This window comes from Pelophylax lessonae (assembly GCF_965119305.1).
Source record: "Pelophylax lessonae genome assembly, chromosome: 5".
In the NCBI taxonomy this organism is placed as follows: Eukaryota; Metazoa; Chordata; class Amphibia; order Anura; family Ranidae; genus Pelophylax; species Pelophylax lessonae.
In genome coordinates, this window is record NC_138772.1 from 337,098,170 (window position 1) to 337,993,169 (window position 895,000).

General features: G+C 42.3%; 2 protein-coding genes and 3 long non-coding RNA genes across 6 annotated transcripts; 1 reads left to right on the forward strand and 4 right to left on the reverse strand.

The window, feature by feature from the left end:
- The first annotated feature begins 269,084 nt into the window (after positions 1 to 269,084).
- On the forward strand, positions 269,085 to 759,157 carry PHACTR1 (phosphatase and actin regulator 1). The gene is made up of 15 exons (XM_082257554.1): positions 269,085 to 269,117; positions 273,569 to 273,668; positions 336,889 to 337,035; positions 589,436 to 589,600; positions 669,814 to 669,894; positions 699,596 to 699,757; positions 710,247 to 710,444; positions 714,388 to 714,703; positions 729,788 to 730,008; positions 730,551 to 730,707; positions 738,065 to 738,120; positions 740,829 to 740,890; positions 748,935 to 749,075; positions 754,962 to 755,038; positions 757,998 to 759,157. Exons 2-15 carry the CDS (start codon positions 273,608 to 273,610, stop codon positions 758,011 to 758,013), a joined length of 1,860 nt encoding a protein of 619 aa, XP_082113680.1. The 5' UTR covers positions 269,085 to 269,117; positions 273,569 to 273,607; the 3' UTR covers positions 758,014 to 759,157.
- A 20,413-nt stretch (positions 759,158 to 779,570) lies between these two features.
- On the reverse strand, positions 779,571 to 812,677 carry LOC309555510 (TBC1 domain family member 7-like). 2 transcript variants are annotated; one of them, XM_082257551.1, is made up of 8 exons: positions 812,556 to 812,677; positions 808,869 to 808,988; positions 807,640 to 807,720; positions 804,853 to 805,040; positions 797,943 to 798,080; positions 792,861 to 793,006; positions 782,501 to 782,630; positions 779,571 to 779,780 (listed from the first exon to the last, which is right to left on the reverse strand). In XM_082257551.1, exons 2-8 carry the CDS (start codon positions 808,978 to 808,980, stop codon positions 779,694 to 779,696), a joined length of 882 nt encoding a protein of 293 aa, XP_082113677.1. In that variant the 5' UTR covers positions 808,981 to 808,988; positions 812,556 to 812,677; the 3' UTR covers positions 779,571 to 779,693. The 2 variants fall into 2 exon arrangements, with proteins under 2 accessions (XP_082113677.1, XP_082113678.1); XM_082257552.1 differs by lacking the exon at positions 807,640 to 807,720.
- Positions 812,678 to 821,760: 9,083 nt separating this feature from the next.
- On the reverse strand, positions 821,761 to 824,626 carry LOC309556864. The gene is made up of 3 exons (XR_014225352.1): positions 824,362 to 824,626; positions 823,490 to 823,563; positions 821,761 to 822,057 (listed from the first exon to the last, which is right to left on the reverse strand). It is a non-coding gene; the product is annotated as an uncharacterized lncRNA (long non-coding RNA).
- Positions 824,627 to 826,567: 1,941 nt separating this feature from the next.
- Positions 826,568 to 828,375, reverse strand: LOC309557276. Its single transcript, XR_014225381.1, has 5 exons — positions 828,236 to 828,375; positions 828,034 to 828,152; positions 827,790 to 827,915; positions 827,175 to 827,240; positions 826,568 to 826,684 (listed from the first exon to the last, which is right to left on the reverse strand). It is a non-coding gene; the product is annotated as an uncharacterized lncRNA (long non-coding RNA).
- A 3-nt stretch (positions 828,376 to 828,378) lies between these two features.
- LOC309557275 lies at positions 828,379 to 854,140 on the reverse strand. Its single transcript, XR_014225380.1, has 7 exons — positions 853,990 to 854,140; positions 853,658 to 853,850; positions 853,447 to 853,518; positions 848,664 to 848,898; positions 848,447 to 848,553; positions 835,105 to 835,275; positions 828,379 to 828,809 (listed from the first exon to the last, which is right to left on the reverse strand). It is a non-coding gene; the product is annotated as an uncharacterized lncRNA (long non-coding RNA).
- Positions 854,141 to 895,000: the final 40,860 nt, after the last annotated feature.

Genomic DNA, 895,000 nt, shown 5'->3' on the forward strand with positions numbered 1-895,000 from the left:
GGCTCCTCCCCTCCCCCTCAGCCATCCGGCGCCAGGGGTCGGGCGGATACCAGTGGCGCATCGACGCCACGCTCTACACTCGGATGCGTGACGTCTGGTGACGCCGCACGCCGAGATGTTATTTTTCCACCGGCGTCCATGTGGGGAAGCCAGTTGGCGCCATTTGCCGTTCGGCATGGATGTCCTACAGTCTCTCCCCTATTCTTATGGACGCATGCGTGACGTTGGGGGGTCGGTTGGTCGTATCTCCATCACTGCCAGCACACCATGGTGGATCTATTTATCACTCCTATGGTTCTGTTTTATCCTGGTCTCTCGCACTCCTCTTACTATGCCTCATACTGTATTATTTAAAGGTACTACTTCTCTTATCCTCACTAATTCTCTCTCACCCTATTTTGATTATTTATTTTTTCACTTTTTCACGCATTTAACTTCCATCTTGGGATATTACGTCCTCACTTATGTACCTACCCCCACTCCTTTGCCCCAGTCACTTTTTCACCCACATTTCGTTGCCCATTTTTACCCATGGTGCACATTTATATTTATCAATTCAAATCTTCCCCCTCTCACTCTACTCCCAGGCACTACCACAAACCCCATGATTTACCTTGCTGTCAGAGTTTGGGCTACTTCCACGTACCCTATTACCACAGCTCCCGGAAAAGACGTCCCCCAGGCACCAGTAATATTCAAACTGTATACGGATACTTTGGATACCTTTATAGCTCTGTAAGTATGAGGAGGCTTACAAACCTGCCTTACGTTTCCTTTTCAGCCTGTTTCTTCCCCCCCCCCCCCTCTTCTTCTTGTTCTTCACTGTACTACTGGCATATTTATTCAACGAGCTCTTATTTTGTTATAGATAATACATCTACATAATTCGCATCTGCTCCTGATGAGTGAACTTATTCACGAAACGCGTAGAGCTACTTTAGATGCTACATGATATCATCATACAACCTATTTATATGAATTCGTTACCAATATTTATTGTTTATTATGTATTTATGAATTAATTTTTTATTATGTCCCTCCTCGTTGTATTACTGAGAGCTATATGGGTCATTTTATATGTGCAATCATGTTACTCTGTGTCAATCATGTCATTTAGTATGTATTTTGTGGTATCAGTGGTCTTGATCATGTTTACCAATATTACTGTACTATTTACTATACATCTTCTATGTGAATAAATATTGTTTATCTATAAAACATTATGGTTCATTATGCTATGATCTTATACACATTTTTACCAGCATATACATATCTGGATACATTTTTATTAATTTCCCCAGATTGCACCTGCGTTTTCATTTAAAATGATCTGGGAACAAAGGGATGAATTTAAAAAGAGCTGATGACTCCCGGTACCACGTTCATTTCTTGCAATCTGGTACTTTTAGATGATTTGAGAGAAAAACAGATACTCTTCCAACATTGCTTTGCATCAAAGGATATGTGCACATCAGACTCCCATTATTAGAGGTAGTGTGGTTTATAATCACCTAGTGGGAAGTTCAGGGGAGAGTACATCAGAGAGGGAATGTCATATACAGTGGGGATCGAAAGTTTGGGCACCCCAGGTAAAACCTTGTATTAATGTGCATAAAGAAGCCAAGGAAAGATGGAAAAATCTCCAAAAGGCATCAAATTACAGATTAGACATTCTTATAATATGTCAACAAAAGTTAGATTTTATTTCCATCATTTACACTTTCAAAATTACAGAAAACAAGAAATGGGGTCTGCAAAAGTTTGGGCACCCTGCAGAGTTAATATCTTGTACTGCCCCCTTTGGCAAGTATCACAGCTTGTAAACTTTTTGTAGCCAGCCAAGAGTCTTTCAATTCTTGTTTGAGGTATCTTTGCCCATTCTTCCTTACAAAAGTCTTCCAGTTCTTTGAGATTTCTGGGCTGTCTGTCACGCACTGTTCTTTTAAGGTCTATCCATAGATTTTAAATTATGTTGAGGTCAGGAGATTGTGAAGGCCATGGCAAAACCTTCAGTTTACGCCTCTTGATGTAATCGCCCATGGATTTCGAGGTGTGTTTAGGATCATTATCCATTTGTAGAAGCCCTCCTCTCTTTAACTTTAGCTTTTTCACAGATGCCATCAAGTTACCATCCAAAATTTGCTGAAATTTTATTAAATCCATTTTTAATTCTACTCGTGAGATGTTCCCTGTGTCATTGCCTGCAATACAACCCCAAAGCATGATTGATCCATCCATGCTTAACAGTTGGATAGAGGTTCTTTTCATTAAATTCTGTGCCCCTTCTTCTCCAAACGTACCTTTGCTCATTCTGGCCAAAAAGTTCAATGTTAACCTCATCGGTCCACAGAACTTGTTTCCAAAATACATCAGGCTTGTCTATATGTTAATTTGCAAAGTTCAAACGCTGATATTTGTGGTGAGGACGTAGAAGAGGTTTTCTTCTGATGACTCTTCCTTGAAGACCATATTTGTACAAGTATCTCTTTATAGTGAAATAGTGTACCACAACTCCAGTGTCTGCCAGATCTTTCTGGAGGGATCGTGCAGTCAAGCGTGGGTTTTGAATTGTTTTTCTCACAATCCTGCGACCTGTTCTGTCTGATATTTTTCTTGGTCTTCCAGATCTTGCTTTAACTTCCACTGTTCCTGATGACTGCCATTTCTTAAATCCATTCCGAACAGAGGATATTGACATCTGAAAACGCTTTGCTATCTTCTTATAGCCTTCTCCAGCTTTGTGAGTGTCAACTAGGGTATTTTCCGCTTCAGTTTTCTAGACAACTGCTTAGAAGATCCCATGGTGCTGATTGTTGGGGCAAGGTCAGATGAGTCTGGGCATTTAAAACCTTTGAGATTTACATCATCTGGTCTTCCCAGACGATGATTGAGAACAATCCATGACACTGGCAGGTCTCAGCCTTGCAAAGGGGGCAGTGCATGCTATAAATTCTGCAGGGTGCCCAAACTTTTGCAGACGCCATTTTTTTTGTTTTCTGTAATTTTGAAAGTGTCAATAATGGAAATAAGATCTAACTTTTGTTGACATATTCTAAGAATGTCTAATCTGTAATGTGATGCCTTTTGGGGATTTTTCCATCTTTCCTTGGCTTATTTATGCACATTGATACAAATTTTTACCTGGGGTGCCTGAACTTTGATCCCCACTGTAGGTCTGAAGTTAAGGGGCATTGATAAGAACAAGGTGAGGAAAGCGATCCCAAAAAGTGTCAAATTTGCAGAGCTTTCCAAAGATCTACGCAAGGGGCCTGAAGCATGCGTTAAGGTGGCAAGGAATGGCCATTGGGTAGAATCAAGAAAGTGAGATGCACTGGGAGTCCAAGAGGGTCTGTCCAAAAGTCCCAGTGGAAAATTAGTCTTAGGGTTTAGGGAGATAAGGCAGAACTAAAAAAATATTTCAGCTCACTCTGAAGGTAGGGCCAATTGTCAGGTGTGATTTGGTCGATAACGGCAAGTCGGTGAAGCACTAGAGTTTGAGGTAGACATACCAACACCAATCATTAAGTCTCACTAAATGTTCAGCTTGCTAATATCTCAGAGCATCTGGTAGAGATTGATGTCCATGTTGTTTGGGCAAAGTTAGTAGACATAGAGGTAACCTAGGTCTCTTATAAGCCCAGTCAAAAGTAGTAAAGAGGGTATTGATTTGCTTAAAAGAAGAAAGAGGTTGGGATGTGGATCGGTAGAGCTTGAAAAAGGTAGAGATATTTCAGTAATGTGGCCATCTTTACCTCCCTGGCGGTATGATTCTTTCCGATTTTAGGTGCTGAAAGCGGTACCTTTATTTTGCATGTAATTCTTAAGAATGAGCAGCCCAAACCAACTATTTACATATGATTTCTTTTTACTGTGCGTTCTTCTTTATAACATCTCGGGTATGATAAAGTTTGAAACACAAAATAATAAATTATAATATAATAAATAACTATAAATAAGTCAAAGTATGTATGTATGTATTGTGAGGGGTTAGCTCGGTAGCGAGAGAGGGTGACCCCTTGGGGGGGGGGGTTCGTTACACAGAGAGATAGCCGAGGAGTAGTTGAAAACAACAGTCTATGGTCTATTCTTGCAATTTTCTTCACACAAGTGCAAGCATCAAAAACAGCATAATTCAAAACAAACATAAAATAAAATAAACCCTGGCCACTGTGGGCATCTACCTTCACACACAGGAACCTACCTAGGGAGTCTGTCCCAACCTACTGCTGGGCAGACACTGCTGATCATGCAGCAGACAATCAATAGTCCATTTTTTTTCTCTTCACACAGAAAATGTCCATGACCTCACCTTGAGAAGTTTTCAATTGTCTGCTCTCCTCAGCGCACATCACTTCAGGAGGCAGCAATCAGTAATCATCCTCTGGATAACTTATAGAGGCCTTAATTGCCTCATCCTGAACAGCTGAAGCCTTTTCAACGTCCTAACACCTTTCTGGCTACCTCTTCAGCCGACACCCTATAGTAATTGGTGAATTTTCTAAACAAGGTGGAAATGTATCTCCTGTCTGTGACAACACCCACAGATTTACCTGACTTCCTGTCACAGTATGTATGTGTGTGTATATATATATATATATATATATATATATATATATACATATATTATATATATGTGTGTGTGTATATATATATATGTATATATATATATATATATTGTAACAGGAAGTCAGCTAAATCTGGGAATGTAGTCACAGGAAGGAGATACATTTCCACCTGATTTAGAAAGTCCATTAATTAATTTAGGGTGTTGGCTACAGAGCTAGCCAGCAGGAAGTTGAAAGGCCTTCACCTGTTCAGAATGAGGGAGTTAAGGCTCTATAATTTGTTCAGAGAAATTCCTATTGTTTGCTGCCTCCAGAAGCTGCATCCTGAAGCCATGTGGGCTGGGAGCAGGAGGACAGTCAGCGTGTGCCTCCCGACAGGATGTGTGGGCCTGGGAGAAGACCCCCCGGAGTGATGTGTGCCCGGGACGGTAACCAAGGGTGAAATCGTCTCAAAGGTGAGAAGACGAACTGTTGATGTGAAAGAAACAAAGGACTGTGTTGCCCTGTGAAGCTATTATAAAAGGACTATTGAGTGTCCGCTGGAGGACAAGGAAGTCTGCCCGACGGTAGGTTGGGAAGACTTCTTAGGCAGGTTCCAGTTGTGAGAAGGTAGCCGCCCACAGAGGCAAGGATTTATTTTCTGTTTTATTTTATTTTGGATGTTTTGCTGCATACAGCCTGGTGAAGAAAACACCATTTAATAAACCACACTGTTTGTTTGCAAGCACTTGTCGGCTACCTCTCTGGGAAAACGCACCCCCCAAGGGGTCATCCACACCCGCCACCGAGCTAATCCCTCACATATGGTGGAGGTATGCAGTGGGCAGAAGCGAAGATCCCTGCAAGGAAGTGCAAATGTTTGATGAACTTTGTCTGGTGCATGAGATTGCACAATCTATGTGTGCAGGAGAGAAGATCCTGACAGAAAAAAAAAAAAAGTGTTTTAAAGAGACAGGGGTCTCAAAATTTTTTGATGAACTTTGTTGTGTCTGGTGCAAGTGACTGCACAAACTGTGTGCGCAGGAAAAGAGATCCTGCAAGAGAGAGAAAAACTACATGTGTTGAAGAGACAGTGGTCTGAAAATTGTTTGCTGGACTGTGAAAAATTTGTTTGTGGAGTTATTGAAGATGGGGCGGTCCAAACGCCTGAAAAATGCAAAGATAGATGAAATGAGAGACCGGATTCTATGGATGGAGGGGATGTTGCCGTCTGAACCAGCCCCATCCATGCCTAAAGAGAGTCTACTAAAGAGGAAGGTTGTTGTCCCTAGCAACACTGATGAAACTGCTATGGAGACGCAGTGTGCTCAGATGAAAAGTAAACTCAAAATGGAGGAGATGTTGAAACATCTGATTATATCAAATGCAGCTCAACAGCAAGCAAATGCAGCTCAACAGCAGGCAAATGCGGATTTTCAGCAGAGCTTTGCAGCTCAACAAAAGGCTCATCAAGAGAGCATGGCAGGCTGGAAACAGAGACGCCAGCAGCCAATGGAGGCCATCGGTATGGAGGAAACCGAGTATGTGTGCAGGGCTAAGTTGGATGCCTTGCAACGGAAAATGGAAGAAAAGGAACAAGCCTTGGAATTGCTTAAAATGGAGCATAGAAACTTGCAGGAAACGAATGAACTACTCAAGTCTCATGTGTCACAGTGGGAAGAATCCACTGCTCTTCTTTTGGTCGAGTTGCAAAAACGCAGAGAGACTATAATGGAGAAAGATACCATCCTCAAGGAAAAGGAGGTTGAAATTCAGACTTTGCAGGAGCAAAGTATGCATGATATGTTGGAGTTACGAAATCAGCTGGAAAAAAGTCTTCAGTCTTTGGAAGCTACAAAAATAGACCTGCAGGGGGCGCAGGAACAGAATGTTGCTCTGAAAGCGACATTGTCTCTCAGCGACAAAGAGAAAAGTGAAAGAGAGGCTAAATTACTGAGTACTGTGTATGAGCTCACTACTTTGAGCAATGTGGTAGATGAATTGCGTGCGGACTGTGAAAGTTGGAAAGATGAAGCCCAAAGTGTCAAGCAGCAGTTAAAGGAGAAAGAAGCCTGTGTGGCAGAATTACAGTCTCATTCCCAGAAGCTAGCCAATGAGGTGAAGGCTCTTATGCAGGGAAAAGAAGATTGTGAACATAAGAGGGAAAAAGTAGAGGCACAGCTTCTGGAATCGCAAGTCAAGGTGTCAGAAGGTGACCGATTGTGTGCTAAGCTGTCAGAGAAGGCAAACCGACTGCAGGTTGAGTTGGACAATGTTACAAATCAGCTTTCTCAAGCAGACAGCAAATCTAGAGAAATTGCGGAAGATTTTTCTATCTTGAAATCGCAGCTGCAAGACACGCAGGAACTCTTACAGGAAGAGAGGTGTCAAAGGCTGAGTTTTAGCACAAAGCTCAAACAAATGGAAGATGAGAAAAATGGCTTCCTGGAACAATTAAAAGAGGAGGCGGAAGCAAAGAAAAACCTATCAGAGCAAGTCGCAACATTGCAAGCTCAGATAGCGGTTATGAAAAAACGCATGGAAGAAAGCGTTGGTTCATTACAGTGTGTTGAAGATGTGAAAAAGAAGTTTGATCAGATGCTTGGTGAAGAGAAGAATGTGTCTGCAAAATATGCAGAAGAACGCGCACGTGCAGAAACGGAGGTGCGTGATAACGAGAGCAAAGCCCTGTTCTTGGCTCGCTCTTTGGAGGAAGCTCTAGAGTGTAAGGCTGAACTAGAAAGTGTTAAACAGCTGCGTACAGAAATGGAAGAATTGGTCAGCTCCAAGGATGATGTTGTGAAAAGCGTTCAGGAGCTAGAAAAGTCTAAGCGAGCCTTAGAACAGCAACTCGAAGAGATGAAGATTCCGTTGCAGGAACTGGAAGAGGAATTCCAGGCAACAGAGGATCTGTCCCAAAGAGGGGATAGTGTGCCTGATGCAGTTTTTAAAAGGATCAGTGTTTTGGGGTCTGTCCTGAGTGAGCCTCAGAAATGTGACGACATGTGGCTTGAATCACCCCTTTGGAATAAACCGTTCCTTCAAAAACTTCAAGCATTGGAAAATGTATCATTAGAGCTTCAGCAAACAAAGGAGCTGAGTAAGAAATGTGGTGATTTCTCAGTTCAGGCTGAAAACCTAGTGGAGAAAACTAAGGCTGTTGGTGAAAACGTGAAGCAAATGAATAAGTGCCTTTCAGGGAGTGTTTCCAAAATGGAACTGGTGAAAGACGGGTGGCAGAAGTTTGATCGTGATCTTGAGATGCATTCCATGTGGAATTCAGATAGAGAAAAAGAACTAGGTGACCTTGAGCGGTCAAATAGTTCAGCAGAAAGTGCATTGAAGAAACCTGTAAAAGAATGTGTTGCAGTTCCATGCTTCTTCACTGATGCAGAGAGGAGGTCTATAATGGATACCACCCAGATCGCTGGGTTCAACTGTGTTGTTGCCTTTGACCCCTATGTTGGTGGAAGGAAAGTTGATGATGTTCTGGTTGGCTACTTCTGTGAAGAGTTTGGCAAGAAATATAAACTGAATATCAAATCAAATAGTAGGCCTTTACTGCGACTCGCTCAGGAGGGCGAAAAGTTTAAGAAGTTGATGAGTGCAAATGCTTCAGATCTGCCTATGAATATGAAATGTTTGAATGATATTGATATCTCTGGGAAAAGGAACAGGGGTCACTTTGAAGAAATGTGTGACAGCCTGTTGTCTCAATTGGAAAATCCTCTGCACAGCATCTTAGAGCAAGCAAAGCTCAAGAAGGAAGATCATTCCCTTTTACAACAAAAAGTCAATGATTGTGTACAGCTGTATGGAGAGGCAACTCAAGTCACAGAGGGATGTCAAGAGTCCCTACTTGGAACAAAGCTTAGTGAAGCAAAGGTTCTCAAAGTTTTGTGGAAAACATTTATGGATTGCAGAGAGAGGCGTCTTAAAGCGGAGTTCCGGGCAGAGAATCGTTTTTTTTTTGAACATACCCCCGGGACAGTCAGGGCTAGCACATTCCACAATGGCTAGCCTCTGATCTGTCCCGGTTCGCACTTACCTTTTAGAAGAAATACTTACTTAGAAGTTTTCTTCCACAGCGTTTCCATCTCGGTTGTGGGCAGCTGAAGCCGGCGCGGTCCTCTTCTCCGTCTTCTTCCGCGTCTTTGTGTCCCAGAATGCGCTGCACCGGCCCCTCTCGTCACTTCCGGTGCGGCGCCGCATTCCTAAACAGCTTCTGGGCATGCCCAGAAGCTGTTTAGCAGGGGAATGCGGCGTCGCCCGGAAATGACGAGCGGGGCCGGTGCGGCGCATTGATTCCTGGGAGCTATGACGTTTAGCTCCCAGGAATCATCGCGAGGCAGGAAGTGACGGGGTGAGCCGCGGCGCTGGAGGAGGAAGCTGTCATAGGTGAGTATTTACGATCGTCAATAAAAAGGTGAGTAAACAAAAAAAAAAAAAATAACTATCCAATTCCTTTTCAGGTGCGGCATACCTAGCGGAGGGGCACAAAAAAAAAAATCTTTTTTGTGCCCGGAACTCCGCTTTAAGAATGTTGAAGACATTAAGACTAGCCCAATTGAGTTGCCTATGGATCACGGTCCTCCGTGGTGGATTGGACAGACGGTTATGAGGGACAAGCTGTCTGACATTTATGAGAAAGCTGTCAATGAAGATGACAGAAACGAGAAGGAGCGAAATGATGCCAAAAATGCAGTTGAAGAATGTGTATATGAGATGAGAGACAAACTGTGTGGCATTTATGAGAAATCCGTCAATGAAGATGACAAAACAGTTTCATCCGGAAGCTTGAGGATAATAGGAGGCTTATCAGTGAGTCAGCAGTGCTTGACACATGCGTGCCTGGAAATCTGTGTCCCAACCCTAGGGTTGAAACAAGAGGGGGGGGTATGTAACAGGAAGTCAGCTAAATCTGGGAATGTAGTCACAGGAAGGAGATACATTTCCACCTGATTTAGAAAGTCCATTAATTAATTTAGGGTGTTGGCTACAGAGCTAGCCAGCAGGAAGTTGAAAGGCCTTCACCTGTTCAGAATGAGGGAGTTAAGGCTCTATAATTTGTTCAGAGAAATTCCTATTGTTTGCTGCCTCCAGAAGCTGCATCCTGAAGCCATGTGGGCTGGGAGCAGGAGGACAGTCAGCGTGTGCCTCCCGACAGGATGTGTGGGCCTGGGAGAAGACCCCCCGGAGTGATGTGTGCCCGGGACGGTAACCAAGGGTGAAATCGTCTCAAAGGTGAGAAGACGAACTGTTGATGTGAAAGAAACAAAGGACTGTGTTGCCCTGTGAAGCTATTATAAAAGGACTATTGAGTGTCCGCTGGAGGACAAGGAAGTCTGCCCGACGGTAGGTTGGGAAGACTTCTTAGGCAGGTTCCAGTTGTGAGAAGGTAGCCGCCCACAGAGGCAAGGATTTATTTTCTGTTTTATTTTATTTTGGATGTTTTGCTGCATACAGCCTGGTGAAGAAAACACCATTTAATAAACCACACTGTTTGTTTGCAAGCACTTGTCGGCTACCTCTCTGGGAAAACGCACCCCCCAAGGGGTCATCCACACCCGCCACCGAGCTAATCCCTCACAATATATATATATATATATAAAGTATATATATATATATATATATATATATATATACATAAAAAGTACAGTAAAACTGCAGGAGAGGGCACTGGGGGGCAAACTAATGTGAATTTATTTTATTTTGTAATGTATCCATGTGTTTGTGTGTTTTACTGTTGGAATTTGCCGCCGGTTCCACCCCCCTGCGAGCATCACGGAAGCCGGGGCACAGAGCATCGGGAGGAAGATCCGCCGCCGCACACCGCCGGGATACATCGCTGGATTCCGAGGACAAGGTGAGTACCCTCTCTTACAGGGTACCAGATCCAGCGATCTTCCTAGAGGTACCCCGAGTGTGGCTCGGGGTACCGCTTTTGGCACTGAAATTTAACCCCAAGCTACACTCGGGAATACTACGAAGGTTAATGATGTTACACCATCCAAACCAGGAAAATAGGCCAGATTGCCATATTTTAAACAAGCCTCTTAAAGTAGTGAGAAGAGGTATTTCAGGACCCATATTCTCATGCCTTGGAAAAGTACATTTTTAGGTTAGAGATCGCCCTGTATTAATCAAAGTCACAGAGTAAATAGGGAAGAGAGATGAAAAGATTGGTATATTATTTTTTTTATTTTATTTTATCAGCTTGATTCTTCACCTCTTTCTAGACACATTTCCAAACAAAGAAAGGGGGCAGAATAAAAACACACAAACAAAAACCTATGTCCTCTCTAATTGAATTTGATAGTTACTTATCTAATATGTTGATGCTTTGTCTTCAATGTTGTTTAAGCCACCTACCCAGATCATATATAAAAATAATAAATTAAAATACATTTTTGCTCTTTTCACACAGGCAGCCAGAGGGCAGTAAAATTAGGTGGTTGAGCCCTCTGATCCCCCACCTAAATTCTATGACTGCAATCAGAGTGCACAGCAACCACAGGCCAAATACTTGGCTCACATTTGTGGTGTGATATTTTATTACAAGATCCCATTAGGCATTTAAAAAAAAAAAACAGACATTTAGGACATCAGCATACCATTATTATACATTCATTTTCATATAGAATGTATTTAAATTCACAGAATTAGAGCCCATACCTACTATTACTTGTATACTTTTCTGTTGGAAGATCATTTAGCTGCTTCTGGTCCCTTCATTAGTACCTGTTACCACAGCTCCCGGGACAGACATTACAAGCAGCACTTGCCTCCAGCTTCACATGCTCCACACAAAGCTGATATGTGAGTATTGTTCCCCCTACTCATATTTTTTCTCCAACATTTGGGTATATCATTAGACCATATTGGTATTGGTATCTCCATGTCTCTTTGTAGAATATTAATGCATCCCCCCTGAAGAAGTGGAGCGAGTCCACGAAATGCATAGGGCCTATACAGATGCACCATGTTTTGACAGACTATTCTACATGCCCTTTTTTTTATTCAGCTTACAGTTCATCATTCTGCTTTTGAAGTGATTTAATGATATGGAGGACACTTTTTAAACATACTATGCGATGTGCTATGCTGTTATTTATATGTATATATGGTTTGCAATATGTCATTGACATGTTTAGAATCCTATGTATGTACCCACTGCAATACTGTTTTGCTATTTATTGTTCCAAGAAATTAAACATTTGTTTTTTAACATTGACTAGTTTGTTAGCCATGTGACACATACCTCATTTAAAGTCCCAACCCTCCTCTTCCTTATGTAGCACTGCCCCCTTAAGGACTGCTGGATTCTCACACTTTCGGGTCCCCCTGGGTTACCGTTAGCAACTTTGGCATTCAAGTCTATCCCTTTACTTCTTGGCTCAGTCAATAATTAGTCCAGGGGTATGTAGTTGTTTTGTGTTTTGTTTTAAAAATTAGGGATGGGAGAAGGGATTAGTGGGATACTCCAAGTTAACTATGCACAAAGTTGGGAGGACACGTTTCTGTTGATACAGCCAGGCTGTAGGTCCACCTTGCCACTTAGGTGGATTCAGGGTTAAGTCTCTTTGCAGATGACTTGATGAACTAAAGTTTTCTTCAGGACACTCTCCTAGTATCCTCTTTCTTGACTACTGACCCCTGTCCACTGACTATCCTACACCGGGGTGGCCCCCTCAGGTCAGGCCCATTGCCACGATCCCCTGTACTCATGATATTGTTTTTCTAGGGTCTCCAGTGTCTCCCCCTCAGTCAGCTTTCCTGGACCTCTGGGTTCAGCTCCGTTCCTCTAGCCCTCAGGATGACCTCCTGATGCCACGTGCCACTGCTACAGAGGAGGAGGCAGCCGCCACCCTCCCTCCAGGACTCTGCTCACCAGCCAAAGACCCCGCAGCACATGTGCTCCTGGCTTTTAAACAGTATCCCAGAATGCATCAAGACAGCCTGTCTCTGCCAATCACCAGGACTGTATCAAAGCCTATGTATCCATTGGTCAGGTTTCCTCCCACTGTCCAACATGCCTCCCTATTGGACCAGTGTAAAACTCTCTCTAGACTCAATGAATCACATACTGAACACACTGAGCAGACCTCACTAACAGATCCTGCTCTCTACTAGACAGAAAGCAATATAGACGTGCCTGCTGCTCCTCTGATAGGCAGACAGAGCCAACAACTATACTCTCTCACTAGCACCTACCTAGGAGGGTGCTACACTTATATATAGATTTAGGGATGGAGGCATACGGCGCTATACTTCTCATTCAAAGTCCCAAAACAAATCCTCTTTAGACATTCAGGAGGTGTCAGAATCTCCTTATTATTGACTGGGAGCCACTGTTCTACCGTCCTCTGAAAAAAACACTGTCGATTGCTTTTCAAAGGATTGTAGACACTGCTGTCCTTGTGAGAGAGCCCTTCTGGCATTTATGTGCTACATGCTTATTTCGAGTCTTATTGTACCTCTGAAAAACAACTAACATTTTCAAAAGAGGGCTTGCAATGTCAAGATATATTTTTTTTGTTTTTTCTCTGTAGAGGTGACTTTAAACAATAATTCCTCACTTTGATGATTTGTTTTGATCCCTGAGACATCTGAGTGAGTTTTAAGTCTGGTTCATGCAAATTGGCAGCAGAACTTAATCTGATTGGCTCACTCATCCCAACACACACAGGAGATAAAATTTAATAACGTATGTTGAATAACACAGGTTATGAAATAATGTGGCTTTTTGCTTTTGGAATGCATTTAATTATATAGTGCAAAAATAAGTGGTGCAAAAAACGCAGTAACAGAAATAATAGGTTTCCATGTCTAAGCTGTTGCTTTTTGCATTGTTCTATCACATAAGCCATCTTATGTTGGCTCTAACAGAGCACACACTATGAAAAAGCTTAAGGTGTAGAGAGCAGAGATCAAGCCCTCAAGCCAAATCTTTAAATCCTTTCCATGCTATCCCAACTTGGCTGTTATGTCCAAAGGATCAGTAAAGATACTGCAGAGAATCCTGGTGAGAATTACATGGAAGGCATAGACAGAGTGCTGTGGGTTAAATAGCAGAACATTTTCTCCATGGCTGTGGAAGAATGTGTGCGAAACTTAGACCACTTTTTAATTGGTTCTGTTATCAGAATTCCAGAAATGAGGGCAGAAATACATTTCTTTAATGAAACATAGAACAGACTAATGCTAAAAAAATAATAAATACAAAAGGCGGTTTGGACTAAATACAAGAACCATCATGATGCTTGATTACTCTCCAAAATGTGTTATTGTTTTTATATAAGCCTGGTTTATATTTCAATAAAAAGTGGATTTTATTATGCCCATACTTCTGGAGGGCTGACTTTTTTGGCACTTGCACCTAACTTGTATTAAAGAATACAAGCCATGCACACAGTTAGGGAGTTCCAGGAATATCTACAGCAATGATCTGCTTCATGCTTTGAATACGTTAATCCAGCAGTGAACGTTCAATATTTATTTTTTAAATATTTTTTTTCAGGTACTTATATAGTGCTGTCAATTTACATAGAGCTTTACATATTCATTATCCACTCACCTCCAATCCTTTTCCTCAAGGAGCCTACAATCTAAGGTCCCTAACTCACATTCATACATACACATACACATACTACAGAAGCCAATTAAAGTACCAGCATGTCTTTGGAGTGTGGGAGGAAGCCAGAGTACCCAGAAGAAAGCCACACAGGCACAGGGGGAACATGCCAACCCAGGGCAGGTAGTGCTGCGTTTGGGATTTGAACCAACAACCCTAGCGCTGCTAGGTATTTGGGATTCGAACCGACAACCCTAGCTCTGCTGGGCAGAAGTGTTAACCACTTAGACACTGTACTGCTTTCAATATTTAAAATATTTAAAGTGTAATTTGTTTAATTAAATATTGCAAAGTACAGTAACACATATAATTTTGGTTTCCTACTGTCCTATCGATGATAGCAAATTTTATGTCAGTTGCTGTGGATTATAGCCCTTGATACATCAACAGTTCTCTTTTCAACAACTTATTGAATAGATTTAAAAGTGCTATATTTATAGTTAACAATGTAATACTGCAAAAGAAAACATTTTATTAGTGTTTCACTTTGTTATAAATGCCCCATGATAATATCACTCATCTTTTTGCCAAAATATTCCAGTATCTGCATGTACTATGTGCTTCTCAGGTCAATCACCAAAAGAAGAGGAAGCTATTTCAAGCATTAGCTGTTAGCAGTGTGCAGGGCAGTAGCTTTGTGGCTGCCCTCTGGCTGTGCCTGTTTATATCAATTTTATTTGTGTTTTAAATGTAAGTATTCTATGTACATGTTAGTCATAGGCGTGCGCACAGGGTGTACCAGACATACTTGGGCACACCCTAATAACCCGGTGTGGTGCAGATTCCCCCTGTTTAACTCCTGATATTTCACCGAAGCCCCTAACGGGTTTTCTAAAATAGTTGTAAAAAATTAATAAAAAAAGTAAAATTGTAAAATAATAATAAAAACTACTGACACCATCCACTGCCCCACTGACACCAATTCCTGCTCTACTGACACCACCAGTATAAACACACATTCACACACATATGTGTTTGAGCTTTGAGGTGCACACCCTAATGCAATAGGCTGTACACACCTATGATGTTATTATTTAACATTTTCTGGTAGAATGGGGGCTAGGTAGAGTGGTACTAGTATAGAAGAGCATGCAAAACATGTTGTCAGCACAACTTTTTCAAATGCAACATTTCCTTGCCTTGATGTCACTGTGCCCGAATGAAGAGACTGTGTTAAACTTTGCTTGAAGTGAAGAAAAAGGTGTGCTAGCAACAAATTCAATTTTCTTTTTTAATATGGCATAGACATATGCATGATGAAAAAAAATGTTCTTTTTGTTTCGTTTAGATTCGTTATTCTAGTTATTTTGTTTTGTTAAATACCGTTGATTTGTTCAATTCGTATTCGGAATTCATATTCGGAATTCGTTCCATGTGTTTTTCGAATTTTCTTCTATTTTACCGATTTTTTTCTCAGCTCAAAACAGTGGAACAATAAATTTTGAATTAGTCGAATCGAAAAAAAAAATATTTTTTTTATTCGAATTCAGCAGCCAAGTAATCAAACATCTGATTGTTATTTATACACATTTATCTTGTTTGTATTACATTTATTCAAAATTTGCAAAGTGTTCTAAGTATTAAAGTAGTATCTTACTTTCAACTCATTAAATCCCCTTTGGCTTAACAAAAACAGCATTATTTCAAAATGATACACTAATAACACACACAGTCTTCGATTTCAACAATATGTTTTCAGTTTGAATTCAAATTAAATTCGATGTAAAATGTAAGTTGCATTGCAATTTGAATTTCAGAAATTCAGACGAATTCCGTTTCACTATTCAGAGAATGCGGTAAAATGTACTGTACTACAGGGATTCATATAGATATAACAACAAATTTGTCCCAATATTTATTTGAAACAAACCGCAACAGTCTAACATGGAGCCATCCATCAGTTAGTACAACAAACTGCATGCAAGGTCTAATGCTGCTATGGTGTGCAATGGAGATATCTAGAAGAGTATCTCTACAGTCTCTAGACAATATTTATTTATTTATTTTTTTTTTTTTTAGTTTAGTTTTTGGGATTGACCTCTCTATTTGTACCGGTGACCATTCTCAGCAAGAAAGAAAATTTTGGGAAATCCATAATTTTAGACCTGTCCCCAAAACAAAAAATAAGGGGAATTCATCCAAAGGAGATACCTGTTCCAGTGACAGATTTCCTCTAAGTTCATGTTGCATTTTGCGGATAGGGAGTGAAGGGAAATTTCAAAGGGAAAATAACAAAAAAAAAAAAAAAGCTGGCAGCTGTTTTAACTTTTACTTTTCTAATGCAGAACAAAAAATGTCTACAAATGCACTTTACCTATACTATAAATGATCTGACGAGCTTGTTTGTGTTTAGCAAAACACGTGAACCAAGAATCCCTGTTTTAAAGGTTTTACGAGAAAAAAAGAGTATTTAGCAGTGTTCAGAGTGTTAATTGAGTATACAAAGGCAATTTAGCAACATCATATAAGACATATGCTTTCTCATTAATGCAACTATTATGTCTGCAAACAGAGAAACGGCACTATAGATACATTCTGAAGTTCTTACAAGTCCTTTAACACACTCCCTTGCTTACCATGTTGTAATCCTCTTGTGTAATGGGAATGGTCGGAAACATGCCAGCTACAGTAAATGTCATTACAAGAGCCAGGATTCTGAGTCCTATAATGACCCATGTCTTTTAAGAATAGGTGTGTTTACTTGTGTCTAAATTCCTAAGATCAGGTGTGGCCGGAGGAACATCAGTGTACTTATGCTATAGCAACATTTTTGGAAGCGACCCACATTTACGAATGGAATATGTATCTATGGGCAAAATGGGAGCATGTTTATTTGTGTTTGGTTAGGAAAAACTCATAACAACTAAGCACACCAGTATAAATCTCAAACTAATTAGATATACAATTAGTCAGCAAGTTTTAATGCTGGAAAAACAAACATATCTGGCCTTCCCATGAAGGAAAATACATTCTAATCTTTACAAAGTACAGCATGTCCCTGAAGCAACAGGGAAAGTGTTTTATATACTTACACTACTTCATGTATAAAGTCTGATTAGCAGCCAAAGATAAGCAAAGAATTGTAGAAGCAGCATACTTTTTGATAAGCCATATAATACATCCAGATATATATATATATTTCTCTGCCTATAGTAGATAGCTAAAACCTAATCAGTAGGGAAGAACACCCTTCTGTTTTGTTTTTCAGTTTTGTTTCACTGTAGCAGTTGTAATATATTGGAATATATTCCAAAATTTGTAAGTAGAAGGTATAAAAATCATTTGCAGCTTTCATAAATGTCCCATATTTCCTAGCTAATTGGAATATTACTGTCTCTTATTCTAAGTATCATTTACCAAATGATTGATTATATATCTAAGTCAATTTAGTTCTGAGATTTACGCAGCCCTGTTTACACATGACAAATTAACATACAACAGAACAGATTATACAACTTTTTTGCTACACCTATAGACCATAGAAAGGATACAGTGGTGTACTCTCTCAACCCCCATCCTTCTGATTGATAGTTAAAGTGTTAATAAACCCAAAAATATATTTTCCCCTATATGTTCCAAATTAGTTTCACCCAACTATGTGTATTCAAGATTTTGTTTCAAAACGAAAACAGTAAAGAATAAATACCTGGTGATCCTGCTAGTGCATATTAGTTCCCTGTTCAGAGTGGCAACACTATGCTAGCCGATCCACAGTCTTCTGTGTTGCCACTCTGCGCAAGTTCCATTTTCAAACCCCATATTTCCTCTTCTAAACCCCCCTCCCAGCTAACCACCTTACATGACACTCAGGACTGTATATTATTGTGTAATGTTTCCTCCCCCACGTACCCCTTCCCCTGAATTCTCTGTCAAGATCAATGGAACAACTAACAGTCCTTCCACACATGCCAGGGTGCTAGGGGTAACCCTGGACTCTGCACTGTCCTTTCAGGCCCACATCCAATCCCTGTCCAAATCATGCCGCCTTAACCGCAGCAACATCTCTAGAATACGTCCCTTTTTAACTGATGACACCACCAAGCTTCTAATTCACTCCCAGGTTATCTCTCGCCTCTACTACTGCAACTCCCTCCTCATTGGGTTACCTTTACATAGACTATCCCCCCTTCAGTCCATAATGAATGATGCTGCAAGACTCATCCACCTTACCAACCATTCAGTGTCCTCCACCCCTCTCTGCAAATCCCTCCACTGGCTTCCACTCACCTAACTAATAAAATTCAAAGTACTAACAATAGTTTACAACACCATCCACAACTCTGCCCCCAGCTACATCACTAACCTGATCTCAAAATATTAACCAAGCTGCTCTCTTCGGTCCTCCCAAGATCTCCTGCTCTCTAGCTCCCTTGCAACCTCCTCCCATGCTCGCCTCCAGGATTTCTCCAGAGCTTCTCCCATCCTTTGGAACTCTCTACCCCAATCTGCCCAACTGTCCCCTAATCTATCCATTTTTAGACGATCACTGAAAACCTTTCTTTTTAAAAAAGCCTATCTGGCTTCTAACTAATACACTGTTTCACTTTCTCCATCAGCTCATCCCCCACAGCTATTACCTTTTGTATCAACTGACCCTCCCTTTTTGATTGTAAGCCCTAACAAGCAGGGCCCTCTGATTCCCTTTGTACCAAATTGTATTGTAACTGTAATGTCTGCCTTCATTTTGTTAAGTGCTGCGCAAACTGTTGGCTCTGTATAAACTCTGTATAATAATAATAATAAAAATAATATTGACTGACAGCAGTCATGTGACTATGTGCTAAAAAATAAAATAAATTGTATCTACTAAATTCTAAAATCTAAATATCCATAACATTCTTTATTTTAAAAAAAAATGTTCCTATATGTAGTGTTTGTTTAAAGGGGAGTATATGGGCTTTGTTTAAAAATATTGTTATGAATATTTAGATAATTATTTTTTAACAAATAGTCATGTGACTGCCAGGGTACCATCTGGCTCTGTGCAGCCCTAGCCAAATGACAGGAACCCACTGCAGTGACGTGTATAGGACATGCCACAATCTGAGTTTGAGGTCTAACCACTTAACTCCCACTGAGATAGAGAGTATATGAAAAAAGGTCTTTTGAACAAATTAAAGCACAACTGAAAATAGGTATTGTATTTACCATAATTTAAAGCAGAGGTGTCAACCTCAATTTCATCACGGGCCACATCAGCATTATGGTTGCCTTTAAAGGGTGGGTTGTATCTGTAAGACTATATACTGTAAATGTAGGGGCAATAAATACCAAACGTTTATTGTGCATTATGCATTACTACGCACATAGTTCGTTCAGGGGTGCACTATGTACAGAGTGCAGAGTTCAGAGGTGTGCTTTGTACAGTGTGCAGAGTTCAGGGGTGTGCTATGCACAGAGTGCAGAGTTCAGGGGTGTGCTTTGCACAGTGTGCAGAGTTCAGGGGTGTGCTTTGTACAGTGTGCAGGGTTCAGGGGTGTGCTATGTACAGAGTGCAGAGTTCAGGGGTGTACTTTGTACAGTGTGCAGAGTTCAGCTGTGTGCTTTGTACAGTGTGCAGAGTTCAGGGATGTGCTTTGTACAGTATGCAGAGTTCAGGGGTGTGATATGTACAGAGTGCAGAGTTCAGGGTGTGCTTTGTACAGTGTGCAGAGTTCAGGGATGTGCTATGTACAGAGTGCAGAGTTCAGGGGTGTGCTTTGTACAGTGTGCAGAGTTCAGGGGTGTGCTATGCACAGAGGTCAGAGTTCAGGGGTGTGCTTTGCACAGTGTGCAGAGTTCAGGGGTGTGCTTTGTACAGTGTGCAGAGTTCAGCGGTGTGCTTTGTACAGTGTGCAGAGTTCAGGGATGTGCTTTGTACAGTATGCAGAGTTCAGGGGTGTGCTATGTACAGAGTGCAGAGTTCAGGGTGTGCTTTGTACAGTGTGCAGAGTTCAGGGATGTGCTATGTACAAAGTGCAGAGTTCAGGGGTGTGCTTTGTACAGTGTGCAGAGTTCAGAGGTGTGCTATGTACATAGTACAGAATTCAGGGGTGTGCTATGTACTGTGTGCAGAGTTCAGGGGTGTGCTTTGTAGAGTGTGCAGAGTTCAGGGGTGTGCTATGTACAGTGTGCAGGGTTCAGGGGTGTGCCTTGTACAGTGTGCAGGGTTCAGGGAATGTGCTATGTACAGAGTGCAGAGTTCAGGGGTGTGCTATGTACAAAGTGCAGAGTTCAGGGGTGTGCTTTGTACAGTGTGCAGGGTTCAGGGGTGTGCTATGTACAGAATGCAGAGTTCAGGGGTGTACTTTGTACAGTGTGCAGAGTTCAGCTGTGTGCTTTGTACAGTGTGCCGAGTTCAGGGATGTGCTTTGTACAGTATGCAGAGTTCAGGGGTGTGCTATGTACAGAGTGCAGAGATCAGGGTGTGCTTTGTACAGTGTGCAGAGTTCAGGGATGTGCTATGTACAGAGTGCAGAGTTCAGGGGTGTGCTTTGTACAGTGTGCAGAGTTCAGGGGTGTGCTATGCACAGAGTGCAGAGTTCAGGGGTGTGCTTTGCACATTGTGCAGAGTTCAGGGGTGTCCTTTGTACAGTGTGCAGGGTTCAGGTGTGTACTATTCACAGAGTGCAGAGTTCAGGGGTGTGCTTTGCACAGTGTGCAGAGTTCAGGGGTGTGCTTTGTACAGAGTGCAGAGTTCAGCGGTGTGCTTTGTACAGTGTGCAGAGTTCAGGGATGTGCTTTGTACAGTATGCTGAGTTCAGGGGTGTGCTATGTACAGAGTGCAGAGTTCAGGGTGTGCTTTGTACAGTGTGCAGAGTTCAGGGATGTGCTATGTACAGAGTGCAGAGTTCAGGGGTGTGCTTTGCACAGTGTGCATAGTTCAGAGGTGTGCTATGTACATAGTACAGAATTCAGGGGTGTGCTATGTACTGTGTGCAGAGTTCAGGGGTGTGCTTTGTACAGTATGCAGAGTTCAGGGGTGTGCTATGTACGGAGTGCAGAGTTCAGGGTGTGCTTTGTACAGTGTGCAGAGTTCAGGGATGTGCTATGTACAGAGTGCAGAGTTCAGGGGTGTGCTTTGTACAGTGTGCAGAGTTCAGAGGTGTGCTATGTACATAGTACAGAATTCAGGGGTGTGCTATATACTGTGTGCAGAGTTCAGGGGTGTGCTTTGTAGAGTGTGCAGAGTTCAGGGGTGTTCTATGTACAGAGTGCAGAGTTCAGGGTGTGCTATGTACAGAGTGCAGAGTTCAGGGCTGTGCTATGTACAGTGTGCAGGGTTCAGGGGTGTGCTTTGTACAGTGTGCAAAGTTCAGGGGGTGTGCTATGTACAGAATGAAGAGTTCAGAGGTGTGCTTTGTACAGTGTGCAGAATTCAGGGATGGGCTATGTACAGGGTACAGAGTTCAGGGGTGTGCTATGTACAAGTGTGCAGAGTTCAGGGATGTGCTTTGTACAGTGTGCTGAGTTCAGGGGTGTGCTATGTACAGAGTGCAGAGTTCAGGGGGTGTGCTTTGTACAGTGGGCAGAGTTCAGGTGTGTGCTATGCACAGAGTGCAGAGTTCAGGGGTGTGCTTTGCACAGTGTGCAGAGTTCATGGGTGTCCTTTGTACAGTGTGCAGGGTTCAGGTGTGTACTATGCACAGAGTGCAGAGTTCAGGGGTGTGCTTTGCACAGTGTGCAGAGTTCAGGGGTGTGCTTTGTACAGAGTGCAGAGTTCAGCGGTGTGCTTTGTACAGTGTGCAGAGTTCAGGGATGTGCTTTGTACAGTATGCAGAGTTCAGGGGTGTGCTTTGCACAGTGTGCAGAGTTCAGAGGTGTGCTATGTACATAGTACAGAATTCAGGGGTGTGCTATGTACTGTGTGCAGAGTTCAGGGGTGTGTTTTGTACAGTATGCAGAGTTCAGGGGTGTGCTATGTACAGAGTGCAGAGTTCAGGGTGTGCTTTGTACAGTGTGCAAAGTTCAGGGAAGTGCTATGTACAGAGTGCAGAGTTCAGGGGTGTGCTTTGCACAGTGTGCATAGTTCAGAGGTGTGCTATGTACATAGTACAGAATTCAGGGGTGTGCTATGTACTGTGTGCAGAGTTCAGGGGTGTGTTTTGTACAGTATGCAGAGTTCAGGGGTGTGCTATGTACAGAGTGCAGAGTTCAGGGTGTGCTTTGTACAGTGTGCAAAGTTCAGGGATGTGCTATGTACAGAGTGCAGAGTTCAGGGGTGTGCTTTGCACAGTGTGCATAGTTCAGAGGTGTGCTATGTACATAGTACAGAATTCAGGGGTGTGCTATGTACTGTGTGCAGAGTTCAGGGGTGTGCTTTGTACAGTATGCAGAGTTCAGGGGTGTGCTTTGTACAGAGTGCAGAGTTCAGGGTGTGCTTTGTACAGTGTGCAGAGTTCAGGGATGTGCTATGTACAGAGTGCAGAGTTCAGGGGTGTGCTTTGTACAGTGTGCAGAGTTCAGAGGTGTGCTATGTACAGAGTGCAGAGTTCAGGGTGTGCTATGTACAGAGTGCAGAGTTCAGGGCTGTGCTATGTACAGTGTGCAGGGTTCAGGGGTGTGCTTTGTACAGTGTGCAAAGTTCAGGGGGTGTGCTATGTACAGAATGAAGAGTTCAGAGGTGTGCTTTGTACAGTGTGCAGAATTCAGGGATGGGCTATGTACAGGGTACAGAGTTCAGGGGTGTGCTATGTACAGTGTGCAGAGTTCAGGGATGTGCTTTGTACAGTGTGCTGAGTTCAGGGGTGTGCTATGTACAGAGTGCAGAGTTCAGGGGGTGTGCTTTGTACAGTGGGCAGAGTTCAGGGGTGTGCTATGCACAGAGTGCAGAGTCCAGGGGTGTGCTTTGCACAGTGTGCAGAGTTCAGGGGTGTCCTTTGTACAGTGTGCAGGGTTCAGGTGTGTACTATGCACAGAGTGCAGAGTTCAGGGGTGTGCTTTGCACAGTGTGCAGAGTTCAGGGGTGTGCTTTGTACAGAGTGCAGAGTTCAACGGTGTGCTTTGTACAGTGTGCAGAGTTCAGGGATGTGCTTTGTACAGTATGCAGAGTTCAGGGGTGTGCTATGTACAGAGTGCAGAGTTCAGGGTGTGCTTTGTACAGTGTGCAGAGTTCAGGGATGTGCCATGTACAGAGTGCAGAGTTCAGGGGTGTGCTTTGCACAGTGTGCAGAGTTCAGAGGTGTGCTATGTACATAGTACAGAATTCAGGGGTGTGCTATGTACTGTGTGCAGAGTTCAGGGGTGTGTTTTGTACAGTATGCAGAGTTCAGGGGTGTGCTATGTACAGAGTGCAGAGTTCAGGGTGTGCTTTGTACAGTGTGCAGAGTTCAGGGATGTGCTATGTACAGAGTGCAGAGTTCAGGGTTGTGCTTTGTACAGTGTGCAGAGTTCAGAGGTGTGCTATGTACATAGTACAGAATTCAGGGGTGTGCTATGTACTGTGTGCAGAGTTCAGGGGTGTGCTTTGTAGAGTGTGCAGAGTTCAGGGGTGTGCTATGTACAGAGTGCAGAGTTCAGGGGTGTGCTATGTACAGAGTGCAGAGTTCAGGGGTGTGCTATGTACAGTGTGCAGGGTTCAGGGGTGTGCTTTGTACAGAATGAAGAGTTCAGAGGTGTGCTTTGTACAGTGTGCAGAATTCAGGGATGGGTTATGTACAGGGTACAGAGTTCAGTGGTGTGCTATGTACAGTGTGCAGAGTTCAGGGATGTGCTTTGTACAGTGTGCTGAGTTCAGGGGTGTGCTATGTACAGAGTGCAGAGTTCAGGGGGTGTGCTTTGTACAGTGTGCTGAGTTCAGGGGCGTGCTATGTACAGAATGCAGATTTCAGGGGTGTGCTATGCACAGTTTGCAGGGTTCAGCTCTCTTTCACAGGCTGTCCACATCTCACTTCCACCCTTCCTCAGCTCTGACACTGCACTACTCTCGCTCTTCCCCACTTCTGCACATACAGCCCTTCACAGCCCTCATCCCCCTCCCCAAAGCTTCCCTGCATCTCACCTTTTCAAAAAAACTTGAGCCGGCTCTAGTACCTCACTGTATTGTAGGCGGCTCCTTTTCTCTCTCTCTCACTTTCATCAAGATTATTGGTTGGCATCTGTGCACCCAGGCAAAGATGGGAATCACAATGGCAGTCTAGACCAAGATGCCCCACGCCACCTATCACCATTCTGCACCTGCATCTCCCTTGTCCCCACTGTGAGTGCAGGGCAGGCAGGGATCTTTAAAAGCTGCTGAGAGGAAAACTGTCCTTGTAAACACAGAAGACTTCACCACAGAAGTGGCAGTGGTGAGCAGAAGGCGAGAGCCAGAGATGGCAGAATGGGGTTTCCTTCACGTTCCGGCTGAAAATAAGCCATGAGTGTGAGGGCCACATGAAATGGCCTGGCGGGCTGTTTCCAGTCTGTGGGCCTTGTGTTTGACACATGTGATTTAAAGCATTCAAAGTGATAGATGTACAATAATGTTAATGCTTTTACACACCGCATTTGTCGAAGTATGTACATTTGGTTTTAGAAACAGCAGCAGCAAACAGGGACATCTTTTTTACCCATTTTGGTCTCTTCTTCTATCGTTTTGTCCCTCAGAGTGTGCAGAGTTCAGGGATGTGCTTTGTACAGTATGCAGAGTTCAGGGGTGTGCTATGTACAGAGTGCAGAGTTCAGGGTGTGCTTTGTACAGTGTGCAGAGTTCAGGGATGTGCCATGTACAGAGTGCAGAGTTCAGGGGTGTGCTTTGCACAGTGTGCAGAGTTCAGAGGTGTGCTATGTACATAGTACAGAATTCAGGGGTGTGCTATGTACTGTGTGCAGAGTTCAGGGGTGTGTTTTGTACAGTATGCAGAGTTCAGGGGTGTGCTATGTACAGAGTGCAGAGTTCAGGGTGTGCTTTGTACAGTGTGCAGAGTTCAGGGATGTGCTATGTACAGAGTGCAGAGTTCAGGGTTGTGCTTTGTACAGTGTGCAGAGTTCAGAGGTGTGCTATGTACATAGTACAGAATTCAGGGGTGTGCTATGTACTGTGTGCAGAGTTCAGGGGTGTGCTTTGTAGAGTGTGCAGAGTTCAGGGGTGTGCTATGTACAGAGTGCAGAGTTCAGGGGTGTGCTATGTACAGAGTGCAGAGTTCAGGGGTGTGCTATGTACAGTGTGCAGGGTTCAGGGGTGTGCTTTGTATAGTGTGCAATGTTCAGGGGGTGTGCTATGTACAGAATGAAGAGTTCAGAGGTGTGCTTTGTACAGTGTGCAGAATTCAGGGATGGGTTATGTACAGGGTACAGAGTTCAGTGGTGTGCTATGTACAGTGTGCAGAGTTCAGGGATGTGCTTTGTACAGTGTGCTGAGTTCAGGGGTGTGCTATGTACAGAGTGCAGAGTTCAGGGGGTGTGCTTTGTACAGTGTGCTGAGTTCAGGGGCGTGCTATGTACAGAATGCAGATTTCAGGGGTGTGCTATGCACAGTTTGCAGGGTTCAGCTCTCTTTCACAGGCTGTCCACATCTCACTTCCACCCTTCCTCAGCTCTGACACTGCACTACTCTCGCTCTTCCCCACTTCTGCACATACAGCCCTTCACAGCCCTCATCCCCCTCCCCAAAGCTTCCCTGCATCTCACCTTTTCAAAAAAACTTGAGCCGGCTCTAGTACCTCACTGTATTGTAGGCGGCTCCTTTTCTCTCTCTCTCACTTTCATCAAGATTATTGGTTGGCATCTGTGCACCCAGGCAAAGATGGGAATCACAATGGCAGTCTAGACCAAGATGCCCCACGCCACCTATCACCATTCTGCACCTGCATCTCCCTTGTCCCCACTGTGAGTGCAGGGCAGGCAGGGATCTTTAAAAGCTGCTGAGAGGAAAACTGTCCTTGTAAACACAGAAGACTTCACCACAGAAGTGGCAGTGGTGAGCAGAAGGCGAGAGCCAGAGATGGCAGAATGGGGTTTCCTTCACGTTCCGGCTGAAAATAAGCCATGAGTGTGAGGGCCACATGAAATGGCCTGGCGGGCTGTTTCCAGTCTGTGGGCCTTGTGTTTGACACATGTGATTTAAAGCATTCAAAGTGATAGATGTACAATAATGTTAATGCTTTTACACACCGCATTTGTCGAAGTATGTACATTTGGTTTTAGAAACAGCAGCAGCAAACAGGGACATCTTTTTTACCCATTTTGGTCTCTTCTTCTATCGTTTTGTCCCTCATCGGCATTTACATTGCAAGAGTTTCAGAGCCGGCTCACACTGCCGCGACCACTGAAATCGCCTCATAAGGGGCGACTTCTAGCGCGACTTTTAGCGCGACTTAAGCGCGACTTCAGCGCGACTTCAGCATGACTTCGGCGCGACTTCAGCGCGACTTGACGTGAGAGACGACTTTGTAGGACTTTGCATTTGGCCAATCAGAATATGATGTGTTGTGACCTAATTTCCCTTTCCTTTTTTTTTTTTGCTGGCATTTATCGGGCATTTTTTGGGCGTCTTTGTAGGCAGGCATGTCTTTAGTGTTTGGGGGGTCTAAAAAGTGTACCTGTGAAGTTTCATCTCTGTAGCATGTCCAGAACCAGAAAAAAAAGAGCATTTTTCTTATAATATTTATAAGCACATGAATATGGCTTCTCTCCACCTGGACGTTTTTCTTGCAGGCATTTATCGGGCATTTTTGGAGGCAGGCATGACTTTTTTTGGATTAGTGTCTGGGGGGTCTAAAAAGTGTACCTGTGAAATTTCAGCTCTGTAGTATGTCCAGAACCCCAAAAAATATAATTTTTCTTATCATTATTAATACAGCAGTGTGGCGGCTTCTCTACACCTTTCATTTTTTATTGCTGGCATTTATCGGGCATTTTTTTGGCGTCTCTTGAGGCAGGCATGACTTTTTTGGATTTAGTGTCTGGGGTGTCAAAAAAGTGTCCCTGTGAAGTTTCATCTCTATAGCATGTCCAGAACCAGAAAAAAAAGCATTTTTCTTATAATTATTAATACAGCAGTGTGGGTTCAGTGGGTTCAGTGTGGGTTCTGGACATGCTACAGAGCTGAAACTTCACAGGGACACTTTTTAGACCCCCCAGACACTAAATCCAAAGAAAGTCATGCCTGCCTCAAAAAATGCCCGATAAATGCCTGCAAGAAAAAAAGCCAGGTGGAGAGAAGCCGTATTAATGTTCTAATAAAAATTATAAGAAAAATTATAATTTTTTTGAGGTTCTGGACATGCTACAGAGCTGAAACTTCACAGGTACACTTTTTAGACCCCCCAGACACTAAATCAAAAAAAAGTCATGCCTGCCTCAAAAAATGCCGATAAATGCCTGCAAGAAAAAAAGCCAGGTGGAGAGAAGCCGTATTAATGTTCTAATAAAAATTATAAGAAAAATTATAATTTTTTGGGGGTTCTGGACATGCTACAGAGCTGAAACTTCACAGGTACACTTTTTGGACCCCCCAGACACTAAATCCAAAAAAAGTTATGCCTGCCTCCAAAAATGCCCGATAAATGCCTGCAAGAAAAAATGCAAGGTGTAGAGAAGCCGCCACACTGCTGTATTAATAATTATAAGAAAAATGATATTTTTTTGGGTTCTGGACATGCTACAGAGCTGAAACTTTACAGGTACACTTTTTAGACCCCCCCCCCCCCCAGACACTAATCCAAAAAAAGTCATGCCTGCCTCCAAAAATGCCCGATAAATGCCTGCAAGAAAAACAGCCAGGTGGACAGAAGACTTATTCATGTTTTAATAAAAATTATAAGAAAAATGCTCTTTTTTTCTTGTTCAATACCATTTTTATGGAAAGTCGGATCACAAGTCGCTTCAATTAAGATAAGGAGGCGACTCCCATTGAAGTATATGGGACAAGTCGGATCACAGGTCGCCTCAAAGTAGTACAGGACCCTTTTCTGAAGTCGGAACGACTTCAGTAGTGCCAATTAAGACGGCACTGATTGATTAACATTGCTTTTGTTATGTCAAGCGACCTGGGGCGACCTGGGGCGACACAAGTCGCCTCATAAGTTGCCCTAGTGTGAATGGGCTCTTAGAGATAAATAGATGTTTATACTAGTTGATTAAAAACACATTTAGTGGCTTACTAATTTATACAGAACTGCAATAATGTGTACTTTTTATATCTGCGTGGAGTGCATTTTAAAAGAATATGTAATCAGCCAAAAGATCAGACAGGGAGTAACTGTAACTTGCAGTTTACAAAACAGGTGCAAAGTTAGAAGCAATAATGAGAAACAGGTTTAGGATGGCAAAGACCATGTGCACACTGCAGAATAATACAAACAGACAAATTAAGCTAAACAAACTTGATCTCTTCCCAGTAAGGTCTCTGTGGCTTACTCAGTGTAGTCTCAATAAGACTCTCTAACAACAGAATACAACATCTACCTGCTGTTATCCTCATAAGCAGCAACCCTGTCAACAATGTCATGGTGGGTTTGGTAACACAGGTGAATGGATGGAAGGATTCGAGGTCCAAGGAAAAAGAACCACAGCACTAGAACTGGATTACTTTGGTAATAATCAGGTAGGGGCTTCCCCACAGAAGATGCATGTTTTAGACTCCTGTCTAGCTGCCCACACACCAGTTCTGAGATTGCAGGGCATCATACTTAGCTTCAAACCATTTGCCTAGCTACCTCTGCTTCCATAGCTGTGGCTGCTCTGAACAACTGAAGAAGGGAAACTGAGAAACATATTATCCCTGTGTCTGTGTCCAGGAACCTAGGGAGTTGTGGGAAATGTAAAAAACAAATATCCATGACACATGTGGCCATCATTCACAATTGTATATATGTAAGAATAAGAAAAAAGTCGGACTGTACAGGCCAAACAGAGGGATGTTCATAGTTCAATAAAATCCATATTTTATCTGTACCAAAAAATAAATAAAATAATACAAATTAGCAAAAATTGTATAAAAGCAGTCATCCCTCACAGGGAGAGAAATATATGGCGGCTAGTTTGATGAGCACTATATAGTCGGGGTCTTCAGTGCCAACGCGTTTCACCAATCGCTTCCTCAGGATTACAAAGCCAACGCGTTCCACCAATCGCTTCCTCAGGATTACAAAGACCCTATAGTACTCATCTATAAATGAAGACATCAGCATTTACAAACAAATCTTGATACACATATTACATATATTGCATATTCTGATATTATATACTGAAATACAAATAGAAACGAAACCTCCGGTGGTCCACACACAAAGAATGCTTCTCAGGCAGGCACCGGGACCATATTATAGGACAACCATCCTATAAAAGTTAAAAAACATGATTATGATACTAATCAAAATGCCCAGTAATTTATAGGGCCCTATCAGATATAGACTTACTGATATCAGTCTTTTGGTGTTCTACTATGTGTGTCCAGACATACATATAGCACAGTATGTGTAAGAAGATCTCAATACACAAAGAGAGCTCCCACTATATAGTGCTCATCAAACTGGCCACCATATATTTCTCTCCTTGTGAGGGACTTTTTTATACAATTGCTATTTTGTATTGTTTTATTTATTTTTTGATATAAATAAAAAATGCATTTTATTGAACTATGAACATCCCTCTGTTTGGCCTGTACAGTCCGACTTTTTTCTTTTTCTTACATATATAGAGTTGTTGGAAATAACATTACAAGGAGCCTTCCCTGATATTACATATATAGAGTTGTGGGAAATAACGTTACAAGGAGCCTTCCCTGGCATTTGAGCATAAATGAGCATTCCGCTAAAGTAGTACCTTTATGCAGCCAATTTTTGAAAGTCACACAATTTAGACATCCTGCAAAGCTAGGATGATGACTGTTATTTTTTTCTGGTTCAGTTTTACGGCTTCCTGCAAACCTCGCTGTTCATTTGACTGAGGTGATGATGCTGATCCACCTTCTTATAACTAGGCAAATAATAGAGCAGCAACACTGAGCCTGGGTTCACATATATGCAATGTCAGACATTGCATGTGATTTGCACCGCATTGCTGTGCAGATCACATGCGATGTCTGTGCAAATGCAAATTCAGCCATACAGTTGTATGGCTGAACTTGCATTGGATTCGCACAAAAAAGGTGCAGGAACCTTTTGTTTTTCCTGCACAGGATTTGGATCGCATGGGTTTACACTCCCATGCGATCCGATTACTGTCCAAATTCATTGTTCACACTGTGATCTGCAAACTGATCTAGGGGTGTCATTAACTTTGTATTGAAATCCACAGCGGTTCTCAGAGGGCAGTGTGAGCTAGGGATAGGTTTTTTTTTCAGGGCCGATACCGATATATTGGTCACAACGTATCGGTATCAGCCGATATGGGCCGATATTTTGTACATCCTAACTATATCAGGGTCCGAAACTAGTCTTCTCCTCCTCCAACCATTAGGTGGTGATGCTCATGTAAGGGTAAAATGATGTCACATAGCATAATTCCATTTACAAATGTTATTGAATATGACACTCACATATGTACAAAAGATATAAGTAATTCGATATTAGCTGATCGGTATCTCTCACCCACTTGCCTCACAGTTTCCACTCTAATTCGTCCTAAAGGTGTTCTATCAGGTTAAGGTCAGGGCTCTGTGCAGGCCAGTCAAGTTCCTCTACCACAAACTCACTCCTCCATGTCTTTATGGACCTTGTTTGTGCACTGGTGCACAGTCCTTTTGGAAGAGGAGGGGGGTCTATCCCCAAACTGTTTCCACAACGTTGGGAATATGAAATGGTCCAAAATGTCTTGGTATGCTGATATCTTAAAAGTTCCCTTAACTGGAATTAAGGGGACAAGCCCAACCCCTGAAAAACAACCTCACACCATAATACCCCCACCACCAAATGATTTGGACCAGTGCACAAAGCCAGGTCCATAAAGACATGGATGAGTGAGTTTGGGGTGGAGGAACTTGACTGGCCTGCAATAACCGATAGAAAACCTTTGGGATAAATGTGCTTCTGGAGGAATGGTCAAACACTCACATAGACACACTTCTAAACCTTGTGGACAGCCTTCCCAGAAGAGTTGAAGCTGTTATAGATGCAAAGGGTGGGCCAACTTAACCACGTGCCGACTGCCTAACGCCGATCTACGTCGGCATTCAGCCCCTCACAGGCAAAGTGACGTAGGTCTACGTCACTAGCTTGTGAGGGTCTAGGGAGCGAGCGCGCGCCCCCGGAGGCGCGCTCCCGCTCCCGCGTGGTCACGGACCCCCCCCCCCCCCGCGCGTGTGACCGGCGGACCCGATGTCCGCCGGTCACTCTGCGATCGGCGGGGGAGAGGGAGAAAGTCAGGCGGCTTGTGTAAACAAACTGCCTGTCATTCTCCCCTGTGTATGAAGGATGATCATACGGTTCTACTATGTAGAACCGTTGATCACTCTTCATACATCTGAAGCCACAGCCAATCACAGTAGAAAGCACGCCCCTAGGGACACACATAGCCCCTCCCTTTCAAAAAAGTTAACCCCTTCACTGCTAGTGTATTTTTACAGTAACAGTGCATATGTATAGCACTGATTACTGTAGAAATGTCACTGGTAACCCCAAAAGTGTCAAAAATGTCAGTCAAGGGTCCGATCTGTCCGCTGCAATGTCGCAGTACCAAAAAAAAATCGCAGATTGCCGCCATTACGCGTTAAAAAAAAACAACAAAAATTACAAAAATCTTTCCCTTTGTTAGTAAACGCGATAACTTTTGCGCAAACCAATCAAAATACGCTTTTTGCGATTTTTTTTTACCAAACATAGGTAGCATAAAACAAATTGGCCGAAAATGTTAAAAAATTTAGATTTTTACATTTTTTTGGGGGGGAATTTCATATAAAAAATGTGAAAAATATTGCTATTTTTGCAAAATTTACGCTCTTTTTTTGTTTATAGCGCGTGATCAAAAAATCGCACAGGTGATCAAATACCACCAAAAGAAAGCTCTGTTTGTGGGAAAAAAAAGGACGCCAAATTCGTTTAGATAAAGTGTCGCATGACCGCGCAATAGTCCGTTAAAGTCACGCAGTGCCGAATCGCAAAATACCCCCTGGTCAGGAAGGGGGTAAAATCTTCCGGGGCTTAAGTGGTTAATATTGAACCCTACGAACTAAGACTGGGATGCCATTAACCAGTTAAGGCCGCTTGCCGCACATTTACTGCGGCAGACAGCCCCCCTGCACAAACTTACGTAGCTCTACATCAGTCACGCACCTGCAACTTGAGGGCGAGCGCGTATCGGGCACCCGCGATCGTTCCCCGCTGAAAGAGAAGGACGGTCAGCTGTTGTAAACACAGTCGTCAGTTCTTCTCTCTGGAATGATCACAGAGCGCCTGTGATCCTTCTATATAAGATCACAGGTCTCTGTGATCTTTTCAAAAGCCCAACCCCCATACAGTTAGAAACACTCCCCTAGGCTTACATTTAACCCCTTGATCACCCACTGTGTTAACCCCTTCCCTGCCAGTCTCATTATTACAGTAACAGTGCATATTTTTAGCACTGATTACTGTAGTAATGTCACTGGTCCCCCCAAAAGTGTCAAAAATGTCAGTTAGGGGTCAGATCTGTCCACCGCAATGTTGCAGTCCCGCAAAAAAATCGCAGATCACCGCCATTACTAGTCCAAAAAACAATAAAAATGACATAAATATTTCCCGTAGTTAGTAGACATGATAACTTTTGCGCAAAAAAATCAAACTACGCTTATTGTGATTTTTGTTACCAAAAATATGTAGCAGAAAACAAATTGGCCTAAAATGTTAAAAAATGTTGATTTTTTTTGGGTGGGGGGGGGGGTATTTGAATGATATATAGCAGAATGCGAAAAATATTGTTTTTTTTTTTCAGAATTGTCGCTCTTTTTTTGTTTATAGCGCAAAAAATAAAAATTGCAGAGGTGATCAAATACCACCAAAAGAAAGCTCTATTTGTGGGAAAAAAAAGGACATTAATTTTATTTAGGTATAGCGTTGCGCGACCGCGTAATTGTTCATTAAATTAACTTGGTACCGAATCGCAAAAAATGGCCTAGCCATTAAGGGGGCAAATTCTTCTGGGTCCAGAACTGGTTAAAGTTAATGTGTGTGTAAAGGCAGGCGTCCCAATACTTTTGACAATATACTGTACATTAATCACCCAGAGGGAAAGTGATATTAAACCTATTTTTTTTTTAAATACCAAACATGCTATACTTTCATAGTTTCATAGTTGGTAGGGTTGAATAAAGACAGCAGTCCATCCAGTTCAACCTGTGTAGGTGTATGTGTGTCAATGTTGATAATTGTTCCCATATCCCTGTATATTGTGTTCGCTAAGATGCATAGTTGCCAACATTTGAAAAAAATTTCCAGGGACACTTTGCAGCACAGCTATCAATTACTTACCACACCCACTTCCCTGAAGCTCCGCCCACTCCCCATAATTCATCTCCACCTACTTATCATCAGATTATAGGGTCTACTCAATAAAGAGAGAATTACAGGAAAATGAAAAGGGAATTTTAAACTTAAGGCCAAAGTAGCAGAGTTGGAATAATTCTCCCATTCAGCTGCACTACTAGAGCCTAAAGTTTAAAATTCTCATCACAATTCCCTGCAATTCTAAAGTGTTAAATGTGCTCAGGTTTGACCATACAAAAAATGTAATGTAAATAAAGTGCAAAGTGTAAATAAGTAAATTACCCAGGACAGGCTCCTATTTGCCAGGACTGTCCCGGCAAAAACGGGACAGTTAGCAAGTATGTAAAATGCATGTCCAAGAGTCTTTTAAAACTATCAATACTTCCCACTGACACCACCAATTGTGAAAGAGAGTTCCACATCCTTATCGCTCTGACAGTGAAAAAACCCAAACACAGCTTAATGTTAAAGAATTTCTCCTCCAGTCTTATTGTGTGGCTTAGTGTCCTCTTACACTCCCTGAGACTGAATAATTTTCTTCATACACTGGAATCACCGTTGAGATATTTGTATATCGCTATCTCCTCTCCAGCGCCTCTTCTCCAGGGAGAATAGATTTAGTGCTTGAAGTTGTTCCTGGTAATTGAGGTCCTCCAGTCCCCTTATGCATTTTGATTTCATTCTCTGGACTCTGTCCAGTTCCAGCACATCCTTCCTGAGGATTGGTGACCAGAACTGGACAGAATACTCCAGATGTGGCCGAACCAGAGTTTTATATAGTGCAGGCCCAATCTTCCTGTTTTTGGTTCTCCCGCCAGCTCCTCCCCCCTGCTGAGTGCCACCATAGCAAGGTAAAATACCTTCTGCCTTTAGAACCCCTTTAATTTATGCAAAGATAGCGCAAGTTTTACACACATACATTTAAATGTGTGAAGTTTGTAATAAGTGCATTATAGTGTGACTTTATCTGTACCTTGCTAGGCCATTATATATCTTTTCCTACTGCTTTGCCATGGACTTTTGCCTATAGTACAATCTATTTTGTTTTTCTTTTTGGCTCCTATGTTTTTATATCCAAGCCCCACCACTAGTTCTTTTGGTAAGAATTAAAAGCATGGTATGTATTACATTAACTAATTTCTTCAGGGAGGACAACTAATACCAAATGAAAATAATGATGAAAAGTGAGATTCAAAATTGAGATCCCCCAGTCCACTTATTATTTTTGTTGCCTTTCTCTGGACCAGCTCCAGTGCATCCTTCCTAAAGATTGGTGAACAGAACTGGACTGAATACTCTAGATGTGGCCGAACCAGAGTTTTATATAGTAATGGAATTATTATTTTATCTCTGGTATATATTTCCTTTTTAATGCATGCTAATAGTCTGCTGGCTTTGCTTGCTGAAGCTTGACATTGCATGCTATTGCTCAGTCTGTCTAGTAGGACCCCCAGATCTTTCTCCATCCTTGATTCCCCCAGAGGTTCTCCCCCCCCCCCCCTAGTGAGTAGTTTGCAATTATATTTTTAGCCCCCAAGTGGCCTTACTTTAATTTTTTGAACATTAAAGCATATTTGCCATATAGTTGCCCGCCCCATTATTTTTTTCAGTTCTTTTTGTAACATTTCTATATCCTGATCTGAAGTTATTGCCCTGCTTATTTTTACACTTATTATCTGCTCTGTGTAATGGTTTTGCACATAGCAGTCATGATCTTCCTGTTCTCGGGTCCCCCGCCAGTGCTCTGGGCTCCTCCTCCCTACTGAGTGCCCCCATACCAAGGTAAAATACCTTCCACCTTTAGAACCCCTTTAATTTATGCACATATAGTGCAAGTTTTACCCACATACATTTAAATCTGTAAAGTGTGTAAGTACATTAAAGTGTGTCTTTATCTGTACCTTGCTAGGACATTATACATGTTTTCCTATTGATTTGCCCTGGACTTTTGCCTATAGTATGATCTATTTTGTTTTTCTTTTCTACTCCTATGTTTTTATATCCAAGCCCCACCCACTAGTTCTTTTGGTAAGATTTAAAAGCATGGAATGTATTACCTTAACTAATTTATTCAGGGAGGACAACTAATAACAAATTAAAATAATGATAAAAAGTGATGGTTTAACAAAAAACAGATAGAAGTATTCTAACATTTTCATTATAATCTATAAAAAAAAAAAAAAACGAGTAACATGACTTTAGCTTACAAATTATTTTTAACCACTTCTGCTCCAGAAGGTTTTACCCCCTTAATGACCAGGCCATTTTTTGCGATTTGGCACTGCGTTATTTTAATGGAAAATTGTGCGGTCGTGCGACAATGTACCCAAATACAATTGATGTCCTTTTTTTCCCACATATAGAGCTTTCTTTTGGTGGTATTTGATCACCTCTGTGGTTTTTAGATTTTGAGCTATAAACAAAAAAAAATGACAATAAAAAAAATTGTAAATTTTTTTTTATCAGTTTAGGCCAATATGTATTCTGCTACATATTTTTGGTAAAAAAAAAATCCCAAAAAGCGTATTTTAATAGGTTTGCGCAAAGGTTATAGCATTTACAAACTATTGGATAGATTTTTGGACTTTTTATTAATTTTTTTTTTTTATTAGTAATGGCGGCGATCTGCGATTGTTAACGTAACTGCGACATTGCAGCAGACAGATCGGACCCGTAACTGACATTTTTGACACTTTATGGGGACCAGTGACACTAATACAGTAATCAGTGCTAAATAATATTTAATGTTACTGTATAAATGACACTGGCAGGGAGGGGGTTCATACTGGGGGTGATCAAAGGGGTTAATGTATGCCTAATATGCTTACTGACTGTGTGTGTGTGTGTGTGTGTGTGGGGGGGGGGGGGGTTCTGTGACAGGCACAGACAGATTGCCTGTCTGACAGAAGATCCGCCTGCTTTGTTTAAATAAGCATTACTAATACAGTAATCAGTGCTAAATAATATGTACTGTTACTGTATAAATGACACTGGCAGGGAGGGGGTTAATACTGGGGGTGATCAAAGGGGTTAAATGTATGCCTAATATGCTTACTGACTGTGTGTGTGTGTGTGTGTGTGTGTGTGTGTGTGTGTGGGGGGGGGGGGGGGGGGTTCTGTGACAGGCACAGACAGATTGCCTGTCTGACAGAAGATCCGCCTGCTTTGTTTAAATAAGCAAGCGGGTCTTCTCTCGGTTTCTTGGGCGATCGCGGGAGGGCAGCGACAATCGCCGCCGCTCCTCCCACGGCCTGCCTCCCCCTGTGTCTAAACACATGCAGTCACATAGTACTACATGACTGGATGCAGCCAAGCTGCCCTGCTGCAGTAATATTACAGTGGGTGGTTGGCAAGTGGTTAAACATTGTTAAAGCTTAAAGAGGAGTTCCAACCATTTTTATGTTTATTAAATGTCTGCAGGTAGCTGATTACTTTTAACAAACACACACACACCTGTCCCACGATCGAGCGATCTTGCCACCCGCTATGTCTAAACACATGCACTCCAGTCACGTAGTACTAAGTAACTGGACGCAGCCGAGCTGCCCTGCCGCAGTAATATCACAGTGGGCGGTCGGCAAGTAGTTAAACATTGTTAAAGCGGAGTTCCAGCAATTTTTGTGTTTTTTAAAAGTCTGCAGGTAGCTTCTTACTTTTAACAAACACACGCTCACCTGTACCACGATTGAGCGATCTGGCCGCCCGAAGCCTCTGTTCTCTCCCTCGGCTCTCCCTGGCTCCTGCATCACCAGTGTGGACACCCGGCTGTGACAGCTCGCAGCGTCACAGCCAGGTGCGCACTGTGCTTTCGTGAGTCACGCTGCTTGTCACGCATGGTCGGGCAATTTTCTGGGCCCTGTGACGTGTCCCAGAATATTGCCAGGAGGGAGGGGGAGAGGAGAACTTCCGCTCGAGCCGCCTAGGCAGCCCGAGCAAAATTGGGAGCAGGTAACTGCCAAATCTAGGTACCCGCTCCCCCCCAAAAAAATTACATGCCAAATGTGGCATGTCAGGGGGTCAGGAACACTTAAAGCGGAAGTTCCACTTTTGCTTTAAAGTTTAAACTTAATAAGTAATCCCTCTGCTCAACAATCACACATTTTTGCCCCTGTTCAAACATAAAGCTTCTTTCTTTTGTAACACTGATCTTCCCTGAACACATTTTGTAGCTCTTTGCATGTGTAAGTCACTGCACACAAAAAGATGTCTGGCAATATACAAAAAGAAGATCAAACTTTAGAAAATCTGCTCTCAGCCTCACCCACCCATTCCATTTTTTGAGGCTGAAGCACTTTGAACTTGGCACATATATCTGTAAAGATAAATAACAAGGGTGATATACTTTCCATCTTTAAACCCAGATAAACCAGCTTTGGTGTGTAATATAACAAGGCTAACCCTGAGGCAGTTATATTCTGTTTTTATTCATTTTGTTTAAAACATATATTTGAAAAGTGTTTCTACAACATATAAATACCAACTTAAAGGCATTGTAAAGGCAGAAGTTTTTTTTCTTTTATCCTAATGCATTCTATGCATTAAGATAAAAAAAAAAAACCTTCTGTGTGCAGCAGCCCCCCTTCAGCCCCCTAATACTTACCTGAGCCCGTCTTTATCCAGCAATGTTGAAGGAGTGTCTAAGCTGCCTGGGACTCCCATCTTCATTGGCTGAAACAGCCGTGCAGCGTGATTGGCTCCCACTGCTGTTAATCAAATCCATTCAGCCAATCATGAGAGAGATGGGGCAAGGTCGCGGCTCCGTGTCAGAATGGACACAGGGAGCTGTGACTAGGCACAGATGCCCCTATAGCATGCTTCAGGAGGGAGGGGCCAGGAGAGCCAAAGAGGGACACAAGAAGAGGAGGATCCAGGCTGCTACTGTGCAAAACCAACTGCACAGAGGAGGTAAGTATAACATGTTTGTTATTTAAAAAAAAAAAAAACGAGACTTTATTCACTTTAATGACTGAAAAATACATTTTTCAACTGGTACTTTGAATTTGTCCTTTTTCAAAATTGTTCAATGTTAAATTAATTTGTTGCTAGCTTACTACCTCTTTGGTAAATGAGCTTTACTCACACACTGAAAAAAAAGATGAGTTTGCAAAGAGTTGCACACTAGAGATGGCCTTGCCACACGTTAAAAAAGTGTGGGCTTTTTTAACGTGTCCGCTGCTGACAATAGTGTTGCCATCTGCTGCCTTTTCAGTCAACGCATAAGTCACGGTAAGCCCAACATTTGAGAACGTTTGCGGATTGCGTTCGCGAACCGCCCCGTCCGATGTTAGTCCATCACAATTGCACACTAATCTGTCAAGTGTATGAACATTTGCTCTTAACATTTAATATTTCTGATATGTGTCTGTTGTACCATGTACTTGTATTATCAACTTGCTGACGGCCCCACGTATATATACTGTGGGGCGACGGCTCTCCTGCTCGAAATCATATACAGGTACGTCATTTTGCTCCTCCGGGTCTTTGGCACACATGCCCTCTGCTAGTGTCTAGCTCCTGCTGTGACTGGACACAGCAGGAGCCAATCAGTGGGTCCCATAAAATCATATTTATTAGGTAAAAACACTTACAGACAAATTCAGAGATGTAGCACAGTTCTTGTCGTAGCACGGACGGCGTTTCCCTCGATTAGGCATCAACTGGGGTTGGAGCTGCTATGATTTTATAAAGAGATAATGCACTATTAGTCCTTCCCTTTCCACTCCTTATATCCATCTGTGACCTCGGAGGTGTTGTTTGGTTCTTGGTGCAGCAGTTGTGATTATTCAAAGGCCAGTGCTTCTTTTTTCACTACACAGGTTTTTGTATAATTACACTTGCAGATAATTCTTCTCACAACAAACTGTGTAAATGTTCTCTACAGATATGTCAGCCGTGTGCAGATGAAATAGGTACAGTATTTCACAAAAGTGAATACACCCCTCACATTTTGTAAATATTTTATTATATCTTTTAATGTGACAACACTGAGGAAATGACACTTTGCTACAATGTAAAGTAGTGAGTGTACAGCTTGTATAACAGTATAAATTTGCTGTCCCCTCAAAATAACTCAACACACATCCATTAATGTCTAAACCACTGGCAACAAAAGTGAGTACACCCCTAGCACAAAATGTCCAAAATTTGCTCAAAGTGTCAATACTTTATTTTTCAGCACTGCCTTTACCCCCTTAGGCATGGAGTTCACCAGAGCTTCACAGGTTGCCACTGGAGTCCTCTTCCACTCTTCCATGATGACATCACGGAGCTAGTGGATATTAGTGACCTTGCGCTCCTCCACCTTCCGTTTGAGGATGCCCCACATATGCTAAATAGGGTTAAGATCTGGAGACACGCTTGGCCAGTCCATCAACTTTACTCTCAGTTTTTTTAGCAAGGCAGTGGTCATCTTGGAGGTGTGTTTGGGGTCGTTATCATGTTGGAATACTGCCCTGCGGCCCAGTCTCTGAAAAGGGAGGGGATCATGCTCTGCTTCAGTATGTCACAGTACATGTTGGCATTCATGGTTCCCTCAATGAACTGTAGCTCCCCAGTGGCAGCAACACTCATGCAGCCTCAGACCATGACACTCCCACCACCATGCTTAACTGTAGGCAAGACACACTTGTCTTTGTACTCCTCACCTGGTTGCCACCACACACTCTTGACACCATCTGAACCAAATAAGTTTATCTTGGTCTCATCAGACCACAGGACATGGTTCCAGTAATCCATGTCCTTAGTCTGCTGGTCTTCCTTCTGGGACGACAGCCATGCAGACCAATTTGATACAGTGTGCGGCATATGGTCTGAGCACTGACAGGCTGACCCCCACCCCTTAAACCTCTTCTTTGCTCAACCATGGCGAGGCTTGTTCTGATTAGAACTTGTCCTGTTAAACTGCTGCATGGTCTTGGCCTCCATACTGCAGCTTAGCTTCAGGGTCTTGGTAATCTTCTTATAGTCTAAGCCATCTTTATGTAGAGCAACAACTTTTTTTTTCAGATTCTAAGAGAGTTCTTTGCCACGAGGGGCCATGTTGAACTTCCATTGACCAGTATGAGAGAGTGAGAGCGATAACACCAAATTTAACACGCCTGCTCCCCATTCACACCTGAGACCTTGTAACACTAATGAGTTACAAGACACTGGGGGGTGGATAATTGGGCCCAATTTGGACACTTTCACTTAGGGGTGTACTCACTTTTGTTGCCAGCAATTTAGACATGAATGGCTGTGTGTTGAGTTATTTTGAAGGGACAGCACATTTACACTGTTATACAAGCTGTACACTCACTACTTTACATTGTAGCAAAGTGTAATTTCTTCAGTGTTGTCACATAAAAAGATATAATAAAATATTTACAAAAATGTGAGGGTTGAACTTACTTTTGTGAGATACTGTAAACAGGAATTTGCTTTTTCAAGTCAAAATTTGCATAATTTATTGTGTAAAGATTCTCGACTCCTTTAGTAAATTAGCTTTAATGTCTACATGAAAAATGTACATGTTTCATAAAGAAACCTCTGTAGTGGCTAAAGGGATGGGGAGGGAGGGTGGATATTCAATTAAAGCTGCGTTAAATTAATCTTCTATGCAAACCTATGATTATCCCTTTGATTTACATATGAATGATATTTAAGAGTCAATATAATATAACATTACATTGCTACATCGTATTTCGTCAATGACACCTTCAACTCCTCCAAAAGTAGCTTCAATGTCTACAGGTGTCATAGAGAAATACGATGTAGCAATGTAATGTTACATTGTATTTACTCATAAATATCATTCATAAATAAATCAAAGGGATAATCATAGGTTTGCATAGAACATTAATTTAACGCAACTTTAAATGAATAATCCCCATCCCTCTAGCAACTATACAGTTTTTTTTTTTTTCATGAACTTACTTTAAGAACTTCCATTTATCAAATCCTCCAAAACCCTACCAGACAAAATATTTACTGTCAAGTACGTAAATTAAAATTATCTGAAGCACAGATCAGGAAATTTTTACCCACATATCTAAGTCTTTACTTAGCCCACACATTAAAAAATCTGTATATTGTTTTTTTAAACTGATACTTAAATGAACAAATAATATACACCTGATTGCATGTTTATCAGTAGATGAAATGAAGCGTAGTGAATATGTATAACTATAAAAAGGTTTCTATAGTGTGTGCACCCATTTCAATCAGTAAAACAATTTGCAAAATCTGGGAACCCTTCCAGTGGATATGTTCTGGACTGATTTGCTCATGTTTTAAAGGTTTGCCTGAATTCATATTAAGCTCTTCTACAGCCAGAAATTGATAGATTGGTGATTTGAGGTTACTTGTGTATGAACTGATTAGATCACAAGTAGAGAAAGTAATAACATTAATAACATTAGCCTTAAGGGATGTGTAATAAAGAATAGACAGAGAAGAGAGTAACGATGGGAGTAATTCATCTTAAATTAACACAAGCCCCACCTGAACCTGGATCACTCATCAGCTTGTATCAGTGGGATATACAAGTATATGATGCCTGAACATTAAGAGAATCTGCATGTTTATTCTTCCAAAACAAATTTTCAGTCTCCATATGGGAAACAATCCAATAGTTGCGTTATTAACCTTCTCAAAGAATTTACAAACTCTGCCAGTTACTAAGTCTATTTTTCATGGTCAAAAGAAATCTAATTCCAGGCATTTTTTTCTTTAAGGCATTTATAAGCTAACATAATCCTTATAAAAACGTGAAGAACATTTTTTTACTTGTAATGATGCCAGTAGGGGTGCAAAGTCAGTTTAAGAAAACCCTTGCACTGTTTTCTTTAGTTGCAATACTGATTATCAGCAGAACACAAAAAAAGGTTATTTAAAGTGGGACTAAACCCACTGAATTAACTGTTTCTCAGTACAGTTACATTCAAGGCATGTCTCTGTTGTCACAGTTGCCAGTATACTTATGTCAACTCTCAACCGATCTTTCTCAAGCCCTCAAATTGCTAGTGTCATAGCTGATCCTATGTGCAAACACAGATCTAAACAAAGGGTAAGATGGCACCATCTTTGACTGTAAAGGATAGGAGGTTATAATTCCATTTTAAAACTGAATTCTCAGGTCCAGATTCTTGCAGGGACTCTAATCCATACACAAATGCATTCTCTAAAAGAGTTATTACATTCCCTATATTTTTTAATCTGAAATGAATGTAAAGTTTAATGCGTTCAACAGGAACATAGTTGGACATGAATGGTTATTTAACAACATCAGTTCACATATATAATCTATATTACCACAAGTATTGTGACGCCTGCCTTTACACGCACATGAACTTTAATGGCATCCTAGTCTTAGTCCGTAGGGTTCAATATTGAGTTGGCCCACCCTTTGCAACTATAACAGCTTCAACTCTTTTAGGAAGGCTGTCTACAAGATTTAAGAGTGTGTCTTTGGGAAAGTTTGACCATTCTTCCAGAAGCACTTTCATCCTATAATTTATCCCAAAGGTATTCTATCAGGTTGAAGTCAGGACTCAGTCAAGTTCTTCTACCCCAAAATCACTCATCCATGTCTTTATGGACCTTGTTTGTGCACTGGTCCAAATCATTTGGTGAATGAGGGAATATGGCATGGGGTTGTTTTTCAGGGGTTGGGCTTGGCCCCTTAGTTGCAGTGAAGGGAACTCTTAAGGTGTCAGCATACCAAGACATTTTGGACAATTTCATGCTCCCAACTTTGTGGGAACAGTTTGGGGTTGGCCCTTCCTGTTCCAACATGACTGCGCACAAGTGCATAAAGCAAGGTCCATAAAGACATGGATGAGGGAGTATGGAGAAGAGGAACCTGACGGGCCTGCACAGAGTCCTGAACTCAAACTGATAGAACACCTTTGGGATGAATTAGAGCGGAGACTGCGAGCAAGGCCTTCTCGTCCAAGAACAGTGCCTGACCTCACAAATGCGCTTCTGGAAGAATGGTCAGACATTCCCATAGACACACTCCTAAACCTTGTGGACAGCCTTCCTAGAAGAGTTGTAGCTGTTATAGCTGCAAAGGGTGGGCCAACTCAATATTGAACCCTACGGACTGAGACTGGGATTAAAGTTCATGTGCATGTACAGGCAGGAGTCCCAATAGTTTTGGTAATATAGTGTATGAAATATTAGGTCCAGATTTATATATTAAGAGCTAATAGGTACTGAGTATTGTGCCTGGTGTGTCTATCTAGTCTTGCCCGGTTAGGTCTTGGTAATGGTGAAGAGAAACTTAGGCTAAACAAGAATTCGCTTGGAGGGGTATAATAGGCTTCCTTTTCAGAAGAGGAGCCTGCAGACCCATGCTTGGCATGTAGAAATCCGGTGCTGGATACAATCTAGTGTGTTTGGGTATATGTGATGAAAAGGATAATATATAGAAGTATTTTTTCAGGTAAACATTATTGTTTTTATGTCAATATCTACATTTCAAATAGATTACTGTAACAAGTTAAAATGACTAAAATCAAGTTTGAAAGAGATGCAATGTCTCTTCTGAAATGAACATGGCTTTTAATGGAACAGCTATCTGCCAGTAACCCCCCTGTTCACAGGCCTAAATAAATGTCACCTAATGACTACATATCTTTTAAGGAAATGAAAAGAAAACAAAATGCTTGTTAACCTCTTTACCCCCGCCCACCGTGCATATACTGCGGCACTCTGCCGCTGCTGGGCAAAACGACGTATCTGTATATCGCTCCCTCAGCCGCCTGTAGGGGGCGAGAGGCGCGCGCCGCCAGTGGCGTGCTCCCGCCCTGCTCGTTCCCTGGGGAGCTAGCGTGGGTGACCGGTGGCTCCGTTGGCCGCCAGTCACTCACGATCTCCCACGGCAGAGGGAGAAAGACAGACGGCTGATGTAAACACAGCCATCTGTCATTCTCCCTTAGATCATCACAGAGGCTATGTGATCCTGCTATGTAGGACCGTAAGTCTCTGTGATGATCTAACAAGCCACGCCCCTTGACAGTTAGAATCAGGCCCCTAGGGTCACACTTAACCCCTTGATCACCAATAAAGTTAACCCCTTCCCTGCCAGTGTCATTTTGACAGTACCAGTGCATATTTATAGCACTGATTACTGTAGTAATGTCACTGGTACCCCCAAAAGGGTCAAAAATATCAGTTAGGGGTCTGATCTGTCCGTCGCAATGTTGCAGTCCTGCAAAAAAAATTGCAGATCGCCGCCATTACTAGTTAAAAAAAAAACAATAAAAATTACATAAATCTTTCCCGTAGTTAGTAAACGCAATAACTTTTGCGCAAACCAATCAAAATACGTTTGTTGTGATTTTTTTTACCAAAAATATGTAGCAGAAAACAAATTGGCCTAAAATGTTAAAAAAATTAGATTTTTACATTTTTTTTTTGAATTTCATGTGAAAAATATTATTTTTTCAAAATTGTCGCTCTTTTTTTGTTTATAGCGCAAAAAATAAAAAATCACACAGGTGATCAAATACCACCAAAAGAAAGCCTTGTTTGTGGGAAAAAAAGGACGTCAATTTCGTTTGGGTACAGCATCGCACGACCGCGCAATTACTGCAGTGCTGAATCGCAAAAAGGGGCCTGGTCTTTGAGCAGCCAAATCTTCCGGGGCTAAAGTGGTTAACTAAGAGTCATAGAAAGGAGGAATTCTTTCCCACTTAAATTATAAGTAAGAGAGGCACATGTGCAGTATAATGCAGTAGAATGGTTGCCTCTATTCTTCATAGAAGACAAATCCAAATATTTAGAAACAAAGGGCACTGCCAGCACTTGAAAGTATTTGTTATTATTGCCCAGGAAAGCTTTTAAAACTTAAGAGATTCAGCATTTTTAGGTATTATTATAATGTATTATATACTTCTTTTTAGTCATATTCAAAAGTTAAAAAATCATTTGGCTAAAAATAACGTTCACTTTAAAATAAGGATCCTAACCACCATAAAACATTAATTTGCAACTAGAAAAAAGCAAGCAATGTGACTATTTGGTTTAAATGAACCACTTGACCACCAGAAGGTTTTGCCCCTTTCATGACTATTCTGCTTTTCTGCCCTGCGCTATTTTAACTGGCAACACTGTATGCAAATTAAATTGATATTGTTTTTTTTTCACACAAATAGAGCTTCCTTTTAGTGGTATTTGATCACCACTGGGTTTTTATTTTTTGCCATATAAATGGAAAAAAACATTTTTTTAAAAATATATTTTCTACTTTCTGTTATAACATGTGTCTTATATAATGAAATGTCTTCATAAATGTAAGCCAAAAATCCCAATAAGTGTATACTAGTTGGTTTGTGTGAAAGTTATAGCATCAAAAAAACTATGGTATATACTGTATATTTTGAATCTGTATATTTTAAAAATCTAATTTCTTGAGGCCCTAATGTGCCAGGTCAGTATAATTACCACCCAAAAGACACATTTTTGGAAAGTAGACAGTCTGAAGCATGGGGAGTTTTTTGAAGTTTACATTTTTTGTCACAATTGAACAATGAAAAATGAAGTTTTTGAATCATTTTTTTCACACCTTTTTTTTTTACATACTGTCACCAGTGCAGTACAGCACCATCATATGACTGGCGTAGGGGTGGTCAGGGATACTGACTAACAGTATTAAATATAAATAAATATTAGTTCATTTCATTTTTAAAAATCTTTTATATATTTTTTACACTGTTATTATACAGTGTTGATTACTGTATAACCAATATCTTTAGCTGTCATGAATGGGTTTCCCATTCATGAACAGCTTACTTTTGATTGTGATCTGTGATTGTCTAAGCTAATCACATGGTGCAGGTAGCCATGTACCATGTGATTGCTTTGTGCCAATAACAGATCACAACAGTAAGCAAGCTGTTCATGAATGGAAAGCCATTAATGACAGGTTGTTTACTTTGTGATCATGTGATTGCCATGATCAATCATAGGGATCACATGACACCTAGTTACCGGGTATCGGAAACAGTGGTCCACTGTATCTACTAACTGGACAAAAAGGTCACAGGAGGGGCACGCTGTATGCTCCTAAAGTGGAGCAGGCTCAATCACATATACATACATGACTGAGCCTGCACATGCCGTCCCACCGCAGTATATCTGCAAAAGCAGGGCATCAAGTGGTTAACAAGAACTTTAGTACTTAAAACCGCCATGCATCAATCGAAGTTCAGCTGGTTCAGCAGGGAGAAGCTGAATTTCAATCTATGTATGAGCAGGGAGGTTGTACAGAAGTTGATTTACTGATCGACTTCTGTACAGCCACCCTGTCAGATTTCCCCCGCTTGAGCAAAAATTGGGGTTACCAAGAGAGACAATATAGGGACACACAGGTAATGAAACTAGGCAAATTTATTTACAACTATAATGACAACGTTGTCTGCTAAAAACAGCGGGATAAGGCAGCTGCACATTCATTACCCATCATAACCACCACACGTGCAGGGCTGTCCATGAAGGGAAGTCCAGTAGGGGACAATTAGTCCTGTTATTCCTGGTGTGGAGAGCGATTCTCAAATAGGGATGTATGGAGCTTAGGAGTGTAATAAGAAGGGGATAGTGCTGGGTCCGTATATGGACATTCATCCATAGAGTAATAATCCCATGTAGTATTACCAACTCATGTGATGATCCCCTGATGACGTCAGCACGGACTCATGAAACGTACATCGGGAACGTGAGATCGGAACCACAGAGGAACTTCCCGTCAAGGTGGAACGCAGGTGGAACGCAGGTGGAACGCGGAGCGGCGTTCCCATCCCTTGTCACCGCGATTCCTACAGCTAAAGGCTTTTCTTTTATCTGGATGTAGTAAGTGCATTTTTAAATCTATTAAACGATTTAATATGAGGTACTGCACCATGAGAGCCTCTTTCTTTCTCCACCTATGTCACGGTCCTGATTAAAACCACGGTTTGGCTACACGCTCTTCCTGCTAAGAAAGTGTATTCTACATCAAGTGCCAATTTATATGTGGATATATATCGGTGTGAGATTTATACGCTCTGGTCCGAGTATATGCTGAAAGGATTATGCTTATGTGACCCCCTATAATCAAGGGGTCCCATATTTCAGGTAAGCAGTAAGATTTGCTTGCACTGGGTGAACGAGTGAAGGTGGAGGCTTAAAGGAATACACACTCCTATCAAGTTTAAGATTTCCTATCAGCTGCTGATATTTGGATTATCTGTTTGATGCTTTGAGCACTAGAGACGTGATATATTTAATTGATTTATTGTCACTCCCTATTGATTGAGCACTGGAGTTTGACACATTTAATTTTACTTCACTGTTCACTATTAAGCACGTTGTAGTTTATATAATTTACATAATTTGATTCATTTCTTGTTGAGCGCTGTACCTTTATATATTTTATTATTATTATTATTATTTCAGGTACTTATATAGCGCTGTCAATTTACGCAGCGCTTTACATATACATTGTACATTCACATCAGTCCCTGCCCTCAAGGAGCTTACAATCTAAAGGTCCCTAACTCACATACATACACAGTAGGGCCAATTTTTATTTTTTTTTATACAGGATCCAATTAACCTACCAGCATGTCTTTGGAGTGTGGGAGGAAACCGGAGTACCCGGAGGAAACCCACGCACAGTGAGAACATGCAAACTCCAGGCAGGTCGTGGTTGGGTTTCGAACCAGCGACCCTCTTGCTGCTAGGTGAAAGTGATTTTGCATTTATCCACGTGTACCAGGTTTATGTTGCAGCTCACAAGGTTGAAAGCAATTTCACAAAACACATGAATCCTTATTTATTAATATAATTATCACATTCATTAGCGCAGGTTGGTTAGTGGTTCACACCAACCCCCCCCCCCCTTTTTTTTCAATTACTTTTTTAAGACAAACTGAGGACTGGAGCTGAAAGCGGAACTTAACTGTATCTGAGCAACACAAACCAAACACACGTTTTAATTTGATTTTAATATTCAAATAAAAATACATAATAATAACGATAACATTGAAAATAAAAGAATAAAAAATGAAAAAATAAAATAAAAACAAAAAAAAGCAAAATAAATTAAAATTCAAAAAAGGAGTAATTGTACAATTGTTTATAGTTGGGTAAGGTAAAGTAAAGCCATATCTCATCTGGATGCCAAAAATAAATCATTTTAAATTGCTAAGGAAACAAATATGTAGTTTATATCTCACAAAATAGAATAAAGTATATACTGTAGTACTGAATGACCAAAATTGCTCAATAATATATAACATAAAATTATAAATGCAATTGGATAATTAAAACAAATGTGGAAATGTGGAACAAATGTGGAAGCATAAGTTAATATGCATATACATGTACACACAAGTATACAAATATATAAAAAAATATATAAAAAAAACAAATGGTAAAAATACAATATAATGATGCAAATTTAAGGGAATATCTTAATTTATTATAATAAAAAGGTTTTTATTAAGATAATAAAAAGTCAGGACACACTATGTGTGGGTACACTTTTGTAGGCATGACCCCCACAGAAATAAGTGTGAATAAATGCCCAAAAACAAGCCTGCAACAACACACCTGTGCATTTTTGTTGCAGGTGTTTTTTTGGGCATTTTTTTGGCGTCTTTGGAGGCAGGCATAACATCTGAACTTCTGTATAGGGATATATATACACACACACATATATGTATGTATACACATACACACATATAGGTGTGATAGGAGCGGAGCCACATCCCTGCAAATAATTTCATTAGCGCAGGCATAGGGAATCCGCTACTTTCACACCTATATGTGTGTATATATACATATATGTGTGTGTGTGTATATATACCCCTATACAGAAGTTCAGATGTTATGCCTGCCTCCAAAGATGCCCAAAAAATGCTCAAAAAACTTCTGCAACAAAAACGCCCAGGTGTGTTGTTGCAGGCGTTTTTTTGGGCATTTTTGGGCGTCTTTGGAGGCAGGCATAACATCTGAACTTCTGTATAGGGGTATATATACACACACATATATGTATATATACACATACACACATATAGGTGTGATAGGAGCGGAGCCACATCCCTGCAAATAATTTCATTAGCGCAGGCATAGGGTTCCGCTACTTTCACACCTATATGTGTGTATATGTATATATACATATATGTGTGTGTGTATATATACCCCTACACAGAAGTTCAGATGTCATGCCTGCCTCCAAAGACGTCCACAAAAAAGCCCAATAAACGCCTGCAACAAAAAACGGCCAGGTGTGAAAGTAGCGGAGCCCTATCCCTGCTCTACTGCAATTCTAAGACAAACAATCTTTTTTCTATGGCGGTCACCCTGACGTGGAAGAGTTTGGTCACCCTGCCATAGCAGTCAGAGTCAGTTCACCCTACACTACACTACGGTCACCCTGACACTTAACACTTTCCCTACAGAAACTAGATTATTGAATCTAACTATAGTGGAAAATAGTACCCTAACTACACTAGATATCCCTTTCCTCACACTAATAATTGCTAAATGACACTTTTGAGGCAGGAGTAACAGAACTGCTTCCACTCTTTTCCACAGCCCCTGTATTACAGTGCTAGAGATTTGGCGGGACTATGTTATATACTGGGGGGCGTATTCACTACTGATTGGCCTCTGGACCCCCTAGTCACTCCAATCACATTCCTAGCATCCTCCTGCCCCCTCAATTGGCTTTTACTGATGGTTCTGGTCCAATCACAGGCTTTTAAAGCCCATTTCCTGTCCCATTGCATTTTGGTCGGTTCTGGTTGCCGAATTCCGAACTTTTTCCGCAAAAAGTTTGGAATTCGGCCGAATTTCGAACAGTCAATGTTCAGGTCGAACCGATGGTCAACCCGAACTGTTCAATCATCCCTAATCCTGAATAACTGTACCAACAGACAGGAAGAGATAACATAAAAGAACCTAGAAGGTTCCAGTCTAATATTTATTTTTATTTCCATGCATTATTTCATATTTGTTTCATTTAAGGCTTGTCATGGCCTTCCTGATAGTGAGCTTATTTCTATTGATCTCCCTTTTGTTTCTTCTGCAGTGTTCCCAATGGCGTTCGGTCCGTGATTCCCTTTTTCCATCTCGATATGAAGGTCTTTTTCTTTTTTTTCTTTCTCTGTCCCTTTGTTTCTTGCTCTGCAAGTCAGATCCCAATATCTGCCTTTTGTTTCTACTCTGCCCCTTTGCTCCCTCAGTTCTTATTTTGAAGGTGCCCACATCCCTGCCTCCTGCTGTGTTCTGCCCTTCTGTTCCTCTAGTCTCCATCAAATCTTGTCTCTACTTTTTGACATGCATGTCCCACCTCTCCCACTTTCTTCTCCGCCATTGCTGTTCCCTGCTGCAAGACTTTCTCCTAGCTTGTATAAAATCACCCATAGGATCTCCATCAGGCACACTAAAGAAAGGGGGAATCCCCCAAAACACATAGCCATACCCACTTCCAGAATTCCACTGTGACAGTTATGGCTTTATCAGCTGCATACTGTCGGACTGTGTGCACACAGAACCACCTTTAAAGCGGTGTTGGATGCCAGCTGTTTCCATCTGCTGTAGTGGGCTTTGTGCATTGGAAAAGCATCTGGTTTAGACATGCGCTTTACTCCTCCATGTTTTTTCAATGGCCATTTTTGTCTTTTATTTATCTTAATAAAGCAGTTTATACTACACTTAGCTGAGCCCTCTTGGCTTGTTTTGTCTGTTTCAGTTGGAGTCCCTTAGTCTTCCCTTAGTCTTCTGAGGTCGCTGCAGCTTTGCAAAGAAGTGCTTTACCTAAACCACATCACACTTGCATTGTCATTTTTCTATGGACCTTTGTTTCTTTTGCTCTAGTCATGCTTAGATGAGAAAGTCCCTTCTCCCCTCCTCTAGATAGAAAAAAAATGCCCTAGAGGATTCCTGAGATTCAGAAAGCAGCTAAAGAAATGTAAAAACAAAAAGTTAAAACAAGTAAACATAATACATCTTCCTATCTGTCTACTAAGGCTAGCAGCATACGGACCAAAAGTATTTTTTGTTGATTGAGAGAGTTTAGTTCTGTTTCAAGTGCAGGTTATGTTAAAAGTGCAGTTAAAGTCTTGGTGTAAAAAAACCTGTGAGCAGGCAGGTTCATTATTGCAGAATTGACAATGTCTCACTGTCTTTTTTAGAAAGTACGCTGAGCTGCACAAGCAGATCCTGTGTGTCCAGATGCGAAGGAGCTATGTCATCCAGTGCCGGCTAATTAAGATGACCACAGCCCAGCACCCAGAAGAATCTGGGTAGAAGATGCTAGCTCCAGTGCAGGCCATCAGAGGTATTGAGATGTACGGAAAAAAAAAAAGAGATGTAAGTATTGGAGACTTTAATTCCCCTTTAATTGCTAAAGCTGGAGGATGTGGAGCTGGAGTTGAGTTGCTGAAGCTAAAGTTGAGTTAAATCCAATTGATATACTATAGTCATAAACTATAATTTGTATCTGTAACATACTGTTCTCCACTAGTAAACACTGATGGTCACCTTAACGTATGGATACTCCTTTTCCACACCAGGAGCTTTCCTTGAAATAGCTTTTCCCCATTGCTTGGTTTTGCCAGTATATAATGCTAAGATGGTGTCATAATGTTTTACAAATTCTACAGATAACAATTGCTACAAAATCTAAAATGGAAGGTCCTCATTCCTGCTAAGCCCTGGTTGTGCAAACACATTTTATTGTAAAAAAAAATGTTAAGTACAACCTTAGAACATGTTACAATCATATTTAGGGGGTAACATATAAAATGTTCCAGAACCCCCCTCAACCCCCCCCCCCCCCCCCAATCAGTGCACTCAAAGTCTATTAACTCTTCCTCCAGCTTTCTAACTGAAAGTTTGTACAAAGGTACATGCAGAAATATGGATGGAGAATGTGCAGGAGCCTGAAATCTATTGATCACAGGTGCATTGCTGAGCAAGCTCCTGTAAGAAAAAAGAATAAGGGGACATTTTTTTCTGGAACAATGTGTGCATTTATTATTCTTTTCCTGAAAAGTGAACTTACCCTTTAGAAAAAAATTCCCAAAAAAGGATGACAATAAGTGCCCTCAGTCCAGGAGGTGTAGATGACATCACTGTGCCTCACCAATGCCTCCTCAGTACTGGGCACCTAAAATCCAGCAGGAATGAATTGCAACCAATTACAGAAGTGCATTATTTTGAGATTTAAAACTTTGATGGCAGTTTTAAGATGTTGACATCCTTTAATGCCTACTAAAAGGTGACTTGTATAAACACATTTTCCTACCTGTATTGGCTATGTTTAACTTGAGGACCTCTGGTTGATTCTGTCTTTTTTCATTATGTGCTTGATGAATACATCCTGATATATCATGTCTGTGTGTATTGAAGTTATTATACGATACTTTCCACTCCATATTCTTTTAATTCTTAAGAAAACAAGAACACATAGAGACTTTCACCACAACAAGCAGCTGTGAAGCTTTTTTCTTTGCTGACGCCAACAAACATACTCATCTTCATGCAATCACCACATGAGAAGGCCCAGCTTATGGCCCATGGCCCAGAACATTACACAGGATTCTGGAACCTTTAGCACACAGTATCACAAATAAATGTGGGTATGTATTGTGGGGTTTGAATAATTGCAGATTTTCTAAATGGCATTGTGCAGGATTTACAATGTGAGAGATGTTTTTTTCTGCCAATAAAATGGCCAAACAAATTATACAAATAATATAGCCTCAAGGCTTCAGTAATCTTTCCAGAATGATGTTTCTCTCCCTTTGCATTAATAAGTAATTTTCTGTTGTCTCCTGGTGTCCCTATTATTAGACAAAAACTTCAATACTTTCTCAAGTACACACACTTGTAATGTAAATTAATGGGATAGGTTTGGTTTACAAGTATTATAAACAGCTAAAAACACAGGTGAAATACATTAAAAAATCTATAGGATCTATAGTTGAAGTCTCCTCTCTCAACACGCCATAAAGTGTGGAGACTGTGTGACCTGGGATAGTATCCTGAAAGAGAAATGCCTCAAGAGGTGAACATATAGAAGAGGCATAAATGTCTGACTATCATTTGTTTTAAAAAGTTCAATTGTGCTCTTGAAAGCCAGTGATAGCTGCAATAGGAAGTTAACTGGAAATGCAGTGAGCCTTGATATGTAATGTAATTGGGATGAATGCTACATATTTGGGGCCAGTCTGCCTGGAATAAGCCTGCGACCATGAATGTTTGGAGTCCCGGGCTGAAAGAGGGGTTATCGAAGATGAGGGTTAATGGTCCCTGTCTATGAGACAGGCCACTTGGGACTATAATTCTGTACCACAGGGTGAGGGAAGGTAATGCTAAAAAAAGAAAGGGAGGAGGAAGAAGGGCGGTGGGAGGGGGTTATCCAAGGGAGGGCCACTTGTTTATCTGTTCTATGGTGTGGTTCCACCACAGCACAGATAAACAAGTGGCCCTCTCTTGAATAAAACACTCGGTTAAGTAAAGACGCTCTGTGTTAAAGTTCAAAATCAGGGAGGTTGAGCCCCCCCCTGATTTTGGTTAGGAAACGACTGCTAACTAGAGTGAGAGCCCCATATAAAACATAGAATCCATGACCACAGCTGATCAACAAAAAAAAATTGTGGAGGAGTGATCAGAATCAGAGCATTAAATATTTACAATACTGTAAGTGTGGGAGTATGTCCATTTTTAATGTATTAACCCAATCAAACCAGGAAATATTTTGAGAATTCTATAATGACATGTCTTCTGATACATCATTTAGGATTCTGAGGTAATTTAGTTGATGCAATTCTGAAAGGTTAGAGAGAATACGAGTTCCTAGGCAGGTGATAAAGTTAGATTTAGGTTTAAGGGGAAGTCCCGTCGGCGTGAGCTTGTAACGAAAAAGAAAGAGTAATAGGTTTTCTGACTTGGATGCATTTATTTTAAAGTTACTAAGATTACCAAAACAATAAAATTCCCAAAGGATTTTCACCAAGCTAATGGAGGGTTGCATAATAAATTGTAAAAGAACGGCAGCAAAAAGAGCCAGTTTGTGTGAAGTAGAGTCCACCGTGATGCCCTTAATGGAGTCATTAGAACTCAAGGCCACTGCCAAATGCTCCATTACTAGGACAAATGGCAGGAGGGAAAGGGGACAACCCTGATGATTCCCAATATAGAAAGGGAAGGAATCAGACAGTATGCCATTTGTCTTTATTCTAGCAGAAGGATTATATTAGAGGGCCATGATCTTATGGGTAAGGGTATCTCCAAGACCAGCCTGGCACAGGGAGGGTTCTAAGAAGTACCAACTGACCCTATCAAAAACCTATCTGTGTGTCCACAGAAAGGAGACACATAGGAAGGCATTGGGAGTGAGCATAAATGATGATATCTAGAACTCTAGAAGTGGTATCTTTTGCCTCCCTAGCCTTCATGAATCAAAGATGGGAGGTGAGGCTGGAGGCAAATTGCTATTAATTTGGCAAACATTTTTGTGTCAATGGTAATGAGTGAAATCAGCCTATAGCTCCCAGAGTTCCTCAGGTCTTTGCTGGGTTTGGGTATGAAGGTAATCTGGGTTTCCAGCATTTACGGGGAGAATGTGCAACTTTGTGGTATTGCTGTAAAGGTAAGTAATTTAGGAGACAATTGGTCTCTAAATACCTTATAAAATGTGAGTAACCGTCCGGTCCCGGACTCATATTAAATGATAGGGAGGAAATCAGAGAGGACCATTCATCTTCAGAGTATTGGGAATCTAATTTCTCAATTGTTTCTGAAGATAGAGTGGGAAGGGCCGTTGCTTCAATCTACACTTTAATACGAGCCTGAAGATGGAGAGATCTGCTTAGCAGGAGGAGCCACCGCCAATCTAGAGTCGTGGGCAGAGAAACCGCTCATGCACAGCCAATCTGGAGAAGAAGGGAGAGTCTATAAATTACTTCCGCCTCCGGGTGGGGCTGAGAGGGAGGCACGTGTGCGGATGAGCAAGATGGCAAGTACCGGAGTGAGCGCTGAGGCTATCCCACGTGCTGGCGGAGAACCTGTGGAGCAGACCAGAGACCCGAAAACATCAACCTTGTGGAATACAGGGATGCGGACTGATGGGAGACTGGCGTTGTGCACAGGAGGAGGCATGGAGCAATTTGGCCTGGTATGTCCTCAGTGTCTGAAAGTGACCATGCGAATGTAGGTGTGGGGCCAGTGTGGGCATTGCAGCCATCTGCTGCTGCGGGCGGAAGAGAGTGGAGGTTGGCCCAGAAAGTTGAATGTGTCTTGGGAGACTGGGGTCAGTCACACCCTGCCAGCTGCGGAGTCGGGGCCTTTCATGGTCCAAAGAAGAGGAATGCTGAGTTTCCAGATGCAACTGGAGTCTATGCAATCTGTCGGTGACCCAGGGTGCAAATGGAGAGAGGCCCAAACGCCAGAGCCGGGGTGCATGCAGGTAGTGCGGGCCGGGGAGCAGCCATCTGGTGCATTGAAAGCTGCAGCGGCAGAAATAAAGTCTGCTCCTATACAGGCAGAGGGGAGAAGATGGCCAGCGGTGACCGAGGCTGCAAGTGTGAATTTCAGCAGTGAGGAAGAGGTCGGGGTCATTGATGTGGGGTCTCCCAGCTTCCAGCATCGGCTTGGATGCTTGGAGGAGGGATTGGATGTCTGGAAGTCATAAGAAGAGACTGAATGGGACTGGGGGTCCGAAGATCGGAGCAGTCCAGCCAGTCTAGGCCCACCTGATGAGGAGGTTAGGGATTCTGTGGTGCGAGGAGAGTGCGCCAGGAATCTGGGGTTCTGTGAGGCATATGCTACTCGGGTCCCAGATCCCACCGCTAAACTATGCCCAGGCTCGGGAGCAGAATGAGGCCTATGTCTCCCTCATCAAAAGAGAGAAGACCCTATATTCCCCATCTGGGAGAGGTAACCGGAAAACCCTCCCCAGATTCTCCCGGATGCAAAGGTGGATACAGCGGAAAGTGGCTTTAGAGTATGGGTATGGCTATACATATGCTCTGCGGGAGGTCATGCTGGTGATAGAGGCAAAAAGAGAATCCTGGTGTGATGAGGCTATATGGGATTTTCTCTTTGTCCCCAAATCCTATCGCAATCAGTCCAAGCTGGACTTGTGGAAAACTTTTCTGTCAGTAAAGGCGCAGTGGAATCACAGGCAGGCTATCCACATAGACCGGGTGGATGGATCTGGCTAGGCTTGGTCAATCAGAATTCAAGACATGGAGGGGGAAGTTGTGCGAATTCCCCATCCGGATTTCTACTGTTAAGAAGGAACTGCTGAACCCAATTGAAGCTGGCTAGCCTATGTTAACTGACTGAGAAACATACAGAGAGGAAACTACAAGACACCACTGGCTAGTGGACTTGTTTCAGAGGGCCGACCCTCTCATTTTCAGGAGAAACAAAAGACTGCAATGTGCTGTTTAACCACTTGCCGCCCGCCCGCTGTCAAATGACGGCAGAGCGGTGCGACCATTGTTCGTGTGCGCGCCGCCCTGCACTGTCGGTGGCGGCGTGTCCCCGGGACACAGCGCGTCACCGGCAGGGGGGAAACAGCCAATGGGCATGGCTGTTTCCCACGTGATCGGCTGTGATCTAATCACACAGCCGATCACAATAGTAAAGCGCAGAAGATGACCGCGCATGTCGTGGCTCTGTGTTCCCTAGGAACACAGCTAGCCACCGGCAGTAGTAAACAGTCACTGACAGCGGCTGTTTACTATGTGATCGGCTGTGAATCCATTCAGAGCCGATCACAAAATGTAAACACAAAGCAGTAACTCACTGTTACTAGCTCTTCTCCCCTCACACATATTCCAGTGTGAGGAGAGCAGAGCCAGAAACAGTGAGTTACTGCTCTGTACACCTGTAAAAGTAAAATCACAGCAATAAAGGTCCCCATACAGTCCTCAGCCCCCCCCAATTGCACCTGTCACCCAACAGTCACCTCATCAGTGCCCAGAAATTGCCACCCATAAGGCTATGTTCACATGTGAGCGTAGCGATTGCGGGCAGAATCACCGCGATTTTCCCCGCAATCCGGAAATCATTGCAAATCACGGGACGCCTGTGCGTTGTCCGTGATTTGCAATAGCACCCCAAACGCTGTGCGATGTTGCCGTGATTTCCGCCTGCCGAATCGCGGTAACATCGCGCAAACAACGCATGACACCCAAAAAAGGTACAAGAGTTTCTTTGGGGCATCATGCGTTGTTTGCGTGATGTTACCGCGATTCGGCAGGCGGAAATCGCGGCAACATCGCACAGCGTTTGGGGTGCTATTGCAAATCACGGGCAACGCACAGGCGCCCCGTGATTTGCAATGATTTCCGGATCGCGGGTAGAATCGCGGTGATTCTTCCCGCAATCGCTATGCTCACATGTGAACGTAGCCTTAGGTTCACCTGTCACCAGAGACTGCCATCAGTACCCCCGTGCACCATCGCCCGTCACCTGTCACCCATCGGTGACCATCGCCCGTCACCTGTCACCCCATCAATCACCATCACCTGTCACCCCATCAGTCATCGTCACCTGTCACCCCATCAGTCATCGTCACCTGTCACCCTATCAGTCATCGTCACCTGTCACCCCATCAATCATCATCACTTGTCACCCCATCAGTGATCGTCATCTGTCACCCCATCAATCATTGTCACTTGTCACCCCATCAGTGATCGTCATCTGTCACCCCATCAATCATCGTCACCTGTCACCCGATCAGTGATCGTCATCTCTCACCCCATCAATCATCGTCACCTGTCACCCCATCACTGATCGTCATCTGTCAACCCATCAATCATCGTCACCTGTCACCCCATCAGTCATCGTCATCTGTCACCCCATCAGTCATCGTCACCTTTCACCCCATCAGTCATCGTCACCTGTCAACCCATCAGTCATCGTCATCTGTCAACCCATCAGTGACCGTCACCTGCCACCTATCAGTCACCTGCCACCCCATCAGTGATCATCCGCAGTCAACTGTCACCCGTCGCACAGTCCATCACAGCCAGCATGTCAAAAAGGATGTACAGCAGCGAGGAGGCCCTTCAGGCCCTCTCCATGACTGATGAGAGCACCGGGGAGCTCTCATCAGTATCCGAATCCAATTCCGATCCCCGATTCGGAATTTGAAATCGCTAATAGTAGCGAATCGGAGATGGACTCAGACTATTCCTGTACACTTTCCTTTATAGAATGTATTTTGGGGTGCAATTTTTGCTATATACAGTACATGCAACAACTTACCGACCGCCTAATGACTATATATGTCGGCCATTTAAAGCTAAATACTGGGATTATGGCAGCAGATAGCTGCCATAACCCCGGTATTTTTTTAAACGGCGGGCGGTTGGCTTTCAGATAAGGGTGGTCCCAGTGGCGGATTCGCCGCTGAATTACCCTTACGGTGCAGGGGAAGAGGTGCCCCCCCCCTCCCGCCGCATCCCAGACGTTTTCCCAGCTTACCGGACCCACCGACAGCGGGGAAAACTATCCGGTCCCGGATCCTCAGACACAGGAAGTCATCTTGCCCTCACTCGACTCTATGGTCTTGGAGGACCAGAGCTACGTCAAAATTCGTTGCCTAGCAACCGGTTTAAAGGGCCGTTTTTTTGTTTTTTTTTCTTTTTCAACTATTTTTTTTTTTTTTTCTGTTTTAGTGTAGTTGTGAGGTGTGAGGTCTTTTTGACCCCAGATCTCACAATAAAGAGGACCTGTCATGCATATTTCTATTACAAGGGATGTTTACATTCCTTTTAATAGGAATAAAAATGATCAAAACATTTTTTTTTTTTTTTAAACTGTGTAAAAATAAAAAATTAATAAATAAAATAAATAGGAAAAAAAAATGAAAGCGCCCCGTTCCCGTTAGCTCGCGCGCAGAAGCGAACGCATACGCAAGTCCCGCCCACATATGTAAACGATGTTCAAACCACACATGTGAGGTATTGCGCAATCGTTAGAGCAAGAGAAATAATTTGTGCCCTAGACCTCCTCTGTAACTCTAAGCTGGTAACCTGTAGAAATGTTTAAAATGTTGCCTATGGGGATTTTTAAGTACCAATGTTTGGCGCCATTCCGTGAGCGTGCACAATTTTTAAGCATGACATGTTGGGTATCTAATTACTCGGCGTAACTTTATCTTTCACATTATGGAAAAAAATTTGGCTAAATTTACTGTTTTGTTATTTTTTAATTAAAAAAAGTGCATTTTTTTCAAAAAAATTGCATTTGGAAGACTGCTGCAAATATGGTGTGATGAAAAAATATTGCAACAATCTCCATTTTATTCTCTAGGTCTCTGCTAAAAAAAATATATATAATGTTTGGGTGTTCTAAGTAGTTTTCTAGCAAAAAAAAAAATGATTCTAGCTTGTAAACACCAAGTGTCAAAAATAGGCCCAGTCTTAAAAGTGGATACATGGACAACTTTGTGTAAAGTGCTACTTGGATGTTGGGACTCTGTATGTGGCTAGGCTGTGTAAAAGTGTTACACACATGGTATCACCATACTCAGGAGGAATAGCAGAATGTATTTTGTGGTGCAATTTTTGCTATGTACATGCTATGTGTTGGAAATATTGCGTAAATGGACAGCTTTGTGTAAAAAAAATGCGTTTTCTTTTTCTTTCCACATTTTCCAAAAACTTGTGGAAAAAAAATGACATATTCAAAAGACTCATTATGCCTCAAAAAATATACGTTGGGCTGTTTGCTTTCCAAAATGGGGTCATTTTATGGGGGTTTACATTGTCCTGGTGCTCCAGGGCCTTCAAAATTGCGATAGGTTGTCAGGAAATTGTATGTGAAATTTGTGCTCCTAGAATGCCGGACGGTGCTACTTGGATGTTGGCCCTCTGTATGTGGCCAGGCTGTGAAAAAGTCTCACACATGTGGTATTGCCATAATCAGGAGGAGTAGCAGAATTTATTTTGGGGTGCAATTTTTGCTATGTACATGCTATGTGTTGGAAATATTTCATAAATGGACAACTTTGTGTAAAAAAAAATGCATTTTCATTTTCTTTCCACAGTTTCCAAAAACTTGTGGAAAAAAATGACACGTTCAAAAGACTCATTATGCCTCAAAAATTATACGTTGGGGTGTTTGCTTTCCAAAATGGGGTCATTTTATGGGGGTTTCCATTGTCCTGGTGCTCCAGGGCCTTCAAAAGTGTGATAGGTTGTCAGGAAATTATATGTGTAATTTATGCTCCTAGAATGCCGGACGGTGCTACTTGGATGTTAGGTCTCTGTATGTGGCCAGTCTCACACATGTGGTATCGCCATACTCAGGAGGAGTAGTAGAATGTGTTTTGGAGTGTAGTTCCAAGTATACATATGCTGTGTGAGAGAAATAACCTGTTAATACGTCAATTTGTAAAAAAAAAAATCTTCATTTTGCAAAGAATTGTGGGAAAAAATTACAACTTCAAAAAACTCACCATGCCCCTTATTAAATACCTTGGAATGTCTACTTTCCAAAAAGGGGTCATTTGGGTGGTATTTGTACTTTCCTGACTTTTTAGTGTCTCAAGAAATGAGATAGGCCTTCAGTACATCAGGTGTGATCAAGTGTGATACATTTTCAATGAAAAGCTCCATAGCTTGTGGACTCTATAACTTTCACAAAGACCAAATAGCATACACTTATTTGGGTTATTTTTTACCAAAGATAAGTAGCAGTATAAATGTTGGCCAAAATTTGTGAAGAAAAATTACTAATTTGCAAAATTTTATGACAGAAACAAAGAAAAATGCGTTTTTTCACAATATTTTCAGTCTTTTTTTATTTATAGCACAAAAAATAAAAAACCCAGTAGTGATTAAATACCATCAAAAGAAAGCTCTATTTGTGTGAAGAAAAGGACACAAATGTTTTATGGGTACAGTGTTGCATGACTGAGTAATTGTCATTCAAAGTGTGAGAGCACTGAAAGCTGAAAATCGGTCTGGGCAGGAAGGGGGTGAAAGTGCACTGTAGGCAAGTGGTTAAAGATCCCTTGGGCCATCGGGCCAGGATCCTGGATTACAAATTATACATAGTTCCAAGTGAATTACTTTGGGCCAATGGGCCCGGCAACGGAACTTTGTGAGTGACTGCTTGAAAGAAGTGGGCGGTGGCTTAAGAGTCTTTTGGGGCGGTGACCTAGTGCCAGGGGCCCCTGAAGAAACCACAAACCCCTACAGGACTGATAGGTTGCTCAGGCTCCTGCAACGAAGTTCCTGTTGGGATAGAAACTGGGTGCTGAATGTTACATGTAGAAGACACGTTTTTGGACTAATAATAGGTAGTCAGTGGCAGGGTTCAGGGTCGCATTGGAGGAGCGATGCTGAGCGCCGGGTCAAGACTGACGACTGAAGTGCCTATTGGATCATCTAGTCAGGGATGCTGGGTGAGAAGGCCGCCCCACACAGGGAGGGTCTACTCATCACAACGAGTTAGATTTGTGGTAATGCAAAACATGTATCTACAGAAGTGTTTAACCTTCTTTCTTTTCCAGGTTGTTAGAGCTAATAGTGTTAGTTAGCTAGGATTGTGTGTCCACTCACCAGTGCAGAGTTTGCTTGATGGGGGGTGCATTGCCTTAAATGCACTCAACATGTATCACATTGTACAGCAGAGATTTTGTGTAATTTATTTTGTGTACATTTGTTCCTTCCCTTTTCCCCTCTCCAGGTTTGTGGGATACTAAGTGTAAATTTTCTAGAAATCTTTATAGGGACGGCTGCCCCAGAGCCAATGTGGACATGGCTCATTTTGGTGGGTGGTGGATGAACCCCCCTCCCTAGGAAAGTGCTAGGTAGGTAAAGCCTAGTGTCTCCATTTGTTTATCAGGGGAGCCTGATTAATAGTTATGCCTATTGCATGTGTCCAGGGTGTGATTAATCTGGGCTGAGGGAGTGTCCCCACTGTATCCAATAGGGGAGCCTGTTGGACAGTGGAGGAAACCCAACCAGTGACACACAGGCTTTTGTAACTATTCCAGTGGGTTGGCACAAACAGTGGTGCATCCTGGGATATGTTATAAAAGCCAAGGGCACATGTGACAGGGTGTCTTTGGGTGGGAAGCCAGGTCCCAGAACTAGGCTGACATTTGTCTCTCCTTCTGCTGCTGTGGATGGTGGTCATAGGCGGTCGGCCTTGTGAGCCAGGAGTGTGGAGCTGAGTCAGGAGGTCCAAGAAAGCTGACTGGTGGAGTTGGAGGCAGAGCAACCTTGGGAAAACAGTGTCCGTGAGTACCGGGAAGCTTGCCGGGGGTCTGCCCAGGAAGGGGACCACTCCAGTGGAGAGTCAGTGGACAGGTGTCAGCACACACACAGCAAGGGAGAAAGGGGGTGCCAAGTTACATCCCTGAAAAGTAATTCAAGCAGGAACACATTATCTATCTTCACTTCAGTGGCAAGGTGAAGCAGCGGCCTTGCCGCACACTACAGCTAGTTGTCCTCAAGATTGTGCATAGTTCATAGTTGGAGTATCCCACTCTTCTCTTCTCCTATCCCAGTTCCAAATAAAAACACAAAAAACCAACACCCCATGGATTGATTATTGACTGAGCCAAGGACTTTCAATGCTAATTATCTGCTATCGGTTGCTAAGGGTAACCCAAGGGAATCCAGAAAGTGTAATTCTCAGCAGTCCCCTAGGGGGCAGTGCTACACTCACAAAAGTGGGTACAGATCCCTTGGGCCATCGGGCCAGGATCCTGGCCAAAGAAGTTAAGTGCACGTGCTCAGCGGTGGAAGAGGTGGGGGGTCAATCTGTCAGTGCTCAGACCATATGCCGCACACTGCATCAAATTAGTGTGCATGGCTGTCGTCCCAGAAGGAAGCCTCTTCTAAAGATGATGCACAAGAAAGCCTGCAAAAAGTTTGCTGAAGACAAGCAGACTAAGGACATGGATTACTGGAACCATGTCCTGTGGTCTGATGAGACCAAGATACATTTATTTGGTTCAGATGGTTTCAAGCGTGTGTGATGGCCACCAGGTGAGGAGTACAAAGACAAGTGTGTCTTGCTACAGTCAAGCATGGAGGTGGGAGTGTCATTTTCTGGGGCTGCATGAGTGCCGCCGGCACTGGGGAGCTACAGTTCATTGAGAGAACCATGAATGCCAACATGTACTGTGATATACTGGATATACCAAAGAATGGTCCCCTCCCTTCGGAGATTGAGCCGCAGGTCCGTATTCCAATATGATAACGCACCCAAACACACCCCCATGATGACCACTGCCTTGCTAAAGAAGCTGGGGGTAAAGGTAATGTACTGGCCAAGCATGTCACCAGACCTAAAGCCAATTGAGCATCTGTGGGGCATCCTCAAATGGAAGGAGGAGGAACGCAAGGTCTCTAACATACACCAGATCTGTGATGTCGTAATTAAGAAGTGGAATAGGACTCTAGTGGCAACCTGTAAAGCTCCGGTGAACTCAATGCCCAAGAGGGTTAAGGCAGTGCTGGAAAATAATTGTAGCACTGTCCCCTTGTTTTGGATTCCCCTGGGTTACCCGTAGCAACTGCTTGAAGAAATCTTAACACTTTACTTTTGGCTCAGTCAATGATCAGTCTAGGGGTTCATGTTTTTGTTGTTTTTATTTTATATTGGGATGGGAGAAGGAATGAGTGGGATACTCCAACATTTGAATGATTCAGAGTTCTGAGGATTTCTAACTTGAGAATGCGGCAAGGCCGCTACTTCATTCTGCCACTGGATGAATCTGAGGTAAATGTTCTTTCTGGTATTTCTCTTTAGGGCACTCAACTAATACCCCTTTCCTCCACCAGCTGACACCCGTCCACTGATTACACTACTCCGGAGTGTTCCCCTACCCTTAGGCAAGCACCTCTGTACCCACAATACTGTTTTCCAGATTCTTGCAGTGCCTCAACTCCTCCAGTCAGCTCTCCTGGACCTCTGGACTCAGCTCCACTCCTCTGGTTCACCAAGCTGACTGCCTGTGACTACACACCAACTACTTCAGAAGAGGAGGCAGCCGCTACCCTCCTTCTGGGACTCTGCACCTGTGCCCTTGGCTTTATATACTACACCCCACAATGCACCAAGACAGCAGTCTGTGCCAATCCCTGGGGCTGTATCAAAGCCTGTGTCCTCATTGGCCAGGTTTCCTCCACTGTCCAATGTGCCTCCCCATTGGGTACAGTGGGGACACTCCCTCAGACCATATGAATCACACACTGGACACATTGAGCAGACCTAACTCACAAATCCTGCTCCCTGTTAAGCAGAGTGCAATATAGAATTTACCTGCTGCTCCTCTGATAGGCAGACAGAGCCAAAAGCTATATTCACTCTCTAGCACCTGTCTAGGAGGGTGCTACATAATGGTGGCCACACAAAATATTGACACTTTGGGCCCAATTTGGACATTTTAACTTTTGGGTGTACTCACTTTTGTTGCCAGCAGTTTAGACATTAATGGCTGTGTCTTGAGGTATTTTGAGGGGACAGCAAATGTACACTGATATACAAGCTGTACACTCACTACTTTACATTGTAGCTAAATGTATCTCTGTAGTGTTGTCACATGAAAAGATATATTAAAATATTTACAAAAATAAGAGGGGTGTACTCACTTTTGTGAGATACTGTATACTTATATTAATGAAATTACATAGATTGATAGACATAACAGGGAAGGGGAAAAACAAAGCTATGACCAGGAAAATCCCCAAATGTAATCATATACATACCTAACAAGATGGCACAGCTTACTTGAATAATGTAAGGAATCAGAGTACGATGGCTCAAATGGTACTGTTAAGAAGCTCCAATGCTTAATCTGGGAAGCTGAGTGGAGAATCTGGAAAAAATCCCTGATGGAGTCAGCCAAAATGTCTGCAAAGAGAAAGGGTAGGTCTGTGTTTCAAATGTGCATACCACAGATAACCCTTTGGCCTGTGTCATAATAAAGAACAGTGACAGTTTTGTTAATTACCTTAATGTGGAGACCCACAGTGTCTGGGCAGTCTGAGATGCTGAAGCACAGCAATGCTGAACTTCCTAGGTAGGTCCAGCATATAAATATGTTGCCTGGCCAAACACAATCCTGATTGGATCGGGACATGTAAGCGGGGGCTTGTCCCCCCCGAGCTAGAGGCGCATGGTGGTGGTTCAGACTGGCCACCGCATGGCAATGGTGGCGGGGAGCACGCCCCGCCCAGAGAGGCATGGTGACAAAACACGTACCAGCGCACAGATGGCCCTATGGAAACAGGGAGGCTTCCCTGTTACCCGAGCCAATAGAGGAGCCAACTGGAGAACAAGGAAAATAAACTTTAGCCTCTACCCTGACAATTAAGTAAACGCCAAATGTCACAGAGGCAGGTTTTGTGTAGTGACATTTGGCGGTGTTGTGTAGTGATCAACTTGGGTACAACCAGCCTGCCGGATTCTCTTGTGATTATCACTAGCAGCTGCTATAGCCGCTAGCGACAATCACTGTCTTCTCCCAGCAGGGAAGGCTTCCCCCGCTTGCCACTATCCCTCCTGCTGGGAGCAGACAATTGTTTGGCAGGAGGGATTCCCCTGTCAGCACTGGCTGTGTTGATGTGGGAATCATGCAAATTTCTGTCCAGAAACCCGTGGTGTATGTCCGTGTCCTAAGAAAGAAAACATTTTTATTTTTAATCTATTCTACGTGATCTCTTGTGACAGTAAGCAGCAGCTGCCGGGTATAGGAGGGAGGGAAATTGTATAATGTATGGCCAGTCTTGGGCTGGAAGTCCATTTTAAATATTATGGTTGCATTGTCACCAAAAACCAAAATAAACTTAACTTTGTAAGCAAAGTAAACAACATCATATTAAATAGTGCACAAATATTCTCAGATTTTCTATGTACACAATCTATTCTGAATAATGAGTTGATAATTACATTTTCAAAACTGAAACTCTGGAAGCAACAGTACAACTTTAGTGCAAAAGTGGGAGCGAATTACAGATTAGACAGTTGCTTTTGTTTGATAAAAAAAAAAAGGCTAAATTGAGTGTTTTCTGATAGGAGTTTATTTTTAAACTGGATGGATCAGACAACCCCTGGCAATGGAAGTATGATGTAGTCATGCAGGAAGATGACTGAATCCCTCGAAAAAGATGTGGCATTGACATAGTCTGCAATAATGGAAAATGTCTGTGCAGATGAGCTCCCAAGATTATTTGCTATAATTGGATGTACAGTGTAATGTTTAAGCATAAATAGCTACAACTGCCTACTTTGTGTGCTATTGCAATGCTCATTGGTTTTAATATAAACATATACTATGGTTTTAGTAGCAATTATTTTAAAATGCCCTTTCACCATCATTCATATCATTCTGAATATGTTTCCTTTATTTTTGGCCATCTGTAAGCTTATTAAAATATTTTAATAAGATGCCAGCACCCAAATAAACAGTATAATATCAATCAACTGACCCATAGGACAATGTAATCATACTAGGCACAGTTGCCTTTCAGTATGATTGCCCCAACCCCCCTACACTCATGCTGGGCTCAATCACTCTTACATATTCAGCTCCTCCAGTGCTCGGTGATTTATGAGAGTTCTGTGCTAGAACACAGTTAGCGAAGCGATCACACCAACTGAACTGTACCCCAGGCCGCCTCTTCCAACAGGTCCCAAGCACTGTAAGCGAAACCGCTCCCAAGCACAGTACAGAGCATTTACACTACACAAATGAACTGGACACTGCATTAGTTCTCTTTTTTAGAGGTTTTTTTTTTTCACCTGGTGATCCATTCAGTGATGCTGTTATTTGTTTAAATTTCTTTATCAGACTAAGCTGTCTAGCAATTAGAGCATTGAGACAAACCATTTAACACTCACAGGGGTGCTTAGAATGGTTGAGTTTTATTCATTTGGATAAACATTTTATCCCAAAGGGGAAAATAACATTTTTTACTGTAACTGCTTAAACAGTGTTAGCCCGGATTTAGGCTTTAATTAATCTGTTATCACTTATGTAAAGTGCATCTAAATTTACTAGTCCATTTTACACTACCCTTTTCAGACAATGCTCCTGTCCAGGTGTGTTTCCATTGATCTTCCAGACATAGGAGCCACCCTAAAGCCTGGTAAACACTAGAAGAACCCAGCGGGCTGAATGTAAAAAAACTGAAGAGCTCAGGAGGAGATCCTGTACTAACAATCCGATGTTGAGGCTATTGTGTTCTAACAGGGGGATGCACCCCCCCCCCCCAATTGAATGACAACGCTGATCGGATGCCGATCAGCAGACCCTTTTTGGTCATGACCCTACTGCTCGATTCAGGCCTTTTTTACAGGGAGTAATACAGGAAATGTGTAACTGCCCAGGTGACTTATGCCTGGTACACACCATCAGAATATCAGATGACTAATCATCTGTTTTTTTTTTTTTGCATGCTGCTCTCATATTGAAAATGAAGAAGTTACTTAAATCACAAAAATTATTGTACAACAGAATACAACTTCAGGAGTGATAGTTGGTATTGTATTGTACTTGTATTGCATTTTCAGATGAAAACTGCACTGATTCATATTGCAAATTTTGAATTCAATTGGATGGGACCCATTGCAGTATTTAAAATGCTGATTTTCCCAAAAATTCTTTATTACTTTAGAACCATCCCAATCATACTCCCACCTAAGTTTTTCCTTGTCATGAACTCCCTGATAAGATGTTTTATTTGGCAGGGGAAAATGCCCAAAATTCCCTTCTCTACTCTCCTCAAACCTAAAAATCAAGGAGGAGCTAACCTTCCCGCTCTAGAACTTTACCACAAAGCAGTTCTACTAGAACAAATACATGCATGATTTTCAACTTCCATAGAGCGCCTTTGGGTTTCTATAGAAAAAGCTGCAGTAAACAATAGGGAACTATCTTCCCTACTCCTGGTCGCCTTGATGGATGTTCATGTGCAGATGCCAAACCTCCCTTCAATCCAGGCTTCATTGCAAGCCTGGAAGTCTATTCACACGAATATTAGCACCTCACACTCAAAACAGATAATTTCTACTCCCTTATCAGTTTTAGAATACCTTCTGCCATCTATCAAAGTTCGGCCCTGGACCCTTCCAGGGGTAAACTATATAAAGGACTTCCCAATGGAAACTACAAACTTCAATTCTTTCGCTCATCTTCAAATCCACCATTTTTTATCCAAACGCCAAATTTATGGAGTAACAATTGACAATACTATGTGGAATGCTCTACGAGAACGCCCATTTAAAAAAAATGGGTATTTCAGTGTTCTATTCCCATCTTCAGGGCAAAAACAGCTTTTCCAAAACAACAACTATGGCAGCGTGGGAGAAGGACCTGCATAGAACATTTGACAGCAAAGAATGGAGCAGGGTAGTATCCCTTACATTCAAATTCAAATGTGTAAATCATTGGGATAACTATTTGAAAACTTTACATATATCTTACCCCTTATAAATTATCTAAGCTCTTTCTTGACACATCGCCAAGATGTTGGAGACATTGTGGTGAAGTGGGCAATCTAATCCATACACTATGGGGATGCAAAAGACTTAGAAGCTTCTGGAGGGGAATTTCCACCTTAATCTCAAATGTCACTAGGTTTTTTAAAACCCCTTCTCCGGAACTAGCTCTTTTACTACTAAACATAGATAAGATACCTAAACAATTCCATACTCTAATCTCCCAAAATTCTTACTGTAGCCTGAATGACTATTTCTTCATACTGGGGAACAGATACAACTCCTAATGTGTCAGAAGTTATTAATAGAGTGCATGTCTCTGCCCAACATGAGAGATTTTTTGCCTATAGAACAAATACAGTAAAGACCTTTAGAGATACATGGAATTACTGGATACAAACATTTTCCAAGTTGGATTCCTAGATTCATTATCATCAAAATAATAATAACCTAATATCCAAGTCTTAAGGAGTGCTGCTAAATTCATACAACTCACAGTTGCTATAAAGTGCTATCCTTTATTTGTTAAGTTTTCTTTCATTAATCCCTTTTTCCCTATCCCGTTATACACAATTATTTTTATTTCTTGCTTGATTAGTGTTTCTGAGTGAATATCAACAAGATCGTGTTAGACTGTTCTTGCTAGGGGTTACCCTGCCCATAGTGACCTACAATATACCAATGGTACGTCCTACTTCGGAACAATGATACCGATCTGGAAAGAAGAAGGTGGGGGGTGGTGTGGTCCCTGGAGCCCAAGACACAGTTTGATCCCACTGGGGGTGTAGGGGCTTGTGGGGGCTGTGCCCTCCTCGAACCAAAGTTATTAAAAGTGTATATATGTTATTTACGTGTGACAAAGTACTGACATAACAGTCAGTTGCATATACTATATGTTTTCTCCTCAGACAACACTGTAAACAATGTCTTTCTTCCACTATTTATGTTTATTGTGCCTTTCATATTGTGAATTTAGTAAAAAATCATTTGAAAAGAAAACTGTACTGATTCAATGAAAATCATATCATCTGGTATCGTAGGACAAACATTTTCGTACTTGTCCCATCGGATCATGATCGGCTCTTGAAAGCTGTGAACTAACGATCAGTTTATCGTACAATCGCTTTATAAGCTGTATTTTTTGTGTGATTTTCTGATCGTGTGTATGGGCCTTTGGTGGAAATAAAGGGAAAAAGCCTAAAAACACAGAACTGTTCTTGTCCTGTTGATAGACAAATTGGATGCAAAATACAATTTAGAACCTTCTAAAAAATTCTTCAGATATGGTCTAATTTTCTAAACACTGAACTTACATTATCGCAACCTATGGCTGTAATTATTATATTATATTATTATTATATACTCTAATCCCCATCCCCATATTTTATTATATTATTTTTATATACTCTAATCCCCATACACTTGTCGGTCTGTTGGGAATATTGAAATCTGAGTCAGTTCTTTATAGTAGGGACAGATCCCTAGGATATTGTGACGCCTCACCCTACTTTATTAATAACAATAGATAATGAGGGCATTTGTTTAGAAAGTTTCAGACGGTTCTTTTGTTTCTGAAGAATTGGATTGTTTTGCAGTTTACTCATTTATAAAATCTAAATATTTTCAGATTATCTGACCATCTCTAATGTTCTATGTAATGTTCTATGATTTGCTTATCTTGTATATCATACTACAAGTGATGCAAATACCTATGGTCTGTCCTTGTACTACTGCTTAACCACTTGCCGACCGCTTACTGTGCATATACATACATATCGCTACGTCGCTCGCTCCCGGTCCCAGCGATGGTCTGATTCGGTACAGAACCGATCAGTCATCAGGTTCAGGCCAATGATTTTCTGAGTCCTGACCAATCCCAGACCAAGCTGTGCCTGTGTAATGTAAACACAGGCATAGAAACACAATCCTCTCTTCCCTCCTCCAGTCCTTTTGGATTCCAGCGTGAGAGAAGAGAGGATCAACTGTAAGTACACCAAACAGCACACACACACACACCTAGAGGCACATTTAACCCTCAACAACCCCCCCCCCCCCCAGTTAGCCCTTACACCCCCTGTCACATTGCACACTATTTACAGTATATAGCATTTTTCTGTATTTCTGTAATAGTGTGCCTTGTGAATTGATTTAACGCTAGTGACCGTTAGTTTTAGGTTAAGGATATCCACCACCCCCCCCAATAAATATTTTACCCCCTGATCACCCCCAGTTGACCTCTTCAGCCCCTGTCACATTGCACACTATGTACGGTATATATCGTTTTTTTGTATTTCTGTAAAAGTGTGCCTTGTGACTTAATTTAGCGCTAGCGAGTTAGTTTCTGTCCCAAGTAGGTTTAGGGTACCCACCCCCCCCAATAAAGATTTAACCCCCTGATCACCCCCAAATAACCCTTTCACCCCCTGTCACATTGCACACTATATACAGTATATAGCGGTTTTGCTGATTTCTGCAATAGTGTGCCTTGTGACTTCATTTAGCGCTAACGACAGTTAGTTTCTGACCCAAATAGGTTTAGGATAGCCGCCATCCCCCCCAATAAATACTTAACCCCCTGACCACCTCCAGTTAACCCCTTCATTGCCCTGTCACAGTGTCACTTTTATAGTGTAAAGTTTTTTTTTTCTGATCACTATTAATAGTGTCACAGGTGATATTAGTTAGCGTTAACGCTAGTAAGCATCAGTATAGGACAGCACAGATCCTTGCCGCATAGTTAGAAATATAATTTAACCCTTACACACACATACACACACTAAACACCTCCATTACTAGTATAGTATCTGAATGGATCAATATCTTTGATCTCATCAGAACTATACTAGTGTCCCCAATATTTTAGGGTTCCCAAAATGCAGCGTTAGCAGGATCAGCCACGACACCTGCCAACACCTGCGTTTAGCCCCTCCGCCCAGCCCACCCCACCCCACCCAGGCAAGTGCAGTAATCAATATATTACTGTCACTTCCAAAAACACATCACACAAAACCACAGCGTTAGCAGAGTCAGGCCTGATCGCAGCTAGCACTAGCAGTTTTTTTTTTGTAGCATTTCAAATAGTCCTCGACAACCAGGGGCTTTTTTACCTGTGAGTCACACTAGGTACCTATAAATTTAGTGGCTAAAATGTCCAACGGAGGTACACCAGTGAAGAGGCCTACAGGATTCTGTCCATGTCAGATGAAAGCAATCGGGAAGATTTACTGGCAGAATCACGGTCAGTATATGAACCTCTAGAGAGCAGTGGCTCTCCCTGGCAGATAGCTCAGACGACAGAGGGATCCCTGCTAAGTTTAGGCGTACCCGACCCTGTTCTGGAGTTGCTGAGGTGCAGAGATCGAAGGGGGCTCTTATGCAGCAAAGTGTCAGTTCTAGTGCCGCTCAAACTTCTGGTGAACTGGCAAGCACCAGCGGCCTAGTACACCCTGGTCCTAGACATACCAGCACTGCAATAACACTTGGTGACGCGGAGAGTCCCATAAGTGCAGTTAAAGCTGGTGCGGTGGCTAGCTCAAGTAGTGACCCACAGCCACCGAGAATTCGAACACAGGCCCATAGAGCCCACAGTGCCCTCCCTGATGCGCTGGCATATCCTAATTGGCATCCCCCAGATTCTATAGTTCCCGTACTTCCCCCATTCACTGCCCAACCCAGAAATTCAGGTGAAAACAGCCAATTTTAATTCCCTTGAATTTTACGAGCTGTTTTTCATGGAAGATCTTTACAGATCTATTGTGGACCAAAGCAATTTATATGCTGGTCAATTCATCACCACACATCCAAATTCGTCCCTTGCCAGAGAATTCAGTTGGAAACCTATAACAGTTTCTGAGTTTAAAACTTTTCTGAGCATGGCCCTCAACATGGGCATAAAACTAAAAGGAGTGAACTGCGGTCATATTGGTCCTCTAACCCAGTCCTCCATATGCATGTGTTCTCTGCTTGCATGGCCAGGGGGAGATACGAGCAAATTTTGCGATTCATGCACATCAGTGACAATGAACTCTGTCGTCCTCGGGGAGACCCTGGATATTACCGGCTCCACAAAATTTGGCCCCTCGTAAACCACTTCAATCAGCAGTTTGCAGCCTTGTTTACCCCCCAACAAGTTGTCTGCGTTGATGAGTCCATGATTAAGTTTTCTGGCCGCCTTGCTTTCAAGCAGTTTATCCCCAGCAAGCGTGCCAGATACGGGATCAAGCTGTATAAGCTGTGTGACAGGGCCACAGGCTATACAGTTAGTTTTTGTGTTTACAAGGGTAAAGATAGCACTGTGGAGCCCCCCAACTGCCCAGACTACATAGGGAGCAGCGGCAAGATTGTGTGGGACTTGGTGTCACCCTTATTCGGAAAAGGGTACCATTTGTAGGTGGACAATTCTTATTTAAGCGTGCCACTTTTTAGTCATCTTCTTCAATTTCAAATTGGTGCATGTGGCACCGTACGACCTAATTGCTGGGGCTTCCCCCAACGGCTTGTAGATTCCCGTCTTAGTTGGGGGGAGAATGCCTGCTTGAAAACTGACAAATTGCTTGCAGTGAAGTGGAGGTATACACGGAATGTTTTCATTCTGTCCTCCATTCACGCAGACACGACAGTCCAAATTTCTATGCCAGCTGGTGTTTTGGAGAAGCCCCTCTGTGTCCACGACTACAACTTTAATATGGGAGGGGTGGACCTCAACAACCAGCTTTTGTCGCCGTATTTAGTTGACCGTAAAGCCAGATGCTGTTACAAAAAATTGTCTGTTTATTTATTCCAATTGGCTTTGCTGAACGCTTTTATGCTATACAAAGCATCTGGATGGACTGGATCCTTCCTACAATTCTAGGTTGAGATAATCAGTGCCTGCCTGTATCCAGGAGGTGCTGCGGCCCAACTTCCCCTACCAGATGCAGTGAGTCTGCTGCATGAGAGGCATTTTTCATATGCCATCCCGAGTACCCCTACCCAAAGACGCCCCCAAAAAAGATGTTGTGTCTGTAGTAAGCGGATTTAGGCGTGACACCCATTGTTGTTGTCCCACCTGTCCTGACCAACCTGGTCTTTGCATCAGGGAATTTTTCCAACGCTACCACACACTGGTGGAGTATTAGCATAGGGTACAGCAGGGCACAGTCTAGGGCACACTTACACAGGGTCTCGAAAGATGTTCGATGGCTATCATCATTTTGAAAGACCCTAAGCTGGAATGTTACAGTTGAAGAAAAAAAAGTTACAAAAAAAATTACAAAAAAACATAAAATAAAAAAGCCAAAAATAGTTGTCTTTCGAGTTTTTTTTTTGTTCTTACTCTGCTCTACTTCTACTCTTTCTACTTTTACTGTACTTTGTTACTGTTTTTCATTGGTAACCATTTTTTACTATTCAGGTACCAATGTAATGTTTTTTTTCTATTCTATTGTTAACCAGTTTGCCTTGCAGGTACACCCATCAGCTGCCACACTGATTTATATATATTCTGACACAAACAGCATTTGCGCTAACAGTTTGTGTACACTGTGTGCTTTTACTAAGAGAAGTGATAGACATTGCTGAAGGTGGCAGCAGAGGAGAGATTTCCTCCTGTGAAATCTGGAGGCCATATGACCATCACATTGCCTCCACCACCTAGGGAAATAAAAACAAGATTCAACAAATCACCAGAGAGATCATCGAGGAGAGGATTACATCAGAAGGGAGACAGTTTACCACAGAGTAAAATGCCAGAAGGATCCTCTCTGTCACGGATACCTGATTTAAATGCCGGAAGGATCCTCTCTGTCACGGATACCTGATTTTAGTTTTCCTGCTGTCTGTGACCCTTGTGATGAGGGTCATTGATTTCTGGTAAGAGTCAGTGTGTTTGAATCTGGTGATGGCTCTCCCTTATTTTCAATTATAAGAAGACACATCGATTTTGAGTGGACACTTCTTCTGTGGTTCTCTTCCCTTCGGATGTGGACTTGGTGTTTTTATTTCATTGATTAGCGCTACACTTTCATTCTATTGATAGATTTTATTCCCTGCTTTGAAGGAAAAGAAAATCCATTACTTCCCCACTGACAGGATAGAGTTCTGGCTCTGTCCTGTGTGTCTTCATGACAATCAGTGGGTGCCTACGGACGTCCATTGGCCGGTACCGCTGATTGGCATCTGCTGTGTCTAGTCACAGCACAGCCAGGTCGCCGGTGTTGTACGCATGTGCCCCCTATCCAGAAGCGCTTGATCATGTACCCAGTACGTGAGCCAATGCAGCAGAGACGCCTTGCCACTGTACATGTAAGTGATATGGTTGGCAAGCAGTTATTATACAAAAGAAGGGAGAGGGGAGGGGCAAAGAAGTTTGCGCCACCCACCTATGGGACCGTGACGGACCATATAATTAAAATTAGTCAGTTTGAACAGTTGGCAGTTTTAAATCAAATAATTACATTTAATTGGTTGATGACTGGGTCACATTTTAGTTAGCAGGTCCCTACATATAAAGAAATTCAGCTGCGTAGTGTTCAGTCAGCAGTGGATAAGCAAAGAAAAAGGCACATCTTTCATACCTGGTTGCCATGAAGACAATCCTGTGTCATATTATGGAGAGAGCCAACGCTCCTGATGGGGAAGAATGGATGAAGTGCTGCCTCACATTGAATGCTGCTGATCAGCCTTCATCTTCTCTGCATCTGCCATCAAAATTTACTCTCTGGTTCCCGTTTCTGGGCCAGTTTCTGTGCCACACATTACCCCTGCTACCAGCCAGTGTCCTCCCCTTGATGACTGTAACTCTACGCCTTCCTCTTCCAGGTCATCTTCGGTTCTATCCCCGCCTGCTGACCTAGCTACGTGTACCGGAATACACAGTCGAGTGCATGCGCAGTTCCGCCGGCTGTGTCTACTATAGGAAACAGTCAGAAGTTTTGCTGGATCGATTCCCCCACCCTCCATACAGAATTTTCAATGACTACAGCATTACCTAATGTGTGCCTTTCAGTGCTGAAAGGTTTCAGAAGCTTTGCATGATTGAATCCTTGTCGACTCCTCAATAGATTGCTGGTAAGAAATTTGCAAAGACTTTAAAAACTAGCCATTTGTCAAGGAGTAAACAGCGGGGGAAAATTCCTGCTTTAAAAACTATATCTAATGCTTCCCTTGCTTCCCATAGTACTGCTGCATTGCAGGAATTACTTGCTTTTAGTGCAAATGTTACTGACATTAATCCAGCTAGACTGCTCCTGTAGAGACTGCACAAGGTCCTGCACAAGGTCCTGTTGATGACATTTCTTCAGTGTCTTCTGAGATCCATGACCTAACGCCTGATCCTGCTGTGATGAACCCATCTGTACAGTCTGGTTAATTTTTTAGAATTTTCAAAATGTATATGATTTGGCTCGCACTTTGAGTTTGGTCATTGAAAAAATAGGTCACAACTCTTCCTCAGTGTTGTCGGTAGATCCTGGTGTAGCAAAGGTTTGGGTTGACAATTGCTCAAGCACTCCACTTGTTCCAGCAATCTTGAGTCATAGTACCGTATCTCCTTTATTGCATGTGTCTTCTCCAGCTCTCTCTCCACAAGTTCCAGAACATTGTTTTAAAGAAGTACTGCCATGCGAACTTTTGCCGCTGGGTTTTCATTTGAATCTGGAGGTTAAAGATAAAAATTTGCAATGGAGACTATATTGACATACTGTCCTTACTTCCTTCTTTAAAAGAAAATAGATTTGCTAAAAAGGATGAAAAATGTATAGATGACAGACTTAAATCGGTTCTGCGCACTTTTTCTAATTGGCTTCATGCCTTTGCATATATGCCAGTGTGTTGGGCAAACGACATCCTGAACTTTGTAGCAGCCTTTTCCAACACGTCAACATTATTTTGGAAGCTTATAAGAATTTTAATGGCCTTGTTTGGTTTTTCTATGACAAGTCGTTCAGACAGAACCTTTCTGTACGCAAACCGTTGAAATGGGGTGGTAAAGATGTCGGTCTGAGGCTCAATTTATTATTGCCAGAAAAACAATAGGTGAAACTGTCACCCCCACCCAATGTTGTATTCCTTTGTGGTTTGTGCTTCAGCTTTAATGAGGGGCAATGTAAATGGCCCCATTCTTGCAAATATACACTGTAAGCACAAATGTGCATATTGTACTGGGGCTCATCCAGCCTCCCGTCTTCTTCTGCGGCAGCTTTACCACAGGATCTATTTCTCAAAAGCGGATACACCAGTGGCCATACTAAACATGCTGCTGTGTCTTCAGCGGTGGCCAAACCAACAGATAGCGCCCACATTATTGGGAGGTTTCCAAGGTTTTAAGTTTTCCGTTTTTAGAGGTTCCAGTTGTATTCTTTATGATAACCTGCCTTTGGTTCGATGTTAAGCTTCAATAGTTAAAACTAAGATCTTGAAAGAGATTGAAGAGGGTAGAGAAGCTGGTCCTTTTGCACCACTCCCCCCCTTTCCTGATTTTAGTGTCTCTTTATTGGGCCTTATTCCCAAGAAGGATCCTCATACAGTCCGATTAATCCACCACCTTTCTTACCCTAAAGGTTTATCATTGAATGATGACATTGAACCGATGCTTTGCAGGTCTCATATTATTTATTTGATGATGCCCTGGTCAAGAGTCAGAGGGTAGGTCATCGAGCACTATTGGCAAAGGCTGACATTTTGTCGGCTCTCTGGCTTTTGCCTATTCATCCTAGTGTTTTTAATTCCTTGGGATTTTACTTTAATGGTCACCATTTCTTCAAAAAATGCTTGCCTTTGGGCTGCTCTTTGTTGTGTCATTACTTTGAAATGTTTTCTACGTTTTTAGAATGGGTTGTCTGTTTTAATTCTGGTTCGTCTAATATGCTAAACTATCCAAAGCGTTTCCTTTTTAATGTCCCTGCAGATTCTTTATGTTGTCTATATATTCATACAGAATTTCAAGTAGTTGCCACAATTTTGGTGTGTCCCTTGCTCCGGAGAAGACTGTCCTTTCTACTACCTGTTTGGAATTTTTGGGTGTCACTATTGATGCAGTTCCATTTACCTCTGGATAAGATTTCCAAGCTTCTTTTCCTTATCGATTATCTGATTACTAAACATAAGGTTTGTTTGAAAACATTGCAGTCACTTTTGGGTTTGTTGGCCTTTGCCTCTACGGTGATCCCCATAGGTAGGGTATTCTTTAAACGGCTTTACAAATCAGTCTCCGGCATCAGTCTTTTCGTTTTGTCCATATCACTGCGGCTTTGCAAGAAGATTTGGTGGTTTGGAAGAAATTTTTATCTTCCTTCAATGGATGTTCTTTCTGGCAAGCTCCTTTCTGTACTACTGAAGACCTTAACTTTTTGACAGATGCTTCAGGTTCTATAGGTAATAGAGCTTATTGGCAAGGATATTGGTCTGCCGGCAGGTGGTCTGTTTCTTGTCATAATAAAGGATTTATGAATAGCATTGCTCTTTTGGAAATGTTCCCTGTTGTAACTTCACTTGAGCTTGGGGGGGCTCATTTTTCTAATCGAAGGATTTTATTACATTCGGACAATAAAGCCGTAATATATGCCATCAACTGCTTATTTTCTAAATCTTTACAAGTTTTGGCAGTTCTTAGACATTTGGTTTTCAAATGTTTAGAATTAAATATTTGGATTAAAGCTAAGTATATGCACGGGATGTTATAGCTGACTCTCTATACCGTTTACAGTTGCATAATTTTCAGGATTTGGTTCAGGAAGCAGACGAATTTGGCCTTCAGTGCCCACAGAATTTATGGGACCTGGTTTAACACATGTTGGTCTAGCTATTGGTAAATCCTTAGCTCCTTCCACGTGGGCAGACTTCAATGCCGCGGTGGATGGCTTGGTGTGGTTTTCTGGACTCTCAAAGTCAGACGTTTCCATAATTTCCTGAAAGTTTGGTATTGACTTTCTTAAATTTTTTAATGTCATCGAATTATTCTTATTCTCGTATTTAAAAAAAAAAAAATTAGCTTCATTTTCATTTTTCTTAAAATTGCTTGGTTTTCCTTCATGTATGAGTTTTTTTCTCTGTCAAACAAGCCCTGAAAGGTTATCGGAAGACAAATTTTAAACCTGATTCTCGTGTCATTTCTGTTGATTTATTTGAGAAGATTTGTTCTTCTACATTAGTTCTTTGATTTTCTGGATTTGAAGCATTGTTGTTTCATCTTGCATTTTGTTTGTGTTTTTTCGGTGCTGGTTTCCAAATTGCTGTCTTGTAGTACTTCTGGTATTTTATTTTTGGATTTCTTATTGCATAATCATCTTTTTCAAATCCGAATACGTCAAGGCAGTTGGGTAACGTTAAGACTGTATTCTCCCTCTCCTGCTTGTCCTTTCTATATACTTAAACAATTTTTGGAAGTTTGTCCAGCTTTTTATGGCAATCTCTTGATCCAACGCACTGGTTTGCCCCTTACACGTTATCAATTTTGTTTTGTTTTGAAGAAATGTTTGATACATTTGGATATGGGCCACCTCCCTTTCTCTTTCTACTTGTTTTGCATAGGCACTTCTACAACTGCTGCCAATATGCTGCCAATATGGGTCTGCCTGAAACAGTGTTTAAAGGTATAGGTAGATGGAATTCAAATAGTTATCAGTTATATGTCCGTTCTAATTTTTCTGTATGAATTCCAGGTGTCCAGTGTAATGTGTGGATCATTGGCAATTCTTGCATATTATGGGCTTATTGCAGGGCTTTAGTTAGAGTGTATGGTTCAAATTTAGGTTTTCCTCTTGATCGTTTTCGTATATGGTGGTATCTGTTGCGTAGCATGAGATTAAATGGTGTGCATCAGACTTTGTCTTTTTTATACAGTCCTTGGCCTCAGCCAGGAATTGTAATTTTTCATATCACAGGAAATGATATTGGCAGTAGACACACTTTAGATATAATTTCCCAAATAAAATTAGATTTTTTACATCTTAATTCACTTTTACCCGGTACTGTACTTATTTTTTTCAGTGATTGTTCCAAGTTTGCTTTAGCTAAAGGGACCTGCTTTCAAGCATTGTGAAAAAAATCATAAAAGAATCAACCGGGCTTTTGCCAAATTGATGCCTTCTATTAATGGGATTTGCTACCGCCTGTGGATCTTAAAGGCAGAGTGTTGAGTTTCTACAGGTCTGACGCAGTTCATTTGTCTGATGTGGCTTTAGATATCTTTAGTTTGGATATGAAAAATTGTATTGAATTGGCCGTGGTGCGGGTGGGGTGCCAGGCTCATATTGAATGAGCCTTTCCGTATGGGACAGTGATTTATATATATATGGACATGTGTTTGTATAACTATAAGTTGTATAAAAGTGTATTTTGGTGAATTACATGTGTCAATTATATAAAATTGGCTATATTTAAAGGTTGTTTTAATTAAATACCAATAAAAGGGCTGTGGCCATTTCAACCCCCCCCCCCCCCCAAAAAAAAAAAAAAATTAAAGTGTCTGTTTATTAATTAGAAGGTTTTTTTATGTTAAGAAAAGTGCTGCCTATGGTATGGGAGAGGGGAGGGGCAAAAAAATGTGCGCCACCCACCTATGGGACCGTGGCAGATCATATCATTAAAATTGGTCAGTTAGAACAGTTGTCAGTTTTAAATCAAATAATTAAATTTAATTGGTTAAAAGACATGTTAGTTGGCACGAGCAGGTCCCTATATATAAAGAAATTCAACTGCGTAGTACACAGTCAACAGTGGATCAGCAAAGAAGGAGGCGCACCCCACCATCATGCCCATCGTCGCGGCACCTTTTTATGTGATTAGTCCTTTTCTCTAAGAAAGGGGACAGTTATTTTTATATATGGACATGTGTTTGTACAACTCGAGCTGTCATGGCTGAATTATAAGTTGTATAAAAGTGCATTTTAGTGAATTACATGTGTTATATTATATAAAATTGGTTATTTGAAAGGTTGTTTTAATTACATACCAATAAAAGGGCCGCGGCCATTTTAAATACCAAAAAAAGAAAAAAAAATGTAAAGTGTCTGTTTATTAATTAGAAGGTTTTTTGTATGTTGAGAAAAGTGCTGCCTATGGTCCCATTTTGTTATCCCTCACACAAAGATGCTCCTCCTGCTTACAACTCATCATCTGCAGGTTGAATGTTGTAAATGTAAAATACTCATATATAATATTTCATGCTTCCCTAATCACAAAATAATAAATATACTTTTCAGATAATAATAACTAAGTAAAGAAAATGTACACAATTAACATATTACTTTTAAATGTAAAATAACTTTTACTTTCTTGGGGAATGTGTGGCATAATTTACTAAATGCTTTACTGTGTATATTTGCCAGGTAAAAAAATAGGCATGTTACCAACTATTTCTAAAATGTAAATGCATACTGTATATCTTTGAGGTTAAGCCATACTACATTGTTTCTATCCTTTACAAAATACATTAGAAGTAATCATTTAACATTTTGAAATCTCATATTTTGCCTATGCATCAACATGTTTTTTGGGGTGTGTTAATCTGAAAGCAGATTCACAGATTTAGATTTAAGCATTATGGAATGTATTGAAATCAGAATTGCTGTCATTTTTTTTTTTTTACCTAATCTCTTTGTCAACAATCAACTGAGTCTGCTGCCAGTCCTTTTCTAATTCAGACCTTTAATGCAAGAAACACCACAATTAATGCATCTAAAATGAACTAATTACATATAATTAGAACATTGGAAATTCCCCTCGAATAGGATTTTATAGGTACTGAGTATATAATACACTTATATTATGTAAAATCTATTTTATTTGTATTAAAACAATAAAAACATTTAAACCAAAATGTACATGGAGTGCAAAATTGCAATTGCACCAGTGTATACAGTTTACAAAAACTAACGTCCTCCACTTGACGCGTTTCAGAGCTTTCCCAACTCCTTCCTCAGGGGTGTGGTAGGCATCAATTTTCTACTAATATAAATACGTGGATCAGAAAACCATATATGAGTTCACATTGTATATAAATGTCCATGGCCTCAAATCAGACTTACAAGTATTACAGTGGTGCCAAAAATGGCAATTCCATGTGTAGCACCCTACAGGTAGGTGCTAGGTAAATGTATAGTGGGCTTTGTCGGCCTAACAGCAGGGCCATGATTTCTTTTTGGTAGGGTGTCATGGTTTCCAGGTGTGTCTGCTGAAAGGAGAGTCTCCCCACTGGCTCTGTGAGAGGCTTCTCATAGGACAGCGGAGGAAACCCAATCAGGGATACATTCAGGCTTGTAACTACCCCAGAAGGCAGATTCTGCCGCAAAGGATTCTGGGAGTGGGTATACGTTTGAGGGAGAGCATGACTCATTGTCTTTGGCAGGAAGCAGAGTCCCAGGAGGGAGAGGACAGCTCTCTCTCCTCCTGACAGAGGAAGCGGATGTCTTGGGTGCTGCCTGAGAATCCAGAGATTGCTGTGTTGGGCTGAGGGGGATCTGGAGTGCAAAGAAGCGAGAGGGGTCCAGTCCCAGGAAAGCCTACACAGGTCGTGAGTACTGAGGATTGCCCCTGGGGGTCTGCCTAGAGTCAGTGGGGACCACTCCGGAGAAGGTTCTAGGATCCAAAGTGTCAGCCAGCTGTAAAGGGGGTCAGGGCCGGCCTTTGGGGTGTGCAAGCTGTGCAGGCGCACAGGGTGCCATGGGCAACAGGGGCGCCGTGCGGCCATCACAGCTTGCACATGATCAGGCCGCACAGCGGTAGGTAAGCGGCCTGGAGAGGGTTAACACAGACCGTGGCCGCCGCTTACCTCCTGCTGTGCGACTGTGCCTCGGTCTCCTATTGCTCCAGGGCTGAGCTGTGTATGTCTCACACAGCTCAGCCTCCGATCCGCCGCCACTGACAGACTCCTCCTCTCCAGGGACGCCAGAGGAGAGATCGTCAGCTCCTCCTCCTCCCGCCCCTTCTCCTCCTCCTCCCGCCCTTTTCCTTGTGGTGAGCCTCCGTACTAAGGTAAGTAAGCTCTCTCCTGCATCAAATGTAAGGGGGGGGGCTCTTTGTGGGGGGGGGCTCTGTGTGGGGGGCTCTCGTAAGGGAGGGCTCTGTGTGGGGGGTCTCTTATGTAAGGGGGCTCTGTGTGGGGGTCTCTTATGTAAGGGGGGGCTTTGTGTGGGGGGTCTCTCATGTAAGGGGGGGCTCTATGTGGGGGGTCTCTCATGTAAGGGGGGGCTCTGTGTGGGGGGTCACTTATGTAAGGGGGGGGGCTTTGTGTGGGGGTCTCTTATGAAAGGGGGGGCTTTGTGTGGGGGTCTTTGATGTAATGGGGCTCTGTGGGGGTCTCTGATGTAAGGGAGGGCTTTGTATGGGGGTCTCTGATGTAAGGGGTGGCTCTGTGTGGGGGTCTCTGATGTAAGGGGGGACTTTGTGTGGGGGGTCGCTAATGTAAGGGGGGCTCTGTGTGGGGGGGGTCTCTGATGTAAGGGGGGCTTTGTGTGGGTGGTCTCTGATGTAAGGGGGGCTTTGTGTGGGGGTGGCTCTGATATAAGGGGGGATTTGTGTGAGGGGTCTCTGATGTAAGGGGGGCTTTGTGTGGGGGGTCTCTGATGTAAGGGGGGGCTTTGTGTGGGGGGTCTCTGATGTAAGGGGGGCTCTGTGTGGGGGGTCTCTGATCTAAAGGGGGCTTTGTGTGGGGGGTCTTTGATGTAAGGGGGCTCTGTGTGGGGGGTCTCTGATGTAAGGGGCGCTGTGTGGGGGGTCTTTGATGTAAGGGGGGCTCTATGGGGGGCTCTAATGTCAGGCGGGCTCTGTGTGGGGGGCTCTGATGTAAGAGTGCTTTGTGTGGGGGGCTCTGATGTAAGGGGAGCTATGTGTGGGGGATCTCTGATTTAAGGGGAGCTCTGTGTGGGGGGGCTCTGATGTAAGGGTGCTCTGTGTGGGGGGTCTCTGATGTAAGGGGGGCTTTGTGTGGGGGGGTCTCTGATGTAAGGGGGGCTCCGTGAGGGTCTCTGATGTAAGGGGCGTTCTGTGTGGTGGGTCTCTGATATAAGGGGGCTCTGTGTTGGGGGTCTATGATGTAAGGGGGGCCTCTTTGAGGGTCTCTGATGTAAGGGGGGCTCTGTGGGTGGACTCTGATGTAAGAGGGGCTCCGTGGGGGGTCGTTGATGTAAGGGGGGCTCTGTGGGGGGGTCTCTAATGTAACGGGGGCCTCTGTAGGGGGTTTCTGATGTAAGGGGGGCTCCATGGGTGGGGGTCTCTGATGTAAATGGGGTCTCTAATGTAAGGGGGGCTAAGTTATTAGTGATCATAAAAAACAAAAGTCAAATGAAGTGCAAAAAATGTGCAAGAAAATGTGTAGGGTGCTGGGGGGGGGCACAGGATTAGCCCGTACAGGGTGCCTGAACACCTAAGGCCGGCCCTGAAGGGGGTACCTAGTCAGAGGACCCTGACGTGATAGAGGGGGTACCTAGGTTGAGGACCCTGAAGTGGTAAAGTGGGCACCTGCAGTTTGGGCCCTGAAGAGTTAATGCACAGTGTGAGTGCATCAGTTGAGAGTTGCAGCCATACAGGAATACACAGCAAGCTACCTCAAGCCAGGGCAAGGCTGGAGAGAGTAGTCAGTGACTTTGCAGTGCAAGCAGTGTCAGATGTTCTATGTTTTACAGCCCTGGATCTGTTAGACTTAAGTTGGAGTTCCAGCACAGCTTTCAGATTTACAGTATGTTCAAAGCGCCAGTAAGCGTTGGCTAGCGTCGGCTGGCGTCAAGACAGCGCTAACGGGCATTTTTACTACAAAAGTTCCAGAATTGTACATAGTCGAGCCAAAGGAGATTCCCACTCATTCCCTTCTCCCATCCCCTAAAACTACAATAAAACAACCAAACAAAGATGCTGGAGTTGTCAATGTGTCAGTTCTCACACCCAGGGCCACAGCTCACATGGACTGGAGAGGTAACTGGTAACAATGGCAGACCCACATCAGGCCACAGGCCTGGAAACCTTGCTACACATGTATAAAAAAAACACAGTCTCAAGAACTCTGCCAGTTTTGCCCAAACATACAGATGATATGTATATTGTTTATAGCTGCGGAATGTATTAAGCAGTGGTGGTAAATATACTGTACCAGACCCAAGCAGTCCTAACCACTGGGGCCTAGCAGACAGGTCCTGTAATTTAAACAGGTATGTGCTATTAAGTGAGCTAGTAAAGATATATAAAATGCATAAATATATCCAAAATAAGTTGGTATTGTAGTCCAGCCTACCTGCAATGACCCGTTATAAAGGGATGTCTTTCCACCTTAGATGTTTATATAGGCATTTTTCAAGGAAACTGATTGTATGTATAAACAGGAATATAAATATACCTATATGTATGTGCGTATATACATATGCGTCAATAAAGGCACAGAAATAAATGCATACTACACATGCACAACATTAATAAAGTATTCAGTTGGTAATACCGTATTTCCCCGAAAATAACCCTGGGTCTTCTATTCATTTTAAGTACAAAAAATGCATTAGGGCTTATTTTCGGGGATGTCTTATTTGTCCCCGGTCTTCTCTCCCCCTCTCCCTCCTTGTCAGCAAAGGAGTCAACATCCCTGTAATCTCCAAAATAAACTGTAGGTAAAGTAAATATTTTATTATATCTTTTCATGTGACAACACTGAAGAAATTACACTTTGCTGCAATGTAAAGTAATGAGTGTACAGCTTGTATAACAGTGTAAATTTGTTGTTCCCTCATACGTCTATTTCCCAAAGACAACCTCTGGATTTGATGCTGAGCATGTGCACTCAACTTCTTTGGTTTACCATGGCGAGGCCTGTTCTGAGTGGAACCTGTCCTGTTAAACCGCTGTAGGGTCTTGGCCATCATGCTGAAGCTCAGTTTAAGGGTCTTGCCAATCTTCTTATAGCCTAGGCCATCTTTATGTAGAGCAACAATTCTTTTTTTCAGATCCTCATGAGGTGCCATGTTGAACTTCCAGTGACCAGTATGAGAGAGTGAAAGCGATAACACCAAATTTAACACACCTGCTCTCCATTCATACCTGAGACCTTGTAACACTAACGAGTCACATGACACTGGGGAGGGAAAATGGCTAATTGGGCCCAATTTGGACATTTTCACTTAGGGGTGTACTCACTTTTGTTGCCAGTGGTTTAGATATTAATGGTGTGTTGAGTTATTTTGAGGGGACAGCAAATTTACACTGTTATACAATCTGTACACTCACTACTTTATATTATAGCAAAGTATCAATTCTTCAGTGTTGTCACATGAAAAAATATAATAAAATATTTACAAAAATATGGAGGGTGTAGTCACTTTTGTGAGATGCTGTATTCTGCTACGTTTTTGGTAAAAAAAAATCTCAATAAGCATATACTGTTTGGTTTGCACAAAAGTTATAGCGTCTACAAACTATGGGGTACATTTATGGATTTTTTTTTTTTTGCGGGACTGTGACATTGCAGCAGACATATCTAACACTAAGTGCCACTTTTTGGGGACCAGTGACACTGATACAGTAATCATTGCTAAAAAAAAATGCACTTTCACTGTACTAATGACACTGGCAGGGAAAGGGTTACATCAGGGGCAATCAAAGGTTTTAATGTGTTCCCTGGAAGTTCTTGCTAACTGTGTGGGGGGTGCTTTGACTGGGGGAAGCCAGATATCCGTGTTCCTGCTTAGGATCTCCATCTTCCCCTCTGACAGAAAGGTGATCTATCTTGTTTACATAGAAATCGAAATGATGTACAAGTACGAGATTTCATGCTAAAGGGTCACCCTGCTGCAGTATATGTATGTGGGGTGGTGCAGAAGCGCTTAATTGCTTTCTAGTTTTATTGATCATTGACGTGGTAATCAAAACCATCTTAATATTTAAAGTGATAATAAAGTCTTGTTTTTTTTTGTTGTTCAAAAATAACAAACATGTTACAGCCCATTCACACTGATCCGACTTGGACCGCGACTTGGTCAGCCTGACAAGTCGCGGTCCATCACGTCCCATAGTGTAGTACAGGGACGGTTCTAATAGGAGCGACACAAGTCACTCTGACTTAGAAAAAGGGTCCTGTACTACTTCGGGGCGACCTGGAGCGACTTGCATAGACATTCATTTTATGAAGTCCGTGCAAGTCGCGCCGAAGTCGCGCTGCACGCGACTTCACAGGTCGCCCCGAAGTCAGATCCGATATAGTGTGAACGGAGTCTTATACTTATACGGTCCGGTCTACGGCAGCAAAAACTGTGCAGAACACAGCCGAAAGGCTGGAAAATACCTGGGAAGTGACGCCACCCATAGAGTTACTATGGGGCTTCTGCTGTCGGCTGCCACCTCTGCACCCACCTCCAAAGAGAAGCCGCCGCCGCTGACATCTCAGGACCGGAGCAGCTTCAGAAAAGGTATATATAGTGGTTTCTTCTTTACAGGGCTGGATAGGTTAATCTTAGTTTGTGGATGCCAATAATACTTAGAGATTTTTGTATTAGGGTGAACTTCTACTTTATGTTATAAAAATACACTTTAAAAGCACTGCAAATTTTCAGATATTTATATTCGTCATCACTAAATAAGGTTTCCATTATTACAAATATATTCTTTTTTTTTTTTTTTTTTTATGGATAATAACACAATTAAATTCAAAATAAATATGGCATGCCAATATTTTATGTATTGCAATGACCCTACAAAGTCTAATGCATTTATACCAATTAGGAAAAAATATCCCACACTAATGGTCATTAAAATCATTTAAAACATTTTATTCAATACTATTATCAGCATTTGCATGTTCCTGGGAGGGTAACAGATTGAGACTCACAAATGTGATTATGATTGTGGGGTTATGGCTCAACTGTAGTAAACTAGTGTAATTGAGCATGCACCTGCATATGCATAAGTTATCCTTTCCCCATCGCTGAAATCAACTGCCTGGTAAATGAGTTTGCTACTTTAGTAAATCAGACTTATGTTCTCCTAGCACCATCTAGTGGCCTATCAAGGTCATATTCCGTGAACATGCACCAGGATTAATGAATTAAGAGAAACACATTATATCTAAATGTATTGCTAAAAATATATATTGTTTTTTTTTTTTTTTTATTGAAGCATCACAGTGACTTGAGGGTTTATTTTATTTGAAAGTGCCAACTGATTGGCCCACCAATGCATCACTACCAAGCTAAACACCTGCAGCATTTATTAAGTTTATATTATGACTGGATTTCTTAATGTTTTGAATCACCCAAAACTATTTAACTGCCATTTGTGAAACATCTGGGTTTCCCATTAATGGCAAATATTAATTGTAGCAGCCCCAATTTATTTTTAAAGCAACTCTAATAAAAAGTCCTCCCTCCAAAAAAGCTATTAATGTTCAACTTCCCTGATATGCTTGTACCATCTCTGCTTTGGTGAAAAGAAACATCTGCCTAAAGTATCTTCCAGAAATGTCAGACTTAATGGCCCCATGCTGCATTCAATGGTTCAATCCGTTGGTCCCTGTGTCACTTCTGTGTCCTGTAGTTACTTTGTGGTCAATGGGAGGACCACACAGTCCCTCATTTTACCATTCTCTGTTTTTTAGATCATTGACTTTATCTTTTTAAGAATATGCCCCTTGTTAGTTTTACCTCCTTTAGTCACTTGCCCTCTGGAAGAATTATACCCCTTCACCAGGCCATTTTTTTGCGATACGGCACTGCGTTACTTTAACTAAAAATTGCGTGGCAATGCAACGCGTGTCATTTTTTCTCACAAATAGAGCTTTCTTTTGGTGGTATCTGATCACCTCTGGGTTTTTAATTTCTTGCTCTATAAACAAAAAAAAAAAGAAGACAATATTTTTTACTTTCTGCTATAAAACATTTCCAATAAAAAATGTTTCATTAATGTAGGCCAATATATATCATGCTACATATTTTTGGTAAAGAAAATCCCATGAAGTGTATATTGATTGGTTTGCACAAAAGGTGTAGCTTCTACAATTTATGGTCTATAATGGATTTTTTAAAATTTATTTATTTATTTGTATACTAGTAATAGTGTCCCTTAGAAACCTATAGCGGCAGACAATCTGACACTAACTGACACTTTGTGGGGATCGGTGACACTAATACAGTGATCAGTGCTAAAAATATGCATTGTCACTGTACTAATGACACTGGTTGGGATGGGGTTCAACATCTAGGGTGATCAAAGGGTTCAATGTGTGTGTTTTTGTGTTTTTGTGTACTCTATGTGCTGCTTTTACTGAGGGATGTGGTGAATTTTATTCCCTGCCTTACATGGAACCAAAATCCACCACATTCCTGCTGACAGGATGAAGCTCTGCCTTGTTTACATAGGCAGAGCCTTAATATGTGTCTCTCCTCGCCTATCAGTGGGCGCCAGTTGACAGGGCAGCTGTAGGCAGCCCGGGCACACAGGGGGCCCAAGCAGGAGGATTGGCGGAGCAGAGAAGAAACAATGCCCTCTGTGTCTCACACCCAGCAACTGAAAGCCGGTTTCTCTCCCTCTTCCTCCTGCCGGCTTTTAGTTGCTGGGTAAGAGACACAGAGGACTGCATTTAGGGGGTGCTGGGCTGGGTTGTGCCCACCCAGATTTCAGCTCTGCCCCCCTGGACAGCTGCCGCTGAACTCCTTCCCCCACCCCCGCTCCTACCCACACTCACAGCCGGGAAAAGGACAGATACATGATTTGAGCAAAAGCACTGTCAATTTCAGTGCTGCAGCTGATCATTTTTTATCACTTATGTCTATTTCTGATGCCCCATATGTCACCATCTCCAGTAGTGCATATATACAGTATAATGTTTAAAACAATGAAAAATTTTGAAATTGTTCAAAATTGTAAAGATTATCTTATTTAACAGTGAAAAATCCAGTGCTGGGACTGTAACCTAATGACATCCAATCAGAATCCAGCATAGCACTATGGGTAGTATAATTTATCTGAGTTGCTGCACACCATTACCATGCGAGAATTATGAGGAGTGCCATTGCATGCCTACTTCTGAAAATGCCACATTTTAGTATGTTTTAGTCACACTCCTGGAACAAGTGTCATAACTACTTAATTATTTGCTTTGGGTCAGCGAATCAGTCCATAGCAGTCAAAATGTCACAAAGACCACCAGGGATTGAGCATTCTCAAAGGAGAGTTTAGTAATGGCAGCTCCATTAATGTCTCATGACAGTGTCCCTAGGTCATTGTCCAAGTACAGGTATGCACATACATCAGACCAATGTCTGCAGACCATATTTCTTCATACTGTCTGGGGGCCAACGACTCAAAATATGTTAGCCAAAGGTTTCACATGGCATTCAAACAATTAGCTTTTTTTTAGAAGAAGGACAGATTTTTTTTAAAGGGTAACTCCACTTTCGTGGGGAAAAAATACAGCAAATAAAGAAACAACAATATAGCATATACAATTGCGACACAAATCATATTGTTTTTGAATGTTACTTAAAAATTACCTTTCCTTTTCAAACTGCAGCTGTTGTAATTTTCTGAAAATGTAATGCAATATGGCTACCTGGAGTTGCTCTGTACACAGAATGTGTACTGACCACACCCCAGAAACATCATTTCCTGCTTGTGTGATTGGCTCACCAATTTTCCCTCTAGTTTTTGGTGAGATACTCCCAATAGGAACATGTCTAAAGGGATGCAGACCCAGCAGATTTCCTCATTAGAGCCCTGCAGCTGCCACAGCTGATAGATAATTATGAAACCACCATTATACCCACTCAGCACAGAGGAACAAACAATGATTTCTTAAGAATAACAAAAGGTAGGAATCTGCAATAATGTTTGTTAAAATCCCTGCAATTTACATAGATCACCCAGAGGGGAATGTTTTTTTTCTCAATAAAAGTGAAGTTACACTTTAATATAGATAGGGAGGTTGATTTACTAATGGCAAAAATGCAGTTTTCTTTATTTTCCTTGCATGTGATTGAGTATTCTTTGAAAAATGAGGCTTTGCTTTATTTACTATGCTGTGGAGCAAGTGCACTTGTAACGCACAATATATTTGCATTTAGTAAATCAACCCCAATATCTTTGTTTTGAACTGAAAGAGTATGTTTTGATGTATTTATAGTTTTATTATCCGCTACGGGATGTAGTGTTGAGGAATCCTCTATTTAGGAAAAGCTTTTTCTTTTTTGGTATAAAGTAAAAGCAGTTGTAGTGAAATGTATTGCTTTGTTTAAGACCAGTGATGGCGAACCTTGGCACCCCAGATGTTTTGGAACTACATTTCCCATGATGCTCAAGCCCTTTGCAGTGTAGTTGAGCATTCGGGTAAATGTACAGTGCATCCGGAAAGTATTCACAGCGCTTCACTTTTTCCACATTTTTTTATGTTGCAGCCTTATTCCAAAATGGATTAAATTAAATTAATTATTTTCATCAACATTCTACAAACAATACCCCATAATGAAAACCTGAAAGAAGTTTGTTTGAAATCTTCGAAAATTTATTAAAAATAAAAAACAAAAGAAATCCCATGTACAAGTATTCACAGCCTTTGCTCAATACTTTGTTAAAACACCTTTGGCACCAATTACAGCCTCAAGTCTTTTTGAGTATGATGCTACAAGCTTGGCACACCAATATTTGGGCAGTTTTTCTCATTCTTCTTTGCAGGGCCTCTCAAGCTCCATATGGTTGGATAGGGAGTGTTGATGCACAGCCATTTTCAGATCTCTCCAGAGATGTTCAATCCGGTTCAAGTTTGGGCTCTGGCTGGGCCACTCAAGGACATTCATAGCCTAGCCACTCCTCTCTTATCTTGGCTGTGTGCTTAACCACTTAAGCCCTGGAAGATTTTACCCCCTTCCTGACCAGGCCCTATTTTGCGATTCGGCACTGCGTGAGTTTAACGGACAATTGCGCGGTCGTGCGATGCTGTACCCAAATAAAATTGATGTCATTTTTTTCCCCACAAACAGAGCTTTCTTTTGGTGGTATTTGATCGCCTGTGCGATTTTTGCTTTTTTCGCTATAAACAAAACAAAAGCGACAATTGTGAAAAAATAACAATATTTTTCAAATTTTTTATATGAAATTCTCCCCAAAAAAATGTAAAAATCAAAATTTTTTAACATTTTAGGCCAATTTGTTTTCTGCTACATATTTTTGGTAAAAAAAATCTCAATAAGCGTATTTTGATTGGTTTGCGCAAAAGTTATTGCGTTTACTAACTAAGGGAAAGATTTCTGTCAGTTTTGGTGTTTTTTTTTAACGAGTAATGGCGGCGATGTGCGTTTTTTTTTGGCGGGACTGCGACATTACGGCGGACAGATCGGACCCTTGACTGACATGTTTGACACTTTTGGGGGTACCAGTGACATTACTACAGTAATCAGTGCTATACGTATGCAATGTTACTGTAAAAATGACACTGGCAGGGAAGAGGTTAACTTTATTGGTGATGCAGGGGTTAAGTGTGTCCCTAGGGGCATGCCTCTTACTGTAAAGGGGTGTGGCTAGTGATGTAACCACAGAGACATATGATCCTACATAGCAGGATCGTATGATCTCTGCAGTTAGATCAGGGAGAATGACAGGCGGCTTTGTTTACATCAGCCGCCTGCCTTTCTCCCTCTCCACGGGGAGATCGCGAGTGACCAGCGGACATCGGGTCCGCCGGTCACATGCGCGGACTTGTTAGGGAACGAGCGGGGGAGGGAGCGTGCCTCCGGTGGCACACGCTCGCCCCCCTAGAGGCTCACAGGCTAGCAACGTAGTACTACGTCACTTTGCCTGTACGGGGCTTACCGCCGCAGTAAATAGTCGTGCGAAAGTCGGCAAGTGGTTAAGGTTGTTGTCCTGTTGTAAGATAAACCTTTGCCCAGTAAAAAGTCCAGAGTGCTCTGGAGCAGGTTTTCATCAAGGATGTCTCTATACGTATATGCATTCATCTTTCCCTTGATCCTGACTAGTCTCCCAGTTCCTGCCAGTGAAAAACATCCCCACAGCATGATGCTGCCACCAGCATTCTTCACCGTAGGGTATTGGCAAGGTGATGAGCTCAGTTTGGCTGGGTGGTCTGCTCTAGGATGAGTCCTGGTGGTTCCAAACTCCTTCCAATTACATATGATGGAGGCCACTTTGCTCATTGGGACCTTCAATGCTGCAGACATTTTTCTGTACCCTTCCCCAGATCTGTGCCTCAATACAATCATGTCTCCGTGGTCTACAGACAATTCCTTGGACTTCATGGCTTGGTTTGTGCTCTAACATAGAAAGAAGGTAACCGCGCTAAGTGAAAAAAGAAGAAGCTGCAGCTTTAAGTGTGACAACACCCATGGAGAGTTCCGATCACAGCCGAAAGCAAGGGGAAACTGGTTTCTTTGGGGAAACCGATTTCGGCACAACAGCGGCAGCTCACCAGCAGGGGCAGTAACAGCTGTGGGCCGAGAAAGGAGGAAACCTGAGTAGTGTTTCTCCCATCACGACCCGCATTCACAGCCGGCTCCGGGGTGAGCAAGCCTACTAATTCGTGGCTCCTGGACGCGGCAGGTCGCGGCTTGCCCTGGAGGTGTAGTGGAGTTTCATCCCTGGATTTCCTTTGATGCCTTTGAGATCCTGAGTGATACCCCCTTTTTTGGCTTGCATTCATTTATCTCTGGTAAGCAGTTTGTACCACTGGTGGCGGTCACTGCACAATTGGTGAATATTGGTGAATATTGGAATCTGCATTCACTACCTTTGGGATCTTCTGGATTAAGAGACTTTATGAACTTTTTTTCACCTAATTTTGATCAATTATTTATTTCACTATATGATTATCTTCTTCATGTAATTTAATCTGCACACTTTATTTATTCATTTTTATTTTATTTTATTTATTTATATTATTCATGATTGGGTGATATCATTTCACATATATTTTTAGCGCAGCTTTTTTATTTATATTGTGTTCTAACATTATGACCTTATATAGACAGGTGTGTGCCTTTCCAAATCATGTCCAATCAACTGAATTTACCACAAGTGGACTCATTTTAAATGTCCAAGCAAAGGCAGTGAATTTTCTTATTTTTAATAAATTTGCAAAGATATCAAACAAATTTCTTTCAGATTGTCATTATGGGGCATTGTTTGTAGAATTTTGAGGAAAATTTCGAATTTGATCCATTTTGAAATAAGGCTCTACCATAACAAAATGTGGAAAAAGTGGAGCGCAGTGAATACTTTCCGGATGCACTGTAGTTCAAAAACATCTGAGGTGCCAAGGTTTGTCATCACTGTTCTAGACTCTTTGGGGTCTATTTATATTAAAAAAAAATGCTGTGTAAATGTGTTAGCATTCATGCAGCAATTACAAACAATCCCTGTAAAAAATATCTAATATGTTTATGTAGCTGGGAGCAGACTACAGTTATCTGACACTGCAGACTTATCCTCCATTTCTTCAGACTGTTCCTGTATCCCTCTAGTGTTGGGCTCAGATTACCTGCATCACATTTCTGAGCCTAGAGGAGAGCATTATGGGTACTGTAGTCCCCTGTGCTGCCATCGCTGAACTGTTGTGAATTACCCACAAACTACACCTCCCAGCAGGCCATCCTCTCCAGGGGAGAATTATGGGAGAGGTTTTAAAGGGTTCTGCAGAACAGGCCCACGGTCTCTTGCTTCTGGGATTCATCAAGTGAGCACCGGTTTGCTGCTCCATCCGGAGGATTGTGGCCTACCACGCCACCCACTGCCACTGCGGTTTCAGCCCAAAAAAGATGAACTTTGCTCCGCCATGCCAGGGGTATCCTTGCATCATCGCTGGGCATACCACATACCGCTGAACCAGTTGACCGAACAGCAATCTCGACTTAATCGCTAGATGAAGGACCGACTTGCATCGCTTACAGGATAATAATTTGTGGTCATTAGGATTGGTGAGCGGACACATGCCCAAAGTCTCATTGCCAGCCACTAGCACATCACTTTTGAACACTGTATAAAGACACCACAGACTTGGATTGCCAGGAGGACCTGCTGTCATTAGTCAGATCAAGTATCTTTGCACTGATTGCTGACCACTTTTGCCATACTTAAGGATCCTTTGCTTCTCTAAACTGTATCTCTACTGCCGGCAAAGATAATTTCAAGGTCTTATATTCAGAACACAACCATTTTGGGGGACACATTTACTGGTACCTATACTATTCAATGTCTTGTTAGGATGGTAATGTAGGCCAGCCCGGGTTTTCCCTTTAGTAGTAGTAGTACTACTAACATCAAATGACCCTTTGAAAATCTGTTTGCCTAATTCCTCTTACTGTCCTTAACTTTGGATACTATTGTCATTCATTTGGTATTGCTATTTTCATTTAACTGCTCTGAGAGTTAAGCCCCGTACACACGTACCGAATGTCGGCCGAACGACCGGCCGTCTTTTGTCCGGTGCTGTCCTGTCAGCTGAAAAGTGCTAAAGACTGCACACGAATTTTGTCGGCCAACAACAGCCGACTGCAGAAGTGATGTCTTGTGATGGTTAACTTTCCGTGTGTTTTTTCTTTTCTGAGCATGCCCAGTCTTGCTAATCTGCGTCGGCCGAATTCTGTACTGACTGGCGAACAATTGGCCGTTCTGGTGACGGCCAACAAAAATGTTAAAGTCTGCATGCCAGATTCTGTTCGGCTGAAAATTCGCTGTCGGTTGTCGGAAGCATCATACTAACAAGCCGACAATCGGCCGATCGTTCGGCGGCCGAATATTTACGGCCGACAATCGCTACGTGTGTACGGGGCTTTACCTCAACTGAGTCGTAGTTGCTGTTTTCTGGGACTTAGCTGATTTGACACTCTTAGTCAAAGTATATGCGCTACCAGATAGCGGTATTCTGAGCGCGTATAGACCGTTAATAAGTGCCACATACCTGAATTAGAACTAAACTGATCATAAAGGAAAAACATGGACTTTAAAGGCACAAGATAAAATAAAAGATATACATTTTATTGTTGTATATTTAAAAGCAAACACATCTCCTGAAAGGCACCAATATACTAGAAAATGATGTGATCAATAAAAGATGAGATCTGTAAACAAGCAAGTAGGAGCTATTAGAATAACTAAATATCTGAGATATGTTCCACATCGAAAGGATCCGTTGAAGATGACAGGTAAAGTAGCTGTCCCCCAAAAGAGATGTGGTCATCACAGGTGCAAATTAAGGTTCATTGAGCTGGAACACTCAACATGTTTCGCATACATGCTTCATCTGGAGCTTACAGTTCATTGCTCTATATAATAAAGCATGAAAATTAGCTATAATGCATAAACGTGTGATCATACAATATATAGCAAAATACCTCTAAGATTCCAAGAACAACACATCACATTTATTTGCTAGAAATATTTGACATAAACTTCACAGACTTAATTGGAGTGGATGCAGAAAGTGGATGACACTCTTAAGTTGGATACACACTATCCAACTTTTGTGGTTAGATTTCCTTCAGATTTACCTTTTCTATGTAGTTCAAGGGCCTGCCAGATTGCATACAAATTGAAAGTGTTTAGGTTTGACCTCATATTATATGGTTTTGGTAAGTCTAAAGGAAAAAGTCTTCAGAAAATCTTATAGTGTGTATGGCCCATTATATAGCCTCTTTCTCTGATTAGGTATATCTAAGAAGGCTGAGCTCAGTTTGCATTGTTGGTGTCTTTTTTAAAGGTATCCACATCATGTCTGAACCTAAAGTGTCAGGAGGGCTGGAAATTTTTCAAGGCTGCACAGAAGAACATACAATTATAGTCGGCCCTTGTGGAGTTAGCACTACATTTATTTCTTCTGATTGTTAGCTACATCTAGTGGCAATAATGCAGTATTTTCTTGAAATACCTCAATCAGTAAACTACTGCATTATGACCACTAGATGCAGCTGGCAATAATATAGAAAATAAACACATTAGACACATCCTGGGGTTAATCGTGACAGCTGTGCAAATGCTAACAGATCACACAGCATATTTTTTTTTTTTAAATTAACCCCTTTACATAATGAGCCTGATTTTATTGCTTACCTGTTCGGGTTTGTGTAAAAAGTCATTAATTATACATACACTATATTACCAAAAGTATTGGGAGGCCTGCCTTTACACACACATGAACTTTAATGGCATCCCAGGCTTAGTTCGTAGGGTTCAATATTGAGTTGGCCCACCCTTTGCAGCTATAAGAGCTTCAACTTTTCTGGGAAGATATGGGAATGTGTCTATGGGAATGTTTGACCATTCTTCCAGAAGTGCATTTATATATATAATGTTTTTGAGTTCTATGTAATTTCTAACACAAAATACAGATTTGTAAGCGTAAGAAAAGGCCCGGTCTTCAAATGGTTAATATGCCAGGACAGTACAAATACCCTCCAAATGACCCCAGTGGACACAGTGGTTGTGCCCCTAAACCAGTACAGCCTGGATGACGTACATGTATGTGATCCAGCCTGCTGTGCCACCCTGCTGCAGTAAATGTACTGTGACCAGACTGCAACCTATTAAAGATGCACTTAACTGCACTAATGGATACTCTCCCCAGTGTGATAGGATGGAATCCATTGTGGGAACTTTCCATGTCACTTCATTCTAAAAAAAAATGAGGCGCCCCAAGAGAAGAGGGATTGGAGGTAGACTAATGTTATTTGATGAAAGTGTATTCTGGACTTAGATTTGGCCATGGACTCAAATGAACAGAAGGCTATGGGAGCTGGGCAAATCAGATGTCCACAGAGGGAACACATCAAGAGGAAGAAAATTCACTGCATTAAAGCCACTAAAATTGGGGCCACATATGTGCAGTAGTGGCCATGCAAAAGAATTACAAGGGGGGCTGGGGGGAAAATGGTACCAAATTAAAATGGCTGATACTCGTGTTCACAGAGGAGACATGTTGTGGGATATAAGAAAAAGTCTGGGACATTCTGGAAATTGTGTAGGTATGTGTGGTAACCAATGTGTTGGAGTGTGCTGCCACCTCTATATTTCCAAACTGAAATATTGAAATTAATAAAAAAAGAGGGGATGTGAGGTTGGCGCTTCTCTGGTGTGTGTTCAATCCAATATTAAACCAAAGTCAAGAGTAAATGCAATAACAATAATTACTAATAAATGAATAAATATTCATAAATGGTAAAAAAAAAGTGCCATGGTGCTGGATAAAAAATACACCAAGTGCTGAAAAAGTGATGCCCTTCCTTAGCCACTAGAGGGAGTGGTGTGCACAAATAAATATGCAAGATGCAAATGTGAAATAAATAAATAGGTGATTTTGTAAAGTGCCAATGTGCTATTAAATGGAATACCTCTATGATCAATTATCCCACGGGCATAATTAAAGGTGCTTATATAGATGAAAATAAATAAATAAAACCAATACAATACACTTGAGGTGACACCAATCAAATAAATAGTGCTGGTTCGTGATAGTGTTTTAACAGTCCACAGTCCATACAATGGTAATCCTGTGTAAATTGCAGCTATTTCCAAATAGCTGAAAAAGTCCTTGTGCTTCTTTAATCCTTATATGAGTGGTCAAAATCAATGGGGAGCCTTCCCAGTGATCCTGTGCTGTGAAATATATCCAAACTTATGGTGATAGTGCTTTCTTCCTCCTTAGTGCATCAAGGCTCGTGCAGATGCTTATCCCCTATGGTAATGCACTCACCACCGATCCTTACCCCTGCAGGGGTATGTAGCCTTTATTGCAGTAAGGATGTTTCCCTGGACTCCCCAGCTTTCCTATCGACTTCCTATGTTGCCATCGCTCACATATGGAGAAGATATAGCGATACGCCCATAGTGTAGTATATTAAAATTATTTATTTATTTATTTATTTAAGAAAAATATCCACTCACAGTTAGGCAGTAAAAGATGCGGTTTCAGCAGACATCCGGGTCCATGCGTTCCACGGCCCTCAATATCCTCTAGCGGAAGTGACGCAATTGAGTAGAAGATCCCTCTCTTCTTTTCTGTTAAACCTCCACATAAAAGAAATCATAAAACTTCTCTAAGTAACAGAGATACGTCAGTCATCTAAGAACACTAGCAAAAACTGAGGGTTGCTGGAGTGGTAGGTAGAGATGTATAGAACTGTTCGCCGGCGAACAGTTCCCGGCGAACTTCGCATGTTCGGGTTCGCCGCTGCGGGCGAACATATGCGATGTTCGGTCCGCCCCCCATAATACATCATTGAGGCAAACTTTGACCCTGAACCTCACAATCAGCAGACACATTTCCAGCCAATCAGCATACCTCCCTCCCACACCCTCCCACCTCCTATAAATAAGCAAGGGCAGCATCCATCTTAGATCATTCTGAAGCAGTGTGTGTAGTGAGAGTAGGGAGAGAGCTGCTTCTGCTGCTGCTGCTGTTAAGCTAGGGACAGTTAGTCAGTGTTCCTGGTCTTGCAGTGTTCTTGGTCCACTACTGCTGTAAGGACAGCACCCCAAAAAGCCCTTCTAAGGGCTGGTATTTGTGTAAATTTTTTTTATATATATATATATATATATATATATATATATATCTAGCGTCCCCAAAAGCCCTTTTAAGGGCTGGTAATTGAGTTGTTTCTTCTTATATATATATATGTCTATCTATCTAGTGTCCCCAAAAGCCCTTTTAAGGGCTGGTAATTGAGGTTTTTTTTTATTTATATATATATACATATATATATATTTAGCGTCCCCAAAAGCCCTTTTAAGGGCTGGTAAGGTAATAGAGTTTTTTCTATATATATATATATATATATATATATATATATATATATATATATTGTACACTGTGACTGCAGTTGCCTGCCCGCTGTGTGTGAGAGGCCACAGACCTACCACAGACTGTACTGTGTGCACACCACACTCATTTCGGGTGGCACAGGCACAGTACCTGGCATTTTAAAAAATATTTTTTTTTTCCTCTGTCATAATTGCAGTGAGTGCTGTGTCAGGTCCACAGAGTGCACTGTACCCACTGCAGTGCACTGCCCACCACTGATATATATACGGTGGCACAGCATCTTGTTGCAATAAATTGAAAAAAAAAAATATTTTTTATTATTGCAGTTGCCTGGGCTGCCAGTGACTGTCAGGTCCACAGAGTGTACTGTGCCCACTGCAGTGCCACTGTGTGCCCACCCACCACTGATATATAAGGTGGCACAGCAGCTTGCAAAGTAAAAAAAAATATATTTTTTTTTAAATTGCAGTTGCCTGGGTGCCAGTGACTGCTGTCAGGTCCACAGAGAGTGTACTGTGCCACTGCCCACCCACCACTGATATATAAGGTGGCACAGCAGCTTGCAAAGTAAAAAAATATATATATATTTTTTATTATTGCAGTTGCCTGGGTGCCAGTGACTGCTGTCAGGTCCACAGAGAGTGTACTGTGCCACTGCCCACCCACCACTGATATATAAGGTGGCACAGCAGCTTGCAAAGTAAAAAAAAAATATATATATTTTTTAAATTGCAGTTGCCTGGGTGCCAGTGACTGCTGTCAGGTCCACAGAGAGTGTACTGTGCCACTGCCCACCCACCACTGATATATAAGGTGGCACAGCAGCTTGCAAAGTAAAAAAAAAAATATATATTTTTTAAATTGCAGTTGCCTGGGTGCCAGTGACTGCTGTCAGGTCCACAGAGAGTGTACTGTGCCACTGCCCACCCACCACTGATATATAAGGTGGCACAGCAGCTTGCACTCATAGTACAACAGTAACAACACATTAAAAAAAAATGACAGGCAGAGGCAGGCCACCCCGCAAGGGCCGTCGTGGTCGTGGTGCAGTGATTTCCTTAGGCCCTAGAATAATGCCCAGTGTTCAGAGGCCACCACAGACCCTGAACTCAAAAAATTCTGAGGCCATAGTTGACTGGCTTACACAGGACACCCAATCGTCTACAGCTTCCGCTCGGAACCTTAATGTACCATCCTCCTCCAGCTCAGCTTCGGGCACCTCTCAATTTACCACTCGCCAGCCCGCCGGCACCACCACCAACACTAGCACCACAGCCGCTTCACTTGATCCATCAGAGGAGTTATTTTCACATCAGTTGGAAGAAATAAGTGATGCGCAACTATTAGTGCCAGAGGATGTAGATAACGGGGATATGTCTCAGTCAGGCAGCATTATACACATGGACGTACATTGTGATGATGATGATGATGATGTTGTACCTGCTGCTGCTGCCTTTGCTGAGTTGTCAAGTGAAGCGGCTGATGATGACGATGTGTCTGTGGATGTCACCTGGGTGCCTGCTCGAAGAGCAGAAGAAGAGGGGGAAAGTTCAGATGGGGAGACAGAGAGGAGGAGGAGACGAGTTGGAAGCAGGGGGAGGAGGTCATCGCAAGGAGCTAGTGGCGCAGTCAGACAGCATGTAGATTCGGCACCCGGGGTCAGCCAGACAGCACGCCAATCAACGCAAGCTGTTGCCACCACCAGAATGCCGTCCTTGCAAAGCTCAGCAGTGTGGCATTTTTTTTGTGTGTCTGCCTCTGATATCAGCGATGCCATTTGTAACCTGTGCCAAAAGAAACTGAGTCGTGGGAAGTCCAACACCCACCTAGGTACAACTGCTTTGCGAAGGCACATGATCTCACATCACAAACGCCTATGGGATCAACACATGAGTAAAAGCAGCACACAAACTGAAAGCCACCATCCTCCTCCTGGTCCAGCATCTTCAGCCACGTCAACCACTGCTGTCCTCCATGCCCCCTATCAACAACCCGCCCCTCCGCCTCTCACCTTCAGCAGTTCCTGCTCACCTGCCCACAGTCAGGTGTCTGTCAAGGAAATGTTTGAACGTAAGAAGCCAATCTCACAGAGTCACCCCCTTGCCCGGCGTCTGACAGCTGGCTTGTCGGAACTCTTAGCCCGCCAGCTTTTACTATACAAGCTGGTGGAGTCTGAGGCCTTCAAAAAATTTGTCGCTATTGGGACACCGCAGTGGAAGGTACCCGGCCGAAATTATTTTTCACAAAAGGCAATCCCCAACCTGTACTCTATTGTGGAAAAGGAAATCATGTCCCGTCTGGCACACAGTGTTGGGGCAAGGGTCCATCTGACCACTGATAGCTGGTCTGCAAAGCACGGTCAGGGCAGGTATATAACTTACACTGCGCATTGGGTAAACCTGCTGGCGGCTGCCAAGCATGGAATGCGTGGCTCTGCTGCAGAGGAGTTGGTGACACCGCCACGACTTGCAGGCAGGCCTGCTGCCACCTCCTCTACTCCTCCTACTCCATCCTCTTTGCTAACCTCCTCGGCTGAGTCCTCTTCTGCTGTTGCGTCTTGCTCCACACCAACTGCACCCCCCCAGCTCCCCAGGGGCTATTCCACATGCCGGATACGACAGTGTCACGCTGTCTTGGGGTTGACTTGCCTGAAAGCAGAGAGTCACACCGGACCAGCACTACTGTCCGCCCTGAACGCACAGGTGGATCAGTGGCTGACCCCGCACCAACTGGAGATCGGCAAAGTGGTGTGTGACAACGGCAGCAATTTGTTGGCGGCATTGAATTTGGGCAAGTTGACACATGTGCCGTGCATGGCACATGTGTTGAATCTGATTGTGCAACGTTTTGTGCAGAAGTACCCAGGCTTACAGGACGTCCTCAAGCAGGCCAGGAAGGTGTGTGGCCATTTCAGGCGTTCCTACACGGCCATGGCGCACTTTGCAGATATTCAGCGGCGAAACAACATGCCAGTGAGGCGCTTGATTTGCGACAGCCCGACACGTTGGAATTCAACACTGCTAATGTTCGACCGCCTGCTCCAACAAGAAAAAGCGGTCAACGAGTATTTGTATGACCGGGGTGCTAGGACAGCCTCTGCGGAGCTGGGTATTTTTTTGCCACGTTACTGGACGCTCATGCGCAATGCCTGTAGGCTCATGCGTCCTTTTGAGGAGGTGACAAACCTAGTGAGTCGCACCGAAGGCACCATCAGCGACATCATCCCATATGTTTTTTTCCTGGAGCGTGCCCTGCGAAGAGTGCTGGATCAGGCCGTAGATGAGCGTGAAGAGGAATAGGAAGAGTTGTGGTCACCATCACCACCACCAGAAACAGCCTTACCATCGATTGCTGGACCTGCGGCAACACTGGAAGAGGAGTGTGAGGAAGAGGAGTCAGAGGAGGAATGTGGCTTTGAGGAGGAGGAACACCAACCACAGCAGGCATCCCAGGGTGCTCGTTGTCACCTATCTGGTACCCGTGGTGTTGTACGTGGCTGGGGGGAAGAACACACCTTCAATGACATCAGTGAGGACGAGGAATTGGACATGAGTAGCTCGGCATCCAACCTTGTGCAAATGAGGTCTTTCATGCTGTCATGCCTGTTGAGGGACCCTCGTATAAAAAGGCTGAAGGAGAACGACCTGTACTGGGTGGCCACGCTACTAGACCCCCGGTATAAGCAGAAAGTCTGTGATATGTTACCCAATTACCGGCAGTCGCAAAGGATGCAGCAGCTACAAAATAAGTTAAAAAGTATGCTTTACACAGCATATAAGGGTGATGTCACAGCACAACGGGAATCCAACAGGGGAAGAGGTGAAAGTAATCCTCCTCCTACCACCACAACCACGCCGGCAAGGACAGGACGCTTTACAGACGTCTTGTTGATGGAGGACATGCGGAACTTTTTTAGTCCTATGCATCGCCACAGCCCTTCGGGGTCCACCCTCAGAGAACGACTCGACCGACAGGTAGCAGACTACCTTGCCTTAACTGCAGATATCGACGCTCTGAGGAGCGATGAACCCCTTGACTACTGGGTGTGCAGGCTTGACCTGTGGCCTTAGCTATCCCAATTTGCCATTGAACTTCTGGCCTGCCCCGCTTCAAGTGTGCTGTCAGAAAGGACCTTCAGCGCAGCAGGAGGTATTGTCACTGAGAAGAGAAGTCGCCTAGGTCAAAAAAGTCTTGATTACCTCACGTTTATTAAGATGAATGAGGCATGGATCCCGAAGGGACTGACAGTGGGGGATGCATTTGACTAAAAAAGGCCTGGTGATGACTGAGATGCCTTGGCCTAAAAATGGTCCACACGCTGCTGTATATAATCATTCTCTGCATGCCGGATGACTTACGTGACGTCTCCGCCACCAACTACGGTTCAAGCCACAATGTTTTAGTGCACTTTCTGCCTTAAAACCTCAATTTTTCAGGCTGCTGCTACAGCAGCGGCTGCAACAATACCTGCTTTTTCATGCATGTGTACATGCCTAATTTTTCTGGCCTCTGGTGCTACACTGTGGCTGCAAAAAAACAAAAAACAAAAAAAAAGGCACATACATGTGTCAATTCCCCTTCGTGATCGTTACCTTGTCGTGGTGAAGGGGCTTGCGTATCACAATGAAGCGATCACCTCTAGGATTGTGTTGGCACACCCCAGATGATAAGGTCGTTGCTTCATTGTGTACAGACCAAAAGCGATCCGCAGGATAATTTTTCATAGAAAAAACATTCATTTTCTTTCATTCTTTCTGCGGAGCTCGGTATTTTTTGGCCGCGTTACTGAATGCTCATGAACAATGGCTGTAGGCTCATGCGTCCTTTTGCGGAGGTGACAATCCTGGTGGTCAGTCGAACCCAAGGCAACATCATCGACCTCATCCCATATGCATTTTTCTGGAGCGTGCCCTGCGAAGAGTACTGGATCAGGCTGTAGATGAGCATGAAGAGGAAGAGTTGTGGTCCCCATTACCACCAGAAGCAGCCTTGTCGTTGTCAATTGCTGGACCTGTGGCAACGCAGAGAGAGGAGTCTGAAGAAGAGAAGTCAGAGGAGGAAGGTGGCTTTGAGGAGGTGGAATACCAGCCACAGCAGGCGTCCCAGGGGGCTTGTTGTCACCTTTCGGGGACCCTTGGTGTTGTACGTGGCTGGGTGGAGGAAGAGACCTTCAATGATGTCAGTGAGGACAAGGAACGGGACATGGCTAGCTTGGTATCCAACCTTGTGCAAATGGGGAGTTTGCGGTTGTGCAAATGGACTGACTGACTGTCTGTTGTTAAACGGGGAGTTTGGTCTGTCAGGGTTTGGTCTGTCACTGTGAAGCGGGCGTAACCCTTACACTACTTGACCGATAAAACATCATACCTGATCGTATTCACACACTGGATGTTTTAAAGCACGTTATTCCAAACAATTTAGGAATGTTAGGTGATTTTTGCCCTTTATGGATCAAAACCCGACTCTGCGTCAACTACGTAATTTTCCATGGGCGTTTTGCCATGGATCCCCCTCCGGCATGCCACAGTCCAGGTGTCCCCTCTCTACTGAAAAATTATCTTTTGTTTCTGGTTCTGGACATGCTACAGAGCTGAAACTTCACACAAAAAAAGTTCTTAAAAATTGTCATTTTTGATAGAGAGCCAATTATTGAAAAAAAAAAAAAAATTTTTTTGGATTTATTGTCTGGGGGGTCTAAAAAGTGTACCTGTGAAGTTTCAGCTCTGTAGCATGTCCAGAACCAGAAAAAAAATAGAATTAGGGTTAGGGCTAGGGTTAGGGTTAGGGTTAGGGTTAGGGTCAGGGCTAAGGTTAGGGCTAGGGTTAGGGTCAGGGCTAAGGTTAGGGTTATTTTTAGTGCTTAGGGTTAGAGTTAGAGGGGTAGGGCTACTAACTCTAACCCTAAGTATCTCACCGTAACCCTAACCCTAGCCCCTAACACTAAACCTAACCCTAACCCTCTAACCATAACCCTAACCCTCTAACCTTAACCCTAACCCTCTAAGCCTAGCCATAAAAATAACCCAAACCCTAACCCTAGCCCTAACCCTAACCCTAACCCTAACCCTAACCCTAGCCCTAACCCTAATTCTATTTTTTTTTCTGGTTCTGGACATGCTACAGAGCTGAAACTTCACAGGTACACTTTTTAGACCCCCCAGATGCTAAATCCAAAGAAATTGTTTATTTTTATTTTTTTTTTTAATTTTTCCAATAATTGGCTCTCTATCAAAAAATTACAATTTTTAAGAACTTTTTTTTGTGTGATCCCTCTCCGGCATGCCACAGTCCAGGTGTTTGTCCCCTTGAAACAATTTTTCCATTACTATTGTGGCCAGAAAAAGTCCCTGTGGGTTTTAAAATTCGCCTGCCTATTAAAGTCTATGGCGGTTCGCCCGGTTCGCCGGTTCGCGAACATTTGGCGATGTTCACGTTCGCGAACGGCGAATTTTAGGTTCGCGACATCACTAGTGGTAGGTAATATATAGAGAATATCCCAGCAGCAATCACCTAAAGGTAGCTGCATAGAACATATTGATGAAACTAAAGATCTGTGTCCTGTTGTCTTCCCTTTTTAGAAAATATTTAATTCAATTTCACTCGCCCTCTCTGCTGCTTTTTTCCTCCGCTCTTGATATTTAGGGTTGTCCTCAACTCACAAACTCCTCTTTCCAGTGAATCCAGAATTGCCCTGCTGTGATATTCATGTGTTGTAGCCTGGGTCCTGCACAACCATCTTTTCCTGTGATGTTTTTAAAACACGGTTGCTGATATGATGCAGCTGACCCACAATATATGTAACAGACCCACCCATCAGCTGCTGTGAGTCCCTGCTCATGCAGCCTCCTGGGATATGTGATGTCAAGAATCCCAAGAAGATGTTGAATGACATTATTTTCACCTAAGCAACAATGAAAGTGGGGGCTGGGTAACAGCAAAAAGGAGGAAACCGTAAACAAGCAAAAAAAAAAAATATATATATTAAAATGCCTGAAACCAATAAAGTTACCTTTTTAAAATATTTGTTAATACAATTTTCCAAACAGGTAACTATAATTGTGGTGGGCAATTTCATTATTAATGTTAACAAGACAGACTTCCTCTCTTGCTGACCATTTTCTAAAAAAAAATAAGTTAACTACTTTTATTGGCTGTACAGTGCAGCTGAGCTATGCTGCAACTGTATGTCTCCCAGGACTGAAACATTATTAGGCCATGAGAATAGGAGAGCTTGCCAAAGTCAAATTTTCCTGCTGTTTTTGTTAATTACAGCTTAAAAAATTACCAGAGCAAAGAAAACTATATATCCAATTATCCCACAGTGTATTTACTATGATATCAATTTTTAAAGGAAATACTTTAGTTGTATCTAAGCAGCCATACTGAGAAAATGTGCAATTCACTGGAGTTTGCTGAATCCTGCATTAAGTCTGAACATTTTGAACTTAAAAAATGAACCCCATTAAAGTCTGTGGTGTAGGAATCTTTATAACTTTGGCCAAGGTTTTAGGCAAATGATTGTCAAAAAGGCAATAAAAAGGGAGCTGGGACATATATCAAAGAAGAAAAAAGTTTCTATAACATACAACAAGCAGATGGTCCTCCTTTTAATATGACTTAATAGGTGACATCCTGTAAATTACACGTTTGGGAGATGTCTTTTAACTGTATTTATTGTCACAGAATAGTACTACTATCACTGACACAGTATTCTGGCATTACATAGTTTGGAAGTATAATTATTTTTTTACCATATATATTATTGCCTGACTTTTTTAGGTAGCTTTGACTGTGACACCTGCTTTTTGTTTCTCTCCAGTGGTACTAGGCCTGAAAACAATTGTGAAAATTGCAGCAAATCAGATCTACAAACTATAAAACAATAAAGCTAAAGTCTTCAACTAGGTATCTAGTGGCCAGTGGCAAAACTGTTTCATAGTACTGTTTACAAATTTTGTAGTACAATAATGTGTTGTCTTAAAAGTTTATTAAAATGTCAAATCAGATGGAACAAACCTGGTTTAAAACCATAACCCCATATTCTGTAAATTCTCCATCTCCTTGTTCCCAATTATTTTTTAAAATACTCAAAAATATAGACTTTAGATAGGTGTTTGGTAAAAATGACTTAGCATCAAGATAGTACTCAAGAACTCGATAAGGCAACATACTGAAAGAGACAAGGAAGATTTTGTCTCGCAATAAAAGCGAGACAATAGCCACACATATTTTTTTGCCACACGTATTTTTCAGTGACTTGACAGTATGCTAGCAGCTTTAATAAGCCGCAATATTAAATAGGGAGAAGAGTTTTATATTAAAAAAAAATGTTTTATATTAAAATAAACATAAGAGTGTACTGTTTGAAAGACAAAAGCCACAAGTGAACAGTATAGTTGGAGGTGGTCTGATTAGGCTGCAATGTAACGAGAAACGAGGCAGCTGTTTTCCTGCAATAAAAGTATACTATTTCAGAAGACAACAGCAACAAATATTGTACAGTCCCTAGTTCAGTGATGGCGAACCTTGGCACCCCAGATGTTTTGGAACTACATTTCCCATGATGCTCATGCATGCTACAGTGTAGTTGAGCATCATGGGAAATGTAGTTCCAAAACATCTGGGGTGCCAAGGTTCGCCATCACTGCCCTAGTTTGTATGTAACCAATTACTTTAGGTCAATAGGTAATAGGGAGAGACAAGGCAGACAAAGCAGGACAAAAAAAGACAGGACTTATCCTGAAAAAAAAAATTTAAATTAAAAATTAGTGCATTATTTTAAAGACAATATTCACACATACTGAACAGTTGCTAGACAGTATGTAAGCAGCTTACTTAGCCTGCAATATAAAAGTGACAGATAAAGAATATTTTATCTTGAAATAAAAATGAGGGTGTATCATTTCAGAGACAATAGCCACAAATATTGTGCAGTGATTGGACAGTATGTAAACATTTTGACTAAGCAGCAATCTAAAAGGGAGAGACAAAGCAGGTTTTATGTATCAACCAACACTGAACTCAAATGAAATGTTTATAATTTTTTTAGACAGAGTTTTGCTTTCATTTTGTGGTATTTAATCCCCACTGTTCTTTTTTCATTTTTGCTATGTTAATTAAAATGTTAATTAAAAAAAAGGAAAAAAATCTTTAAAAAAGTTTTTCCCAGTTTCTGTTATAAAACGTTGCCAATAAATACTCTACTAGTCATGGCAAACCTTGGCACCCCAGATGTTTTGGAACTACATTGCTCAACTACACTGCAGGGTGCATGAGCATCATGGGAAATGTAGTTCCAAAACATCTGAGGTGCTAAGGTTCGCCATCACTGGTATATACACTGCTCAACATAAATTAAAGGAACACTTTTTTTTCAGAGTATAGCTTCAAGTCAATTAAACTCCTGAGATATTGATCTGATCAGTTAAGTAGCAGAGGGGGTTGTTACTCAGTTTCAGCCGCTTTAGTGTTAATGAAATTAACAGGTGCACTAGATCGACAACAATGAGACAACCTCCAAAACAGGAATGGTTTCCTGTTAGGTCAACCACAGGGGTATGCTACAATTTATTGGAATCATTCAGCAATTTAAAAAAGTGATGTGGGATCCCCCCAGTCCATACAAGGCCCTTCAGAGTCCCCCCTCCAAAATCCATCCCAGACCCTTATCTGATTATCCAGCCCAGCAGGTCAAGAATGGGGGGGGCGAGCGCTCCCCCTCCTAAACCATAAAAGGCCACATGCCCTCAACATAGGTTGGGTGCTGGGGGTCAGGGGGTCTCTGCCCCCCACATGTTGATGGGGGCAAGGGGCTCATCCCCACAACCATGGCCAGTGGTTGTGGAGGTCTTCAGGCAGGGGGCTTATCAAAATCTGGAAGCCCCATTTAACAAGGGTGCCTGGATCCTGGCACCCCCTTTTTTGAATGAGTATGGGGTACATAGTACCCGTAACCATTCACCAAAATTGTTTAAAAAGTGAAAAAAGTGAGTTTTTGACAATTTCTTTATTAAATAGTAAAAAACAATATCCCTCGATGTACTGTAGATTCATCTCACATTGCCCGCTGCACCGCAAAAAGAGAAAAAACCCTCCGACCTCATTGAACGCTTCCTGCGGACTGCCTACTCCTCTTAAAGGTTATTATATTATATATTATTATATATAGGTAAGAGGCAGGGCCATCTGGTGATGCCACCTGGTGGCCTCGCCCCCTTGTGACCTCATCAACCCAGCATGCCCCAGTCGGTGACGTTAGACGGAGAAGAAGGCAGTCCGCAGGAGGCATTTGACGGGACGGGAGGTTTTTTTTTGGGGGGGGGGGGTGAGATGGATCTTCATCAGGGGACTTTATTTTTTAATTTTTAATAAAGGAGTTGTCAAAAGCTAATTTACTGTCTTTATTCACTTTTTACACATTTTTGGTGAATGGGTAGGCCATACCCATTCACATGGGGGGGCGGGATCTGGGGGGCCCCCTTGTTAACCTATCAGTGCCACCTGTCAGTGCCCATTAGAGCCTATCAGTGCCCATCAGTGCAGGCTCATCAGCCAGTCTTTTTTTGTTTCTTTAGAAAAAAATAAAATACCCATTAGTAATTAAATACCACCAAAAGATAGCTCTATTTGTATGAAAAAAAATGATAAAAATGTTGTTTGAATGACAATTGTGCGATCATGCAACACTGTATACAAATTATAACAGTGCTGAAATTTGAAAATTAGCCTGGGCAGGAGGGGGTACAAGTACCCAGTAGGCAAGTGGTTAAAGTGTATTATTTCAATCACAATAGCCACATATATTGCACAGTGGCTGAAAAGTATGGAAGCAGTTTGGTAAGGCCTGAATGTAAGAAAAAGAGATGAGACAGTTCTTATCTGGAATACAGATTACAACATTTTTCTTTTCAGAGACAAAAGCCATATTATACAGTCATTGGACAGTGTGTAAGCAGCTCTATTAGGTTGCAATGTAAAGGGATAGATGAGGCAGGTTTTATTCTGACATAAAAATAGGTATTATTTCAGAGACAATAGACACAAGCATTATAAGGTGGGTGGGCTGTATGTAAGTTGCTTCTTTAGGCTACAATGTAAAGAGAGAATGCCGCAGGGGTCTATCCTGGAAAAAATTGCATTATTTCAGAGACAATAGTCACACATATTGTACAGTGGCTAGACAGTATGTAAACACCTTGGTGGACCTAAATGTAAAAAGGAGAGTGCAAAGCAGGTCTTGTCCTGGAGTAAAAAATTCAAAAAAGATCAAGCACCAATATACAAGGAATTGACTAGAGAAGTTTATAAGAAAAAGTCCAAAGCTGCTAGAGATAACCCTTGGAAACAGTAAGCAACAGAAAACAAAACCAAATAAATCTCTATGTGAGCCCTTATGACTTTTTCTTCTTCTGTATATCCCATGCTGTTGTAATATTTTAGGTCAATTTTATCCCTATCACATGCACTTTTATTTAAAAACAATTTTTACCAACCTTTACCTTGACTCACTATCCCCCTGTAGGAACAGACAATATGGGATCAGCACAAATATCAACAGAGTGTAATTTGATTTTATTCCTTTATGCTTATTAGTAATTTTTTCAGTGATTTTTATAGTTCTATTGTTTAGTTTCATTGTCTTATATCCTTTTTTTAACTGGTAATTTTTATCCCCTCCCCTCTCTTTTTTATACCACTTAAGTTTTTATACAAGTCTATTATAATTATTAACATTATTATGAATATACAATGTTAATATTTTAAAGTGTTTCTGTAATTTTTTTTATAGATTTTGTTACTAAGCCTGATGTGTTATGTAAAATTTCCCATTATGCTCCTCCTTCTCTTTCCACTTATGCTCTTTTTATACTCGGGTTTTCACTTGACTTTCAAATGACTTGATAAAGCGCATGAAACACGCATGAAACACAAAAGCAACGTCCCTGAACAGTGGCTTTTCCCAGCTCAGTCCAATACTCGGTGCGGCCCTGTGATGTCATCTTTGGATTTTTACACCTTCCTAGAGACTTTTTTCACAGGGTGATTTAAAAATGACAGGCAGAGGAAGAGGCAGGCCCTGCCGCAGGGGTGGTAGTGGTAGGGCAGGAGCACCAGGCCAGAGCCAAAGTGGGAAGTTGCAGAAGGTGTGTTCGATTACATCAAAGGACGCACCAGACTTGGTTGATTGGCTCACTCAGCCTTCCTCTTCTGCACCCTCCTCATTCTCTCTATCTGCACCCTCTTCACTCTCTGCTGTGTGCACCCCCAAAGACACCACCACCACTATATACCCTCCGCTTGAGTCACTGCAATTATTTTACGATCCATCACAACACATTTCCAATGTGCAGCCATTCTTGACATCGGATCAGGAAGAGGAGATAGCAACAGTCGCCACTCAGCAGTCTGACGACAGTACCCAGATCAGCCCAAGGAGGTTGGTCCCCGCTGTTGCTGCCTACTCCGAGATCTCTAATGTTAGTGGTGTCGAAGGTGACGTCAATGATGACGTGTCTATGGACGTCACGTGGGTGCCCACAAAAGAGGAAGAAGAGGGGAGTTCAGAGGGAGAGATGGACCAGCAGATAGGGAGGAGAAGAAGGCCGAACTTGCATTGAACAGGAGGGACAAACCAGACTGCTAATGTATGAGGAGCGAGCCATCAACCATGTACGGTCACATCTGGCGCTCCCAGGATGCCGAGACATGGTTCCGCAGTGTGGGCTTTTTTAACGTGTCCGCTGTTGACAATAGTGTTGCCATCTGCAGCCTTTGCAGTCAACGCATAAGTCACGGTAAGCCCAACACTCACCTAGGGACTGTATTGTAAATAATAACCACGCTAATAAACTAATAACAGAGCTGCAGCTAAAAGTGGGATAACACCTAGGCAAGAATAAACAAAGTAAAAGCTGCGCTATAAGTTACCAAATATATAAATATATATATTCAACCAATATCTGAGTGTGCACACTTAATATCATGCAATATAGTGACAAAACCAAATGAAAATTTTAAAGTAAATGTGCACACTAATAATGAAACAATAAAGTGACAAAGTCAAAGAAATAATTAATAAAAACACACAATAACGCAAGACTCGCCATCCTCCGACCGGTCGGTCATCTGCAGCCATCCATGCGGATTCACCCCCACGGGTCCGTGTCTAACATCTACAGGCAGGGCACATCACCCCACATCAGCTGGTACCCGTATTTTGGCCTGCGGACCCGGATCACCTGACGCGAAACCCGAGGCCTAGTCGGGGATGATAGTGTTTCTGGATCCCGCTGCTCAGCAATCTAAGGGGCCTCTCCATCCTGCCATGTCAAGCCCATCTTGAGATCCCTTCTGCCCAGGGCGGCTCCAGTCGAGCCTCAACTGCCACTGTCACCATCTGCGGCTATCGGGGGCCTATACGGATGCCAGAAGCACATTCTCCATCTGGAAGGGGTAAGCTACCTGAACTTTGCCATTTCTGACCTCATTCTCACCCCACCCAGAGCTGAGGCTTGTTTTTCTAGTAGCCTCTACACCTCTGTGCTCTGCTTGTCTGGTGACCTAGCCTTCTGGTTAACTAAGACTGCTTACCTCTTAGGAGGAACCCCGCTATGCTATGGTATGGAGAGAGACATAGTTTGGAGCTGAGAGGAAGAAAAACAATGGCGCAGTAAAGACTCACATCCTGGAGCTCCGTGACCCTTAGTGGTGATTCAACCCTCTACAGCCAGCGCTTTTGCCCCTTTTTTATTTGCCCACTAGTGCTAGTACTAGTGCTAGTGATAGCCTCTGGGGTCCCAGGTGATCACTCAGGGGCCTGACATCTCTACTTATTTCCTCCGGCATCCTCCTTCACAGCCGAACCCCGTGGCCTCCAAGATGGCGCCGCCGCGCCCGTCCACGGTGGGATCCGCTGCATCTAAGACCAATGGGAAGGCTAGTTCCAGCCAGGCAGGGGTGCAGGATCCTTCTCCCAGGAGTCCATCATCCCCGATCCTCTCGCCAGGGCTGCCGCTTGTAAACCCCTTGGCGGCCTCTGCTTCATATTATCAGTAGCAGCATCCCCCTGCATCTGAATGGAGAGATATCCTTTCCCTTATACCTACCAAGCAGGATTTCACGGAGATGGCAGCATCTATTGTAAATACTCTTTCCCAGGAGATTAACTCCCTCAAGCACCAAATAGATCATGTAGATAGCCGGGTAGAGGCTGTGGAATCAGTACATTCCTCCTTGACCTCTAGGGTCTCTGCATTGGAAACCTCCCAGTCCTTATTCCACAAACATTTAATTACACTCCAGCTGCAGCAGGATGACGGGGAGAACCACAGCCGCAGGAATAATGTCCGCCTGCGGGGCCTTCCAGAGGCGACCCAGGGCCCTGACTTGAAGGCTACGGCTACCGCCATTTTTAACAGGCTTTTGGATCAGCCTTCCATGGAGGACATTAAATTAGACCGGGTGCACAGGGTCCGGGCCCCTCGCAGCTTGGGGGCTGACCATCCATGTGACGTGCTAGCCAGGGTACATTTTTTCTCCCTCAAGGAAGAGATCATGAAGAAGGCCTGGGCCAGGGGCCCGCTGGATTTTGATGGGGCTACTATATGTCTGTTCCCGGACTTATCCCGCTGTACTTTACAAATGAGAGCCCTCCTGAAACCTCTCCTGGAGACCATCCGTACTGCTGGTGCCACTTACCATTGGGGACACCCCTTCCATCTAGTGGTCTTGAGAGGTGGATCCACCTTTGCCCTGCGCTGGCCGGATCAACTGTGTGAGCTTTTTGCCTTCTTGGAAGCTTACCCTATCTCTGTTCCTGACTGGTTGGATGACCTCTGGCATTCACCGAGGCCTTCTTTGCCAAGACCTCAGCACCTTCGGGGGCCGCTGCTCCAGGTCCGCCAGGCACAGAGACTCAGCTGAGGCTCCTGCCTCTTCAGAATTATAGGACTGTTGAACACTGACCCCTCTGCATTCTGCAGGTTGCCTGGAGGGTCTCTGGCCCTTGTTGCTGCCCCCCTCATGGGTTACCCCTGCCGTGCCACACGCATGGAGTTGTTCCCCTCCCCGCCCATGCCCTCCTGATTGTTTGTTGGTCTCTTTGTATCTCCCCCCCCCCCCCCCGCAGGCGACTGGCTCCATGGGTCCTTTTTGCCACTCTGTGAACTCTTGTGACCGGGACTCTTCTGGATGGCGGTGGGGTCTCCTGCCGCTCCCCCCAATGGGGTATTTTTTTTTTTGGCTGGGAATGGGGGGGGGGGTCTGGGACTATATGTTGCCTGAAGTTGTTTTTGGCGTGGGCTGTTTTCAGGGGGTTTATTTGGGCATGTCTTTGCTGTGAAATGTTGTGTTTGCTGTTTTATGCCTATGTTTAACTCTTTGCTCTGTTTCCTGTTTTTGGGGCTACAGTTTCCTTGCTTTTCTATACTGGGCTGTCGCCTCTGGATCACGTCTCCGTTTACTCCTACTTCTCCTTTTTTTTCTATTTCTTTACATGGTGCCTCCTAACCCTACTTCCCCACACTAGGTTGCGCCTGGTTGCGCAAGGTTACGTTTTGACCATTGTTTAGTTTTTATACTGATACACCCTCTTGCACTCTTCTTTTCTGACACTTCCCTTTCATTTTCTTATCTCTTTGGTACCCTTCCCCCCTCCCCCTCTTTTTTTTTTTTCCTAGGCCGGTCTGGGCCACTGGAGCTGGCCATGTCAGCCTCTGCCGGGCACCCGGTGTCGGGCTATAAACTGACCTCGCTAAATGTGCGAGGCCTCTCTACCCCTGAGAAGTGCTCACGGCTGTTGTCCGATCTCCGGCGCAGCCGCTCCCATATTGCCTTTTTTCAGGAGACCTATTTTAAGATGGATTAAGTTCCCAGATTGCACAATAGGGATTTCCCATGGGCGTATCATGCCCCTCCACCCATCCCAAATTCCAAGGGAGTGAGCATTGTTATTTCCAAAACTGTCCCCTGGACTTTAGTGGCCATGCGAGCGGATCCTCAGGGTAGATATTTGCTGGTGAAGGGCACCTTAGGCCACCGGGTAGTCACTCTAGTAAATGTCTATCTTCCCAATGCTAATCATTTATCTTTTTTGCAGCGTTTAACTCCGATTATTATGGACTTCCGTGAGGGTCATCTCATTGTGGGTGGGGACTTCAATATTGCTCCGGAGCCCCTCATTGATACCTCACGTGGATCATCCCACCTTTCCTATGCATGGCTGCGTAGACTTAAAAGGGAACTCTCCCTCCTTGACCTGGTCGATCCGTGGCGAATCATGCATTCAGGTGAGCGGGATTACACCTATTATTCTGCCACCCACAACACTTACTCTAGGATAGACCGTTTTCTGATTCCTCAGAGCGATCTCTCCTTGATTTCTTCCTCTCACATTGACTCCTTCTCTTTCTCGGAGCATTCACCCACCCATATTTCTATTGACTGGGACTCTGGGCCACCGAGACCGGCGACCTGGCGATTAAACGAATCTCTACTGCAACTCCCCGCGGCCCGCGCCAAAATTGATGCGGCCCTGTCCGCGTTTTTCGCTGACAATATGGACCCTTCTTTATCCCCTTCGGTCATTTGGGAAGCCCATAAATGCGTTATTCGGGGGGGTTCTCATATGAATCGGCTCTCACCGCAGACGGGAACAAGAGAGCGTGGTAGCCGCGCTCCTATCACGTATTACAACCCTGAGTTCGTCTCATAAGCAGTCCCTGGCGAAGGAGCACTTGCTGCCCCTCACAAGAGCACGGGAAGAACTGAATAACTTATTGTTTCACAGAACGGTTCAGAGCCTGGCCTGGGCCAGGCGACATTATTACGAATTTTCCGATAAACCCAGGGTAATGTTGGCACGGGCTCTGAGTGGTCCTCGGAAATGCACAGTGATCCCCCATATACAGTCCGCGGCTGGCTACAGAGTTCACTCGTCTGCAGGTATCGCTGATCAATTCAGAACCTTTTTTCATTCTTTGTATAATCTTTCCCCTCCGGGTCAGTCCTTGGGCCCCCCTGGCGGGCTTGACACGGCGGCTGTTTACATCCGGTCCTCAGGTATGACCTCTCTTACAGCGGAGCAGGCCTCCCCCTTGGATGGGGAGATCTCTGAGGATGAATTGACCATGGCCCTATCTCAGTCGAAGCCCCACAAGGCGCCGGGCCCCGACGGCTTTACCTTGCCTTATTACCAGCAATTTATGTTGTGCCTGAGGACTCCTCTCCTATCCCATTATAATGCTATCGGAGGGGGTGGTTCTATGCCCGTGGATTCTCTGCGGGCCTACATCACCCTCATCCATAAGAAGGGAAAAGACCCATCGTCCTGCGGGAGTTATCGTCCCATTTCCCTCCTTAATGCGAATCTCAAGCTATTTGCTAAGATTCTCGCTAACCGACTCATACCCCATATTCCCCAGCTCATACATTACGATCAGGTCGGCTTTGTACCATCTAGTGAGGCCAGGGACAATATGATCCGGGTGCTTGACCTCATTCACTGTGCCCGTACATCTCGTCATCCGCTGATGCTTCTCTCCACGGATGCCGAGAAGGCCTTTGACAGGGTGGCCTGGGATTTTATCGAGGCCACTCTGTCGCATATCGGCCTAGGGTCTTGGATGTTTACTTGCATCATGGCTCTCTACTCCGCACCTTCGACGGCGGTGCAGGTCAATGAATGGAGATCTGAATTTTTTTCCTACTCGCAATGGCACCCGCCAGGGTTTCCCGCTGTCTCCTCTGATTTTTATTTTGGCTCTTGAACCTTTCCTCTGCACGCTGCGTGGGAACCCAGATGTCATTGGTCTTCAACTGGCGGACGGCCACCACAAAGTAGCTGCATACGCCGATGATTTGATCTTTTTTGTTTCGAATCCCATTATGTCCCTTCCGCAGATTTTGGAAGCACTTCGTGCCTATGGGAATATCTACCATTATAAAACATATCTCTCTAAATCCGCTGCGCTCAATATACCCTGTACCCTCGAATAACCCTGTGTTCTCTCCGGTCCTCCTTTACGTTCCAATGGGCTGATGGCTCCTTGGTATACCTTGGGGTGCGCATCACGGCTGACCCTAGCGACCTCTGTTCGGCAAATTTTCTTCCCCTTTTGGGGATTCTTCGCTCAGACATTCGCACCTGGCAGTCGCTTACACTAACTTGGTTTGGCCGCTGTAATACGTTAAAAATTAATGTGCTACTGTGTTTACAAGCCCTGCCAATAGTGGTGCCCCTTGCCTTTTTCATCCAGGTGCGGTCGCTATTCCGGTCCTTTATGTGGGCTAATAAGTCCCCCCGGATCGGGCTGCGAATCCTTTCTCTTCCCAAGGTGAGGGGGGGGGTAGGCCTGCCGGACCCCCTTTGTTATTATAGGGCTTCCCACCTTGTGCGGGTCCTGGATTAGCATTGTAATGCTTCTACTAAGCAATGGGTGGGTCTGGAAAACACGATCGCTGGCCGTCCTTTGCCTATGGCCCCATGGACACCCCTGCCAACGGCTGATCCACTCTATTCTCACCCGACGATCGGAGCCACCTTGCGGGAATTTCAATCATACAACATCATCCGATGGTCGCCCCCTCGACTTCCCCTATGACACCTCTTTTGGGCAATCCTGACTTTCCTCCGGGTTGCACGAGTGCCAGGGTGCTGGGCCTTGCCCAGGCCGGGAGGGCCCGCCTTATGGATGTTTGGGCACGGGGTTGCCCACCTACTCATGCGGAGATCATGGCTTGGCCGGATCTGGATTTGGACCCCCTTAGTGCCTACCAGATTTAACACTTTCTTCTTCACTTACAGAGGTCGGGCTACATTCCCCGAACCTTGACTCCATTTGAGACTTTGTGCAGAGGGGGCGACCCCCTCCCACACGCATTGTCTTTCTTTTATTCCCTTCTTTTGGACACGGTAGATGACCGGCCTTTGCCCTTCCTGCGCCAATGGGAACGTGATCTCAATGTTTCTTTTACTCCTCAGCAAATTGACAAGATATTGAATCTTGCCCATAAGGCCTCATTGGCCAGTTAATTGCAGGAGGTCAGCTACAAAATTCTCACTCGGTGGTACAGAGTTCCAGCAGGCCTTCATAAAATGGACAGGAACAGTCCTGACCGATGTTGGAGATGTGGTTCTGAGGGAGGTACGATGTTGCACATTTTTTGGGCCTGTCCTATATTGAGGGACTTCTGGAGTGAGGTCGCTTCGGTGGTTAAATGGCTCAATGCGGTCAAGGTGGGAGATGACCCTGCATTGTGTTTACTCCATCTTACGAGGAGGCCAATCCGGAAATATAGGAAGTCCCTGATAGTCCACCTCCTCAACGCGGCAAAGGCCTGCATCCTCGCCATGTGGAGGCAGACTTAGCCTCCTACCCGGCAATTGTGGTTCTCCAAAGTGAATGAAATCCACCGCATGGAAGAATCGACTGCTACATTAACAAATACTGAAGAGCAAACACGGGCGTGATGGATGCTGTGGGCGCACTTCATATGCACTGATGACTATCTGCAGGCCGTTAGTTAAGTCAAAGCGGCTCGTTCGGTTACCCATGTGGCCTAAGCCCTGGCGCCCCTGACCTGGCATCTTTTCTGCTTTTTTTTCTCCCTTTTTTATTCACTCTTACCCTTTTACCCTCTATCTTTTCCTTTTAGCTGCTGTCGTCACTGTATTTCACCTTTTCTTTTCATATAGCAGTAGACGTCCCTAGAGGGCGATAAGTTAGGTGCACTCTGCCCGGGTCAAGGGTCGTGCTCTTGTTTTGTCTCAGGCATTATGTTCACCCGGTGTGCACCTCCTTTTTTTCAAACACCTTCAACAATTTAAAAGTTTTCTTGTTTGCATTGCACCGTGTCTTTTCTCTCAATTGTTTATTTGAGTGCCTGTGATTGAGAGGTGCCTGGAGACTTTTTACTAAGCCCGTTTATTATTGGGCTTAGGTGAGCAGCCATTTCTTACTAGCACCTGGATCCACTGGGATCACACTGACAACCACCTTAAAGCTGAGCGCACTTGATGTCACTCACATCACCATCACATAGCCGTGTTTTTTTTTTTTTTTCAAATCTTACACAATTATTGAAATGGTCCTTATCTTGATTCTTGCACTTTTACTATGAGCACTATATATGTCATGTTATATGACTCACTTATATTAATCTTTTATTATTTTCTATCACCGCACTTTGGCATTGTTGTTTTGTATTTCACTTTTTTTTGTCACATATTTTATTGATTTTATGTGTTTTTTTTTTCTTTTTTTGTTTTCATAGCTTGTATCTTCACCATTCCATGTATTTGGATTATTATTTTGTGCTATGACAAGGGAAAAAAAAGGGTGTTTGAATTCAGAAAAAATTCAATATTAAATAAAAAAAAAGGGTAATGAAAGTCCTAGAAACACTCAGTGTATAGAATATAGAAATGCAAAGTCCTCCACCACAGCAGTAAAATTAATGTTCTCCTCCACGGTGCATCTGTCAATAAGGCATGCCAGTGCGCTTACCAGATATTGGTAATAAATACACCAATCAGCTAAATTTCAGATGGGTCCAGATGGAGGAGCCGGTATGGGTCAGGTGATACCAGGGACCGTCACTGGGTAGATGTTCCATCATATACCGCACTCAGACCATATATGGAATAAGCAGCAACCATCCAGGGGTTAACATATAGTTCTATCAGTTTATGGGCCACTGGGTGATTTCTTTTCTGAGCAAGCTTCTCATTGTCTGCTACCTTTTGGTATTAGACTCTTGCTCCACCCAGTGGCCAGCTGTTGTCAGTTACCTAATCCTATGACTCATAAATACCCTCTTCCACTTCCTATGGCTCCTTAGTTTATGACCTCCTATCTAAGTGGATGCCCTATTGGGAGAAACGCGTCAGAGAGGAGGCGCCGCGTCATCACATCTAGACCAGGCAGCGGTCCACACTGCAGGCGGACCCGCCCATACAGCTCCTCCGTGAGGGAACTCGCTATTATTGTCTTCACAACTGTAAGTGCAACCATTTGTTTTAATAAAAATCTACTGTTGGTAATGCACTATTGCGGTCCCCTCTGTTGTGTCCCCTATTATTGAGGTCAACCAGACTAAGGAGTTATAGCAGCCAATCAGAGTCTAGCCACCTTTGGCAGGATCTTCTTTCGTCAGGCTTTCTGACTGGGTCTGTTCCTCTTGGACACAAGCAACTACATCAGCCATCCTAGAGTCCAGTAACCCCCGGCAGGACTACTCATCACCATAGAACCAGGCTTCTTGTTTGGCTTTTGTCCGGTAAGAGTCTAGGGAGCACGAGTGTGTCAGAGTGCCTTCTGTATTTCTGGGAACTTTTCTACCTGGCTGCATGACCTTTGGAGCGGTCATATTCATATATGCCCTTAACGTTTAACTTCTGGTAAGAGGCCAAGCTGGTGGTGGGACTTTGCACCTTCCAATCACAATTCACCTTTCCCCAAGCTGGAAGTTTATGTCACCATTTTTTGCACTTTATTTATGGACTTATAACATGGACGTTTATTGCACATTGGTGTATCACTAGTCACCTTCTGGACATTTTTTGTTTTACATGAATTGCATACGTTTTCATTTTTTTGCATTATTATTGCATTTTTGGTTTCTTTGTTTGCATTTTTTTGTATATTGCACATATGCACTAGGGCAGCGCACCTGATTTCTTTACCTATTCTACAACATACACTCTAAGGTAGCAGCACACCCTATATTGAATCAGCGCACTTTCCTACCCACCACAATGTACAATCACTTGACAGTTTGTAACCAGCTTCTTTAGGCTGCATTCTAAGATGGGGAGAGTAGGCAGCTTTAATTTTAAAACTAAAGATTTTACAATTTTATTACACACACAATAGTCATTCATAATATCTAGCAGCTAGAATGTAGCACCGATAGGCTATTTTGAGAGGAAGAGACAAGGCAGGTTTTATCCAGAAACACAATCTAGAGAGTGTACAATGTCAATTGCAACAAATATACAATTAAATAATTTACAGTCACTGGACAGTGAGGTTGATTTACTAAAGTCAAATAGAATGTGCACTTTGCAAAGTGCAGTTGCACTTTGCAATTGCAGTTGCTCCAGAGCTTAGCAAATGAGGTAAAACTTCACTTTGCAAAGAACCCAATCATACCCAATCATGTGCAAGGAAAATGAAAAAAAAAACAGCATTTTTGTTTCCACATGATTTGATGTCAGCAGAGCTTCTGCTCATTTATTAAGCTCTGGAACACCTGCTTTTGCAGGGAGCAATTGCACTTTGCAAAGCTCACAGTCTTTTTGCCTTTTTGCTTAAACATAATTTTTATTCAAATTTTTAAACTTGAGTACAAGGATGTTGAATGCATTATAGGAAGACAAATCACATGGAACATATTATCAGATATAAACATGATATCTAATACAATCAATACAGCATGTAGGTGATCGGAAGGGGTAGAATTGTACCATTCAATAGGGTGTGAGGTGCCACCAAGAAATTATTTTTTGAGAAATATCCCGGTGGTTTGTACACCTTGAGATGTTGAGGGTGAATCTTAATGCCTGGAGCCATTGCTCTGGTGTGTAAGTCTTCTGCAAATCTGTCTCCCATCGCAGGATAGGACCAGTCTTGCAGAAAATAGGTTTGCGTGGGAGTGCATTATATAAAAGAGAAATACCTTTAGGTCCTGGTGTGGAGGATACGTAAAAAGCATATATTGAGGAAGAAATTTTGATTGTCGAGATAGGGTTAGTTTTCAGAAATGTGGTTATTCGGATATGTGTATATAGAGGGAATAACGTGTAGGAAATTTAGTTTGGAGAAAGGCTTAAGTACACCATTATCTAGTATTTCTTTCCCCCACTGAATGTTTTGATCACTCCACTTCTGTACAGACTAGTGATGGGGCGAACACCCCCCTGTTCGCACCAGAACACCGCAAACGGGGGAAAAGTTTGTTCAAACATTCAAACTCCATTGAAGTCTAGGGGACTCGAACCTGAAAAATCAAAAGTCCCTGTCAGGGATACCACATGCAGGCATCCAGCAAGGGTGATCAGATCAGTTGGCTGCACCAAGGAATCAGGACCCAGATGGATAAAGATGTAAATAAGTTTATTAAGCAAAATGACACACTCCAATACCAACACCAATGACCATAAACAAGTAAACAAAATATAAATGATAACAGTACAAAACCCCAATAGAACCTAACAAACTATATACAAAAGGATGGAGTAAACAATAGCAGGACAGGACAGGGACAGGAGACAAGGAAAGCAGGGAGCCAGGTACAGGAAGCAGGGTACAGGGAACAGGATCAGAATACAGCATTCAGGATACAGGTTTCAGGATACAGGTTTCAGGATACAGGTTTCAGGATACAGGTTTCAGGATACAGGTTTCAGGATCAGACAGGGACATGGCTAGCAGAGAAAATACTGAAGCACTGAGCCTCAGTGAAGGGCGGGCTTATATTCCCTCAGCAGTCCTCCTCAGGTGCAGCTTAATTAAAAGAACAGTCCAGCTGCTGGGAGACACCCGCTGGTGGGCCCTGGAACTGCGCCCCTCAGTTCCAGGAACAACAGTGCCACCAGCAGGTGACCCATGTAATGACACAGATCCTGACAGTTCCCCCCCTTTAAGGAGCGGCCTCCGGGCGCTCCATTGTGCTTCTACCCCAAAAGTCCAAAAAGGTCTCCCCTCCATGTCTGCGGGTCTTCTAGCACTCTCTAGGCCAAAGTCCTTTAACTTGCCGGAAGGCGTGCCACCAGAGTCCAGCAATTGATCATGCGCCCCACCACCAGGGTCTGGAAGCCGTCTTGGCACCCCACAGGTCAAGTTCCTGAAGAGGCGTAACATTAGGGATACACCTGCCCTCATTGCAACACACGTCCCAACACTGGGACTGAAGGCAAGCTGGACATAAAGCAGGGGAGCGCCAGCGGCATGCAGGATGTCCGGCAGTGGCACACCAGGCTGGGCAACAGACAGTGGCACATCAAACAGGGCGGCAGACCGTGGCTCAGCGGGCACTGGATCAGCAAGCACTGGGTCAGCGGGCACTGGAACAGCAAGCACTGGGTCAGCAGGCACGGTAGTGGTCACCGGAACAGCGGGCACTGGAACAGCAAGCACTGGGTCAGCAGGCACGGTAGTGGTCACCGGAACAGCGGGCACGGGATCAGCTGGCACCGGATTAGTGGGCTGAGTAAGAGACACCGGATCAGCAGGCACCGGAACAGCAGGCACTGGGTCAGCGGGCACTGGAACAGCAAGCACTGGGTCAGCAGACTGGGTAGTGGTCACCAGAACAGCGGGCACGGGATCAGCTGGCACTGGATTAGCGGGCTGAGTAAGAGACACCGGATCTGCGGGCACCAGAACAGCGGGCACTGGACCAGCAGGCTCAGTAGGAGGCACCAGATCAGCGGGCACGGGAACAGCAGGCATCAGAACAGCAGGCACTGGATCAGCAGGCTCAGTAGGAGGCACCAGATCAGTGGGCACTGGATCAGCAGGCTTAGTAGAAGGCACCAGATCAGCGGGCACTGTAACAGCAGGCACTGGATCAGCAGGCTCAGTAGGAGGCACCCGATCAGTGGGCATTGGAACAACAGGCATCAGAACAGCGGGCACTGGATCAGCAGGCTCAGTAGAAGGCACCGGATCAGTGGGCACTGGATCAGCAGGAGGCACTGGATCAGCGGGCACCGGAACAGCAGGCATCAGAACAGTGGGCACTGGATCAGCAGGCTCAGTAGGAGGCACCGGATCAGTGGGCACTGGATCAGCGGGCACTGGAACAACAGGCATCAGGACAACGGGCACTGGATCAGCAGGATCAGTAGGAGGCACCGGATCAGTGGGCACTGGATCAAAAGGCTCAGTAGGAGGCACCAGATCAGCGGGCACTGGATCAGCAGGCATCAGAACAGCAGGCTCAGTAGGAGGCACTGGATCAGTGGGCACTGGATCAGCGGGCACTGGAACAACAGGCATCAGAACAGCGGGCACTGAATCAGCAGGCTCAGTAGGAGGCACCGGATCAGTGGGCACTGGAACAACAGGCATCAGAACAGTGGGCACTGGATCAGCAGGCTCAGTAGGAGGCACCAGATCAGTGGGCACTGGATCAGCAGGCACTGGATCAGCAGGCTCAGTAGGAGGCACTGGATCAGTGGGCACTGGATCAGCGGGCACTGGATCAGCAGGCTCAGTAGGAGGCACCGGATCAGTGGGCACTGGATCAGCGGGCACTGGAACAACAGGCATCAGAACAACGGGCACTGGATCAGCAGGCTCAGTAGGAGGCACCAGATCAGTGGGCACTGGATCAACAGGCTCAGTAGGAGGCACCAGATCAGCGGGCACTGGATCAGCAGGCACTGGATCAGCAGGCTCAGTAGGAGGCACCCGATCAGTGGGCACTGGAACAACAGGCATCAGAACAGCGGGCACTGGATCAGCAGGCTCAGTAGAAGGCACCGGATCAGTGGGCACTGGATCTGCAGGCACTGGAACAACAGGCATCAGAACAGTGGGCACTGGATCAGCAGGCTCAGTAGGAGGCACCAGATCAGCGGGCACTGGATCAGCAGGCATCAGAACAGCAGGCACTGGATCAGCAGGCTCAGTAGAAGGCACCGGATCAGTGGGCACTGGATCAGCAGGCTCAGTAGGAGGCACCAGATCAGTGGGCACTGGATCAGCAGGCTCAGTAGGAGGCACCAGCTCAGGGGGTACTGGATCAGCAGGCTCCGTAGGAGGCACCAGATCAGTGGGCACTGGAACAGCGGGCATCAGAACAGCGGGCACTGGGACAGCAGGCTGAGAAACAGGCACCGGATCAGCAGGCTGGGTAACAGGTATAATTGTATGTGTTGGGAAAAATCTCCTTTTCTTTTTAGGTTTAGATACAGGAATCTTGCTAGTGGTTGCAGGGCTATGAATAGATTGTGAAGTAGATGGAAGTGAAATGGCAGTATTGGGAGATGGTGGAGGTGGAAAAGGAGAGACAGTTACAGAGGAGAATTTCTGAGAGGTTGCTATGGGCAACAGGGTAGTAGAGGAAGTTTTCACAGGGTTAAATGCAGGAAAAGTGCAACTCGTTAAGCCAGGATATGAACAAGCAGTGGAAAGCAAACCATACCTAACTGCAGCTGTGGTTGCTACGGGTAACGGAGAGGAGAAACTTTGAGAAAACTGGTGTCCAGAGGCAGAAGTGGATTGGTGTGAGTTAGCTGATGCTAAATTGGAAAGATCTGACCAGGTTTGCAGTAAGGCCTGAACAAAACTCAATTTACAACCCCCTTGTCTGATTAGAGAATATACAGCAGTCATGCAATCCAACAGGGCCTCTGGAGAATACACTGAATAATGTTCAATAAAATAGGGTTTATCATCTTCCAAGAGCCACACAAGAGATACCACCTGAGAGACACTAAAAGGAGGAGAATAATCATCACCACCCTTAGGGGTATTAGATAAAGCCAACTCTGCACAGAGCTGAATAAGTGGCTGAATCTCTTTGAACAAAACTCTGCCTTGGTCAACAAACGAGTGGGCCAGACGGATGCATTCCAACAACTGCTCGCTAGTGTAAGTTTTCAAAATTTGGCGACAATATTCCCTGTCTTCTGTTACAAGCAAAGAAAAATAAAAGACCTCCTCTGACTGCATCTTGCAACAACCAGAAAATTCCTAATTCCCAGGTGCAACCGATCTGATCATTAGTGGCTTCAGTATTCTGTCAGGGATACCACATGCAGGCATCCAGCAAGGGTGATCAGATCAGTTGGCTGCACCAAGGAATCAGGACCCAGATGGATAAAGATGTAAATAAGTTTATTAAGCAAAATGACACACTCCAATACCAACACCAATGACCATAAACAAGTAAACAAAATATAAATGATAACAGTACAAAACCCCAATAGAACCTAACAAACTATATACAAAAGGATGGAGTAAACAATAGCAGGACAGGACAGGGACAGGAGACAAGGAAAGCAGGGAGCCAGGTACAGGAAGCAGGGTACAGGGAACAGGATCAGAATACAGCATTCAGGATACAGGTTTCAGGATACAGGTTTCAGGATACAGGTTTCAGGATACAGGTTTCAGGATACAGGTTTCAGGATACAGGTTTCAGGATCAGACAGGGACATGGCTAGCAGAGAAAATACTGAAGCACTGAGCCTCAGTGAAGGGCGGGCTTATATTCCCTCAGCAGTCCTCCTCAGGTGCAGCTTAATTAAAAGAACAGTCCAGCTGCTGGGAGACACCCGCTGGTGGGCCCTGGAACTGCGCCCCTCAGTTCCAGGAACAACAGTGCCACCAGCAGGTGACCCATGTAATGACACAGATCCTGACAGTCCCCATTTTAAAGGCTTAAATTTCAGGTGCTTTTCCAAAAAAAGTGTATGGGGGTCCGAGTACTGCTTTGGGGGATATGTACCAATGCAAACATTTTTTTTAAAACAATTGTTTTTACAGGAGCAGTGATTTTAATGATGCTTAAAGTAAAACAATAAACATGAAAAATTCCTTTAAATATTGTGCTTGGGGGGGTCCCCTTAGTGTGCCTGTAAAGTGGCTCATTTGTGTGATGTATCTAGTCTGCTGCAGCAATACTGACATTTCTAAAGGAAAAGTTTTAATCTAAACTTGCTTGCGGCTGTAATGTATTGTTGGCACCCAGCAATACAGATAAAAGAAAAATGAAAAAAAAAAAAAACGGCGTAGGGTCCCCCCCCTCCTTTCGGGTCTGGTATGGATTTGGATCTGGTACGCCAAAATTATTTAAAAAAACCGCGCAGGACGCAGGAACGAGCCCTGCTGTTAAAAACTTGATACGAAATTGAAATCGCATGTACTTGTCATACAGGTGCAGAAAAATTGGGCCTTGGGTGTTGGTGGTACCTGAACACCGCAACCCCTCGCAGTTACTCTTGCTGGGTGCAGGAACGGGCCCTGCTGTTAAAAATTCAAAACAAAATTGAAATCGCATGTACTTGTCATGCAGGTGCAGAAGGACGCACTAGCACATGCAACAAAGAAGGGGGAGAACTAATTTTGCACCAACAGAACCTGATGCTGCTAAAAAAAAAAAAAATGTAAAAGAAAAAAAATATATATATATCAATGAAATAAAAAAAGGGTATCAGTGGGGTGACACAGACATGGTGTATACAATACACTTGTGATCTAGCCTGGCCAGAGTCAGGAGATATTAATGGCGAGGAGAGGCTAAGTGGAGACAGATAAAGAGAACCATGGGATCACTGTATTATATACCTCAGTTTGGGGGCCTGCTTGTAGCTAAGGTTAATTGGTGGCATATATGCCTGGGAAGGTGGTGGGGCATAAATTTGAGGTTAAAGTGAGCTTTGCCTATGACCTGTCTGTGGGCCATGGCTGTATGCTGGAGGTGCCTTTTTTGCCAATGCAAAAGGAACACAGGCGCCACTCTAAGTGTAGTAAGAAGGTTTAATACAAATAAAAATCATACACCAAAGTACTCACAAACGGGCAAATGTCAGGAGCATAAAATGTTCATAATGATGGTCCCTCTGTCCAGAATGTGATTAAGGATGGCTCGCGTGGTCTCAGCTGGTCAGCAAAAGCTGGTGGTAATCGGTGCTTCCTGGTATCTGGAATGCACAGAGACACTCCCCTGACGTCACTTCCCAGATGTGATGTATAGGCGCAGATGGCGATGCGTTTGCGGAGCATGCAATACTTCCTCAGGCCATATGGCGCCATTTTGGATGAGGGAATATATAGAGCAACTGCAGATGCAGAGTAGCTGGGTCCTAAAGACTGAAGGTTTCCCCGCAATAACACTGTGTTGTTAACACAAAGGAGATGGCTTACAATATCATTATGAGATTACACTCTGTGCATAATGCATATAAGAGGGGAACAGTTAAAATAAAAGTTATTCACATGCTGGAAGAACAGAAGAAATAAGAACCAGAAAATATTAACCATAGCCGAAAATCATAGACTGTCAGCATAATGAAAGATGCAGAAGTTATATAAATAATAAAAAAATAGTAAAAATAAACCTACAAATAAAAAACTAAAAGTAAAAATAAAATAGGGAATGATAATAATACAAATAAGAAATAATGAATAATAATAATAATAAAAATAATGAAAATAAAAAAGGAAATCACCTGTGAACACCTGGATGAAGTTTCACTTCCAAGGGACAACAGGGAGCCACAGGTGATTTCCTTCTTCAATATCTTTATCCAGATTCTGGGGGCTGTATCCCTTTTCTAGAAACCTTTGCTTTAGAACAAGAGCTTGTTTTTTAAAATCGGAATCATCTGTGCAGTTTCTTCGAATCCTCCGAAACTGCCCTTTCGGAATAGATCTCAGCCATGTTGGATGGTGGCAACGCCTTTCTATGGACACTGAGCACACATCAATGAGCGGCTCTCAGGCCAAGATGCCCAAAAAAAAAAAATAAAAAAAAAAAAAAAATATTCCGATTTTGAAAAACAAGCTCTTGTTCTAAAGCAAAGGTTTCTAGAAAAGGGATACAGCCCCCAGAATCTGGATAAAGATATTGAAGAAGGAAATCACCTGTGAACACCTGGATGAAGTTTCACTTCCAAGGGACAACAGGGAGCCGCAAGCTTGGGGGACGGTCATTAAAATTGGGCTGAAAGATATCCAGAAGTTATCCATACACCTTAACTTTTATGTCATCTGGTAAGAGTCTTATCTACTCTCAAACCGGCCACGAGGTGGGCAGAGCTGGGCTATCTATATCACTGCACGCATCTTTTCGTTTGGAGATATATTGCACCTTATTTTTCACCCGTCTGGTAAGGGGAATACCTGCACTTTAAACAAGCACCTTGAAACACCTTTCCCTCATTTGTTTTCATTGAAATCACTTGTTTGGTATTGGGATCTCTTCATTCAAGGACTTATGTAAACTGTTGTATATATGGACCTTTTATGAATTTTATGGACTTTTATGTTTTAGATCTCATCCTATTTATTTATGATATTGGTGTCACTATTGTTTACATATTTTTGTTTATAAGTTTCACAGAATTAGCGCACTACACATTTTAATCATTTGTACACTTAATTATCCTCACTGGGTAATCAGATTTTAGTCGCATTTTTTTTAATCGATTCATTTATCAGCGCTCCCTTTACACATACCACTTCCCTAAGGTAGTCCACTCTATTCTGCACTACAATGCCACCTCCCTTGTCTGCCGTTTTAACAATCAAATCATGATTGTTAGACAGATCAGTGAGAGCTTTCCTTTCACCGTGGGTCATATTGAAATTTTTGTACAATGACATTTTCTTGTGATGGTTGGAATTACACATATTTTTTATTTCAGTGAAGACCACCTGATAAAATGTTTGGACATATGGGCCTTTCAAATGCACAGGATTAAAATTAGATTTAGGCCGAAAGCTAGTGTGCTGCACAGGTGGGGACATGGAGGGATGTTGGGTGAAGAGAGCCAGATCCTCATCTTCATCACTGATATAAAGTTCCTCCAAGAGTTTTTACCAATGGTAGTTAGCCATAATTTTGAGCTGGCAGTCCGCTTTACAGGTGAAATGGTGTCTGCCCATATGTATGCACTGGAGGTGCACCACCATGCAGCAGGGATTGAGTTTGGCCATATGTTTGATTTACAGGTGGCCCTTGGGCAAGGGAAAGTGCAGTGGCATATGTATGAGCAGGAGATGTTGGATGGGCCCAATATGGAGGTACACTGTAATATATTGACGTACCACTGTGTATGGGTTAAACATGAGCAACTGGAACATTGTACATCAAAATTTGTAGCTCAAATAGGGCAGCACACAGGTGAGCAGTGGGACCACTGTAGGATGCACCATAGGTCTGCATAGAAGAATTATGGGTCATACGTTGGAATGACAAAATCACCTGCACTATCTGGAACCTCACCCTGCTCTCTCTCCTGTGTTGCCATAGTTTTTTTTATTTATTTTTTTTATAACACCTGCTGTTTCCTTGTCCTAAGAAGAGCTCTTTGGGGACTGTGATTTTGGTCTGTGTGATGTTTCTGTAGGTGGTACAATACAGGACTCATCATCTTCTTCATTTTCAAAGAGAAGATGTGATTCCTTCATACTTGGTTCTTTGTCATCCCTTTCATTCTGAATGTCAGGCAGGCTTTCATCATCAAAATTGCTCTCTGTACGTTAAGAAAAAAATGAAGATAAAGATAGTCCACAAAGATGACAATTTTGGTTCATATTTTAAAGATGTTATGAATGACTAATTTGATATGTATGCATACTTTCTCGTTTCAAATATTGGTATCAGAAACTGAAGCTGTTAAAAGTGACAGTATGCATGATGGGGTGTTGATGCCAAGCCACATTTTGATTGTTTCTTGTACTTCAGTTCCCTTTTGAAGTTATCCTTTATTGTTCTCCATTGTTTCTTCAAGGCCATAAATGCAATGTGAAAACATTTTTCTTTATTTCAGATATTTAGCAACTGGCAATTCATACAGCTCTCCACATTTTTAGTTTTGTGCTAGAACATCTACTATGAATCAGGATGTGTGCAATAAATGTGATGCCATTTGGAGAGAATTAAGGGAAAAGTGTTCTGGAAGAAAATCAGGGTCCCTTAACTGCCTTGGTGAAATTGATGGGGAACATATTAGATTAATCAAACCTGCTGACAGTGGTAGCTGTTTATTTTTATTTAAAAAACAATTTCTCAGTTGTTCTTGTGGATGCTAATCATGAATTTATACTTGTGGACATAGGCAGTAGTGTTAGCGCTGAGGAACCAGCTGCATTTCCGAACTCTCTATTTGGACAGTGGCTACCAAATGGCCTTCAAAATTTGCTGGACAACTGCCCTTTACCTAGCCCTAATTCTCCTAATGTGCCATATGTGTTTGCAGCTGATGAAGCCTTTGCTAATGGTGAACATTTATTGAGGCCATACTTTCAGCAAAGGGTCAATAACACAAGAAGCAGAGGATTTGCATCTACAATCTCTACAGGACAAAGAAGCTTGTGGAGTGTGCTTTTGGCCACTTGAAAACAAATGGCAAATCACGCACAAGCCCATTTTTATAAAACTTGAAAATGCTTGCAAGGTGGTTAAGGCAAATCGCATCCGGTCCAATTTTGTGCAGGATAATGACGGTGTATATTTTGATGACACATTGGCCTATGAATTAGCATGTGTTGAGATACATACTGTTTGTGGTCAAACACATGCTTTTTCCATTAGAAAAATGTTGCAGAATATTTTGTGTCCCCTGCTGTAGAATGTAGTTGGCAAAGGGAAATTATTTGAGTTTTTTTGTGAAATTTAAAAGAAACATGTAGCTTTGAATCTGTCTATTAAACCGTTTCTGATATAATTGACCCTTTGGTTTCTTGTCTATCTAATGTAATATAGTTACCTAGTTAGGCAGGCTGAAAGAAGACGATTTCCTCCAGTTCAAACAACCAAGAGAAAAAAAAAAAATATATAAAACCAGTTCTCTTATATCTGATTTGTGAACAGGTGCCCAAAACTAAACTGCATATTTCAGATGAGGTCCTACCAATGATTAGGCAAAATTCTGCCTTTCTCTCTCTGCAGTATATACCACTTTTAACACAAGAAAGCATTTTGCTAGCTTTAGACACTGTAGTTGAACATCACAAACTATTATTTCGTTTTTTGATCTACCAGAACACTCAGATCCTTCTTAACCATTTATTTCCTCCCAGCTGTTCTCTTGCTAGAATGTATGATACATGCATTATTTAGCCCTCAAGTGCATAACTTTACATTTCTAAACCTTATACCTCATTTGCCATATAGACACCCAATGAAACAATGCATTGATGTTGGTTTGAAGTTGGGGACATCCTGTAAGGATGTTATTCCACTGCATAGTTTGATGTAATCTGCAAACATTGAAATTGTGCTTTCAGTCTCAAACTCTATATCTTTTATAAATAGGTTAAAAAGTATAGGATCTCAACACTAAACCTTTGGGTACTCCACTAATAACCTTGGATCATTCAAAGTATAAATCATGATTCACTACTCTCTGAATACAGTCTTTCAGCCTATCTATTTGCAAACAGAATTTTCTAAGCCTGTAGACATTAACTTACATATTAGCTGTGCATGGGGAACTGTATCAAATTGTTTTGCAAAATTCAGATATACTATATTCACAACTCCTTTGTCTTTGCTTACCTCCTCAAAAACAGATATCCGATGTTTTTTTTACAACTTTGATCTTTCATGAATTAGTGCTGACTATTGTTTAAAATTGTATTTTTTAGGGAAAAAAATATTCTATGTGGTCTTTTAATACATTTTGAAGTATTTTCCCACCTATAGAAGTTAAACTAACCTGTCTGTACTGTAGTTACTTGGTAAGGACCTTTTTAAATATAGGTACCACAATGGCCTTACACAAATTCAGTGGTACTACGACAGTCATTATCTCTAAAAATGAGAAACAATGGCTTAGAAATAAAAGAGCTAAACTCTTTGAGGCCACATGGGTGTAAGCCTTCTGGTCCAGGTGCTTTAATCACCTTTCTTTCATCTAAGTGTTTCTGAATCATATCAGTTTTGATATTTTGAATCATTTTGGGCTATGTTTTAATCCCCATTAAGGTTTTGAGCTTTCCCAATTTCCTTTGAATACAGAAAGCTAAAGAAGGTATTTAATACATTTTGCCTGCTCTTTTTTCTGAGCCATTAATTCAAAATTATCTTGTAAAGGTCCTACATACTCAGACATGTTAAACATTCATGTATTGAGAAATGTATCACCAAATATCACCATTAGAGGGAGCTGCATTTTTTCAAAATCTTTTTTTCAGTTACGTATAGAGTAGGGAACAGCTAAAATCCAAGTCTGTTTATTTTTTTCTGCCTGTGTCCTGTTCGGAAGACTTCCCTATTTCTACCTATCCCAAACACAAAACAGGAAGTAAGAGAAAACCTCTACAAAGGGATTCAACTTCTTAGGTATCACTGGAGGTGGTGCCCCATTTGGTCCCAGGGACAATGATCAAATGACAAATAGAGAGAATGAATCTACCCAGCAATACAGCCAGCAATAAAATCATAATGGGTTTTCTAATTCTATCCCACTCTACCAAAGACTTTTTTTTTTTTAAATCTATCTTAACATTTATTTTAAATAGCATGAGTATCCACTGAAACTGGCAATTATATTCCTAGCCACAAACACATTAGGAAGTCAATTGCTCTATATATGAGTTACAAATTGCTAATATTCCTCTGACACATACCTTTTATTGACTGCAGTTCTAATATTCCTAGTAGTAACAAAAATACTAAGGAGAGCAATTCCATATGCTATGAAACGTTTCCACAAATTGCTTCTGTGTCATGGCCCCTAGGCTAGTGCTGCCATGGATACGTATTCACTAACAGTCTCATTAACAAAATGTGCTTTAAATTAAATATATCATAGGAAATATATTTGGAAAATATGTTATCTGTCATTAAAGCACTCATCCCCCTTTTTGAGCTAGTATATAGCCTAAGAGGCCTTTTGCCTAAGGTGGTGTAATTCAAGAGCTGAGAAGGACATGAAGCTCTCTTTGTGTATTTCTTGTTCTTGGGAAACATACTTTTATCTAATTAAAGATCCAGGAGACATTGTAATGTACTCTGTTGTTTTTCTTGGAAGCCTAACATATATTTTAACCCACAATTCATACTTAGCTTGGAAAATTCAGTGATTTGAGGCAGAAATAATGTTAATTTAAATTGTGAATTTGCATTTTACTTGCTGTCATGGTGATTTATGAGTGGGAAGTTAAAGTAATATGGGGTCTTCACATGAAACACACTGACAGTTTGACAAGTCCTATGATAAATGTATTTTGCACCTGCATATTCCCATTTGTAGTCCTAAAATATGACTTATTTACAAGTTTTTTTTTTTTCTCCTAATTTTTTATAGTTCTGAGTAGGTAGGGTGAAAAAATTCCACTTTTTTAAAAACATTTTTTTAGAATATTTGAATGTATTAATATATGTTTTATGATTTGTGCCTTCTTTTTAATTGTCCCAGACTTTAATCAAGGTAATGTAATGTCAATAGGGCATCCAATAAAAAATAAACCATCCTCCAAACAAATGGCAATGGCTGGAGAGTACATAGGCAGTAAAAAACAATTCTGAGAATACATTGTCAATAAAGGAGCAATATCCCAATACATGGGGAAAAAAACAGGCAATTGTTACAATATGTGGGCAACAAATGGGAAATGGTTACAATATACAGACAAGAGATGGCCCATCATAACTATAGGTCATATAAACATACCTAATAATTTAAAACATACATTTACAACTCCTACAATGAATATGAAGTACAGTATCTCACAAAAGTGAGTACACCCCTCACATTTTTGTAAATATTTTATTATATCTTTTCATGTGACAACACTGAAGAAATGACACTTTGCTATAATGTAAAATAATGAGTGTACAACTTGTATAACAGTGTAAATTTGCTGTCCACTCAAAATAACTCAACACACAGCCATTCATGTCTAAACCCCTGGCAACAAAAGTGAGTACACCCCTAAGTGAAAATGTCCAAATTGGGCCCGATTAGTCATTTTCCCTCCCTGGTGTCATGTGACTCGTTAGTGTTACAATGTCTCAGGTGTGAATGGTGAGCAAGTGTGTTAAATGTGGTGTTATCGCTCTCGCTCTCTCATACTGGTCACTAGAAGTTCAACATGGCACCTCATGGCAAAGAACTCTCTGAGGATCTGAGAAAAAAAATTGTTGCTCTACATAAAGATAGCCTAGGCTATAAGAAGATTGCCAAGACCCTGAAACTGAGCTTCAGCACGGTGGCCAAGACCATACAGCAGTTTAACAGGACAGGTTCCACTCAGAACATGCCTCGTCATGGTTGACCAAAGATGTTAAGTGTACATGCTCTGCGTCATATCCAGATATCCACAAGAAAGCCCGCAAACAGTTTGCTGAAGACAAGCAGACTAAGGACATGAATTACTGGAACCATGTCCTGTGGTCTGATGAGACCAAGATAAACGTATTTGGTTCAGATGGTGTCAAGCGTGTGTGGCGGCAACCAGGTGAGGAGTACAAGGAGAAGACAAGTGTGTCTTGCCTACAGTCAAGCATGGTGGTGGGAGTATCATGGTCTGGGGCTGCATGAGTGCTGCTGGCACAGGGGAGCTACAGTTCATTGAGGGAACCATGAATGGCAACATGTACTGTGACATACTGAAGCAGTGCATGATCCCCTCCGTTTGGTGACTGAGCTGCAGGGCAGTATTCCCACATGATGCCTTGCTAAAGATGCTGAGGGTAAACGTAATGGACTGGCCAAGCAGGTCTCCAGACCTAAACCCTATTGAGCATCTGTGGGGCATACTCCAACAGAAGGTGGGGGAGCGCAAGTTCTCTAACATCCACCAGCTCCATGATGTCATCAGGGAGGAGTGGAAGAGGACTCCAGTGGCAACCTGTTAAGCTCTGGTGAACTCGATGCCCAAGAGGGTTAAGGAAGTGCTGGAAAATAATGGTGGCCACACAAAATATTGACACTTTGGGTTAAATTTGGACATTTTTACTTAGGGGTGTACTCCTTTTTGTTGCCGGCGGTTTAGACATTATTTGCTGTGTGTTGAGTAATTTTGAGGGGACAGCAAATTTACATTCTTATACAAGCTGTACACACAAAGTATAGGCAAAGTGCCATTTCTTCAGTGTTGTCACATGAAAATATATAATAAACTATTTACAGAAATGTGAGGGGTGTACTCACTTTTGCGAGATACTGTATGTGCAATAAATCAAGTACAATCATCAGATGTGCAAATTGAAAATTATAAATAACAAAAAGTCCAATAATTTCACCCAAAAGGTACCTGGACAACACTCAAATGTTTCCACATGAATTCCTCTGTGTGTTTCTCCAAAGAAAAACGACAGCAGATTACAAGAAGAATAGACCCCCACACTATAAAAGGGCTAATGAGCGGTGGGGCACGTGCTTGGCTTCTGAAAATGGCAGACACATGACCCAATGGCTCCAGTCCCTGCCGCTCTTCAGGAACTCGGGCCATCCGTTCTACAGCTGCTTTAGCCAAGGGAACCACCTCACCATACCACTATTTTTGGGCATCCCATGGGGAAGATTGGACATCAAAAGCAGGCCTCTCCCCCTCCCAAACTCCTCCTACCCTGGATCGCTTCCTGCTTAGGCCTCAATCCCTGGCCTTGAGTATGCAGGATGACCCGTGGCGGAACCTACGGACCCCCTTGAGGCTGAGGGGGGGGGGGCGTACCTCTTTGCCGTCTCCCCCACTCCATCTACTGGGCTGACCATCCCACTGACAGTGGAAGTCCTGGATGCCAAGCATCACACACTGCTTCAGAATCTTACCCACATCATTCTGGAAATGGGGAAAATTGCTCAGGAATTGCGAGGTAAGATCATTCAGTTAGGGGAATGCACTGATACGCTAGAAACAAAATTTGATGAACTTTTGCAGTATGTTAATGTCCTGGAAGAAGATAATGTGGCCCAGAAGTAAACAGTTTCTCAGCTCCAAATGCAACAGGTAGATTTAGAGAACAGAGAGTGACATCAGAACCTGCGTTATCGCAGTGCGCCAAAATCTGTCAGGGACCATAATATCCATCCTTATCTTCTGGGCCTATTCAACACCCTGGCCCCTCCTATGCCTGATATAGAGTGGTGCCCGGATAGGGCCCATAGCATGCAGGCCCCTAAACCCCCCGCGGGAGCCAATCCCAGGGATACACTTCCATTATTACGATAGTAAGAAAGCCCTCATTGTGTCTACTTGAAAAAAAAAACCACTGGATTTCAAAGGTGACAAGATATGTATTTTTAGTGAATTTTCACCTATAACCCTTGCTAAATGCCAAAGTCTTTATCCTGTCACCACCCACCTGAAAACCCTATCGCTGGGGCTTCCTTTTTTGTTTAAATCAAATGGGGAAACCAGCGCCTAGGAAGCTTATGTATAAAAACAATTAATCACCAGAAATGCAGCCGCTGAACCATAGCAAAAGCTATGTGGCAAGTAAGGAAAATAAATTAGGCGCAATATCTGTGAAAAAATTGTATGACGAGACAAAATTGTTTTTTTATACATATAAATGGTGGTGGTGAAAAAAAAAGGAATAGTAGTGAAATTAATGTAAAACAAAAAATGCTAAAGCAAATGTATGCTAATTATAAGTGCTAGTGCTTAAGTGCAAACATACCGTATATGCTAATAAGCACCTGAAACCAACTGCTTGGTATGTATGGGTGCAAACTTAAGGTGCTGGTGCTGGTGCTTCAGTGCAATGGTGTATACTTATAAACAATAATATTCATAAACCCAAAAAATTACCAATCAGCAAAAAATAATTATATCACAAAAATATCTTTTGTGTGCAAAAAGTGCAAGTGCAAAAAAGAAAAAATGCAAAAAATGTGTGTATTAGTAAAATACTAAAAAATATTTCTCAAACTTAATAATCTCATATCAAACAATTAAAAATAAATTCCATTGAATAAAATTCATTATTATAATCCTCCCATGCAGAAAAGTGCCAATAGTGCTGAAAAATAAATACATTTTAGGGTGCTTGTGATGTGTCAGTGAGGATCCTTCCACCACAGTAATTAATGCCTGGGTAAACTAACCAGATATTTTGCTGGTAAAATTATAAACCAGCAATCAAGCTTTGTTCACACTTTAATTAATCCTTGACCTCCTCTCTCCTTGGTCACCGCAGCTCAGGTTAAAGTTAGTGGAATCACATAGAGGGATAAAGAGGGATGCCACACATAGCGTTATACTGCATAATAAGACTATTTTATTTATAAAAGATAAGTTCCATAACACTCACAAGGATGGTGTCTGCCAGACACTAGGGATCTGTGCTGTGTAACATTGATCCTCTACTCAAGCTGTCCGTTATTTTCCTTCCTTTTTTGTTTATCTGCCTCTTGGAATTGCACCAATATTCTGTGTGTGACCTACAGGAGAGTAAAGCTTTTCTACGCAATTTAGGCCTTCCGCCTATTCCAGAAGAAGATCTCCTGCCTCTACCTTCGATGCCAAAACCGCCATTCTTTCCAAGTTGGATCCGGACCCCTGCTAGACAGAACCAGCATAAATCCTTCTCCACACCTCAATAGTTTTCTTCCTCCAGATACCCAACATGAAGGTATCTCCTAAACTTGACAGCTTCCCCTTGTTTTTGACTACTTGGCGCCAGTCCTTTGCCATAAATTCCCTAATCTTGGACACTTCCTATACCCCTGAGATGTTATTTAGTTCACCATTGACAGGTGCAGAACAGAACTTTGATTCTTTTCGAATAGGTTCGTTATGTTACTAATTTTGTTTTGTTATGGAATTAGTTTAGTTTGGTTTCGGAATTCGCTAAATTTAGTTTCGTTTTCATTAAAATTCAGCACACACAGACAGCACACTGCACAGACACTGTCACTGCTAGTCTGGCACAGCGTAATAAACCAAAACTTGAGGAGGGTAATGCTTATTTAAACAATAAGAATCAGTTTACTGTCAGTTTATTATTTCAACAGTTCTAATTCTCAGATTAATTCAAAGAAAATGTGCACAGTCTGCAATAATGCCATTAGTGTGTGGATTATAACAGTCACCACTTTTTATCAACTCCTCTCTCCTGTTTCTCTCAGCATTCGCAATGGTAAATATTACACTAAAAAGACTACTGGGGTAGGACTCCGATGTTGGGCTGCCCTTTTTGACAGTTACCAATCTTTTTATTTATTTTTTTCAGTAGTGTGACATTTACCTCTATTGTCAAATTTGTCAATGCTAAGAGAGAGAGGAGTTGATAAAAAGTGGTGGTTGCTATTGTTCCACATATTAATGGCATTTGTAGCCTGTGCATTTTTCCTATGAATTTAATTGACAATTAAAGCTGTTGTTGAACTATTGATTCTTTCTATCACAATAAGCACAACCCACAAGTATTAGGTGTGCTTATGTTAGAAATAGAAATACCTGGAGAATAAAACACTTCTATTTGTTTCAATCAATTGTAAGGAAAGTACTTTGTGCCAACATGACCCTTGCTTTATTCCGTCGGCCTCTAGAGAGGTCACCTGTGACACTGAATACCCTCTCTGCAAAGGCTTGAGAAGCTGGCATAGCCAGCAGGTCTAAAGCAAATGGTTTTAGCTGGTGGTAAATAGTGTCACTCTTAGACAGACAAAAATATGTTGTGGTATCCTCCTCAACTTGGTGCAAAAGCTCTTCCTTATATTTTCTGATCTGCTGTTTTATGCTGTTTGGGGAGATCCTCTGCCTGGGTCTTCTGAAGCATTTAGAAAGAAACCAAAAGATTGGCTGCTTAGATGTGGATGCCCCTGCTTCTTCCACTTCCTGCAATTTTTCAATATTCTCCTGTTCCACATCGTATTCAAACAATTTGTCACGTTGTGTGTGGGGCTATGTGGATTTTTTTTATGGCATACTCCTCTGCCTTTTTCACCAATTCCTGAATATTTTCATCAGCCACATCAATAAGGGTTTTATAGACAGTAGGGTTGACAAAACAAGCAGCTGCTGCAAGTGGCGAGAACATTTCATCAGTTGGATCTAAAAATGAAGTAAATGCTGGTTCACACTCCCTTTCATTTTCTGTGCAATTGTGGCAAGGTCTTGGTAGCTAGTGTTCTCTTTAAAGTCCTTAAGGTGGCTGAGTAGATCAAAGAGAGCAGGGACAGCCAGGGACATAGACATGGTGTCACTCTGGAGGGTTTCAGTATGTTCTGCAAAAGGCAGCAGTATGTCATGCAATGATATGAGCTTTTACCATTTACTAGGGAACAAGCTGTCCCATCCTATGGGATTTGCGATTTGGCAGACTGATACTTTCTTTTTTAGGAGACTTGCAATCATGTTGAATGTGCTTGACCAGCGTGTGGGGCAGTCATTTAAAAGAGTAAAGCCACAACGCTTCAATATCTTCTGTGTTGCAATGGAAGACTTGCCGAAGAGGTTTACTATTGATCTTGCTTCATCCTTGCTTCATCTCTTCACACTTGCCTCCTTCTGCAACATGTGGACTACAAGTGGTAAGGTATGTACTGCACAAGGTGTCCGGTCCATGTCAATCTGTTGGTACCTAACAAGTGGAACACAGCCAAATAAGCATAAAGTATAGAAAAGGTTACTGTTCCATTCTATTATTTTAACACTTTACATCTTTTTGGAATACTTATAGACAAGAATACAAATAAAGTGGAAAAATAACAAAGATGCATTGGTAGAGTAGAGCAGAAAGCGCTCCCATATCAATCATCTCTACAGTTGAGTGAACACCTGGATGTCCGGGTTCGGCGGGTTCGGTTCGGGTTCGGTCTGGGTTCGTGACCCGAACTTAACCCAAACTTTACCCCGATCCCGAACCCCATTGGAGTCAATGGTGACCCATACTTTTGAGCACTAAAATGGCTCTAAAAAAAACATGGAAAGGGCTAGAGGGCTGCAAATGGCAGCAACATCTTCTTAAGAGCATGGCAAGTGCTCTGCAAACAAATGTGGATAGGGAATAACTTAAAATAACATAAAAAACATAAAAATAAAAAATAATCATCTTGATCTAGGAGGACGAGGCCCATATGCAGTAGGAGGTTGAGGTGGCGGTGGATGTGGCGGTGTAGGTGGAAGCGGTGGCGGTGGAGGAGGAGGACGAGGTAGCCAACACTGGTTTTGGTTTTTAATTTAGTTTTTTTTTAAATTAGGGTACACCCCAAAAGAGTAAGAAAGATCAAATACAACAATGGCTGGGTAAGGCCGGTATACATGTCTATTCTGCACAAGGTACGGACAAGTCCTGTGGGATCCATGCCTGGTTCATTTTAATGAACGTGAGCTTGTCCACATTGGCTCTGGACATGTGGCTGTGCTTGTCTGTGATAACGCCCCCAGCCGTGCTAAATACACGTTCAGATAATACACTGGCTGCAGGGCAGGCCAGCACCTCCAAGGGGTAAAGGGCAAGCTCAGGCCATGTGCCCAACTTGGAAAACCAGAAGTTGAAGGGGGCAGTCCCATCATTCAGTACGTCTAGGCGTGTGCACACATACTGCTCCACCATGTTAGTGAAATGCTGCCTCCTGCTAAGACGTTCCATATCAGCTGGTGGTGCTGCTGCTTGTTGTGGCGTGCTGACAAAGCTTTTCCACATTTCGGCCATGCTAACCCTGCCTTCTGAGGTGCTGGCTATGCCCTGGCTGCATTGGAGACCTCTTCCTCCTCCTCTGCCTTGGCTTTGTGCTTCCACTGTCCCCCCCGCTGTCAGGTGGGAATGTCACCAGCAGCATGTCTACCAGCCTGCGCTTGTACTTGCGCATCTTCCGATCACGCTCTAGTGAGGGAATTAAGGACGGTATGTTGTCCTTGTAACAGGGATCCAGCAGCGTGGCCATCCAGTAATCAGCACAAGTTACAATGTGGGAAAATTGGCGGTCGTTGCGGAGACACTGCAGCATGTAATCGCTCATGTGTGCCAGGCTGCCCAGAGGCAATGAAAAGCTGTCCTCTGTGGGAGGTGTATCCTCTGTGCCCTCTGTATCCCCCCAGCCACGTCCTCTCCTTGCAACAGGAGCTCCACCAGCAGCACCATGACCCAGGCCACATCCCTTATTTGACCTTCTTCTCATATTTCTCTAATTTAGGATCTTCCCCTAAATGGGTGTTTATTAAATAGCAGAATAGAACAACAGTATCCAATGGGTGTATCTCACAGTAACATATGCAGACTAGGCTGCAATTTAATTTTTTTCCTCTAAATTAGTTTTTATTGAAAAGCAGAATACAACAACAGTATCCAATGGGTGTATCTCACAGTAACATATGCCGACTAGGCCGCAATTTAATTTTTTTCCCCTAAATGGGTTTTTATTGAAAAGCGGAATACAAGAACAGTATCCATTGGGTGTATCTCACAGTAACATATGCAGACTAGGCTGCAATTTAATTTTTTTCCCCTAAATGGGTTTTTATTGAAAAGTGGAATAGAACAACAGTATACAACAGGTGTATCTCACAGTAAAGTATGAATGAAAAATGTTTATTTTTCCCTTAAATTGGTGCTTTTTGAATAGCAGATTAGAACAGCAGTGTCTAAACGCTGTATGTCAGTGTCACAGTAAAGTATGAATGAAAAACTGAAAAATAATTGTCCCCTTAAATCGGTGCTTTTTGAATAGCAGATTAGAACTGCAATGTCTAAATGCTGTATGACAGTGTCACAGTAAAGTATGAATGAAAAACTGAAAAATAATTGTCCCCTTAAATCGGTGCTCTTTGAATAGCAGATTAGATCTGCAGTGTCTAAACGCTGTATGACAGTGTCACAGTAAAGTATGAATGAAAAACTGAAAAATAATTGTCCCCTTAAATCGGTGCTTTTTGAATAGCAGATTAGAACAGCAGTGTCTAAACGCTGTAAGTCACAGTAAAATATGAAGGAAAAAAGTTTTTTTTTTTTTTAACCACTTTAGCTTTCAGTGCTCTCACACTTTGAATGACAATTGCACGGTCATGCAACCCATATACATTTTTCATCCTTTTTTTCATAGAAATAGAGCTTTCTTTTGATGGTATTTATTCACCACTGGGCTTTTTATTTTGTGCGCTATAAATGAAAAAAGACCGAAAATTAATTTTTCTTCATAAATTTTGGCCAAAATTTATACTTCTACATATCTTTGGTAAAAATAACCCAAATAAGTGTATATTATTTGGTCTGCGTGAAAGTTAGAGAGTCTACAAGCTATTATGCTAATCATTGAAAATTGATCACACCTAATGTACTGACAGCCTCATTTCTTGAGACCATAACAAGCCAGGAAAGTACAAATGACCCCCAAATGACCCCTTTTTGGAAAGTAGACATTCCAAGGTATTTAATAAGAGGCATGGTGAGTTTTTTGAAGTTGTCATTTTTTCCCACAATTCTTTGCAAAAATTTTTTTTTTTCTTTTTTTACAAAATTGTCATATTCAACAGGTTATTTCTCTGACATGGCATATGCATACTTACAAATACACCCCAAAACACATTATGCTACTCCTCCTGAGTATGGCGATACCACATGTGTGAGAATTTTTTATAGCCAGGCCACATACAGAGGTCCAACATTGAAGTAGCACCTCCAGGCGTTCTCGGAGCATAAAATACACTTTTCATTTCTCAACCACCTATTACACTTTTGAAGGCCCTGGAGCACAAGCACAATGGAAAAGCCCACTAAATGACCCCATTTTGGAAAGCAAACACCCCAACGTATAATCTATGAGGCATAATGAGTCTTTTGAACATGTCATTTTTTTACAGAATCTTTCGGAATCTGTGGAAAAAATTAAAACGCATTTTTTTTACACAAAATTGTCCATTTATAAGATATTTCCAACACATAGCATGTACATAGCAAAAATGACACCCCAAAATACATTCTGCTCCTCCTCCTGAGTATGGCGATACCACATGTGTGAGACTTTTATGCAGTCAGGTCACATACAGAGGCCCAACATGCAATGAACACCATCAGGTGTTCTAGGGACACATAGCATGCACATACCATATATTACCATGAATTACACCCCAAAATACATTCTGCTGAGCAAAGGGTAAACAAAAGCTTACCTGTAGTTTATAAACGCAGTTGTCCACAGGAGTTGAGTCCAGGCAGCAGGCAGGGACTTGGTCAGCAACAGTGCATGCAATTCTCCAGGCAAGGATACCAGTCCAGTGTCAGTGCAGGCCGAGATATTGTGAGCAGTGCTGGTGTGGTCAGTTCATGTGGCAGGCAGAGGCGTGATGGTAGTAAGTCCTGCAGGCAGAAGTAGGGCCTCTGTCGGGATAGAATGGGGACAGGGGTAGAGGCTTCTCCCACCCAAATCGCTTTGAAACCTCCGGGATCCAGACCCTAATCTGAGAAGAAGAAAAACAAAAAAATTGTTTTCTTCATCCAGAAAAACAATTCTGGTCCCCTCACATATGCGAGACCCCTGTGGTATGAATCCCACTACTTCAAGAGGCAGGCAAAAATCGTGGTAAAACAGTCCAGGGTCAGTTCCAGAGCAGGCAGAGGTATGTACAAAATCAGCAGGCAAAGGCGTGGTCAATAACAGTCCAGGGTCAGTTCCAGATCAGGCAGAGGTATGAACAGAATCAGCAGGCTGTAAGGTTCTGGCACTCTCAGTGCCTCCTATCACATCATTTCCGGGTGCTTTCCATCTACCTAGATAGATGAAGCACATATAGGTGTGTTTACCTTTAAGACTGATGCTGTCATCACTGAGCGCCGGACTTAACAGCTATTTAAATCACCAGCTCTCACTCACATGTGTTCGTTCAACCTGCCGTGTTCCTAGATGTGCCTTGATGCTAACCTGTCTTGAAGCTCTCATGCTTGCAAGCATACCTCGCTGTCGGAACCACGCTGCGCTGATCCCTGTATCCCGCTACCGGATCATCCGCTCTTGTCGAACCTCTCCTCTGCTACATTGCTACTAGTGATAAGTACCCCACAGGGGAAACCTCAATAACCTTCATACTAAAGCTTACACTGTCTAGCTCTGCATACTAAGGACTGTTACTACATCTGCACTATCTAGATTGCTAGCTCTTGAGCCTACTATCATCTGCTCTTGCACTGGGTTAGTCTCTCCTGTATGTCATCTGCTATCCTATCATCTACTACCATACATGATTGCTAACCTATCTACATCCCCCCTGTTACTATTTCATTCTCAAGAACATTCCTCTCAAGTGTCTGTCACCTATCGTCTCTACTTAACCTGTCTCTTCAGCCTATCACCTCTATACTACTATATACATAGATCACTCCAGGAACTTCTTATTGAGTGTGTGTATTTGCTTGCTGAATTGAGATCATCCACACATGATGAGTCTTTGGGAGTTGGGATTGGTGTCTCAGCGTTTCTCTACATGACTACTGAAGTGGAATATTTCTGCAGCTGTAAATCCACATCATACATAAAACGCAGGAGCGTTACAGATTGAACGAACCAGATAAAATGGATTCAGCAGAAATGACCACTCAGGTGACACAGTGAACACAACAAGTAACTGCGTTAATACACGCACTTACTGAATTAAAAGAAGACAATCAGGCTCTGACGCAGCAGGTGGCCAGACTGACACAGCCTACTACTGCTCAACCCCCAGAACCTCTTGTCCTTCTACCAGACAGGTTTGATGGTTCCCGTTCCTCTTTTCTTTTTTTTCATATGGATTGTGAGCTCCTATTTATCCTTAAGCCTAGGACCTATCATAATGACTTTATTAAAGTGCATGCTGCCATTAATTTGCTTTCTGGCAAAATGAAAACGTGGGCATATGAGAAACTGCAAGAAAAAAGTCCGATCCTAGACAATTGGGAATCATTTGCAATTGCGATGCACTCCCTGTGTCTCCCCTCCCAAAAATCTACTCCTAAACCTGCTCCAGGTAACCGCAGACCCCGGCTACCTAGGGAAAAAAGGAAACCAAATGAATATGGTGATCCTGCCTGGTCATGGTCCAAGCCTGCCTTAAACAGTCAGCCTTGTCACTCTGACACATCTCATTTGAACCCTGATCCTACAGAGATGGATGAGGAGCCTATGGAGATTGGTGCCGTACATACTAAGTTGTCCTTACAAAAAAAAAAAGATCACAGGAGAATCTGTGGCCTTTGTTTTTATTGTGGAGAAGGGGGACATTTCATTACATCCTGCCCAACCAGACCCCATAGGCCTAAGGCTCTCCCAATGGAGGCCAGGCGAATCCGAACTGTCTTCCCTGAAAAACAGCCTGAAAATTACCAAGGCTGTTGCCAGCCCTGTCCCCGTTCTATATCAGAAAAGGACACCCAGAAATTGGCAGATGTTGGTATAGATACTCCTATTTTTGCAAGTACATTTCTAGCTTCCAATGAAAACATTGAGATTCTTGCACCTGACTGCGTACGCGCTTCTAATGGCATGGTGGTATGTAGGAAGGATCTGAGGATGTTTGAAGAAGCATTGGTTGCTAGGACTACTAGGACTACTTCGGATGGTTATGCGTCCGATCTAGTGAGGGGTTCATGTAGCAGACACCCTAACAACAAGTGATCCGATTCTCACATCGGTTACCAACCTGATCCGATTCTCATATCGGCAACAAGTGATCCGATTCTCACATCGGTTACTAACCTGATCCGATTTTCATATCGGCAACAAGTGATCCGATTCTCACATCGGTTACCAACCTGATTCGATTCTCATATCGGCAACAAGTGATCCGATTCTCACATCGGTTACCAACCTGATCCGATTTTCATATCGGCAACAAGTGATCCGATTCTCACATCGGTTACCAACCTGATCCGATTCTCGTATCGGCAACAAGTGATCCGATTCTCACATCGGTTACCAACCTGATCCGATTCTCATATCAGCAACAAGTGATCCGATTCTCAGATCGGTTACCAACCTGATCCGATTTTCATATCGGCAACAAGTGATCCGATTCTCACATCGGTTACCAACCTGATCCGATTCTCGTATCGGCAACAAGTGATCCAATTCTCATATCGGCAACAAGTGATCCGATTCTCACATCGGTTACCAACCTGATCCGATTTTCATATCGGCAACAAGTGATCCGATTCTCACATCGGTTACCAACCTGATCCGATTCTCGTATCGGCAACAAGTGATCCGATTCTCACATCGGTTACCAACCTGATCCGATTCTCATATCGGCAACAAGTGATCCGATTCTCAGATCGGTTACCAACCTGATCCGATTTTCATATCGGCAACAAGTGATCCGATTCTCACATCGGTTACCAACCTGATCCGATTCTCGTATCGGCAACAAGTGATCCAATTCTCATATCGGCAACAAGTGATCCGATTCTCACATCGGTTACCAACCTGATCCGATTCTCATATCGGCAACAAGTGATCCGATTCTCACATCGGTTACCAACCTGATCCGATTCTCATATCGGCAACAAGTGATCCGATTCTCACATCGGTTACCAACATGATCCGATTCTCATATCGGCAACAAGTGATCCGATTCTCACATCGGTTACCAACCTGATCCGATTCTCGTATCGGCAACAAGTGATCCGATTCTCAGATCGGTTACCAACCTGATCCGATTTTCATATCGGCAACAAGTGATCCGATTCTCACATCAGTTACCAACCTGATCCGATTCTCATATCGGCAACAAGTGATCCGATTCTCACATCGGTTACCAACCTGATCCGATTCTCATATCGGCAACAAGTGATCCGATTCTCACATCGGTTACCAACCTGATCCGATTCTCAGATCGGTTACCAACCTGATCCGATTCTCGTATCGGCAACCAGTCTCATCCGATTCTCGCATCGGCAACCAGTCTTATCCGATTCTCGTATCGGCAACCAGTCTTATCCGATTCTCGTATCAGCAACCAGTATTATCCGATTCTCGTATCGGCAACCAGTCTTATCCGATTCTCGTATCAGCAACCAGTGTTATCCGATTCTCATATCGGCAACCAGTCTTTTCCGATTCTCACATCGGCAACCAGCTTTTTCCGATTCTTATATCGACAACCAGCCTTAGAGGCCTTCCGGAGCCGGCCTTACGGGGGGGGGTACTGTAAGGTTCTGGCACTCTCAGTGCCTCCTTTCACATCATTTCCGGGTGCTTTCCATCTACCTAGATAGATGAAGCACATATAGGTGTGTTTACCTTTAAGACTGATGCTGTCATCACTGAGCGCCGGACTGAACAGCTATTTAAATCACCAGCTCTCACTCACATGTGTTCGTTCAACCTGCCGTGTTCCTAGATGTGCCTTGATGCTAACCTGTCTTGAAGCTCTCATGCTTGCAAGCATACCTCGCTGTCGGAACCACGCTGCGCTGATCCCTGTATCCCGCTACCGGATCATCCGCTCTTGTCGAACCTCTCCTCTGCTACATTGCTACTAGTGATAAGTACCCCACAGGGGAAACCTCAATAACCTTCATACTAAAGCTTACACTGTCTAGCTCTGCATACTAAGGACTGTTACTACATCTGCACTATCTAGATTGCTAGCTCTTGAGCCTACTATCATCTGCTCTTGCACTGGGTTAGTCTCTCCTTTATGTCATCTGCTATCCTATCATCTACTACCATACATGATTGCTAACCTATCTACATCCCCCCTGTTACTATTTCATTCTCAAGAACATTCCTCTCAAGTGTCTGTCACCTATCGTCTCTACTTAACCTGTCTCTTCAGCCTATCACCTCTATACTACTATATACATAGATCACTCCAGGAACTTCTTATTGAGTGTGTGTATTTTCTTGCTGAATTGAGATCATCCACACATGATGAGTCTTTGGGAGTTGGGATTGGTGTCTCAGCGTTTCTCTACATGACTACTGAAGTGGAATATTTCTGCAGCTGTAAATCCACATCATACATAAAACGCAGGAGCGTTACACAGGCAGAAGCATGGTCAAAAAACAGGCCAGGGTCAGTTCCGGAGCAGGCAGACATGTACAAAATCAGCAGGCAAAGGCGTCGTTGAATAACAGGCCAGGGTCATTTCAGGAGCATACAGTGGCATAAGGGGTGAAGGTGGAGGACTACGTTTACCATACTTCACTAATAATTTAGACAAGTATGGTAACGGCGGAAACAGTCTTCTACACAGAGGCCTGGTTGGGAAGGACACTGGGGAAAATAATAACGGGTGTCTTTTCTAACTCCTGCCTTGGTACACACCCTACATTTTTTCTGCCGTTTTTTGTCTGTTTGTGTGGGAGGGATTTTACTGGGAAAATGGAGTTCAGAAAGTCTACTGATTACGTCAGATCGAAAGTTTTCTGGTGGGCCGTTTGGAAATATAAGGGCAGTGAAGATTTCCTCCAGGTAATAAAGGAAGGGTTGGGGGCTTTCAGTGGACTTGCGGTATATTATGTACGAATTGTATGTGGCCAAATGAAAAAGATAAATTGCTACTTTTTTGTACCAATGATATGTACGTCTTGTGGGTAGATAGGGTTCCATCATTTGGTCGTTGAAGTCCACTCCCCCCATGAACAAGTTGTACTCATGTACACATGTTGGCATTCGGATTGGGCCATTCCTTCTTCGGACTTCCACGTAGTTGTTATTGTGGATTGAAGACAGCATGTACACGTCTCTTCTGTCCCTCCACTTCACAGCCAGAACTTCCTCATTTCGCAGACTTGCCGCCTCCCCTCTTCTCAGCTTGGTGTTAACTAGGGATGATCGAACTTTTGAAAAGTTCGGTTCGGCCAGAACATCTGAACTTCCCGAAAGTTCGGCCCGGATTTCAGAACCCCATTGAAATGGGACCCGAACTTCGGTAATCAAAAAACACAATTTTTAAGCCCTAAAACCCAATAAATGCCCCTAAAAAGTCCCTAGGGTTCTGGGTCATGCCCCATTAACTATTAATCACACAAAAAAAGTTCTTAAAAAATGTCATTTTTGATAAAAAAGCCAATTATTGAAAAAAAAAAAAAAGAGAGATTGGATTTAGTATCTGGGGGGTCTAAAACGTGTACATGTGAAGTTTCAGCTCTGTAGCATGTCCAGAACCATGAAAAAAAAAAAAGATAATTTTTCAGTAGAACAGGGATGTGGGACCCTCCTTTTACACCTATATGATCTTTTTTTTCTGGTTCTGGACATGCTACAGAGCTGAAACTTCACAGGTACACCTTTTAGACCCCCCAGACACAAAATCACACAAAAAAAGTTCTTAAAATGGTCATTTTTTGATAAAAAAGCCAATTATTGAAAAATTAAAAAAAAAAAGAGATTTTTTGATTTTTCAGCTCTGTAGCATGTCCAGAACCATAAAAAAAAAGATAGTTTGTATTAGAACACTTTCAGCACAGGAGTTTTCACACCTTGCCGGTTTAATAGCAGGCATTTTTTTGGGTTCTTTGCAGTCAGGAAAGACATCTGAACTTGTGTATAGTGGTACTGTGCACAAGTTCAGATGTTTTGCCTGCCTCCAAAAACACCCAAAAAATGCCAGCAAAAACACACCTGGGCATTTTTTTTTTTTTTGACGTTAGCGTTTTTTTGGCATTTTTTGGGGTTCTTTTGAGGCAGGCAAAACATCTGAACTTGTGTATAGTGGTATATATACACACATAATTATATGTATATAGACACCTAGCCATATATACAGTGGGTACGGAAAGTATTCAGACCCCTTTAAATGTTTCACTCTTTGTTATATTGCAGCCATTTACTAAAATCATTTAAGTTCATTCTTCTTCCTCATGAATGTACACATAGCACCCCATACTGACAGAAAAACACAGAATTGTTGACATTGTTGCAGATTTATTAAAAAAGAAAAACTGAAATATCACATGGTCCTAAGTATTCAGACCCTTTGCTCAGTATTTAGTAGAAGCCCCCTTTTGATCTAATACAGCCAGGAGTCTTTTTGGGAAAGATGCAACAAGTCTTTCACACCTGGATTTGGGAATCCTCTGCCATTCCTCCTTGCAGATCCTCTCCAGTTCTGTCAGGTTGGATGGTAAACGTTGGTGGACTCTCCAGAGATGCTCAATTGGGTTTAAGTCAGGGCTCTGGCTGGGCCATTCAAGAACAGTCACGGAGTTGTTGTGAAGCCACTCCTTCGTTATTTTAGCTGTGTGCTTAGGGTCATTGTCTTGTTGGAAGGTAAACCTTCAGCCCAGTCTGAGGTCCAGAGCACTCTGGAGAAGGTTTTTGTCCAGGATATCCCTGTACTTGGCCGCATTCATCTTTCCCTCGATTGCAACCAGTCGTCCTGTCCCTGCAGCTGAAAAACACCCCCACAGCATGATGCTGCCACCACCATGCTTCACTGTTGGGACTGTATTGGACAGGTGATGAGCAGTGCCTGGTTTTCTCCACACATACCGCTTAGAATTAAGGCCAAAGAGTTTTGGTCTCATCAGACCAGAGAATCTTATTTCTCACCATCTTGGAGTCCTTCAGGTGTTTTTTAGCAAACTCCATGCAGGCTTTTATGTGTCTTACACTGAGGAGAGGCTTCTGTCGGGCCACTCTGCCATAAAGCCCCGACTGGTGGAGGGCTGCAGTGATGGTTGACTTTCTACAACTTTCTCCCATCTCCTGACTGCATCTCTGGAGCTCAGCCACAGTGATCTTTGGGTTCTTCTTTACCTCTCTCACCAAGGCTCTTCTCCCCCGATAGCTCAGTTTGGCCGGACGGCCGGCTCTAGGAAGGGTTCTGGTCGCCCCAAACATCTTCCATTTGAGGATTATGGAGGCCACTGTGCTCTTAGGAACCTTAAGTGCAGCAGAAATCTTTTTGTAACCTTGGCCAGATCTGTGCCTTGCCACAATTCTGTCTCTGAGCTCTTCAGGCAGTTCCTTTGACCTCATGATTCTCATTTGCTCTGACATGCTTTGTGATCTGGAAGGTCTTATATAGACAGGTGTGTGGCTTTCCTAATCAAGTCCAATCAGTATAATCAAACACAGCTGGACTCAAATGAAGGTGTAGAACCATCTCAAGGATGATCAGAAGAAATGGAAAGCACCTGAGTTAAATATATGAGTGTCACAGCAAAGGGTCTGAATACTTAGGACCATGTGATATTTCAGTTTTTCTTTTTTAATAAATCTGCAACAATGTCAACAATTCTGTGTTTTTCTGTCAGTATGGGGTGCTATGTGTACATTCATGAGGAAGAAGAATGAACTTAAATGATTTTAGCAAATGGCTGCAATATAACAAAGAGTGAAAAATTTAAGGGGTCTGAATACTTTCTGTACCCACTGTAGGTGTGATAGTAGCAGAAATATATTACTGTAAATGAATTCAATAGCGCAAGCATATATTTCTGCTACTATCACACCTATATATGTCTAGGTGTGTATATAAATATATGTATGTGTGTATATACACCACTATACACAAGTTCAGATGTTTTGCCTGCCTCCAAAACCCCCCAAAAAATGCCAGCAAAAACACACCTGGGCATTTTTTTTTTTGACGCTAGCGTTTTTTTGGCATTTTTTTGGGTTCTTTTGAGGCAGGCAAAACATCTGAACTTGTGTATAGTGGTATATATACACACATAATTATATGTATATAGACACCTAGCCATATATAGGTGTGATAGTAGCAGAAATATATTACTGTAAATGATTTCATTAGCGCAAGCATATATTTCTGCTACTATCACACCTATATATGTCTAGGTGTGTATATAAATATATGTATGTGTGTATATACACCACCATACACAAGTTCAGATGTTTTGCCTGCCTCCAAAACCCCCCAAAAAATGCCAGCAAAAACACACCTGGGCATTTTTTTTTTGACGCTAGCGTTTTTTTGGCATTTTTTTGGGTTCTTTTGAGGCAGGCAAAACATCTGAACTTGTGTATAGTGGTATATACACACACATAATTATATGTATATAGACACCTAGCCATATATAGGTGTGATAGTAGCAGAAATATATTACTGTAAATGATTTCATTAGCGCAAGCATATATTTCTGCTACTATCACACCTATAAATGTCTAGGGGTATATATACAGACATATATATGTATATATACCCCCTATACACATGTTCAGATGTCATGTCTGACATCAAACATGTCCTCAAAAAAGCACTGGCAGTGGCAACCCCTGCAGCATGAAAAATGCTTGCTGGTGAGAAGCCATATTCCTGTCCCGAAGCAACTCAGAGAAATGATCATTTCTCTATAGCGGTCACCCTGCTATGGAAGGGTTTTGTCACCCTTCCATAGAAGTCACTGTCAGTTAACCCTACACTACACTACGGTCCCCTTACATTTAACACTTTCCCTACAGAAACTAAATTTTTGAAGCTAACTTAAGTGTAAAGGAGCACTCTAACTACACTAGATATCCCTTTCCTCACACTAATAAATGCTAAATGACACTTTTAAAGTCAGCTTCAAGTTGTCTCTCTATAATATACTACATGTATGGTCCTTGCCAGGGCTGGCCATAGGCCTTTAGGCACCCTGTGCTGTGCAAAAATTGGCAGTGTCCCAGCCCCTCCCAGTGACCACATCCTTCTATATATATTTTGGTGAAATACTTCAATTCGGGTAAAGCAGCAGCTGATAAATATTATGACATCACTCCCATTAAGATTCGGTAACCAAGTGCACAGCATGGACAGACAAACAAACAGCTATTACTTCAGAATAACAAAAGTTATGAAATCTGACTGCAAGAACGTTTGTAAGACATAGGTAAGACTGTTCCCAACAAAAGTGGAGTTAAGTGCTGTATGACTTGTATGAATTTCAGGATGAGTTGTCCACAAATGACGCTTCAAGTTTGTTGTATTTTTTTTTGTTTCAATATTTTTTATTAAGGTTTTTTCACCAAGTACAGGTATAGGATCATAGGAGAACAAGAACATTTCCTGATAAACATTAGGATAAACAGCGGAAGTTAACTTGAGAAGGTACATAAGCATAAAATAAGTCACATTTGCAGTATTAGAGAAGGAAAAAAAAAAGGAAATGTATTTCTTTCCTTTTTTTCTCCCTCTTCCTTCTTTTCTTTTCTTTTCTTTTCTTTTCTTTTCTTTTCTTTTCTCAGTAGGGGTGTAGTTTGCATCCCCAGACACCCCAACTGGGAAAAATTGGTGCCCTGGGGTGGAAAACCACACGTCCCATCTTTATTTACCATCTTTATTTAAAAGTTAGGAGCTGTTCCTAGCTGGAATATAGATGACTGGAAAATGTCAATATATGTGACAAATTGTATACCTATTATAAAGCTCTGGAAAGAGAGAGTCAGTTTAGCAAAGGATAACACTGTAATATACACTCTTGAACTGTTTTTCTTACTTAAAAAACATTAACATGTCTATAACATTGCAAGTGTGATAAGTAGAGTTGAGCGAACACCTGGATGTCCGGGTTCGGCAGGTTTGGCCGAACTTGAATAAAGAGTCCAGGTTCATGACCCGAACTTAACCCGAACTTTACCCCGATCCGGAACCCCATTGAAGTCAAAGGTGACCTGAACTTTTGAGCACTAAAATGGCTCTAAAAAAAACATGGAAAGGGCTAGAGGGCTGCAAATGGCAGAAAAATCTTCTTAAGAGCATGGCAAGCTCTTAAAATAAAAAATAATCATCTTGATCTAGGAGGACGAGGCCCATATGGAGTAGGAGGCTGAGGTGGCGGTGGATGTGGTGGTGTAGGTGGAAGCGGCGGTGGAGGAGGACGAGGTAGCCAACACTGGTTTTTGTTTTTAATTTTAAATTTCTTTTTAAATTAGGGTACACCCCAAAAGAGTGAGAAAGATCAAAAATACAACAATGGCTGGGTAAGGCCGGTATACATGTCTATTCTGCACAAGGTACTGACAAGTCCTGTGGGATCCATGCCTGGTTCATGTTAATGAACGTGAGCTTGTCCACATTGGCTCTGGACAGGCGGCTGCGCTTGTCTGTGATAACGCCCCCAGCCATGCTAAATACACATTCAGATAATACACTGGCTGCAGGGCAGGCCAAGACCTCCAAGGCGTAAAGGGCAAGCTCAGACCATGTGCCCAATTTGAAGACAAAGAAGGTGAAGGGGGCAGACCCTTCATAATCTGTCCCATTACTTTTGGTCCCTGAAAAAGTGGGAGGCACATATACAAACAGTTGTAATTCCTACACCGTTCACCTGATTTGGATGTAAATACCCTCAAATTAAAGCTGAAAGTCTGCAGTTAAAGCACATCTTGTTTGTTTCATTTTAAATCCATTGTGGTGGTGTATAGAGCCAAAAAGATTATAATTTTGTCGATGTCCCAATATTTATGGACCCGACTGTATAAAGGAAAAAATGAAAAAAAAAATTCCCGTTAAATTGGTGACAACGTCTAAATGTTGTATGTCACAGAAAAATCTGACTGAAAAAAGGTTTTGTTTTTTTTTTAAATCCAGATTAAGTAGACATATATGCAATGAGGTTGCATTACATGGCAGCTACACGCCCCACGCTGCCCACCTAACAGGTTGGATATTGTTGTTGTTCTATTCGCTTTTGAATAAAAACCCATTTGAATGAAAAACTGAAAAATAATGATTTTTCCCTAAAAACTGAAAAATAATTATTTTCCCCTTAAATTGGTGCTTTTTGAATAGCAGATTAGAACACCAGTGTCTAAATACTGTATGTCACTGTAAAATATGAAGGAAAAACGTTTTTTTTTTTTAAAATCCAGATTAAGCAGACACATATGCACTGAGCTTTCATTACATGGCCTCTACACGCTGCACGCCGCCCACCTAACAGGTTTCCGGGTACCGAACACCCAAAAGTCAGGTACGATCCCGAACAATACAGTCCATGTTCGCTCAACCCTAGTGATAAGTAAATGTGAACATTAAAGTGTGTGTGTGTCCATGTGGCGGAGTGATAGTGTGTAGTGTCCTAAGAGGATGATCTAAAACAAACTTTCTGTGTTTGAGTTCGGAAGGTCTGTAGAGCAAGCAGATGTAGCTCCTCAAGTGGTTGCGGTTGATGAATTCTTAACTACAGGTACTGGAGAGTTGTCTCTCGGGGGGGTATAAAATTGGTCTATCAAATCTATAGTACGATATTTGGAAAATTCTAAATAGGCTATGAAGGGATCAAGATTGGTTCTGGGTACACAGGGTAGGGTAGGGTAAAAAAAAAAGAAAAGATAAAAAGAAAAAAAAAAAAAAGGAGGGGGAAGGGTGGGTGAAGGAGTATGTTAAGCAGGAATTTTCTCAAGAGATGGGAAGTATTCACAGGGCTATAAGAGAGAGGGGCCTGGTATGGACTGGGGAGGACCCTACAGTTTTTTGTTTTTTTTTTTACATTTTTCTACTGCCATGCAATTGCCAGCATTCTTTTTTCTCCATTCATCTGTCAGTGGGGAAGCCTGCTGACAGATGATGACTCATGGTTGTTAAGGATGCGAGCGATTGGCTTTTCGGCCTGCTGCTTTACAACCAGCTATTTTTTCACAGAGAATTCAAATTGGTCCATCGCTTTTTGATCGATCTGAATTCTAATCTTTCTGAAAAGTTGTAATTAGAAAACAAATAAACAAAACAAATTTTAATGGATTTCAATTAAATTCGTTACTATTATTTACTATTCATTGCTATTTCATTCCAAGATTCGGATACATCCAAATCTCCAAATAACCAAAAATTTGTCCGTATTTACATTCGGACCAAAACAAATTACACATTTAGTTCACTCGTTTCCTGGCAGATTTCGAAAGGTCTCCAAGCTCCTTTCCTCTGTTCATGGCCATGGTCCTGGACTCCTGAGTTGCTTCGGCTCCTCAGGTTATCTTTTTTTGTTCACATGTTTTTTCAGGCCCATTTTTGACCTGATCTGTGTTCACTGTTTGGACTATTGGGACTATTTGGACACTTTTGAATATTGTTCTTTTTTGTTGTCCTCTTTTTTTTTTTTTTTTTTTTTTGCCTTTTTCCCTCCTTATACACCATGGACAATTTCGCTCTATTTTTATGTTCTATGTTATTTGGACTATAAAAGTGTATTTTTGTCATAGATTACCTATGATATTAAGGGTTTAAACTCCATTCAAAAGATATAGATGGCTTTGAAAGAGTTTAAATCCATCTATCTCTTTTGAATGTCCAGGAAACTCATTTCTCGCATCCTTTAAATTTGCTGCCAAACACCTCCCTACTTCCAATACTTGTTCTGACCCTTCTAGGAAAGCTGGTGTAGCGATTCTGATCAAACTTACTTGTCCCTTGAGAATTAAGTCTTCTTACTTGGTAGGTTTATTTTGCTTGACTCTAATTACTTGACAAGTTCTCCTACTTTGGTCAACATATATATATATATGTTCCTAACTCAAGGCAAGTTAAATTTCTCACGGAAGTATTTGAGAAAAATAAAAATCACAACCTTGATTATAGGGGATGAATTCAACATGAAAAAACCCCTGGGAAGGATAGACACTTGTTGTTTCCATCTACTCCCTCAAAGTAAACAGATTGTCCACTTTTTTCCGCAAACTTATTAGAGCCCATAACCTTTGTTATATATGAAGTATCAAGCATCCTATGCACAAACAATTCACATTCTACTCCCCCCCTCACAAACTATACTGTAGATTGGACCATTTTTTGTGACATCCCCACTGTTGGCATCTACAGTTGCCTCTGAAATTATCCCCACTACCTGTTTGGACCATTCCTCCATCCACCTAGACATTGCCTATACTGCTCCCTCTTCTAAAACTTGTCACTGGCATCTTAATGACTCTTTTCTACATATTCCAGCTATTAGAGATCAACTGTCCTGAGACTTAACAGATTTCTTTTAGTTTCAATGAGAATACAACGTCGAGGTTTCCACTCTATGGGAAGTGCACAAAGCGTTTTTTAGAGGCCAATGCATTTCTGCTGGCTCTCACTTGAAAAGAGTCCTCCCTCCTTTCCCAACTGGGTAAAGCGAAATGGGTACTGATTAGTGTTGAGCGAACACGGACTGTATTATTCGTGTTCGTACCGAATAATTGGATTTTTTTTACCCGAACACGGACACGGACACTTTACTGTATGTTCGGGTAAAAATCCGTGTTCGGTCGTTTTATTTCCAGGTTTTGCATGCTTTGGCGCTCTTTTCATGGCGGGCTTTCAACAGCCAATCAACAATCGTTTAACTGGTGTGCCTTAAGCCATCCCAGCCATGCCTGCAAATGTCTTAGTAGCTGTGATTGGCCGTCTGAAGCATGTGACCAAGTCTTTATAAGTTCGAGGCAGCCGCCGCAGCAGCGTCATTCTGCTGCTTAGCTAAGGGACAGAGCACACATCAATGTGCTGGCTGCTGATTAGGGAAAGATAGGCAGGAAAAAACCATTTGTGTCCGGATAGAATTGAGGGACAGGTCGGAGTGTTTAGGCAGGGCGAGTTGTAGGCATTTTAGGGATAGAGTCTGCTGAATTATAGGGTCAGTGTCTTCTACAAACTACAATCGATATTGCTGTGTGGGGGGTGGGGTGAATCTGCACTCAATCCTGATCTACGATCTCTTCTCAATCCTGTTAGGGACAGAGTCTGCTGAATTTTAGGGAAACTGTGTTCTACAAACTACAATCGATATTGCTGTGTGGTGTGGGATTGGAGATAGGCAGGTGTCAGTGATCCACATCCATTTTTCTGTGTGTGAGCTGCAGTGAACACAATCTTTTTGGGCTGCAGTGAACACAATCTTTTTGGGCTGCAGTGAACACAATCTTTTTGGGCTGCAGTGAACACAATCTTTTTGGGGTGCAGTGAACAAAATCTTTTTGGGGTGCAGTGAACACAATCCTTTTTGGTGTGCAGTGAACACAATCTTTGTGGGGTGCAGTGAACAAAATCCTTTGTGGGGTGCAGTGAACACAATCTTTTTGGGGTGCAGTGAACAAAATCCTTTTTGGGGTGCAGTGAACAACATCCTTTTTGGGGTGCAGTGAACACAATCTTTTTGGGGTGCAGTGAACAAAATCCTTTGTGGGGTGCAGTGAACACAATCTTTTTGGGGTGCAGTGAACACAATCTTTTTGGGGTGGAGTGAACAACATCCTTTTTGGGGTGCAGTGAACAAAATCCTTTTTGGGGTGCAGTGAACAAAATCATTTTTGGGGTGCAGTGAACACAATCTTTTTGGGGTGCAGTGAACACAATCTTTGTGGGGTGCAGTGAACACAATCTTTTTGGGGTGGAGTGAACAACATCCTTTTTGGGGTGCAGTGAACAACATCCTTTTTGGGGTGCAGTGAACACAATCTTTTTGGGGTGCAGTGAACACAATCTTTGTGGGGTACAGTGAACAGAATCTTTGTGGGGTGCAGTGAACACAATCTTTGGGGGGTACAGTGAACACAATCTTTTTGGGGTGCAGTGAACACAATCTTTGTGGGGTGCAGTGAACACAATCTTTTTGGGGTGGAGTGAACAAAATCATTTTTGGGGTGCAGTGAACAACATCCTTTTTGGGGTGCAGTGATCAAAATCCTTTTTGGGGTGCAGTGAACACAATCTTTTTGGGGTGCAGTGAACAAAATCCTTTGTGGGGTGCAGTGAACAGAATCTTTGTGGGGTGCAGTGAACACAATCTTTGGGGGGGTACAGTGAACACAATCTTTTTGGGGTGCAGTGAACACAATCTTTGTGGGGTACAGTGAACAGAATCTTTGTGGGGTGCAGTGAACACAATCTTTGGGGGGTACAGTGAACACAATCTTTTTGGGGTGCAGTGAACACAATCTTTGGGGGGTACAGTGAACACAATCTTTTTGGGGTGCAGTGAACACAATCTTTGTGGGGTGCAGTGAACACAATCTTTGGGGGGGTACAGTGAACACAATCTTTTTGGGGTGCAGTGAACAACATCCTTTTAGGGTGCAGTGAACACAATCTTTGTGGGGTGCAGTGAACAACATCCTTTTAGGGTGCAGTGAACACAATCTTTGTGGGGTACAGTGAACAGAATCTTTGTGGGGTGCAGTGAACACAATCTTTGGGGGGTACAGTGAACACAATCTTTGTGAGGTGCAGTGAACACAATCTTTGTGGGGTGCAGTGAACACAATCATTGTGGGGTGCAGTGAACTCAATCTTTGTGGGGTACAGTGAACACAATCTCATACTTCTGAAGATTTGAGGGTGCTGCCTGTTCCATACTCCCCCTACTCCTCATCTAGCCTTTTAGGGGTACAAACAATAGTAATTGGGGCCTAGTGTGGTTGTGTACGTGTGATATACATACACTTTTTTTGGATCATATTTTCTATTCCGCTATTTAATCAAAAACCTTTGGGGATCAGTTAAATTGGGGGATAGTCTGTGTTGGTACGTGTGAGAGAGATCCACCTTTCCAAGTTGTTGGGGTTCATCTCATACTTCTGAAGGTTTGAGGGTGCTGCCTGTTCCATACTCCCCCTACTCCTAGCCTTTTAGGGGTACAAACAATAGTAAGTGGGGCCTAGTGTGGTTGTGTACGTGTGATATACATACACTTTTTTTGGATCATATTTTCTATTCCGCTATTTAATCAAAAACCTTTGGGGATCAGTTAAATTGGGGGATAGTCTGTGTTGGTACGTGTGAGAGAGATCCACCTTTCCAAGTTGTTGGGGTTCATCTCATACTTCTGAAGGTTTGAGGGTGCTGCCTGTTCCATACCCCCCCTACTCCTCATCTAGCCTTTTAGGGGTACAAACAATAGTAATTGGGGCCTAGTGTGGTTGTGTACTTGTGATATACATACACTTTTTTTGGATCATATTTTCTATTCCGCTATTTAATCAAAAACCTTTGGGGATCAGTTAAATTGGGGGATAGTCTGTGTTGGTACGTGTGAGAGAGATCCACCTTTCCAAGTTGTTGGGGTTCATCTCATACTTCTGAAGGTTTGAGGGTGCTGCCTGTTCCATACTCCCCCTACTCCTCATCTAGCCTTTTAGGGGTACAAACAATAGTAATTGGGGCCCAGTGTGGTTGTGTACGTGTGATATACATACACTTTTTTTGGATCATATTTTCTATTCCGCTATTTAATCAAAAACCTTTGGGGATCAGTTAAATTGGGGGATAGTCTGTGTTGGTACGTGTGAGAGAGATCCACCTTTCCAAGTTGTTGGGGTTCATCTCATACTTCTGAAGGTTTGAGGGTGCTGCCTGTTCCATACTCCCCCTACTCCTCATCTAGCCTTTTAGGGGTACAAACAATAGTAATTGGGGCCCAGTGTGGTTGTGTACGTGTGATATACATACACTTTTTTTGGATCATATTTTCTATTCCGCTATTTAATCAAAAACCTTTGGGGATCAGTTAAATTGGGGGATAGTCTGTGTTGGTACGTGTGAGAGAGATCCACCTTTCCAAGTTGTTGGGGTTCATCTCATACTTCTGAAGGTTTGAGGGTGCTGCCTGTTCCATACCCCCCCTACTCCTCATCTAGCCTTTTAGGGGTACAAACAATAGTAATTGGGGCCTAGTGTGGTTGTGTACGTGTGATATACATACACTTTTTTTGGATCATATTTTCTATTCCGCTATTTAATCAAAAACCTTTGGGGATCAGTTAAATTGGGGGATAGTCTGTGTTGGTACGTGTGAGAGAGATCCACCTTTCCAAGTTGTTGGGGTTCATCTCATACTTCTGAAGGTTTGAGGGTGCTGCCTGTTCCATACCCCCCCTACTCCTCATCTAGCCTTTTAGGGGTACAAACAATAGTAATTGGGGCCTAGTGTGGTTGTGTACGTGTGATATACATACACTTTTTTTGGATCATATTTTCTATTCCGCTATTTAATCAAAAACCTTTGGGGATCAGTTAAATTGGGGGATAGTCTGTGTTGGTACGTGTGAGAGAGATCCACCTTTCCAAGTTTTTGGGGTTCATCTCATACTTCTGAAGATTTGAGGGTGCTGCCTGTTCCATACCCCCCCTACTCCTCATCTAGCCTTTTAGGGGTACAAACAATAGTAATTGGGGCCTAGTGTGGTTGTGTACGTGTGATATACATACACTTTTTTTGGATCATATTTTCTATTCCGCTATTTAATCAAAAACCTTTGGGGATCAGTTAAATTGGGGGATAGTCTGTGTTGGTACGTGTGAGAGAGATCCACCTTTCCAAGTTGTTGGGGTTCATCTCATACTTCTGAAGGTTTGAGGGTGCTGCCTGTTCCATACCCCCCCTACTCCTCATCTAGCCTTTTAGGGGTACAAACAATAGTAATTGGGGCCTAGTGTGGTTGTGTACGTGTGATATACATACACTTTTTTTGGATCATATTTTCTATTCCGCTATTTAATCAAAAACCTTTGGGGATCAGTTAAATTGGGGGATAGTCTGTGTTGGTACGTGTGAGAGAGATCCACCTTTCCAAGTTGTTGGGGTTCATCTCATACTTCTGAAGGTTTGAGGGTGCTGCCTGTTCCATACCCCCCCTACTCCTCATCTAGCCTTTTAGGGGTACAAACAATAGTAATTGGGGCCTAGTGTGGTTGTGTACGTGTGATATACATACACTTTTTTTGGATCATATTTTCTATTCCGCTATTTAATCAAAAACCTTTGGGGATCAGTTAAATTGGGGGATAGTCTGTGTTGGTACGTGTGAGAGAGATCCACCTTTCCAAGTTTTTGGGGTTCATCTCATACTTCTGAAGATTTGAGGGTGCTGCCTGTTCCATACCCCCCCTACTCCTCATCTAGCCTTTTAGGGGTACAAACAATAGTAATTGGGGCCTAGTGTGGTTGTGTACGTGTGATATACATACACTTTTTTTGGATCATATTTTCTATTCCGCTATTTAATCAAAAACCTTTGGGGATCAGTTAAATTGGGGGATAGTCTGTGTTGGTACGTGTGAGAGAGATCCACCTTTCCAAGTTGTTGGGGTTCATCTCATACTTCTGAAGGTTTGAGGGTGCTGCCTGTTCCATACCCCCCCTACTCCTCATCTAGCCTTTTAGGGGTACAAACAATAGTAATTGGGGCCTAGTGTGGTTGTGTACGTGTGATATACATACACTTTTTTTGGATCATATTTTCTATTCCGCTATTTAATCAAAAACCTTTGGGGATCAGTTAAATTGGGGGATAGTCTGTGTTGGTACGTGTGAGAGAGATCCACCTTTCCAAGTTGTTGGGGTTCATCTCATACTTCTGAAGGTTTGAGGGTGCTGCCTGTTCCATACTCCCCCTACTCCTAGCCTTTTAGGGGTACAAACAATAGTAATTGGGGCCTAGTGTGGTTGTGTACGTGTGATATACATACACTTTTTTTGGATCATATTTTCTATTCCGCTATTTAATCAAAAACCTTTGGGGATCAGTTAAATTGGGGGATAGTCTGTGTTGGTACGTGTGAGAGAGATCCACCTTTCCAAGTTGTTGGGGTTCATCTCATACTTCTGAAGGTTTGAGGGTGCTGCCTGTTCCATACCCCCCCTACTCCTCATCTAGCCTTTTAGGGGTACAAACAATAGTAATTGGGGCCTAGTGTGGTTGTGTACGTGTGATATACATACACTTTTTTTGGATCATATTTTCTATTCCGCTATTTAATCAAAAACCTTTGGGGATCAGTTAAATTGGGGGATAGTCTGTGTTGGTACGTGTGAGAGAGATCCACCTTTCCAAGTTGTTGGGGTTCATCTCATACTTCTGAAGGTTTGAGGGTGCTGCCTGTTCCATACCCCCCCTACTCCTCATCTAGCCTTTTAGGGGTACAAACAATAGTAATTGGGGCCTAGTGTGGTTGTGTACGTGTGATATACATACACTTTTTTTGGATCATATTTTCTATTCCGCTATTTAATCAAAAACCTTTGGGGATCAGTTAAATTGGGGGATAGTCTGTGTTGGTACGTGTGAGAGAGATCCACCTTTCCAAGTTGTTGGGGTTCATCTCATACTTCTGAAGGTTTGAGGGTGCTGCCTGTTCCATACTCCCCCTACTCCTAGCCTTTTAGGGGTACAAACAATAGTAATTGGGGCCTAGTGTGGTTGTGTACGTGTGATATACATACACTTTTTTTGGATCATATTTTCTATTCCGCTATTTAATCAAAAACCTTTGGGGATCAGTTAAATTGGGGGATAGTCTGTGTTGGTACGTGTGAGAGAGATCCACCTTTCCAAGTTGTTGGGGTTCATCTCATACTTCTGAAGGTTTGAGGGTGCTGCCTGTTCCATACCCCCCCTACTCCTCATCTAGCCTTTTAGGGGTACAAACAATAGTAATTGGGGCCTAGTGTGGTTGTGTACGTGTGATATACATACACTTTTTTTGGATCATATTTTCTATTCCGCTATTTAATCAAAAACCTTTGGGGATCAGTTAAATTGGGGGATAGTCTGTGTTGGTACGTGTGAGAGAGATCCACCTTTCCAAGTTGTTGGGGTTCATCTCATACTTCTGAAGGTTTGAGGGTGCTGCCTGTTCCATACTCCCCCTACTCCTCATCTAGCCTTTTAGGGGTACAAACAATAGTAATTGGGGCCCAGTGTGGTTGTGTACGTGTGATATACATACACTTTTTTTGGATCATATTTTCTATTCCGCTATTTAATCAAAAACCTTTGGGGATCAGTTAAATTGGGGGATAGTCTGTGTTGGTACGTGTGAGAGAGATCCACCTTTCCAAGTTGTTGGGGTTCATCTCATACTTCTGAAGGTTTGAGGGTGCTGCCTGTTCCATACCCCCCCTACTCCTCATCTAGCCTTTTAGGGGTACAAACAATAGTAATTGGGGCCTAGTGTGGTTGTGTACGTGTGATATACATACACTTTTTTTGGATCATATTTTCTATTCCGCTATTTAATCAAAAACCTTTGGGGATCAGTTAAATTGGGGGATAGTCTGTGTTGGTACGTGTGAGAGAGATCCACCTTTCCAAGTTGTTGGGGTTCATCTCATACTTCTGAAGGTTTGAGGGTGCTGCCTGTTCCATACCCCCCCTACTCCTCATCTAGCCTTTTAGGGGTACAAACAATAGTAATTGGGGCCTAGTGTGGTTGTGTACGTGTGATATACATACACTTTTTTTGGATCATATTTTCTATTCCGCTATTTAATCAAAAACCTTTGGAGATCAGTTAAATTGGGGGATAGTCTGTGTTGGTACGTGTGAGAGAGATCCACCTTTCCAAGTTTTTGGGGTTCATCTCATACTTCTGAAGATTTGAGGGTGCTGCCTGTTCCATACTCCTCCTCCTACTGCTCAACCATCCTTTTAGGGGTACAAACAATAGTAGTTGGGGCCTAGTGTGGTGGTGTACGTGCGAGATACATACACTTTTTTTTTGATCATATTTTCTATTCCGCTATTCAATTAAAACCTTTGGGGATCAATTCAATTGCGAGATAGTCTGTGTCGGTACGTGTGAGATCCACCTTTCCAAGTTGTTGGGGTTCATCTCATACTTCTGAAGATTTGAGGGTGCTGCCTGTTCCATACTCCTGCTCCTACTGCTCAACCATCCTTTTAGGGGTACAAACAATAGTAATTGGGGCCTAGTGTGGTTGTGTACGTGCGAGATACATACACTTTTTTTGATCATATTTCCTATTCCGCTATTCAATAAAAACCTTTGAGGATCAATTGAATTGCGGGATAGTCTGTGTCGGTACGTGTGAGATCCACCTTTCCAAGTTTTTGGGGTTCATCTCATACTTCTGAAGATTTGAGGGTGCTGCCTGTTCCATACTCCTCCTCCTACTCCTCATCCATCCTTTTAGGGGTACAAACAATAGTAATTGGGGCCTAGTGTGGTTGTGTACGTGCGAGATACATACACTTTTTTTGATCATATTTCCTATTCCGCTATTCAATAAAAACCTTTGAGGATCAATTGAATTGCGGGATAGTCTGTGTCGGTACGTGTGAGATCCACCTTTCCAAGTTTTTGGGGTTCATCTCATACTTCTGAAGATTTGAGGGTGCTGTCTGTTCCATACTCCTCCTACTCCTCATCCATCCTTTTAGGGGTAGAAACAATAGTAATTGGGGCCTAGTGTGGTTTTGTACGTGCGAGATACATACACTTTTTTGGATCATATTTCCTATTCCGCTATTCAATAAAAACCTTTCTAGGGCAAGATCTTAAATTACAGAAATATGAGGAGACCGTCAAATAAGGGCCGTGGCCTGGGTCGTGGTGCTGCTGGTAGAGCTCCTGTTGCAAGGAGAGGACGTGGTCGATCTGTGCCAGCTACACGCACAAGTGAAACACCTTCCTCAAGTGTGAGTAGGCGACAGAACCTGCATCAGTATTTGGTAGGGCATCAAACGCCCCTAGAAGTGAAGAGGCCAGAACAAGTTGAGGCGATAGTAGATTGGTTTGCTGCTGACAGTGCCTCCAGTTCCTTCACATTGTCTCCCACCCAGTCTACTGCAGAAAGGTCAGAGTTGGCACCTGCAGCCAATGTCCAACCGTCTTTCACCTCACCCCCTTGCAAATCAGGCCAGCAGTCTGAGCCCCAAGCCATACAGCAGTCTCTTATTCTTTTTGAGGACTCTGTCAGCAGGGTTTCCCAGGGCCATCCACCTAGCCCTGCCCCAGAAGTGGAAGAGATTGAGTGCAGCGATGCCCAACCACTTATTTCTCAAGATGAGTACATGCAAGGATCATCGCAGCACGTCTCCGATGATGACGAAACGCAGGTGCCAACTGCTGCGGCGTTCAGCATTGTGGAGACCGACAAGGAGGGCAGGGGTGAAGACTGGGTGGAAGATGATGTGGAGGACGATGAGGTCCTCGACCCCACATGGAATGAACGTCATGCAGGTGACCTGAGTAGTTTGGAGGAAGAGGCGGTGGTCGCACAGAGCCACCAGCACAGCAGAAGAGGGAGCAGGGTGCAGAAGCGGAGCGGCCGTGCCCTAGACACTACGCCCGCTACTGCCCAACGCAGCAAGGGAACGAGCGCACCAAAGTCAGCTCAAAGGAGTTCTCTAGCGTGGAAGTTCTTTAGAAAATGTGCTGATGACAGGACACGAGTGGTTTGCACCCTGTGCAATCAGAGCTTGAAGCGAGGCATAAACCTTCTCAACCTGAGCACAACCTGCATGATCAGGCATCTAAGTGCAAAGCACGAGCTGCAGTGGAGTACACACCTTCAAAACCAAGAAACGTCTCTGGCTCATCCTGCTTCCTCTTCTGCTGCAGTCTCGGCCGCTCCAGCCACATCTGTAGTGATACCGGCACCTGCCACCCCGCAAACAGACGATCTGTCAGCAACACCACCACCTGGGTCACCAACAACCATCTCCACAATGTCCCGTGGAAGCGTTCAGCTTTCCATCTCCCAAACACTTGAGAGGAAGAGGAAGTACCCCCCTACCCACCCGCGATCCCTGGCCCTGAATGCCAGCATTTCAAAATTATTGGCCTTTGAAATGCTGTCATTCCGTCTGGTGGAGACGCACAGTTTTAAAAACCTTATGTCGGTGGCTGTCCCACAGTACGTCGTGCCCAGCCGCCACTACTTTTCCAGGCAAGCCATCCCTTCCCTGCACAACCAAGTGGGGGAAAATATCAGGTGTGCACTGCGCAACGCCATCTGTGCCAAGGTCCACCTAACTACGGATACGTGGACCAGTAAGCACGGTCAGGGGCGTTATATCTCCTTAACGGCACACTGGGTAAATGCAGTGGCGGATGGGCCTGAGGCGGATAGCAATTTGGCGCATGTCCTTCCACCACCGAGGATTGCAGGGCGCTTCAGTTTGCCTCCTGTTCCTAACTCCTCCTACTCCGCTTCCTCATCCTCTACCGCCTCCTCATCCGGACAGCGTAACACCTTCACCACCAACTTCAGCACGGCCAGGGGTAAACGACAGCAGGCAGTTTTACAACTTGCCTGTTTGGGGGACAAACCACACACCGCGCAGGAGTTGTGGAGGAGCATGGAACAGCAGACAAATGAGTGGTTGCTGCCAGCGAGCCTCAAGCCCGGCCTGGTGGTGTGCGATAACAGGCGAAATCTCATAGCAGCTCTGGGCCTAGCCGGTTTGACGCACATCCCTTGCCTGGCGCATGTGCTGAATTTGGTGGTGCAGAGGTTCCTTAAAAACTACCCCGATATGTCAGAGCTGCTGCAGAAAGTGCGGGCCGTTTGTGCGCACTTTCGGCGTTCTCACCCTGCTGCTGCTCGCCTGGCAGCGCTGCAGCGTAACTTCGGCCTTCCCGCTCACCGCCTCATATGTGACGTGCCCACAAGGTGGAACTCCACCTTGCACATGCTGGAAAGACTGTGCGAGCAGCAGCAGGCCATAGTGGAGTTTCAGCTGCAGCACGCACGCGTGAGTCGCTCTGCGGAACAGCACCACTTCACCACCAATAACTGGGCCTCCATGCGAGACCTGTGTGCCTTGTTGCGCTGTTTTGAGTACTCCACCAACATGGCCAGTGGCAATGACGCCGTTCTCAGCTTAACTATCCCACTTCTATGCCTCCTTGAAAAAACAATTCGGGCGATGATGGAAGAGGATGTGGCACAGGATGAGGAGGAGGAGGAGGATGAAGAGGTAACATTTCCAAGGCTTTCAGGGCAGTCATTCGCAAGGGGCTCCGAGGGTGGGTTCCTGCACACGCAAACGCCAGGGACGCAATTGTCCAGCAGGGGCACAGTTCTGGAGGATGAGGAGGATGAGGAGGAGGAGGAGCTGGAGGAGGAGATGGAACCATGTTCACAGCAGGGTGGCACCCAGGCCAGCTCATGGCCATCACTGGTGCGTGGCTGGGGGGATACAGAGGACACGGACGATACACCTCCCACAGAGGACAGCCTTTCGTTGCCTCTGGGCAGCCTGGCACACATGAGCGATTACATGCTGCAGTGTCTCCACAACGACCGCTGAGTTGCCCACATTCTAACTTGTGCTGATTACTGGGTGGCCACGCTGCTGGATCCCCGTTACAAGGACAACGTACCGTCCTTAATTCACTCACTGGAGCGCGATCGCAAGATGCGCGAGTACAAGCGCACGCTGGTAGACGCCATGCTGCTGGCATTCCCATCTGACAGCGGGGCCACAGTGGAAGCACAAGGCAGAGGAGGAGGAGGAGGAGGTCGCCAACGCAACCAGGGCACCGCCAGCACCTCAGAAGGCAGGGTTAGCATGGCCGAAATGTGGAAAAGCTTTGTCAGCACGCCACAACAAACAGCAGCACCAGCAGCTCAGATGGAACGTCTTAGCAGGAGGCAGCATTTTACCAACATGGTGGAGCAGTATGTGTGCACACGCCTACATGTAGTGAATGACGGGTCTGCCCCCTTCAACTTCTGGGTCTCCAAATTGGGCACATGGCCTGAGCTTGCCCTTTACGCCTTGGAGGTGCTGGCGTGCCCTGCAGCCAGTGTATTATCTGAACGGGTATTTAGCACGGCTGGGGGCGTTATAACAGACAAGCGCAGCCGCCTGTCCAGAGACAATGTGGACAAGCTCACGTTCATTAAAATGAACCAGGCATGGATCCCACGGGACTTTTCCGTACCTTATGCAGAATAGCAATGGATACCGACCTTACCCACCCATTGTTCCATTTTTGCTCTTTCTCACTCTTTTGGGGTGTACCCTCATTTAAAATTTTTGAAAAGAAGCAGTGTTGGCTACCTCGTCCTCCTCCTCAGGGCCAGATTAATGTAGGGGCTATTGGAGCTGCAGCTCCAGGCCCCTACCTTTTATATAGGCCCCGGGTTGGCCATATTCACTGTTACCGCTCTTCTGTCACTTGTAAACACAGAAGTCTGGCTTCTATGCTCGCTTCCCCAGGCAGCACCCTCAGAACCTCCCCACACAGCGTGAAGGCCGGACAAGGAGGGACAGTTGGCGATGCATGGATGTGTTTATGGGCTTCAGAGACAGCATCCCATGTTGAATTAGGCATGCATGGCTGCACCCTTCCTCCTCTGGGTGCATGGCAAGGCACGGCCCTTAAGGCCCTTCAAAATCCTCAGCACCAAGCCCATGATGCTGTTAATCCGGCCCTGGTCCTCCTCCACCGCCGCTTCCACCTACACCGCCCATAGGTGTGCGCAGCCTATTGCATTAAGGTGTGCACCCCAAAGTTGAAATACACATGCATGTGTTTGCCAGCAGGGAGAGTAATGTATCGGGGCCATGTACCTGTAGGCAAGGAGAAATAGAGCAGAGCAGGTCCCAGGGAGATCTTTCCCATCTCCTCACTGGCAATGCTATGTGCCCTAGGTGATTAGGGTGTGCCCAGGCACACCCAGCACACCCTGTGCGCACGCCTATGTCACCGCCACATCCACCACCACCTCAACCTCCCTCCTACTCCATATGGGCCTCGTCCTTCAGAGATGAAGAAGAACATTGTTTTATTTTTCTGTTTTTTTTTGTTGTTTTAAGTTATTTCCCTATCCACATTTGTTTGCAGAGCACTTGCCATGCTCTTAATTACGTTTTGCTGCCATTTGCAGCACTCTAGCCCTTTCCTTTGGTGTTTTAGAGCCATTTTAGTGCCTTAAAGTTCGGGTCCCCATTGACTTCAATGGGGTTCGGTGTCCGGGAAAAGTTCGGTAAAAGTCCGGGACACGGACCCGGACTTTTTTTTAAAGTTCGGCCGAACCCGTCGAACACGGACATCTAGGTGTCCGCTCAACCCTAGTACTGATCTCTTTCCCTATAATGACTCACCTATTACACCTCACTGGTTGATTCCTGGAATCACTCACCTGATTTTACACCACCTGATTTGATGCCACTTTCACTGCATGAGGATTGAAGCTGCAACAGATCACTGAATGGCTTGTTTTATGGGATTTTTTTTTATTTTCATTGTTTATTAGTTTTATACATCATATTATCATCCTACTGTTACGCAGCTGTTGTGCACTTGTCACTTTGTTCACTATATATATTTTGGAGGTACAGTTAGCCATCACACTGGGACGAAGAGTGTATATGTATTGACGTCCGTGGATTTATATATAGTCTTCTTGCACTTAGCACCTTTGTCACAGCAGTTTGCACCTCATGGACTATTCATGCTATTATATATTTTATTTTTACACATTGGATGGCACTAGGAGCACTTTGAATATATTAATCATTATTGATCAAGCACATTATTAATTATTTATTTACTTATATTTATTGATTATAGATATTAATTATGTTAGGATAAGCGTGGCTTTATTATTATATACCTACTTTGATTGATTCGGTTTTAATTGAAAGACTGAGTTGAGAGCTGGAGCAGATCCTGTCTTTTACACCTGATTCCTGCAAGAGATTTCTCTGTTACTAAGTGATAGCGCAGGGGTCATTTCTTAAACTGTGATTTCACTGGTCAAGTACAGTGCTGTTACAGAATGCAACATACACTATGTTCTATATAGCTACCAACAGTCTTGATTATATTAAAACAAGTCCTTATGTTGGGCAAATTAGTAAACTGTGAGAACTAATGAAAGTGCCATATATAATCGATATAATGAAAGAATAGAACCTAAACCATTCTCTGATTATATAGATTATATATAGCACCTTCATTGGTTCTCATTGTTTACTAATTTACCCAGCATAAGGACCAGTTATAGCATATGTAAATGGCATTCAAACCACACATGTGAGATATTGCCGTGAATGCTAGCACAAGAGCAATAATTCTGGCACTACATCTCGTCTGTAACTCTAAACATGTAACCTGTAATAAATTTTAAAGCGTCCCCTATGGAGATTTTTAGGTACTGAATTTTGGCGTCATTCCCAGTTTCAAAGCATATTAGGTATCTGTTTACTCGGCCTAACATCATTTTTCAAATTATACAAAAAAATCAGGCTAACTTTAGTGGGTTTTTTTTTATTTTTTTTTATGAAACAGTTTTTTTCCCCCCAAAAAAAACAGGTTTAAAAATTGCTGCGCAAATACTGTGTGACATAAAAACGGCCACCATCTTATTCATTAGGGTGTCTGCTAAAAAAAAAAAAAAAAAATATATATATATATATATATATATATATATATATATATATATATATATATATAATGTTTGAGGATTATGAGTAATTTTCTAGCAAAACAATTATAATTTTTTAGAAGAGAAGTGTCAGAATTGGTCTGGGTGGCAAACGATTAATTACCATAAGTAAGTAATATACAAATAGATATAATATATTTTTTTATGGTAATTTACTATTTTTTCAAAAACTGTACTCAAGCAAGTGGCTTAACTGACAAATTACTGAAGTTTGAAGTTATAACTTCAAACCAGTAATTTCACAGTAAATTGATAAATATTAAATTATTATGTTATAACATATAGCATAATAATATATTATTTTGCTTGATTAAAAAAGTACCTTTTCAGCAGCAGCAGATTCTTCCTCTTAAATGTGTGATGAGATTATGGGTAAACCTTATACCCATAAACCCATGTTTTTTCCTTGTAGTTAGTAGGGCTGGGTACATGCCCCCTTCTTTGACACTGCAGTAAGAGGAGAGCCTCCACTGCAGGATTTTTATTGGACAGCTTGGACTGATGGTGCTTTACATTGAGCTCAGTGCCTCTGACAAGAAGGCTGAGGCACTGTGAGCTCATCCTCTCAGTCTCCTGCAAACAACATGTGCCAGTTTGTATTTAAACTGTCTGTGCTGTATGTAGCTTCTGACAGGCTATGCAAGGAGCCCCATATCTCCAGAACCATAAGTGCTAGAAGCCACAAATTTTGACCAGTGGTGGGGTAGGACTTCGGCCATCATCTTTGGGGTCTCTGTGACCCCAGGTTGCCAAACTATGACCCTCAAAGCTTGATCGTTTTTTTTTTATGTTACATAGTTAGTGAGGTTGAAAAAATACATCAGTCCATCCAGTTCAACCTATGATGTGTGTGTGTTTGCTGTTAACTGTACTTTGTATACCCCTTTATGTTGGGGTCTTTAAGGTGCCCATCTAATAGTTTTTTGAAACTATCAATGCTTCTTGCTGATACCACTGCTTGTGGAAGAGAATTCCTCAGCCTTACTGCTCTGACAGTAAAGAACCCCTTACATATTTTAAGGTTAAACTGTTTTCCCTCCAGTTTTAGTGAGTGGCCACATGTCTTATTGTATTCCCTTTCTCTGAAAAGTTTGTTCCTTATGCTAGGGTCACCAGTACAGTACTTGTACATTGATATCATATCCCCTCTCAAGCGTCTCTTCTCCAGAGAGAAGAAGTTAAATGCTTGTAGTCTTTCCTCATAGCTGATGTCCTCCATTCCCCTAATTATTTTTGTTGCCCTTCTCTGGACTCTCTCCAGTTCTAGCACATCCTTTCTGAGGACCGGTGCCCAGAACTGGACAGCATACCCCAGATGTGGCTGGACCAGAGTCTTGTAAAAAGGGGGGAATAATCTCTTTATTTCTGGAGTGAATCCCCTTTTTTTACATGCCAGTATTCTGTTGGCTTTGCTTGCAGCGGCTTGGCATTACATGCCACTGCCAAACCTGTTGTCCACTAGGACCGCTAGGTCCTTTTCCATCTTAGATTCACCCAGACGTTCCCCCCCTAGCAAGTAGCTTTCTTTTGTGTTTCTGACGCCCAACTGCATTACCTTACATTTTTCAACATTAAACCTCATCTGCCATGTAGTTGCCCACCCTGTTATTTTGTTCAGGTCTGCTTGTAAGTTTTCCACATCCTGCATAGAAGTTATTGCCCTGCTTAGTTTAGTATCATACATAAATACCGAGATTGTGCTAGATATCCCCCCCCTCTAGATCGTTTATGAATAAATGTTCATGGCAGGTGACTCACTTGCCTCCCCTGACTGCACCTCCCTGCCATACTCCTACTACAAGATGTTCCTCCCAATTTTAGGCCCAAATCTACTTGACTTATTTACCTCCTTGGTAAAAGGAACTGTCCTTCATTCCCAATTTTTACTTGCGCATATCACAGTTATCACGAATCTGGGGAAACATCCTTCTCTTCCTGATAACTATCAACCTGTAGCACTACTTAATTCCTTAATTTTAATTCTATAAAATATTTACTATAATCTTAGCCAATAGGCTCCCCCATATACTTCCTAAACTCATACATAAGGACCAGGTGGGATACCTCCCTGCCAGACATGCTGGTGATAACAGAAAGCTTTGACAAGTTCAGCTGGCCTTTTATGTTTGCCACCCCTTCGTGTTACAGATTTACGGGTTCTTTTATTGCGGCACTTCATGCCTTGTATTCTTGGCCTTTCTCTTAGGTACAGTTGTCTTCTTTTATGTTGCCATCATTCCCCCTGAGCAATCATACCAGGCAAGCAGGGCCGGTTTTAGACAAAGTGTGGCCCTGGGCAAACCTAAAAGTGGGGCCCCAAATTTTTTTATATTCTACCAAAAATATAGGCGCATTTAATCAATTTAGCCAAATAAAACATACAACTACATGAAAATCTGCTTTAATTAAATAACATTAAATAGAATAAATAAGAAATCAAGTGAGCTTTGCACCTTCACAAATCAGATCACCCCAATTCCTGCACCTTCACACATCAGATCACCCCAATTCCTGCACTTTCACACCTCAGATCACCCCAATTCCTGCACCTTCACACCTCAGACCACCCCAATTTCTGCACCTTCACACCTCAGACCACCCCAATTCAAGCACCTTCACACCTCAGACCACCCCAATTCCTGCACCTTCACACCTCAGAACACCCCAATTTCTGCACCTTCACACCTCAGACCACCCCAATTCCTGCACCTTCACACCTCAGACCACCCCAATTTCTGCACCTTCACAAATCAGATCACCCCAATTCCTGCACCTTCACACCTCAGATCACCCCAATTCCTGCACCTTCACACCTCAGATCACCCCAATTCCTGCACTATCACACCTCAGATCACCCCAATTTCTGCACTATCACACCTCAGATCAGCCCCAATTCCTGCACCTTCACACCTCAGACCACCCCAATTTCTGCACCTTCACACCTCAGACCACCCCAATTTCTGCACCTTCACACCTCAGACCACCCCAATTCAAGCACCTTCACACCTCAGACCATCCCAATTTCTGCACCTTCACACCTCAGGCCACCCCAATTTCTGCACTATCACACCTCAGACCACCCCAATTCCTGCACCTTCACACCTCAGACCACCCCAATTTCTGCACCTTCACAAATCAGATCACCCCAATTCCTGCACCTTCACACCTCAGATCACCCCAATTCCTGCACCTTCACACCTCAGATCACCCCAATTCCTGCACTATCACACCTCAGATCAGCCCCAATTCCTGCACCTTCACACCTCAGGCCACCCCAATTTCTGCACCTTCACACCTCAGACCACCCCAATTTCTGCACCTTCACACCTCAGACCACCCCAATTCAAGCACCTTCACACCTCAGACCACCCCAATTTCTGCACCTTCACACCTCAGACCACCCCAATTCCTGCACCTTCACACCTCAGGCCACCCCAATTTCTGCACCTTCACACCTCAGACCACCCCAATTCCTGCACCTTCACACCTCAGACCACCCAAATTCCTGCACCTTCACACCTCAGATCACCCCAATTTCTGCACCTTCACACCTCAGATCAGCCCCTGGTAGGCTGGCACTGGCAGCAACAATTTTATTCAAATCAGGATTTCTTCTGCAAATAGCCTGGTAGGCTGGCACTGGCAGCAAATATTTTATTCAAATCAGGATTTCTTCTGCAAATAGGCTGGCATCAGAGTCAGACAATTACCAAAACCAATGTCATCGTGACACATGATCAAAAAATGAGGAAAAATAAGGATTTTTTCTGCAAATAACCTGGCAGTGACATCATCAGATCAGACAAGGCACTGGCAGGCATTGTACTAGACTAGTACTATGCCTGGCTGCCAGTGCCAGGCCAGCCTATTTGCAAAAGAAATCCTGATTTGAATTAAATTGTTGCTGCCAGTGCCAGTATATTTGCAGAAGAAATCCTGATTTCTTTGAATAAAATTGTTGCTGCCAGTGCCAGCCCAGCCTATCTGCAAAATAAATCCCTAAGTAGAAGTCACTCCTCTCTCCAGTCCTCCACTTACCTTGGGTGTGCTGTGCGGTGTGGCTGCAGAGTGTTCCCGCTGGACATAGTACAGGAGATGGTCAGAGACTGCAAACATGATACAAGAGATGGTCAGAGACTACGGACCTGATACAAGAGATGGTCAGAGACCACGGACATGATACAGAAGATGGTCAGAGACTGAAGACATGATACAGGAGATGGTCAGAGACTGAGGACATGATACAGGAGATGGTCAGAGACTGAGGACATGATACAGGAGATGGTCAGAGACTAAGGACATGATACAGGAGATGGTCAGAGACTGAGGACATGATATGATACAGAAGATGGTCAGAGACCACGGACATGATAAAGAAGATGGTCAGAGACTGAAGACACGATACAGGAGATGGTCAGAGACTGAAGACATGATACAGGAGATGGTCAGAGACTGAGGACATGATACAGGAGATGGTCAGAGACTGAGGACATGATACAGGAGATGGTCAGAGACTGAGGACATGATATGATACAGGAGATGGTCAGAGACTGAGGACATGATACAGGAGATGGTCAGAGACTGAGGACATGATACAGGAGATGGTCAGAGACTGAGGACATGATACAGGAGATGGTCAGAGACTGAAGACATGATACAGGAGATGGTCAGAGACTGAGGACATGATACAAGAGATGGTCAGAGACTACAGACGTAATACAGTAGATGGTCAGAGAGTGCAGACGTGATACAAGAGATGGTCAGAGACCACGGACATGATACAGAAGATGGTCAGAGACTGAGGACATGATACAGGAGATGGTCAGAGACTGAGGAAATGATACAGGAGATGGTCAGAGACTGAGGACATGATACAAGAGATGGTCAGAGACTACAGACGTGATACAGTAGATGGTCAGAGACTGCAGACGTGATACAAGAGATGGTCAGAGACTGCAGACGTGATACAAGAGATGGTCAGAGACTGCAGACATGATACAAGAGATGGTCAGAGACTGCAGACATGATACAAGAGATGGTCAGAGACTGCAGACATAGTACAGGAGATGGTCCAGAGACTGCGGATGTGATACAAGAGAAGGTCAGAGACTGCAGACATGATAGAAGATAGGACACTAGGGAGGCCGGAGAGCACAGGGAAAGCAGATAGCACTGGAGGAGCTGAAGGGCAAGGGCGGAGGGAACTGGAGAGAATTAAGGGGGGGGGGTTTGGAAAGCATTGCAGGGGGGTTGGAAGGCGCAGGGTGTGGATAGCACTGGGGGGGTGGCGGGCAGGGAAAACCAGGGGGATGGAGAGCATGGGGGGGGACTGGAGAGCACTGGGGGGGAACTGGAAATCACTTAGGCGGGAGCCAGGGAGCACGGGGGGGGTGGAGAGCACTGGGGGAGCCAGAGAGCATAGGGGGAGATGAAAAGCACTGTGGGGACTTGAAGAGCACGGGGGGGCTAAGGAGCACAGGACGGGGGGGGTAAAAAAATACATGGGGTTTAAGATCACTGGGGGGGCTAAGATCACTGGGGGGGCTAAGATCACTGGGGTGGCTAAGATCACGGGGGGGGGCTAAGATCACTGGGGTGGCTAAGATCACTGGGGGGGGGGGCTAAGATCACTGGGGGGGGGCTAAGATCACTGGGGGGCAGTAAAAGAAGTTGAATAGGAGGGGGATGGGACAGCTCAGCTGCATATAGAGAAATTGATATTTCCATATTTCTCCTGCAGCCGCAGAATGCCTGCAGAAGGGAGGAGAAGAATCCATCCATCCATCCAGCGGCATAAGGAAACATCAAATCCTCTATATGCAGCCGAGCCGCCCCAACCCCCTCCTATTCAGCACACACGGCCGGGGCTGCACAGGCTGCTCTGCAGGCAGTCTCTTACCTTCCCTCTCCCCCCCCCCCCGTGAGCAGCCCACAGTCGGGCTGAAGGAGCTCCTATCTGCAGCGGCTTCAGTGATCATCGGCGGCCGCGGGAAGGAACACACACACCTTGACTTCCGGACCGGCTCCTCGGCCAATCAGCCTTCTGCTCAGGGGGGTTTGACTCACACCCCCCCCCCTGAGCAGAAGGCTGATTGGCCACGGAGCCGGTGTAGTTGGCAAGTACACCGGCCGGCGGCCACCCGCAGTGAGGAATCGTCTTCTTCTAGTGTCTGTATCTGATGACTCTGAGCGCCGCGGCCCACCGGGAGTCGGGACACTGCCCGGTCCGGCCCTGACTGACAGTGACACGGGGCCCCTGGACATTCGGGGCCCTGGGCAGTTGCCCAGTTTGCCCCCCCTAACGCCGGCCCTGCAGGCAAGGTTGCCCCCTATCTCCCCTACTCTTTATATTATGTTTAGAACCCTTTACTGAGGCCATTCCCTCTTATTCTAACATTTGTGGGGTTTTCTTACGACAGAGGGAATATAAACCCTCCCTTTTTGCCAACGTCATTCTTTTGACATTAACCAACCCACATATCTACCGTACCTCCCATAACCTACTAACCTACTGACATCTTTTGGTTTGCTTTTGGGCTATAAGGTCAACACAACTAAGACGGAAGCTTTACCCCTACATATTCCTTTCTTCCTTCTCACCACTTTACAGCAGAATTTCCCATATCATCGGTGATCCCAATCGTTCAAATATTTAGGGATACACCTGACTGCTTCTTATTCTACCGTTAACCAAGCCAACTACCCCCCTATGTTTCAGGTAATTAATTGTCTTCTGCAACTATGGGATAATTACAACCTTTCACTTTTAGGGAGGATTAATGTCCTCAAGATGTCAATTTTTCCAAAACTTCCATACCTTTTTGAGACTTTACCAGTCCCTATCTCGATGGTGCAGCTCAAATTCCTCCAGAGATCCCTTCTCAATTTTTTTGGGCATTATAAGTCTCATTGCATTGCTAGTTTCATGGTGCTTGCCCTCCAATCTCAAGGAGGCTTAGGTGTCCCAGATATCACCAAGTACTACTATGCCAATACCTTAAGGCGGACACGTCGTGGTCAGCCCGATATGCATCTAGCAGATGGTCTGAGATTGAATCCAAAAAAAAAGAGGGGGAGGGAAGCAAGGGAAGCTTTCCTCCCCCACTTTTATTTTGGATACGATATATAAGGATGAGGTACCTTTCTAAAGCCCTCTTTTCTTTTTTCTTTTTTATTGGTAGGTCGGTGATTAAAATAGGTATTACATGTCCTGTACACCCCTGTGCTATGCTTTGGTCAATTATATATACATCTATTGCCCAATTGAAGGGTTTATGTCTGGGTCTGATGTTATTTACTCTGTCTGTTTGGAAAAAAATGTTATTGCAAGTTCTCTCTCTTTTCTTCATGCCCACCTCTCCTAAATGTGCTTTTTAACCCAGACATTCCAAATAGTTTTTTTTACAGCCAAACGTACCCATGGTCGCAAGCAGGTATTTTTTAATTCCATAATATGGTACACCCTCTGTCCCACAAATTGTATTCCTTTGCTAAGATTCAAAGCAAATCAGGTCCCTAAGCAACTTTTTTTCTCATTTCTCCAAATTAAACATTATTTCTCCTCCAAGTCCCTATCCTTAACCTTGGATAAACCTACTGCATTTGAACTCCTATTTGCCCAAGGTCCATATCAAGCACACCTTCTATCATCAATTTATAAAATCCTTCTTGACACCACTCCTCTTACTGATTACTGTCTACCCTATATGCATAAGTGGGATCAAATTCTCCAATGACCCTATAACTCCTCTGCAATGGCAGAAAATATGGGACCCTGTTTCTGAGGCCTCAAGATGCGTGGAGCAGAGAGAGATGGCTTATAAAAGTCTATTCTTTTGGTATAAAACTCCAGAAGTTCTTCATAGCTGCAACCCTTCGGTCTCTTAGCTGTATTGGAGATGCCATCAGGACTTGGGCACTCATTATCATATTTTTTGGGACTGCCTTATTATCTGAACCGGCGCTACCTCTAAGTGACGAAGTGTCACCTTAAACTATATGTGCCATAAAGTGAATAATTACAAAGACAGTTGGTAAATTAAAATAGTGCACATATAAAATAAATAAATATTATTCCACTTGTGAGCAGAAAATTACTTGTGCTGGGTATAAAAACCAGTGTGAGAAGGTGCTCATGTGCAAATGCCAAATAAATAAATAAATAAGCACTAGTGAGAAATAGTGATGAAATTTTATTCCAAATATAGATAAATACAGTGCAGAAAAAATTAATTGGGTGCAAAAAAATGAATAGTGCCACTGGAAATTAGTGAACCAGTGTAAAATTATTATTAAGGGAATTCTTGAAAAGTGCAAACAAAACAAGTGAAAAAAGAATTGTGGCCACTAGATGTCGCAACTGATATACAACCTGTTTTGGTAGTTTTCACTTGAATAAGGTAGGCACAATTGTAGAGGTTCCTTCTCTTCGGCGAGCAGGCACACGCCAATCGATATCATAGAATGCAAGAGAAAGGGAACCCCATTTGTGCAGTAAATAAATGCTAATAGAGTAGCGAGCATAGATACACTCACGGTGTAGGCTGTTGGTGATCAGTTCGGTCTCCCGGGAAGCTTCCGCGTTCCACGGTCAGATGCTTGAGAACCGGAAGTGACGTATGACACAATGGACCCACCCTACGCGTTTTGTCAGAGGACGTCTGCTGATGCGGCGTCACCATAGCGCACTCCCGGTTATTAAATAGCCTGCCCATCTCATGGCAACCAATCGGCTCGTGCCGCCGCCATATTGGTGCTCACTTTATGTTGCCGATCGGAGGCCATCTTGTTCCTTCCTGCAATGTCGGCTAATACACAGAGGGGCGGATGCTATCTCATTATTTCACATCAGCCTCACCGATTGCAAACAAAAATTAAAAAGAAAAAGAAAATACAAAAACGTTATTTGAAATGTCCAAAAATATAATATTTAAAATGAGGGTTTAAAAAAAATTTTTTAAAAATAGTTTTACTCTGGAGAAAACTCCTTATTGGGGAAGTCACTTAATTTAACCCCACGGGGTTTTGTTGCTGGCGGCTTACACCTGTTTATCACACGTTATTCACACACTTCCATAGCGCTGGTCACCCTTGCCTTTTTACTATTATCTGACCGCATTGGTCCTCAGTCCAGTCTCTCCTTCAATATCTCATTGGGATTAATCTCCCCTTAGACCCACTTCACTATCTGTTAACTCCCAATTATTGCATACTATCGCTCATATATGCAGAATGGAATGCCTTACGGCTGTATTGCAGGATTCTTTACCTCCATTTTTACAGATTTGAGATCTATGGGACAATTTTGAGCTTGATCCAGAATTGAAATCCAAAGCCCCTGGGTAGCTACCTTTCTTCTCTTACTATCTTAGTTACCCTTAACTACAGCATGCCCATTTTCTGTTCCATTGTGTGTGTCCCCTCTCCCCTCGTTTTTTTCTGTTTATCCTCTTTGCTAATCTTATACGGAGATGCCTGTGTGTGGCCCAACATATGAGCCATAATAGATTTATGTGAAATCTCTTTCCTGTTTACAAAGCCTGCTTTATTGGTGGCCACCCTCAAAATATCTATGGCTTACATTTGCTTTTATGTTTCATTCGTTTTCTGTATCTTTGTATTATTTGATGTTTTGCTTATGTCATACTATTGTACCTTGCTGTTTAGATTTTCTTTTATTGCTTTGGAAAAACACAATAAATATACAATTGTAAAATAAAATAAAAAAAGATCTAATGAGCTCAGGTATGTGTTTGAAATAATATTAAACAATGACCAGGAATCCAACTCCATTAGCTACTGTGCTAGCATCAGACAAAAAATAAACATAGAAGCACCATGATGTAAAACCACCAGGTCACTTTATTTTTATAAAAGAAAGATACTCAAGTTACAGTGCAAAGTCACAGACACATTTTCCAATGCGTCTATGCACAAGCAACAAGCAGGCCACTGGTACATTGGCAAAAAAAATTGGTTCCAATGCATGGGCAACTAAAAGCCAATTATTACAAATCATTTGTATACATACCTGTACATGTCATAGTTCTGTGACGTACTATGATATAATGTTAATGTATTTGCCGTATTGCTGACAGTGCAATTAGCCAGCCTGCCTTTACTCTTCAGCACTTGTTAAAAAGGTTAACGCTTGTTTACAATTTTTTTACACATCCATTATTCTTAATCAAAATAATAATAGCATTCTGTCCACGTAGTTGGAAAAAGCCCAAAAGTGTTCTTTGCAGAGGAATCAGTGAGAGGGTAGAGATGTGAAGAAAGGTTTATTGATAAAGCCAGTGACGTGTTTCATGATAACTTGTCACTTCAGCAGATATCAGGTGTGTAACAGTCTAAAAACAAATGAAATGCAAAGAACATGAAATAATATACGAGGATGAAAACAATAAATGTCTCTAATCCATATAAACATCATCTGACAATAGAGAAAAAGATTAAACATGATTGTAAACATAAAAACAAAAGTAGAAATTCAAACAAAAACTATAGGTATTTTTAAGTGAGGGGAGAAGATATTGATAATCCAATAAAAGTTTTCTTAAAAAATCTTCTTTTATATTGTGAGTTCTGTCTGTCTGCTGGCCACCCCGTTTCACAACTTCCTGGATTCCCTGCATGTTTTGCATCTTCCCCATTGTATCCCAGTGGAGTATCCCATGTTACCTTGCTGCCTGCAAGCAGTAATTCCTGTGCTGATATAAAACAGGAAAAAATCTGCGCTAGGTCAAGTAAAAAGAACGAAAAAGTGAGCAGCCACCTAACCAACTATGATACCAGCTGTGAATGATCAATATAAATGAGAAGCAGTGCTAAATCCAAATAGTGCAATCATGATTAATCATATGGTAAATAATGTGACATGAAAACAATTAAAAATGCAGTGAATAAAAATATGAGCAAAATATAACATAAAAAATTTAAAAAAATCAATCATATGAACTGAACATATGAACCTGAACAAATGAATATATAATTAAATAATTTTCACTAATAAAAAAGAGTGTCCATAAAGTGCAAAAAGGTGTATAAATAAGGTGGATTGATGAAATTCCCCACCAAGCACCAACAATTTACCAGATAGTGTGGACCATAAATTATAATGGTTATAAAAGCACAAAATAACCCCGGCATCTGAGATAGGTGGTGGCTGCTCAGCAACAGCTCCTAATAGACCGGGAATAAAAAAAATGAACAAGCATAGTGAAGACTGCTAACATTTATGCAATTATATATAAAATATTTAAGAAGTACCTTCGATACAGTAAATGTAAACAGTCACAAACGAGTCAAATGGCAGCAGACTGTCAGCTCATTAGAAAGGAAAGCCTTGAATAATGGCTAAGCAAGGGTGATGTCTTCAGTAACAACCAATTCCGATGCGTTTCATCAATGGTGACGTCTTCCCAGGGGCAGGCCTAACCTTCTGACTTTAGACTCAGAAACAATCAGTGCAATCCACCATCACAAGTACTAGATGGACTCACTAGAACTTTATACTGGTAAAATTATAAACCAGCTACTGCACATCACTTCCGGGAGAGATAATCTTCAGCCGATGTCTCAACCATATGTACCATTAATAAATGGATATAGGGAATATATAGGGAACAAGAGAAAGGAAATGATCTCCCATAGTGTAAAATTATAAGTGTTTATTTTCTAAAAGCAATAAACTACACCTGCATTCACATGTGTCTCCACTGACAAGCACACTAGTATTAGTCGAGTTGCCTCCAGCCGGTGTTCAAAACCATGAGTGTGATCTTGGCATACATGGTGATGTCACATCCTAGCTCCACCCTGAGCATTTCGTCATTTGACTGTAGAAATGAAACACGCTCTGGTGATGAATCTTCTCCCGCAGCCGCAACATCACATCCACGTTCCATCTGCGCTCCATCTCCAGTTTTGTTGTGACCCAGTCGGGTCAGCTTTGCCCTGTGCTTGTGACGTCAAACTCCGGTCTAATTTGGCTGCACACACTGGCTGCCTTGAGTCTCTGGCTCAATCCACAGCGGGTTCTTGTACCCAGCTGACCACCATCACCATCAACCGACGATCTTCCCCATCTGTCCATGTCACCGTATTCAGCACCTTCTCTGGCCGTCCCTCGGCACCAACCCTGATACACTGGAGTCAGTCCGCTTTTGATGTAGGTGAGATCGTTACCTATGAGTGTGGATGTGTTACTTTGCTATTGGCTGTAAGCTTTTATTATTTTTTTCCTATGGATATTTAATCTTGGATATACTCAATTAATTCATTTTTCACATACAACTTGTGGAAATGCCAATGTAATTACGTTTTTGCCACTTTTATCATTTAGTGTGCTTATCGACCCATTCCTCAGAGCTGGATTATGAGGAACTTTTTATTGTTTAAACTTATTGGACAACACCATCCCAGGTGTCTTTGTCCCTCTCTAGCTGCATAAGGGTATTGACTTTATCATCTGTCATCGAGTTGTCTTCCACTCAGCACCTGGACAACTTTAGCAGTAATTTTGCATATAGGTGTTGCCCCTTGGATTATGGGCTCCTCTGTGTGGCTAGGCTGTGAAAAAGTCTCACACATGTGGTATCCCCACATTTGGGAGGCATAGCATAATTTGTTTTGGGGTGTAATTATAAGTATTTCTCTGTTGTGTGTGAGTGAGACATAACCCAATAAAAATTACAACTTTGTGAAAAAAAATTGTATGTAATTTCTTTATTTTCCAAAAATTTGTGACAAAAATTACAACTTCGAAAAACTCACTGTGCCCCTTACTAAATACCCTAGACTATCTGCTTTCCAAAAATGGGTCATCTGGGGGGTATTCATACTGTCCTAGCATTTCAGGGCCTCAAGAAATTAGATAGGCAGTCAGTACATCAGGATTAATTAGTTTTCAAATAAATATACCATAGTTTGTAGACTCTTTAAATTTCACACAGACTAAATATTATAAACTGATTTTTTTTGACCAAAGAAATGTAGAAATGTTGACCTAAATGTATGAAGAAAGAATAATTATTTGCAAAATGTTATATTTTTTTTCAACATTTTCAGTAGTTTTTTTATTTATATAGCAAATAATACAAAGAAATAAAGCTCTATCTGTCTCAAAAATGATAAAAATGTCATTTTGGTACAGTGTTGCATGACTAAATAATTGTCATTCAAAGTGTGACAGTGCTGAAAACTTAAAATTGCCTTGGCAGGAAAATTGTGAAAGTGTCCGATATTGATGTGGTTAACCACTTGCCGACCGCCTCCTGTACATTTACTGAAGCACGCAGCCGCTTACAGGCAAAGTGACGTAGTACTACGTCGCTTGCCAAAGAGCCTGTAGGGGGTGAGCGCGTGCCGCCGGAGGCACGTTCCCGCCCCCCGCTCATTCCCTGCCTAGCCAGCGCGTGTGACCGGCGGCTCTGTGGTTACTTCACTAGCCATGCACCCTAACAGTTAGAATCATGCCCCTAGGGACACACTTAACCCCTTGATCACCAATAAAGTTAACCTCTTCCCTGCCAGTGTCATTTTTATAGTAACAGTGCATATTTATAGCACTGATTACTGTAGTAATGTCACTGGTACCCCCAAAAGTGTCAAAAATGTCAGTCAGGGGTCCAATCTCTCCACTGCAATGTCGCAGTCCCTCAAAAAAATCGCAGATCGCGGCCTTTACTAGTTAAAAAAAACGAATCTTTCTCGTAGTTAGTAAACGCAATCACTTTTGTGCAAACCAATCAAAATACACTTATTGCAATTTTTTTACCAAAAATATGTAGCAGAAAACAAATTGGCCTAAAATGTTAAAAAATTTAGATTTTTACATTTTTTTTTTTAATTTCATATAATAAAATGTGAAAAATATTTTTTCAAAATTGTTACTCTTTTTTTGTTTATAGCGCAAAAAATAAAAATCACACAGGTGATTAAATACCACCAAAAGAAAGCTCTGTTTGTGGGAAAAAAAGGACATCAATTTAATTTGGGTACAGTGTCGAACAACTGCGCAATTGTCCGTTAAAGTCACGCAGTGCCGATTCACAAAATAGGGCCTGAACTTTGAGCAGCCAAATCTTCCGGGGCTGAAGTGGTTAAAACAATACATGCATGCAGAATAAAGCCTATATTAACCTAATTTATGCTCTGGCAAGAGAAATGGCTCTAACGCCCAACTGCTGTACATATGCACCACAACAGCCTGAAGTTTTGTGTTGTAAGTGTACTCACTGCATGCTCCCAGCACTCACCGACAGCTTCTGATTGGGAGTCAGCAGGACAGACTCCTGATCTTGTGACCACTGTAAGAACCAATTGAAACCCACTTAAAGAGCTGCAGGAGGGTGGTGTTATGAGTTAAGCTAAGCATGTGTGCTGTCAGTCAAGGAATGTCACCAGCACACCAAGGATTCCTCAAAAGGGTCCAAAAACTTTATTCTGTGGTCACATAATATACAGCACTGTATATTATGTGACCACAGAATAAAGATTTTGAGGAATCTTTGGTGTGCTGATGACATTTCTTCACTTTGAGTATCCACGGTCTTCAACCTATGGTCATTATAGCACCCAGCATCATTGAACAGACATCTTGAATGTGTGCGTGGGGAATATTGTGTTTGGATCTGTCAGTCAAGGGGAATGCATGTGTTTTTTCAACGTAAGAAGGGAAACACAGGTGGCCAACTGGCCATGAACCAGAATTAGAGGATAGAATACACTCATTAGTTCAGTGAGTTGACTGGGGGAGGAAGCCATAATTCTAGATAAGGTGCAGATGTCCAGCAGTCAGTAGGAATGGAAGCCCATCCAGTCTGCACAGATGTAACTAACCGTGTGGAGTGTAATAAGTGAGACATATTAAAAAAATAAAATTACAAATTTTCAAGTTTCTCAAAGTTGCCTGTCAATCTGTCCGTGTGTGCCTGTCAGTGATTGGTAAGTGCTTACAGATGGCATTTTGTCTAAAATATAATATATAGTGTGAGTAGTGTTTCCTAGTTGTCTAGCTGCTCTTTTAAACAGACAAGGACTCACTGCTCAAGGTGGTGTAATTGCCTGATGACTCACACAGGTGCATGCCCCGGCTCGCCTCCGTGAAAACTTGATAAAGGAAAAGGAATTGGCAGCACTCCAGGTTGAGTCAAAATCCAGATTTATTGACTGGACATCCAAATTTGACAATCGTGACAAGGTAGACGCGTTTCACACACTGACTGTGTGCTTAATCATTACAAAGAAAAATGGATATAACATCTCAATATATACACACACAAAAATCCAATCATCAATTAAAAAACAGGTGATACAAATAAGGGGTAAACCATTTTCCTAATTACCGAGGACACTGATAGACCCATAAAACATCTATGTGAAACCAGTGAAAAACCAAATGTGAATGCTGTGACACAATTGTGTATGAAAAAATATATAAATGCAAAAAATCTGATAAAATCTAAATATGTATAAACTATATGTGAAAATTAAATGTATTGTGATTAAAGATATGGATAAAATTACCATTGTTTAATAATATGTGTCAATTATGAAATGAGAATAAAAGCGCAAAAAATGCACAAAAAATATACATAAATACAAGGAATAGTGAATATATATATTGATATCTGTACAATCCGATTATGTGAATACAAAACTATGAAATAGTTTGTTATTACATTTTCAATTTTAAAAATGTTTTTTGTCAAATATATAAATCGATTCGTGCATATTAGTTGTATGGGTCAGAAGAAAATTGATTGTATAACATACACAGACCAAACGATATATGTACAATAAAAACAATTTCGAACAATATGGTTTTTAGAACAAAATAAACACATATGATCCTGTGTGTATATATGCATCAACCGGTCACCCATAAAAACAATTACAATCATATCGGGGTGACCGGAGAGAGATATATAGTTCGAGGAGATCAAGGCTACATACATCAGATTATAACATTAGATACTGAACAAGATAGAGGATCCATACATGGTAAGATCTAATTGTAGAGAATCCATAATTGGAAGGATATATGGAGGGATAGGGGATCCATACATGGTAAGATCTAATTGTAGAGAATCCATAATTGGAAGGATATATGGAGGGATAAGGGATCCATACATGGTAAGATCTAATTGTAAAGAATCCATAATTGGAAGGATAAGGGATCCACACATGGTAAGATCTAATTGTAGAGAATCCATAATTGGAAGGATATATGGAGGGATATAGGCCTGGAAGATGAACAACTACACAGAGTATATTTAATATTATGCAGGATGATGGCCAAACATTTAAGCTCATTATATAAATAGAATATAAAGTATATGTAATATAATATAAACTCTGCAGTGTTGGCCATATCATGCTATAACTCTTAGGGACGGACGTCGAGATCTAGTCAGAGTTCAAAGGATCCAAGGGACAAAGCTAAATACACCAGACTACAACACTAGATATCGTGCAAGACAGGGGGTCCATACATGGTAAAATCCAACTGCGCAGAATCCGCACATAAAAAGGACATAAATATGGGAGATAATTAACTATGCAAAGTATCGTTAATATTATGTAGGATGATGGCCCAACCTCTAAGCTCATTATATAAATAAAATGTAAAGTGAAAGTAATATAATATGAACTCTTTAGTGTTGGCTACGTCATGCTATGAACTCCCAGGAATGGATATCGAGATCCAGACAGAATTCAAAGGATCTGAGGAACAAAGGATCAGTTAATCAAAAGATCCAGAGATCCTGGCCCCCAATTGTGAAAAAACATGCGGCTATGTATATGGGCAGTTCCTGTTGTAATTGAATGTGGAAATGCAACAAGTTTGGAGGCAATTATGTATCTGGATTTGTTACCCGATGTCAACATCCAATCCCAAGCAATGTGTGAAATAAATCATATAGTATACAGTATATTTATTGTTATATCGTATCAACACTATTAGCAGATTGACATGGGAACTGTAACAACACTGGAGATAAATTCTCCAATGTGTTGCATTGGACGGACAATGGATATGGAGGATTCCAATCATAAATGGTTTAAATCCATTTTATGTGAAGGAGAAAAATACCCTCAATATTTGTGAATATCCGTATGAACCACCATTTTCTATATAACATACAGAACACACATACGTAGTCTGCGAATAGGGCCAGAAATTATATATAATATCATAAAGATATAGGTTTGCACACGACCTAATGGATGTATTATCTACAAATAAGGAAATTATGGTTTGGCCCGACCCATTGTGCCGTATGTGTGCAGATCCAAATGAATCATGTCAATGATCGCCGACATCTCCCGATGTATGAACAAAAGAGATTATAATGGTGAATCATCAGTTTATTGTACATAGAGATACAAAACACTGACTTCCTAAATATAGGTCGCTATGGATCATTATCTTTTGGATATGCACACATGTGGCTGATGTTTGGAGATTTATGAAGGCGCCTATTCATAAAAATGGGTTACATCCCATTCAAAGTTCATGCCTTGTGGCAACCTAGTTCGCAAGTGGAAGATCCAAAAGACCTCTCTCTTGCATAGAAGCCGAAATATGTCACCCCCCCCCCCCCCCGTGGTGGTGTTTTAATTTTTTCAATAACTTGTATGTTCATAGCTGTGGTGTCTCCATTGTGGCACAAGTTAAAGTGTTTGGCTACATTAGTTTTTGATTTTTTATTGACGCTATATAGGTGTTCATTATAGTTTGGGACTTTGTATGAGATGTGTGGCCCTATGTGACTGATAATTGTGCAACCATAATAAACAAAACATATCATGATGAATCATGTTTTATTGTACTCGTATCCAAGGTGATGGATGCTGATAATAGCAAAACATGTGAAGAACAGCATTGAAGGGTATGGATCATACATGGATGTACAACAATGACATAGGAATGATAACATCAGTACATGCATGTTGTTAAACAACATGAATGTCGACAATAAATAAATACAAGTATTGTAAAAAATACAGTAAAATACATGATGAAACAAAATTGATGATATGAAGTTGCTTCATGAAAAGCTCGACGCGTTTCGTGTAAAAACACTCATCAGGAGCAGGTGTAGTCTGTGTATCTAAAGAAAATGATGTATATAAATACATGTGTATATAAGATAATCATGTATATGGCTGTTAAACAGCTCTATAAAACCAGCCCTTATAGCATTGAAACTCACAGGTTTGTTCCAAATAGAGTTGCAGGATGTGTAGAGATGCGCCATTGGAGGGTATGCCTGACACGGGAGCTGAGGGGGCAAAGCCTGCACACATGGATGACTGTAGTGCTGGATCTGTGGATGCTATGAATTCTCATGTGGGGACCACCAAAATCTCCAATTGACCACAATGGGTTTCTAGAATGATAATATCATGGTATCATAATGAAGTATTAAAGATATAAGAAGCTTAGCACGTATACAAGTAAGGAGAGATGGTGAAATGTCCATGCCAGAGAACCAAGCCGCCAAGACCAACAACCATGGAGTGAATAGAAAAGTGATAGATGAAAAGTAGTGAAGTGTAGAAGAGTGCATGAACCGTGAAGCAGACTAAGAAGGAGAAAGAAGAGTGACAAGAGTGCAAGGGTGGATAAGAGATGAAAGTGATTGGTGATAGACCAATAGGGATGTGTGGTTCAAAAAGGTATAACTGGTGAAGGAGACCAATGACTGACAGGGGGGGGGGGGGGTTCATATGAAATGAATATCCCGAGTTAATGATGAAATTGTGCAAATAAGTGAAAGTGTCAGTCCATCTCTGACTGGATCGGAAAAGAAGTGAAAAAAGTACCTCCATGAAGACATGAGCAGGGTATGCTCCCAGCGTCACACTGCTACAACCACAACAGGGGATCAGTAAATGGCTGTGTAAGCCGGAAGCAAAAGATCCATAAGTGGGAACGCTGATGGACAACACGTGTTAAGGCGCCGGCGCCAATCATGACGTCAGGACCTGCACGGATGTGCGTGACGCCGATGTGCTGCGGCCACAAACCCCGCCTCCCACTCCCGCCTCAAGGCGCGGAGAGCGGAGGGAGGGGAAGGCGGGCGGAGCGCATCGCAGCTCCCGGAACCAGACAAAACCCAGGCATGGCCGCATATACACAAACTGCCCTCACCAGCTAAGAAAAAAAAAAATATTAAGAGTAACGTAAATAGTATCGTAGATAATAGTGGTGAGTCCATGTGTATAAGGGCTCAACCGAAAATTGTCACAATGAGCACATTGAGTCATCCGAAAAGTGGTGACTCGGGACACACATCTCCATCCCTGGTTGATTAGCAAAGAAAAAAGAGGGGGTTTGGGACTTTATATGAGGCAACACAAAGACATGTGCCTCCATCCCTATTATCGCACGATAAAAAACATTTTATAGTTTGGGACTTTGTATGAGATGTGTGGCCCTATGTGACTGATAATTGTGCAACCATAATAAACAAAACTTATCATGATGAATCATGTTTTATTGTACTCGTATCCAAGGTGATGGATGCTGATAATAGCAAAACATGTGAAGAACAGCACATTAACTATTTACGTTACTCTTAATATTTTTTTTTTTTTTTTCTTAGCTGGTGAGGGCAGTTTGTGTATATGCAGCCATGCCTGGGTTTTGTCTGGTTCCGGGAGCTGCGATGCGCTCCGCCCGCCTTCCCCTCCCTCCGCTCTCCGCGCCTTGAGGCGGGAGTGGGAGGCGGGGTTTGCGGCCGCAGCGCATCGGCGTCACGCACATCCGTGCAGGTCCTGACGTCATGATTGGCGCCGGCGCCTTAACACGTGTTGTCCATCAGCGTTCCCACTTATGGATCTTTTGCTTCCGGCTTACACAGCCGTTTGCTGATCCCCTGTTGTGGTTGTAGCAGTGTGACGCTGGGAGCATACCCTGCTCATGTCTTCATGGAGGTACTTTTTGTCTCTTTCCTTCCTTTGCACTTTCACTTCTTTTCCGATCCAGTCAGAGATAGACTGACACTTTCACTTATTTGCACAATTTCATCATTAACTCGGGATATTCATTTCATATGAAACCCCCCCCCCCCTGTCAGTCATTGGTCTCCTTCACCAGTTATACCTTTTTGAACCACACATCCCTATTGGTCTATCACCAATCACTTTCATCTCTTATCCACCCTTGCACTCTTGTCACTCTTCTTTCTCCTTCTTAGTCTGCTTCACGGTTCATGCACTCTTCTACACTTCACTACTTTTCATCTATCACTTTTCTATTCACTCCATGGTTGTTGGTCTTGGCGGCTTGGTTCTCTGGCATGGACATTTCACCATCTCTCCTTACTTGCATACGTGCTAAGCTTCTTATATCTTTAATACTTCATTATGATACCATGATATTATCATTCTAGAAACCCATTGTGGTCAATTGGAGATTTTGGTGGTCCCCACATGAGAATTCATAGCATCCACAGATCCAGCACTACAGTTATCCATGTGTGCAGGCTTTGCCCCCTCAGCTCCCGTGTCAGGCATACCCTCCAATGGCGCATCTCTACACATCCTGCAACTCTATTTGGAACAAACCTGTGAGTTTCAATGCTATAAGGGCTGGTTTTATAGAGCTGTTTAACAGCCATATACATGATTATCTTATATACACATGTATTTATATACATCATTTTCTTTAGATACACAGACTACACCTGCTCCTGATGAGTGTTTTTACACGAAACGCGTCAAGCTTTTCATGAAGCAACTTCATATCATCAATTTTGTTTCATCATGTATTTTACTGTATTTTTTACAATACTTGTATTTATTTATTGTCGACATTCATGTTGTTTAACAACATGCATGTACCGATGTTATCATTCCTATGTCATTGTTGTACATCCATGTATGATCCATACCCTTCAATGCTGTTCTTCACATGTTTTGCTATTATCAGCATCCATCACCTTGGATACGAGTACAATAAAACATGATTCATCATGATATGTTTTGTTTATTATGGTTGCACAATTATCAGTCACATAGGGCCACACATCTCATACAAAGTCCCAAACTATAAAATGTTTTTTATCGTGCGATAATAGGGATGGAGGCACATGTCTTTGTGTTGCCTCATATAAAGTCCCAAACCCCCTCTTTTTTCTTTGCTATAGGTGTTCATTAAAGCGATCTCGTAGTCGCCTAATCGTTCTACCCACATATTGTACATGGCAGATTTTACATGTTAACAAATATATGATATAGTTGGTGTTACAGTTAAAGAATTCACTTATGTTATATTGTTTGCCTGTACATGTGGAGACAAATTGGTCTCCCCTGAGTATGTGGCTACAACATAGGCATCCAGTACTGCCACATCTATAGTTCCCTTTAAAATGTAGCCAAGTAGGGGTTTTTAGAGTATTTCTACGAAAAAAAACTAGGGGAGAGTGATTGGCCAAGGGTAGGGGCACGTCTTGGGACTACATTAATGCCTCCCTTAAGTAATTTTGCACATGTTTCATCGGTACCTAACATATGGAGGTGTCGATTAATAATGTCCCAAATTTCTCTAAATTCAGAACTGTATGGGGTAGAAAAGGTAAGTTTGGTTTGGTGCATGCTCCTGCTGTGTGATCTTTTTAACCCTATAAGATCTGATCTTTTTTTGTTTTTAGCTATATTCCAAGCCCTATTGATCATCCACTTTGGGTAGCCTCTGTCTAAAAACCTATGAAAAAGGGAGGAGGCTTCTCTGTCAAAGTCGGCATCATTTTTACATATCCGTCTAACACGTATAAATTGTCCAACCGGAATTCCTTTTATCGTGTGTTTGGGGTGTCCAGATTGTGCTGACAGGAGTGAATTACCTGACAGGGGTTTTCTGTATAGTGTAGTTATGATTTGTCCATCAATACCTTTTAACAACACATCCAAATAGTGTATTTCTCTAGCGTTGGCTTCTCCTGTAAATTTTAAGTTTTTATTGTTACAATTTAGGAAGTCAAGGAATGAGTTTAACCTTTCAACTCCATCCTCCATGATAAACAGTAGGTCATCTATAAATCGAAAGTAAAATTTAATAAAAGGTCTGAAGGGGTTCTCACCCCCAAAGATGCGGGGCCTCTCCCACCAGCCCATGTATAGGTTGGCGAGTGAGGGCGAAAATTTAGCGCCCATCGCAGCCCCGCACCTTTGGAAGTAAAAAACCCCATCAAAACAAAAATAATTGTGTGACAAAAGGTATTCAAGGACTTCCAAAATGTAATCTTTTTGCTCAACTGGTAGAGATGTTAGTGAATCTAGGAAAAATGACACCGCTATTACAGCCAGATTGTGTGGAATAGACGAATATAAATTAACCACATCGCATGTAATCCATGCATGGTCAATATTCCATTCAAAGTTTTCTACCATTTCCAATAAGTGGTTGGTGTCTTTAAGATAACCAGGTAGTTGCTGGACTAATGGCTGTAACTGCCTGTCTAATCACTGTCCTAGTCTTTCATTAAGGGAATTGATTCCTGAGATTATAGGACGGCCATACAGGGGGTCTAACCCTTTATGGGTTTTAGGTAGATGGTAAAATGTGGGAATGACAGGATTTTCTGGGATCATTTTTATGGATTCCTTTTCACTGAATACACCTATTTTCACTCCCCTGTTAATGATGCTGGTCAGAATAAATTTATAATGCTTAGTGGGGTTATTTTTAAGTGGTAAATAGGTATGAATATCCGTTAACTGGCGAATAGCCTCACTCATATATGTCGGTGTTCATGACCACTATTAGACCCCCCTTATCTGAATTGCAGATGATAATTGTATCATCACGCTGCAAATTCTCCCATGCTGATCTTTCTTCCTTTGTTAAATTATCTGACCATTGTGTGCAACCATTAATGGCTCTGGTGGATAGGGCTGTCAGATCACGTTCCACAGCTCGTTGGAACCCAATCATTTCAGGGCTACAAGAGTTAACAGGATAAAAGTCTGACTTGATATTTAATGGAACGGATCTGAGAGCTTCAAAATCACCAGAGTTATAAGTGTCTATGGCCCCTTCACACAATAAATCTTCCAGATCTCAGATTGCACAAAGTTCCCTAAAGGAGAGTGAATCCTCCTCTGGGATCGTGCAATCAGGGATCTGGTTACCTTGCTCACCGTCAATTGTAAAAAAATGTTTTCTAATTGTTAAATTCCTAACAAATTTATTAACATCAAGAATTGTTTCAAAAAGGTTAAGATGTCTTTGAGGGCAAAAATTTAACCCTTTAGACAATAAAGACATTTCACTGACAGAAAGAGTCCTGCTAGACAGATTTAAAACATTAGAAAAATTATTAGTATTGATATTCATATTCAAAACTTGCGTGTTGGCCTGCGGGATGGATAGCGTTTTTCTTCCTCCGTATCTCTTGCGGCCCCGCCGTGTCCTTTTGCGTTTCTGTTCCTGTCCCTCCTGCGGGGTCTGCGTTTGCCTACCCCGTTTTTTGAAGTAGTGATTGTAGCTGAGCCCGCCAATTCGCCTCTAGTAGTTGACCCCGATGGAGATGAATCAGAGTCCGTGTTAGCTGTAATGTAGTCCATAGACTCCGATTCAGGATCTGTAAAGCTAACACGTTTGGGGGTGCTCCCCATAGGCTGGAAGGATCCACGGTGTTGTCGCCTCCTTTTCCATACATAGATGTTATTCGTTTCATAGTCTATCTTGTCCCGTAGCATTTTTTCTTTTTTTCCTGAGATGATCTCCTTTTCAAAACGATTCATTTTCTCATTTAAACGTGCATCAAGCTCAGCAAAGGTTGTCACATCTTGTGATGGTTTCAATGCTTCCTGCAAATCAGTTATCTCCTCTTGTAATACCGACATTTCCTTTTTTTTGGAAGCAATGATGATTTCCATCAGAGCAAACGAACAAGCTGATAGTGTGTCAGTCCATGATTGCTTCAATGTTGCATCATGCAATTCAAAAGTTGGGAACTTTTTTATTCTCAATCAGATTTTTTGCATTTATATATTTTTTCATACACAATTGTGTCACAGCATTCACATTTGATTTTTCACTGGTTTCACATAGATGTTTTATGGGTCTATCAGTGTCCTCGGTAATTAGGAAAATGGTTTACCCCTTATTTGTATCACCTGTTTTTTAATTGATGATTGGATTTTGTGTGTGTATATATTGAGATGTTATATCCATTTTTCTTTGTAATGATTAAGCACACAGTCAGTGTGTGAAACGCGTCTACCTTGTCACGATTGTCATATTTGGATGTCCAGTCAATAAATCTGGATTTTGACTCAACCTGGAGTGCTGCCAATTCCTTTTCCTTTATCTAGCTGCTCTTTTAGCCTTTAATAGGCTTTGGCTTAGTTTGTTGTATAAAGATCATTTAGAGCACAGGGTGGAGGCATTACCAACGAGTGTTTCCCTTTTTTTTATAATTATTCTAATTAGTTTCAAAATGTTACAAATTAGTTTCAAATGTACAGCTTTTCCTTGTTAGTGTTACTTACTTTGCCAGCTTTTTGTTACCCTGTCCCAACTTTTTTGAGATATGTTGCTGCCATCAATTTCAAAATTACCCTATTTTTTTCTTAAAATAGTTTATTTTCTTGTTTAAACATTTGATATGTTTTCTATGTTTTGTTTTGAGTGAAATATGGGTTTATGAGATTGGCAAATTATTGCATTTTTATATAGATTTTAAACAGTTTCCCATCTTTTTTTGAAATTGGGGTTGTATGAGTAAGAGCAGCATATTTTTTATACACGTACAAAGAAATGTTTTTTGTAAAGACAGGGTTTGTGAACTATTGTACAGACCTTATCTTGACCAGCTGCCTATTCCAAAAAATAGGTTGTTTTTTACAGATATTAGATTTAAAAGTCTAAGGTCTGTTAGCACAACACCTCAGTCCACATTTGGCTGCACAATTAAAACCACTTCTACTACCGTATACCGTAATGTGCTAGGCAATATTTTAGAACCTCCCCACAGTTTTTTCAGGATTTCTGGTGATGGAGATTCTCATTAGCCTGGGCAATAATAGATACTGGATGCATAAGTTGAAAGCAACTGCTGTGGCTTAGTAGTCTTGCAGCACTGGAGTTTCTCCGACGCTCCAAAGACATGTGTAGCTGCAGACATTATGGAGCAATTAATCCTCAAAATTCACAACAGAAGCACTAAGGTCATTTAACTTGTTCTATTGACAACTTAGCTCACTTTGCTTCCCCTTCCCAGCAGTGACCCAGCAGCCTTTCAGCACTCTAATCTCTAAAGTAAACGAAAATCAGGTGCACAGAATGGTGGGAGCAGAGTAAGCTGAGCTACTTCAATGAATGCAATGATTCTGCTGAGAAATTTGAAGCTGACTGGCTCCACAGTGCCCACAGCAATATAAGTCAGTGAGGGTTTGGTAAATGATAAAATTAGAGAAGTAGCCCAGAGGAGTGAAATTGTAAAAACACTTGCCTTACATCTACATTACAAAGCAGGTCCAGCAGGCCCCAGTGCACTGCCTCGGAAGCTTCAGACCATGCAATTCAGAAAACATAGTGCCTTGGAGTTATATTTACAGTTAGAAGGAATTTCCATACTTTTGTACCATGGGTTTTCCTCTTTTATTCCTGCCTGTGTGATTAAAGCAGATCTACCATTGTGGCTAGCCTTAAAGTGGTTGTAAACCCTTACATATACCCACTGAATTAACTAGCCTTGGGTGATATACATACTGTATATTAAACAAATCCTCCTACATAAGATATGCCTGTTTATCTGCAGCCCTCTCTTCTCCACAGCTTGTCATAACAAGTTAGACAGCATTTCTGAGTTCTAGAAGGCAGGGGACAGGATCTGATTTCACACAGTGCACAGCATAGAGCAAGGAGCTGGGTATAGTCTGAGAACTGAGTGAATTGTCACCCCCCCCTCCCTACACAGTCTCATAGGGAAACATGCAGAGCTTAGGCTGTCAACCACCTGTTGTGTTCCATCTCCCAGGATTACCTGGTGACGGCATAGACTCTCAGAAGAAACTCATGCAGATAGCAGAAGAATCGGAGAGGAGACAGAAATCATCCTAGGTGCTTTGGATAGACGCAAGTACACACTATGGAAGGATATGCTTTGTTCATTTTTCATTTTTGCAACCACTTTAAAGTGGCAATGCAATATAGCAAAGGGAACAAGGGTAGTTTTCTGCAGCTTCCCCACCACATAGTAATTATGACTTAAAATCTTGTGACCACACCATGGGGATTTTTCCCCAGGCATGTTATATTTTTTGATATTCTATATTCTGTTCATACTTCCACACACTGTTATATTACATCTATAAAGAATTTGTTAATTCTACATCCAGCTGGCATCCTAATATTACAGAACATAACAGCAGTAGCAGCATGCGTGTTTATCTCATTCCACAGACAACTACAGTACAGCAAAGAAAATACAGCCTGGAGGTATTATGTGATTGATTGCTGTGCTCAACCATGTATGACAGGATACACAAACATACTGCAACTAAATGACGTTAATTATTACAATCTATTCAGTTTACGATTTTTGGTCAGCTTTTTTATTAAAGAGAAAGAATTTTCCACTTTCTTTCCTGACCCAGATGATAACTAATAAAGTCATTTTTACTGAAGAACATTGAACAAGGAAACAATTCGAAAGAATCTCTTAGTCCTTTTTTTCCAAATTGATTTCCTCATGCCCCATAATCTCCCTGGAACATTGTGGCTGCACTTGAAAAACACAGACAGTGTAAGCAAAATGTGCATGATTCCACTATTTAAGCTTGAAAAGGCATTTTTTGAATGTACTAAGGAAAATTATTGTTTTATAATTACCTGTAGAAGTTCTATAGTCTAATATTGTTTTTTAATATTACAGCACATTCTGTTCTGTTTCAAGCACTGCCTTATGCATTGACATACCACCTTTAGGCCTTTGTCAATTCAGCCAGTAAGGTCACCTTCTGAATAAGCACCTTCCAGCAGTTTAATCCTACATTGTTTTACTTACAGAGCATGGGATTTTCCTAGAACATTTAAAGTGTAAAGAGATAATACTTTTCTTAGCCTTATGCCAGGTATGAAGGCTAGCAGCTCACTGAAAACTAACTAGCCCCAACATACAGGGAAGCTAGATTCTACTATTAACAAATATAGCAATAACAAGTTGTAGTAACACTGAATTGACATTAGATGTCAGCATTAACATACCGTATACATAATGAAATCCAGTGCTACAATAATGGATATATGATAAGTGTTACAGAACAAATGTTGTCATTACCAATACTGAACTCAAGAACATAGGAGGATCACATTACTAAAAAACTTAAAAGACACCACTCCCTGTTGCCTCAGATTCCTTCCACTCCTGGCTAAATGCCTTTGAGTGATTTTTAACACTATAATTAGGAATCGGTCTCAGGTGAACCCACGTTTCAGCCCACCCATAACTATGCATATGGACTTATGAGATAATCATTTTCAATAGGAGGACCTGAGGATGATAACTACTCTTTATAAGATGATCAAAGTCTTTTTCTCATTCACATGGCAAAAATGTTCAGGTTGTGGCAAGAATCTAGCATATTCCTGCAGCTGGACATACAAGGAGATCTATCCGCAGGATTTTGTTGGATTCTTGTCACATCGGGAACATTTTTGCCATGTGAATTGAATTCTTACCGTTTTGCCTTGCATTTTTATTTTAAACTGAATGGGTTGTTTTACAAGGTGATGGTTCACATAAAAAGTGACACTAAACTCTGGTTTAAAAAGATTCTCTTTAAGTATGTATTCTTAAAGTGATAATAATTGTTTGTTTTATATACCTGCTCTGTGCAATGGTTGGCACAGAGCATCCTCGATCCTCTTCTTCTTGGGTCCCCACTGGCACTCTCCACTCCTCCTCTTCTCCGTGTGCCACAATTGGAAGCCACTTCCTATGGTGGCACACATGCGGGCTTAATCCTGTGTCAGGCTGTGAGCATCTATTGATACACACAGTGTGGCTCAGCCCTACCCCGCTCCCTCCTCACAGGATTTGATTGACAGAAGCAGAAGCCAATGGCTCCCACTGCTGCCTCAGTCCTTGTGAGGACAGAGAGAGCAGCTTTGGGACTCCCTGCCACAGCAATGGATCGAGATCACGCTCGGGTAGCTCGGGGGGGGGGGGCAGGGAGGGAGTTAAACATCAAAGGTTTTTTATCTTAATGCAGAGAATTCATTAGGGAACAAAAAAAACTCAAAACCACTTTAACTTTAAACAAACAAAGAAGTGAGAAAGCTGCACTTAAATGAACTAACAAGAGTAAGGCTGCCAGTACAACAGTATTATCCGACCATATAGCAAAATTGTGTTCAAGTACAGCGCCACATTATGAACTAAAGGATTAAAAGAACACAGTCCATGAAGTCCATCTGATTATGATGCTGAGGTGCAGAGATAAATGCAAATAAATTCCAACACCGTGCAGACACAATCCTGATGTTCACCACGTGCATAGAATAAGGTAATCTCCTTACCAGATTTTTAGACCCCCGGTTAAGGAAGGTCCACCAAGCATGAGGTATGAAAACGATCACCAGTGAAGGGTCCACTCCAAGTCAGCAACCAATCCACGGAACATTCATAGAGGACAGTATATTTTTATACAAACTTCATAGACCCCAAATGATGGACATTGATGTTCCTCCAAGAAAACAAGTGGGGCTCACATGGTGAAGTACGTACAGTTTATTGAATAAAAATACAGGTAAAAAACACTCACATGTTGGCTGCGTGATACAGGCATGTAATGAAGGTTTGCCGCGGCTACAAGCGTATCTGCATGGGGGCTGGCATGTTGACGCGTTTCGTCCTTCATCAGACTTTGTCAAAGGCAAAGCCCCCATATGCAGCACGCTCTTTTATTGTCCCCCTAATTGAAAGTGCGATTGCGCACTTCCGCTTCCGGTGCGCAATGTCGCGCTTCCGGTGCGCGATTGCGCACTTCCGGTTGCGGCGTGCGCGATCATGCACTTCCGGTATATTGCGGTCAGCGCGGTAAAGCACTTCCGCCCTCACTAAAGGCTGACTGGAATGCCTGGGAAGAGTACCGCATCGGACACATGACTACCACAAGGGGCAGACTCAAAATGACGCATCTGAAGCATACTGCATCAATCCCCAAGCATGCCATCACCCATTCCACAATGGATAATTACATTCTTATATAATTTTCGAAAATGGTAAAAAACATTAAAAGCATTAGATACTTCATATGTATATATTGAGGCACAAAAAACATATATAAAAACATGTAAAAAAAAAACCCAATGCTACATGAGAGTTGCAAATGACTGCACAACTCACTCAGAACACAATTGTACTATGTTAAAAATCACAAAAAATTAACACAATTTTTCACAATCAACAACATATGAACCATATTCGATCATCTAAAACCCACAAATTTAGAAAAAAGTAATAAACCTACTAGATAAATAAATATTATTCAAAGTGTCCCAAAAGGATAAAGGACATTAAGGAAGAATCTCTCTGTCAGAATAAATCGCAAGTGGAGTGGGATGTCCACATACCACTCAACTGTTATTTATAAAACAGTTGACGTCCCAGTCCACGTTGAGACCATGGGGGGTATAGCACTTGAGGTCAAAAATCCACCTGGTCTCCAAGCGCGAGATCTCTCTTCTCACATTACTACTCCTCCAATGTGCAGTAAACCTATCGATGCCGATTATTTTAGTACCAATTGATTTTTTATGGTGGCATTCTGAATAGTGCCTAGAGACTCTGTGTTTTGGGAAGCCACGGCGAATGTTGCCCAAATGCTCGTTCACCCTAACCCGCATAGCTCTGGTGGTCCTGCCCACATATTGATATCCCCATGGGCATTCCAACATATAAACCACATTTTCTGTGGAGAATGTGATGAATTTATCTATGGGGTAACTCTTTTGTGTTGTCCTAGAGCAAAAGGAGGTGACTTTCCTGTCTTTAATGGCTTACTTGATTGGATGAGGAACTCACTACTCTTAAAAAGCTACTAACCTCTCATAAGGATACTCCGGAGTTTAAAACAAGATCAGATGATCTTCAAAAAATTCTGGAAAAGGAGGAATCTGAACAGAAGTATAAAAAAAGAAAAAAATACTTTAGGGATGCTGGTGATTACGGGAGTGATCTTGTTTTTAAGTGGCAAAAAAGGAGGGCGGAGTTAGCAGGTGGAGGAATGCCATCTTTGGATCCATCAGGTTCACAGATGGAGACAAATCAGGCTTCAAGTGGTTCACTTGGAGGGGTACCAACACGAGGCCACTGAGAATGGTCTCTGTGGACACCCCACATCGATTTGCGCCTAGAACCCCACCCCCCGCTAGACCACCTGGCCCCTATATGAGACCTAGAGGTAATCAACAACCGTCTGGTCCTAATATTTCACAGCAGTTTTATTCTAATACTCCTAACAGAGTCCCAAAAAAGAAAAAGAAAAAGCATAAGAAATCTCAAAACAATCAATGCTATACCCCTGTACATAACTCATATGCTCCCTTGGAACATTTCTAGGATAACTATGACAATTATGATGATAGGTTCATCACACGACATCCTCAACAGAGAAATAACTATCCTCGGGATCGAGGTTATGATTCTCCTCAGAGGAATCAATATCCTCAGAGATATCCAGATTTTTTTCTGAGGGACAGGTACGACTATGACCAGAACGTAGGTCGAGACGAGGAACTAGAGGAGGCAGAAGGAGGAGGAAAGAAAAGAAAAAGAACTTAAAAGGGGCAGGTATCTTTAACCTGAGTTCAGTGTCTCTCACTGATGATGAGATTTTTGTCCTTGACCGGGGTTTGAAGCATGTGCCATTCAAACCACTAAATAAATTTGGTGTTTTTATGGATATTCAAAAGTATACGCGCAAACTTAATATAAACCGCTACATGCTTTCTAACCCGGTCAGGAACTCTATCCAGGTTAGAGAAGGAATTAAACATTCAAATCTCTCATATGCTTCCCTTTTTAATCCCCCTGGCTCCCTAGTCCCGCCATTAAGTATATTTAGAGAACTAGTCATCAAAGACCTGGAATCATTAGAAGTAAAGCGGATGTATGTCGATCGTAGGTTTAATGTTGGATTGAAATCCTTACAGGCAAGAGACGAGCTTGTGATAAGATGCGGACAAAGGGGGGGGGAATCGTGGTCCTGGACAAGTCTGCATATTTGGCCGAAATGTCGAATATTTTGTCGGAACGCGATACCTATTCCCCTCTGAGATCTAATCCCACCCTTAAATTCAAAAGGGAGCTCTCTGCAATTGTTAATAAAGCCTTTGAGGATAACATCTTGAACAAGAAGGAGAAATCTTTTCTTGTTCCCGTGGCTACTAGGGTCCCTGTAATGTACTACCTCCCTGAGGTTCACAAAAATCCTTCCCACCCACCTGGTCGTCCCATCATTAGTGGGATTGACTCAGTAACCTCAAGGGTAGGTAAGTACATTGATGGTTACCTACAGCCATTGGTGGTGTCTACCCCCACCTTCTTAAGAGACTCGACCCATGTTCTGAGACTTTTGGATGATGTGGTGTGGAGGGATGGTTATCTGCTGGCCACTGCGGATGTTACCTCCCTCTACACCATCATCTCTCATGACCATGGGTTTAGAGCGGTATCCTCTTTTCTGCAGAGAGATCCACTACTCATCCCGGTGCAGAGGGACTGGATCCTTGAACTCCTCTCCTTTGCCATGACGCACAACTATTTCTGGTTCAGAGGTTCCTATTACCTCCAAACCAAGGGCGTCACCATGGGTGCTAAGTTCGCACCTAGCATGGCAAAGAACAGAGGGATGAGTTAGTGCTATGGAAAAGATACATCGACGATGTCATTCTAATATGGAATGGCACCGTTGAGTCTTTATCCCGTTTTTTTGAGGAGTTGAATGAGAATATTTTTGGGATTCGTTTGCAGCATGAAGCAAGCGATTCCAATATTCACTTTCTTGACCTCAATATCTCTGTCAAGAATAACGTATTGGTAACTACTACTTATTTTAAGGCCACTGATCGTAATGGCTTCATTGGCACTGATAGTTTTCACCATCCTTCGTGGCTCAAATCGGTGCCAAAAAGCCAGTTCATCAGAGTTCGTAGGAACTGTACTCTTCTGGATGACTATTTAGAACAGTCACAAACTTTGAAGAACAAGTTCCTAGATAAAGGATATTCTGACTCTGAATTGGACCGGGTGATTCAGGAAGTGGCCTGTATTGACAGAACTAGTATGTTGCAGGGACCCGTGAGGGAAAAAGAAACTAATGCTGGATTCGCAACATCTTTTGTGACCTTGTATACCCAACAGTTCCGGGATATAAAAATAATCTTTTCTCGACACTGGAAGGTGTTGAGGAATGATAGGGTTCTGGCCCCGGCTATTGGAGAGCATCCTACAGTGGTCTATAGAGGGGCTCCTCCCCTGAGACTTAGGGTAGCGCCCAATATCGTGGATCAGCCTTTGAGAACCACCCATCTTTTTCCAGAGATAAAAGGCTTTTTCCCCTGTAGGAGATGCATTGTCTGTAGGGCTAATGCCATTAAAGGCAGGAAAGTCACCTCCTTTTGCTCTAGGACAACACAAAAGAGTTACCCCATAGATAAATTCATCACATGCTCCACAGAAAATGTGGTTTATATGTTGGAATGCCCGTGTGGATATCAATATGTGGGCAGGACCACCAGAGCTATGCGGGTTAGGGTGAATGAGCATTTAGGCAACATTCGCCGTGACTTCCCAAAACACAGCGTCTCTAGGCACTATTCAGAATGCCACCATAAAAAATCAGTTGGTACTAAAATAATCGCCATCGATAGGTTTACTGCTCATTGGAGGGGTAGTAATGTGAGAAGAGAGATCTCGCGCTTGGAGACCAGGTGGATTTTTTACCTCAAGTGCTATACCCCCCATGGTCTCAACGTGGACTGGGACGTCAACTGTTTTATAAATAACAGTTGAGGGGTATGTGGACGTCCCACTCCACTTGCGATTTATTCTGACAGAGAGATTCTTCCTTAATGTCCTTTATCCTTTTGGGACACTTTGAATAATATTTATTTATTTAGTAGGTTTATTCCTTTTATCTAAATTGGTGGGTTTTAGATGATCGAATATGGTTCATATGTTGTTGATTGTGAAAAATTGTGTTCATTTTTTGTGATTTTTAACATAGTACAATTGTGTTCTGAGTTGTGCAGTCATTTGCAACTCTCATGTAGCATTGGGGTTTTTTTTACATGTTTTTATATATGTTTTTTGTGCCTCAATATATACACATGAAGTATCTAATGCTTTTAATGTTTTTTACCATTTTCGAAAATTATATAAGAATGTTATTATCCATTGTGGAATGGGTGATGGCATGCTTGGGGATTGATGCAGTATGCTTCAGATGCGTAATTTTGAGTCTGCCCCTTGTAGTAGTGATGTGTCTGATGCGGTACTCTTCCAAGGCATTCCAGTCAGCCTTTAGTGAGGGCGGAAGTGCTTCACCGCGCTTACCGCAATATACCGGAAGTGCGTCATCGCGCATGCCGCAACTGGAAGTGCGTCATCGTGCCCCGGAAGCGGAAGTGCGACATCGCGCACCGGAAGCGGAAGTGCGCGATCGCACTTTCAATTAGGGGGACAATAAAAGAGCGTGCTGCATATGGGGGCTTTGCCTTTGACAAAGTCTGATGGAGGACGAAACGCGTCAGCATGCCAGCCCCCATGCAGATACGCTTGTAGCCACGGCAAACCTTCATTACATGCCTGTATCACGCAGCCAACATGTGAGTGTTTTTTACCTGTATTTTTATTCAATAAACTGTACGTACTTCACCATGTGAGCCCCACTTGTTTTCTTGGAGGAACATCAATGTCCATCATTTGGGGTCTATGAAGTTCGTAAAGATATACTGTCCTCTATGAATGTTCCGTGGATTGGTTGCTGACTTGGAGTGGACCCTTCACTGGTGATCGTTTTCATACCTCATGCTTGGTGGACCTTCCTTAACAGGGGGTCTAAAAATCTGGTAAGGAGATTACCTTATTCTATGCACGTGGTGAACATCAGGATTGTGTCTGCACGGTGTTGGAATTTATTTGCATTTATCTCTGCACCTCAGCATCATAATCAGACGGACTTCATGGACTGTGTTCTTTTAATCCTTTAGTTCATAATGTGGCGCTGTTCTTGAACACAATTTCACTTTAACTTTAAGAAGTACTTTATTTTGCTTTCAAAATACACCAAATGTCCCAATTCCTGTTAAAGGGTGGCCACGTTTCCTCTAATTGTCCCACTGTATGTTGGAATTTAGCCACCCTCTATTGCTTGCTTCCGAGATAGACTAGGGACTATGGACTAATCACCGAAGACTATGCATTTGTAGCATGCATAGAGCAGTCAGTTCACATGACAGCAACTAGCATGCATTGCTTATTCCAAACAAATGAAAGGGAACAGCAAAAGGAGAGGTTTGGGAGCTTACATAGGACATCACAAGGAGGCAGAAAAAATCAGCAAGAAAAAAATGTATTGAAAAATAGAATACGGGGTAACTAAGTGTTGGATGTGTATGCATTACTTTTGGAGACTAAGGATATCATTTAGTGTTACTTTACCTGAGCAAACAAGATAGAGGATTTTACATTATATGCTTATTATTAATGCTAGTGTCTAAGAGTGGCAGGTTAAAGCCTCATGGAGAATGACATGCAGTCCTATGTATTCACTCCATCATCTCAAATGATTTTCCAATCGACCACATCACTTACATCTTTTTTTTTTTTATAAATGGAGCACAGGTTATCTAGTTATTTACTGCCACTATTACACATTTTAGGGTCATTTTGTGTGCGGTCCTAATCCAGGTGATTACCCTATAGAACCAATTTTCAGCAGACCATTATTTTAATAGGAAGAGTAAGTTAAAGTTAAATTTTAGTACAAAAAAACAGAGAAAAAAAGGGTGACTGTCTATAACATCCAAACTAAAGATAAAATAAAAAGAAATGGTGCCTCCTAAGAAGCTCATATTAGTGTTGATTAATAAGCAGTTCCCATCAATTTTAGGTGTAATGCCAAAAATATATATAAACGCACACCGGCTCACACGACGAGCGGTGAGGAGTGTAAACTTACCAGACCTTGTACTGTGGGTGCCGCTATATGGCACAATAAAATGTAGGTGCACTGGCAATTATTTTAATTAGGAATTTTAAATAAGCATACTGCACAATTATTGCATTATTAATAGTGGTGATGGAAGCTGAATAGAAGATTGTCATCTGTTTATTCAATCACAGGACTTTTATTGGTTATTCATTTTATGCATGTACTTGATTATAATTTATACTTGTTTCTGTTTTTATATAGCATTTTTGGTATTGAATTTTGGAATTCACGCTAGTTTCTCAACACAGGGATTATAGCCAAACTAAAGAGTTAATACATTTTTATAGAAAAGATTTTGTATTTATTATAATCAGGGCTGAGCTCAACATTCTTTTGCTGTTCAGGTGTTCATCCTAACGCCTGACTTTTTGCTCATTTGGCAAGAGCAAAGCATCATATACTATATAGTAGTGGTATTTTTTGCTGCTGCTATATATGACAGCTTCTTCCCTGTTAGCGGTTGCTATGTAACTTGCAGGTGCAAGCAACCACCTCATCCTTAGCGACCGTTGACATCACCCGTCCTCATTCATTTTCTGTCTGAGAATCCCTGTCCACATCAAAAATGGGGCAGGTATAGCCTGACATCTGTGACCAAATATGGTCATATTTGGACAATAATGTCACCCAGAAGACCCAGGTGACCTTTGTCACTTTTAGTTGCGGGACTCTGGAATATTTGCGGCTAGTAGGTGACCAGATTGGTCATGTCTGTTGGTCAGTGTTTTTTTTTTTTAGTTTCATTGTGATTACCATGGATCTGCATTTCTGGACAATATGATTGATGATGGATGTACGTCATGGGACATTTTCTAGGTTTTACTTTTAATAAAGGATTTTTCAAAAACTGAATAAGTATCATTATTTACTGTTTATTTTTTAAGACTCCTTACTCATTTGCAATTTGGGGGAAGGTACTGGGGGTCCCTCTATTGTTAAAAAGGGCTACCAGATTCCAAAAAGCCCCCGGCTGCAAGACCCCACAACCACATGGTCAGATTTGTGGGGAACAGGCCCTTGTCCTCATCAATGTGGCAAGGCACCCCCTCGCATAGTATCCCCCCATGTTCAGGGCATGTAGCCTGGTATGGTTCCAAAGAAAGGATACATGCTTGTCTCCCACTTTCCTGACTTGCTGGGCTGCATGCTCGGATAAGAGTCTGGCATGGATTTTTGGGGGTGCTACATAATTTTTTCTTGTTTTTGTGTGGCCCCTCCCTTTAAAATTGATACCATACCTGAAGGTTCTAATATAGAATGATAGGGAAGGGGCAAACTCTTTTAGTTGTTTCTTTTTTGTGTGGAGTCCCCCTTGACATTCATACTAGGCATGCAATTGTTTTGGCTGAACCCGTGCCGTTATTTTTTTTGTACAGTATGTGTGGGTGCCCTATTAAAATCTATACCAGACCCTTATCCAGCAAAGGGAATCCCCAGGTCTTTTGTTTACAAACAGAAATAAGCAGCAGGGATCTGTCATTTGCTGGCAATTTAAACAGCATGTTTTCCTTCTTTGTAAATGTCAGTTTTGCCCTAGTATGTTGTAAATATTGTACAGATGCACCACTTCACTGGCATGCTATTTAAAGAAAGCTAGGATTTTTAATGTTTTTTTTAATTGCTGATTCTCACCAAACGGAATTTAAGAAAAAAACATGTTTTGCATTGTTCCCTGCACCATTTGTTTGACATATTCTTGGCTATTTGCCTAGGTTATTGTAATTACTGATTTTTTGGCTTCTGTTGACTGCTATGGGGTCTGGAGTTGACATTTGAGATTTAGTCATATTCTGCAAACTTGCCTCAAAAGGAGCTTAGGTATGTTTGGTTTATCTCTAACTATTTTTATTAAAAATTACATGTCCTGATTAGAGAGTCCTTATTAGCATTAAAATCCAGGCATCCCCACTGCTACATTAATGAAGTCTATTACAACAAAACATGCGGAGGGTGGAGGAAATAGCGGTGACGACAGCACGCCCGCTGGGGCGCAGGATGAGTGTATATACTGAATGCCTGTATATTTCTTTGGGTTTGTGAGTAGAATTTTAATAAATACGTTTTTACCATTGAGAGGACGTTGCCAAATGAATGTTTTCTTCTTTCTATTGCTATGCTCCATATCATCCTGTTCAAGTATCCATAGTGAAGAGTGTGAATAATTATCTCTAAGTAATATAATTTGATGGTTGGCTGGGAACGATATTACTATATAACCAGAGTGAGGGGTGAGCTCACTAAAGCGATCACAGGCCTGGAAAAGGTCTGGTTATCTGGTAAGACGCTGATTATGCTTATCTTAGAGGTGAGCACATGGTGGTGATCAATTGCAGCATTAAAGAGTTTGAAGTGCAAGCTCTGAATATCACCATAACGAGTTTGGCTCCAGAGCAATTTTTTTATTTGTCACATACATGTAAAAATCATAATTTTTAGCAATAAAATTACTTAAATCCCCAGAACATTATACATTTTCTGAAAGCAGAGGCTTTTTGGAAAAAAAAGGTGATAGTTGCAAATTTTTGTTTCACATGATATATGTGCAACTGTTAATTAAACACAAATTTTCCAGAAAAAATATAATAAATTCATTTATGCGCAAAACCACTCCATATAATATAAATTTTTGGTTAAAATTTAAAAGATGAGTAAATAGATACCAAACTTTCCATGTCTTAAAATTGCGTACACTCACGATATTGCCAAAAACTATGGTGCCCGAAAATCACCATAGATATCACTTTATAAGCCTTTGCAGCTCATCAATTTAGAGTTAACTAGGAGCTCTTGTGCTATAATTATTGTTCTCACTCTGACGTTCGCATCGATAAGGTGTGGTGCGACCGTGGTTTACATACGGGCTTGCGTTTACATTTGCGCAGGTGTGCGGGGCAACGGGGGGTTTCAACGTTTTTTTCTGTATCTGCAACATTATTTAGTACTTTGGCTATCGATTACATCATATCAGTATGATAGTATTGTTAATCGGTCACTTGCGTACATCTATAAGCAGCACAGCTCATCTATAGGGCTATTGATTACATAATATCAGGTCATTGAGTATCTTTTGGTCAGTTGTGTATACCCTATATTGATCTATATCAACATCATGTCTGAAAGGCCGACAAGTAGAGGCCGATGCTCACAGGCCACGAAAAGAGGGCAAGCAGCCTCTGTGTCCATTGTGAAAAGTGGTGGTCACATTAGCCATAGTGAATCCTCTGCAGGCGGGGCATGCCTGTCCTTTATTTCCGGTGCTGCCCGTGCTATTCATCCACAACATGTGGAAGAGTTGGTGGAGTGGATCAATAAGCCGTCCTCATCCTCCAAGTCCTTTGACACCCACGCTCACAGTAGTTTGCCTTCCACCACAGCTGCCAAAGCGGCCCATTCCACAGGCTCCTTCTCCACAGCTACTCCTTCTGTTGCCCCACCATCATGCACAGAGGAGTCACCTGAACTATTTGATTAAAGTGTCAGTGACATGCTGCTGGAAGATGCGCAGCAATTTGAAAGCTGTGATGTTGGTTCCCAGGTTGATGAAGGGAATAACCTGAGCCTAAAGAGAGGGGTTGACAATGACGGACAAGAAACCAGCAGTCATGTTGCCACAGCTGAAGCATATTGCCAAGTTTGCTCCAGTGACGAGGAGGGAGGGAATGATGAGGTCACTTACTGTACTGCCTGACAAGATAGAGGAGGAGGATGAGGAGTACACACAACTCCAAAGAGGCAGGATGTGCTCCAGGGGCCGCCATAGCAGTAGCCATCCTATTGTGCCACAGTACAGAGCTCCACAGGTGAAGGGTGCTGCAAACTCACCGTGGACTTACAAAAGTTCATTAGTGTGGGCTTTTTTCAGCACATGTGCAGTAGACCGCAGCATTGCTGTTTGCAACATCTATCTAAAGCGGATCAAGCGTGGCCAGAACACCAGCCGCTTGGGTGTCACATGCTTGACAAGGCATATGACGACCCACCATGCAGTCCGTTGGCAACAGCACCTGAAAGAGGCACCAGATCAAAACAAGCATACATCACCTTGCTCCTCATCTGCGATCTCTAACCCTACTATACCTCATGCCTTCTCAAATACCAGCATTGAGAGGGATGATGCTAGAGCATTGAGTGCCACAGAGACTTGCACCCAATCTGCTAGCAGTACACCACCACTTGATTTGAGCCGCAGGCAAATGTCACTACCCCAGTTTTTGAACCGTAGAAAGAAATACTGTCCCAGCCATCCACATGCTCAGCATCTTAACCGCTTGCGGACCGCCGCATGGCTATTTACTGCGGCGGTCAGCCCCTCACAGGCAAAGCGACGTAGAACTACGTCGCTAGCCTGTGAGGGTCTAGGGAGCGAGCGCGCGCCGCCGGAGGCGCGCTCCCACTCCCGCGCGGTCACGGACCCCCCCACGGGTGTGACTGGTGGACCCGAGGTCACTCGCGATCGTCCGTTAGAGCAGGAGAAAGGCAGGCGGCTAATGTAAACAAGCCGCCTGTCATTCTCCCCTGTGTAGGAATAGTGATCATACGGTTCTACTATGTAGGACCGTTGATCACTGTTCCTACACCTCAAGCCACAGCCAATCACAGTTAGAATCACGCCCCTAGGGACACACATAACCCCTCCCTCTCAAAAAAAAGTTAACCCCTTCACTGCCAGTGTCATTTTACAGCAACAGTGCATATGTATAGCCCTGATTACTGTAGTAATGTCACTGGTAACCCCAAAAGTGTCAAAAATGTCAGTCAAGGGTCCGATCTGTCCACTGCAATGTCGCAGTCCTGCAAAAAAAATTGCAGATCGCCGCCATTACGAAAAAGAAAGAGAAAAAAGAGAAAAACAACAAAAATGACAAAAATCTTTCCCTTTGTTAGTAAACGCGATAACTTTTGCGCAAACCAATCAAAATACGCTTTTTGCGATTTTTTTTACCAAACATATGTAGCATAAAACAAATTGGCCGAAAATGTTAAAAAATTTTGATTTTTACATTTTTTGGGGGGGAATTTCACATAAAAAAATTTGAAAAATATTGTTATTTTTGCAAAATTTACGCATTTTTTTTGTTTATAGCGCATGATCAAAAAATCGCACAGGTGATCAAATACCACCAAAAGAAAGCTCTGTTTGTGGGAAAAAAAAGGACATTAAATTAGTTTAGGAACAGCGTCGCACGACCTCGCAATTGTCCGTTAAAATCACGCAGTGCCGAATCGCAAAATAGGCCCTGGTCAGGAAGGGGGTAAAATCTTCCGGGGCTTAACTGGTTAATGCTAGCTTGGCCAAATTGCTAGCATTACAGTTGCTGCCTTTCATCTGGTAGACTCTGCTCCCTTTTGCAAATTTGTGGAATGTGCTGCACCACAGTGGCAGGTCCCAAAAAGGCATTTCTTTTTGCGTAAGGCCATTCCGGCTCTCTACCGTCAGGTAGAAGGTAGTGTTTTGGCCTCGTTGGACAAAGCGGTCAGCAGGAAGGTGCACATAACTGCTGACTCTTGGTCCATCAGGCATGGACAGGGACGTTACATTTCTTTCACGGTAGCTGGCAGCTGGGAAGGATGCAGGACAGGGTTCGGTGTTGCATCTTGTTTTGCCACCACGCCTCCAAAAAGCTGGGGCTGGTTTTGCCACATCTGGCTACTCCACCTCCTCCTACTCCTCCTCTTGCTCCTCCTCCATGTCCTCTTCTGCTCAAGTGTGCTTTGAAGCAGCAGTGCTCCCTAAGTGTTCAAGGGGCTACACAAGCAGTCAGGCTAAAAGAATCCATGCTGTGCTTCAGTTGGTCTGCCTAGGGGATAGGAGTCACACCTGTGCAGAGATTCTGTCAGCCCTGCAGGGGAAGGCTCAGAGATAGTTGACGCCATGACAGCTTGAGCCAGGAATGGTTGTATGCGAAAATGGCACCAACCTTCTCTCCGCCCTCTGACAGGGACACTTGACACATGTTCCATGCTTGGCACATGTCCTGAATCTGGTGGTGCAGCGTTTCTTGAGCAGATACCTTGGCTTCCAAGATCTCCTGAGGCACGCCAGAAAAGTCTGTGGCCATTTCCACTGTTCGTTCAATGCCAGTGCTCGCTTATCTGACATTCAACGGGAATTCAACCTGCCCACCAACCGCCTCATTTGTGACATGCGCACCAGGTGGAACTCAATGTTGGCAATGCTGCAGCGGCTGCACATGCAGCAGAAGGCCATCAATCAGTACCTGTGTGAGTATGGCACAAGGACAATTTTTTTTTTTCCGCTGACTTTTGTTCGCCACGCCAGTGGCTTTTGATTAAGGATGCATGCATTGTCACCATTTAAAGGGGGCCACAAGGATGGTGAGCTGGGATAATGCATGCATCAGTGACAGTCAGTGACAGTCTACCTGCTGGAGCACACGCTGCGTGGAATCGTGGACAGGGCACTTGAGGCAGAACAGTGGGAGGAAGAGGAGGACTTCCTTTCTGCACAAGGCCCCCCTTTATGCAGATATAATTCCTGCAGGGCCAAAAAACACACAGGAGCAAGAGGAGGTAAAGGAGAAGAATTTTGGCAGCATGGATGTAGAGGATAGCAAACAGCAACCTTCAAGAAATGGTTTTGATTCCCAAGAAACCCCAGGAGTTGTACATGGTTGGGGAGAGGTTGCTCCTGCTGACAATGTCATCTTTAGTGACCCAGAGGACTCAGAAGCTCATGCCTCCTCCAACTTACATGGACTCCCTGATTCTGCAAAGCCTGGAGGGCTGAAAGGACCCGAGGATTCATGCTATCAAGGAGAGGGATAATTACCGGTTGGCAACCCTTCTTGATCCACGTTACAAGGGTAAAGTTGCAAAGCTCATCCTGCTTTTGCAGAGGGAGCAGAGGATGAAACATTTTGAGGAGGCCTTGAAAAAAAATTTGTGTACCGCCTTTCCAAACACTGGGAGGTCAACATTTCTCTAGATGTGTTTCTGAGGCATCGTTCAGCCAAAGGAGGAGCGGTGGAGAAGGCGGCCGACTGACCGATGCCTTTAAACAGTTCTTTAGTCCTCAGCAGCACCCAGGGCTGTTAAGTTTAAGCAACCATCAGCAGTGTCTCCATCATATGGTGCATGATTATCTAGGTTCAAAAGCAGACTTGGAGACCTTTCCAGCTGAGCATCCACTGGGTTACTGGGTCTTGAGCATGGACCACTGGCCAGAACTTGCTCAATAAGCAATGGAGCTACTGGCTTGTCCTCCTTCCAGCGTTCTTTCCGAACGGATGTTCAGTGCTGCTGGAGGTTTTGTGACAGACAAAAGAGTGCGTCTGTCCACAGACTCTGTTGACCAGCTGACTTTTATCAAAATGAACAAGTCCTGGATCAGCAAGAGCTAACAAGCCCCTGATGCTGATGTAACTGATTGAATTTGCTAAGGGTCTGCCATCCCTTGAAGACTGCATATGCTGCCTATCCTATTCCTCTACCTTAATTCTGCTAGCTTCCAACAATGTTTTTGGTTTAGGTCACTACCAACTCCCAAGGCCTAATTTTTCTGCACTTGTATGACAGGTCCATACAATTTAAATATCATGTGTCATTTTTAACAGCAGGCCCTGTCCCTGTGCCCTGCACCCAGCAAGAGTAACTGTGAGGTGTTAAGGTGTTAAGGTGTTCAGGCACCACCAACACCAAAGGCCTAATCATTTTGCACCTGTATGACAAGTACATGCAATTTCTAATTTGTATGGAATTCTTACCAGCTGGTCCTGTTCCTGCACCCAGCAAGAGTAACTGCGAGGGCTTGGTTAAGTTGTTCAGGCACCACCAACAGCAAAGGCCCAATTTTTGGCACCTTTATAGCACATGCAATTTCAAATTTGTATGGAATTCTTACCAGCAATTTCCATTCCTGCACCCAGCAAGAGTACTGTGAGGGGTCACGGTGTTCAGGCACCACCTACGGCAAAGGCCCAATTTTTTCACCTGTATAACACATACAATTTCAAATTTGTATGGTATTCTTACCAACAGATCCAGTTCCTGCACCCAGCAAGAATAACTTTGAGGGCTTACGTTGTTCAGGCACCACCAACAGCAAAGGCCCAATTTTCAGCACCTGTATAGTACATGCAATTTCAAATTTGTATGGAATTCTTACCAGTAGGTCCTGTTCCTGCGCCCAGCAAGAGTAACTGCGAGGGCTTGGTTATGGTGTTCAGGCATCACCAACAGCAAAGGCCCAATTTTTGGCACCTGTATAGCACATGCAATTTCACATTTGTCTGGAATTCTTACCAGCAGGTCCCATTCTTGTGCCAAGCAAGAGTAACTGCGAGGTGTTACAGTATTCAGGCACCACCAACAAGCAAGGCCCAATTTCTCTGCACCTGTATAACAAGTGCATTTGATTTGAAATTTGTATGTGTATTTGTATATGACATTTATTGCTTTAGATATGTCAGTATTCCTGCAGCAGGCTACATACATCGTAGAGATGCACTACTTTACAGGCACATTAAGGGGACCCTGGGTATGATATTTGAAGGAATTTCTAATTTTTCTAGTTTCACTTTAAGCCTCATTAAAATCAGTAAATCAGTGCTCCTTTAAAAACGATCATTTTTAAAAACTTTCTTTTCATTGTTACATGTTCCCCAGGTCAGTACCCAGACCCCCATACACTTTTTTGGGGCAATAACTTGCATTTAAGCCTTCAAAATGAGGTTGTTGATTTTTGAGATTTCAGTCCCATAGACTTCAATGGGGTTCATTTATTTAAACAAACTTTTCCTCTGTTCCCAGTGTTCTGGTGCGAACCGAACCGGGGGGGGGGGGGGGGGGTCTTCAGCTCATCACTAGATGGGACTATAATTAAGGGAAAGCTGCTGTAAAGCCTCATATACAGTCAGGTCCATAAATATTGGGACATCGACACAATTCTAATCTTTTTGGCTCTATACACCACCACAATGGATTTGAAATTAAACAAGCAAGATAACTGTTGACTTTTAGCTTTAATTTGAGGGTATTTACATCCAAATCAGGTGAATGGTGTAAGAATTACAACAGTTTGTATAAAAAAATAGATCCCAAACCGCCAGAGTTCAATCACATGCGATAGAATCCAGTTCAGCCTGCATCAGTTCACTATACATCTGGTAAGCAGTGATATATGTTGGTGGTGGTCACAGTTGTGGACTGGATTCTATCGCATGTGATTGAACTCTGGCAGTTTGGGATCTATTTTTATTGTGCTATCACACATTGTGTCTGGTAAGCAGTATGTGATGTTGGTGGTGGTCTTCTACTTTATTTTGGCACCTACTTTCAATTTATACACTTAGGTGATTTACACCTGGTGTGTGCACTTTTTGATACAGTATCACGCTATGTACATCTTATTTTTTATATACAGTATATGATTGATGCTTATTGAATATATTGAGTCGTCTGAGGCCTGGCATCTCTCCTAAGGGTTTCCCCCTGGTTATACAGTGGATCGGGAGAGCTAATATCATCTTATCGGGTGATTTAATTTGCTGTTTCTGGTAAGCAGTATACATCTATGGTCAATCCCTATAGAAGAGTTATACACCATTTGGATATATTTGGACATTTATATTTCACACATTTTTTTCACCTAATTAATTTTTTGAATATGGGACTTTATTAGGACTTCTTAATATAATTAGTCCTCTCACTTTAGCGCAGGTTTTCTAATTATTATGCTCTTTGGATGTTTGTCACATTTTAAGTTGCTGCTTTCAACCTTTTTGGTCATTATCTAGCGCAGTTACCCCTTTTCATAAATATTGATGGAAACACTTCAGAATTAATCCTGCTGCTTTTGTCAGCAGTCAGATCATCAATAAATACAAGAGAATCAGTTCCATTGGCAGCCATACATGCCCACGCCATGACACTACCACCACCATGCTTCACTGATCAGGTGGTATACTTTAGATCATGAGCAGTTCCTTTCCTTCTCCATACTCTTCTCTTCCTATTACTATGGTACAAGTTGATCTTGGTCTCATCTTTCCATAGGATGTTGTTCCAGAACTGTGAAGGCTTTTTTAGATGTTGTTTGGCAAACTCTAACCTGGCCTTCCTGTTTTTGAGGCTCACCAATGGTTTACATCTTGTGGTGAACCCTATGTTTTCACTCTGGTGAAGTCTTCTCTTTATTGTTGACTTTGACACACATACACCTACCTCCTGGAGAGTGTTCTTGATCTGGCCAACTGTTGTGAAGGGTGTTTTCTTCACCAGGGAAAGAATTCTTCGGTCATCCACCACAGTTGTTTTCCGTGGTCTTTTGGGTCATTTTGCGTTGCTGAGCTCACCGGTGCCTTCTTTCTTTTTAAGGATGTTCCAAACAGTTGATTTGGCCACACCTAATGTTTTTTCTATCTCTCTGATGGGTTTGTTTTGTTTTTTCAGCTCTTTGGATCACATATTGCGAGTTGACAGCAACAGATTCCAAATGCAAATAGCACACTTGAAATTAACTCTGGACCCTTTATCTGCTCCTTGTAAATGGGATAATGAGGGAATAACACACACCTGGCCATGGAACATCTAAGCAGCCAATTGTCCCATTACTTTTGGTCCCTTAAAAAGTGGGAGGCACATATACAAACTGTTGTAATTCCCACACCGTTCCCCTGATTTGGATGTAAATACCCTCAAATTAAAGCTGAAAGTCTGCAGTTAAAGCACATCTTGTTTATATTATTTCAAATCCATTGTGGTGGTGTATAGAGCCAAAAAGATTAGAATTGTGTCAATGTCCCAATATTTATGGACCTGACTGTACACCATTAGAATATCTGACAAATGATTGTCCGTTTTTTTCTTTTTTTTTGCATGCTAGTCTCATATAGAAAATTAAGGGGTTGTTTAAGATACGAAAATTCACATACGACAGAATACAACTTTGGAAGTGATGTAATGTATTTTTTCGTTTATGAGCATGTGTGGTCTTGCTTTTCTGTTCGTTTTTTTTCTTTTTTTACGAAATACTGTACTGATCAAATGAAAATCGCATGATCTGGAATCGTGCGAGAAAAATGTTTTGGATGAACTGTTATGATCGGCTCTCGAAAGTTGTGCACCAACAATTAGATTATCGTAGGATCGCTTTGAAAGCGTTATTTTTCGTCTGATTTTCTGATCGTGTGTACTAGGCATTTGGAGTCATATCTTCAGAAGCTTTCCAACAACTAGGGTAAGGCTAGAGGACTAGTGGGCTTTTTTTTTGCTATCACTGTTGTAGATTTTTCTTTAATTCCTGTCTGGTGAGACCATGGTCACTGTGACAGTAGGTGATGGTAACATATTCCCATTTTCTGCCAAAAAAGTTTTGGCAGGACAGACACTTTAATAAAACTATTCACATTTATAGCATGGCCACATTCAAGGTATTTTCTTATAATCAATCAAACCAAGAAAGCCTGGTATGAAAATTTATATTGTCATTATGTTAAAATTGAATGTCGTTAATTCAGCAGAACCCATTCAAGATATTTTGTTTACTGAACTAATGAAAGTTTTCAATCCATCTTAATTTACAGAACATTTATATGTATTTTATTTATAAGCATGTCCTTGGCAAAAAAGTAACACATTAAAATATTTTACAAAGTATAAGATAATGCGTAATTTATCATTAGTAAAATATGCTATTAATATTTCACATTCAAAACAGCCTTCATCAATCAGCATCCAACTAAAATAAACATCGAGGGAGATGTGACCAGAATCAGGTTAATTTATGCATGATATTGTTTATTGTTCTCAAATACTGTAAATAAAGTTATCAGGTATCCATTTGTAATAGCTTACAAGAACATTTATTTTTGCTATGTTCTCCTAGCAATAAAACCTTTGGAAGAAATACTTCCCTTATAAAAAAAACATGTTGGAAAAATTATTGCAATAGTGGGGTGACCAAAATATGAGCTGCTAAGTCCATTTAAGATTTACCTACCTTATTCATTGATATGTAGCATATATATGGTTAAAATATATGGTTAAAATGTTAGGCCCCTTTCACACTGGCTGAGTCCGCTAGCAAATCCGCCTGCTCAGCGAGAGATCTTTCCGCTGATCCCTTCCGAGCAGCTGGATGACAGATCTGCGTCTTTTCTAGGGGGCCGTTAGATGGAAATGGACTGCTTGTCCATTTCCATCTGACTGTCATCCAATCTGATCCACCAGATGGATAGGGAACGGGGATACTTTTCTGTCTGTTTTTTAGTGGACAGGATCGGATGTTGGCAAACCTGCCGCTCAATAGAGAGCAATGACTGGTCCGTCAGTGTGAAAGGAGCTCAAATCCTGTGCTACCAGTAAATAAAAATAACAAAAACAAAAAATGAAGCAAAGAATACTAAGGCCCTGTTCACACCTGAGCGTTTTACAGCTCGTAAAACGCTCATCTCTGAAGTCTCAAAACGCCCAACAAGCAAAATCCCATTCATTTCAATGGCCCCTGTTCACATATGAGCGTAAAACGCCTGAAGCTCAAAAAAGTACATGAGCTTCTCTTTTGGCAGATTACCAGTGCTTTTGTTGAATGTCAATGCCTACCTCCAAACACCTGCAAAAAATGCCTGAAAAAATGCCTGAAAAACACCCAAAAATCACCTATAAGAAGCCCAAAAAAACGCCTGAAAATTATATGCTCAGGTGTAAATGGAGCCTTATATCCAGCTGCTGCTAGCCCAAATTGAGTTCCCAAAATTCAAACAAATAAATACTAGAAAAAGTGCTTCTCTGCTGACTAAATAACTTGTGACTTTAAAAGTGTCTTTAAACTCAGGCCCATGCATTCACTATATCTGGTCTCCTACAGTACACAGAACATGGAAATGCAACTATTGTAATAAATATAAACTGCTAGTGCTAAATACCTTTTCTCATCAACAGTAAATAGCAGTCTTGTGACTTCTAACAGTGTCTGGTCGAACACTGGTTAAAGCTTGTAGAAGGAGTTTTCATTCTCCTCTCACTGTCCTATGAGGTTGCTCTGTCTGGACAGTGCTGATCAAATGCACGCTCCCAAGAAAAAAAAAAACTCCCTATCAATACACCAAACAGTGCATGTGCAGAGTGCCCTAAGAGCTCTGTACTGTCAGAGGATATATTGGGAAATGTGGAAAAAGGGGAGGATCAGATAAGACCTGATCAAACAACCTTTTTACACAATGTGGAGGATTAATCCCTTGGGTTCCAAAGTGAGTATAATAAGCATGCTTTACTGCATATACAGACTGATTTTACTGTTTATCTTTATGACACTTTAATAAATTGTGCAAAATACATATGTGAAGTAAATGCATAATTATAAAAAAAATAATAAAAAAAAATAAAAATATTACCTGCTCATACACATAACACAATGATAGTTATACTTAGAAGCAGTGTTATAATGTGCAAATAAAGAGACAGTCACTCTTTAGACACGTAGTCTCATTGAAGCACACTTCAATCTTCCCCACACTGAGTGAAAATCTCAGAAGGTGCTCATATCTATACAATTGGTGCCACCTCAATGATCTGAGAACTCTCACCTCCAAAATAATAATAAATTGCATGTATATAAAGCCACCAGGGTCTCTCAACTCCTTAAATTGGACACGTCGGGGCCTTCTGTCTATTAGGGTCTCTTGTTTGAATCAACAATAGCTCCATAAAATAAAGGGTGCGGTCCCTTTAAATCTCTTTAGTATTCATGTGGCCTATATTGCCTTGCCCGTGTTACAAGAAAACATATAGAGAAGCTCCCATAAGTGTAGTAATTGAAGTAAAAAAATGAAATTTTGAAATACAATCACAATAAAACTACATAAAAATCAAATGAAAAGCATGAGAGACTACAGTACAGACTTTCTTCTACATCACTTCCAATCTGTCTCTACCTCCGCTACCCCCTATGTGTTACGTCGCATTTACTTGACTTCCTCAGGGGAAAGAGTTGGGTGGACATGCAGTCCTTTTATACATTGGATCTAATATAACGGCGGCCATTTTGCTAAACCTTCTGCAGAAACAATAAATGGTGGACATCTTCCTGGGGATGACTCAATAGGGAATACACGTGGCCATGTTCTCAGAGATAATAGTATGCACGGAGGCCATATTACTAGAGTTTCTGGCTTAAATAAAAGGGCATGGTGACTAGAGGGCAAATACAATATGGCAGCCATGTTAAAGTAGTAATACCATTACAATGTCCAAAAAATTATACAAAAAGTGAATGATCTATCACGTAGGCAAATGGTAACTGCTGTGCACATGGCACACAATAAAGAAAAAGATAGAAATAAAAACACTAACAAGTACAGTACACAGTATAAAAATATACACGCAATTCATTATTATTTTGGAGGTGAGAGTTCTGCGGTCACTAAGGCGGCACTGATTGTATAGATATGACCACATCCTGAGTGTGGGGATTTATTGCCACGGAAGATTGAAGTGTACTGTTATTGGCTTCAATGAGACTACGTATCTAAAAGTGAGCCTGTCTATTTATTTGCACATTATAACACTGCTTCTAAGTTGAAATGTCATTGAACAGGGAACAATGAACTTGGATAGGGTTGTAACTGGAAGCATGGGATACGCCAAACTGTAGAAAACTTTAGAACTACTAAGTTTCTGGCATCTCTGTAACAGGTTGCAAGCCACTAGTGATAAGAGTGGTAGTGAAAGTAGTAGTAACACAGTGCCTGGCTGTGTCACACTGCACCTGGTTGCACAAAGTTAAGTCACTAAGAAGTGGTGTGCCACTACTAATTTGCATATCTCCAGCTGCACTTTGTCCTGACTTGTGAGGTATTGCACTCCACATTTACTTATCTTGCAAAGATGGCTGGATTAAAGTGATTGTAAATGATCACCTTGTAATACATCCCATTCAATTCAAAATAGAAATGAAAAGCAAAACATTTGTGTAAAGATATAAAAAAAATATTATAAATACCACTTTTTTTCCTTTTTTTTTACTTAACCACATTCCCTCTGTTCTCAGCGGCATACGACCTAAGGGAAGAGAAGCAGCAGTACACTGAGCTTGTCAGTGAATGGCTGTGCATCGGGGGCATGTCAGGACAAGTCTGATCATTGGAGGAGAGCAGGCTGTGTTCACAACATAGCTAGAGAACTGACCAAGCAGTCTCCTCCACGCTTGGTTAGGCTGACTCTTGCTTTGGTGGGTCCTCAGCTAAGCCTAGCTGAGACCTAATGCTGGTTTCCTGAGGCTTCTCTCTCTCGCCTTCTCTTTTCTGCCCCAGAGGCAGAGCCCTTAGCACAGGGGTCACCTCCAGATGGTTGGACCCTGGAATTTGCTCCCAGACTGCCAGGCCTCAGAGTGTTTATGGGCTTTTCCTCCACCTACTGGGCAAGCTTTCCCAGGTATTGGTTGGAGACCCATAAAAATTCCAGCTCCCTGTTCTGCTATTCCTCACACTATACTTGTAGAACAGTGGGCCCCAACCCCCCAGGCCGCACAGGAGTGGCTTGTTTATAACTGGGCTGTACATCAGCTGGGGGTGCAGGAGGTGAGCAGTGACTGCAGCCATGCCACTTAGCAGCTTTTGTGTCCTTTCCCGGGTCTCACTCCCTGTTGACAATATTATTCTCTCAGCAGGGCAGGGTGCAGGAGGAGCTGCAGATCAGAACAGTGAGTGTGAGCTTTTTTCATATTAACCAGTGGGCAAACACTCTCTTGTTAAAAAGATAGGTTGGACAGCTCCTGCTCTCTGTCCAGATCTGCATCTCCTCCTGCCCCCTGCTGACAGGATGACATTGTTGGTGGGGCTGGAGACCCAGAAGAGGATACAAAGGCTGATAACAGCCTCTGCCCTGCTGAAAGTAGGATGGTGCAGCAGGGGCAGAGACTGAAAGGGGACTCTGTGATGTAGGAGAGAAAAGGGGGGCCATAATTTGCAAGGGGCATTGTGATGGGGGGCTCTGGTTGCTAAGGGCACAATCATTACAATGCCCTTTTACAGTGCATTCCCCTTTATATCTCAGTGCCCCTTTACAGTGCAGTTCCCTGTACATTAATGTAGAGGGGGGCTGCACTGTAAAGGGGCATTGTGATTAAAAGAGGACTGAACTATAATGGGAGCTGCACTTTAAAGGGGCACTGTGATGTAAAGGGCTGCACTGTAAATGGGCAATGTGATATTAAGGGGACTGCACTGTAAAGGGGCACTGTAATGATTACAGTGCCCCTTTAAAGTGAAGTCCCCCTTATGTCACAGTGAACCTTTAAATTACAGTGTCCCTAGCAATCACACATCCCCCCCCCCCAATCATAGTGCTCCCTTACAGTGCAGTACCCTTTACATCACAGTGCCCCTTTACAGTGCAGGCCTCTCTAATGTACAAGGGACTGCAATGGAAATTGGCACTGTGATGTAAATGGGAGAGAACTGCCAAAGGGCACTGTAATGTAAAGGGGGGGCTATAATCTGTGATGATGTAAAGGGAAACTGAGGACACTGCTTGACTGCTTTGAAGGGGGAAATGTGATGTAAAGGGGGGCTGTGACGTAAAGGGGGGCTGAGGACTGACTATCTGAAACCTCCACCACCATACTCCTGCCTCACTGTAGGTCTTTTCTTTATGATGGGCTACAAATAGATAGAGGAGATGGAAGCATGTGGAGAGGATCTCTACTTTTACAGGAAAAGATGACATCTGCATCTAAGTTCAGCTGTTTGTGTCAATTTATCTATTTGTCTATTTATTAGATTTTTTTATGTGCAATTTGTCATTGTTTGTCATTCATATGAATTGCCAGGGTTCATAAAAGGTTTACCTCAAAGCATCAAAGAATGCACACATAGAAACGGTAACTTTTATACAAGCTAATATTCATGGTATGGAGATATATATATATATATATATATATATATATATATATATATATATATATATAGCGATGAGCCGAACACCCCTGTTTTGGTTCGCACCAGAACACTGTGAACAGAGGAAATGTTTGTTCGAATAAACAAAGCCCATGAAAGTCTATGGGACTTGAACCTCGAAAATCAAACGGCCTCATTTTGAACGCTTAAATGCAAGTTATTGCCCCAAAAAAGTGTATTGGGTCTGGGTCCTGACCTGGGGAACATGTAGCAACGAAAAAAAGTTTTTAAAAACAATTGTTTTTAAAGGAGCACTGATTTACTGATTTTAATGAGGCTTAGGCCCTTTCACACAGTCCGTCCATCGAACGGACTCCATTTATCTCAGCGGAGAATCGATCCGCCGATCCCCCGCTGAGCAAAAGAATGACAGCTGCGGAGACACAGCTGTCAGTTCCCCATACATCTCTATGGGGGAATCTGATGGGAACGGACCGTCGATCCGTTCTCATCTGATTCGATCCGCTGGACGGATGGAAAACAGGTTTTCCATCCGTCCAGATTTGACGGATCGGATTGGATCCGATGTCAGCGGACATGTCTCCCCTGACATTCGATGCCCCATAGTGATGCATGGGGGGACCGTTCAGATCCGCCAAAAAAACAGACAGGCGGATCTGAACGGTCCGCCTGTGTGAAAGAGCCCTTAAAGTGAAACTATAAAAATGAAAAATTCCTTCAAATATCATGCCTGGGTGGGGGGGGTCTCCTGAATGGGCATGTAAAATAGTGCATCTCTACGATGTATGTAGCCTGCTGCAGCAATACTGACATTTCTAAAGCAAGAAATGTCATATACAAATATACATACAAATTTCAAATCAAATGTACTTATCATACAGGTGCAGAAAAATTGGGCCTTGGTTGTTGGTGGTGCCTGAACATCCCAACCCCTTACAGTTACTCTTGCTGGGCACAGGGACAGGCCCTGCCATTAAAAATTAGATACGAAATTAAAATTGCATGAACTTGTCATACATGTTCAGAAAAAGTGGGCCTTGGTTGTTGGTGGTGCCTAAACACCGTAACCCCTCACAGTTACTCTTGCTGGGTGCAGGAACGGGACCGGCTGGTAAGAATTCCATACAAATTTGAAATTGCATGAGCTATACAGGTGCCAAAAATTGGACCTTTGCTGTGGGTGGTGCCTGAACACCGTAACCAAGCCCTCGCAGATACTTACTCTTGCTGGATGCAGGAAAAGGACCTGCTGTTAAGAATTCCATCCATACAAATTTGAAATTGCATGTGCTATACAGGTGCCAAAAATTGGGCCTTTGCTGTTGGTGATACCTGAACACCGTAACCAAGCCCTTGCAGATACTCTTGCTGGGTGCAGGAACAGAACCTGCTAGTAAGAATTACATCCAAATTTTAAATTGCATGAACTTGTCATACAGGTGCAAAAATAATGGGCCTTTGCTGTGGTTGGTGCCTGAACACCGTAACCCCTCACAGTTAGTAGGGCACAGGGACAGGGCCTGCTGTTAAAAATGACATACGACATTTAAATTGTATGCACCTGTCCTACAAGTGCATAAAAATTAGGCCTTGGGGGTTGGTAGTGACCTAAACCAAAGACATTGTTGGAAGCTAGCAGAATAAAGGTAGAGGAATAGGATAGGCAGCATATGCAGTCTTCAAGGGATGGCAGACCCTTAGCAAATTCAATCAGCTACATCAGTATCAGGGGCTTGATAGCTTTTGTTGATCCAGGACTGGTTAATTTTGATAAAAGTCAGCTGGTCAACAGAGTCTGTGGACAGACGCACTCTTTTGTCCATTACAAAACCTTCAGCAGCACTGAACGTCTGTTCGGAAAGCACGCTGGAAGCAGGACAGGCCAGTAGCTCCATTGCATATTGAGCAAGTTCTGGCCAGTGGTCCATCCACAAGACCCTGTAACCCAGTGGATGCTCAGCTGGAAAGGTCTCCAAGTCTGCTCTTGTGCCTAGATAATCATTCACCATATGATGGAGACGCTGCCGATGGTTGCTTAAGTTGTATGGCAGCAGTCTGGCTCGTACAGGCAAAGTATCATACATGTACGGCGCTCGCTCCCAGGGTCATGGGGCGGGCTCCCGCGTGCCCCCGGCCCCGCTGATGATCTGATTGGGTTCAGAACAGAGCAGTCATTAGATCCAGGCCAATGATTTTTGGCCTGGACCTGTTGAACGGTCCTGCCCAATGAGATACTGACTGTGCCTGTGTAATGTAAAGACAGGCACAGAAAAGACCCGCTCTCTCCTCCCAAAAACCTTTTTGGATTCATTAAGAGAAGAGAGAGGGTCAAAACTGTGAGTATTGCACACAGTACACTTGCACACACCTAGCTAGGCACACTTAACCCCCGATCACCACCCCAGTTAACCCCTACACCGCCTGTCACAATGCTCACTTTATACAGTATATATCATTTTCCTATATACCTGTATTAGTGTGACTTGTGACCTGGTTTAGCACTTGTGGCCGTTCCTTTTTGGGTTAGGATACCCGTCACCCGCCCAATAAAGATTTAACCTCTGATCCCCCCTGATCCCCCCCTGATCACCCCCAGTTAACTCCTTCCCCCCTGTCACATTGCACTCTATACACAGGTAATATAGTGGTTTACTGTATTTTTGTATTAGTGTGATTGTGACTTCAGTTAGCGCTAGAGAGTTAGTTTCTGTCCCAAGTAGGTTTAGGGTCCCCACCAACCCCCAATAAAGATTTAACCCCCTGATCACCCCCAGTTAACCCCTACACCCCCTGTCACAACACACACTGTATTTAGTATACAGCAGTTTTCTATATACCTGTATTAGTGTGACTTGTGACCTGGTTTAGCGCTTGCGGCCATTCCTTTTAGGGTTAGGATACCTGCCACCCCCCAATAAAGATTTAACCCCCTGATCCCCCTGATCACCCCCAGTTAACCCCTTCCCCCTGTCACATTGCACACTATATACAGGTAATATAGTGTTTTTCTGTATATCTGTGATAGTGTGATTGTGACTTCAGTTAGCGTTAGCAAGTTATTTTTCTCCCAAGTAGGTTTAGGGTCCACGCCACCCCCCCAATAAAGATTTAACCCCCCCCCCCGATCCCCCCAGTTAACCCCTTCATTGCCCTGTTACAGTGTCACTTTTATAGTGTACAGTTTTTTTTTCTGATCACTATTATTAGTGTCACAGGTGACATTAGTTAGTGTTAGCATCAGTGTAGGACAGCGCAGATCCCCGGCGCATAGTTAGAAATATTAGTTAACCCCTTGATTACCACATACACACACATACACTGCCATTACTAGTATAGTGTTTGAACAGATCAATATCTGATCTTATCAGAACTATACTAGCGTCCCCAATAGTTTAGGGCTCCCAAAATGCAGTGTTTGCACGATAAGCACTGATTCCTGCCAGCACCTGCATTTAGCCCCTCCGCCCAGCCCACCCCACCCCCCCCCCCCAAGGAAAGTGCAGTAATCAATAGATTACTGTCCCTTCCAAAAAACACACAAAACCGCTGTATTAGCAGAGTCAGGCCTGATCCCTGCTAGCATTAGCAGTTTTTTGTAGCGACCAAATAGTCCTTGACAATCAGGTGCTTTTTTACCTGTGAGTCACACTACTGTACCTGTAAATTTAGTTGCTAAAATGACCAAACGGTGGCACAGTAGTGCAGAGGCCTACAGTGTACTGACCATGTCAGATGAGAGCAATGGGGAAGCCTCACTGTCAGAATCCGGGTTAAGTATACGAACCTGAAGAGAGCAGTGGCTCCCTGACAGACAGCTCTGATGACGGATGGGTCCCTGTTAGGACCAGGCGTACCTGACCCCATTCTGGAGTTGCTGAGGTGTAGGAATCGCAGGGTGCTCGTATGGAGCAGGGAGCCAGTACTAGTGCCGCTCACCCTTCTGGTGAACTGGCAAGCACCAGCGGCCTAGTACACCCTGGACCTAGAACAACCAGCACTGCAGTATCACTTGGTGACGTGGTGAGTCCCATAAGTGCAGTTGAAGCTGGTGCGGTGGCTAGCACAAGTAGTTGCCCGCAGCCACTGCGTATTCGAAGACAGGCCCGTAGAGCCCATAGTGCCCTCCCTGATGCGCTGGCATATCCCAATTGGCGGCCCACTGATACTACAGCGCCCGTACTTCCCCTATTCACTGCCCAACCTGGAATCCACTTGGAAACCGCCAATTTTACACCCCTGAATTTTTATGAGCGGTTTTTCACGAAAGATCTTTTAAGATCTATTGTGGATCAAAGCAATTTATACGCTGGTCAATTAATCGCCGCCAACCCAAATCGCCCCTTGCCAGACAATTCGGCTAGAAACCTATAACGATTTCCGAGTTTAAAACATTTCTGGGCATTTCCCTCAACATAGGCATAACCAAAAAGAGTGAGTTTCGGTTATATTGGTCCACTAACCCAATTCACCATATGCGCGTGTACTCTGCTTCCATGTCCAGGGCGAGATACGAGCAACTTCTGCTGTTTATGGTTTTCAACGACAATGAAATCTGTCGTCCTCGGGGAGACCCTGAATATGACCGGCTCCACAAAATTCGGCCCCTCATAAACCACTTCAGCGGTTTGCAGCCTTGTTTACCCCCCAACAAGTTGTCTACGTTGATTAATCCCTTGTTAAGTTTACTGGCCGCCTTGCTATGAAACAGTATCTCCCCAGCAAGCGTGCCAGATACGGGGTCAAGCTGTATAAGCTCTGTGACAAGGCCACAGGCTATACAGTTAGTTTAGGGGTTTACGAGGGAAAGATAGAACTGTGGAGCTCCCCAACTGCCCAGACTACATAGGTAGCAGTGGCAAGATAGTTTGGGTCACCCTTATTCGGAAAGGGGTACCATTTGTACGTGGACAATTTTTATTCAAGCGTGCCACTTTTTAGTCCATTGCTCGAATTACAAATTGGCACATGTGGCACCGTGCGACCTAATTGAAGGGGCTTCCCCCAACGGCTTGTAGATTCCCATCTTAGTCGGGGGGAGAGAGCCTGCTTGAAAACGGACAAATTGCTTACAGTGAAGTGGAGGGATATACGGAATGTTTTCATTCTGTCCTCCCTTCATGCAGACATGACAATCCAAATTACTATGGCAACTGGCGTTTTGGAGAAACCCCTCTGTGTCCACGAATATAACCTTAATATGAGAGGGGTGGACCGTAACGATTAGCTTTTGGCGCCGTACTTAGTTGCCCATAAAGCCAGACGCTGGTACAAAAAAGTGTCTGTTTATTTATTCCAATTGGCTATGCTGAACGCCTTTGTACTATACAGAGCGTCAGGGCGAACTGGATCCTTCCTAGAATTCCAGGAAGAGATCATCGGAGCCTACCTGTATCGAGGAGGTGCTCCTGCCCAACTTCCCCTTCCAGATGCAGTGAGCCGGCTGCATGAGAGGCACTTTCCACAAGTCCTCCCGCGTACCCCTACCAGAAGAAACCCCCAAAGAAGATGTCGTGTCTGTAGCAGGCGCGGATTTATGTGTGACACCCTTTTTATTGTCCTGAATGTCCTGACCAACCTGGTCTCTGCATCGGGGACTGTTTCCGTCGCTACCACACACTAGTAGAGTATTAGCGTAGGGTACAGCACGACACAGTGTAGGGCACACTAACACATGGTTTCGAAAGATGTTCGATGGCTATCGATATTTTGAGAGACCCTAAACTGGAAAGTTCAAGTTGAAGAAAAAAAGTGTAAAAAAAAAAAAAAAATACAAAGAAATTTTAAAAAGTGTAAAAAAAGCAAAAAAAAATATAAAAGTTACAAAAAAAACAAAATAAATATAACATAAAAAAGCCAAAAATAGTTGTCGTTTGAGTTCTTTTTCTGTTCTTCTACTCTTCCTACTGCACTTTTACTGCACTTTGTTTGTATTTCATTCTATTGTTAACCAGTTTGCCTTGCAGGTAAACTCATCGGCTGCCACACTGATTTTATATACAGTGCCTTGCGAAAGTATTCGGCCCCCTTGAACTTTTCAACCTTTTGCCATTTTTCAGGCTTCAAACATAAAGATATAAAACTGTAATTTTTTGTGAAGAATCAACAAGTGGGACACAATCATGAAGTGGAACGAAATTTATTGGATATTTCAAACTTTTTTAACAAATAAAAAACTGAAAAATTGGGCGTGCAAAATTATTCAGCCCCTTTACTTTCAGTGCAGCAAACTCTCCCCAGAAGTTAAGTGAGGATCTCTGAATGATCGTATGTTGACCTAAATGACGAATGATGATAAATAGAATCCACCTGTGCGTAATCAAGTCTCCGTATAAATGCACCTGCAATGTGATAGTCTCAGAGGTCTGTTTAAAGCGCAGAGAGCATCATGAAGAACAAGGAACACACCAGGCAGGTCCGAGATACTGTTGTGGAGAAGTTTAAAGCTGGATTTGGATACAAAAAGATTTCCCAAGCTTTAAACATCCCAAGGAGCACTGTGCAAGCGATAACATTGAAATGGAAGGAGTATCAGACCACTGCAAATCTACGAAGACCTGGCTGTCCCTCTAAACTTTCAGCTCATACAAGGAGAAGAGATGCAGCCAAGAGGCCCATGATCACTCTGGATGAACTGCAGAGATCTACAGCTGAGGTGGGAGACTCTGTCCATAGGACAACAATCAGTTGTATACTGCAAAAATCTGGCCTTTATGGAAGAGTGGCAAGAAGAAAGCCATTTCTTAAAGATATCCATAAAAAGTGTTGTTTAAAGTTTGCCACAAGCCACCTGGGAGACACACCAAACATGTGGAAGAAGGTGCTCTGGTCAGATGAAACCAAAATCAAACTTTTCAAGAAGAAGTTTTCCCCTATTGGTGGGACTTTTTAGGCACTCACATGTACACAAATTTTTTTTAAAAAATATAAATTTTATTGAAAAATTACAATTTCATAGATATGCATAAAAAGCAAGTAAAGTAAGATACATCACATGTGCATTTAGGAAGTGACCACGCAAGTACAGGGTGAAGGCTCAAAACCCGACTAGTTTCGGAGCTAAACAATTACTCCTTCTTCAGGGGGGAGACGAGACCCTGGGTGGTGGTCTGTAGATAATTAATTAGGTAGACATCAGTCAAATATAACAATAATGCAGTCATGTATACATTACAATAATTAGTAGAACAAGACATTTCCTCAAGATAAAGAAGAATTGTAACTTACATTCTATGCAGTGATGAATGGCACTATATACCTGCCGGGATGTATTAAAATCAGATGCTGTCTATGCTCCTCCGAACCTGCACTCTGGCTGAATCACAACATAAAAATGGGGTACTCAGACCTCATACACATATGTTGTGAAGGAAAAGATTATGCCATTCTCTCATGGGTGGCTCTCAGGAAGCACCAGGTAAGGATAGCTGGATCCCAAATTAGTGGCTGATCAGCTGGAAGGAGGAAATGTGAAATTGTAAGGAACAAGTAACTTCAAAAATCCAGTGATTGGAGGTGGCTATTTCTTTAGAAAAAGAGAGTGGATAATGCATAAAGGCATAAAAAAAGGATTTAAACATTCTTGCTAGAATGTACATATTATATTTGGAGGCATAAGGTTTCATATTTCTCCAAAGCTTCAAAACAAAAAAAGGGTAAAAGGAGGGGTAAATTTACTTGGTCTTACAGAGCAAGTTATTCTCTATACCACATTCTGAAAGTTATTTGATTTATATCTCTTCATTTTAGTATAGCCAATAGTATAAGATAGTCACCTCCAAAACACAAGGATAGAAGGTAAAAAAAGGGGTTTTTTTTAAGTGTAAAAATGGAGTATACCAGTTACCTTGTTCAGATGGTAAACGGCCTGGATCATGCCAGACAAACAACCCTCGGTGTTCACAGCAAGCGAGCAATAGGCTCACTGCTATTATTCGGGGGTTTAAATGTGAAGTCAAATTGACTTCACAGCTGTGTTTACTTAGCTGGATTGATTTGCGTTTTCCTTCCGTTGATTGCCTGGTGGGGTCCCTGGTGTGGGGGGGCCGGGCGCTCTCCTCATCCACTGCTCGGCTGTCGGGCATGGCGGAAGTGCGGTCGGCTCCTGCGCACCACCGGCACGTCACATGACCCGCTCGCGTGGAACGCAGGCGGGGCATAGTGTGAGTCATCGTCTGGACGTCTCGCAATTCGCGAGATTGGTGCAGAGCCGAGGACTCATGTTGCGGCTCGCCACTAGGTGGCGGCCGCTTACCGTGCCGGGCTATTTACCTGGAGCGAGCTGGATGGCCATACATTTACCCATTGTTTCGTCTGGCTGTGGGCAAAGAGAAATTTAAATGAGGTGTATATAAATTATGAGGTTCTTTCTCTGTTTTCTTGACAAAATATCATTCAACAAATAAAGAGGAATGGAGCAAAAAGGAAAAATGTATGGGGATAAAATCCAGAAAGGATTTTCTAAGTGAACGCCCCCTTGTGGCTCATTGCGAGATCATTTAACCTTTAATATATATCAATTTGCTTGCCAGTGGAAGAAAAGCATTTCCTATAGCCTAGAGGTGGTTCAGGGAGACATATAGGCATCTGCTGGGAGATTGGGAACAAAAGAAAAGAAAAGGAAAAAAGAAAAAGGGATAAAGGAATCAGAGCCTGCCTGCATGTATCATATATATATATATATATATCTGTGGTCTTGAATGTTAATATGACATTGTTGCAGACCTTTACTGTTAACGATCTGCAAAGGAAAATTGTTTTTTTAATTAGAAAAGAATGGGATCATTTAAAGGAGGAAAAATTGAAAAGAATTCTATCTTTCCATTCCTCCTGAAGTAAAACCTTCTAAAAAAGGTTTAAAGGATATCATTTCATTCAATCCTGGGGGTTCAGTGGCCCTGAGAAGATATATCCACCCTAGCTCCATTTGCAAGAGAACCTTGTTCCAGTCTCCCCCTCTGGAGCTAGGGTGGATTCTATCTAGGATGAGAAATCTGATTTTTGGACATTTTCTTTGGTGAACAAGTCCTGCATGTCGCCCAAGGGGCAAGTCTGGGTCACATGTCTCAATGCTTCTAATGTGTCTGTTGGCACGTTTAAAAAATTCTAATTTTGTCTTGCCGACATAAAAGCAGCCGCACTCACAGAGTAGTAAATATACCACTCCGTGAGTGCGGCAGTTGGCAAAGTGCTTGGGCCTGAATGTTTGGCCATTCGGCAAGATTGGATTTTTTTAAGTCAGCATATATTTGCAATATCTGCAGCTGCCGCACATATAGGTCCCCCTATATTTGCAAGGATCTTGTCTCTTTTCATCTTTAAATTCGCTCTGGACTAGTTTGTCCTTTAGCGCCGGTACCTTCCTATAAGTAAAGTGTGGGTGTTCTGGGACGTGTCTGCCAAGTGTAGGATCCATGGCCAGCACGTGCCAGTATTTTGATACTATTTTTTTGATAGTTGGATATTGTTCTGAGTATGTTGTTATTATTCTAAGGACTGAATCTTCCTGTTTGTTTTCTTTAGGAGATAATAATTTGCCTCTGTCGCTGGAAACAGCTTTTTTATAGGCTTTTTTTAAAATTGTTTTCGTGTATCCTCTCGCAAGGAGTCTGGTCCTCAAATCATCCGCTGCTTTCCAAGTCTGTACAATTACGTCTAGCTCTTAAATATTCACCATATGGTATGGAATGTTCACCATATGGTATGGAATGTACAAGAGACTGGGGGTGAAAACTGGATGCATGGAGGATGGTGTTTCCAGCAGTGGGCTTCCGAAAAAGGCCACTGCGGAGAACACCATCCTCCCCTCTCTTGACTTCCACGTCCAAGAATGTAATCACATCCTTGCTGAAACTTACTGTGAATGTTAAATTAAAATCATTCCTGTTCATCCTGTCTATGCAATGGGTAAGAAGTTCAGGTGGTCCCTGCCAGATCATAAAGACATCATCTATGTATCGTAACCACATAACGATGTGGTCCGTATACATAGAATTAGTCTCACTGGTAAGGAAATATTTCTCCCACTCCCCCAGATACAGGTTGGCGTAGGATGGGGCACAACAAGTGCCCATCGCTACGCCCTGTATCTGGAGGTAGTGGGAGCCATTGAAAGTAAATACATTATGATGTAAAATAAACTGTAAAACAGACAGGATGAATTCACCATAGGCGTCGAGGTTGTGGCTAGATGTTATTGCATGTTGCACAGCTGCTATCCCCCGGTCATGGGGGATAGAGCTGTACAGTGCCTCGACGTCAATGGTGACAAGTAGGCAATCCTCTGGGACAAATACATTCTCAATGCGCTGCAGAAAATGTATCGTGTCCCGGATGTGTGAGGGTAGGGCTGTTACTAAGGGTTTGAGGAAGGTATCTACTAGCTTACTGGCGCTATCGGAGATCGAGCCCCGACCTGATATAATTGGTCTCCCTGGTGGATCAGTGGCATTTTTATGAATTTTAGGGAGCGAATAAAAGGTTGGAGTGATGGGGAATGATGTACGGATAAATTCCCATGTATGTTTAGGAATCACATTGTTTAAATAGGCTGTATCAATTAATTGATAGAATTCTTGTTGGTATTTTAAGACGATATTGGCTGTGATTTTACGATACCAATTTTGATTTTTGAGAATTTTATAACACATAGCTGTATACTGGGAATTGTTCATAATCACAACATTTCCGCCTTTGTCGGCCTGTTTTATAGTAATAGAGTGATTTTGTGTTAATTTGGTAATAGCCAATCTTTGGTTGGCTGTAATATTAGGTGTTTTTGAAGGCCGAATTTTTATTTTTTCGACTTCTTTTGTTACAAGCTTCACAAAGGCGGAGATGTTGGTATTAATAGGATTGGGGAATTTGTCCGATTTCTTTCTCAGGGACCCTGTTTTTAGACCAGGATTTGGTTGTTTGGAATCAATACCCGCTAGGAGTGATGGCATATCTATTCTGTCAATAAGATCATCATTTTCTTCCAATAATGATATTAGTGTATCTAGAATGGGATCTTTTTTGGTCCTAGGAATGTCTGAAACATTTTCCTTGTCAAAAATGGCCCTGAAGTTCAACTTTCGAGCAAATAAATGGAGATCTTTAATGAAATCAAATTTGTTAAGAGCAGTATTTGGGCAGAAACTGAGGCCTTTAGAGAGGACCTCAATTTCATCAGAAGATAAATCATAATCAGACAAATTAATGACCGAAAGGTCAGTTTTCAAAGATTTAATGGTGGGGGTGGTGAGGGAGTGAGATATAAATGTCTCTATTGGGTGTTTGGAGTGAAAACTGGGGCTCTTTGGTGAGTGAGTTCTAAAAAAAATCAAACTTTTTGGCAACAATGCAAAACGTTATGTTTGGCGTAAAAGCAACACAGCTCTTCACCCTGAACAAACCATCCCCACTGTCAAACATGGTGGTGGCAGCATCATGGTTTGGGCCTGCTTTTCTTCAGCAGGGACAGGGAAGATGGTTAAAATTGATGGGAAGATGGATGGAGCCAAATACAGGACCATTCTGGAAGAAAATCTGATGGAGTCTGCAAAAGACCTGAGACTGGGACGGAGATTTGTCTTCCAACAAGACAATGATCCAAAACATAAAGCAAAATCTACAATGGAATGGTTCACAAATAAACATATCCAGGTGTTAGAATGGCCAAGTCAAAGTCCAGACCTGAATCCAATCGAGAATCTGTGGAAAGAACTGAAAACTGCTGTTCACAAACGCTCTCCATACAACCTCACTGAGCTCGAGCTGTTTTGCAAGGAGGAATGGGCAAAAATTTCAGTCTCTTGATGTGCAAAACTGATAGAGACATACCCCAAGCGACTTACAGCTGTAATCGCAGCAAAAGGTGGCGCTACAAAGTATTAACTTAAGGGGGCTAAATAATTTTGCACGCCCAATTTTTCAGTTTTTTATTTGTTAAAAAAGTTTGAAATATCCAATAAATTTAGTTTCACTTCATGATTGTGTCCGACTTGTTGTTGAGTCTTCACAAAAAATTAAAGTTTTATATCTTTACTAGACCTAGACATTAAGCCCATTAAATTAACGGGCGCTAGAACATATGGCTGACTGAGCGGCTCTCGCTTATCTCTTTTTTTTCTAACAACGCGAGAGCCGCATGACATAGCCAGCTCTGCACATAGCGTCCCTGTTGCCCTTGCAACAGAGACACACGCAGAGCTGACCGAGCATCACAGCTTTAAATTGCTACGCATCCTCCAGCAGCATGTCACTGACATTATGATCGAATAGTTCAGGTGACTCCTCTGTGCATGATGGTGAGGCGACAGAAGGAGTAGCTGTGGAGAAGGAGCCTGTGGAACGGGTCACTTTGGCAGCTGCGGTGGAAGGCAAACTACTGTGAGCATGGGTGTCAGAGGACGAGGAGGATGAGGATGAGGATGGCTTATTGATCCACTCCACCAACTCTTCCACATGTTGTGGCTGAATAGCACAGGCAGCACCGGAAAAAAAAAGACGGGCGTGACCACCGACTGTGACCACCACTTTTCCCAATGGACACAGAGGCTGCTTGCCCTCTTTTCGTGTCCTGTGAGCGTCGGCCTCTCCTTGTCGGCCTTTTCGGACATGATGTTGATACAGATCAATATAGGGTATACGCAATTGATCAATAGATACTCAATGACCTGATATGATGTAATTGATAGCCCTATAGATGAGCTGTGGTGGTTATAGATGTACGCAAGTGACCGATTAACAATACTCTCACTGATATGATGTAATCGATAGCCCTATAGATGATCTCTGCTGCTTATAGGATGTACCCAAGTGACCGATGAACAATGCTCTTACTGATATCTGATGTAATCTATAATCCTATAGAAGATCTGTGCTGCTTATAGGATGTACCCAAGTGACCGATGAACAATACTCTCACTGATATCTGATGTAATCTATAATCCTATAAGAGATCTGTGATGCTTATAGGATGTACCCAAGTGACCGATGAACAATACTCTCACTAATATCTGATGTAATCTATAATCCTATAGAAGATATGTGATGCTTATAGGATGTACCCAAGTGACCATGAACAATACTCTCACTGATATGATATAAAGAAACAAATCTCTCCCTGCCTGAAACATGTTCCTGGCCCTCCCGAGTCCCTACACTGCTAGGAATGAATCACTCACTGGTGCTGCACTGTCTGACAAAATGTAAAGAAACAAATCTCTCCCTGCCTGAAACACGTTTCTGGCCCTCCCTACACTGCTAGAAATGTCTCTCTGCACTGTCTGACAAACTCCAAAAAAAGATACTCTCTCCCTGCCTCACACACCTCCGTCTCCCTGTCTCCTCACCCGCACAATCACACTACACGCCGTGGCTGCGCGGGCAGCCTTCATGTAGTGTGGGGCATGTACTTGGCCCCTGAGCCATGATTGGCTAAAGGCAGCCTGCCTTTTGTCCAATCATGTCAGATATCATTTGATTGGCCAAAGCATTAGGGTCAGGATGCATGCTTTGGCCAATCACATAACGTGCTGCACGGGCAGCTCGCGTGCAGTGCATTATAGGAATCTCGAATTTCCCACGAAGAAGCACATTTGTTCGTCATTTGACGAACAATCGAACGACCGATGTTCGAGTCGAACTTAGTCTCGACTCGAACTCAAAGCTCATCCCTATATATATATATATATACAGTATATATATATATATATATATATATATATATATATATATATATATACATATACAGTATCTCACAATAGTGAGTACACCCCTTACATTTTTGTAAATATTTTATTATATCTTTTCATGTGACAACACTGAAGAAATGACACTTTGCTACAATGTAAAGTAGTGAGTGTACAGCTTGTATAACAGTGTAAATTTGTTGTCCCCTCAAAAAATCTCAACACACAGCCATTAATGTCTTAACCACTGGCAACAAAAGTGATTACACCCCTAAGTGAAAATGTCCAAATTAGGCCCAATTAGCCATTTTCCCTCCCCGGTGCCATGTGACTCATTAGTGTTACAAGGTCCAGTGGCGTAGCGTGGGGGGTGCAGCCAGTCATCTCGCACCGGGCGCAACATTTAGGGGGCGCAAAATTATTCCCTTGCCATCCCGAGGGTCTGTGCTGCAGCTTGTTGCCTCCCCCAGACCCCTACACCTCCGGTGAGGCATTAGGGCATTCCTCTCAGCGGCACCCTATTCCAGCTCCCCCTGCCCCAGGGCTCCTTTGGTCCAGTCTGTCCCTCTGGCGCGGGCTGTGAAACAGCGGAGGGGAGGGGCAGTGCTCGGAGCAGTTATGGCCATGGGAGAGGTGCATTGGCTGCTATCTGACCTCCCGGTGGCAGGGATACCAACGAGTGGCTGGATGGTGGGGGCTCCTACAATACTGCCTGCCCGCTGCTGGGGAGAGCTGTGCTAAAATAGACGATGAGGCAGTAGAGAGGTAAGGAGAATGATGGATTCACCATCTGCATCGTACTGTGTGTGGAGGATGGGGGGTGAGTAGTGCAGGAAGTAGGTGTGTAAGGTATGTCAGTGTATGGGTCAGGTAGGTCAGTGTATGGGTCAGGTAGGTTAGTGTATGGGTAAGGTATGTCAGTGTATGGGTCAGGTAGGTCAGTGTATGGGTCAGGTAGGTTAGTGTATGGGTCAGGTAGGTTAGTTTATGGGTAAGGTATGTCAGTGTATGGGTCAGGTAGGTCAGTGTATGTGTCAGGTAGGTTAGTGTATGGGTCAGGTAGGTAAGTGCATGGGGCAGGTAGGTTAGTGTATGGGGCAGGTAGGTTAGTGTATGGGTCAGGTAAGTTAGTGTATGGGGCAGGTAGGTTAGTGTATGGGTCAGTGTAGGTGCCAGGTAGGTTAGTGTAGGGGACAGGTAGGTTAGTGTAGGGGTCAGGTAGGTTAGTGTATGGGTAAGGTATGTCAGTGTATGGGTGAGGTAGGTCAGTGTATGGGTCAGGTAGGTTAGTGTATGGGTAAGGTATGTCAGTGTAGGGGTCAGGTAGGTCAGTGTATGGGTCAGGTAGGTTAGTGTATGGGTCAGGTAGGTCAGTGTATGTGTCAGGTAGGTTAGTGTATGGGTCAGGTAGGTTAGTGTATGGGGCAGGTAGGTTAGTGTATGGGTCAGGTAGGTTAGTGTAGGTGCCAGGTAGGTTAGTGTAGGGGTCAGGTAGGTTAGTGTAGGGGTCAGGTAGGTTAGTGTATGGGTCAGGTAGGTTAGTGCATGGGTCAGGTAGGTTAGTGTAGGGGTCAGGTAGGTCAGTGTAGGGGTCAGGTAGGTTAGTGTAGGGGTCAGGTAGGTTAGTGTATGGGTCAGGTAGGTCAGTGTATGGGTCAGGTAGGTTAGTGCATTGGTCAGGTAGGTTAGTGTATGGGTCAGGTAGGTCAGTGTATGTGTCAGGTAGGTTAGTGTATGGGTCAGGTAGGTTAGTGTATGGGGCAGGTAGGTTAGTGTATGGGTCAGTGTAGGTGCCATGTAGGTTAGTGTAGGTGCCAGGTAGGTTAGTGTAGGGGTCAGGTAGGTTAGTGTATGGGTCAGGTAGGTTAGTGTACGGGTCAGGTAGGTTAGTGTATGGGTCAGGTAGGTCAGTGTATGGGTAAGGTATGTCAGTGTATGGGTCAGGTAGGTCAGTGTATGGGTCAGGTAGGTTAGTGTATGGGTAAGGTAGGTCAGTGTATGTGTCAACACACAGCCATTAATGTCTTAACCACTGGCAACAAAAGTGATTACACCCCTAAGTGAAAATGTCCAAATTAGGCCCAATTAGCCATTTTCCCTCCCCGGTGCCCTGTGACTCATTAGTGTTACAAGGTCCAGTGGCATAGCGTGGGGGGTGCAGCCAGTCATCTCGCACCGGGCGCAACATTTAGGGGGCGCAAAATTATTCCCTTCCCATCCCGAGGGTCTGTGCTGCAGCTTGTTGCCTCCCCCAGACCCCTACACCTCCGGTGAGGCATTAGGGCATTCCTCTCAGCGGCACCCTATTCCAGCTCCCCCTGCCCCAGGGCTCCTTTGGTCCAGTCTGTCCCTCTGGCGCGGGCTGTGAAACAGCGGAGGGGAGGGGCAGTGCTCGGAGCAGTTATGGCCATGGGAGAGGTGCATTGGCTGCTATCTGACCTCCCGGTGGCAGGGATACCAACGAGTGGCTGGATGGTGGGGGCTCCTACAATACTGCCCGCCCGCTGCTGGGGAGAGCTGTGATAAAATAGACGATGAGGCAGTAGAGAGGTAAGGAGAATGATGGATTCACCATCTGCATCGTACTGTGTGTGGAGGATGGGGGGTGAGTAGTGCAGAAAGTAGGTGTGTAAGGTATGTCAGTGTATGGGTCAGGTAGGTCAGTGTATGGGTCAGGTAGGTTAGTGTATGGGTAAGGTATGTCAGTGTATAGGTCAGGTAGGTCAGTGTATGGGTCAGGTAGGTTAGTGTATGGGTCAGGTAGGTTAGTTTATGGGTAAGGTATGTCAGTGTATGGGTCAGGTAGGTCAGTGTATGTGTCAGGTAGGTTAGTGTATGGGTCAGGTAGGTAAGTGCATGGGGCAGGTAGGTTAGTGTATGGGGCAGGTAGGTTAGTGTATGGGTCAGGTAGGTTAGTGTATGGGGCAGGTAGGTTAGTGTATGGGTCAGTGTAGGTGCCAGGTAGGTTAGTGTAGGGGACAGGTAGGTCAGTGTAGGGGTCAGGTAGGTTAGTGTATGGGTAAGGTATGTCAGTGTATGGGTGAGGTAGGTCAGTGTATGGGTCAGGTAGGTTAGTGTATGGGTAAGGTACGTCAGTGTAGGGGTCAGGTAGGTCAGTGTATGGGTCAGGTAGGTTAATGTATGGGTCAGGTAGGTCAGTGTATGTGTCAGGTAGGTTAGTGTATGGGTCAGGTAGGTTAGTGTATGGGGCAGGTAGGTTAGTGTATGGGTCAGGTAGGTTAGTGTAGGTGCCAGGTAGGTTAGTGTAGGGGTCAGGTAGGTTAGTGTAGGGGTCAGGTAGGTTAGTGCATGGGTCAGGTAGGTTAGTGTAGGGGTCAGGTAGGTCAGTGTAGGGGTCAGGTAGGTTAGTGTAGGGGTCAGGTAGGTTAGTGTATGGGTCAGGGAGGTCAGTGTATGGGTCAGGTAGGTTAGTGCATTGGTCAGGTAGGTTAGTGTATGGGTCAGGTAGGTCAGTGTATGTGTCAGGTAGGTTAGTGTATGGGTCAGGTAGGTTAGTGTATGGGGCAGGTAGGTTAGTGTATGGGTCAGTGTAGGTGCCATGTAGGTTAGTGTAGGTGCCAGGTAGGTTAGTGTAGGGGTCAGGTAGGTTAGTGTATGGGTCAGGTAGGTTAGTGTACGGGTCAGGTAGGTTAGTGTATGGGTCAGGTAGGTCAGTGTATGGGTAAGGTATGTCAGTGTATGGGTCAGGTAGGTCAGTGTATGGGTCAGGTAGGTTAGTGTATGGGTAAGGTATGTCAGTGTATTGGTCAGGTAGGTCAGTGTATGGGTCAGGTAGGTTAGTGTATGGGTAAGGTAGGTCAGTGTATGTGTCAGGTAGGTTCGTGTATGGGTCAGGTAGGTTAGTGTATGGGGCAGGTAGGTTAGTGTATGGGTCAGTGTAGGGGTCAGGTAGGTTAGTGTAGGTGCCAGGTAGGTTAGTGTAGGGGTCAAGTAGGTTAGTGTAGGGGTCAGGTAGGTTAGTGTATGGGTCAGGTAGTTTAGTGCATGGGTCAGGTAGGTTAGTGCATGGGTCAGGTAGGTTAGTGTAGGGGTCAGGTAGGTCAGTGTAGGGGTCAGGTAGGTTAGTGTAGGTGCCAGGTAGGTTAGTGTATGGGTCAGGTAGGTTAGTGCATGGGTCAGGTAGGTTAGTGTAGGGGTCAGGTAGGTTAGTGTATGGGTCAGGTAGGTAAGGGTATGGGTCAGGTAGGTTAGTGTATGGGTCAGGTAGGTTAGTGTATGGGTCAGGTAAGTTAGTGTATGGGTCAGGTAGGTTAGTGTATGGGTCAGGTAGGTTAGTGTATGGGGCAGGTAGGTTAGTGTATGGGGCAGGTAGGTTAGTGTATGGGTCAGTGTAGGGGCCAGGTAGGTTAGTGTAGGTGCCAGGTAGGTTAGTGTAGGGGTCAGGTAGGTTAGTTTAGGGGTCAGGTAGGTTAGTGTAGGGGTCAGGTAGGTTAGTGTAGTGGTCATTTTAGGCATCAGGTAGGTTGATGTAGGGGTCAGATAGGTCAGTGTAGGTAGGTCAGTGTAGGGGGTCAGGTAGGTTAGTGTAGGAGTCAGTGTAGGTAAGTCAGCGTAGATAGGTCGGTGTAGGGATCAGGTAGGTTAGTGTAGGGGTCAGGTAGGTTAGTGTAGGGGTCAGGTAAGTCAGTGTAATGGTCAGGTAGGTTAGTGTAGGGTTCAGGTAGGTTAGTGTAGGGTTCAGTTAGGTTTGTGTAGGGGGCAGGTAGGTTAGTGTAGGGGTCAGTGTAGGTAGGTTAGTGTAGCGGTCAGGTAGGTCAGTGTAGGTAGGTCAGTGTATGGGTCAGGTAGGTCAGCGCAGGGGTCAGGAATGTCAGTGTAGGAATCAAGTAGGTCCGAACTACTATACTACTGGAAGGGAGTGCTAATCCCCGGGTTAGGGGGCGCAAATGACTTACCTTGCCCCGGGTGCTGACAACCCACGCTACGCCACTGACAAGGTCTCAGGTATGAATGGAGAGCAGGTGTGTTAAATTTGGTGTTATCGCTCTCACTCTCTCATACTGGTCACTGGAAGTTCAACATGGCACCTCATGGCAAATAACTCTGAGGATCTGAAAAAAAGAATTGTTGCTCTACATAAAGATGGCCTAGGCTTGAAGATTGCAAAATAAATTATACCAGATATAACAGAGCTGCGCTCAACCTATTATGTGCACTAAATATATACCTCAAACAAAGTTGTGCAATTGATAAACCAGATTTGAAAAAATCTAATAAATGAATCAAAATGAGTGCTAATCAGTGATAAGCTAAATCAATAGAATAAAGTGATCATAAAAATATTCCTGAAAAGGTGGAGTGCAGTAAATGAAAAGCAATGTTTCAAATATCAAACAAAAGAAGAAAGTCCCAAAAAACAATCCAAATGTAAGTTGGATAAGAGAGTCTCTAATGGGAATCCTTCCAGATGCACTTAAACTCTTCAATCCTTCCACCGAGACACAGTCTATAATAAAATATTTACAAAAATATGAGGTGTGTGCTCACTTTCGTGAGATACTGTATATATATATATATATATATATATATATATATATATATATATATATATATATACACAATATATACTGTATATACCAGGTTCCTGTTGGGTATTGCATCTCAGGAGGATTGGGGAGTTTGTGTAATTTAATGGTGTTATGGGGGTAGCTCCAATGATGTAATATTTCATTTTATGCACTATATCTCTTCTGTCACATTTACTTGTTCCATGCTGCAGACCTGGGTCTTTCTCTTTGTGCGAGGCCACAAGCTTCCAGCCAATCACAGAGGGAGTGCTGTCTTAAAAGGCTAGAGCCAACATCACTGGAACCCTATTCAGACCTGTGGACCGCTCACAGTAAAAATACTGTGAGCAGGAGGCAGGTACAGGTACAGTCACATACATGTACGTGAGCGGCCTTCTTCTGGGTTTGGGGCACACATGCTCGCACCCCCTGCCAACCCGTGCTGTGATTAGACATAGCATGGGTTTGGCAGATAATTTCAGCCTTTTGATCGGCTGTGTCCAATCACACACAGAGTTCAGTTTTTATAAACACAAAGTACTCTGTGTACATTGGAACAGCGATCTGGTTGTTTCTTCTCTCTGAAAAGCAGGGAGAAAAAAACAGCCAGATCAGAAAATAAAAGCAGCACACATTACACACAGTTAGCCCCTTGGTTGTCCCTAGATGTTAACCCCTTCCCAGCTAGTGTCATTAGTACAGTGTCAGTGTACATTATTATCACTGAGCACTGTATTATTGTCACTAGCGATATCAGTGTCAGTTAATGACCCTCCCAGATAGTGTTTATTAGCGCCGGATTGCCCACCACCCTATCACAGTCCCACTATTGTTCGCTGATCAAAGCCATTACAGTAGCGTCTATAGCTGCATAAATCCCAATATACTGTATATACCATAGTTCGTAGACTCTATAACATTTGCACAAACCAATTAATATACACCTATTGGATTTTTTTTTTTTTTTACCAAAGAAATTCGATTTTTATTTTTATTTTTTATTGGCTAGGTTTTTTACAGAAAGAAGAAACTGTATTTATTTCAAAATGTTAAATATTTTTTCATTATATAATAAAAAATATAAAACCCAGTGGTAATCAAATACCACCAAAAGAAAGCTCTATATGTGTGAAAAAATTATATTAATTTCATTTGCGTACATTGTTGCATGACCATGCATTTTCCAGTTAAAATAGAACAGTACTAAAAAGCAAAACAATGCCCTGGTCATGAAGGGGTTAAAACCTTCCAGAGGTCAAGTGGTTAAACCAGAGGGAAGATAATTCTTATGCAGATGCTCTTTCATATTAATTTGACACACAAGATTATGAAATTTCTATTGAGCCAGAGTTCATCATTCCTTCTCAAGTCCTGTCCCACACTTCTGCCTTCAGGCAAAAGCTTTGTATCTGTGAAAATACACACAAAACTTGCTGAGCCCATGAGCCCTATGCTGAGCCCATGATTCTAAGACTTCCAGAAACCCTGAGGTCCTTATAACCATTGTCTTTCTCTCCTTCTCTGATTGCATGCACTCTGCAAAAATATGAAAAACATATGTTAAAGCCTGTCTGATTTGTGTACAGACAAATTCTCCTATTCAAGCTCCTGCAGGGCTGCACTATTCCCTGTTCCTGTAGAACCTTGGGGTCATATAGCTATGGACTAGGGATGGGCCGAACAACTCTGTTTGGTTTGCACCAGAATTTTTGAACATTGCGAAAGTTCGGAACTGAATAAAGAACCCCATTGAAATCTAAGGGACCCGAACTGAAAAAAACAACAGTACCCATCTTGAAAGCCTATATACAAGTAATTGGGCATGCAATGTAGAGATCGACCGATATCGGTTTTTCGTTGCCGATACCGATACCGATATTTTGGCCATCGCATATCGGTATCGGCCAATAAGGGCCGATATTTTGTACATTTTACGTTTGGAAAAATAAAGAAAATTATTGACACAAATCTGATACTGAACATGTTAATTTTTGTTTAATGGCTGGCTGGCTGGCACCCTGTGGTGACTGGCTGACTGTCTGGAACCCTGTGGTGGGTGGCTGGCTTGCTGGCACCCTGTGGTGGATGGATGGATGGCTGGCTGTCTGGCACCCTGTGGTGGGTGGCTGGCTGTCTGGCACCCTATGGTGGGTGGCTGGCTTGCTGGCACCCTGTGGTGGATGGCTGGCTGGCTGGAACCCTGTGGTGGGTGGCTGGCTGTCTGGCACCCTGTGGTGGATGGCTGGCTGTCTGGCACCCTGTGGTGGTGGGTGGGTGGCTGGCTGGCTTGCTGGCACCCTGTGGTGGGTGGCTGGCTGTCTGGCAAGCTGTGGTGGGTGGCTGGCTGTCTGGCACCCTCTGGTGGGTGGCTGGCTGGCTGGCACCCTGCAGTGGGTGGCTAGCTGGCTGGCACCCTGTGGTGGGTGGCTGGCTGTCTGGCACCCTATGGTGGATGGCTGGCTTGCTGGTACCCTGTAGTGGGTGGCTGGCTGGCTGGCACCCTGTGGGGGTGGGTGGCTGGCTGGCTGGCACCCTGTGGTGGGTGGCTGGCTGGCACAGGGGCTGTGGGTGGCTGGCTGGCACAGGGGCTATGGGCGGCTGGCTGGTACAGTGCCTGTGGCTTGCTGGTACAGGGCCTGTGGGTGGCTGGCTGGCTCCCTGTGGTGAGTGGGTGGCTGGCACAGGGGCTGTGGGTGGCTGGCTGGTACAGGGCCTGTGGGTGGCTGTCTGGCTGGCTGGCTGGTACAGTGCCTGTGGCTGGCTGGTACAGGGCCTGTGGGTGGCTGGCTGGCTCGCAGACAAATTCTCCTATTCAAGCTCCTGCAGGGCTGCACTATTACCTGTTCCTGTAGAACCTTGGGGTCATATAGCTATGGACTAGGGATGGGCCGAACAACTCTGTTTGGTTTGCACCAGAATTTTTGAACATTGCGAAAGTTCGGAACTGAATAAAGAACCCCATTGAAATCTAAGGGACCCGAACTGAAAAAAACAACAGTACCCATCTTGAAAGCCTATATGCAAGTAATTGGGCATGCAATGTAGAGATCGACCGATATCGGTTTTTCGTTGCCGATACCGATACCGATATTTTGGCCATCGCATATCGGTATCGGCCAATATGGGCCGATATTTTGTACATTTTACGTTTGGAAAAATAAAGAAAATTATTGACACAAATCTGATACTGAACATGTTAATTTTTGTTTAATGGCTGGCTGGCTGGCACCCTGTGGTGACTGGCTGACTGTCTGGAACCCTGTGGTGGGTGGCTGGCTTGCTGGCACCCTGTGGTGGATGGATGGATGGCTGGCTGTCTGGCACCCTGTGGTGGGTGGCTGGCTGTCTGGCACCCTATGGTGGGTGGCTGGCTTGCTGGCACCCTGTGGTGGATGGCTGGCTGGCTGGAACCCTGTGGTGGGTGGCTGGCTGTCTGGCACCCTGTGGTGGATGGCTGGCTGTCTGGCACCCTGTGGTGGTGGGTGGGTGGCTGGCTGGCTTGCTGGCACCCTGTGGTGGGTGGCTGGCTGTCTGGCAAGCTGTGGTGGGTGGCTGGCTGTCTGGCACCCTCTGGTGGGTGGCTGGCTGGCTGGCACCCTGCAGTGGGTGGCTAGCTGGCTGGCACCCTGTGGTGGGTGGCTGGCTGTCTGGCACCCTATGGTGGATGGCTGGCTTGCTGGTACCCTGTAGTGGGTGGCTGGCTGGCTGGCACCCTGTGGGGGTGGGTGGCTGGATGGCTGGCACCCTGTGGTGGGTGGCTGGCTGGCACAGGGGCTGTGGGTGGCTGGCTGGCACAGGGGCTATGGGCGGCTGGCTGGTACAGTGCCTGTGGCTTGCTGGTACAGGGCCTGTGGGTGGCTGTCTGGCACCCTCTGGTGGGTGGCTGGCTGGCTGGCACCCTGCAGTGGGTGGCTAGCTGGCTGGCACCCTGTGGTGGGTGGCTGGCTGTCTGGCACCCTATGGTGGATGGCTGGCTTGCTGGTACCCTGTAGTGGGTGGCTGGCTGGCTGGCACCCTGTGGGGGTGGGTGGCTGGATGGCTGGCACCCTGTGGTGGGTGGCTGGCTGGCACAGGGGCCAATAATACAATAATGTGATAGCCAGATCAAAGGCTTAAAATGTTATAAATAAGCTGGGATCCTAAAATATTTTTAGGATGGAGGTTTTGTGTACCAAACAACGAACTTCTAGACCAGTGGTTCTCAACTCCAGGCCTCGGGACCCACCAACAGGCCAGGTTTGCAAGATAACTGAAATACATCACAGGGGATATATTTTGCTGCTCAGTGATTGCAGTATTCTAGTCTGCATCTACCCAAGGTCATATTTAAAATCTGGCGTGTTAGTTGGTCCTAAGGACCGGAGTTGAGAACCACTGTTCTAGACTATATTAAATGACATCCCTAAAGGGCTGATCTTTGTCATGTGTGCATGGAGACTGATCTGAGGTCTGAAGGTAATTCCACCTATGATCTAAGGGCAGTCTAAGGCTGATTTATGGTCTAAAGGTACATGGAATTGAGGTCTAAAAGTGCAAATATTAGAGCCAATCTGAGGCCCGGGGATGCAGTAATTGAGGCTGATCTGAGATGTGAAGGTGTAGAAATTGGGGATAATCGGTACAGTGACTAAAACTGATCTGAGGTCTGAAAGTGCAGAATTAGGGGCTGATCTGAAACCTGAAGGTGTAGAAATTGGGGCTGATCTAAGGTGTGGAGATATATAAATTAGGGCTGATCTGAGGTCTAAAAGTGCAAAAATTAGAGAAGATCTAAGGTCTGGGTGCATGCATTGGGGCTGATCTCAGGTCTGAATCAATCCTGGACCATTGATAAATCCCATACAAATGTTCAGCTATTGGGCATTGGAGAAGGCTCCACTAATGTCTGTGGGCACACTTACAGATGAATCCAAATAAAGGCAGTTATACGCTTATTGTACAAAAATGTATTTCCCTGGACAGCTAAACAATTGTAGCATTGATTTCTTTCAATGTCTCACCTGAACACATAACCACTTATGCCCAATGATTCACAATTGGACTTTAAACCGGTTGGCCAGAAGAATGAGAGCACATAAGTGTAGTGCCCTTCTAGGTAGGAGTAAAATAGTTTTTGGTTTCTCTGTTTAACAGAGGGACAGCTAGGTAAATTCAATTGCTGTCTGCTTAACAGAGAGCTCTGATCGGCTAGTGCATCCTGCTTAGTGTGCCCTAGTGTTGCTCATGTTTCCTTGTATCCAAGCAACTTTGGAAAGTTCTGGGTAATAGTCACAAACCGTGTAGATGGGCGCATAAATATTCATACAGTCCTGGCCAATTACAAGGGGAGGTGCCCCTAGGCATTCTGGGTGCCTCTATTTGTATTATAGGAGCACATGGGCTCTTGGCTTTTCCTAGAAGAGGATTGCATTGGCCAGGGGAGAGGCTGCTACCTCCCCTGGCACTAGCGCCATGCGGCCTCAGGTGGGGGTCCTGAGGGCCTGAAGTTAGTGAGAGAGACCCTGGTTTTGGAGAATACTGGCTGAAGGAGATATCTATTCAAGATCTGGTCTGGTATCACTGGTGTAGAGTGTCACTTGGAAGTTGGAAAGAGGCTACCAGCTGTCCCTGGACATTTTGTGAGTACAGACAACCTAAAAGATCTATAGAATTGTACTTTTAACCCCTTCTGGTGTGCTATATAGTCAGCTGAGGATCTGAACAAAGAGAAAACTGGCTAGGGTTCTGAAGAGCTTGTCCAACTGTTTGCTACTGCATAGGAGTTTGCTCCAAAAAAAACAAACAACAAAAACAAAGCCCCTAGACTGATCATTAATGACAAAGAGAGGAAGTGTGTGTGTGCATCTGGCTGTGTGAATCTACCTTGTGCCTGGCTGGGGAAAAAAGTGTGGAAGACCTGGGCAAACATGCCAGTGGTTCCTACTGGGGTAGTGATACATAAGCTGGTGTTTGAACATTGCTCTGACATCTGATGTTTCAATAAATAGATTTCACTTTTTTTTAGCTTATGATAATATTACATAGATATTAGCCTTTCTGAGATCCAATGCTTTTTTTTTTTTCTAAAATTAATCTACAGTTCATTTCATATAGGAAATCTTTACCACATTTATAGAAAGGTTAAAAACTAAGTAGTACCCAGCTAAGTTGACTTTTGTGATATTCTTATAGTTCAGATTACCAATAGTATTCCATTGTGTTGGTATTTTCAATACCCCAGCATTTTTGCCAATTAATGGCAAAAAAAAAAAAATGCCTAAGATACTGTCTGCCACCTACTGTTGTGGGTGAAAGGAATAAAAATACACTAACACAGAATAACCATGCAGGTTGAAAGGAAAATACCTGTTTACAGCAACTGTCTTAGAAAGGCCAGACACAATCATTGCATGTCTGCCTTTTCCAGTTTTAAGCAAATTATTTTAGTATTTTATTTCTTTTTTCCAAAAAAACTTGTATCAGCTGTGCAAAATAATCGGCACACTGCAACATGAACATTTAACTGTAAGGTAAGGAATAAACTTCTATAGCACATTTATGGGAGTCACGTACTTGTTAAAATCAATCATCCCCTACTCCTACACCAAGATGGAAACAATTCACTGGATATAAATGTAAGAGTAATAATAATGGCATTTGCATAGACATAAAGAACAATCCTGACGCAACAATGAGTGACTGAAAGGCTTTTCGGTAGAAACAAGAACTTTCAATCAGCTAAACTGCAAATAGCTGTAACTCAAAGTAATATGAACATACTTTCTATAATCAACAGGTGTTATAGCATCTAAGGACAGAATCAATTTAGACATTGCCTGCTAAAGTGCTTAATTAAAAAATGATGGATGCACCATTTAAAATATATACATATATATATATATATATATATATATATATATATATATATATATCATTACTTTGGCAACCAACATAAATCAAATTTCTTTGAGCCTAGGGCAGGTCATCATGAGTCTGCCCCCCTCAGTGAATGGACAGCTAAGGAGAAGTAGCAGAGTGATGAGATCATCTCTCTGCCACTCTGATTTTTTCCTTGTTTCTTGTTAGCACATCAACAGCACTTGTACTGCTTCTTCCTTTCCAACTAAACTCTGCTGTACAAGGACTGCAAGAGGCTGACCTCTTGTATCTGCATATAGTCCAGTCAAAACCGTGGCAAAATCACGTCAAAATTACAGTAAAATTCTGGGGGGGGGGAAATTTGTGCAATTTTACCACGATTTTGTCACTTTTTTTGCTTAGCTTAGGCATCTGATGTCCACTTCTGGCAGTTAGAGCTTTAGCTGCATGTCAGAATAGAATCTATTAGGAGGGATTAAAGAGCGGAGTATGTAGGATGATTCCGCGTTGCAATGCCACACCACAGTTCTTGCCAGTGAGAAGCTCAGTTCCAGGTGGGTTGGACAATAGTTGGAGGATCCCCCCTGTAACCGCTGATTTTTTTTCTCAGGTCTCTGGCAGAAATACAGATACTGCACCGTCTTTAGTAGCTAGGAATTTCCACCAACAGCTTTAGTCATTAAAGTCATTATCAATATGTGGCTCGCCTAAAAGTTACCACAAAGTCTGCTTACAGTTTGGCTGATGATAACACAACTAAATAAATGAAGAGTCAGGACCTGGACTTGAACCTGGGACCTCTGCTATGTTTGAAAATGTCTCTGCTTGCTGAGCCACCTGGAATGCTGCACTGCTTCCTGGACAATTCCTTGAATGATCCTGCCATGAATCCTTTTTGCCTTGAACCTTGAATTCTTTGCTCCTTTCATGAACTTCCTGATTTAAGTCATGTCTCTGCACTTCCTGGTTGCCAGAATATTGTGCTGTCTCCAGCCAATATCTCGCTTTTGTCTCTCCTGCTGCCGTCCGTATCTTCGCTACCATTTGTTACTGATGCTGAAAGAAAGTGGGAGGGGCTATAAGCAAATTTAATGGAGTACCAACATCCCTAAAAAAAAGGAAAAAGTTTAGAAAATTCTAGGATATGGGATTTTTAAGGTACTCACTAATATAATATGAATGATAAGCCATATCCTTAGAAAGAAAGCAAAGAACGCTTATATAAATGTAAAATTATTGATTTTTATTAGTACATACAAACATGTGACTGAATAAAGTTAAAAACATAACATCCATAAAGTCATACATGAATAAAATATTTCCAAATCCGACCGGTTTCGCCGGGTTGGCTTCTTCAGGGATTTGGATATGAACTATAAATGAAATATACATATATGAGAAACAAAATATAACAATTTAAATGAATAACATCCATTGATTCCTTTGATATTGAGATAAATGAGTCAGTGCACAGGCTCTAAAGATGGTGTCATACCTGCAGATGAGATCCTGAAGGTTATGGTAAGTGTGTAATGATCCAAAGGACCACACCCGCTGATAGTCAGAGGCCGCAGGCCTGAAGGCGAGGGTCCCCACCCAAAATGGATCTCCCACAGAGGGAATATAGGAGCTCTTAGTATAACTAATCAAAAAGAGGGAACACATTATATATCGATACTTGAATATAGAGTGTGAATAATACTCATAATTTTATATTTACATAAAAAAACTTGTTGTTTGTTATACTTACAAAAGGTAGAAAAATGCACACAAAAAAAAAAAAAGCACAAAAAATTCAATAAATCGCTCAAAAAATTAAATAGTCAAGCCGAGCGCGCCAGAAGTGAAGAGGTATCTTAATATCAGTCTTTAGGAAAAGGACTTGGGTATACAGTGAAGCAAAACTGTACTGCAACTGACTATATATTTTGAAAAACCAAAAGGAGATTTTATCTTTCCCATAGACTTATCCACTGACATACATTCAGGCAGAAAAGCACATAGGGTCCAATTCCTTCTACATAGCAAAGATACCTAAGAAGAAAGAAAGCAATGGCTAAGTAAAAATGATCAGAAAAAAGGTACTGGCAAATTTCACCAACCTTCAATTAAAAAAAAATCAGCTTTTACCTTTACTAGAGATGTATAATGATCTGGCGTGCTGGCAGTGCAGGATGACACTGAGGATTGCATAGACTGAGCTGCTATTTATACTCTCACAGGGCGTGTGGGGCGGGATGCGGACGTAAGGTCCGGCCAGAGGGAATGGGCACATCCGCCCTGTCTGTCAGAGAGTGCACCTGCACTTCCGCCCATACCGGAAAAGCATTTCCGCCAGGGGGAAGTGACTATGTGTGCAATGTGACACAATGGAGTGGTGATCTGACAGACAGTAGGGCAGGAATAAGGCCGCATGACTCGGCCAGAAAGGGCGGTGCCCCAGCAACTCCCCCCGCTCCTGGTTGAGGGGAGGAATCCGCTGAGAACGCCTCGGGCGTCCGTATGGGGGATCTCTTGGTAGGGCAAGTGACCATCACATCCCGCCATATAGGAACCGGCCACCAGAGGGCGCATCAATGTAAGTTATGGAAAGAGATGGAAAAGGAATGACACCACTGTGCAGAGTCAAAATATCCCACATATACACTTCTTATTGTTCAAATAGGTATAATAAGTGCAACAGAGAAAGAAAATTCCATATTGTATGAATAAACAAAACAATAACAAATATAACAAGAAATAAATAAGTATACACCTAATTTATAAAAAAAAGACATTTGTTCAAAGACATATTGATAAATATGATTTTTTCTGAGTATGTAGAAAAAATATACTATGTATATTAGCGCGCCAAGGAGGTTGTTTCAGAAACCTGGTATGAATAAATAATGTGTAGATAAATAAATTCTGTGATTAATATATTAAATTTTTCTGAGTAATACCAGCATTTGTATGTATGTCCAATACATAAGAGAGCAAAGGAGGGGAGGATGAGAAAACATTCTAAGGGGACAGGGGATATCAAGGGAAAGGGCAAAAGAAGCATAAAGGGTCTGTAACTAATGCCTTCATTTAAGCCTGGATAGCGAGTAGCTTGGAGGGAATATATCCATTTAGTCTCAATTTGGAGAAGTTTCTTGTCAATGTCACCTCCCCTTTCATGGGCCGGAACATGATCAAGCACAAAAAACTTCATACATTGAAGATCAAATTGATGATAAAGGCCCATATGTCTGCTAATGGGTGTTTCCATTTTTTTTTTTCGCTTTAACTAAAGCAACATGGTCTCTGATTCTGTGGAAAAAAGGTCTCTTAGTCTTGCCTACATAAAAGGCATTGCATTTACATTTCATTAAGTAAACAACGCATATAGTTTGACATGTCATCCTAAATTTAGGACTCCATGTACAATTGTTTGGTAGGAGGATATTTGGTCCTTCTACGATGTGTGAGCAAAAGTTACATTTGCCACAGGAATAAGTACCTGTAGATTTCAGGTTCTTAGAGCTTCTAATAGAGTAATGACTTCTGACAAGACTGTCCCTCAAAGATTTAGCTTGCTTAAAAGTAATTTCAGGGTGGGGCTGAATATGTTTTAGGATCTTTGTATCTGCTGTTAGTAAATACCAGAATCTTTTATATATCGCCCTAATTTTATGGTGTTGTCTATTGTACTTAGTTACATTTCTGGTAGTTGTGGATTTATTTACCTTTGATTGTTTGAATATAAGAGAATTTCTAGATTGATCCTTCATTCTGTTAAATGCCTTTCTCAAGAAAGTTTTACTGTAGCTTTCGATTGACGGTAAAAATCAGAGTCTAAGGTACAATTGCGTTTCAGCCTGAGGAATTGGACTGTATGGAATACTTTTAATGAATGTAGTAGGGTGGGAGCTAGTAGCATGCAAAATTGTATTGCCTGCGCAGGGCTTTCTGCATAGTGTGGAACATAGGGAACCCTCATCATCAATGAAGATTTCGACATCTAAAAATGTAACTTTTTTTATCAAAACTGTAAGTGAAGCTTAGATTGTAATTGTTGAATTGTAAATTTTCCAAAAAATTGATAAGGTCAATTTTTGATCCTGCCCATATCATAAAGATGTCATCGATGTAACGATATATGTAAATCAAGTCGCGCTAATGTGATCTATGGAGGTACAAAGTCCACAAAGTCCCAATATTGATGACAGATGAAATTATCTTGGGTAAGATCCTGAACCCGACTCCCTTAAGAGTGTACGCTTACCAGATTGAGGTAAAAAATGAAGCGGATATGCTTAATCTTGTCACTTTGATAGATGATCCAGGCCCGTGTGAGCAGTGAACTCGGAGGTCATTGGATCATGTAAAAAATACAAACAAACGCAATAGCGTAAAACCCAACAACTAATATAGTATCACCTTGAGTGTAACTTAAAGTGGAGATTGGGAAACGTGAAAAAGCTGCCACCAAGATAGCAGAGTAAAACAAAAAAATTAAGGGGTAAATACCCCTACCAAAACAGATGCAGGATAAGGTGCAAAAAAATAATCCGGTTGGAGTTGCCTCTTACCAGACAAAATTAACTTATAAGCCCAAGTGAAAGATAAAGTGTTGAAGATATGTGTTTGGACCATCACCAGCTAGATCAGCCTCTTACCAAAAACAAGTTAAAGCAAGTGTGTAGAAATCAATCCAAGTGATACAGGATGCAATACCAGATAAGCACCAGTAGGGGTCGCCTCTTACCAGATGTTAAACTCAGTCAAGCTTGTATGGAAATCAATAGTCAGGGTCCAAACATGAATTCTGGGATAAATCCTCGCTTTCAACCATAGATTTGCCCAATCAAAAAAGAAGAAAAGAGGCTCCCATAGCGTAAAACCATACAATTTATTGATAATAAAAAGGAGTAACACTTACAGTGTAGCACGAAAAGTCAGGCAGAAAATGTGCAGCCGCCGGCCGGACGGCTTCGCTCGCCCGCACTCTCTAGGTCGCTGTTAGATGACGTCAGTACGCCGTGCCCTGACAACGTTTCGTCACAGATGACGGCACTCTCTAGGTCGCTGTTAGATGACGTCAGTACGCCGTGCCCTGACGACGTTTCGTCACAGATGAGGACCTCGGGTAAACACCAGTTAATACTTAGATTCCACAACTCAGATGAGCCTGCATCATCTGCCAGGGTGACCTGCTTGTCTTCCTATCCTGCTGGTTCCTGTGTGAGCTTCCACTGCCATAGCAACTGGTTTTCAAGCCTGACCCCTGATCGTGACAGAATATTCTGGCCCAAACATGGAGGCCGCTATAGCAAGCATTGTGACTCCTCTTAAGCAGCAAATTACTGAGCTGCAAGAATTCAGGATTACCTACCAAGAAAAAGTTGCTAAACTAGAAAGTATAGTGGAAAGGCAACAGGAGGAGAGTCATCCTGTGCAGAGACAACTACTGGCCAGAGATTATACTAACACACATATGCCTCAGACTCGACCATCTAAGTTTAATGGAAACCGCTATCGTTACTGAGGTTTTCTAAATCAGTCTAGATTATTTTTCCAAATGCACCCTAAGAAGGTAACTTTTATTCTCGAACTTCTGACTGGAGAAGCTCCAGCTTGGGCCTCCCCATATATAGAACAAGACAGTGCCACTTCGAACAATCTTCAGACTTTTTTTACCGCAATGAATCAGGTTTTTGATGATTCCAACCGCTGTGCTACTGCCGAAGCAAATCCATATAGTCAGAGTCAGGGCAAACGCTCTGTCCCTGAGTACACAGCGGAATTCAGATGTTAGGTCACAGATACTACTTGGAACCCAGCAGCACAAAAAAGCCACTTCCGCCAAGGGCTTTCTGAACAGGTAAAGGATGAGCTTGCTAGAGTTGTGACTCCTAATGATCTTGATGTCTTAATCTAATTATGTATCTGAATTGATCAGAGACTTACAGAAAGAAGGAGAGGCTGGGGATGTTTGGAAGTAAGGGTGGCATGCGCTTCTCTGCTACTCCATTTGGTCAGCAGGATTTCAAAGTTTCTCCGGATTCTAACACCACTGAGTCAATGCAGGTAGATGCTATTAAGAGATCCATTTCCATTCAGGAGAAAGAAAGAAGACATTCTGAGGACCTACTGTATGTCTTTACTGTGGGGATTCTGGTCATTACGCAGTTAACTGTCCTAACAAAGTTAGAAGAACAATTGCGTCGACTGATGTGATCAGGCCTGAACAAATAAACTCCATTATCCAGTCTCCCCATTGGTTCAGGAAGAAAATAAAGTAAATTCTTCACTATCTCATTTTGTCCTCCTTATTAAACTTATCTCTGAGGGCATTGAAATTCCTTGCTCTGCTATGCTGGACTCTGGTGCAGGGGGGAACTTTATGGACATAGACTTTGCCCACAACAATAATATTCAAACAAGAAATAAGCCTGCCCCTATCGATATGGAGACAGTGGATGGTTCAACCTCAACCCATGAAACAGTCCCTCTAGTACTCCAATTTGAGGCTGACCATAGTGAGACCATCAGTTTTCAGCTAATTACGTCACCTAAATTTCCTGTCATCTAAGCCTTCATTGGTTTTCCACCCATAATCCCACCTTTAAGTGGAAAGCACGGATTATACATTTTTCATCCCCCCATTGCGAGAAATACAAGTCAAACAAGTTCTCCACTGATCAAGGAGTCACAGGTGGATGTTGTTTCCACATAATCATATGACAACCTGCCTTCACAATATCATGAGTTTCGGGACGTCTGTGAAAAGAAGAATGCCGATCAGTTACCTCCTCATCGCTCATATGATTGCCCCACTGAGCTGTATCCAGGGGCAGAAATACATTTAGGCCTCCTTTTCAATCTGTCAGAACCTAAATTAAAGGTGCTCAGGGAGTGGCTTGATGAAAATTTAGAGAAGGGGTTTATTAGACACTTAACATCTCCTGCAGGAGTAGCCCTGTTCTTTGTTGAAAATAAAGACTCCACCTTTCGTCCATGCATTAATTACAGGCACATAAATAAGATCACTATTACAAACCATTATTCTCTCCCTTTAATCTCTGAAATTTTGGAAAGACTTCATTCTGCCAAAATTTTTACAAAACTTGACTTACGGGGAGCATATAACCTTGTTCGACTTTGTCAAGGAGATGAATGCAAAACCGCTTTTAGAACCAGATACAGACATTTTAAGTCCTTGTTTATGCCTTTTGGTCTTTGCAATGCGCCTGCAACTTTTCAAAATTTCATAAACAATGTTTTTCAAGATCTGTTGGACCAGTTTGTAATTGCTTTTCTGGATGACATTCTCATCCTGGAGGAGCATCGCAAGCATGTTTGCACTGTCTTTGAAAAATTAAGGCAGAATCAACTTTTCATAAAACTACAGAAATGTGAGTTTAAACAAACCCAGATCCTGTTTCCGAGGTATATTATTTCTCCAGATGGGGTAGGCAGAACATTAAAGCAGTGGTATCTTGGCCTGTCCCTGGAAATGTTAAGGAAATTCAAAGATTTGTCGGGCTTGCCAAATTATACAGGAAGTTCATAAGAAACTTCTCTAAGGTGATAGCTCCGATTACACAGCTAACAAAGAAAGGGTAGCCCTTCGTGTGGTCCCTGATGCACAGGCCGCTTTTGCTAAATTAAGAACTCTTTTCACTTCTGCACCAGTATTGTTACATCCCGAACCCGAACTTCCTTTTGTAGTGGAAGTGGATGCTTCTGACTGTGCTGTGGGAGCTATGGTTCCTCAACGAAGCAAAGAAAATATGCAGCTTCATCCTTGCTCTTACTTCTCTTGTTTAATGTCTTCAGCCGAAAGGAATTACGACATAGGAAATAAAGAGTTACTGGCAATTAAGGAAGCCTTTTCAAAATGGAGGCATTTTTTGGAAGATACTAAGCATCCTATGACCGATCTCACTGACCACAAAAATTTTGAATTAATTTGTTTTGCCAAAAGATTGTCTTCTAGACAAGCATGCTGGTCGCTGTTCTTTTCTAGGTTTATTTTATAATTTCGTATCGACCTGGGTCAAGAAATGGTAAGGGTGATGCCTTATCACATGTTATCGGGCCTTTCCAGGAAAACAACTCTAAATGCAAAATCCTTCCTCAAAAGAACTTCCTAGGTGCCACAAGTTTTAAGGCATTCTTGAGTCTCCTTAAAGAAGGGTATGAGAATGACCGGCTCCTCAATAATCCTCCTATGGACATCAGCTTTTGAGTACAAAAGCAGCTTTTGGACTCAAGCACATCGCCTCTATGTATCTGAATCTGCTTGGGTTGAAGCCCCCTTTTTATTAATGACTCTAAATGTGCTGGACATTTTGGACTTTCTAAAACAGAGGAACTTTTATCACATTCCTTTTGGTGGCCTGGGTACAAGAAAGATGTTAAAAGTTATGTTGACCTCTGCTCGCAATAAGACACCCCGAGCTTCTCCTTTGAGGTTGCTCCTGCCACTCCCTGTTCCATCAAGACCATGGGGGTCAATTTCTATGGACTTTGTGGCTGATATACCCCCTCAAAAGGAATGACCACTATCTTGGTAGTCGTTAACCGCCTCACCAAGATGGCTCACTTTATACCTGTTAAGGGGGTGCCCTCTTCTGAACAAATTTCAGAGTTGATGGTTTGAGAAATCTTTAGACTACATGGAATTCCTGAAGACATTGTGTCAGACAGAGGAGTACAGTTTACTTCGAAATTTTGGAAAAGCCTTTGCTCAGCTTTAGGAGCAGTAATTAATCTGTCTTCTGCTTTTCATGCTCAGTCTAATGGTCAGACCGAGAGGACAAATTAAACTTTAGAGCAGTACCTTCAATGTTTTGTTAGTTATCTTCAGGATGATTGGGTGGACTATCTTCCTACGGCAGAATTTTCTTATAACAATGCTAGACATAGCTCCACCTCTCAAAGTCAGTTTTTCTTAAACAATGGGTATCATACAGTTTTTATTCCTGATCTCCCTATCTCAACTCCAATTCCTGCTGTTACCAACAAATTAACTATGTTGTAGGAGATTCAGGAGAAATTGATTGAGACTTTGAGGGAGGCTCAGGAATGTTACAAGAAGGCTGTTGATAGACATCGCAGATCACTTCCTACCGTTCATGTGGAAGACAACGTTTGGCTATCAACCAAAAATTTGAAGGTGTTCCATCTGCAAAGCTGGGACAAAGGTTTGTGAGACCTTTCTAGATTTCTGCTCAGATCAACCCTGTCATCTTCAGTTTAAAACTTCCTCACAGTATGAGATTTCACCCTGTTTTCCACATATCGCAACCTAAACCATTTCATAAAAGTCCTTTTACTGGAAGGATTCTTCCACCTTCTCCACCTGTTGAGGTACAGGATGAAGAATAATTTGTGGTGGAGAGAATTCTTGATTCCAGGATCAAATTTCAATATCTGATACAATGGGAAGGATATGGAGCAGAAGTAAATTCTTGGGGGCCTGAGGACGATGTTCATGCCCCTAGATTGCCAAGAAGATTTCACCAGAGGTTTCCTCTTAAACCTGGCCCTAAGACATCCTGGGAGGAGGGGCGTACTGTCAGGACCTCGACTTGAACCTGGGATCTCTGCTGTGTCTGACAATGTCTGCCGTGAATCCTTTTTGCTTTGAACCTTGAACGTCTTGCTCCTCTCATGAACTTCCTGATTTAAGCCATGTCTCTGCACTTCCTGGTTGCCAGAATATGGTGCAATCTCCAGCCAATTTGTCTCTCCTGCTGCTGTTTGTATCTTTGCTACTATATGTTACCGACGTTACCGACGTTACCGACTTGCTCCTCCACTACGCTTCTGCTTAATCCCAACCTGCAACTATTCATTACTGACCTCTGGCTTGTTCATCAACTACACTTCTGCTTATTGCGGTGGATGATTTTCATTTTCTGCACCCTGCACACCTTAATTGGACTTTATCTTTATCTTTTTCTCCTTTTTGATGATTTTGGAATATCATGAACAATTTGACAATTTCATACGGACGTTGTGTTATTGCCATTTGCATCTGATTATTCACTGTATGATTTATTTATCCACTCTCATGTGTTGTGGTATTGTTAAATGCACTTATTATTCACTGTTTGATTTATTCATTCACTCTTTTTGCATATGTTTGATTACATACAATTGAAGGTAGTGCAGCTTTATTCTTTATATTTGCTACTTGGTGTATTCCCACTATAGCTGCAGCTTTATCACATTCAATATTTTTTCACTGTTTAAGCACAGGTTTAATATTGTTTGGCATTTTTATAACGTGTTTAGCGCGGTTATTTTTTATATATATGAGATAAAATGACCAGAAAGCAGGATCAAATCCTAGCATAGAAATCATTTGTTGCCTATTTCTCAAGTCCGTGATGAAGATGGTCCAGATGACACTTCAGAGTGTGACTAACACTGGCCACAAGCAGACCTTTCAGCTAATGTTCCTGTTACCCATGAGATTGATAGGACTGTAGTTTCTAAGGCCTATAGTTTAACAGCACCCTCTTTTTCAAGAGAGTCACTGTCACCAAACCCTTAATCTCTAATTGTGTGCTTCAGTTAGTGAGCATGTCTACTCATGGACCCAGTCCTTCTACACAGCTAGCGCCATCCCTTTTCATGACTTATAGTCCTAGTTCAGTGCTTGAAAACACAGGATCACCTCAGAGGGATGTGCAGAGAGGGCAGAGAGTCAGACACCCTTCACCTGTTTTGACCTATTATAATTTGGGGGACCTCAGGTTTATCAGACACATTTGTATCATGTTTGGGTACTAACTTGTTTTTCCTCAGCAAGCCATTGTATTGTGGAGAGGACAACGCAGTTTCCTAAATTGATGTTTATTATGCACATTATATTTCGTTTGTTTGCGTAAAGATTTCCCAAAGGGGAGTGTGTTGCCCTCTACTGTTAACAGTTGATATCAACAGTGTTATGTATAATTTATGTACTAACAATTCCTGTCTTGGCTTTGAAAATCCCAGAAGTGGGAAGTGAAGAAAGCGAGAGAAAATTCAGCCACATGGCCCCACACACACGGTCTGCTACTGCTGCTATATATTCACTTAGACCAGAGGCAGAGTCTATTATGCAAGTATTCCAATGTTCCAGTAGTTTAACCACTTCAGCTCCAGAAGGTTTACCCCCTTTATGACCAGGCCATTTTTGCAATACGGCACTGCGTTAATGGAACTGACAATTGCACGGTCATGCAAAACTGTACCCAAATACATTTTTTCCCCCACAAATATAATTTTCTTTTGGTGGTATTTGATCACCTCTGGGGTTTTTATTTCTTGCGCTATAAACAAAAAAAGACCGACAATTTTGAAAAAAAAAAAAACCAAAACAATGTTTTTTACTTTTTGCTATTAAATATCCAACAAAAAAAAAGGAAAAAAATCAAATTTCTTCATCAGCTTAGGCCAATATGTATTCTGCGACATATTTTTGGTATAAAAAATCCCAATAAGGGTATATTGATCAGTTTGTGCAAAAGTTATAGCATCTACAAACTATGGGATACTTGTATGGAATTTATAATTATTTATTTTTACTAGTAATAGAGGGGAAAAGCGACTTATGGCGGGACTGCGACTGCGACATTGTACCACATAATTCGGACACAAAGTGACACTTTTTTGGGGAACCAGTGACACCAAGACAGTGATCAGTGCTAAAAATATGCACTGTCACTGTACTAATGACATTGGCAGGAAAGGGGTTAACAGGGGCGATCAAAGGGTTAAATGTGTTCCTAGGTAGTGCTCACTACCTTCCCTTTTCACAAAACGGCGACTTGCTTTGTTTACATAGGCAGGCTGCTGTTCTGCTTCTCTTGGGAACGATCAGCGGGTCCCATTCACAGTGGAAGCATCCAATCACAGTGGAAGCGGGTCCCTCCCTGGCACCCAGTGGGCGCCCCAGACCCGGAGGTGCAGAATCACGTACAGCAGGGCTTGACAAATATGCTTGAAATCTAGGAGCCAGCTAACAAAGTTTGGAGCTAGGTTTTTTTTTTTTTTGTGCATGCTGAATGGTCGGCTTTTGTCGGAGCGGCTGCCATACACACGGGCCCAATGGCGGCCAGTTTTTTTAATGAACTGACTGATGTTGCTTGGCATTCGACCCGTGTGTACTTTGTTTACTTCTTCTGAGAGATATTAAAGGAACACTCCAACCACCATGACCACTTCAGTGTAATTATACAACTAATGTCCATGGAGGAGGTGAAAGCAAAAGAAACACAAGAAAAGGAAGAAGAAGTAGTTGTGCTAATAGGTATACCACTAGAAACCACACCAAACATGAAAGAAATTAAATAAGAGTGGGTGGATTAAAAACGGGAAAAAACAGTGATAACCCAGAGGAAGAAAACAACCAGTGGGAAGTTGGATAGCAAGGAAAAAAAATGTCCAAAAGTTTACCTGGTGAAACTTATTAGGAGAGTGTGATATTGAGTATAAAGTGCAGCGTACTCAAGTGTATAGCTCAAAATATTCTGACCATAAACTTATTAGGAGAGTGTGATATTGTGTAAAGTGCAGCGTGCTCAAATGTATAGCTCAAAATATTCTGACCAAAAATAGTGTAGATAAAGGTGTCCAAGCCCAATCGCGGATCCATTCCAACGTCATGCTGGCCTGGTAAGTGAGGAGAAACATGTCCGCCAGGGAGACCATGTCGCCCACAATGGCGCCAAAAACTCCCCACTCGCATATCAGATTGCCAGACGGCCCTGTGTGTGTGTGTGTGTGTGTGTGTGTGTATTTAAGGTATCTAACACGTGTATATACAGTATACACATGACCAATGTTTGGATCGCATTTCAGAGGCATTTGACGGGTGATGAACACACAATATGTCACCTCCTCACCCCCTGTTTTAACCCTCTAAATGTAACATTACTTTCTCACAGCCACATGTAATACATGCAGGTGTGGGATGGTTATAGCACAGTCCCATTAACCTGGGAAAATAATTCCTGCCACAGCCACAGCATTTGTAGCTAAAGGAGAAGTGGTTGGTGGTTGTAAAAACATGGCTCAACCATGTGGTTTTACTTTCCTCCAACCTAACTTGTGAACAAGTCCTTGGTTCACATCTGTAGGGGTGCATGCTGAGTGTATGGCAGCCCATTTATTTCATCCTGAGGAAGTCGAATGATGAAACACATAGAGCAGAAGTGATGTCATTGGTAAACGCACCTAGAAGTACTGGCTTTTGTGTTCCTAAAGATTTTGCACATATTTTATGATTTTATGTAATCACTGTACATCACTGTACATCTGAGCAAAAAGTTCTATATATTTTAAATGATTTTACATTATGGTGATGCCTTTATTTTCATGTTCACTGTGATTGGTAAAGGAATTTAAAGGGGTAGAAGCGGTTTTCTACTGGTGCTGGTCTGTGATTGAACTGTGGAGTTGAGAATTTCATGATTTTATTTTGATGCCGGGCTCAAGCAGCTGAGGAGTGGAAGTCTATGGGGGAAAGAAGGAAGAGAGCTACTAATCCTTGCAGATTTTTTGGGGACTGCATTCTTTTGACCTGCTAATCACGGCTCTTAAATCTCTGCCTTCTACCTACCTTTAATTCAGAAGGATGAGGATTTTTCATTTATTGTTTTCTGTGTGAGCAGATACAGTATGTATGTGTGTATGTGTTTGTTCTGTGATTATTGAGGCATACTACACTATGGAGTTGTTTACTGTATATTTTAATACCGGTATCATGTTGAGGGGAAGTGGATAAGAGGAATTACATTCTGAGGGTGAGTCCTTATCGGGTGGAAGAAAGGAAAGACCTCAAATCCCCTGCCAGATTTTGTGTGAAAAGCGCTGTATGACTCACTGAAAAAAGGGGGTCATAATTGTTCGGTAAGCCTTTCATCTACTCAAGGTGGATTTGTGAGCATGAAGAGGACAAATATTGGTTTTATTTAGTGAACAAAATATAGACTTTAACACACAGATATTATATTATTCTTTTGGAGTCACATATTATATTTTTTTAGATATATTTCATTGAATATATTGGCCGCTTTTGTTTTGAAAGTATACTTTGTTTCACATAACTTGGTGATTTATTTATTGTTTTTATAGCGCTGGTAATTTTTTGTACTAGTCTTTATACTAACGGGTATTACCAGCTGCTGGGTGTTTAACTTAACTATTACTATAGTGTGGGGGAATTTGTTTTAAGCATTCACTTTAATGGGCTGCCCTACCCGCACAAACGCAGGAAAAGAAGTCCCATGTCCGACACAATACATCCAAAATGCACACCAAAATGAATGGCACCCCTGTGCATCTGCTACAAGCAGTCCTTTTGTCTGCATGTTAGGAAAGCACTTGCTTTTGTTCACATTCCTGACGTGCAGTAATGTGAACCAAGCCTTAGACAGGCGTTCCTCAAGACTGAAAATACATTCCAAGGGTGCCCTGACTGGAAAAAAGTTGAGAAACACTAAAGCCAGTTTACAATTCTGGTAGTTCAATGTCCAGTTGCATGTCAGAATTGACAGTACCAAGGACTAAAGCAAAAAGCTGACTGTGTGTTCCAGTGCCACATCTCAGTTCCTGCTAGTGAGAAGCTCTGTTCCAGGCTGTTTGGACAACAGTTAGAGGATCCCCCCCGACTGTTGATCTTGTGTTCAGGTCTCCAAAACAAAGAAAAATGCCGCATCATCCTCTGGGGCCCCTGAAGCTGGACTTTGCTGCCACATTCATCTGATGGTATCTCTAGTAATACTTACAGTATATATATATAAATGAGAATATGTGCACAATTCGACCAGGACTCCTATCAGGGCCTTTGCAGATAATACCTTTATAGTGGATATATTTACTCTTATTATTCTCTTTTTATGTAAGGCTTGGATAATTTCTATACTGCTATACCCCCACACGCAGCCAGCCTAGTCATCTGTGTTTGGCCCAGGGGCTATTGAGCATCATAAAGAAAGCAGAGTGACAGCAGGGAACCAGGTGTTGAAACACTCTCTGTGTTAAAGCAGAGACTGTAATATAAGTGGATTTATCTCGGCCCACAAAACAAGCCAATTCCGGCCTGGGAAAAGAGAGCAGTGTGGGAGTGTGTGATGGGTAAGTGATGGGGGGTCAGCGTTCACTGTCAGTCCACAATACAGGGTAAGGGGGGTGTTAAATTTCACTCTCAGTCCACGATACAGGGAAAAGAGTGGGGTTGAGTTTCACTGCCAGTCCACGATACAGGGGAAAGAGGGGGGGGGGTTATGTTTCACAGCCAGTCCACAATAAAGTGAAAGGAGAGGGATTACATTTTGCTGCCAGTCCACTATACGGGTGAAGGAGTAGAGTTAACTTTCCCTTCCAGTCCACAATGCATGGGGAGAAGGGAGGTTGAATATCACTGCCACTGGCCAATGCATGTGGAAGTGGGGGCTAACTTTTACTGCCAGTCCACAACACAGGGGGAGGAGGGAGGTTAACTTTTACTGCTAATCCACAATGCAGGGGGAGGAGAGGGGTTAAATATCACTGCCACTGACCACCAATGCAGGGAGGGTAAAATTGCAAGGCCACTGACCAATATTGTGGGGGGAGGGGTTAAGGGGTTATTTGTGCTAACACCAGGGGTTGTTGGGGATTATTATTGCGCCATCTGACACCAATGCTGGGGGTTTATTATTGCACTCACTGACACCATTGCTGGGGTATATTGTACTCCAACTTCAGTGTACATTGCGATACACTTAAAAAAAATGTAGCAGAAACAGCATTTTGGGCACAGAGGAAAGAAAATACTCTATTATTGTGTGTCCCTCTGGAGGTGTTGGGGCCGCACTTAAGGCTTTTTCTAATTTTCTGAAAGACAATCACTGCTGTAATGTCTTAGAGTATAGATGAGTCACTCTTGCTCTAGGGAACCAAGAACTATATTGGAAGTTCTGAGATTTGCTTAACTCTAATGATAAAATCTGGAGGCGTTCTGTACACAGTGTGCAGAATTCTTCCAAAATGCAATTTCTTGCTTGTGTGATTTCCGCAAAAAAAAATTTTAGGCATCTGCTGCAATAGAAATTCCACTCTTTTGGTGAGACACTCCATAGGTGTTCACTACTTCTAAAGGGATGCAGACACTGCAATTTCTCTCATCCAAACATTGAGAGCGCACCAGCTCAATATAATGAACACATACCCTCACATTCAGAATGACAAAGTACAGTTTATGTTCAAACAAACATCTATATCTTCAGAGCAGAAACAGGTAGAAATCTGTAAAGTATGTTAACATTTTTGCAATGCACATTGACCACCCAAAGAAGATTATTATTTTTTTTTTTTCTCAAAAAATGTTGATATAGTCTTTAATACTAAAGCAACTGCCTGTGAGCAAGGAAGTATAGATATATGAGGCCCCTAATATTTTTTTTGTGCCAGCTCATCACATTCATTTGCCCATGCTCTGGGGTGACTAATTTATATCCTGCACTGAGCTCACCCTGGTTCACTATTACCCTTGAAATTGTTTTGAAAAAAGTATTATTAATGCTATTGTCTGTAATCAACATTGTCTGTATTGCCCAAAATACCCAGTTGTTTAATTTCTGTGCAGATATAAATTTGCTTAGATAATGTGGGTCAACACAGAATTGTAGCTGCTTTGCTTTAGGTAAGGAGCCCAGTTCTCTTTAGTCTTGCTGCAGAAAGCAGTAGCATGCCAAACAGATAGTAAATGACAACATAATATGTTTAACCTCCATATGAGCCATGACCACTGCTTGAAAAATAAAATGCAGTTTTTTATGAACATCCTTTCCAGTCCCTGTGTATCCTATCTCTCTGATTTGAAACTGTAGTCCCACGTATGTGTACCACCTCCTCACTGTTCTTTATTCTCATTGATTTCTCGAATGTCTGAGTCATCAGCAGTGTTGGGGTTTGATTAAAACCCCATAGCTGCCATACCTAACCTGCGGGCAATCAATTAGATAGTCATTCCTTAGGAACACAGACAGATGTAATAATTATTCTCCCAGTACTGTCTGATCCAATAACAGCACAGTAGGCTTTTGGAAAGAGAAAACTGTACAAAAAGGTGTTCTGCTGCTTACCTTCACAGACTTGCAATGAATATTTTCCATGCTAATGAAATCTGAGGGGGCAGATAAAGAATGCGCAAACCACTCAATGATAAAAAAAAAAAAAAAAAACCTTTTCAGTTTTTTTTAAATTAGCAGGTAACGCAAGTTAATAACAAACAGTTATCACTCAGAATTCAGAGGGGAAGGCTTAACATCGTCATAGCATGAAAAGACAGCATAGCTGACAGGATTTTCTTTCATAATCTCTATCTGTGCTTGAAGTGCTGAGTTCTTTCTGCCTGGCTGCTGTTTTGTGGTATTAATTTTTTAAGGAGAGATTTGGGAAAAGGTTGAAACATTGGTAAGTTCTGTGCATATTTACTGTTTATATAGCATACATATAGCCTGCAAAATGACAGTTGACAGTTTATTCAAGCAAAGAGCAACGTGCAAGGAGTAAAAACCAAGAGCAACCAATCAGAATTCATCTTCCCCAGATCAAACCAGGGTGAGATGAACTCTTGTTGGTTACAAATCACCATTGCTCTTAAAATAGGCAAGGTGAGGTACCATTTATTTTAGAATCAGGTCGAATCTTTCACTGATATGCCTGCAGTGGAATGATATCTGCAGATCTGGTTGCTGTGAGTTACTGTTCTTTGTATGATATTTTTGCTATTGGAACTGTCCTGTTAGATAGGTGACCTTGCTTTTTTTTTTGTAGCAGGAATTTTGCCATGAATGGAGAAGTTAAGGAAAAGGTGGTCCTTTAATTAAGCTTTTTGTGCATTGCATAAGTACTGTAATTGTACCACACTCTTATTTAATTTCAGTTAGTGATAAACTGCTAGTTGATAAGTTAAGATAAGAAAAGTTGATGTCTTCTAGATTTTTTTTGCAGTAAAACATTCTGATAATAAAATACAGTGAATGATTCGGCTAACAAAATAATTATTTTTTAACCAAATTATATAATTTACCATAAGATGCTAAGATGCTTTTCTTTTATGTTTGTATGACTTGTTGGTTAAAAAAAATTTAATAAAAAGAGATTAAAAAAAAAGATGCTAAAAGCCATAATCTTTAATAAAAATATTTTTTTTTTCAGAGTATGCAATAAATTCCATAAGATAATGACATTCCTTTGCATAATGACAGAAAAAATAAAAATAAAAAAGCTGTCTTTGAAAGCTTAAAGGGAATATATACATTCTCAAAACCTAAGTAAGTTTTAAGGGAGGGACAGTGATTTCCTTCACGGTAAGGGGAGGACATTAAAGTGATGGTGCTAAAGCAATCTGTTGCCGTGGTTACAGCTACTAGCCATTTTTATCAGTTGATCACAAGAAGTCCGCCTTATGCTATGCATTATTCATCTAGGTTCTAGTCGAAGAATCAGAATTGATCCTTGTGCCGAGCAGTTTTACGATGATTAAGGAAACTTGGCGTGGGTGCTGATTTGGAGAACGGTCATCGTATCAGGACATTTGGCAGTAAGTACTTATTGTTGTGGGGATGTGCTTTGATCTATATCATAAATGTTAAGAGGTAAAAGTTAGCACTCCTCTGCTTTTTTTGCTATCCACTAGAATACCTACTGCATGCTTTGGGTATTCAAGTCTTAAATGTGCTTGTGTTTTTTTATACAGCTACATGTTCTATACATTTGTGAATGGTACTCATGCTTTAAGTGGAGTGCATCCTTGACTAGGTGAAAGCAGCACTATGCTTGTACTGTATTTTACGCATTACTGACTCATAATATAACAGTCAGCTCCATTTGGTATAGCACTACAAGGGCATAGCATGTCCTGCTTTTTTGTAAACTAGGAGGACACATTGGGTTCTGCAGTCCCACATAAGCTCAACAATTATAAGCCTGGTCCAAACCATAAAAACATTCACATATGTGAAAGGTAAATGACAAATACTGATTTACTGTATCTGCAATGGATGAAGACCCTGCATGATAGAAGCAGTTACAACAGCCTTTAGTAGTACACTTGTGTTAATAGGTTAATGCACCGGGTACAATGCCCCCTGGGGAGATCAATATAGCTCCTAGCAGTGCATTTGATTGTACTGACATCGTTTTAGACCATGCTCCAGCATAGTGACTGCTGTGAGTCATTCACTGAGGCATTAATCCTCTTACAGTGTATCCAAAATAGAAGACAATTATTAACTATTGATTAGCTTTATGTTTAATTACTTTACACAACAATATAGATACTGGTGTAAAACATAGTTCATCCATTTAAAATGCTGAAAGAACAAGAGAGTAACTGTTGATAGTTAAGGGAATTAATTTTAATATAATTATGCTTATAAGATACAGCTACTTGACATGTTCCATATTCTTTTCACTTGTTTTTTTCAGGTTATGGCAATATGAATATCTGCATGTTTTTCAATACCCCTTTGAGGATGGAAATGTATATGCATTATGAATTAATGGAAACCTATGCTGAATTACAAAGGCTGGTATCCTTGACCTCTTCTGAAAATGTTAGTTGCCTGGCCTTTTCTGACATCAGTACTTGCTGATCCAAGAGCAAGTATTCTGATTTGAAGTGTCAGAGTGAAATCAGAACTCCTGATCTGCACTCTGGTTCCAGGTCAGTGACTTTGAAAGTTCTGAAGCCATTGATTCTGCATTATGGCCAGTCCACCAATTTTTTCAACAGAGGATGTTAGCAATGGCAATCTCCATACTTTAGTAAACTTATCCTTTAATAGTGATTTAAATCTTCATAAATTCTAAGAAAGCTGATATTTTATGCAGTTAAAGTATAACTAACGGCAAACTTTTTTTCGGATTTAGCTAAAGACGTTAGGTGTTAGAAAATGTGTTTTTATTGCAATCTGTGTCTCCATTAAAGGGATTCACCAGTATCACAGGGAATGAAAGTAAGGGTAAATCCAAATTTTTTGAGTGGCCACCAGAACAAAGAATAGAGGATAAATCTTCCAATGGGGCTTATTTTTCTGTGGCAGCTTTCTAAAAGTTGATTTCTCTCAGTTCCTGTTGATTCCACAGGACAGGAAGTGAGGGCAACTAAAACACTGACAGGGGTTTTAACCCTCCCCTACCCTTTCTAAAACACATACTGATATAAATATATAAAATGCCTTTAAATATACTTTATAGTTGGTCATACTAATAAAGTAGAACTTTACCCATAACAATTTGATAAAAAATAATGTTCTTCACAAAAAAAACATACATTCCACATTAATAATTTTGCAACTGAGTTTAATGTGTGCTGTAAATTGCCTCCAGCATTGCTCCTGTTTCTTCTTGCTTGAGGCTGCCATTTTTCTGAAGCCCTGAGCAGCCCCTGAGCAGCAGTAAATCTTTAGGCTACCCGCAGATAGGCCTCCACAAATTTGTCAGTGCCTAAATATAGAGAGCAACTGAGCATGTGCAGAGCAGGGTGTGACAGTGTATTACTAGATTTTAAACAGTATAGGCACTTATTTTTAATGTTTCACATTGGTAAAAAAGGAAAGAAGCCAGCCTGATGTGATCTAGAATTAATTTTCTGACTAAAGTTCCACTTTAAGTGGTATAGCCAGTTTGAACACAAAAGCAAATAGGCAACACTATTTTAAAGAAGTGGATACCATTGTTATTTGAGTTTTATTATCCATCTGATTTTATATTTTGACCTTAAAGGTTAAAGTGTGGTAATCTCTCTAGAAGGGATCGAACTTGTGTTATGGGCAGTGCATATTGGTTGTTAACTTTGTAAATGGTGAAATATACAGTATCTCACAAAAGTGAGTACACCCCTCACATTTTTGTAAATATTTTATTATATCTTTTCATGTGACAACACTAAAGGAATGACACTTTGCTACAATGTAAAGTAGTGAGTGTACAGCTTGTATAACAGTGTAAATTTGCTGTCCCCTCAAAATAACTCAACACACGGCCATTAATATCTAAACCGATGGCAACAAAGGTGAGTACACCCCTAAGTGAAAATGTCCAAATTGGGCCCAAAGTGTCAATATTTTGTAAGGCCACCCTTATTTTCTAGCACTGCCTTAACCTTCTTCGGCATGGAGTTCACCAGAGCATCACAGGTTGCCACTGGAGTCCTCTTCCACTCCTCCATGACGACATCACAGAGCTGGTGGATGTTAAAGACCTTGCACCCCTCCACCTTCTGTTTGAGGATGCCCCACAGATGCTTAATAGGGTTTAGGCCTGGAGACATACTTGGCCAGTACATCACCTTTACCCTCAGCTTCTTTAGCAAGGCAGTGGTAATTTTGGAGGTGTGTTTGAGGTGGTTATCATGTTAGAATACTGCCCTGTGGCCCAGTCCAGGAAGGGAAGGGATCATGCTTTGCTTTAGTATGTCACAGTACATGTTGGTATTCATGTTTTTCCGTATGTACTGTAGCTCCTAAGTGTCGGCAGCACTCATGCAGCCCCTGACCATGACACTCCCACCACCATGCTTGACTGAAGGCAAGACACACTTGTCTTTGTACTCCTCACCTGGTTGCTGCCACACACGCTTGACACCATCTGAACCAAATACGTTTATCTTGGTCTCATCAGACCACAGGACATGGTTCCAGTAATCCATGTCCATAGTCTGCTTGTCTACAGCAAACTGTTTGCGGTCCTTCTTGTGCATCATCTTTAGAAGAGGCTTTCTTCTGGGACAACATCCATGCAGACTAATTTGATGCAGTGAGCGACATATGGCCCAAGTACTGACAGGCTGACCCCCACCCCTTCAACCTCTGCAGCATTGCAACCTCTGGATATGACACTGAGCCTGTGCACTCAACTTCTTTGGTCAACCATGGCAAGGCCTGTTCTGAGTGGAACCTGTCCTGTTAAACCGCTGTATGGTCTTGGCCACCGTGCTGAAGCTCAGTTTCATGGTTTAGGCAATCTTCTTATAGCCTAGGCCATCTTTATGTACAGCAACAATTCTTTTTTCAGATCTTTAGAGAGTTCTTTGCCATGAGGTGCCATGTTGAACGTCCAGTGACCTGAGAGAGGGAGAGCGATAACACCACATTTAACACACCTGCTCCCCATTCACCCCTGAGAGCTTGTAACACTAATGAGTCACATGACACCAGGGAGGGGAAATGGCTAATTGGGCCCAGTTTGGACATTTTCACTTAGGGGTGTTCTCACTTTTGTTGCCAATGGTTTAGACATTAATGGCTGTGTTGAGTTATTTTGAGGGGAACTGCAAATTTACACTGTTATACGAGCTTTACACTCACTACTTTACATTGTAGCAAAGTGTCATTTCTTCAGTGTTGTCACATGAAAAGATATAATAAAATATTTACAAAAATGTGAGGGGTGTACTCACTTTTGTGAGATACTGTAGGTGGCCATTTGGAAATTAAAATATCCACTTGGGGCTTAAAAAAAGAAAAATCAACAAGAAATAATATTTAAAAAAATGTGATTATAAGAGATGAGTGAATCTTAAAATTAAGTGTGTCTTTATATTGGGATCCATGGAATTAGTATCCTTCTGGGTGGATACGACTTTGTTCTGCTATGGTCCAGATCTGTACACATTTAAAGACAGGAAAGAGGTAAGAAGTGCGTTAAATATTTTGGATTGCTTTTCCCATGACTAATGGGACAAGGGGGCCAAGGAATAAAAAACAGTGTATGTGCTTGAACCCTCCTAATGCATATATTCATTAAAGCTCAACTCCAGTAACAGTTTTTTGCTTTGGATACAGTGTAGAAGGTTTGAAAACCTCTGTCCCCAATGGATACGTTTCTCCTCACTTCCTTTTCTGATTGTAGGTGGTCAGAGTAAAAGGAAATCTCTCCATTTATATTAGGACACTATTCAAATTTTTATTATTTTTTTAATGTTGAAGTTTAATGTTAACAATGTGTAGAGTATGTATTTTATTATTAATGTATTATTTTATGCTGCAGGTTTTTATTGGTGATTTGACATTCCATAGATATTTGAAAATGACAAACTTTTTGGATGTGGATTCTATACCAAGACTGTTATTCAGTCAAGGAGCACAAGGTAACATTTTCTTTACATACTATATACAGTACATATTGTTTAATTTCTTAATCGTTTCACTTTTTCACCTTTGGCTATTAGTGAGATTTGTTCCCCTTTGACACTGACTCAACCCCACCAGAATCCCTTAGCAACTAGTCACAAACCATTGTTCTCTAAAGCAGCACCAGGAATAAAGAAAATTAGTACACTACTCTAGCTATTAAGGATAGGGATGATTGAACGGTTCGGGTCGACCATCGGTTCGACCCGAACATTGACTGTTCAAGGTTCGGTCGAATTCCGAACTTTAGGGGGTCAGGAGGCCAATCATTAGTGAATACGCCCCCCAGTATATAAGATAGCCCCGCCAAATTCCTAGCATTGTAATACAGGGATGTGGAAGAGAGTGGAAGCAGTTCTGTTACTTCTGCTTCAAAGTGTCATTTAGCAATTATTAGTTAAAAGGCATATGTCTCCGCTCCTATCACACCTATATGTGTGTATGTGTATAAATACATATAAGTGTGTGTGTATATATACCCCTATACAGAAGTTCAGATTTTTTGCCTGCCTCCAAAGACCCCAAAAAAATGCCCAAAAAAAAACGCCTGCTGCAAAAACACACCTGGGCGTTTTTGTAGCTGGCGGTTTTTGGGTATTTTTTTGGGGTCTTTGGAGGCAGGCAAAACATCTGAACTTCTGTATAGGGGTATATATACACACACGCTTATATGTATTTATACACATACACACATATAGGTGTTATAGCAGAGAAGCCATATGGGTGTTAATTATTTCATTAGCGCAAGCATAGTGTTCTGCTACTTTCACACCTATATATGTGTATATATACATACATGTGTGTGTGTGTATATATACCCCTACACAGAAGTTCTGATGTTATGCCTGCCTCCAAAGACCCCCAAAAAATGCCCAAAAAAATGCTTGCTACAAAACCGGCAAGTTGTGAAAATAGCGGAGCCATATCCCTGTTCTATATTAATTCTAAGACAAACAATCTTTTTTTTTTTTCTGGTTCTGGACATGCTATAGAGCTGAAACTTCACAGGTACTCTTTTTAGACCCCCCCCCCCAGACACTAAATCCAAAGAAATCTCATTTTATTTTTTTTTCAATAATTTTTTCAATAATTGGCTCTCTATCAAAAATGACAATTTTTAAGAACTTTTTTTGTGTGATTAATAGTCCCTGGGGCATGACCCAGAACCCTAGGCACTTTTTAGGGGCATTTATTGGGTTTTAGGGCTTCAAAATGGTGTTTTTTTTTATTCCAGAAGTTCGGTTCCTATTGATTTCAATGGGGTTCTGGAATCCGAACCGAACTTTCAGGAAATTCGGGTGTTCTGGTCGAACCGAACTTTTCAAAAGTTCGATCATCCCTAATTAAGGAAACATTACAACTAAAGGCAGAAAGACCACTTAATTCACCTTTATTCTGTGGTTTACATTATCAATTGTAGACAGAGTTAGAGTCAAAAAAATCTTCATTAGTATTTAAAGGTCAATCTAAAGGCTCTGGTTGCATGATTCTGTGCTGTGCAGCCTCCATCTCAGAGAACTGCAGGGGAAATACTAGCTTCTATTTCTCTAAGTTCAGATAATGGGCCATTTAGAAAATAGGAATTCCGACACCACAGGTAGAACAGCCAAGGTTAGCCGTGTCCCTAAGTGAGAGTACACACAAAATATTTTTGTCTCCCTGAAATCTACTTTTAATCTGGTCACAAAAAGTTGCTAAAAATGAGCATCAGATTGATTACCACTGATTTTTCTACATCAATACTTTCAATACCATAAATTAGGCTGCTTATATTGTTTTTTCTGTGGCTAAATAATAATAGACAGCTACACGCACAGTTTACTTATTGGGAAATATGTATATTCATTGCACATTATAGCAGTGTTGCATTTGTCAGAGTCATTTGGTGTAATTATCTGATTGTCCAAGAAAGTAATTATACCAACAGACTCCGAACCTTTGCCAGGAAATGCAATGCTGTTTTTCTTCACTGTGAAAACTGTGGGTGTAAGAGAAGTAGTGAAATATCATCCCTATTCAGGCACTGTATGTGTCACACAGATGACGAGAGCATCAGGGAAAAAGCAGCGAGACTGCCATATGTAGTAAAAATAAACTGCAGAGTGTCTTCATAGAGACTCTGCCAACAATGAAACACTACTCCTTCATTCATTATTTGTAGAAATTCAGGACACAAAACTAATCAGGATGCTTATTTAAAGCACAGATTACGAAAAAGTGACTGGAACATAGTGTATATTATTTTTCAATAAATGGAGGTTATTGAAAGAGTGTTGAATGCTGTAAATCTCAGGGACTCTGGCCAACAGGACACCCAGCCAGTCACTTGACCCCAACAGCGGGGTACCCTACCAATTGTTGGATCTTGGCAGTAGGGCATCTCGCTTGGAACCCGACCCTTCAGCCTACGAGGAACTTTTTCTCTGGACTTGTCTAACAGAAGACTGTCTTTTATGGACTGGTTCAGCTATGGCATCCTGAGGCCGCTCCTTAGAGGGGGGTACTGTCAGGAAAGCACTCACCTGAAGCTGGCACTGTGGCTCCCAAATCCATAGGCTGCAGGTCCAGCGTCCACCAGTGGGTGTCTCCCAGCAGCCAGAAGCTCATATCATTAGTGATCACCTGATGCTTGTTACAAGAAGTATATTTAAGTCCTGTCTGTCCTGCTCTGGTGGCCTTGGTGTTGTCTCCATGTGCCCCAGACCTGCAATCCTGTATCCTGATCCCTGATCCTGACCCTGCAGCCTGATCCTGTTACCCTCTCCCTGTCCTGTCTTGCTCCCAGCTCCCTCTGCTTGATCTCCCATGTATGACCTTGGCTCTGTTTCGATTATGCTTTGCATTCCCTATTTGCTGTATATATTTGGTTTAGGCAGTTGTTCATTGTGTGTCACTATTTGATTGGTTTTCTTATTTGTTTTAGTCAGTTTGGTATTTTGGAGATGCGTTTACGTTTTATGTTGTTCACTTTTATTTTAAATAAATTATATTCTTTTACACTGTATTTCTGCCTGACATTCTCTGTGGCAGGCCACACATTTTCTGGTCACACCAGCAGCTGACAGCAGCAAAGTCCCCTCCTAGCAGTGTAGAATGGCTATGTGGTCTTTTTAAAGCAGCACCATACTCTGTTTGCTGTTTCTCTGCTTAGCTCACTCCTTATCCACTTCAGCTCTGTTCCACAGTAGCCCTGAGCCCTGTACATATCTCCAAATTCTGAGCCTTCTCTAAGTTCTGTCCCCAGACTCACTGTCACCCTCCCTTCTAAATTGGAACCCCACTGAACTTCCTAAACTATCTTTGTTGGGAAAGGAGGGCGGGCTACCTGGTCCTTGCCCTGTTGCAAGTGGCATGCTTGTCCAGGCTGGGGTAGCAGCCAATCCAGATCCTCTGTATAGCCTTCTTCCTGAGAATTTTCCATCACTGCAGAGTAAGGGGGGGGGGCAATGAGCTGCAACAGAAAACAACTAAATTCCTACTGTTGTTTACCTGGATTACCAGGTTCACCCTGATCACACAAAACAAGCACTTTTCCCTGCAACAATACTCTGCACCACTGAAGTTATTATAATAAATACTGTATACTTGAATGATACCAAAAAAAGACATCACAAGGCACATAAGTCCCATGCACAAATAAAAACATTTAAAACCAAACCCCATTTAGAAATCCAAAAACCCAGCTAGCAAAAAGCCATATTAACAGTTTCTGGGAAAAACCCAAAAAGTATCCCAGGCTGAGCTGACCCATGTCAGATTATATAGAATTTAACATAAACCTCAGCCATACAATCATATAAATAAAATCAGAGCATACCAGTAAGTAAACTTTAAATTTCTGAATTTTAAAAACTAAATTTTAAAAATTCAATTGATATACTTTACCATCATTGTGCAATTTTTTCTTCATCCCACTCTCCCTATCTCCTGTAGAGCAGGCCTCAAAATTGTAATGAGCATTAGAATATAGTCTCTGAAGCAAGAATGGCGGTTTTGAAAAATTTTCTTCGGCCGTTTCCATTAGCAACCTGACCGGTAGCCCAGGACGACATCCCGGACGAGCCCCCAAATGTAGCACTACTCCCTTGGGAGCTGCTGGTTATGGATTCCCCTGGGTTACCCATAGCAACAACTTGACAATATAGCATTTTTAAAGTGCTTGGCTCAGTCAGAAAACAGTCCAGGGGTTTTTTTTTTTTTGGTTGTTTTATTTGAGAACTTGGATAGGAGAAGGGATGAGTGGGATACTCCAACTTGAACAACTATGTACAATTGCTAGGACTGCTGAATATAACTCTATGCGGCAAGGCCGCTGCTTCACCTTGACAATGCAGTGAAGAAGTATTGGATGAGCTGTACTGTACTGTAGAACACTCTTCAGGGTCCTACTTAGTACCCCCTTTGTCCCTATTCTTCAGGGTTCTCTATACGGCACCCCCTTTACTGTAACACTCTGTGTGAGCTGGCTCCCTGATCCTCTGACTTCACTGGAGTGGTCCCCCTTCCTGGACTGACCCTTTGGCAAGTCCCTTAGTACTCACGGACACTGTTTTTCCCGAGAGACTCTGCCAACAGCTCCACCGTCAGCTTCTCTGGATCCTCTGCAGCTCAGCTCCACACCTGGTTCACTAGGCCAACCGCCTAAGACCGCACAGTTAGAGGGAAAGTGCTGACAGGAGCAGGCTACCTTGAGATGGTATCCACTAGCAGTGCCCTATCCAGTGAGCACTAAGGAGACTAGCTCATAAAAAATCCAAGTTTATTAAAATCCAAAATATAAAAACAAATAAAGCCAGATCTGAACAAAACAAAGTTCCAATGATGCAAATTGCAGGAGGTGGGGTACCTTTAAGAGGGGGAAGCCACGATCCGTCCTCCGTGATGGAGTCTGCACTGGAGCCGTGTAGAGTAGCAGGCAGGAGGGTGTTCTCTCCGGTGAAAGAGGGCAGGGGGGGCGGTTGCCGAGTGCCACTTGATGGAGGAGGGGGGGAGTCTCGCCAAAGCTTGACAAGGCTCATGGGAGCGAAACATGTTGCCATAGCGACATGACGACCTCGGACGCTTTCTCCTCCTTCCGTCTCCTCCCCCTGATGCCCGGAGCCTGAGCGCGGTGATGACGTCATCATCTTATCGCAGTAACAGACAGACAGTGACTGGTCTGCAGCCTCCCCACGGCGCCAAGGCATGCTGCATTGTCTGTCCATCCACCCCGGTCACTCGGCGAGACTGTCCCCCTCCTCCATCAAGTGGCACTCGGCAACCGCCCGCCTCCCCTCTTCCACCGGAGAGAACAACCTCCTGCCTGCTACTCTACACGGCTCCAGTGCAGGAGCCAGTGCAGACTCCATTGTGGAGGACGGATCATGGCTTCCCCCTCTTAAAGGTACCCCACCTCCTGCAATTTGCATCAGTGGAACTTTCTTTTGTTCAGATCTGGCTTTATTTGTTTTTATATGTTGGATTTCAATAAACTTGGATTTTTTTATGAGCTAGTCTCCTTAGTGCTCACTGGAAAGGGCACTGCTAGTGGATACCATCTCAAGGTAGCCTGCTCCTGTCAGCGCTTTCCCTCTAACCGTGTGCTTTTTTCTGTTGCCCCCCTCCCCCAGGGGTTTCTCCTACAGCAGCTCAGGATCAGTCAGGCACTCTACTCCTCACCATCACCAATTGGTAAACGACGGATCTTTATCGTGATTTTTGACCGCCTAAGACCACCTTCCTCATACACAGTAGGAGGAGAGACAGCTGTCAGCCTCCTCCTGGGACGCCCTGTCACATGTCTCCCCAGCTTTTATGGGCAATCCCAGGATGCATTGCAAGAATGCTCTCCCACTGGGACTCCCACAAAATCCAATGTGTCACTGGCTGGGTTTCCTCCACTGTCCAACAAGCTCCCTCATTGGATACAGTGGGGACACTCCCTCAGACCCAGTGAATCACAACCGAAAACATGTAACAGGCAACCTAACACATCAGGCTCCCCTGATAAGCAGAAGGAGCAATAGATGCTTTTGCTTAGCACCTACCTACCTAGGAGGGTGCTACACTGTCTATATGTCTTTTGTGTTATTAATTTTTTATTTCATGTCAGGATTATTATAGAAAATAATTTTGTTCTTTTGCGTAGGGGGGTGTTAAAGAATGATCTGCCTTGGATGTCAAATACTCTAGGTTTGCCACATTTATTCTTTAATTTAAAGCTGACGTTTAGTTAAAACTTTTTTTTTTTTGGCTACATCTGTGGTCATACAACAGACCTGTAATTAAGTTAGCCCTATGTCCATTCTAATACTGTAGTTTCTGTAGAAATCTTCTCTCTGGTGATGCCCAGTCCTCTTCACAGTTGCTGATGCTGCAGGGTTTATTACCTTCAGGTCTAGTACTGAAGAACATTAAAGAAAATTCTGTTTCTTTCTGTCCTCTCCACCATTGACATAAGTCCTTGTATAGTTTTGGACAGAATGCAACACATTCTGTGAATGGGGGGAAGGTGGATATGTGATCCCTTTTCCTCTATGAGTCTTGAACAGGTTTTTTTAAATACTCTGAAAGAAATATATTGGCTCCATTGCTGACAATTGTTAAAAATATTAGTTACCTGACTCTCATGACTCTCTTCCTTTTGGGGTGATAAATATACCTGTAGCACTTACCCATGGCCAGATAAGAGAGCGTTTTTATTTATTAAGGCATAACAAACTCAAGAAGAGAGGTTTAGGGCACAGAATACACAAACAGTGACAAAAAATGCAACGCCAGACTTCTAATAACAGTCAATAGAGGGATAAGGGCCTTTAAGCTGGAACTGGTGTAGGGCTACCGCCGCTAGTGAATATGGGTATCTCCCACCCTGCACAGCCAGGCACATTATTTTCCACTCACTCTGGAGACCAGAATCAGTCCTTGCAGATTTGTTTTCTTTTTTTTTTTTTTTTAAGGGGATTAAACTTGGATGGGGTAAGGGTTCTTATAGGATGCCCACTTGATCAGCAAAGGAATCCTCAGGGACACAAACTATATATATCCAGTATATAGACACTTCTCCCCTTCTACCTCCAGTACATACTTGCTTGTAGAACTACATCTCCTAGAACCAGCTAGCACTTAGAGTTGGATCCAACACAATCTCAGTCAGATCCAGGTTAATGCCCTTTACAGGCAGGGGCTGTGGGCCCATTTGGTAGTGTAGCAAAAAGAGAGATCTTTAATGCTAGCTGTCCTATCCATGTGGCAACTGTTCCCAGTACCACCCCTTTAGGCACTGCCAGCCTGCCTGGATGCAGCGGCCCTTTTCACTTGCCCTCCTGGCTACTTCTTTATAGTCCTCCCAGACTGGTTCTGCCCCCATCTCAGACTGCTTGCACCCAGTCCCTTCGGCATGCCTCTCTGTCCTTTTACTGCAACACTGACCAGCCCTCTTGGCTGTCTTCCTCCCTGGAGATTTGCCTGGCAGTGTTCTCCTACTGTCTTCTCCTTGCTCCCATGGCCTCTGGTTAGGATCCCTCCGTGTGTCATGAGAACGGGTCTCTTCTGCACCTGAGCCCAGGCCTGAGTTTACTGGGGGACTACTCTCAAAGGCCTCTGACAGTCTAACACTCCATCTCCAACTTTCACCCAAACTCACATGGCCCCAGCTGGACTGACCCTGAGTATTTGAGGGGGCCTGTCCCATGCCAACCCAATCTGTGGGGATTGGTCAGGGCCTTCAGAACACTCCAGCCAGCTTCTCCTAGACCCTTCCCAGCTGCTTCTAGAATCTTCTTCGAGTTTCCAGCAAGCAGGGAGGAGTCACAAGAGAGACTGGTTATCCAGCCTACCTGAGTCACTCAAACCCTGACCCAGATAAAACAGACAGGCCAGCCAAGCCTGACAATTTACTTACACTAACACAAAACATCCCGGCTCTAGCGCTCCAGCAATGCTAGGAAATCTAATCCTCTGACTGTAAAACACCACCAGGCCACACAGTTTTACTATATCTGTTCAATGAGTGCAAAAAATACCTGATCCTTACAGAAATCTTGTGAGCTGCTACCTTCCTGTGCTGTCTGATTCTGCTGACTCTTATTAGTTAAACTATTCCCAATTTTCTCTGTGGAGCAAAGAATACCTAGCCTCTATGTTGTGGAGTTAAGAATAGGGGGGGTGTTCAGGAGTCCAAACCAACTCCCCTTCTAATGCTGCTTTTTCACAGTACAGTGAGTGAGTGTTAAGGAAAAAATATTGGAAAAACTAATACCTTATCTATGGACTGGTAAGATGTAATATATCATGTTTGTGTCCTTGGGTTTAGATATGATTTAAGTCCAACTGTATATTTTAATTAAATCATCACTAAATTGTAGAATGCTATTCATTCATTCAAGTGCAAGTGTAGATAAGAATGAAATACCTTTATGTAATCCATTTAAGTATTTTTAAATAGAACCTAGGCTGGCTTTGCACTAGCCTCCTGTAATCCCCTGTACATCAGTATTCAGATTGGAAGAAATAGAGACAATTAGGCACTGCACACTGCTGTGAATATAAAAAAGAGGGGCTAGTTGATTGAAGGATAGTATTCCTTTACCATCCAATCACAGCCCTGATCAAGATTTATTGCTGCAATAACAATGGAGAAAAGCAAATAGTCTGGAATTGATGTAGTCCTAATTCATTTTTCAAGCATGTTAGACTGTTTACACATTGTTTACACATGTGTATTCCACCATTCCATTCAACTGTTTGCTTACACTTACAGCCAGTTCACACCATAGAAACGCAGTCCGAATGCTTTACTGCATACGCATTTTTGATGCGTTCCAGTGCATTTTTCCCCCTGTTTTTTCTTAACCTTAAATAAGGACAAGTGTGTTCCAGTGCATTTTTGGTGTGTTATGGTGCCGCCCGGTGCATTCTGATGCCTTTTACTGTGTTCCAGTACAATCAAGAGCAGAAAAAAATGCAGCATGTTGTACTTTTTTTTTTTTTTTTTTGAGAGAGGGTTTTTTTTTTTTTAATCTCAGTGGAGCCCTATAGTCGTTTTTTGCCAACGTCCCGTAATATAGTACTGTGGTTTGGGTGCCTCATACCCGGTGGTTGGGACTTTATGGGCAAGAGTAAGTCAATGAGTATGGTAAAATTAAACAATTTATTAACTCTTTACAGTATAGTACAGAATTTCAAATGAATGGGTGAAAGCCCATTATACAAGGATTTTGGTGAATTGGTGGAGGCCCATTGTGTTAGAAGTGCAAAAGTATAGAAATATGTGACAGGTGAGAAAGAGGTGACTTTAACCGGACATTTTACTCTGTTGTTCCATGTGTTTTGGAACTAGGTTCAGAGGAAAGGTCCAAGGGGTTATCCTACGTGTTTCGGCCGGGTAGGGCCTTTTTCAAGGATGTGTCACCAATTCTCTGAATGCCAATAATAAGAGTAAGAGTTCTTGCACAAATTCAAAAATAAATTATGTAATGTGTTTCATATTAATGTGTTACATACATCTTTTTTAGTCCGTTCCATGCATATATATGCGCCTTCCCCAGGTTTCTAAACTGCAACAGGAACTTTAGCTGCTTCACAGATGATATAGTGTAATACAGGTTATTCTTAGACCTCCTAGTTGGGAGGAAGAAATGTAGTTTTTGTAACCATCAGACATAAATACTTAATAGCCGTATTGATGCAGAAAAAAACAGTGATTGGATTTAGAAAGTATATTTACTTGGGCTAGACGGGTAGTGTTTAGCCGTAATAGTGGGATCCAAACGGGTTCCCTCAGAGTTTGGAGCCTGAAAACAATCTGCGGGCTAGGTGTCTGAAAAGATATTGAATTTCATATTTGTAAATGTCTAATCGATTAAGGATGGAAGGAAAGGATGCAGATAATAAATTGGTGTATTGTAGGTAAAGTAAAAGGGTTTTGGTAGGGAAATATGTCCATTTATAAATTGTTCCATTATACAAAAACTTGTATTGAATAGAGACTGAAAATGTCTCTTATAGGACTTACTTTTTTGAAGGCAGGTACTGGGAAAGAAAAGTCAGGATGGGCTGCGGCAGCATGACCCCCAGGTCTGTCCTCTCCCTCTAGCGGAGATGGACTGAAACCTGTGAGCATTTCCCAACCTTTTTATGTGGGTCGCGCATGTGCACAGTGGCGCTGCGTGACGCCGCGTGACGTAACTGTGACGTTGCCACCCCTGATGCGCAAGCGCAGAGGCTATAACGCATCCCGGAAGCTGTCAGGTCGTGCCACGTAGGCCGCCGACACGACTAGAGGGAGTCCTAGCTGTCCCAGATGGTCGGGGATTGCGGGAGGTGCGAACACCGTCCTCAGGCTCCAGATTGCCCCCATCATCAGATCGGGGCTTGCCGTGCTGGGAGCAGTGAAGACTGAAGATTGGGCATTGCCAGGAGGGACTGAACATCTTCAAAATGTCAATTACATTTCATATTTAGTATTCACTTTTGCAAGGAAAATAAATTATGTAAATAGTAAGCAATATACAAGTACGTCATACATGCGCATTCTTAAGGTATGAACAGCAGTTATAAAGTCTAGGATGGGAAGGGGCACTTTATAGTGCCAGGGTAGATTTGGGTTGATGACAAGGGTGACAACCCGGGGATAACATGGGCATACATTTCCAGGATCAGGTAAGTTTGAGAAAACTTGAGCCTACAGAATGACAGCGAAATCGGCTGTTTATTATTTGTGTATTTTTTGCAGGGTTTAGGACGTGAGGCAGAGGGGAAATGTAGGGTAGATTGTTCTTTTTTATCCTCTTTTGTGGATATATGAGTAGGAGAATAAGAGACGAGGAAAAATATACCTTATTTGGACTGAACTATAGTTTTTATGAATGGATGAAAATGGTTTAGTCTGTTTTTCCAGAGGAAAAACCTTCTAAAAAGGGGCGAAAGCTTTGGGCTTCATTCAAACCTGGTGGATGTGTAGCCTTAAGACGGCAAATCCACCGCATTTCCATCTGTAGTAAAGTTTTTTTCCAGTCCCGCCTCTTACTGGGATGTGGAGTCTGTCAAGAGCCAAGAATTTTACTTTGGGCATTTTATAATTGTGGCTGTAGGCCACGTTTCTTCCTAGGGGTACATAGTAATTTCCAACGTGCATCGTATGGAGGTGCTTGTTTACTCTTTTCCCCAGTTCCTGTCGGGTTTTTCCGACATAAAGTGATCCGCACTCGCATAGCATAATGTAGACTACTCCTTTCCTTTTGCAGTTACAGAAGTGTCTAGGCTTGAAAAGGTCTCAATTTATAAATGGACATATTTCCCTACCAAACCCCTTTTACTTTACCTACAATACACTAATTTATTATCTGCATCCTTTGCTTCCATCCTTAATCGATTAGACATTTACAAATACGAAATTCCATATTTTTTAAGACACCTAGCCCGCAGATTGTTTTCAGGCTCCAAACTCTGAGGGAACCTGTTTGGATCCCACTATTACAGCTAAACGCTACCCGTCTAGCCCAAGTAAATATACTTTCTAAATCCAATCACTGCTTTTTTCTGCACCAATACGGCTATTAAGTATTTATGTCTGATGGTTACAAAAACTACATTTCTTCCTCCCAACTAGGAGGTCTAAGAATAACCTGTATTTTACTATATCATCTGTGAAGCAGCTAAAGTTCCTGTTGCAGTTTAGAAACCTGGGGAAGGCGCATATATATGCATGGAACGGACTAAAAAAGATGTATGTAACACATTAATATGAAACACATTGCATAATTTCTTTTTGAGTTTGTGCAAGAACTCTTACTCTTATTATTGTCATTCATAGAATTGGTGAAGCATCCTTGAAAAAGGCCCTACCCGGCCGAAACGCGTAGGTTAACCCCTTGGACCTTTCCTCTGAACCTAGTTCCAAAACACATGGAACAACAGAGTAAAATGTCCGGTTAAAGTCACCTATTTCTCACCTGTCACATATTTCTATACTTTTGCACTTCTAGCACAATGGGCCTCCACCCATTCACCAAAATCCTTGTATAATGGGCTTTCACCCATTCATTTGAAATTCTGTACTATACTGTAAAGAGTGAAAAAATTGTTTGATTTTACCATACTCATTGACTTACTCTTGCCCATAAAGTCCCAACCACCGGGTATGAGGCACCCAAACCACAGTAGTACTTTTTTTTTTTTCTGGAACTAGAACGCACTGGAACTGACTTCACTGGTGTGAACTATGCCATTGAAAACCATATAACCTGCAATCCATACGTTTTTGATGCAGAAAAAAAAAGCACTGGACTGCATGTGGTGTGAACTGGCCCTTAAACTTTAATTTATCACAAGTAATGTCTTTACTTACTCATTTACATAACTGTAATGCATTTCATAATTTCAAGCTATTAAATAATCCGCCATTGCTATTGATATGATTGGCAGAGAGGTTTCCAGGTTGCAGAGTGTAGTCTTTTTTAATCCATCTAAATTGTGTACAGTATGCAATGCTTTTTGTATGATGTTTTATCACTCGTTGATGATTTATATTCACTACTAGTGTCAAAAGTCATTTATTTTTCATGTATAGGGTAATGTGTTTGAGACAGCCTACATCACAGCATTCTTCACTTCATTCCTATGTTCATGAAGGGTACAAGTTGAGAAATGGTACATATCTGTGTTAACAGCTAGATATTACTGGAATGAATCATCAAAGAAGGGGTTGTCATGACAACTATAACTTTTTCAAAGGTCAGTTCTAGATGTAAGAATTAAATAGCTTGGTAAGACTGACAGAGTAAATTAATATAATAACATTTATTCTTTTCAGTTAGCTTTTTTTTTATTTATTTATATGTACAGTATTTAAGTGGATTTTCCACTTTGTTTTCAGATTTATCTGGGTGCCCCTTTAAGCTTTTGGTAGTTAAAATAAAATGGTGCAATCAGCATTCAGGTTTTCATACCATAAGTATACCTTGTTCTGGCCTGTTTTCTATGATTTGGGGCATTGCTAGGATTGTAATACAGCGGTGGCACCATTAGTACATTGAAGAGGCAAAAGTTTAGAAGGGTGGGCATGGTTAGATTTCACTGGCATTGTTTAAAAGGTTGTGGTTGCATGGAACCTGTGCCCACTGTATACACTGTACACATATTGCAGTGTCCTCATGCCCACCAGATATGCTTTAAAGTGGTTCTAAAGTCTTACGGTATTTTACTCAGAGATGTATAGTAACGAAGTAGAACTACTTAAGTACTGTACTTAAGTACCGAAATGCGGTATCTGTACTTTCCTAGAGTATAATTTTTTCTCCTACTTCCACTTTTACTTCACTACATTTTTTCGATGATTTCGATACTTCTACTCAAGTATTTTTTTTTGTGCTGCATAGTTACTCGTTACTTTTAAAAAAATTACCACTGCCAGAACAGTAGATGGCAGGTTACATAAAGCTCAAAAAAATGTGTATAATGTCATGTGTAAATCAGCGCATACGAAAATAAAGGCTGTGTATAATAAAAGCTGCTATACCAAATCTTTCCAATAAAAAGAAAATATGAAACAAACAAATAAATTGTGCTACAGCGCTTAAAGTGCATCAAGAAACTACTAACAAACACAACTTGGCTGTGCGAATAAAGTGCCTGTGCAATCGATATAATATCATCGTTGCCCCCAGTGCCCTGCCCACACTCCACACAGTATCAAAAATAAAGTGACATGAATGTGCTAAAGCCTAAATGCAGTGAAAATAATTATTCCCACAATGTAACAGTAAATTCAATTCATATAAAATATGACAATAAATCACAATAAAATAAGTTATGAAATAAGTTAGGTCAGGTGCGTGCAACAAGTTGAAGTGTGTAAACCTATCTATAATGAAAAGTCCATAAATGAATTCCAGTGTGCAAATCTAAAGTGTCACTTCACTTGTCAGATGCTTCCACCTCCTTCAGTGCTCGAGTGACCGACCAACACACTTAATGGTGGTGGCACTGGTGGATAGCGTCTGGGTGGCACTGTGGCACTGACTGCACTGGTTCAAAAAGCCATATATATTTAATCATTTCAATTCTCAATCTCATAGGTCCTCTCCTCATAAGATATTAATAACTTAAGATTAGTTGATGAACTTCTTGGCGGCCCTGGCAGGATGACGGGGACACCCGCCACTTCTGGAGCCGAGCCGCTGTGATTTCCCAACATGTGACAAAGTGACAGCCAGGAGATCTAGTGGCTAATAGTGCTCAACAATACTGCTTTTATATATAAAAATGAAATAAAATATACTGACTCACAATTTAGTAGTAGTAGTAGTAGGTAGCGTGTAGCAGTAGGCAGCACAACTCAATTCAATCAATCCCACAGCCTCGCTCGCGCCGCGGCCCGCAGAATCACTGTCATGATCATCAAGTTAAGACCGCACTGGAGGAGCCGTGCTGCCGTCTTCCCGCTCGAGGTCTCCGCCTCTAGACGTGTTGTGTGTCACTCAGACTCCACCCCTTAGGGCCCTTACTGAGAGGAGTTGTGACACGGGCAGTGGGACTCGGAGCATTTTCTTCGTTATCTCATCTTCTTCTCTATGAGGTGAGTGAGGTGGACCGTGGAGAGGGCCTAATCCTTGCCATGGCAAATGTGCCATTTGAGAATCAAATAATCAATATAAAATATTAATATATTATATACACACGGGTCATGGGTGGCTTTTTTGAACCAAGAAGAGTGAGACTGACGGCTATGATGATTATCCGACCATCCATGGTCCATGGACCATAAGTGTTGTGTTGTGGTGGTGCCTGTGCTTCCTGCGGCCTGCCTCTGCCTGTGCGGCTGTGCCTGCACTGTAGTGGCCATTGGCAGTGGCACTTGACTTGAGCAAAGCAAATGAGCACTACTAGTGTGAAGGACAGGGGGTGGAAGCATGTTCTGACAAGTTCTTATAATGAAAATAATATAGACAGCTTTTTGAACTAGTGCAGTGCCAGTGCTACTAAGGTGAGAGGCAGAGAGAGAGGCTATCCAGTCCACCACTTTACTTGAGCAGATCACAGAAGAAAGGTGGAAGCATCTGACAGCAAGTGACAAGCACTTCTTAGATTGCACACTGGAATTTAGTTATGGACTTTTCCTTATAAAGTTTAGTTTACACACTTAAACTTGCACCTAACTTATTCACAATCACAACTTATTTTATTGTGGTATTGTCATATATATTTTATATGAATTAAATTTACATTGTGGGAATAATTTGCACTGCATTTAGCATAGACATGTCACTTTATTTTTGATACTGAGGGCGATGATTTTGAATACAAGAAGAATATATATATATACTGTATGTATATATATATATAATTGCAGGCACTTTATTAGCATTTTTAGCACAGCCACTTTGTTAGTAGTTTTTGATGCATTTTTCACTTTAAGCGTTGTAGGTTTGATGAAGCTGGCCTGGCACATCATCATCAATTGAGCGAATCAAATCAAACCGCGATTAAGAAGACTGCGCATGCTCCTGTTCTGCCTTTTGATCAGCTGAAAAGATGGACGAACCAAAAACACCACCTTCCACCCCTGGCCCTTCAACTTCAAGTGATCTGACTGGCTGTGAGAGTGAGGAAGCTCAGGAAGGAGACCACCCCTGGCTTTAAAAGGGGAAGGGAGGGACATACTTTATCTGTTTTTTGTTTACAAAAAGTTACAGCCTAAGGAATTGTGATTGTCCTTTAGGTTAATCATTTGAATAAATCATTTGAAATAATAAAAAACAATATGATGTTCAAACTTTTGACTTCTTTCTTTAATAACTACATAACACAGTACTTGTACTTCTACTTTTAGTACTTGAGTAGAAATTTTTTTTCAAAACTACTGGTACTTTTTACTTTTAGTACTTAAGTAGCAAATTTTTTGAAAAAACTACTTGCAATACTTAAGTAAAAAAAATGTTGAATACTTTAGTACTTCCACTTAAGTAACTTTTTCTGCGAGCACTTCCACTTCTACTCAAGTCACTTTTTGATCGAGCACTTGTACTTTTACTCAAGTAGAAATTTTGAGTACTTTATACAAGTCTGATTTTACTTGAAAAGAGAAGTATGGTTAAAAAAAAAACAATCAAACTCACCTAGATGGCTGAATCACCAATCCCAGCTGCACTGTCCCCCAACGCCCCTAAGACTAAGAACTGTGCAATAAAATACTGCTGATCGCTCAGCTCTCTATCTCTCTATCTGTAGCCTGCAGAAAGCTAGTGACTGTCAGTCACCTGGTCTCTGCTCTGCCCCTTCAGCACTCACTGGAGTGCTGGGCTGTGGAAAGGGTGGGAGCAGCTGGCTTAGTTTGCCAGCAGCTCGCAGAGAGGCTGAGCTAGCTGCAGGTCCAGGTATCTGGTTGGATTCTGACTGCAAACAGGAGTGTAGAAGGAGCTGCACTCCTTTCATCCATGAGAGAAGCATAGCCAACATTGCTTTGGCTGTACTTCTCCTTTAATTTACTCTCTGCATTAAGGTACAAAAAAAAAACAGGTCTCCCCCTATCCCCAGCACCCCCTTATACTTACCTGAGCCTGATCTCAATCCAGAGGGGACTGTGTATGCATCTTCTGCAGGAAGAAGCTTCTCTTCTATCTGCCAGCAATGCTTCTTCTGAATGTATAATAAGCCATGTGTGTGCAGCTCAGTATACCTTCTCAACATGCCTTGGTGCTGGGATTAAATAAAAGATTCACCCCAGGCTGGCCAGTCAAGACAGGGAGATGAGAGAGAGCAAGACCATTGCAAGGCTGGAGGGATACCTTTTGGCAGGAAAGTTTTCCATAATGTGCAAATATGATGTGCATATGTGTACATTATGGCTAAAGCCCAACCATCACTCCCTTATATTGGTGGTTAGTGGTAAGAGAAAAAGTCCTTACATTAATGGTCATTTAAAAACAAGGACTTCCCCAGCATTGGTGTAGAAAAATACCCTAGCAATGATATCAGTGAAGAACGCCTCAGCATTGATGTCAATTGGAGGAAAACTTTCACAGCTTTGGTGATCAGTGGTTGGAAGAGGAACAATGCCCAATGATTTGAGTCAATGGCAGGAAGAATATCCCAGTATTGGAGTTGGTGGGAACAGAAATGCCCCATCATCAGTGTTGGTAGGAATAATAATGTGCTAACATTGGTGTTCATGGAAGGTAGACTGCATTAGTTCCATTAGAAGGAAAACTGTCCAGGATTTGATGCCAATAGGAGAAACCATGGTGTCAGTAAGATCGCCCCAGTTTTCTTTGTACTAGGAGAAAGAATGCCTAAGCACTGGTGTCAGTGGTTTCTTGATGGATGAATTGCTTTATGTCCTCTGCTGGTGGCCCTGGCTCTATGCAGGCACCCTCAGGCAGGAGATCAGTCTGCCAAAGAATAAACTGCACTCCAGTTGACCTGGGCACCATACTAGATACCTAGATAGCCAGCCCAAGCTCCACCCCTGCTCTTACCCGTTTGCAGCTCAAGCAAGTATGAACATACGGTAGTTATGCAAAATGTAGACACACACACACTGTAGTCATGCAAAACACACACCACTTTAAAATACAAGATTCAAATTTCAAATGATCTTTAAAAGGGGTAACGCAGATTCTTCAATCTATACTTCTCAGACTTTGACATAAGGGAAATACAAACTAGAGAAAGGTTTAGGGACATCAGAGATTACTCTTTGGCTTTCCTGCTGGCACTACTGGCTGTAACACTATATTAGGTATTTGACCTAATACTGTGAATGATAAAACTGTGAGTGCAGTGGATTACATGAAACTAAACTGAATAGAATTTCTGACTGAAGTTTTCAACAACTAGAAGAAGTTGGATTTATTGGTGTAGCACTACCCCCACAGGGGTTGCAGATGACTGGTTTCCCCACTCCTGCACAGCCAGGCAATTCTGGATGATTGCAACTGTAGCACCCTCCTAGGTAGGTTCTAGGAAAAGGCATTTATATGGCCCTGTCTGCTTATCAGGGGGGCCTGAGCATTCAGCTAGGCTGTCATGTGTTTCCAGGTGTGTCTGTTGAGGTTGGGGAGTCTCCCCACTGTATCCAATGAGGGCTCTTGTTGGACAGTGAAGGAAACCTGGCCAATAGCATATCTGGACTTAGATCTACCTCAGTAGGCGGAACCTGCCGCAATGCACCCTGGGATGGGGTATAAGTCTGAGAGGAGCACATGACAGAAGGTCTTTGGTGGGAAGCAGAGTCCCAGGAGGAAGTTGACAGCTGTCGGTCCTCCTGTCAGAGGAAGCAAGGTGTCCTGGGTGGTCGGCCTAAAGGACAGAAGGTTGAGCTGGGCTGCAGAGAAGGATCCAGAGTGCTGTGGACAGAGTGGAGCTGCTGGGCAGAGGTTTCCAGGAAAAACAGTGTTGTGAGTACTTGAAACTGCCCAGGGGTCTGCCTAAGATGGGGGGGGGCCCACTCCAGAAGGTCAGAGGGATCCGGGAGCCAGCTAACCAGTAGAGAAGGCTTAGAAAGGGGGTGCCAGTGTCTAAGCCCTGAAGATAAGTGAGTGAAAGAGGACGCCGATGCGGGCCCTGAAGTGTTCAGCAGTGCAGCAGTGTATACAAGTAGCTACCTCAGCAAGGAGTGCTTAAGGGAGCTTAAAGAGGACTTCTTTATTCAGGAAAGCAGTCAGAAGTCAATTCAGCGTTAACAGGCAGCAAGCCAGCGTTAACCAGCGTCAACCGGCGTTGACCGGCATTCAGCCAGCGTCAAGTCAGCGCCAACTGGCATTTTCAGTTGTTCCTAGAAAATTGTGCATAGTTGAGCCAAAGAAGTGTCCCACTCATCCCTTCTCCTATCTAAGTTCCAAATAAATACAAAAAACCCAAAGATACTGGACTGGTCATTGTCTCAGTGCTAACACTTGGAGAACATGCTTAAATATGCTGCACCACATGGGAAAGCTCGATCCAGAAAACACTGCCCAGCAGGAGGAGCCACCTCCAAACAAGAAGTATGGGTGGAGACAGCAGTCGCACCCAGCCAATCAAGAGTGACTAAGGGAGTCCATATAATACTCCCCCTTCGGGTGTGGCTGAGAGGGAGACACATGCGAGGAAAAGCACTATGGAGTTGTTTAGATAGGAGAAGTGCGCAACCATGATCGCTTCACCCACTGGAGGAGAACCTGCTGGGCAGATCCAGGAGCAGACAGGGAAGCCAAGCCCAACCTTTGTGTGCGGCACAGGCATACAGATGGTGCCCGAGGGAACACTGGCGCTGTGCACCGGAGGAGCTCAGGAGTATCTTGGCACGGTATGTCCTCAGTGTGCGAGAGTCACGATGAAGGTGCAAGCATGGAGTCAGTGTGGGCATTGCAGCTATCTGCTGCTGCAGGTGGAGAAGAGTGAAGGCCGGCCCAGGCAGATGTGTGTGGCTTGGGAGTCGGGGGTTAACTCGGGAAGTGACAGGCACAGAGTCCAGGTTCCTCCGCGGAGGCGGGAGGGTGCAAGTCAGTCCAGCAGGCCCGGAGGTGGCCAGAGGATGCACCAGAATCTGCCACAGCAGAGACAAGGTCTGCCCCTGTTCCTATATCCCAGCAAAAATGGTCCGTGGCCCTCAGTGCCTCACCCACCAGTCTTAGTAGTGAGGAAGAGGTCGGGATCATTAATGTGGAGTCTCCTAGCTTCCAGTACAAATATGGATCCATAGAGGAGGGGATTGGTGATTGTATATCCGAAGATGAGATGGAATGGGACTGGGGTTCTGATGCTGGGAGCAGCTGACCAGGCCCTGATGGTGCTGCCATTCCAGATAAAGATACTCAGCAGTTGATTGAAAGAGGGGAGCTGGCCCAAAAATTGCTGCTCTGCAAGGCCTATACAAAAAGGGTCCCAGACCTGACCCCACCCACAAACTATGCCCAGGCTCGGGACCAGAACGAGGCATACAGCTCCCTCATCAGAAGAGAGGAGACCCCTTTTTCTTTGCCTGGGAGAGGTAATAGGAAGATCCTCCCCAGGCTCTCACGGATGCAAAGATGGATGCAACTCAAAGTAGCAATGGAGTATGGAAACAATTATCGGTATGCTCCTAGGGAGGTCATGTTAAATATTGAAGCAAAAAGAGACTTCTGGTGTGATGAAGCTATTTGGGATTTTCTGTTTGTCCCCAAGCCTTTTCGGGACTCACCAAGACCTGACCTCAAAGAAAAATTCAATGCTGTAAAGACACAGTGGTTATATGGATGCTCTATATACATGGACCGGGTGGAAGTTCGTCGTCCTGACGGGTCGGGCCAGGCTTGGTCCATCCGAGTGCGGGACAGCCAGGGAGCCCTTGTCAGGGTCCCCCACCCAGAGTACTATATTTAAGGAAGTAAATTTCTTCACACACAAAAAAACTATACATGTAAGGCTGGCTAGCCATCATCAGAGAAAAAAATATATATAATGCTGAATTTCACAGTTAATGTTCTGGTTCAACTGTTAATTAGTTCTGCAGACCCCTTGGATCATCAGGCCAGGGTCCTAAAAAGGAATTTCACTCTAACAGATCCTTTGGGCCAACAGGCCAGGATCTCCTGGATTACAAATGTTTGTTTGAAAGCGACTTCAGAGTTTTCAACCGAATGGAAAAGAAACGGGTGGCCCTCGCAGTGAAGGAGCGGTGCATCCAAAAGAGGAACTCCAACCATACAGATCCCTTGGGCCATCAGGCCAGGATCTTTGGATTATAATTATCTGCTTGAATGGGAACTGGATCAAAACGGGTGGCCGTCACAGTGATGGGCGGTGCATTCAGGAAGTCTGGTGGGGGGTGCTCTGAAAGACCCCTTATACATCCCTGACTCAGCAGGATTGCAGGCCAGTCAGGCTCCAGTGGTTTGCCCTGTTTCCAAAAGGAGAACTATTGTGAGGGACAGCAGGCAGATGCTGTAGTTGTCTTCTCCAAAGGACTCTGCAACTAGGTAGTCATTGGTAGGGCACGGATTCCCCCAGGAGGAGGGGGAGATTGGACCCGGCGTGTCAAGCACTGAATAGCAGAGTCAGGAAATGGATTGAGAAGGTCGCCCTTGCGAGGAGGGTCTTTTCACTCAACTGTTCAGGTAGATAGTCATATGTTGACTATATGTGAAGTGTGACTAACTCTAATTTTCTCTACAGGTGGGCGCACAGTAGAGATAGATAGTCAGGTTATGTACATTGGTTCAAACCCCACCAAGCGGAGTTTGTTTGGTGGGGGGGTGCATTCCTTCATGCACCTCAAAAGTAATTTTGGTTATTTGTACAGAGATGTCCTTATATTTTTGCACTTAATTTATTTGTACATTCGTTCTTCCCTTTTCCCCCTTTCCAAGTTCGTGGGATACTCCTGATTTTTTGGCAGATTTTTTTGATAAGAGGCGGCTGCCTCAGAGCCAATGGGGACATTGCTCATTTTTGGTGGGGGGTGGGTGTAGCACCCTCCTAGGTAGGTGCTAGAAAAAGGCATTTATATGGCTCTGTCTGCTTATCAGGGGGCCTGATCATTCAGCTAGGATGTCATGTGTTTCCAGGTGTCTGTTGAGCTTAGGGAGTCTCCCCACTGTATCCAATGAGGGCTCTTGTTGGACAGTGGAGGAAACGTGGCCAATAGCATATCAGGACTTATATCTACCTCAGTGAGCGAACCTGCCACAATGCACCCTAGGATGGGGTAGAAGTCTGAGGGGAGCACATGACAGAAGGTCGTTGGCGGGAATCAGAGTCCCGGGAGGAGGTTGACGGCTGGCGTTCCTCCTGTCAGAGGAAACAAGGTGTCCTGGGCGGTTGGCCTAAAGGATAGAAGGTTGAGCTGGGCTGCAGCGAAGGATCCAGAGTGCTGTGGATCGAGTGGAGCTGCTGGGCAGAGGTTTCCAGGAAAAACAGTGTTGTGAGTACTTGAAACTGCCCAGGGGTCTGCCTAAGAGAGGGGGGCCCACTCCAGAAGGTCAGAGGGATCCGGGAGCCAGCTAACCAGTAGGGAAGGCTAAGAAAGGGGGTGCCAGTGTCTGAATATATGTGAGTGAAAGAGGACGCCGGTGCGGGCCCTGAAGTGTTCAGCAGTGTATACAAGTAGCTACCTCAGCAAGGAGTGCTTAAGGGAGCTTAAATAGGACTTCTTTATTCAGGAAAGCAGTCAGAAGTCAGTTCAGCGTTAACAGGCAGCAAGCCAGCGTTAACCAGCGTCAACCGACGTTGACCGGCATCCAGCCGGCGTCAAGTCAGCGCCAACCGGCATTTTCAGTTGTCCCTAGCAAATTGTGCATAGTTGAGTCAAAGGAGTTTCCCACTCATCCCTTCTCCTATCCAAGTTCCAAATAAACCCAAAAAAACCCAAAGATACTAGACTGGTCATTGTCTCAGTGCTCACACTTGGAGAACATGCTTAAATGTGATGTTGTTACTAGCGGTAGCCCAGGGGGACCCATATTTAGCAAAACGGCTGGGAATTGTGCTACACAACAATAACAGGGACAATTTCCTCCCTATGTACACACTCCAGAACTGTCCTCCTCCTAAATACTGACAGTCTCTGATAATCAAAGATGCAAAAGCCAATTAAAGGACCAGTAACTCTTAGTCCCTTAGAAAGTAGCACAAAGTGTTATAGGCTGCATACCGGCATAACTCCAACTCCACTATAGGCACTGATCCCAGTTTTACTGAGTGCTCCCACAGCAAACAGCTTGCAAATAGCAAGCTGTGGGGGCACTCAACAGGAGGGAGGGGCAAAGAACACTGAAGAAGGACCCAAGAAGTGGAGGATCTGGGCTGTTCTGTGCAAAACCATTACACAGAGTAGGTAAGTATAATATGTTTGTTATTTTTAATTAAAAAAAAAAAAAAAAACAAGACTTTAGTATCACATTAAGTAGATGACTTTTTCTGGTTACTACAGGCACTGGTGACATAGCCAGGACCTCACAGATGTCCCCCGAGATAGGGGGGAATTTAGATATCCACTCTGTTCATTTCCAGCTACTCTCTTTCTCCAGTTTCACATCAAGTAAGCATGAGCTCACAAATGTCTAAAGGAAACCCCCTGTACATACCGCACAGACACAAATGGAGGGGGAGGATGATGGGACAGACCCCACAACTTTACAGCTGAAGATCATAGTATGAGTTGTATATCAATGAAAGTCCCACTCCAAACTACTGAGGGATCTATCCCTATAAGGTCCACTTAGCAAAGTTCTACCACTCACCATTACTTAGAAAAGTAGTGAGACCATCTGGATCTCTGGATTGTGTGTTTGGCTTAAAGCTCATCCTATTAATAGCAATGCATTTAATTTGCTTTGGAATAAAGTTACTATAAGAAATTATATGAGTTTGGGAGAACAATTCTTTTAATGTCTGTTCTGTAGTTGTTCCTGTTCGAAACAGATGCTATAAATCATCTTTCTCCTTTATAGTTACTAAACATCTAGACAGTTGCTATGAGAACTGTTGTTCTGGTGCTAGACAGACAGTAATCTCTTTTCAAGCAAAGTGAAAATGAATGCTTTCAGCTGAACAATGATGAAAAGTAATATGAATGCACATATAGGACATTGTAACTGGCAGGTGAATATATTCTTTACATTATAATCACTATAGCTAATAAAAGTACTAACAGACATATCCCATTAGATAGACATTATATTGAAAAGAGTATATTAGAATGTAGAGAGTGAGTTTGAGACACCTAGTGGACACTGTAACAACTGCATATTTTTTATATTTTCTATTAATGGTTACACATTATGTGCTGGTTCACACTGGTGTGATTTCTGATGCGACTTGAGTCACACAGATTCGCATGACCAGGGAAATCACATTATTTTTAATGGTGCCAATTTACATCAACACGACTTTGTGCATTGCAATTTTGGGAAAGGTTCCTCTGCAATTTTTGTGCGATTTCGGTGTGATTTGGCTCCATAGAATATGCTGACCACATCCAAAGTTGCATCAAAATCGCACTACATATTTGCACTGCAAATCCCATCAAAGCACATAACAGCAGTGTGAACCCAAGCCTAACTCTTGCATCACTTATCCCTGATGGAGCTTTTGGATGTCTCTCCCCTACACCAATGTTGACTCACCCTTACCTGGACCCGAATGACACCAAAACACACCTGATATGCTTTAAATGGGCTTTATTAAATGGAAAAAATGCTACAGAGGGAAAGGTTGGGTTTCCAGGGGAGACTGCACACTCTTGGTCACCCCACTCTCCAGGCAGGTCATGGAGTAACTCAGTGTGTACCCCAGGTTAGTTCCTCCACTCCCCATAGGGTGGTGTATATTAAACACCTGGCAAAGCGGCAAACAATCCCCATTCAACTGACCCTGCTGGCCAACCAACTTCCTCCATATCACAGTTACTGGGGGAGTGGGTTTCATTTTGACTTTAGCAACAGTTTATGACAACTCTCCTCTCCCCCTGCACTGTCCATCAAGCAGGCAGAGGAGAAAATATCCTTGAGGAGTTTAATTCTTCAATGTTGTTGGGCAGAATTATTATGGGCTTAGCCAGCACTACACTGTAAATCCATTTTGTTATTACTATATCCCCTACGACCGCATTATCCAATAAATCAACACATTTTTTAATCCCTTATAATGTGAAAAGCAGCTGTGATTAGATTAATATAATATTATATCCACATACAGTGCCTTGCCTTATATATATAAGCGCCTTATAACTTGTAGCAAATACTAGGACTCTGGGACTGGGACTAGGACTAGTGCTGGTTGTATACAGTGCCTTGCGAAAGTATTAGGCCCCTTGAACTTTGCAACCTTTTGCCTTATTTCAGGCTTCAAACATTAAGATATAAAACTGTAATTTTTTGTGAAGAATCAACAACAAGTGGGACACAATCATGAAGTGGAACGAAATTTATTGGATATTTCAAACTTTTTTAACAAATAAAAAACTGAAAAATTGGGCGTGCAAAATTATTCAGCCCCTTTACTTTCAGTGAAGCAAACTCTCTCCAGAAGCTCAGTCTGAATGATCCAATGTTGGCCCAAATGACTAATGATGATAAATAGAATCCACCTGTGTGTAATCAAGTCTCCGTATAAATGCACCTGCACTGTGATAGTCTCAGAGGTCCGTTTAAAGCGCAGAGAGCATCATGAAGAACAAGGAACACACCAGGCAGGTCCGAGATACAGTTGTGGAGAAGTTTAAAGCCGGATTTTGATACAAAAAGATTTCCCAAGCTTTAAACATCCCAAGGAGCACTGTGCAAGCGATAATATTGAAATAGAAGGAGTATCAGACCACTGCAAATCTACGAAGACCTGGCCATCCCTCTAAAATTTCAGCTCATACAAGGAGAAGATGCAGCCAAGAGGCCCATGATCACTCTGGATGAACTGCAGAGATCTACAGCTGAGGTGGGAGACTCTGTCCATAGGACAACAATCAGTCGTATACTGCACAAATCTGGCCTTTATGGAAGAGTGGCAAGAAGAAAGCCATCTCTTAAAGATTTTCAAAAAAAAGTGTAGTTTAAAGTTTGCCACAAGCCACCTGGGAAACACACCAAACATGTGGAAGAAGGTGCTCTGGTCAGATGAATCCAAAATCGAATCCAAAATTTTGGCAACAATGCAAAACGTAATGTTTGCCGTAAAACCAACACAGCTCATCACCCTGAACACACAATCCCCACTGTCAAACAAGGTGGTGGCAGCATCATGGTTTGGGCCTGCTTTTCTTCAGCAGGGACAGGGAAGATGGTTAAAATTGATGGGAAGATGGATGGAGCCAAATACAGGACCATTCTGGAAGAAAACCTGATGGAGTCTGCAAAAGACCTGAGACTGGGACGGAGATTTGTCTTCCAACAAGACAATGATCCAAAACATAAAGCAAAATCTACAATGGAATGGTTCACAAATAAACATATCCAGGTTTTAGAATGGCCAAGTCAAAGTCCAGACCTGAATCCAATCGAGAATCTGTGGAAAGAACTGAAAACTGCTGTTCACAAACGCTCTCCATCCAACCTCACTGAGCTCGAGCGGTTTTGCAAGGAGGAATGGGCAAAAATTTCAGTCTCTCGATATGCAAAACTGATAGAGACGTACCCCAAGCGACTTACAGCTGTAATCGCAGCAACAGGTGGCGCTACAAAGTATTAACTTAAGGGGGCTGAATAATTTTGCACGCCCAATTTTTCAGTTTTTTTATTTGTTAAAAACGTTTGAAATATCCAATAAATTTCGTTCCACTTCATCATTGTGTCCTAATGCCTAATACTTTCGCAAGGCACTGTATATATATATATATATATATATATATATATATATATATATATATATATATATATATATATATGTGTGTGTGTGTGTGTGTATACATGTATATCTATATATATATAAATATATATATATACTATATAACGTATATATATATATATATATATATATATATATATATATATAAAGTACAGTAAAACTGCAGGAAAGGGCACTGGGGGGCAAACTAATATCAATTTATTTTATTTTGTAATGAAATCAGTGTGTTTGTGTTTTTTACTTTTCAAATTTGCCGCCGTTTCCACCCCCCTGCGAGCGGCACGTCGCAGGAGACGGAAGCCGGGGCTTACAAGCATCGGGCGGAAGAACCGGCCGCCGTATGCTGAAGGGACACATCGCTGAATCCCGGCGACAAGGTAAGTAACCCTCTACAAGGATCCAGCGATGCTCCCTGGCGTTACCCCGAGTTTGGCTTGGGGTTACCGCTTATGGCAGTGAAATCCCACCCCGAGCCACACTCGGGAATACCGCCGGGGAGGTTAACTCCAAATTTCTCATAGGTAAAAAAAATAAAATTGGATAAGAATTCCCAATTATTTTGTAAAGAATCTCTTTTTCATCATTCCAACTCCATTTCCATATATTATCTTAGTGTGGGAAGGATATAATCATGAAAGACAATCCATTAGTGTAAAAATGCCTTCTTTGAAACATAAATAAATGAAAAACTTATATTTGTGTTTACATTAGTGTAGCACTACTCCCATGGGAGCTGCTGAGTGTGGGTACCCCTGGTTTACCATTAGCAACAGTCAAACATCCTGGCATGTTTCCAAGTGTTTTTACCTCAGACAAGGACCAGTCCAGTTTCTTTGGTTTTTATGTTTTATTAGGAACTTGGATGGGAAAAGGGATGAGTGGGATACTCCAACTGAACTGTACTATGCACAATAGGACAATAGGCAGGGACGATCCAGAAAAATGCTGATTAACCACTTGCCCACTGGCACTTAAACCCCCTTCCTAACCAGACCAATTTTCAGCTTTCAGTGCTCTCACATTTTGAATGACAATTACTCAGTCATGCAACACTGTCCCCATATGAAATTTTCATCCTTTTTTTTCACACAAACAGAGCTTTCTTTTGGTGGTATTTAATCATAATTGTTTTTTTTATTTTTTGCGCTATAAATGAAAAAAGACTAAAAATTTTGTAAAAAAAATGCATTTTTCTTCGTTTTGGTTTTAAATTTTGCAAATTTAGTCTTTTTTTTTCATAAATTTTAACAAAAATTTATACTGCTATATATCTTTAGTAAAAATAACCCAAATAAGTATAAAATAAGTATACATTTTTTGGTCTTTGTGAAGGTTAAAGAGTCTACAAGCTAAGGTGCCAATCATTAAAAATTGATCACACCTAAAGTACTGATGGACTATCTCATTTCTTGAGACTCTAACAAGTCAGGACAGTATAAATACCCCCCAAGTAGACATCCCAAGGTATTTAGTAAGAGTCATTGTGAGTTTTTTGAAGTTGTAATTTTTTCCCACAATTCTTTGCAAAATGACGATTTAAAAAATATATATATATATATTTTTCACAAAATGGTCATATTACCAAGTTATTTCTTACACACTGTATAGGCATACTTGCAACTACACCCCAAAATACATTCTGCTACTCCTCCTGAGCATGGCGATACCACATGTGTGACACTTTTCGACAGCCTGACCACATACAGAGGCCCAACATCCAAGGAGCACAGTCAGGTGTTCTAGAAGCAAAAATTACACATATAATTTTCTGACAACTTATCACACTTTTGAAAGTCCTGAAGCACCTGGACAATGGAATTACCCACAAAATGACCCCATTTCGGAAAGAAAACACCCCAACACATGATCTAGGAGGCATAATGAGTCTTTTGAACATGTCATTTTTTTCCCACAAGTTTTTGGAAAATGTGGAAAGAAAACCAAAACGCATTTTTTTTTACAAAAAGTTGTCCATTTATTAGACATTTCTAACACGCAGCATGTACATAGCAAAAATGACACCCCAAAATACATTTTGCCACTCTTCCTGAGTATGGCGATACCACATATGTGACACTTTTCCACAGCCTGGCCACATACAGAGGCCCAACATGCAGGGAGCACCGTCATTTCCTGACTTCCCATTACAATTTTGTGAGACATTGTAGGGCACTGATAAGCATTGTAGTGGCATTGATGTGGCATGGATGTGGCCCAGATGAGCACTGACGTGGCATGGATGTGGCACTAATGAGCACTGATGTGGAATGGATGTGGCACTGATGAGCACTGATGTGGCACGGATGAGCACCCACGTGGCATGGATGTGGCACTGATGAGCACTGACATGGGATGGATGTGGCACTGATGAGCACTGATGTTGCATGGATTAGCCCTAACGTGGCATTGATGTGGCACGGGTGAGCACTGATGTGGCATGGATGAGGCACAGATGAGCACCCTGACGTGGCATGGATGTGACACAGATGAGAAGTGACATGGCATGGATGTGGCACAGGTGAGCACTGACGTGGCATGGATGTGGCACGGATGAGCACTGATGTGGCATTGATGTGGCACGGATGAGCACTGACGTGGCATGGGTGTGGCATGGATGAGCACTGATGTGGCACGGATGAGCACTGAAGTGGCATGGATGTAGCACGGATGAGCACTGAGGTGGCATGGATGTGGCATGGATGAGCACTAACGTGGCATGGATGAGCACTGAGGTGGCATGGGCGGGCACAGATGTGGCATGGATGAGCATGGATGTGGCATGGATGAGCACTGAGACAGCATGGGCAGGCACAGATGTCGCACAGATGAGGCACAGATGAGTACGGATGAGGCATGGATGAGCACGGATGTGGCACAGATGAGCATGGATGTGGCATGGATGAGCACTGAGGGGGCATGGATGTGGCATTGATGAGCACTGAGGTGGCATGGGTGGGCACGGATGATGCATGGATGAGGCACGGATGATGCATGGATGAGGCACGGATGATGCATGAATGGGGCACGGCTGAGGCACTGATGGGGCACGAATGAGGCACTGATGGGACACAATGAGGCACTGATGGGGCACAATGAGGCACATATGGGGCACAATGAGGTACAGATGGGGCCCAATGAGGCACTGATGGGGCACAGTGAGGCACAGATGGGGCACAATGAGGCACTGATGGGGCACAATGAGGCACTGATAGGGCACAATGAGGCACAGATGGGGCACAATGAGGGACAGATGGGGCCCAATGAGGCACTGATGGGGCCCAATGAGGCACTGATGGGGCACAATGAGGCACTGATGGGGCACAATGAGGCACTGATGGGGCACAATGAGGCACAATGAGGCACAGATGGGGCACAATGAGGCACACATGGGGCACAATGAGGCACAGATGGGGCACAGTTAAGGCAGAAGAGGCGTGCAGCAGCAGTTTCTCTCCTCTCCTCGTATGCTGTACCGATTGCTGTGTACAGCGTCCGAGGAGAGGAGAGAATTGAACCGGGCATGCGCCGCTTTGTTGTGATGTGATTGCTCCGTCATTTGACGGAATGATCACGTGGTAAAGGACCTCTCTCATTGGTCCTTTACCACGATCCATGATGCATCGGGTCCCCGGGACCCAGCAAGCACGGACACTCCCGTGTGCGCGCCCCAGGGGGCACGTGGGAGCGCGATTCTGGGAGGACGTTCATGTACGCCCTCCCAGAACTAGACAACCACTTTGCAGCCGTGTTTTTGCAATGGGCCGGTCGGAAAGTGGTTAATGCTGGTTAACGCTTTGGTGAGCTACTCACGGCTAGGCCGCTAATTCACTTGGTCCTTGGCTGTGAAAGATTCCTTAAAGCTTCCTAAGGTATTCCTTTCCTGAGGTAGCTAATCTTTAAGGTAGACTGTATTGCTGAACTTCAGCGCCCTTCCTAGCGCCCCCTTTACCCCCTAATCTTCAGGGCTTGACAACTTGGCACCCCCTTTACTGCAACACTCTGGATCAGCTGGCTCCTTGATCCCTTTGACCCCTCTGAAGTGGTCCCCTCTCTTAGGCAGACCCCTGGGCAGATCCTTGAGTACTCACGATACTGTTTTTCGAGAAGTATTCTGCCCAACAGCTCCACTGGTCACACACACTGGATCCTCTGCAGCACAGCTCAACCCTTGGTCCCTAGGCCAACTGATCGGACCACCTTCCTCACTTCAGCAGGAGGAGAGACAGCCATCCACCTCCTCCAGAGACTTTGCTCCCGCCAAAAGACCCTCTGCCTCAGGTGCTCTCCGCTTTTATTTCCAATCCCATTATGCAACTCTGCAGGTGTCAACCCACTGGGATGGTTACAAAAGCCTGTATATCATTGGCCAGGTTTCCTCCACTGTCCAACAGGCCCCCTTATTGGACACAGTGGGGACACTCCTTCAGACCAGATGAATACACACTGAGCACACCGAGCAGGCCCAACTAAAGATCAAGCTCCTCTGATAAGCAGATGAAGCAATTATGTTTTTCCTGCTGCTTTCCTGTTAAGCAGAAAATACCAAACTATATCTCCCATGTCCTATCTAGCACCTGACTAGGAGGGTGCTACATCAGATAACTGCATTGAGCACTATGGTAAACACCATGCAAGTATAGAAAGACTGTCATCCACATAGGGTCTTACCACAACACAAAGGTACAAATTGTGCGTATTGGTGAATATTTGCCCTCACTTCCTGCTCCAATGACTCATTTGACTACATCACTATTCAGGCTACAGAGAACAATAAAATAAAACTAACTGGTGTTTTAACACTTTACTATTCAATCCAGAAAAAAAGCTTGGAATCCAATGCTAAAAATGTGCACTGCACAATTTTTGTGACATTAAAAATACTTTAATATACTGTACATGCATAAAGTGAGACTAAACCCTCTAGATTTTTTTTTTATTTATTTCAGAAGAGGAGGTTTACACATACCTAATACTGTATGTGTAGTCCTCTTCTTCTGAAATGTAGCTTTCTTCCTAAAGCCAGGGGTCCTAAAGCCTCTGTTCTTGGCTTCCCATTTGCGGGTGCCTCCTTAGCTAGCGGTTTGCTGAGGAGACATCCATCCATGCCCCATCCTTGAGTTGGGCTGTGTGCATACATAGACACAAACAGCACCAGCAAGCCATGCCCCTGCACCCTCCTCCCAGCAGTTTGACTAATGTCAGCAGGAGCCATAGCTGTGTTACAATTGTACTTGTAACAATACACTTCAGTACTGACCGTGATACTTTTTTTGCAATGACAGTTACATTTTCAGGAGAAACTTTTGGGGCCTATCCCCTTCTTCTAAGTTTCAAGCATTACTGCATGGATAGAGCAGGCCTAAAAAGAATTATGATTGAAGCATCCCGCAAACACAATGTCCCAGTTATGCTCCTTTCTCTGGGTATCCGCGAGGGTTTTGATTTTCTCTCTTGGCTGTACCTTTTCTTTATCCTGGACAGTTGAGGCTTTAGCCCAAAATTCTGCACATGGATAAGTAAACTCTATAATGTTTCACATGCATTTGTTAAATACGTGGTTTCGATCATCTACATTTACTTTACCACGGGGCACCAGACAGGCACGGATGTCCATTATCGCCTTTTATGCTCATTAGCTTTTAAACCTTTAGCACAACTCATTAGAACCAAGTGGGACATCACAGGTTTGTTAGTTGAACATTCTCACTAAAAGCTGTGTCTCTTTTCAGATGATGACCCAAAAAGACAAGATTTAGGTGCTGCTCATGTAGAGAGGTAAAGTCCAACTAAACTGCTGTAAGTGCAGGCAGGGAAAGGGAGCTCATCTTATCTCCAAGCTGCAGCAATGTCAAAAGGAAATATCCATAAGCTGCACATCATGAAGCAGACCCATGTCCATGAAGTGAGATAAATGGAAGGCTCAGCCCAGACTACAGCCAGGCTGCTCCTCCAATGTGTCTTGCCCTGCTCCTTGGTGCCCAATCATGGGGATGGCAAAACATTATTAACGTATGGCCATTCATCTCACTTCATTTATCTCACTTCATGCACATGGGTCTGCTTCATGGTGTGTGGATTATGGATCTTTCCCTTTGTTATTTCTGATTATGTAATTCTGGCAATAAGTAACCCTCTTGTTTCATTACCAACTCTTCAGAAAATGTTAGCACAGTTTGGCTCCCTATCTGGCCTAGCGAACCCTAGTAAGTCTAAGGCCAATATTGTGTCCCTTTAATGTGTCCCTTCTGGCTTCCTTATGCAACTCTCTCCAGCAATCATTTCCATATCATTGGGAAGATGCAAAGCTCCTGTATTTGGGTATAAATTTAACAAATGCCTACTCCACCTTGTAGAAAGTTAACTACCCCCATTTCTTTCCAAACGTAGGCAGTATTTGCATACATAGTCTGGTCACACTCTTTCCTGACTAGGCCATATCATGGAAATCAAAATAACCTATCTGCCTAAATTACTATATCTATTTTGGGTCCTGTCAGTCCATTTATCCACCTCTATATTGGCCAACATCCAACGGCAAATGATGCATTTAATATGATGACAAGCCTTGAATCCTGGGGCAGATTTTATTCCAGACCCGACCTTGTGTAGTCTTGGGGGTCCCAAACATTCACAGGTATTTCAAGGCAACACAAATTTCTCAGCTATCATGCTAGCTCCAAAACCCCTTTGTGGGTGTACCTGGAGGCAGAGGATTGTGTGTCAATATCCATTTACAAGTTGTTGTGGTTACACCCATGAGATAGAGCCTCAATTTCCAATCCTATCTTTTGCCGTTCTCTCCAGGTCTGGGATAATTTCTAATATTCTAGAGTATTACCATCTCCATATTTACCATTACTGTCTTCTGTACATAATCCAGCCTTTTCAATAGGCTTTGAAGCCCTGCAGGCTTCAAGCCTTTTACTCCCCTGAAACTGACCCATTTTCATAACCTGGTGACCGCCAATGGTATAAAATCCTTTGCAGACCTGCAAGCTTCTCACCATCTTCCTTCAACCGAATTTTTCGATACTTACAAGTTAAACATTATATCTCAATATATCAAAATAAAGCTATAGGGAGAAAGAATAGGCGTTACTTCTTTTGAATCCAAATGTCTGAAAGACACTCCCCAAGCTTAATCCCACTTTTGTACACCATTTTCATTTCTAAATTTTCACCTAAACGACTCCCTTACATGAACACAAAGGAAGGGGACCTGGGAATGCAATTAGATCCACAAGACTGGACTCAAATATGCTGTATATACTGTACCATAAGTCCAGTTCCAGGTGTGCAGAAGCAGTTGAGACTAACTACAAAGTATTTTTTTTCACTGGCACATGTTGCCAACCTGGTTGCCTGCATTACCTGAACAATCCCAGACCTGCTGTTTTGCATCTGTCCAGACCTGGGGTCATACTTTCATATGAAGTGGTCCTTCCCAGTGGCACAGCTTCGGACGAGGTCCTTCAGGTGGTTTATGTACCACCCGACCATCTCTTCCCCTTCCTCTCCCTCTTCCCCTGCCCTCTTTCCATCCCTCTCCTATCTTTCTCCCCTTTTTTTCTTTATTTTCATAGCCCATTTGTTAACATCCAAGAACTTTTTCTGAATGAGCCAGTTCCACATCCTGGGTCTCAAGTTAGAATAGCCGACATAGGCTGTAACAACTATTAGCCTCGGTATAAGTTTTTCTACAATGTTTAGATTTCTTCAAGGCTAACAAGCCTTTTTCTTGCACTACCCTATTTGTTAATGTATATTCTGTGTCCTCAGATACATTTTCAATACATAGATACATAGAGACTTCTCTGAAGTGTCAAGTTGTTATTGTACATTTACACATAAAACTAATAAAGAAAACTGAACAAGGAGAAAAAGTATCTTGGACAAGACACTGTACATTACAACAGGTATTGTTTAAAATGTAATGTTTTTGTGAAAAAAAGCCTAATTCTTATGGCTCTATTTATTGTTCCAGTTTTATCATTCATTCATTGAACACCTTCAGAGGTAATTTAAGCAGGAAAATTCAAAGTACGTGAAAAAAATTAGGGCTATAGCCCCTTCAATTTAATATGAATTACATACACATTTTATGTTTTTTGGATCTCACTTTGCATCAGTGTTGGGAAGATTTCAGTACTGGTGACTATTCTTACTTTTCTCCCTGGTGCTATTATATATTACACACCACTAGCCTTTACCCTGCTTTAAACCTGAACTCCAGGGAAAATATTCTACCTTGCAGTGGGGCTGCCCCTGGACTACAAGGCTTAAATGCCTTAGGCCTACGATACCAGAAAAAGCCCTTTTGCTTAGCTGATCCTCTGCTCTTGTAGGCTCCCTTCATGCTGCTATAAGGTCTCCATGGTCTCTTCTCCTCTACACTCTGCCAGCTGCAGGTCCACTGCCATCAAAAAAGTACAATGCAGTGCCCTTGGCCCTGCATTTACTGTATATACAATACAGTATTCATAGCCCTTCATTGGACATGAAGATGCAGAGGGACAGTCCACCATGTCATCTTAGGCAAGAGCAACTCTAGGTTTTAGACTCCACCATGCAGAATGGCGGTATTTTCGTCCTCTTTTATATTAATGCTTAGCTTTTTCAAAGTCTCCAGCAGTGAGTAGTCCTGGATGATGCAGCTCTCTGTATCAATACATTGTAAGTGCAGGGGTATGACAGACACCCTGCCCTCACAATCTTCCATGTTATCACCCAGATCTTGTGGGGAAGTAAATACTGCATCCAGAATGTATTTATTTATTTATTTTTTTTCCCTCACATTTAGAAATAAACAAAAATAAATAACCCAGATTTGGGCCTTAGAACAGTTATAGGTTTTGTTGGTCGCGCTGCCTCAATAATAGAGTTGACCAAACACCTGGATGTTCGGGTTCGGCCAAACTTGAAAAAAGAGTCTGTGTTCGTGACCCGGACTTAACCCGAACTTTGTCCTGATCCCGAACCCCATTGAAGTCAATGGAGACCTGAACTTTTGAGCACTAAAATGCCTCTAAAACACACATGGAAAGGGCTAGAGGGCTGCAAATGGCAGCAAAATCATCTTAAGAGCATGGCAAGTGCTCTGCAAACAAATGTGGATAGGGAAATAACTTAAAAGAACAAAGAGAAAAAAATGAAAAATAAAAAAAAATAATCTTGAATGATGTAGGAGGAGGACGAGGCTCATATGGAGTAGGAGGTTGAGGTGGCGGAGGATATGGCGGTGTAGGTGGAAGTGGCAGTGGAGGAGGAGGACGAGGTAGCCAACGCTGGTTTTGGTTTTTAATAAAAACATTTTTTAAATTCGGGTACACCCCAAAAGAGTAAGAAAGATCAAATCCAGCAATGGCTGGGTAAGGCCGGTATACATGACTATTCTGCACAAGGTACGGACAAGTCCTGTGGGATCCATGCCTGGTTCATTTTAATGAACGTGAGCTTGTCCACATTGGCTCTGGACAGGCGGCTGCGCTTGTCTGTGATAACGTCCCCAGCTGTGCTAAATACCCGTTCAGATAATACACTGGCTGCAGGGCAGGCCAGCACCTCCAAGGCGTAAAGGGAAAGCTCAGGCCATGTGCCCAACTTGGAGACCCAGAAGTTGAAGGGGGCAGACCCGTCATTCAGTACGTCTAGGCGTGTGCACACATACTGCTCCACCATGTTAATGAAATGCTGCCTCCTGCTTAGACGTTCCATATCAGCTGCTGGTGCTGCTGCTTGTTGTGGCGTGCTGACAAAGCTTTTCCACATGTCGGCCATTCTAACCCTGCCTTCTGAGGTGCTGGCGGTGCCCTGGCAGCGTTGACGACCTCTTCCTCCTCCTCCCCTGCCTTGGCCTTGTGCTTCCACTATGCCCCTGCTGTCAGGTGGGAATGCCACCAGCAGCGCGTCTACCAGTGTGCACTGGTGCGATCATGCTCCAGTGAGGGAATTAACGACGGTACGTTGTCCTTGTAACGGGGATCCAGCAGGGTGGCCACCCAGTAATCAGCACAAGTTACTATGTGGGACACTGCAGCATGTAATCGCTCATGTGTGCCAGGCTGCCCAGAGGCAACAAAAAGCTGTCCTCTGTGGGATGTGTATCCTCTGTGTCCTCCGTATCCCCCCAGCCACGCACCAGTGATGGCCATGAGCTGGCCTGGGTGCCACCCTGCTGTGAACATGGTTCCATATCCTCCTCCTTCTCCTCCTCCTCATCCTTGTCATCCTCCAGAACTGTGCCCCTGCTGGACAATTGTGTCCCTGGCATTTGTGTGTGCAGGAACCCACCCTCGTGGGCACTTGCGAATGACTGCCCTGAAAGCCTTGGAAATGTTACCTCTTCATCCTCCTCCTCCTCATCCTGTGCCACATCCTCTTCCATCATCGCCCGAAGTGTTTTTTCAAGAAGGCATAAAAGTGGGATAGTTAAGCTGAGAACGGCGTTATTGGCACTGGCCATGTTGTTGGAGTACTCAAAACAGTGCAACAAGGCACACAGGCCTCGCATGGTGGCCCATTTATTGGTGGTGAAGTGGTGCTGTTCCGCAGAGCGACCAACGCATGCGTGCTGAAGCTGAAACTCCACTATGGCCTGCTGCTGCTCGCACAGTCTGGCCAGCATGTGCAAGGTGGAGTGCCACCTTGTGGGCATGTCACATATGAGGCGGTGAGCGGGAAGGCCAAAGTTAAGCTGCAGCGCTAACAGGCGAGCAGCAGCAGGGTGAGAGCGCCGAAAGTGCGCACAGACGGCCCGCACTTTGTGCAGCAGCTCTGACATATCGGGGTAATTTCTAAGGAACCTCTGCACCACCAAATTCAGCACATGCGCCAAGCAAGAGATGTGTGTCAAACTGGCTAGACCCAGAGCTGCTATGAGATTTCGCCCGTCATCGCACACCACCAGGCCGGGCTTGAGGTTCAATGCCCCTCCACAACTCCTGCCCGGTGTGTGGTTTTTCACCCAAACAGGCAAGTTTTAAAACTGCCTGCTGACGTTTACCCCTGGCTGTGCTGAAGTTGGTGGTGAAGGTGTTACGCTGACCGGAAGAGGAGGCAGTAGGGGATGAGGAAGCGGAGTAGGAGGAGTTAGGAACAGGAGGAAAACTGAAGCGCCCTGCAATCCTCAGTGGTGGAAGGAAATGCGCCAAACTGCTATCCTCCTCAGGCCCAGCCGCCTCTGCATTTCCCCAGTGTGCTGTTAGGGAGATATAATGTCCCTGACCATGCTTACTGGTCCACGTATCCGTAGTTAGGTGGACCGTGCCACAGATGGCGTTGCGCAGTGCACACCTGATTTTGCCACCCACTTGGTTGTGCAGGGAAGGGATGGCTTGCCTGGAAAAGTAGTGGCGGCTGGGCACGACGTACTGTGGGACAGCCACCGACATAAGGCTCTTAAAACTCCACCAGCCGGAATTACAGCATTTCAAAGGCCAGGAATTTTGAAATGCTGGCATTCAGGGCCAGGGATGGCGGGTGGGTAGGGGGGTACTTCCTCTTTCGCTCCAGTGTTTGGGAGATAGAAAGCTGAACGCTTCAACGGGACATTGTGGAGATGGTTGTTGGTGACCCAGGTGGTGGTGTTGCTGGTGGATCCTCTGTTTGCGGGGTGGCAGGTGCCACTGTCACTACAGAGGTGGATGAAGAGGCCGAGACTACAGCAGCAGAAGAGGAAGCAGGAGGAGCCAGAGACCTTTCTTGGTTTTTAGAGGTGTGCACTGCAGCTCGTGCTTTGCACTTAGATGCCTGGTCATGCAGGTTGTGCTCAGGTTGAGAAGGTTTATGCTTCGCTTCAGGCTCTGATTGCACAGCGTGCAAACCACTCGTGTCCTGTCATCATCACATTGTCTGAAGAACTGCCACCTAGGGAACTCCTGTGAGCTGGCTTTGGTGTGCTCGGTCCCTTGCTGCGTTGGGCAGTAGCAGGCGTAGTGTCTAGGGCACGGCCGCTCTGCTTTTGCACCCTGCTCCCTCTTCTGCTGTGCTGGTGGCTCTGTGCGACCACCGTCTCTTCCTCCAAACTACTCAGGTCACCTGCATGACGTTCATTCCATGTGGGATCGAGGACCTCATCATCCTCCACATCGTCTTCCACCCAGTCTTCACCCCTGCAACCCTTGTCGGTCTGCACAATTCGGAATTCCGCAGCAGTTGGCACCTGTGTTTCGTCATCATCGAGACGTGCTGCGATGGTCCTCCCATGTACTCATCTGGAAACATAAGTGGTTGGGCATCGGTGCACTCAATCTCTTCCTCTTCTGGGGCAGGGCTAGATGGATGGCCCTGGGAAACCATGCTAACAGAGTCATCAAAAAGAAGAAGAGATTGCTGCATGAATTGGGGCTCAGACTGCTTGGCTGATTTGCAAGGGGGTGCGGTGACAGTTTGATGGACATCGGCTGCAGGTGCCAACTCTGACCTTTCAGCAGAAGACTGGGTGGAAGACAATGTGAAGGAACTGGAGGCACCGTCAGCAACCCAATCTACTATCGCCTGTACTTCTTCTGGCCTCAACCTTTGTAGAGGCACATTAGGCCCTGCCAAATACTGCTGCAGGTTCTGTCGCCTACTCGCAGCTGAGGAAGGTGTTTCACCTGTGTGTGTAGCTGGCACAGATCGACCACGTCCTCTCCGTGCAACAGGAGCTCCACCAGCAACACCACGACCCAGGCCACATCCCTTTTTTGACCTTCTCCTCATATTTATCGAATTTTGGATCTTCCCCGAAATGGGTTTTTATTGCAAGGCGCAATACAACAGTATACAACGGGTGTATCTCACGCGTACAGATACAGACTAGGCCGCAATTTAATATTTTTTCCCTAAATGGGTGTTTATTGAATAGCGGACTAGAACAACAGTATACAATGGGTGTATCTCACACGTACAGATACAGACTAGGCCGCAATTTAATATTTTTTCCCTAAATTGGTGTTTATTGAATAGCGGACTAGAACAACAGTATACAACGAGTGTATCTCACATGTACAGAAACAGACTAAGCAGCAATTTAATATCTTTCTGTCCCCTAAATAGTTTTTTTTATTGCACAGCGCAATAGAACAGTATGCAATGGGTGTATGTCACTGTAACATATGTGGACAGGGCAGCAATAAACTTTTTTGCCCCTAAATGTTTTTTTTTATTGCACAGCACAATACAACAGTACGCAATGTGTGTATGTCACTGTAACATATGCAGACAGGGCCGCAATCAACTTTTTTTGTCCCCCAAATGTTTTTTTTATTGCACGGCACAATACAACAGTATGCAATGGGTGTATGTCACTGTAACATATGCGGACAGGGCGGCAATAAACTTTTTTGCCCCTAAATGTTTTTTTTTATTGCACAGCACAATACAACAGTACGCAATGTGTGTATGTCACTGTAACATATGCAGACAGGGCCGCAATCAACTTTTTTGTCCCCCAAATGTTTTTTTTTATTGCACGGCGCAATACAACAGTATGCAATGGGTGTATGTCACTGTAACATATGCAGACAGGGCCGCAATCAACTTTTTTTGTCCCCTAAATAGTTTTTTTTATTGCAAGGCGCAATTTAACAGTACGCAATGGGTGTATGTCACTGTAACATATGTGGACAGGGCAGCAATAAACTCTTTTGTCCCCTAAATAGTTTTTTTATTGCACGGCGCAATAGAACAGTATGCAATGGGTGTATGTCACTGTAACATATGTGGACAGGGCAGCAATAATCTCTTTTGTCCCCTAAATAGTTTTTTTTTTGCACAGCGCAATAGAACAGTATGCAATGGGTGTATGTCACTGTAACATATGTGGACAGGGCAGCAAAAAACTCTTTTGTCCCCTAAATAGTTTTTTTATTGCACAGCGCAATAGAACAGTATGCAATGGGTGTATGTCACTGTAACATATGCGGACAGGGCAGCAATAAACTCTTTTGTCCCCTAAATAGTTTTTTTTTTTTATTGCACGGCGCAATAGAACAGTATGCAATGGGTGTATCTCACTGTAATGTATGAATGAAAAACTGAAAAATTATTTTTTTACCCTAAATACTGTAAAAGACTTATTTTCCCCTCTTTTTGAACAGGAGGTTAGAAAAGCAATGTCTGTCTGACATACAGTCTTTAAAGTTAAATATGAAGGAAAAAATGTTTTTTCTTTTTTAAATGCAGATTAAGCACACACATATGCACTGAGGTTGCATGAAATGTGCAGCACCGCACGCCTAACAGCCAGGTTGAATACTATTGTTCTATTCCGCTATTGAATAAAAAAAAAAAAGAAAAAAAAAGCCATTTGAATGAAAAACTGAAAAATATTTTTTTTACCCTAAATACGGTAAAAGAATTATTTTCCCCTCACATTGGTGCTTTTTGAACAGGAGGTTAGAAAAGCAATGTCTGTCTGACATACAGCCTTCAAAGTTAAAGCGGTTGTACACCCAAAAGAAAAAAAAAAGACAAAGGCATAATGAGCTAGAATGCATCGCAGGAGTGATTTTCCGGCAAGCTCCCGGCAAGCAAAACTGAAGGTCCCCACCGACCTTCAGAGCGCATGCATGCACTGCAAATATCTCCTAAACCATGCCGGTTTAGGAGATATTAATTGTACCTACAGGTAAGCCTTATTATAGGCTTACCTGTAGGTAAAAGTGTCAAAAAGCGGGATACTACCGCTTTAAATATGAAGGAAAATTTTTTTTTTTTCTTTTTTAAATGCAGATTAAGCACACACATATGCACTGAGGTTGCATGAAATGTGCAGCACTGCACGCCTAACAGACTGTTAAAGGTTTTTTCGTTTCTCCCTTCTCCTCCTCACTTGGCTCAGGTCAGGGCATAAAGATCGTTCTACTGCACCCCCACACAATAAAATCAATGTAGATCGCTGTCTGATTAAAGCAGATTGTTCCTATCTATGCTTTCCCTAAAAGCAATCTCTCCAGCCTGACCCTACAGTAAACTGCTATTTCTCCCTCCTGGCAAAAATATTGTTCACTGCACCCCACACAATCAAATCAATGTAGATCGCTGTATGATAAAGCAGATTGTTCCTCCTATGCTTTCCCTACAAGCAATTTCTCCAGCCTCGCCCTATAGTAAAGTCCTATCTGTCCCTCAGCAGCAGCAGTCAGGAACCTCTCCCTAGTATAGTATTAGCAGAGTGACGCGCGGCGCTGTGTGACTCCAGCTTATATAGAGTCTGGGTCACATTCTGCACTGGCCTATCACAGCCATGACATTACTAGACATGGCTGTGATGGTTTCTAGGGCACACTAGTTAAACGCTTGCTGATTGGCTGTTGAAAGCACGCCATTAAAACCACGCCAAAACATTAAAATCACGTTACTGAACAACGGCCAGTACCCGAACATACAGTGAAATGTCCGGGTTCGGGTACCGAATACCCAAAAGTCCGGTACGAACACAAACAATACAGTCCGGGTTTGCTCAACCCTACTCACTAACTGAATATGGTGAAAACTGAAAAATAAATAACTAAAAATATATACACATTTCAAAGAAATAAAGTGCCAGTGCAAACTACAGTATATATCAGTGAACACACATAGGAAGTAATAGAAAATGCAATAAAACGTTTACGGCATCGTGTGTCCGGCTCATTGTGTTTGTCGGTGCGGTGGAATAGGAGGTCTCCTCAAGTGCTTTACTATGTCATCTTGGGTGAATATAACCCAGGGTCAACCACAGAGACCTGTTGTTAATAAGAAGTACTGCACTATTGGAGCATTTTTTCTATTTGTTGCCTATGACCTGCTTGTGATCTGTATGGAGCTATTTTGGAGAGGGAACCCTATCGTCCTTAACCACTTGCCGACCGCCGCAAGTACATATACTGCGGCGGTCAGCCCCTCACAGGCAAAGTGACGTATATATACGTCACTAGCCTGTGAGGCTCTGGGGAGCACCGGCGCGCTCCCGCTCCCACGCGGTCACGGACCCCCCCGCGCGGTCACTCGGCGATCGTCATTGGAGAGGGAGAAAGGCAGGCGGCTGATGTAACAGTGTGTATGAACAGTGATCATACGGTTCTACTATGTAGGACCGTTGATCACTGTTCCTACACATCAAGCCACAGCCAATCACAGTTAGAATCACGCCCCTAGGGACACACATAGCCCCTCCCTTTCAAAAAAAGTTAACCCCTTCACTGCCAGTGTAATTTTACAGTAACAGTGCATATGTATAGCACTGATTACTGTAGAAATGTCACTGGTAACCCCAAAAGTGTCAAAAATGTCAGTCAAGGGATCTGTCCACCGCAATGTCGCAGTACCGCAAAAAAAATCGCAGATCGCCGCCATTACACGTTAAAAAAAAAACAACAAAAATTACAAAAATCTTTCCCTTTGTTAGTAAACGTGATAACTTTTGCGCAAACCAATCAAAATACGCTTTTTGCGATTTTTTTTACCAAACATATGTAGCATAAAACAAATTGGCCGAAAATTTTAAAAAATTTAGATTTTTACATTTTTTTTGGGGAATTTCATATAAAAAAATGTGAAAAATATTGTTATTTTTGCAAAATTGACGCTCTTTTTTTGTTTATAGCACATGATCAAAAAATCGCACAGGTGATCAAATACCACCAAAAGAAAGCTCTGTTTGTGGGAAAAAAAGACGTTTAGGTACAGCGTCGCACGACCGTGCAATTGTCCGTTAAAGTCACGCAGTGCCGAATCGCAAAATAGGCCCTGGTCAGGAAGGGGGTAAAATCTTCCAGGGCTTAAGTGGTTAAAGAAACTTGAGAACCAGTATCTGGTCCACCAGATTGGTTGGCTTACGTGCTTAGTTGACCCTTCAGGGGCCTAAAAGAAGGTGAGCTTTCACTTCACCTGGAGAATGGAGCATAAGCTGGGGAGCGGTGAAACATAGTGTGTATTTTGGTGAAGCACTTTATTGAATAGAGACTCTCCGAATTGCATTATAATAAGAAGATTTAACATTTTAAGCACAATTTCAAGTGGACTTTCTATTGTATTTTCTATTACTTCCTTTGTGTGTTCACAGATATATAGTTTATATTGACACTTTATTTCTTTGAAATGTGTAAATATTTTTAGTTTATTTTTCAGTTATCACCATATTCAGTTATTGAGGCAGTGCGATCGCGTACATTTATATACTTTCATTGTGGATGTGGGAACACATTTGGTGATTTCAGGAACTATATAGTACTGTATATCAATTTTTTCCTTATTAGCTGGCAGCACGCTACTACTTTATTTACATATAGATTTTTCTGGTTATCGTTAGTTCACTAGAATAGTTCACTGATTATATTTGTTGCCTGAATTTGCTCTTTAGCATACTGAGTTCAGTGAGACTGGATTCACACTTAAGCCATTTTTAGAATGTGCTAAGGCAACCTTTTCAAAATGATTATTCTGACAACACACCACAAAGGATGGAAGAACTCCCATGATTCTGTTTTAGCAATGCAGCGCACAACAATGCAGGTTACTGTAAGTATGTTGTGTTGTGTTGCGTTGTGCTCTGATGCATTGTGCATTGTTGTCTACTTTACAGTACATTGGGATGCTGTGCACCATGAATGGCACCACAATACGCCACACACAGAGCAGGTGTGATGCAGTGTGTTCCCACAATGAAAATAGGCCCTAACGTATACTTCTCTCAGACAGTAGCCATAATACTAACCACTGATGCATAAACATAGGCCTTTCCTGATGACGTTATGGGCTCACATGGTTATTTTCACACAGTTCCATACTGTGTGAAAAGCTGGGTATTTATCTTTTTATACTAGTGTATAGCTGCAAGGAAATAGCCTATGTAAGTGAATGAATATGCACAGACTCCCCAGCAGAGCTTAGTTTGGCAGGTGCACAGGGACTGGTAAATGCCCCCCGACACAGAGAATGTGTGCCCAGGGCTGTGCACTGTCCCTGCATACCTGTGAGACTCAGTTGTGTGTTAGTCTGTACAGATATGATGATGCATATCCATTTGCTTAGGTTGCCTGCACGCAGCTACACACTAGTACAAAAAAAGTAGACAAGCAATTCTTCATGCTGTATGGGGCTGTGCTATAAGTGTAATCATTTCATTTACATTTTAAAGAAAATTAAACTGTATTTAGTTTTTTGTTTCGAATACAGCAGAAATGTCTTAGAACCCCAACGAAATTTGGATTGCTGTCTTTGTATAGTGTCACTGAAAATGCCACCCCTCCCATTCCCAACTCAGCAGTGAACCAACAACTGACACTGCCCTCCCTACTCAAATAAACAGCACAGTCACCCTGGTAATGCCTTTGAGCAATACTTCCATTGCTGGCTCTAAATCACCTTGAACGATGTATGTAGTAAAACTATTCCCACCAGTCCCAATGCAGCCCTGTGCCTCTAAAATAATTCTCCCTCTATCTCCAAATCATCAGATACCCTGTGTTCACCATTGCCCTCCCTAAATTCAGTTCACGTTGACGCAAGCATGCACACGCCACGGCCATTTTGTTTGTTTACATGCCATTATTCATTCATGGACATGTGAGTAGCCTGTACTGTTTTTTTATCAAAAAACTGTCTCTACGTACTACACCATCTGGAGTTTTGCTTCCTCTGAGGTTCACCTGAGGCCTACCCTAATTAGTGGGGGCTCTTCCTGGAGGGGGATTATTTTTCTATATGTGCATGGAATAAGACTAAGGAACGCCACTCATACCTCTATGGATTGTGGATGATGGTTGCCTAATAAGCACACAGGCTTGTCTGACCACTCATTCATTTGGGGGGTCCACCTCTTCCGGTAAGAGCATATCCATTTACGGCACATCGGTGGAATTAGGTCTCATCTTTGGCAGTGGGGATCTTTCTCTTTGCCTTCTTCCTACCTCCTGTGGCACTAAGGGACTTATCAACATCATTATCCCTCTGGTCTCATGCTCTCCTAATTCTGGATGGACTGTCCATGCACATATGGTTTTTATGCATGTTTAATCATTTATGTCTCATGTTATAGTCATTAGGACATATCACTTTTTAGATCTACAGGCAACTGTTTTTTGATCTGTTTAAGGGTTGGCGCTGCACTTTATCTATTTAAAAGTAACAAAGTGTACCTGGATATGTGATGTCCTTTTGAACCAGCAACTGGTGTACCAGCATGCTTTACCCAGAAACTACTCCCTGGAATCCTTTAAAAAACACCCTTCCATCTCAATTAACCTCCTCAAAACACACTCCTGAATGACCAGATCCCCTACAAAGAAGCACCATCGGAGAAAAGAGCTTATTCAGCAAGAAACCAATATTGTGCAAGGAGCCAATAGCAGTCAGAATTGACTTTTCATCCTAGCAGCAATAAACTGAAATTTATGTAGCTTCTTTGGATCACCAGTGTTTGCACACATTTATTTCTATTTAGGCTGCTTGAATATTGAATAATCTAGGAAATATCTACATATACCCCTTGAGATATGCTGTCGTAGATAGAAGACCAATTAGTACTGTAGATTGTTATGGCAATATATATGCCAAGTTTGCAGAGACTACAATGAATCCCAGGGGGTGCAATGAAACATTATTCAGAAAAAAAAAAAAAAAACAATTAAACAATATTTCTATACCTTAACCACTTTAATACCGCTCACGGTAATACTACTGCGGCAGAGCGGCACGATACCGCTCAGCCACGTAGTATTAACGTGATGCGCGATCACGGCTCCAGAGCGCGCTCCCGCGCGCCGCGGGTCCCGATCCCGATGTCATTCGGTAGGGAACCGATCAGTCATCAGATACTGACCAATGATTTTTGGTCAGTGTCTGTAGATCGGTCCCCACCAATGGCAATCTGTCCCCTGTCTGTGTAATGTAAACACAGACAGGGGAAGTGATGTCACTGTCCTTCCTGGAGTCCTTTCGGTTCCAGGAGAGAGACAGAGACACACCAAAAACGTGAGTTCCACCAAGCAGCACACTGACACACCTCACATAGGTACATTTAACCCCTTCATCACCTCTGATCACCCCCTGATCACCCCCAAAACCCCTCACAGTGAACACTATATACAGTGGTATACAGATATTTTACTGATCACTGTATAAGTGTCACTTGTGAGCGTAGTTTGCGCCTGCGTTAGGCCCAAATAGGGTTAGGGTACCCGCCACCTATCCCCTAATAAAGTTTTTACCCCTTGATCAGCCCCAGTTAACCCCTTCACTACCTATTACTCTGTGCACTAAATACAGTATATAGGTAAATACTGATCACTGTATTTAGTGTCACTAGTGACCCTAATTTGCGCTTGCGCTAAGCCCATATAGGGTTAGGGCACCCGCCACCTATTCCCTAATAAACTTTTAACCGCTTGATCTTCCCCAGTTAACCCCTTCACTCCATATAAATCAGTGCACTAATATATACAGTATATCAGATAACTACTGATCACTGTATTTAGTGTCACTGGTGACCCTAATTTGCGCTTGCGCTAGGCCCGAATAGGTTTAGGCCACCCGCCATCTATCCTCTATAAAGGTTTAACCCCTTGATCTCCCCCAGTTTAACCCCTTCACTTCCCTGTCACAGTGTTCACTATATACAGTGATTACCGATCACTGTATTAGCGTCACGGGTGACACAACTTAGGCTAGCTAGTTAGCGTCAGGGTCCCACTACACCACCGTTACTTAGCGTCAGTTAGAGTCAAGTACACTAACACACACACACCACCGTTACTAGTATAGTGTTTGAACAGATCAATATCTGATCTGATCAGAACTATACTAGCGTCCTCATAATTTAGTGTTCCCCAAACGCAGTGTTTGCACAATCAGCACTGATTCCTGCTAGCACCTGCGTTTAGCCCCCCTGCCCAGCCCACCTTACCCAGGCAAGTGTAGTAATCAATAGATTACTGACACTTCCAAAAAACACAAATCACACAAAACCGCTGCGTTAGCAGAGTCAGGCCTGATCTCTGTTAGCACTAGCAGTTTTTCTTTGTAGCGACCAAATAGTCCTCGACAACCAGGTGCTTTTATTACCTAGTAGTCGCATCACTGTACGAGTAAATTTAGCTACCAAAATGACAAAACGTTCGCTCAGTGATGATGCTATATACAGTATAATGGCCATGTCAAGTGAGAGCGATGGGGAAGCCTCACTGTCAGAATCAGGGTCAATATACGAACCAGATGACAGCAGCGGCTCCCTGACAGATAGCTCCGACAGAGGGGTCCCTGCTAGGGTCAGGCGTACCCGACCCCATTCTGGAGTTGTTGACTTGCAAGAACTGGAGGTTTCTGGTATGCAGCAGAGTGCCAGTACTAGTGCCGCTCACACTTCTCGTGAACTGGCAAGCACGAGCGGCCTAGTACACCCTGGACCTTCAACCAGCACTGCAGTATCACCTGGTGACGTGGCGAGTCACCTGAGTGCAGTTGAAGCTGGTGCGGTGGCTAGCACGAGTAGTGGCCCGCAGCCACCGCGTATCCGAAGACAGGCCCGTAGAGCCCATAGTGTCCTCCCTGAAGCGCTGGCATATCCTAATTGGCAGCCCACAGATTCCACAGCGCCAGTACTTCCCCCATTCACCGCCCAACCCGGAATCCAAGTGGAAACAGCTGGTTTTAATCCCATAAACTTTTTTGAGCTGTTTTTCACTGAAGATCTTTTCAGATCTATTGTGGACCAATCAAATTTGTACACTCAACAATACATCGCCGCCAACCCAAATTCACCCCTTGCCAGACCATTCGCCTGGAATCCTATTACGATTCAGGAGTTTAAAACCTTTCTGGGCCTTTCCTTCAACACGGGCATTACAAGAAAGAATGAATTGCGGTTATATTGGTCCACTGACCCAATTCATCAAATGTACGTGTTCTCTGCTGCTATGTCCAGGGCTCGATACCAACAAATATTTCGGTTCATGCATTTCAACGACAATGAACTCTGTCGTCCTCGGGGAGACCCTGAATATGATCGGCTCCACAAAATTCGGCCCCTCATAGACCACTTCAATCAGCGGTTCGCAGCCTTGTTTACCCCCCAACAAGATGTCTGCGTTGACGAGTCCCTGATTAAGTTTACTGGTCGCCTTGCTATCAAACAGTACCTCCCCAGCAAGCGTGCCAGATACGGGGTCAAGTTGTATAAGCTTTGTGACAGGGCCACAGGCTATACAGTTAATTTCCGTGTCTATGAGGGAAAAGATAGCACTGTGGAGCCCCCCGACTGCCCAGGCTACATAGGGAGCAGCGGCAAGATAGTTTGGGACTTGGTGTCACCCTTATTCGGAAAGGGGTACCACTTGTACGTGGACAATTTCTATTCAAGCGTGCCACTTTTTAGACACCTCTATCAATTGCAAATTGGCGCTTGTGGCACCGTGCGATCTAATCGCCGGGGCTTCCCCCAGCGGCTAGTGAATGCCCCACTGAGCTCGGGGGAGAGAGCCTGCTTGAGGTGCGAGGAATTGCTTGCAGTGAAGTGGAGGGACAAACGAAACGTTTACGTGCTGTCCTCCATTCACCCAGACACGGCAGTCCAAATTACTACGGTCACCGGTGTTGTTGAGAAACCCCTCTGTGTCCACGACTATAACCGTAAAATGGGAGGGGTGGACTTCAACGACCAGATGATGGGACCGTACTTAATTGCCCGTAAGGCCAGACGCTGGTACAAAAAAGTGTCTGTATACCTATTTCAATTGGCTGTTTACAACGCTTTTGTCTTATACAAAGCTTCTGCTGGAACATTATCCTTCTTTCAATTCCAAGAAGAGATAATCAGAGCCCTTGTGTATTCAGCTGGTGCTCCTGCCCAACTTCCCCAACCAGATGCAGTGAGGCGGCTGCATGAGAGGCATTTTCCGCAATACCTCCCGAGTACCGATACCAAACGATACCCCCAAAAAAGATGCCGTGTCTGCAGCAAGCGCGGATTTAGGCGTGACACCCGGAATTATTGTCCCGACTGTCCTGACCGACCTGGTCTTTGCCACGGTGACTGTTTCCGTCGCTACCACACACTAGTGGATTATTAGCATAGGGTACAGCACGGCACAGTTTAGGGCACATTTACACAGGGTCTCAAAAGATGTTCGATGGCTATCGTCATTTTGAGAGACCCGAACCTGGAACCTGGAACTCGACGTTTGAAGAAAAAAAAAAAAATACATAAAAGCCAAAAATAGTTGTCGTCTCAGTCATTTTTTATGTTCTTCTACACTTCCTATGTACTTTTAATGTACTTTGTTTGTTTTTCATTCTTTTGTGACCTGTTTCTCTTGCAGGTACTCGTCGGCTACCACGCATTGATTTCATATATTCTGACACAAACAGTGTTTGCGCTCAGCATACATGGATACCTTTACTGATAGCAGCTGTGGTGATTTTCTGATTTCAGCACTGCAGTTAAAATCCTATTTTGGTATACGTGGATAGCGCCGTGTATACCCATCATTAAATTCAGTGGGTGGTTGTTTGGGCGGTTAATGATGAGAATCCAAAAACTTTTGTTGTGTCAGTCATTTTATATGTCCTACTCTTCCTAATGTACTTTTTTTTAATGTACTTTGTTTGTTTTTTCATTCTTTTGTGACCTGTTTCTCTTGCAGGTACTCGTCGGCTACCATGCATTGATTTTATATATTCTGACACAAACAGCGTTTGCGCTCAGCATATATGGATACCTTTGCTGATAGCAGCTGTGGTGATTTTCTGATTTCAGCACTGCAGTTAAAATCCTATTTTGGTATACGTGGATAGTGTCGTGTATACCCATCATTAAATTCAGTGGGTGGTTGTTTGGGCGGTTAATGATGAGTAATACTACGCATTATTCCTGTGCTGATTTCTGATAGGTTCTCTTTTTTTTCGTTCAGCCCACAGGCTGCATGAAAAAAAAAAAACCTATATGCCAAACAAAGACCAGCAATGTACTGGTACGTTGCTGGACTTTGAGTGGTTATACCAGGATGATGCCTGCAGATTTAGGCATCATCTTGGTATCGTTTTTTACAGCAAGCGGTCGGCTTACATGTAAAAGCAATCCTAGCGGGTAATTGGCCGCTAGACTGCTTTTACATGCAGTGGGAGGGGACTCCCCCCCCCCCTCCTGCCGCCTTCCGCTGCCTTCCACGGTTTTTCTCGGGCTCTCCTGTCCCACCGGTTAACCCGAGAGTGCAGCCGGTGGTTCAATTATCTAACCATAGAGCTGATTGGAGATGAGAATGGCTCCAATCATCTCTATGGCCTAAGATGCCGGAGGCTACGAGCATTTCATAACTTCTGTTTCGCCAGAAATAAACAGCGCCATTGGGAAATTGGGAAAGTATTTTATCACACCAATTTTGGTATGGTCAGATGCGTTAAGGTCAGAGGAAAGATCTAGAGTATAAAAGACCCCAATTTTTTTTAAAAAGAGTACCTGTCACTACAGATTGCTATCATAGAGGAAATTTAAATTCACCGTGATAACAATAAAAATGATTAAAGAAAAAAAAATGAAAGAAAAGGTGTCAAAATAACATAAGAAAGCAAATTAAAAAAAAAAAAAAACAAAAAAAAAAATCAAGCCCCCCTGTCCCCCCGTGCTTGCGCGCAAATGCGCGCACAAGCGTTGGTCTAGTGTCATATGTAAACCGCAATTTCAGCATGCATGTGAGGTATCGCCGTGAACGCCAGGTCGAGGGCAGTAATTGTTGTGGTAGACCTCCTCTGTAAGTCCAAAGTGGTAACCTGTAAAGACTTTTAAAGGCTTTTAAAACCGTACGTAGTTTGTTGCCGCGGCACGGGCGTGCGCAATTTTTAAAGCATGTCATGTTAGGTGTCTATGAACTCGGCATAAGATCATCTTTTAAATTTTACCAAACAATTTGGAATTATATAGTGTATTTCTGCATTAAAAATAAAAAAAGTGTTTTTTTACGCAAAAATTGCGTTTGGAAAATGTGTGCGCAAATACCATGTAACAAAAAAAATTGCAACATCCACCATTTTGTTCTGTAGGGCCTCTGCTTTAAAAAAATATATAATGTTTGGGGGTTCAAAGTAATTTTCTTGTGAAAAAAAAATATTTTTTCATGTAAACAAAAACTCACAGAAAAGGCTTGGTTTTCAAGTGGTTAGAAGAGTGGGTGATGTGTTGCTAAAATTGAGCATAAAATGCCAGGACTGTTCAAACACCCCCCAAATTACCCCTTTTTGGAAAGTAGACACCCAAAGCTATTTGCTGAGAGGCATATTGAGTCCATGGAGTATTTTATATTTTGCCCTAAGTTTCAGGAAAATGACAATTTGTTTTTTTTTTTTTTTTTTTTACACAAAGTTGTCACTAAATAATATATTGCTCACGCATGCCATGGGTATATGTGAAATGACACCCCAAAATACATTCTGCTGCTTCTCCGGAGTACAGGGATACCCCATGTGTGAGACTTTTTGTCAGTCTAGCCGCATACAGGACCCGGAAAACCAATCCGCACCTTCTGGCTTTCTAAGGGCGTAAATTGTTGATCTCACTCCTTACTACCTATCACACTTTTGAAGGCCATGAAATGCCAAAATGGCACAAAACCCCCCCAAATGACCCCATTTTGCAAAGTAGACACTCCAAGCTATTAGATGAGAGGCATGATGAGTCCATGGAATATGTTATATTTTGCCACAAGTTTCAGGAAAATTATTATTTTTTTTTTTTTTTTTTTTTTTACACAAAGTTGTCAGTAAATGATATAATGCTCACACAAGCCATGGGTATATGTGAAATGACACCCCAAAATACATTCTGCTGCTTCTCCTGAGTACAAGGATACCCCATGTGTGAGACTTTTTTGCAGTCTAGCCGCGTACAGGACCCGGAAAACCACTCCCCACCTTCAGGCTTTCTAAGGGCGTAAATTGTTGATCTCACTCCTTACTACCTATCACACTTTTGAAGGCCATGAAATGCCAAAATGGCACAAAACCCCCCCAAATTACCCCATTTTGCAAAGTAGACACTCCAAGCTATTAGATGAGAGGCATGATGAGTCCATGGAATATTTTATATTTTGCCACAAGTTTCAGGAAAATTATTATTTTTTTTTTTTTTTTTTTTTTTTACACAAAGTTGTCAGTAAATGATATAATGCTCACACATGCCATGGGTATATGTGAAATGACACCCCAAAATACATTCTGCTGCTTCTCCTGAGTACAAGGATACCCCATGTGTGAGACTTTTTTGCAGTCTAGCCGCGTACAGGACCCGGAAAACCACTCCCCACCTTCAGGCTTTCTAAGGGCGTAAATTGTTGATCTCACTCCTTACTACCTATCACACTTTTGAAGGCCATGAAACGCCAAGATGGCACAAAACCCCCCAAAATGACCTCATTTTGCAAAGTAGACACTCTAATCTATTTGCTGAGAGGCATGGTGAGTATTTTGCATCTCTCATTTTTTTTGGAAAATGAAGAAAAAACAGGAAAATGCATTTTTTTTCCTCTTTTTTCAAATTCCAAAACTTTGTGACAAAAAGTGAGATCTGCAAAACACCCAACATGCCTCTCTGCAAATAGCTTAGGGTGTCTACTTTCCGAAAAGGGGTCATTTGGAGGGGGGTTGTGCTGTCTTGGCATTTCATGGCCTCCGAAACTGTGATAGGTAGTCAGGAGTGAAATCAACAATTTACGCCCTTGGAAAGCCTGAAAGTGGGGGTTGGCTTTCGAGGACCTGTACTCGGCTAGACTGCAAAAAAGTCTCACACATGTGGTATCCCTGTACTCAGGAGAAGCAGCAGAATGTATTTTGGGGTGTCATTTCACATATACCCATGGCATGTGTGAGCAATATATCATTTAGTGACAACTTTGTGTAAAAAAACAAAAAAAAAAATAATAATAATATATTTCCCGGAACTTGTGGCAAAATATAAAATATTCCATGGACTCACCATGCCTCTCAGCAAATAGCTTGGGGTGTCTACTTTGCAAAATGGGGTCATTTGGGGGGGTTTTGTGCTATGTTGAAATTTCAGGGCCTCCGAAACTGTGATGGGTAGTCAGGAGTGAAATCAACAATTTACGCCATTAGAAAACCTAAAGATGGAGATTCATTTTCGGGGTCCCGTACACAGCTAGGCTCCCAAAAAGTCTCACACATGGGGTATCCCCATACTGAGGAGAAGCGGCAGAATGTATTTTGGGGTGTCATTCCACATATACCCATGTCATGTGTGAGAAATTTATCTTTTAGTGACAACTTTGTGTTAAAAAAAAAAAAAAAAAAAAATTGTAATTTTCCCAAAACTTGTGGCAAAATATAAAATATTCCATGGACTCACCATGCCTCTCAGCAAATAGCTTGGGGTGTCTACTTTGCAAAATGGGGTCATTTGGGGGGTTTTGTGCTATCTTGAAATTTCAGGGCCTCCGAAACTGTGATGGGTAGTGAGGAGTAAAATCAGCAATTTACGCCATTAGAAAACCTAAAGATGGAGATTGATTTTCGGGGTCCCGTACACAGCTAGGCTCCCAAAAAGTCTCACATATGTGGTATCCCTGTACTCAGGAGAAGCAGCAGAATATATTTTGGGGTGTAATTACACATATACCCATGGCATGTGTGAGAAATTTATCTTTTAGTGACAACTTTGTGTTAAAAAAAAAATTTTTTTTTTTTTTATTCATTTTTCAAACACCTGTGACAAAAAAATTAAATATTCAATGAGCTCAACATGCATCTCAGAACATTCCTTAGGATGTCTACTTTCCAAAAAGTGGTAATTTGGGGGGGTCTTGTACTGCCCTGCCATTTTAGCACTTCATGAATTGAGATAGGCAGTCAGAAATTAAAGCTGCGTAAAATTTCAGTATTTACACCATAGTTTGTAGACGCTATAACTTTTGCGCAAACCAATAAAAATACGCTCATTGAATTTTTTTTTGTCAAAGACATGTAGCTAAATATATTTTGGCCAAAAAATATGACATAAATTGAGTATATTGGATATTTTTTAAAAGACAAAGTTGAAAATTTCATTTTTTTGCAAAATTTTCGCTCTTTTTTTATTAATATCGCAAAAAATAAAAAGCGCAGAGGTGATCAAATACCACCAAAAGAAAGCTCTGTTTGTGGGAAAAAAAGGACGTAAATTTTGTTTGGGTACCACATTGCATGACCGCACAATTGTCAGTTAAAGTCGCACAGTGCCGAAGCACAAAAAGTGGTCTGGACGTAAGACAGCAAAATCCTCCGGTTGTAAAGTGGTTAAAAAGGTTTGGACATCAAATGTGGCAGGAATTGGTCACACAAGGCATGGTTATGGTTGCTCTTCACTCATACTCTGTTGACTATGATAAACAAAATGTAAACAAATGTAAAATGATCCCCACCCAAAGCCGGCCATAGATAGTTTGAATCTTGGCCGGTTCAGCAGGGACTGACAGAAACTTGAACCATGTATGGTCAGGCTGATTGCACTCAAGTTAATCGATCGATCAACTTGGGTACAACAAGCCTGTCTGATTTTTCATATGATTATTGCCAGCGGCTATAGCCACTGGCAATAATCACTTTGCGTTCTTCGGGAGGTGAGGGGTGTCTGGAGAACACAATAGCTCTGCGGGAGGGATCCCTCCATCAACACTGACTGTGTTAATGGGGGAATTGAGTGATTTTCTTTCCTATTCATATCAGGCTTAAGTCACAACAGTAGACAAACACAATGTGCGTAAGGTGATATCACACAAACATTTACAGTGATGGAGGAAAAAGTAAGTGAACCATTGGAATTAATAGCTGGTCAAACCTCCTTTAGCAACAATGACTTCAGGCAAACCTTTTTGGTAGCTCTGGGTCATACCTGCACACCATTCAGGGGGGATTTTGACCATCCCTCTACAAAACTGCTTTAGCTCAAATACATTTGTAGGATGGCTGGTGTGAATAGCTCTCTATTCAAACAGACAGTTCGAATCTTGGCCGGTTCAGCAGGGACCGGCCGAAATTTAAACCATGTACTGGCGGGCTGATTGTACCCATGTTGATCGATCGATCAACTTGGGTACAACCAGGCTGTCAGATTTTTCATGGGATTATTTCCAGAGGTTATAGCCACTAGCAATAATCACTTTGTGTTCTCCTTGGGGGGGGGGGGTTGCCAGGAGAACGCAATAGCTCTGTGGGAGGGATTCCCCCATGAACACTAACTGTGTTGATGAGGGAATTGAGCAATTTTCTTCCCTTAAACCCGTGTTTGCAGGAAAGAAAATCTCTCCATCTATAGCCAGCTTAAAGTGGAACTCCACTCTCCCAATCAACATTGATTATTTGTAATCCTCATGCTGCTAGCATTAGTACCTAGATAGGAAAGTATATCATATTTACTTGTTTTAAACTTTTTTTTTTACATTTCTTCAGTTGCTTCTTGGTTTTCCTGTCTAGGCCATTGATGTCATACATCCCAGGAGTCTTTAGGAAGGGAGGAGGGGTTTTCTTAGTTAGCTAAGCACACTCTTCTGCATGCATACTTGAGCTAAGGGCAGGAAGTAAATGCTACAAGAATCATTTTTCCCATACTCAAGAAGACCACGACCAGACATGCTTTAGGGTGATTTTTGAAGAGTTTTCTCACAAAAATAAAGCATAGAGACATGGTTACCTGGTGATCCTATCGGTAACACGCTTCCTGAAGTGTTCTAGGACTACAGAACACCTTACACCTCCTCTTCCCCTCAACTCCATTCAATAGAGAAGAGATGTTGAGTGGTCCACAGGGAGAAATGGGAACAATTTAGATTTATAACAGTGCAGCACATGATTTACAGGCATTTATGGCACTTATTGAACAGCTTTAAACATACTTCAAACGGTACATTTAACAGACCCCCCCCCCCCCCAAAAAAAAAAAGCAAAAAAGGGAACATTTTGGTGTTGTAAGCCAGCCTTGTCTGCAGTGTTGTGATAGAGAAGATATTTAGCTGTGTTTACCTAATTATGCTTTTTTTTTTTTTTTTAACTGATATAGCTATTGTCTTGTCAATTAAGTCTTTGTTTGTGCTGTGTGTTATAACTGGGCAGTGTATTAGATTCTACATGCTTTGTAGGAATCATAGATTTATTTACATGTATTTCTACCTTCAACTCTTAATAAGTTATAAGTAAATGCTATGTTTATGATCATCGTATTATTTCACTTGTGTGTTATTTTTGTAACATTGTACAAAAAAGTAAATATGCACTCATGTACATGTATTTCTGTACTGGTTCTTAAGACAAAGGTGCCTCTCCGTTTGTGTTCTTCTATTGCCACAGCAGCCAGCCTCCCAGGAGCTCATTACATTATCAGTTTATCTTAGTGCCTACTGCAATACAGTATACATTTTTTTACAATGTAGTAAAGCAGGCAGAGGTTTTTCAACTTTTATCAAAATAGTATTGAAGAAACCTGTATTGGTGCAAATATGTAGGCTGAAAATGCCCTTTGCCTGGGTGACCCTGGCTTTAATATTCTGTCAACTTATGTCACAACATTGTCACTGGTCAGGTCAGTAAGAAACATGCTACCAGTAAAATCGGAGTGAATTAGCAGTCAGCTCATAATAGTTCTGAGTTAGGGACAAACATTAAAGTTAAAGTGTATCTTAAACCCAAAAAACAAAAAATGAATTATTGCAATTTACCAATTATTAAATGTGGTGGCTGCATTAGTTTTCTATTTTACGTTTTTATTTCCTCTGTCTACACTTGGTGATTTTGCCAGTAAGTCTTTTAGTTTTGAACATCTCTTAAAGTGACAGTAAAGTCCGCTTTTTCACTTGTACCTACAGGTAAGACTTATTATAGGCTTACCTGTAGGTACAAGTGAGAAAGCGGACTTTATAATAAGCCTTACCTGCACATACTCTGAATATCTCCTAAACGTGCATAATTTAGGAGATATTTATAGCGGCCGGTGATGTCACCAGCACATGTACACTGAGCTCTGAATGGACAGCACATTCAAGCATGCAGTCCATTCAGAGCACTGTGCCACAGTCATGACTCCCATGCTCACACATTATGACATTAACCTGCAGGGGGCCTTTTTTTTTTTTTCTTCAAAAAGTGAGTTTACTACTGCTTTAACAGACCAAGCTGTCTAGCAAAAGTGGCAGTTAGAGGTGTGAGACAAATAATTTACCATTGACAGTGGAGCTTGCAGTGGCCATTTTATCTATCTATCTATCTATCTATCTATCTATCTATCTATCTATCTATCTATCTATCTATCTATCTATCTATCTATCTATCTATCTATCTATCTATCTATCTATCTATCTATCTATCTATCTATCTATCTATCTATCGTGTATATATATATATATATATATATATATATATATATATATATATATATATATACAGTATCTCACAAAAGTGAGTACACCCTCACATTTTTGTAAATATTTTATGATATCTTTTCATGTGACAACACTGAAGAAATAACACTTTGCTACAATGTAAAGTAGTGAGTGTACAGCTTGAATAACAGTGTGAATTTGCTGTCCCCTCAAAATAACTCAACACAGAGCCATTAATGTTGAAACCGCTGGCAACAAAAGTGAGTACACCTCTAAGTGACAATGTCCAAATTGGGCCCAAAGTGTCAATATTTGGTGTGGCCACTGATATTTTACAGCACTGCCTTAACCCTCTTGGGCATGGAGTTCACCAGAGCTGCCACTGAATTCCTCTTCCACTCCTCCATGATAACATCATGTAGCTGGTGGATGTTAGAGACCTTGCGCTCCTCCACCTTCCGTTTGAAGATGCCCCACAGATGCTCAATAGGGTTTAGGTCTGGAGACATGCTTGGCCAATCCATCAACTTTACTCTCAGTTTCTTTAGCAAGGCAGTGGTCATCTTGGAGGTGTGTTTGGGGTCGTTATCATGTTGGAATACTGCCCTTCGGCCCAGTCTCTGAAGGGAAGGGATCATGCTCTGCTTCACTATGTCACAGTACATGTTGCCATTCATGGGTCCCTCCATGAACTGTAGATCCCCTGTCATGGCAGCACTCATGCAGCCCCAGACCATGACACTCCCACCACCATGCTTGACTGTAGGCAATACACACTTGTCTTTGTACTCCTCACCTGGTTGCCGCCACACACACTTGACACCATCTGAACCAAATAGGTTTAACTTGATCTCATCAGATCACAGGACATGGTTCCAGTAATCCATGTCCTTAGTCTGCTTGTCTTCAGCAAACTGTTTGCGGGCTTTCTTGTGCATCATCTTTAGAAGAGGCTCCCTTCTGGGACGACAGCCATGCAGACCAATTTGATGCAGTGTGCAGCATATGGTCACAGCACTGACAGGCTGACCCAATTTGGACATTGTCACTTATGGGTGTACTCGTTTTGTTGCCAGCGGTTTAGACATTAATGGCTGTGTGTTGAGTTATTTTGAGGGGACAGCAAATATACACTGTTATACAAGTTGTACACTCGCTATGTTACACTGTAGCAAAGTGTAATTTCCTCAGTGTTGTCACATGAAAAGATATAATAAAATATTTACAAAAATGTGAGGGGTGTACTCACTTTTGTGAGATACTGTGTGTATATGTATATACTGCTTAAAAAAAATAAAGAAACACTTGTTAATCAGAGCCAAGCCAATTAAACTCCAGGGATATTGATCTGGTCGGTTAAGTAGCAGAGGGGGTTGTTTGGTTGTCTATCAGTTTCAGCTGCTTCAGTGTTTATGAAATTAACAACAGGTGCCCTAGATGAGCAACAATGAGACAACCTCCAAAACAGGAACGGTTTTACAGATGGAGGCCACTGACCTTTTTTTCCCACACTCATCTTTTCTGACTGTTTTTCATTAGTTTGGCATTTTGCTAGGGTCAGTGTCACTTTTGGATGAGGCAAAACCTGGACCCTATAGAGGTTGCACAGGCAGTCCAACTCCTCCAGTATGGCACATCAATACTTGTCATCGCCAGAAGGTTTTCTGTGTCTCCCAGCACAGTATCAAGAGCATGGAGGAGATTGCAGGAGACAGGCAGTTACTCTAGGAGAGCTGGACAGGGCTATAGAAGGTCCTTAACCCATCAGCAGGACCGGTACCTGCTCCTTTGTGCAAGGAGGAATAGGATGAGCACTGCCAGAGCCCTACAAAATGACCTCCAGCAGGCCACTGGTGTGAATGTCTCTAACAAAACAATCAGAAACAGACTTCACAAGTGTGACCTCAGGGCCCAATGTCCTCTAGTAGGCCCTGTGCTCACTGCCCCGCACCGTGGAGCTCAATTGGCATTTGCCATTGAACACCACAATTGATAGGTCACAGATGAGAGCAGGTTTACCTTGAACACATGTGACAGATGTAAAAGGGTCTGGAGAAGCAGTGGGAAACGTTATTCTTTCTGTAACATCATTCAGCATGATCGGTTTGGTGGTGGGTCAGGGATGGTCTGGGGAGGCAGATCCATGGAGGGACACACAGACCTCTACAGGCTAGACGATGGCACCCTGACTGCCATTCGGTATCAGGATGAAATCCTTGGACCCATTTTCAGACCACACGCTGGTGCAGGTCCAGGGTTCCTCCTGGTGCACAACAATGCCTGGCCTCATGTGGCGAGAGTATATAGCCAGTTCCTGGAGGATGAAGGAATTGATACCATTAAATGGCCCCCATGCTCCCCTGACCTAAATCCAATAGAGCACCTCTGGGACATTATGTTTCGGTCCACCCGACGCTGCCAGATTGCACCTCAGTCTGTTCAGGTGCTCAGTAATTCCCTGGTCCAGATCTGGGAGTAAATACCCCAGGAGACCTTCCGTCGTCTCATTAGGAGCATGCCCCAACATTGTCAGGCATACATACAAGCACGTGGGGGCCATACAAACTACTGAGTACCATTTTGAGTTGCTGCAATGAAATTTCAGCAAAATGGATTAGCCTGCTGCATCATTTTTTCACTTTGATTTTCGGGGTGTCTTTGAATTCAGCCCTCTGTAGGTTGATAATTTTAATTTCCATCAGACGATGTGGAATCCTTTAGTTCCTAACACATTACCCAGTCCATATCAGTATAGATATCCAACATGGTATTTCTCCCCATTGAGATCTGATGTATTTTCAAAGTGTTCCTTTAATTTTTTTGAGCAGTGTATAAAACTGTTAGCTGTTGGATTAAAGCTGTTAGTCAAGTCCAAAGGTTGCTCCTCCATCCAGAGTGGAGCCTCCCTAATACAGGAAATGTGTTACTTGTCAGGTCACCAGGTAAAAATAAAGGGGGAAAAAAAGCCTAAAAAAACAAAACAAAACAAATGTAGCCACTGCATATGGGGATTGGTAGGCTGCAATAAATTACTTTTTGTTTTTGGGTTTACATATACTTTAACCACTTACAGATATATACTGCGGCAGGGCAGCCCGGCTGCACAAAATCATGTACCTGTACGTGACTTTGTGCAAGAGGTCTGGGGCACACTCGCGCGCCGCCGGCGACCCGCTACCCCTGTGATTGGACACAGCAGAAGCCAATTAGTGGGTCCGGTGGCCGCGATAGCCTCCTGCCACCCGTGATTGCTCTCTAGAGAGGCAGAACGGCCGTCTGCCTATGTAAGCAAGTCAAACCGCCGTTCTGTGAGGGAGGAAAATTAAGATATTGTGTTTCTGCTAAGCAGAAACACAGATCTCTGTTTTCCTCCAGTCACAGCATTAGCCCCCACAGTTAGAAAGCACTCCCTAGGAGCATACTTAACCCTTTCATCACCCCTGATGTTAACCCCTTTCCTGCCAGTGTCATTTATACAAGTACAGTGCTTTTTTTTTTTTTTTTTAGCACTCATCACTGTATTGGTGTCACTGGTCCCCAAAAAAGGGACACTTAAGCCCCGTACACATGTACCGATCGTTGGCCGAACGATCGGCCGTATTTTGTCCGAGGGCTGTCTTGTCTGTTGAAAACTGCAAAAAACTGCACACGAATTTTGTCGGCCAACAACAGCCGACTGCAGAAGTGATGTCATGTGATGGTTAACTTTCCTGGTCTTTTTTCTTTTCTGAGCATGCCCAGTCTTGCAAATCTGCTGTCTGTCGGCCGAAATCTGTACTGACTGGCGAACAATCGGCCGTTCTGGTGTTGGCCAACAAAAATTTTAATGCCTGCACGACAGATTCTGTTCGGCCGAAAATGCGCTGTCGGCTGTCGGAAGCATCATACTAACAAGCCTACAATTGGCCGATCGGTCGTCGGCCGAATCTTTATGGCCGACAATCGGTACGTGTGTACGGGGCCTTTAGTGTCAGATTTGTGCGCTGCCATGTCGCAGTCCTGCTAAAAATCACACATCGCCACCATTACTAGTAAAAACAATATAAAAAATAAAAAATCTAAACATTTTGTAGACGCCATAGCTTTTACGCAAACCAATCAATTTACACTTATTGGGATGTTTTTTTAACAAAAATATGTAGCAGACTACATATTGGCCTAAATTGATGACTCAATTTGATTTTTTTTTTTCAATTTTTTGGGGGTATGTTTTATAGCATAAAGTAAAAAAATATAGTTTTTATTTTTCAAAACTGTCAGTCTTTTTTTTGTTTATAGCTCAAAAAATAAAAACCGCAGACATGATCAAATACCACCAAAAGCTCTATTTGTGGGGGAAAAAATGACATACATTTTATTTGGGTACAGCGTCACACTTCTGTGCAATTGTCAGTTAAAGTAACGTAGTGCCATAACGCAAAACATGGCCTGGTCAGGAAGGGAGGTAAATCCTTCTGGGGCTGAAGTGGTTAAAGAAACAGTATGACCCCCAGGCAAGTAGCATTTTCGGAGGGAGGTCAGCAAGGGCATTCATGTTGAAATACTACTATACAATAGCATTATTATTACTACTACTACTACTCCTACTACTACTAATATAATAATAATATTAATAATAATAATAATAATAATAGCAGTATTATTAATGGTATGTTATTGTTATCAGTATATGTTTTTTCAATTCAAGTTTTGCAGCATAGACATGCAAGTCTAACACCAGTACAGTGCTTTAATAACTATTATTTCTATGTCTGCTCTATATAGAATACAGCTATGTCCATACTTATTCAGCAAGCCAATTTGCAGAACAGTTAACCATTTGAGGCATTGTTAAATAGCTCTGGACTTGTATATTACAGAATATCAGCTGGTATAAAATGTATGATAATGATGGTAACATTTACCCACAAATATTACAGCTATTTCTGGCTAAGACTTGAATGGTAAGCCATTATTAGCCAGGATCCCCATAGATGAATCTACATATGATCTTTAATGTCAGAGTGTGTGCACAGCAGCCAGTGATTTTGCTGCCTCTTGCTTGCTGGTGTGTCTGTAATGTGTCCAGCAGCATCCCCTGCTGTCAGAGTGTGTCCATTCATGCAATGTATCTGTGTGCCTTACTAGCCAGCTCAGACGATCAGCTTTGTCATGGAAGGTTCAGCATTAACCCTCTGCTGCCATGCAGCTCCAGTGCTCAGACATTAACCCCTGCACGGCCAGCAGAGGGATGAGGGTGCAATGGTGAGCTGTGACAAGTGGGTCTGTTGTTGCTGCTGAGCTGGGGGAGGGATTTCCTCACCTCCTGTTCATTGCTGCTCTCCTCCTGTTCCCATCTACATTCAAATCCTTAACGTATTTTCTCTTTTTCCCTCCTCCCCTTCTGCTGTCTCTTTCTGCCTTTTTTTTCCTCTCCCCTCCCCCCCACTACTCTCTCTTTCTGTTCCTATGTATGTGTCTTTTCCTCTCTCTCTCTCTCTCTCTCTCTCCCCTTTCTCTCCCCCTCCTCCTTGGCACCTTCTTCTCTTCCTTGCCCCCCTTTTTTTTTCTTTTTTTTTTGCTTTTGATTGACCAACTGTATTAGCTCGCCGGGCGACCCTGTACACCGTGCACCCCTTAATGGCGGCATCTTCAGAGGAGGAGACTGATCGGCGACCCATCAGAAGAGTCCGGTCAAAAAGTGACACCCCCTATCTGGCTGAGGCTAGGATTTCCCTGAACCTGCAGACAGGTAAGAAGATCCTCCCCCCCCCAGGAGATGTCCATTCTGCCGGTACTGATCTACTCTGCCGGGCTCCTCCGGAGCTGTCCATCCTGTCGGTGCTGATCTGCTCCACTGGGCTCCTCTGGTGCTGATCCACTGCACTGGGCTCCTCTGGTACTGATCCACTCCATTAGGTTCCTCTGGAGCATTCCACACTACTGGTGCTGATCCACTCCACTAGGCTCCTCTGGAGCTGTCCATCCTGCCGGTGCTGATCTGCTCCACTGGGCTCCTCTGGAGCTGTCCACACTACTGATGTTGATCCACTCCACTGGGCTCCTCTGGTGCTGATCCACTCCAATAGGCTCCTCTGGAGCAGTCCACACTACTGATGTTGATCCACTCCACTGGACTCCTCTGGTGCTGATCCACTGCACTGGGCTCCTCTGGTACTGATCCACTCCACTGGGCTCCTCTGGAGCAGTCCAAACTACTGGTATTGATCCACTCCACTAGGCTCCTCTGGAGCTGTCCATCCATCCTGGTGTTGATCTGCTCCACTGGGCTCCTCTGTAGCTGTCCACACTACTGGTGTTGATCCACTCCACTGGGCTCCTCTGGTGCTGATCAACTCCACTAGGCGTTTCTGGTGCTGCCCACCCTACTGGTGCTGATCCACTCCACTGGGATCCTCTTGTACTGACTCACTCCACTGGGCTCCTCTGGTGCTGATCCCCTCCACTGGGCTCATCTGGTGCTGATCCACTCCACTGGGCTCCTCTGGTGCTGATCCACTTCACTGGGCTCCTCTGGTGCTGATCCACTCCACTGGTCTCCTCTGGTGCTGATCCACTCCACTGGTCTCCTCTGGTGCTGATCCACTCCACTGGGCTCCTCTGGTGCTGATCCACTCCACTGGGCGCCTCTGGTGCTGATCCACTCCACTGGTCTCCTCTGGTGCTGATCCACTCCACTGGTCTCCTCTGGTGCTGATCCACTCCACTGGGCTCCTCTGGTGCTGATCCACTCCACTGGGCTCCTCTGGTGCTGATCCACTCCACTGGGCTCCTCTGGAGCTGTCCACACTACTGGTGCTGATCTGCTCCTCGAGGCTCCCCTGGAGCTGTCCCCCTTGCTAGTGCTGATCTGCTCCTCCGGGCTCCTGCAACGCTCCTTTGTGTCAGTGACCAGTGACACAGCTGACAGTCTCAGGAGTCAGGACAAACATGTCAAAAGTCCCAGGGCTGACTTACAAAGGTAGCAGCTCTATGGATCTACTCTCGTGATTGTGGTGAGAACATTCATTAAAACATAGAAATGAATTCAAACTTGTACTGTTTTGTGTTGAACGTGTGCTAAATATCACCTACCGACAATGACACAGGGGAAGGAATCATGCTTGTGGAAAGGGCAAAGCAGGGGGACTGTCACTGATGATGTGTAATAAGTCATGAAAGGACACTGCTGTGATTTCAACAGGAGAATGAATAGCAAGTGTTAAAATGCCTCATCATGGTACTAGGAAAAGATCAGCTGCTAGTGCTGAATGTGAACACATATTAGTATTGCTGGCAGCAAAATCCCTGAGTTTTATGGATTTATTTAGAAATCCGAAATAGTTTATATTCATGTTCTATCTGATTTTACTAGAGCATATAAGGTCATGAAAACTCTTTGTTTTTAAATACTGCTTACTGATCACTTTGTGGTTCAATGTTTCCTCCCTATAATGCATTAACATATTACTTACTATATACATACATATATATATATATATATATATATATATATATATATATATATATATATATATATATATATATATATATATATATATGTCATAGGAATAGTAGCTGCTAGTGCTGAATGTGAACACAAATTAATATTTCTGACAGCAAAATCCTTGAGTTTTAGCAATTTATTTATAAATTCGAAATTACATTATATTAGTATTCCATCTGATTTAACTAGAGCAGATAAAATACAGAATACTCTTCACTTCTTAACACTGCTTTGCTGATCACTTTGTGGTCCAGTGTTTCCTCCTTATAATGCATCCACATATATATATATATATATATATATATATATATATATATATACCTGTATGTCATAGGAACAGATCAGCTGCTAAAGCTAAATGTGAACACAGATTATTATTGCTGATAGGCGACAGCAAAATCCCAGAGTTTTATCAATGTATTTAGAAATCTGAATTAGCTTATATTAGTGTTCCATCTGATTGAACTAAAACTGATACAAATAAGAAGATTGTTTATTTAAACATTGCTTGCAGATTACTTTGTGATTCATAATGTTTCCTCCTTAGAATGCTTCAACACATTACTTGCTATATGTCATGGTCATAGGAACAGATCAGCTGCCAGTGCTGAATGTGAGCACACATTAGTATTGCTTACAGCAAAAATCCCTGAGTTTTATGGATTCATTTAGAAATCTAAATTAGCATATATTAATGATCCATCTGACTCAACTAGAGCAGTAAAGAAGACTTTTTATTTTATTTAAAATTGCTTGCTGCTATGATTCAATATTTCTTTGCAACATGTATTTGTCTCTGCTGACTTGTTCAAGAAAGGGCTTGCAAGACATATATTGTATATATAATATGTATACAGTGTATGTATATATATATATATATATATATATATATATATATATATATATATATATATATATATTGTATGTGTGTATATATATATATATATATATATATATACATCTACATATATACATACATATATATATATATATATATATATATATACATATATGTACTGTGTATATATATATATATATATATGTACTGTCTATGTGTGTGTATATATATATATATATATATATATATATATATATATATACATACACACACATGTACATTATATATATATTATGATGAGTACAATACACCACAGAGATCTTAAAGGTAAAGAAAATAATCATGATCATAAAAAACTAGAAGTTACAAATAATACAAATAAGCTTATATGGTATATTGCTGTGGTTTAGGGTGTTTTCTATCATTTTGATACTGTATATTAGGGCTGTATAGGCTCCATTTTTCTTTTTTTAGATCAGAGTGCCATGTAGAAGGTTAATTGTATTGTGAAATATTTTGAAATCTGCTTGACTGAATGAAGGATGTGTTGCCATGGTGATTGGAGTACTGTGGCTAGGAGACAAATGCTACACGAAGAGTCAATCAAACCTGGAGTTTCACAAGTATTGTATTTTGGTCGTTCATGCTGTTTTGCAAGAAGCAATCACAATGGTTTTAATTCGTTAACAGGAAAAATAATGTATACCACTACTACAAATGTTCTGTTCTGTTCTGTTCCAAGATCTGTGTTAGAAAATGCAGTTAAGGGTCAGCTGGCTTTATGTTGAAATGATCAGAGAAATGTTTTTACTACTGATAAAATGAATGAGGTGCATATGTCCAAATATACTGTGTATAATATGTCATGTTGTCCTTTGGACCTAGGCCATCCAGTTGAGCCTTGATAGCAGTGGTCCTAAAATTGTATCTTAGCTTACTGGATTTAAAGAAAAGAAGACATACATATATTGCTTTGAAGAGACCCTGTCACCATAAAAAATACTAAAAGGTGTTGCATGCCATGAACTGCAGGCACCCAGAGGTATGTACCTGCAGCAAATTTAAAGCGGAAGTAAACCCATCAATTTGATCGTTTCAAAAAACAGTCAACATTCCCGGCATGCCGGAAATGCTAGCTGTCACATTGGTTGTGCTCTCAACCAAACTGTCAAGCCATTCAATGGCTGATGTCATAACGGATCACATGTGCAGCATCATGGCAGTTGCAGATTAAACAGTGGCCAAGATGGCAGCTTCCTTGGCTGAAAACAATACTAGGGTTTACTTCCACTTTAATTATCCCCTAATCCCAGCTGTTCTACTTGGGCAGCACTTCCTCATAAGGGCTGAAGCCTGCCCCCCTTCTCTTTACTTCCTCCCACAAATTCCTATTGGCCAGCAAGGTGCTCAATCATAGCGATGGGCCAATAGGAATATGTGGGTGGAGTTTAGCAGCATGCTCAAACACTGCCAAGAAGTATTGCCTCTAACAGGTATGTGCTTGTGCTTTTACATGTTTGCAGCTTTTTGTATTCTTAAAGTGGCAGAGTCTAATTAGAAAAATGAATAGTTGATTCCGTAAGCGGAGCCTCAATTCTCACAGGTACATTTGTATGGTAAGTGATTTCATTTCCATTAATATGTAGACTGTGGTCGTTTGGATCTAGGCCACCCAATTGAGCCTAGACAGCAGTGGTCCCAAAATTGTATCTTACTAGGTTTACAGGAAATAAGACATGTATTGCTTTGAAGAGATCCTGTCACTTTAAGAATACTGAAAGGTGTTGACTGATATAAAATCCAGGCAGCCAGCGGTACGTACCTTTATCCCCCAATTTACCAAATTCCAGATTTTCTATTTGGGCAAAGCTTCAGTACTTCCTCATAGTTCTGAAGCTTGCCCCCACTTCTCTTTCATACATTTCTATTGGCCTGCAAGGTAATTTAAAAAAATGGATGGACCAATAGGATTGTGTGGGTGGAGTTTAGCAGCATTCTCCAACACTACCAGGAATCATCACCTGGCATTCGGGCAAAGCAGAGAATACCCTTAGCTGCTACAGGTATGTGTCTGCACTTATGTCTGCAACTTTCATTATTCCTAAAGTGGTTCTAAAGTCTAATAGTGGAAAGTAACCAGGTATCCTGGGAGCTGAATATCATAACAAGACCCGCTGTGTGATGGTAAATGTCAGTCTCTGTCTAGACCCCCGTCAGGTCACGCTTCCAATGCATCTCGCTCCTCCCCTGAAGCTTACTTCAGGGGAGGAGTGAGACACATTGGGGGCATGACCTGGTGGGGTTGAGACTCCCATTTACCATCACACAGCGGGTCTTGTTATGATGTTCGGCTCCCGGGACATCTGGATACTTTCCACTATTTCTCGGAGCATATACAAGCTCCCTTCCTGGCCAGAACTCACAATTGCGGGCACAGGATTCAATTCCTACATAATTTGAGTGCCTCACACACTTATTCTTGGTACTAATATCTAATTGCCTGCATTAAGGTAACAAAAAAGTCTCACTACTTGTTGTGCGCCTGACTCCTTCACCAATCCAGCACTGTCACTGTCCTGTCTGTAGCAGCGCTGCTCCCTCTTCCTAGTCTCACAGGAGACTTTGAGAGGAGTAGGAGCCATAGGCTTCTGCTGCTATCAGTCAAATTTTGAAGGGAGGGAATGAAGGGTGTGGCTGAACCACTCAGTGTGTATTTTTTGGACGCACACACTGGAGTCCCACTTGGGAGTGCGCCCACATAGGTGCACTCTAAGCATGCAGCTTGCTGAGGGGTCACTCGTAGGAAGAAGGAGCAGAGAGCGCTGTCAGGGGACTCCAGACAAGGATGTAAGATACTGCTCTGTGATTTAGAAAAAAATTATTAGATTTACCAAAATGAGTCTCAGTTCTCACATTTACATTGTAAGTGATTTACTGTTCATGAAAAAGTAAGCAAAACATTTGGAAGGCCCATTTACACTTGACTTGAGTGTTGGAATTTTTTGCGTTTGAGCAGGTGTTTTTTGCACTTTTTATGCTTGTGTTTTTTTTATTATTATTTTAGCCAGTGGGAAGCTAAAATCTAGGCAAGAAAATGCATGAAAAACATGCTGTTTTTAGACATTCCCATTAAATTTTATTGGGGCTACAACTCATACCCAAAAAAAAACTCAGGGGACACTATCCTCAGGTGTGAACTGGCACCATGGAGTATAATGGAAATCCTAGTGTTGAGCATTAAAGTGCTTCTGATGAAGTTTCAAATTGCTTACATGTAAACAGTGCCTTAGAAGGGTCTTTGCTCTAGGCAAAACAGTGTAGTAACATTGAAGTGGAGAAAACCATTGTTCATCCACAGAGCCTTACCACAATCACTCATCTGCTCTCAACCTTTTTTAATTTGTGCCCATTGCGCACGAGGTCACCCAGCAGCAGCGCATCCTTCCTGGTGTCCTTCCTAGGGTCAGGTGCAGCATTCTGCTCCACTGCAGGCAGTCTCACAAAGTCTATGGCAGGCTGAGGCTGGATAGGGCTAAACACTGTGCCAAGTGGTATTGGCATTTAGGGCCCTGTTCTTTGGTACCCCAATGAAGTAGTTACCTGTGGATGAAATAATATTTCTGAAAAGACCAAAATTGGGATCATTTGGGTTTCATCCTCTATGTTATTTATTATCTTTATACTTGTTTGTGCTAGACACTCCTTTATAGATATGTTTTAGGCTGGGTGCACACTGGTGTGAATTGGATGCAGGTTTCGGCTGCAGAGCAGTCTGCAGAAGGGTCCTGTGCGTCTTCTGGTCCATTCCAGGTCCGAATTCAGGCAAAAATTCAGACCAAATTCTGGCCTGAAACGGTGAACAGGGATGCACCGGACCCCCTGCTGCAAGTCACTCTGCGCACAGTGTGAACCCAACCTTAAAGAGTTTCTCCACACTCAGCAAATTATCATTATTCTGTACTTATATTCAAGTGTATATTATATTAGCTTGGTAACATTCCTGCTTCAAAAATAATTACCTTCTTAACTCAGGTACTAACTACCTTCATACCTCTGGTACTAACTGCCTTCTTACCTCTGGTACTAACTACCTTCTTACCTCTGGTACTAACTGCCTTCTTACCTCTGGTACTAACTACCGTCTTATCTCTGGTACTGACTACCTTCTTACCTCTGGTACTAACTACCTTTTTACCTCTGGTACTAACTACCTTCTTACCTCTGGTACTAACTACCTTCTTACCTCTGGTACTGACTACCTTCTTACCTCTGATACTAACTACCTTCTTACCTCTGGTACTGAATCTCTTTGTATTTTTTTCTATTCATCTTCTACATTACAATTCCCTATATGCTTCTCTCCAGCTATATCACAATGTTTCCTTTCATGCATATGGTATAATAACATGAGGGCACATTTATATTCAGGGTTTAGAATAAAAAAATTGGCTGTAGTTTCATATTAGCTTAAAAGCAGAGCATTCATCTTTTAAACCACATTTAACAATTCTCTGATGCCTTATTCCTAAAGCACAAATAAAAAAAAATGAGTAATGACATATTTCAAACAAGCATTGCTGATGACAAAACAGTGCTTACAGTAAATGCATGGTTCTGTTGCGGTGTGTTGGAAAATAGTAGGATTATTGTTGAGCCCACATCTGTTCACACATTCTTAGCAAAAGAGCTGGTACCAGACATTGAACTGAGTGGTGGTGCTCAGTTACTATTGCAGAGATAATAGAAAACACTAAGGCCCCTTTCACACTGTCCGTCCGTCGGACGGAGTCCGTTTTTCTCAGCGGGGGATCGAGCCACCGATCCCCCGCTGAGCAGGAGGATGACAGCTGTGTCTCTGCGCTGTGTGCGGAGACACAGCTGTCAGTTCCCCATGCATCTCTATGGGGGGAAATCGGATGGGAATGGACCGTCGGTCCATTCTCATCCGATCCCATCTGATCCAATCCGCTGGTTAGATGGAAAATAGGGTTTCCATCCGTCCAGATTTGACGGATCAGATGTCAGCGGACTGTCCGCCTGTGTGAAAGAGCTCTAACACTATTCAAGGAGGCATATAAATAATTTTTGAGAAGCTACATGCACTCGTTACCTCCCACACTCCAAAAACATGCTGGTAGGTTAATTGGCTTCTAAATTGGCCTCAATATATGAGTATGGGTCTTAAAATCCAACTACAGCCTTCTAAACAGACCCTGGTAACACTCTGTTGAGTGACTAATGCAGCTCTGGTACTATTTTCAAACCTGGAGCCACAAAAAGTAAGGTTCCATATAAGATGTATAAGATTACTGCTTCAGTTTCTTTACCCTTAAGATGGCCTTGAGTTGTCAGTACTATAGGATGTGAAACAGTAAACTGTAAGGAGATTGAGCAAAATGATAGACCACTTTCTCGAAATAACTTATTCATTAGAATATGCTCTCTTTTGTTTTAAGTCGTGAAAAAGATCTGTGGGATCCAAAAAAAACCACACATACTCACTTAAATGGCTGCAGCATAAAACCGAGCTGCAGCAGTCCCTGCTGATTATACACCGAGAACTGAGCAATCAAAGACCACTCTGATCGCTCAGTTCTTCTTTCCACTCTGAGGACTGTTAATCGCCGCTCTATGTTCTGCCTCTCCAGTGCTCACTGGAGCGCCGGACTGTTGGGGGGGGGGGGGGAAGCAGCTGGCTCAGGCTCTCAGTAGGATGCTGAGAGGCTAAGCCAGCTGCCAGTCAGCCATCTGTATGGATCCCTACATTATTGTTGGGATCCCTGCAGAGCCTGACATGGCTCTGTGATATTAGCTGAGAGCAGACTTTAGCCGGCTGCGTGCTGAATCTGGGTCAGAGGAGTGTGCATATTCCAAATTGATCAGCACTATAAATGTGCTACAAACAAATAAATAATGCTATACCACTGTGTGTTATGCTTTATTTTGTCTGTAATACTCTTATAACAAACATATATTACGTCCATTGACATAAAACAAACAAAATATAACTAACAGACTGAAGACAAACTTCAGCTAACACTTTTTACGTAGTTATAGCAAACAGTTTTTTGTTCCTTTTAGGCTAAAGGTTTTACAGAAATTATATCAAGCTGATCATTGTAAGCACCCCTGTCTGTGTTAAATGGCTTTTCTCAGCCCTGTAACTGCTACATCTACAGGATATGTTCTGTTGAAAACCAACGAACCTACTGGCTAGATAATCAGGTGAAAATAAAGGAAAAAAAGCCTGCACAAAAACGAATGCAGCCATCGTATCTGAGACATGGTAAGCTTTGATGTAAGAAATGTTGCTTTTGGGTTTAATACCACATTTAGTAAATGTTTAGATTCACAACCATTGATAGGCTGGGAGCACACAGGGAATTTTCAATAGTATTATCACGTTGTTAATAATTAATTAATTAGTTGATTATTCTCTAGTGGTAACACTTCCTTGCTACACGCTTAGAACAAATGGATCCCTATAGAGTGAGGTACACCAGTTTACATAACCATTGCACTACTAAAAATGTTCCCCTAGCCTAGGGTCATGTGTCAGCTAAATTCTGAGGTAATATAGGCAATATTTTTACCACCAAAGGTGCAATAATGGCAGCAGTCTCTGAACCTGCAATTTGTACGGGGCAGCAGCCCCTGGAAATCCCTGCACAGTACTGCTTGTCTCTGAACATTGATCTTTTGTATGGGAATGTCCTCAATGACTGTACACAGGAATATTTAACAGTGACCTACAGTACCGCTAAGTAAATTCACAAACAGTATTTTGATTGCTATCTGTCCTTTCATTTCTACCGTCTTGACTTGGGAAGCAATGTGGTCTCTATATATTAAAAAAAGCACTTAGACAAATGATCACTTGTCAGTGGAAGAATTATCTGAAGATTTTGTCATCCTTTCTTGTTTCCTAAATTTTTGTTACAGATTCAGTGGTAATAGTTTTTACACATTTAATGAGCTATATTTAGATATGGAAGAGTAGTTGCCAGGATTGAAATATGGAAACCTGCCTCTTTAGGGTAGAGGGTAAAGCTGGATACACACTATACAACTTTTGTTGGTAGATTTCCTTTAGATTTACCTTCAGCTATGCAGTACAAGGGCCTGATTGGTTGCATACACATTGAAAGTGTTTAGGTCTGACCTCATACAATATTGTTTTGGTAAATCTAAAGGAAAAAATCGAATCAAGATTGTATAGTGTGTATCCAGCTTTAGGGACTGTATTGATTAACTAAAACTGGAGAGTGCAAAATCTGGTGCAGCTGTGCATGGTAGCCAATCAGCTTCTAACTTCAGCTTGTTCAATTAGGCTTTGACAAAAAAAACTGGAAGCTGCTTGGTTTCTATGCAGAGGTGCTCCAGATTTTACACTCTCCAGATTTAGTAAATCAACCCCAGCCATTCTGATTATACTTCAATATTTAAAGCGTAACTCCAATTTTGTTTAGAAAAAAACATTCCCCTCTGTGTGATCTATGTACATTGCAAGGATTATAACAAACATTGTTGCAGATTCCTACCTTTTGTTATTCTGAAGAAATCCCTGTTTGTTCCTCTGTGCCTCTGTGCTGAGTGGGTCTAATGGGAAAGGTTTCATAATTATCTATCAGCTGTGGCAGCTGCAGAGAGCTAATGAGGAAATCTGCTGGGTCTGCATCCCTTTAGACGTGTTCCTATCGGAAGTATCTCACCAAAAATGACATTTTTGTTGCAGGGGATGCCAGAAATCTGACTTGTATCTTAGTGCAGACTTCTGGGAAAATCGGTGAGCCAATCACACAAGCAGGAAATTATGTTTCTGGGGTGTGGTCAGTACACATTCTGTGTACAGAACAGCTCCAGGTAGCCATATTGCATTGCATTTTCAGAAAATTACAGCGGCTGCAGATTTAAAAGGAAAGGTCATTTTTAATAACATTCAATTACAATATGACTTGTGTCACAATTGTATACGCTATATTGTTTTTTCTTTATTTGCTGATTTTTATTTCCCCAGGAAAGTGGAGTTACCCTTTAATGAGTCAGTGACCTGCGAGTAAAGTATGCTGATCCTTCTCTGGCACATGCTTGTTCCAGATCAGTCAGGCCGGGTCGACACATGCGAATTGGATGCAGGTTACCCCACATCCAGTTCACATGACAGGAGAGTGTGACTGGCTCTCAATGGGGCAGGTTTACACAGCTCCGGGGCGGCTGCGGTCCGCATTTAAAAAGGGTCCTGTGCATCTGTGGTTCTGATTCAGGGGTGAATTCAGACAAAAATATGGACCTGATTCGCACCTGAATCACCGAACAGGGACGCACTGGACCCCATTCAGTGAACTGCCGCTGCAGCATATGTGAACGGAGCCTTAAGCCCCGTACACACATACCGATTGTCGGCCGTAAATTTTCAGCCGACGACCGATCGGCCGATTGTAGGCTTGTTAGTATGATGCTTCCGACAGCCGACAGCGCATGTTCGGCCGAACAGAATCTGTCGTGCAGGCATTAAAATTTTTGTTGGCCAACACCAGAACGGCCGATTGTTCGCCAGTCAGTGCAGATTTCGGCAGACAGACAGCAGATTTGCAAGACTGGGCATGCTCAGAAAAGAAAAAAAGACAAGGAAAGTTAACCATCACATGACATCACTTCTGCAGTCGGCTGTTGTTGGTCGACAAAATTCGTGTGCAGTCTTTGGCAGTTTTCAACAGACACGACAGCCCTGGACAAAAGACGGCCGATCGTTCGGCCGACGATTGGTACGTGTGTACGGGGCTTTAGTCATTAAGTAATGATGCAAGGATATGTAGACAGCCCCAAAGCGTGCATCTTCCAAAAGTAAGTCAGCAACAACAACTGATACATTTCCATTTTTCCCAACTGTCCCTAATTTGGAGGAGCTGTCCGTCTTTGAAACCAAATTTCTCCATCCCTCTTTCCTCCTCATTAGTCCCTCTTTTTGGTCTAATGTATAGACCTGTACTATTTAACTTCTCATAGGCCTCTTTCACACGGACGTTCAGTTTTTTTTTCTCCGCTCCAGTGCTTTTTTTTTCACGGAGCTGATAACATCCATCTTTTCGCTCCGGGTCACCTGAAAAACAAATGGATAATCGCAATTTTTTTTTTTTTTACTTACCTCATTTAGAAGAAAATATACCTACCTTACTTCCTCTTCCTCCCCTCGGCGGCCGCGGTGAGTCGTCACTTCCTGGCATGCAATGATTCCTGGGAGCTTAACGTCATCGCTCCCAGGAATCAATGCGCCTGCACCGGCCCCGACGTCACTTCCGGTGCAGGCGCCATCATACCTTGCAAAACAGCTTCTGGGCATGCCCAGAAGCTGTGCAGGGAGGACGCTGTGGCACCAGAAGTGACGGAGGGGCCGGTGCAGTGCATCATGGGACCGAAGAAGACGGAAGAGGACACAGAAGAGGATCGCGCTGGCTTCAAGCTGCCCACACCTGAGATGGCAGCGCTGGAGAAGACATTTTCAAGGTAAGTATTTCTTCTAAAAGGTAAGTGCAACCCGGGACAGTTCAGAGGCTACCCATTGTGGAATGCACTAGCCCTGACTGTCCCGGGGGTATTTTTATAAAAAAAAAAAACGTTCACTGGGTGGAACTCCGCTTTAACACAAAAATATGTTCCTCTTTCTCATCTCAGAAAGTTCGGAGGTGGGCATTACTACCTTTTCTTACCTTTCTTGTAAGATGTGCCATACCACATTGCAAATGGTCGCAGTCTGAAAAAATGGTGTAAATATGTAAATTAAACTACAACCAGCCCTAACACCAAAAGAAGATCATAGTGCCTGGACCATTTACATTTATCATACTCATTCTACCACTGTGTAGTTTTATTTATTTATTTATTTATTTTATTTATTACAGGTACTTATATAGCACTGTCACTTTACGCAGTGCTTTACATATATATTGTACATTCACATCAGGCCCTGCCTTCAAGGAGCTTACAATCAAAGGTCCCAAACTCACATTCATACATAAACATACTAGGGACAATTTAGACAGGAGACAATTAACCTACCAGCATGTCTTTGGAATGTGGGAGGAAACCGGAGTACCTAGAGGAAACCCACACAGGCACAGGGAGAACATGCAAACTCCAGGCAGGTAGTGCCATGATTGCCATTCAAAGTGACAACCCCTAGGGCTGCTAAGCAGAAGCGCTAACCAATTGGCCACTGTTGCTTTAATTTTGGCCATGAAAATTCTTGCACTCATAGGTATATCTGGCTATAGACCCCTACATGTTCACAGTTCATTCAATTATATTTATGTTCCCTGAGTGCTTGTGAAGCACAGACTCAAAATGTAAGCTAAAGACAGTTTGAAATTATATTTAAGTAAAATATCAGCCTAATGCAATATCCTAATGTCAGCATGAAGCATATTTAATTATGGCTATGGACTGTGCAGTGATGCTGTCATCAAATTAGCCAGCAGAATTCCTTCCAGCAAGCTCAAATACATTAAAAGTCTCAGTGAATCGCTATCATTAGAGATTAATAATTCATTTTCTTAGGCACACATTGCAATGCTTTATCTTTTGGTTCTCTGTGATATATTTTTCTTTGGATTACTAGAAGCATGCTTCTTGTGATCTCCTGTTAAATATAAATGCTGACATTTTAATGCAACACAGTTATTTCGATTGTACTTCATCATAGCTCTACTGGAAATATGCATCCTGAAAGCTACACCATTGTCAGGCAGAAGTGAAGTGTCAGCTTTTTCAGTGGAAAATGTTCAGATTACAGTGTCAAGTCTTTCTAAGGGCTCTGACAACATAGGAAAACAGGGCAAGAAATATTAACTATATCGTTGTAGTCTTTGTGTGGCTCAGACTTTAGGTTTTGAAGGCATTATTTTTATTAGCTTGGTTTTTTTTGGTATGTTTTTTTTACTATTGACTGGCAGGGGCTACCACTTATGATCCGAAGGCAAACTTTGGATGGTGCTATATAACATATATAGAATATACAGTGGCAAGTATGTGAATCCATTGGAAATAACTGTTTTTCTGGAAACAAGTGATACCATAGGTATCTACCCCCAGAGGGTTTTTAGGCAGCAACAATGAAAATAATTCAATAGTGAAAAAAGTCAAATAGTAATTTTTTGTAAAAAGTATTGCTTTATTAAACAATCAAGACATGACAAAAAATTAAATGACTAAAAGGTTAAAACAACCCCATGTCGGGGAGATATATTATGAGCTCCAGTTACAGAGATAGGGTAGTAACAGCATAATACTCAAACAATGATATACACAGAGTCATGTAGACAGCATCCCCAAACACTATGTGGTAGGAGAGCAATAACTCCAACGCGTTTCGACCTAGTACTATTACTGCATGAGCAGTCTCATCTGTTGTATTTCAATTATAACTGGTTTCCTGTAGTAATTTTGCCATAAAATGTGATATGGTCCTCATCTAAGTCACAATAATAGACAAACACAATGTACTTACCCCGATAACACACAAACAAGTCAAATTTCTTGTGTGTCTTGAACTTACCCATTTAACAGTCAAAGTGCTGAAGGTGAAAATTAAGTTAAACTAATTTCTTTAACAAAAGCTAATGTGTGGTTTAGAGCTACTTTGATTGATAAAAGACACTCAAACATTTTAAGATAGCTGCTCATAAGAAGCATCGCTGATGTGAACCATGCCTCGCAAAAAGGAGCTCTCTGAAGACATATGATCAAGACAAGAGTAGTTGACCTCAATAAAACTGAGAAGGGATACAAAGCAATCTCAAAATGTTTAGTCATCCATCAGTCGACAGACAAATTGTCTATAAATGTAGACAGTTTAATACTGTGGCTATTCTTCCTTGAAGTAGGTGCCAAGATGAGTCCCAAGGCACAATGCAGAATACTCAATGAGGTAAAAAAGAACCCACGAGTAACAGTTAAAGGCTTGAAGACCTCAAAAGTACCGGGAAACATCTCTGTTCATTAGTCTACCATATGTAAGTCTTTAAACAGGCAGAGTGTCCATGGCAGAACATCACAGAGGAAGCCTCTGCTCTCCAAAAAAACATTGCTATGCACCTGAAGTTTGCAACAGAGCACCTGGGCAAATTGTAGCACTACTGGGAAAATGTTTTGTGGACTGATGAAATAAAGATTGAATTGTTTTGGAAGAATACCCAGCACTATGTATGGTGCAAGGGCTCAGCTTATCAACATCAAAACATCATCCCAATGGTGGAGTATGATGCAGGGAACTTAATGATTTGGGCTTGCTTCGCTGCCTGAGGGCCTGGACAACTTGCCATCACTGAGGGGAAAATGAATTCCCAATTTTATCAAAATATCCTACAGGATAATGTCAGGGTGGCTGTCCACCAGCTGAAGCTTAGTAGAAGTTAAGTGATGCAGCAGAACAATTACCCTAAAGCCTAGTACACACCATGAGGTTTTTTTTTTTTTCGTTCAAAGCCACTGTTAGAGCCTCTGTACTAACAAAGGACGGCTTCTGTCGGCCTGACTGCCAAACATCTCAAAAAGTTGGGAGGTATGCATGTGTCCTGTGCTGGAGTCCTGAAGCAAGCTCACAGTCAGGTTGAGTGAAAAAGGGCTGGACCCATTCGAATTTCATACTGCTATTTCCTGAGAGGCTGCAGACTCAGAATTTATTGCTGGAGCATTTACATTGCTTTGATACTCTTAATCACTGCATGTTTGGTTGATGTCCACTTGCAAGATATATTGTACACTGCCTAACGTATTCCATTGTCTGGTAAGGAGATTGGAGTGCTTCACGGTGGTGTAGTCTGCTTTACTTAGCACTGAAGCTGGTGGAAGAATCTCATCTCTTCATTTATTCACATTGATATGTGCTTGTGCTGCATATGGACCCACATTGACTATATTTGCTATTACAAATGTATGCTGGCTGCTTGGTGAGTAACATAAATACATATAGCATTGTGCAGATTGTTCCCTCAACTAAAGCCCCATACACACGTACCGATTGTCGGCCGAACGATCGGCCGTCTTTTGTCCGGTGCTGTTTTGTTGGTTGAAAAGTGCTCAAGACTGCACGCGAATTTTGTCGGCCAACAACAACCAACTTCAGAAGTGATGTCATGTTCTGGTCTACTTTTCGTGTGTTTTTTCTTCACTGAGCATGCCCAGTCTTGATCATCACATTTTTGTCGGCCGAAATCTGTACTGACTGACGAACAATCAGCCGTTCTTTATTGGCCTACAAAAATTTTATAGCCTGCACACCAGATTTTGTTCGGCCGAAAAGTCGCAGTCGGTTGTCGGAAGCATCATACTAACAAGCCGACAATCGGCCGATCGGACGTTGGCCGAATATTTACGGCCGACAATCAGTACGTGTGTACGGGCCTTTAAGCATTAATAAATCTACCACAGACTGGCTCAGAAAAGGAAAATGCACCTTTTTTATTTAATATGTGTTTATTTAAGAAATGTGGAGATATACAGGAGAGGTATAAAAACAATCATACAATTTCCAGAATAAAAAAGGTAACAAATAAGTGGGATTCGCCCATAGACCATCAGGGATGTAAAAAAAAGACTAGTAAATGGAGGTATAATAAAACACATGGACGTGGGTCTGGGTTAACAATGTGAGGGGTATGGTATATCATTAGTATATTAGATAGGGGAGGGATAGCACAGAAAGGGTTCGAAAAAGAAAGTAGGGAAAGATAAGAGAGGAAAAAGATGGGTAGAGGGGGAGGGTGGAAGGAAAGAAAGGAGGTGAGAATGCTGGTGTTCGGTGGAGTGAACCACTGAGAAGGCATAAACATAAAGATCCAATTATCAATGTGATTGAGACCATAAGAACAAAAGTATTGGTGGTACATTACTGAACCGAAAGGTGAGGTGCTTCTAGCATAACCTCCCTATAACCAACAGAGTTTTTAAATTCAAACCAGTTGGCCCATATTTTAGTGTGTCTGTCAACAATACCTTATATGTGGATATGAGGGTAAGTTCTTCTAGGAGACAGACTTCATCTATTTTATGAAGCTATTGCTTTAACCTAGGCATCTCAGGACAACCCTACATAGCCAGGGTGAGACCCTTTGCCATGTTTAAAAATGCACCTTTTGGAGTGGCTCAGTTAGAGCCCAAACTTTAATGCCTTAAACATGCGAACATGTGGAACATGTGGAAAGACCTCAAGAGAGCTGTTCACACCAGATATCCTACAAATGTGTCTTAGCTGAAGCAGTTTTGTAAAGAGGAATGGTCAACTACTCCTCTTGAACATTATGCAGGTCTGTTTTAGAGCTATTGAAAGTGCTTACTTGAAATTTTTGCTGCCAAAGTTTGTTTGACCAGCTATGAACTTTATTTAAAAAAAAATAACAAACATGTCATACTTACCTGCTCAGTGCAGTGATTTTGCACAGAGCAGCCCCAATCCTCTTCTTCTCAGGTCCCTTACGGGTGTTCTTAGCCCCTCACCCTTATCGAGTGCCTTGTGGAGGCACTGGTGTGTGCTTGCTCCTGAGCTGGCTCTCTGTGGCCGCAAGACACAAAGAGTGCGGCTCAGTCCCGCCTCACTGACTGTTATTGACAGAAAAGGGAGCCAATGGCTTCGGCTGCTGCATCTCAGCAGTTTAGGAAGGAGAGACCCAGGAGAGTCTCAGTTATCGTGAACATCACTGGATCGAGATGGGGGATTAGGTAAGTATTAGGGGGGGCTGAGGGGTAAGGCTGAGCACTGAATAATTTTTACCTCCCTACTGAGATAAGCAGCGGGAGGTTCAGGGCCATCTTTAATATTGATTGGACCCTGGGCAAACATGTTCCTGGGCCCTCCCAAATCCACTTAACTATTTGTGGGCAGTGTGGGGCTCAAGGGGCCCTGGGCAGCTGCCCCTTTTGCCCTGTGTTAAAGACAGCCCTGGGGAGGTTGGTCATTTATTTTTAGAATTCCTTTAATGAAAAACTGTATGGGCAGAAAGAACATACCTGCAGCACCCTCCAAAGTTCTAAAGTTACAGCTGAACTGGGCATTTTCAACAGGCAAAGGTTCAGCCCTGATACTGCTGAAGCTTGCCTGCCTAATTTGCATTTCTTTCAGCCAGTCTGACATTGTTTGACATAGTGATAGGCAAAAACATAGTGTGGGGGTGGGTGGTAGTATCCAAAGATGAGGTTAGGATGTCTTGAAACTATTTTTTGGAGATATAGTTTGGTTTAGGGTTTTATAGAAAGAGTTATGAAACGGGGGGCCTACAAAATTATGCTTATCTTCATGGCCATCAGTCTCAAGATTTTACCCCTATGATATTCTGCCCAAGCTACCTCTGTTTTACTGGAATATGTGATAAGGCAGTAGAACAGTCATTGTGCAATATGCATCTGCTAACAATGAATAGTGCTACTGCACTATGCACACTAATAAATAAACCCCTTTGTCTCGAGGAGCCATCTCATTCTAGAAATAATACAAGTATTTTCCAAGAACACGTGACACAACATTTACTAATGTATGCGGTATTAGAGTAGGAAATGTATTACCTTTTCACATATGACATTTGCCTGTCAACCTTCTGCTTTGAACCCATGAATACCATGTGACTTTCTGCTTCTGCAATATTGTATTTGTTGAAATTCAATAAACATTCTAAATAACCCCCTTTGCATCATTATACTAATAGGAGATCTTCTAGTACATAGGTCGGCAGAGGTAGCACAAAGAGCAACAACAAAGGATACCAATAGAGAAATCTCTAAGCAGCAGAACCATACAGTTCCCATATGTATGATTGAAGGCCTACTCTCTTTTTACACACTTCATCTGTGGCTAAGTTATTATTTTGGGTGGTGTTCTTTTACTGAATATGAAACCTCTTCTGTAGCATGTGTGCAATTCATTGGTAACTCTTTTGTGTAATAATGATTCATCTTTGGCCTGCGAGAGGTAGCGGGATCATTGCCCGCATCCTCCACCAAAAAAAAAAAAAATAATGATTCATCTATTAATCATGTACAATTGCAAAAGGTTAAGATATAAATATTGTCTTAAGTGTTTTCTCATTATTTGTTCACTCATATGCATTTTTCAGGTCCCCTGACAAGTATGAAGTAATGACATGACTATTATATTTCACAGTATACTGTAATTACTAACAACGGTCAAACAATAGCTACTACAACTCATGCCAGCAAGGTAATAGACTATATAAACTAAGTAAGCATTATTAGATCTGATAATTGGATTTGAAAAAGCTGAGTGGCTTTCACAGCTAAGTTTTATAAAGATTACATATATAAATTAATTGTCCATCTGTTCAAAGTGGCTATGTAAGGCCATAGCATTACACCAGTCCACACACAGACTTCTACAGATCTCTTAACAATATATTTCAGTATCAAACAGTTAAACAGCCAACTGATCCTTTGTATCTCTATCACACCATTTTGAGCATATTGAAAAGTAAGGGCTATAATCACTAGAAAAAAACACCGGATTTGCAAGATTAACACTCTGTTTGTCCTGGTGACTTGTGTCAATGAGACTGTGAAAGTGAGGAGAAACCCAAAATCTTTAGTTGTTATCAGAGCAGGTTTTCAAGGAGAATCTTCCAATGGGCATATGGGGGAAATTGATTGGGCTTTAGATATACCTAAAATAACCTTAGAAAATGCCTTCCCTGTGCAATATAACAGTAGGTCAGTTAAAACTACAAACAGTATGTGCCTGTTTGACTTCTAACATGAGCACGATCTTTTGTTGTCTTTTTTTTTTCAGCTGAAATACATGTTGTTCAGCTTATGTTTTGAAGCTCAACAGTATAATTTGCAGAACTAAAATCAAACGTCTCAAACCCTGTAATCAGACACTAGGAACAGGATGAGCCATTCCACAGCCATTCTCAGTCTATAAATGTAACTTTGATCGAAAATATAAAATAAATACTCTTCTCATGTTTGCCGCACATTAAGCAATAGCAGGGATTATGTTACCACCAACTTGTCTACTTGGTTCATATGCCAATTCTCGGCTTCCATCCGTAGACACAAATTGGTGATTTCTTTGTTCTTTGATGAATACACTATTTTGTCAAAAGTATTGGGACGCCTGCCTTTACACGCACATGAACTTTAGTGGCATATCAATCTTAGTCCGTAGGGTTCAAAATTGAGTTGGCCCACCCTTTGCAGCTATAACAGCTTTTACTATTCTGGGAAGTCTGTCCACAAGGTTTAGGAGAGCACCTATGGGAATGTTTGACCATTCTTCCAGAATCACATTTGTGGGATCGGGCACTGATGCTGGACATGAAGGCCTGGCTCGCAGTCTCTGCTCTAATTCATCCCAAAGGTGTTCTATCGAGATGAGGTCAGGACAATCAAGTCCCCCCCTAAACTTGCTCATCCATGTCTTTATGGACCTTGCTTTGTGTACTGGTGTGCAGTCATGTTGGAACAGGAAGGGGCCGTCCCCAAACTGTTCCCACAAAGTTGGGACCATGAAATTGTTCAAAAAGTCTTGGTATGCTGACGCCTTAAGAGTTCCCTTCACTGGAACTAAGGGGCCAAGCCCAACCCCTGAAAAACAACCCCACACCATACCCCCCTCTCTACCAATGATTTAGAGCAGTGCACAAAGCAAGGACATGGATGAGGGAGTTTGGGGTGGGGAAACTTTACTGGCCTGCACAGAGTTATGGCCCACACTCCTAAACCTTATGGACAGCCTTCCCTGCTATTATAGCTGCAAAGGGTGGGCCAACTCAAAACATGAACCCTGGGAACTAAGACTGGGATACCATTAAAGTTCATGTGCGTATAACGCAGGCATCCAAATATTTTTGACAATATAGTGTATATGTGTATTCTACACATAAGTGAGGTTTATAATTTAAAATGGTAAGATTAGACAATCAAAAACTAATATATCTGTTTTTGTCAGATGTTAAAGCACTTTAAAATGATTTATATTGTGAACTTTAGGGAACATGCTCCATGGTAGTAGTACTTTCCAGTGAGTTCACACCAGCCAGAAACTATGTTTCTGGGCTTGATGGAACACTTAATTAAAATTAAAGTAAAAGTTCCTCAAAAACAAATAGTTTTCCTCTCAGGGGTTTCCGCCTTTATTTCAAGTGCAAACGAAAATGTCATTAACCTTCTGGCTTGCTCTGGCAGCACCACTGCTTAGACCTCAACTTCACAATACCACTGTGCTCATGTACACCTCGTACTTCTTACAGCTCCCTGCTGCACTCACTGGGCTCACTCTGCACTCTTGTCCTGGCCTGGGCAAGGTATCTCCTGACTCCCAAGTGGAGGCCTTAACTATGGCCAGGTTCTAGATTCTAAAGGCTGTGCTTAGTTGCACACAAAATGCTGGTTCTCAGTAAAACCTAGACAATGGCTTAGAGGCCTCTTTGCTCCCAAAGCTCTTCAAAGTCTCTGTACTCCAGACCACGATCCGAGAGTTACGAAACCCAGAGAAAACCAAAAGGCTAGTTTTCTCCACTCTGCACAGATCTTATGGAGCCCTGTGTCATTTCTGCCTATTTCAATCCAATGGTCAGGCATAGCACTGTCCCAATATACAGTATACAAGTGCCATGTCACTTTAAATGTAAACTCCAGCCTTACAGTGCCTTGTGAAAGTATTCGGCCCCCTTGAACTTTGCAACCTTTTGCCACATTTCAGGCTTCAAACATAAAGATATAAAACTGTAATTTTTTGTGAAGAATCAACAACAAGTGGGACACAATCATGAAGTGGAACGAAATGTATTGGATATTTCAAACTTTGTTTACAAATAAAAAACTGAAAAATTGGGCGTGCAAAATTATTCAGCCCCTGTACTTTCAGTGCAGCAAACTCTCTCCAGAAGTTCAGTGAGGATCTCTGAATGATCCAATGTTGACCTAAATGACTAATGATGATAAATAGAATCCACCTGTGTGTAATCATGTCTCCGTATAAATACACCTGCACTGTGATAGTCTCAGAGGTCCGTTTAAAGCGCAGAGAGCATCGTGAAGAACAAGGAACACACCAGGCAGGTCCGAGATACTGTTGTGGAGAAGTTTAAAGCCGAATTTGGATACAAAAAGATTTCCCAAGCTTTAAACATCCCAAGGAGCACGGTGCAAGCGATAATATTGAAATGGAAGGAGAATCAGACCACTGCAAATCTACGAAGACCTGGCCGTCCCTCTAAACTTTCAGCTCATACAAGGAGAAGACTGATCAGAGATGCAGCCAAGAGGCCCTTGATCACTCTGGATGAACTGCAGAGATCTACAGCTGAGGTGGGAGACTCTGTCCATAGGACAACAATCAGTCGTATACTGCACAAATCTGGCCTTTATGGAAGAGTGGCAAGAAGAAAGCCATTTCTTAAAGATATCCATAAAAAGTGTAGTTTAAAGTTTGCCACAAGCCACCTGGGAGACACACCAAACATGTGGAAGAAGGTGCTCTGGTCAGATGAAACCAAAATCGAACTTTTTGGCAACAATGCAAAACTTTATGTTTGGCGTAAAAGCAACACAGCACATCACCCTGAACCCACCATCCCCACTGTCAAACATGGTGGTGGCAGCATCATGGTTTGGGCCTGCTTTTCTTCAGCAGGGACAGGGAAGATGGTTAAAATTGATGGGAAGATGGATGGAGCCAAATACAGGACCATTCTGGAAGAAAACCTGATGGAGTCTGCAAAAGACCTGAGACTGGGACGGAGATTTGTCTTCCAACAAGACAATGATCCAAAACATAAAGCAAAATCTACAATGGAATGGTTCACAAATAAACATATCCAGGTGTTAGAATGGCCAAGTCAAAGTCCAGACCTGAATCCAATAGAGAATCTGTGGAAAGAACTGAAAACTGCTGTTCACAAACACTCCCCATCCAACCTTACTGAGCTCGAGCTGTTTTGCAAGGAGGAATGGGCTAAAATTTCAGTCTCTCGATGTGCAAAACTGATAGAGACATACCCCAAGAGACTTACAGCTGTAATCGCAGCAAAAGGTGGCGCTACAAAGTATTAACTTAAGGGGGCTGAATAATTTTGCATGCCCAATTTTACAGTTTTTAATTTGTTAAAAAATTTTGAAATATCCAATAAATTTTGTTCCACTTCATGATTGTGTCCCACTTGTTGTTGATTCTTCACAAAAAATTACAGTTTTATATCTTTATGTTTGAAGCCTGAAATGTGGCAAAAGGTTGAAAAGTTCAAGGGGGCTGGATACTTTCGAAAGGCACTGTACGTAAATACTTGCACAGTTGTACCAACTCCTCTCCTGTACTGAAATTGTTTACTCTGATTACATTGTACACTGTGAGCTTCTTACAGTGCACATTAGAAGCTGCAGCAAATCATCCAGTCTCGTCTAGACTTTAACTCCCCAGTCTTCATGCCCCTGGCTCACCCCTTTTATTCATTGGATTTCAGTTCTTTCCATCATGGGGGCATAGCATCATATGTGACCATTAGCCATTCAAATGCAGGCTGCCTAAGATCACACTCTACTCCAAATGAACATCAAGTTATCAGGGGATTTTGATATTTGCATAGCTTCTCCCAAGTACCAACCCACTTCAATAGGGCTGAGGGCTCCTGAGAGAAGTAATGAGGTGCCATGATATTTGCAGAGAGCTATGTACTGCACCCTGCTGGCCCTTCCCACCAGCTAAGATTTGCCTGTATTAAATAGAGAAACAAAGAGATGCAGTGATGACATCATTGAGTCTAAAATAATTCATGTAATAAAAACAGAAAGTTTTTATTTATTTTTTATTTTGTTACCACAATGCCAAGGTGGGAAAGGGGGAATCGGGAGGCAAAATATAAGCATATTAAATGTAAGCTTTAAGACCTGAAGCGGGGGGTGGGGGGAATCTTTAAGACCTGGCGGGGGGTGTCTGCCTTGAAAGTCAACTCCACTCGCTTGGGAAAAGGTATAGCAAATAGTTTTGTGTAAATTCAATGCAATATGGCAACCTGGAGACGTTTTGTACATAGGCAGTATACAAAACTTCTCCATAAATGTAATTTTCTTTGCTTTTTCTTTGCTTGTGCGATTGGCTCACTGATTTTCGCAGAAGTGTGCATTAAGATGCAAGTCAAATTTTAGGCAACCTCTGCAACAAAAATGAATACTTCCAAAGGGTTAATAACTTCTAAAGGGATGCTGGCCCTCCTCATTAGAACCCCTCAAGTGCATCAGCTGATTGATAATGAAAAAGTCACTCTATTCAGTTTCAGAGCAGAAACAAATAGAATTCTGTAACAAAGTGTGTTAAAATCCCTCCAATGTACATTGATCACCCAGAGGGGGTTGTTTTTTTCTTAACAAAGGTGGAGTTACTCTTTAAACTCAACATATAATGATTAATGTCTCTGTTTTGATCTCTGGACTTATATATCCACTTTAACCTCTGGATAACTTTCATTTTCTGTAGCTCCATGGCTGGTCTGTCTGCCCAAGCCTTGTTCACCTGTGTCTGATCTCTCAGCAGCCCCTAGTATTTGAAACCTTGCACTTCCCATTAAAGGCTGCTGGAGCATATTGTCAAATCTTTCTATTTGGACTGGCTTTGGCTAGTTTGCACTCCAACCTTACATCGAATTTGCCAGTTTGCAGTTTTCTGTCTTGGCTCACTGTACTAGTCCTGCCTTCAATTTAGCACTGTCTTTCAAAGTCTGTCTTAATTGTCTGCAAACTGCTGCTGTTTGCATACTATTTATTTATATATCTATCTCCTGCAAATCACTTACTGTATAACCATTATGTTATTTCCCATCTCTCTAATGTAAATCATTTGTTAAGCCAGCCATGTGGTTGCCGGAAAGAAAATTGGTTGATTCTTCCATCAACACAGTTAGTGTTGAAGGGGAAACCCCTCCTGTAGAGCTATAGTGTTCTCCTGGCACCCATCATGGCTGGGAAAACACACACCGATACTGTAATTGCTAGCGCCTATAACTGCTGGAAATAATCACATAAAATCTGACATGCTGGTTGTACCCTAGTCAATTGATGGACTAACTTGGGTACAATCAGGGCCGGTGCTAGACTATTTTACGCCCTAGGCAAGACCAGCTACTTGCACCCCCCCCCCCAAAAAAAAATAAAAAGGGTAGGGGTTAAAAACTTCTCTATGTCATACCCAGTGACCCTGATCTGATGGTTCCTCCATGTTATGCTGTCGTACCCAGTGACCCCCATATTCCTCCATGTCACACCTGGGGACCCTGATGTCATTCTATGTCACACCCAGGGACCCTGATGTTTTTCCATGTCACATTCTGGGACCCCAATATTCCTTCAAGTCTTGCTGTCATACCCACTGACCCCGATGTTCCTCCATGTCACACCCAGGGAACCCCGTGTTCCTCCATGTCATGCTGTCATACCCAGTGACCCCAATGTTCCTATATGTCACACCAGGGCTCCCTGATGTTCCTCCATGTCATACCCGGAGAGACCCTGATGTTCCTCCATGTCACACCTGGGGACCCTGATGCTCCTCCATGTCACACCTGGGGACCTCAATCCCCCATGGCACACCCAGGAACCCCAATTCCTCATGGCACACCTGGTGACCCCGAATCCCTGTTACACCCGGTGACCCCTATCCTCCATGTCACACCTGTTGACTCTGATTCCCCATGACACACCTGGTGACCCCGATTCCCTTTCACACCAGGGATCCTCCATGTCACACCCAGAGACCCCGATCCCCTGTTCTGGGGACGCTCACTGAGCGGTATGAAGAGAGTGGCCCACGCTCTGTCCTCCTTCACTGTAAATTCCTTTTCCTAGGACACTCCTCTCCTGGACCACAGTGCTCACCACAGCTCCAGCCGAAGAGGATCATCATGCAGGCAGCACTCTGGTGGGCTCCCTACCTGCCTCTTGGGGCCCCCCAACATTGGTGGAAAGTCAAGGCTTGGTAGTTCCGCCACTGCCCCAGACACCTAGTTTCTTCCTCTGTCCCTTCTTCCTCCCCCTCTGCTGCCCCTCCCCTCAGCTCACAGGGATCATTAATAAAGGAGAGAGTGCCGACTCGTGGCTGCGCCCCTAGGTGGCAATGTGCCCTAGGCGGCTGCCTAGTTTGCCTAGTGGAAGCACTGGCCCTGGGTACAATCAGCCTGACTAGACATGGTTCAAATATCGGCCGGTCCCTGCTGATTCGGTGGAGATTTGAACTGTCTATGGCTGGCTTTATTCTTGTTTTTTACAATATGGTTCTTACTTAAAGTGGGTGTAAACCCTTACATATACTGAGTGACTAGCCTCAAGTGATGCACAGATATGAAACAAATCCTCCTAAATAAGTTGTAAATGTTTATCTGCAGTCTTCTCTACAGCAATTTTTAGTGCATAATTTACACAGCTTGCCTGTGCTTTCAGAAAGCAGGGGTGGGGACCTGAATTTACACTCTGCGGGTCTCAGTGAGGAGTGCTGAGAGATGATTGGAGGGAAGGAATAAACCTATTTCACACAGCACATAGGAACACATCCGAGGCTGTTAATCACAGCCTGTCACCTTGTTATATCTTGGTGTCAGGAATATTGTTGTAAGTGACTCATGCTGATAGCAGAGGAATGAATCGGCAGAGAGAAGTGACACTTCTAGATTGAGACACGTACACACTATAGAGCGAAATGCTTTGTTCATATTTCATGCCAGAGAATTGCAACCACTTTAATCTACTGTTTCTTACTTATGTGTCTAGTGTCTATTTTTATCTGCCCTTATTACTGCTGTTGTTTTCATAGGCAACCTTTCCTTTTCCTGCACTCCCACATTCTTTCACTTATTTTCTGTGTACCCCTTTTAATGTACATCCTTTAGATTCTTATTCTTTTCCTGTGTCATCACTGCCATTGAAAACTGTCCCTAGCCTTGTTTCATTTTCCTCCATTGCTGCTCAGGAACTGCTGTGAAGTTGTTAAATATTTCCCATACTATACCAGGCCAGATCGGGCTCCACACTCCACAATTACGTCTTACATGATGCTCAGGTCATGTACAATGAAGCAATCAATTATATCAGTAATAGGAATACCACACACCAAGATGAAAAAGAATCTTCCTTTATTAAAGGAGCCAGCAAGAACAAATTCTATTCTAACATGTTCCGCATTAGACACAGTGTTTTCTCAAAGAATGTGAAGTTGTTCCTCCATGAGCAGAGTTAATATAAATATGTGAAGTCACTGTGCTAAGCCCTAATAAATGGGGAGTGGTGTTGCCCCCATAATGTGTTGGCTGTTTTTACATACCTTTTTTGTCAACAATTAAAATGATCTTGGACTTTTATGTGATATTGGTCTGGCACTCCTTAATGTATTTCTATGGTTTGACTCAGTCCTGTTTCCACCATGTTTCACTCCTGCCCCCTGATTCTCTCTGGTCTCCATCTTCTATGTACCTTCCAGTCGTCTCTTTCTTCCTGTTAGATGAAAAAGCAAGCTAATATTGTGAACCCTTTTCTGGATCTTTGCTCAGGTGCTTGGTCTTTCCTTTCATTGATTATTTGAGGGTCTTCTGGTTTGTCTGTCATGTTATCGATCTCTTGGCTCTAAGGTTCCATTCACACCTAAGCGTATCATTTTCAGGCTTTTTTTTTTTATGTGTTTTTCAGGCGTTTTTTGCAGGTGTTTGGAGGCAGGTTTTGACATCTAAAAAAAAAAAATGCTTGTAATCTGCCAAAAAAGAAGCTTGTGTACTTTTTTGAGCTTCAGGCATTTTGCTTCAGGCGATGAAACGCTCATATGTGAACAAAGGCCTTTGAAATTAATAGGATTTTTCTTGTTGGGCGTTTTGAGACTTCAGAGATGAGCGTTTATGAGCTGAAAAACACTCAGGTGTGAATGGGGCCTAACACTTTGCTCAGCAGACCTGTCTCATATTCTGTAAAAAATTGCATATAACTTTAGCCTAGTAAGTGTATCTTCTGGCTGTTTTAAATGTAGTGTTTCAAAACATTTGACTTCTGGTCATATTTTTTTTTTACCATATTTTTACATTCAATTGCTGCAGATTGTGATCAGGTAACTCTAAGTGGATGTAGTCATGCTATGATAAATGGAAGGAAAATCATATCTGTATACATTTTTGTAGGATTTAATATATTATAATTTTGTTAGCACTGTGGTATCCTATTAGGGCTTTGTTTTTGTTTCTTTATTTCAATCTGGAATAGGATTACATCAGTATATTTATGCTTGGTAATTTACTTTTTTTTATTAGATTTTATTTTGTTTTTTTTTTTAATTATAAAAATGTAAGAACTATAAACCAATACACCAAATAGACAACACGACAGACAGAAAAACGTTTTAATAGTAACTGGAATTTCATTTTAGAACATCTTTTAAAAAGGGAGGTCTTGGCTTCCTAGACCAATAAAGATATGGTCTCTAGTCCAAACTTTCCAATCCTGGCTTTGTTATGTTTTTTTTTTTTTTTAACATGTATTGTGCTTCTACCCCAATAATCTAATTTAGCAGAGAAGACTATCCTCCAGTGACCAATCAACAGGCTCCACAAGCCAGCAAAATAGATTTAGGACAAATGCAATCATAGCTATGATTAAGGCCCCCTGAGGGCTGAAACATGTAAGCTGCTTGTTTTCTGGAATTTTTTTTAACCTTTGCCTACATTAAATAAATATATCGTATGCTGTGAAGGATCTGAGTCACCGACTGCATTCGTCCTGAGTGTTTTAATGTACCAGGTAGATCTAGGGAAATACACTGTTGCCTCTTTACTACAAAGTTTAACCACTTAAGCCCCAGAAGATTTTACCCCCTTCCTGACCAGGGCCTATTTTGCGATTCGGCACTGCGTGACTTTAACGGACAATTGCGCGATCCTGCGACGCTGTACCTAAATGAATTTGATGTTCTTTTTTTCCCCACAAACAGAGCTTTCTTTTGGTGGTATTTGATCACCTGTGCGATTTTTTGATCATGCGCTATAAACAAAAAAAGAGCGTCAATTTTGCAAAAATGGCAATATTTTTCACATTTTTTAATATAAAATTCCCCCCCCCCCCCAAAAAATGTAAAAATCAAAATTTTTTAACATTTTAGGCCAATTTGTTTTCTGCTACATATGTTTGGTAAAAAAAATCGCAAAAAGCGTATTTTGATTGGTTTGCGCAAAAGTTATCGCGTTTACTAACTAAGGGAAAGAATTTTGTCATTTTTGTTGTTTTTTTTTTTTAACGCGTAATGGCGGCAATCTGCGATTTTTTTGCGGTACTGCAACATTGCGGCGGACAGATCGGACCCTTGACTGACATTTTTGACACTTTTGGGGTTACCAGTGACATTACTGCAGTAATCAGTGCTATACATATGCACTGTTACTGCAAAATGACACTGGTAGTGAAGGGGTTAACGTTATTTGAGAGGGAGGGGCTGTGTGTGTCCCTAGGGGCGTGATTCTAACTGTGATTGGCTGTGGCTTGAGCTGTAGAAACAGTGATCAACGGTCCTACATAGTAGAACCGTGTGATCATTGTTTCTACACAGGGGAGAATGACAGGCGGCTTGTTTACATTAGCCGCCTGACTTTCTCCCTCTGCAGCGACGATCGCAGAGTGACCGGCGGACATCGGGTCCGCCAGTCACAAACGCAGGGGGGTCCCTGACCACCCGGGAGCGCGCCTCCGGGGGCGCGCGCTCGCTCCCTAGACCCTCACAGGCTAGCAACGTAGATCAACGTCATTCTGCCTGTGAGGGGCTGACTGCCGCAGTAAATATACTGTGAGCAGTCGGCAAGTGGTTAACTTTGAAACACAAAGATGTCTTAAAATAGCATCGAGAAAAAACTACCCTCGTTAAAGCAGAAAAAAAAGATGAGCATTTTAATATTACAGCACTTACCAAAATCAACTTAGAAGCTAAATTCTTGGCCTAAAACTAAATACACATTTTAAATACATATATAAGACATGCCTTACTTTACAGAATATAATAAAATGTGTTCACCATTCACATGATTCGATTTAGATAGGCAAGTAATCTCACTTTTCTCTAGTAAAGTTAAAGTGGTTGTAAACCTCAGACATGAAATTTGAACAAAGCATATCCCTCTATAATGTGTGACATTGTCTCAAATAAGGAGCACTAAGGGATTGATTTACTAAAGGCAAAAAGACTGTGTACTTTGCAAAGTGCAGTTGCACTCTTCAAGCGCAGTTGCTCCATAACTTAGCAAATGAGCAGAAGCTCTGCTGACTTCCATTATCCAATCATGTGCAAGCAAAAATGCATTTCAATCATAAAGTGAAGCTTTATCTCATTTACCAAGCTTTGGAACGACTGCTCTTGCGGAGTGCAACTGCCCTTTGCTATGTACACATTCTTTTTGCCTTTAGCAAATCAACCCCTAAGTGTCATTTCTGTCTGCTGCTTCATTCCTCTGTTATTAGCATGAGTCACTTCTGACATGTTTTCCTGACACCAAGAGAAAAATGGTGACAGGGAAGGGAGCTCCAGCTGATTGACAGCCCGAGCTCTGTTTCTGTGTGCTGTGTGGAGGGGGGGATGTCCCTTCCTTCCAATCAGCTCTCAGAACTCTTCTTACTGTAGCTCTCCGACCCCATTTTTTTCAGACAGCTCAGACAAGCTTTATAAATTCTGGATTGTGAACAGCTGTAGAGAAGAGAAGACTGAAGTTAAACAGGTACAACTTATGTAGGAGGATTTGTTTCATCTCCTTGTATCACCTGAGGCCAGTCACTTAACTGGGTATAGGTATATGTGAGGGTTTACAACCACTTTAAGCACTATATCTTGGTCATGAGAATGCTGATTGGAAAATGAAGAGCAGCAGCACACTAATGTGGTCATCCCTCTGCTCTTTGTCATGTAAGCTTGTTCAGGAAGGGAAACTCTGCAACGCATTAAAGTCTAATTGGTTTAGAGTGCTGCCACTCACAATCCTTCTCTAAAAGATAACGTTAGAAAAAAAAAATGTTGTAACACTAACATAGAAAATAAACAATAATGATTTTAGGCATAAATCAAATTATCTAAATGTGTATGTTGTAAAAAAAAAAAAAAAAAACAAGATGGCAGAGGAAATAGAGGGGGTTATTTGGTTTATAAAAGGCACAATTGCCTCTGACTGCTAGTCTCAAAAAATTTCATAGTGAAATTTGGTGATATCATTTCTGTGCTGTTCACTGTTCTACGAGCTGGAATGCTTCATTCATTCTGTGGCTCTTGTCTTTTTGCACCTTTCTGGCTGCTGCTTGATTATTCTTCCATAAGTTATCAGGGGGAAGTTCTGATATGAAAAATCAAAGTGCTGCCTCTAACAAGATGGCCACCTCTGCACAGGGAGGTAGGTAGGTAAGAAAAGGATCAGCTGCAGGAGACCTACAGCCAATACTGATGGCTTCTGTTTGACTCTTTGGGAACAGTTTCCATAGTTCACATTCCCTTTAAATTCAAGTATAAAATCTATTAAGCATTTATACTCCTGGAAAACATAAGGCCTGCTTTGTGAATTTAAAGTGATTGTAAAGTCTTGTGTTTTTTTTTTAAAATAACAAACATATTATACTTAACTCCTCTGTGCAGATGGTTTTTCACAGAGCAGCCCGGATCCTCCTCTTCTTGGGTCTGTTTTCGCTGCTCCTGACCCCTCCCTCCTGTCAAGTGCCCCCACAGCAAGCAGCTTGCTATGGGGACACCCGAGCCCAGCTGCAGCTCCATGTGTCCTTGCCTCCTCTCTCTCCTGATTGGCTAACTGACTTTGATTGACAGCAGCGGGAGCCAATGGTGCCACTGATGTGTCTCAGCCAATAAGGAGGAAGAGTCCCAGACAGCCAAGGGACTTGTGGAAATCGCTAGATAGAGATAGGGCTCAAGTAAGTATTAGGGGGTGCTGGGGTGGCTGCTACATACAGAAGGCTTTTTATCTTAATGCATAGAATGCAATAAGATAAAAAACATTTCTGCCTTTAGAACTCCTTTAACCACTTGCCGACTGCCGTAAGTATATTTACTGCGGCAGTCAGCCCCTCACAGGCAAAGCGACGTAGGTCTACGTCGCTAGCCTGTGAGGCTCTGGGGAGCGAGCGCGCGCCGCCGAATGCGCGCTCCCACTCGGTCACAGACCCACCCCACGCGTGTGCCCGGCGGACACTCGCGATCGTCTGTTACACCGGGAGAAATGCAGGTGGCTAATGTAAAAAAAGCCGCCTGTCAGTCTCCCCTGTGTAAGAATGGTGATCATACGGTTCTACTATGTAGGACCGTTGATCACTGTTCTTACAGCTCAAGCTACAGCCAATCACAGTTAGAAACACGCCCCTAGGGACACACTTAACCCCTCCCTCTCAAAAAAGTTAACCCCTTCACTTCCAGTGTCATTTTTACAGTAACAGTGCATATGTATAGCACTGATTACTGTAGTAATGTCACTGGTAACTCCAAAAGTGTCAAAAATGTCAGTCAAGGGACCGATCTGTCCGCCCCAATGTCGCAGTCCCGCAAAAAAAATCGCAGATCGCTGCCATTACGCGTGGAAAAAAAAACCAACAAAAATGACAAAAATCTTTCCCGTAGTTAGTAAACGCAATAACTTTTGCGCAAACCAATCAAAATACGCTTTTTGCGATTTTTTTTACCAAAAATATGTAGCAGAAAACAAATTGGCCTAAAAATGTTAAAAAATTTAGATTTTTACATTTTTTTGGGGGGGAATTTCAAAAAATGTGAAAAATATTGTTATTTTTGCAAAATTGACGCTATTTTTTTGTTTATAGCGCATGATCAAAAAATTGCACAGGTGATCAAATACCACCAAAAGAAAGCTCTGTTTATGGGAAAAAAAGGACATCAAATTTGTTTATGTACAGCGTCGCACGACCGCGCAATTGTCCGTTAAAGTCATGCAGTGCCGAATCGCAAAATAGGCCCTGGTCAGGAAGGGGGTAAAATCTTCCGGGGCTTAAGTGGTTAAAGCTGAACTTTGAGATACATAAAAAATAAACTTTATGTACCATCAGCTGTGAACATTATCAGGATCAGTTATAAGTAAAACTGCTCCTTTAGTATAAATTTACCTTGGTAAAATTGGTAACATCATTGCTTCCTGTGAAAAATGCAACCCTGGCAAGGAAGCCTCTGGAAGTATCTAGGCGGTGGATGCATCACATCTGCTTTCCATGCGGTGCCAATATTTGTAACTACAGTTACTATCAAGCAATGGAAATTATATGGTGAATGTGCAGAATTGAGGAAGCGGATAGGTTCCCATACAAACATTTTCAATCAATTGCTTGTGTAAACGCCCACATTCTTTCAGGGCTGTCAATCAAACAACACAGTAACAGTGGATGGTTCAGACCAGAAGTTTGAGACTCCCAGGTCTGCCCACTACAGTGAACAGGGAAGTAAGTACGTCTCTGCTCACAGACCAGTGACAAGACTAGGGTGAAGTTACAAAACCGATGGCCAGGGTATAGTGAGCATAGCTGTCACCAATCTTATCAAGTGGAAGTTAAAGGAACTAGAGGCCTTACAGGAGAAAGCTAGGATTTTTCATTTAAGAAAATTTTATTTTTAGTACAATTTTTAACATACAGTATATTACATTATTGGTTTGGTGTTTAATACCGCTTTAAGTTAATAAAGATACTTTATTTAGATGAAAAAAAACGTGTCTGGAGTTCAGCTTTAAGGAAACAGAGCATGGATATACAATGGCTATTAATAAGATTCAGTCTACTATATTTCAGAAATACTTTGTATGTTTAAGTTTTCATTAGCCTACTTTGATTAAATACAAAATGTTTCAAACTTTAAGCACTATAGAAATATTCTGCATTTTTTGTTTTTTGTACAGTAAGCATAAATAACATACCGTATGCATAAATATATATACCATTATATTACACTAAAAATACATTCTTAGATAATACTACTTGCAAATGGACATGGAGATTTTAACAATGTTTTTTTTTACAAGAGAGTACACATCAATATTGTATCACAGTGTGTGCTCATTTGCATATCATTAGCTGGAATGCTGGCTGTGAGCAGATAGATCAATTTATTACACATGGCAGTAAACTAATATATACTATCCTACCTGCTTACATGAGTAAATGCGTTTTTATGTAACTAGAAATAAGAAAGATATGTGAAGTAATTTCCTTTATGGTCATTCAAAGAGTGGAATTATATGTTACTGTATTAAAAAGTAAATGTAAAGAAATTGCAATGATTACTACCACATGCCAAGAAAAGTTAAAGTGAACAGAGAAACAGCTTTTAAAAACTGAACTTCAGGCAAATGGCTTAATACACATGAGATAGCTGTTTTACCTGCCAAAGGATTTGTATGCCTGCCCATTCTTTCTTGAGGTGTACACAGCTCTATCACACGAAACAGCCTTTCCTGGCAGGGCAAGAGATCTATTTTTTTTCTTCTTGCAGTTAAAATCAGGAGGTTAACAAAATGACAATGTGTGACCTGTGAAGAAAGCAGCATTATACTTATCTGTCCAGCGACTGGTTTGCGGAACCTTCATTTTGTTTCGGAGCTCCTAGCACAGATTCTATTCAACTCCTCTGGCTAAAGGAATAACATGTCCCCCAGCTGGCTTCTCGGGTTCCTGCTGCTGACACTGAGTTACTGCAGGACACAGTAGTGATATAGGGGTCGATGGGATTAACCACAGTGGCCAATGGGATTGGGTACTGCTGTTGTAATAGGATCTGGTACTGCCATTGTTATTTATTTTAAGCCCCCTGACAGAGTCACTTTAAAGTGTTTGTAACCTGAAATGTTCAAATGTAGTAATCTTTCTCATTAAATCTTTAAATGGCTTTTTTTTTATATATAATTATGTTATTTTTTCCTGAAGCCATTATCTAATTCCTGGTTGATCCTGCCAGTTCTCTTCTTCCTGGTTGTAAACTCATCACACTAAGCATGAAAGCTTATCCATGTTAGCGTGGTCAGTTTGCATGCCTTCTTCTCCTGTTCGGAGCTCCAGACACAATGTGAAATGCACAGCATGCCTGTATTTTCTGTGGTTAGCTTAAAGCCACACCCCCACCTATCTGTACTCTCTTGATTGACAGCAGCAATCAATCTGCATCGCTGTCAAACATGCCCACTGGCCCAACATGATTGTCTTGAGGAAGGACAAGTGATCACATGTCCTGTATCGAAGAGATTACAAAATGGTATTTAAGCATTGTATTTTAATTTTATAACTATGGATTATTGGGATATATATTATGACAGATAAGAATATATTTGTTTAGGGGGGAAGGATAGAAGAAAAATATATATTTGTTTAAGGGAGAAGTATAGGCAAAGCTTTTTTGAGGATTACAGGGGTGCAGTTTGTTCTGCACTCCTGTGACACATTTTTAGCCTACAAGGGGGTAAAGACCACTTTTCTCTGACATCACAGAGCTGGTCCAGGCTACAAAAAGATACTGACCACCCAGATGCCTGGATCGGCAGCTGGCTCAGCCTCTCAGCAAGCCAAGCCAGCCATTCCCACCCCCTCCGCAGCTCAGCACTCCAGTGAGCACTGGAGGAGCAGAGCAGAGATTCTCTGCTCACTGAAGGCCAAGACCCTAGGAATCAGCGCCCTTTATCACTTCATTCGCAGGCAGGCGGGCAGATCCCAGTCTGGTGCTTATTCTGTTACATTACATAGCCTAGAAGACTGTGCAAACCAAGAGTGCATCAGCTTCCCTTTGACTATTTGCCTTTAGTAAATCAACCCCCATAGGTGAACAGATTTATCCTATAGTAAGTTGCCTGCACACTGTTAAAAGCTTCACATTTTTATTCAATATGCACAGACTACACTGTCCGGCCCTTTAACAAAGCATAAGCTACAATATATTAGTAACCTGAAGAATGTTTTAAAGAGGTACTGCAATGTAGAAACAGGGGTAGCAGAGGTAGGAGGTGCAACACAGCTCTTAGTCTTGGGGGTCCATAGAGCTTTCATAACACGAGCCATTCTTTTTATGGCTGTGTTAGCTGGGCGAAGCTGGGAATGCAATAAAAACTCACCCTTTAACAGTTCATTAATGTTAAAGCTAGTGATGGATTTGATAAACTGCTATCAATCTAAAATGCAATTATTTGTTCTAGGTGGGCTTATCTTTTAAAAATGCCATGCAGAACAATCAAAGAGATCATTTTAAATCCAAGTTTACTGAGTGAGGCATTTAGCTCTCTATTAAAATGAATGGGCTTACATTTAGGACCTGGAATATCTAGTTATATATTCTTATTACCACATTAGTAAAAGTGCCAATGTCACTCGATGACAGCATGCTCTCTTAACACCACATTTAATTACATTTAACAAAGGGGCTTACCCATGAGAATTTTTTTATAGAACAGTTTGACCTTCACTGTATTCATTTTACTGGTGTCACTCTGATTTCTTTCTGAAATACTAATGCATAGGAAAATAGAAGGAGCCTTTTCAAATGGGTAATAACAATAATCTGTAGTTTGCTGCTTTGGGAGTTCTATTGATCAGTGGTTTTAAAGCAAACCTACTGATGGAGTGGAGATATTAAACTGCCTGTAGACCAGATAGCATTGTCTGTCAGCACATATCACAATCCTTTTCCCTCCAGTGCCACCTGCAGCACTTGTCTCCTGCTCCATGCCAAGTTGCAATGCCCAAGGCATGGCCAACTTAACTGCAGGTTGCTGCAGATATGAGGGACAGAGCTTATACTTTCAATACCTCAGTGATCTTTACATCCAAGAAAACTATAAGTATAATAAATTTTATTTGGTTTCAGCATAATACAAGCAAACCAGGCAATAACCTTGTCCCGGAAATGGGGTCGCAGCCCCAAAATTAAACAGGAAAGGAGATAATATAAAGAAAACATGTTATTGAGACATAGAAAAAGAACACAGGCAACCTCTCCTAACGAGAAGGTAACTGTAACCTGGCTAAGGAAAAAGGACACATGGATGGATCTTCTCAGAGGGGTCGGCATCAATAGAGTGGGTGTCACAAGGCTGGCCTTAAGCAAGGCCTGGCACCAACTCGTACAGTGGCGATAACTCAGAGATAGGGGAAAGATCCATAAAGGAACTTTTAGAAGGAACTATAAAATAAACGACTAATGCAAGACTAAAAAAAAGACCAGCACATTGTATTTTTATCTGGTTGATTCCTCAATAAAAATAATTTGGCCCTAAAAGTCCAAGTCTCGGCTGAAAAAAAAATGATTCCCCCGCAGTGGGGCTGTGCCTTCAATGTAAGGCTTTGTTTTGTCCAGGGGACAGGAGAAACAGTTTTACCTAATCCTGCGCTCCCTAGCAGACGGCGCTCCCCCATATTCCAGTGGTGGACTGTCCATCGGTGTCCTCATGTCCAGAACTGGGTTTTCGACCCTGCTCTGATCTTGATGACATCAGAACTGTAGACCACTTGAGTGCAGGGGGTGCAGAAGCTGTGGGAACCAATCTAGCAGCAGGAAAGAGTTTAGGATTGGATAAATAAATCTCCTTTTGTTCTCCTAGACCAAAATTAACAATTAATCCTTGCAGTGTGTTTGCCCAGAGATGGGCTTTAATAATTAACAAATGTTTATTTTTTATTAAGAGGTAACTATATGGTTCAAAAAATCTTCATTTAGATAGGTAAGAGGACAATCCATATATACCACAAAATCAGAGAATTCACCAAGCACATAAGAGTTTGTAAAATGATCTTGAAAAAAGGGTTATTTAAGTTGTTATATTTGTATATTTCCACAGTAATTGTAACTCCATAACTAGTGCAAAGATAACATGCAAGAAAGGGCATCCCTGATGAGTTCCATTATGCAATACATCAAATTACATCAAATTTGGAATAATATCAGAGACAGAAAATCGATTTAACAATACTAACCTATCATCTTTTTAAAGTGCTCCTCCCAGTGTGAGATTGACACACAATATCAGATATCCCAATCCTAGTGCACTGAGCCACCAGTAATTTGTTTTTTGCCTTCAATTTAAAAAGACTTGGGGTGCTCCCGTTAAGGATAAAAACCCGGCACACCAGGCATGCAAGCTTCTATTCAAAAGGGGGTGCCTCAAGAGTCGTGCTTAAATAAGAGGATTTTCTAAAAAGTACCTGCCACTCTTCATATAGGGGACAAGCATGTTTCACCTGTCACATAACAGTTTAAAACATGTTAGCTTGAAAACAAAATAAAACCTAAATGGTGAAAACCATTAAACTTTCCCTTTAAATGTAGTTCATGTTAGCCAGCAATATTACCCACTTGAAGCTATTTACACCAAAAGTATTACACAGAATTGTGTCTCAAAGGTAGTGTCTGCTGAATGTTTAGTCCACTGACCCACATTTTCTCATTCAGTTGAATTCTTTTGGGACCATCTAAGTACAACTGACAGGGATTTAGAAACACAACGCCAGTACAAATATGTTATAACACACTCAGAGCCAAAGGCTGTAGTGAGCCTTGGCAAATTTGCATTTAAGTATTGATAAAATCAGCAATATCTGCTGCATTCGACTCTTGCTTTTGTGGTATGTACATCAGATATGTCGTCAGGCCAATTTAATACACTGTAGCTAATGGAACTTGGCAGAGATGCTCTTTGTTACATGTTATTTTTGTACTGCATATGAAGTTCCTTGCCAAGTCCATTGGACAAAAACAATTGATATTTAATTTACTCTGAGAATGTATAAAAATAAAATAGGACCTTATACATGGTACCAAAATTTCACTTGCGTACTCCATAGCATCCCCATTGGAAATGATCCTATTACAAAGCAAATTAAGTCAAATTGAAGATTCTGAATAAAAGGTATTTACCAGCTAACAAATTTTAATATGCTTGGAATGAGACAGCAATAAGTTGATATAACAACAAGCCCTAGTGGGATACTATTCCCATCTTAAAATATTTGTTAAGGTATGTATTTAAAAAAAATTGAACTTCTCATGGGCTGAAATAATTCCTTTAGACAGGGCATTCATTCACTATACGGTGCCTATTTTGTATGGCGTATATTATTCTTACCTTAAAGCTGTTATAGAATAAAAACAAAAATGAATAGCTCAGTAATAGTAAAAAATAGAAAATACAGCTTGTCCTATGCAGTGATTTATTTTTGCTACTAGATTTTGGTTTTCTGGGTTGACAGTGTCATTTAATCCATTTCCTTACCTTATACCTGCAGCAGCCTATATGTTTTTGTGCTTCAAAAGGAAAGTATGGTGTATTTTCCTGAACTCATATTTTGTGTCATTATTTTAATGGTTACATTAATGTAATCTACAAGCGTGTCCTTTTTTATTGCACTACAAATAATTAATTTGTAAATCAGCCATTAGAGGGTGCTCTAAGTGGTTCAGTACAGTTATTGTGACACTCTTAAAAAAACATTGAGATAAGATATCATCCACATAGGTAGTGCATTGTTTTCCTGAGTCTGCTAACTCATAGACTTGCTTCTGGGTTGATTGGCAGCTAATATCATTACAAGCCAAAGTGCAACCAAAATCACTAACAGAAGAGAAATCGGCACAATGGCTATAATTTATAGTAATCTTGTGCTGATTTTTCTTCTCTTAGTTAAAATCTACCTCCATCTTAGTCTAACTGCCATAATCTTTCATTGACTTGGGCTGTCACAGGCTCTTATTGAGTGAGCCACTATGCCCACCCTTTCCACCCAGATTCACCATTTATAGAAGCCTTACTACAGCTTATATGTACAGAACATGGTCTATGATTAGGGAGTGGAGCTTTCAATCATCCACCCATCCTCCATTCGTAGGTCCTGTTTCATTCATGAAAGCTGTAGCATGGCTTCTATGAATGGAGCAGCTGGGCCGAAAGGGTGGGTATATTTAGTCTCTCTTGATGACAGCCCATTAGTTGTAATAAACCCCACTGCACAGAAAGATTGCATGATGGGGTGAAGGATAGAAGAAGATTTTTACCAACAGAAGAGACATTAGCACAAGGGAAATATCCTACTGACTAAAAGTTATGACCCTTGTGCTAATTTTTCTGTTTTTGATTTTGGTTGCACCTAGGCTTTACCCTACTTTCTCTGAGCCAAAGCTGTCATAGACCTGCCACCTGGTGTGGTGTGATCACATCTAGTAGCTGTTTATGTCGTTTTGTTATGGGGTCTTCTTAAAAGGAAAGTAGGGTGCAATTTTTCAGAGCACGTATGTTAAGTCATTATTTTAATATTTACTGTAATGTAACATTTATGTAATGTTTTAGTTTCTCCAAGCTTGCCCTTATTTTTTTTTTATTATATTAAATATAGAAATGTATCTCCAATTTCTCTGTGGCTGTCTAAAGTTAATGAGATTGAACATACGGGGCACCTTACAGCTTCTTTCTACCATAGGGAGGAGAGGGTTTGTTTTACATGGTACCTAAAGTTGATATTTTCTTATTCTGCTGCTTACCCAGAGCTGATTTTCCAGCAGGGCTCCACTTGGCATGGCCCATAACTTTTGATCCAATTATTTCATGCCGGCCTAGGTTTTCCCTCCCTAACGCATCCCCTCCCCACTTTTTTTCTTTTTTTCCCCTTTTTGTTTATCTTTTCATGTTAATTTGTCAGGAAAGGGTGGCACTGTGGCTCCCAGATATATAGGCTGCAGTTTCTGTATCCACCAGTGGGTGTCCCTCAGCAGCCAAAAGCTCATATCTACTCATGTAATTAGTCATCACCTGATCAAGTGTATATAAACCCTGCCTATGCTCTTCCTCCCTACCTTGGTGTTTGTCTCCATGTGTCCCTGACTTGCATTCCTATATTCCTGTATCCTGATCCTGAACCCTGACTCTGACCCCAACCCTGCAGCCTGATCCCTTCCTACCTGCTCACTCGCTGCTCTCCTGTTACCCTCTCCCTGTCCTGTCTTGTTCCCTGCTACCTGTGCTTGATCTCCCATGTATGACCCTGGCTTTGTTACAACCACGCTTCGAGTATCCTGTTTCCTGTATATGCTTGGTTTTGTGCAGTTGTTTATCGTGTGTCACTATTTGTTTTGTTATCTGGTTTGATTTACACAGTTTTGGAATATTGGAAGTGCAATTAAATTAATATATTGGAAGTGCAATTAAATGTATATTATTCTACACTTTACCAGTGCCTGGTATTGGCAGACCACACATTTCTGGTCACACCTGCTCCTGACATATTGATATAAATACTCATAAAAAGGCATGGGGGTCAGCCAGCTAACATTGGAATCTTAGCTATCACTGTGGAAGTTACCTCTACATTATTTAGGAAGTCTTAATGGACCTCTGATATATTGATATTACTGTAGGTTCTTGGCCTTATGAACCTTCCCTGAATTTCTATAATGTTGACATGTTGTGACTTCTCAGCTGTGTCTGAGCAGCCTTATTACGGTGACTATGACTATGTACGCAGTTTGTAAACCCTTGTCTTTTGCTAAATAAAGAATTAAAATAAAATATTTCTAAACTACCCATCAAAGGGAGCTCTTTTTGGCTTAATGCTGTTACTTAGACAAGATAGCCACATAGGGAGTTCATTGCTTTCTATCAGTTGGCTATCATAGATTAGCATTGTGAGAAGGAGCAAAAAAGTACAATTACTGTGTAGCACTCCAAAGCTGAACTCAGAGCCTTTTTACATAATAGGAAAATATGATCAATATAAATTTACAGAGAACAAACATTTTCAAGTATTAACACGTCTTGTTAATATTAACATCAAGCTGAGCTTTTCCACGTTTATCTAAAAAACTTTAAATGAACCATTGATTCCCTTTAAACCACTATTGGGATAGCATTTTCCAGAATATAATTACGCTGGCTGCTTTACATATCTCTCCAAATTGACATTTGTTTTTCTGTATTGATGTTTGGAAATATTTCAGATCATATACATGTTCTACTATATCACATTTTATTGTATCTTACTGAGGGAGAGAAACTCTCTCCATACAACATGCTGTATAGCTATTGTTAAATACAGTACACACTGTTGAAACATGTCCCCATTAGAAATTTTACCTTACTTCCTATTTTGTCAAGCTCCCTGTATTACAGACCTTATACATCAATGAAATCTTGAAAAAGGTTTTCAGTTTTTAGTTTTTCCCACTCAAAACATTGAATTAGACTTAGTTTATAGTGTATTGTATGCTTATAATACGTTTTTAATAAAATATTTGACAAACATGGGTTTGTCCCCAACCATGCCATATAATGAAAGTATTAACAAAAAGTATACTGTGTGATAAGCTAATTTCATTCCCATTCTAACAATATAAGTGAGGCTTTTCAAATTGCTTAGAATGATTATAAAAGAGTTTACAATACTCAGCAAGCATGTTTAACTTAATCTAAATGTTTTTCTTTATGAAAACAGCTGAGTCTAACAGTATATATTGCATTACCATTTAATTAATATTAGCAAATTTGATTTTCAAAAGCGAAAGTTGTAAATGCGAACATGCTTTAGTTTGCTCAGAAAACAGCTGTTTACAGTAAATGCAAAGCAGACAACCAAGCTTTTTAATACACCTGATGTAAATGAGATACAAAACTATTGTTGTTTTACTTACTAATATGTTAATTTTAGAAACAGGAAATAGAGATTGCATTAATTACAATGTGGAATAAATAAGTTAGTTAGTTATACCTTTCTGGTACCTAAATACACTTTTTGATCAAAGCTTTCAGATTATGTCTAGCCAACAGAGGATCTTGCTTTGGACATCAGCCTGGAATAATTATACCCTTGGGTATTTCATTGGTGGCTGGTCTGTGTGTGGCCAATTTTTGGTAATTTTTGTCACAAAAAAAATACTTTTCTACTCCATATAGGATATCCAAATTCTCACTACATTCATCACCCTTATGTTGGAGAAAATGCATAAATGTAGCCTTTTACCACATATTGTAGTCTTGTCCAAAATTATCATTCCTTTGGATAGCAATATTCCACCTAATCAATAAGATCTATAGGCTCACAATACCCATCTCCCCTGATACAGTTTTAATCTCCTCTATTCTCACTACAGTCATCACCCTTATGTTGGAGAAAATGCGGAAATGTTGGTACCCTTTACCACATATTGTGGTCTTGTCCAAAATATTCATCCCTATGGATAGAAATATTCCAATTAATCAATAAGATCTATGGGCTCACTAAAACCATCTCCCCTGGTACAGCTTTATTCTCCTTGGGTTTGGATAAGGTGTCAAAATAAAGGGCCCAATCATCCACATATTACTGGTAACTTGCTTGTCATTAGTAAGACATTGGAGGGGCTCCCAAACACCTTCCATTAATGAAGTGATTCAATTAATTTATACCCATGCCACATATAAATTTGCCTTATCTGTTGGTAAATATCAGGTTGTAAGATCTTCCTGGGAGAAATAGAGTGAATAGTATGACCAATCCCAGCACTCTTATACTTCTCTCACACTAAAAGTTAATTCTTAGCAGTTTTGGTACCAATGATTTGTACATTGACTGTGAACTCTTTTTTGTTTTGTTATGTGGATAAGTTATGTTTGACTACGTCTTTATTATGTGCTATCACTGCACTACCTCTCTTAACTATTTTTGTATAACTTTGTTACGCACAATCGCCAACTGGCATACTGTCTGTATCTCTGTTCACTTAATAGTTTTATAACCTCAATAAAAATCCATTGAGTTAAAAAATATTTTCTTTGGGTCTCATGTATGGTATCTGTCCCAATTTAGCAAGCAGCAGGAACTTTTAAAATTCAATTCCTGCATTTGCATTAAAGTATAACTAAGGGCGAAACTTTTTTTTAAATTTTGGATAGGGTGTAGAGGGATTAGAAAGCCTGTCAGTTTTTTACTGCTGTCTGTGCCCCCATTAGGGAGATTCCCCCTCTCTCTTTGTCATTGAAAGTGAAAGTAAAAGAAAATCCCAAATTTTGGGTTGTCCCCAGAAAAAAAAATAGAGGGGACATCTTCCATTGGGGAAACTAATTCTGATGACCTGGGGGTCCCCAAGGAATTCCCCTAGTTTTCAGGGATTTCCTCTCACTTCCTGTTTTGGCTATGACACAGGAAGTGAAGGGAAATCTCCACAATGGGGCATAGATGGTGAAAAAAAAAAAATCTGGCGTGGGGTTATGACCTATCTAAAATGAAAAAAACATTTTGCCTATAGTTCTACTGTAAGGCAAAGGAAAGCGACTAATGACAACCAATCCTAATGTATCCTTTTTCATCCAACCCCATGTTGCTGTGGATTACTCGCATTGTCATTGATCCTTGTACTATTGAACAATCCTAACAGAAGCCCAGTCTTGACTTACAAAGAAATGGATAAGGAACAAGCTATCAGTCTCAAGCAAACATTAAGGACACATGATTTCTGAATATGTTATTGTCTGGCCAATTCCAAGTCACACAAAGCAAAGAAAGCAAAAAATGAATGCATACTTGAAATTGCTTAGCAACTATATCAAAGCAAGAAATGATCAAGAAGAGTACAACTTGAACATCAAAGTATACAAAAATACCAATTATAGTCCACTGGCTATTTACTAAACAGAAACAATTAAATGCCCTTTGATTATTTTAATATGTTTGGGTGCAGTTATGAATTATGCATTTATATTTTTCACAATAATTAAAAAAAGGTCTTTTAAATGTTCTGTTAAATACAGTCAGAGCACAATGTTACTTCTGGTTAGGGAGTCTTCAAACAAGACCTTTAAGATGAGATAGTGAGTCCAAATTGAAGAAAGAAAAGGTGCATTTATTCACTGCAGTGGGAGGATACAGTTTTACAGAAGTTCAGTTTGAAGTGAACTGGGCAAAAGCAGAAGTATATCGTCTAGCTAACAAGCATCAGGCTAACTCATTTTTAGTAATAAATATGCATTAGACATAGGCGTGTTCTGGGTTGTAATCTAGGTGTGATCGTATAAACAATCCAATCAGTGTCCGTATCTTCTAAATAGCAAGCTAATAGTTAAATGGGTGTTAACATCATGTGACTGATACAAAAAGGGAACTAGCAGCAGTCTGCCATGACAGCTGTTGGTTCTAACTGTTTTGACCACAAATGTCTATTCTTTGGTCAAACAGGAAGGTAGGTGGTTGGTAGTGTTGAGCGAACACGGACTGTATTATTCGTGTTCGTACCGAATAATTGGATTTTTTGTACCCGAACACGGACACGGACACTTTACTGTATGTTCGGGTAAAAATCCGTGTTCGGTCGTTTTATTTCCGGGTTTTGCATGCTTTGGCGCTCTTTTCATGGCGGGCTTTCAACAGCCAATCAACAATCGTTTAACTGGTGTGCCTTAAGCCATCCCAGCCATGCCTGCAAATGTCTCAGTAGCTGTGATTGGCCGTCTGAAGCATGTGACCAAGTCTTTATAAGTTCGAGGCAGCCGCAGCGGCGTCATTATGCTGCTTAGATTCAGGGACAGAGCACACATCAACGTGCTGGCTGCTGATTAGGGAAAGATAGGCAGGAAAAAACCATTTGTGTCCGGATAGAATTGAGGGACAGGTCGGAGTGTTTAGGCAGGGCGAGTTGTAGGCATTTTAGGGATAGAGTCTGCTGAATTATAGGGTCAGTGTCTTCTACAAACTACAATCGATATTGCTGTGTGGGGGGTGGGGTCTGCACTCAATCCTGATCTACGATCTCTTCTCAATCCTGTTAGGGACAGAGTCTGCTGAATTTTAGGGAAACTGTGTTCTACAAACTACAATCGATATTGCTGTGTGGTGTGGGATTGGAGATAGGCAGGTGTCAGTGATCCACATCCATTTTTCTGTGTGTGAGCTGCAGTGAACACAATCTTTTTGGGCTGCAGTGAACACAATCTTTTTGGGCTGCAGTGAACACAATCTTTTTGGGCTGCAGTGAACACAATCTTTTTGGGGTGCAGTGAACAAAATCTTTTTGGGGTGCAGTGAACACAATCCTTTTTGGTGTGCAGTGAACACAATCTTTGTGGGGTGCAGTGAACAAAATCCTTTGTGGGGTGCAGTGAACACAATCTTTTTGGGGTGCAGTGAACAAAATCCTTTTTGGGGTGCAGTGAACAACATCCTTTTTGGGGTGCAGTGAACACAATCTTTTTGGGGTGCAGTGAACAAAATCCTTTGTGGGGTGCAGTGAACACAATCTTTTTGGGGTGCAGTGAACACAATCTTTTTGGGGTGGAGTGAACAACATCCTTTTTGGGGTGCAGTGAACAAAATCCTTTTTGGGGTGCAGTGAACAAAATCATTTTTGGGGTGCAGTGAACACAATCTTTTTGGGGTGCAGTGAACACAATCTTTGTGGGGTGCAGTGAACACAATCTTTTTGGGGTGGAGTGAACAACATCCTTTTTGGGGTGCAGTGAACAACATCCTTTTTGGGGTGCAGTGAACACAATCTTTTTGGGGTGCAGTGAACACAATCTTTGTGGGGTACAGTGAACAGAATCTTTGTGGGGTGCAGTGAACACAATCTTTGGGGGGTACAGTGAACACAATCTTTGTGAGGTGCAGTGAACACAATCTTTGTGGGGTGCAGTGAACACAATCATTGTGGGGTGCAGTGAACTCAATCTTTGTGGGGTACAGTGAACACAATCTCATACTTCTGAAGGTTTGAGGGTGCTGCCTGTTCCATACTCCCCCTACTCCTCATCTAGCCTTTTAGGGGTACAAACAATAGTAATTGGGGCCTAGTGTGGTTGTGTACGTGTGATATACATACACTTTTTTGGGATCATATTTTCTATTCCGCTATTTAATCAAAAACCTTTGGGGATCAGTTAAATTGGGGGATAGTCTGTGTTGGTACGTGTGAGAGAGATCCACCTTTCCAAGTTGTTGGGGTTCATCTCATACTTCTGAAGGTTTGAGGGTGCTGCCTGTTCCATACTCCCCCTACTCCTAGCCTTTTAGGGGTACAAACAATAGTAATTGGGGCCTAGTGTGGTTGTGTACGTGTGATATACATACACTTTTTTGGGATCATATTTTCTATTCCGCTATTTAATCAAAAACCTTTGGGGATCAGTTAAATTGGGGGATAGTCTGTGTTGGTACGTGTGAGAGAGATCCACCTTTCCAAGTTGTTGGGGTTCATCTCATACTTCTGAAGGTTTGAGGGTGCTGCCTGTTCCATACTCCCCCTACTCCTAGCCTTTTAGGGGTACAAACAATAGTAATTGGGGCCTAGTGTGGTTGTGTACGTGTGATATACATACACTTTTTTGGGATCATATTTTCTATTCCGCTATTTAATCAAAAACCTTTGGGGATCAGTTAAATTGGGGGATAGTCTGTGTTGGTACGTGTGAGAGAGATCCACCTTTCCAAGTTGTTGGGGTTCATCTCATACTTCTGAAGGTTTGAGGGTGCTGCCTGTTCCATACTCCCCCTACTCCTAGCCTTTTAGGGGTACAAACAATAGTAATTGGGGCCTAGTGTGGTTGTGTACGTGTGATATACATACACTTTTTTGGGATCATATTTTCTATTCCGCTATTTAATCAAAAACCTTTGGGGATCAGTTAAATTGGGGGATAGTCTGTGTTGGTACGTGTGAGAGAGATCCACCTTTCCAAGTTGTTGGGGTTCATCTCATACTTCTGAAGGTTTGAGGGTGCTGCCTGTTCCATACTCCCCCCTACTCCTAGCCTTTTAGGGGTACAAACAATAGTAATTGGGGCCTAGTGTGGTTGTGTACGTGTGATATACATACACTTTTTTGGGATCATATTTTCTATTCCGCTATTTAATCAAAAACCTTTGGGGATCAGTTAAATTGGGGGATAGTCTGTGTTGGTACGTGTGAGAGAGATCCACCTTTCCAAGTTGTTGGGGTTCATCTCATACTTCTGAAGGTTTGAGGGTGCTGCCTGTTCCATACTCCCCCTACTCCTAGCCTTTTAGGGGTACAAACAATAGTAATTGGGGCCTAGTGTGGTTGTGTACGTGTGATATACATACACTTTTTTGGGATCATATTTTCTATTCCGCTATTTAATCAAAAACCTTTGGGGATCAGTTAAATTGGGGGATAGTCTGTGTTGGTACGTGTGAGAGAGATCCACCTTTCCAAGTTGTTGGGGTTCATCTCATACTTCTGAAGGTTTGAGGGTGCTGCCTGTTCCATACTCCCCCTACTCCTAGCCTTTTAGGGGTACAAACAATAGTAATTGGGGCCTAGTGTGGTTGTGTACGTGTGATATACATACACTTTTTTGGGATCATATTTTCTATTCCGCTATTTAATCAAAAACCTTTGGGGATCAGTTAAATTGGGGGATAGTCTGTGTTGGTACGTGTGAGAGAGATCCACCTTTCCAAGTTGTTGGGGTTCATCTCATACTTCTGAAGGTTTGAGGGTGCTGCCTGTTCCATACCCCCCCTACTCCTCATCTAGCCTTTTAGGGGTACAAACAATAGTAATTGGGGCCTAGTGTGGTTGTGTACGTGTGATATACATACACTTTTTTTGGATCATATTTTCTATTCCGCTATTTAATCAAAAACCTTTGGGGATCAGTTAAATTGGGGGATAGTCTGTGTCGGTACGTGTGAGAGAGATCCACCTTTCCAAGTTGTTGGGGTTCATCTCATACTTCTGAAGGTTTGAGGGTGCTGCCTGTTCCATACTCCCCCTACTCCTCATCTAGCCTTTTAGGGGTACAAACAATAGTAATTGGGGCCTAGTGTGGTTGTGTACGTGCCAGATACATACACTTTTTTTGATCATATTTCCTATTCCGCTATTCAATAAAAACCTTTGAGGATCAATTGAATTGCGGGATAGTCTGTGTCGGTACGTGTGAGAGAGATCCACCTTTCCAAGTTGTTGGGGTTCATCTCATACTTCTGAAGGTTTGAGGGTGCTGCCTGTTCCATACTCCCCCTACTCCTCATCTAGCCTTTTAGGGGTACAAACAATAGTAATTGGGGCCTAGTGTGGTTGTGTACGTGTGATATACATACACTTTTTTTGGATCATATTTTCTATTCCGCTATTTAATCAAAAACCTTTGGGGATCAGTTAAATTGGGGGATAGTCTGTGTTGGTACGTGTGAGAGAGATCCACCTTTCCAAGTTGTTGGGGTTCATCTCATACTTCTGAAGGTTTGAGGGTGCTGCCTGTTCCATACTCCCCCTACTCCTCATCTAGCCTTTTAGGGGTACAAACAATAGTAATTGGGGCCCAGTGTGGTTGTGTACGTGTGATATACATACACTTTTTTGGGATCATATTTTCTATTCCGCTATTTAATCAAAAACCTTTGGGGATCAGTTAAATTGGGGGATAGTCTGTGTCGGTACGTGTGAGAGAGATCCACCTTTCCAAGTTGTTGGGGTTCATCTCATACTTCTGAAGGTTTGAGGGTGCTGCCTGTTCCATACTCCCCCTACTCCTAGCCTTTTAGGGGTACAAACAATAGTAATTGGGGCCTAGTGTGGTTGTGTACGTGTGATATACATACACTTTTTTGGGATCATATTTTCTATTCCGCTATTTAATCAAAAACCTTTGGGGATCAGTTAAATTGGGGGATAGTCTGTGTTGGTACGTGTGAGAGAGATCCACCTTTCCAAGTTGTTGGGGTTCATCTCATACTTCTGAAGGTTTGAGGGTGCTGCCTGTTCCATACCCCCCCTACTCCTCATCTAGCCTTTTAGGGGTACAAACAATAGTAATTGGGGCCTAGTGTGGTTGTGTACGTGTGATATACATACACTTTTTTTGGATCATATTTTCTATTCCGCTATTTAATCAAAAACCTTTGGGGATCAGTTAAATTGGGGGATAGTCTGTGTCGGTACGTGTGAGAGAGATCCACCTTTCCAAGTTGTTGGGGTTCATCTCATACTTCTGAAGGTTTGAGGGTGCTGCCTGTTCCATACCCCCCCTACTCCTCATCTAGCCTTTTAGGGGTACAAACAATAGTAATTGGGGCCTAGTGTGGTTGTGTACGTGCGAGATACATACACTTTTTTTGATCATATTTCCTATTCCGCTATTCAATAAAAACCTTTGAGGATCAATTGAATTGCGGGATAGTCTGTGTCGGTACGTGTGAGAGAGATCCACCTTTCCAAGTTGTTGGGGTTCATCTCATACTTCTGAAGGTTTGAGGGTGCTGCCTGTTCCATACTCCCCCTACTCCTCATCTAGCCTTTTAGGGGTACAAACAATAGTAATTGGGGCCCAGTGTGGTTGTGTACGTGTGATATACATACACTTTTTTTGGATCATATTTTCTATTCCGCTATTTAATTTAACTGGGCCTCCATGCGAGACCTGTGTGCCTTGTTGCGCTGTTTTGAGTACTCCACCAACATGGCCAGTGGCAATGACGCCGTTCTCAGCTTAACTATCCCACTTCTATGCCTCCTTGAAAAAACAATTCGGGCGATGATGGAAGAGGATGTGGCACAGGATGAGGAGGAGGAGGAGGATGAAGAGGTAACATTTCCAAGGCTTTCAGGGCAGTCATTCGCAAGGGGCTCCGAGGGTGGGTTCCTGCACACGCAAACGCCAGGGACGCAATTGTCCAGCAGGGGCACAGTTCTGGAGGATGAGGAGGATGAGGAGGAGGAGGAGCTGGAGGAGGAGATGGAACCATGTTCACAGCAGGGTGGCACCCAGGCCAGCTCATGGCCATCACTGGTGCGTGGCTGGGGGGATACAGAGGACACGGACGATACACCTCCCACAGAGGACAGCCTTTCGTTGCCTCTGGGCAGCCTGGCACACATGAGCGATTACATGCTGCAGTGTCTCCACAACGACCGCCGAGTTGCCCACATTCTAACTTGTGCTGATTACTGGGTGGCCACGCTGCTGGATCCCCGTTACAAGGACAACGTACCGTCCTTAATTCACTCACTGGAGCGCGATCGCAAGATGCGCGAGTACAAGCGCACGCTGGTAGACGCCATGCTGCTGGCATTCCCATCTGACAGCGGGGCCACAGTGGAAGCACAAGGCAGAGGAGGAGGAGGAGGAGGTCGCCAACGCAACCAGGGCACCGCCAGCACCTCAGAAGGCAGGGTTAGCATGGCCGAAATGTGGAAAAGCTTTGTCAGCACGCCACAACAAACAGCAGCACCAGCAGCTCAGATGGAACGTCTTAGCAGGAGGCAGCATTTTACCAACATGGTGGAGCAGTATGTGTGCACACGCCTACATGTAGTGAATGACGGGTCTGCCCCCTTCAACTTCTGGGTCTCCAAATTGGGCACATGGCTTGAGCTTGCCCTTTACGCCTTGGAGGTGCTGGCGTGCCCTGCAGCCAGTGTATTATCTGAACGGGTATTTAGCACGGCTGGGGGCGTTATAACAGACAAGCGCAGCCGCCTGTCCAGAGACAATGTGGACAAGCTCACGTTCATTAAAATGAACCAGGCATGGATCCCACGGGACTTTTCCGTACCTTATGCAGAATAGCAATGGATACCGACCTTACCCACCCATTGTTCCATTTTTGCTCTTTCTCACTCTTTTGGGGTGTACCCTCATTTAAAATTTTTGAAAAGAAGCAGTGTTGGCTACCTCGTCCTCCTCCTCAGGGCCAGATTAATGTAGGGGCTATTGGAGCTGCAGCTCCAGGCCCCTACCTTTTATATAGGCCCCGGGTTGGCCATATTCACTGTTACCGCTCTTCTGTCACTTGTAAACACAGAAGTCTGGCTTCTATGCTCGCTTCCCCAGGCAGCACCCTCAGAACCTCCCCACACAGCGTGAAGGCCGGACAAGGAGGGACAGTTGGCGATGCATGGATGTGTTTATGGGCTTCAGAGACAGCATCCCATGTTGAATTAGGCATGCATGGCTGCACCCTTCCTCCTCTGGGTGCATGGCAAGGCACGGCCCTTAAGGCCCTTCAAAATCCTCAGCACCAAGCCCATGATGCTGTTAATCCGGCCCTGGTCCTCCTCCACCGCCGCTTCCACCTACACCGCCCATAGGTGTGCGCAGCCTATTGCATTAAGGTGTGCACCCCAAAGTTGAAATACACATGCATGTGTTTGCCAGCAGGGAGAGTAATGTATCGGGGCCATGTACCTGTAGGCAAGGAGAAATAGAGCAGAGCAGGTCCCAGGGAGATCTTTCCCATCTCCTCACTGGCAATGCTATGTGCCCTAGGTGATTAGGGTGTGCCCAGGCACACCCAGCACACCCTGTGCGCACGCCTATGTCACCGCCACATCCACCACCACCTCAACCTCCCTCCTACTCCATATGGGCCTCGTCCTTCAGAGATGAAGAAGAACATTGTTTTATTTTTCTGTTTTTTTTTTGTTGTTTTAAGTTATTTCCCTATCCACATTTGTTTGCAGAGCACTTGCCATGCTCTTAATTACGTTTTGCTGCCATTTGCAGCACTCTAGCCCTTTCCTTTGGTGTTTTAGAGCCATTTTAGTGCCTTAAAGTTCGGGTCCCCATTGACTTCAATGGGGTTCGGTGTCCGGGAAAAGTTCGGTAAAAGTCCGGGACACGGACCCGGACTTTTTTTTAAAGTTCGGCCGAACCCGTCGAACACGGACATCTAGGTGTTCGCTCAACCCTAGTGGTTGGTTTTCATCAGGTGGTGAGAGTCATCACAGGCTCAAACTTTGTTTCCTACAGTTAAAAGGAAAGTGTAGATCAGTTACTAAAATAAAATTACAGTGAAAAAGCAGAAGTAACAGTATATATATGAGTATACAGAGAACACATTTATCAGACCCACATATACAGTATTTACTCAACAACATACTTACTTTAAGGGATAGGCTCTATGTTCAAGTCGAAAGTAAGTTCGACTCGGACATCAGATGTTCGTTTTTGCTAAACACGCGAACAAATGGGGCGCTTGGTGGGAAGTTCGCCCACCGATGAGCACCCCATAATGCATTGCGCTGTTGTAGTGCATTGATTGCTGATGATTGGCCAAAGCATGCACCTGATCTGTATGCTCTGGCCAATCACAGCACAATGTTCTGTCACAGCCATGATTGGCCAAAATGCAGGGTGAGTTTAGCCAATCATGGCTCAGGGACAAAGTCCACGCCTCGCACTATACAGTTGTGTTCAAAATTATTCAACCCCCAATGCTGTAAAGGGTTTTAGGGAATTTAGTGTACATTTGTAATTGTATTCAGAATGAAATCCTACAAGGACTTCTTAAAGAACCATATGCAACTAAAATGACATCAGTTGGTTTTGTAATACAGTAGTAAATGTTTATTTTGTGAATTCTTCATTGACACAATTATTCAACCCCTTAAAGACTACCACTCTGAAGAACAGAGGTTCATTGAAGTGTTTTCAATCAGGTATTGAAAACACCTGTGGATGTCAGGGAGCAGCAATAAAGCCTAATAAGCACCAATTAGGCAGCTTTAAAATGACTGTGATACTCAGCTCCTTCTAGACATTTACTGGTGTGGTTGCAAACATGGTGAAGTCAAGAGAATGGTCCAGGAAGACAAGAGAAGAGGTGATTACTCTTCACAGGAAGGACAGGTAGGGCAATGGCTATAAGAAGATTGCAAAGATGTTAAACATACCAAGAGGAAGCATCATTCGCAAATTCAAGGCAAAGGGCACTGTTGAAACGCTACCTGGTCGTGGCAGAAAGAAGATGCTGACTTCGACTGCTGTGCGCTGCCTGAAGTGTAGAGTGGAGAAAAGTCCCCGTGTGACTGCTGAGGAACTGAGAAAAGATTTGTCAGATGTGGGTACTGAAGTTTCTGCTCAGACAATACGGCGCACACTGCGTAATGAAGGCCTCCATGCCAGAACTCCCAGGTGCACCCCCTTGCTGTCTCCAAAGAATAAGAAGAGTCGACTGCAGTATGCCAAAAGTCATGTGGACAAACCACAGAAGTTTTGGGATAGTGTTCTGTGGACTGATGAAACAAAATTAGAACTGTTTGGGCCCATGGATCAACGCTATGTTTGGAGGAGGAAGAACAAGGCCTATGAAGAAAAGAACACCTTGCCTACTGTAAAGCATGGCGGGGGGTCAATCATGCTTTGGGGCTGTTTTGCTTCTGCAGGTACAGGGAAGCTTCAGCGTGTGCAAGGTACCATGAATTCTCTTCAGTACCAGGAGATATTGGATGACAATGTGATGCAGTCCGTCACAAACCTGAGGCTTGGGAGACGTTGGACCTTTCAACAGGACAATGATCCCAAGCATACCTCCAAGTCCACTAGAGCATGGTTGCAGATTAAAGGCTGGAACATTTTGGAGTGGCCATCACAGTCACCAGACTTAAATCCGATTGAGAACCTCTGGTGGTACTTAACCACTTGCCGACCGCCGCACGTACATATACTGCGGCGGTCAGCCCCTCACAGGCAGAGTGACGTATGGTACGTCACTAGCCTGTGAGGCTCTGGGGAGCCAACGCGCACCGCCGGAGGCGCGCTCCCACTCCCGCGTGGTCACGGACCCCCCGCGCGTGTGACCGGCGGACCCGATGTCCGCCGCTCACGCAGCGATCGCCGGGGGAGAGGGAGAAAGTCAGGCAGCTTGTGTAAACAAGCTGCCTGTCATTCTCCCCTGTGTAGGAACCATGATCATACGGTTCTACTATGTAGGACCGTTGATCATTGGTCCTACAGCTCTAGCCACAGCCAATCACAGTTAGAATCACGCCCCTAGGGACACACACAGCCCCTCCCTCTCAAGTAAAGTTAACCCCTTCACTGCCAGTGTATTTTTACAGTAACAGTGCATATGTATAGCACTGATTACTGTAGTAATGTCACTGGTAACCCCAAAAGTGTCAAAAATGTCAGTCAAGGGTCCGATCTGTCCGCCGCAATGTCGCAGTCCCACAAAAAAATCGCAGATCGCCGCCATCACTCGTTAAAAAAAAACAACAAAAATGACAAAAATCTTTCCCTTAGTTAGTAAACGCAATAACTTTTGCGCAAACCATTCAAAATACGCTTTTTGCGGGTTTTTTTTACCAAACATATGTAGCATAAAACAAATTGGCCTTAAATGTTAAAAAATGTTGATTTTTACATTTTTTTGGGGGGAATTTCATATAAAAAAATGTGAAAAATATAGTTATTTTTGCAAAATTGACGCTCTTTTTTTGTTTATAGCGCATGATCAAAAAATCGCACAGGTGATCAAATACCACCAAAAGAAAGCTCTGTTGTGGGAAAAAAAGGACGTCAAATTCATTTAGGTACAGCATCGCACGACCGCGCAATTGTCCGTTAAAGTCATGCAGTGCCGAAAATAGGCCCTGGTCAGGAAGGAGGTAAAATCTTCCGGGGCTTAAGTGGTTAAATGCAAATTTCAGTATTTAGACTACAAAGAAATACAATATGCAATTCTCGATGTAACGTAAAGTAGATATTAAGGCAAACAACATATTTCTTATTTTATTTTCGATATGGTAAGTAAGTAACTTAGGGACAGGACTCAGGAGGGCAAGAATGGGCAGGCACACACACATGAATTTGACTCTCACATTGACACTGAGATTGCAGCAGGACAGATGATACAACACGTCCCCTCCTGAGTCACAGTGACGGTCTCTCTCTACGCTAGGTGGACCCTTCAGTCCACTCCAGTCTAAGCTGCACTGACAGTCCCCCTCCCAGCTTGCCTCGCTTCCATCCCGTAGACCTGCACACGAGGCTCCAGCTGCTCTGCTTGCCTAACATGACATCACATGACACACGCTCAGGCACTGCCTCCTCCAGACTTGCCTTCGCAGGCGCCGCCCGAACACATTGTAGCAGGCACTTGGATGTTCACAGCCATACCTTTTCCTGTCACTGGTATTTACTGGAAGGAGAAAAGTGCCCGTTTTTTACTCGCTGCCAGTAAAAATACTGATGGTTGGCACCATCATACATAAAAATATTGTGGATTGTCTTGCCAGTGATGCTTTAAAACTTAGTACCTGTTTTTTTTTTTTGCTTGAAAGCTTCTTCTCTATGCATAAAAGTCACTCAGAACGCAGAAGCAACTTGAAGCAGGTTGAGGCAGCTTAGGAAATTAAATGTAGGTCTGAAGGAGGTCAGCTGCAGGCCACGCTCAATGCAGATTTTAGCTTTGTCGTTTTGACAAGGTAGGGGCATGAGGCAACTGCTTAGACACAGAAAACAACGGGCCTTATGTGCAGCAGAATGCCACAGCAGTAGATTGTATGCTTGCGATGTGGCTGAATTTTAAAGTCAAATAAAGTAATATTTTAGCTTTAGCCTTTCTAACAAATCCTCAATTAGGCTTTATGTCTCAAGGCAGTGAAGTCAAGCCCCCAAAAGGACTGAGTGTGGCTGAGCGTGCCTGGGATCAATTTATCTATAAAACAAGTCATATATTATCAAAGTCTGACACTAGAGTTTCATCCAAGATGTCATAATCTTTCTGAATTTTGTTATTTTAGGATTGAATCTGTAATTAATACTAAGCATTTTTTTTATTTAGCATTCCTGCCACTATTTTACGAAAACTGAGAGCTTGAGTTAGGACAGACTAGTTGTAAAGATAATTGAGAGATGATTACATTACATTTTCTATAGCCTTTTTTTATATTTTATATATTTATTATATATGTTTTCTATAGCTTTGCAAGATTGTTTTGAAATCCATACTTACATGCATTTCTGATGTATTTAGGTCTATGGGCATTTAACCACAGAGAAGCTCTACAATATGTGCAGGTATCCCCCTGTCTTGACAGTGAGCGTGGGATATTCTCCCTCTGCTCGCTGTCACAATCTAAAAAAACTACCAGGGTGCTGTTGAGCGCTCTACGTAGTTCATTGAGCTTCCTGCCATTGTTCAACTGCCTGTTCATTTCAGAGGAATGGGCAGACAACTACACTGTAGATCGTGGGTACAATGCTTTACAGGCTCCTAACAATAAAAATAAAAAATGCATATTTTTTTTACCTGCAAGAAAATGTGCATTTATTCTTTTTTGTGAAGGTGAACTTATCCTTTAATGGAAATGGAAAGCATAGAAATGAGTACCCTGCAGATAAGAAGACTGTGCTGGGGCAGAATATTGCCTATGCAGTAATTTGTAGCTATATTCGACTGCATAAAAATAAATTAAGCTTTTTTAGATATTATGCTTTTTTAGATATATTAGCTTTTTTAGATAATATGCCAAATCTGCTTCTGCTCCTTTTTGTCTAAAGCCACCACAATGTCTGCTTTCCACTTGTGCTTAATAGAACATGGCGTGACTGATCACTTAATAAGGTAGCATGAAGAAGGGAGATTAACCTAGAATAATTTGGATTATTAAGGCATTTAATTTTAAAATTTGCCAGAGACAGTTTACATGTTTTGAACCTAATTCTTTCTATAAAATGTTTAAAGGGCCCAGGCTATGATATAGAAGCAGTTCTCTTGGATAGGGTGGCGCAGTTTTCTAAAATATGGCAACCACGGGTGACTCATTTTTTTCCCCCCACATTTTGACAACTCTCTGGTGCTTTCCTAACAGCATCACCCCTGATATATACCCAATTTTTCCTGTTCTTTGTGTTTCAAGTGCTCCCCCGGAATCCCTCTATCCCCCCCTCCCCTTTTTCCATTCTTCTAATTTCCTTTTCTTATTTGCCATTTGTCTACCAATCTGATTTTGACAACTGTGGCCTTTCATTTACTCCTTATTGCTATCCCTGGCTACCTCCTAGTTTTCTTAGACCTAAGCCTACTTTCTGGATTGTGACTGGGTCCTCTCTTCCATTGACCATTATACTTTAATGTATGTTTTTTGATTATCAATCGTTACCTAATGGCCATGAAGGTTTTGAGCCGGTTCACACTACCGCGACCAGAAAGTCGCCCCATGAAGGAGCGACTTTTTAGCTTGACTTTGAAGAGACTTGTAAGAGACTTGTGAGAGACTTGTAAGAGACTTGTGAGAGACTTTAAGAGACTTGTAAGAGACTTGTAAGAGACTTGTAAGGGACTTAAATGATAGGCAACTTTGTCTGTGGGGAATGCCTGGCTAATCTTTTTCTTCTTCCTGGAAAGTCTGATCACAGTCACTTGAAAATAGATAAGGATCCATCTTAGAGGCGACTCCCATTGAAGTCTATGTGCACAAGTCGGATAGAGGTCGCCTTGAAGAAGTACAGGAACCTTTTCTGAAGTCGACTTCAGTAGTGCATATTAAGATGGCTCTCATTCATTTACATTGAATTTGTAATGACAAGAGACTTGGGGCGACTTCAGGGCACACAAGTCGCAGGAAAGATTTATGTCATTTTTATTGTTTTTTTTTTTTACTAGTAATGGCGGCGATCTATGATTTTTAGCTGGACTGCGACATTGCGGCTGATCAAGGGGTTAAATGTGAGCCTAGGGGAATGATTCTAACTGTGGGGGGGGCATGGCTTGTGAAATTATCACAGAGACCTGTGATCCTATATAGAAGGATCACAGAGGCTCTATGATCATTCCAGAGAGAAGAACAGTCGGCTGTGTGCGCGCTCGCCCCCTAGCTGAAGGCGTGTGACCGACATAGGTCTACATTGGTTTGCGCAGGAGGGCCGCCCTGCCGCAGTTAAAAAGTCAGCGGGCGGTCCAGAAGAGGTTAAATGAAGTTATTAATAATTTAAATGGTAACTCCACTTTCGTGGATTAAAATATAGCAAATGACAAATACTATAGCATGTACAACTGCTACACAAGCCATGTTGTAATTAATTGTTATTAAAAATTGTCTTTCCTTTTCAATCTGCAGTGCTGTTATTTACTTGGTGTAATACCAACAGTTTACAGAAAGATGCCATATTGCATTACATTTTACAAAAATTGAATTTCCTGGTTGGCACACTGATTTTCTGAGTAGTCTGCATTAAGATACACTTAAAATGTAAAGCATTTCTTGCAACAGAAATGTAAGGTTTGGTGAGATAATCACCAAGGGTTAAATGGTTCTAAAGAGATGCAGACCCTGCAACTTTTCCTCTTAAATCACAGAAAATGCACTCACTGATTATAATGAACCAGACCCTCCCATTCAGAATCAAAAATAAATCAGTCTAGTAAAACAAACAACTATTTCTACACAAGAACAAAAGGTAGAAATCTCCTGCAAAGAATACTACAATCCCTGCAATACACTGATCACCCAGAGGGAACCTTTTTTTCTTAACAAATGTTGTGCTACTCATTACAGTGATACTAAACCCAGGACCCTGCCTTCAATAAAAATGGTCTACCACAGTACACAGAACATGGAAATGCAATTATTTTAGTAAATATAAACTAATAAGTACCTTTTCTCATAAGCAGTATATAGCAGTCTTGTGACTTTCGTCAGTGTCTGGTTAAAGCTTGTAGGAGGAGTTTTCATTCTCCCCTGATTTTCCTGTGAGGATGCAGGACCCCTGGCCCTCTGTCTGGGCAATAATGATTGGCCCTGAGCATGTGCAGCTTGCCACCAAGGCTCTGTTCTATCAGCAGATAGATAGGGGACTGTGGAAGAAGGGGGGGGGATCAGATAAGACAGGATCAAACAGCCTTTTTACACAATGCAGAGGATTAACCCCTTAGGTTCCAGAGTAAGTATAACAAGCATGCTTTACTGCATATACAGACTGATTTTACTGTTGTGGGTTTCGTAACACTTTAGGAAAAAATTTGGTTAAGTTCACCTAATATTATTAACTGGTTTTGAGTGCTGGACATAATTAATTTAATAAAAGTGAAATCGTTACTCAACATCAACACAAATATTAAACGGTCAAATTTAAATACACCCAGGTTCTTCATATTAGTAGGAATGAGATGAGACATATTTCTAAAGTAGTAAGACCCCTTTCACACAGGCGGACTGTTCAGATCCGCCTGTCCGTTTTTTTGGCGGATCTGAACGGTCCCCCCATGTATCTCTATGGGGGATCGGATGTCAACGGAGACATGTCCGCTGACATCCGTTCCGATCCGTCAAATCTGGACGGATGGAAACCCTATTTTCCATCTGTCCAGCGGTGCGGATGGGATCGGATGAGAACGGACCGATGGTCCGTTCTTATCCGATTTCCCCCATAGAGATGCATGGGGAACTGACAGCTGTGTCTCCACACACAGCGCAGAGACACAGCTGTCATCCTGCTGCTCAGGGGGGGGATCGACGGCTCGATCCCCCGCTGAGAAAAACGGAATCCGTCCGATGGACGGATAGTGTGAAAGGGGCCTAAATCTGATATTCACCAAACATTTTCCGGTGGTTAATTATTCTGTGTTATTTAAAACACATGAACAAGGAAAATCCCCCTTTAGTGAATATTTGGTGAATGTCACATTTGCTGCTTTATAATAATAACCCTAATTATTTTCTTTAATTGGACCAATTTGGCAAACACTCTATAGACATATGTTTTACATATGATTATCATGCTCGTAGTATATTAAATATATTAGTGTTATTTTGAGACTCTCAACAACCATTAAGAAGCAAGCGATATATGTATGACTAGTTTAATTTACTTTAGAATTATGGCTTTGCCTATTTTTGTGATTACTCCTTGTAACTGGCAAATGTTAATTTACATCTTAATAAGGATGCTGGTTATACTAATAGAATATAAAGACATATTATGTAGTTGTGCTGTATGTATACTCATCTGGGATTCCTCAGAATGTATCATTATAGGAGGATTATACTTCCAGTGTCAAGCAAACAGCATATAATTTTAGCTTTACTGTCTTATCATGACATGATTGAAGCATTGGCCTCAAAATCAGAGTGGTAAATGTATTTCTAAGCCATGGAAATTTACCATGAAATTACTGTGTAAAGTGCTTTCATTGTATAGGACTGTCATAAACTCAACGCTACTAAAATTCAGGTGTCAAATCCATTTCCTTAGTGCCTGCTTGCCTCTAATCTGGCCATAAATGACAGGATATGAACTTTAACTCTTGCTATGGTTCAGGCACGTATGTTTTAACTGGCACAGCACATTATAATGTTAGAAACACATAGAAAAAAAAATATACATGTGGTCTACTAAAATGGAAATATGTATTTACCAGGTGAGCAGTTCTTTTCGGTAGCATCTTTATTCTACGCCTCTCATTGAGGACTGTTCTATGTGTTCCTTTTAAAGGCTATTGACTGAGAGAATTGATCTTTATAAATCCAAACCTTACCATCAAAGCCTACATGAGTTATCAACCCATCTGGATCCCACTACTAAGGTTAAACATCACTGTTCAACCTGAGGAGGGTTAAAAATTACTTGTGAAGCAGCTTGTTGTTCCCATTGCAGTTTTGAAACTTGAGGAAGGCGCATACACATGCATGGATTGGGCCAAAAAATATAATTGGTGACAAATCCTTGAAAAAGGCCCCATATGGCCGAAACGTGTAGGACTACCTCTAGGACTCTTTTTCTCTGGACTCAGACATGAACAACACATGGAACAACAGAGTTTAATGTCCGCTTAAGTCACCTAATTCTCACTTGTCACAAAATCCTCTATTCTTTCTCACCTCTCACACAATGGGCCTTTACCCATTCACCATAATCTTTGTTTAATGGGTTTTCCCATTTAAGACTTTGTATTATTGTTATTAGTCAATAAATGTATTTTATTTTATTATACTCTCTGATTCACTCTTGCCCATAAAGTCCCTACCATTGGGCATGAGACACTTATAAACTTAATACATGAGTTATCAAAACATGGTTGAGGTGCACACACAATACAATGACAAATAGTTATACCTGTTTTTTTTTTTTTGGACACCTGGTGGGTCATTTTTTTCAACCCCACTTCATCTATAAATCAAAAATGATTTTAGTAATATAGTAATAATAAATGCATGTATAGTATGACTGTAGCAGTGACAGTGTACATTCACCACCATGCTGTTATTTGCTCCTGAAATTATAGGGGAAGTAGCAGTGTTGGGCAGTAGAAAATATGAATCACATACCATGTGCCTTGCAGATTAAAGTTTATTGCAATAAAAGAAGAAAAAATCTAGAAGAATACAACCTTATTGTATTTTTTTTTTTACTGAAGAACTGGGGAGGAGATGGACCCCTGACCCCTTGCTGGCCTCGGCACTCATGGTTGTATGTTACCCCACATTATGGTTCCCAGTTAAAGGTAAATTCCTTGTTGCAAACTTGATTGTTTAAAAAGACAACTACTTTTCCCAGAAGAGTTGAAGCTGCTATAGCTGAAGGGTGGGATTCTGTTAAAGTTCATGCGCGTGTAAAGGCAGGCGTCCCAATTCTTTTGGTAATATAGTGTATGTACAAAGCCTGAAAAGGGGATCTAAGATGTGCCAACATCTTACATCTTTAATAACTGAAGTTTGCATGTGTCTGTGCACATACATACTGTATCATTATACATAGATTTTTAAAACAGTAACACGCTCATAACATTATTGCAGCTATTACAGCTTCAACTCTTCTGGGAAGGCTGTCCACAAGGTTTAGGAGTGTGTTTATGGGAATGTTTGACCATTTTTACAAAAACGCATTTGTGAGGTCAGGCATTGATGTTGGAGAGAACACCTGGCTCGCAGTCTGCGCTCTCATTCATCCCAAGGTGTTCTATCGGGTTGAGGTGCAGGCCAGTCAAGTTCCTCCACCCCAAACTCACTCATCCAGGTCTTTATGCACCTTGATTGAGCACTGGTGTGCAGTCATGTTGGAACATTAAAGGGCAATCTCCAAACTGTTCCCACAAATTTGGGAGCATGAAATTGTCCAAAATGTCTTGATATGCTGACACCTTAAGAGTTCCCTTCACTGGAACTAAGGGTACATGCCCAACACCTGAAAAACAACCCAATATCATAATCCCCCCTCCACCAAATGACTTGAACCAGTGTACAAAGCAAGGTCCATAAAGACATGGGTGAGCGAATTTGGGGTGGAACAACTTGACTGGCCTGACCTCAACCCGATAGAACACCTTTGGGATAAGACACCAAGCCAGGCCTTCTAGTCCAACATCACTGCCTGACCTCACAAATGCCCTTCTGGAAGAATGGTCAAACATTCCTATAGACACACTCCTAAACCTTGTGGACAGCCTTCCCAGAGGAGCTGAAGTTGTTATAGCTGCAAAGGGAGGGCCAACTCAATATTGAACCCTACAGACTAAGAATGGGATGCTGTTAAAGTTCAGGTGCGTTTAAAGGCAGGCATCCCAATACTTTTGGTAATATATTGTATGTATAAGTATACAGCATGTGTTGGTGCACATATACTGTATCACTATACATAGATTTTTAAAACATTAACAAGCTCATAACATTATGCACATCAAGCTGACTTCTTCACATTTATCTGAAAAATTATTGGAAAAGACCATACATTCCTTTCAAAAGAAGAAAATCCTCCAGATGTAAATCCCCAATGCAATATTTCTATCCATAGACTAACAGCTCACAGGGCTTCTTCCTAATTAATATTTTCCTTTGTGTAACTTGACAAGGAAGCAAATATCAGCATGTTGCTGAATTATTTTGTGTTTAGTGAATCATAATAGTAAGTGTAGCGGAGACTGCCTGTTTAGCATAGATTTTCCATTTGCAAATAAATGGGTGTAATAGTAGTGCAGGGGAAATGTTGTGTGGTTACATTATCCGTTTACTCAGTTTTGCTTTATTAAAATGTTTGTCTAGATGATTAAGTGAAGTCCTATTCTAAGATAAGTAGATCTTTATTTTTTTTTTACTCTAGGTTCTTCTTAACATTAACTGAAGACGTTGGTCAGCACTTTTGGTGCCAACTTACTGATGAGTTTTTCTAAGGAATACCAATAAATCATTTTTATTTTATACCCCTTCCCATCGCTTTTCTTCTTAAAAAATAAATGTTCAGTAATAAAATACTGTTATAATGTTTTAGCGATTTGTTGCTTAGTTTATTTTGCATTGCCGTCTTAATACAGCTTTCTCAAGAGACAATGAGAAAAATTGTATCCAGGACTGAATTTCTATCACTGGAGCCTCTAGGTACTCATTTTTTTCTTACATAAGCAGCACCTCTTTTCTAGCTTCGCCTCTTGTGCATGTTTTACTCGTACAAATTTGGCTTAGGATCATTGCCATCTTAAGAGCATTAAAGGGCCCCGGGCAATGCATTGCACTGGGGCCCTGCCTACACAATCACCCACGAGAATAAAAATGCAAATTATCGATAAGACTATATTTATTGGTACAGCAGTGCCAGGGTAATGGCAGATTCCAAGTTCCGCGGCTGGGTCCGGGGGACATACACACGGACGGGAGTCAGACTCCACTGTCCTGTGTGTGCCTGTGCCTGTGGAGGTGGACAGGCATTCCTGCAGTTGTGGGCTCCCCCTCCATGGCCCAAGTGGCCTGACAGCAGCGCAGGGCCGACAGGTGCTTGCCACCTGCTAAGTTTGGCGGTGGGATGCACACAGGAATCTGGACTATTGCTTGGCTGGGGCTGGGTTGCTGGGCAGGTTGGGTCCCCCGGGAGAGTGGGGCCCCGGGGCAACTTCCCAGCATGCCCATTCAGTAAGATGGCCTTGCTTAGGATATTGTGACAACATTTAAATAAGTCTGTGTGTGTGTATATGTTGATTGTATTTATTTTGATGATAGTAAAAACTGTTGGCCAATAGTTATACAGGGAAAGCCTCCTTTCTGCTTGTAAGCACATGCCTACTGTGCTAAATGATAAATCTAGCTCTGAGTGCATCTGTCAAATTAAAGTGGCTCTGAAGGCTGAAAGTTTTTTCACTTTAATGCATTTTCTGCATTAGGGTAAACCCCCCCCCCACCCCACCCCTCCTTTTACTTACCGGTGCCTGATCTCAATCAAGCAATGTGCACAAGAGCAATGCCTGTCTTTGATTTCTTCATCCTCATAGGCTCAGAGACAGCCAGTAAGGCGGGAGCTGGGGCAGGGCCAAGGTGCCCGATTCGTGTCTATGGACACACAGACTTGGCTCAGTAGTGAGCCTGCACAAGTACCCCCACAGTAGATGGATTGCTATGGGGGACACTCAGGGGGAAGGAAAAGCTAGGAGCACCAGTGGGGGACCCAAGGATCTGTCCACACCTTCCCCTAATTTGCAACACAAAGTTTGAACACATCAAATATCATATTTAAGACATAATGTAAACCTTTTACCTAAGCAATTGAAACTGAACATATATTGTTGATAATTATATACTAATGTCAATACAATCAGTAAATAAAATATTATAGAAATTTATATGAAAATACAGATTTTTCTTTTAAAAGTGAGACTTGTTCACGTACCTCCTTTTTTTCACAATTGACTTTCCTACCTCTCAAGTCTCTGTATTGACCACTGAAACCACGCATTACATTAAAGGACCATTGGTGGGCTTGAGACGTGGTAGGAGATAGATCTAATTTATAAAATTAGGTTGGAATTTGTACATAACTTAAGCTGCTTGTATTTCTGGATCTTCTGATTGTTTTTACATTAATCTCAATTCATGCAAACTTTGCTTTGGCATTTTTTCTCTTGTGTTCTTAGTTTTAATAATGAGGTATGGGTCATGTTTTCTTTAGGAAACTATTTTGTTTGCAGAATAAGCTGAAGATCAAACATGATCCATACTTTAAAACAGGTAAAAGTTGCCCAACCTTTTCATAGGCCCAATGTGGATACTTTGCCAGCTACAACATGCATTGTTTTTTTTTGTTGGCAATTGATTTTAATCAAGGGTGGCTTTTTGTGCATTTGTTACTTCAGGGTCCCAAACTTTAAAATGTAGCGGCTTAAAATATATTGAAAAAAAAAATCTTACTAGTGAGCTACAACAGTAGTTTCAGCTTTTAAAAAGTGGCATCATGGAGTCATACAAATGCTAAATGAAATATTCAGATCACTTTCTTGACTCCCGACTGCTCCCAGGGTTTGCTTTCAAAATGAAGGGGATCACAGCCACTAATAACTGTTTTTTCTGGTCCAAGTACATGAAGATCCCAAATAATGTTTATTGGGTATTCTATGTGATCTCTCTGCTGAGGGTATACCTAAACAAGCCGTAGCTAGGACCCCTTTTTTTTTTAGGTCTTTAAGTTAATTCTAAGGCACCTAAAATTGACAGATTGTCCTACACTGAAAGAATCGATATCTCAAGTGGGAAATACCCTATGATTTTAAAAATGTATCTATGGCACAGAGAGCGTTTCGGCAAATTTGATAAGCTCTGGGCACCATGGTTAGATACTTTGGGTTTGACCTCAGTAGGTCTTATTATTGATTGACTGCTACAGTGTTGAGGGGTAATTTAGTGTTATACCATGACTCTGTTCCTGAGGGGTGCAACATCTTTGTTTGATATGCCTATATGCTTGTTTATACATTTTGGGGGCTAACTTTTTGCATTTCTTGGTGTCAATATACTCTGTGTAAGATGCAAATCTATAATGTTTCTATGAGATGTATATGCTCTATGTAGATGCATATGCACTTTGTACTGTTTACCTAGACTGCTTGCTTTTATTGCTGTCTGTGTAACCATAAGGGAGATTCACCCTCTATATTTGTATTGTTTACCAATATCATTGAAAGTGAAAGTTAAAGAAAATCCCAAATGTTGGGTTGCCCCCAGAAAAGTTATAGAGGGGAAATCTTCCAATGGGGTCACTAGTTCTAGTGACTTAGGGGTCCCTAAGGAATGTGCTTAATTTGCAGGGATTTCCTCTCACTTACTGTTTGGCTATGAGACAGGAAGTGAAGGAAAATCTCTCAATGGGACACAGATGGCAAAAAAAAAAAAAAAAAAAAAGAAAACCTGGCACGGGTATAACCATCCCTTGCTCTATCTAAAATGAAAAAAAAATGTTTAGCCTGTAGTTATACTTTAATTCTTTCTAGCAGCGATGACCTTTGCCACACTCTCTGTACTATTGACACACCATATGTTGTAAGGCCATACCGACCAGTAGCAAGGTACCGGTACAGGCAAGTATTTTCCGAACTGTGAATAAGTGTGGATATGGCGTATTGGAGAGGCCTGAGATTCAGGGTATAGGTCCACAAAAGAAGATCTGGCACCCGCTAAGAAGATAGTGGTGAATTGGACAGCCTGGATTGTCTTAGCTGCTCAAAAAAACCTCCATGGGAAGGAGAGTCAATTGCCAATAGACACACAGGACAAAAGAGTGCTTAGAGACAAGCTTGTAGGTGAAGAAATGCCCAATGGCAAGTAATCACTGATAACAGTGCAATGACAGCAAGAGGCCCCACGGTGGTTAACATAAAAATCCAGTCTTTATTAACCAAATGTAAACAGGAATAAAAACCACAATTAAAAACCTTTAGATGGCCACCTGGATCCTTTCTGCATCCTTGTCAAAAACAGAGAGGGATGACCACGGGTGTCGATGGAAAGGCAGGGAGCTCCTGCCGGGGGACACACTGGATGTACCAAGGGCGCCCGATCAGCAGATGGACTGAAGCTGGAAGAGGAGATAAAAGCAGCGTTCTGAGTCCGTGGAACGCACTGGGCAACCAGAGGTTGACAAGGCAACCGGTGATGATGATGTCAATCTCTGCGCCAGGAAGCCGGACAGCAGTCAGAGGAGTGAGCAGGCAGTGGAGGGCAAGCCAAAATCGAGTTGGTCTTGTCACTATGGCAACATGTTTCACGTGCCTGCACCTTATCAAGCCCTTGACAGGGCTTGAAAAGGTGCAGGCGTGCGGAACATGTTGCCATAGTCTCTGCCTTTCCATCAGCACCCGTGGCCACCCTTCTCCATTTTTGACATGGACGACGATGCAGCCAAAGTGAAACAGCTAGGATTTCCATCCAGGCAGCCATCTAATGGTTTTTAATTGTGGTTTTTATTCCTGTTTACATTTGGTCAATACTGGACTGGATTTTATGTTAACCACCATGGGGCCTCTAGCTGTCATTGCAGTCAGTGATTACTGGCGATTGGGCTTTTCTTCACCTACAAGCTTGTCTCTAAGCGCTCTTTTGTTCTGTGTGTTTACTGAGATTTAGGGTCCCCCACACACTTTGTATGTGTAGCAATTCTAGGTGCCCTCATTTCAGTCTATGGACCAGTTTAGGAAGATGATGGCACAAATGATTGTCAGGTACTAAAGTTGCCACCCTTACTTTGGAAAATTATTTAATTCTTAATCAGCAACAAGTCTCACGTTTACCTACCATGCTAATAAAATACTGACTGCCAGCCATTCCTATTAGAAAATGACAAAATAAATGTGCTCCATACAGTGTATTTTGGGTTTAAAGAGGAGTTCCACCCTAAAATTAAACTTACCTCCATCTTCATGCCCGGGGTCACCTGAAAAACAAATGGATAATCGCTATTTTTTTTTTCTTACTTACCTGGTTCAGAAGAAAATATACTTACCTTACTTCCTCTTCCTCCCCTCGGTGGCCACGGCGATTCGTCACTTCCTGGCTTGCATTGATTCCTGGGAGCTGAACGTCATCGCTCCCAGGAATCAATGCGCCTGCACCGGCCCCGACGTCAGTTCCGGTGTAGGCGCGATCATACCTTGCTAAACAGCTTCTGGGCATGCCCAGAAGCTGTGCAGGGATGACGCTGCAGCCCCAAAAGTGACGGCGGGGGCCGGCGCAGTGCATCGTGGGACCGAAGAAGACGAAAGAGGACACAGAAGAGGAACGCGCTGGCTTCAAGCTGCCCACACCTGAGATGGCAGCGCTGGACAATAATTTTTCAAAGTAAGTTTTTCTTCTAAAAGGTAAGTGCAACCCGGGACAGATCAGAGGCTAGCCATTGTGGAATGTACTAGCCCTGACTGTCCCGGGGGTATTTTTATTAAAAAAATTATTCCCAGGGTGGAACTCCGCTTTAATATCTCTAGTTCTATTCTTTCGAACGGTGCTTACATGTACCATTACTTTATTACCTGACAGCAAGTATAAAAAAACAAGAGCTGATTTGTCGTTACCACCATCCATGTAGCCTTAGAGAACTGTCAACACAGACACTGCTGTATGCTTGTGATTAGGTAGAAACTTGTAAGCATTTCCCATTAGGGTCAGCTGATTGAGTTCTTTGGATTCTGCCAAGGCAACTGGTTAATTGCACTTGAAGATGCACCGCCTTGCTGCCATAAAATGATTGCTGTTTGCTCTAGTAGTTGATATTCTAGTGACGTTCTCTCCTTTTCTCTTGGCACATCATGTAATGTGAACAATACTGAATGTTAAATACCCGGTATATTGCAATTAGCATAATGTTCCTAACTTATGGTTTTGTGAGGGCTCAGCAGTATCTCAGCTGGTGTAAAGCGACTTGCCTGTATACAGCGTGGATGAAGACAGTGACACTGAGCCAGGAGAGCACTGCAGCTCTGCAGGGATTGCAGAGAGATCAGAGCATTGATCAGGCAAGGCTCATCACGTTTCTCTGCTCTTCGTATTCATCCTGATTTAGGTTGACTGTGCACCAGGTATGACTAGAGATTTGTTGGGAGATCACCTCAGGTAATTACCTCTTTCCATGCATCTCTCAAAATTAGCTTTGAAAAAGATACTTGTTATTCACTGACTGATATCTGATTTCACTGTGTTATATAGTTTACATTAAAAAAAAAAAATGACATATAATCTTCTGTATCGTTATGGGAGGGGGGGATTTGGTCTTTGCAGCGTTTGGATAAACACTATACAATAGCAACATGTGCTATAGTTGGAGCTAATCACCTTTATGATTAATCTGTGACAGTCAGGCTGACTTTCTTTTCTTACAGTGATGGTTAAAAATAACTAATGGCTCAGTGTTGTGCGTCATACCTCTGCGAGAATGAATGCCTTCCTTTACGCGTTAACAAGGAGCTGCCAATCAGTGTTGTACATTCCAAGGCTATACTTGAGCTATTGTACCCAAAATATACATGATAGGGCCTAGGGATCATGGTGGATTACCTTTCAGCAAAGCTTGTACATGATGTGAAAATGAATACAGGATGCATGAAAAAGCTTTATTTTTTTTTTTTTAATTTACGCAAAACTGACTTTTGTAGCTATAAACTATGTACTTAATCTCACCCTGAGTGTTTGGCTTCTACAATAGTAAAACTCCTAGAACAAGGCAGGGATGTATTATTAAATCATGACTCACTAGGTCTGCACTGACAAACGCTTATGAGTGTACAGGGATTTAATTGTGCAATCACAATCAAGAACAACTGCCTGTTAGCATCTGAATGCAGGTCTGCTTTGACGTGACCAAATCGTTGTCAAGTAATAAATGGCCATTCCAAAACGATGGCGGTGATTTACTAAAACTAGAAAGTGCAAAATTTGGTGCGGCTCTGCATGGTAGCCAATCAGCTTCCAGGTTTTTTTTTATCACATTTTATCACATTGGAACAACTTGTCGGTGCAAAGCCAACTTTGCGGTGACGGATTGACTACTTTTGGCAATTTGCGAGTGCGACTTGCATAGACATATGTACATGAAGCCGCACAGATGTCTACAAAGTTGCACTGATATAAGGATTTGAAATCGTGCGATTTCAGATGAAGTCGCACAATTTCAATGTGAAAGAGGGCTTATTGAACAAGTTGAAGATAGAAAATGATTGGCTATCATGCACAGCTGCACCAGAGGCTCTGAGGAATTGGCTAGGTTTCGAAACGCGTTAGCCTTCAAGAATCTAAGGGACTACTCATCCTCGGATACCTTTACTGAGGACTGCGTTCCTTTTGTGACATGCTTTTAACAAGAACTCGTTTATGAGTATTTTTAATCCTTATTTTTAAATAAACCATCCAAATGATAATGCACTAGGCGGGTGTGCCCTTGTGTCTGTTTGTTGTTACAGTGTTTCCAGACTTCCCTGGTCGTGTAAGGGGCAGCAAGGCCATAGCATTTTTCCTGGGTTGTCGTGTCCACAGTTACAGGAATAGTCGTAATACCTCAATAAGGTGGACTAAAGTCTACACCACTCTGAGCGCAGGTCACGGGGGCTTTGCACCAAAAAACTTTATGTACTGTTACAGCTGCACCAAATGTTGCACTCTCCAGTTTTTTTGTAAATCAGCCCCTATGTATCTACTGTAAATATCTGGCATGGACACTGAAAATAACTGTGTTGTAATTTTACTTAGTGATATGACATAACAATGAAAATCAAACCATGCCGTGTGTTTATACTGATTTTTACTGATTGAAAAGTGAATTGTACATGTGAGTCAGAAAAATATACATTGCTGTTGTAATCTTGTTCAACAGCCACTGAATCAAGTGATTTATATGTCATATTGCAGACAGTGAAATCATCAAGAAGGGACATTTTAATGCCCAAATAATATTTATTTATTTATTTAATTATATTTTAATGCAATAGGCAGCTTAGTGTCTGCATTGCAGTAGTTCAGTCCTGCATATAGTTGAAGCCACAAAGATTCTGGACAGGAGCTTTGGATTTGTTTTGGCCAGCTCATCAATTATGTGTATGTATGAATTCTGAATCAGCTTGGTTGTTTTGTCTTTCATTAATTATGTATCACTTATACTATTACAAAGTTAAGTACATCTTTGTGAGATGTAATTAATCATATAATCCAGAATCTGCAGAAAAGAGAACAATGGAACCTACCTTTTAAGAGCGGGCTTAGATCAGTACTGTTTACTTAGTGCTTATTTTTGTAAAGGAGTACACATATTCTATCCCTAAAAAGATTTGGGTAAGGTCACCAGACTAGCATCCTTATAACTGTCGAACATGTTGTGATGCTGAAACAGTTGTGGTTGTCTAGGCCAAGGGGTAGGCGTAATTTGTGTGCAACTTGTGTCAAAGGGCCCATCAGAAGGTTCAGGGTATGTCACATGGGGGGGTCAGGTAGTCAGGTAGTCAGAATAGAGAAGAAACATTCTAATGGCTCTTTCACACGGGCGTTCCTTTTTTTTTGCCCGATCAGGTCCTTTTTTTTTTTTTTGTAACGAACACGGATGACACTTGTGTCATCCGGTCCGTATGTCCGTTTTTCATCCCATCCGTTTGCGGATGAAAAACTGACATAATGCATGTCTATGTAAATACGGATGTCAGCGGATGACACCACTGACATCCGTTTTTGCGTCCGTTCCGTTTTTTGAAAGGAAGAAAAAATAGGGTTCTCCTCCGTTCAAAAAAACTGAACTGAACTGAACTGACGAAAAACGGATGTCAGTGGATGATCATCCGATGACATCCGTATTTACGTAGAGATACATTATGTCCGTTTTTCATCCGCAAACGGATGGGATGAAAAACGGACATACGGAAAGCCCGTGTGAAAGAGCCCTAACTAGTGATGTGTCAATCTGCCCAGGTTCAGTTTGCAAAGGATTTGTGAAATTTGAAGTTGATTGACTTACCCAGACTTAGAGGCGAATCCCATGAGGTCCATGGTGGAGGGTGAATCTCTTTGTTAAATTTTGGCTTTTCATGGGTAATAGAGACGCTAATACCAAAAATCACTGGACAGCCACTGTTTAATAATCATAAAGTAAATATATTTTATAAAATAAGCAAAACAGAAAAATGTATTTATATATACTGTATATATATATATATATATATATATATATATATATATATATATTCTGGCAGGTCTCCAGCAGATCTGCCAGAATATCTGCTTGCCCATACATCCCATACGGGTAAGCAGATACAATCTGACAGGAAGCATTAATGAACTACCATGGCGCTCCACAGCTCTGTTGTAATTCATTGAAAACTACAAGCCAATAGCCACAAAGCCTGACAGACCTTGTAGTTTTCTATACACAAAGCCCTATCAGTCAGTGACGCAGGCGGGCAGTCGGAGGCCATGTTTTTTTTTTTAATTGTTACAGCTAGCAGGGGGAGAAGAACCCCACTAGCTGTCACAGTGGGGATCAGGGAGGTGCGGGGGCCGGTCGTTTCGTAACATATTACACCCTGAGTATGGGTGTGTAGCATGTAACATATTATGAAAGGTGAACTCTTCCTTTAAATAGAAGTTGGCTGCACCCAAGACATATCATATCAATTTGGGAATGGTGGAAAGCTTCTGTTGATCAGCAGCTGCAATCGCTGATCAGTGTATTCTGGCAGCGGTGAGTCCCACTTTCAAAATACAGTACCCCGGTTGGGGGATTCCACTATTCACCTCACTTGTGTGGATAAAGGAACCTCTTGGGGGAATTTTTTGAGGTTTTGAACAGAAAACAAAAATGAATTATCTATGGCCAGCTTAAATCTCAGTGATCAGACTTGACTAACTGCTCATAGCACACTTAAATCTGAGATAGGAATATCTGTCCTTTCTGTTAGTGCTGAGCACATGTGAGTCTCAGTCCTTTATGCTGCGTATTATTAAAAAGGATTGCAACTTCTTTTTTTTCCAACTAGCCTTCAGCTTTAATCCCCCCTGAAGCCCTTCTCTGGGCAAAAATAAGTCAACCTATTCCTACCATTCATTCACCATTTTTATTTTAGGAAAAAAGCCCTTCTAAGCCCCTTTTTAACCTACCTGAATCCCCCATAACGTAACCTTCCACGTTTGCAGTCTGGGTCTGCTAACCATGATTGGTCTTGTTGCTGCTCTCTTTTTGTGATGTCATACCACCATCAATTAAGTTTTTTAGCACAGTGTGAGGACCTGATGCTGGACAGTCTATGGGAAATGTTCATGTCAAAATGCAGCAATGTGAGTACCTGAAAAGGGGCCCCCCACTCCAGTGAAGAAGAGAGTAAACGTGGAACTTGGCACACCACTTCACCCTGGTTTCAGATATGTATTTCTAGCGTATCTTTATTTATTGGAGGATTAGTTATTGGGAAATAGGGGTAATGTTTAGTGGGAGAAGGGGTCCTGGCTGGAGAGGAGCTTTAACCTAGCCCTTAATACTTTATCCTTTGGGGCTCACACTAACAACTAAAGTAATCCCAATACTAACTAAGGTATTTATAGAGCGTCAATATGACCTTGCTACAGACCTAATGCTGCTTTAAAAATGTATTTTAACTGTATATAGCTTAATATACTTAATATACGTCTGAATGGAAGAAAAAACCTCATGAGGAGTACTATATACTTAATATACGTCTGAATGGAAGAAAAAACCTCATGTGGAGTGTCTGGTCACGGATCTGTCAGCCATGTGACTGTGTCTTTTTAAATCAGTTCTTTCTCTAGCGCTCATTGACAGACGTAGTCCTCGGTGATACACCACCTTCGGGTTATGTTGCCTCCACAGGAGCAGGACTAGACAGGAAATTAAAAAGCTCTGGCCACACCCCAGGGGCAGTCCCAGAGGGTATATCCTCTCTCTCTCTGCCTCAGCAAATCAGTTATTTTCTGTCTAGTTAGGAGTAAGGACCTAGACACCTTGCTGGGATCTTAGGTCCTGGCAAGAATTTTTTCTTAAAGGATTTTTTTAGACAGCTTTTTTCTCCAGTGTTCCTGTGAGATCTTCAAGCAAGAAAGCTGAACTGGGCGACGGGCTGGATGTTGAGATCCGGTGGTCACCCCAGTTCAGCCTACGAGCGCGTGCAGGCCATAGCTCCGCGCTGGGTCGGCCGCGACAAAGTCCCATTAAAGGACTGTCCACGCGAGTTAAACGTCTCGCTGAAACGCCAAAGACCATGAGTCACGGCGTCCGTATCGGTCGACAGCCCTCCCGCCCCGGTGGAGAGGGGTACTGTCAGGAGTTGGTGCCCGCCTGGTTCCGGTATGGTGAGTAGTATGTTCCCCCTTTCCCCCTGACGGGTTTTGTGGTGAACGCGGGCCCCTCTCTGTATGGTAAGATAGAGTCCCTTTCTATCCTACAACATGACACAGATCCTCCTACTTTGAGTGTGATTTTATGTGTGCAAAAAGCCAGGAGGCTTGGTTTGGGAGCTAACAATCTAATTGTATACATGTTTTAAAGATGTAATCTGTGGCATTCTGGGAATCTTATGGGTTAAGAATAAGCTACCTACCAGTCAGAAGCCACGGACATGTAGACTGCCTTTCTAATCAGATCTCCAGCTATTAGCAGGCCTCCCGAACGGCCATGCGGTCCGCCAGGGCCGGTACCGCCAACCACGCCATATCCCCATGCAGTGAGAGTGTTGTGTGCCCTGCAGCACACCGCTATTCAGTACGGGCCGCCGCCATTTTTTTTGCTGGATCGCACGGGCCGCCATTTTGGCGTAGCCTCGTGTCTCCAGCATGGGGGCGGCCATGTTTGAGGTGATCCAAACACCTCGTGGAGCTTGGGGGAGGCGCCGGAAGGCGTACAGAGGGGCGGAGCCGCCTCCTTTCTTCCTGGGCAGCCAGCCAAAAGACTTCCTGTTTGTTAAGACAGCGCTGTAACCTGTTGCAGTTAAACTCTGAGCATCAAGTGGTGAGCCTGGGGGTCTATCTCTCTCTCTCTCGATCGATAGGGATCCCTAGCAGGTAACACTAAGGGGCTTTTGTGGCGCTGGGGGTCGAAAAAAAAAAAAAAAAAAAAGAAAAGTAACTGGAGTTATCATGGACCCTGCCACACATATTCCCCCACCTGTTTCCCTCGAGGTGGCCACGGGACCCGCCGGTGCACAGAGTATAGAGTCATTTACAGCAATTTTGGAGTCTATGGTGGCTCGGGTGGAGGCGGCCTGTCAGGGACGGGGGTCAAGGAAGCGACCCCCGCCTACCCCTATACCATCTGACACCTCTGACTCAGATTCAGAGGTGGTCACGGCAGTTGCAGGTTCCTCTGCAAGGGCTGTTATCCCAGGTAAAGCCCCCTCAGACAGTGAGGAGGACGCTTCTTCTCCTGCTATTATTCAGGAAGAAGCATTGGTGGACGCACTAGTTGTGGCAGTGCAGGAAACCTTAAAACTTGAGGCTTTACCGGCAGAGGCAACTGAAACAGAGATTCCTTTTGGTACTAATAAGCCCATCAAGACGATGAAGGCTTTTCCTGTACCTAAATGTTTCGGTAATCAGATTAAAGGAGAATGGGAGCATTCTAAACGTACCTTTACTATTTCCAAGCGTATTGCTAGACGCTATCCGTTTGAGGAATCCATCATTAAGAAATGGACGGTACCACCAGTCGTGGATCCGCCTATTTCCAGGCTAAATAAAGCCACGGTTATTCCAGTGGAGGACACTTCGTCCTTTAAGGATCCGGTGGATCGAAAGATGGAAGCAGAGTCCCGCACCATCTTCTCTCTGATAGGGTCAGCTTTTAGACCAGTAATTGTTATTGGTCTAGTTTCCCAGACACTTACGGAATGGGCGAAAATGGTACGCCAAGATCTTAGGGGAAAAGATATTCCCCAGGAGACATCTGATTTGATGGAACAGATTATACAAGGGCTACAGTTTATCTGTGACGCAGCCTTGGACACTACTCCCTTATTAGGGTATGCATCTAAGACAGCGGTGATCCTCAGACGTGTGCTATGGTTAAAATGCTGGTCAGCTGACCTAGGTTCCAAGAAGACCTTGACAAATCTCCCCTTTCAGGGGAATCGTCTATTTGGGGCCAACCTAGATGAAATCATTAAGGATGCCACTGGGGGCAAGAGCACTTTTTTGCCACAGGCTGCTAAAGCTAAGGGACCTCGCAACAAGCGAGGACCTTTCTTTACCGCCCATAAAGGGCGCCCGGCTGGTACTAGCGGGAAAGGCAAGACTCCTCCAGGAGGGTTCAAGAAGGGCTGGTCGGACAAGCAAAGGACCAACCCAGCCAAACCCGAAGCAAAGGAGTACACAGCCTGAAGGTGCGCCCCCACCCGGTTTCAGGGTGGGGGGACGTTTTCACCGGTATTCAGGACATTAGATCGAGCATCAACCACTACTACCGGTGCGATTCTTCCCTTCCAACATTTAAGTACTACAGGAAGCGGTAATTACCGTTCCCTGAATAGATCTTTTCCTTTACCTTTTCCTAAGATTAGTCCCGATACCTCACAGGAATCGGATCTGGTTGACCAGATAGGCCAAGTAGCCTCTAGTCGGGTGACTTCGGTCCCTGAGGTTCAACCAGAAAAGATCACCTTTCCTGATAACTATCAGGTATCTGATAAATGTGTGGGAACAGAAAACGACCAGACTTTCTCGGATGGTCGGGGCCAGATACCTCTAGGGACGCCTGGTTCAGATCCAATCAGCGCCAGTGGTCCTAGAAATTCTAGGCTGGCCTCCTCAAGCCAGCCTGGCCGACTTGGACATGTTAGTCGTAGACGTTCCGTGGGAACTTCGTCTCAGGGAGTGTCTGTGGTCTCAAGGACCAATTTACCATCATGCTTTACAGTCGCTGGGTTTAATGGCCTGGCCATTGAGACCCAAGTACTGAAGGACAGAGGTTTGTCAGCTTCAGTCATTCCTACCCTTATTAAAGCAAGGAAAGCGACTTCCAGCAAAGTCTATTATCACACATGGAAAACTTATATTGCGTGGTGCGAATCTTTAGGATTTCCTCCACGTACCTATTCGGTGTCTCGAATATTGGCCTTTTTGCAACAGGGGGTTGAGCAGAAGCTAGCCTTGAGCACCATCAAGGGTCAAGTTTCAGCATTAGCAATCTTCTTTCAGAAGCCTTTAGCTACCAAATCCTTGGTGCGGAATTTCATCCAGGGGGTGCGGCACCTGGCTCCTCCAGTCCGCGCGCCCTTACCGCCTTGGGATCTTAATTTGGTTTTGTCGGTTCTACAGAAACCTCCCTTTGAAAACATCAGGGAGATTCCCTTGCTTACTTTATCCCAGAAGGTGGCCTTCTTGGTGGCTATTACTTCTGCTCGCAGGGTGTCAGAACTGGCTGCATTATCATGCCAGTCCCCATACCTAGTGATTCATAGGGATAAGGTAGTACTTCATCCTAAGCCATCTTTTCTTCCTAAGGTGGTTTCAGTTTCATCTGAATGAAGATATTGTACTACCTTCCTTGTGTCCTCAGCCCAAGCATCATCGGGAACATGCGTTGCATTCCTTAGATGTGGTTCGGGCAATCAGGGTATACCTGAAAGCTACGGAATCATTCCGTAAGACGGATTCACTTTTTGTGATCACGGATGGCCCCAGAAAGGGTTTGCCTGCATCTGCCGCGACCATTGCCAAATGGATTAGACAAACGGTGGTACAGGCTTATTCTATTAAGGGTCAGAGTCCTCCGTTCCCTGTTAGGGCGCACTCCACTCGAGCGCTCAGTACTTCCTGGGCCTTTCGCCATCAGGCGTCAGTGGTCCAGGTATGTAAGGCGGCCACCTGGTCGTCAGTACATACCTTTACAAAATTCTATAAAATTGATGTGACGGCATCGGCGGATGCCTCATTTGGCCGCAAGGTTTTGCAGGCCGCAATTTGAGGAGACCGGTGGTCTACCTCGAGGGTTTTTTTTTTCCGTTTGAAAAAAAAAAAAAAAAAAAAATTGTTTTCTCTTTTTTTGTTGAGTCTCATCATTAAGGATGAGCATTGTAAACGTCTAGTTGGCACCGGTTGGGCCTTCTAGATTGGGATTTGATTTCCATTTTCCCACCCCTCAGTTGTGATACTGCTCTGGGACGTCCCGAAGGTGGTGTATCACCGAGGACTACGTCTGTCAATGAGCGCTAGAGAAAAATGGATTTTTGTAAAATCTTACCGTAAAATCCTTTTCTCTTAGCTCATTGACAGACGTAGTCCCCGCCCCTCTGTTTTTTTGAGTTGGGTTAAAATCTCTAAAGACTGCTTTTTCACATAACTGATTTGCTGAGGCAGAGAGAGAGAGGATATACCCTCTGGGACTGCCCCTGGGGTGTGGCCAGAGCTTTTTAATTTCCTGTCTAGTCCTGCTCCTGTGGAGGCAACATAACCCGAAGGTGGTGTATCACCGAGGACTACGTCTGTCAATGAGCTAAGAGAAAAGGATTTTACGGTAAGATTTTACAAAAATCCTTTTTTTTGCTGCATTAAGCATGAAGTGTTGACCGACATTACAGTATGTAGTGGATGTATGTATGGAGAGTGGATATCGATAGCTCTTCTTAAAAGTGGGGCCCGTAAATAACCCTTTTTCTGTACACTCATCCCATTCTATACTTGGAGCCTGAGATCCAAATGCTCGTACCTCTCACACTGAAATCTTACACTACCAATCCCTTTGTGCTGAATGGCAATAATTGATCTGTTAAAGAATCATAATAGATTGCTTTCTAAAAATTTAATTTACAAAATTCATGGTATTGTTTCATATTTCATTATTTTACAAATGTAATGAAATGTAGTAGGATTTCTGGTGCTCTGCAGTATTATTTGCATAGACTATGTAGGGTCAATAAGGAGAAAGCTTAAAGAAATAGAATAAATGTACTGAGATCTATATCCTATTGCTAGCAGGAACATGTGAGAATTAGTATTCAGCCTTAATACAGTATAAATATATGCAGACTATTGTGAAAATTCATTCATTAATCATCTGTATATGACACAAATGCAAATGTATCATGAATAGGTAACCATTAAAATGTATTGCTGAAATCAAGAAGATAAAGGCCCTTCTCTCTAAATCTCTAAACAAAGGGATTACTAATCAGCAGCAGTAATATAACAATGAACCAATATGCTTAGAGTTTGTTAATCCATATTTTGCAGAGATACCTGACTGAAACTGCATTCCTGGCTTTTCCTTTTTAAGGAATTTCAGGACTTACTCTTTTTCATGATTCGAAACCCCTGCGGTAGCAGTTTGTGATATATGAGAATACATTTGTGACTGCCTAGGCTCTACAAAACTGACATATCTACTGTAACTCGGGCAAGGCCCTCTTGGGAACATGGGACTGTGTATAATGAAGAAGAAGATTTGAGAAGGGACACATTCTCGTGTGGGCTTAACTCAGGTTCATCCAGTGGATAGCGCACTTCTGGGAATAGTGTTGGTTGTTTCTTGACGGGGGACAATCCGGGAGCTATGGCTGCGCTTACCTAACAGAACATACAGTGGAAGAGTTAAAACCATGACAACAGCACAAACCATGAGTTCTGTTGCTGTGAAATGTTTGGCATTTGAGATAATAAATAAAATAAGGACCTTACAAAGGTGAAATACAGAATGGCTCAAAACACTCTGCTACACTAAAAGGTGTATAGTAATTTTGCACAAAAAGGGGAAGATTCATGTATGGGAATATTGTATGGTGATCATGTTTTACGGTGAATTTCTAATATGTATTGCTAAAATGTCTTTTTCATGGGGTTTTTTTTTTTTTTTTTCTTGAGAACTTGGCTGGTGATGATACATGTTATGCAAAAAAGAAAGATGGATTTTTAAGAACATAGAACCAACAATTTAAAAAATGTACTATTTTATTACAAAAATCCAAAAGGTTATAAAAGTTGTACACAGAGTGTTTCACCCACGGTATGTAACTCCCAGTGTTAGAATTATCATGAGAGATGAAATCATATTTTTTCTTTAACTTGGGGTGTCTTCAATGTGGGTTAAACGCTTCAACGCTTTTCACAGGAACCCCGCTTCTTCAGGATTTAGGAGAGTTTAACAACAAACTGAAATTCACAAAAAGCATCCTAATTAGGCATTTGTTTGCACATCCAACCACAATCAGAAAACAAATAGAACAATTACCAAAGCTTACCAAACATCTGGAGGTGCATACACATTTGAAGTATATGGCGCAGCCCAATCATGCAGTGTCTCCCCTTGGGGTAGGTGTAGGAGCAAGGTAAAACAGTGCCTTTGTGGCTAAAACTAGAAAAATAGCAACTGCATGAGTATACTGCAATAACTCATCTCAAGGGCCAACCCAAATATCAAATTCATATATTCACTTATAACTTTTGTTCACCTTTGTTGAATGGGTTGTAAATTAATTTGAAGGGATGGTTGTGGATGTTTTTAGCATTTGGAGTCAAGACAGAGACAAAACTTTGACCATAATGTGGTTATATCTTGGTAATATGTTTCCTGACTATCATTCTCCTAAATATGCAGTTATACTGACTGTTTCTCTCAGCTGGGTAAGGGCTCATGCACACAGGGCTTAAAAAACACCTCTTTTCAGGTGTTTGACTTTTTTTTTTTCAGCCTGTTAAAGCACCTCTATGTTAGCCTGAGGGGAGAATTTACTAAAACTGGAGCACACAAAATCTGGTGCAGCTGTGCATAGTAATAAATCTGCTTCTAGGTCTTAGGCGTGGTTCACACTGCCGCGACTTGGGATCTAACTTGTGAGACCCCAAGTCGCATCACATGTGAAATCCCATGTTAGTCAATAAGAGCTGTCTTAATTAGCACTACTGAAATCGCTCTGACTTTAGAAAACGTTCCTGCACTACTTCAAGGTGACTTCTATCTGACTTGTGCCTATATACTTTAATGGAAGTCTCTTCCAAGTCGGATCATCATCTATATTGAGGTGATTTGGATCCAACATTACAGGAAGATTACCCAGGCAGTGCATGGCATCTTCTTCGATGCTGTTATCTCTGCATAACTGCATGAGACAAAGTTGCTACAAAAGTAGTACTCAAGTCACCAGCAAATTGCCAGGAAATCGCCTGGCAAAGTCACACCAAAAGTTGCGCAACTTTCAGGTCTCAATAGTGTGAATCGAGACTTATTGTCAAAGCTAAATTGAACAATCTTATGTTAAAAGCTGATTGGTTACTATGCACAACTGCACCAGATACTGTGTGCTCCAGGTTTAGCAAATGTCCTTGTATCTGTGCATGGACAGGCATTAAAAGGCTTATTAGAAGAGGAGCATTTATAGACTGAAGAAAAACTCCATCATCAGTCTGTTCAAGAGAGGAACTTTTGGGCAGATACATTTAGGGATTGGGCTTTCACTCATTCCAATGGCCAGAATAAATTCATATTCTGACCATACGCTGCTTTATGTGCTTTTTTTTAAGCTGTTTTTTTCTGACAGTAGTAAAAGGTGTTCAGAGGAGAAAGTTAGCATGAGGCCTAAAAAGTGAAAAATTACTGTTTGTTAAATAATTACTTTTAGTTTGCAACCGATGAATTTCTCAATTTTTAATAAGATAAAGTTTCTTTTGTCCCAACATTTGTGTTAAAGTTTGTAGCTATTTAAGAATACCATAAGCTTAAACCTGAGACACAAAGATTCCACTGTGAAAGGTTTAGTGAAACAAGATGAAGATATCCATAGAAGGTAACAAAGGGATAGATTGATTTGTACTTAAAAGTGGTTTAAATAGGGATGCCAAATAGTGCAAACTGTACATAAAATAGGAAAGCCTTTGTGAGATGTATTACAGGCACCGCAATAATAAAATAGTCTAGAAATGTCGACAGCAAATCCATGGTTATGCTTGAAATATCCCTCGACCCCCGCAATCCATAGCAGAGGTATTTGTTGTTTCATTATTTTCAGAATATGGCATGTAGCCTTAGGCAACATACATAGTGGAGTTTTCCATGACCTGGAGATTGTACTGTCAAGCCTAGTTTTGTGTCTGATATACATGTTATTGGAGTTTCTACTTAATCTCCCATTGAAATGATAATAATACATTATAAATATAATTATTACAACATGCAGAGCTGCAGGACCAGCTGTAAAAGTACAATAGCCACAGAACGAGATTTCTCCATCTTTGCTGTGTAGCATGGATGGAGGAATCTGTTTGATTTGTTTCTCTTTAGCCTGCAAGCTGAACAGAAAAGAAATCTGTACATGTATGGCCAGCATAATGCCCCGTACACATGTTCCGATAATCGTACGATAAAACTCGCTTTCGACCTGATCGCACGATAATCTGATCGTTAGTACACAGCTTTCGACAGCCGATCACGACAGTTCATCCAAAAAAATCCGAAGGGACAAACAGGAAAACTTCTGTTGTACGATAGCCCCGCGAACGACAATCGTTTCATCAATACACTATGCGTCCGCTAAAAATCGATCGACAAAGACCGCGCATTATCAGAAACACTAATATAGTACGGAAAAATCCCGGCTGCCATTGTTTTTGTTTTACACCGTCTGATACATAGCTAAGCAACCAGGAAGCTTTTCCTGAATCGTACCACAAAATTCATACGGTTTGTACGCATTGTTGAATTCGAAGTTAGTATCATCAACAAAATGAGAACGATATGTCGTCCGATTATCTAAACGTGTGTACGGGGCTTGAGTCTCCATAATTAGCCACAATTTAATACTTAAAATAACAGACACAACAAACAGTTATTTCAGGCAAGACTGTTTGCCATCTACTTGGGCACTGACCTTATGCCATTTGTTACATGGCTGGACATACAGAAAGTAATGATTTCTATCTTCGCAGGATCCTAATCTGAAGTGGCTGGGTCCAGAGATTTGTGTGGTCCATGTCAAAGAATGATTCAACTGAAATGTCACTACCTAACAAGGATAGTATATCAACTTGACAGAACCAAGGAAGCAGTCTGTTCTGTCCTTTTTTTCTGTTTTATTTAACAGCTATGTTCATTATATAAATGATTTACTGCATTGCCTGTGCAGTTCAAATATGGGTTTTTACCTATTCTCACAATAACTTACAGATCACCAATGGGACCACTAATAGGTAAATTATATAAAGTAAATGCGTACCAAGTATGTCCCTGGTTGTGCAAGGTTGTGTTGTGCAGTGTATGCATTGATTTCCACATGCTATTTAGTAGTAAAAATAATGCTGTGTTTGACTGAAAATAATTAATTCAACAATAAATAGAGCATCGGGATTAGGAGCTCAAGTTCTGGCCATACTCTGTCAAAGAGTATCCCAGGCATGGCAGACTTGCCAGCAACATGAAGAATGAGGAAGGGGTGCTGCTGTCTGGATGCCACCCTTTGGATAGCCGATGGCCTGTATGACTTAGAAAGGATATCAGCAACATTTTTGACAGTGTATAGCCAGAGCTTGATTCAGAATGATTAAAACACAAAATAAACAGGGGCAGGGAACTATAAAATATAGTACTACATAATAAGGCATTTCCTTAACTAATCCACCAATGTAAATTGCTTCTTTCCTAGGTGATAAGCAAATATTGGGAGAGATTTACTAAAACTGGTGCACACAGAATCTAGAGAAGCTGTGCATAATAACTAATCAGCTTCTAGGTTTTATTGTCAAAGTTTAAAGGAGGATTACAGCCAAAGCTTGTTTGTCTGTACTTCCCCTGTGGATCACAGTAGTGCAGTTCATTCTGCACTCCTGTGACCCGTTTTCAGCAGACAGCGGGCTGAAGCCCACTGTTAGCTGACGTCACAGAGCCAATCCAGGCTCAGGCAAGATCGGGACAATGAAGTCAAGATCCCCACACATGCCTGGACCGGAACTCGGCTTAGCCTCTCAGCAAGCAGCCTGAGCCTGAGCCGGCCGTTCCCGCCCCTCCACGGCCCAGCACCCCGGTGAGCACGGGGGGGGCACAGAACAGAGAGCTTCTGACTGACAGTCACCAGCTCTCTGCTCAAGGAGCTGTGAGAGCTGATCGATCAGTGGTGTTCAATCGTGCAGTTCTCAGTGTTAGAGGCACAAGGGGACAGATGCAGAATCAGACTGATGCTGCTCCCACCTAGGTAAGTATGAATCTTAAAAATAAAACATACATTTCTTTTAATTGAACAAACTCAAGTAAGAAGCTGATTGGATACTAAGCACAGCTGCACCAGATTCTGTGTGCATCAATTTTAGTAAGTCTCCCCCATTGTTTCTGAAGTTTAAAAATTGTGAGTGAAAACAAAATTCGAATTATAAAGGGCAACTCTTTTCTAATTTAAATAGCAATTAAAAAAATGCAGGTAACCAGTGTATGCACCTGGCCAAACACGGAATTGTAATCTACTTAAAGCAGAACTCTAGTTAAAAAAAAAAAAAAGGAATAGCCCATTAAAAGCTAAAATAGCAGCTTTTGCTTCCATACTAGTTTGAGTGCAGAGCTGTTCCCCGTAGTACAGGGGTTGCAAGAGGTTAAAGTGGTTGTAAACCTCTAAAATGAAAAATGAACAAAGCATTTTCCTCTAAACTATGTACTAGCCTGGATAATAAGCACATAGTTTATTTATCTCCAATCTCACTTTTGTGCTATTTGCTGAAGTCACTAATAATTATCTAAGCCTCCCAGGAGATGACCTGCCCCCCCCCCAAAAAAAAAAAACACAGGTGACTGACAGCCTCTGCTTTGCATGTTTCACTGTGAGCCTTTTAAAGGGGGATGTTTCCCTTCCTTCCATTCAGGATTCAGGGAGCTCGGTGCTCTAACTCTGCAGTGTGTGCCATCAGATCCCCACCCCCCACCCCCCTGCCTTTTACTGCTGAGAAAAATCCTTTGATCTGTGTGTTTTAGAAGACTTTACAGGAGAAACGACGCAGACAAACAGGTACAACTTTTGCAGAAGGATTTGTTTCATTTCTGTTTATCACCTAGGGCTAGTCACTTCACTGGGTATTTGTAAGTTTTTAATACCACTTTAACCTCTTTAATAAGTCAGATTCGGTTACATGCACTGTTTGAATTGTAAAAACAAAAAATTCAGTTAATGTTGTATTAGGGAGTAGAGAACTTCATTTATTTTCTGAACCATTACTCATTCCATTGTAGTAATCCCTGGATAGCAGCTGAAAATCTACTTATTTGACTTTCACTTCTACATAAGCCTCCTTCATCCCTCCTTTTCCCATCTATTGGTTCTTCTCGGTAAATAGAGAAAATAATAGGTTCAAACCACATAAAAAACGAATGGATGATGTCACTGTATCCAGAAAGATGGCATATAAAAAAAAAAAAAAAACTAAAATAGCCTCTGTGCACAAGTAACTATTAGATGGGATGGCAAGAGGAATGACATAGTTTACTATCTATCTAAACTTTCTAAACATCAGCAATAAAGGACAATGGACATTGCCAGTCCATATTAATAAACTAAATCGTAAAGAAGGATTCTTCCAATGTCAATGTCATGACAGAAGCAGTTCCTCCATACATTTTCAGGTAATGTGTAGGCCTTGCTGCCCTCTTGGGATAGGGGGAATCTTCAGACACAGTAGCATATATATAATGACAAAAGAGGGGATGCACCAGCTGTGTGCATTACCATTAGAGTGATTTAATAAATAAAAAATAGTTCCAATATACTAACAAGAGTATGTCAATTCAGGCACAGCTCTGATGAAGAGGGTTCTGCCCCTTGAAATGCGTAAGCCTCCCTTCCAGTCGATGGGCATCATTTGAGCATCGGTTTTGGATTGTGTACTGGATTTTTTAAATGTGCATGAATTTATAAACTCTTGTGAGTATATTGGAATTCCTTTTTCTTTTTTTTTAATAAATAATAAATCACGCTTATGGTAATGCACGAGGCTGGTGCACCTTTTCTTTCATTCTTTTTCTCTTATGATTACATTAGGATTCGGCAAGGACTATGTAGAGCTATAGCCTGCCAAGATTTTTTGTTAGTTGAACCTTGCTGTTGCTTGTACATGGATGAGCGTGTGTCTTTTTTCAGTGTAACTAAATATGTAGCAATTTAATGCTTTTTTTTGGCAAGGTAGGCTTTTGTGTTAAATAGTTGTTGGTAGATTTTGCTGATCATGCAAATCATGTCTCAGTAAGTTTTCTCTGAGTGACCTAAAAGTAATTTACTTTCAAACGCAATACTTTTAGGCTGCTGATCTGCCATTTAAACCTCTCACAGTTGTATTGCAGATGCTGCAGCTCCTTACAGAACCCTGCATAGAAAAACCATGGCCTTTCAAGTCATTTAGTCTTGGTTCACATCATGAGCTGCATGTGAATCACACAGGAACTGCACCTGTTCAATTCACCTGCAATTCAGTGTGGTGCGATTTGAGCCCATTAATTTTGAATGAATTCAAATCACACCAAAGTCATGCATGCACCAATCTTGGAATCCCTCTGCAACCGGATTGCATTGTATTTTTGTACCATGTGATCTGGTGTGATACAGTGTTGTTAAGATTGCACTGACACCTGCTGCAAATCTCAAAGGGCAATATGATTTGAAAGCAATGCAGGAAACGCGTACTAATCATGGGGTTTTCTTCACCGCATTTGTGTGAACCTAGGCTTAAACTTTCTACTTGGTGTTCCAGTACTTTACTACAGCAGAGCACTGAGAAATGTATTTACAGTTTGTAATTTTGTTATCAGGAACAATCTTCTGGGAAAGCCCTGAAGAAGAGGGAGCTTATTTCCCAGAAATGTGTTGGCTGATTCAACAAATGTTTACAAGTTTTGTTATGGGCTTTGTGTTGCAAAAACCAGACACCCAGGATTGGTAAGCTTTTTGGGCTTGTGCACACCAGTGATATGAATTCAGTTCACCCAGTTCCTAAGGGCTCATCCAATGCAGTATCTTAGGTTCCGAGCAGCCTTTGGATAACTACAGTTATCAATTACAATCTGTTATTAACTGATTTTAGCATACTCAAAATACTTTTTACTATAAAAATGTAAATTAAAGAACTTGTGGAATATAAACAAAAATCAAGTCCATCAGAAAAAACAGTTCATGTCCATAAATTGAAAAATCCTTAGTCCAGGCATTGGAATCATCAATAGTAATAAATTACCTCCTGCTGACTTTGGTGCTGCTCCTCACAAGATTAGGGAAATCTACAAATGACAAACAAACAAACAAGAAGACCACACACTAAAGCCTTGTACACACTATGAGTTTTTTTTTCTCATTCAATCCAACGGGCCCATTGGAGATGCTGTACTCACTATGTGAAGTTATTATAGCGATCTCCCCTGCTAAGCTCTTCTGTTCTGACAGGGTGTCCCCCACCAAAACACTCCGATCAGCGCTCTCCCCCATTGGCTAAGAGCGCTAATCGGGAGTCTCCGGCTGCTGGTTTTCCAGCAAGCTCTTCCGACAGACACCGGCCAAACGGCTGGCTTACAACCGTGCCGACTGCCGAATGTCTCACAAAATTCAGCCCATGTGTACGGGGCTTAAGTACAGTAGAGTTAAAGGCTTTAATGCTAAGATCAAATGCAAATTGGCCACTCACAAAATGTAAATAGAAAAAACATGTACTTACCACTTCCAGCATGGACGCCTCTCTGTATTCACATTGGTAGTCCTGGATAGCAGTTCTTTCAGATGGAGGAACAGTTGCCTCTGGGGGACAGACTAGATCTCTGTACACAGGACCAGTGTGTATCAGGGATCTCCTGGATGATGTCATATGGATCGAAGCAGTTTGTGTGACTATGTGATTCCAAGGACCTCCTTCTTTGTTGAGGCCAATGGGCTTTTTCTTCTGGACTTGAAAGCGCAGCCAACAACTGATAGCCCAACAATGGTGCCCTCCCAAGATTCAACCCCCCTCCATAGATGTATACTTACTACAATCAGATTGTTGTGGCCTCTATGGTTTTTTACATCCAGCACTGCAATTCCTCTCTCTCCTGGCCATAGAGGTGCATTATAGCGCCATAAAGGTCTTGGAGAGAACTCTGTGGTGCCCCCTTTCCCTGGTGCCCTGAACAACTGCTTATTTTTGTGCAAAATAAATAAAGCTAGCCTTACAAATACACAAATGTTCCAAGAAAAAAAAAACTTTAACAACTTCAATATAACTAGGTGACAATATCTTCTTATACACAATGACCTATGAGACCAACAAGCAGCCTGCAAGCACTAGGGATTACTTACAGGAGGATGAGGAACTGGAACCAGTCTGCTTATGAAGTCCACTGTTAACTCTCGTTCACCAGAAACAAACAATCAAAATGCCCAGAGAGAGAATATATAGTGTAATATGTATTTATTACACTTTACAGTTTTAAAATTATAAAATGGGCACTCACATAAAATAATGCCAGGAAAGGCACCAACACAAACAGCTCACTTGCCAAGGGAGTGATGTCGGAGATCGATTCGAAAGTGATGTCAGTGGCTCATGCATTTAATGCTTTGTGCGTCTTCAGGAAGCTTCCTGTAGAATTTATCTAAACTAGATGAAGGACATTGTGTACAAGAAAATATTGTCACACAGTTATATTATTTCACAGACACAGTGATTTGAAACTTGAATACACACATATTTTGGACTTTATTTTTATTATGATTATATGAATATGTGAAGTATAATTTATCAATGTGATGCAATTATTTCAAGTTTTGTTTTTTCTTTGAAGTATTTGTATATTTGTAAAGCTGGCGCCTTACTTTATTTATTTTGCACATTTATAAAGTGTTATTTACACACTCAAAGGGGCAGCTGCCTTGATATTCTTTATCTCCTTTTTTTGGCTTGGCGCCCTTCTATTTTCTAGAGGTTCTCATGTTTGCCCAACAGTTAATCTAGCTCTGTTTGAAAGTCTCATTCAGAGCAGGTTCTGGGAATGAGATTATTGTGGCTGTCAAACACTCCTCCACACACTTGTTTTGGTCTGACAATTTGTGAAGACAGAGAATGGTAAGTAGGCAATAAATCCCAGAAGCTGCTCAAACAGGGATGTCCAATTGCTGGATTGCAGGGAGCATGGAGGCATATGAAACTCACATTTATTGCATCACTCTTTTTGGGATAATAATCCCCATTTGCTAGATTGACATAGAGTTGCAACAACTTTAACAGTTATGCTCACAGGACATAAAAAAATGCCCTTTTTCTAAAAAAAAGTTTTCCCCCCAAAAAAGGGACTTTAATGGCACTTTTGAAAAATTACAAATATAGGTACCAATGTTTCAAAATGAGTCTTCTACTGTTCAACAAAGTGTGAGTAAAAGATCATATATTATATCTTAATTGTAATATTTGGAAGTTATCCCAGTTTGCTCTTGGAACAGTAATCCTATATGATATATATCTGGGTTATTTGAACTTTATTATTATCAGCATATATTATATATCTAAAATTTGTATTATAGAAATGTGATCCTGTCTGTATCCCTGATGAGCTTCATCTCTGAAACGCGTTGGGTAACAGAAGACGTTTACATTACACCGAAGAACAGTGACATACCTACCCAAATGTATGCCATACTTTGCTATGTATATGTTTGTAATCATTTTTTGAACATTATACAAATAAACTTTTCTAGTTTTTTAACCATTGGTATCTATATATGTAATTTTTTGAAAGTGCCATTTAAAGTAATTCAAGTTTTTTTTTTAGAAGGAAACTTTTTGGTTTTGATGCAGATAATTGGGATGTTGCACATATTAACAAAATATGGGCATCCTTACTCCTATTTAACTTTTATAAGCATTTGACATTGTTTTCCTTGTTCAAATGTTTTATTAGTGAAGTTAAGGAAGGCTAAGTACAGTAAACAATTAGCATATCATATGCATACAGGGTGTCATGAGATGATGAGTACAACAAACAAGTATGGACATGAGAGTGGGTACAAAAATGATAGTAATGCAATGTGGTTAAATGATTATAACAGAAACTTTGTCATCATGGTAGCGGAGACTAGTGGTGCCCGAATAGAGGGGCAAGTAGCAAGGAGAAATGGAAACAAAAACTAAAACATGACACATTAGAGTCAATATATACTGAAGTCTGGGGGTATGAGGGTAAAAGGAAAACTGTGGCAACACCTAACCAAATCAGTTGGGGAGGCTTATAGTAGTGTAATAAATGATGGTCTTACTAAGCTTAGGCATTGGGTACAGGAGGTTTTGCGGCTTCGGTAAATCATAGAGGTACTGGGTAAACTTGTGGAAGGTTAATAGATTCATAGGTAAAGAAAAGGTATAGGAGGAGACAGGTGGAGAGGAAAAAGAGATAGGGGGTGTCTATCCCTGGAGGGGGGGGGGGTTGGGTCATCTTAGGGAAAAATGAAAGATGCACTGTGCGAATGCATGTGGGTAGTTATGGTAGTAATAACGAACTATCAAAGTTGGAGGGTAGATAGTTCTCAACCCAGGGTCTCCAAAGCTTCTCATACTGAGGTACCTTATCCAATAGTATGGCTTCTATTTTAGCGCGGATCATGGCTTGTGTGATCCTGTTTTGGGCCACCGGTGCACTAAGAGAGGGAGTTTTCCAGGCTCTCGCTGTTGTTTGTTTGGCTGCTGTGGTAACCTGAATTTACGTTTTTTTTTTAGACTGTAAATGCACCTCTATATTAGCCTTTGTGGCCATGTACACATACTGTAGGCATTTACAGGAGCGTTTATAGGCTCAAAAAAAAAACACACCATCAGCACATTCAGGAGAGGTGCTTTTGGGCAGAAAAAAAACTCTGAACGTGTGTAAATGCACCTATACACGCCTAAATGCTAGGCACGTTTAGTGCTTGAGCATTCATTTATTGCAATGGCCAGAATAAACACATTTTCTGGCCCATGGAATCAATGAACGCCCAAATACTTGATGCTCCTAAATGCATGTGAAAAACATGACTTAAGGCGCTTTTTAAGCTGCTTTGTTTTCTGCCAGGAGCAAAGGCATCCAGCGCAGTAAAAAAACGTCCTGTTTTCACGAGGCCTAAAGCCCCGTACACACGAGAAGAAATTCGGCCGGGAAATTTCGTTCAACGACCGATCTGCCGATTTTCGGCTTGCTAGTATGGTACTTCCGACAGCCGTCTTTTCGGCAGAAAAAATCCTGGTGTGCAGGCATTAAAATTTTTGTCCTCCGTCAAAACACGTCCGATATTTTTAGTACAGATTTCGATGGGGAAAAATCTTATGAGCAAGATTAGGCATGCTCAGAGATGAAAGAACACATAGAAAGCAATCCAACACATGACATCACTTCTGAAGTAGAATTTTGTCGTGCAGGAAAATTTGTGTGCAGTTTAGAGCACATTCCAACCAACAGACATCACTCTGGACAAAAGACGGACGACCGGTCGGCAGAAATTCGTTGCGTGTGTATGAGGCTTAACACTGCTTACAAAAATGCTGGCCTCCTATAGCTTTCTATGATGCCACCTACTAATCTTCCCAACTAAATTGCACTAAAGAAGTTACATTATTTTGATGTTTCTCCTTAATCTGTGCTATTGCCTAATACCAGTGTTCATAAACAGTAATTCCTGTGATGCTGAATGATGGAACCTAAAAATGTAAAGGTATCTTCTAGCTGCTGTGTGTAGAGAGTGAAGCTTTTTCATGTGCCGACACATCAATTCTCAGCATCTGCCATAACATGTGTCTTCTCATTTATAATTGATGAATGACTGGGTATTTACATACAGGACAGATTGTGTACAATTATTTACTATATCCTCATTCATCTATACATTTTGCTAGATGTAGTCAATAGAATAGTCAAAATTGTAATGGATAAGCCAAGTTTCCATTTAGCACTAATTAATAAAATATTTTCTCGGCACGCATTCTGGAATGACTAAAATACTATTATTGACATATTTAGCAGAGTGAAGTAGTTGGAAAGATCTGGTGCTGAATCTCGTCTGCTCTGTGCAGCCGTTTCTTGTCTCATGTATTTTCACAAACGATAATAGTCTTCATAAGTCATTTTCATTACAAAGAAATTGGCAAGACAAACATGCAGAGAAAATTAATCTCCTGCAGTCCCTCTTTCACCTGGACAAAAAAAAAGATGTATGTCATTTGAAACAGCAGCCAGCAATGAATAATCAGCCATTAAATGCGTTCTCTTAAAATTGACATAATATATTTTTGTAGCACAGTGCACAAATGTGTTTGCCAATGTTTTAAAATCATTTGATGGGACCCCTTGCAGCTGAGTTGTATCCAATCTTGACATTCAAAACATTGTTTTGGGGGACTATGACACATCATTGATGTAGCACCCTACAAGGTAGGTGCTAGGTAAAAGCATAATGGGCTTTGGCTGCCTAACAGCAGGGCCATGATTTTCAGCTGGGGCTGTCATGTCTCCCAGATGTGGCTGCTGAGAGGGGAGTCTCCCCACTGGCTCCATGAGAAGATTCTTATTGAGCAGTGGAGGAAACCCAATCAGTGGCCCATTCAGGCCTGTATCTACCCCAGAAGGCAGATTCTGCCGCGGAGGATTCTGGGAGTGGGTATAAGTTTGAGGGGAACGCATGACGCAGCGTCTTTGGCGGGAAGCAGAGTCCCAGGAGGGGGAGTATGGCTGTCTCCCCTCCTGTCAGAAGGATCGGGTGTCTCGGTGGCTGCTTGAGAATCCAGGAGGGAGAGCTGAGCTGAGCTGCAGAGAGGTTTCGGTGTGCCGAGGATCAGCGGAGGAAGAGGGGTTCAGTTCCAGGAAAGCCTTCCAAGGTCATGAGTACTGTAAACTGCCCCTGGGGTTCTTCCTAGTGTAGAGGGGACCACTCCGGGGAAGGTCCCAGGGATCCTGGAGCCTGCAAGTGTCAAGGGGGTTGCCTAGTGAAAGGACCCTGAAGTGTCAAGGGGGTTGCCTAGTGAAAAAACCCTGAAGTGTTAAGAGGGTTGCCTAGTGAGAGGAGCTTGGAAGTGTAGAGGGGGCACCAGCGGTTGGGCCCTGAAGAGTCAAGTGTGCAGTGTTAGGAGTTGCAGCAGCACAAGCAGTTACAAGAAGCTACCTCAGTCAGTGAAGGGCTGGAGGGAGTCATAGGCAGGACTTTTGAGCTAGACAGAGTCTCAAGAGTCAAGGAGTGGTACAGTCCTGGATCTTCTACGTTAACCAAGGAGTTAAAGTTGAAGTTTCATCACTTTCAGCAGAACAGTATCTCAAGCGCCAGGAAGCATTGGTCAGCATTCGGCTGGCGTCAGGACAGCGCTAACAGGCATCTTTTCTACAAAGTGTCCCAGTTAAACCTAGTTGAGCCAGAGGAGTATCCCACTCATTCCCTTCTCCCATCCCCATTAAAAAAAAAAAAAAAAAACAACACAAACCAAAGATGCCCGAATGGTCATTGTCTCAGCTCTCACACTTGGGTTTTCAACTTCAATGTGTTGAAAGTGTTCCTGGTAAAAATGGCAGACCCACATCAGGCCCAATGCCTGGAAATATTGCTACATTAGCAAAAGCAGAAAAGGGTCCTGTACTACTTTGAGGTGACCTGTGATCCGACTGTCCCATATACTTCAATGGGAGTCGCCTCCTTATCTTAATTGACACGACTTGTTATCAGACTTTCTAGGAAGAAGAAAGAGATTAGCCAGGCATTCCCCACAGACAAAGTCGCCTGTCTCTTCAAAGTAGTGCACAAGTCTCTTCCAAGTCTCTTCCAAGTCACTTCCAAGTCTCTAAACAAGTCTCTTCAAGTCACGGGGCGACTTTCTGGTTGTGGTAGTGTGAACCGGCTCTTAGACTTCTGTCATTTTTTTTCCTCTCTGGAATTACTATAGTGCAGCCTTGCCTCTCCAGTAATTATTTATATGTGCAATTATCCCCTTTTAAAGGAGAAGTGTAAATCTATTCACCGAAAAGCCGATCACCACTGCTTTCAGAGGGACATCAGTCCTGAAAAAGAGAGGGGCATCTGTGCCCACCAGTGCCCATCAGTGCGATCTATCAGGGCCCACCAGTGCCACCTACCAGTTCCCACCAGTGCCACCTATCAGTGCCCACCATTGCCACCTATCAGTGCCAATCAGTGCCCCATAATCAGTGCTGCCTATCAGTGTCACCTACCAGTGCCTATCATTGCCCATCAGTGCCACCTATCAGTGCTCATCAGTGCCACCTATTAGTGGCCATCAGTGCCCATTAATGCCACCTGTCAGTGCCACCTATTAGTGCCCTTCAGTGCCACCTACCAGTGCCCTTCAGTGCCTCCCATCAGTGCCACCCATCAGTGCATCCCAATCAATACCCACAAGTGTCGCCTTATCATTGCCGCCTTATCAGTGCCCATCATTGCCGCCTCATCGGTGCCCTTCAGTGTCCCCTATCAGTGCCCATCAGTGCAGCCTATCAGTGCACCCTGTCAGTGCCTATCAGAGCCCATCAGTGCCACCTCATCAGTGCATATCAGAAGGAGAAAAATTACCAGTTTTCAAACTTTTATAACAAACTTCAAACTGTTTTTTTTTTTTTTCTCAAAATTTTCGGTCTTTTTTGTTTGTTCAGCAAAAAATAAAAACCCCAGTAGTAATTAAATACCACCAAAAGAAAGCTCTATTTGTTTGAAAAAAATATATAAAAATTTATTATGGATACAGTGTTGCATGACTGCGCAACTGTCATTCAAAGTGCGACAGCGCTTAAAGCTGAGAATTGTCCTGGGCAGGAAGGGGTTTAAGTGCCCAGTAGGCAAGTGGTTAACTGACTATATAAACATAATATGGTAAAGGAAGGTATCTCACAAGAATGTATTCTATCAGCTAGTCAGTGACATATAGGCATCAATGAAATGTTTGTTCTTTCTTCTTTCAGTTAACTTACCTTCATGGTCACATTTTGTGCTACAAATCGGAAACCCTTATGTATGAGGAAGCAAGCTGGTAGTTTGGGCACTGTGTGTAGGCAGTACCATGCTGTGGCTACTATAATTAAACATGCAAGCAAAATACAGAGGTGACACTGCTGTGTGGATAAGTATTGCCAGTTTGATCTGACAGTGTCTGGCTTGTTTTAGTTTGTTCCCAATTCAATTAGCCAATTATCCCATTCTCAGTATTTACAAGCATTGGTGTACCAGTCAAATGACAAGAGATAGAAAACTTCAGTGACTACATGGTTATAATAGACCTCATGTTAAGTCACTATGATGACTCAAGGTCAATATAAAATGTACATACCTATATATTTACATCATAAATCAAAGCTTTGTTACTTCTCTTACTGTTTTTAAATCATTGGATCCATCTGATTTAGGTTATTGAAACAAAGATTCTATAATTAATGTACCCTCCTGTCGCAATAAACTGGCACCTGTTCCAATTTCGATAAACCTATAAGTGCACTGCTGTGACCTTAAAACACGGCACCTCATTGTGCCTTTGCACAAAGGAAAGATGAAACTATGCTTACAAAATACATCATATTACCAAGAGTTCCAGTATGTACAGTCAACCAGCTTGTGTCTCTCGTTGATGATGTCCATTTCCTCTAGTTATTATGTCAAGTCTTTATCTTGTTAGTGTAGCACTTAAATGAGCTGCTGGATTTTTTCAGGTTCTCCTGTCTTTCCCAAAATGTAGTGTGCCTTGAAGCTGTACTCAACAACACACTGACCCATCACTGACAACAATCTGGCTTCAGTCCCTTCAATTTAAAAGGTTTATTTGCTCAATAGATTGTGGATTTGCTAATTCTGCCTTTGCACAAAGGAAAGATGGAACTATGGTTGAAAAATACTCCATATTACCAAGAGTGCCAGTACTTACAGGCAACCAGACTTTGGCTCTTAAAATGCTAACTAGAGGAAACACGGATCATTTATAAGCCAGTGGGGCTGATTTACGAAAGGCAAATAGACTCTGCAAGTGCATTTGCTCCAGAGTTTAGTAAATAAGGGAGAGCTCTGCTGACTTCCATCATCCAAACATGTGCAAGCAAAAATGCTGTTTTTTTATTTTCCTAGCATGTAATTGTCTATTCTTTGCAAAGTGAAGCTTTACCTCATTTACTAAGATCTGGAGCAACTGCACTTGCAGAGTGCAATTGCACTTCGCAAAGTGTACAGTGTATTTGCAATTAGTAAATTAACCCCTTTATCTTGTCAGTGTACCACTTGAAGGTGCAGCTGACACTTTTTTAATGCTCTACCTGGCTTTCCTCTATGTAGCTTGTGATGTAACTGCACACAGCAACACAGAGACCACCATTACAACAATCTGGTTTCAGTCTCTTATTTTTTATTTTTTTTAGGTTTATTTGCTCAATAGATTGTTGAGAAAGGATTGGGGTAGAGGATAGCCAAAAAAAAAATAAACGTTCTCAGGCCTTCTACCAGCAAAATCAATTAATGGTGACTCTAATATCCTCAGTAACAGTCTCACAATAATAAATTGTCTCTTGATAAGGCACCGGCAACCAATTTAGTCACAGTGGCCCTACCATATAAATAGTAGACATTATAAGCAATTGCTGGACAGATAGTCCCTTCTCCTTTAAAGAGATCCTTAGCCTTTGAAACTATATAACAGCGCAGTCAAATTTACCTTGAATGCTTGAGCAGCATAAGTGCCTATGCAGTGTTTTTTGGGTTTAGCTTCTCCCAAGTATATGACACTGCAGAATCTTCAGAAAGTACTTCTTCCTGTTCCTTAAGCTTCTACTACAGTTCCACTGTCTTAGATGCATTAGACTTCTGCCACATGCCAGCTTTAGTACGCTCTTTAAACCTCTGCCACAGGGTAGCTTTAGCTTGCTTAGACCAAGGTTTAGGTCCCCAAGAAGACAAACACCTTTCTTCAAACTGACATCCTCAACAAGCAAAGCCTGGGAGGAAAAGGACAATGACCTCACACCCGCATTTGCTCCAGACAAAGGCCTGGGAGGGAAGGGCCCTTCAAGAAGGTTACTCCAAATATATATGTAGCACCCTCTAGTGTGTTACCAGTGTCAGTGTAGGCAAATCTATGTTTTGACTCATAGTTAACTTGTGAGTCAAATACTTAGGGGAACTTGGCCAACCCTCAGGCAGTGGGCCCTTTCAGGGTGGCTGAGACAGCCCTTAAATATGGATGAGTCATGCCAGCAAGGGAGTTGGTTGGAAGATGAAGTGCTGAAGAGACTGTCTGTGGCCTTGAAAGGGAACCCCTGGTTTAGGGGGACTCTGCCTCAGGCTTGTGCTCCGGCTGATTTAGGAGGATCCTGACAGCAGTGCAGTTTGAAAGGAATCTTGCCTAAGAATCAGCAGGAGCAAGGAGGACAGTGTGAGTACATCAGCACACCTAGGGATTTACAAGGGGAGAGATTGCCACATGTAGCAAACCTTTCTACAAGACAGTGTTGTGAATAATCTTTCCTTTCCTTTGCCCTGGGAGATCTTCGGAGCGGCCGGGTGGAATGGTGAAGAAGCAGCCAGCTGGGCTGGTAGTTCTTGCAGATAGTAAGGCTGGGATCAGTGTCTACAGTGGAGTTGGAGATACTTTGGTATGTAGCCTACAACACTTTGTGCTACTTTCTAAGGGACTGAGAATTCCTAGTCCTCAAGGGGATTTTACACTTTTGATTATCAGAGACTGTCAGCATTCAGGAATAGGACAGTTCTGGAGTGTTTTTATATAGGAAGGAAGTTGTCCCTGTTAATGTTGCAGTCAAGTTTGGCATTCCATAATTCCTATTCCCCATCCAAGTTATTACCCCTAATAAACAACAAACACCAAGCTCAAAGTCTGTTCCTTGTGTCCGGATGGAAGTGGAAACTGCTTGTAGCTTGGCTGTGCAGGAGTAGCGAAACCAGTTATCTGCAACCCCTGCGGGGTAGTGCTACATATACAGTATCCTGTTCCTTTAGTTCACATCACTGGAAATAAACCCTCAGTAATTGACCAAGTTAGATAAATATTTATAACTCAGTTACCTCTCGCCCTAATTACTGGAGACAACGTGACAGCAGCAGGCAGAAATATTCAATGAAGCAAAACACTCCCTGGAAGTAAAAGTAGGTAACAGGTCTCCGTGGGGGAAGGGGGGTGAAGAGGAGGGGGGGGGGAAAGTGGAGGGGGGAGTATGGAGGGGAAGGGAAAAGGGGGGAGTGGGGAACAACCACAATGGCACTGGGAATTGGGGATTTGAGTGTGCCCAAAATAACAGAAAAATTACTATAAATATATATATAAATTTTATTCAAAGACACAGGAAGAATAAAATGACAATCATGTATAACATGTACAAAATATATTGCACATTCTGCATGTCTTTGTACAATTGATGGATCGACGTGTTTCAGCCAGCATCTTCAGGATCCAATAATGTATGAGCCTTCACTCCCTGCTCATACGTTTAATGGTCCAATGACAGGTCCTTATATATATCTCCACTGTACGGCACGATTCAAGAATACACACCACTTGCTGCCCACTTAGGACTGGGGAGGTTCGGATGACAACAAATCAGATAAAGAGAGGGCCCACCAGCCTAGTACCTTATTCCACATACCTTTTATTAATAATCTAAGTAAAACATACTCACAAACCAAATGATAAACATAGCATATGAAATAAAGTATCAGCTTATTTTGGTTTGGCTCTGAGGAAGAGGGTCCTTCCCTCGAAACGTGCAAGCCAGCTAGGATTCCAAAGGTGTCCTCCCTGACTTGGATTACATTGGGCTGATACTTTGTTTGATATGCTATGTTCATCATATGGTTTGTGAGTATGTTTTAGTTTGATTATGATTAAAAGGTACGTGGGATAATGCACTAGGCTGGTGCACCCTCTCTTTATCAGATTTTTCGTAGAGATATTCAATGCCCCGAGCTTAGGAAAAACACAGAAAACACAAACATAAGCTCAGGCTGGCTACAGCCTAGCTGTGAAAGCACTAAATTTGGTTAGGGACACTTAGGGCAAGATCCCTGCATTAGTCTTTTCAAATTCTGTAGTGATTGGTGAGAACTTCCTGTGGGATCACCTAGGCGATTCTAATAGTAATAGGTACCTGCCCCCCCCCCCCTAAAAAAAAAAACAAAAGCCCCAAATGTGTTGGAGGAGGTGGAGAGGAGGAGCATTTGCAGACCTTCTCTTTTAGGGTTATGTTCAGTTTTAGGTTTACATACAATAGACAGAGAACAAAATCAAATGTTAGTTGTCAATAAAGGTAGTATTTTTACCTACTTTTTTAATAAATCTGAATATTATAGTGTGGTGTGCACATAGCTTTATCAGTGGCAGACTAGCACAGACAATAATACAGGACTAACCAAAAAATCTGTGCCAAGCACCTGTCTACTGCGCTCTGAGAGGTGATCTTCTAACCACATCCAGCCACACTCATGCGGCTACCAAAAACCTTCTACTTGGCATCACTTGCATGCTTCGGCGTTGCAGCCCCTTACAAGACCAGGGTAGTCTGGGACCACTGAAATCAAAACACAAACACAAGGGCGCACCGGCCTAGTGCATTATCCTCTAAAAAGGTTTTATTGAATAAAAGGTATAAAAATACTCACAAACGAGTTCTTGATACAAGCATATCAAATGGGTATATTGCCATCAGCATCAACATCAACATCAAAAGGGTGTATTATCCTCTGAAGCTGGAAAGGCTTACGCATTTCGAGGCTTAGCCTCTTCCCCAGATGCACTAGGCCGATGCGCCCTTGTATTTGTGTTTTTATTTCAATAATACAGGACTGTAAAGAGCAATATGTAAGCAACATTATGACCCTTAGAATGGTATACACCTCACAAGTGAGTGTACACCTGTAAATTTGATAAATGTGCTATAACAGGGCAAAACTTCAACAACTATCTAAAGAAGTATCACCACATATTTCAAATCTTCATTAAATTCCCCAGGGGGCCAAGTGCAAGTCCTGTTCCAATCCAATCCATCCTGTGGTTGTAGAGCAGCGTGATCAGAAAGTTTGCCCTCACCCCATTGCTTTCTATCCACTCTGTTAGTAAGGATACAAACATATAATTAGGTATGATAGCACTGGTCTCTAACATCAGGGGCTCTCTAGAGACCAGCGCTGTCATTCACCACCTGGGGGGTCAGCTCCATTCACTACACAAGTCATAATAATAAGAGAACAGTCACTGGGCTGGACACACACACACACACAGGGAGGTCTACTGCCCCTTGGCCAGCTTTGTAGCAGGGAGGGGGCTTGACTTGAAGCAACTCTTGGACATGTCAGACTTTAGCTAGCCTGGGGGGGGGGGGCTTACCCTTCAGCTCCACAGTGCTAAATAATTTATGAATGAACAATCAGCACTGCAGGGTATTGTGATAGAGCTACTGGTTGATTGTAAACATACACTGCATTGGCAGGTAGCTCACATAGCCCTGCAGCCTTGATTGATATTTTAGTTGTGAATGAACAGGTAGCTCTGTTGGGGCTTTGTGATCTATCTGCTACACTGAAAGTAGTGCACCTAAACGTAGTAACCAATCAGCTTCTAGGCCCCCCCCATTCATATCGGCGCAATTTGACATGCGACTTGACAGGTCAAATAGCTTGTCAAATCGCAGCCTATTGCCGATAATGGGAGAGTCCCAATCAGTGTGATGCACATTATGGAGGGCCAGTTATATATGTAAGATTAGATGACCAGAGCACCCCACCCCCTACATCCTTACATAAGATGTCAAGAGCCCCCCCCCACCATCAGAAGTCAAGAGTCACACACCCTTCCTTTTACATCACAATGCACCCCCGACCTTGTGCTGCTGCAAGGAAGAAGATGCAGGTGGATCTGGGAAGAAGGAAGTGCAGGGTCTGGAGGTGGACCAGAAGAGGGCTGGAGTCAGCTTCCAGAGTCTCCAGAATGTTGAGACCAGGGGAGGCAGAGGAAAGGTGGTGTTGCAAAGAGGTGCAGGATCTGTAGCAGAGTTCTGTCCTCCTCTCTGCTGCAGACTGCTAAGAAGGGGGGGGTGAAGATGAGGAGGCAGAGACAAGGGGAGTCCTGCAGCTGCATGACAGGTGTAAGGGCCACATGAAATGGGCTGGAGGGCCGCATTCAGCCCACGGGCCTGGTGTTTGACACCTGTGATTTATATGGTCTTCTGATGTGTGTATGTGAAACAAAAAAAAGAAAAGGAAAGATACAAGAAAGGGAACAAAGAGACAAAGTATCTCTCTGCTGCATTGTGCTGCACTTATTGTGTGTCAGGTGAAAAAAGACAAAGGTTAGGAGGCCATGTGATTAATGAGGTGGGTAGAAGATCTGCATAAACAATGAACTGTAGCCTGCCATCTTTCACAGTAAGCAGAGTATTAAGAACCTTTCCCATTAAGTCGGTGGCACTGAATTTATTCATTAGTGAACTTATCTCAGTGGTTTGTCTTACAGACTCAATGATGCCACCAGCAAGATACTTAATTACTCAAAACCAAAAAAACAAAAGTGCAAGTTAAACAATTTAATTTAAAAATTGCACGGCTGGGGATGAATTATAATCACTTCAGTATGACTGATGCTCACTTACTGAAAAGACACATCAAGACACGAGGTTGCAGGAGCTGCACAGGCTATTTTAATCTCCTGCTACTGAGAGATATGTTGGCAATCATTTCATTAGGTTACACAGGAGCTTTTTAGTAGCTCAGTCATTTCATAATGATCATTAGGGAAGAGCTTAAAGTGTTACTAAACCCAGGACCCTGCATTCACTATATCTGGCCCCCCACAGTACACAGAACATGGAAATGCAATTGTTTTAGTAAATATAAACTGCTAAATACCATTTCTCATCAGTGGTTAGAGCAGTCTTGTGACTCCTATCAGTGTCTAGTTAAAGCTCATAGGAGTTTTCATTCTCCTTTGACTGTTCAATGAGACTGACCTTTCTGTCTGGACAGTGCTGATTGGCCCTGTGCTGATCACATGCACTCTCCCAAGAAAAAAAAAACTCTCTAGTATTTCACATCAAACTGAACATCTACAGCTTGTCCCCAAGGCTCTGTTCTATTCAGGAAATGGATTGGGGACAGTGGAAGAAGGGGAGGATCAGAGAAGACAGGATTAAACAGTCTTTTTACACAATGCAGAGTATTAACCCCTTAGGTTCCACAGTGAGTATAACAAGCATGCTTTACTGTATTTACAGACTGATTTTACTGTTTTAGGTTTAGTAACACTTTAAGGTCTGGCGAAAAACTAGTTTGGCTCAAACATTTACCCATTTGGCGAGAACCCATTGTAAGCAATGCCATTTTTATTTATTAATGATGTTGGTTACAAAGACACTTTAAGTAAACTTTACTTATGCCATAAATCCCTTTGTAAGTCAATATGAGTATGTTCAACTGGAAATTTCACAAATAATGTGTGGTATTTCAATTACTTAAAGCTGAAACAAACTGCAAAAAATAAAAAATGTGACCCTGCAGGATAATGTCATAATGTGCTAGTATGCATTATATACTAGCACATTATGACAGACTTACCTTAAAACAAGGCCCTCGAGTGGTGCATTGTCACTGCTGACAGGGCTTCCATCTCCACCGGTCTTCCTTCTGGATTCACTGGCTCTACCCATTTAAAAGGCCAAGCCACAATGACGTCATTCCCTCGCATGCACACAGGAGTCACAGCACAGAGATCTCAATGGACAGCATTGTCCATTCAGAGCGCAGTGCGTGTGAGCCGGTGATGTCACCGGCTGTTACTGTTATGTAACGGTATCAGCCAAATTATCAGACCAGTGGTGATGTGCAATTTCTACTTTACTTAACAATGTAGAAAGTGGATTACACAGGAGATCATGTGAACAGGGGTTTGCAGTACAAAACAGCAATATGAGGAAGGGAGAAACAGGCATAAAACATATGAAAACAATTCTATTGCAGTTCTACTAATGGCCACAAGATGGTCGCAGTGTGCTCTGAATTCAGTTTACTGATAGGATAAAGAGCTGAAGATTCTCACCTGTTCCAAGAGATTAATCGTTCATTCAGCAGACTGTGAGCTGAGGGGATTTCCTGCTGGCACAGACTTCACACTGGCACTGCTGATGCTGACTTCGGTCAGGGGGCTCTGGGGGCCGTAGATAGGACCAACCCACTGCTTGGACAGCTTCTCCACATGGACTGTAACAAAGTCCTCTCCAGTGACTGGAGCTTGGATAGATGCTGCGTGCTCTTGTGCTCACTGCGGGTGGCCCACACACCAGACTGATCAGATGAGGACCCAGCACCTGGGGACAGCTCACTTGCCCAGTCACTGCTGTCCCATCAGGCAGGATCTCTCTGAGCACAGGAAGCTGGGCGGAGCTGGCATTTATACTCCCTGGGTGTGTCCTGGAACTCAGGGGATGCTGGGAGCCCAGAGGATTGTGGGGAATTGAGTTAAAGGGACTTGCAACTGCATCTGGATAAAGGGGCACACCACTACATTACTAATGTAAATATCTCTTAAACGGTGCAAGTTTAGGAGATATTTACTGTACCTACGTGTAAGCCTTATTAGGGCCAACCTGTAAATAAAATTCACTCAGGTAGCTTTACCACCACTTTATTATATTATTGTTTAGTAAATTATAACTTTTTTCTAAGTAAAAAAAACTTGCATGAGCTAGTTAGTTGCAGATGAAACTAGCTCTAACAGCATCCGTGAATTATTTTATGGTGTTAAGGTTTTACTTCCAGCACTTGCCAATCTTTGGCCTTCAAGTAAATGGATGGAGTAAGTTTTGGGATAGGTTATCTAGTCCAATTTGTGGAAGTTCATATGGCTGGTTTTAAGGTTTGCCCTACAAATAGAAAGTTTGGAGTAGGTCCATCGGCACATGGTTTAATCAGCCAGAATATTAGTGAATTCTTTTGAATGTAATTGGACCTGGTATTCTTTCATCCGTGAAAAAAAGAAACAAAATGATCCAATAGCACACTATACACAGGGAGGACTACCTCAAAAAAGATAACATACAAGAAAAGTATTTTTTTTTTTTACAAAAGAGCCTAGCACATTTGCTGTTTATTCAAAGCTACTGAAAGAAGCTCCATGGAAAAAAATAAACAATACAATGAAGCCACCCTGTAAAATAAGTCCCACAGCCAGTGACTGATCTTTGCTCTGTTACAGTACACTGGCTGAAGGATCTTTAGCATCCAACACTTCCCTGTTTGTTAGATCCTGTGCTCTGGCTCTACTCCCCAACTGCTACATCACTACTGTGTAATCTCCAGTTCAAACACATCCCAAAGGTGCTCAATTGTATTGGATGTGGTGACTGTGGAGGCCATTGGAGTAGAGTGAACTCATTGTCATGTTGAAGGAACCAGTTTGAGATGATTTGAGGTTTGTGACATGGTGCATTATCCTGGTAGAATTAGCCATCAGAAGATGCGTACATTGTAATTATAAAGGGATGGACAAGGTCAGCAACAACACTCAGGTAGGCCGATGCTAAGTTGGTACTAAGGGGCCCAAAGTGTACAAAGAAAATATCCCCCACGGGGGTTTTTTTTTCTCACAAGGTATGTTAATAAATAAAGTATTCCTCTATTAAAGATCAATGGAATATAATTAACACTATATAGGTGGGAAGAGGTGGGGGTGTTCCTGTTTTTTTTTTTTTGGGACATGGATATACGCGAGATATGCTTATAAGGAATTATTCCTCTATTAATGAATAATGGAAAATTAAATATAATTATCACTATATGGGTGAGGGGAAGGTGGGGAGGGGTGTGCAGTGGGTTTTTTTTTTTTTTCTCTCCCCCCCTTTTATTGTTGAATAAAAATAATTAAAAATGATTATAAAATTGGTGGGGATCTTTCCTCTCTCTCTCTCGCCATGCCCTTATTTTTGCAGGGCCGGAACCACCCTCATATCATTGACTTTAATTATATTTTGTTTTTACTTTTTTCTAATTTTCTTTTGTGATGATATCACAACAAAGTAACAGTTGAGAAATGAATAAAATTGAATTGGACTGAATTAAAATTAAAAATAAATCAGATGCACCGGGGAAAAAAAGGTTTTATTTGAATGTATTGTTAAAACTCATAAGTTGATTGTTATGATATAATATGTTTAAAGTGGCTATGTCCACTATGACAATGTACATTCTTACTTGTATTCTTTGAACTTCAATAAAATACAGACTGAAAAAAAAAAATATCCCCCACACCATTACACCACGACTATCAGACTGAACTGTTGATACAATGCAGGATGGATCCATGCTTTTATGTTGTTTTATGCAAAATTCTGACCCTAACATCTGAATGTCTGAAGACTCATCAGACCAGGCAACATTTTTCCAATCTTCTATTGTCTAAGTTTTGTGGGTCTGTAGGACTTGTAGCCTCAGTTTCCTGTTGTTAGCTGACAGGAGTGACACCCGCTGTGGTATTCTGCTGCTGTAGCCCATTGGCCTCAAGGTTCGATTTGTTGTGCATTCAGAGATGGTTCCTTGGTTGTAACAAGTGGTTATTTGAGTCACTGTTGCCTCTCTATCATCTCAAACCAGTCTGCCCATTCTTCTCTGACTTCTGACATCAACAAGGGATATTCCTCCACACAACTGCCACTCCCTGGATATTTTAGCATTTTTGAACCATTCTCTTTAAATCCAAGAGGAGGTTGTGCGTGACAATCCCAGTAGATCAGCAGTTTTTAAAACACTCAGACTAGCCCGACTGCCACCAACAACCATGCCACCCACGTTCAAAGTCACTTAAATCCCCTTTCTTCCCCATTCTTTTTTTCAATTTAAAATTCAGTTGTCTTCACCATGTCTAGATGCCTAAATGCAGAGAGTTGCTGCGATGTGATTGGCTGATTAGCAATTTGTAGTACACTGTAGTCATAAAGGGATGGACAAGGTCAGCAAAAACACTCAGGTAGGCCGTGGCATTTAACCAATGCTAAGTTGGTACTAAGGTACTAAGATGCCCAAAGTGTGCCAAGAAAATATCCCCCACACCATTACACCACGACTACCAGCCTGAACCGTTGATACAAGGCAGTTCTAAATGAATACATAAAGTTCTAAAATAATACCAACCGAAAAACTTTGGCAGTGTCAGTGTCAGAATACTGTTAAACAGAAACATTGGATAAGAAGTGCTGAGTATAGTGTTCTGCACAATAAAAATATGTGCATTTTATATGAGTTTTCTGGTTCAATAGTTTTTATTGATATTAAAAAAAATGAACAGTAAAACGGTAACAAGCGTAAGCAGTTCATATAACAACATAAAGACAGTGTACAACGGTGGTTGATCCTGAACTGCAACAGAGGTACAATGGCTCAGGTAGCATATGCATAGTGTAAGCCCCTCCTGGTCTCTCAAGTTGGCCAGGGGGCCCACACTCCATTGGTAGCACTGAGTACCTAATAGCATAAAAGATCAGAACCTGTTGTGAATGAGAGAAAAAAGAGAGGGGGAGAGGAGGGGGGCATTTTAACCACTTAAGCCCCGGAGGATTTTCCTGCTAAAAGACCAGGGGGTATTTTGCGATTCGGCACTGCGTGACTTTAACGGACAATTGCGCGGTCGTGCGACGCTGTACCTAAACGAATTTGACGTCCTTTTTTTCCCACAAACAGAGCTTTCTTTTGGTGGTATTTGATCACCTGTGCGATTTTTTGATCACGCGCTATAAACAAAAAAATAGCGACAATTTTGCAAAAATAGCAATATTTTTCACATTTTTTTATATGAAATTCCCCAAAAAAAAAATGTAAAAATCAAAATTTTTTAACATTTTTGGCCAATTTGTTTTATCCTACCTATGTTTGGTAAAAAAAATCGCAAAAAGCGTATTTTGATTGGTTTGCGCAAAAGTTATCGCGTTTACTAACAAAGGGAAAGATTTTTGTCATTTTTGTTGTTTTTTTTTTTAACGCGTAATGGCGGCGATCTGCGATTTTTTTTGCGGTACTGCGACATTGCGGCGGACAGATCGGACCCTTGACTGACATTTTTGACACTTTTGGGGTTACCAGTGACATTTCTACAGTAATCAGTGCTATACATATGCACTGTTACTGTAAAAATACACTGGCAGTGAAGGGGTTAACTTTATTTGGGAGGGAGGGGCTGTGTGTGTCCCTAGGGGCGTGATTCTTACTGTGATTGGCTGTGGCTCTAGCTGTAAGGACACTGATCAACGGATCTACATACTAGATCCGAGTAATCAGTGTCTTTACAGCGATGAGAATGACAGGCAGCTTGTTTACACAAGCTGCCTGACATTCTCCCTCTTCCCCCGACGATCGCAGAGTGGCCGGCGGACATCGGGTCCGCTGGTCACACGCGCGGGGGGGCGCGTGACCGCGCGGGAGCGGGAGCGCGCCTCCGCGGGCGCGCGCTCGCTCCCCAGACCCTCCCAGGCTAGTGGTGTTAATTAACGTCACTCTGCCTGGCAGGGGCTGACCGCCGCAGTAAATCTACTTGCGGCGGTCGGCAAGCAGTTAAAGAGTTTTGATAGGTTTCAAATAATAAAAAGGTTTTCACTGTTGGTGATTTTTTTTCTTTTTTTTTTGAGCTTTTGGTTATGACATTTATTCACGATACTGTATATCCTGAGTAGACAAGTATCACAAAATGATTTAAAAAAAAAATGTTGTTATGACGCCTTCTAAAAAAGGGGTTTAACCACTTACCGACCAGCCACGTAGACCTACGTCAGCTGACTTCAAGTAATTGTACCGAGGTGATGCCTGTAGCTAGAGGCATCACCCTGGTACCGTTTTTTTAGAGCCAGCGGTCGGCTTTCCGGCGGTAATGACCAATGCGGCTCAGGAGTCACGTGTCCTTACCCCAGCGAGTGGGAGGGGACACCCCCGCCTCCCGCCGCCTTCTGCGGCTCTGCCCGGGTCTCCCTTGCCACCGGGAGACCCGAGCAACCAGCCGGTGCATCCGCCGGCTGGATGAAGTCCTGATCAAAGCCAGATGCGGCTTTGATCGGGTCTCTGATGACGTAACCCGGAGGCGTGTCCATGATGTCAGATCAGGGTTACTCGGTTGCTAAAGGCACCGGATTTAAAAAGTGAATGTATTCAAAAATTCAGTTTTCAGCGTTTTAAATACATGGAAGTGTCGTGGAGGGGTCTAGGGTCTTTTAGACCCCAGATCCCTGCATAAAGAGTACCTGTCTGTCACTGCCTATTGCTGTCACAAGGGATGTTTACATTGCTTGTGACAGCAATGAAAGTGATCAGATTTGTATTTTTTTTTTTTAAACCTGTGCTAAAATTAAAAAAATAAATAAACAAATAGGAAAAGAAAAAAATGTAGCCGCCGCCGTAAGTTCGCGCACGAAAGAAAACGTATATGGAAGTCGTGCCCGCAAATGAAAGCGCTGTTCAAACCACACATGTGAGGTATCGCCACGATTGCCAGAGCAAAAGCAATAAATAAAAAAAAAAAAGAGCTACAGTCTAACTCTAAAAAAAATTTTAAAGCGTTGCCTATGGAGATTTTTATTGACCGTAGTTTGTCGCCATTCTGCGGGTGTGCGCAGTTAAACCGTAACATGTTGGGTATATATTTACTCTGCGTGACATCATCTTTCATAATATACAAAAATAATGGGCTAAATTTACTGTTTAGTTTTTTTTTTAAATGCAGTGAAATGTAATTTTTCCCAAAAAATGGCGTTTGAAAGACCGTTGTGCAAATACCGCGTGACGAAAAATATTGTAATAACCGCCATTTTTGCTAAATATATATATATATATATATATATATATATATATATATATCTCTATATATATATATATATATATATATATATATATATATCTACATATATATATATAATGTTTGGGAGTTCTAAGTAGTTTTCTAGCAAAAAATACTGATTTTAACTTGTGAACAAAATGTGTCAAAAATGGGTTCGGTCCTTACGTGGTTAAACTAGAATTAGTTCCTGTCTAATCACTCTCCAGTTTTAGAAAATCAACTCCAATATATATACCTGTCTGCAATTTTCTCCACTACACGCCTGTTTGCAGTTCACACACAGCTAAATAGCAAAGGAAATTTAGAGATTTTTTTATAAACGAGCTTCAAAGAACATAGCTGAGGTTCATCTTTTATCATGTGTTTATTTTTTTTGCATAATTACGTTAGCTTTTACATTTACTCATACCTCCATAGTCCTATAACCAGCAGTGAAGTGGTTTAGACATCCTCCATTTAAAAGTCTTATGCCATAGAACAAGGCTACATGTAAGGATGAGCTCCCGACACAACGTTCTGTCTGGAAATTGGATGTAATGATAAAAGGATTTGCATCTTGACCTTGATTTATTGGTGTCACTACATATTATTTTTTATTGGTTAACTGTCTCCTATCAATGAAGGCTCTTTTTGGATGCAGATTTCCTTTAAGTACAAATGCATAAAAGTGGCCAGTCTCCCAGTAGAACCCAATAGCGAATCTTTATCTTCTATTTACTGTAGCTCTATGGTACCCAAGCAGGGGTTATGATAAGCAAGACACAGCTGCTTGGATGTGCCCTCTGTGGATTTTATTCGGAATGAGCATAGTATGCACTGGATGACATCAGTTTTTAAATCAGGTCTGCAACCATGTTGATAAAACATATGCAGGCCAAAACTTGGACAGCATAGTAAATAATTAAAACCACCAGATGTTATAAGGTCCTATTTCTGTCAAGCTAGCCAATTATGGAACAATGTTAACATAGTGTAGGTGATTTATTGGTCCCTAGGGGTATCCCCACGCTTTAAATCAGGTAGTGCCTCTGTTTTTCCATTATGCATTTTTATAAAAAAAAAAAAAATACTACACATTTTAGATGTAATATATATTTTAGTTAATATATTGTGTTTTATATATTTATTCTATACTTTTAAAAATTTTCCAAGCTTTGCAAAATGTCCAAAGTATGTCTAATGCTTATTTTATAAAACAGTATTAGTGAGAAAGAGAAAGGCTACACACAAAAAAAAAAAAACAGACGACTACACAAATTGTAGAAAAAATAAAAGTTAATCCAACACTAAAGTAAGAAAAAAAAATACAAGAAGAGGAAAGTCAACTTTTTATTTGTATTTATTTTTTTATTTTAACAGTGCTAGCAATATCAGTTAGCATTTGCAATTAAAGTGTGAGTATAGTTTTCCCTATGTGCACAAATTCTGTGCTGCTGAACCCCATAATAATAATTCTTATAGAGGATTACGGTATTGTTGCATGGTTTCTTTTGTCTTTCTGTCTAATTTTCTGAAACCATTCCATTTACTGTAAATGATTTACTAGTAATCAGCTAGATTTTATTTTTTCAAACTATCTCATCGGTCACTTGAGGTTACTTGATGTACATCCTTTTATTATTTGTAATGTTTGCAAGTAAATGCCAAATGTTAGCAATGAATTAAACAATGTATAACAACCCTGTACTGCCCCGAGGTCACAGTCTGGCAGGGAGCTTAGCTGGTGCTGCAGCTGCTAATAAAGCACAATGTTACTGAATGGTCTGTGTCACCTCTACTGATCTCATTCTCTATTTCTGCTTCATGCTATTGAGAAAACAGTTGAAATAACAGTGAAATAAAAAGGGCGTGGTGAGGATTAAGTATTGATATTTCAATAATTTTTAATTTTGATAATGCACTGATATCTATAATGACTCTGCAAGATTCAAAAAGGTATTTCGATTTTTGGTTCTTAAATTGCATCTGAACCCCAAAGCAAAAATGTAATATATTGCAGCTTACCAATACCTAAATGTGGTGGCTGCATTTGTGTTCTTTTTTTTTTTTCTTCATTTCTACATGTTGATCTGGGCCAGTAAGTCTGTTATTTTTTAATATTCTTTAACAGACCAAGTTGTTCTGCAAAAGTAGAAGTAAGACCTCATTCACACAGGGTGAACATAAAAATATGCCCATGGAGGTCTGTACCTAATCACACAGGGATGCTCAGGTATTCCATGCATCCCGTGCAGGCAGTCCTTTTGGGGCGCAGTGGCTGCACAGACACAGCTGCTGCTCCCAATGTGACCTCTGTTTGGGTACAGTTTTGTAACCCTATATGCATCCAGGATGCATTAGTGGCCACGTACCCACATGCAAATGGATGTTACATTGGGAGCAGAAGCTGTGTCTGTGCACCCACTGTGTCCTAGTTGACAGCAATGGGATTGCCTGCATACTGATGCACGGAGTACTTGTGTATCCCTAAGCAGGTAAACACGGACCTTTAAGGGCTTACAGTTTTGTACTCCCCATGTGAACAAGGCCTTAGAGCAGTGATGGCGAACCTTGGCATCCAAGATGTTTTGGAACTACATTTCCCATGATGCTTAATTACACCGCAGAGTGCATCTGGGGTGCCAAGGTTCGCCAACTCTAATACTGCTATACTTACATATTACAAATAAGAGAGCTTCTGTATCCACTCCTTTTGTTGCTCTACTCCATACTTTTTTTACATGTTTAGTCCTTACATTTGTACTTCACAACCACAATGATGATGTCATGCCCCTACCCTCAGTAACATTATACAGTAGAGAAAAAAAAGTGCAACGCTCTCAGTGAGACTACCTAACACTGTGATAACATATACTGTATATGGCTTCAAAACTTATAAATAGTGCTATGTAGTAAACAATATGAATAAACATCAAAGCATATTTACAGTGATTGTTATAAAAAAAGGTCACTAAGGGAAAATTGATCCAGGGAATATCTGATTGCCTCTTGGGGGATGCTTTGTTGGGGTTTTTGGGGGGACGGAAACATGAAGGGAAGGAGCTAGAGGAGACACCTTCGTCCTCTCCATGGTCATATGGCTGCCAGTATAGTTCAGTCGTCGCTGGTGGGGGTTTGACCATGAAGGGGGAGCTAGAGGACCCCCCTGCCGCATACACCAAGGAGCTGGATTAAGGAGAACGTGAGTGCAGCCCCCCTGTCATCTGGATAGGAGGAGCGGTGGGAGGTTCTGCAGCCTCTGAAAGCCTGCAGGAGGGAGAGGAGGAGAAGCAGGCATTTAGAGGCTGCATGCAGAAATGGAGAGAATGATCCTTCTATATGCAGCATGCAGCCACCCCCACCGCTCCTCCTATCCAGCTTCTTTGTGCTGCCCCCCCCGTGCTCTCTGCCTCGCCCCCCTGTGCTCTACACCCCCCCTCCCCATGCTCTCCAGCTCTCTGACATCCCCCAGTGTTTTCTGACATCCCCCAGTTCTCTCCAGCCTACATGCTCTCCACCTCCCCCTGTGCTCTTAACCTCCCAATAATGCTCTCCAGCCACCTCCCCCCAGTGCCTTCAGCCTCCCCCTGTGCTCTTGGCCTCCCTCCAGTGCTCTCCACCTCCCTCCAGTGCTTTCCACCTTCCTGCAGTCTCTCCACCTCCCTCCGGTGCTCCCCACCTTCTTCCGGTGCTCTCCACCTCCCTCCATTGCTCTCCACCTCCCTCCCTGTGCTCTCTGCCTCCCCCCTGTGCTCTCCGCCACCCCCTGTGCTCTTCCCCTCTTCCCCAGTGCTCTTCAGCCCCCCAGTGCTGTCTGCCTCCCACCGTGTTCCCGCCTCCCCCCAGTACTCTCTAGCCCCCTGTGCTCTCCTCTCCATCCCGTGTTCTTGCTTCTCCCTGTGCTCTCTGAACCCCCCCCCCGTGCTCTCCAGGACCCCTCTGTGCTATCCAGCCTCCCATGCTTTCCGCCTCCCCCTATGCATTTTGCCTCCACCCAGTGCTTTTTGCCTCCCCCTGTGCTCTCCGCCTCCCCCCGTGCTCTCTGGGCCCCTGTGCTCTCCATCTCTCCCCTTGGGCTTTCCAGCCCCCATGCCCTCAGCCCCACCCTGAGTTTTTGCTTCCCCCCTGAGCTCTCTATCCCCCAACCCCAGAGCTCTTCAGACCCCCCCCAGTGCTCTCCAGCCCCCCTCCCACCCTGTGTTCTCCAGGTTCATCCCTGTGCTCTTTCCCAGCCTCCCTCATCCTCTGCACCTCTGATGGGTTCACCCCTCCTCTTCCCGGGGGATTCGTCACGATGGAGCGTGGGGAAGGGGCAGGTTAATATGTCATGGGCTGCTTAGTCTAAAATTCCTGGGCCTATTTTTTGTCCCAGTCCGGACCTTCTGCACATCATTATTGCTCACCCAATGGTTGCTAGAGGTTACTGTAAATCCTTACTGCTCTGGCTCACTGATTGGTTACTAGAGCTGCACATCATTACCGCTCACCAATTGGTTGATAGAAGTTACTGCACATCATTAATGCTCAGAGATTGGTTGCTAGAAGTTACTGCACATCATTACTGCTTACTAACTGGTTGCTAGAGATTACTGCACATCATTACTGCTCAGCTCACTGGTTGCTAGAGGTTACTGCACATCCTTACCACTCACTGATTGGTTTCTAGAGATTACTACACATCATTACTGTTAACTGATTTATTGCTAGAGGTTACTGCACATAATTACAGCTCACTGGTAGCTAGATAGATTGTGCTACAAACTCACACAACATTCTCCTTGCCAGAGTAGAAGTGTTGTCTTGCATTGCAGCAGAATGTAACATGTGGCAGAAAAGATGGGGTTAATGAAGCTGACCAGGATTACCTTCAAAACAGTACCATCAATGATCATGGCAAGCAGAGAGGCAGAGATAGTTTAGTGGCAAAAGCAGTGAAAGTTCAACTCAATAGAGCAAACTAGCTCATTAAGATTGTTCATCACAAAACATATCAGCTGTCCGCTCACCCATGCTGACTAGTGTTATGTACAGGCATTCCTAGTAATGTTAATATTAAGCAAATGTCAGCTCAGCCAAGCACATGTTCTATTTCAGATTGTAACTTTTGCACCACCAGCTTTCCTCATCCATGCCGCCTTAATAATGGCCTTGTCTCCTCTATGTGATCCTCCCTCACTCCTCTGGTCCCAGCCACTGCTTGTCAGTGTGTCTTGCCACTCGGCCAGCTCCGCTGTCAGGCATGCACACCTCCGCTTACTGCTTCCATTTCCCTTCAGCTACAGCTGCACTATGTAACAGGATTGTTAGAATGTCGGGCCCCAAAACAATCACAGGGCCCAGGGCAGCTTCCCCTTTTGCCCCACCTTAAAGATGGGCCTGGGTATAGGATTGTGTCTATAAGATTGCACGATTTTTCCCCTTTTATTGGATGAGCTAGATGGACTTTTCAACCAGACTAACTATGCAAATATGTACTGTACAACATATGTGTTAAGCTTACTCAGATTAATGGACCCAGGGCTGGCCTTAGGTGATCAGGCGCCCTGTGCGAGCTAATCCCGTGGCGCCCCCCCCCGCGCAAATTTTCTTGCACCTTTTTTGCACTTTATTTGACTTTTCTTTTTTATGATCACTAATAACTTAGCCCCCCTTACATAAGAGCCCCCCTTACATCAGAGACCCCCCACACAAAGCCCCCCTTAAATCAGAGACCCCACACACAGAGCCCCCTTACATCAGAGACCCCCCACACAAAGCCCCACTCACATCAGAGACCCCCGACACAAAGCCCTCCTCACATCAGAGACCCCCAACTCAAAGCCCCCCTCACATCATAGACCCCCCACACAAAGCCCCCCTCACATCAGAGACCCCCGACACAAAGCCCTCCTCACATCAGAGACCCCCGACACAAAGCCCCCCTCACATCAGAGACCCCCCACACAGAGCCCCCCTCACATCAGAGACCCCCCACACAAAGCCCCCCTCACATCAGAGACCCCACACACAAAGCCCCCCTCACATCAGAGACCCCACACACAGAGCCCCCCTCACATCAGAGACCCCTGACACAAAGCCCCCCTCACATCAGAGACCCCCGACACAAAGCCCCCCTTACATCAGACCCCCCCTCCCCACGGAGCCCCCCACATCAGAGAGCCCCCCGCACATCAGAGACCTCCCACATAAAGCCCCCCTAACATCAGAGACCCCCTACACACACACACACAAAGCCCCCCTAACATCAGAGACCCCCTAAACACACACAAAGCCCCCCTCACATCCTCACATCAGAGACCCCCCCACAAAAAGCCCCCCTTACATCAGACCCCCCCTCCCCACAGAGCCCCCCACATCAGAGAGCCCCCCTTACATCACAGACCCCCCACAAAAAGCCCCCCCCACACAGAGCCCCCCCCCACACATAGCCCCCCACATCAGAGAGCCCCCCCTTACATCACAGACCCCCACACATAGCCCCCCTCACACAGAGCCCCCCCCCCGCTTACATTTTTTGAAGGAGAGAGATGTCACTTACTTTACGTTGTCTGCACCTTTTTTTTTTCTTTAAACTTCCCGCCCACACATCCCCGGGAGTGTGGGTGGGCGGGAGGAGGAGGAGAAGGGGCGGGGCGAGGAGGAGCTGACGATCTCTCCTCCCTCCCTGCACTGACGCCAGAGGAGAGATCGTCAGCTCCTCCTCGCCCCGCCCCTTCTCCTCCTCCCGCCCGCCCACACTACCGGGGATGTGTGGGCACTGGGCAGGAAGTCAGCGTGGATTCCGTGGAAGGATCGGAGGCTGAGCTGTGTGAGAGATACACAGCTCACCTCACTGCAGCAATAGATGATCGAGGCACGGCTGCACAGCTGGAGGTAAGTGGCGGCCGCGGCCTGTGTTAACCCTGTCCGGGCCGCAGTCGCCGCTCACCTCCCGCTGTGCAGCCGTGCCTCGATCACCTATTGTTGCAGTGAGGCGAGCTGTGTATCTCTCACACAGCTCAGCCTGATCCTCTGTGAGCTGTGATGGCCGTACGGCGCCCTTGTTGCCCATGGCGCCCTGTGCGGCCGCACAGCTCGCACACCCCAAAGGCCGGCCCTGAATGGACCTAGTCCTCCTGAAAAGCAAATCACATTAGTAGCACTTATCAGAGTCTTTTAGATCCCAACTGGGATCACAGTCCTAAAAACAATGCTTCTACAGGTGCACAGTCTCTTGGTGTAATCAGAGTATTCTGTCCTTTCACCATGGTGTTCTATGACCAGGACATACACCTTCACCATACCTTGTGTGCCACTCCCTAGGCAATGCTCACTCACCGACTAAATTCTTGTACTGTGCCTTTATTATATTTCCTGGTATCGTTATACACCAATTTCCAGAGATCGGACTGACTCCACTCACTCTTTGCCCATATAACCTCAGAAGTATCCAGGCGCACCAGAGTTGAAGATGGAAAATGTAATGACAAAAGGGAGGACTAATAGGGCTATATTGCAAAAACACATGATTTTTATTGCAGACAACCCTTTCCCTTCTCCCATTACACTCACTCTGATTCAAGGCCTAAAACGTTCAAAATCCATAAATCCACAAGAAGTGACTCTACTGCGCTGATGCGCTGTGTCCGCCTCACCCTTCACTACTTGCCGGTTCGTCAGACGGTTCCCGGGAAGACAAGCACAACCCGATCAGCGTCCTGTTGTCACGGTGACCGTGTGCTCATGTTCTAACGCGTTTCGTCATCAAGGACTTCTACCATGTAAATATGTAAAAAACAAATTTTCATTAACATAAAAATCGCTTATGGAATCCTTCTTCCATCTAAATGATCACATGCTTAACAAAATATATATGCACTCGCCCCCCATACAGACCTCAAAACTATAATAAGCCTGATAGTAAAGGACTCCCAATCTCACAAAATTATACAGTGTTTCCCTTCTGTTAGTTTAAAACTCTTCCTCCATTCCTTCTCAGTTAGAGCCAAAATAGAGACTTCTAGGGCTCTCTGTTTAAATTGTTTTTGAAAATAAATATACAATCAGAAGAGTCACATAAATGAACACATTATAGGGCTTTTAGCATGCTCTGAACAGAGGCCAGTTAAAACACATCCTTAGTCTCCATCTCACAGACATGTAGTGGTAAATGCTGATCTACTTCTTCACTACCTGATGAGGTTATATGCAGTAAGGAGGAGTTACACAATATGATATCATCGCATATTGCTAAATGAATGTATGCATTACATCCACTATGGTGTCATTCCTTGTGAATGGCACCCCAAGATACCTCCATAAAACTTGCGCACTGCAGCTTACAGTGCAGCATAACTTTTACTGCACATTGAACTGTAAAAAAAAAATTCACACTGTAACTATTTATTTGGCACGCTGAGGTGAGCTGAGGCCCATCCATTTTGAATAGACTGCCTAATGCAGCACTCTGTAGCGCACCTCAATACATAAAAATATGTGCTGCAGCACCCGGATTATGTGAATGGGCCCTTAATGCTTAATGCTAAAGTTAAAGCTCAACTTAGGGTATCATCATTATCCACCCCTTCCTTTAGAGGGTGTAGTTGGTGTTTACATAAGCCATGTAAGAGTTTATTTTCTGCTTTATGTAAATAGCTTTTGTATTATTACAACAGGAAGTTAGCAGAAATTTCTCCAGAAGAGACACAGGGGTTTATTTACTAAAACGGGAGTGCAAAATCTGGTGCAGCTCTGCATGTTAGCCAATCAGCTTCAACTTGTTCAGTTAAGCTTTGACAAAAAAAAAAAAACCTGGAAGCCGATTGGTTTCTATACCTGTGTTGGGTAGGAAAGTGCGCTGATTCGGATTGGGGTGTGCTGCTACCTTAGAGTGAATTGTATAGAATATGTAAAAAATCAGGTGCGCTAACCCAAATGCATATATACAACATACAAAAATGGTGTGAACAAATCACTTATAACTAAGTAAATAAAGAAAACAGTACAAATCGTGCTAACAAAATAGTCCGAAATGTGACTAGTGAATCACCAATGTGCAATAAACGTCCATGTTAATTAAATCAAAAGTCCATAGGTAAAGGTGCAAATATGGTGACATAAACTTCAAGCTCTGGAAGATGTGAACTGTGATTGGAAGGTGCAGGGTCCCACCACCAGCTTAGCCTCTTACCAAAAGCTGAACGTTAAGGGCATAAGTAAATGTGACCGCTCCAGGGGTCATGCAGCCGGTGGAGGAATTCCCAAAAACACAGAAGGCACTCTAACACACTCGTGCTCCCTAGACTCTTACCGGACAAAGCCAAACAAGGAGCCTGGAATTATGATGATAGGTGACCCTGCCGGGAATTACTGGACTCTGGATGGCTGCTGTGGTTACTTGTGTCCAAGAGGAACAGACCCAAACAGAAAGCCTGATGGTAGACGATCCTGCCACAAGTGACTGGACTCTGGATGGCTGCTGTAACTTCTTGTGTCTAGTTAACCTCAATGATAGGGGACATAACTGTAAAAAGTATTTTCAGCTATATTGGTCCAATCCAAAAAGAATTTTCAGTTGTATAACGTTTTAACAGACAAATGTTCACCAAGAAGATAATATAGACAAGCAGTTCCCTTAGTGTGGTTTTCACAAACAGCTCCCGGTTTTCTGCAGTATCTTCAGTCAAAGTTGTTCCCCAAAGTCCCTGTAGTGTAGGGTTCTTTCTTTTAGGTGATACAACGCCTCCTAACCACCTTTTCAATGGTTTAGACCATTGAAAAGGTGGTTAGGAGGCGTTGTATCACCTAAAAGAAAGAACCCTACACTACAGGGACTTTGGGGAACAACTTTGACTGAAGATACTGCAGAAAACCGGGAGCTGTTTGTGAAAACCACACTAAGGGAACTGCTTGTCTATATTATCTTCTTGGTGGACATTTGTCTGTTAAAACGTTATACAACTGAAAATTCTTTTTGGATTGGACCAGTATAGCTGAAAATACTTTTTACAGTTATGTCCCCTATCATTGAGGTTAACTAGACACAAGAAGTTACAGCAGCCATCCAGAGTCCAGTCACTTGTGGCAGGATCGTCTACCATCAGGCTTTCTGTTTGGGTCTGTTCCTCTTGGACACAAGTAACCACAGCAGCCATCCAGAGTCCAGTAATTCCCGGCAGGGTCACCTATCATCATAATTCCAGGCTCCTTGTTTGGCTTTGTCCGGTAAGAGTCTAGGGAGCACGAGTGTGTTAGAGTGCCTTCTGTGTTTTTGGGAATTCCTCCACCGGCTGCATGACCCCTGGAGCGGTCACATTTACTTATGCCCTTAACGTTCAGCTTTTGGTAAGAGGCTAAGCTGGTGGTGGGACCCTGCACCTTCCAATCACAGTTCACATATTCCAGAGCTTGAAGTTTATGTCACCATATTTGCACCTTTACCTATGGACTTTTGATTTAATTAACATGGACGTTTATTGCACATTGGTGATTCACTAGTCACATTTCGGACTATTTTGTTAGCACGATTTGTACTGGTTTCTATACCTAACTGCACCAGATTTTGCACTCTCCAGTTTGAGTAAATCAACCCCACAGACAGAATTAAGAATGTGTTAGAGGCTCCAACCTTCCTGGCTCTATCTAAGACTTTAAAAATTGGCTGTATTTGAGATGTAATCAGTGCTGACAGCCAGGAACAAATACTGTAGATCTAAACATTATTCTATATATCTAAAACTTAAGTTAAAAATCAAGGACAGATTTTTTTCTGAGATGCTTAGAGCAATATATTATTTGCTTTCATTGTTATGCAAACATTTGTTAAAAAAAATTCTGAACATAATGCCCAGATTGATCCTATTGTATAGAATGTATCTAGCAATTGTGTCCTACACAATTCTGCTCCACAACAACTTTAACCGACTCTGCCATCTAGTGGCCACATTACATATTGCAACAAATTTTATCCTTTTACCTTACTTAGCATTTGCCTTTTACTGGTGATACTTCAAAGAGAAGCTGCCACCTTCAAAAGAATTCTTGGATATGTTGCAAAACATTGATTTGACAAAATAACCAGAGTTGTTTAATGTCTGGAATAAAGTTACAATGTAATGGTCTGGGTGCTGTAATTGAATTATTGCTGTCATCAGGGAAAGTGGCATAGATTGAAATAAAATCCCCCATAACTGCTGCTTTAACTATGCGGATGATTTGACAGTGGCAGCAAGAATTTTAAAAAGCATTGTCTTAAAAATGTTACAACTGGACTGTGCAATCTGCCTGATGGGATACACACTGAATGGATAATCTAGGCATGTCCTCATATTTTTTAAATTTTTAAAGCTATTACATAGTTTTGGTAAATCTAATTGAGATTTACAGACAGATGAAGCGTAGAGTGATCTTTGAGGTGGTCATACCTGTTGCTGCCTGTGGTGATACTTCACTTCATGTTCCTGGGACATGACTGGGGAAAACTCCCCTTTAGTGACAACAATACGAACAATAAAAATTGGAGTTTTTAACTCTTCCATATTCTATTAAAAGAAAAAAAATGTTGGCCTTCATTTTAAAGCATAACCACAAAATTTTTGTTCAAAAAGAATCATCCTAAATGATCAATATGTTCTCTCCCAGATAAAGGAGAAGTGAGCAAACGGTGCTGGATTTCAAAAGTGCATCTAGTGCCACATGGCAATATCCACCTTGTGGTTTGGATGTGTTGGCTGGTGTCTTACATGTAGAGAAGTCCTTGTGGGCACTTTAGGAAAAAACAAACAATCTGAATGTGCAGCGAAAGTAGGAGCACAACACCCATGTTTCAGATTCAAAAAAGAGTGTTTGTTCATCAAAAGAATCCAAATTAAATTACTATTTTCCAACCAATGCCTTTCTGAGACTTTAATACAAAAGATACAGTATATATATTTTTTTCTTTGTATTTCTGTATGTTGTATATTATAGGGTGACCATATTCATATGAAATCTGGAGACGCCCTACTGAGTGACCATGTCCACTTTTTTGGGGGGGTGGGACAGAGGCAGAAAAAGGGCATGGCTAATAGCAGCACTTAAAGCATGCATTGCTGCCAACCGTCCAGAAAATTATAGACAGTTTGTAAAAAACAGGCTCTTTTCTCCTGTCCATAATTGTCCATGGCAAGAAGAAAAGTGCAAAACAATCCCCTTGTCCCTGTCTAGAACAGCTCATGTGCAGTTCCAGAACAAGTCGATTAGTGAACTGTGGGGCTTGGCCTTGGATGGGGCAGTAGGGGGGGGGGGGTGTCCATGTGAGTGTCTGCACAGTGACATCATGGCGCATATAGAGCGTGACCTTAAATTAAACGCCCCACTACACGAGTTGAGGCTCAGCCCAGCGTGTCCTTAATCAACATCAGTCCATCCAGTTCAACCTGTGATGTGTGTGTGTGTGTGTGTGTGTGTGTGTTTGAGCACACACACACATCAGATTTTGGGTACTGATACAAGGTGGTAGAACTCAGGGGGCACTAATGTAAGGTGGTGACACTCTTGGGGCACTGATGTAATGTAAGGTGGTGGTACCCTGGGTGCACTGATGTAAGGTGGTGGCATGCTGAGGGCACTGATGTAAGGTGATGGCACTCTGGGGACACTGATGTATAGGGGCAATGCTGGGGAGCTTAATGTAAGGGAGGACACTGATGTGAACGTGGCACTCATCCTGGCTGCTGCACTCCATATGTTGTTTTGTTGATACTTACTCCTGACCCCTGCACTGTACATTGTACATAGACCTGTTCAAGGTGTTCATTGTCTCAAGAGTTGCTGGTTTTAAAGTTCTTCTTAGGCTAGTAGACTCAGTAAGACAAAAATATCCTTTCTGTGAGCGTGTAATATATGGAGACTTTTACTTTAAAAACATATCCTTTGTCCTGAGGTTTATTTTTGTCTGTGAGATTGTCAGTTTTGGCATAGTAATTCGTATTTTGTGGGTACAAGGACTGTGGTAAATGTGTACAGTGTATACAGCAGGCACAGATTATGTTCAATCCCCCTTTAAGACCCTTCCATTGGCCATGTCCATTTTCACTAAGTCATGTTATGCCTTTAGGAACATGTTACATGTGCTAAAGCACCCCAACCCCATACCGTGACAGCTGGTGAGGTTTCATCTCCCCTGCTGCCACTGTCACATTTAAAATCTATATATTAATACTTTTATTATTAATACTTTTATTTACCATTATGTATACTTTTCTCCACATTTACCTGCAGACAAAGACAACCAGCAAAGTAACAGTTACAAGTGTTGGAACAAATTATAACACTTTTAGGACTGTTTTCAAAAAAATAAATCTGATAGAAGTTTTAACCTCTACACCTCCTATACCAATTAAATTGAAAAAAAAAAAAAAAAACATTTTTTTCATATGATATTTTCTGTCTACGTATCTGTACTACCATGATTGTGTAGTGATATTTGCTGCACTTCCTAACCCTCAAACCTTATTCTTCTGTGGCTCCATGTCTGAAATGAGTACCAGAGCTGCATTACCCACTCAACAGAGTGTTACCAAGCTTGGCTATTGGAGGCTGAAGTTAGAATTTTTAGGCCCACATACACATACTAGGGCTAATTTAGACAATAGCCAATTAACCTACATGGTGGGAGTGAGAGGAAACCCACACAATATGCCTATATATACCTATATACACCTATATACACTCATATACAGTATATGTAAATCCAAAACTGGCATAGAGGAACTCACATGTGTTGCTGAGGAGATAGATCAAAACAGCAGTGTTTTTATTGTCGAAAATATTTGCCGCTCTTTTTTTATAAGGCATTTTAAATGTAAAAATATCCCTGGTTAGAAATGAGCAAGGATTATTGTGAATCAGAATGCATAGGAAATTGGGCCTGTTCGTCTCAACCCAGGGGTTTCTGGAAAGCAGTGATTTTTTTTCATGAAAGTGGTTGTAAAGTCAAAGTAGGATTACCGCCAGCCGCTCTGTTACACCAAGGTATATTACATAGTGTAAATGATTGTTTAAAATTATGGGGGGAGGGGAGGGGCAGGGAGGCGATCGCTCACACACAGGAGCTGACAGGCGGGGAGGGAGGGGGGAGAGAGGAGAGCAGCAGAATGATGGAGGCACGTAAACTGACCACAGTATCATGGATCATCAGCAATGATTACCGCGGTCAGTTTACATAGGGGGACACAGTAACAGGCAGGATCAACCCGGTTTTTTACAGCGTACAACAGGGACAGCTTAGACAGAGCACAAGCACTAGGCTGTTTAACTTGCTTTAAAGGAACAGGATCTCTCTTTTTTTTCTTTAACAACCCAATTGTCAAGAAGTAAGAACCACTAACCAGTTCACTTTCTAGCCACTGAAGCAGAGTCCACTCTCCTTCATTAACCTGGTGGGATTTAATAAACATCCTGCCCCATGTCCTTGTGATGTAATTGGCCAAAGGAAGTAGTACACCTTCTTAAAGGGTGCTTTCCCAGTATAGTACATCCTTGTTGGGACAGCAGTATCACAGAAGATACTTGCTTTAGAAGGGCTCCAGCTGCAACTCTGCTGAAAGAAAGTGAACTAGCAAGCAGTCCTTTGGACAACATTTTAGCAGTTCACTTGCCCAGTGATGGAACTCATTGGAAATAACTTTTATATTATAATACAATTTTTTTTATTTTTATTTTAGCCCCAACATTCTGACCCTCCTTCCTCAAATTATTTAAAAAAAAAAAAAATAAAACCCAATGTGTCCTTAGTCTTTCACTGTCATGAGTTTTTTTCTGCTTGAAGAAATCCTATCAAGGGCTAAAAGTGGATCGGGCAGCAATCTCCAATTCTTCCACACCTTGGCATTGAAAACAATTTATATTCGAAGGTTCGTGTTGAATTCATAACATTTTTAAAAGGTACGTTTGGTGAAAGAAAAAAAAAAAAAAAGAAACAGCATCCGGGACGATACTTACCCTCAATGAACTGTGTCCTGAGTGCTGGAGGTTGCTACGTTTTATTCAGATCTGAAAAACTTTACCCCTAGATTCCCTCACAGCAGGAATCCTCTGGTGGTAATATGAGCAGCCGAACCTGTGACAAGGATTGTGACTCTGTGCTTCATTCATAGAAGCTGGGAACCATGTGTTCCCACAATGAAAAGCATTCTATGAATGGAGGACAGGTGGATAAATTAAAGATCCACCTCCCCCATTCCTGAATCACTACTTCAGGGTATCCAGGGGCAAGTAGAATAGGGCGACTAGACGTCCACAGTTTCCGGGGACAGTCTCTGGACTGAGGATACTGTCCCCGGACTAAGTCTGTCCCCGGTTTTGTCCCCAGATTGGATTTGAACAGGAGCCCGGACAATTTCAAAGACAGTCAGTGCAGAATTAAAAAAGAAAAAATTCTGAATTACCCCCGCTCTGCCACTTGCTTAGGGGGGGGGGGGGGGTTGTATTTTTTCCATTATCTGTGCCCCTTTATAAAGATCATGTGCTTGTTGGAGTGGGGGGACTATTTCTTCAGTTTTGGGCGCATGCCTATTCCGCTCCTGCTCGCATGTTCTTCTGCCTTGGCTCACGTCCTGACCAGCCACCCGTCTGCCTATCTTCTTGCCTTCCTGGGCAAAGTGATCTTCACCTGCTCAACTCCACTCCTCACCTAGTTGTGGCTGGGGCCTAGGGACTGAGACATGAGAGGCTGTGAGGCGAGTGGTGACAGGCAGAGAGAGGCAGTTGAGCTCAGCTGACAGTGTCCAGCAGCAGGAACGGAGGGGAAGCGGACCTGTTTGCAGGGCTGCCAGTGCCTTCAAGGTTTCAACACAGGTGTGCTTTGGGGGTGTCTGTGAATAGACTACATTGCACTGTGTCTGTCTCTCTGGCTTCATGGATAGTATCATAACTCACAGGCAGGGGGTGCTCTATCATGGCTCTGGCTGGCAGTGCACTGACACAGTGTGTCACATCACATAGCTGCTTATTGGTCATAAGTTCAAAAAATCAGCACCCAGTCACGGGCGTCCGCAGGTAGGGGCAAGGGGGCCCAACCCCCCCCCCCCCCCCCCCGGAATCTCAACTTCCCCTTTCAAGTGGTTGTTAAGCCACTTTATACCATCCTGTCTGGTCTGTTTAATAATCCTGTGTGCCTGTGTGTCTGTGTATGTGTTTTAAAAAAATAAGCCGTTCTTTACCATTTTTTAGAGGGCCGAGCACCGCTCATGTGACCCGTCGGCTCTCTCCTCTCCCCGTCCCTCCCTAGCAGCCATGTGATGTGAAACACTGTGACAGAGCCGGCCAGAGCCATAACAGAGTGCCTGCTGCCTGTTATCATAATGCTGATGATCCGACCATGAATGTGGTACTCTATGATCAGTATACCCTTATCTATCCTTTTTCTCAGCTAAAATGTTTACCTCTTCTACTTAAAAGTAGTTGCCGTCCGCCCCATAGCAGATTTACTGCTACAGGACGTTTGCACTGCACAGGATCATATATATATATATGTGATTCTGCATTTCTGGCTATCGGAGCCAATCAGCGGGTCCGGCGGACTCGATGTCTGCAGGTACCCACCGATCGTTCTGTACACTGTCAGTAAGGAATACATTGATCCTGTGTTGCTGAAAAACAGAGACAGGGATCTATGCCTTCCCTTAGTAAAAGCACCTCCCCCACAGTGAGAAAATTCTTGTTAGACACACATTCAACCCTTTGATTGCCCTAAATTTCAACCCCTTCCCAGCCACTGTCATTAGTACAGTGACAGTGCATATTTTTTAGCATTGAATATTGTATTAGTGTGACTGGTTCCCACAAAATATCAAAAGTTTCCCTTAGTGTCCAATTTGTCCGCCGCAATATTGCAGTCCCGCTATAAGTCCTGCTATACAGTAACAGTGCATATTATTAGCACTGATTATTGCAGTAATGTCACTGGTCCCCTAAAAAGTGTCAGTTAGGTGTCCGATCTGTCCGCCGCAATGTCGCAGTCCTGCGGAAAATCGCTGATCCCCACCATTACTAGTAAAAAACAAATAAATAAATAAAACTGACATAAATCTTTCTCCTAGTATGTGAAGGAGACTTTTGCGCAAACCAATCAATATACACTTAATGGGATTTTTTTTTACCAAAAATATGTGGCAGAATACCTATTGTCCTAAATTAATGAAAAACGTTTATTTTTTTAATTTTTTTTTTAATTGGGAATGTTTTATATCAGAAAGAAAAAAATATTGTTTTTTTTTTTTTTTTCATTATTGTTGCTCTTCTTTTGTTTATAGCAAAAAAATAAAAATCGCAGAGGTGGTCAAATAGCACCAAAAGAAATCTCTATTTGTGGGAAAAAAAGGGACATTCATTTTATTTGGGTACAGTGTCGCACGACTGTGCAATTGTCAGTTAAAGTAATGCAGTGCCGAATCGCAATAAATGGCCTGGTCATTAAGGGGGTAAAAGCTTCCGGTCGTTAAGTGGTTAAAAAAAAATCAATAAGCTTCAGCTTTAACAGAGTAGCCACTTATTTCGAAACTCTTTATAACTCAGCTAGCAGTAGCCATAGTAGCCAAGTGTCATATAGCTGTCATGTGCTGTGTGTAATTGCAGTCATTGGAGCTAACAGCAGTTGTTATGTCTCAGATGATTTCAGTGACAGTTAGAATAAAAAGGTTTCGAGAAGGGTGGCTAACCTTAATTTTTTTAGAGTGTATTTGAAAAACGATTTTTAATGTTGCCAGCTTTGATGAGGTTGGCTGATTTTCTAATCTTCAATCCAATCTTCTCTATAATATATTTTCTGCATACAAAAGCTTAAACTGATTGTAAACGATTACCTTGCTAACCACTTCTAGACCGGAAGAATTTCCTTCTTAATGGCCAGGCCATTTTTTGCGATTCAGGAATGTGTTACTTTAACTGACAACTGCGCAGTTGTGCGATGCTGTACCCCCAAAAAATTGATGTCCTTTTATTTCCACAAATAGAGCTTTCTTCTGGTGGTATTTGATCACATCTGCAGTTTATATTTTTTGCGCTATAAACAAAAAAATATTTGACCCTCCTTCCTCAAATTATTTTTCACTTTCTGCTATATAACATTCCCAATAAAAAAAATTAAAAATCAATTTTTTTCATAATTTTAGGCCAATTTGTTTTCTGCTACATATTTTTGGTAAAGAAAAAATCCCAATAAGCGTATTTTGATTGGTTTTCGCAAAAGTTATCGCGTCTACTAACTACGGGAAAAAAATGTATGTAATTTTTATTTATTTCTTTTTTACAAGTAATGGTGGCGATCTGCGATTTTTCGCAGGACTGCGACATTGCGGCGGACAGATCAGACCCCTAGCTGACATTTCTGACACTTTTGGGGGGACCAGTGACATTACTACAGTAATCAGTGCTAAAATATGCACTGCTACTGTAATAATGACAATGGCAGGAAAAGGGATTAACCCAGGGGCCATTAAAGGGCTAAATGTGAGCCTAGGGGGGGTTTTCTAACTGAGAGGGGGATGGGGATGGGCTTGTGGAATCAACACAGAGACCTGTGTTCCTAAAAAGGAGGAACACAGGAGCTCTGTATTGATTCCTGAGAGAACAATGGTCTGCTGTGTTTACAGGGAGCAATCGCAGGTGCCCGGTGGCAACCGCGGCCGCCGGCCCCTTGAATCAGCTTCCCCGCTCGTGAATGGGGACACACGTGCGCCCCCAGGATCGCTCCTGTGAACCGCTGTACAGGTACGGCGATTCGTGGAAACCTGTCGCCTATCGACGACGGCTGGTCGGTAAGTGATTAAAACATCCCTTTCAGTGTAAAATGGAATGGAAAGACAAAAAAAATTGTGTATAGATATATTAAAAAAAAAAAAAAAAAAACATTATAAATACCTTTTTTCCCCTTTTTGTAAGTGATCACATTCCCTCTGTTCTCAGGTGCATAAGAGCTGAGGGTAGGAGAAACAACATTACATGGAGCTTCCCAGTGAAAGGCTGTGAGGGAGGGGGGTGTCAGGATAAGTCTGATCATTGGAGGAGAGCACACCAGCATAGCTACAGAACTGACCACGTTGTGTTCTCCTACTTAGTCTGGTCAGTTTTTATTAGGAAAGCAGAAAGACTGGCAGGTACACCAGGGATTTCACACAAAGGAAGCAATACAAAGAGAACAGGATCCTCTTTCATACAAGTACATGGTACAGCAGGCACATATAAGCAGAGCTTTTTTTCAGCTGGAACTTGGTGAATCTCAGTTCCACCCCCTCAGGCTCAGGCCTTCTGCTCCCTGCTCACCACTATCTCTTGTAAACACAGAAGTCCGGCTTCTGTGTTTACAAATGACAGCTTGTCTCCCAACAGCTGAGTTCTGGATGGGGACAAGAGAGATGCAGGTTCCTGGGGTGCAGTTGCAGATGCTGACACACCCACTGGATGATCTCCCTAAAAGTGAAGGAGGCAGAGCCAACTACAGTGTGCGTGGAGGTACAAGAGACTGATGCTTTAGTGTAATACAGCAACAAATGTATGACATGTAGAAGATAGTCAAGCTATTTAGGAGGTGAGGAGAAGATGGGGCAGTGGGGGGGTGGGTTGCATGCAGAGGTCAGAGCTGAAGAGGGGTGAAAGTGAGATGTGGATGGGGAATGCAGAGGTAAGCAGCTGTGGAAGAAGGCTAAACTCTGCACTCTGTGTGTAGTGCATCTGAACTCTGCACTCTGTGTGTAGCCCATCTGAACTCTGCACTCTGTGTGTAGCCCATCTGAACTCTGCACTCTGTGTGTAGCCCATCTGAACTCTGCACTCTGTATGCAGTTCCCCCCGAACTCTGCACTCTGTGTGTAGCGCATCTGAACTCTGCACTCTGTGTGTAGCTCATCTGAACTCTGCACTCTGTGTGTAGCGCATCTGAACTATGCACTCTGTGTGTAGCACATCTGAACTCTGCACTCTGTGTGTAGCCCATCTGAACTCTGCACTCTGTGTGTAGCCCATCTGAACTCTGCACTCTGTGTGTAGCCCATCTGAACTCTACACTCTGTGTGTAGCCCATCTGAACTCTGCACTCTGTGTGTAGCCCATCTGAACTCTGCATTCTGTGTGTAGCACATCTGAACTCTGCACTCTGTGTGTAGCCCATCTGAACTCTGCACTCTGTGTGTAGCGCATTTGAACTCTGCACTCTGTGTGTAGCACATATGAACTCTGCACTCTGTGTGTAGCCCATCTGAACTCTGCACTCTGTGTGTAGTGCATTTGAACTCTGCACTCTGTGTGTAGCACATCTGAACTCTGCACTCTGTGTGTAGCACATCTGAACTCTGCACTCTGTGTGTAATGCATCTGAACTCTGCACTCTGTGTGTAGCACATTTGAACTCTACACTCTGTGTGTAGCCCATCTGAACTCTGCACTCTGTGTGTAGCCCACCTGAACTCTGCATTCTGTGTGTAGCGCATCTGAACTCTGCACTCTGTATGCAGTGCACCCAGAACTCTGTACTCTGTGTGTAGCGCATTTGAACTCTGCACTCTGTGTGTATCTCATCTGAACTCTGCACTCTGTGTGTAGCGCATCTGAACTCTGCATCTGTGTGTAGTGCATCTGAACTCTGCACTCTGTGTGTAGTGAATCTGAACTCTGCACTCTGTGTGTAGTGAATCTGAACTCTGCACTCTGTGTGTAGCGCATCTGAACTCTGCACTCTGTGTGTAGCGCATCTGAACTCTGCACTCTGTGTGTAGCGCATCTGAACTCTGCACTCTGTGTGTAGCGCATTTGAACTCTGCACTCTGTGTGTAGCTCATCTGAACTCTGCACTCTGTGTGTAGCCCATCTGAACTCTGCACTCTGTGTGTAGCGCATCTGAACTCTGCACTCTGTGTGTAAGCTCTCCCAAACTCTGCAATCTGTACATAATACACTTGTATTACATACCCCTTTGAGACCTTCCCACTGTTAGTGAAATTTGACCACACCCACTATTTGATGCAGTTTGAAGGGTGCGTGTGTGGGGGGGGGGAGAGGTGTGTGTGGGCGGTCGTGGTTGAGTTCCTGTACCTATTTTCTGAGAAAGAAAGCCCTGCATAAAAGGAATATGAAATGTTGGGTTTACATACTCTTTAAAGCAGCGGCAATTAAAGCAGATCAGATTAATTCATTGATGATTTTCTGTTATTTTTTATATCTGATTAGTATTACTGGGCTATTTAGTAAATGAATATAAGGAAAACATGCTGTTCTTTCTAAGTATGTGCTTTGTTAGAAACATCCGCATTCTATATAAACACAGGCATGCCCACTGATTTATACAGTACTATTACCCACTCTCACCACTTGGTGTCAGAAATGTAATATCTTGCAATATCAAATCCTTCTTCAATAAAACATTCCTTGGAAGGAAGATTTTTTTTTGGATTGCTCACCAGAGCAGACGTCTCTGAAAAACTGTTTTGAACATTTGGAAGAGAAAATATGGAACATATTATTCGGATTGCAAAACTTGTACAGTAAAATTGTTAACATGTTCAGTCAACTGATTAAACATTTCTAGCAATGCGATACTCCCTAGGGTCTTCTGACATAGCAGCCTGGAAAAAATGGAATGCATAATGTTCCAAACATAAACCCGACTCATTTGACTAAAATTATACATTGTTTTATAGAAGAAAAAAACAGAGACTGTCTCCTGCCAGGACCGGTACAGTTAATGTTGTGATCCGCTGTGCCGCTGTTTGGTATTCTGGGCTGTTTGCTCACAGATAGAGCAGATGTGAAGCTCATTCCAACAACAGATGTGTTGGAGATTCAACACGCAAAACTGATACACCAGGTATACTTAAGGGCTAATATATAAGGGATTAACACACTTGTTAGTACATATTAATGTCTAAACATATACAACAGAACTAAAAAAAAAAAAAAACCTTAAAAGTTAACTCCACTTTCATGGAAAAAAAGTATGACAAATAAAAATAATAATAATAATATAATCAAACACCCTTGCGAGCAACCTATAGCTAATCAATGCTTTATCACCTGATATTATCAGCAGCAGGCACTTCTCACACTCCCTAAGAGTCGGTTCACACTGAGGCGACACGACTCCTTACTACTTCGGGGGCGACTTGTGCATTCCCATGCACCACGACTTTGGAGCGACTTGCAGGGACTTCACATAATGGAAGTCTATGCAAGTTGCTCCGAGGTCGTCCCGAAGTAGTACAGGACCCTTTTTCTAAGTCGGAGCAACTTGTGTCGCTCCTATTAGAATGGGTCCTGTAGCGGTCAATGGACCGCGAGGGAGCGCGACTTGTCAGGCTAACAAGTCGCCTGACAAGTCGCGCTAGTGTGGACCGGCTCTAAAGCCCCGTACACACACATCGAAATTCGGCCGGGAATTTTCGTCCGACGACCGATCTGCCGATTTTTGGCTTGTTAGTATGATGCTTCCGACAACCGACTCTGACTTTTCGGCCGAAAAAATTCTGGTGTGCAGGCTATAAAATGTTTGTCCTCCGTCAAAACATGTCCGATTTTCGTGCAGTCAGTACAGATTTCGACAGGGAAAAATCTTATGAGCAAGACTGGGCATGCTCAGAGAAGAAAGAACACAAAGAAAGCAAACCAACACATGACATCACTTCTGAAGTAGAATTTTGTTGGGCGAGAAAATTCGTGTGCAGCCTAGAGCACATTCCAACCAACAAAACACCACTCTGGAAAAAAGACGGACGACTGGTCGGCGGAAATTCGTTGCGTGTGTACTAGGCATAAGGTCCCTTTCACACGGGCTTTCCAATCAGGTTCGCCTGTCAGTTTTTCAGGCAGAAGCGAAGTCGGCGTCGCACCGATTCAGGCGGTGCCGTTGCGAGCAATAGGCATGTCAAATCACATGTCAAATCAGCCCAATATGAACGGGGGGCTAAAACCTCCTTCTAAACAGTAACTATGTATCACTCTATAGTGCACATATAACATCAAGTGCTTATGTAATGAAACTGTGTGCAAAAAAAAACAAAACAAAAAAATGAAATATATAAAAAAAATATATACAATATTGTCAGCTTCTTATCTCACGTTAAATCACAGCAGTCCCAAGATCAGTGTTCATAAATAAAGTAACAAGTGACTATATATGAACCATGCAGTCCTTGTTACATAGTATATCCTCATAAGAAAAACTAAATATATAAAAAAAAAGAAAAAAATTGAAAAAACTGTCCAATTTAAATTGTTGCGTATGTGGTCATCACTCCTTCTGTCCAATACTTAATAAAAAACAAATAAAAATCTGAAAAAAACTGTCCAATTTAAACTGTTGTGTATGTGGTCACCACTCCTTCTGTCCAATCCTTAAAAAACAAAAAATTTAAAAAACTGACCAATTTAAATTATTGCGTATGTGGTCACCACGCCTTCCTACCAATTCTTAAAAAACAAAAAATAAACAAAAATCTGAAAAAACTGTCCAATTTAAACTGCTGTGTATGTGGTCACCACTTCTTCTGTTCAATCCTTAGAAAACAAAAATTTTACAAAAATCTGAAAAAAAAACTGTCCAATTTAAATTGTTGTGTATGTGGTCATCACTCCTTCTGTGCAATCCTTAAAAAACAGAAAATTCAAAAAAAAATTGAAAAAACTGACCAATTTAAATTCTTTCGTATGTGGTCACCACTCCTTCCTACCAATTCTTAAAAAACAAAAAATTAAACAAAAATCTGAAAAAACTGTCCAATTTAAATTGTTGTGTATGTGGTCATCACTCCTTCTGTGCAATCCCTAAAAAAAAAAAAAAAAAAAAAAAAAATTCAACAAAAAATTGAAAAAACTGACCAATTTAAATTCTTGCGTATGTGGTCACCACTCCTTCCTACCAATTCTTAAAAAACAAAAAATTAAACAAAAATCTGAAAAAAATGTCCAATTTAATTTGTTGTGTATGTGGTCATCACTCCTTCTGTGCGATCCTGAAAAAAAAAAAATTGAAAAAACAGTCCAATTCTAATTGTTGTGTATGTACATGGTCAACACTCCTTAAAAGTGCTCATCTGCTACAACAAGTGATAAGACCCCACTCGTGCTCCCCTTCTGGGTGTGCTCTCACCTCTATGCCAGTGACCTCACAATTAAGTTTGGTCAGTGCTTGTTTTTTAGTCACCAACGGACTAACGAGTATGTTCAGTCTCACTTCCATCCTCTTTGGCTGTGGCGATGTATCTTACCATAGGATTCATGTATGCAAGAAAAAATACTTCCATAATGCTTACATCATTTAAAACCAACACTTTATTAAAATGTCAACAAATCACTACTCACATATTCAGGGTGCTTGTAGTGCTCCACTCTGACCATGCTTGATAAATCAAGGCAGTATGTTGATTCTGTGATACCACCAGCTCGTCTGCAATTCCTCCCACTGTGTGCACTCACAGTGCCGTCCTTCTTACCTCTCCGTTACGCGTTACGCCACAGAGTCAGGTGGCTTCCTCAGGGGGATAATAATAATATGGCATGTACAATTGCTACACAAGCCATTCCTTTTCAATCACAGCCTTTTTAATTTTCTGTTAAATTCGAATGCAATATAGCATCATGGAGGCATTCTGTAAACTGTCGGCGTATGGAACGCCCCCAGAAATGTTACATCCTGCTTGTGTGATTGGCTCATTAATTTTTTCAGACGTCTTCACAATACAAGTCATATTTTAGGCACCCCCTGCAATAAGAATTTTGGTTTTGATGAGATACCGAGGGGTTAATGCAGACTTTTTTTATTAGAAAGCAGAGAGGTGATTATAATGAACCAATTCCTCCCATTCAGAATCAGTCTGCAAGGGACAAACAGTTTTTTTCTGCAGAGCAACAAAATGTAGGAATCTGCTACAAAGTGTGTTAACATATCTTGCATTGTATATTGGTCACCCAGAGGAATTTTTTTTTTTCTCAACAAAAGTCGAGTTACTCTTTAAATCGAATTGTCTTTTTGCAATAAATAAAGAAATTCAGACTGTAGCAGATTTTAAAGATTACTGTATTAATAAATATAATTGTCGCTTAAAAATGAAGGCCCAAAATAAGTTTCATACACTTTTTTTTTTCTTAATAGTCTGGTGCCACCATATGTATTTTTGTTTTACCTAAAAAGGCTTAATGTGTTTCTAAACCCTTGGGATTTTTTTTTTTAAATTAAAATAACAAACATGCATATACTTACCTTTTGCACAGAGCAGCCCCGATCCTATTCTTTTGGGGTCCCCACCGGCGCTCCAGGCTTCTTTCTTTCTTTCCATGGGGGCACCTGTGCATGCTTCCTTCCGAGTCCTGAGGCTGCGTCCAGTGACACAGACAGCGGGACTTGGCCCCTCCCCCTGCTCCTGTGTCACAGAATTTGATTGACAGAAGCAGGAGCCAATGCCTCCTGCTGCTATCAAGCTGCCCAATGAGGAGGGAGACAGTGGTGGGAGCCGCTTTGCCGGTGCACATCACAAGATGGGATTGGGCTCAAGTAAGAAAAAGGGGGGTTTGGGGGGCAGCTGCAGCACTGAAGGCTTTAGGAAATGAGTGGAAATGAGCTTCTTGTGTTTAGACTGTGTTGCTACATGCATAAATAGGTTAGTACTTTGTCTAACTATCTACATCTGTGACTTCAGTGTGCAGTCTAGGCACATTCCAACCAACAAAACACAACTCTGGACAAAAGTCGGACGATCGGTCGGCCGATAATCGTTGCGTGTGTACGAGGCATTAGGCAGTACAGCTGCCCCTTCTGTTCGGCAGGTGCCGGGCCCCCCTTTGCCCTTTTGAACTGATGGGGCCTGGGCCCAGTATAGGAGGGCTGACTGTACTGCCTTCTCAGCAGTCCTGCTTATGGACAGCGTCATTTTTAATCTGGAGGGAGGGGAGTGATAAATGTACTAGAAGATTTAGATACTTTGGCAAAATGAAGCCAAGCTCCACTGTTACTGTAACAGTTTGTTTTTCCTTTTGGATAAAGGTTTTACATAAAAGCTGATCATTGCAAACACCCCTGTCAGTGGTAAATGGTTTGTCTCAACCCTTTAACTGCTACATCTGCAGGACAGCTCGTTCTTTTGAAAAACAACAGACTTACTGGCCAGATCAACAGGCGAAAATAAAGAAAAGAAAGCCTAAAAAGAACACTAATGCAGCCTTCACATCTAAGAATGTGTAAGTTGCACTATAATCAATGTTTGCTTTGGGGTTTAATATCACTTTAAAGCGGAGTTCCGGGCACCAAATCGACCTAATCGATTTTGTGGCCATCCGCTTGCTCTTCTTCACCTGAAAAGGAATTGGATAGTTAGGGTTATTTTTTTTTTTTTACTTACCTTGAAATTGTAGATAGAAATACTCACCTATTTTCCACTTCCTCCCTCTGTGGCCGCAGCCCGCGCCGTCACTTCCGGTTTGCAATGATTCCTGGGAGCTGAACGTCATCGCTCCCAGGAATCAATGCAACGGCACCGGCCCCGCTCGTCACTTCCGGTGCGACGCCGCATTCCCTGCTAAACAGCTTCTGGGCATGCCCAGAAGCTGTGGAGGAATGCGGCGCCGCACCGGAAGTGACGAGAGGGGCCGGTGAAGGCGCATTCTGGGAGAAGACGGCGCGGAAGAGGACGCAGAAGAGGATCGCGCTGGCTTCAGCTGCCCACAACAGAGATGGCAACGCTGGAGAAGAAATTTTAAAAGTGAGTATTTCTTCTTGCAGGTAAGTGCGAACCGGGACAGATCAGAGGCTAGCCATTGTGGAATGTACTAGCCCTGACTGTCCCAGGGGTATGTTCAATGAAAAAACGATTCTGTGCCCGGAACTCCACTTTAAATGTTTTTTTGTTGAGGCAGCTAGGAAAACAAATCGGAACATATGGCAATGATTGTTGTTAGAGATGAGCCTATACTCGGCTTTTCGGGGTTATTTAAAGTGAACTTTTCCATCCCCTGGGCATATAAACATAGTGGCACATTTAAAATCTTTTCCATCAGCGGTTTCAAATGCTCTCATTTTTTCCCCAAAATAAGCAGCATAAGTAGACTAAACACCGCTGTTACTGGGATGCAAATTATGGCTTTAAATCAAATGTCAATAGCTAAACTCTTATCTTCAGCTATAAGCTCTACCTCTGACTGCTGACATGTGCAGATAACAGAGACACATTACTATCACAGGATGGACAGAAGTGTCTGACATCTGTGATGGCGAGCCTAGATTCACCTTCTCTTTGATGTACGAGAGGGAAGATGAAATCTCCAGAATGGAATATAGGTAGAATTCAGGGAAAAACACTGAATATGTAGCAGGGAGTTTTGTTTAAGCTGAATAGTTCATATTTGGCAGTGGTTTCTCAAAGTATTTGAAACATAAAGGGTTTCTATAAGACCTCTTACACACAATACTCCTGTTTGAGCATCTCCTTTTTCAGCTGTAAATTTCAGGCGTATTTGTCTTATTGAAATGCGCACATTTTCGCGCACTCGCAAGCATTTTCGTGCATATGTGTTCGCGCAAATTCACACAGATTTGTGTCTTTTCGCGTGAATGTATTCTCGCGTTTTTGTAAAATATGCAAATTAGCATGTTTCAGATCAGAGTATGTTCGTGTGCGTTCATTTGTTCGCAATTGCGCGTATTATTATTAGGCGTAAATCACTGCCCAAAAATGCAGATTTTTCTATTTTGTTCTTACTGAAGAATGCATGGCGCTCATTTATGTGCCTGTGTGTATAGGCACATTACAATGAATGGGCTGTACTTTAGCTTAGAAAAAAAAAAAAGGTGTACTGAGCTTTTTTAAGCTGCAGTGTGCAAGAGGCCTTAGAAGGCAATGCAAAGTGCGCAGACTAGAGCTTCAATCCACAAAGCTGTACTCATTATTTTGCATAGGATCTTTATTATATCTCATGATGCAGTATCATTTCTGCAATAATACGTTCAGTTCACAAAAATAAGTATTACATTGGTGTGAATGGGTATTTTTTTTCCTGCATGAAATGAACGGTTACCGTTTAACCACTTGCCGACTGCTCACAGTATATTTACTGTGTCACGGACCCTCCCGCGCGTGTGACCGGCGGACCCGATGTCTGCTGGTCACTCTGCGATCGTCGTTGCAGAGGGAGAAAGGCAGGCGGCTGATGTAAACAAGCCGCCTGTCATTCTCCCCTGTGTAGGAATAGTGATTATACGGTTCTACTATGTAGAACCGTTGATCACTGTTCCTACACCTCAAGCCACAGCCAATCACAGTTAGAATCACACCCCTAGGGACAAACATAACCCCTCCCTCTCAAAAAAAGTTAACCCCTTCACTGCCAGTGTAATTTTACAGTAACAGTGCATATGTATAGCACTGATTACTGTAGAAATGTCACTGGTAACCCCAAAAGTGTCAAAAATGTCAGTCAAGGGTCCGATCTGTCCGCCGCAATGTCGCAGTATCGCAAAAAAAATCGCTGATCGCCACCATTACGCATTTAAAAAAAAACAATAAAAATTACAAAAATCTTTCCCTTTGTTAGTAAACGCGATAACTTTTGCGCAAACCAATCAAAATACGCTTTTTGCGATTTTTTTTACCAAACATATGTAGCATAAAACAAATTGGCCGAAAATGTTAAAACATTTTGATTTTTACATTTTTTTGGGGGGAATTTCATATAAAAAAATGTGAAAAATATTGTTATTTTTGCAAAGTTGTCGCTCTTTTTTTGTTTATAGCGCATGATCAAAAAATCGCACAGGTGATCAAATACCACCAAAAGAAAGCTCTGTTTGTGGGAAAAAAAGGACGTCAAATTCGTTTAGGTACAGCATCGCATGACCGCGTAATTGTCCGTTAAAGTCACGCAGTGCCGAATCGCAAAATAGGCCCTGGTCAGGAAGGGGGTAAAATCTTCCAGGGCTTAAGTGGTTAAGTACCGGTTCACACATGCGCGATGCGGGAAACCTGCGAATCCACTGCAGGTTCCGGCATTGCACCCGACTCGCAGGCAGTTCACACTGCCATATGCGAACTGCTGGGTGTGTCAATTCAAAGTTAATGCTGCCCCCAGAGTAGTTCGCATATCGCAGTGCGAACTGTCAGTTTGGACAGGAATCGGATCGCATAGATGTAAACACCCATGCGATCCAATTCTGGTGCGGACCAAAAAAAGGGTATTTTGCCACTTTGGCCTGAATGCAATGCATATTCAGCCATGCAATCCGCAGGGTTGAATTCGCATTGCACAGACATCCCATGTGATTTCACAGTAGTGCGGTGTAGAATCACATGCGATGTCTGACATTGCATATGTGTGAACCGGTGTAACGTTAGAATTACCTACCCTGTGAGAAAAACCTATCCTCGTCACTTCCGGGCAGCAACAGCTGAGCAGCGCAGCAGTGCGCATGCTCACAGCCCCGGATACCTAAAGGAACAGATGAGGATCAGACTAGTGCGCATGCGCACTAGAATGAAAATAGCATGGTGTACCGTGGAAAAAACCTACCCACGCGGTGGTTAAATAAAACAGCTGTGCTGTAATACGAGTGATCTCCGCTCCTGTCCCTATGACTTACCTGATCTCGGCAAGTAAATATAAAAGCGGCTGGCGGCTCCGTGATTTATGTTTTCATACACCCGCCGCCGCTTTTATATTTACTAGCCGAGAGCAGGGAAGTGACAGTGACAGGAGCGGAGATCACTCGTATTGCAGCACAGCTGTTTTAATGTAACCGCTGCATTACATACAGTGTAGTACACCGGAAGTGACGAGGGGTAGGTTTTTCTCACGGGTAGGTAATTCTCACGGAACACCGGCACTGAAAGCCTATTTTATCTCATGAGTGGCTCCTTTTCTTATTTTTCTCAATGGACACTCCTTTGAAATTCACTCTTTTTATGACTCCTGTTTTTTTTTTCATGATGAGCGTTTATGGGCGTTTAACAGCGTTCAGCGTTTTTTTGTGGTCAGATATCCCACTCTCGAACGCAATTTTAGGGCTTTCAGAAAAGCCTATAAACTCCACTGCTGATAAACTGCTAAAAACCGCAATGTGTGCGTGGACACATAGGGGTTGATTTACTAAAGGCAAATAGCCTGTGCACTTTGCAAAATGCAGTTGCACTCTGCAAGTGAAGTTTCTCCAGAGCTTAGTAAATTAGGCAAAGTTTCACCTTTCAAAGAATACCTGATCACGTGCAAAGGAAAAGAAAAAAAAAAAAAAACAGCATTTTTGCTTGCACATGATTGGATGATGGAAGCCAGCAGAGCTTCTGCTCATTTACTAACCTCTGGAGCAACTGCTCTTGCAGAATGCAACTGCACTTTGAAAAGTGCACAGTCTATTTGCCTTTAGCAAATCAACCCCACAGGATAACATAGAGGGGAGTTTAAGCACTTAACAACTGCACGCTACAGTTTTACTGCGGCAGGTCGGCTCTGTCCTGCAAAACGTACCTGTAATTCGTGGGACCTCTAGTGCGCGCCCATTCACGGCAGGGAAAGCCGATCAGCGGGTCCAGTGGCAGCGGTTTCTTCTTGTGGAGACAGAACAGCGGCCTGCTGTTGTAAACACGGCAGACCGCTGTTCTGTCAGTAATGAACACAGGAATCCTGTGTTCCTACTATTTAGGAACACAGGTCTCTGTGTTCATGCAGAAAGACCACCCCCCACAGTTAGAAAGCACCCCTAGGGACACATTTAACCCTTTTATCGCCCTTGGTGTTAACCCCTTCCCTGCTAGTGTCATTACTACAGTAATCAGTGCTAAAAATATGCACTGTTACTGTACTAACTGGTCCCCCCCCAAAAGTGTCAATAATGTCAGTTAGGTGTCTGATCTGTCCGCCACAATGTCACAGTCCTGCTAAAAATTATTTATCACCGCCATAACTAGTAAAAAAATAAATGAAAATGACATAGCTCTTTCCCCCAGTTTGTAGACGCGATAACTTTTGTGCAAATCAATCCATATACACTTATTGGGATTTTTTTTACTAAAAATATGTGTAATATACATACTGGCCTAAAATGATGAAAAAAATTTGATTTTGATTTTTTTTATTGGGAATGTTATATAGCAAAATGTAAAAAATATTGTTTTTCTTTTTTGTTTTTTTTTTTTTTCAAAAATTTCACTTTTTTTTTTGTTTATAGCGCAAAAAATAAAAATCGCAGAAGTGATCAAATACCACCAAAAGAAAGCGCTATTTGTTGGAAAAAAAGTACATCAATTTTATTTGGGTATAACTGCGCAAACTGTTGGTGCTATACAAATCCTGTATAACAATAATAATATACAGGTGCTGTACAGTGTTTCAGAAATCAAACAGGAACAAAAATACCAAAGTAAAACCGTAGCTGTGTCTCGGCACTCACTATATACAATACAGGCCCTTGCTACCAGGCTGAGCAAGCCTACAGCTTGTCAGCTTCCACATACACAACTTGTTAGCTTTTACCAACCTTTTTCTCTCACAGACAGAAGGTGTCTGGTTTCCCAGGATGAGAGCCCTGTCTTTCTGTCTCAGGTGAGTTTATATTCTCCTAGGGGAGAGGACCAAGGTCCACACTGGATCAGAGATCCCTGAATGTGTATGAGAGGAGCCTGGGAGAGGTATAAACCCCAAACAGTACTTTTCATGGCTCTCTTTGGGATGCTCTGCTACAATAGCTTGATGAGCCAGCATCCTTCCTGACCAGCACCAACCAACAATGCAACTAGTATGGGGGAGACATATGACCCATGTTACCATGCGTGCGATACAGTACTACATATTACTCTGTTCGTGAGTGTTACTGTGTGCATTACTATTGTTGGGTAACCTCCCAAACGTGTATGTAAACCTTAACAATTAACTTCTCCTACTTGATGCCTTTTGGTCTGTTACATTTACAAAAGAAAGCCTTTTTTATCTGATAAATGGAGGGCTTGACTACTTCAGCAAAACAAAAATAGGCAGGACTGACACCATTTAGTCAACAAAAATGCTGTTTGTTGTCAGCCCATAACAAGATGTAGGAGCTAAGTGCATTTTTGACAGATCAACTGTTATTTTTCAGTACTTGAAGGTTCCATATGGGAATAAAAGATAGAAAATGTGCATGTGCGATGTACTACATTGGTTTTTTTTTTCACCCGAAATGCACTTTAACCCTTTCGCTGCCACCAGCATAAGGCTTCTGATGAAGCTACACATGATGTAGCTAAACAAAGACGTCACAGCCACATCTTTGGACCCGCTGCACCAACTGACCCTTAGGAGAGCAGCCTAAATGGGAACCGGAAGAAGAACACACATAGCGTGACTTCTGGAGTTAACCCAGAATACCCGCTGGACGTGGGGAAACTCTCTGGTGAGAGACACCAAGGGTCAGCAAATGCAGCCCTATGATAGGCACAGGACTTTTGATCCATTGCGACAATGGTCGCCCTTTAACTTTGGATGGAAGCTAGAGTGGGAAGAGACCCCGAAGATCATTTTAAGCTGATTTAAAAGTAAGCAGGGGCATAACTACAGGGGTTGCAGGGGTTGCAATTGCAACCGGGCCCCATGCTCCAGGGGGCCTGTGTGGCTCCCCTGTACACCTGGATAGGAGGGGTGGCGGGGCAGCATGTAGAGAAATCACTGTCCTCCTTTTTCCTCCTGTAGCTGCAGGAGAAAAATGGAGGTGATTGGTTCTTCTGCCATTGCCACTCCTCCTATCCAGTTCACTTGTGTTCTGGTGTCTCTGGGCCCCTGTGTGTGCTCCCCTGCTGCCCCCCCCCCCCCCCCACTGTGCTGCTCCCCCACTGTGCTCCCTCCCCTCTCCTGCTGGCTGCTGCAGAGAATGTGTCACAATAGTGCACCAGGAAGGGGTTGGTAAATATGTAATTTACCAGCTCCTTCCTTTTCTGAATGGACAGAGTCATAGTCAGTGGCATTGTAAAAAAATAAAATAAAATGATAAAAAATAATACAATTAAAATACCAAAAAATAAAATCTACTGACACCAGTGGGTGAACTTCCAGGATCGCAAAGGTCACACTTGCAACCGGGCCCTGGCATTCCACCACCGTGGGGAGGCCCCAAGATGGCAGGAAGGGGGCCCACTGCAGAACTTGTGAAAAAGTCCTGCAGCGGGACCATAATAAAGGGTCCCGCAATGAGAGTAAAGGGCCCCAGGATTAGTGGGAAGAGCCCCAGGCTTGAAGGGAAGGGCCCCAGCCAGATGTCTGGGGGGCCCTTCATGGTTTCTTGCACTGGGGCCCTGAAGGTTCTACTTAGGCCTCTGACAGCAAGTTACCAACGTGAACACAGGTGAATCTACAGGATGGGGTAAGCAGGCTCGCTTCCACTATCCTAATGAAGTGACTTTTGTTCTACCACTGGGAGTGCTTGTCCACTCACTTACCAAAACTTTCAAGGGATATACTCCCTACATACACCCTTTATTAGAAGTATACTTCTGAGTACTCGAGTTTATAGTGTTGGAAGATAGATCAATTGTCTATTGAGCCCCGGGGATCATTGTATTCTGCGAGATTGTAATCTTATAGCGCTTGTCGCTTAGGTCAATCACAGTATTGTGCAGTCTCACAGTAATCATAGCCCTATATTGGGTCCAGACGATCAATGGTGACATGTATTTTATGGGTGGGAAGGGGATACTTGTTTGAGTGCATGTGGCACACTTTTTTTATTACAATTTTACCACTTTTAATAATTAATAAATATGTGGATTATTACCAGCAAGTCTTGTATCTGCTTTAATAACTGCTTGGTTTTCTAAGGGTGAATTCCTTTTCAGCTCTAGCCAATTTTTGTTCTGTAAGGCTCACAATAGTAGCAGTGGCAACATTTACACAGACTCCTAGCTTATATAGCTGCTTGAGCATGAGTACATTTTATCATCCAACTGTCAGCTTTTTGTGAAAGTAATTGTAAAGCTGTAAAGCTACCCAATCACTTCCATGGGTGTGGTGACATGCCATCTCCCCCACCACTTGAGTTCCCCACCATGTATTCTGGGCTCTGCTGCCTCTCCTGGGCGCTCAGGACTTCTATGCCAAGTGTCAACAAGAAGAGCGGGTGTATGCTAATCAACCCTGCAGTGAATGCAATTTGGCACTTCCAATTTAAGGGCTGTCATTCCTGGCCGCTATAACCACTGTGCTTGATTAGCTTCTGTAGGGTGCAGGGGAGATATTAGGAATCTAAAGTTCCCAAACACAATGGATATAGAAAAGCATCACCCACCCCCTTTAAAATCATCACATTCTGTTGCTTTGCAGCCTGAAATTAAGACACACAGTTTTTGTTTTATCCAGCGGTAGTGCAACTTATAACATCCAAGTGAAAGAGATAACACCAACATGTCAGAAAAAAAAATCAAAAACAGAATCACTGAGTAAAAGGAAAAAGGATCACCCCCCCCCCCCGCCCCCCTCCTAAAAATTACTTACTCAGTCAGGTGTAGCTAATCACCTTCTCAATGGCACACAAAGCCATTTTGCTTTCAACTGTGATCAGCTGTGGTCATTTTGGTTAGCTCAGCATGACAAGAGCTTTCCTGAAGCATTTCAGTCCCTGGTAGTGCAACTGAAGCAAACAATCAACTATGGGTTGCAAGTCACTGTCAAAAGATCTTTGGGATAAAGTTGTGAACAGACACAAGTCATGATATAGATACAAAAATATTTAAAAGGCTTTAACAATGCCTAGAAGCACAGTGAAGTCTATTATTTAAGAAGCGGAAAGTATTTGGTACAACACAGACCCTCCCTGGATTAGGACGTCTCTCCAAACTGGAAAAAAGAGCCAGGAGGAAACTGGTCAGAGAGGCTACCAAGAGGCCTAAAGCAACTCTGAAGCAGTTGCAGGAGTTTATGACAGAGTGATCATTGTGTGGTCGGGAGAAAGGGAAAGGAAAGACAGGTGCTGGTGGTAGGGGTTTTAATTATTAGAAGGACAGACAGTGTAATCTGTGACAAAGACCGTGTGCGCCGAACAGTCTGTTGTTTGCCGGGCGCTCGGGTTCGGCACATCGCGGATCGGGTGAACAGATTATTGGGTGGGGCTGGGGAAGACCCAGCTGTCATGGTACACGTGGGTACCAATGACAAAGGCAGAGGAAGATGGAGAGTCCTAAACGATTTCAGGGACTTAGGCGCTAAGTTGAGGAGTAGGACCTCCAAGGTAGTATTTTCCGAAATACTACCTGTACCTCGAGCCACACCAGAGAGGCAGCGAGAGATTAGGGAAGTTAACGAGTGGCTGAGGTGCTGGTGTGGTAAGGAGGGTTTCGGGTTCCTGGAGAACTGGGCCGACTTCTCAGTCGGCCACCGGCTCTTTGGTAGGGACGGATTGCACCTAAATGGGGAGGGTGCAGCCCTACTGGGTGAGAGGATGGCCACAAAGTTAGAGGGGCTTTTAAACTAGGCGACGGGGGGGAGGGTACAGATGTAGAATTAGCCAGTGGAAAGCAAGATTCAGAGGGCAGAAATGGGGGCATTAGCGGTAGGGTGTTCGGAGCACCTAAACCCAGGGTGGGTATGGGGAAAAATCAAGAGAGCAGCCTAATAACAACAAATGAGGATATATGTAACCGATCAAAATTAAGAGGTTTGTATACCAATGCCAGAAGCTTGGCCAACAAGATGGGAGAGCTGGAGCTGCTGATGTTTGAGGAGGACTTCGATTTTGTGGGGATAACTGAGACTTGGTTTGACAGCTCTCATGACTGGATGGCGACCATTCAGGGGTATTCCCTTTATCGCAGGGATAGAGAAGGTAAAAAAGGGGAGGGGTATGTCTGTATATTAAGAACAGTATATAAATATGAGGGATGATATTAATAATGGAGCTATGGATGAGGCAGAATCCCTATGGGTAGAGCTTCAAAGGGAAGGCACGGCGGGGAAGGTAATATTGGGCGTATGCTATAGGCCCCCCAACCAGAGGGAGGAGGGTGAGGCGGACCTCCTTTTACAGATAGGATTGGCAGCAAGGATGGGAAATGTCATTATAATGGGGGACTTTAATTATCCAGATATAGACTGGGCAGAAGGAACCGCGCACTCAGCCAAGGCTAGGCATTTCCTAAATGTTTTGCAGGACAATTTCATGGGTCAGATGGTGAATGCACCGACAAGAAACAATGCAGTACTTGACCTACTGATTACCAACGATACAGACCTGCTCACGGATATAGAAATACGGGACAACTTAGGGAACAGTGACCATAGGTCAATAAGTTTCAGTATTAATTACAGTAACACAAGGGTAATATAAGGACACTGAATTTCAAAAGAGCCAATTTCCCTAAACTGCGCTCGCTGCTAGAAAATATCAATTGGGATAGAACCCTGGGAACAAAGAACACGGAGGAAAAATGGGAGTGCTTCAAGAGCATACTAAACAGGGGGATTGCCCAGTGCATTCCAAAGGGAAATAAATTTAAAAAAGCAAAAATAAACCCTGGGTGGCTAAACTCCAACATAAAAATGTATATTAGTGCTAAAGAAAAGGCCTTCAAAAAATACAAGACTGAGGGGTCACTGGCAGCATTTAAGCATTACAAAGAGTGTAATAAGAAATGTAAAGATGAAATCAGGGTGGCTAAAATAGAACATGAGAGACATATAGCAGAGGAGAGTAAAAAGAACCCCAAGAAGTTCTTTAAGTATATAAATAGTAGGAAAGCGAGGCCAGAACACATTGGCCCCATAATAGATGATAAAGGAAATATGGCCACTGAGGACAGAGAAAAGGCAGAAGTGTTAAATAATTTCTTCTCTTTAGTCTTCACAAAAGAATCGGGGGGCTACACGAACCTAGCTTGTAAGGCCGAACTAAATAATACACCTCAGGAAATACCGCCATGGCTAACAGAAGATAGACTTAGAGCTAAACTAGAGATACTTAACATAAATAAATCCCCGGGACCGGATGGCTTGCACCCGAGGGTTCTTAATGAGCTCAGCCAGGTGATTGCCAGACCATTATTCTTGATCTTTAAGGATAGTTTACAGACGGGTATGGTGCCAGCTGATTGGAAAAAAGCCAACGTGGTACCAATATTTAAGAAGGGGCCGAGATATATCCCGGGTAACTATAGGCCGGTCAGCCTAACATCAGTAGTCTGCAAAATTTTGGAGGGGATGTTAAGGGACCACATACAAGACTTTAGTAATGAAAACGGTATTATAAGTAGTAATCAGCATGGATTCATGAAAAATCGTTCGTGCCAAACCAATCTATTAACCTTCTACGATGAAGTGAGCAGCCACCTAGATAAAGGTAAGCCTGTGGATGTGGTGTATCTGGACTTTGCAAAGGCCTTTGACACTGTTCCCCACAAACGATTACTGTACAAACTAAGGAAGGTAGGTATGGACCATAAGGTGAGTACCTGGATAGAGAACTGGCTCCAGGGGAGAGTACAGAGGGTGGTGATTAATGGGGAGTACTCGGATTGGGCGGGTGTGGAAAGTGGGGTCCCCCAGGGTTCTGTCCTGGGACCAATCCTGTTTAATTTGTTCATAAATGATCTAGAGGAGGGGATATCGAGTACAATCTCAGTATTTGCAGATGATACTAAATTAGGCATGCCAATATCTTCTATGTAGGATGTGGAAACCTTGCAAGCAGACCTGAACAAAATAACGGGGTGGGCAACTACATGGCAGATGAGGTTTAATGTTGAAAAATGTAAAGTAATGCACTTGGGGGCCAGAAACCAGAAAGCAAGCTACTCACTAGGGGGGGAACCTCTGGGTGAGTCTAGGATGGAAAAGGACCTGGGGGTACTGGTAGACAACAAGCTTGGCAGTGGCATGCAATGCCAAGCCACCGCAAGCAAAGCCAACAGAATACTGGGATGTATAAAAAAGGGGATTCACTACGGAAATAAAGAGATTATTCTCCCACTCTACAAGACTCTGGTCCGGCCACATCTGGAGTATGCTGTCCAGTTCTGGGCACCGGTCCTCAGGAAGGATGTGCTGGAACTGGAGAAAGTCCAGAGAAGGGCAACAAAAATAATTAGGGGAATGGAGGACATCAGCTATGAGGAAAGACTACAAGCACTGAACCTTTTCTCTCTGGAGAAAAGACGATTGAGGGGGGATATGATATCAATGTACAAATACTGTACTGGTGACCCGAGCATAAGGAACAAACTATTCAGAGAAAGGAGATACAATAAGACACGTGGCCACTCACTAAAACTAGAGGAAAGGCGGTTTAACCTTAAAGTGCGTAAGGGGTTCTTCACTGTAAGAGCGGTAAGGATGTGGAATTCTCTTCCACAAGCAGTCGTATCAGCAGGGAGCATTGATAGTTTCAAAAAACTATTAGATGGACACCTTAAAGACCACAACATACAGGGGTATACAATGTACGGTTAAAAGCAAACACACACACGCATCATAGGTTGAACTGGATGGACTGTTGTCTTTTTTCAACCTCACTAACTATGTAACTATGTAACTATGTAACTATGTGTGCATGTGACAACAATATTACAAATTCTCCGCAAAGGTGGCTTGTATGGGAGGGTTTTCACAAATTGTAGGGTGTGAGTCCTCGGGCTTACTCTGAAGTCTAGGGGGAGGATGTGTGGCCCTCAGGTTCCTTCCTCCCCTGCCTCTGGGGGGTCTCTCTTCGGGAGAGCCCACTGACCTAGTATTCGGGTTTGGCTTCGGCAGGCCTGAAGAATGGGGTCTGCCAGGCCTTATGGCTAGGCAGACCATGGAAACCTTAATCCCTGTCAGAAGCTTTGCTCCCCGGGGAATCAGGGTCGAAGTCCTACCCCTTCGGGGGGTGGACTAAAGCATACCCTTAAAGCGGAGTTCCGCCTTCCCCTCCAAAAATTAAAAGTCAGCAACTACACATACTGTAGCTGCTGACTTTTAATATTAGGACACTTACCTGTCCTGGAGTCCAGCAATGTCGGCACCGCAGCTGATGTTTCCATCGGCTGTCGGGTGCTGCTGCCTTGCGGCTTCACGGCCGGGTCCCTACTGCGCATGCATTTCTATTGGCTCAGCGGCGGGGGAAGGACAGACAGCCGCGGCGCCGTGTCCCGGAAGTGGGGAAGGGTACCTGTCAAAAACAAGTACCCATTCTCCCCTCCCCCCTCAAAGGTGACAAATGTGGCACCGGAGGGGGGGAGGAAGCAAAAGAGGGGAAGTTCCACTTTTAGGTTGAACTCCGCTTTAAGTGCACTTTTTTGTGTGTGTGTGTGTTTTTCACATGCACGTTTTTTGTTCACTTACAGGTTTTTTCATTGTAGGTTTTGCACCACCGCAGACTTAAAAAAAAAAGTTCACACTCCCTCGCACGTGCGTGCGCATGCTCACGCACTCTCACTCCCCACTGACCAGGCTGTTCTGCTCTGTCTCATACACTCCACCACAAGCCTATCTAGGACCCTGAAAGAACTCATTACCCTTCCTAGAAGTATTTTAAAGGAGCATCTCTTTAATAGGGGTAACACAGCAATCCCTGCCTACACATGCCACATGACAAACCTCATGAACTTCCTCACTAACACTGTGTCATTAGTTATCCCCCAATCTACTATTGTATTATTAGGTATTTATCAAGCACTGACAATTTACAAAGATATTTACATATATTATACATTCACATCAGCAGAGATGTATAGCAACTAAGTAGAACTACTTCACTACTGTACTTAAGTACCAAAAGGGGGTATGTGTACTTTCCTAGAGTAGAATTTTTTTCTCCTACTTCCACTTTTACTTCACTACATTTTTTCGATGATTTCAATACTTCTACTCCGATATATTTTTTTTTTTGTGCTGCATAGTTACTCGTTACTATTATAAAAATTACCACTGCCAGAACAGTAGATGACAGGTTTCATGAAGCGCAAAACATGTGTATTATCAGTGTATAGGAAAATAAATGCTACTGTAAGTATAAATAATAAAAAAGCTGCATTTGAAATAATAAAAAACAATATGATGTTCAAACTTTTGACTTCTTTAATAACTACATAACACAGTACTTGTACTTTTACTTTCAGTACCTGAGTAGCAATTTTTTTTTTCAAAACTACTGGTACTTTTACTTTCAGTACTTGAGTAGCAAAATTTAAAAAAAAAAAACTACTTGCAATACTTAAGTACAAAAAATGTTGAATACTTTAGTACTTCTACTCAAGTCACTTTTTGATCGAGCACTTCCACTTCTACTCAAGTCACTTTTTGATCGAGCACTTGTACTTTTACTCAAGTATGGGTTTCGAGTACTTTATACAACTCTGCACATCGGTCCTCGCCCTCAAGGAGCTTACAATCTATGGTCCCTCTCTTTTATGCACACATACATGTACCTAGCAATTTTAGCTAGGAGCCAACTAACCTACAAACATAAAATGAACTAATAAAAGGTTTGTTTTTTTATATAACATGATTGCTCTGCCTCAAAAGTCCAATTTTGGTATTACCTTATGCCCCCAGATGCTAAGTATGTCAGGCAAATGAAGATTGAAATATGATTATCATGAACAAGTTTCCCCTGACTCATGGTGATGACATCTTGTTTTGTTCTATGTCACTCTGTCCTCAGACAACATCAGTGTGCCAAGTTGCTGTTTTCAACAATTGGAAAGAAATGTCTCAAGAGGTATTTAATAAGAAAAAATTGCTTACAGTAAACCACGGGGAATGATAAGAAAGCTGGAGCAAGAAAGGTTTAGAAAAAAGAAGTCTCTTTGAGAGCTTGCTTAATCTTAGGGGAAAAACTAAGTCATACACTACTGTACTCCTGTGTGTCTGGCACATCGGAGGATATCTACTTATAGATGAATAATTACATTACAATATGAATGCTGAATACATTTACAGTCTTATCTACACTATATGGCCAAAAATATGTTGTCATCCTTCCAAATGGCAGTGTTTTTCAGTAAAGGTCAATACCAAAACTGGGGTTTATGTATGATTTTTATTGCACAGTGTAGGTTAGTGACTTCCATCATCCACTTATGTGGAAACAAAAATGCTGTTTTTTTCCTTGCATGACTGGGTATACATTGCAAAATGAATTTTCACCACATTCACTAAGCTCTGGAGAAAATCCCTTTGCAAAGTGCAACGTACCTTGCAAAGTGTACAGCCTATTTGTCTTTAGTAAATCAACTCCATAGTTTTGACAAACAAAAGTTTCCAGAGGGGCTGGACAAGGTAGATAGATAACCCTTTCAAAGCAAAACTGTGGCGTTGGTACAAGATGTCCCCTAATGTGTGCACCCACCAACTTATTGCAGCCCACCTGAAGAAGTACTGCTGTCCCATTTCCAGAAACCTATACTGTGCAGCCCAGTCTGGATGGAGCTGCACAGCCTTTCCTCCAAAAATATCCCCACTAGGTCCTTTTAATTTTACGCATGTACACTGTGGCCCCATTCATTTTTATGAGGAGTTGTACTTATGGTGCCCTCTAGCTGCCTTGCAGAGCACAACTCTTTGGGCCACACAGTGAAGATTGGTGTAACAGGGACAGAGGTAAGTATTGGACCAGTTGGGGGTCACTCGGGGACGGGAGCATGCCGCAAAGGAAATTTGGTATCAAAGCTACAGTTGTGTTTTAAGGTAATTAAAAGTATAACTAACCATTACATTTGAAGCACAATTTATTGTTGGAAGGTGATGATTGGTTTATCAGCTTCTAATTGTAATATATGAAAGACAAGCTCCAAAGAAGGGAAATTTAAATATCCTAGTGGGATATTGGGGTAAAAGGTATCCACGTCCCAATAATGATTAGAAGAAACAACAAGAGAAAAGGAGGGGCAAGGGGACTTTTAAAGGGGTACCGTCATTAGACCAATAAATTGGATGTATTTTATAAAAACAATATTTATTGAAAAAGAAACATATTGAATAAAAATTACTGTATTACCAAAAATACAAGTAATGTGATACAAATATCATAAACAAAAACCAAGGAGTAGCATAAATAGGCAGGAAAGAACGTGCCCTAAAGCACAAGCACAATTTATTGTTGGAAGGTGATGATTGGTTTATCAGCTTCTAATTGTAGCTTTTTCAATTAGGCTCTGACAAAAAAAACAAAACTGGAAGCTGATTGGTTTCTTCACAGTTTAACCCAATTTTGCACTGTCCATTTTTAGTAAATCAACCCCAGTGCATCTATCACTACATACCACAAAACTGGCATTGCATAGTATATACCAGCCTTTTTCAACTAGGGTGCCTTCTGGTTTCTTCAGGAGGCAAAATGGCAAAATGGCAAAAATTGTATACAAGCCAGTGGTTGGATCAAGTCTTTTAGTTACACAAAGCCACAGGTTTTCATTGTGCACCATTACAACCTTCTAGCCGCCAGCGTCCTAACAACCAATGACAACATCAGTTGATGAGGAGGATGTGAGGCGCCTACACAGCATCCTTGTTTGCCCCTTCCTTGCCTCTCTCCTTCGGCTCTGGGATCACACTGGATGAGTGAGGGATAGAAACTGAGGCAGAAGAGAAACATTGGAATACTAGTCAGTACCAGTGTGCAAAGAAATATTTGCTTTGTAAGAATAAATCACCTCTAATGTTGGGTGTCCTACGTGCGCCAATGTTGTTGTAAAACTATTATTTTTGTTTTTTAGAATCGGGTGCCTTGAAATTGTGCATCAATTTAAAGAGTGTCTTGACTGAAAAAAAAGGTTGAGAAACACTGCTGTATACTACTGGTCAGTGGTCACCAGGATATCACTATAATGCTAGCAGATGGGCAGGGTATGTTGTACAAAATAACTAAAACTTGACTGTGGTAGGTGCTACCAAATTGTATAAAACAGCTTTTCACTCATCACGAGATATAATACCTTCTTTGTTGGCACTCAGCAGGAATCTCAGGATGGCTCCAATCCCACAATAGCCCAGGTGGTGGATAATAACATCTTTAGTTCCATATTGAGAGATTCTCATGTATATTACTACTGGAAACCAAAATACAGCACACGCTAGGCACAAGGCAATTGTAACTTAAATTATGAGTTAAACACCGGGAAATAGGTAAATTTGTAGGTAAAGATTGGTAGGTATTGTAAAGATTGGTATAGAAATGGGAAATGGGCATTGAATGTGTTACTAGAGACCTGTGAAATTGCATGTCCCTTCTGCAATAAAGGGCCTGCCTGTTCACAAATTCTTATTTTCTGCATTCAGTTATGATTTAATAATAAAAACTCTATGAGTGAGCTCCTAGTGGAGGAAAATGCATTAGGGGAAAAAGTGTATTATCCTTGTAATGCACTATATTTCTTAAAGTTCCTTAAGAAGGAGGGTGGCTTTTTCTTTTGTATTTGTTGTTATATTGTACATGGATCACATACTGCCTGGAGCCAGCACTCATTGGTTGGGGAAGCAGGGCATAGAGAGCCTGGAGTGGAGTGATTGGACTTGTCTGCAGTTAGTAAAACTTTTCTTTGTCTTTCAGTTGTTCCTAAAAAGAACTATTAGGCTCGGTTCACACTACGTCGCTCCGACTTAGGGGGGCGACCTGTAAAGTCGCGTGCAGCGCGACTTCGGCGTGACTTGCACGGACTTCATAAAATGAATATCGATGCAAGTCGCTCCAGGTCACCCCGAAGTAGTACAGGACCCTTTTTCTAAGTCGGACCGACTTGTGTCGCTCCTATTAGAACCGGTCCTGTACTACACTATGGGACGCAATGATGCGTGACGTGTCAGGCTGACCAAGTCGCCTGGCAAGTCGTACCAGTGTGAATGAAGACTAAAGTTACTGTATATCAAAATGATTTTTTCCCATTTTGTAAACAGTAAGAAATGTTTAACCCCTGCCAGTTTTTTTTTTTTGCCATCTGTGTCCCATTTTAAAGGTTTCCTTCACTTCCTGTCCTGTAAACACCATAGGAAGAAAGAGAAAATCTCTCCAAATGGAGGTCAATTTCTTTTTAGACAGTTGTCACCAGTATACTGTACGTATGCCCATTGAAATATTCGTACACAATCTGTGTTGTGGCAGAAAATCAGGATTTTAGATTTTTCCTCACTTTCATTCTCAGTGACAGTGGTCCCCAGGACATCTAAAGAGGTGAATGTCTTTAGTGGAGTCACAGGCAGCAATAAAAACCTAAAAGGGATTCTAAATGTGTCTTATTCCAAACCTAAAAGCCTTTTGATATACTTTAAAGAACAATACAGTTATGGCATTTTTTACATTGATCCAGCTTGACCAATGTAACTATGCATATATCATACCTGTGGGATCCCTATAGAACCTAGAAATGACTCTACTAGGCATCACTACTCCAGTGATTTCCACTAGTTTCAGGGCTGGCCCAAGACATTGTGCTGCCTGGGTCCAAGAATGAAATGCTGCCCACCCAAAAAAAAAAAGTCACGCCCAAAAAAGTCCCCCACATCCATTATTTTATATAAATATAACCATTAGAAAATATTATATATACTGTTATCTTCTTTCATAACTCACCACCAGACTGGTCCACCAAACACCCACTGTCTGTCCTCAACCCTCCTGTCACTCCTGTGTCTGCAGTGCCCACCACCCTAGAAAATCCAGCCTGCCCTGTGTTAGATGGAGTGCACTGATGTCTGAGGTCATTGCACACACCATGATCACGTGAGGGAAGTTCCCCGGAGGAGACACTCTGCCTCCTCATACTTATTAGTTTGCACTACGGGCGGCTGTATAAGATGAGGAAATGCCACCTGTAACACGCCGCAAACTGATAACACATAAAACTGCTGTAAAAAAATAAAATCTTGCTGCCTCTCTCCAAGCTCTGCCTGGGTCCAATGGACCCAGTGGGACCCATGGTAGGGCGGCCCTGACCAGTTTCCAGGTGACATGCCAAGCAGCTGCCCTGCTGCATTACGAACACAAAAGAGGTTGGCTGCACAGCATGGCCACCATTTAGAGATCATTTTGCATTTTTTTTATGAATGCAAAACCTCACGCTCTCCACCTTGTCCAATCAGAGAATTCTTTAGGGCTGTGACGTCACACACCTCATCACATTAGAGAATGATTTGTACCTGTAGTGCTAACTCCCAGAGGGGTCACTGGAAATACACAGGTTCTCCCAAAATAGTACAGAGGGCTGTCAGTCACAGAAGCACAGTCTCAGGCACACTGACAATTCAGGTTCAGTCTCAGAGTTGTCTTTATAGGATTTATAGGGTCACCGGACACTCAAAAATGATCAGTAACAATGGAGGAGAAATTTATCTTCTAATCTTCTAAAAGCACCTTTCTGAAGGTAGCAGGGAATGACCAGTATATCTAGGACCCTACAGCAGCAGTCCATTTTAGAACTTCTGGCATTTAGTTCCCTTCTGGCACTTGCACAACTATTAGTCCCTGAACAAGGTCTTTTCTCACTGTTTCCTAGGGCTGTTTGCCACCCAGCACCCAGGTAAATCCTGTGTGAAGGAAATAACAAGGTATTTCGCCAGACCAGGATTTCAGTGCAGTGCCCTCCATCAAATATTGTGCTGTGGCCATCCTACCCAGGCTTTCAGCCCAATAGCTGCTGGGGCCTAGACTACAGATTCTTGAATTAGTTGAGCTGCCTCCAAGGGCAGCAGCCCCAAGAGAACTTGGAACCCTCCCTTAAGGGAGAAAACACTATGCTCAGGCCTCCTGCACATTTATCACTTCCCCGGTCACCTTCTGGAGGCATACCAACAGGGATTGGCTGGCGCATGATAAATATTTAACTGATCATCTAAATCTCCGTGCCCTATACTCTGGAAACTTCTTTTCAGTGGCAGGTGGGAATAATCCATCTCTCAGCTCAGGAAACCCTGAACAGACCAACACAGTCAATCACTGCTCCCCTCACTAGAATGGAGCCAAAAACAAAATGTACCCATTAGCCTATCTATTGAAGGGCGCTTCACATTCATTGAGAAAATACAGAGCATTCTCTGAATAGTACTCATGCCAAACAACTGACCTCTTGTGTTCAGAATGCAGCAGGACAGCCGCTTAGCACAGGACCCAAAAGCTTGTGGAGATCACTGGAATAGTGGTGTTCACTACAGTGATTTCTAGCTTCAAGAAGGTATGGTATATGCATTATTACATTGTAATTCATCTTTAAGCAAGTCAAAAACGTTATATTCATTTGAGTATAATCCAAACTTTCTTCCCTATGTTAATATAAATATATTTTGACATTTTAATAATTTACACGCATATGCTTTTTATAAATGCTAATTAAAAGCTTCAATCAAATGGGTCATACTTTATAGCACAAGTACTGTTAGCTAGCATGACACATTGTCGCTATTACAAGGATGCCTGGTGTCAAACAAGTGAATGTAATGCTGTGCCTGCACACATCAGACTGTCACTCAGGGAGGTAATTTTAGATAACACATGTCTGGCTGCTGCTCTTGTGTCATTTGGATCTGTTACAGAGAACACAGTTAAGCTTGTGTCCTGCTGCATCTTTTTCTTCTGAAAATACACCAGGAGAACACAGGCACTTCCAAATTGTGTTGGTGCTGAGCAGGAAAACCAGGGCTGTTAGGTTAAAATTCCAAGAATAAGGCTATACAATTCAGAAGAATAGCGACTTTAACACACGTCTCAGAAAAAGCTCTGTAATTCCAAGATAATTAAGAGTTAGAAAATAGCTTTTTTTTTTTTTTAAGCCCAGCATCCATTATTTCTCGTTCTGCCAAATGTGCCCTGCCCTGTGTGAAACAAATGGGCAAGTGCTTTTTCGATTTTGATCACAATGAAAGTTTAAATATAAAGCAAGATAATGGCACAAGTCTATAGGTTCCAGGCCAAAGCTGCCAAGATATGTACCTAAATCATCACTAAGAGAGAGACTATAACTAGACCACTGGGAATAAAACATATATATAGGGCTTTTTTTTCCAGCTGGAACTTGGTGGAACTCAGTTCCACCACCTCTGGCTCAGGCCCTCTGCTTTCTGCTCACCAATATAAGTTGTAAACACAGAAGTTCAGCTTCTGTGTTTACAAATTTAAGCTTGTCTCCCAATGGCTCCATTACATCTGATCTCCTGAGTGGCTCCCACTGAGTGCAGGATGGGGACAAGAGGGATGTAGGTGCCCAGGTTACAGTGCTGAGGACTACACCCCTACTGGATGATCTCCTTGCAAGTGAGAGAGGCAGAGCCATCTACAGTGAGTGGGGAGGCACTAGAGCTGACTTGGTGCTTCAGCTTAATAAGGCAACAAAAGTAAGACATGTGGAAGATGGTGGAGCTTTTAAAGAGGGGGGTGGAGAAGATGGGGAAGGAGGGGGAGTTGCATGCAAAGGTCAGAGCTAAAGAGAGTTGAAAGTGAGATGTAGATGGGGGGTGCAGGGGTAAGTAGTTATGGAAGTAGGCTGAGCTCTGCACTCTGTATGCACCGCACCCCTGAACTCTACACTCTGTGTGTAACCTCCACCAATGAATTCTACACTTGGTACCTAATGCACTCCTGGTATTTAGTGCTCCTTTAAGATCCTCCCACTGTTAGTGAAATCTGACCAAACCCATTCATTTGATGCAGTTTGGAGGGTGGGTGTGTGTGTAGGGAGGGGTGTTTTGTGGGTCGTGGCTCCTGCAACTATTTTCTGAGAAACAAAGCCCTGTATATACCGGTATATATATATATATATATATATATATACAGTATATACACTATATTATCAAAATTATTGTAACGCCTGCCTCTACAAGCACATGAATTTTAACCACTTTACTACCAGTCACGTAACCTCTACGTCGGCTGACTTTGAGTGGTTATACCGGGATGATGCCTCTAGCTAGAGGCATCATCCCGGTACCGTTGTTTGAAGCCGACGGTCGGCTTTCCGTTGGTAACGATCGATGCGGCTCGGGAGCCGCTCGATCGTTACCCGGGGGGGCGGGAGGGGACGTCCCCCCCCTCCCGCCGCCTTCCGCGGCTTTGCTCGGGGCTACCGTCCCACCGGGAGCCCCGAGCACCCAGCCGGCACGTCCGCCGGCTGGATGGAGTCCCGATGAATGCCGGAAACGGCATCGATCGGGTCTCCGATGACGTAACCCGGAGGCGGCGTCCATGACGTCACTTCCGGGTTACTGTGCTGCAAAAGGCGGCAGATTTGAAAAACGGCTGTATGCAAAAATGCCGTTTTCGGTGTTTTGCATACAGGGAAGTGTAGTGGAGGGGTCTAGGGTCTTTTAGACCCTCGATCCCTCCATAAAGTGTACCTGTCACGACATATTGCTGTCACCAGGGATGTTTACATTGCTTGTGACAGCAATAAAAGTGATCAGATTTTTTTTTTTTAAAAAACCTGTAATAAAGTTTAAAAAAAAGAAAAAATAAATAGGAAAAAAAAAAAAAAAAATTTAGCCGTCCCCGTCACCGTTAGCTCGCGCACAAAAAAAAACGTATACGCAAGTCGAGCCGCAAATGAAATCGCTGTTCAAACCACACATGTGAGGTATCGCCGCGATCGCCAGAGCGTGGGCAATAATTAAAAAAAAAGAGCTACACACTAACTCTAAACTGGTAACCGTTAAATAAATTTAAAGCGTCGCAGATTGAGATCTCTATTGACCGTAGTTTGTCGCCATCCCACGGGGGGGCGCAATTTTAAACCGTAACATGTTTGGTATCTATTTACTCGGCGTGACATCATCTTTCACAATATACAAAAAAAATGGGCTAACTTTACTGTTTAGTATTTTTTAAATGCAGTGAAATGTGATTTTTCAAATTTTTTCCAAAAAAATGGCGTTTTAAAGACCGCTGCGCAAATACCGCGTGACAAAAAATTTTGCAATGACCGACATTTTATTCTCCAGAGTCTTTGCTAAAAAAATATATATAATGTTTGGGGGTTCTAAGTAGTTTTCTAGGAAAAAATACTGGTTTTAACTTGTGAACAAAAAGTGTCCGAAATAGGGCTGGGGCTAAAGTGGTTAATGACATCCCACTCTTAGTCCGTAGGGTCCAATATTGAGTTGGCCCACCCTTTGTAGCTATAACAGCTTCAACTCTTCTGGGAAGGCTGTCCACAAGGTTTAGGAGTGTGTCTATAGGAATGTTTGACCATTCTTCCAGAAGCGCATTTGGGAGGTCAGGCACTAATGTTGGATGAGAAGGCCTGGCTCCCTGTCTCCACTCAAATTCATCCCAAAGGTGTTCTATCGTGTTGAGGTCAGGTCTCTGTGCAGGCCAGTCAAGGTCCATAAAGACATGGATGAGCGAGTTTAGAGTGGAGGAAATTGACTTGCCTGCACAGAGTCCTGACCTCAACTGATAGAACTCCTTTGGGATGAATTAGAGCGCAGGCTGCAAGTCAGGCCTTCTTGTCCAACAACAGTGCCTAACATTACAAATGTGCTTCTGGAAGAATGGTCAAATATTCCCAAAGGCACACTCATAAACCTTGTGGACAGCCTTCCCAAAAGAGTTGAAGCTGTTTTAGATGCAAAGCTTGGGCTAATTCGATATTGAACCCTACAGACTAAGACTGGGATGCTATTAAAGTTCATGTAAAGGCAGGCACACCAATACTTTTGACAATATAGTGTATATATATATACAGTATATATTTATATATATACTGCTCAAAAAAATTTAAGGAATACTTTGAAAACACATCAGATCTCAATGGGGAAAAATCTCATGCTGCATCTATACTGATATAGACTGGGTAATGTGTTAGGAATGAAAGGATGCCACATTGTTTGATGGAAACTAAAAAGATTACCCTACAGAGGGCTGAATTCAAAGACACCCAGAAAATCACAGTGAAAAACTGATGCAGCAGGCTAATTCATTTTTCAGAAATTTCATTGTAGCAACTCAAAATGGTACTCAGTAATGGCCATCACGTGCTTGTATGCATGCCTGACACCATTGGAGCATGCTTCTAATGAGACAACAGATGGTGTCCTGGAATATTTCCTTCCAGATCTGGACCAAGGAATCAGTGAGCTCCTGAACAGACTGAGGTGCAACCTGGCGGTGTCAGATAGACCGAAAAATAATGTCCCAGAGGTGTTCTATTGGATTTAGGTCAGGCGAGCGTGGGGGTCATTCAGTGGTAGCAATTCCTTCATCCTCCAGGAACTGGCCATGTGAGGCCGGCCATTGTCATGCACCAGGAGAAACCCAGGACCCACTGCACCAGCGTAGGGTCTGACAATGGGTCCAAGGATATATCGCACTACCTAATGGCAGTCAGGGTGCCATTGTCTATCCTGTAGAGGTCTATGTGTCCCTCCATGGATATGCCTCCCCAGACCATCACTGACCTACCACCAAACCGGTAATGCTGAACGATGTTACAGGCAGCATAATGTTCTCCAGACCCTTTCACACCTATCACTTGTGCTTAGGGTGAACCTGCTCTCATCTGTGAAAAGCACAGGGCACCAGTAGAGGACCTGCTTGTCAAGGTGCTAGGAAACCAGACCACATGGGGATGCAGGTAAAATAAAGCAGTTTATTGGAGCAAACAACAATAAACGCACAGCAAGAGTGAGGAAGTGAGAACAGGAACAAGTTGGAAGTCCAGAAGCGGGTAGTCACCCAAGCCGGGGTCGAATCCAGATGCGGATAATCTATTGATGCTGGGTCGTCTGCCAATGTGCCAAGAACTGACTGGAGGGGAAGAGACACTGGAGACCCTCAAAAAAGGAAAACAGAGGGACTGGCAGGAACACTAGGGATTTCACACAAAGGAAGCAATACAAAGAGAACAGGATCCTCTTTCATACAAGTTCATAGTACAGCAGGCACATATAAGGAATATAAAATATAAAACACTTTAACCACTTAAGCCCCGGAAGATTTTACCCCCTTCCTGACCAGGGCCTATTTTGCGATTCGGCACTGCGTGTATTTAATGGACAATTGCGCGGTCGTGCGACACTGTACCCAAATGAAATTGACGTACTTTTTTTCCTACAAACAGAGTTTTCTTTTGGTGGTATTTGATCACCTGTGCGATTTTTTGATCGTGCGCTATAAACAAAAAAAAGCGACAATTTTGCAAAAATAACAATATTTTTCACATTTTTTTTATATGAAATTCCCCAAAAAATGTAAAAATCAAACTTTTTTAACATTTTAGGCCAATTTGTTTTCTGCTACATATGTTTGGTAAAAAAAAATCACAAAAAGCCTATTTTGATTGGTTTGCGCAAAAGTTATTGCGTTTACTAACTAAGGGAAAGATTTTTGTCATTTTTATTGTTTTTTTTTAACGAGTAATGGTGGCGATCTGCGATTTTTTTTTGTGGGACTGCGACATTGCGGCGGACAGATCGGACCCTTGACTGACATTTTTGACACTTTTGGGGGTACCAGTGACATTACTACAGTAATCAGTGCTATATATATGCACTGTTACTGTAAAAATGACACTGGCAGGGAAGGGGTTAACTTTATTTGAGAGGGAGGGGTTAAGTGTGTCCCTAGGGGCATGCTTCTTACTGTGATTGGATGTGGCTAGTGATGTAACAGCAGAGATCTACGGTCCTACATAGCAGGACCGTATGATCTCTGCTCTTACACAGGGGAGAATGACAGGCGGCTGTGTTTACATTAGCCGCCTGCCTTTCTCCCGGTGTAACCGACGATCGCGAGTGAGCGGCGGACATCGGGTCCGCCGCTCACTCGCACGGGGGGGTCCGTGAGCAAGCGGGAGCGAGCCTCCGGTGGGGCGCGCTCGCTCCCTAGAGCCTCACAGGCTAGTGACGTACCCATACGTCACTTTGCCTGTGAGGGGGTTACTGCAGCCGTATATAGTCTTGCGGCAGTCGGCAAGTGGTTAATATAATAAAATAGCTCCATCTGTAAGTAAGGGAAGTAAAACCATGACCTTTTGCAGAAAAATCAGAAATTACTTACTGTCCCTATTGGCAATATATGGTTTGAGTTATAGAAGGAGTCAAAAAATCATTTCTAAACAGATCTACCCATTGAGATAATAAAAAATAGAATATAAATGGAAACATCTTTAATTTATATTATTGCAGTCATTAGTGCAACTGCTTACATGAATCAGTCTTTATGAAACTCAGACCAGATCCGCAGAAAGCGAGTGAACTCAATTTGAACTGAAACATTTATAAGGTTAGTCTTGTGAAATTATATCAGGGACATTTTGTCAGACTGAAGAAAATGGGATCAGATGTCAACCACTAAATGAGCAAAAAGCCATAGCTTAATAGATCTGTCAGGTTGCGCTAACAGTATGTATTATGTGTACCTAGCAGGCCTCATTTGTCTCCATCTCCACTGAGGTATATAGATCGCATTGTCCTCAGAACATCCCGTACTACATAAGAAGTCTGTACAAGAAATGGCCTCAATGTTAAAAATGAAGTCATTTGTTTTAGATTAACACAAGTGATTTTTATCTTTTCTTCATTTACACAGAACCCTAAAAACAGGGACCACACTGAGTTCAATTTCAAGAAAATCATTTCCCTTACCAAACGTAAATTAACCCTCTCCTGCTTACTTTTGTCACCCAGCATGGTAGAGTTTCTTCAAACAGCTGTTAATGCAGCCCACAATACAGTGGCTATTACGGTGGTAAATGAATATGTTCCTGTTGTCATAGTAAAGCTTTACAGCTTGGTAATGTGGATGTATTTGCCGCAGTGATTTTCTTTTCTTTCATGAGACAGGAATGATCCTTTGCATCTACAGCCATATTAAAGGTCATTTCCTGCCATGTGGAAATTGCAATTGCAGACAGTAATTTACTGCCCAAGTGTATTCTATTGATGCCAGATCAAAATGTTTTTAAGAAAATAAAATGCAGAGATCAAAATTTCTTTGTACAGTTGGGCAAGGTATAATGGGCCTGAAGGAGGCCCATTATTGAAGGAGCCCCATTGTCAAAATACAGACAATGGGGAATATACATATTGAAATAAACCAGCCAAAAAAATGTAGGAAGAGGGGTTTGGAGTTTGTAGGTTTGTGGACTCTGTATTTCGAGCAACATCAAGTCATCAATCATCACTTTTGTTGGACTGTACTGTTGAAAAATAACTATAGCTTTGGCTATAAATCAGCATGCTGCCTCTCATTGTACATTTTTTAGTTTTCAATAATGAAGTTACAAAAAAAGCAAAGCATTCATATTTGACTAGGGTGGACCCTTCCCACATACTGGGTGCTTGATCTGGCAAGCCTGCTATCAAAGCTGATGCAAAAGGACAGAGCAGATGGGAAACAAACCAACACTGATACCAGAGGCCTAATTTAGTACAACTGGAGAAAAGAAAATAAGAACAAACATGACTATTATTGCCAATAAAAAAGAGATAGTTTTGTAACTTAATGCTTTCTACAAAGAAAGAAAAAATAATACAGCTTTAGAGAATAAAACCATAATTAACTAATCAAAGGCCTAAGGCCTAAAGCAAGTCAATACTATCATCTACACCTCTGGTGCCCAGCCAGCAGCCCAAGGGCCGCATGCAGCCCTGTTGTACTTTCTGTGTAGCTCAAGAGACCCCGCAACCAGTGTTTTATATGACCTAGTATAGTAAATCTTGCTGAGAGGAATACCAAATGTAGTGCCACATGGGTTGTAAGATGTGCTGACTTGTCGTGGTAGTGATCTTTAGCAGTCTCTTGTAGCATGTTCCTAGTCTCTGGCAGACCCTTGTAACATGTTTCCAATATACAACTTTGCATGTAGTATCTGACCATCTACTGTAGTTCGTCAAGTCCCAGTGCTTTAAGTGGCCCAAAAGAGGTGCCGGTACTCTATTATAGCCTATAAATTTTGTCCCCCCCCACCCCACATCAGGGTCCCCACAGAGCACCCCCCCCCCCCCCTGGCCTGGGCTGGGACTCAAGAGCAGGGGGACTCACTGGTGGTGACTGATCTGGCTCTGGAGTGGGAAATATTCTTGGGGGGGGGCAATTGAGGGCGCAGATGTCCAAAATGAGCGTACTGGTACGCTAAGGCGCACGGAGAGGTGGTGGTATGCTCAAGAGCCATAATTGGAAGTGCCGGTACTGAGTACCAGTGCATACCGGTCCACTTAAAGCACTGTCAAGTCCCTTTTCTGTAGTATTACATGTGCTAAACATAGGGGCATATTTAGAAGCAGTAAATGTTATAGTCAATACAGATGATTCTATCAGGTGTGTGTTTACAATTACAGTGACTGATTCACCTTCAGTAATTATTTGGTGAATATCAAATTTACTATTTTAAAAAATGCCCGACATAAGTGTGGCCCGCACTTGATGCCCCTGATATCAAGCAAGCTGTCCACCACTAATCTATACACAAAGTAGATGATTACTAAAGTCAAACTTTTTTTTTTCCTTTTAAATAGGATATTTGATGTTTTTTTTTTTTTTTTATCTGTCCCATTAGAAATATTTACCTTAACTTTCTGTCCCAAAAACAAGCAAAATATCAGAGGAACTCTTTCCAAAGTGAGGCAAATACTCTCTTAGATATGTGTCCCCATTGGAAGATTTATCTTCATTCCTGTTCTAGTCACAACTTAAAATGTTGGATTTTCCCCTCACTTTGAGTGCCAGTGTCAGTGATCAACTGGACAAATGGAGTATGAATCTACCCAACTGGAGAACTTAAAAACTGACAAGGGTCCCATCTCCCATCTAAGGTAAATATTTACCTTAACTTTCTGTCCCAAAAACAAGCAAAATATCAGAGGAACTCTTTCCAAAGTGAGGCAAATACTCTCTTAGATATGTGTCCCCATTGGAAGATTTATCTTCATTCCTGTTCTAGTCACAACTCAAAATGTTGGATTTTCCCCTCACTTTGAGTGCCAGTGTCAGTGATCAACTGGACAAATGGAGTATGAATCTACCCAACTGGAGAACTTAAAAAAAGACAAGGGTCCCATTCCCTCACTGTTTTATCCAACACTAAAAAAAAAAAAAAAAAAAAAATTGGCATTAGATACACTTATATTGTAGCTAAGGGCCAAACGTTATTCCATTTTACATGGAGTAAGGGAGGCTTAAAACTCTTGTCATTTTTTTTGTAATTCTCTTGGGGGAAATTTCCCTTCATTTTCTGTCCTATAGCCAAAACGGGAAGTGGTAAAGAATCTTCTCTAGTGTCTCCCTTCCAGTCAGCTCTGCAGTACATCTGGGTTCCTCTCTGACTCTAATGTCCTCAGGTCGAATACCTGATGTTGCATAGCCAATCACCAGGGCTGTACTAAATGCCTGTGCACTCATTCGTCAGGCTTCCTCCCACTGTCTGATATGCCTCCCTATTAGACCAGTGTAAAAACACTTCAGACAAACTGAGCTACACCTGAGCACCATGAGCAGACCTCACTAGCAGATCCTGCCCTCTGGTAGACAGAGAGCATTATAAATTTACCTGGCAATCTCTCTGGTAAGCAGAAAAGATCCAAAAACTATATTCTCTCTTCTAGCACCTACTTAGGAGAGTGCTACACTGGTTTTACCCAAAGAAAGAGTGCATCCCCTCTGCCCAACTCTGGGAAATCTGAAAATTCCTCCATGCAGTGAAGCTGTGCCCACACTGCAAGGGTTAGCTGCTCATATTGGTCTAGGGCAGTGATGGCAAACCTTGGCACCCCAGATGTTTTGGAACGTCATTTCCCATGATGCTCATGCACTCTGCAGTGTAGTTGAGTATCATAGGAAATGTATTTACAAAACATCTGGGGTGCCAAGGTTCACCATCACTGGTCTATGGGAAAGTAAAAGCACTTTTACTCCCCCAATCCTTTGCTCTGCCAGCATGTTTCAGGGCAACAGGACCGTCCCTTTGTCAAACCAAGAACATACTTACCTCCTTTGGCTCCTCTACAGCTCTGTTTTGCCACTATAAATGAAATCAAAACACTAAAACAGTTATTGAACACACATTTTACAAAGAGCTACTGACCCCCACCCTAGATTGGTCTAATCTGCCACTTAGAGTCACATGCTCTCCTGTACCTGGAAGTCCAGAGAATTTCCTTTGGCTCCCTGCATGGAACAGCAGGCAAGAAAGGGAAAGATAAATACAGTATATACTGCTGAAGATTGGGAAATTAAAGTAAATATGTTGCTTTGCCCTTAACAGAAAGAGTTAATTTTCTTTCTGACCTCAGAAATGTTCTTTTTTGTTTGGAAGTTCCCAGCGCCCATCTCATTTTGGTACAATTGCAAGTAATCATTTATTCTTTTCTGTAAACACATGTAGTTTAAAACATGGCTTTTCTCTTGGCCAGCTCAGATGCATACAGTACACAATTAGCCATAATGACAATACACTTTCAGAAAAATCCAGCTGTCTAGATTTTTCAGAACCAACCAGAGTTGCTTATTCCCTTTGTACCCCCAGCACATTAGTCTCACATTTGTTTGCATGTTTTACAGCTATAAGAAACAATTTATCGCACATTTATTATCCTAAAGTAGTTCTGTTCAATGCAGCTGCCATATAAAAGACAGTTTAGAGATTTAAAGTGTATGGAAACCTTAATAATGAACGTATTTTATTTGCTCTCTTTTTTGTGTGTTCCATTTAAAGCATTTTGTTGTTATTTGTTGATCGGTAAGTGCAAAAAAAAAAAATAGCGATTTATCATGCCAGATATCTTCTGAGTGGATATCCTCTGGTTTCTGTCTCTGTTCCAGGCAGCTTTGCTACGTTAATGGAAAGTTATCTCTGGCAGCCTCTTGTAGAATGTTCCTAAAAGTTAGTGCGCTCAGAATCTGGTGCAACTGTGCATAGTAACCAATCAGCTTCCAACTCTCTCAATAAATCCTGGAAGCTGATTGGTTACTATGCACATCAGAACTAGATTCTGTGTGCACCAGTTTTAGTAAACCTCCCCCTTTCTCTTCTAAGGTAACAAAGATGCTCCTCTATAAATTCAGTACATTGAGGGAGTGTTGTCTCCCTAGGACAGAAAATGTTACTGGCAGGGTCAACGGGTGAATATAAGAAAAAAAAGGTCATTGACCTAAAATACGCATGCAGATTCGCAAATCAGAATTCAATTAGAACTCCTGATTTCTATACTTGTTTAAGGTTATTGACTCAAATGTTCTCAGTACTCAGTATTAAAGCTATAGGATCAGCATGAAAGACAAGCAACTAGCATTTTGAGAAGGGTCCACCAAAAATAATAATCACAATATTCTTTCAACACAAATTTCCTTTGTTTACCCTATTGCTTGTATTACAATCTCAGTCAACTGCCCCCTGTAAAAGAATAAGTACCTACCTGTCATAGGGATAGAGAGTTAAATATTTGTTCTCTTGCAATTGTCCAGACACTACTGCCGTCTGACACTACTACCATCTGACAGCATCTAAGAGCCCATTCACACTGCAGCGGCACGACTCTGTACTACTTTGGGGGCGACTTGTGAAGTCCCGTGCACCGCGACTTTGGCGCAACTTGCACGGACTTCATATAATGAATGTCTATGCAAGTCGCCCCGAGGTCGCCCCAAAGTAGTACAGGGCCCTTTTTCTAAGTCGGAGCGACTTGTGTCGCTCCTATTAGAACGGGTCCTGTAGCAGTCAATGGACAGTGAGGGACCGCGACTTGTCAGGTTGACAAGTCGCCTGACAAGTCGCTCTAGTGTGAATGGAGCCTAAAGGTTGAGAGAAGTTCTGATTCATCCCCATTCTATCAAAAACTAGAAAAAAAATGTCAGCTTTTTATTGTTGCCTATATATCCCCAGTAGAGATGAGCTGGGTTCTGTCCAAGCATTTAAATAACTGTCATTGTTGGGCAAATATGCTTTGGGTAGGATCTCCTGGCCTGCAGCTGAATGGGCAGAGAAGCTTATGACATCATCAACCTAACCACTTAAGCCCCGGAGGATTTGGCTGCTAAACGACCAGGGGGTATTTTGCGATTCGGCACTGCGTGACTTTAAAGGACAATTGCGCGGTCATGCGATGCTGTATCTAAACGAATTTGGCGTCCTTTTTTTCCCATAAACAGAGCTTTCTTTTGGTGGTATTTGATCACCTGTGCGATTTTTTGATCATGCGCTATAAACAAAAAAAGAGCGTCAATTTTGCAAAAATAACAATATTTTTTACATTTTTTTATATGAAATTCCCCCCAAAAAAAATGTAAAAATCAAAATTTTTTAACATTTTCGGCCAATTTGTTTTATGCTACCTATGTTTGGTAAAAAAAATCGCAAAAAGCGTATTTTGATTGGTTTGCGCAAAAGTTATCGCGTTTACTAACAAAGGGAAAGATTTTTGTCATTTTTGTTGTTTTTTTTTTTAACGCGTAATGGCAGCGATCTGCGATTTTTTTTGCGGTACTGCGACATTGCGGCGGACAGATCGGACCCTTGACTGACATTTTTGACACTTTTGGGGTTACCAGTGACATTTCTACACTAATCAGTGCTATACATATGCACTGTTACTGTAAAAATACACTGGCAGTGAAGGGGTTAACTTTTTTTTTAAAGGGAGGGGCTATGTGTGTCCCTAGGGGCATGCTTTCTACTGTGATTGGCTGTGGCTTCAGATGTATGAAGAGTGATCAACGGTTCTACATAGTAGAACCGTATGATCATCCTTCATACACAGGGGAGAATGACAGGCAGCTTGTTTACACAAGCCGCCTGACTTTCTCCCTCTCCCCCGCCGATCGCAGAGTGACCGGCGGACATCGGGTCCGCCGGTCACACGCGCGGAGGGGTCCGTGACCACGCAGGAGCGCGCCTCTGGGGGCGCGCGCTCGCTCCCTAGACCCTCACAAGCTAGTGACGTAGCCCTACGTCACTTTGCCTGTGAGGGGCTGACTGCTGACGTAGATCGGCGTTCGGCAGTCGGCAAGTGGTTAATATGAAAACATAGCCACGTTAGGTCAAAGAAAATGACTTAATATGGCCATATTATGTCAATGAGGTCATGAACATCCCCATCCTTTGCGTAAATCAGATGCGGGGCAGGGGATGTCCTGCCCCCAGCTCATTGGCCCAGCAATGACAATTTACTCTTGGATTTGAACCAACTTGGGTTCACATCAAACCCAAGCTCGTCCCTTGTCCCCAGTAGAGAGATTCCCCCACACTTCCTGCACTAAAGGCCCTATTGTTGCCACCTTTACCAGCTTGTATATGTGGGCCAAAGGGTATATAGCATAGATGATGTTTGAAAAGGATAGTTCAACAAACTTCAAGTCTTGTTAAAGTTCCTCCACACCTCCCTGTCAACACAAACAAAATTCAGCAGAGGCTGGCTACTTCTTGCCTCGTTCTTATGAAATGCACATGTCATAGTGAATTCACATAATAGCAAGTTCAAATAAAGTTCAGCAAACTAACCCCCATCCTTCCTTCCTAATTAGCTGAAAGATTAATTATAAGTAACACTGATTAACAAATACTTATTTTTGTATAATTTCCAAATTACATGTGAAGCTGTAACCTTGCATACATTTGGTGAAAAGTTATAGGGGAGGTACAAAGGGTGTTTTTAAAGCATACTAACACATTATTTCAAATGTATTAGCTTTTAGCAGCTCGAGGTGAAAAAAGTAGCAAGCTCCGATTGCTGCAGTAAGTTGAAGGTTCCGCTGGCTGTACAACTTCGTTAAATGCTCACTCTCATTAGGATCCAAGAAGTATACTGGTAACACAAAGAGACAATCCTTACCAGCTCTATAAAGTGAGACACTGAGTATACTAAGCTTTTAAAAGCTCCTAGTAAGGTAGAGTGGAAATTAAAGGTGGCGGTACGAGTTTTTGAGATTGGGCAGCTGCACAGACTGGCATGCTGTTCAGAAAATTGCCATCTTTTAATAGACTCTTATCTTATTTGTTTACTGACACATTGCTTTTTTTATTTCATTGACCTGGCTGGTGAAACACTAGTTGTATGGAAAATCTAGATAAGACTCGGGGCAATTGAATGAGCTAAACTTCTTGTTTTTTTTTTCCCTGGAGTGCAGTGCCCTCATATGCTTATGGCACCCTATAGTTACAAGACCAGGGGTAATTATAGTGGTTGTAAAGGTTACATTCTCTTTTTCAAAAATAACAAAAATGTTATACTTGCCTGCTCTGTGCAATGGTTTTGAGCAGAGTGCCCCAAACCTCCTATTCTAGGGTCCCCATGCAACAGCATAAGAAGGCGCTTCCTATGGAGGCACATGTGCAAACTTGCTCCTGAGCCGGGCTGTGTGCGTTCATAGACACACACATAGCGTGGCTCAGCCCTGCCCCCGCTCACAGGATTTGGTTAACAGCCTCCTGTGAAAAGAGAGAGCACATGGCTGAATTGAGATAGGACTCAAGTAAGTATAAAGGGGATTGAGTGGAGGCTATAAAACTTCTGGGACATATTTTGCCCTAATGCAGAGAATGCATTAAGGTAATAAATGTTCAGGCTTTAGAACCACATTATTGTAAATAAGGCAATATGATTGTGCTCATTTAAGACACAAACTTTTAGACAAATGTGACTATGTTGTTTAGTCCAGTGAAATAAATACTGTATATTGTATATTCTTTTCATATTTATTATCTGTGTTATTCCCTTTAACAAACTCCTAGAATATTTATACAGACCAGTGCAAATCCTTACACATTTAATATTGTCTTAGGTAATTGTAAGAACACATATCTAACACTTTGAAGGCTTATAGCTGTACATATGTAATGCAGTGGTTTGGAATGTTGTCACCTTTACCATGGCAATTAGTAAAAAATATAAATATGTTGGTTGCTTCAAGGGCTTGTTAGCACGTAACAGAACAAAAAATACATATCATGTTCTTAGTTGGTTTGTTTTTTTTTCTTCCATATAGTATCTAAAGCAATGGCAAAGTGCCCACCTGGGGCGGACACACCATTTGTGCAGCCTATGCAGCTGCACCAGGGCCCTTTTGGGATTTAGAGGCCCATGTACATGGCATATAGGTCATTCAGCTTCTGGGACCCCATTCTGTTGTCACTTTGACCTGAGCTCTGCTCACTTTTAGGGCAGGTGTTCAAACCACTCCTCTGGTAAATAAAATGCAGGTGATGCTATGCAGCATCTAGTAGAAGTGGTGGAAACTTGATGAAGGAGATATGGGCACTAAAGTTGTTTTTTTACACAGTCACTTTGTTGACTATCCACCACTGGTCCCTACAAAGCATTTCAAATATTAGCAGGCCAGCTTGTTTTAGCTGCAATATGCCAAACAACCAGCATGTCTAAAGCGCTACCCCTGCAAGAGCTGCTTGGTAAATAGGGTTCTTTGTTCTTTTACCTCAACTCTGTGAACAGCCTCGGCCGCTATGACACACCAGGAATGCAAATGGATACTACAATGCTTATGGGAGCACAAATATAGATACCCTGCATACAACTATGATTTAGTATGAAAAAGCAAAAACCAGACTGATTAGTGGTAATGAAAACCAGTATATATTGTCATGGGTTAGAGTAAATAAGAGCATATATATATACTGTACATGAGCAAGTAGAGAATTAGGTCAATTCAATACAGTCCACTAGACAATAAAGTCACTATGTTATAGCAGCTTAGAATGGAATTTTATATGGCTAAATTAAAGTAGACCTGGTAATACACAAGATTGGCAATAATCAATGGCATTAGAAAACAGTGTTCGATATTGTAATAACGTTTCTGTAACCAGTAGGCTATAACTCCTTTGGAGAGCACTCCATTTGAATGGCAGCAATAAAGTTTAAAACTCCCTAAAGAGGTACCTCTTACAATGGAAAAAAGGGAGCAGCTATCTGAGTGAGCAGTCCTTAGCCCTAGTTCTTCAGCTGGCTGGTGGTGGGGCCAAGTTTTTACAGTGGTGCACATAAGTACAATCCTGGTAAAGTCTGCATACAGTTGGTAAGGTTGCTTTATAGATGGCAAGTACTCTCAGTCTCTACTAGCAGCGATAGATCAATGGCAGCAGTACTCTCTCACCAGTCTCAGTGATACAGCAACAGTGGTCCCGCTGTTCAGATATCAGCTCACTCTGGATCTGCCTAGAGCTACTGCAGTCCTTAGCACACAGGATAACAGTGCTAAGGTTTCTGTTTTGCCTGCAGGATTGTAGCAAGTTGATGTGCACATAGGACTTCTCTTCTTCTAATACCTGGTTATCCATGGGAACTGTAGTACAATAATACATTGACTGGCATAGTAGAGTTTCTTTCCTGATCTACATCTCTCATGGTTCATTGCTGCTAACCTTCTACTTGTCAATGCTCCGATGAGCAAATGCAAGGTAGTGTTAACGCATTCAGCCTGAGCGCAGTATCAGTCTCTGTCTCTAGCCAAGCACTTGGCTACATGTATATGGACTGTTCTTCAATTTTAATGTTGGGTGAGATGGCTACGATGGTAGAGTCAGTCTGGTGGGGGGTTTTTTCAGAGCACATCTGCTTTGGTTGTTTCCGTGCCAAATGACCACATAGGCCTAATCTGACCATCACTGTTCATAGCCAACTCTACTACATATTGACTTCCCATATCAGTCTTCCTTTGTTTTTTTGATGTCTAAGGCAACACTTCAGTGCCTACCATGACTCAAAGATCTACTCAACTGCATTCCCAAACACTTTTCTACTAAAGATACTAAAGGAACCCTGCAGAGATCCAGAGAGTGCATTACTTTGCATCATCAAACAAGATTAAAAAGTTATCTCTTGACATCCCAGATAATATAGGCTGTTACTGCTCTGATTTATTTTTAAATATCTCCAAATACCTTAGTGATGGTACACTACTGTGCCCTATGTCTCAAATGATTTAGGATTTCCACAGTCTTTGGAACTCAAAGCAATTAAGATGACATAAATTTAGCCCAAGGGCAATGACAACCCAGAGAAAGCTGTTAAATGCAATTATGCCACTTCTCTGTAACTTAGCATATTGTTTCAAACTGAAGGAAATGACAAAGCTGTCCCACACTGAGAAAACAATCATACTGCCTGATTATTAACAGACGAGTAACATGGATTTCGTTTTTGTACTAATGTAAACTGCAGCAGATTTGGTCTTGGCACTGGGGCATTCACATGGGGATTAAACAGAAAAGAAAACAGAAGAGAACTAGCATGAAGTACTGTAACACCAGCCAGATATCTTTAAGCAGATTGAAGGTACACTTAGCACGCACAGGCACATGAGATGAGATCAATAAATAGCTAGAACAAATGACAGCTCAGCAGATCCTGAGGTCAATCTATTCCCACAGCTGGATGTAAGGGATACGCAGTTCAACATTTTTAAGTCATGACTTTGTAAGGAATGAAATGATGTTTCCAGTTGTAAATAAAAACCTGTTGTACATATACTTCTTTTAGACAATGGAAAAACTAAAATAGCATATGCAATGATGAAATCTATTGTCTTTTTTGTTGTTTTTAGATTTCCGTGTGACTGAAATCAGCTTAACAGAGGTAATCTTATCAGTAAACTGTTCTAAACCTTGATACCTATATAACACTTTAAGCCTAGACACTGATGCAATGGGGGAAATCCTGTGCGTTTTCCACACCACACTGCAATCGAACGGCGTTCATGCGATCTGCTGTGGGTGTCAATGTCAGATTAATGACACCCACGAAAAAGCTCGCCAGAATCGCATCGTATGGGTGTAAACATTTCAGGTGCAGAAAAAAAAGGGTCCTGCACCATTTTAGTGTGGATGTGATGCAATTTGAGCCATAAAAAATGTATGGCTCAAATCGCACTGCACAAACATTGCATGTGATATGCACAGTAATGAGGTGCGATTCCTGTGTAAATCACATGTACTGTCCTGCAACACACCAGGCAAAAGCGGTAGTAAAGTCGACATAAAAAAAAAGTCTCCCTGCAGGTCATGGGCATAATGTGCTAGTAAGCATCGCATACCAGCACATTATAAAAGACTTACCCAAAAACTAGACCTTCCAGCAATGCGCTGTCACTGCTGACAGGGCTTCCATCTTCATCCAGTCTTCCTTCCAGGTTTGCAGGTTCCAGCTGTCTGAATGGCCAGGCTGTGATGATGTTACTATCACATATGAGCATGTTATGCCATCCCTTCAGAACGCATGTGCTAACTGCTATAACAGTGAATATCTCCTAAATGGTGCAGGTATAGGAAATATTCCTTGTACCTAAAGGTGAGCATTATTATAAGCTTACCTGTAGATACAAGTGTCCAAGCGGTATTTACTACTGCTTTAAAGTGGTTTTAAAGCTTCCTATTTTTAAATAACAAACATGTTATACTTAACTGCTCTAGGATTTGCACAGAGCAGCTCCTCTTCTTTTCGGGTCCCCCTCCAGTGCTCCCCCTCAAGTAGTGCCCCCAGAGAAAGCTGCTTGCCCTGAGGGCACCGCTGCATGCTCGCTCCTGAGCCACTGCTCTATGTTTTGAAAAGACACATAGAGCCGTGGCTCGGCTCCAACCCCGGTCTATCCTCATTAGCTCACTGGCTGTGATTGACAGCAGTGGACTCCCGCTGATGTCTCAGTCAATAAGTCCCAGAAGTACTAGGACAGCTGAGGCTATCATGAACATTGTTGGATTGGAGGTAGCTCAGGTAAGGATTGGGGGTGCTGGGGGGGCACTGCACACAGAAGGTTTTTTACCTTCATGCATAGAAAGCCTTTAGAACTACTTTAACTTTGTACATGTACAGCACATAAAGGTAGCAGCAATAGCCTCTTTATAAAAAAAACATTTTCGACTCAAGCTACAAAAACATACACACACACACAAACACATGTATGATCAAGAGATTTTCCTTTACATTTTCTTATGACCATTGTTTAGCACTGATGCTGATTACATTGGCTGATACATAGCCACTAGCAGGAGAATAAATCTGGGAATTACATCTGTATATTAAAGTATAACTAAAGGGAAAACATTTTTTAGTTTTGGATGGAGTGGAGATGGATTAGAACACCCGTCAAGTTTTTATTGCTGTATTTGCTCCCCATTAACCACTTAAGCCCCGGAAGATTTTACCCCCTTCCTGACCAGGGCCTATTTTGCGATTCGGCACTGCGTGACTTTAACGGACAATTGCGCGGTCGTGCGACGCTGTACCTAAACTAATTTGACGTCCTTTTTTTCCCACAAACAGAGATTTCTTTTGGTGGTATTTGATCACCTGTGCGATTTTTTTATCATGCGCTATAAACAAAAAAAGAGCGTCAATTTTGCAAAAATAATATTTTTCACATTTTTTTATATGAAATTCCCCAAAAAAATGTAAAAATCAAAATTTTTTAACTTTTTAGGCCAATTTGTTTTATGCTACATATGTTTGGTAAAAAAAATCACAAAAAGCGTATTTTGATTGGTTTGCGCAAAAGTTATTGCGTTTACTAACTAAGGGAAAGATTTTTGTCATTTTTTTTGTTTTTTTTTTTTAACGCGTAATGGCGGCGATCTGCGATTTTTTTTGCGGGACTGCGACATTGCGGCGGACAGATCGGACCCTTGACTGACATTTTTGACACTTTTGGGGTTACCAGTGACATTACTACAGTAATCAGTGCTATACATATGCACTGTTACTCTAAAATGACACTGGCAGTGAAGGGGTTAACTTTATTGGAGAGGGAGGGGTTAATTGTGTCCCTAGGGGCGTGCTTCTAACTGTGATTGGCTGTGGCTTGAGGTGTAGGAACAGTGATCAACGGTCCTACATAGTAGAACCGTATGATCACTATTCTTACACAGGGGAGAATGACAGGCGACTTGTTTACATTAGCCTCCTGCCTTTCTCCTGGTCTAACGGACGATCGCGAGTGACACCGGCGGACATCGGGTCCGCCGGGGCACACGCGCGGGGGGGTTCGTGACCGCGAGCTCGCTCCCTAGACCCTCACAGGCTAGCGACGTACCCCTACGTTGCTTTGCCTGTGAGGGGCTGACTGCCGACGTAAATAGTCGTGCGGCGGTTGGCAAGCGGTTAAGGAGATCCACCCCCTCTATTTGTCCTGTTTACCATTATCATTGATAGTGAAAGTAAAACAAAAACTCCACATTTTGGGTTGTCGCCAGACAGTGATAGAGAGGAAATCTTCCAATGGCGACACTATTTCTGGTGACCCGGGGGTCCCCAAGGGATTCCCTTAACTTTCACTCACTTCCTGTTTGGACAGGAAGTGAAGGGAAATTTCTGAAATGCGACACAGATGGCGAAAAAAAATCTGAGAGGGGATATAACCCTCCCTTGCTCTATCCAAAATGAAAAAGAAGTTTTGCCTATAGGTCTACTTTAACTATAATAGTGAAATGACAATCACAGGAAACACATACAAATATGAAAACTGGTTTTAAATGACTAAAAACAGACCTAATATTACTATAGGTAAACAAAGCTTCCCTTTTAGATTAATAGCGCTTTTACTGATGTCTTTATATGAATTGTACTTCTTTCCCATTTCACATTAAACTCAAACCATAAAAAAAAATAAAAAATCTTTAGGGAGAAATTTATAAAGCAGCAATTATGACATTCACAAAACATTCAAAAGTGGTTCATCAGTATAATCAGTATAGTAAAACACGTAGACCAGGAAGATTCACCAGCAGTGAATATTTGGGGGATGTTACATTCATTGCTTCATAAATATAAAATCAGTCTTTATTTCATTTTTTAGTGTGTTAGTGATTAATGACAGGTGCTAAACAGATGCTAATTCTTATTTTTCAACTGACATACTCTTGTGACAACTGTCATTTTTATGTCACAACTTTTTTCGGCACCATTCCGAATTCAGTAAAGCAGTGCTAAAAGTAGTAACTAACCTGAAAATGTATTAAGTCTGATATGTTAGGTGTTACTGCCTAAATAATGGCATCATCATCATTCAAAAAACACCCCTTCATTAGGGCATCGGGTGAATGATAACAATGTGAACGGACTAGGAGTGAACTGGACCTTTAAATATGGGTTCACATATGTGCAGCTGTGAGTTCGTGCCTGGGGTCCGGCACCTGTCTGTTCACCAGTTCAGGTTGGATTCAGATCTGAATTTTTGCCTGAATCCACACCTGAACTGGACCGAAAGACACACAGGACCCTTCTGCAATCTGGACTGCAGCTGCCCTGGACCTGTGTGAACTGGCTCCTTTGAGAACCGGTGACACTTGCGAATTGGATGCAGGGATCCAATTTGCATATATGTGAACCCAGCCCAATGGTTTTTCTTCCAGTGTGATTACAAGCACAGGTCTTGTCAGCAGCTGGTTTGGCAGCCCAATAAAAAACAGGACAGTGTTTTTAACACTTTCCTGCTCTATCCAAAACAAAAAAGTAGACTTTACATGACTAGGGTAGTTCAGATCCCACCTGTTTACCATATTACCTGGATCAGTACCCAACACTACCCCCCTTTACCTTTAAATGACAACACTAACTCAGCATTCGGATTAAATGGCTGGTTCGGCCTTTTTTATTTACATAGTTACATAGTAGTTGAGGTTGAATAAAGACTATAGTCCATCCAGTTCAACCTGTGTAGGTGTGTATGGCCGGAATTTAAATTAGGTTCTGTTCCCAGCAGTCAAAACACTGCCTCGAGTAATGTACAAGAAAATTGAACGTGTTTGGCCAGCCTTAGGATAGTCCTCGAGGCGGTGTTTTGGTGGCTGGGGACAGAACCTAACTTAATGGTACCGCAGAATCCAAAGTTGTGGAAGATGGTATTGTCAAGGATTTGCAACCATTTTTTGATCTGGATTGGTTTGACTGTTTTATGTTTTTCTGTTTATTTATGGTTTTGTTGAATAAAAAAGGCTGAACCGCCCATTTAATCCGAATGCTGAGTTAGTGTTGTCATTTAAAGGTAAAGGAGGGTGGTGTTGGGTACTGATCCAGGTATTATGGTAAACAGGTGGGATCTGAACTACCCTAGTCAAAATGATGGGACCCATCTCAGGTATGCAGTCCTGTGGTTGGTCTGGTTCAGTCTAGACCACAGACCCCTACCACCTTACACTAACTGGTTGGTCTAGACTGAACCAGACCAACCATAGGACTCCATACCTAAAATGGGACCCACCATTTTATCATTTGACACCACATTTTGGATCCTCGTCAAGGGCCTCAACCGCCAACGTCTGACCTCCTTAGCAGAGCAACAGAAAACGGCATCACTAGGGCGGGCGGGAGGTACATTTCTCCTATGATCTCCAGTCTGCAAGTGAAGCCCCTTCACTCCTCCCCTCCAACTACTCTCTCTCCTGCTCTTCCCCATCACCTTGTCTGCTCTGCCAATAAGGTAGGAGTCCTGACCTCTCATATCCCAACAACTAATTTAACCCCCTACAGCCTGGTTTTCCTCCCATCCTGTCATGTATACCCTATGAGTATAATTTCCTTCAAGCCCTGGGCATGTCTTTAATTTATCCACTTGCCGTCGCTGCACTGCCTTTTTACTTCGGCAGTGTGGCTCTCCTAAGCAGAATCACGTTAATAGGCGTCATCTGCCTGGTAAGCCACTAGGGGGCGAGTGCGCGCCGCCGGAGGTGCACTCCCGCCCCTGATCGTCAGTGGGGAAGCCAGTGCGGGTGCCAGACGGCTCTGATGACCGCCTGACACCGGCGATCTCCCCCCCTGACAGAGAAGGACAGATGTAAACACAACCATCTGTCATTCTCCCTGACATGATCACAGAGACCATGCGATCCTGCAGTATTAGGATCGCATGTCTCTCTGATCATTTCAAAAGCCCAACCCCCCCACAGTTAGAATCACTCCCCTAGGCTTACATTTAACCCCTTGATCACCCACAGGGTTAACCCCTTCCCTGCCAATGGCATTATTACAGTAACAGTGCATATTTTTAGCACTGAATACTGTAGTAATGTCACTAGTACCCCCAAAAGTGTCAAAAATGTTAGTTAGGGATCTGATCTGTCCGCCACAATGTCGCGAGCCTGCAAAAATATTGCAGATCGCCGCCATTACTAGTAAAAAAAAAAACAATAAAAACGACATAAATCTTTCCATTAGTTAGTAAACGCAATAACTTTTGCGCAAACCAATCAAAATACGCTTATTGTGATTTTTTTACCAAAAATATGTACCAGAAAACAAATTGGCCTACAATGTTAAAAAATTTAGATTTTTACATTTTTTTTTGGGAATGTCATATAGCAGAATGTGAAAAATATTGTTTTTTTTTTTTCAAAATTGTCGCTCTTTTTTTGTTTATAGCGCAAAAAATGGTGATCAAATACCAACAAAAGAAAGCTCTATTTGTGGGGAAAAAAGGATGTCAATTTTGTTTGGGTACAGCGGCGCACGACCGCGCAATTATCCGTTAAAGTAACGGAGTGCTGAATCGCAAAATAGGGCCTGGTTATTAAGCAGCAAAATCTTCCGGTCTTAAAGTGGTTAATTCCCCCTCCACATCCAGTGATATATTTAGACAGGTACATAGTACACAGGCTTATCTGTAAATATAAATACAACCGATTGTTTATGTAGGCCTTTACACTAAATTTTGTGGAATCTAAAGAAGATTGTACAGGTGGGTTATAATGTTAGAGGCCCGCTTTAAGCTGGAATGCTAGCAGTGGTGGAAGGTCCTGCAATGCACCACAGGCAGCGGCAGTTTTGGCCGGGCCCCAGAAATTAATATCCTCATAATCCTTTCAGAGCCTAAATCTCCAATCTACACTTTAATTTGGCTACCAAAACATGTCCAAAAAAAGAAATAGGGTTGCTACGTAACAGATCAGAAATAGCATGAAAAGAACAGCATTCGTTTTTAGTCCTTATAACTGAAAGTGTAAAAAAATGCTATATTTTATTCAATAGAACTGCTGCCTACCATGATATCTTATAGTTGCATTCCCATGAACTGTCATTGGTGTTTTCACATGCAATTCTACCTATTCTTACTGCTTTCCGAAGGCCTATCTCCCTTCTTCCAGTCTCTGGATGACAGGAGTCCATTAACAGGATCAGCGGCACATCTGGATGGGGTGTGGGGGGCTCATTAATGCAGAGTACTACAGTAATTTGGGTTTCCTTTATTAAACACAAATAGACTGTTCATTTTGCAAGTTCAGTTGCTGAGTAATGGTAAAGGAGGTGAATATGAACCATAGGGTAACAACAAAGAGCTTAAAATCTCTCAAACTTAATTGCCACTATTCTTGTGTTCGCTATAAAAAATATTAAAAAGAATGGTGTTAATGAATACAGAAGTGGGAAAATCCCAGTATTATCATGTCACTAACATAAAACTTGTCTGTCTAAGGTGGTCACAAGTAGAGATCGACCGATTATAGGCAACACCGATATATCGGGGGCTGATCTGCACTTTCTCCGATATATCGGAATCGGCTTTTGATTTACCAATATTGCCGATATTTCAGGGAAAGTGCTTGTAGCAGGGTGATGCCTGCAGCTGGAGGCATCACCCCGATACCGGTGTCCATAGCCGACGGTCGGCTGTCTTGTAATGACAACCAATGCGGCTGAGAAGCCGCTCGGCTGTCATTCCAAGGAGCGGGAGTAGATGCCCCCCCCCTCCCGCAGCCTTCTGCGGCTCGCCCGGTTCCCCCGTTCCCCGAGACCTGGGAATCCTACCTTCACCGCCGCCGTCTGACCCGGGTCTCCATTTCTTTGAATTTGGCGCCGCCGCATACCCGGAAATGATGTGATGACAAAAACTTGGCGTTTTGAATGCTTTAAGTGCATTTAAGTCTTTTAGACCCTCAGATTCCTTTACATTTTACATCCTTTACATATGTACATTCTTACATTTAAAAAAATAAATAAATAACATTTTTTTAATGTCCGAAAATATCGGCAGATATTGGCCGATACTGATATCCGATGACCAAAATATCGGTATCGACGGTGAAAAAAACTAAATCGGTCGATCACTAGTCACAAGTTTATAAGAAACGAGAACGTTTATTAATACCAAGCCATGCCATTGTCAATATACCCAAACCAACCCTTAACCTGATCCTAACACCTAACACTTATCACAGTCCTTTGCTAAACATTCACTCTTAACCTAAAGGCTGGTAAGCAGCATAAGAAAATCACACGAAAATTTTCATCCAAAGAACTTTCGTATGATTTTTGTATAGTGTGTACACAACTTTCTACAGCCGATTCTGACCTTCTGAACAAAAATTTTTAAATGGAAAAGCTCCACAATTTTTCTCATACGGGAACAGTTAATGTAACCTAATGTACATAATCTGTACCGTTTGTCGTACGATTTTCGTATGAGAAAAATAAGAAACGAAAGACTGCACATGATCAGAAGCAATAAACAACAAAAAAAGCCTTTGTCTTTCTTGATTTTCTTTGAATTTGGCACCGCCGCATACCCGGAAATGATGTGATGACAAAAACTTGGCGTTTTGAATGCTTTAAGTGCATTTAAGTCTTTTAGACCCCCAGATTCCTTTACATTTTACATCCTTTACATATGTACATTCTTACATTTAAAAAAATAAATAAATAACATTTTTTTAATGTCCGAAAATATCGGCAGATATTGGCCGATACTGATATCCGATGACCAAAATATCGGTATCGGTATCGACGGTGAAAAAAACTAAATCGGTCGATCACTAGTCACAAGTTTATAAGAAACTAGAACGTTTATTAATACCAAGCCATGCCATTGTCAATATACCCAAACCAACCCTTAACCTGATCCTAACACCTAACACTCATCACAGTCCTTTGCTAAACATTCACTCTTAACCTAAAGGCTGGTAAGCAGCATAAGAAAATCACACGAAAATTTTCATCCAAAGAACTTTCGTATGATTTTTGTATAGTGTGTACACAACTTTCTACAGCCGATTCTGACCTTCTGAACAAAAATTTTTAAATGGAAAAGCTCCACAATTTTTCTCATACGGGAACAGTTAATGTAACCTAATGTACATAATCTGTACCGTTTGTCGTACGATTTTCGTATGAGAAAAATAAGAAACGAAAGACTGCACATGATCAGAAGCAATAAACAACAAAAAAAGCCTTTGTCTTTCTTGATTTTCGTACAAATTTTCTTTCATCGGTTCCAATTACTGTGAAACAACAAGAAAAATCGGACGATCGTTCGCTCTCATTTTCTTATAGTGTGTACCCCACTTTAGAGTAAACCCAAAAGCGGAACTTCACTCTCTCGGTCAACATTGGTTATTTTTAATCCTTATGCTGCTAGTATTACTATGTAGATAGGAAGGCATCTTATATATACTTGTTTTACTTTTTTTTTTTATGTTTCTTCAGTTACCTTCTGCCTTTCCATGCCTAGGCAAATTATGTTATACATCCCAGGAGTCTTCAGGAGGGGAGAAAGGGTTTCCCAGCTAAACACAGCCTCCTCCTTGAGCTAATGGCAGATGGATTTCAGGAAGTAAATGCTACATGAATCATCTGCCCTTACTCAAGATGGCCATGGCCATAAATGCTGGATGATTTTCGAAATGATTTCTTAGCCAAACAAAAGCATGGAGACATGAATGGATGGATGAGTTTGCTTTGAATATTAAAAATTAATTAAATAGCGTTTCTGTCTTGTGGTGCTCAGATGCAGTGTAGTTCCACTGTAAGCTTTTGTTTTGCAGAAATGAAATGCCGTGTTTTAAGGGAAAAAACACTGCTCACCAAAATCATATTCTAATCCTGTTGCATGGTAAGAAATATTACAGATTGCAACAACTCACTGTCCCAAAGCCTAGTCTGTTTGTTATAATAAAGGAAAAGTAATTAACCACTTGCCGACCAGCCGCTGCAGATATACGGTGGCAGTTCGGCAGGTTCCTGCAAAACGATGTACCCATACATCACTTCATGGGAGCGATCGTGGGGGCATTCGCCATTGGGGAAGCTGATCTGCGGGGCTGGCGGCCGCGATTGCCGCTGGACACCTACAATTATTCCCCGTGGAGACAGAATGGCGGTCTGCTGTTGTAAACACGGCAGACTGTTGTTCTGTCAGCAATCAACACAGGGCTCCTGTTTTCTCCTATTTAGGAACACAGGTACCTGTGTTGATTCCATAAGCCCATCCCCCCCACAGTTAAAAAACACTCCCTAGGCATACATTTAACCCTTTGATCGCTCCTGGTGTTAACCACTTCCCTGCCAGTGTCATTAGTACAGTAACAGTGCATATTTTTAGCACTGATTACTGTAGTAATGTCACTGGTCCCCCCCCCCCCCCCAAAGTGTAAAAAATGTCAGTTAGGTGTCCAATCTGTCTGCTGCAATGTCGCAGTCCCGCTAAAAATCGCTGATCGCCGCCATTACTAGTAAAAAATAAATAAATAAATAAAAATGACATAAATCTTTCCCCTAGTTTGTAGATGCCATAACTGTTGCTCAAACCAATCAAAATACACTTATTGGGATTTTTTATCAAAAACATGTAGCAGAATACAAATTGGCCTAAAATAATGAAAAATTTCGATTTTTACATTTTTTTTAATAGGTTATATAGCAGAAAGTGAAAAATATTGTTTTTTTTTTTGTTTTTTTTTTTAGAATTGTTGTGTTTTGTTTTTTATAGCGCAAAAAATAAAAATCGCAGAGGTTATCAAATACCACCAAAAGAAAGCTCTATTTGTGGGAAATAAAGAACACCAACTTTTTTTGGGTACAGCATTGCACGACAGAGAAATTGTCAGTTAAAATAACGCAGTGACGAATCGCAAAAAATGGCCTGGTCATTAAGGGTGAAAATCCGGTCCAGAACTGGTTAAAAACACACAAATACATTTTAAAGGAGAATATAATTATATATTTCCTGAAGTTTAATATAAGTTTGGAGTGGCAACAAGACAATAACCAAAGTGAAGCAGTAAATCAACACATGCATAGCCTAAAGGAATATATTCTGGAACAGCCAAGTCAGAGTTCTGACCTTGATCCAACTGCGATGCTGCAGCATGACCTTTAGAGAACTGTTCATGCACGGAATCTCTGAAACATCAAACACTTGAAACATTTTTATAAGAAGAAATAGTCTAAAGTGTCTCCTAACCATTGTGCATGTCAGATAAGCAAATAAAGGAAACATTTGCTGAAAATGATTATTGCTAAGCCTCCTAAATTGCTGCTAATTTAGTCTGAACTATGAATGCTTAAATCATGTTTTTAATAAAGACATGAAAGATTAAAATAGCATATATATGCATTGAGATGTTTTTCTTTTATTGTGACGAATTTGCAGATAAGACCATATTTGAGGAGTTATTAATGCAAAAAGCCATCACATTCTAAAATGCACACAAACTTTTTCCTACAGTAGTATCTGGAGGTTGCACAATCAGTAAAAAGAAGAAATTAGGCTGCTTGGTTTTCATGATAATAAGTAATTTTGCCTGCCAGTATAGGACATCTGTTACACTGGTCTGCACTAGACAATGCCACATTTATAATTGCCAGTTTTTAAATAATCACATCACTGTGACTGGAGGTCCATGCCTATGGGTGGCATTCCCTAACTGGCTCATCCAATAGAATGTCTTCTTTTACAGCATGGTCCATTACCAGTTTTATCAAATCCTTTGGTTTGTAGTTGATATGTCTCCGTGAGCAGGAAGTCATGTTGCATATCTTCTAAAAATCCCCCTTAAAGTTTTAGATATTAATCAATGAATGTCAAAGTTTAATTTCACAATTTTTTGGAAAAATTGTATTGGGAAGGATTGAAAGTGATAAGGTGAATATCTCCAACAGGGACAAAGACGATATAAAAAAAAAAAAAAAAACATTTTTTTATCATTTAAATTGGGTGGAGTTCCTTTCTTGGATAAGTAACCACCAACACCAGTGATTTTTTTTTTTTTTTTATGTTCAATATTTTTATTGAGTTTCAAGTAACAAATAGTAACAAACGTTCAGAAACATATGGTAATGTCAATACAAGACCACAATGCCTACAAAACTGCAATATAATGCATTAACAGGTAGTATAAACATGGCTGTAAGAAGACCGTTTGTAGGAGGTCCTGAGGCCGGCTCCACTTAGAGTGGGATAGCAAGTCCCCTACTAGTCTCTCAAATTGGCTAGAGGGACTTGACTGGTAGGAACGAAGTGGAGAGGCCTATCCGGTAATAGTCACTTGCGTCTTCTTCAGTAAGTTACCATTCTCATGGTGACACTGGTATTGTGATACAGCTGGTGCCTAAATGCAAAACCAAAACAACTGCGGAGCATTAGGCAGGGAAGAGGGGATGCGCGGTAAGTCCGGAGATAAGTTTGTAGGCGGATGTAGAATGAATGTTAGGTGTCGAGAACAAGATGTGCACATCAATAATATATCAGGGGTTCAGGGACTCAGATTAATAGAGTAGGATAGCCAGGGGGTCTATGCAGAAAGAAATTCACTGTATTTGTTGTTTTTATTAGCATGGAGTCGTTCCATAGAGCATATATGATTCATGTCTGATATCACATCGGATACATTGGAACACCAGTGATTTTATTAGCTAAGCTCCCACTGACTACAGAGGTAAATGAGTACTTCTCCACTGACTACCACAGTTCAGGAGACACTTCACAATTGACTATCTTTGCAAGGGGGCACTTCACTACTTATCACCACCATAAGGAGGCACTTTTCCACTAACTACCAATGTAAGAGGACACTAAACTGACCACCAAAGGGATGAAGTTCAATACTGACCTGAAAGGGCAATTTTCCAGTAACCACCAATGCAATGGAGCACATTTGTAATGACCACCAGTGTAAACAAGCACTTCACTGTTGACCATCAGTGTATGAGGAAATTTCTCAACTAACCACTAATATGCATTGACCACTAAAGTAATCGGTCACTGCACTGACCACAAATATAAGAGATCATTTCTCCACTGGTCACAAAAGTAAGGGGGCACTCTACTGATGACCATTACAAGCATTCTTCTTTCACTAACCTTCAATGTAAGGGGTCACTACACTCACCACCAAGAGAAACACTTCTCCACTGACCACAACTTAAAGTGGTTGTAAACCCAAAAATTGAAAAAAAAAAACCTGCAAGACAAAGGCATAATGAGCTAGTATGCATCGCATACTAGCTCATTATGTATTACTTACCTTAGAACGAACCCCGACACAGACCCCCAGTCATCGCTGCGGGCGCTGCCATGATCCCTCGTTGTCTCTTCCGGGGTCGCCGGCTCCAGCGCTGTGATTGGCCGGAGCCGCGCGGGAGTGATTTTCCGGCAAGCTCCCGGCAAGTAAAACTGAAGGTCCCCCCGGACCTTCAGAGCGCATGCGCCGCTCGCGTGAGCGGCTGCATGCACTGCAAATATCTCCTAAACCGGCACGATATTAATTGTACCTACAGGTAAGCCTTATTATAGGCTTACCTGTAGGTAAAAGTGTCAAAAAGCGGGATACTACCGCTTTAAGAGGCAGTACACTGATCACTCTGCAAATTGCATATTACAGACATAGTTAGTAGAGTTGGGTGAACAGTTCGGGCCGAGCAATCGTTCAGCCTGAAAATCATCTGTTCGCCCTTTTCGGTGAACACTCTGCATGGTGCACAGCACAGTGCATTCTAGGAAATTAATTGGATGAACCATTGCACCTGACTAATGGCTCCCACTGCCTCAACAAGACCTGTGAGAGCATGGATAGTCACTACAGATGGGCACAGCACTGGATCAAGTGGGGACTCAGGTAAGTATAAGGGGGGGGAGGGGCGTTACTGTGACCAAAATATTTGTTACCTTAATACAGGGAATGCATTAAGGTAAAAAACGTAGGATTCAGAAAAACATTTTTAAGTATTAGATGATTATATTGTATTGGTCATGTATTTTTGTGGTTTGTATAATCAGTCCTCTGAGATCCTTCTGACAAAAAATGTATGAAAGGCTTCTAACGTTTACATGGGAATATATGTTTTAATATGAACAATAAATATTTAGTTAGAATACAGGTTCATCATGCAGTGGGGACTTATTTTCCCGTGTTTCTAGCAGGCACAGCAGCTAAATCAAATAAATGGCTGCTGAACCTGCAACATGCGCACACATGCAAGTTACTGCAAAAATTATTTCAGCTTTTATCGGTGTGTTGGAGAAAAACACCACATTTTTAATAGGTTGTTCTTTCTTTGTATTCTTTCTAAAGCATTCTTAATTTTTTAAAAATTTTGACCATTCTGAGCTCTTTAGCTTCGAAGAATACATTGCAACTGGCTGGATATTTTCTACATTAAGATGGTAATGTGATGTTTAAAATTATTGTTCATTTTCCAAAATGCTGTTATGTCCTTTATTTAAATGAACACTTATATTGCATTTTTAAAAAATAAAAAAAAAAGCTGATTTAATGCTTTTTCTATTTTACTACAAGAAAGAATGCAGTAAATACCACTGGCAATATGGAGGATGAAAAAGTACTTACTCCTGCGGTTATCTAATAGCAATTCTTGGCACCATTTCTAACACATTCAGAATAAATTGGAGCATTTGCAGCACTTCACTTTCATTTAGACGTAAGGACAGCGCAGTTTAACAAAGCTTAGAGTCAAGACAAATTCCCAGTAGGCAAGCCAAGGACATTCTGGGATCATGAGGTTTAATGAAAGGGTCAAATTAGCAGTCAACCTGGATAGTTAAATATTCAGAGCATGTAGAGTAGTCAATAACTTTGATCAGGAAAAAATAGGCAATAATCCGTGTATATACTGTAAGAAGCCATAGTATTCCCCAGAATATATTTAAAAACAACATTTAATTAGGCTTTGTGAAAGTCTCAGCAGGATTGGACAAAAGACTGCAGGACGTTGATGAAGTTACTGCCAAAAGATCATGTAAAAAGCCCTGAAATGTTGCTAAGAGATCATATGATTAAGGAGCAGAAATGTAGATAAAATGAAAAAAAAAAAAAAAAAACAATTAAAAACAAAGTATTTTTTTCAAAATGTTTATGTTTATTGATGATACTTTTTTTGAAGATTCTTTGTAATTGTTGAAAAATATATTTACCTCTGTGACTTTAGCTATTACGGTATGTCTGGAGCCTTGTGCTTACAGGCTGACTTGCAAGATATAAATTGCATTGGCTTTAGCTGCTTATGTATACAATTTTTAGCACATTTTTGAGTTTAAGATCTTGGTTTTGATCAGATTATATTGATTTCTATGAAACATCAAATACTGTTGATGTTTTTTGATTGTCTGAATTACTGAACGACGATATGGTTTTTTTGTTGCTGATAACGATGCCGATATTTTGGCCATTGAATATCAGTATCGGCCGATATTGGCCAATATTTTCGTACATTAAAAAAATATATTTTATTTTTAGCACATGACAGGTACTGTTGTCGAGGGATCTGGGGGTCTGAAAGACCCCAAGCCCCTCCTCTACACTTAAAAGCATTCAAAACGCCAAGTTTGGCTGTTTTGAATGCTGTCATTTTTTTAATCTGGCGCCGAGTACCTGGAAGTGATGACATGACATCACTTCTGGGTTTTTACATGGAGACCCAATCAGAGCCGAATGCAGCTTTGATCAGGTCTTTGGCGGTGTCCTGCCAAGGACAGCGGCCGTGCAGGTTTGTTGTCCGGTGTTGTGCCGAAACCAGGCACACGGCTCTGATCGGAACTCCGTCTCTCTAGCCATCGGCAATCCAGCTCCACCTCCCCAGCTGAAATAAATTCCACCCCTCCAGCCTTCTGCACTCCAGCTCCTCCCATGCTCCCTCCCCTCCGTGTAATCTATGTTTATAAAAGACTACACTACTTTAGCCGAGTGCCTGGGGAAACCGGTGGGATGGGAGACCCGGGCGAGTTGCGGAAGGTGGCGGGAGGGGGGACATCCCCTTGACGTCACCTCCCGCTCTTGTAATGACAGTCGAGCAGCTTCTCAGCCGCATCGGTTGTCATTTCAAGACAGCCCATCATCGGTTATGGACGCCGGTACCGGGGTGATGCCTCTAGCTGCAGGCATCACTCCGGTACAAACACTTTCCTGCAATATCGGCCACCTTGGTGGCCAATTCCGATATATCGGGGAAAGTGCATATCGGCCCCCGATATATCGGCTTTGCCAATAATCGGTCGATCCCTAGTCTGAATGTTCAGCTGCCATTGGTGTATTTAAAGTGTATACATGTGTAACAGTAATCTTCTTTTTTTTCCCAGTTATTTTGTATAATTTAAGGTATAATGCACCTGTTCTCAGCCTGTTGCCCAACATCCTATCCCCCCTTCCTACTTGCACTTATCTTCACCTCCTCTGTTTCCCCCTTCTCTATTCCTCCCCATTATTTTCCTTTTATTCTTTCCTTTCTCAATACCGTCCACATGCCTTATCTTTCTCTTTATGATAAATGGCTTATGTTTATTATGCATCATTAACCTGAACCCAGGCAGTGTTATATGCTAGTTTTCTAGTTTTTAAGATTTGCGACTCTATCGATTCTTGTGTTTTTCATCCAGATATCAAAAGTTGCAGAAGATTATTTGTAAACTGTATACATGTTCTCTCTTTTTTCCATTATTCTTCTAAATAAACAGATATTTTAAAAAAAAAAAAAAAAAAAAAAAAACAATAATCTTCTGGGGTCTGTTAAATATACCCTTGAAAGCATTAGTTATTTCTGTTCAATACATTAAAATAGTATCTGTTGATCCTGCCAGATATCCAATGCTGCCCTATGTCTTGTGCAGTGTTATCTAAACCCACATCATAAAAAAAAACTATCAATAAATTCTGTATTACATGCTGTTCGTACTCACTCAGTCACTATAGGATTCATTATCTGTATACTGCAAAAAAAACTGGTTGGTCCTGCTGTTCCCTATCTTTCCTTTTGTCTCCACTGCAGTTGGATATTTTGCAGAGCAGTGTTGGCAGCTAGTACACATGCCCATTTTTCAATGTATTTCTACCCATTTCCTCTCTATCATATCTGAGCACCCCATGTGACTATAGAGTCACACATGTGGGCTTATATACAGTGATAAATGACAGCCGACTCCCTTTCTCCTTTTCTATACACAGCTTAACTCAATGGGTCGGGATATTTTATCTTGATTGATGGGGGCTTCACCTCCCTGTTATTCTAAGACACAGGCTGGCAGAATTCCACCCACACCATGTTATTGCCTAAAGATAATAAAGATTTAATTTCAAATATACAGTATCTCACAAAAGTGAGTACACCCCTCACATTTTTGTAAATATTTTTCTATATCTTTTCATGTGACAACACTGAAGAAATGACACTTTGCTACAATGTAAAGTAGTGATTGTACAGCTTGTATAACAATGTAAATTTGCTGTCCCCTCAAAATAACTCAACGCACAGCCGCTATTAAGGTACCTAGAAGTTTATTTTATTAAAATAATTACAGTGACATTATCCAGATGCAGAAAGAGAAGGGATGATTTAAATTTAGTATCACTTTAATAACTTCTGCTCTATAACATTTTTTTTTTTTTTGCACACATGTAAAAATCTGCATTTATGGCCCACAATTGCTTAAAACCCTCAGAATATCGAAAGCAGAGACCTTGTAAAATAATAATGATAATAGTCATAATTTTTATATTGCATGATATTTACGCAACTGTTTATCAATCACATTATTTTCAGGAAATACAAATATTATAATTAATTTTAGTGCACACAAACACAATATAATATCCAATTTTTTGATTAAATATAAAATATGGGGTTGCATTGAGTAAATACTGTAAATTTATTTTTTTCATTAAACTATATTACTAACACAAGAGGTTAACAAACCCAAATGTTATGGATTTGGGCAGGTGACAGGTAATGTGTATGAAGATATTTGGGGTCTATTAGACCCCAGAGTCTCCTCTGCCCTCCTAAGCATCTAAGATGCTTCCCTGGCTCTGTCAAGAAAAGATACTGTAGCTGTGAAACTGGAAGTGATAAAGTGATCTGTGAAGAGATAGAAACTCCAGACATCCATGCTCCAGTTGACACCTTTATTGCAGATTCTTTAAAAACAGACAGCAATCACAGCAAGTAAGGGATTTGTTAGGCGTAAGTGCTAGGGAGGCACGAAACACGCATCTTTTTCAGGTTTTTTCCCCACTTACTTGCTGTGCTCGCTGTGTGTTTTAACACAATCTACTATAAAGGTGTCAGTTATAGTGCGGCTGTCAGGCGTTTCTATCTCTTCAAAGTACACAGTTGCAAGCTTTGCCAGCCCCCTAGGAGCATTTGACAGAGCACGGTGGACCAATCTGGAGTGGTGCAAGTTTTCACTATTTGACAAATACATTCTCACTTCTGTTTCCATTCAATGCAAAGGAGATTGGAGAATGTATGTTTTTGGGTCTCCTCCCACCCAGCCTCCTGAAGCCCATGGATGTTGTCCCAGGCTCCTGGTAAGAAGGGGAGAGCCTGGACATCATGCAGGAGATGGGAAGGGCCGTGCTACCCACACTGTATGAGCGATCGGACGGCTATGCAACTATTACCGCCTGATCACTTTCACTTTACAGGTGCAGTGATGCAGCCATCAGCTTGTTCTTAAACCTTCGCTCATGGTCAAAGAGCTGAAGTAGTTAGGCAGTGTTATCAGCCCTGCTCAGTTTACCTCTGTGAACTGCAGAAAACTTGGAAAGTTATATTTTACAGTGAGCTGCCTGCCAGTAGAAAAAAATAAATAAAATCTGCCAGTAAAGAAAAGACAGAAGATTGTATCTGGTCAGGCTTAAGGCTTGGCGACTCCCATGGTTATTCATTTATTTCTGCCTCTCTTCAGTAGATAATATGTAATATGTAGAAACCACAAATCAGTTAATAGCGAGTGTGAGAGACTTCCTGTTCTGGGCGCTGATTGCCAGTATCTGCGAAGACTGATGTAGATTAGAAGACTGATGCACTATCACTGAATGCTAGGTTCACTCTGTAGGTATTGTGGAGTTTTTGGAATAAATCAAAATGTCGCCTATACCTGGCTCATGCACAGTAGCGTTCAGTGATAAAGGACTAAATAAATGTCCAAACACCTAGTGATAAATGAACCAAAATACTAAACAAAATAAATGTCCATATTAGACCTTGTGTAAATTGGTGAAGTATATATGAAGACAGTGATGTCAATCCAGACTCCCCTTGGTAGTACGCTTACCAGAACACAATGTGCAAGGATCCAAATCAGAAATCTCTTTGCCTTGTTAGCAGATGTCCATAATTGACCTCCCAGGAATTAAAAAGCATGAGATCATGGAAGAAAAAAGAGGAATGCCATAGCGTAAAATCCCACAAACATATAATGATAATGTAATGTGGCAATAGATCACCAGTGAGTCAACACAAAAATGAAAAATAAATTTCTAAAGATATAAAAAATTGTGAAAAGGAGTAAGTGATGTGTAGTGAATCCGCCACCAACATTAATGCTGCTTACCAGAACTAAAAACAGATGCGCAAATGTAGATATAGGGATAGACCCAAACCAGGGAGGGTACTTAAGAAGACTCCTTACCAAAGGAAATGGCAAGTGTAAACAAAAAATCCACCACCGATAGGTCAGTCCCTTACCAGACTGTGTTCACATCACTCATGAATATCAGACCAATAACACTCCACCAGGTGTACCTGCTTGCCTGGTGGAGTGTTATTGGTCTGATATTCATGAGTAATGTGAACACAGTCTGGTAAGGGACTGACCTATTGGTGGTGGATTTTTTGTTTACACTTGCCATTTCCTTTGGTAAGGAGTCTTCTTAAGTACCCTCCCTGGTTTGGGTCTATCCCTATATCTACATTTGCGCATCTGTTTTTAGTTCTGGTAAGCACTAGCAGCATTAATGTTGGTGGCGGATTCACTACACATCACTTACTCCTTTCACAATTTTTTATATCTTTAGAAATTAATATTTCACTTTTGTGTTGACTCACTGGTGATTTATTGCCACATTACATTATCATTATATGTTTGTGGGATTTTACGCTATGGCGTTCCTCTTTTTTCTTCCATGATCTCACGCTTTTTAATTCCTGGTAGGTCAATTATGGACATCTGCTAACAAGGCAAAGAGCTTTCTGATTTGGATCCTGGCTTTTGACACATTGTGTTCTGGTAAGCATACTACCAAGGGGAGTCTGGATTGGTCGCCTCACAGGTCGCCGCAGGTCGCCTCCCATAGGGAAGCTGTGGACCCGTTCTAATAGGAGCGACACAAGTCGCTCCGACTTAGAAAAAGGGTCCGGAGCTTCTTTGGGGCGACCAGGAGGCGACCGCCATAGACTTCAATGTTATGAAGTCCGTGGCGGCTGCTCCGAGGTCACGGCGCGCTGCTCGCACCGCGATCTCGGAGGTCGCCCCGGGAAGTAGCGTCGCGTGTATGTGAACCGGCGCTATCACTGAGCGCGACTTGTTTATCTACATATTTTTAAGGGTGTGGTCACACTTGAAGTTGCAGCTAATTTATTTTCGTTAACGCGGTTACTTTTCCCCTATTTTCATGCACAGTAGCACCAGGAAGGTAATAACATTTTGTCGCTACTGTGCATGTACAGTAGCATTAATATTTAATTGTAGACCGGCACCATTCACAACAGCCATACCAAGGGCCACATCCAGAGTGGTCCCTGCAGCAGATGCATCAGCAGTAGGAGATGGCCTTTTAATTTTTGACCCCATCAGTTCATAACTCCTATATCAAAATGTAGACTGAGGCATAAACACTGTGGTCCGGACAGTGGTTCCCTCAATAATCTCAAAATATTTATTTAATAATATTCCAAAATTGTAATATAACACAATTGGTCAAAAAAAAAAAAATATCCTTCACCTCATAAATGCTCATGGCTGCGTGTTGTTGTTACGCATATATTTTATACCAATTATCATCCCATCCTCAGCAGTATCTTCTGTGTTGTTTCTGTGGCCACGCAAAGAAACAGCTTTCTCCAGGGCTCCAGGATAGCAGGAGGCATGGCCTACATGATGTCAAAGAATACTGACGTCAACATGCTTCGATTGATAATAAAACTAAGCTTCGTCAGCCAAGCTACCTCTTTATTTATGGATACATCCCCATCTGTACTGCTGCATTCACCATCTCTTAAAAGTGAACTACACTGTATCTGAACACCACAAACCAAAAGCGCTATTTAATTCATTTTTGTTATTCAAATCAAGTCATCCCTTCATGCCTCTATATTTTGCTGCGAAATCACTTTGAAAACACCCCCTAGCATTTCTGGCTGCAGCCAACTTGAGTAGGGGCAAATGATTCATGAAGCATTTACTTTCTGGAATCCATCTGCCCTTAGCTCATGCATACAGGAACGAAGGTGTGCTTAGCTCAGCAAACTCCTCCTTCCTTCCTAAAGACTCCTGGGGATATATGACATCATTTGCCTAGTCATGGAAACCAGGAAGTAACTGAAGAAATGCAAAACAAAATGTTTAAAACAATAAATATGATATACTTATTTAATAATGCAGCATAAGGATTAAAAATAATCAATGTTGATTGAGAGATTGAAGTTCAACTTTAAAAGAGACCATGTATTGCTTGTGTGAGCTACAATAGGTGCCAAATAGCAGACTGAAGATACTTATTATGAAGAAAAAAAGACAAAGCCCTACACTTCAAATGGATATACTCAATATTTCCATACATATTATGCAAGTTAAAAATATAAAGTATATATCAATTGAATTATGGGGCATTATCGACCATGGAGACTGTATTTTTGAAATAGAAAAAAGAGGAGTGAAAAGAGATGCCAGACCTTAGCTTGTGTTGTATAAGACATTTGTTGGTAATGTGAAGGGTATTTAGTTTTTTTTATTAATTGGGTTATTATATTACAGTTTTATAATATTATTGAATATTTTTGTACTTTACTTAAATCGCTCAGAAGCTAGGTGCATCTTTTCAGATAACACATGTCTGGACCACAGGGTCTATACTGTGGGCTATTTTTTTGTATCTTTTGCTTTAGAAAACAGTGATCACCCTAAGGTAGTGAGTTGGCATAGAGATTATTTATGGCTCCCCCTTTTTTTAATTCGTTTTATTTGTACCAACTCACACCTCCTGCTTCCTCCCAACTGCTCTGTCATGTTAACCCCTTTGCATTCTCCCTCCTGTAGCTGTCTCAAATTGTCCTCTCCCCACCCTACACCTGCACAACAATTCCCACTCTCACCACTGTGGATGACCACTATCCAACCTTCTCTGCTTTCACCACCTCTCTCACATGCCCCCATGTTATCGTCTGTTGTAACAGTGCCTGTCTCTTGATTCTGCGCTCATAGCCACTGCACTGAGGCATGTCTCACTGCTCACCACCACTTTACCAGTGCACACTTTGTGCTCTCCGTCAATGTAGTGAGGCATCCTTCTGTATTTAGGCTGATAAACAATAGGCACACATTTGCTAGTACATTTGTAACCAGAAAGCATTGGGCCTGTTTGATCCTGGGTCCTATAGCTGTAGTAAACCAAGACAGCCTTCATTAGTGTTAAATTGTAGTTTATCTGGTCAGTATGGCAATTGCAGTAGCTGTAAAAACAATATGCTGAACCAACACAACTGCCATTGCTTCCTTCGAACTGCATTTGAATGAATTTATTTAAAGCTAGACTTAATGATTTTGCCCTTAATAACCTGAAGCCATCTGCTATCGGACCTTCTAGCAATTAGAAGCTGTGACAATAATGCACATATGTTTAGCAATTCTAGAGCTTGTCTTTGGAGCCAGATTCCCACAGAGCACTATCAGTGATGACCTTACATCATTTTAATAACCTATACCAATAAATCTAATTTTCTCAATTCCACTATGGGCTCTCTGTATTGCACAGCTGTAAAACTGTAGCACAATACACCAGTTATGATTTTTTTCAGATATTTTTAATTTTTTTTCTGTATGCAGACCAGCAAATGCTGAGAAAATACACAGTTATATAGCTTTGCTATGTAACTTGGTGCTCTACCTATACTGGAACCAGAGATGAGCAATTAATCAAACATTCTAAAGATGATTATCTTCCACCTTTTTTTGTTTTACCTTTTTCAATAACTAAACAACATGCGTATGCCCAAGGGATATCAGGCCAGAACAAACACTTTTATGGAAGGTAGCAAATGCCAACCTATATGGTCTTCATCAGAAAACAGCACTCCAATTACCACCATTTTGTTTACAAACTGCAGCAGGGATCTATAAAAGACTAAAAGTGCAAATTATTTAAATTATGTCTATATTAAAACATTATTAAACGCATTTTGATGCAGCTCATATATATATATATATATATATATATATATATATATATATACAATGTGTATAGAAAATATTCACCCCACTTTAAAAAGAAAATCACATGTTGTTGCTTTGCAGCCTGAAATGAAGACATACACAGAGACACCATTTTTGTTTTATCCAGTTGTATTTAGCAGTGCAACTTATAACATCCAAGTGAAAGATATAACACTAGCATGTCAGAAAACAAAATCAAAAACAGGACCACTGATTTGGAAAAAGGATCACCCCTTCATAAAAATGACTTGTAAACTCAGTCGGGTATAGATAAACACATTCATATACAGTGTGGGCAAACCTTCTTCCCATTGACAACTTTCTGGCAGAGAGCAGCAGATTTTCCTCAAGAATTTAAAGATATTTTGCCCCATCCATTTCTTTTAATCCTGACAAGTCCTCCAGTCCCTGCTGCAGAGAAACACCCCCATAACAGGAAGTTACCACCTCCATGCATTACTGTAGGAATGGTGTTATTTGGATGGTGAGCTGTATTGGATTTCCGTCAGACATATCGTTTGGTGTTGAGCCCAAATAATTAAATTTTAGTCTCATCTGACCACCTTAAACGCACCTTGAAGATTCTGAGGCCACATGGCAAAAGGTGTTATGGTCAGATGAGACTAAAATTTAATTATTTGGCCTCAACACCAAACAATATGTCTGGTAAAAAATACAAAACAGCTCACCCTCCAAAAAACACCATTCCTACAGTATAGCATGGAGGTGGTAATATCCTGTTTTGGCGGTGTTTTTCTGCAGCAGGGACGGGAGCACTTGTCAGGATAGAAGGAAAAAAAGATGGGGCAAAATAGCGTCAAATACTGCTGCCCTCTACCTGAAAGTTGTCAATGAGATGGAGGTTTACCTTCCAACATGACAATGACCCACGGCACACAGCAAAAATGACCACAGAGTGGTTGAAGGAGAAAAAGGTGAATGTTCTTGCATGGCTTAGTCAGAGCCCAGACTTAAACCCCCAATTGGGAATGATCATCCGATTTTCCTCGTTGTTTCACAGCAAATCGGAACCGATGAAAGAAAATACATATGAAAATTCTTGTAAGACAAAAGCTTTTCGAAAATCGTATGCAAGAGGTACACAATAAGTGAAAATCGTTCGTTCTGTTCCCGTACGAGAAAAATTTTGGAGCCTGTCCCTTTGGGAATTTTCATTCAGAAGGTCAGAAATAGCTGTAGAAATTTGTAAAAAATTGTGAAAATCGTAAAAAAGTTCTTTGGACAAAAATTCTCACGTGATTTTCTTATAGCATGTATGAACCTTTAGGGTTGCAGCATTTTACCAATATTGGCGAATACCCTTACCTGATGGATGTAAACCCCATTCATGAAATCTGACCTGGACACATAATTCTGTAGTGTTTCCTGATCTCTCTCCAAAGCCCTACATCTCACGTCTTTCTGCTGCTCCATTCCTCTGTTATTAGCATGATAACTTCTGACAAGTTCCCTGATACAGGAGATAAAAATGTGTGTCAAGGAAGGAACTTAGATACAGATAAGCAGAGAGCTGGTCTATTCACAACACAGCTCTGAAAGTTTTTTCATTTCTCTGCTTATGTGGAGGGGGTGTGTGCCTTTCCTCCAACCAGCTCACACACAGTGTATGTCTAAACTCTCCTCCCACTGCTGAAACAGAAAGAAAATATTCTAACACAATGTCCACTTTCTAAAGAATATAGAAAGCTGAAGACAGCAGATATACATGTTAAACGTATGTAGAGAGATTTGTCTCATCTCTGTGTATCATCTGAGGCTGTTCTTCACTGGGTATATGTGAGGGTTTACATCCACTTTAAGTGCTTGCTATCCAGCCTTAACTGAGTCCATCCTGAATATGGCAACATTTTTTGTTTCTCAGCTATACTCAAATGATACCATTATTGTTGATGCAAAATGAAAACATAGTAATACATAAACTTTAATATGATAGTTTTGTGGACAGGACTCTATTTGTAAAATTGTGCATTTTTATAGAGTTTGTGGATCAATGTAGATGTGGGGCTTGCAAAGGTCATACACCAGACAATAAACTGTAATAGTAATCCTGACAGCATTTTTTTCTTTTTATTAATGCTATTGTCACTGTTTTACCAATAGCAATTAAGACAATTTTGGCTGTCGATTTTCATGGGCAAGTAGGAAAAATGATAGCCAGAATCTAATTAGTTTTTATGTGAAAAAAACACCTTTTCATTACCTTTTTTTCAAATATATTCAATTATCCAATAACAGTGTCAAAATCATCAAAACACATGGAAAACATCTATTGTCTGCGTGTACCTAGTGTTGAACTGGGGAGAATAGAATATCTCTTTTATGAAACATTTTACTGAGTATTCCACAATTACCAGGACTGCTATTTCTCATCAAGCTAAAAGAACATCTAACAATATTCCTTAGAAACAATGTTATAGTCATAAAGCAATCACAGACCATTGTAGAAGCTTCAGTTTACTCACTGTAATTGCAAATTATGTTACAGTTTCGTTAATAGAGTTCCTTATGAGTCTGGATACCTCATTGGGAATGAAAATCCCAAGCCTGTGTCTCTGCTGGACAAAACCAAAAAAGACTGTATGTTCATATATCAAATGATGGAGTCTGGATGTAATGCTTTTAACAGATATGTCCATGACTTCAGGCCTCTATGATAATTTTTTTATACCCCCAAAGTGCTTTCTGCTATTTCTGTTTCAAACACATCTATTACTAAATGATAAGCATTTGCTAATTATTTTACTTCTGGCTATATATCTAGAATCCCGCAGTGTTGCTGATTCCCCATGAAGGTTCTTGTTTGTAACTGGAAATCAGTCATTTGTGTTTTAATGGTGACAAAATTGGGGTTCCCCAAAGGATTTTTTTATTTTACATATTTACTTTAATGCATTTTCCTTTACACCATTTTGTTGGCCTGTCCATCCAAAGCCGGTATTCCAATTTTCAGTAGATGCAGATGTATTGTATCAATCATCAGCATTTTTGGGAATCTGAGGGTAAGATCTGCCCAGATCCGCAAACCTGAATTCCTATCTATTTCTTATAATAGGTGAGCTTGTTGTTGGCTTTATTTAATGCATCTGAAGTAGGGCAGGCTGGGCAGCTTTGCGGGGGAGATCTTATGTCCTAGGTGTACTTGGTGTAAAGTATTAAAGGGGTTGTAAAGTCAGAAGGTTTTTAATCTTAATGCATTTTACGCATTAAGATAAAATACCTTCTGTTTTAGCAGCTCCCCTCAGCCTCCTAATGCTTACCTGACCCCCTTCTCGATCTATCAGCAATGAATAAGCACATGGTGTGAAACGCATCTGCTATCCAGTTTGTCTTGTGTTCCTGTCTGATGTTGAACCTTTGATTTGAAGAATAAAACTCAAGTTTCCAAGTTCCTGGGTCTGGAAGTGCCGCTTTCTTTCCTATTCATATCCCCTTCTCAATCTAGCCATGTCCACGAGTGTCTCAGCCATCCGGGACTCCCCTCCTCATCGGCTAAAACACAGCAGCGGTGCCATTGGCTCTTGCTGATGTCAATCAAAGTCAATTAGCCAATAAGGAGTGAGAGGGGGCGGGCCGAACCGCAGCTCTGTGTCTGAATGGACTTGGCTCAGGTGCCCCCCATAGCAAGCTGCTTGCTGTGGATGCACTCAAAGGGAGGGAGGGGCTAGGAAAGCCAAAGAGGGACCCGAGAAGAGGAGGATCCAGGCTGCTCTGTTCAAAACCAACTGCACAGGACAGATAAGTAAACCATGTTTGTTATTTTTATTGAAAAAAAAAAAAAAAACAAGACTTTACAATCACTTTAAAACTAAAACCAAAAATGTATTATATTGCAGCTTACCAATCATTACATGTGGCGTTTACATCAGTTTTCTTATCTTTGGCTTTTTCCCCTCTGTTTTCACCTAGTTATCTGACTAGTAACACACCTCCTGTATTAGTGAGACACAACTCTGGATAAATGAGCACATCAGCAGACAGCGGCATTGTCAAACTGGCGAGGAGGGGGGGGGGGGGGTGGGGGAGCGAAATAGCATTAAATGTATTAGCAGATTTAACTAAACTAAACAAATTGAAACCAAAGCTCCATCTCATATTTCATAATCAGTTACAACAAACAGTTTTTTCCCATTTGGGATAAAGGTTTTGCAAAAATATATAAAAGCTGATAAATGTAATCACCCCTCCCAGTGTTAAGTGGTTTCACTCATCCATGTAAATGGATACATTCTGTTGGAGAGTTTGTGCTTTTGAGAAATAACAAACTTTCTGGCTGAATCACCAGATGAAAATAGAAGAAAGAAAGCCTAAAAAAATGGAAACAAATGCAGCCATCTAATAATTGGTAAGCTGCAATATAATAAATGTTTGTTTTTGGGTTTAATACTGCTTAATACTGCTTACTGCTGCTAACCATATGTATCAAAGGGTGAATAACAACAACATTTATAATTCAGGTATACTGGACAGCCACTGACATATCTCGTGAATATTTAAAATGAAAGCAGGCACCAAGAGCAGTTTTGATAAAAAAGCATAAAACAAAACTTTACTGGACATCATAAACCCAAAGCTTCCTTACACATCTTTAAAGTTACCATTACTGGACATCATAATACATAAAGCTTCCTTACACATAAAAGTTACCATGAACAAATACACCTTAAACATACAACCCTTATCCCAAGAATATTGAATAAATACTTAGCTCTGGTGGTGGATTCAGCAGCTTTCCAATGGATCTCTGCAGCAACAGGACAAAGGTCTTGGCCGCATGTTTCTCCAAACAGCCAACCTTCCAAACGAACAAACAAGCAAGGCTACATCATGGAGGTAAAAAGCGCCAAACGGACTTTCTCATGCAAATTTATATAGTCCTGTATACATAAGACCACCCACAGGATGTGGTCATTCTTCTTGACCACTCCTCACTCATTTTGTGCATCAACACATAGCTGTACATCCCCAACAACCTCATGGCAAATTAAATATGCAGCAGCCATTTTATAACCACCTGTGGGTGAGAGAGATTATTACACATGGATGGGAACATTTGTAAAAAATCCACAACTGATACACCATAATAGGGTAGTTAGAAACATTAAATAGGTATACAGTAAACCCCGCTCCATCGCGGTTCAGTTTTTGCGGTCCCGGTATATTGCGTTTTTTTTTGTAATGTTATTTTACTATATAAATCGTTAAAAATGAAATATTTTTGTGTTTTCCATAGCTCTTGCTATGTCTCTCAGTATCTTTTATGTGTTTAAATGAGTTTCTATTGTTTTAAAAGTGTGTTTAAATACCTTAAAATGCTTTTACACGTACAGTGACAGTAAAAAAAACATGCCTACAATGCATTTTAATAGGGTTTTTCTATTTCGCGGATTTTCACTTTTTGCGGCTGGGTCCGGAACGTAACCCCCGCACAGGGCCGTTTGAAGGAATTTGGGGGCCCCAAGCAAAATGGACATGGAGGACCCCCCGCACACACGCAAAGCCTTCAGGAACCACAGCATAGCCATACAGTTTAAGTATCTATCTATCTATCTATCTATCTATCTATCTATCTATCTATCTATCTATCTATCTATCTATCTATCTATCTATCTATCTATATATATATATATATATATATATATATATATATTTACATATATGATATAGATAGATAGATATAGATATAATAAAGAAAGAAAGAAAGAAAGAAAGAAAGAAAGAAAGAAAGGAGAGAGAGAGAGAGAGGAGGGGGACAGATAAACAAAAAGAGACTTAGGAAGACTAAGATTAGAAGGGAGATAGAAAGAAAAAAGAAAGAAGTTTTCAGACCTGTCGGCACTCAGCAGTAGGGATGATCGAACGGTTCGGGTCCACCATTGGTTCGGCCCGAACATTGGGTGTTCGAGGTTCGGCCGAATTTAGAACTTTTTGCCCAAAAAGTTTGGAATTCGGCAACCAGAACCGACCAAAATGCAATGCTTCAGGAAATGGGCTTTAAAAGCCCGTGATTGGACCAGAGCCATTAGCAAAAGCCAATTGAGGGGGCAGGAGAATGCTAGGAATGTGATTGGAGTGACTAGGGGGTCCCTAGACCAATCATTAGTGAATACGCCCCCCCAGTATATAAGATCGCCCCCGCCATATTCCTAGCATTGTTATACTGGACATGGAAGAGAGTGGAAGCAGTTCTGTTAATTTTACTTTAAAAGTGTAATTTAGCATTTATTAGTGTGAGGAAAGGGATATCTAGTGTAGTTAGAGTGCTCCTTTACACTTAAGTTAGCTTCAAAAATTTAGTTTCTGTAGGGAAAGTGTTAAGTGTAAAGGGACCGTAGTGTAGTGTAGGGTTAACTGACAGTGACTGCTATGGAAGGGTGACAAAACCCTTCCATAGCAGGGTGACCGCTATAGAGAAATGATCATTTCTCTGAGTTGCTTCGGGACAGGAATATGGCTTCTCACCAGCCAAGCATTTTCATGCTGCAGGGGCTGCCACTGCCAGTGCTTTTTTGAGGACATGTTTGATGTCAGACATGACATCTGAACATGTGTATAGGGGGTATATATACACATATATGTCTGTATATATACCCCTAGACATATATAGGTGTGATAGTAGCAGAGATATATGCTTGCGCTAATGAAATCATTTATAGTAATATATTTCTGCTACTATCACACCTATATATGTCTAGGTGTCTATAAACATATAAGTATGTGTGTATATATACCACTATAGACAAGTTCAGATGTTTTGCCTGCCTCAAAAGAACCCAAAAAAATGCCAAAAAAAACGCTAGCGTCAAAAAAAAAAAATGCCCAGGTGTGTTTTTGCTGGCATTTTTTGGGGGTTTTTGGAGGCAGGCAAAACATCTGAACTTGTGCACAGTACCACTATACACAAGTTCAGATGTTTTTCCTGACTACAAAGAACCCAAAAAAATGCCTGCTATTAAACCGGCAAGGTGTTACAGCAGAGAAGCCATACTCCTGTGCTGAAAGTTTTCTAATACAAACAATCCTTTTTTTTATGGTTCTGGACATGCTACAGAGCTGAAACTTCACAGGTACACTTTTTAGACCCCCCCAGATACTAAATCCAAAGTAAAAATCAAAAAATCTCTCTCTTTTTTTAATTTTTCAATAATTGGCTTTTTTATCAAAAATGAAAATTTTTAAGAACTTTTGTTTGTGTGATTAATAGTTAATGGGGCATGACCCAGAACCCTAGGCACTTTTTAGGGGCATTTATTGGGTTTTAGGGCTTAAAAATTGTGTTTTTTGATTACCGAAGTTCGGGTCCCATTGATTTCAATGGGGTTCTGAAATCCGAGCCAAACTTTCGGGAAGTTCGGATGTTCTGGCCGAACCAAACTTTTCGAAAGTTTGATCATCCTTACTCAGCAGATGTAGAAGCAGAGGGTCCTAGCAGCTACTCACCCTGATGCTATTTGCTCCCCACTCATCCACACCGGCTGCAGGAATTTTAATTGCATTTAGAGCCCTGCTATCTGTATACAGTAGGAGCTGTCAGTCTGCACTGTCCATGGGCTGGTCCATACTCTGCATAAAGTCTAGCTGGTAGGCCAGGGATCTCTCTTGTGTCTGCAGATCTTATCAGACTTTTTACAAACCTGTTGATGCAGAGAGGGGCCCCCTTGAGGGAGATCCCGATAACAGTGCAATTGCACTTTACGGCATTGACGATCAAAGGGGCGCTCACAGCCTTACACAGTGTCGTTGCATTTATTCTTAACCAGTCATTGTCTTGGGGCCCCAGGCCAGCTCGGGGCCCCAAGCAATTGCTTGGTTTGCCTGCCTTGTAGCAACGGGCCTGCCCCCGCAATGGAGGGGGGTTTACTGTATCCTTTAAGTTAAAGGGAATACATAACTTTCTAAATGTTCCAGATGTACATGTTAAGAAAAATGCTGGCTGCAAATATTCTTGTCAGTGTTCATTCATGTTTTAAAAAACTGTTTCTATGTATAGTTTTTAATTAAATATGTACATGGGGCAGCCATATTTATTAGAAAATTGTGTAGGCTTTGCTTCCGCTTTGTAGTGGTACACAATATAATGCTTTCTTCCTAAAATTCAAGGCTATGGGTTTGATACCCACTCAATATAATGCACCTCAAAGGTTGGACTGAGAGAAGTTTTAAGAAACTATAGATGAATACTGTGGCTAATTTACAAATCTCTACATTTAATATAATAAAAATATAGACGAACGAGCCTGTAGGGCCCTGTGGCGATGGGATTTTGTTCCCCCCATACAAGCCTATTGGAATGCAAAAGTAGCTTGAAGCATGTCAACTGCACCTGTCAATGAATTCCCACCAATCTCAGAAGTATATTAGGCTCATTGAAAAAGCAAACTTTGCTAACCCATCAACACAAGCCAAAAGTCATTAAGCACAAACATTAAAAAAAATTAACTCAAAGTAAAATATACTGAAAATATACAATAGTTTCCTAAGAAGCATTGATCTAGGTTCCATTACTACCATAAACACTATTAACAGTTTTTTAATCAAACATGAACAATCTTTAAAAACATGTTTGATGTTAATTGTTTAAGATCTCTCTAAGAACATTTCAAATGTATGCATTTGGAAACTGTACAAATACACAGCAAATCAGAACAACATACTGTCAACATCAGTTCAGTTATTGTCCTGAGCAGTCTCAATATACTATTCTTTACCTTTCAAGTGACAGCTAAATAGGCCATTAATACCATTATTCTACCTCCTCTCCTCTTCCTTTCTCTGTTGGGGTCCTCCAAGGTTCTGTTCTTGGACCGCTCTTTTTCTCAATCTACACCTCCCCCCTGGGTCAGCTGATTGCCTCCCATGGCTTTCAATATCATCTCTACACTGATGACACCCAAATCTATCTCTCCACCCCCCAGCTCACTACATCAGTCTCCTCACGCATCACCAACTTACTCATAGACTCAACTATCAACCCGTCCCCCCATGCCAGGGTCCTAGGTGTAGTCACTGTCCAAAGCTTGCTGCCTCAACCTCTGCAATATATCCAAGATACATCTCTTCCTAACCAACGACCCCACAAAGCTTCTAATCCACTCCCTGGTCATCTCTCCTCTCGATTACTGCAACTCCCTTCTCATTGGTGAAAAGAAAGATAGGTGCGCGAACCTTAAATGAGAAAGAAAGTGGGAAAAAGCAGCACTGAAATAATATAAATATGTGAAAAGGTTGTAACAAATGAAAAACATCAATTACAAAGTGCGCTAAAAATGATGGAACACAAATGTTCACAAAAAATGGTGATTGCTGATGTTCAGCTAAAAACAAAGTCTATATTCCAAATGGTGAGACTGTGCAAAGGTCTTGAAAATCCAAAGAATATAGTGGGGTTGGGGAGTGATGGAGGGTAAGGGTAGCCTCTTCCCAAACGGTGATCCAGACAGTACTCTAATGTACACGTGATGCACCCAGTGTTAAGAAGGGACTCTTACCAGATGATGGAGAGATGCAAACATATAATGTATAACCCTGGAGTCCGTTAAGGTCAGCTTGTAGGAGACAATTCACAAGAGGAATGAAGCGACCATCTGCTTCCAAAATGTGGGGATCTAGATGCTTCCACTCAAGGGGATATCGCCACCAAGAACATGCCCAAGGAAGAGAAGGGGACTATAGTGCATTACCTCACTTTATTGAACCAATAAGATAGAGTAACACTTACATTTTCAGGAGAAAAAACAGCATATGTATATATTGGATCGAGGACCTCTGCAGTAAGTCCGGGATCAATGGCAACACGGCTAGCTCCCCCCGACGCGTTTCCACTAACAAGTCGGCTTCTGGGACTGGAGCTTACCTTTAAATAGTCTACCCCCCCCCCCTCATTCTATCATGAATGCTGCTGCCAGGCTCATCCACCTTAAAAAACGCTCTGTGTGTGCTACCCCTCTTTGCCAATCCCTCCATTGGCTGCCACTCAACCTACAGATTAATTTCAAGTTACTAACCATAACTTTCAAAGCCGTCCATAACTTGGCACCCAGCTATATCACTATACTAGTCTCAAAATACCAACCAAATCGTTCTCTTCGTTCCTCCCAGGACTTCCTGCTCTCTAACTCCCTTGTCACCTCTTCCCATGCTCACCACCAGCACTTTTCCCAAGCCTCTCCCATCCTCTGGAATGCTCTACCCCAATCTGTCCGACTATCTCCTACTTTGTCCACTTTCAGACTATCCCTGAAAACACATCTCTTCAGAGAAACCTATCTGGCAACCACCTAACAACTGTACTTTTCTTTTCTCCATCAGCCCATCCCCCACAGTTATTACCTCTTCTATCTCTTGACCCTCCCTCTTAGATTGTAAGCTTTAACGAGCAGGGCCCTCTGATTCCTCCTGTATTAAAGTGTATTGTATGTGTCCTGTCTACCCTCAAGTTGTAAAGCGCTGCCTAAACTGTCGGGGCTATATAAATCCTATATAATAATAAAAATAAGAATTAATATGGTGTCAATTTGTTAAACAACCAGTAACAACCAAAGTAAGAAAGGTCATTATTTTTATGAGTATAGAAATAGTTCATTTTAAAACATAATGGTGTTTTGTTTCGTTTGTCAGGCTCTTTAAATGAACAGATGGAAGCAAATAATTAAGGTTTGTGTAATCCCACTTCTGTTCTTAATACTCTAAGGAAGAAATCTGTCCAAGATTGCTGTGCTAGAAATATAGTTTGGGTGGTAGACCTTAAAATCTCACCCTGTGAACTCATCTTTAAATGGATTCAGTTTTCCTTGAGAAAGCATTCCTGTTTTTAATGCAGAGACAATTCTAAATGTATTTGAGTTCCAAAGTCTGTTCTAGACAAAATTCAGGATATAGCAGTAAATAGGTTATGTGAACTGTTAACATTTACAACTCCCAATGTTATTTTTGAAGTACAGTACATGGAAGATATAAAGTCATTGTTTTTCCATTCTTGACCTGTAATAGCAATGAAAGTTTCTCTGTGACATCCACTTGATTGTGTTTGTTCTGGTCTAAGCTATTGTCCATAATGACCTTCAACATTTCTATATACTGCTACCTTAAAACACCTTGTCATATGCTGCTTATTGTAATGTATTTTTAACTTTTAGAAAAGGTTAGGGCATGATATACCTGGCTATTTTCTGATCATCAGATCTACAATAATCAAATTTGTAACCTCAATAGGATAGAAAGGGTCTTTTAGAGCAAAGTCAGATAAGCATTATTAGCCAAGCTAATATACACTTTCAACAATATGGTTCTATTTGCCTATGTAAGTGTAAACTGAGAGAATGATGTTGTTTTATTAGAGAATAGGCAGCTATGCATGTGCAACCAACCATCAAAGAGTCCTTCTAAAGTAAAACCTTTCTACAAGCTTGCAAGTTTACATCAGGCATACTTGCATGTTTTTGCCTATGGAGGAGAACGCTGAAAAAAAAAAAAAAAAAAAGATCATTAACAGTAGTTAAAAAAATTAATATTATTATAATTATTATTACTAAACAGGATTCATATAGCGCCAACAATTTGTGCAGTACTTTACAACATTAGGGTAGACAGTACAGTTACAATACAATTCAATAGAGGAGGAATCAGAGTGCCCTGCTCATTAGCGCTTACAATCTAGGATGTTATCAGTCATGATATCCCAGCCAATACAAATTTTCCCCTAGCAGACTTGGCAAGCACTAGTGAGGGTCATGAACAAGCCTATATGTGATTGTGTAAACATTCTCTACTCTCTGTAGACATCTTTATTAAAGGAAATCTGTGGTCATGTTAAAGCGGAGTTCCACCCTACTTTAGAAGTATGGCCCCCCGGGGTTGCTGATCACAGTCCCATTAATGTTCGGAAAGTTGTTTTTAGCATAGTACCTTTTTTGGTCAGTACCTCGCCGCAGCAAGGTATCTCATATCCAGCCGCATGTTGGCTCCTGGGATATAAGTATCATCAATCCCAGGAGTCAATCGGCGATCCCGCTTCAATCAGTGTGCCACACTTTGTATGTACTGTGGATGCGCGAGATCAGGAAGTGCACGCCCCCACTATCTGCTACACAAAGAGATTTACGTGAACGTCATTTCGTGTAACGACCTGCCGCAGTAGAACTACAGAGGCTGGTCGGCAAGTGGTTAAAGGGGATAAAAAGTCAGAAGGTTTTTAATCTTAATGCAGCCTATGTAGTAAGATAAAAAACCTTCTGTGTGCAGCAGCCCCCCTCAGCCCCCCTAACACTTACCTGAGGTCCCTCTCTGTCCAGCAATGTCCACGAGTGTCTCAACCGCCTGAGATTCTCCCTTCTGATTGGCTGAGACACAGCAGCACCACCATTGGTGGCCGCTGCTGCCAAACTAAGTTAGCAACTCAATGAGGAGAGAGAGGGGGCGGGGCCAGGGCAGGGCTCCGTGTCTGAATGGACACAGGGAGCTGTGACTCATCTTTCATGCCCCCATAGCAAACTGTTTGCTGTGGGGGCATTGAACAGGAAGGAGGGGCCAGGATTACAGAAGAGGGACTCGAGAAGAGGAGGATCTCTACTGCTCTGTGCAAATCCACTGCACAGAGGGGGTAAGTATAACAGGTTTGTTATTTTTATAGGGAAAAAAATTAGACTTTACAATTGCTTTAAGTGTTTAATCAAGACTGAAAATGTATCTTAGGCTCCATTCACATATAGGCATTTCGGATTGCGGGCAGAATTGACGCGATTCTACCCGCAATCCTGAACCATTGCAATTTGCGGGACGCCCGTGCAATTCCCGTGACTTGCAATGGCACCCGCGATTTTCGCCCGATGAATCGCTGTAAAATTGCGCAAATAGAATCACGGGACACCTGTCACCCAAAAGAAGTTCTTATACCTGATTGCTAATCTTATGCTTTGAGAATGGTATATAGTTGCGCTTGATACGTATAAAGAAAATCATCAAACATGTGAATCAAAGGAGAAAAAAGCACTTTGGGAAAAGTGTGTATAAACCAATAAAATGATAAATACATAAAAATAATACACAACAAAGGTGCACAGTGTGTGTGAAAACACGCACTAAAAGATATATATAAATAATATAATATATAAAAGAATGAATAATAAAGTCCTAAAAAGGTCCGTAAACAGGTGCAAATTTATCTTCTTGATGGTAAAGTGCAAATAGAAACAGGTGCAGTATTCACAGACTTACAGTATGTCCCCTACAACACCACGTGATATGGATAAGGTGATGGTACTCATACCAGCTAATAGATTAGCATGCACTCTAAAGATGGCATGGACCAGTGTTGTACAGCAAGTTATCTTCCCACGACCCAATCTTCCACCTCGTGAAAAAGTGTAAATGAGACTCTTACCAGATGTACGAATATCACAGATCAGGTATGGGGAATTTTGCCAATAGCCTCCAATATCTCTGGTATCCAGGTTGTCTCTCTCTGAGTAATCCTACTGTGGCTCCTTTTCAATAGAGATGTAAACTTCCTCCATGGGTCACTCCCGGTGTGTCTCCACAGTGATAGTTCCCATATGAGAAAGTAGGAGCAGGCAATAGTGCATTATCTCAAGGGTAGGTTTATTCAAAAAACTAGAGCACTTACATGAAAAGATGAAAATGAAGGGCAAATGAATGGTTACAAATGATCGCGGCCACTCTGCAGTGCGGACCGCGAGAAGTGACAGCGTGGATGCCTTCTAAAGGGAAACGCGTCGGGTGGAGAAGCTGCGCTGTCACTTCTCGCGGTCCGTGCTGCAGAGCGGCCGCAATCATTTGTTGGAGGTTGGAGTTTCAGTTGCTGCTGATAACACACTCACCTGTTTGCGCACCTTTATTTCTTTCAATTAATCTCATGCTTGCAACATTTTTTTAAAGCAATAATTACAAGACTAACCTGGCAGCAGGGACAGACATATAATTTGTGCTTGCAGTACACAGACTATTTTTGTTAGCTGTGGTCAGATAGGTGCTGGGACAGCTCCTACTATCATGTTTACAGGGCTCACTTACACCTACCTGTCATTCAAATACATATTGAAAATGTATTTTTTCTTGGCCATCAGTTGAATATAGGGCCCAAATATTAGTCTCCAACAGATGCCCCTTGGTAACTCTGTTCTCCACTGCCTGGCAGCTTTTAAAAGACTTTTGGGCATACACCTCCAATATCAAACCATTCAGGGGTATGGGAAATGAATACGTCCACACACACCTACACAGGTTGAAATGATTGGACTATTGTCTTTATTCAACCTCAACTACTATGTAACTATCTATATATAAGTGGATCTTTGTTACAATGTCAAACATTTAGAGAGTGCAAAAAGTAAATTTCCAAAAGACACATAGCAAGAGGTTCTCTTCGTTTTTTTATAGTCTGCATATACATCTCTATAGGCAATGTTACAAATAAATCATCATTGGTCCATTATTAACCACTTCCCGCCCGCCCTATAGGCAATTGACGGCGGGAATGTGGTTGTATTATCCTGACCGGACGTCATATGACGGCGGCAGGATAACACAGCTCTGGGCGCCCCCCGGGGGCGCGCAGAGTGGCGATCAGTGATGCGAGGTGTCAGTCTGACTCCCTGCATCTCCGATCTCGGTAAAGAGACTACTAACGTAGCTCTTTACCATGTGATCAGCCGTGTCCAATCACGGCTGGTCACATAGAAAACAGGAAGAGCCGTTGATCGGCTTTCCTTAGTTCGTGCCTGACAGGCATGAGTAAAGGAGCGCCGATCGGCGGCTCCCCTGACAGGGGGGGGTCGGCACTGGTAATCAGATCATTGATTACCAGTGCAGACCCTCGGGGGGATGCCACTAGAACCACCAGGGATGCCCACTATGACCCCAGGGATGCCCACTATGACCCCAGGGATGCCCACTATGGCCACCAGGGATGGCAATCAGGGCTCAGGGAGCCCCCCATTGCCCTCCCCATCAGTGCTGCCCACCAGTGCCCTCCCTATCAGTGCTGCCCACAAGTGCCCATCATTGCCATCTTTTCGTGTCGCCCACCAGTGCCCATTATTGCCCACCAGTGCCACCTATCAGTGCCCATTAGTGCCCATCAGTGCCCACCAGTGCCGCCTATCAGTGCCCATTAGTGCCGGTCAGTGCCGCCTATCAGTGCCCGTCAGTGCCACCTATCAGTGCCCATCAATGCCGCCTATCAGTGCCCAGCAGTGCCGCCTATCAGTGCCCACCAATGCTGCATATCTGTGCTACCTATCAGTGCCACATATCAGTGCCTATCAGTGCCGCATATCAGTGCCGCCTATCAGTGCCACCTATCAGTGCCACCCCATCAGTGCCACCCCATCAGTGCCACCCCATCAGTGCCTCCTCATCAGTGCCTGTCAGTGCAGTCTCATCAGTGCTCATCAGTGCAGGAAAAAAACTTATTTATTTACAAAATTGTATAACATAAACAAAAAAACTTTTTTTTTTTTTTTCAAACTTTTCGGTCTTTTTTTATTTGTTCAGCAAAAAGGAAAAAACCCACAGGTGATCAAATACCACCAAAAGAAAGCTCTATTTGTGGGGGGAAAATGACATAAATTTGGTGTAGGTACAGTGTTGCATGACCGCGCAATTGTCATTCAAAATGCAGAATGCAAAATCATTCAAAAGCAACAGCGCTAAAAGGGGAAAATTGGCCTGGGCAGGAAGGGAGGAAAGTGCCCTGTATTAAAGTGGTTAATATTTCTTTGAGTTTAAGAGACAGTACAACAATATTTATTTCATCTTTCTCCTTCTCTAAAATCTGAAATCCAGCATGTAATTCAATCCAATGTATGCAATATGCAAATCGTCCTAAAAGAACATTTATGGTTATTCTACAGCAGCTGTACTGGTGAACTGTTCCTTAATAAGCTTTGAAAAGATGTGAGAAATGCTTGGTGAAAATTCTTTACAACTGCTTCCTATTGTAAATCATCATCACTTGTCTGCAAACCAAAGAGTTTATTCAATGGCGTCAACGGTTTGCACTTTAAACATGCTACTATTTGATATGTGGATATTGCAGCCCACATCTTTGTAAATGAATATAAGATTTATTTAGGATACATACAATAAAACAAACAAAAAAAAAAAGAGATTTCAGACAAGGCCATCTAAAACGATCATTAATCATGCTTCATACAAATATATAACTTTAAAATGGCAAAGATACATACTGTACTTGAATTGCTTAATTAAAATTGTTGGATAAAGATTGCAGTTTTAAGAAGGAAACCATTGCTTGTCCCTAGGGAAACATCAGCTATATTTGTGCATTAAAAAAATCCTAGCAGGTAGCGCATCTCATTTGCTGAAAATGGCTGCTGGCAAAATCATCCCTCACTGCCTGAATATTTAACTCTTTTCAGTTCTGCTGAGATTCTGAGTTTCCTTCACAGCGATCCTAGACTGATCTTTACAAAAACTTGTTTATGAAACATCATTCTTCGACTAGGACGGCTTGCAGCTACAACAGTTTTGTTAAATTACAATGCAGATCACAGGCCTCTCAGTAGAGATGGGTGCATGCCGGCCATAGATCGAATATCGGCTGGTTCAGCAGGGACTGACCGAGATTCCATCCATCTATTGGCAGGCTGATTATACCCAAATCTATCCATCAATTGACTTGGGTACAATCAGTATGATGGATTTTCACCATGTGATTATTGCCAGCAGCTATAGCCGCTAGCAGTAATCACGGCTCCCCATTCCTCCCAGCTGGGAGAACAGAATAGTTCCACGGGAGGGATTGTCCCATTGACATTGTGTTGATGGGGGAATTGAGCGTTTTCTTTCTTGCAACCCATGGTTGCAGGAAAGAAAATCACATAATCTATAGTCTGCCTTAGGCACCCCCCAGATCGCAATCCAAACTACGCATTTTTTTTTAAATCTAAAAATGGGTCATTCCCCACCCTGCAGCACATGTAAATACTAGGGTGAGATACTGATGACATCAGTGCCCTTATATGGACACATGCCCACATTTAGCCTATGACATTGACTAAAAAAGGGGATGTGTCCATATAGGAGCACTGATGCCATGCTAATCTGTTTACAAGTCATTCCTGCAGCTGATTGGATTAAATTAAAAAAGCATCATTTTATAGTTCAGATAGAGATGAGTTTGAAGGATGCCCGATCTCTTCTCTGCATGGCAGTACTGGGATCTTTTGTTAAATTTCCACAAGGGGCATTATCTGCTTAGGGTTTAAAACTGAACTCCAAGTAGATCTTGAAACATTTATATCTTGCAATTTAAAGCTACACCTAATTGGAGGGAGGTGTCTGAGGCACTTGCAAGTAGGGTATACTTGTACATTATGGTACACTTACCTTTGGGAATGCTTATCCCATGTTATACAACGTCCAATGCTCCCTGCTTCCACTCTGTTGCTGCTGCCATCTTCTATTAATCTACCTGCTGGCAATGTTAGGTTTAGTTCAACTTTAAAGTAGAACTATAGGTCCCAGGCTCGTTCCTGGGACCAATTTTGTTCAATTTATTAATCGATAACATAGAGGCTGGAATCAGTAGCTCAATCTCAGTTTTTGCGGATGACAAAAAAATATGCAGGGCAATAACTTCTCATCAAGATATAGAAATCTTACAGAATGACCTGAACAAAATATCAGAGTGGGCAACTACGTGGCAAATGAGATTTAATGTAGAGAAGTGTAAGGTATTGCACTTGGGTGCAAAAAACATAAACGCAAATTATGCTTTTGGGGGGGGGACCTCTGGGGGGAATCCAGGATGGAGAAGGATTTGGGGGTTCTAGTAGATGATAGACTAAGTAATAGCATGTAATGTCAAGCTGCAGCTGTCAAAGCCGGCATTGTCGCAATCTTACCCCAGCCTGGACCGACTCTGTGGCGTCAGCCGAGTGCTTTAGCCCGATGTCTGCTGAAAATGGGTCACAGGATTGCAGAACGAACTGTGCTCCTGTGATCGACAGGAGAAGTACAGCCAAACAAGCTTTGGCTGTACTTCTCTTTTAATAAAAATCAATTTATGGAAAGGAAAAACACTGCAAGTAAATACATGATGCTGGTTTTTCCTGTTTTCTGCTTTTACCTGCAATTATTTACCAGGATCCACCTAAAGCTAAAGTTGAGTCTTTTTATGCCAAAACCTGCAAGTTAAAAATAGCGTGCATGCATAGTTGTTGCGTCTTTTTCTTTTTCTGTAAAGTTGACCTATTAGCTTGGGCACTTCTGGCTGCTCTTCTCAGGGGTCATATATATCTAGTTTGCATACGATTTTGTGTGTCACATAGGATCAGCCCATTCACTTGAATGGGTTGCCCTATGCATATTTGTCACCCGAAAAAAAAGCTCCTGCTCCTTTTTGGGCGACAAATTTTGAATTTTAACTGTGCGAGTTGTGCAGCGATTGCCACACGATTTGGAATTGCTGGCAGAATTGTGATTTTCTGCCCGCAATTTCAAAATGCGGAGTTTGAATGGAGCCTAAGGAGTGAAGGCCATTGCTGCACCGAACAGTATGTCTCCTCCCAGTCCTGTCCTGCATTCTCACTGATCTTTTGTTGACAGCTTCATTTTTTTAAATCAAGTGGCAAGTGGGTGATGACACAGCAGAAAAGATGGAGTACTGGGGAGGGATAAAACGTACATCACTCCAAAAGGATGGTAGCATCTCCTTCATCGCCTCCTTCTAATGCAGAGGAAAAAGATTAGGCATGATGGCATATAGAGAACATAAAATATAGTATAATAAATGTGCTGCACTTTTAACAAATTTATCCTACAAATATTTAGAAATTAGTAACCGTTGCGCAGCTTATTGTTTTTATTTCACTTAAATATAAAATATAGATAATGCATAAACTGACATAATGCATAATGTAACATAGTGTATAAGGTAACACAGAATATGCATGCATTTATGCACACATTTTATCGCACAATTTCAGAGTGTTTGCAGATATAGTATATACTGTTTGTATATATATATATATATATATATATATATATATATATATATATATATATATATATATATATATATATATACACTGCTCAAAAAATTAGGGGAGCACTTTTTAATCAGAGTATAGCATTAAGTCAATTAAACTGATGGGCTAATGACCTGATCAGTTAAGAAGCAGAGGGGGTTGTTAATCAGTTTCAGCTGCTTTGGTGGTAATGAAATCAACAACAGGTGCACTAGATGGGCAACAATGGGACGACCCCCCAAAACAGGAATGGTTTTACAGGTTTACTGAGCTTTTTTTCCCTACTCATCTTTTCTGACTGTTTTTCACTAGTTTTGCATTTGGCTAGGGTTAGTGTCACTACTGATAGCAATAAACGCAATACCTGGACTCTATAGAGGTTGCACAGGCAGTCCAACTCCCCCAGGATGACACATCAATACATGCCATTGCCAGAAGATTTGCTGTGTCTCTCAGCACAGTCTCAAGAGCAAGAAGAGGATTCCAGGAGACAGGTAGTAACTCTAAAAGAGCTAGACAGGGCGTAGAAGGTCCTTAACCCATCAGCAGGACTGGTATCTGTTCCTTTGTGCAAGCAGGAACAGGATGCGCACTGCCAGAGTCCTTCAAAATGACTTCCAGCAGGCCACTGGTGTGAATGTCTCTGACCAAACAATCAGAAACAGATTTCATGAGGATGGCCTGAGGGCCCGACGTCCTTTAGTGGGCCCTGTGCTCACTGCCTGGCACTGTCACTGTGCAGCTTGATTGGCATTTGCCATTGAACACCAGAATAGGCAGGTACACCAGTGGCGCTATGTGCTTTGCACAGATGAGAGCAGGTTCATCCTGAGAACATGTGCCAGACGTGAAAGGGTCTTGAGAAGCCATGGAGAAAGTTATGCTGCCTGTAACACCATTCAGCAGTGGGTCCTGGGTACCTCCTGGTGCACGACAATGCCTAGCCTCATTTTGCGAGAGTATGCAGCCAGTTACAGGAGGATGAAGGAATTGATACCATTGAATGTCCCCCACACTCTCCTGACCTAAATCCAAAAGAACACCTCTGGGACATTATGTTTCAGTCCATCCGACACCACCAGGTTGCACCTCAGTCTGTTCAGGATCTCAGTGATGACCTGGTCCAGAACTGGGAGGAAAATACCATTCATCGTGTCATTAGGAGCATGCCCTGACATTGTCAGGCATGCATACAAGCACGTGGGGGCCATACAACCTACTGAGTACCAATTTGAGTTGCTGCAATGAGATTTCAGCAAAATGGACTAGCCTGCTGCATCATTTTTTCACTTTGATTTTCGGGGTGTTTTTAAATTCAGTCCTCTGTAGGTTGTTAATTTTCATTTCCATCAAAAGATGTGACATCCTTTCATTCCTAGCACATTACCCAGTCCAAATCAGTATAGATATCCAGCATGATATTTTTCCCCATTGAGATCTGATGTGTTTTGTTCAAAATGTACCTTTAATTTTTTGGAGCAGTGTATATACAGTATATATATATATATATATATATATATATATATATAATATATACATTCACTGGCCACTTTATTAGGTACACCTACAAATTGCCAATCAGCCAATCACATGGCAGCAACTTAATGCATTTAGGCATCTGGATGGGGTGAAGACTACTTGCTAAAGTTCAAACCGAGCATCAGAATGGGGAAGAAGGGGGATTTAAGTGACTTTGAACGTGGCATGGTTATTGGTGCCAGACGGGCTGGTCTGAATATTTCAAAAATTGCTGATCTACTGGGATTTTTACGCACAACCATCTCTAGCGTTTACTACGTGCTTAGCTGTCAGGTAAACCCATGTGGGCTAATTTTTGGGGCCTATTCTGGCCGACACTTACTTCTGTATCCTGTGAATGCCTAATGTACCTTCAGCCACAGAATACTACGTTCTTAGCTGTCAGGTAAACGCATGTGGGCTAATTTTTGGGGCCCGGAATGGCTGACACTTCTTTATCCTGTTAATGCCTAATTTTTCAGACTGGAATTGAAAATCAATGGGTCTGTAAAGGTTCTGCCAAATTGTGGAATGAATGCGGACCCATTTTACAGATGTGTGAATAAACCCTATATGTATTAGACAATGTATTTACCGGCTGCCGTCAGTTCTGGCTGATTTTTGAAAAAAAAAAAAATAATTTTTTGCTGTAAAAAAAAAATAAAAATTTAGGGCAACTTTTCCAATTGCAATACTTCTGTTATGATATTGTCCATGTGCTGGGACTATTTGTGCACAGCTAGTACATCTTTTGTGGCTGCAAATATGACCTAAAGGTTTTTAAAGTTTGCCTCCCATTAAAGTCAATGGGGGAACTTGCGGTTCGCAGACTTTTGAGAAAATTTCGGCTGCCGTTCGCAAACCGCCCCGGCCGATCTTTGTCCATCACTACTGGACACCAAGTTATGGATGGCTTTGTAAGATATGGTTAGGAACTTGAATTTAATTTGTTGGTTGAGTGGCAGCCAATGGAGGGATTGGCAAAGAGGGGTAGCAGACACAGAGCGGTTTGCAAGGTGGATGAGCCTGGCAGCAGAAATCAAACGTAATCAGCAGAGAAGAAGTTATAAAGCATGCAGGGAATCCAAGAAGCTGTAGAAAGAGATGGCAAGGAGACAGGCAACAATCACAACATGAAAGGACATTTTTCAAGTAAGCTTATATTGGATTGTCAAATATACAGTATCTCACAAAAGTGAGAACACCCCTCACATTTTTGTAAATATTTTATTATATATTTTCATGTAACACTGAAGAATTGACACTTTGTTACAATGTAAAGTAGTGAGTGTAAAGCTTGTATAACAGTGTAAATTTGCTGTCCTCTTAAAATAACTCAACACATAGCCATTAATATCTAAACCGCTGGCAATAAAAGTGAGTACACTCCTAAATTAAATTGTCCAAATTGGGCCCATTTTTCCTCCCCGGTGTCATGTGACTCTTTGGTGTTACAAGGTCACAGGTGTGAATGGGGAGCAGGTGTGTTAAATTTGGTGTTATCGCTCTCACTCTCTCATACTGGTCACTGGAAGTTCAACATGACACCTCATGGCAAAGAACTCTCTGAGGATTGTTGCTCTACATAAAGATGGCCTAGGCTATAAGAAGATTGCCAAGACCCTGAAACTGAGCTGTAGCATGGTGGCCGAGACCATACAGCTGTTTAACAGGACAGGTTCCACTCAGAACAGGCCTCTCTCCTTGGTTGACCAAAGGAGTTGAGTGCACGTTCTCAGCATCATATCCAGAGGTTGTCTTTGGGAAATAGAGGTATGAGTGCTGCCAGCATTGCTGCAGAGGTTGAAGGGGTGGGGGGTCAGACTGTCAGTGCTCAGACCATACACCACACTGCATCAAATCGGTCTGCATGGCTGTCGTCCCAGAAGGAAGTCTCTTCCAAAGATGATGCACAAGAAAGCCTGCAAACAGTTTGCTGAAGACAAGCAGACTAAATACATGGATTACTGGAACCATGTCCTGTGGTCTGATGAGACAAAGACAAACTTATTTGGTTCAGATGGTGTCAAGCATGTGTGGTGGCAACCAGGTGAGAAGTACAAAGACAAGTGTGTCTTGCCTACAGTCAAGCATGGTGGTGGAAGTGTCATGGTCTGGGGCTGCATAAGTGCTGCCGGTGTTCCGTGAAAAAACCATACCCGTGAGAAAACCATACCCTCGTCACTTCCGGTGCACCTACGGAGGGTATGGATTTCTCACGGTACTTACACTTGCCGCGATTACATTAAAACAGCTCCTCTGCAACATAAATCATCTCCGCTCCTTTCCCTCTCACTTCCCTGCTCTCGGCTAATAAATATAAAAGCGCATCACGGAGCCGAGATCTCCGTCATTTCGAATTCATACACCCGCTGCCGCTTTTATATTTACTAGCCCACATCAGGGAGGTGACAGGGATAGCAGAGGAGATGATTGATGTTGCAGCCGAACTGTTTTTATGTAACTGCCGCAAGTATAACATTACACACAATACCGTGATTATTTCATTCCCTCCGAGCATGCTCACTCCTCAACTTCACAGCTGTTCAATGGTGTTTTCGGGGCTCTGAGCATGCGCACTGTTACGCTGCTCAGCTGTTTCGGACAGGAAGTGACGAGGGTATGGAAATCTAACGAGGTATGGAATTCTAACGTTACACCGGCACTGGGGAGCTACAGTTCATTGAGGGAACCATGAATGCCAACATACTGTGACATACTGAAGCAGAGCATTATCCCGTCCCTTCGGAGAGTGGGCCACAGGGCAGTATTCCAACATGATAACGACCCCAAACACACCTCCAAGACGACCACTGCCTTGCTAAAGAAGCTGAGGGTAAAGGTGATGGACTGGCCAAGCATGTCTACAAACCTAAACCCTACTGAGCATCTATGGGGCATCCTCAAACGGAAGGTGGAGGAGCGCAAGGTCTTTAACATCCACCAGCTGCGTGATGTCGTCATGGAGAAGGGGAAGAGGACTCCAGTGGCAACCTGTGAAGCTCTGGTGAACTCTATGCCCAAGAGGGTTAAGGCAGTGCTGGAAAATAATAGTGGCCACACAAAATTTTGACAATTTGGGCCCAATTTGGACATTTTCACTTAGGGGTGTACTCACTTTTGTTGCCAGCGGTTTAGACATTAATGGCTGTGTGTTGAGTTATTTTGAGGGGACAGTAAATTTACACTGTTATACAAGCTGTACACTCACTACTTTACCCTATAGCAAAGTGTCATTTCTTCAGTGTTGTCACATAAAAAGATATAATAAATATTTACAAAAAGGTGAGGGGTGTACTCACTTTTGTGAGATACTGTAACTATTGTTTGTATTGTTATTACAATGCTGATGCTATAAAATAAAAGGGCCCTGTATGTTGTGATTATAGATTTTAATTTACCTTCTTAAGTTCTTCTGAATAGGTCATTTAATATTTAATTTTCCTATTCATTGAGAATGTGTAAGTGTTGTGATACCATGTTCCGAGTATTTGCTTGCTATAGTCATACATTGTTTACTTTTAACATTCCTGTAACTAATCTGCACATTGTTGAAATGCCATAACTGGACTTCCCCTTCCCAATGCTCCTGGTGGCAGCTTTTCAGTTGTTCATAGTGGCTGTTAGACAGAGGCGAGATGAGCTGCACATGTTCAGCACATGTCATCTGTACGTCGCTTTTCCACGTGGAGAAAATTACACTGACCTGGAACATGAAAATGTGTCATGTAGGCACAACGGAATTTAGATTTCAAGCATGGTGATGCTTATTTTAGGAAAGTTAGGAGAATATCAATTAAAAGAGAATGGTTGCTCGCATATAATACATATATTATGATTCCCTTTTCGACTATAAGAACATAATGCCCCATGATAGCAATAGGAGTTCACCTAGTTCTTCCTTGTCACTGTATTTATCTAAGGCTACATTCACGTGGGCACCCAGGTTGGCATAGTTTGCTGTATTCAAAGACGGTTCAAACCCGCCTCTGGTTGCAGCTGTACTCTACCCTATGGTCACATACAAACTGGCCAATTAGCTGCGGCAGCTTTGTGTGCGGCTAGAAATTCCGCAGACATGACAAAAAGGGGGGCATTAACAATGGGAGAAATGCCAGCTTTGTGGTGTAAATAGTGACACATTTTCAGTGCACTGAATTAACAATGTTATAAGACGAGCTCTTTGTGGTGTTGCAGTAGCCTGTGCCAAATTACTTTTTAAAGCTAGGCAACAGTTTCTATGAATGTCCAATCACATGCACCAAAACAATAAAGCATTTGCACCAATGTTCTAATTTAAAAACAGTTCTAAAATATAAACCATTAACCTCCCTGGCGGTATGATTATGTCAGGAATTCTGTAACAAAAGTGGTACAATTTTTTTCATGGAAATTTGGCGTTATGTATTATAGGCCTACAATTCTTAGTAATTACTGACTTAAACCTGACCAAAACAAGACTCTAGTAGACATCCCAGATGTGATAAATTTGAAACACAAACGCATGACTTATAATATAATCAATAATATAATTTTATTATATAATATATATATATATATATTATATTATATAATAAAATTATATTATTGATTAGATTATAATTCATGCGTTATAATATATATATATATATATATATATATATATATATATATATATAGGTGTATATATATATATGTGTGTGTATATATATATATATATATATATATATATATATATATGTGTGTATATATATATATATATATATATGTGTGTGTGTGTGTGTGTGTGTATATATATATATATATATATATATATATATATAATATAAATGTTATGTGTGTGTTTGTGTTTTGTTCAACGTTCAACGTTTAAATTTCCCTCCCTAGTTCCGCTCCCATGTAGCATTGCTGCTGCAGGGAACGGAACTAGGAAGTCATCACACCGACGGAGGACGGAGGAGCGGCGGGGATCTCAGATGGCTGGAGATCACAGCAATGGGAGATCATCGCTGGATCGCCAGGAGAAGGTAAGAGACAGGGCTGCGCGCTCTGCACATCCACCCCGAGCGGGACTCGGGGATACTGATAACAGCATAGAAAATCCACCCCGAGTCACGCTCGGGGGTACCGCTAGGCAGGTTAACTGAGTGGTGTGAATACTGTAGTGAGATAGGGTGGACAGCGATGATTAGCACTGCAGCAAGGAGAGGAGAGGGTTATGTGTATAAATGGTCAGAGAGGTGAAGCAATGGAGGAACAAGAGAAGAAAATGTAGAATGATCCTAGTGGAAGCAGGGGCAGATCCAGGGGGGGGGGGGGGGGCAGTGTGGAAGATTAACATTTTGGAGCATGTCAGAGCAAGTGCACTTGAATCTGGTGCATCACAATCACCATTTGACAAATTAACAAACTGGCATGCACCACTTTTATTATTTAGTATGAACAAAAGGGACAGCTTTCAATTTAAAAGTAAATCACAAGGGGTACAAGTATCCACGTCCTAAATCAAGTAGAAATAAGGAAGGGAGGGGGCAGGGGGACTTTTAAAGGGATACTGTCATCAGGACCAATAGCAAAAATCAAACATATATAAAATTTAAACAAACTTTATTAAAGCAAAGGGAAGGGAAATGCATTAAAAATTATTCTTGTGTATAGCAAACACAGATAATAATACAGAACAAAAAACAATTGGCAGTAATTAATACAGTAGCATACAACAAAAGGCTCAAAGGAGCACAATATCCACGGAAGGGTAGTGTAGATCACGCTGTCCAATGCAGACCTGTACCAGAGATGGTAGGACTGGCAGGTCACATGGGTATTGGACGTGGGTGCCTATACATTAGCCCAGCCCGACATGTTTCGCGGATAACCGCTTCTTCAGGGGCAAATAACGTGGGTGTGGATATCAACAATTGCTACTACAAATAAGAAGAAATCAAAATCAATATACATCTATGTGCCGGGTTTAACAAGATACATTTCATAGAACAATGTAAAGGTCAAAAAGAGGTGAGCGCCACATTCAATATAACCCACCTATGTACGGCCAATCTAAAAGCAAGTAGACACCAAGGGGACCGTAACTGGGATAAATACCCCCACGGCGGACATGGGAGCAGTCCAATCCAAACAGGGGTCCAAATCAGAGATGGTGAAAATACTGTATTCGGGACGGTAAAGAAGGTATATATGTAAAAATTGGTAATCTGGTTGAATACTTTTGTATACCGACTCCATATAAAGGCGAACTTACCAAAATATCAGTATACTTGTATATGTCCCCTGTAGTGTCTCATGACACAACAAGGGGGTGGCTGCTGGAATAGCCGGAACTGGTAAGTGGGGAATTAGATCAATATCAGGTCCAAACCCTATGTCCATAAGAAACAGAAAAACATAGGGTTTAAAATGTTGAATTAGGGGATGTGTGAATGAAGGATAAAGCCACCAAGGTGATCAAAAAATGTGAAAAACGCAAGCCGTGCTGTAGATCAACCAACATCAAGAACCAAGATAAAGCAGAAAACACCACCAGTGACTAAGTGTAAGGAAGTGAAAATGTGCGGAATGTGGGGGTAAATTAAGAATCCAAAGTGATTGGGGTGGGGAAGGGAATGTGTGGAAATGGTGTCAGACAGCGTGAAAAGCCAGAGCTAATAGTGCCTTGACATACCAAGGGATAAGGGGTGATCGAGCCTGAGATGAGGTTAGGTGCGATAAAGTTAGAAGAATATAATAGAGCATGTAGTATAATTACCTAGTACTCCGAACAGTCCGGTGACCCGTAGCCGTGTGAATGTCTGTGTGGGAATGGCGCCTATAAGGAGTGATGCTCCACCCCAAACACAGCTGGGTCGGTGATCAGCCGGCCACGTCATAGCTGTGCTCGGGGCAGACGCACCGAATGCGGATGTACACAAGCGGCACATCGAAGATGCGCCGGATGTGACGTACTGCGCATAGCAGGGGGGTGTGTCCAAGTGCCGACGGATGACGGATCGCCGGAAGAGTGGTGACTGTCAGCAACATCGGGACGCGGACACTAGCCCCCGCTCAGGAATACATACTAGATGTATACCCAGACGGGCGTCACATGTCCGCCGGTGGGGAACGCCCAATACGATCCTACCACCCAAGGGTGGTGATGGAAATGGTCAGGGTTGCTAATTTAGGGGATACCAGGGGGCGGTACTGAAATGGCGCTGCACCTTTAAGACCCTGCATAGGAAATGTATTACATACCAAAGGATCATTGAACATAAAATACATACATATATGAGTGGAAAACATCAGAGAAAATAATATTATTTAGGTGAAAAAAGTAATAGGTCAAAAGGAGTGTGCATAGAATGAGCTATTAAGCTCCAATACTATGCATAGCTGTCAGAGCTTGGCTCATTCAGAACAACCAGGTGGTTTGGCTTTGCAGGGGCAATAAAGCTGAGCCAAGAAAAAAACAGTAAAGTAGTGTCTACACAGGGCTTTCTTAGTCTTTTTACTTCTCAAGAACCCCCTAAAATAATTTTAAGCTTATATTATAAGGAACCCTACTAAACCAAAATCATCTTGGGCCAATAGGAAAAAACTGAAGTTAACATTGGTGGTCAGTAGAAAGAGTGAAACCTGCAAAGGGGTGATTAGAATGTCACCCTTACAGACAGCTTAAAAAGGTAATTGTTGTCATGGTGCTGGAACTAACAAGTGGCCTTGGCCCTGGAACAAAGCAGACACCATCAAATGGGAATTTAGCCACAGCTCAAGGAACCCCTAGCAACCTCTAGAGGAACCCTAGGGTTCCACAGAACCCTGGTTGAGAATGGCTTGCCTTGGCAATGAAAGTGATGCAAAGAAAGAGATGGTTCAAAAAAGATATTAACTGTGCAATATTCACCCAAGCAGCCTAGTCTTACTGCATTGGGATGTTCAACCGACTTTGTGTTCTTTGGTTAAAAGAAGTTTCATCCTCATGAAAAACAAATAAATAAATAAATACACACATATATACAGTATCTCACAAAAGTGAGCACACCCCTCACATTTTTGTAAATATTTTATTATATTTTTTCATGTGACAACACGGAAGAAATTACACTTTGCTACAATGTAAATTAGTGAGTGTACAGCTTGTATAACAGTGTAAATTTGCTGTCCCCTCAAAATAACTCAACACACAGCCATTAATGTCTAAACCGCTGGCAACAAAAGTTAGTACACCCCTAAATGTAAATGTCCAAATTGGGCCAAAAGTGTCAATATTTTGTGTGGCCGCCATTATTTTCCAGCACTGCTTTAACTCTCTTCATGGAGTTCACCAGAGCATCACAGGTTGACAATGGAGTCCTCTTTCACTCCTCCATGACATCACGGAGCTGGTGGATGTTAGAGACCTTGCACTCCTCCAACCTCCATTTGAGGATGCCCCACAGATGCTCAATAAGGTTTACGTCAGGAGACATGCTTGACCAGTCCATCACCTTTACCTTCAGCTTCTTTAGCAAGGCAGTGGTCATCTTGAAGGTGTGTTTGGGGTCGTTATCATGTTGGAATACTGCCCTGCAACCCAGTCTCCAAAGTATGTCACAGTACATTTTGGCATTCATGGTTCTCTCAATGAACTGTGGTTCCCCAGTGCTGGCAGCACTTATGCAGCCCCAGACCATGACAATCCCACCACCATGCTTGACAGTAGGTAAGACACAATTGTCTTTGTACTCCTCACCTGGTTGCCGTCACACACTCTTGACACCATCTGAGCCCCTTCTACGAGCCGGCTATTATTGTTTCATGCTGACTGGATACATGCGGGACGCTGCATTTGGATCCCCAGCCACCATTGTCTATGTGCCTGTTTTTACATCCTATATGTGAGTAGTTCTTTTAATAAATTTTACTTTTACTATCTTACGGGATTACGCTATGGTCTTCTGTACAATTTTTTTCCCTACTCCCATCTGATTTTTATGGAGCTACCTTGAGGAATCTACCATCTCTCGGTGCTACCTATGATTTCTTGGAGTCCCTGAGATTTATGCTGTATCTGGCGAGGCTGTCTCCTTCATTTGAGTAGCCATGGCTGTTTGGTAAGCTGCTTCTCACATTAATGCACTGAGGTGTCCCCTCTCTACACATTCCCTGGGTGTCACAAGGAGGAAGGATTGTTATTATATTTACACTCCCGGATTTGTTTAAAAACTGGACTTATCTTTGGGTTCTTTTAGTCACCCCTACCTTTTTATGTTTCTTGAATGAACTTTAGGTCATTATTTGCGTAATTTAAATGTTAGCGCTGCACTTTTTTGATTATAACGGTTAATGTATGTTTAATGAACAAGATGCGGCATAACAGCTCAAAAATAACAATGTCTTTGGCCCTAAACTAACTACAGTAGTGTGGCTGCCCAGGCATACCTCCATGAGGTGATAGTCCATCTTGGCATTCTACATCCATCAGCTCATCCCCCACAGTTATTGCCTTTTGTTTCACTTGACCCTCCCTTCTAGATTGTAAGCTCTAATAAGCAGGGCCCTCTAATTCCTCCTGTATCAAATTGTATTGTAACTGTATTGTTTTCCATCCTATTGTAAAGCGCTGCGCACACTGTTGGCGCTATATAAATCCTGTATAATAATAATAATACATGGATTGGATGTCCTCCGAAATACCCGGTGCCTTCAGGGGACTGCAAAGAGCAGCAGTCCTAAAACCAGGAGTCGTTAGCAGGACCCGAACCAACCACATACCAGTGACCCTTAGACTTTAGCTTTCCCCTTTTTATAGCACAGTTGGGCTGGCTGGGACCAAAAAGCCCAGGAACTGAGCTCTAAATACTTAAAGTGATATTAAAGGCAAGTTTTTTTTTTTAAATAACAATGTTATACTTACCTGCTCTGTGCAGTAGTTTTGCACAGAGCAGCCCTGATCCTCCTCTTCTCGGGTACCCCACCGCCGCTCCTGTCCCCTATTCAGATGAGAAAGTAAATTCCGTCCAGTAAAACCACATTTTACGAACCCATTCCTGTCTATGGTGTGCCGCAGCAATGAGATCTTCCATTAGTTAAACCTTCTTTATTCTTTACAAACCAAGTCCAAATGGAAGGGGGTGTGGTTTGTTTCCAGAATATTGAGATACATGGCTTTGCAGCATTCAGCAAATTAAGTAATATGGAATGTTTTTAATGTTTCAAGGACATGTAGGCCAAATGCAATAGAAAAGTGGCTGCATCATCCGACATCTGAACATCAGTAAACCTCTAAAGCCAGTATTTGATTTGTGACCAGAAACCTTTAAGACCCTCCCAGGAACATAAAACGTAGAGCATAGAGCCCACCTACCTTTGATATCTCCAGTAGAACGAGGATCTCTGGGGGAACAATTGATGTCATATTTTGGGGACTATAATTTCTAGTTAGGATTTTGCATCTAGTTTAGGGCTTGGTTTTTATCCCCAGCTTACCTGTCCCTACTGGGTGCCTGAGACCTCCAATGTCAATTTTTAGGATGGAGAGCGGTAGCAGATCAGTTAACATCAGTTTGTTGATCCTTTGTGGTAGCATGAACCCAGAAGCACTTAGCTCTGAGCTCTTACAGGTGCAAAGATGTCAAGCTCCAGCTGCTATGACCAGATAAGAAGCTGATCGAGCAGAGTGTAGAAGTGACAGTAGGGGTCTAACGGACCTCTAATATCTCCTTAAAGAGAACCTGTCACCTAAAGGATACTACCACATAGTAGGCTTATCGGCTCCCTCGTGATAGCAATGAAGTTATTTTTAAAAAAGCCTCCCCCCCCCCCCCCGTACCCACATACATATGAACGCATGCAAAAGCAACGTTTGTGTCACACATATAAGATACAGATAAGAAGGCCAGAATGAGAGCACTAATTCTAGATCCATCATTCATGGTTAACTATATGCGCTATCAACTAATTGATGATTCGCAGGCAAATGCAATTTTAAAGCTTAACATGTTTGGTATCTATTTACTCAACAGAACCTCATCTTTCATATTTTATCAAAAATGAATTTGAGTGTATTTTTTAATCAAAATATCGATTTAAAAAAAAAAAAGTACTAATATTGCGTAGCATAAAAAATTGCAACTACCAGCATTTTATGTTACAGGGTCTCTGCTTATAGAAAACATATGTTTTGGGGTTTAAAATGCATTTTAATACATGAAATTAGGTTAAATTAAGTTTTCTATCAATTTCTAGCTCCAGACTCCACTGTTGCTTCCCGTCATTACCAGGCACTCTGTAATGATTGCAGAAAGAGGTAGTGTGTCACACATATTCCCAGCACTCGGCATGGTTACTGATAGGGTGAAAGATCAGTCACAGTGCTACAGTAAGCATCTAGTGACTGGCATTCTGTTGGTGTTGGCAGCATGCCACTCACTCTGGAAGAACAAGATAGAATTCCTCTGTTTAAACCCTTCTTCTTGAAGAAGTGAACCGTCAAATGTACATTTATGGAACCAGTTACAAGTTACACAATACTGTTTTTCTAAAGTGTCAGATCTCATTTGATATATAAGCTAACATGAATGTCTGCTTTAAAGGATAGTATGTTTTATGATTTTTGCGTAGGAATTATCAAAATATATATACATGTGGGCAGCCATGTTTCATCATTTCATATGCAGGTATTTCTTTTGTTTTTGAAGTCTTTAGGGATCCATCCCTAAATGCAAGTCTATGAGTTGGCCAACCCACTGAGAGTCCAAGTGTGGCTGATATCTTTTTCTAAAGGAAATCTTTACACAAGAAATCGTCTATTTACTTAGATTATGCAATCATGTAAAAATAAAATTACTATTCAATTTAACTACCTAATCATGTGCAGATAAAATGCGTAAATGGGAATTTGATTTTCAGATTGAAGTGAATATTCAAACAATTTATTGAATGAAGATTCTCAATTCTTTTAGTAAATCTGCCTTGTTAAGTCAACAAAAAGTAGTTGATACTTGAAACAGACTTTCAGTAGAGGTAATAGGTCGGGTAATGAGTCAGTCAACAGTGAATTTAAACATGCATGGGACAGACATAGATTGATACTCAGACAAAACAGATAAAAAAAATAAATAAATAAATTCATTAATTAAATTAAAAACTAAAATTAAAATAAAAAAGGGGAAGACTCCATTTACCACTTGGTCTTGTACTGCCATCGCCTTTCTATGTTTCTATGTTTCTTATTAGCAGGAAAATTATAATGGCCACTTTTGTTGTTACTTTATTGAATGAAGAGCCACAACTCTTTTAGTAAATCTGCCATCGCCTCTCTATGTTTCTTGGAATGGAATGGAATAAAATAAAAAATGTTTTTTATATATAATAATTTTTCTAACACACTTATGAGTCATTACTCGATATAGTCCCACATAGGGGGTCTCTTTCCTCTTTTGTGTTCACTATTCAGTATAGGAATGAGGGTGATCTAACTCACTACTCCTTTACCAAACCCAACCTCCATATATATATATATATACACAGCACATACACACAAAATACTGTATCTATAGATATCTATAGACATCTATATATATATATATATATATATATATATATATATATACAGGGCTTTTTTTCAGCGGGAACGCGGGGGAACGCAGTTCCGGCACCTCCTGAACTGAATGTATGTAATGGCGAGGGGTGCTGGGGTGTGCTGGAGGTTCTATTGATGCTGGCTAGTAGGGAATCTATTGCTGCAGAGGATGGGGTTCTATTGTTGCTGGGGAGGTCTTCTGTTGCTCATAGGGATTTATTGTTGCCTAGGTGCGTCTTTTGCTGCTGGTGGGTCATTTGTTGCTGGGAGGGATTTATTGTTGACGGAGGGGTCTTTGTTGCTGGCTGCTGGAGGGTCAATTGATGCTGGCTACTGGGGAATCTAGTGTTGCTGGAGGGGATCTATTTGTTGCTGGAGGGGATCTATTTGCTGCTGGAGGGGATCTATTTGCGCAGACGGTCTATCGTTGCTGGGGAAGTCTGTTGTTGCTGGTGGGGTATCATGTTGCAGGGAATCAATCATTGTTGGGAGGAATCTACTGTTGAGGGAGGGGCCTAATTCTGCTGGCTGCTGGAGAGTCTATTGATGCTGGATGTTGGAAGTCCATTGTTGCAGGGGTGAATCTATTTTGCTGGGGTGTCCATTGTTTCTAATTCTCTAAAAGGGGTGGTACTGGGAGGTGGGTAAGAGGTAAAACCTAGGAATGGTGCCCGGGGTTGGTAGGGGACGGAGTTAAGTGGTGACTCAGAAGGGAGGAGCTCCTGCACCTATTCTCTGAGAAAAAAAGCCCTGTATATATATATATATATATATATATATATATAGCTATATATATCTACATATATATTTATACATTTTGTTTCTTTAATATATATTATTAGATGGCAATGTTTTCTCAGTGCATTATAGGTCAGCTTAGAATTCAGGACAGCTAACAGCTTGCTTTGAGGCTAGATTTGTCCAACTAAAATTTTAGGATGTGCTGTCTACAAGGCTGATTTACTAAAGAAGTTACCAAAAAAAGATGAAGTGATTCACTTAAATTATCCAATCATGTACAGATTAAATAAATTGTCACAGTTATCTAAATGTAGTTGGAAAGGGCATTGCTAAACCTTGGCATGTGCCCAATGTCTTCTACTCAGCAATTTTTGCTGTCATTCCGGGTATGATCTTGTAGACCAACATATTTCTTTGAATTAATTTGATGTTGAATTAAAAAAAAAAAAAAACATTTTGTACATATGCATAGCCTAAAGTAATACTTACACACAAATAAATCAGACAATTAGGCTTTTTTTCTTCTAAAGGAGTTGAGAATGTTTGCAAAAAAAGTGAGGATTCTCTTCAATTATCCAATCTTGTACAGATGTAATAAACGAGAATTTTTTTTTTCACATGATTGGACAATAAAGAGAGTTCAAATTTGTTGTGAACATTCTCAATTACTTTAGTAAATAAGCCTCAATGTCTCATTTATTTGTGTGTATACACAGCAGTTTCAGGTATGCATATGTACAAAAAAAAATAAAAAATAAAACAATTAAATAAATTCAAAATCAAACATAATCATAGAAATATGTTTGTCCACAAGATCATACCTGGAATGGCAGCAAAAATTGCTGAGTCGAAGACTTGGGGCACATGCCAAGGTTTAGCAATGCCCTTCCTGAATACATTTAGATATCTGTGGCAATTATTATTATAATATAGGATTTATAATGAGCAGGGCTCTCTGATTCCTCCTGTATTGAATTGTACTGTAACTGTATTGTCTTCCCTCACATTGTAAAGCGCTGCGCAAACTGTTGGCGCTATATAAATCCTGTATAATAATAAATAATAATATAGTGCTGACAGTTTACAACATAAGGGCGGACATTACAATTGCAATACAATTGAATACAGTAGGAATCAGAGAGCCCTGCTCATTAGAGCTTACAGTCTAAGAGGCACACTATTCTATTTATTTTTCATACAACGTTTGAGGTGATTGCTTGGACCTTGAAGAAGGGGAAATACCCCAAAAGCTTGTCCTGAAAAATTGTATGTTAGTGCAAATTTAAAAAGTATCACGGACAGTACTCAATTGTTTTTTTTTTCATACAAAAATTTGTAAGTGGGTTATGACCATAGTTCTCAGGTAAATCTGGTGGACAATTGTATTTATTTTTTAACTGCATCCTTAGAATTAACGCTTTACAAAAAAAAAAAAGGGGGGTGCAAGAACCCCTAAAGAAAGCCAGCCAGCTCCCCATTGTGTGGTGTGAAGCTGTACAGTTGTGTAGAATGTGAAGAGAAGTAAGGTCAGCTGGTGAATGGGGGGGAGATGTTAGTGGGAGGGGGGGGTTGGGCGGCTATGATTTATGTGAGAATGAGATGCTGGCATGACAGGTACAGTCAGAGGAATGTTATTCTAGAGGAGCTTCATCCACCCTGGATGTGCCTGGATTGGAGCAAGCACTTTCCAGAGGTCATGCAAGTCTTGGGGCTGCTCTCCTCCCCCTCTAGTCCTGCTTGAGAATGTGTGTGTGTGTGTGTGTGTGAGATGACTGCTAAGAGCAGAGGGACGGATGGCGGATCTCACACACTCCAACTACAACAGCAGGCAGCCTGGGATGTTCTCTTTGCCTTCCTTTGGCTGCAGGGAGAGCTCTGTACTGCCTGGCACTGGAAGAGGCGACAAACAGAAGAAGAAATCCTTCTATTTAGTCAGGATGAAGCCTCTGAAAGAGCCCACCAACAACAATGTGTCCTTTGTCATCCACTGTCACATAGGGAAGGAGATCAAGCACATTTGCAGCAACTGCAGTCGCGGAGAAGAAGCTCGAGAGGGTGAGTAAAAAAAGGATGTGTGTTGGCTGTGTGTGTGTAGATTGTCTGCATTGTCTTCTTTACGACGTTCTTCTTCTCCGGATCCCAGTGCTCGGGGCAGCCTGATAGACGTAGCATCAGGGCGGACGCTACCGCTGCTGCCTATGCAGTAAAGCGGGGGTAGTCAACCTTCGGCACTCCAGCTGTTGTGGAACTACAAGTCCCATGAAGCATTGCAAGACTGACGGCCACAGGCATGACTCCCCAAGGCAGAGGCATGATGGGATTTCTAGTTTCACCACGGAAGACCAAAGGTGTCAGGATTGCATTGTGTGCAGTTGGGTCTTACCTGCCCTGAGCTCTTTATATATGATTACTAGAGGGCAACTGGGTTAGCCAGTGCCCCCATACAGGGCCTCATGCCATATGATGGACTAGCTGTCACCTGAAGACCCTGTGTCACTGCTGGTGCGCAGAGGCATGATGGGATTTCTAGTTTTATCACGGAAGACCAAAGGTGTCAGGATTGCATTGTGTGCAATTGGGTCTTATGTGTCCTGAGCTCTTTATATATGATTCCTAGAGGGCAACTGGGTTAGCCAGTGCCTACATACAGGGCCCCGTGCCATATGATGGACTAGCTGTCACCTGAAGACCCTGTGTCACTGCTGGTGAGCAGAGGCATGATGGGATTTCTAGTTTCATCACGGAAGACCAAAGGTGTCAGGATTACATTGTGTGCAATTGGGTCTTACATGCCCTGAACTCTTTATATATGATTCCTAGAGGGAAACTGGGTTAGCCAGTGTCCACATACAGGGCCTCATGCCATATGATGGACTAGCTGTCACCTGAAGACCCTGTGTTGCTGCTGGTGCGCAGAGGCATGATGGGATTTCTAGTTTCACCACAGAAGACTAAAGGTGTCAGGATTGCATTGTGTGCAGTTGGGTCTTATGTGTCCTGAGCTCTTTATTTATGATTCTTAGAGGGCAACTGGGTTAGCCAGTACCTACATACAGGGCCCCATGCCAAATGATGGACTAGCTGTCACCTGAAGACCCTGTTTCTCTGCTGGTGCACAGAGGCATGATGGGATTTCTAGTTTCACCACGGAAGACCAAAGGTGTCAGGATTGCATTGTGTGCAGTTGGGTATTACATGCCCTGAGCTCTTTATATATGATTCCTAGAGGGCAACTGGGTTAGCCAGTGCCGACATACAGGGCCCCATGCCAAATGATGGACTAGCTGTCACCTGAAGACCCTGTGTTGCTGCTGGTGCACAGAGGCATGATGGGATTTCTAGTTTCACCACAGAAGACTAAAGGTGTCAGGATTGCATTGTGTGCAGTTGGGTCTTACGTGTCCTGAGCTCTTTATTTATGATTCTTAGAGGGCAACTGGGTTAGCCAGTGCCCCCATACAGGGCCTCATGCCATATGATGGACTAGCTGTCACCTGAAGACCCTGTGTCACTGCTGGTGAGCAGAGGCATGATGGGATTTCTAGCTTAACCACAGAAGACCAAAGATGTCAGGATTGCATTGTGTGCAGTTGGGTATTACATGCCCTGAGCTCTTTATATATGATTCCTAGAGGGCAACTGGGTTAGCCAGTACCTACATACAGGGCCCCATGCCATATGATGGACTAGCTGTCACCTGAAGACCCTGTGTTGCTGCTGGTGGCCAAACAGAGTACATCAGATAAAGCCTTCACTTCCATAACATGGCACAATGGAGTTTGTAGCTGTTCCGTGTGCTGCGCTGCCACCCACAATCATGGTAGTTGTCATTTGTGTGGAGGGCTAATGGATTGCCATTGTTATTGCTAGTGCGGAGGGAGGGGATTGCCCTGGGGATGTGAGTTTTGAAGGTCAGAGTGAGGAGTGGTGTCTCTGGGGTACACCTCTCTATAGTGCGTGAGTTCATGTCATCACCTGCCTCACACTGAATCAAGTGAAGTGATGGATACCATTCTGAATTGCCACAATGAGCAGTGAAAGCTACAAAATAACCAGTGATTTCTGACGAGGCAACATCCCCAAGGCTTCAGTTCCTCCGCAGAGTCAATGAGTTGTGCAGCATCTTCAGTGTAGTCTGGGTTGGTCCGGCAGGTATTCCCATGTGGTGGATCCCCTCGTTAGGAAGGCGAGAAGGCACAGCAAAGGATGGCAATCATACACAAGCCACTGGCTAATCAGTTGCGCAGTATGCTGATCATTATTGAAGTGTGAAAATTCAACTGCCTATGACAGCCAGCTCTCAGGAAACCAAGAAGAGATTTACAGAGCTACAGCCAGTAAGTGTGTGCAGTCTTTAAAAAAAGAGAAGCAAATCCTCTATCCCTGGAAGGCATGCAAATAATATACTAGAAGGTATGTTTGCTAGGTTAATTGATAACAAAAAAAAAGGACTGAGTAAATAGTAGCATATAGCATATGCACTTTGCTATGAGCTGCACGTTTGCCATTAGTGTGTGCAGCCTTTACCAGGTGAAACTGCAGGAGGGATCTATAAATATATTTAAGGTAGTAATATCATATTTTTATATTTATTTTATATTTTTTATAAATACTAGTCTTACAAAAGATTTGTACTGTTTGCAGAAAGAATTTTAACCGTATCTTTATGTAAACAGAAAATAAAAATACTTAATGGAATAATATAATTTTAGCTATTATAATGCCTTCTATGCTGCTCATTAGAATTAATTTACATAAAATTCAGGGATGTTATTTGTTATCCAATTCACCTTATCAAAAAGAGGAAATTACACACCGGGGGGCATACTGATAGACAGAACATTGAAAATGCTTGTGTGTATATCTATATATATATATATATATTTGTATATATATATATATATGTATATTGGTTTCTTAGGATTCATGTAGATGTTATACTTTCTAATACTTTTATAGGAGGCCCCATGTCTGTAGGCTAACTGACTTTCTCATTAACCAAGCAGGCTTGTTCTTGTGCTATTCCAATCAGCTTTACCAGAATTAAATGGACTAACTGGTTCATTGCTATAGATAACTACATAATTCATTTTAGGCCTGTTTTTTGTTTTTATAAAGGATTAAAGCTTAACTCCTAGATTGTTAGCTCTGACAAGCAGGTCCCTCTGATGCCTCCTGTATTGAATTGTAATGTAACTGTATACTGTCTGCCCCCATGGTATAAAGTGCTGCACAAAACTGTTGGCGCTATATAAATCCTGTATAATAATAATATAATAGCAATATTATAATAATATCCACTGGCAGGTATAAAATACACAAATTATTACAGCTCTGTATACACAAATTATTACAGTTCTGTATTAAATAACTGCATTTTTAAATGCAAGCAGTGCAAGTCCCTGAATTGATTGATATCAGCCTCTTGCAATCAGAGCTCAGACTGGGGGAGGGAGGGCCTGGATGGAGAGGCAATCAGTTGTGCTGCTTATGTGCCAACAGGGAACACGTTAATAAGAGAAGAAAGCAGAGTGACAGGTCCATGAGCTCATCAGTCTGCTGCTTCACTTTTAATGTGTTACTACACCCAAAACAGTAAAATCAGTCTGTATATGCAGTATAATGCACTGTGGAACCTAAGGGGTAATCCTCCGCATTGTGTAAAAAGGCTGTTCGATCCTGTCTTCTCCGATCCTCCCCTTCTTTTACTGTCCCCAATCCACCTGCTGATAGAACAGAGCCCTAGAAGTCACTCTGCACATGCTCAGTTTGGTGTGAATTGCTAGAGAGTTTTTGTTGAGGGAGGAGGGTGCATGCGGTCAGCACAGAGCCAATCAGCACTGTCCAGACAGAGGGTCAGGATTCATGCAGCCTCATAGGACAGCCAGAGGAGAATGAAAACTCCTCCTGCAAGCTTTAACCAGACACTAATAGAAGTCACAAGACTGCTATATACTGCTGATGAGAAAAGGTGTTTAGCAGTTTATATTTACTAAAAGAATAGCATTTTCATGTACTGTGTATTGTGGGAGACACTTTAGGGCCTCATGTTCACTGGACATTTTGCCATATCTCCTAGATGCCTTTCCTCTTCGCAGCAGCAAAAATGCAATTAAACGTGTGTTACGTGGGGTTAGGGTGTCAAGAACTTTGGGTGTTAATTCATTTTATTGGCCAGAATAACAATTTACTCTAGCTGTTGAAATGCATTAACACTCAAGCTCTAAATGCGCCTAGCATTAACACACAATTTTGTCTGCCAAAACCGCCACTGCTCCAGGATGCACAGGCTGTGGTTTTTATTTTTTCTGCCTCTAAACTCCTCTATGTGTGCATTGACGCATAGGCTAACATGCAGGGGCATTTAGAGGCAGGAAAAAAAAAAAAAGCCAGACACCCCTAACAGCTATGTTAAAAATATCCAGTGTGCATGCTGTCTAGTCACAGTTTGAGAAAGTGGAGGCAAGAAATGTAGGAGTTACATAAAGTGGAAATAAACCCAAAAAGTGAAGATTTGCTATGGTAAATTAAAATTATTTGTGCCTAAGCAGTGCTTTAAAATGTCTGGCATCAATGTGAAGTTGTTGAAGTTTACTACTAACTGTTTTTGGGTGTTGATAGAGGTTGGAGGGCAATTTCTAGGTTACCATATCTTAAGACATTACAAGCAAGTGGATCCTGAGGAAGCAACTTTAAAGCGAAACACGTTGATCCACTTTGTCTCTGCACATTATCGATAAATCTGTTGTGTAGGATACGGTTTTTTAAACCTTGTCAAAATAAACTTTGTATTTTATTCTGTGTTTCTCATAAAAATTCCCATTTTCCTGTCTCCTCAATGGAAACTATTTTCTCACCTGCAGGAGAAGGAGGTCCTGATTTCCCTATATATTTCTTTATTTGGACATTATTTAGAACAGTGGTCCTCAACCCTGGCCTACAGGGCCCACTAACAGGCCAGATTTGCAAGATAACTGAAATACATCCCAGGTGATATCATTTGCTGCTCAGTGATTGCAGTACTCTAGTCTGCATCTCCCCAAGGTAATACTTAAATTCTGGCCTGTTAGTGGGCCCTGAGGACCGGAGTTGAGGACCACTGATTTAGAATACTGACAGGGAACAAAAATAGTGAAAGGTCTGAGGGGGAAAAAACATATCAGGAGAGACTTCAGGAACTTAATATGTACAGTCTGGAGGAATGAAGGGAAAGGGGAGATATGATTGAAACATTTAAATACTTTAGGGCTCATATGTCAAACACAAGGCCCGCAGGCCGAATCTGGCCCTCCAGGCCTTGTCATGTGGCCCTCGCACACAGTTTTGCAGCTGGAGCGTGGCAGAACTCCATTCCACCACCTCCAGCTCTCACCCTGCACTCCTGCTCACTGCAAGGTGAGGCAGAACCGCTTACACAGGGAGGTACTAGAGCCAGGCAAGGTAGGAGAGAGAGATGCGAGGAAGCTTCAGGGAGGGGGGTTGGGGTTGCACACTGTGCATAGCGCTTCTAAACCCTGCACTCTGTACACAGCACACCCCTGAACTCTGAACGTAACACACTCCTAAACCCTGCTCTTTGTGCACAGCGCACTCCTGAACCCTGCACTTTGTGCACAGCGCACTCTTCTTGAACCCTGCACTTTGTGCACAGCGCACTCCTGGACCCTGCACTCTGTACACAGCGCACTGCTGAGCTCTGCCCTTTGTACGTAATGCGCTCCTGAACCCTGCACTCTGTACATAGCATAATCATGAGCACTACACTCTGTACATAATGCAATCCTGAACCCAGTACTCTTTACGTAGCGCACCCCAGATACAACCGGCCCTTTGAGAACTGCTGATGCGGCCCGCAATTAAATTCAGTTTGACACCCCTGCTTTAGGAGATGAATAAGGTCCAGGAGGGCAGTATTTTTTATATGAAGCAAAGATCTAGAGCACGAAGACATGACCTAAAACTAGCAGGAGGAAAGTTCAAAATGAATGAAAAAAGTATTATTTTACTGACATGGTAGTTGATGCTTGGAACAGTCTTCCAGCAGAAATAGTGAGTCAGTCAACAGTCATGCACACTGAATGTTTTTACAGCTGCTGTTTTTGGCTTCAGGTTTTTTTTTTCTACAGTCCGTAAACTCCCCAGCATGTTATCCTATGTGTTCATGCACACATAGGCTTTTATCAGCGTTTTTTGGCAGGGGCGTTTTCTGGATGGAGAAAGAACCCCCGGAACTAGTGGATTTGAAGAGGAGTTTTTCTGCTGTAAAAACACTCTAACTCTGAAAAACGCAGCTATTCTGAGTTTATGACCATTTTTGAGCCATAAGCTTTTGTGGGAGTATAGTTTTGCTAAAAAATGCTATAAAAACACAAACGCTAAAACACACTCATGCAAAAATGCTGCAAAATGTGGCAAAACTCGTGTTTTTAATGTGGCATTCTACAGCTAAAATTACTGGCATTGTCTATGTACCACTTATGTGTGCTAATAAAGAGCAATCCTGCGTGTTAAAAAAAAAAAAGTTACTGGCATTTCTATAACGCCCAGTGTGCATGAGGCTTGTGTGGCTTCAAACATGTTTAGGACAAACATAGATCTATGCTCAGACAAAAAAGTTACAAATAAAAACTAACAAAAAGATAGCAGGAAATCGGGCATGACTCAATGGACCACTTTCCTTTTGGATAATGTAAGGAAGGTTGGAAACCAGTGGCGGCTGGTGCTCCATCGGTCGGTAGGGGGGGCGACAGACGGACCTGGCCACGGACACCCCCCCCCCGTCACTCCAGAGTCCAGTCCACACCATATCCCCCCCCAGGCGCCAGTTCACTTACCTTGTTGCTCCAGACTGACAGGCGGCGACAGCTTCTTCCTCAGTCTCCTCCATGTCCCCTCTCGGCAGTCGCCTCCTCCCTCCTCCGCCAATAGGATGCCTTCTCCTTTGGACAATTGGGAAACAGGTCTCAGGACCCGCTTCCTGGGGGAGGGAGGAGAATCAGTGTGGCAATAGCAATTATTCATTTGCTATTGTCACACAGCTGGGTGGGCTCAGGGCACAGTGCTCTGCGCCCCAAGCCCACCTTTTTTGAAGCCTATTAGAGCCTCTGGCTCTAATCACAAGCTTAAAAAAAAAAAAAACCTCATTGGAATCCATGCATCCGGCACCCTGCATGTAGATTAGGGGTCGGATGCATGGATGGGGGGGGGTGGCACCCCTGCGCCCCTAATGGACGGGTCGCCAGTGTTGGAAACTTTCATCAGGTTTTCATCGCTACCTGTGTCTCAACTGGGGATTTATAAATTCTCTGTTAGTCCTAGCGACTGCTTTTACAGGGACTGAATGTAAGGCTCGGTTCACGGATGCATTCCGGTTGCGGGTCCGCAACTACCCTCAGCCAAATCTCACTGCTCTAGCAAGACGTGCATGGCTGCCGTTCATTCTATATAGCACCCCACACATCTCAGGCCACAACACTATGCGAGAACTGCAAGGAAACCGTATGGTCAAAAAGACCATGCGGTTTCCCTGTGGCTGCGTTTTTAAAAAGGTGTGCATTTCATGAGGCACAGCATTCAAATAAATGGGCTGCCGTGCCCGAGTGTACTGAGCCTAATGCCCAGTACACATGATCCGAAAATCGGACGACGTTCCGTCTGTTTTTGTTTGGTTGCTAGGAACTCTCAATTATATTCGCAAATGGGAGAGGTTACTTACGATACGAATTTTCTCGGACGATTATTCAAAAGCTTCCGGTATGCGTAACCACGTTGTAGCGTGTGAGGGGAAATGATGTCTACTGCTCATGCGCTGTCTACTGCTCACCATCTTTTTCGGACGAACAACATACTGATAATACGATTATCGTACGATGTGCTATCATACGATCAAAATTTTTATGCTTGCACGACCAGATAATATCGGGCGAACTGTCGTGATCGCCTCTCGTAAGCTGTGTACTAACAATCAGATTATCGTCCGATCTTTTCACAAGCTTTATTTTTCACCCGATTTTCGGATCGTGTGTACCAAGGGAGAATCCAAAATTTTGGGATAGGATCAGAAAAGGATTGGATTGAAAATCTTCCAGTGGGGACACTTGCTCCTGTAACAACTATCTAAGAGAGGATTTTCCTTGCTTTGGTAAAATCACCTTTAACCTCTTATGATTTGAGACAGGTAAAGGAAGTCGTCTCAATATGACAAAGAAAAAGAAAACTGGCCAGGGCGTTTAACCATTCACTACTTTATCCAAAACATAAAAATGTCATTGGCTCCTGCTGCTGTCCATTACAGTCAGGGAGGAAGGGGTGGGGGGGGGGGGGCAGAGGACTGAGCCATGCTTCATGTGTCCCATAGACACACAGAAGTGGCTCAGGAGTGAGCACGTTAGAGTACCCCCACAGCAAGCGGCTTGCTATGGGGCAGAATGGATGAGCCCAGAGCACCGGCGGGGGACCGGATAAAAGGCAGATCGGGGTTGCTCTGTGCAAAACCATTTCACAGAGCAGGTAAGGATAACATGCTTGTTATTTTTAAGGAGGTTCAGGAGGGGTGAAGCTAATTGCCAAGATTAGAATTTCATTTCAGCTGCTCTTATCTCTGGATTTGCTGATCATTTGTATTGTAGTTTACCCCGAATGTAACCTCTACATATGGATTTTTCATTATGTGCTCAGTTTGAATTGACCAGGTTTGTGGTCGGTTTCATTATATTTTTTATATATTATATAGAATATTTTTGTTCTCTGGGCAGCGGCCAATGTGAGTGGGCCTTTGTTATGTACTAGACAGTATGACAGCTCTGTATAAATGCAGGAAATAAATACCTTTCTTTGTGCTTCTGTTTCTGTCATTATTTTAAATCACTGTGACCTGACAAATACCAGTGTTCTTGGTGATGGATGATATAGTTTTAGCATGGGATAACATTATATGCAGCATTATAGTTTTCAAATGATGTATATGCACAGTTCTAGAGAAAATTTAACTTCATATTGATTTTTGTGGTTCAGATTTCTTTTACACGTGTGACCTTTGTTTATTGCAGCCTTTCTTTCTTTCTTTCTTTCTTTCTTTCTTTCTTTCTTTCTTTCTTTCTTTCTTTCTTTCTTTCTTTCTTTCTTTCTTTCTTTCTTTCTTTCTTTCTTTCTTTCTTTCTTTCTTTCTTTCTTTCTTTCTTTCTTTCTTTCTTGTCAAACTGTTATTATTACATTTTCACCTAACTTAAAGCAATGTTCCAGCCTCCCCTCTCCCCCTCCAAAAAATAAAAGTCAGCAGCTACACATACTGTAGCTGCTGACTTTTAATAATAGGACACTTACCTGTCCTGGAGTCCAGCGATGTCGGCACTGCAGCTGATGTTTCCATCGGCTGTCGGGTGCTGCCCCCGCCATTGCCGGTGAGGGAACCCGGTAGTGAAGCCTTGCGGCTTCGCGGGTGGGTGCCTAATGCGCATGCGCGAAGCCCGCTGCGCATTCGGATTGGCTCAGCAGCAGGGGAAAGGAGGAGGTGGCCAAACTTCAGAGGGACAGCACTGCGGCGCCGTCTCCCGGAATTGGGGAAGGGTACTTGTCAAAAACAGGTACCCTTTCCCCCCTCCCCCCTGAAAGGTGCCAAATGTGGCACCGGAGGGGGGGGAGGAACCAAATGAGCGGAAGTTACACTTTTGGGTGGAACTCTGCTTCAAAGAATAAGAGGGAGCTAATGATAATTACACTTGGGAAAGAATACCCAATCATGTGCAAGGAAAATTGGAAACAAAAAACAGGATTTTTACATGATTGGATGATCTAAGTCAGCCCACTCTATCTCAATAACTAGGCTAAGTATATACCTACATTAGAGGCTGAGCTGCACACAAGGATGTTTGAAAAACTGGCACAACCAGTTGGTTAGCGCCCTCTGGCCCCTCTATGGTATCAGCTGCAGGCCAGATTTTTGGAGGGTCACTTTTACCAAGGAGCCTGAAACAATTGTCCCTTTCGCCCCCTTAAAAATCCAACACTGCTGAGGGCACATCACGGCTGCTGTTAGAAATCACAGGGCCCCATGCAGCCGACCAGTCAGGGACCCCCCCTCCGGCCGAAAGTGACTGAGGACATAGATTTTATCAGTCCCTTTCTCTACAGCCTCAGCTGCACAGATGAATGAATAGGAAGCGCTGTTAGGCTTCCTGCTCATTGACAAACTAAGCATAGTAAACATAGTTTACTATGCTTCAGTAATGAATGAACACAGGAGTGATTGGTACCCATCGCTCACTGTTCATTCAGGGAAGGAAGGGGCCAGTAAATTACATGTACTGGCTCCTTCCCCACTCTCCATCCTGAAACATCCCCCTGCAGTGCAGCCAGAGGGAGGGAGAGGACAAGAAGCTAACAGTGCTGCAGGGGGAGGCAGGCAAGGGTGGGTGTCTGCAATAAAACAGTACAGCTTGCCCTCGTGCTCAGCAGGTGCCTGGGCCCCGCTTTTGAACTGATGGGGCCCGGGCCCAGTACAGGAGGTCTGGCTGTACTGCCTTATCAGCAGCCCTGGGGCACGTGGCTGGAGACCATAATCCTGTGCCCCAGCAATTACTGTGGGGTGATGGCTACTGCAGGGACCTATACTGCTGGTGACATAATGTAATGCTGCTTCTTTATATAACAACAGCTTTGTAATATAATTTGCTGCTATTGGGTGATACAATATTCCCCTGCTGATATTTTTAATTTACTGATTCTGGGAGATACATTATGCTAGTATAAGTGAGAATCGGCTGTTTCTCAGTAATGTAATATATTTTATGGTTATACTACATTGCACTAATACTCTGTGATGTATACTAATGCTGGAACATGTATTGCTGTGTGATATAATTGTCTACTGCTGTTCTGCAGCAAGGTGTTACAATATATTGCTGCATTATGGTATGTGCTGTTGCTGCTGGTGAATTGTAGCTGCTAAACATTTTATATATTGCTGTGTCACATACTGCTTGCCACACTAATACATTGCTGCTTGTTTATTATGAGGCTACTAAATAATATAAAGTTGTTTGGTGATAGAATTTTCAATTGCATACTGATATATAAAAATGCTGGATGATACACCATTCAGTGATGTCACCTCCAAACTGCGACACTTTGCTTTATTTTATCAAGTCCTTGGGGCACTGTTCCATACACTGACACTAACGATGGAGCCTATTCCTCCCACTGATACCAACAATGGGTAGAATTACTTCCACTGACACCAACAATGGGGCAGAACTCCTTCCACTGACACCAACAATGGGGCAGAACTCCTTCCTCTGACACCAACAATGAGGAAAAACTCCTTGCACTGACACCAAGGATGAGGCAGAACTCCTTCCACTGACACCAACGATGGGGCAGAATTCCTTCCATTGACACCAATAATGGGGCAGAATTCCTTCCACTGACACCAACAATGGGGCAGAATTCCTTCCATTGACACTAATGATGGGGCAGAATTACTTCTACTGACACCAACAATGGGGCAGAATTCCTTCCATTGACACTAATGATGGGGCAGAATTCCTTCCATTGACACTAATGATGGGGCAGAATTCCTTCCATTGACACTAATGATGGGGCAGAATTCCTTCCACTGACACCAACAATGGGGCAGAATCCCTTCTACTGACACTAACAATGGGGCAGAATTCCTTCCACTGACACCAACAATGGGGCAGAATTCCTTCCATTGACACTAATGATGGGGCAGAATTCCTTCTACTGACACCAACAATGGGGCAGAATTCCTTCCATTGATACCAAAGATTGGGCGCTATTCCTCCCACTGATGCCAAACATAGGGCATTGTTTACTTCCACTGGACGCCAGGACATTATCTACTCTCACTAGCCATAGTCTAGCCCCCCTAAATTCTGAAGGACAGTAAACTTCCCCCTTGTTTAGAATGTATAGAGACCCCTGTGCTAGAGGAAAAGCTATAGGCACTGTGTGCACATAGCAGGTTTGTTGCTTCATAAGGCATTCATAAAGCTGAAAGATCTGTTACTATTTAACTATACATACCCCTAAAACCATGTCTACATTTTGGTTATGACCACAAGTCTCCACAGTATGTAAAATACACTGCCATGTAATGCCATGTGTCTTTGAAAATCACGTTGTTCTTAGAGTATTTCTGTATTTTGAATCATCTTCATGTTCCGTTATCTAAGTTGATTTTGGGTTACAAATTTCCTGATACAATCTGAAATTCATTGGTTCCTCAGTGACTGTCGGGGCTTTGAGGCATCAATGATAGGAAAAGGGAAGGCAAAATATGCCCCCTTTTCCTCATGGGAAAGTGATGGGAAAGAGGTCAAAGCTAGGTCAGGCAGTTTCCCTCCTTTTTTCCTCAGGGAAAAAGGGTGGGAAGGGAAGGCTATTCTCCTGAGGTAGTCAGCTGTGAGTAGGAGGTCACGTGGCGTTGCAGGTGACAGGTCTCACCTGCAGGGGCACGTGATAGCTAGGGAAGCTTCTGGAACTGCCCAGGGGCTCTATAAAAAGCGGGGTTTGTCTCAGTGGGGCTCATTTGCCTCAGAAGGCATATCTGTGGTGTTCCCCATCCCTCCCTCCCCTTGTCGCGGCTGTTGTTATGTGGTGGGTCACCTTTGTGGTTAAACAAAGGGGGGCGGTTGTCTTGTTTTTACTATGTTGGAAGTTTTGTATTTTATCTGAAATTATTTATTTATGCAGCCTGAGCCGTAGTGGCTGAGTTGTTAAAGTGTGTTGTGTTTACTTATTTATTTATTTAAGTTTTAAAACCAATCATAAACGGCCACGGCCAATTATTTTCCAAAAGTAATGGTGTGTTTTTATTTTAAGTGGTAAATATTGTAAAACTCCTGCCTACTGTCCCATTCTCCTTCCATCGTGCTTCACAGTTGAGATAACGTTTTTGCACTGATACACTGTTATAGGACACTCATGTCTCCAACATAGGCAGATGTCAAAATATTTTTGAACCTGGCTGAGACCACTCCTTCTCAGCATTCCATATCAGCTGTTCTGAACAAATGAAAAAAGCTTAGCTCCATAATGCAGTAGAAGTATTAGGCAGTGTTGTCAGTCAACATGTATTGGAAGTAGTTGAGTTGAGTTAAATCTTGGAATTTTTCTTCTCATTTAAAGGAAGCATATGCAGAGAAATATAGAGACTACAAATGCAGACTTGACCTTATGAAAATGCTAGCTACCTGGCTGTCTGCTAATCAACTGGTTTCACTACTTTGTGATTCATTAGCCGTCCTTGAAACAAGCATGCAAGTAATAAGTCTTGACATTGCTATGACTTCCCTGGCTATGTACATGTTTAGTGATTCAAAATGCAGTATAGTTGAAGGATCAGGCATAACTCTCAATTATTTAGCTACTTCACAAGATGGTCTGTAATGGCAGTCCTGTAATTCTCTCGGCATGATTACTTTTTATAAAATATGATAGAATGTTTTTAGCTTTTTGCAGTCAGTGGTTTGAAATGTTTTATAGCCCTGTTTTTCCACGTGATATTATGAGATTATGGCAGTGGGTCCACCAGTCCTGTTCATTTTGAAGGAATTATCATGCCCCAAATGATCATTTAGGAAAGCATATTGTTTATGCACATTGGGTGGTAAATGGAGAGAAGCAGAATAGTCCACAGCCAGACCTGAAAAGGATGTTAAAGGCATAAAGTGAGCCCCAACCATAAACGGTCTCTGGCTATTAGGCGAGTCCACACGTGTAGAGCTGCAACGATGGTAACAAAGACAATTCCTGGACATTTCCATTATACAGATAGTGTTACTGGGAAATGAATGAACCTTTATTCTATACAGTAGAAACTGTACACATTTGATTTTGATTTTGAAGTTCAGAATATCCCCATCCTCCACCCTACCCTATGCCTTTTTCTTAACTCACTTCTTCACGTTTTCTTTTCCACATTCTTATTTATTCTTACATGTCCTTCACTCTATGATTAGGGTTTCTATCACTAGTAGTGATCGACCGATATAGTTTTTTTAGTGCCGATACCGATATTTTGGTCATCGGATATCGGTATCGGCCGATATTGGGCAATATTTTCAGACATTTTTAAAGACCAAACCCCCTCCTCTGCACGCCAAGTTTGTCTGTTTTGAATGCTCGCATTTTTTTTAATTTGTTGCTGAGTACCCGGACGAGATGTCATGACATCACTTCTGGGTTTTTTACATGGAGACCCGATCAGAGCCGAATGCGGCTTTGATCAGGTCTTCTCTTCGGCGGCCGTGCAGGTATGATGCCCGGGTCTCCCGGTGGGACAAGAGACCCGGGCGAGCCACGGAAGGCAGAGGGAGGGAGGAGACGTCCCCTCCCGCTCCTTGTAATGACAGCTGAACGGCTTCTCGGCTGCATCGGTTGTCATTACAAGACAGCCGACCACCGGCTATGGACGATGATACCGGGGTGATGCCTCTAGCTGCAGGCATCACTCCAGTACAGCACTTTCCCGAAATATCGACAATATCGGTAACCTCAGGGGCCGATTCCGATATATCGGGGAAAGTGCATATCGGCCCCCGATATATCAGCATTGCCGATAATCGGTCGATCCCTAATTTCTAGTACCTGAATTTATATTATTCATTATTTTGGGAATCATCAAATCACAGTGAGAACTTTTCCTTTCACAAAGCTATTATGTATTGTTAAAGTGGAACTAAACTGAAAGAAATAATCCTCATTCTAGCGATGTGGCAGTTAAATCCCTCGCCAGCCGCTGTCGTCTTCTTCCCATCTACTTTTAGGTGCCCAGTTTTTGGTCTCCGGATTGGCTGGAGGGGTAATGACATCATTCCACATATGCTCAAGAGGGTCAGTCAATTCTCGCACAGATTGCTGGTAATGCACGGTGAGCTGTGCATGTGAAGCTCAGCGTGCATTCAATAGAAGACTGCAAGCAGGCAGGTTAGGTGTTTGTTATTGAAGAAATAAATGAAATATACCAAAAGAAGCTATATGAAGCCTAGTATCAGCCCACAGCAAAATGTTGCAGTCCCATGTAACCCAGTATAGACTAGCATGAAATAAATTGTATGTGTGTCCAAGAGGGTTCACACTAGAAAGTGATTACCTAGAGGGACTAATACAATAAACCAGAAATTTGTAAAGGGTAATACATAGTATCAAAAAGCAATAATGTAAATTATATCAAGCAGTAGATAAAAAATAGACCATATCCATCTCATACCCTAGACAACGTTGTCTACCCCAATTTAAAAAGAATAACCGTCACCTGTGGCCACTATGAGGCGATAATTCTAGATTGTGAGATATAAACTAATCTGGATATTGCACTAAGTCTAATACCTCACAGTAAAATTGCACTGTTGACTGACAAATGTAAACCACCTTAAGCACTTGCAGTGGGTGCGACTACAAATTCTTCTTGTATGGTGAGAATAGAGTCTCTATAATTTATGCATTATTGTGCTATCAGTGATAATGACTCCTTTAGATAATAGCAATCAGATGGCAGCTCATTCTTAAAATTGTCTCTCACTGTCCAAGGTAATATGGAAGTCAAAAGTATGCGGCCTGCAAAAGTGTAAAGTAAATAGTGGCAAGGATCAGTAGAATAAAAATGTGATAGCTCAGATAATGCTGGAGCATGAATGGTGGGAGGTCCACCGCTTGGAATGATAGTCTTTTAGCGGAAAGTTTCAGCCCTGCATAATACAATGGATAGAGCTGTTGCGACAATAGCAGGTAACTGGGAAAAGTGGTCCATCAATCAAGGAAAGTACTCACTCAGAGCGTCCCATCCATCCATAACGGATATGTCCCGCTGCTAAACTCCTTAGCTCACTCTTCATGTGTTACTTGATAATGCCTGTCAGGTGTATATGGCTGTACTGTGCGCCGCTCCTCAGATATGCCAAGTTATTAGATAGCTTTTTAGCATAGTCCAATCCTCACTCAAGGGACCGGAAAGTCAGTACCCGCGGGTATGCGTGACCAGACGTGACGTCACTGACGTTGTAACTTCAACGCGTTTCGCCAATGGGCGTACATCTCAGCTTTGTCAGGACCAAAGATGCTTGTTATTGCAGAGGAGACAATGCATTTCTCTTTTGCAACAAACAATTGCCTGCTCACAGTTTTTTACTTGTTACATTTAGCTCCACTTTATTGTAAACTAGTTACAATTTCTGATTGCCGGGCATAAGTTTCTTACTATCTGTAATTGCTGTTGGCTTGCTATTTACTGTATGAACACATTGGAATTATTTTACTTGGATGTTAACGCTGTTGATTTGGAAATCCTATAAAAAAAATAAAAAGAAAATGTATAAGAAGTTCAAAATATCACTAATAAAGAATACATTTTCTGCATGCTAAGTAAACTTTGGGCCAAGTCCAGGAAAGGTTAATGCTGTGATTCTGTTAATAGCTGTAATAATGCGGTCTTGATAAACAGAGAGTGTGATGAATCAGCCCTGTAATTTCATCTGATGTAATAATAATTCAGCTGCTTGAAATGTGCAGAAATTAGTCAGCGAGTACAGCAGGAGAAACGTCTGAGAGCACTCATCAAATGGATGACCTCTATGCTCCAGCCGGTTACTGTTAAAGTGGAATGACTCCAAAAACTTTTGTTTAGTTATGGACAGAATAGGAAAAAAGTGAGAGAGAAATCTCAGTGGGATACCGGCAGCAATAAAAAATACTTCTTTTTAGCATGAAGACGTGGCATATAAATGCTGTCATTGCCATCACCTAGGCAAGTATGAGTTATTAGGAAAGTTCATGTTTTAGGCCTCTTGCACACAATACTCCTGTTTGAGCATCTACTTTTTCCCAGGGCCGTCTTTAACACAGGGCAAAAGGGGCAGCTGCCCTGGGCCCAGTCATTGTTGTGGGGCCCAAAGCAGCTGCCCCTTGAGCCTGCACTGGCTGCAAATAGTTAATAAGTGGTTTTGGGAGGGCCCAAGAAAATATTTGCCCAGGGTCCAATCATAATGAAAGATGGCCCTGCTTTTTCCAGACGTTTTTTTTTTTGTATGTATTTGCGCGTATTTGTGTGTATTCGTGCGTATTTGAGTGCATTGAGGCTTAAATTACTGACCAAAAATGCAGATTTTTCTATTTTGTTCTTACTGAAGAATGCACAGCGCTTGTTTACGCGCCTGTGTGCACAGGCACATTACAATTAATGGCCTGTATTTTAGCTCAGAAAAAAAAATAAAAAGCTGTACTGAGCTTTTTCAAGCTGCGAGATGCTCAAATAGGAGTATAGTAGCCAGAATGCTTAATGAACTGCCCAGTTTTTGGAAAACAGCGTGCCCGTTAGGATGTTGAGTAGTATCAATGTATATGTAAACCCAGTCTCATAAAAGCTTAAAGTGGAATTTCAATCTAAGGGGAAGTTCTGCTTTATGCTCTCCTCCATAATTATGCAAATTATGCATTGAAAAGAAGTTGGTTGGTAGATAGTGGGGTATCTCATTTTACTGGGGCATTGGGGAATGCTTGTAGACCAAGCAAACTTTTGTGGCTGTGATAATTGAACAATATTTATTGTCACACAGGCCACTGGTAATTTGTCGAAATGTCAGAGGTTGCCTGTACTCTTTGGATTTGTGCCCTCTGTGGCTGAGGCAATGAGATTTTACTACCACTGCTGGCGATTGAAGTTCAGCAGTTTTCATGCCTGCTACAGAGGAACATCTTGCTGCATCTGGCTGGAGAGGGAGTGATTCCACGGGTACAGACTAGCAGCCTCTTCAGTGAAAACAGAATGCAATGATTTGCTAATCTTATAAACCCATATTTTATTCACAATAGAAACATATCAGATGTTTAAACTGAGAAAATGTACCATTTTTAGAAAAAAATAAGGTCATTTTGAAATTGATGGGAGCAATACATCTCAAACAAGTTTGGACATTGCCATGTTTACCATGATGTAGCATCCCCTCTTCTTTTACCAACTCTTTGCAGAATTATGTCAACCTTTCCTGTACCCCTTTGGTCTAACTTTTCACCTATTATGTTTATTGTTAGCCCTGAAGAAGGGAGTACAAGTCCCTAAAACGTATTGGTTCCCATCAATAAACATATTCAGTTGTTTATCAAAAAATACAAATGACATGCAACAGATAAAAACATGCTTCCATGTTACATCTGGGTCTTATTCACACCAGATGAATTTTGTTCTGTTTAGCTGCATTGTTCATCCTGTAACTTTAAAGTGTTACTAAACCCACAACAGTAAAATCAGTCTGTGTATGCAGTAAAGCATGCTTATTATACTTACTGTGGAACCTCCGCATTGTGTAAAAAGGCTGTTTGATCCTGTCTTCTTTGATCCTCTCCTTCTTTTGCTGTCCCCAATCCATCTGCTGATAGAACAGAGCCTTGGGGGCACTCTGCACATGCACGGTTTGGTGTGTATTGCTAGAGAGGTTTTGTTTGAGGAGGGTGTGTGTGATGATCAGCACCGTGCTAATCAGCAATGTCCAGACAGAGGGTTAGGGGTCATGCAGACTCATAGGACAGTCAGAGGAGAATGAAAGCTCCGCCTACTAGCTTTAACACTGCCAAACAGTATATAGAAGTCACAAGACTGCTATATACTGCTGATGAGAAAAGGTATTTAGTAGTTTAAATTTACTAAAATAATTGCATTTCCATGTTTTGTGTACTGTGAGAGACCAGATATAGTGAATGCAGGGTCCTGGGTTTAGTAACACTTTAATAGGGCCTATCCCAAAAAAATGTGCAGCATTTCGGTATATTGGAAAAAGTCATGCATTGTGTAATTCAAGTCATTTGAAAAAAGGTTATACAAAAACTATTCCTATAAAACATGTCATCAATCATTAAATTTTGCTGTGTTATGAGCGCTATGAGACAGAGACCCAAAAACTGTTTGCAGATTCCCTCCCTGTTGACTGCTTATGAAAGCCCATGCATTCTTTTAGACAAGGAATACATTGTCAAGTGGAGGAGGATTGTTTTGCTGCCAGTACACAGTGCTGTCTTTGCAAACACATCTTTTTTTTTTTTGGTTGCATAAATACATTTCCTACATTCCAGCCACATGTCGGAATAACTTTGTTTCATGTGCTCCTTTGATCTGTCTTCACTTCTTCCCTCCTTTAACCTTGTCTCATAAATGACACACTGAAATATACCAGGAATGAGAAGTAAATCCTGCCAATGTTTGTTGTGATTGGAGACTGATTGACAATTACTTACATTTTTATATTTTTCGTTCAATTTAAAATCCATTTCTTTATAATGTTGCATATTTATATAATTTGCCTATTATTAAAGGACTTAATATAAGAGCATCAATTCATATGGTCGTTACAGCGGTAAACAGACCTAAAATTAATCTGAGCTCCAAGAAAACAGCTAAATATTCAGATTTAATACATATATGGGGAGTTGCTTTACCTCCTAAAGGATTTGCATTTCTGTCCATCCAGTCCTAAGATTTACACAGGACCCTCTCTCACCTTTCCTCTGCTGTGCTAATAAGCAACACATACAGATCATGTTCCTCCTCTAACCGATAATTGAATAGTGAAAGGATAAAAAGACTAAACCTAGCCATAGATGAATTGAAATTTGGCCAGTTCAGCAGGAATCGGCTGAATTTTGATCCATCTATGGCCATTCCTGTTCTTGAGAAATTGAACTAATGATCAACTTCTCATGAATGTGCTTGTTGGAAAATTTTGCTTCTATAAGTGCGTGCAACCAATCAGCTGGAGCGTTCATCATTGTATTCTGATGGCAGGGGAGTCCCCACTGTCAGAATATAATAGCGCACCGTGAAGGATTCCACACATTCAATGTGGATGGGGTAATCGGTTTAGCTTTTTCTATTCAGTCCACTGGCTGAACAAAAACAAAAATTAGCCCTATGGCCAGCTTAATAAGCTCATCTCTCCGTTACTCTGCTCTCTACTATCAACATCCTCCTTGTTAGCATCAGTGCAGCAACTGATTTTCTTCTTGTGCTGCTTCCCCTCGCACATTCTGAGCTCTGCTGTGCAGTGCATTTCAAGAGGTACTAAGTCAAATTCAAGTACCTACACAGCTTGCATTGAAAAAAAAAAAAAATGTCATGTTATATTAGCCCAACACATAAGCAGAGTTGTATAAAGTACTCGAAACCCATACTTAAGTAAAAGTACAAGTGCTGGATCAAAAAGTGACTTGAGTAGAAGTGGAAGTGCTCGATCAAAAAGTGACTTGAGTAGAAGTACTAAAGTATTCAACATTTTTTGTACTTAAGTATTGCAAGTAGTTTTTTTTTAAATTTTGCTACTCAAGTACTGAAAGTAAAAGTACCAGTAGTTTTGAAAAAGAAATTGCTACTCAAGTACTGAAAGTAAAAGTACAAGTACTGTGTTATGTAGTTATTAAAGAAAGAAGTCAAAAGTTTGAACATCATATTGTTTTTTATTATTTCAAATGCAGCTTTTATTTATACATACAGTAGCATTTATTTTCGTATGCACTGATAATACACATGTTTTGAGCTTCATGAAACCTGCCATCTACTGTTCTGGCAGTGGTAATTTTTATAATAGTAACGAGTAACCATGCAGCACAAAAAAAAAAATATCAGAGTAGAAGTATTGAAATCATCGAAAAAATGTAGTAAAAGTGGAAGTAGGAGAAAAAAATTCTACTTTATGAAAGTACAGATACCGCCTTTCGGTACTTAAGTACAGTAGTGAAGTAGTTCTACTTAGTTACTATACATCTCTGCACATAAGTGCAGCAGCAAAATGGTGGACTTTAATGCCCACACACTCCACATAGGTGTCACTGGTAGGCCAATGTTTCCTTGCTGACAGCACTCTCACTGCACGCTGACAGCACAAACACTAAGCTGAAGAAAAAGCATGGTCCCGAGTGCCACACAAAACCCTCAGTGAATAGTAAATGCAGCCTCAGTCCAAACTCAGTCCAGGTCTTGCCCCCTTCTGAAATGTTTTGTCCCATCCATGGGGCTTAGTCATGGAGGTCAACACCAAGGCTCTCAATGAGTAAGTACCATGGCCAACGGTCGTTAGTGGATGAGCACTGATAGGAGCCTGCAACAGAACCCCTCATCTTTGTAGGGGTTCACAGAGATTAGGCTGTCAAACACAGCTCTTTGTCCCCACTAATAATTAGTAGCTGGCTCCCAATCATTTGACCACTGTGACAGTCAGTCACATAATAACCAATCCCTCCTACCCCTTGGGTGTACAGACCCTATTAAAGGGATGCCAGGGCTGGGCAGAAAGAGGTTATTGAATACTGAGCTACAGTCATATACAGTATGTATTTTATACCCACTTATAGTTCCATTTTAAACCCCAACACTTTATAATCACAAAGTGTATTGGGCATAAACAACACCTACAATGTTCAGTATGTGACATCAGTAAGGAATTCAATAACCAAGACGACTTAATGTGTGTTAGGTATTTCAGTATTGGCCATGAGCCTTTCTTTCCAAACCTGTTATGTTTGTACATGAGCATATTTTCTTACAATTTTATCTGGTATCTTTCAGCTGAGGAAGTGGAGAGACTGGCTGCAATGCGCTCTGAATCCTTAGTGCCCGGGACCCACACTCCGCCAATCAGGAGAAGAAGTAAATTTGCCACTTTAGGAAGAATTTTCAAGCCATGGAAATGGAGGAAGAAGAAAAGTGAGAAATTCAAGCAAACATCCGCAGGTAACATATTTTTTCATTAAACAATATAAAACATGATTAAAATGTGAACAGTGTTGATATCGTTGAGTCAAAATGTGTTTTGATTTGATGGTCTGATATATTAAGATAGCAAACCATCCTATTAGTGGGCCCCCCTCGGTAGCCCATTGGAATCCCTTTTAATATTATGTTCATTGAGCCCTATATGAGATACACCTGACTACTACCAGATTTCCCTAAATAGGTATTCATTCTGAGTAAACTCTACATGATCCCTTTATTACTGCGTCCTCTATGTCCGCCCGGGAGGCAATTGCTGCATTTTTAAGCAGAACTACTCTGATACAAACTGGTCCTGAAGAAGCATGCTGCGAAACGCATAGACCCGTTGATCAGATATAACTCTGTAACAAGTCAAGTATTTCCTTGTCAGTCCAAACCTTTTGTTCTGTTTGAACATAGTGGGTTAAAGCCTGTCTGGGTTATTATTTTTAGATGTTGTTTCCCTTTATGTGTTGTATATGTCAACTGAGTGAGGACTGCTTTTGTTCTTCACTTTTTTTTTTTATTTCTTTGTAATAAAATTATATTTTTTATCAATTGTGAGTCGCTCTGGTTCATTCTACCATGTGCCCCCGAAAGTCCATATTCTTTGTGAAATAATGGTTTTGGGTTATTTCTCATTTTTTCCTCAATGTTATTATTTGGATGATGGCACTTGTTGGGTAGTTCATTTCTTTTCCTACATTTTGGCTAGAGCTTTACTATAGACCTGTACTGAGGGAAATACAGAGGTGGACTTTGGTGACCTCCTTCTTAAAATGCTAGTTGCTTGGCATCAGTATATAGGTAGTGAAGGCAAAAGTCTCGATCTGTATATTTGTTCTGGAGAATTATCTCCAAAACTATTAACGCTTTTGGGTTGGTGTGACAGCCAAATGTCAAGCATTTTCATATTACTGGTTTTCTTTAAAGTCAAACATTATCTAGAGACATGTTGTATTATTTTTTAAATTATATGGTGCCCTGAAATCAGTGTAGCAGCTATTCTTAATAAAAGTTTTGTGGAACCCTAGGGTTCTTCCAGAGGTTGCTAGGGGTTCCTTAAGCTGTAGCTGATTAACTTTGATGGTGCCTTTATAGTTCCAGGCCCAACACTACTAAAGCTGGCTATACATTAATCATTATATTTTGCCCAGCCAGTGGGTTGAATGGATACAATTACCCGATTCCCCCATCCACACACTCAGAGGGAATAATGCCGACTGTGCTATTGTGTTTTGATGGTGGAAAGCCTTCCCTGCCTTCAGAATACACTGATCAGTGTTGTTGGCTATAGCTGGTGGCACTGATTATTCAGGAAAAATCCAACAGGCTGGTTGTACAGAAGCTGATCTGTAAATCCACTTCTGCACAACCAGCCTGCCCATATATGGATTGATATTCATACAATCCCTGCAGAACAGGCCACATTTCAATCCATGTATAATAGCTTTTTGCAAAACCAACAGCATGACTTAGTTCTTTTTATCTTTTTATCTGTCTGTAAGGGTTGCATTCCTCCTAGTGACCACAGTTGTAAGGGGGCACTTTCCCCATAGAGCCCCGATAAATTGGTTTTTGATAGGGTTCCTTAAAGCATAAAATAATATTTTAAGGGTTTTTTTGTGGTGTAAACTTTTTGAAAAAAGCTGCCCTACAGGCTTTTAAAATATCCAATTTCCCAGTGTATAATTGTTCTTGTGTCCATGTAGTAGGTCTTTAGAGGGAGATTGCTTGTGCCAGCAATCCCTACTCCCCCAACTCATTTAAAGACCCATTCCCCCAACATATTACATTGCAGCACTTTTGGAAAAAGTCAGTTTATGCTTTATCTTTGGTGTTTTTACCATTGAGTTGATATGCAGTCATTCAAAAATGCAATTCAACATATCTAAAGCATATGGCAACTCATGTTAATATAAGTCACATTAATTCTGGTATTCTAGTGTTAGAAAAGGCTGCCCTGATTAAGGGATGCCTGGTATTCTTTAATAGCAAAGGAATCATACATTGAAAGAAAATCATATACTCCCATTCTCCCAACTCCTTAACTCACATTTATCATAGGAGAATTATATGACCTGCCATTGCTGACCTCTTTTTCTCAAAATGCTTGCTCACTGGCTGTCATCCTGATACTTTGACGCTAGTGCTTTTTGTGTCATTTGGCAGAAATCAAAGCTAGAGGTAGGTAAATCTGAATCGTCTATGACTTTCCTTTGCTGCTTCCTCATTAGCGAGATTCTGCAGCATTTCAGCCAATGGGGGTCTGGCTTCATTTTGGTGATTCTGCTGCTGGCATGGTGTTGCCATAGGCAGACTCACCAGCATGACATGGGCTTGCAATCATCATATAAGGAAACACATAAACTATGAAGCCTGTATATAAACCCTGCAGACAGTGTGTACATCACAAGAATTTGTCATTATTTGCAAGGAAAATTATAGAAATGCTTTAAATATACTGTTGATTTATTAAGAAGAATTCCAGGTATGGCATTATTTACATTGTTACGTTGGTCCATCTTGGATCCCTCTGGAACCTGGAAATCACTGTGGTAGCCTCTGCTACTCCAGTGATCTCCACTAGCTGCTCTAATTGGATGAAGTGGAAAGGATGACATAACTGCCCAATCTCTGCACTCCATTAATTCAGAGAACTCTTTACATTCATTGAATGGTGGCCAACCACCTGTGTTCACAATGTAGCAGTGCAGCCCCTTGGGACCCGGAGGCTAGTGAAGATCAATTTATAAAGCGATGACTGCTACAATGATTTCCAGGGGGATCCCACAAGCATGGCACATACAAGCTGGACCAATGTAACTATGTATAAAAATGCCATACCTGGAATTCTTCTTTAAAGTGGTTGTAAACCTCAGAAATAAAATATGAACAAAGCATTACCCTCTATAGTGTGTACTTGTCTCAACTCAGAGTGTCACTGATTCATTCCTCTGTTATCAGCATGAGTCACTTCAAGTTTTCCTGACACCAAGAGGAAAAAAAATAACAGGAGAGGGAGCTCCAGCACACAGCCTGTAATTGACAGCCTCATCTCTGTTCTTGTGTACTTTGTGAAGGGGTGTGTGTCTCTTCCCTCCAATCAGCTCTCAGAGCTCTGCAGAGTGTAACTTCAGCTCCCTGCCCTCTGCTTTCTGGATGTTCAGGCAACCTGTATAAATTCTGGACTTTGAATCACTGTAGAGAAGCGAGGGCTGTAGATAAACATATACAACGTATTACTTGTTTCACCTGAGGCCAGTCGCTTTATTTGGTATATGTAAGGGTTTACAACCACTGGATGAAGTCTAGCTAAACCCATTGATTTAACTGTTTCCCAAACCAGTTACACTTAAGGCATGTCACGAATTATACCTGTCACAAGTGTTTGTGCTTTCAGCTGATTTATTAAGCTATCAAATGGCTGGTGTCATAAATGGTGTCAAACAGAGGCTAAGATGGCAGCTTCCTTGGCTGAAAAGCATAGGAGGGTTTCGTTTTTAGACCAAGCACACCTAACTTCTTTTGACATATGGCCAGATTGGCTTTTAAAGGTGCTATTTCCAAAATATACTAAAACATTCTTTACAGAGAAACCAAATATAGTGTTTGCCTCCCTATTTTTCTCCTTTTCGTCATTATGTTTGGTTCTGTGGCAAGTGTGTTTTGTAAGATTTTTGTGTTCTTGTTTTTTCTGAAATTGTATGCTTTTTTTATATAAATGCTTTGTGGTTTGATTCGTGTGGGAATAAAAGGGCAGGCTATTGAAGATTATGAAATCCCTGACACACAAAAAAGCTCTTGGCATCTTGCCTTGCCTTCTGAAAGTTTCTTACCATTTGAGTCAGTCTGTATTTTTATGCAATAAATACACTTTTAACATTGTTTTACTTGTTTTATATAATCCAGTGCCTGGTATTTACATCCCACGCTCATACCACCCCCTCCTTCCACTGAAATTTAGTTTGTTTGGATGCCAGAGAAAATTAAATATTTAGGGTAATTCAATAATGGCTTGCACACTTATTACGTTTTTTCCCTTGGAAAACACATTCATATGACTTAAAGCTTAAAGCAGAACTAAACTCTATCAATCAACATTAACAATTTTTAATTTTTCTGCTGCTAACCTTAGTAAATAAATAGGAAGGTATATTATATTTACTTTTTTTAAACTTGTCTTTTACATTTCTTCAGTTGCTTACTGGTTTCTGGCCTAGACCAAAATGAGGTCATACATCCCAGGAGTCTTCATGCATTTTTAGCTTTCATCTAGAGGAGGGACTAAGCACACCCTCCTGCATATGGATCCAGGAAGTAAACGCTACATGAATCATCTGCCCTTACTCAAGATGGCCGTGGCTAGAAATGCTAGGAGGTTTTAAAGTGAATTCTCAAAAAAAGAAAGCATTAAGACATGGATAGATGGGTGAGTTTGAAAATTTAAAATAAATTAACCACTTGCCCACCGCCAGCAGTACATATACTGCGGCAGGCCATCTTTGTCCCGCGATACAACGTAACTGTATGTTGCTTCGCGGGACTGCTAGCGGGGGCACACACGCCCATTCCTCACAGGGGGAGCCAATTAGCGGGTCTGGTGGCTACGATTGCCGCCAGGCATCTGTGATCACTCCCCGTGGAGACAGAATGGCGGTCTGCCATTGTAAACATGGCAGACCACTGTTCTGTCAGTAATGAACACAGGGATCCTGTGTTACTCTCATTTAGGAACAAAGGTCTCTGTGTTCATTCAGTAAATACAACCCCAATACAGTTATAAAGCATCCCCTAGGGACACATTTAACCCTTTGATCGCCCCTGATGTTAATCCTTTCCCTGCCAGTGTCATTAGTACAGTAACAGTGCATTTTTTTTACCACTGATTACTGTAGTAATGTCACTGGTCCCCCTAAAAAATGTCAGTTAGGTTTCTGATCTGTCTGCCCCAATGTCGCAGTCCCACTAAAAATCGCAAATCGCCGCCATTGCTATTTGTGGTAAAAAAATACCGACCCTGGACAAAGCCATCCAGGGTATGTGGCCATAGCATAGACTGTAGACCAGCCTTTCTCAACCATGTCAACACAGAGGAACCTTTGAAATAAATTCCTTGTCTCGGGGAACCCCTGCTAAAAATGAAAAATCTACAACTCATGACACATTAGTGTGACAATCAGTAGGAAGAATGCTCCTTACTCTTGTCATCATTGGAAAGAATTACCCCCTTACAGATAGCTAAAAGGAACAATGGTGTCATTGGGATCTTATCTGAGAGGCAGAAATTGCCCCTTTCTTAAGGAACCCCTAGCAACCTCGGGAGGAACCACAAGGTTCCACGGAACCCTGCTTGAGAAACCCTGCTGTAGACTGTTGCTGCATCCAGAGGCAGCATTTATCCACCTCTGAATGCAGCAATGTACTCGCACGCAGACTGCAGAGAAGCTGATGGACTGGGTTTGCAATGATCGCTCTCACAGACAAATAAAAGGTAGAAGTAGGGAGTTGTCTGAAATATCACAAGAGATCCAATGTGTTATGCTCTAAACAAAAAACAGCTTGTGTCCTAGCTGAAGATAATGAACCTTGATATACCCCTATGCCACTTATCTATCACTGCCTCAAGTTATGCTGCTTTATGTTTAACTCTACAGTTGCAAAATGTATTTGATCAGACTAAGAAAACTGTGAGCATTTTATATGAATAGCTTGTGATTTTTGGCAGAGGTAATTCATCTGCCTACCCAACTGGCATATTATATAAACCGGATAAGCCAATATTAAGCAGCATCCTAAAAAATATTTTTCAAATAGATTTTAGAGTGAGCAATCATGCAATGAATAATACATGATATGTCTCTGTGGAGATCATATCACAGATACCTAGTGGCTCTGTACTCTATGATTTTTGATTTGCAATAATCTTTACCGATATTTTCTCCAACAGTTTCTATCTCTTATTCTTATTTAATTTTCTTGGATTTTAATATAATACTGAAATGTTAATTGCATACAAGAAAATAAATTGCTGTCCCAGAAAATTAACATTGGCTTGGATGCCTGGTTTAGGCATTTTCTTTGGCAGAGATAATTAACAAGAAAGAGTATGTCAAAAGCAAGTGGTAGTATTTGACAGAATTGTGATAGGTACTTGGATTGAGAGCCACAGATCATGTCTATATTGTATTGCAGTAGTCTAGTTCTGTTGTGAAATCACAAGTAGGTAAAAGTGACTGAAGACCCAACAATTCTGGTGTCATTTTGTAATTCATTATATGACAACAACAAAAAAATGAAATGCCTACCGATGATAAAAAAAAAAGTTATTTACCCTTTTACTAAATAATAGCCACATAGTTGATACCCATAGTAGACCTGTTCAGAATTTATTTAGCTGCACTTACCAGTGATTCTACTTCTCAGCAGTCTTCTGTCCAGTACTACACAGCCTCTACTGCAAAACCTTTGTCATCATCCAGTGCACCGCCCACATATGCATCATAGACTTCATTCAGTCTAAATATGCCTGTTAAGCAAAATAAATAGCACTCTGAAACAATTTACAAGGTTGATCAACCACAAAAGGTGTGAAATGTGATACTAAAGGTAGTGCTAACATCAGCCACTATAGCTTCTAGACACAATGAAAAGTTTATCTGGGTGGGACCATGCAGGGCTGCTCTCTTTCTCCCTTGCTCTTTATATTATCTATTGAACCCTTGGGACTTCTACTTAGATGATACCAGATGTTACTGGAGTATAAACCATTTCTATCATCACAAATTGTGTATGTTCACAGACAATGTTGTTCTTTTGCTTACTAACTCAGTTGTATCTTTACCCAACTTCTCCCATCTCCTAGAACAGTTTATTTCTCTTTTGGGGCTCCATGTAAATAGGTAAAAATGTAAAGTCCTAAAGCTTAACCTTCCTTCTTACATATCCTGACAAATTCAAGATAATTTTAAGTTTACCTGGAATCCCAACAAGCTTCCCTTCCTTGAGTAGTCATCAGACTAACATGCACAACACTGTATGACACTTTGTATCAGCCCAACTACCCTGCCGAATACGTCACCCTCAGGGTTTGTTGTAATGACAACTATACCATTTCTTAGCTGGGTTGAATCATGGCAGTTAAGATGACTATTCTGCCTAAACATATATGTTTCTGCATGCTTCTGGCATGGGTTACCTGTGGTTATGGGTTACCCTTGGGTTACCATGTTTTCTGATCTTTTTTTCGACTAAAATACTCAGTGGGGGGGTTGTTAGTAATACCAAGCAGCACAGATCTCTCATCCATGTTGCTTAGTTGTCTACCCTCAGGTGCCCTAACTAAAAGCATGTCATAGAGAGATGAATATATCTAAATATAAAACTGTGGGTTTTTTTTTTTCTTTTAACTTTGGATTGAATGTGGAAGGGTTATAAACCCTGTCAGGTTTTATTGTTGTCCGTAGGATAGATTCAGCCTCTCGTTTTGTTTTGGTGACCTTTGTCTTTGAGACAAAAAATGATGGGAGATCCAGTATTGTACATTTGCCATTAAAACAGAAGGCATAAAAAATTTTAAGTGGATGTAAACCCTTACATAAACTCAGTGAGCGTAATAGCCTCAGACGAAACACAGGGATGAAACAAATCTCCCCAACATATGTTTTACTGTATATCTGCAGTCTTCCTTTTTCTACACTCTTGGAAAAGTGCAGATCATGTTAGCAATCTTTCTTCCTCATTCAGCAGTGGATGGGGAGTCTGGGCTTATACTGTGTGAGAGCTGATTGGAGGAAAGGGACACACCCAAGCCCCCCCCCTTCCCTCCACATAGGCAGAGGAATGAAGGAACATGCAGAGCTGTAGTCTGAATAGACAAGCTCTCTGCTAAACTACCTCTAACACCGCTGGTGTGACCAGTAATGTGTGGACTGCAACAGAGAATGTCAGGCACAAATTCAGTGTAAAACAATATAATTTATTTAAGTGAACAACATAAATGTAAACGCACCTCCAATAAACCAAACTGTGTAAAACAAACCAGATAACCAAACAAAGTGACACACAATGCACAACTGCCTAAACCAAATCTATACAGCAAATAGGGAATGCAGGTGTAATTGTAACAGAGCCAGGGTCATACACGGGAGATCAAGTAGAGGGAGCAGGACAGGACAGGGAAAGGCTAACAGGGAGAGCAGGTGGGAAGGGATCAGGCCACAGGGTCAGGATCAGGGTCCAGGAACAGGAAATAGGATACAAGATACAGGGACGCAGGTCAGGGGCACATGCAGACAGCACTAAGGCAACAAGAGAAGGACAGACAGGACTTAAATATACTTCCTGCAACGAGCATCGGGTGATGACTAATGATATGAGCTTCTGACTGCTGGGAGACACCCACTAGTGGATGCTGGAACTGAAGCCTATTGATCTGGGATCCACAGTGCCACCAGCAGGTGAGCCCTTTCCTGACAGCACCCCCCCCCTATCCCCCCCTCTAAGAAGCGGCCTCAGGATGCTCCAAACAGCCATAGCTTAACCAGTCCATAAAAGACAGTCATCTGTTACACACAAGTCCAAAGCAAAATGTCCTCATAGGCTGAAGAAGTGCCAGGTCCCAAGGAAAATGCCCCACTGCCAAGATCTAACAATAGGCAAAGTGTCCCACTGTCTGAGTCAGGTGACTGACTGGGTACATCACCACTGGGGGTCAAGCAACTGGCTGGGTGTCCTGCTGGCCAGAACCTCTGAGATGTACAGAATTCGATACTCCAAGTCCCTCAAAACAGCAGGTACCCCAATGCTGGGATTCCACGAGTTATATGCATATTTAGCCCTGGGGTAATGTGACAATATCGGAAACTCTGACACCGAAGTCTCGCCATAACCAAGTAGCTTGCCTCATTTCCAGGACTTACTCTGCACTTCAGAATCCACCTAGGTCTCTCTGAGGCACTGGTTACCCGACCTGGGTTCCCTGGTACACCAGGAGCTGTGGCAATCGCATACAGATCATGGTAAGGCACAGATAGTACTCTGCCATTTCCCGGGAGCTTATCACGACCAGGGTCATGAAGGCAAATGCAGCTACTAGTTACAAAGGGCATGTCCGGACCACCAGGCTTTGGAGCAATAGGAACAACACACTGCGTTAATACACTCTACTACGGTAGCACCTGTTGGAAACATGCTGAATAGTGCTCAAAGAAATAAGCAGAGTCATCCTCCAATAACCATACTACTGATTCTACCCGAATATACTGAAGGGAGTAGAAAAGTCATCACTACCTTTAGAAATAATGGACAAAGCCAGTTCCGCACAAACCTAAATCAATGGCTGAACATCTCCAAACAACACCCTGCCCTGATCAACTAGGGAATGAGCAAGATGAACACAATCTAACAGCTGATCTCTGGCCCACTCCTTCAATATCTGGCAGCAGTTTTCCTTTTCCTCTGTCACTAGCAAAGAAAAGTACAAAACCTCCTCAGGATCAGGATGCTTCTTGCAACAAACAGCAAAGCCAAGATGGCTTCTCTGTGCAGTCACTTCTGGTCAGGACTATGCCTTGTTGTTATGTCAGCTGCTTTTGTAATCAGAAATGTGTGGACTGCCATAGAGAATGTCAGGCACAAATTCAGTGTAAAAGAATATAATTTATTTCAATATAAATGAACAACATAAATGTAAACGCACCTCCAATAAACCAAACTGTGTAAAACAAACCAGATAACCAAACAGATAGTGAAGAACAATGCACAACTGCCTAAACTAAATATATACAGCAAATAGGGAATGCAAGCGTAATCGTAACAGAGCCAAGGTCATACACGGGGGATCAAGCAGAGGGAGCTGGGAGCAGGACAGGACAGGGAGAGGGTAACAGGAGACAGAGAGAGCAGGAAGGAAGGGATCAGGCCGCAGGGTTGGGATCAGGGTCCATGAACAGGAAACAGAATGCAAGATAAAGGAACACAGGAATGCAGGTCAGGGGCACATGGAGACAACACCAAGGCAACAAGAGCAGGACAGACAGGACTTAAATATACTTCCTGCAACGAGCATCAGGTGATGACTAATGAAATGAGCTTCTGGCTGCTAAGAGACACCTGCTGGTGGTTGCTGGAGCTGCAGCCTATGGATCTGGGATCCACAGTGCCACCAGCAGGTGAGCCCTTTCCTGACACCCTGCTGATAACAGAGGAACAGAGCACCAGAGACAAGTGCCACTCAGAGCTTTGGAGAGAGATAGATAAACACTAGAGGTATATGTACCTAGGTCAGATTTAATGAATGGGGTTTACAACTACTTTAATATACAGTACTGCAATTTATTAGTCCTTAGATGTGGTGTCTAATCAAAGAGGAAAAAAATCCGGGACCATGATGTCTCAAAAATAAAACATATACGATTTTATTAAATCCATCCAATAAAAGGAATCAATACCTGTAGTTATTGACGCGTTTTAGACTCTTATAAAAGGCCTTAGTCATAATCACTTAGATGTGGTGTCTACATGAGTTTTTCCTTTAGGAGCTTTTTGTTTATTTTTACTTGGTAATTCATGTCTACACTCATTTCTCCACTGAATGTATGGAGATAGCCATGGTTGTCATACAGGCTGGATGTCAAACAGTTCTTCCTTTGAGTATCTCCATTACATGGTGGATTGATGCACTAGTAGTTTACACAAAAAATTAATTCTCTGTGCTTTTGTTTCATCTCACAGGATGAGACAGGGGTCCTGCATTTCTGGCAAGATCAACATGTATTTTGTGTACTTGCTGAAAATTTTCTTTGTCTGAAATGCAAAAGCTAATGCAGCCACCACATCTATGGACTGGTAAGCTGCAATGCGTTATATTTTTGTTTTTACATTTCGGTACACCTTAAAGTGGTTGTAAATTTCAGTCATAAACAAAGCACATATTCCTGCATTGTTTACTTGTCTCTCTTCAAAGCTCTAGGGGCCATTTCCCTCTGGTGCTTTGTTCTTCTGTTATCAGCATGAGTCACTTCTGAGAAGTTGTCCTGACACCAGAGATAAAATGGTGACAAGGGAGGAGAGCTCAGTACACATCTTGTCTATTCACAACACAGCTCTGCATTGTTCCTTCGTTCCTGTGCCATGTGTGAAGGTGGGTGTGTCCCTTTCCTCCAATCAGCTCTCACACACTGTACAAGAGCTCTAACTGCAGTTCTCCAGCTCCCTCCTCTGTGCTACTGACAAATGCAGAAGGATTTTATCTAAATTCAGCACTTTAAAGGGATGTAAAAAGGGAAGACTGCAGATAAACAAGTAAAAGATATGTAGGAGGATGTTTTTCATCTTTGTGATCATCTGAGGCTATTCACTTCACTGGGTATATGAGAGGGTTTACAACAACTTTAAGTTGAGGGTACCTGTTATCATGAGAGCATTCTAATAGGATATTTCGCCTCACTTGATGAGATATCTTTTTACTTTTTGTTGCGTCTTAAAAACCCTGTACACACAAGCCAAATATTGGCGAGTATCGGCCAATTCAACTGAAACCAGCCAACATTCAGCCCATGTGTACGGCAGCCTGTCCGACATGCTACTTTTGCATTACCATTGACCTGTATGGGAAAAGAAGCAGTTCTGAAGCAAACAAAAGACAATCAATAGGCCCATAAGGTCCTGAGCAGTTTGGTATTACCAGAACTTGCAGTTCTCTGAAATTCCTATTGGCCAGTAATAAGCCTGAAAGAATATGCAGGAGGTAACAGGAGGAGCTGTGTTATAGAATCCCAGGATCTGATCCTGGTGAAGTCATCTAAAGGTACATACAGGACCTGTCTGCCTGCTCTTAGATTTTAAGCTCTTAACGAGCAGGGCCCTCTGATTTCTCTTGTACCGAATTGTATTGTAACTGTAATATCTGCCTTCATTTTTTTAAAGCGCTGCGCAAACTGTTGGCGATATATAAATCATGTATAATCTTAATAATTATAGCCTGTTTGTGGCAGAGTTGCTTTGAGGGTGGTGGTGACATCTTCTCAACAATTATAGGTAGGGAGACATTTGCTCATTCTTGAAAAAGTGGTCTTGTACTTGTATATTGGTGCTGTAATTCTTTCCAATTTACTATAATGCAGTTCTTCAAGGTTTTCTTCTCTATGTAGAACGATTTCCCGACAGTTATTGGCCAAATAATTGCAAGAAATGCTTAAAAACAGGAGCATTGCTTGTAATTATCAGGCCATCAAGGACCACTCAACCATTTTGCTGAAGACTTTTTCAGGGAACTCTCAATAGATATAATTTCTACAATTATACACCTAAAGATCCTGTGTCCCAGTACTGTCTGACCCCTAAAGAGTCAGTACATATAGTACTGTAGCATTATTTCCAAGATATTTCATGTGGGTAATTTAAAAATTATACCATGTTTGTTGGGAAAGAATGCAATGTACCCTGCAGTAATTGTAACAAATTTTGTTGCAGAGTCCTGCCTGTTTTTCTGCGCTAAAGAAAAAGCTGTTTGTTGTCTGTAGAGTGAATCTAAATAGAAATGTCTTTTTCATTATTAAAAAGGAAGAAAAGTCTTAGTTTTTAATTGTACCTACAGGTAAGCCTATAATAAAGCTCCCCTATAGGTACTGTGAATATCTCCTAAACTTGCACAGTTTATGAGATATTTAGAGTGCATGCAGCCGGTGCTGTCATCGGCACATGCACCCTGGTTCGTCTTACCGTGGCAGACCTTCAGAACGAATGCCCTAAACAGCGGCTCCCGCACGCATGTGCGGGAGTGACGTCATTGCAGCACCGGCCGCTCACAGCGCCAGAGCCTGCGAACCCAGAAGAAACACTGGGTAGGATGTCCCCTGTCTCAGCAGTGTGCGGGCGCCACTGGAGGGCTTTGTTCTAAGATAAGTATTTCATAATGAGCTATGCCTTTGTCTTACAGGTTTATTTTTTGTTTGTTTTTTTTCTCGGGGTTTACAAAATCTTTAAACAGCTGATGCATCAGCAGTGCTCTAATGAGGAAAGTTGCAAGGTCTGCATACCTTTAGTGATTAACTCTTTTGGAGTATCTCACCAAAAATTAAATTTTTGCTGCAGAGGATGCCTTTTATTTGACTAGTATCTTAGTCTGATATCAATCACGCAAGTAGGAAAAGATATTTCTGGAGGTCTTCTGTACTCCACTGGTTATATTGCAGTGAACGTTACAGAAAATTACAGTGGCTGCAGGTTGAAAAGGAAAGGTAATTTTTATTAACATTCAATTACAATATGGTTTGTGAAGCAATTGTATATGCTGTTATTTTCTTTATTTGCTAATTTTTTAGAAAGCTGATTTCTCTTTAAAGCTGATTTCAGGACACAAAAAGCCACAAACAATATAAATCTACTTTGTAGGCAACATAGGCCTTTGCAAACACAGATATTACCCTATAAATGCAGCAATGACATAATCGCTGTACTGTACATGTGCAGAGAGCAGAGCTATGCCAAGTGCCTAACAGGCCCAACCACTACAGACTGACTGCAGAAGACTACAGAAAGGGGCAGAGTCAAGACCAGTTACCCTACGCAACGAGAGAGAGGAGCAGTGACAGGTCTTTATTACAGAAAGCTCCCACAGAGAGGTAAAGTTTCACACTGGTTTACTGGATTTAGGGAATAGTACACATCTCTTGTATTTAGACAATATTTGCCTATTTCAGCTTTAAAAATAAATATGTGATTAGCACCTAATGGACAAAGTAATGGCCTTACTGTAATGGCCAGCTGCACCTATTGACCTTTGCCTTTTCTCCCCAACTGCTCCAATCAGCTGCCAGGAGCAAAAAAAAAATACCATGCATAATTACATAATATCTTCCACATGTGCATGTGATTCTTTCCCCTTCTATGTGACAATGATGGTGCTTTGTCCTCCATCACACCTGTTTACACAGTGTTCGTGCATCCCCATTAAGACCCTTTAGTGTCAGTTGGGTTGCAGCACCTCCAAGGAAACAGCCACTGCACCCAGTTTGACAAATGTGTGAGTGCAGGCGCAGGGCCCCAAATACAGTGTGTGTTTAGGGCCGTGCACTCTCATGTCTATCAGATTGGAAGCAGCGGCAGTGTCCGTGCAACCTCTGCATCCCAAATGACATGAATGGGACTGCCTGCATGAACATCTGTGCATCCCCATGCAGGCAAACACAGCCAGTACACTGGCATACTATATAGTACACCCATGTGAACAAGTCCTTAGTTGTCAAAAGCTATTACATGAGTGAGAGAAGAGATTACGTAGCACAGGGGAAGCTACAAGTTGCAATTTGGAGCTTACAGAGGGCTAACCTTCTGATGGAACTATGAGGGATCAAAGGGTAAGGTAAGTACATGCAGCTTGTGGGGCCGGTATTAAAGCGTACCCGTTGCTTTCCTCTGCTTGGAGAAAGCACAGGTTCACTTTAATATATGCACCATGCCCCTCTGCTGCTGCCTAGTCTGAATTTCGTTATTTTTAGATGTGTCTGTTGTCATGATTCGTTCTCTACCAGAAAATTCTTGCTTTTGCTGGGATTGAATACTGGCAACAAAATCTAGTCATCTGCTAAGTAACACATATCTTAAAATCTTTTCAATTTCACAGTATTTATTCAAGAATCCAAATTGCTGTTTTTAATGCATTATTTCATATTTGACATAGGCTGTGTTTATTGTGTTCTAACAGCAATAACCATGACCTGTGAATTTCCTAGTAGACATTGATTTCTTGAGATGAATGCTTGTATGTATGGTGTATTAAGTAAAACAGAAATCAAGCAATTTTAATTAAAACTGTTAGGACTCATTCACACATGCCTGCATGCTAAATCGATCCGTTTTAGCATGCAGGCTGGTGTCCATTCTGCGCCAGTGGTGGGGAGTGGTGCCTTGCCTTGCAACAATGAAGTAAGGCACTGCTAACCCTTTTCTTGAAGCTTTATTAAAATGTCAAAGTGACATCTCATTCGCGTCTATTTACAGCAAGCTGTGATGCGGTACTCAGATCACAGAAGATTGCTTGCACTCCAGTTCCTCCATTCTGTAAATGTCTTGCATTATTTCCAATAGGCGCAAGGTGATCTACAAAGACCTCATTACTGCAATCTTTTTGGCTTTCCATACACTTTAAAGAAATCTGCACATTTAAAAAAATAAAAATACTTTTGAAAGTATATTACCAAGTAAAAGCTTGCGTAACATTTTAGTATTTGGGTTAAATTCATTTTAATATATGTAAAAGCATGGTGCAAAACATAATAGCGATCCAGCTGTCAAAGAACTCTTATCACCTTATCTCCATTGCCCTCTATGCTTTTATGCACATTCACTGAGGCACAACAAATAGCCATCATTTACTAGAAGGCAGCACATAAAATCAATCATCCCTGCTACATAAATGGAACAGCACACATATGAAAGGCTGAAAGTTCCATGTGTAGTATATATATATATATATATACTGTAGATATATAGCAAAATACCCCAATTACTGAAAATTTCTGCAGAGGTCTGTTCAGTCTTAGGAAAAATATCTTGAACCTTTGTATTCCTTGTTATCCTCCAGTTCGGGGAAACAGAAGAAAAAAAAAAAACTTTTTCTACCGTGTATTTTTGCACAGTACAACCCTATCCTTTGTTGTTCTCCCTCTCAAACATACTTGAGTGAAATGAAAGAGGTATGTTGTAGAATGCGCTACAGACAAGATTATTCTCTGCACATTCCCAAGTGTTTTGCTTTCTAAATACACATCTGAAAGATGTTGGAAAAAAATGTATCTTTCTCTTGCAGCTACAGTAATGTACAAAAGAAAAATATCTCAGCATTATTGATAGATACATGTGGCGCCATTTCTATGGTAATTGCATACTTCAGTCTGGAACACAAAATGCATCTTAAACACCTCCTGACCTATTGATGTATCGGAGTAAAGGCATACACAAAATAAAAAGTTACTTTATACAGAGCTACAAATACTGTCCATGAATAAGCATATCAGGATGTTCCAGTCTCTGCACAGAAAGTTAGATGTTTGAAAAGTTATTGTCAAAAATTATTTTATGGGATATATATACTGCCAACAGTTTGTGCAGCACTTTGCAAAATAAAGGGGGACAGTACAGTTGCAATATAATTCGATACAAGAAGGTAAGGAAGCCCTGTTCTTGGGAGCTTGCAATCTAAAACAGAAATGAATGTGATAGAAAAGGTAACTGTGAGGGATGAGCTGATGGAGAAAAATATCAGTTATTAGGCTGAGGTCTTGGGAGGATTTAAGAGGACGGTCTGAGTAATATTTTAAGATGAGGTTTGTGATGTAACTCAGGGTAGCGATGTGGAAGGCTTTGTATGTTAGTAATTTGAATTGTATTTGTTTGGTGAGCAAAAGTCAATGTAGACATTGTCAGTGGTTGGTAAGGTAGATGAGTCTGTCAGCAGCGTTCATGACTACACACAAGTAGAAATTCGGCCGAGAAATTTCGTCCGACGACTGATCTGCCGATTTTCGGCATGTTAGTATGATGCTTCCGACAACCGACTCTGACTTTTCGGCCAAAAAAATCCTGGTGTGCAGGCTATATAATTTTTGTCGACCGTCGAAACACGTCCGATTTTCATCTCATTAGTCAGATTTCGATGGGGAAAAATCTTATGAGCAAGACTAGGCATGCTCAGAGATGAAAGAACACAAAGAAAGCAATCCAACACATGACATCACTTCTGAAGTAGAATTCTGTCGTGCGGGAAAATTTGTGTGCAGTCCAGAGCACATTCCAACCAACAGACACCACTCTGGACAAAAGATGGACAACCGGTCGACGGAAATGAGTTGCGTGTGTACGAGGCTTTAAGGTGGATAGCCATTGTAGTGGTAGACCAACGAGGTGGGAGTTGTGAAAGTCAAAGCAAGAGATAACTAGAGACTTAATTAGGCTAGCCCTAGAAAGGTTGCAGGAAAGAAAATTGCTCAATTCCCCCATCAACACAGTCAGTGTTGAGGGGGGAATCCCTCCCGTAGGGCCATTGTGGAGCCATCAATCAACTTAGGTACATTCAGCCTGCCCATACATGGTTCAGTGATTTGAACAATCTGTGGTCAGCTTTATTAGCTTTGTGAAGGTCATTTCATAGAAGGGGCAAATTTAGGAAATGTTACAGAGGTTAAGGCAGTGAGATTTGGACAGAGAATCGATCTAGGGCTGAAAGCAGATGTGCCTTGATTTCTTTTAGTTAAAAGACTGCCTAAATATAACTGATTTCTGTATTCATTGTTCCAGTTTTTGGACAGTAGGGTTAAAACAAAATGTAATAATTGAATGCAATGGTAACAATTTAGAAATAGTGTCATATTGGTAAAAATCAGGAAAATGTGCAAATTAGCTACACTCAACTTAGCTGAAAACTTCTCTAGGTATCTAGCAGTTGTTCTGTAGCAATTTGAAATGTTTGCATTTTTTAGTACTGTTTATGATGTGCACATAATCCAAGCAGTTAACGTTTTTGCAGATGTGGTTTTCATCTAGTTGTTTATGAAACATGCCTTATACCAGCCTTTCTCAACCTTTTCAACACAGAGGGATGCTTGGAATAACTTACCAGTATTAGGAACACCTGGTAAAAATGACTGTATCTACAACTCATGATACATTAGTGTGATGGTCAGTGGGAAGAATGCTCCTTACACGTGAAGTCATTGGGAAGAATTGCCCCCTTACTGATAGCTAAAAAGATCAATGGTGTCGGCAGTGGTGTATTTAGGTTTGGTGCTGCCCAAGGCCTGACTAAACTTGTGCAACCCTCAATTTAATTATGCATTGGGCTGCAGTGCCACAGTTATTCACATTGGCAGCCGTCAGGGGCCAGTTGTATTAAGTGTGGTCGGCGGCCTGTGGTCTGTCTGAATGTCCTCACCGGCCGGTATTATCATACCAGCAGGTAGCAGTGTGACCACTTTATGGGGTTGCCGGACTGCATTACCTCCTGGACCCTGCCCAATTCATCCCATAAGACTTGCACTACTATACTAAAAGTGTAGCGCAAGCCGGTGGGGACCCTTTTCATGCGGGAGTCGGGAGCAGGCTGGGTTTTTCTCGAGTGAGGTGCAGCATTTTTGCTGCCCCCCTGCAAAGTGCCGCCCTAGGCCTGGGCCTTGTTGGCCTAGGCCAAGATACAGCACTGGGTGTCGGTGGGAACTTATCTTAGAGGTGGGAACTTATCTTAGAGGCAGAAATTCCTCATTGCTCAAGGAACCCCTAGCAACCTCTGGAGGAAACCTAGGGTTCAATGGATCCCTGCTCTATACTGTGCATATTACATGTACAACAATGTTGACAAATTCACTGACATTTACAGAGAAACCAAAGGATATGACAAGGTGTCTTTGTTTAGGGCTTAAATAGTATTGGCTAGGTGTGCTGTTTGAGGAAGCCCTAAAAAAAGGAAGACTTACTCAGAGTGACTGGGTCATATATCAAGCACCAGCAAAGTCACATGGGGAGACTCCATAGTCCTGTGTAAGCTATGATTTGAGCAACTTGTCACTTATACAGGATGGCTTCTTCTGCTCCCGTCAGCCACACAGAATGATGAGGGAGTGAAGGAAAAATGAGTGTGTGCTGCTGGGGAGGAAGGAATTAAAGAAAACTTGTTGTTTTGCCCTCTATCGCAGTGGGGAGATACCCACCAGTAGCATATGTTTTTTTGTTTTTGTTTTTAACTGAACCAGCAGGTACATTTTAAAATAAATATATGCAATATGATTTGTGTGGCAAGATGTTCGTAATTTCTTTCAGCCAGTAATCTGATTCTCAAACCCTTTTTAAACTAGTCAGAAACTGCAGCTCTTGTGAGCTGATATGGAGAGTAATCACCCTCCTGTGAGCTGAATCAGGGAGTTATCACCTCTCCTGTGAGCTGATACAGGGAGTTACATCCCACTGATAAGGTCTTTCCTGTGCTACCTATATATCCTGTTATTCTTTTTAAATGAGTCAATGTGCATTTGTCAATAATTAAGTGTTTGTAACCCAAAAAAAAATAAAAAATAAGAGCTCCTTTTCCCTTATAGCAGATTAAACAGCACAGTGCTTGTGCTATCTTATCTGCCGCTTTCTATGTTGTAAAAAACCTGGCTGATCCTGCCACTATCTGTGTCCCCCTCTCCTTACTGACCACGATAATCATGGCTGCTGAGCCCTGATTACCATGGTCAGTTTACGTGCCTCCATCATCCACAGCTCTCCTTTGTTCTCTTCTCTACCTCCCACCTTTCAGGTCCGTGTCTGTATTTCTGCTCCCATCCCCCCATCCCCCCCGCCGCTATCAGTTGAAAATGTTACTTTTAATAATGTCACTGCCAGCTCCTCTCGTGTATCCAGCTATAATGCACAGTGTAAGTATTTTTTTAAAACAAAGCTTTTAAATACCTTTTTCAGACTGGTTCAGTGTCAGGCTGGTTACGTGACTCCCAGCAGCTCTTTCAATTATGTACACTCAGTGTTGCAGCGCTGCTTGAACAATGTGTGAATGAATAAATAAATAAATATGTAAATCACTTATAGTGTGTTAAATAAATCGTGCAAAAACTCATGCAATAAAATTCATATACCAAAAACTCATATGGAAAAATTAATGTAGAAAAATCATATGTTAAAAATTCATATATCAAATATTAGTCCATATAAGTCCATTCAGGTGAAAGGGTGCTTCTGTGCTTTCTCTGTGCAACAAATGGGGATATCCCCCTGTGGTTTTCCTACTTACCACAATGCGCTTGGAAAGGAGCATGTAATAGATAAATCCTCTTAATCTTTACCATCGGTTATTATCACTGGAGCGATCCTTAATGGGCCGATATCTCAGAGTTTCTGTTCACCAGCAGGAAAATGTCTGTGTCTCCTCATGTCTCTCTTTTCCCCAGTCTTCTGCTCCTCTGATTCAGGGCTATAGCAGGAGAGACTGAGCGGCCAGCACAGTGGTCACGTGACCTCCTGGCTGACATCAGAGGGAGATCTTGGCCCCTCCCACTGTAGCCCTGGATCAGAGTAGGAGAGCGGCCGAAATTCACGTGACCGGCCTAAAGATCTTTAAAAGAAAGGTATTTAGAGGCACCGATTTAAAAAAAAAACACTTACACTGTGCATTATGGCTAAATACACGAGAGGGGCTGGCATTGAAATTATTTATTAAGGTTACAAACACTTTAGGCTAGCAGCACAGTCCATGTAACTAATGCCTTATTGGTCTATGTTGCTGATTGGTTAAACCCACAAGTTCATTTTTTTGTCCAATACTTTTCCTTTATACTGGTCTTATAAAATAAAAATGCCATAATGTAGGCTAGTATTTAGTAGATAAATAGTATTTTTTTTTTTAAAGAGTTCTATAAGTTGGATTGAAAATAGGGACAGCTAAGGAAGAAAGAGGGATTTGGCTCTAAAAGTGTAGCAGTCTCCACAGAGTTCCAATTTAAAGTGCTAATGTAAAGAATTATGTGACCAATGCTCTTGTATTCTTTTTTTTTTTTTTTTAGTGCATATCATGTTTGGTAAAATTTTATTTCAATTAGTAAAATTTACAAAATTACCATTCCATCTAATGAAAGATGTAGCTGTTAATTAGAGCTTGGTGCACACATTCATAGATACTTGTCAGAATTAATTGATAAAACTATAAATCAATGAGAATGATTAATGATCATCACTGAATCACAGAATTTATATTTTACTGTGTAGTGTTGTGTGGGAATAAAAATAGGTTTTTGACTACCGAGGGGTGTAGCACTGTCCCGGTAGGGCTTGTTGTATGATGACTTCTTGGGCCTCCACTGCTTACCTGCAGACAATCACTTAGGGACAGTTAACATATCCATCCTTACTCCCAGTTGCTCGTTACTCAATAAACATTTCAGGGGTTTTGGTCTTTATATTTATTGTGGAACTTGGGTGGGAGAAGGGAGTAGTGGGATACTCAAACTTGAACTATTTACAGTTGATAAGGACAACTCTCACTTGGCCTCACCAGGTTACTTGTGGAAGCAGTCATACTGCTTTAACCATTTTGCCACTTGTATGGAAGGGTTAAGTCTTCCTGCTCTCTCTAGCAGCAGACTTGATGCAACTACATTACCTTCAGTACACTCTCTAGCATCCCCTTGACTGACACCCATCCACTGACTCTTCTAGCTGAAGGGATGGCCCTCTCAGGGCAGTCCCCATGACACAGATCTGTACTCACTATATGCAGAATCAGATCCTTTCCAGTGTCTCCCCTACAGTTAGCTCTGCAGGACCTCTGGGTTCAGCTCCTCTCTGACTCTCTGCCCCTCAGGTCAAACACCTGAGGCCGCATGGAAACTTGTACAGAGTCGCCCCTCCCCCGGGACACTGCTCTCCAGGTGAAAGACCCAGAGCACATGTGCTCTTGGGATTTATACAGTATCCCAGCATGCAGCGAGGCTTTTTCCTCTGCCAATCACCAGGGCTGTACTAAATGCCTGTGCACTCATTTGTCAGGTTTCCTCCCACTGTCCAATTTGTCTGACACTTCAGACAAACCAAGCTGCACCTGAGCACCATGAGCAGACCTCACTAGCAGATCCTGTTTTCTGGTAGGCAAAGAGCAATATAGATTTACCTGGCAATCTTTCTTGTAAGCAGAACAGATACAAAACTATACTCTCTCTCTAGCACCTACCTTCTTTCTAATAATATCCTTTTTCTATTCCTTTCCATCATTTTATGGGGTTGATTTACTAAAACTGGAGCGTGGAAATTCTGGTGCAGCTGTGTATGGTAGCCAATCAGCTTCTAACGTCAGCTTGTTCAATTAAGCTTTGACGAAAAAAAAGACTGGAAGCTGATTGGTTTCTATGCAGAGCTGCACCAGATTTTCCACTCTTCAGTTTTAGTAAATCAATCCTTATGACTACATTATTGGAGCTTTTTGGCATACCAGTAAGCAGTGTTCTAATGAACTTTACTTTGGGTAAAAACAATAATAAATCATGTAAACTTGTGATTTTTCGAAATACAGTAAAACCTTGGATTAAAAGCATAATTCGTTCTGGGAACGTGCTTGTAATCCAAAGCATTTGCCTATCAAAGTAAATTTCCCCATAAGAAATAATGTAAACTGAGTCCTTCAGTCTATAGTCCATATAAAAAAGCTTATAGCAATGTGACTTCAAGGCAACATTAAGGCAACTTCAGGGAATGCCTGAGTAATTTTCATGTAATGCTGGATCCAAATCACGCCAATTAAGATGAGGATCTGACTTAGGGCTCATGCACACTAGAGCTGAAAAAAAAAGGTGTTTTTACAGGCAATTGAGCTTTTACTTCACTTGAAGAAGCTTGTGCTTTTTTGTGCTCTTGTGCATGTTTTTTTAGCTTCTTTGAGCTCTTTTGAGCTCCGTTTTTCTCACAAACCCTCAGTCTATGGGCACAAGTCAGATAGAAGTCACCTTGAAGTAGTACAGGAAACTTTTCTAAAGTCGGAGCGACTTCAGTAGTGCTAATTAAGACAGGTTCTCATTGACTAAAATTGGATTTCTCTTTTATACTCAGTTGGGCATGACACTACAAGTATTGCAAAACCTCACTCGTTTAATCAAGTTAAAATTTATAAAAAAAACTTTGCTTGTCTTGAAAAACACTTGCAGACCAAGTTACTAGCAATCTAAGGTTTTACTGTAAGTATCTTCCAGTTACTGGGCCAAGCAACAGAAGGAGCATTGGATGTAAAATACAGTCACACAACAAGTGCATGTTTATTCAGCTGCTAGTCTGCCATAACTGCTGCTGTCCTGTTTGAGTATATTCTGGATTTGCTAGATACATAAACTGAGAAACTAGGGCTTAGATGGAATTTTAAATATATATTTAGTTCATTTGTGTCTGTTTTTAGTGCACCACAACATTCTGTATTTAACCACTTCAGCCCCGGATGGTTTTACCCCCTTAAAGACCAGGCCATTTTTGCAATACAGCATTGCGGTAATTTAACTGACAATTGCGTGGTCGTGTGAAGCTGTACCCAAAGAAAATTTATGTACTTTTTTGCCCACAAATAGAGCTTTCTTTTGGTGGTATTGCATCGCCTTTGCCGTTTTTATTTAAAAAAGACCGACAATTTTGAAAAAAAACAACAATATGTTTTACTTACTGCTATAAAACATTCCCAATAAAAAAATGTAAAAAATCGAATTTATTCATCAATTTAGGACAATATGTATTCAGCTACCTATTTTTGGCAAAAAAAAAATCCCAATAAGTGTATATCAATTGATTTCTGCCAAAGTTATCGCACCTACAAACTATGAAATATTTTTATGCCATTTTTATTTATTTATATATTTTTTGTACTAGTAATGACGGCGGTCAGCGATTTTTAGCAGGACTGCGACATTGCAGCAGACAAATCAGACACCTAATTGACACTTTTTTGGGGACCAGTGACGTTATTACTGTGATCAGCGCTAAAAATATGCACTGTTACTGTACTAATGACACTGGCAGGGAAGGGGTTAACATCAGGGGTGATCAAAGGGTTAAGTGTGCTCCTAACTGGTGCTTGCTAAGTGTGTGGGGAATGGTCTGACTGGATGAAGACAGAGATCGGTGTTCCTGCTTAGCTTAGTGTTCTGTAACAATGCCTGGGCTAATGTAATGGGGGAATCAACCAAGCAAGGCAGAGAGAGCAATACAATCCCTATGAGGTTCCAAATCCAAAACAAAATCTTAAAGCTTTACATACACTCTAACATTTTCTAAAAAAAAGGTCAGCAATGGCAGCCCAAACACATATTTTTTTTTTTATTCATCAAATTCCTTTTTAAATTACCTGAATTATAAAATGCAGGACTTTGCACACTGTAATGCAATACATAAGTGGAGATGGGTCCTAATAAGTGGTTGAGGAATTGAAAAATCAGCAAAACAGAACAAAATACATCTGGGGTAAAACCAAGAACTAAATGCAGCATGGAATTATGTTTTAGGGCCAGTATTGACAGGTTTTTGGTCTTGTTGATGGCATCAGTCTGATACAGACAATATGGCAGGTTTACATTGTTCTTACTACTAATGAAAAGAGAATTTATGAAAAAGTGGGGTAGAGTTGCCCAGCATTATATCAAATTAAATGTTTTGGAAATACCAAATGTTTTTTTATTTTTCTCCAAACTTTTTATGATATCAAAAGTTTTCTTTGAATGACTGATACAACAAAAAGCATTTTATTTTATTTCATTTTATGTGCTGCATAAATATTTGTGTAACCTCTTATCACATTTTATTGTTCTGAGTTACATTTCATAGATCAGAGTCAGTGAGGCATCCAAGGAATGGTTTAAGTTCACTGTCTATTCCAATTTGTGTCTCCTCTTTCACATGAATGACTGAACACACTTGACATTTCATGTTAGCAATAAAGGGTTAGTTAAGAAGTAATAAACAGCCTAATGCTCTGTGTTAGATGTAGATTTTGGAAAGGTCTTTGTGTTGAGGACTCATCATGAATCAATTTGCTTTGGGTATTTCAATCCCTAATTATAGTTGTTCTTTCATAATTAGCAATATGAACATCTGCTGTATAATTACATTCGGTGGAGGTCATAGGAGCTTCTTATGGGTGAGAAAATTTCTTGTTAGCACATGAAATGGTACATAGAAAGTTACCTTTAGGTTTGTTTCCCATACATGTTGTAATTCTATTAGCCAAGTAAATATTTTCCTATTAACTAGCTGAAAATCACAGCAAGTTTTGGTTCAAACTGACAGAAGATGTAGATCAGATATTAAACAGGGCTGCTCAAAATTATATTACTTTACCATTTTTGACCTACATGGTAGGGATTTAGCAAATATACCGCAGTAGACTAAAGCGTGACTTTTGGTGGTATACAGTAAGAACTATATGGTTGGTTCATGTAGACCAGGGTTTCTCAACCAGGGTTCCTCCTGAGTCCTGAGGTTACTAGGGGTTCCTTGAGAAATGGGCAATTTCTGCCTCTCAGATAAGTTTGCAATGACACCATTGCTTCTTTTAGCTATCTGTAAGGGGGTGATTCATCCCAATGATGACAAGAGTAAGGCGCATTCTTCCAACTGACTGCCACACTAATGTGTCATGAGTTGTAGATTTTAAATTTTTAGCAGGGGTTCCCAGAGACCAGAAATGTATTTCAAGGGTTCCACTGTATTGAAAAGGTTAGGAAAGGCTGATGTAGACAGAAGTAGTAGAGTAACTTGGTTGTGTACATTTGGTTCCTGCATGTGAAGGGTGCCATAATTGCTTTTAAAGAGTTGCAAAACATATGTGTTTCATATTTCATTCACCGTGCCTTCATGTCTGAGCTGGCTGGATAAAGTAAGTAAGTCTTACACAGTTATTCTACAATGGATTTGCATTTTTAATTGGTCTGGAGAGAAAGCAGATTAAGTACCAAAGAACTATTCCAGAGGATGCTTTTAATTTGTCCAGCGTTATAGAGTAAATTGTCAATGTAGAGAACCATTCGCTCAAGCAAGGAATGGAGTTTCTGGGAGTATTCTGTACACATGCCTTGTACACAATGTCCTAGGTTTCCATATTGCAGGGAAATTACCTTTGAATTTCTTGGCAAGTGCAGAAAATTATAACGTTTGCAGATTGCAATGGAACAGCATTTTATTAACCTTAAATGACAAAATGTTTTTTGTAGCAATTAAATATCCTTTATAATTTAAGTGACATTGGAGGGTCCTTTTCAAGTGTATGTCAAACCTAAACTTTTTTTTTAGTTATGGATAGCATGTGGTAGGATAGGATCATCTGTCTGGTTTGTATTACTATCTGTATCTGTGTAGATTTATTCTCTCTATTGACCCTGTTGACCATAGTTTCCAATGGAAAATCTTTGTGAGTTGTCACATGAACAAAAGGTGAAATATTCCAACACTAAACATCTGTTCTAGTGATAACTGTCTGAGGGGATATGCCCACGTTTGGAAGTGAAAGGAAATCACCCAGACAGAAAAAAAAATAGAGGGACTAAACTGTATTTGTAATGCAATATTTACATTAAAATATTTTTCACATGTTTTACAATTTTATTAGATTTATTAGATTGTCCATATTTTTTTATTGCATTAAATGTATATATTTGTAGATTAGTCACTAGAGGGAGCTGTCAGTGATAGCAGCCAAACAAGGAATGCTTGTTTACAAGTCTGGCACCTCAGACATCCATTGCGAGAAAGAGCAGTAAAGTGAAACAATTGTGTATCACTGGATATACAGTATAATAAGTAAATTTAGCTGCCCCTATTTTCACATATAATGTCCTGGCATGCATGTAACTTTTTTTTTTTATTATTGATTTTTCTTATTTTTCAAGTGGACATCATCTGTTATTATGCAAGAATCAGTGCAGGTAATGCTACCTGAGTATCTTAACAATTATATAGCAGTTTTCAATGATACACCATTTCATTAGCACATGTAAATGGCGACATAGTGAGCACATAATGAAAAAGACCTATCAAACGTGATAGACATTTTTACATAGTGATAGGATTGGAGGGTAATAAACATAATGTTGCCACCCTATACATGTTAAAAACAAAAGACATAATAATAAGTTTCATGCCATTTGTTCCCAGCTTTTTGGTATTTTGGGTTCTATCATACCACTCCATATATTTAAAGTGCATTTAATTTGTTTAATGTCTACCTTGCTAAAAGTTGCTTCAATAAATGGTTTTCACTTCTTGGAAAATCGTTTCGTGCACATGGAGGTTTTCAGCTCTGTATCTAGTTTTTCAGTAATGAAAAGCTGTTTAAGGTCCTGTTGTACATCACTGATAGTCAGAGGGCAATTGGAGATACCATCTCACATAATAGCCGTCCAAATTATTTTAACACATGTGTGAGAACAATTAAAATACAGAAACTGTTCTGAGGATTTTTCTCTGTGCGCGACTTTATACGTTTAGAAATGAACATAGGTAAAAAGGCACATCCCAAAAAGGTGTAATGTAAAATACAATATAACCGATAAAACAACATATTACAGAATAGAACATATATTTCACAAAAGAACCATTGTCTCAATTCTTGGGAATGTTAGCATAAGGAAAAAAAACTATTTTTCTCTTGGCTAGTGTCCAAAAACTGAAGTCCAGCAGAAAGAGATCAGTTAAGAGCTTGGAATGTCCAGAAATGTAGGGGAAACGTTACCGTGTATTTAAGCTGCATAAAGTACATGTTCAGCTTCAGGTTTTTGAAAACATTAAGACTTAGTTTAGGGGGGTGGTCGGGGGCAGTACAAATGTGCTTTTGAGCCATGTGTTACCACCCCCCCCCCCCCAACTACCCCTCCCTTAAGCTGAAAATGGCAGTGGAAGGGGGCATTTACATACAAAAACTACCCAACACATTGCGATCAGCTCGTGGCAAGCCTACCAAACATGACCCATTCAAGCAAACGTTTGCAATGCTTGTGGTGGTGGCGCATTTGTTGTGGTTGTCATTTGCTACTCACCTATCAAGCAAAAATCACGTGTTCTTGCAGCACACAAAACCGTGTGTCTTTCTTGCAGGTACAATGTGATACCATTTATTCTTAATGCACCCCAACGCACCTTACTAATGCTCATGTGTTGTATCCCACCAAAACAAAGTACCGTGGGGTTGATATACTAAACCTTGAGATTACATAGAAACCATGACATGAAATTTCTATGTTGCACCCTCCAAGGTAGATGCTAGAGAGAAAGTATCGTTTTGAGTCCTGTCAGCTTACCAGAAGGACTGCAGGTAAACCTATGTTTTTCTCTGCCTACCAGAGAGCAGGATCTGTTAGTGAAGTCTGCTCATTGTGCTCAGGTGCAACTCAGTCTGTCTGCAGAGTGTTTCACATTGGTTCAATAGGGAGGCATATTGGACAGTGGAAGGAAACCTGATGAATAGGTGGTCAAATCTTAAGGTGAGTGCACATCCATGTGGGGTACTGTTGAGCACAAGTGAAGTGGAGCACTGTCTTTTCAGTTTACAAGAGCACAAACACTTTATAAAGAACAGCACAATGGGACTTTTATGAATTAATTTCATTATAGACTTTTGACCATATCATATTGTCTAATACTAAGTGTGGTGTATTAGTATTTTTATTTTATGTCATAGTTTGTATTACAATTAAGCTTATATTGGCACTGCAGATGATATTTTGTTAACACAGTCACTCATTATGTTTCTTAATATCTATAATTCCTTTGGCGCTAAGTTTCTTTTATCTACATAGAAACCAATCAGCTTACAGTTTTTTGTTTTTTTTTCAAAGCTGAAGGTAGTAGCTGATTCGCTTACCATGCACAGCTGTGTCAGATTTTGCACTCTACAGTTTTAGTAAATCAACCCCCATGTGTTTGGGCACAGTGTGCTTTAAAAAAGTGCATGCACTGTTGAGAATGTCATGCACTGGGCAGGTCATTGAAATGAAAGGGCTGCCCAAATGCACAGCACCTTAACATGCATGCATACATTTAATTTGTTGTGCTAGTTGCAAATACCGGGGGCGTTGTCTAGCATCATTGCGCAACTTCCAGTATTCAGCCGTGAAACGTGGAAGCATCCCTCATATCGTCTCCTGTGACTTACGAGCGCAGATTTCAATATTTTCATGTAAGTGTGCATATTTTTATTAATAAAATTTAAAACTGACTCACTATGGGGGATGTCGTTTGTATTCCACCGAGAACAACTGGATGATATAGCAAGGGGGGACACCAGTGAATGGACATGGAGAAGGCACAAACACCAGTATACTTACCCAAAAGTGATACACCCCTGTTGAAAGGGGTAGGATTTCTGGTGAGTGCGATACCAGGTTGGGGACATGAGTGGAGACATCGAGGCTCATTGCATGCTGAGACACTATTTATGGGATCATAGGCCACACTTTCATCCACTTAATCTATAACTTAATTAATAAATAACCAAACAGATCAGCAGTATTTGGCAAGAAAAATGGCCGCGGCACGCTTTATTGGTTTTAAACATGAAAATTAAACATTTAGATGATCAATAATAATAATAATACTTAAACCAAAATCACTTAGTGAAAATAAATAGTACTAGCTCAGTTTTTTAGAACTCGAGCAAACAGTAACTTCATAATTAATTAACAAAAATACAGTCCCCCCTAGAATACTAGGGTGACCCGACCACACAAAGGTGCACGCGACAAGGGAGGGGGGGTGGGGAACTTTCCTTCTTGCTCTTCGGATGCAAAAGGAGGAAAAAAAGCACAGCACTTCCTTATAACACCTTGCACCTGTATTCTAGAAACTTCCCCTTACCCTATTGGCTGATACCTGCCCCAGCTCCAGAAGGTAATTTTAACCCAATAATAACCCACCTGCAACCATCACCACTAATCCTAAAGCTATTCCTAATGAATATATTGAAGGTGGCCATAATCCCAAGTAAGTGGGCGCTAAATTGCCCCCCCTTTTTTATTCTATTATGTTGAGTCACATCAATGTCACTCCACGGATGGCACTATAAAGACCAGCAAGCCCAGCAACAATTTTAAGGGAACCACACTTTTGAAATGGAATTTTTTTGGACACATAAACTATTTGGATGAAAATTTTATATATTTTAGACGCTTTGCACTTGCATTCAATTGCATTTTTTGCACGTTGTTTTGGTCTTTGTGAAAATTTGCACTGGGTTCTGATAATTTACTCATTATTATAAGAATTTGTATGATCAATACGTTAACCTCTATATGATTTTTGTATGACACTATTTAGCACTCTTACAGCATCCAACAGTCATTATTCACATTTGAGATTTGTCACTATAATTAAAGCACTCACCGTATTTGCAACTAGCACAACAAATTAAAGGCAACACTTAGGGCAGCTCCTCAACCCAATGCCTAATTTTTTAATCCAGATCCCATTCTTGAAGTGGGAGAATTGGGGGCAGCAGCTCGCTACATTCTTATAGTATGTAATAGTCTCTACATCCTATACACATCTAAACATTTATATAGTAGAGTATTTGATCCATAGCTTGGATTATATATTTTTTCTTTTATGCATGCATACATGCTCGCACAAAACTAGGTGTGCAGAGGTGTGTAAAATTGTCACATGTTGGGCAGCCTATTGAAATCAATGGGCTGCCCAAATGCACTGCATCTTAATTCACATACACACGCAGATGTAAACCCAGGCTTTGCTTCTGAAGCTCCCTGAACCTCCTATGCAAAAACTTTCTGAAAATTGATATTTGCATGGTGGCCCCCTATATGCAATAATGCTTGGGCCTAGGTTGCTCAAGTACCAATCAATGCATTGTGCTCTGCCAGAAGGGGTTTGACTATTTTCCCCTTATCAGCTAGTGAAGATTCTTTTCAGGGGCTTTACCAGTGTTCTGGGAACTTTTTATATTTGGTTCTGTTTAGGCAATGTAGAACTGTCAGCCTTTTATTTGCTGTGGTGAAAAACAGCTTTATGAAATGTTCTCTTTAGTTTGAAATAGTTCTAAATTTACCATGGTTTAGAAACCTCCATTATGTAGGTATGTCTTATAGGGAAAACAAGGGCCATCATTCTACTTTTTCTGTGTTATAGGTAAAATATAATGTTCCAAATTTGACATTACTAATATTAGAACAAGGCTGCTTTAGGGGCTGGAGTCTTCATTTCTTACTGTTATTTTCTCAGAGGCAAGAGGCTGGGAAGTTACAATGGTTCCATGGCTCGCTGTATGCTTCTGAACAATAAAAGTAGATCTTGCTGTAAAATGTTACTTGCTCATGGCCAATAACAGAAATCAAGTCAGAGCAGAAATTATTCCCACAAGCTCTGCGGGACCAGATTTAGAAAGTGAATGTGATAGCAAATAAAACTAAATGGCTCCTGAAATTGTAAACCTACAATATTGGATATTTCCATAAATGTGAATTCGGTGCCTGGGTACTTTAGTATCTGCACTTTAGTATCTGCACCAAACTGTTGTTATAAAGTCTAGAACACCATAGTATGTGATATGTACACCTTATTTGGATTGTATATTAACGAAAGCTTCCACTGTGAAAAGAATCACATGGTAATAAAAAGTGTAATTTACACAATTGCTTTGTAAATGCCTACAGCAGTCCTAGTACTGTAAGAAATCTTCAAGAAGTCCAAAGATTGGGTCATGTGTGTTTTGGGAAAAAACTGAAACATTCCAGTAAAAATATATCAATGAATCAACAGAAGCCATTTGTAATTGGTAACGGAGCTTGGGAGATTAAAGGTACAATCTGCTAAGGTTCTTAGTTTTAGCGTTAATCCATGTCTGAGCAGAAAAGTTGGGCTCAGTGTCAATTCTCCTCTGTTGCTGTTATTAAAGTAGGTCTGTAATTGACTTTACAACTCTGCATGACTAAAATCCTTTCATGCTTCTGTATACAGCAACAGTATAGTATATAGTGGGGTTCATCTACTAAAACTGGAGTTTGCAAAATCTGGTGCAGCTGTGCATAGAACCCAATTAGCTTCCAGGCATTTTTGTCAAAGCTTTAGGCCCCTTTCACACATGCTGTCCGTTTGTCCGTTTTTCATCCATCCGTTGACGGATGAAAAACGGACATCAATGTATCTCTATGTAAAAACGGATGACAACAGATGATCATCAGTTAACATCCGTTTTCATCCGCTTCTGACAATGTCCGTTTTTTTGAACGGATGAATGCCCTATTTTTCATCTGTCAAAAAAACGGATCGGACGAAAAACGGACAACAACGGATGACAACGGATGAAAAACGGATGACAACGGATGAAAACGGATGACAACGGATGAAAAATGGATGACAACGGATGAAAAACAGATAACAACTGACGAAAAACGGATGAAAAACGGATAACAACTGACGAAAAACTGATGACAACTGATGAAAAACGGATGAAAAATGGATGAAAAACGGATGGAAAACTGATACATTTTGACGTGACTGAACTGAAGAACTGAACGGACCATGTGTTTGAAAGGGGCCTAACTGAACAAGCTGAAGTTAGAAGCTGATTGGCTAAAAAAAGTCAAGTGGATATTCACACTGGATTCGATGACCCAAAAGGGTAAACAGAGAATTAACGTTACAGTGCTTTTTGTAAGATTGATGTTAGGTCTTCTTGTATCCTCCCCTCCAGCTAAATATATATTTCCCACCTTACATATTTAAGGGTTATGTATTTTCAGAGAGATATAAATGGCAACGTATATGGGACTCCATGAGAATGCCACACACCCCTTTCATATACTTTTCCATATATTTTAATCTTTGTGGTAGCCATGTATAATAATCTCTTTCTTTCCGCCTAATGCCAATAGTGTTGGTAATCATTATTGTGATGCCAGTTCAGCAGGGGCCCTGTAGAAAAAAAAATGATAGTTGCAACTTTTTATGCCACATGATAATTGCGTAACAGTTTATCAAACCCAAATTTTCAGGAAAAATATAAGAAAATTCATTTTAATGCAAACATGCACAATATAATACCCATTTTTGGTAAAATATCAAAGATGAGGTTGTGTCAAGTAAATAGATACTAAACATATCAAGACGTAAAATTGCCTGTTCCTGTGATATCGCAATAAATTACAGTACCCATAAATCTCCATAGGTGACACTTTAAAAGCCTTTTCATTTTATTAGAATTGTATTCTTTGTTTTTTCTTTTATTTATTTATTTTTACTTTATTACTATCACAGGGGGTTAATAAACTCCCATGTGATAGCACTGAGCAGATGACAGATACTTTTTATCGAGACATTAGGGGTCTAGTAGACCCCAGTGTCTTCTTTGTCCTTCACAACATCTAACCAAGCAGAGATTTTTTTGGGGATAGATGCTTCCCTGGCTGTACCAGCCAGGAAATGGAGGATCTGAAACCGAAAGTGACAAAATCATCATCGCTTCTGGTTTATATCAGTACAGGGGAGATTGAAGTATGGATATGCCTCAGTCTCCCCTGCTCTCTATTCTGAAGTCGGCGATGGTTCCAAGCTCCTGGTTGTGGTTCAGGGCTCCTGGTAAGAGAAGGGGAGCCTGGGAACCATGATGTGATCGTCAGCGGGAGGGGGGGACTACCTACACTGTGTAAGTGATCAGTGGCTATACAGCCACTTCATTACTTTTACTTTCAAGCCAGGAGCTTGAAAAAATGGGCATAGGCTGATGGTAGCTATTGCAGCCATCAGCTTGTGCTTAAGGGTTCACCTATGTACACCCCAAAGAGATGAACTAGTTGAAATGTTATGTAAAATGATTGTTCGGTCACATTATTCAATGATGTATCTGCTGCTTGTGAAAGGTGGCGACGGAGCAGCAGCTTCCTAGTGTAGGACAGATAGCAAGTCTCTATCCAAGAACTGCTGTCAATAAGTACAGGGAGGGTGCAATGTGATGTCACAGTCTGGCTCCGGAACTGCAGTCCTGCTGATGTCTGTAAACGATACAATGGTCTAAGCCCATTAGCATTGACAGAAAAGAGAAGAAGCCTGCAGAGGAAATAGGAGAATAATAGGATCGCCAGTTATTTTCAGTTCACTTGCATTAAAATTGAAAAAAACATCATGAATTATCAAGTTTAAAAACCACTGTACAACAGAACTTTTAAGTTTAGCCATACCTAGCCTTCAAAAAGCAGCCTTTGAGCTCCAGTCAAGTAAATTGTCTGCTGCAGACAGACAAAAATATGTATTTCTTCTGTCTTTCCCACTGATCACTCAGACTCAGGAAATTGCTGACCCTTGATGATGCCTGAACAAAGATGGCAAAGGATTTCATGTGGGAAAGTAAGCCCTAGCGCTAATTAACTCCATCTTCTACATGCTTGCTTATCCTGTGCAAAAATCCCACTTCATTATAAGTCCTACATTGCCAATCTCATGAAATCTGAATGTAACAGCTCAGAGAAGCATTGGGAATACAGATACCTGCAATATAAACACTGCATCTTGATCACTCCTCCCCAGAGAAAATTTCTTGCATAATAAAGCACTAAAGGAGGCTCCACATCACAAATAAATCTTAATTTTAGTGACTCATTTACAACTTGTTTAGCAATAGTGAAGAATCATGTCCCACCAGTTTTGTTTGGTTGTACTGCACTTCCTCGGGGTCTAGTATAGTGGGGACTAGACCTACCGAAGAGATATTTCCACTGAAGTCTCATAAAGGGTGTTAGTAATGTCATTAATGAAGTATGGGCATGTGTCCATATAAGGGCACTAACATCACCAGCATCCAGCCCCTTTGTTACATATGCTGCAAGGCAGAGAATGAGCCTGATTGGACTAGAACAGTGGTCTATAAACTATGGCACAGGGACCAGTTGCAGCTTTCGGCCTGTCTTTATCTGGCCCTTGGGGCACTTTTTCTCCCACTGATACAATGCGCTATTCCTCCCACTGACACCAACAATAGGGCACTATTTTGTCCACGGACACCAACAATGGGACACTATTGATCTTTTATTGAAAAGAATCAAGCAACATATTTTATACAAAAGTAAAAAACAGAACTATAGTACAATATTCCAACAGAAAAAAACAAAGGAATTCACATCCATGTGCAGAATATATACAATATATACATAATCCACTTCCAACATTCTTAGAAAACTATTTACATAAAGCAGCAGAGAGGGCCTAAGAGGCACAACCCATCACCTATGTATGCAGCCATTTATCAAAAACTGAGCATTAAGAAAAAATCCAGGGTGATAAGAGACAGAAAGCCACACCCGGGAAAGAGACTCCTGGCAGTCAGGGAGGCTTGAAACCCCTCCACGCCTTCAGCCAAGCCCTCTGACCCCACTTGTCTCTCTCAAGCGCCCAAATCTTCCCCACCTCATGCAGAATGTCACACACCACCACCTGAACAGGAAGGATTTTACGCCGAAGGGTGACCTGACACCGTGCGTTCCATGTGTAATAACGGACTACTAAACTAACAAAAAAAAGTGTATCCAAACAAAAGCCCCCACCAGTATTGAATGCTCCTTACACCCACTCAGCATAACCCAGCCTGGAGAGGAAAGGAACACCGAGGGCCCGCCCAACCTGTTTGTATACCTCTATGTTAAAAGGGCAACGAAGCAGAAAATGGTCCATAGTCTCCTCCTCACCTGCACATTCCTCCCGAGGACAACCACGATCCATCCCACTGCGGAATTTCAAATTGCCCTGAACATAGAGCCTCCCGTGGAAGCACAACCAGGCCAGATCCCTGAATTTAAGGGGGACTCTAGCCAAATTAATCAATCTTAACCCTTCCCTCAAAATTGGGCCTGGGCAATCCCTTAAGGCCAGTGGGTCATGAAAGACTTCACTCAAGACTCGGCTCATAAGGACTTTCCTCGGAGCGGATCTGAGATCTTCAGCCGACAGTCGCCACTGCCGCAGCAACTTCAGACACGGAGCGACATAGGCTGGGAGCTGACCACGATGACCCCTGAGATTCTTCACTTGGCCACCTTCTTCCCAAAGTCACAGAAAAGGCCTAAACCAAGATCTAAACATGCCTGCCCATCCAGGAGGTTCCACTGCAAGCATACTACCAATGTTAAACTTGAGAAATAGCAGTGAAAAGAAAAGAACGGGGTTGACCATACCTAAGCCACCCTCCCTCCTGGATAGATAGGTGACATTCCTCTTGATGGGGTTCAGTCTGTTCCCCCACAGCATCTGGAAGAACACACTATAGATCCTAGCATAGAGAGACACTGGCAAGATGCAGACAGGGCTGACATACAAGAAGATCGGTATCAGGTAAGTCTTAATCAGATCAACCCTTTCCCTCAGAGATAACTTCCATCTCTTCCAGCTGACCACCTTAGTATTGGCAACTTCCAGCCTGCCTTCCCAGTTTTTGAGGCCATAATCGCCAGGTCCAAATTCAATGCCTAATATCTTAATTTTTTCCTGGGGCACTGGAAAAGTGTCCGGGAGATCAAACCCCTCACCTTCCTTTCCCATCCAAAAAACGTCACTCTTTTCCTGATTGATCTTGGAGCCTGATGCTTCAGAGTACCGTGATGTCAGAGAGACCACCTCCTCCGTTTCATCTGTCCCAGTGACAATCACTGACACATCATCCGCATAGGCAACAACCCTCAAAGGCGGCTCACCCGGGATTCCCACTGGTACCCCACACAACATGCTGCTCTCTAGCCTCCTGATGAAGGGGTCGATTGCAAACACATAGAGCAGGGGACTCAGCGGACAACCCTGGTGCACCCCAGAACCAACCTCAAAGGACTGTCCAACCCAACCATTAACAAGAGGGAAGCTTTCTGCCCCCTTATACAAAACTTTTAACCAATCGACAAAACCACCCGGCAGACCGTACTTACTAAAGAGCAACCACAGGTACTCATGGTTGACACGATCGAAAGCCTTTGCCTGATCCAATGCCAGTAGATACTTTCCCCAGCCTGCAGCCCTGCACTGCTCCAAGGCCTCCCGGACAGCTAAAACCGCTGTGAAGGTGCTCCTACCCTGGATCGAACAGTGCTGATGGCGAGAAAGCAAAGACTCTGCTACTGCCGATAGGCGCCAAAAAAGTATCTTCGCCAACACCTTTCTATCGACATTGAGAAGGCTGATGGGGCGCCAATTCTCAATCATCGAAGGATTTTTACCTTTTGAAAGAAGAATCACAGCTGAGTGTCTCATGGAAGGGGGAAGCACCCCCTCAGCAAGACAACTGTTAAAAACCTCTACCAAATGTGGGGCCAGAATAGACTTAAAGGCTTTGTAAAACTCAGCCGTCAGACCATCCAGTCCAGGTGACTTTTTGATGGCAAGCTGTTCAATTGCCCTCGTCACCTCTTCAACTGTGATCTCTTCTGTCAAATTCATCAAAGGGACATCTCCACCATTTAGACCTGGAGTAGAGTCCAAAAAGCTTTCCATCTCTCGGTCAAGCTCTTTCCTCCCAAGAAGTTCAGCATAAAAAGACCTCACGACCTCCAGGATCCCTGACCTGGACTTTGTCAAGGAACCTGTACTATCCTTAAGGCCAACGACCATCTTAACAGCTACACCCTGTTTGCAGTTCTGGTAAGGGTCAGGCGAGTGGTATTTCCCATAGTCCCGCTCCAGAACCAAAGAGGTATGCCGGTCATATTGACACTTCCTGAGGAGGATTTTCACTTCAGAGATTGCCCCAGGATCTCCTCCTCTCGAGACAAGAATATCCAGCTTCCTCCGCAAACGTTGGTAGGTCATGTATCTATTAAACTGTTTTTTATTGGCTAGGCCCCTGAAGAATCCAGCAATCCTCTTTTTGGTCAGCTCCCACCACTCAGCCTTGCTGCTACAAAAGTCCAGGATGGTCACCTGTGCCTGAAAGAATTCCTCAAAGGATTGTCTAACATGTTCTTCCTCAAGGAGAGTCGAATTTAATCTCCAGATGCCTTTGCCCCTCTGAGGGAAGTCTGAAGCATTCAAGACCACAGATAGCATACAGTGATCAGAGAACTCCACTGCCTGCACCACTGGGGGTGAGAAAGCAGAGGCCTCCTTCAAAAAAAACCTATCTATCCTACTCTGACTATTACCTCGATGAAATGTGAACCCTGTGTCATCCGGAAGGTGCTTAATGTGCACATCCACAAGACCAGCATCCCTAACCATACTATTTAAAAAAACGCTATCATATCCCAGCCGGTCATTGAAGTCCTTCCTGTCCTTGGGCCTAGTCACAGTATTAAAGTCACCTCCAAAAACCACTTGCCGGGATGTAAAAAGAAATGGCTTGATCCTTGTAAAAAGGCACTTCCTGTCCCACTTTGTGTGTGGCCCATAAATATTAATTAGGCGCAGGTCCTGCCCTCCCACAAGAACGTCTAAGACCATACATCTCCCAATCTCCACCTCAATAACCCGCCGGACAGTTACCATGCCGGTTTTAAACAACACCGCCACCCCGCCGTAAGGCTCGGCCGCAAGAGACCAGTAAGATGGACCATACCTCCACTCTCTCTTGGCCATATGAATATCTGTCAAGGAGGTGAGCCTAGTCTCCTGCAAAAATAAAATTTCAGCATCTAATTAGCTGAACAAAAAGAAGGACATAGAACGAGCTCTTACCGACTTAATGCTGGCAGCATTTATTGTCACCACTTTTAACGGAGGGGGAACCGCCATTTGGGTTATTAGTTGGATTGCTTCTTAGCTCCCCTCTGCTGCTCATCACCAGAAGCCTCTCTCTTTCTTGAGGCCTCCTCCAATTCCATTTCTGAATCAGAATTTTGCTCAGAAGAAGCTCCAGATGTGGAGATATCCCATGCAGAAGCCCTAGAACGGTTGGGGACAGACACTGGGGCTTCCTGTCCCTGTTCCGTCCTCACCGCCTGTCTCTTCCGCCTCACAACCCTCCTTCTCTCCTCCAGGTACTGAAGGTCAGATTCAGAGATGTTATCTCTTGTTTTCTTCTTTTTTGAAGTCTTCACAGAAGACTTCTTTACAGAGGAAACCGCAGCACCCTTTTTGGTACCTTCTACCACTCCTGGTGGGGGGGGACCTTCCCTTAAGTCAGACCTAGGAGGGGATGACTCATGGGGCAAGACTGACTCGGGGGGCACAGACTTAGAAGGCTCTGACACAAGAGGAGCGGGTACAGTAGGCTGGGGGGACACAGAGACAGTCACAGAAGGAATACCTACAGACACAGGAGGGTTGGCCACAGAAACTGGGGAGGGATCCTGAACAGGACCTGGGGGGTCAGTCACCGCTGAGGAGGATGGTACACCAGGGGCCTCATCCTCCATCCCGTCTAGCCTCAACAGTTCATCTACTACCTCCTTCTCCATGTTGTGCCAGGCCTCCGGACATCGGCTGTAGGGGTGGCCAAGGCGCAGGCACAGGTTGCACCTTATCGCCTGGGTACAGTCCCTGGCCACATGACCCTGTCCCCGACATACTGAACATATTAAGGCTGAACAGGAGGAGCTAAAATGCCCCTTTTCTCCACAGTGGTGACATAGCTTTGGCTGACCAGGATAAAAAAATAGTCATCCTATCCCTCCCTATGAAAGCCGAGGAGGGCAGGTGACGGACAACATTCCCAACCCTGGCCAACCTGACCGTTACTGACCAACCCCCGGTCCAGATGTCACGTTCATCAAGGATTTTTTCTAGCCTTGTCAAAACCTCACCATAGTTCCTTAACCAGACCTCTAGGTCCCGAGCAGGAACACTCTCATTATTGAGGATGATGGTTATTTTTTTAACCGTTGATCTCTGCGAAACAGCAACTGGTGCCAGATCTTCCCATTCGGGTCTTGACCTGCACCGAGCTTCATATCGTTTCCAGAACAGGTCAAGACCCTCCGGCCTGGTGAAGCTTATTGTGTACTCCCGGCTCCCAGCTACGTGTATTAGGGCATAAAGGTCATTCGCCCCAAAGCTCATCTCCAAAATCATATCCACCACCACACGCCGTGCTGGAGAGACTGCACCACCTTCCCATTTAAGTATAACGACATTACGTCTTGGACCCCCAGCAGAAGCCAGAGACCCAAGACCGGAACCAGGGGTGCTCAAAGTGGCAGTTTGTGGTGTAAATCTCTGCCTGGAAGCAGGGTTCCTCATTGGCTGCAGCCCTGGCTTAATAATATTACCAGGAGCAGAGCGTACCACCTGAGCAAAAGAGGGCTTATCAGGGCCAAGACCCCACACCGATGTAACTTTAGCCAGTACATTATTATCCTCATTATTAACTGCTTGTACTGAGCCAGCAGGATTGTCCATTAAACACACATTAGTATTATTATTAGGAACAGCTGTGCTGGAAGAAATGTCACAATCAGTATTCACTATCACAGTTTCTGCTGTAGTACCACAGGTGTCCTGATGCTGCAGTATAGAGACAGCAGCTGTGACTGGACAAACAGCCTTTGACTCAGCAAAAGGGGGGTTAACGGGTTGTTCTGGCTCTTGTAGTTCCTTTGCTGCAGTGTCATTTTTTAAACGCAATTTTTCCTCAGTGGAAACATCAGCAGCTGAAGTATTGCCGGATATAATATTACCAGCCTGGGTGTCATTGGGCAAAACATCAGTATTAGCCAAGGTGTTAAATGGCACAAAAATAGTTTTATCAGTCACTTGGGACTTGCTAGGTTTTACCTTATCAGGCACATTGTCAGGAAAGTTCTCCTCACCAAACACCAGCTGATCCGCCCGTAATGGAGTCTCCACTGCCTGGATCACTGTCAGCATGCCTCCTGAGCCCTGAGAAGGCAACGGGTTGCTTACCTCACCTTGGGGGGTCAGGGGGTCAGAACTGGGGGTCTCCTCGTCCACCTCCATCTTTGCCATCCTTGCAAATCTGCGGTCATTGCAAAACTTTTCCTTAAAGGGCCCCTCTTTACCTTCCATCATGGCCACAATGGTTTCCTGGTGTTGAACCCGGACCTTTGCCAACTGGATTTCCGGATCCATAGATCCACGGTTGCGGCTGTACAAACCTTCACGTTGCTTTCACAGACGCTTCAACTCCTCTCTCAGTTTGTAGAGCTGGTCTCTCTTCCTATTCAGGACCTTGATCCCGGCCACCACTCGCTCCCGAATGGACTCGGTATCTTCATCCTCACCAGGGGCAGAGAGATCCCCAGCCATGGCTTGTCCAGGAGCAGGTATGTCATCCATCTGCCCAGGGGATGGCTGAGAGCTTCCAGCAGGAGAGGCCCTGCTGGCCTGCATGGCCTCCCCAGATAGGGGCCAGCAGAGCTGGGAGAGATTTTACCAGACTCCCCTCTCAAACAGATCACCTGGAGCAGCTCCAGACACACAGCCAGAGAACCTTCCTGCAGCCACACCCGAAGCTGAATGATGGGAAACTACTCCTCCCACTGACAGCAATGATGGGACACTATTCCTACCACTGACACCAATGATGGGACACTATTCCTCCCACTGACACCAACAATTGGACACTACTCCTCCTACTGACACCAACAATAGGCACTATTTTGCCCACTGATACCAACAATGGGGAACTATTCCTCCCATTGACACCAACAATAGGGCACTACTTTGTCCACTGACACCAACAATGGGGCACTATTCCGTCCACTGACACCAATAATGGGGTACTATTCCTCCCACTAACACCAACAATAGGGCACATTTTTGCCCACTGACACCACCAATGGGGCTCTATTCCTTGCACTGACACCAATGATGAGGCACTATTACTCCCACTGATATCAACAATGGGGCATTATTCCTACAAATAATGTCAACGATTGCCACCTACTAATGTCCCATTACTGCCAGGGCATTTTGTAAACACATTGGCCTCAGTCCAGCCCCATCAAAATGTGAAGGAAAGTAACTGGCCTTTTGTTTATAAAGTTTGGAGACCCCCTGGACTCAAAAATGGTGCAAAGTGGCATTTTGGATAGAGATGGGTTTGGAAGATGCCCAAGCTCATTACTGGTAATGACTTTTGAGTGGACTGAATTGTAGATCCTTTTAAGATAAGGCACACATTTGTATTTCAATGTATTTAGCTTTTTCTCTGGAATTCAGCTATAATAAATCACATTACTATTGCAGATAATTGTCTACAATTGTTATATTGAAGAGTTATAAAACAACTTGTTATACCCATTTGATGAAAGTGCCTGACATACAGTTGTGAATTCCCCTTAATCCCTTGAGATAAAACTTTTTATAAAGTACTATGTAATTAAGTCAAATAAACAGTTATATCCTTGATTATAAGGTACCTGCTCCCAGTTATTGAGTACATGAACATGTGAACCTGTAATCATGACGATATTGGTGACTGCGTACAATTATCAGTCAGAAATGCCTCAACAATAGTTTTACAGTACGTAAAACATCAAGTGCCATGCCACTCATTATAAACCCTCAAAAGACTCTAACTACGTAAGCAAGAGTAATTAGGGAGGAGCACAGCCATGAGTAAAATTAGATTGTAAAAACACATTTAAAAAAGAAAACACATACTATGTATCTATTGGGTTTAATAAAATATATTTGGGTTGATTTACTAAAGGCAAATTGACTGTGCACTTTGCAAAGTGAAGTTGCACACTGCAAGTGCAATTGCTTCAGAGTTTAGTAAATGAGCAGAAGCTCTGCTGACTTCCATCATCCAATCATTTGCAAGCATAAATGCAATTTTTTTCATTGCACGTGATTGGGTACTCTTTGCTAAGTGAAGCTTTACCTCATTTACTAAGCTCTGGAGCAACTGCACTTGCAGAGGGCAACTGCATTTTGCAAAGGGCAACTGCATTTTGCAAAGGGCACAGTTTCTCTGCCTTTAGTAAATCAACTCAGTTGTGCCTTTTTGAACCATTTGATATCTTTTCTTCACATTTGAAGTGTCTGCTCTTTGGACCCATTCACACTATTGCATTGTAAATCATTTATTAGATCTGTGGAGTTCCCATAAAGTTCCCCGAAATATAGGTGATGTTACCTATCACAGCTTCGATAACAAAATCTACATTCTATTTTGCTGTAAGGTTGTTTTTTATTGCACTAATACCGATTGAAATGGCACCCAAATACTAGACTTTGCTATTGTGGTACCTTTCTAGGTAGGTTGGTAGGATGATAGGTAAAATAGTTCTTCTTGGCTCCTCTATAATCATTGGAGCAGCTATTGATGCCTTTGGGCTGTTCTAGATTTCACAGTCTGCAGTTTGATTGCTCCCCTCTGCATTCTGGAGGCTCCCAAAACGTAGAACGCTGAGAGAGACACATGGGAAGCCTGGATATTTAGTGTGCTTCAGGCAATCCATGGGGAGATGTGTCTAATAGGTGGCTGCAGAGAACACACATATTCTGGATGTCAGGAGCAGCCCTTGTTCTTGTCCTGCTGGAGAAGTTCCACAGCCTCAGGGGCTCTGCCTCTCTGAGACAGTTCTTGCTGGAGTTTTCTGATTTGCATCAAGGTCCCAGCTGTGGCAGGACTGGAGGGCCTATTTCTAATCAACTTTGGAGCTAAGCAGTTTCACCCAAGGACCTGGTCTAGAGGACTGACTGAAGAGTGCTGGGTGAAAGCTGGAAAGTGTGTATCTGTCCTGTGACATTGTGATTATAAACCCCTTCCTCACTGAAGAGTGTCTAGTGGAAGTTAAGGGCCGTACACACTTGACGAAAATCGGACGAAATATTCTCCGAGTTTTCTCTGTCTTCTCAGCGTTCATTACCGTTTTTAGTTGACAGTGCATAAATGTTCACGAAATTTCTCGTCCGATTTTTCTTTTTTTTTTGGCACATTTGTTCCTAGACTTCTGGGTTGTCAGCAACTTCAGATCATGCGCGGTCTTTCGTATCCGATTTTTCACGGACGTACTGCATACACATTAAACGAAAATCGGTCATCTGGGGACGGACAAAAAAAATTTTGGTGTTTGTCCCTCCGTTTTTTTTCGTTGAAAATGTCGGCATCGGCTGCTGACAGTTGTGTACACACTAGGCGAAAATCGGACGATTTTACCTCGGACGGGAATTTTCAGCAGATTTTCTACTAGTGTGTACCCCACTTTAGGAAATGAGCATAGATGTGTCTGAAGGAGAACTGGAGGAGTTCTGGAGAGACATTGTGAGAATAGACCCGAGCTCAAGATGCAAATGTTAATGCCAGACAGCAGGTACCATCAAGTATTGAATACTTTAATCTTCTGGAACCCACAAAGTTCTTATATAAACTCTGGCCTTCTGGTTTGGGCAGAAACAGTGTGCAACAACACAGTGCTCCAAAAGCAAGCTATGGCCAGACCTGAGCCAAAAGCCTGTACAACTACAAACAGTAAACAAGTATGATAAGTTATCGACTGATTTGTAATTTGTTCATGATATTGGTTATTTTGGTGCGCTCATAAAGGTAGAAATACATAACCCTAACTTATTAATTATCTAAAAGTCTTTAAGCTGGCCAAATACTAAAAACCAATGCTTTGGATTAAGCCTACCTAATCTGAACTTGCTTGTAGACCTATTCTATAAATCATGGGTGCTCAATCTGTGGCCCTCCAGCTCAGGGGCAGACTGGCAACTTTAGGCCCATGGTGCAGTGACTCGACCCCCCCTCCCACTCTCCCTATTCCTGTACTCCTCCTGACCCCCATTCTAAGCTGAAGCCCTGCTCCAGATACTCTCTACTTACCGGCTGAATCAGGGGGCAGTTGGGGGGAGCTGGGACAGCTCGGTCAGGCTTTTTACTTCTCTTTACCAGGAATCCTTTAGGCATGTCTGTGGCAGAAGCAGTGCAGCCTTTTTATGGGGCATCAGAGCAGCCCAGGGGGCAATTGCCCCCCTGCTTCCTAGCCCAGTCCTCCCCTGCTCCAGCTGTTGCAGAACTACAAATCCCATAATGCATTGCAAGGCTACAAATTACAAACATGACTCCCAAAGGCAGAGGCATGATGGGACTTGTAGTTCAGCAACAGCTTGAGGCCCACAGGTTGAGCACCCATTCTATAAAAAGTGAGATCTGTCAACTGGCTGGAGATTATCCCTCATGAGTGACTAGATGATCCCCAATGAGCAATGCTGACAGGTTCTGATACAATTTACACAAATCTTTTAAAATATTCATCATACATTTACAATTTCCCAACAGATGTGCCAAGATTATGGAAGGCATATATCTGTCTGACACCACCTGGGAGTACATAACATGTCAATTTATCAGCAGCATACCTGTGTCATATACTGTATGTATAGCTTTCAACACACTTTCAGACATTTATTATTATGTAGCATTCCAATATATATTTTCAGTGCAAACACAGTATTCTTTTCAATAGGATTACATAGCATTACCTGAATTATAATAATTGAAGAAGGATACCTGTCTCATGCTAGAATGTAATTACTGAACCTTTCTAAACCATGTCAATTTGTATAGGCTGATCTAACCCATATTACCATAAAGCTGGTCTCTGGGCAAGCAGAATTTCAATTGTCTACTTTTTTATCGCTGTAACCTGCAGACATAGTCATGTGCTTGTCAGGTGTGTCTCATCTGGCGATGATGACCGGTCACTGTAGCTGTTCTCTTTGTATATGACCGGCCCCTTTGCAAAAATAGAGTATCATATCATAACTTTGGCACTGGATACTGTGGGTGTTTAGAATAAAAAAGACCATATGGGAATTTCACAACACGATGAGATCATGAAACTTGTGCAATAGTTTAAGGATTAAAATCTTTACCAATAAAGAAGGGATTAACAATAAATTGCACAACAAAACATCAAAAACTGTGTTTTCAAAATTCCTAAATAAAAGCACACATGGGTCATTGCCTACATAAAAACAATTGAAACAAAGGTAACAAACAACATGGACAACATAAAATTAACATAGACATCTCTCATCAACTATGAGTAAAAGTGTCCTTCTAAACTTCTTCTGGGCAGATTGTATATCTTCTTGGCACAGAGATTTATTGTGCTCCAGGAAATAATGAATAAATCAAGAGGTCACAACATGATTATGTTATAAAAGGCCAGGCATATAATTATATCCAAAGGTGCAAAAACCATAACAACATACATAGAGGCATAAAGTATATAAGCAGGGTAATCAGGGCCTAAATTAGCTGGTAATTCCTTTTCTATATTTCCGTTATTTCTAACAGCGAACTACAACCCCCATTTAAATAATATTTATAACAGCCCTCTCTCAAAGATTTGGGAGGCATGCAGGAGAAAGTAGGTTTAAAGAAGAACTCTGGGATAGGCAAAACAATCACCCATTAGTACACCCCTCTACACAAAACCCTAAACAGTTAATACAATTTGAAAATCCTTACCGTTTAGGAGAAAAGTCTAATTGAATTTTCATGACATTATCTCTGTAATTCAAAAAATACTAGCATCTGATTTGCCAAGGAGGAGATGTAACAATAGGTACTATATCATATCCTCTCCTCTCCCTCTGCAGGAAAAGGAAACTACAGTTCCCATCAGCCACAGGAGCATTGTAGTGAATGTGGGCGGGTACAGTAGGCATGTACATGTTAAATGTATCTGAGAGTCTCAGTCCGCCCACTACTGCAAGTGGGGCTGAAGTCTGCTGGGGAAGGTACTACAGAAGGGATGTGTCAAGACCAGCGGCTGGCGGGAATAGGAGGCATAGCAGCCACTGGTCTTACAAACAGGAAACCAAAGATCTTTGTTGATATTCCCACAGGGATATCATTTTCTTTGTCTATTATGTCTTTTTAACTACAGTATATGGATTGAATAAATTGTGATACAATTTTAAAGTATTTGAGACTATCCCTCCTTTGTGGCCTTTAAAGCCCTACTTTTCCTTTTCTGTGTGTTTGATAATCAATTTGGATGATGACCATTAATTCACTGAGTAACTACTGAGTGAACCAGAAGATGGATGACATATTCAGTGAAGGTAGGAAATTAGCATCAAGATATGTAAATCATTTTTTGCCCGGAGTTCTACTATAACCTCTTTACGACCGCCCACCACAGCCGCTCCTGTGCGTCGGTCGCGAGCAGGAGGCTAGGGGGGCAAGTGCGCGCCACCGGCGGTGTGCTCCCGCCCCCGCTCGTCAGCGGGGAAGCCGATGCAGCGGGCAGGCAGCTCCGATTGCCGCCTGACACCCGCAATCACTCCCCGCTGAGAGAGAAGAACGGTCAGCTGTTGTAAACACAGCTGACCGTTCTTCTCCCTGGAATGATCGTAGAGCCCCTGTGGTCCTTCTATATAGGAACACATGTCTCTATGGTCATTTCACAAGCCATGCCCCCTCACAGTTAGAATCACTCCCCTAGGCTCACATTTAACCCCTTGATCACCCACAATGTTAATCCCTTCCCTGCTAGTGTCATTATTACAGTAACAGTGCATATTTTTAGCACTGATTACTCTAGTAATGTCACTGGTCCCCCCAAAACTGTCAAAAATGTCAGTCAGGGGTTCGATCTGTCTGCCGAAATGTCGCAGTCCCGGAAAAAAATCGCAGACCCCCGCCATTACTAGTAAAAAAAATAAAATAAACATGACATGAATCTTTTCCGTAGTTAGTAGACACAATAACTTTTGCGCAAACCAATCAAAATACGCTTATTGCGATTTTTTTTTACCAAAAATATGTAGCAGAAAACAAATTGGCCTTAAATGTTAAAAAAATTAGATTTTTACATTTTTTTTTTATTCGGAATGTTATATAGCAGAATGTGAAAAATGTTGATTTTTTTTTTTCAGAATTGGCGCTCTTTTTTTGTGTATAAAAATTAAAAATCGCACAGGTGATCAAATAACACCAAAAGAAAGCTCTATTTGTGGGGAAAAAAAGAACATCGATTTTGTTTGGGTACAGCATTGCACGACCGCGCAATTGTCAGTTAAATTCATGCAGTGCCAAGTTGAAAAAAGTGGCCTGGTCATTAAGGGAGCAAATCCTTCCGGTCTTAAAGTGGTTAAGCTCTCGGTGTCCAACATGGAATGGACAGTGCATGTACTTGTGCAGCTTATTTGTATTTATTATTTGCGTCCCCTCTGCTTGTTAGACATACACCTTCACTGGGAGATCAACAGACATTATTTTAACATACGCTGAGCCATGGCTGTACTGTCCGCAGCTGCCAAAGTTTGTGCCTGCCATTTGTTGTGGAGATGATGATACAAGTTCCTAGAGTTCACCAGCAGCTGTTCCACCGGGGAATGACGGAAAATAACCAGCGACAAATCACTGGGTTGCTGCCAGTCTGTATTTCCAACAAGTGGTCTAGGCGTGTGTCTTTTTATGTTTAAAATTAGGACCCAAGAGTTTTTCTCAGGAACAAAAGATTTATGTTGGAAATCTCAAAGATAGAGAAAACGCTTCATTATACATATTAGAGGATGATTTTGTTTTTTTTTTGCTGTCATGTTCTGCACATACAATATTTTCCCTTTCTTGCTCATGCGCTCGTTGGACACTGAGCCTGTTGTATGTCACATCAAACAATGATCAATTTCCTGCACTAATACGCAGTATATTATGATCTGGTTACCGGTATTTAGAGAAGTAATGGGCCTTGTTGCTGCAAGAAAGCCAATCATACCCCCTATATATAGTCCAGAAAACAACTGTGTCCACAAACAGTACTGGAATATGCCAACAGGCTTGTTAACAGCAAGATGCTTTTGACCTGATGCATGCAGATGGTTAGCTCTTCAAAAGCTACGTCTGCTCCAGCAGCACATGGTCACAGCATGGAATGTAAGAGCACAGCTCTCATTATATTCAGTGCAGGTCTGTGCTCTGACTTTGCCCTTATGATCTCGGGATTCGGTCTGTTACTCTACAACCTCAAAGTATCATCATAGAAATGTAATCAAATATTAGGGAACCAGACACAGTTCTGTCAAATAAAGTACGTTCAACATACACAATATGTATTGCTTTTAAACATTGTTCCTTTTTCTGCAGTCTTCCCCTATGCGATGATTTTAAAAGAACAATACAAGTAAAAGTGGAACTCCAGCCCTATGTTCTGCACTCAGGTCAGCCTCCCAAAGGGTAACTCCACTTTCGTGGGGGAAAAAAAAATCAGCAAATAAAGAAAAAACAATATAGCATATACAAATGCGACAAATATAATATTGTAATTGAATGTTATTAAAAATTATATTTCCTTTTCAATCTGCAGCTGCTGTAATTTTCTGAAAATGCAATGCTATATGGCTACCTGGAGCAGTTCTGTACACAGAATGTACTGACCACACCCCAGAAACATCATTTCCTGCCTGTGTGATTGGCTCACCAATTTTCCCAGAAGTCTGCACTAAGATGCAAGTCTGATTTCTGGCATCCCCTGCAACAAAAATGTCATTTTTGGTGAGATACTCCCAATAGGAACACTTCTATGTCCCGGTTCACTTAGCCGCCTGACAAGTCACGCTCCATTCAGTGCAACAGAACCGTTCTAATCGGAGCAACTCAAGTCACTCCGACTTAGGCTCCATGTACATGGGACGTTGTTAAAAGTCCCTTTGAATGTTGGAATTTTTAGGACGTTTAAAACGTCCGTTAGGTCGCGTTTGCACCCGCGTTTAGCGGGCGTTTAGCGGGCGTTTAGCGGGCGTTTGCGTTTAGAACCGTTCCTAGAGGTCAAAATGGAAAAACGCGAGCGCTAAACGCGGGTCATCGCGTTCGATCGCATTCAGTCGCATTTTTGCTTTTGAAACGCCGGAAAACACACGTTCGAACGCAAATAATTGCTTTCCAAAAAACGTCCCTGAACTCAACTGCCTGCAAATGACTGTAAACGACCCTGTGTTCATGGACAGATAAGATAACATGTAGGTGGAATCAGGGGCTTCTGAAAAAAATGCCCAACTGCTCCTAAACGGCCATTTACAACGTCCCGTGTACATGGAGCCTTAGAAAAAGTTTCCTGCACTAGTTTGGGGGCGACTTGCATTGACTTCTATTAGAGAAGTCGTTTGCAAGCCCCCCTGGAGTCGCGCTGCACGAGGCGGCTTCAGAGTCGGGCGACTTTGAATCCGCCCCAGTGTGAACACAGCCTTAAGGGATGCAGGCCCAGCAGCTTTCCTAATAAGTGCCATGCAGCTGCCACAGCTGATAGATAATTATAAAACCACTCCCATTTGACCCACCCAGCACAGAGGCACAGAGGAACAAACAATGATTTCTTCAGAATAACAAAAGGTAGGAATCTGCAACAAAGTTTGTTAAAATCCTTGTAATGTACAGAGATCACCCAGTGGGGAATGTTTTTTCTCAACAAAAGTGGAGTTACGCTTTAAGGCTCCATTCACTCTAATACGATTTTTTTTAATGTTTTTTGCAGAAATGCATTTCATTTTTTTTTAAATGGGTTCCTATGGAACACGTTCACATCAATGCATTTTTGTGCCTCTGCGTTTTTGGAAAGGGTCAAGGACATTTTCTCCTGCAAATGCAGTGTTTTTCATGTAAAAGACTTCAATGGACATGCATTAAAAACACAAGTCTTGCGTTTTTGACATTTTTTTGATGCGTTTTGCATTATTTATTCTGCCCAACAACAAATTGGCCCAATAAAAAGAAAAAAAGGATCAAAAATGCAAAACGCATAAAAAGCTCATGAAAAAAGCGACAAAAACATGTGTCCGAAAACACGGAAAGCACAGCAAAAAGCACTGCTGAGATGCTCAAAAGCAACATGCATAGGTGTGATTCGAGTCTGAGGGCCAGTTCACACCACATGCAGTATAGTGCGTTTCTTTTTTTTTTTTTCTGCATTAACAATGCATGGAAAGTAGCTTATATGGTTTCCAAGGGCATAGTTCCCATTCTGCTTTCTTCTCCTATTTAGGATCACAGGTCTCTGTGTTCATTTCACAAGCCCATCCCCCATACAGTTAGAAAACACTCCCCTAGGCTCACACTTAACCATTTGATCACCCCTGGGTTAACTCCTTCCCTGCCGTTGTCATAATTACAGTAACAGTGCATATTTTTAGCACTGATTACTCTAGTAACGTCATTAGTCCCCCCCAAAAGTGTCAAAAATGTCAGTTAGGGGTCAGATATGTCTGCCGCAATTTCGCAGTCCCGATAAAAATCACTGAATAAAAAATAAAAATGACATAAATCTTTCCCCTAGTTTGTAGACGTGATAACTTTTGCGCAAACCAATCAAAATACACTTATTGGGATTTTTTTTTACCAAAAGTATGTAGCAGAATGCAAATTGGCCTAAAAAGGATGAAAAATTTAATTTTTAATTTGGGAATATTATATAGCAGAAAAATGTTATTTTATTTTTTTGTCAGAATTGTCGCTATTTTTTTTGTTTATAGCGCAATAAATAAAAATTGCGCAGGTGATCAAATATCACCAAAAGAAAGCTCTATTTGTGGCAAAAAAAAGGACATACATTTTATTCAGGTACAGTGTTGCAGACCACGCAATTGTCCGGTAAAGTAACGCAGGGCCGAATCGCAAAAAATGGCCTGGTCATTAAGGGGGCAAATCTTTCCGGTCCACAAGTGGTTAATCACCACTGGGTTTTTTACTTTTTGATAATTACATTATAAAAAAATAAATATGTAATAGATGTAATGTATTGCAGCATACCAATCCATAGATGTGGTGGCTGCATATGTTTTCTTTTTTTTTTTTGGCTTTATTCTTTCAGTCTCCACTTTGTGATCTAGCCAGTAACAAACCTCCTGTATTAGAGTGTCCCTATTCTGGATGAATGAGTACAGGGAGTACAGTGAGCACAGCAGACAGACAGTCTAGTGGGAGGTGAATGCTTGATGTACTAGCAGATTTAAAAACACATTGAAGCCAAGCCTCAACCCCACTTCATAATCAGTTACAGCAAACATTTTTTTTTTCCTTTTGAGATAAAGGTTTTATATGAATAAAAAAAAGCTGATCATTGTAAGCACCCCGTCAGTGTTAAATAGTTTGTCTCATCACTGTAAACAAATACATCTGAAGGAAAGCTTGCTCTTTTGAAAAACAAGAGACTTAAGTCAGCCATAGACAGAGCCATTTTCTTTTCTGTACTCATGGGTTGCATGAAAGAAAATTGCTTGATTCCCCCATCAAAACAGTTATTGTTGATGGGGAAATCCCTCCTGTGGAGCCATTGTTTTCTTCTGGCGGGGTAAGCCATCCCTGCCAAGAGAACACAGGGATTATTGCCAGGGGCTATAACAGCCGCTAGCAATAATCGCATGTAAAATCTGACAGGCTGGTTGTACCCAAGTTGATTGATCAATTCAGCCTGCCCATTAATGGTTCGAATCTCAGCTGGTTCCTGCTGAACAGGTTGAAATTCGTACTGTCTATGGCTGACTTTACTGGCTGGATCACCATATGAATATAGGGAAAAAAAGCCTAAAAAAGAAGACAAATGTAGCCATTGCATCTAAAAATTGGTAAGCTGCAATATAATTCAGCCTGCCCATTAATGGTTCGAATCTCAACTGGTTCCTGCTGAACCGGTTGAAATTCGTACTGTCTATGGCTGGATCACCATATGAATGTAGGGGAAAAAGCCTAAAAAAGAAGACACATGTAGCCATTGCATCTAAGAATTGGTAAGCTGCAATATAATTCAGCCTGCCCATTAATGGTTCGAATCTCAGCTGGTTCCTGCTGAACTGGTTGAAATTCGTACTGTCTATGGCTGACTTTACTGGCTGGATCACCATATGAATATAGGGAAAAAAAGCCTAAAAAAGAAGACAAATGTAGCCATTGCATCTAAAAATTGGTAAGCTGCAATATATTTCAGCCTGCCCGTTAATGGTTCGAATCTCAGCTGGTTCCTGCTGAACCGGTTGAAATTCGTACTGTCTATGGCTGGCTTTACTGGCTGGATCACCATATGAATATAGAAGAAAAAAAGCCTAAAAAAGAAGACAAATGTAGCCATTGCATCTAAGAATTGGTAAGCTGCAATATAATAAATGTTTGCTTTTAGGTTTAATACTGCTTTGACTACAGCTGGGAAACATCTGTCACTCTCCTAGATCTCCCCTTTGGCAGGTAAAACATCTTTTGCACATGTGTGCCTAGCTGTCATCCTGGAAAATTGCTTAACCTGCCAATATTACTGTATGTATGGGCACTTTTAGTAGTTGGAAAGCAAAACATAGTAATAGTTGCTTTCGGCAATAGCATTGTGTTTGTAAAATGTTCCTTTTTTTATGGTGGTTTTATTTTTATACCATGTCCTGTTGTGTTACCAAAGTCTGCAGAACATCTGCATTCTCCTTTGTTCTCCAGCCTCTATATTGTACCAGTGCTTTGCAGCTTTGCTTAGCTGCTTCTCTTATCTAAATGAAAGCAGTGAACTTCAATGTGTTTTCCCTAGGCAGTATTTTCTGTTTACGCAATACAGCATGCAAGTTTTTTTTTCCCTAGGAAATATTGACATATTGATATATTGTTCTTTATCTGCCATGTGCATGAAGGCATTCTGCTGTAGGTTAGGCGAGGCTTTGGATAATGTTCTTTACTGTAACTTCTAAATGGCGATTTATCACAGAAATGTGAAGGGAAGCCAGGCACTGCATTGAATATATTTACCTCTTACATGGATTTCTCCAAACAGGCCAAATAGCTGAAATAGTGCACTTAGGGACACATATAAAGAGAAGCAAGAAGTGGGTGTAGATTGATACTACCAATTACATCGCTTTGGCAAAAGAAATCCATTTTATGTGTTTGCCTACAATTCATACATATAGACTACGCAGAATAATGCCTGAAGTAGAAAGGGAAATAATGAGGACCATTTATTACCTTTTCTAGCATTCAGCCTGTACTAGGCACTTCAGAGGCAAAACAGCTGCTGGATATGTGCAATGTGATGTACACACTAGACTAAGGTGACCAGATTTTTAAAATGAAATCCGAGGACATATATATATATATATATATATTTTTTTTAATTGGCAAATGGCACAGGACTGCATAATACACAGAGCGATGGACACAGGACTGCATAATACACAGAGCGCTGGGCAGAGGACTGCATAATACACAGAGCGATGGACACAGGACTGCATAATACACAGAGCGCTGGGCAGAGGACTGTATAATACACAGAGCGCTGGGCACAGGACTGCATAATACACAGAGCGCTGGGCACAGGACTGCATAATACACAGAGTGCTGGGCACAGGACTACATAAAACACAGAGTGCTGGGCACAGGACTGCATAATACACAGAGCCCTGGGCACAGGACTATATAATACACAGAGCGTTGGGCACAGGACTACATAATATACAAGTGGGTGCTAGGCATAGTGTACAGGGTTCAGAGGTTTGCTATGCACAGAGAACACTTCTGCCCCCACATCCATAGCTTACCTTCTCTCACAGAATATCTCTGCAGCCACCTTTTAGTCCTTCACCCACAACAGCTAAACTCTCCATCTCTCCATGCAGCTGCATCAACTCTGACCCCTGCTCCCCCACTGCCCTCAGCTGTGTACAAAAAGACCCCCCCCCCATATACCCATATCCCCATATGCCATTTTCAGCCCTCCACACAGTAAATTTTTGGCTCTGCCTCTCCTCCACTGAACAGCAGCAGGAGCGGCAGTGAGATCGTCCAGCAGGGGGCATCTGCATCTGAGCCACCGGGCTGTTTCTCAGCCAGAATAGGATGCCCTGTCTACATTAATCCAGCCCTGAATCCGGGGACAAAACGGGGACAGACTTGGACCAGGGACAGTGTCCTCAATTCGGGGACTGTCCCCGGAAAGCAGAGACGTCAGGTCACCCTACACTAGACAACAATTTAGGCCCTGCCACTGTCTGTATAACTCATAATGCAATATTAAGTTGTGACAACACATATTTATATAAGATTAACCCCACAAAATGTATACCACCTTGTGCTTATATTAATGAGGTCTATTGTATCTAATACAAAGTAAGTTACGGTACATAATAATGCTTCAATTGCAGAGGCCTTACCTACTTCAGTGTTTTCTGAATATATAATACCATTCAGCATCACATTTTATGAGCTGCACTTACTGTACATTATCATCTGGACAGCTTATAAACCAGACTATTATGTGCAGAGGAGGTAAACAAGCGGCCCTTGGTTTATTACTTAGTCTTTTTTTTCTGTAGGTTTTCTCTAGGCAATTCTGATTTCTCTCATGCCTTAAAAACATTCTTAAAACAACTTCAGACAAAACTTTCCTTTTAGTTTTGAACAGAGTAGGTAAGCAATAGAACCATCTTTATATATTGTATTTGCAGTCTTTGTCCCCAGTGGAGAAGTATTGCTTCTCCTCCTGTCATAGGAAGTACTGGGAAAGCTCTCCAGTGTGGAGAAGGATTGAAGGAAAACCTTTTTCTCAATAAAATGGGGAAGGGTCTGAATCTTTGTCAGTTTATTATTGTAGGCATCTTTCTGTCCCGGTGACAGCCGTTCCCTTCATTTTATACAAAATGTGATGGGAAAACTCCCTAGTGGTGTCAACCATAGTGTTGCTCCAATTTGCCTCGATTTGAGGGCAGTTAGGCCAAACTGGTCAAAATGTTTAGGACTTTTTTCAAGTTTCTGGAAGACAGCCAAATATAACAGAAGCTCAATGAAGTTGTCTGAAAAACAAATGAAGTTTGACATTTTTAAATGTAACATTTTTAACCTTTATCTCTTTTGTTTTATTCATTTTTTTAAATGTATTCATGTATTTATAATAATTTATCTATCCATTTATTTTAATTTGTGGAATGTGCCAGGGGTGAGTCCTACTGGGGGCCAATCCTGCCCGCTGTGGATTGGTTGCAGTGAAGACCCAGGACATTATGGGATAGTCCCCCGAAAACTTCCTGTAAACATCACAGCTGTTCAGTTCAAGCTTTCCCAAATCGAATACATAAAATTTAGGGAGAATCTAACTTTTACTATAATATGAACAGCAACACTAGTCAAGGATAGCAGTAAAACCTTCAACTCACTCTTATCAGGTCTACTCAAAAAAATGATGGCCTGGTGCCCAGTGTAGCCTTAAAGTGGTTGTAAACCCTCGCATATAACCAGTGTAGTAAATAGCCTCAGATGATACACAGAGATAAAAAAAAAAATCCTCCTACATAAGTTTTACTTGTATATCATCTGCTGTCTTTCCCTTTCTACCCCCTTTGAAAAGAAAGTGCAGATCGTGTTCAAAATCTTTCTTTCAGCAGTACATAGGGGTGGGTGGGAAGACTTGACTTACACTGTGTGAGAGCTTACTGGAGGAAAGTGACACCCCCTCCCCCCACATAGGCAGTGGAACGAAGGAACACGCAGAGCTGTATTGTAAATAGACAAGCTCCCTGCTAATCCCCCTCTAGGCTCCCTCCTCGACACAAATTTTGAGTTCATGTTATCTCATGTGTCGAAGAACTTGTCAGAAGTGACTTATAACAGAGGAACAGAGCATCAGAGGGAAACAACACTTAGGACAGAGACAAGTAAAAACTACAGATATGTGTGCTTTGCACAAATTTCATGAATGGGGTTCACAACCAGTTTAACGTGAGTCTGGAAAAGGATCTATCTATTAACATTCTGATCATGCCTCCTTTATATGGACCTTCTAGGTGCACAAAATGTTCTGGTAAATCCATTGCTACCTTTTAGCGCTATTTTTTCCTTATATTGTTTGAAAATAACAATTGCAATAATTTTATAGGTTGTATGAAACACTAAGTACAACATAACACTTTTGATTGGTGAATGGTATATTTTTATTAAATAAGGAGAAAAGAGAAACAGAGGGAGTTGGCTTTAAAGAAGGAACTGTCTCTGAGCTATGTGTATAAATGTGGTAGGGATTTTTTCAAGCACAAGGACTGATTCCAATGGTTGTGTGTATTCTGTAGTACAAGGTGTAATGAGAACACCAGATAAGACTTATAATAGATTTGGTGAGTCGTTTAGGGCACCTTTTGTGTATAGTTATATTTTCAGAGCCCTGCTTCGAAGATCTAAAATTGTGAAGTTTCCCACAGGGTCAAAGAGTATATACACCGCTCAGGTGAATAAATAGCCATCCAATGTGGGTGCCTGAGGAACAGAGGAACTCTATTCTGAAGTAGTCATGTGCCTCTGTCAGAATAATGTGTAGGTGCCATTGATCTCAGTGATGAATCTTCCAGCATACTACCTCCTGCAGGTACTTGAAGTTACGCATTGCTGGCATAGACTGGTCTCCAAGGACCTGATATTTTATCTTTTATATCTTCAGTTTTTAAAGAACAAATGCAATTTTGTAGTAAAAGTAAAAAGGACATGTTATGCTGTTCCACATACCTGCGTCTTCAGTGACAGGACTTGTATATAATGATTTCTATACTGCATTGCACTCTCAGGAATCACATGTAATCAATGAGGAAACAAGCTGCAGCTCTTGCATCAATACCACCCCCCTTTCCTGCAGGTGATTACAACCAGCCAAAGCACATTTCCTTTTAATCTTCGCTAATGTGCAGAAACCCTGCTCTGCAGACTGCAGTTGTACTGCATATGGGTGCATAGAAATAAAACAATGTTTATTTTGACCTGGGCCTATATTGACAGCGTAGAGAAGACAGAATTCACATGTTTAATAATTTTATAGATTAGCCTGTGCTAAAACACTATTTACCACCGATTTCCTCTATGCCTTCACTGAATGAGGATGATTGGAGGAAAATGTACTCCCCAAAGCTTTGGTTGTAAACCCTTACATATACCTAGTGAAGTGACTTGCCTCAGGTGATACACCAAAATGAAACATATCCTCCTACATAAGTTGTACATGTTTGTCCACTGCCATTTTTCCCCTAAATCCATTCAAAGTGCAGAATTTACGCAGGATCTCTCGGCTCTAAAAGGCAGAGGGTGGAGAGCTGAAGTTACATCAGTGAGAAGGACTCTGAGAGCTGATTGGAGAAAAGAGACACACCCCCTTCACACAGCACACAGGAACAGTGCTGTGGCTGTCAATCACAGACTATGCTCTCCCCTGTCACCATTTTTCTCCTGGTGTCAGGCAAACTCATCAGAAAATAGTCATGCTGATAGCAGAGGAACATGGCAATGGACAGAAATGACACTTAGTGCTCTGTATTAGGCCTCATGCACACTGGATGTTATCTAAAAAGTTGTAGCTGTAGAAAGAGTTTTTGCGCTTTTTTGCAGTAGCGCATTTTTAGCTTTTTTCAGCTGTAGCGTTTTTTAGCTTTTTTTTTTTTAGCAAAACTATATTCCACTAAATCTTATGGCTCAAAAGTTTTTATAAACGCCAAATAGCCACGTTTTTTGGCGTTTTTCAGCGTTTTTAAGCTTTATCAGAGTTACAACTGAAAAATGCCTCTAAAAACCCACTCGTTCTGGGGGGTTTTTCCAGCCAGAAAATACCCCTGCCAAATACTGCTGATAATAGCCTATGTGTGCATGGACACATAGGATAGCATGCTGGGGAATTTACTGGCTGCAGAAAAAACATCTGACGCCAAAAACAGCAGCTGTAAAAATGTCCGCAGTACATGAGGCCTTAAGACAAGTACACACTATAGAGGGATATGCTTCGCTAAAATTTCATGTCTGAGGTTTACAACCACTTTAAGTATGCCTATTAGCATCTAGCACAATCATATTATTTAAAATTTTTCATAAGGTCTGCTTAAGAAGAGCTTCCCTTCCCTTCCTACTTACCTGATTTGCTGGGCTTCCTTCAGAAACCATACTTACCTCCCCAGCTAATTCAGCTTTGTTCTTCAGTAATCTCATGCTCTGCTGCAAGACTACAATTCCCATCATGCCTAGTCATGTCTGTGAATGTCAGAGTTTTACAATGCCTCATGGGATGTGTAGTTCCGCAACAGCTGGAGGGCCATAGTTTGAGGATCCCTACTCTATGTCTTACCCCATCATCTTTGCCTCTTAAGTTATTGGGAGCTGGCTGTCTCTTCTGGGTTCAGGCAGCTGGCCTCTGATGGCACACCTCTAACTCCACCCTCTGGTCACTCTGAGTATTTGCTCCTGCTGCCTCGGCAGATATGTGATTGGGGTTATCCCAGGAGACTCTAGAAGCGGGACACATCATACATGTGAGTATGGCTGTGCCAGATTAAAAAGTAAGTGTAAAGATCCAAAACAAACCCCTAGCATTTTTTTGACCTGGTCTCAGATATAATTTTAATATTAAGTGCATGCATAACGCAGGTATTTATTTCCTATCAAAAAGATCACAGTATTACCCCTTTTGATGCCTCCCCTTTTTTCAGTTGCAATATGAACTTTAATGGCATCCCAGTCTTAGTCCGTAGTGTTCAATATTAGGTTGGCCCACCGTTTGCAGCTTCAACTCTTCTAGGAAGGCTGTCCACAAGGTTTAGGAGTGTGTTTATGGGACTTTCTGACCATTCTTTCAAAAGTGCATTTGTGAGGTCAGGCACTAATGTGGACGAGAAAGCCTGGCTCACAGTCTGTGCTCTAATTGATCTCAAAGGTGTTCTTTCAGGTTGCGCTTCTGGAAGAATGGTCAAACATTCCCATATACATACTCCTGAACCTGTGGACAGCCTTCCCAGAAGAGTTGAAACTATAGCTGCAAAGGGTGGGCCAACTCAATATTGAACCCTACAGACTAAGACTGGGATGCCATTAAAGTTCATGTGTGTGTAAAGGCAGGTGTCCCAATACTTTTGGTACTATACTGTATTTTCGATGTCTGTGTAGTAGCCTTTAATTTCCTCACTGTGTGTACACAGCTCACCTCTTCTACTACCTCTCTATGACAATCCAATCACTTTTTTCTCTCTTTTTTCTCCTGCTCTCTTTTTTCCTCTTCTTTCCTGCTGTCCTCTTTTTTCCACTTTTCTTCCTCCTGCCCTGTTTTTTTCCTCCAACCCTTTTTTTTTCCTTTTTTTTTCCTCCTGCTCTATTTTTTTATTTTATTTTTTTCCCTCCTGACCTCTTTTTTTATCTTTTTTTCTCTTGACCTCTTTTTTCCCATCTTTTTTTCCTCCTGCCCTCTTTTTTCCTCCTTTTTCCTAATTCCCTCTTTTTTTTCCTCCTGCCCTCTTGTTTTCTCTTTTTTTCCTTCTGCCCATTTTTTCTCTTTTTTCTTCTCTTTATTCGGACATCCATCACCTTCCTGCTTCTCGCTGTATGGTCTGTCAAAAAGTTACAATGAGGATCATTGCAGTCGAGTGAATACTGGGAAGAGAATTGCTTTTTCTCTGTCTCCAGAACAATTGGATGACATAATTCACCTGAATTTCTCCTGTCAGGTAGACACTCAAAGACTAGGTCCCATGACTAAAACTACAAGGTTTCCTGTAGACAGAAAGCCCCATTCAAACAATTGGGAGGTTTATAGCTCCTTAGCCATTCATGGACATTGAATGGGGAGCAACATTCTGTCCTAGCAGCTGATTTAGAAGAAAACACAGCCGATGCTTCTGTGGGAAATCATAGTTGGCCCATAATGATGCATAAGGCCCAATACTGCTTTTTACTGATAAAAGGTACAGTTTATTTATTCAGAATTATACTGTTGCTTTATATTAGATTGTTGCTTTATTTTTTGCCAGGATTTTTTTAAGGTAATTATTTATTACTGATAGGTCCTGTTTATTTTCCAGACTATAAACAGCCTGCTTTATCCCACTCGTGTGCCACCATTGTCATAAAGCAGGGTTTTTTGTACCTTTATGGGCCTTAAGAAATACTGCCTTTACTATTACCTACTTATTATGAAGAATATATTATATACCGCTTACATGTGCATCTAAAATAAATTGTCTTGGCATGCTTGTCCCAGAGCAAAGAATGCATTTTTATTCAAAGCATATCTAATCCCAAAAACAAAAATGTTAAACATTGCAGCTTACCAGTGTAGCACCCTCCTAGGTAGGTGCTAGGAAAATGCATTTGGTGGCTCTTTTCTGCTTCTCAGGAGAGCCTGATCTGTTAGTTTGGTCTGTCACATGTTTCCAGGTGTGATTTATTAAATCTGACCAGTAGCACACCAGGGTTTATGACTGTCCTAGTGGGCAGGCATTGCCACAATGCATCCTGGGATGGGCAATAAATCTTGAGGGAGCATGTGACAGGGTATCTTTTGGCAGGAGCAAAGTCCCAGGAGGTGGTGTATGGCTGTCTCTCCTCCTGCAAGAGTGAGGAAGGTGGTTTGGGCAGTCGGCCTAGTGAACCAGGTGTGTGCAGCTGAGCAGCAGAGGATCCAGAGTGCTGAAGTGGAGCTGCTGGCAGAATCATCTTGGGAAAAACAGTATTGTGAGAACCAGGAGATCTGCCTAAGGGTCTGCCTAGGAGAGGGGACCACTCCAGAGAAGTCAGGGGATTAAGGAGCTAGCACACACAAGGAGTGTATCAGCAAAGGGGGTGCCGTGTAGTTGACCCTGAATATTAGGAACAAAGGGGGTGCCAGGAAGGGCCCTGAAGTTGTTCTGCAGCACAGTCCAATTTACCTCAGGATACAGTTTACCTCAGGATATAATTTAGCTCAGGATACAGTGTACCTCAGAAAGCTTTTTCAAATACACTTCACAGCTAAGGGCAAAGTGATACAGCGGCCTAACCGTGACTAGAGTTACTCAGCGTCACTCAGCGTTACTCAGCATTTCAAGTCGTCCCAGTCTATTGTGCATAGTGTATAAATTTGGAGTATCCCACTCATTCCCTTCTCCTATCCAAGTTCCAAATAAAAACACAAAAACCAAAGCTCCTGGACTGTTTCCTGACTGAGCTAAAACACTTGGGAAAATGTCAAACTGTCATGTTGTTGCTAATGGTAACCCAGGCAACCCATAATTAGCAGCTCCCAAGGGATTAGTACTACACCAGTCTTTAAATGTTGTGGCTACATTTTTTCAGACTTTTTCACTTTATTTTCAACTGGGGATCCTGCAGTAACACATTTCCTGTCTTAGAATGATCACATTCACTTACTTTACTGTATCCACAGAGGAGCAGTGTTGTTACCCAGGCTGCTCACCTAAATAGGGCTACAAACCTGCCCCTCCCTTTTCATCAATTACATGGGTGACAAGGGTATTTGTAGTAGGGATGCACCGATCTGACTTTTTTGAACCCGATACCGATACCAATATCTGGCGTTGTGAAATCGCCGATACCGATACCGGAACTGATCCGGAGCTACACACAAAGCAAGCGGCTGCAGTACAGAGCAAAGCTGCTGCTTCATGTGTATGGCTCCTCCATTCACAGGCGGAGTGCATCTGATATCACTTCGCCTATGAGCCGGACCTATACAGGAAGTAACAGCTCCCATCCCATACTACTACTGCACCTAGTAAGGGATGGCTGAGCCGTTACCAAGCAAAAACCGGATCGGCCAGTGGATCGGTCAATGTTACCGATCCCCCGATCCATCTAAAATGGCCATATCGGCGCCGATATCCGATCCAAATATCAGATCGGTACATCCCTAATTTGTAGAATACAAACGATAGTTTGAAAGGCAGATAACATTGTTTGACATTTTAGAGTAATTCACAGGAAGTTAAAAGAACACTGTATTTATTGTAATGTCAACAGGTATTTTCTGTACTTGCAAAAAATGTACATAATTTAAAGAAGAACACTGATGCAGCCATTATATCTAAGGAATGCATCTAAAATATATTTTTTTTCTTGGGTTCAGATATATTTAAAGGTCTGCTCTATGCATCTGAAAGCAGTGCTGTAAAATCATTTGACCATACTTTACCCACTATGACCCAAGGAAACCAATGTAGATATGGCAAAACATTTTACCAGAAGGCTATATATGTACTGAAATTTGATAAAATCTTATCTGTCTTAATAAACTTTTCTGAAACAATGTTGGGATCAGATCCAAACTCTCCTACTAACAATTCTTCCTGATTAATTTCCTGCCTGTGGATTATCAATTTCCTCCCCATTCTCTTTTTTACCTGTGACTAGTGCATGTCAACTTAAATGCCTAATACACTGTATATGTTAAAAGGGAAAGTAGAAGGTATTTTTAGTGAGTGCACAGCAAGCTAGTGGTTTCCTGCTTTCCTCATTGTAAAACCTAATTCCAGCAGAAATGTTTTCTTTATTTCAGGCACTAAACTAAAGCTGATCTGTAGCTTCCCTAGTAAAAGTATATTCATATTTCTGAACCCCAGTTATGTTGTGGGAAGTATCTATTACCTGCCATTTTCAAGACTTTGCATTTGAAATTAGTTTTCACTGGCCACTGTGTGCAGAAACTCCGGAGAAGCAACACTGTGCGACCACCAGCATGTCCTCATCTGTCATTCACAGCAACATTACATTTACAGACCATATACTGGATCTATACTAACTGTGCTATATACACATACAAACAAACAACCCAGCAGATAATAATTTAGTTAAACATTGAGTTGCATCCAAAGAATCTGTGGCTGGTGCCCATACTACAAACATACATACAAAGCAAGAGAATAATGTGACTTACGGCATCACATAAAAGTCAACCCTCTAAATCTATGCTATAAAAGTAATATTTACTGAAAATCCAAATAGTATCAAAATACAATAATATCTAAAATCGCTATTTTTGCCCCAAACACAATTAAAATCAGAATGTCATTATCCATATACCAATCCAAAAACGCTTACCTCCCGTAATCCTCACTAACCAGGAACAGTAGGTAGGAAATAAGGCAATGTAAGTAATTATTATAACATTAGAGCTCCAACATAAATCCTAATAGATTATTTAGTAATATAGTGCCACTTGTGGATTTTTCCAAAAGGGGCATTTTTCCAAGGAGAACTTAGAACTGTCATAATGACACAATTCTATTCTCCAATCTTGGTAAAAGCATATTCACATATGTGCAGAGAAAATTGATGTTAGATACTTATTCCATCTATATATTTAAGACAGTATAGACAAAAACTAGAGCTGTGTTCCAGATACCTCCAAAGCTTTTATCCATTTTGGGATCAGGGAGGGTTGGAGGGTGAAATAGAACAGGTTGCCTTGGGCAATAACCTCCATTCATATCTGTGTTCTCATTCAAATTCTTGTCCATTTTATCCATGGAAGTCTAGATATCTTGTTGCCCAATATAGATCCAGTCCTCCTTAACACCACCAACTGCCTAACAATTTAAGGTGAATCATCTGCCATTTTAAAAATAAATGGCATGCTTAAAAGAAGGCACCAGGGTCTGTCTGTTCTTATCTTTCTTGACCAGAAAAATGTTATGTTCTATGCCCCATGATCTTAATTTATATAGAAAAAGCTTTACTTCCCTAACTTTGGGGGACCAATTTCTTGTCAAATTAGAGAGCCTTATTAGACAGTGTAGGCGTTACCATTGGAGAGTGCGGCATTGGTTAAGTAGTGCACAGATCTTGGGTCAAGGTTTATCACCAAAAGTCAGAAAAAAATCAAACCTTTAGCAACAAACTGAAACCAGTGTCCGAGCAGTGAACAGAAGTCGTGTTTTTGGTTAGCAAAAGTATTAGCAGGCATCTTGCTACTGTTAGGCAATGCTACCTTTACATTTTTTAATTTTACAACCTACTTTTAAAATGTCTAATTGGTGAATTTTATATTTTTAGCTAGAAGTGGTGTAGCAATGGAGGTAAGGGGTAGCCTCTGGGCCCATGTTCTAGTGGAGCTGATCTCAAATCATGAATAAATATATTGTTTCTTCATTATATTTCTTCTGCAGAATGTGTTTTATACAAGAAACTAATTCACTAATATGGTCATTATATTGTATGAGGCATAACTACACTCAAAAGTGCATCAAAGTTGTCTTAGTTATCCTAATAAAACATCGGTTATATTTATTAGGAATTTATTCAAGAACAGTTGCTTTAGAGTACCTCTTTTGTAAGTGAGATAAATAAGAAGAGTCCAACAAAAAAAATAATGTAGGACTGTTCATTCATAGAAAAGGGCACAAAACTAAACATGGAATAAATGTGCTGCAATTACTTTTAACATTTCGTAGTAAACCCTATAGTAGCAGGGAGTGCTAAATCATTCTGCTTGACAAGGCAATGGCATGGAACTGTGAATGCAGCTGTGTGGGGGAGGTCGTTTAAATTGTTCTGATTACATTTTAATACACACACCATGGTTCAGAAATATAACACAATAGAGTAAAAATTAAATTTATGAAACCAAAAAAGCTGGTTCACATTCTACTTGTCATTCAATAGAATAGAATGAAAATCTCCTCTTTGTTGTTCATTTATATGCTCTGTGCCCTAGATATATACACATATATTAAAAAGGAGATCAAAATCAAAGAAAGCAAATATGAATGGTTCTTTTTTTTGTGGTTGTAGGAATTTTCTTTTTCTTTCTTTGTAGCTAGGATGAAACATCAGAGTTGGTATGTTTCCATGTGTTTCAGAATGTATCCACGGCCAACAAGTTCTAAGGTTTGCTGAAAGTCTAAAGCTGAAATTGATGTATCTGGCTAATTAGTAAATCAGACCTGTAACCATTGGAACATTTACTTTTAGCAAGAAAGCAGTAAAGCTTCTTTTTTTGAAAACCTAATCAAAAGGTGATGTCTCCTGGTTCAACCAGTGAGATGTGAAAGGTTCACTAAATTTGAAAAAATAGAATTTTCTGATGTAAACCATGACAAAGGATGAAGTCATTCTGCGGTACCATAACATTCCTTTGTAGTCCATAAAGTGTATGTAAAACCTAACAATGATCTTCTCTTGTTTGTTCCATTTTGGTCTGTTAACCACTTTACAACCGGAGGATTTTGCTGTCTTCCGTCCAGGCCACTTTTTGTGATTCGGCGCTGTGCGACTTCAACTGACAATTGCGCGGTCGTGCGACGCCGTACCCAAACGAAATTTACGTCCTTTTTTTCCCACAAACAGAGCTTTCTTTTGGTGGTATTTGATCACCTGTGCGATTTTTACTTTTTGCGCTATAAACAAAAAAAGAGCGTTTATTTTGAAAAAATAACAATATTTTTCACATTTTTTTATATGAAATTCCCCCCAAAAAAGATGTAAAAACCAATTTTTTTAAAAGTTTTTGGCCAATTTGTTTTATGCTACATATGTTTGGTAAAAAAAATCGCAATAAGCGTATTTTGATTGGTTTGCGCAAAAGTTATTGCGTTTACTAACAAAGGGAAAGATTTCTGTCATTTTTGGTGTTTTTTTTTTAACGCGTAATGGCGGCGATCTGCGATTTTTTTTGCGGGACTGCGACATTGCGGCGGACAGACCGGACCCCTGACTGACATTTTTGACACTTTTGGGGGTACCAGTGACATTACTGCAGTAATCAGTGCTGTATATATGCACTGTTACTGTAAAAATGACACTGGCAGGGAAGGGGTTAATTTTATTGGAGAGGGAGGGGTTAATGTATGCCTGGTGCTTACTGACGTGTAGGGGGGGAGGTGACTATGTGATTCATGGACAGATCGGATGTCCAGCTATGCTGAACAGTCCGATCTGTCACTCCCTGTCACTATGGAGATCCGCCCGCTGTGTTTACACACAGCGGGCGGATCTCCAGACTCGATCCCCGACGATCGGGTAAGAGCAGCGGCGATCGCCGCTGCTCCTCCCCTGGCCCGACTCCCGCTGTGAATGAAAACAGCGGGAGCGAGCCTCCGGCGGCGCGCAAGCGCCGCCCAGAAGGGGAGGAGTCCAGTCACGTTAATACTACGTGACTGGACGGGAACGAGCCACTCTGCCGCAGTAGTATTACTGTGAGCGGTACTAGAGTGGTTAAATATACCATTCAGAGTGTTTCTGATATCTTTTTGATAGGTGAAAAATACCTGTTGATCTTGTCCGAAATTTACAGCTGCCCTTAGTTCTGTTCACATTTCCTGTTTTATCTCAAGGGGCCTAATTAGCCCTGCTGGTTCTTATCTTGGGGCTTCAGCATAATTAACCTCTGCGTTATGCAGAGAAGACTATTGGGCATGTTTAAATAGTTTAGCAAAGGACAACTTGGAGGACACCATGCAGTCCTTGAACAGGGACTTTGGAGGGATAAAACATGGAAAATGTGTGTTTATTGCAGGGATGTACTGCATATTGTCTAAACGTTGGATTCCATTTGCTCAAATGCCAATGCACATGACTAGCTTCAACTCCAGTGCATATCAGGTCAAAAAAAAAACTCCCATATGCAATCAACCTGTAGCCAGGGGCAGGGGCTACAGAAAATAATTGAGAGGAAAACATATCTTTAGATTGCACAACAGACTGATTGTTTCACTCCTAGTGCTCAAGCATGCACATTGCATCACTTCCAGCCTCTAGATGGAGATTTCCTTTTCTGATTTGCAGCAAAGAGTCTTTGGACTTGTAGTTTAACAGCTAACATCTATTGAGGAGTCAAGCTGGTTTTGCATTACCAATAGCAGTGTTCTGGAACCACAAGAAGAGCGATTTGCCTATTTTGGACTGTCGGTGGCAATGAGACATCAGCACCGAGCGCCATATGCGGCTTCCCTCCAAACTAAAAATTGCATAGGTGATCAAATACCACCAAAAGAAAGCTCTATTTGTGGGGAAAAAAAGGAAAAAGGGACAATTTTAATAGGGTACAGCATCGCATGACCACACAATTGTCAGTTAAAGTAACGCAGTGCTAAATCGCAAAAAATGGCCTGGTCATTAAGGGGGGAAATCTTCCAGTCCAGAAGTGGTTAATATATTAACATCTTCAGTTTTCATAAAAAAAAAAATACCTGCTGGTCCTGCCATTAGGGCCCCTTTTCAGGTACTCCCTGTACTCCTTTTGAACTGGCTGAGGAGCAGCCTGTTATCAGGGCTTCAATTTTGTATTTGAATTTGTAGTCTTGTATACATATATATGATTTGTTGTTTATGACAACCTCAAATACTATTCTATGTATGTTTGTTTTTGTTTTATGTTACGCTTAACAGCTTATGTGTCTCTAGAGAATCTTGCATTTTAATAAGTAGCTAATAAACTTTATACTGTTTTATATATATTTCTCTATCAGCCTTTTATGCAGTACCATGAAAGTCCCGTTTGCCTCCCTTGCCAATCTAGTCAACTCCCTGTTATAGGATAAAGAAAAAGAGAAAATTCCCCTGGGTGCGGGACTTTTTAGGCAAAAGACCATCAAAGTAGTAATAAAGGTGTATGCACGAATGTAAAAGAGTAAATGTGTAAATTTATTAAAGACATAAAAAATATTATAATAGATGACATACTATAAAGGATAATAACAATACAGTTGACATGCAGTATAAATACATCATAACGGAAAACTGAGGGGCGAAAGCATATGTGGTCTCCCAAGTTCAGATCTGACGCGTTTCGGGTGAAAACCCTTTGTCCAAAGGTCAGTTGGGGTACACTTCTAAGTATGGATGAAGAGAGTACAAATTAGTTTAATTTCATAGTACCAAATTTTGTACAATAAGAAAACAAAACAAAATATATGTGTATATACATTGCATTTGTCGTCTCTGATATAGTGAAAATGCATGAAGGTATGTATACGCACCGCTCGCCAGGTTTCCAGATGCTTGTGACCGCATATACAAGGAGCTGCCACGGTTCAAATGAGCCGCGTCGCTATGTGGAGTCGCACCGATAGGGGGAAGGGCAAAGAGAAAAATCCCTAGAGAGATATGAAGGGGGAGGAGATAATGGAACCAGCAAGAGTAGAAACAAGTGGAAAATATTTTACAGCTTCTTGGTTGGATAATGTTGCGCTCAAGCCCTCCGTGGCCTATCCCGCAAGGATCCCACAAGGCAAGTGGCAAAGTACGCAAGGATATCTGGATGAAACATAATGATAAAGAATAAAAAATGAACTATAGGATGACAACTGCTTCCCAACTGTGCTTCTCCAATGTCACCCTGACATATGCACCCCTTATGTAAAAAACAATTAGCTGTGCAAACACATTACACAGTTATGGTCCATTGTTACCATTATCAGGAAGTCAGTCCAGGGCAATAATGTGGAGCGAGTCCATGGAGACAAGAAGTAGAGAAGAGGGTGAAAATAGTACTTTAGGAAAACAAAACACTATGACAATGGCTTATACAGAGTACTGTAGCAATCCAATATGGAAATAAATACGGTTTGCATCTATTGGTATTATGAGGACAAGGAAAATGAAAATATATTCCTTTAATCCTTGTTTAGTTAATATAATATAATAGACAATCCTGCCTCTAAGTTAGAATAGCATATTAAAGTTCTAGACAGAATGTCTCTTGAAAATTGTTTTCATTGTTGGCAACTGTAAGTGACTCTTGTATTTTCCTCTGTGTACTAGATGTTCTTGATCTCAATGTGTAGCTCCTCTGATGCATGCATACCTCATTGTTTATTAATATAGTTGTCAAATACAGGAATCAAGGTGAGAATGATACTTAAAGCCTTCTTTTTGCTCTGATTTCTGTTTCTGTCCATGTACTTTAATATCCTTATTTTCTTAAAACTTTCTTGAATAGCTTCTATTTTAGGAAGCTTTCAAGTTTTCTGAATTACTTCTAAATTATTTTCTGTAATGACAAGTTGAACACATTTTATGTGACACGCTGTGTAGCTGGAGAATTTATATCAGCATTCATTTTTGACTGAACTATTTAGATTGACGGCTTACATGACTTTTCTTGTATGTGCTGATAAAAGTACGTGCTGATAAAAGTACGAAGAATCTTTTATGTACCGATCCATCAAATTGTCACTGTTTAGCCATTTTAAAAATAATACCTTATTGTTACAACACAGACATGAATATATTTATATCACATTTTAAATGTCTTAGAATGTCTGGACAGCATTCTTAAAATATATGTCTGGACAAAAGAAAACAAGCATATGCAGAATATTTCTGAATATATGTACAGTACATTTCTCCATGATTTGGATTTTTAACCACTTCTGGACCGGAAGATTTTACCCCTTAATGATCAGGTCATTTTTTTGGGATTCGGCACTGCGTTACTTTAACTGATAATTGCACGAACGTGCAACGCTGTACCCAAAAAAAAAAAAATTGATGTCCTTCTGTTCCCACACTTAGCACTTTCTTTTGGTGGTATTTGAGCACCTGTGCGATTTCTATTTTTTGCGCTTTAAACAAAAAAAGAGCGACAATTCTGGAAAAAAAACCTACTGTATATTTTTATATTCTGCTATATAACACTCCCAATAAAAAAAAATGTAAAAATCTAATTTTTTCATCATTTTAGGCCAAGTTGTATTCTGCTACATATTTTTGGTAAAAAAAAAATCTCAATAGGCGTATTTCGATTGGTTTGCGCAAATGTTATCGCGTCTAAAAACTAGGGTAAAAGATTTATGTAATTTTTATTTTCTTTAATAGTAATGGCAGCGATATGCGATTTTTAGTGGGACTGCGACATTGCGGCCGACAGATTGGACTCCTAACTGACATTTTTTTACACTTTTGGGGGGACCAGTGACATTACTACAGTAATCAGTGCTAAAAATATGCACTGTTACAGTAATAATGACACTGGCAGGGAAGGGGTTAACTCCGGGTCGATGAAAGGTTTAAATGTGAGCCTAGGGGGGATGGGCTTGCGGAATCAACACAGAGACCTGTGATCCTAAATAGGAGAAACACAGGTGCTCTGTGTTCATTCCAGAGAGAACAATGGTCTGCTGTGTTTACAACAGCAAACTGTCGTTCTCTCTCCATGAAGAGCAAACGTGGGTGCCTGACGGCAATCGCGGCCGCTGACCCCATGGATGGGCTTTCCCGCTGCCTAAGGGGGGCTCCCACGAACAACCGACGTACCTATACGTCGGTTCACACAGCCGAGCCAGCCTGCCGCAGTATATCTGCGGCGGGCGGTCGGCAAGTGGTTAAAAACTGCATGTACAGAAAGTAACTGTTGGTCCTTCCAAAAATTCAGTGAGCTATCTTTAAAACACTGCCTCTACTGAAATTCCAAGCATTGTTGTGAGGTCTGCCTGAGTTCTCTGGACTACAGAACATCTCCCTCTCCTTATGTCTCTAACATAAGGAGGAGATCTTCTGTAATCAAGCTGGGGAGAACACTTAAAGTTAGCAGCACACTTGATCTCTAGCTGGAGTTTTCTGTACTTTTTAATGTATTTCAGAAATGCACTGAAGGGGATTGATTTACTAAAACTGGAGAGTGCAAAATCTAGTGCACCTGTGCATGGTTGCCAATCAGCTTCTAACTTCAGCTTTTTCAATTAAGCTTTAATAAAAAAAAAAAAAGTCTGGAAGCTGACTGGTTTCTTTTCAGAGCTGTGCCAGCTTTTGCACCCCTTTTTGTTTTTTTTTTATGTTTTTCACATACCTACACTTTAACTTAATTGGTGCTTGTCATTGCCACAAGATAAAAGCCCTACACTGAAATCAATTGGCTTTGAGATCATGGCATGGAAAACCCATGATGAGCTGTCATGTCTTCACCTAATCACAAACTGCCACTGCTGTTTGTTCTATTTGGTCATCATTACTATGGACATCAATTTTCAGGCTCGGTTCACATATATGCGATGCGGGAAGGCTGCGAATTCGCAGCCTGTTCCCGCATCGCACACGCACCCCCGGCAGTTCACACTGCCATATGCGATACGCTGGGGGTGTCAATGTAATCTTAACGACACCCCCAGTTTGATCGCATATCGCAGTGCGATCGTGCAGCTCGCACAGGATCGGATCGCACAAGTGTGAACCGCTGTGCGATCCGATTCTGATGCGGCTAGAAAAAAGGGTCCTGTGCGTGTTTGGTGCGGCTGCGGTGCGAATTTAGCCATACAAACTGTATGGCTAAACTCGCACCGCACAGCCGATCGCATGTAATGTCGGAGCAGTGCGCTCCGATATTACATGCGAACCCCGCACACGCACAAGTGTGAACCGGGGCTCATTGTTGCACAACTTCCAGCTCATGGCGCAAGAAATAGAGAGACATGTCAACAAATTCCTAATAGAACAGTTTATATCTACATTGTATTCTTAATTAAGAAAAAAAAAAACTGCAAAATAACAACTACCATCTGAGTAACAACACATTTTTTAGGTCCACATGGTGTTGACTGTGACTGAGATGTAGAAAATAAATGTTTATATATATCTTAACAGGCTTTTTAATGTCTTTGGTAGCGTGGTGTCACTTCTCTTTTCCTCTTTCCCTTCTCTTTTTCCTTTCTATTCCTTTTCCTACCTGGAGATAAATGCCTTTGCCTGCATTGAAATGTATAGGGCCTTTTGGTCGGTGATCTCTACAAGATGACACACTCCGGTCTTCATTTACCCAATCTGTTCCCTGTATTGTGTTGTGGATGTACCTTTTTGTGCATTCTATAATGATGTACAACAGTTTCTAATTGGCAAAAATACCTTTGCTCTGCTATGTTTAAATAAACTGCCGTGTTCAAATGAGCATTTGTAATTGTATTACATGTCTTTGTAAAAGAATAAAAATAATTGGAAATGAAAATAAATGTAAATTTGTGGCATGCCTATGTAGTCACTCATCTTTCCTTGCCCTTTAATGCATTGGTTGGTTCTGTACAGATATGTATCTCCCCTTCATCATCTAGATCAGTCCTTTTTAACCAAGTTGCCCAGGCACCCTGGTGTGCCTTGAGCTTTCTTCAGGGGTGCCTGATGCCTAAAAATTGATCAAAAATTGTTTACAAGCCAGCAGGTGGATCAAGGTTGCCTTTTAGTTACACAAAGCCACGGGTTTTCATTATGCACCATTACGACTTTTTAGACACTGGCATCCTAACAACCAATGATGTCATCAGTTATTAAGGAGGATGTCTGGTGCCTCCACAGCATCCTTGTTTATCCCTTCTGTGCCCCTCTCTCTCAGCATTGGGGTGACAGCTGACTAATGGAGAGAAAATTAGATACATTGGAATACCAGTGTGCAAAAGTGTATTTGCTTTGGAAGAATAAAGCACTTCTATTGTAGGGTGTTCTACGCGTGGATTTTGCTGCATTCTGTAAAGCTATTAGAATTGTTTTTTACATTTTAGAATGGGGTGCCTCGAGACTGTCCATAATTTTAAAGTGTGCCTTGAGATTGTCTATAAATTTAAAGGGTGCCTCAACTGATAAAAGGTTGAGAAACACTGAACTAGATTTTCATACAGCAAGCAAATAATCTGTAGCATTATTAGGGAATTGCCCCCACTAGAAGTTTTGTGACCACAAAGATTTACACACCTTTCTTTCTTCATTTGTCTGAGGCCCCTTTCACACAGGGAGTCCGTCAGGCGGACTCCGTTTTTCTCAGCGGGGGATCGATCCACCGATCCCCGCTGAGCAGGCGGATGGCAGCTGTGTCTCTGCGCTGTGTGCAGAGACTCAGCTGTCAGGTCCCCGTTGTTCTCTATGGGGGAATTGGATGGGAACGGACAGTCTGTCTGTTCTTATCCGATCCCATTCGATCCGCTGGACAGATGGAAAATAGGGTTTCCATCCGTCCAGATTTGATGGATCGGATCGGATGTCAGCGGACATGTCTCTGCTTACATCCAATGCCCCATAGAGATGCATGGGGCATCCGTTCAGATCCGCCTGTCAGTTTTTCAGGTCCACCTGTGTGAAAGGGGCCTTAAGAACAGCCATGGCTCAGATACTGACAACTAGTCATTCTGGTTCAATCCAGAAATAAAGCTCAGCACAGCCTCTTATATGTTTACTATGCATGTGCTACGTCAAATAATGTGTGACCTGTTCACACGAAAAATAAATAATTACAATAGATATTATCCATGTGTCTGTGTATAAATCTTATGTCTTCCCGATGTTATCTCTTGCCACTGATATAGAGAAATAAATCTACCAAAATGAATAAAGTGAAATGAAAAACAATTTCATATAATTACACTAACAATTGCTATATGGTCCATGTGTGCCAAGTGTGATCATACGGGTATACACTTCAATATCTGAGAAGGTGAATAGATTAACAGTCTACCAACCTAAATAAAGTGAAATAAAAAAACAATTTAATATAATTACACTAACAATTGCTGAATGGTCCACATGTACCAAGTAGGATCATATGGATATATGCATCAACGGTTGATCAAATGAAGAGGTTGACAATCTACCAACATAAATAAAGTGAAATGAAAAACAATTTCATATATTTACGCTAACAATAGCTATATCGTTCATGTGTACTAAGTGAGATCATATGATTATATGCATCGACAATAACTCCTTACTATAAGATGAATAAATTCATATTCTACCAATGTGAAAAAAGTGAAAAGAAAAACAATTTCATATATTTACACCCAACAATTGTTATATCATCCAGCTGTACCTAGTGGGATTATATGAAATATGCATAAACGGTTGATAAGAGGAATAAATCAATAAATCCATAAATAAAATATAATAAATCTCATGCAATAAGAGTCCATTCACACTGCCGCGACTTGTGAGGCGACTTGTGTGCCCTCAAGTCGCCCCAAGTCGCTTAACATAACAAAAGCAATGTTAATCAATGAGTGCCGTCTTAATTGGCACTACTGAAGTCGCTCAGACTTCAGAAAAGGGTCCTGTACTACTTTGAGGCGACTTGTATCCGACTTGTCCCATAGACTTCAATGGGAGTCGCCCTCCTTATCTTATTTGAAGCGACTTGTGATCCGACTTTCCATGAAGAAGAAGGAAATTTATTAGCCAGGCATTCCCCACTGGACTCCAGAACCAGAAAAAAAAAGATCGTTTGTCCAGAACCAGAAAAAAAAGATAATTTTTCTTAGAATTTTTAGTAGCACAGGGATAGGGCTCCGCTCCTTTTACACCTGGGCGTTTTTGTTGTAGTCGTTTATTGGGCATTTTTTGGGCGTCTTTGGAGGCAGGCATGACATCTGAACTTCTGTATAGGGGTATATATACACACACACATATATGTATATATACACATACACACATATAGGTGTGATAGGAGCGGAGCCCTATGCCTGCAAATAATTTCATGTGATAATTTCATTATTTGCAGGGATAGGGCTCTGCTCCTATCACACCTATATGTGTGTATGTGTATATATATATATACATATATGTGTGTGTGTATATATACCCCTATACAGAAGTTCAGATGTCATGCCTGCCTCCAAAGACGCCCAAAAAATGCACAATAAATGCCTGCAACAAAAACGCCCAGGTGTGAAAAGAGCGGAGCCCTATCCCTGTGCTACTAAAAATTCTAAGAAAAATTATCTTTTTTTTCTGGTTCTGGACATGCTACAGAACTGAAACTTCACAGGTACAATTTTTAGACCCCCCAGACACTAATCCACAGAAATCTCATTTTTTTTTTCAATAATTTTTTCAATAATTGGCTCTCCATCAAAAACGACAATTTTTAAGAACTTTTTTTTGTGTGATTGAGCATGACCCAGAACCATCATATTCTGATTGGCCAAATACAAAGTCGTACAAAGTCGTCTATCATACAAGTTGCGCTGAATACGCGCAAAGTCGCGCTGAAGTAGCGCTGAAGTTGCGCTGAAAGTCGCGCTAACAAGTTGCCCCTTATGAGGCGACTTAGAGGTCGCGGCAGTGTGAACAGGCTCTTAGTCCAACGCTCAAATCGTCTGCATGTACATTTATGCACATATTAGCTTTATGTTGTGATCATGTATCCAAACCTGACAAAACACAACTGTATCGCTGGATCGCCAGGAGAAGGTAAGAGAACACCGCTGCGCTCTCTGCACATCCACCCCGAGCGTGACTCGGGGTTACCGCTCCTGATAGAAAAAATCAACCCAGAGTCACGCTCGGGATTACTGCCAAGGTGGTTAAGGAAATTTGCAAATGGGGATATTCTAGTGCTGGAAATAGGACAATTAGAGAGGTTGATTTACTAAAGGCAAAAAAAGTTTTAACTTTGCAAGGCAATTTGACCCATAACTTAGTGAATGGCGTAAAGCTCTGCTGACTTTAGTCACCCACTCATCTACAAGCAACTATGTTGTGTTTTGTTAATTTCCTTGCACATGATTGGATATTCATTACAAAGTGAAACTTCACTTTCACTAAACTCACTAAACTCGGGGGGAAAATTCTTTTGCAAAATACAACTTCCATTGCAAAGTGAACAGTCAATTTTCCTTTAGTAAATGAACCCTAGAGGGTCAAAATCAGTAGAGCTAAGCCAGCAAAAGGGTGGCTCAACCTCATCCTAGGATGATTAACCGGTTGCCGACCGCCGCACGACTATATACTGCGGCGGTCAGCCCCGGCCAGGCAGAGTGACGTATCGGTACGTCACTCGCCTGTCACTGACTTGCGAGCCTATAGCGGGCGGGCGCGCGCCCGCCGAGGCGCGCGCCCGCCGCGGCTCGTTCACAGGCAAGTCAGTGCGTGTGACCGGCGGACTCGATGTCCGCCAGTCACACTGCGATCGCTCCTGTGAAGGGAGAAAGACAGAGCAGCTTGTGTAAACAAGCTGCCTGTCAGTTCTCCCTGTGTAAAAGTAAAGATCTGACCGTTCTACTATGTAGAACGGTTGATCTTTGCTTTTACACCAATAGCAATGTCCCTACACAGTAGAAAGCACGCCCCTAGGACACACTTAACCCCTCCCTGTCCAATAAAGTTAACCCCTTCCCTGCCAGTGTCATTTTTGCAGTAACAGTGCATATGTATAGCACTGATTACTGCAGTAATGTCACCGGTAACCCCAAAAGTGTCAAAAATGTCAGTCAAGGGTCCGATCTGTCCGCCGCAATGTCGCAGTACCGAAAAAAAAAATCGCAGATCGCCGCCATTACGCGTTAAAAAAAAAAACACCAAAAATGACAAAAATCTTTCTCTATGTTAGTAAACGCGATAACTTTTGCGCAAACCAATCAAAATACGCTTTTTGCGATTTTTTTTACCAAACATAGGTAGCATAAAACAAATTGGCCGAAAAATGTTAAAAAATTTTGATTTTTACTTTTTTTTTTGGGGAATTTCATATAAAAAAATGTGAAAAATATTGTTATTTTTGCAAAATTTACGCTCTTTTTTTGTTTATAGCGCGTGATCAAAAAATCGCACAGGTGATCAAATACCACCAAAAGAAAGCTCTGTTTGTGGGAAAAAAAGGACGTCAAATTCGTTTAGGTACAGCGTCGCACGACCGCGCAATTGTCCGTTAAAGTCACGCAGTAAAAAATCGCAAAAAAACCCCTGGTCCTTTAGCAGCCAAATCCTCCGGGGCTTAAGTGGTTAAGGAATTTAATTAGTATATATCTCTATATATGTGCCAAAGCTTGAGGAAGTTGTGAAAAAATGATGTAAAGTAAGAATCCCTTTAAATAAATATATATATATGTTTTAATTGTTTTTTTATTATTATTAATTTACAAAATGCAAAGTGAGCTAAATCAAATCAATATATGGTGTGACCACCCTTTGGCTTCAAACCAACATCAATTCTTACACTTGCGCAAAGTCAGGGATTTTGTAGTATAGTATATATATATATATATATATATATATATATATATATATATATATATATATAGTCAGGTGTATAAACAACCAATTGTTTTTTTTGTATATATATATATATATATATATATATATATATATCAGTATTATGTAAATGTAGCAGCATTCCCAGTCATTGTGCTGGATGTGTGTCCGCCTGGGCTACCGCTAGCAACAACAGCACATTTAAGCATGTTCTCCAAGTGTGAGCACTGAGACAATGACCAGTCCAGTAAGGGAGAAGGGATGAGTGGGATGCTGCTCCTTTGGCTCAACTATGCACGGTTTGCTGGGGACAACTGAAAAATGCCTGTTGACGCTGACTTGATACTAGCTTGATGCCGGTCAACGTCGGATATCGCTGGTTAATGCTGGTTAACACTGGCCTGCTGCCTGTTAACGCTGAACTGACTTCTGATCACCTCCTTGTGACTCAAAGTCCTTTTGAAGCTCCCTTTGGCACTCCTTACTGTGGTAGCTACTTTATCACTGCTGCACTGCTGAACACTAGTACACTTCAGGGCCTGCACCGGCACCCTCTCTCACCCACTTATCTTCAGGGCTTAGACTCTGGCACTCCCTTTCTAAGCCTTCTCCACTGGTTAGCTGGCTCCGGGATCCCTCTGACCTTCTGGAGTGGTCCCCTGTTGTAGGCAGACCCCTGGGCAGTTTTGAGTACTCACAATACTGTTTTTCCTGGAAACCACTGCCCAGCGGCTCGACTCAGTCCACAGCACACTGGATCCCTCTCTGCAGCTCAGCTCAACCTTCTGTCCTCTAGGCCAACTGCCCAGGACACTTTCCTCACGCTGACAGGAGGAGAGACAACTGTCACCCTCCTCCTGGGACTCTGCTTCCCTTCAAAGACGCTGTGTCATGTGCTCCCCTCAGACTTATACCCCTTTCCAGGATGCATTGCGGCAGATCCTGCCCTCTGGGATAGATACAAGCCCTGGTGTGCTATTGGTCAGGTTTCCACCACTGTCCAATTAGAGCCCTCATTGGACATAGTGGGGAGACTTCCCAAGCTCAACAGGCACACCTGGAAACACATGACAGCCTAGCTGAACAATCAGGCCCAACTGATAAGCAGACAGGGCCTACCTTATGGTTTTCCTAGCACCTACCTAGGAGGGTGCTACATCAACATTGCTGTTTTGTTATTATGCTATTTTGTTGGTTAGTAGACATACTGATTTATGTATATATTGCAGAGATCCTTTCAGCCTTTTAACGGATGCCTACTCCCTGAAGAAGAAGTAAATAGTTGAAACGCGTTGGATTTCTATGCGTCTTTATTATCTGTTCATATTGTGCACTGCATATATTGTGTTCTAAAGTTGGCACTGTGTGTTACTCTGTATTTTTTAAGCCAATACATTTTTATCATGTGATATTATAACCATGTTGCCTTTATTTAAGGCTTTTTAACTTTAAATGCAATAAAACATTGTATTTTGTTTTCTATTTTCTCGGTTGGATATACTGTTTTTATCCTTTCTGGTATCGTAAAGACATAATCTCCCCCTTTTCTTCCTCTTGTGGGTTTATTGAATCTTCATGGAAGAATTATAGCCAAAAAGCCATACCTCCAACATGGAAAGAAAGCTAAATGACTCAACTATGCTCAAGAAATATAGGAACTGGGGTGTGGAAAAATGGCAGCAGATGCTCTGGACTGATGAGCCAAAATTTGAAATACTTGGCTTAAGCAGGAGGCAGTTTGTTTGCCAAAGGTCTCGAGAGTGGTACAATATTGAGTGTCTACAAGCAAGAGTGGAGCATGGCGGAGGTTCCTTGCAAGTCTGAAGCTGCATTTCTGCAATTGCATTTGGAGATTTGGTCAGGATCAATGGTGTCCTCAAAGCTGAGAAATACAGGCAGATACAGTACTTATCCATCATGCTAGGCCATCAGAGAGGCGTGTGATTGGCCCCAAATTTATTCTGCAGCAGCATAACAACCACAAACATACAGCCAATATCATTAAGAACTTATTTCAGTGTAGAGAAGAACAAGGAGATCTAGAAGTGATGGTTTAGCCCCCACAGAGCCCTGATCTCAACTTCATCGAGTATGTCTGGGTTTACATGAGGAGACAGAAGGTTTTGAGGTAGACTACATCCACAGAAGATTACGGTCTAGTTCTTCAAGGTGTTTAGAACAACCTACCAGCTGAGTTCCTTCAAAAACTGTGTGCAAGTGCACCTAGAAGAATTTATGCTGTTTTAAAAGCAAAAGATGGTCACGCCAAATATTGATTTATTTTGACTTTCTCTTCTGTTAATTTACTTGCCATTTTAATTCATAAAAATAAACTATTAACACTTTTATTTTAAAAGCATTCGTAGCTTACAGTATTTTTTTTAACCTGCCTAAAACATTTACACAGTAATGTAAATGCATTAAGGGTATGCCATTTTCTTCTCTTTTGGGTTCTGAAGAGGGCATGGCCCCTAAAATCAGCTTTACCACTTTATTTGAGGAACTGATAGGCAATTCTTTTTTTTCAGCTTGAATTGGGAGTTATTTAACTTAGTAAAAGGCAGTGTTTGTCACTATGCCAGTGTTTTCTGGAAAAGCCATACCAAGCTCATGAGCATCAAGGTGTAAAGGCTAATGTAACAGTGGTGCATTGAGGAGGCATAGAATCTTTCTGGCTGCAAAGAAATTTAAAGCATTTTTCTGATCTGTTTCTATTCAATGCATATAAGTTATGGCGAAGGCAAAAGCAACTTAGGGTACTCAAGAGTCAGAAACAGCTCAGAAGGAAATAAGAAGTAGCCCAAATGTATCACAACCGCAAGATTAATGCATCCAAAACTCTTGCTTGAAATGATAAATGCTACACATGCCCTAATATTATTTAAATTATCTACTTATGGACAAAATTCATCATTTTATTTGATGACCTTGAAAATATTTGATGCATTTTTGTGTTTATCAACTAAATTATAGTGACAAAAAAAACAGGAAAAATCACTAGCTAACTGATTATCTCTTATACAACTGAAAGTAGAACATTTATATAGATGAATAAAGAATGTATTTTTATTTATTTTTTTTCAAGAATATATCTGTGTAGACATGATTATGTTTTTAGCGTGGGTTGTTAAATGTTTTTTCTTCTTCTTTGTAGCACTAGAGCGAAAGATTTCAATGAGACAGAGCAGAGAGGAACTTATTAAAAGAGGAGTTTTAAAAGAAATCTACGATAAAGGTATTTTATTTTCTTGTTTCTTTATAGCCATTGTGTGTCCAAGTTCATTTTGGTGCACTGCTTATTCCTCTACTGCTAGTTAAATAAGACTGTACAAGTCGCTCTATATTCTGTTGTTAAACTGAATTTCATGTAGATGTCAAAAGCCACCATTTAGTCCAGTGCTGCCAACCTACCAGATTGCAACTTTCTGACACAACACCCAAAATTTACTGGCACAGCCAAGTTTTTACTGGCATTTTGAAAACTTACAAAATTACAGTTTTAAGTGCAAATTCTAGTATTTAATCTACAAACAAGTACAATATGCAATTAGCAATGTGATTTAAGGTAGATAAAGCAGAGTTCCAGCCTGTATTAAAAAAAAGAAAAGTCAGCTGCTACAAATACTGTAGCTGCTGACTTTTAATGAAAGGACACTTACCTGTCCAGGGAGCCCGCGATGTTAGCCCCTGAAGCCAACCCGTCCATCAGCTCCGGGTGCAGGCGCTGGCATCCTTACTAAGGGAAACAGGAAGTAAAGCCTTGCGGCTTCACAGCCTGTTTCCTACTGTGCATGCGTGAGTCGCACTGTGCTTTGTGAATGGCCCCACTGTCTTCTGGGACCTGTGTCTGTCTTCCAGAAGGCAATGGGGGGAAGGAGGAGGAGCTGCAAATGGCATAGGTCGCCACTGCGCCTTTACACAGAATTGGGAGTGTGTGCCTGTTTTTGACAGGTATCCACTCACCCCCTTCGCCCCAAAAGGTGCCACATGTGGAACCGGAGGGGGGGTGGAAGCAGATAAGCGGAGCTTCCACTTTTGGGTGGAACTCCACTTTAAGGCAAAAAAACATATTTCTTATTTTATTTCAATATAGTAAGTAGGTAGCTCAGGGACAGGACTCAGGAGGGCAAGAAATTAGAATGGGCGGCACACTCACATAAAATTGATTCTCACTAGGGTTGCCACGTGTCCTGGATTCCCCCGGACAGTCCTGGTTTTAAATCATGTGTCCGGGTTTCAGTCCACCTGAAACCCGGACACATTATTCAAACAGGAATGTGGCTCAGAACAGGGCTTGACAGGAGGGTGAGGGGGCACTATGTGCGCTGCAATACTATTCTCTTTGGAGTGCCCAAAGGTGTCGCAGGTCTGTTACAAACCTATAGTTCAGGGGTCTCAAACTGGTGGCCCTCCAGCTGTTGCAGAACTACATTTCCCATGATGCATTGCAAGGCTGACAGTTACATTTATGACTCTGATAGACAGAGGCACGATGGGACTTGTAGTTCTGCAACAGCTGGAGGATAAAACGAAAAAAAATTTACTGTGCGCCACTAAAGTGTTTGGGTTTAGGGTGAAGAAAAAGAGGCAACCCTAACTCTCACAGTGACCCTGACAGCAGTGTGCAGCTGCACAGTTGATGATGACACGTTCCCTCCTGAGTCACAGTGACAGTCTCTCTCCACGCCAGGTGGTCCCTTCAGTCCACTCTATTCCAAACAGCACTGACAGTCCCGCTCCTGGCGTGCCTTGCTCCCGTTCTGCACACAAAACTCTGCCCACTCGGCTCCACTCCCTTGCACTATGACATCATACTCTGGCATCGTTTCCGCCAGACCAGCCCCCCGCCAGTGGCGCCCAAACACACTGTAGCAGGGACTCAGATGTCATGTTTGTACTGGCAACCTTTCCCTTTTTTGGAATTTACTAGCAGGAGAAAAGTACCTGTTTTTTACTGGCTGCCAGTAAAAATACTGACAGTTTGCAACACTGGTCAAATCTGGTCTTACACTGCGCCATTTGCATATATTATGCAAGCCTAGGTGGTCCTAGAGCCCTCTGAAAATTGAATTGTATGTTTTCCATGGACTCAGCCTTTACGATTAAGGGCGTAAGAAAAATGAATAAGAATTAGTATAAATGATCTAACAAAATATCTCCTGTGCACTTAGTATTCTCTGTGGTGTAGAAGAGAAGAAACCCAAGATTCTGTCACTTTGTGTTAGCATCCAGTGTCAGGCCTATCTGTTATGTAATCCCAACCCTTCTAATCTCTTTTATTTGAGTAGAAAAGGAAGCTATTCAGTGATGCATGGTTCAAGAGCAAACTTTTTTCTCAGCGCTTTGTATTGTGGAATTTAAAATAGCATCTATACAAAACAGATTGATTGGTTTTGCTAAGATTCCACAAGTGGCAGAGAACAAGTATTCCTAATTGAGAATCACACATTTTAGGACAATAAGGGATTCTAGAAGCAGTGTTGTTCATGCACCCCAATGTATTCCATTGTTTTAGTTCTTTATGCATGAAAGCATATTTGAGATATGAGACAATGCTATAGTCCTGAAGTTATATTAGGAGAAGAACATAGAACGTAAATGGATGTTTTTGTTTCCAAGTAGTTTCAGGTTAAAAATCAGAATGCATGTTCATAATAAAAATAAAGTAAAGAATAAGCAGTAGGTTATTTGGTAAAAAGATATCAAATGTTTGTTTAGTTAAGATTAAAAAAAATGTACCTTACAAAATGCAGTCTTAAGTTTCCCCCCTGGATAAGATGGTATCAGAGTTCTGTCTGTTGGCAGCTTTGTCTCACAGAATGATGCCTACATTCCCAGGCTTTGTCTCGCATGTGCATTATGGTTTTAACATTGGAAGCGAGAGATGAGTTTTACTCCTATGCTCCAGAAAGGCCACAAGCAATATGGATCCAACATTCCATGCATGCACAGTAGTGGCTGGCCTGCATTACCACTACTACATTAATGTGGGATCTTGCCACCGTGTTTCTGACATCATATGAGCAGAGTGGTGGCAGTACAGGCTGACCACTACAGTGTATGTGCGAGATCTCGTCATCATATGACTGCTTCTCCTGTTCGCACCACTTCGCCGCCCCTACTCACCATTCTGCTGTCCCAGTTTCATCACTCTGTCCAACCCCTCCTCCTTTCAAAACTCTGCCCTCCCAAACACCACCCTCCTAAATTACCACCCACCTACCCCTACTCTCAACATTTTTCCCTACCATGCTCACCACTCTGCAGCCCCCCACTCTTAACACCCTGTCACACACCATCACCACTTTGCCACCCCCTCCCAGCCTCTGCTGCACAACCTACACTCTATGCATATTTTTTTGACTTCCTCTCCACTTGCCCTAAATACTTCCTCCCCACTTGCCCTGCCCTCACCACTCTTCCCCTTGCTCACCTACCCTTGCATTCATCAATCTCCCTCCCACCCACTTGCCCTACTACTTTTCTTTCCACCCACCCACCCATGTTCTCACTACTCTTCCTCCCACTGCACCATTTCAAACAAAACACACATGTGTGCCTGCACCCCCATCTAGACCCACTGTCACCACTGCACATTTCACTGCCTCAATGTGCCTGCTCTCACCACCACAGCTGTCACAATCTATATACCCCACCTCCCCTCCCCAACCTTGCCTGTTCTGGAGTAGGCAAACGTTTGCTAGTTATTAATAATATAATTTGTTATCATCAACACAACATGATCTTTCTGACTTTCAACTGTGAAGTAAAAGAAACTAGAAAGTTATTTTTTGGATCATAATCTTTTTTACTATTTCGTCTGAAACAATGTGCATTTATATAACATTTAAATTACAACAATTCATACATTTCCTCTGAAAATGACCCTTCATTTTCTTGTTTTCTGATTTTTTTGAAATGTTCAGAATTAGTATTTATAGTTCAGTTTTTAAAGAGCTGTATTGTGAAGAGATTACAGCTCAAAGACAATATACTAAGAAAATATACCAAAGATAATATACTATAAATTATAAAATTGCAGTTGGGTATAGAGTTGAGGTTCCCTTAAAATGCTGTCTTGCAAAAGGGTAAACCTGTAAGGATCTACAGTGTATGTGGGCAAACTTTCTCCTTGTAATGAATGTTTATTAAGTGTTGTGATGGTCAGTATGATTTTTGGGTGTGATGTCAATGGAAGTAGGGTAGCAGCTATAACTATGGGCCTATGGAACTGAGTACAAGATGGAAGAGTTGCGGTTTATTGTTTAGAGGCTATTGATGGTACCACATTGTCAACCAGAAGAAGCTCAGATGGCAGTCTGTGAGGACCTTAGTACCAGCTTTTTTAAACAGGTGGTGATGGTGGTATCTGTGAGCTCCTTTTAGAGAGAAAGCAAGAGCAACATGCCGGCAAACTGACCTGTCAAGTACTGTTCCTTATTTAGGAGTTTTTCTTCTTTTTTTCTCCTCATGAGTTTATCACCTACAAGTCTGATGCCTCCAACCTCCAGTCAGTTGTTTTGAAGTGGCATGAATTGTTTTGGGAATGCTATGCAGACATGAACACTAAAACTAAACTGTAACTTCCCAATAAACAGAGAGGGGTGACCTTATTTCTGTCTAGCTCCTGATACAGCAATATTAAGCAGGACTTAAAGTGGTTAAAAAGGTAAAACACTTTTCTTTTCCTATCTTTTTCTTTCTTTTTAGGATCTTTTTTTATAAAAAAAAAATTTAAAAATGTCTTTGAGGCTTGGGCAAATCAGGATAGTCAGGACAGACTGATCCCAAAAAAAGAAATGCTGGTTATTTATAGATAATAATAAATTAAAAACAATTACGGATGTAATTATATATGTTGGCATAATGATTATAATGGATCAGACTTTGTGAATGTTGTTCAAATGAACCTCTTTTGTTTCTTTGTTATAAATAAATAAAATTTAAAAAAAGAAAAAAAAAGGTAAAACACAATTACACCCAGCTCCCCATAGGTTCTCTAGACTGTGTAATTGTTATATTTTTTTTAACGATGCCTGTAAATACCTAGTCTTTGATCTTTTATGGCCGGTCACATGACCTCTGGCTGCTCTATTTCTCTGATCTACGGGCTACAGAGGGAGGGGCGAAATTCCCGCTGACATCAGCCAGGAAGGTCTTGTGACCGCTATGACCAGCCAGAAAAGATCAAATATAAGGTATTTGCAGGCTTTGTTTTACAAATATATTTACACAGTGTAGGAGAGATTACTATAACAAAGGAGCTGGCTTTAATTGTTCTTTACTTTTACTGCCAGCTACTAATAGCGGCATAAGAGGGTGGGGGTTGGGCTGAGAGGGGGGAGAAACATACACAGGAGCTGACAGGCAGGGAGAGAGGGGGAGGGAGGAGAGCAGCGGGATGACAGAGGCACGTAATCTGACCAGGGTAATCAGGAAACGGCTTCCATGATTACCATGGTCAGTACACAGGGGAGGGGGACACAGGAACAGGCAGGATCAGCCAGATTTTTTAGAGTTTAGAAAGGGGCAGAGTAGACCGCACAAGCACTGTTTGTTAATCTGCTATAAGGGAACAGGATCTCTCTTTTTTTCTTTTTTTTAGGGTTACAATCACTTTAATATTTCATCTTATCAATAATGTCTTCTATAAACATAGTGGGGTTGATTTACTAAAGGTAAATAAACTGTTAACTTTGCAAGGGAATTTTCCCTTAGCTTAATTATTGAGGTAACCTCTGCTGACTTTCATCATTCAATCATGTGCAAACAAAATCGTTTCTTGTTTTTTTTTTTCCTTGCATGTGATTGGGTATTCTTTGCAAAGTGCATTTTCACCACATTCACTAAGCTAGAGGAAAATTCTTTTGCAAAACGAACAGCAACTGCCTTTAGTAAATCAACTCCAATAAATGTATATACACACATACACACACTTGTGTGCATGAAGTGTAAAGGCCCCTTTTTGGTGATGAAAACTGCTTTAATTGGCACCATTAGGGGGAAAAAAACAACCATTTGAGTTCAAGAATGCTGCACAATTTTTGATTGTTATCGCGAAGGTATTGAAAGAAATCTCACAAATAAGTAACATTTTAAAACTGTTGTACTGGGGAAAATTAGAAAGACCATAGCTCTCTTTAATTCTTTGAATAAAGTAAAAGGCCATTGAATGTAAGTCTCTCCTCTCTGTCACTTTCCTCTCTACATGTATATTGTTACATTTCTGCTTTGTAGTTGTTTAGTTAGTTGTTAGTTATTGCCAGTGGCATGGTTTATTGTACTTTGATGATTCACTGCAATCCCTGTGCACCTGCTATCTTTGGCAGGCTCGATTATTTTTTCCAGCGTTGGCATGATGTATTCTTCACTCCAGTGTATATCGTTTGCATTCAACAATGTTTGCTATATCTTCAATAAGCACGGGGTTGTTTTTAACTACTTAACTTGTAAATGCAATTAAGATTAAGTAGCCCTATCAAGCTTTCTTTTGCTGGAGAGAACAACGATTAGGAGCATTCCTGCTGTGTGATTTGTGGCAGGATCTTTTTGCGGAACCTAATATAAAATATAAGGGTTTCTTTCTGTTGATTCTATGTTAGTGGAAAATTATGGCTGCATATAGAAATGTAATGTATCTTGGGTTATTTCCAATTGTTCTTTACCATTTAACTAAGAGTTAAATACCGAAAAATAAAATGCTGAAAAATATTGCATACAGTAAATCAGTTGTGAAAGTTCAATTCACCAATTTACCAATAAATACAGAATGTGGTATTTACCTGATTTAGCAGTAATTACCGCATCATTTAATGTGGTAATTTATTGCATTGAACTGGTTGCTAAGGGGCATATTGGGATTTTTTAAAAAACAGCCTGGGGGTCAGGGGACCCCTGGGCTGTTCTTTGACAAATAGCTGGTTGCTAAGCAGCGGGCCAGGAAGCCGGCCACCGTGTCCTTAGCAACCAATGATTCATCATACATAGTACCCTGACCCATTCTTCAAAAAAGTATCAAAAAGTAAGAAAAACCCAAAGACAGTTTTTGACAAATCCTTAATTAAAAACAGTGGCCCCGATGTAAATTCATCATCAATCACAATGCCCACTGCACCACCAGAACCCGAAAAACAAACAAAAAAAAAGAGCTCCCCTCCCATGTACAGCTAGCCACCAAATGCCTCCTTCGCTGCTTGAAAGTTCTAATATAAGTAAGGGCGGGGCCACCTGGTGATGTCACCTGTGGCACGGCCCCCTCATGATGTCCCAGACAAGTGCGTGCTTGGTATTCGCCACCCCTCTCTGCCAATCCCTCCCCTAGCTTACATTGCCCAATGAATAAGGGGAATAGGTCTGGCAGCAGCATTCATTATAAACTGAAGGGGGAATAGCCTATGGAAAGCTATGTCAATGAGGAGGGAGTTAAAATAGTTAAGGCAAGAGATAACAAGGGAGTGAATAAGTTGCTTAGTGGTTTCAACGGTTACAAAGGGGCGTATTTCGGAGATGTTACAGAGGTGAAGTCTTCAAGATATGGACAGCAATTGGATTTGAGGCTAAAAGGACAGGTCAGAGTCCAGGAATACCCCTAGCACCCTGGCATGAGGGAAGGGACTGACTGATGGTTGTAATATTGATCTTGATGAAGAATTCAGGCGGGAGGGGGCACCGGCAGGAGGATATATTATAAGCTCAGTTTTAGAAAAATTGAGTTTGAGCAAGTGGTGAGGAGTAGAGAGATAGATTTGTGTGTCATCAGCATAGAGATGGTACTGGTAGCCATGAGAGTTTATCAAGTGACCAAGGGAGGAGGTGTAGATGGAGAAGAGGAGGAGTCTGAGGACAGAACCTAGGGGACCCCTACAAAAAGAGGTCATCTAGATACACTACATCCACAGGCCTTCCGTTATCCAGATTGTCGCTCATTTTCTCATAGAATGCTAATAGGTTGGTCTGGCAAGAACGATCTTTCATCAATCCATGTTGGTTACTACTAAAGATATTCTTATCTGCAAGTTTCTGGATATGTCCCCTATTATCCCCTCCAAAAGTTTACAAACTATTGATGTAAGGCTGACTGGCCTGTTGTTTCCAGGTATGTATCTCGGCCCTTTCTTGAATATTGGTACCACATTGGAATATTGGTACCACAGCTTTACGCAAATCAGCTGGTACCATTTCAGTCAAAATACTTTCCTTAAAGATTAGGAATAATGGTCTAGCTCAGTGTTTCTCAACTCTGGTCCTCAGGGCACACTAACAGGCCAGATTTTAAGTATTACCTTGGGGAGATACAGACTAGAATACTGCAATCACTGAGCAGCAAATTATATCACCCGTGATGTATTTCAGTTTTCTTGCAAACCTGGCCTGTTAGTGTGCCCTGAGGACCGGAGTTGAGAAACACTGGTCTAGCTAGCTAAGTTCTTTGGGGACTCTTGGATGAAGCTATCTGGTCCTGGTGATTTGTTCATTTTAGGTTTTCTAGTATTTTTAGAACACTGGCTTCTGTTAACCATCAGGGCACATTGCTTGCTCTATTGCTAACCCTATCATCTTGTCTTTTATACCTCTCCTTTTCCATAGTAAAAATAGAGGAGAAAAATGTATTTAATACAGTTGCCTATCAGACCTATCAGATATATTTTTTATCTGAAGCTTTTTGCTAAAGCTAGCTTTGCAGACATCAAATTTTCTCCATGGGTGGCCCCATTGGCAACACCTGGATCAAGAATAGTTGATTTTCAATTAACTTTAGTTAAAGGAGCTGAGTGTAAAATTGATGGCAGAACGGCACATGCATCCAATCAGAATACAATAACCTGCAGCAGGAGAAGGGTTAATTCAGTCCACGGGCTGAACAAAATAAATCTATCTTTGTATGGACAGCTTAAATATTGTAAGTATAACACTGAAGCCAGCCATAGATGGTTCGAATCTCAGCAGGGACCGGCCAAGATTTGATCCATCTATGGACAGGCTGATTGTACCCAAATCAATCCATTGATCGACACGGGTACAATCAGCATGGCGGATTTCTAGCATGCAATTATTGTCAGCAACAACTGGAGAATGCAAAATCTGGTGCGGCTCTGCAAAGAAACCGATCAACTTTCCATTTTTCTTTTCAAAGCTTAATTGAACAAGCTAAAGTTAGAATCTAATAGTCAGTTTTAGTAAACCAACCCCAAATTCTGCTTACAGAAACAGATCATACATTTACATACAGTAAGCAACTTTTCAGCTCTTCTATAGTCAGTGCTCCATTCACATTGAATCACACTGAATACTTTAAAGTAAATACAGGCAAACTTTTCTTTTAATTTTAGATAGAGTAAGGAAGGGTTATAACCTCTGTCAGTTTTTTTTTCTTGCCATCTGTGTCCTATTCCTGTCCCTTAGTCAAAACAGGAAGTGAGAGGAAGTCCCTGCAAATTAAGAGAATTCATTGGGGCCCCCCAGGTCCCCATTAAAAGATTTCCTTTCTATTACTTTTCTAGGGAGAACCCAACATGTGGGATTTTCTTTTAATCATTCTTTCAATGCTAATGGTAATAGACAGCAATAAAAACCTAATAGGTGTTCTAAGACCAACAAATTGCCTTTAGTTATACTTTAAACTGGTTGCAAACCTCAGAATTATGAACAAAGCATATTGTATCCCTCTATATTTTCCCAGTCCAGAACACTAAGTATTATTTCTTTCTGCTGCTTCATTCCTCTACTAACTACATAAGTCACTTTTGACTTTTTGTTTTGACACCAAGAGAAAAAGGCAAGGGGGAGGGACGTGCAGCTGATTGACAGCCTCTCTATGTTTCTGTAAGCTGTGTGAAGGGGGTGTGTCTCTTCCCTCCAATCAGCTGTCAGAACTCTGTAGAATGCCATTTCAGCTCTCCTCCCCTTGTTTTCTGAACTATCAGAAAAGCTTTATAAATTCTGCACTTTGAACGGATGTAGAGAATAGAAGACTGCAGATAGAAAGATACAACTAGTGTAGGAGGATATGTTTCATCTCTGTGTATCACCTGTGGTCAGTCACTTCACTGGGTATAAGGGTTTAGCGCAGGCATGTCCAACCCGCGGCACGGGACCGCAGGCAATGCGGCCCACCGGCAGCAGAACTCCAGACCAGGGGTGGGGGGGCCGCGCACTGCCATTTTTATTTTTTTTTTATTCGGAGGAAGTCGGGCCAGAGGCTTGGCCACGGTGGCCGACTATTGCATTCTGGGAGTTGTAGTCCATGCGCGCTCAAGCTCCCAGTGAGTGGAGAACTTAGAGCAGCGCAGCTAGCAAATTACAACTCTCTGGATCTCAGAGGCAGGCAGAGGAAGGGCACGCCAGGGAGTCGGGATGCATGTGACTGGCTCGGGCTGCTAGGCTGGCTGCAACTGTACTTGACCACATGACAGGAGCATCAACCCCCCCAGGACTGGAGGAGGCCGTGCAAGTACCTGGAACTAAGCTGGCAGCTGCCATCACTGATGTGAGAGAACCAGCTGACCCCTACATGATCATCCCATCTATCTCCCCCCCCCCCTAGTTACCCTGCTCCAGTGCCCACTCAGTAACCACAAAATTGCCCTCAACACTGTGGGTCATGCTGGGAGCTGGCCATAGCCTGTGGGTCCAGCTGGCTGCTAGCCACAGCCTGTGGGTCTTGCTGGTCACTGATCTGTGGGTCCTGCTAGAAGCTGGCCATGGCCTGTGGGCCACAGGCCAGTAGGACCCATAGGCCATGTCCAGCAGGACCCAGAGTAGGCCATGACCCACAGGTCCTGCTGACCACTGGCCATGGCCTGTCACCCACAGGCCATGGCCAGCTCCCAGCAGGACCTACAAGCCAGCGAATAGCAGGATCATCTGATCAGTGACCAGCAAGACCCACAGGTCAGTGGCCAGCAGGACCCACAGGCCATGACCAGCGGTCAGCAGGACCCACAGGTCGGTGACCAGCAAGACCCACAGGTCAGTGGCCAGCAGGACCCAAATGTCAGTGGCCAGCAGGACCCACAGGCCGTGGCTAGCGGCCAGCTGGACCCAAAGGTCAGTGACCAACAAGACCCACAGGTCAGTGACCAGCAGGACCCACAGGTCACCGCCAGTGGCCAGCAGGACCCACAGGTCTGCAGCCAGCTCCCAGCAGGACGCATGTGGCCTGGAACCGCAGGCAATGCGGCCCACCGGCAACGCAACTCCAGACCAGGGGTGGGGTGGCCGGCACCGCCCACTTTTTTTTTCTTTTTTTGGATTCATAGAAAGTCGGGCCAGGGGCACGGCCATGGTGGCCGACTATTGCATTCTAGGAGTTGTAGTCCATGCGCGCTCAAGCTCACAGTGAGTGGAAAGCGTAGAGCAGCGCAGCTAGCAAATTACAACTCCCGAATCTCAGAGGCAGGCAGAGGAAGGGCACGCCAGGGAGTCGGGACGCATGTGACTGGCTCGGGCTGCTGGGCTGGCTGCAACTGGACGCACAGGTCAGTGGCCAGCAGGACCCACAGGTCTGCGGCCAGCTCCCAGCAGGACCCGCTGGCTGTGGGTCCAGCTGGGAGCTGGCTGCGGACTTTTGGGTCCTGCTGGCCACTGACTTGTGGGTCCTGCTGGCCGCTGGCCATGCCCTGTTTTTTCTGTGAGTTATAGTCAATGCACGCTCATGCCTAGCCACTAGACTAGGGTGACCATATGTCCCTAGTTTTGTCCCGCTTTGCAGGGCTGATCCTGGGCAGGTGCATTGCAAGCTGGGGCAGAGGGGGCCCACAGGGCCAGCCCTACCATGGGTCCCGCTGGACCCATTGGGCTGTTTTTAAGGGGAAGGGGGGCGAGCACAACTGGATTATTCAGAGCAGGGATCTTCCCCTTACCCAGAGACCGCTGTCATGCGGCAACCCGCCTCCTGGACTGGCCCCTATGATAGACAGCCCACTAGTGACATCTATCATAGGAGCCAGTCCAGGAGGCAGGACTTTGTATGACAGCGGCCGCGCCAGGTAAGTAGGAGATCTCCGCTCTGTGTAATCTGGCGGCTCTCCTCTCTCTAATCCCCATGCACTGAACAGGCTGCATTAATGGACACTGGTGATTCTGAGCTTATGGGCACTGATCAAGCTGCATTGATCGGCACTGGTGAGACTGCACTGATGAGCACTGATGGGGCTGAGCTGATGGGCACTGATCAGGTTCCATTGATGGTCACTGGTGAGACTGCATTGATGGGCACTGATGAGGCTGAGCTGATGAGCACTGATGAGGCTGAGCTGATGGGTAGTAATGAGGCTGAGCTGATGTTCACTGATGAGAATGAGCTGATAGGCCCTGATCAGGCTTCATTGATGGAAACTGTTGAGGCTGCATTTATTGGACACTGGTGAGGATGCATTGATGGGCACTGATGGGCCAGCACTACCTGCTAGCAGTAACTGCCAGCATTACCCAACAGCATTACCCGCCAGCAATAACCGCCAGCATTACCCACCAGCAGTAACCACCAGCATTACCCGCCAGAAGTAACTGCCAGCATTACCCACTAGCAGTAACCACCAGCAGTAACTGCCAGCAGTACCTGCTATCAGTAACCGCACCAGCAGTACCGCCAGCAGTAACTGCCAGCAGTCTGCAAAATAAGTAGAAAAGGTATGTGCGTTAGCATGTGTAAATTGTTGCAATATGTTTTTTAATAACTAGTTGTGTTTTGTCATAATATGTCATGTCCTTGTACATACATGTATGGATAAGGACATGACATTTTCTAGCTGCCTAAGTCACATGTACTAGGGGTGCAACTAGCCCCCAGCACATAACTGTAAATATCCCAGCATGTGTAGTGTTTCTGACTCCTACCACCATGACCACTTCAAATCACTGAAGTGGTCATGGTGGTTAGAGTGTTCCTTTAATATCTCTCAGAAGAAGTAAACCTCTGTATACTGATTCCATTTCATTTGATCATCCTTTAGTTGTGTTACATTTGTGGGGGGGGGGGGGCGGCAGTGCGGGAAGGCGCGGCAGCATTTTATTACTTATATACCTTAACTTCAGTATACGATATATTTTATATGTGGCCCGAGAAAATTTCTCTACACTCAGTGTTGCCCAGAGAAGCAAAAAAGTTGGACACCCATGGTTTAGAGATTTTTTAATTCTCAACTTATTGGAACAAAAAATATATTTAAAATAAAGATCCCTCCAAAAGCTACCATTTTTTCTGTGTGTGTAACTTAATTATGATATGAAGACTTTTATTTTACAACAAACTGCACTGCCTGAACTCTAAGAACTCAGCATATGACACAAGATTAGATCACTTTCACTGTCATATGGCGTTACTGCAGGGAACTGTATGTTTGTTGTTTCTACAGCAGACAACCACATTCAAAGTGATAAACTCTTTGGGACTGCCAGGGAAATGGCTGAGAATACGAAAGCTAAGAGACAATGGCTGAAAAAACAGTGTAAGGGTAGGGATTTTTTTAAATCTATATACTTTTATCTTAATCGCACAGTACAGGACATTGGCTTGATCATCATAGACCCTGGGTTAAAGGCTGCTAACTTCAGGTGATTTGACACTGGTACGCCTTTGAGTATAATCTCCCAGGGTGCCCCACATTACCTCTACCCCACTCCATAAATCCTCGTTTTTTGCTAGTGTTCTAAGTTAAAGGATCTGTTCTCCCTTAAGGAAAAATCACACTTAGTTTAACTAGTTTATTATTAATTCATCTTCCAATTCATCAATTCACTCTCTACATTTTACAAGCTAGGACTAATGAATGGTCACACTGAGTTAAAGCCAAGCAGATGTAAAATGAGTATTATTTTTTTTTATATGGTAGCGATATCAAAGCAAAGGCAGGATTGGGCTATTTCAGTAGATTAATGACCCGTACACATGACTAAGGTATAAAATATGGCTTGTACTTATCTGCTATACCAATAAAACCCCATCCCTTCCAATAAAATAACCACACCACAACCAATTGGAGTTAAATTGGCTATAGCAGCCTTTTATTAACCAAAATTATAATTAACAAATAAATACTGATCAATAACATCATAACCTGAACACAAAGTGTATGAAATAAAATTGGAGCCACAAGGTCCTAATAGGCATCAAATCAACAACAGTACCTGCGAATCATTGGTCAGGCCTCCACCCGCAAAAACACAGACTCGGAGACAACTCGCAGGTACCTACACCAACTGGGAGTCGTACCTCAGATGGGTCCCTACACCACACCTTTTGTGCCCATATGAACCTAAAAAGGACCTTGCACCCTGCCACCGTCACCATAGGCACTCTTCCATATCATTTGTACCGACATTTATATCGACGAAAGTTTAATGGCCTACAAAGGAAGACTCAGCTGGATACAGTATATAGCATCAAAGAGAGCATGATTTGGCATAAAATCATTCATGCTATGTGAATCAAGCACTGGTTACATATGGAATTTGGTCCTATACACTGGGAAAGGAACCAAATTCAACAAACGATTCAGTAGTTATGGAATGGCAACCGCTTCAGTTCTTACTTTGATTGAGCCATTGCTGAATCAGGGGTACTGTGTAACCATAGACAATTTTTACACTTCTCCAGAACTCTATGAGTTCCTTCTACACAACATGACGGATGCATATGGGACCGTTAGGGCTAACCGGCGTGACATGCCGCCAACCTTTGGTAATAAAAAGCTCAAGGCAGGAGAAATTGTTGCCTGGCAGAAAGGCAAAATGATGGCACTGAGATGGCGCGACAAAAAAGATGTGTGCCTAATGAGTACAATTCACAACACCTCTACTGTCATGGTACACACAAAAGGTGGAAAAGACATAATGAAACCACAACTCGTGATGGATTACAACAACGCCATGGGAGGTGTGGACAGATCTGACCAGGCCATGACATTTTATCCAGCAATGAGAAAAGAACAAAAAAATATTACAAAAAAATCTTCAGGCATCTTCTTGAACAGTGTTTGTGGAACGCATTCATTTTGCTAAAAAAAAAAAAGAGTGACAAGCTTGTGGTTCATGCGGACTTTGTTTGGAAAATTGCCAAACTTATATTTCTCAAGCAACAAACACCAATGGCTGTAAATAGATCCAGACATCGTGCTTCTGGCGTTGTGAACCCGGAACACATGACTGGTCTTCACTTTTTGGACCACATTCCACCAACGGAAAAAAAGTCTGCACCCACAAGGATGTGTGTGATTTGCTGCTCTAAATGTGAAGACACTGGAAGGAAAATCCAAAAAGAAACCGGTTCTATTGTCCTGATTGTGACGTCAGACTTTGTGCTGTACCATGTTTTAAAATTTTCCATACTCGGGACGTTTACTGACGCAATATGACTATATTGCATCCTTGTTTGGCCAAAAAAAATGTCAGTGTTTTTGATTATGTTATTTACTACAATTTATTGAATAAAAAGTATTATTATTAATATATTATTATTTGTTATTATTTATAGTTATTTATTATATTATAATTTATGATTTTGTGTTTCAAATTTTATCATACCCGAGATGTTATAAAGAAGAACGTACAGTAAAAAAAATCATATGTAAATAGTTGGTTTGGGCTGCTTGTCCTTAAGAATTACATGCAAAATAATGGTACCGCTTTCAGCACCTAAAATCTGAAATAATCATACCACCAGGGAGGTTAATCAGTACAGTTGTTGTTCGAAAATGCAATACAAATACACTATAACACATTACATCACTTCTAAATTTTTATTCTGTCGTTACGACAATTTTCGTAACTTTAGTAAACTCTTCATTTTCAATATGAGACTAGCATGCAAAAAAAAAAAAAAACAATCATTCGTCTGATAATCTCATTGTGTGCACCAGGCATAAGGACCAATACACAGTGCAGTACCCAACATATGCTAATCAGTCAACTTTTTTTCTCCCTGACTTCTCTGATAAAAACTGAAATCTGGCTGTTAGGGTTATTGTACTTTTTCACGTTGCCATGTCAGTATGTGCCTTTCAAACTGAAGATCTAGTACCTAGAGGGCCTTGTGTGGAACCTCTATGAATAAATGTCTTTTATTTATTCCCCTTTGGTCTTTTAAAGTGTAACTAAAGGCATTTTATTTTTTATTGTTTTATTGTTTTTCATGTTGGATAGCGTAAGAGAGGGTTATAACCCCTGTCAGTTTTTTTTTTTTGCCATCTGTGTACAAAGGAGGGCACTGTGATGGTGTAAAACTCTTGAGTTTTGCATTAGTTATAGCATTCCGCTGGCCTGCTGGAGTGTCGACCACTTGTACAGTGCCTGAATCTACTGTTAATATAGAGGCCTCTCACGGCAAGGAGCTCCTTTTCTGATTTTGAACGGTGTAATAGTGAGCCATAGATATGGCCTGGTTTGCCAACTCCCTGTAATTGAACTTTACGGAAGGTCCTTGCAAAATTCCGAGGATTAGACAAACCTGCTGTAAGAGGCAGTTGCAGTATTGACTTATCTCAATCACTAAGGTGAGCCTAGCCTTAACAATCTGTCTAGCAATTTTTGTAGGCCACCCTACATCGGTCCACGGCTTCTTTTTGCACTCCTGATAATGGCTTTTCTATACCAACACATCCTACCATGTCTTATCTATTTATCAGTATTTATTCCTTTTCATAAAAAAGACGGTGCAAGTATTTTCATGAAAAGAGTACTGTAATAATATGTAAAGTGCAGAATGCTGTGAAAGATGCAACTGTATAAATAATTTACCGCTATAGTAGCTCAATTCTCTTGTTATAAAGGAGATCGGAATTTTGTTGCTGTTTTCATGTAATCATACATAATGATCCTTCTAACCCATAACTACATTATTTCTAAATTATTTCTATGTTACTGAAAAATAAGTTGTTGTAGTTGCCTGAAGCACAAAGAGAAATGACTTTGAAAAGAGTCACACTAATCACATTACCTTGGGTAATGTCAGGTGCTATGTGATAGATCTCACAAGTTGGCTGAGATTCTGAGAACTCACAGACCAGTGCTGGTACAAGTATTTAGGTGGCTCTCTAGAATCGGGCATTTGTTTGTTCTTCTGCCATGTGTCTGGGAACAAGTTTGAAAAGGTTTAAAACGCAGTGTTCAAATATTGATATGAGTCTTATGGAGCAGTGTTCATATCTGCATTATTTGCTACTGAATTCTATTACCTTTTCTTCACATTTTGCAAATTAACCATGTCCTAGTCTCTCTTACTGTGAAATCAACATAAATTGACCCTTTAGAAACCCAGACTCTCAAGCATAAATAAGGATTTGAAATAGAAACTGAACCCTGAAAACTGCCCAAAAAGTGAAAAACGAGACAGGGACTTCATCCCTTCTGATATAGAAATCACCTCCTGGTAGTCCTGGGTTGCAGATGGGTTCCTGGTCCCTTGCTGGTCCTTTCAGTGACTGTTGCCCACCAATCAGCCAGACTGCTTTTGGGCATACCAACTGCTTCTGAATTCCTGTGTTCCTCAATGGATGATGAAGAAAATGTTGTAAATTTCATAAAATCTATTTCCACCAGTCCATTCAGGGAGACAGGTCTTGGCCTTGCTCATAATCTGAGGCATGCTGGGTAGAGAAGGGGTTATATGGGGGCTGGCTTACAATCTTTCTATTTGCCAGTGTCCCCACATATCCCTCTTGTAGGCAGCAGTATAACCCAACTGTCTCTGAATTCCTATGTCCCTCAAATGATTTAATGAAATAGATTGTTCAGTAAGTACAGCAATCCTATATGTTGTACATTAGGCGACCCTTACAAATTTGTTAGCACAAATTCTATTTCTACACAAAAAAAAAAAATAGATAGAAATATGACATTTATGTACAATAGTTGCACAGTCTTTTGCTATTTGTAAGCCTTAGAAAGGTAGCATAGACATGAAAGTTAGTTTATTTTACAAAATATTGTACGGGAAGTCAGCTATGTATTGGAAAATTTCTCTGTCTGCTCTGCAGCCTTGGTTTAATTTTTTTCCCCTTCAGATAATCTCCAGAATCCTTAAATCCTCTTTAACATAAACCAGTTAGAAAATCATGTAATTCCTGTATAGTGGCCCTTTAATGTCTGGTCCCAGGGTTTTCCTAAAGTAAACCTGTGACAAACTTGGGCAATTCACATTAAAATACATGCTTTAAGGTAAAAATTATGAGCAAATTTATACATATCCAGACATATGGCAAAGGCACCTGTATTTGTATGCAAATCCCAACAGCAACTCTCTGTTTGTTGGTCCTTAACCTGGTGGATGGCCTCACTGACCAGTAGGAAGGCCTGAGGAAACAGGGTCTAATCTCAGCCTCCACAGTCATTGCACAGATTTGCATATAATTTCAGTCACCTAGATCTTTGTACCTAATGATATTTTTGACATTTGATTGTAACTGAAAATAACCTATGCTTATTTATGTATACTGTATTACATATTAAATTAACATTTTCCAAGGTTGGTGTCAAAAGACACCAGAATATGGTGTGAGTTTTGCCATGTGTAATAGAAATATATCACATTCACTGAAACTAGGGTTGGCATTAAACATTTACTGATATAAGAAATTGAAATTGAAATTGGTCTTTTTACAAGCACCAGAAATTGTCATTATGAATATTAAAGCAGCACAGGAAATAAACCTGTACAGCCAACAGGCTTGTAAATATTTTAAAACTTAGAGGCTTGAAAACTCTCAGATGAGAGGGGGGTAGTGGTTTGGCATGTTGTGAGCGCACCCATGGCTCACCTGTGCTCCGTCGTCCTGCTCGACTGTGTGTGCTGAGGGCGCTGGAGATGGGGAAGTGAGCGGAGGAGCAGTAACCCTGGAATGAGAGCTGGCGGGGAATGGGATCCATCCCGGCCATGTTGGCGGTGGCAGTTGAAGTGGCCTTTGGAAGTGTTGCGCTGCCTGGAAGGGGAGACTCTTTGGCCATGAGAGAGAGGAGACGGCGTTGTGTTGTAAGGAGGAGAGTGAGTGTGGTCTCTGGAGCCTGTTGTCCTCTTCAGCCCTCGTCAGCCTCTGTCTCCTGTCAAGTTTTAGCTTGCTTGTCCTGGCTCTCATCCGCTTCCCCCGATGCTCCTCGGTCTTTCTTGGTCCCCCCCCCCCCTGCTCTCTGACTAGCTCTGGCCACTTTTGGTTAACTCAATGTCTGCTGACTCTGCGGCTCCCTGGAGATGATACCCAAGGAATGCATCTGAACCATTATTAACCCTCTATTAACTAATTTGGTAAGCAGAAAGTTTCACACCATCTAGATCCCTGGACTGGCATATCAAACAGATACGTGAAAAACTGACTTATTCCTTTTTGTTGGTTTTCTTCTTTTTTTCATTGCCTAAAATTCCACTGCCTAAACCGGAGTTTAAAGCAGCTCAGAGTGGGGGCCATAGATCTAATAATAAGGTGGCTTGTTAGTATAGTACTTGAAGTATAGTACTTGGAGTAAACCGGCTGTAGACAATGACAAGGGAAAAGGGAGATACATCAGGGCTGCAGGAGGCCTATAGCTCACAGCCACAATGGACAGCAAAAGAAAAAAATAAGGTAGCAGCAGCCAAACTGGAATGGTTTGCACACAACCCATCTCAAAACAATGTAAAAAGGGTCACCACCTAGGTTATCGTTGTCACCTTCTGCAACTCTCAACGGTTTAAGCCCAAGTGTTAAGCCCTCTAAAATGGCTTCAGCACCCTCCACTTCCGACTGCTGGGAGATTATCTGACCTCTCTGTTTTAGAGGCTTCAGTGGCAGAGGAGCCATCTTTGAGAGAGGTATTAACAACAGTAAAGGGATGTAAGTCTGCCCTATCAGAAATGATGAACCAATTTAATTTTTCAGGCATGACTTACAAAAGGTGCACCACGGAGTTGGAAAGTAGTGTCAGCGAAGTGGAAGATGCAATAAAACCTATGAAACAAGAAATTGATTTATTAAAGGGAACAGTTGAGAAGCAAAATGATAAACTAGAGGATTTGGAAAATAGACTAAGGAGGAATAACGTTTGCTTAATTGCACTGCCAGAAAAGAGCATAGAAAAATGGCTGCTGGAGGTGTTTGGGAGGGATGAACTGTCCCCTTTTTTTGCTATAGAAAGGGCTCACAGAGTCCTGATGAGAGCCCCTGCCCTGGAAGGGACTCCAAGACCAGTGATCATGAAACTCCTTTTTTTTCAAGGACAGAGAAATAATACTGAGAAAAGCAAGAGAATTGAAGGAAATTAGGTTTAATTGAGTAAAAATCTCCTTCTTTCCAGACTTCTCTGCAGACGTACAGAGAAGAAAGGTGAGATTTATAGATATCAAGAGGCGGCTGCGGCAATTAAATATACAATATGTTATGTTATATGTGGTGCGATTGAGAGTCGCTACACAAGGAGTGGTTCAGTTCTTTGAAACACCTGCTGCAGCCACAGCTTGGTTAGAAAGAAATGAGCGGTATAAATCCTGAGACAAGAGGTACAAATTTTAAGATGGGGACACAAGAGTCTTTTTTTTTACATAATTTTAGAAATACATTTTTTTATATAGAAGCATAGAATTGGAGTTATGATTTGAGAGTGAGGTAGTTTAGAGAGTCACAGTTTTTTTTTTTTGTTTTATTTTATACTGACACAATATATTTTTATAAAAAGGAATCCCTGCACTTACACAAGTGGAGTATGGAACCACAAACAATACCCCCAAGGGGTTTTTGGGAACTAGTATAGAAAGAGTAAGTGTACTTATTTGGGATAGATAGGAAATTGAGTATAAACCAGGCACGCTGAATTTTTTTCACAAGAGTATGCTTAGAAATATACCTAAGAGTGGCTACTACAGGGGAAGATACAAAAGTCACATATAATATTTTTTTTCTTGATTACTCAGAAATAGAATGGGTGGGGAAGTAACGATTTGCTCATAGAATATGAGGGGATTGGGAGATTTGCTCTTTTAAGACTGTTTCAACCCTTAGGATATCAGTACTTTGTCTGCTGTAGACGCATTTAACTAAAGAAACAATAACACATTTAAAGCATAGAGGATTCCCAAATCAGTACCACTCAGTGTATACAACATACTCGAGAAGTACAAGTATTTTAATACATAGGACAGCGGGGTTCTCCTGCAGACAAATCAAAATAGATAAGGGAGGACAATGCATAGTCATATATTACTTACTGGCCGAGAGGCCATGTGTGCTGGTGAATGTGTATATCCAGCACCCCCCCCCCCCCCCCCCCCCACTTTTAAAGCAGAAGTTATTAAGCATCTATATATAGAATTTATAGTTGATAAACCAGGGGTGCCAGTCTTAGTGGTCGGAGATTTCAACATGGTTATGAATACTCAGGTGGATAGATTCCCTTTAGGAAGGGGACTGGAACGGGGCCCCTATACACCATTGTAGAGGATATCTAATGAAGTGGGCCTGAGGGATATTTGGCGTGAATGTTACCCAACAGCCCAAGTCTATTCATGTACTCTGGTGCACATGCATCAATCTCCAGAATAGACATGGCAATAGGAAATTATATTATTGCCCCTGTGGTAATGAATATTAGATATGAGGCTAGGGGATTGTCAGACCACTCTCCTTTGGTCTACACATTGAGGTTGTGAGGGATGGAGATAGGGGGCACTGGAAAGGTAATCCTTCCTGGTTACAGTTAATCTCCCCTAAACATCAGATGATAGATATACTTCGGGAGTTCCTAGAGTATAATAGATTAACAGCAACACATGATATAGTGTGGGATACCCTTAAAGTTTACTTGAGGGGAATTATAATCCAGCAAATATGCAAAAGGAAGAAAGTTACCAGGGATTGGGAGTTAAATATAATGGGGAGAGTGTCAGAGATGGAAAAAATATATGTAGAGGATCCATCGCCAGATAACTTAGCTACATGGGCACAGCAGCTATACCAAACACTGTCCTTGAAGAAGGCCGAAAATATAAGTTTTTTTAAAGCAGAAATAAAAAGATAAAGGTGACCAGCGCTATGGAGTAGGAAATCCTGAACAACTGAAAAGGTGTAAGCTGCCAACAACCGAATCCACAAGGGGTTAAAGAGTGAAATAAATAAAAGGAGGTTGCAACGGCGCTACCTTTAAGGTGATAAGTGCTATATAAGTGCCAACTTTAAATAAAGTGCCAGCAAATAAAATTGTACCATAACACGTTGGGTCCAAAGTAAAGTGCACTAGTGACTTGTGAAGTGACAAGGAAAACCAATTGTTTATCCTGGACCCAAGAGGTGCAATCAAATAAAGTGCAAGTGCTGTGCTATGTATATACTCAAAATAAATAAAAAACAGTGAATTCCGAAGGGTGCAATTTATTAGTGAAAACTGTTTTTAGCTGCAATAATTTATAATGAATACACAAATATATAAGTGAATATAAATAATGACTGTGCAATAATATTCGTGCTGTGTGTGGCGTACTCTGGTGCCACTTAGGTGAAGAGTGAACAAATTGAGATAAATTGAAATAGAATGGGGTTGCAATTCCTTTAAATGTCCACTAGATGTCACCCCTAATATACGACCTGTGATGCTGTAGATGGTCGGTAATTTTCGGGGTTCTCCAGCGAATGAGCGTGGCTTTAAATCCCTCAAATAGAAGAAAAAGGCCCCATGATGTGGTTACAATCTGTAGCGTGGAAAAGAGAGCAATCAACTCACGTTTTAGGCTGTCTAAGATCAGCGGCGATGGCCGGGAAGCTTCCGCGTTCCACGGCCCAGGCTCCGAAACCGGAAGTGACGTAATGACGTTGCGACTCCGCCCTACGCGTTTCATCAGAGGACGTCTGCTGGAGCAACCCCATTCTATTTCAATTTATCTCAATTTGTTCACTCTTCACCTAAGTGGCAACAGAGTACGCCACACACCGCACGAATATTATTGCACAGTCATTATTTATATTCACTTATATATTTGTGTATTCATTATAAATTATTGCAGCTAAAAACAGTTTTCACTAATAAATTGCACCCTTCGGAATTATATTTGAAACAAAATGTGAGACATGGAGTTGCCTTCCCCTATCAGTAGTGGGTCGGTGCGGCCTGAATAAAATGATATGGCTGCCCCAACTGCTGTATATTCTGCATAATTCCCCAATATGTATTCTTGGAGTGTGGTTTAAGAAATTGGAGGGGTTTTTAGAAAATTGATTTGGAGGAAGAGGCAAGCTAGAGTTCATCTACGAACTTTACAGTTACCGAAAAATGGGGGAGGGGGGTTTAGCCATTCCCCATCCATGGAGTTACTTCTTGGCAGCCCAGTTACAACAAATAGGGGGCTGGGAAGTAGACAACGATACCACCTGTTATAGCTCATGGGCACTGCTGTCCTATCCCCCCCATAAATCATTTATAGAGGCATTAGAGGCAAAATCATGGGGAGGGGCGAGACAGTGTTTGTCAGTAAAATTATTGGGGAAAGTATGGAATAAAACAAGATTACTATTTGGATACTCAGGATTTACAGAATATACACCTATTTGGGATAATGAGAATTTAAATTAACTTATGAGGCTAGAAAATTTTAGTATCTGGAACAGAAGGGAGTGATAAAATGATCACAAATATACAAAGCAGGGATACTGAAGACTTTCCAGGAACTGCAAGAGGAATTCAGGCTCTTGAATAGAGATTTTTATATGTATCTGCAACTGCTGCACTCTCTGGCAACACAATTTAAGGGAGGAGGATTAGAATGGAGTAGAATCCCCCTGTTGAAAAATTTGATAGAGGCTACACATTTAAAAGGGTTGATTTGAGACTTGTATAGAAATATACAAGTAAAGGTAATGGGTAAAGACTCTCAGCTGTCTAGTAGAATAAAATGGGAGGAGGATTTGGGGAAATTAATGGATGTTCAATGGGATGGTATAGTAACCTCAATAGACACATTATCCCTCTCAGTGACCCAGAACCTCACACAGTTTTATATGCTTCATTTTATACTCCAAAAAAAAACACTTTTGGTTTGGAAGAAGACTGGATGCATCCTGCCCCAGATGTAAAGCAGCAGTTGGGGACTTGATCCACATGCTATGGAGGTGCCCCAAGCTACATAGATATTGGAAGGAGGTGTTGGATAAAATTAATTCAGTATTTGAAATAAAACTATGATTGGATCCGGTACTATGTATACTGGGGTACATGGAGCAGCTGGGTATGGGACAAAGCGAACAGCAGTTTTAAAAGGCCTATATCAAGCTAGGAAAGCTATAACAGGGAAATAGATAAAACCTGAGCAACCATATATAACAGACAGGTTGAAAAAAGTTAACAACATAATAATGAGAGAAAAAGTGGCCTATATAAGAAAAGAAAGTACAAAAAGGTTTGAAAAAGCATGGAAAGCATGGATAGAAACGCCTGGCCTTGCACCTGGGATAGCAGATATCTAAAATGTCTGGTTGAATAATATAATCTTAAAAAGGTTAGGGAGAGGGTGGGTGGAGGTGGGGATGAAAAGAGATTATTGTATGTCAGCTCCTGGTTGTGTATGTGCATTTTTTGTCAATTGAAGGGAAATAATAAAGATATAAAGTTAATTTAAAAAAAAATTAGAGGCTTGGTGCACAAATATATTAACTTCACTGATATTTGTACAAGAGATTGGATATACTGTTTTCTGACACTGATGGCTATCAACCTAAATCAGCCAGTCTCAACTCTTTGACACCAGCAGAACCATTTAAATAATTTTCAGTTCTCAGAGAACCCCTGCTAAAATAATATCTAAAGTTCATGGTATAATCATTTGATCAGTAAGTTGTAGAAAGAAAGTGCCCCTTACATTGATGGTCAGTGGAAAAGTCCTCCTTTACATTGGTGGTTATTGTGAACAGAGGATCAATCCACCAATGCTTATTTGTCAAGGAACCTCTAACAAACTCTAAGGGTACCCTAGGGTTCTACGGAATCCCAGTTGTGAAAGGATGACCTAGAATATAGCTAGTTTGCTCCATTTGTTGACCTCATTCACCTGTCTCAATGTCCAAAGTAGCTCTGATTACATTAGAAAAGATTACATTTACCCTAACTCATTTTTCATATGATCCATGTTTTAGGAATAAGTTTGATGTTATAGCAGCTTTTAGTAATTGAGCTGTCTTTTCCATTAAAACCATAAAAAATATTTATGATGCAGTTTAGCATCAATACAGCAGTTTTTGTCTTTTAGAACCCCCCCCCCCCCCCCCCATTAACATGGTTGCATTTCCTATCAACTTCCGACAACCGACTGCGACTTTTCGGCCGAACAAAATCTGGTGTGCATGCTATAAAATTTTTGTTGGCCGTCACCAGAACGGCCGATTGTTCGTCAGTCAGTACAGATTTCGGCCGACAAAAGTCAGATGAGCAAGACTGGGCATGCTCAGAGAAGAAAAAACACACAGAAAGTAGACCAGAACATGACATCACTTCTGCAGTTGGTTGTTGTTGGCCGACAAAATTCGTGTGCAGTCTAGACTCTAGAGCACATTTTAACCAACACAACAACACTGGACAAAAGACGGCCGATCGGTCGGCCAACAATCGGTGCGTGTGTACGAGGCTTTACGCAAGAAACAATCAAAATCAGGCTGTTCACCACTTTTTCTCTATACATGAGACAATGGGAGTAGCACATTATAATCAGTTGTTCTCTTATGCCTCTCACCTGTAAGCAAAAATTTAAAAAGATAAAGCTGGTAAAACGTGCACATAATCTGTGACTGCCGCAACAGTCAGTCGCAGTGGTGACATGATCTGGATATTCATACTGGCTCTCCTCACCTCAAACTTAGTTAACCACTTTTCTACTTTGATTTATTCCCCTTCATGACCAGGCAATTTTTTGTGATATGGCATTGCGTTATTTTACCTGACAATAGGACGGTCCCAAATAACATTTATGCCATTTTCTCTTCCCACAAATAGAGCTTTCTTTTGGTGGTATTTGATCACCACTGTGGTTTTTATTTTTTTGCGCTAAAAAATGAAAAAAGACAGACAATTTAAAAGGAAAACAATATTTTTTACTTTGCGCTATAAAACATATCCAATAAAAAATTGGAAAAATCGAATTTCTTCATAAATTTAGGCCAATATATATTCTGATACATGTTTTTGGTAAAAAAAAAAAAAATTCCAATAAGCATATGTTGATTGGTTTGTGCAAAAGTTATAGCGACTACAAACTATGGGATATATACTGTAATTTGTATTTATTTTTCTTTTTATGCTAGAAGTGGCGGAGATCAGCAACTTATAGCAGGACTCCCATATTGCGGTGGACAATCAGACACTAGGGGGTTTATTTATTAAAGCTGGAGAGTGCAAAATCAGTCTCACTTCTGCATAGAAACCAATTAGCTTCCTGGTTTTATTGCTAAAGCTTAATTGTCAGATTTAGTTGAACAAAAATGGTTGCGTTAATGCTAGTGACAAACTGCATACAGCTGCAAGAAAAAGTATATGAACCCTTTGGAATGATATGGATTTCTGCACAAATTGGTCATAAAATGTGATCTGATCATCATCATCTAAGTCACAAAAATAGACAATCACAGTCTGCTTAAACTAATAACACACAAAGATTGAAATGTTGCCATGTTTTTATTGAACACACCATGGAAACATTCACAATGCAGGTGGAAAAAGTATGTGAATTATTGGATTTAATAACTGGTTGAACCTCCTTTGGCAGCAATAACTTCAACCAAATGTTTCCTGTAGTTGCAGATCAGACATGCACAATGGTCAGGAGTAATTCTTGACCATTCCTCTTTACAGAACTGTTTCAGTTCAGCAATATTCTTGGGATGTCTGGTGTGAATCGCTTGCTTGAGGTCATGCCACAGCATCTCAATCGGGTTGAGGTCAGGACTCTGACTGGGCCACTTCAGAAGGCGTATTTTCTTCTGTTTAAGCCATTCTGTTGTTGATTTAATTCTATGCTTTGGGTCATTGTCCTGTTGCAACACCCATCTTCTGTTGAGCTTCAGCTGGTAGACAGATGGCTTTAAGTTCTCCTGAAAAATGTCTTGATAAACTAGGGAATTCATTTTTCCTTTGATGATAGCAATCCGTCCAGGCCCTGATGCAGCAAAGCAGCCCCAAGCCATGATGCCCTCACCACCATACTTCACAGTTGGGATGAGGTTTTGATGTTGGTGTGCTGTGCCTCTTTTTCGCCACACATAGTGCTGTGTGTTTCTTCCAAACAACTCAAATTTGGGTTCATCTGTCCACAGAATATTTTGCCAGTACTGCTGTGGAACATCCAGGTGCTCTTGTGCAAACTGTAAACGTGCAGCAATGTTTTGTTTGGACAGCAGTGGCTTCCTCTGTGGTATCCTCCCATGAAATCCATTCTTGTTTAGTGTTTTACGTATTGTACATTTGCTAACAGGGATGTTAGCATTTGCCAGTGACTTTTGTAAGTCTTTAGCTGACACGCTAGGATTCTTCTTCACCTCATTGAGCAGTCTGCTCTGTGCTCTTGCAGTCATCTTTACAGGATGGCCACTCCTAGGGAGAGTAGCAGCAGTGCTGAACTTTCTCCATTTATAAACAATTTGTCTTACCATGGACTCATGAACAGCAAGGCTTTTGGAGATACTTTTATAACCCTTTCCAGCTTTATGCAAGTCAACAACTCTTAATCGTAGGTCTTCTGAGAGCTCTTTTGTGCGAGGCATCATTCACATCAGGCAATGCTTCTTGTGAAAAGCAAACCCAGAACTGGTGTGTGTTTTTTATAGGGCAGGGCAGCTGTAACCAACACCTCATATCTAATCTCATTGAGTGGACTCCAGCTGGCTGACATCTCACTCCAGTTAGCTCTTGGAGATGTCATTAGTCTAGGGGTTCACATACTTTTTCCACCTGCACTGTGAATGTTTACATGGTGTGTTCAATAAAAACATGGTAACATTTCATTATTTGTGTGTTATTAGTTTAAGCAGACTGTGATTGTCTATTGTTGTGACTTAGATGATGATCAGATTACATTTTAAGACCAATTTGTGCAGAAATCCATATCATTCCAAAGGGTTCACATACTTTTTCTTGCAGCTGTATATGTCATTTTTTATTTTGCCCACAGTTTAACTTTAAAAAATATTATTTAGCTTCACGATTAAGCTGAGCATAGAGCAGGCAGGTCAATGATAAATGTATTGCTGATCAAGTTTCACGCCAGGCATCCGGCTTTATGCAAACCACAAAGTGCGGTCGTTGGGGTAGGGGGCATGTTTCTATTGGTATTCATTCGTTATTTCTCGCCTTCCTCCTGACGGTGGTACTTGACATTGATCACATAACCACTTGTAATTAGATTTATAGTTTATGCATTCATATCGAGGTTTAATTAATTTGACTCATAATGATTCAGCAGCACCTAAGCTGCGCTAGACAATACGATATGAACTTGGTGTGTTTGTGGTATAGTTACTTGGACTGAAGAAATGTAATTAGCCTCCTCTGACCTCAGTTAGATGTTTTTCAATGCAGCAGATGCTTTTCAACATCATTTCAATAGCTTAGTACATAACACATGCCACCACCGTGAGGGAAAAAGCAATCCTGCTTACCAGATCACATTGACCCATTGAGTTATAGAGAGGCCAATGAAAGCATGTGGAAAGATACAATCAATCAGTTGCTAGGCCAGGTGTACACTATGTCCTCCACAGTAGTCCCAAGGCCAAAAAAGACTCCACACTCGATCTTCAAAAGCCTTCCAATTCAGAAGCAGTAGGCAGGACCAATAGCTTAACTCTATATAGCCATCTTCATGGTGCTTCTGAGCTGTGTTGCTTCAATGTTGCTAATGCAGTGCAAGCATGTGTGTGCCTAATGACAAATACATTTTAGTTGGCGCTGCACCCTTTTGCTATATATTTTAATTGTGGCTGCACAATCAAACCTATTGGTGCAGGCTGCCTTTTTATATATTATAATTTATTATCTTAACTAAGCGCAGATATCATTTGTTTTTAAAGATTAACGTGTACCTAAAGTCAATTTTCATTTTTAGTTTTGTATAAAGCAGTGAGGGGGTCAGAGCCTTGGTGTAGGTTTTTAAGGCTGTCTCTGACCCAGTCATTAAGACTGAAAGTGAGGGAAAATTCAGAATTCTAAGTTGTCAGCAGAATAGGAATAGAAAGGAACTCTTCCAGTGGGGACACTTGTTCTGGTGACAACTGTCCTAGAAAACATTTTCTCCACCTTGGAATTTCTTTTCACATCCTGTTGTCTATACGGGACAGGAAGTGAGGTGTCTTTAGTAAAACACAGATGACAAAGAGAAACTTCTCTTTTTAAAATAAAAAAAAAATGTTTTGACTTTAGATATAATTTAAGTGTGCTGTTGCATCACTTTCCTTTCCTTACTATGCTGCCATCTTTGACTAAAGATTTGAACATTATTTTTTAAACAATTATAAATTATGGTATGTAAGAACTTTTCAAAGAGATATATAAAAAAATAGTATTTTTTCAATTACAATTAAGTCATCATCTACTTCAAAAATTATATTTAATGTCTTTTTTAAACGTATTGTATATATAAGTCTCTCTTTGACTGTATTGGCACTGTCCAACAGCACTTTGGAATAGATTACACAATCACTTATCAAGTGCAAAGTCTTTGTTGGGTTCCTCCTTCCAGCCAGCAAAATACTGATCATATTCTGATGCTGATCATGTTTACTCACTGTATGAATCATAGACCCATCAAAATGTATATTTCCATAGTGGCTTTCAAAGGTACATCACTAGAAGATGTATTAACTAGTGGTACCAAACATACCAATAGGCCATGCTTTTTCCCACATAGGCCAACTTGTATGGCCTGTCCTACTCGAAAATGTTAAACTGTTATTTATGAGCAACAATTGGGTGGAATATATCATACTAACTTGGTGCTCCTTTATTTTAAGATGGTGATTTACAGAATGAAGAAGGAATGATGGAAAATGGTCAATCAATTGGAACGGGTTCATCCTCTCTACCAGTCATAACAGAGCTAGAATCGAGCACAGTGTCAGGGGATACATGTGCATATGAAGTTCTTCCAACCTCTGAGCTAATGGATGGGACAGGTAAGTAACTACAGTGTTCTCCTATCCTATGGCTCACTTTTTGTTCAGTTATGTAACAATAAACAGGGAAATTATATGGTTTGCATGTGTCTGAATAAAATCTGAGTACCCACTCTTATATAATTATTTTGGCTAATGTTTGTTTTACCTTACTATAGAATAAATGGCAAATTATTTAGCAGTAAATGAATTGACTATGCTTGGTGAGACCTTTTACAACCCACCCTTGTGTTATTGTGAAAGTTGTAACAGAGCTGTATGTGGCATACACATATCATTATGTGAAAAGGGTAGGGACACATATTGAGGGCCAGAAGCTCAGCAATTGACCAGTACTGATAAATAAAATCCATCAGCATTAGAACTCTTGTTTGTGATCCATTTTTTATGCCCTGCTGTGTTGCCTTAAGATAGGACTCAGGAATTTTGTCCAATGTAATAGTACATGTTCCTTTCAAACGAGTGACAAAGATTGTGACTCATAAACACCATGTTGTTAAATAAATACATTGGCATAAATGATTTAATACAGACACATAGATTTACATTATTATTTTAATATATTTTAAGATTTAAGATCCCTTGCTTGTTACAGAAACAAGGAATTTTTTGGCTAGTTTAAACAAGAGATCTACTAGTTTTTTTAATTCAATCCAGTAGTTTCTAAACAATGTAGTGGGCTAACATGATCTAGGACAGGATTGTCCTTTTGGCCTTCCTGGGCCAAATTGGAAGAAGAGGAATTGTCTTGGTTAGCTGATGAGCAGAACATGTTGCGCAGATCACAAATTAACGATCACTGAAATAGATATTGTACATATTTGAGCAATGAAACATATTTTTTTTGTAATGTTTTTTATTATAAAAGTAAAAGAGGGCAACATAAAATGAGTGCAATATTTGGCAAAGTTTTTAAAAAACTAATGCATCAATATCTGGTTCGATGGATGTCGTAGAAATTCTCAATGAATTCTCAAGGTGCTCATCAGATCTTTTGGTTCTACTCTTGCCCTTTTTGTTCTTCACCTTGAAAATATTGCTCACAAATATAGGTGCTGCCGAAAAATGATGACATGTATAAGGCATGATTGAGAAGAGTGTGATATTTTTCTTTGGGAAGATAAAACCTATAAAAGTCCACTAAAGAGACACTGTCAATTATTACTTTGGCTGCACGTGTTCACTAAATGTAATTACATTTTTTCAAAAAATTTTAAAAAAATCAACATTTTTAAGTACGTTTACGATTTTGTGTTGGACCGCATTTATAGCTGTCTTGAGCCACGTGCTCTTGGGCTGCAGGTTGGACACCCCTGATCTAAAATAAACACATTCCAAGCCTGGACCTTTAAATTGAGCTTATGATGAAAAATTCATGAGCAGAGGCTGCCTTTAGTGAAATCTGCATGTCAAATGTAGTGCTACCCACGGAGGAGCCACTGAATTGTTTGGGCCTCCCCTGTCTCGTGACCCACCATTATCTGAAATTACATACTTACATACACTTTCACACCTCTAACTTTTTACATGCCTTTTTTTTCTTAAAGAGGATCAAGCCTTGTGAGGAAGGAAGGGGTCGTCACAACTATAAAAGACAGCACAATGGTCCTAGAATGGCCTATCTCTGAGCCAATGTCCTAAATACAAGCAAGAGACCCTATTTATTCCAATTCCTCTGACCAGTGGGGCTAAAAACACTGTAAAACAGAGGGCCCTGAACGTGTGGTAAAGAGCTCTGTTGGTGAACTCTTGTTGGCAGTCTCTCAGCACTGCACAGCACCTGAAACACTGGAAAAGCTGGAAAACTCTGGAACACTGGAACCACACGAAACTATAACCATGTTTAGTACATGCAGCACTTGACTCTTTTCCCCTTAATAACTCTGCAGCTAACACAGTCTCTTTTATCAAGTTACTGCCGTGTGTCCTGGCAGCTTTCACTAACAGAGCTTTTCCCAGAGGTATCCTGCCATGCATAGCTCCCTGTTTACAATGGCATCCCTAAGCCCTCTACTCCCAGGCCTCTTGTCCCACATCTGTGAGCTTCCACACAATATTTCCTTCTCTCTAGGATCACTGCCCTATAAATCTCCAGCTGTATGCCTGCCTTGAGCTCTGTCCCTAGGCTCACTGAAGCCCCATTTGGCTGGTGGGCAAGCATAATGTTCCAGATAGCCAATAGGAATCCTTCCTAGCCCCATGCTAGGGATGGCTAGCCCCAGGCTCACCAACCGCCAGTGGAAATCTCTCTCGTCTTCCATCTTCTCCCTATGTTCTGCATTTAGCAGAGAGAGAGAGAGAATTCGTGTGTGGATGGGAGAGCCCAAGTGCTACACAAAAGTTTACATAGCTCCAGCTGAATTTAAATGTAGATCTCAGCACTTCCTGCAAATGTTTAGCTACAGTATATTCATCTTTTACAACCTCAGAGCCTCTCTACTTGGCAGTCGGGCTGCCCAACACCTTCCAGAAGCAATAGGGGGTTGAAAAGGGTGGCATCAAGGTCAACATTTATAACAACTTGAGCTGCTTCCATATGGATCTACTGATCACTTTGACATGTGGGTATAGTAAAGTGCATCTGACGAAAAAACATTCCAAAAGTTAGAAATGGGTAAAACCTGTCAGTTTTTTGTTTTTTTTTGTCCTGTTGGAGAGATTTCAGTTCTTTTTTCTCTAAGAAGTCTCCCTATAATGAGGGCAAACCGCCAATTAGACAGTTGTCATCCGATCAGTTTTCCCTATTAGATGCTTTCTCCTTCATTTCTGTTCTGGTGACAACTGTAACATTTTGGACATTTCATCACTTTCTGCGTCAGTGACAATGGTCTCCAGTAAAAACAGTGAAAATGAATTTTCTCGGCAGGGACACACACAGTAGTAAAAGCCTGACCAGTGTGCTAAAATGTCTCTACTTTATCCTAAAGTTATAAATAAAAAAAAGGCTTTAGATGTGGTGTGGTGTTTTTAGGAAAGGCTTCCTATACTTCAGGTGACACTAGCTCTTGAAGGTGAGATCTTTCTATTATAACAGCGTTCATGGTCCTAATCTGTGCGTATACAAGGCTGTACCTCTGTGATATGAGGTCATTATTAGGATGCAGCAATAGTTTGTTCACCTATTCCAATTGATTGGAGCAGCATGTAATGGAATTCGTGTTTAGCCGGGTGTTGGTGCCAACCTGTGCAAGTCCCTGTCCCGCTTCTTGGATAGAACAGCTACCCATCTATTAGTAGATGGAACCCTTCACCATATTGTGTCACACTACTGGCCATAGCCCTGCTCACAACATTCCCAGACATAGGCCATAATATTTGAAAATAAAGGAATGCCCACACACAAAAAAAACTTTCCACACTTCAATGTAACTCTGCATTGACAGACTAACATAATTCTTTGGTGCAGAATGCCACAAGCAAGAGTAGAAATTCTGTAGTTGTCATTTTTGCACATAACACGAGCACTTAATTTGTAAGCACCACAGTGTTGGGACTACTTTCCCCATGTACACTAAATACATTGCTGAATATAATCAAGGTGCCCTCGTTAGTATACCAGTCCCAATGTCCCTTCCATAGTTCTAGCCAGCCACGCACGCTCCTAGATGGCACATTTATTCCCAGGTGTACTATTACTGACTTCAGAGGACTTTGGTCTGGCCGAAAAGGCTATTTGCATCCCGCTCATGGCTCGCAGAAGACCGTTAAAATGAGTCAGGATGACTACAGCTGTTCCTATTGAGTGTTGAACCACCCTCTCCTGGGGTTTCAGTACCTACAGAGGGCTTTTGAACAGTAGCTGAATACAAAAAGCTCTGGGGTGTTTGGGTCCCTCCTATTATGGCATTGATATAGGCACTAACTACACCGATTACATCACGAGAGGAAAGTTTTCTCCAAAAGGGACCTAACACTTATAACCACTTTTCCTATACCAAATTATGTTGGGGATAGAGCCATCTAGTGACAAGCAGGCTAACTGCTCCTGCTAACAAGCAGAACCTATTTAGCAGCCGAGTGTGCTACAATAAACAAACAGATCAGGATAAATGCCTATACAGCCTCCCAGGCATATGCTGCAATAGCTGGATGTGGGACATTAACAGTAAACGATAAATGCATGCACTATATTATCAGTGCAGTGACTGTTACATATGGGTAACTGTGGTAAACAATGTACTGTCTTAACAGCAGATGAGTGTAAGGTAGTCTCATGGAGCCTGAAAATCCTACTAAGGAAACTTGAACAGTTATGGTCTTGTAATACTCTGAAGATGGAATATGTGCAATGATACATCTTGTACAACTACAAAGCCACGTAGATATGTTTATGTTATATGACTATTATGTTTAGGCACACTATGTTAATACAAATTGTTAAAGTCTCCTTTTTTTTCTATTAAAATAACAAACATGTTATACTTACCTCCTCTGTGCAGTTGATTTTGCACAGGGTGGCCCAGATCCTCCTCTTCTCAGGTCCCTCTTCGGTGCTCCTGGCCCCTCCCTCCTGTTGAGTGCCCCCACAGCAAGCAGATTACTATGGGGGGCACCCGAGCCAAGCTGCAGCTCCGTGTATCAATTCAGACACAGAGCTGCTGTTCTGCCCCCCCCCCCTCTCTCCTGATTGGCTAACTGAGTTTGATTGACAGCAGCGGGCGCCAGTGGCACTGCTGCTGTTTCTCAGCCAATCAGGAGAGAGCATCCCAGATGGCTGAGGCACTCATGGACATCGCTGGATAGAGATGGGGCTCAGGTAAGTATTAGGCGGGCTGAGGAGGGCTGCTGCACACAGAAGGTTTTTTTTTTTATCTTATCTTATCCATATAATTCTTTAAGATAAAAAAACTTCTGACTTTACAACCTCCTTAACGTATACTTTACAAATGACTAAAATTTTAAAAAAAAATTAGGAAATGTGCTTTTTTGGAAGAAAGAACATTTTTTTTTTTGTTCCAAATATATGTCTAGTATATTTATAGAATGTGTATGTTCCTTCCTGTGTGACATGCAATTATGGGTGAAGACCATATAATACTGTGATTATTTATTTTATACCCCCCCCCCCCCCATAGGGAAATAGTGATATTGGAATTTAGATACATTATTTATGTGTCTATAGCAACAGTTCTTGGTCTCTAGTGACTAGAATTTAAAGTGTATTTCCACTCTTGCAGTCAAAGTTGAGAAAATCCCAGAATATGTTTGTTATGTCTTCTTTTCCCATTTATACAAAATGCCTAAAAGAATATATTTATTACCTTTTAGATCAGTGGTCTCCAAACTGTAGCCCAGGGGTTGGATGTGGCCCTTTGCTTTCCTTTATCAGGCCCTTGGGACACTATTTCTCCCACTGATACAAGGCACTATTCCTTCTACACCAACAATGGGGCATGATTCCTGTCACTGGTACCAACAATAGGGATGACACCAATGATGGGGCACTATTCTTCCCACTGACACCAATGATAGGGGACTATTCTTCCTACTGACACCAATGATGGGGGACTATTCTTCCTACTGACACCAATGATAGGGCACTATTCTTCCCACTGACACCAATGATGGGGCACTATTCTTCCCACTGACACCAATGATGGGGCACTATTCTTCCAACCGACACCAATGATGTGGCACTATTCCTTCCACTGACACCAATGATGGGGCACTATTCCTTCCACTGAAACCAATGATGGGGCACTATTCCTTTCACTGACACCAATGATGGGACACTCTTCCTTCCCCTGATACCACCAAGGGTGCACTATTCCTCCTAATGACCGGGCACTATTTCTTCCCCCAATTTTAACAATGGGGCAATATTCCTCCCACTAATACCAATGAAGTGGCATTCCTTACTCCCACTGACGACAAGGCATTTTCTACTCCCACTGGCCACAGTCCGGCCCCGTCAAAGTCTAAAGGACAGTAAACTGGCCCTTTGTTCAGAAAGTTTGGAGACCCCTGCTTTAGATGTTTTGGAGAAGGCCTCATGGCTGACTGTCTGCGAGTGAGTTTGCAATAAAAGAGAGGCTTAGGACAGGCTGAGTTTGATCTCATTAACATACAATGCAGAAGGCAAGTTTTAAAAGGTACATCCACAATTGCAAATAAACCTCTGTGATCAGTTGCATGAACCCTAGTGGGGGTTCCTGTGATTGAAAGTCAATGATTACATGGCGCTCTCCAGTGTTGGTGGGTGGCACACCATGAGGAAAAAAAAAAGGTAAAAAATAGGTAGAAAAATATGTTAAAAGATGAGGTGGGGGGGGGGGGGGGGGGGCACGTACAGCGGCTGCCAGCTGGAGCAAGGAGAGGCTCTGAGGAATGTAAGCAGAAAGAGAGCAGTGCCAGCTTAGTGAAGCATAAGGTTTATTCATACAAAAAACATGTAGTAACTTACTCTGAGGTAAGTATGGGCCGGTATGGTGGGTAAACGGGATCATCCATCTTCTTTTTTTTCTTGATACCGTTGTGATGAAGGAAGGTTGCAGGGTGCCGGTATAGCTCGTAGAGGCTGTTGTTAGGCAGCCTGTCTGTTAGTAATGCAGGGATGGAGGACTCTCGATGGGGCTCCATCTTCCTACTTCCGGTCAGCCCGACGTCACTTCCAGTGAGGAGGAGGGAAGATAGGAGTCCTATCTTCCTTCCTCTTGACCGGAAGTGACGTCAGGCTGACCGGAAGTAGGAAGTCGGAGCTCCATCAAGAGTCCTCCACCGCCGCGTTACTAACAGACAGGCTGCCTAACAACAGCCTCTACGAGCTATACCGGCACCCTGCAAGCTTCCTTCATCACAACGGTATCAAGGAGAAGAAGAAGATGGATAATCCCATTTACCCACAATACCAGCCCATACTTACCTCAGTTTTTTGTATGAATAAACCTTAGCTGGGGTTCCTGTGATTAGCTGCGAGTAGGCAACCCCATTAAAAGCAATGAGAGGCTGCCAACTCAAGAAGCTGATCGTGCCCACCCGGATGAAATAGCGCATGCAGCGATCACATGCAAGCAATTGGCCCTGGACGCAGGCAGCCTGAGACCAGGGCTAATCAGTAACAGGTAACCACGCTAGGGTTCTCACACCTGATCGCAGACATGATACATTTGCAAATGTGAATACACCCTAAATATTAAATCTTTTGTTAGGACAAACAGTGTTCTTATCTAGTTTTTCAACTGACTGTGAGATCTGCCAGCATACTAAAGACAGTGTTAACTATGGCAAACACAGCTGCCCACCCTCCTCATAAACAAAGATAACTAAATAGGATTTTTAGGTGCTGAACTTGTCAGAAAGGAGCATCTAAAATGGTAAGCAGCCATTTTTTATTATTTTTTAGCATAGTTATGCTATGTGAATGAAGGCATGTAACAATGATAAAGCTGGTGTTATCCTGATTTGACTGCAAAAGTAAAAATACACTTTCAAACATATTTCATGCCTCTGATCAGTTTGTCAGTGGCATTTTTTGCTGTACGATTGCTTATGCTTTTGTACCATGCTCTCAGGTAAATCAGTAGGGACATCTGGTGGACAATTTTAAATTAACATTGTGTATAGTTTTTCTTTAATTAGTCGAATTGCCTTTCGTTAATTAGCAGCAATGTTTTTTGAATGGTGCTTGAAAACATAGGGTGCAGATGTAAATTAGACTTTGCATGAGGCTTCTTTTTACTGTTTGAAGCATAGAATATTTCACCTTAATGCAGGGTTTTGCTAAAATATGCCTATTTTTGTAATGTGCTAGTGTGTTTAAAAAAAAAATTCCCACCACAGAAGGAAAAATAAATAGTAGTATAGTTGCTCTTCATGCATTAAAATTTAATGACCAAAATCTGCAAACACATGTAAATGAATTCCTGTAGGAGTAATTAGTCAGGTTGCGTTTGTGCTGATCACAACATGAGGTTATATTAGCTTCTTGCCAGGTATACAATTAAGCCAGCATAATCCTTTACTAAGAGCATTAGACCTCACCACCGTGTAAGATGATTTGAAAATGTCCTATTCCCACTCTCTCCGGGGTACATTTCCCCCCCTCTATATATATTTTATGAACAATGAAATTGAAGTTAGAAGAAGAATCAAGCTCAAGGGTGAAAGGTGATACTTTCAGCCCCTTAATCAATAAACAATAGTTATTGTTGCTATTTTGAGACCCCTCAAACAAAAATACGGAAGATGCTTTGTTTGAATTTATTTACAAGTTTTGACCAAAAAAGCGCAAATCATTAGAACTTAAGAGGAGCTTCACTCCTCTCGAACTTTTTTCCATTTCCAACTTAGCTTGTTCATTGGGTTGTCCTCAAAAAAACATATTCATATGCCCAGTAAATCCATCCATCTTCTCTTACGTCATCAGAGGGCCAGCTGGTTCCTGCAGATGGGGCTGTGATGACATGGCATATGTGTAGCATGCTGTAGATTACCCGGCACATTAATAGTGTGGTAGAGGTTGCTCCAAAGCCTCCTGAGATATGGGACGAGAGTACCCCAAGAAGCCATGGTCAACTGGAGCTGGAACTATGCCATTCTGACCTATTCAAAAAATGCTGAAGTCCCGGCTGTCTTTTTTTTTGATTTTTTTGTTTTGTTTTTTGATTTTTTTCAAATAGGTATCTATAAGATCTTATTCACACTAGAGCATTTTGTAGCTTGTAACTCGAAGTTCAAAAATGTTCAACAAGCAAAAACCTTTTGTTTTCAATAGCCCTTGTTCGCATTTGCGCATCCTGTGGCTTGTAGCAAAATGCATGTCGCTTAAAAAGTACATGAGCTACTTTTCAGGCAGAATTGACCAGTTTTGGCACCATAGACTTCAATGGAAATACGTAAAAAGAGCAACGTGAGCTTTTTTCTATCATTTTTTAAGTGTTTTATCATGCATTTTCTGCTCAAAGAGTAGCTCTCTGTTCCTTTTTCAGCATAGCTTTTAGTTGACAATCGCCTGACAAAAGCTGCAAAAACATGCAATTCTGCTCCAAAAAGCACTCAAAAATGCTTGAAAAAAACGCTTGAAAATGTGACGCTTAGGTGTGAATGTTGCCTACAGCTAGGTACACACTACAAAAAATTGGAATAAAAATTCCGTACAAGGAACAATTGTTCAATTTTAGTATAGTGCATACACAACTTTTGACATCCGATTCAGACTTTCCAAATGAAAATTTCCAAAGCGACAAATCCCTACATTTTTCTTGTACGTGAACAGAACCTAAGGATTTTAATTTAATGTGTACAGTTTTTGTACAAGAAAAATCAGATACGAAGACTGCGCATGATCAGAAACAATAGACAACAATAATATGCGCTACATTGTTTCTATATTTAAAAAAAACGTATATCATTTGATAATTTTCATACAATTAGTGCCATCCTTGGGTTTGACTTGCTGTGAAACATCTAGGATCAATCATTTTTCTTATAGTGAGTACTCTTAAAGCTTAAGGGCTTAGTCCTTCACACCAAAAGTGCATTAAAACGGATGGGAAACCCATGCAAATTTCACTTGCAGAGACATGGGTTTTTTTTACCCTGATGTCTATAAAGAAAAGGCAAGGTTAAAGCAGACCAAGTCCATCCTTGTTGAAAGTCCCAAACTACTCAAAACCGTTGTCTTCGAAGACCCATCTTGCAGTGCTTCTGGGAGGTACGAGAGGTATTACCATGTCTCACAGTTGCCTCCTGGGATTGCTAGGGGCTCAAAATTCTGTGATAATGCACTCCTTAGAGAACCCAGCATTTCCAGGATGTTGTGGTGATGCACAATGATGTCACTTGGGCCTCCTAGAAGGGTGGAAAGCCGAGGCAGAGGTAATTATTTTTTTTCGTTGCATTTTGGGGAAGGGGGACTTTTGGTAGCGCTGACTTTCCATTTTGATGGAAGGCTTGTATTAAGCATAAGCTACACTATTTTCTAAGTCATCAAGGTCAATCAAATTGTATTTTTCTGGTTATTAAAGGGGTTTAAGCAGACATACAGTGAAATAATCCCCATGTATCTTGTGGTTAACACACATAGTAATGATTAATGAAATAAGAGATCAGAAACCCATTTTTAAAGCTTTATAGATTTTTCCTTGTCCTACAGTATATGTTGCTGTGGTGTTAAACTCCATTGGAAATATCCTGGGCATTGTTGTGTTTCAGCACTGTGTGATCATTATCCTGCTCTTGTGTACGTTTGTTAGCTCTTTCATTGTAGACTTGCAGAGAACATTATGTCAGTCGAAAGAAGATTATTGTTACCCCCTACTCTTCAACAGTATATCACATTTCGGAGATCTAACAACAGTTCCATGTGATTCATAAATGGGTATTTGACAATATCAAAGGACATGTCTAGACAATGTAAAATGATACCATTCTGTGCCACCTGTTTAAATGTGCAGTCTGTGAATTAGCCCATTACTGTTCATGCTGTTGTCATATATGTTTGTCCCTATTTCACATGTGTCATGTGTGTGATGTGGTTTATGTTCCTCAGTGTCTGAAGATCTTTCATCAGAGACAGGATCCATGTCCCAGGATCCACCATACAAGCCAACCCTGCTACTACCCCCAAAAAAATCAACTGCTTTCCCTGTAGACCATGAGGACTGCCCTGTGAAACCGCTATCTCTCCACAAGCAGCCCCCTGCCCTGCCTCCTAAGCCTATGTCCAGAATTGCCAATCATTTAGCAGGTAAGAAAGAGTAAATAAACATTGTGTTCCTCTTCCTTCTGTGTTCTATGGGTTTATTACTTATTCGTCTTACTAGAAACGCAAACACAACAAACCTCTTGACCTTTGGCCACTTCTTCATCTACCGGTAATGAACACAAAACCCTTTCTTCAGTGATCTTTCACAGAGAAGTATACCATGACTTTGTGTATCAGATTTAATTCCCCCATTAGAATACATATCTAAGTGCATTTTAGTCTCTCCAAAGGTCATTAAACACAAATAGTGATATTTCAATTATAAATGGAGCCTGGTGGTTTAGATAATTATTGCCTTCCTTCAGTGCTTTGAAAAAGTGTTCATACCCCTTGAAAATTTCCACATTTTGTCATGTTACAGCCAAAAACGTAAATGTACACTACTCAAAAAAATTAAAGGAACACTTTGAAAACACATCAGATCTGAATAGGGAAAAATATCATGCTGGATATCTATACTGATATGGACTGGGTAATGTGCTAGGAATAAATGGACACCACATAATTTGATGGAAATGGAAATTATCAACCTACAGAGGGCTGAATACAAAGACACCCTGAAAATCAAGAAAAAATTATGCAGCAGGATAGTCCATTTTGCTGACATTTCATTGCAGCAACTCAAAATGGTAGTCAGTAGTTTGTATGGCCCCCACATGCTTGTATGTATGCCTGACAATGTCGGGGAATGCTCCTGATGAGACGACGGATGGTGTTCTGGGGTATTTCCTCCCAGATTCTGACCAGGGCGTTACTGAGCTCCTGAACAGACTGTGGTGCAATCTGGCAGGGGAAACTAACACTGCACATCACCCTGTACACACCATTCCCACCGTGAAACATGGTGGTGGCAGCATCATGTTGTGGGGATGCTTTTCTTCAGCAGGGACAGGAAAGCTGGTCAGAGTTGAAGTGAAGATGTATGGACCCAAATACAGGGAAATCTTAGAAGAAAACCTGTTAGAGTCTGCAAAAGACTTGAGACTGGGGCAAAGGTTCACCTTCAAGCAGGACAATGACCCTAAACATACAGCCAGAGCTATAATGGAATGATTTAGAACAAAGCAAATTTATCTGTGGCAAGACATAAAAATTGCTTTTTTACAGAAGCTCTCCATCCAATCTGACAGAGTTTGAGCTATTTTGCAAAGAAGAAGGGCCAAAAATGTCACTGTCTAGATGTGCAAAGCTGGTAGAGACATACCCATAAAGACTTGCAGCTGTAATTGCAGCGAAAGGTGGTTCTACAAAGTATTGACTCAGAGGGGCTGAATACAAATGGATGCCACACTTTTCAGATGTTTATTTGTAAAAAATTTTGAAAACCACTTATTATTTTCCTTCAACTTCAAAATGATGTGCCACTTTGTGGCGGTCTATCACATAAAATCCCAATAAAATAAATTTGCGTTTTTGGTTGTAACATGAGAAAGTGTGGAAAATTTCAAGGAGTATGAATACTTTTTCAAGGCACTGTATATCTCTGTCAGAGACCCCAGGAGTAAAGTTATTTTCTTTCCTGCAACCATGGTTTTGCTCAATTCCCACATCAACACATCCCTCCCGCAGAGCCATTGTGTCCTCCTGGCGGGGTGGGGGAGAACCGTCCCCTTCGGGAGGACACAGAATTTACTGCTAGCAGTTATGATAGCTTCTAGCAGTAATCACATGTAAAGTCCAACAGGCTGGTTGTACCCAAGTTGATCGATCAACTTGAGTACTTTCAGCCTACCCATACATGGTTCGAATCCCAGTTCATCCCTGCTGAACTGGCCTAGATTTGAACTGTCTATGGCTGTCTTAAGTTTTGTCATCCTAGGACAGGAAGTGTGTTACTGGTGGGATCACCAAGTAGAAAAAGGAAAAAAATGCATAAGAAAGTGAAAACAAATCTTACCACCACATCTAAGGACTGAGGAGCTGCTTTATATAACATTATGGTTCTTTAGCTTAGAAACACTTTAACTCTCCACCATCAACCAGAAAAATAGAATGGCCAATTTAGGTTAAACAAACCTTTTAACATGTCATGTGCTGATTACATTGTAAAAAAAATAAAAAGTCCGACATACAGTACTGTATAAGGCTTTTGTCAAATGCTGTTTTCTTGTTCTTGTTTATGAAAGAGGAATATCTCTGATTTATAGTATGCTGTTAAATCTCAAAGTAGAGTCACATGTACCATGAAACTGTGAATATCTGTTCAACTCTCATTTAACTTCAAGTTTGCATTGTTTACACTCTATGTACTGTTGTAACTTGTTTTAGAACTATTCCGGATAGACCGTTTATGCTTCAGAGGTTTAATGTGGTTTAATATGTTTTCTGTATAATTTTTCATACACCTGAGGGCACTCATAGATTTTTATGAGGTGGCCAGATGTGCAGACAGGTTTCCTCCACCCTCAGGCTTTATAATCTGCTGATGTCTCTATAAACAGGAATGTCCACCTTGGCTGAACATTTGTGTTTAAGTGAATGGAGAGGGGGAGGGGAAGAGTGGCACAGGCAGATGCTGCCAACGTCATTTATTGTAGAGGGAACAAAATCAATCAGTCAGCCTTCTACATAGGCATTAGACTGTTGGCCATGGAAGCAAAAGACAGCCAAACCAGGCAACTGTCATAGTTTGGTATTTTCTAATTGACTATTACACTCAATTTATTATCTTGTTAACACATGCAGGAGCTATAGTTATAAGAGGAAAATTACTTGAGTGAGTTATTCTAGTAAGCTGATGATGGAAAGTAAATTTGATGAGGCTTTCGCATTTTTACACAATTCTTCAATTTTTCATGACTATGTCTCCTATAGAATTGGCAGATTCTCCAACAGCATAGCTGTAATGGCCTGCAGAATCACAGCTAAGAAATAAATGTACCCTATTTTTATTTTTTTTTAAAGATATTTTTATTGAAAATTTTCAAACAAACATCATACAGGTAGTGACAAGAAGTGACCACCAATAGCATATGCCATTAGATGTAACAACATGAGTAACATTTGCAAGTTAACATTGCAAAAATACAGAACCAAAAGGTGCTTCAAACGTGAGATTGTGTGGAGGTGGAGGGCTGCACCATCCCCCCCCCCCCCAGCACCCATACTGGGAACAACCTGTGCCCGGGGAGGCAGCAGCCCCACAACCCCCCACATCATGTAAGAGGAAGATACAGGTTGCCATGAGATTGAAGCTAAGGTGTATGGAATTATCATATAATTATAAGCAACAGAGTACATGAATGAGCAATAAAGAAAGGAACATCACAGAATAGTGTACATAACAGAGTAGATAGGATCAATGTTATAAAGGTCCTACAGAGTGTACCAGAATTACCAGTATAGTAATATAGTTTACGGTAACTTTTTGTCTAGTTGAAAGTGTGAGCACCAAGGCATCCAATCTCGAGAGAACGTGGATGCACGGCCATCTTTGACCGCCAACAGTCTCTCAAAAGCATACATCTTGTGAACAAGTCTGATGACGTCTCTAATCTCAGGGGGTACCAAGGTTTTCCAATTTCGTAAGATAGTAAGCCTGGAGGCGTGTAAGAAATAAATACAAGTCAGCCTAAGGGAGGGATGGAGGGACGTGGCCCCTATGCTTAGGATGGCTAATGCTGGGTCTGGTTTCAAAAGATGACCTGTAACAGTGGAGATCAGGCAGAAGACTGCCGCCCAGTAATTGCGAAGGTGGAGGCAGGACCAAGCCATGTGGAGCAAGGTGCCAACATGGCTACAGCCTCTCCAACATTGGTCCGAAGTTGTCCCAGTCGGATTTGAGAATTTGGCCAGTATGCAAGGAGTGTAATACCATCACTGGTGGAGTTTTAGGGCAATTTCCCCATGGGTAACATATTTAGTATATTTCAATGTACCCTATTTTATATTGATTTCTAATAAATGTATGGTTCTTGTTCTCTAGACTCCGGAGCACCTGTGAAACTGCCTTGTATGCCAGGGAAGATGTCTCCTCCACTACCTCCAAAGAAAGTTATGATATGCATGCCATTAGGAGGAGCAGATTACTCCCACTCCTATAGCAATCAGAAAAGCTCTCAGCATCATCACACTATCCTGCCATCCCAGCTAGCCGTCCACCAGCACCAGCTTCAATATGGGAGCCAGCACCTGTCAACTGGATCCAGCTCCGTGCCCATTCATCCATCAATACCTCCCGGATGTAGGGTGATAGAGGAGTTGAACAAGACACTTGCCATGACCATGCAGAGGTTAGAAAGGTAAAGACCTAAAGTTTTCTTTTATGTCTTGTATTTGACTTTAAGATAATAATCGCTATTGCAGCAGCACTGTTGAATATGGTATCTCTTACTATAATGTGTCAACCCTGTGACAAAAGTTTCCATTTGAAAATCAGAATATACTAAATCATAAGCCCATTTGATCCAATGTGCACTCCTGCAAACTGTACATGTACTTTTTCACATGTCAAGGTCATGATGATTTTATTTGCAGCATGTTATGATTATTTTAAGTATGAATAGCTGGAAAAAACTACAACTTAATTTATTTAAAACACATCTGTGGCTTGGTATAAAATGTAAAGAGCAAAGACAGTGGATGTAAAAATGCATTAGAGTTTTTTGTGAATAAAGCTTTTAGCCAACTTGTGAAAATACATTCTTCTATTTTATAACCTTCCTATAGCTACCATACAAATTATAAGAGGATCTTAATGGTGTGGAGGGCAGGGTTTGTATATGTAGAAGAGAGGTTTAATTATACTATTTCAAATACCCTAAAATCTTTAGATTATTAAAAAGAAAGAGAAAAGGTTTAGCCCACTTTTGCTACTACATTTTTTTCCCCCAAAAAATTAAAGTTGTATTTTAAACATACTGCAAACATCTGCTGCATAGTACCTTAATGTGTCTGTTGCAAGGCTGTGTACATTTGAGTATTTACATAGTCTTAACAAGCAGTAAATACATTTTAATAGTTTGCCTTCAGCAGTTCTCCCGACTGCCTGCTTTCCTTTAGAAATGGTTCAAGTAGCTTTAAAGCTACCCTATCACTTCAATATGTAAGAGGAGGTGCTGCCCCCTCAAGTAAACTTTGCTTTGCTGATCTCCCCTGGGTAGGAAGTGCTCAGCTCTGGGCACTTCCAGGTTCAGAACTGTACAGTGGTTCTGGCTGGGTTACAAGTTCACAATAAAGAAAACAGTCACACATTTCATTGTGGCGGCACTTAATACTGCTAAAAACTGTAATTTGTTTTGCTTTGAGCATTTTAGTTTTTTTTTTTAAATATAAATCTATATAACAGACAAAATGAATTTGCATTGTGAATAATGTATATAAACATTTTTTCAGACATGTAGCTATTGGCCTGAACCAAGACCAGCATCTTGCATACCTGAAAATACCAAAATATCTATATATAAAGATCAGATCTTTCTTGAACATGTGACGAAAGTGAGAGGAGAAACGGCATTTCCTACCCTTATGTAATAGAAGGTATCCCTTGCATCCCTAAGGAATTCATGTTCCTGACTCTCTGCATGTCATAGACATCGGCAGACTTTGCCAGATATCCAAGGGAAGTCATAGTTTGGGAAGTTTCTGGAAATAGCCCCTATCATTAACCCTTTCATTGCCAGAGCCTTTTTTTTTTTTTTTTTTTTTTTTTAAATTTGAGCACACATTCAGAAATGCCCATTTTTTTCCATGAAAACACACTTAAACCCCCGAAATATTACACAATATCTGAAAGTAGAGGACCTATGCAATGAAATTATAGCAGTTGCATTTTTTATGTTGAACGAAATTTGCACTACGCTTTATAAAATCTAAATTGTCAGTAAAAGTTAAAATCATATTAATTTTCGTGCACACAAACACAATATATTATTTTTTGTAAAATATTGAAGATGGGGTTGTGTCGAGTAAAAGATACCAAATATGTTAAGTCTCAAAATTGTGTGCGCCTGAGAAACAGCAAAAAGGAACAGTATCTAAAAGTGCTCATAGGCAACCCTTTAAAAGCCTGCATCCTTGATATTTTTTTTCAGGCTCAAAGATGAAACCTCATGTTTATGTTAGACCCGTGATATTTTCCCAAAGGGAACCTGTTAACACTGGTATGTACTGTCACCTGGGTATTTTTCAAAATGACAGTATCTGTAAAAAGCCTCCCCCACCCCACCTTTCCAGACCGATGATACCTTAGCAGGCGCAATTATGAGCGGGCATGTGACCTCCCATGTGGCAGTTCTCAATTCCAGGAGCAATCCCTAGGACCAAGCACTGTCATGACAGAGGGGGGTCACATCACTGCTCCTTCGAGACTCTGACACTAAAGTATATTGGTGGTGGCTGTGATAGTGGAAGGAGCTGGACAGGTCAGTATTGGGTCAAGAGGCAAAATTTACATTGTCTATTTAGAGTTTATTTCATATATATATATATATATATATATATATCATACCTCTGTTATGTGTCTTATGTCTTAAATGAATGGCACTGAAACTACCGAAACGGCAGATTGTGTGTTGCCAAAGCAAACAGTAATGAAGCCCAGCTTTAAGGGTTTTAGATGAAGTTGGTGATTTACAGTTTTGTATTCGTATGACTTTCACTGTTTTGCAAAAAGGCACAATTTAAAATGTACAAATATTAATTATTTTTTAACAAATATATTTTAGAGTTATTAAGAATTTAGAAGTTTTGTTATGTTTGTGTGTATTTCTCATTTTGGTGTATTTTAATTGAAAATATAATTTTGCTAGACATTTTTGCAACTAATATTGACTGTACAAAATCATTAAAAACATCTTTTAATTCTACAGGACAAGGTGTAGTAAAGGAAGTCTATAGTGTTCTTTATGTTTTCTTTCTTTATATTCAAAAGACTAAAGAGAAAACTTTTTTTTAATTGAGCAGATATAAAATATTGAATATGAATATTTCATACTTAACAATTTGAGCCATTTTGGAACCAAATTGAGCTTAAAGCAAGTCTCAGATAACAGCTATTGTCTTGTTGAGCTAAATAGAACAAAGAGCAATGTTTTAACTAATGGATTAACACAGCCTGCTAGAAAGCATGCAAACATGTCGATAAACACTCTGTAATAATGTTTCTTTGTAAAATAAATATTTTGTGTAAATAAATACAGAAATAGTACAAAACAATTGTTTATAAACATGTGCACAAATAAAAGTTTAGTGTTCTTTAAAGTGAACATATGTTTTGACTATTTACACAAAACTATTTACATATTCTGAACAATCAGTAAAAACACTTTAAAACAAGCATCATTTACCTCTGTAGTTATAAGCATTGTGGGGAAAATTGTTTTCAAAATTCACAACAGATGCCAAGGAATCTTATTTTTCCTATTAATTTCTATTGCAGCACAACTTTGGCAGGCTACCAGCCTTCTAATATCAACACACAGCATGACCCTGGCTTTAGAAAAATTGTAGTAATCTTTAAAAATTAATTATTTCACATTACAAGCAGCTAGAGATGAGAGCGAGCTTGTTTAAAGCTATTTTACTGCTTGTTAAAAATGTGTAAATCGTTTAATGTCCATAATCTGGGCACAGGTTCACTATAAGTGCACAATTTAAAGTCCATTGTCAAGGCCTAATTTTAGGATTCCCAAGATAAAAATAATATACATAAGTAAGTGATGATAACATGTATCTTACACTCGTGCCATATTCTATACACCATGAGTAATCAAAAAGGCAGGCCAAGGCCTAGTATACAGATGTAGTTGATAACTCACAGTATCTGTCTGAAATAAAAACAAAACTGGAGTTTAAGGTTAAGACATGTTAAACCTTATACATCTGCATCCTGACAAAACACAAGTAAGTTTATAACATGGAAACATTCAGCGTTACAGATGTTTATGCAAAAGTTCCTAAAGCTTGAGATGTCTGGTACTGTATTTACATTGTATATACTTCTCAGTACAAATAATTGGGATATCAGTCTGGAATTACTATCTACATACAGTATCTCACAAAAGTGAGTACACCCCTCACATTTTTATAAATATTTTATTATATCTTTTCATGTGACAACACTGAAGAAATGACACTTTGCTACAATGTAAAGTAGTGAGTGTACAGATTGTATAACAGTGTAAATTTGCTGTCCCCTCAAAATAACTCAACACAAAGCCATTGTTGTCTAAACTGCTGGCAACAAAAGTGAGTACACCACTAAGTAAAGATGTCAACATTGGGCCCAATTACCCATTTTCCCTCCCCGGTGTCATGTGACCCGTTAGTGTTACAAGGTCTTAGGTGTGAATACGGAGTAGGTGTGTTAAATTTGGTGTTATCGCTCTCACTCTGTCATACTGGTTACTGGAAGTTCAACATGGCACCTCATGGCAAAGAACTCTCTAAGGATCTTAAAAAAAAAATTATTGCTCTACGTAAAAGATGGCCTACACTATAAGAATATTGCCAAGACCCTGAAACTGCAGCATGATGGTCAAGACCATACAGCGGTTTAACAGGACAGGTTACACTCAGAACAGAGGAGGCACCCAAGATGTGAGACTACTGTGTCCTATGTAGGCGGGACACAGACCCGTTAAGAGACTCGTTGGAAATCCAATTGGTCTCAAATTGTATGAAGGGAGCCACCACAGCCAAAGAAACAATACTATAGAATACAGGTGAAAGGGGTCATAGAAGACCTCTTAGAACGGCTGCAAAAAAGGGATGCTCAAACCAACTCAGTGAAATTAATAGAAAAAACTTTATTATGGATCAGGATTGACACATGGTTATAAAATTACCCCGACTTGGGGACACATTACAAAAATTCAACAGGTATGTTGAAACGCATTGACGTCACACGCCGGCCCCGCACAACCCGGAAGAGCCACTGATGCGCTCCAGCGTCCATCCAAGGTGCGGAAATCCTGTCTCCAAATTGGAACACGCCGTCTCCTTGTGGCTGGCCGGAGCCATACCTGCATGCCGGGCCCTCATCTTAATGTTACCTGGGAAAACAAGCAGAAGCCCACCGATATAAGATCCAAGTGCATGGTGAGCATTAACTTTATACCGATAGGGGATAGAGAAAAGGCCGTGACCACCAGGTTGTCTGTGGATACCTAGCAAAAATACACCAACCAGCGGAAGGCCATCATTTGGCCTATGGTCAATACCATTTCCTATAAGATTCAGCCTAACCCTGGTGTGAGCCTGCGCAGGATGCAGATTGCACTGCGTCTCTCCCCTGCTCCCGCACCTCCATTCCTTATACATTGTAAGTGACGCTCTGCCCCAGAGGAACTATTGTCGGCCTGACATTGCTGCCCCACATACAAGAGGAAACTGTACCATCCCCCCCCCCCCCCAAAAAAAAGTATATTTGCTCTTGATCATCACAGGACTGATCCTCTATATCAAATCCAATCTATCCGGTATGCAGACACTCCTTTAGACACCCTTTCCTTTATGGTGGAAATTACTTTGAAAATTCCGAGTTTTTGGTATTCATCACCATAGTGTCATGGTCTAGCCTGCTACTGAGTCGAATATTTGGAATCTTCTATGCATTGTATAGTCCAGCTTTGGACTCCCTTGATATCAGTATATCAGCCGTGTAGCATCAAGTTGTACTAACGGTAACATATTAGATGGTCATGTTCCCTTGCTATTTGATGTTACCACATTGGTCCATCACTACATTTTTTGACTTTTACACTGTGGCATGCCAACCAGTGGATCCCTGAGCTCACCACGTTCACAAATTCCGATTGGAATGTATGCGGTTAGCCAAGGTTCCCACTGGTTTGATTTTCTGGAGTGTGTGTGAGGCCGGCCTTGTGAGTGTGTGTCATTGTTTTTATGTTATGTATGTTTTCTGTAATTATTTTTCTTGACATACCTGTTGAATTTTTGTAATGTGTCCCCAAGTCGGGGTAATTTTATAACCATGTGTCAATCCTGATCCATAATAAAGTTTTTTCTATTAATTTCACTGAGTTGGTTTGAGCATCCCTTTTTTGCAGCCGTTCTAAGAGGTCTTCTATGACCCCTTTCACCTGTATTCTATAGTACACTCAGAACAGGCCTCACCATGGTCGTCATATCCAGAGGTTGTCTTTGGGAAATAGACGTATGAGTACTGCTAGCATTGCTGCAGAGGTTGAAGGGGTGGGGGGTCAGCCTGTCAGTGCTCAGAACATACGCCGCACACTGCATCAAATTGGTCTGTATGGCTGTCATCCCAGAAGGAAGCCTCTTCTAAAGATGATGCAAAAGAAAGCCCGCAAACAGTATGCTGAAGACAAGCATACTAAGGACATGGATTACTGAAACCATGTCCTGTGGTCTGATGAGACCAAGATAAATTTATTTGGTTCACATGGTGTCAAGTGTGTGTGACAGTAACAAGGTGAGGAGTACAAAGACAAGTGTGTCTTGCATACAGTCCAGCATGGTGGTGTGAGTGTCATGGTCTGGGGCTACATGAGTGCTGCCGGCACTGGAGAGCTACAGTTCATTAAAGGGAACCATGAATGCCAACATGTACTGTGACATACTGAAGCAGAGCATGACCCCCTCCCATCGGAGACTGGACCGCAGGGCAGTGCTCCAACATGATAACGACCCCAAACACACCTCCAAGATGACCACTGCCTTGCTAAAGAAGCTGAGGGTAAAGGTGATGGACTGGCCAAGTATGTCTCCAGACTTAAACCCTATTGAGCATCTGTGGGGCATCCTCAAATGGAAGGTGGAAGAGTGCAAGATCTCTAACATCCACCAGCCCTGTGATGTCATCATGAAGTAGTGGAATAGGACTCAAGTAGCAACCTGTGAATCTCTGGTGAACTTCATGCCCAAGAGGGTAAAGGCAGTGCTGGAAAATAATGGTGGCTACACACAATATTGACACTTCGGGCCCAACTTGGACATTTTTGCTTAGGGGTGTACTCACTTTTGTTGCCAGCGGTTTAGACATTAATGGCTGTGTGTTGAGTTATTTTGAGGGGACAGCAAATTTACACTATTATACAAGCTGTGCACTTACTACTTTACATTGTAGCAAAGTGTAATTTCTTCAGTGTTGTCACATGAAAAGATATAATAAAATATTTACAAAAATGTGAGGGGTGTACTCACTTTTGTGAGATACTGTAAATGTTCTAACATAAAAATATACAGTTGTGATACCATGTAAATTGAGATTTACATCTCACAGAATTCAAAAGAATATTGTTAAAGGCACACTGCCGAGTCATACATTCACCGGCCCCTTTATTAGGTACACTTGTTCAATTGGATGGTGACACAAATTGCTAATCAGCCAATCGATGGCAGCAACTCAGTGCATTTAGGCATCTACACATGGTGACAATTTGCTGAAGTTCAAACCGAGTATCGGAATGGGGAAGAAAGGGGATTTAAGTGACTGTAAATGTGGCATGGTTGTTGGTGCCAGATGGGCTGGTCTGAGTATTTCAAAAACTGCTGATCTAGTGGGATTTTTACAACCATCGTGAGGGTTTACATAGAATGGTCCGAAAAAGAGAAAATATCTAGTGAGCGGCGGGTGTGTGGATGATTGTTGATGTCAGAGGTCAGAGGAGAATGGGCAGACTGGTTTGAGATGATAGAAAGGAAACAGAAACTCAAATAACTTGTTATAACCAGGGTATGCAGAATACCATCTCTGATGCACAACACATTAAACCTTGAAGAAGATGGGCTACAGCAGCAGGAGACCACACCGGGTGCCTCTCCTGTCCACTAAGAACAGGAAACCAAGGCTACAATTTGCACAGGCTCACCAAAATTGGACAATAGAAGATTGGAAGAAACGTTGCCTGGCCTGATGAGTCTCAATTTCAGCTGCGACATTCAGATGGTAGGGTCAGAATTTGGAGCAAACTACACAAAAGCATGGATCAATCCTTCCTTGTATTAACGGTTCAGGCTGTCGGTGGTGTAATGCTGTGGGGGATATTTTCTTGGCACACTTTGGGCCCCTTAGTACCAATTGAGTATTGTTTACTTTAAACGCATGGCCTACCTTAGTATTGTTGCAGACCATGTCCATCCCTTTATGACTAAAGTGTAGCCATCTTCTTCCAGCAGGATAATACACCAAGTCACAAACCTCAAATCATCTCAGAATGGTTTTTTAAACATGACAATGAGTTCACTGTACTCAAATGGCCTCCACAGTCACCAGGTCTCAATCCAATAGAGCACCTTTGGAATGTGGTGGATTAGGAGATTCACATCATGGAAGGGCAGCCGACAAATCTGCAGCAACTGTGTGATGCTATCATGTCAATATGGATCAAAATCTCTCAGAAATGTTTCCAACACCTTGTTGAATCTATGCCACGAAGAATTAAGGCAGTTCTGAAGGCAAAAGGGGTACTAGCAAGGTGTACTTAATAAAGTGGCCGGTGAGTGTATTTGTGCTGCCAATGTTGAATGAGAGTGGTTTGGGTTCCTTGGCTTCTATTTTCTTATCATTTGGTCTAAGTACAGGTAAACTACTATAGGTTTAGGAGGTGCTGCAGGCCACATCTAAAGCAATCTCACAGGCTTGGGGAGCAGCTACACAGCCTGAACCCATGGTAGTTTTCCTTCATCCATGGGCCGCAGAATACATCTTGATTTCTTATTATTATAAATAGTTCTTAAGCTGGTAGCTTTGCTAAAAGACAGATGAAGATTGTTTTCTTTGTGGAAAGGTCAAGAGCCGCCTTGTGTAACAAGGCATTTTATGTTATCATTTTCCATCATAGGCACTCCACCACAGTTCCTGCATATTTCTATAAGAGTCTGGGGGGTGATGGAGCTGTGAATTATGAAGCAATCAGCTGGCCTTCTATTTGAAGCTTAGCCAGTGTGTTACACTGATGAATCAGATATGATTGGATTGTGTCAGCACTTCTTATATAAAAGCCTTTGGCATATACCGCTGACCGATTATCATATTCTCTGCCATTGCGCGCCTTGTTGAACTATTTCTAGAAACAAAAATTCAGCTAAATCTACTCTTCCATTTAGTTGTGATGTCAACATAGGAGAAATATAGCAGATGCATTGAAAACAAGACCAGCTTGTCTACACATTGCTGTTTTTTGGTAAAAGTTAATAGATATATTATAGATATACTCTTAACCACTTAAGCCCCGGAAGATTTTATCCCCTTCCTGACCAGGGCCTATTTTGCGATTCGGCACTGCGTGAATTTAACGGACAATTGTATGGTCGTGCGATGCTGTACCCAAATGAAATTGACGTCCTTTTTTTCACACAAACAGAGCTTTCTTTTGGTGGTTTTTGATCATCTGTGCAATTTTTTGATCATGCGCTATAAACAAAAAAAGAGTGACAATTTTGCAAAAATAACAATATTTTTCACATTTTTTTTATGAAATTCCCCCAAAAAAATGTAAAAATCAAAATTTTTTAACATTTTAGGCCAATTTGTTTTCTGCTACATATGTTTGGTAAAAAAAAATCGCAAAAAGCGTATTTTGATTGGTTTGCGCAAAAGTTATTGCGTTTACTAACTAAGGGAAATATTTTTGTAATTTTTATTGTTTTTTTTTTAACGAGTCATGGCGGCGATCTGCGATTTTTTTGCGGGACTTGCGACATTGCGGCGGACAGATCGGACCCTTGACTGACATCAAGGACCCTTCACTGTATCCGACGATCGAGAGTGACCGGCGGACATTGGGTCCGCCGGTCACACGCGCGGGCTGCTTAGGGAACGAGCGGGGGCGGGAGCGCCCCTCCGGCGGCGCCGCTCGCCCCCTAATGGCTCACAGGCTAGTGACGTACCGGTACGTCACTTTGCCTGTGAGGGGCTGACCGCCGCCGTATATAGTCAGGCGGCAGTTGGCAAGTGGTTAACTTTATGACCTCTGGCAGGTTAAGTGAATAAAATATATTATCTTGGTATACAGTATAGGAAGAAGGCAAGCCGGGGGAGGCAGGGTGATGCTTTTGGCATTGTTCTACTGGGAAACCTTGGGTCCTGACATTCATGTGGATGTTACTTCGGGTTCTGACATTCATGTGGATGTTTCTTCACCAAAAATGGTTCAAGAATGGTTTGAGGAACACAACAACAAGATAGGTATATTGACTTGGCTTCCAAATTCTCCAGACTCAGTCCGATTGAGCATCTGTGGGATGTGCTGGAAAAACAAGTTTGACCCCACCTCACAACTTACAAGACTTTGGATCTTCTACTAACCAGGTGCCAGATACCACAGCATACCTTCAGAGGTCTAGTGGCATTCATGCCTTAACCAGTCAGGGCAGTAGATGGGTGATCATAAAGCTACAGCCGATCGTATCATGTCATGAATATATTTGTAATCATTTATCAAAACATAAGAAATAATTAGGTCTGTGTTATCCATAGTCATCAATTGTATTCCTTCTTTTGTTCAAAGTTGTTTTAATCTGATTGGTGCTTGTTGGCAGCACATACAATGTAAAATTGTTCTGATGGGAAACATGGAACAGAGACTTAGTTTGCTACTGACTATAAGAACATGCCTTCATTCTGTCAATTTATTCATGAGACCATGACAAGGGTAATAGTGAAATCATTATTTTGCCTACAATGTGGCAGTGAAGATGTGAAGGACACTATCATGAACGCTGGTAATATATAGATATCCCAGTATGCGTTGTATGCCTTGATGCTCTTTTGAAATCCACAATAATACATAGTGAACCAGATGCACATCACAGTGCAGTTATCCCTGGGTTATAAATGGAAACTTTCTGTCTGATTTATCTCATCTACATGGCACAAATCTACTACTGTCTCAGATGGCACAAACCTATAATAGTGGGTCTGTCTAGTTTCCTTGTTGCCAATGGAGTGGAGCCAGGAATGCGTGCAATTTTCAGCAATAACAGGCTAAGGATTGCTGCTGCGATTCTCAGATATGTAAACATATATGAGTATTCTGACTCACTTTGGATTCATCTGCATTAATTTTTTAATGTCCAAGCAGAATATTTGGCAGCAGCACTGGCATTTTGCTTTATTAAGCAATTATGGCATTACTGCAAACACAGAATGCTTCCTTGTGAGAGCCAAGTGTTTATATCCAGCTGGGATTGAGTATATCAACTGAGCTTTCACACATTGCAGGTACTTACTATCATCCAGCCCCTCTTAGAATGGTGATACACTATTTTGTTTAGTTTAAAATGCACTGTGCTAATAAATGCCTTATCACATACTCTGGTTGTGGAAATATAAAAAGTAATGATGCCAAGAACTGTTAAAATGTATGTAAAGGAAAAAAAAAATAATTTTGGATAGTGTTGAAGTGTTAAACCCACTGATGAGGTTTTTTTTTGTTTTTTTTCCATGCTGGGGTGATTCACCTCTTTTTTGTCCTGGTGACCATTGTCAATAAAACAGAAAGTAGGGGAATTCCTAAACTTTAGCACTGCCATAAGAGCAAAAACTAAGGGGAAGTCTTTCAATGAGGACAACTGTTGACGATTAGAACTCCCCTCACTTATGGGAGATTTCCTTTCGTCTTCTGTTGTATCTCAAGGAGTGGGAGTGAATGGAAATCTGCTCAGCATGGCACAGATCTTAACAAATAACCTAATAGGGGTTTTCAATGCTACCCTACTCTATACAGAAAAATAAAAGTTTAGGCTATGAATACACTTTAAGGCCTGGGTTCACACTAGCTGCGCTCACAGCTCTTAGCAGGGGGTCTGGTGCGTCTCTGTTCTCTGTTGCAGGTACGAATTAGGCACAAATTTTTGCCCGATTTCAGACCTGAAACTGATCCAAAGATGCACAGGACCTTTTCCTAATCCAGACAGTGGCCGCCCCAGGGGTGTGAACAGAACCATTGAGAGCCGGTCACATTCTCCTGTCATGCAAATTGGATGCGGGGAAACCTGCATCCAATTCGCATTAAATGTGAACCCAGCCTAAATGTTGCAAAATCACAGTTTAGTGTGGTCCAATCCCTTGACCTGACAAGTCTAGTAGTGAATAATAGGGTAAAGTAAACTAATCCTGTGCGTTTAACATCCAGTCAGGATTGGGACCTTTGTGGTTGGTGGAATTTCATTCCAGTCCATCCTTTTTTTTTCGTATTTTTCTCTAGAAAAAAAAAAAAACATTGCCATTCATTGGTAGTAAGAGAGCATCAAGTTTGCAGGCCCCCTACAATTTGGTGATCAAAAAAAGGGTCAGCCTTTTAAAATGTCAGCCCGGTTGAGCCTTGGGATGGGCACTGATTTTTCTTTGATGCAGTTGAGTAACACACACAGGTTTTGTCCCTCCCCTAGTCTGCGCATAGACAATGAAAGGAAATCTTTCCATACCATAGGCGTGTGCACAGGGTATGTCAAGTGTGCCTGCCCCCCTCAATCATACCGTGCGGTGCAGATTTTCCCAGTCATTTATGGACCCCTGACTTTTCTGAATGAACACAGTGAGTGATCGGTACCGGTTGCTCCTGTGTCCATTCATAACTGAAACATATTAAACTATTTTATGATTCAGTTTGTAAATTAACAGGAAGCCGCTCAGCACAGAGCGCTACCCATTCATTCACTGTCCAGTGCAGCTGAGGCTGCAGAGAAATTGACTGGGGAATCTCTGTCCTCAGTCCCTTTCTCTGTCTCATAAGTGAGACATCCGGGGTCTGTTTAGATCCCTAAAACTTCAGAAAAGCACCCCAATGGGACTCCGAAAAAATAATATTGTAAATAAATAATAAGAGAATAAAAAAACTACTAACACCACCATCCACTGCCCTATTGACACCGTCCATTTTATATATATATATATATATATATATATATATATATATATATATATACAGTGGGTACGGAAAGTATTCAGACCCCCTTAAATCTTTCACTCTTTGTTATATTGCAACCATTTGCTAAAATAATTTAAGTTCATTCTTCTTCCTCATGAATGTACACATAGCACCCCATACTGACAGAAAAACACAGAATTGTTGACATTGTTGCAGATTTATTAAAAAAGAAAAACTGAAATATCACATGGTCCTAAGTATTCAAACCCTTTGCTGTGACACTCATATATTTAACTCAGGTGCTTTCCATTTCTTCTGATCATCCTTGAGATGGTTCTACACCTTCATTTGAGTCCAGCTGTGTTTGATTATACTGATTGGACTTGATTAGGAAAGCCACACACCTGTCTATATAAGACCTTCCAGATCACAATGCATGTCAGAGCAAATGAGAATCATGAGGTCAAAGGAACTGCCTGAAGAGCTCAGAGACAGAATTGTGGCAACGCACAGATCTGGCCAAGGTTACAAAAAGATTTCTGCTGCACTTAAGGTTCCTAAGAGCACAGTGGCCCCCATAATCCTCAAATGGAAGACATTTGGGACGACCAGAACCCTTTCTAGAGCTGGCCGTCCGGCCAAACTGAGCTATCGGGGGAGAAGAGCCTTGGTGAAAGAGGTAAAGAAGAACCCAAAGATCACTGTGGCTGAGCTCCAGAGATGCAGTCAGGAGATGGGAGAAAGTTTTAGAAAGTCAACCATCACTGCAGCCCTCCACCAGTCAGGGCTTTATGGCAGAGTGGCCCGACGGAAGCCTCTCCTCAGTGTAAGACACATGAAAGCCCGCATGGAGTTTGCTAAAAAACACCTGAAGGACTCATGATGGTGAGAAATAAGATTCTCTGGTCTGATGAGACCAAAATAGAACTTTTTGGCCTTAATTCTAAGCGGTATGTGTGGAGAAAACCAGGCACTGCTCATCACCTGTCCAATACAGTCCCAACAGTGAAGCATGGTGGTGGCAGCATCATGCTGTGGGGGTGTTTTTCAGCTGCAGGGACAGGACGACTGGTTGCAATCGAGGGAAAGATGAATGCGGCCAAGTACAGGGATATCCTGGACAAAAACCTTCTCCAGAGTGCTCTGGACCTCAGACTGGGCCGAAGGTTTACCTTCCAACAAGACAATGACCCTAAGCACACAGCTAAAATAACGAAGGAGTGGCTTCACAACAACTCCGTGACTGTCCTTGAATGGCCTAGCCAGAGCTCTGACTTAAACCCAATTGAGCATCTCTGGAGAGACCTAAAAATGGCTGTCCATCAACGTTTACCATCCAACCTGACAGAACTGGAGAGGATCTGCAAGGAGGAATGGCAGAGGATCCCCAAATCCAGGTGTGAAAGACTTGTTGCATCTTTCCCAAAAAGACTCCTGGCTGTATTAGATCAAAAGGGGGCTTCTACTAAATACTAAGCAAAGGGTCTGAATACTTAGGACCATGTGATATTTCAGTTTTTCTTTTTTAATAAATCTGCAACAATGTCAACAATTCTGTGTTTTTCTGTCAGTATGGGGTGCTATGTGTACATTCATGAGGAAGAAGTATGAACTTAAATTATTTTAGCAAATGGCTGCAATATAACAAAGAGTGAAAAATTTAAGGGGGTCTGAATACTTTCCGTACCCACTGTATATATATATATATATATATATATGTATATATATATATATATATATATATATATATATTCACACACACATATATATAGATTTACACAGCCATGCGTGTTTGAGCTTTGGGGTGCACACCCTAATGCAATAGGCTGCGCACACTTATGATGACAACTGTGTAGGAGGGGATTTCCCGCACATTGAAAAGATGTCCTGTCACTTCCTGTTGCATCTAAAGGAAAGGAAGTTGTGAAAAATAGAGAAAAAAAAAAACTACAGTGGTCTCTTGTAAATAGCAATACAGTTCTGCACACTATCATCTACTACTTGGATATTTGTTCTTTGTGCTTTTAACTCTTCCTAACTATATCCAAAATTAAAAAGTATGAGTTTTAGATATACTTTATCTGATTTCTTTAAATGGTATGTTGAATCACAGATAACTACGCTGAAGATGACCATGATACAGGTGCAGTATAGTCAGTCATAATTGTATATATATGTAACATATCTGGGGCAGTTATCTTTCTGGTATATTTTTTTAAAACTGTAATAATTTTGTAAAAAAAAAAAAAAAAAATGGAAGCATCTAAGAAGAGCACTACAGTATCTGATAGCAAACTTTTAGGTCAAAGTCTTAATAATAAAAATAAAAAAGTTCCCTTTCTGACATTATGGAAAGTTACAGTATACCAGTATACTATAGATTTCTGAGTAAACCTAGATGTTATACCTATACACATAAAAAGCTACCCCATTGAATAAATTACTGTTTTTTATGTATCAATATACCTTACAATATTGCATTATGATATTGGAACAAAGTAATTGTAGTCGTTTTATTTATCATCATAGCTCGGGTTTGCATGGAGGAGATGGCATGTCAAAAGGAGGACTCGGTGGATATTCTGACATGAGACAAGTGCCAACCGTTGTTATTGAATGTGAAGATGACAAGGAAAACGTGCCTCATGAATCAAACTATGATGATGATGACTCCTGCCTCTACTCCAGAGATGATGACGATGATACAGATGAAGATACAGATGAAGATGATGACAGCTCATTATACACAAGTATGTATTTGACAATTTATATTTTACCAATATTGGCTAATTCAGCTTATTCATATATCAGGACTGTCTGTTGTATAAGCATTAGCTGATAATGTGTGCATAATAATTCATACTTGCTATGAAAATAAAAATAGACATATTGGAGCTGGAAGTGGCGCTATACCCATTGTAGAAGGGAAAATCCTAGCGTGAGAAGAGTTTGAACTATGGTATAGTGCTAGATGCACTACACTAGAAACCACATTGTCAGTCTAAAGTATAACTAAAGGCATTTAATTTTTATAAATTTGGAAAGGTAGAGCGTAGAGAGGAAGTAAAATAACTGTCTGATTTTTGTTGCTGCCTGTGTCCCCATTAAAGATATTAATTAATATTTAATTAAAAAATTAGCAAAATATTGTATGTCAAATCAACAATACTTAAAAACTCCATATTTGCAATATGTGGTATTGAAAGAATAATGAACTGTGTAACATTGTCTTTACTCTGCTGTTACATTGAGGATTATAATTATTTAGCTGTTAATCATTCTATTTTCCAAGACTCCTTGGCATTAAAAGTCCTCAGGAAGGATTCGCTGGCGATTAAGTTAAGCAACAGACCCTCCAAGAGAGAGTTGGAGGAGAAGAATATTCTCCCCGTGCAGACAGATGAGGAAAGGCTGGAACTTCGGCAACAGATTGGGACTAAACTTACTAGGTAACTTACTTTGCATAAGGATAACCAGTTTTATTATCAGTATTATTTACAGTATTATTCAATAGGGAGTGTGATATTCCATATGACGCAAGGAGCTATTTGTTAAATATCCAGACTGCAGCACACTGAAATCCAAGTGGTGGCTATTGCTTACTGCAGTTTGCATATCATCAAAACTCTTTGAAAAAGCTTAATAAATATGGCTGTGTATGGAGTTATACAAATAAGTTACTGCTTTAATTGTTTCATATGTTTTCTTTTATTATTTCTAGACTAGACTCGTGTATTATGTAGGCAGTGTTCAGCTAGCAATGGAATGCATTTAGCTTGACATCTTTTATTGAAATTTGTGCAAAAGATTCCACCACTGAGGTTCCTGAACGATATGAGATGTCAGTGGGGGGATTCAGCCAACAGTTGACAATTTATAGTGGAAATAGTGATGGCATTGGAAGCATTAGGTGCCCTTTCTTCCCATTAGGATTTGACAATTGTTTGCTTGATGCATATGTATCCAACATAGAGAATGTGCAATCTGTGCAATATTCTTGGGCTGTAGACATATACAATTCAGCGTCAACAATTGTATTCATCATGAAATAGTACAGAGAATATCACAAAATATGAAGCAAATGTGTCAAAACTATCTGTGAACTCTTGCACTATCAGGTGTAAGTATGTATAACGATTATTGTGCAGACTGCTGCTTGCACTAAAAAGCTCATCCAAAGCTTGAGATCAGAACGAAAGTGATTGGTATATAGTGCTGTGCTGTCTATGATTCAAAGTGTCAATCATATATAATAAAAATAAATTATGTTAAAAAACGTGTAACCAAATATCAGAATGAAAGTAGTTGAAATAAAGTGTTGCGCTGTCTAAAATTCTAAGTATTAGTCATAAATAATGAAAAGAAAGATTGATATAAACCATGTAACCAAATATCAATATAATATGAAAACGAACATATACTATGCTGAGAAAAAACTGGTATATATTACCAATACTCTGTGATAAATGTGCAAAAATAGTAATGAAAAATAAGTATCCAAATAAAGATAAAAATAAAAAAGTCAATGATGTGGTTCCAAAGATGTCCCTTCACCATAAATTTAGGAAACTAGTGTGTAAATAATCCTATAAGTTTCCAATGGGCCTGTTGTACTGCTTCTTCACCACTAGATGTCCTCTGTGGTTCAAGCTAAAGCCGACTGCTTAATACGTATTCATAGATTTTCACAGATCATCTCACCATAGTCTGGGATAGATAGGGTTATATGAAGAATAGTCTCATAGTGTAGTAGTTAAAACTTTTTATTTAAATAAAGCTCAAAAAAATAAAATTTAAAAACAGTGTGTCCAGCGTTTGTAACATGAGCACTGGATTGGTTTCAGGATTTAGGTCACTTCCGGTACCTCAGTTTATGCCCTACGCGTTACATCAGGATCATGTGATTGATCCCCTGAAGAAGTCGTGACGTAACATGTAGGGCATAAACGAAGACACCGGAAGTGGCGTAAATCCCGGAACGAGCCCGGCGTGCGTGTTACAAACTCTGAACACACTGTTTTTCAATGTATGTTTATGAGCTTTATTTGAATAAATAGTTTTAACTACTAAACTATAAGACTATTCTTCATATACCCCTATCCCACACTATATGGCGAGATGATCTGTGGAAATCTATGAATGCGTCTAAAGCAGTCGGCTTTAGCTTGAACCACAGAGGACATCTAGTGGTGCAGGCCCATTGGAAACTTATAACTACATGCGGTATTCAAGTGTTATTCAGGAAAGAGGCTAGTGAACACAGAGGTGACACTTTGGATGAAGATAAGGATTATTTACACACTAATTTCAGAAATTTATGGTGAAGGGACACCTTTGTAACCAAATCATTGAATTTTTTTATTTTTATCTTTATTTGCATACTTATTTTTCATTACTATTTTTTGCACGTTTATCACAGAGTATTGGTAATATATACCAGTTTTTTCTCAGCATAGTATATGTCTGTTTTCATATTATATTGATATTTGGTTACACAGTTTATATCAGTCTTTCTTTTTATTATTTATGACTAAAACTTTGAATTATAGACAGCGCAGCACTGGAGCAATTTAAAGTTTTTTGCACATACAGTATGTTATTATTTGCCATTTTTGCTAGAAAATTACTTAAAACCCCAGAACAAATATATATCTTCTGAAAGCAGAAGCCCTATAGAATACAAATTGGGGCAGTTGGAATTGTTTCTATGTCGTATATATTTATGCCATCTATATCTTCAGGAAAAAATGGGCTAGAATGAATTTTAGTGCATACAGACACCCACATTTTGTTAAAATATAAAAGATGCAGTTGAGTTGAGTAAATAATACTAAACATGTCAAGTCTTAACATTGCACATGCCTGTAAAATGGAAAAAAAAAACTACAGTACCCAAAATTGTCCAAAGGTGAAGTTTTAAAATCCTTTACAAGTTTTCAAGTTAACCAGTAAATTATTTGCCTAGAATTATTGCTCTGGCTCCAATGTTCACGGCAATACTTGGCATGCTGTTACCATACACATGCATACTCTTGCATTCTCGCGTGTGCGCAGGGCAACACTGTTTCTTTAAGATTGTTATTGTTATTTTTAAATGTTTTATCATCATTCACATTTTAAACACTTTTTTTCATTTAACTTTATTTCTATCACAAGGGGAGCCAACAAGCAGCCTCTCCTAAAAGTTAGGTGGCTCTGCTGCCATCTCATCACTTTTACTGGATAGCCCTAGAGTTGGCTTAACGAAACTCCAATAAGCTCACAGCTAGTGCTGTAACTATGACTTTGTTTTATTCCCTTGAGATCCAAGACATTTATAAATGGCGTTGGGACATCAAGTGGTTAAAACATGGATACGGAATACATTTAAGGCAATATTGGCAGCAGGAAATAGTTTGACTTCATATTTTTAAAGGGACCTGCCAGAATAAAAGCAAGGGAGTTGCCATTGTCTGGATCCATTGTCTTCACTCCTGCTTCATTACTTCAGTGAACAAGTGTAGGCATGCATCTAGTGATTTTGTGACACAAGACCTTCATATATGTTTTGGGCCAGGCACCTATTAAAGTAAAGTAAATATTAAAGATTTCATGTTCTGGCAATAGGTTGGCAACAACATATGAGGAAATACACTGACCTAGATACATATGCAAGCACCATTGCAACTCATTGCTTGGGTTAGCCACTCAGTTCTGTGCACCCAAAAATGAACTTACTTTAGTTTTTTGTTATTCTGAGTTAGGAAGGAAATAGTCTACAGCTCAATCAACTGTCTGAGTTATGAGCTTTTATCATTACTCATTGTTTGGGTTTAGCCACATCGTTTTGTGGACCCAAAGCTTTACTATATAATTTACCACTACAGTTTATAGCTGAGTTATGATTTTTTTAAATTAAAAAATGTCCAGGGTCTGAGAGATGTTCTGGTTCAGTCTGAAGTCACTAGCAGTGGATGTGCTCCTTGCTTGTGGGTTATTGTGGCACTCAGGAGCTTTGATGGAGCAGGGTAGGGCAATGCAACACTGTTTCATCTCTGCCTCAAGTAACTTGTTTGTTTCTGCAGGGAATACCACTCTGATCCCTCTTGGGAAAGTCTGCAGGGAGCCCCCAATCTCTCTAAGTGAAGAGTAAGCTGTTGCAAGAAGGTCTTAAATTTCTATTGTGAACTGTAGTTGGGCACCTGGAATGGTTGCTAGGCTGTACTGTAGTAGCGGGCTTGGTGAATGTGTCAATCTCAGTCATTTCTGGATTGGGGGAGGAGTGGCCACTTCCTCGAGAAGACCGGGGCTGGATCTGATTCAATTCCCTTGCCATATGTGTGCGCAGCCTATTGCATTAGGGTGTGCACCCCAAAGCTCAAACATACATGCATGCGTGTGTATGTATATGTACTGACTACTTTCTGCTCAGCTTAGCTTACCTTCCCCTGGTAAGCAGAAATCCATCCTACACTACAGGCTGTGTTTACTCCTCCCTCTCCTGCCCGCTCCAGCTGCTGGCACCTCTTGTTGTAAATCCCATTGGCTAAGGAGGCAGCAGACATGTGAAGCAACTGTAGCCTCAATATTTTTACAAACACTGCATGGTTGGCAACCCTGGTGATTAGCGTGTGTCCAGGCACACCTGGCACACCCCCTGCGCACACCTATGTCCCTTGCCCACTGCTCCCAGTGCAGCCTGGAGGTTGGTCTAGTGGCTTGATTATGGCTTATGATGGAGATGGCAGATTCTCTTATAACTGTTCATCCTTTCTTCCTGTGAATACAGAGTGTTGATCTTGGAATAGTTCTTAGTTTTTCTTGGTTAGAGTATGAGGGCACCATACTACAGGTCAGATATGCTGGAGCTGGAGAGAGTCCAGTGAAAGGCAACTAAAATATTATGGGGACTGGAGGACCTCAATTATGAGGAACGACTACAATTTATTCTCCCTGAAGAAGAGACGCATGAGAGGAGATATGATAGCAATATACAAATATCGCAATGGTGATCCCAGCATAAGTATGAAACTTTTCAGTCCCAGGGAGTGTAAGAAAACACGTGAGCACACGGTGACACTGGAAGAGAAGCAGTTTAACCTTAAGCTGCGCATTGAGTTTTTCACTGTCAGGGCAGTAAGGATATGGAACTTTCTTCTACAGTCAGTGGTGTCAGCAGGAAGTATGGGGAGTTTTAAAAGACTCTTGGATGTGCATCTTTACAAACACAATATACACACACCAACACAGATTAAACTGGATGGACTGTTGTCTTTATTCAACCTTACTAACTATATGTAACTATATAACTATGCAATTCAGACTTCACTGGCTGCATGCTTGGTCCCATAGATCCAAACTATCCCTCTTTTGTAAGCAAATCCCTTTGCATTCTATTTCTCCTTCAAAAGTCCCCCATTTTAAGTATCAGGTATAAATGCACTACTAATCAATGGGGGTTATTTACTAAAGGCAAATCCACTGTGCACTGCAAATGCACTGCAAGTGCACTTGGAAGTGCGCTAGCTGTAGATCTGAGGGGAACATGAAAGAACAATAAAAAAAGAGCATTTTTGCTTGCACATGATTGGAAATCAGCAGAGCTTCCCCTCATTTCAGAGCTTTCCCTTAGATCTACTGTGACTGCACTTCCAAGTGGACTTCCAAGTGCACTTGCAGTGCTTTGTAGTGCACAGTGGATTTGCCTTTAGTAAATAAACCTCAGTGTGTTTATATTGCACTAAATGTTTTATCCAGCCTCTGAATTCTTGTTATGCCATTTTACTAGTACAAAGAAAAATGATTGATTAACAAAAAAAAACAAAAAAACCTGTGTTTTACTGACAATTTTTAACCACTTGCCGACTGCCGAACAACTATTTACGTCGGCAGTCAGCCCCTCACAGGCAAAGCGACGTAGGGCTACGTCGCTAGCCTGTAAGGGTTTTGGGAGCGAGCGCGCGCCGCCAGATGCGCGCTCCCGCTCGGTCACGGACCCCCCTGCCCGTGTGCCCGGCGGACCCGATGTCCGCCGGGCACTCGCGATCATCCGTGACAGCGGGAGAAAGGCAGGCGGCTAGTGTAAACAAAGCCGCCTGTCAGTCTCTCCTGTGTAAGAATGGTGATCAAACGGTTCTACTATGTAGGACCGTTGATCACTGTGCTTACACATCAAGCCACAGCCAATCACAGTTAGAAACACGCCCCTAGGACACACTTAACCCCTCCCTCTCCAATACAGTTAACTCCTTCACTGCCAGTGTCATTTTTACAGTAACAGTGCATATGTATAGCACTGATTACTGTAGTAATGTCACTGGTAACCCCAAAAGTGTCAAAAATGTCAGTCAAGGGTCCAATCTGTCCGCTCCAATGTCGCAGTCCCGCAAAAAAAATCGCAGATCGCCGCCATTACGCGTTAAAAAAAAAACAACAAAAATGACAAAAATCTTTCCCTTTGTTAGTAAAAGCAATAACTTTTGCGCAAACCAATTAAAATACGCTGTTTGCGATTTTTTACCAAACATATGGTAAAAAAAATTGGCCTAAAATGTTAAAAAATTTTGATTTTTACATTTTTTTGGGGAATTTCATATAAAAAAATGTGAAAAATTGTTATTTTTGCAAAATTGACGCTCTTTTTTTGTTTATAGCGCATGATCAAAAAATCGCACAGGTGATCAAATACCACCAAAAGAAAGCTCTGTTTGTGGGGAAAAAAGGACGCTAAATTTGTTTAGGTACAGCGTTGCACGACCGCGCAACTGTCTGTTAAAGTCATGCAGTGACGAATCGCAAAATAGGCCCTTGTCAGGAAGGGGGTAAAATCTTCCGGGGCTTAAGTGGTTAATCACTTGCTACCACCATAGGTTTTAAAATGGCAGGTTGGTGGCTGTGGTATTCAGGGGTGCCATTTTAAAACAGTGCTCTGTTTAGTACTTGTGGGTGCAGAAGTTTGTTAGACAGCGCAGATCACAGGCAAAATGCACAGAGCCAATCAGAGAGGTTCTATATTTTGTGATCACTTTGATGACCAATCACAACAATCTCAAATTTAAATGCTGCTAGTGTTTACATTTCAGGGCTTCCCCTATATCTCACAATGGAGCAGCATCAGATTTGATTCAATTGAATGTGGGAGTTTGTTTGCCTTTCACCCTACCCCCTCATCTCCTGTACATCTCATCTCTCTCTGTAGTACCTATAAAGTAACATCTTCACCTCAGTTATCCTACACATTAACACCCTCATATCCATCCATCCTCACATCCAATGTATGTGACCTGTACATAAATCCCTTTACCTCCTTCTCCCTCTGTGTATGTACATTGCATTGAATCTAGAGCACTATTACCAAGCATCATGTTTTAACTACCATTCTAGCATGTTTCTTCATTTCCCCAAAAAATGTGGCAAACAAACCACAACACAAAATTACCGAATGTCAGGGTGTATACTGTATGTATAGAAGGAAGGTTTCACAAAAACTTTTCTCATAGTTGCATCTATGAGTCAGGTTTTTACTATTCCAGTTCATTGTATAGTGATCATATGAATATATTCGGAAGTTTGTAAAGAAGAAGGAAGTGGTGCAAAGCCTGTGTGTTTACACATCAGTTCTGATGGCTCAAGAAAAGATGATTTAATAACCTGTGTTGGATTCTTTTTCATCAGATAATGTTAACTCTGTACATTGTAATGCCACTTCCTGTGTGCAAAAGTGATCATTCTGCTACAGTAAAATTAAAAACAATGAGGCATGCAAGCATTGAATGACTATATTCGCTAGGAAAAAATGGTTCCAAAGATTTCTACCTTTTTTCGTAGGCGATTGAGCCAAAGGCCAACAGCTGAAGAGTTGGAGCAAAGGAATATTTTGAAACGTAAGTCTTGCAGTACTTTTCATGTATATTCAATGAATTTATGTGCTTGTTTTTGTTAGGAGCTTCTTTTTAAGAATATCCCTCTCTAGAATTTGCTATCTGTGTTCAGTGCTTACACGTATCCACTACTTTTTGCGGTGAACTGAAGTCCATTGACAATCAGACATTTTTTATTGACAGTGGTGCTATCCAAAAATGCCTAATCCAATCATCACCAAACTGCCAATCAGTTTAAATGCTTGGTGAAAAACTTTCTCTGTGATAGATTATTGTATACACTAAGTTGTTAGTGGGTATGGAGAGGAATACCTTGTCACCTGCAGGCACAAAAAAAGTGATGGGCTGGCATGTGTAGGACTGACCTAGCTTCATTAAAGTAGTTATCACAAACTTATTCTTGGTTGTATTTGCAATTTATTATTATTGTAACCGGATTTTTATAGCTCCAAAAGTTTGTGCAGTGCTTTACAAAAATAAGGGAGACATTACAGATGCAATACAATTTGGTACAAGAGTTATCAGAGTCAGCAGTTAATCAGCAGCCTTTCAGTCTTGTACTCTGTAATGAAAACACAGGGAATGTGCACTGAAACTGAGTAAGCTAAGTTGCTGAGAGATTAGAAGTTCAGTGCTTCTGCTGTGGATTTATGGAGGAATTGCTCCACAGAGCCTGCAGCTACAGGTTTATTTCCTCTACTGCACACCCTGGTTCCTTTCCCTGACCCCTGTGTCACTAATAGTGGTAGTAACAGGCCAGAGCCTAGGGCAAAAGGTTAGAAGTAGTGATCGACCGATATCGGTTTTTCGTTGCCAATACCAATATTTTGGCCAATGCATATCGGTATCGGCCGATATGCGCCAATATTTTTGTACATTTAAAAATGTATTTTTTTTTCTTGACAGGTACTCTTGTGGAGGGATCTGGGGGTCTAAAAGACCCCAAACCCCTCCTCTGCACTTAAAAGCATTCAAAACGCCAAGTTTGGCTGTCTTGAATGTTGTCATTTTTTTTAAAATCTGGCGCCAGTACCTAGAAGTGATGGCATGACATCACTTCCGGGTTTTTGCATTGAAACCCGATCAGAGTCGTCTTCGGCGGCCGTGCAGGCTGTTTGCCAGGGTCTCCCGGTGGGACGGGAGACCCGGCAGCAAGCCGCGGAAGGTGGCGGGAGGGGGGACGTCCCTTCCCGCTCCTTGTAATGACAGCCGAGCGGCTTCTCAGCCGCATCGGTTGTCATTACAAGACAGCCGACCCTCAACTATGGACACCGGTACCGGGGTGATGCCTCTAGCTGCAGGCATCACTCTGGTACAAGCACTTTCCCGAAATATCGGTAATATTGGTAGCCTCCAGGGCCAATTCCGATATACATCGGGGAAAGTGCATATCGGCCCTCGATATATCGGCTTTGCCGATAATCGGTCGATCCATAGTTAGAAGGGCCATCATCAAACCTAAAAGTATACTTTTTTTCCTTCTTCAGTCCACTTCTGGATGTATTTTGTCAGCAAGAAAGCTTTAGGGGGGGAGGGCAAGCAGGGGATGTTTAGTGGTGTTAGAAGACTCACTATTGTTCAGGAAACATGAAATCATCTCTAATTTCTCTTTTTTGAAGACCTGTACTGTTGAAATGTTGCTCTGCACATAATACATAATAGTACATTTTTGCAATTTTTTCTTCTAAACTAAAATCACATGACAGGAAGCAGAGCTTGTACAAAAAGAGCATCATCATTCAGGTGTGCCTATGTATAAATACAGCCTTGATGGTATGGTATGTCATTTATGCATAACCTAAAGCAGACGTGTGGCCCGGCTATTGACGTTAATTTCTTAGGAATAAGCAGTAATTGAGCTTTAAGGAAAGATATCACTGACACGTGTAGCTGCACACACTATAAGGCAATTCATCCGCAAAACTCAGAGGACAAAACCAGCTAAGCTCCCACTGCTCCACCTCCTAGTGACTCAGCAGCCTTCCAGTCTTGTACTCTGTAATGAAAACACGGGAAAGTGCATTGAAACTAAATAAGCTAAGTTGCTGAGAAATTAGAAGTTCAGTGCTTCTGCTGTGGATTTATGGAGGAATTGCTCCACAGAGCCTGCAGCTGCAGGCTTATTTCCCCTACTGCACACCCTGGTTTAGTTCTCTGACCCCTGTGTCACTACAGCACTTAGCAGTGATGTAGGGGTCAGAGGATGGAACCGTGGCACATGAAGTGGAACACAGGCATTCAATGCTCCTCAAACTGTAGCATGCCAAAAACAGTCTACAGCGCTGGAATGGAGGGGTTGCAGGTGACATAGGATGTTGGAAAGGCGAGAAAACCGTTTCTCTTTTAGGGAGCTGACATTAGGAATTATTAAAAGACCTGACAGAGTCACTTTAGGCATTTGGTTTGGTGCTTATACAAAGGTTACTACATAACACTAGAAATGTGTCTGCAGTATCAGAGCCGCCTTGCGTAATGAAAGTCTAGTCACAAGGCTCTAGTTTCATATAGGATGATCAGTAGTTAACCCTTCTTAGAGCGTGTAAATATTTAAAACTATGATATACCCATAACTCGTATTAATTGATTGATTATCTGTTTGTTATAACCCATTACTGAGGAACAGAAGAAGAGATAGATATTTGCACACAGGCTTGTTGAATTGATCCTTTGTAAGAAAAATCACAACATTCTTAAAAATTCCTATTTTATAGCTCGTAATGAACAAGAAGAACAGGAGGAAAAACGAGAGATAAAGAGGAGGCTAACACGCAAGGTAGGACCATGTGCTTGATCATTGTCTAAAATACTGGAACTCTAAGCAAAACTAATGGCCTTCAAATATGTCATAAATATTTTAGCTGGCCAAATATGATTTTTTAGGTTAAAATAAATAGGAACATGCACTGAGCTAATGACCATTGTTTCTCAACATCCCTTTCCTTTCATCTTATTCATATGCATTCTATGGGATGCTTTTTTAGGCTATCCTTGCTAAGCACTAAGCACTATTGCTTATGTGATCTGTATCACTGTATATGTATATGACTGACTCCTATTGCACATCTCATGTAATGGATGTACCTATTGGGGGTGTTTTACTAAAACTGGTGCACACAGAATCTGGTGCAGCTGTGCATAGAAACTGTTAGAAATTCTGTATATAGCCCTACAGAACAGACTGCGCACAGTCCCCATGGGCTTTGCTGCTTAACTGCAGACAGGAAACAGGAACTTTAATATACAGAGAAAACACATAGCTTTTAACAGTTTTCAGCTACAAACCTATAAACCTGCTATCTACTGTTTGATATATTTGTTACACAAAATACAATAAGCTTAAACGAACCAGCTGAAGTTAGAAGCTGATTGGGTACTATGCACAGCTGAACCAGATTCTGTGTGCACCAGTTTTAGTAAATCTTCAAAAAAAAAAAAAGATTTTTTCACTGTAAAATCATCTTCTTTGTTTACTAAAAAAAAAAAAGATGGCATACATCATTAGATCCTAATTACTAGGTTAGAGTGTCACTTGCAAGAATAGGACACTAGATACATAACAAAGAAACACAAACTAGGAGCAGTCACTGCTGGATTGCCATCTGTATACCTGGAATCTGCTGCTTAGTTGTTTTCTGAAAAGCAACTCACTACAGATCGATTTTCAGGGTATGATGCAATGTAAACCTAGCGTAAGGCCCTGTACACACAAGGCAAATATCGGCTAGTATTGGCCAGTTCAACAGAAACTGGCCAGCATTTGGCCTGTGTGTATGGCAGCCCGGTTTCTGTCAAAGGAGCATGACCGAAGACTAGCGCTCTCAGCCAATGGCAGCCTTCTGTAAGAACACAATAGCTCAGCAGGAAGATTGCTGTACTAACATCAGATAGTTAGTACTGCAAGCTCCTCCATTTTATTTTTTTGTTCAACCCGCTGGGTTGAATGAAAAAACTGATAGTGTATACCTAGCTAAAGGGAGGATGGTTTAGGCAGCATTAGTTCAGGCACAGGTCAGGCATGGTTTGGAAGGAAGAACTGCATCTATGTAGGGTGACCATGTTTGATCATTACATTTACAGGCTCTGCATATAGCTAATGCTATGTCCACACAATGACAGGACTTTACTGTTTTTCTCTCTCTTTCTGCAAGCCTGTAGGTCAGGTCTTAACTTACTTGAAAACAGCAGACCTTCTATCAAGCTTGAATAAACAGAAATCTGTATACAGATAACTATTAGAAGGAACATTTCAAAACTTGTATCTCAAATACAATAATAAAACTATGAAATGGCAATAAAAAAAATAAATAAATAAGAAACAGCATTTAAGACCATGGTGGCCAACACACAGCTGATTACTGTTTAGTAATCTATAAAATACATTTACATTTTATTGTGTCCTTTTGCCTACAAAGGTAGCCAGATATTGCAATTTCCCATTTTCTTTTCGTCATGGAGGGCATAGAAGTCCTTTAATACTGCTAGATGATATTTTATAGACTGCTTGTATATTGCTTTGTTATCACTGTATTGTGGGAAATGACCCTATAGTTGAAGTTAGAAGTAGCTTTGCATTCTCAATGCGCAGAAACGATATCCTGTTTAATAAAATTATTTTCCTAAATGAAACTCTAGGATAATGTTTGTGAACCATCTGTTATACTACATAAACTAATTTTAAAATTGGATCTGACTGGTCATACACAGAGCCATATATTTATTGAACAAATAGTTTAAACAATTGATAAAAAAATGATGGTTGATGACTCGGTGTTAAAATTATATTAGTCCCAACCAATCAGGTCATGCACCATCACCCCAATAGGATATGTACAAAAAATATGAAGAAAAACGGGGCTGTCCCGCTACTAGACTACCCCACTCAGGGGTAGATAAAAAATATAGTTATCTATGTTGTTAGATAATAAAATCAAAAGCAAAAATGTATTATCTTGCAGCTTCCAAATTTTTAGATGCGATGACTGCATTCGTTTTCTTTGTTAGGTGTTCTTTCCCTTATTTTCACCTGGTGATCTAGCCACAAGTCTGTTTTTTTTTTTTTCAAAAGAACAAGCTGCTCTTCAAATGCATGATTTACAGGGATGAGAGAAACCATTTACCACTGACAGGGGTGCCTACAATGAGCAACTTTAATTTATTTATGTAAAATCTTCATCCAAAAAAGCAAAAAAATAAATGTTTGCTGTAATTGCCTATAAAGTATTAGCTGGAGTTTGGCTTCAACTGTTAGTTCATCAGAATCTGGGAATACTGGGCATACATCTAACACTCGTCTCCCCCCAGACTGACAATGCTGCTGTCCAAATGTGCCCCCTGCCTAAAGGGCAATATGGATCAATAAAAAAGATAATTCACAGAGCCTCAGAAGAAGAATAGTTAAAGCTTATAAGAGTGAAAAGAGAAAATGATTTTTAAAGACTGGGGCCTACATCACTATATGAAGTAGAGTAAGCCTTTCAAGCAAGACTTACCAAACATTATCAACTGGAATAATGTAAATTACAGGAATGAACCAAAACACCCTCCAGCCACTGTACCCAACTGATCAACAGCTATAGAATGTTTTGTGGTTATAGGTAATAATCCACATCCTTTTTCCTAGTGTTACTGCAGTGCCAGTGCAATGTCCTTTAGCACCCAAAGTGGAAAGGCCAAAGTGTGCTCCCCTTAATAAACTGAAACTACTTCAGGAACACATATTGCATGTCCTGCCCTTTTTCTGCCCCTTCCTGTTGAAGGACCCAAGGTGACATCCTTATCTGCCTATCCGTTTTCCCGGCCCTAGTTATCTACATGTCTCACTACCATAAAGCATCCAAAACTATTGGTGCTTATATCTTGTTTTAGGGCAGTGGGAGGAGCCATGCATCTTTTTGCCCTGGACCAAGGCTGCATAAAGCAAAAATACAGGCTAATATTATACAGTCATTAATTCTAAAGTACACAAAGGGTTCTTTGACCTATGCCTAGTTATACCTTTTTATTGCTCTTGAAGTCCTACTCTACAGAAGCCATTGTATCTATGCACTGCACTGAAGATGGCCAATAAGCCTGAAACAGCTTATAGCACTGTATTATTAGACCACATCTGTGCTGTACACCAGCATGTACAATTGACCCTGGAGCCAGTTAGGAAAGATCCATTTAATGGCTCCATGCACAAACCCATTATATTCCAATTTACCAGTCCTTAGATGTGATGGCTGCATTAGTTTCCTTTTATCAGGATTTTTTTTGCCTTGAGTTTCACCTGTGCCACAATTCTTGTCCCAGGGTGGCGATGCTCACTCATACTGTATTGAGAAGCAACATTGTCACCCTAAGCTTCCTAAGCTTAGTCTTGTGGACACGTGACCAAATAAGGGGGCCTCAAAGGGCCCTTGGCTGTTAAGTTGAAATGTATCCATATACTATTCCCTAGTGTTCTTGATGGATTAACCATCTTTCATTAAACATGCGAAAGTGATATGTGCGTTGCCTGTTAAAACAAAAAATGGCCATGTTTAAAGTAGAACTTTGGACAATTTTTTATTTTTTCATTCTGGATAGATTAATGGAGAATTATAACCACTATCAGTTTTGTTTTGCCATATTTGTCCTATTTCGGAGATTTCTCTTCACTTCCTGTTCCTTCCAAACAGGAAGTGAGAGGAAATCCCTGTAAATTTTGGGAATTCCTTGGGGACCACCAGGTTAAATATACCAAGGTATATTCCACGTGCCTAGGAGTAATCTAATGATAAATAGTGATTTATAAATATTATATGGTATAGGGTACAGCAGCTGCTGTAGAAAAATGAGTAAATTAGAGGGTAATGGTCTTACTAAAAGGCCAACTACAGCGCTTGCTAATTTAACCCCTACTTAAATAGCAGTAATAATAACTGAAACAGGTGATATGTGATGAATATAAAAACTGTCAGTAAATTATAAATAATCTGTAGTTAAACTTAATAAATAGGTGATATTAATGTAGTGATTAAAGGTGACTTGTGAACAACCTGAAATAAATAACAATAGTAAAATCATTCAATAACCAAATAAACACGTGGCACAATATGCATCAGTGACTTGATAAATAAATATGTTCAACGGGTAGGATCAAGGATAAAGTCCAAAAAGTGACTGTAGTGCTCAAAAAACAGAGTCCTCAGTGATTGTGAATTTTCCAACAAATTCAAAAGTGCAGGTGCTCAGATGTGATTGTCCATGACATTGATTCCTTTCACCGCGTATATGGATAGAGTGAATCATTTACTGGATCTCGTGGGTCCTATATGCCATATGGCATTAGGACCACTTGTGCTTAGTTGCCCCCTGGGCTGGGATGGCTTCCCCTTTAAGATCCTATGGGCTAGTGTCGGCTCCTTAGGCTCTGAGGACGTCACAGGAAGCGACGAAACGCGTTAGATTGGAACGCATATCGTTGTCACGTCACGTAAGGTGGAAAGCAAGCCGGAAGTACCGCTCGCCACTCTGCAAAGAGGACACGCAGTCCGCACCGCTGACCACCAGTGATTCGTTTTTTACTTATTTTATTGCAATCTAACCCAATTTTGTGGGTAATAAACTTTATGATTTGAAATACTACACTATCTGGAGCTTCTTTCTACTTTTCCCATATTCAACTGGCCGTATACCCCGGAGCCTAAGGAGCTGGCACTAGCCCATAGGATCTTAAAGCCATCCCAGCCCAGGGGGAAACTAAGCACAAGTGGTCCTAATGCCATATGGCATATAGGACCCACGGAATCCGGTAAGTGATTCACTCTATCCATATACGCGGTGAAAGGAATCAATGTCATGGACAATCACATCTGAGCACCTGCACTTTTGAATTTGTTGCAAAATTCGCAATCATTACTGAGAACTCTGTGCACTACAGTCACTACAGTCACCTTTTGGACTTTATCCTTGATCCTACCCGTTGAACATATTTATTTATCAAGTCACTGATGCATATTGTGGCACGTGTTTATTTGATTATTGAATGATTTTACTATTGTTATTTATTTAAGGTTGTTCACAAGTCACCTTTAATCACTACATTAATATCACCTATTTATTCATTTTAATCACAGATTATTTATAATTTACTGACAGTTTTTATGTTCATCACATGTACAGTACATATATGGTGGCAAGGCGACTCTCCAAGTACCTAGTACGTGATTCTCGCACTGGGGTAGGGAGCAGTTGGCTGCAGCATGAACCAGACAGCAGGTGCCAGGCGCTGATTAGTCGCCAGCACCTGAGAATCGGCTCTGGATATTACCGAAGAGAGCCCTGTGTAGGTAACAAACACAGGGCTCTCTTCTCGCAGTAGCAATGTGCTGTTGTGTTCTTCCTGCAAAGCAGGTAGTAAAACACAGCACATTGCTTAGTAAAAACAGTTGGCCACACATTTAACCCCTTGATCGGCCCTAATGTTAACCCTTTCCCTGCCAGTGTCATTAGTACAGTGACAGTGCATATTTTTAGCACTGATTACTGTATTGGTGTCACTGGTTCCCAAAAAAGTGTCAGTTAGGTGTCTGATTTGTCCGCCGCAATATCGCAGTCCTGCTGTTCGCCGCCATTACTAGTAAAAAATATATCCCATAGTTTTTGGACGCTATAACTTTTGCACAAATCGATCATTATGCACTTATTGGGATTTTTTTTTACCAAAAACATGTAAAAGAATACATTTTGGCCTAATTCGCCATGAAAATTTTTTTTATTGGATATGTTTTATAGTAGAAAGTAAAAAATATTGTTTTTTTTTTTCAAAATTGTTTGTCTTTTTTTGTTTCGTGCTGTTCATGATTTAGTGCACTGGGTCTGTGGCGCCAGCCATCCACTCCCGCTATGATTGGTCACAGCTGGAGCCAAGCAGGGGGTCCGGCGGACCCGATGTTCGCCCGCACCTGGCGATCGTTTTTAGGAGAGGCAAAATGGCGGAGAGGAGAAGAGGGAGATCTTGTGTTTCTGCTAAGCAGGAACACGGATCTCTGTCTTCTCCCAGTCAAAGCATTCCACACACAGTTAGAAATCACTCCCTAGGAGCACATTTAACCCTTTGATCGCCCCTGCCAGTGTCATTAGTACAGTGACAGTGCATTTTTTTAACACTGATCATTGTATTGGTGTCACTGGTCCCCAAAAAGTGTCAAATAGTGTCAGATTTGTCTGCCGCAATGTCGCAGTCCCATTAAAAATCGCTGATTGCCCCAATTACTTGTAAAATAAATAAAAAAAACAAAAAGTCCTTAAATCTATCCCATCGTTTATAGACTAAAACCTTTGCGCAAACAAATCAATATACGCTTATTGGGATTTTTTTTACCAAAAACATGTAGCAGAATACACATTGGTTGTAAAATTGAAAGAAATTCAATATAAAAAAATAATAATAATTAACCACTTGCCGACTGCCTAACGCCGATCTACGTCGGCAGTCAGCCCCTCACAGGCAAAGTGACGTAGGGCTACGTCACTAGCTTGTGAGGGTCTAGGGAGCGAGCGCGCGCCCCCGGAGGCGCGCTCCCGCTCCCGCGTGGTTACGGACCCCACCGTGCGTGTGACCAGCGGACCCGATGTCCGCCGGTCACTTGGCGATCGGCGGGGGAGAGGGAGAATGTCAGGCAGCTTGTGTAAACAAGCCACCTGTCATTCTCCTCGCTGTAAAAACACTGATCACACGGATCTACTATGTAGATCCGTTGATCAGTGTCCTTACAGCTCAAGCCACAGCCAATCACAGTAGAAAGCACGCCCCTAGGGACACACACAGCCCCTCCCTCCCAAATAAAGTTAACCCCTTCACTACCAGTGTATTTTTACAGTAACAGTGCATATGTATAGCACTGATTACTGTAGAAATGTCACTGGTACCCCCAAAAGTGTCAAAAATGTCAGTCAAGGGTCCGATCTGTCCGCCCCAATGTCGCAGTACCGCAAAAAAAATCGCAGATCGCCGCCATTACGCGTTAAAAAAAACCAACAAAAATGACAAAAATCTTTCCCTTTGTTAGTAAACGCGATAACTTTTGCGCAAACCAATCAAAATACGCTTTTTGCGATTTTTTTTACCAAACATAGGTAGCATAAAACAAATTGGCCGAAAATGTTAAAAAATTTTGATTTTTACATTTTTTTGGGGGGAATTTCATATAAAAAAATGTGAAAAATATTGCTATTTTTGCAAAATTGACGCTTTTTTTTGTTAATAGCGCGTGATCAAAAAATCGCACAGGTGATCAAATACCACCAAAAGAAAGCTCTGTTTGTGGGAAAAAAAGGACGCCAAATTTGTTTAGGTACAGCGTCGCACGGCCGCGCAATTGTCCGTTAAATTCACGCAGTGCCGAATCGCAAAATACCCCCTGGTCGGAATGGGGGTAAAATCTTCCGGGGCTTAAGTGGTTAAAAAACAATTATGAAGAAATTAGATTTTTTACATTTTTTTATTGGGTATGTTTTATAGCATAAAGTAAAAAATATGTTCAAAAATGTCACTCTTTTTTTATTTATAGCACAAAAAAATAAAAACCACAGGGATGACCTAAATACCACCAAAAGAAAGCTCTGTTTGTGGGGGAAAAAGGCATTAATTTTATTTGTGTACAGTGTCGCACAGCCGCGCAATTGTCAGTTAAAGTGCCGTATCGCAAAAAGTGGCCTAGTCATCAAGGGAGGGGAAAACTTCCGGAGGTCAAGTGGTTTAAGATAACATCCACACCTAATCTAGCATCTTACTGTAGATCCTGAGTGAAATCTATATTACAATTTAACAACACATTTTTTTACACCTACAGCTCAGTCAGAGGCCAACAGTTGAGGAGCTACGTGAGAAGAAGATCCTGATACGTTTCAGTGATTATGTGGAGCTAGCAGATGCACAGGACTACGACAGGAGGGCGGATAAGCCATGGACCCGTCTCACAGCCGCTGACAAAGTTTGTATCTTTAGCAATTTAATTATTCAGTGTTAACAAAGTTTAACAGAGCATTGCCATGGAAATCACTTGGAAATATTTAGAAATGTGGGCTTTTAGAAAGTTATCTGCCAGTTCATTAACCACCTCTCTACCGACACCGTGCTGAAACAGCCGCCACAGGTAGCGGTTATTATAGAAGGAAAATTCTCACCAAAAATGACTTAACCATTTGCCGACTGCAAAAAGTATATATACAGTTTACAGTTTGCAAATGGTTTACCAGGATTATGGCTGAAGATAACCCCACTATTGTTTTTTTCAGCTGACATCTGACTTTTTTTCAAAAGTGTTTTGAGTGTCTCATGAGACGCTGGAACGCTTTTAGAAGCAGCGGGACGTCCACCCCCACACACAACCCCCACCCGCCACCCCGCAGCTCTGTGGTGTTTCTCGGGCTTACTGTTTCCGCCAGCTCACCTGAGAAATGATCCATTGGTGCGGTCAGCCGGTCACAGAGGCGATCAAAGACTAGATCATCTTTGATTGCCTCTATGGCCTTGGAGGACCAGAGCAATGTCATGACATCCGGTCCTGGGTGGAATTCAGCAATTTTTTTTTTTTTTTTAAGGCAAACAATGAAATTTTTTATTTATTTTTTTTAATCTTTCGCTTTTTGACCCCAGATCTCTCCATAAAGAGGACCTGTCATCCTTATTTCTTTTACAAAAGATGTTTGTAATGGGAATAAAAGTGATCAAGAAAAAAAATTAAAGGGACAGTGTATAAAGGAAAAAAAAATTAAAGTAGTAAGTCGCACACGCATTTGTAAACAGTGTTCGCTCCACACATGTGAGGTATCGTCATTGATGTTAGAGGGAGAGCAATGATCCCAGCACTAGACCTCCTCTCTAACTCTAAACAGGTAACCTATTAAGGTGTTTGAAGAGTCGCCTATAGAGTTTTTTAATACTGTAGTTTGTCGCCTTTACATGAGCGGGCTCAATTTTAACACGTGAAATGTTAGGTATCTATTTACTCTGCATAACATCATCTTTCACATTATACAATTACAAAACTGAGAAAATATTGTGTTTCCTTTTTTTTTTTTTTTTTTTTTTTTATTCATTAAAATGTATTTTTTTCTAAAGAAAATTGCATTTAAAAAACCGCTGCACAAATACCGTGTGACATAAAAAATTGCAACAATCGCATTTTTTTTCCCTAGGGTGTCTGCTAAAAAAATCTATATATATATCTATAGATATAGATATATAGATATAGATATATATATAATGTTTGGAGGGTTTTAAAATACTGATTTAAACTTGTAAACAAAAAATGCCAGAAAATTTTAAATTTCGGTTCTTGTTCCTTTTTTCCCTTTATGGACCAGAGCAACTTTTAAATTTCCACTGTGACCCTGTTTTTTTGGCAATAACTTTGTCACTACATAAGATAATACAATAATACACACGAAATTTTACTGTAAATACAAAGTTTACATTTTTTCCAGTAATTTGTTATGTTTAAATTGATGCTAAAATTTTTGCAAAGGAATAAGTTTTTCTTTCCAGTTTTGTTCCTTTATTTTAAGTGATATTGAAAATAATAAACTATACAAATAAAACTGAAAAAAAAATATTATTGGTTGAAAAAAATAGAAATAAAAAAAAATTAACAGAAAAATAAATGCAATGGGGAAGAAGGTGTTAATTAGGACTGATTATGGTTAACTGAGCGTTAACAAGGGGAAAATAGAAATACATGATGAAAAAAATCTTTATATGAATGATATAGTAAATACAGTGCAATGATACATTGTTTTACTTAATGACTACCTGCAGGAGGTATTTTATTCAGGAGTGGCTGCATTTTGAATTAAATAATGAATAAATATTTGCAAGACAAAGCCTTGGTTAGTTGAATCGAAAGCAGGTAATACCACTCCAAACGTCTGTCTCCGCACGCGCCACGGGTCAATCAGGTGCCCGCCCACAATGAGTCCTCACTCCATCTGCAGTATGTCAGGAAACACTGGGGCCACACACCAATTACATCACTCGACTAAGGGGTGTACATGTGTGAGAGCGGAAATGGTTCATAAGCCATTGCAAAGAGTTGCGTTGTCCGCCTATAAACAGCAACCAGATTTATTCTTTCATTTGTGTGTAGCAGGTTTTCCAGGCATTGGGCCTGATGTGGGTCTGTCATTGTTACCGGTTACCTCTCTAGTCCATATGAGCTGCGGCCCTGGGTGTGAGAACTGACACATTGACAACTCCGGAATCTTTGTTTGGTTGTTTTATTGTAGTTTTAGGGGATGGAAGAAGGGAATGAGTGGGATACTCCTTTGGCTCGACTATGTACAATTCTGGGACTTCTATGGCAAAAATGCCCGTTAGCGCTGTCTTGACGCCAGCTGACGCTAGCCAACGCTTACTGACGCCTTGAACACACTGTATCTCTGAAAGCTGGGCTAGAACTCCGACTTTAGTCCAGAAGATCCAGGACTGTGGAACATTGAACATCTGACACTGCTTGCACTGCAAAGTCACTGACTACTCTCTCCAGCCTTGCCCTGGCTTGAGGTAGCTTGCTGTGTATTCCTGTATGGCTGCAACTCTCAACCGATGCATTCACACTGTGCATTAACTCTTCAGGGCCCAAACTGCAGGCGCCCCTTTTCACACTTCACGCTTCTCAACCTAGGTACCTCATCTATCACGGTAGGGCCCTCTGACCAGGCACCCCCTTTACAGCTAGCTGATACTTGGATCATAGAACCTTCTCCAGAGTGGTCCCCACTGACGCTAGGCAGACCCCGAGGGGCAATCCTCAGTACTCACAACCTTTGTAGGCTTTCCTGGGACTGAACCCCTCCCTCTACGCAGGCTCTCGGCACACCGGATCCCCCTCAGCTCAACTCAGCACTCTCTGGATTCTCAGGCAGCACCCGAGACATCCGATTCCTCTGACAGGAGGAGAGAGAGACCTCCTGGGACTCTGCTTCGTGCCAAAGACACTCAGTCACGCACTCCCCTCAGACTTATACTCACTCCCAGAATCCTTTGCAGCAGAATCTGCCTTCTGGGGTAGTTATAACCCTGAATGTGTCCCTGATTGGGTTTCCTCCGCTGCCCTATGAGAAGCCTCTCACAGAGCCAGTGGGGAGACTCCCCTCTCAGCAGACACACCTAGAAACCATGACACCCTACCAAAAAGCAATCATGGCCCTGCTGTTAGGCAGACAAGGCCCACCATGCATTTACCTAGCACCTACCGGTAGGGTGCTACATGTGTAATGTAGTTAGAACTATAAAAGGTCATTTCTGATTTGTTGCAGTTGTTTAGGTATAGGTTTGAGCAAAATAAAAATAAATGATATGCAGAACGTCTCTGCAATACATGCACTTTTCTCCATGTTTTACCTCTGCAAGCACAGAAAAATAATTCCGGACCCTGCCAGAAAACCAAGGAACTAACTTTCTAATGTTGACTGACAACAGTGACTTGTAGCTTTTTCTCCCCATCTCCATGAAATAAAGGGGGGGGGGTTGTAGTCCAGCAGGAGATAACTCAAGCTGACACTGACAACACTGTTCAGGATTTTAGTGCAGCAGAGGAACTCAAGAAGTTAGAAGCTCCCTGGGTTTCTGGCAGGATCAACAACAAACGGTCAAGAGGGAAAAGAACCGCTCAAGTGAGGGGATAGTTCCAAACACATCCAACCCAGGTGCAGGCACGGATCCGCAGTCCTGATAGCAGCAAATGGAAGAGCACAAAAAGCCGCACAACCGGTTGAAGATGCAAAAAGTTAAAATCCAAATTTATTTTGCAGGCAAAAAGATAAAATCATCCAAGATGAAACCAAAACAGTCGGAGACATGGGGGGGAAAGGGGAGCACGGCGGTTGACGCGTTTCACGGAGTCTTCCGCTTAGTCGTAACTATGCTGTACAATACAAGACACTGCTATATATAGAGGAAAAGGCATTTCAAATAACATGTACCTCCCAGAATGTGCTTGATTGAGCCCGCACAGCTGCAGATACTAAATCCCAATTAAGGGCACACAAACAACCCAGCAGGAATTGTATGTTTGTTTTTGCTTCACCTTTTGTCCAAAAACGCATAGCAAAAAAGTTCTATAAATGCATATGCGAAAAAGCTTTCAATAAAAATAAGGAAAAAACAGTAGTGATAATACGCAAGCATTTTCTGAAGGATGATACAGCTTTACAGGTTTCTCAGGATGTGGACAATTTCCACATCAGGATTTTGTCCCATTTCGGTCTCTGCATCTTTTTTTTTTTTTGGAATGCATGTGTTCTTCGATATATATGCATGTTGTTCCGTTCGGCTTGCCTCCATGGCTATATATTTATGCAATGTGTGGCTGATTCCTTTATGGATATTGATTGTGCTATATGCACGGTGGTTCACACATGTGCATGCTATACTCTGTGTTCAGTACTCTGTGTTCAGTATGATAAGTCGACATGTACACCTAAGCATATATATATATATATATATTTTTTTTTTGTTAGATCGATGTGGGATATGCCTGAGACGTTACCAATGTCTTGGGTATATATCCATTTAAATGTCCCTATTTTTATATCTTTATAGGGGATAATAATACCATTATGCTGATAAAGACACACAGGACTTCTATGTTTATGCATTTATGTATTTATTATTATTTTTATGGTAATGTTTAGTGTTCTTACATATCTCATTGGTTATTTTTATATTCTTTCGATTGGGTGGATTGCCCTATGTATGTGAACACAGTTGCAGATATACCACTCAATGGATGGGGTTATACGTTTTTGGGGGTTGTGCTCATACCTATTACATATGTGTACAATCCCCCCCCCCCCCATTTATTTATTTGTTTCATATGCTATATGGACGTGATGTATGTGTTCGTGGTTACACATTTATTATTTTTATGTGTACCACTTATATATTTACACATATATGCTCTTCATGACTATATTATACACCATTTCTTTTTATACCATAGTTCCATCTGGGTATGAACACATCTATATGCTTCCGTTTTACTGTTTTCTTTTTCTTTGTCTTTCTTTTTTCTTTTTCTTGTTTTTTTCTTTTTTCCCCCTTTTTTTTTTCCCTTTGTTTTTTTCCCTTCGTTTTTCTTTTTTCTTTTCTCCCTTTACTTTGTTTTTGTTCGTTTTTTGGCTTCTACCAGCTGTCTTTTTATATTATCACTACTGTTTTTTCCTTATTTTTATTGAAAGCTTTTTCGCATATGCATTTATAGAACTTTTTTGCTATGCGTTTTTGGACAAAAGGTGAAGCAAAAACAAACATACAATTCCTGCTGGGCTGTTTGTGTGCCCTTAATTGGGATTTAGTATCTGCAGCTGTGTGGGCTCAATCAAGCACATTCTGGGAGGTACATGTTATTTGAAATGCCTTTTCCTCTATATATAGCAGTGTCTTGTATTGTACAGCATGGTTACGACTAAGCGGAAGACTCTGTGAAACGCGTCAACCGCCGTGCTCCCCTTTTCCCCCCATGTCTCCGACTGTTTTGGTTTCATCTTGGATGATTTTATCTTTTTGCCTGCAAAATAAATTTGGATTTTACCTTTTTGCATCTTCAACCGGTTGTGCGGCTTTTTGTGCTCTTCCATTTTCTGGCAGGATCAACGCATACATATTATTCTATTTTTGCAGTGTTTTTAAAGAGCCAAAACATGGGAAAATGAATATGTGTTGTAGATTTACACTTACTTTTTTTTTTTTTGTGTTTTTTTTTTTAGGGTCGACATTTTTACTACTCATTGCCTACATAAATAAGCCTGTATTTCTTTTTGTAATAAATCTGCTGAAAGGGGAAATCTTTTTTTTATATGCTCTTTTGTCATTCCAGGCAGCCATACGAAAAGAGCTGAATGAATTTAAAAGTACAGAAATGGAAGTTCATGAATTAAGTAGGCATTTAACAAGGTTGGTACTTATTTATGCATCAGTAATAGATATAAATGACAGGAACATTTTCAGGAGCGTGTTTCACATAGAGACTCACTGTAGTAGCTAAACGAATCACATTGACTGTAAGCAGAATGTAATAGGCTGTTGTTGGGCAATACAGGCAAGTTCTTTGGTTAAATAAGATGACAAATACAATCATGTATTGCAAATGACTACTAATGTAACTTGTAAATAAATGTAAAAGTGTAAATAAGTGTAAAAATGCCAATTTCATCTACACAGGGGTATTTCCTAAGAGCATAAAATGTTGTAGTTCAGGTATTAGTACATCTCTGCCATTTCCCCAGAGGTTAGAAAGGTGGTATCTTTGGTATAAGGCATATACATTTTGGAACGGCTAGCCGTTCAGGGTACTTATTCTAAACACTGTTGTATCCCATTATATATGAAACATTTGCTTCTAAAACAGAGCTATAAGTCCTGGGTTTTCAGTGAAATGATTTGGCAGCAGGATAGCATGATAGTTGAAGTCAGGGCTGCTGTTAGAAATCACGGGGGCCCCGTACACCTGGCAGCCCCCCCCCCCCGAATATATTTTACTAAAAATACACTAATATCATTATTAGTGGACACAAACATTACAGAGAACCCATGTGAATTCGCTCTTTTTAATTGTTTTTTTACATTTTAAAAAAAATTTAATATTTTTTTTTAAATGTTAAAAATGTTTAAAATTATTTTCTTTTACAATTTTTTAAAATGATTTATTACAATGTTTAATTATTATTTTTTCTTTAGAATTTGTTATTTTTTTTTTTTCAGCGCTCTAGGAGGGGGATTGGCACAGTGAAAGGGGGGCACACAGGGAGCGAGAGATCAAAAGCAGGCAGAACAGGGAGGGGGATCGGTGTAAGAGAAGCAATTACAAGCAAGAACAATGCCCTGTGTCTGTCTCTCTCTCCCCGCAGCAGCTGAAAGCTGGCAGGAGGGGGAGAAACTGGCTTTCAGCTGCTGCAGAGAGCCGCACAGAGCTTCCTTCTGTAATTGCCCCCCTGCCCGATCGCACCAATTCCCCATGCTGTTGGTCCCCCAAGTGTGCCCAGGCCCCCTACAGGAGGACTGGTGGTCCCCCTCTTTCAGCAGCCTTGGTTGAAGTCATATTAGTAGCTGGTTTAATACTTCAACTCATAACGTTAGATTACGTTTAAGTATAAGGGTTTAGAGGCATGTTATAGTTAGGAGTTACATTAAGAGGTTAAACCATAGATTGGGTTAGTTTATTTTGTATTTTTTGTATTTTTCATAAAATAATAACAGCAATGGGTATTCTATTTGTTTTACCAAATGGAGCATCCAAGGTCTGACTGATGTCTATAGTTTAGCTTACCCTGCTCTCTTCTGCTGTTGTGATGTTGCTGAAGTTTCCTTCAGAATTAGCTAGTATTTATAGTGAGTAATTCAATCACCTTAATCAAATCACCATGGTATGTGTGGAGGCAGATGTTGATCGCCCAAGAACATAATAGAAGTTGTGAAAGCTTGCAAAACCGTTCTGCTCTAATTACATATGCCAATCCCATGGCGTCTAAAGTCTGCGATAGGTGTTAAATCAACAGAGTAGAGATGTTAAACAGTATTACATGTGGGTGAAAGCTGGTCTCAAAGGCCCCCACTCCTGTTTAGAAAGTGGTTGTTCCAGTTTTACGAAGATGACACCAACTGTCGCCTACATAGAACAGGGTGCTTTACACTTTCCATCATATTATTGGCATTGACACAATACCTTAGATTAAAGGGACTGGATTAAGGTGACTGAGTTACACGTGTGGATATAAATGCGGAGGTATGGTCTTGACATTTGAGACACTGCGGTTGATTTACTAAAACTAGAGAGTGCAAAACACAGTACAGCTCTGCAAGCTGAAGTTTGAAGCTGATTGGCTACCATGCAGAGCTGCATCAGATTTTGCACCCTCCAGTTTTAGTAAATCAACCCCACTGTCATTTAAGATGAATAAGCTACTTGATAAGTGGAAAAATGTCTTCAACATTGCAGAAATGATCTAGTTTATTGTAACTATTACTAGCTATACCATGCCCTGGAATAGTAAAAGCTTAAGATGTACCTACAGAAATGTCTATTAGGCATAACATTTGTAATATTTTCCTTGATATGGAGGAATCTTCAGAGGTTCTTATGTATAATTTGTTTTAAGCTGTCGCAGAAAGCACAGCAGGTTTTTTCACCTAATAAAAAGAAAAAACTGAGAACAGACGTACAGTACTCTGTAACATTGTGTATCACAAAAAATGTACACCAAGCCAACCTTTTTTTGGTATATTAAATATAAACTGTAGCGCTAATCTTTTAAAATATATATAAATAGTCCATGAATAATATAAATCCATGTGGAATGGTGAAACCACACCTCTTGAATGTGGAAGGGTGCAGTAGATGCGCCCCCAAAGAAAGAGCCTGGGTACCCTTACCAGAACTAATGATCAAATCAGCCTGAACAGAAAATGTAGCAATCTGGGGGGCCTCAATCCCAAAGTTTCGGATCAATCCACTTCAATAGATTATGTTACGATTTAAGCCTCTGAACTGATAAATGCTCCATACACATGAAAATAAGGAAATAAACCCCTCATAGTGCAGTAAATCCAGATAAATTATTTATTTATTAGGCCAAAAAGTAATAAACTCACATTCTATCAGAGTGGCTTCGGCTTGTGTCTGCAGTTCGTTCAGCGTGGTTCAGTTTCCAACCGGAAAGATGGCCGCCGTCGTTCTCAGCTGCCCATGCGCCGGACATCCACCAATCCACTAATAGTCTTTTTACATTATTTACCAGTATATGTTTTTGGTGTAGCTGCTTTTATGATATTGATTGAATTGAAATCCTGTATGGTGCTTAGCGCAGCTATTTTTATATTTATTTATCTTTTTTTTTGTATGTTTTCTGTTTTACAGGTTTCACAGACCCTAGCATTAAAGTTCTACTTGAATACTATTTTCAAAAAGGGAACCACAAAGTGCTGGGATATTTTATTTTCTCTTATACGTCAATGTAAATCTATGGAACTGCCTTGTTTATCAAGAGAAAATAACGGCATTCGCATAGTCTTCATAGATGATCTCCATCTTCACTAGACCTTCTCAATGTGAAGCATTGTGCAACGGAAAATGTCAGCAGAAATGTGGATTTGTCCAGTATGTACAAAGTGAGCAGATGTTGTTCTTCCGTCAGTGCTTGGACGTCAACATCTATGTGTCGCTGTCTTCGATAGTCCACGTGAAAGGAAGGGTCCTTGAACCTGAACAAGCAGAGGAGTCCTGTGAAGCATATGTCATAAATTCTTGATGCATTCAGCCAAATCTATATGGGCTTTGTGAAGCAAAGAAGAGAGACTTGTACTACTTTTCCTCTGTAATGCATTCCCAGTTCATGTTGCATCTTCCATGTCAGAGACTGGTTGCTGAATTTTGAGCCTGTTGTGGTAAATGGAACATGTGCTCACTCAGCAGGATATAGAGAAATGACAGGGAAGAAATGACTAGCAACATGTAGCTTTGCAGCTATTATCTAGCAACAAAATCGTCAATATGTTCCGTAGCCATTAAGAGAGTAATCAGGGTCGGATAATAAAAGCTCACAGAGACATCAACCCATTTGAAGAACAAGAATATTTTCTTCTTTTTTATTTCAAATTACCTAAAGTGGTGTGGCCCGAATGTCAGTGTACTTAGGTTCTGAGTCTGCATACCTGGTTATGTGTATTTTTGCACAGTGCATTTCATTGTCCCATATTTCAATTGCATACAGTTGAGTTGAGCAGGCTGCTCAATGTATTTTTATTATTACAATTCTGTATCAGCAGGTGCAGTCTTGGTCGGTCCAAATTTTCCATTTTACATCCCACAATAATATTTTCCCAAAGGCAGATGTTGATGGTGTTTGTCTTTGGGAATGTGGTGTCATTATATTGTGCCTGTTCTGTATAGAGTAGGAACGACTGCAAAGACAGAGTCAGCCATTTCAACAGGTTAGACGTTTCCATTGACTGGGCCTGTTCATATAAACATGGAGTTTTCTTGTAAATTAAATAAACAAGAATATTTTTCAAAATCGACTTTTCGTTTATGCAAATATTTCTGGTGATTTACCTTTTAATGGTGTCATTGTCAAAAAAAGTAACATATCTCAATGTGTGTGTGTGAACATGGGTTTGATCATATCCAATTAGACAAACATTTCTAATTGTAACTTAATGGGATATAGCGTTACTAGGACTGCGTAAGAGAAGCATGACAACACCTTGAGCTTTTAGATAATACTATGTATTTTGTGCATTGTGATCTGAAATATTTTTCTAGGAAATAGGGCAATCAGGAGACGAATTGCTTGCCAATTCTGCCACCATCTATGATACAAACTACAATAACCGGAAAGTCTGAAAATCAGTACAATGTTGTAGTCTGCTGTAGGCAAACAAGTTACATAGGAACCTAGTCTAATAAGCCAAGTTATATAAGAACTTTTTTCCATCTAACAATTTTCTATCCCATTTATTAAAAGACACAGCATTAATCATTAAATCCCACCCACTGGGTTATAGTGGCAGGTACAAAAATACACTAGGGTTAAACCCGCAGTCTAGTAGAGGCAGCTTGTTTTTCATTTTGTGTGTGTCCTTGGAGGTAGGATCTTAAGCCCCGTACACACGATAAGAAATTCGGAAGGGAAATTTCGTCCGACGACCGATCTGCCGATTTTCGGATTGTTAGTATGGTGCTTTCGACAGCCGACTCCAACTTTTCGGCTGACAAAATCCTGATGTGCAGGCTATAAAATTTTTGTTGTCCGTAATACAACGTCCGATTTTCCTCTCATTAGAACAGATTTCAACGGAAAAAAATCTTAAGTGCAAGACTAGGCATGCTCAGAACCGAAAGAACACATACAAAGCAATCCAACACATGACATCACTTCTGAAGTAGACTTCTGTCGTACGGGAAAATTCGTATGAAAAAAACCTCTTCACTTTCCACATCAGACTAGCATGCCACAAAAAACGGACGACAGATCATTCGATAATCAGATCGTGTGTACGGGGCTTTACTGGGGAAAGACCAATCTGTATGCAGGTGTGATGCCACTGCTAGAGCATGCTTTGTTCAGCTAAATTCAAATAGAAGTAGAATCTCCCAGTGACAAATGGAAAGTAGAACCTAGGCATGGTATTATTAAGGATAATAATATGTAATATAATGTTATCACAGCAATCTTGGACACCTTTTAGTGTTAATGAATTGTATAATGTTTGGTCACAACCCTAAAAAAGTATTGAAGAAATAACAATTACAGCTTCTCACTAGAAAAAAGTGGCATTAGGCAAAGCATTTTAAAAGAGAAGTATTGGGTTTGCAACTGTAGCAGGTTTTCCATGCATTGGGCCTGATGTGGGTCTGCCATTGTTAACGGTTACCTCTCCAGCCCATGTGAGCTGTGACCCTGGGTGTGAGAACTGAGACATGGACAACTCCGGCATCTTTGTTTGGTTGTTTTATTGTAATTCAGGGGATGGGAGAAGGGAATGAGTGGGATACTTCTTTAGGCAACTAAGTACAACTTGGGACTTTCTCAGAAAAATGTCTGTTAACGCTGTCTTGACGCCAGCCAACGCCAGCCAACGCTCACTGACACTCAGAACACAATGTAACTTGAAAGAAGTGCTAGATCCTCGACCTTGAGTCCAGAAGATCCAGGACTGTACAACAATGAGCTACGAACACTGCTGTACTACAGAGTCACTAACTTCTTCCTCCAGCCTTGCACTGGCTTGAGGTAGACTGTTGTGAAATCCTGTATGGCTGCAACTCTCAATATGGCTGCAACTCTCAACACACAATGTCTCTTCAGGGCCCAAACTGCAGGTGCCCCCTTTAACTCTTCAGGGTCCCCTGTCTAGGTACCCCCTCTGTCACTTCAGGGTCCTCAACCTAGGTACCCCCTTTACGGCAAGCTGATATCTGGGTCCTAGAACCTTCTCCGGAGTGGTCCCCTCTAACACTTCAGGCAGATCCCCAGAGAAAATCCTCAGTACTCACAACCTGTGTAGGCTTTCCTGGGACTGGACCCCTCTCGCTCTCCCCTGGTTCTCAGCACACCGGATCCCCCTTAGCTCAACTCAGCACTCTCTGGATTCATAGGCAGCACCCGAGACATCCTCTTCCTCAAACAGGAGGAGAGTCAGCCTTTTCTCTCTCCTGGGACTCTGCTCCCAGCAAAGACACGCACTTCCCACAAACTTATACCCACTCCCAGAATCCCTTGCGGCATAATCTGCCTTCTGGGGTAGTTACAAGCCTGAATGTGTCCCCTGACTGGGTTTCCTCCACCGCCCTATGAGAAGCCTCTCACAGGGACCAGTGGGGAGACTCCCCTCTCAGCAGGCACACCTGGAAGCCATGACACCCTGGCAAAAATAAATCATGGCCCTGCTGTTAGGCAGACAAGGTCCGATATACATTTGCCTAGCACCTACCTGTAGGGTGCTACACCACTAAACAAACTTACATTACTGCTGAGGCACATAGGCCTAGACCAAAAACTATTATCATTATAACACCTCCCATCCCTTGCCCCATGTAAGAAACCACACTCACAACCATTAAGTTGGAAAGGGCAAGGCAACAGCTTTATTTCATTTCCAACAGAACATGTAAACACTTTTAACCAGTGCCAGTCTCAGTTGTACTGTGAGCACGTTTTAACCTTAACAAACAATTTCAAAGTGGGCCTGTCCTTACCATAAGTGCTGAACAGACAGCCTAATTCCATGTTCCAATTAAGGGCATAGCCCATTACTGTAAACTTCAAATGCTGGCAAGGTCAAAAAACTGCCGCTAAAGCTGTGACAAACCATCAATAAGGGTGGACGGACGGGCAGTTCTTCACCATGCGTTCTTCCACAAAGGTTCAGCAGGCTTTGGGGGCATACTTAAAAGAGTGTGGGCCCACCCATCACCCCGTGACCTCCTCCAATAAACGTCCACGCTTTCCCAACATAGATCCCACCTCCTGGCCATGTCCCCATCAGTCAAGGGTCTCTTTTCCTAAGGTGGATCAAGAGGCCTTCATACTCACCTAGGTGGATGCAGCATCAATCTACTGTTGCATCTGTCACCCACCACCAATAATTACCTAAAAAGATGTGTAATCCTAGATATAAAGTGAAAGCATTATCAAAAAGTTAATAAAAGGCCACCATGTAGAAAAATATAACTTTGTGGGAGTAAAAACAACCACTGTGCTCTCCATATCACCACAATGATCTGGTTGCAGGCTTACAAGAAAGCCATGACCCCCTATTTGAGGGTGGTCAAGAAGCACTTGTTGTCATAAAAAGTCTCGGCAACTTGTATCCTTTGTGCTTCATATAAGCTCACATCTGGTCCAGTATATATGCAGTAAACCAATATGGAAGAAATAAAGGGTCAAATACCCAATAGTGTACATCTGCAAATCAATTTAATATAAAAAAAAAATACTCTCAGAACAGCGCTGTAGAGAAAATCTCAATCTCGAGGACATGGTGATGCATTCCTGTTTTGCAATATGGTGTCACATTGTCGCTTCCCCCTTTCATCACAACTGACATAATCAGTGGTAAGAGGATATACAAAACTATTGGTGGTTCAGCTCTCCCCCAATTCCAGTAACAAACATGTTTACATTACTGCTGTATACCTTTTGGAGAGGTTTTCTCATACTTCTGGTCTAGGAGACATTGTCACTGTGATGGAAAGTGAGGGGAAAATCACCTCAATACAGAAGAATACAGATAGCAACACAATTATGATAGTGGATCCACTCTATTCTCCCTAAAGCCCTGTACACACGCGTCGAAAATCGGCAGGGCATTTTCGTCCGACGATCGATCTGCCGATTTTCGGCTTGTTAGTATGATGCTTCCGACAACCGACTCCGACTTTTCGGCCGAAAAAAATCTGGTGTGCAGGCTATAAAATTTTTGTCTGCCGTCAAAACACGGCCGATTTTCGTGCAGTCAGTACAGATTTCGACAGGGAAAAATCTAATGAGCAAGACTGGGCATGCTCAGTGAAGAAAGAACACAAAGAAAGCAAACCAACACATGACATCACTTCTGAAGTAGAATTTTGTTGGGCGAGAAAATTCGTGTGCAGTCTAGGCACATTCCAACCAACAAAACACAACTCTGGACAAAAGACGGACGATCGGTCGGCCGATAATTGTTGCGTGTGTACTAGGCTTAACACTCTATCCTTTGGCTGGAGTTCTATTGTAAATCCCCAAAATGTTTAAAGCAACTATATTTTAAACAGCAGATCAAGTCTAACTAAGACCAGTTTATTTTTATTAAATCTTACGCACTCCACCCCTTTAGGAAGAGGTCCTTCTAAATGCATGGTGTCATATTCTGTAGTCTAGGAGGCAGAATATATAGAATGCTTTATTAACAACATGTGCAGCCTGAGTATATCATAAATAAAACTGGAACTAACTTGTACAGAGTCATAAGTGTGCATAGCCCATTGCATTTGGGTGTGCACCCCAAAGCTCAAACGCATACTGCATGCTTGTGTGTGCATGTGTATATATACTGATGGCGTCAGTAGAGCAATGGATGGCCAGAGATTGGTGTCTTCAGGGCAATGAACGATGTCAGTCGTTTTTTATTTTTATTATTTTATATATATATATATATATATATATATATATATATATATATATATATATACACAGTATATATATATATATATATATATATATATTTTACAATTTTTTTAGCAAAAATAAAGGAGAATGTTTGTTTTTTATTTGGTGAAATATCAGGGGTCTAAACGGGGAATATGCATCACACAGGGTGATTACACACAGGGTGTGTGCCCGCATATGTACAGAGTATAGAAAGTATAATACGTGTAACAGCTGTACATAGTGACATCTATAGGCCAGAGGTATGAACATATTTTTAAAGCTGATGTTATTAAAGCAGTTGTAAACCGCTGTGTGCTTTTTTTTTTTTTTTTTTTTGCAATCTGCAAGGTAAAGCCATAATGTGAAACTTACCTGAAAATGAAGCCATCCAGCACCACGCTGTCATCGCTGAAACGGCTTCCATCTTCACCCAGTCTTTCTTCCAGGTTTGAGGACCAGCTGCATGTACATATCTCCTTAACCGTGCACGTTTAGGAGAAATTTACAGTACCTATAGGTAAGCCTTATCATATGTAAAAGTCAAAGATGGGAGTTTACTCCCACTTTAATGGTGCCAAATGACTCAATTTGTCCACCACACCATTCTGAATTGTTTTATTTTGAGCAGTGAGGTTTGTCTGATATTAAGTTTTAAAAAGAAGACACATGAAATAACTAGGTGCTAACTGCCTTTAACCATGTGCAGGCATGTTATGTATTTGACATTTAAATGCAAACTGCAGGGGCTCCTTAGTGAGTTGGTCACTTCTGTACATTACCATACTTGAGAACTTGCCAGAGTTGACCAAAAATGCTGTAAATTTTGCTTTGGTTGCCGGGTCATTACTGGAACCTGTCAAATCTTCAAGTTGGCCTGTCAGGAAATAGTTGTATACAAAACTACAACAGTACATACTCACATGAGACACGCTGCACATGCACAACCTGCCTGTCACTACCTGCTACTAAGGATGATCGAACGGTTCGGGTCAACCATCGGTTCAGCCCGAACATTGGGTGTTCGTGGTTCGGCCGAATTTAGAACTTTTTGCCCAAAAAGTTCGGAATTCGGCAACCAGAACCGACTAAAATGCAATGCTTCAGGAAATGGGCTTTAAAAGCCCGTGATTGGACCAGAACCATTAGCAAAAGCCAATTGAGGGGGCAGGAGAATGCTAGGAATGTGATTGGAGTGACTAGGGGGTCCCTAGACCAATCATTAGTGAATACGCCCCCCAGTATATAAGATCGCCCCCGCCAAATTCCTAGCATTCTTGTACGGGACATGGAAGAGAGTGGAATGCTGTTCTGTTCTAATGTGTTACAAAGTGTCATTTAGCTATTTTTAGTGTGAGGAAAGGGATATCTAGTGTAGTTAGAGTGCTCCTTTACACTTAAGTTAGCTTCAAAAATTTAGTTTCTGTAGGGAAAGTGTTAAGTGTAAAGGGACCGTAGTGTAGTGTAGGGTTAACTGGCAGTGACTGCTATGGCAGGGTGACAAAACCCTTCCATAGCAGGGTGACCGCTATAGAGAAATGATCATTTCTCTGAATTGCTTCGGCGCACCCATATGGCTTCTCACCAGCCAAGCATTTTTATGCTGCAGGGGCTGCCACTGCCAGTGCTTTTTTGAGGACATGTTTGATGTCAGACATGACATCTGAACATGTGTATAGGGGGTATATATACACATATATGTCTGTATATATACCCCTAGACATATATAGGTGTGATAGTAGCAGAAATAAATGCTTGCGCTAATGAAATCATTTACAGTAATATATTTCTGCTACTATCACACCTATATATGGCTAGGTGTCTATATACATATAATTCTACACATACCACTATACACAACTTCAGATGTTTTGCCTGCCTCAAAAGAACCCCAAAAAATGCCAAAAAAAACGTTAGCGTCAAAAAAAAAAATGCTCAGGTGTGTTTCTGCTGGCATTTTTTGGGGGGTTTTGGAGGCTGGCAAAAATCTGAACTTGTGTATAGTGGTGTATATACACACATCCATATATTTATATACACACCTAGACATATATAGGTGTGATAGTAGCAGAAATATATGCTTGCGCTAATGAAATCATTTACAGTAATATATTTCTGCTACTATCACACCTATATATGGCTAGGTGTCTATATACATATAATTATGTGTGTATATATACCACTATACACAAGTTCAGATGTTTTGCCTGCCTCAAAAGAACTCCCAAAAATGCCCAAAAAAACGCTAACGTCAAAAAAAAAAATGCTCAGGTGTGTTTCTGCTGGCATTTTTTGGGGGGTTTTGGAGGCAGGCAAAACATCTGAACTTGTGCACAGTACCACTATACACAAGTTCAGATGTTTTTCCTGACTGCAAAGAACCCAAAAAAATGCCTGCTTTGAAACCGGCAAGGTGTGAAAACCGAGGAGAGAAGCTAACCCCCTGAGCTGAAAGTTTTCTAATACATACAATCCTTTTTTTTTCTGGTTCTGGACATGCTACAGAGCTGAAACTTCACAGGTACACCTTTTAGACCCCCCAGACACAAAATCATACAAAAAAAAGTTCTTAAAAATTGTCATTTTTGATTAAAAAAAAGCCAATTATTGAAAAAATTAAAAAAAAAAAAAGAGATTTTTTGATTTTTACTTTGCATTTCAGATCTAGGGGGGTCTAAAAAGAGTTTCAGCTCTGTAGCATGTCCAGAACCATAAAAAAAAGATTGTTTGTATTAGAAAACTTTCAGCTCAGGGGGTTGGCTTCGCTGCTATAACACCTTGCCGGTTTAATAGAAGGCATTTTTTTGGGTTCTTTGCAGTCAGGAAAAACATCTGAACTTGTGTATAGTGGTACTGTGCACAAGTTCAGATGTTTTGCCTGCCTCCAAAACCCCCCAAAAAATGCCAGCAAAAACACACCTGGGCATTTTTTTTTTGACGCTAGCGTTTTTTTGGCATTTTTTTGGGTTCTTTTGAGGCAGGCAAAACATCTGAACTTGTGTATAGTGGTATATATACACACATAATTATATGTATATAGACACCTAGCCATATATAGGTGTGATAGTAGCAGAAATATATTACTGTAAATGATTTCATTAGCGCAAGCATTTATTTCTGCAGCTATCACACCTATATATGTCTAGGGGTATATATACAGACATATATGTGTATATATACCCCCTATACACATGTTCAGATGTCATGTCTGACATCAAACATGTCTTCAAAAAAGCACTGGCAGTGGCAGCCCCTGCAGCATAAAAAATGCTTGGCTGGTGAGAAGCCATATGGGTGTGCCGAAGCAATTTAGAGAAATGATCATTTCTCTATAGTGGTCACCCTGCTATGGAAGGGTTTTGTCACCCTGCCATAGCAGTCACTGCCAGTTAACCCTACACTACACTACGGTCCCCTTACACTTAACACTTTCCCTACAGAAACTAAATTTTTGAAGCTAACTTAAGTGTAAAGGAGCACTCTAACTACACTAGATATCCCTTTCCTCACACTAATAAATAAAAATCAAAAAATCTCTTTTTTTTTTCAATAATTGGCTTTTATATCAAAAATGACAATTTTTAAGAACTTTTTTTGTGTGATTTTTTATCTGGGGGGTCTAAAAGGTGTACCGGTGAAGTTTCAGCTCTGTAGCATGTCCAGAACCAGGAAAAAAGATAATATAGGTGTTAAAGGAGGGTCCCACATCCCTGTTCTACTGAAAAATTATCTTCTTTTTTTTTTCATGGTTCTGGACATGCTACAGAGCTGAAACTTCACATATACACTTTTTACACCCCCCAGATACTAAATCAAAATCAAAAAATCTCTCTCTTTTTTTTTTTTCCAATAATTGGCTTTTTTATCAAAAATGACAATTTTTAAGAACTTTTTTTTGTGTGATTAATAGTTAATGGGGCATGACCCAGAACCCTAGGCACTTTTTAGGGGCATTTATTGGGTTTTAGGGCTTAAAAATTGTGTTTTTTGATTACCGAAGTTCGGGTCCCATTGATTTCAATGGGGTTCTGAAATCCGAACCGAACTTTTGGGAAATTCGGGTGTTCTGGTCGAACCGAACTTTTCAAAAGTTCGATCATCCCTACCTGCTACCTGGAGAGGGAAAAGGAGGGGAGTGGTGAGCCCGGCAGAGGGCTTAGGCCCAGGAACAGAGTTTCTGGATGGTGGTGGATGGAGTTGCACAGGGCTGAGCTGTCAACTGACATCCTCATCCCTTTCATCCTCCCAAAATCTAATGGCATGCTACCCATAAGCTGGCTAAACATGCAGGCACAATCCTGAGGAGCTTTTGGAAAATTCAGGAATGAATGTTATAACAAAGTTCTCTCAGCCATATAAGGGCTATTTAGGGGTGTTCTGCTAGATATATTAATATTCTGGTGCTCAGTGGTTTGTGGAGCAGTGTACTACAATGCTTTTTTGACTCGCTTTTCCGGTGGGCTGTGCATAGGTGTGTGCAGCCTATGGCATTACGGTGTGCACCCCAAAGCTCAATGCCATCTGCTGTCACAGGGAGGAGGCTCTGGTGGTTGGAGACAGTTGATTGGGAGCATATTACATTGCACCCTAAATACAGGTGTAACTTGTCCATAAGTTTGAACCCAGCCTTAAATATAATGGGAGCATTTACACTGGCACCCCCAGTCACCCACCTGCCATGGATAATGCTAATGCACATGGTGTGATAAGGGTGTGCCCAGGCACAACTGGTACACCCTGTGTACACACCTATGGGTCTATGTATACCAAAGAGTGGTTGGCAAAGTCTGCTTTTGCCAAACAGAACCAGAATGCGCCTACACTATAATGTGGTAGCGTCAAATGCACAACTATATGAGGGGATGATTTGCTAGACTTGGCACCATTTGTTAGTCAGGCACAGAGATTTTATATTCATTTGTATTGTAGTATAGACTGCAGACCTATCTTATGAACCCCCCTCGCTGTTTGGTGCATCATGCTATGTGTGTTGTGATTAGCCCTGCGCCCTGCTCCACCCCCCATTCTCAGGAATTATCAAAAGTTCCCAGGTATGTACAGTCAGGTCCATAAATATTGGGACATCGACACAATGCTAATCTTTTTGACTCTATACGCCACCACAATGGATTTGAAATGAAACAAACAAGATGTGCTTTAACTGCAGACTTTCAGTTTAATTTGAGGATATTTACATCCAAATTAGGTGAAAGGTGTAGGAATTACAACAGTTTGTATATGTGCCTCCCACTTTTTAAGGGACCAAAAGTAATGGGACAATTGGCTGCTCAGCTGTTCCATGGCCAGGTGTGTGTTATTCCCTCATTATCCCATTTACAAGGAGCAGATAAAAGGTCCAGCGTTCATTTCAGGTGTGCTATTTGTATTTGGAATCTGTTGCTGTCAACTCTCAATATGAGATCCAAAGAGCTGTCACTATCAGTGAAGCAAGCCATCATTAGGCTGAAAAAACAAAACAAAACCATCAGAGAGATAGCAAAAACATTAGGTGTGGCCAAATCAACTGTTTGGAACATCCTTAACCTCCCTGGCGGTATGATTATGTCAGGAATTGTATACCAAAAGCGGTACAATTTATGTAAAAATGGTTGAGGAACTAGAGAGGGGGCTATATCGGTGCTGTATATCCCGCCCTTGGAGACAATAAATAGGGTTCAAACAAAGTAATAAAAAAAACCTTTATTCAAAGATACAAATTTCACGATAAAATATAACATATATTGATACAACTACCTACATATGTCCTAAAGAGACATATGTGTGGACCTCTATGAAACACCTTACCCACACCCAGTCCCACATATACAGGATTATCCTACAGTGGTGCAGGGTAGGGATCTCCAATGCATTTCGCCTGTACGGCTTCTTCAGGGAAAGATAGGTGCCAAGGGTTCACAAGGATTCATAGGGTTGTTAGTAAAATCAAGGAATAGTCTCACATATGTAAGGGCCAGTTGAGCGTCCAAAGACAATTAAAGGTTGGGTTATCCATATATGGGATCCAATTTCCACAGGATAAAATCCATATGTTGCCCAAATTTGTCATAAGTGTCAATCCATTATTGTCCAAAAGGGGGAAAACGTGGAAGGACAGCCGGGGTTCATTTGGTCAAATAAAGTTCTCCCCTGTTGACGCAGCCCCTGCCCTTCTGGGAGTTATTTTACTCACCAGGAGGACCCCAGTTCAAAATTTCAAGGGGTATTGGGACTGCTGTAGTGGGCTTAGAAAAAAGTCCTCCAGCCAACTATTCAAATGTCTAAAGTTTTATGTGGTCCACATATATAAGGATTTTTTAGCCCGTCTGGTCTGCTCACACAGCAGTCTCGCAGAGTATAACGCATGAATTATAATCGAATCAATAATATAATTTTATATATACACACACACATTATATATATATATATATATATATATATATATATATATATATATATATATATTATAAAATGTGTTATGTGTTTGTGTTTTGTGCAACGTTTTGAATTTCCCTCCCTAGTTCCGCTCCCATGCAGCATTGCTGCTGCAGGGAACGGAACTAGGAAGTCATCACACCGACGGAGGATGGACGAGTGGCGGGACTCTCGGCTGGCGGTCACAGCAATGAGAGATCATCGCTGGATAGCCAGGAGAAGGTAAGAGACACCGCTGCGCTCTCTGCATATCCACCCCGAGCGAGACTCGGGGATACCGATCCTGGACTAAAAAATCCAGCCCAAGTCACGCTCGGGATTACCGCCAGGGAGGTTAAAAAGAAAGAACGCACTGGTGATCTCAGCAACACCAAAAAACCCGGAAGACCATGGAAAACAACTGTGGTGCATGACCTAAGAATTCTTTCCCTGGTGAAGAAAAACACCCTTCACAACAGTTGGCCAGATCAAGAACACTCTCCAGGAGGTAGGTGTATGTGTGTTAAAGTCAGCAATCAAGAGAAGACTTCACCAGAATGAATACAGAGGGTTCACCACAAGACGTAAACCATCTATGACTGTTGTCATAGGCACTGGACCGTGCCTATGACATAACTGCGGGTAAGGGTACGTACGTCAGTTGAGGCAGGTATGCAATTGGAGCGGTATCATTAAGGATATGTATAGGTATCATTACGGTTATGTATAGATATCATTATCTGTATATATGTATCATTAAGGATATGTATAGATATGTTGGTGAGCATAAAAACTATGCTCACCAACTCTACTAGATGGAAATCCCTTACTTGTTCAAGCATGTGCGGCACGCAACGAAAATCATGACCATATGTCCGCCCGGCAGCAACCATGTCACTGGCGGGGGGGGGGGGGCAGGTTTGACAGACACTAGACCGTGCCTATGACATAACCGCAGGTAGAGGGTACGTACGTCAGTTAAGGCAGGTATGCAATTGGAGCTGTATCATTAAGGATATGTATAGGTCACCAGGGCACCAGATCTACAAATATTAATAGAATAAAATATGCAAGAATACATGGAGAGAAAAAAAAAAAAAAACCTTATCACTCTGTCACTTTGTTCTATGCTCCTATCCGCATGCTTTTTGAACTATGGTCAAATTAATTTGTCCCTTGTGCTGGTCCTCTCTCCCCTGTCTATGTTAGACTGTAGAGGCTGCAAGTGGCCAAAACCAATTTGGATTCAGATACTTACACTGCTTGCATTTAATATATATTTAATGATGTATTAAAGTGTACAGAGCTGCATTAAGTTGTGTCTTTTTTATCTGCCTAGAGTTCAGATTCAACTGCATTGTCCTATTTCACAATTCAAAGGAGGACTTCATAGCAGGAAGGTTTTGTTTTTTTTTCCAGAGAATACTAACAAAAAATGATAACATGCTTTGATTAAAAATATATAAAAATGTAATCCTTTGATTAAAGATGTATAAAAATGTAATCCTAGATAAATACTGTACTGCATGACCACCTACCAATACGTTTCTCAATCATAAAAGGAGGGACATAGCAGTGTATGTACTTAAAACTATAATTTACTAAAAGTGTTAAAATTGTAAGTTGATATTCAAACCTTTTTTCTTTTGTTATGTAATTTATTTATTTTTTAGCAATCCTACTAGTTTCTTGTGTTTATTTCACCAGGGTATTCATTTTTTTTTTTGGCTTCCCATCAATAATATGCTTTGTCTAGGCAGGATATGTATGTAAAGTAGGAGGTTTGTCTCCATCTATTGGCCTTTCTGAACCATTACATGTAGTTTCACAACATCCTACCAAGGTAAAACCAGATTATCAATTGGTACCCTTACATTGTTAAACAATAGATTTTGTATATAAGTAGCCTTATAATCTTTTTATTATTCAGATATTTTTTTTTAAAGGTTACAGTGCCTTATAAAAGTATTCATACCCCTTGAAATTTTCCACATTTTTTCATGTTGCAACCAAAAATTTATTTTATTAGGATTTTATGTGATAGACCAACACAAAGTGGCACATAATTGTGAAGCAGAAGTAAAATGATAAATGGTTTTTCATTTTTTTTACAAATAAATATCTGAAAAGGTATGGCATGCGTTTGTATTCAGCCCCCTTTACTCCGAAACCCCCAACTAAAATCTAGTGGAACCAATTGCCTTCAGAAGTCGCCACATTAGTAAAACAGAGTCCATCTGTGTATAATTTAATCTCAGTATAAATACAGCTGTTCTGTGAAGCCCTCAGAGGTTTGTTAGAGAACCCTAATGAACAAACAGCATCATGAAGGCCAAGGGACACACCAGACAGGTCAGGGATAAAGTTGTGCAGAAGTTTAAAGCAGGGTGAGGTTATAAAAAAAAATATCCCAAGCTTTGAACATCTTACGGAGCACTGTTTAATCCATCATCCAAAAACAGAAAGAGTATGGAAAAGCTGCAAACCAAAACTGACAGGCTGGGCCAAGAGCATTAAGCAAAGAAGCAAAAAGAGGACCATGGTAACTCTGGAGGGGCTGCAGAGATCCACAGCTCAGGAGGGAAAATCTGTCCGCAGGACAACGATTAGTCATGCACTCCACAAATCTGGCCTTTATGAAAGAGTGGCAAGAAGAAAGCCATTGATAAAATAGAGCCGTAAGAAGTCCTGTTTGCAGTTTGCGAGAAGCCATGTGGGGGACACAGCAAACATGTGGAAGAAGGTGCTCTGGTCAGATGAGACCAAAATCAAACTTTTTGGCCTAAAAGCAAAACACTCTGTGGCGGAAAACTCACTCTGCACATCACCCTGAACACTCCATCCCCACCGTGAAACATGGTGGTGGCAGCAACATGTTGTGGGGTGCTTTTCTTCAGCAGGAACAGAGAAGCTGGTCAGAGATGATGGAAAGGTGGATGGTGCCAAATACAGGGCAATTTTAGAAGAAAACCTGTTAGAGCCTGAAAAAGACTTGAGACTGGGGCAGAGATTCACCTTCCAGCAGGACAATGACCCTAAACTTACAGGCAGGGCTACAATGGAATGGTTTGGATCAAAGCATATACATGTGTTAGAATGGCCCAGTCAAAGAGCAGAACTAAATCCAATTGAGAATCTGTGGCGAGACTTTTGCTGTTCACAAACGCTCTCCATGCAATCTGACAGAGCTTGAGCTTTTTTGAAAAATGTTGCTCTCTAGATGTGCAAAGCTGGTGAAGACATAACTAAAAAGACTTGCAGCTGCAGCTGTAATTGCAGCATAAGGTGGTTCTACAAAGTATTAACTTAAGGGGGCTGAATACAAATGCACACCACACTTTTCAGACATTTATTTGTAAAAAGAAAATGTAAAGACCATTTATCATTTTCCTTCCACACAGTCACTTAAGGAATAGTATATATATATCCCTCCTATTTCCTGGTGGCTCGTCACTCAGTAAAATAATCCAGGGGTATTGGTTTATTTAGTATTTATATTGGAACTTGGATGAAAGAAGGGAATAGTGGGATACTCCAACTGTAACTATTCACAATGGATAAGGCCAACTCTCACTTGCCTCAATGGGTTGCTTGTGGAAACAGCAGCACTGTTTAATCCATACTGCCACTTGTATGGAAAGGGTTAAGTCTCCTTGCTCTTTTCTCTCCAGCAATAGACTTGCTACATTATCTTCGGGACACTCACTAGCATCCCCTTTACTGACACCTGTCCACTGACTCTTCTAGCTGCAGGGGTGGCCCCCTCAGGTCAGGCCCCTTGACACAGATCTGTACTCACTGTACTGCAGAATAAGATCCTCCAATGATTCCCCTTCTAGTCAGCTTCCCTAGACCTCTGGGTTTAGCTCCTAACTGGCACTCTCTAGGCCCTCAGTTCCACCACCTGAAGCCTCACAACCCCTCTACAGAGGAGGAGGCAGCCGCCCCCCTCCCTCCAGGACTCCGCTATCCAACCAAAAGACCCCAAGCACATGTGCTCATGTGCGCATTTATACAGTATCCCAGCATGCACAGAGGCCCTTTTCCTCTGTTAAATCACCAGGGCTGTATCAATCGCTTGTGCACTCATTCTTCAGGTTCCTCCCACTGTCCAATATGCCTCCCTATTGGACCAGTGTGAAACACTCTGCAGACAGAAAGAGTTGCACCCATGCACAAGGAGACCTCACTAACAGATCCTGCTCTCTGGTAAGCAGAGAACAACATAGATTTACCTGCAGTCCTTCTGGTAAGCAGACAGGACCCAAAACCATACTTTCTCTCTAGCACCTACCTACGAGGGTGCTACATGCTGAATCAAGGTATAAGAGACCCAGACCACTGCCTTCACCCTCTTCCAAGTCTGCACTCCTATACTGAGAGACAAAGGCCAAATTAGATAGCAACACCCCAGTCTGGATAGGATGTAAAAACAGTGGTTAGTTTTGTTAGCTTTGTTTTAGAAGACTAAAAAGTAGCCAAAAGCCCTCACCTAGTAGCAGAAGGAAGGTCCTTACAAGGCACAGAAGACTCTCATTTGACCTTTAGATTTGTCTATGACCTTTGTCAGAAACAAAATAAAACAGGCCTAGATTAAAAGGCATATAAGTGAGCAAGGCCACACACCTGCATTCAGGAACTCAGAACAGTCCCAAAGTGCCACCACAAGGAAACAGCCCAGTCACAAGATTATACCCTAACAATTGAAGAACCAGTAAGCTCTTCCTTTTCTAAGATGTTTAGGGTGCCTACCACCACCATGGCTGTTGAATTCCCTTTTATGATGCAGTGGGCAGTGAGAGTAAGACACATTTTTTCATTACAGCCTTTAAATTCTGGTGAGTTGCGTAAAAACTAGAAGCATCAACATGGCCCCATCCCCTTCCTCTGTGTTCCAGCGGCTAGAAATGTTAACTCAGAAGAAAGCGCTGCAACTCTAAAAAGGTGCCAACCTCAAAAGAGAAATGCTTCTCTCCTCCAACAGAACATGCCAGCAAAATTTCTTTAAAGCCCAAATCTGGGATAAAATATCCCCCCTCAGCTCCTTTTATCATTGATCTCCGAAATCCCCTAAATGCCCTTTACACTTAACAAATGCAGAAGTCAAGTGATCCACCAATGCTGGGTCCTTTCATTTGTTTACTTCCTTCTGGGGACCTTAGTCTGGGTGTCCATGTCATTGCCTGCGTGAATCTTTGCGTGATGTGGACAATTCGTATAGGCTCTCCAGTGGCAGTTCTCAGGTTTAAGAAGAATACCAATGTCAGCCTGAGGGCAGTGAAGGCAACTGGCAGTTTCGGGGGCACCTGCAGGTGGATATGGTGTCAGCAAGAGACCTGGATTGGGGGGGGGGGGGGGAGATTCAGGGGAGTAAAAACTGCTTAACCAGGTACAAAAAAAAACTTCCTGGAAGGATAGGATAAAAGGGGGTGGAATAGTTTTTACCCAGATTTGAGGTTTAAGGCGGCTGGAAATCTAAACAGTACTGTCTCCAGTACCACCCTTGCATGAGAGAGAACATCTGAGAGATCTCTGGCCACAAGGCAGGTAAAAGCAAAGAGAGTGAAGGCTCCACAAGACACATGAGCAAATTAAACTCCAACCCTCCCTGTCTTGTTGGAGAAAACACATTAACTGAGGTGGTTGGGATAAGATCAACCTTTTAAAGATCTCTCATTTAGTGTTTTGTGGGTGGATCCACACTCTCTCATGTGCTGTCCTGAAAGCGGATTTAGAAAAAAAAAAGCTCCATATTGTTGGCATCATGGCGTCAGTAGGAGCAAAAAAAAAAAAAACACACATTATTAGTGGGAAAAAAATTAGCCCCATTTTAGTGTCAATGGGGGGGGGAAATCAGCCCATCTCATTGTGAACTGAAGGAAAATCAGACACATTTTTGGTGTCAATGATTGTAAAAACACCCACAATTCATTGGTAAGAATAAGCTCCCATCTTTGGCATCAGTGGGAGCAAGAATAAGGGTGTTTTGTGGTAACAGCACTAAGCAACCCCCTGCCTATCCTGTGGGAAAGCCTGCAGAACATACACACTGATCACTATCTCACAAAAGGCCTAAACAGTTATGTAGGGGTCAAAGGATGGACCTACAGAACGCAGCAGGGAACATAGGATTCTGACATTCCTAGAAGCATTAAACGCTAAAGAGTCTGACATAGCAGGACTCTTTAAAAGGAAGGAAGACTTTAAAGTACATGTACACTATTTTCAAAAAATTACCCAAGCCCCCTTTAAGTTTCCTAGTCTACAGTGACCCGAGCTGACAGATGCAGCCTCCCATGCTTTCTGCAGCCGGCATTTTAATCTGGAAAAGATATATTGACGATTGCTTATTTGTACGGGTAGGGGAAAAAAGGCTAATTGAAACTCCTAATAAGCTATATTGTTAGAAATAATCTTTAACATCCCACCCCACTGTGAGGTCAGCCAGGAAGTTTTTTGTCACGTTAGTGATTTTGCATTGCTAAATTCATGTGTTAAATTAGGCCTTGCCATCTCTAGTGTCAGTGTTAGCAGTGACAGTGGCAGATTTCTCAGGGCTTACATCTATCCTTTTTTCCCCCTAGGCTTACACTGTAATACCCTCTTAGACAGGCAAAGACCAAAGAAAGAGAGGCATCTAGAGGCGCTAGAACCAGCCAAACCACCATTCATGGTGGATTTTTGAGTCTAAATGACAGTAAATGGACAGTCTCTAAATAGCTGCTAACTTAAAATATCTAGATCACAGGTAGGGTATTTGAATCAAGTGGTCGCTTCTCAGGTGTTCTAATTATTCAGGTTTGAATTTTTACTTTTATCCATACCTTGTTCGTGTAAAAGTGTCAAGCTGTAGGTTTGTCTTTGTGCTGATAACATACAGTAACAAAACATAAAACAAAAAGGTGGTGTTAGAATGAAAGACTGAAATGTAAAGGCTTTCATTATGGCTAGTTTTACGCTTCTCCAGCAAACTGCAGGTTATGAGCCTTGAGCTCAAGTGGGAGATAGTTCAGCGCACATCATTATTCCTAATATAAGACTGTACTGTTAAAACAACTTAAGAATGGAAATTCAGCTTCTAACAAATGGCTATTTCTAAATAGAATGTGTATTGCATTCTTGCATTCAAATTTGAGAAACCCCTACTATATGTTTGTTGTGTATTCCCATTCACGCAGTATAACTAAGTCAGGGTTCACACTGCTGCGGTGCGAGACAGCACATATAATTTGCACAGAAATCGCAGCACATTCCAGTGCGAATTACAAGTGGTGTCTCTGGGGTGTGATTTGAGCCATGGATTTGTATGGCTCAAATCGCATCGCTTTCGCACCCAACTGATGCAGGGCCCTTTTTTTGTCCACCCCCAAATCAGATCACACCCATGCGATCCGATTCTGCAAATTGCACAAACCGATACACTCCACAATTGGTTTGCATTGGTGGGTTGCGATTTAGATGCAGTGCCGAATCCGCAGCGAATTCGCACCACATTGACATTGAGGGGCAAATTACATTTTTTTCCCTTTTCATCTTTTCTGTCTGTTTGTCACTAGTTTTACATTTGGCTAGGGTCAGTGTCACTACTGGAAGCATGAGGCAAAACCTGGACCCCTAGGTTGCACAGGCAGTCTAACTCCTCCAGGATGGTACATGAATACGTGCCATTGCCAGAAGTCTCCCAGCACAGTCTCAAGAGCATGTAGAATTCCAGGAGACAGTCAGTTACTGTAGGAGAGCTGGACAGGGCTGTGGAAGGTCCCTAACCCATCAGCAGGACCGGCATCTGCTCCTTTGTGCAAGAAGTGACACTGACCCTAGCCAAATGCAAAACAGGTAAAAAAAAAAAAAGTCGAAAAGGTGAGAAGGGAAAAAAGTCAGTGGGCTCCACCTGTAAAACCACTCCTGTTTTGGAGGTTGTCTCATTGTTGCCCATCTAGTGCACCAGTTTCATTAACACCAAAAGAAGCTGAAACTGATTAACAACCCCCTCTGCTACTTAACTGACCAAATCAATATCCCAGGAGTTTAATTGGCTTGATGCTATACTCTAATTAAAAGTGTTACTTTATTTATTATTTTACCTGTATATACAAACATACATACAGTTGTCTTAGCACATTCTCACATCCAAATTCTGATTGCTGGACCTTTTAGAGTAGGGGTGTCCAACCCGCAGCCCAGAACAGTTCAGCATGCGGCCCCGAGGAACGTCTGGAAGAACCCCATGCATGAAGAGAAGCAACGGTGGCTAGAACGCATTGAGCGATGCCATATATATCTATTTTCAAAGAAGCCACGGCAGCACAGAGAAGGCAGGAATGATAATAGCTAAATGGATGCCAGAGGTGCAGTTTTTGTTATAGCACCAGCAACAGCTAAAGCAGGGACTCTACATAGAGCCAGGCAAGTTGCTCCCCGTATGCAGTTCGCATGTCCAGAACAGATAATCACAGACAGATGTAAAAATCAAGGATTTTACAAACAGTCCATGAATTTAGGCTAGGTTCACACTACTGCGGGTGGTTGTGGGAATCAAAGCTATTCCCACACCCACAATCAAAACACACTACTCTTTACAGACGTGCAGGGCTGCCAGTCATTCTTAATGGCACCCCAATGCATCTAAAAACGCAGTGTGTTTTCATGTGTGGGAACGGGTGGGAAATTGCACCACGTGATTTCCCAGCCCCTGCGGTTCAAAAAGGCATTCAAATGAGAGGGCTGCCATACCTGAGCAAATGCAGCCCAAGAAAATACCACTTCTTCCAATGTGACACAGGAAGGTCAAAAGTTTGGATACCCCTGTTTTAGAGGATATGGCTCTTATATAGAACACTTCTAGGTTTACTGCTTTTCTATGCAGGATAGCTATTGCCTTCCATTGAAAGTAACCTGCACCTTCCTCAATATTATTCTGAAAACTGGTGAATTCAAAGTAACTGCTATACCAAGAAATATGTGAAAACAAAGGAGGCACCAAATAATTCACAAACGTCTGGGTTCAGGAGACTCAAGGACTCTTCAAAAGCAGCTAACCAGGAACAAAGCCAGAGTCTGGAAACCCCTTCAAATCCTCTCCCCGTAAAGTTTAGCTTGGGGAGGCTATCATTTATTTTTCTCGTCTCCTGACACAATTGCTTGAAGAAGGGAACAGCACAGAAATGACCTTGAGATTACAGTGACAAACTGGACTGGAGTCTGGACCGGGCTATGTCTAGTCATTTTTGGTGTAAATCGGCTAGGTCAAGACCCTGCTTGGAAAATGAACCTAGATCACAAACCTGTATGCACCAGGTAAAATAGTTCAACCATATTTGTTTTCACGTGAGCTGCTTGCTTGAATTCTGTATTAAAAAGAAATACAATATGAAGGTACCAAGTTAAACATATTTGGAAACTCTAAATATTCACATTTTATTGGTCAATATACAAGTTATAAATAAATAACCAGGGGGAGGCTGAACATCTGAACAGATATATACAAAAATCGGTGACCATCTGTTAAAAAATCTTTATACAGAATGAGCAGGAATCCCACAGTGCTTATGCCACAGATCTATAGCTTTATTCACAATTGGATCCGTGTTGTCTTCAGGAATCTAGAGAAGAACAAAATCAAGTGTTAAAAACAGCAAAAAATACTGAAAAAAATAAAGAGGCTGCCTTTGTTTAGCTCCTCCTGAAAATTTGGATTTGCTTTTCTTTGGCTGCAGTACTTTTTCTTTCATTTCCATTTTTACAAACTGTTTCAGAATGTTTGGTCATCATTAATGCAGTGTGTGGAAATCCATGGCCTCTTATGGGGTACGGCTTGGAAACCAACAAGACAGTATAACCATATTGATTATAGCGAGAGGGGATTAAAACATTCAAAAAGTCCTCACTCTAAACCAGTGTTTCTCAACCTTTTTTTAGGCAAGGCACCCTTTAAAATTATAAAGGAAAAAAGATTGGGACTTTCCTTTATTTCTATCACAGGGATGGAGACACAAGCCTGGTCTCATTCAAAGTCCCAAAATTGCCCATTCGTAACCCTTTAAAATTATGGATAGTCTCAAGGCACCCCATTCTAAAATGTAAAAAATGATTCGAATAGCTTTACAATGCAGCAACATCAACACACGGAGGACACCCAGGTTTAAGAGGTGATTTATTCTAACAAAGCAAATACACTTTTGCACACCGGTACCAACTAGTATTCCAGTGTTTCTCCTCTCCCTCGGTTTCTCTCCATCACTCAGCTAATGTGACCCCAGTGTTGACAGAGAGGGGCATAGAAGTGTCAAACAAGGATGCTGTGCAGGCGATAAACAACCTTCTTATCATCCCTGATGAAACCACTGGTTGTTAGGATGCTTATGGCTGGAAGGTTGTAATGGTACACAATAAAAACCTGTGGCTTTCTGTAACGAAAAGGTAGGCTTGATCTACCTGCTGACTTGTATACAGTTTTGGGCAATTTTCAGGCATTTTGCCTGAAAACCTTCTGACTTTACAATAACTTTAAAGACCAGTGTCTTTCCTCCAACATTATCTCACTCACCTAATATCTGGCACTCCACTTGTAGATTATTTTTTTATTGCATTCTATATATATAGCCCCTCCCTTTAATATTCAAAGAATCCCATCTGAAATGGATATTAATGCATTTAAATGGTGGATAAAAGGTAGATTCAGAATAGGTTATTTTATTGATCATAAAAAGGTATTCTCACAAAGGACCATTTGAATAATACTGGTAAAGTTTCTTCAGTAATGAAATGATGCAATTCTTACACAGCATTCATGAAACAAAGACCATTTTGGCTATGACATCTTTTGAATATTAGTGCTTCACATCACCAGGACAAAAAAATTGCATTTAAATTTACTAATCCTACATCCAAACTACCCTTTTAGGAAAAGAGAGAATCATAGATTAAACTAGATCTATGAAAGAATGGCACGAATAGTCTATATCAGTGGTCGCCAACCTTTCGAACCTCACGGACCACTAAACTCACAAGTTTGAATCCCGTGGACCTTTTTTGTGAATTTCTATGCCTTATACATACAATGCTCTGGCTCTCTGCCCCTGGATCACACTGCTGCCTTATACACACACACACACACAATTCCGCCCTCTGCCCCAACCCTGTACCCTGCATCACACTCTGCCTTACACAAACTTATCTTTGGATCTCATCTCCTTATCCAGCTATCTCTCTGAGTTCACAGGAACTAGAACTACAAAGGAGGTTTATCAATGTGCGCTAACAGTATCGACTGTCAATGTGCATTGAGAACAACACCGGTAACCACATTAGGCGGCACACATTTGGCACAATGTTGATTTGCAGCAGAACCCCTGGGGAACACTAGTGGTCCACAGGCCACTGGTATGATCCCACAAGGGAATATGTTTTTTTATAAAAGCATTTTTTTTCCCCAACTAAGGTAAGCATTTAACATTAAAATACTAATACAGTAATCCCTTTCCCTCCACATCCCACCTCTTCCCCATCACTTTCAAGAAAAGATTTTCAGGTGGATCTTATTTCCTTCTAAATTAGCAAATATATATCCGAAATGCTTCTTAACAATGTTTCAGACAATGCGGCTATTGTAGAACAATGTCCCATATTTGGTGGCGGGGTCCCATTATTAGACCCCTATGAAAAACACCCCTTGGAACCCCCCTCCTGTTTTTTCCCTTAAAACAAAGTTCCACCCAAGAGTGGACCTTCCACTCATCTGCTACCCCCCCCCCCCTCCAGTGCTACATTTGGCACCTTTGGGGGGGGGGGGGGCGGGGGAACGGGTACCTGTTTTTGACAGGTACCCTCCCTCACTTTCGGGAGACAGACTGTCCCTCGGAAGATCCCCTCTCCTCCTTCCCACACCGCCAGGCACAGTAGGGAACTGGCTGTGAAGCCGAGTACAACAAATGGCGACGGCAGAACCCTGCTGCCAATCCAAAAATGTGCTAGGGTGCCGACATCGTGGGCTCCCTTGACAGGTAAGTGTCTATACATTAAAAGTCAGCAGCTATAGTATTTGTAGCTGCAGACTTTACATTTTTTTTCCCAGCTTGAACACCGCTTTAACCATATAGTAGCCTTATAATATTTGGAGAATGTGGTGAAAATTAACTTTGCAAAGAATACCCAATCACTAATTGCCTTTAAAGAAAGAAAAGGGTTTGATTTACTATGATTTACTAAACATTTAATAAACATATTGAAAGTGATTATGTTATAGGTTGTTTGTGGAGAGCAGAAAAAAAAAACAACTGTTTTTAACATGGCTCAGTAGACACAGTAGATTTGACTTGCTTACCTTTATTAAAAATTCATTAATACTATCGGATTTATTCAAGGCCGTAACTTTCATTTTAAAAGTTATCATGATCTCCACAGCAACAAATACAAGAATCTTGCAGGATCCACTAACCAGTTTGTCCCACACCCTACAGACAGGTTGATGAAAACAGCAGATGTTAGAAGAGGAGGCACAACGGCATTAAAAAGTAAAACAAAAAAAGTGACCTGTAAAAAAGGACAGTGTGCATACACACAAAGCCAACACAGAAAACTTAGATCAATAAAAATTGAGGGACAGATTTACTTGTTCACACAGACTCCAGCTTGTAGAAGTGTGTAAAGCAAATATTTTCAAAACGTTTAGCATGTTTTGATCAGCTTTGGTCGAAGCATTAAAAGGATAAGTGCATTTTCAGAGAAAGAGCACTTATCCTGTTTGACCCTTTAAGCTCAACTAACAGATCCTACCCCTCTCCCCTCCAGAGATGCATACTTGCCTGGATCAGAAAACCTCAGAATCCAGGGATTATTTGCATCCCCAGCCGTATGAAATTGACGTGATTGTAAATGGTCACTTTATAAGACAACCCATTCAGTTTAAAATAGAAATGAAAGGCAAAACATTTTTGTATAGATATAAAAAACATTATAAAAGACCTTTTTTTAAAAGTGATCACATTATCTCTCTTCTCAGCTGCATAGGAGCTGGGGGAGGAGGAGCAGCAGTACGCTGAGCTTCCCAGTGAATGGCTGTGCAGCAGGGGCGTGTCAGGACAAGTCTGATCACTGGAGGAGAGCACACTGAGTTCCCAGCATAGCTAAAGAACTGACCACACTGTGCTCTGCTGGTCAGTTTTTCATAGGAAAGCAGAGGGACTGGCAGGAACACCAGGGATTTCACACAAAAGAAGCAATACAAACAGAACAGGATAGTTTCTAATACAAGTATAAAGTACAGCAGACACATATCAGGAATATGAAGTTTTGGAGTAACAAACGCTTTAGGCCCCATAGAAGTCTATGCGATCTGTCTCTCTGTATCTTCTGGCTGTAGATGGAAGTAAGACTCTACTGCACAGGCATGCTTCAGCACCAGTTTTGGAATATTAAACAGATCTTAATGGGAGTGCCAATTTTCACTTTAACCTTTTGCTGCCCCCCACCTTCAAATTATGGTAGATCGGTGTGGCTCTCATTATGGGACGATGTTATATGACAGCGCCCAGTGCTCGAAATTCAATGCAGCCCCAACAGTGCCACCAGTCTGTGCCGCCTTTCAGTGCCCGCGCATCAATGCCACCTATCATTGCCTGTAGGTGCCATCTATCAGTGCCGCCTCATCAGGTCACATCAGTTGAGGTGAAAAATTACTTATTTACAAAATTCTCTGACAGAAATTAAGTAAACATTTTTTCTTTTCAAAATTTTTGGTCTTTTCGTTTTTTTTTTTTTTTTAGCAAAAAATAAAAAACCCATCGGTGAATAAATACCATCAAAAGAAAACTCCATTTGTGTGAAGAAAAATGTATTTGGGTACAGTGTTGTATGACCACACAATTGTCATTCAAAGTGCGAGCACTTAAAGCTGAAAATTTGCCTGGGCAGGAAGGGGGGTGAAATTGCTCTGTATTTAAGTAGTTAAGCTGCTAAACAGACTTTTAAGGGGTGTTGAAGCTTACTTAAAGTGGTTGTAATGGCAAACTTTTTTTTTTAACCTTAATGCATTCTCTGCAATAAGGTAAACAACCTTACATGATCAGATATATCAAAATTAGTAGAAAGTGCTATGGTGCCAAAAATCTGTCCAAAATAAATAGTTTGTGATCTAGTGCTGGTGTTATTCCCAAGTATAGAAGGGTATAAGAAGCAAAAATCATAGGTGATGCTTTGCTAATTTCTTACTTAGCTGTGCTCTGTGCGGTGATGCAGTGCTCCTATCAGAATTGCACTCACCGCAAAGCTTTCCCCTGTAAAAGGGGTAGCAGGCTCTGCACAGCAATGAAGATGGTCCAGGAGATCCTGCGGTTATGCCTCTATTGATTCCAGCCCAATTATGGCTCTGGTGCTGGTCCTGGTGTGTGTGGGTATCTCCACGCTAACACTCTGGCCCTTCCTGGTATTTCTGGGGTATCTCACGCGGTTCTCACACGTTGCCCCACATAAAGAAGAGTAAACCGACCATAGCAATTAGCTGCAAGTACACCATTGCAAGTACACCATTTTAAGTACAGTGAAGAAATATTGCAGGAAACTGAAGAGATTGAATAGATACTGCAAGAGATTGGCTTGGAGTTTGCAACTGACTCATCTGTATTTTTTGCTGGCTATTGCTTGAGAAGGGGAAAGGAATTTGGTCAGGTGTTTGCTATTTGCATTTGCTAATGAGACTAGCCCATTAAGGTGTTACAATTGTTGCTGGGGGAGGAGCTGTGAAGGAGTGTGTATATATAGAGAAATACTAATTAGCTGGCCTAATTCAATTAGCTGCAAGTACACCATTGCAAGTACACCATTTTAAGTACAGTGAAGAGATATTGCAGAAGATAGTCAGGAGGTAGGCTGGAAGGTGGAAAACGAAAAAAAAAAGGAGGTAAGATTTGTTTGACTTAAAATCACAAATTTTTTTTTTTTTTTCTCCTCTTTAAAATGCAGACTTGGTTCAGTGCAGGAATTGTTGTGCATTTATTTCATGTTCCACTCTTTGGAGATTCGGATGCTGTCAGATCTGTAGGCAATTCTCCTTACTGTCGCAGGAAATTGCATTTTTGAAATCAGAGATATTTAAATTATCTGTTAAACATACTCCAACTGGGACTGCTGCAATGCCACTGCCACAGAGGACCCCCAGAAATGGCAGATGGGTTACTGTAGGCTCTGGAAGACTTAGAGTGGTGGATAGAAGACAAGTCTCACAGTCGGTGGTTCTCCAAAATTCATTTGCAGCACTCTCAGAATGTAAGGACAACATGGATATGGACTCAAGCACAGAGGGTGAGAAACCATCGACTCCTATGTCTAATGTATGCAAGACTGCAGCCAAGGACAAAAAAGATAAAGTGAAGTCTCAAAGGAAGCAGCTGTTGCTGGGTGATTCAATCATAAGAAGTGTGGAGCTTAAAGAAAATGGTTCTGTGAGATGTCTCCCTGGTGCTACTGCTAGGCGAGATAGAAGACGTATTATTAATATTGTTAAGCAAGCAAAGCAGGAAGGGGACGTGGATGTTCTTGTCCATCTAGGGACAAATGACCTGGCTTGCAATGAAGTGTCAGAGGTGAAAAAATCTTTTATCACACTTGGAAATGACGTACAGGATTTTGCATCCACCATTTCATTTTCTGAAGTTCTGCCTGTGCATAATGTTCAGAATGATAGGCAGAGGCGCATAAAGGAGTTCAACATATGGCTTAGTAAATGGTGTCAAGAGCAAGGATTTGGCTTTGTTTCTCATGATAGCTCTACTTGGAATAGAAAGGAACTGTACAAAAAAGATGGTTTGCATCTTTCTCTCAAAGGAACAAATGTACTTAGTGAACAACTCCAAGAATTTGCGAAAGAGTATTTAAACTAGGAGGGGGGGGGGGGGCAAAAGAGTGGAAATACAAGAGTCCAATTGCCCCCCGAAACAATGCCAGAACAGGTCAGAAGCACAGAGGTTAAGAAATGATAAGCTCAGAGTCCTGTCTACAAATGCTCGCAGTTTAGGTAAAAAAATCAATGAACTTGGGTCAATAATGGCATCTGAGAATGTAGATTTTGTGGCTGTTACGGAGACATGGTTTAATGAAAGAAATGACTGGGACATAACCATACCAGGGTACTCTTTATACAGAAGAGACAGAGAAGGCAAGAAAGGAGGAGTGGCCCTGTATGTGAAAGATAGCATTAAATCTAACCTAATACAAGTTGGTGAGGCCAACATAGAGTCAGTTTGGGTTACGTTGCAGTTTGCTAATCATGCAGTAACTCGTGTAGGTGCGATATATAGACCACCTGGTCAAGTTAAAGAACTAGATGATCTACTAGTTGAAGAAATAGCTAAAATGACAATGAAAGGAGAAGTTATCATTATGGGAGATTTCAATCTTCCAGATATAAACTGGAAAACCAAAATAGCAAGTTCTACCAGGAGTACAGATATTCTAAATTCCCTACTCGGGTTGTCTCTGCAACAAGTGGTTGAGGAGCCAACCCGGAGGGAGGCCATTTTGGATTTGGTATTCACAAATGGGGATTCGGTATATGATGTCATTGTAGGCGAAACCTTGGGATCTAGTGATCACCAGTCAGTGTGGTTTAATATAAGAACTGTGAAAGAGTCACACCACACAAAAACAAAAGTTTTAGATTTTAGAAAAACAGACTTTTCAAAAATGAAATTAGTCATAAATGAGTCCTTATCAGACTGGAACGGATTACATGGAGTCCAGGAGAAATGGGACTACTTAAAAGGTGCATTATTGAAGGCAACAGAAAATTGCATTAGACTTGTCAGTAAAAGCAAAAAAAGGAAGAGACCACTGTGGTACTCAGCAGAAGTGGCCCAAATCATTAAAAATAAAAAGCTAGCATTTTGTAATTATAAAAAAACCCAGAGCAATGAAGATAAGGAAATCTACAAGATTAGGCAGAAAGAGGCCAAGCAAGTTATAAGAACTTCTAAAGCGCAGGCAGAAGAAAAACTAGCTCAGTCTATGAAAAAGGGGGATAAGACATTCTTCAGATATATAAATGAAAAAAGGAAATTAAAACAAGGAATAACTAAATTAAAAACAAAGGACGGAAGGTATGTAGAAGAGAATAAAGGGCTAGCCGACTGCCTTAATGAATACTTCTGTTCAGTTTTTACAGAAGAAAAAGAAGGAGAAGGACCTCCACTTGAAAGGATGACTAATGAATCATTTGATGCATGTGTCTTTACAGAGGAAGACGTTCTAAGATTGCTGTCTAAAGTGAAGACAAATAAGTCACAGGGTCCTGATGAGATACACCCAAGATTATTAAAAGAGCTTAGTGGTGAGCTGGCAAAACCATTAACAGATCTATTTAACCAATCATTAGTAACAGGAGTCGTCCCGGAAGATTGGAAATTGGCAAATGTTGTGCCCATTCACAAGAAAGGTAGTAGGGAGGAATCGAGCAACTATAGACCAGTGAGTCTGACATCAATAGTAGGCAAATTAATGGAAACCCTATTAAAGGATAGGATTGTGGAACATCTTAAATCCCATGGATTGCAAGATGAAAAACAACATGGGTTTACTTCAGGGAGATCATGTCAAACAAATCTTATAGATTTTTTTGACTGGGTGACTAAAGTAATAGACGGTGGAGGTGCAGTAGACATTGCATATCTAGATTTTAGTAAGGCTTTTGACACTGTCCCACATAGAAGACTTATCAATAAACTGCAGTCATTGAGCATGGACTCCCATATTGTTGAGTGGATTAGGCAGTGGCTGAGTGACAGACAACAGAGGGTTGTAGTCAATGGAGAACATTCAGAACAAGGTAATGTTACCAGTGGGGTACCTCAGGGATCTGTACTGGGACCAATTTTGTTTAATATCTTCATAAGTGATATTGCAAAAGGCCTCGATGGTAAGGTTTGTCTTTTTGCTGATGACACAAAGATATGTAACAGGGTTGATGTTCCTGGAGGGAAACGCCAAATGGAAAAGGATTTAGGAAAACTAGAAGAATGGTCAGAACTCTGGCAACTGAAATTTAATGTGGATAAGTGCAAGATAATGCACCTGGGGCGTAAAAACCCAAGGGCAGAATATAGAATATTTGACACAGTCCTGACCTCAGTATCTGAGGAAAGGGATTTAGGAGTAATTATTTCAGAAGACTTAAAGGTGGGAAGACAATGTAATAGAGCAGCACGAAATGCCAGCAGAATGCTTGGATGTATAGGGAGAGGTATAAGGAGTAGAAAGAGAGAAGTGCTTATGCCGCTGTACAGAACACTGGTGAGACCTCACTTGGAGTATTGTGCGCAGTACTGGAGGCCATATCTCCAGAAGGATATAGATACTATAGAGAGAGTTCAGAGAAGAGCTACTAAACTAGTACATGGATTGCAGGAAAAAACTTACCAGGAAAGGTTAAAGGACCTTAACATGTATAGCTTGGAAGAAAGAAGAGACAGAGGGGATATGATTGAAACTTTTAAATACATAAAGGGAATCAACTCGGTAAAGGAGGAGAGCATATTTTAAGAGAAGAAAAACTACCACAAGAGGACACAGTTTTAAATTAGAGGGGCAAAGGTTTAAAAGTAATATGAGGAAGTATTACTTTACTGAGAGAGTAGTGGATGCATGGAATAACCTTCCTGCAGAAGTGGTAGCTGCAAACACAGTGAAGGAGTTTAAGCATGCATGGGATAGGCATAAGGCTATCCTTCATATAAGATAGGGCCAGGGACTATTCATAGGATTCAGATATATTGGGCAGACTAGATGGGCCAAATGGTTCTTATCTGCCGACACATTCTATGTTTCTATGTTTCTAGTGTAGTAATTTGAAATATATATTTAATAAAATTAAATATCCACTCACAGTTTCAGATAAGTATGAACAGCAATCTCACTCGATAGGCGTACGGACCGGATGTCCGGGTATCCGTACGCCTATCGAGCGAGATTGCTGTTCATACCGATCTGAAACTGTGAGTGGATATTTAATTTTATTAAATATATGTTTCAAATTACTACACTATGGTCGGTTTACTCTTCTTTATGTGGGGCAACGTGTGAGAAACCCCAGAAATACCAGGAAGGGCCAGAGTGTTAGCGTGGAGATACCCACACACACCAGGACCAGCAACAGAGCCATAGTCGGGCTGGAATCAATAGAGGCATAACCGCAGGATCTCCTGGACCATCTTTATTGCTGTGCAGAGCCTGCTACCCCTTTACAGGGGAAAGCATTGCGGTGAGTGCAATTCTGATAGGAGCACTGCATCATCGCACAGAGCACAGCTAAGTAAGAAATTAGCAAAGCATCACCTATGATTTTGGCTTCTTATACCCTTATATACTTGGGAATAACACCAACACTTTAAAGAATCACAAACTATTTATTTTGGATTGATTTTTGGCACCATAGCACTTTCTACTAATTTAGATATATCTGATTTGAAGGAATATTGATCTATTTATATATTTATTACATTATATTTATTCAATTGTAATTAATTTAATTATATATTCACTTGATATTATATATTTTATATTTAATCATTCATCACACATTGCACCTACAATGCATTAGGTATTCACTGCTTCACAGGTTTAACACTACAGCACTTTAATATTTATTTCCTACCAAAGTAGGAGTTAACTTTAATTTAGTTTGTGGCACTGAGTACGTGAGCACTTTATGGCATATATAATATACAAAAAGTGGGCCCATTTAGACATTTTCCCTCTCCGGTGTCATGTGACTCATTAGTGTTACAAGGTCTCAGGTGTGTTACATTTGGCGTTGTCACTCTCACTCTCTCATATTGGTCCCTGGAAATTCAACATGGCACCTCATGGCAAAGAACTCTTGAACTGAGGATCTGAAAAAAAAATAATGGTTGCTCTACATAAAGATGGCCTAGGCTATAAGAAAATTGCCAAGAGCCTGAAACTGAGCTGCAGCACGGTGGCCAAGACCATACAGTGGTTTACCAGGATAGTTCTCGCCATGGTCGACCAAAGAGTTGAGTGCACGTGCTCAGCGTCATATCCAGAGGCTGTCTTTGGGAAATAGACGTATGAGTGCTGCCAGCATTTCTGCAGAGGTTGAAGGGATGGGGGGGTCAGCCTGTCAGTGTTAGTTTCCCGACTACCTAACCTCTTTAAAGACCCTTCTTGTGCAGAATTGCATGGACCTCATACTGTGCTGTGCTGTACCCTAGACTCATAGTTCACAACAGTGTGGTAGCGACAGGAAGCAGTCCTTGATGCAGAGGGCAGGTTGGTCAGGACAGGAAGGACAAAGAAAATAAAGTCTCACATCCTTTTCTGCGTCTCCCACAGATACAACATGTTTTTTGGGGTGACCTTTGTGTTGAGGTACGTAGGTTGAAGGACATCTGGAAAATGCCTCTCATGCAGCTGGCTAACGGCATCTGGATTTGGGCTTTGGGTCACAGCGCCTTCTAGATAGAAAAGGGCTGAGAGGATTGCTTTCTGAAATTTTAGGAAGCATCCATTTCCTCCAGTAGCTTTGTAAATAACAAAAACAATCTGTATAAAGCCAATTGAAATAAATATATAGACATGTTTTTGTACTAGTGTCTACCTCTGCGGGAGTCTAAATACGACATCATCATTTCGTCATAGAAGTTCACACCTCCTATATATAAATTATGGATGCAGAGAGGCTTTTCAACTACACCAGATGCCATGTGAATTTGGACCATCGTGTCTGGGTGAAAGGAAAACATGAATACATCATGGTTATCCTTCCATTTTACTGCTAGTAGTTCTTCTGCAAGCAGGTTTTCCCCCCGCTAAGTGGCGTGTTAACGAGCCATTGGGGGAAGCCCATGTGATTGGCACGCTTGCATAAAAGTTGTCCACGTACAAATGCTACCCCATACAGAACAAGGGTGACAGCAAGTCCCATACTATCCTACTACTGCTCCCCATGTAGTATGGGCATCCGGGACTTCACTTGACTGTGTTTTCCCTCAAATTCTAAAGTGGTATGTATAGCCTGTGGCTCGCTCATTGTACATTTTGACCCTATATCTGGCACATTTGCTGGGGCGATATTGCTTGATTGCAAGACTGCCAGTAAAATGTACAAGGGACTCATCTATGCAGATGTCTTGTTGGGCATTTACACATCTGCAAATTTCTGGGACATTTAATTCATGGGGGGGCAAATTTTGTGGAGCCGATCATAGTCAGGGTAACCCCGGGGGACGACAGAGGTTACAATCATTAAATGTATAAACGCAATATTATTATCTTATATCTTTTCCTGGCCATTGCAGCGGGGAACATGGGCATATGATGTATGGAGTTTGTGGAGCATTATTGCCTGATTCTGACAGTGAGGCCTCCCCTTCGCTCTCATCCATCATGCTCATAATCCTGTATGCCTCCTCACTAGATATAATTTATTTAAACATTTCGGGCACTGACTTTACAGGTACTGAGTGGTGACTATGGGAAAAAGAGTTCCTGGCTAGCAATCAAGGACTGCTTGTGCACTAGAAATAAAATGATCTGCCAGTGCTAGCAGAGATCAGGCCTGATCTGGCAGACAACATATCAGAGGTGGCTGTGATCAGAAAAAAAATTATGGATTACTGCAGTTGTAGGAGGGGGTAGGAGGCTAAACGCAAGTGCTAGCAGTGATCTGGGCTGATCCTGCTAACATTTATTGCATTTTTGAGGACACTATACTATTGGGGCACTAGTTTAGTTCTGACACTGGCTAGGGAGGGACCATAAATGACATTATCTGACGTTGCTAGTGACACTAATACAGTGATCATACTGTATGCTGTCACTGTACTAATGGCAATGGCTGGGTGTCAGGGGCGTTTAGGAGGGCAATGAAAGGGTTAAATGTGTGCCTAACAAGTGTATATTGTGTGCTGATTTTACTCTCAGACTTGATGGCTTTGCTTCCTGACCTCAGCTCTGAAACTGTAAGTGAAATCAGGGAGAAGAACCAGTTAGATCTGTGTTCTGTGGTTGGCCAAAGCCATCAGCAGGTTCACAGCCAAAATCATTGGCTGTGAGCCTGCTGACAAACTCATGCTGTGTCCAACCACAGCATGAGAAGCAGGGGGCGCACGCCTGTAAATCTGGAGGTTCCCCCCTGACATACCCGTACGTTGCAGGGGGGAACAACAAAGCGCTGGCTAGCAGTAAATGTTAAACTGCTGGTCAGCAAGTGGTTAAAATGGGTAAGCTGGGTGTACCTACTGATGGCAACCGCCAATTTAATCTGGAAATTTCTCTACTGAACAATCTAAAAATAGCATATTACATACTTCCTCACAGCAACACAAAGAATGCAGAAAATGCAGTATCCAACAAAATTCTGAAGAATTCTCCATCCCAGCTTGGGTAATACAAAAAAAAAAAAAAAAAAAAAAAACATTTTTAAACATGAAGGTTAATTAAAAAGGAAACATACGTGAAATACAAGGGCTACTACTGCTATTTTGGAAAATGCTTATCGTCTGGATGTCAGCCAGACTTTGTCTACCATACTTTGGTATTAACCCAAAATATGCCAGTTAGTTCTGAATTTCCTTTCTGCATAAAAGCTCCTGATCTGTGATCTCTTGACAGGTTTCCTTTAAAGCCTCAACCATAAAGTAGCTGAGCACAAAGTAAAGTAAATATATTTGTACCTTTGCAAACTGGATGCAGGTAAACAACCAGCAAAGCACTTCCTGAACCACAAGTCATATGGCAGCTTTTCCAAAGCATTGCACGTCTTCAGATGAGCCACTAATCTGCTGTCCTCTAAGTTTAAGTAATGTTCAAATCCTTTTTGCTGCAAAAAAGAATGGCATTTGTATAGCTATAGTAAGAAGACCCAATGATATTACCAGGGGTGTTTAACAAAATGCACTTTACACATTGTTATATTAAACTGATGAAAGAAAAAGTGATGTGCTATGGATTACTGTACTTTATACATCATTGTTGCCCAAGTCCCCTGTCATAGATATAGCTGGGCACTACTTAAAGTGGATGTAAACCCCATTTATGAAAATTTGACCTGGGCAAATTGTGTAGTGTTTACTTATCACTCTCCAAAGCCCTAAGTCCCCTGTCTTGCTGCTCCTCCGTTCCTTTGTTATCAGCATGATAACTTCTGACAAGTTCTCCGACACAGGAGGTAAAAACAGCTGGAAATTTGTGTCGGGGTGGGTGCATAGAGATAGATTAGAAGAGAGCTGATGTAGTCACAGCACAGCTCTGCATGTTTCTTCCTTCCTCTGCCTATGTGGAGAGGGGGGGGGGGGGATGTGTGCCTTTCCTCCAATCAGCTGTCACACAGTGTATGCCTAGACTCCACACCCACTGCTGGAACAGGAAAATGTTCTAACACAATGTTCACATTCTAAACAGTGTAGAAAGCTGAAGACAGCAGATATACAAATAAAACTTATGTAGGGAGATTTGTTTTATCTCTGTGTATCATCTGAGGCTGTTCACTTCACTGGGTATATATAAGGGTTTACATCCACTTTAATAAATAAACACCTAGCCGATACCACTTGCAGACCTTCAGTTACCTCAGCTTCGCCACTTTAGGGACACACATAACCCAATCCATGCAAGCGAGCAATCATCTCTTGGAAGGACATGAGTGTTTTTTTCCTGGTAAAGAGCAATCCATAAAAACAGACACACACAGATTTTCCATCTTGCTGGCAGACCCTGATCTTTCACTTCTCTATGGAGAAAAAGCAATGCATATTTCACCTTAAGTATGCAGCATCCATCTATCTGCTAAACTGTGGGCACTGGCACTTCATACGGGAGAACAAACAGATATTGCACTAACAAAATGTATTTTAATTTGTAATTACTCATTTGTAATAGATATTTATTTACGGTTTTACACTCCGATGGAACTAAAATTTTGTTTGTCTACTTTTGTAATCCACATACCTCTACCACACTGCACTGATAGGAACATCACTCTACTATTATTATTCCTGCTTTTACTGGATTTCTAGATCACTTTACACTAACTGAACAGAGGTGAGGAGGCTCATTCATTGCCCATGAACCAGGTAGAAGCAGAAAGGTGACAACTGAATTGCTGAACATGGACAGGTAAAACAGTAAATATATTAGTATTACAACTGTGTACTTAGCCGTTTGCCTAACGTTCAGCCTTGACATGCCTAGTACCCTCAGTAGTACCAGGACACAGCATACAATTGCTTGTAATAAACAGTAATTATATTTTTTCTGCATGTAGACTCCAAGAGAGCCGAGAGTACTCTAACAGGTGGGTTTGCCACTATATTATCCAGTACTCACTTTTCAGTTATTCTGCCTCCTTACTTAACAACTGTTGAGGTAAAATATCAGCCACATAATACAACCCCAATTCAAAAAAAAAAAAAAAAAAAAAAAGAAGAAGAAGAAGTTTGCACACTGAGGAAAAAAATCTACATTAAAAACAGAATGCAATGATTTTGCAAATTTTTTAAATCCATATTTTATTCACAATAGAAAACACATCAAGTGTTTAAACTGATAAATTGTAGCATTTTAAGAAAAATACATAAGGAATTTCTAAATTGAAGGCAGCAACAAGTCTGAAAAAAGTTGGGACTAAACAACAAAAAGCTGGCAAAGTACAACCCTAATTCTAAAAAAAAGTCAGGACAGGGCCACAATTACCCCGGGGTAGCATACCCTCTTCTTATAACACTCTGTAAATGTCTGGGGACTGAGTTTTGGGAAAGGAATGTTGTCCCATTTCTGCCTGAGCATATTCTACTCTAAAACCTGGGTGCATCTTTCAGCATTGATGGTGCCTTTCCAGATCTGCCAGCTGCCTATTCCATACGCACTAATGCACCCCCCTACAATGAGAGATGCAGGCTTTTGAACTGAGTGCTGATATGCCAGGAGGTCCCTCTGCTCTTTAGGCTAGAGGGCACCTATGGTTGCCAAAACGAATGTCAAATTTCAATACGTCTGACCACAGAACAGGTTTCCATTTTAAATGAGCTGTGGCCCAGGGAAAATGGCGACGTTTCTGGATCATGTTCACATATGTCTTCTTCCTTGCATGATCGAGCTTTAGCTTGCATTTTTTGGATGACACAGGGAACTGTGTTCATAGGCAGTGATTTTTGGAAGTATATCTGAGCCCATGCAGAGATATCCATCACAGAACCATGCCTGTTTTTAATGCAGTGCCTTCTGAGGGACCGAAGATCACAGGCAGCCAATAATCCGTTTCAGCCTTGTCCCTTGCGAATAGAGATTTCTCCAGATTCTATGAATCTTTTAAAGATATTATATACTGTGGATATATTTAAAGTCTTTGCAATTCTACAACTAGGAACATTATTCTGAAATTGTTGGACAATTTATAGACGTAAATTTTGACTGGTGAACCTCTGCCCATCTTTACTCCTGAAAAGTTTTGACGCTCTAAGATGCCCTTTGATACCCAATCAGGTTACTGACCTGTTGCCAAGTAACCAAATTAGTTGCAATATCTTCTTCCAGCACTTGTTGGTATCACTTACTTTGCCAGCTTTTTGCTACCCTAACCCAAACTTTCTGAGTATGTGTTGCTACCATCAATTTCAAAATTACCTTTTTTTTTTTTTTTCCTTAAAATTGTACATTATCTCAGTTTAAACATTTGATGTGTTTTCTTTTTTCAAATGTGAATAATATATGGGTTTATGAGATTTGCAAAGCATTGCATTCTGTTTTTATGTAGAGTTTACACAGCATCCCAACTTTTTTTTTTGTGGAGTTGGGGTTGTAAGTAAATTGTTTCCAGCAAGTTGGCTAAATCACAGACTTCCATTCTGAGAAGAAGCAAGAAAGAAAGAACAACCATTATGAAGCAGAAAAAAACCCTGCATACAGTGCCTTGCGAAAGTATTCGGCCCCCTTGAACTTCGCGACCTTTTGCCACATTTCAGGCTTCAAACATAAAGATATAAAACTAATTTTTGTGAAGAACAAACAACAAGTGGGACACAATCATGAAGTGGAACGAAATTTATTGGATATTTCAAACTTTAACAAATAAAAAAACTGAAAAATTGGCGTGCAAAATTATTCAGCCCCTTTACTTTCAGTGCAGCAAACTCTCTCCAGAAGTTCAGTGAGGGTCTCTGAATGATCCAATGTTGACCTAAATGACTAATGATGATAAATAGAATCCACCTGTGTGTAATCAAGTCTCCGTATAAATGCACCTGCACTGTGATAGTCTCAGAGGTCCGTTTAAAGTGCAGAGAGAATCATGAAGAACAAGGAACACACTAGGAAGGTCCGAGATACTGTTATGGAGAAGTTTAAAGCCGGATTTGGATACAAAAAGATTTCCCAAGCTTTAAACATCCCAAGGAGCACTGTGCAAGCGATAATATTGAAATGGAAGGAGTATCAGACCACTGCAAATCTACGAAGACCTGGCCGTCCCTCTAAACTTTCAGCTCATACAAGGAGAAGACTGATCAGAGATGCAGCCAAGAGGCCCATGATCACTCTGGATGAACTGCAGAGATCTACAGCTGAGGTGGGAGACTCTGTCCATAGGACAACAATCAGTCGTATACTGCACAAATCTGGCCTTTATGGAAGAGTGGCAAGAAGAAAGCCATTTCTTAAAGATATCCATAAAAAGTGTCATTTAACGTTTGCCACAAGCCACCTGGGATACACACCAAACGTGGAAGAAGGTGCTCTGGTCAGATGAAACCAAAACCGAACTTTTTGGCAACAATGCAAAACGTTATGTTTGGCGTAAAAGCAACACAGCTCATCAACCTGAACACACCATGCCCACTGTCAAACATGGTGGTGGCAGCATCATGGTTTGGGCCTGCTTTTCTTCAGCAGGGACAGGGAAGATGGTTAAAATTGATGGGAAGATGGATGGAGCCAAATACAGGACCATTCTGGAAGAAAACCTGATGGAGTCTGCAAAAGACCTGAGACTGGGACAGAGATTTGTCTTCCAACAAGACAATGATCCAAAACATAAAGCAAAATCTACATTGGAATGGTTCACAAATAAACATATCCAGGTGTTAGAATGGCCAAGTCAAAGTCCAGACCTGAATCCAATCGAGAATCTGTGGAAAGAACTGAAAACTGCTGTTCACAAACGCTCTCCATCCAACCTCACTGAGCTCGAGCTGTTTTGCAAGGAGGAATGGGCAAAAATTTTCAGTCTCTCAATGTGCAAAACTGATAGAGACATACCCCAAGTGACTTACAGCTGTAATCACAGCAAAAGGTGGCGCTACAAAGTATTAACTGAAGGGGGATGAATAATTTTGCACGCCCAATTTTTCAGTTTTTTATTTGTTAAAAAAGTTTGACATATCCAATAAATTTCGTTCCACTTCATGATTGTGTCCCACTTGTTGTTGATTCTTCACAAAAAATTAGTTTTATATCTTTATGTTTGAAGCCTGAAATGTGGCAAAAGGTTTAAAAGTTCAAGGGGGCCGAATACTTTCACAAGGCACTGTAGGAAGGGCGCAGCCACTTCTTATAGGATGTTAGGCTGTGCTACCTTTCCTTCTGGCTGTAGTGTGTGAAAGAGCAGGTATAGGGATTAGGCTAGCAGGACAGGTAGGTGAAGATTAAATCTACTCATCAGGTAAAAACAACAACTCAGTCGGTGGAAATATTGAATAATTGAGGGGGTACTATATTAACACAGTTCCCCTCAATTTCTGGTTACAGGAACACTGTATACATACCATCGCAGCTTGCGAATCTTTAAACTTGGTTTCCAAATGATGCACAAAATTTTTGGTGAGCCAATAGCAATCTACCTCATCATCAACCATCTCCTCCATCATGTTAGCTATGGCCAGGAAGAACTCATCCTCTGGTTCCTGGAAAACAATATATTTTTTTCAACATTGGCTTTAGGAAAGCATGTGTAAATCATATACATGGATCATCTGAAAATGTATTTGGTATGGCTATATGGCACTGCTAAAATGTATGAATTAAACTTCAAGATATTGTACAATATGTGACTGCACACCACTGGGTTGTTGGTTCTTGTTATCTGTAGGTCAGCAAATTCCATTAAATGTCAGGGATTTACAGAAGTTATTTTGGTAGTTTGTCACTATGAACACCTGCCCCCTTGCTTGGAATCCTACAGTTCACCTATACCTTCAGTACTGCTTTCTAATACAGTTAGTTATATGGGTCTTGTCACATGAGTGATTTGTTACTGCTAAATACAGTAATAGCTCTCCTTAGCATTTTTGTTGCTAGAAATAAATGTACTGCAGTCAATGAAAGGTCTGTGATGCAGCAATTCTAGGGATTTGTTGCTGAGCAGTTGACATTTTACATGGTCCCAACATTTATAGGGGTTGATTTACTCAAACTGGAGTACAAAATCTGGTCCAATCAGCTTCTAACTTCAGCTTATTCAATTAAACTTTGACAATAAAAAAAAAAAAACAACAGGGAAGCGCTTGTTTTTTTTATTGGTTTAGAGGTGCACCAGGATTTTGCACTCTCAAGTTCTGGTAAATCAACCCCGTAATCTACAAAGAAAACGGAATTTTTGTAAAATCTTACCTGTAAAATTCCTTTCTCTGAGTCCTCCGACAGTCGCCGCCTCTTCATATTCGTCACATATGGGGTATTAGACTTTGCTCCGAAGGAGTAGCTAGGCAACAGAATATGTTAACAATAAAGCTTTAACATATCCCACCCTCAAGGGGTGGTCCCCTCAGTCAATACCCTCCTACTTCCTGCAACCATATCTCAGTTTTAGTGGAATAGCAGTAGAGTATACATTCAAACCCCAAAAGAGGGGCGGGGGCGGCGACTGTCGGAGGACTCAGAGAAAGGAATTTTACAGGTAAGATTTTACAAAAATTCCGTTTTCTCTTACGTCCTCCGACAGTCGCCGCCTCTTCATATTCGTCACATATGGGGACGTCCCAAAGCAGTGCAAACATGAGGGGTGGGAAACGCATCCGCGCCGAAAGGCAACGCAGTCTCCACATCAAAGAAAGGAACCTTACCAAAGGAAGGAAACCAGCTGGGCAACAGCAAAAATAAGTGCTCAACAGGAGCAACAACCCAGGAAAAAACAAAAAACCCAGGGGATACAAAAAACTATCCCAACAGCCAGGAGTCCCCACAAGGGACCCTAGGGAACAGCCGCACTAAGAACCTTGCGGCCAAAGGAAGCATCCGCCGATGCCTGAACATCTACTTTGTAGAATTTTGTGAAAGTGTGCACGGTCGACCAAGTCGCCGCCTTACACACCTGGGCTACAGAAGCCCCATGACGGCAGGCCCAAGACGTACTCAGAGATCTAGTAGAGTGCGCCTTCACAGGCACAGGGGGAACCTTCCCCTGCAAGGCATAGGCCTGTTCAATGGTCTGCCTGATCCATTTGGCGATGGTAGAGGCCGAAGCCGCCATGCCCTTCCGAGGACCCTCTGGAAGAACAAACAAGGAGTCCGTCTTACGAAAAGACTCAGTCGATTTAAGGTAAACCCTTATCGCCCGAACAACATCCAGAGAGTGCAATCTCATCTCCTTTGGATGTTTAGGCTTCGTGCACAACGAAGGCAAAACAATATCCTCGTTAAGATGGAATTCCGAAACTCGTTTCGGCAGAAAAGAAGGATTAGGTCGCAAGACCACCTTATCCAAATGAACAACCAGGTACGGAGACTTGCAGGACAAAGCCGCCAGTTCCGACACTCTGCGAGCCGAAGTGATCGCCACCAAAAAGGCGACCTTTTTGGACAACATAGACAACGAGATCTCCCTGATCTGTTCAAAAGGAGCACGTTGTAACACAGATAGAACGAGATTCAAGTCCCAAGGGGGCAAAGGATCCCTCCTAGGAGGAACCAGATGCCGCACACCCTGAATAAAGGTGCCAACCAAGGAGTTGGAAGCCACGGGACGTTGAAACAGAACGGCCAGCGCAGACACCTGACCCTTTATCGTAGCCAGCGCCAAACGCTGATCGACAGCCGTCTGAAGGAAAGACAGCACACGGGAAACCGAGTACGTGCGGGGTGAAAACCCCCTGGACTCACACCAGGCAAAATATGCCTTCCAAGTACGGTAATAAACCTTCCCCGAGGAAGACTTCCTCGCGTTGATCAAAGTATGAACGACCTCTGGAGAGAGACCCTTCTCCTTCAGGACCTCGGTCTCAACAGCCAGGCCGTCAAAGCCAGCGACTGTAAAGCAGGATGGTAAATCGGTCCTTGAGACAGTAGATCGTCTCGAAGAGGCAGACGCCAAGGGGCGTCGACCGCCAGATTCACGAGGTCTGCGTACCAGGACCGGCGAGGCCAGTCCGGTGCCACAAGAATCACCGTGCTGCGTTCCGAGTGTAACCTGCGAAGGAACCTGGACAGCAACTGAATCGGTGGAAACGCGTACATCAGCCTGTACTGATGCCACGGGGCCACTAACGCGTCCGACGCGTCTGCCCGAGGGTCGCGCGTCCTTGCCACGAACCTCTTCACCTTGTAGTTGAGGCGCGAACAGGTCCACATCTGGAAGACCCCACTTCGCGCACAACATCTGGAAGACAGTCGGGTGGAGAGACCATTCCCCCTGATCCAGGGTCTGGCGACTCAGATAGTCCGCCTGCCAGTTCTCCACTCCCGGAATGTGAACCGCCGTTATCGCCGGGACATGAGTCTCGGCCCAAGATAGAATGTCGGCCACTTCTCGAGCCGCTCGGGCACTCCTGGTGCCCCCTTGGTGGTTGATGTAGGCCACCGCCGTGGCATTGTCCGTCTGCACCCGAACCGGGCAGCCCTGCAGCCGGTCCGTCCAGCGATGAAGACAGAGCCTTATCGCACGCAATTCCAGAATGTTGATCGGGAGGGAAGACTCCCCCTCCGACCAGGTCCCCTGGGCGGACAGAACGCCCAGAACACCACCCCAGCCCGACAGGCTGGCATCCGTGGTGATTACCGTCCACGAGATCGGACGAAACGACTTGCCCCCGGACACCAACGGGGACTGGAGCCACCACAGAAGGTTTTCCCTGGTGCGATGACTCAACGAGATCTGAAGATCCAGAGATTGAGGTCGCCCGTCCCACCTGGACAGGATCTCCGCTTGGAGACCCCGCGTGTGAAACTGCGCGAAAGGAATCGCCTCGAAGGCCGAGACCATCAATCCCAGACATCTCATACACGTCCGCAGAGACGATTGTGGAACGTCCCTGAGGGACCTGACTTCCTCCTGAAGAGTCCTGAGTTTGTCTTCCGGCAGGAAGACCTTCGCCTGCACCGAGTCCAGTATCATTCCCAGATAGGGGAGACGAACCGACGGACTCAGTGTCGACTTTGGGACATTTATCGTCCAACCAAACTCCTGCAGAGTTTGCATTGTGACAGACAGGTCCTCCTCCAGACCCTGTCTGGTCGCAGACCGAACCAGAATGTCGTCCAGATACCCCAGGACAGAAATGCCCTGGGCCCTCAATAATGCCAGAACCGGTGCAAGCACCTTGGTGAAGACCCGCGGAGCCGAGGCGAGACCAAAGGGCAACGCCACGAACTGGTAGTGATCCTCCGCAATGGCAAATCGAAGGTATCTCTGATGACCCTCGAATATGGGGATGTGAAGGTACGCATCCTTCAAATCGATAGAGGCCATGAATTCCCCCGGAACGAGGGCAGCCACCACCGAGCGCAGGGATTCCATGCGGAACTTGCGAACCCGCACAGAGCGGTTCAGAGCCTTCAAGTCCAGAATCGGACGAACCTTGCCCTCCTTCCTGGGCACGGTGAACAGATTGGAATAAAACCCCCGAAATCTGTCCCGATGAGGCACCGGAACCACCACTCCCTGAGCCCTCAGGTCCCGCACCGCCAGGTGTAGATCCCGCAGGCGCTCTGGAGACAGTTGAAGATTTGAGGGAAAAAATCTGCTCTCCGGCCGAGAGAGAAACTCGATCTTGTAACCAGATCGAACGATTTCCAGAACCCATCTGTCCCGCACACGGGCCAACCAGGGCTGAAGAAAACCGAGCAAGCGTCCCCCCACCCCAAAACTGGGTGAGGGCGCCCCTTCAGGCCGAACTGTTATGGGCTGCAGGTCCGGATTGGCCGGACTTCTGTTTCCCAGACCAGGGCTTCTTCTGAGAGCCTTGGCCTTTGAACGGTTTGCCCTTGTAGTGCGGCCGAAAGGCACGAAAGGACCCCTGAGGGGGCCGAAAATTAGCATGCTTCTTCCCAGAAGCCCCCTTAGCCTTGGGGAAATTGGGCAAGAGAGTGCTCTTACCCCCGGTGATCCCCTTAATCAACACATCCAGGGACTCCCCAAAAAGGCGAGACCCATCATAAGGCAGATTGGCTAAGGTCTTACGCGAAGATTGGTCCACCGACCAACATTTCAACCAAACCAGACGGCGAGACAACACCGCCACGCTGTGCACACGTGCAGCCAACGGAATCAGGTCCAGGTCCGCATCACACAGATACATGACACCCTGGTGGATCTGATCCACCATATCCAGGGTCGCCGCCGAGGCCGAATCGGCCACTAGGACGCGCCTAAGCATCTGCGTCCAACTTGCGATCGCCTGGGCCGCCATGAGAGAAGCAAACAGAGCCTTAAGCATAGAACCCGTAACAGAATAAGTATGACGGGCAAGAGACTCCAGTCTCCTATCCGTGGCATCACGGAAAACAGGGGAACCCTCAGCAGGAATCGCAGTGGCTTTGTTCAAAACCGCAATTGCATGATCCACTGGTGGAGGTACACACCACCGTTCATCAGTGGCAGGCGAGAAAGGATAACGCAGCTTGAATTTACTTGGTACCGCAAAAGGTTTGCGCAGATCGCGCCATTGATCCTTAACAGCGCGCTGAAAATCAGCATTGCAGGGAAAAACCTGCGGCGTCCTGCGTTTTCTCTGCGTCCCATAAGCCGCCAAGGCAGCGGGGGGACACACTTCGTCCTGCAAACGCAGCGTTTGCTTAATGGAAGCATTCAACTCATCCATGATTGCAAGCTCTTCAGGCGAGCCAGGGGGAGAATTATCAACCCCCTCAACTTCAGCCTCTACCTCAGACCCCACTAGATCAAGAGAGGAGCGGGACCCCGATAAGGAGGTCCCTGCCAGAACAGCCCCATCACCTTCACCCTCAGAATCAGAGGACAGAGCAACTCTGGGCCGTTTAGTAGATTGAGCAGCCACCAGCATTTGCACCTGGGCAGCAAGGCCAGCCACAACAGCGGCCAAATCCCCCCCTGGGGGGGAAACAGCGGTCCCCTGGCTTTCCACCAATACTGTAGGAAACTTGCCCTCCTGAGAATCCATTGCCCCTGTAATGCCAGACAACCAAGGGTTAACTGCCCCCTTTTTGCAAGCGCGGCAAGCGCAGCCCACCGCACCACACTCAGGCACAATGAGACCCCCACAGGGAATATACAAACTGAATACAGGCAATGGATAGCAAGAACAGAAGGATAAAACCTGAGGAGACCCCGCTGCTGCTGCTGCCTCGATCGGTGTTCCTGGAAAGAGGAAGTGATGCTGCCAGGGCGCTCTATGTAAGCCTATGGAGGCTACAAGAAAATGGCCGCCGTGCATGTAAACCATGCGGCCGGAGCGGGCGCCGGTAAAATGGCGTCGTTTGGCGCCGAAAACGCCGCTCCACAGTGCATAAAAACACACACATTACATCCCAATATAAGGATACATGTTAGATCGCCGCAGCGATCGCTGTATATGCCCAAACATGCCAAGAAAAAACATGCCCCACAGCACACAGCTTCTCACACTGCCCAGCCTGACACACACAGTGTCATACAGCTCCCCCCCCCCCTTGCAGCCCACAGCATGCAGCCGAGAGATAGGGAGACAAGCAGTGTGATTAAAGGCAGGTTACACAGTCCCAGACTGAGACCCTCCCAGACAGACAGGTCCCCACATAAATACACTTACCTCACATGGCGTGGGGAACCCGCACAGGCGAACAAGCCGCTGCACATGAGGCAGGGAGAGTCGCAATTCAAGACGCACACAATGGAGGTTAAGAAACCGCACAGCGTCCGGTGAGGTAGCCACCTCACCAATCATCCCTGCACCGAACAGGGATGGGTCGTTCACTGTGCCAGGAGCGTTACCTGGCTGAACGCTCGATGGCAGACTGGGAAGCCACTGACCCACGACCTGCGACCAGGGGGATCAGCCCGAGACCCAGTCCGCATGATCCTCTTCGTCCGAAGAACTAACTAATGCTGACAAAAATAACAGCTAAGTAAAGATAGAGAGAAAACTCAAACAAAATATTAAAAATTAGAAAGAGTCTGGGACAGAAAGTCCCAGCACAGAGAGAGCCAGCCACTCCTGACAAGCTAGACATTAAAACTGAGATATGGTTGCAGGAAGTAGGAGGGTATTGACTGAGGGGACCACCCCTTGAGGGTGGGATATGTTAAAGCTTTATTGTTAACATATTCTGTTGCCTAGCTACTCCTTCGGAGCAAAGTCTAATACCCCATATGTGACGAATATGAAGAGGCGGCGACTGTCGGAGGACGTAAGAGAAATAACGTTTACTCACACAACTGCAAATAAATGCAATAACGCAGCACACATTTATTGCTTTAATAAATGCATTGTAAATCATTAGGCATACCAGAAAGTAAGTGTGGCTTGGAGACAATTTCCCTGTCTCCAGTTGGTGCATACGGAGGAACACCTCTATCTGGGGAGTAGCGTCATTGATGAAGCGCATAACCTGCAGAGCTTGGTGAACATCGTAAAACTGCTCCTTCCTGTGTACCATCACCACAGGATGGGTCTCCTGGTGTGGGGGCAGAATTCCTAAAAAAAAAAAATGCAAAATGTAATTAAAGCATATAAGAAAACATATACTGCTCATCAAATGCAATATTAAACATTCGTTACTATTATTAATACACAAGACACAATATGAACAAGATGAAAGACAAGCACCAATCGCTTACATTGTCAATTGAAAACAAATGTAGCATAAATCATCTATACTGTATAGATGATTTATGCTACATTTGTTTTCAATTGACAATGTAAGCGATTGGTGCTTGTCTTTCATCTTGTTCATATTGCTGTGTCTTGTGTATTAATAATAGTAATACATATTTAGCTAGGCTTTATTAAAGAGGTGAATATTGAAGTTATATCCTTCATTCTAAAAATGTATGGTAAAATCTATGGCGCTTGTTGATATTCTAAAATGAATATATCTTTCATTTCAAAAGCCTAAGCCGTCTGTGTTTCAATTATTCAGCTAAAGAAAACATTGAGCTTAAAGCAATAAGGACTCTCTGTAACCATTTTCCTAATCCAAAATAATCTTCCTAGGGAAGGATTTCATGCCTCATCCTCCGCAAAGCTCGACGCTGTGGGCTTGATTTACTAAAACTGGAGAGTGCAAAATCTGGTGCAGCTCTGCACAGTAACCGATCACCTTCTAGGTGTTTTTGTCAAAGCTTAAATTGAACACGTTGAAGTCAGAAGCTGATTGGTTACCATGCACAGCTGCACCAGATTTTAGTAAATTAACCTCTGCAGCTATTAAAGAATACATTTAAAGTTTCTGTACCCAAAATGTTATAAATCCACTTTTTGCGCACAAAATGCCTTTGCAACCCTAGTTGACATCAGTAACTACTTCTTATTACAGGAAACTCCTGCACAGAAGAAAATTTTTAGGCTATATGTGCAGGAACACACACGCCTCTTGTATTTAGAAAATATTTTCTTTACACTAGAATTTAGCGTTATGTAGGTGTTATGCATCCATATACTAACCATAAAGGTCTATAAAATCAATGGTATTGCCAATTAATTTAAATGTTGAGGGGTAATCTATTCAACTCAGCAGGGTTCTGCATGTAGACCTATCCTCCTCAGTATGAAAAGTGGAGTGTATATCTATAATGCTCACAGGAGGTGTATATACAATTGAACAGACAAGGACTCACTGCTCAAGGTGGTGTAATTGCCTGATGACTCACATAGGTGCATGCCCCGGCTCGCCTCCGTGAAAACTTGATAAAGGAAAAGGAATTGGCAGCACTCCAGGTTGAGTCAAAATTCAGATTTATTGACTGGACATCCAAATAGGACAATCGTGACAAGGTAGACGCGTTTCACACACTGACTGTGTGCTTAATCATTACTGTAATGATTAAGCACACAGTCAGTGTGTGAAACGCGTCTACCTTGTCACGATTGTCATATTTGGATGTCCAGTCAATAAATCTGGATTTTACTCAACCTGGAGTGCTGCCAATTCCTTTTCTTTTATTAGGTGTATATACAGTAGACAGATTAGTGAGTGAGCAAAAAAGACAAAGCCCCATAATGGAGATATTTCCCGGGGGGGGGGGGGGGGGGAATATATTATATATATATATATATATATATATATATATATATATATATATATATATATATACACACACATATACATACACACACACACACACACACACGCCCCCCTTGATGATCAACGTTCGTTGGAAACGTGTTGGGCGTGGTGGTTGCTATCCCTGGTTGCGCCGCTGTTGTCCATGCAGTGGCATGACACGTGTGAGTAACCATGTTTTTACTAATGTCAAATAAATGGGATTCTAACCACCGGTGTTTCTCTCATTGATGTGTATGTATTGGAGGTCCTGACTGTGGGAGATGAAGGTGTGATGACGGGGGATACAAACTACCTGAAATGCTTATTTGAAATATTGCTCTGGTGAGTTTGAATTGCATGTGGGGAAGAAGGAAGAGAGCACTTCATGTTTGTTTAAACTTCCATCACTGGTGTGACCCGCCCCCTCTTCATTGACCTGCCAATCACAGTATTACACTATGTTGGACCTTCTATTTTAATTTACATGTTACATCAGAATGGTACATCTGAAAATCCTTTATTAGACAGTCGTAAGATATTTGAATTTCCTTTTGGACTCTTGGAATTTTTATGAACTCTTAGAGCAACAAGGGTGAGATCATTGCCCAGCTATTTTTAGTATTTTTTCTTTTCAGCGCTGCAATTTTACTTTTATTTTTCATTTAGAAAGGTGTTGGTTCTGTGCATTGCTAGCTGCTTTCATGTGTGTGTGCGCAGATTCTACATTTTTATATTTTTCTAATTTAATTCTACTACTGTATTTAACAAACTTGTATATCAAAGTATATTAAACATAATAGAAGTGTTTGATCAATACATTATTTGTTAACCAGGGCCTTGTGCATCAAAAGTGTCTGAAGGGAAAGATTTCTGTGTTGCACTTGATAAAAAGCAGCTGTCAGTGATGGTTCCAAAATAGAAGAACCTGACTGGTTGCTGTGAACAATATAGATATTTAAACTTTTCAACCATTATCATATAGTTATCAAATCTGAAGTTCATATGTAGTACTGAGAAAGTTATCCATACCAAGAAGTACTTTCCATATAAGAACTCGGTACATGGATGGAAGAGGAAACCTCTGACTGAAGGTACACAGCTTCTCAATATCTGTGGACAAAAAAAAGTAATATCCATTATAAAACTAGTATTCAATCACATAACAGAAAGAATTACTCTTCAAGAAGCATTATTTACATCCTGGAAATTCAATAATATTTGTGTAATAGATATTATTATCTCAGTGACTATCATGTACAGTTTCAACAGACAGACTCCTAGCAGATTCTTCAAAAAAAAAAAAAAAAAATGTTTTTATTACATTGAACTATGCTAGACGATTACAAGCCTTTAAAAGGTGTATCCAGTCCAGAGTGATATTTACATCACTGGTGCAATCTTGTAGACATAAGCCCCGTACACACGTACTGATTGTCGGCCGAACGATCGGCCGTCTTATGTCCGGTGCTGTCCTGTCTGTTGAAAAGTGCTAAAGACTGCACACGAATTTTGTCGGCCAACAACAGCCGACTGCAGAAGTGATGTCATGTGATGGTTAACTTTTCTTGTCTTTTTTCTTTTCTGAGCATGCCCAGTCTTGCTAATCTGCTGTCTGTCGGCCGAAATCTGTACTGACTGGCGAACAATCGGCCGTTCTGGTGACGGCCAACAAATATTTTAAAGTCTGCACAACAGATTCTGTTCGGCCGAAAATGCACTGTCGGAAGCATCATACTAACAAGCCTACAATCGGCCGATCGGTCGGCGGCCGACAATCGGTACGTGTGTACGGGGCTTAAGACATCCACTGGCATCTTAAATGTCTCTGGTACTTGGCCGCGGTCCCTTATTCTGCTCCCTACCACACTATAATCTTCCCACTCCTCCTACTGAATTCTTCATAACATAAAAATCCAGCAGGAAGAGTACAAAGGGCAGGGAGCGTAAAAATCTATCCACTAGAATCCCTGGGAGACAAAAACAGTTTTATTATCACACTTAAATATTTCAATATATCAAAATGTTATATCCAATTTAAAAAATGTTAAAGTTAAAAAATAATTTTTAACGTATAGCTGGGTATGGAATTGATGTTGATATGCATTTCCTAAAAAGCCATTTCATTGTTAGTCCTGCAGATTTTGCGTACAATTTTTAAAAAAGGAATTTGATGATTGCAAAGTAATGTCCAATACATGACTGTTGCTGTAGTTGCTTGTGAAACTATGCATCAATTTTATTTTTTTTATTATACCCACCTAACCGATCATCTTTCAACAATATCTCCAAGGATTTCTTCTCCTCTACTCCACGAAATCCAACCTTCTCATAATACACCGACCGGAAATTTCTCTGGGAATCTTCTGACATTTTTTATGCTAAAAAAAAACATTTTCTAAATATGTAATAGTTTAGAGGTACAGTAAAGGCAACATTTTATAACTAGGTTTTGGAAATACAGGATTTGGCATTTGCAGTGCAAACTAGATCATCATGGAAAAAATCTCTTTACTGGAAAGGTCAGTGTACTGCTGTTTCTCCACCCCACCTCTCTAAGCCCTTCATACAGCTGAGATCAGGGATTATGTGATCGCAAAAGAAAAAAAAAAAAAAAAAGTATTTATAATTATATATATCTATATATATATACACACACTAGGGCTCCACTATTACTTGTTAAAAAAAGAAAAAAATTGTGATCTCGATTAGCCCCCCCCCCCCACCTCACAATCCTAAAACAGCATGTCCTCTATTCTTAGGGCTCTTTCAAACGGTCCGCCTCCGTAGGTGGATCCGTGCTGCTCAGCGGGGATCGATCTGCCGATCCCCGCTGAGCCGGCGGCGGATGACAGCTCCGTCTCCGCTTGCAGTGCGGAGAGGGAGGTGTCACAGCCCCCGCTGCTCTCTATGGGGGGGATCGGATGAGAGCAGACCGCCTGTCCGCTCTCATCCGATCCCTGAACGGATGGAAAAATAGGGTTTCCGTCCGGATTTCACGGACAGGATCGGATGCGGATGGCAGCTGGTGTCAGCGGAGGTGTCTCCGCTGACATCCGCTGCCCCATAGAGCTGCATGGAGGATTCGATCAGATCCGCCTAAAAAACTGACAGGTGGATCTGATCGGATCGCCCATGTGAAAGAGCCCTCAGAGCTGTTCTCTGCTCACTCACAGCTGTCAGAAAAAAACAGAGCCTCTGGCAAATGTTTAAAAACATTGTTAAGGCTGCTAGATAAGACTGCGTTCACACTGGGGCGACCTGTCAGGCGACCTGGTCGCCTGCCATAGAGTAGCTGTGGACCTGTTCTAATAGGAGTGACACAAGTCGCTCCAACTTAGAAAAAGGGTCCGGAGCTTCTTTGGGGCGACCTGGAGCGACCTGCATTGACTTCAATGATATGAAGTCCGTGCCGGCCGCTCCGAGGTCGCGTTGTGAGCTGGGCACCGCAACCTGTGAGGTCGCCCCGGCCAGTAGCGTCTCCCCAGTGTGAACGGGGTCTAACTACAAACACAATGTTTTACAAGTATCATTTTGTTCTTTTAGATCAAAGGAATGAACTTCCGACTGCAAGTGAGGGCAGTTTAACCTCTTCAAGACTAAACCTTTGTCTGACACTTGTTGCTTACAAGTTAAAATCAGTATTTTTTGCTAGAAAATTACTTAGTACCCCCAAACATTATTTACCGCATATACATTTTTTAGCAGAGACCCTAGAGAATTGCAATCATTGCAATCTTTTACGTCACACTGTATTTGCGCAGAAGTCTTTCAAATGCAGTTTTTTTGGGAAAAAAAATTCACTTGAATAAATTTAAAAAAAATAAACAGTAAAGTTAGCCCAATTTTTTTTATATAATGTAAAATATAATGTTACTCCAAGAATTGTGATCTTATTCTAAGCAAAAAAATTGCGATTCTCATTTTATCCAGAATCATGTAGCTCTAATACACACTCGTTTTGCTTTTATTTCTATTTTAAACTAAATGGGTTGTTTTACAAGGGAAGGCTTCATTTAGATGTGCAACAGGCAGTGGACAGGGGTGTTTTGATGCAAGGGGTCACAATGCTTTGCGTTCCATGGCCAAGTATACCTGACGTGTAGCAGTCGGGTGTCTGACAAGTCTGCCAAACACTACACATTTAAATAAATGGGGAAGCACTCCATACGCTCCGGGACGGTGTGCATTGTGGCACATTTATTGACATTATTGGGGTTAAAACAAGTGGTGAGGAGGCATCGCATTGCTTTCTTACCACCTGTCAGTAGACTTTGGCGCAAGAGCTTAACGCAGATTGGGCTTTAGAGGAAAGGGACATTAGACACGTGTTTAAATCTACCCTAGGGGTTCACATATGCTTTTGATGTTTTTATTGTGTTTTGCTCAACAAGTGCTTATGCAGAACAAACTCGATATCTGTTTTCTAAAGTCTGAGCTGATTTTCTTAAAAAAGCAAACTTTCACCCATTACATGAACCTATTCTCTTTTGTTACTCCTTATTACAGAACCCTTTTATCCCCGTTTTTTAAAGTGGTAGTAAAAAGAAAAAAACCTGTAAGACAATGGCATAATGAGCTAGTATGCATCACAAACTAGCACATAATGAAATACTTAGCTTAGAACGAAGCCCCCACAGCAGGGGGCTGACCTGTTCCCCCAGCGTTTTTTCTGGGTTCGCAGGCTCTGGCGCTGTGAGTGGCTGGAGCTGCAATGACGTTCCCGCCCTCGGTGCCAGCAAGAAGCTCTTAAGTACCGGCACAACATGCCGGACCTTCGAAGCGCATGCGCCGCTGACATCAGCGGCTGCATGCAGGGTGAATATCTCCTAAACCAGGGGTCTCCAAACTATGGCCCTCCAGTTGTTCAGGAACTACAATTCCCATCATGCCTAGTCATGTCTGTGAATGTCAGAGTTTTACAATGTCTCATGGGATGTGTAGATCCCAAACAGCTGGAGGGCCGTAGTTTGGAGATCCCTGTCCTAAACAGTGAACATTTAGGAGCTATTCATTGTACCTACAGGTAAGACTTATTATAGGCTTACCTGTAGGTAAAAATGACCAAGTGGCAGTGCTGGGACAAGGTCATCCAGCGCCTAGGGCAAGGATGGCAAACTGCACCCCCCTTCCTTAGGTTTTAGGGATCAAGTCATCCCCCTGATGCCTGCAATAAACCATTGTGCCCAGAGTAATCGTCCCTCCTGCCCACCTCTTGTCCTGACCCTGCCAAGCAGAGAAAACAACCGCTTTAAATTGGTGATAAACAGTTCCTGAGCTGCAAGGCAGCACTTCACATTTTCGCACTTAGGCGGTAAATATGCATCCCTATTGCATCCTGGGATTGCCCCATCACAAACACATTTCCATTAGGCAATCTTACTGAGGATGCATGCACACCACAAGATTCTATGCATGTGCAGACATTACACTGTACTCTGCCAGGTATTCGGACCCACCTCATCGCTGCACACGCACCAGATACACGTGTATTTGCACAGATGCTGCAGGTCTCTGCCATGTCCCAGATACCATAACATAGCGATATGTGCACGCATGAATCCTGGCGCATGCGCGGACATGCCATGTGTCTCAAATACCTAAAATAGATCTTTGCATACACTGGATTAAAAAAAAAAAGCAGAGGGGGGGGGGGTAAAGAATAAGCAAGGGTGAAGTTCTATTCAGCCCTATGCATTCAAATGTAGTGACATTCAAACACATGTACTTGAGCACAGAGTAGTGCAAAGGCTGGCCTGCATTGAATACAATGTGATCAGATCCCAATAGAACCCAGTAACTATGAATTATGTAACAGCAGGAGAGAGCAAACAGCAGAAGCCTCATGTAAACAACATCTCTAGAAATAAAGGCTGCACAGCACAACCGTAAGGCTGTCAGCGAGCAGAGCAGACAATGGAGACAGACATAAAATCATTCAAACAAACCTGTTCAGTGTATCAGATGGGAGACAACAAGAAAGACGAGATGAGAACGCTTGCACTCGCTGACAGCTGCTATTAACCATCCTGGTTCACATCCTCTGTAAGATTACTTCCTGTTCATGACATCATCAACATGTGCCGAACAGCGGCCTGGAAGGGTCAAAATTACTGCAACACATGAGCGTTTTGTACACAGTAAAGTACTGCGATGGTGTAAAGACCAGCTATGTGCAATGAGAGTGCTGTGCATAGCTCTGGGGTCACACATCTTACTAAATATTGTAAAAATAACTATTGTGGAATGCAAAAAGTCCTCTGTATGATCACAAGCAAAACCTTTTGTCATTTTTGGACAGCGTTAGGGTCCCCAAGGAAACCAGTTTCCCCTTGCTTTCGGCTGTGATCGGAGCCCCGCCCCTCCAGCCCGATGCAATCCAGCCCTCCCAGTTCTGCCTCTCCAGTCGATCATTACCCCATCTCCTTTTCTGACATTTGCTGCTTGCAAGAAAACATCTGTATTTTTTGCTAGAAAAATTACTTAGAACCCCAAACATTATATATATATATATATATATATATATATATATATATATATATATATATATATATTTCAGCCTAGAGAATAAAATGGCGGTCGTTGCAATATTATATGTCGCACAGTATTTGCATAGCGGTCTTTCAAACACAATTTTTTTTTGTGAATAAATACACTTTCATGAATTAGAAAAAAGAAAACTGTAAAGTTAGCCCAATTTTTTGTATAATGTGAAAGATGATTTCACACCGCGTAACTAGATACCTAAAATTTCATGCTTTAACCACTTGCCAACCGCTCACATTGAGTGTACTGCAGCAAAGTGGTTCTATATCTCCCAGCGACGTAGGTCTACGTCGCTGGACTCCTCCCCTTGTGGGCGGCGCGCGCGCCGCCGGAGTCTCGCTCCCGCTGTATTCAGTCACAGCGGGAGTCGGGCCCGGGGAGGGGCGGCGGTGATCACCGCCGCTCTTCCCCGATCGTCAGGGATCGAGTGTAGAGATCCGCCCGCTTGTGTAAACAAATCGGGCGGATCTCCTAAGTGACAGGCAGGGACAGATTGCAGGATTCAGCATAGCTGAACCTGCGATCTGTCCCTGTGTCACTCAGTCACCTCCCCCCACACACGTTAGTAAGCACCAGGCATACATTAACCCCTTGATCACCAATAAAAGTTAACCCCTTCCCTGCCAGTGTCATTTTTACCATAACAGTGCATATTAGGGATGCACCGAAATTATCGGCCGAAAATGAGCCTATCTCATTTCGGCCGATAATGGGTTAACATTGCCGAAAATAAATATGGCCGCCGTGGGGAAGGAGGAGGGCGCAGCGCAGCGCAGGGCAGGTTTTAAAAGTCCCGCCTCTGGCCGGCCGTCCTCCTCTTAATGACGTCCCTACTACGATCTGTGCATTATGAATGGACATACCAGGCGGGGGGGGCGGGGCGAGCGGCCGCTATAGATCTATGTGAATTATCCCTGTCAGCTCAGCGCGACTATGTGTGAATGAGAACAGAACTGACCTGACACCAGGCAGGGGGAGCGGCCGCTATTATCTGTAACTATGTGAGCGCTTCACTTCCCTGACAGGCATGTATCTCCGCTGTCAGGGAAGTGAAGCTCTCACATAGTTACAGCTAATAGCGGCCGCTCCGCCCGCCCCCCCCCCCCCTCCCCCCCCCTGGTATGTCCATTCATAATGCACAGATCGTAGTAGGGACGTCATTGAGAGGCGGTGCCGCCGGCCAGAGGCGGGACTTTTGAATGAAGGACACCCGAGGAGGGGGACGCTGAGGCGATGGGGGGGGGGGGGGGGCTGGTATTTGTATTATGAAGCATGAGGGGTTAATGTATTGTCACTGCTGGTCACTCATCTATTAGTGATCGACCAGTGGCAGGTAATTAACCCCTTTTGTGCTGCATTAGTGCAAACAGTATCAGTGTTAATTAACACTGGTTGCACTGATACTGGTTGCACTAATGCAGCACAAAGGGGTTAATTACCTGCCACTGGTCGATCACTAATAGATGAGTGACCAGCAGTGACAATACATTAACCCCTCATGCTTCATGATACAAATACCATTGGTAATTAAATTAACCTCTTGCCAACCCATCACAGTACATATACTGTGACAGGGTGGCAGCGACAGGTGTACGTCGCTACCTGTTTTTGGTGTATGCCCCTCTTCTATTCATTTTAAATTTTTTGGGGGGAAAAAGTCATTTTCGGTTTCTGTTTCGGTTTTCGGCCAAGGGCATCCTGCATTTTCGGTTTCGGTTTCGGCCCAAAATTTTCATTTCGGTGCATCCCTAGTGCATATTTATAGCACTGATTACTGTAGTAATGTCACTGGTACCCCCAAAAGTGTCAAAAATGTCAGTCAAGGGTCCGATCTGTCCGGCGCAATGTCGCAGTCCCGCAAAAAAAATCGCAGATTACTAGTTAAAAAAAAACAATAAAAATTACATAAATTTCCCGTAGTTAGTAGCTGCGATAACTTTTGCGCAAACCAATCAAAATATGCTTATTGTGATTATTTTTACCAAAAATATGTAGCAGAAAACAAATTGGCCTAAAATGTTAAAAAAATGTGAAAAAATGTGAAATGGGAATTTCATATAAAAAATGTGAAAAATATTGTTATTTTTTCAAAATTGTCGCTCTTTTTTTGTTTATAGCGCAAAAAGTAAAAAATCGCACAGGTGATCAAATACCACCAAAAGAAAGCTGTATTTGTGGGGGAAAAAGGACGTAAATTTAATTTGGATACAGCATCGCACAACCGCGCAATTGTCCGTTAAAGTAATGCAGTGCCGAATCGCAAAATATGGCCTGGTCAGGAATGGGGTAAAATCTTCCGGTCTTAAAGCGGTTAAAAATACGCTCATTGAGAATTTTTTTGTCAAAGACATGTAGCTAAGTACATTTTGGCCTAAATATATGACAAAAATTGAATATATTGGATATTTTTTAACTGTCAAAATAGAAAAATATTGTTAGTTTTTCAAAATTGTCGCTTTTTTTAGGGTAATTTTGTTTGGGTACGGCGTTGCATGACCGCGCAATTGTCAGTTAAAGTCACACAGTGCCGAATCGCAAAAAGTCGCCTGGACGTAAAGCAGGAAAATCCTCCGGTCCTAAAGTGGTTAAAACTGCACACATTAGTGGAATGGCGACAAACTAAGGTGCTTAAAAATCCCCATAGGCGACGCTTTAAAAAATTGTAATGGTTACCAGTTTAGAGTTACAGAGGAGGTCTAGCACTAGAATTATTGCTCTCACTCTAATGATCGCAGACAATACCTCACGTGTGGTTTAAACACAGTTTACATATGCGGTGCAAATTAACTGCTTCTGGACCAGCCGCAAAATTTTACTGCGCCAGGCTGGCTCTCCCACGCAAACCGCCATAGTATTACGGCAGCTCGCAGGAGCGGTCCTGGGTGCGTGTATCACCGGCGGCGCGATCCCACGCCCATTCTTCTCCCCCGCAGCTCGGCTACGGGATCATAGGACCCTGCTTCTATGTTAACTATCTGCCCGCCCCCCCCCCCCCACAGTTAGAATCACTCCCTAGGTACACATTTAACCACCCCTGGTGTTAACACCTTCACTGCCAGTGCCATTATTACTGTAACAGTGCACCCCCCAAAAGTGTCAAAAATGTTAGGTAGGGTCCCGACCTGTCCGCCGCAATGTCAAAGTCCCGCTAAAAATCGCAAATCCCCGCCGTTACTAGTAAAAAAATTAAAAGGACAAATCTTTCCCCTAGTTTGCAGATGCGATAACTTTTGCGCAAGCCAATCAAAATACATTTTGGGGATTTTTTTTACCCAAAATATGTGTCAGAATACTAATTTCCCAAAAATGATGAAAAAATTTGATTGTTAAATTTTTTTTAATTTTTCAAAAAGAAAGTGAAAAATACTGCTTTTATTTCAAAATTGTCGCTCATTTTTTTCTTTATAGCACATGACCAAAAAATCGCACAGGTGATCAAATACCACCAAAAGAAAGCTCTGTTTGTGGGACAAAAAGGACATAAATTGTATTTGGGTACAGCATCCCACGACCGCGCAGTTGTCAGTTAAAGTAACGCAGTGCGGAATCACAAAAAGTGACCTGATCATTAAGGGGCAAAACCTTCTGGTCCAGAAGTGGTTATATATGCTTTCGCGGATGAGGCACTTTATAATTTTTTTTTTACACGGTCCCTTTTTAAAAAAAAAAAAAATTTTGGATCACTTTTATTGCTGTCAGAAGGAATGAAAACATCCCGTGTGACAGTAATAGACAGTGACAGGTACTCTTTATGTAGTGTTCTGGGTGCTAAGACCCCAAACCCCTCCCCTGCACTTAAAAATATTCAAAACACCAAGTTTGGCTGTTTTGAATGCTGTAACTTTTTTTTTTTTAAATCTGCGGATTTTAAGGCTCCAGTAACCGAAAGTGATGTCATGACATTGCGCCCCGGTTTCTACATGGGAGACCTGATCAGAGCCCAATCTGGCTTTGTTTGGCTCTTTGGCCAGCTGGTAGCTCGCTTCCCCCGGTGGGACTGGAGAGCCGGGCGAGCTGTGAAAGGCCATGGGGGGGGGTTGTCCCCACCCATTCCCTTTAATAACAACCAACCCCCCACCCATTCCCTTTAATAACAACCAAGCGGCTACTCAGCCACTTTGGTTATTATTGCAAGAAAGCTATCCGCCGGCTCCAAACAACGGTACTGGGGTGATCCCTGTAGCTGCAGGCATAACCCCGGAACAACCCCTTGAAACCGAGGCTTCATATTTGCAATCCCTCGGCGTGAAGGGGTTAAACCAGTTCGGACCCCCTCCCCTTACCTGAGTGGCCATCACTTGTGCCACCCCAACTAAAGTATGCTAACCCTTTTTCCCCTTCCCAGGACTCATTCTGGGGAAGGAAAGCAGGGAAACTCACAGAAACATTTCTGATATCAGATCTGATTCCCCCCCCCCCCCCCCAATAGAGCTTCCATGGCACTTGATGGGTGAAAAACACTTGTATATAGTTTCCCTGACTGCTCCATACTCTGTATAGACCATCATCATTCTTCCTTCTGTCATTTGTCCCTTTCTATCCAGGGGAAACCGATTCTGATAACAAGCTGACTGCTGCTATCAGATCTGGTTCCCCCCCCCCCCCCCCAATAGAGCTTCCATGGCACTTGATGGGTGAAAAATACTTGTACATAGTTTCCCTGACTGCGCCATACTCTGTATAGACCATTCTCACTCTTCCTTCTTTAATTTGTCCCTTTCTATCCAGGGGAAACAGATTCTGATAACAAGCTGTCTGTTGCTATCAGATCTGGTTCCCCCCACCAATAGAGCTTCCAGGGCACTTGATGGGTGAAAAACACTTGCATATATTTTCCCTGACTGTTCCATGTATAGACCATATGTCGGCAACCCGCGGCTCTTTTGCACCTTTGCCGCGGCTCCGGGGCAGATGCTAGCGAGGGGAGGAGGCGCACTGGGACACTGCATTGCCGCTGCTGACAGGTCGCCGCTCCACACTGCCCGCCCGGTGACACGCAATAGTGTTGCCATTGCTAGGTAATGCACAGTGGCGGCCGGTTTATAGGGGGCGCAGGGGCAATGCGCCCTGACACTCCCCACTGTGGTGCTGTCCTGGCTGTGATTGGTCCAGACTCCAGCCTGGACCAACCATAGAGGACATCCCGGGTGACGTCGCGTGGGGGCGTGCGTTAGTCACGCACTGTCCCGACGTCACCTTCCCGCCCCCAGTCAGAGAGGAGGGCAGCGGTGCGCATGCAGGTCGAGGAGGAGGAAGACGTCCATCCAGAAACCAGAGCAGAGTCCGACCGAGTCTCCCGAGTCCCAACTCCCGTCAGCAGCAGCAGCAACACGCCAGGCACGGTGACAGCACCAGTGTGAAGTAAGTGAAGTGATGCCTCAGGGGGGGGGCACACACTGCTTTGAAGGGGGTACACACGCACGCTTGTCTCTGCATTGAAAGGGGCATGTATGCTGGTCACTACATTGAAAGGGGGCATGTACGCTGGTCACTACATTGAAAGGGGGCATGTACGCTGGTCACTACATTGAAAGGGGCATGTATGCTGGTCATTACATTGAAAGGGGGCATGTACGCTGTTCACTGCATTGAAAGGGGGCATTTACGCTGGTCACTGTTTTGAAGGGGTTACTCTGCATTGAAAGGGGGCACGCTGGTCACTGTGCATTGAAAGGGGGTCACTGTGCATTGAAAGGGGGCACGCGGGTCTCTCTGCATTGAAAGGGGGCATTAAGGTAAGAAACAATATATGCAGTGTTATATTGTTTTAAATGTCGCAATGGTTTTGTGGCTCCCAGTTTTTTTTTTCTTCAGAAACGGGTCCAAGTGGCTCTTTATGTCTTAAAGGTTGCAGACTCCTGGTATAGACCATCCTCACTCTTCCTTCTTTCATTTGTCCCTTTCTATCCAGGGATAACAAGCTGTCTGTTGCTATCAGATCTGCTCCCCCCCCCCCCCCCCCCCAATAGAGCTTCCATGGCACTTGTTGGGTGAAACACACTTGTATACAGTTTCCCTGACTGCTCCATACTCTGTATAGACCATAGTCACTCTTCCTTCTTTCATTTGTCCCTTTCTATCCAGGGCAAACCGATTCTGATAACAAGCTGTCTGTTGCTATCAGATCTGGTTCCCCCCACCAATAGAGCTTCTATGGCACTTCATGGGTGAAAAACACTTGTATATGGTTTTCCTCATGGTTCTACTCTTTGGATAAATCATCCTCACTCTTCCTTCTTTCCCCAGACCTTTTCTGTCCAGGGTCCCCCCCCCCCACAATGCAACTGCCATGGCTCCAAGTCAGCCACTCAACATCACACATACATGTAGGGCCTCGGAGTGATAAAAGTTGTTTTCACGCTCCCTGGACACTCTGCAGGAAACTGAAGTATCTCATAGTAACACTGTTGCTTTCAGATGTGGTTTCCCCAGCTGGTCAAGGGTTAATTTGATTAAAAGCCCTTTCTCAAATGAACTATTACAGCATATCTTTCTAAACCTGCTGAAACTCAATCACTGTGTGACGTTAAGGACCCTTTTACACTTGAGCGACTTTTCCTTAGGACTGTAGAGTCGCATGACAAGTCGTACTCCATGATTTACAATCTGAATGAAGAAATGTTATCAGCACACCAAGGATTCCTCAGAAGGGACCAAAGTTTTATTCATATGGTCACATGGTACATACGGTTGCCTGAAAAATGGGCCCTCTGTGGTTCTGAAACATTACCATCTGTGTACTGTGTGACCATGTGAATAAAGCTTTGGACCCTTCTGAGGAATCCTTGGTGTGCTGAGATTTCTTCATTCAGATTGTCTGTGGTTTCCAGCCTGTGGTCAATTCAGCACCGATCATCATTATAGTCATTTCCGTACATGTGTGCGTGAGGAATATTGTCTTTGGCCATGATTTCCAATGAGTACCATTCATATCTGTGCAATTTCAAAATAGTCCCTGCACTACTTTGGTCCAACTTTGATGTGACTTGAGGGCCTTAGACCTCAACATTACACAAAAATTAAGTTGCATCAAATTTGCACGACTTTCAGGTTGAGCAAGTGTGAAAGGGGCCTTAGACCCCGTTCACACTATGTCGGATTCGACTTCGGGGTGACCTGTGAAGTCGCGCGCAGCGCGACTTGCACGGACTTCATAAAATGAATGTCTATGCAAGTCGCTACAGGTCGCCCCGAAGTAGTACAGGACCCTTTTCTAAGTCGGAGCAACTTGTGTCGCTCCTATTAGAAAGGTTCCTGTACCGAACAATGGGAGCGCGACGGGCCGCGACTTGTCAGGCTGACAAGTCGCGGTCCAAGTCGGATCAGTGTGAATGGGCTCTAAGTGTAATGTTAACCACCTAAGCCCCGGAAGATTTTACCCCCTTCCTGACAAGGCCCTATTTTGCGATTCGGCACTGCGTGACTTTAACGGACAAAAAAATGTAAAAATCTAAATTTTTTAACATTTTAGGCCAATTTGTTTTCTGCTACAAATGTTTGGTAAAAAATTGCAATAAGCGTATTTTGATTGGTTTGCACAAAAGTTATTGCGTTTACTAACTAAGGGAAAGATTTTTGTCATTTTTATTTTTTAACCAGTAATGGCGGCGATCTGCGATTTTTTTTTTGCGGGACTGCGACATTGCGGCGGACAGATCGGACCCTTGACTGACATTTTTGACACTTTTGGGGGTACCAGTGACATTACTGCAGTAATCAGTGCTATACATATGCACTGTTACTGTAAAAATTACACTGGCAGGGAAGGGGTTAACTTTATTTGAGAAGGAGGGGTTAAGTGTGTCCCTAGGCACGTGCTTCTAACTGTTATGGGATGTGGCTTGTTATGTAACTACAGAGATATACAATCCTACATAGCAGGACCGTATGATCTCTGCACTTACACAGGGGAGAATGACAGGCGGCTTTGTTTACATTAGCCCCCTGCCTTTCTCCCTCTGTACCGGACAATAGTGAGTGACCGGCGGACATCGGGTCCACCGGTCACAAGCGGGGGATCCCAGTGAACGAGCGGGGGCGGGAGCGCGCCTCCGGCGGCGCGTGCTCGCCCCCTATTGGCTCGCAGGCGAGTGACATACCCATACGTCACTTTGCCTGCACGGGGCTGACCGCCGCAGTATATGTACTTGCGGCGGTCGGCAAGTGGTTAATAATTATATTAATATATCTTCTATGTCATATATTATTTCTCTTTAATTTTATATTGCACACCTGTATACAAATCTATTCCAGTCATACGTGTGATGCTATTAGGGTTCCCACATTTCCCATAATTCATGGTACATGTATAACTTCTATGTGGTAATATGGACTGGATGAGTGTGCTTCTCTGTTTTTTTTACTCACAGGTCTTTTTCTGGCCCGGGAGTACGATGGTAACTCTTTGATGTGATAACATTTTTCTAAAGCGTTTTTAATGGCCTCATATGATTTCTATCCAAGAGCAGCCAACACACTAGTGATTTTTAGCCTGTCTTGTGGCACACAGAGAAGGAGCTAAAACATAACAAGGCACACCAGCGTGTTTGTATTATTATTGTTTCCCTAAATGTATAGGTACAAAACCAAGCATATGTTTCTGCATCAATAGAAGCAACATCAATTGGGCAATTGAAAATTAAAATTTTAATAAATTATTAACAAATTAACAAATATAAAAAAGTCATTGAACTAGCGAACGCTGTAACAATAAAAATAACTGTAACATTATATAATATATTTAAACTATTTACTGCAAAACGTATATTTTAACAACTGACGCACAAATTAAATTTTCTTCTGACAACCATAACACACAAATGGAGAACTTTCTGGATTTCTTGGCCTTTGTGAACTCTCGATGCAAGCAAGGTGAAACCAATATGTACATATGTCACATGCAACCTGAAAAAGAAAAATATATTAAATGTTTGCGGTTGTATTATAAAGAAAAGTATGTGGCATTTTTTTTTTTCATTTATACTTACCTAGGTGGATGCAGTAATCGGTCTGTTGCTGCATCTGTCCCCCGACACCTCTATCACTGAGAATTCAGCGATCGAACACTGCCAATCACTTGGCTGTCACAGCTTCCCGAGTAGAGAGCTGCTGACTGTCAGTCACCACTCTCTGATCTGCTCTACTCTGCTCTCTCCTCACTCATTGGAGCGCTGGGCTGTGGAGGGGCGTGGAAGGGCCAGCTCTGGCTCTCTTAGAGGCTGCTGGGAGGCTGAGACATATGCAGATTTTCGTGATGATGTAGTGCCTGGACTGACTTCTGTGATGTCAGCAGAGAGTGGACTTCATCCCACTCTCTGCTGAAAATGGGTCACAGAAGTGCAAAACGAGCTGTACTCCTGTGATTCATAGAAGAAGTACAGCCAAACAAGCTTGCAAACTCCTTTAAGGGAGTTTGTAATTTAACCATTGGTTAAACTACCATTGGTAAAGCTTACCAATCAAATGTTAATAGAGCCCTATATTTCTTTAATTCGTTCTTAATGTAAAATAGTCAATGCATACGTTGATGTGTCTTATTTATCAAATTTTCTTTTTTAAGACATCTACATAAAACATAGTTATTATATTTATCTGTTAACATTCTTTTCAGATTCAATGATATAGCAGTCACTAATGCTACATCATTCTACCAGCTCAAAAATATGCCAACTTTTAGATGCTTTTACAGTAATGTAGAGCATTAAGTTGACCTTTATTATAGAAAAGAACCATTGGGGAAGGTCAACATGACATGTTAAGTAACCACTTGTGCTAGTGGACTTCTGCCACTCTACTTTTTACAGTGCACTTTACTAGATATGGTACATACAGTGTCCATTTAAACTAGGGATCGACTGATTATCGGCAAAGCCGATATATCGGCGGCCGATATTCACATTTTTGAAATATCAGTATCGGCCACAAATGTGGCTGATATTACCGATATTTCGGAAAGTGCCAGATTTTAAAAAAATTACAGCATTCAAAACAGCCAAACTTGGTGTTTTGAATGCTGTTAAGTGCAGAGGAGGGATTAGGGGTCTTTTAGACCCCAGATCCCTCCATAAGTGTACCTGTCACTGCCTATTACTCATGTATATTTACATTCCTTTGTGGCAGCAATAAAAGTAATAAAAAGAAAAAAAAAATGAAAAGGACAGTGTAAATTATTTTTTGAAATGTGCAGAATATCGGCCCATTGGCTGATACCGATATTTTATGACCAAAATATCGGTATCAGCCCTGAAAAAACAATATTGGTTGATCCGTAATTTACAGTAAACCTTTTGTAATGAGTAATTTATTTAAATAGATATCTTGAAATTCTAAATATTACCCATTGTTTATCTGCTTTGTTTTGGTTATCAGAATTTTCCATTGTGCAGATTCTGCACATACTGTCCAGATTTTCTGTTTAAAATATAAATAAACAATTTGTATTACATTTACATTCATTTTAATGTAAAAGACTTAACTTTAAGAATTTCCAAATTCAACAACAATATTTTTTTTTTGTTTGTTTTTTTGGTTGGGATAGACATTTACTTTATAGATAAGTGATATATTGTTAAACAAATGATCCATTTTCACTTTTTTAGTTGTAGGCAGAAAATCAAATAAAGTTTAAAAAAAACACGGATGACTACTGATAGAATTTTCTCTGGCAGTGTTACATTGTGTTTTTTATAGTAAACTTCCCCCCCCCCCCCCCACACAGCCTTAGTGGGTCACATAGGCTTAATATATAATTGTTGTTGAATGTGAAATTTTTCTATCATGCAGGAGTAACGATTAACAAATTAAAGCAGTACATAAGTTTAAGGAATTTTACCATTTCCCTTAACCTAATTACTAACTTTGAACTGGTTTGAACTGGTTTGAACCGGTTTCAACTGGTTTCAACTGGTTTGAACTGGTTTCAACTGGTTTCAACTGGTTTCAACTGGTTTCAACTGGAATACCTGACTCATTTAACACTCTTTCTGCTATCTCCATGCGGTAATCATTTATTGCTTCCGTGCTATTCTCAAAATAGATTATCTCCTCTCTCAAAACATATTCTGCAAACTTAAAAAGTTAGAAACATGTTTAATTTTGTGGTTGAAAGTGCATGCTGATCTTTGTAATACATAAAGTGTTCAATAGATAAAATGTTACAAAAGCTAAAGACTTTCTAACGTGTAATTTAGTTTACATTTGTCTCTTTACCTTGCAAACAAACACCCCACAGGACACGCCATCTTTTTGATTGGGATGACTCAATGCCTGACACTGTATCCGAGACACATTTTCTCCTCCTAAGGAACATTCTCTAAGAAAAAAAACTCATAATGGTTTCACTAAATAAGTTAAGCAAAAAACAAAACAAACAAAGAAACGTTGGACTTTTCAGAGTTTGTTTAATTTAAAAGCAATGTAATACACTCCAAAATTAAATTGATCTTTGTTATTATTACTGTTTTTTAGAGCTTTTTTATGACCCTAAGGCTCCATGTACACGGGACGTTGTTAAAAGTCCCTTTGAATGCTGGAATTTTTAGGAAGTTTGAAACGTCCGTTCGGTCGCGTTTGTACCCGCGTTTAGAACCGTTCCTAGGCGTCAAAAACATTATTCCCCTTTAAAATGGAAAAACGCGAACGCTAAACGTGGGTCATCGCGTTCAGACGCGTTTGTGCGTTTGAAACGCTGGGAAACACATGTTCGAACGCAAATAATTGCGTTCTAAAAAAAAGTCCCTGAACACAACTGCCTGCAAATGACTGTAAACGACCTGGTGTACATGGACAGATAAGATAAAATGTAGATGGGTTCAGGGGCTTCTGAAAAAAACGCCCAACTGCTCCTAAACGGCCATTTCCAGCGTCCCGTGTACATGGAGCCTAAAAGAGAAGTCCAGGCAAAGCCTAACCAACGCTAAACCTGCTCTCTGCTACATTCTAAACCTAATCTATCTAACCCTGTAAAGCAAAAATATTTATACTTACCCATTCTGCAGCCGATCCGGTTCAGTCCCAGCATCAGCTGTCAGCGGCAGCTTCAACATAGAGGTGAGTGTAGGAGAGGCATCCGTCAACAGAAGCCCTTAGTAACTCTATGGGTAATGTCACTTCCCATTCATTTCACAGCCGTTGTCTGTCCTTTCCTGCACAGACCTTCCGCTGCTGGGGACTGGACTGGATCGGCTGCAGAATAGGTAAGTGCAGCAATTTTTGCTTTACAATGTTAGATACAAGGCCAGCCCTACCATGGTTCCCACTGGGTCCATTGGACCCAGGCGGCACTTTGAGAGGGGCAGAAAATTGACGCCCAAGATTTTTTTCCCAGAAGTTTTGTGTATCGGACGGCATTTCCACATCATATACTGCTGCCCGTAGTGCAAACTGATGAGTATGAGGAGGTGGATCGTCTCCTACACTGAACGTTCCTCACATTATTGTGTTGTGTGCAATGACGTCCGACATTCAGACAAGCAACATACTGGAGTAGGTGGTTTGGAATTGAACATAATGTTATGTCATATCATTTTGCATTTAGACAAGGAGATGTTGCATGTAAACCTGATTTCCTGATAATTCAATTTTAGTTTTATTTATCATGATATAAAATAATGGATGTGGGGTCTTTTGGTGGGCGTGATTTTTTTTTGGGGGGGGCAGCATTTACTTTTTGGACCCATGTAGCACAATGTCTTGGGCCAGCCCTGGTTAGATATATTAGGTTTAGAATGCGGCACAGAGAAAGTTAGGGTTAGTTAGGTTTTGCCTGGACTGCTATTTGAAGAAGTCTTAGCAAAGTCTTCTCACAAAGAAAAAATTTGGGTTCTATTTTAAAAATACCAATGTATCTCGAGCTCATATAAAATAAGATGTGAATTACAGAACAATCATCCTAATTATTGCATTCCATTATTAAATTAGAATCAAGGCCTCAATTTAATTCATCAGATTTTCTAAAAACTCACAATCTGTTTCCAAATGATGTATTTGAAAAAATTCTCATATACTTTAACAGTGCCATCTATAAAGCATTATAAATATATTTTTTTCAAATTAGTCCACATACTGTACATTATGAAAATGTTAAATACATTAATGGACCATATATTACCGAGGTCCCTTTTACCTAGTGCCAAAAAACTCAAATATGTGGTTTCATAGCTTATGTATAGACCCCAATGTACTTTTAAAAAAATATCTTCTACAAAACTAATTCACTATAAATGTAATATATGCAGCTAGTTTTTGGGGTTTTATTACATTAAAAAGTTAGTTGTAAACAATGATGGATTGCATATCAAAAATACATCCATTCAATAATAACATATATTTATTACAGTGCTTTAAATTAATCAAAACTAAAAAAAAAAAAAAAAAAAAAAAAAAAAAGCCTTCTATAAATCAAAACCTGTTTTCAATATCTTACATTTTAAAAGTAATCCTACCTAGTTACATTTTGGCATTTTATGATGTCTTCTGTATTTTCACCCAATGGATTCAAGTATATGGCTTTTTTAGCTAATGGGTAAATAGCCTAGTTAAAAAAAAAAAAAAAGAAACATTTAAAATTACATTATGTAGATTTTTCCAAAATGATTGGCATACTTTCCAATTTCTTGGTCTTTAGTGTGTTTAACAACATGAAAGTTAAAGCAAGAAAAAAGAGAAAAGGATAGGGAATAAAATTACCATTTAACTAAATGTATTAGTATTGCAATGTTGTAGATCATTGTGAGAAATAGCAACAGTAAATAAATACATGAATCATGCCTCAATGGGTATACTGAAACCTCCCAGTCTATATTTCTCTTCTATTGTATTTGATACTACTGCTTGCACAGTAGTAGAGTGAGTAGTAGAGATATGTTTGAGGTGTGATCAATTTAAAAGCCATTTAAAACGAAATAATATTTAAAAAAATATGCAATTGTATTCCAAGAAACAAGCAGAAGATTGGAAAAATGTCAAGCCTTGGATGTTACATATATAAATACCTTTATTTAAAAATGCACTCAATTTCTTACCAATAATGTCCAATGGTGCGACTCATGGACAGCCCCAATCAATATGTCAAAATTTGAAACGATTATCTGCAAAGTTAATACATATACAAAATAAGTTAAAGGAGTTGTAAAGGCAGAAGTTTTTTTATCCTAATGCATTCAATGCATTATGATAACAATCCTTATGGGTGTAACAGCCTCCCCAGCCCCCCCCCCCCCTAATACTTACCTGAACCCGATCTCTGTCCAGTGATGTCCACAAGTCCCTCGGCCATCCGGGACTCTCCCTCCTGACTGGCTGAGACACAGCCGCAGTGCCATTGGCCAATCTGGAGAGAGAGAGGGGGTGGGGCCGAACGGCAGCTCCGTGTCTAAATGGACAGACTGAGCTGCAACTCTGCACCCATAACAAGTTGATTGCTGTGGGGCCACTTGACAAGAGGGAGGGGCCAAGAGCTTCAAAGAGGGAACCGAGAAGAGGAGGATCCAGGCTGCTCTGTGCAAAACCAACTGCACAGAGGAGGTAAGTATAACATGTTTGTTATTTAAAAAAAATCAAAACAAAAAAAAAAGACTTTACAATCACATACAGTATTTGTAAAATTTAATGGAGAAAAATAGAAAATTGAAAATGACCTTTCTTAATGCTGGCGGTTGTCCTTGCCAAATGTTGCTTATTGCATACGTGTCAATCTGACATGCTTTTTTGGTTGACCTTTTATTAAAGGTTTCCACCAATAGACAGATGTAGGCATTAATGATCTGCAAAAACAATTTTATCATAGTAGAACTACAATCAAACAATGGCCAAAAAGAATGCGATAAAAACATGCTAGTGATAGTTAATTATCAATTAACCAAAAATTTTGAAATAACTCACTTAGCTTTCCAGCTCATTTCCTGGTTTAAGACACAGAATGTCATTGTCGAAAATTAAATATGGACCAATTTTTGACATTAGTATATGTCCTGTTATATTTTGCCAAATCTCCAGTGTAACTATAAAGGAAAGTAATGTTTTTTACTTTTTTTATTAAAGAACATATCAAAGCAATAGTATTGTAATTTTTGGTTAAGTATACCTTGAGCATGTGGACTGTGTGCTTTTTCTTGCACTTTAAAATCCTCCTTCTGAATTGCTTTATCTGCTAAACCTTCTTTAACGGTAGAATCACTGAGTCTTTCCGATTCTTCTAAACATTCTGATTCTCCAGGGGATTGTGCAGATTCTGATTCTCCAGGGGATTGTGCAGATGTTTTTAAATCTTTTTGAATTTTGGGGTTTTCTTGAGTCATGTAAGGGACCCGTCCTGTAGGTTTTCTCAATGCCTTTAAATTGTCAATATTTACCATTTCTGTGTTTTTTCTCTCATCTGCGATTAGGGCAACTTTGCCTTCCAAACTTACAATGGTGAAGGGTCCCAAAGATTTCGAATCTTTCTTCCCCCCTTTTCTTTGGAGGGATTTGGCATTTTTTTTTAAAACTGTGTCTCCTACACGGTAAATGTTGCTTTTAAAAGCTTCATTTCTTTTTTTTATATTTTTGTTTGATTTCATTATGTTCTTTTGAACAATTTCAGCTATTTTTTCTCTTAGGCCCAATCCCTCTGAAATGTCTTCACTGGCCACAGCTCCTTCCACCATTTCATGTGTTACCTAGAAGTTTCCGATAAACAATAGATAGTTAAGAATTATTACAGGCTATAGCCTTCAATAAAAATATATAAATCAATTATTTGATTTTGGAAAAGGCAACAAAACAACTTTTTATGTCTCTCCGGCAGGCCCGGACTGGCCATATGGCAAACCGGGCATTTTCCAGGTGGGCCGGGGCTGGAAGAGGCTGTGTCATGTCACATACCTCCCAACCGTCCCTGATTGGCCGGGACCGTCCCGCAAATTGATCACTGTCCCGCGGTCCCGGCCAATCAGGGCTGAGTCCCGGAATGCCCGTGGCATGTGCGAGATGGCTTGGTTCCCGCACACACGGACAACACTTTGCATTGCAGCCGAATGTCTCCAGGGCTGCCTCTGCAGTCAGTGTGTGTACGGAGTGCACTGAAGCCGCCCCTCCTCCTGCTGTGATGTTTTCCTGTACATGGAGGGGGGGGGGAGGTACATCACTGCCTGAGCGCGGGGATCGTCTGCCAGAGGATCGAAGAAAGTACATTGCAGGTAACCCTTACACTGCTGTCACATATTCACTGAAAGGATCATTCATGTTCTTTTCAACTTCAAGAAAATTGGACTTTAACAGCCTTTTTATGTTTTAGGAGACAAAACATGCCCACAGTCTGACAGTCCCTTGTATCATGCCCGCAGTCTGACAGTCTCTTGTATCATGTCCGCAGTCTGACAGTCCCTTGTATCATGCTGACAGTCTCTTGTATCATGGCCACAGCCTCTGACAGTCTCTTGTATCATGTCCGCAGTCTGACAGTCCCTTGTATCATGCTGACAGTCTCTTGTATCATGGCCACAGCCTCTGACAGTCCCTTGTATCATGCCCGCAGTCTGACAGTCTCTTGTATCATGTCCGCAGTCTGACAGTCCCTTGTATCATGCCCGCAGTCTGACAGTCTCTTGTATCATGCCCACAGTCTGACAGTCCCTTGTATCATGCCCGCAGTCTGACAGTCTCTTGTATCATGCCCACAGTCTGACAGTCTCTTGTATCATGCCCGCAGTCTGACAGTCTCTTGTATCCTGCCTGCAGTCTGACAGTCCCTTGTATCATGCCCGCAGTCTGACAGTCTCTTGTATCATGCCCACAGTCTGACAGTCCCTTGTATCATGCCCGCAGTCTGACAGTCCCTTGTATCATGCCCACTGCCTCTGACAGTCTCTTGTATCATGCCCGCAGTCTGACAGTCTCTTGTATCATGCCCACAGCCTCTGACAGTCCCTTGTATCATGCCCACAGTCTGACAGTCCCTTGTATCATGCTGACAGTCTCTTGTATCATGGCCACAGCCTCTGACAGTCCCTTGTATCATGCCCGCAGTCTGACAGTCTCTTGTATCATGCCCGCAGTCTGACAGTCTCTTGTATCATGCCCACAGCCTCTGACAGTCCCTTGTATCATGCCCACAGTCTGACAGTCCCTTGTATCATGTCCGCAGTCTGACAGTCTCTTGTATCATGGCCACAGCCTCTGACAGTCCCTTGTATCATGCCCACAGTCTGACAGTCTCTTGTATCATGCCCACAGCCTCTGACAGTCTCTTGTAACATGCCTGCAATCTGACAGTCTCTTGTATCATGCTGACAGTCTCTTGTATCATGCCCACAGTCTGACAGTCCCTTGTATCATGCCCGCAGTCTGACCGTCTCTTGTACCATGTCCATAGTCTGACCATCTCTTGTACGATATCTGAAGTCTCTGACCATCTCCTGTACCATGTCTGCATTCTCTAACCATCTCCTGTATTGGAGCTGATCTGAGTTGTGAAGGTGTAGGAACTGAGGCTGATCTGAGGTGCGAAGGTGCAGGAATTGGGATGATCTGAGGTTTGATGGTGCAGGAATTGGGGCTGATCTGAGGTGTGAAAATGCAGTAATTGGGATGATCTGAGGTTTGATGGTGCAGGAATTGGTGCTGATCTGAGGTGTGAAGGTGCAGGAATTGGGGCTGATCTGAGGTGTGAAGGTGCAGGAATTGGGGCTGATCTGAGTGTGATGGTGCAGGAATTAGGGCTGATCTGAGGTATGATGGTGCAGGAATTGGGGCTGATTTGATGTGTGAAGGTGCAGGAATTGGGGCTGATTTGATGTGTGAAGGTGCAGGAATTGGGGCTGATTTGATGTGTGAAGGTGCAGGAATTGGGCTGATCTGAGGTGTGAAGGTGCAGGAATTGGGGCTGATCTGAGTTGTGAAGGTGCAGGAATTGGGTGTTATCTGGGGTGTGAAGGTGCAGAAATTGGGCTGATCTGAGGTGTGATAGTTCAGGAATTGGGGCTGATCTGATGTGTGAAGGTGCAGGAATTGGGGTGATCTGAGGTGTGATAGTGCAGGAATTGGGGCTGATCTGATGTGTGAAGGTGCAGGAATTGGGGTGATCTGAGGTGTGATAGTGCAGGAATTGGGGCTGATCTGATGCGTGAAGGTGCAGGAATTGGGGCTGATCTGATGTGTGAATGTGCAGGAATTGGGGCTGATCTGATGTGTGAATGTGCAGGAATTGGGGCTGATCTGAGGTGTGAAGGTGCAGGAATTGGGGCTGATTTAAAGTGTGAAGGTGCAGGAATTGGGCTGATCTGAGGTGTGAAGGTGCAGGAATTGGGCTGATCTGAGGTGTGAAGGTGCAGGAATTGGGCTGATCTGAGGTGTGAAGGTGCAGGAATTGGGCTGATCTGAGGTGTGAAGGTGCAGGAATTGGGCTGATCTGATGTGTGAAAGTGCAGGAATTGGGGCTGATCTGATGTGTGAAGGTGCAGGAATTGGGGTGATCTGAGGTGTGAAGGTGCAGGAATTGGGGCTGATTTGATGTGTGAAGGTGCAGGAATTGGGGCTGATTTGATGTGTGAAGGTGCAGGAATTGGGGCTGATTTGATGTGTGAGGGTGCAGGAATTGGGGCTGATCTGAGGTGTGAAGGTGCAGGAATTGGGGCTGATTTGATGTGTGAAGGTGCAGGAATTGGGGCTGATTTGATGTGTGAAGGTGCAGGAATTGGGGCTGATCTGAGGTGTGAAGGTGCAGGAATTGGGGCTGATTTGATGTGTGAGGGTGCAGGAATTGGGGGTGATCTGAGGTGTGAAGGTGCAGGAATTGGGGTGATCTGAGGTGTGAAGGTGCAGGAATTGGGGCTGATTTGATGTGTGATGGTGCAGGAATTGAGGCTGATTTGATGTGTGAAGGTGCAGAAATTGGGGCTGATTTGATTTGTGAAGGTGCAGGAATTGGGGTGATCTGATGTGTGAAGGTGCAGGAATTGGGGTGATCTGATGTGTGAAGGTGCAGGAATTGGGGTTGATCTGATGTGTGAAGGTGCAAAGCTCACTTGATTTCTTAATATTATTCAAGCGGTTTAGAGCAGTTACTTTATATGAAGTTGACAGTTGTTTTTTATGTATCTGGCACTCCCAATTACTTTGAAAACATTTTTCGGCACACTGTGCCAAAAAGGTTGTCTACCCCTTGATTAGAGAAACCCTCATCTTGCGCTGCTTCATACTATTTTTAGGACTCAACCATTAAAACAGGATTTAAAGTAAAGACAAAAAAAAAAGCATCGTATGGCAGCTCTAATCTAAATTGGACCCAGTCTGTCAGATTAAACTAAAAAAGGTACCGTAATCGAATCCACACATCCTGGAACATTAAACCTATCATCAACCGTCTCGACGAAGGCCACGCCCCACCACGCCTCCCGCCACTCCCCCCCCCCCCCATCCAGTTCTAATTAGCTGCCCAAGACCTCTGATAGCCGTTACTCTACTCACAGCCATGAAAAGTCCTGAGTGACAGCTGATTCCAGTGCATCCTGGATTATTACTGACAGTCCCTAATGTGGGATAGCCCATAATAATAAAATATCAGGCAGTAAGAGTGACTGCATGTCACAATTACTGCTTTAAAACAATGGCAAGGCAGTGTTTAAACACACTGGCTTACCATGTACTATAATCTCCCGTTCAGCACAAACTGACAAAAAGAGAATTGCAATTGTTAAAATAATTCAAATGCAAGTATTATAAATAAAAATGTATTCTATTTACTATTATCACTATAAAAATTAACCCCTTATGTTCATTATCTGCAGCTGAGTTTTAAATTAGTTTCACACCCTTAGGGGTTATCTTTTGGTTTAAAGGGTTTGTTACCCTAGAAAAAAAAAACACAGATCCTGTTTCCTTAAAGCATTTTCTACAGCTCAGTGCTTGTTCTGTGTAATTCCCCCCCCCCCCCACCCCCACCCACCCCCGTAAACACCAAAAAAAACATGGCTGATCCTGCCAGTTTCTACCCTCCCCTTTGTACAATGACCAAGGTGTATTATGGCCCAGACACCATGGTCAGTGTACGTGCCTCCATCATCTGCAACCCTGCACTGTCCTCCTCTGTCTTCCTCTGTCCTCCTCCACCCTCCGCTCCCTGCCTGTCGACTCTCACTAACACCACTCTGTTCCCCTCTCAGCTGCTACAAAACTATGTTATATTTACATCATCCCCTCTGTTAGATTACAATCTGTATCCTAGTGCCTGAAGTTTATTTGAAAAAAGAAGATTTCTACCTGTTTTATCAGTGTCGCTCGGCCGTCACGTGACTCCCGGCTTTCTCCTTCTTTCCTCCCCGCCTCCTCAGCTGACGTCAGAAGAAGGTTTTGGCTCCGCCCCTGGAGATGTCAGACAGGGCGAGGAGAGAGCCAGGAGTCCCGTTATCAGCGTGATGGGTGCACTTTATGTGAAAGATGAAAATTATGTTTGAACAAACAGAGTTAAAAGCGAAGTTTTGTTTATGTTCAGAACATGGGCAATTGCCTGCTTCCTAAAAGGTTAAACATCCCTGCTACTGACATTGACTCCTGTAGACCTATAACTTCATGTAGGCATATGTGTCTTTGTCTTTCTGCAGCTTATCTCACTGATCAATGGCAATACTGGGGTGGGTGGGACCCTAGTTACCCAACCAAAATGTGCATGGCCATCTCTGAAATACAAAAGTAAACTTCATTCTTCCTGATTGGTATAGCAAGTCATTCCGAGTTGAGTTAACACATTTATAACTTGACTACTATCAATCAATTACATGAAAACTTGCACCAAATTTAGTTGGTTAAGGCACTTTAGCCACATTATGAAGACTAGATGTAGAGACTGGTGGAAAAATTTTGACAAATTATTTTAACCACTTAAGCCCCGGAAGATTTTACCCCCATTCCGACCAGGGGGTATTTTGTGATTCGGCACTGCGTGACTTTAACGGACAATTGCGCGGTCATGCGACGCTGTACCTAAACGAATTTGGCGTCCTTTTTTTACCACAAACAGAGCTTTCTTTTGGTGGTATTTGATCACCTGTGCGATTTTTTGATCATGCGCTATAAACAAAAAAAGAGCGTCAATTTTGCAAAAATAGCAATATTTTTCACATTTTTTTATATGAAATTCCCCCCAAAAAAATTTAAAAATCAAAATTTTTTTACTTTTTCGGCCAATTTGTTTTATGCTACCTATGTTTGGTAAAAAAAAATCGCAAAAAGCGTATTTTGATTGGTTTGCGCAAAAGTTATCGCGTTTACTAACAAAGGGAAAGATTTCTGTCATTTTTGTTGTTTTTTTTTTTTTAACGTGTAATGGCGGCGATCTGCAATTTTTTTTGCGGTACTGCGACATTGGGGCGGACAGATCGGACCCTTGACTGACATTTTTGACACTTTTGGGGTTACCAGTGACATTTCTACAGTAATCAGTGCTATATATATGCACTGTTACTGTAAAAATACACTGGTAGTGAAGGGGTTAACTTTATTTGGGAGGGAGGGGCTGTGTGTATCCCTAGGGGCGTGCTTTCTACTGTGATTGGCTGGGGCTTGAGCTGTATGGACACTGATCAACGAATCTACATACTAGATCCGAGTGATCAGTATCCTAACAGCATGGAGAATGACAGGTGGCTTGTTTACACAAGCTGCCTGACATTCTCCCTCTCCCCCGCCGATCGCCGAGTGACCGGCGGACATCGGGTCCGCCGGTCACACGCGCGGGGGGGTCCGTGACCACGCGGGGGCGCGCGCTCGCTCCCTAGACCCTCACAAGCTAGTGACGTAGCCCTACGTCACTTTGCCTGTGAGGGGCTGACTGCCGACGTAGATCGGCGTTAGGCAGTCGGCAAGTGGTTAACCAATTACTAGAGAAATGTGCAAAAGAATGGGCTGCAGTGGTTATAGGGTTTAGCACATTAATTTGAGTTATAAATTATTATTTAATTTGTAAAGCTAATAACTAACCCGCAAATCATCAGGAATTTCACTGGGATACCGTGCCTCTCTTCCAAACAACATAAAGAATGGACTATACTTTGTTGTTATTTGTTTCTTGGTATTTAGTCCAAATACAAAAGGCATCCAAATACATGTCCCAGGTATCTGGGTTTTTCCTGAACAAGTTTTCTTAAAGATCTAAATAAAAAATGCAAAGGATTGAATAACATTTTAATTGCAAGATGTAAAAAGAATACAACAATTACAAATAAAAAATAAAATATTTTAACTCAAAATTATATGTTTACACAAGTGTCAAACCCCTGTGGAGCTCACGCAGCTCTCTCTGTGATCGGCAAGTCCATGAGACTCACCTATCATAATTCCGGTACTTACCACGTGATCAGCTGTCAGCCAATGACAGCTGATCACGTGATGTAAACAGAGCTGGTAATAGGCTTTTTTTTCTCCTCACGCTGATAGCGGGAGGAGAAAACATAAGCCAATCGTCGGCTGCTGCAAGAGGGACATCAGTTTCGAAGAGAACAAATAAGGAGGCAATGTTATTTGTGCCCACCAGTGCCACCTGTCAGCACCCACCATTGCCACATACCAGTTCCCAACAGTGCAGTTCAGTGCCGCACACCAGTGGCCACCAGTGCTACCTATCAGTGCCCACCAGTGCTATCCATCAGTGCCAATCAGTACCCCATCATCAGTGCTGCTTTTCTGTGCCATCTACCAGTGCTCATCAGTGCCACCTATCAGTGCCCATAAGTGCCACCTATCAGTGCCCATGAGTGCCACCTACCAGTGCCCTTCCGTGCCACCTGCCAGTGCCCTTCAGTGCCACCTATCAGTGCCACCCATCAGAGCCCATTGGTGCCACCCATCGGTACCACCTATAACTGCCGCCTTATCAGTGCCCACCAGAGCAGCCTTATCAATGCCCATCAGTGCAGCCTATTAGTGCCCCCTCATCAGCACACATCAATGAAGGTGAAAAATTACCTGTTTGCAAAATTTTATAACAAACTATAAAAAAAAGAAAAATTATTTTTTTTTTTTTTAAAGGTATTTTATTAGTGAAAACACACAAACACAGGTAACAAAACCAATACAGGTACAGGAGTGCAGCACAAGATATAGAAAAAAAATCGGACAATTCAGAATGCAGGTAGACAGAGCTATAGCATATCAAATAGAACAACTCAAAACAAGATGTGCAAGTATTTACCATACTTTTATTAGAAACAAACAGTAACTTAACCCTTCACACAGTAGATAGCTTCAATAACAACATATGTACCATCTGACCAGCCATAAACAGAGAGCGAATCTGCTGATACAGCCCCTGCAAGAAAAGCAACCCCGCGAGAGAGAAATCCGCGGGAGAGGAGAGAGAGCACAATAGAAACGGGACCGGTGGACCCCCCCCCATACACAGTGCAAAGCCTGAGGGGCCTAAACCTCAGATGACCCCAACACTGATTCCATCCAGGAGGACCATACCTTACAAAATTTTTTTGGGCACCCCCGAGCCAAATAGGTAAGCTTATACATGGGGAGGGCATTATTAACCAATTTGATCCAGGCGGCTACCGTAGGCGGCGTATCTTGTTTCCATCTCAGAGCAATCAATTTCTTGGCATAGAAAAAGAGAATGCACAGCAGGGCTCTCTGGGACTGCCGAAGACCCTCCTCCTCCAGATTGCCGAGAAGGCATCTATCAGGGGAACAGATGTTCGGAAGTGTCAATTTTACTTCCATAAAAGTACACACCCCTTTCCAAAAGGACTGAATCACCGGACACGACCAAACCATATGGAAGAAGTCCCCCTTGTCCCCCTGACAGCGAGGGCATGACGGAGAGGGAAGCCTCCCCATCACATACAAGCGATAAGGGGTGTAATAGATTCTGTGTAGGTAATTCAATTGGATAACCCTATCCCCTGCGGCTATCAGCCCATGCGACTGAGCACTGAGAAGATCCTCCCAATCCACCATATCCAGCTGGGGCAGATCTGCGTGCCACTTTGCCTGCAAGGCCGCCATTTTCTCTCCCCCATCACTAAGAAGCAACCCATAGTATCGAGAGATAAGTTTAGTGTGGTCAGGACTCATCAGCTCCTTCTCCAGCCGAGTCGGAACCAGGTGGACCCCTCGAAGTCCAAACTGCGCTGCCACCGCATGCCTAAGTTGTTGGTACAAAAACCAACATGTCGAGGGGACCCCCAGCTCCGCCCTCAACTCAGCGAAGGTCTTAAACGTATGATCCACAAACAACTGATGAGCGTATTTCAGATCAAAGCCCGCCCAACGCCGAGGATCTTCCAAATTATACAGGTCTTGCAATCCCGGATTATACCATAGTGGTGCGTTGGGGGATCCGATAAAGGAAGAACCCCCTACCTTAGTATTACACATATGAGTTATCTTACATGACATACGGATAATCTCAGCCCCCGCCCCCTGATGAGGCCCCTTCCTATATAGTGAGTTCAGGAGCGCCTCGTATGATCCCATTACCGCCGCCGAGGTGGTAACCGCAGCATTTGGCAGATCAGGGAAAAACCAGGCATGAACATGTGTCAGTTGGGCCGCTAAATAGTAGGCTTGGAGATCCGGGGCCGCCAGACCCCCAGCTTGAGCAGGGAGTTTTAGCGTGCCAAGGGAAATCCTCGCCGGTTTCGCCCCCCAAATAAAAGACAGCAGCAGGGATTCAATACTAGCAAACAATCGTTTGGGTAGATACACCGGGGCCTGCCAGAACAGGTAGAGGAAACGGGGTAAGTATATCATTTTGAATATATTAATCCTGCCCATCAGATTGAGTGGCAACTTGCCCCAGGTGGGCAGAGTCTGCTTCAACCGCTGGATCAGCGGGGCAATGTTATTGTCAGCAAACAGTGCGACAGGTTGTTGGACGACTACACCCAGGTACTTAAATTTAGTCACCACCTGGAGTCTACGTGGAAGTACCAAGGCAGGAGCCCGAAGCGGGTCAAAGGGGAAGGCCACAGATTTGTCCCAGTTTACTCTAAACCCGGAGAATCTCCCAAAGGATTCTATCACCTCCAAGGCCGCATCTAAGGAGTCCTGGTGATCCGCCAAATAGAGAAGCATATCATCAGTATACAAGGACGTTTTCTCCTCGAGGTCCCCCACCCAACATACCCGGATCCTACCATCCCGTCTAATTAGGGCAGCCAATGGTTCCATTGCCAGGGCAAACAACAGGGGGGACAGAGGGCACCCCTGCCGCGTGCCCCGACAAATAGGAAATTGATCAGGGATTTTGTTATTGACCCGAAGGTGAGCTACAGGGGCATCATAAAGGAGTTTCACCCATCTAACAAAATTCGGTCCAAACCCCAGCCTGCCCAGCACCGCAAACAGATAGGGCCACTCTACCGAATCAAATGCTTTATGGGCATCCAGTGACAAGTAATCTAGTATCCACTCCAGTAGTTGGCACTTGGAGATTTGTAAAGAGGCGTCGTAGGTTTATGGCCATAGAGCACCCGGGAATGAACCCAGTTTGATCCGAGTGAATAATTTTAGAGATAACAGTGTTCACTCTACGGGACAAAACCTTTGCCAGAATCTTAATATCAACATTGATTAAGGATATGGGCCGATATGATTCACAGTAGGTAGGGTCTTTGTTTGGCTTGGGTATCAACACTATCATGGCCTCGCGAAGGGAGGCTGGAAGCACGCCACTCTCAAAGGCTTCGGCATACACTGCAGACAGTCGGGGGTCAAAGCTTCCGAGTAAGCTCTATACCACTCGATCGGAAAGCCGTCCAACCCAGGCGTTTTATTAGCTGCAAAAGAGGAGATCGCAGCCGCAATCTCCGTTTTAGTAACAGGTCCCTCAAGAGACAGGCTATCCTCCGCCTCCAGTGGGACCACAGTGATGTCTTGCAGATAAGAGGCCAAGTCCTCCTGAGAGTAGGCGGCTCCAGATGAGTACAGGGAGCGAAAAAAGTCCAAAAAGGCCCCCGCAATCTCCGATCCCTCTGTGCACAAGCGGTGTCGGCCATCATAAACAGCAGAAATGGCCGTAGCCGGATGCTCAGAGCGAGAGAGATACGCTAATATCTTACTATTCTTATCTCCGTATTCAAACACCCTCTGCCTCTGGTAGAGCAATTTTTTCTGAGTCTTCTCCAGCAAGATCAGGTCCAGTTGTCTGGCACTGTCTCTCCATAAGGCATAGTTAGCGGAGGTGGGATTCCGGATGTATTCCACCTCAGCAGCCGACGCCTCCGATTGCAAAGATTCCACCCTCCACGCCCTATCCTCCCGGAGTTGTTTAATCACACCGGCTACTGTACCCCGCATGGCAGCCTTAAATGCATCCCATGCGATAGCCCCGGAGGCTGTTTCCTGATTGACCAGCCAAAAATGGGTCATCTCCTTAGCCGTGATGTTAAAAAAAATTTCCTCGTTAAGCCACAGGGGACTAAGGCGCCACAAGTTGTATCCAACCGATGAGGAAAGGCTAAGCTTGACCAGCAGTGGAGAATGATCTAATATGGCCCTGGGCAAGTAGGAGACAGACAGTACTCTCGAAAGCAGATCAGGAGAGACAAAACACAAATCAATCCTAGAAAGTGTTTTATAGGAGTCAGAATAGCAAGAGAACTCCCTACCTGATGGGTTCCTCCACCTCCAGCAGTCCACCAGGTGGTATTTCTCCACCGAGGCCACTAGGGAGGAGGAAGCCAATGCATCACCCGGACATCTGTCCAAAGCGGGCGACATCACTGCGTTAAAATCACACGCAATCAGGAGGGGGCCCTCCCACCACCTGCAGGAGTTGAGCCAACACCTTGTCCCAAAAGGCCAAAGTGAACGGAGGCGGGATATAAAGAGACAAAAATGTATAGACCACATTATCTATCTGCAGCAGAACAATGACATAACGCCCATAAACATCTGTAACAACATGTTTCACCGAGCATTTAAGTGATCGAGTAACTAGGATGGACACTCTCCTGGCATGGTTAGAGAACATGGAATGAAAACCAGGCGCCACAAACGCCCTCTTCAGGTCCAGAACTTTGGATCCAGTCAAATGTGTCTCTTGGAGGAATATCACTTGAGGCTTATATTTGTTAAAATAGTTAAACACCAAGGCCCTCTTCACTTTGTTATTTAGGCCCCTGACATTCCAGGACAGTACAGTTAAAGTGTCCACAGCCATTTCAGCAGGAATATCGCTCCCAATCCGAACAGTCCCTCCCAGGACCAGACAGCAGGGGGCATCGCAACAACATGAGTCATAGATAGCACCACACAGTAAATGTAAAGCATAGGAAGAACCTGTGAAGGGTATAAAACAGTCCCCAACCAAAAAACAAAACCCCCCACCCTGCCCGTAGCCCCAACTTGCCCGAGCTTGAACCCCAAACAGAACCAAGTCAATGAAGGAGGGTGAAAAACAGGCATAAGGGGTGTTCCTAGAGAGCTACCAAGTACTCGAACATAAGTAACGTATCCATCCCGAGGCAAATGAACAGGAGAAGGACATATCCGTTGATCAAACAACCCATACCTCTCCATAAGTGCAATGTTACATCAGGGTAGCAGAACCGTAATCCAAGGAGAGGACCCAAAAGGAGAAAAAAAGAAAAGTAAAAGGGGAACTAGCTGTCTTCTGGGTCCCTCACGCTCTGCCCAGTAAGTCCAGCCACTGATCAGCCTCCGCAGGATCCAAAAAGAATTGCGTCTTGCCTTTACACACCACACGTAGCTTAGCAGGATATAGCATACTGTAGGGTAGTTGTCGTTCTCGGAGCCGCTTTTTGACATGGACAAACACAGCCCTCTGTTTCTGGGTGGCCGCCGAGAAATCCGGAAAGATAGTAACAACTGCATTATTAAAGCGCAGATCCGGTGATTCCCTGGCCTTCCTCAGAGCTGCGTCCCTATCCCTGTAATGGAGGATCCTCGCGAGCAGGGGTCTGGGCCTGGCACCTGGAGCGGGGGCCTTAAACGGGACCCTATGGGCTCTTTCAATAGCAAAGAGCGGAGAGAACGTGTCAGGCCCCAGTGCTTGCTTCAGCCACGATTCCACAAATGTCTTCAGGTTCCTACCCTCTGCGCCCTCAGGGAAACCAAGGAACCGGAGATTATTGCGGCGGAGACGATCCTCCATGTCCCCCAACTTTGCCGCTTGAACTTTTTGTTCCACCTGAATGTCCCGCAGGGCCGCAGGGATAGGGAAAACATCATCCTCCACCGCACTAAGGCGCTGTTCAGCGGTAGTGACCCGCTGTCGGATCTTATGGACATCGTCCTTAAGCAGGGAAAAGTCCACTCTGAGGGCGTCTATATGTGAGGCAAGGGATGTGTGGCAGGTCTTAATGGCCTCCATAATTTGGGTCAGTGTAGGCTCCGGTACCTGAGAGGTATGCTGATCCCCATGCTCCGATTCGGTCCGAGCTGCTGGTGACAATGCCGACCACTCCACACTGTCCCCCATCCAGGATGCCTGTGAGGCAGCAGCGAGCGCGCTGCCCGGAGAAGGTGATCGGGCGCCATCTTGGGCCTGCAGCGAGGGACCCGGATCGCGATCCGCGGGAGACACCGGCCGGTCCCTGCCGTATTTGACCATCTCGGGAGGATTCCAGAGGAGGTAGGGAGGCTCAGGAGACAGGTTGGAGGCAAGTCAGGCCTCGGATGGAGCAGGATTCTGTGTCGGATTAATGGTTGGCAGCGGAGCTAGGAAAGAACGCTCCTCACATCCCGGAAGTCGGCCACGCCCCCCCAAATTTTCACAATTTTCAGTAAGTTTTTGTTTTTTCAGCAAAAAATGAAAAAACACCAGTAGTGATTAAATACCACCAAAATAAAGCTCTATATGTATGAAAAAAAAAATGATAAAAAACTGAATTTTTGTAAAATCTTACCTGTAAAATTCCTTTCTCTGAGTCCTCCGACAGTCGCCGCCATCTTCATATTCGTCACAATGGGGTATTAGACTTTGCTCCGTAGGAGTAGCTAGGCAACAGAATATGTCAATATTAAAGCCTTTAACATATCCCCACCCCAGGGGGTGGTCCCCTCAGTCTATACCCTCCTGCTTCCTGTTTCATACTTCAGTTTCAGTGGAATAGCAGTAGACCTAAACCCCAAAAGAGGGGCGGGGGCGGCGACTGTCGGAGGACTCAGAGAAAGGAATTTTATAGGTAAGATTTTACAAAAATTCAGTTTTCTCTTACGTCCTCCGACAGTCGCCGCCATCTTCATATTCGTCACAATGGGAACGTCCCAAAGCAGTGCAAACATGAGGGGAGGGAAACGCAGCCGCGCCTAAAGGCAGCGCAGTCTCCACATCAAAGAAAGTAACCTTACCAAAGGAAGGAAACCAGCTGGGCAACATGAGAAAAAACTTGCTCAACGGGAGCAATAACCCAGGAAAAAAACAAAAACCCAGGGATAAAAAGAAATCCCAAACAGCCCAAAGGTCCAAAACAAGGGACCCTAAGGAACCGCCGCACTAAGAACCTTGCGGCCAAAGGAAGCATCTGCCGATGCTTGAAACTCCACTCTGTAGAATAGAGTGAAGGTGTGCACGGTCGACCAAATCGCCGCCCTACACACCTGGGCCACAGAAGCCCCATGACGACAGGCCCAAGACGTACACAGCGATCTGGCAGAGTGCGCCTTCACAGGCATAGGGGAAACTTTTTCCTGCAAAGCATAGGCCTGTTCAATGGCCTGTCTGAACCAATTGGCGATGGCAGAAGCCGACGCCGCTACGCCCTTCCGAGGACCCCCGGAAGGACCAACAAAGAATCCGACTTGCGAAACGATTCAGACGATTTTAGGTAAACCCTAATCGCCCGAACAACATCCAAGGAGTGCAACTCCACCTCCTTCGGATATTAAGACTTCGCGCAAAGCGAAGGCAAGACAATGTCCTCATTGAGGTGAAATTCCGAAACCCTCTTCGGAAAAAAAGAAGGGTTAGGTCGCAAGACCACCTTATCTAAGTGAATGACCAGATATGGAGACTTGCAGGACAAGCTGCCAGCTCCGACACCCTGCGAGCCGAAGTGATCGCCACCAAAAAAGTTGACCTTCTTGGACAACATAGACAACGAGATCTACCTGATCCGTTCAAAAGGACCATGGTGTAACACGGACAGAACAAGATTCCAGTCCCAAGGAGGCAGAGGCACCCTCCTAGGAGGGACCAGATGCCCCCTGAACAAAAGTGCCAACCAAGGAGTTAGATGCCATAGGACGTTGAAAGATAACGGCCATCGCAGACACCTGACCCTTGATCGTAGCCAGCGCCAAACGCTGGCAACACCCTTTCGAAGGAAGGACAACACCCTAGACACCGATTACGGGCGAGGTGAAAACCCCCCGGACTCACACCAGGCAAAATAGGCCTTCCAAGTACGGTAATAGACCTTCCCTGAGGAAAATTTCCTTGCGTCGATCAAAGTGTGAATGACCTCAGGGGAGAGACCCCTATCCCTCAGGACCTCGGTCCCAACAGCCAGGCCGACAAAGCCAGCGACTGTAAAGCAGGATGGAATATCCGCCCTGGAGACCGCCAAATGCACGAGGTCTGCGTACCAGGACCGGCGAGGCCAGTCCGGTGTCACAAAAAACACTGTGTTCTGGTTCCGAGTTCAACCTGCGAAGGAACCTGGACAGCCATTGAAACGGTGAAAACGCATACAGCAGTCGGTACTGATGCCACGGAGCTACCAACGCGTCTGACGCGTCTGCCCAAGGATCGCGCAGCCTTGCCACGAAGCCTTTTCACCTTGCTGTTTAGACGAGACGTGAACAGGTCTACCTCCGGAAGACCCCACTTCGCGCACCACATCTGGAAGACATCCGGGTGGAAGGACCATTCCCCCTGGTCCGGGGACTGTCGGCTTCAGATAATCCGCCTGCCAGTTCTCCACCCCCGGAATGTGAACCGCAGATATCGCCGGGACGCGTTTCGCGGCCCAAGACAGAATGTCGGCCACTTCCCGAGCCGCTCGGGCACTCTAGGTGCCCCCTTGGCGATTGACGTAAGCCACCGCCGTGGCATTGTCCGTCTGCACCCGAACCGGACAGCCCTGCAGCCCGTCCGGCCAACGGTGAAGGCAGAGATTCACCGCACGCAATTCCAGAATGTTGATCGGAAGGGAGGAAACCCCCTCCGACCAAGTTCCCTGGGCGGACAGAACGCCCAGAACACCATCCCAGCCCAACAGGCTGGCATCCGAGGTGACCACCGTCCATGAGAGAGGACGAAAAGACTTGCCCCCCGACACCGCCGGGGACTGGAGCCACCACAGAAGATCCCCTCTGGTGCAATGGCCCAACGAAATCTGGAGATCCAGAGATTGCGGTCGCCCGTCCCACCCGGACAGGATCTCCGCTTGGAGACCCCGCGTGTGAAACTGGGCAAAGGGAATCGTCTCGAAAGCCGAGACTATCAATCCCAGACATCTCAAGCGCATCCGGAGTGACGAGCACGGAACGTCCCTAAGGGACCTGACTTCTTCCTGAAGAGTCCTGAGTTTGTCGTCTGGTACGAAGATCTGCGCCCGGACCGAGTCCAGAATCATTCCCAGGTAGGGAAGACGAATCAACGGACACAGCGTCGACTTTGGAAAATCATCGTCCAACCAAACTCCTGTAGAGTCAGCATCGTGATGGATAGGTCCTCCTCCAGACCCTGGCTGGTCGCAGACCGAACCAGAATATCTTCCAGATACCCCAGGACAGGGATGCCCTGGGCTCTCAACAAACCAGAAACCGGTGCAAGCACCTTGGCGAAAAACCGTGGAGCCGAAGCGAGACCAAAAGGTAACGCCATGAATTGGTAGTGATCCTCCGCAATGGCGAATCGAAGGTACCTCTGGCGACCCTCGAAAAATGGGATGTGAAGGCACGCATCCTTCAAGTCGATGGAAGCCATGAATTCCCCCGGAACCAGGGCAGCCACCACCGACCGCAGGGATTCCATGCGGAACTAGCGAACCCGCACAAAGCGGGTCAGAGCCTGTAAGTCCAGAATTGGACGTACCCTGCCCTCCTTCCTGGGCACCGTGAACAGATTGGAAGAGAAACCCCCGAAATCTGTCCCGATGAGGCACCGGAACCTCCTGAGGGAAAAAATCTGCTCTCCGGCCGAGAGAGAAAACTCGATCTTGTAGCCAGAACGAACAATTTCCTGAACCCACCTGTCCCGAACACGGGCCAACCAGGGTTGAAGAAAAACCGAGCAAGCGTCCCCCCACCCCAGAACTGGGTGAGGGCGCCCCTGCAGGCCGCATTGCTATGGGCAGCGGGTCCGGACTGGCTGGACGTCTGGTAACTTGACCACGGCTTCTTTTGGGAGCCTTGACCTGTGAACGGCTTGCCCTTATAGTGCGCCCGAAAGGCACGAAAGGACCTCCGAGAGGGCCTAAAAGAAGCATGCTTCTTACCATGAGCAACCTTAGCCTAGCGGGATTGGGGCAAGAGCGTGCTCTTACCACCCGTGATCCCCTTTATCAGTGTATCCAAGGATTCTCCAAAAAAGGCGAGATCCATCATAGGACAGATTGGCTAAGGTCTTGCGCGAAGATTGGTCCACAGACCAACACTGCAACCAAACCAGGCGGCGAGACAATACCGCCACACCGTGAACACGTGCAGCCAATGGTACTATATCCAAGTCCGCATCACACAAATACATGACACCCTGATGGATTTGATCCACCATATCCAATGTCGCCGGTGAGGCTGAATCAGCCACCAGGACGCGCCTGAGTACCTGCGTCCAATTCGCGTCAGCCTGGGCTGTCATAAGCGAAGCAAATAGAGCCTTTAGCATAGAACCCGTAATAGAGTAAGTATGACGGGCAAGAGACTCCAGCCTCCTGTCTGTAGCATCCCGGAACACCGGGGTGTCCTCTGCAGGAATCGCAGTGGACTTATTCAAAATCGCCACCGCGTGATCCACCGGAGGTGGCACACACCACCGCTCATCCAGTAGCGGGCGTGAAAGGATACTTGGTACAGCAAAGGGCTTGCGTATATTGCGCCATTGTTCCTTAACAGCGCGCAGAAAAAACATCAGTGCAAGGAAAGACCTGCGATGTCATGCGTCTTCTCTGCGTCCCATAAGCTGCCAGGGCAGCAGGAGGACATGGTTCATCCTGCAAACGCAGTGTTTGCTTGATAAAAGCAATCAATTCATCCATGAGTGCAAGCTCTTCAGGCGAGCCAGGGGGAGAATTATCCACCCCTTCTACCTCAGCCTCCACCTTGGACCCCCAAGATCCAGGGAGGAACGGGACCCCGATAAGGAGACCCCAGCTATAGCAGCCCCATCACCATCACCCTCTGAATCAGAGGAGATTGAAACTCTGGGCCGTTTTGTGGATCGAGCAGCCACAAGCATTTTCACCTGAGCAGCAATGTTAGCCACAACCGCAGCCAAACCCCCCCCCCCCCCCGCGGGGGGGGGAAACAGCAGTCCCTCGGTCACCCACCAAAGTGGTAGGAAATTTGCTTTCCTGAGAATCCAGTGCCCCAATACCATGCCGGAGAATAAAGGGTTAACAGCCCCTTAAACAAGCGCGGCGAGCGCTGCCCACCGCACACACACACTAGCACAAGTTTGACCCCCACAGGGAGAAAAAACTCAACTCAGGCAAGGAAATAGGGACAGGGAGGTAAAAACCTGTAAAGACCACCGCTGCTGCTGCTGCCTCGATCGGTGCGCCCAGGGAAAGGAAGCTATGCAACACAGGGCGCTCTATGAAAGCCTATGGAAGGCTACAAGAAAATGGCCGCCCGCAGTGAGACCATGCGGCCGGAGTGAGCGCTGCCAAAATGGCACCGTTTGGCGCCGAAAACGCCGCATCTCCACCTCAGTGAAGTGGAGAAAACACACCACATGTATTAAAACATGGCGGACCGCCGCAGCGGTCGCTGTAATGTGCCCCAAACATGAAATAAACATGCCCCACAGCACACAGCCGTTCACACATTCACAGTCTGACACAGATAGTGCAGCACATCGCCCCCTCCTCGCAGCCCACAGCATGCAGCCAGAGAGATAGGGAACTTAACAGTGTGAACACAGGCAGGGTAACACAGTCCCAGACTGACACCCCCCAGACAGACAGGTCCCCACACAGATACACTTACCTCCTAGATGGCGTGGGGAACCCGCACAGGCGAACAAGCCACTGCACATGTGACAGGGAGAGTCGCATCCAGGACGCAACAAAAATGGGGTCGAGAAACCGCACAGCGTCCAGTGAGGTAGCCACCTCACCATAGCATCCCTGCACCGAACAGGGATGGGTCGTTCAATGCGCCAGGAGCGTTACCTGGCTGAACGCTCGAAGGCAGGCTGGGAAGCCACTGACCCACAACCTGCTAACAGGGGGATCAGCCCGAGACCCAGCCCGCACGAATCCTCTTCATCAGAAGAACTAACTAACGCTGACAAAAATAACAGCTAAGTAAAGAGAGAGAAAAAACTCAAACAAAAATCAAAAAAGAATAGAGAAAGGCTGAGACAAAATGCCCCAGCACAGAGACATCCAGCTACTCCTGACAAGCTAGACATTGAAACTGAAGTATGAAACAGGAAGCAGGAGGGTATAGACTGAGGGGACCACCCCCTGGGGTGGGGATATGTTAAAGGCTTTAATATTGACATATTCTGTTGCCTAGCTACTCCTACGGAGCAAAGTCTAATACCCCATTGTGACGAATATGAAGATGGCGGCGACTGTCGGAGGACGTAAGAGAAATTTCATTTGGGTACAGCGTTGCATGACCACAAATTGTCATTCAAAGTGCGACAGCGCTGAAAGCTAAAAATTGGCCTGTGCAGGAGGGGGGTTAAAGTGCCCAGTGGGCACGTGGTTAAGTAGAGTACATCATTTAATTTGCATCATCTAGCTAGGTTCAAAAGTTAAATTGAAAACTATTAAAAGAAAATGTAAAAAAAGAAATTTAAAAAATAAGCATAATCATGAAATATTATTGATGTAAAGGTCTTTTCCACCCTGAAACTAACTTAATGAAAATTATTTTTTTTCAGACAACATGTAGACAATTACGACCAGATTATATTAATCTCGTAGTGCTTCAGAACTGCCGATGCCAGTTCTAGTGCAGCATTATCAATAGTATAACACAGAAATAATGCACGCGTAGTAAAATAAAGACTTCTCTGCTGTGCTAGAACTGGCGTCGGACGTTCTGAAGCACTGCGTAATGAATGTGACCTCGCCGTGAATGTAGAATACCACTTCTGCATACATAATTGTAATAACAATAAGTTTATTATAATTTTATGAGGAAATTTACTAAGATTTTTTAGGAAACATACCTTTGAATGGTTCCATTCAGTTTTTCAACTAAACCATTGGTTTGTGGATGGTATGCAGAGGTGTAGCTTCGGCTTATTTGTAGAAGTTCACTAATCTCTTTATTTAACTAAAACCAGGGGTGGAAAAAGCAAGGGCACATATAGAAAAATTATATTCATATATGACATAATTTAGTGAACACAGCCAACAAATGTTGATCATAAATATTATATGTACCTAATTACAAAATTCCTTGCCCTGATCAGTCAAAATCCATTTAGGTGCACCAAATAGGTAAAATAATTTAGTTATACATTGTACAACTTCAGATGAAGATTTGTTTTTTTAATGGGAATGCGATAGCCCATTTTGTCAAATAATCTATAATTGTACATATGTACTGATTGCCATGTGGTGTTCTTTTTAACTTTCCAATTAGGTCCATTCCTAATAACTCCCAGGGTTCTGTCACCTATGTATAACAAAATAAAAGTAAATGCATTTTTCATTAATAGCAAAAAATATATGTAATATTTACATTATCAAATGATTGAAGAAGTGTATAGATAGATATCACTATCAATACATTTTATTTCTAAAGCAAGATACTGTTTTAGAACAGTGATGCTCAACCTCCCTAAAGTCATGGGCCAATTTTAAAATTGGTACATACCATGGGCCACACAATAGACATGTCTTACATACTAATTTTAGGTGTCCATTTATGAAACAGAGAAAAGCCATGATCCTCAGGATCACAGCTGATCTCTGGTGTGTACCGGTTTATGTAACTGAGATGAAGAAAAACCCGCACAAAGCGGTTCAGAAATTTCAAGTCCAGAATCGGATGCACCTTGCCCTCCTTTCTGGGCACTGTGAACAGATTTGAGTAGAACCCCCGAAATCTGTCCCGATGAGGCACCTGGACATTCACCCCCTGGGCGATGAGATCCTGAACCGCCCGTTAAAGATCTTGCAAACGATCTGGGGTCAAATGAAGATTTGAGGGAAAGAACCTGTCTGCTAGACCCGATCGGAATTCGATCTTGTACCCTGACCGAATGATTTCCTGAACCCACCTGTCCTGAATCCGGGACATCCAAAGTTCGGGAAAACCATGCAGACGTCCCCCCACCCCTGAAATGGATGAGGGCGCCCCTTCAGGTCGAGGCAGACTGGGCCGCCGTGCCAGCGTGGGCAGCTTTTTACTTGCCTGCCCAAGGCTTCTTCTGGCCACCAGCGGCCTTGAAGGATTTGCCCTCGTCTTGTGCCTTGAAGGCACAAAAGGACCCCTGATTTGGTTTAACGGAAGGGCCCAGCTTACTGCGGAAAAACGTACCCTTGGGTGCTTGGGGCAGCAGAGTGCTTTTGCCCCCAGTAACCCCCTTAACCAACTCGTCCAGGGAGTCCCCAAAAAGGCGATTCCCTGCATAAGGGATGTCAGACACCATCTTCCTGGAAGTCTGGTCAGCCGACCAGCTCTTAAGCCACACCATACGACGGATTATCACTGCGACAGCAGATAGTCGTGAGACTAAAGGGGCCTCATCCAAGGCCGCGTCACACAGGTATTAAACAGCCTGAATAATTTGGTTCACCATCTCCAAAGTAGCAGGAGGGGCGGAATCAGCCACGAGGGTGCGTCTGAGCACCTTGGTCCACTCCACCACTGCCTGAGAGACCATTACAGAGGCGAAAACAGGTTTCATCAAAGAACCCGCCACCATATAGGAGTGGCGAGTAAGAGATTCCACCCGTCTATCCGTTGGGTCCCTAAACACCGGAGAATCCTCCGCGGGCATTAGAGTGGCCTTGTTCAACCTGGACACCGTGTGATCCACCTTAGGGGCCACGGTCCAGCGAGAATCTGTTGGAGATGCAAAGGGATAACGGTACTGAAACCGATTTGGTACCACAAAATTGCGCTTCAAATTGCGCCATTGTTCGTTCACCGTTTCGTGAAACTCAGCGGGACAGGGAAACACCTGTGCCGCTTTCTGGGTCCTGCGGGTCCCAAAGGAAGACAGCTTACCCGGTGGGGCTCATCCTCTAAGTGTAGCGTATCCTTAACAGAACTAATAAGCGCAGACATAGCTGCGTGTTCTCTGGTCGTCCCGGGGGGGGGTCGTCTCCCTCCTCATCCTCCTCCTCCCCTTCCGACAGAGGACTGAGACCCCTCAGGAGGTACACTGTCCATGGCAACCATATCTAGCTCTGAATCAGAAGAATGAGAAAATCTGGGTCTTTTCTTAGAAGCCCACTCAGACATCAACAGATCCACTTTAGATGCTAAAGTCCCAAGTGCAGCAGTCAGGGAGCCCATCGCAGAGGATTCAGGCGTACCTGAACCCTCCACCAGAGCTGGGGGGAATTTGCTGTTCTGGAACTCCATAACATTTATTTTTTTTTTTTGGCGCTGGCCCTTTAACCACTTAAGCCCCGGAAGATTTTACCCCCATTCCGACCAGGGGGTATTTTGCGATTCGGCACTGCGTGACTTTAACGGACAATTGCGCGGTCGTGCGACGCTGTACCTAAACGAATTTGGCATCCTTTTTTTCCCACAAACAGAGCTTTCTTTTGGTGGTATTTGATCACCTGTGCGATTTTTTGATCACGCGCTATAAACAAAAAAAGAGCGTCAATTTTGCAAAAATAACAATATTTTTCACATTTTTTTATATGAAATTCCCCCAAAACAAAATGTAAAAATCAAAATTTTTTAACATTTTCGGCCAATTTGTTTTATGCTACCTATGTTTGGTAAAAAAAAAAATCGCAAAAAGCGTATTTTGATTGGTTTGCGCAAAAGTTATCGCGTTTACTAACAAAGGGAAAGATTTTTGTCATTTTTGTTGTTTTTTTTAACGCGTAATGGCGGCGATCTGCGATTTTTTTTGCGGTACTGCGACATTGCGGCGGACAGATCGGACCCTTGACTGACATTTTTGACACTTTTGGGGTTACCAGTGACATTTCTACAGTAATCAGTGCTATATATATGCACTGTTACTGTAAAAATACACTGGTAGTGAAGGGGTTAACTTTATTTGGGAGGGAGGGGCTGTGTGTGTCCCTAGGGGCGTGCTTTCTACTGTGATTGGCTGTGGCTTCAGCTGTAAGGACACTGATCAACGGATCTACATAGTAGATCCATGTGATCTGTGTCTTTGCAGCGAGGAGAATGACAGGCAGCTTGTTTACACAAGCTGCCTGACATTCTCCCTCTCCCCCGCCGATCGCCGAGTGACCGGCGGACATCGGGTCCGCTGGTCACACGCGCGGGGGGGTCCGTGACCACGTGGGAGCGCGCCTCCGGGGGCGCGCGCTCGCTCCCTAGACCCTCACAAGCAAGCAACGTAGCCCTACGTTAGTTTGCCTGTGAGGGGCTGACCGCCGACGTAGATAGTCGTGCGGCGGTCGGCAAGTGGTTAAACACGCGACAGCGGCGGATCCCACCGCAATGCACCGCAATGAGGACTAGCCTGAGTTACCAAATGTAGAGAAATATAACTGCCAGCAAAGGTATTATCCCATGAAAATAGCAGAAAAAGCCCCCCAGAAGTGCAGCTGTACAATACCACGCTTGTAGCTCGATCCGACTGCCTGGAGAAAGGAAATGATGTCAAGCTGCTAGAGGCCGAAATAGGACTTGAGCCCAGGAAAAATGGTTGCCAATGTAATGCTATGGGGAGGCTCCGAGCACATGTTAGAATACATTGCCCACACTAAAGACTACATACAGAGAGGATGGATAGCTGATGCCCTCACATGAAGCCAAACAGCCTGCCCACACCCAAAATGGCAGCTCCGCGATTTTTACACCACAGCGGCCACAGCACGGCATGACCGCAATAGCGCCCCCGCAAGGACCGGGAGGGACACACGGGGACCACACGGACAGACATGAGGGGGATATTACAGACTCCAAACAGACTGCCATCCCCATGACAGAGGCCCCAAACACACCCCCCGACATACAATGCCACAGACAGAGGGGGTAGCATGGTACTCACCGATCCAGCGAAAGAGTGGGTGCCACTCTGCGACGGGAAGCCTCCCACCCGGGTGGGGGTGCCGTCAGCCAAACAGGACGCTAGCAACACGCGGCGTACCGCAGTTGAGACATCCTAGCGAAGTAGCCACTTTGCGGGCTTTTGTCCCTGAGGACAGGGACAGGTCGTTTGCGAGGCCAGGGCATACGCATAGCATGCTAAACTCTCAATGGCGGGCAGGGGTTCCATAAGGCTTTATTACAACCAGTCCGATTCCCAGCTCCGAAAACGCTGTAGTCTTCCGAAGTCTGACTAACTAAGCGCAGGATCAAATAAAAAGCTATCAGTGTAAAGAAAAAAACACTTAGCAGAAAAAAAATTGAAGAAAACTGAAGAAAAGGCTGAGACTGTAGCCCCAGCTAAGGGAAGCCTGCCTACTCCTGATTAGGCAAAAGACAAACTGATTTGGGAATGCTGCTAGCAGGGGGGTATTGGACCAGAGGGACAGCCCCCTATAGGTGTGTCTATGCAAAGTGTTTTGTGTTTTAACAGATCGTATGCCTAGCTTGCTCCTGTGGATAAGAGGTCAATACCCATAAGTGAAGACTGTATAAGTGGGCGGCGACTGTCAGAGGACATAAGAGAAAAGACACAGTGCGCAAAATGTTCCCCAGCACGATAAAACAAGATGACTGCCGGGAGTGAAAGAACTATGGGCACATGTAGTACTGTGCATGTGTGGATGTTGGGTATGCATAAAACATCATGTGCTCATAAATTAGATGATCGCCCAATAGTATTTACAATGGCAATGGCCATCTTGATTAAGGGTGCCGTCAGATTCTCCAAACGGCTGTTTTGTGCATGCGCAGAATACAGCTGGTTGGGAGAATATGACACTACATTATTACCACGAGGGTCCATGAACCCCCAAACAGAAGGGGACCTATACAGTTTGATGGCACACCATCAAGATATATATATATATATATATATATATATATATTTTTTTTTTTTTTTTTTACTTTAATTGGCTGGTGATCTGGCTTTGCTTTTATATCAGTACCTTCTTTTTGGCATTCCTGACATTCTAACACCTAAAGAAAAAAAGGAATGCTCATAAATCCTCTAACACAAGAAAATAAAGTAAACTGATATACACACACACACATATATATATATCATCAATCATAATGCAAACAAACAAAATAGCCTTATCAAATAAAAAATGGTTACCCATTTATCGATATCAACAGTCATTCCAGGCCAATAGTAACGCAAGCAAATGGCTTCTCTAGTTTTAATAATACCGCAGTGCGCCCCGTGCAATGAATGTCTCTGAAAATGTCATCAGCCTCCTTCACACTGGTCACTACTTTTGTGTATTTGACAATGCCATCTTTATTTGTGACAGTGCGATAAAGCACACCTATTAGAAAAAAAGAGGGAGAAATATTTATAGCAAAAAAAAAAAAAAAATTAATAAAATGGATATAAAAAACATGTTTACTTTCAAAAAAAACATGTTACAAACCTTCAAAATAATTATATTAACATAATGTAGTTACCTTTGATTTCAAACTTTAAAGCTCTTCTACGAATTACATATTTCACAGCTCTGGTTATACCCTCAGGATAACACTTGTTTAATTTGTAATTGACAATTTCTTTGTAAATTTCTGGATCCATATTCTATAAAAATATCTTTAAATAAAAAACACAAAGATTTACATTAAAGGACCTACAAAGTACACAATATATAGTAGAATGCATAGTCAATACTTATGAATGAAAAAAAAAAAAAAATAAACCTCATATTGATTCAATTTGAAACATATAGATAAATATTAAATAAACAACATGGGCTTAATAACTTCTAACAAAGAACTAACTAACTAACTAACAGACTGTGGCAATATTCTCATTGATAGACACTGATTAAAAAAATGCCACCAAAGCCCTAGGGCATGATACACTATTTAACCCTTTCATTGTGCACAATCTATGTTAAAATAAGGGTCAGTCTTCAGTTGCAAGGCAGATGTCCATTTGTGTCTGCAGTGAACTCCCAATTAAACAACCAAAAAAAAAAGCTGAGCATAATGGCACTTTCTCCATTGATATAAATGGGGATCATCTTTGCAGCCCAAACCAAATCCCAATAATTAGCAAACGTGTGAAATGTTCTAATATTCCATCATAAAAACTAATTGTTCATTATTGTTTTAGAAAAATTAAAACATGGCTAATATTTAGACCCTAAACCTAATTTACATTCATCAAAAATACACAATGACCCTCCCTTTAAAAAAAATATTGAAAATAAGGTGATAAGGACTATTAAATAGCCCCTGTATTCTGCTTTTGATTTTTTTAACTTGAAATGATACCCCTCATTTTATTTTTTTTAAAAATGAAAAAATTGTGTGTCTATATATCATTTTTTTTTCACACAAAAAAAGATGGTTAAAATATAACAACCCCTGATTAACCCTTCAAATGTCAAAGATGTGACCAAGTCATCGCATAGGAAAGTGGTTTAATTGAAAATATAATTAAATTACCTGTTCTGATGTAGTTCTAACAACACTTACAGTAAATCACTTACATAAAGACTGTGCCAAGAACTACAAGTATAAAAACTAACAGTTGATTACTAACCTGCAAAGGTACAGAGATAATCAAATTCCAAGCTTGTAGGAGGTCCAATGATGTTTAAGAATATGACAAAGCTGTTAAGTTGTGTGCCATTATATAGTGAAATATGTTTTGGGAGGAGCAAGGAGGATAATGGAATTTTTGTAAAATCTTACCGTAAAATTCCTTTCTCTGAGTCCTCCGACAGTCGCCGCCCCTCATAAGTCATCACTATTGGGTATTGACTTCCGCTCCGCAGGAGTAGCTAGGCATAAGACTTAGTTAAAAGAATAAAAGCATTTAGCATAGACACACCCATGGGGGCTGTCCCACTGGTCAATACCCCCCCTGCAGTAATCCCTCCCAACTCAGTTTGGTAGAATAGCAGTAGGTGTACAAGAAAAAACCCCAAAAGAGGGGCGGGGGCGGCGACTGTCGGAGGACTCAAAGAAAGGAATTTTTAGGGTAAGATTTTACAAAAAACAGAATTTTTGTAAAATCTTACCTGTAAAATTCCTTTCTTTGAGTCCTCCGACAGTCGCCGCCTCTTCATATTCGTCACTATGGGGTTATTGACCTTTGCTCCGTAGGAGTAGCTAGGCAACAGAATATGTTAATATCAAAGCTTTTAGCATACCCCACCCCTAGGGGGTGGTCCCCTCAGTCAATACCCTCCTGCTTCCTGCATTCCTACCTCAGTTTCAGTAGCATAGCAGTAGAGTACATAAACAAAACCCCAAAAGAGGGGCGGGGGCGGCGACTGTCGGAGGACTCAGAGAAAGGAATTTTACAGGTAAGATTTTACAAAAATTCAGTTTTCTCTTACGTCCTCCGACAGTCACCGCCTCTTCATATTCGTCACTATGGGGACGTCCCAAAGCAGTGTAGACATGAGGGGTGGGAGAAAAATCGCAGCCGCGCCCAAGGCAACGCAGTACCCACATCAGAGAAAAAGGAACCTTACCAAGGAAGGAAACCAACTGGGCAACATGAAAAAAAACTTGCTCAACAGGAGCAACAACCCAGGAAAACAAATAACCTAGGGATAAAAACATCCCAACAGTCAAGGGTCCAAGAAAAAAACAAGGAACCCTAAGGCACTGCCGCACAAAGAACCTTGCGGCCAAAGGAAGCATCTGCCGATGCCTGAACATCCACTTTGTAGAACTTTGAGAAGGTGTGAACGGACGACCAAGTCGCCACCTTACACGCCTGGGCCACAGAAGCCCGATGATGACAGGCCCAAGACGTACTCAGAGATCTTGTAGAGTGCGCCTTCACAGGCATGGGGGGAACTTTCCCCTTCAAAGCATAGGCCTGTTCAATGACCTGTCTGATCCAATTGGCGATGGTAGAAGCAGACGCCGCCATGCCCTTCCGAGGCCCCTCTGGAAGGACAAATAGAGAATCCGTCTTGCGAAAGGATTCAGTCGATGACAGGTAAACCCTGATCGCCCGAACAACATCCAAGGAATGCAAAGCCACTTCCTTTGGATGTTTAGGCTTTGCGCAAAGCGAAGGCAAGACAATGTCCTCATTGAGGTGAAATTCCGAAATCCTTTTCGGAAGGAAAGACGGGTTAGGTCGCAAGACCACCTTATCCAAGTGAACCACCAAATACGGAGATCTGCAGGATAAAGCTGCCAGCTCCGACACCCTACGAGCCGAAGTGATTGCCACCAAAAAAGCGACCTTCTTGGACAACATAGACAACGAGATCTCCCTGATCTTTTCAAAGGGAGCATGTTGCAACACGGACAGAACAAGATTCAAGTCCCATGGAGGTAAAGGCTCCCTCCTAGGAGGGACCAGATGCCGCACCCCTTGAACAAAAGTGCTAACCAAGGAATTAGACGCCACAGGTCGTTGAAAGAGAATGGCCAGAGCAGAAATCTGACCCTTAATCGTGGCCAACGCCAAACGCTGGTCCACGCCGGTTTGAAGAAAAGCCAACACTCTTGATACCGAGTATGAGCGAGGAGAATACCCCCTGAACTCACACCAAGCTAAATAGGCCTTCCAAGTACGGTAGTAAACCTTCCCCGAAGAGGACTTTCTAGCCTTGATCAAAGTGCGAATGACCTCAGGGGAGAGACCCCTATCCTTCAGGATCTTGGTTTCAACAGCCAGGCCGTCAAAGCCAGCGACTGTAAAGCAGGATGGAATATCGGCCCTTGAGACAGGAGATCTTCTCGAAGAGGCAGACGCCACGGAGCGTCGACCGCCAGATTTACGAGATCTGCGTACCAAGACCGGCGAGGCCAGTCTGGTGCCACCAGAATCACCGTTTTCGGTTCCGAGGCCAACCTGCGAAGGAACCTGGACCGCAGCTGAATCGGCGGAAAGGCATACAACAGGCGATACTGATGCCAGGGCGTCACTAACGCGTCTGAGGCGTCTGCCCGAGGATCGCGCGTCCTTGCTACAAACCTTTCCACCTTGTTGTTTAGACGAGACGCGAACAGGTCCACATCTGGGGACCCCCACTTCTCGCACAACATCAGGAAGACATCCGGGTGAAGGGACCATTCTCCCTGGTCCAGGGTCTGGCGGCTCAGATAATCCACCTGCCAGTTCTCCACCCCCGGAATGTGAACTGCAGATATCGCCGGGACATGCGTCTCGGCCCAAGATAGAATGTCGGCTACTTCCCGAGCCGCTCGGGCACTCCTGGTGCCCCCTTGGTGGTTGATGTAGGCCACCGCCGTGGCATTGTCCGTCTGCACCCGAACCGGACGGCCCTGCAGCCTGTCCGACCAACGCCGAAGGCAGAGATTTATCGCTCGCAATTCCAGAATGTTGATCGGAGGGGAGGACTCCTCCTCCGACCAAGTTCCCTGGGCGGACAGAACGCCCAGAACACCACCCCAGCCCGACAGGCTGGCATCCATGGTGATCACTGTCCACGAGAAAGGGCAAAAGGACTTGCCCCCCGACACCGCCGGGGACTGGAGCCACCACAGAAGGTCCCTTCTGGTGCGATGGCTCAACGAAATCTGGAGATCCAGAGATTGCGGTCGCCCGTCCCACCTGGCCAGAATCTCCCTTTGGAGACCCCGCGTGTGAAACTGGGCAAAGGGGATCGCCTCGAAAGCCGAGACCATCAATCCCAGACACCTCATGCACGCCCGGAGGGACGAGCACTGAACGTCCCTGAGGGACCCGACTTCCTCCTGAAGCTTCCGGAGCTTGTCTTCCGGTTGGAAGAACTTCGCCTGAACAGAGTCCAGGATCATTCCCAGGTAAGGAAGACGAACCGACGGACACAGCGTCGATTTTGGAAAATTTATCGTCCAGCCAAACTCCTGTAGCGTCTGCATCGTGACAGACAGGTCGCTCACCAGACCCTGACTGGTTGCAGACCGAACCAGAATGTCGTCCAGATACCCCAGGACCGAGATGCCCTGGGCTCTCAAAGCCAGAACCGGCGCAAGCACCTTGGTGAAAACCCGCGGAGCCGAAGCAAGACCAAAGGGTAACGCCACAAATTGGTAGTGATCCTCCGCAATGGCGAATCGAAGGTACCTCTGGTGACCCTCGAAAATGGGGATGTGAAGATACGCATCCGTCAGATCGATAGAGGCCATGAATTCCCCCGGAACCAGGGCAGCCACCACTGATCGCAGGGATTCCATGCGGAACTTGCGAACCCGCACAAAGTGGTTCAGAGCTTTCAAGTCCAGAATCGGACGTACCTTGCCCTCCTTTCTGGGCACAGTGAACAGATTGGAATAGAACCCCCGAAATCTGTCCCGATGAGGCACCGGAACTACCACTCCCTGAGCCCGCAGGTCCCGCACCACCAGATGCAGATCCCGCAATCGCTCCGGAGACAGCTGAAGATTTGAGGGAAAAAATCTGCCCGCCGGCCGAGAGAAACTCGATCTTGTATCCAGATCGAACGATTTCCTGAACCCACCTGTCCCAAATGTGGGCCAGCCAGGGTTGAAGAAAACCGAGCAAACGTCCCCCCACCCCAGAACTGGGTGAGGGCGCCCCTTCAGGCCGCATTGTTATGGGCAGCGGACCCGGACTGGCCGGACTTCTGCTTACCTGCCCACGGCTTTTTCTGGGAGCCTTGTCCCTTGAAGGGCTTGCCCTTATAGTGCGACCGAAAGGCACGAAAGGACCCCTGAGAGGGTCTAAACGAGGTATTCTTCTTACCGCGAACAAACTTAGTCTTGTGAGTCTGGGGCAAGAGAGTGCTCTTACCCCCAGAAATACCCTTTATCAGAGTATCCAAAGATTCGCCAAAAAGGCGAGAGCCCGCGTAGGGCAAATTAGCTAAAGTCTTGCGAGAAGATTGTTCAACAGACCAACATTTCAGCCAGATCAGGCGACGGTTCAACACCGCCACACTTTGGAGACGCGCAGCCAAAGGGACCATATCTAAGTCCGCATCACATGTACATGACACCCTGATGAATCTGATCCACCATAGCCAATGTTGACGGTGAAGCAGAGTCAGTCACCAGGGTGCGCCTGAGCACCTGCGTCCAATCGGCAATAGCCTGGGCTGCCATAATGGACGCAAAAATCTGCTTCAGCATAGAGCCCGCAACCGTATAAGAGTGACGGGCGAGAGACTCCAATCTCCTGTCCGTAGGGTCCCGGAACACCGGGATCAGCAGGGATCGCAATGGATTTATTCAAAATCGCCACCGCGTGATCCACCTGAGGCGGCACACACCAACGCTCATCAGTAGCTGGTGTAAAGGGATAACGCAGCTTGAACCTACCCGGCACAGCAAAAGGCTTCTTAATATTGCGCCATTGCTCATCAACAGCGCGCTGAAATTCCGTAGAGCAAGGAAAAACCTGCGACGTTGTGCGCTTTCTTTGCGTCCCATACGAGGACATCAAAACAGGAGGACATGGTTCATCCTCCAACTGCAGTGTTTGCTTGATAGAAGCAACCAACTCATCCATGAGTGCAAGCTCTTCAGACGAGCCAGGGGGAGAATTATCAACCCCTTCCACCTCAGCCTCCCCTTCAGACCCCGCAAGGTCTAGAGATGAGCGAGACCCTGAGAAGGGCACCCCAGCCATAGCATCCCCATCGCCCTCTGAATCAGAGGAAATTGACATTCTGGGCCTTTTTGTGGATCGATCAGCCACCAGCATCTGCACCTGAGCAGCTAAGTTAGCCACAATAGTAGCCAGATCAGCCCCCTCGGGGGAAGCAGCAGCCCCTTGGCCCCCTACCAAGGTGGGGGGAAACTTGCTTCCCTGAGAATCCATGCCCCAGTAGGCTTAGGAAAAAAAGGAGTACTGCCCCTTTAAGATCGCGGCAAGCGTAGCCCACCGCACTCACAGAATACACTGACCCCCACAGGGATAGGAATACAAGGCAAGGAATACAGGAATATGGAAAGGTAAAACCTGGAGAGATCACACAGGCTGCTGCACCGATCGCTGTCCCAGAGGAAAAGGAAGTGATGCAAGACTGACCGCCCCCATGAAGCCTATGTAAAGGCTACACAAACATGGCCGCTGGCTGAGGCTCCATAGCAGATACAGAAAACAGTGCTGACATGAGGCCGGAGCGATCGCCGCCAAAATGGCGGCGCTTGGCGCCAAAAACGCCGCTCTTTCCACACAGGACCGGCCACCATAGCTCGCTGCAAAAAAATGGCGGACCGCAGTAGCGGTCGCCGCACAGTATGCTCCAAATATGTTGCACAAGCATGTCACACACAGCATACAGCATGTCTCACAGAAAAACTCAGCCTGTTACACAGAGTAGAGCAGGAGAGCCCCCCCCCTCTTCAGCCCACAGAAAGGCAGCTAATACTGACAGGGAGCTCAACGTTTTTTCACAGACATGCAGGGCCCCACAGTCCCAGACTGACACCCAAAACAGACAGGTCCCCACACAGAACTCACTTACCATCCGGATGGCGTGGGGAACCGCACAAGCGATCAAACCGCTGCACCAAGGACAGGGAGAGTCGCAGCGGAACTGCGGTACGAAACCGCAAATGGCGTCCGGTGAGGTAGCCACCTCACCGCAGCATCCCTGCAGCGAACAGGGATGGGTCGTTCATATATGCCAGGGAAACCTGAGCTGAACGCTCGATGGCAGGCTGGGAAGCCACTGGCCCTGAACCCCGGATAACCAGGGAGGCCAGCCCGAGACCCAGCTCCGCATGATCATCTTCATCCGAAGAACTAAACTAATGCTGAAAAATAACAGCTAAGTAAAGAAGAGAAAACACTTGAAATAAAATCAAAAAGAGAGAATAGAGGCTGAGACTGAAATCCCAGCACAGGATAAGCCTGCTAACTCCTGAGCTAGACAATTGAAACTGAGGTAGGAATGCAGGAAGCAGGAGGGTATTGACTGAGGGGACCACCCCCTAGGGGTGGGGTATGCTAAAAGCTTTGATATTAACATATTCTGTTGCCTAGCTACTCCTACGGAGCAAAGGTCAATAACCCCATAGTGATGAATATGAAGAGGCGGCGACTGTCGGAGGACGTAAGAGAAATTCAGTTTTCTCTTACGTCCTCCGACAGTCGCCGCCCCTCATAAGTCATCACTATTGGGATGTCCCAAAGCAGTGTAGACATGAGGGGTGGGAGATGCAACCGTATAAAAGGCAACACAGTACCCACATCAGAGAAAGGAACCTTACACGCACAGTAAGAGAACCTTCTGGGCAATAGAAAAGGTTCAACAGGAGCAACAACCCAGGAAAACAAATTACCCAGGGGATAAACACCCCAACAGCCAGGGTCCCACAAAAAAAACAAGGGTCCCCTATGGCACTGCCGCACTGAGAACTTTGCGGCCAAAAGAGGCATCAGCTGATGCCAGAACATCAATCTTATAGAATTTGGAAAAGGTGTGCACCGACGACCAAGTCAAAGCCTTGCACACCTGGGTCACCGAGGCCTGATGCCGGTAGGCCCAGGACGTACTCATTGATCTGGTAGAGTGCGCCTTAACAGGGAAGTAGGAATGACCTCTGATGAGAGAGCCCTGTCTCTCAGGACCTGGCTTTCAACAGCCAGGCCGTTAAAGCCAGCGACTGTAAAGCAGGACGTAAGATCGGTCCCTGAGACAGCAGATCTTCCCGCATTGGCAGTCGCCAAGGAGGCTCGACTGCTAGGTGAACAATGTCCGCGTACCAGGAACGGCGTGGCCAGTCCGGTGCCACTAGAATCACCAAGTTCGGTTCCAAGGACAGCCTGTGAAGGAACCTGGATAACAACTGAATCGGAGGAAAGGCATACATCAGACGATACTGATGCCAAGGGGCCACCAGCGCATCCCAGGCGTCCGCCCGAGAATCGCACGTTCTTGCCACGAACCTTTCCACCTTGTGGTTTAGCCGAGACGCACACAGGTCCACGTCTGGGGATCCCCATTTCGCACACAGCATTTTGAAGACCTCCAGGTGTAGGGACCATGCCCCCTGATCCAGGGTCTGGCGGCTCAGATAATCTGCCTGCCAATTCTCCACACCGGAATGTGAACTGCCGAAATCGCCGGGACATGAGTCTCGGCCCAAGACAGAATGTCGGTCACCTCCCGGGCCCTCCTGGTGCCCCCTTGGTGGTTGATGTAAGCCACCGCGGTAGCATTGTCCGTCTGTACCCGTACCAGATCCAACTACTGGAAGAGACAGAGTCTGATCGCTCTTAACTCCAACACGTTGATCGGAAGGCCACCCGTGCCGTTCCTTCAGAGTCCTATGCCGTGAACGGCGGCTCCCGCGCGCGAGTGATGTAATCGCGCCTCCGGCCAATCAGATGGCCGGAGGACGCGAACCCGGAAGCAGGACGGCCAGACATGTCGGCCGTCTTGTCACTGAGGGGGCGGCATGGCGGGGGCTTCGTTTTAAGGTAAGTACTTCATAATGAGCTAGTATGCGATGCATACCAGTTCATTATGCCTTTCTCTTTACAGGGCTTTTTTTTCTCGTTTTCTTAAAGTGACTTTACTTCCTCTTTAAGAGAGAAACCAGACAAAACAGAGACAGTGAGTTGACTGTGACCCCCAATTGAACCTTAACAAGACCTCTATATGCTTATCATTTAGATTATGAACTTCTCACAGTATGTAAAAACTGACTTATTTATTAGTTTTAATTTTGATTGTCTATTATGGGCCATACACACTATAAGATTTTCTGAAGACCTTTTCCTTCAGACTTACCAAAACCATATAATATGAGGTCAAACCTAAACACTTTCAATTTGTATGCAATCTGGCAGGCCCTTGCACTACATAGAAAAGGTAAATCTGAAGGAAAAAGTCTTCAGAAAATCTTATAGTGTGTATGGCCCATAAGGGATGGTAGAAGTGTGAGGCACTTGGGGGGAAGCATGTCTGAATCAGTTTAACTTTTGGCAAGCTGGGTAAACAAAATCAGACATCAGCAGGGTTATTGTGAGATACCTCTATCCGTTTCCCCTTGCTGCAGACAGTTCATGGAAAGGGAAAACAGTGAAGATTGTCTGGCATGGGTGTCAGGCACTAGGGCAAATGAGTCTGAATCATTTTAACCCTTAACAAGCCATATTTCTGGGCAATCCAAATCTGACAGCAGCAGCATCTCTGTGCGATAACGCAGTAAGAGCCCCTAGTATTGGTGCCAATTTATGCAGCAATAAAGCCTAGTATTGATTCCATGCTCTCGGCGTGGAGGAGGTAGGGATGAATAGTGAGACCTGCCAACCACAGTGATGAAAGTGGCAGAACTTCACTGGAGCAGTGTTAATTTAGTCGACTAAAACCGACTAAAACGTTTTCGTCGACTAACACAATTCAGATGACTAAAATACGACTAAAACTAAAATGGCATTTTAGTCTTAAGACTAAAATAAGACTAAAACTAAAAGGGCATTTTAGTCTTAAGACTAAAATACGACTAAAACTAACATTAACGTTTTAGTCAAAAGACTATAACTAAAGCTAAATCGAAATTTGCTGCCACAATTAACACTGGTGCATGCTCAAAGCTTAATACCATAAATAATAACATATTAGATTTTTCACTCCAGGACCAGCAGTAGTATATAATGAGTTTGGAAGTTGTAGAGAAATGCTTAAATAATGCATTACAAATTACAATTGAACTACACCCATTTGATTATAGATGACTAAAATGAGTTTTAGGCGACTAAAATATAGGACGTTTTAGTCGACTAAAATATACTGGAGTTTTAGTCGACTAAAACTAAAACACTTTCAGAAGACTAAAATGGGACTAAAACTAAAATGCCATTTTAGTCCTAAGACTAAGACTAAAACTAAATTGAAATTTGCTGCCAAAATTAACACTGCACTGGAGATCTTTGTGATCTCTCCACGGGCCTCCTGATGCACTACAGTACAGCGCACCTCTCCATCCGGGACTCATGTCCCTAAAGCAGAGGGGCCCAATCTTTTGAAGAGCGAGGCCCACTTTAGCAACTTGGTATGCGGTCGGAGGCCACAATGGCCACAATGAGCGTAGCGGGCAGGTGACAGGTCCATGTCCACACGGACACAGCCCGCTCTACTCTATGGACCCTACGATCCGCCCAGACAGAAGGGGACAGATCCAATTTTTAGGTGGATCGGATTGGAGACAGGCGGGTGTAAATGGGCACAAGTCTGTTCACATTCGCCGCTCTATAAAGGTAAATGTAGGGTCCGATTAGGTCCACCTGAAAAACAGACAGTCCGACTCGATCAGACCAATTGTGTGAAAATGGCCTAAGGCTGCTTTCACAGGGATGCACTGTGGTTTACCTGCATCTCAACTGACCTCAATCTTCACATATTGCTGTCTGCTGCTGACCCCAGGCACGAATGGCTGGTGGCTTCTGCTGGCTGTCCTCCAGGGCTGGTACTGCTGGTGGGTACTGCTGGCAGGTACTGCTGGAGGGTAATGTTGGTGAGTACTGCTGGCTGGTTCCTGACCCACCATCACCAAGCATCAGTGCGACAGGTGAGGGTGCTGGAGGAAGCATGTGGCTGCAGTAGAGAGCTGAGCCACTGCTTCCTGTATTGCTCCTGTAACAGGCGGAGTACATTTGGTATGACTCCGCCAGTGACAGGAGCTGGCACTATACAGGAAGCATCCGCTTTGCTTCCTCTAGTGCCGGCTCCATTTTTCACAGTGATGATGGCAGGACATGGCTGCTAACGGGAACTGAGTTCCTGCTGTGGAAAGAGTACAGGAACACTGTTCCATTGAGTTCCTGCAGGACTAAAGCTCTGGGTCTAAATGAGTTTAACCCTTGACAAGCTGGGGAAACCAAATCTGAAGGCAACAGTGTTACTGTGAGATACTTCTGTTTCATTCAGAGTGTCCAGAGAGCGTGAAAACAACTTTTATCACTCCAAGGCCCTACATGTATATGTGATGTTAAGAGGCTGACTTGGAGCCATTGCAGTTGCATTGCGTCTTCTCTGCATGCCACACTACATGCATGTATGTGAGCAATTACAACATGCATAGGTGTGCGCAGCCTATTGCATTAGGGTGTGCACACCAAAGCTCAAATATACATGCATGCGTGTGTATGGTGTGTATGTATATGTACTGACTACTTTCTGCTCAGCCCAGCTTACCTTCCCCTGGTAGGCTGAAATCTATCCTACACTGCAGGATGTGTTTATTCCTCCCTCTCCTGCCCGCTCTAGCTGCTGGCACCTCCTGTTGTAAAGTCAAATAAGGCACACTGGGAAAAGAGGCGGGTACAGTGTCAATCCCATTGGCTAAGGAGGCAGCAGAGACGCAAAGCAACTGTAGCCTCAATATTTTTACAAACACTGCATGGTTGGCAGCCCTGGTGAATAGGGTGTGCCCAGGCACACCCCCTGCACACACCTATGACAACATCACACAGTATGTGCGATGTAAAATATCTACATGGCTGACTTGGAATGATGCATTGTGGCTTCTCTGTATGAGGATGGTCTATAGAGTGTGGAGTGATTTTAACCATTGAAATGCCATGGAAGCTTTATTGGGGGGAACCACATCTGATAAGAATTGTCGGCTTACTATAAGAACCTGTTTCCCCTGGACAGAAAGGGTCTGGGGAAAGAAGGAAAAGTGTGGATGGTCTATACGGAGTATGGAGGAGTCAGGGAAACTATATGCAAGTTTTTTTCACCCATCAAGTGCCATGAAAGCTCTTTTGGGGAGGGGGGGAAACCAGATCTGATAGCAACAGACAGCTTGTTTTCAGAATCAGTTTCCCCTGGATAGAAAGGGACAAATGAAAGAAGGAAGAGTGATGATGGTCTATATAGAGTATGGAGCAGTCAGGGAAACTATGTACAAGTGTTTTTCACCCATCAAGTGACATGGAAGCTCTATTGGGGGAGGGGGGGGGGGACCAGATCTGATAGCAACAGACAGCTTGTTATCAGAATCATTTTCCCCTGGATAGAAAGGGACAAATGAAAGAAGGAAGAGTGAGGATGGTCTATACAGAGTATGGAGCAGTCAGGGAAACTATGTACAAGTGTTTTTCACCCATCAAGTGCCATGGAAGCAGGGCCGCTGATAGAAATCATGGGGCCCCGTACAGCCTACCTGATGGGGCCCCTTAAGCCCCACCCCTGGCCCCTCCCTAGACCCCGCCCCTGGACCCTCCCTAGACCCCCGCCTTGAAACAAAGTGCAGTTTTGTCTTCAAGTGATATTTATCTTCCTCCAGCCAGTTATAGGTTTGATTATCCAAAAGGAATACTGATTTCAGAGGGGAACAGACCTCTTTAATCTCAGGATGGTTCTATGAGATAAATACCGCATATTTCAATGGAATAACGCAGACCATAGTTTACAAGCGTTTTTTGCTGAATGGCAAAACATTTTTTGAAAAATGCTATGAGCTTTTTTTACACTGCTCTTAAAGCGGTAGATAGGTTTCAGGGATGGAGCCCAGTGTCTTAAGATACTATCAGCTCAAAAACACTCATGGTTGCTCAAAAATAAAAATCATACATATCCACTGCTTACTGGCCCTATAATCTATTTTTCCTGAAATTGTGGTTTTCTGCCTCCTTGTAATGTCCTCTGTGAGCTCCAGAAGCTCTCCTTTCCACTTTCCCTGTAACAGGAAGACGGAGCACTGCAGAAGAAAGTTGGAGATTTGGAGTAGGCTGAGTGCAATAGAAGGGACTTTAAAGTGATTGTAAAGTCTTGTTTCCCATTCACACCTGAGACCTTGTAACACTAACGAGTCACATGACACTGGGGAGGGAAAATGGCTAATTGGGCCCAATTTGGGCATTTTCACTTTGGGGTGTGCTCACTTTTGTTGCCAGAGGTTTAGACATTAATGGCTGTGTGTTGATTTTTTTTGAGGGGACAGCAAATTTACACTGTTATACAAGCTGTACACTCACTACTTTACATTGTAGCAAAGTGTAATTTCTTCAGTGTTGTCACATGAAAAGATATAATAAAATATTTACAAAAATGTGAGGGGTGTACTCACTTCTGTAAGATACTGTATATTTAAAGCAGTCCTAAACACAAAAACAGACATTTATTATATTGCATTGCATTAGTTTTCTTTTTTAGACTCTCTTTCCTTCATTCTTATATGGTGATCTAGCTAGTAATGCCTCGTACACACGCAACGATTATTGGCCGACCGATCATCCGTCTTTTGTCCAGAGTGGTGTTTTGTTCGTTGGAATGTGCCTAGACTGCACACGAATTTTCTCAGCCAACAAAAATCTACTTCAGAAGTGATGTCATGTGCTGGTTTACTTTCCGTGTGTTTTTTCTTCACTGAGCATGCCCAGTCTTGCTCATCAGATTTTTGTCTGCCGAAATCTGTACTGACTGACGGAAAATCAGCCGTTGTGTTGACGGCCAACAAAAATTTTATAGCCTGCACACCAGATTTTTTTCGGCCGAAAAGTCGGAGTCGGTTGTCGGAAGCATCATACTAACAAGCCGAAAATCGGCCGATCGGACGTTGGCCGAAAATTCCCGGCCAATAATCGATGCGTGTGTACGGGGCTTTAGTCTTTTGTCTTTCAAAAGAACAAGCTCTCCTGGAGATGTATCAGTTTACAGAGATGAGAGAAATCATTTACCACTGAGAGGGGGCTTACAATGATCAGCTTCTTATGAGCTTTTAGTTATTCATGTAAAATCTTCACAGATCCCAGGAGGCTACAGAAGCTGGGAGTGACACACAGTGGTCTGCTACAGGCACTCCTATGGAACTCTGTGTAGCTCAGGAAAAACGGAATTTTTGTAAAATCTTACCGTAAAATTCCTTTCTCTGAGTCCTCCGACAGTCGCCGCCCCCTTCCAAGTCCTCACCAATGGGTATTGACCTTTGCTCCGTAGGAGTAGCTAGGCAACAAGAATTGTTAATACAAAAGCTTTTAGCATAGACACACCCCTAGGGGCTGTCCCCTCAGTCAATACCGCCCTGCACCAGCATTCCCAACTCAGTTTGGTAGCATAGCAGTAAGAGTACACAAAAACCCCAAAAGAGGGGCGGGGGCTGCGACTGTCGGAGGACTCAGAGAAAGGAATTTTACGGTAAGATTTTACAAAAAATCCGTTTTCTCTTACGTCCTCCGACAGTCGCCGCCCCCTTCCAAGTCCTCACCAATGGGACGTCCCAAAGCAGTGTAGACATGAGGGGTGGGAGACGCAACCGTAGAAAGGCAACGCAGTACCCACATCAGAGAAAGGAACCCTATCACAGTAAGAGAACCAACTGGGCAACAGGAAAAACGTGCTCAACAGGAGCAACAACCCAGGAAAACAAGTAACCCAGGGGTAAAACACCCCAATAACCAAGGGCCCACAAAAACAAGGGTCCCTAAGAAACTGCCGCACTGAGAACTTTACGGCCAAATGAGGCATCAGCCGATGCCTGAACATCCACCTTATAGAATTTTGAGAAGGTGTGAACGGACGACCAAGTCGCTGCCTTACACACCTGGGCCACAGAAGCCTGATGACGGTAAGCCCAAGACGTACTCAAAGATCTGGTAGAGTGCACCTTCACAGGGAAGGGGGGAACCTTCCCCTTCAAGGCATAGGCTTGCTCAATGATCTGTCTGATCCATTTGGCGATGGTCGCAGCCGACGCCGCCATGCCCTTCCGAGGTCCCTCAGGAAGGACAAAGAGGGAATCCGACTTGCGAAAAGATTTAGTGGACGACAGGTAAACCCTGATCGCCCGGACAACATCCAAGGAATGTAAGGCAACCTCCTTCGGATGCTTAGGCTTCGCGCAGAGCGAAGGCAAGACAATGTCTTCATTTCGGTGAAATTCTGAGATCCTTTTGGAACCCAAGAAAAGATGGGTTAGGTCGCAGGACCACCTTATCCTTGTGGATCACCAGGTAGGGAGAGTTGCAGGACAAAGCCGCCAGCTCCGACACCTTGCGAGCCAAAGTGATCGCCACCAAAAAGGCAACCTTCTTGGACAACAGAGACAACGAGATCTCCCTGATCTTTTCAAAGGGAGCCTGTTGTAACACGGACAGAACTAAGTTCAAGTCCCATGGAGGCAAAGGTTCCCTCCTAGGAGGGGCCAAATGTCGCACCCCCTGAACAAAAGGTGCTAACCAATGAATTAGACGCCACAGGGCGTTGAAAGAGAACGGCCAGCGCAGAAATCTGACCCTTAATCGTGGCCAGCGCCAAACGCTGGTCCACCCCAGTTTGGAGGAAAGCCAACACTCTCCACACCGAATATGAGCGAGGGGAATACCCCCTGGACTCACACCAAGCAAAATACGCTTTCCAAGTACGGTAGTAAATTTTCCCCCGAAGAGGCTTTTCTAGCCTTGATCAAAGTGGGAATGACCTCAGGGGAGAGACCCCTATCCTTCAGGACCTGGCTTTCAACAGCCAGGCCGTTAAAGCCAGCGACTGTAAAGCAGGATGGAATATCGGCCCTTGAGACAGGAGGTCTTCTCGAAGCGGCAGACGCCACGGAGCGTCGACTGCCAGATTTACGAGGTCTGCGTACCAAGACCGGCGAGGCCAGTCCGGAGCCACCAGAATCACTGTGTGCGGTTCCGAGGCTAACCTGCGAAGAAGCCTGGACAGTAGTTGAATCGGTGGAAAGGCATACATCAGACGATACTAATGCCAGGGCGCCACTAACGCGTCCGAGTCGTCTGCCCGAGGGTCGCGCGTCCTCGCCACGAACCTTTCCACCTTGTTGTTCAGACGAGACGCGAACAGGTCCACATCCGGGGAACCCCACTTCGCGCACAACATCTGGAAGACATCCGGGTGAAGGAACCATTCTCCCTGGTCCAGGGTCTGGCGATTCAGATAATCCGCCTGCCAGTTCTCCACCCCCGGAATGTGAACTGCCGTTATCGCCGGGACGTGCGTCTCGGCCCAAGACAGAATGTCGGCTACTTCCCGAGCCGCTCGGGCACTCCTGGTGCCCCCTTGGTAGTTGATGTAGGCCACCGCAGTGGCATTGTCCGTCTGAACCCGAACTGGACGGCCCCGAAGCCGGTCCGTCCATCTCAGAAGGCAAAGCTTTATCGCCCTCAATTCCAGAATGTTGATCGGAAGGGAGGGCTCCTCCCCCGACCAAGTTCCCTGGGCGGACAGAACGCCCAGAACACCACCCCAGCCCGACAGACTGGCATCCGCGGTGAGCACCGTCCACGATAATGGACATAAAAGACTTGCCCCCCGACACCGCCGGGGACTGGAGCCACCACAGAAGATCCCTTCTGGTGTTGTGGCTCAACGAAATGCGCAGATCCAGGGATTGCGGCCGCCCGTCCCACTCGGCAAGTATCTCCGCTTGGAGACTCCGCGTGTGAAACTGGGCAAAGGGGATCGCCTCGAAGGCCGAGACCATCAAACCTAGACACCTCATGCACGTCCGGAGAGACGACTGTCGGTTGTCCCTGAGGGACCTGACCTCGTCCTGAAGAGTCCGAAGCTTGTCTTCCGGTAGGAAAACCTTCGCTTGGACAGAGTCCAGAATCATTCCCAGGTAGGGAAGACGAACCGAAGGACCCAGAGTCGACTTCGGAATGTTTATGGTCCAACCGAACTCCTGCAGTGTCCGCATCGTGGTGGACAGGTCGGTCACCAGGCTCTGACTGGCGCTTGACCTTATCAGGATATCGTCCAGATACCCCAAGACAGCAATGCCCTGTGCTCACAACAGGGCCAGAACCGGCGCCAGCACTTTGGTAAAAACCCACGGAGCCGAAGCGAGACCGAAAGGTAACGCCACGAATTGGTAGTGATCCTCCGCAATGGCGAATCAAAGGTACCTCTGGTGACCCTCAAAAATGGGGATGTGTAGGTACGCATCCTTCAGATCAATGGAGGCCATGAATTCCCCCGGACTCAGGGCAGCCACCACTGAGCGCAGGGATTCCATGCGGAACTTGCGAACCCGCACAAAGCAGTTCAGAGCTTTCAAGTCCAGAATCGGACGCACCTTGCCCTCCTTTCTGGGCACAGTGAACAGATTGGAGTAAAACCCCCGAAATCTGTCCCGATGAGAACACCACCCCCTGGGCCCGCAGGTCCCGCACCGCCAGGTGCAGATCCCGCAAGCGCTCCGGAGACAGCTGAAGATTTGATGGAAAAAATCTGCCCGCCAGCCAAGAGAGAAATTCGATCTTGTAACCAGATCGAACAATGTCCTGAACCCATCTGTCCCGAATGCGGGCCAGCCTAGGTTGTAGGAAACCGCGCAGACGTCCCCCCACCCCAGAAACGGGTGAGGGCGCCCCTTTAGGCAGAAGTGGTATGGGAAGTTGAACCGGACTGGCCGGACTTCTGCTTCCCCGCCCACGGCTTCTTCTGGGAGCCTTGGCCTTTGAAGGGCTTGCCCTTGGACTGCGACCGAAAGCCACGAAAGGACCCTTGAGAGGGCCTAGACGAGGAATTCCTTTTACCACGGAAGGACTTATGCTTGTGGGACTGGGGCAGGAGAGTACTCTTGCCCCTCGTAACCCCTTTTATCAGGGTATCCAAAGCCTCGCCAAAAAGGCGAGATCCCGCGTAGGGAAAATCCGCCAGTATCTTGCGAGAAGATTGGTCGACCGACCAATTCTTCAGCCAAATCAGACAACGGTTCAGTATCGCCACGCTGGACAGGCGCGCAGCCAAGGGAGCTAAATTCAAGTCCGCATCACACAAGTACATGACACCCTGATGGATCTGGTCCACCATAGCCAACGTGGTAGGTGAAGCTGAATCAGCCACTAAGGTGCGCCTGAGCATCTTTGTCCAATCTGCAACAGCCTGCGCCTCCATAAAGGAAGCAAAAATAGGCTTCAGCATAGAACCAGCCACCATATAGGCATGACGGGCAAGAGACTCCAATCTCCTGTCCGTGGGGTCCCGGAAAACCGGGGTATCCTCAGAAGGCACCACAGTAGCCTTGTTCAAAATGGCCACCGCGTGATCCACCTGAGGCGCCACACACCAACGCTCGTCGGTGGAGGGCGCAAACGGATAAAGCAGTTTAAACTTATTTGGCATAGTAAAGGGCTTCTTTAAATTGCGCCACTGTTCATTAACCGTATGGTGAAATTCCGCAGGACAGGGAAAAACCTGCGCTGATTTGCGAGTCCTCTGCGTTCCAAAAGAGGACACCCTAGCAGGAGGAGTAGGCTCATCCTCCAGGTGCAAGGTATCCTTTATGGAAGCAATCAGCTCATTCATGAGTGCAAGCTCTTCAGGCGAGCCAGGGGGAGAAACATCAACCCCCTCCACCTCTGCCTCCCCCTCGGACCCCAGAAGGTCCAAAGATGAGCGGGACCCCGAGAAGGGTACGCCAGCCACAGCAGCCACATCGCTCTCTGAATCAGAGGAAACGGACACCCTGGCCCTTTTTGCGGATCGTTCAGCCATCAGCATTTGCACCTGAGACACTAAGGAAGCCACTACAGCGGTCAGATCGGCCCCATCGGGGGGTGCAGCAGCCCCCTGGTCCCCCACCAGGGCGGGGGGAAACTTGCTATCCTGAGAATCCATGCCCCAGCACAGAAAAGTAATAAAGGTACTGGCCCTTTTGATGCCAGTGCTCTACCCCCCGGCGACATCCCTCCTACCTTTTCTCTTTCCGTTCCCCCTGCTTCTCTCTTTTCCTCCCTCCATCCCTCTTTCTTTCTCCCTCTTCCCTCTCCTCCCCTGTACGTACACTCATGTGTTTACTAAATAAGTCCTAGACGTGATGTGCCTCAATAGCATGGTTATGCTTTTGCACTCACCATAATTCCTGCTTACGTTTTCAATCTGTATATGTAACCCCTGTATTTACCACTATAGTTGTTGACTTCACTTTAGTCGATCTGTTTTCTCAATAATATTTTACTTTGGAGGTGAATGAGTCTCGGAGTCGCCTCTATCTATGTAATAGCGGGCGGGAGGTCGCATCGCCCAGCGCGGGCACAGCTTGTTCCCTTTACGAGGTGCCTGTGTGCCGGCGGCGACAGCCCCACCTCCTCTCATCCTGGTTACTCGCGGCTTGCTCTTGCAACCGCCTGTATGTACAGTTGGGTTTTGTATTTATGGTTCCTGTAACACCATGTTATTCTACACATTGCTGTATTTATTCTTCTGTTCATTGTTCTTCTGACGCTTCTCTTCACCTGTAAACCTTAATAAAACGTTTGAACAAGAAAAGGTACTGGCCCTTTAATACCACGGTGAGCGCAGCCCACCGCACACTGCTGTATGCACCGACCCCGCAGGGATAGATAACACTGAGCAAGGAATGACAGGACAAGAAGGTAAAAACCTGGAGAGAGCACACCAGACTGCTGCCACCAATCGCTGTTCCCAGAGAAAGAGGAAGTGATGCAATGCTGGCTGACTGATATAGCCTATGAAGGCTCCGGCTGGGGGAGAAGGCTACAGTAAAATGGCGCCGACATGTGCTCGGCCGAGCACCGCCCGCCAAAATGGCGGCGAATGTTGCCAAAACACGGCGCTGCACAGGGACAGGGCCGGTCACAGTATTTAGGCAAAGAAAATGGCGGATCGCCGCAGCGACCGCCGCACACACACATGTCTGCACACAAAAACTGCACCCAGAGCATAATTCACAGCAGAGCAGGATGGCCCCCCCTCGCAGCCCACAGGCAGTGCAGCCACACAGGGATCTGACAGGGAGCCCGCAGTTACACAGACATGGGGGGTACTACACAGCCACAGACTGACACCCACACAGAAGATCCCCACACAGAAGGTGCTTACCGTACCAGATGGCGTGGGGAGCCGTCTCCAGCGGCAAACCGCTATCAAGGCAGACAGGGAGTGCCGCAGCCAGGACGCTTGTGGACCGCAGCCATGGCGTCCAGTGAGGTAGCCACCTCACAGGCAGCATCCCTGCAGCGAACAGGGATGGGTCGTTCAATGTGCCAGGGTAAAACCTAAGCTGAACGCTCGATGGCAGGCTGGGGATCCATCTGGCTCTCAGCCCTGGGATCCAGGGTGGCCAGTCCGAGACCCAGCTCCGCATGACGATTCTTCATTTGAAGATCCCTAAACTAAGGCTGACAAAATAACAGCTAGTAAAGAAAAGAGAAAAAATACTTGAAATAAAATCAAATAAAGGGTAGAAGGCTGAGACTGAGCCCCAGCACAGGAAAGCCAGCTACTCCTAAGCTAGGCAAGATCAAACTGAGTTGGGAATGCTGGTGCAGGGAGGTATTGACTGAGGGGACAGCCCCTAGGGGTGTGTCTATGCTAAAAGCTTTTGTATTAACAATTCTTGTTGCCTAGCTACTCCTACGGAGCAAAGGTCAATACCCATTGGTGAGGACTTGGAAGGGGGCGGCGACTGTCGGAGGACGTAAGAGAAATATTTTTTCAGCTGCTGGGTTTAGTGTTAAGTGCCAGTTCACATAAATGCAATGCGGGAACCCTGTGAATCCACTGCAGGTTCCCGCATCGCATTCAAATCGCAAGCAGTTCACACTGCCATATGCAAATCGTTGGGGGTGTCAATACAAAGTTAACAAAACCCTCAGCTCAGTTTGCATATCGCAGTGCGAACTGTCAGCTCGGACATGAATCGCATAGGTGTGAACCACCATGCGATCCAATTCTGCTGCGGACCAAAAAAGAAGGGCCCTGTGCGAGTTGTGTCCGAATGCGATGCAAATTCAGCCATACAATCTGTATGATTGAATTTGCATCGCACAGACATCGCATGTGATTTGCAGAGCAGTGTGCTGCAAATCATATGTGATGTCTGATATTGTACTAATGTGAACCAGGACTAAATCCTGGCTTTCACAGACAGTCAGTGATTCTAGTACTAAATTCAAAGGGGGGCACACAGAAAATGCTGGGGCTAAGCTAACTGATTTGAAATAGCACTGTGGTGGCTCTGAAATAAATTGCCGCCACTGCTATCCCTACCCCGGTGGTTATGGGAACTCAGGCCTCATATACACGGAGGCTACAAATAAGCTGGGCATAAAAATTCTGCACCTGAGGAGCTGCAGGTGCCACCGTATACAGCCTTCTAACGCCGTATACAGCCTTCTAACGCCTTATACAGCCTTCTAACGCCTTATACAGCCTTCTAACGCCTTATACAGCCTTCTAACACCGTATACTGCCTTCTAACGTCGTATACAGCCTTCTAACGCCTTATACAGCCTTCTAACGCCGTATACAGCCTTCTAACGCCGTATACAGCCTTCTAACGCCGTATACAGCCTTCTAACGCCGTATACAGCCTTCTATACAAGTTCCTGTTCTCTTGATAAAAGCTGATGCTTCAAATACTGTATATAGATCTTCCAGTTCATCTCACTGCTCCTCTCTGCACTCTCTTCTGTTCTCTGTCTCTCTCTTCCCTCCCTCAGGGACAGGGTCCATGTACACGGGACGCTGGAAATGGTCGTTTAGGAGCAGTTGGGCGTTTTTTTCAGAAGCCCCTGAACCCATTTACATTTTATCTTATCTGTCCATGTACACCAGGTCGTTTACAGTCATTTGCAGGCAGTTGCGTTCAGGGACTTTTTTTAGAACGCAATTATTTGCGTTCGAACGCGTGTTTCCCGGCGTTTCAAACGCACAAGCGCGTCCGAAAGAGTCTAAACGCGTCTGAACGCGATGACCCGCGTTTAGCGTTCGCGTTTTTCCATTTTAAATGGGAATAATTTTTTTTGACCTCTAGGAACGCTTCTAAACGCAAACGCCCGCAAACGCCGCTAAACTCGGGTACAAACGCGACTGAACGGACGTCCTAAAAATTCCAGCATTCAAGGGGACTTTTAACAATGTCCCGTGTACATGGAGCCTTAGTCGTTTTTTTTTTTGGTATCTCATCCTTTCCTCTCTCTCTCCATATATCTTTCTGCTCTCTCTTTCTCCCTCTCTGCCCATTACTCTTTCTGTATCTATGATATATATATATATATATATATATATATATATATATATATATATATATATGTAGCGCTATTTTGATCACTCTTGGCGGCTACTGGGGTATGATGACTCCACCTGTGTATTTAGGAGCAGAGTATATAATCTGTGTGATCAGGACAGGATTTATAGTAAGCGTCAGTGCCTCCACTCAATCAGGGCTTGTGATTAGCAAGTGAAATCCCAATTGAGAAAACATATCCATATAGACAGTAATCCACACAGCAGAGTGTTTAAATGTATTGAAGAAATAACATTCAGTGAGTGAACCATACAACATAAGATATTCTCCTATTAGGAACATGAAATCATTAGCAGTGTCTCAGTGAGGGGATGTTACAGCACTTACAGTCTGTTCTCCTCATGTGTTGAGGCATTGGGCCGGATTTAAAGAAACTGCAGCTTCAAACATCTATGACGTGTTTCAGTTTCGCCGCGTTCAAATCAATTAACTGGCGCTGCGGCGAATTGGCGAGTAAAACAGCAATAATGAATTCCGCCGTCAGCGGGATTCACTTACGATCGCGGCTTCGCCAATTCGCAAACTTATGTCTTCCTGCTTATAGCAGTTTCACATAGCGATGTGGGCTAGTGGATTAGTGCACACATCACATGTCTGTAATTCATCTCCCTCTGCTGTAGGTTCGAGGCTTACCATCTCCACCTACTTTTTTTATTTTCTTTTTTTGTTTATATTGCTAAAATGGAACGGATTACATCATATATATTGCTAAATAATGTTACACTCAGAAGCGCTTGCAAGCTTACACCATTTTAAGTGTTTTTTTTATCTTGTCTGTGTGTCGAATCGATCTTATGAAGGAAAGTACCAAAGGCAAGTGACCAAACCCCTACCCTACTTCAGGGCAAGATGAAACCTCACAATTTTACCATGGTCTTCTTCCCACATTCCATACAATGTTTAGTTCTTTAGCTATATGTGCTTTTTAGCCTTAACACACTCCCTTTTTTCCACCATACAGCTTTATTCTGCACAATAGCTAAGTGCTTTGCAACTTCACTGCAGTTCACAACGTCATGGGTTCAAATCACATCACTACACTTGGGATCTCTTTTCACTCTCATTTTTTTAAACAGTTTTTTTAAACTATCTTGAATTTGGGGGGGGAGGGGGGTGTCCTACCCAAATTTCAAGCACATCAATGGAAACAACACAATTTTGATTTTATGAGTGTGGTCCTAGTTTTATCGAGATGCAATTCTTTACATATTTACCATGGTTCTTACAATTTCTTGACCAATAAACATAGGTGTCTGATATTGGACTCTCTCCATATTTCAACAACACAGGCCCTCATAGTCCAACACTACATTTGCCTCACACCTCAACACAACACTGTCACATCCCTACTCTACATTACAACCCCTCACATCACCAGTACAAGCAGCATGCAAAGTGCAAAACTCCGGCCTTGGCAGCTTAATGGGCCATACACTAACAATTTGTCTAGACTTTTTCCTGTAGACTTAACCAAACCATATAATAGAAGCTCAAACCTCAACACTTTCAATTTGGATGCAATCAGGCAGGCCCTTGCACTACATAGAAAATGTCAATCGGAAGGATAAAGTCTTCTCTAAATCTTACAGTGTGGATGGCCCTTTTGTCTGTAGGCACCCACACAAAACAAAAAAACACATGTTCAATTCTAATGTATTTATTTATTTGAGAATGACAGCAGAAGGAGGGATGCAGCAAAAGAATATTGTCACTCTCCAGTCCGTGTGCCTTTACAGCGCCAGACCACGATCTTTGCTCCATGGCTACGGGATTCTGATGTCTTCCACAACTTCCGGCAGAGTTCAGAATCCATTCTGCACCTCTACCAGCTCATAGGGGACAGGCATGGCAAGGTTGCTGGGCAGCTTCCAAGCCACTTTCGAAGTTCCAGGGTGTTCATGTTGGTCATTGGCCATGTGCCTTACCAAATATCCACTGACCACAAAAGAAAATGAGTGGAGTCCATCAAGGTGGGTTTCTACCACCTACACCTGCAAGCAGTACCACTCCTGGAAAAATAAAACAAAGGATAAGACATTTCATTATGAAAATCACATCTTAATGCCTGTTTGCTTCATTCTGAACTTCATTTAATTTCGACATCACGAGTGAAATAACACATTTTATGCCAACTTACACAAACCAGAAATCATTAATGTAAACATTTGAATACACACCTGTGACGCCAGACAGCCCATCACCACAGGCTTCCCATGGTACGTGCCATGATTCCAAGATGTTGATGTTCTGGAAAATTACAACACCATAAGATACCAAGCAGCCGTTCATGTTATCAATAACTACACAGGTGGCATAGACACAAATAAACACCTGCCAGCTCTTCTCAGCCCTTTACACTATTCACAATACCAACATGTTTATGGTTAGAGGTGCATGTTTTTGCTCAAGTAACACAATTTTACCAATGTTGACTACACTTTATCTACAATGGCAAGTGTCATTGGCAGATGATAATCACCCTCTGTCTCCCTGTGAGTGGCACCTCTGCTAACTAGCTAATTAATACACATGCCCTATCTTGACCGGTTACAGTACTTACATGTAAAGTGGCTAGCAACCAGGGTATTCCGGGTGGCCATACCGGCAGCGGTGCTCCGCCGCCTGGGGGCCGCCGGCTGACGGACCTCTGGCTCCCTCTCCTCCGTCAGCTCCCAAGAATCATCCCGGGCAACGCACATGTTGTGCAACACGCAGCACGCCAGGATGATCTTGGAAGCCTTTGTAGGAGAGTACAGGAGTTCACCCCCAGGCCGGGCCAAGCAGAGAAACCGGGACTTGAGAAGACCTATGGTCAACTCAATGATACTCCGGCTTCTCCGCAAGGCCCTGTTGTAATTCCTCTCTGCTGGGCCCTGGGGGTACCTGATTGGAGCCATCAGCCACGTCAGCTGCGGGTAACCAGCATCCCCTGAAAAATAATAAAAATATACATTAGTTATTCATATCATGTGACTTTAGATGACTCCTCAAAATGGGAGACAATTAGGCATTTTACTAAACAACCTGCTCGTCTGTTTGCAAAAAATCATATGAAACATCTCAACTCTGTCTAACTGCCTAAATCACTAATACAAATGGGAAAAAGGACACACAAAGTGGTGGGTTTCTCTTGCAAGTTACAACTTGGCCCCTATTCTGTTCCTATTACATTAGCCTAGGTCTTACTTCTGGAATATATCTGCAACTAGAGTGAGGAAACCAATATTGACTCACTTATGCAAAGTACTTTGGGGATATGGCAATACCATTGGAATCATTTGTAGGTTTTCTTTGGGTGGCTAGAGGACACCATTTACACATTGGTTAACCACCTTCATTGGACTCAAAGACAACTTTGCAAATCTTTCTTTTGTGAGCTGCTAAGCTGCTGATCTGGTTGTGTGTGAACAGCCTGACAACTAATAACACATCCATTTTAGGTAGGCTTTGCTTAAATCAGGGTGTACACCGATGTAGCTTATTCCTATGTCTATGTAATCTTACAGTTTATGTTGTTAAGACAAAATACTTTACCAATAAGCCACCCTTCGGGCATTTGTCCACTTTCAAACACCTCGTACAGAGTACTTGTTCTTAACATACTGGAATCATGGCACGACCCTGGGTGACCAGTGTTGACACTCATGATGCGCTGTTTGGCGTCACACACTAATTGGACGTTCACAGAGTGGTACTGCTTGCGGTTCCGGTATTCACTTTCGTGGCTCCTTGGGGGCCTAATGGCTATGTGGGTGCCATCGATTGCCCCTAGGATTTGCGGCATGTGTGCCCGCCGGTAGAAACCCAACTTGACTTCATTCCACTCATTTTCATTCTGTGGCCAGTGGATAAAATTGGGCACTATATCCACTATGGCATTAATGACCAACATGAACACCCTTGAAACTGTGGGCTGGCTAATGCCCATGATACTTCCCGAAGTGGCTTGGAAGCTGCCACGCCCTAAAATATACAAAGTGGCCAGCAATCTGGCCATGCCGGGCACCGCATGGCCGCGCTGTGTGTCCGGGTCAATTTTCTCTGCTATGAGCTGGTAGAGGTGTAGAATAGTTCCTCGCTCGAGCCGGAACTTCCTCCTGACATCAGAATCCCGCAGCTTGTCCAAATAGATCCTTGGAGCAAAAATGCGTGGCTGGCGAGGTAAGGGCACACGGACTGGAGGTGCTGCTGCTGAAGGTGCTGCTGCTGCTGCTGCTGCAGCTTCCCCACCTTCTGCTGCCTCCTGTGCCAGGGCCTCCTCAAACAAGGCACCAATAAATGCCAGCATTGCACCATCTAATGCGTCTGGGATATCGTCCTCCATTTTGAACGCGCAAATTCGCGAATGCGCAGATATATATAGAAACGGCCGCTAATTATCACACCTGTGAGCCAGCTATAAAAGGAGCACATGGCCAATATGGCTGCTGGATGTTATAGATCGATGTTTCTTATGTGCAGAGATGTATAGTAACGAAGTAGAACTACTTAAGTACTGTACTTAAGTACCGAAATGCGGTATCTGTACTTTCCTAGAGTAGAATTTTTTTCTCCTACTTCTACTTTTACTTCACTACATTTTTTCGATGATTTCGATACTTCTACTCAAGTATTTTTTTTTTTGTGCTGCATAGTTACTCGTTACTTTTAAAAAAATTACCACTGCCAGAACAGTAGATGGCAGGTTGCATAAAGCTCAAAAAAATGTGTATAATGTCATTTGTAAATCAGAGCATACGAAAATAAAGGCTGTGTATAATAAAAGCTGCTATACCAAATCTTTCCAATAAAAAGAAAAAATGAAACAAACAAATAAATGATGCTACAGCGCTTAAAGTGCATCAAGAAACTACTAACAAACACAGGTTAATCATTTGAATAAATCATTTGAAATAATAAAAAACAATATGATGTTCAAACTTTTGACTTCTTTCTTTAATAACTACATAACACAGTACTTGTACTTCTACTTTCAGTACTTGAGTAGAATTTTTTTTTCAAAACTACTGGTACTTTTTACTTTTAGTACTTAAGTAGCAAATTTTTTGAAAAAACTACTTGCAATACTTAAGTAAAAAAAATGTTGAATACTTTAGTACTTCTACTTAAGTAACTTTTTCTGCGAGCACTTCCACTTCTACTCAAGTCACTTTTTGATCGAGCACTTGTACTTTTACTCAAGTAGAAATTTCGAGTACTTTATACAAGTCTGCTTATGTGCTAGCAAGACCCTGTGACCCACAACCTACATTATCTGGAGGTAAGACAATTGTATCTCTCTCTCCCAAAAAAAAGGAAGGAGACAATTTGTACTTATCTTGGGTGTGCTTAAGTTGTCTATGGTGAATCCCCTCCAACCCACAATAGCTTGGGAACCCCTCAAGTGTCTTTTAATCATTGGCAGTTGGCCCCATGTGCATGTGGTTTGGACATGTGTTTTCTCATGTTTGTTAAAGGTGTGCAGTCTAGATTTGGCATCTAAACCTGCCCCCTTACCTTCCCAGCTTCCAAAGACACCATTTTTGCTTTCCTGATAACTGTAATTTATTATGTGCACGTATGTAGGTCATGCGATTTCTCATGTATGTTTAATGTTTGCAGCCTCCTTTTGCCTATAAAGGATTACACCACCACCACCACCACCACCACTGTGTTTGTGACATTAGGTAAGTGTTTGGAGGGCCTCGTGTGATTTGTACCCCTATGCGTTTTCTTATGTGTTTTTTTTTTTACATTTCTTTGCAGCCTCTTCTGCTCTTTAACACCACCACCACCACCACCACCACCACTGTGTTTGTGCCATTAGGTAAGTGTTTGGAGGGCCTCGTGTGATTTGTACCCCTATGAGTTTTCTTATGTGTATTTTTTGTACATTTCTTTGCAGCCTCTTCTGCTCTTTGCCACCACCACCACCACCACCACCACCACCACTGTGTTTGTGCCATTAGGTAAGTGTTTGGAGGGCCTCGTGTGATTTGTACCCCTATGAGTTTTCTTATGTGTTTTTTTTTTACATTTCTTTGCAGCCTCTTCTGCTCTTTGCCACCACCACCACCACCACCACCACTACTGTGTTTGTGCCATTAGGTAAGTGTTTGGAGGGCCTCGTGTGATTTGTACCCCTATGAGTTTTCTTATGTGTTTTTTTTTTACATTTCTTTGCAGCCTCTTCTGCTCTTTGCCACCACCACCACCACCACCACCACTACTGTGTTTGTGCCATTAGGTAAGTGTTTGGAGGGCCTCGTGTGATTTGTACCCCTATGCGTTTTCTTATGTGTTTTTTTTTTACATTTCTTTGCAGCCTCTTCTGCTCTTTAACACCACCACCACCACCACCACCACTACTGTGTTTGTGCCATTAGGTAAGTGTTTGGAGGGCCTCGTGTGATTTGTACCCCTATGCGTTTTCTTATGTGTTTTTTTTTTACATTTCTTTGCAGCCTCTTCTGCTCTTTAACACCACCACCACCACCACCACCACCACCACCACCACCACCACCACTGTGTTTGTGCCATTAGGTAAGTGTTTGGAGGGCCTCGTGTGATTTGTACCCCTATGCGTTTTCTTATGTGTTTTTTTTTTACATTTCTTTGCAGCCTCTTCTGCTCTTTAACACCACCACCACCACCACCACCACTACTGTGTTTGTGCCATTAGGTAAGTGTTTGGAGGGCCTCGTGTGATTTGTACCCCTATGCGTTTTCTTATGTGTTTTTTTTTTACATTTCTTTGCAGCCTCTTCTGCTCTTTAACACCACCACCACCACCACCACCACCACCACCACCACCACCACCACCACTGTGTTTGTGCCATTAGGTAAGTGTTTGGAGGGCCTCGTGTGATTTGTACCCCTATGCGTTTTCTTATGTGTTTTTTTTGTACATTTCTTTGCAACCTCTTCTGCTTTTTTTGCCACCACCACCACCACCACCGTGTTTGTGCCATTAGGTAAGTGTTTGGAGGGCCTCGTGTGATTTGTACCCCTATGCGTTTTCTTATGTGTTTTTTTTTTACATTTCTTTGCAGCCTCTTCTGCTCTTTAACACCACCACCACCACCACCACCACCACCACCACCACCACCACCACCACTGTGTTTGTGCCATTAGGTAAGTGTTTGGAGGGCCTCGTGTGATTTGTACCCCTATGCGTTTTCTTATGTGTTTTTTTTGTACATTTCTTTGCAACCTCTTCTGCTTTTTTTGCCACCACCACCACCACCACCGTGTTTGTGCCATTAGGTAAGTGTTTGGAGGGCCTCGTGTGATTTGTACCCATATGCGTTTTCTTATGTGTTTTTTTTTTTTCCTTTTCTTTGCAGCCTCTTCTGCTCTTTGCCCACTACTACCACCACCACCACGACCAAGTCTGTTTGTGCCATTAGGTAAGTGTGTTCTGTAACTGTTCACTAATTATACTGTATATGAAGAGCAATCTGCAAATCCTGTTTTTTCTGTTTTCTCTTTTGTCATTTCAGATTTAGGAGTTTGGGGCTCTTTGCTGCTGCTGGACAGCCAGATTCTCTGCCCACCTCGTGCTCCCATGGCCCCACCCACTGGAAGGATGAGAAGGGCCAGGGGGGCCAGGGGGGCCAGGGGGGCCAGGGGGGCCAGGGGGGGCAGGGGGGGCAGGGTGGGCAGATCGTCTGGCTCTGGTGTGAGGGAGGCTCCAGCTGTATCCATGAGGGAGTCCACCATCCCCATCCCGGAGGAGGAAGCCGGGGGAGGTGTTAACACACCAAGTGGACAAGCTGGCTCTTCTGACAGTAGTCCTGGAGAGGGTCCGTCCACCAGAGTCAGCTTGTCCACATTAACCCGGCTTCCCCGTTTCACCCACAATCAGTGCTGTGCCCTGGTCCACGCCTATATGGCCAGATATCAGGCGATACATGGGACCAGGGCCGCGTCTTACTCAGTAACAGAGAAGAACAGATTGTGGGATGAAATCCGGGATGCTGTAAATGCACTGGGTGAAGCACCTCGCCACCGTGACAGTGTGCGGAAGAAGGTCAACGACATCTGTGGGTCCGTTCGGAAGAAGCTAATTGCATGGGCTGCGGAGGGTCTTTATGACCGTCAAGGTCGGCTGGATGAACGTGCACGAAGTTCTCTCTGGGATTATCAATTACCTTTCTTGAACATCATAGGACCCGATACCATCTTTACCAGAGAGGACTTAGATTCGGATGCTTTGCACCGAGGTAGGATATTATCTTGGATGTCAATTGTGTGAGTTGTTTGGAAAAGATTAACTACTATCCTATGTGTGACATTAAGAGAATGTGATACTTGCCCTTCCAATTGTCCTTTTTTTGTTTTCCCCAACCTGCAATTTGTTCATCTGTAGCACGGATCTCAGCCCCTCCACAGCCCATGCAGCTTGGCGAACCAGACGGACTCACAGGTGTTGACATCAGTGCTGACCCTCCTCCTGGTAGGTCCAATATCATACTGTGCCAAACAATGTAGATGTTTTTTTTTGGCCAAGATAGCTCATATTGCTATGTCCTTTACAGAAGATCCGCAGCAGGGAACACACCCAGTGCAGCTAGGCCTGGAGGAAGGTGTTGGTATGTCTAGTCAAATAATGTTTTTTTGAATCTTATTAACCCCATTAACACACATGTTTTTTCTTAGGAAAGAGTGTTGCCTTTTAGATGTTTACCCTGCAAAACACAGTTGACAGCATTAATGGGTGCCGTCATTAGTAGGCAGACCAAGCCTTCTTAACCTTTGGGAGGGTTTAGCAAGTGTCCTATGAGCCCAGGAAAGCACTTTTGAATGTTTGGCCTCAATGCTTCATTCATGAAGCTAGGAGGGCAATCTGGCCATAATCATTACTGACTAAGGTTATGTACTAAACATGTTTTTTTTTTTTTTTTTTAAAAGAACATCAGGCCCCTCTTGACGTTGCAGCTGGAGTTGGATCAGGAGCTGGCGACGATTCTGCATCCAGTGCTGTGGTATGTGATATAAGGGAACAAGGTGCACATGTAACATTTCAATGGTAGCATTGATTTTGGACTAGATGTGGCTTACATTGTGTGTGTTAAATTAGTGCTATGACATTCTGACGATGCACCAGCACAACAAGAGTTCTATCTTGAACATCAGGGAATTATGTTATAATTTGGTGTGCCACTAATGTTCCAAAAACATCCAGGATCTTTAAAGTCCGGCCCGTCTTTGATTTTCCAGGTCCAAATTCATGGGTATCGTTTGGTTGGGTTGTCCTCTAGCCGATTGATGGCAAGATTTTAGACAACATACGTAGATGTATAAAGTCATTGGTGTAGTAACAGATTTACCAAAAGCATAAACAACCTACCACACCAGGGTTAATTGGGAACACCTTCATGTTGAATCTTTTTTGCCTTTGTCATATTAGTCCTACCAATATAATATGTACCCATTATCAGAAGTGTTGCTAGCTTGGATAATCTTACAATGAACAAGTACTCATTAGAAGCACATCAAACTTTTCAACGTTCTGCTTGGGGTGTTAAGTTGTCAAACTAATCTGAAATATTTAGTCATGATGTTTGATAATGATTTGGTCTATTTCTTCTGCTTTCAGGTAGCCTTAGATGCAGAGGGATTGTCACCTACCCAACTTCGTCCATCTATGCTGGATGTAGCCGAGAGGCTGCTTGATGAGTATCAGGTCCAAAATGAGTTAAGGAGGCGTACTCAGCAATCTACTGAGGCAGTACGTCTGCTCGGGCTCATACAGGAATCTGTAGCAACAATGGTACAGGTTCACCAGGATATGTTACAGGTTCAACAGGATATGCGTAACAGCTTGGTAAGTTTAGCAGACCAGCATCAACGGGATCGGCAAAGTGTTGACACTCAGGTGCTGGCCACACGCCAATGCCTGTTTGGATCTGAAGATGCCCCATTGGCAGAGCCCTCCCAAACATCTCACTCACCTGCCACTGCAGGTTGTGGTAGTGGGAGGGTAATGCCAGTGTTGGCCACTTGTCAGGCAGCTGGGGATGGGACAATTCCTCCTGTAGCCACTCCTAGCACTTCACACTCCGTTCGGACTCCCACACCCCTCAATGAGCAATCCTCCTGCACAACCTCAATGCGCACTGGTTCCACAGTACCCCTTCCACCTGACTACATTCCCTCCACACCTTTATCACTTCACTCCTCCCCAGGCCGTTCTTCTTTTTTGTCACCAATGCGACATGTCGTTTGCCCCCGCACCGTGGACCACAACAACCAATCAACCACCACTCCCCACACATCTTCACAACCCTTGCACCACCAGCAGCATCAAATAGCCTTGGAGCAGCAACGATCCCATCTCATGGTAATGGCACACGTTACCCAAATTCTTAGGCTGAGCACAGAGCAGATGGGACTATTGGCACAAGATCTTCAGTCTGGGACATTTCCAGGGTTCAACACCCTGCATCAGCAGCAGCCTCAGACACAAGATCTGATTCTAATGGGCCACTTTACCAGAACTCTAAGGCTAACCCCAGAGCAGATGGGACTATTGGCCCACCATTTGATGGCAGGAACCTTTCCATTGCTCACCACACTGCTTCAGTCACCACCACCACCACCAACTTAATTTCTTTTTTTTTTTTTTTTTTGGTTTTGTTAATGATTGTTACATTGGCCAATTTGTGGGGCCATTTTTTTTTTAAATTTGAGGGTGGCACAATATGATTTCTTATAGTGCTTTTTTTGGGGATGAAATAAAATTTTATGCAAAATGATTAGTTTGTGTTTGCTCTTTGGTTTTTTAGGAGTGTTGGTGGCCAAGTAATGGCCCTGGTTAATGTAGGCATTTATACACACGTGCTTCTCGATCTCCAAACATATGATTTCATGTAAATTTAGATAACTCAATGTTCACATAACGACCCAAGAAAAGGTCTCCCTTCAAATGTAGCTTCAAAACAAGTCTCAAGGCTAACATAAACCAAAGCCAACATACTAACAATTACAGACCACACCACTCAAGTAAACAAATACAACACAAAAGACATTCGATGTGTACACCAAAAAGAAAACTTGGGTAATAAAATAAATGTTTTAATAACACATGTGGGTGTCTACCAACTGTAGCGTACAAAAAATATATTACAATATATAATAGAATGAACTAAATTGCCAATGTAACATTTGTGTTGCAAAGAGCAACATACTTAAATTTAATTTAGATAAACATTTTAAACATTTTTTATGTTTTGACATCATTTTTTGGAAGGTTTTCACAAAAACAATTCTTTTTTGTAAACATTTGTGGTTTTGTCGGTTGCCATAAAAACAACAAGGCTTTTTTGTAAACATTTGTGGTTTAGTTTGTTACCAAAAACAACAAGGCTTTTTTGTAAACATTTGTGGTTTTGTCCGTTGCCATAAAAACAACAAGGCTTTTTTGTAAACATTTGTGGTTTTGTCCGTTGCCATAAAAACAACAAGGCTTTTTTGTAAACATTTGTGGTTTTGTCCGTTGCCATAAAAACAACAAGGCTTTTTTGTAAACATTTTTGGTTTTGTCCGTTGCCATAAAAACAACAAGGCTTTTTTGTAAACATTTGTGGTTTTGTCCGTTGCCATAAAAACAACAAGGCTTTTTTGTAAACATTTGTGGTTTAGTTTGTTACCAAAAACAACAAGGCTTTTTTGTAAACATTTTTGGTTTTGTCCGTTGCCATAAAAACAACAAGGCTTTTTTGTAAACATTTGTGGTTTTGTCGGTTGCCATAAAAACAACAAGGCTTTTTTGTAAACATTTGTGGTTTAGTTTGTTACCAAAAACAACAAGGCTTTTTTGTAAACATTTGTGGTTTTGTCGGTTGCCATAAAAACAACAAGGCTTTTTTGTAAACATTTTTGGTTTTGTCCGTTGCCATAAAAACAACAAGGCTTTTTTGTAAACATTTGTGGTTTTGTCCGTTGCCATAAAAACAACAAGGCTTTTTTGTAAACATTTTTGGTTTTGTCCGTTGCCATAAAAACAACAAGGCTTTTTTGTAAACATTTGTGGTTTAGTTTGTTACCAAAAACAACAAGGCTTTTTTGTAAACATTTTTGGTTTTGTCCGTTGCCATAAAAACAACAAGGCTTTTTTGTAAACATTTGTGGTTTTGTCGGTTGCCATAAAAACAACAAGGCTTTTTTGTAAACATTTGTGGTTTAGTTTGTTACCAAAAACAACAAGGCTTTTTTGTAAACATTTTTGGTTTTGTCCGTTGCCATAAAAACAACAAGGCTTTTTTGTAAACATTTGTGGTTTTGTCCGTTGCCATAAAAACAACAAGGCTTTTTTGTAAACATTTGTGGTTTTGTCGGTTGCCATAAAAACAACAAGGCTTTTTTGTAAACATTTTTGGTTTTGTCCGTTGCCATAAAAACAACAAGGCTTTTTTGTAAACATTTGTGGTTTTGTCGGTTGCCATAAAAACAACAAGGCTTTTTTGTAAACATTTGTGGTTTTGTCCGTTGCCATAAAAACAACAAGGCTTTTTTGTAAACATTTGTGGTTTTGTCCGTTGCCATAAAAACAACAAGGCTTTTTTGTAAACATTTTTTTTTTGGTTGCCAAAAACAAGGCATTTTTTGTTTATTTTTGGTTTTTTTGGTTCCCAAAAAAAGGGTTTTTTATAAATTTTTATATTTTTTTTGGTTGCCAAAAACAAGGCTTTTTGTTTTTTTTTTTTTTTTTGGGTCCCCAAAAAAAGGGTTTTTTATAAATTTTTATATTTTTTTTGGTTGCCAAAAACAAGGCTTTTTATTTTTTTTTTTTTTTTTTGGGTCCCCAAAAAAAGGGTTTTTTATAAATTTTTATATTTTTTTTGGTTGCCAAAAACAAGGCTTTTTATTTTTTTTTTTTTTTTTTGGGTCCCCAAAAAAAGGGTTTTTTATAAATTTTTATATTTTTTTTGGTTGCCAAAAACAAGGCTTTTTTTGTTTTTTTTTTTTTTTTGGGTCCCCAAAAAAAGGGTTTTTTATAAATTTTTATATTTTTTTTGGTTGCCAAAAACAAGGCTTTTTATTTTTTTTTTTTTTTTTTGGGTCCCCAAAAAAAGGGTTTTTTATAAATTTTTATATTTTTTTTGGTTGCCAAAAACAAGGCTTTTTTTGTTTTTTTTTTTTTTTTGGGTCCCCAAAAAAAGGGTTTTTTATAAATTTTTATATTTTTTTTGGTTGCCAAAAACAAGGCTTTTTGTTTTTTTTTTTTTTTGGGTCCCCAAAAAAAGGGTTTTTTATAAATTTTTATATTTTTTTTGGTTGCCAAAAACAAGGCTTTTTTTGTTTTTTTGTTTTTTTTGGGTCCCCAAAAAAAGGGTTTTTTATAAATTTTTATATTTTTTTTGGTTGCCAAAAACAAGGCTTTTTATTTTTTTTTTTTTTTTTTTGGGTCCCCAAAAAAAGGGTTTTTTATAAATTTTTATATTTTTTTTGGTTGCCAAAAACAAGGCTTTTTTTGTTTTTTTTTTTTTTTTGGGTCCCCAAAAAAAGGGTTTTTTATAAATTTTTATATTTTTTTTGGTTGCCAAAAACAAGGCTTTTTGTTTTTTTTTTTTTTTTTGGGTCCCAAAAAAAGGGTTTTTTTTTAAACTGTTTTTGATTTTTTTGTTAGATTTTTGTTTATAATGGGCAACAATTACAAATGGGACATTTCTTTGTGTTGCAACGTGCAACATAAGTAAACAAACCACAAAAAAAAAATACTAGGATCTTTTTAAAGGTGTGACATTCCTAACGAATGGCTCCTTAGGGTCTGGATCCACGCCACAAAGGTGTTCCAAATATAGAATTCGGTCTCCGCACCACCTCATATAATCCAGGAGGACCTCGTAGGTGAGGTGGGTGTGCCCTGGGTAGAAAAAAACATGACAATTAGTTTTAGGCAAAATGATCCAAACAAGGATTGTAATTAATGTGCCTCAACAAATATGCTTAGGAGTCTATTGGTTGGCTTTTATCAACACTCTGAAGCAAATATGCTAAATTGCTGTTGTAAACCTTAAACTCAAACTTTCACAGCAAATTGTTCAAAAGGTTACATAAGATGGCTTGGAATGTTAGTAGCAGTTCCACCAAAGCTAAGTAAAATGCTTTTCTGCATGTAAACACAAGCAATCATTTTGAAGAATGTAAGGTGTTTTGGGTTCAATTGGTCAACACGATACATGTGCACACATTTATCTCTATCACCATTGGAATCTGTGGAGCGTTCTCTCTCACTCTTACTGTCTATAGATTGAACCTGACACATAGTAGAGACTCACCCTTAGGAATTTTGAGGGCCAGTTCTGGACGGAGCAGATGTGTCTGCTCCCCTGATCTCCTTTCCGCCATCCCAGCTGTGTTAAGAGAGAAGAAAAAGTTTATCAACAAATGGACTCACGCTAACTGTAGGTTACGCAGTCATGAAAACGCTCTAACACCCACTCATTACCCCTCCACATTTCCCTGAAAGTTTTATTTAGACATTGATATGGTGGTGATGCAGATTTGTACAGTGCAAGCGTCATTCTTCTGGGTGAAGCTTGTAGCGTTAAGGATACGTACTCCCTGCTTTTGTGCTGATTGTGTTTTTCTGATGTTTTTGGTGCCTCAGCCCTGCCTGTTCTAAGTGTTGGAAACATATCATTTTGGGAGGGCTGCGGAAAACTAATCAGGTTAGACTTACACTCTCTAGGTTTTTGGGGACAAGAGAAATAACAATCCTCCTTTTTACATGGCCCCTGTACACACCTCTAGGCACCTCCCTCCTGTTGTTTGACCCCACAGCAGGCAGCTTGCTATGGAGGCACATGAGATGAAGCCAAGCACCCTGTGCCTGTTCAGGCACTAGGCTGTGAGCCAGCCTTGCCCCCCTCCCTTCCATTGGTCTCAATGATTAGGAGTGACAGCATCAGGAGGCAATATTGGCATGCTGTCACCTCAGTTAAGGAGGAGGGGGAGTCTGTTCCAGACAAGTATTAGTGCAAACATTTGGACCGTAAAAAATGGTCCCAGTAAGTCTTAGGGGGAATATGCACACCTATCACTTGGAATACTAATGCATAGAATGCATTCACATAAAGAACCCGCTGCCTTTAGAACAACTTGAAGCCTGAGCGGGGACATACACAGTTAGCATTTCTCCACTTACTAAGTAGACACATTACTGGAAAAGCACACAACTTACCATCATCAGGTTTTTTTGGGGCCCCTGAAGTGGATGGCGTGGCTGGCTCTGGAGAAACTGCACAAAAAGAACACAAATTGTGAACTGGAATGTGGTACATTACCGAGGAAGAGTATTTATGAAAGATTGACAAACACACATTTTCAGTGTTGACTAAATCAGGACATGATTAAATTACAATGTCCCCTAAAAATTTACAAGTACAAAGCACACCATTTCCAATGTAGAGAAACTAACACCAATTTAGAATAGGGTGGCTTGAGATAACTTACAAAAGATAACATGTCCTGTAAAGCTCCCCAAAACCACCTTTCAAACATGAAGGTTAAGCAAGAGTGTTTCATGACCAACCTTCCTGTCACATATAGCAAAACTACACTTGCTTTGACTCCAACTTAGATTATCCTAGATACACATCATCCTAGCACACACAATTCATGTGAGAATCTAATTTTAGGTACTTACAGACTAGTTCAGGGGAGCCTGGAGTGGGGGAGGATGGGGGAGACCCTACATGGGGGGATGGTGTCCCTTCATGGGGGGATGGCGTTGTATCTCCTAGAAACACAAAGACACAAATACAATCCTTGAACAAAAGCTATTTGATAAAGGCACACAGAAAGTAGTCTGGAAACATTGAAGGTAGTAGTTACAGTGGACTGGGTAAGCAGTGGCCCCTCTTCCCCAGTCCTCCACAACAAACATCCTCAATGTCAGCTGCTACAAAACCCCAATGTCAAAATATATATATTACAGCCCTTATATTTACCAGGACACATTGAACACACAAACACATGTAGAATACTTACTTCCCCTTTGAGGAGAGCCCAGGTCCTCATCCGAGTCGGACCAATTGGCCTCTTCTTGGCCAACAGTTTGTTCCTGGCCCGGATCCAGGCGACTCGGCCCTGCCTGAGGCTCCTCTCTTGCTGAAGTTACATCAACCACAAAAGAAAACAAAACAAACAATCATTCCTCCAAGTTCGACCTAATACACAACACACCAGCACATCCACATTACTTACAGGGGGCCTGAGAAGGCTGAGCCGCAACATCCTGATCACTGGTTTCTAAAATAAAAGAAATACATTATATATTATTTATGGACACAAATAGGCAGTAACCTCTCATCATGCTAGCACCATACTCAATGCCCCTACAATTCAGAACATAGAAGTGCACTTACACCAATGAGATGCATTGACCATGTTTTAAAACAGGAGGGCACCATGCAAATTAAGCGGGCGCCTAAGGCCTCGCACCTACAGGGGCCTTGCGGCCAGTGGCGGAGCACCAACATTTCGAAGGGCGCAGTCAGGGAAATCTCCCAAGTAAAAGATTGCTTTCAATCCTCGGATCAAAAAGTTGCAGCAGTGTGCTGCAGTCCCTTCACTGCGTCTGCCAGGTGTCTGTTGTCCGCTGACACTTACTCCTCCTTCTCTGCCTGGGGATTGGCCGTCTGATCATGTTATCCTAAGATGTGGAGGAATCGGTAGGTGTGTACCTGCACCAGTAGGAAGTGACTGGCCGGTCAACTCACTCTGCTATCATCAGTTGTTGCTCTGGGAGGAGAGCTCCGCCCTGGACCCGGAACATACAGGTAACCAGGCCCAGACTTGATATTTTGCAGGCTGGTCATAGATTTGTTGTGTCCACTATGCAAAGTGGTTGAGTAGCCCCAGGGAAGTTGGAAGAGTCTGAAAATGGTTGGTGGAGGAGGAGGAGAAGAAGGCCCTGGGTGGCTGGGGGACAAGGAGAGGGCCCCTGGGGGTTTTCTAGAGGAGGAAAGATCCACAATGACGCCAGAGTCAATTGCCAAGGAAGAGAGTGGAGCTGAGCAAGTCCTGCCTATCTGACATGAAAGCCAAACATGGTGTAGATGGAGCCCTTTGCCCTACACAATGACAGCACCAGAGGTGGAAGGTGAGTGGTAGCGGGTCTTTGACATTATAGAGCATATGGACTCTGTCCATTATTGGTAGTTTTGTTTGGAGTTGTCCTTTAGATGTTTAACTGTGTTGTTTTTGACCCGAGCTGTGAGGGACTGAGGTATGACAGCCCACTATGCTGAGACTTATAGTGCCCTAGAATGTTGAGGACTGAGGAATCCTTAGTCCCTAACAGAGGGCACTACAAGTCTTAGCATAGCAGGCAGTATTTCCTCATTCCCCTACAGAGAGGATTACAAGTCCAAGCAGGTAGCCTTCTGCAGTGGGACTTGTTGTGCCCTTGACTGTGGTGGACTGAGGAAGGGAAGTGTAAGAGGGTCTCTGTAAGCTCAGATGTATGGGGGAGCTTTGGGGAACACAGAGTTCCCTTTTACACCAGAGTCCCCAGCTTCCCCCCTCAAATAATGGTTCCCAAACTCTCCTTATATCAGAGTCTTCACACTTCCCTCTTACAGTGTAGTAAGTCTGGAGACTCCGATGTAAAGGGGGCTCTGTAAAATGTGATTAGAGATTAGAAATTTCTAACATTTTTATTTTCTACTTACGATCCACAATTTTCAGCTGCTCAAATGGCTCGCTGCCTCTGACTGCATATTGGAGTGTGGCCGTCCTCCTCCTCCCCTTCTTCACCAAAATCACAAGAGGGTGCCGTCCGTCCGCTTTGGCTAGAAGCAGAAGAAAAAAAAAAACATAAAAAATACGAATGTACATAGTAGTATTAAAGGTTGTGAAGAGACACTTGATGGAGGTAGGAAAGGTAGGAGCGAGAGGGAGGGGGGGGGGGGGGTGTTGGTATTAGTGTTGTTGCATAGCTAAACACATGTCCACCTACCCAAAAAATTGTAACCTATCTGGTCACATGTAATGTATATTTTTACTTACCGGAGATTTGCTCCACAGCCTTTAGCAGGAGCCTGGGTGAGCGCCTTTTGGCATCACTCCAGGCCCGCTGCAGATCCACTATATCAGCCTGGAACTGAAATCTCCGCTGCAGCCTCATCCGGAGACGACACATCATCTTGTGCTTTTGGTGAAGATGCGTATAAACTTTATCATACCCCCAGAGGAGGAGGAGCTGTGGAAAGAGCAGTGTATGTTTGAGTCCAAGTATGTCCAAAATAGTACAGTCTTCAAATAACATGCTAGGTCGTCTTTGAGATATTGTAGAACAAAGAATTCCATTTCTGGTGATACATATACATCGATGTCCAAATCTACCTCCATGACATAGGTTGCCCCACACTGGTGATTTCCTCTACATGATATAGCCATTTTCTCAATTGGCCTTTCATGACACACCCAGGGCCGCCATCAGGGGGGACAGGCAGTCACTGTATTTACAACCTTATTGCTGTCCATTTAGCAGGGTGCAAGTAACTTTACACACATGTAGCATAGGTATCAACTTTTGTCACCATGTTAAAAGGAC

Excerpts from the sequence above, each read along its gene's own strand:
- PHACTR1 (XM_082257554.1), top strand. The coding sequence starts at position 273,608 with ATGACAAACTTTTTGGATGTGGATTCTATACCAAGACTGTTATTCAGT. Across the intron at positions 710,445-714,387 it reads AATTGCCAATCATTTAGCAG|ACTCCGGAGCACCTGTGAAA; the intron begins GTAAGAAAGAGT and ends CTTGTTCTCTAG. Across the intron at positions 730,708-738,064 it reads ATTGGGACTAAACTTACTAG|GCGATTGAGCCAAAGGCCAA; the intron begins GTAACTTACTTT and ends CTTTTTTCGTAG.
- LOC309555510 (XM_082257551.1), bottom strand. The coding sequence starts at position 808,980 with ATGTCAGAAGATTCCCAGAGAAATTTCCGGTCGGTGTATTATGAGAAG. Across the intron at positions 805,041-807,639 it reads TATATGGAAAGTACTTCTTG|GAATTCTGCCCCCACACCAG; the intron begins GTATGGATAACT and ends TTTTTTTTTTAG. Across the intron at positions 793,007-797,942 it reads AAGATTCGCAAGCTGCGATG|CAAAAAGGATTTGAACATTA; the intron begins GTATGTATACAG and ends TCTTTTTTGCAG.